Here is a 1,153,433-nt window from a genome sequence, read left to right as displayed (position 1 = left end):
CCAGCCTGTGACCCCTGCTTCAATTTCCCCTCATGTTGTACCCAGTTTACTTTCCTTTGTCCCAAGTCGGCTCCTTACTTGTCTATGATTAATGCCGAGTAATTCCAGGCTCTGCCTGGAAAGACTGTGTTCCAGATATCCTCACTGATAACCCCATTATTTTATTAATGTCTCTATTTAAAACTCACCTTATCAGAAAGACCCTCATTAACAAACATCTAAAAAACATTTATTTTTTTCTTTCCCTACTCTGGCTTAATTTTCTTCTCAGTCTTCATCACACCTCTATTAATTATGTAGTAATATGTTTATTAAGAATATAAGCTCTTGAGAATAGGGACTATTTTTCCTTGCCTCACGTAACTCCAATGCACAGAACATAGTACGTGCTTAATTCAAACTTGTCAGTTGACTATCAGTTTTGCTCAGCACTTCTGCTCACCAATGTCCTCTTCTCTTACACCGCTGCCTTTTTTAAGTACCAGTGGAAACTCTTTTGATAAATCTCTACTAACTCAACTTTCAGATTAACCTGTGCCATTTGTTTGCTCTCTGAAGGCTGGAGTCCAGAGGATACTGAAATCTCACAGCTGTTAGACTACTTCCTAGCAGTATTATTTACTTCTTCTACTAGTAAATCAATAGCACTGGCTTCCAATCTGTTTCTATCAGTTGGACTTGTCAGTATCATTGCATAAAGTAATTTATTATTATGTAAATCAATATGATATGAGTGTGAAAGGAAAAAACTGTTGTTTCTGTGAAAACTAATTTGAATAATATGGAAAGACTTGATAAATGGGATTTATATTTTAAAACATTGCTATTGGCTGTCAGCTTTAAAAGACTGAGGGAAAAAAGGTCATAAACATCCAGAATTATTCACTCGGTATGATTATATATGCACATAGCCTTATTCTGTTTTAAATATATTCGAACTGGAAACCTTAGATAATGCCTTATGGGTGTGGTTTATGCCAAAAGAATGATGTTGAATTTCAGTCAATGAAAAAGAGAAGTCTTTGCTGGGCATGAAAAAACAGAAATGTATATTTATATGTTTCAGGTTAAAATAAAATATTCAGGGCATTTATGAATATTTTTAATTCTCCAATTTAACTGTTTTTTCTCCTTAACACTGTGAGCATCTATTAGGTAAATTGATTTCTCATTAACCTGACTCCGTAGTGTCCATATTTTGTCCTTCCCTCATTCATCTCAGCACGGATGAAAATGAGGTTTATACTTGGATCTGCTGGCTTTGGTTGACCTTACTTCCATGTCAAAAAGCCACCTGCATTAGTTTCCTAGGCCTGCCATAACAAAGCACAAAATATTGGATTTGTTGTGCTTAATTGTCTCATCATTCTGGAAGCCAGAAGTCTGAAATCAAGGTGTCCGCGGGGCTATGCTGCCTCTAAAGTGCAAGGGAAGGATGTGTTCCAGACCTCTCTCTCGCTCCTGGTGGTTCCTTGGCTGTGGTTATTAACTCCAGTCTTCATGCGGCGGCATCCCCCTGGTGTGTGCCTGCGCCCTCATTTCCCCCGCTTTAAAAAGACACCAGCCGCATTGAAATATGGGCCCACTGTATATGCCTTCATCTTCATTTAGTGAATTATATCTGCAGTGATGTAGTTCCAATAAGGTCACCTTCTGAGCTATTGGAGGTTTGGACTTCTACATATGAATTATGGGTGGACACACTTTAACCTGTCACAATGTCTCACAGAAAACTTTGAGCACAATAGGAGCGTAGTAAATTCATAAGAAACATATTAAAAAGTAAGTGAGAAAACGTGTGGCAAAGTGATGATAGTATGAATACGGCCAGGTTTTTATTTTCCCTTCCATACTTTCTTTTTCCATTATTTTGCCAACCCTATGGTTTATCCTCTGAAATCCAGATCCACTTTTCCAACACCTAATGAGTCTAATAAGCCAACTCTACAACTACACAAATGGACAGATTCAACTATTTAAGAACTTTATGAGCTGTTTTTTTTGTTTGTTTGTTTGTTTGTATTTCTCTAATTTAGCTGCATCTTCCAGTGGAATAAATGCTTGTCATTGTGCCAAACACAAACATCACTCTATATAGGACTTTAGCTCTTGCCTAAAATATGAAAAGGGATTACAATTTTGGTTCAAGGTTATACAAAAATAAATGCAATGTTTGGAGACTCCTTCATCCCAAATTTGAAAGTTATATTATCAAATTACTCTTAAGCCATTATTTCCATAATAATACAACAGATAGCGATGTGAAATGATAATCTAAATGACATGCTGTAATGCTGATAGGCTTAGACAGGCATAACCAAATTAAAGGGAAAGTCTGAGCAAATATTCATTGAACATCGAGTTCATCACATAGCCAGTTTAAATATATTAATTAAAACATCCAGTTGCAGAAGCTTTATTAATCCACTGGTGATCATAAAACTCAGCTTTGCTTATAAGCCATAATGATTAGGTCAGCTTATTATAGCCTAAGGTTTTTGTTTGTGTTTGCTATTGATAATTTTAAAGGCATTTCCTTCTTAACAGTGAAACATTTCTTACACTGAAGCATTAACAAAGCTTACATCTTCTCTTTGAAATAATGGGTGATTCATCATCAGGACAGGTTTCTTACAAATGACTCATTTATCTCAGCATGCAGTCTTAATCATAAAAAAATTCAATGACTTAATATCAGTGATGGCTAAAAAGACACACATAATTTACTTATGCTTTCTTGCCAAATTTAAAAATATTTAAGTAAGAAATGATTTTCTTCATTTATTATGAAGAAGACAATTAGTCTTAAAAAATAAATCTTAGCAAATAATTTTATCCTTACTTACTGGACTGAATTTTATGAGTCAATAATACAAAAAAGGAGATTGCAGTAATATATGGCATTTTTCAATAGACGTGGCCACTGTCTTTCAACTGATCTAGTTTTCAGTTTATTTCATTTTTAAAATCTTACCTGACCTTCAGAGAAATGATCACATCCTATTTCTCCCCTTTTCCTTTCGTTTCTGTTAACAGCATTACCATTCTTTTAATCAGCCAGACTGAATCCTGAACTTCATTTATCCATTCAACAAATATATACCTGACGACTGCCAACTGACTTTGCGAAAAATTGTTCTAGCCTCTAGGAATGCAGAGGTAAGAAGAGAAAACTTGCAAAAAAAAAAAAAAAAAAGCATAATCAGACACCATTTCACACTCACAAAATGGAAAAAAAATGAAAATCATAAAAATCTTATGTTTTGTGGAGAATGTGGACTAACTGGAATTGTTACAATGTTGGGGGAATATTATTTGATCAACAACTTTGAAAGATCTTCTAATATTGTCTCTACAAGTTGAAGATATACATACCATATGCCAAGCAAGTTGACTTTTAGGCATATACCCTATAACAGCTCGTGCATATGCATACCAGGATATGTATAAGCATGTACAAAGCCATAGTGTAACAATCCTATGCCTAATATACATCTTTGCCTTCCAAAGTGAAGAATATCCGATGAATGTTAGTGAGTATTGAGTATTTAGATGTTATCATTGTTTTTGTTATTTCTTCATATGTTACAATTATTCTTTTGAAGACATTTAACTTGAAAAAGTGATAGGGATAAAGAAGCATTGTTAATCTTAAAAAATGACATGCAAATGAGAAATAAAATCAGAACAATACAAACCAATAGGAAGTAGAATTGACAAACCATAAAAATCATAGAAATAAAAATAAAGCTATTTATTGGTTTAAAAGTAACTAGGAATATTATGCTTGCATAATCAAGAGAAATAGTGAATGGAAATATGCTACGGAGGAATCCACCCAGAACACAGTTCTGAGAGCTGCTCTTTGTAAAACCCAAACCAAACCCACAGTACCGTCCTGTACTGAGCTTAGATATTCCCACTGGCTTTGAAATTTAAATGAAGCATCCAGAACTCTAATTTCTATTTTAAGACAAACTCCTCCTTGACTGATTCTGCCTTTATGTTATGAGATTACATGTTCTCCCACCAACGTGTGTATGTTCTGACACTGGCTCAGGCATTTAGTCGCCATGTGAATTGTAAGAATTGTATGATGGATTAATTTCTCTCTGCATTGTGTATAATATAAGGAAAATAATAGTGTTCTCTTGGTATTTTACTAGGATTAGATGAGTTACTGTATGTAAAATGCTTAAAGTACTATCTAGAGCATGGAACTTTCCTTTATTTTTCCAATTCCTATTTCATTTTGGATAGTTCCTGTTGCAAATTTTCCAAACAAACCTATCTTCTGCAGTATCCAATAGGCTACTAACTTCTTTGGTATAGTTCTTTTCCAGTATAGTTTTCATTCCAGACATGGCAATTTTCATTTCTGGATGTTCAACATTGGTCTTTCAAATGTATGCATATATCATTCATGTTCTGCTCAGTGAAATTAATCTTTCCCCTACTTTTTGAAACATATGGAAAATAGTATAATACTGTGTTAATGCCCATGTCTGTTAATATTATAATCAGTGTCACTTCTGGGTCTCTTCCCATTGATTGCTTTTTATCCTCATTATGGGTTGTATTTTGCTGCTTCTTTTCATGCCTTATAATATTTGACTGAATTTTTTTTAACTTATCAAGTCTGGAAATTTTGTATTTTTATAAATTCTTAAACTATTTTCTAAGATACAGTTTATGCAACATAGAAACATAGTTTTTCAGTTTTAATAGGTAGAACCAGAGCAGTCTTTGGTCTAGAGATGATTTTTTACTTCACTACTGGGGTGATACCATTCTGGGTACTCTACATAATGTACCTTGATTTCAAGCTTTTATACTCTGGCGAGTGGAGACACAGCCATGCCCAGCCACAGGTGAGTTTATAGGGGTTGCGCTCTGTTCATTTCAGGTGGTTCTTTTTCTGGCCTTTGAATTTTTTTCTGACATGTGATCAGTGCTCAGCTGGAGACTCTAGGGAGACTCCCTGAAGATCTCTAAAATGTGTTCTCTTTTCTCTCTTTCTCTATGAAACACTGTACTCTGCTGTGTGAATTCCAACTACCTTGGCCTTACTGAACTCTCAACTCAATCTCCTCAACTCAGGAAGACTGCCAATATCTGAAAATAGATGTTTTATATATTGGTCTCCAATTTTTTTAGCTGTTTTCAGGTGTGAGAGTAAATCTGGTCACTATTAATCCTCCGGGCTAGCAGCAAAAGTTAAATAAGCTATTATTAATAATGACAGTCCTCTGAGTCTTATCTAGCACTTACATGTGAATCGCATGAAGTAAGTTAGGATATACGTGCATGTGTATTAGCATCACAACTGACTCCATATGGGCAAATAGGTGTCATTGCTTTCAACATGTCTTTTAGCCATCTGTGCATCATGCTAAGTCACTTCAGTCATGTCTGACTCTGTGTGACCCTACTGACCATAGGCTGCCAGGCTCCTCTGTCCATGGAATTGTCCAGGCAAGAATACTGGGGTAGGTTGCCATGCCCTCCTCCAGGGGATCTTCACAAGCCAGGAAACAAACCTGTGTCTCTTTTGTCTCCTGCATTGGCAGGCAGGTTCTTTACCACTAGGGCCACCTGGGATGCCCATCTACCCAGTGGCATTTCAGCATTCAAAAACTAAGATCATGGCTCTTGATCCCATCACTTCATGGCAAATAGATGGGGAAAACATGAAAATAGTGATAGACTTTATTTTCTGGGGCTACAAAATCACTGCAGACAATGACTGCACCCGTGAAATTAAAAGATGCTTGCTCCTTGAAGAAAAATGGCAAACTAGACATCATATCGTAAAGCACAGACATCAATTTGCCAACAAAGTTCCATCTAGTCAAAGTCATGTTCAGATGTGAGAGTTGGACCGTAAAGAAGGCTGAGCACTGAAGAACTGATGCTTTGAATTGTGGTGCTGGAGAAGGCTCTTGAGAGTCCCTTGGACAGCCAGGAGATCAAACCAGTCAATCCTAAAGGAAATCAATCCTCAATATTCATTGGAAGGACTGATGCTGAAGCTTCAGTACTTTGGCCATCTGATTCAAGGAGCCAACTCATTGGGAAAGACCCCAAGTTCTAATGAGATGGATGAAACTGGAGCCCATTATACAGAGTGAAGTAAGCCAGAAAGATAAAGAACATTACAGCATACTAACACATGTATATGGAATTTAGAAAGATGGTAATGATAACCCTATATGCAAAACAGAAAAAGAGACACAGATGTACAGAACAGACTTTTGGACTCAGGGAGAAGGTGAGGGTGGGATGTTTCGAGAGAACAGCATCAAAACATGTATATTATCTATGGTGAAACAGATCACCAGCCCAGGTTGGATGCATGAGACAAGTGCTCGGGCCTGGTGCACTGGGAAGACCCAGAGGGATCGGGTGGAGAGGGAGGTGGGAGGGGGGATCGGGATGGGGAACACATGTAAATCCATGGCTGATTCATGTCAATGTATGACAAAACCCACTACAGTTTTGTAAAGTAATTAGCCTCCAACTAATAAAAATAAATGAAAAAAAAAAAGAATAGCACAAAAAATAAAAAAGAAATATGTGGATAAATATTTTTTTTAAAAAGCCTGGGAAAGATCGAAAGGAGAAGGAGAAGGGAGTGGCAGAGGATGAGATGGTTAGATAGCATCCCCAACTTAGTGGACATGAATTTGAGCAAACTCCAGGAGACAATGATGGACAGGGAAGCCTGGCCTAGGGTAGGGGTGAGTAATATGAGTTTAAAGGCATAAAGAGAAATTTCTATGCATTTATTTTGGTAATGATTAAGTGGGTATACACACCTATCAAAATTTATCTAAGTATGCACTTAATATGTGTTTATTTCAATAATGTAAATTATACCTCAATAAAGTTAGTAAAAAGAAGAAAATGCATTTGGTACACTTTTCTATAGAGATACCCTACATTTTCGATGGAATTAACACTTAGTTTTTACTGAACACCCCTGAAAAATAATCTGTTCCCTCAGGATCTTTTTTTAACTTTTATATTAGAATATAGTTGATTAACTATGCTGTGTTAGTTTTAGGTGTATAGCAAAGTGATTCAGTTCTGCGTATGCAGGTATCTATTCTTTTTCAAATTCATTTCCCATTTAGGTTGTTGTATAATACTGAGTGGAGTTATCTGTGTTATACACTAGGTCCTTTTGGATTATCCATTTTAAATACAGCAGTGTATACACTCAGGATCTTTTAATTTTCTGGTTCTCTTTGTCTACAATGCTCTTTCCCAAAACAACAAGATGCACAGACATTTCTTTGAGTTCTTCGTTGAATATCATCTTATAAAGACACCATCCATGACAACCTATGTAAAAAATAGTTCACCCACTTTTTGTTCCCATCATTCGACTTCCTTCTCTTGCTTCATTTTCCTTCATAGCAGTTATTGCCACCTGCACATTATGTGTGCATTCATTTATGTATTTATTGTCTGCCTTCTCCCACTACTGAAGGAGACAGAGATTTTGCTGTTTCAGCCACCTCTGTGCCCTAAAAGCCACAAACATGGAAGTGCTCACATGTATGTGCTCAATAATATTTGCTGAACAATTGTTAGCAAGCAGGAAGGCAGTGACAAAATTAGCTATACGCCAGTCAGCACATAAGATGGTTGCTGCTGCTGCAGGCCTGGCTGAAGTTAAAACTGGGGGCAATGGAATGAAAATTATAGGAGAATAAGCAGTGGACTTCAACGCTGGCTGAAAATTATTGGTACCTAGAGAGCTCTTAAGTAAAACACTTCTAATATCCAGGCCCTGCCACTGGAGAATCTATTTTAATTGGTCTAGAGTTGGGTCCAGATATTAACTTTTTAAAGCTCTCCAGGTGACATTAAGGTGCAACCAGGGGTGAGAACCATGGACATAGAAGAACAATCCAGCCTTGTTCCTGCTCTTTGACTTTTGGCCTTCAATATACCCACAGGCCAAAACCTATGACCACTTCAAAGCTCAGAGTGCCTGACTTCAAAGCTCAACTCTCCCAAGCAAGAAGCACAGAAAAGTTATGATTCTAGGTGTTTATATTAGCAGCGAATTTCTATGAGTTTATGTTGGTGTGTGCATGTGCAAATATGGGAGAGTACATTTGTGAGTGTGCATATTTTTGAGTTTTGGAGAGTGAAAGAGGGAGAAAAAGAAAGAATGTGTGTGTGTGTGTGTGTGTGTGTGTGTGTGTGTGTGTGTGTGTACCCTAAGTGTCTGAAACATGCTTTAGGATTTTTCAAAGAGACACAAAACACAGTTGAATAATTTAGTGATTTATTCAAGTACCATGACGTTTGTTTGGTTTGCATGGTTTCATGACTTTTAAGTATTGTAAGACAAAGCCTCCTGGCCAACCACCCCTTCTTGTTCAGCTGAAACTCTCAGACAAGTCCAAACACAAGGGTGGCATCAGGTCTAGACTGCAGGTTGCAGAGCATGCAAGATTATTTCTGACATAACCCCCTAGTCTAGAAGTAATTGAATTTTTGGAAACAAACGTCAACCTAAGGCTGGGATGAGGAGTCAAAACCAAGCTGATAAGTAGAAAGATAGGATAGCGAGGGGACCACCAATAAGATCAAACACTTTGGTTTGAAAAAGAACATGAAAAGACTGAAAATATAATAGATAGACCTTGAATGCTGTGATGTGGGCAGTATGACATCTGCAGCTTCATGTGGATGCAGACACGACCTCATGCTATTGCGACTATAGTCCACTTACTGGGATCAGAGATATGTGAAAATAAAAGACAGCAGAGAAAGGAGACAAACAAAGCAGCCATCATTTAATCAGTTTCTCTACATAGTACACATGTGCTCAGAATTAATTTTGGATTTCAGTAAGCAGATGTTCAGCCTATCTTTACTCTTGTTTTATTATTTAGAATCTAGATCATTGGACATTTAACAAAATAAGTATTACTAAAATGAACTGAGAGAACCACTCACATTTTGTTTTATCAAAATAATTTTAATATTAAATGGGTAAGTGACTGCAAATTAGGAAAAACTTTTCAGCATAATTGCATAGAAAAAGCCTCAAGTTTTCAAGGCATATACATTAGGGGGTATTTTTTTTTCAACAGTATCAAGAATATACTTTTGGAAATACAAATATGTCTTCCTTTCAGGAGAAAAATGCATTTATTGCAGAGTATTTGTTACATTTAAAGGCAAGTGATACTTATATATACAAAGTAATCAAAATATAAATAAGATTTACATCAAATATTAGAAGGGGAAAACAGGAAAATACAGTAATGAATAGTGGGAAAACAAGAAAATAAGATTTCAATCATGGTAAAATCACCAAATTTCAGTCAGTTCTGTTGCTCAGTTGTGTCCAACTCTTTGTGACCCCATGGTCCACAGCACACCAGGCTTCCCCATACATCACCAACTCCCAGAGCTTACTCAAACTCATGTCCATCAAGTCAGTAATACCATCCAACCATCTCATCCTCTGTCGTCCCTTCTTCCTGCCTTCAATCTTTCCTAGCATCAGGGTCTTTTACAATGAGTCAGTTCTTTGCATCAGGTGGCCACAGTATTAGAGAGTCAGCTTCAGCATCTATCCTTCCAATGAATACTCAGGACTGGTTTCCTTTAGGATTGACTGGTTTGATTTCCTTGCAGTTCAAGTGACTCTCAAGAGTCTTCTCCAACATCCCGGTTCAAAAGCATCAATTCTTTGGTGCTCAGTTTTCTTTATGATCCAACTCTCACATCCATACATGACTACTGGAAAGCATATAACTTTGACTAGATGGACCTTTGTTGGCAAAGTAATGTCTCTGCTTTTTAATATGCTCTTGAGGGTGGTCATAGCTTTTCTTCCAAGGAGCGTCTTTTAATTTCATGGCTGCAGTCACCATCTGCAGTGATTTTGGAGCCCAAGAAAATAAAGTTGGTCACTGTTTCCCCATCTATTTGGCATGAAGTGATGGGACCAGATGCCATGATCTTAGTTTCCTGAATGTTGAGTTTTAAGCCAACTTTTTCACTCTCCTCTTTCACTTTCATCAAGAGCTCTTTAGTTCCTCTTTGCTTTCTGCCATAAGGGTAGTGTTATCTGCATATCTGATGTTACTGATATTTCTCCCAGCAATCTTGATTCCAGCTTGTGCTTCATCCAGCCTGGCATTTTACATGGTGTACTCTGCATATAAGTTAAATAAAATAGGGTGACAATATAAAGCCTTGATGTACTCGTTTTCCAATTTGGAACCAGTCCATTGATCCATGTCTGGTTCTAACTAAAAATTCAGAGTTAAACTAAAGAAAGTAGGGAAAACCACTAGACCATTCAGGTATGACCTTAATCAAATCCCTTACGATAATAGAATGGAAGTTACAAATAGATTCAAGGGATTATATCTGATAGACAGAGTGTCTCAAGAACTATGGATGGAGGTTTGTGACATTGTACAGGAGGTAGTGATCAAGACCATCCCCAAAACAGAAAGGCAAACAGGCAAAATGCTTGTCTGAGGAGGCCTTATAAGAGAAAGGCCTGAGAAAAGAAGAGAAGCTAAAGGCAAAGGAGAAACTCTGAATGCAGAGTTCCAAAGAATAGTAAGGAAATAAGAAAGCCTTCCTCATTGATCAATGCAAAGGAATAGAGGAGAACAATAGAATGGGAAAGACTAGAGATCTCTTCAAGAAAATTAGAGATACCAAGGGAACATTTCATGCAAAGATGAGCACGATAAAGAACAAAAACGGCATGGACCTAACAGAAGCAGAAGATATTAAGAAGAGGCAGCAAGAATATATAGAAGAAATATACAAAAAAGGTCTTAATGACCCAGATAACCATGATGGTGTGATCACTCATCTAGAGCCAGACATCCTGGTGTGCGAAGTCAAGTTCCTTAGGAAGCATCACTATGATCAAAGCTAGTGGAAAAGATGGAATTCCAGCTGAGCTCTTTCAAAGCCTAAAAGATGATGCTATGAAAGTGCTGTACTCAGTATGCCAGCAAATTTGGAAAAATAACCAAGTTTACTGGTTGAAATATATCTAGCTCCCCCTAGTTTTTAAAAGCATTTATAAGTGTAGGCATATTTCCAAATAGTACCTTTCCACTAAGAAATAGAAGAATTCTTCAAACAAAATGATTAAATCATATCCTTAGTGAAGCTTTCAGTGAACTACCATAATTACCAATAAATTCTCTTTAAACCTCTTATCAGTCAGGGTTTAATCAAGAGACAGAAACCACACAGTAATTTGAAAAGAGGAAGTCTTATATGAAGAAATATAAACTACTTATAGGTAATTAGCTACTCAAGGGGATAAGAAGAAAACTCTAAAGAATATACTAGAACTAAGAGAGAGTACCAAGAGTAAAACAAACTTGGAAACGGGCCCCTTCCCAGGTTGGAGTTTGGTTGTTGTTTCAGAGAGTGTGAATGAAGCACACTGGAGTTGGGAAAAATTCGTGGCATTCCTCAGCACCAGAGCTAGTCCATAGTCACTCATCTGAGGCTAGGAGTTGAACTTCCCGATGATGTTAATGAAGTTCCCTTGTTAAACTCACTAGGGAGCTTGTTGGACTGCCACAGAATTTTGCTAAAACCTCCTGCCAGGGTGGGAAGGAGAAGATGCTGAAGTTATCAGAAAGTTATGTAGGGCACCCCTGGAACTTCTGGAAATCACCTTGAGGAAGAAAGTAGGGGATGGCGTCCTGAGGAACTCAGGAAAAATGCACGTGTAGGATGGTGACCAGGAAACCAGGTACAAGGCCTGAGGAACCTGCAGGAAGGCTTCCCCTGAGATGCTTCTTCCACTGGCTGCTCTGCATGCCAGTCTAGCATCACAGGAGCCGGTGGGAAGCAGATCGCAGCAGAAAGAGTAGAACTCTCTTCCTCATGTTGTGTCCCTCTCCTGCTGCCTCAACCGGCGTCGCTGAACACTGGGCCAGCTTACCAGAGAGAAATCAGAGCCACAAGCAGGGTGATGAAGGTTAAACAGAGAGCAGAGGGGCAATTCACTGATAACCGGCATGTCACTCCCCCGACACACACTAAATTCCCAATACTTTTCACATCAACCTACTAATAGTTTGGAGTTCTAGTTTTTAATAAATAATTACAATGTTATTAGGTCTTTTATGACTGATTCTGACGGTTTGTTACAAAATAATCTCTATCTAGCAATGTACTTCTCTTTAAAGATCAATTTCTAATAAAGTTAAAAACTCAGAACATCAGTGAAAGTGAAAGTCACTCAGTCATGTCCAACTCTGTGTGACCCCATGGACTAGCCTGCCAAGCTCCTCTGTCCACACAATTCTCCAGGCCAGAATACTGGAGTGGGTAACCTTTCCCTTCTCCAGGGGATCTTCCCAACCTAGGGATCGATCCCAGGTCTCCTGGGATTCTTTATCATCTGAGCCACCAGGGAAGCCCCGGAACATCAGTGGCCTTCCAAAAACATCAGGAGGACTTCATGGTTAATTTTTCCTGGATCCTTTGAGAATAAGATTTAGTATATACTTAGAGCTTTCATTATTATCACATGAGTATCAATCAAACATTATTAAGGAGTAAAATTAATGACACTAATAACATTTTTCTCATCTCCCAAAGCTACTTCTAATATATAACTAAATTGGATGAAACTAATTCACTTTCATTTTTAATAATCCCCGTGTGAATTTAAAAATATATAATTCTTCTTAAAAACCTATCTTTTTTTCCCAACCCAAAATATTTGGAGAAATATACTTAAAGCAGTAGATGAGTTTAATGCTCTTTTTAAAACATCATTGAATAAAATTTTATGTAGAGGACACAAAACAGCTGCTTTTCTAAAATTTCTTTATTCTTATAAAGATTTAGTTGCAAATGCTGTTTATTTAGAGTATTGAATGGCTAACAAGAGAAATGTCGTTCTAAAAGTCTCTGGCACTATTTAAGTATGAATATTTTACTCTACAGAAATAGAGGCCTTTACACTACTCTGCCAGAACAAGATGACTGAAAGCAAACAACCTCCAGGTCACAACAAAGAGTCAACCTTCCTGGTAATCTTCCCATTGAACTCAATTTAACACCTTCTGATTACTCATCAAGTGCATCTGAACAAATGAATCTAATGACATCATTTGTTTCACAACTGGCCCACCTGATAAAAGAAAATTAGTTCCATGCTCAATATTTGAGAGGATAATGGAGTCTGTAATGACACAAAGTACTGAACTCTATCTTGTTTATAGGAAAATTTCAACAAAAGCATGTATATAAATGTACTGTAAAACACAAAGATTATTTGCACTTAACTGCTCACTGTCCTTTCCTGGTGTTAGGTTCTGCATCGTACGTGTGAAAAAGAGCAGGAAAAAGCAATGAGGGCTTGAATCTACAGCAAATGAAACCTTGCTTATTTATAGTGTATTCCTTCACAAAATGCAAAGTGCATTCCAGTAAACTATATTATTTATAATTTTTTTTATAAATTGAATAACCACATGATCTAGGTTTCCAGTGATGGTATAAAATCTAAAAGACCAAGCAAGCAGGATACAGGACAGATCCCTACTGCTTGAAGCCCCCACATAGCGACTGCCTCCACCTCACACCAGCTTTCAGAAGGGAATATGGCCTCAGTCACCTGTGAACTGGCCCAGTGCAGCACCAATAATGTTGCATTGTATAAAGCTGTACCACTAATAAAGGTCACTTCACAGAGGTCAGCCCAATCACGTTTTCTTTCTGTGGTTGTGCCAAATTTCTGTAAGCTGTTCATACAAAGAGGCAATGGTATCAAACCCTGAATCTGTCCAACCCCCTTAAGGGACCATTCATGCACATGTGCTTTTCTCAGAGAAACACTTGTTATCATCTTCATGAAGCACTATTTTCTTTCAAATACACCATAAAAAATTCTCTGACAGTATTTTGACTGGAAAACTTGCTTGATAAAGGGACATATACGTAGAATCAGTTTAAGTGAACATCCATTGAAACTCTGAGGCCCTTCTGAGGTATTTCTTCTCTCTTTACAAAGCCCAAGGAACCCATACTGATACTGTCTTCTAAATGCCAAGAAAATGCAAATTCTACTGAATGCTCAAGTCCCAACCAATCACAATTAATTAACTGAATTTCTGTGAAGCAGTATGACCTGAATGATATGGGAATTATGACATCCCTAGGCAGAGCAAAATAATGGAAAGATTTTCTCCAAACCCAGCGAAAACTGTCATTTCACTTACATGATCCCATTCACAATGTGGCAAGTCTGGAAGTCATTGTCAAGACCAATCACCTCGAACTTTCTGAAAACCCTGACATTCTCACATCGATTAGATGACTCTCTGAGTAAGGTGGAAATGCAAGCCACTCTTGGCTATTTAAGGGTTAGCTTATGAATTAACTAATTCTTGGAGACCTCATCCATTTCTCTTTAATAGCTACATTAAAAAAATAAATGCTCCCAGGATAAAAACTTGAATTGCAATTCTAACTCTTTCAAAGATGTTGTACCTGTTTTAACATCAAATCTACATATCAACCTTACACAAAAAACAGTCATACACAAAAAACAACCATACACAAAAAACACATAAGCCATAAAAAAACGGTGGCCACAATCAGTGACAAATAAATCAAGCAAAATGATCTTCATATTGATGGAGGCCTTTACTTGTTTTCTTCCCCCAACATATGCTCTTTTCATACATACACTGCTCTCCTTTTCTCACTTAGCATCTTATCTAAGATTTCATTAACAGAGCGTTATTCTCAGCAAACTAAACTAGCCATGGCCATTTATTTTAAGTTTGGCTAATAATGGCAAAAGTTATAATTGTTCAGAAAGGCATTTGCATTATGCTCCAGTGCTAAGTCGCTTCAGTTGTGTCCAACTCTCTGTGACCCTATGGATTGTAGCCCACCCATTTGCATTATAAGACTTCAGTTTACTTTTTGGTATTGGCTCTTCCATGTGATTTGTCTGGACCCTTCTTGTGTACTACTTCATACACTCACAACCCCGCCTTTTATCCCAGCTACTGGAGCAATTACAAGTTCTGTGAACTTTGGCAGGATTTGATCAGATCAAATCATGAAGTTCCTTTCCTTAGCTCCATACCTGGAACTCTGGGTTTCTGTCCTGAGGCTCTAGAATGCTTCATTGCAGGATACTCACTAAACCCTCTTAGCATTCATACATGTGAAAGACATTGTGGAAGAATAAATGTGAGTGAGAATATAAACTCTTGGGAAGTGGCCAGTGAGACATGGCCATCTGAGCAGGCACTTGAAAGAAGGCTGAAAGATCAGCGATAAAGAAGGCTAGGAGAGAAAAAGAACAGGCAAACGGGAACTGGCAAAGCATGCAAAGATTTCTGTAAAACCAGGAAGCAGGCATCGTGGAACACACACTAAACACCAAAAACAAAAAGATTAGACTGCTTTCATCATAAGCGCCCCAGAAATGGCATAATATGTAGACATATGGGCTCTATGGGCCCAGCAGGAAGGACTCCAGCATTCCTAGATCTGTCTAATGCTGCTGCTTCTAACTGTCCAACCTACCAAGAATAGAAACCATCACTCGGCCTTTGGTATAGCAGCAGGTAGTTAAACTGTTTCTCTTCTATTTGGAACGGTCAGGAGTTCATCCTCATGAAGACAGTTACCAGTTCCAAGTGTGTGCTTGCTTTTCCTGCCCTCAGAGTCTTAGCCAACAACAGTGTCTGAGGTCTTATGGAATTAGGTAGTCTTATACATCACAACATCCAAACAGGGCATAAACTTTATAGTAAAGAAAGTAAGAGAGTGAGACCATTACCATGGGATCAAGTGATTTAACCTTGCTATTTACCGTTCCCACAACTCTGGGTTCTGCAGGAGTAGTGATCCTCGTTTCCATAACTGGTGCCATCTTGTAAGTGAACACAAGAAAGTTCCCATTGAACTATAAGCTATGATGGCCACCAGAATATTTTGTATTCCTTGTGTCTAACTCCAATACTTTGGCCACCTATTGCAAAGAACTGAACTCATTTGAAAAGATCCTGATGCTGGGAAAGACTGAAGGCAGGAGGAGAAGGGGATAACAGAGGATGAGATGGTTGGATGGCATCACCGACTCAACAGACATGAGTTTGGGTAAACTCTGGGAGTTGGTGATGGACAGGGAGGCCTGGTGTGCTGCGGTCCATGGGGTCACAAAGAGTCGGACACGACTGAGCGACTGAAGTGAACTGAACAGAGTCTAGGAACCAAGAGAAATCATTATCTTTGGGGGAGTAATTTATCGTAACCACCAGGAGGACATAATATTGTTTCTACAAAATGAATGTGAGAAGGAATATAAGTGATCCACCTGGGTGCCTCTTAGTATTCTCTTACCCCGTCATAACTGTAAATGCAGTAACTCTGACCTGAAAAGAAGTATGAAGTTCCTGAAACTTCCTTCACTCATCAATATTATAAGTCAGAAGCAATAATAATCCCAAAAGGAAATGTGGGGATAAATGCCACCATTAAAGATTTAGGGGTAGTGGTATCCATTACATCTTCAATCAATACGTTTGTTGGGCTCTGCAAAAATTAAATAGATAGTGGCAGATGATGTTGAGCTTCATAAATTTTGCCAAGTGGTAGCCCCAATCACAGCTGCCATGCAAAATGAGGTATCTTCACTGGAGAGAATAATGAGGTATGAGGTATGTAGTTATTGATCTAGTCAATGCACTCTTCCAGATCTTTATCAATAAGGAGCATCAAAGGCTGTTTTTTATTACTGCATGGGAAAACACACATAGTCTCTTTGCTCTATGATTATATTCATTTTCCTGCTCTGTCATAATACAGTCCTTAATTATCTTGATATTACAATGGAAATAGACCATACTATAGTTACTCTCTACAAGCATGATTTTAAAAAATCTGCTGGAAATAAATTCCTTATATATTTCATATTAAAACATATAAATATGCTTTTTTACTTTAATAAAGTACCACGTTCTGTTAGATTATATCATAATGTTTTAAATTATTTACTAATAAATAATTTATTATTTTGCTTCCAAGTTTGCTTATAAACAATGTTCCACTGATTTTCTAGATGATGTGTATTTGATAATTTTCTTAGAACATAGGACTAAAATTGAACTCTGGTTGGTCAAAAATACATAAGTTTTAAAATTGTAGATACATGAACAGTCACCTCAAGAAATATTCTAGTTTGCATTGCCACTAACATTTCTTGATACATTCACCAACATTAGGTAATATGAATGGAAGAATTTAATTCAGAAAGAAGGGATGTGAAAAGCAAAGGAGAAAAGGAAAGATATTCCCATTTGAATGCAGAGTTCCAAAGAATAACAGGGAGAGATAAGAAAGCCGTCCTCAGCGATCAATGCAAAGAAATAGAGGAAAACAACAGAATGGGAAAGACTAGAGATCTCTTCAATAAAATTAGAGATAGCAAGGGAACATTTCATGCAAAGATGGGTTTGATAAAGGACAGAAATGGTATGGACCTAACAGAAGCAGAAGATATTAAGAAGAGGTGGCAAGAATGCACAGAAGAACTATATAAAAAAGATCTTCAAGACCCAGATAATCATGATAGTGTGATCACTCACCTAGAGCCAGACATCCTGGAATGTGAAGTCAAGTGGGCCTTAAAAAGCGTCAATACAAACAAAGCTAGTGGAGGTGATGGAATTCCACTTGAGCTATTTCAAATCCTGAAAGATGATGCTGTGAAAGTGCTGCACTCAATATGCCAGCAAATATGGAAAACTCAGCAGTGGCCACAGGACTGGAAAATGTCAGTTTTCATTCCAATCCCAGGTAAAGGCAATGCCAAAGAATGCTCAAATTACCTGACAATTGCACTCATCTCACACGCTAGTAAAGTAATGCTCAAAATTCTCCAAGCCAGGTGTCAGCAATACGTGAACCGTGAACTTCCAGATGTTCAAGCTGGATTTAGAAAAGGCAGAGGAACAAGAGGTCAAATTGCCAACATCCACTGAATCATCCAAAAAGCAAGAGAGTTCCAGAGAAACATCTATTTCTGCTTTATTGACTACGCCAAAGCCTTTAACTGTGTGGATCACAATAAACTGTAGAAAATTCTTCAAAAGATGGGAATACCAGACTACGTGACCTGCCTCTTGAGAAACCTGTATACAGGTCAGGAAGCAACAGTTAGAACTGGACATGGAACAACAGACTGGTTCCAAATAGGAAAAGAAGTACGTCAAGGCTGTATATTGTCACCCTGCTTATTTAACTTATATGCAGAGTACATCATGAGAAACGCTGGGCTGGAAGAAGCACAAGCTGGAATCCAGATTGCCGGGAGAAATATCAATAACCTCAGATATGCAGATGACACCACCCTTATGGCAGAAAGTGAAGAGCAATTAAAAAGCCTCTTGATGAAAATGAAAAAGCAGATTGAAAAAGTTGGCTCAAAGCTCAACATTCAGAAAACTAAGATCATGGCATCTGGTCCCATCACTTCATGGCAAATAGATGGGGAAACAATGCCAGATTTCATTTTTTGGAGCTCCAAAATCACTGCAGATGGTGACTGCAGCCATGAAATTAAAAAATGCTTACTCCTTGGAAGGAAAGTTATGACCAACCTAGATAGCATATTACAAAGCAGAGACATTACTTTGCCAACAAAGGTCCATCTAGTCAAGGCTATGGTTTTTCCAGTGGTCATGTACGGATGTGAGAGTTGGACTGTGAAGAAAGCTGAGCACAGAAGAATTGATGCTTTTGAACTGTGGTGTTAGAGACAACTCTTGAGAGTCCCTTGGACTGCACGGAGATCCAACCAGTCCATCCTAAAGGAGATCAGTCCTGGGTGTTCATTGGAAGGACTAATGTTGAAGCTGAAACTCAAATACTTTGGCCATCTCATGCGAATAGTTAACTCATTGGAAAAGACCCTGATGCTTGTAAGGATTGCGGGCTGGAGAAAGGGATGACAGAGAATGAGATGGCTGGACGGCATCACCGAACTTGGTGGACATGAATTTGAGTAAACTCCGGGAGTTGGTGATGGACAGGGAGGCCTGGTGTGCTGCGATTCATGGGGTCCCAAAGAATCGGACACGACTGAGAGACTGAACTGAACTGAACTGAATATCCTCCTTGGGGAAATCTGTCCCTCTCTCTCTCTGTTGTTAATTTAATTCTTAACCACCCAGGATTATTTCAGTAAAGGAAGAGTACCACTAAACTGCTTTCTTAGGTTCTTAGATGTCTGATTCTTTTAACTGGAATGTCCTTTTGTTTTTTAATGCCCTTGAAAATTTGAGTGTTGACATTTGGGAATAAAAGATAAGGCTGAACTGATCGTTGCTCTATGTAGGAGTGAAAAATGAATCATGATATTCTCAGACAATTAGAATGAGATCTGGAGAAGAGAAGAGGAAAGTGAGAAGAAAGAACAAAAGCAAAGGAGAAAGAGAAATAATGTATCCATGATCAGAAGGAAAGAAGGAAGAGACAGAAAAAGAGGGTCAGGAAGGAGGAAACGAGGAGGAGAAACAGAGAGAAAACACAGGTAAATGTTTACATCATGACAAGAATGGCAAATTTAAGGAGAAAAGAAAACCAGAATTAGCACAGGTAATGAGGACATTTGGATGGAAGGATAAACAAGAGCGTTTACATAGGCTTTGTTAAGATTGCAATATAGTCATTTGAAAAATCTTCTGTAAAGTCTCCCTTTTGTATTAATGTCATTGTTCAAATGGAAAAGAAAAGGGAATTTGGAGTAATGCTGAGTTCCAAATCCTTCATCCACTTGGCAGTGATTCAGAGTGGTTTGTCAAAATCTCTGGTGTATTGAAAGGGTAATTCTGGGCAGCTTTGGACTAGTAAGCAAACACTTAACCTAGGGTCAGAAGACCAAGTTCTGTCTAGTATCACCTTCTAAATGGTAATAAGAGAGTCATTTAAAGCCTCCCAATCAAAATTTCCTCAACTGAAAAGCTTAAAAGATAAAAATGAACATTTTGAGTTATTAGACTCGTTGAGTATATACACTTTAAATAAAAAAATATTTCCATAATATTACATATAGTAATCAATCAATAAATGTTCCCTGAATGCAAAAAGACTATAATTCTTAGATATACAATAGAAAAAACCCAGAATAAAATATGTAAACCAATGGGAACTAAATAAGATGGAAACAAAGGGATTTTGCAACTCGTTAAGAATTGCCCAATTATCTGACTCTAATTTGATCCCTTTTCTTATTCACAAGAATCATATTATTGAATTTCAATATGAAATATTATAAAGCTAAAAATGTATTTGAAAATTCCTATAAAAAATGTAAGTTTTCCCTTTCAGTGATTACCATTTTCTATCAGATACTTAAAAGGATTTACTTAAAGAAATATTGACTAAAACCAAGCAATATTGTGATTTCTTGTGATTGTTTAAAATATTTAAATATTAAAATTATTTATAAAGTATAATAAGAATTTTCCTCTTTTTCAGTTTCTACATACTTGTTATCTCCATAATCAGAGAGATTTAGAGGGAATGAGCTGTTTAATTTTAATTATCATAGTTTATTTAATTGACATAGAAATATATTGAATTACTTATAAAACTGCTAACTATGTAAATCTATTTCTTCAGAAGATATTGACTGAGGAGGCCCTAATATTCTAATGTAAAAATATGTACTTTCACTATTTTTAAATATGAATTATTGATCCAACTAACAGCTCCAAAGGAGCTATTAATGCCCATCATTAAAACTATTTAATGACTTTTTAAAGCAATGATTATTCACCTAATTGACCATGACAGTTGCTTTGGTGGAGTTATGGTATGACATCTAATATCTACTTAAAGACTTTTTTGAAATTGCAATTATTGCTTCATTGTGCTATCACAGAGAGATAAGCAATGACTACCTCCATTGTCAATGAGAGCAGAATTAAAAGCTCATCCTTGCTCAGTAGAGTAATTTTTGGTACATCAGGATATCACAATAATCATGAACTTAGCTTCAAGATGGCTTAGAAACTTAAGTTTGAGAGTTACTGTATGCTCAGTGAATTAGGTCCGTTTTCCTAAATTCCTTCCCCCTCACTTTTTTTTTCCTGTCCTTCCTTTCCACTTTTTACCTTCCCATTTTCCTGCATCATTCTCTTTTTAATTTTACTAACATTACTGACTACACATTGTGCCCAGGGTACAGTTATACACTGCTTGCCCCTGGTAACACAAGCTAAATAAAACTCATTCCTCTTTTCATATTCTGTTGGAATAGGGATAAAAGTTAAGCTGATGAATAATTAAATGCTATGTTGCTGCTGCCACTGCGGCTGCTAAGTCACTTCAGTCATGTTCAACTCTGTACAACCCCATAGACGGCAGCCCACCAGGCTCCCCCGTCCCTGGGATTCTCCAGGCAAGAACACTGGAGTGGGTTGCCATTTCCTCCTCCAATGCATGAAAGTGAAAAGTGAAAGTGAAGTCACTCAGTCGTGTCTGACTCTTCACGACCCCATGGACTGCAGCCTGCCAGGCTCCTCCATCCATGGGATTGTCCAGGCAAGAGTACTGGAGTGGGGCACCACTGCCTACTCTGAAATATTATGTTAGGTATATACAAAGGAATCACAAAAAGATGTCTTCTAATTCAGATGGGAGAGTCAGGGAATGGTGTCTGGAAATCATGATATATAACCTGAACGTCTTTGGAAAGAAGTCTATCCAAGTAGATCTGGAGAAAGAGGGTGTGTCTATCTGTTCATGACCCATGGCGGGGAATCAATTTGACTTAAACTGACCTCTAACCTGATGCTCAGAAAGATTAAAGGAGAAGGAGACAGCAGAGGATGAGATGGTTGGATGACATCACCAACTCAATGGGCATGAGTTTGAGCAAAGTGGTGAAGGGCAGGGAAGCCTGGCATGCTGCAGTCCATGATATCGCAAAGCGTCAGACAGGACTGAGAGACTGAACCCCAACAGGAGCAACAACCTCTAACCACCAAGTGAATTGACTTTTCCTCTTTCGATTTACCAGAAGCAAATGCAACTACTATTGTCTTTCTTAACGGAGAACTCAAATTTACATTGCCTGGAGAATCCCAGGGATGGGGTCGCACAGAGTCAGACACGACTGAAGTGACTTAGCAGTAGCAGGATGATATTTGTTGCAAAAGAACACCATGCATATGTTAAAAAAAAAAAAAAAAAGACAGCAGTCTGTCAGGTCTTGCCCTCTCCTTGACATTGCTGCAGGGTGTTTAAGGCCTTTCTGGCCCTTCTGAAGCTTAGACAAGAAAGAGAAATCAAAGGCTAATGAGTTTGTGGTGAGGTAACACATGAGTCATCTCTTGTTTCTGATCCTGGTGTCCCCTACTGTTTATTAGTTTGAATTAGTATCATAGTTTCTGTGGAAGTAGAGGACAATCACTCAACATGTCCTCGCTTCAGTTCCTCAATAAGTCCTCTCCTCCCATTACTGACAAGCAAGGATACTGTGGTGAATCAGTTACCGAGAGGATTTATGATCCTGGGAGAAGTCTGAAATTGAAGTATCCATTGCAAAGTTAGCTGACATTCTAAAAGGACAAGAGATGAGGGGGAATCACAGGTGAAGATTATCAGAGGACTTCCCTGGGGGTCCAGTAGTTAAGAATCCACCCTCCAATGCAGGGGGCACAGATCCGACCCCTGAATCGGGTAGATTCCAGCTGCTGAGGGGCAGCTAAGCCCCTGGCCTAGGCTCTGCAGCCTGAAAAGCCAGCTCAAGGAGAAGCCTGTGCACTGCAAGTAGAGGTCAGCCCTGGTTGCCACAACTGGAGAAGACCCACGTGCAGCAACGGGGACCCGGTGCAGCCAAAAAAAGGATCATCAGAGAAAAAGGGATTGTAGAAACAACACAGTGCCGTTATTATTTGCATATTGCTAACATCAAGTTGTATTGGAAATCAGGCTAGCACGAATATACATACTTTTTCTAGGGCAAACAGGAAAGCTGTGTAGCAAACTGGGAATTGATAATAGCAAATTTCTGTCTTTGGTTGTGTGCATGTATTTGTGCATTCAGGATTTGAAGCAAGCCTAATAGAAATATGGGCTTCCCTTGTGGCCCAGTTGGTAAAGAATCTACCTACAATGCGGGAGATCTGGGTTCGATCCCTGGGTTGGGAAAATCCCCTGGAGATGGGAAAGGCTACCCAGTCCAGCATTCTGTCCTAACAGAAGTATATGCCACAAAGATAATCTGATGCATCAGATAACCTATTTCATTTCAGTGTGACTGGAATACAAAATGTGTACATATTGTGCACCCATATGTTCTTGTCTGGGTTCTATGCTGTTTACATTGGACAGAGATAGCAAGGCAATGAAAAATAAAGCTACAGGGGTAAGTAGGGAGTCACCTAATAAGCTGGCCTTACATGGCCAATTAGGGTATGTGGCCCTTATCCTAAAGAACAGATAGAGAACAATCAAGAGTAAGTATGGAGGAACAATGTTAATTTCTGGAAAATTTACTGACACCTAAATTGAAATAAAGAGATAAATAGAAATAATAGATAAAATGAAATAAATTTCATTCAGAAAGGACCTGAATGAAAATTAAGCGGACCAGTAAGGAGGTCTTGGATATTGTCACAAGTCAATTAAGAAATAGCTTGTGCTTTAATTAAGCATTGCCAGTAGCATTAAGAGGAAGTCAAAACAAGAAGAAAAGAGTCATGGGGATGATTGGTGAATATATTTAATACCCCCATGTGAATGTTTTTAATGCCACTGAGCTGTACATTTAGAGTGGTTAAGATGGTAAATTTTATGCTATGTGTATTTACCACAATTTTTGAAAATGGAGGGAAAAAAGGGAATTTGAGAATATAAAAATTTGCAAGGCAGGATTGTATTTTAGGATGAACTTATTCTGGATATGAATAAGAAGGAGTGTGCATTGTGAATCTTTTATTTCTGAGTTGCAAAACAGAATGCGAAAGGTGGACATTCTCTGGTTCAGGAAAAACAGGGGAAGAGTAAGTTTTTTGACTGGAGGAAAGGTGACAGGCTAGATCATGTGTTTATTGTTAACGTTGATTTTGAGATGTCTGTTGCCATCTAGTTTATGATGTCCAACAGGCAAAGAGAAATATAGATGTGGGCCGGAGGGAAAGGTCTGAGTGAGGGATATTGAAGACATAAATTTGAGTCATAAAATTTGAAGTCATAAATAGGAGTCATAAAATTTGAACTTAAAACTATGAGAGTGACGCAGAGAATGCCAAAGAGGATTAGAGAGGATGAACGCAGTTTCAAGCTGAGGATTGAACTCTGTGAATGGGGCAAGTGGTGGAAGAGAAGCCTGGGACAGTAAAGAATCAGCTGTAAAAAAAAAAATAGGGAAAAAAAGGACTAGGTGAGACTGAGATCATAGGATAAAAGGGAAGATAAGATCTCAAAAGAGAGAGCCTTTAGTAGTAGCAAGTGGTACAGGAAAGAAAAAAATTGTAAAAGGATGACATAATTTATAATCAGGAAACACAAATCACTTCAGCAGAAGGTTGGATATGAAAGTGAAGTCGCTCAGTCGTGTCCAACTCTTTGTGACCCCATGGACTATAGCCTACCAGGCTCCTCTGTCCATGGGATTTTCCAGGCAAGAGTACTGGGGTGGGTTGCCATTGCCTTCTCCAGGGGATCCTCCCGACCCAGGGATCGAACCTGGGTCTCCTGCATTGTAGGCAGATGCTTTCCTGTCTGAGCCACCATGAAAGTCAGGCTAAATGAACATGAATTGGTAAGAAAATGCGAATGACTAGGGGAGTCACTAGTTCATGCTTGATGTAAAAGGAAGCACTTTGCTATACGGTGGAAGCTAATACAGCATTGTAAAGAAATTATATTCCAATAAAATTTAAAAAAGAAAACTCTTTTAAAAATATAAGAAAGCAGAGAATAAAAGCTGTAACTGCAGAGAGATGCAGAGTGTGTAGATACATGATGAAACCAAAGTTTTTGTTTACATTTCTTTTCTCTTGGTTTTTTTTTTTTTTTCATTTTTTTTAGATGGGAGACATTTTGATTTGTATTTTGCTTAAAAAGCATCAGTGTACAGAAAGGACTTGAAGGTTCATGGTAACATAAATAATTAGAAGAGTAGGCTTCTAAAATATGAGTGGTGTATTAGCCTAGAACAGAAGGAATAACATTTCTGCTAAGATATGAGGAAAGAAAGACAGGAGAGATTATCAGGAAACACTTGGAAGTCACACCAGATGGCCTCTTATTAGGAGACAGAATAATGTCATTATATAAGCTGAGTCTCTGAAGAAAAACAATTTGGATCCAAATCCCAGTCACATCACTTACGAAAGTTGTTGAGCTTCTTCCAAGCCTGTTTCCCTATTTGGAAAAATAGGGTGATATTGAATTAATTGAGAAAATATATATCAAGTGATTAATGTATTACACAGTGTTCAGTTCATGTTATAAGCTATTCTTTTCTTTAGGGAAAAAAAAAAAAAAGCTGCGACAATCACCACTGGCACTAAAGTCAGCTACATGGTGAAGGTTTAGTGACCATGTTGGGAATTTGGGAGAGTTGTTTGACTACAAGATATGTCACATGACATCAGGAATTTTCTGTGTGATAGTGGGACACCAGTGATGCCATTCACATACAGTAGGTTAGAATACTCAATCACTTTGCAGCTTTCATCTCATTCTTTCTCCCATGCACTCTTGTATTTATACAGCTTTAATGACTGTATAAATTAAAGACTGTATTAAAAAAAAGACTGTATAAATTAAAGACTGTATAAAAAAAATTAAAATTTTTTTTTGTCAACTGATATATATTGGACAGCTTTTACATGGCAGGCACTGCTCAAGGCTCTAGAACACAGCACTGAATAAAACAGCTAAAATTTTCCACCCTCATGTAATTTCACCTAAGTGGAGGATCATAATGAGCAAGATAAAGTAATATAATAGAAAAGAAAAAGAAAGTGAAGTCGCTCAGACGTGTCCGACTCTTTGTGACCCCATGGACTGTAGCCTACCATGCTCCTCCATCCATGGGATTTCCCAGGCAAGAGTACTGGAGTGGGTTGCCATTCCCTTCTCCAGGGGGTCTTCCAGACCCAGGGATCAAACCTGGGTCTCCCGCATTGTAGGCAGATGCTTTACCATCTGCGCCACCGGGGAGGTCTGAAAGTGAAATCGGTTAGTCGTGTCCGACTCCTTGTGATCCCACGGACTGTAACCTATCAGGCTCCTCTGACCATGGGATTCTCCAGGCGAGAATACGGGAGTGGGTTGCATTTTCCTTCTCCAGGGGATCTTCCCGACCCAGGGATGGAACCCAGGTGTCCTGCACTGCAGGCAGAAGCTTTACCATCTGGGCCACCAGGGAAGGGAAGTGTAATAGATAGCTTGTTAAATGGTGGTGAGTGCTAAGAAGAAAAAGCATGGAAACAGGAGGAAGCAGGACCACAGTGTCAGATAGGGTGACAGAGAAGGCCTCACCTGAAAGGTGACTGTTGAATGAATATCCCAAAGTGACAGGTCAAGTTACATGGATAACTGAAGTATTCCAGGTACTTCAAAAGCAAATATAAATATCCTGATTCGTCTAGAAGGCCAGTGATTGAACGAAGTGAATAAGGAAATGATAGAACGGAAGTAGGACATGGTATGGATGTTGTACTTTTACTCTGGGCTTCCCTGGGGGATCAGACAATAAAGAATCTGCCTGCGATGCAGGAGACCTGGGTTCAATCCCTGGGCCTGGAAGATCCTCTGCAGAAGGGAATGGCTACCCACTCTGGGATTCTTGCCTGGAGAATTCCATGGACGGAGGAGCCTGGTGGGCTACAGTCCATGGGCTCACAAAGAGTCAGACAAGACTGAGACTGACACTTCCACTTTTTCACTTGTGCTTTTACTCTTAAGTGAGAAAGAAAGCCACTGATGACATTTTAAAGGCTTGCTCTTGCTGCAGTGTTCAGCACGGGCGAGAAAGACAGGCAGGGAGACCCGGCAGGAGGCTATCACAACAGCACAGGCAAGAAATGCTCATGGCTCAGATCAGAGCAGTAGCAGATGAGTGGTAAAAAGTGGGTGAACTCTGGATGCATTTGAAGATGGGGCCAAGTGTAAGATATCAGTTAGGAAAGGGATATTTTGATGCCCATCTCTCTGACTACCGCACATAACTCTCCGTTATTTCTAAAGAAGAAGCCAAAAGACAGATATTAAATTTCAACTCCACCAGTTCCCTCAAATTACCTTCTGTTCATTTCTGACATTTGACATTATAATTTTCACAAGTTTCAAGGACTGAGATATTACTATTTAGACTTCCTCTATCATGGCTTAAAATGTTTTTTTAGTAATTTATTCTGGAGTAAATGTTCTGAGTTTAGTCAAAAAATAACATTGAATACTTTGACCTTATGCAAATCAGAACCTCTCTTAATCTCAATTTCTCCAGTGATAGAATTAGAATATTAATTTCTGCCTCTCCGAATTCATTCACAGGAGTATTTTGGTCAAAACTGATCATGTATGCTGTAGAAAATGTCATTTGTTATTTGTATCATTCCCCATGTATAAGTATCTTCCAAAGAGGAACTTTGCCTCTTACAGTTTCCCAGTCCTCCACGGTGATAACCAAGCTGTTTAATTTTTATTGACCTTTGCCTCTCTATATGACAAAGCAATTAGTAGAAACTAGAAAGAGTTGATTCTTCCCAAATTACGAGTAATGAGATTGACCTTAGCTCTGTTACAAATAAACTTGTTTTGAAATAAAATCACAACCAATATAATTTTTAGGTTTATTCATCTTTAACAAAATGTTTGTCTTTCTTACTTGTTCCATTTAGTCCTTCTGCATAATTTTAATGTATAAACAGCCAAATATTATATGCTAAAGCTGAAAGACATATTATTAACAACTGACATTTTGTTGGAATGCCCATACACTCATTATGAAGTGGAAGAGAACCAATTTATTAATTCATAGTCCTGTGATTCTGTCTGGTGTAGTCAAGCAAATTATTACAGATATTTCTTTGTTTAGGCATTTTAGATTTGGGGAGGAAAATAAAGCTATGCAAGTAAAATCATATGGAAAACTATCTTTGATATCAACATTAAACCCACTTCGTTTTTTAAAATATTTATTTTCATAATGAGATGAATATGTAAGTTATAGAAAGCCACCTGCTTTAATGCATTATTAGTTACCCAAAATTTCAAGCTGTTGCAGGAAGGTTATCACCAGGCTGTCAGTTTAAGTAAATAAGTAGTACTATTGAACAATTTGACCTTCAAGTGAAATAAATGAAAATTCATCTACTAGGGTTTTTAAGTAAATTCAACTACAAAATGTTTAGATTTAATATAATTTTCCCATTTTTTTAGACATTTTAAAAATACAAATTTGTCTTTCTTTCACTAGTTCTAGTAATATATATTATTTATGTCCTCCTGAACCATATACTTGATAGAGAGTATTAAATCAGATGATACCTCAAGACAATGGGAAGCACAGAAATCACATGCCCGATCTAAAATTTACGTATGAAATGAGAACTTGGTTGTTTTATTATTATTCATCTCTTTAAAACACATTCAGCAAATATGTGTGTCTACATAAAGGAAAGTCTGTATTTAACAAGATATTTCTAATTCAACAATGCTGAGTTTCTTTTCTAAGCACTGTGTCAAGAAGTTTCGGTTAGTCCTTCATCTCTTACAGATTGAGTGACTAACAAAATGTTGACAACACCTGGTACATTTGAAGGCTGTGTCCTTGAGCGTGGATAGGACAGGATTGGAAAGCAGAGCCTCTCAGTCAGTCAGCAAATGCTCTGAGGGCCCACTATGGCCTGGGCACTGCACCAACATTGGAGAATGTAGCAGATGTTTAAGAGCCTTAATGCTGTGTTTGCAAGATGCACTCCCCCACCCCCCGCACTTTAGTATCTCTGACGTTGTGGTACCTCTTCCAGCAAACAAATGGCACCTTAGCTTCGACAAAACATGGTCATTCTAATTTCCTTTACTAAAATAGCATTTTTTAAAGGATAGCATTTTTTAAACTCCCTCGAATGCAGAGCATGGAGTTTAAATATACAAGTAAATCTTGATCCTTTCTCTTATACCACTGTGTGGGAGATCTTATATTGACATTTAAATAGCATGCTTTTAATAATGTATACGTGTGCAAGCACCATTAATTTCTCAAGTTGTGAACTACTTGAAGCCAAGGATGACATCGTATTCTTCTCTTTCCTCAAACATGTGAAGAATAGGCACTCATTATATATGTATGAATGGAGACATGATCCCTGAGACTTGAGCCAGGAAAGGAAGCATTTTCCTCTTTCTCCCATTTAATTTGCCTTTGTATTCCACAAATAACAACAGATACTTGGTAAGAAGTCATTTCCTTTGATTATAAACTATATAGGTATTACAAAGAGTGGGTGTGTGCCTGTGTGTGTATTCTTTATTATGGTTAAAATCCAAGTTCAATAATATTGTGAATATTTTGACCTGATGCTGTATTTGTATTTTGAAAAAGACCAGACTCGAGGGTATATTTAGGATAATTTTAGACATTTGGCCTTTGATTTGTTCAAAATTGTAAGTGAGTTGCCAGAATATTGTGAACTTTTATTTTTTTTTTCCTTTACATTAAGGAAAATTATTATAAAGCATAGAATAAAAAAATATTATAAAGTACATAAGCCACAACTAAATATTTGGACATGGGCTAAGGCTATGTTCCCAGCTAGCTAGATTTTTTTTCCTCATGACCCAGGGTTTCGTGTGTCTTCATGTAGCCTCTGCCATGGATCTGTGCACAATACCAAGACTTTTTTCTCCCCTGTTGTCAAATAGAATCCCACAGATATAGCTTGTGTGATTTCTCAAAAAAAAAACCCTGTCTCTTGCTTTCAGAAATTTAACTTGGCTCAAAGGAATTTAAACTACAAGAGCAAGCAAGCATCTTGTAAACAGATGCTTTTGTAAACAAAGGATCTTGATTTTTAGCTCACAAAATGCCCTAGCTTCCAGAACCACATGTAGCACTGGTTGTTCTGAAGACCAGCAGAGGCTGTCCACTTTCTCCTCTTCCTCCCACACGCCCTCCTGTTCAGTCTTCTCAGACTTTGTCAACCCTTTTATATAGTATTTACTTTGTTTACTTTTTACTTACTAGCTGTTTCCTAGTTTCACAAAATTGATTTGTTAATCTTGTGTTTGGTATTTCTTGTTGCTTTTGGTTAATACTCAGGAAGGAATAGAAATGCCAACTTTATCCCATTGTCCTTAAGTCAGATATTCTCTGGAAATGTTTCTATCAAAGCAGGAACCATCGAATGTATTTTTGCTACAGGTAAAATAATTTTCTGAGGAACTGCTCTTAGAATTAATCAATGAATACCTAGCTGTTCTCCACCTATTTATCCCGCCCTCCACTGAGTTATTGCTACTTCCTTACTCTGGCTCCAGAGAAGTCACATTTTAAATGTGACTGGTGGATCCCAGTGGATTCTACCCTGCCATGAATTATATAAAATCCTCACTGCTGTCTGCTCCTAAGGTAAAGCAAACAGGTTAGTTATCATTAAGGAAGGCCATGTCTCTATTGGTCCATTCTCCCCCAACCACCCTGTAAACATAGAGCATTTATCTATCTCTGAACTGTATTATTCTAAATATTTGACTTTCTCCCTGGTAGCCGTATTTGTGATCTTCATCATCAATAGTGTATCTGGACTCAGGATTGTTGTTATTACAGTTTTATTTGGGTTTGTTTTAAGAATTCTACTAACTTGATTGAATTTCTGCTCTAACTTCACATACAGGCATGTGCACTCAGTCACTCAGTGGTGTCTGACTCTTTGTGACCCCATGGCTGATAGCCCGCCAGGCTCCTCTGTCCATGGGATTTTTCCAGGCAAGAATACCAGAGTGAGTTGTCACTTCCTCCTCCAGTGGATCTTCCTGACCTGGGGATTGAACCCGTGTCTCCTGAGTCTCCTGCGTTGGCAGGTGGATTCCTTACTACTGAGCCATCTGAGAAACCCATTCTAACTGTAGGTGCTTAAATGTGACGCTTTTCCAGTCTTTGGAGGACTTACAAACTAATGTTTTCTCAACCTTCTTGCAGATGCTCTAAGTGTTGTTGGATTTCTCTGTTATGATACTGAACGTTACTGAACTTCAAGACCTGGAAATACATTCACTCAGCACTGCTCACTTGGTTCTAAAACATAGCTCTCAGTTCATTACCACACCCTGAAACCCTAATCTCTGTCCCAGCCAACCAAATGTGAGAATCTTATCAATGTAAATGGAACCCACGGCTACTAATTCTCTGCTATGTCAACCAACTTTTAGCGAGCTCTGAATATCCTCAGATATACTAATTTTTTTTTAAATATGCAGAAAATAACATTCTCCATGGTCTTTAGAAGTTAAGTAGAAGCTTTCAGTTAAGTACTTTATGGTTAGCACCAACTGTGTCAGCTTAAAGAGGCTAATGTTTTAAGAACCCTAAGACGCACAACATGAACAGTACAGGAAGAGTGCCAAATTGTGGCCGAGCGAACAGCTGTGGCCTAGATCTAGAGGAGCTATAACAGGGGGGCTCTCAGTTTAAAACGAGCCTTGTGAAGGTTCTGAATGGCAGATCTCAGAGAGACTGAATATAAATTTTCACAGATAAAATTAAAGAACTTTCTTTTCTATACACAGCAGTAGGTGATAGGAATTCAATGATCTTCTAAACAAATTCCCACAGACTCTTCTATAATAACACATTTATTTGCACTTCTCTGTTTATCTCCCTATAAATTAATTGTGGACATTTATGTATTAGCATTTGAGAATTGGTCTACTTAATAATCTTCCTGGGTTAGGAAGAGTCCCTGGAGAAGGAAATGGCAACCCATTCCAGTATTCTTGCCTGGAGAATCCCATGGACAGAGGAGCCTGGCGGGCTACAGTCCATGGGGTCGCAAGAGTCGGACAAGACTTAGTGACTAAACCACCACCAACAACTTAATAGTTAATAGAGTGGTAGAAAGTCTGAACATTATTGAAGTCATTTTTTAGTAAGCTTAAAGAAAACGATGCTATTTTGTTTTGGGGAATTGCTATAAACAGTTATCAGGAATCAAATATACAATATCCTTATTAAAGGTGCTTTATAATATACATGTATATTAAAATTAAGACAAACTGAATTTAGTTTATTAAATTCAATTTATTTATTGAATAAATACTTTTATGAAATGTGTATCCTAATTTATTAATTAAATTCAATTTGTCCTAATTTTAGTACATTTGGTTAGTTTGTTGCTGATGTTGCTCTAACTGAAGGAGAAAATTATTTAAATGCTGAGGCAATCATTTGTTTTGCTGAGGTCTTCTATGTTAGAAGAAAAGGTAGGAAATTATCAGTGTAAATTTGGGATGAAGAAAATCATACTGCTAAGGTAATAAACCCAAAATGTATAAAGACAAAATGTAGACACAATTGACTGTATACAAAGGAATAAAAAAGTGTTTGATAAATATATTACAAACAAAGTCCAAAGGCAGGTGATAGATTGAGAAAGCTATTGGCAAAATACGGGACAGAGAGTCAATAGGGCTTCCCTGGTGGCTCAGTGGTAAAAGAACCCACCTGCCAATGCAGGGGATATAGGCTTGATCCCTGGGTCGAGGAGATCCCCTGGACAAGGAAATGGCAACCCACTCCAGTACTCTTGCCTGGGAAAGCCCATGAACAGAGGAGGCTGGCGGACTGCAGTCTACAGGGTCACAAAAGAGTCAGACATGACTTAGTGTCTAAACAACTAAGAGTCAGTAATCCAACAACCATTAAATACTTGTACACTGAGAAGAAAAGGCAAACAACATAAAGAAAAATCAACAAATGATTTGAGTAAGTGTTTCATAGAAGAAGTCCAAATATTAAATGAATCTATGAATTCCCCCATTTATTCAGAGCCTAGGGAATGCAAATAAAAGAATAAGGTACCATTTTTAAACTATCAGCTTGGCAGAAATTTAAGATACACCATCCCATGCTAGCAAGAACATCAGTAAATGTGGTACCAGTCAAAGTGTCAATTGCTGCAAACATTTCGAAATTAGTCTGGGAACCCACCAAACACACTTTGTGACTGAAAACATGGATTAAGTTGTTGGAGGTGGTCCTTAATCCAAAATGTAGTCCCTGTTCATGCAATTTATAAACAGCGCTTTAATCTAAGCTTGTTTTTTAGTCTTATTCTTTAACTTGACTCATGCTAATAATTTTTCAATATATATGAGGGAAAAGAACGTGAAACTGAAGTCAATATAATTTGTCTTTTGGAAAATTTATAAATAGAATATAGTACATTTCTCAATTTATAGCCTTTTGAGTTTAGTGTTACATATAATAAGCATTTAAAAATATCTTTGTCTATATTTGAGATGCCAAGATAAGTATCTGTAACATAAAAGTATTTCAAATCTAAAAGCAAAGAAGGTAATTGTATTATAAGCAGCATAGTGCCATATCCCAAACCAATGAATTAGTCTGAATTTTCTCTTTTTTTGTTTTTGCTGTGTATCAAACTTTACTTAACACTTATTCAATCATTTATTCAAGAGCAGTTTTGAATACTTGATATGTATCGGGAAATGTACTAGATTCTGAGGATATAAAAATGAATTATCAGTGGAGTACACAGAAAGTCAATCAACAGTTACAAGACAAGATATAATATTTACTATTTATTTAATGGTGAATTATTTAATCAATGATATTTACTATTGATACTTTAGTCATAAGCATAGAGTACATGACAGGCTCCTTGTTATTCAAGCTTTTGGCAAGACAGGGAACATGGTATTTCAGGGAAGTCTTCTGAGAAATAAGGTTTAAATTGAGATTTAAAGAGGAATAGAAGCTGTGTGCAGAAGAGGGAAAGAAAAAAGGATTTCTAAGTAGATACCCCAGTGTGAGTGTTGCAGGTTCAGGTGTCTGTAGGCGCTAGACCTAAGAAAATAGATTCTTGACTCTGCTGTGTTTTGTTACTTTCTTTTGAGCCCAATATTAAGCCCAATATTTAAAATTTAAACCCAATATTTAGCATGTACTAAAATGTTTAATATGCAGAGCTTGCAGAAAAGTAACAAATCAAGATTTCAAAAGGGGAGCCAGAAAGGGCAAACAAAATAGTCTTTTTGGCACAAGAAACACTACCTAATTCAAATAATATCAGTAATATTAAGTGCACTTGTGTCCTCTGTAGCAAGCTACAGGAAATGCTAAAGAAAACCCCATAATACTTACACTGCACACAAAACACTTGCAAATGTTAAAACAGTAATTCAGTATCCACTACTGGAACACCTGTTGACAGAAAAGATATAGCTAGTTAAAGATTCTTAGCATACCGAAGGTTTTAACTTCTGTTATATGAACTGTGAAACATCTTTGGTTTGTAATTTCCTCTATTTGGTCTTTTTTTTTAATTAATTAATTTTTTTTTCCCCCCAGAGTCTAGGCTTTTATTTATTTATTTATTTATTTATTTTTATTAGTTGGAGGCTAATTACTTCACAACATTTCAGTGGGTTTTGTCATACATTGATATGAATCAGCCATAGAGTTACACGTATTCCCCATCCCGGTCCCCGCTCCCACCTCCCTCTCCACCCGATTCCTCTGGGTCTTCCCAGTGCACCAGGCCCAAGCACTTGTCTCATGCATCCCACCTGGGCTGGTGACCTGTTTCACCATAGATAGTATACATGCTGTTCTTTTGAAACATCCCACCCTCACCTTCTCCCACAGAGTTCAAAAGTCTGTTCTGTATTTCTGTGTCTCTTTCTCTGTTTTGCATATAGGGTTATCGTTACCCTCTTTCTAAATTCCATATATACGTGTTAGTATGCTGTAATGTTCTTTATCTTTCTGGCTTACTTCACTCTGTATAAGGGGCTCCAGTTTCATCCATCTCATTAGAACTGATTCAAGTGAATTCTTTTTAATGGCTGAGTAATATTCCATGGTGTGTATGTACCACAGCTTCCTTATCCGTTTGTCTGCCGATGGACATCTAGGTTGCTTTCATGTCCTGGCTATTATAAACAGTGCTGCGATGAACATTGGGGTGCACGTGTCTCTTTCAGATCTGGTTTCCTCAGTGTGTATGCCCAGAAGTGGGATTGCTGGGTCATATGGCAGTTCTATTTCCAGTTTTTTAAGAAATCTCCACACTGTTCTCCATAGCGGCTGTACTAGTTTGCATTCCCACCAACAGTGTAAGAGGGTTCCCTTTTCTCCACACCCTCTCCAGCATTTATTGCTTGTAGATTTTTGGATAGCAGGCATCCTGACTGGCGTGTAATGGTACCTCACTGTGGTTTTGATTTGCATTTCTCTAATAATGAGTGATGTTGAGCATCTTTTCATGTGTTTGTTAGCCATCTGTATGTCTTCTTTGGAGAAATGTCTGTTTAGTTCTTTGGCCCATTTTTTGATTGGGTCATTTATTTTTCTGGGATTGAGCTGCAGGAGTTGCTTGTATATTTTTGAGATTAATCCTTTGTCTGTTTCTTCATTTGCTATTATTTTCTCCCAATCTGAGGGCTGTCTTTTCACCTTACTTATAGTTTCCTTTGTTGTGCAAAAGCTTTTAAGTTTCATTAGGTCCCATTTGTTTAGTTTTGCTTTTATTTCCAATATTCTGGGAGGTGGGTCGTAGAGGATCTTGCTGTGATTTATGTCGGAGAGTGTTTTGCCTATGTTCTCCTCTAGGAGTTTTATAGTTTCTGGTCTTACATTTAGATCTTTAATCCATTTTGAGTTTATTTTTGTGTATGGTGTTAGAAAGTGTTCTAGTTTCATTCTTTTACAAGTGGTTGACCAGTTTTCCCAGCACCACTTGTTAAAGAAGTTGTCTTTTTTCCATTGTATATCCTTGCCTCCTTTGTCAAAGATAAGGTGTCCATAGGTTCATGGATTTATCTCAGGGCTTTCTATTCCGTTCCATTGATCTATATTTCTGTCTTTGTGCCAGTACCATACTGTCTTGATGACTGTGGCTTTGTAGTAGAGTCTGAAGTCAGGCAGGTTGATTCCTCCAGTTCCATTAATTAATTTTTTAATTGAAGGATAATTGCTTCAGAATTGTGTTGTTTGCGTTGGTGGTATGTGTTGCTTTCTGTCAAACCTCAATATGAATCAGTCATAGGTATACATTTGGTCTTTTTTAATTCTTAAGGCATTAAAAGATACCAAAGAAATTTTATATTTTCCCAAGTTTTTAAGAATTCACCTAAAAACAACAAGTGGATATAACCTCTATTGAATAACTGAGTAAGTTAGGTTTCAGTGAGGAACATTTCTTCCCAATCAGACAAGCTGAAATAGAGCTGATATACTTATAACTTGAGCATGTACTAAAATGTTTAATATGCAGAGCTTGCAGAGAAATAAAAAGTCAAGATTTCCAAAAGGGGAGTCAGAAAGGGCAAACAAAACAGTCTTTTTGGCACAAGAAACACTACCTAATTCAAATAATATCAGTAATATTAAGTACACTTGTGTTCTCTGTAGCAAGCCCTTATGGTCCCAGCATAAACAATCTATTCCCATAATGATGTTGTCCTCTGTGTCCACCCTGCAAATAACCAGGCTCACGTTGCCGCCTTTGCTTTATTTTTATGGGTTCAGGGGTTAAAGTATTGACCCACTTCCTTCAAGGGCTACCTCAAGCTCTTCTTCTTCATGAAGATTTCTGTTAACATTCAAATCCTTATCAATCTTCCTATTCTCTGAAACACCAATATTATCAATACCATACATCTTAGCATCATTCTTCAAACAGTGATTGAGTAGTTACCTACACTGTGCTTGGCGCCAGGGAAGCAAAAATAAATTAAGCTTGATGCCTTCTTTCAACATTGCTCAGAGTCCAATCAGGGAGACAGACATAGAAACAAATACAATGGAAATTACATATTCAAGAAATGTCATTAAGGGAACAGAGGCCAGAATAATTTGTTTAGTCATAGTCTATCTTTATTTAGTTGTCTCATGTATAATTTAATATATCTGTTCTTTGCCTCCTAGCTCACAGAAGACACTTTAACACTGAATATCTAGTGGTCTATCGAGTAGAATGTTTGGATACATTTTTGCAAAAAAATAACAGTGTCTTTGTAATTTTTCTGTAGATCTAGAACTGTTCCAAAAATTTAAAACTTACTTTAAAAAATAACACTAAAGACTATGTCCATCGAGAGAGAAGTAATATTTGTGAATCACTCAAGTTCCCATTCATTTCATATGTATTCCCCCCTTCTTAGTAATTTTGTTCTCTATTACCTCTTTCCCACATCCAATTTTCTATCTAGGATTCCCCTACATTCCTCTAAATTAGTTAAAATCTGCAAGATGATACAAATTGATTAACATTGCAGTACTTTGAACACAAACACAAATTCCAGTTTTGAAAACGATGTGTATAGCCAGTTTTAAAAACGATGTGTATAGCCAGTTTTAGCATTATAACTTGGAAATATCAGTTGGCCTCACGTGCAGATGGCACCTAAATGCTGAATGTCTGGCTGCTAGACCAGTTTTGACACGTAAGGGAAAAAGGAGAGAGAGAGAGAGATCTGAAGTTGTTTGTGGAGGCGACCTGAGATAACAAGATACTCCCCTGTTTTTATTATAACATTTTTCTTGCATCTTTTAGAATGTGATCATACCGGCTTGCTATTGCTGCTATAACAAATCACCTCAAACTTCGTGCATTGAAACAAAACAAGCTTACTGTCTTTTAGTTTGAGAAGTCAGAGCCAAAAACGGGTCACACGTCAGTAGACCTGAGCTTCTCCTAGTGGTTCTGAGGAGGTTTATTCTCTTACCTTCCTCGGCTTCTAGAGACCACTCACATTCTTCGGCTCGTGGCCCCATCTTCTATCTTCAAAGTCAGGAACATGGAACTGACCCCTTCTCTCGCTGCCAGCTCTCTGCTTCCCTTTCTCCTACCTCCCTCCTCTGCTCTTCCCTTGCGGTTACATTGAGCCCACCTGGATGATCCAGGCTAACCTCCTCATCCCAGAGTCAGTCTGTTAGCAAACAATTCCATCTGCTACATTAATCCCCTTGCCATGTCATCTAATGTTCTAAAACCTGGAGATTAGGACATGGGTATCTTTGGAAGATGCTTATTGTCTCTAGCATGGTTCTGAGAAAATATCTGCCCTCCTCCCATCAAACCTGCCAGAACCAGCTTGGATACCCTCTCTGTCCTATAGAGGGTCCTATAGAGGACAGAGGGTATCCTCTGTCCTAAACACAGCCCTATAAATTGCAACTCATGGTGCCTACTGAAAATCTTTACTTTCCCTTGAGTTAGGGATTCTGCCATTTTCAGGAGCTACGTCTCCTGACTCCGTCTTGCGTGTGCTAAAAGTGTGCGAGTCACTCAGTTGTGTCCGACTCTTTCTGACCCCACACACAGTAGTCCACCAGGCTGGCCCCTCTGTCCGTGGAATTCTCCAAGGAAGAATACTGCGGGTTTCCATTCCAATTCCACTCCAAGAATGGAGTGGGTTGCCATTCCCTTCTCTAGGGGATCTTCCCAACCCAGGGATTGAAGTTGGATCTTTTGCATTGTAGCCAGATTCTTTACCATCTGAGCCACCAGGGAAGCGTGGTGTGTGATAAAGCTCATTGGATTAAAAGCAAAACCACCGGTTTTCAGTTTTCTCCTTGAAAGTCAATTCTAGCAATTTTAGTGATAGAGTATTCGTCAAGATTCTACTGTTTGGTCATCAAATTAAAACTGACCCTGACTAGACATTGCTATTGAGAGAATTCAACTGCCGTATCTGTACAGAGGACTGGATAGCAGTATTGCTTTAGCACATTTTATGCTGATTATGAATTTAATGGCAACCCACTCCAGTGTTCCTGCCTGGAGAATCCCAGGGACAGGGGAGCCTGGCGGGCTGCCGTCTATGGGGTCGCACAGAGTCGGACACGACTGAAGTGACTTAGCAGCAGCAGCCGCAGCAAAACAACAGACTGAGGGAGTCATCTAGCCATTCAGCATAAATGTTTTGAATACTACTTTTTTCAAGGCCACAGGCTAACAAGTGGGAATCAGGAGAAATAAAGACCGATGTAGTGCTAACTATATAAACTTAACATTTCACCAGGAGACAGAGATGTAAACTACTAAATATATAATGAATTATTCAATTACAGTTGTGGCCAGTGTAGCAGAGAGCAAAGCTCTATATATCCAGTAATTCTCCAGCTATCAATTAGGTTAGAAGGAAAGGGCTCACAAAAAGGGAAAGAAAAGCACTAATGAAGTGAAAATTTTACCTGTTTAGTTCACCACTGTGTATGTGTCACTTTGCATAGACCAGGGCACTTACTAGAAACTTATTAAATATTCACTACGTGAAAGAAGATGCTAGAATGGAAAAACCAGAGTGTTTTTATTAAGAACTGTATTATTAAAAATGTATAATATTTGGACGGCAGAGCAGCCTTACATAAACCACGTTTCCCGTAGGTTTATGTGGAGGAAAGACGATGATCTGTATTGAACAAGACCCTTCCTGTTCTGCACCGGGTCTTTGACGGAGCTTCCTCAAAATTTTCTGAGCCCACACTGCAGAAGTAGTTTGGCATGGCTCAGATCCTGGAGTAAATGGGGCCTGTATGCTCAAGTCTAGGGTTTAGAGTAAAATCTAAGACCTAGATGCATGGAAATCCTGCTCTCAGCAAGTCTGAGAAGGGATCAACAGACTCAGAGGAACAAAGAGACAACGGAGCTGGCAAGTGCTGATGAAAAGGCAGACATGGAAACTGGGAATCAGCTCGTTAACATTTGTCTGATTGCATTTATCCAGACTACCCGCTCATGTCTCAGAGTGTCTCATGAAAGCAGTAGAACCCACATCCCATGCTGAGCTTCAAGATTTTCAGGATACCCATAATCTGATAACTGCCAGCATTTACCTTCTAGATGAGGTGTGGAATTAATAACAGTCTTCTCTTCTATATCAACATGAACTAAAACTAAAAATAAGCCTGTAAGAGTGCGATAAGAAAAAAAGTTTTATTCCTCTTATTTTCAGAATATGTGTAATTTGCTAATACAGTTAAGAAAATTAATCCTATAATCTTCTCACATTACATATTAAAGAGGAAATCAATTGTAGCTTATTCTTACCTTATTTTTTCTTCCTCTTCCTTTTTCTTTTCTTTTAAATCTTGTCTAGAAACATTAAAAAAGGCAAAGTAGTCTCACAGTTCTTTCAGTCAAAGAGAAAATAACCTTGAAGTCAAACAAAGAATGCCTATCATCTAAAGTAGAGATGAAGAAGATCTGATTAAAATCAGAATTCCCATCACTACATCTCTACTCACCACACCAAAATCAGTGGCTATTGATTCTTTTAATTAAAAAAGACCTGTTATAGAAATACTACATTGAGACCAATCCCATATGGGCATGTCTGCCTGGATTTCTATTTTTTTGGCTCATACCTCAGAGGTAGACATGCATAAATTTGCAATTAAACGTTACAGGACCATGATGCCTGCTCATCCACTGAAAAATCCCAGGGGAAAGAGCATAAAACCAAGGGAAGAGAAATGTGAGTAGACTCTCATAAGAGAAGGAGAAAAGATAACAAGAGCCCAAGACACAGAATAATGGATCAGAGTCAAAATAGAAAGTGAAAAAAATTAATGAAAGCAAATCACTAAAATCAAGGTGAATTATGCATTAATCACTCAAACCTCCATAAGTATATAACAAAAATACTATTAAATGAAGTTTAGACTGGGTGTTATATCCAACTTTAAAATATTATTTATACATTATCTCTAAAAATGTGAATCAACATTTGTTCCCATTCTGGGTCTCCCTAATACTGTCATTATATGAAGTTAATGTACACTTCAGCTAAGAAATAGGGGACAAGGTAAAGCAAATACATATATATATGGTGGTAGTTTAGCTGCTAAATCGTGTCCATCTCTTGTGACCACATAGACTGTAGACTGTCAGGCTCCTCTGTCCATGGGATTTCCCAGGCAAGAAAACTGGAGTAGGTTGCCATTTCCTTCTGCAAGGGATCTTCCCAACCCAGGGATCAAATCCAGCTCTCTTGCATTGCAGGTGGATTCTTTACTGACTGGAACCACCAGGGAAGCCTATATACATATACACACACACATATGTATATGCATATATATATATATATACATATATATATTTTACTAATAAAGAGTAACAGCTATAAATCAAAGGAAACCAGCTTTCTGGCACCAATTAATGCAAATTGGCACCAGTTAATGACTTTCTATGTCTATGGTTGTTTTTTCCTTTCTCATATATTTGGAGAAGGAAATGGCAACCCACTCCAGTGTTCGTACCCAGAGAATCCCACAGACAGAGGAGCCTGGAGGGCTACAGTGCATGGGGCCACAGAGTCAGAAACGACTGAAGAGACAGCACACACAGCACAAATATTAGTATTTGCAACATACACATAGGAACAAAGTAAGAGAAAAGGGAATAGAAAATGACAGGAGAAAAACAGGAAAAGAGAAAAAATGAGAAAGTGTATCATTTCATAAATGGACCTGATCATTAAATTTTCATTGCAGTTTATTTCAGTTTTACATTTCAAATACTTCAAGTATTTTAAAACACTTACATTCCCTCTGTTTATTAAATGTAAGCTTGTTGAATGTTCTTCGGTCTGGGACCATGATGCTGGTGTCTGGAGCAAAGCCAGTTCTCCACACTTATAAAAATGTTCTAAATATATATTTCCTCTGTATATTATTAAATTATTAATAGTGAATTTTTCCCTTTCTGAGGTGGATTCTTTTATAAAGCATATGGGATGGTGTTTAAGTGTAAAATGCAGCATTCAAGGAATAAAACCACTGTAGCAACTTGCAAAATTCTAAACAGAAAATGAGGAAGGCATAAAATAAAGCTACAAGAAATGATAAAAAGAAAGCAGAAGTAAATGAGGAAACTGTAAAACAGGAAAAAATGCTGAGAAAACAAGGTGTGGGCCAGTTGGGCAGAAAAATGATTAAAAGTCTTTGAGACATTACATCTGATTTCCCTAATTGTTCCCGCTGGAAAGACCAGTTCCTATAGGCTTTTGTCAATGATTCCTCTCGCTTGTTGTTGTTATCCATTTAATAGGTCTTGTCCAACTCTGAGACCCCATGAACTGCAGCAAGCCAGGCTTCTCTGTCCTTCCCTGTCTACAGGAGTTTGCTCAAACTCAGGTCCATTGGGTCGATGGTGCCAATTCCCTGAAGGCTGTTAAAGAGAAAAACCACAAGCCCGAAAATGTGTCACTTGTGCTGCTCCCATGATACCAAATCTAGATTCAATACCTAACCTAATTGCTGTTTCGGCCTTCCTCAAAAATACAGTAACAATTGATTAGTTTGGAATTCTGCTCAGAATCAATGAGATAAGCTCTCACCTGGGGCCTCTCCATTCCTAGTACCCCACCTGCCCCACCCAGAGGAAGAGGAGGTGATCTGCATGATAAAACCTTTACCATTCCCTTTCCAGCACAAAAAGATGTCCTAGCCTAAGTAATCCTTGCTTTTATTTTGCTAATAGCTCCTTTGCCCCACCCTTCGTCCTATAAAATCTTTCCGTTTTATACAACTTCTCTGAGGCCACCCTCCCACTTTACTAGAAGTATTGCTTCCTGATTCATGAATCACTGAATAAAACAATCAGCTCTTCAGATAGACTAGGTTGAATTTTGATTTTTAATAAGGACCATGGCTGATTGATTAATCTGTCATTTAAGTTGTAAACATTTCAAAGGCATTTCTTCCATTATGTTTATGGCACCTTGAAGCTCAAAAACATCCAGTCAATTCAAATTTTCTTAGATTATTTTATCAAAATGGTAAAGAAGGAAGCTATCACCATGTATTGCCATCCAGTAGGAAAAAAGGAAAAATATTTAAATCATTAATTTTTAGGGGCATGGTTTATATATTAAGAATTGGTAATCATATACAGCTCACAATGCTCACCACAATAGAGAATGAATACGCCATAAAAAAGAGGAAGAAAATTTCAATCACAGAATTGTATGTTTCCTATCTTAGTAATGATCCTTGAAGATCTGAAGGAACCAGTCCCAATTAAGATGGCTGTGAGCAAAAGATTATGTTCTCCTTTGCTTTGCCAACAACAAACAAGATCTTTTAAATATTCAAGATCTGATTCACAGGAGAGTTTATGAAAAACAAAAAGATTAAAATTAGGAGCAGAGTCTCCTGGCGGTCTTGTACACTACTGCAAGAAGGGTGCGTTTTATGGTCCTTGAAACTGATCAAAATTTTTTTCTTGGGAAAGACCTGGTGGCCGAGATGGTAGAGTAGGAAGACCCTTGCTTATCTCACCTCATAGGCACACCAAAATAACAACCATTTACAGAGCAACTATCTATGAGAAAGACCTGAGGACTAGCAGAAAAGATTCTCCTCAAATAAATACACAAAGAAGGAACCGCAATAAGATAGGAGCAGGGGCAGAGACACAGTATAGTCACGACCCACACTCCCAAGTAGGCCATCCACCTGGGATGTGATTTTGGGAGGATAATCACAATTGCAGACATGCTCTCCAAGGAGCAAGGGCTCTAAGCCTCGTATCGGGGTCCCCTACCTGGGGGTCCTGCACTGGGAAGACAAGAACCCAGAACGTCTGGCTTTGAAAGGCTTTGGCGCTTGCATATGGGAGAGCCAGAGGACTGCAAGAGACAGAGGCTCCAATCTTTATTTTTAAAATAACGATTATAATTCAATACACAAAGTACAAAACACCATACTAAATTGCTGGGAACAAAATATGGTATTTCATTTGCATCGCATGACAAATGATTAGCATCTTTATTCATAAGTGAGTTCCTGGAAATCAGTAACAAAGACATTGATATACCAAGGGAAATGAAGAAAAAGAAAGTGAAATAACACAAATGACTAATAAGGATTAAGCATATATGAAGATGACTGAGCTGAAAAATGACAGAAGAAAAGCATTTTCTTTGTAAAATCATATTGCCAAAAGTTAAAAATGTAACATATGTACAGTTTTAGGATAAGCACATAAACAATGGGGGAGAAAATTGATGAAGTCCTATCTGAATAGTAGGAGAAAGTCTATTATAGTTTGAACTCAAACTATAAATTTGGAGTATCCTTAGTCCTAGCAATTCCAATTCATTGGAATTATTTCAACAAATCAGTTGGATACATTTACAATTTATCACAAAATAAATTGTATTTATTACAAAATAAACCTTTTTTTTTTTTTTGCTTAGAAAATTTGTAGCTAGGATATAGACCCCCCAAAACTGACTTGCATATTAATTTATCAATAAGCCCAAAAGGATGTGTGCAAAAATTCATATTCATATAGTTAATAACATAGAGGTGGCAGAATTAGAGGAGGAAAAAAGGCATTTAAGAAGTAAAATAGTATACAAATTTCCATATCCTTTGACATTTTGAGAAAAATGATTCCAACCTTAAAAGACACATGCCACTTCTCATAAGCTCTGAGTCCCAGCGTAGAGGCTGTAATTTGAAAGGTTGTTATTATTCTGTTGCTAAGTTGTGTCCGACTCGTTGGGCCCCTTGGACTGCAGCACACCAGGGTTCCCTGTCCTTCACCATCTCCCAGAGTTTGCTCAAACTCATGTCCATTGAGTCAATGATGTGATCCAACCATCTCATCCACTGTCACCCCCTTCTCCTCCTGCCTTCAGTCTTTCCCAGCATCAGGGTCTTTTCCAGTAATTTGGCTCTTCACATCAGCTGGTCAAAGTGTTAAAACTTGAGCTTTAACGTCAGTCCTTCCAATGAATATGCAGGGTTGATCTCCTTTAGGACTGACTGGAGATTGGGTCAAATCCACTTGCTGATATTGGAAAGCTTCCCTCCAGGAAACTGGGACTCACTCTGGGATCATATGCTGGTGGCAGCCACTTTGGGAAACTTGTTGTACCATGAGGAGACCTATGCTGGCAGGCACCGTTCTGGAGTCTTCCCACTCGTCTGTTAGTGTCAGGGGCTTACCTGCCTGCTAGCAGGCCAGCACAAGTCCTGGGACCTATGGGCCAAGGAGTCCACTTCACAGGGACCTGGCCTCACCCACCAGTGGGCTGAAGCAGCCCCAGCCTGCCAGTAGACAGTCAGCCCAGGACACACCCTCACTTGGCACTAGGCTGTCCTGCAGCCAGCCACCCTGGGACCAGGCCCTGCCCACCAGCAGGCCAGCAGCCACCACATGAGACAGGGTCTGGCAGCCAGTTGGGCCAGGGGCTGACTTATTTCCTGCCTTAGGGAAACAGAGGAGAAAGTCAAAGTGTTCCTCTTGTTTGGCTGTTTCTTAAGTGATTTTCATTCAAAATAGTCAATATGCTATTGAGGCATGTTTTGGGGTGACCTTGCCCTGGGTCCTGAGTCCAGTTTGTGCCCTGGTCTCTCACTTGGGCCAAAGTCATTCCCCTAATGATTGGATGTGTTGAATATTTTTACTGAGTGGTTTGAAAAGTGCCCCACCACCACCACACTTGAATAAACATCTGCTTCAGTTGATGTATGTTAGAACATTCTTCTCACCTGCAGCAAAGACAACAAATGCTCTATCCCCACCCCACCCCACCTCCCAATTAGCTCTCTTTTTCACTTGCAGCTAATAGGGGATCTGGTGCCCCAGTTTCTTACTGGTTACATGCCTGATGTAGTCACCAATATATTAAAATGTTGAAATACAAACACAAAATTATACAAAGCTTGGCAGAAGACTACAGTAAAATATTTTTCAGATCTGGAAACTAGTGATAATTTCTCAGCTTTAAGAAAAATTTAAAAAGGCATGGAGGAAAGATAGGCAGTTTCAAAATTTTGGAAACATCTTTACAATGGAAATCAGCAAAAATGAGTCATACAGGAAAGCAAACTCCTGCTATATGTAAGCGCTCATGTATGACAAACAATTCATGTTCATATTATGCAGAGATTGCCTTTGTATTTATAAGAAAAATATGAAGACCCCCAAGAGATATATAGGCAAGTGAAGTGAAAGTTGCTCACTCATGTCCAACTCTTTGCAACTGCATGGACTAAGAAGTCCATGGAATTCTCCAGGGCAGAATACTGGAGTAGGTAGCCATTCCCTTCTCCAGGGGATCTTCCCAACCCTGGAATCGAACGCAGGTCTTCCACATTGCAGGTGGATTCTTTACCAGCTGAGCCATCAGGGAAGCCCAAGAATACTGAAGTGGGTAGCCTATCCCTTCTCCAGGGGGATCGTCCCAACCCAGGAATCGAACTGGTGTCTCCTGCATTGCAGACGGATTCTTTACCAGCTGAGTTACCAGGGAAGGCTATATAGGCAAGGATCATGAATAGATCATTATCAACCAAGGAAAAGCAAATATTCTAAACATTAAAATAGGTCATCTTCACTGCTAAACTTAGAAATGCATATAAAAATCAATTTAAATATCATTTTAACCCTACTAAGTTGCAGGGAAAGGAGTTCTACTTAGCTTTTATACTGGAGATAAACAAATATGCTTATACAAACCTAGCTGGATTTTGAGCTGCAAAAACCCTAAAGGCAAGAAATATAACAAGTGGCATAGTGGTAAAGAACCCGCTGCCAATGTAGGAGACACAAGAGATGCAGGTTCAATCTCTGGGTCAGGAAGATCCCCTGGAGTAGGAACTGGCAACCCACTCCAGTATTCTTGCCTGGAAAATTCCATGGACAGAGAAGCCTGGTGGGCTACAGTCCAGGGGGTCGCAAAGAGTCAGACATGACTGAGCAAGCACCCATAACAATATATAGCAAGAACCAAAAATGTTCATTTTGTCTCAGGAATGTCAGTCACCTCTGTAAATTCATCATAAAGATAACTGAATGAAAGGAAAAAATCAACAGATAAAAAGCAGCTCATCACAGGGCTGTCAAATGCTAGCTACACATCTAAACACACACAAACATGCTCCCTATATTCTCTGAGTAGCACATAGCATAAATCCTGTAAGAAATATGCCATGCGTTAGAATCGTAATTTTGAAGATCATGGCAAAATACAAAGTTTCTGGTATAAATGGGGAAAGAATAAAAATAAAAGTGAACAAAGAGAGGAACTGACACTGTGACTTGTAGTTACAGAAAACATAAAGTTCAGAAGTTAATCTGTAAAACTAAAATTCATGTTAAGTGGCTGGAATTAGCAATAGGCTATTTTTCTAACATTTTAATGATTTTATATTGCTCTTAAGAGCAAAAAAAAAAAAAAAAACCTACTTTGTTCTTCCAAAGGTTTGTTTCTGAAAGGTAAATCGTTTGTCATTCTCAGCACTGTCATAAGAAAATGGTAAGAATTTCATTTGGTATGGAAATAAATTGTTAGTTTTAAAATCCTGATCTATAAAGAAGGAAAATTCTTGCAGAGAACTAGAAAAGAAGGTGAGATTTCTTTCCATTTAAGGGAAACCCAAACTTTCATGAGCACCTTAAAATACTGCAGATTCTGGTCACTTAACTACACAAAAGGAAAAATAAAGTCAAAGGCAAGAGAGCTGGAAGTAGAGCATCCATATGTCAAAGAAAATCGTAATAAGCTATTCTTCAAGCCGAAGTATCTATGGGTCCAGCTACAAGAAACTGCAAAACCTTCTGACACTTTGCTGACCTAAAGCTCCAGAGACCTCTTTAAACTCTGAGAAAGATTTTGACAATAAATTGCAAGAAATAGCTACATTAATTCCAAGAAAATAGACAAGTCACTGAAGAGCAGATATACCTAGGGATTTCTTATTGTTATAAACTGATGATGAAAATACTCAAACATTCTCCTCTTTTAAGGCATCACAGCATGAAAGTAGAGCTTTTTAATTAATTTGGTTTGTATTTTCATCAAAGATAAATATACTTACCCTTTGAGGCATCAAGTAATTCTACAAGGATTTAAAAAAAAAAAAGCAATATCTTGTGCACCATTTCCTCTCCCCAAAGGGTTCACTTTTAGTCAAAACTTTTCATATTTATTTCCTTATTCCTAATAGTTGCTCATAGTGATACTTGTAAATTTTATTTCCATTTTTAGGCACTATGAAGTAAGTAGATAATGCCCTCCTGGTGCCTACTACACACACACATTCACATGTCTTAATCCTCTAACCTCTGAATTTGGTTCAGATAAACACTGCCTTTCTTTACTAGATGCATGGTTGTCACTGCTGAACTATGTCCTTTACCATAATTATTTTTGCTTTTCTGGACAATGTTTTGTTTTCCCTGTAATTATTTTTTTCTGCTCATCTGTTTAGCTTTCTATGTAGTCACCATTGATTTAATTCCCTAAATCTAATGAGATGTGTGGGGCTTCCCAGTGGCACTAGTGGAAAAGAACCTTCCTGCCAGTGCAGGAGAGGTGAGAAACGGGTTCAATCACTGGGTGGGGAAGATCCCCTGGAGGAGGGCACGACAGCCTGCGCTAGTGTTCTTGCCTGGAGTATCACATGGATAGAGGAACTCGGGCTACAGTCCATGGGGTCTGTAGAGCTGGACACGACTAGCATGCACACAGTGAGGTGTGTAAGCCTCACCTCAACACACTGAAACAATCTGTTATCGCATTACTTTCATTTTTCTTAAAGGAATCTTTTCCGGAATTATTTACCCTGCACTTAGCCTGATTGTCCTCTGAATCTGATACATTGTTATTTTCTTGGGAATGTCTCTCTGATTTATTGGCATTTGTTTCATTTTTTTTCTTTTTGGAGCCTTGTGTTTTTTCATTTCATATTTTCCTCTATCTGGAAATAAAGATTCTAGATAGGAAATATTTTTCAATCAGAATTATTAAGCCATTGCTCTATTACCTTCCAGTTCCCAGTGTGTCTATAAAGATTATCTAACACCATTCTGATTGTGAAAATATCAGGTCATCCTGTTTGTACCATTTGGAAATTTCAGAGTGATGGGTGTCACAGTATGACCTTTTCATCCACTATGCTATATACTTGAAGGGGGGACTCTCAGTCTTGGAAATGATATTCATTTCTATGCATTTTTCTTAAGTTGTTTCTTTGATGATTTTCTGTTGTGTGTTTTCATTTCCCTCATTCTGGCAGTCACGCTGTTGTGATATTGGATCACCTGGACTGGTTCATTAATCACATTATCTTTTCTCTCTGGCTTTACATATATATTTATCTCTTTGATAAATATCCAAAAAAAATCACTATAGAAAATAGGGAAAGGAGATTTTCCCAATCTTATCTTCTTCTTATTTTTTGTTTTTTATTTTTATAATATTTCAACAACCAAGAATTCACTTTACATCTAGATGTTCCTTTTTGTGGCATGTTTGTCTGATTTAATTAGTCTAGTACATTTTCTTATTGCTTTACAAGTATCAGCGATATTATAAATATTTTCTTCTGCCTTAAAAGCCTGTAAGTACTCTAAATCAAGGGGTCATATAATATAGTGATTATTAGCATGGACTCCAGTAACTAAGTGACTGCATTCAGTTCAAGATCCCACTACTTATTACTTAATGTGGCCTTGGGAAAGTTAGTCAACCCTTTAATGTCGCAGTTTCTTTATCTATCAACATTATAAATGATAGAGCTGTTCTGAATATTAAATAACTAACACTTACAATACACAGTAGAACTATACAAAAAATATCTTCATGACCCAGATAACCACAATGGTGTGATCACTCACCTAGAGCCAGACATCCTGGAATGCAAAGTCAAGTGAGCCTTAGGAAGCATAACTGTGAACAAAGCTAGTGGAGGTGATGGAATTCCACTTGAGCTATTTCAAATCCTAAAAGATGATACTGTGAAAGTGCTGCTCAATATGCCAACAAATCTGGAAAACTCAGCAGTGGCCACAGGACTGGAAAAGGTCAGTTTTCATTCCAATCCCAAAGAAAGGCAATGCCAAAGAATGCTCAAATTACCTGACAATTGCACTCATCTCACATGCTAGCAAAGTAATGCTCAAAATTCTCCAACCCAGGCTTCAATAGTACAGGAACTGAGAACTTCCATATGTACAAGCTATATTTAGAAAAAGCAGAGGCCCAGAGATCAAATTGCCAACATCTGTTGGATCATTGAAAAAGCAAGAGACTTCCAGAAAAACATCTATTTCTGCTTTATTGACTATGCCAAAGCATTTGACTGTGTGGATCACAACAAACTGTGGAAAATTCTGAAAGAGATGGGAATACCAGACCACCTGACCTGCCTCCTGAGAAATCTGTACGCAGGTCAAGAAGCAAAAGTTAGAACTGGACATGGAACAACAGACAGGTTCCAAATTGGGAAAGGAGTACGTCAAGGCTGTATATTGTCACCCTGCTTATTTAACTTGTATGCAGAGTACATCATATGAAATGCTGGACTGGATGAAGCACAAGCTGGAATCAAAATTGCCAGGAAAAACATCAATAACCTTAGATATTCAGATGACACTACCCTTATGGCAGAAAGTGAAGAAGAACTAAAGAGCCTCTTGGTGAAAGTGAAAGAGGAGAATGAAAAAGTTGGCATAAAGTTCAACATTCAAAAAACTAAGATCATGGCATCTGGTCCCATCACTTCATTGCAAATAGATGGGAAAACAGTGGAAACAGTGACATACTTTATTTTGGGGAGCTCCAAAATCACTGCACATGGTGACTGCAGCCATGAAATTAAAAGATGCTTACTCGTTGGAGGAAAATTATGACCAAGACAACATATTAAAAAGTAGAAACATCACTTTGCCAACAAAGGTTCGTCTAGTCAAAGCTGTGATTTTTCCAGTAGTCATGTATGGATGTGAGAGTTGGACTATAAAGAATTGAATGAAAAAAAAAAAAAAAGAATTGAATGCCAAAGAATTGATGCTTTTGCATCCAACCTGGGCTGGTGATCTGTTTTTGAACAGTGGTTTTGGAGAAGACTCTTGAGAGTTTCTTGGACAGCAAGGAGATCCAACCAGTCCATCCTAAAGAAAATCAGTCCTGAATACTCATTGGATGGACTGATGCTGAAGCTGAAACTGCAATACTTTGACCACCTGATGCAAAGAATTGACTCATTTGAAAAGACCCTGATGCTGGGAAAGACTGAAGGCGGGAGGAGAAGGGGACAATAGAGGATGAGATGGTTGGATGGCATCACCGGCTCAATGGACATGAGTTTGAGTAAGCCCTGGGAGGTGATGATGGACAGGGAAGCCTGGTGTGCTGTAGTCCATGAGGTTACAAAGAGTCGGACACAACTGAGCAACTGAACTGAACTGAACTGAATACTTATAAAGTACTCACAACAATGCTTGACATAAAGTAAACTCTATAAATGCTATGTTAAACGAGAAGCTGATCTTTTTTCCCCCATTTGTTAGTTTTGGACTTTGCTATTCATACATTACTTTAGATATTTTGTGATGTCCAATTTATGCACAGATCCATTTCTAGAGTACTAAAGAGATAACATCAGATAAAGAATCTGCCTGCAGTGCAGGAGACACAGAGGACACGAGTTCGATTCCCGGATCAAGAAGATCCCCTGGAGAAGGAACTGGCAACCCACTCCAGTATTCTTGCCTGAAACATCCCATGGACAGAGGAGCCTGGTGGGTTACAGTCCAAAGGGTTGCAAAGAGTCAGACATGACACAGTGTGCACACACACCACACACCCCCACACACAAAGAGATGACTGAAAACTCTATGCCTGCTAAGGGTCTTTCCATTTGCAATCTTCACCATAGGCCATTTGATTGGGGAGCCTTGGGTATCCCTATGTTCATATCTTGGGCTTGTCAGATCCCCTGTCTGAGGAGTACACAACCTGCTTGTAACATAAGAGAAGATGGTGATGTCTTTCAACCTTCAGTGTAAATGTCTACTTCAGTGTTTCTTTAAGGTATTTCTACCCATCACTCTGTTTTGTGATGTCTGGAGAATGGACTCCAGTGTTCAGTCTGTTAGGGATGAGCTAAATTAGGGAAGAAGACCTGGGTAACCAACTTTCTCTTAAAGCAAATTTCATCATTTAAGTCCTTTCTCAGATTTTCTTGTCACTGGCTTACAAATCACATTCTCTGAGCTGGTCAGTTAGTAATCACTTACCCACAATTTTCCAAGTTCCAATGCTTTCAGCAAAAGTGGTTTATTATCTTGTTTATAAATCCTTTTGCTATTTTGCTATTTATATCTCATTATAAACCCTTTTGCTATTTTGAAAGGGATTTTTTTTTACAGAGAATAAAGGTGAATGTGAATGTTCACTTTACTATCTCTACCAAGAATGTGAAATGCCTATTTAAGACAATGAAAGGCAATTATTAGTGAAAAAAAAATTGTCTAGTTGTACCTAGGCATTTATCTCTCTAAATTTCTTTTTCTTCAGAAAGCATTGATATTTTTGGAATAGCACTGTGGAATAATTGCATCCATTTAACAAGTCTCTTCTCAATAATAAAGCAGAAAGAATACCTTAGTTCTGAATCCAACCAAGATATTCACTCCTCCGCTCAGCCAGCATCAGTCTCTCTGCAGAGGAGTTGCCATCAGTTCTAGGACTGAACACCGACCACCACACACTGCCTTCTTTATGTTATGCTTAAGCCTGTAAACATACATGAGGCTGTCTGTTTGTGAGGTGCTATATCTCAACTTTTTTTTGCCATCTTCCATGAAAATTGTCCCAAAAGAGATTTTAGAAAAGCTAAAGTGCTTCAGAGAGAGCTCAGAGAAGCATCATCTTCAGAAATGGTCAGCAAAAAGAGTGTGAGAAAGAGCAGTGGCTAGAATATTCACTTTCTCTGTGTCTGATATGGTGAGAGAAGGCTTGCTTTTCAGGTCTGAATTTTGCTATAAACAGCGCTGTACTTTTCAACAGAATGTGCTTTATGGTAAGAGTTATTTCAGGAAAAGCCTTTTTTGCCTTATGCTCTCTTGGGGGAAAACAAATTAAGGGCATTAAATTGGGAGTAGGTGTATTTTTTTTTTTTTTAACAAGCTTTCAGCAATGCTAATTAATACTGCCAAGTTTAGCTATTTATCTATTCTGTTTTTTAATTAAATAAAATTATAAGTGAATGGAAAGACATTAGTAATCCATGGTTAGTACTATGGGGCTTAAAAGCAATGACTGTCACTAAAATATTACATCAGTGCTACTGTGACGGTAGCAAAATCTTCACTGCAGACAAGTGTCTGGGGAAAATCGGCATCATCAGTGCTCCACCCTCAGACCTGCTACAGATAAACATGACCGCAGAGTTGGAGCATAACATCTTAACCCTGAGTCAACTGAGCTTATCCTCTTCTGAAACACTCTGTCTCTTTCCATCCCATGTCACACCCCATCCAAATGTTCTGACAAGTATAAATATCAAAGGAGCACAGTGAATGATTTAAACACAGAACTGCTAATGCTGCTGCTGCTGCTAAGTCGCTCAGTCGTGTCCGACTCTGTGCGACCCCATGGACTGCAGCCCACCAGGCTCCCCCGTCCCTGGGATTCTCCAGGCAGGAACACTGGAGTGGGTTGCCATGTCCTTCTCCAGTGCGTGAAAGTGAAAAGTGAAAGTGAAGTCGCTCAGTCATGTCCGACTCTGTGCGACCCCATGGACTGCAGCCCACCAGGCTCCCCCGTCCCTGGGATTCTCCAGGCAAGAGGACTGGAGTGGGTTGCCATTGACTTCTCCCAACTGCTAATGAGCGAAAGATTTCTCTTCCTGCCTACATGCCATCTTTCTGTGAAGTTAGCTCCTGCAATTATCAATAGCTGTTAACAGAACACCTGCCCTATACATTTCTCCAAACTGAAGTTATTATATTATTATCTTACTAACTTTTTAAAAAGTATATTCAATTATTAAACTTCACCTCGGGTTGTTCCATTTTGCACCCAAATTCAAGACAGTCATCCAGAAAAGCACTTTTTGATGTGCAAAGTGGTTTCTATTTTACTCCTAAAGGGTGTTTTACTTGGTGCTCTTTAAAATTAGACCACCGAGCCCTCATTATTTTCCTTTTAAAAATTAAACAGCTATATTTATAAATACAAATATACGTGTTCTATATTATTATATTTCATATAAAAATATTTTTGAGCAAGACAATGAATCCCCTGAGACCCCATGTAAATTTACCAGCCCCACAAAAGTATATTTTTCCATCATGTAAAATACTCCTCTGACTATATATTGGGCTTTGATTTGGAGAGGAATAGAGAATAAGTTTGTGACATCATGTGGAAAAGTGAATTTAAATTATCATAGACAGGCAACAATATGCAAAAATATCAGAAATTTAAATCACTGATTCCCCATTATTTTCTTTTCTTAAAACATATACAACCTTTGAGAAAGAAACGTGCACTGGTTACCTCGCTGAGTGATGAGAGCATGTGTCACTCACTGCCTATTCATTCACATACTGCCTGATAAAGATTGAAATTGTAAGGAATGTTAATAGAAAGACAGACTGTGAAGTTCTTCTGTAGAGGCTATTACTTGATGCAAATGAAAAATGCAGAACACAGGGCTCTGGGCTCTTTGGCCCATTCTGCTGAATTGAAAGAGAAAATTGAAAAGGCTCCAATTATTCCATTTATTATCTTGATGAGTTTTTATAACATGAAACACGCATGTGATTAATGAGGATTTTATGTAGACTGTGCATAAAAAACTTCATCTACAAAAAGCAAATAGTGTTATTTTCTGGCTAGTGAAGGTGAAAATGAAATGCAAAATAAAGTTGATTGACTTAAATTTAATATACAAAAGGTAACACTAGTTAATAGAGTATTGAAAAAAGATATAAAAAGAGATGGTGACAATTCATCAAATATCCTTGTTTTAGGTTCTCAGCGTGACTGCTTAATAAACATCTTTTCTTGTAAGTGATTTATATTTTCACATTATTCCTTTCATATCTTGTTTCTTTTTCCTATAGAAATATCAAAATCACATGCTACCATTACCAGCAGCACATACTCATGCAAAAACTATTATTAAAAAAAATCCTAGTTTAACATCTTAAATGGGACTGATCTTAAAATAGGAGCAGATGCCAAAGGGCTAGAAGTAAATATAATCAAAACACATCAGTTTGAATCAGTCAATTAATTCAGGCTCAAAGCTATAATTGAAAAATAAATATATCTGTAATCTTTATGTTCTTAATCCACATAGTATTAATTTTCAAGTAATTTAAATATATGATTCATTCATATATTTTATATGCATTTACAGTTTATTTTATATAAATTTATAATATAATTTACTTTTATAAAATACTTGTATCTTGACTGTTTTATAATATATCAAATATTTAATATGATTTTTAAATCTTAAGAAAATTCAGTTTTCTTATTGAATTTGCCTTCTCTTCTCTGTTACTAGGTGTTATACTCCCCATATACAGACAGCTGACATCCTCAAACCACACACACTTATCAGCTTCCATTCAATATTTAGCTCTGTGAAAGAGAAGGAATCCACACAGCCTCTCCTCAGAGTTATACAGAAACAATTCTGAATCCTAATTCAAGAAAAAAATTAAACCACTCTATATGCAACAACTTCATCCTTTGTTTTCCTCTAAGTCTTGACACATAAACTGATGGGTAGGTCCCTAAGCACCACACTTCAGCCCTCCTGAGGATACCTCATGGAGCGCATATTGTTCTGTGACTCACAAATCCTGGAAGTGGACAGAATAAAGCAACAATCACCCTACTTATTGTGTTGCATTTTAAACATATTTTTTTTCTTTTTCTTGAACCACTGGTTAATATTAAGCTACATTTGACAATTTGAATCTTAGCAAGAAATCTGCAACTCTGTGAGAACAAGCATTACTTGTTTTACTATTACTGCATGTCCATATACGGCCAAATAAATGGACTGTGATCCAGCAGAGGATGAATGGCCAGAATGGCCAGTTTATCAATCCAATTGGCAATCTGGTCAGTTGGTCCAAGAAACATCTAGCTAGAACCAATGGATAGTTCACAGGAAAATATATTGAATATTTCTATTAAGTCCTACTTAAGTTTCATAGATATTTTTCAATATATAAGAACATAAAAATACAGTAATGTGTTATATTTATTGATGATAGAAAAACAGGATTAAGAGCTGCATTATTTCTGCTCACAAATAGGATCCTGCAAAGTTGAGAAGACCCTAGGGTAGAACTATTCTCTCCTCCTTGAAATGATGTAATAAAGGAGTAAAAATATTTGCTGGACTAGTATTTTAAAAGGAAGCACAGATTTTAGACTTTAACTAAAAAAGAAACAAAACCTTAGCATATGTTTCTGCTCCAAATTTCTCATTTATGGCTAAAAAAATGTACAACACATCTCTGCATGTCTAGCTTCTATAGTCAAGTGCAATCATTCTTGCCATATACCCCCAAGATAATAGAAACTAATAGCATTTTGCTGGAATAATTTTGAACCCTCATAAAAAGTTGCTGAATATGGTTAAGTATTATTATTAATCACAAGCTATGCTCAGGATCAATATAGCTGCATAATAAATTTAGCTTAGCCTGAATTATGCCTGAAGATATATTTAAACAATTATGTGATGCTTCTACATAGTTATGTAGACCATACAACCCAAATTTTCCAGCTCAATTCTAGTGTTAAATATTATATTTCATTGTCAGCACATGTGTCCTGGTTTTTATTTTGAAAAATTTAGTCACTTTATATATCAGTGCTATTCCAAGATTCATGATATTTATGTGGTGTACTCTAATTAAAATTTCTTCTTGCTGCTTTACCAAATACAACTCCCCATGGAAATAATATTTAAATGCCATATTATTTCCAAAGTTCATGAGCATGTATTTTTTTCCTTTTACCTAAATAGGCCAAAAGTTGGTGTGAACAGTAAAAGATGTTACGTTGTTTGCCATTCTTCCTTCTCCTCTATAGTCATCAAATTACTAAATCAATATTAGTTACAATATGCACAAAATCAATCACTGTCAGTCTAAAAAGTAACAAAGAGATTTTCCCACAACTGATATACACCATATCTTCACAGAGGATATATTAGGAACACAGTTCGCAAAAATGTGTGGCTACTCATAATAACTTAAGTTTGTAACATTCCTTTTGCTTTACAAAGTAACTGCACATTTATTTTTCTTTTTTTAGATTTTATTAGAACTAACTCTGTAAGGTTACCATTGCAAAGAGGCAAAGGTGCTAGAGCCAGACCCCAAAGGATGGGGTTTTGTCAGTTCAGCCATGTCTGTCTGGATCCTTAGGAAAGATATAAGAACTGAACTAGTGTGGCAGACAACCAGGAGGATATTTCTTCAAGCTGCTGCTTAAAGATCTCCCTTTTAATATTCTAAGTAGTATAGAGGGAGATGAAGTCAAGAAACTCAAAGTTGACTCAAAGAAAACTGGATGGAAGTTGAGAGAATAGATGATTCTGAACATAATTTAATGTGGGTATTTTTTGACTTACATTCACGCCTTGCCTGGTTGCTGGGAAGAGGTGAGCCGATCTGAACAAAGAAGAACAGCCAAAAGAAATAAATATACCCTTACAAGTAAGAGTATAGTAGTTTTAGAATATGAACAAAAATTCTTCAGTACTGTGACCATCAAGAGATAGAGGTCTGCCCCTTTCTCTTAAATCTGGGTGGAGCTATGACTGCTGTAACCACAGAATATGATGGACATAGCACCATATGACTTCTGAGGACAGTTCATATAAAGCCATGCAGATTTTTTCCTTGTTTTTATTGGAACGATTGCTTTTGGAATCTCAAGCTCCGTATCTGACTATCTTGAAGTCTTTATGCCGTGAAGAAATCCCAGTCACCAGAAGATCTTCCAGACACATATTAGTGAAGAACTGTCCAGATAATTCCAGCTTCCAGTCATTCAAGTCATTCACAGCCACTTGGGTCTTCCCAGTTGTGACCCAAATATCATAGGGACAAACTATCCCCACTCTGACCTTTCTAAACTGATTCACAGAACCTGTGAGCATAAGAAAACTGGTTGTTTTGTGTCTTTAAGCTGTGGGGTAGTTTGTTACACAGTAATAGACAGCAGATACGGTGGATAAATGTAATACTGAATACATGTCAGGACAGGGTTTGATTCTCCAGTTCTTCCTAGGAGCAAGGCTTTGGTAAGAGAAGAGAGTAAGAGAGAGAGAGAAACTCATACCCATTTACTCAGTCGCATCCGATTCTTTGCAGTCCCAGGGACTGTAGCCTGCCAGGCTCCTCTGTCCATGGGATTCTCCGGGCAATAAAACTGGAGTGGGTAGCCATTCCCTTCTCAGTGGGATCTTCCTGACCCAAGGATCAAACCCATGTCTCCCGCAGATTCTTTACTGTCTGAGCTAGAAAAGTTCCTCATTTAGCTTTAGAGTGGATATAAAGTAGCTAAGAGAGGCAGTCAAAAGTAACAAGACAAAGTTTTGTTGTTTTTATAGCAATTTCCTTCTGGAAAATGTGAAGCATCTAAATTTCCCGGTCACACTCAGTGTAAGGACTGAAATGATCTATTGCCTTTTCAACTTCAGTAACAAAGAGAAGCTGAAGAACCTTGCCTATCCCTTAAAGAATGCAGTCTGGATCTTTTAAGAAGAGCAGTGGTAGAAAATGCAAAGAGAAAAGGTGGAAGGAAAGGGGGAGGGAGGGAGAGAAAATACCCATCTGGGATGGATGCTGTAGGCAGGAAATCAACATTAGTTCCTTACATCAATGCAGCTGTACAATCAGCAAAGAGAAGTTTCTCTTCTTCATTTAATTTTGGAGAGTTAAGATCGACTAAAATACAGAAAGAAATCACCTCAAAATCTAACCCAACAGCCTGCACCATACTATCGAATTCTCAGAGGAAGCTACTATTTCAGGCTTCAGAGGCTTCCCTTCTTTCTCACTCATCAGAAGTTGACATTTCTTCTAGGAATCTCTTCTATCTATTTGTAGTTTTAAAAAATCAGTTTTTAAGTTTTATCTGACCAATTTCCTGCCACAAATAACAAAAGAAAGATGGTAGTTTAATAATTTGTTGTTGTTGTTGCCAAACCACATGGGTTGTGGGATTTTAGTTCCCCAACCAGGGATTGAACCCAGGTCCTCAGAAATGAGACTGTGGAGTCCTAACCACTGGACTGCCGGGGAATTTACAATAATTTGTTATTAAAGTTTAGCACAAGAAGTTCATGTCCCAACAATGAAAAGACAGTCTATTTCAAAGGTATTTTATAACTAGTCTGAAAAGTCTGGAAGGAAGGCAGAAAAAAAGATATTGTTTATTTGCATTTTAATAGAGTAAGAATTCCATTTTGAAAACTGCTGCAGTTTTATTCTAAACCAAACCATGTTCAAATATGCCCATTTCAGCATTTTTAAACACCTCTGTTTCCCATTAAGCCGCTACATACATTTAATTTCCTCAGTTGAAACTCCACTGAGATAACAATATACAGAAAAAAGCATGAGCACGTTGGGCAATCCACAATCCACAATTACAAGACAGTTGTAATAGTACTTGCATAGTGTGTTCCATCTCAGTGGCTAGAAAAGCACTGAATCTGACAAAATAAATTCCTGCTCTCCTGAGTGGACAGACTCCACTCCACTAGCTCAAAGATGACTATATCATATATTGCCACTTTTAGGGAAAATTTTATATACATACGCTTCCCTTCTACTTGACACTAAACTAAATGAACTGAGTGAGCTCAAATATTTTATTTTGTCCAGTGATGTTGTAAATCATGTTGAACATCTAAAGAATCTCCCTGGTGAGGTAGTTTATTACCAAATATGTACACAAGTAATGTGAAGGGAGGTAATATTCATTCACACAGGAAAGAAACTAGAAAATTGCAACTGTTGAACCACTGTTTATGTAATGAGGCCTATAACTTCTAATTTTAAGTTAGTGCCACTTACTCCTCTATTGGGGAAATTAACTTTCACTGGTTAATTAGAAATAAGTGCATTACACTGAGAGATTATTCTACCCGTCAGTAAAACTGATCCTAGGATGTTTTGATGCCTGTCACTCTAAAAGTCATAAATCTTGAAAATAACACTGTCAATTCTTACCTATCTAAAAATTAATCTCTCTTTCCCTCATTCCCTCCTGTTTCAGAGGAGGAATTACCCTAGTCTTTTTCATGACTCATAAGTCTATGTTCTGCTTTCAGTTACTGCCGCCTTTTACAGAGAAATCCTTTGCTACTGGAAGACACTCCAAGAGTTGAAAGAGATTGACTTGTAGGAATAAATAGACCTCAGTTCTGCTGCTGCTGCTGCTGCTAAGTCACTTCAGTCGTGTCCGACTCTGCGTGACCCCATAGACGGCAGCCCACCAGGCTCCCCCGTCCCTGGGATTCTCCAGGCAAGAACACTGGAGTGGGTTGCCATTTCCTTCTCCAGGACCGCAGTACAGGCCTTGACAACTCACTGTTTCCTAATTCCCAGAGGTGTGACCTTAGGGGAGTTACTCAATCACCTTGTACCTTTAGGTAAAGAGTTTGCTAAACTCTTTCCTCTATGGTGTGAAAAAATTGGCCTTTGGTTAACTTAAGCAAAATGACTCCTCGTAAATTGGATTTGGATGGGAGGAACTAGAAATGTACTCTGAATACATTATAGGAAAGCCATAGGTGTTGACTTCCCTAAACATAAAGACTCATAACTAGCAACTTTCTCACTGTTTCCATTGTTTCCCCATCTATTTGCCATGAGGTGATGGGACCAGATGCCATGATCTTAGTTTTTTGAATGTTGAGTTATAAGCCAACATTTCACTCTCCTTTTTCACCTTCATCAGAGGCTCTTTAGTTCCTCTTCATTTTCTGCCATAAGGGTGGTGTCATCTGCATATCTGAGGTTATTGATATTTCTCCCAGCAATCTTGATTCCAGCTTGCGCTTCATCCGGCCCGGCATTTCGCATGATGTACTCTGCATATAAATTAAATAAATTAAATAAGTATGTTGACAGTATAGAGCCTTGACATACTCCTTTCCCAGTTTTGAACCAGTCCATTGCTGCTTGTCCGGTTCTAACTGTTGCTTCTTGACCTGCATACAGATTTCTCAGGAGGCAGGTAAGGTGGTCTAGTATTCCCATCTCTTTAAGAATTTTCCACAGTTTGTTGTGATCCACACAGTCAAAGGCTTTAGCATAGTCAATGAAGCAGAAGTAGATGTTTTTTCTGGAATTCTCTTGATTTTTCCTATGATTCAACTGCTAAACAAACTGTGTTTATTACCGTCCTTTTTGCAACTCTCCAATATGGAGTGGAATGAGAAAAAGACATATGCATCCTGCTTGTGCGATTCCATCCCTCTCTTTTTTCAGGGCTAGATTTTGAGATGGGTTTTGTGCAGGAAATACTGCCAGAAATTGAAAGATAAGTCCTCTTGGAGCGAAGTGTCCTTGAATATAAACAGAGGTAACTAATTTTCTTATGGACCTGTGAGGGGAGTAAGAGCAGAAACATTTAGTAACTTTCCAAAAATCCCAGAGCAAGTATTATTTCTCTTTAGAGGCCACCTTATCGCTGATTGAAGTTGTTCAAAATCTTGCCACAGTTGTCTGATTATACACCCCCCACACACACACATAGACAAACTAAATCATTCCAAATGATAAGAAAATAAGATAAAGTAGAAAACTAAACATAAGTTCAAGAACCAGAGGAATTCTCAGGTGCTAGGTCTGCGGGAGTGATCTCACCTGGTCTTCATGCAGGTAACTATTGGAACATTTGTTCTCTACAAAGCAAGATGAAGTTTTACATTTGTTGCATCTGTTTTTCCCAGTCTTCCTTTGATCCTTGACCCTCAGTTCAAGGACAACAAAGTATTGCCTCCCCTTCTTCTTCTAAAGCTCTGTATAATTTTCAAATCTTTGAAAGAACCTGTATTTAATTCCCTCTAGCACCTGTTTCCTTGTTTGCCTGCCCAGTTCAATCGTAAATTCCACAGTGAGAGCAACCGTAAATCACTCACAGGATAACCAGGATTCAGTACATAGTATGTCCTTACCAAATATTTTAAAAATTAATAGTTGAGCTAATACAATGAGGAGAATTAATTTGTTTGCTTTGTTATGTATGATATATATATAGTATATTGTATATATAATATAATGTGTATATTATATATTGGAGCATACTTGCTTTGCACTGTCGTGTCTGTCTCTGCTACACAAAATGCGAGTCAGCTGTGTGTATACATGTGCATATGTATACACATACATACACCATCTCTCTTGAGCTTCCTGCCCCTCTAGGTCATCACAGGCTAGTGAGCTGAGCCCCCTGGACTGGGCAGCAGCTTTCCCCCAGCTGTCTATTTTACACACGGTCGTGTGTATGTGTCAGTACTACTCCCAATCCGTCCCACCTTCTCCTCCGCGCACCCCGCGTCCACAGCGCTCTTCTCTGGGCTTGCATCTCATTCCTGCCCTGCAACTGGGTTCATCTGAGTGAGTCAGTGGAGACAGTGATGTTTGTCCACATAATAATCCAAGTTTCTGTTTCTGCAGACAGGGGGAGGCGTATGTTTAAAACTTATGTCACTAACTATCATATACGTCTAAACATTTAAGGCCATCTGATGATTCCTGATATATTTCTGATATATATGGGCTTAATAAAGACTTTATGGGGTCCAGAGCATGTATGCCAAGCTGTTGCTAGTTTAAGGTAAATAATTAAATATATAACATTTAAAAAAAGAATACTCAAAGACTCTAAATCTCCTTTTACTCAGAATAGAACAATTTTCTTCTTATTATAAAAGTTCTTCTAACTTATAATATATTATATATATATATATGTGTGTATATATATATAATCACCAAGACTCAGAAATCTTTAAGAAGAGAGAATTGGGAAAAGGAACCTATTTTACCTCTGAAGAGATTTTGGGGAAGAAGAGAAGCAATAAATTCATGACTAGGTCCTAAAAGACAAGAAGCTTATTAACACGCTATATGTGTATTAATCCATCAAAGTTTACTCACAAAAGGAAAAAAAAAGTTGACCTTCATGAAGCGTTTAAGGGAATTTGTCCTATATTTGTACTGGAAAGACAGAAGCAAAGGTCTAGGGGTCATAGAGATAGATTGCAAGAAAGAATTCTTATTTTTACCCTTAGCAAAAGCAAATTAGAAACGTGTACACAGATATCTGATTTATTTGACTAAAAAGAAATCTCTTCAGTGACTCTTAATCATCATGTTACAAATAAGCCCCTGCCGCATCCTGAAAGACCTCACTTACTCAAGGTCTTGAATTAGTAAGGAATATGTAGAGTGCAAAGAAACTCAACTCAAAATAAGCTAAACAATCCTCTACATAGAAAACCCTAAAGACTCTACCAGAAAATTACTAGAGCTAATCAATGAATATAGTAAAGTTGCAGGATATAAAATTAACACACAGAAATCCCTTGCATTCCTATATACTAACAATGAAAAAACAGAAAGAGAAATTAAGGAAACAATACCATTCACCATTGCAACAAAAAGAATAAAATACTTAGGAGTATATCTACCTAAAGAAACAAAAGACCTATACATAGAAAACTATAAAACACTGATGAAAGAAATCAAAGAGGACACAAACAGATGGAGAAACATACCGTGTTCATGGATTGGAGGAATCAACATTGTCAAAATGGCTATTCTACCCAAAGCAGTCTATAGATTCAATGCAATCCCTATCAAGCTACCAACGGTATTTTTCACAGAACTAGACCAAAGAATTTCACAATTTGTATGGAAATACAAAAAACCTCGAATAGCCAAAGTATCCTTGAGAAAGAAGAATGGAACTGGAGGAATCAACCTGCCTGACTTCAGACTCTACTACAAAGCCACAGTCATCAAGACAGTATGGTACTGGCAAAAAGACAGAAATATAGACCAATGGAACAGAATAGAAAGCCCAGAGATAAATCCATGAACCTATGGACACCTTATCTTTGACAAAGGAGGCAAGGATATACAATGGAAAAAAGACAACTTCTTTAACAAGTGGTGCTGGGAAAACTGGTCAACCACTTGTAAAAGAATGAAACTAGAACACTTTCTAACACCATACACAAAAATAAACTCAAAATGGATTAAAGATCTAAATGTAAGACCAGAAACTATAAAACTCCTAGAGGAGAACATAGGCAAAACACTCTCCGACATAAATCACAGCAAGATCCTCTATGACCCACCTCCCAGAATATTGGAAATAAAAGCAAAACTAAACAAATGGGACCTAATGAAACTTAAAAGCTTTTGCACTACAAAGGAAACTATAAATAAGGTGAAAAGACAGCCCTCAGATTGGGAGAAAATAATAGCAAATGAAGAAACAGACAAAGGATTAATCTCAAAAATATACAAGCAACTCCTGCAGCTCAATCCCAGAAAAATAAATGACCCAATCAAAAAATGGGCCAAAGAACTAAACAGACATTTCCCCAAAGAAGACATACAGATGGCTAATAAACACATGAAAAGATGCTCAACATCACTATTATTAGAGAAATGCAAATCAAAACCACAATGAGGTACCATTACACGCCAGTCAGGATGGCTGCTATCCAAAAGTCTACAAGCAATAAATGCTGGAGAGGGTGTGGAGAAAAGGGAACCCTCTTACACTGTTGGTGGGAATGCAAACTAGTACAGCCGCTATGGAGAACAGTGTGGAGATTTCTTTAAAAACTGGAAATAGAACTGCCATATGACCCAGCAATCCCACTTCTGGGCATACACACTGAGGAAACCAGATCTGAAAGAGACACGTGCACCCCAATGTTCATCGCAGAACTGTTTATAATAGCCAGGACATGGAAGCAACCTAGATGCCCATCAGCAGATGAATGGATAAGGAAGCTGTGGTACATATACACCATGGAATATTACTCAGCCATTAAAAAGAATTCATTTGAACCAGTCCTAATGAGATGGATGAAGCTGGAGCCCCTTATACAGAGTGAGGTAAGCCAGAAAGATAAAGAACATTACAGCATACTAACACATATATATGGAATTTAGAAAGATGGTAATGATAACCCTATATGCAAAACAGAAAAAGAGACACAGAAATACAGAACAGACTTTTGGAGTCTGTGGGAGAAGGCGAGGGTGGGATGTTTCAAAAGAACAGCATGTATACTATCTATGGTGAAACAGATCACCAGCCCAGGTGGGATGCTGGAGACAAGTGCTCCAGCCTGGTGCACTGGGAGGACCCAGGGGAATCGGGTGGAGAGGGAGGTGGGAGCAGGGATCAGGATGGGGAATACGTGTAAATCCATGGCTGATTCATATCAATGTATGACAAAACCCACTGAAATGTTGTGAAGTGATTGGCCTCCAACTAAAAAAAAAAAAGTTTACTTACTTTTGCAAATGGTAAAATAAATACAAGTAGTTTTTGCACAAGGGGGGGAAAAAAAAAAAGCTAAACAGAATGGGGGATTTGGTTGGCTAGAAAATCTAGCTCCTCATGAAAGAGTTGGTCAATGAAATTAATAAATGAGCTTGCGTGGTAATGCAAGCTGACCTCAGAAACCAGAGGAACAAGAGTGCGGGCACTGTAGGCTGACCCCCAGGCCTCAGCTCAGCTTCCTTCTCTTGTTTGTTGGGTTTTTTTGGCATACCATGTGGCTTGTGTGATCTTAGCTCCCCAACCAGGAATCCAACCCAGGCCTTTGGCAGGGAAAGAATGGAGTCCTACACACCTAGTCAGCCTCCTTCTGCTCAAAAATCTCTTATTCCAAACTAACAAACTGCACATGTGGCCAAAATATGGCTTCTGATAAAACTCAGGTTTATGTCTGAGTGCTTCAGCATTGAAAGATTCATTGGACTTTCTAGATGCCACGGGAGTGTCTCAGCTTGGATAGAGTACCCAGTACGTATCAAAAAACAGTAATGGGGGAACACGGTCACATAAGAACATGAGAGTTCCCTTAGTGTCCACATGAATGCAGTGAAGAGAGAGCTATTTCCAGAGGAAGGAGAGCTATTCCTGAGAGAGTTGTCACCAGACCCACCCCCCAAAAAAAAATCAGACTTTTTTTTTTTTTTTAAATCAGACTTTTATAAGTAGAGTAAAAGCCCCCAATGATGTCCATGTTTTAATCATCCTGATGCCGGGAACCTGTGAATATATTACCTCAGATAATAAAAGGGACTTTGTGATGAAGTTAAGGTTTTTGAAATGGGGAGATTATAATGGATTACTTGTGTAGACTGTGTGCACCCAATATAATCACATCCTTGTAAAAGAAAGAAGCAAGCAGGAAAGTCAGAGAGAGATAGGAAGATGCTATGCTTCTGGTTTTGAAGATGAAAGAAGGAATCATAAGCAAAGAAATACAGTCTGCCTTCAGAAAGTGGAAAAGGCAAGGAAACATTCTCTCTGAAGCTCCAAAAGAACACAACCATGCTGACACTTTAATTGTAGCCTACCAATCCCATTTTGGACTCCTGACTTCCGGAACTGTAATGTAACAGTACCAAGTTTGTGGTACTTTGTCAGCAGCAGAAGGAAACTAGTTCACAGTCTATTGTAACCTCACTCCTTTAAGCAGCAGGCTTATACATGTCGTCTTCCAACATACACAATTTTCTGTTATTTTGAAAGAGCAATATAAAATTAAAACTTAGCCCTCCCCAGTTACATTTAGCGTATGTTTTGGCAGCATGTCTTCTAACACCAGCCCTCTGACTGATCTCTAAAAGACCATCAGTGGCTTAGTGGACAAGTCAGTCTCTACTTCTCCTTTGAAATGCAGCCCCATCAGTAGAATCCATTGATCAATATTCCTTCTTGACAAGTCTCTCCTCCACATCTTTGGGCTAGCGTTCTCTCTTGCTAATTTTGTATTGAGGTATATTTGACAATTAAGAATTATGTATATTCAAAGTGCACAATTTGATGATTGAATATAAATATATTATAAAAATAATCAGTACATTCAATATTAACGTATCTAGGTTAGTGGACTCTGTTAATTCTCTGTTTGTTGGTTTGTTTTATTTCCTCTTCTACTGATCCCTTAAACATAAACATCTTTTCCTCCAGTCTACGATCTGCTTCTCCTCTATACACTTTCTCCAAAGACCACTGGCATGGCACTTGGAGACACCCAGATTTCAGTATTATGTCCGACAATCAAATGTGGGTCAGATGATTTAGCATGACTGTGTTTGCCAAATGACCATAATACCTGTTCAGAGACATCTAGAAAATGCCTTCATGTAGTATAGATGGTAAATCATGCCTTAATTATTTTGCTTTCTATATTTCCCCTTCATCTTTTCACAGTTGTTTTTCTCTAACCCTGCTGTTTCATATGTAGTTCTAAAACTGCCTCCTGGACATCTACCTGTGCATGCATTCCTTATGATCACAAGTCTAAAACCATGTCATTTCTCATGTAGTCCACAACTTCTGAGCTTTGTATTATCATAACAGAACCACAAGTAATCACAAGTCACAGTATATTACCTGACGGGAAAGTTAATAAATTACCTTCCAGCTAGCTGTTTCTTAAAGCCAGTTAGTGTAGTCAATCAATCGTGTCCGACTCTTTGCGATCCCATGGACTGTAGCCTTCCAGGCTCCTCTGTTCACGGAATTTTCTAGGCAAGAATACAGGAGTGGACTGCTATTTCCTTCTCCAAGGGATCTTCCCGAACCAGGGATCAAAACTGTGTCTCCCACATTACCAGCAATTATCATGAAATATCTCACTTAACTTCTTCATAATATCCACACTTCAGTTTCCAAACATTTTCCATTTTCTTTTAGCCTCGATTCCCAATCCTACCATCTTCAATTTCTATAATGATACTATTTTATAATTTGATGAAAATGAGTTCCAATGAACTACCTCATCTTGCTACCTCGTCACCTCAAATTTTCTGAACATCTCAATTACCTCCTTACTTTTATCCTTTTATCAGGGAAAAAGAATTACTCTTCCTCTCCACCTAACTTTGAAAGAAGGAACACCTCATAACAATTTAAAAATCAGCTTTAAGTGTCAAAAACATCTGGATTCAATACCAAGCTTTTTTCATTTATTAGCTGTGTGATCTGTAACAGCTTATCTTTTATTTTGTCTTATTCAATAGGAAAAATACCTCAAAAGATGGAGATGATGATTGAAAATGGAAGAGCATTGCACGGTACATTTACACTCTTCTTGATCACACTGCCATTTGATGGCAGCTCCCTACTCTCTACCATATGTATTCTCTCTCATCACCACACTTCTCATCTCAATCTCATTAAACTGAAAGTATTTAAGACTAAATGTCCTTCCTCCAAACTAGATTTTTTGAAAAATATTTAATCACCATACAGAGAGTTGCCAGATTCAGCAAATAAAAATACAGGACACAGTTAAATTCAAGTTTCAGGTAACAGTGGATATATTTCAGGATTTTTTTAGCATAAGTATGTTGCAAGAAATATTTGGGATATAATTATACTAAAAAATATTCATTGTTTATCTGAAATTGAAACTTAACTGCTGCTGCTGCTGCTACGTCACTTCAGTCGTGTCCGACTCTGTGCGACCCCACAGACGGCAGCCCACCAGGCTCCCCCGTCCCCGGGATTCTCCAGGCAAGAACACTGGAGTGGGTTGCTGTTTCCTTCTCCAATGCATGAAAGTGAAAAGTGAAAGTGAAGTCACTCAGTCGTGTCTGACTCTTAGCTAATTATCCCCATATTTTATCCAGCAACCTTAACAATATATCATTTTAAAGATAGATAGTGTCGGGGAAATCTCTGCTTTAATCTTTTCAAGATACTTAAATAGAGACAGTGTTCTGAGAGTTAAATGAGTTCATATACGCAAAGTATCCAGAAAATGCAGGGCATGTGGTAAGCATTTGTTAAATAGTTGCTATTTACTAAAACTTTTGAAAACCTTATAGATGCTTCTGTTAATACTGACAAATATTACTATTTTATAGATGATAAAAACTTAGACTCAGAAAGTAACATTATTAAGGTCTTGTGGGTATATAATGATAGATGTTCACCTCCTCTAACTGCTAAGCTGATGCTTTTCATAGTCGTATAGGTTACCTGCCATGAATTGTAAAGTTCCAATTTATACACAATGCATGGGGTTACTGCAGAGTACTAGTGTCTTGGGCAAACTGACAGTGTAGTTTAAAAAGATGAGCCTGCTCTTTCAAAAAAAGGAAGAATAAAAGAGGCAGGAAAATAGGCAAGAAAGGAGAGAGAGAAGGCAGTGAGAGGATGTATTATACTGAAAGTGGATCACCCATTATCACTCTGGGCTTTGTGGTTTAATAAAGAAAAGCTTATCAGAGGGAAAGCATTAACACACCTTTACTACCGCTGAGTGATTCATGCTATGGAAAAGTTTCTGTGTCTCTGTACTCCTCTCCTGGTTTGGATAATATACTCTCTTATTAACAGTCATTTTCATTAGAATTGGTGAAAACATACTTAAAATGAGCCATTTTTACTCCCTCCATCGTTGAGAGAACTCAATTCTGAGGACAATAAATTTCTGTCTCTCTTGTTTACAATGGACCAGCATGTGCCTGATGCTATTTCCTACGTCTTCGGCTGTGAGATATCACCAACCTAACAGGAACAAACCAGTAATGTACACAGACAGACAATACTCTCAAGGCGTCTTATATTTTAAAAACACACTGGGATAAGTCTATTTTGTATGATCTATAACCTCACACCTGGTATTAAAAAGCACACACTGTCCTGAAGAAAAGAAGTATAAAGGTCTAGTAAGAAATAGCTGCAGAAGTAACTAGATGAAATCAGTATTTAATTTCAAACATTCAAAGATACATTAAGGATCTAAATCTATCTTATTTTGAATTGGCTATATTAAATCTACTGATCATCTAAATGGACTCAAAAGACATCTAGTTTGATCATTCATCTCTTAAAGAGTCAATGTTCATTTGGTTTTGAAACTAAGTGTCTATAGCTCTTGATCACAGCATAACAAACTCTCCCCAAATAAAGCTGACTTGAACCCAGATCCACTGGATTAGTATTATAGTGAAGACTAGCACACATTTGAATTTTTGATATTATATATTAAGAGCCCATACGTAGTTTTCCTATTGCATTTGTCACCTGAACTATCTTGATTGAAAATCAGTAGAAAATACGTGTCTAGACTTCTGTTTTTGACTCTGCATTTTTTGAGTAATTCCTAGACTGCTGAATTACTCAGTGTCATCAGCAAAAATAAGGCCATGAAAGAAAAGTACATTTTCACTAACCTTTCTACAAAAGTCATTTCTAAATAGCTGCTTCAATCATTTCTTCTGCTTGGCAAGCAGTAGGGGTTTTCTAAAACTTTTTAGGGCTCACAGTGACCCACACGCTTGGGCAAGTTTACCTTCTTACCCTTTGTGGTCCACTTGCAAGAGTGATCAGAATTAGAGGAGCAAATATACTTTACCTCAATCAGAATTCTAGGTGCAACCTGCAGGTGACTTTTTTAACAACCAATTTACTGTAGCCAAATCAGTCACAGGCATTCCACAGAGGACATTTTGCAAGATGGGTTCACCACAGGTGGGACAATTTCTGATGCGAAACCATTAGGGTAGCTAGCGTGTGGTCAGCATCACTGGGGACCTGACAGATTCAGGTAAGGATAGGACCTTCCCAAGCAAACGCACCATAATAGTCCACTATTGTGTCTATCGGACTATTGTGTCCAAACGATAAGGTGTTGCAACTTAAAATCACTGAATATAGTTTATGTCAAAGAACACAATTAACACCAAACACCACAATTGATGAACTACATATAAAGCAGTAGATAGTTAATAAAGAGCCTCTTAATGATGTTGCAAACTTGAAATTTTTGTAAAAAAATGTGTCAAAAATAGTTAACAAAGATACCAAGCAACCAATTATCATTGGTATAGCAATAATAACATCATGATTCTAATTTAACAATTCTTAGACCCCTGTCTTAATTTATCTAGCTACAAATGCTGTTACAATTTTTATTTATTTTATTCTAATATATACCTATAACTATAGGCTTCATATAGGAAGACCTATTCTAAATGTATAAATCTTTAAACAAAAAAATTTATTAAAATTATTAAAAATGATAAAACTATCAAACCAACAATATCAAATTTTCCATCAGTAATTTAATAGGCTGTGTTATTTTACTCAAACTGAACAATTATTTTCTATGTACATATGATACATATTTGGCTTCACTTACATATCAGTTGGGAAAGAATCTGCCTGCAATGCAGGAGACTCAGGTTTGATTCCTAGGTTGGGAAGATCCCCTGGAGAAGGAAATGGCAACCCACTCCAGTATTCTTGCCTGGAGAATGTCATGGACAGTCTGACGGGCTACAGTCCATGGGGTCCCAAGAGTCGGACGTGACTTAGCAACTAAACCACCTCCACCATGATACGTATTGCTGTGATAAAGGTTCTAAGTTTAAAATATATATATATATCTACTTTTGTATTGTGGGAAAATACACATAACAAACTTTTGCCATTGTAGCCATTAAGTGTACTGTTCTGTGAACATTAAGTATGTTCACATTTTTGTGCAACCATCACCACCATCCATCTTCAGAACTTTTTCATATTCCCAAGTTGAAAGTCTCTGTCCATTAAATACCAGTTCCCCATCTCATCTTCCACTCAGCCCTTGGCAACCACAATTCTGCTTTCCAACTCTAGCAATTCTACTACTCTAGGTATTGTGTATTAGTGGAATCATATAATATTTGTCCTTTAGTGACTGGATTATTTTTTTCAGCAAAATGTCTTCAAAGTAAATCTATGATGTATCATGTGTCAGAATTTTCTTCCTTCTTGTGTGGGAACTGTCACTTCACCATGTCTGACTCTTTGCAACCCTGTGGACTGTAGCTCACCAGGCTCCTCTCTGTCCATGGGATTCTCCAGGCAAGAATACTGGAGTGGGTTTCCATGCCCTCCTCCAGGGGACCTTCCAGACCCAGGGATCAAACCTGTGCCTCCTCCATCTCTTGCATTGGCAGGCAGGTTCTTTACCACTAGCACCATCTGGGAAGTCCTTCCTTCTTAAGGCTGAATAATATTCCATTGTCTCTATGTTTCACATTTTACTTATCCATTAATCTGTGGACACTTGTATTATTTCCACCTTTTGTCTCTTGTGAATGCTTCTTCTGTCAATACAGGTGTACAATTGTGTGTTTGAATCCCAGCTTTAATTTATTTGGGGTATGTGCCCACAAGTGAAATTGCTAGATTATATGGTCATTCTATATTGATTTTTCAAGAAATTGCCATAGTTTCCAAAGAAGCTGCACCATTTACATTCTTATATTCCAGTAATCAAGTTACATTTTTGATCCTACTCCTTTTGAATATTGCCTTGATTGTAACACCCAACTGTCTAATTTGGACTAAACATCTTTGCTGCTAATAAAAATAATCTCAAAAATTATGCTGATAATGGTAGTTCTTGTGAGTACTTGATTTTAACGGATGAAGATATCTCCTCAAAGCCCTGTTAGTGTTTTATTACTGTTCCTTCTAATTTCTCCCTATTTTGGACTCTTCATATTAACATATATGTGTACTAATGTAACAAAAAGAGAAAGATATTTCTCTATGCCTACTCAGGAAAACAAGTCTTATTTTTTGTCATCCAGCATTCATTTGCAAAAGGTCCAGTATCTCTCTTCTTTAGTAACTAATCCTTGTGTGATTCTTGTTCTGTTTCCCAGGACTAAGTTTTCTTTGAGTGCAGTCTCAGATTTGCTGGACCTCTAAGGCTGTAAGTGATATGCCAGGTAACACTCCTGAGAAAAGGGGGATTCCTCCCTGGCCCTGGACCAGTAAGCTCACCACTCCTGTCTTCTTCTCCTGGACTCTGCAGGTGGCCGTTAATTCCTCTGCCATTAGTACCTAATCTTCACCATTACATCTTCCCAAACACCCTTGATACAGGTTCGCCCAGTTTCTAGAATCTCATGTCCTCCATTGTTTGAGGCAGAAAGAAATAACTTTTGAGCACCATTCTGCTAAGAAAAATATCACCCATCCAATTCATTCTGATCTTTTCTAATCCACTCCTTAAAAAAAAAAAAAGAATAGTTCAGGATATATCCAGAAGAAAATCTAGCAGAAAATAGATGTACTTATTAATTTTTATGAGATTTCTATTCCTAAATATAATGGAAGAAGTGAAAGAAAAATCTGCTTAAAATATCTCTACATAAAGAATTGCTGCAACTTGTATGGATCTGGAGATATTATACGAAGTGAAATTAGCCAGAAACATAAAAACAAATACTGTATTATCTCACCTATATGTGCAATATAAAATATTTAAACTCAAACAAGCAGAGAGTTGAATGTTGGTTGCCAGGAACTGGGCAAATGGAAAAGAGATGGTCAAAGAATACAAGGTTTCAGTTACACAAGAGAAACACTTCTGGATGTCCACTATGTAACATGCCTATAGCTAATTTTATTATATACTTAAAATTTGCTAAGAGAGTAGGTCTGTAGTAACTGATCTCACCGCTAAATAAGTAAATAGTATAATAATAAAGAGGATAAGTGGAAATTTGGGGACGTGATGAATTTGTTTATGGTATTGAGAGTAGCAATGGTTTCATATATATATGCTTACCCTGAGACTCATGGAGTTGCATACATTAAGTATGTACAGCTTTCTACAACTCAGTGACTTTTTTTTTTTAAAGAAAGCATGTGACCTAAAAGTAATGCCTCAAGAAGGTCCAATACTTTGGCCCTCTGATGCTAAGGGCTGACTCACTGGAAAAGACCCTGATGCTGGGAAAGATTGAAGGCAGGAAGAGAAGGGGATGACAGAGGATGAGATGGTTCGATGGCATCACTCACTCAATGGATGTGAGTTTGAGCAAACTCCAGGAGATAGTGAAGGTCAGGAAAAGAGTAGGACATGACTCAGCAACTGAACAACAACAAAATTGAGTATTGGGGTGATCAAGTGATTTGTTTTTTGCAGATGCTTTTGGGTTTTCCTCATCTGTAAAAATAGTTAATTTTAAAATAGTTGATGATTTAGACAAAATGTATGGTTGTGGAAAGACATAGTGCATTGGAAGAAGACCATCTGGAGCGTGGATCTTGTGTTCCACGTGGACTAGCCACACAGACTTGGTAAATTATAAAGTTCTCTGAATCTCAGTTTATTTGCCTGCAATTTAGGCATGAAACTTTTACCTTGATGCACTGATATAAGGACTGTGAGTCAATATAAATAATGCATCAGATCACCAAAATGTGATATACAGGAAATGCTCAATACGTGAGAGCCAGCATTATATTTTGGAAAGTTTTTACATTTTCACCATCTCTTTCCCAACCTCTGGAGAGCAAGAGACACCATGTTTAATACACTAGAGTTACAGCTGGTATTATCCAACTCAGCAGGAAATCCATTTAAACACCTTTAACACTTCAAAATTTCCCAGCGCTACCTGTCTGCCTGCAGTAATGATCCCCGGCAGTGGGAGACCTGCCTTTTATTCCTCCTATGAGGCTCTGGCACCAGCACAATGACAGGTTGTTTCTCACAGTCTGTCCTCCACTTGTACCACCTTGTTCAGAGTACTGTAATAACATCTCAGAAAGTAAATTTGTGCTAGCCCAGGTAAACTCTGTTAGCCTGTGGCACATTCTTCCTAAGTCATTAAATGCTCCAGAGTAAATCCTCCTGCTCTGCAGTTTAATCGGGAGTCGCTCAGAGTTGTGGAATCAATTACGTTCCTGCTCCCTGCTTCCCTCCACAGAAAAGGGTTGACAAATGATACACAGAGGCCTGGTTAGTGAAATGAGTCACTTTTCCCTTAACTGCGACTTAATCAGCATGGTAGTCTTTGTGCTAATGAACATTAGTCCAACCAAATTTCAGCTGGAAGCAACCCAGAGAATTTCTCCAAGGCAATCATTTTGTAGATGAGAAAATTAAAGTCCAAAGAGTAAATGAACCACCAGGACATAGTAGGCTCTGATTACAAGCTTGGCGAATGAGTTAACTTTTATGTCAGAGAGCTGGCTTATAGTACAAAAAGTAATAGCTAATGTATTTTAAGGGATGACTGTTGTTCCATACTACACTAAGAGCTTCACATGTGTTAGCTGAGGGGACCCTTGCCACAACATGTTTTACAAATTGAGGAAACTGAGGTTTAGAACATCTGGTGATTCAACCAAGGCCACAAAGCTTTGAAGAGGTGGGAGTGGATTTTGGTCCTCAAAAATATGTCCCCAGATCACATACTCTTAATAAATAGTCTATGCTCTTCTTCAGATTAGGGTTCCAATCCTGCATTTCTATTTTTAAAATACCTCTTATCTCCCTCCATTTCTCTCCACCGTTTTGGGTTTCTCTAGTGGCTCAGGGGTAAAGAATCTGCCTGCAGTGCAGGAGACTTGCAGGAGATGTAGGTTTGATCCCTGGGTCAAGAAGATCCCCTGGGGAAGGAAACGGCAACCCACTCCAGCATTCTTGCCTGGAAAGTCCCATGGACAGAGGAGCCTGGTGGGCTACAGTTCATAGGGTCACAAAGAGTCAGACATGACTGAGTGACTTACCAACAACAATATTAATCAAGTTCAGCCTCCATCCCCTCACATTTCTATTCCTGAAGTTGCCTTCTAACTAATCTCACCTCCAATCTTCTCCCTCTACTATTCTTTTCAGAACTATTAGACTAATCCTTCAGAAAGACAATTTAATCACATCGTGGCCCATGGTTTAAGCTCTGGAAAGCTTCCTCATGATCCTTGGTATGTAATTCAGCTTATCAACGGCTCATAGGACCCTTCATATTCATTTCCCCCTTGAAACTCATAGCCCTATCATATTTTTTAAATTTCTTTCACTTCCTAAAAACAATACTGTCTTTAACCCTGAATCTACCGTTTGTCTTTGCTGCCTAATATCTACTGATTCCAAGATCCAGGTTACTTACTTGGGAAAGCATCCGCTCAACCTCTCCCAAGTCTTGCTTAGATGCCCCTTCTTTGTATGTGTTTCTCTAGCAAACACAGACACACACACACACAAATGAGCAAAGAACCCTAACCATGCCATAGTGAATATTGTTGTTGCATTGCTGTTCCTCCCATTAAATGACTTACCAAAGTAAAACTCAAGTTAAATTTGCCTGTTCGTCACTGGATCCCATTTGCCTTGGAAGTCAGTTAATCTGTCTGTCCTTCCATTTCCTCAGGATGGTGATGAATGATGCCTCCTTCATTGAACTAAGGGGCTTCCCTGGTGGCTCAGATGGTAAAGTATCTGCCTGCAATGCAGGACACCTGGGTTTGACCCCTGAGTTGGGAAGATCCCCTGGAGAAGGAAATGGCAACCCACTCCAGTAGTACTCTTGCCTGGAAAATCCCATCGACAGAGGAGCCTGGTAGCTACAATCCATGGGGTTGCAAAGAGTCAGACACAAATGAGTGATTTCACTGTCTTTTTTTCTTTCATTTAATTAAATGAGAAAAGACACATAAAGTATGTATTGCCTGACACATAATAATTCCTTAGCAAATGGCAATAAATATAATTTTTTAATATAGAGATACTTTGTGATATTTCATTAGGAAGGCAGGACAATTATATTAAATATCAGCTTAAAGTGGTGTCTGATGTGTTTAAAATGAAATACAAATTTCATTTTGAACAGCAAAAAATTCAAGAAATGCAAACAGAAAGGATGACACTGAGAGAGGGCAAAGGGGAGAGGTAAAGCAGGAAGAATAAAAGCAGAAATTTGAAGAAGTTGGCCTTCTTGTGAGCCTGCGGGACCCACTATCATCCTGTGCAAAGGTCCTGTGGCCAGGGGAGCCCAATTCAGCTTTCTGAGGGAAAGAGGAATCTACCAGGGTAGAGAAAGAATTTCATAGGACTTATTATTCCAATATGGAATATTCTATATTATTTAGGGAAGTCCCATTTAAATCCTGGGGAAAAATTCAATGTGTTTGCTTACTAAATCTTACATTTTTCTTAAAAAGATAAAGGACAAGTATTTCACAACAGATGAAAGATAAACTTTACCCAAAATGTCTAAGCTGACCATTTTAAACTCATTCACACTAAAGTGGAACTAGTCAGTCAGCAAGATGTTTGGCTGTTGTTAGATTTTTCCTGTTTTCCTTTCTAGAGGCAGATAGAGAACAGGACAACTGTAGTTACATCAGAGGTTGAAGTATGCAGCTCCGTGCCTACCTTGAGGGTAGGCAGGGGGGCAACACACTCAATACAAGGTATAATTCAAAGGGGCCTCCCAGTTGGCTCAGCGGTAAAGAATCTACCAGCTTTGCACGAGATGCAGGTTTGATCCCTTTGTAGGGAAGATCCCCTGGAGAAGGAAATGGAAACTCACTCCAGTATTCTTGCCTGGGAAATCCCATGGGCAGAGGAGCCTAGTGGATTACAGTCCACGGGGTCGCAAAAGAGTCGGACATGATAGCATGACTTAGTGACTAAACAACAACATAATCCAAAGACTTCCTAAGCTTAGTTTAGGGCAGCAGATAGTGAGAGTGAATATTTTGTATAAAGGTGTTTTTGTCTTGCAAAACTTTGAATTCATAAAGTTCTGCTTCACATATTATTTTAGTGAATATATATCATTGTTTAGTGTAGAATCTCAGTACCTATGGGAGTTCTTAATCTTGAGGTTGTGTACATAGGAAGCTGACCTCCAAGAAGCTGGCAACTTAACAGCACAAGCTACAGTGGGCTAAGTGAAGGAGGGGTTCCATCCATCTGAAAATCCATGCTTTTGTGGGGGCTAGACAACCTCCCCTCCAGAAGAAATTGTGGGTAGAGAATGTGGAAAGCTGAGCTGAGCCACAGTGAGGTTCTTCAGTGTGACAAGCCAGACACTTAGAAGGCTTTCACTGTATATACATATATTCTTTGTGGATGTATGTGTGAGTATGTATATGTGTGTGTGTGTGTGTATATATATATATATATATATATATATACTTATGTTTTATATATATATATATTTAAAATGATATCAATTACAGATTTTTTCTTATGTGACCAGCAAAATACGGAAAAAAAGTTCTTTTTGTAAAATAATTTGGCTTATGAGTACTAGCCATTTGACAGCATGCTAAGCCCTGCTTTCATACCCCTTTGCATCTGCGTAACAACCTTGAGAGACAGTCACTGTTGTTCTTATCTTACTATGTAGAAATTGAGGTTCATAGAGGTTAACTAAATAGCCCAAAGTGACCCAGCTGACATGGCAGAACCAAAAGCCCTGTCCAAGCTTCCTAGGCTTAAAGATGAGATTGTAGCCCCCAACCACAGCACAGATGGCCCTCATTTAGTCTCCAAGTGAATGAGCACCGTTACAGAAGCACCCGGCTTAGAACATTCACAGACACAAGCAGAGGCAAGAAAAGGTCCTGGATGACACCCCTTCAACCCCAAAGGAATCAACGAAGTCAAGGTTTGACTATCCAGACAACACCCCCAAACTGTAAAGAATGCTTTTCTCTTTTAAAGCTCCCCTCGTGGTGTCAGGCTGCCAAGCATTTCCTTGCTGGAAGACATTACACAACCTTGCAGACGATCCCAGTGCTTCCTACTCCCCTCACACTCAACAACCCCTAAGACTTCAGCCTTCTATTTGCTTTCTCTTTAAGAAAATGCCCTGCAGACGCAAACATAATATCAAACAAAAATAGCTTTTTAGTTCATTAAAAGATCACTTCAGGCCAGAACAGGCTTCTTACCTCTTAATCTTGTTTTCATGTCAAACGTATTAGTTGAAAAACAATTTGCCATCATTGATTTCCCCCAATTCCCACTCCCAAAACATATCCCAAGTGTTTATCTCCCATGAAATTCTGTATTAGCAGATTAAGTTATTTCAGGTACATTGAATGATGATCTCTCAGGCATTTAAAATAATGTAAGCAAAACTAAAAATACAACCTTCAAATTGCTGAAAGAGAACTTTATAGCTCTATTTTCCCTATATTTTATAACACTGAATAAAAGGAAATAAATATATGACTGTCAAATCAAGACAATATTCTTCAGAGACAAATGTGAAAACAGGAAGTTGATCTCCATAAAATTAAGAAGTTACATAGCATACTGTGGTACGGCTCAGACTTTAAAGTGCACCTGAGTTACTGGAGGATCTTGTTATATTTGAGATTCCATTTCAGTAGGTCGGGAGCAGGACTGAGATTCTGCGTATCTAACAAACAAACAATGGATACTGCTGCTGCTGGTCCAGGTACCAAACTTTGAAGAGCAAGAGCCTGCTTATGTAAGAAGTGGCTCTTGAATTAAATAGCCTCAGTTCATAGCTGGCTTGCAACTTAACTACGTTGTGATCTTAGGTGCCTTATTTAACCCTCTCCCTGTTCAAAATTGTCTGTCAGGCAGGGTTAATCAGAATGGTGTTATATAAGACAATGTATGTGAAATATTTGTCATAGTGTTTGGTAAATAAGAGATAATTAGAAGAAGGAGCAGGAGGAGGAATTAGTGAAGAACTAATGTATTTTCTTTTAATGTGGCTGTTCAACAGATGCAGAGGGACAAGTCCTCAGCCTTATGGAAATAATGGAATTGTGTGTGTGTTCACTGTTTCACAACTATCTCATTATATATGCATATATATTCACTATTTCACAATTATCTAATTATATATGTGTGTGTATATACATATGTAGGAAAAGGCAACCCACTCCAGTAGTCCTGCCTGGAAAATCCCATGGACAGAGGAGCTTGGTGGGCTATGTGTCCATGGGGCCACAAAGAGTTGGACACAGCTGAGCACATGCACACACACACATAGTTTTAGTGTTGATTCACATATTTACTTAGGCTTTCTCCAAAATGATTTAGAATACACAATAAAATGATGAGCACTCCTCAGGATCTAAAGAGCAGATATAAATTGGTCAGAGTGTGAGCTTCTTGACCAAGCTCATGACCGTAAGTTTGAAGTTGAAGTTGAGTCACTCAGTCGTGACCCACTCTTTGCAACCCCATGGACTGCAGTACACCAGGCTTCCCTGTCCATCACCACCTCCCGAAGCTTACTCAAACTCATGTCCATCGAGTCAGTGATGCCATCCAACCATCTCATCCTCTGTCAGCCTCTTCTCCCACCTTCAATCTTTCCCAGCATCAGAGTCTTTTCTAGTGAGTTAGTTCTTTGCATCAGGTGGCCAAAGTATTGGAGTTTCAGCTTCAGCATAACCCTAAAACTGGCTCAAAATCCAGGAGATTCAGAGAAGTCTTGAGCTCATGAAACTGCTAACACAGGACTAACTTGACTACTAAAAAGCTACTGAGAAATTTCGATGACCACTTGGAACTAATTTCCTAGCCAGAGGAACTTCTGGTCAGCTAGTGATGATGAAAGGTTTTTCCGGGGGATTAAAAGTTAACTTGACTAGTAGGAAGAGAAAACCGCATGTTCAAAGGTCGGATGATAAGGTGGAGCGTGGTGGGAAAGAATTGTTGGAAGAAGGTAAACGTTCTGGGAGAGTAAATGACAAGAGGCTACATGGCAAGAAATGAGGGTAGATACTGGGGCAATGCCAGATCATGGCTGATCTGGAGTCCATAGACAGATTTATCTTGCTCTTAAGAATAAGCATTGACATGATCAGATTTCAAAATATCACACTATCTTCAGTATGATGGAAGGTCTGGAATGAGGCCAGAGCTGATACTGATCAGTTGGAAGAATATTAAAAATCATTGCAAACAATGATAGGAAAATGAGAGAGGGTGGTACGTAGGCACTGAAGTGAATCAAGAAGGTGAGGTTGTCATTTTAGAAAGATGTGTGATAAATTAAGCATTCAGCAGCTTAATGTATGTCTTCCTTCAGTCCTGCCACCCTCTTGCTAATAAAATTTCAGAGTTGTCCTAGTTCTGAGAACAACACTGTAAGTCAAATAATATCATCCAAGTATAATTTCCCAAATATTTTCGTAAGAGGGAATTGTGTTCTGAGCAAGAGGTTGATATGCAACGATTTAAAAGCCAGACCGCACATGTCACATTTAATCAACTGTAACTTGGTGTGTGAGTACGCCCTATGAATGAAAACCATTTTGTCAAGAGGCAATGTCTGAGTCTGTAAACCAGATTGAACCTGCAGAGTAACGTGAGTCATCACAGGGCTTAGCCACCTGAAACCTGAAACCCAAGAATCAAATCTTATGAACTGGAACACATTGGGAGTCAATAGGTCAATGTAGTGTTGCGCTATTTGCTGTAACGACACGAAGCAATCACACGGATGGATCGGCAGAGCAGCCTTCGTGTGAATCACCGTTGTAGCATCACCCTGAGTTCATTTTTAGTTTGAACTATCTACGAAAGAGTTGGAAGAGACACCTGCCAGGCCTCTAAAGGAGACGCTGTGACTCGGGAGCGGACAGTGCCAAGATGAGTGTGTGTTTACTTTGATCGCAGAGAGCTGGATGGCAGTGCAGCCTGGGAGAAAGCTCCAGGGACATAACTCACCCTCGACGATGAAGAGATCAGCACGTTAGAGGAAAGAACACAGGCTTTGAAGCTGGACTAGATAAACGTGTCTTTGCATTCAAGTGCTTACACCTTCTGGCTTTGCCAGCTTGGGAAAGACAGAGGAACCACATGTCCTCCCTGTGAAATAATAATGACTGATTTATACCACATGTGAAGACTGAACAGCCAATATACAAAAAGCACAGAGAAAAGTGACACATTTGTCACAGAGAAGTGATCATAAACGTGTTCTTTTTGTTCATTTTTCAGTTGAGTGCTTCAGGACTTTAGTGTACATAAGAAACCCCCAGAGGGTTTCTAATAATGTAGGTTCATAGTCTCCACTTCCCAGTATTTCTAACTTACAGATCTAGAGTCGTTCTCAGAAACGTATATCCCAAAGCACACCAGTGACTGATGCAGTTGGTACACGCACTAGTGACTTCATGTTGAGAGTGTTTTCAGACAGCTGAGACAGTTATTCAGGGACACAAAGGGGCAATCCTGGAATCACTACAAGAAAAGGATGGCATTCTGACTCAAAGTACACTACAAAAAATGACTCAAGTTTCCTGAAGTGCTTCAAAATCTCCATAGGAAAGAAGGTGTCCTTACCTGAGGCCAAATGCAGGATATTTCTCAGAAACAAATGTCAGTGACTGGAGATCATTCTGCCAAGTCACCTAAAATTTAAGGCAAAACCATAAGATCATCCTATGACTAAGAATGTTTGATTTTCAGAGGTTAACTCTTATTTTAGCTCAGTGAGTGAGTTTTTAGCGGAAAATGAATCAAGTATTTAAATGTGAGGACATATATTTTTATATGCAAATTTATTTTCTATGTTTTATTTCCCCTGCTTTGCTATCTCAGAATCCCTAAGGAGCAAAGTCAGTTTCTTCTTATCATCCCCCGACTTAACATTTCCTTTGCTCAGTTCTGTGCCCAGAACTCTCTCATTAAGAACAACGAGTCAATCAACCCTCCCCATACAGGCTGCAGTATTTTATACTGTGTTCAAACACTGCAGCAAGTACTACAACATTTTACCTGATTTCCAGAAACTGTTCATCTCCCTAAGCAAGCTCAATTCATTCACCTTGGCCGCCCACTCCCCGCTCCAGCAGAGGCGAGTGAACCAACAAGTCTCATGCCCAGGTAGCTTTCCATTCATCTACTAGCCTTGTTCTTCTAGATGTGTGAGTGCATTAAATCACGTGGGGCTCCGGTGGCGATAAATCACAGCTCTGCATGCCTGACTTCCACTGAAGCTGCTGACAAGAAAACCTCATCAAAGAAGATCACTGAAGACAATAATCTTGTTCCAGATATGATCTGGGGGGAGCCAGAAGCCATAAAAGGGAGAAAAAGAGGAAAAGAAGAAGATGTGACCAGGCAGCATGAATTGAAAAGAAAAAAAGAAAAAGAAACAACTTAGGCTCCTTCTTTTAAAATAGCTTTAGTATATGAGAGAATGAGAAAAGAACTCCCCTAATCACAATTCCTTGGGAACAAAACTAACCTGGGCTTTGTAAATAAGAATTTAAGATTTAGGAGAAAAATAGTTTTAAAGTTGCTAATCATTGTTTTCACATTCGAGGACCCTTTCAAATGCAAAAAAAAAAAAAAAAACCCCTCAAACATCTCTCTATATTTAGTTCTTTTTAGATCCCCAGAGAGAAATCAAGGAACTGGTAATCAGCACTTTTAAGATTAAATTCTAAGTGCCCCCAGACAATCAGAAAATGGAATTTTCTTCTCTTCAAAGGTTCACGTAGTATGTGACTTGACTGAATGCAATCAGGTAGAGAACGTAAAAGAAAAGACCTGATTCTGAGTTAAGACCAAATTTCAGAGGTACAGGGGTAAGGCAGACCTCAGAAAATGGGAGAGACAAAATCATCAATCTATCCCTCACAAGATTTTAAGACACAGTGTATTTTTCCATGTCTACAGTCTTTGTAACTGCAAGAAAAGCAAATCAATTAAGGAATAGTTTGTTTTAGGAAAAGTATTAACGAAGGCTTTCTCGGGGTCTCTTGTAAATAAGTAGTTCTTATATAGTACACTCTAGGTTAAAATATGTTTCTATGCAGGTTTCCCTAGTCACATCTAAGGCCTAAAGTAAGATTCACCTGTCTTCTGGTTTCCATAGAAAAACCCTAATGTGCCCAAATTTTAATCATTAAGAAACTGATCTTGTGAAAGAGAAAAGAAAACTCTTGAAAGTTTTTCATGTACTTCTCCTCAAAATATTTCTGAAAGACTTTGAATGAAATATAATATTCACTCAGCAAAAAGTCATGAATTAGCAACTCTTCCAGCCTCTCTACTTTCTCGGTTTGAGGTGGCTTCCTCGTGAGGACTGGCTGTACTGTCTGTCACCATCAGCACATCCAGCCGCGCTCCCTAAAGCTGAGACAGCCCTCCCCACAGCAGGCCTTTTCTCATCAGGCTTCCTGGTTAGAAGGAACGGATACGGGTGGAATGCACATGTTAGATTCAGTTTCCGCTTACCAGTGACCCAAGCACCACATCTACCCCTCACCACTAGGATTACCAGGCCCCTTGGTACACACGGTGTATTTATTTCATCACCAACCCTAGGAGAATGTATTATGTGTCTAAATTTTGTGCTCTCACACGCTCAACTCTCCAGGTTCAGGAGCAACTACTTTGCTACTTAGTTCACTGTGATCTTGTGAACTAGGTATGGTAACAAGGCCAACTAGGTCTATGCCCACCTAGCCCCATCCATTCTATGTCTAATAGTATGACTTCTACTATCCCTGTGCCAAAGACCCACAGGGTCCTAAATTTTCACAACTGTAAATACCAGCTTAAGCCACAAGGCTACCTACAACCTGTAATACCCTCTTGCTCAGCCTCTTCTGCCCTTCCAAAAACAACAACAAATGTCTGTGTCAGTTGCTACAGTCTTAGTCTACCAATTAGAGTTCTGCGAATGAGGCATATGGTTCCATATCTCTGATCCTTTGAACGTTTTTCTCTCTGTTCAATGCTAACTCCAGCATGTCCCTCAAAACTCTATTCAGGCATAGAATTTCGTGCAAGCTTTCCTAGGTCCCTCCTTCCTGAATCTCTCTCACCTCTGTGCCCCAAAGCTCTGTGTGCAGAAGTCTATAGTAACCTTTTCACTGTTTGTTTACTGGTCTGTCACCCTCAAACAATTTGAGTTATTGATTTATCAGCATGTTGCCATGTTAGAAAAGTTCTTTCTGCATCTGTTCCATGCCAAGTACCCAGGTCTCTGTTGTAACATTTAGTTCTTTAAAGTCAGAGATAAAATTTTCCCTGTTTTTTTTCAAATGGGAAAGCACACTCAGACCAAAAACAAATGATTTGCTCAAGGCCAAACAACTAGTAAATAGAGGAGCAAAGATTTGAACCTCCAAAGTTTTCAGTCTTTGCCAGTTTCCAATAATGGTTCTCTGTCATCGACTGTGGAAATGCTTAACACTTGCTAACTTACTGATAGGAATGAGTGAATGCCACTATTGATTCAATGCAATTGGTTAGATTAGGAAAGGTGTTTGACCAGAACTGTGCCAATCAGATTCTCTCTCCCAAGATTTTACAATTTGACTAAATTCTTGTTATGTTCCTCTACAGTACTAACCTGGAGAACTTACTCATTCAGTGATAAACTGGGCAACTAGCTCACAATCTCTCCTTCAATACCCGCCATCCTCCTGGGGGAATCCGGATATCTCATCCAACACACTGACATCTCACTTCCCTGAAGCCTCAACAGATATCTCCTCGTATCTTGACACCCTTTCCCTGAGAACTGACCCTAATCTGCAAGGCTGACCCCAGGAAGTCAGGTTAAGAGTATATAACACATTTCACAGACATAGTTGATTGAATTAGGAAAGACACTAGACCAAAGTTGCACCAGTTAGATTCTCTGTCCCAAGAATTTAGAATTGGGCTGGTCAACTGTACAGAGAAAACATTTAAACTCTGGACGTAAGAAGTGGCCTGGTTTGTTCATGTACTTGTCAAGCAGTGAAATCTAGTGTAGAAAGAGAATACTGAAGTAGATATATAAACAGGAAGCAAAAAAGATACAGAATATCACTTGAATAAATGAGATGGTTGGATGGCATCACCCACTCAATGGACTTGAGTTTGGGTAAGCTCTGGGAGTTGGTGATGCACAGGGAGGCCTGACGTGCTGCAGTCCATGGGTCGCAAACAGTTGGACATGACTGAGCGACTGAACTGAACTTACTGATCACTTGAATTATTTATGTTTTATACTTACTTTTACAGCATGGCTTTCCAGGCTGCCCTTCGGTTTGTTCCATGAACTACCCATATATATACATACACATACGTACATACATACATATATACATGCATATATATATATATATATATATACATATATGTATATCTATATACATGTACATGCATATACATATATGTATATGTATACACATATACATATATGTATATGTATACATATATATGCATGTATATATGTATGTATGTCCAAATTTTCTGGCATGTATATGTATACATATATGTATACATATATGTATACATGCCAGAAAATTTGGAAAACTCAGCAGTGACCACAGGACTGGAAAAGTTCAGTTTTCATTCCAATCCCAAAGAAAAGCAATGCCAAAGAATGCTCAAACTACTGCACAATTGCACTCATCTCACACACTAGCAAAGTAATGCTCAAAGTTCTCCAAGCAAGGCTTCAACAGTACGTGAACCATGAACTCCCAAATGTTCAAGCTGGATTTAGAAAAGGCAGAGGAACCATAGATCAAATTGCCAACATCTGATAGATCATTGAAAAAGGGAGAGAGTTCCAGAATAACATCTACTTCTGTTTTATTGACCATGCCAAAGCCTTTGACTGTGTGGATCAAAACAAACTGTGGAAAATTCTGAAAGAGATGGGAATACCAGACCACCTGACCTGCCTCCTGAGAAACCTATATGCAGGTCAGGAAGCAACAGTTAGAACTAGACATGGAACAACAGACTGGCTTCAAATTGGGAAAGGAGTACATCAAGGCTATATATTGTCACCCTGCTTATTTAACTTATATGTAGAGTATATCATGAGAAATGCTGGGTTGGATGAAGCACAAGCTGGAATCAAGATTTCCAAGAGAAACATCAATAACTTCAAATATGCAGACGGCCCCACTTTATGGCAGAAAGCGAAGAAGAACAAAAGAGGCTCTTGAATGTGAAAGAGGAGAGTGAAAAAGTTGACTTAAAGCTCAACATTCAAAAAACTAAGGTCATGGCAACTGGTGCCATCACCTCATGGCAAATAGATGGGGAGCCAGTGGGAACAGTGACAGACTTTATTTTGGGGGGCTCCAAAATCACTGCAGATGGTGACTGCAGCCATGAAATTGGAAGAGAAGTTATGATCACCCTAGACAGCATATTGAAAAGCAGAGACATTACTTTGCCAACAAAGGTCCATCTAGTCAAAGGTATGGTTTTTCCAGGAATCATGTATGGATGTGAGAGTTGGACTGTGAAGAAAGCTGAGTGTCGAAGAATTGATGCTTTTGAACTGTGGTGTTGGAGAAGACTCTTGAGAGTCACTTGGACTGCAAGGAGATCCAACCAGTCCATCCTAAAGGAAATCAGTCCTGAATATTCATTGGAAGGACTCATGCTGAAGCTGAAACTCCAATACTTTGGCCACCTGAGGCAAGGAACCAACTCATTTGAAAAGACCCTGTTGCTGGGAAAGATTGAAGGTGGGAGGAGAAGGGGACAGCAGAGGATGAGATGGTTGCATCACTGACTCAATGGACATGAGTTGTAGTAAGCTCCAAGAGCTGGTGATAGAAGGGAAGCCTGGCGTGCCGCAGTTGATGGGATTGCAAAGTGTCGGACACGACTGAGCAACACAACTGAACTGATATCAGTTCAGTATATATATGTATACATATACTACATCTCACAAATGTTCTTTATTGTTTTGAGTTACTTGGAGAGTTTTAAGATAGTTCTTCATTCCAGGTACCTTCTCCATCACTTTTATTCAGTCACAGGACTTTGCTAGCACCTCAAATAACTCTACTGTTACAGAACCAAACTTGGGCCCATGCACCTGTATGTAGTAACGTTCATCTACTGACACTTATAGCAATTGTTTAGTCCCTCAGATGTGTCTGACTCTTTTCCAACCCCATGGACTGCAGACCTCCAGTCTTCTCTGTCCATGGGATTTCCCAGGCAAGAATACTAGAATAGGTTGCCATTTCCTTTTCCAGTGGATCTTCCTGACCCAGGGATCGAACCCACATCCCCTGCATTGCAGGTGAATTCTTTACCACTGAGCCACAAGGGAAGCCTGTAGCAAATTAATACAACACCTCTAAATGTGCTTCAGGAGAGTCTGTTTGTGGTTTCTGCCATTTAAGGAGCAGGGTGATAAATAGCAATTGGGATGCCCACTTTTCAGTATATAAACTTTCAATTTCTCTGCTTCTAGTCCTGTACTTCACTATCAACACACCCAAATGTGCACGCATACACACACACACAAGACACACACACACACACACACACACACACACACACATCTTATTGTGTCAGGTGTCCTGACATTTTTATTTAATTTCCTCAGAGAATAAGTCCCCTGGATAGCTGTGGGAGACTCTCCTGACTTTGATGACTGAGGCTGTGGATCATCAACTCCAAGTCCTCCATTCAGAGATCTTCAAGAGCGCTCTCTTTTCTTCCTATGCCTGCTATTTACTTTCTATGGTACATGGTTTGTCTAAGACCTGAAACTCTATGAAGGGTCTTGAGTCTTTTAGATGTACTGAAAGTTCAGCAAGAGACGTTGATATCTCCTTCTGCAATAGCCTACTTTCTAAACTTCTATGCTTCATAAATGACTGATCACTTTTCTGTTTTGTGGTTTTCAAAAGTGTATGGCATACTCACTGTCACCATTGTGGAGATATATATATAAGTATTTGTGTGTATTTGTATATGTATTTGTATTTGTGTAGATATATGTATTTGTGCATATATATATATATTTCTTAATTTTTTAATTCTCATCATAACTGGCTTTCTGGAAGTGTGGAGGTAAGTATGCATGAACAATTTATTTCTCTCTCAACAAAACTCGACCAGCCTTTAAATATGTTCCTAAATGTGTACCTCTCTAATTCCACATTTCCTTTTAACTACTGTTCTGTCAGCCTCCTCCACAGACTTCAGATTATTTATACTGCTTATCTCTATTTCATTACCTCTCCCTTCGTCCTCACTCATCTCATCTAGCTTCTCCCCCCACACAGGCTCCGTTAAAAGTCCCTGAGTGATGTCCCCTGAGATTTCAGTATCACTGTGACCTGTAGACACTCAACAGTCGACTTCTCATCGTCCCTGTTTAGATGCCCGTCCTCTGCTCCTGGCCGCATCCTCTCCTGCTGTTTCTCGTGACGCTTCATCCTCACAGCTCGTCTTTTACCTTGAAGGTTGTGCATTGCCAGCCTTCTTCCTTGGCTCAATCTCCTCTGTTCTTGTTGTGTTAGTCACTAAGTTGTGTCCTACTCTTTGTGACCCCGTGGACAGTAGCCCACCAGGCTCCTCTGCCCATGGGGATTCTTCAGGCAAGAACACCGGAGTGAGTAGCCATTCCCTTCTCCAGGGGGATCTTCCTGACCCAGGGACTGAAGCCGGGTCTCCAACATTGCAGGCAGATTTTTTTTTACTGTTAGGAGCCACCAGAGAAGTCTTCTGTACCTGAAACTTAAATGTTGGGCTTTCCCAAGGTAGTCTCCTCTAGCTGAACCTTACCTCTGAGGCAAATTTCTCTTCAGAGGCTGCTCTTTCCATGACAATTCATTCTACTCCCACGGTTCCACCTACTGTGCATTCCCTTGTGATCCTTAGATGTTCTTCTCCAGATCACACTGTGCCGGGGACCCAAGGGTTCATATATTCTATTACCTATTTAGCGTCTCCTTACAGATTTCTTATAGGCATTTCAAACCAAATATTTAAGTCTAAAAATGGTAATGTATCAATACCACGATATGAGAGAAAAGCTGGAGTGTATAAAGGAAATAAAATAATAACCAGAAATACAGAGGCAGCAGAGTATGTGTTGTCAAGGAAAGCAGAATAGACCACTAGAACGATGGGTTTGTAAATCAAGGTATTATGAAGATCTTGTAAGAATCAACACTTGGAGAAAATAGGTATTAGGCTAGATAAATTTTGAAAGAAGAGTGAGAGTTCGGCACAACTGTGGTTTTGGTAGCGTAGAGGCATTTAATGAGAGTCCTTGGGAAGCAGAGAGGTCAAAGTGATGGCACATGGAGTGAAAGAGTCAGATGTTAACCTTTTTCTATCCTCATGTTCTGTCCTGATATCCCTTCTGATTACAGATTTAATTCTGGTATGCTGATATTTATATTTATAGCATATTTATATTTATAGCATATAAATATATATATATATACATATATACATATAAATGTATAAACATTTATATTTTCAAATCATTCATTCAGCATTACCAACCATCTCTCAAGCTATAGTCATGTAGGGGTACAGACAAGACTCAGTTTGACTTTACACTGTTTATTTCTTAGTTTAGCCCCACCAGCTAGATCCACAAAGCTCCTGAATGAAAGCCCTTACCTCTATATGACGTGAAGATGGAGAAGAAGGTCACCGGAAAGTGTGACCTCTGTGGTTCCTGAGGAACTATTTCTTGTTCCACTAAGGGACAGTCACTCAGTCATGTCCTACTCTTTGCGACCCCATAAACTGCAACACCCCAGGCTTCCCTGTCCTTCACTGTCTCCTGGAGCTTGCTCAAACTCCTGCCCATTGAGTCGATGATGCCATCAACCATCTCATCCTCTGTCACCCCTTCTCCTCATGCCCTCAATCTTTACCAGCATCAGGGTCTTTTCCAACGAGTTGGCTCTTCACATTAGATGGCCAAAATATTGGAGCTTTCGCATCAGTCCTTTCAATGAATATTGAGAGTTGGTTTCCTTTAGGATTCACTGGTTTGATCTTCTTGAGAGTCCATGGAACTCTCAAGAGTCTTCCCCAGCACCACAATTTGAAAGCATCAATTCTTTGGAGCTTAGCCTTCTTTATGGTCCAACTCTCATGTCTGTACATGACTACTGGAAAAACTGTAACTTGGACTATACTTTTGCTGGCAAAGTGATGTCACTGCTTTTTAATATGCTGTCTAGATTTGTTTGGAGAAGGAAATGGCAATCCCCTCCAGTATTCATGCCTAGAGAATTCCATGGACAGAGGAGCCTGGCAGGCTACTGTCCACAGGGTCGCAAAAAGTCAGACACGACTGAGTGAATATCCACACAGGTTTGTCATAGCTTTACTTCCAAGGAACAAGCATCTTTTAATTTCATGGCTGCAGTCACTTTCACAGTGATTTTGGAGCCCAAGAAAATAAAGTCTGCCACTGTTTCCATTTTCCCATCGAAGTAGGTGAGAGAGTGCACAGTTTCCAAAAAAATATTGTCAGTGAACCACACTTGAGTCTGCTTGATTGTCAACAACATCAATCTATTGACCACAGATGGTGATAAGCAAAAAGTACAGTGTTTGTTGAAAGATGCCCAACATGGAGCCGAGCAAGGAAAACAGGCCACTCATGCTCAAAAGACCCGAACTCCTCGTGCCTTTTGGGGAAGGGTTTTTAAAGGCAAGGAAAAGGAGAGGGTTGCAGGGTACCTGACCAGCTTGTGCATATTCTTCTGAGTGGTTGGTGGCAAGGTAACTGGGTGGTATTTTGGGACTCTCAGTCATCAGTCTTCTGGTTCCAAGTGGTCTGAGATCTACATCCTGGTGGTTAGCATGCAATTAACTTCTTCCATCTGCAGACAGCTCAAGGATATAGTTCAGGATTCTATCACAACCCTTGAGGAGGAACCAATGTCCCTTGACTTTGTTTTATGGCTAGCTATTATTATTTTGTCCTGTTGGACTGTTTTCCTTTGTTTTTGAATTTTCTTATTTCTCAGATTAAATTTGCTCCTTGGAACTCAGGAAAAGCCTAGGAAACTAAAGCTTTTTTATGAACAAGAGGAAGGGACACAGGGAGGTCTGTCTTACAGTGTTTCAGTATGAGCCAACATTACTCTTTTACCGGTGTTGTTGTGAAATGAACTATGCTGGTTTGATACAACAGCCAAGATCCTCTTTCCTCTGCGAGAAGTCTCATACCAGAGGTATATACTGAGCCTTTTGTTTTCTTTCTCCTATAACTCTGATTCCAAAAAGGTATAAATGTGCTTCTCCAGGGCAACTAGTGTTGCTTCCACAACCACTCCAGGAACTTTCCAGGGGTAATCTGAAACTGGCCCCTGTCCTTGGTGAGGGAGACCAAGAAAAAGCTGTTGGTACATGTGTTAGTCACTCAGCCATGTCTGACTCTTTGCAACCCCATGGACTAGGCTCCTCTGTCCATGGAATTCTCCATGCAAGAATACTGGAGTGGGTTCTCATGCCCTTCTCTGGGGAGATCGTCCCAACTCAGGGATCAAACCCAGATATCCTGCATTGCAGGCAGATTGTTTACTAGCTGAACCACCAGGGAAGCCCAAGTAAAAGGTAGATTACTCTCTTTGATGGGTGGCAGGTTCAGTAAGCAAAGGACTTACATAGGATGCTTGTGTTGGGCAGCTGCAGGACCAATAGATCTCTGTATATACCTGCCAGAATCTTAAAAATTTACAATGTAGGCCTTACCAGGGATCAGCCATGTGCTCAGTCCATAGTCTCATCACCACATTTCTATTTCAAGGCTGTTTCCTTGGAGCAGCTCCTGGGAGTGGGGAAGGCAAGCTGAACACACATTCCAAGAACAGAGGAGGGGATGGGGAGCCTCCCTTCGCCTGGTTCCAGTGTGTGCCTCAAGTGGCTTTCACATTTTGATTACCTCCTCCAATAACCAGTCAGCTTCCATTGTTCTACGCTTTGTCATTCTGATTGTTTTTTATGTTTTTCCCCCCTGCGTCTCATCTTGGAAATGAGTTTTCAGATTGTTCCTCTTTATTTTACATGGACATTCAGTTTCACAGGGCAAAATGGGATCTTACAAAACTCTAACTTTCAGCCCTACCTTTTTTCCAAGAACTCATCTTTCCCTTATGCCATCCACCTTGCCTCGCTCTCATAGTTTAGTCAGCTGCAACTTGATTATGTGTCTCTTTGGAGCTGTAACTATCCATCCTTAAGCTAATATTGTGAAATAGAACCCATTTCATATTCCCATCTTAAAGATGACTATACTGACACTTAGTCTAGTTATTTCAGAAAATTCTTAAAAGCTAGTTAAAATAAAGTACTGCCTATAAAATGTTTAGCAGATAATAACACCTCTCACTACTTCCATACCATACCACATGGCCAAATTGCAATCTCTCATCCAGATTATTCCAACAGGGTCTTCACTGAGCATCCCACAGTCTATGTTTCATTCTCCCATAACAACTCATGATATTTTTAAACATCAATTTGTCATTCCACAGCTCAAATTCTCCAATGGTACCCCATCTCAGAGTCAAAACCAAAGTTCTGATGGTGCTCTTACTTGATCTGAAATGACTTTTCCTTCCATGACCTGCCCCTTCAACATTGGCCTTCTTGTTTTCATAGAGTGCAGCAAATATGCAGCCAGCTCAGGGCCTTTCTTCTCTGCCTAGAGAGCCCCTCCCCGACCATCCCACGTATTGTCATGCCTGCATTCATTATCTCCAGCATCACCTTTGCAGCTTGCCTACCAACCTGATTTTAAATTGTAACCTTCCCATAACTCCCTGAGAGCTTTCCAGGCAATGCTAGTGGTAAAGAACCTGTCTGTCAAAGCAAGAGACCTAAGAGACACAGCTTCGATCCCTGGGTCAGGAAGATCCCCTGGAGGAGGGCCAGGAAACCCACTCCAGTATTCTTGCCTGGAGAACCCAATGGACAGAGGAGCCTGGGGGCTACAGGCCATAGGGTCACAAAAATTTGGACACGCCTGAAGCGACAGCTCTCATGCACGCGTGACTCCCTGAACTCCCTAACTTCCTTCCTATTTGATTTCCCTCCATAATATTTTTCATTATCTGATATGGTCTGTGTTATAGTTATTTTGTTTACTGTCTATATCTTAAACTCACACACACACACACACACACACACACACACACACCCATCGCAAGCCACAACGTCAGGAATTTGTTTCTGTTTTGTTTTCCGTTATATTGCCAACAGATAAAAAATTGCCTGGATACCTAGTGGGTGCTCAATAAATATTTGTTGAATTAACAGTGAACAGTCTTTCCCATAGTAATAGTTTCCATTGTAATATTTTTCATATTAATTAAAATAATATTAATATGAAATCTTAATTTATCATATTCCCATAGTAACATTTCCCAAATATTAATAAATATTTGGTGCATTTTGTATTGCTATTTTTCTCTTGACACTGTATTCTTGCCATTAGTATTAGCCAAAATGAGAACCCAGTTCTTCTGATGTCACATCTCAGTGATCTTCTTACTCATCCCAAAATCGTGTGGGTTAGAAGATAAAGAGAGAATAAATTATACCAGCAAAAATAAATAAATAGAAATAAAAAGCACTCCAACGTAAGAACTAATCAGTTTTCATCAAATGCACACTGAAAATATGAAGGATGCAGCAAGATTGTTAAAATATGTTCCATATCCTCCACATTATCTTTCAAAGTAGCATAGAGGCCAGTGATGCAAATAATGATTCAGGTGTTGTTATCAAAGGATAAGAATTCCATGGTTCAAGGTGCATGAATGTGTACGTGGTGAGAACATTTGGGGAAGGCATTTCATAAATTGACAGAAGGTACTTGGAGGAAAAGTGTGTAACTTCTTTCCTTAAAAGAAAATATTGAACTTGTTCCTAACTTGGGACTGGAGGTACTAAATACATTTTCACAGCAGTCAAAAATTGGGAATAACTCCCAAATCCCCTTTCTTTAATTTTGAAGGTTATTAGATCATTCCCATAAAGATGGTTACATTAGAGTTTCCCCTAAAGACACCTCCTACCTACTCAAAGAAGTATTATTGGCCACGTATCTATTGCATTTATGGTTTATAGGCTAGGTCAGACAACTGCTAACTTCCTGTCCATGTCACCACATGCCTAGCCTGTGGAGACCACAGGGCTGCAATCAATGTCTTACAGTAGGTGAAGGAGCTTTGCGATGTCTTTCAGCCCCCGTGAGCCTTCCTTTTCTCACACGTAAATGGCTCTCTTTGCATCCTTTACTTACAACGCTGTAAGGATTAAAGAGATGATTATGTAAAGTTCCTGGCTCAGACTCTAGAAAATAGCAGGTAATGATAAATGTTAATTTCCTTTCAGTTCCCCCGGATACTCAAACCCTGGGGCTCTTGCTCAAACTAGTTCATCCAATCACCTAATGTTAAGTATATTCCTCTTCACTGATAATTGAAAACTTTCTTTCTGAAAAATGTTCTGTGCCAAAATAAGTGACAGAATTGATTGTAATATGGCATCTAAAATGCATCATAGAAGAGAAATTTTGAAGCAGATAAGACACAAGTAGTTGACTGACAATTTACCTAGGGAGGCCTAGATCAGGATAAACAGACTCTGTATAAATGCTGTTATGAGATGATTGAACAAGGCTGTAGTGAATGACTTGATCTAGATCATGGTACACATTCCACCCACCTTGGAACCTCCAAGTTTTTTCCCAAAACCTCCATATTGTTTTATATTCCTACCAACAGTGTATAAGTGTTCCAATTTGCCCACATCCTCACCGATATGTTATCTTTATTTCTTTCAGTTCAGTTCAGTTCAATCACTCAGTCATGTCTGACTCTTTGAGACCCCATCAACTGCAGCACACCAGGCCTCCCTGTTCATCACCAACTCCCAGAGTTTACTCAAACTCATGTCCATTGAGTCGATGATGCCATCTAACCACCTTATCCTCTGTCATCCCCTTTTCCTCCTGCCTTCAATCTTTCCCAGCATCAGGGTCTTTTCAAATGAGTCAGCTCTTCGCATCAGGTGGCCAAAGTATTGGAGTTTCAGCTTCAGCATCAGTCCTTCCAATGAACACCCAGGACTGATCTACTTTAGGATGGACTGGTTGGATCTCCTTGCAGTCCAAGGGACTCTCAAGAGTCTTCTCCAATACCACACTTCAAAAGCATCAATTCTTCTGTGCTCAGCTTTCTTTATAATCCAACTCTCACATCCATACATGACTACTGGAAAAACCATAGCCTTGACTAGATGGACCTTTGTGGACAAAGTAATGTCTCTGCTTTTTAATATGCTGTCTAGGTTGGTCATAGCTTTCCTTCCAAGGAGTAAACATCTTTTCATTTCACTGCTGCAATCACCATCTGTAGTGATTTTGGAGCCCAGAAAAATAAAGTCTGACACTGTTTCCACTGGTTCCCCATCTATTTGCCATGAAATGATGGGACCAGATGCCATGATCTTAGTTTTCTGTATGTTGAGTTTTAAGCCAACTTTGTCACTCTCCTCTTTCACTTTCATCAAGAGGCTCTTCAGTTCCTCTTCACTTTCTGCCATAAGGGTGGTGTCATCTGCATGTCTGAGGTTATTGATATTTCTTTCAGCAATCTTGATTCCAGCTTGTGCTTCCTCCAGCCCAGCATTTCTCATGATGTACTCTGCATATAAGTTAAATAAGCAGGGTGACAATATACAGCCTTGACGTACTACTTTCCCTATTTGGAACCAGTCTGTTGTTCCATGTCCAGTTCTAACTGTTGCTTCCTGACCTGCACATAGGTTTCTCAAGAGGCAGGTCAGGTGGTCTGGTTATTTCTTTCCTAACTACAATTTCCTATTTTTCTAGCTCAACATTTTAAGAGTTAGCATTCTCTAGGTTTTTGCCTTTTATTTTTCTCATATTCTTCATTATTTAAAAAGTGACCTCATTTATCTCTCTTATATCCTATGGTTTCAACTTTCATCTTCTTACTTCTTATACCTGTTTATCACATTAAATGCCCACAAGACAACCTGTGTGCTGAGTCTCAGTACCCTAAATTAACTTCACTTCCGCTAATCACTCACCATTCCCACCTGTCCCATCCCAGAACTTGTTAACTTGTCATTTCTAAATATGTGATTTTACCAACATGGGAGGCTCAGCACTAGAAACGAGCGCTCTCCCCCTTCTCTTTCTCCCTTTCTCTCCTCCTTTCCTTCTTTCCCCTTCTCTTCTGTGCCGTCTCTCACTTTCTTCATTATCCATTCAACAACTAAACATGACTTTTCACCTGTTGCCAAAATTACATTCGTAAAGCCAAAGAGGAAAGTCAGAGGGCCAAACAAAACATTTTGGTTGAATTTACCCATTAGGAATGGCTACATAAATGAAGCCTGACCATTCAAGGCTGATGAGAATCAATTCAGAAATTAATATATAAACGAGTTATGTAAGTATCAAAAGTGGCTCCTCCTACCCACCTTTTCTTTGTATCTAATTAGTCAAATCATGTAAATTGTGACACTTAAATAGTCCCCTTTCCACTTGACTCTGTTCTTCTCTCTTGACCACGTTTACCAGCCTTCTTAGGGCTCTTCAGTCCTGCCTGGGTTACTGCAGCCCAAGGGTTCCATTCTCTCTGTCCCAGCTTGGCACTGTTGCTGTAATGATCTTTCGGAAAATCCAAATCGATTCTCCTTCTTCCTTTTCAAAGCCTTTGGGGTTATGGTGGTCTTAAATGTGAAATTATATGGTCTCCTGACCATATAAAGCCCTCCATGAGCTGATACTCTATTCCCCCCCGTCTTAAGTCCAGTAGCTCACAATACACCAGTTCCCGCATCTCATCTGACTCCTCTGTGTCAGCTTAAATATCACCCCCTCTTGGAAGTCTTCCCCGGCTCCCCGAAGCTGACTTAGTTAAGCGCTCTCACTTCTATCCCCATAAACGTTTTGTGCAGATCCATTATGGCGAATATCTCACTATATTTTATACATAGAGAGAGTCCTGGCACTAAAGCCCTGAGGGCAGACTTTGTGGCTTATTCAGTGTTAATCGACACTAAAGTCCTAAAGCCACACTTGACACTGACATCCTGAGGGGCGACCTTTGTGGCGTGTGTGTGTGTGCGTGTGTGCGTGTGTGTGTGTGTGCGTGTGTGCGTGTGTGTGTGTGTGTGTGTGTGTGTGTGCGTGCGTGCACAGTCGCCTCCGTCGTGTCTGATTCTCCGCGAACCTCTGGACGGTAGCCCACCAGGCTCCTCTGTCCATGAAATTCTCCAGGCAAAAATACTGTAGTGGGTTGCTGTGCCCTCCTTCAGGGGAACTTGCCGTCCCAGGGACTGAACACTCCTTACTTCTGAAGTCTCTGTCATTGGCGGTGGGTTCTTTATCACTAGCACCCCCAGGCTTTGTCACATTCGATGTTAATTTCCTAATGCTAAGCAAAGTGCCTGGTATGCAATGAGCTTTCAATAAATGCTTGTTGAAAAAATAAATGAACGAGTAGGTTGAATCACATGTGGCATAGCTTCTCTGCATAATATTGAGGGTCTATAGTAAAAAGCCTAAATATCTGTTTGCTTTCTCAAAGGATCCTTAAAGATGTTCCACAGGGTCTCAGAAACACAACTTCTCTGGGTATAAGGGATTAATAGGGCCATTCAAGTCATCTAACGGAGTCTGAGCTATGAAAGGTCATCTATAGAGCAATCTAATATACTTCTTTGGAGCAAAGCCTTGTGGCATATTTTCAATGACTTAGCAATGCATTATGTATTGTCAATAATATCCAGACTGTAGCCAAGTAGTTACATGAAACTAGAGCACAAGGTCACAGGAGAGTTTATGGTGCTTGTAACTGAGCAGCGTAAAGTCAATCTTCAATTCAATGAAGGAAATAACACCACTGACAGCATCACTTTCCAATATGAGACAAATAAATTGCTTTTATGATTAGAGACATGTAACAGAAGTGTCCAATCTCCAATTCCAACAATGAGTTCAGCTCTCAACTAACCCTGGCCTTCATGGCCAAGCAGGTTATCATAAGACAGCATAATGCCATCAGAAGCCTCTCTCTACAACCCCTCCGCTGCAATTAGTTCAACCCAAATACATGGGAGTACACGTATATGTGTGTGTACACACATACACACACGAGCTATGTATTATTTTGTGTCCCTGTCTGACCAAGGCTCAGGGGTACGGTCCTAATAGAAGTCTCCCTGCCTCTGAATTCATAGTCTTTTGCACTCTCTTCTACTGTAACACTTTCTCAATCTCAAATATCAATTCCTTTTTGAAGACATCCATTCCATCTTGTTCAAAACGAGTCAACTCCTTTTTGAAGACATCCAGTCCATCTTGTTCAAAACGAGTCACTGCTCCCTCCTTTCCCCATGGCCCTTTGAACAGAACATATTGTAATACATATTTCAAAGTTATTCTAATTATTTGCTTATCTGCATCATTCATTTCTACTTGCTGGTTAACTCCTGGAGGACAGAAAATACAGTGCGCCTGGCCTTATGTCTCCGTGTATAGACGGATACCTGTCACATCTAACGTGCTTATTATGTTGTTGAAGGAATCATTGTATTTCAGTTCTAGGTTTGCCATTATTCTTCTAAGAATATAACTTTAAAAACAAAAAACTAGTCCTTTTTGGATGGTCTGTCTTTATAATTCTAGTCTCACTCATATCTGCAAAAAGGAAGCTCACGTGTTCTGTCCAAGAGCTTTATGTCCCAAGTGGGAGTCCTCCTTTCCAGCCAGACTGGCTCACCAGTGCCCAACATACGCTAAATGTTAATCCCTACCTTGATTCATGCAATGTAAAGGGCCTTTTCTCCTCTTCTTCAAGTATTTAACACTTCCCTATCATGCAAAATCCTATTGAAATCTCACCTCCTCCATAAAGCTTTCCCAACAAGTCCAGTCCTAACTTATCTTTTCGTTCAAGAACTGGGGCCAAGGTTGTGCCTTGGCCATAAATTATGCCTCTCTTATCTGCACAACTCCTTCATTTGTATTCTTCACAAGACTCAGCACTTATACATTCTTTCCTAATTACTTTTCACTTATTTTCCCACTTTACCACCTAGGCCCCCTAAAAGGTGTAGGGCATTCCAATGTTTCCCTTTTATAGCATTAAGTAGCTACAGATCATTTACACTGTAACCATAAACTTTGTCCAGTGTCATACGATCTCATGAAAAACTGATTAATTTCCTAAATATGGCTAAATCTGGGAACCTTGAATACAAAGATGAGACTAAAATAAGTGTTAAGGACTTATTTAGTATGGGATAAAAAATTTAAGAAAGAGATTATTAGGCCTTTGACTACTTGACAAATTAGGGAGAGGAATTCTCTTTCCTTAAGTCCAAATTAATTTTCACAGATGCAAAATTAATATCAGTTCAGTTCTGTTAAGTCACTCAGCCATGTCCAATTCTTTGTGACCCCATGGACTGCAGCACACCAGACTTCCCCATCCATCACCAACTCCTGGAGCTGGCTCAAACTCATGTTCATCAAGTCCATGATGCCATCCAACCATCTCATCCTCTGTCGTCCCCTTCTCCTCCCACCTTCAATCTTTCGCAGCATCAGGGTCTTTTCCATTGAGTCAGTTTTTCACATCAACTGGCCAAAGTATAAGAGCTTCAGCTTCACCATCAGTCCTTCAGGACTGATCTCCTTTAGGATGGACTGGTTTGATCTCCTTATAGTCCAAGGGACTCTCAAGAGTCTTCTCCAACACCACAGTTCAAAATCATCAATTCTTTGGTGCTCAGCTTTCTTTATGATCCAACTCTCACATCCATACATGACTACTGGAAAAACCATAGCTTTGCCTAGACAGATCTTTTTTGGCAAAGTAATGTCTCTGCTTTTTAATATGCTGTCTAGGTTGATCATAGCTTTTCTTCCAAGTGTCTTTTAGTTTCATGGCTGCAGTCACCATATGTAGTGATTTTTGGAGCCCAAGAAAATACAGTGTCTCACTGTTTCCATTGTTTCCCCATCTATTTGCCATCAAGTGATGGAAACGGATGACATGATCTTTGGTTTTTGAAAGTTGAGTTTTAAGCCAGGTTTTCCACTTTCCTCTTTCACTTTTATCAAGAGGCTCTTTAGTTTCTGTTCACTTTCTGCCATAAGGATGGTGTCATCTGCATATCTGAGGTTATTGATATTTCTCCCGGCAATCTTGATTCCAGCTTGTGCTTTTTCCAGCCCGGCATTTCTCATGATGTACTCTGCATATAAGTTAAATAAGCAGGGTGACAATATACAGCCCTGAAGTACTGCTTTCCCAATTTTGAACCAGTCTGTTATTCCATGTCTGGTTCTAACTGTTGCTTATTGATCTGCATCCAGAGTTCTCAGGAGGTAGGTAAGGTGGTCTGGTATCCCCATCTCTTTAAGGATGTTCCACAGTTTGTTGTGATTCACACAGTCAAAGGCTTTGGTATAGTCAATAAAGCAGAAGTAGATGTTTTTCTGAAACTCTCTTGCTTTTTCTATGATACAATGGATGCTGGCAATTTGATCTCTGGTTCCTCCGCCTTTTCTAAATACAGTTTGAACATCGGAAAGTTCTCAGTTCATGTACTGTTGAAGCCTGGCTTGGAGAATATTGAGCATTACTTTGCTGGCGTGTGAGATGCATGCAATTGTCGGTAGTTTGAATTTTCTTTGGCATTGCCTTTCTTTGAGATTGGAATGAAAACTGACTTTTTCCAGTCCTGTGGCCATTTCTGTGTTTTCCAAATTTGCTGGCGTATTGAGTGCAGCACTTTCACAGCATCATCTTTTAGGATTTGAAATAGCTCAACTGGAATTCCATCACCTCCACTAGCTTTTTCGTAGTGATGCTTCCTAAGGCCCACTTGACTTTGTACTCTAGGATATTTGGTTTCAGGTGAGTGATCACACCATTGTGGTTATCTGGGTCATTAAGATCTTTTTTGTATAGTTTTTCTGTGTATACTCTTGCCACCTCTTCTTAATATCTTCTGCTTCTGTTGGGTACATACCGTTCCATTTCTGTCCTTCATTGTGCCCATCTTAGAAAGAAATGTTTCTTTGGTGTCCATAATTTTCATGAAGAGATCGCTAGCATTTCCCTTTCTATTGTTTTCCTTTATTTCTTTGCATTGATCACTTAGGAAAGTTTTCTTATCTCTCCTTGCTATTCTTCGGAACTCTGCATTCAGATTGGTAGATCTTTCCTTTTCTCCTTTGACTTTAGCTTCTCTTCTTCTCTCAGCTATTTGTAAGGCCTTCTCAGACAACCATTTTGCCTTTTTGCCTTTCTTTTTCTTGGAGATGGTCTTGATCCCTGCCTCTTGTACAAAATTAATATAAACACTATAATTTTATAGCAATATTTGTGTAGTTAGTATTAAAGAATTTTATATTCAGGGACACTGAGAAATGAAAAAAAAATCTCTCTATAGCAAAGTGACAGAAGGATTACAGGTAAATTTCTACAACACTTGTGTTTAACTAAAGAAAACTGCCTCTCAGTAATAAGGGTTATTTCTCATACTATCTTGTTGATAAACCTCTGTACATGCTGATTCAATCAAAATTTCTATACTTCTCAGAATTCCTATAACAATTGAATATGTGTTCTAGCCTCAATTTCTAACATAGAACTACATTAGTGAAAGCATAAAACTATATGGGATTTATCATACCTGGTACCATACAGTTTATTATACTAATTTTTTTAGAGAGGTAGCTTACATAATTTACTTTCTCTTTCAGAGAGATGGTGGAAAGCACAGGAAAAATTATTGTAAGTGTATGTAGTTGGGGCTTTCAAAGTATAACATTTATAGAAAAATCTTTTATTTAAAAAAGAGAGCTTAATATCCCAACTGTTTCCCAATTTGTTTGCTATTATATAAACTTGGACAATTTGTTTTTATTTCATATTAAGATATATCAAGTTGGAGAAAAGCTGGGCCATTCTGCTCAGTAATGATTTTGTGAAATGTTTGTAGCCTTCAGGAAGCGAAAGGAGGAAAATTGCATATATTTGTCACCCATTATGATCCAGGAACTGTGCTTGTTACTTAACCCTTATTATCTTTCCTACTATCTTGTTGATAAACTTGTGTACAGGCTGATCTAATTGAAATGTTCGCTTTGAGGCCGTTAATATTTTCAGTGGTGCAGTGTACAGTGTACGCAGTTTACAGCAGAACAGCCAAGTCTAGAGTGAGGGAAAGTGAAAGTGTGACAGCATTAGTCGCTCATTCGTTTCTGACTCCACTGACTGTAGCCTGCCAGGCTCCTCTGTCCATGGAATTCTCAGGCAAGAGTACTGGAGTGGGTTGCAATTTCCTTCTCCTGAGGATCTTCCCAGCCCAGGGATCGAACCCGGATCTCCCTCTTTGCAGGTGGATTCTTTCCCATCTGAGCCAGCTAGAGTGACAGGACCTCATTCAAGTCACAACTGTATCATTTACTGTCTGTAGGGACCTCTCTGGACCTTAACTTTATATCAAGAAAATAATAGCATTAAAACTTCTACCACGTAGTTTTCTGATAAAGATTAAGTTGAGTCTGATATTTGCACATCTCTTAGAATAATACATTGGCAATTAGAAGTGTTCTCTACGTGTTAACTGATATTACTTAAAACTAACCATGTAATGAATTATTCTCTGCTCATGAATTTTTGCAATAGTTGCTTCTCAGATGTTAGTCTTGAAATCATCCTTGCTGGGTCACCCACATGGAAATAAAATGATAAGCTGAGCTCACCTGAACATAAACTCCTTAATAGATGTATTCAATTAGTTCTTCAGAGACAGATGCATTGCTGGGGATAACCAAATCATATCATAAAAAATGATAAATACATTTAAGTGGTTTTGTTTCGTAAATAAACATTTTCAAAAGATACAGGCACTGAAGTGCTGGTAAACCAACTCTCTGGGGAAACATAAGTCTCTTATTAGTGTTTGCAGATCTCTTTGATATAAATTCTCCCACAACCTAACTACTTTTTAACACCAAGGAACACAGTTCTTGGATATTTGACATTTTGATTCTCATAAACTGACATAAGCCAGCCCCGCAGACCATGGGAATAGGGGTATGATCTGCCTTCATTCCTTTTCTAACCAGAAGCCCTCCAGTGACGTGGCAGTGTTATCTTTGCCTTGTACTTGCTTTTCTATTTATTGCCTGTTTTGATTCTATGTGACTAGAGCTTTTTGACTGTCCATGTATTTACACAACCTCCAGCCATTATGTCACAAAAGGTGTTAATGCGCTAACTGCCAAGTGAGCCCCAAACAGCGGGATGTAACATAAAGGTCACTATCCTGCAGTCATCAACTGGATTTAGCTTTCAGAGGAGTTTCTTTTGATCAGTCAACAGCTTTCTGAAATACTGAATTAATTAGCAGCCTCTACAAATTAAGAGCTTTCACATAAAAACATGAATTCTCAGTTTGTCTTGTGAAGTTTGAAGATCTGACAACACCAAACCCACATCCCCATCAGGCAGTATCTTCCCGGAGCTCAATGGGCGCTGCCTCCTTTAAGAGCATACCGCACGCTCTCTGGTTTGCGCACGTGGCCTCCACTCTTAATACTTCACACCCTGGTCAGTTTTGCTCATTTCTATTACCTATCTTGCCCCTGAAAGATTTTGAGTTGGGATCAATCTAAGGCATAATGTGGTTTTAAAAAAAGAAAAAAAAAAAACTTTGGAGTTAGACAAACCTGGGAACTAGTCCAGCCTCTGCCACTGACTCATGTGTGAACATAAGCAAGTGATGAAACTCTGCTAAGTCTGTTTCATTCTCCAAGAAATGAAAATAGAAATGAAGTCACCTCAGAGGATTATCAGGAGGCCTTAACATGACAGCACTTGACAACACCTTGCCCAGCGAGCTCCGTCATGGTGATCACTCTCCCGTTTCTCATGGGGACCTCTTGCATCCCTTCTGATTTTGTTCGTTTCACTTTGCTGGAGCTAAGTTTTTCTTGCATTGTGCTCACTGAATTAGGCTTCTTTATTTCTTTTCCTTTGCCATTTCTTTTGTTTCAAGTTATATTTTCTTTGTGCAAATGCTGCTTCTCTCAGAAATGTCAGTTGCCTCACTGGTCTCACTTTTGCTCTCTGGTCTTGCCAATCATTCTACCTGTGTAGGACACATGTACATCTACTGGATCTATCTCCTCTGTCCACACCCAGTGAAAGAAATATGGAGATATCCCAGTGGTTGAGATTGGAAACAACCCCTTACTAACCAGTCCTACAATCCCCTCCCTGCTCCACAGAAAAAAAAAGTACAGACTTCCAGTTATGAGATGGATAAGGTCTGAGGCTCAAAAGAATAACGTGATGACTGTAGTTGATAACAACTGTGTTGTATAATTGAAATTTGCTAAGAGCAGAGAACTTCAATGTTCTCACCAAATGATAAATAAGAGGTAAATATGTGAGGTGATGGATGCGTTAATTAATTGAGGAGAATCCTTTCACAGTGTGTACATATAGCACATCACCATGTTCCACACTTTAAATATCTTAAAATTTTGTCAATTATACTTCTATACAGCTAAGGGTGGGTAACAAGGTAATATTGCCCTCAATATATGCCCTGCACTTTCAGTCTGAAGCTTTTTCCACTGTTGTAAGCTGGGTAAAAACTGCCAAAAATATACCTTACAAATTAGCTGCTGATTCTATTCATGTTATTACTCTATACAGAGGTGTATTTTATCACTTTATCATTTTCATTTTTATAACCCCTTGCTTCTGAGCACATATATGCTACCAACCATCTAACCAAATGAAAGTACTTGTGCTTCTTATTACAGCAGATAATAATAGCAGATTTATCTCCCTTCTTCACTTACTGTCACCTCATAAGTCCTCAGTCTCTGTTGGTTTTACTTCCATAACAAGCCTTGAGTCTGTATCTCTGACCTCTGCTATCATCCCCCCTAGTCTGAGCCATCCAATTTCTTGCACAGAAAACTGCAACAGCCTCAGAGCTGCTCTGTCAACATACACCTGGACATACATGAATCCTGTCTCCTTGTATTAACTAGAGTGATCTTCTAAGCTATCAAGTCTGATATGTCACTCCCCTGCTTGAAATACTTCAAGGATCTCATGGCCCTTAGGAGAAATCTCAAATTACATGCTTTAGCACTGTGGGATGAACTGGTAGTGCAGCATGGAATAAGCCAGATGTGGCCCTGTCTTCAAGGACTTTAAAATGTACTGGCAGACAGAGACAATAAATTGCAAAAATGTAAGTAGCTCTACAATTATAATTTTAACCTGTGAAGGAATTCTTGCATCTATTTAAATTAATTTACAATGTATAACTGAAACCAGAACTGAAAGAGACACGTGCACCCCAATGTTCATCGCAGCGCTGTTTATAATAGCCAGGACATGGAAGCAACCTAGATGCCCACCAGCAGATGAATGGATAAGGAAGCTGTGGTACATATACACCATGGAATATTACTCAGCCATTAAAAAGAATTCATTTGAATCAGTTCTAATAAGATGGATGAAACTGGAGCCCATTATACAGAGAGAAGTAAGCCAGAAAGATAAAGAACATTACAGCATACTAACACATATATATGGAATTTAGAAAGAAGGTAACGATAACCCTATATGCAAAACAGAAAAAGAGACACAGAAGTACAGAACAGACTTTTGAACTCTGTGGGAGAAGGTGAGGGTGGGATGTTTCAAAAGAACAGCATGTATATTATCTATGGTGAAACAGATCACCAGCCCAGGTGGGATGCATGAGACAAGTGCTCGGGCCTGGTGCACTGGGAAGACCCAGAGGAATCGGGTGGAGAGGGAGGTGGGAGGGGGGATCGGGATGGGGAATACGTGTAAATCTATGGCTGATTCATATCAATGTAAGACAAAACCCACTGAAATGTTGTGAAGTAATTAGCCTCCAAATAATAAAAAATAAAAAAAAATAAAATGTACTGGCAGACAGAGACAATAAATTGCAAAAATGTAAGTAGCTCTACAATTATAATTTTAACCTGTGAAGGAATTCTTGTATCTATTTAAATTAATTTACAATGTATAACTGAAACCAGAACTGAAAGAGACACGTGCACCCCAATGTTCATCGCAGCACTGTTTATAATAGCCAGGACATGGAAGCAACCTAGATGCCCATCAGCAGACGAATGGATAAGAAAGCTGTGGTACATATACACCATGGACTATTACTCAGCCATTAAAAAGAATTCATTTGAATCAGTTCTAAAGAGATGGATGAAACTGGAGCCCATTATACAGAGTGAAGTAAGCCAGAAAGATAAAGACCAATACTGTATACTAAAGCATATATGTGGAATTTAGAAAGATGGTAACGATAACCCTATATGCAAAACAGAAAAAGAGACACAGATGTATAGAACAGACTTTTGGACTCTATGGGAGAAGGCGAGGGTGGGATGATCTGAGAGAACAGCATCGAAACATGTATATTATCAAGTGTGAAACAGATCGCCAGTCCAGGTTGGATGCATGAGACAAGTTCTCAGGGCTGGTGCACTGGGATGACCCAGAGGGATGGGATGGGGAGGGAGGAGGGAGGGGGGATCAGGATGGGGAACACATGTAAATCCATGGCTGATTCATGTCAGTGTATGGCAAAAATCACCACAATATTGTAAAGCAATGAGCCTCCAACTAATAAAAATAAATGAATATATATATGTATAGAAATGATAGTGTTATTATTTCAGTTTTGAAGGTAGCCATGACAAAATTCTGGTGAGCAAGAAGAGGATGGTGCAAAGTTTTAGTTAATAGAAGCTTCTTACAGTAATAAAAGTGTTTTTTTAGGTGTTCTGTGGGCATCCTCTCATTAAATTTTTGTAGAAGACCTTTGCATATTCTTTTGCAAATATTTATTGACCACTATGTGCCAGGCATGGTGTGAGGAAACAATGTTATTTAGAAAAGATTAAGACAGAAAACAGAGGAGGAGATTAAAAACATAATAGCATAAGATAAAACAGTAAAATTACAATTAGTAATTGCTGTAAATGAACAGTAAGTGGTCTGATAGATATAACAAGGACCAAAATTAGGGGTCAAGAAATCTTTAGACTAAGCCTTAAAAGACAGGACTTCAAGGAGAGGTAACAAATTAAGAGAAGATATAATATAAAACTATGAGATCTAGCATGTTAAAATGAATTGAGACTAGAAAACTGGAGTGGAGATAGATTTTGTGAGCAGACTACCCCCATTTTACAGATGAAAAAACGGAGGCTGAGGAAAATTAACAGCCTGTCCAGGGTCAGTTATCTGTAAAGATACAATTCAGAGATTTGAACTCAAGGCTATCTTTAACCTCAAGTCTATTCTCTGGATCACAATTTTATGCCACCTCCTTGAGCTCTCTCCACAAGACAGAAGCATGTATTTTAGTCAAGAATCCTACATTTATTCTATTACACTCTTAACAGAGCATGTCCTGATTATTTTTAATAGCTAAATATATAATTTTAATTATAAAACAGTTTCACACATTAAAAGCTACATAATAATTGGAAAACAATGATCCACACAATAGAGAATGACCATTTGTTAATTCATAATTAATTTTACTGATCTCAAAGTCCAAATTATTACTTACTTAAATCTTACAGTTTAGCTGTCTCTAATGGCCAAAATTTGCCTCACTGGTGATCAGCAGTAAAGACTCTGCCCACCAGTGGAGTAGTTGCCTCCTTGATCCCTGGGTCTGGAAGATCCCCTGGAAAAGGAAATAGCAACCCAGTCCAGTATTCTTGCCTGGGAAATTCTGTGGACAGAGGAAACTGGCAGGCTGTAGCCCATAAGGTAACAGAGAGTCTGACAAAACTTAGCAACTAAACAGCAACGACAATATTGACCAAAATAGTTGGAAGACTGCCAAATTCTCACTCCCTTTGGATCTCCAGGTAGTGAGTTTTTCATGTTTTTGTTTTGCTTTGATTTTTGTCGGCCATTTCAATACAAAAAAAAAAAAAAAAACTCTTATGACAATATTTCTATGCAGGCCATGTCCCCATATCTTAGCACATATCAATAGAGAGTTAGATGCGAAATAGAGTTAACTGAATGCCTCCGTCATGAGAAATGCTGGACTGGATGAAGCACAAGGTGGAATCAAGATTGCTGGGAGAAACATCAATGACCTCAGATATGCAGATGACACCACCCTTATGGCAGAAAGTGAAGAAGAACTAAAGAGCCTCTTGATGAAAGTGAAAGAGGAGAGTGAAAAAGTTGGCTTAAAAATCAACATTCAAAAAACTAAGATCATGGCATCTGGTCCAATCACTCCATAGCAAATAGATGGGGAAACAGTGGAAACAGTGACAGATTTTATTTTTGGAGGCTCCAAAATCACTGCAGATGGTGATTGCAGCTGTGAAATTAAAAGATGCTTGCAACTTGGAAGAAAAGTTATGACCAACCTAGATAACATATTAAAAAGCAGAGACATTCCTTTGCCAACAAAGGCCCCTTTAGTCAAGGTTATGGTTTTTCCAGTAGTCATGTATGGATGTGAGAGTTGGACTATAAAGAAAGCTGAGCACCAAAGAATTGATGTCTTTGAACTGTGTTGTTGGAGAAGACTCTTGAGAGTCCCTTGGACTGCAAGAAGATCCAACCAGTCCGTCCTAAAGGAAATAAGTCCTGAATATTCATTGGAAGGACTGATGCTGAAGCTGAAACTCCAATACTTTGGCCACCTGATGCGAAGAACTGACTCACTGGAAAAGATCCTGATGCTGGGAAAGATTGAAGGCAGGAGGAGAAGGGGATGACAGAGGATGAGATGGTTGAATGGCATTACCGACTCAATGGACATGAGTTTGAGTAAACTCCAGGAGTTGGTGATGGACAAGGAGGCCTGGCGTGCTGCAGTCCATGGGGTCGCAAAGGGTTGGACACGACTGAGCGACTGAACTGAACTGAACTGAATGCCTCCTTCCAGGAAGAATGAAGTGTTACAACAATCTGGGTAGAATAACTCCCGGTCTGGCAGGATTACCGTTTGCATTGAGCCATCTCATCGCAGAATTGGACATGATAGGAAAGGGACTCATTTCCAGCCTACTTTCTTAAGCGCCTGTCAACGTTGACACCTGGTGGTTATGTGGCACATACAGAAAAACTCTACTGATGAGATACTTCTCAGAAAAGTACTGCAGTCTCTTTCCTGGAGCAAAAACTTATGGATCCCAATTGTCCTATTTGAGACATTCAGAGCCAGTCTGTTTCCTTTTCAATATAACTAGCCCATTGAACATTATTATGCATCTGTTGAAATATCACTTTATTAACTATTAAAAGCAGAATAACTATTATGTTACATTTGAGTTTTACTTCCTAATGGTCAGTGTAACTAAGGCTGTCTTTCTCATTCTACATCTGTGAAAATGAGTAATGGTTCTTATAATGTTCTGCAGGCCATCCAAAGATGTTTACTCCAGCTATCTTGTCAGCTCCCTCTTCATCTTCCTTTTCAGCCTGACCCATTTAGTTCCTACAAGCAACTTGTAGGAAATAGTTGTAACTTCTCTGAGTATGTTCCCAGTTCATTGCCTTCTAGAGAAAATGGCTAGATACCAATTCAACAGTTACTATGTATATTTTTCTAAGCTGTTTTGATGGCAACATTTAAAAAGAAAACTTACTTAGAAGGTGTATTGTTTCAAATAAGTGAAAAGTTCAAGGAAAAATCTTTCTTCAGGACTGGCTGGATTCAAAGCTGCCAGCAATGAAGTCAGGGATGTATGATTTACACTAGACTCTTTTTTGGTTTCATTTTCTGGCAGTGGCTCGCTCACATTGCTCTGGCATAGCAAAACTATGGACAGAGCACACTCATTTTCCAGTTCTAGCAAAATGCTTGGGTTGATATTGAGTTCCTGGCTGGCTCACATGTCTACTTTTCGTCCAAAAGCTGAGTGTTTGGGTTATTCTGTTCCCTTTGGCCAGGCTTGAGTCATGTGACCATCCCAGGAGGCAGCATCAGCTCCACTCAAATCACATGAACTGAAAAAGAAAAATAATGAGTTCCCTTATACCAGAAAAAGGAAGGCTGGGCAGGTGAAAATACTGATATTCATTATACTGCAAAAAGAGCCATAGTGACAGCTTTTGTATGCCCTGTGATCCAACAGGGATATAAAATAAATTACCCTTTGGAGCACCTGAAAGTGGTGATAAGTGACTTTAAGTTAGAAGGCTAGTTTGAATTTGTCTAAAATTTGAATCTTTCAATTCACCAGCATATGTCCTGTACCTAGCACAGTGCTTTGGCCATAATAGAGGCTCAGAAAATATTTGTAAAATTGTTATTTAAGTTTTAAGCTAACACGATACCACAAAATGGTGAATTTATTTTCAAACATTATAATCAAGACCCAAATATAAACTATGAATGAGTCAGATATCCATCAACAAAGTATAGACCTTCTTTGCATTCAATGTGCAAAGAAATTTACATAGATTTGTTTATTTAAAGTAGGTGAAGGGGATATAAGTATTTTTGGGGAAAAATAAAAGGAAAACTCTATGTGATATCATGGAAAAACAGAGAAGGAAGGTGTATATCAGTAAAGCTCCTTAACTGTGAATAATACATTTAATTATTAAAACTGAAAGCAGAGTAAACATTCTGTTTACTTTGATTTAACATTCTTCCCCCTTTTATCTCAAACTGGAAGATGAAAATAGACAGATTCCTTGTAATTTTCTGAGCAGTCAGTTTCACTTCTTGATCACAGCATAGATTTTTCATGGGTTCACAAGGCAGAGAATTTGTTGATCCAATAAAAACAATTTCCATGGGTTTAATTTAAATTAATTTTAAAATTAATTTAATAATAGCTTTCTTACCAACATTAAAGTGTATGAAATTCGTTTGCAGAATGAAACTAAAAGCTATACTTTTCCTTTTAACTTTGGGAAAAATAGTAAACTATAAAAGAAAATTTATCAATAATCATTTCCAAATGTATAATTTAAAATATGTAAATTTCAGGCTAGTGAGGTATACAAAGAGCAAAAATCTAAGCAAACCAATAAAATAATTCAAGCTTGTAAGTCTCATTCAAGAAACAAAGCAACAAAATACTGATTGGGCAAAGGATAGATGTGGTGAGGGTCAGTCTTTCCGAGAAGGTGATATTTTAAGCAAGACAAAAATGGTGAAAAGAAGTCCTCCATACAAAGAATGGAAGGAGGTACTTACCTGGCAGTGAGAATAGCATATGCAAAGGCTCCAAGACCAAGTGACTTTTGAAAGTTTGATGAACTGTGAAAAGCCCTGATGTGGCAGATGCTTAGATGGTTTACTGTGCAAAACAGAAAGAGTTCAAATCATGCAGGACTTCAGAGGCTGTGGTAAAAGAGTTTAAGTTTAATCTTAAGGACAAAGAATAAGATGCATCACTGGTTTTAAAACAGGATAATGTTATGATTTTATTTGTGTAATACATGTTTGTAAATAATAAATTGAAATCATCAAAATATATGTGTTATGGGAACCCAATATTCCCATCATTAAATAAAAACCTTAGTTCTCCCACATCCTTTGCTTAGGATGGTGAAATACTTTAACTACTGGAAAAACTCTCTAGATGCCCTAGACAGAAAATAGGTAAGATCCACTTCTAAAAATGATAATGTAATCTCAGATTTGTTAAAAGAGTTTAAATAAACTTCTTGTATTAGTGATGAACAAAGGATATTTTCTTTAATTTATCATTCAAATCGATAATGAAAAGTTAAGCAACATATAAAAATAAACATGATAAGAGGAGTTCATAAAAAGAAAAATGTAAATGGTAAACAGAATTTTGAAATAATCCTTAAGCTTACTTATTTTTTAGCTTTTTATTATAGCCAACTAACAATGCTGTGATAGTTTTAGGAGGACAAAAAAGGGACTCAGCCAGACCTACACATATGTTCATTCTCCCCCAGTACTCCCTCCCATCTGGCTGCTGAGGCATAATATTGAGCAGAGTTCCCTGTGTATACAGTAGGACCTTGTTGGTTGTCCATTTTAAATATGAAAACAATGCTTAAGCCTATAAATGAATAAATGTAAATCAAAACACAAGGTTGGCCTAGGTCTATTATACATAGATTTATATATTGTTTATGTAGCTATAACATATATTTAACAACTATTACTCCCCTTACATATGTAGACAAATCACTTAATGATGAAGAAAACTAAAAACAATCACCCAACTAAATTTTAATACGCCCAACTAAATTGTGGGCCTTTTTTGATTTGTATGTTTACAATTTATTTTGTGAAGATTGATTTTTTATTTAGATGAAATTGCTTGCTTTCAATTCCAAGTTTTCTTGTGCACATACAGAAACTGAAGCGATGGCTGTTATTATGCTAGTTCCAGTAGCAGAAGAATTTCACAGACACTCAAAAAATATAAATTTTGTGTGTCATAAGATACTTTGGGCTTCCCTGGTAGCTCAGTAGTAAAGAATCTGCCTGCAGTGCAGGAAATGTGGGTTCAATCCCTGGGTCAGCAAGATCCCCTGGAGAAGAAAATGCCAGCTCACTTCATTATTCTTGTCTGGAAAATCCCAAGGACAGACCACCCTGGGGGGCTACCCTTCCATGGGGTTGCAAAGCAGCTGGCCGCCACCTAGCAACTAAACACCAACAAAGATACTTCAAATAGAATGTCAAAAAAATTAATTTTGTTAAATGTGTTGTTTCATCCAATTCATGTAATCTAAGTTTTAAGATATTCATTATTTCAGGGGTGATATATGACATTATTTTGAGTGCTAATATAAATTCAGTAAATCCTCAAAATTGAAAATGATTTTTCTTGAGATGACAGTGTGGATACAATTTTGGGTAGAGCACATTGTAAAGCAAAACCAAGTTCTCGTTAATTAAGAAAAATCTAAAAATAAAAATGTACTTACAATTGATGGTGATGAACACCTAATTTATAATTGTGTAGAAATGAGCTGTAATATACCAGTCCAAAATGAAGCTGAAGTGTCAAAATACACAACTAGTTTTACATATACTAGTGAAAGTAACTTTGTTGAAGCAAAGCTGATGTTGAACACAAAAGAATACTTCAGCTTTATAGGATATGCTCTCTGACTTAAATTCCTTCCATCAATTTGATTTTAAACATGTATGCGCTTTTGAAATCGACTTTGTAAATAAATAATAAATATTTTAAACTGCCTAAACATGTGGGCAGAAATGATAATTTTATATAGAAGAATAGAGGGGCCCATAATAGGTTAGGTAGTGTTAGCCACTCAGTCATGTGTTAGCCACTCAGTCATGTCCAACTCTTTGAGACCCTACAGACTGTAGCCTGCCAGGCTCCTCTGTCCATGAAATTCTCCAGGCAAGAATACTGCAGTGGCTTTCCACTTCCTTCTCCTGGTGGTCTTCCCGACCCAGGGATCAAACCTGGGTCTCCTGCATTGCAGGCAGATTCTTTACTGTCTGTCACCAGGGAAGCTCCATAATGGGTTAACTTAGTTTAAATTTTTTTTTTTTAATGTTCAGAACACTCATAAAGAATGTCAACATGTTCCTTCTTTTCCACAGTGTCACTCAGAAGACTGAAGCATCTTCCTGGAACAGTATGGAAGTGCTCAAACCTTCTCTAGTTTCCTTTATGAATTCTTGCTGTTTAAAAACACTTTATTCTGATTTCAAAAAGTCACTAATGGAGTAATTCACTGCAAATATTCAGACTATTATGAAAGATATAAAATATAAAGGGAACATCCTCCTTAACTGAATCTCACAGAATAACTACTGTTAACAGTATGTGCATTATTGTTCTTTCTCTCAAGCTCTCTTTATTTATATTTTTATATATGTATATGTGTATATTATACATATATATGCATGTGTAGGTCAAATGCATGTTTATGTGGAGCATGTTCTACAGTTTTATAAAATCTAATAACATAAAAATATGCACTGGACGTATTTCCATGGCATACTGATCTCCCACAATCTGTTTAAGAGCATAGAAATCTGCTTTTAAACTAGCAGCCATTCAGAAAATTGTATGTTCATTATACAAACTGAGTCTTTCTCAAGATTTCACTAAATTTCTGTTAATCTTTCTATTAATGTAATAGTTATCAAGGATCATAGGAAAAATAAATGAGTATAACAATCAATTGAGGAAGGAGGAAGAAGCTCCAGCTGCAGTCACTCACCACTGCTCAGGTCTTAGGGTGAAGTGACAGACTGAATTTAAAGAACTTCCATAAGGAAATACCCCAACAATCAAGTAGCTGTGGAGTATAAAATGGCCTTATAGCTGACAAAACATATATTTCTAATAATAGAATAGTGTATTGGAGGCTGGTTTGGGGGCAGGCTATTGTTTAAAGAAAAGTCTGTCATCCCAGTGATGTCAGGGTTCTGAGGGTTATGGAAATTGACTCTATCAGGACTGTAGCTCAGGAAATGGAGTGTAACAGGTCGAGTACTGTATCAATTTGGGGCAAGCCACTGGGCAGACGTGCTCCTGGCATGGGTCAATGCCCCAGCCAAATGAAAAAGAATAAATAGATCCAATTAAAAGCAACCCCCTTTTGGAAGTCACTTTGGCTCTTAAACAGGCGGGCATATCTGCATATCTTTGGTTAATATTCTGGGGGGAGTAAAAAGCAAAACAAACAAAATCTCCCTTACCTACCATGGCTGGAAGTGAAATGAGTAGTTAAAATGGAAGAAATAAGATTAAATTCCATGATCATAACTGGATTATATAAAGAAACTTGGAGGGTGCTACTTGGAGGGTACAATTCAGTTTCTGTTGCTGAAGTGTGACCTTAGGAAGTTAACTAGTGTAATATCACAACTCATCATGGCTAAACTTCCACAGGCATTAAGAATCAGAGAGTTAAAAATAAACTGCTTAGACAATTGGAGAGAAGACCATTCAAGGTGAATATTTTCTGTCTAAATTAGCTAGATTGGCAGAATATATTAAATGAATTCACAACATGGGTCCAAATTTCACAAATATTTATTGAAAATGCTATGTTCAAAACACAGTACTGGGTACATTCACATAACTTTCCATAATCAAATTCAGACAACAATTATGAAAGAGGGTTATGATAAAGACTGTTAAGAAGTGACGCACTAGAAATCATAGTTAGCTAACAGAAGAGCCCTTTTTGAACCCAATACTCCATACACCATGGCTATAAAATTGCTAGATGTTCTACTTTTCTTAACAGAAGCACACTCGGCAACACGTGATGTCTGGTTGTACACAGTGACCCATGTCACTTTTGTTCCAGCAAGGTTCACCGGTAAAAAGCCCACAAGGATGCTCAGAAAACCAGAGTTTCAGCCCTAGGACTGCCCTTAGCTGTGTGATCCCAAGCAAGTCAATTCAGCTGCCTTTGATTTCCTACAAAGGGAGGGAATTGGTAGAAACCATCTAAGATCTATTCTAACTCCACAATGCAAACTTCAGTGTTAAAATTTGTATTAATTCTGTGAATTGTGATCCAGATTTAGCAAAAATGCACATACCCTGAATAAAGGGTACTGTGCTAAATATGTTTCCAAAGATTAGACATTTTTTTCCTCCCAAAAATCCTATGGAGTAGATATTAACATTATTGTTCCTATTTCACATATTACTAATAAAAAACAACTGAGGGACTTCCCTGGTGGTCCAGTGGTTCAGACTTTGTGCTCCCAATACCAGGGGGATGCATATTCCAATGCAAGGGGCACGTATCTGACCTAAACTCCCACGTGCCGTGAGGTGCGGCCAAAAAACCGCCAACCAAACAAAACAAATAAGCTCTCACTGACTATAAATGACACGAGCCAAAATTTATATCTAGGCATTTTGACAAGTTCAGCATCTCTACCACGGCCACCCAGACGTCTCTTGATCATGGTGCCCTGCTGGGCTCAGTCATGTCTGACTCCTCGTGACCGCCCCCCCACCTCACACACACACACACAGACTGTAGCCCGCCAGGCTCCCCTGTCCATGGAATTTTCTAGTCAAGGATACTGGAGTGGGTTGCCATTTCCTCCTCCAGGGCATCTCTCCGGCCCAAGGATCAAACCCTCAGCTCCTGCATTGCAGGTGGATTCTGTACCACTGAGCTGCCGGGGAAGCCCCTGGATCATAGTGGATGAATTTAATTTATGTTGGCTTCATTACCTCAAAACTCCTTCTCACCATCACTTTAGAGGTTGGGGTTCCAAGAAAACAATGTAGAAAAATTCAGAAACATCAAGACTTTTTTTAGAAAGTTGCAATAAAACTGAAATATATGGCATTGACTGTATGTTGCTCACAACTTTAATCAGCCTGAACCATTCACAGGAAGAAAGTCTGTGACTGTGTTTGCATTCCTAAAACCAAAATCCAGAAATGTAATCTGGCTAAGAGAAGGGAAGTGTGATGACAAGCACTTCTGTCTCTAGTATTTGAGAGAGTTTCTAAAAGCAGCTTTTATATTATGTCCTTTATTCAGCTTTCACAAAAGCTGTGAAAGATGCAGCCTGGGCTGGAAAACTGGGAGAGAACACACATCCCAGAATTGTTTATTAATGTTTTCCTTCTTTGTAAACATCTGGATTTCTACACTTTGGACTTCTCTCATTTTGCTCCTTTGCAAGAGACTTAAGTTATTTTTGTCCAGATTTATTGAGATACAATTGACATATATTATTGTATTAGTCTAAGATGTATCACACAGTAATTTGATATACGCCCATACTTCAAAATAATTACCCCAGTAAGTTTCAGTTCAGTTCAGTTCAGTCGCTCAGTCGTGTCCGACTGTTTGCAACCCCATGCACTGCAGCACGCCAGGCCACCCTGTCCATCACCAACTCCCGGAGTTTACTCAAACCCATGTCCATCGAGTCGTGATGCCATCCAACCATCTCATCCTCTGTCGTCCCCTTCTCCTCCTGCCCCCAATCCCTCCCAGCATCAGGGTCTTTTCCAATGAGTCAACTCTTCACATGAGGTGGCCAAAGTATTGGAGTTTCAGCTTCAGCATCAGTCCTTCCAATGAACACCCAGGACTGATCTCCTTTAGGACGGACTGGTTGGATCTCCTTGCAGTCCAAGGGACTCTCAAGAGTCTTGTCCAACACCACAGTTCAAAAGCATCAATTCTTCGACCCTCAGCTTTCTTCACAGTCCAACTCTCACATCCATATATGACCACTGGAAAAACCATAGCCTTGACTAGATGGACCTTTGTGGACAAAGTAATGTCTCTGCTTTTTAATATGCTATCTAGGTTGTTCATAACTTTCCTTCCAAGGAGTAAGCATCTTTTCATTTCATGACTGCAATCACAATCTGCAGTGATTTTGGAGCCCCAAAAAATAAAGTCTGACACTGTTTCTCCTGTTTCCCCATCTATTTGCCATGAAGTGATGGGACCAGATGCCATGATCTTAGTTTTCTGAATGTTGAGCTTTAAGCCAACTTTTTCACTCTCCTCTTTCACTTTCATCAAGAGGCTTTTTAGTTCATCTTCACTTTCTGCCATAAGGGTGGTGTCATCTGCATATCTGAGGTTATTGATGTTTTTCCCGGCAATCTTGATTCCAGCTTGTGCTTCTTCCAGCCCGGTGTTTCTCATGATGTACTCTGCATATAAGTTATTATTTAAGCAGGGTGACAATATACAGCCTTGATGTACTCCTTTTCCTATTTGGAACCAGTCTGTTGTTCCATGTCCAGTTCTAACTGTTGCTTCCTGACCTGCATACAGGTTTCTCAAGAGGCAGGTCAGGTGGTCTGGTATTCCCATCTCTTTTAGAATTTACCACCGTTTATTGTTATCCACACAGTCAAAGGCTTTGGCATAGTCAATGAAGCAGAAATAGATGTTTTTCTGGAACTCTCTTGCTTTTTCCAGTAAGTTTAGTTAACATAAAATTTCCTCACATAGTTGGGACTTTTTTCTTGTGACAAGAACCTTTAAGATCTATTGATACTATTTAAGCAACTTTCAAATATATAATATTTCTGATTATAGCCACCATGCTGTACATTAAATTGTCAATATAAGTTTATATCTTTTGATTACCTTCATACGTTTACTGCAGCTCCCAACTCACACCTCTGGCAACCACTAATCTGATCTTTGTATCTATGAGATATCAAGTTTTTTAGATTCCACAAAGTACTTGTCTTTCTCTATCTGGCTTACTCCCCATTCATTAGCATAATGCCTTCAAGATCGATCTAAGTTTTTAAATGGCAGGATTTCCTTTTTATGACTGAATAATATTCCACTGTATATGTAAAACACATTTTATTCATTCATTCATCTGTCAAAGGACACTTAGTTTTTTTTCCATTTGGCTATTGTAAATAATGCTGCAATGAACATGGGGGTGCAGATGTCTCTTTTGAGATATCTATTTTGTTTCCTTTAGATACATATCCAGGAGTGGGATTGCTAGATCTCATGGCAGTTCAATTTTAAATTTTTGAGCAACCTCTGCAGTGTTTTCCACAGTGGCTACACCAACTTACATTCCCACCTACAGTGCACAAGGGTTCCCTTTCTCTATAGCTTAGCCAGTATTTGTTATCTTCCAGGTGGAGCTAGTGAACTCACCTGCCAATGCAGGAGACATAAGAGATGCAGGTTCAATCCCTGAATCAGGTAGATTCCCTGGAGAAGGAAATAGCAACCCACCCCACTATTCCTGCCTGGAGAATCCCACGGACAGAGGAACCTGGCAGGCTACTATTCATGGGGTTGCAAAGAGTTGGACACGAGGGAAGCAACTTAGCATGTCTTTTTGATAGGAGCCATTCAAACAGGTGTGAAGTGATATCTCATTATGATTTTTTAAAAGACTTCAATTCTTAACTAAAAAAGATTTCTGAAGAGATAAGGAAAAGTCAGAATTATGAATGTCATTTCAGTAAATGATAGTACACATTCGTAAGAACAGTCCAACATAACACACACACATACACTTCCTCTTTAAAAAACTACCCGCTATTTAAATCCAACCATTTGCATCTCTAGCAATCTTTAAAATAGCAACAGAAGTGATAAGAAAATGTGTTTGTGACTATGCTCACTTTTCTGGGGAGCATATTCAAAGAACTGTGACCCTCAGGAAATTCCAAACAGCTACTTATATATAGTGCTGAAAAGTTAAAATCTACCAAGACTGCTTGGAACGTAATCTAGAAAAGGCATTATTTTTTCCCACTGGGTTCGATATTAATGGGGACTATTAAATTATCTAGATGGCAATTGGCATCCAGTGCTGTTGGATAACTCTTGTTAGATAAACTGTGTCACTCACCATCCACATTGAATCATATCTGGAACATGAAAAAATGTATACACATCACTATCAAATCAAATGATAACGTTTTATTGCCTTATTTTGTTGTATCATAGATGGAAAATTTTTAACTGAATGAGATAGTATGTATTGAATAATTTACTCTACTCATAATAAAAAAAAGTAATAGTCTAGGGAAAATGATGATTTTTTTGGTCTTTCCCTTGAGAATGTGACATATTGGTGGCACTTTAAACAAATTCTGTGCCTAAAGACTTAATGTGCATTTCCTGACCATCCTAGATATATAGTCTCCATATATTTCCTTCATTTTTATTCATTTATTTAAAATGTCCTTCTTATAACAGTTATTTGTATTTATACACTCTTCTCAAATAGATGAAATTCTCTTAAACAGAAATTTTAAATATTGGTTTAGCTGCTGAATGGAAAATGAATTAGGAGATGAGATAGGAAGAAAAGCAGCCAGATCATAGTAACAATTTAGGGCAGAGGCAGAGATAGGGCAAGTGAAGTAGATTGCAAGTTTATTTGAATTGAACAAATAAGGAACTATGAATAAACAGGAAAGTGCGCTGATCCTTGTCAAGAATGGCCCGTATTCTTAACTTCAGAAATTGTGTCGATGGTGGTAGAACTTCCTTGTGGGTAATGGTAAGAAGAGCAGTTTGGGAGGCTGGGTAAGGCATATCAAAAGTGTATCTGTGCATATTAAGTTTGAGATGTCTGTTGGAAACGACAAATATTTGGCTGTAGGAGTGAGGAGTGTAGAACTCAGAATAGATGATTGAGTCAGAGGAATCGTGGGGTCACCACCACAGAATGAATTGTAAGCCATGCTTTAAAAGACGCTAGGAGTGTACACAGAGGAAATACATGAAGAACTTAGACCGGTTCCTTAAGAATTCTGCTATTGAGAAATCTGGAAAGGAGTCGAAGTCACCAAAGGAGGCGGAGAAAGAGAGTCAAAGAGGGAACACATGTACACCCGTGGTGGATTCATGTCAATGGATGGCAAAAACCACTACAATATTGTAAAGTAATTAGCCTCCAACTAATAAAAATAAATGAAAAATAAAAAAAGAGTAGAAAAAACACTAGAAGACAAGAGAAAAAAAAAAGAATGTGAAAGTCATTCAGTCTCATCCAACTTTTTGCCTCCCCACGGACTATACAGTCCACGAAATTCTCCAGGTCAGAATACTGGAGTGGGTAACCATTTCTTTCTCCAGGGGATCTTCCCAACCCAGAGATCAAACCTAGGTCTCGCGCATTGCAGGCAGATTCTTTACATCTAAGCCACCAGGAAATCCCAGAAGACAAGAGAAAGGACTGTTTCAAAAAGTGATCAACAGTATTATCTTCTGCTAGGTTTAATAAGATAGATACAAAATAAAAAATTCACTCCCTTTGTATTATGGGAGTCCTTAGTAATCTGAGTGGGAGAAACGTAAAATGTATAGAAGGGGCATATATGTGAAGAAAATGAAAAAGTGTGACAAGTCTTTACAGGAGTTTGACTGTGGGAAGGGGTGGAAGGACAGAGTGGTAACTCTGTGTCTGGATAATTTACGCAGGCTGCCTCTAACAGACAAACCCAAGGACTTCACATGGTCAGTATGTCTCTCTCACATGGTGTTTGGTGATGATCCCTCCTGCACCTCCCAATCCCATAATCATGACGTCTAGAACACGTGGCCTCTAAGTTCACTGTGACAAGACCTATGGAAAAGGTGCACCAGCTCTTAGCATTACATAAACCTTTCACTCACACTCCGAGAGCCAGAACCAGTCTAATGACCCAGGGAAACTGGAAATTTTAAGGGAGCACTTGAAATAGTCAGTGCACACATACTACTGTACCACCCAAATTGAAGCAGCAGGTAGGGGTCAAGGAATATTTTTTATTTGTTGATCAGTGTGTTTTGTTTGTTTTTTAAGATGGGAGATATTGTAATCCATTTTTGTTATCTGATGAGAATAGTCTGGGAAGGAGAGAAGGAATGAGATAGAAGCAGAAGAGAAAGAAAAGAAGACAAAATTTCATGGGAAGGGAAAAGGGAATAGAATGCAAAGACACACAAGCAGAAACTAGCCTCTGACAGTTTAACTGCAGAGTCACTGTCATAAATGGAAGCCATAGAGATTGGTGGAATTTCACTCTGAGATTTGGTGGTAGAAAGGTGAAGTGCCCATTTGGTGACTTCTTTGTCATCATAACGTGAAGCATGGTTATCAGCTGAAACTCGAGTACATGGTGAGGTGGAAGCCCAAGAGATTGAGGAGCGTGGTAAGGACATGAAAGTTTCCAAGCAGAAAAAAATCTTCCGTTGGAAACTCGCTTGATTGATTTCCTGCCACTTTCCCTCAAATATTCAGTTTTCCAACTACCCTAAAATATTTAACATAACACAAAAACGCCATGTGGGCTGCCCTGGTGGCTGAGATGGTAAAGAATCTGCCTGAAGGATGATGAGGGAGACTTGGGTTCGACCTGGGTCAGGAAGATCCCCTGGAGAAAGGAATGACTACCCACTCCTATTTTCTTGCCTGGAGAATTCTCATGGTCAAAGGAGCCTGGCAGGCTATAGTCCATAGGGTTGCAAAGAGTCAGAATATGCCATGTAATTGCTCTGATTCCATGATATTTATCCTTGCTTTTTCTCTTCCTGGATTAATCTCTCCAACCCAATCTTGTCTGCCTTGTAAATCTTCAGCTCTTGACTCAAGTAGGAGCTGTTTTATGAAGACTTATCCTCTTCCAGGAAGAGTTGGTCTCTTCTTCCTCTTCCAGTGATCTGTGTCTCTCTCATTAAACTCTTAAGTTTCCTGAGATCATGAAACCTTTATTCACAGAACCTAGGACACAGCATTGCACAAAATGTGGAGATACTCATAACTGCTGCTTGAAGTTCCTAGCATATAGTAGAGTATGAAGTATGTTAAAGATTGTGAATAAAGTTTGTCACTCTAAAGATCTGATAGAAATCTAAACTTTAGTTAAGTATTTAAAATATAATTCAAAATAGCAAAACAGAATAGAAATCAGCCCATATTTACTAACAGAGAAGGGGTGTTTTCTGCCACATGAGCAGCTAGTTCCAAGTCAGAAACACTGTAAATAACTAATTAAAATATCTTTCTGCTGTAATAAAAATAAAATGCCTTAAGCAGTCTAACCTGCTTTCCCCAACTCATTTAGCAACTTCCTTACTGTGTAAAGGCCCTTCACAAAATAGACACCAGCTTTGCAGAAGGTATTTTTGAATAATTGAAATATGAAAGCAAAAATTTTAAGACATGCCATCTGTTTTGTTTTTCTTGGAACCCAATGATTTTATCTTTCCTGAGTTTCAAACTACCTCACCCTTTATAGCAATTCATTAAAACTTCACAGCAGGGGGAAGGTGAACAGGAGAAGCACAGCCATAGGATATGAAAAATAGCTGTTTCTGCTCTGATTTCTGTATTCAGACCTCCCAATTAATCCAGGGCACTTCTATCACTTTGGGTTGTTTCTCTCAACTCTACAGACCCTACAGGCAGGAAAACTTGGAGCTAATTTTCAATTTGGCAACTCAACTTTTAACCAATCTAACCTGACATGGTTACATCTTCCATACCACTGTGCAAATCTAATTAAACTCACCACTGTTTAGGTAATAAAAGTATTGCCATATTTCTCAAAATCAAATTAAAATCCAGGGTTCCAAAGTTGCCATCACCACATGCACCCCTGCACATTATTAGGAAGCAACATAAAATTACTGGAGGCAGAGTTTATGGGGAGTGCAAATTTATTTGGCTAAATTTTGGAGCATATTCCTTTATCCTCAATTAAGTTGCAAAATTAAATGTCCCCTCAAAAGTAGAGGCAGCCCCCATTGCATGGGAAACACTGAAACGAAACTGGTACAATGGAAAGAGCACTGGTCTCAAATATAAGAGCCTCAACTTTCACAGCTCCAACTACCACCTACTGCGTAACATAGTACCTCTGAGCCTCGGTTTTCTCACCTGTGACATGGGGGATTTGGACCTCTTGTTCCCTAAGATCAATTTCAGTCCTACAATCTGCCTACAATCTAGCCTACAATCTAGTCCTACAATCTAGCCTTAGCAATGCAAAGGCTACAGAGAGCATTCATGTCTCATTGTGAAACCTATCTGTATTCTTTTCATATTGCCCACTGCTGTGAAACTCAATAGGTGTCTAATAAATGGTGGATAAGCATGTGTGTAAGTCAGTGGAATGCATGAAATTAGAAGAGAGAATCAGGGAGAATGATTGATTAAAAAGAAGGAAAAAAATAAGACGAATGAAACATTTATTTAACATGCTTGCCCCCTCCTTCTTTACTCACCTGCTATTTATTCTTCTTTTAAGTACTGTTTGCTCCAAAATAAATTGTTATGTATTAAAGTACCTGTTTTAATTAATATTTATCTCAGCAACGAGCATCAAAAAAACCCCAAATAATAGTGGCTTAATTGAGAAAGGTGATTAGCTCTCACTCATGTAAATTAGGCACTTCAGAGCTGGTGGTGTAGCTCCATGACCATCAGAACTATAGTCTCCCTATGTTCTTCGTTCTCTATTTTTTGAAAACTTTTTAATTTTATACTTTAAAATTTTATAAATTTTAAATTTATACAGCCGATTAACAATGTTGTGCTAGTTTTAGATGAACAGCAAAGGGACTCAGCCATACATATACCTGTGTCCATCCCCCCCAGATTCCCCTCACATCCAGGCTGCTGCAGAACATTGCTCTGCTCTCATTTTTGAAAGGAAGATTCCACCCTGCGGCCAAGAGGGCTGATCAGCTGTAGCGTAACTGCATGTCAGAACTAGGAGGATAAAGGGAAGAAAAAGGCTTGTCTTTGAGGAAACAGCACATCCTTTTACATGCAAGGAGCATAGTCATGGCCACACAAAGGAGGCCAAAAGTTCATTGTCTTTCGGTATCTTTCTGGGAAAATATTACCACTAACATTTGGGGTGCATCTGTTACTTTGAAGGAAGAGGAGAATGGATGTGGAGAGATGATACTTCCCATTGGACTTCTGGCCTATATACAAAATCTTGCGCTGAACTCAGGAAAAACTCTGAAGCAGCTTTTAGGGACAGCTGGCTTCCATTTTCTGTGTCACTCTCATTTTTGTAGAATAACAATGGTTTGTTTCCTCCCAATCTCTCTTAACCTGGAGGAAACTAAACAAACTCCTTCATTTTAATCTATTAGATGCTCAGGGTGGTATCTCCTCAAAGAACATTTGCATTTTCAAAGAAATCTCAAGAGGTCAAAACTTAAGCCGGGAAAGGAAATGAATGTCTCATTGAATAAAGGCCTCAGTTAAGGAAAAGGGGTTTTAGGAGGCACGCTCCCACGAGCAGCTCAAATGTGACAGCTAAGCGCTTTGCTGGCTTCCCTGGGGGCTCAGACAGTAAAGAATCTGCCTGCAAAGCAGGAGACCGGGGTTCGATCCCTGGGTTGGGAAGATACCCTGGAAAAGGGAATGGCAACCCACTCCAGTATTTTTGCCTGGAAAATTCCATGGACATGGACAAAGGAGCCTGCAGGCTACAGTCCATGGGGTCACAAAGAGTCGGACACAACTGGACAATAAACACAAGTACCACATAGTTCATCCAGCAATAAGGCCAACCTGATAGCACCTTCATTATTATTTTTGCTCCAGGAGTTCTTGTCTCCATCCTTCTGCTGAATCATGATCTTCTTTTTTCTATGCTCTTATTAACTGTTATAGAACTACATGGTATATAGCAGAGGTTTATTATTTTAATGCTATAACTAAACTTGATCTTCTAAATCTAAATGAAGATTACAGCTTGACATCATTGAAAACTTTAGGTTACAAATTTGCCAAAAATAGAACTATCAAAATCTTAGTAGATGCTAATTTATGGACACTAATACACTCAGATGCCATTAATGATATTAAATTTTAATGAATGATAGTTATGCTTATGAAAGCAACAATAATGAGATAAGTAACATCTATTACTATAAGACATTCCAATTTAAGGACTAAATTCAGCTCTTCATATGCCCCACTGTGTCTAGCTATTAAGTACAGGGATGGGTTATTTTTTTTGCCAGTTTTTTTTTTTTTAATTGAAGGATAATTGCTTTACAATTATTTGTAAATAATTTGCACAATTGAAGGATAATTGTTTTGTGGTTTTCTGTCAAACATCAACAAATAGAAGCCATAGGTACACCCATGTCCCCTCCCTCCCAAACTTCCCTCCCTTCTCCCTCCACATCCTACCCTTCTAGGTTGTCTCAAGCCGCTGAGTCCCCTGAGTCACAGCAAATTCCCATTGGCTATCTATTTTACCTATGGTATTGTAGGTTTCCATGTTACTCTCTCCACACATCTCACCCTCTCTCCTCCCTTCCCCATGTCCATAGGTCTGTTCTCTGTGTGTTTCTCCATTGAGTGAGTGAAAGTCCCTCAGTCATGTCCGACTCTTTGTGACCTCATGGACTATACAGTCCATGGCATTCTCCAGGCCAGAATACTGGAGTGGGTAGCCTTATCCCTTCTCCAGGGGATCTGCCCAACCTAGGCATCGAACCCAGGTCTCCCACACTGCAGGTGGATTCTTAACCAACTGAGCTTTCAGGGAAGCCCCTGGTTCTCCATTCCTGCCCTGCAAATAAGTTTATCAGTACCATCTTTCTAGATTCCATATATATGCATCAGTATATGACGTTTATATTTCTCTTTCTGACTTACTTTGTTCTGTGTAATAAGCTCTAGGTTTGTCCACCTCATTAGAACTGACTCAAATTTGATTCCACATCGTGAATCACTTATCATTCACATGGTTCACTTTATAGACACTGTGATCTACTGGGTGAATTCCAGATTCTAAATTAAACAGCATGGAGCGTGACAGCTCTCCATATCTATAAACTTCTGTTTAGAACAATGTAGACTGCTCAAAATTGGTCTAAAGCATCTGGTAGGTGTTATTTCACTTAAACATGGTACATTTTTATCTAAATTAAAATTTTGGAAGATTTTAGGAATCTTTTAAAGATATCACAGTTATGCTGAGGATTTGGAAATAATTGGGACTCAGTTTCATGACCACCTACTGCACCAATATGCAAGTTCCTCAGAGAGCATTTGTTCTGAGTCCCCAGGCCACGTGATTCTGACTAGGTCAAAGATAAAGAATGGTATTTAAAATGAGGAAGATATGTGCATTGAAATATCTGAGAAACTCTTAAAATGGCAAATTCATGCAAAGTCCTGGGTGTCAATTTTATATAGGCATAGAGTGCAGAGAGAGTGTTAAAACCTTGATTTTTTTTTAACTACTAGAAAATCAAGTGATTCTGATAGAGGTTGCAGCAGTCAGAATACTCCTCTTTCCCCACCTCATAATCTCTGGAACCTGTGACTATTTGCCTTACACAGAAAAGGAAATTTGTATTTTGATATTGAACTTCATGAGCTGTTTGTATATTTTGGAGATTAAGCTTTTGTCCACTGCTTCATTTGCAAATATTTTCTCCCATTCTGAAGGTTGTCTTTTCCTCTTGTTTTGCTGTTCAAAAGCTTTTAATTATGTGATTGTGGTAAAGGACTTTGAGATGGTGAAGAAGAGCCTAGATTACCCAGGTGAGTCTGATCTAATCACCCAATCCTTAAAAGTAGAGGACCCTTCCCAGCTGTGGTCAGAGGAGCAAGCTCGAGAGGTAGGGTCAGAGACATTTAACGTTTCTGGCTTTAAAGATGGAGGTAGATCGCCGTGAAACAAGAAATGTGGGTTGCCTCTGAAAGCTTTTATGAAAGGCTTGGATTTTTTTTTTTTTTTTCCTTTTTCTACAGGCTTCAGAAAGGAACACAAAACTGCTGACACAGTGATTTTAGCCAATGAGAGCTGTATTGGACTTCCAACCCACAGAACTATACTGTACTCAATTTATGTTGTTTTAAGCCTTTAAGTTTGTGATAATGTTTTAGAGAAACAGTAGAAAACGGATACATGGGTGGCCTAAAAACCTGCAAATTCCTGTTAAGTATTCAAAAATACTAAAACACACAATCAAATGACATTTGAGTGGAATAAGTGTGATCTATTCCTCAAAAGGGAAAACCCTTCTTCCATGTTCAATTGCTTAAATTCAGTAGTGGGGGATTGCTCTTATGATATGGCTATAAAGCAAACGTAAAATTGTTTTTCAATTTCATCATAAACTAAAAAAGAGTAAGGGATAAAAAGATATAAAGGTAAGGAAGAAAAGAATTCAGGAAGTAGAAAGGGAATAAGGAGAAAACAAACAAAAAATGAGAGAAAAAAGGGAGACTTGTTTACTTATGTTAGGGAAGTAGCCTGATAAAAGATTTTAATGCTTTCTTGTTACCAAGAAAGGCCCAGCAAGTTAAAGTCATGAAGTGGCATAATGAATAGCCAGGACCGCTCCGTAATTGTAGAACGTTTTTCTGAACATGCCAAAGCTATATTATGCCCGGTGAAGCACATGCGCTCCAGTCACTTTGATTCTATTCTAAATTTGGCTCATAATCACTATTCCACTTTCAATCAAAACCACTCTGCACCTCCTGTCTCCAAGCATTTTGACTTTTTAATTTCTGTAATAAAATCTCAGTCTGCTGAATGCTATATGTTTCCCAAATCCTGAATTCCAACTCGATACATTTTAAAACCCAATCGAGTTCTCTTGTCTCTTCTCCAGTGCCAACCAAAAGCAAACTGTAAATGGGGAGAAGTTTGTTTTTGAGTAAAAGGTTTTCTCTTACTAGAGGCTATACAATCTACTCCGAAGGTTGGAAACCCTAAGGCTATGTGGAAAGTTCCTAAATGCTTGTGAGCCTCAGGTGGGGGTAATTTGGAGGACTTGTAGAAGGTCTGAGTTTCCGTATTTTACAGCCAAATATCAGATTTAAAAAAAGTGATGGTTAAAGCATTTACTAGTTAATATGAAGATGTACTAGAAAATATGTAGATGACATAAGTCTTAGCTTGGTAAGAGCAAGGAGTCTTGGTAACTGGTCTCAGCCTTTATCTAGGTAAATAGTGCCATCAACCATCATGTTCATTGTCTTTTGGGAAAACTGCCTTTTTCCTCTGATTTTTTTCTTTTCCAGATGAATACTCTGATTTACCAGAAATAAGACAATGCTTACTATCATGTTTATAAAAGTTCCTTATTTCTGCTGACACACAGATCCAGAGAGATCTTGGTCTCCCTAAGCCTTTCTTCTCTGTGAAAATCCCATCCACCTTCCATCTTTTATTTCTCCTCCATACACTCCCCCAGCTGTCCCAGCTGCCATGTCAGAGCATAATGGATAATTCACAGAGCTTCATTATCATGAGTTAATCCTCTTTCAGTCTAAACTCCCAGTAGGTTCTAACTAAGGAAGTAATGAGTAAGCCAGGATCCAAAGGCGACCTCTAGACCTTTCACGATATGGCCCAGGAATTCAGTTTACAAAAAGCAGTCAGATTTGGATTAGAAGCGTATTTTAAGGCAATTGAGGCAATTACAGGGAAATTTTTTTTAACGTTCATTCTTTTGAATGAAACTAAGCATGAGCAGAAGATATTTCTTCATGAGATGAACTTTTTTTTTTGTTTTAATTGAAACTGAAAATTGAACACAAGGATCTGCAAGAATATGAACTATACTGCATGGTCAGAGCATGTGGCAGCCTCCCCTCAAAAAATAAAAAAAAAATAAATAAAAATGGGTGATGCTGACACTGCTGATAACATGTGTCACTCTCCTTAGGTAGCCCATGTAAGGAGGAGAGAAATAAACAAAAAAGACTTGCATACAAAAATAAAACCACAAAATCTCTAAAAGGAGTATCATAGAAAGGGGTGGTGGTTATTATTGATATTCTGTAGGGGAGAAGCATTTCTATGTTTTTGATATTTATTATAAAATTTTCAAATATATAGTATGGTAGGCAGAATAGTCCCCCAAAGATACCTACAACATCATCCCTGGATCCTGTGACTGTATTACTTTACAGGACACAAGGGAGTTTGCAGGTATAATTGAGGCAATGAATTTTAGGATAAAGAGATTATTACCCTGGATTATCCGGGTGAACCCAGTCTAATTAAAAGCGGAGAGCTATCTCCGGCTGGAGTCAGTGATGTGGCAGAAGTTGGCGGGAATAAGGTTTGAGAGATGTTGATCCACCTTTGCTGAAGTCCACCCGGAAAGCATGAGCCATGAGCCAGATTATGGCAGCCTCTAGGAGGATAGATGTACCTAGCAGACATCCAGCCAGGAGACTGAGAGCTCAGTCCTATGACTGAAAGGAGTTAATCTGCCCTTGGAAGCACATTAGTTTCCCTAGGCTTGAGAAAGGAACTCAGCCTTGCTGACTAGTTAAATATGATTTTGTTATACTGGAAGTAGAGGTCCCAGTTGAACTATTCTGTAGTTGCTCTTCTGATCTCCATTCAAGTTAGCAAATTACAGAAGCAATAGAAAACGAATTCATATTTTTAAAATGAAATATGATAAACATCTATGCCCACCACTTAAATTCAACAATCCTAAACATATTACTCACCATTTTACTCATTTATGTTATGTTTTGCTATATGTTATATAGCATTCAGCAGACTGACATTTTATTACAGAAATTATTTCAAAGTGAATTTTAGAAGACCTGATTAATCACTAAGTACTTGATCATGCATCCCTTCAAAAAAATACTCTCCTACATAGCCACAGTATCATTATCACAATTAACAAATTGAAAATACAATCAGTTCTGTTATAATGCTTATCATGAAATGTGAATTTGTTCCAATGCAATTAATACATTAGGAACAATTTGAGCATAACAGGACTTTGAATTTGCTTATGACTATGATGTTGTCAGCAAGCTACAAATACTTCCAGCTTTTCTATTATTTGGAACAGGATTCAATCAATCAGATTGCATTTGGTTATGTCTCTTAAATTTTATGTGAAAAAGCACCTTTTTTTTTTTTTTTCTAATGACACTGATTTTTTTTGTTTTGTTTTTTGATTGGGTCAACTGTCTTAATAGACTATCTTAGATTGTTCCTGGGCTTATCTAATTGTATCCTCATGATTTAATTTATTTCTCCCTTACATTTTCTGTAAAATGTTATTTAGAACCAAAGTTTTAATTACAGTCAGTTATATATCTGGGAAGAGCAACTCACAGGTGAAAACTGTAAATAACCCCCCCTCCCCTTTCTTTCATCAACTGGGTCTATTTGTTATTCTGTCTAAATTTCTACTGACAAGTCAAGAAGAATGCTCAACTCTTCCCTTTACCAGTTTTAAGAATAAGGAGTAGGTGTCAGAGAAGGAAAAGGCAACCCACTCCAGTACTCTTGCCTGGAAAATTCCATGGACAGAGGAGACTGGTAGGCTACAGTCCATGGGGTCGCAAAGAGTCAGACACGACTGAGTGACTTCAGTGTCAATGTCAATGTAATAGGAACAGGAGATTTCTAGGAAAAACTCAGAAGTAATAAAAGAGAAGATTAGTATGCAGTAGGTACAGGTATTTTTAAATGAATGTATCATAAAATTATGAAGTTAAAAGAGTAAACTAGAAAGATTTATTACTCATGTTGTAGATAACTGCTAATTTCCCTAAAAGAAAAAAATCTATAAGTCAGTAAGAAAAATACCAGCATTTCTGTAGAAAAATGAGGAAAATGAATATCAATATAGAGAAATATACATGACTCATAAGTATTAATATGCTCAACATTTATCTCACCTTTCCAGTTACCAAAGATCAAAGATGTATCAACGTACAACTTTTTTCAATGTGTAATAAAAATGATAAAATATGTTGTAATTGAAATGTGGAGAAACTGCTGTTTTCATGTGTTGCAATTAAAGGTCGAAGTACATACAACCTTTATTAAAGGCTATTCGGCAATTTTTTTTTTAATGTTGGAACTGGTATATGGATTTTTAATTTTTGTATATTGGAGTACATTTTGTATATTTTTCTTAAATTTTGTATATATTAACATTTTGTATATTTTGTATATTAATGTTGGAGTATGGTTGATTAACAGTGTTGTATTAGTTTCAGGTGCCCAGCAAAGTGATTCAGTGATGCATACACATTTATTTATTATTTTTCAAGTTCTTTTCTCACTTAGTTTCAAGTTCTTTTCCCATTTAGGTTATTAGAGAATATTGAACAGCGTTCCCGTGCTACACAATATGTTTATATGTACACCGCATCTTCCTATTGGTTATCTATTTTAAACATAACAGTGTGTATGTGTTCACCCCAAACCCCCACTCTCTCCCTCCCTTCCCCTCTTCTTCCGTAGTTCCCATAAATTCATTCTCTAAGTCTATGAGTCTATTTGTAAATGAAAATACGGGCCAGCAGCTCACCACCCAAAAGCCAATAAAGAGATCAAACTGGTGGACAGGAAAGTTTGCTTTATTTTGGCTGCTGGCAACTGGGAGGGCTGGGGGCAGACACCCGTCCAAAGCTCGACTCCCCCCACCCCTGACCATCAGTGGGCAAGCGCTTTTAGAGACGGGGGGAGGGGGCCACACACAGAAACAGCACAGTCAGCTCTGACAGTGGCCTTGAAATTGGTCATGGGTGTCTGACCATTGTCATCTTGATTGTTTTAAGCACAGTCGATCTTCAGTTCCAGGTTTGGTTTGTTTCCACTTCTTCGACGGCAGTTCTCAGAATTACGGCCGTTTAGGTCATGGCCACCATCTGCTCGTCATGTAGTTAAATTCTTCCACTTGGTGGGGGTTTCAGCATCTGCAAAACAGCTCACAGGTTATGATTCAGAATATTATCTATAGTCCTCGAATATCCTTAATAACTGAACTGTTATTATTTGGTCTCCTTTGACTGGTTTCCTTTGTTTCTGCATTTTGTCACATCTCTGAATAAACTTATTCTTTGACTAACTCTTGTCCACAGACAAAAGGCAGCCAGAGGACATGGGAGGCAAGGACCATAGGGTCCTGCTCCAATTCATGTTTCTGTTTTGTAAATAAATTCATTTTTATTATTAAAAAAATAATTCCACATATAAGTGATATCATATGATGCTTGTCTTTCTCTGTCTGAGTTACTTCACTTAGTATAATAATCTCCAGGCCCATCCATGTTGCAAATGGCATTGTGTCATTCTTTTTAATGGTTGGGTAATATTCCATTGTACATATACATATGCATGTATATATATATGTATACACCTCATCTTCTGTATCCATTCCTCTGTTGATGGACATTCTAGTTGCTTCCATGTTATTATTATTATAAATGGTGGTACAGTGTATCTTTTGGGGGTACATGTGTCTTTTCAAATTATGGTTTCCTCTGGATACAGACCCAGGAGTGGGATTGCTGGATTACATGTTTTCAGTTTTTTAAGGAAACTTCATACTGTTCTCCATGGTGGCTGCACCAACTTACATTCCCGCCAACAGTGTAGAAGGGTTCCCTTTTCTCCACGACCTCTCTAGTATTTACTTGTAGACTTTTTGATCGTGGCCATTCTGACTGGTTTGAGGTGATAGCTCATTGTCATTTTAATTTGCATTTCTCTAGTAATTAGTGATGTTAGGCATCTTTTTGTGTGTCTCTTAGCTATCTATGTGTCTTCTTCGGATAAACGTCTATTTGGGTCTTCTGCCCACTTTTCGATTGGGGTACTTTTAAAAAAAAAAAAATTGAGCCAAATGAGCTGTTTGTAGATTTTAGAAATTAATCTCTTGTCAATCACATCATCTGCAAATATTTTCTCCCATTCTGGGTTGTGAATTTCATTTTGTTTATGGTTAGCTTTGCCATACAAAAGCTTTTGTTTTTAAATAAAACCCATTTGCTTATTTTTGCATTTGTTTCCATTACTCTAGGAAAGAGAAAAGGTATGATTGTGATTTATTTCAGAGTATTCTTCCTATATTTTCCTCTAAGAGTTCTATATTATCCAGTCTTAAATTTAGATCTTTAATTCACTTTTAGGTTTTTGTGTGTGTGTGTGTGTGTGGTGTTAAAGTATGTTCTAATTTCGTTGTTTTACATGAAGCTGTGCAGTTATCCAAGCACCATTTATTGAAGAGACTGGCTTTTCTCCACTGTCTAGTCTTGCCTCCTTTGTCATAAATTAATTTACCATAGGTGTGTGAGTTTATTTCTGGGCTTTCTATCCTGTTCCACTGGTCTGTATTTTTGTTTTTGTGCCAGTACAATACTGTTTTGATGGCTGTAGCTTTGTAGTATTGTCTGAAGTCAGGGAGCCTTATTCCTCAAGATCTGTTTTTCCTAAGATTGCTGTGGCTATTTGGGGTCTTTTGTGTCTCCATGAAACTTAAAAAAATTCTTGTTCTAGTTCTATGAAAAATGTCATTGGTAATTTGTTAGGGCTTGTATTGAATACATAGAGCACTTGGTACTGATTATCAAAATTAATCCATATACTCTTTTAATCACTTCTCCTTAAGAATTTAGCCTATGGACCTTCTTATAGATTAAAGACTAATGTGGACAATATTTCAATTACATTTTCAATAATAATTTGGTAATGGTCTACATGTCCATTAGTTAGGATTGAGTAAACAAATTTGTGCAGGCTTTTCAGATGAAGGGCTTCCCTCATAGCTCAGTCAGTAAAGAATCTGCCTGCACTTCAGGAGACCAGGGTTGGATTCCTGGGACAGGAAGATCCCCTGGAGAAGAAAATGGCAACCCACTCCATATTCTTGCCTGGAGAATCCCATGGGCAGAGGAGCCTGGAGGCTCCCATATTGAGTAAAAACACATATTAAGTGAAAACGTAACATGCAGAACAGTGAAAATAGGCCAGAACTGACATCTATTAAAAATATAGGTATGTGTACAAGCATGTGTGCACACATCATATACACATAGTCATTGCTGTCCGACTCTTCACAACCCTATGAACTGCAGCCTGCCGAACTCCTGTGTCCATGGGGATTCTCCAGGCAAGAGTACTGGAGTAGATTGCCATGCCCTCCTCCAGAGGATCTTCCTGACCCAGGGATTGAATCCAGCTTCTGTTGGTCTCTTATGTCTCCTGCATTGGCAGGTGGGTTCTTTACCACTAGCTCCCCCTGGGAAGCCCAACACAAACATACACACGCCTATCTGCAAAAGTAACTGATAGCAGTCCCTTCTTGGAATGAGAACTATGTGGCTGGAACAAGAACTGGAGAGAAATATTTTAATATATATTCTTTTTTACTTTGTGAAGGTTATGCTTTCTGGATGTATTATCTATCCAAAAGTAAAATACATATGTATGACTGGAAGAGATCACTTAATGGGTAAATCTCGTAGAAGGAGAAAATTCAAGAACTTTGTTTTCATTTATGGAGGCTAGAATTTGGATATCAAGGTGACAGAGGATTATGATCCCACTGAGATATGAGGAAAGAATCCTTCTTCATATCTTCTAGCTTCTGGTGGTCTCAGGTGTTTCCTGATCTGTGAGAAAATAATTCCAATCTCTGCCTCTGTCTTTACACTGCCCTCTTCTCTCTGTGTATGTTTTTACAAATCTTCTCCTCTTGAAGAACACCAGTCACTGGATTCAGACCACCCCCTGCCCAACCTAGGATGACTTTATCACAAGATGCTTAATTATGTCTGCAAAGACCCTATGTCCAAATGAAGTCACTTTCTGAGGTTTCAGGTGAGGTGAATTTTGGGGCAGACACTGTTTAACACACAACATATTCCTACCAGGGAAGCTGAGGAGGATAACATTCTGAGCTGCCATGAGTGTAGTGAAAAGTGAAAGTTCTGTTGCTGTGAGAGAGAAGGCTAAACTGATTTAGAGAGAACAAGCTGTCTCTGGCTCCCTGCACTAGCTTGGTTTTATTTTTACCTCACTGTTTGGTCCCTTTTTTAGTCATTATGGCTTTTTCTTTCCCTTTTCTTTTTCCCCTGAACTTTGTGTGTTGGAGAGCCTCAAGTCCTAGTTCTTGAATTTCCCTAACTCTGATTTCCCTGGATACTGAGTTTCACATCCAGAATCTTTAAGACCCTAGCTCCTCATCAGTGCCCTCACCATTGTGCCCAAGCCAGGACCACAGATTGTGTCCAATCATAGTCTCAAAGATGGGTCACTCTCAGAGACTTGCAATTCAGTCTGTGCATCCTATTTTGTGGCCCAAGCACTGGCTACTACACACATCTAACTCCCAGCAGTTTACTTCTCCTGCTTTTCCCTCTATCTGGAATTCTTCCAAATTCTTCTACTGTGTTCCAACTCATTCTTCAACTGTCAGATAAATATAGCTTCCTGAGAGAAGCTTTCCTCAACCTATCACAAATTAGTCCATGCCCCCTATTATATACTCTCACCTTTTACTCTCTACACTTTTCCATCATAACACTTATTTCCATTAAACTGAATTCATTTATGCCATTGTGTACTGAATGAAAGGCAGCATCGCAGAGTGATGAAGACCCAGTTCAATTGGGTTTAAATCCTGTCTCATAACCTCCTAGCTCTCTGACCTTGGACAAATTGCTAGACTATCCTCACCTTCCTCATGTGAAAAATAGTATATACCTGATGAGACAGCTGTGGGAGTAAGGATATGAACATGTCCATGTGTAGAGACATGTGAATAAATACCGCTGATACATGTGACATATCATTCAGCCATGGAATAACAATATGTTTCTATGAGTGATACAACGTGAACTTTCGGTATTATAAAAGCTGTAACTTAAAACTGCAGATGGTGTGAGGCAGGATTGCATATTTTTTTTAAGTATATGTTTCTTTTTAAGTATATGTTTCTTTAGAAAGGCTCCTTATACATGTGGAAAATAATACAGATTGTCTCAAATTCCTATTTTCCCCCCTGTCTTGTTCAAAATATCAGCTTGGGTGCAGAACACTATGATTCTAAGCTTTCTATGAGCCAGAAATGAGTAAGAGATCAAATTTTGACCAATGACAAGGGTACAGAAATACCTAGGAGGGCCTTTCTTGCCGAATCAAAAGGCAGATCCTTCCAGGAGAAGACTTAAGTGGTGGTTACTGAATCCTTTGCTGAACATCCCTGCCCAGAATTCTTGAGATCCAAATATTGAAGAACGGTAGAATAATGAATGAAAAGAGCCAGTTGCTTGATGACATTTTTGTACAACTATGTTAGCCCTGGATGCCCACACTGGACTTCTTATTATGTGAGAAACATTAACCCTAAAGGGCTAAGTGACATACTTAGCCAGACTAAACGCAGGAACAGAACTCTGGTTTACAAACGAAGCCCAGGAAGCCAAACGCCAGTCTGCAGCAGTGAGCCTAGAAACGGTCAGAACTTTGTTAAGGGTTCCTGACAACTCTTTCTGCTTTCTCTCCTCATTCAAACTCAGGATCAACCAGCAAAAGTCTGTGCTTCCCTCCAAACCAATCACATATAATGCCCTATTCCTAGATAGCCTGCCTCCAGCTTCCCCAAGTCAATAACCTCCAATCAGAGCACATGTGAAACCTTGTCTTTTTTTTTTAACTGTAAAATCTTCCCACTCCTCCAATTGCCTTTGAGTCTCTGCCAAATGCAAATGACAATGCCTGACTCACTTGCTACAGAAAGTTCTGAATAAATAGTCTGTTTTTTCTCATTTGGGTGGTCTTTGCACAACCTCATACGTGTTTAAACATCTGTTTGCCAGTTTTTCTGTTACTCAAGGCTAAGCAAAATCTTGATGTACCATTATTGTTGATGCTTTTAATGAGCTATTTTACTAATTAGACAAAGAAAACTATTCCTGAGTGCAGTGTGTCTCAAACTTCACTGTGCATATAAACTCCCTGGGTGTCTGATGTAGTTGGTATGGGGTGAGGCCCAAGTCTCTGGTTCTATCAAGTTCCCAGGTGATATCAAAGCTACTGATCTGAGTACATTTTGAGTAGCAAGTCTACAGTGGATACCTTCTAGCAAGCATTTAGATTTCCACCTTCAACAATTTTATAATTTAAAATATCAGTTTTCCTTTCTACTGGGGGAGAGTGATGCTAGGAGGGCATGAGTTCAGCCAAAGAAATGAACATGGTATTTCATGTTCTACTTGCCCCCAAACTTGGTTCTTTGGTGTCTGGGACCTCTCTAGGTATCCCTTCTAGACATTCTGGGTAGACAAAGTCAAAGAGTTTAATAAAAATGCACTAGAGGATCCGGTGACTCACCTCCGCCGCGCAAACTCTCCCCTGTTTTCCCTTACACACGCTCACGCCCGGCTCGATATGGCAGCGGCGGCGGCGGCGGCGGCTGGGGACTCCGACTCCCGGGAGGCGGACACGTTCTCAGTGGAAGACCCGGTGCGGAAGGTGGGGGGCGGCGGCACGGCCGGCGGGGACCGCTGGGAGGGCGAGGACCAGGACGAGGACGTCGATAACTGGGATGATGATGATGATGAAAAAAAAGAAGCAGCAGAAGTAAAACCAGAAGTAAAAATTTCAGAAAAGAAAAAAATAGCAGAGAAAATAAAAGAGAAAGAACGGCAGCAGAAGAAAAGGCAAGAAGAAATTAAAAAGAGATTAGAAGAACCTGAAGAACCTAAAATGCTAACACCAGAACAATTAGCAGATAAACTGCGGCTTAAGAAATTACAGGAAGAGTCTGACCTCGAATTAGCAAAAGAAACTTTTGGTGTTAATAATACAGTTTATGGAATAGACGCTATGAACCCAGCCTCGAGAGATGACTTCACAGAGTTCGGAAAGTTACTAAAAGATAAAATTACACAATATGAAAAGTCACTATATTATGCCAATTTTTTGGAAGCCTTAGCTCGAGATGTTTGTATTTCATTGGAAATTGATGACTTGAAAAAGATTACCAATTCATTGACTGTACTCTGCAGTGAGAAACAGAAGCAAGAAAAGCAAAGCAAAGCCAAAAAGAAGAAGAAAGGTGTGGTTCCTGGAGGGGGATTAAAGGCCACCATGAAAGATGATCTGGCAGATTATGGTGGTTATGATGGCGGATACGTACAAGACTATGAAGATTTCATGTGACGTTTTATCTTCTCCTGGTGTCTTCTTTCTGTTGCCCACAGTCCCTTCAACATGTAGCACAACTTCCTTTCCTTTCAGTTCTGCCAAATGCTACAATCAGAAGTGCAGTATCTTTTGTGCTGGCTATTTAATCCCTTGACACTTAGGTGCTAATGTGCAAATGAGGGAACTTGGATCTTGTTGCCAAGGGGTTAAAATTGGGAACCTCTGTTGCTACTAAATCATAGTTTTAAAAAACAAACCTAATGATGTTGTCATTGTTGCTATCTGATTCCATAGCAGCAGTCACTGAATTGGAAACAAAGGTTGCAACATGACAAAAAATTTGTGTAGTATTTACCAGTACCATTCAGTAATACAACCTTAACCATACCTCCTTGAACTACTTCATAACTTGTCAAGAAAGCGGTCTGCTGCAAGGGCATGTGGTGTGCACCTAGTATTAAAATTGCTTTGTCTTAAAATTGAGCGTGAGGATATTAAAAATACATTGTGAAGAAGACTGATAATCTCAGAGTGAAGATACAGCGGCTGCAAAGCACTAGTTTAATACTTAATTAAATGACCAAAACCCTCCAACTTTGAAGCTGAAGAAGGTAAACCTCTCCATTATTGCATTACACGTTGTGGAATCTCTTGACTGCATAGACTGTCTAGTTTCTATTTATCAGACAGTTGTACTGACGGAGTGCTTCAGATGGGGGAGGGAAAGTCCTCACCTGTTTCATTTGTAATTGTCTGAGAAACAGATCTTACTTTGTTCTCCAGGGCTGCAGTGGAACAACTTTAACAGGGTTTTGGCATTTCCTTTCCTTTATAAAACATGCTCAGCAAACTGCACCAGTTAACTACAGTTTGGTAAATTGTTATGTTAACAATGATGACATCTGCAGTGTTTTATAAAGCAACTAATTTAATAAAGTCACCTTTGTGAGGACTTAAAAAAAATAAATAAATAAATAAAAATGCACTAGAAAACCATGCATCCAATCTGAATCCCTCATTCAAACACTCTTCTTTGTGAAAAGCGATGAGAAGCCCGTGCTTGACAGGCTAGTTGCTGCAGGGCTTGACCACCCATTGGTCATACAATCTGGTCCTCCAGTATCAAAATGATGACACAGCAGTGCTTCAGTAATGAGAGGAAAATGTTTCTAGAATGAGCCTGCAAAATGCTGAGACTTCAACAGATAAATCTAAGAATGAGAGAGAGGGGAATTCATCAACAATTTCACTATAGCCACATTTTTTTACATTCAGAACAAACATACAACATTTCCCAAATCACTCCCTTATGCAAACACTATAAGAAGGAAAGCACCCCACTATAGTAAATAATGAGTCTGTTTATTAACATCACAGAAAAGAATGCTCTGAATTTCTGAGGGAAGTGTTATGTTCTGAAGACTAAGCCTGAAATTTTGTTCAAACAAAATCTTGATCAGAGGCCCTGTCAAGAGAAGAAATCTCAGAATCCGGTACTTACCTTTTTGTCCAGGTATTCTGAAATGCATGAAACTCAAATAGGAGTTTGCCGCAACCCCTAAGCAGACACAGATGCTATCTCCAGGCCCAATTTTGTGGCAATGTGGCTTTAGATACATTATGAACAAATCTACCCAGAGCACATAGTTTTGAGAATTATAAATCAGACTGGCCGCTCCACTCACAGAAAATAAAGCCATTATCATAACTTTCTCACCAGCATCTGAAAGTCACCAAAACATGAAAGCCTGTATACATCCTGATATGCGGTAAATGGACATTAAAGCACGTGGATTAGCAATTACATCTTAAAGTGACAATCTGACAATCTTTGTGCTCTCTGAGAGCATAGCAAAAGCAAATATAATCTTAAATGTGGTAGGTGACCAAGACAGACTACTAAATTTGCTTGCCTAAAAGCTTGATGGTCTTCTCTATGCCCTAAAATCCCTTATCTTACAGAATTTACATTAGAAAACTTGTGATTGTAAACACATTCCTTGCCCCTTTGATATGTAAATCTTCCTAAAACTTTCTTACCAGTTTCACCACCCAGAAATGTCTGTCTGAAGGACTTGGGTGTCATCTCTTTGAAATAAAGTCAAGGAAACAACTATAGGTGTGAACAGGAACACAGGATAGTTGGGGCCTCAAGGCTCTTTCTTTTGGAGGAGCTTCTATTTCCCTGAAGGGTGAAGTTCCTCATCACTCATTTAGCTCCTGCTTCTGGGAGAGCTCCAGGAATACCTGAAAGGGGGAGAAGAAATAAACACAGGGATGTCATGCTGCCTCCTGTAGTGAATGCAAAGTATATGCATATACTATACATTCATAGTCCATGGATGATTTAAAATTACTAAAGCTGACCCATGTGCTCCAAGGTAGACCATGGGATGCTGTCCTAATACAGGCTGAAGCTCTGGACCCACTTCCCATTCTCTGTGGACTTGTAGGAGCCCAACTCCTATGAGTTCCTTGCTCCAGGTTATAAAACTACCTCCTGTTAGGATGATAGGGGAAAGTTGACTCTTCTTTCGGGTAAGGCCAACTAACGAAACACAAATGACCTAAGACTCTTCTCACTTCAGCTCTTAAAAAACTCCCCAGCCATTTGCTTCAACTGAGTTGAGCTCAGACTGTGTTCTGGTCTCTCCCCTGTTACAATAATCTTGAAAATTTTCCTTGCCTGTTTAACTTTATCCAGTGCAATTTTTCCTTTGACATAGGCATTTAACTATGTAATCTACTAAATGAATACACCCATGTTCTCTAACATTTTTGCCATTTAATGAAAGGGGGCAGTTTTCCAAATACTGCTTACAGTCCCCACCACAGCAAAATTGTTAGCATTCTGGATTAGAAGATGACACCAATGAGCTGATGTAAGCTTCACAACAAACATGCTAGGTTTACACCGTATTGGAGGTAAAATATAAAGAAATAGAAGTATCGAGGGGAAAGGCACACTTCCTGTTGATTATCCCTCCCACACTTTGCAGTGAGGAGAGTCTGGAATGTAAATCAATAATTGGAATTCAGTATGGTAATTGATTTTCGAGGAGTACATGCACCGAGTCTTTAGAAGGTCAAAGAGGAGTATCTAATTTAGATCGGGGAGGTATTAGAGAGCAAGTGACATTTTAATTACAACTTGAAGGATCAGTGGGTATTAACCAGGCAGAAAGTTAGAGAATAGTTTACCTAGGTAGCAGGAACAACATGCACAAGCCACGGAAACATGAGCAGGCTGAGCATAACCTGCTGTTGGGAAAGGATGAAGACAGGAGGAGGAGGGGATGAGAGAGGACGAGATGTCTGGATGGCGTCACCGACTCAAAGGACATGAGTGTGAGCAAGCTCCGGGAGTTGGTGATGGACAGGGAAGCCTGTCATGCTGCAGTCCATGGGGTTGCAAAGAGTTGGTCATGACCGAGCCACTAAACTGAACCGAACCTGAGACCATGTGTTGTTGATTGGGTAACTGGTTCATAGTGTGTATGTGGAACCCTTAATTCTTGTTCCCTCACCCCATAACATATACATTAGCTAATGCATTCAATTTAACTTCCCAAACAAGATCTTTCCCCTTCTCACCATCTCTATCCTACTTAAGTTTGAAAACGAGAATACATTTTAAGGTTTTGATTTCAGAATCGAGCCTCTGTGGTTTGAGCAATGTCATAACACTAGTAAAATGGCTAGCATAGAATTCAACCACTTCTTACCTCCCCTATCATGACTTCCCTGGCCAGCCACCATAGTTTTCCCCTGGGTCATTGCACAGCTTCCCGACTAGTCTGCCTGCTATCGCTCTTCACTCTCCTACAATCTCATCCTTTGACTACAGCCAGAATGCTCCCTTAAACCTGCAAATCAGGGTCCTGCTTTTGGCTAAATTCTTACCGTTGCTTCACATTGTCCTTAGAATAAAATCTAGACTTTTTTTTTTTTTTTTTTTGAGGGGAGCATGAATATGTTTGTTCTACTTCTCTGGTTTCATGAAAGGTTTTTACAAAGGTACTTTTAGGCTTTTGCCTCATTTTAAAACCCTAATCATGAAGGTATCTTTAATTACTGCATCAATACATTGGGAAGAGGACTGACCACAGATGGCTTAACCCCTCCCTTCTCCTTGGGATCTGTAGGCTTATGCAGAACTTGCCCACAGGCCTGCTCTCTGGCAACCAAAGAAAGGGTCTTGGCCCCAGTGGTATTTTTGGATGACTGGCTCCTTATTTAGAAACACATCTAAAATGTCACCTGACCACCCTGTCTAAGGTAAGCCTTTCACCTCCATTACTCCTGTAGAAATCATGTTATTTTACTTATAACATCACTCACTACATGAGATTTCCTTCACTTGTTTTGTTTTGGTTTTGGGTCTTTCCACACTGGAAAGCAAATCCATAAGAGCAGGAATCTTTTCCTTCTGTATCTCCAAAAGCCAGAACCATACCTAGCACAGGTGGACAAATAATTACTATGTAGATTCAACCTACAGAAGTAAAGAATGGTTAGATAATGAAAACTAGTTCTGTCTAGCTAAAGGCCTCAAATTTCATAGCATAAAATCTTTGCCCTCTTCAAAGAGAGGGATTTTAAAAGTTAAAACTTTAAAAACATTGTTCAAAGTTTTGAAAACTGAAAAATAAAAATAAAACAAATTTAACTTTCAAATAATAACTTTTATAAATTATTAGAAAATAATTAAAAATTTAGCCATGAAGCTATGCAGGATATGTGAGTTTTACTTTCTAGTTGAAAGAGATGTATCAATAGACAAGGTAGGATTTGGTTATATAAAAATGGTCACCTTTTGATTCATTGCCTAATATCCTTAATAATGTAAATTTACTGCTTACCTATACTTAAGAGCCTGAGAAATGTAATTGGGTTCTCTATCCCATGTGAGTAATCTCTAATTTTCATATTCATTAAATCACTTTTAATCTCACACATGAAAATACGCTACTACTCCTAGTTGTCTAAGTAGGAAGATTCATTTTGTAAATGAAAGCAGCTGTAAAATGACTCATTAATCTCTATAACATCATAGGTGATTCAAAGGACATGATTTTAAAACAGTTGTCTACCTTGTACTATGTAAAGACAGTTTTTAATTTATTGTCAATATCTCCTGGTCATTTTCTAGTGGTTTTAAGATAAGTCTCAGCTAATGTGTCTAGCTTGACTTAGAAAAATCTAAGTCATCATATATCTGGGGCAAAGATATTGATCTTCCTGAATGACTATTTAAATTCCCACAGTCCATATTCTCCAAAAGAAACATATTAACAGATTTGAAGATGCTTGGGAATTACAAAGACAAACTAATTTCTTCTTTTAACACTTTATTCCACTGATCCCCTGTAATTTCTCCTCTCTCAGATGAAGTTTGGATAAGGCAACTGGGTAACAAGACTGTCATTGCTGCTTTCAAAGTGACATTTGATTAAGCACCTAGGGCACCTAGGGCTTTTATTTAAAAGGACTGGATTCTTGTGCTAAGAAGTTAATCCTTGTGTTTCTGATTCAATTACATTTGCAGATTCAACCAGGGCTTTTAATTCTATCTCTTCTTCCATAGGTGATTACTTTGAGGGAATTCTGATAGTCTAAGTCACATTTGCTGTTTATTTTTGGAGATCTTCAAATAAAGGATTGGAGGTAGCCTTAGAAACCATCTTTCTCCATTTTTATAAGGTAAGGAGGTTATTGCATACTTTTACCTTTGATTACTATCCATTTTGTCAATGTTTCTAAAACTTAAAATGTACAAACCACTTTGAAAAAACATCTTAATGACTATTGATATTAAAATAAAATTTTGTAAAATGACTTCAAAGTTATAAAAACACAAAACCAGATGTAAAATCATTTCACTTATATAATTTAACTACCATAAGCCTGAAATTAATTTAAATACTTAAACACTAAAAAAAAAACAAACATAGTTACAGTTTTAGTTATTGTGATGGATGAGGTTGTGACCTGGAATTAAATTGACAAGGTTGGGGTTTAACAGTTAAAAGATGGAGCCTCAAGACTAGTTCTATATGTAGTAATTCCTCAGTTTTAACTTTTAATTCAGAGCATGGATTTTTGGAAAAATATGGTAAGAATACATTAATAGTTCCCTTTTTGTTTGCTATTCCAGAAAACTCAAAACTACCACTTACAATCATGGCTATCAGGCATATTCTCAAATGTCAGTTTCAAAAGTCAGTCTGAAAACTTTCTCGTTCAAGTTAGTATTAAACTGAATGAAAATCTAATCATTGATTGACTTTGGAAAATAATTATACTTTCACACTTTTACCACAGTCCCTGCTAATGAAATGCTATAAATGATCTATACAAGTTAGGTTTACTATGATCTTGGTCACAGTGTTTATAGACAGTGCAATCTCAGCACAGCTTCCTCACACTTGCTGTACCTATGCTACTTTGAATCTCAATTTCCCACTGATGTTCTCTGAGCTACATCAATACCCTCCTTCACACAGTACCTTGACACTGGGAAAGATTGAGGGCAAGAGGAGAAGGGGGCGGCAGAGAATGAGAGGGTTGGCATCCCTGACTCAATGGACATGAGTTTGAGCAAACTCTGAGACATACTGAAGGACAGGAAGCCTGGCATGCTGCCGTTCATGGGTCACAAAGAGTTGGATACAACTTAGCAACTGATCAACAACACAGTCCCTGATGGGGCTTTCAGTCTTCATCAGGACAAGCAGGATCTTAAACACAAATATAAGTGTTGGCACTGTGATTATGTGAAAATCCTCAATAGTAACTCTTGAGTGCCCAAGAATTTACCCCCAGGCCCATGGAAGTTTTGATTAGGTATTTATTCAACCACAAAAAAACATAGGTTACATTGGTGGGTATAGTATGTGTTTCAAAGGAAAAAAAACACATTATTTTCTCTTCTTTTTTAACCTCCTACTTCCAGTGTACTCCTGACCTTGACTGAAGGAGGCGTAGATGAGGGCTCAGCAAGGTACACATTGCTAGCTGTCTTCTATGTGCCTGGTGGCCCGGGAGCAGCGGCTGAGTGGCTGTGAGGAGATACCCCACATCCAAGGGCAGAGAAGCCCCAGAAAACAGTAGGTGCTGGAGCAGCCGCTGCGCAGCACTGGAGCGACTTTGAGAAGATGCCTGATGTCCAAGGGCAAAGAAGAAGCCCCAGCAAGACGGTAGAAAGGGCGAAATCACATTTAGAATCAAACCCCGTACCCACCAGAGAGGCTCACTGGGCTCATACCTTCTGTGCACCAGGACCCAGAGACCCCACAGAGACTGAGACAGAACTGTGTTAGGGTGTCTTCTGAGGAGGTCCGGGCCAGCAGTGAAATGCTGCATGGGCAGGGACTCTGGGTGCAATAGACCGGGGTATGGGATAAACCTTCTTGGAAGAGGTCGCCATTAACCCACCGTAGAGCTGCCAGAACTTGCACAAGACTGGGGAAACAGACTCTTGGAGGGCGCACACAAAACCTTATGCATACCAGGACCAGGAGAAAAGAGCAGTGACCCCACAAGAGACTGACCCAGACTCGCCGTGAGTGTCCAGGAGTCTCTGGCAGAGACGTGGGTTGGTGGTGGCCTACTACAGTGCTGGGGAAACTGAGTGTAGCAGGGTGTGCATGGGATCTTTAGAGGGAGGTCACCATTATCTTCATTTCCTCCACCATAGCTTGGCCTCAGGTCAAATAACAGAGAGCAAACACAACCTTGCCTTTCAACAGAAAATTAGATTAAAGATTTACTGAGCACGGCCCCGCCCATCAGAACAAGACCCAGTTTCCCCCTCGGTCAGTCTCTCCCATCAGGAAGCTTCCATAAGCTCTTATCCTTCTCCATCAGAGGGCAGACAGAATGAAAACCACAGTCACAGAAAATTAACCAATCTGATCACACAGACCACAGCCTTGTCTAACTCAATGAAACCATGCCATGTAGGGCCACCCAAGACAACGGGACATGGTGGAGAGTTCTGACAAAACATGGTCCCCTGGAGAAGGCAATGGCAAACCACTTCAGTAATCTTGCCTTGATAACCCCATGAATAGTATAAAAAGGCAAAAAGATAGGACACTGAAAGAAGATCTCCCCAGGTCGGTAGGTGCTACTGGAGATCAGTGGAGAAATAACTCCAGAAAGAATGAAGAGACAGAACCAAAGCAAAAACAACACCCAGTTGTGGATGTGACCAGTGATGGAAGTAAAGTCTGATGCTGTAAGAACAATACTGCATAGGAACCTGGAATGTTAGGTCCATGAATCAAGGCAAACTAGAAGTGGTCAAACAGGAAATGGCAAGATTGAACATCGACATTTTAGGAATCAGTGAATTAAAGTGGAGTGGAATGGGCGAATTTAACTCAGAAGACCATTATATCTACTACTGTGGACAAGAATCCCTTAGAAGAAATGGAGTAGCCATCATAGTCAACAAGAGAGTCTGCAATGCAGTACTTAGATGCAATCTCAAAACCAACAGAATGATCTTGGTTCAGTTCCAAGTAAACCATTCAATATCACAGCAATCCAAGTCTATTCCCTGACCAGTAATGCTGAAGAAGCTGAAGTTGAATTGTTCTATGAAGATTTACAAAACCTTCTAGAACTAATACCCCATAAAAGATGTCCTTTTCACTATAGGGGGCTGGAATGAAAAAGTAGGAAGTCAAGAGATACCTGGAGTAACAGACAAGTTTGGCCTTCTTCGTTCTTCATTCATTCTGAATGAAGCAGGTCACAGGCTAACAGAGTTTTGCCAAAAGAACACACTGGTCATAGCAAACACCCTCTTCCGACACACAAGAGAGACTCTACACATGGACATCACCAGATGGTCAATAGCAAAATCAGATTGATTATGTTCTTTGCAGCCAAAGATGGAGAAGCTCTATAGAGTCAGCAAAAGCAAGATGGGGAGCTGACTGTGGCTCAGATCATGAACTCCTTTTTGCCAAATTCAGACTTAAATTGAAGAAAGTAGGGAAAACCACTACACCATTCAGGTATGACCTAAATCAAATCTGTTACGGCTATGCACTGGAAGTGAGAAATAGATTCAAAGGATTAGATCTGATAGACAGAGTGCCTGACAAACTATGGACGGAGGTTTGTGACACTGTACAGGAGACAGTGATCAAGACGATCCCCAAGAAAAATAAATGTAAAAAGGCAAAATGCTTGTCTGAGGAAGCCTTACAAATAGCTATGAAAAGAAGAGAAGTGAAAGGCAAAGGAGAAAAGGAAAGATATACCTATTTGAATGCAGAGTTCCAAAGAATAACAAGGATAGATAAGGAAGCCTTCCTTGGTGATCAATGAAAACAAATATGGAAAGCAATAGAATGGGAAAGACTAGAGTTCTCTTCAAGAAGATGAGAGATACCAAGGGAACATTTCATGCAAAGATGAGCATAATAACGGACAGAAATTGTATGAACCTAACAGAAGCAGAAGATATTAAGAAGAGGTGGCAAGAATACACAGAAGGACTATATGAAAAACATCCTCACGATCCAGATAATCACGATGGTGTGATCACTCACCTAGAGCCAGACATCCTGGAATGTGAAGTCAAGTGGCCTTAGGAAGCATCACTATGAACAAAGCTAGTGAGGGGATGGAATTCCAGTAGAGCTATTTCAAATCCTGAAAGATGATGCTGTAAAAGTGCTGCATTCAATATGCCAGAAAATCTGGAAAACTCATCAGTGGCCACAGAACTGGAAAAAGTCAGTTTTCATTCCAGTTCCAAAGAAAGGCAATGCCAAAAAATGTCTAAACTACCACACAATTGCACTCATCTCACATGCTAGCAAAGTAATGCTCAAAATTCTCCAATTGTAAACTTCCAGATGTTCAAGCTGGATTTAGAAAAGGCGGAGGAACCAGAGATCAAATTGCCAACATCCATTGGGTCATCAAAAAAGCTAGAGAGTTTCAGAGAAACATCTACTTCTGCTTTATTGACCACACCAAACCCTTTGTCTCTGGATCACAACAAACTGTGGAAAATTCTTCAATAGATGGGAATACAGACCACCTGACCTGCCTCCTGAGAAATCTGTATGCAGGTCAAGAAGCAACAGTTAGAACTGGACATGGAATAACAGAGTGGTTCCAAATCAGGAAAGGAGTACATCAAGGCTGTATATTGTCACCTGGCTTATTTAATTTATATGCAGAGTACATCATGAGGCACAAGCTGGAATCAAAATAGTTAGGAGAAATATCAATAACCTCAGATGTTCAGATGACACCACCCTTATGGTAGAAAGCTAAAGAGCCTCTTGATGAAAGTGAAAGAGGAGAGTGGGAAAAAAAAAAACAAAACACTAACATCCAGAAAACTAAGATCATGGCATATGGTCCCATCACTTCATGGCAAATAGATGGGGAAGCAGTGGAAACAGTGAAAGACTTTATTTTTCAGGCTCCAAAATCACTGCAGATGGTGACTGCAGCCATGAAATTAAAAGATGCTTGCTCCTTGGAAGAAAAGCTTTGACCAACCTAGACAGCATATTAAAAAACAGAGACATTACTTTGCCAACAAAGGTCCATCTAGTCAAAGCTATGGTTTTTCCAGTAGTCATGTATGGATGTGAGAGTTGGATTATAAAGAAAGCTGAGTGCCAAAGGATTGATGCTTTTGAACTGTGGTGTTGGCGAAGACTCTTGAGAGTCCCTTGGACTGCAAGGAGATCCAACCAGTCCATCCTAAAGGAAATCAGTCCTGAATATTCATTGGAAGGACTGATGCTGAAACTGAAACTCCAATACTTTGGCCACCTGATGGGAATAACTGACTCACCAGAGTATACCCTGATGCTGGGAAAGATTGAAGGTGGGAGGAGACGGGGACAACAGAGAATGAGATGGTTGGACGGCATCACCGACTCAATGGACATGAGTTTGAGTAGACTCTGGGAGTTGGTGATGGACAGGGAGACCTGGCGTGCTGCAGTCCATTGGGTCTCACAGAGTTGGACATGGCTGCACGATTGAACTGAACTGTGCCTGGTGATTTTCATACTTAATCTCATTTGATCCTCGTACCATCCTTGGCCAATCAGGACACAGGAGTCCAGATAAATTACATAACTTGCTCGATCCCACAAACTAATAATTACTTCAGTCACTTTCCAAACCTAGTTTTTTCTTTCCAAAGTGGAGGTTCTTTCTCCTAAAGATGTAAAAAACCCATACTATCAAACTTAAGGGATCACCATCAATTGTGAGTTTTGTTTTCCCCCCAAAGACAGCAAACTTTTAGGAGTTCCCTGGCGTTGGTTAGGATTGGTGGTAAGGACTCAGGTCTTTCACTGCCATGGAGGAGGTATAGTGTCATAGTGACTGTTGTGAAAGGTGTCCACCCTAGTGTGGTATTTATTTGTCCATGGATACTTTTCTATCAATGAATGGATAAGTGAAAGAATGAATGGAAAAATTAAAGCTAATATATTCGTGGACATAAAATTTATATCTTTAAATCAATCCAAGTTTAGATCATTCTCTTTGCAACTGGAATAAGATAGCATTACACTGACCAACTTCTATAAGCTTTCATTGAAAAGTTCATAAAACAGGGAGCAGAGACCTGGACTACATGCCTTACAGAGCTAACCCTTGAAAATGTATAGCTGGTTACAGCTTATGTTATTAAGTACTACGTAACTTTGAGCATCATGAGCTATGATGCAAGGCCAGGCCCTGAGTGATATGCTCTACAAATAAAAAGTCCAGTAAAAAAGTTGTATTTATTCTACTTGCCAGTTATTTTTTTAAGAGTGGAGGAGGAAAATTCACAAATTCGTGGGCAGTGATTTTCCTTATGGGCTACTAAAGATGATACTTATACTGTCTTTTATACCTCACTCTCATTTATTTATTAAGCTAATTATTATCACCACTTTCTGTTTTTAACATTGTCCTGGATTTTAAAGGGCTTCTCTGGTGGCTCAGAGGTTAAAACATCTGCTAGCAATGTGGGAGACCTGGGTTCGATCCCTGGGTCAGGAAGATCCCCTGGAAAAGGAAATGGCAACCCACTCCAGTATTCTTGCCTGGAGAATCCCATGGACAGAGGAGCCTGGTGGGCTACAGTCCAAGGGGTTGAAAAGAGTCAGACACGACTGAGCAACTTCACTTTCACTTTCACTTCACTGGATTTTAAAGAGTATGCCAAGAACTATTCTTTATACTTTGCATGTTGTCCTGAGGACTAATGAATATCAGTAGAGATAAGAAAATGGGAAATCATGCAACAAAAGCAAAAATTTAAGGGAGTATAGAGACAAATGTTAAATTAATTGCCCTTCAGCTTAAATATAATTGGGAGTAATGGCTGTCACACCCCTTGTAATATACAGTGCAGTGAGCAGCCACCCAAATTCTATTTTCTCCAATTATTCTTCATTTATATCTTTGACAAGAGGAATAATAATTCTTGTCAAAAAGTCTTACCAAAAGGAAGCATGAGAGAGCTACGCAAGTGTTCTCAGGTTGCAACAAAATGTCAGAGCCCTGAAACTTCAAAGTGATAGTGAGTGTCCCCAAAATGTGCCCAGGTGTGTTTCTATTTAGTCTTTATTAAGACTATTGGAATAAAGTTATTCTACTCATAAACCTCTCATAACTTAGGAAAACGGAGGCTAAAGCTCCAACTAATCACCTCACAATCACTCTTCATTCTTGCCATAAAAGGCACAACACATTTTAAGGGTACTATATTTAAATGATACTATAATTTTTTGCAAAAGGGTTAGCAAAAGAAAATTTTTAAGTTGATATTCTACCAAATAAATGCATGAAAATAAGCTGCAAAACAAATTTTTGTTGAGTCTCTTTACTCTTATTTCTGATAGAAACATCATAAAACAAATTTATCTCTATATGAAAAAGTTTCACTAAGATTATTATATTTTCATTAAATATTAGATAAATACTATAATTTACAGTACAGTTCTTTCTAATAATATGGCATTTATGAATGTTAAGTTAAATTTAGAACTCTTGGAAAAGTATTAAGCAATTAAAAATTTATCCATTTTTTTCAACAAGATGATTGTTATAGGTGCCTATAGTTTTCCATTTATTTTTGCCCTGTTAGGAAATGTTAATGAATAAACAAAATCTGTGTGCATTAATAGGCTATGAGGGAAAAAATCTTGTTCTTTTTTTAACATTTCAATTTATTTTGAAATTGTCTACTAGGATTTCACATTTACAAGATTTTATTTTGTCAGTTGTAACTAAGTCATCATTATTACAATGGCATGGGGGTCAGTATTCCATCAGTTTTCCAGATAATTTTCTTAGTTGAGAGATATATGGACTGTTTTCTGGTGCAATTCTTTTATCTTATTTCCTGTAACTTCAGAAAAAATTATACCTTAAAAGTTTACTGTAGAAAGGAGACAGTCAAAGAAGAGACATACAATCCACAACAGAGAAGTACATTAGTAAATGCCAGTATGCTGATTCATTTAGTGAACACCTCGTGTATGCCAGGGACTGCAGTAGTCATAGGGAATACCAAGGTGAGCAAGGCTGACCTTGTATAGATCATCACAGAACTTCAGACTGGTTGGAAATAGAGAAGAAAAAATTCCAGGATCTAAGACAGGGCACAATCAAAACCTTAAACTAGCAAGTCCTCTGGCAGAAATGACATGAAAATAGGCCTGACCTAAAGGAGGATACAATTAGAAAGCTGTGAGATAAGGTGATAGAGAGATAATGAGGAACAGATCATATATGGCTAGGATAACAGGACTAATGTCTTTGAATAAAATGGAAAACTGAATGTTAGGCATAGTCTAGAGTCTGATCTGCATCAAGCTATATACAAGTTAACTACTCAATGAGTTTACTAAAATCAAAAGTCTGTATATTAACATTATGTAATCATGCTGCATTCCACTGTGATCATTTTTTATTTTAGTTTTGGACATTTTGAATATAGCATTTCCAAATGTAGATGTCATGCTTTTCTTTTTTATTTTGGAGGAAGAATTTGAAAAATGTAGCTTGTCAGCTGATGAGAAAAAAATTCCAAAAAACATAAAAGCATTGTAGAAAGTGTAACATTCATTCATTTAAATACTTTTTTGACATCTGCTGGTACTAGGCAGCACTTCTATATCTCAGGTTTAAGATGAGGAACCAAAAAAAAAGTGTCTCCACCTTCACAGAGTTTGCACTGAGGTGGGAGAGACACATAGAAAGAGATTAAGCAAATTACTGTATGATACAATGGCAGGAGATGTGTGCAAGAAAGAAGAAAGTAGAACAAGTATAAAAAGGGATGAAGATGGTAAGTGGGCAGCACAGATATTTTGGATACAGTGAGCAGATGGGAATGTCAGAGGAGGTGACATTTGACCAAAGACCTGAAGGGAATGAGGAACGATCCACATGAGGATCGGATGTCCGAGGATACACGAGAGCTTTCAGGAAGAGAGAACAGTGAGTGGAAATTTGCTGAGGTGGGAACTTGACATGTTTGAGAAATGACAGGGAGGACAATGGGACTCTGAGCAAAGACAGAAGTGAGAGAAGGACTGAAAGGTAATCATGTAGGGCTTTGTGTGCATGCACGCTCAGTCGTGTCTGACTCTGTGATCTCAGGGACTGTAGCCTGCCAGTCTCCTCTGTCCATGGAAGTCTCCAGGTAATAACACTGGACTGGGTTGCCAGCTCCTTCTCTAGGGGATCTAGGGGACTGAACCCCCATCTCTTACATCTCCTGCATTGGCAGGTGGATTGTTTTACCACTAGCACCATCCCAGGCCTTTGTAAAACAGTAAAACAATTGAATTTATTGTAAATATCATGGAAACCAACTGGACAGTTCTGAGCAAAAAAGTAATACAGTTTGATTTGTGTTTTGAAAGGCTATCACTCCTCTTTGGGGTAGAAACTATAGAATATGCTGATAGAAATAGGGAAAGTAATTAAAAGGCATTTAGTAGTAATCTAGATAAGAGACCAGGTACATGGAAGTGTGGTACATGGAAGTGTGGAGGTGGTTCTAACTGGCTACATTCAGAATATAACTTGAAAAAGGACGGACAGAATTGTTAATGGATATGGTTGGTGAAAGGAGAGAATAAGCAGAGTTCTTGGTGAAACTAAAGTTTGGGGTATACACAAGTGGGTATGTGGTCTTGTCGTTTGTTGAAATAGGCACTGTTAAGAGAGGGATAGATTCTACAGGAAACAAAAAATAATAAGATTGAGAATTGAACAAAATATAGGAGAGATGTTCTTATTCAGGGCAAAAATAGAAAGTAAAATCAGAAAAAATAAAAAAGGGAAAGACAGAAGTCTTAAATGAGAATGTAAATGCAGTGATTATATTTGAGAGAAATTACAACTTTTAAAAACTTTTAAAAAGCACAATTGCTTGACTTTGTAATTGAATAGTTCTGTTGTCACAGACCAGGAAATATCTTCACATCTTTGGCAGACTTTACATTGAATAGCCATTATATTATCATTATAGTATACTCCCCTGGAAAATTGCTTTAACAGTATATGAATATGTCGTTTGCTTGACAGTGATAGTAGGTCTGTGCATTTGTGTCTTATTGTTGAGCCTGAAAGAGAAGGGACAGTAATCTAAGCGCCTTTCATCACAAGTAAGGTGATGCGAGCCTAGAAGATAATGAACTTCCAAGGGGTGGACAAACAGCCAACACGCTGTTACATGCTGCTGACGTGTCCTCCCAGAGCAATTTATTACTCAGAAGTTTTGAATTTCCCAAAGGGGAAAGAAAGCCTTTCGTGAACATAGGTTTCTTTAGTGAATGCTTATGACAGAGCATTTCCTCTTCATTCTATGTCACAAAGCTGCTTATCTGTTAGGAATGGGAAAAGTCAGCTTTGATAAGTTGGAAGCCTATTTAAAATTCTCTAGCTCATAGCCATTATCTCAGTGCCTTTTAGAGTTTCACATTCCCTGTTTTCAAGCTAAAGGGAAAATGGGAAGAAAGTTATGCCTTCTAACATAATACAAGGCTTTGGTTGCTAGAGTTTGGTTGCAAAACAATTTATAAGTCACAGATATTGATCACATTAATTTCCAACTAAAGTTTTTTAAGCTATAAAATAAATAGAGTTGGTCTTAAAAGGAAATACAGAAAGACCACCAGATGCCCATCGACCCCCAACCCATTTTCACAATATTACAGCTGCTCAGACTTTTGCTTTCCAGCAGCACCATCCCTCATTTGGAAGGATATAGCTTATTAGGTGTTTGATCTTCTATCAGTATCCTATGGAGGCTAATGTCAGTACAGAGCTGTAATGATCTTACCATTACATCTGGGGGAAAAGCCAAAAAGAGTACCTAGAATCCTGGAAAACAGTAGAGCTAAAATCAAACTAACTGCTTTCCAACATTGTCCAGCTTAGAACATCATAAGAGGCATGAAAATACAATTGGGAAATTTTCTTAGAGCTAGCAGTTGAGTCGTTATGTGACTTAACACAAAAGCAAATTTTGAATAATTGCAAGCTTAGGCAACTCCTAAGCTTCATGAAGTTTACCCATCCACAAAACTGTTGCTTAAGACCTGTCTATTGTTGTTTACCCCAAATCACCCCTCCTCATCAGCAAGCTGACTTTGAGTACATTTAAACCTAGCTGACCTTATAGAGCTATTTCACATTTGTGTGCCTGCATGCGTGGTCACTAAAGTCATGTCTGACTCTTTGCGACCCCATGGACTGTAGCCTGCCAGGCTTCTCTGTCCAAAGGATTTTCCAGGGAAGAATACTGGAGTGGGTTGCCATTTCCTTCTCCAGGGGATCTTCCGGACTCAGGGATTGAACCCACATCTCCTTCACTGGCAGGTGGGTTCTTTACCACTGAGCCACCAGGGAAGCCCAAAAAGTTTTGAAACACAGGTCACTTCAGAGACCTCTCAGTGACTCCACTCTGCAGGGCAGGTGATTTCTCAAATCATTCTGTCATTCTTTTTGTTCACATTAATTTCTGGACCACCCTGGCTGGTCCCTCTGCTGTATAGTGCTCTTTCCAAAAGCCTGAGCTTTTGCTTCTCTTTGTACCGATGCTGTTTCTTTGCCTTGAAGGAGGAAACACAACAGGCTCCCTCTTGAAAGCAGGACTCCGTCTCAGGCCGGACTGTGGACTCTGAGCTCTGTGCCCAGTATCTATGGAAACGACACACCAGCTGGAAAACCAGGCCCCCAGGATGGAAGAGCTCCAGGGCTCCTACCTAGACTCTCCATCGCCTAAAAGAATACCCTAATTATCTGTGTAACCAAATACAATCATACATTCTATTATGCTTATTGGGGTATGACCACAGGCCTATTGATAATTGTCCACTGTTAACTACCTAGGCTTAAGGCATATGAATCACCGGTTAACTTTGATCGAATCTTTCTTTTTCTTTGTTCAGACTAGTTTCAGGGAATTTGGGGAGGCAGCTTTGTGCACGTACACTTAGGGTATATAAGGTTTTCACAAAAACTGGTCAGGGTCCTTAGCTAAGAGGAAACTCTGCCTTGGGCCCGCCGGTGTAATAAACTGCACTCTACTATCTGCATTGTCCGTCTGAGTGAGTTTGTTTCCTGGAATGCATGGCCACAACAGTCTCAGTCCTCTTCATGCTGAATGGAAATAGTAATAGCTGACATTCAATATTACCTAGAACAAAGTAGCCGTTGAATAAGCCTGAGCAAGATTAGCAAGATAATTCTATTGTAGTAATACAACATCTAGGAAGACATTCTACTTCTGCCTTTGGAAAGTTCTAAATTTAAATAGCTGGAGGGAGTAGGGTTTGCTAAGGAGATAATGACTAAGTATCTCTGAGCAGAACTGGAGAGAAGGTGGGCACAGTCCCTGCTGGTCATCACCCTTAATTCCTGGAAATTCTCACAATTGAAAGAGCTAGTGATTAGGCTTTAAGATCTGAATTTACATATTATCTAATATTTGAGAAAACCTTCTCTATTAGCTCCAAATTTATTTGTTTAAAAAGAAATCACCTTTCCTTAAAATACAAAACTACTGCTACTACTAGTATTACTGCTACTACTAGAATCATATCCTGCCAATCAAAGTTATTTGATCTGAGTCATTATATAAATGGAGTGTATACTTCCATTTGTGATGTTCACGGAGGAACATACGAGAGAGACTTAGAGACTTTTTTATCAGGACTTTGAGGGAGAATAGGATGGTGGAGTCTTGGGTTGTAACTTTGGGCAAATGCGATCTTAGCAAGTCCAGTAACCTTTGACCAACACAGTTCCCTCCCTTGGCTTGACTAAACTTTAGACCAGTTTCGTCCTGACTATAGGCTCCCGACTTCCCTTTTCTTACAGCATTTACTTTAGACTACTTGTAATTGGATGGTGGGAGGGCATCATCAATTCAATGGACGTGAGTCTGAGCAGCCTCCGGGAGATAGCGAAGGACAGGGAAGCCTGGCATGCTTTGGTCTGTGGGATTGCAAAGAGTTGAACGTGACTGAGTGACTGAACAGAAACAACTTGTAACTGTAAATTCATTTCCTTCACTTTAAGATGTAAATCTTTTAAAAAGCCTCTTACCAGTTTCACGACCCAGGGATATCTTTCTCAAGAAACTGGGAGCCATCCTTTTGAAATATTATCAAGGAAGATAGAGCTTCTTATCTCCCAGTCTCTGGGAGGGTAGGAGCCTAACTCCTGTGGGTGTCTTGGTCTGAGTTTAAAACTACCTTCTGTCAACTTGACCTTTCTTTTGGGTAAGAGCAATTAGCAAACACAGGTGGCCTAAGATCCCCCCACACACACCCTCCCACCACAACATGCACACACACACTATCTCTTAAAAACTCTTCCTGCCCTTCCTCTCCTCCTAGTTAAGTATCCAGACTCGATGTCTTCCCCACCTGCCTATCTCTGGTAATAATATCAGACTAAAATCAAATTGTTTGCCGATTTTATTCAGTGAAAAAAAATTTAACACCCTACTGCCCTTACACCAGGAAAGGAACAGAGTTTAGTCTTAGAATCCTACTATCTCTGATCCTTTCTTGACAGGTTTACAGGCCTTTGTAGTTCTGCTTCATTTCTGCCAAGGAATGAGGCAGAAGATGACCCATTCATGTGGGCGTTTGTCAAGCTCTGCACCCTCCTGGTTGGAGGCACCATCTTAGTTTTTTATTTTAATAACGTTGTGTTTCTGCTGTCAACAAAGTGAATCAGTTATATGTATAGACTATCGATACATCCCTTCCTCCCACCTCCTGCATCCCACCCCTCTAGCTCAGGACAGAGCACCAAGATGAGCTCCCTGTGTTATACGGCAGCTTCCCTCTAGCTACCTAGACACCTGCTTTTTCTTTCTTTCTCCTTCCTTCCTTGTTCTGCCCCCTTCACATTTTTTCTCTTCTCTCCCTTCCTCTCCCTTTCTTTAGTGACAGTTACTCATCATCTCTTTAATGAGTTCAGTCTTTCAGAAGAAAATAAAATTGATTTCATTCTAATGCAAAGGAAATTGCCAACATGGTTCTGTTTCTTATCATGCAAAAAGCCATTGAAGTAAGGAAGGCTAAAGGGCCAGGCTACGTTTTTGAAGGGAGAGAGGTTGAGACAAAATAGGCACAGAAAATAAAATAGAAAACTGATATCTCAACAAAGTGTCTTGCTGGAATAGCATGACCTGTAGCAACTCATCTTCCCAAAGGAAAAATGAAACGTTGACCATCACTTCCCTATGAACAATTCAAGTGTAACTCTCTCTAAGCGAGAGTGTAGTAGGCAACCCTGCAGACGAGCAGGATCAGCATCCTGGGAGCTTTCAGAGACACCAAATGTCAGATCCTGCCTAGAACTCCTGGATCCAACCTACAGAGCCATGAGGATCCCAGGTGATTCCAGTGACCCCTAAGGTTTGCGAAAACCCTGGCCTGGAGAGCAAACTCTGGAGTCAGAATAATAATGGTGGCGATTCAGGATGGTGTGTCCAGCAGAGTCAAGCAAGTTATCAACAGTTCTTTAACAGATAAGGAAACAAGGCAATGAGAAGTAGCTTGTCTAAAGGCACAGCGTTAATGCAGACATACCTTGTTTTATTGTTCTTCACTTTACTGCACTTAAGATACTGCTTTTTTTTTTTTTCTTTTTTGCAGATAGAAGCTTTCTGGCAACTCTGCTTTGAGCAAGTCTATCGGTACTACTTTCCAACAGTATTTGCCCACTTTATGTCTCTTTGTCACATTTTGCTAATTCTTGCAATATTTCAAACCCTCCACCAGTGAAAATAATACTCTTTGATGAAGATTCAAATGATGGTTAGTATTTTTCAGCAATAAAGTTTTAATTAGTGTGTGTATATTGTTTTCCAGATAATGCTATTGCACACTTCATGGAGTACAGTATTATGTAAACATAACTTTTATATGCAGTGGGAAGCCAAAACATTTGTGTGACTTCCTTTTTGCAGTATTTGCTTTACTGTGGTTGTCTGGAAGCAAACCTGCACTGTAGCTGAGATGCATCTATGAATGGAAAAGGAAGATAAATAATAGTTCAGTTCAGTTGCTCAGTTGTGTCTGACTCTTCGTGACTCCATGGACCGCAGCACACCAGGCTTCCCTGTCCTTCACCAACTCTCCGAGTTTGCTCAAACTCATGTCCATCGAGTCAGTGATGCCATCCAACCATCTCATCCTCTGGTGTCCACTTCCCCTCCTGCCTCCAGTCTTTCCCAGCATCATCCCAGGTCTTTTCCAAGTAGTCACTTCTTCACATAAGTATTGGAGTATTGGAGTTTCAGCTTCAGCATCAGTCCTTCCAGTGAATATTCAGGACAGATTTCCTTTTGGATTGACTGGTTTGATCTCCTTGCAATTCAAGGGACTGTTAAGAGTCTTCTCCAACACCGTGGTTCAAAAGCATCAAAATAACACCTAAATTGAAGTCCTGAGTCTGCTACTTACTAGCCCTAGGAAACCTTGAACAAGTTACCCAAACTTTCTGAGGCTTTCTTATCTAAAAAATAGAGGTGGTGTTAACACTCCACAGTTGTTATGTAGATTAAATGAGATTACCTGTATAAAGAATCACATACATTGATATTATTGTTTAGGTTTAATGCTTCTGATAATCTCTGGGGAAAAAATAGTTATTCTGTTCAAGAATAAATATATTCAGTTATCCTTATGTTAGATGTGAGATGGGAGTGAAGGTAACCATAACAGGTATGCGAGACAATACTGAGAAGAATTTACTTAATTTTCAGATCTTTGGCTGTGGAAATACATGATACATTCCAGGGACAGAGTCTAGAGAAGAAATTAACAGGTCTGAGACTTCAAAGAGAAAATGAAAGAAGTCATGGGAGGAAATTTTAAACCAGCATCTTTTGTTGCCAATTAGCAGACAATTTTAACTCAATGTTTGCATTAAGCCCTGAGGTGTTTAAGTTAGCATAATCAATCATTTTGCCATGTGATTTGCCTTAGGTTTTCCCCTTTTTTTTCCCTTGCTTTGTTTCTTTTTTCTTTTTTTTAGCAAGAGGTGGACTCAATAGGGTAGAAGATGAGAGACATAAAAAAGTGGAACCTGTTAAGAAGTTGTGAGGTTAAAATCATGTTCCTAGAATCCTGGTTCTGTACTAGGCCTGCCAAGCCATGAGGCAAACTGAGAGGTCTCCTGCAGTGTTTTCAAAGAAACCCAATACAGAAAAAAAAGGAACAATCTAAAAGCAAGCAGTATGAGGTGTGAAAGAAATCATGCTGCTGCAAAGACCCTACCTTGTTTTAACCAGTGCACACACACTATGAGTGCACAATTCGCCCTTATTCACACACACACACACACACACACACACACACACACACACACACCCTTATATCCATTCCCCATTTATCTGCCTCCAATTTTGCTTTGCTGGTAACCAAAGTAGAGGCTCTGAAATCATACTCTATATGGAACATTTGAAAATTTAAAAAAGACTCAAATTTCCTTTAAAATATATTTTTTGCCTTGAAATGTATCACCAGGCACATGTAACATGGGCATGCTACAGTGCAGGCAGGGGAGCTTGCTAGGGTTCCTCATGCCATTTAAACCTTCAATTTCTTAATTATCACCTACTTCCTACTCCGTAGAATGAACCCGTTAGTATATTTTATAGTATTAATAGATCTGTTATTAACAATTGTGTTTCAGAATTGCTTTTCATATAAAAGGCTTGCACTGACTGTGTCATCCCATTGATCTTCCCTCAATGTGCTCCATACAGTCATTTCAAATGGCTAATAACTTGCTAATATAACTTTACAGGTACATTTTGTCCCTTTCTCTCCACTGATTGTAGACATACCAGCTCATTAAACGCTGTGAAAGAACACAGGTTAAGGTCCTTGCTTTTAACAAGCCAGCCATGTGAAACTGAAGTCTGAGCGCTTTTTCTTGTAAGGATCTGGCTGCACCACCTCCATAATAGCAGGAGGTAGGGTGTGCGGCGGGAATATTTCACAGAGCTGCTTCTACAAGGGATAATTAATTGGGGGTGGTGTTTTCTAAAGTTTTCTTTCAGATCTTGCTTTAATCTTCTTGTTCCTCTCTTGTGCCATTGCTAAGCCTCATCGGTGTAGGTCATGAGCCAACGAGGAGCACGCCAAGGTCACGGTGCACAATGAAACGCGCGGAGGCACACGTGGGCACTCACATTACTGCTTCCAGCCTGGAGCTACTTCTAACAACACACAAAAAGAAAGCAAGTTGCGGTCACTTAGCAAAATAGCATCAGGGACGGTGTGAGCCTGCAGGAGTCCTCCAGGGTTGGTGGTTGCGAGCACAGTTGCTAACCATAAAACACAGGATTTTCTATTCCCGGAAGTCCTTGTGATTGCACTTGATTTGGGAGTTAAGTTGGAAGGCCAAGTGTTTGCACTAGTCCAGACTGTTTAATAAACTGCTTGCATATAAAGGTGAAATAGGCCTGAAATTATTTAAATAATAACAAAATAGAAGCCAGTTAATAGTAGAACTATTAAGAAGTGAGTAGTGTCTCTTGCTGAGTTTGCTGTGTATTTATATAAAACAAATATTGCATACCTGCCAGAAAAAAAAAAAATCACAGATTTTAATTTTAATTCCATTACCCCAGTTAAATTAACACAAAATGACAAAGTTGCTCAGTAATTGTGTTCTTTTATTATACCCACTGCTTATGCTTTCAAATAAAATCAGTCAGCTCTTACAAACAGTGTTTTTCACAGGAGACCCTTTCAGTGAATGCCTGCTTCCAGAGTCTTCACTTAGAGTAAACCCCTGCTGACTTCATTCACTCACAGATATTTTCATAACCTCTCTCACACCAACATAAATGTTCATGGGCTACATCCAAGAAGTTAACAAGCCTAAGATAAGAGCTCTGCTGAGCAATGAACTCAATTCCTGCACTACTTTGAGGGAGAATATGGGATGCTAGCAAAATAATGAAATGCAGTACATCAACCTGTCTGCCTAGAGAACTCAACTTGCTCAGAATAAATTAATTTAAACCACCAATCCGGAGAGTTGAAATGCAAACGGCCAACAATGGCTGCACTACCCATTCTATCTGTTTTTCACCATCACAGTACTTTTCAGCGACTGGAACACAAAGACAGAGGCTCTCACCATCGTGCTCCTGTTATGTATGCACCCACTGCCATTCTAGCCTTTTCTTCCATATTTCACACTTCTTTGGATGATTTTTTTTTCCCTAGGGATCTTGGGTGCCCTGAAGGTAGTGCGTATATTTTGGTTTTAACAAATACTTGTCATATGAGTGAATGAATGAGTAGTAATAGATTGAATGTTTTAAAATTTCCATTTTTTTTTCAGATGACCTGAGCTCTTAATTTATAACTTCTGCGTTTAGTATTCATACTATTTTATGTTTGCAGATATTTTATAATTTCAAATGTACCATCTTTATTTTGCTAATCATCTTCCAAATACCTTTTCAAATGTAACTTGAGCCATGAAGCCTTTGCCACTTCTTCTAACAGCTAGATCTCTTCCTTCTTTGATTACCCATAGCTCTTGAAACATACTTCTGTTTCAGAGCCTTTCTTACTGCTTTTAATTTAGAGTTATTTGTTTAATTTTTATTTTCCCGAACCCACAATTGGCTAAAATTTTCTCAAGGACAGGCAAGGACCACCTTTTCACAGTTGCCAAGTTCAGCATATATTCATGTATATATAAGAGGTGTTTGAGTCACCTTAACTAAAAGTCTTGATCCAAAATATGGCTCAATATTATAAAAGATAACTTAATGATTGTGTCAGGGGAGTGTGTAATTTCCTGGGTTCTGTCTCACTGCAGCAAAAATTTGAAATGGCAGACCAGTGTTACAGCTCAGTTTTATTTGGCAAGCAAAAGAAAATACATCCTCGAGGATTGAGGGCAGGTGGACCCAAAAGAAGAGGCTCAATCTTGGCTCCTCTTTTTATATGTTTTGTCTCCTCCCCCTGAGCCTGCTCTGTGTAAACTGGGCTGGCCAGGAGGGCTGTTTGTTTCATCTGAGGTTCTCACTCCAGTCTTCAGATTTTCTTTTGCTCCATTTTCATGGGCTTTTTCCTTTCTTTGCCTTTTAGACACTGCCATTTTGGACTCCTGTTTCCTATTCTAGCTACCTAACAATTTTACAAAAATAAAACATGATCCCTGCTTATAAAAAGTTCTGGTCTTAAAATACATGAATTTTACCTAAATAAACTAACTCACCAAAATGATGAATGTGGGCTAAAATAGTTATATATAACAGAATAAGGAAGAAGCAATATTTTAAAAAGTAAAAAGGAACAAGAACTATAATCTATGAAAAACAAATATCAGGAGCTATACTGTAATACAGTAGAATGAGCTCTGCCATTTGCCTTTTTAAGTGACCTTGGCAAATTTGCCTCGCTTTCTAGGATCTCTATGAAATGGACAATCATACCCACTTTATTTATTGTGAGAAAGATGAGATTTCTGAAGCTCCTTTTAAACGTTAATGTGCTACACAAATATGATTTAAACACACAGAGGATGTGGCTTCAGGAATAGAAGGAAATGGAGATGGATGGAAAGCGTTTTGTCCTATTGAAAACTCTCAAACAGAGCAGCTTGAATTTGATGAAGTAGACAGTAGAACATGTGCATCTATTTTTAATGTGAAGAATGACATTATAAAAGTAGCTTTAAGATGTATAATTGCAAAGTATTCAGAAATAAGTCTGCCAGAGAAAAAGAAATACTGTATATTCTTACCTATATATAGAATCTGAAAGAACTGAACTCCTAGAAATAGAAAGTAGAATGATGGTTTCCAGGAGCTGAGGAAATGAGATGTTGGTCAAAGGGTGGAATCTTCCAGTTATAACATGAATAAATGTGGGGAGTTTAATGTATAATGTAGTGTCTATAATTAACAATATTGTGTTGTGTTAACATACTTGAAAGTTGCCAAGAGAAGAGTTCTTGAATGTTCTCACCACCAAAAAATGGTTATTATGTGAGATATTTTGTGGTGTCAACTAACCTTATTGTGGTAATCATTTTGTAATATATATGTATCAAATTGTCCCCTTGTATTCCTTAAGCTTATACAATGTTATGTCACTTATATCTTAGTAAACCTAAGGGGGATAGGAATACAATAAATTTGTATGTGTGGGACCAGAAATTACCATTTTTAAAAAAAACACACCAGGTTATTCTAATGTGAACCAAACTGAGAATCAGACTGTATGCAGTGGTTATTTTACTTTAATATGTACAAGTTCCACTTGGGGACATTGTCAATATGCATGTTTTGATGCAGTGAGTCTGAGTTGTACCTGAGATTCTGTGTTTGTAATAAGTCAGTCATAGGTCCTAACAATATCTTTTCTCTCAAATAAATAAACTTTAATTAAAAAAATTTTTTAATGATCTGCAATTCTTAGAAATAAAAATTCCTATACACTATGTTGTATTTGGGAGAGATATTTTTAGGGTAGCTTTTTCTCCACAAGTTTTATTGAGACATAATGGACATGTAAGATTTCATAAGTTTAGCATATAGAAAATAATGATTTAATATATATATATTTATTGCCAAATTATTACTACCATAAGTTTGGTAAACATTTGTCACTTCACATAAAACTTCAAAAAAGTTTTCCCATGTGATGAGATCTTTTATGATCTACTATGTTGACATTTTTCAAATATATAATGATAGTATAGTATTAATATTCATATTAGTATTAATACTAAATATAGTATTAATGGTAGTCATCATACTATACATTACATCCGCAGAATTTATTTGTATTATAACTGGAAGTTTGTACTTTTGACCACATTTACAGATTTCCCATCTTTCCACTCCCTTGCCCTGATAGCCACAAATATGGTCTGTTTCCATGACTTTGGCTTTTAGATTTCCCACATAAGTACTTATAAAGTGTTTTTCTCTCTGACTTATTTCTTAGAATAATGCCCTCAAGTTCCATCCATGTTGTTGCAAATGGTAGAATTTCCATATCATTTATGGCTGAATACTATTCCATTGTACATGTGTGTGTTTATGTGTATGTACATAAACATATATAAATATATGGAAATATGTAAACATTGGGTATGCTAAAAAGTTCATTCAAATTTTTCCATAAGCTATTACAAAAAACTCAAAATTTTTGGCCAACTCACATATATATTCCCCATTTTCTTTATTCATTCATCCCTCAATAGATACTTAGGTTGTTTCTAAGTCTTGGCTATTTTAAATAGAGCTGAAATAAACAGGGTAGTGTGTTCTTTTCAAGATAGTGATTTCATTTTCTTCAGATATTTTCTAGAAGTAGAGTTGTTGGATCATATGGTAGTTGTATTTTTAACTTTTTGAGGAACCTCCTACTATTTCTTGTAGTGGCTATACCAATTTTCATTCTCACCAAGAGCATTCAAGAGTTTCCTATTCTTCACATCCTTGCAAAACTTGTCTCTTAAAAAAAATTCTTTATTTTTACAGTAGGTCCTTGTTAGTTATCTATTCTAAATATAGCACTATGTACATGTCAGTCCCAAACTCCCAATTTATCTCTCCCCTCTCACTTCCCCCCTGGTAAACATAAGTTCATTCTCTTAAGTCTGTGAAACTTTTCTGTTTTGTAAATAAGTTCATTTGTATCATTTTTAAGATTCTGCATATAAGCAACATTATATGATATTTGTCTTTGTCTGACTTACTTCATTTAGTATGATAATCTTCAGGTCCTCTGTTTTGCTGCAAATGGCATTATTTCATTAGTTTTAATGTCTGAAATATTCCATTGTATATATGTACTGTATATTCTTCAGCTATTGATGGATATTTAGGTTTCTTTCATGTCTTGACTATTGTAAGCAGTGCTGCAATGAACATTGAGGTGGGCATATAACTTTTTGAACCATATCTCTTTTTTGATAATAGCTATTCTAACAGAAGTGAGGAGCTTTTGACTTGCATTTACCTAATGATTATGATGTCAAACACCTTTGCATGTACCTGTTGGCTACTTGAATATCTTTTTTTGGAAAATCTCTATTCAGGTACTTTGCTCATTTTTTAAATTGAATTATTTATATTTTTGTTATGAGTTGTAGAATTTCCTTATATATTAATATTTTGGATATTAACCCCTTATCAAATACATTATTTGCAATGTTTTCTCTTATTCAGTAGGTTTTCACTTAATTTTGTTTATTGTTCCCTTTGCTATGTAGAAGTTTTTTGCCCTTTCCCCATTGTGTATTCTTGGATCCTTTGTTTTAAAGCAGTTGACCACATATGTGTGGGTTGATTTCTAGGCTCTCTACTCTGTTCTATTGATTTACGTTTCTGGTTTTATGTCAGCACATACTCTTTTGACTACTATAGCTTTGAATATAGCTTGAAATCCGGAAGTGTAATACCTTGAGCTTTGTTCTTCTTTCTCAGGATTGCTTTGGTTATTTAAGGTTTTATTTGGTCCCATACAAGTTTTATAATTCATTTTCTATTTCTATAAAAAACACCATTGAAATTATGATAGGGATTGCATTGACTCTATAGATGGCTCTGGGTAGCATGAGCACTTTACCAATACTAATTTTTCTAATCTATGAGCCTTGGATATCTTTCCATCAATGTGTTTTCAATTTCTTTCATCTATATCTCTAGTTCTCAGTGTATAAACCTTTCATCTCCTTGGTTAAATTTATTCCTAAGTGTTTTGCTTTTGGTACTATTTAAACGAGTTTTCTTTTTCAGATATTTTGTTATTGACTTTTGTGTGTTCATTTAATATGCTGCCTCTTTATTGAATTCACTTGTTAATCTAACAGGGTTTTACTGTTGGAGTCCTTAGGAATTTCTACGTATAAAATCAAGTTATCTGTAAACAAGGATAATTTAACTTCCTTCCCAATTCTAATGCCTTATTTTTCCTCATTGCTCTGATTAGGACTTCCAGTACTATGCTCAATAGAAATGGTTAACAAAACCCTGTTTTGTTCCTAATATTTGTGCAGAGCTTTTGCTATTGAGTATGATGTTAGCTGTGGGCTTGGCTGATTATTTTATTTTTATTTTTTATTTTATTTTTTCCATTTTTAACTATAAACCTTTATTTATTTTTTTTTCTATCCTTTTTTTTTTTTTAATTAGTTGGAGGCTAATTTCTTCACAACATTTCAGTGGGTTTTGTCATACATTGACATGAATCAGCCATGGAGTCACATGCATTCCCCATCCCGATCCCCCCTCCCACCTCCCTCTCCACCTGATTCCTCTGGGTCTTCCCAGTGCACCAGGCCCAAGCACTTGTCTCATGCATCCCACCTGGGCTGGTGATCTGTTTCACCATAGATAATATACATGCTGTTCTCTCAAAACATCCCACCCTCACCTTCTCCCACAGAGTTCAAAAGTCTGTTCTGTACTTCTGTGTCTCTTTTTCTGTTTTGCATATAGGGTTATCATTACCATCTTTCTAAATTCCATATATATGTGTTAGTATGCTGTAATGTTCTTTATCTTTCTGGCTTACTGCACTCTGTATAATGGGCTCCAGTTTCATCCATCTCATTAGAACTGATTCAAATGAATTCTTTCTAACGGCTGAGTAATATTCCATGGTGTATATGCACCACAGCTTCCTTATCCATTCATCTGCTGATGGGCATCTAGGTTGCTTCCATGTCCTGGCTATTATAAACAGTGCTGCGATGAACATTGGGGTGCACGTGTCTCTTTCAGATCTGGTTTCCTCAGTGTATATGCCCAGAAGTGGGATTGCTGGGTCGTATGACAGTTCTATTTCCAGTTTTTAAAGAAATCTCCACACTGTTTTCCATAGCGGCTGTACTAGTTTGCATTCCCACCAACAGTGTAAGAGGGTTCCCTTTTCTCCACACCCTCTCCAGCATTTATTGCTTGTAGACTTTTGGATAGCAGGCATCCTGACTGGCGTGTAATGGTACCTCATTGTGGTTTTGATTTGCATTTCTCTGATAATGAGTGATGTTGAGCATCTTTTCATGTGTTTGTTAGCCATCTGTATGTCTTCTTTGGAGAAATATCTGTTTAGATCTTTGGCCCATTTTTTGAGTGGGTCATTTATTTTTCTGGAATTGAGCTTCAGGAGTTGCTTGTATATTTTTGAGATTAATCCTTTGTCTGTTTCTTCATTTGCTATTATTTTCTCCCAATCTGAGGGCTGTCTTTTCACCTTATTTATAGTTTCCTTTGTAGTGCAAAAGCTTTTAAGTTTCATTAGGTCCCATTTGTTTAGTTTTGCTTTTATTTCCAATATTCTGGGAGGTGGGTCATAGAGGATCTTGCTGTGATTTAAGTCAGAGAGTGTTTTGCCTAAGTTCTCCTCTAGGAGTTTTATAGTTTCTGGTCTTACATTTAGATCTTTAATCCATTTTGAGTTTATTTTTGTGTATGGTGTTAGAAAGTGTTCTAGTTTCATTCTTTTACAAGTGGTTGACCAGTTTTCCCAGCACCACTTGTTGAAGAGGTTGTCTTTTTTCCATTGTATATCCTTGCCTCCTTTGTCAAAGATAAGGTGTCCACAGGTTCATGGATTTATCTCTGGGCTTTCTATTCTGTTCCATTGATCTATATTTCTGTCTTTGTGCCAGTACCATACTGTCTTGATGACTGTGGCTTTGTAGTAGAGTCTGAAGTCAGGCAGGTTGATTCCTCCAGTTCCATTCTTCTTTCTCAAGATTGCTTTGGCTATTCGAGGTTTTTTTGTATTTCCATACAAATTGTGAAATTATTTGGTCTAGTTCTGTGAAAAATACCGTTGGTAGCTTGATAGGGATTGCATTGAATCTATAGATTGCTTTGGGTAGAATATCCATTTTGACAATATTGATTCTTCCAATCCATGAACATGATGTGTTTCTCCATCTGTTTGTGTCCTCTTTGATTTCTTTCATCAGTGTTTTATAGTTTTCTATGTATAGGTCTTTTGTTTCTTTAGGTAGATATACTCCTAAGTATTTTGTTCTTTTTGTTGCAATGGTGAATGGTATTGTTTCCTTAATTTCTCTTTCTGTTTTTTCATTGTTAGTATATAGGAATGCAAGGGATTTCTGTGTGTTAATTTTATATCCCGCAACTTTACTATACTCATTGATTAGCTCTAGTAATTTTCTGGAAGAGTCTTTAGGGTTTTCTATGTAGAGGATCGTGTCATCTGCAAACAGTGAGAGTTTCACTTCTTATTTTCCTATCTGGATTCCTTTTACTTCTTTTTCTGCTCTGATTGCTGTGGCCAAAACTTCCAACACTATGTTGAATAGTAGTGGTGAGAGTGGGCACCCTTGTCTTGTTCCTGATTTCAGGGGAAATGCTTTCAATTTTTCACCTTTGAGGGTGATGCTTGCTGTGGGTTTGTCATATATAGCTTTTATTATGTTGAGGTATGTTCTTCTATTCCTGCTTTTTGGAGAGTTTTAATCATAAATGAGTGTTGAATTTTGTCAAAGGCTTTCTCTGCATCTATTGAGATAATCATATGGTTTTTATCTTTCAATTTGTTAATGTGGTGTATTACATTGATTGATTTGTGGATATTAAAGAATCCTTGCATTCCTGGGATAAAGCCCACTTGGTCATGGTGTATGAGTTTTTTAATATGTTGTTGGATTCTGTTTGCTAGAATTTTGTTGAGGATTTTTGCATCTATGTTCATCAGTGATATTGGCCTCTAGTTTTCTTTTTTTGTGGCATCTTTGTCTGGTTTTGGAATTAGAGTAATGGTGGCCTCATAGAATGAGTTTGGAAGTTGACCTTCATCTGCAATTTTCTGGAAGAGTTTGAGTAAGGTAGGTGTTAGCTCTTCTCTAAATTTTTGGTAGAATTCAGCTGTGAAGCCATCTGGTCCTGGGCTTTTGTTTGCTGGAAGATTTTTGATGACAGTTTCGATTTCCTTGCTTGTGATGGGTCTGTTAAGATCTTCTATTTCTTCCTGGTTCAGTTTTGGAAAGTTATACTTTTCTAAGAATTTGTCCATTTCATCCAAGTTGTCCATTTTATTGGCATAGAGCTGCTGGTAGTAGTCTCTTATGATCCTTTGTATTTCAGTGTTGTCTGTTGTGATCTCTCCATTTTCATTTCTAATTTTGTTAATTTGGTTTTTCTCTCTTTGTTTCTTAATGAGTCTTGCTAATGGTTTGTCAATTTTGTTTATTTTTTCAAAAAACCAGCTTTTAGCTGTGTTGATTTTTGCTATGGTCTCTTTAGTTTCTTTTGCATTTATTTCTGCCCTAATTTTTAAGATTTCTTTCCTTCTGCTAACCCTGGGGTTCTTCATTTCTTCCTTCTCTAATCGCTTTAGGTGTAGAGTTAGGTTATCTATTTGGCTTTTTTCTTGTTTCTTGATGTAAGCCTGTAATGCTATGAACCTTCCCCTTAGCACTGCTTTTACAGTGTCCCATAGGTTTTGGGTTGTTGTGTTTTCATTTTCATTCATTTCTATACATATTTTGATTTCTTTTTTGATTTCTTCTATGATTTGTTGGTTATTCAGAAGCCTGTTATTTAGCCTCCATATGTTTGAATTTTTAACAATTTTTTTCCTATAATTGAGATCTAATCATACTGCACTGTGATCAGAAAAGATGACTGGAATGATTTCAATTTTTTTGAATTTTCCAAGACCAGATTTATGGCCCAGGATGTGATCTATTCTGGAGAAGGTTCCATGTGCACTTGAGAAAAAGGTGAAGTTGATTGTTTTGGGTTGAAATGTCCTATAGATATCAATTAGGTCTAGCTGGTCCATTGTGTCATTTAAGGTTTGTGTTTCCTTGTTAATTTTCTGTTTAGTTGATCTATCCATAGTTGTGAGTGGGGTATTAAAGTCTCCCACTATTATTGTGTTACTATTAATTTCCTCTTTCATACTCATTAGCATTTGCCGTACATATTGCAGTGGTCCTATGTTGGGTGCATACATATTTATAATTGTTATATCTTCTTCTTGGATTGATCTTTGATCATTATGTAGTGTCCTTCTTTGTCTCTTTTCACATCTTTTATTTGAAAGTCTATTTTATCTGATGTGAGTATTGCGACTCCTGCTTTCTTTTGGTCTCCGTTTGCGTGAAATATTTTTTTCCAGCCCTTCACTTTTAGTCTGTATGTGTCTCTTGTTTTGAGGTGGGTCTCTTGTAGACAGCATATATAGGGGTCTTGTTTTTGTATCCATTCAGCCAATCTTTGTCTTTTGGTTGGGGCATTCAACCCATTTACATTTAGGGTAGTTATTGATAGGTGTGGTCCCGTTGCCATTTACTTTGTTGTTTTGGGTTCATGTTTATACAACCTTTCTGCATTTCCTGTCTAGAGAAGATCCTTTAGCATTTGTTGAAGAGCTGGTTTGGTGGTGCTGAATTCTCTCAGCTTTTGCTTGTCTGTAAAGCTTTTGAATTCTCCTTCATATCTGAATGAGATCCTTGCTGGGTACAGTAATCTAGGTTGTAGGTTATTCTCTTTCATCACTTTCAGTATGTCCTGCCATTCCCTTCTGGCCTGGAGGGTTTCTATTGATAGATCAGCTGTTATCCTTATGGGAATCCCTTTGTGTGTTATTTGTTGTTTCTCCCTTGCTGCTTTTAGTATTTGTTCTTTGTTAATTTGATTAATATGTGTCTTGGGGTGTTTCGCCTTGGGTTATCCTGTTTGGGACTCTCTGGGTTTCTTGGACTTGGGTGGCTATTTCCTTCCCCATTTTAGGGAAGTTTTCAGCTATTATCTCCTTGAGTATTTTCTCATGGCCTTTCTTTTGGTCTTCTTCTTCTGGGACTCCTATGATTCGAATGTTGGGGCGTTTCATATTGTCCCAGAGGTCCCTGAGGTTGTCCTCATTTCTTTTGATCCTTTTTTCTTTTTTCCTCTCTGCTTCATTTATTTCCACCATTTTATCTTCTACCTCATTTATCCTATCTTCTGTCTCCGTTATTCTACTCTTGGTTCCCTCCAGAGTGTTTTTGATCTCATTCATTGCATTATTCATTTTTAATTGACTCTTTTTTATTTCTTCTAGGTCTTTATTGAACATTTCTTGCATCTTTTCAATCTTTGTCTCCAGGCTATTTATCTGTAACTCCATTTTGTTTTCAAGATTTTGGATCATTTTTATTATCATTATTCTAAATTCTTTTTCAGGTAGATTCCCTATCTCCTCCTCTTTTGTTTGATTTGGTGGGCATTTTTCATGTTCCTTTACCTGTTGGGTATTTCTTTGCCTTTTCATCTTGTTTAGATTGCTGTGTCTGGAGTGGGCTTTCTGTATTCTGGAGGTCTGTGGTTCCTTTTTATTGTGGAGGTTTTACCCAGTGGGTGGGGTTAGACGATTGCCTTGTCAAGGTTTCCTGGTTAGGGAAGCTTGCGTCGGTGTTCTGGTGCGTGGAACTTGATTTCTTCTCTTTGGAGAGCAATGGAGTGCCCAGTAATGAGTTTTGAGATGGGTCTATGTGTTAGGTGTGACCTCGGGCAGCCTGTATGTTGACGTTCAGGGCTTTGTTCCTGCGTTGCTGGAGAATTTGCATGGTATGTCTTGCTCTAAAACTTATTGGCTCTTGGGTGGTGGTTGGTTTCAGTGCAGGTATGGAGGCTTTTGGACGGTCACTTATTACTTAAAGTTCCATGTAGTCAGGAGTTTTCTGGTGTTCTCAGGTTTTGGGCTTAAGTCTCCTGCCTCTGGATTTCCGTTTTATTCTTCCTGTAGTCTCAGGACTTCTCCAACTATACAGCCCTGATAAGAAAACTTCTAGGTTAATGGCGAAAAGATTCTCCCCCGTTAGGGACACCCAGAGAGGTTCACAGAGTTACATGAAGAAGAGGAGAGGGAGGAGGGAGATAGAGATGAGCAGGAGGCGACAAAGGGGGACTCAAGAGGAGAGAGACAGATCTACACAGTTGTCTGTTCCCAGAGTTTTCTCCGTAGCCCAGACACCTACAAAGATTCACAGAATTGGATTGGGAAGAGAAGGGGAAAGGAGGAAATAGAGGTGTTCTGAGGTAGAAAACAGAGAGTCAAGATTGGGAGAGAATAATCAACACACTCCTGAATAAAAATGGGAACTGAATATTGGATTCTTAAATGTCCACAATTTATATCATATACTGAAAAACAAAAATTAAAAATCTAGAGTAGAGGTTAGACTCTTAAAAATACTATATTAAAAACAAAAACCAAAACACACAAAAAAAATTTTAGAAATATATATGAAGTTCGGTTTAAAAATAGGGCTTCTCTTCTTTTTTTTTTTGTAAGGTTATAGTGTATTGAAAATGAAAATTAAGGAGTAGTAGAGGAGTACTAGAGGACTTTAAAAGAAATAAGAGAAAAAGAAAAATAGGAAATAGAAGAGAAAAAGGAAAAATAAAGAAAAAAAAAAAAGAAAGAAGAAAAAAAAATTTTTTCCCTAATTAAAAAAATCGTAAAAATCTATGAAAATGAAAGTTAAGGAGTAATGGGGGAGTAATACGGAATTTTAAAGGAAAATAAAAGAGAAAATATAAAAAAGAAAAAATTAAAAAAAAAATTTTTTTTTCCTTACTTAAAAAAAAAAAAAAAGGTAAAAATATATCTAGGAATTTCTCTGGCGCTGTTGCGGTCAGTGTGGGTTCGGCTCAGTTTCAGATAGCTCCTCGTTCCAATTTACACTTCTCGATATCTACAGGCCCCTTCCGGTGTAGTCCGTGTTTTCTACAGGGATTTTAATCTGTTGCACCAGTCCCTTCTGAAGCGGTTCCCTTTGTTTATTTGGCTTCTGTTTGCTGGTCTCTTCAGAGCCTCATTTCCGCCCTGACACAGGCGGGCAGAGGTGGACTCTTATTCAGGTAGCTAGTTCCGTCGCTCTGCGGGGAGGGGCTGGCGCTGTGGGGAGGGGCTGGCGCTGCTTTCTCCATCTGCGCCGCTCAGGCTCCCGGCTGTTCTATATGGAGCGCGCCCCGCGCTGCGCGAGGTTCCAGCCCTCGGGTGTTCCACAAAAGCGCGGAAGGAAAAGCTGCGCCTGGTCTCTGTGCCTTCCCCGTCAGGGCGGTCCAGGCAGCCAGGGGCTCGGTGGGCGCACTCTCCCCGGGTGCGGTGCGCCTACTCCCTTCCGCGGACCCAGTCTCAGTTTCTGCTGGCGCCAGTCGGGTGCGCGCGCCTTCTGCCCTCCGCGTCCCCAGCCCCAGTCCCCGCCCGCGCCGGTCGGGTGCCTGCGCCCTGTGTCTGGCCGCGACCCTCCCGGCGGATGTCGCCCATCCAGAATCTCAGGAGGTCTTTGATTAGAAACTGGAGGCCTGTTTGCAGTGCGGCAGGGGATGCGGTCCTTAGGGCCGAGCCTGCCCCTTCCCCTCCCCACTGCCTCCTGCCTCTGGCAGGGCTGGGCCGGTCCGCAGCCTGCGAGCTCTTCTCTGGACTTACTTGGTCCCTTTGTTCTGCGAACGGCCGGCAGTGTGTTCGGGCCGGTTAATTTTCTCTCTCTCTTTTGCTCTCCCACAGTTCAAGTTGGCAGCTCACAAAAGCTCCCTCCGATTGTCCTCAGGGCACTCAGGCCCGGTCCTTACCCTAAGCAATGCCGCCCTCTCCTCTCCGTTCCATCCCCACTTGCTGGTGGTGGATGCGGGCGTCTGGGGTACTTTTCTGCTGGGAGTTGCTTTTAGGCTCGTAATCTGTGGGTTTTATTTATTGTTTCCCTCCCAGTCAGGTTGCCCTCCTAGATTCAAACACTTCCCCCAGGCCTGCCAGTGCAAGGGTTTCCCGGTGTCTGGAAACGTCCTCTATTAAGACTCCCTTCCCGGGACAGATCTCCGTCCTTAGCTCTTTTGTCTCACTTTTTATCTTTTATATTTTGTCCTACCTCCTTTTGAAGACAATGGGCTGCTTTTCTGGGCACCTGATGCCCTCAGCTAGCGATCAGAAGTTGTTTTGTGAAGTTTGCTCTGCGTTCAGATATTCTTTTGATGAATTTGTAGGAGAGAAAGTGGTCTCCCCGTCCTACTCCTCCGCCATCTTGGCTCCTCCCCTTGGCAGATTGTTTTAAACACACACAATTTTAAAATTTTGAATTTTTTTTTTTATTAGTTGGAGCCTAATTACTTCACAACATTTCAGTGGATTTTGTCATACATTGATATGAATCAGCCATAGAGTTACACGTATTCCCCATCCCGATCCCCCCTCCCACCTCCCTCTCCACCCGATTCCTCTGGGTCTTCCCAGTGCACCAGGCCCAAGCACTTGTCTCATGCATCCCACCTGGGCTGGTGATCTGTTTCACCATAGATAATATACATGCTGTTCTTTTGAAACATCCCACCCTCACCTTCTCCCACAGAGTTCAAAAGTCTGTTCTGTACTTCTGTGTCTCTTTTTCTGTTTTGCATATAGGGTTATCGTTACCATCTTTCTAAATTCCATATATATGTGTTAGTATGCTGTAATGTTCTTTATCTTTCTGGCTTACTGCACTCTGTATAATGGGCTCCAGTTTCCATCTCATTAGAACTGATTCAAATGAATTCTTTCTAACGGCTGAGTAATATTCCATGGTGTATATGCACCACAGCTTCCTTATCCATTCATCTGCTGATGGGCATCTAGGTTGCTTCCATGTCCTGGCTATTATAAACAGTGCTGCGATGAACATTGGGGGGCACGTGTCTCTTTCAGATTTAAAAGACCTGCAAAAAGCACTCAGCATGCCCTGGTGATTGAGAGACCAGAATTCAGAGACTAAGCTAGGAGACAGTTGTTGCCGTTCACTCACTAAATCATGTCCAGCTCTTTGCAACCACACAGGCTGCAGCACGCCAGGCTCCTCTGTCCTCCACTGTCTCCTGGAGTTTGCTCAAATTCGTGTCTATTGAGTCGGTGCTGCTATCTAACAATTTCATCCTCTACCACCCCCTTCTCCTCCCACCCTCAATCTTTTCCAGTATCAGCATCTTTTTCAGTGAGTTGGCTCTCCTCATTAGGGGGCCAAAGGATTGCTGCTTCAGCTTCAGCATCAGTCCTTCCAATGAATATGCAGAGTTGGTTTCTTTAGGATTGACTGCTTTGATCTCCTTGCTGTCCAAGGGACTCTCAAGAGTCTTCGCCAACACCACAGTTGGTGTTATGAAAAGCATCAATTCTTTGGCACTCTTCTTTATAGTCCAACTCTCACATCCATACATGACTACTGGAAAAACCATAGCTTTGACTATACAGACTTTTGTTGGCAAAGTGATGTCTCTGTTTTTTAATATGCTGTCTAAGTTTTTCATAGTTATTCTTCCAAGGATCAAGCATTTTTTAATTTCATGGCTGCAGTCTCCATCTGCAGTGATTTTGGAATCCAAGAAAATAAAGTCTGTCACTGTTTCCATTATTTCCCCATCTGTTTGCCATGAAGTGATGGGACCAGATGCCATGATCTTCATTTTTTGAAGTTGAGTTTTAAGCCAGCTTTTTCACTCTTCTCTTTCACCTTCTACCTGCCATAGAATCTACCTGCCAAGGCAGGAGACACAGGCAACTTGGGTTCAATCCTTGGGTTAGGGAGATCCCCTCGAGGAGGAAATGGCAACCCTCTCCATTATTCCTGCCTGGAAGCTCTGATGGATAAAGAAACCTGGTGGGCTACAGTCCATGGGGTCGCTAAGAGTTGGGCATAACTGAGCGTGAGCAAGAACACGAGACTTTCACCCTCATCAAGAGGCTCTTCAGTTCCTCTTTGCTTTCTGCCACTAGAGTGCTATCATCTGCATGTCTGAGGTTGTTGAGCTCATATCTGAGCCGGGAGATAGCTATAGAAATTTAGGCACATAGGTGATTTAAGTCCAACTAGAATAATAGTACATAGAATGCAGAAGAAAAGGGAGAAAGCTGTGAGAAATCTTAATGGGACACTAAGAAGAACTTGAACAGATAAGGATAGGATGATGGAAAATGCAGAAGATTAATAAAGCAGAAACAAAGAAAATTAGTTGTGGCACAGTAATATATGAAACAAGTGAAAAGACACACCAATGTAATATTTTATGTTAGTTGTAAATTTAGAAAACAATGGTCATAATCTACAATTTGGGATATAACCAAATTGTTGTAGTGTAGTCACATAGATTTGGAGGAACTAGATAACCTATTACCTTGAAATATTGATCCAACCGTCAACTTCTCTGGATGAGGCAGAGTGAAGGGCGTTCTGCATTATCTTAAGTGATAGTGCTCTCAGGAAGTATATCTGTCATTTAAACATGGTGTTAAATCCAGCACCTTTTAAACTAGAACTGTATCTTCTTGATGTTCATCCTACTTAGTACTTTTTAAAAAATCTCTTATAGATAGTGAATAAACTTCTATGTTCAAAATATGACTAGGAAACTAACATATGTCGGGTACTTAACACTATTATAAATATATGGAATGCAAAATAGAGAATCAAAGATTATTCCATGTTTACATGAGGTTTATAGCATTTTCCTTTCCAAATACTGTAAATGAGAGCTATCAATTTTAGACTAGCTATATCTGAAGCTTGAGTTATTCCTGGCCAAAGCAGGCATGAATTAACAAGAAGAAAACTCACGTTTCTTTGAAGATCTTGGAACCCCATTAAACTGAAATCTAACCTTACCTTTGCTTTGTGTACAATGGCTGTCCTTCAGCCTTCATTTCTCTTCTAGTCCTCCTGCTCTGCATTTTACTATTTTGATGGCCAATATCGGTCAAGTTGGATCTTTTCCCTTGGAGATAAATTTTGTACATATATTGACCCGGCCACAAATACAATACAAGTGTACCTCATCATCTGGACTCCTCTTTCTATAATCTGTTCATCAGATTCAGTCATTCTTTCAACAAATAAGTATTGAGCATCTAATATATTTCAGGTTGGCTCTTCATGCCTATTTTTACCAGCCTAAATCAAGTCTAACTCTTCTAACACTTTACATTGAACTTCTTGTAGTGCCCTGATATGATTAAGACCTGTAGCCAATTCTGTTCGTTATTGTTTAGTTGCTAAGTCATGTCCAACTACTTTGCAACCCCATGGACTGTAGCCCTCCAGGCTCCTCTGTCCATGGGATTTCCCAGGCAAGAATACTGGAGTTGTTTGCCATTTCCTTCTCCAGGGGACCTTCCCGATCCCTGGATCATACCTACGTCTCCAGCACTGGCAGGTGGATTCTTTACCACTGAGACATTAGGGAATCCTCTGTTACTCTCAAATCAAATCTTGTTTCTAATGCTTTTTCTTCTCATGGGTTCATGTTGCTAAAGTTTTAGCATGCATTGTGATTGGGTCTGTCTAAGCCATTTAAAAAGCAAGGTACATTTTATATAACAACGTAGACAGATATCAGTGAGCACCAAGTGGGAGACTTAATGAAATTCAAGTCGGTATGTAGTAGCATATGTGTTACAAACACATTTTACAATTTTTTATGTGAACTTGCTGTCCATGTGGTTTTGCAGCTCAATAATGTTTCTTATGTTCTTTCATCTGCCACCTGGTTTGCAACCTCATACCAAAACCTATTCACTTACTTTTCCAATCTTTGATCACATGATAACGGGTAATTTTTTTTCTGTACCAAGCTCTGGCACAGTCTGTTGTCTACAATATTTCCCTTTGTTTCTTTGAAGAGTAAATCAATTCTGCCTCTGTGGAAACTTGAAAAAAATAAAAAAAATTATAAAGGGGTTCCTAATCCCAAGTTTTTTTCACTCTGGACACCAAAATCTTAAATATAATTCTATGGATCCCACTCATCTAGATATCAACCCAAGAGAATAACTAAGCAACCGAAGCTGTTTTATTCTTATCCTTGTAAAGATAGCAAAATATTTAGTTGAGAGTATCCCCCACTATGGAATAAGAATTATATACATATTACTTAGAACAATTATATGAAAACATTATATTTTTAAAAGCTAGATATTCAGTATAGCTATGATACTAATCCTGTTCATTCTCATTAAGGAATGGTGACAGTCTTTAGCCTAATATGGCACTGGTTGCACTGGGATTCCTATTCTTGTGTAGTCAAAATAGCTGATCTTTTTCTGTGGACTCCACACAGTTTGTCTTCTAAAAGGCAGTTCAGAGGTATTACTTACTTATCATTGAATCTTTACCCTCTATTTTACCTTTTAAAATTGCTGAAGTGTTTTTCTAAGTACTTAGTCTAGGCCAGAGACAAGCTGGTTGCTCACCAACCCCATCTCCTCCTTCTCCTGAGACAGGAGTATATTATATTACTCTCCAGAGCCGTGGGGCTGTGTGACTAAGCTCTGACCATCTGCCCGTGGACGGGGAGCCACACCATAAAAACCCTGCACAAGGGAGTCAGCATGCTTTGCTTCTCTTCTGACTAGCTGGAAGGAAGATGACCCTGAGGGCCCCTTTCTAAGCCATAGGTTGAAAAAATTGAATAGTTAAGAGAAGAAAGGAGTCTAGGTTTTCTGTCATTGGGAGAAGAGCCACTCATCAATCAGGAACACCTGTTTGGACATCATGGGAGAAAAAAATAGACTGTACAATTTATTGAAATTTGAGATGTTATCTAATATAACAGCTAGTAATATCTTTGCTAATGTACTATTTAGGCCTGGTGATGACTGACATGATGCCTTTCTGCTCATTGTCTTTACAAGTTCTGTATTTTGTGCTTGGCCATTCATTAGCTAAGTTTTGGGGCTTCCCAGGTGGCACCAGTGGTAAAGAACATGCCTGCCAATTCAGGAGACATAAGAGACGCAGGTTCAGTCCCTGGGTCGGGAAGATCCCCTGGAGGAGGGCATGGCACTCCAGTACATTTGTCTGGAGAATCCTGTGGACAGAGGAGCCTGATGGGCTACTGTCCATGGGGTTGTAAAGAGTCAGATATGACTGAAGTGACTTAGCATGCATGCACAACCATTTGTATCTTGGGTTTGAATTTTCAAGTTCTAACTTTACTTTATTCCTCAATAGTAAACAGTTTCACCCTAGGTAGGTCCAGTTAAAGTTCAAGAACAGAGCTTATTTTATGCATCTGTTCTCTCCCTGCTCCTATTTCTGTGGCATAAAGGAGACAGGAAACAGGGAGAAGGAAACACTACTTCTCAGCCAAGACTGTCCTGCGTCAGTGAAGAGTTTAGTCTGAAGACCAGCCCAAATTATCTCTGGGTGTGTAGGCAGATAAGCAACAAAGTAGACTCTCAAAACCAAATTCCAGGTTGGGAGGTGGTCTGGGAAGCGTTTCCATCCTAGAGTAAGCAGTTCACATCAATATTGACCCCCTTGTTGAACAGAATCATGACATGAGAAGTGGTATCTAGAAACGTCTTAGCTATTGGACCCCCTACCATATAGGTTTTTATTCCCTCCATCTGCCCATGGAAAGAGACACTTACCTTCCCTGTACTCTGGGGTCTCTGCTTTGGCTGACAAAAGATATGTATTTCCTCTGGGCCCTGTCTCGGTACTCAGAATTTAAGCAGGCATTATATGTATTATGACTCTTTGCAACATCACGGACTATAGCTGCCAGGCTCCTCTGTCCATGGAATTCTCTAGGTAAGAATACTGGAGTGGCCATTCCCTTCTGCAGGGGATCTTCCCAACCCAGGAATTGAACCCAGGTTTCCTGCATTGCGGCAGATTCTTTTTACCATCTCAGCCCCCAGGGAAGCCCTGTATTTTTTTTACTAATACCGTTCTTTTTAAGTTAGGAAGTTTACACAAGTAAGCTTACATATTGGGTCAAGGCTAAACAACTCTCTTACTCTGTCTCCTCATACAAGTACTCATCTTCATATGCAGTAGCCTCACAGCACTCCTGACTGAAAAATAGAATCCTCACAAAATGTTGTAAATTGTAAAGGAGAAGCTCTTTAAACTGGGAATTAAACCCTTTCTTCTTCTTCAATAGCACTACTCAACAAATAGGAAGCACCTGCTGTGTGCAAGACACTATACTTGGCTCTATCCGTGAAAGAAAAAGAAAAAGCAGGCTCAAACATGCACTTGTTGGAGTCTTATGTGTATGTGCTCGGCTATGTCCCGCTCTTTGTGACCCTTTGGACTCTGGTCTGCCAGGCTTCTTTATCCACTGGATTTTCCAGGCAAGAACACTCAAGTGGGTTGCTGTTTTCTCCTCCAGGGACTCTTTCTGACCCAGGGATTGAACCTTTATTTCCTCTGTCTCCTGCTTTGCAGGAGGATTCTTTACCCACTGAGCCGTCAGGGAAACCTGTTGGAGCCGTAAGTCTAGTCAAATAGTCCAGAAAGGAGAACTAGGGAAGGCGTATTCTGTTGTTGTCAGAAATGATACTTTTCAGATGGTTATCTGAACTGAAAACACCTACCTTTTTAATGTTATTAGCAGTTTGAAGGAGCTAAGCGATGTGATATTTAAAAGGCTCATTTTTCTGTGACCTGTGGGTCACAATAACTGTCTTATTATGTGTTTTCCCAAATTTTTTTTCTAACAAGTCTGTACATTCTTCAGCATAGCAACTACATTTTTCGATCCTTTTCATTGCCAAACACACTACCTGGCACTTGATAAGCCCACAGTAAATAATTAAGCGATTTCTACAAATATTTCTGTGACCAGAATGCCTGAGTACTGATTTTACTGGCCTGAAAAAAATGGCTGCCCTCTTTTGTTACCTTTTACTATTCATGTGAGAACCGTGGAGATGTGACCCACTGACTGCATAAGAGCTCAATCAGTCCTAGAGAAATCTCTCGATTAAACCTGTTTTCAGTTCAGACTCAGATCTGCTTGCACTGTTGCCAACATCTCCATCACATTTCTAACTCATGAAAATTTTGTCTGGGTATATCCTCCTCCTCACAGTGGGAAAAAAAGAAAAAAAACAGCAGGCACGTTTGCATGCTTGCCCTTATTTCAAGAGAAAGGACTGGGAGGCACCCTCATCAATCACTCTCTAGAAAGTAATGAGAGGAGGGAAATCTTGGGGAAAGTGATGATAAGGTGAGTGGATGTACCGGAGACAGATGGCAGAATCCTGAAAATCAGAGTAGTTTCAATGACAGAATTTCCTCACTCCGGATACATGCAAATATCACAGGGAATGTTGAAAACATCAAATTCTGAAAAGAATACTGAGTGTAGTTACAAGGAAAGTCTTTGGAACTGACCTGACTTTTCATTTATTTATATTAACAGTAACTTTTTCCAAATGCTTAATGAAAACCTAGTCATGAGGTATCATAAATTACCTACAGACAATTTCTTTAGAAAATATGCATTTTGTGAAAGAAGAGTTTGATTTGACTTAGAACTTTAATTTGTGGCTCCATGAGAAGTTATGTCTATATTAACATTAAATACTTTAAAAGCATATGTATATCAGAAGGTTACAAATGTGTATCACTTTCTGGTATAATTAGAGGTAACTGTAATATTTTCCTAGTCTATATAAAATTCTAATAAGTGACTTAGGTAATAGTCCTATCAGAATAAAAGGGACTTTCATTCCGTATGCCTCTTACTATTATCAGCTTAGAGCAAAGCAAACGTCATAAGACCTGTACATTCTGGGATTTTTATTGGTAATTAAACAACTTCAGTGAGGTCCAAAAGTTAATCAGATTATTTTGTTTCTTTTTCTGTCTCTACAAACTTTTTGGAATGGAATAGGTAATGCCATCAAATTTGTTGGTTCTGTCATAGTTAAAAATTAACCAAAAGTCAGATACACTGATATCAGGATTCACTCCACTACACTACATGGCTTTCTGTAGACACTCCAGGGCACTGCTTCCATTAATTATTCAATTATATTGTGCTATTTATAAGATTTTTCAGAGAATGAAGTTAGTTATTCCATTTAAAGAGGCAACTAGTATAAGGTTCAAAATGGAGTGTTTGAGAAATAGTATGCATGGAGAAGTACTAGAAAATAATAATACATTAATATCATAGACATTTCAAATTTTTGTCAAGAAAGATATGACCAACCAAGATTAAAATTTCCCATGGAAAATGAGCTAAGAATAGAAAGTCCATGTTCTCCATATATATGTGTGTATTTATATGTGTACATGTATCAATCAAAAAATGATGATAAGATGAAATCCACTTAGAAGTCAACCTCTCGATTAAAATAGGATTAATCCTCCAAGGCTACACTATTAAAAGAACAACTGCATGGGCTGGGTCAATAATAAAGTGAGGGCATTCTCTAAGTCATCCAGAATCTATCAATAACTCCTATCTCCACCGTTCATATGTCCTAAAATGTAAATCAGAACATATGCCCCTACAAAAAATTTCTCACTTCACCCTCACACTTCAGGGTTATCTTATAAGAGGTGATAGATAGAACCTTCAGTTGATCCTGAGAAGAAATTCAATTTGATTTTTCCTGAGGCAGCATCCTGCCACCCACACATTATCTCTCCCTCGAGTTGAAATAGCTCTTAGCATTCAAATGAACAAAAGTTCAAGTATGCAGAAAAATACAGCTTTGGAACTATTGAACTGCGGTCCAAATCTGCCTACAAAATGTAGAGAGTTCGAATAAAACCTAAAGCTGAGTCACAATATTATGAACATATGGGTTCACACATGCATTGTCAATAGCCCTATTGGGAAAAGTTAGGGGAATCCACGTGGAAATAGTCACTCAAACTCTGTGTTTCTAATTGGTTATCCTTTCTATCCTCGCAATCAGATTTAGTGTTTAAAGAGCGTGACAGGGCAATGACAGAGAAGCAGTCATCCTAAGTACCCCATCCCATATTATGGATGAAATTCAGTCCACAGTGTAAGGGTGTTTTTACTTTTTCCCTCTTTGGGAAATTTTTTCTGTTTATAGTCCTTTATTTTAAGCCTCGATGACCAAAGTGGCCACTTAGTCTTTATAGTCCTTGAATTGGCATTAAGCACAAACATATTCAAAGTGGGTACTGTCATCCCAGGCCAAGAACAGGCACTCAGCTGCTCTCGATCAGCTTCCACATCTGACACTTCACTGAAATTGTTTTACACCAAAGAAGTGAAAATGTGACCATGGTTTTTCTCGCATCACAAATTGTATACGAAGCAAAGGGCAAATTACATTCCATTACAAATGGGAAAGAGGCATTAATTTCCTCTAGAAAAGAAAATCTGATTTTAAATATTATCTTTAAAAAAAAATGTGGTAAGTTCATGAGATAACAACAACAACAACAACAAAAACATATAAATTGTCATTATATCACCACCAGGAGAGAACCATCTAATAAAATGAAAGATCTAGTATTTTAGAATACTTTTCACATTTTCTTACAAATTCATAAGTGTGTTCTTCTGTATATGACAATATTTTTTATGTAGCTTACATTTTAACTTAGCATATGTGCTGTGTAATTTAAAACACTTCATAGAAATTATCTTAACAGCTACAAAATATTTAAACATAATTACATACTACACTTCTATTTAATTTTTCCAGATTTTTGAGAAATAACTGACATTTTATCATTAACTTGTACAACATAAAGATTTGATGTATGTATACATCCCCAAATGATTAATAAGTTTAGCTAACATCCATTACCTCACATAATTTTTTTTCCTTATGATGAGAGCCTTTAAGATATATTCTTTCCAGTTCAGTTCAGTTCAGTCACTCAGTCGTGTCCTACGCTTTGCGACCCCATGGACTGCAGCACACCAGGCCTCCCTGTCCATCACCAACTCCCGGAATTTACTCAAACTCATGTCCATTGAGTTGGTGATGCCATCCATCATCCAAATTCTAAGTGTTTTTCAAAAGGAAGTGAAACCTCTATTTTGAAGAAATATCTGCACCTCCATATTCATTGCAGTATTAGTCACAATAGCCAATAATACATGTAAACATTCTAAATGCCTATTAATGGATGAATCAATAGAGAAAATGTGTTGCTTGCTTACAGTGGACTACTATTTACAGCCATAAAAAAAAAAAAGGAAAGAAATTATGCCATTTGCAACAACACTGACAAACCTTGGGGGCATCAAGTTAAGTGAATTTAGTCAGATCCAGGAGAAACAATTATATGATCTCATATGTGGAATCTAAAAAAAAAAAAAACTTACAGAAGCCAGAGGCAGGATGTAGAGACATGGAAAATGGATTCAGGTGGTCAAAAGGTACCAACTTACAGTTATAAGAATAAATAAGTCCTGGTATGTAATATGCATCATGGTGACCATACTTAACAGCACTATAGTGTATATCTGAAAGTTCCTAAAAGACCCTGCTTATTTAACTTATATGCAGAGCTCATCATGAGAAACGCTGGGCTGGCTGAAGCCCAAGCTGGAATCAAGATTGCCAGGAGAAATATCAATAACCTCAGATATGCAGATGACACCACTCTTATGGCAGAAAGTGAGGAAGAACTAAAGAGCCTCTTGATGAAGGTGAAAGAGGAGAGTGAAAAAGTTGGCTTAAAGCACAACTGCTCACTGAGTTCTCTGGCCAGATGAAGCCACAGCTGGGATCTCTGATCACACCACCACCAGCAGAGATGTGGTCTGTAAGCTGTGAATCCCTTCTCCATCCCTGTCTGATCCCTGGGTGTCCAGGCACAGCCAGTGATGCCTTTGAGGCAAGATCCAAGTGGCCCTTCTGGGGAGCATCTGACAATGGTGTGAAGAAGGATGTCTACGTAGGTCGGGCTCTCTTTTGCCCAGTGGAGAGAAACTGAAGGCCAAGGGAGGCTCCATCAGTTTGGCGCTGTGCCAGCATGGGGAGAGGGGCCATGCAGTCCAAGTGGAATCACTCCTTTTGCACTTCTAACGTGGTCCTTCTCAGTCTCCGTGGTCTGAGGGAGTGCTTCTGCCTAAGCCATGGGTGCTGGGGTCTTCATATAGGTGTCTTGTCTGTGGATAGTTGCTAGTCTTGTGAGTGGGATTAAAGTCAGGGAGCACCTATTCTGCCATCTTAATAACATCTGCTTGTTTCTTTTAATAAGGTAAAACTAACCTGGCTTCAGATTGTCAGTAGAAAGAAAACACAGATAACCTTTTATTCTGCTCCTTAGTCCTTAGGCTGTTATAAAACTGCTTCTGCCAGGTTTAAAGTAAACAAATATAAAAAGAAATGCATAGCTCACTTGTGTTTATCCATAGGAATTCATCTGGTATGACTTTGCTGAAGAAAGGTAAATTGCTGCCCAACCTCCTTGACTCTCTGTCAGAGACAGAAATTGTTTCCGTGCACCAGTCTGTATTTCTTCCTTGTACAGGTTTATAATGTATAAAGGACGATGAGGGATCACATCTTCAAACATGTACTGTATACACATCTTTCACTCTTCCTTCTCATCCACAGTATTTGGCGTAAGAAAATTATATAGATCAGAATCCTGTATCCTACTGAGTATCATCTCCAACTTCCTGTTCTACTGCTTCTTAGTAGATATAAGCCCCAAATGATGTACGGATATACTAATGGGACCTCAGGAAGGGGATAGGCTTGATTCTGCTTTAGAAACCAATACTGCACAGTAGGGGATTGATTGCCAATTTTCTTGTTGCTGCACAATCTGCATGAAAATGCAGGAAGTAAATAGCAAGGAGAACTAAACTCACTTCATGGTAGATAGCTCTATTTCAAAATGGCAAAATGTGTCACAATACTGTATCTTACTTCAGCTCCATATGATATAAGGTTATTGTAATTTATCCTCTCATACATATGGTACTATTAAATACAGTTCATTTCAGATGTTAATCAGTTAATCAAAACATTACTTCAGCTTACCCAGTGTAACTAAAATGATGATAATACAACAACAATAGTGACAGAATCCAGGTGTGTGCTCTTAGTTGCTCAGTCACGTCTGACTCTTTGAGACCCCGTGAACTGTAGCCTGCCAGGCTCCTCTGTCCATGGGATTCTCCAGGCAAGAATTTTGGAATGGGTTGCCATTTTCCCATCCAGGAGATCGTTCCAACCTAGAGATTGAACCTGCATCTCTTTCATCTCCTGCCTTTGCAGGTGGATTCTTTACTCTTGGAGAAAGAAATAGCAACCCACTCCAGTATTCTTGCCTGGAAAATCCCATGGACAGAGGGGCCTGGCAGGCTACAGTCCATGGAATCACAGAGAGTTGGACAGGACTCAGCAACTTCACTATCTCTATCTCTAGCGCCACCTGGGAAGCCCAATAGAGTCCAATACTAGGTATATAATGATCACCAGAGAGTTTGTGTTCCCTACTATTTTCTACCTTGAAGAAAAGTGCCAAGAGGAATAGGTGAAATATAAAGACATTGTTTGGTAATGATGCCAGGGTATATTTTTGACTAATAGGGAAAAGAATGAACCCTGCTTCTCCATAGCATATGCTCTTTCCCTTTTTCTGGCAGGGATGGCATGTCTTTGGAGTATCTCCACATTATCTTTAGAGATCTTGATGCTTTGTAACTTATTAAGGCTTGTACAAAGTAAATATTAACTATCTCCTGTTTGGTAATGGGTTCTTGTTCTGGAAAATCCTAGGAGAAGGCAATAGCAACCCACTCCAGTACTCTTGCCTGGAAAATCCCATGGACGGAGGAGCCTGGTAGGCTGCAGTCCATGGGGTCTCTCAGAGTCGGACATGACTGAGCGACTTCACTTTCACTTTTCACTTTCCTGCACTGGAGAAGGTAATGGCAACCCACTCCAGTGTTCTTGCCTGGGAATCCCAGGGACGGTGGAGCCTGGTGGGCTGCCGTCTATGGGGTCGCACTGGGTTGGACACGACTGAGGTGACTTAGCAGCAGCAGCTGCAGCAGGGTAATAGTACTCAACAGAAGGCAATTTTGCTACAAGAAGACATTTTGTGATGCCTAGAGTCATTTTACATGCTACAATGTATAGGACAGCCCTCCACAAGAAAGAATTATCCATTCCAAAATATCAATGTGCTATATTAAAAAACTTGATACGTATGGCAATGACCAGAATGAAGGCCACGGGGTGAGGGTGGGAAGCCAAAAGCAGGTGCCACAGGTATTTACATTATTACATCAATTTCTCATCTTCCCTATCACGATAAGCCTGTCATGGTGGTATTGTCTCCATTTTCCTCATGAAGGAGGCATTGTGTGTGTGCATACATAGGTAGACCTGCAGATAGATACGTAGATGCATAGAAATATTATAAATAACCCTCCAAAGTGAATTTCAATTACCTGTTTTTTTGTGTGTGTTCAGAAAATATTATGACAGTTCAAATGAGTTATTTTGCTCAATAGCTCACAGAGCCAAGATCTAAATCCAAGTCACACTGCAAACTCTGTCGTCCCATGGTACCACCCTAACAACAGAAGTGCATACTCATTCATCTGTGAGCCATTGAGTCACTCACTCATTGAACTACTGTTTTTCTCTGAAGGGTGATTGGACCTGGAAAGTATCAGACCGCATGTGTCCACATCCACGTAGCTCTTTCAGTTGTATAAAGTGCTTTTTTCATATATTATCTCGTCCTCAAAACAGATCAGAAAACTGTGGCTCTACCAATTAGGTAAATCAAGACTCACCATGGGATCTTTCTGATTCTTTCCATTAACCTTCACTAGAAGAGCCCTTCTCACCTCAGTTCTTCTCGTGTTCACTGTAAGTGTTATTTCAGTGTTTCCCAAATTTTTGAACAAAGTGGTAATACTTGCTCAGTCACTTTAGACAGAGAAAGTATTATTTGTTTATTCTCCTGGCACTTCCGCTGTGTCAGAACTTCCCAGGCCACAAGAACTGAAAGAATCAAAGACTTGATGCACCAGCATGTTGCAGACACTGGTTGAGATATCTGGTGAGCCGCACATACAGGCTTCACAAGACCTCTGTTTACTCCCTGCTCACTAAAATGTATTGGGCTCACTTGAACTATTTGGCCAGTCCAATAGTAAGCAACAGTAATAACATTATGTCAACAAGAGCACAAATTTATAATCAAAATTGCAATGGTTAGTGCCCACATCAGATGACCATCTCTATAAACATATCTTCATGTTTCCTAGTATTTTAAACATTATAGAAGACAAATTCAAACATCATCCAAATTATTTCTGGAGGGATAAGGTAAAGAAATAGTTGTCTCTTAAGAGAACACAGATGGCTAGGGTATTTCTCTCATGTTTTTTCTCATCATCAACATAAACCAGTAAGAAAAAAAGTGAATTATGATATAATTATATGCTTTTCTAGTATACCATTAATCCTTACCTTTACATGCTATTGTAATTCATTTTACCCAACAAAAACAACATTCCTGATGATGTATTAGCTGAAATTTAGTGTAATATTTCAGGAAGTAGAAATAGGAATCTCAGACATAATAACATGTCAGTATGAGTGAATTTCCTTCTGTGACTGTGTCACTTTTGAGTATATTTTTCCCCTCACTGGATTTTGGTCTTCTCAGATAACACTTCTCAACTCCCATCACAGCATTATAAATAAGTTTTAAGTCCTTTTGAATTAAATAATTTCACAGTTTCTTCTTGGCTAACCTTTTTCTCTAGCTAATCTAGAATTTCTATGAAATGTGAACAGATCAAATAATCACATGCATCCTATTTCTTACTTGAATGTGTTAATTGCTAACAACTTCTTGCAGTATTTTCTGTTACCATGAATAAAATCACATCGATTCACATCATCAAAGGTGCTGAAATAGTAACCATTTGTAAGAAGAGTGTATTAAATAATCTAATTTATTTGATGGTTTTTTAGGAAAATTGAATTGTGGTTGGGAGAGAGTATAGAATGTTCAAATATGGTATCTCATGTTAGAGGATATTTAGTAGTTTATTCTTGTATATGGTTATAAACTTTCAACCTGCTTTGTTAACAATTCTGAGTGAATCAGTAATTTAACCTCCTGGTGAAGAGAAGGCATGTTCTTTTGGAATTCCAGAAAATGCCAGTCATCTGTGAATTAATTGTCCAGAATCTAACCCCAATAAATTATGCACCTGTGTTTTCAAAACACATATGTTATTTGTACTCTATACTTTTTGGTTTTGACATATAAATTGAACTGAACAAGGTTTTGTTTTTTTTTTTTTTTTTTTTTTTTGTGATTTATGCGTTCATAACCCCAAAAGCTTAACTCTGTGAAAATTTGTCTTTTATCTAAAAACATGTTTGTAACTGCTATTCCTGCTTAGAGTTCCACACACACACACACGAACACACAAATTCCTTCTTCCAAGCAGAGAATTGTTTATGAATGAGAAAAATAATTCAAAAATAATATATAGACAGTGACCTATTTGGTATAATAGTAAAAAATAGTTTGACAAATATAAATATGTTTAGGTCACTGTCCTGCTCAAAGTCTTCAGTAATCCCCCCGCTGACTTGAAGCTAAATACTAAGCATTTTATTAGGCACCCAAGGTCCTTTAGCCTTCCCAGCCTCATGGCTCTCCCCTCTTCACCATGCCTTCTATTCCAGGTTTGGCCTATCTGATAGTCCTTGAACCTCCACACCAGAAGTATTATTTTATGCCTTTGCCTAGAAGTACTTTCCCCAGGCTTCTATCCTGATGAGCGAAATATTTCTCCCACTGAGGGTAATCAGCATTCCCGCCTTACCTTGTGTGTGAAGCCCTAGTTAGCCACGCGGTCTTCTCATGCTACACCGTGCACACCTCTGCCTTGGTTAGAAGATGAACTACTTCTACAGGGCAGAAATGTTTATTCCTCCTCCAAAAAACATACAAGACCTTAGAGTGTGAATTTTAGAAAATGTACGCTTGTTTCAGTCTAAACTTACTCCTAGTCCTCTCTTTCCTTCACTTAATTTATTTTGACCTTGTGGTTTTCCATGACTACATTTTCAAATAAGTAAATAGACGTGTATTAACCTAGAAGTTGGCATTAGAATTCTTTTTAGAGAAAATTGTCTTTATTAGGTAGCACATTTCTAAACCACAGTGAAAAGGTAAGCCCCTGCGGCATGCGTTGGGAGCCTTCAAGACTACAAAAGCTATCATGCTATTGCTCTGCATTGACAATGAACAGGAATTTGTTGGTGGGAAATGAAGAGGAAAGAGAGGAGGGGGACACAAGGAGGACAATGAAGATATCAGCTAGACTTTGAATACTGCAGAGGAACTTAGAAGCAGGGTTATCCTAATGGGCTGATTTCATTGATGTAATATAGACCTGTCCATCATTCTACATCTCAAATACATAATCTGCACCAAGAGACAGAATTCCACCTCTGGGATATCTAGGTCCATAGCAGGGACACTGGGAATGGTATCATAAGAGGATCCCTAAGCTGAGCTAATCACAAAGGTTGTAGCTGAAATCAGGTATATCCATGAGAACAGAACCTCCTGATATTTGCAGGCATGTTTTTCTAGACAATAGTCTATGGAAAGTCAATTAAGTCAATCTGAGTAATACTTTAAGGATAGTATGACTCCACTTGGTAGTAGTATGGAAGAAAATCAATCCTGGCACCATTAACATAAGACTCTGTTTTAGCAATGCTTAGCAAGAGAAGGCACAAAATGATCTTTCTAATTCGAGAAATATGATGGTGGTTTTATAGACCTTTGGCAGGAGGGTTAACTATTTTCAGCTAATTAAAAGAACAGTGCAAGGGCAAATGTAAATTAAAAAATAAAATGCTTAATTTTCATTTTTGAAAACAGACTTTTACCCCTCCCTTTCCTTAGAAAATTTAATTTAAAAAACTTACAAGTTTTCTCTCTGTCTCTTTGAAATACATGTAAATCTTTTCAGAAGTTATGAAGCCTCTCAGCTTTATGACCCAACAATATCTTTCTCAAGGACCTGGGAGCCATCTGTTTGAAATGCAAACATTAAGGAAGATAGCACCCCTACCTTCCCAGTGTCTGTTGGAAGGACAGGAACCTAACCTCAGCAAGTGCCTGTCTCAAGTTGCAAAACTACCTCTTGTCATAAAGATATGATAATTTTATTTTCCTTTGGTGTGAAAGCAATTAACTACCACAGTCATCCCAATTACAAGGTGAACTTAGGGTTAACTATGTATGACAAATGGTGCTGCCAAGTACCCTGGTTTGACTAGTTATTTATTTTTAGAACATGTATGCAATGAGCTGTATATGCTTGCCTTTATAAAGGGGTATGGTTTCTTATTGTTTTTGTAATCTCTTCACAAATTGTTTATGGTACCTATAACATTCTGGTTTGATGCTCATTCAGTAATAAAATGTTTCTTTCTCTGTTATCATTGTGATGAAGTTTTCTACATTGGGAGGAGATTTTGTTTTTATTTATAGTTCCAGGAACAATTGGTCAAAAGAAGTTTTCCCCAAAATGGAGCAATTTTTCTTGTAGATTAGAAACCATTGGGCAATTTGGATTTTATTAAAAGAGAATGGGTAGGAGGGTATATTACATCAATATCTTGTGTATTAGACTGATATCTTGTGCAGAAGAGGGTGGGAAAAAAGCAGATGTGAAAAAGAAGGGGGACACAAGGACATGGAAGAATCACAGTGGGAAATTCTCACTCAATATCTATTACAATGGATTATAGAAGTAAAGTTATTGACTAGAATTCTCTCTCACCCATAAACACACTGACATCAAAGGGATTGTATAACTCATTCTGCATCCTTGCTGTCTAGCACTTACTACAGTGAAAAATGTTTCTTTTTTGAGTTGATATATAATTGACATTACATTCTGTAAGTTTAAGTTTGTGTAATGTGTTGATTTGAAACTATTGCAATATAATTGCCACCATAGCTTGAGCTAACACCATTATCACATCCCACAATTATTTCTTTTGTTGCATGAGAACATTTAAGAACTAGCCTGTTAGCAATTGTGAAGTATATGCAGTATTGTTGATTATAGTTAACAGGTTACACGTTAGGTCTCCAGAACGTTTTTATCTCCTAGTTACAAGTTTGTACATTTCAGTAATATTTCCCCAATGTCCCTCCCTCACAATCTATGATAACCACCACTATTCTACTCTGCTTCTTCAAGTTCAGTTTCTTAAACTTCCATTAAATAAGTGATATCATACAATATTTTTTTTTATATCTGACTTTCCTCATTAATAATTCACTCAGTGTTGTTCTTTCTCTTTCATGACTTGATAACATTTTGTTGTATATAGCTAACACATCTTTATCCATTCATCCAATGATGGATACTTAGATTGTTTCCAGGTCTTGGCTATTATTGATAATGGAGTGCAGATACCCTTTTGATATCCTGTTTTCATTTCCTTTAGGTATATACCCAGAAGTGAGATTTCTCAATCATATGGTAGTTCTATTTTTAATTCTTTGAAGAACCTTCATATCATTTCCCTTAGTAACTGTACCAACTTATATTCCCACCAACAGAGTACAAGTTTTCCCTTTTCTCAGCATCCTTGCCAAAGCCTATTATCTCTCTTCTTTTTGATAATAGCAGGCATGAGGTGCTATCTCATTATGGCTTTGAGTTGGGTTTCCCTGATGATTAGTGATGCTGAACATCTTTTCATGTATCTGTTGTCATTTGTATGTCTTTTTGGGGAAAATGTCTGTTCAGTTCCTCTGCACATTTTATATTGAATTGTTTAGTTTCTTACCAGTTGTATGAGTTCCTCATATATTTAGGGTATTAACCCCTGATCAGATATATGATTTGCACATATTTTTTTTCCATTCTGTAGGCTGTTGTTTCATTTTGTTTCCTTCATTGTGCAGAAGCTTTTAGCTTGATGCAGTCACACTTAACTGTTTTTTGCTTTTTGTCTTAGTTTTCAATGTCATATCCAAAAAATTATTGCCAGACCTGATGTCAAGGAGCTTGTCCCTTATATCTTCTCAATGTTTCATGATTTGGGTCTTACATTCAAATCTTTAATTCCAGTAGATTTTTGTGTGTTTTATAAGATAGGGATTCAGTTCCTTCTTCTACATGTGGTTGTCCTGTTTTCTCACCACCATTTATTGAAGAGACCATCCGTATCATTATACATTGTTGGCTCCTTTATCAGAAATCAATTGATCATACACATGTGGGTTTATTCTTGGTTGTCTATTTTGTCCCATTGATCTATGTGTCTGATATTATGCCAGTATGTGCTGTTTTTATTACTACAGCTTTGTAATACAACATGAAGTCAAGAAATGTGATGCCTCTGGCTTTGTTCCTTCTCATTGTTTTGGCTATCCAAAGTCTTTTTTGGTTCCATGCAATATTGAGGATTGTTTTTTTCTATTTTTGTGTAAAAATTACATTATGATTTTGAAAAGGATTGCATTGACTCTATGGACGGCTTTGAATATTATGGATGTTTTACAATATTAATTATTCTGATCCACAAACATGGGATACGTTTCCATTTGCGTTTTCAACTTCTTTTATCAAAGTTGTAGTTTTCCTGGTTTGGGTTTTCACTTCCTTGGTTAAATTTATTCCTACATATTTGTTGCTTGTGATGTGGTTATAAATGGGATAGTATTATTTTAGGTATTTTTCACATATTTGTTATTATATAGAAAAATTAACTTCTGTATATTGATTTTACGTCCTATACCTTTACTAAATTGATTGGTTTCAAATGATGTGGGGTTCAGTCTTTGTGAGTTTTTTAATATATAAGAGCATATCATCTGTAAACTGAGACAATTTTACTTTTCTGCTTAAAATGTCTCATTTCCTTTGCCTGGTCGCTAGGCTAGAGCTTGCTGAATAAGAGTGGCAAAAGTGGACACACTTGTCTTGTTTCCAATATCTGAGGAGAAGTGTTCTATCCTCTATCATTGAGTATAATGTTGGCTGTGGGGTTACTGTAACAACCTGTTTTATGTTGGGGTATGTTTCTTCTATGGGTTTCCTAGGTGGCGCTAAGGGTAAAAACCCTGCTTGTCAGTGAGGGAGGCAGAAGTGACACGGATTTGATTCCTGGGTTGGTAAGATCCCTGGGAATAGAGCCTGGCAACCCACTTTAGTAGTCTTGTCTGGAGAATCCCATGGACAGAGGAGCCTGGTGGGCTTCAGTCCGTATGGTCACAGAGTCAGACGTGACTGAAGTGACAGTATGCATGTACACATGTATCTTCTATATTCAATGTGTTGTGGGTTTTTATCATGAAAGGATGTTGTGTTTGTGACACATGCTTTTTCTGTACATATTGAGATGATCTTATGGTTTTTATCTTTCTATTAATGTGGTGTATCACATTTATAGATTGGTATATGTTGAACCCATCCATATATCCTAGGGATAAATTCCAATTGGTCATAATATATGATTCCCTTTATGTGTTGTTGAATTCGGTTATTATTAATAATATTTTATTGAGAAGTTTTGCATCAGTATTCATCATGTATATTGGCCTATAGTTTTCTTTTCTTGTAGTATACTTATCTGACTTGGGAATCAGAGTAATACCACCAGGTAAAATGAGTTGGGGCGTGTTCCCTGCTCTTTGATTTTTTTGGAAGAGTTTGAGAAAGCTTGGCATTAGTTATTAAAGTATTTGGTAGAATTCACCAATGAAACCATCTGATCCTGGGTTTTTCTGTGTTGGGAGGTTTTTGACTACCTATTTAAAAACCTTCCTAGTTACTCGTCTATTCAGATTTTCTATTTCTTCATGATTCTGTCTTGGTAGTTGTATGGTATAGGAATTCATCCATTTTTTCTAAGTTACTCAATTTCTTGGCATGTAATTATTCACAGTCGTCTCATATGATCTTATGTATTTTTGTGGTATCAATTGTAATGCCTCTTCTTCATTTCTAACTTTATTCATTTGAGTCTTTTTTTCTTAGTTACTCTAGCTAAAGGATTGTTTTTCTTATCTTTAAAAAAAAATTCTTATTTTTGCTCTGGCTTTAGTGTTTCTGATCTCTTTTTTCATTTATTTGCATTCTGATCTTTATTTCCTTCCTTCTGCTAACTTTGGGATTGATCTGTTCTATTTGAAACTGATAGCTGACAAACTTTTTCCTAGCTCTAGGCATCTATTACAAATTAACTTTAAAACAGGTCCAGGTATTGTGAAAAAGAGGTCTTTTGACATAAAGCTTGTTTTCTGTTGTTGTGGTGGTTTTCACATGGCAATTATTATCAATTTGATTTATTGTTAAACAAAAGTACAATACAAACCCAAGAATGCTTTTCTCTAGAAATTGATAAATTGGTTCTAAAATTATATGGCAATGCAAAGCACACAGAATAACCAAAACAATTTAAAATAGATGAGCACAGTTTAGAAACTGATGATCCGGTTTAAGACATGTTGTAGCGTGATGTTGGCCAAGTGGTTCTGGCATAAAAACAGACAGAAATAAGTGACAGAGGTCCAGAGGTGCTAACTTTCAGTAACAAAACAAATTACCATGGGGGTGAAATGTACATCATAGGGGATATGGTCATTTATGCTGTAGTATCTCTGTATGATGATGGATGGTAACTAGACATATTACAGTCATTATTTCATAATGTATAGAAATAATAACTCACTATGTTGTTCATCTGGAACTAATGTAGTTGAATTAAACTTCAATTAAAGAAATACGTAGACTGGGAGGAAATACATCCAAATGGTAATAACGGTTACCTCTGGGATAGCGAGGAATGTGGGTGATTGTTCGTTTTTAATTTATGATAAGGCTTTCTTTAATGACCTTATTTCTCTCTCCATTTGTTGGAAAGAGTATTTGTGCTCCCCAGAATCTACTCCCCAGATTGTGGGAGTAGATTCACTCCCACACTCCCCAGAATGTGCTCCCCAGATTCCATCAGAATCTTCAGTCATCTGAATCTGATTTTGAAATTTGGCTTCTTCATTATGATGGTTTTGTTTGGTTGGTTTGGCTTTTAATCTCTGTTCTTAAAAACCTATCTGTCACTATCCTAATGCCTTATCACTTAAATGGCCCTTCAAAATTTACATGTTCCATGGAAGAGTTGTTTTTTTTCCCAAAAAACTTGGAATTGAAGGATACAGCTTTCTCGTTCTTAGTAAAGTTTCCTCACAGCATTAGACATTCTCCTTATTACTTCCAACCAAGGGTGAACATGCTGACATAGCCTCTGAAAATCCCACGCCCAGGCCTGAGGGCTGCTTTAATCAAATCTGTAATCTCAAGAGGCACAAATAAGCATTTCTTTCTCTGCCTCCTACACTGTATTGCTAATCACACTATTATAATCATGTTAACTCCTCCACCACCTCTTCCATCAGACAGAAGCTCCCAGATCAGAAATATACTCTATTTGTATTTTAATTATTAGCATCCTGTACCTTTTCTGGTACTTAATAAGTGTTTGCTGACTCAATGAATGAATCATAATTTCTCCAAATACAAATAAAATTTGCTAAATTAAACCAGGATAAGGAAGAAAGTTAAACTAGTGGACATCTCTGGATGATTGGTAGTGCCCATCTGGGAGCTATGTTGAGGACTCTGACTATAAATATAAAAATGTAAATAAATAAGTGTGTACATATACGAACACACACTCCTTAGAAAGATTACTGAAATTAGACATATTTTCTATGAACTAGTAGAATAATGCTTCTATGAGTGACACACATTTACCATTTTGACACCAGATATTAAATGTGTGTATATTTTATATAATAAATATATAATATATTATATATATAATAAATATATAGAAATAAAATAAATATATAAAATTGTATGTGTATAATTTTATAGATAGTTTACAAAGACCCTAATGTATTTTAAAGCATTTGATTTTTTACAACAAACTTATTTCCTGCTTTACAGATGTGTAAAAGGAGGTTAGAGCATTAAAGTCATTTTCCAAAGATTATAATTTATAAGGTTACTCTGGGACTCAAACCTGACTTCTAACAACAATAACAAAATAACAGAGATATTCCCACTACACCACTATTGCTCACTTCTCTATCACCTGTAATTATATACAATTCATGTGCAGGCATGCCCAAGCAATATATGGATGGCTACCATTTTAGCATAATTATAGCAAGGAAACAGTCTGGAGAATATAAACTGAACAATTCTTACCAAAAGAGATCCATATGGCCCTTGCAAATGTCAGTTATTAACAGTTACTAATTACACGTTCTTATTCAGTACAAAGTTTTGAATTGTTCAAGTGATTGGAGGTTATACAAGAGTTAGTTTAACAACAGAAATGTCCACAGAGTGATTGAACTTTGATGGCAAAATTAAGTTGAAACCCTTCTTATTTGCTTTGTATTGCCTGGAAAAGTCAAATTAGCATAAATAAGCAAATACTTCTAGCAACTATGATCCAAGTATAATGTAGCTCAAAAATATGTAAGGGAAAAGAATAAGACATGAGGGAAGAACTCAGTAAGGCTGACTCAAGGCATTAGCCTTCTCATGTATTTGGTATTTTGCTTTATTATTCTACATATTCACTGTTTTTTCAAAGTCAACCCCTCGGGGATTTAGAAATGGATGATGAGCAGGGGAACAATTCTAGAATTCTGCGATTCTCTGTAAATTCTGCTAAGGCCCATGTAATGTGTTCTGAATTGGGGGCTGAGGAATAAAGAAGTTAGGGGGGCAGAGACAGAAAGGTTGTACACAGATGTGGAAAGACACCTGGCAAGCATCGCCGTGTGACTGTGGGCAAATAGATTCCCCACGGACCTCTGGCCTCAGCTGTGCCCCAGGCAGTTGGGATAACAACATGGTGTTGTGGGGCTTTCCTGCTGGCGCAGTGGTAAAGAATCTGCCTGCCAGTGAAGGAGACCTAAGAGACATGGGTTCGATCCCAGGGTCAGGAAGATCCCCTGGAGGAAGGCATGGCAACCCACTGCAGTATTCTTGCCTGGAGAATCCCATGGACAGAGGAGCCTGGTGGGCTACAGTCCATGGGGTCACAAAGAGTCAGACACAACTGAAGCAACAGCGTGTATACACATACGCTTGGAGTTACGAGGAGCAAACGTGTAAACGTGCAAAATGCTTGAGAAAATGCCAGGGCAATGCCAACCACTCAATAAGTATAAGCTACTAGTAATAAAAGTAGGTAGAGAGTCAAAATTATTGTTTTTTTAAAATAGGAATAATTGCAGGAGTACTGAAACTCCAATACTTTGGCCACCTGATGCAAAGAACTGACTCATTTGAAAAGACCCTGATGCTGGGGAAGATCGAAGGCGGGAGGAGAAGGGGACAACAGAGGATGAGAGGATTGGATGGCATCACCGACTCAATGGACATGAATTTGAGTAAACTCCGGCGTTGGTGATGGACAGGGAGGCCTGGCGTGCCGCAGTCCATGGGGTCGCAAAAAGTCAGACACAACTGAGCGACTGAACTGAGCTGATGGTGGGAAGAACACACTCTGGAGTCTAAATATCTGGCTTCAAATACAACCCCTGCTGCTGATAAACAAACCTCTTAACCTCACTGGTTCCAAGTATCATCATTAGCAAAATAGATCTAATATTATTTAATGCAAAGGTCTATTATGAAGATCAAGGCCTTGCACATAAAAATAAAATTAAAAAAAGGTTTTTGCAAGTGAAAAGAAAAAATACTATGTAAACTCTAGTTACTCTATTCCCACAAATCCTCAGCGCAGTTTGTGAGTTGAGTGTGACCGACAAGAATCTCTAACGTGCCTGGGATAGATGTTTTTGCCATTGTTAGAGATTATTTCTCTAGTTTATACAAATGCTTCTAAAGAAAGAATATATAAAGCTGTTGTGTCCGTTATATTATAAGGTAGGCTCAGATTTGAAACAGACTTAAGCCACTCATTTCCACTCTGACAACCAGGTAAGAGAAGATCTGAATGGCAGGCTGGAGAAGGAGGGCAGAGTCAAAGGAGAGAACTGCAGCATAAAGCACTGTTTTGGAAGGGTTGAAGTAACTGATTATAAGCAAAGAGTGTTAGACCTCAGAGAGAGAAGACATTAGGAGGATCAAATACCCAAGAAAAGTTTCAGCCACAAACCACACAATTCAACTAAGTTAGACCTAGCATGAACTTTTGTTATATTCTTTTTGACTTAAAAACTATAAAGGATGTATTATTGAATTGGACAAAATATTTTACTTAGTTTAAGTATGATGTGAAAGCCATTTTTTAAGAGTTCACTGTTATTTGCCAGCTCACTAATTCACTCAGTTCAGTTCAGTTCAGTCGTTCAGTCGTGTCCGACTCTTTGAGACCCCATGGACTGTAGCCTGCCAGACTCGTCTGTCCATGGGATTTTCCCAGCAAGAATACTGGAGCAGGTTGCCATTTCCCCCTCCAGGGGATCTTCTTGCCACAAAAGCCTCCTTTATCTTAAATTATTTGGTGTTTTTTCTCCAAAGATTCTGTGATGAACCGTGCACAATTCTAAAATGTTATAGATTCTGAAACTCATTTTATAAAAGTGGAAAACAACATTTTGGCTACCAGAAATCTCTGTAATGACACCGGCATCCTGAGCAGAGACCTGTAAAAGAGCCCACCTGTCAGCAGATCTTGGTAAAACATTGCATCTCCTTTCAGAGCAGACGGTAGCTATTAGCTCTTTAATATGGAAATGAGCAGTCTCTGCATAGTTTCAAAACTTGTGAAATGTCACCACACACATTTCACTGCACCTGCACGAACCACAGAAATTACAGCCATGTTCCCAGTCTCATTAAAAACGTCACTGACAGTTGCCTTAACTCACTTTTTTTGCTTTGAAACCATAAACTCTATCTTCCGTTTCCTATCCTAAGCAAAAATATCTAGACTTGCCGGGGAAGAACAACTTTTTGAGATACACTGTGTGGTAATGCTAATTCACACACAAGATTTTAAAATTGCCCTTGATTCTAAATTGTGTTCTGTGGCATTCTTAATTAATTCTCAAATGTATTGTATTCCTTTCTAGGTATTCTTTACCTGGTCACAGCAAAGCCACAGTGAGGTCTTTGCAGACATTAAGAATTAATACTTTAAGTAGTAAGCAGACTAGAGACTGAGATATAAAGATAAGTGAAGATAAAAAATAAAGGATTTAAGTAAAACTGAGCCCATAAAAATAGTTCTCCTAAGATTATGAGTGCTTTGGTTGGGTCTCATTCACTTCGTATTGCCCTCAGCACATAGCCTGCTCAAATATGCATTTTATAAATACCTACTGGTGATGACACAGAGATTTGACTTTTAATAACACCACAACAAGGAAAGCAAAGTGCCAAGTTTTATTAAACCTTCTCCCTCCCCCCACCAAAAAAAAAAGTTCATTCTCTCCTAAATTCTCAGATTGATGGTAGCAGAACATTTTAGCTTCCCATTTATGTCTTAGGTTTAAACGCTATTTTTTAACATTCTCATTGCTCATCTCTGGACACTTTTTATTAGGATCTCAGATGTTAGTGGAGTTGAATGATGCTCTTCTTTGAAAGTTTGTATTTGCAAGTATTCCCTTCTTGAAAGGCGGATAAGTCTCCCAGAAAAAAAGGGAACTGGAACCCTCTCTGAGGCTTTTAAAGGTAAAAATATTGCTGATGGGCTTGAATAAGTCCTTTGAGTCCAACCTTCATACTTAATACCAGTAGCTCCTGAAGGGGAAATTCGCATAAAGGTAAACAGCCTGGCTTAATGATCTGGCCACAGCACCAAGACCCAGACATGTTTGGAGGAGATGTCTAGGCTCTAGCAGGGCTGGTGTGGCTGTAGACTTCATGCTGATCCAGTCTCCCTGGCATCTTCCACAAGTCTAAGGGTAACACCAAAGGGCAAGACCCTTGAAAACAGATAACACCACTGTTGGCTCCAAAGATTGCTACAGGATGCAAGGATTGAATGTGACATTGTGCTCTTGCCTTGCTGAACCTGGGCATAAAACCAGCAGCAACTGCCTCTCACTCCAGCTTCCCTGGCAACATCGCAGCCCTGGCTTCCTCAAGGGCACAGTGATTTCTCAAGCAAATAAGGTCCACTTGACGGTAGCACATTGCCTCTGGCTACCTTGGGCGTTGTTGAGTTCCATCTCATTGGATCACGGGGTTCCATGGTCACCTATAGAAGTTCATTCTGAGGTTAATGAGCATCTCTGGGATTTGGAGAAAACATGCATGAAATTAACCAAGTAAAAGACTGAACTTTTTGCTAGTTAACAGGTAGAGTGTTAGTGTTCAGACACAGAGCAAAATGTAAACATGACCTTAATTTACTCAGTTGTCCAATGGACAGGCATAAATTTTTCCTCTCCATAATCAGCCTTCAAGAACTCTAGGGATTATCTGGCATAAAACAAGCAAAGCTAAAGATGGTATAGAATCTTATGAGAAATTATTGTAAATCAATATGTCAGTTGAGTGGTACATATATAAATCTTGAAGTGTCATTCTTTAATGAAACGAGTTTTCCTGCACAGTGTCTGCGAGAGAGTTTAATATGGCTTACTATGTCAGAGCTTTCCTGAGTAAGCTTCCTGCGATGGAGACATACCTCCCTCATACTGAATGCTGATCACCAAGGGACACTTAGGTTCCTTGCTGGGTAGATGCCTTGCCTCTGTCTCTGTCAGCTGATGCCAAAGCCATGATTCACAAATTGAGCAGTCCTGACATGTCTAAGAAATTGACTCATCTCCTTGCTTTTAGTCACCATCTTTTTTCTCCTCTCCTTCCCTTCATTCAGATGTCAAGTCCCTTGACCACCTTGTAGAGCAGCACTTGGAGTTTTTAGCTACCTTCAACTCACCTATTGACTTTTTGCACTGCGGCACTCCCACTAATTACATAGAGGTCAGCGAATTTTCTCTTCCCAATTTTACAGGTGCATGAATTTAGAACAGTGAGATAAGAGTATTAAAGTAAAGGATTTCTGACAATCTGCTATTTGGATTTTTGAATCTTTATTTTTTTCCAAATTTATCATCAGAAATTTTATTTAAAAATTTCCTGATTTTTCATTATTTTGGCAAAATATTCATATACTCATTGAAAGCATGTAAGATTTCAACAATTCTTCAGTACCATACTGTCATCTTTGCTTATTTACATTGGAGTCTGGTTGCTTTACAATGTAGTGTTAGTTTGTTCTGTACAGTAGAGTGAATAAATATATATCCCCTCTTGGGTGTGGGGGGCGGATTTCCTTGCCATTGAGGTCACCACAGAGCCCTGAGCAGAGTTCCCTGAAGTAAACAGTAGGTTCTCACTAGTTATGTATGTTATGCAATAATAATGTGTGTATGTTAATCCCAGTCTTCCAATCCATCCCTCCCCTCTACCTGCCTTGGTAGCCATATGCTTGCTCTGTGTGTCTGGCTCTCTATTTCTGCTTTGCTATTTCATCTATACCACTTTTCTAGATTCCACATATATGCACGAATATACACTATCTGGTTTTCTCTTTCTGACTTACTTCATTCTGTATAACTGTCTCTAGGCACCTCCACATCTCTGCAGATGGCACAATTTCTTTCCTTTTGTATGGCTTAGTATTATTCCATTGTATACATGCACTGCACCTTTTTGATCCATTCCTCTGTTAACGGATATTTAGGTTGCTTCCATGTCCTGGCTGTTGCAAATAGAGCTGCAATGGACATTTAGGTGCATGTATCTTTTTGAATTATGGTTTTCTATAGATATACTCCAAAGGGTAGAATTGTTGGATCATACGGTAGTCTTATTTTTAGTTTTTTAAGGAACCTCCTTATTGTTCTCCATAGTGGCTGTATCAATTTACATTCCCACCAACTTTGTGATAGAGTTCTCTTTTCTCTACACCCTCTCCAGCATTTATTATTTGTAGATTTTTTGATGATGACCCTTATGACTAACGTAATACCTCTTTATAGTTTTGATTTCCATTTCTATAATAGTTATTGATGTTGAGCATCTTTTCATGTGTTTGTTGACCATCTATATGTCTTCTTTGGATAAACATCTATTTAGATCTCCTGCCAATTTTTTGATTGGGTTTTTGGGCTTTTTGGTATTGAGCTACATGAGCTATTTGTGTATTTGGAAGGGGGGTTGTTTAATTTATCTATTTATTTTTGGCTGCTGGGTCTTTGTTGGTGCATATGGGCTTTCTCTAGTTGGAGGAAGGGTGCTTGTTGTGGTGGCTTCTCTTGTTTTGGAGAGCAGGCCCTAGGGTGTATGGGCTTCAGCAGCTGTGGTCCACAGGCTTTGTTGCTTCACAGCATGTGGAATCCTCCTGAACCAGGGATCGAACCTGTGCCCCCTGCATTGGTAAGTGGATTCTTTACCACTGGACCACCAGGGAAGTTCTGTTTGTATATTTTGGAGATTAATTCTAGTCAGTTGCTTCATTTGCAAATATTTTCTCCCATTCTGAGGGTTGTCTATTTTCCTAATGTCCTACATTTTCCTTTGATGTTCAAAAACTTAAGTATAATTAGTTAATTAAACAAAATCCCATTTGTTTATTTTTGTTTTTATTTTCAAACTCTAGGAGGTGGGTCAAAAAAGATCTTGTAGCAATTTACATCAAAGAGTGCTTTTCCTATGTTTTCCTTTAAGAGTTTTACAGTGTCCTGTCTTACATTTATGTCTTTAATTCATTTTGAGTTTATTTTTGTGTGTGGCATTAAGTAGTATTTTAATTTCACTTTTTTTTTTTTTTTTACTTGTAGGAGTCCAGATTTCCCAGCACCACTTACTGAAGAGGCTGTCTTTTCTCCATTGTATATTCTTGTCTCCTTTGTCATAAATTAGGTGACCATAGCTGGGTTTATCTCTGGATTTTCTATCCTGTTCAATTTTTCTATATTTGTTTTTGTGCCAGTACAATACTGTCTTGATAACTGTAGCTTTGTATTATAGTCTCAAGCCAGGGAGCCTGATTCCTCCAGCTCCATTTTTCTTAAGACTGCTTTGACTATATAGGGTCTTTTGTGTTTCCATACAAATTGTACCCTTTTTAGTCTAATTCTGTGAAAAATGCCAATGTTAATTTGATAGGGATTGCATTGAATCTTTAGATTGCTTTGAGTAATATAGTCATTTCTACAATATTGATACTTCCAATCCAAGAATATGGCATCTCTCTCCATCTGTTTGTATCATCCTTGATTTCTTTCATCAGTATCTTATAGTCTTCTGAGTACAGGTTTTTTCCATCTTAAGGTAGATTTATTTCCAAGTATTTTATTCTTTTAGTTGCAATGAAAAATGGGATTGTTTCCTTAATTTTGCTTTCTGATCTTTCACTGTTAGTATATGGGAATACAGGAGATTTCTGTGTATTAATTTTGTATCTTTCAACATTACCAAATTCATTGATTAACTCTAGCAGTTTTCTGGTGGCATCTTTAGGATGTTCTATGCATAGTATCATGTCATCTGCAAACACTGACAATTTTACTTCTTTTCAAATTTTTACTCTTTTTGTTAATATTTCTTTTTCTTCTTTGATTTCTGTGCATTTCCAAAACTCTGTTGAATAAAATTGGACACCCTTGTCTTGTTCTTGATTTAGGAGGAAATGTTTTCAGTTTTTCATTTTTGAGAATGATGATTGCTGTGGTTTTGTCATATGTAGCCATTATTATATTGAGTCAGGTTCCACTTTGCTCACTTTCTGGAGAGTTTTAACATAAATGGGTGTTGAATTTTGTCAAGCTTTTTCTGCATCTATTGAGATGATCATATAGTTTTTACCTTTCAATTTTTCAATATGGTGTATCACACTGATTTGCATATATTGAAAAATTCTTGCATCCCTGTGATAAAACCGACTTTATCATGATGTATGATCATTTTAACGTGCTGGTGAATTCTAGTTGCTAGTATTTTGTTGAGGATTTTTCATCTGTGTTCTTTGGTGATGGTGGTGGATTGGTTGCTAAGTTGTGTCCAACTCTTGTGACCCCATGAACTGTAGCCTGCCAGGCTCCTCTGTCCATGGGATTCTCCAGGCAAGAATACTGGAGTGGGTTGCCATTTCCTTCTCCAGGGGATCTTCCTGACCCAGGAATCGAACCTGGGTCTCCCGCATTGCAGGCTGATTCTTTACCAACTGAGCTATGAGGGAAGCCCACCTTTAGAATGATATTGGCCTTTAATTTACTTTTGTGTGTGACATCTTTGTCTTATTTTGGTATCAGGGTTTTGGTGGCCTTGTAGAATGAGCTTGGGAGTGTTTTTCCCTCTGCAATTTTTGGGGTGAATTTAAGAAGGATAGCTCTTAGTTCTCTAAATGTTTGATAGAATTCACTTGGGAAGCCGTTTGGTCCTGGACTTTTGTTTGTTGGAAGATTTTTAATCATGGTTTCAATTTCATGACTTGTGATTGGTCTGTTTATATTTTCTATTTCTTTCTTGTTCAGTCTTGGAAGCCTGGACCTTTCTAAGAATTTGTCCATTTCTTCTAGGTTGTCTATTTTATTGACATATATTTGTTTTTAGTAGTTTCTTTTGCTTCTTTATTTTTCTGTGGTGTCAGTTGTAACCTTTTCCTTTTCATTTCTAATTTTATTGATTTGAGACATCTCCCTTTTTCTTGCTGAGTCTAGGTAAAGGTTTATCAATTTTATTCTTTTTCTCAAAGAACCAGCTTTTAGTTTTATTGTTCATTGCTGTTGTTTTCTTAGTTTCTATTTTATTTATTTCTGCTCTGATCTTTATGATTTCTTTCCTTCTACTAATTTTGGGTTTTGTTTATTCTTCTTTCTCTAGTTGCTTTAGATGTATGTTTAGGTTTTTATTTGAGATTTTTCATGTTTCTTGACAGAGGACTGTACTGCTTCCCTCTTAGAACTGCTTTTGCTGCATTTCATAGGTTTTGAGTCATGGTGTTTTCATTGTCATTTGTTTCTAGGCATTTTTTGGTTTCCTCTTTGATTTCCTCTGTGATCTCTTGATTATTTAGTAGAATACTGTTTAGCCACCAAGAGTTTGCTTTTTACAGTATTTTTTTTTTGTATCGTTGACTTCTAATCTCATAGTGTTGTGGTCAGAAAAGATGCTTGAAATGATTTCAGTTTTCTTAAGTTTACTGAAGCATGATTTGTGACCGAAGAGGTGAACTATACTGGAGAATGTTCCATGTGCACTTGAGGAAAAAGTGTATTCTGCTGCTTTTTATGAAACTTCTTATAATAAGTATAAGTGAAGTTGGTCAGTCGTGTCTGACTCTTTGCAACCCCATGAACTGTAGATTACTAGACTCCTCCATCCATGGAATTTTCCAGGCAAGAGTACTGGAGTGGCTTGCCATTTCCTTCTCCAGGGGATCTTCCTGACCTAGGATCAAACCCAGGTCTCCTGCATTGTAGGCAGACATTTTACCATCTAAGCCACCAGGGAAATGTCTTATAAATATCAATTAATTCTATCTGGCCTAATGTGTCATTTAGAGCTTCTGTTTCCTTATTAATTTTCCATTTGGATGATCTGTACATTGATATAAGTGGGGTATTAAAGTCCCCCACTGTTGTATTACTGCCAATTTCCCCTTTTATGGCTGTTAGCATTTGTCTTATATATTGAGGTGCTCCTATGTTGGGTGCAAAAATATTTATAATTGTTATACATTCTTCTTGGATTGATCCCTTGATCATTATGTAGTGGCCTTCCTTGTCTCTTATAGCAGGCTTTATTTTAAAGTCTCTTTTGTCTATTAGGAGTATTGCTACTCTAGCTTTCTTTTGATTGCCATTTGCACGGAATATCTTTTACTACTCCCTCACTTTCATTCTCTGTTTGTTCCTAGATCTGAAATGGGTCTCTTGTAGACAGCATATATGTGGGTCTTGGTTTTGGATCCATTCAGCCAGTCTTTGTCTTTAGTTTAGAACATTTAATTCATTTACATTTAAGGTGATTATTGAAATGTATGTTCCTATTGCCATTTTCTTAATTGTTTTGGGTTTGTTTTTATAGGTCTTTTCCTTGTCTTGTGTTTCCAACCTAGATAAGTTCCTTATCATTTGTAAAGCTTGTGGCACTGAATTCTTTTAGCTTTTGCTTGTCTGTAAAGCTTTTGATTTTTCCATTGAATCTGGATGAGAGCCTTGCTGGTTGTAGGTTTTTCTCTTTCATCATTTCAAATATATCCTGCCATTCCCTTCTGACCTACAGGGTTTCTGCTGAAAAATCAGCTGACAATCTTATGGGAATTCCCTTGTATGTTACTTATTGCTTTTCCCTTGCTGCTTTTAATATTTTGTTTTTGCATTCAATTTTTGTTAGTTTGATTAATGTGTGTCTTGGCATGTTTCTCCTTGGGTTTATCTTGTATGTGACTTTCTGCACTTCCCAGACTTGAGTGACTATTTCCTTTCCCATGGAAGTGAAGTTTTTCAATTGTAATCTTTTTAAATATTTTCTCAGACACTTTGTCTTCCTCCTCTTCTTCTGGGATCCCTATAACTTGAATGTTGGTGAGTTCATTGTTATCCCAGAGATCTCTAAGACTGTCCTCATTTCTTTTCATTCTATATCATTCTGTCCTAAGGCAGAGATTTCCACTCTTCTATCTTCCAGGTCAGTTATCCATTCTTCTGCCTCAGTTATTCTGCTACTAAGGCTTTTGTTTTTCTAAGGTATGTATAACTTACAGCTTTTGGGAAAGGTTTAAAGAAAAAGAGAACCAAAATATATACAGTCAAATATACCCTACTACCCTATTAAATAGGAAATGTAATAGTTTAGCAAAGGAAGTTAAATAATGTGAATTATGAGTAGTGACAGAGTTCATCACACAACTTGATCAAAGATATAATTGGCCAACCCACACCCAAACCAGAGTAGCCAATAACTCAGAAAATCCTAGTCTTATGTGTCAATTTCCACCAAGACCCAGAAAGAAATGAAACATGACCTTTAGCTGCAAGATAGTGAACGCAGAGAATGCAGCTACCCTAGCCCAGTATCACAAAGATCTTTTCAGTAGCAAACAGGAAAATATAGCCGGTACTACATAAATGTAGTTCATAAAGACTCTACACCTTAAAATCTGAATTGTGTAGACTTACATACAGAGAGCATAAGAATTGTCTGCACCTTGGATATCAAGGATAATATAAAGACGTGATCACAGTGTGGTGACCCAACTCCTTTCTGATAGAAAAGCGGATTATAAAGCTATCAAACTCCATAATATACAAGGAAGGCTAAGGATCAAGGTTTTTAACACATACAACCTAAACTAGATATAGATCCAGTTTTCAAGTTACGTATATCGATTGGTGTGAAAGCCAGCTTGCTATTGCAGTGTGCTGTGTGTGCTAGTCTAGTCACTCGTCATGTCCAACTCTTTGTGGCCCCATGGACTGTAACCCGCTAGTCCATGGGATTTTCTAGGCAAGAATACTGGAGTGGGGTGCCATGCCCTTCTACAGGGAATCTTCCCAACCCAGGGCTCAAGCCCAGGTCTCCTGCATTGCAGGCAGATTCTTTACTGTCTGAGCCAGTTACAGAGTGACCCAGAAATCAATGGTTCAAATAAGATAGAAGTTTGCACCTTAACAGTGCAAGATTGGCAGGCAAGCTCCACTCCATCAAGTGATCTGTGGTTCAGATGAGCAGGGCAGTTCTACCATCTTATGGGCATTGTTATCAACTGCATCACAGAACTGAGTTTTGAGGGTCCTACAGTCCAAAGGGGACACATTTTGCTTCTGCCCACATCCCACTGAAAGAAGTAAAGAGCAAAACTTTGTGGAAAGCTAGCAGGATTTGACTTAACAGCAAGGCTGCACATTTCATTTTTGGTTTGAGAGAAATGTGTGGTTGGATGAATGGTTGAATGTATGATTGCCATCTATTAACAATAGATGTATATGATCTAGTTTTCAAAATACTAAAATGTATATGATCTAGTTGGTGTAATGACTCTTAATTTATGTTATAAATTCAATGTCATGAGTTTAAGGGGGAAAAAATTCTTTGATCTGAATGGATTCAAATTTCAGAGATTAAAGTGTTGAGAATAAGGAGAATAGGTAAACAACAATATCATTGAAAGATGTCTCATTAAGAATATCCCTAGACCTTCCCTTTGTTCATTAACAAGGATTTACATTCATTTTCCCCATCTTCAATTTTCTTTATTGATACATTGTTGTTTGTTACCTTTCTTATATAGTGAGCAATGACAGGTACAACATACATATGCACATATGTAATAGATCATTGAGAAATATACGCCAAAAACCGGTAATAAAATGTGCTATGAGGTTGTGAAGAAAAGGAAACCGTTGTGCACTCTTGGTGCTACTGTAAATTGAGACAGCCACTATAGAAAATGATACAGTTTTCCTCAAAAAATTTAAAAAAAATATGATTTAGCAACCTCACTCTTGGTTATATGTCAAAAGGAAATGAAATCAGGAACTCAAAGATATCTGCACCCTCATGTTCATTGCAGAATTAGTCACAATAGCCAAGATATGGAAACAGCCCAAGTGTCCATCAACAGATGAATGGATCAACAAAGGTGTGGGATGTATATAAAATGAAACAATACTCAGACATAAAAAGGATTGAAATCTTGCCACTTGTGATAATACACATGGACCTAGAGAGTATTATGCTAAGTTTAGTAAGTCAGAAAGGGAAAGACAAATACTGTGATCCCACTTTTGTGTAGACTCTAATGTCAAAATAAATGAATATATAATATATATATTCATTTATATACATATATGTGCATATATATATGCACAATAGGCTGTTATTCAGCCTTGATAAAGACGAAAGTCCTGCATTTGTGACAACATGGATGAGCTATAGGAGATTATGCTAAGTGAAATAAGCCAGATACAGAAAGACAAATACTGTATGTGGGTTTTACAAAAAAAATTAAATGCATAGAAGTAGAGAGTAGAAAAGTGGTTACAGGAGCTAGAGGCATGAGGGAAACGGTGAGAATTTGTCAAAGGCTACAAAGTTGCAGTTTGTAGGGTGAATAACTCCAGAGATCAAATGTGCAGCATAGTGACTATAGTTAACACTGTACTGAATACCAGAAATATGCTAAGAATAGATTTCAGGTACATTATAAAAAGAAATGATAACTATATAAGGAGATGCATCAATTAGCTTAATTTAGTAATTATTTCACTATACAACATGATTTGATATACATATATATTTGGTGTATATCAAATCATGTTGTATACCTTAATTATCTGCCATTTATATTAAAATGTATATTTTTAAAATGTGCTATATATTGACTGATTTGGAAACCAATTGACTCACAGTATTGTTGGAAAGAGGAAGATTTTTCAAGGAGCTCCAACCATTTTGTCCATAAAACTCTCTTCTCTCAAAGTAAAGTAGTTGAAGAGGTTATGAAGATGCATGTTTAGTGTTGTACATGTACTTACAGGCCAAACTCTCAACTGCCTTTCTGTCTGACCCATTCACTTTCACCATTTTCCTACTAATATAATGGAAATGTGTATATAGTGGGGGAGGGAATTATGGCCTTTGAAGATTTCCTGATCTGAGACGAGCAGGGAGCATACCCCTATGGCAGTCTGTCAAGAATGAGAGTTTAAATAGTGTATTTAACCTGACTTTTTTGAACTAGATTATTTGATAGTCATAGAATCCAAGTACCACCTTTTTAGTTTCCCATTACATTGATCTCTGCAACATCTGAATAAAGAGAACGGCATGTTCTTAAAAACGGAAGGTTTCTAGAGCTCTGTGGAGCTGTGAGCAGTGTCAGCATCTGCAGAAGGTTGCATGGGAACAGGTTTACACCAAGCTTCTGTCAGTATTTCTTAGGGTTTTAAGCTCATTTCATTGACAAGAAATGACTTCATCCCTATAAAAGTGTCTTCCAGCAGCTTTTGCTTGTGTATCAGTACTTATATGAAGCAGAAGAGTTCATTAAGAAGAACAAAGGATGCAGTCTTATGTCCCGGTTATACTTAAAGGCTTTGTAGGCATTCTAGTGGATATGCAGCCATTGCTTGCTAGCTTTGAATCAGGTCAAATTACTTAAACAACCTAGGGCTCAGTTTCCTCATCTGTAAATGGACTATCATTCTATTTCATGGCACAGTCTGAGGATAAAGTGAGAGAATATGTGAAAAGCATTTAGGACAGTGCCTAGCACATGGTAGCAGTCCCTAAGCATACTGCAGTTACCTAGTGTTGTTTATTCTTTGATGGACTTTAGGTTTAAGAATAATATTGACTGTTTGTACAAATTATGACAAAACCCTGCTGTGGTCTCTATCTGGATCTGCAATCCATAGTTTCTTCCATTAGTATTTAAATTGGTGGTAAATTCATAAGTTTCTACACACTTCAGGATAATGTTTTCCTATATGCTTCAGCATTGACTGATGGTCAAAACATCTGAGACTCACTGTGCTTGAGAACTGGTAATGAAGCTTATAGAGCTTATTGAAAATGCCATTTAACAAAATATATTAGCCCATTCCAAATGTCATCTCCAACTCTATTGTATTTCAAGTTAAACGCCATGCAAAAATAGATCTAAAAGGCTCTATTACTTGCTTATTTTCAAGGGCATGGGGAAAATGTCACCAATTTGCAGACATCAAGGGCCTCTATAGTGTCTCTCTGACAAAATGGTGGGAAAGCAAGCTATGCACAAAACATGCACTGGTAATGATCCCTCCCTTATTAGAAATAATGTTTTCTGATTTCCAAATCTTTCAGAATAGAAACTGCTCATTTCACTATTTCATGGCATCTTTTTTGGTATCCATTAATGTAACATTTCCTTCTACATTCAGTGGGGGAGCTTTCTCTCTAGTGAAATGTCACCCTCCGTAAATAAGAGTAGTGCAAGCCTTCCATCACTGTAATAGTTAAACAATGGCAAAGCTGAGTAATTGAAACAGAAGGAGAAGTCACCTTGACAGAGCTGTAACTGGCAAAAGCAGTTTAAGGTACCATAGCTTTTACTGTGAATGAGTTGAGTGAATTTATGTCTATTCACCAAACAAAATATACTTAAATAATATTCCAGCTTTGAGACAAATCAAGGAAATTCCTCTTGGACTTCTTACCTCTATGTTCAGTTATAAGAAAACATGCACTGTTTGGAAAATAAAATTAAACTGTAGCTTCTCTAGACATTAGGAAAATTTCTGCTGTCACTTTGGGGTCCTCTACAAAAGAATGTCATTAAAATGAAAAACGAATGAAGTGCTTGCTATTGACCCTTGATATGAATTCTAGGAATTTTTTAAAGGTTTGGATTTTGTTATTGTTTAATATCCCACAATGGGTATATACAAAATCAGTTATATTAGACTGTTTGGAGTTGTAGCTGCCAAACTAAATATTAGGAAAACATGGACTACAAGGAATTTAGAAAATAAGCATGCTACTTTAATATACAGCTCACTGGGTAGAATATTCTTTTCTTTCCCCTGAATTAAGCACTTGATTGCATCAAATTGCCATTTGGCATCACTAAAGTAAACCTCTTTTGAACATTGTCATTACTCCTTTTTGTAGAATCCAGGAAATGGCAGCACTTCACTTTATATAATATAAGTTAAAAGACTGTTTTGAGTTACAAATATGTGGAATTTCTATAACTTTTAGTTTGGACAAAGATTCTGCTTAAATGATCTGAACAGAAATTAAATTGCCAGCTCAATATTATTGACATTTAAATTCCATGTAGGAAATACTATATGATCCAACAATGAAAATTAGAGCTTTCTGTAGAAAAAAAATAAAATTAGAACTCTTAGCCTTAATGTTTATTGCCTATCAAACAGATTTTCCAAATTTAATAAAATATAATGTGTTCCTGCTTTGATGCATTAACATTTCCATCACACTTTCAATGGCATGGTGATTATTGCTTAAAATTAAACTTTAGCAGGCCTCCAAATCTAAGTCCATGAGCTATTCAGTTGCTGCATGACATTTTTCTGGAAGTGACAGAAATATAGAAAAGATGCTGAAGTGAATTCATCAGGAATATGCCTTGTAGCACCCCACTGGGCAAGCTGAGTTTTTCCTGAAATAGTTACAGAATAACTTTTTTTCACGGAAGCAACTAGAGACCCTTTTAGTGAATTCAGGACCCATTGCGATGGCAATGTGTGAGATCCTGGGCCCTGACTGTACATGCAAACAAAGCGAGCTTTGTCCCAGATGACCTGGAAGTAACCGCTCGTGTCTCATCGGACTTTCTAGGACCACCTGTCTTCAACCAGGAATCCCTGTACAACATCATTCTTCCCCAGCAGAGTGATTATTTCCTTTGTATAGGATGCTTACAGTTTCTAAACATACACACACACACACACACACACACACAGATGCTCACATGTTCTGTTAATGGGCTAGTTTCTTTTTTTAAACATCCTTTTACTTAGAATTACTATTACTTTCCTTTATGTAATGCATAATGAAGGGTTTCCCTGGTAGCTCAGAGAGTGAAGAATCTGCCTAAAGTGCGAGAGACCCGGATTTGATCCCTCAGTTGGGAAGATCCCTTGGAAAAGGAAATGGCAACCCACTTCAGTATTCTTGCTGTGAGAATTCCATGACCAGAGGAGCCTGGTAGGCTATAGTCCATGTGGTCACAAAGAGACAGACTTGACTGAGCAACTTTGAGAGAGAAATGCACAATGGAAACAAAAATTAATACTGTGAGACTCTTGGTAGAGCCAAGAAAATCCAGAACCACCTGCTGAAACATCGAGATGAGATTTTCAGACTTGTGTTCTATCTATTTTCCTGGTTTCTGAACTTTGAGTATTAAGTATATTATCAGTGGTAATTTTGCTATTAAAACTGAAAATAATGCTGCATAGTGTGACACATACAAGTACACTTTAGAAAATAGAAGGGGATTTTTAAAAACCAGAATTTCTTTTAGAAAGTGAGGCATATTGATTCTTAAACCTTTATTCTATTCCATGAGGTGGCTGCCCACTGGAGCAGAATATTGGCAGGACTGGTCTCATTCTGAAATGGAGTTACCACCTTCAAACCCAGAGATCAGAGTAAAAGGTTAAAAACATTGAAGTGGTCTAAATCTAACTAGAGGCTTGGTCCTGGAAATTCCATTAACATAAGTCTTAACGTACTTTGCTAAAAGCAAATTCTTAAAGGGCCAAGCCTGACGATTGTCTTCATATTTAAATGACCTTTTAAAACTATTACAATAAATCTATAAAACAGCTATATGCTGCTATAATATGATGGAGCTGATGGTTATCCTGACATATTTTTCTTAGGCATTATCCTCTTTGCTTCTATAAGCAATGCTATAAATTTTAAGTACAACTACCCTTTTATAGGAAAGGTATTTAACATAAAAATCAGCCTTCAGCATTGTTTGACCTGAATATTACCAAATTATAAATCCCTTCCTTCTCAGGCAAGCAGTGCTGTGTTTTTTACACTCTATACAATCATTGCATTTCCTTTGCCAGGTTGATTTATATCTGAAAAGAGAAAGATAAGATAAAGCTACTTCTTACTTTAACTTATATGTATAACTAAGTTAATTCTATATTTCATTTGGCATATGAAAATATGTCGCTGATGGCTATTTAACATCTCTCTTTACAGGATGTCCTTTGTTTAGATTCCTGATTCCCCAATGGAGTCCTAGTATTTCTTCCAACTAACTTATTTCTACATGACATACAGTTGCCCCTTGAACAGCAGGGATTTGAATTGTACAGGTCCACATACACCCCTTTTTTTAAACAATCAATATTACAGTACTACATATTTCCTAGCTGGTTGAATCTGTAGGTATGGAACCATGGATACAGAGGAACTGAACTGTGTCTAAGGAGGGCTAACTATATGTTATAGGTGGATATTCTACTGCTCAGAGTTGGCAGCCCTAAACCCTACATTGTTCCAGTGCCAACTTTACAGTGATTATAAGTCCACTGTAGGACTGATATAAAATCCCAGGCCTAAGGTTCTGTGTATCTTTCCCATAAACTAGACCTGACAAAAATCTGGTTTCCTTGATTTATCAAGACTCATCTATATGGTGAGTCACTAGAAGCAATTATTCTTTCAATCTGTTCAACAGGGAAGAAAATTGAGTAAGTTTTGTCTCCTGGCATATTTGTTTCTAGCCTATCCTTACAAAGTCTTGAAAAAATGGAAATGTGATAAATGCTTGTATAATCTTATCAAAGCATAGAGTCATAAAAGATAACCTACTTTTCACATTCCAAATTCAAGCTTAAATTTATCATATTGAATGCATAGTCTACAGATTTCTACCTTTCTTAGCTTCTTTAAAAAATGATTCTTAAGAAGGAAACAAAACTTTCTATCCAACTTTCTGGGACCCTGAAAGAAGCCCAGTGTAAGTCAAAGAAGACTGTATTCTTAGAACTTGTCATCTGTTAAAAAATGTTGCATGAATGCTTGTTTTTCAAATCTAGACTTTCTCCCTGTCACCCCTGTTTCAACTGAGATTACTGTTATAAAATTTTTCCATTAGCATCAGTGACAGGGAGGGCCAAGGGCTTAAAAAAGTCATGAACAGCAAAAGTCAGATGAGACCTTGTGTCACATTTTATGTAAGTCTTCTTTACCAATTGTGCCACTGCAAAGACCTTGCCTACCAAATAGCAAGTTGCCAAAAAGAAATGTTTTCTGATGGAATTATTGATAGAAATCATGATTTTTATGACATAAATAGGTAAAATGCACCTGTGCTCAGTCACTGAGTTAGGTCCAACTCTTTGCGACGCCATGGACTATAGCCCACAAGGCTCCCTTATCTATGGAATTTTCCAGGCAAGAGTACTGGGTGGGTTGCCATATCCTAACTCCAGGGGATCTTCCCAACCCAGGGATCAAACCCATATCTCCTGCATTGACAAGTGGAGTCTTCACCACTGAGCCACCTGGGAAGCCCCAAAATAGGTAAAATAATATGCAGCAAATCTTACCTAAATATTAGAATGTCAAGCCTCAATAGAAACAAAACAATTCTACCTCAAAACATTCTGACTGATTTGAACCTGTGTATATATTTGTTCACACTGGTAACTGTCTGGTGAAAAAAATGAAAGTTTTGGCTATCTGAATGTCATATTTTATCCTTTATTCTAGTAGGATAAAACTATTTTTTAAAATAAATGTATTAGTTGGGAAACTACTCAATAATAATTATGATGGTGATAACCACTTACCTGTCAGATCCTTCTTGATGTTAATTATTTCATAAAATTTTCACAGCTTCAGAGTTAGGTGCTCATGCCCTTATTTTGGAGAAGGAAGTGGCAACCAACTCCAGTATTCTTGCCTGGAGAATCCCGTAGACAGAGGAGTCTGGTAGGCTGCTGTCCATGGGGTCACACAGAGTCGGACAGGACTGAAGCGACTTAGCATGCATGCATGCATTGGAGAAGGAAATGTCAACCCACTCCAGTGTTCTTGCCTGGAGAATCCCAGGGACAGAGGGGCCTTGTGGGGGCGCCATCATGGGGTCGCGCAGAGTTGGACACAACTGAAGCGACTTAGCAGCAGCAGCAGCAGCAGCATTTATTTTACACAGGAGAAAATTAGGACTTAGAAAACAGAAATAACGTATGCCAAGTTGTGGAGACTGAACTGGGACCCAGGTCTTCCTGATTGTAGACACCAAGCTCTGAACCGCTAAGCCCAATCAATTCTGTGCTTTTTATAGAAGTAGTGTACCATTGAAATAGGTTACAGTTATATGAAATTCAGCATTCTCTCTTCCAAAAGAATAAACATTTCTGAACTTCACTAACTGTATAATAGAATTCCAATATTGGAAGAGAAAATTAGAGTCGACAATCCCTCTGGCTGAGAGACTAGTAAATATTTGATATAAATTGACAATCTTGGTGCTTGTGTTTGAGACAGTGTGTATTATGTCACTACCTATGGCATGAAAGACCAGCCATAACTATTTCTAGTAAGTTGTTTGCAGCAAGATCTTTCAGAATCTAAATACATTATAATATAGACTTTTCTACTAATAGCACGATGTTTCCCTCCATATGTCCTTCCTATAGTTGTCTAATGAGCTTCTACATACGAAAAATGACTAAAGAATCTGTCTGAGGGATAATTCCAGCAACTGTGGCATATGGAGACATTGTTTTCAAGTCCCTTTGCCATGATTTCTAAGCAGCGTGATTACCTGGTGGTAAAGGCTGGAACAATTGTCCTCCCTCACTTGTAAGCTCCAGCGTTCTCTGCTGCAAATCTCAGGCTATCCTGACAGGTTTTGTGTTAACAGGAAACAAGGAAAAACTTTCTATCAGAATTTGAGTACATACATTTTTTTGTCCATTCCACAGTGAATATTTTTCTGCCACCAAGATCGATTCCATGGCTCTATGAAAGAAATTGTTGGGAGTTTTGCATTTGGTGCATTTAGCTCTATGTCACTTATGAAACCCTCTTGTATTTCTGAGCAGTTATGTTCCTCTAAATACTGGTGAAGATTTGCCAGACTGACAAGTTTTATTTCAGTAAAGATATTTCTCCCTCTATAGCTCTGCTTTTCCCCAATTCAGATGGAGAAGACACACCTTTGAGATAAGATGGTAGAGAGCTGTGATGTAGTGAAGAGTGACTCTCCACCTTCCTTGTCCTTCAAGTTCCTTAAAGACTGTGATTGTGCCACTTATTCCTCCCATGTTCCAGTTACACAGACATATTCACTCTATTTACTCACAAATTAATGAACAATAAAGGCACAACAAAGGACAGAAATGGTATGGACCTTACAGAAGCAAAAGATATTAAGAAGAGGTGGCAACAATACACAGAACTATACAAAAAAGATCTCCAAGACCCAGGTAACCATGATGGTGTGATCACTCACCTAGAGCCAGACATCCTGGAATGCGAAGTCAAGTAGGAAGCATCACTATGAACAAAGCTAGTGGAGGTGATGGCATTCCAGTTGAGCTACTTTAAATTATAAAAGATGATGCTGTGACAGTGCTGCAGTCAATATGCCAGCAAATTTAGAAAACTCAGCAGTGGCCATGGGACTGGAAAAGGTCAGTTTTCATTCCAATCCCAATTAAAGGCAATGCCAAAGAATGCTCAAACTACTGCACAATTGCACTCATCTCACATGCTACAAAAGTAATGCTCAAAATTCTCCAAGCCTGGCTTCAACAGTATGTGAACTGTGAACTTCCAGATGTTCAAGCTGGATTTAAAAAAGGCAGAGGAACCAAAGATCAAATTGACAACATCTGCTGGATCATTGAAAAAGCAAGAGAGCTCCAGAAAAAACATCTACTTCTGCATTGTTGACTACACCAAAACCTTTGACTGTGTGGATCATCACAAACTGTGGAAAATTCTTAAAAAGATGGGAATACCAGACCACCTGACCTGCCTCCTGAGAAATCTGTATGCAGGTCAACAAACAACAGTTAGAATGGACATGGAAAACAGACTGGATCCAAATCGGGAAAGGAGTACATCAAGGCTGTATATTTAACTTATATACAGAATACATTATGAGAAATGCTGGGTCGGGTGAAGCACTAGCTGGAATCAAGATTGCTAGGAGAAATATCAACAACCTCAGATACTCAGAGGACACCAACCTTAGGGCTGAAAGTGAAGAAGAACTAAAGAGCCTCTTGATGAAAGTGAAAGAGGAGAGTGAAAAAGTTGGCTTAATCCTCAACATTGAGAAAACTAAGATCATGGCATCTGGTCCCATCACTTCATGGCAAATGGATGGGGAAGCAATGGAAACAGTGAGAGACTTTATTTTTCTGGGCTCCAAAAATCACTGCAGATGGTGACTACAGCCATGAAATTAAAAGATGCTTGCTCCTTGGAAGAAAAGCTATGGCCGTATTAAAAAGCGGAGACATTACTTTGCCAACAAAGGTCCGTCTAGTCAAAGCTATGTCCAGTAGTCATGTATGGATGTGAGAGCTGGATTATAAAGAAGGCTGAGTGCCGAAGGATTGATGCTTTTGAACCGTGGTGTTGGAGAAGACTCTTGAGAGTCCCTTGGACTGCAAGGAGATCCAACGAGTCCATCTTAAAGGGAATCAGTCTTGAATATTCATTGGAAGGACTGATGCTGAAGCTGAAACTCCAATGCTTTGGTGCCTGATGTGAAGAACTGACTCATTGGAAAAGACCCTGATGCTGGGAAAGATTGAAGGTGGTAAGAGAAGGGAACAACAGAGGATGAGATGTTTGGATAGCATTACCATCTCAATGCACATGAGTTTGAGGAGGTTCTGGAAGTTGGTGATGGACAGGGAAGCCTAGCATGCTGCAGCCCATGGGGTCACAAAGAGTCGGACACCACTGAGTGAGTTGAACTGACTGAAATTAATGAACACGTTCCTGGTTTGAACAGCTCAGCACTGCCTTTCCCCACAATTCTGTGTGTTCAGTGCTGCCTACCAGTGGAGATCCTTGCTTTACTGATTATATCCCACTCCCCAGAGTGGTCTTTTTATGTTAACAGAATTGACAGTCTTCACTCAGACATATAATGTGATTCAACTATTCAAGCAAGCGGATAGTCCAGCTTTTCTTTCCTCCCTACCTTTTTCTTCTTTTATTTCATTATTTAAATAAACAGAAATGTGTCTGCTGCTTGCTGGACACTCTTTTAAGATCTGAGGAAATAATTCTTAAGAAAATAACAAGATCATACCTTCATGGGTTTACATTTGTGTCAAATTAGGGAGGGAGATAGGCAATATGTGAGTAAACTAGATAATACCATATTTGACAAAAGCTTTAATTAAAATGAAATAAAGTTAATTGGTGGTGAAGGGACAGAGTAAAGCATTGCATACTTTGATAGGGTACTTGGAAAGGCATCTCTTAGGGGAAAACATTTGAAAAAATATGTGAATGACAATTAGGAAGCTAACTCCCGGAGTATCCAGACGGAACAGTCAGAGTAAGGAATATGGGGTTTATTCTGTTGTTTGAAGTGTGGTAGACCTTTGGAAGGAGATTTCAGAGGAGTGATTTATATATTTTAAATACAGGAATACCTTGGAGATATTGCTCATTTAGTTCCAGACCATCACAATGAGGCAAATATTGCAGTAAAGCAAGTCGCATGAATTTTGTGGTTTCCCAGTGCACATAAAAGTTATGCATATAATATAGACTATTAGGTGTGCAGTAGCATTATGTTTAAAATGCAATGTGCATGTGTGCTAAGTCACATCGGTTGTGTTCGACTCTTTGCCACCCCATGGACTGTAGCCATCCAGGCTCCTCTGTCCACGGGATTCTTCAGGCAGGAATACAGGAGTGGGTTGCCATGTCCTCTTCCAGGGGTTCTTCCAGACCTAGGGGTCAAACCCATGTCTCCTCTCGCTCCTACTCTGCAGGCAGATTCTTTATTGCTCAGCCACCAGGAAAGCCCCTCCAAATACAGAGTGTAAGTCTTAGTTAATAAATAGTTTATTGCTAAAAGATATCAACCATCATCTGAACCTTTGGAGAGTCATAATCTTTTTTTGCTGGTACTGAGTCTTTCCTTGATATTGATCGCTGCTGACTGATCAGGGTAGCCATTGCTGAAACTTAGGGTGGCTGTGGCAATTTCTCAAAATAAGACAACAGTGAAGTTTGCCCCTCAATTGACTCTTCCTTTCATGAATAATTTTCCTGTGGCTTTTGATTAGCACAATAGAACTTCTTTCAAAATTGGAATCAAGCCTCTTAAACCCTACTGCTCCTTTATCAACTAAATTGATATCATATTCTAAATCCTTTGTTGTCATTTCAACAACCTTCACAGCATCTTCACCCAGAGTAGATTACATCTCAAGAAAACACTCTTTGCTCATTCATTAACAGCAAATGCTTGTTTGGTTATCATGAGTTCAGTCACTTCTTCAGATTCTACTTCTAGTTCTCTTGCTATTTCTGCCACATTTGCAGTTACCTTTTCCACTGAGGAAGTCTTGAACCCCTCAAAGTTATCCAGGAGGGTTGGAATCAACCTTCTGTAAATTTCTGTTTGTATTGATATTATGAATCTTCCCCAAGAATCACAAATGTTTTTAATGGCACCTAGAATGGTGAAACTTTTCCAGAAGGTTTTCATTTGACTTTGCCCAGATCCATCAGAGGAATCACTATCTGTCTATTTCTTAAAGGGTAGAACTTGAAAGTCAAAATTACTCCTTGATGCACGAATTGCAGAATAGATGTGGTGGTAATAGGTGTGAAAGTAACATTAAACTCATTGTATTGAATATATCAGAACCCTAAGGTGACCAGGTTCATTGTCAATGAGCAGGAATATTTTTAAAGGAATATTTTTTTCTGAGCAATAGGTCTCAGTAGTGGGCTTAAAATACTCAATAAACCATGTTGTAAACAGATGTGTTGTCATCCAGGCTTTGTTGTCCATTTATAGAGCACAGACAGAGTAGATTTAGCATAATTCTTAAGGGAGCACTAGGTTTTTTTGGAATGGTAAATGAGCTGTGGCTCCAACTTCAAGTCCAGCTGCATTAGCCCCTAACAAGAGAGTCAATCTATACTTTGAAGCTTTGAAGCCAGGCCTTGACTTCTCTCAAGCTCTGAAAGTCCTAGATGGCCTCTTCTTCCAACAGAAAGGTGTTTCATCTACATTTAAAATCTGTTGTTTAGTGTAGCCTCCTTCGTTAATTGTATTAGTGAGATCTTTGGATAACTTGCTGTAGCTTCTAAATCATCACTTGCTGCTTCACCTTGTATTTTCATGTTATGGAAATGGCTGCTTTGCCTATTTCATGAACCAACCTCTGCTACCTTCAAACGTTTCTTCTTCAGTTTCCTCACCTCTCCCAGCCTTCATAGCAAAACATTGAAGAGAGTTAATGGTCTTCCTCTGGGTAAGACTTTGGCTCAAGGAAATATTGTGACTAGTTTGATCTTCTATCAAGACCACTAAAACTTTCTCTGTATCAGCATTAAGACTGTTTGACTTATCATTCATGTGTTAACTGGAGTAGCACTATTAATTTCCATCAAGAACTTTTTCTTTCCATTCACTACTAAGTATTTGATGCAAGAGACCTAGCTTTAAGCCTATCTCAGCTCTTTCCATTCACTACTAAGTATTTGATGCAAGAGACCTAGCTTTAAGCCTATCATCTCAGCTCTTGCCATGACTTCCTCACTAAGAATAATCATTTCTAGTTTTTTATTTAAAGAGAAAGACATGCACCTCTTCACTTGAGCACTCGGAGGCCATTGTAGGGTAACTAATTAACCTAATTTCAGTATTTTTGTGTCTAAGGGAATAGGAAAGCCTGAAGAAAGGAAGAGAGATGGGAGACTAATCAGTCAGTGGAGCAGTCAGAATACACACAGCTTTTATTAAGTTCTCCATATTATAAGGGTGTGGTTTATGGCACACCAAAACAATTGCAATTGTAGCATTAAGGTCACAGCTCACCATAACAAATTTAGTAATAATTTAAAAGTTTAAAATATTGTGAGAATTTACCAGATGTGACATGACAAACACTAAATGAGCAAATGCTTTTAAAATAAAAAGCAAAAGTACCAATAGACTTGCTAGACTCAGGATTGCCGCAAATGTTCGATTTGCAAAAACCGTAGTATCTGCAAAGTGAAATAAAGGAAAGTGCAAAAAAACAAGGCATGCTGGTACATTTGATGCGTTTTTTACTGAAACAATTACAGGTTCACATACAGTTATGAGAAATGGTGGACAGACATGTTGTACCTCTTATGTAGTTTTTCCGATGCTGCTGCTGCTAAGTCGCTTCAGTCATGTCTGATGCTAACATCTTGCAAAACTATAACATTACAGAAAGAATACTAACATCCATTCAATGTATCCCACTTTTACTTGCTATTGTTTTTCACTTTAGCCATATTAATATATATTGACTTATATCTCATTGTAGTTTTAATTTCTGTAGTAGCAAATTATTTTGAACATGTTTCCATGCACTTATTTGTCATCTTCATATCATCCCCAATGAAATATTCAGGTCTTTCACCATTTTATACTGGTAGCCTTTTTTCCTTTTATATATATAATATATATATATATATAATTATATTATATATATAATATATAAATATATATATTTAATATATCATTATAATTATAATTAATTAATATTATTAATTATAATTAATTAATAGTATTAATATATAATTATTATATTGTTATTATAATATATATTATATATAAATATATATAATATATATTACATATATTTCCTTTTATATATATATATATATATAATTAGAGGATAATTATGTTACAATATTGTGATGGTTTTTGCCGCATACCAACATGAATCAGCTTTAGGTAGACATATGTCCCATCCCTCCTGAACCCCCTTCCCACCTCCCTCCCGACCCCATCCCTCCAGGTTGTCAAAGTCAGGACAGAGCACTGACTCTGGCCTCCCTGTGTCATACATCAAATTCCCACTGGCTTCCTATTTTACATACAGTAATGTATATGTTTCAATGTTATTCTGTTGTATCATCCCACCCTCTCCTTCCCCCACTGGGTCCAAAATGACTGTGTCTCCTTAGCTGCCCTGAAAGTAGGTTGTCAGTACTGTATTTCTAGATTCCATATACATGCAGTAATATGCAATATTTGTCTTCCTTTTTCTCACTTCACTCTGTAGATTCATCTACTTCATTAGAACTGATTCAAATATGTTCCTTTTTAGAGCTGAGTAATATTCCATTGCGTATATGTACCACAACTTCCTTATCCATTCATTTGTTGATGGACATCTAGATTGCTTCCATGTGCTAGCTATTGTAAACAGTTCTGCAGTGAACAGTGGAGTACACGTGTCTCTTTCAATTCTGGTTTCTTTGGGGTATATGCCCCACAGTGGGATCACTGAGTCACATGGTGGCTTTATTCCTAGCTTTTTATGTTATCGCCATACTATTCTCCAGAGTAGCTGTATTAGTTTGCATTCCCACCGACAGCGTAAGATGGTTCTCATTTCTTCACACCCTCTCCAGCATTTATTGTTTGTAGACTTTTGATGATAGCCATTTTGAGCAGTGTGAGATATCATGTTGTAGTTTTGATTTGCATTTCTCTAATAATGAGTGATGTTGAGCATATGTTCATGTGTTTATTAGCTATCTGTATGTCTTCTTTGTAGAAATGTTTGTTTAGGTCTTCTGCCCACTTTTTGATTGGGCTGTTTGGTTTCTGATATAGAGCTGCATGAGATGCTTGTATATTTTAGAGATTATTTCTGTGTCAGTTGTTTCATTTACTATTATTTTTCTCCCATTCTGAGGGTTGTCTTTTCACTTTGTTTATAGTTTCTTTCATTGTGAATTCAAAATAAGAAAGAAAGAAAGAAACAACTTTTAAGCTTAATTAGGTCCCATTTGTTTATTTTTGTTTTTATTTGTGTTACTGTAGGAAGTGGGTCATAGAAAATCTTGTCATGATTTATGATCAGAGAGTGTTATGCTATGTTTTTCTCTAAGAGTTTTTATAGTATCTGGCCTTACATTTAGGTCTTTAATCCATTTTGAGTTTACTTTTGTGTATGGTGTTAGGAGGTGTTCTAATTTCATTCTTCCACATGTAGCAGACCAGTTTTCCAAGCATCACTTGTTGAAGAGACTGTCTTTTCTCCATGGTATAGTTTTGATCCTTTGTCAAAGATAAGGTGCCCATAGGTGCATGGCTTTATCTCCAGGCTTTCTGTCTTCTTCCATTGGTCTATATTTCTGTTTTCATGCCAGTACCATACTGTCTTGATGGCTGTAGCTTTGTAGTATAGTCTGAAGTCAGGTAGGTTGATTCCTCCAGTTCCATTCTTCTTTCTCAAGATTACTTTGGCTCTTCAGGGCCTATTGTGTTTCCATAAATGTTGTGAAATTATTTGTTCTAGTTCTGTGAAAAATACCATTGGTAGTTTGAGTGGTATTGCATTGAATCTATAGGTTGCTTTGGGTGGTATAGTTCTTCACTACATCGATTCTTCCAATCCAAGAACATGGTATATCTCTCCATTTGTTTGGGTCATTTTTTATTTCTTTCATCAGTGTCTTAAAGTTTTCTGCAAACAGGTCTTTGTCTCTTTAGATAAATTTATTCCCAAGTATTTTATTCTTTTTGTTGCAATGGTGAATGGGATTGTTTCCTTAATTTCTCTTTATGATTTTTCATTTTACTGTATAGGAATGCAAGAGATTTCTGTGAATTAATTTTATATCCTGTGACTTTACTATATTCATTGACTAGCTCTAGTACTTTTTGGTGGCATCTTTTGGATTTTCTGTCAAAATCATGTCATCTGCAAACAGTGAGAGTTTTACTTCTTTCCCAATCTGGATTCCTTTTATTTCTTTTTCTTCTCTGATTGTTGTGGCTAGAACTTCCAAAACTATATTGAAGAATAGTGGTGAGAGTGGGCACTCTTGCTCCTGAATTTAGAGGAAATACTTGCAAACAAAGAGGAAATATCTTTGTTTAGTTCAGGTATCAGAGTGATTGTGGCCTTGTAGAATAAGATTGAGAGTTTTCCTTCCACAGCAATTTTCTGAAAAAGTTTGAGCAAAGAACATGTTAGTTTTACTTGAAACTTTTAGTAGAATTTGCTGGTGAAGCCATCTGGCCCTGGGCTTTTGTTTATTGAAAGGATTCTTATTACAGTTTTGATTTCTGTGCTTGTAATTGGTCTGTTCATATTTTCTATTTCTTCCTGGTTCAGTTTTAGAAGGTTATACCTTTCTAAGAATTTGTCCATTTCTTCCAAGTTGTCCATTTTATTGGCATAGAGTTGCTCATAGTATTCTCTTATGATCCTTCATATTCCTGTGTAATCTATTGTAACTTCACCTTTTTCGTTTCTAATTTTATTGATTTGAGTCTTCTCCCTTTTTGCTTGACGCAGTCCATGGGGTAGCAAAGAGTCAGACATGACTGAGTGACTGAACTGAACTGAACTGAACTGATTTCTCCCACCCCTAGCAATGACCAATCTGCTGTCTGTTTCTGAGTTTGATTGATTGTAGATTCCACATATAAGTGAGATCATACAGTATGCTATGTCTGACATTTCACTTAGCATAAGGCCTTCAAGGTCTATATATCTTATCATGAGTGACAGAATTTCCTCCTAAATAATGAATTATATTCCATTATATGTATGTATACAGATGATAGCTTATGGTGAACAGGGTCAGACTTGTGATTTCCAAGGAAGAGAATTTAGCTTTGGGACCAGGGACAAGGCTTAATCACTCAGAGCTTTTGTATAGCAAGATACATTCAGTTCAGTTCAGTCACTCAATGGTGTCTGATGTGTTGTGACCCTACAGACTGCAGAAAGCCAGGCTTCCCTGTCTACCACCAATTCCCGGAGCTTACTCAAAACTTTGTCCATTGCGTTGGTGATTCCATCCAACCATTTCATCCTCTGTCGCCTCCTTTTCCTCCCACCTTCAATCTTTCCCAGCATCAGGGTCTTTTCAGTCAGTTCTTTGTCTCAGTTGGCCAAAGTATTGGAGCTTCAGCTTTAGCATCAGTCCTTCCAATGAATATTCAGGACTGATTTCCTTTAGGATTGACTGATTGGATCTCCTTTCAGTCCAAGAGACTCTCAAGAGTCTTCCCCAACACCACAAATAAAAAGCATCAAATCTTTGGCACTCAGCTTTCTTTATAGTCCAACTCTCACATCCATACGTGACTACTGGAAAAACCATAGCTTTGACTAGACAGATCTTTGTTGCAAAGTAATTGCTTTGCTTTTTAATACACTGTCTAGGTTGGTCATAGCTTTTATTCCAAGGAGCAAGCATCTTTTAATTTCATGGCTGCAGTCACCATCTACAGTGATTTTGGAGCACAAAAATAAAGTCTCTCCCTGTTTCCATTGTTTCCCCATCTTTGTGCCATGAAGGGATGGGATCAGATGCCATGATCTTAGTTTTCTGAATGTTGAGTTTTAAGCCAGCTTTTTCACTCTCCTCTTTCACTTTCATCAAGAAGCTCTTTGGTTCTTGTTCACTTTCCGCCATAAGGGTGGTGTCATCTGCATATCTGAGGTGATTAATATTTCTTCTGGCAATCTTGATTCCAACTTGTATTTCATCCAGCCCGGCATTTCTCATGATGTATTCTGCATATAAGTTAAATAAGCAGGGTGACAATATACAATGTTGATGTACTCCTTTCCCTATTTGGAACCAGTGTGTTGTTCCATGTCCAGTTCTGACTGTTGCTTGTTGACCTGCAAACAGATTTCTCAGGAGGCAGGTCAGGTGGTCTGGTATTCCCATCTTTTTCAGAATTTCCCACAGTTTATTGTGATTCACACAGTTAAAGGCTTTGGCGTAGTCAAAAAAGCAGATGTTTTTCTGGAACTCTCTTCCTTTGTCAATGATCCAGCAGATGTTGGCAATTTGATCTCTGGTTCCTCTACCTTTGCTAAATCCAGGTTGAACATCTGGAATTTCACAGTTCACATGTGGTAGAAGCATGACTTGGAGAATTACTCAAGCATTACTTTGCTGGTGTGTGAGATGAGTGCAATTGTGTAGTAGTTTGAACATTCTTTGGTGTTGCCTTTCATTGGAATTGGGATGAAAACTGACCTTTTCCAGTACTGTGGCCATTGCTGAGTTTTCCAAATTTGCTGGCATATTGAGTGCAGCACTTTCACAGCATTATCTTTTAGGATTTGAAATAGCTCAACTGGAATTCCATCACCTCCACTAGCCTTGTTCGTAGTGATGCTTGCTAAGGCCCACTTGGTTTCATAATCCAGGATGTCTGGCTTAGGTGACTGATCACACCATGGTGGTTACTGAGTCATAAAGATCTTTTTTGTATAGTTCTTCTGTGTATTCTTGCCACCTCTTTTTAATATCTTCTGCTTCTGTCAGGTCCATACCGTTTCTGTCCCTTATTATGCCCATTTATGCATGAAATGTTCCCTTGGTATCTCTGTTTTCTTGAAGAGATCTCTACTCTTTCCCATTCTATTGTTTTCCTCTATTTCTTTGCACTGATCACTGAGAAAGGCTTCCTTATCTCTCCTTGCTATTCTTTGGAACTCTGCATTCAAATAGGTATATCTTTCCTTTTCTCCTTTGCCTTTAGCTTCTCTTCTGTTCTCAGCTATTTGTAAGGTCTTCTCAGACAGCCATTGTGCCTTTTTGCATGTTTTTCTTGGGAATGGTTTTGATCACCACGTCCTATACAATGTCACAAATCTCCATCCATAGTTCTTCAGGCACTCTATCAGGTTTAATCCCTTGAATCTATTTGTCACTTCTATTGTATAGTCATAAGGGATATGATTTAGGTCATACACGAATGATCTAGTGGTTTTCTCTACTTTCTTCAATTTAAGTCTGAATTTGGCAATAAGGAATTCATGATCTGAGCCACAGTCAGCTCCCCATCTTGTTTTTGCTAACTGTATAGAATTTCTCCATCTTTGGCTGCAAAGAATATAATCAATCTGATTTAGGATTGACCATCTGGTGCTGTCCATGTGTAGAGCCTTCACTTGTGTTGGAAAAGGGTGTTTGCTATGACCAGTGTGTTCTCTTGGCAAAACTCTGTTAGCCTGTGACCTGCTTCATTCTGTACTCCAAGGCCAAACTTGCCTGTTACTCCAGGCATCTCTTGACTTCCTACTTTTGCATTCCAGTCCCCTATAATGAAAATGACATCTTTTGGGGATGTTAGTTCTAGAAGGTCTTGTAGGTCTTCACAGAACCATTCAACTTCAGCTTCTTCAGCATAACTGGTCAGGGCATCGACTTGAATTACTGTGATATTGAATGGTTTCCTTGGAAATGATCAGAGATCATTCTGTTGGTTTTGAGATTGCATCCAACTACTGCATTTCAGGGCTTCCCTGGTGGCTCAGATGGTAAAGATCTGCCTACAATGCGGGAGACCTGGGTTTGATCCCTGGGTCAGGAAGATCCTCTGGAGAAGGACATGGCAATCCACTCCAGTACTCTTGCCTGGAAAATCCCATGGATGGAGGGGAATGGTAGGCTACAGTCCATGGGGCCACAAAAAGTTGAACAGGACTGAGCGACTTCACTTTCATTGCATTTTGGACTCTTTTGTTGACTATGATGGCTACTCCATTTCTTCTAAGGGATTCTTGTCCACAGTAGTAGATATAATGGTCATCTGAGTTAAATTCACCCATTCCATCCATTTTAGTTTGCTGAATCCCAAAATGTCAGTGTTCACTCTTGCCATCTCCTGTTTGATCACTTCCAATTTGTCCTGACTCATGACCAAACATTCCAGGTTCCTATGCAATATTGCTCTTTACAGCATCAGACTTTACTTCCATCACCAGTCACATCCACAGCTGGGTGCTGTTTTTGCTTTGGCTCTGTCTCTTCATTCTTTCTGAAGTTATTTCTCCACTGATCTCCGATAGCATATTGGGTTCCTACCGACCTGGGGAGTTCATCTTTCAGTGTCCCATCTTTTTGCCTTTTCATACTGTTCATGATGTTCTCAAGGCAAGAATACTGAAGTGGTTTGCCATTCCCTTCTCCAGTGGACCACGTTTTGTCAGAACACTCCACCATGCCCCATCCATCTTGGGTGTTCCTCCATGGTATGGGGCTCATGGTTTCGTTGAGTTAGACAAGGCTGTGGTCCATGTAATCAGTTTGGTTAGTCTTCTGTGATTGTGGCTTTCTTTCTGTCTGCCCTCTGATGGATAAGGATAAGAGGCTTATGGAAGCTTCCTGATGGGAGAGACTGACTGAGGGGGAGGGAAACTGGGTCTTGTTCTGATGGGAGGGCCTATGCTCAGTATCTTTAATCCAATTTTAAAGTTTTTTAATTTAAATAAAATTTAAATTAAATAATTTTAAAATATTCAAAATTTTAATTTTATATTAAATTAAATATTTAAATAAATTTTAAATTTAAATAAATTTTAAAAAAATCTTTAATCCAATTTTAAAAAGATACATTATTGTTATATAATTATTAGTACAGAATTTAAAGTAAAACATAGCCTTGAGCAAGATGAGTTGTTTTGTTGTGTAATCATTAACTCTGGACTTAAAGAAAGAAGGCCTTATGTGACTTTTCTCCTCCTTGAGGGCCCCAGACTCCTTATCAGCCTAAGAATTAACTCTCTCACATACATATATACACACATACACACATACATGTTTTCCTTATAAATTTATCTGTTGATAGGCTATTATGTAGAATGCAGTGTTGAGCATGGGGGTTCAGAAAACCTCTTCAAGACAGTGGTTTTGTTTCTTTTAACTAATAACCTAGAAGTAGAATTGCTGGAGCATATGGTAGTTCTATTTTTAGTTTTTGAGGGACCTTCATACTGTTTTCCATAGTGGCTGCACCAATTTACATTCCTATAAACAATTCACAAATGTTCCCTTTCCAGCACTTACCTTTTGTGTTTTTGATGATAGCCTTCCTAACAAGGGTGGGAATAAGTTTTCGGTTTGCATTTCCCTATGATTAGTAATGTTCAGCACCTTTTCAACAGCCAGCACCTGTTGGCCATTTTTATGCATTCTTTGGGAAGGTATTTATTCACTTCCTCTGTCCATTATTAATCAGATTTTTTTTTTTTTTGCTATTGAGTTGAATGAGATTTTGTATATTTTGTAAATTAACCCTTTTACAGATACATGATGAGCAAAAGTTTTTCTTCTATTCTGTAAATTGCCTTTTCATTTTCTTGTTTCTTTTGCTGTGCAGAGGCTTTTCAGTTGGATATAGTCCCACTTGTTGAGTTTTGCTTTGTTGCCTTTACTTTTGGTGTGATATATAAAGACTCATTGCCAGGATGAATTTTATGATGCTTGGCCCCTGTTTTCTTCTAGGGGTTTTATGCTTTCAGATTCTACATTCAAGCCTTTAATTCATTTTGAGTTGGCTTTTGTGTGTCGTGTAAGGTACAAATGCAGCTCTGTTCCTCTCCATGTTGCTGTGTTACACCATTTATCGGGGGCTGGGCTCCCCAGGTGGCCCTAGTGGGAAAGAACTTGCCTGCCAGGGCAAAAGACATAATGAGACAAGGGTTCATTATGGGGTGGGAAGATCCCCTGGGGGGAGGGCATGGCAACCCACTCCAGTATTCTTGCTTGCAGAATCCCACAGACAGAGGCCTGGTGGGCTTCAGTCCTTAGGGTCACAAAAAGTCAGATATGACTGAAGTACCTTAGCAAGCAAGCAATTGAAAAAACTATCCTTTCCCTATTATATTCTTGGCTTAACAATTAATTGACCATATATGCATAGGTTTACTTCTGGGCATTCTATTCTGTTCCATTGATTTATGTGCCTGTTTTTTTTGTTTTATTTTGTTTTTTGTTTTTTCATGCCAATGCTGTACTATTTTGGATACTGTAGCTTTGTAATATAGTTTGAATTCAAAGCATGTAATGCCTCCATCTTTGTTCTTCTTTCTCAAGTTTGCTACGGCTATTTAGGGGGTTTTGTGGTTCCAAACAAATTTTAAGAATGTTTACTGTATTTTTGTGGAAAATGACATTCCAATTTTTATAAAGACTGCATTGAATCAGTCAATTGCTTTAAGTAGTGTGGACTATTAACAGTATTAACAGTATTAATTTTTTCCAGTCTATGTGCATGAAATATCTTTTATTTATGATGTCTTCAATTTCTTCCATCAGTGTCTTACAGTTTTTAATGTATAGGTCTTGCACCTCCATAGTTAAATTTATTATGAGCATTTTATTCTTGTTGCCATTGTAAATATGAATTTTTAATTTCCTCTGATAGTTTATTATTAGTATATAAAAACATAACTGATTTTTGTATCCTGATTTTGTGTGCAAATTTAGTGTAATTTGTTTATTACTTTTAACAAATTTTTTTGGACTCTCAAGGTTTTCCTACATGTTATATCATGTCATCTGAAATAAAGACAGTTTTACTTCATTTCTGATTTGGATGCATTTTATCTATTTTTCTTGCCTGATTGCTCTAGCTCTTACTTCCAGTACTGTGGTGAACAAGAGTGATGAGTGGGTTCCTGATCTTGTTCTTGATCTTTGAGGAAAAGCATGTAGCTTTTAAACGTAGAGTCTGTGGTCTCGTATATAACCTCTATTATGTTGTGGTACATTCCCTCTGTGCCAAGTTTCTGAGAGCTTTTATCATGAATGTATTTTGAATGTTGTCAACTGCTTTTTCTGCCTCTATGGTTTGTAACAACCATGTAATTTTCTCCTACATTTTGTTAATGATGATGTAGTGTATTTTTGTGGTATTCTCTCTGTCTTGAAAGAGTAGCCACCTGTAGGAAATGAAAATTATAGTTTAGCTTTGTCCTCACTCTTGTCTTTCAAACATTTATGATTGTTCAGCTTTCTCTGTTCATAGTGATTCCCAATATTAGACATCGTTCAAGACCCGTCAGTGTCTCAAAGAGGAGAATCTCAGTCAACACCTAGATGCAGACTTATTAGAAACTGAATCCTCAAGTAACAGCTTTTAAAATGTGTAAATATACCTCTTTTAGGGGAGATCAGGAGATGGGTATTTTTGCCTTCTCCCTCTGGTCAAACCTTAGGTGAATAGAGCATTAAGAACTGTTCTTTTGTTTGCTGCCATACTCTGGCCAATGAATACAATTCCTGCTGGTCCTCAGAGCCAGGCTTATCAAAGGAAGTGACCTCTGAACAGAAGGCACATAAGCTTGGATATCAGACATGTGCACCATCTGTTTTTGGGAGATACTAGCATACCGGAGTGAGACAGAGGGAGATATGACTGCTAGTCTCTCCATTATCTGGACAGTAGTGCAGTCAACTCCTGGATGTGTGTTAAATTAGAAGCCTGGTCCTCTGATGTCAGCTTTTATAATAAATCAACAGGTCTCTTTAGTGGGAAGACTGGATGTTTCCATCTAGTGCCTCTGCAGTGGGCCCTGCTGGGGGAGGATACCAGTGGAGAGTCCATGTGTGCCCATTAAGAACTCTTTCTTAGTTCACAATAGCCTTATGGGTTTCATGGACAGAAGCCCCGTTGTCTTTCAGAGGTAGGTGTTTTAGGGAGTTCTCTCCCAGGTATAAATTTGAAAAGTTGGGGCATGAGATATGGGGTCTAAACCTTTCTCTTCTCAGGGAAGCATTGTGAATTCCTTCCCATTATATGCTGATGCTCATGTGTCCCAATTATATGTTGTCGAGAATGGGGTATGACAAAATTGCTCTTCATCCTCTCCTACCCATTTTTTCTCTTTTGTCAAATGTATGTGAGCCACTCACTCAGCTCATTTCTGAATTTCATTCAGAGGAAAGAATTTTCCATTTGTAGCTGTAGATTTAGTGTGTCCATGGAGGAGGTAAGTTGAGGAGCTTCCTGTATCATCATGAAATTAAACTCTTACTGTTGAGTTTTGGAAGTTGTTTATATACTCTAGACACTAGTCATTTATTGAATATTTGGTTTGAAAATATTTTATCCAAGTCTGTCATCTGCCTTTTCAATCTTTTCACATGATATTTCACAAAGCAAGTTTTTAAGTTTTGATGAGATTCAAGCTATTAATTAATACTTATGGATCATATGGGCTTCCCAAGTGGCTCAGATGGTAAAGTGTTTGCCTGCAGTGTGGGAGACCCGGGTTCAATCCCTGGGTCGGGAAGATTCCCTGGAGAAGGAAATGGCAACCCACTCCAGTACTCTTGCCTGGAAAATTCCATGGATGGAGGAGTCTGGTAGGCTACAGTCCATGGGGTCGCAGAGTTGGACATGACTGAACAACTTCACTTCACTTTGCTTCATGGATCATATATTCAGTATCAAGTCTAAGAACTTTTTGCCTAACTGTAGATTCCAAATATTTTTCCCCATGTTTTTTTCCTAAAAGTTTTATAGTTTTGCATTTCACATTTAAGCCCATAGTCTCTTTGGAGTTAATGTTTGTATAAGGTGTGAAGTTTAGGTTGATTTTTGGGGTTTTGATTTTGTTTATCAGTTTTATTGTTTGCCTGTGAGTGTACAATTGTTCCCACACAATTTGTTGAAGATAATTTTATACTTTGGAAAGTTTATTTTGGCTATAGTATGGAGAATGGATTACGGTAAGGGGAGGTAGCTCAGCTGGTAAAGTACCACCTGCAATGCAGGAGACCACGGTTCAGTTCCTGGGAATGGGATCGAACTGGCGAAGGGATAGGCTACCCACTCCAGCATTCTTGGGCTTCCCTAGTGGCTCAGATGGTAAAGAATCTGCCTGCAACTCAGGAGACCTGGGTTTGATCCCTGGGTAGGCATGATCTGCTGGAGAAGGAAATGGCAACCCATTCCAGTATTCTTGCCTGGAGAATCGCCATGAACAGAGGAGCCTGGCAGGTTACTCTCCATGGGGTCACAAAGAGTCAGACACAACTAAATGACTAAGCACAGCACATCACAGCTCAGAGAACAGACAGAGAAATGGGGGAAGAGGGGCGAATAGGAACAAGGTGACCAGTTAATTTTTTTTTTTCATTTGTCTAGGTAAGAGATGATGGTGAATTGTAACACATGATAGCAGAGGAGATAAAACAAAATATTCAATAGATTTAGAGTGTTTGTAGATGTGGAGTAAATAGCACTTGCTGATGGTATTAGTTGTAGCAGTGAAAAAAAGAAATTAGAGATGAATAAGTTTTAATGTGAGAATCTGAGTGTATTGTAACTATATTTATGAAATTAAGGGAGACTGAGAAAGAAGAACTGAAGGTTAAGACAGAGGAATCAAAACTTCTGTCCATATTCTGTTTGAACACTAATTAGACATCTGAGTGAAGATATCAAGTAGATTGTTGGAGTAAGGATCTTAGCATTCAAGGGCAAGATTAGGGCTGAGGATACTAATTTGAGGAGTTATTAGCATGAATAATATTTTTAGGGAGGAAATCTAAATAGAAAAGATCAAATCTTTCATTGTTGTCTTAGATTAAGAAATTAAGTCTCCTGAAAGATCACATGTGTAGATTTTCTAAAAGTGATGAAATTGTGTTAACTACTAATCTAACCCAGTAAAATTCTATGTAATTATTTATACTTGACATGCATCTTTGATCAAATATTTTAATATATTTTATTGTAAGAAATTACTAACTACCTAAATTAAATTATATATCTTAGTAGTCTTTTGTATGTGTGTTATTGCACCTAAAAATTAGAATCTGGTAAAATAAAAGGCTTAAGCATTTATACAGCTTAAGCTGTATAATCATTTATCTTTCAAGAATAGCTTCAGTGAAACTAAAAAAAATTACTGAAATAAATCACGTTGGCTAAACATGATGTATTTCTAACCTCAGAAACTATGATAATAAGTGAAGACAACCCTCATAATTCCAATCAATCCTCACATTTTATGTGTTTCAAAGGACCCTGAGTGACTGGGATTAGTGTTCTAGATACAATGAAAAGATTCAAGTCTGCTTTGGAGTTGTATGACAGCTTTTTTTAATGAATCCTTAGTCATGGATATTGATGAATCCCTATAGGCTGAAAGAAAAGTTGATTCAAGAAATGTGTATATTCGTTGAAAATGGGGTAGAGGAATTTACCTGAAGCTATTGATATGGCTCTACAGAGAGCTCTGTAATGAACTCCAAGTACTTATATAAAAAAAGATATGTGCAAAAGATAAGAACACATTAACTACAGACTGTGTATAATACAGATTGATATGAATATTAATTAGAAATCAATAACTGAGACATCTGGAAAATTCTTGTAAAACTAACTCTTTAATTTCCTCTCAATAGAAAAGTCAGAACACCTTTTTTTGGCTAGATGCTTGTATGTTAATTGGTGATTGAGAGAGAATTTCAAAATATAATGGAGAGTATAAGTATTTTGGCATTTGGGAAGGCTTAGAGACCAGCTACTGGTTTGAAGCCCTGAGATAGCTATGTCACTGAATCAAGGTTCCTTATAAGTTCATAGTGATTATGCACATCTCTACATAAAGGTTTAAGTATTGAATGAGATTAAATAAATCAAGGGTCCAGTGTTAGAGTAGGTGTGTTTTAAAATACAGTATTTTTCTTTAATTCCTGTTTCATTTCTGCTTGCTATCTCCAAAAGAATCACTTTCTACTGCAGCAGATAATTAACATGAGTAATAAGGAATCAGACACATATATATGTATATAGGAAGACATTCTTTCAATGGATTCATGCATCAGTGTCAGATGGACTATTTCTCAAAATTATTGAAAGAATTCAGATTACAGCACCAAATCATTCAATGACAATCATTGAGTAATCAGAGATAATGGAGAAGCACTGGTAGATGAAGGGTAGTAAATGTTTTGATTTCCAAAGACTAAAAGAGAAATAATGATTGGATTATGGCACAAAGAGTTGATGTATTCTACTCTAGGTTACATAATAATTCTGAGGAATGCAGAAATCGCTTGACCATAGTGTTAACAGTGAAAGTGAAAGTCTCTCAGTTGTGTCTGACTCTTTGCGACTCCAAGGGCTATATAGTCCACGGAATTCTCCAGGCCAGAATACTGGAGTGGGTAGCTGTGCCCTTCTGCAGGGGATCTTCCCAACCCAGAGATCGAACCCAGATCTCCCCCATTGCAGGGGGATTCTTTACCAGCTGAGCCACAACGGAAGCCCAAGAATACTGGAGTGGGGAGCCTATCCCTTCTCCAGGGGATCTTCCTGACCCAGGAATTGAACCAGGGTCTTCTGCATTTCAGGCAAATTCTTTACCAACTGACGAGTGTTGACAGAGTTACAGTGAAACATAACTAAGCCACACAATTTTAAACAAAAGACATATAAACCTCTTTATTCTAACTGGACACTTGTTTTGGGATATTAAACTGGATGTGGAGGAATCTTGACTTGTGATAGCATCCCATGTGTTATCATGGTTGTGTGTGTGTGTCTGTGTGTGTGCTCAGTCGTGTCCAACTCTGCAACTCCATGGACTGTAGCCCACTAGACTCCTCTGTCCATGGAACTTTCCAGGCAAGAATACAGGAGCAGGATGCTATTTCCTTCTCCAGGGAATCTTCCCAAGCCAGGGATCAAACCTGCATCTACTGCACTGGCAGGCAGAATCTTTACCATTGTGCCACCTGAGAAGGTGGAAATATTCAAAGACGACTTCTGGTCAGCAGTGGGGAGCACACAGTGACTCTACTAAGATCTTAGATATTTGCTCACCCCTTCTTTTATGTTGTTTAGTCCAGATGAGACATCATCTGCATAGATACTGTTGATCCACCTAGAGAGTTTTACATGCAAATCTGGCACTTAACCTTGCTTTTATTTGTACAACATTCAAACCAACTAACCTCGAAACTGCAAGCATCTTTGCTTATAACCTATACGATTTATTACCCACCAACATTGATAACAAGTCAATGCTTAAGACCACAGGCTCTGTAGCCAGATAGCCAGGATTTGAATCATTCTCTACCACTTACTGGCTATGTGACTTGTGCAAATTATTATACTTAACCCTTTCTAATTCAGTTTCCTATCAGCAAAATGTAGACAATCATAGTACCACCTTCATGAAGTGGTTCAACTATACATGGCGTAATCACCTAAAAATGTGAAGTGAACACTGAATTAAAATATTGTTTTAATTCTGTCTCTAAATTAAGACTGCTCACTTAGAGATGGTCTTTTGAAGAAATTTTCATTATAATTAGTAGTGAGAAGATAAAATATGATTCAATGCTTAGAATAGCATAAGAATGCCATACACAAACAACATTTACTCAAACCTAAAGGTATTTAGATGTACCTGAGAAAAGAAGAAAAGCTAAAGACAAAGGAGAAAAGGAAAGATATACCTATTTGATGCAGAGTTTCAAAGAATAGCAAGGAGAGATGAGAAAGCCTTCCTAGGTGATCAATGCAAAGAAATAGAGGAAAACAATAGAATGGGAAAAACTAGAGATCTCTTCAAGAAAACAGAGATACCAGCAGAACATTTCATGCAAAAATGGGCATAATAAAGGATAGAAATGGTATGGACCTAACAGAAGCAGAAGATATTAAGAACAGGTGGCAAAAATACACAGAAGACCTATACAAGATGATCCTTAGGGCCCATATAACCACAATGGTGTGATCGCTCACCTAGAGCCAGACATCCTGGAATGTGAAGTCAAGTGGGCCTTAGAAAGCATCACTATGAACAAAGCTAGTGGAGGTGATGGAATTCCAGTTGAGCTATTTCAAATCCTAAAAGATGATGCTGTGAAAGTGCTGCATTCAATATGCCAGCAAATTTGGAAAACTCAGCAATGGCCACAGGACTGGAAAAGGTCAGTTTTCATTCTAATCTCAAAGAAAGGCAATGCCAAAGTATGCTCAAACTACCACACAATTGCACTCATCCCACACGGTAGCAAAGTAATGCTCAAAATTCTCCAGGCCAAGCTGCAACAGTATGTGAACTGTGAAATTCCAAATGTTCAACCTGGATTTAGAAAAGGCAGAGGAACCAGAGATCAAATTGCCAACATCTGTTGGATCATTGAAAAAGCAAGAGAGTTCCAGAAAAAATATCTACTTTTGCTTTATTGACTACGTCAAAGACTTTGACTGTGTGGATCACAACAAACTGTGGAAAATTCTTAAAGAGATGGGAATACCAGGCCACCTGACCTGCCTCCTGAGAAATCTGTATGTAGGTCCACAAGCAACAGTCAGAACTGGACATGGAACAACAGACTGGTTCCAAATTGAGAAAGGAGTATGTCAAGGCTGTATATGGTCATCCTGCTTATTTAATTTATATGCAGAGTATATCATGCCAAATGCCAGATGGGATGAATCACAAGTTGGAATCAAGATTGCCAGGAGAAATATCAATAACCTCAGATATGCAGAGGATACCACTGAGGGTGTCATTTCCTAGGCAGGTTGATAAGAAGTCTAGGGGTCACCAAGGAGAGAGGGGTCTGGAATTCTCAAGGAGGAAGAAAGGACAAACTTTTTTTTCCTCTCTACATTCCTTAGGATTATATAACAATAATGTATCCTGCCTGAGGACAGTCTCTGGATTAAACCTTCTGGCTAATCCTGTTATCTTAAAATGTAAATTATGTGAGAAGGTCTGGTGAGGTCTTTACAACCTCCAGACAGTCTTTTGATTCATTGGAGGGTATATAACACTAGCAAGGGGGTACTCCTTCTGCCCCCTTCTGACGCCTATGTCAGAAGCTTTCTCTATCTCCTTTATACTTTAATAAAACTTTATTACACAAAAGCTACAAGTGATCAAGCCTCATCTCTGGCCCTGGATTGAATTCTTCTCCACCGGAGGCCAAGAATCCCGCTGTCTTTTCGTGGATCAGCAACAATTTTTCACCACCCTTATGACAGAAAGTGAAGAACTAAAGAGCCTCTTGATGAAAGTGAAAAAGGAGAGTGAAAAAGTTGGCTTGAAACTCAACATTCAGAAAACTAAAATCATGGCTTCCCATCACTTCATGGTCCCATCACTTCATGGCAAATAGATGGGGAAACAGTGGAAACAGTGGCTGACTTTATTTTTGGGGGCTCCAAAATCACTGCAGATGGTGACTGAAGCCATGAAATTAAAAAATGCTTATTCCTTGGAAGTAAACCTATGACCAACCTAGACAGCATATTAAAAAGCAGAGTCGTTATTGTGCCATCAAAGTTCTGTCTAGTCAAAGCTATGGTTTTTCCAGTAGTCATGTATGGATGGGAGAAAAGTGAAAGTGAAGTCACTCAGTTGTGTCCAACTTTTTGTGACCCCAAGGACTCTAGTTGGTCAGACTCCTCCAGCCTTGGGATTTCCCAGGCAAGAATACTGGACTGGGTTGCCATTTTCTTCTCCAGGGGATCTTCTTGATCTCCTGATGGCTCAGACGGTAAAGAGTCTGCCTGGAATGCATGTAAAGAAAGCTGAGCGCCAAAGAATTCATGCTTTTGAACTGTGGTGTTGGAGAAGACTCTTGAGAGTCCCTTGGACTGCAAGGAGATCCAACCAGTCCATCCGAAAGGAGATCAGTCCTGAGTGTTCATTGGAAGGACTGATGTTGAGGCTGAAACTCCAATACTTTGGCCACCTCATGCGAAGAGCTGACTCATTGGAAAAGACCCTGATGTTGGGAAAGATTGAAGGCGGAAGAAGGGGATGACAGAGGATGAGATGGTTGGATGGCATCACCGACTCGATGGACATGAGTTTGGGTAAACTCCAGGAGTTGGTGATGGACAGAGAGGCCTGGAGTGTTGTGGTCCATGGGGTCGCAAAGAGTCAGACACAACTGAGCGATTGAACTGAACTGAACTATACAGCCAAGCAGCTTAGTTATATGTATATAGGCCTTTTTAAAAATATTTTTCTGTTATGCTTTATCACTGTGCTATACAGTAGGGCCATGTTGTTTATCTATTTTATATGTAACAGTTTGCATCTGCTAATCCCAAACTCCCAATCCAATCCTCTCCCACCTGCCTCCCCATTGGCGACCACCAGTCTGGTTTCTATGTACATGATTCTATATTTGTTTTGTAGGCAGGTTCATTTGTGTCATATTTAGATTCTACATATAAATGATATCATATGGGAGTTGTCTTTCTCTCTCTGACTTAGTATGATCTCTAGTTGCATCCATGTTGCTACAAATAACATTATTTTGTCCTTTTTAAAAATGGATAATAGTATTCTGTCCTATATTTGTACTTCTTCTTTATCCAGTCATCTGTTGATGGACATTTAACTTGTTTCCATGTTTCAGCTATTGTGAATAGTGCTATGAACATAGGGGTACATGTGTCTTTTAAATTATAGTTTTGTCTGGATATATCCAAGAATAGGATTGCTGGATCACATGGTAATCATATTTCTAGTTTTCTGAGGAACTTCCATGCTGTTTTTCACAGTGGCTGCACCAACATATATTCCCACCAGCAGTGTAGAAGGGATCCCTTTTCTCCACACCTTGTCCAGCAATTATTTGTAGACTTTTTAATGATGGCCATTCTGACTCTTGTAGTTTTGATTTTCATTTCTCTAATAATTAGTGATGTTGAGCATATTTTCATGTGCCTGTTGGCCATCTGTATTTCTTCTTTGGAGAAGTGTCTCTTTAGGTCCTCTGTCCATTTTTTAATTGGCTTGTTTTGTTGTTGTTGTCAAGTTGTATGAACTGTTTGCATATTTTTGAAATTAAGCCCTTGTTGGTCATATCATTTGCAAATATTTTCTCCCAATTCTGTAAGCTGTCTTTTTGTTTATGGTTTTCTTTGCTACTTTAACTTAATCTCTATAATTGTCTAGGGCAGCAGAGAAAACCAGACACTATTATTTTTCACAGATGAGAAAATCAAGGCTCAAAAAATGTAAAAGTAATGTGCTTGACTAAAGTCTCAACTTATTTCATGGCCCAGATTCCCTGCAGGGCTCTCAAATAATAGCTAAGTCACAAATCAAGAACCTCTTTCACTTTTATTCTCTATATTTCTTTGAAATACCTCTTTCACAATGGGGAAAGTCAGCAAAGTTTCTGTTTACAGTTGCATGAGATGGATGCTGCACATATTGAGAGACTGACATTCCCATAGTGGTGTAGCTAAGTGGTGCTTCTTGAATTTGTGCAGTGCCCAGCCTATATGAGCAGATGAGGCATGTATGAAACAACTACTTTTACTAATCCAAAAGCTCAAGTTAGACACACTAAGCAGCTGTAGAATTGCCTTCCTGATTTCCATTTCGTTGTGTTTTTACCCCAAAGAAGAAAAAAAGGTGAAATCAAACAAAAGTAACTTTAAGAGAAAATTTGTCACTCTGGTTGGATTTTCTTTTACTTGAAATTCACCCTGTCTACACTCAATTGAATAGAATGACATTTGATTGAACTGACTGGGAAAGAAAGTGACAAGATACATCCGGATTCAGGCTCTCATATTCAGTTTATTGTTTAGTGCAGCAACCCCTGAAATTAAATGAACACATACAGAAGATTCATCATAATGCTATCTGTGGAGTTCTGTTACAGGGAGACATTGCTGTTACAAAGTCTTCCCACAGTTGAACGCTGAAGATGGACTTGGTATTCTGCAGAACAGCACATTTCATGTGAATCTGAAACCTTTTTTCCCCATATTTTCACTGAAATTAGAAATCTGGTAATTGGATTTGTAAAAGTGCCTTGTAAAGTAATTATCTGTAATACAGTCTCAAGAATTCTTTCTTAGTAAGCCTGTTAGGGATGCTAAGAGATACCTCATACCTTCCCTTTCACAAGTGCCACATGGTTTTCTTTGAAACTGGTTCCAATAATGAGTTCCTTTAAAAGAGAAAACAAGCTGTTTTAACTTTTAAAAACTAAATAAGAATCATAAGACAAAGGGTCCTAATGTTTAGCTTGAGGTGAAATGAGGAGGGCCAAATAAGTTTCACTCAATGTCATTACAATACTATCAGAAACAGTTAAGCGAACAAAATATTGAAGCTTCTATTAGTGCTTAGAGATATTAACAATAGATATCATTAGTTGTCATAATGAAATACCACAGAATTTTTAAATGTCTGAAATCATCTTTGTAAAAAATAGAAACCAGCACATTGTAGAGCAAGTATCCTCCGATTAAAAAGATAGCACAGAATAAACTAATAAAAAGCATCTAAGGTAAAAATATGGCCAATGCCGGTGACGTTTTAGTAATATATTCGCAATGCCTGACAATGAAATAGCAATGGATTGTTCATGTACTCTAGAATAAACATTTAAATTATAATTTGAGTGTGTTTCCTAATGCCTTGAAATTAAAAAAGAAATATTTTCCATGAGAACTCACCAGCAAAGACTGACAACAGTGATTATCTTTCTGCCAGTTAGCAGCATGGAAATTAGAAGGAGCCATTTAATCCCTCAGATTGTTTAGCTGTGACATTTTTGATGCATAGTACAAGAGATTTAACTATCGGCCAGAAAACAAACAGAGATTAACATGACATTTGCACTGCAAATCACAATCATGCTCCATTTGCCAGAATCTTTCTTAACAGCTGATACTCAGCATTTCCAAGTTATGAACAAGTTAGCCAACAAGAAGCAAACTCGCTTATTACTAAGTGTGACTAGATAGTGCATATTAAATCATGTAATGATTTCATTTAATAAGCAAGGGGACTTCCCCGGTGGCTCAGATGGCAAAGCGTCTGCCTATAGTGCGGGAGACCTGGGTTCAATCCCTGGGTCGAGAAGATCCCCTGGAGAAGGAAATGGCAACCCACTCCTGTATTCTTGCTGGAAAATCCCATGGAGGGAGGAGCCTGGCAGGCTACAGTCCATGGGGTCACAAAGAGTCAGACACGACTGAATGACTTCACTTTCGCTACCTGCTGCATCCCAGACATTCGTGCACAATTAGAATTGATACAAACAGGCTAGGATTGCAGAAGTTAGACAGCAAATAAGCACTATAAAGGAAAGCAGTGGGAGCATAGAGAAAAGGCATCAGAGTTGGCTTGTGTAGGGGAAGAGGCAGGTCAGGGGTGACTTGTCAGAGACACTCACTGAAGGAAAGTTCTTATTTTTTTCCACTTCATCATTTTATAAAAGAAAAAGAGCCCTTAATGATGGACTGCAGATAATTACCGCACAAGCAACTTTTAAAAACTTTATGTAAACTATTTTCAGTTCAAACTTTAAGATATCAACAGAAAAAATATATATATAATTAAGATTAAGAATAATTATTTAATACCACTTATGCTGAATTAAGTCCTTCTTGAGAGCTTCATTCTAGGAAGACTTTGTTTAAAAATTATTTTACCAATAGTAATCTTATGATGGCTCAATTTCTCCCCATTTAATTCTATGGTACAATTGTTAACATAATTTGATAATTTAAACTTACAGATGTGATTTTAAAAAAAATGACTAGAAAGGTAGGAGGAAGATAAAGGGAGAGTCCAGCTTCAGAGACAAAAGAGGTGTTTGGCAGGAGCTAAGGAAGTTTTCAGAACCACATGCAAGGATTGGGTGTGACAAGATTAGTAGTATAGGCATTCTTGTTCAGTTCCTAAGTTGAGTCTGACTCTGTGACCCCATGGACTGTAGCACACCAGGCTTCTCTGGCCTTCAGTATTTCTCACAGTTTGCTCAAACTCATATCCACTGAGTCAGTGACGCCATCCAACCATCTCATCCCTGTCCCCCACTTCTCCTCCTGACCTCAGTCTTTCCCAGCATTAAGGTCTTTTTCCAATGAATCAGCTCTTTGCATCAGGTAACCAAAGAATTGGAGCTTCAACTTCAGCATCAGTCCTTCCAATGAATAATTCAGGGTTGATTTCCTTTAGGATTCCTTTAGTACAGACATGGGGTAGGGATCGGGGGGGGGGGGGGGGGTGCGCAGAAAGTATGTAAGGGCAAGAAAGTGGAAAGTCCTTTATGTCTGATATAGAATATAGGTTTCATATCAGGACCATGAGGAGCCATTGGAGAATTTAAAGTTAATGTGTACTAAAATCATATTAGAATTGAAAAGTGATTCACATAAGCAAGCAAGGTTTGTATTGGAGGGGAGTAAGACTAGTAAGAGGCCACTAGAGGTGACTGAAAACATGGCCCCAACTCTTTATCCTTTCTTCTATCTAATTTACAACATAACGTTACAGCAGCTTTCAGTAAGAAGTGGTGATTTGCAGTGATTTGCAGCTTTCTCCACCTGCAGAATATGGGTTATCTTCGTAACTGGCTGTAGCCATGAAATGTAGTCAGAGTGGGTCTTTACCAGCTCTGAGTGTGTGTCTTCATGGTTACAGAACCCTCCTTGCTCTGCCATGAGAACAAGCCAAACTACCACTTGGAAGTAGCCCCGTTGTTGTAGCTAAGATCATCCTAGACCAGCTTACAGTCAGATATCCCCAGGAGATGTGAAGAAGTCCAGACAGACTCAGCAATGCCTGCCCAAACAACAGCTCCCTGAAGAAAACAAAGGTGAGCCCAGCCAAGATCAGCAGAACTTGCCAGTTGACATGTAGACTTCGGAGGCAAAACTGAGGATTATCTTTTTATGCTGCTGCATTCAGGAATTGTATATTACATAGCAGTGGGTAACTGATACATCATTCTAACAAATCACCCCTTGATGCATTATGAATGGACATAGTAACAGGAAACTTAGCTTCCAATTAAAAATCAAACATAAATCCTTAACACAGAATGCAAACCGTGAAGTCTTTCTTCTATAACATACTCAGTCCTTAGTGAGGTTCCTCATTGCTAATGTAGCCTACCTTCATCAAAATGATAGGCATCTTTTTGGGAACTGTGTCTTCCTGCTCTTCATTTCCATGTTTTACTTTGAGTCACTACTCTCTCTCTCTCTTGAGTGCTGCTGTATGCAAACTCAGTGTTTTGGGGGATTTATCTGAAGATTCTTAAGTTCATTTACTAAAAATTCAGTTCATTATCACTCCCGGGAGGGATATCATTTGAATAAAAGGTAAAACTTACATTTTATTCATTGCATCTAACATAGTTCTTGGCACATAGTAGGAACACAAAAATGTTTGTTAATGAATTAATGGCTCTCTCCTATTTCTCATCCCTAATAAAACTGTTCTCCACTTTCAAATATATTTCAAGTCTCTGTTCCCCTCCCTAGATTTAAAAACCAACATTCCTTTTTATTTAACTTGCTCTTTTAATTTTCCTAAAGCTCATGACACATGCTCTTCATGGCTAAATTAACACCTTACTAGTTACTACTCTTTTTAATATGCTGTCTAGGTTGGTGCAAGTTATGACCAACCTAGACAGCATATTAAAAAGCAGAGACATTACTTTGCCAACAAAGGTCCGTCTAGTCAAGGCTATGGTTTTTCCAGTGGTCATGTCTGGATGTGAGAGTTGGACTGTGAAGAAAGCTGAGCGCCAAGGAATTGATGCTTTTGAACTGTGGGGTTGGAGGAGACTCTTGAGAGTCCCTTGGACTGCAAGGAGATCCACCCAGTCCATCCTAAAGGAGATCAGTCCTGGGTGTTCATTGGAAGGACTGATGTTGAAGCTGAAGCTCCAATACTTTGACCACCTGATGCAAAGAGCTGACTCATTTGAAAAGACCCTGATGCTGGGAAAGATTGAGGGCAGGAGGAGAAGGGGACAACAGAGGATAAGAAGGTTGGATGGCATCACTGACTTGATGGACATGGGTTTGGGTGGACTCCGGGAGTTGGTGATGGACAGGGAGACCTGGCGTGCTGTGATTCATGGGGTCACAAAGAGTCGGACACAACTGAGCGACTGAACTGAACTGATTTGCTACTCTAGAGGTTAAAATCCTATCTCTGACATTTACTATTATGTGACACTGGGGAAATAGCTTAAACACTGTGGCCCCAGTTTTTTTAATTAGCGAATCATAATGTCAATAACACAGATCTCAAGTAAGGTTAAATAAACACTTAAAGTGCTTAGAAAGACCCTCTGGTACAGAGTAAGCTCAAGAGATGCTAGTCATTTTTTTACACTGCCTATATTCATCCAAAGTTGATTCCAACTATTCATTTTCACCCTTCCTTTTGTCCAGACTGTGGTGCACTGATGGAAAAGTCACACATCTCTACAGATTAAATGCCCTATGTTGTGACTTTGTCTTTTGAGCTCTCAGCATCTAAAAACATCAGGGTTTACTTGAAATATTTTCTACTCTCCTTGGAGATTCCAAACTGAATTTTGTCCCTTGTATACTCAGCAGACAAAAATCTACTTAACACCTGAATGTGCCAATCCTTCACCCAGAGGCTTCTAGCATTATTTTCCTTGGCCTCATTACTAAATTTGTCTTCAGCTCCATCCATCTTTTTCTTTGCTTATCTGACAAAAGAAAGTTATTCCTCTCACACTAACCCTTCTGCTTAATGTTCCTAACCCCACCTGTTTCTCCTTCCTCCAGGATATTAATCCATCCCTCCCTTTATCAATTTCTCCTTCCCTACTGCCTCCTTGCACTCAGCCAATAAACCTTTCTGCCTTCACCTGTCAGAAAAAATATTTTCACTTCGTCAGAGACTAAGGTTACTCTTTTACCTTCCTTAAGTTCAGTTCAGTTCAGTCGCTCAGTCGTGTCTGACTCTTTGTGATCCCATGAATCGCAGCACGCCAGGCCTTTCTGTCCATCACAAACTCCCGGAGTTTACTCAAACTCATGCCCATTTACCTTCCTTACAGTCACTTAATTCCAGCGGTGGGGGAGGAAATTATTCAAATGCAATGCCTCTACATTGTCCCCTTCTATTTATTATTTGTAATGATACTAGCCAACTCCAAGCTCATTTATATCATATATAATTTTATTATTTTCTACCAACTTGACTTTACACCATTGCAGAACAAATGGGATTTTGACATTTTTCACAATGAAGGAACCACCATTGAGTAATACTATGTACAAGATAGTGTGCTGAGCATGTTACATGTATTAACTCACTGAATCTTCACAACAATCTTGTGAGGTGGATATCTTCATTTCATGAATCAGGACACTGAGACTTAGGTAATTTATCTCTCATTTGTCTATTTATGTTCTTAGAGTTATTAATTCTGTAAGCCTAAATAGCCAGGGACAAGCTGATAGTCATCTATGTGCTGCTCAACTTGTGATTGCTTTTTGACTCATGGTCTACCTACCTAAAGACACCTCTCTGTTGTCAGTCACCAAATACCTAAATACCAATGGCCTCTTTACCGTTCACATCCCCTTAGAATTTCTATGGGGTTTGATCCTGCTTATTCCCCATACATTTTATCTTTTTTCCATCTAGATAGGAACACCCCTATTTCCATTGATTCCTTTATATTTTTAGCCCTAGGTTCTTAACATGCCTCTCCTCCTTTCCTTCCCTCCATGACAGTATATATAAACATAGTCTAATTTCCATATTAAGAAAAATGCACCCTTTCAATTCTGCCTCTCTGACACAACCACTACACTACTTTTCTTTTTTATTCCCTTTGGAAATAGAAGGGGATTAAAAACATGTGCTATTTCCACTTTCAAATCTCTCATTTACTCTCCAACCCACTGAAATCTCAAATCTACAATAAACACTTCATTGAAATTGCTCTTTCCAAGACCAACACTCTCTAATTACAAATCCAATAAAACCTGTTCAATTCTTATCCAACATGATTTTTCTGAATGTTTCCTTGGCCCTTTGAACTCATTACGCTTAAAAAATGATCTCATCTCCACCTGCCACTCAACTCCCTTTTCTCCAGAGTTTTCTAGCATTTAACTAAATCTCAATTATCCCATTTTATTAGGCTCAGGACTATGTTCTCTTCCACATCTTAATTATACTCATCCAATCATCTTAATTATACTCATCCAATCATCCTACCCAACTTCTCACTTCTACCTTGGCAAAACCCTTCATTATTTCTTAACCCAGTGAAAGAAAGTGTTAGTCACTCAGTCATGTCTGACTCTTTGCAACCCCGTAGACTGTAGCCCACCAGGCTCCTCTGTCCATGGAATTCTCCAGGCAAGAATGCTGGAGTGGGTAGCCATTCCCTTCTCCAGGGGATCTTCCCAAAGCAGGGATTGAACCTGGGTCTCCTACATTGCAGGCAGATTATTTACCTTCTGAGCCACCAGGGAAATCACCCAAAGAGCTTTTTAAAAAATATTTGTGCCCAGATTCTAACCCTAAACCAATTAAGAGACTCTCAGAGAGTAGAGTTGGACATTGGTAGTTTTACATCTTTAAGTAATTTAAATTACAGCCAGGATTGATAGCCATTTGCTTCCCCACATTCTCTTCAAGGCAATAGTCCAAGCTCAGGCCCTCAGTAGCTCTCTGGGATTATGTTAGTAGCCTCTAACTTCTCTCCAAGCCCATAATCTCTCTTCTTTAAGACCTTCTATCACTTTTTGCTGAAATCTCTGAAACACAGCTTTGTAGTGCCCTGCTCACATAACTTCTAGAATAAAGTTCAATTGCTTTGTATAACAGATAAAACCTTCCAGAAGAATGTTTGACAAAGTGCATACCATTTAGTAATTTGAAATATAGTGAAGATTTGAAAAAAATCAAAACAAGTATGAAACACTTAAGTCTTCTCTGTACCGACATTCCTTTGATTAGCATAGTACCCTGAAGATGAACGGCATTAAAAAGTATCTATTGAACAGATTTTAAAGACCACTTTAAAAGCTAAACTTCACGTAACATGATTTAGCCAAATACGCTTGTGCCTAGTAGGAATTTAGTAAGTCAATTAGATGCTGGATAATTGTTAATACCTATACTACTTTTCAGTATCACACAAGGTAGTGAATAAAATCTGCTACCTCTACCCTTTTTTCAAAGCATTCTATATATTTAAAACAATAGAGAAAGAAGGGAAGGAAGGGCAGGATTGGAGGGAAAGGAGGGTAAGGAAGAAAAAAAGAAAAGAAAGGAGAGGAAGGCAGGTATGAAGTCAGACAGACAGACAAACCCATACTTTAATAGAAACAGTAATGTTCTCCTGTGAGTTCTCTATGTGGGTAAGGGGAACGGGAGAGGAGGGGAGAGAGCATGTATGTTGCCCTGATTTTTCAGTTTCTCTAAATGTCCTTTTTTCTAATCCTCTCTACATAAGTGGGTCAAAATGAGAAACATCTCCATGATAATAAATACTACTAGATATCTTTGCACATGTTGCTCTTTCAGATGGATATATGATCATGAGGGTTTCCCTGGTGGTTCAGATGGTAAAGAATCTGCCGGCAATGTGTGAGACCTGGGTTCTATCCCTGCTTGGGAAGATCCCCTGGAGAAGAGAACAGCTACCCACTCCAGTATTCTGGCCTGGAGAATTCCATGGACTGAGGAGCCTGGCAGGCTACAGTCTGTGGGTCGCAAAGAATCGGACATGACTGAGCGACTTTCACATATGATCATGAATTGAGAAAATGATCAAAACGTTTAAAAGATCATGACCCAGTTAATATCCTACTTGATCACTGTGATACTAACCATTGTGTACTATTAAAAGTCACAGTCCAATTATATAGCCTTGTATATATGGGGCTTGCTAAGAAAAATGAAGAACAGTAACAAACTCCTTTTTTATTTCAACCGTAGATACAGAATCTCAGACCTCTTCCTACCCAGTAATGCCAACTGCTAATTTGAAATCTTATATGGTACTGTTTGATGTTAAAACTGAAGGTTCCCATTGTGTTAAAGCAATAAGAATGTATAAAAATAAAATGACTCTATAGGATATCATTCTATAAATAGGAACTTAAAAAAAGTCATCACAAATCAAACACCTGTTGACCCATACTCTGTGTTACGACATACTGGAGTAGATATTTACCAAAGTAATTAAAAAGAATAGGATCATACATCATACATTATTGTTGTTTAGTCTCTAAATCATGTCTTACACTTTTGTGACCCCATAGACTGTAGCCATCCAGGCGCCTCTGTCCCTGGGATTTCCCGGGCAAGAATTCCAGAGTGGGTTGCCATTTCCTTCTCCAGGGGATCTGCCCAACCCAGGGATTGAACTCACATCTCCTGCATTGGCAGGTGGGTTCTTTAACACTGAACTACCAGGGAAACCCCAGGCACAAAAATAAACATACTCAAAGTGTATGTGGAACAAGTGAAGTCTGAAAAGTTCTGTATTTGAGAGGATAGTATTGTACCAATGTCAATTTCTCGGTTGTGTAAGATGTTATCACTAGGGAATGGTGGGGGAAGGGTACACAGAAGGCTTCTGAACTACTTTCATAACTTTTTATAAAAAATCTAAATTCAAAAGCAAAGCTATTTAAAGTAATTTAAAAGACTAAATCATAGCCATATTTGTTTTAATTAACACTCCCATATATGGTTGACCTTTGAACAATGCTAGGGTCAGGGGAGCTAACCCTCCTTGCAATTGTAAATCTACATATGACTTAGAATCCATCCTCCCTGTTTGTGATACTCCATATCCATGGTTCCTCCATATCCATGATTTCACCTCCCTGGAATTAACCTCAGATGGTGTAGTGCTGAAGTATTTACTGTTGGAAACAAGCCATGTGTATGTGGACCGAGGCAGTTAAAACCTGTGTTTTCAAGGGTCAACTGTATAATGAATTTCAAAGGATAAACAGTATATTCTTTTAGACAATTTTTTAATAGAATGAGTTTTGTATATGGCTAGCAAAAATTTACCAGTTGTGCTCATAGTCAAGATGTGAGCAAGTGGCACAAGTATAAATACATCTACTTCAATTGTTTCTTAGCAAAGAAGCAACCCAAATATTGGAACCTTGTGTAAATGGCAGGATTTGCCATGGATTTTTATAAAACAATTACAGAATATATGTCAGCTTTCCCATAAAATCAGAGGTTTTCCTGGATAGTAACTGAAGTGCTTTTAAAATAAAACACTGAAAAACAGATTCTCTGAAAATAACTCAGGAAAGAGAGTCCATTTTTATATTCCAATTTTATTCACCTTTTCTGAAGAGTCACAACATTACTGGGGATAATCTAGTTAGTATATTTGAAATTCCATTTATTTTTTCTATTGATATGCATGTAATACACTTGAATATAATACAGAATTTCCAGTGTTGTTTTAAAGGACATAGTTTTAAAAAGAGAGGCATGATCTATAATTTCAAACCTAGGACAAATTCATAATTTCCAAAATAATATAATTTTCCACTTTGTTCCAAAGAAATTAATATTATCACTGATGCAGAAACTCCAGCACAATTATTACTCCTTTCTTCACAAGTTCAGACAGTCTTGAACCATTGCAAAATTCACTCAGAACCATCTAATTGTATGCATAATGAAAATGGAAGAAGAAAGTCATTCCGTGGATTTATGGGCCAGTATACTTTAGTTCAATATCAAAAGTATACTTTACAAATTTCATGTTTAACAAATTTTACAGTGTTAGTCATTCTGCTGAGAAAAGATTCTGGGTAATATATTGGTATTGGAAGATTGTTACGAATTTACCCTGGAGAGCTTTGGTCTGTATGTCAGCCTCCATCATGGAAATCAACATATACATAATTGGCCATGTGAGTGAGTTTTAAAATCACAGAAGATACCCACACTCTCTCTAACATAATAGAATGTCTAATAGGACAATTTCTGAAGTATCTTCCTATTAATCTAAGATGAATAAAACACAGAAATTTCTCCCTTTACGATCCTTCAAACTGTACATTTACACAATATTATTACAGAATGGCTATGCAATTTCCATTCTTCTTTCCCTCCATATCACAAATGAAGCAAAATAAAAGTAGTATAAAATTATACATTCTGTGAATAACTTAGAAAAAAAAAGTTCATACGTGTTTAAGGCCTTGAAATATTTGTAAGATTTTCCCTTAGAACTGAAAACCACAGATGTTAAAAGGACTACAAAAACGTGGACAAAAACTGACCTAAGAAATTGTTTGAATGGGAAAACTATAAACAAATATTTATAAATTTGAGGCCAAGGAAATGAACAATTTATTCTACCAACAGACTGAATAAACAAATAGGCATTCAAACAGTCCTTGGGATCGAGCAAGAAACAGTCTTTTAAAAATGAGATAGAAAGGACAGGTTAAAAAAATATTAGAAGAAATCTAAGCGAATAACTTTCAAGCTAAGAAATCAAAACCCACATGCATCCCTGGCAATTTTTTGAAACTGAAGGTTACCTAAATACTTGACTGCTCACTGCTGATTTCTGTGAAGGGAAAAAGTAAAGATAGAAATAAAAGAAAAAGTTCACTTAAAAAAAAAAATCTCTGAAAGGGAATGTACTCTAGAGGTACCAAATAGGAGTATATAATGAAAATGGTAATTCAGTTCTAACTACTACCTATTTAACGGACAGGGAGCTGCAGTATTGTGTTAGCCTTGGGGAAGCATGTCAGCTTGTCTATACATTCTTATATGATTGATGTATTCAGATAACTATAACTTGCCAACAATAATTATTATCAATGGATATATATTTCCATTCCTTTAACAAAAGCAACTTTAAGATGTTAAAACATGTAGGCTTTCAGAGCTCCAAGGTTAGGATACAAATTAAATTGTCTCAGTCTACACCATGCCAGAAGAGAAGTTTGCAAAGGAAACGTCACTGAAGCCATGTACAATCCTAGCCAGCGAACACAGGACCAAGGAACAGGTCCATGACAGAAGGCCAGTGCACTTGAGAGACTTTCAGAAACAAGAAAGGCAGTCACATTTGGGGCCAAGAGCCCAAAGGGTAGGTGTCTCTGATACCATCCAGAAATGCCAACTCTTCAGATAGCAACTTCGAGTTCTTTTTTTAAGTACAATTATACAAGTTGAACACAGTTCAAATCTGATGAAATCTTCATGATACTGAAGTTCATGTAGGACTTCTAAAAAGTCTTGATTCCAAGAAGCTGATTATGAGCCATGAAATCCCCCAGATGTAATAGACTCCAGAGTGCCACTTCGGAGCTGTATAAAATTTTTCCTTCAAGATCACCTCATGAATTACGTTTGTATGCATATGTTCAATGTAATCAGCCTTGAGGATCACTTGATTTCACCTTGGTTAATGGGTTACCTACAAAGAAAAAGAAAGTAGAATCATTTCATAACAGCTATCATCTTAAAACTCTACACAATTAAGTATTAGAAATGAATAGTAAAAACTCAAAAGTGCTGGTATTTGCTATATTAAATAAATTACTGACTTTTAAAGGACTACCATAGTTAGGTATTTATAGCTTATTAAAATTATTTTCTCTATTATTTCATAATATTTTTGAGAGCCATTTGGAATTATCCAAGTGACTCCAGCAGTGACCAGGAAGATCTCAACTGGAGAAGTTACCCCTTTTGGACCCAAAGGATGATTCTGGAATCCCTGTTCTTTGCATAGACTTGGTGAACATAACCCAGAGATCATACACTTCATGCCAGGAGTCAGTGAAGGAAAGACTTGCTCTTAGGAATCCTATCAGACCACATCTTCAAGAAAGCCCTTGGGATTTCGTTCCATAAAACCCATTCTTGAAATAGTTGAAAAGTTGAATGCTTATTTGACTCAATTGCATTTCAGAAAATCAACTATTCATAAGTCAAAAAAAATTGGGGAGAAAAACAATTATAGTATAATCCTTTACCAAATTTTAATGGTCCCCAAAATTTCTCATGAGATTGATTAGAGCAGTATTATTAATGCTATTGCACATATTACTGAGGCAGAATCATGTCGATTTTCACAGGTACTCAAGTCAAAAGAATGTTTATTTACAGGAAAAAAAGAAGAAGAATAGCCAGAATACCTAATATGTACATAGACATCATTATATGCATGCAGAAGAAGTATGATACAAACAGAGACAAAGATTTCTGCTGTGTCAATGAATTTCTAGTTATGCTCTGAATACCATGGTACTTAGGATTGCCTAACAGTTCTTTTCCAGTGATGCTTACAACAAAAAGTGAATTTCTAAAAATTATTGTGGATATTTTTATTTCATTAAGTAACATAGTTACTTATCTTTTCACGAAACATTTGCCAAAAGACAGGTTGTCGTTTTGTTTGTAGTTTGATCAACTATGAAAAATAGAAACATAAAGTAACAGGATGCTGCTCTGCCATGGCTGGTTTCAAATTACAGTATAAAAGAAAGGTGTAAAATTCAAACATACATAATTCTGCAGGAGGCAGCAACCATGTTTGTGTCTCTTCGGTCAGTTTCACTCTCAAAGAAGGAGCTTCTGCCTGCAAATCTGTAGCTTCTTACTCCCATGCACAGAGAAGGACTGAACTGATGATGGGTGATACAAACATAATGGGCCTGCTGGCCTCTAGAGATTCTGGGAGCAGGGGTGTCTTAGACAGGGCAGCGATTTTATTATCAATTTGTCTGCCACTCAGTGGTTATTTTACACAAGTTCTGTGAAGGGCTCCCAGTCTGGGAGTCAGTGTAAGAAGAATATGGCGGGGCGGAGGGGGGGGGGCGGGTGGTGGCATATATTTCTATGGTCATTAGGTGTCATAGGTTGCTAATGAAGATAGCTCATCATTGTGAAAAATACAGAAATTTTATTTTTATGATACACTTTCTTGACAAACATTGATTTAACACAGTCTTTGATTTCCAGTGGCTGAGAAAATTCACCTGCCTTTTCTGAAAATTCTCCTCTTGGTTGCAGGAAGAAATCACTGTGTAATGTAATATGGGCACCAGTGTTTGAAATGACAGGAATAATGAAGAGCACAAATGATTTAGCCTCTGGAGAGATTCAGCACTGGCCACTCGAGAGACACACTGCAAAAACTCCAGGAAAGTGAATAACACATCCTCTTGAACCACTACAAGCCCAAATTCTAAGTAATCTATTGGTGGGTATGGCGGACACATTCTTACATCTTCATTCCAAGGTAAGCATTTTGTTCTGCTGGTTTATATAAAGCTGAGGAGTGATTCTCTCAACTATTTATGTTTCTAAAGCTTTATTTTCACATAATTTTAATTTCAAATAATTTAAAAAGCAGCTATCAAATTGACAGTATAAAACCAAGGACTTATATATCTGAAATATCATTTTCTTCCATCTCAGTAGAGGAAACATAAGTATACACAAACACAACTGTACAATCCAGATCCTCATAAATATACATTTATATTATGCTGTGAATTATATATATATGTACATTTACATTTCTATCAGCTAAAATAATTGCTAGAAAACTAAGCTTGACTCAAAGGAGTAATTGTCTAAATAAGCATGGATTGAAACAATGAAAGCTTTTCCTTTTCTCTAATTTTGCACAATGCTTCCTAGTTTCCTAGTGTTTTAATCCTAAAAAAACCCACATTTTATGAGATGAAGAGAAACTGGCAATTTATTTTAGGTATGATGTTTGTAAATGATGTGATTTTGATCAGAGGGCCACTGTGGTTGGGCATATGATTGCTGGATTTAGGTCAGTGTGGCAATAATGACACTGGCTGTGTCATGAAATATCTGGGCCCCACAGTTTCCAGGGTGTAGAACGGGAATAATCTTGTTAGCCTCACAGTGTTCCTGTGAGGATCAAGTGTATTTATGAAAACCTAGCTATCTCAACTACGAAGTACCATAAAAATAAAAGTTATAGAGTTGGGATCGTTTTTTTTTTTTTTCTTTCAATACATAAATCTTTAACAAGAGAACCACTAAAAGTAGAATGGGAGGGTCCTACTAACAGACAAGCTAGAGGACTGCATTTTAGCAATTCAGACAAAGGGTGTCATAATTTGCCCTTTCCAATGAAATATAAATATGAACATATATCATCACCCTCCCTGACAACCTCCAGATTTGTACCAAACAAAATGGCAAAGCCAAAGATTTTAAAACAGGCAGATGATTCTGAATACAGGTACATTATCACCAACTTTCACCATCTAATATGCAAGATCCAAGTAACATTTTAAAATAATTGTCTAAAATTTAATACAAAAAACTGCATTTATGGTTTTTATGCTCATTAACTCCAAGTGACTCATAGTTAAATTCTGACATGCTAATGGGGGAGAAATGATTTCCATTTTACCCTTTATAGATGATAAACTGAAACTTCATTTTTTTTTAAACTGAAATTTCTTGATATGAAAGATCTCAGGCAATACTTATACAATGAAACATTTAAAAAAATTTTCTTTCACTTAAAAGTAAGTTTTTAGGACACCAAATGAAACACTGCCTTTTTTTTTTAGAACTTAAATATTATTCTCTGTTCACTCAAGCCCTATCTTTTGGAAGAGGCCAACTAGTAAAAGTTGTACCTTCTAAGGAGGCTTTTCAGCAAGTTTTCAGTGACTAAAAGCAGGTTGCAAAAAAAAATCACTTTTACAGGATAGGGAATAGCATTTACTATCATGAATTCACTGTCTTCTCATTCTGAGGGCAATAGATATAACATACTGCATGAGAGAAATGGTCCTACGATCATCACGGATATGCCTTGAGCTTCATACACTGTAATCACTCTGAGTAAATCTGCCTTTCCAAAGGCAGTATTCTACACAGCTGTTCTTTTTCATGCAACTTTTATTTGTGTGTGCTGCACATCAGCCAATTCGGTAAGTGAAACTGCTGGGCTGCCGAACATGTGCAATAATAATAATCACTAGTATTGTTATTTCTAGTCACAAGCACCAAGCTACCTTGGTAATGAGCCAACAGCATGAAGACGCTAATCCGGTAACATTCAATAAAAAGCACTAATTTTTTTTTTTTTTAGATGAGAGCATCCATTTATTTCTTCCAGTCGAACAAATCTACTATAGGGCTCTCTGATTTCTCAATAATTCATGCTAAAATCATGTCTTTTAAGTCTGCTCACCAATTTAAATTGAGAAACCAAAACCAGGTAAATGGCATAGTTGAGATTAAGTGAAGTCAACTGTTTTACACCTGTGTAAGCTCAGTCATGTCCGACTCTTCACCTGCAGCCTGCAAGGGTCCTCTACCCGCAGATTTTCCCAGGCAACGGTATGGGAGCAGGTTGCCATTTCCTACTCCATACTGTATTCATTTTGTATTTTGAGCATTGGGTTAGATCCTCTGCCTATCTTCAAGGTAAAATAAATTTAAAAGGCTAAAAATGAAAAATATTCAAGAATCTATTCTGTCCCCAAATGTAAAAGATGCTCTGATGCGTCTATACAGTTCCTAACATCGTTATATGTATGGAGTCTACAGTTCTTTCTACCCTGTTTAAGTCACGCTGACTAGGTTACCAATGGGAGACAGTACACTGTGGGGAGAGACAAAGTGATGAGTACTGTGAGCTCTGCAGACAGACTGCCTGAGTCCAGATCGCTGCCTTACTTTCTCACACTGTGGGGTTGAAATAAATTATTTAAACCCCTGAGCCATAGTCTCCCCATGTGAAATACAAAAATGGTATTATCAGCCCTCACAAGTTTGCTATTGTAATTAAATCAGATAATCCCAGCAAAGCGTCAGTCCAGGCAAATGCTTTTTAAATATTAACAGGTAGTAACAGTAGTAATTCCCAAATAACACTCAGAAGATGGTACATAGGATATCTATGGCAGAGGACGTTACATCTTGTTTCTCTACAAATACTGATTTAATTAGTTAATTTTCTGTCTTCTAGTAACTGAATTTGCAATCATTCATTTCATATGCTGTTAATCAAAGTCATATGATGGTAGTTATCTATCAAGAAGAGAGCACTATTGTTTTGGCTGGCTTTGGGAGAGACTGTCTTTTCAGCCAAGGTGAGAAGGTATTTAATGGTCAAAAAGGATATACTCTGAAGCCAGGCTGTGTAGGCTCAATGTTTCATTCTGCTGATAACTCAGCATGTGACCTCGAATAAAATAGCTATAATATTAGTACCTACATCATAGGGTTGTATGAGCTGAGGAAAAATAAGCTAATTAGTCAAGTGCTTATATTCCAAGACTTCCCTGGTAGCTCAGACGGTAAAGCGTCTGCCTACAATGCAGGAGACCCAGGTTCAATCCCTGGGCTGGGAAGATTCCCCTGGAGAAGGAAATGGCAACCCACTCCAGTATTCCTGCCTGGGAAATCCCATGGACGGAGGAGCCTGGCGGGCTACAGTCCACGGGGTCGCTGAGTAAGACATGACTGAGCAACTAACACAGAGAATTATATTCCAAGGTACATGATGAGCATTATGTAAGTGGTAACTGTTATTATTCAGATATGGATACATTACTAGGCAGCTGAATGCACTGAATTCTTAGTTTTGCTCTCAATTATTTCTGGGCATACGTTACTAGTCTTTATAGGCAATTCCATTATTGGTCTTTCTGATGAATCAGCTGCCATCAAACTCTGAATGCAGGAAAAATATTTAGGAAATTAGCACTGTACTTTAACCATCTAGGCTTAAAAATAAATGTGGTATAATTATGCCAAACAAAATGCAGATTTGTAAATTTCCTTATTCATTATGGTTCTTCTGATGTAGTTGAATTCTATCCCACATCTCAGATTTTTTTTTTAATTTTAGATATTCACTTTGACCATCTGCCTAAGTTTGCGAAATCAATGCCAAAACTCCACAATATATATGTGAATCTTATCATATTAGCTTAATTTACAAAATATTCTTATTTTTTCCTGGGTGGTCACAAAAATCTTGTTATGAGGAACTATATTTCTCTGAATGTAAAATAAGTCACATATACAAAATATTAAGGACAATGCATTATGAATATTACAAGTCAATTTCATTTTTTTAAAAGTTAAATTTTCGCTAAAATACCTGATTTATAAGAGAAACACTTATCTTTATGAGACTGACGTGCTACCTACTGCGCTGAGGCACCTAACACTTATCTTTAGACAGATGGATATTCTTTAAACAAATGGAAGTCAAGGATTATGTGGCTATATTTCTGAAGGGAGGCAGTAGGTTGAAACACAGTGCAAGTCCAATTTTTACAATACAACAGCTTAATAGCATCATATACAGGCACCATTTCAAATGAATGTTTTAATAAATAAATTTAACTTACTCGATACAGGTGAAAAGGAAGACTAGAATACCCTCGTAATCCTAAATGCTGACTTTTTAAATTAATTTCTTTATTGAAGTATAATTGACATACATTATATTAGTTTCATGTGTATAACATAAGGTAATCTACCATTTAAAATCTTTCTGAATCAGTAACTGGATTCTTAAAGCAATCCCATTTTTTTAAACCACTAAATGCTGATTTGAATGAACTTTTCTTGCTTGGAATATAATTGCTGCTTCACTGCAAATGTGTTTTTTTAATGTAGCTCTTACAAGTACATGAATTAAATTCTTGCTTCACTCTTTGTGTACTAAATGTGCAATTAAAACATCATTACTCTGCAGTAGCAGGCTTTCTCATTTAAGCAGGAGAAAAGCTGCCATTCAGTTGGTTGTAACTGTACATGAAGGCACTGTGCTTTCTTAAAGCATCTTATGCAATGAGGTATTATGAAATGAAAAGGCTCCTATTGGTCTGAAGTAATCATTTAAGAGCAAGCTGACCAGACAGCTTTTAAGTATAGATGATGAAGTATGAGGCAATGGCTTACATGAATTAGCATCATAAACATGCGCACCTATATAAAAATGTAAGCCTCTATTTTGCTTTCATGGTGTTGGAGGTGATTCCAATAAGTCCTGAAACCCACTGCATTTTCAGATCATAGTTTAATTTTCCTTCCCAAGAATGGCTGGTGCTGTTGACTGGCCTCCACATTTGGAGCACAAAAGCCAATCTGCTTAGCACTTCAGCTAGGGTCAACATTACTGTGAAATGACCTTGTTATCTGTTCTAGGAATTCTCAAAAAATTTAACAGCCTTGGGTGATTAGAAATACAGTCATTTCAAGCAACAGAGCTATAGTTAATTGATTCTATGTAGGTGTACTACAGGGTGGGTCCCAGTATGGAAGCAGAAAATGGCATAGTCTTCCTAGACTTCTGGAAAAAAAAGAAAACAGAGCCCCAGATTGACTGAGAAGAGGTGGCCTTGTACTGATAAGAGTTCATAACAGTGATACTACCGTCTGGTTTTTAGAACTCTGAACAAGTCACTTAAAAAAATCTCTGAATCTCCAGGGTTCATTCACATATGCCAAACAAGTTGGCTGGACTCAGTGAGTTTCTGATTCTCTTCTGTCCCCAAACTCATGACTTTTCTTAAGGACTAATTCAAAAGAGGATAGAACTTTATCCTGATTACTTAAATTCATGGGTGGATAGCCACCATGTAGACTTCATTTTTCTGAAAAGCCTATATTAGAATGCAGAACTAGTGAGCTTTTTTACCACAAAGACAACATCTGTCAGTGGCTTTCAGCTTCCCGTGCTGTGCCAAGGAAGATCTCTACTAGAAATGAATCTTTGGGAACAGATGGACTTCACCATTTCTTGGAAGTTTGAAAGCTGTGCAGTGTGCCTGCCACGAACTCTTTCTTCTGTGTGAATCAGGAAAGCAGACGGCGGTCTGCATTGCCGTTTATGAACATTCGTCCACTCAGAGGCAGATCAGCTAACATTAACTGTTAGCCAAACAAAACATTCCCTGGTTTCTCCTTGGGTAGTTAATAAATTCCTTTGGGACATTAAGAAAATTTAAAACTTTTCTTCTTCTCCTGGTCCTCCACCATACACATTCTTCCATTTACTCCCGGTGGAAAATGACGAAAAATAGATACTTTTGAAAGACAACAGTATAATGGGATTACACTGTTCAAACTTTAAGGAAACATCCTAAGTCCTTAAAATGGGAACACAGTTATTTTGAATGCTTTGAGGAAAGCGGATAGATTTTTAATAATATTTTTCTATATACTATTAATAGCAAAGTTTACCCATTTTCAGAGACAGTTGAGACTTTGAATGCAATTGGAAAGGCACTTTACCTGCTAAGTTCGATTGGTTTATTTTTTTAGACTCACCTCTCATTTATAAAGGAGTAATCTGAATTGATAGTTTTTATCCAATTTCTGTCATAAAGACTTACTTTAAAAGTTTATATCTGCTCAAGTATCACAGTCAAGAATTTCACCCTCACAGCATATGAAGGCTAACAGAAGTAAGCACTAAAAAACTATGCTTAAAAGGTGATTTTAAGATAAGTGGACTTTTGGAGAAAGGATTCAAACTTTGAAGACATCTGAGTTAGTAGTGTAGGAATTACTAAGAGCAACATTTTCTCTTAGCTTCTGGTTGGTTGAGTTATAAATATAAGTGGCTCTTGGTAACAACTTTTCTTTGAGATACTTGTCTGCATAAAGAGTATGCCTCTGTCATTTTGAAAAGAACTTGGTGAAATTTGTGGAAGCATGAGGCTAGTACCATGCCTGAAGCAGTATATGCTCTTTTTCATCCCTATATTCTGCCATAAAATTAAGTTTAGAGATGACCACTCTATATATGTGGTATATCTTTGGGAAAAAATCATTCTCTAAGTTAAAAAAGCTAGAATTCACTTTCTGAAGGTCAGGGCAGCATAGGCAGTGATGTTTAATATGTCGGAGGTTTCCGCTTTTTTTCTATTTCCCAGATATATTTCTCACTTTTTAAAAAATAGTCATAATCCAGTAGTCTCAAATTCCCAAAGTTGATTAAAATACGAATCCTTAAATCTAACCAGTTCTAATTACCTAGATGCTGGTATGACATAGCTTATTCGATTAAGGGGCAATTTAAACATACAAAGAATGAATCATTAGGTAAGAACACGATCTTCATTTGGCTTATGGAGATTAGGTAAAAATTTGATGGTTCCGTGCTTTTCATGCTAATTTACAGACTAATGGGCAGGTTGAACACTAACAGACGGCCACTTATACACTCGGGGTTTTGTTTCTGTTCTTGAGAGAACAATATATTAGCTACAGGGTCTTTGTAGGTGAGAACATTTGGTTGACCAACAATGACATTGGCTATTTGTGGCCAGTTTGAGGACTTCCTATTAACAAAATGATGCCTCCCCTTCTTCCCTTTTTATGAAGGATAATCCAGAGCCTTCTTTACTGACCACTGAGGCAGTTCTGGAGTCATTTTGAATCTTCACTCCTTAATGAAACATCTGTCCCTTCCTTAGAATGTCACCAATGCTAGGATTTGCCACACTAATGCTCCAACATGGAGCCAGAACATTTTTGGATGTGGAAAAATAAAAAAACCATCATCAAACACAGCAGAAACCTTCTCTTTCTACTTCTCCATTCAAACTTGAAGAGTTTTATACGTTTGCCTAAGGAACAAACACATGTCAGGTACTCCACTGTTTAAAACATTATTACAGGTAGCAGACCTGGGCAAAGGGGAATATTTCAACAACCATAAAGGGACAGCAAGACAATAACTTCCTTTACCTCCATAAAAACCCACAATGGGGACAGTTTTGCATCTTTCCTAGAGGATTATAAACTCTTAGAACATTCTTTTTATTTCAGAGAAACACATACCCATAAATAGGACCTAAAATAAACAGCTCTTACGAGAACCTGATAAAAGGATAGTAAGCATTTCTCGTGACTATTTTGGGAAGCATTCTGCACAAATGTAAGAAAGGAGTTCATTTACAATCAAGGAAGAAAGTATATAAAAATCAATAGACAACCATTTTAACATAAGAGGGTAAGAGAATTGTAGAAACATTATGTAACAATATTCAATTAGAATTCGCAGACTTAATATTTGCAATAGTAACCATTCATAGGTAGCCTGAACATCCACGTCTACAGTAATTTGTAATGTGCTGAAGCATGAACCTGAATCATACCTACTTTAATACTGATAAATGAGGCCATGTCATTTACCCAGTGGGTCTGGCCATCCATGGGCATTCAATTCTCAAGGCAGCTTTGTTCTCTTATCATCAAATGTGTAACCCTCACGAACAGTCTGAATGGGATTCATGACATTTTTCAGTTGTAACTTATGACATTTTGTAGACAGACTTTCAAAAGTTTTCTTTATAATCTCTCTTTCCCAAAGTACCCCCAAAATATAAAACACGTACTACTTAATTTTCAAATATTTAAATATTTGACAGTATAACGTGAATAATAATAAATCAGCTGAAGGAGTGGCTAGTAATCAGGATCAGATAACAGACAGCTTTGGTAAAAATGAATCAAAAGTAAAGTAAAACATTTCCTACATAAAGTGAGAGTTCTGGGTAGTTAAAATTAATAGCAGAAAGAAGATTAATCATGTCATAATATAGAAAGATATTTTCTAATTTTGAAAAAAAACCAAAAACTTGGGTCTTTGTGTAACAAGAACAGATCCCTGAGTCTTTGTGCAACAAGAACAGATCCCTCTTTCCCATCATTATCACCTTGGCCTTTCTCTACCTAACCAGAATATGTGAGATAAAAAATGATTGTCTGAGGAAGAACGGAATTTTGGGTTCAAGTCACATTTACTTGACTTTATCCAGATATATCAGGGCCAATGCAGCTATGTAGTAGCCCAATGTCATGACTTGCCATGGTCACATGTGACTGAAGGCAAAGGATGAAGTTGGAGAAAATCTAGAGGAGCTGCATATTTTTCAGAAAACGCAAGGGTCAGATGAGAAATATACTAATTCGTATTTCCAGGCCTCCATTTTCTTCACATTATTCAAAAACATGGAAAGCCTTATAGGAATGTTCTTTAATTTCATTTCTCCCCATTGAATATTTTTAACAATGATAGCATTTTCTCCAGATGTTTATATCTAATTAGTTTCTAGACACTAGTCATCTTTTTGATCAGTTCCCCACTCCGTCTCATTGTTACTATCTTAATCAAAGCCTTTGTTCTGGTTTGTGGGGTTGGAATAACCTCCTAATTTGTCTCCCTGACTGGTCTTGTGCCTTGGAGCTTCTCTTCCTGTTTGCTGTCATGATCCAGAAAAGAAAAAGCTATAAAAATGCCCTATCATAGAAGGAAATCTAAATTCTTGCTGGTAACACAAACAGTCCTTTATGATAAGACGTCAACCCACCCAGCTTCTTCTCCCCTCTCCTCACTCTCTTCAGAGAGGCACAGACCCAACTCCAGTCACACCTAATGATTTAATCCTCCTAGGACGTGATACGCCCACTCCTATATCTCCTTATCTTTGGATACATTTTACTTTTGCCTAAAATATTTTCCTTTCAAACCTCAGAACAAATGTTACCACTTCATAATTCATAAGCCTTTGTGATTCATCCAGTCAACACTTCTTCTACACTTCTATTATAAGACATATCTTATTACATTATGATTCTTTATTAACCTGTTTGTTTCTCTCACTTAACTATGATGTACTGAAAAAATATTAGCATTCATTTTGCTTCCTCAATGCTAAGCAATATTCATTCCAGGTACATAAATGATGCTTAATACTTATTAAATGAAAGGATGAAATGATGACTGGGTGGGTGGATGGATAAATGAAAAAATTAATGTATGAATATAAGGGAAAAGTGATAAGTAATTTCAGAAGGGAAACTAGAGGTACTATTTGGATTCTCTGGGAATAGTAAGTGGAATGATTAAGTGACCCAAAAGGTCAGTACCTCCATTAAAAAAAAAAAAAAAAAAAATTAGGATTATTCCCATGATGTTGTGGTTACAGAACTTGAAGTTATAGATATGCATGGGTCTTGACATCAGCTTCACATTTGTACCTCAGATATTTAAATTTATTCTCATTTGGAGAAGGTCTGATTTTTAAAATGAAATTAATTCAGGAAAATAATAATGCAAGAAGATAATAGCAATCTGTGGTGCTTTAATTGGTTTTAGACTAACCACTTGGGATGTGGGAAATGTCCAAATAGATACATCAAGGTTCATTCTGGCATATTCATTACAGTTAATATTTCAGTTAAAAATTATCCTAATTAAAAAAAAATAACTCTCTTGAGTAATTTGCATACTTCTGCTTAACACTGTCAGGATATTTTCTCATGAAATATTATGTGGTGACAATTACCCTACACTTGGTATTACATGTTCACTTGCATCAGGTATGGTGGTCCAAATGAAATATCAAGTTTCCTATGATGTAACAAAGTAAACAGATACCATGATGAGTGCTTCCCTCCCAAAATAATACTGTACATGCAATCTCTATCTCTCTCTACTATATGTGCTATAGACATACTAATTTAAATTATAGCTTCTATATTTAAGATGCCTGACCCTTCCAACCACCACTTTATTTTTTCAAATAAAGAGACTAGTATTTTTAAAGGCAAACAAGTTAATTTTTGCTTAGGAAAATGCAGCTGGCTGCATTTTCTGGTCTATACTCTAATGCCAAAGACAGTGAATCATTCTGCTCCTCAGGGAAGCCTGGAATCACCCTTCCTTTGCATTCATTCCTCAGGTCATAATTGCAGGCATCAGTATACAGCCAAGGGCACATCCATTTTCTTTTGCAACCCTCATGATGATTATGTGAGATTTTTCAACTTTTACAATTTATTGTTAGTCTTTGTTACTAATTACTATTATCCCCGGTTTATAGTTGAAGAAACTGAAGCTCAGATAACTTCAAAGTGAAACTTCTCAAAGAAGCATAGAAGTGTGAGTGATACTCTGGGGGCTGTGATCCCTATTTGGGGGGCTTTAAAACTAATGAAACAGGTCCTGCATACCTGGTTCTTCCATTCATTTGTTTGACTAATATTTACTGAGCACATAATAAGTGGCAGGCACTGTCCTATTTATGGGAAAAAAAAAGAAAACACGAATCACTGCTCCTGTGAAACTGACAATCCAGAGAGCCAGACAAATGATAGACACCACCAGTAAAATTTTAAAGTACGTTAGGCCATGCCAAGAGAAAGTTAAGAGAAAGAGAAGGATTTTTGAGGCAGGGATATGCAAGTTCAATTAGATGGGGAAGGCTTGCTGAGAATGTGAAATTGTAGTAAACACCCACAGAGATAAGAGAGCCAGTCAAGCTGACATCCAGAGGAAGAACATTTCAGGCAGAAGGAACAGCATGTGCAAATGTCCAGAGACAAGGACAGTAGGAGGGGCAGGGGGGTGGCAATGGAATAAGCAGAGGAGAGTGGTAGAAGATGAAGTCACAACGTCTGTTCATTGTTCATTCATCTATTTCTTTGTTTATTCCACAAGTGTTGTTGCTACGATGTTACTAGGATAAAAGTGGGCAATGCAGATACTATCCTCATTCTCATCGGGGCACAAAAAGAAATCACACTGATGTTGTCAGAAACACACATGGCCCTGTATGCTCCTCCCTCTAGAAGCCTCCCTCATTCCTGGAAACTGAACCTGGAGAGAGCCTAAGTACACACGTGAGCGAGACCACGATCACTTCTTTTCATAATGGACTCCTTTCCTACTCAAACATTTATTCTCATAACGTGGAGCACTACTGTTCTTTCTGTTTAGACAGTGAAGGCTTGCAGTGTTTTAAGGAAGAGGGTAGTGAGGGAGTGTGTCCACACACTCCCGGCAAGCAACAGAAGCTTTTCCTGGAGAATGTTTTCCACTGACTGGTAGCAAAGAATTCCTGCATAACGTGACTTACATTCACTTCTACTGCAGCTAAACTGAGACATCTCCTAGTATAGAGAACCAGTCTAGAAACAAGAAGGTCGCTCATCCCTCCATTGTAGCATTTAGTTTTCCATGTCTACAAGGAAAGCTTTAAAGCCATGTTCCCTCCCCCTAACTATTCAGCTGTTCTTGAGCAGAAATGTGAGTTCAGTCATGAGAAAAAGTACCATATCTCTGCTTGCAGAAGATTCTGAAAGAGATGGAAAAGCAGCTAAACTAATATCTGAAGTACAGGGGAAAGAATATCTTAGGTGCCACCCCATCCATGGCAAACTCGTTTGAAATGTGTACTAGAGGGAAAGCCAAAAAGTATTTGGTCCATTTAGGCTCTTCTACTCAAATATTTATTCTTATAACTTAAAGGGTAGATTGCCTGCATTTCATCCCAGCTCCACTGCTTATTAGTGCTGAAACTTTGGGCACCCTTTTCATTTCTGTCTCCTCATGTGTAAAACGAAGATAATAATCATGACTATCTCATGAGGTCTTTGTGAGGATTAAGTGAACTAATATGTGTTAAGTGCTTATAATACTTCTTGATAATAGTGAGAACTTAATGTTATTTTTACTAACTCTAGTAGAAAGGGAAGTAGCATGAAGCACTAATGTATGCAGAAAGTCACTTATGTGATTTCTTCATGAGGAATTAAACCTTTTATTAGGAAATATCCCTCATTAACAGGAACTTTTGCCACAAATTCTTTACTACTAGTATTACTGTATCACTTTTTGTTAGGTTAATTTGCACATAGTGTATCTTTTCTGTTTTTTTTTTTAAATGTTCAGTTTTCCCTTATTTTTATAGTTCAAAGGCACTATATATAACAGGAACCCCTGTTAAATAACATATACTTGGGTTTTGATTTTTTGATCCAGATTGACAATCATTGTATTTGCCTTTTATTAATAATTGGGTCATTCAGGCCTGGGGGATTTGGTATAATTACTGACAAACATGGGTTAATAACTACCAAGTACTTGCTATTTATTTCACTTACTCTAGATTCCCTTGTCCTCTCCTCTTTGCCTTCTTTTGTACCCTAACACAGACAGTTATCTCCAAGGCTTTAGTAACTCCCCAAACTGGACTAATCTCTCTTGCTCTTCACCACCACTTCTCCACCCCTCCCCCCACCTTTCATGTGGACTTTTCAATGCCTCCAGGTATACCACCTTATACTTTGTCAAATTCTTCAATCTCCTTTTGGGGGCAAGAAAGAAGAAAGGGGTACCTTGACCATATTACTAAATATCCATTACTAAAAGTGAAAGTCAAGTTATGTGGGATCAGTTTTAATGATGAACTTGGTGTTGATTAGTCATCCAACAAATTAAGTAACAGTTAAGATTTACTTTGGTATTTACCTGCATCATACCTCTGCATTATAGTCATGTTTAAGCCAAGTTTTCTCTTCAAACTTACTTTCATCTAATGCTCAGAATAGAAATTAAGTTGCTTATACTTGGGGTGACTATATTTTCTAGTTTGCCTTGGATAATCCTGATTTACACCTGTCATCCTGACTTCCTGTTGGGTCTACCCTGGAAATAAGGCCTCATATGGACCATAAATTCTACTATCACCTGCATAATTAATTACCTTTATTGTGGAAATTTGAACTTTAGTAAATAATTCCTGAATGTTGAAACCTTTAAGCTATGAATGAATGACTCTCTGATACAAGAATATCAGCCACTGAAATTCAGGCAAAAAGGGAACATACCTTGAAGCATAAAACATTTCTGAAACCCATTAAATCACATGAAATTGCTAATAAATTTTTAAGGCTGGCATTGAAGAAGGGTTCCTAGATATAGCTCTGTACTAAGTTCTTCAACCTTTCTATCATAAAGATGAGACATAGAGGTTGTAATGTGAAAAATTGACTATACTATTATTAGTTAGTATTGTAATCCAAGGTCATGAACTCTGAGAATAAAATTAAAGCTGTTACATAGACTATTACTTTTAAGATAAAATATTTGCTATAATAAAAAGGCAAATAGGTTTCTTACAAAATGTAGGTCTATTTCAAAACACACTCTTAAGTATAGGGTTCATTTACTGAATTTTGGGGGTTATGTCTATTAGTTTATAAGCAAAATTTCTATTATGATGGAACTTTCCCAATTTTGCCCAAACTTGAAAAAGGCAATCATTTGTGAACTTCAATTTCTCCCAATTAAAAAATAATTTTTTTATATGTTTGACTCATATGAATGTTCATCTACTGATGATGATTATGAGGAAAATGATGAATTTAGGATTTTCAGAGAATTAGACAGGGAGTAATTATAAGCAATGGTTAAGAACATGGGGTTAAGAACATCAGCCAGGCATGGGGCTTATCCTGAGATAGCTATTAGCCAACTGTGCAGCCCTGTTATTTCACTCTCAAAAACCCCTCAGTTTTCCTCCCTAACAGTTCAGTTCAGTTCAGTCACTCAGTCGCGTCCAACTCTTTGTGATCCCATGTACCGCAGCACGCCAGGCCTCCATGTCCATCACCAACTCCCGGAGTCCACCCAAACTCATGTCCATTCAGTCGGTCATGCCATCCAACCATATCATCCTCTGTCATCCCCTTCTCCTCCTGCCCTCAATCTTTGCCAGCACCAGGGTCTTTTTGGATCTCCTTGCAGTCCAAGGGACTCTCAAGAGTCTTCTCCAACACCACAGTTCAAAAGCATCAATTCTTCTGCATTCAGCTTTCTTCACAGTCCAACTCTCACATCCACACATGACCACTGGAAAAACTATAGCCTTGACTAGACGGACCTTTGTTGGCAAAGTAATGTCTCTGCTTTTTAATATGCTATCTAGGTCAGTCATAAGTTTCCTTCCAAGGAGTAAGCATTTTTAAATTTCATGGCTGCAGTCACCATCTGCAGTGATTTTGGAGCCCCCCAAAATAAAGTCAGCCACAGTTTCCACTGTTTCCCCATCTATTTGCCATGAAGTGATGGGACTGGATGCCATGATCTTAGTTTTCTGAATGTTGAGCTTTAAGCCAACTTTTCCACTCTCCTCTTTTACGTTCATCAAGAGGCTCTTTAGTTCTGCTCCGCTTTCTGCCATAAGTATGGTATCATCTGCATATCTGGGGTCATTGATGTTTCTCCCGGCAATCTTGATTCCAGCTTGTGCTTCATCCAGCCCAGCATTTCTCATGATGTACTCTGCATATAAGTTAAGTGAGCAGGGTGACAATATACAGCCTTGACGTACTACTTTTCCTATTTGGAACCAGTCTGTTGTTCCATGTCCAGTTCTAACTGTTGCTTCCTGACCTGCATACAGGTTTCTCAAGAAGCAGGTCAGGTGGTCTGGTATTCCCATCTTTTGAAGAATTTTCTACAGTTTATTGTGATCCACACAGTCAAAGGCTTTGGCATAGCCAATAAAGTAGAAATAGATGTTTTTCTGGAACTCTCTTGCTTTTTCAATGATCCAACGGCTATTGGCAATTTGATCTCTGGTTCCTCTGCCTTTTCTAAAACCAGCTTGAACATCTGGAAGTTCATGGTTCACGTATTGCTGAAGCCTGGCTTGGAGAATTTTGAGCATTACTTTACTAGTGTGTGAGATGAATGCAATTGTGCAGTAATTTGAGCATTCTTTGGCATTGTGTTTATTTGGGATTGGAAAGAAAACTGACCTTTTCCAGTCCTGTAACCACTACTGCGTTTTCCAAATTTGCTGGCATATTGAGTGCAGCACTTTCACAGCATCATCTTTTAGGATTTGAAATAGCTCAACTGGAATTCCATCACCTCCACTAGCTTTTTCTTCCCTATACAAGGAGATAATCCCTATCTCATCCCACTACTGTGAAGGTTAAATGCAATAATGCCTGTAGTGAGAACACAATAAATCCTAACAAACACTTTGATTCAGTACTTGAAAATAAATTTTTTCAAAAACCTAAGTGTAGGCCTCATTTCATCGCCCTCAGGCGGCCCCACCCAAACTCTTGTCCTTAACTTTATAGCAGAGGTGGGGACCTCTGCCCTAGAGGACTAGAGAGGAATGTCGCAATTCTGGGGTAGAAACCCCTGGATTTGAGACTATAGCACTGCTTTTCCAGCCAGTACAGAGCTGCTTAGAGGCTGGTAGGGCTGGTGAGCTCCGAAACAGCTTCTGCAATTTCTGAGCAGCCCTGGTCAATACAAGATGGACCCAGTAGTTTTGTGTTATATGGACAGTCTATTGTGGCAATTAGACATCTCACTACTGGATTCTGCAAGCTGGCTCAATGTCCACGTTATTGGGTTAGCCTTTGAGTATTTTGCCAACAGACAGTTTCATGACTGCTCTGACCACGTCTGCTTCACCAGCCCCGAAGTCACTCAGTTCATCAAGTGCATGGGCAGCCCAGCAGAGATTGCCATGTTCCTTGAACCCTTGGACCTCCACAGTAAGAGAGTTATATTTTTAGCCATCAATGATAATTCCAACCACACAGCTGGGGGAACCCACGGGAGCTTTTTGGTTTATCTGCGAGATAAAAATGGCCTTTTTCATTATGATTCTTATAGTAATAGTAACTCATTCCATGCAAAGCAGGTAGCAGAGAAACTAGAGGCTTTCTTAGGCAGAAAAGGAAACTGGCCTTTGTGGAAGAGAAAGCCCCTGCTCAACAAAACAGGTATGACTATGGGATGTACATAAAATGTAACACTTGAGGCCTTGTGTCAGAACTTCTTCAGACAACAGCCAGAATCACTACTGCAGCTATTTATTCCTACATACATCACAAAGAAGAGAGAAGAATGGAAAGATCTCATTGCCAGACTTGATAAAAATTAGCTGTTGAAGTATATCTGACTTGAAGCCTCTTCCTTCTGCTTGTCCCATGTACTGCATAGCTGCAGTCTCAGTGCCTGAGGGAAGATGCCTGGGAGAGGAATGCTTAGGATGCTTACTTTCTCCTGAAGGAATGCTGTCCTCTGCAATATCCTAATGGAAAGTGTCACTTTAACCCTAACTTCAGAGCAATATGTTCTGTAAAGATGTCTTCAAAATATGCACCAAAACTGATTAATTCCCTTTTGGGCTCCCTTATATGCATTGGTTTATTCCAAAGAAAAAAGATTGATCTCTAAAACAAATTGAGAATATATGAAATCTAGAAGCAAGAAGAAAATCATAGAGCAACCAAAACTTACCACACAGCCCACATATTTCAAGAGATCAACTGGCTAGAAGCAGATCAAGACCTAACCTAATTCAAGATCAAAGTATCATCAGTTACTCAGTTCTGTGATACCTCTTCCATTCAACAAGCAAAGGCTTCCCCAACTATAACCTTTGCTAATACTTGATAAAGACGGTGTTAGCCCATAGTCACCCATCTGATTCCTAGAGCACTTTAAGAAAGGGAGAATCTTAAATAACTTTGTTGAAATAAATGTCTGTGGTGGACCTCTTGTTTTGCATCTGAAACTTACTAAAAGTTGGTTTATTTCTGAGATACAAAGCAGAAAAAGTGACCTTTCTCAACTCTTTCACTTAATTCAAAATGCAGACAATGTAATTTTTGAAATGTGGAACCGAGAATAAAAAGAAATACTACTACTTCCAAAAATAAAAATAAAAAACAAAAACATGTTTAGTTACTCCAGATTATTCTTGTTATTCCACTGTTATAAAATATGAACTCTAATTACATAATAAGCCATCAAGTGTAAATGTATTTCTGGCTCTTTGATAATATGATTGTTCTTTCAATGCTATGCATCTCCTGTGCCAAGTCCACTTTATTTTCAAAGGTTATATTAGAGTGAGGATAAATTATAAAGCAGGTATATTATGGACATAAGAGCTAACACAGTTTATTTCCTAAGATCAAAAACTTATGTGTAACATATTTTGTTTAAAGTATACTGAGGTTAAAAAATCACTTAAGCTTTATTTGTTATTCCATAAATAGGAATTATTGGCCTCTGCTAATTGCTGAATATCTATAAACACTTCCAGTATCAGCTTCTACTTGATGTTTTTGTGATTTAGTGACAGCATTAATGTTGTATTAGCAAGCGCAGAATGGGCAAGGGGAGCTCCACACTCAATAAAACAGTCCTTTGCTGCTGCATCGACTAATCTCATCTCACACTGCTACAGACAAACAACTGCAACAAATTTAAATGAAAAAAAGAAAGAAAGCCCCACACCCAGCATGTAAACCACAACATCACATCCCTCCCTTTCAAGTTAACAATTTAACCATAAATGGATACTTGCTGTGAGTCCTCCTTGAATGTATCTGTGAATATAAACGTATCAGTTAAGTTAATGTCAACAACTGCAATAGGCTGGGGTGGGGAGGGTGGGAAATGCCACCTTTACTTTGTAACTTCAAGAAATCCTCAAAAGAAGTTGCTGAAAAGCCACCAAAGGAGAAACCTTTTCAGTTCCTGCAGCATAAACCTGGGAAAGATACCTTTACAATTGATTAATACAGAAGTTCCCACTAGACTTATCTATCTTATCTATAATAGGTACCTGGAAAGGCCCAGAGCCTGTGACTATTACAGGCACTGGAATCCACTTACTCCATCTCTATGGTTCAGGATGAATTTTTGTAGCTAATCCAAAGGGGAGGGAATGAGTACAGACAGACTAACTTCAAGGAACTTGTGTTTCTTCTTTAAAACCTTTGTTTAAATGTACATGGAGGTAGGAAAAGAAGTCTTGAGAAATCTCTGTGTTAGTATTTATTTAACAAGACTGACTCCTGTGGAATAGTAATGCTTATGTCTGAGTTATGAGAAAACCAGTCCACTTTTTGAGCCCATTAGTAACTTGCTCAATTCATATATTTCACTTAACAAGGCCATATCGCCCTTGCACTCGGCCAAGAGCTATTTTAAGTGCTTTACAAATATTAACCCATTTAATCCAAATAAGGAAACTATATGGTAAGGGAATTGTTGCCCCAATCCCACAGATGTGGAGCACAGATGTAAAGCAATTTGCTCAAGGCCATCAACTACTGAGTTGCAGAACAGAGATGTGAACTCAAGTAATCTAACTTCTAGACAGTTGGTGTCTAGATCATTACACCATCATTGAAGAGATTCTCGAACACAGCAACCGTTTCTCACTGAAGCAAATGAGATCCCTTATGAAAAAGAGACAGACAGACAGAAACTCCTGACCATGTATCCACTGAGAGTGGTTAAAGCAAAGCTAATAGAATTCTGGGATCCTTCCTAGAGTTTTCAACAATTAGTGATTTTCTTTTTTTAATGTAAAAGTCCTACTAAATTAAACATAGACTATTTACTCCCCTCCCAAAAAACAAAGCTTCTTTGCTTACATGTTATGCTAAGCAGTTAGGCATAGAGCTCCACAGTGTTTTTATGACTCTACTTCTTAGCTCTGTTTTATGTGGTATAACTACGGAGTGAGATTATTTTCTTTGGTGTTGTTAACAGTTGTTTTTTTTTTTCTTATCAAAAATCACATACCTTAGACATAGATGATTTAAGATTACACTTTTTTAACTACTTGTCTGCTTTACATATCTTATTAGAAGATTGCCCTTTCCAAGGTAATCTTGTATCTGATAGTCATAACAAGAAGAATGTAGCCTAAAGAGATCAGAAAATACATGTCAAAACTTTTACTGTAGATAGGAAAATATGTAATTAGAAGAGACCTCTCCATTCAGCAGAAACATTGCGACTATATTTGTCTTTGGATATCCAGTTCCTAATACAATGATTGGCACGGAATATATGTTCAACAAGTGCTTAGTAAATAATGATTCAGATTTGATTTTGTCTTGCTATATCAATTGATAGGAACTATATACAGGGTAAAAAAATTCTCCATATTTACACAGTGCCAAACTACACATATGAAAAACATCCTCTAGGCATATATAAAGATATCACTTCTTTTTATATAGGTGTCATATATATATGTGTATATATATAATGTTAATTTTAGTTGCCCTTTCAAAGAACCATCTCTTAATCTCATTTATCTTTTATATTATATTTTAGTCTCTCTTTCATTTATTCCTCTCATCCTTGTGAGTTCCTTCCTTCTACTATGTTCGGGCTTAGGTTGTTGTTCTTCTCCGAGGTGCTTAAGGGGTAAAGTTAGGTTGTTAGAGATTTTTCTTGTTCCTTAGGTTTTTATTTTGTAGTTACTATGAGACTTACATATAACAACTTACATTTATAACTCTCTATTTGAGGTTGATAATAATTTAAGCACAAATAATCTAAAGCTCTACAGTTTTATTCCCCATACCACCTTTAATCTTTTTGATGTTATGTTTTACATCCTTCTATCTTATGTATCCCTTAACAAATTGTTACAGTTATTTTTACAAAACATTTTTATCTTTCATTCTTCATAATAGTTTTCTAAGTAATTCATTACCTTCTCTACATATTTACCTTTACCAGTGAGAATTATACTTTTTATGTGTTTCCTTGTTGCTAATTAGTGCCCTTCCTTTTTAACTTAAAGGGGTCACATTAACATTTTTTTGTGAAGCCAATTTAATAACAAACTTGATTAGTTCTTGCTTGTCTGGAAAACTCATCCATTCCTTCAATTCTGAATGGCAACTTTGCCAGGTAGAGTATTCTTAGATGATACTTTTCTTCTTTCAATACTTTGAATATTTTATGCCATCTCCTTCTGAACTGCAATTTTTCTGCTGAGAAAACTGCTGATAGTCTTGTGGAGGTTTCTTTACATAACAGATTGCTTTTCTCTTGCTGTTTTTAAGATTCTCTCCTTGTCTTTAATATTGACATTTTCAGTTAAGTTCAGTCACTCAGTCATGTCTGACTCTTTGTGATCCCATGGACTGCAGCATGCCAGGCCTCCCTGTCCATCACCAACTCCCGGAGTCTACCCAAACTCATGTCCATCGAGTTGGTGATGCCATCCAACCATCTCATCCTCTGTCATCCCCTTCTTCTCCTGCCCTCAATCCTTCCCAACATCAGGATCTTTTCAAATGAGTCAGCTCTTCGCATCAGGTTGCCAAAGTATTGGAGTTTCAGCTTCAGCATCAGTCCTTCCAATGAACACCCAGGACTGATCTCCTTTAGGATGGACTGCGTGAATCTTCTTGCAGTCCAAGGGACTCTCAAGAGTCTTTTCCAACAACCACAGTTCAAAAGCATCAATTCTTCAGCGCTCAGCTTTCCTTACAGTCCAACTCTCACATCCACACATGACCACTGGAAAAAACATAGTTTTGACTACACGGACCTTTGCTGGCAAAGTAATGTCTGCTTTTTACTATGCTGTCTAGGTTGGTCATAACTTTTCTTCCAAGGAGTAAGCGTCTTTTAATTTCATGGCTACAATCACCATCTGCAGTGATTTTGGAGCCCAAAAAAATAAAGTCAGCCACGGTTTCCCCATCTATTTCCCATGAAGTGATGGGACCAGATGCCATGATCTTAGTTTTCTGAATATTTAGCTTTAAGCCAACTTTTTCACTCTCCTCTTTCACTGTCATCAAGAGGCTCTTTAGTTTTTCACTTTCTGCCAGAAGGGTGATGTCATCTGCATATCTGAGGTTATTGATATTTCTCCCAGCAATCTTGATTCCAGCTTGTGCTTCATCCAGCCCAGCGTTTCTCATGATGTATGAATATAGATTGGGTTCTTTGGTTTTCATCTCATTAGAAACTCTCTGGGTTTCCTGAACATGAATGTCCTTCTCCAAGTTAGGCAGGTTTTCAGCCATTATTTTTTCAAATCAGCTTTCTGCCTCTTTTGTTTTTCTCTTTCCTCCTTCTTGGATCCCATAATGCCAATGTTAGTCTGTTTGATATTGTCCCTTAAGTCCCTTAAGCTAATCCTGACTATTTTTGTCATTCTTTTTTACTGCTCTGATAGGGTATGCCCACTGTTCTATTTTCAAGTTTGTCTTTTTTTTTTTCCCCAGTGGGTTTTGTCATACATTGACATGAATCAGCAATTTTTTCTGCCTCCTCTAGTTTCTGTTGAACCCCTGTAGTGTAAATATCTTTAACATCAGTTATTCTAAACTTTGGATTCCCTGATAGCTCAGGAGTCATGGGTTTTGATCCCTGGGTTGGGAAAATCCCCTGGAGAAGGAAGTGACCACCCACTCCAGTATTCTTCTTGCCTGGGTAATCCCATGGACAGAGGAGCCTGGCAAGCTACAGTCCAAAGGGTCACAAAGAGTTGGACACTACTGAGCAACTAAGCACATATTATAAACTTTAGTCCTGTGGCTTCTATTTGGTACTTTTTCTATCTTCTTCTCATAATGGAGGTTTTCCCTGTGTTCACTTATTCCTCTCCCAAGTATAGTGACCATGCTTAAATACTATTACTTTGAATTATTTACCAGGTAAATTACTTCTCTCCATTTCACTAAGGTGTTTTGACTGATAAGACAGAGGAGTTCAGTCTTTTGTTCCATTTAGGACTTCAGCTGATGGCATGAGGCCCACCCACACAATGAAGGGTAATCTGCTTTACTCAAGTCCACCAATTAAATTTAAATCTCCCCTAAAAACAGCCTCCTAGAAGCCTTTAGGAATGACCATCTGATTTGAGTTCCTGTAGTAACTGTCCCTAGTCTAGGAAACTATGGATTGAATATTCCAGATATAAGAAATATAAATTCAAATGAGTTACTTATAGCTAGATTCAGATGCATTAGGTATTAAGTTATTACCCCTGAAATTGATCTTTTAGATACTATAGTATGTTCTCCTTTAAACTGTGAAATCAGTTTTCCAATAATTTCTAAAAATGAGAATGTACCAATGTTTTGTATCATGGCATTTGCAATTCCGTAAACATGCTGTCCCCATTGAAAATAAGGTAAAACAGTTTGAGACCCTGTGACTTCATGCAAAAGGTAGCTTAACCCATTTAAGATGGCTGTCACCTGGGGGTGGGGGTGACCTTGGAATTACTGGTGCTGATTAAATCTGTTTCTCTCTTCCCTCAAACACATACAAACACACACACACCTCCATAGACACATCCCCAAAAATGTCTAACCGAATATATGGGCACTATGGCCCAGACAAGTGTACATATAAGATTAACTGTATACCAACTAATACCTTGCCCTTGATTTTCTGACTTTCTGAACACACAGCTCCTATACTTTACTGCCTTGTAATAATCAAGATCATGTGATGACTGAGCAACAGTTGCAATATGTCTTGAACTTGTTTCTAGTGGAACTTGAAAGAGACTCTCTCAATGTGACCATTCTACTCATGAAGCCTAGAAAGTTGTAGCTGTCATTTGCCTTTTGAGCAGGAATTAGTCTGCCTTCATGATGGGTTTGCCAAGCTCTGAAGACTGAAGTGCTTAGGGGTGCCACCCCTGCACAGTCAAAAATCTGCACATACACAATTCCATATCCATAGATTCAACCAACCGTGGATCATGTAGTATTACTGAAAAACATTGATATATGAGTGGATCTATACAGTTCAAATCCCTGATGTTCAAGGGTGAACTGAACTTCTACCATAGATATTTTTAATCTATTGATAATGAACACTTTTCTTTCATGTTACAATATCTTTGATATAATGTACAGTGATGAGATATAGTTTCACTGAATTAGGGTCTCCTTAGACCATTACATAGGTGAAATGTGAATTTGTCAAAAGTCACCATCAACCATAAGGTTTATTCATAAGGGACTTTCCTTACAGCTCATACAAGAAATCATCAAGATTATAATGCGGAGACAGATAGTTCACATCTATATTATACATGCAGGGGTGCTCTCAATAAGTTGATTTCATTGCTGAAATGTAATCTCAAACAATGGTTGGCTGTCTGGCAGACATTTGCCTTCTGTAATCTTTTAAATCAATCACATGTTGTAATTGAAGTTGGAGGCTGAGATTTCTAATCATGATACCTGTTTAAATTTATCTGTCAGGAGGAGGGGCCAAGATGGCGGAGGAGTAGGACGGGGAGACCACTTTCTCTCCTACAAATTCATCAAAAGAACAACTGAACGCAGAGCAAACTTCGCAAAACAACTTCTGATCGCTAGCTGAGGTCATCAGGCGCCCAGAAAAGCAGCCCATTGTCTTCGAAAGGAGCGCAAGCCCCCGCCCCTCTCCCCGCGGAGCGACGGAACTAGCTGCCTGAATAAGAGTCCACCTCGGCCCTCCTGTGTCAGGGCGGAAATGAGGCTCTGAAGAGACCGGCAAACAGAAGCCAAATAAACAAAGGGAACCGCTTCAGAAGGGACTGGTGCAACAGATTAAAATCCCTCTAGAAAACACCGACTACACCGGAGGAGCCTATAGATATCGAGAAGCGTAAGCTGGAACGAGGAGCTATCTGAAACTGAGCCGAACCCACACTGACCGCAACAGCCCCAGAGAAACTCCTAGGTATAATTTTACTTTTTTCTCTTTTTTTTTTTTATTTTTTTTTCTTTTTTTCTTTTTTTTCTTTTTTCTTTTTTAATTTTTCTCTTTTATTTTCCTTTAAAATCCCCTATTGCTCCCCCATTACTCCTTAACTTTCATTTCCATAGACTTTTGCGATTTTTTAATTAGGGGGAAAACAACAAAAAAAAAAAAAAATTTTTTTTTCTTTTTTTTTTTCTTTTTTCTTTTTCTTTCTTTTTTTTTTCTTTTTTTTCTTTCCTTTTTCTCTTCTATTTTCTATTTTTCTTTTTCTCTTATTTCTTTTAAAGTCCTCTAGTACTCCTCTACTACTCCTTAATTTTCATTTTCAATACACTATAACCTTACAAAAAAAAAAAAAAAGAAGAAGAGAAGCCCTATTTTTAAACCGAAGATTATTCTCTCCCAATCTTGACTCTCTGTTTTCTACCTCAGAACACCTCTATTTCCTCCTTTCCCCTTCTCTTCCCAATCCAATTCTGTGAATCTTTGTAGGTGACTGGGCTACGGAGAACACTCTGGGAACAGACAGCTGCATAGATCTGTCTCTCTCCTCTTGAGTTCCCCTTTTTCTCCTCCTGCTCATCTCTATCTCCCTCCTCCCTCTCCTCTTCTTCATGTGACTCTGTGAACCTCTCTGGGTGTCCCTAACGGGGGAGAATCTTTTAGCCATTAACCTAGAAGTTTTCTTATCAGGGCTGTATAGTTGGAGAAGTCCTGAGACTACAGGAAGAATAAAACTGAAATCCAGAGGCAGGAGACTTAAGCCCAAAACCTGAGAACACCAGAAAACTCCTGACTACAAGGAACTTTAAGTAATAAGTGACTGTCCAAAAGCCTCCATACCTACACTGAAACCAACCACCACACAAGAGCCAATAAGTTTTAGAGCAAGACATACCACGCAAATTCTCCAGCAACGCAGGAACATAGCCCTGAACATCAACATACAGGCTGCCCAAGGTCACACCTAACACATAGACCCATCTCAAAACTCATTACTGGGCACTCCATTGCTCTCCAAAGAGAAGAAATCAAGTTCCACGCACCAGAACACTGACGCAAGCTTCCCTAACCAGGAAATCTCGACAAGCCAATCGTCTAACCCCACCCACTGGGTTAATTCTTCACAACAAAAAGGAACCACAGACCTCCAGAATACAGAAAGCCCACTCCAGATACAGCAATCTAAACAAGATGAAAAGGCAAAGAAATACCCAACAGGTAAAGGAACATGAAAAATGCCCACCAAGTCAAGCAAAAGAGGAGGAGATAGGGAATCTACCTGAAAAAGAATTTAGAATAATGATAATAAAAATGATCCAAAATCTTGAAAACAAAATGGAGTTACAGATAAATAGCCTGGAAACAAAGATTGAAAAGATGCAAGAAATGTTCAATAAAGACCTAGAAGAAATAAAAAAGAGTCAATTAAAAATGAATAATGCAATGAATGAGATCAAAAACACTTTGGAGGGAACCAAGAGTAGAATAACAGAGGCAGAAGATAGGATAAGTGAGGTAGAAGATAAAATGGTGGAAATAAATGAAGCAGAGAGGAAAAAAGAAAAAAGGATCAAAAGAAATGAGGACAACCTCAGGGACCTCTGGGACACTGTGAAACGCCCCAACATTCGAATCATAGGAGTTCCAGAAGAAGAAGACAAAAAGAAAGGCCATGAGAAAATACTCGAGGAGATAACAGCTGAAAACTTCCCTAAAATGGGGAAGGAAATAGCCACCCAAATCCAAGAAACCCAGAGAGTCCCAAACAGGATAAACCCAAGGCGAAACACCCCAAGACACATATTAATCAAATTAACAAAGATCAAACACAAAGAACAAATATTAAAAGCAGCAAGGGAAAAACAACAAATAACACACAAAGGGATTCCCATAAGGATAACAGCTATCAATAGAAACAGTATCAATAGAAACCCTCCAGGCCAGAAGGGAATGGCAGGACGTACTGAAAGTAATGAAAGAGAATAACCTACAACCTAGATTACTGTATCCAGCAAGGATCTCATTCAGATATGAAGGAGAATTCAAAAGCTTTACAGATAAGCAAAAGCTGAGAGAATTCAGCACCACCAAACCAGCTCTTCAACAAATGCTAAAGGATCTTCTCTAGACAGGAAATGCAGAAAGGTTGTATAAACGTGAACCCAAAACAACAAAGTAAATGGCAACTGGACCACACCTATCAATAACTACCCTAAATGTAAATGGGTTGAATGCCCCAACCAAAAGACAAAGATTGGCTGAATGGATACAAAAACAAGACCCCTATATATGCTGTCTACAAGAGACCCACCTCAAAACAAGAGACACATACAGACTAAAAGTGAAGGGCTGGAAAAAAAATATTTCATGCAAACGGAGACCAAAAGAAAGCAGGAGTCGCAATACTCATATCAGATAAAATAGACTTTCAAATAAAGGATGTGAAAAGAGACAAAGAAGGACACTACATAATGATCAAAGGATCAATCAAAGAAGAAGATATAACAATTATAAATATATATGCACCCAACATAGGAGCACCGCAATATGTACGGCAAACGCTAACGAGTATGAAAGAGGAAATTAATAGTAACACAATAATAGTGGGAGACTTTAATACCCCACTCACAACTATGGATAGATCAACTAAACAGAAAATTAACAAGGAAACACAAACCTTAAATGACACGATGGACCAGCTAGACCTAATTGATATCTATAGGACATTTCACCCCAAAACAATCAACTTCACCTTTTTCTCAAGTGCACACGGAACATTCTCCAGAATAGATCACATCCTGGGCCATAAATCTGGTCTTGGAAAATTCAAAAAAATTGAAATCATTCCAGTCATCTTTTCTGACCACAGTGCAGTAAGATTAGATCTCAATTACAGGAAAAAAATTGTTAAAAATTCAAACATATGGAGGCTAAATAACACGCTTCTGAATAACCAACAAATCATAGAAGAAATCAAAAAAGAAATCAAAATATGTATAGAAATGAATGAAAATGAAAACACAACAACCCAAAACCTATGGGACACTGTAAAAGCAGTGCTAAGGGGAAGGTTCATAGCATTACAGGCTTACATCAAGAAACAAGAAAAAAACCAAATAAATAACCTAACTCTACACCTAAAGCAATTAGAGAAGGAAGAAATGAAGAACCCCAGAGTTAGCAGAAGGAAAGAAATCTTAAAAATCAGGGCAGAAATAAATGCAAAAGAAACTAAAGAGACCATAGCAAAAATCAACAAAGCTAAAAGCTGGTTTTTTGAAAAAATAAACAAAATTAAATTTATCTGTCAGCCAACGTGTCTGTTGAGAATATTCCATTTTATTTCAAGATAGAATAAAAGCATCTTAGTTATGAATCCTAGGAACAGGCTGACCAAATCAACTCTCTACATGATTACTCAAACAGTCCTTTCTAGAATAGGGTGTTTTAAAGTTGCAAAACAGATTGCATTCGATTATTTGCAAATATCCTTTGAAAGTGAATTTACACTGCCTGGGGTTACTTTGTCTGTCTGTCTCTCTCTCATACTTCTCGTATTCCTTTAATAGGGCTAGAAAGAGAATAGGAGAGGCAAGGTAAAGGTAAAATATATTTGCCACCAGAAGAGAATAAGCAATAAAAGGTAAAGGTAAAATAGCCAACAATAAACAGAACCTCAGCAGAACAGCCCTTTATTGACTTCAGGCTAATCCCATCATAAATCACAGGAAGCCAACATTGCAACTTAATAGGAGAAAAGCTCAATAACACTGAACCACAGCAGCAAGAGGTACATTCAGCAGCTAAATAATTCTTGTCTATAATAAGTTCCATATTAAGCATTATATAAATGGAATTCCCTAGCTTAGTATAAACTATAAAGATTTTGGCTTCTTTGCTTTAATTTGGCAATTTGAAGTTTATATCTTAGGTGACGTTTCAACTGAATGGCTGGTTTTGCTATTAGTAATATGTTACAGATTTTTAAATTTTTCTATAAGCTTGAAGCATTAATAGATATGTACAGTGTTATAAGGCCCCAATATTCTTCTTTTCAGGTGGAAATTTTAAATTATTTTCAGTTTAATTAGAGCTATTACTATGGTCCCATATACAAATCTTTCTCCTTCCCCTCTCTCATATTTTAAAACTAGCAGAAAAATTTTAAGTGATTTAAAAGTCTAATCCAGAAAGTACTCAATGTTGTCTCTATGAATAGTTCATCAAGAGGAAAGAATCTAGTCGCAAAAGCATCCTAATGGATTTTCATTTTCTTACAGTAGTAGAATACCATATGCAAAGGTAGAAAACAATGAAATCAAATCTTGACATCACAGAACATATATTTTCATTGTGCTTAGTCACTATCTATTAAGGAGACAAATTATTCAGTAATTTGCCTTTGAATGGTCTAAAAACCTGTTGTCCATGTGCTTTAGGAAGGTTATAGGCCAGCAACGTTAAACTGCCCATGCACTCCAGCGGCATCTACACAAACCTCTGTCCTACCACTTCTGTACATGAAAGTGATTTATTGACTTTCTTTCCAACTGACCATGAACTCTTGGACAGCAAAGGTTCATGACTTTTTAAAAATTTGAATCCCCAAAGCCTACCACAATATCAGGCTCTGTGCCACATAACAGACCTACAACTGATCTTTACAGACTGAATGAACAAACTAATGGATAGGCTTCCCTTAAATAGAGTCAGTTAGTTCTGCTAAAGGGAGTCACACTCTTATTTTAAAAATGTTTCTAACACTCCATTCTGTTTTAAATAGATGCACATTCTGCAGTGTTTACAATGTGTCACCAGTGACACCATCCAACTAGGAGGCTGGTATTAGGATTATGATAGTGATATTCAGCTGACAGATCATGAACTTCCAGTATTTCTTTCAAATATCACACCCAGAAAGAAACTTAAAGACCACATAATCTGTCTGTAGGTTCTGTGTCCTTGTTGGATCAACTGATGGTCTTGTCTCTCTGGAACTGTCTCATTCTGATTTCTCTTGGAATCTCGTCTCTCTTGGTTTTCTGAGCTCTCTGTCTACACTTCGTGTTCCTTAGCAAGTACCTTATACATTACCAGCTAAAATGTCATTGATGCTCTTCTCTTTCAACATATTCCTTTTAGGGGAGCCTTCTTAGTTAATTATTTCAATACCATCTAGGGATGATTGGACTTCCCTGGTAGCTCAGACAGTATAGAATCAGCCTGCAATGAGGGAGACCCAGGTTTGATCCCTGGGTAGGGAAGATCCCATGAAGAAAGGAATGGCCACCCACTCCAGTATTCTTGCCCTGAGTGTTCCACAGACAGCAGAGCCTGGTGGGCTGCAGTCCATGGGATCTCCAAAGAGTTGGACACAATTGACTAACACTTCTCTTCAGGGATGATTATTCTTAGAATTCTATCTTGATTTCTAGGGCTATATAGTAAACTATCCACTCAGTATCTCCACTTCATTGTGTCTTTATCAATTAATATTACCAAAGAGGTTAAGCCAGAAATATAGTAAGAGAATTTTCTCTCAGTAGCCTCTTATATTCAGTTAGTTACTAAGTCTTGTTGATTTTCCTTTCCTACCCCTGGACACCCTCAGTGTATCACTTTTTTCCCCCCTTAGTTTAAGACTGTTATCCTTATCTCAGTTCCCTACAATTCACCACTGTAGCCAAATAGATTTGTAAAGTGTGAATCAGACCCTTCTCCTTTCCTATTTAAGGTTCTTCAGTGGTTCACCATTGCTTAGAGAATAATGCCCAGGTCTTTTAGCATGGCAGTTAAAAGGCCATTGTGATTCCCTTCTCAGGGGTTTCATCACACATATGAAATTACCCCATGAGCTGATTTTAATTCCAGGAGTAAGACATGATCATCTATGCCTCCATGGCTTTGCATAAGCTGTTTTGTGTTTGTTGCTGTAAAATGCACTAGTTAACTCTGAACTTCTGCTCATCCTTTTAAGCCACAAATTGATGACTTCCAGAAATGAGGAATTTACCATTTCTCAAGGCAGCCCATTCAACATCATCTTGAGCTGACACCAAGAGATTTATTCCTTGTCCCTGATTATATTCTTTGTAGTCACACAGAACAAGTCTAATGTTTTTCTTTTGCATGTTATATCTTCAAAAAATTTAAAATCTATTACTCTTAGTGCTTCTATTCCTTGAGGGAAATATCTACAAAATCCTTTACATAAACAACTTTTTTCTCGCCCACTGAAAGTTGGTGTCCAGAATTTTATGGGTACCACAGATGAGGTCTATTACAGAGTTAAGCTCAACCCTGCTTTTGTACACCTCACAGCGAACTGGCCATTCTTTAGACGTAGACTGCCAGGAGGGAGACGGGATTCACTCTCATCCGAGAGAGAGTTAGACTATAGCTGTCTCTGCACAAAGCATTTGGAATTCTGAACTTGAGGGAAATTTTATCATACTCTCCAAAGAAAATAAAAATGGATCTGAAATCATTGATTCAGGCATTTAAATATCATGGAAAATGTGTGGGGAGTAGTGGGAAAGAACCATGGGAGAATGCATTCAGGAAAGATTATATTTTTAATAGAGGGGTTGTTATACACCACAGAAAAGAAAAAGGTATAGAACCCCCACTAGCTAGAGATGCTTGAGCTTCCTGTCCTCTTCTCCCAAGTCCTATGAGGCACTGTTCTTCTTTGATTATGCTCAGTCAGATCCAACTCTTTGTGACACCGTGGACAGTAGCCTGCCAGGCCCCTCTGTCCATGGAATTCCCCAGGCAAGAATACTGGAGTGAGTTGCCCTATCCTTCTCCAGGGAATCTTCCCGACTCAGGGATCAAACTCAGGTTTCCTGCATTGCAGGTTGATTCTTTACCACTGAGCCACCAGGGAAGTCCCCCAGGAATACTTAACTTTGAACAAACAGCAAGCTCCCTAATATTAAAAATCAATCTCTGACATAGTTTTAGCCCTCACATAACAGACAGGAATACTGTTTAGGCAATAGGCTAAAGATATAAACCTCATAGTGCTAATAAAATTTTATGATGCCTGAACGAGATTCCCATTACAATGTGCAAACATTCACAATTAATTATAAGATTATAAACACAATATTCAGAGTAACACCTACAAAAAATACCTGGCTCAAGTACTGTAGAAGGATTTAAATCTTACAGGAACTTCAAAACACTCATATATTGTCCATTTCTCATTTTAATTATAAAAATATAGGCCAAGTTTTTTTTTTTTTTTAGAATATATTTCCTGATGATTTATTTGTTTAAGGTCTTTGCAATAATTTACAATAACTCTCTAAATAAATAACAAAAGAGACACTCTTGGCTCTATTAAATTATTATTAGTTAAGTAAGCAGCTCTTAAATTCAAAATACTAGGTTTAAAATGTCACTTTTAGTAGTGGTACTTCTTGGACACCTAGCTTGGTATTCCCCTACCCTTAGACTCAAATCTAATTGAGGAAAAAACATCTCTCCATATCTCTTTTTAAAACTTAATATTACAGTAACTACAGACTTGCTTAAATGCTTTTTTCAAATGTCTGTGTCATTTGAGATTTTAAATCTTCTCTAGTATGAATTTCCCTCAATATCTCCATTTTTCTCACCATGATAAAACGAATTTTTACCTACTCTTCTTAAATAAATATCAAGTTTAAGAAGTTATGCCATATTTAAATTTCTACTAAATAACCTAGATTTAGTGGATATTCATGTAAAACATAAAGCCTGCTCTCCCCACAGTTCTCCCCAACTCACCGAATGTCAAATTCCTCATTCAATTTGCTCAAGATGAAAATTAAAGTCAATACTGACATGCCTCGTATTACTTTTCTAATCAAAATGTGACCACTCGCCCTTGCTCACTCCCCTCAGGCACACTAACATCAGTGCTGTCTCTTGAATATGATATTCCCGGGGGAGCTTCCATGGCAGGATTTTTGTGCTTTTTATCCCCTTTACCTGAAAGGCATGGCCTCTAGATAGTCACGTGGCTTTTCCTCACATCTCCTGAGACTGCAGTATGCAAGCTCCCTTGGCTCAGCACTCTCCATTTCTCCTCCCCGCTTTACTTTTCCCCATGGCATCTACCACCATCTAATATATACTTTACTCATTTATCTTTATTTTTGTCTCTCCATGTCTGATAGGAAGAATTCTAAAGATATACCCCCAAGATTCCTGTCCCCTAGGTATTCAAAGAAACACTAATCTTAGTACTTCTGTGAAGGGACTTTGCTAGGTAATTAAAGTTGTTAATCAGCAAACCTTAAAATAGGGTGATCATCCTGGACTATCTGGGTGGGACTAATGTAATCACTTGAGTTTTTAAAAGCCGAAGAGTCAGACAGAGGAGAAATAGGGGGATAGGGACGTCAGAGAGATTCAACATGTGAGAAAGACTCAATGCGCCCTGGCTGGTTTGATGATAAAGGAGGCAATGTGATAGAGAAAGCAGGCATTCTGATGGAGGTGAGAGAGGCTTCCAGATGCCAGCTGCAGAGGGATAGAAACCTCATTCCTACATCTGCAAGGAACCAAACTGCCAATGACTGAATGGGCTTGGAAATGGGCTTAGAGCCTGCAGAAAAAAAAAAAAACAAACAAAAAACAAAAAAAAACACAGCCCTGTTGGGAAAAGATGAAGCATCCACTGGTTTGAACCTTGTAAAACACAGAAGCAGAGAAATAGCCAGGCATGGAAGTGGGACCTACAGATTAGTGATGGATGTTGTTTCACGTCACTAAGTTTGCTAAGACAACCATAAAAAACCAACACAGCCGATAAGAATCTAGGCCCCGCGAGGCCGGGGATCCAGTCCGTCTTCCCCTGTGCTGGGCTGTGAAAAAAGAAAAGTCACAGTGTTAGTCACTCAGTCATGTCTGATTCTTTGTGAACCCCTGGACTGCTGCCTGCCAGAATCCTCTGTCCATGGAATTATCCAGACAAGAATACTGCAGTGGGTAGCCATTCCCTTCTCTAGTGGATCTTCCCGACCCAGGAATTGAACCCCAGTCTCCTGCATTGCAGACAGATCCTTTACCATCTGAGCCAACATGCACTAGAACCTAGAATAATACCTGACAATAAAAGACAATAAATACTTGCTATATTGAAAAACAGATACAGTATATACATTCTTTCCCATGAAAACTATATTTTACAAGATCTTGTGAAATTTTTACCCCAAAATATCGACTAAAAATATTTAGAATATAAAATGTGAATTGACTTGAAAGCTGTCTATTCAATAGCTTGTATCTTTGCAAGTCAGCAGTGGCTATCATTTCCATGCAGCCAACACAAGCAGTCAAATACCATTTCTAAAGTCATGATTTTCAACTTGCATGTTGAAACATATTGTTGGGTTATAAAATCAATTTATGGGGTTGATGAAGAGAGGGGAGAAGGAAGGAAAGAAGCAGGAAGAAAGGAAGGAAGGAATAAAACACAAAAATCAGAATTTTTATTTTAGTGTGGGGTATATGAGTGTGTGTGTGTTGGGGTGGGTGTTGTATATATCCTGGATAATGTAAGATGTATTTCTTACTTAGGTCCCATCAAAATAATTGAAAACTACAGCCCTAAAAGTCATCATGATCTGTCATGGAAGGACAAGGACAAGAATGCAATTCAGGGCCTGGTCAGAGGTGAGTTAAAGACAAAAGAATGAGGAATGTGTCTGTTAGGAAGGGCTGGTCAAAAAAAGACCATACAACCTTAAGTCTATGTTAAATTCACAAGTCAAGGAGGGAGCTTATGATTGAAAAATTCACACAAATTGCACCACCTTATCTATTTCTGCTTTATTGACTACACCAAAGCCTTTGACTGTGTGCCACTAAACTGTGGAAAATTCTGAAAGAGATGGGCATACCAGACCACCTGACCTGCCTCTTGAGAAATCTGTATGCAGGTCAGGAAGCAACAGTTAGAACTGGACATGGAACAACAGACTGGTTCCAAATAGGAAAAGGAGTGCGTCAAGGCTGTTTATTGTCACCCTGCTTATTAAACTTATATGCAGAGTACATCATGAGAAACGCTGAGCTGGAGGAAGCACAAATTGGAATCAAGATTGCCGGGAGAAATATCAATAAGCTCAGATGCAGATGACACCACCCTTATGGCAGAAAGTGAAGAGGAATTAAAGAGCCTCTTGATGAAAGTGAAACAGGAGAGTGGAAAAGTTGGTTTAAAGCTCAACATTCAGAAAACTAAGATTGTGGCATCTGGTCCCATCACTTCACGGGAAATAGATGGGGAAACAGTGGAAACAGTGTCAGACTTTATTTTTTTGGGCTCCAAAATCACTGCAGATGGTGATTGCAGCCATGAAATTAAAAGACGCTTACTCCTTGGAAGGAAGGTGATGACCAACCTAGATAGCATATTAAAAAGCAGAGACATTACTTTGCCAACAAAGGTCCATCTAGTCAGAGCTATGGTTTTTCTCGTACTTATGTATGGATGTGAGAGTTGGACTGTGAAGAAAGCTGAACGCCGAAAAATTGATGCTTTTGAACTGTGGTGTTGGAGAAGACTCTTGAGAGTCCCTTGGACAGCAAGGAGATCCAACCAGTCCATCCTAAAGGAGATCAGTCCTGGGTGTTCATTGGAAGGACTGATGCTGAAGCTGAAACTCCAATACTTTGGCCACCTGATGCAGACAGCTGACTCATTGGAAAACACCTTGATGCTGGGAGAGATTGGCGGTAGGAGGAGAAGGGGATGACAGAGGATGAGATGGCTGGATGGCATCACCGACTCGATGGACATGAATTTGAGTAAACTCCGGGAGTTGGTGTTGGACAGGGAGGCCTGGCATGCTGCGATTCATGGAGTCCCAACTGAGTGACTGAACTGAACTGAACAGAACTGAAGGTGAGAAAATGAACCTTTCTCCTCTTGCTATGTTCTTGCCTTGCCTTGGACCTGGAGTTGCTCCCTTCAACACCATTCAGACCCACCAACTCAGTCATCAAGTCTTGGTATAAAATCAGGCAGCATCTGGAAAGAGGTGACTTGAGGCTTTAATCAGCCAAGCATCCTAAGATGCTATTTCTTTTCTCCCTTAGAAAGAAAGGATGAAAAACCTAATACTTATTTATCTTCTGATATCAGTCAGTTATTAGTGTCATGTAAATTTAGCTGGAAAAGAAGTTAGAAATGTCCTTGGCACAAGGAATCAAAGAATAAAAGGTGGTTAGAAGAACTTGAATCTAGATCAATATCCTCATCTTTTTGCAGATGAGGAAGCTGAACTACAGGCTTATGCTAGCCCTATTATTATAACAATGTTATTCTTGACTTATGTTTACCAGCAGATTCCAATGTTTATTGTTAGTGATCTGCATATGGATAGCAAAAGAATAAAGCAATTGTATACTACTTACTCCCCTACTCAAGGGCATATTCCTAGTGGGCAGGCAACATGCTATATATATTTATATCTTTGAGCTCTAGTTAGTAACTATTGTAGTTGGGGAAATTAAATCAGATAATACCTTCAATGTACTTAGCAGAGTACCCAGCATACTTCAAGAGCTAAGTAAATATTTTCATATTTGATTTTGTTGCTTTGATTATAATATGAACATTTTTACTATAGAATATTTAGGTACAGGAAATTTTAATATTTGTTGATTCTCATTGAATTATACAACAAAGTAAAATCATATTTTATGCCCTTAACATCCATTATGTTTGAAGGGATGTTAAAAAATTACAGAGTTCTTATCTGTTTAACGCATTTTAAGTAAATGAGTAAAGATGAAAGAATTCAATTAGTTAAAAATTACTCAGAAAATGTCTTGTTAGGCATATGAGGATTCATGATTCATAAAGATAATATCTTTAATGAAAATATAAAACTCTTGTATAATATCAAGTTAAGTTCACTTTTCCTTAGGTAAGAAACAGACCTCAGAGCTGTGTGACCACTGATGTTTGGAATCTGTACCATTGCTAAAGGGCTGTAAATCCTAAAATTAGAATGTGACTTCTTTTAGGAGATATTCCACAGAGAAAGAATATCCAAACATTAAAAGAAATGAACCACAGTCTATTTTTTTTCTGAGGATTCCAACAATGTTATCAAAGATTTTTTTTCTCAACTCTTACAAGCTCTATAGCACCTTTCCCCTCTGCTACTTCTCTATTATATAATTAGCATATAATTATGTGCTCTTTCACAGTGGAAAGACTATTCTTTTATTAATGACTCTTTCAAAAGTTCTTTATTATTTATCTTTGAAAGTGAGTTCTAAATCAAAAGCCTTTCATGCCTTTTTTCTTTTTTTTTTTGCAGTTTTTATTTTTATTTATTTATTTTTCCATTTATTTTTATTAGTTGGAGGCTAATTTATGAGACAAGTGCTCGGGGCTGGTGCACTGGGAAGACCCAGAGGGATCGGGTGGAGAGGGAGGTGGGAGGGAGGATCGGGATGGGGAATACATGTAAATCCATGGCTGATTCATGTCAATGTATGGCAAAAACCACTACAATATTGTAAAGTAATTAGACTTTTTTTCTTTTTAACTTAGGAGTTCTTTAAAGTAATACAGTAGATGCTTACAGATGTTGTATGCAGTCATTAAATTTTACCTTTAAGGTGAGAAGTAGGGCTTGGGAAACAAATGTTGCATCCTCCTTTCTCTGCAGATTAAATGTTTGAGGTTTTGAAGAGCATGTATGCAAAATATTGATGCTTCAACAAGGCCTGTCTATGCTATGCCTTTTCCCCTTGTTAGGACAAATAGAAAATGGGTTATAACAATAAGCTTCCTGAATCTAGTACAAAGACAGAAGGAGGATATAATTAGCATTTATGGGAAGTACAATGTAAGTTCCAAATTAGTCTTAAATGAGGAATTCACCCAGCCCCTGATCTGTAGTCAATTCTGGAAAGTATCATGCATCTCTGCTGAGGCCAAGCAAGTCTCATTGATGTTTTTGGCTGACTGCTTTTCTTCTAACATTAAATTTACCAGAGCACTCCAGATTGGATATGGGCAATTATAAGGGAGGGTGTACGTTATTGCAAATTTTAATCATTTCGTGAGCCATTTTGCTTGCAGTGTAATCCCACAAGATCAACATATTCTGCATAAGAAACCCAAATGGTTTTTGGCTGAGAGCAGCTCTTCAGTTATTTTATAACCTATTCCTGCTTAACTTCTAGACGTTTCCATTCGTGGCTAGGCCCTGCCAAATCAGGGCCTGAAGGGCTTGTTGGCTCCCCACAGTCAAGGCTACCTTATTCAAGTGGATAGTAATACCAGTGGTTAGAATAGTGATCAGATTTCTTCTCAACAATATTGCTGCTACTTATGTATGGCAGACCCTACCTCTACCCTCCAACACTTTCACTATGGGTAAAGTGCCAGAACTGTTTCAAGAATTTTTCTTATCTCCTATACTTTTTGGACTATTTCAACAGAGATGGAAAAACAGTAACAGCCTGATGACTTTGGGAACTTTTCTTCTTTGGGGCTTCAGGAAAATTCACCCATGTTGTTGTGTAAGCCAAACTCACATTCATAATTTAACATCATTTTGCCCAGCCATTCGAAATGCCATGATGCTCCTTTAGGTGAAAACATCTAAGTAGCTTCATTTTCACCAGCAATCTTTTTACTTGTGAAGCAAAAAATAAAAATAATTTACTTTGATTGTATACTCAAGAAGCCCCTTCTCTCAAGCGTCTTATCTTCTCTTATATATAATGATTTTTCCTTTTTATATGAGAATCAAAGATTCTCAGACTTGGAAGGAATTTTTAAAACATAATTTAATACCAACACCCACTGTTTCATGAAACCTTTCGACAGTGTCTTCCAGGAGGTTTTACAGCTGTTCTCTAGGGCAAAAGAGATGAAGGAAAAATAAAAAGGGCTATCTGCTGTAAGTGGAATATAAACTTATAACTAAAATAAACCAGAGGATCTAGATGTGGTCTTCCTGACTCACAAGCTCTAAGTCTTTTATCCATCTTGTTTAATTACACTAGGAAGAATCTGTGAAGCAGAGACTCAATTTTAACTTTGAACTATTGAGAATATGGCCAAACAGGGAGTAGAGCAACACTTCTGAAACAATTAATTATGAGAATTTGGGTCACAGGGTCCCGACCTTTTCATTTCAATGATCTGAAAAGCTAAAAATATTTTTAAAGGTCTGCTTGAATAGAATTATAGTAAATTTTAAACACAGTTATGTAAGATAAATGATCTAGTAAAAACTATGGGTTCAGAGGTTAGGTTCTGTAATAAAAAATGTATAGTTTGAACCCTAACTTCTCATTAATTAGCTATATGACCTTGAGAAGTCACTTAACATTTTAAAGCTTTGGTTTACTCAGCTGTAAAAAGGAGATAATATTACCTTCTTTACCAGGCTATTAAGAGGATTAAACAAGCTAATTCACATGAAGCATGTTTTCGGTATATGGCATATATTTTAAGTATCTAATAAATGTTAGCTTCATCATTATCCACTCATTTAAAAACATAGAACTTTTTTATGGGAGCATAGTTGCTTTACATGCTGGGTCATTCCTACTGTACAGCAAAGTGAATCAGCCATAGGTACACATACATCCCTCGTTGTCGGGATTCTTTCCCATTTAGGTCACCAAAGAGCATGAATATAGTTCCCTGTGCTATATATACAGTAGGTTCTCATTAATTATCTGTTTTATACATAGTATATATATATGTCAATCTCAACGTCTGTTGGATCATTGAAAAAGCAAGAGAGTTCCAGAAAAACATCTACTTCTGCTTTATTGATTGTGCCAAAGCCTTTGACTGTGTGGATCACAATAAACTGTGGAAAATTCTGAAAGAGATGGGCATACCAGACCACCTGACCTGCCTTTGAGAAACCTGTATGCAGGTCAGGAGGCAACAGTTAGAACTGGATATGGAACAACAGACTGGTTCCAAACAGGAAAAGGAGTACGTCAAGGCTGTTTATTGTCACCCTGCTTATTTAACTTTTATGCAGAGTACATCATGAGAAACGCTGGGCTGGAGGAACCACAAGCTGGAATCAAGATTGCCGGCAGAAATATCAATAACCTCAGATATGCAGATGACATCACCCTTCTGGCAGAAAATGAAGAAGAACTAAAGAGCCTCTTGATGAAAGTGAAACAGGAGAGTGAAGAAGTTGGCTTAAACTCAACATTCAGAAAACTAAGATCATGGCATCCGGTCCCATCACTTCATGGCAAATAGATGGGGAAACAGTGGAAACAGTGGCTGACTTTATTTTTCTGGACTCCAAAATCACTGCAGATGGTGATTGCAGTCATGAAATTAAAAGACGCTTACTCCTTGGAAGGAAAGTTATGACCAACCAAGACAGCATATTAAAAAGCAGAGACATTACTTTGCCAACAAAGGTCCATCTAGTCAAGGCTATGATTTTTCCAGTGGTCATGTATGGACGTGAGAATTGGACTATAAAGAAAGCTGAGCACTGAAGAATTGATGCTTTTGAACTGTGGTGTTGGAAAAGACTCTTGAGAGTCCCTTGGACTGCAAGGAGATCCAACCAGTCCATCCTAAAGGAGATCAGTCCTGGGTGTTTACTGGAAGGACTGATGCTGAAGCTGAAACTCCAATACTTTGGCCACCTCATGCAAAGAGTTGACTCATTGGAAAAGACCCTTATGCTGGGAGGGATTGGGGGCAGGAGCAGAAGGGGACGACACAGGACGAGATGGTTGGATGGCATCACCAATGGACATGGGTTTGGGTGGACTCTGGGAGTTGGTGATGGACAGAGAGGTCTGGCATGCTGTGGTCCATAGGGTCGCAAAGAGTCAGACACAACTGAGTGACTGAACTGAACTGAACTGAACAACCTCCCAATTCATTCTACCTCCACCCCCCACAAATCCTCCTTGGTATCCATGTGTTCTCTACATATGTATCTCTATTTCTGCTTTGCAAAGAAGATAATCTATACCATTTTTAAAAACTCTCCACGTATGTGTTAATGTACAATATTTGTTTTTCTCTTTCTGACTTACTTTACTCTGTTTGGCAACCTCCAGGTCCATTCAAAACTCTGCCTATTTAAACTTAAAAACTTTTGCACAGCAAACGGAAACCATAAACACAATGAAAAGACAACCCTCAGAATGAGAGAAAATATTTGCAAATGGAACACCTGACAACAGATTAATCTCCAAAATATACAAACAGCGCGTGTAGTTCAGTATCAAAAAACCAACCCAATCAAAAATGGACTGGAGACCTAAACAGATATTTCTCCAAAGAAGACATAGAGATGGCCAACAAGCACACGAAAATATGCTCAAAATCACTAATTATTAGAGAAACGCAAATCAAAACTACAATGAGATATCACATCACACCAGTCAGAATCAGTTCAGTTCAGTTCAGTCACTCAGTCGTCTCCAACTCTGCAACCCCATGAATTGCAGCACGCCAGGCCTCCCTGTCCATCACCAACTCCCAGAGTCCACCCAAACCCATGTCCATCGAGTTGGTGATGCCATCCAACCATCTCATCCTCTGTCATCCCCTTCTCCTCCTGCCCCCAATCCCTCCCAGCATCAGGGTCTTTTCAAATGAGTCAACTCTTTGCATGAGGTGGCCAAAGTATTGGAGTTTCAGCTTCATCTTCAGTCCTTCTAATGAACACTCAGGACTGATCTCCTTTAGGAAGGACTGGTTGGATCGTCTTGCAGTCCAAGGGACTCTCAAGAGTCTTCTCCAACACCACAGTTCAAAAGCATCAATTCTTTGGTGCTCAGCTTTCTTCACCATCCAACTCTCACATCCATACATGACCACTGGAAAAAATAGCCTTGACTAGACGGACCTTTTTTGGCAAAGTAATGTCTCTGCTTTTTAATATGCTGTCTTGGTTGGTCATAACTTTCCTTCCTACAATCACCATCTGCAGTGATTTTGGAGCCCCCAAAAATAAAGTCTGACACTGTTTCCACTGTTTCCCCATCTATTTGCCATGAAGTGATGGGACCAGATGCCATGATCTTAGTTTTCTGAATGTTGAGCTTAGAATAGCCATCATCAAAAAAATCTACAAACAATAAATGCTGGAGAAGATTTCGAGAAAAGGGAATCATCTTGCATTGTTGGTAGGAATGTAAAAGATACAGCCGCTATGGAGAACAGCACAGAAATTCCTTAAAAAACTAAAACTAGAGCTACCATATGATTCAGCAATCCTACTCCTTGGCATATACCCAGAGAAAACCATAAATCAAACAGATACATGCACCCGTGTTCATTGCAGCACTATTTGCAATAATCAAGATATGGAAGCAACCTAAATGCCCATAAATAGAGGAACAGATAAATAATAAGCTGTGGTACATATATAGAATGGAATATTACTCAGACATGAAAAGGAAGGAAAACCATAGAACTTAGATGAATCACTACTTTAAAAAAAAATTGTTTCATAGTCAAATCTTCACACAGTGCTATTTTATACAAAGGGCTAATAATTTGGGGGGTGGGGACAGAATTTTCATGCTATAAGTAGCTTATAAGGAAGTTTTATATTGCTAGAATGATTTTAACCAATCAATATGGATTATATCATGTGCTAACTGAATAATACAATTATTCTAATTAACTGATCATGCCCTCCATGGATTTTAGAAAGGACTGTCAGCATTTAACTGACAAGTTAGAATCATGAATCATTTGACAAAATATAGTTATTTTTTATTATAAACTTGGTTACTTCTGTGTATGTCTGAATACACAGAAAATACACTAAAGATATTACTCAACATTATGTCTCATGGGATTTTAAATTAATCCTCTTGAATATGTCCAGACAAGATTAAAAAAAATAAAGAAAGAAACTGCTATTGTTAAAAAATACCCTAAGTTAACTAGTCTCTAGTTTTATGTTACTTTTTGTAAAACATTATTATCTTCTAGTCCCCAATTATCTAATTCTAAGCAATAGTCAGCTTTCCCTTCAGAGTAAAAAGCAAAATAAGACAGAACTTTCATCTGCTGATTCCACAAAGAATTTAAACTCTGCCAGTCTAGAATATCCATTGGAGGTAATTAGAAAATCAAAGAATAAAAGTATTTTTCACTTCTCCCCAGAAATCACTCACTGCAAGGTGAAATACATCACCATCTGAAGAGCATTCCTTTTATACTGACCCTGAGATTTAAAAACTCCACTAGGTAACTCATTACAATGATTCCAAACTTAACCATTAGAAAACTATTTATTGATCCAGAAATTAGGGAGGTCAAAAGAATTACTTTCATAAAAATGAAAGAATATTAACTAGGAAATGTTTATTGAGTCATAAATAAATTCTCTTTCTTTTCAGGATTTATTCAGATTACTATCCATCAGAAGAATGAGGGATTAGGGTCACCTCCCCAGCATTTAACATGCACCCTCCAGCAGGGGTTGGGGGCAGTTCACATCACTGCGAGTATCTCATCAAGGAATAAACAGTATTTCATTATTAGGTAACACGACAGTTGTTGGCAATCTACAGACGTTACTCTGAGTGAAACAAAAATGTGCTATGAAAAAATGAATTAGGGAGAAAATGAGGAAAAAATGTACTATGGAAAATTGTACCCTCTCAATCCTACAACCACTTAAAGAGGTCACTGCACATGCTCCATGCTCTATGAATTCAGCGATCTTTTATTTTCACAGACTGACTGTCCACTTACCCTAGTTGTTTTCACTTTATTCCCAGAGGAACAGCTCCATCCTTTCCGATCTGGAAGAACTTTACATTCCTCTCCCTCAAGACACGGTTGCATATGGCACCACCATTTCTGTTCCACTATGGAAGCTATAGGAGATTAAAAAAAAAGCAATTCAAGATTTTCTATTTGGACTTGTTAATTCCCTGGGTGTGCATGCTTTTTTTTTTGTTTGTTTTTGGTCCAAGGGGAATACATTTTTCTAGATTTTCTGACTAAAAATATTTTTAATTTTTTAAAATTTTATTGTGATAAGAATATTTAAAACTTTAAGAGGGTAGATCTCATGTTCAGTGTATAATACAGTATTGCTAATGATAGGCACATTTTTGAAGGGTTTTTCATACAAACACATAGGTTTCATGGAAATTAGCATATTAGAAACAAATTATGTGGATATATTCATGTGCCTATTTACATAAACATATAAGAAATTGAGTCCATGACCAATTTAGAATCAATATTTTAGAATCAATGTAATATCTCCCCCAAGTAGACTAAAATCAGGAAGGCATTCATATTTATGTCTTTTTTTTTTTAACTATGGGCAGTAATAATCATTGCAAAGAATGCACCATGAAAATATATGAGCACTTAACTAAATATTATTTATGATCACATCAATTATACAGATCCACATAAATATTTATATCCTATTAGGTGAATCCTCCAAGAAAGAAATTAACATTTTGATGAATCTCTATAAAAATATTTCATGTGACTTCTATCCACAACTAAACATTCATTCGTATGTATGATGTTTATTTTTTCATTCTTAAGAACCATCCATGGGTTTAAGGACCCCAAACTATTTAATCATCTATTTTTATATTGCCTTTGCCAATTAATTTACACACACAAACATACACACTGGCCCCTCCACTGGCAGATCAGTATTTTATGGTATCAAAGTAAGAAGTATATGGACTTCTTGGAACTTCATTATAGTGCCTTTTGCTACAAGACTGCGTAAGTCCTTAGATCTTCTTTCGATGGATTTTAAATTTCAGAATGCTCTTCAAATGATCTTGTGCCAACCATACGACTGATGGTGTGGTCCCCCGGGATGAACCCCAGAATTGAGAATCACAGTGAAATTCCAGTTCTGTGCGGTCCCCAGCCACACCATCACAAGAGCAATGGAAGAAGCCTCACCATCCACACAAGATGGAGCAGCTCGTGTGGTACCCGCCACCTGCCCAGGGAAGCAGGAGCACTTGACTGTTTGTGACCGTTCTTCTATCTTGTTCTTGTTACAGCATCTGTGGAGTGCCACCACTTCGCAAGTGCCGGTTTTAACATGGTGAGCTGCATACAAAAAAATAGAAGATGAGATAACAGTGAGAAAGCTTTGGATACTTTCCCCCTTTTTAATTAGAAGTGCATTAAATATAGCTCTATAAAGGACCCACCATGCATGAAACTAGAAATACAATGATGCTGACTCCATAATGCAGATTTGATGTCTTTGCTAAATGTGGTAGGACCATTTCTATCAGTAAATGCTTGGTAAAGCAGGAACAATTAGTGGCTAGATTAGAATGGGCTGTTAGAACAGTCTGAAATATACAGGCAATATGTGGTGCCATCAAAAACATATTTATTTGCATGTGGCTTTTTTTTTTTTACACCTTTTGTTCAACATGTTGATCAAAGTAGGGTTACTCCATGGACAAAGTGCCCTCTACTGGGGCTGAGATGAGCCTTATTCTCAAAGTGGGTGGGTTGATAAAGGTGATAGCCTTTAGATTATATTCTCTAGGGTTGAGGCTAAGAGTCAGGAAGGGAACTTCTTCTCAGAAATTAGGAAAGCAGAGGGTGGGAACCCACCTCCTCAGGATTCTTCTGCTCAGTTTTCTTGGAAATGAACTAACTGGGTGATTTTTGAAATTGCTACCATTTTCCTGAAAGTTCTATCCAGTCTCAGGACCCACAGATCATTCCTGTCAATTTTGCCTGAGGGAACAACTGCCACCCAATGAAACAACCACAGCCAGAATGTGGATGGACTTATACCCACCCTGGAAAAACCCAGTCCAGTAAGCTGTGAGCCTCCACTAGCCATTTGGTTAGCCTCACAGTAAGGCTACCCAGCTGTTTAGGTGATTGAAATTTTTGTACCCCACTTATCACATTAGGATAGGATTCATGTTTGCCTTCATTGTTTCTTTTCCCCCAGCATTTCTTCTTCAAAGTATTAACCCTACTGTGAAATGATAAACCAAAAGTTCCATCTGCTAAAAACAGCTTAAAATCAAACATTTGTTGAAATGTTATGTTTTCAGAAATTTTAAAACATGTTATTGCTATAAAAACAGAGATTTAAATAGAAAAGTAGGACATCTGAAGTTATTTAATGTTATAAACATATTAAGACCCATTTTGCAAATGAGGTTAGGACAGCATGCATTTATATCATCTTCCCCTTAGAGATGGGGAACCACTGAGCAGGAACTCGGGTTAGATTGTTTATATTTTTCTTGTGAGAACAGATCACATTCATTGTCCATCTCCTTCCCTATGTGAGACCAAGAGACTCAGGTGTAGTTTTGATGCATAATCCTCAAAAGCATTTGGAAGAAGCAGGTACCATTTCCAATGTCACAAAGATTTTTCTGCCATGGTAGATACAAACAGGGATTTCTCTGTGTGTGCTCCAAGCAGAAGGCTATCTCTACAAAAGGGAAAAACTTGAAAGCCAAATTTCTGTTCCTTGTGCTCTAGACAATACTTTCTTAGCTAATAATGATTCAGTTTCTCTCAATTTATTAAATGCTTTATGTAATATGCAAGTCAAAATACTGTTTTCTACACTGAACCTCACTTATTCACTTATTCCCTTTTCTTATTGGAGTATAATTGCTTTACGACGTTGTTAATTTCTGCTGTACAACAACACAGGTCAGCTATATGTATATGCATATCTCCTTCCCCTGCACCTCCCGCCTACCCCACTGTCCCACCGCCTAGGTCACCAGAGAGCGCTGAGCCGAGGTCCCTGTGCTAAGCAGCTTCCCACTAGCCGTCTAGTTCACACACGGCAGTGTCAGTCAGCTCAGCCACTCAGTCGTGTCCGACTCTTTGCGACCCCATGAACTGCAGCACGCCAGGCCTCCCTGTCCATCACCGACTCCCGGAGTCCACCCAAACTCATGGCCACTGAGTCCATGATGCCATCCAGCCATCTCATCCTCTGTCGTCCCCTTCTCCTCCTGCCCTCGATCTTTCCCAGCATCAGGGTCTTTTCCAATGCGTCAGCTCTTCGCATCAGGTGGCCAGAGTACTGGAGTTTCAGCTTCAGCATCAGCCCCTCCAGTGATCAGTCTCTCCATGGCAGTGTAAGTCAGTCCTAATTTCCCAGTTCGTCCCAGCTTCTCCTTCCCCTCCTGGGTACACACGTCTGTTCTCTGCATCGGTGTCTCTATTCCTGCTATGCAAATAGGTTCATCTGTATCATTTTTATAGATTCCACATATATATGTTAATAAACGATATTTATTTTTCTCCTTCTGACTTACTTCACTCTGTATGATGGACTCTAATTGAGTTACTACCACATACCAGGGATAGTTCTGAGTAATGGGGATGCAACAATGTGTAAGACGGATAGAGACCTGCCCTCAAAAAGCTCATATGCCTGTGGAGAAAGCGAATAATCCTTAGGGACTAATGATTAAATAAGACAACAGTAGATTTTCTAGCTCCTTAAAAGAGATGCAGTAGGGTAATGTGCTGGAGAGTAACCAAATGGGGAGGGAAGGCAGACTTGTGTGAGAGTCTCAGGGAGGACCTCTCTGAGGAGGTAATCTGAATGATGACCTGAGTGATGACAAAGGAAGCCTCCAGGATGAAGAGCTAAGAAAGAAAGAACTCTCCAAAGAGACAGAGCAGCAAATGACATGGTTCTGAAATGGGGAGACGTGGGGTGTGTTCCCAAGGCAGCAAGTGACCAGTGCGGCTACACCCTGGTGGAACAGCTGAGAGGCCGAGGACAATGTGTCAGAAACGGAGGGAAATGGCTTAGAGGCAGGTGTGCCACAGTGAAGAGACTGAATTTTTTTCTCATTGCAAGACAAAGCCTCTGAGCGGTTATGTTATCATGAGGGCTTCTCCTGTAGCTCAGATAGTAAAGAATCGGCCTGCAATACAGGAGACCTGAGTTCGATCCCTGGGTTAGGAAGATCCCCTGGAGAACCCACTCCAGTCATTTTGTCTGGAGAATTCCATGGACAGAAGAGCCTGGCAAGGCTACAGTCCATGGGGTCACAAAGAGTCAGGCACGCCATCTCATTAATGCTTTAGGAGTTCACTCAGGCTGCCCTTTAGAGAAAAGACTGAAGAAAGCAGGAGTGGAAACAGTGATACCAATCATGAAGGGGCTACCAGAGCTCAGGACACGAAAGGTTGTGATGGAGTACCAGATGAGGGGTATTTCAAGGTAGTTGGTTTGAATGGATTGAATGTGAGCTGTGAGGGAAAGACGAGTTAAACATTGCTCCTAAGCTTGTCCTGAGGAATTAAAAGTTGGTGGTTCTGGAAGATAGAGGAGGCCTGGGAAAGAGGTGTTTGTCAAGAGTTGGGTTGGGTCAGAATTACTGTGCTTCTGTTTCGTCTTTGTTAAGTCTGAGAGTCTTACAAGACACCGGAGCAGAGCTGTAAGTCAGGCAGCATCATTTACACAGTGGGGTTCAGGAAAGAGATCTGGACTGCAGACACACACTTAAGAGAGCTAGGTTAATAGGTGATATTCAGTCATACACTGACTAATTACCATGGAAAGACTACTCATAGAGAAGCAGAGAAATAATAGTCCAGAACCTAATTCTAGAATTGGGGAGCAGAACATGAAGTAAGAGGAAAAGAACATGAGACAAAGGAAAGTCAAAGAATAAACTGTTTCAAGAAACACAGATTGGCCAGTTATGTCAGATGCTGCTGAAAGCTTTAATAAATAAAGCAAAATAATTGTCTACTAAAACAGTAATATGGTGCAGCAGTTCAAACAGAGCCTCCAAAACCAGAGTGCACGTGTGCGAAGTCACTTCAGTAATGTCCAACTCTTTGAGACCCTACGGACTATAGCCCCACCAGGCTCCTTTGTCCGTGGGATTCTCCAGGCAAGAAGTAGCTGGTTTCTAAGCTCCTCTGAATAGTGGTGTGACCTTGTGCAAGTCAGCAACTATCTCTGATTAGCATTTTTCATGTCTAAAAGATGAATAATAATAGCACCATCCTCATATGACTGGTTAGAGGATTGAGTTAATATGTACAGAGTATTTAGAGCATTCCCTGCCTCATAGCAGACACTCTGTATTAGCTATTATTAGCACTTGATCCAGATGAAAATCATTTGAATGGCATGATGGAGATAAAAGCATGATTAAAGTAAGTTTATTAGAGAATGAGATGCAAAACTGTAGACAATTATAAACATTTCTTTGAAGGAGTTTTTCTGTAAATGGAAAAAGGGAATGAAGCAGTAGTTGGAATGAGTCTAAGGGTCAGGGAAATTTTTTAAATGGATGCCATAAAAGCATGCTTGCTTGCTGGAATAATCTAGTAGAAAGAGAAAATGACAATATAGGACAGAAAGTGGGTAATTTAAAAAAGACTGTTCTTGAAAGGGAAAAAAATGAATTGAGATTCAGGGCATGTGGCGGGGTTGGTGTTAAATTCATGTGGGGATATTTAATCCATTTTAACAAGAGTGAAGGCGGGATGCGTGAATCTAGTCAGGTAGGTGTGAGCCGTTAAGGTGGTGAGAAGATAATGCAGTTTCATATCTGATGTCATCTCATTTGCTATGAAATATGAGAGATGTTTGAGAAGAAAAAAAGAATATGAAATATGTATTTCAAAGAGGAAGAATAAAGCTACTGGGAAGGAGTAGTAGGAATGCCTGGCAGGGAGTTGACTGATGCACACGGTAAACAGTAGCGGACACAGTGGAATGAATGGAGGGCTGGGATTACAGCACAAAATGGAAATAAACATCTGTGGGACGACAGACTATTTAGGATGCTTGGACCTCCAATAGGGATGATGGGGTGTGTCCTGCAAGTCTTTGAATGGAAGCCAGAGACAAGAGATCATTAGGGTTTCTTCAGACAGTGATGCTATTAGGCAGAGCACTGAGCTGAGACAGCTTCAGGGAGAGCTGGATGTTGACTCCATTCTCTCTCAGAACCACAGGTGACAGGCGCACACAGTGAGGCTCCATGGGTCACCACCCTGAGAAGAGAAGCACCATTTCAGTGTTACCCACCACGGCCATTTCATCATCTTTGTCGTACGGAGATTTTATCATAAGTTGGAAAAGAGTTGGTGAAAAATCTGCATCTGCTTTCCCCTTCCCAATCTCAAAATTCTTTTCTACTTTGCCTGACAAGAAACACTGTACTTCTCCACCCCATTAATTACATTTAGACGTGGTGATGGAACATGCTTTGGTCAATGAAATGGAAGCTAGACTTATGAGCAAAAACAAACGATATCAGTCTGTGAGGACATTTTAATAATATTCATTCACCAGATTTCTCCCCACCAGCCAGAGCAACAGATCATACAGAAATTACTTAGCGACTGAGCACAAGAAAGGGATAATTAAATTTTTAAAAATAGGATAGATGGTAGGTAGGTAGGCTGATGATGAAGACTATATCAATCTCAGTCCCCAAGTGAAAAGGCATGAAAAAGAGTCCCCACCAACCACATGGACATAAGAGTGAGAAATAAACCATGAAGTCTTACAAGTCTCTAAAACTTGATGGCTTGTTAATATCACAAAACAGCCTACCCTGACGGCACAGTAGTACTTTCTACTGCTTCCTAGGTTGTTCAACGGGATATGTATTTCCAAATGCACTGGTGGGTGGATAAGTCAGTGAAGAATGATATCTCAAAACCAGATCATTCTAGGGCATTGAGTCAATGTATAAATATATACAAGAAAATGCCGTTTAGATATTTATATGATTCAATGAATTGTAATAAATTATTTCCAACTGGATAATGCTGGCTAAATTCAGGATGTCAGAGCTCCGGTGAAGAGAGTCTGCTTCTTTCTTCTTTGAGGAGGAAAAAAGGTGAAATGGTGCCCAGATGGTCTGAGGAGAGAGATAAGGCTGGAGCTGCACTGAGAAGAAGAGAGGCATGTTTCCCTCCAGAGAAGATGGGACTAAATGTTAAGGGATTCATAATAAAGGTGACCTGGGAGACCAAGCCTCACAGACCCACGGCTTTTCTGCCTGTGAATAAAGTGCACAGACACACAGCTTGTTTCCTTGTGAGACATGGGATTTTGTAAAAACAAACAAACAAACTCTATCAAGCTTTGTTCTTTTTATTAAAAATTAAAGTTGTAAATTGGACTTCCCTGGTGGCTCAGATGGTAAAAGCATCTGCTTACAATGGGGGAGACCCAGGTTTGATCCCTGGGTTGGGAAGATCCCCTGGAGAAGGAAATGGCAGCCCACTCCAGTATTCTTGCCTGGAAAATCCCATGGACAGAGGAGCCTGGCAGGCTGCAGTCCATGGGGTTGCAAAGAGTCGGATACGACTGAGCAACTTCACTTTAAAGTTGTAAAGCTTTTTTCAGGGGAATGAGAAAGGGATCAGAGAAGGAAATGGCAACCCACTCCAGCATTCTTGCCTGGGAAGTGGACAGAGGAGGCTGGTGGGACTGGAGACCTTCGGGTCACAAAGAGTCAGACATGACTTAGTGATTGAGCACAAGAAAGGATAGTTAAATTTTTAACAATGGCAAAGATGGTAGGTATATAGGTAGGTAGATGTGGAGGGATGGATGGAGGGATGGATAATCCTACACTCAAAGAGTTTGAAGACATGGGTACGGAGAATATTGACTGTTCAATATTTTTATATATGCCAGTTAATATGGTAAATAAAATGAGATACTTCAAAACAGACAAGTGAATCTTCTAGCAAAAATTTCGTTCACCTAAGCATGGCACCTGTCTTCTGAGAAACCTGTATGCAGGTCAAGAAGCAATAGTTAGAAAGAACCCTTTATGGAAAAATTGACTGGTTCAGGATTGACAAAGGAGTATGACAGGGCTATCTGTTGTCACCCTGTTTTATTTAACCTATAGACTGAGGACATCACGAGAAATGCCGGGCTGGATGAGTTACAAGCTGGAATCAAGACAGGTGAAAGAAACATCAACAACCTCAGATATACGGATGATACCACTCTAATGGCAGAAGGCGAAGAACTAAAGAACCTCTTGATGAGAGTGAAGGAGGAGAGTGGAAGAGTCAGTTTAAAACTACATATTTAAAAAACTAAGATCATGGCACCCTGCTCCATTTCTTCAAATAGAAGGGGAAAAGGTGGAAGTAATGACAGATTTCCTCTTCTTGGGCTCTAAAATCACTGCAGATGGTGACCACAGCCATGAAATCAGAAGATGATTGCTTCTTGGCAGGAAAGCTATGACAAACTTAGACAGCATGTTGAAAAGCAGAGACATTATTCTGCCAACAAAAGTCCGTATAGTCAAGACTGTGGTCTTCCCAGTGGTCATGTATGGTTGTGAGAGCTGGACCGTAAAAAAGGCAGAGTGCCAAAGAAATGATGCCTTTGAACTGTGGTGCTGCAGAAGACTCCTGAGAGTCCCTTGGACTGCAAGGAGGTCAAACAAGTCAATCTTAAGGGAAATCAACCCTGAATACTCATTGGAAGGACTGATGCTGAAGCTCCAGTATTTTGGTCACCTGATACAAACAGCCGGCTCATTGGAAAAGTCCCTGATGCTGGGAAAGACTGAGGGCAGAAGAAACAGAGGCCACTGGAGGAAGAGATAGCTGGATGGCATCACCAATGTGATGGACATGAACTTGGGCAAACTTCAGGAGATGGGGAGGGACAGGAGGCCAGGCGTGCTGCAGTCAATGGGTTCGCAAAGAGTCAGACATGACTGAGTGACTGAGCAACAACAAAGCATTGCATAGGTGTTCACATATATAATTCTTATTTTCCTGCTATATAACTGAGCTTCTTACATCAAATTCTTGTAGACAAAGGCTAATTTTTCATGTAAACTGCTCAGTATGTGGTACATGTTTAATACATAGTAAACAAGTAATAAGAAGGTAAAACTAATTCCTGTGGTTTTCCTTTAGAAGCTTAATGACTGTAAAAAAAGTCAAGCAGTTACTAGAATTCTCTACACAGAGTGGGCAGAGCTCATGATAAAGTAATCTAGTCAAATATTAGGCCTTTCCAAATTAACAAAATAGACTTCACAGACAATCAGTTAGCATCATACTAAAATGATGCAAGACCCCCTGGAGAAGATGTAAATGAAAAAAGAGCAACCAGTTTCCTTGATGTCATAATCCCCAAGTCACAAAAGATAAAACAACAACAACTAAAAAAAACCCCACATCTTTTTGCTACTTTCTCCTCCCTGACATAATGCACAGCACAAAATGTTGCCTCTTACATCTTTGTGAAATGACACTACACACAGAGGCTTGATTCTTATGAAAACAGGAATACCAAGTCTTGCCCAGCTTTAACTGCTGCCTGCCAAGGTTATTCTTGCCACCTCTTATTAATTTCTTCTGCTTCTGTTAGGTCCTTACCATTTCTGTCTTTCATCATGCCTATCCTTGCATGAGATGCTCACTTGGTATCGCCAGTTTTTTTTTTTTTTAAAGATATCTCTCTTCTTTCCCATTCTATTGTTTTCCTCTAATTCTTTGCATTGTACACTCAAGACAGCAGTTCAAAGCCTCCAAAATCAGAGATGATCTGAATTAAATTTGCCCATTTCCATCGATTTGAGTTCACTGATTCCTAAGATGTCAGTGTTCACTCTTGCCAATCTCCTGCTTGACCACATCCAATTTACCTTGATTCATGGACCTAACATTCCAGGTTCCATTGCGATATTGTTCTTTACAGGATCGGACCTTATTTTCACCACCAGACACATCCACAACTGAAAGTCATTCCCACTTTGGCCCAGCCTCCTCATTCCTTCTGGAGCTATTTCTCCAGTCTTCCCCAGCAGCATATTGAAAACCTTTCAACCTGGGCAGGTGGGGCTCATCTTCCAGCGTCATATCTTTCTGCCTTTCCCTACTGTTCATGGGGCAAGAATACTGGAGTGATTTGCTATTCCCTCCTCCAGTGAATCACGTTTTGTCAGGTCATGTATCATCAACGGAATATCATATGCAAGGAGGGGCACAATAAGGGACAGAAATGATAAGGACCTGAGAAGCAGCAGACAAGATTAAGAAGAGGTGACAAGAATACACAGAAGACCTATACAAAAAAGGTCATGATGACCTGGATAACCACAATGGTGTGATCACTCACCTAGTCAGACATCCTGGAGTGTGAAGTCAAGTGGGCCTTAGGAAGCATTACTATTGAATAAAGCTAAAGGAGGTGATGGAATTCCAGCTTAGCTATTTCAAATCCTAAAAAAATGATGCTGTTAAAATACTGTAGTCAATACGCCAGCAAATTTGGAAAACTCAGCAGTGGTCATAGGACTAGAAAAGTCAGTTTTCATTTCAATCCCAAAGAAGGGCAATGCCAAAGAAAGTTCAATCTAGCACACAATTGTGCTCATTTCACATGCTAGCAAGGCAATGCTCAAAATGCTTCTAGCTAGGCTTGAGCAATACCTGAATGGAGAAATTCCAGGCGTACAAGCTGGATTTAGAAAAGGCAGAGGAACCAGAGATCAAATTGCCAACATGCATTGGATCATAGAGAAAGCAAGGGAATTCCAGAAGAAAGCATCTACTTCTGCTTCATTGACTACACCAAAGCCTTCAACTGTGTGGATCATAACAAACTGTGAAAAATTCCTAAAGAGATTAGAAATACCAGACCACCTTACCTGTCTCCTGAGAAACCTGTATGCAGGTCGAGAAGCAAGAGTTAGGACATGGAACAACAGACTGGTTCAAAAGGGGGAAAGGACTACAACAAGGTTGTATGTTGTCACTCTACATATTTAATTTATATGCAGAGTACATCATGCAAAATACTGGGCTGGATGACTCACAAGCTGAAATCAAGATTTTTGGGAGAAATATCAACAACCTCAGATATGCAAATGATACCACTCTAATGGCAGAGAGTGAAAAGGAAGTAAAGAGCCTCTTAATGAGGGTGAAAGAGGAGAATGAAAAAACTGGCTTAAAACTGAACATTCAAAAGACTAAGATCATGGCATCTGGTTCCATCACTTCACAGCAAATAGATGGGGAAAAACTGGAAGCAGTGATAGATTTGATTTTCTTGGGCTCCAGAATCACTGCAGATGGTGACTACAGTCATGAAATTAAAAGACGCTTGCTCCTTGGAAGAAAAGCTATGACAAACCTAGACTATGTATTAAAAAGCAGAGATATCACTTTGCCAACAAAGGTCCATCTAGTCAAAGCTATGGTTTTTCCAGTAGTCATGTATGTATGTGAGCATTGGACCATAAAGAAAGCTGAGCACCAAAGAACTGATGCTTTCAACTTGTGGCACTGGAGAAGACTCTTGAGAGTCCTTTGGACAGTAAGGAGATCAAACCAGTCAATCCTAAAGGAAATCAACCCAGAATATTCATTAGAAGGACTGATGCTGAAGCTGAAGCTCTAGTACTTTTGGCCACCTGATGCAAAGAGCCCACTCATTGGAAAAGACCCGGATGCTGGGAAAGATTGAGGGCAGGAGAAGGGGGCAACAGAGGATGAGATGGCTGGATGACATCACCAACTCAATGGACACCAGTTTGAGCAAACTCTGAGAGATAGTGAAGGACAGGGAAGCCTAGTATACTGCAATCCATGGAGTCACAAAGATTTGGGTACAACTTACTGACTAAACAACAACAATCTTACTACCCTTGTATTTCATTTCAACAATAGGAGACGGTTCTACTGGTTCCCTAGAAACATGGCATTAAGAGACAGCCTCACATCATATCTCAAGATTCTTAAATGTTATTGCAAAGCTATTATGACTGGAATGAAATCTTGTAAGGCATTTTACTAAAACCTTTGTTTCTAACTACCTTTTACCTTCTCCACAGGAGAAAAAAAATCTGAATAGCATTTGGTTTGTATGTGTGCATAAATTAAAGAATATATATATATGCAGATACCTATATATACACATAAAATTATATATACATATTGTTTATATAGGGACTTTATATACATACATATGTTAATATAGTCACATTTTATTCATTACCTATGAACCAACTGAAAAGAAAGTAAAGTGAAAATCTCTCAGTTGCGACCCCATGGACTGTAGCTGCCAGGCTCCTCTGTCCATGGAATTCTCCAGGCAAGAACACTGGAGTGGGTAGCCGTTTCCCTCTCCAGGGGATCTTCCTAATCCAGGGATCAAACCCGGGTCTCCCGTATTGCAGGCAGATTCTTTACTGTCTGAACCACCAGGAAAGCCCAAGAATACTGGAGTGGGTAGTCTATCCCTTCTCCAGAGGATCTTCCTGACCCAGGAATCAAACTGGGCTATCCTCTGCACTGCAGGCAGATTCTTTACCAACTGAGCTACTAAAAAAGCCCTGCTAGAAATACATAAATGTGGAAAATTGGTTCACAGTAGAATAATATTTATGCAAATCATTTACCTTGAGTAGCAGTTGCTTGCCTTTGGTTAATAAGAACACAAAGCTATGCATATCACATCCTACATGTAAGAATAATCCATTCACTCTGGAAACAATTTAAGGGATGATTACCACGGCTAACATCTATAGAATATTCACTGTACACTATGCATTATTCCATTTTATTATCACAACAGTCATTAAAGAGGAAACTATAACTATCCCCAATTTACAGATGAAGGAACTGAGCCAGGAAATGGTAAGTAACTTGGCCAAAGTAAAATAGCCAATAGACAAAACCAGACGTGAGAATTCAGGGCAGTTTGCCTTCAGAAGCCACAATCTTGAACACTATCATGTTATGCCTTTTCTATGGAGCTCCGCACACCATGCAGTAAACTATGGTTCCAGATGATGTGAAGGAAAGCAGGAAGTGTATCACTGTCCCTACAAGTGACGCTTGGTAGCCCTGAATACTTTAATACTTTAATACTTCAGTTCAACTCTACCCTGTGCTGTACTATACTTGACTGAATGCTTACGTCTATTTGCCTGTCAAAGGACTGGTGTTCACTCTAAAATAGCTCCATAGAGTCCTTATAAAGATTTAAATGAGATAATGTATGTGAAACTGCTTTTACATTGTATACCATTAAAGATTTTAAGTATTAATGCAATTAATGAATATCAAAATGATTCAACATATATAAGTTTTAAAAATATAGTTGAGAAAGATCCATATTCTATAAAAGTTCTAATTTCATATATATATATATATATATATATATACTTAATTATGCTGACATGAGATGTTGTAAAAAAAATTAATCTGACACAAGCTACAGAAGAGAGTAAATTTAGCATCAAGTTGTGAATTTTTCCGACCTGATTTCCTCTCCATTAGATTTCAGTTCTTATTTGTATTCTGATTTGTCTCATTGAGTCTGAAATTTTGTTTGTCTCCATATACTTCTACTGAATAGTTTTATCAGCTTGACTAGCTCCCTAGACAGTCTGCATTACAACTTCTAAGCAGAAATAAAGCATCACCTACATTCACCAAAAGGTATCTGAAATGCAAGCTAGTTAGTGGATTTAGGTTGCTGTAAATCATGGTGAGTGGAAAAAATGTGCTGAAACAAAAACTTTTTGAGACAGCTAATTTCTCACTTTAATTCATTAGACTGAAAAATTGGGGCACATTTTTAGACTTTCATTCTGAAGCAATCTAATTAAAAGAAATGGTCATTTAATGAGCTCAATGAAGTTTCAAAAGTTCACATAATTTATGAAGTCAGGGTGATCAGGGAGGAAATAGCCAAACGTCAATGACATTTTTACAGAACTTGTTTTCTAAAATTGTTCCAGTTTCATATGGAAAAGATAAAATCATTGGGGAAAACCAGATTGCCACTAAATGATAATAATCCTAAATTATATATATATATATAATATAATAAAATATATAATAAAACATATAATATATAATATTATATATTATATATAATATAATGTATATATATATAAAAAAATAACAGTACAGTCTCCATTAACAAAAGCAAACCCCCAACCAGGGGATGTCCTGCGATCTGTTTTAAGAGAAAGAAGCAGAACAAAAGAAGATTTCTTCTTGGAAGAGTTTTAGATTTATTACCCCTCAGCTCAACCATGAACACCTTCCACTATGTTTTAAATGAGAAGTGATGTTGAGGAATGAATAAATAAACCTCAAGGAATATTGGTCTCTTTATAAACTGTCCAGCATCTTCTGCTGGTAAGGCCTGCTCTGAAAAAGAGGAACTGGACCCCTCAAATTCATCTCTCTAGAAATCGGAATTCAAACTTACAGAATTGTCCCCTGGAAATGGACACTTACATCCAAAGGCCACTGGTGTCAGGAGTCACACCTTGACCTGTAGAGAGCTTTTTGCAAGATTCACGGTGTTGAGAGATAGGGACTCACAAGAAGCAGGTAAGACCAGGAGCTAAGCAGGAGGGCAGAGGTGAGAGATAAAGAAGTAGGTAGTTCCACCACCTGCCCTGGTGTCTGCCTTTCCTTAGGGCTTCCTGAACTTTCCCCTCAATTCCTGAAACATTTTATAGAATAGGTTTCAATGAGCCCCTTTTTCCTGATATTATCTGATGATGTCTCTGTTCTTTGACCCCCAAATAATATACTGACTAGGCTATTTCTCCTTTTTAAATAAAGCTAAACTTAACAAAAGCTAATTAGCAATCAGAACTGTTGTATGGCACTGGGAACTATATTCAATATCCTGTAATAAACCATAATGGAAAAGAATATGAAAAAGAACACACACACACATCTGATTTACTTTGCTGTGCATCAGAAACTAACACAACAATGCAAATCAACTATACTTCAATTAAAAAAAGAAACATTTTCAACCCCCACTTTTAAGAGCAAAAGACAAATTTCTACCTTCAAAGTAGGATCTGGGAAATTCACAATTCAACAGTCTCACTTTCTATATTTATATCGTACTGAAAACTGACATTTCAAAAGATGACTATCACCAATTACTATGAGGGGGAAATGGTCTATTATTTTCTTTTAACTGTTTCTAAAGACAACTTAAAATTAGACTTCCTGCTTAATCCCAAATTATACCCCCAAAATGTGAAGAATCGGAACACCCCCAATTCCTGAGTACTATGAGAATCAACGCTATTCTTTTATGACTGATAATATTCCTAGAAGTGCTTGTAGGAAGAAGGGCAGTGCAGCCCAAGTGCTTTTTGAGGAAAATGATAGAGTAACAAGAGCAGTGGGAAAAAAAAGATGGGATTTTGTCCCTGAAGAGTGAAATGTTGAGTGTTTGAGTTTCTTTCCTCATCTGCAAAATGAAGAAATCAGACTAGTTTTAGAGTTAATTTAGAGGTTCCCTCCAATTCTAAAATGCTATGAGCTTATGCAATGACAAGTTCCTTTATAATGGGTACAATATGTTAGACCTAACAGAAAATGAAAGTCGAAGTAAAACATATTTTTAATCGATTCAAACACAAATTAACTTCATTAAGTCACTGAACTTAATGAGAAACTGAGAAGAGAGTTTATGAAATTTATATTGTGAATTTATTTCTTATCTGCATGAAGCCATGAATCTTAACTCCACAGTGTAATACTCACTATAAAGTCAACCTGTATCTTCATCCTGCTTTATGCACAAAACAGTTTGATTACTGTTGATCCCATGAGAGCAATCAAGTCAGAATGTTATATATAGCATGGTGGTTTGGGTGAGAAGTCTGAAGTCAGATGGTCGAGGTTCAAGTCCCACCTTTAAAAGCAAGTATCTACCTATTCACCAAGACTCCCTTTTCTCTCCCACTGGGCACACAAGTAGACTACATTTTCCAGTCTCCCTTGCATGCAACACGTGGAATAAGGGCAGAAATGAGCCATACTTCTTCCTGATCAGGTCTTCAAAAACCCTCCCCCACTATCAGTCACTCTCTGTCTTCCTCTTTCAGATAGAAGTCAGTGTCAAGGGTTATCCTGAAGAATCACCATCATCCTGGGACCCTGAATGATGTATAGAGGAGAGGTCTACCCTCTGATACTAACTGGATTCACATGCACAAGAAATAAACTTAGGCTTTGTTAAAACAGTAAGATTTAGAGGTATCTACCTGCAATGTGGGAGACCTAGGTTTGATCCCTGGGTTGGGAAGATCCCCTGAAGGAAGGCATGGCAACCCACACCAGTATTCTTGCCTGGAGAATCGCAGTGGACAGTAGATCCTGGCAGGCTATAGTCCATAGGGTCACAAAGAGTCGGACATGACTGAGCGACTAAGCACAACTGTTAGAATAGCACATATTAATTAGTATGCAATAATATCCCTAGTAATGGATGTAGGAAGGAGTTGGATGCCCTCCAAACACTTGATAAGAAAAATTACACAGAGAATAAGAAGAGGAGTACTATAGCCTGAGTGTGTGTGTGTCTCCTCTCCCACTCAAAATTCATATCTTGAAAACCTCATGCCCAAGGTGATGGTATTAAGAAGTAGGAACTTTGGGCTCTTTGAAGGTGATTAGATTTAGTGCTTTTATGAAAGAGATTCCCCAAAAGCTAGTTTACACTTCTGTAACATGAGGATCCAATATGGAGTCTGAAACCCAGAGGAAGGACCTCACACTACCATACTGATATCCTGATCTCAGACTTCTAGCCCCTAGAACTGTGAGAAAGAATTTTCTGTTTTTATAGGCTACCTAGTCTTTGGTATTTTGTCATAGCACTCCATGTGGACTGAGACATGCAGAAGACAAAAGATGTGATTTGAAAAAATTATCTCACCTCTCTTAAGCCTTAGCTTCTCATCTGTATAATGAGAATTATATTAGCATCTAAAGGGTTATAATGAAGGTCAGTTGAGTCAACATTCACAATGATGCTTATATATGAGAAAGAGTAGATTTTTAACTATAATTATGAGATGCTAGCTTATTTAAACCCTTGAATCTATTCATATACAATGCAGGTATCTAAGAGAGAATCATTGATTTTTAGAGACTTCTGGAATAATAATGGCAGTCCACTCCAGTGTTCCTGCCTGGAGAATCCAGGGACAGTGGAGCCTGGTGGGCTGCCGTCTACGGGGTCGCACAGAGTCGGACACGACTGACGCGACTTAGCAGCAGCAGCAGCAGAATAATAAAGCCCTTTGTTGTTTAGTTATTCAGTCATGTCTGACTCTTTGCGACCCCACGGACTGTAGCACACCAGGCTTCCCTGTCAGAAATTGATGGTGAGAAAATACAATCCTAATTCAAGATCATGGATTAGTATTCAGCTCTGTTAATTTTAGTCCAGTGTCACTTCCATTACCAACCCCCACATCTCTGCTCACCAAATTCCTCTCTTCTGCCTCTCTTAAACCTCCTTAATTTCTCCCTCTCCTCTCCAGCTTCACTTCTGCTGTCTTAGCCAAGCTATCCGTAGCACCTTTTCCTTAAATAATCATGAGGGTCCCTATTGGCTAGATCATTCCCTTACACAAAAAACACACACCGTCTACCGTGGTAGGTCTTTCTAAAAAATTATAAATAGATAATAAAACTAAGACTAGGGTTTAAAAGTATTCTTGGCTCTTTATTTTTCATAGGATAAATTCAAAACTCTTGGGCATAGCATGAGCATTCTTCCATCAGGCCAATTCTGATTTCTCCAGCCTCACTTTCCTGGGTACTCTTGCCACAACCTACAAAGAAGTTATATAAACTATTATTGTAATTTTATCACATCTTTGCTCAGCACCTTTCACTCTTTCTTGAATACTGGCCCCACTTTTTACTCTAAGGAAACACCTATCCCATCTTTAAAGTTCAGAAAACTGTGAAGCTGTTAATCAACCTCTCAGGTAGACTGTACTGCTCTGTTCTCTGGTTAACATTTTCTTATTTTGCCACACTTGTCACAGTTTTCTGTATTTACTTTTTATATCTCTCTTTCCCTCTACTAAATTGTGAGGCCCAAACTCATGATTATTCATCTCTGAATCCTTGGCTTGAGGCACAGTTTGAGATCCATAATAGAGAAGTCAATATCCTTGATGAATAAATGAATAAATAAATGCTTTACTATAAGAGTTTTCAGGAGAGGGGAAAAAACAGTAAATTTTAATCATTTTTTTCAAGTCCAGTCTTAGATGAACTTATTAGAATTGTAAAAACATTTGACCTTGCTATTTTGAAATGGATACATGAATATGTGTTTAATTTGTTCTACTGGAGAACCAAGTAGAGTTTCAAGAGGAAAGACATTCAGTGAGCCCTGGATTGGGCAGTTGGAAGCCCTAAATTGTATTTCCAGTACTATCACAAACTGAGCTTGTGGCTCAGCTGGTAAAGAAACTGCCTGCAATGCCAGAGACCTGGGCTCGATTCCTGGGTTGGGAAGATCCCCTGGAGAAGGAAAAGTCTACCGACTCTGGTATCCTGGCCTGGAGAATTCCATGGGGTCGCAAAGAGTTGGACATGACTGAGTGACTTTCATTTCACTTCACTATCACAAACTGACTAATTTTGAGTAAATCACTTAATCTCTCTAAATCACAATTTATCATCCACAAAATAAGAAAGCTGGCCATATGTAATAGGAAAATATTTAATATCATATATCAAGAAAATAATATGTCAGCTAAAAGCATTTTAACCAGTAGCATTTGTACATAATAGAAGAAAGTTCCAACATAATCACTGAAAGTCTGTTCATCAAAGAAGTCATGTGATGTTGTACTCTGATGCAGGAGACCTTAACTTTGGTCTCAAATTGGTCAGAAAAGCTCTTTGAAAAATCATTTTACTTATTTAGACTGCAGTTTAGTCAACGACACAATTAGAAGGATCTCTGTTTCTTTTCTACTCTGAAAATTTACTGAAAGCTACATACAAATCTAGATAGAGGCATGAAAGTCATTTAATTTTAAGAAATGATTATCCCCTGAGATGGAGAAGGCAGTGGCACCCCACTCCAGTAATCTTGCCTGGAAAATCCCATGGACGGAGGAGCCTGGTGGGCTGCAGTCCATGGGGTCGCAAAGAGTCAGGCATGACTGAGAGACTTCACTTTCACTTTTCACTTTCATGCATTGGAGAAGGAAATGGCAACCCACTCCAGTGTTCTTGCCTGGAGAATCCCAGGGACGGGGGAGCCTGGTGGGCCGCCATTTATGGGGTCGCAGAGTCGGACACGACTGAAGCGACTTAGCAGCAGCAGCATCCCTGAGAGAAGGTTACACTTCTATTTTCTGGATCTACTTTTGCAGATTCATAATTCCATACCCTTCAGTGTACTAAGAGGTTTTCTACATTGGAGGCATTTTGTGGGGCCAGCACTATATCTATAAACAGAAGTAATCAAACATCATTCAAGAATGAACAAAATCTCTGCCTTCCAACAAGATCTTTTCTCACACATGGAAGGTTTTCTTTGTTCCCAGTGATTGACATGAAAAGCAAATTTAGGTTATCTTTCCTCACCACTTCAGCAATTTCAGTATGGAACTTCTGGGTTCTTAGTGTCACTCTAGATCAAAAAGCTATAAATCCTAAGTCAAATTATTAAAGAAGACTAGATAAGGCTTTTTTTTTTTAGTTTTTAGATGCCAGTAGCTAAAGAGCTATTGAGAAATTATATTCTGTACTACCCAGTCACTGGGTAAGAACTTTACACTATAAAACCAAGTTTTATAGCTGTTGATAGCTTCTCAGATAATATCCTCTTTAAAAATGTGTTTAGAATTCACATTTGATGGGAAAGTCAAATTAGAATAGAGAAATAGCAAAGTGTAGTAGAAGGATCATTGCTGGATGAGTTGGAAAAATCTATGCCCTCCTTTGCACTCCACTACCAACTAACCTTGCATTCACACATGGAAGATATACGTAATGCTGATTATATCCCAGGCACTGTGCTGTCTCCTGAGAATACAAAACCAAAGAGAAAACAGCTCTCAAGGAGCTCAGAAGGCAGTAGAGGAAGCCATGTGCACAAAAAGTAAAATAAAGTGATTAAAGGGCCATGACATTCATAGTCACAGATTGTACTAAGATAATCTAAATCCATGAATTCCACCCAGGAAGGGACAGGCATGAGAAGGGAGATAGGAAATAATTTGTAAAGAAGATGTTTAATCTGAATTTTGCAAGATGCTTGAAAGCTTGACAAGTCAAACCAGCAACACTGGCCTCACTTAGCTTCCTGATCTGGAATAGATGGTCTCTGAGGCTCTTCTGGTTTTAAATTTCTATAATTTCATTGACCTTTTCAATAAAAATATAGAAAGGTTTATACTGATTTGGTTTGCATGTGTGTATATTGAACCACAGAATATGTACTATCCAAAACCTTATATTAAAATATTTAGAATATAAACCTTTCTAAAACACTTGTCTTGCTTCTTTAAACATTTATCTCCTAAACATCATTTAACTTTCAGTATTAATCCTGGCCATGATTCTTGGCCTCCAGCCCTCAGATGTGCTGGAAGTGTAACTTTACACAGAGGTAAAAAAAACATAAGACTCAGTGTGAAATGTAGCAGTGAGTGAATACTAACCAGGTGACATCCCAGGAATGTTATTTAGCGGAAAAGGTCCCGGGTTTTAGTGTGTTCTTTGCATAGTTTGCCCTTTTCTCCTAAAAGTGATGTGAGCATGTACAGTAACAGGCCCTCCTGGGCAGTGTAAAATGGACACTATCCAGCAAAACTAACTAATGAGTCAGAGGCTCAGGCGGCCTTCTGCTGGGAGGTGGCAGAGCATCTGGTGATTTCAAGAGGAAATCAGACAGATGCCGGCTTTGCCACAGCTGAGTCTGGCGGTGTGACTTTGAGCGAAGTTCTTACAGTCAAGCTTCAGTCTCCTCATCTGCAAAACAGGAATAGTAAAGCTACTTCACAATCGTGTTGGGAAGATTAAATAAAAGAAAGTAGGTAAGGCTCTTAGCACTGTGTCCACCACATAGACAGTGTTCAGTGGTTATTGGTTATTATTATCAACATTATTATTACAAATACAGGGCTCCTATTATCCTTCTGAGAACACTCTTCAGGATAAGAGCTAGGACAGATGGCAGTGGTTTTAAATGAAACAGTAGCATTGATATATATATACACTAGTATGTCTAAAAAAGACAGCCAGTGGGAAGCTGCTCTATAGCACAGGGCAGCTTGGTGCTCCATGATGACCTGGAAGGGTGGGATGGGAGTAGGTGGGAGGGAGGCTAGGGAGGGAGGAGATATATGTTTACATACAGCTGACTCACTTTGTTCTACAGCAAAAACTAACACAACATTGTAGAGCAATTATACGCCAACAAAGAACACAAGCAAACTAGTTTACGGATCTAGTCATCAGCAAGTTACTCTCTTCTCTAAGTCAGTCAGTTCAGTTGCTCAGTTGTGTCTGACTCTTTGCAACCCTGTGGACTGTAGCATGCCAGGCTTCCCTGTCCATCACCAGCTTCTGGAGCTTGCTCAAACTCATGTCCATGGAGTCAGTGATGCCATCCAACCATCTCATCTTCTATCATCCCCTTCTCCTCCTGCCTTCAATCTTTCCCAATAGATAATATAAATAATTGCACGCAGCATAGTTGACACTTGAACAACATGGGTTTGAACTGTGATGGGTAATTTACACACAGATTCTTTTCAGTAGCAAACAGTATAGTACTGCACCATCCAGGCTGGACTGAATTTGCACAAGTGGAATCCTGAATGTACAGGAACCATGTATCGGCGGGGTGGACTATAAGTTTTATGGGGACTGTTGACTGCTCCAAGGGTGGATGCCCCCTACTGCCACATTGTTCATGGGTCAACCATAGCCGAGAACACAAACCTAGAGCCAGACTGTGAGTGTGTGTGTGCATGTGTACATGTGGTCAGTCATGTTCGACTCTTTGCAACCCTCTGGACTGTAGCCTGCCAGGTTCCACTGTCCATGGGGGTTTCCCAGGCAAGAATACTGGAGTGGGTTGCCATTTCCTCCTTCAGAGGATCTTTCTGACCCAGGGATTGAACCTGGGGCTTCTGTGTCTCCTGCATTGTAGGCAGATTCTTTACTGCTGACTCCAGAGCCAGACTGTGTGTTAGTTGCTCAGTCATGTCTGACTCTTTGCGACCCCATGGACTGTAGCCTACCGGACTCTTCTGTCCATGGGATTCTCCAGGAATGAATGCTGGAGTGGGTTGCCATTGCCTTACTCAGACCCAAATTCCAGTTCTGCTCTTTACGTGCTGCATAACCTTCGACAGGTTACTGGATGCCTGCATGTCTCTGTTTACTCATTTGTAAAATGAAGAAAAATCATAGCATCTGCCTCACAGCACAGTTTTAGAGACTTAAGAGCTAATAAATAGAGAGCATTTGCAACAACAGTATCTGGCCACAATACATATTCTGTAAATGTTTGCTATTGACATAAATGATGATTTGCTTAACACCTTTGGTGAAGTAGGAGGTAGTGTCATTGATGAGGATGAGTGGGGAATGAGGGGAAATATGTGGTTGGTGGTAGGTAACTTCTTAACTGTGGAAAAAACATTCTCAGGAAGACTTCCTGAGGAAAAAGGACAGCTGAGAGCTCATTCTCTAGGGTCAGAGACACCCAGATTAGAAAGCTAACCTCACTGAAGTTACTTCACTCCAAATTCTCAAGGGGCTCAGTCATAAAGTGGGATACAAACTATCCACCTCATGAAAACGTTGTGAGGATGAAATGGCATACTGGATGTGAAGTAGTTACCTCTATGCCTTGGGGAATTCTTTTTAAAGGCTTGACCTAAGGGCTATGTCAATTCAAAGCCCACAACTTAACCGCTGCTGGGCATTGTCTCTCTAGGCTATGGCCCAAGAAAGCCACTCAGAAAAACTGTCAAACTGTTCTGCCACCAAACCCCACTCTTGAACCTTATTCCTCATTATATCTTCTCCCTCCAACCCCAAGCTGAACTTGCTTCTCACCTTGGGTTCTTAATGAGAGTCCTCATGACACCTTGTGAACCAACAGGCACTTGCCATCATCCTTGACCTTTTAGGTCCAGTTCTGTCCCCACCTACTCACCCTAGCTCTTTTCTCTCATCCTATTACCTTTCTCATGCACAACTTCAATTATTCACTCATTTAATATTTATTAAGGGCCTGTGGTATGCTAAACACAGGGAGGCCAAACTCTCTGCCTTGATGGAGAAGACAAACTTTGACCAAACTATGATACAGCTGGAAGGCAGTACAGGGGGCTGATTTGGGATACAGGCTACGGAGGCTGATTGGGCTTCCCAAGTGGCACTAGTGTTAAAGAACCCACCTGCCAATGCAGGAGACATAAGAGACATGGGTTCAGTCCTTGGGTCGGGAAGATCCCCTGGAGGAGAGAATGGCAACCCACTCCAGTATTCTTGCCTGGAGAATCTCATGGACAGAGGAGCCTGGCAGGCTACAGTACATAGGGTTGCAAATAGTCAGACACAACTGAAGCAATTTAGCACTCATGGAGTCAGATCAGCCCAGGTCTTCTTGCTTCTTAGCTGTGTCTTCAATGACCTATGTCATTGCTCTAAGATTAAGTTTCAGCTTTGGGGACATGTGAATACCAATGGCCACTTGTAACTAGAAGACTAACCCTCTTACATTTACTTGCCCCCTACTTGTCTCTGGTAATTTGCTTAAGATCAAAAAAGGAAAAGAAATCATTTTACCTGTGACCCTTTGCTTGCAAAGACAGATGGAAGAGGAAGCTTGTTTTAAAATATGATCTGATAAAAAGGAAAAAAAAATATGCTTTCAAAGCTTTGGCTGATCTTTCTATAAATAAAAGATCACCACCACATCTGTTTTTTGAAAACACAAAGCAATGAGCTCCAGGGAATGAACTGCGCTTTGTGTCATAATATAAAGCTCTGCATTCACCTTGGGCAAGTATCTTTGCATATTATGTTGCATTTAAGAAAATATTTTTCTTCTTAAATTATGCTTAAAAGGTAGTCAGGCTGAGAAGTACATTCTTTGTAAGTAGTCTTTGTACATTTTTTGTAGTATTGTATGTGTCTGTGTGTGTGTGAGAGAGAAAGAATATGAGAAATTTTAATCTAATAATTGCACATCTGAAAGCAGGCAGAATGAGGGGTACTTTCACTGCACACTGGTACAGGGGTCAAGGACCCTCAGGAGGAGTCAGTACTTTGAGTGACAGAGTTCAAATGACCGCATCATTTATTATCTGAATCAGGACCCATTCACTAGTGAAGGGTTTGCTATTAATGATTATGCTTAAATAACAGGTATTAAATGGAGCTGGCTGGATGCAAACTGGAACATGTAATCACAGCCAATGCTCACCCTGAACCAAAGCCTGCCCTTGATTGGAATAGTCTTACTCTAGCCTAAATACCCAAGCTTTTAGAAGCGTGCTGCTGTAGATCATTATGTCTTATGAACTCTCATGGTGGGGATTAGGGGAGACTTAAATTCCAGAAGAGATTAAAAGCAATCGGGAAGGTACAGGCTTCCGTACATGGGCATGGAGATTTTTTTCACTTGGAGGAATCAGTCACTTTTTTTTTTTTTGAAAGCCTATGCTGGGCTCCAGGCTTGCCCAGGTACAATCAAGTAGTTTCCTCTCACTACCACCAAGCAAACCTGTGATCAGCAAGAATCAATTTTGACTCTTCCATGCTAGATCTGTGTCTTTGGCCACTTTTGTGATTATAATCAGACATCATGGGCTGCCTCAGAGAACCCTGCCTGCTCTGCCTGCCTTCAAGTGTCTTTGGTTAGATCAGAGAGATAATCTGACCCCACCCACCTGTGAATGATTGTAAGAAAAAGAAACTAACACATCCCCTGCCTAAGGCTTGCCATTCTAGGAGATGTTTGCACAAATTAAATGGTCTTTTTACTTTGTTTCCACATCTCCACCTCATCTCTGATCCATAAAAGAACCTGGCATCCAGACTCTGACAAGATGGTTATTTTGAGACATTAGTCAGCCATTTTCTCCACCAGCCTGCTATCCAAATAAAGTCCTATTCCTTGCCTCAACACCCCACCCTCCAGATTCACTGGCCTCTCATACAGTGAGCAGAGTAAGCTTCAATTCAGTAAGAAAACTGTGGCATCTGCAGTGTCTTTGTACTAAATCTGTTCTTTTCCTTTGTTTGTTACTACAAACATGAATACTCAATAAGATAACATCTCTATTAATGAAGAGAATACAGCCCAAATGATATTGATCTTAGGCATAACTTTACAACCAGAGGTGTATTTTTGTGTTCAAGGTGTGTTTGAGGACATCAGAAAAGGACAGTTACAAGGTAAAAAGTCATTAAATGCCCATGAAAACAATGTCAAATCTCCCTGAACAGAATATAGGTGATTCCAAGGCATAGGGCATATGGAAGAGATGGCAGAGCCCAGATCAAAAGGGCGGGCAGGCAACATATACAGAGAGGATAAACGCCAACAGGCACACCTGTGTTAGTGAGGACAAGGTCACAAATGGAAGAAGCTGATGGCTCAGTGGGTAAAGAATCCACCTGCATTGCAGGAGACATAGAAGACGTGGGCTCAATCCCTAGGTGGGGAAGATCCCCCTGGAGTAGGAAATGGCAACCCACTCTAGTGTTCTTGTGTGGGAAATTCCATAGACAGCATAGTCTGGTGGGCTACAGTCCAAAGGGTCACTAAGAGTTGGACATGACTGAGCGACTAAGCACATAAAAATGCAGGGACATGAGATCAAGTTCAGTGAGAACCAGAAACTTTCAGATGTTTTTCAAAAACTGAAGAGCTTAGAGGTGAGGTTAGAAAGGGAATACAATGTGGAAAGTGGATGACCAGAAGGCATCAAGATCTCTTCAGCTTGACTAAACTTGAGATGGATTTTTTTGCACACTATACTCCCCTGACTGCCCTTTTTTTTTTTTAAAAAAAAATAGCTGTTAATGTAGCAAATTTGCAAATGAAAATTCTTCCTTTCCTCCTTTGAGATATGAATTGTCTCCCAGACTCCTGCCAGTTTTACAAACCAGGAATGTTTTTCTCAAGGATGCAAAAGAAGCCATCCTTTTGAAATATAATCATTGAGGAAGTTGGAGCCTATCCCAGTCCCTGTGGGAGAGGAGCTTCACTTTGATCTGTACCAATTAGCAGATGCAGAGGAACACAGATAGACCAGTTTCCCCACAATGTCCTCCAGTACTTTTCCTCCAACTCAACTTCTTCCCCCTACCCCTGCCCCCATTGTTTAAAAATCCTCCTGCCTTTTATCTCAGTGATATTCCATCTCTGTTCCCTTGGCACTAGTCTTGAATGAAGTCTTCCTTGCCATTTTTAAAGAAGGCTGAGTGCTGAAGAATTGACTCTGGTGCTGGAGAAGACTCTTGAGAGTCTCTTGGACATCAAGGAGATCAAACCTGTCCATCCTAAAGGAAACCAACCCTGAGTATTTCATTGGAAGGACTGATGTTGAAGCTGAAGTGCCAATACTTTGGTCACCTAATGTGAAGAGCTGACTCATTGGAAAAGACCCTGATGCTGGGAAAGATTGAGGGCAGGAGGAGAATGGAACGACAGAGGATGAGATGGTTGAATGGCATCACTGACTCAATGGACATGAGTTTGAGTAAACTCTGGGAGATGGTGAAGGACAGGGAAACCTGGCATTCTGCAGTCCATGGAGTCGTGATGAGTTGGACACGACTTAGCGGCTGAACAACAGAGCACAAAATTTTCTTTTGCAGGGTCTCACTGTACCGCAGTGTGTGGATACTGAAAACATTACAAGGTCTAAATTAACTTTCTGTGACCAGGATAACGGTGATTTCTGAGGCTCCCAACAGCCTCCTCCAATCTCACTCTCCAAACAATCTCTTTACCAGCTTGCTGAGGAAACAAGAGTTTTCCTAACAGGAAATAAGCCTGTCCTATAATCGGAAAGAAAAGTCTGGTTGATGGAACGCTTCAGTGTGAAGGCATTTCAGAAGTGTTGTAATCAGTCAGTCAGTAGGTATAAGTGGGTCTTTATAAGATCCTTTCCTGTTTGGATTGAGGAGCAGGAAGCATGAGAAGAACAGAGGGACAAAGGGGAAATGGAGAGAAGGGAATAAGTCAGAAAAGGGAGGGAAAAGATAAATACCACAAGATTTGCAGCTTAGCCTAGAGATTGCCTCATCTACCTCCAACTGGGTGGGATGAAAAGAAGTTAGGGGCTGAGGTATTTTTGTCCTGCAGCTGCAAACACAGCCTGCCACACTCAGCTTGATTAATGAAGATGTTCGGGGTTTGTTTTATTAAACACTCTGACTTCTTGTAAAGTAGCTTAGATTTTAGAATATCACTGTACTTGAAATCTGACATGGCTTTTCCACTTTTCTTTCTATGGCATGAATCAAATTTGTGGTGTGTGTGTGCACGCACATGTACAATACAGCCTCAGGCAAAGCAAAAATTATCAATCCCCCTCCATTACAGACAATGTCATGTTGGAAAAAAAAGCCCTCAGTGTAAAAGTGTTAGAAATAAACCACAAACATATATCTTAAAGTCATTAGTGAGTCTTATGGAAAAATATTCTAACAATAATATGTTACTACAAAAAATTTTTACTGAATAACCTATAATAAAATAATTAAAGTAAAATAATAAAAATTACAATTAAAAATCCAGAAGAGTAGCAATTTTACTTTCACTTAGGGATAATTGCCAATAGAAATAAAAATGGCAGTTTATGAGATTTCATGTCATTCACCAACCCATAAAGCTCATAAAACCCTTTCTACCTGTTTTGAGTTTTGTTCTTATACCTCCTAAACTGGGGTCCTCCATAGTAAGCAGTGGGATTTGGGCCAGGAGGGATTGTGTATTACACACAGTGGTGGTGTAAATGACTACTAAAAACACCTTTATTCCCATGTAAATATTTGAGCCCAAAGGTACACGGTTAAATTCTTGGCCTAACAAAATAAGCTTGCAAAGATTTGCCTTTTCCCTTTGTTATTTAATCAGTTTTCAAACTCCTCTTAATTCAGGGAAGGTTTAGAAGAGGCTTTAAGTTGACATTGTATGTAATGCAGTAGTTATGAGCTTAGGTGAAGCAAATATATTTACTTTCTATTCATTTAGAGTATTTAGGAACATTTGAAAGAGCTCTTTTATTTCCTGATAATGAAGAACAGAGATGACATTTATATCTATTTTCCAGGAGGTCCTAGAATTTAATCTTAAAGCTTGAGGAAAATATTAGTGGAGAATCTGTGCTAAAATGCCTCACATATTTTGTTCCCAGTAAACTGTACATAAAAGGGTCAATAAGTTGTTTGAAAAATACTTACATAAAACACTGCTTACAGATCAGTAACTACCTGATAAGCAGCCTCAGGCAAGGAAGTGTGTGTGAGGTGTTTGGAGCCCACAGAAGATCAATCAGAAATACAAAAACAAAACTATAAAGAAATATCATAAGGAATACAAAAATTAGTATTCATTTATGTGGTATTGTTGAATAATACCTCCCTTTCTTGGTTAAGACAAATTCATATGAATAGGACTTGATTTCATAATGTCTAATTATACATGACAGAATCAAGTCTGTTTCTGATAATAATAATATCTGATAATACACTGTTTCTGATAATGAAGAGTTTGGCTTCATTCCTCTCTGTCCCACTAGGGTACTTAGTTATCAAACGCTATTGTAAAAATTGGCTTCCTCTGCTAAGACAGGGGTTTCTTAATTTGGCAGAGAGTGGTGAAAAATGGAATACCGGCTGCCATGTCAGTAAACAAGGACATGCCAGTCATCAGTGATTGCAGCCATTCCGTGTGAGCTGGAGAGCCCTAAGGGCGCTCGGGAAGAAGCGTATCATCAGTCTGGTAGCCGTCAGACTGCAGCCACTCCCTAAGGTGAGCACCCAGGGAGCTCAGGATGTGGACAACACAGGATACTGGCCTTGATAGCGGAAATGAATGTGAAGGAAATTTTATTTCAGTGAGCCCAGACTCTTGCATCTTCCCATACACAGAAAAACACTAAATTCCTTAACCTGAAATACCTGGTTTTCTTTAACAATAATATTTCCATGTTCAGACTACCTGCCCTTTGCTGCAAAACTTCTATATGACCTAGTTCCTCCCTTCGCCCCCTCAGAGCACTTCTCTCAGGATTACTTGAGATACTGTTTCTTGGGTTTGACATCCTAAACATTCCCACTGAATAAAACATAACTCTCAACTTTTAGGTTGTGACTCTCTTTTATGTAGACAGTAGGTTTCCAACAAACCATTTACTGAATAGAAATTAATGAACATTAAGGATATGCCAGACAGGAAGCTAACAAAGTGTCCTTCACTTTCTATCCCAGACTTGACTTTACTTACTTCATTAATTAAAAATTACTTCAGAAAAGGGAAGCGGGCAATTGGATCTACTCTTTAAATGAGTAGAGCATAAGTAGTCTAATAGCTGGTCCATTGGACACAATGGTCCTCATCGGGTCTAAGATCAGAAGTAAGAACCCTGTCTTGCTGTAGGTTGTATAGACTGCATTCCTTCTGAAATAACTTTAAATTATTTTAAATGTAATTCATTTGGATTCTTAAGTCCCAAGACAAAATCAAGACCCCACTAAAAACTGAAGAATTAAGCACCCTATATTTGCAATTTTAAAGTCAGTGTCATTAAGAAGGAAAAGAAGTATGTCTTTTCAACATTTATATAGCTTAATGTTCTATTTCAAGGCATTTACTAGTAGTTCAGTCAGTCAGAGAAGATGATGATAGGGGTAATTTTACATAAGTAACCTAAGACAAACTTAAATCATGCATAAACAGAAGATCAAATGGCAGTCAGAGACATAAAAGCGGCACGGTCACTGTATGAAAGCGGTATACTTTTGTGATCAAGGTTTATCTAGGGGGTCACGCTTTCTCCTGTGAGATAGGCCTTTCCTGGAAAAGAGTGGAAAGATAGAGAAGGAAAGGTCATAGTCTAATCCTTTTTGAGAGTTTTAAAATAAGTCCATCCCGTGCAGAAAGAAAGGAAAGGAAAGAGGGGAAAAGATGGTAAGAGATCTAGCAGACTTCGTCAGTTCGGGCTTCTATAACAACAATATTACAGACTGGATGGTTTAAACAACAATTTGTTTCTCACAGTTCTGGAGGCCAGGAAGTCCAAGATCTGGGTCCCAGCAGATCCAGTGTCCAGTGAGAGCGTCCTGGCTTGTAGACAGCTATCTTTTTGCTACATCCTCACATGCCTGAGAGAGAGTGAGGACATGTCTTTCCTTTTAGTAAGAGTGCCAACCCCATTCGTCAGGGCCCCATCCTCAAGACCTAATTACTTCCCAGAGGCCCCATCTCCTAATATCATCCCATCGGGGGCCAGGAGCTTTAATACATGGATTTGGGGAGTGAGAAGGACATAAGGCTTCAGTCCACAGCAAAGACTGCCTCTCACTCTAAATCTTTTGAAGCATGGATGGTTGGAGAGACTCTGAGAAATTATTTTCTTATTAAAAGAGGGATCCAGTACCTAGATCAGCATAGCAAAGAATGCCAAGCACATCAAGAGAAGTGACATAAAAGAAGCTCCCTGAGAAAGGTCTAATAAATGGTTCATCCCTGGTCTTCATTGTATCTAAGATCAGAAGTAAGAACCCTGTCTTGCTGTTGGTTATATAGACTGAGTTTCCTCTTTCCCCTTTCACTAGCATAGTATCATCTTCATGGAATTGTTTCCGATCCACAGTTTGGAAAAGGAGTTTGGGAAGAAACTTCTCACAGTCCAGTACAGGGGGAGAAAATACTTTAGAGATAAATTTCAAGTGTTCAATAATTTATCAAAAGAGAAGAAAATTAGCTGGGAGTTCATCACATGTTCTAATTTAATGAAATGGGACATTCAAAATGTCTTGCAATATCTTCTCATTTTTCAAAAAATTGTATTTCAAATTTACATTGCAGGAAAAGAAAGCTTTATATATTTAGTCTTTTTACATTCTCTCATTTAAAATTATTTCCTTTTTTTTTCTTTTTAAATTTAATTTTCTGACTCCTAGGAAAGGAATCCTAACAGGAAATTAATGTCATCACATTTTACTACAATGTAGTTTTTCCATGGAAACAATGCCCAGATTATTCCTATTTTTTGGCAATGACATATTAACTGTAAATATGAAAGGGGAACCTCGCCTCTTTTTGTAGTCAATGACGTGCCAATCATGCCTAGAACTATCTGTATGGATGAGGAATATAACACCTCTACACTTTGAGTATATAAGCAAATTTGTATTATATTTGTTTACTTACTCTGATACTAACCCCAAAAAAAGTGATATATATATATATATATACATATGTATATATATGTATATATATATACACACACACATATATATATACATGGCTCCTCTCAAAATCCTTTGTAAGACATGTTGGATGGAAAAGGAAAATAATGATCAATAGAAATGGGAGATATTGGAACTTTAAAAAATCAAAAATTGAGCACAAAACAGGAAAAGTACTTTACCAAAATATTTTGTTTGTAAGAGGATTTAAGTATTAAATACTTCCTAAGTTACAAAATAAATATGCCATATCATCTAAACTTGCTGTTCTGGCACTGAAATAAAATGCATGCATAAAAGTAACTTTTATCCACCAGTCTCTGTATCAGTAACTCATACTTAATTTGTAATGATTGAGTACACCTGTATATTATCATCTAAACCAGATCTTTTTTCTCACCTGATACCCAGGAAGAAAAAAACAAGTATTACCTTTAAGAAGAACCCAGAATAGCATACTGAATCTGTTCTCCTATACCTGTTATCTCATATAAACTTTATAACTTCATAAAAGGGAAAGTTCACACTTTTAAAACAGTCTCAAAGAGGTTTAACAACTTGTTCAAGGCTAGGTTTCAAACTCCTCTTAAATCAGGAAAGGTTTAGAAGAGGTTTTAACTAAAGTTGACATTGTATGTAATGCAGAATTTGTGAGCTTAGGTGAAGCAAATATATTTACTTTCTATCCATTTAAAGTATTTAGGAACATTTCAAAGAGCTCGTTTATTTCCTGATAATGAGGTAAGTAAGTAAGTAACAGAGCCAGGACTGAAACCCAGGTTTTCAGTTTCCAAATTCTAGTTTTATATAATAGGTGAAAATGGTTTACTCAACACATGACCAGATATTTGTTATAAGCCTTAACTAATTGTGGTGAATTAGAAGTTACTTAAAAAAAAAAAATCTAGGTGACTAGAGAATTAAAGTTCCATGGTTTCTCCAAAGGAAACTAATTCCCAATCTGAGAATAGTTTAATCTCTATTAGAACCATACACAAAATGAAGCATTAAACTTAAAAAAAGAAACTAGAGAGGAAGATCCCAGTTAGAACCTGCTGATTCTTGGCTGAGGAGACAAGAGTTGTGAGCTAGGAAAGAAAAACAGCTAGAGGTTACAAAACAGTTTACCATAGAGGAGAAGCTAGAGAGAGAGCTCGAATATGGAGCAGTGATGATCAGCACGTGCTTGTGAAGAAGGTATCTGAGGCAGGAAGGAGAAACACCCAAAAGGATTAAAGGAAACAGTAGCTAGAGACCACGCGGGATGGGGAACAGTGCCTGGTTTCAACAGCTAGACTGGAAAACCTCATAATTCACGAGGTACTGAATACTCAGAAGGACCTGACCTCAGAGGTAGAGGATAATTAGTTTTAGACTAAATGCTGCCCTGGTCCTGCCTTACTAATCTCAAAAAGCAAGACCCGGAGAATATAAAACTATTTCCAAGTAACTTAACAGTGTACCAAAATGAAGTTTAACAACATTTATAATTTTAAAAAATCCAGCACCCAAAAGGGTAAAATTCACAAAGACTTTCAACCAGTCAAAAATTATCAGACATGTAAAGAAACAGGAAAACATGACCTACAAGAAAGAAAATAAAATAATGAGGTAATTGAAACTGATCCATAATTGACACCAATGTTAGAATCAGCAGACAAACCTCAAATCAGCTATTTTATTTGCACTCCAAATATTCAAGAGGTGAGAGAGAAAAAGACTGAAAATGTTTAGAGGAAAGGAAAATACAAAAATAATTCAAATTGAACTCTGAAATATGAAACCTGCAATGTCTGGGATGAAACAATACACAGGATAGGACTTGTGGTGGCTTAGACTTGCAGAAAGAGAAAATACTATAAAGGCAGAGCATCTGAAACCACCCAAAATAAAACACGGAGCGAAACAAAGACTAAAAATATAAACCATAAGTAGACGGCCAGCAAGCTGTGGGTCTAAACTATGTGTAATTGGAATTTCTTTAATTATATGTGTGTATGTTTCAACTACATTTATTTATTTGTCTTTCATCCAGTTTTAGTTTCTGAAGGAAGGGAGTGAGGTTGAGGGATAAAGAAAAATATTTGAAGAACTACTGGATAAAACCCCCCAAATTTGATTAAAAATTTTAAACTAGAGATATCAAAAGTTCAGCAAACTCCAAGAAGAAGAGGCATGAAGAAAGCTGCAGCAAGGAAATTATAATCATATTACTCTGATAAACAGACAGTCATAAAAGCTTCCAGAGAAAAGAGACTTATTAGGTCCAAGAGAACAACGATGAGGAAAATAGAAGATCGCTCATTGGAAACAATGCAACTGAAAAGTAGTGGAAAATGTTTTCAAGGCTGAAAGATAAAAACTGTCATACTGATAATTCTAGATCCAGCCAAAAATATCTTTTAAAACTGAAGGCAGAATAAAGATATCTTTAGAAATACAATGGCTAAATAATTCATCACCAGCAAAGCTGCACTACAAGAAATATTCAAGGAAGTCCTTTAGGCATAAGGAAAATTGTACCAAATGGAAATATGAATCTATGTCAAGGGGTAAAGAGTATAGGATGTAGTATGACGTGGGAAAATATATAAGGTTTTTCTTATAATTTAATTATTTAAAAGATAGTGACTTCTTATAAACAATAAGAATATAGTTTGAGGTTAATAACACATGTAGATATGAAATGTATGTTGGCAATAACGCAGAGATCAGAAAGGGGAAGCTGAAGTGCACTATCGTAAGATTTTCACACTATATGTGAAACAGTATCACTGGAAGATAAACTGTTACCTTGAGTTAAAGATGTGTACTATATACTCTGAAGCATCCACTGCAATAACAACAAAAGTTATAACTAGCAAACCAACTAAGACATAATGGAATCATAAAAATTACCCAATCCAAGAGAAGTCAAAAAAATATTAAAAAGGAGTAAAGAATATATAGGACAAATAGAAAACAAATAGGAAGATGAGTAATTTAAACAACTATGTAAATAATCAAACAAAACTGTTTAAATACACTGATTACAAGGCAGAGATAATTCTTTTAGATGAAATTTCAAGATAACTATTTAAAGATAAAATAGGTTAAAATAAAAGGATGGAACATGCCATGCCAAGCAAACACTAATCAAGACAGCTAGAATGAGTATTAATTTCGAACCAAGTTGATTTCAGTGCCAAGAATATTAACAGAGATAAAAAAGAATACAAACAGGGATAAAGAGGTCAGCTCATCAAGAGGATATAAGAGTTGAGCTATACAAAGCATATTTTCTGGACACAGTGGAATTAAATTAGAAAGATCTAGAAATTGCCCAGTTATTTGGAGATGAGATAACATACTTCTAAGTCATAAGTCAAAGAAGACATGGAAGAGAAAGTAAAATACTTTTAACTGACATTTTTAATGAAAATGAAATATAATCTGTCAAAACTTGTGAGATGCTGGGAAACTAACAGCACTAAGTACCTATATTATAAAAGAATAAGAATCTTAAATCAGTGACCTCAGCTTCCTTCTTAAGGAACTATAAAAAGAAGGGGAAATTAAACACAAAGTAAGAAAAAGAGAGAAAATACTGAAGATTAGAATTAAAAATCAGTGAACTAGAAAAATAGAAAAACAACAGAGAATTTCAATAAAAACCAAGAACTGGTTGAGATATTTATGCAATTTAATAAAATTCATAAACCTCTAGCCTGGATTATGAGGAACAAATGTGAGGAGAAAAAAATTACCAATAACAGTAATGAGAGATGTGACCTCACTACAGATTTTATAGATATTAAAAGGGGAAATATAAAGAAAATAACTTCGGGCCAATAATGTTAATGGCTTAGATGAAATGGACAAATTCCTTGAAAAACACAAGCTAGAAACTCTACTCAAGAATTGGATAATACAAATAGCCCATACCTATGAAAGAAATTGAATTTTTAGTTAAGAGCCTTCCCACAATGAGAACTCGATGCCTGGATGACTTCACTTATTAATTCTACAAAATATTTAAGGAAGACATAATGCCAGATCTACCAAAACTCTCTGAAAATTGAAGACGGGAGACTATTTCCCAATTCATTCTCTGAGGCCCATATAATCCTGATAACAAAACCAGCTAACTCATTATAAGAAAACTATTGAAAGATATCTCTCATGAATATAGAGGTAAGAATTTTAAGCAAGATTCTAGCAAAATAAATCTAACAATATATAAAAATGATAATACAGATTGATCAAGTAGGGTTTAATCTTAGCAATACATGGTTTGTTTAGTATTTGAAAATCAGTGTAATCTATCACATTAATCAACTGAGAAAATGATTTTGACAAATACAGAACAAGCAACTGGCTAAATCCAACATCTAGTCCTGATTAAAAAAAAAAAAAACTCTCAGGAAATTAGGAGTAGGAGACAATTTATTAAATTTGATAAAGAGTATCTATGGAAAACCTACAACTATTCTACAGAACTGTGACATATTAAATCAGAAGAAAGACAAAGATGTCCATTCTCACAACTACTATTAACATTTTATTGGAAGTTCTGAATAGTTCAATCAGGCAAGGTAAAAATATAAAAAGTATCCAGATTGAAAACGAAAATGTAAAACTGCATTAACTGATAACATGATCACCTACATAAAAAACCTATAGAATCTACAGAAAAGATAATAGAACTAAGTGAATTTAGCAAGATTACAGGATACAACATTAACAGACAAGCATAAATTGCATTTCTATATATGAGCAACAATTAAAAATTGAAAAAAATTTAAATAGCATCAAAAATTATGATTACTTTAGTGGTAAAAGCAACTAAGGAAGATCTAAATGAATGGGAAGATATATCTTATTCAAGAGTCAAAACATTTAACATTGTTAAGATGTCAATTCTCCCCTTACTGGTCATTAGATTTGTCGTGATCTTAACCTAACAGGAGATTCTGTAGAATTTTATAAATGCATCTAAAATTACTGCAGAAGTGCAAAAGACCTAGAATATTGAAAATAACTTTGGAAAGCAAACAAACAAAAAAGCTACAGAACTAATACTTCCTTATATAAAGGTTTATTATTAGCTAGAATAATCAAGACTATATAGTACTGTCATGAAGGTTGAAAAATAGAAGAGTGGCATATAATAAAGAATCCAGAGATAGGCCCACATCCATATGGATAATTTTCAACAAAAATGCAAGGGCAATTTAGTGGAGAAAATACAATCTTTCAACAAATGGTACTGGGAAAATTGTCTAAATGTAAACAGAACACTTCAACAACAACAACAAAAATAAGACAGGTAGCACATATGCCTGTGAAAGGACATTCAAGATCTGTAGTCATTAGGAAAATGCAAACAGAACCACATGGTACATTCTTACACACCTATCACAATTGCTAAAATTGAAAAAACTAACTAAACCAAGTGTTGGTGATACTGTGAAGGAAATGGAAGAACTAGGATTCTCATACACTCCTAGTGGAAATGTAAAACAGAACAACTACAGTAAAAATCACAGCAGATGTGCTCCAAAATCACTGCAGATGGTGCCTGCAGCCATGACATTAAAAGACACTTGCTCCTTGGAAGAAAAGTGATGACAAACCTTGACAGCATATTAAAAAGCAGAGACATCACTTTACCAACAAAGGTCCATATAGTCAAAGCTATGTTTTTTCCAGTAGTCATGTATGGATATGAGAGTTGGACCATAAAGAAGGCTAAGCACCAAAGAATTGCTGCTTTTGAACTGCGGTGTTGAAGAAGACTCTTGAGAGTCCCTTGGACAGCAAGGAGATCAAACTGGTCAATCCCAAAGGAAATCATTCCTGAATATGCATTGGAAGGACTGATGCTGAAGCTGAAGCTCCAGTGCTTTGGCCACCTGATGCGAAGAGTCGACTTATTAGAAAAGGCCCTGATACTAGGAAAGATAGAAGGCAGGAGAAGGGAACAACAGAGGACGAGATGGTTGGATGGCATCATCGACTCAATGGACATGAGTTTGAGCAAGCTAGGGAGTTGACAATGGACAGGGAAGCCTGCGATGCTACAGTCCATGGGGTTGCAAAGAGTCAGACATGGTTAAGAAACTGAACAACATCTTTGAAAAGAGATTGACAATTTCTTAGAGTGTTAAATATTCCATATTGACCCAATCATTCTATTCCTAGTATTTTCCCAAAAGAAGTAAAAGCATGTCTATATAAAGACTTGTAAATAGATGTTTATAGCAGATATAGATATACACACAAACAGGAATACTCATCAAAAACTTAAAATGATTCAGCCATCAACAGGTGAATGGATAAACATTGTGATCTAATCATACAATATTCTACTGCTAAGTAGTGAAAAAGCAATGAACTATTGATACAATCAACAACATAGATGCCTCTCAAATAATTATGCTGAAAATGAAAGAGGCCAGATTTAAAGAGCATATATTATATAATTCCATTTATATAAAAGTCTAGAAAAATTCAAACTAATTTGTAATGATAGAAAGCAGATTCATGGTAGCCTGGAAGTTGGGAGTAGGATGAGGTGAGGAAAAGCAGGAAGGTAACATTTTAAAAGAGAAGAAAACAAGGAAAAAATTACATTATTCTCCTATTCTAAGAAAGAAATGTCTTACTCAAATGGGATAAAACTCAAGAAATGAGATTTGAAAGGTATTATTAAAATTGTGATTTGACTTGAAAAGTCATGAGTGTCTAGCGTTTTTGAGTCCAGCTATTGTCTTTGCAATGAATAGAGAACAAAAGTAGCTTAGCTCTAAACTTGTCTTAAATTTAGCTCTGAACAACAGTGAAGCATCTTCTGGTTCCCAGATTATGAGACATGACAGGCAGTCTTTCTGAATCTGAAATTTACTGACCGCACAGTTTAACATAAATATAAATGCAGAAACCCTGATGCTGGGAAAGATTGAGGGCAGGAGGAGAAGGAGGTGACAGAGAATGAGACAGTTGGATGGCATCACCTAATCAAAGGACGAGTTTGAGCAAACTCCAGGAGATAGTGAAGGACAGGGAAGCCTGACACGTTGCAGTCCATGAAGTTGCAAAGAGCCGGACACTACCTAGTGACTGAACGAAAACAACCTGTTACAATGCAGAAACAGGCCTAAGAACGACCAAGTAGGACAGGGATAGTGGACGTCCTTCATCACGTATCTTTCAAGCAGCTGTTACAAAACTCTCAACCAGACCACTAGTTCCAGAGAGAATAGTCATAAATTCACATGTGTAATTCTCAGGAACTGTTTGCCACCCAGATGCCAGACCAGCTAACTTGGATGAGCTAATTTCACCAAGCAATTAACCTATTTATTCCAGTTGGATGTGAGCAGAGTTCACACAGCATCACACACCAATATCATCTCTAGTAGCCTTAGAAAGCGAGGCTAATGAATGGTTTGCCACAGCCGCACTGCTGAGCATGCCCCACTGCACATGCCAAATGAAAAAAAACCCTCATCCATCAGCTTGCTTGCCAGCCACCAGTAACAGCCATCTGTCAAGGAAAACTTTTCCTCTTTGGGAAAAAAATCAAGAAAAATCAAAATGTAAGCATTCTCTTGAGAGTTATGCACTAATGACCCAGTGAAATTAAGCCCCAAATAGTATCAGGACACTTCCCATGAGCTGCAGTGGATAGTTGGATGGATTTATAGGTGCTGATTCAGGAAAAGTTTTACGTGAATTACATGGCAAATCGGCCTAGACTCAGCTGGGTGCAAAAATCTGTAAAAAAAGAGAAAAAAATAGAAAACCACAGATGGAGTAGTTCATGTAGAAACTCTAGGATCTGGCCAGTTTTCATCCATCTGACTTCAGCCTCCTCGGGGTACAAGAACTTATTTATTCAATCAGTGCTTCACTGGTGAAAGCATGTTTCCCTGAAAGGTGATCTCATCTTCCACAAAGTCAAGACCCCTCCTTGGCCAGAGAGACAGATAAAGCTTTATTGCTGACGCTTCAGTTAAAGCTGTAAGCATGTGCTAGACATCGGTTATCTGGACTTGTTGATGCCAGAGTTTACTGCCTATCAATTAGATTTCCTCCCATCTGAAATATTTGTCTTTTAATATTTTGAATATCAACCACAAAAAAATATATTTTATATCAGTAAACCATACGTACAGAGGGGATTTTCCAAACACTCAGTAACCAATGTATCACTGGCATCAATTTTTCACCGGCACATTTCCTATCAGAATAGGGAATTTATCAAAGAGACGAAGACCTCAGCCATGTACAGCCTATTACTGCCATACCAACTGGCTACAGTATCATGAAACCCAAGTTTGAACCCTACTTCCCCTCATGGTGAGCAATGTATTTATATATTTTATTCTGTTCTATTCTCTTTCTTTCATTTGTTTATATGCTAACCATCCCAGATGGTGCTAGTGGTAAAGAACGCACCTGCCAATGCAGGAGACACGGGTTCGATCCCTGAGTTGGGAAGATCGTCTGGAGGAGGAAATGGCAACCCACTCTAGTATTCTTGCCTGAAGAATCCCACAGACAGAGGAGCCTGGCCGGCTACAGTCCATAGGGTCGCAAAGAGTCAGACGCGACTGAAGCAAATTAGCAGGCACACACATGACCTATTAAAATGCTTTCATATGCTAATGCATATAGCATGCAGTTTGAAAAACACTGTCCTGACAAGGTGATTAATTTTTTTATTGTGGAAAAATATACATAACATAAAATGTACCATTTTAACCATTTAACTGTTCAGTGATATTAAGTACATTCATATTATTATGCAACTATTACCACTCTCCACCTCCAGAACTTTGTCATCTTCCCAAACTGAAATTCTGTACCCATTAAACACTAACTTCCCACCCCCCTCTCTCCCTAAACCCCGGCAACCACCATTCTGCTTTCTGTCTCTATGAATCTGACTACTTTAGGTACTAAGGCTCATTTTTAAGGTACAATATTTATACAAAGTAGGAATAAGCATATAATAGAACCACATCAAAACGTGAAGTTCTCTCATACTTATATATTATATTGTTAAATGTCTTATGAAAAGATACTACAGATCAGTGATACAGAGATCTACATGAGGTATTTAAAATATTCTATAGAATAGTATCTAAGATTATATGATCTTTAAGGGGAAACACTTAGCATCACCAAATTTTCTTCTCCATTTTTCCTTCACAGGGCCAAGTGCCAATAATTTGAACCTACCAAGAAGCAGCATATCCTAGAATAGCTTTCAACCAAAAAACAAAAACGGGTAGAGAACACAGCTTCCTTCATTCCCAACCCCACTGGCTCCCTATATGACTTGTACCAAATCTGCAGATAGTCTTTATTACCAAACATTTGAGTAAAATCCACATTTCACTTTTTAAATTCACAGACAGATAATAATACTTTGTGGACAGGGAATGGTATTACAGAATCCATTTGTGATTCTCACAGCATATGCTTGTTCCTCTTTTTCTTTCTATTTAAAAGAAAAATGTGCCATTCACTGCTTAGTAGTACATTATTATTATTATTATTATTATTGACTTTTGGGAAGAAGTCACATATAGGTGTTATCAATAATTTAGACTTTGTCATTAAGGACATTGGTCCTACCTTGGGACAGGTTTTGATGGGTAAAAGATAGGCTTGTGAGAACTGAGGCAAAGAGTATAGCCCTTTCAAGAGGGCAAGAAAACCAATGCCCTAATGGGGTAGGACCACTGTCCAAGGCTCACCACAAACTTCTAAGGTAAACAATTAGAAAATATGTGCACATGTCTAATTTAGAGATTAAATAAACAAGGATAACAGGATAAAATTATTTACCCAAGGGTGGAATCCAGGGAAAGAGAGACAGTATCAGGTTTCTAGCACAGTTCTCTTTTTCTCTGAAAAAGTCTTAATTTGTCTATTCCATCTAGTTTTCTGCTGCTGCTGCTGCTGCTAAGTCACTTCAGTCGTGTATGACTCTGTGTGACCCCATGGACAGCAGCCCACCAGGCGCCTCTGTCCACAGAATTCTCTAGGCAAGAATACTGGAGTGGGTTGCCATTTCCTTCTCCATCCATCTAGTTTAAGATTGTATAAAGTAAATTACATTGCTTGCAAATAAATACTATCATTTGTAATGGTAGGTAATAGATACTTTTATAAATGATAACGGAGAAAATATCATAGAATTAATTTAAATGGCACTTAAAAAGCAGAACATAGTTGAAGGAATAAAATTAGTCATCAGAAGATAATATAATTAATCATAGTCATGAATAATATATGGACTATCTATCCATGTTGTACATATAATGTTGGTAACCTTTATCTATGATGTCTCTTTTAATCTTCAATACAACCCTAAGAAGTTGGTAATATTCTTGTATGGGAACTCTGAATTCAAATTTAAAACTTGCTGGAGAAAGAACTGCATAATTGGAACCTTGCTTTCAGAAGAAAAATTTGACAGCTTTAGGCAATTTATATTAGGAGGAAGTTGCCAGTGAGAAACCTTGATTCAATAAATGAAATCAGGGAAACATGAGAGGACTTTATCTGGACAGGAATCACTGGTAACAGCCCAATGTGGTGGGGAAATTCGTCAGGACTTTGTTGGAAATGTGGAAACTTGATTGGCCTGAGAAATGAGCTGGGAAGTCATTTGCTACAACAGTAAAATCCATGAAGCTTTAAGAGTACAGAGGGCCCCAGCAATGATAAGGACTCAGAAGGCAGAATTTTAGAAATAGATGAGAAGGAACCATGAAAGAGAAGGAATATTGGGAGATACAGGGGAACCAGGGTAAGGCCAACTAGAGATGGAAATGGAAGACAGATTTGAGAAAGTGGTCGTGGGCAACTGTGTCAAACGCTTCCGAAAGGCTAAGAAGGACCCTTAGGGAGAAAAATCCTTTGCTGACCTTCAAGAGAACACTTACAAGTCATAGGGTCAGAAACAGACTCCACACGGAACAAAAGAGATAAAAGTTAATGAGATGCCGTTTATCATCCTCCGTGTAAGACACTGTAAAGCCAGCAAGGATCACTGCAGTGCATGTCAGCTACGAAGACTGCCTCAAAGGAATCCACTGCGCTCGGTATTTTCAGGGTCAGAGAGCTCCACGTGTGTGTCGTTCTACACTGAAAGCATTGTAGCTTGAAACATCCTCCATCCTTTAAAAGTTGTTTTTGAACTTTGAAAAGCAATATATTCCATTTTTAAAGAATGGAGAGCATAAATAACTATTTAACATGTTCCTCCTGTGGAATATAGAGCTAACCAATACTTTTATCCATGTGGTACAGATGATAAACAAGACAAGGCAACTGATAAGAAAGATATGTCCAGTGACAGGAATGACTTACTAGGGAGCACGGCTGGCTATGTCTTCAGCTCTCAAACCCAAAGTTCTGTTAGCTCAAAGTCCCTGGCCAAGAAGACATTACCCTGGAGTTCTAGGTCTATCATGCAACAGGGTAGAAAGTGAAAAAGAGGAATCAATGATGGCAAAGTTATAAAATTCACTCTCAAGTGACATGAAACTGTGTCTGATTTCATTTAGGGTGGATTTCACTCAGATTCTGCAACCAACTTTGTTCCCGACCTTAAGCATCAACGTTCTATTCACTCTAGATACAGTAAATAAGATTATTCTATTATTAAAAGCAAGAACCTACAAAACCTGTCAGTGATTGTACATCTTATGGATAACAAAATTAGCCTAAATCCCCTTAGGCATATGATGTATCGGTCAACCCTATACTGGCATATATACATAAACTGAACATAAATACAATTTTTTTTCTAATATTTTACTCAACTGTTTAACATACATAACTATAGCTTGTTGATTTACTAAATATTTTTGTGAATTTTTAAAATCTGAAGCATAGTAACTTCTACCTTCATGACTAGCTAAATGAGATCTCAGGAGATTTGCTATTACAAATCACTGAAATAACAAAAATATAATACATATTCCAGAATACTAAGAACAATAAGAATAGCTAATATTTACATATCACTCCCTATGTGCCAAGTGTAATTGTATGCATATTATGTATATTATCTCTTTTAATACTCATAATAAGACCACAAAAAAGGTATTATTACTAAATGCAATATTAGTCACTCATCAAATTAAGGAAGAAAAATAGTACCGAACTCAGTGCATTTGTTACAACTTTCCCACTCAAAATATTCAACATCTTCAAATGACAGTATAAATTCTGAGACTGTAAGTACCAATCCACAGTTTCCTATCCAAGTCAAGACTAGAATACAATGGCTTTGCATACTTAAGTGAAAAAAAACCTGTGACTCATATTTCTTTTTTATAAACTTTCAATATGTAACAAGGAGTTGACACAAGTGCCCAATTCACTATTAATGTGATTAATATATAAGATATAATGTCCATCTTCAAATGCATTTGTCACTAATTATAAGCATTCACAAGCATATCTGTCAAGAACTTGTTATAAACAAAGCCATATGGTTTATACTACTCCCTTCTCACAACTTCAAATTCAGGGAGACTTGAATTAACTCAGCAGGCACACTCTCCTTGATCTTCTCCATGAGAGAAAGACATGAGAAGGGTACTTCAACCAGTTCCTGCTTATAAACTTATGTTAATGTCACCCAGAATGTAGATTAGGTCAAGTCTGGAGCAGAGAATTGAGTTAGGAACTGCATTTTATATTACAGTGATTCTGGATGTCATTCATATAATATCTCTGGGTCAAGGTTGTCAAACCAAGGTAAGTTTCTATGAAACAAGCTCCTACAGTAAGTATGCTTCCAGGAATCATTAAAAATAATTAAAAAAATAATTTGTCTAATATTTATCAATTGTTTATGATGTATGAAATGAAGTGAAAGTTGCTCAGTCATGTCTGACTCTTTGCAACCCCATGGACTGTAGCCTGCCAGGCTCCTCTGTCCATGGAATCCTCCAGGCCAGAATACTAGAGTGGGTAGCCGTTCCCTTCTCCAGGAGATCTTCCCAACCCAGGAATCGAACCCAGGTCTCTCATAATTCTGCATAATTATCACAATTAATTCTGAAAATTCTAGCATTAAAAAATATAAAACACAGACAGGCTAAGTGACTGAACCAAGATGATATTGTTATTAGTTGGTAGAGAAAGGATTTAAAATAATCAACTGGAAGATAATCATATGGCTAGAGAACAAAGAGAATATTAAGAAATTCAAACCAATAAGAAAAAAAGCAAATCTATAAGTTGACTGTCCGTTCAATTACAAAGTGTTTATATACAGGGCATGATGATATTCAAGGATTTTGGGAAATAAGATGTAAAGGACATAAATCACGGCATGAAGCAGTTTTAAAACTAGTTGGAGACAAACCATGTACAACATAACTATAAGAAAACAAAAGTATATGTCATAATAATATTGAAGACTATGATGAGAGTTTAAGTGAGAAAGTTCACTTTCTAATAAGAGTGCAGTTTTCATAGAAAATGCACGTAATCTGGCCCTTCCTAAATGAGTAGAATTCAAGTTAGGAAAAAATCAAGTGAACAAAAATATGCTATAACCAAACATAGGAAATGAATGAACAAAGAGCCAGAAAAATAAGTAGGAACAGTTCATAGTGAATCTTGAATATCAAGCTAAGTTTTTGCTTTATTAAGCACATAACCAAAGCCACTAGCAGAATTTTATACCAGTTAGATCAGTGGTCCCCAACCTTCTTGGCACCAGGGACCAGGTTCATGGAAAACAATGTTTCCACAGACTGGGAATGAGGTGAGGTGGGGATACGGTTCAGGTGGTAATGAGAGTGATGGGGAGTGGCAGATGAAGCTTCGCTCCTTCATCCGCCTCTCACCTCCTGACGCAGCCGGGTTTCTAACAGACCCAGCTAGTACTGGTCCATGGACCGGAGGTCGGGGACCCCTGAACTAGATAAGGGCATCCCTCACGGCTCATATGGTAAAGAATTGGCCTGCAATGAGGCAGACTTGGGTTCAGTCCCTGGTGGGAAGATCCCCTGGAAGAGGACATGGCAACCCACGCTAGTATTTCTGCCTGGAGAATCCCCATGGACAGAGGTACCTGGCAGGCTACAGTCCATGGGATCAATAAACCTAGTGATCAAGTATGGATGGAACTAGAGGGTTCAAACCTGAAGAGCCTCATCTTTTTCTCCCTGTGTTAGTGTAATGGCCATTTTGTTTGGTGCTTTACCTTTCTTTTTAATAAAATTTACCAAAAATGATTTTTAAAATTTGAATGAATTAAAAAACGCAAAATAACTTCCTAGCTTGTTTGCTGTTGTTCCTTCCTTAATTTTCCCTTGAGTATATACACAGAAAACTGCTTTACAAAAATAACTCTTTGTCATATAACCTCCTTTTAAAACTTTTTCATCATAGTGGTTGTATAGCATCCCATCAATTAAATAAATCATAATTTATCAAAAAAGACCCAATTACAAAATTAGTTTGTACTCATTATTGACTAATATTAATAACTGTGATGAACAGCAGACTAATACCGCTCCTCAACAAGACTTCCCTGGTGATGCAGATGGTAAAGCATCTGCCTACCATGCGGGAGACCTGGGTTCAATCCCTGGGTCAGGAAGATATCCTGGAGAAGGCAATGGCACCCCACTCCAGTACTCTTGCCTGGAAAATCCCATGGACGGAGGAGCCTGTAGGCTACAGTCCATGGGGTCACAAAGAGTCAGACACGGCAGAGCGACTTCACTTTCACTTTCACCTCTCCTCAACAAAGATGTCCAAATCTTAATCGCTGGAATCCATGTATACGTCACCTTACATAGCAAAAGGAACTCCAAAGATATAATTAAGTTAAAAACCTTCAAATGGGAAGATTATCCTGGAGGTTGCCCCAATATTCTCAAAAGTGTCCTTTAAGAGAGAATGTCAGAGTCAAAAAAATAATAGTGGAAACAGAGGGAAAAAGATTAGAAGATGTTATTCTGCTGGCTTTGAAGATGAAGGGTGGGGCAATGAGTCAAGAAATGAAGATGCCTTCTAGAAGCTAAACAAGGGAAGGAAATGGATTTTCCTCAAGATGCTCCCGAAGGAGCAAAGCCCTGACACCACATTGAGTTTATCCCAGTAAGACCCACTGGGAACTCCCTACCTACAGAATTGTAAGATAACTTGTTTTTCTCTAAGGCACTGGGTGTGCAGTCATTTGTTACAGCAGCAACAGGAAACTAATACATAAGGTGTTTGCATCAAGTATTTAAATGTGAGAGAAGACAGTGTCATGAGTAGGGCAGCGGTGGCAGACATAGTAGAGAAATGGAAAAACCTGACATGTATTTTCTAGGCAGACCTAACAGGAGAGGCATTGGACCAATGGGTTTTGAACAAGTAGACTGTGAAGACAGGTATTAAGTTGGGAAAATTGTGGAAGAAACAGGTTGGGAAGGGAGAAGAATGGGAAAATAAAGAGTTTTATTTTGAAAGTGTTAAATTTCAGATGCCTTTTATTTATTTATTTATTTTTTTAACTAATTTTTTTTTCAGATGCCTTTTAAACATTCAAGAGGGGATAAGAAGTAGGCAATTGAGTATATTCATCTGGGACTCAGAGGAGAGGAAAGGGCTAGCGACAAAACATTTAGTTAGAATTTAGGATTCATCAGTATTTAGACAGTAGTTAAAGCTGTGAGGCTATATAAAATATTCCTCCATGCTCTGTTTATTAAGCACTTACTTTTCTAATATTGGGACATTACAAGAGTGAACATCAAGACAACACTGCCTGTGCTTTCACAGAGCATTTATTCCAGTGAAACAAAATAAAACAAGTGAACAAATAAGAATATAAATTAAAATAAGTGTTATAACAAAAATAAAGTGAGGTAATGTGGGTTCTTGGGGCTGTTTGAAATGAATGAAGCAGTTGGAAAAGTCTTCTTCAGTTGACAAAATGTGCTAGAGTTTAGTGGAGGGAAGCATCATTAGATTGGGAGTGAGAGACGCCTCCACTGAGGAAGCATTTAAGCTGACTTGTGTATGACAACCCTACCCCTAACCCTTTCTTGTGTTTGACAAAGGAGCAGCCACACTTGTTGGACTTCTTACCTGTCTTCTCCCATTTGACTTAGCACTCAGAGAATAAACATATTACCTAATAACTCATTCTTTTCGCTTGTACAGAATCTGGCACTGATAGAGCTATTATTATGATCTATATTACTATGCATGACTTTGACACATTATGAGCAAATGGTAACTATTTATTGTGTGCTAGATTTGGGAGACCAAAAGAAATAAAGAGATTCTGCTGCCGTTTCCAATAGCTCACAATCTGTTTGAAGAGACTATGTATAAAAACACAGTGACTGAAATGCAAATATGTCAGGAGGCATATTGTACATGCTACATTATATGTGACATGATGACACCCTGATAAAGTGAACTAAAAGTAGGCTTGTATGAAGGCAAGATTCTTAAACCAGACCTCACATATAATAGGACTAGGGACTTTGAAAAGTAACTTCTGAGACTTAATTTTCTAATCTGTAAATGGAAATAAACAAATCTTCCTGTCCCATGTTCATGCAACAGGGCTAAGTCGGTCAAAAAGGGAAAACAACAAAGTGATTATCATGATAGTAAAAATGAGATGTATTTCAGATAATATATCCTAATTATTAGTAGGATAACATTATTAAGAAACTAAACTGCAAAATATGCTCTGGAGACAGAGAATATATAATAAAGAATTTATATTATATGATTTTTTACTTACTGGGACTCTTAAACATACACAATCAATTCCTAGACAAGATTTTTTTCCCCCTAAAAGTGAGATTTTTTATCTTTTCCTACTCCAAAGGTCATCTTAAAGGTAGTGCTTTAAAGATGTTTTCTGTGTTAAGTGGCGACTAGGTATGCCCTAGGTCTTTAAAAACCAATGCCATAACTCTCTCCAGTTTGGGTGCAGATTAGTGTAGCTCAGAGCAGCCATAAAAAAGCCACAATGAGTGAATTTTAGCAAAAAGCAATAACAGTGATATATAAAAATCACCAGAATAAACATAAATCAGCCACCTCAAAATGACATATTGATACAATTCTGTGGTCTTTTCAACCAACCTCTACTTTTCTCCAGGCATTTTCCCCCAAATGCTCCAAACTTCATTCTCAGAAACTTGAAATCACAGAGATGGCTCTGGGGAGCCTCCACTGTTCATTTTCCTTTACTTCTTGCTTCCATCATCCTTCAGCAACACCCAAGGCTGCCAGCTATCCAAAACAGACTCTCCCCAGCATCCAGCATCAGCTGTATCCTCCCTCCTCATAATTCAGCACAGGATGCCCGCCAGCCTCACCAGGAGAATGGAATCCACATCTTTCCCCACTGGGATATGAGCCAACTGACTCTGATCATTTTTCTGAAGCCCCAACTTTCTCTCTATCCTGCTCAACCATGATTAAATCTTCACCTCATTCTCTCCTGTCTATACTGTCACATGTCTTCTTCTTCTTTTTTTACCATATAGCATCTGCCAAACACAATTTCATAAAAGTTGTGCTCATTTCAGTGCTCGTATTATTTTGCTTGTGTTTAATAGCCACGTACTCACTCAGTCGTGTCTGACTCTTTGCAACCCTACAGGCTGTAGCCCACAAGGCTCCTCTGTCCATGGGATTTCCCAGGCAAGAATACTGGATTGGGTTGCCATTTCCTTTTCCAGGGAAACTTCTTGACTGAGGGATCAAACCCACATCTTCTGCATCTCCTGCAACGGCAGGTGGATTCTTTTACCACTGAGCTACTTGGGAAGCCTGTTTAACTGGTAAGGTGCCAAAAAATTATTCACTTTGGGTAGGTAATATAACCTCCCTGGGTCTTCATCTTCTCATCAGTAAAATTTGGGTAGGGTGGATTAAAATTAGCATTTTTCAGACCTTTATTAAATAGTGAGAGTCTTTCTCCAAATACTATTGTATATCAATATACAAAGCAAGTCACCTGGAATGGATCACCTCCATCACCATCTGATGTAGGCTGAAATAAGATTCCAGAGGCCTGTCCCCCTGGTATATCATCACCCTTTCCTATGACAGCCCCTGAGATATTTTCAAGTCTCAAGACTCCAAGGGGCACATGGCCGTCTTTGAACAAGTGATCAAGAAGTTTCTGTCTAGTGCCAATATCCAAAGATTCTATTCAATGAGGAAAGGAAGATTGAGAGGCAAGGAAACTATACTGTTGTTGAGTGGTAATTCTTCTTTTATTGAACTGACCCATAAGCAGTATCTCATTCAGTTCCCCCCAACAATGCTATCATACTCTCTTTTACAAATGAAAAAACACACACTCAGAGATTGTAACCTGATGGTTTACATATTTGTAAGAGACTAGGATGAGATTCAAACTCTTGCTTATCCTATTATTGTATATTGCCTCTAAACCACATTACCTCTTCGTAACTTAGCCTTCATCCAGCCATCATCACTGGTTAATAACATTCTCTTAAATGGATGTTAAGCATATCTGACCCATGGAATACTTATCCTAGTGAAAAGTAGAACAGTAGGAAGGAGCAGGTTTACGTAGATCACTAAGAAATAGTAGTTTTGAGCTAAAGAGAAATAGAGATGACATTGATAAATTTATAAATAGTTAAAATGTGCAAAACCTAAAAATTTTTAAATGTACTAGAAAAATTGTGATTACCTGAAAAGGTTACTTCAAAGAATATATTTTTAATTCCTCTTAACCCATTCAGTATCATCAAGTTCAGGGCATTTATGGGATTTCTAGCACTTGTAAAATCTTTCCAATGGTAAAATGTAAAGATAAGCAGTTTTTTTTCTCATATAACCAGCTGAATTACACGTCCCCAGAATACCTCTTATGCAAATCCAAATATCTCTGGATAATTACAGAAATAGTATCATTGTAGAAAACATACTAGGGATCTGAACTCAAAAACTTGTTAGATACTGCATTATCACTCCCTATTTATCAGCGTCTATCTTTCCTCAGATTCTATGCTATCTTTGCTCTTTTTCCTCTGGCAGATGTTCAGGGGTGAATTATGCAATTTAGAATCCAAAATTCTACTTCATCCAGATGCCTAATTTGCTAACTATTCACTTGTCGAAAACACAAGTTTACTATCTATTACACAATGGTGACAGCTCAGAACAGCTTCTGTTTTCCATTTCATGAATCGATATTGAGAATCTGACAAATGTCCCGGAAGGCATTTTTCAGTACACATTTCCATGAAATTTTATTAAATTTCATAAGTGCACCAACATCTGGGAGGTTAAAACTTTCTCCACCAAAGTTTTAAGTTTCAAAATCGTTGTACATTTTTCATTTTCAAAATCTATGGACAAATTTGTGAGATAATCATGAAACTTCATCTAGTCTCCAAATCTTGTTAAAAGTGTAGCTGATCTTGAAAAAAAGCCACTCTTTCCTATCCAGACAACACGGGGAGAAACTGTTTGTACAACTCTTAATAATCACTGTTGAATTCTTAAAGAATCTGCATTTACATCAGTTTCTTCTCCAATAGTTGCCAACATCTCTGACCATGGTCAAGGATTCCATTACTCTATGGATCAGTGATGACAAAATGATAGACTGTGCATCTAATTTATTCACTTCAACATGACATGTTTATAAAATGATGGTGTGGGCATGAATTGTTCAAATAACTGGACACCAAGAGATGATAATATTGTATTGTGTTCCAACCTTAAATCTGTCTCACTGTATTCAAATAATGTGGGAAATAAATGAACATCTACATTCATCCCTTCATTGATTTTCACTTACCTCTAAGAAGCAGTAATAGTATTATTTCTTTCTTTCTAACTATCTGATTCTTTCATTCTACCTAATTGTCAGTTTTAGGAACTTCCACTATCCAGAATGCAGCCTGTCAGAGTCAGTCATACAAAAGGAGGAGGAGGAGGTAGGAAGGTAGAGAAGGGGAGAGGGGAGAGAGAGAAGAGGAAAGGAAAAGAAGGAGGAGAGGAAAAGAAAAAGATAAAGAAAAGGTGAAGATAAGCTTAATTATATGAATGTGAAAATAACTCTACTTGGGAAATGAGATGGATTCGAATGCAAGTTCTTTTTCCTTGCTGGAATATTTGAAAACATACTTGCCCTCCCGGACCTCACATATAGAACAAAGGACTGGAACCAGGTGACTGGTAATTCTAGTAGCAACATTCTATTAGGTTTTTTGTTTTGTTGTTGTTGTTTTTGCTTTAAACAAAGGGACCTACACACACACATGCAGAGAGAGAGAGAAGGAAATATTCTTGTTCTTTGTTTTGAAATACTATTCAGTCAAGGGATATATCTACACCAAACCTTGAGAAGATGTCTATACCTTCTCTAATTTGTTAGTGATAGAGACAGCATCTTTTATAGCCTCTACATATGAGGCATTCATTCAATGACTAGCTTCTCTTCTTTCCTAAGGCTTACTTATAGAGTTGACACTTCATTTCATAGGGCTCACACATCAAACACATACACCATGCAATTAAATGAGGGCACTAAAGCTTTAAACCCATTGCAATCTGAACTAACTGCTGCATGTAAGATAAATACATCTCTTAACTCACTTTTCCTAGCCATATGGTAAAATGTTGATATATTTAGACTCATAATTAAGTATTTATCATATAGGTAAATGGTTTGAAAATTCTCAGTATTTTATTAAATGGAATCTGTTTTTATGATTCTTTTTAACAGCTAATCTAGGGAGTGGTTAGGAAATAAAAAGAAAACCACAGTTAAAAGTTCTTTTTCAGAACTCAAACTGAACTTTTCAGATAGCCTGGTGAGCATTATCTTTCATTAAAGTAGACTGCAAGGAAGAAAGAGAAGAAAACAGTGGAAGAAGGTAGGGAGGTAGGGCATGAGAGAGAGGAAGACAGAGAGACGCTTGGAAACAATGTTTCTAGGAATTTTGTTCCTCACTTGGACTGTGATTCATACTAACATAAATTTGCAAGTAAGAACTCTAATAAGAACACATTTATTCTCCATCCTTAAAAATCCACCAGCACTTCTGCAAGAGAATGTTAATTATAACAATGTGTAACTGACTTTATGGGATTTAGACACGGAAAAAAAATTTTTTTTAATTAACTCATTTTCTGCCATGCCTCAAAACGTTTTTTCTAAAACTTAGTAAAATTTCTGAACTTAGTTTTCCAAATTTTAAGTGATTTTCACTTCTGTAGAACTTTTAATTCATAGGAATGTTCCTACTCATTTTTATCTTTGACTTTCTAATCCACCTATGGGGTAAATTAGAATTGTTAGCCCCATTTTATAGACAGTCACAGTTATATATGATTAAATGAATTAATTTTAAAACTTTCTAGAACTAAAAATCAATTATGAAGCAACAAATACAAGAAATTTAATGATAGATTTTATGGAAAAATCTCTCTTTGAATATACTTTATGAGTGATAATTTCTCATTTGTTTCAAGATAAGAGATAAAACTAAAAGAAAATATTAATTTGTGTACTAATTCAATCTGTAGCTACTATAGTTAAAGGTTTTCATCTTCTTCTTTGATGATGAGAAAACATGAATTTAAAACATTGAGAACTGGCTCTTTCACCATCAAAATCTTGTAATCCGTGCACTGCAGATCTAATATAAATCACCTATTTATTACATACTTAATGCATTTGCCATGAGGCCCTGTAGCATTAAATTGGGAGCAATATAAAGTAGTAAAGGAAATGAATCATCTGTGCCCCTAACTGCAGTCTATTACAATAACCCCACCTAAATATGAGATCAAATTGCCAACAACTACTGGATCATAGAAAAAGCAAGTGAATTCCAGAAAAGCATATACATCTGCTTCATTGACTACATACACTAAAGCCTTTGACTGTGTGGATCACAATGAACTGTGGAAAATTCTTAAAAGGGGTGGGAATATCAGGCCACCTTACCTGTCTCCTGGGAAACCTGTATGCAGGTCAAGAAGCAACAGTTAGAACCGGACATAGAACAATGGACTGGTTCAAAATCGGGAAAAATATACATCAGGGGTATACATCAGGGCTGTATATTGTCGCCCTACTTATTTAAGTTATATGCATCATACATCACGCAAAATGCCAGGCTAGATGAAGCAGAAGCTGAAATCAAGATTGCCAGGAGAAATATCATTCACCTCAGATATGCAGATGACACCATCCTTATGGCAGAAAGCAAAGAGGAACTAGAGCCTCTTGATGAAGGTGAAAGAGAAGAGTGGAAGAGCTGACTTAAAACTCAACATTCAAGAAGTTAAGATCATTGCATCTGGTTCCATCACTTCATGGCAAATAGATGGGGAAACAATGGAAACAGTGACAGACTTTTTTTCTTGGACTCCAAAATCACTGTGGATGGTGACTGTAGTTATGAAATTAAAAGATGCTTACTCCTTGGAAGATAAGCTATGACAAACCTACAGAGTATATTAAAAAGGAGAGATATTACTTTGTTGACAAAGGTTCATCTAGTCAAAGCTATGTTTTTCCTGTAGTCATGTATGAATGTGACAGTTGGACCAGAAAGAAGGCTGAGTGCTGAACAACTGATGCTTTTCAACTGTGGTGCTGGAGAAGGCTCTTAAAAGTCCCTTGGACAGCAAGGAGATCAAACCAGTCAATCCTAAAGGAAGTCTATGCTGAATATTCATTGGAAGGATTGATGCTGAAGCTGAAGCTCCAATACTTTGCTCACCTGATGGGAAGAGCCAACTCATTGGAAAAAACAACTCTGATGCTAGAAAAGATTGAAGGCAGGAGAAGAAGGGGATGACCGAAGACAAGATGGTTGGATGGCACCACCGACACAATGGACATGAGTTTGAGCAAACTCAGATAGAGAGTGAAGGACAGGGAAGCCTGGCGTGCTGCAGTCCAAGCGATGGCAGAGTGGGGCACAACTGAGGGACTGAATAACAACAACTATTCTAAATCACAATGAAAATTCATCCATGAAGAATCAAAATGCAGGTAAGGTAAAATTGCTAGAAAATAAGAAACCGGTAGGGAATACAAGATATTTGCTCACTGTGTACCTTCCTGGTGTTAACTGTCACTGCTCTGTCAGTCTCTCCAGCCCCTCAGATACAGGAACTGTTCCAACTGTAGATTTGCTCTAGGGTTAGTTTATATCACCACACTCTTAATATTTGTTGTTGTTGTTCAGTTGCTAAGTTGTGTCTGACTCTTTGTGACCCCATGGACTGTGGCACTCTAGGACCTCCTGTCCTTCACTATCTCCCAGAGTTTGCTCAGAATCAAGTCCATTGAGTCAGTGATGCCATCCATCCATCTCGTCCTCTGCTGCCTCCTTCTCCTTTTGCCTTCAATCTTTCCCAGCATCAGGGTCTTTTCCAATGAGTCAGTTCTTTGCATCAGGTGGCCAAAGTATTGGAGCTTCAGCTTCAGCATCAGTCTTTCCAATTAATGTTCAGGGTTGATTTCCCTTAGGATTGACTGGTTTGATTTCCTTGCTGTCCAAGGGACTGTCAAGACTCTTCTCCAGCATCACAGTTCAAAAGCTTCAATTCTTTGGTGCTCAGCCTTCCTTATGGTCTGACTTTCACATCTATACATGACTTTTGGAAAAATCAGAGCTTTGACTATACTTACTTTAACATATTGCGTGATAATTTTATGTTTCCTTCTTTCCCAATAGACTATGAAATACTTAAAAATAAGAACTAAGTCTTGACCTATGTGTTTCTAGGGCCAGTGTAATATCTAGTATGTAGTATACACAAAAGTATATAAATATGTAATTAAGAATGAATGATTTATATCAAGGGAAATACAAATATATTCTCCAAGGATTAGATCCTAACCAGGATAAGAGAAAGAGCCAGGAATATAGCCAACGTTCAGATAAAGGTGCTTCATGTATTCATAATTGATCATTTGGACCATTCATTCCATATGTATTCTCTGTAGAGTTATATTTAACTCTGAGGAAATAACATGGTAGTTGCTTTTATTCCATAAGCTAATAGTTAGCACATGCATTAAATATCCCATTTTAAAAATTGTGTAAAAGAATCTAATTTTCTTCTTTATGTGCCAAAGTAAGCATAATATCTGTGTGATTTTCACTATTATCCCAATTTTAAAATATTTGTAAAAATATTTTTAAACTACCCGCTTCTTTGGATCAAAGCCAGTTTCCATTAACTATACTTAACTGAAGTAACTTCAGTGCAGGTGCTGATTAAATTTGTTAAGAGCCAAAGTTCTCCAGGAAAGTCACAAATTCAGCTTCAATTCTGGGCAAACCACTCAATCTCTGAGTACTTTTGTTAGCAAGTCAGTAAAGTGAGTAGTTGTACCAGATAACTTTGCAGGTTCTGTGCTGCTCAGAGCACTCTGTCCTGGTATAATTGCTCTTCAGGAAACTTAGTTTGGACTCTGCAGTGGTTTCAGTCCTTGAAACAAAAACCAAATAAACATAATCTTCAATCCCCTCCTAATTAATCAGGTCCTTCAATGTTTGTGTCCTATCAGTGGAGATCTGACATGAACTTCTTTTTTTTTTTTTTTTTAAGGAGAGGTAGGGATGGACTGCCCTGCTAGTCCAATGGTTAACCCTGGTGGTCCAGTGGTTAAGAATCTGCCTGTCATGAAAATGAGTATACTACCGAAAGCAATCTATAGATTCAGTGCAATCCCTATCAAGCTACCAGTGGTATTTTTCAGAGAACTGGGACAAATAACTTCACAATTTGTATGGAAATACAAAAAACCTCAAATAGCCAAAGCAATCTTGAGAAAGAAGAATGGAACTGGAGGAAATCAACCTGTCTGACTTCAGACTATACTACAAAGCTACAGTCATCAAGACAGTATGGTACTGGCACAAAGAGAGAAACATAGATCAATGGAACAGAATAGAAAGCCCAGAGATAAATCCACGCACCTATGGACACCTTATTTTTGACAAAGGAGGCAAGAATATGGTATGGAGAAAAGACAATCTCTTTAACAAGTGGTGCTGGGAAAACTGGCCAACCACTTGTAAAAGAATGAAACTAGAACACTTTCTAATACCATACACAAACATAAACTGAAAATGGATTAAAGATCTAAACATAAGACCAGAAACTATAAAACTCCTAGAGGAAAACATAGGCAAAACACTCTGACATAAATCACAGCAGGATCCTCTATGACCCACCTCCTAGAATATTGGAAATAAAAGCAAATATAAACAAATGGGACCTAGTTAAACTTAAAAGCTTTTGCACAATGAAGGAAACTATAAGCAAGGTGAAGACAGCTTTCAGAATGGGAGAAAATAATAGCAAATGAAGCAACTGACAAAAAATTAATCTAAAAAGTATACAAGCAGCTCCTGCAGCTCAATAGCAGAAAAATAAATGACCCAATCAGAAAATGGGCCAAAGAACTAAACAGACATTTCTCCAAAGAAGACATACAGATGGCTAACAAACACATGAAAAGATGCTCAACATCACTCATTATCAGAGAAATGCAAATCAAAACCACATTGAGGTACCATGTCACTCCAGTCAGAATGGCTGCTATCCAAAAGTCTACAAACAATAAATGCTGGAGAGGGTGCAGAGAAAAGGGAACCCTTTTACACTGTTGGTGGGAATGCAAACTAGTACAGCCACTATGGGGAACAGTGTGGAGATTCCTTAAAAAACTGGAAATAGAACTGTCATATGACCCAGCAATACCACTGCTGGGCATACACACCGAGGAAACCAGAATTGAAAGAGACACGTGTACCCCAATGTTCATCGCAGAACTGTTTACAATAGCAAGGGCATGGAAGCAACCTAGATGTCCATCGACAGACGAATGGATAAGAAAGCTGTGGTATATATACACCATGGAATATTACTCAGCCATTAAAAAGAAAGCATTTGAATCAGTTCTAATGAGGTAGATGAAACTGGAGACTATTATCCAGAGTGAAGTAAATCAGAAAGAAAAACACCAATACAGTATACTAACACATATATATGGAATTTAGAAAGATGGTAACAATGACCCTATATGTGAGACAGCAGAAGAGACACAGATGTAAAGAACAGTCTTTTGGACTCTGGGAGAAGGCGAGGGTGGGATGATTTGAGAGGGTAGCATTGAAATGTGTATATTATCATATGTGAAGCAGATCACTGGTCCAGGTGTGATGCATGAGACAGGATGCTCAGGGCTGGTGCACTGGGATGACCCTGGGGGATGGGATGGGGAGGGAAGTGAGAGAGGGGATGGGGAACACATGTGCACCCATGGCTGATTCATGTCAATGTATGGGAAAAACCACTACAATATTGTAAAGCAATTAGCCTCCAATTAACATAAATAAATTAATATAAAATAAAATAAAACATTGTTAATTTAGGGCCACAGATACAAATCGTTAAACAGATGTGGGAAAAGTATTTGTGGTACTACATGATGTGTGAGTTGAATTTTATAATAAAGAGTCTAGTTTTCCATAAAAAAAAAGAAAAGAAAAAGAATCTGCCGGTCAATGCAGAAGACATAAGTTTGATCCCTAGTCTGGGAAGATCCCACATGTTTTGGGGCAACTAAGCCCATGCACCACAACTACTGATCCCATGCTCTAGAGTCTGCTTCACAAGAGAAGCCACTGCATGAGAAACCTGCAGGCTGCAACTAGAGAGTATCCCCAACTCGGTCGACTAAAGAAAGCTTTGCACAGCAATGAAGACCCAGTGCAGCCAAAATAAATGAATAAATAATAAGTCTGAAATACTATACTCTGGATACTTCTTTTCAAAAAAGAGGTAGGGGTATGAATCCTAGCATAATATTAACAACAGAATCTGAAGAAGGACTTAGGCATGAGCAAACAGGAACCGTATGCCAAAAGGCATCACTGTGGTGCAAGATTTTAAACTGGCCTCTAAGATACCCAGCTACTGGTGTCCACACCCTCGAAGGTTCCCCTCCCTTTGAGTGTAAGTGTGACCTGTGATGAGCTTCTAACAAGTAGAAGATGGCGAAAGTAATGGGATGTCATTTTCTGATTATGTTATATGAGAATCTGTCTTGCTAGAAGAATGGCTCCTGAGTCTCTCTTCCTTGCCAGCTGTGAAGAAGCAAGCTGCCAGGAAGTGAAAACATACTACATGGGATCTGCTGGTCTCTAGGAGCTGAGGGCAGCCTCAGTCCTACAGGCTACAAGGTAATGAATTGGTTGATCACCTGAGTGAGCCTCTGACGAAATTGCAGATCCAGCCCAAACCTGGACTGCAGCCTGGTAAAATCCTAAATCACGGAATCCAGTTATATAGTGCCTGAGTTCCTGACTCACAGAAACCATGAGATAATAAACCATGAGTTGTTTGAAGCTGCTAAGTTTGCGGTAATTTGTAATGTAATAATATCAATACATAACTAAAACAGCTATGAAGGTAATCTTGGTCTTTTCATACCTGTATTTTGTGTAGGGTGCTCATCACTGCCATGCTAAGTAGTAAAAAGTATTCTGATTAATTTTCGCCTCTATTCAAACAACAGATAAAGCTATTTTATTTCCCTCCAAAATGTAACACATTATTCTCTCAGAAAATTGAAATAAAGAATACCTTATAAAATAAGTGAGGAACTTATTTTCAAAGTTAACAGATGAGGTCTTTGGCCATTCATCGCAGTTAGAGTCCACTAATACTGAGAATAACAAATCTTAACTTTATTCACTTGTTCAATCATCAAATATTTAATGAAGTTCTATTTTGTGGAAACTGTGGAAAGTGCTCTGGGGAATCCAGATATGAATAAGGCATGGCTGATGTTCTAAGAGAAATTACAACTCTACCGCAGTAAGTTCTGACAATGTGTTGTGTGCATGCAAAAAGGTTTTAAGTTGTTTATAATACTATATGTCTTAACAGAACATAGTTTCAGAACAGAGGAAAATAAATGCATTATTGCAAAGTAAAATTACTTGTATGAACCCATCTATAATGTCTGTTTTTTAAAAATTTGATTTCAGATAAATAACCACAAGTCTTATAGATGGGTAATATTTCAATAACTGGATACATGGAAGAGAACACTCTATGGGAGAAAACAGTGAATAAAGGCACACAGAGCTAAGAATAAGTTTCTGTTGTTTGGTTTGCTAAGTCTTGTCTGACTCTTTGTGACCTCATGAACTGTAGCCCACCAGGCTCTTCTGTCCACAGATTTTCCCAGGCAAGAATACTGGAGGGGGTTGTCATTTCCTTCTCCAAGGAATCTTCCTGACCCAGGGATTGGACTGCATTGGTCTCCTGCAGTTGGTGAACTTCCCTGGTGTCTCAGATGGTAAAGAATCTGCCTGCAATGCAGGAGACCCAGCTTTGATCCTTGGGTTGGGAAGATCCCCTGGAAAAAGGAATGGCTACCCACTCCAGTATTCTTGCCAGGAAAATTCCCTGCACAGAGGAGTCTACTGGGCTACAGTCTTTGGGGCTGTGAAGAGTTGAGGATGACTGGGTGACTAACACGCCTGCATTGGCAGGTGGATTCTTTACTGCTGAGTCACCAGAGAAGCCCCTAAGAGTAAGGGGCATGTTTGAGTAACAGAGGATTTCAGTTTGAAAGTCATCATGGTTTATTGGAAAGATCAACAGCACAGTAGATAGCATCAATTAAAAAATAATAAAGGCCTGAAACAGCCTGGGATCATCAGAGGATCCAGGCAGATGAGAAAGATGTCATGGACATGGACCCTGGAATAAGCAGGACAGCTGACCACATGAAACAGATGATAGAAATGACTTGAAAATGACTCTGATGTTCCAAGCCTACATGAGAGGGAATAGAAGCATCGCTAACAGAGCAGGGAAAGCTGAGAGGCAGTACCGGTTTATGAGGAGGATGTGGTACCTACTTTACTTAAAGGGCTAGTGAGAAGGGAGGGCTGAGAAGTAGGTAAGGAGAAGGAGATCAAGGAATGAGGAAACAACCAAAGCAGTAGTTTTGATTGAGTGTTAGGTTTATGGTGAGTCAAACTAAGTTGGTAGAGAAAAAAATGGGCACAGTGATATATTTAATACCTTTTCAAGGTGACCAAGCAACAAGGGCTTCCCAGGTGGTGATAGTGGTAACAAACCCACCTGTCAATACAGGAGATGTAACACACTCGGGTTCAATTCCTGGGAGCAGGGCATGACAACCCACTCCAGTATTTTTACCTGGAGAATCCCATGGACAGAGAACCCTGGTGGGCTACATTCCATAGGGTTGCAAAAAGTCAGACATAACTGAAGTAACTTAGCACGCATGCAAGCAACAAGGATCTTGAATAAGAATGTGGGAAAAATTAGAAGATTGGAGTTTTTCGGCCTGTCTTAAAAGATTAGATGTTTTTCAGGCTATGTATTACAAGAACAATTCAAAAGGAGAGAGCTCTGATCTGAGTATTTTCAGAATATGAAAATAAATGTTTATTAAAAGATGCTATAGAAATCTATAAAGCATGAATGTAAACTATAATTGTTATTTTGGAACATAGCAAGTTCCTTTTCTATTAGGGAAAATTAAAGAGAAAGAAGACTTTCTGTCTCTATTTTGAATATAGTATAAATAAGTCAAGGAGCTATAAAGATGGAATATATGTATAGCTGCATCGAGTATGGAAAGGTTGATGAAGGTTCTGGAAAAGCTGAAGTAATTTTATATTGTCTTTGGGCAATTTTCTGACATGCTTTCCAATTCCTAATACAGCACCCTGAGTTGAATCAATGACAGCTAGATGCAAGATTATAGCACTTTGTTTTCAGCTATGGAAAGCAAGTTATTTCTTGATGATGAATGTTAGGTCCAGACAAGCAAACACCATGACCACTAATCCTATAATTTGCATTTGTTTTAGCAGATTTCCATGGTTTCTATTTTTAAAACATGCATAGCATGATGTGCCACTCTTCCACACCTCAACACAGCACTTAATACAATCACACAGAGAAAGTGCTTATACTTATCCACTGACCCATTAATTATACATACACATATCTGTAAAATTGAAATTGTGTTTTAAGTGAGAAAACAGATGTAAAATAGCTAGCAAAGTGAATTCTTATTAAATACTTAAAAGAAACATGCAACTTAGAAATAGTCAGTGACAAGTTTCGCGATTAAAAATAAGAAAACTGGGAAACAGTTCTAAGCTTAGAAATATTAACACCAACATAAAGCAAATAATTTATGAAAGTTTGAGTGCCCACAAGTCAGGCAACCCCTGTGAGTTTTAACACGGTGCAGCACATGTGTACTCAGTTGTGGTCAACACTTTCTGACTCCATGGACTTAGTCCACCAGGCTTCTCTGTCCATGAGATTTTCCAGGCAAGAATACTGGAGAGGGTTGACATTTCGTACTCCAGGGGATCTTCCCGACCCAGGGATTGGGCCCCTCTCTGTGGCCTCTCCTGCATTGAAGGCAGATTCTTTACCAATGAGCCATTGAGGAAGTCTCATGGGATTTGATATAGTACATACTAATTTCCTAGTGGCCAGGGAATCTCACCATAAATGCAAAATATTACCCTCAGCTTTGACTCATGCAAGATGCACTATGCACAGTCTAGACTGTGCTTACCTTCTCATTCACTCAATTTCTCCATCTCTCAGATCTCTTACTAACATTTTCATACCTTCTTCAGTCTTATATACTTAAGGAACGACAGAATGTCAAAAAACAAAGAGAGTCAATTTGTAGGTGCCATGTTTTCTTACAAATCTCGAAGGAACTGTGCTGACAATACAGAGACTGAATATTGTCCTCCAACAACCATGTTCTCCATCTTGTATAGAAAGAGAACTTCCCAATCTTTAGCTGGGCATGTAACTACTCAGAATGCACTAAGCCCAGTCCCTTGCAGTTGCAGGTAGCCTTCTGATTTAATTTTGGTCACAGGGATGCCAGGTGAAGTATGATATGCAATTGACAAGTTGTTCCCTTGTCAATAAAAGAAAGTAGCCTGTCCTCCCCTTCCCGTTTTCCACCATCATGGTCCAGGAAGATGAAGGGGTCACATTAGGAAGCTGAAGCACCAAGGGAGAAGAATCCTCCATCTTGATGAATTCTTGTCACAGATCTCCAATACCATTTCAGAATTTTATAAGAGAGAAATAACCTTCTATCTCACTTAAAGCAGTATTACTCTGAATCTTGTCATGTTGCTAAACTTTATCTTCGTGATTCCAAACCACTCATGTATTATTGAGGAAATAGCTTCTCTGGTGTTCTTTGTTCTTAGCAATCATGCTTGTTTTATTTTCCTTTCAAACTTGTAGCTCCACTTTGAGAAAATGATTATATTCAAATAATCTCAGAGCAGTAAAAATTTTAAGTAACACGTGGTCTGATGTTTCCTGATGTGTAGTCAGTTGGATAAGCAGAAGTCTCATAAGATATAAATGAAGGGTATCAAAGTCAAAAAAGTTTAGAAAGCTCTTATAATTAATTTCCTTAAGATTCATGAGGCATATTAGTATATCAAAAATAAGAGTATTCCTGAAATAAATGAAAATGTTTAACTTTTCTTCCCCTAGAAACATAATACAGAAACATTTAAACACAAATGTATTAATATACTTCATAAATACTCTTCTGTAGAACATTCTTTGGAGATTCTGAATCATTAGTTAATGCATAAGCCCCACTATATGTTCAACAAATGGCCCTTCATGTCTTGCTTAGATACCATTCAACAACAGAAAACTCACTACATCAAAAGATGGTCCATTTCAACCACTTCTCACTTGTGAAAATAAAGTTAATTAAGAAGGATATTAATTAGTTCTATTAAATGTGTCCATGCCCTCCTTTTTTACCTCCTTTCCATTTTCCACAATGCATTAAGGGTGGTTTACCAGTTTAATGATGGCATCTGAAAGTTTAATGAACTCATTTGAAACAATTCACATACTCAACCTACCTAGTGTTTCAGTTTCAGTTTAGCAATGTTTTACCAATTCGTTTCAGTTTCACAAGCATTCTACATATTAGAGAGGAAGGAGTAAATTGAGGAAAATTTACTTTCATTCAATCATCTGATAACCTAGCCAAGAACATTGAAAGAAAGTCAATAATCTTTGGATATGACCCATTTCTTTACTTGCCACTTGGCTAGAATCTTGAGAGTTGGAAAGTCAAAGAATTATGTAACTAAAGTGCTCCTTTAGTCTTCCACATCTAATCTCCTAATCAATAATTACTGCCACATTTATATGGCCATCAATCCATAAGTGCATGGGCCACATGAGTTTTTCATTAGTCATAATAAAGCACAGTCTATTAAAAATTTTTGGATCACAACAAACTGTGGAAAATTCTTTAAGAAATAGGAATACGAGATTACCTTACCTGTCTCCTAAGAAACCTGTATGCAAGTCAAGAAGCAACAATCAGAATCAGTCATGGAACAACAGACTGGTTCAAAGTGGGGAAAGGAGTATGTCAAAGCTGTATATTGTCACCCTGCTTACTTAACTTACATGCAGAGTAAATCATGCCAAATGCTGGACAGGATGAAGCACAAGCTGGAATCAAGATTTCAGGGAGACATTTCAGTAACCTCAGATATGCAAATGACACCATCCTTATGGCAGAAAGTGAAGAGGAACTAAAGAGCCTCTTGATGAAGGTGAAAAAGGAGAGTAAAAAAGCTGGCTTAAAACTCATCATTCAAAAAACGAAGATCATGACATCTGGTCCATCATTTTATGGCAAACAGATGGGGAAACAATGGAAACAGTGACAGACTTCATTTTATTGGGCTCCAAAATCACTGTGGACAGTGACTGCAGCCATGAAATTAAAAGACACTTTCTCCTTGGAAGAAAAACCATGACAAACCTAGACAGCATGTTAAAAAGCAGAGATATCACTTTGCTGACAACAGTCTGCATAGTCAAAACTATGGTTTTTCCAGTAGTCATGTATGGATGTGAGAGTTGGACCAAAAAGAAAGCTGAGTGCCAAAGAACTGATGCTTTTGAACTATGGTGTTGGAGAAGACTCTTGAGAGTCCCTTGGACTGCAAGGAGATCAGACCAATCAATCCTGAAGGAAATGCATCCTGGATTATTCATTGTAAGGACTGATGATGAAGCTGAAGTTTCAATACTTTGGCCAACTGATGGAAGAGAAGACTCACTGGAAAAAAAAAAAAAAACCCTAATGCTGGGAAAGATTGAAGACAGGAGAAGGGGACAACAGAGGATGAGATGGTTGGATAGCATCACCGACTCGATGGACATGAGTTTCAGCAAATTCCAGGAGATGGTGAAAGACAAGGAAGCGTGGTGTGCTGTAGTCCATGCAATCGGCAAGAGTCAGACACAACTGAGTCAGAGCAACAATAAACCAAAATAATATAATTTACAGCACAACTTTATATAAATAGTAATGCGCATGGTAATAGTAACTGTTTATGAAATTAAAAATTGTTTTACCAAGATAACTGATACTTGAGAAAAGAGGATCTAAATTATTTGTTTTGATCAACTTTTTAATAGAATTTTTGTCTTGGCCAATTTTTGATCAAGCTGTTTTCAATCAGATTATTTGCTACCCTTTAATAAATTAACCAAATATATAGTTCTCAGGAATTTTTTTAAGCTGCATTCAGTAATTTTAACTAATCAAACTGATTTCAATCAAATCTCTTAGACCTTACTAACTGTAGCTTTCAACACTAAATGTCAGAAGTTTAATTAAATAGAATTAATAGTGATTCTACTGAGCTCCAAGTAATAGATAAACATTTGAATAGCCATCTAATGACTCTACATGGACAGTTTGATTCTGAATACAAATATATCCTTGAATAAATTAATGATGTTTTTGCTTCTTTTCCCAATTACAATTTTAAATTAAGCTTATTCAAATGTCTCATCACACTGGTAAGATATTTGTGGGTATTCATTAATTCTATTTAAAACTATAAAGGTCTCAGGATACATCTAATTTCTGAGCTGTTTGTTGGACTTATGTTTTTAAAAGGAGTTGTGCATATAATACAGACTTGCCTCATTGAACTTCTGTGTGATCAGTGCTCACATAATGAACGGGTAGATAAACATAATTCCTAATCACAATAGCATAAATTAAATAAAGACAGCAAGTTACTTGGCTCCTTTGTTAATAGGAGAACACGCAACTTGGAGGAAATGTTCTTATGAGCTTTATATATTAAACTACTTTAGTCACTAATGCAAATTTATTTTTTTCTAATAGTAAGATGCAATAATTTAGACTTAATATTGAAAGTTGCTAATTTTACATAAAAAATGATTTAAAACATCCAAAGGTTTAAACAAATAGGGACATGTATGTGTTTAATAAATTTCAAAAAAATACACATTAGCTAGACAACTTTAGGGAAAACATACCTCCTTTTGATCGAAAGTTTTTTATTAAATGTAAATAATAGTAATATATGTAGATAATAAGGGAGAATAGTAAAGATTATAATGCTAATCTTTCTATAATTATTTAATTTATAAGTACTGACAACATTAAAATACATTTATTTCAAATCATCTTCAGAGAAAATATGAAGAACACACACACAAAAAAGAAGAAGGTTTGAGAGAAAAATGGCAATGAAATCCCCCTGTGCACATGTTCTTTTGCAGTGTGGTACTAGCACCAGCCAATCAAGAGATGGAGTCTACTTCTCCGCTCCTTGAGTCTGCTTATCCTGTTTTTATCTGAGCTGTCCTTAGTATCTTGCTTGTGCCCCAAACTATGGAGCAGTAGAATGAGACTGTGTGAATTCCCAAACTGGATCACAAAAGGTCATGCAACTTACACCTGCTTCTCTTGGAAAGATCACCTATCAGATGTTCCAGATGTGTCATTAGACACTTCCTCTGAGAAACAGCCCCGGCACCATGCTGTGACATGCCCAAGCCAAAGGAAATGTCACCCAGAGGTGCCCTGGTCAACAGTCCCAGCTGCACCCCATCTGCCAGTCACGTGTGACCTGGCACCAGACAGACAAAGTCTCCAAGTGACTCTAGCCCTAGTCTTCAAGTCACAACAAGCCAATCAGTGTTCTCAGCTGAGGCCCCAAAGAATCCACCACTGCTCTGTTGTGTCCCAATTCCTGACTTACAGAGTTCTGAACGTAACAAAATGGTCATCTTTTTGCCACTCAGTTTGGGGTAGCTGATTATGCAGCAGTAAATAACTAGACTAGAAAGATTTGCATTGTTTAGACTTCCCTGTTGGCTCAGGCGGTAAAGCATCTGCTTACAATGCGGGAGACTTGGGTTCGATCCCTGGGTTGGGAAAATCCTCTGGAGAAGGAAATGGCAACCCACTCCAGTACTCTTGCCTGGGAAATCCCATGGATGGAGGAGCCTGGTAAGCTACAGTCCATGGGATCACAAAGAGTCAGACACGACTGAGCGACTTCACTTCAAATAACTAGAACATTCACAGATTTATTATTTAACTAAATCCAGTGTTTTCTACTCATTTTCCATCCTTTCCAGCCTTGTATTAAATATTCATTTTAACAATATATTCATGACATAGCACATTCTGATTCTCTCATTACCTCAGTCTCCTTCAGTGGATTCATTTCCTCTGAATGAATAAATTCTCAAAGGAATCCCAGATGTCCTTTATTCAGCCCTTTCCCTTTTGATTACCTCATCCATTGCTAGGATCTAAGTTATAAATTCATTTATTCATTCAATAAGTATTTATTGACCACCTACAATATGTGTTCGACACTATTCTAGGGCTGGATATATATTACTATGCACCATACAAACAGCATCCTTCCTCTGAGAATGCATACACTCCCATAAGAATATACAGAAAATAAAGCATCACATAATAATAGAATAACCCACATAGGAATCAGCACTATGAAGAAATAGAAAGCAGGGTGAAAAGGACAGAGGGGTACTATTTTATATAGAGTTGTAATGGAAGACATTTTTAATAAGTTGTATTTGATAAGAGATACCAAGGGAAGATTTCATGCAAAGATGGGCACAAAAAAGTACAGGAATGGTATGGACCTAACAGAAGCAAAAGATATTAAGAAGAAGTGGCAAGAATACACAGAAGAACTATTCAAAAAAGATCTTCATGACCCAGATAACCACAATGGTGTGATCACTCACCTAGAGCCAGACATCCTGGAATGTGAAGTCAAGTGGGCCTTAGGAAACATAACTATGAACAAAGTTAGTGGAGGTGATGGAATTTCAGTTGAGCTATTTCAAATCCTAAAAGATAATGCTGTGAAAGTGCTGCACTCAATACGCCAGCAAAGCTGGAAAACTCAGCAGTGGCCACAGACTGGAAAACGGCAGCTTTCATCCCAATCCTAAAGAAAGGCAATGCCAAACAATGTTCAAACACACAGAAATGCATTCATCTCACATGCCATCAAAATAATGCTCAAAATTCTTCAAGCCAGGCTTCAACAGTATGTGAACTATGAAATTCCAGATGTTCAAGCAATATTTAGAAAAGGCGGAGGAACCAGAGATCAAATTGCCAATATCCGCTGGATTACTGAAAAAGCAAGAGAGTTCCAGAAAACCATCTACTTCTGCTTTATTGACTGCACCAACTTTTGACTGTGTGGATCTTGACAAACTGTGGAAAACTCTTCAAGAGATGAGAATACTAGACTAACTGACCTGCCTCCTGAGAACTCTGTATGCAGGTCAACAAGCAACAGTTAGAACTGGACATGGAACAACAGACTGGTTCCAAATAGGGAAAGGAGTATGTCAAGGCCGCATACTGTCACCCTGCTATTTAACTTATATGCAGAGTACATCATGAGAAATTCCGAGCTGGATGAAGCACAAGCTGGAATCAAGATTTCTGGGAGAAATATCAATAACCTCAGATAAGGAGATGACACCACCCTTATGGCAGAAAGTGAAGAAGAACTAAAGAGCCTCTTGATGAAAGTGAAAGATGAGAGTGAAAAAGTTGGCTTAAAGCTCAACATTCAGAAAACTAAGATCATGGCATCCGGTCCCATCACTTCATGGGAAATAGATGGGGAAACAGTGGCTGACTTTATTCTTGGGGACTTCAAAATCACTGCAGATGGTGTTTGCAGCAATGAAATTAAAAGATGCTTGCTCCTTAGAAGGGTAACTATGATCAACCTAGACAGCATATTAAAAAGCAGAGACAATACTTTGCCAACAAAGGTCCGTCTAGTCAAGGCTATGGTTTTTCCAATAGTCATGTATGGATGTGAGAATTGGATAATGAAGAAAGCTGAGCGCAGAAGAATTGATGCTTCTGAACTGTGGTGTTGGAGAAGACTCTTGAGAGTCCCTTGGACTGCAAGGACATCCAAACAGTCCACCCTAAAGGAAATCAGTCATGGGTGTTCATTGGAAGGACTGATGCTGAAGCTGAAACTCCAATACTTTGACCACCTGATGCAAAGAGCTGACTCATTTGAAAAGTCTCTGATGCTGGGAAAGATTAAAGGCAGGATAAGAAGGGGATGACAAAGGATGAGATGGCTAAATGGTAACTGACTCAATGGGCATGAGTTTGGGTAAACTCCAGGAGTTGGTGATGGACAAGGAGGCCAGGCGTGCTGCAGTCTATTGGGTTGCAAAGAGTAGGACACGACTGAGCAACTGAACTGACCTGAGGATGAGTATTATCCAATTTAGGACACCTTTGAGAGTAAAAAAGAATGGTGGTGAAAAATTAAGCAAGCATATATAAATAAATTTTGATGGTATCACCAGCATATGCTGATGGATTGGATGTTTAAAGTGAAAAAGAATTATCAAGGATGATTTCAAGGTTGTATCTTACCAACTGGAGAATAGAAATGGGAAAGACATAGAAAGTAGATTGGGCAGGAGGTAAGGAATCAAAATATTATATTAGAAAAATTGAAATGCACATTACCAATAAAAGAGAGATGTCACTTAAGGAGTTGGATGTGTGGCTACATAAATAAGGGGAGAAGTTGGGACTGGAGATAAGAAAAAATTGGAAGTCATGAATAAATAAATAGTATTCAAATTTAAGGGTCTAGGTAGAGAAAAGAGGTCCAAGGACCGAGCTAGAAAGATGAGAAGGATCCTTTGAGGAGACTGACAAATGATGGCAAATGAAATTAAAAGGGAACCAGGAAAGAAAGGATCTCCATGAAAAGTGAGTGAAGAAATATCTTAAGAGGGAAAGTATGCCTAAGTCAGTATCTCCTCTGATGTCAGGTAAAGTGAGTGCTGGAAGCATTTCATGGATTTTACAACATGAAGATTATTGGTGACTTTGACAAGAGCAGTTTAGGAAGACTGATGGGAACCAAAGCCTAATTAAAGTGGTTAAAAGAGAAAATGGAAAGGTAAAAATTAGAGACAGTACATTCAGACAACTCTTTTAAGGAATTTTGTTCTAATGCAGAACAAATAAAGCAGAGAGTAAACATGGGATTAGGAGAATTTTCTTTTAGCTATGAGCTACAAGTATATTTTCATGTTAATAAGAATGATCTTATTAACATAATTGGAAATATGTTGATGAAAAGAGGAAAAAATTGATGATGCAGGGGAGAAAAAAAGAGGAAATAATTAATGATGCAGGGGAGAAAAAGGAACAACTGAAGAAGTGAAGCCTTGAATTGTTAAGACAGGATTTATTATATATTTAGAGGAAATTTGTCATAAATAGAGGCATGGCCAATTCATCTACTCTAACAGAAGAGGAGGTATTGAGTAAGAAGATGGGTTTACAGGTTTGGGTCATATGAGAATGTCAAGGTTCTCATCTGTCTTTATTTTCTCAGAAAAAAAAAGCACAAAGTCTATAATAGCAAGTCATGAGGTAAAAAGATGAACATGCAGAGAGTAATAGAAATTGTGAAAAGACTTTTCCAGTTTGCAAGTGAATTGGTGGGGGCAGAGGATCTCAATCTGGGCTGCATACCGGATTCATCTGGAGAATCCTTCCTTGCAGTCAGCATCCACACCTACTTGTATCACAGAACAATTAAATCAGATCTTCAGGAACTGGGAGCAACACACAGTTATTGTTTAATAGCTACCTATGAAATTATTAATTGCAGATAAGTCTCAATTAATTTGATAACCACTAATTTCAAGTTAGAAAAGGCAGTATGATTCTTTCCAAACCCCTCTAGCAGTGGTAACATTTACATTCCTGATTCTTGGGAGCAAGGACATCACTCTTACTCCCTACTCATTCTTCATGAGTCTCTACTTCCTAGCCAGTAAAGTCAAGTATCTCTGGCATAGCACCCAAGAGCCCTTACATAAGAGGGCTTATAATCAATAACTACCTTTCTGAATGTATCTCCATCTATAATGTTCCAGAAGTCTATTACCCAGATAAACTGGGGAGACTTACTCCAAACATGCCATAAACCTCCATAACTCCCTACATTTCATTATGCTGTTTTACTCTTTCCACAGCTAAAAAATATCAATGACTTCAACTCTGGCTGTGCATCAGAATAATTTGGGGAGGTCTAACATACACATTAAAATCCCCATTGCAAGATCTGAGGTAGAGGCTAGAGATTCTCACTATTCTCATGTGATTTTCATGCAGTCAGAGTTGGTCCCTAAACCAAGAATGGAAACCACTGTGCCGAATGAACCCATTAACAATCTGCTCATCCTTCAGGATCCAGGGGATATCTCTTAATCACTACTCCTTCTTGCTGAAATTCATTACTTTCTCACTTACACTATGTTTATTTTTTTCTATATGCCAGGCAGTCATCTAAATGCTTTCATACACATTATCTCACTCAATCCTCACAAGCACCAAAAATCAACATAGCTTAGATAGGGTTCCTTCCTGTTTGCATCATTTTGCTCCTGCGCCTCACACGGACATGTGCCCAGCTTATAGACGTCTGCTTCTCACTCAAGAGAAATGGAAATGTGGCAGCATGAGCAGGAAGTCAGTAAAATCAATAGTATCAGGCTGCCTGGTGTGACTTGCTACTGGATTCCTTACCTGCACATCAGCCCTTATTTCTGCAGTGAGCAACTCCTGTGATTCACAGTGTTGACCTTAGCCTGATCCAGGGACTTTAGCTTCTGCAGGGGGAAATCTGGTGGACTGACTTCGCCTCAGGCCAGTCTGCAGCTCCATTTGTAATAGAGCCCACCCGCAGGTTGTAAGTCTCAATACAGTTGTGCTCTGACCTGGTGTCCAGAGTTTTGTATATTGTTTTGCTAGAAGGTCAGTACATGTTTTCCCAAGTCTGTTCCTGAGGAAAACATCAACTCATAGGAGACTATCCCAATTAGATAACTTCAAACACTGAACAAACCCTGAAGATAAAAATTAGTGGGAAATAACGGCAAAAAATGTCCAGCTTTAAAATCCTACCAACAGTTGATTTTACCATTTGACTAGATTCTTATTTTTTCTAGCCTAAGTGAAAGCCATTTCTCTTTATTATCACTCCTTATGCAGTAAAATCAGTAATACTATATAATTCACTGAAGTCACAGCAATCATTTTTTACATAAAATCATGTAATTTATTTCTTCCATGGTCCCTCGAAACAACTCTTGGAACACAGTATTTCTTTTTTTTTTTTTTGTCTGTCATTTTCTCAACTTTTCTTCCTCTGTGACTATGAGCCTCCATAATTACTTTTGTTGTCTCAGTTGCTCTGTCTTGACTATTTTCTACATTTCTAACTAAATGCTAATCCATTTCTCCTCATTGCCTGAGAGAAAAATCAGCTTGACCCCGAACTTTACTCTCTTCTTCTGACTATAGAATACATAAAACCTGTGAACAGATATCAAGAACATAAAAAACTACATACAATCCAAACTGAGCCAGTGTTAACAGTAATATGTTTTTCTTTCTAGGCTTTGATATATCTATATATAAATAGATATATTTTAAAAATGAGGATAACACTATACAAGGCTTTTACTGTTATTAAATTATATATGTCAAATTTTGTGCACTTCTCATGTTCTTTGGGAAAGGAGACTTAATATTTAATAAACAAATTATCTTTAATGCCTGGAATATTTTACTAGACACTACTATGATAAATTGGTTTTCAAACTATTGAATGTTTAGGATACTTTTCATCATCTATTACTACAAACAACACTATGAGCAACACTATCAGTCAGTCAGTTCAGTTGCTCAGTCGCGTCCAACTCTTTGTGACCCCATGGACTGCAGCACCCCCGGCTTCCCTGTCCATCACCAACTCCCAGAGTTTACCCAAACTCATGTCCATTGACTTGGTGATGCCATCCAACCATCTCATCCTCTGTCATCCCCTTCTCTCTCCTTCAATCTTTCCCAGCATCAGGGTCTTTTCCAATGAGTCAGCTCTTCGCATGAGGTGGCCAAAGTATTGGAGTTTCAGCTTCAACATCAGTCCTTCCAATGAACACCCAGGACTGATTGCCTTGAGGATGAACTGGTTGGATCTCCTTGCTGTCCAAGGGACTTGCAAGAGTCTTCTCCAACTCCACAGTTCAAAAGCATCAATTCTTCTGCGCTCAGCTTTCCTTATAGTCCAACTCTCACATCCATACATGACCACTGGAAAAACCATAGACTTGACTAGACAGACCTTTGTTGGCAAAGTAATGTCTCTGTTTTTTAATATGCTGTCTAGGTTGGTCATAACTGGTCATAACTTTTCTTCCAAGGAGTAAGTGTCTTTTAATTTCATGGCTGCAGTCACCATCTGCAGTGATTTTGGAGCCCCGAAAAATAAAGTCTGCCACTGTCTCCACTGTTTCTCCATCTCTTTGCCATGAAGTGATGGGACTGAATGTCATCATCTTTGTTTTCTGAATGTTGAGCTTTAAGTCAAATTTTTCACTCTCCTCTTTCACTTTCATCAAGAGGCTCTTTAGTTCTTCTTCACTTTCTGCCATAAGGGTGGTGTCATCCTTAACTATAGCTATCTTTAAATTGTCCAAAAAAAAAAAAAAAAAAAAAAAACTATGAATAAACATTCTTATATATAGATCCTCTGGGGATTCCCTGGCAGACTCTGCACTCCCACTACAGGGGGCCCAGGTTGCATTCCCGGTCAGGAAAGAAACTAAGATCCTGTAAGCCAAACAGCATGGCCAAAAACAAAACAACATAGATCTCTGACATAGGTCTGAATTTGTCCTGAGATAAATTTATAGAAATTTACGGAATATTACTGAATGAAAGACCACAAACATTCTGTTCCTTTCTTCATTTAACCTAAAAACTATGCTTTTTATCATCTATTTTGTGTCAGACCCTGCCATAGGTTCTAGAAATACAGCTATGGACAAGATACAGTCCCCATCCTTAAGGGGCCTCCCAACCAGAAGGAGATACAGTAATTGTACAATTATACTAAGCATCTTCAGTACTGAAATAACAGTAAGTAGGGTAGATATTCCCTTAACTCACCTCTATTTTTAAACTCTGGATTATTTGATGTCCTCCATTCCTAGCCTTTGACTAGTGGATTCCCCAACACCAAGAGCAACGTACTCTTGGTTTATGGCTACTTGTTCCTACTGGTTAAATTTTGAACTTACCCAAAATCAATGGGGTGTCCTCCCAAACATAGTTATATCAGTTGTAACTGCACTTACATAATCCAATTAACTATTATAAAAGTTGATACTATTCAAATGTGAAAGCTTTGGTAAGATTCAAGAAAGATGATTAACTAAACATGTACTTCTGAGAAGATAGACATAAGTGAAAAGTGTAAAAGATTAGAGAAAATATATGGAAAAATGCTGCACACAGATTATTCAACAAGTATCTCAGATTCTTGAATCCCAACCTGGAAATTTAGATCATACATTGAGAGCTGTTTATACAGGGAAGATAAGGCAAAACTTTATTCAGAGGACCATGAATTAGTTTTGAGGAACAGAATTAGACAAACTTGCAACAAAGCAGTTTGGAACTATTTTATAAGAGCTTTGTTTCTGTTAAGGAATTGTTTATTTTTTCAGTGTCATTGAGGCCAGCAGTAATTAGTCCAACAGCTGGCTTAAGGAGGAAATTGTAAAATTTAAAACTGACAAAAATGTGTCTTGTTATCATAAATTAGCTATCACTTAGAATTCGGAACCTTTGCTAAGTGTGTGTATGTATATGTATGTGTGTGTATATATACATATATATATATATAATTGCTATGCTTTTAGAAAATTAATAGTGAAATGGAACCAATATTTGTATGTCTACATGTTTACTGGGAATTTGTGTTCCTTCCTTTGTGAATTTTCTGCTACCCTCTAAGAGTGTTTTGGGGGTTTTCCCTTAATGGTTTGTATTAATAAAACATTCTTAATGTACTTAACCTATTACCTCACTACCAGTCATAAATAATTTTTGAAGTCTGTTTCTTAACTGACCACAATTTTAAAGTATCATATAGTCATATTCATTATTCCATAACTTTACTCTTTAAATTTATCTCCACCATGTGAATGACATAACAATCAATAGATTTGATAAGGATTGCAATCAATATTCTATCTTAGAGCAATGTTAATGTATTTTTACTTTCTTTCCTTTTATTACTATTTCCTTAAGTTTTAACAATCAAAGATTATGTGTATACATTGTTATTCCCCGATGTGATTTCTTCATTCTTTAACATCTCTCCTCATGAGGATAAAAAATGAAATTGTTTTCTCTTCACATCATAACCTTTAACCCATTGTTGGCTACCTGACAGTTACATAAATTGCAAAGCACTTCTGATATATAACCATTTAGCTGTAGTATTTAAATGTGAGTCATATTCTTGGTTTAGACAGGGTGAAAGAAAGTATCACATGAAATCCACTAACTACATGAAATCCACTAATATTCTTTTAAATGAAACTAATTTGGAATCTGTGAACACTTCATCTCTAATAATCATCACTGTTATGTCTGATCGTTTCATTTAGAAATTTTGTGACTGAGTCAGGAATGCATTCCTACCTTCAATAACTACTAATCAGATAGTACTCTTGGCAAGATTCTGCACTAATTGCGGAAAATAACACAGAACAAACAGATGTGGTTGCAGCATTCCTGAAACTTGCATTCTAGTGGGAAAGAGCAATGGCAAACAAATTATACCAATAAAAAAGTAATTATAATTTTAATAAGCATTATGAAGAAGTGCAAAGCGCTACAAGAGCTTGTAATTGGGGTTCTTTGAGGAACTACTCTCAGAAAGGAGCACTGAAGTAATGGAAATAATTAGCCAGTAGAGCAGACAACTTTGGAGTTGGCTGAGTGGCTCACAAAATTCCCAAAGAACTCTGGATTGCCGCATCTGTTTTACACAGGCTTAGCTCACAGCCTGAGCTGATTAAAGTAGGCACGGACATCTGATCCCAGATGAGGCAATTCTGGGGACTAACCCTAAGAAAGGAGAATCAGTGCCTCTCCCATCATAGAAGAGTCAACACAGGAGGGAGAACCAGCACTTCGCTGTGGCTTGTTCTTTGCATGGGGAGGGGAGAAATTGTAGGAGAAAATAAAGGCTATGTGAGAGATTTATGGACACGAGAGGCAGAGACAAAAGGGAATCCAAGCAATATTTAAGTTCCTTGAGGCAGTTGTCCCCAAGACCCGGATCACTCCTGCCTTTCATTCAGCTATGGGAGATGCTGCAGCGTGCGTCCAATAAACTCCACGTTTGCCAAAGCTTGTAGAATACGATTTCTTTTTTCATTTCAACCCAAAGCATGCTAAGTCACAAAAGCAGGTAAAATGGGAGAAAGTGTACTCCAGACAGAGAAGACAACAGACACCGAGGCTCAAAGCAGACAAAAAGTTGACACCTTGAAAGAATCCTTTGAGATGAAAAGAGAAATCATCTGAGATGAGACAAGGTAGGAGGAGTTGGAATCCTGGGGGAGCCTTATGGACCATCTACAGAGTCTGGGATATAGCCTATGAGAAATATTCATACCATTCCTCCTGAAGCACAAAAGGAAGCAAACACAAAAGGCAATTCGATGACTGAAAAACACGTTCCTCCTAGGTAGTTTTAAATACTTTCAGCGAACACTTTTGAGCACCTATTATATGCCAAGTGCTGCAGAAGGGCAGCAAGACAGGCAGGGGAAGAATAAGTGTGGAAGGATGAGAGTTTGACTTCCCAGAGAACAGATCCAACTAAGTCGCTTCAGTCGTGTCCGACGCTGTGCAACCCCATAGACGGCTATATATATATATATATAAACACTGAATCACTTCGCTGTAGACCTGAAGCTAACACAATACTGTCAATTATCTTTACTTCAATTTTTTTAATGGTTAAAAAAGAAATTTAAAGAATTTTAAAGTACATTTTTCGGTAATTTTGAAGCAATAAAACATTTGTAAAGATTGTGATGAATCACCTTAGAGCTGTGATTCTCAACTGGGGAAAACCCCAACTCCCACTTGCCAGGGACATTCAGCAATGTCTGGATACATCTTTGGTTGTCAGGACTGGGGTAAGGAGACTGCTTGTATCAAATAGATTGAGATTAGGGATGCTGCTAAAATCCTGCAGTGCAGAGGACAGGCTCCCCCCCCCCAACAAAGAATTACCCATCTTCAAGTGTCAATAGTGTCAGGGTGGAGAAACCCTACCTTAGGGTAAGCAAGGTGACAGCAAGACTATTATACATGAAGTAGCCAAAAAGTAGAGATTTCATTCAGGCTTGTTCTATCAGGTGTTAAAACTTGCCTATGCCTTGGGAACACTGAATCAGGCCATCTGTTGCATTCTAGAAACTTACTAATGGGGGCCATAGGACAGAAAGATATGAAGACGAATAGACAACAATCAATCCTAAGATACCAATAATCATATGATCATGTAAAACAATGAAGTGACTATCTGATGTGAGAGTTGGATCATAAGAAAGTCTGGGTGCCAAAGAATGATGTTTTCAAACTGTGATGCTGGAGAAGACTTTTGAGAGTCCTTTGAGCTGCAAGGAGATCAAACCAGTCAATCCTAAGGAAAACCAAACCTGAATATCCATTGGAAGGACTGATGCTGAAGCTGAAGCTCCAATACTTTGACCCCCTGATGGGAAAAGCCAACTCATTGGAAAAGACCCTGATGTTGGGAAAGATTGAGGGCAGGAGAAGAAGAGGGTGACAGAGATGGCTGGATGGCATCACCAGCTCAATAGACATGAGTTTGAGCAAATTCTGGGAGATAGTGAAGGACAGGGAAGCCTGGTGTGCTGCAATCCATGGGGTCACAAAGAGTCAGACACAACTCAGCAGCTGAACAACAACAATCTAACCCAGACAAGGGGATCAGGTAACACTTTCTAGGGGATATGTCTTAGTAGCTGCCTAAGAAGATAAAAGCAGGAGCATAATCAGTATCAGAAGAATGAGAAGGACTCAGCCAAGCAAGGTTGAAGTAGACATTGGGGTCAAGACTGCAGGTAGAAGGAGCCTGAAATGTGAAGATCTAGAGCTGTCAGAGTGCATGGAATGTCCGTGGGGCTCAGGTCCTCAGGAGACCTGAGGCAGAAAACCCAGGAGGGGCAAGGCTAGCCAACAGAATGGTGAGGGGTAAGTCCTTGCTGTCCTCAGAAAAGCAGGATCTCAAACTGAAACAGTGTAGCAGCAGTGTCTGTGTGTGCATGCTTAGTCGTGCCCAACTCTTTGTGACCCCATGGGCTGTAGCCTGCCAGGCTCCTTTGTCCATGGAATTTTCCAAGCAAGAATACTGGAGTGGGTTGCCATTTCCTATTCCAGGGGATCATCTCAATCCAGGGAGCAAACCTTCATCTCTTGCATCTTCTGCATTGGCAGGTGGGTTTTTTTTTACCACTAGTGCCAAAATCACTCCAGATGGTGATTGCAACCATGGAATTAAAAGATGCTTACTCCTTGGAAGGAAAGTTATGACCAACCTAAATAGCATATTAAAAAGCAGAGACATTACTTTGCCAACATTCATCTAGTCAAGGCTATGGTTTTTCCAGTGGTCATGTATGGATGTGAGAGTTGGACTGTGAAGAAAGCTGAGCACCAAAATATTGATGCTTTTGAACTGTGGTGTTGGAGAAGACTCTTGAGAGTCCCTTGGACTGCAAGGAGATCCAACCAGTCCATCCTAAAGGAGATCAGTCCTGGGTGTTCATTGGAGCGACTGATGCTGAAGTTGAAACTTCAATACTTTGGCCACCTCATGTGAAGAGTTGACTCATTGGGAAAGACCCTGATGCTGGGAGGGCTTGAGGGCAGGAGGAGAGGGGGCAACAGAGGATGAGATGGCTGGATGGCATCACCAACTCGATGGACATGAGTTTGAGTAAACTCTGGGAGTTGGTGATGGACAGGGAGGCCTGGTGTGCTGCGATTCATGGGGTCACAAAGAGTCGGACACGACTGAGCGACTGAACTGAACCACTTGGGAAGCCCTAACATAGCAGCAGTCAAGCTGACAAAGCAGAGCTGTGACTTGGTAAACTGTGAAGTAGGAAGCAGTGGCATTTTTAGGTTAATTCTGACTTAATATGCTTCAAGTCTATTTTTATGTCTGTGCCTGAAGTGCCTGAGTTCTGTATTTCACTGTGCCTGTATATTGAGAGTGTGATAAATCAGGGATAATGTTTTTGGCATGTTTCACAACCAGTCAGTTTGACTGACACAAGGAATCAACCTTACATATTTTAAAACCTCTTAAATTTACTTTGGTTATAAGGCTGGATATATGAAACATTCACCTCCATTTTTGTTCCTTGACAAACATTTCTTTAATTTCATATACATATGAGTCTGCAACATATACCCTTCAACCAGAGAATAGGCAGTAAGCTGCACAGATTCTATAACTAGTGGTAGTTTAGTCACTAAGTCATGTCCTACTCTCGCGATCCCAAGGACTGCAGCCCACCAGGCTCCTCTGTCCATGAGATTCTCCAGGCAAGAATACTGGAGTGGGTTGCCATTTCCTTCTCCAGGGCATCTTCCCAATCCAGGAATCGAACCCAGATCTCCTGCATTGCAGGCAGATTCTTTCCCAAATGAGCTACAAGGGAAGCCCAACATACACCCTTCAAACAGAGAACAGACAGTAAGCTGCACAGATTCTGTAACTAGAAGACTTGCTAAAGACTCTGGTTGAGAGATGACAGAACAAATAAGCCAACTGCAAAATCTCAGGTAGACAGCAAAACAATTTGATACCAGTTGCCAGTGAATTATCTATGTTTCTGAGGTAACTCCCAACATAGTTTGTTGTCTTCAGTAGTTATTATATATCAGAATTTTTTTAGGCTTTTTTCTTTCATTAAAGGTCTTTTATTCTTTGAAATAATCTAGATCTCCGGCTAAACAAAAAGCGACTATTTTCCTGACCAACTTCTTAGTAAAGGAACAAAGGAAAACAATAATCTATTTCTTTTCTGCAAGTGTTCGTTGCTCAGCTATGTCCAACTCTCTGCCACTCCATGGACTGCACTGTCTGAACCAGTTTTAATTCAGTTTCTCTTCTGAGACTGGGACAATGAGGATGGTGTTACACAGATAAGACACTTCAGAGACCGGGAACAGAAGGCATGAGGGAAATTTAGAATTAAAGTAAGGTCAAGGCCAGCGATCAGAGGCCAAAAATTATAGAGGTGCTGGAAATTAAGGCTAAGTAAGGTCAACCATCAGCAGGAGAGTCAAGATCCCACCTACAAAAACAGTCTTATACTGGCACAAAGCATCTTCAATTTAGTTCAACAGACGGATCGAGTGCCTAATCCTCCCAGGGCCCTAGGCATATCCATGTCTCCAGCTGGAGCAAGGGTCAGCCTGAGCTAGAGGTCAGGCCACAGACTGCCTGTACCAGAAGGTGCTGTGGTGTGCTGTGCTTAGTCGTTCTTTTGTGTCCAACTTTTGGTGAGACGCAGTATAAATGTGGTCCATGAGAAGTGCGTACAATCACAGATGGTGTCCATGTACAGTGAGCATAGACCCTGGCAAAAGAGTTGCATTAGACTATACCAAAAGTTCTCTCCCTTTATTCAAAATTCAAACAGTCAACATAGGACTTTTCTTCCCAAAAGAAAGGTATTTTGGAAGAACCTTTCTCAAGCCAGCATACTTCTTCAGGCTGGGGCCAATTCAAAAAGTAAAAGTTTAAAAGCCGACTGATGGTGTGTGTGCCCATGGGATTCTCCAGACAAGAATACTGGAGTGGGTAGCCATGTCCTTCCCTAGGGGATCTCCCGACTCAGGGATCAAACCCGCATCTCTTGCATCTCCTGCATTGGCAGGCGGATTCTTTACCACTGCGAAAAGCCAACTGATAATAGGATATCCAAATTGGTCAAGGGAGGTAATGGACAAACAGAGCCCAGATAAACCAAGTTATATTTTCAGTTTCTTACCCTCAACCAAAATACTGGTCAATGCCAGATAAAGCTTAAGATTTAAGAAAAAGACCACGGTGTTTTAATGGCACAGTCTTCATAGGTAAGTTTTGTTTCTGGTTTTGCTCATGATTTAAAGGTGTATTGAAAATAATTACACTTAACACTAGATCATGAATTTCTTCAGCCACCTACAAAGGCACACAGGGACAAAACATATATAGTAGAGAAAAAAAATACCATCTGATTCATTCAACCAAAGAGATTCTCCCACATAGAGGAATTTGCTCTTTATTTTGGGGGGTCAAACGGTCAATATCAAGGGCAATCAAGAGTCTGTATTCTAAAGGCAGATGCTATTTCAACATAGCATGTTCCTGATTTTTTTTTAAGTTGAACTCTGTTGTTCTTGAAAACATCAGGTACAAATCCTCTGAAATGTCTGACATCTTCAACTTCCAAACAATGGATTACATAAATGTGTATGAAGAATAAGAGGCCAAGTTAAGAACCTGAGTTTATTCAGGTTTGTGAGACTTTTATAATGAGCCCATTTAAAGAATTCTCATGTCAAGGCCAAGTGGACTCAGTGCAATACTTTCAATAAATCAACTAAAACACATATTCTAGGATAGAAAAAGTCAGATGAGACTCATTTTTTCAAAAACCGCAAAGCACGAGGAGCCCTAAATATTTGATGATGTTTTAATTTCATCAAAAATGAAAAACACAAGACAGGAGCCACAAACTGAACATTAGGAAAAACTAAAGAGCTATAGAACACTGAAGTAGATGTTCTTCCTCTTTGAAATGCCCTGCACAAGTCAGATTTAAACTTCAGATGGTAAAGAATCTGCCTGCAATGCGGGAGACCTGGGCTTGATCCCTGGGTTGGGAAGATCCCCGGGAGGAGGGCATGGCCACCCACTCCAGTATTCTTGCCTGGAGAATCCCTACGGACAGAGGAGCCTGGTGGGCTGGAGTCTATGGGGTTGCAAAGAGTTGGACATGACTGAATGAGTAAGCACAGCAGCACTGTTACTGAAGACGTCTCTCTGATGAATTTTCACTTGGTATTTGAACTACACTAGCCCCAGATTCATCATGTGGCTGCAACTAATGTTGAATACACTGGAGAGTAGATGAGTGACCATATGCACGGAGACGCTGAGCAGGTCTACAGAGGGAAGAATGACCCAGACAGACATTCAGGGGAGTGTTGAGATTAATCACCATGTGGAGAGAGACATGAAGGGCCTGCTGCCTTTGTATTACTGTGTGTTTATTAGGTCGAGCAGGAGACCAGGGACAAACCTCCCAACAAACTTCCTCACTGAAAGCACATGAGGAAGAAGATGGCAATATGAAAAGTTATTTCAGAAAAGTCTTTTCATCTGTGACTGCCACTCTGAGCTCCCTGAGTCAGAGGAATTATTTGCTAAATTACCCTACAGCATTTTTTCCTTAAAACAAAGTTCAGTTCAGTTCAGTCACTCAGTCGTGTCCAACTCTTTGCAACCCCATGGACAACAAGCACGCCAGGCTTCCCTGCTCAACACCAGTTCCCAGAGCTTGCTCACACTCATGTCCATCGAATCAGTGATGCCATCCAACCATCTCATTCTCTGTTTGCCCCTTCTCCTGCCACCTTCAATCTTTCCCAGCATCAGGGTCTATTCTGGTAAGTCAGTTCTTCGCATCAGGTGGCCAAAGGATTGGAGTTTCAGCTTCAGCATTCATCCTTCCAATGAATATTCAGGACTGATTTCCTTTAGGATAGACGGGTTGGATCTCCTTGCAGTCCAAGGGACTCTCAAGAGTCTTCTCCAACACCACAGTTCAAAAGCATCAATTCTTCGGCACTCAGCTTTCTTTTTAATCCAACTCTCACATCCATAGATGACTCCTGGAAAAACCATAGATTTGACTAGATGGACCTTTGTTTGCAAAGTAATATCTCTGCTTTTTAATATGCTATCTAGGTTGGTCATAACTTTCCTTCCAAGGAGCAAGCGTCTTTTAATTTCATGGCTGCAGTCACCATCTGCAGTGATTTTGGAGCTCAAGAAAATAAAGCCTTTCACTGTTTCCATTGTTTCCCCATCTATTTGCCATGAAGTGATTGGACTGGATGCCATGATCTTAATTTTCTGAATGTTGAGTTTTAAGCCAAGATTCCCTCATGGCTCAGATGGTAGAGTCTGCCTGCAATGTGGGAGACCCAAGTTCAATCCCTGGGTTGGGACGATCCCCTGGCGAAGGAAATGGCAACCCACTCCAGTATTCTTGCCTGGAAAATTCCATGGACAGAGGAGCCTGACAAGCTACAGTCCATGGAGTCGCAAAGAGTCAGACACAACTGTGCGACTTCACTTTCACTTTTGCTTTCTGCCATAAGGGTCATGTCATCTGCATAATCGAGGTTATTGGTATTTCTCCCAGCAATCTTGATTCCAGCTGGTGCTTCATCCAAAACAAAGTTGGGTTACAGTAATTCCCCATTATCCATGGTTTCACTTTTTTTTGGTTTCAGCTACCCAATGTCAACATGTTCCAAAAACAGTAAGTAGAATATTCCAGACATAAACACATCATAAATTCTAAACTGCACGTCATGCTCAGTAGCATGATGAAATCTCACAGTGCTCTGCCCAGACCCGCCTGAACATGAATCTTTGCTTTGTCAGTATATGTATTCTGACTGTAAATCAACATTATCAGATCAGCTATTAGGGGATCACAGTACTTGTGTTCAAGTCATCTTTGTTTTACTTCATAACAGTTCCAAAGCACCAGAGTAGTAATGCTGCAATTCAGAGATACCAAAGAGAAGCTGCAGAGTGCCTCCTCTAAATGAAAAGGTGTAAGTTCTTGACTTAATAAGAAAAAAAAAAATTGCATACCTACGTTGTTAAGCTCTGTGGTAAGAATGAATCTTCCACTGGTGAAATTCAGAAGGAGGAAAAAAATTCACCCTAGCGCTGCTGTCAGAGTTCAAACTGCAGAAGTTAAGGTCACAGTGCATAAGTGCTCGGTTAAGATGGAAAAGGCACTGCCTTTGTACATTAATTTTCATCACAGTATATTGCTATAATTGTTTTCTTTTATCATTAATTATTATTTTAATCTCTTACTGTGCATCATAGGTATGTATGTGTAGGAAAAGACAATATATATATATATATATATATATATATATATATATATATATATATATATATACACAGCCTGGTACTACCCTTTGTTTCATGCATCTGCTTGGGGGTCTTAGAATGTATCCCCCATGGATTAGAGGGGGTTATTAGGAAGCAGTTGAACTCAGATATTGCGGAAAATGTTATTTAGGAAAATCCAGAATTGCAGAAAAAGCAACACAAAGACTTTAGAAAACTGTATATCTCATTTTATTCTGCTTGGAATAGTCTAGAATTAGAGTAATCTGTAAAACACAGAAGTAACTCCAAGGATCATAAAGGTAAGCCTGTTTTTGAAGATGAATTGAGAAATTAGAGGATGTTACTTCTAAGGAAAGGATGACTAAAAGATGTGTGCCTGAAAATATTGAAAGGATCATTACACAGAAGAAATAGTCATGTGATGCCTTGTTATCTGTTTTCAACTGGTTGCAATTATGCAGATATTATTACTTCTAACTATGGAAATAGATGCATATGAATGCAGATGAACAAATATATAAATATATACAGACATGAGAAAAATTTTCAAACAAGTTCAAATGATTTGATATTTCAAAAACTGAAACTGCTGATTGTGGCAATACATTAAAAAAGCTGAAGACTAGTCAGGAGTATTGCATTGAGTTGGCCAAAAAGTTCAGTTTGGAAAGCCAAATGAACTTTCTGGCTAACCTGACAGAATAGTCATGCTCTGATTAATGGTTACAGTAAATGACCTCCAAGAATTTTTCATTTCTGAACTTTTGAGTTAATTGGTTAACTTGGAAAGAGCAAATGTTCAGCATTAATAATAATACTGGAAAAATAATACATACTTGGCTAATAAGAGGTGGTTCTAGAAGCACTTAATAATTTATGTAAAGATGTAGATTATGGGGGGCAGCTGATGCTTTAAAAGATGATAGTTTTTATAAACCAGTACCTTCTCATTATTCATTGAATAATTTCTTCCCTAGAAAAGCCACATGAGACTTCATGAGAATTCCACTTTAAATTAATTCTACATTTCAGCCAATAAAGAATTACTTCAGCCTTGAACCTCAGAATGACATGGAGTGGCAGGCATCTCCTGTTTGAAAAAGATTCTTATTTAAGTGGTTTTCTGAGAAATACTTCAAGGCATTTTCAGTAAGACTGAAATCTGGTCAAGTAGTGTTTCAATGTTGCTATATTCAGAACTGAATCATATATATGGAGTCATTTGTCAAAATAGAAGGACAAGTTTGCTTTATTTTTATAGTAACACAAAAGAAAGTAGAATTTTCTACATATTTTCTACCCGCTGTTACTTCTTTGGGATAGAAAGTTTATATTACCGAGACTAAAGTCATTTTGATAAAGGTTAAAATGAGTCATTTTTATAGAAACTAGGCTTTAAAGCTCATTACACCCAAAGATTTCCATTATGATCTAATTTGAAATGAAAGTAAACAGAAATAATAATTTTATTCTTCTAAAGTAAGAAGTCACTGTGCTTCAATAAAATATCGCAAAACACAGTTATAGAGAAGTAACAAACTGGCTAAAAAGCACCACTCACGAACAATTATCAGCCATGTGAGAATAATCTATTATTAGGTCATAGAAAATCATCTTTGTCTATGAGGGATAACTTGTTGTTTTCTCATCCTAGGTGGTATATTTTTTCCTGCCTTAAAAACACTCCACAAAGCAACTTTAACTGGAGTATTACAAAACTTAAAAGTAATATACACAGTGTATATCTATATATTACATATAAACTATCTAAAATTCAAAGAAAGCTACCATTATGTTGAACTTAGGACCACATACAGAAACAGTGTATAAGTTAAAAGGAATTAAGAATGATGAAATAGTCTACTTGAAGGGGTAGCTGGTGGTTCCTGGGAAAATGGTAGAGAATAAACCGAAATTTCATAAATAGAAAAAGTCAAATGATAAACTGAGAAAGCAATTGCTTGAGTTGACACTGGAAATCTTGGGTGCCTAAGATAGCTGCAGCCTAATCGTATCCACAGCAGTTGTAGCACTGACAAAAATACAGGGGTTTCTTTACTGTGACACAGGCCATTCAGTGAGACTTACTAAAGTGTAAATACATTCAAATTTTTAATTTACAGTACTCTTAATACTTTTTACCTAGGTTCCCTTGTTTACTCTATGACACTATCTCTTCGGGGGGAAAAAGCATATGGAGAGTCCAAATATGCCCAAGAGCTTAGGTACCCCCAGATTCTGGCTCCCGATATCCCAAGCCTCACATTTCTCATCACCTTATAAGGTCAGGACAACTGACATAGAGACCTCGAAATATAACATCATGAAGCATGGTGCCTCTATGATCAATCTTTGATTTATCAATAAGAATAGGATCTTTAGCACAGAAATTGTCCCTGTGAGGATTTGGTATAAGAGAAGCCATATTTGAGACATTAAAAAAAAAAAAAAAATCCCCTCAACAAAGACTTACTGTATAGCATAGGGAACTGTACTCAATATCTTGTAAAAATCCATGATGGAAAAGAATCTGAAAAAGAATACACACACACACACACACACACACACACACACAATTGAATCACTCTGGTGTACACCCAAAACTAACACAACATTGTAAATCAAGTGTACTTCAATTTTAAAAAATCCCCTCAAGGGATGAGTTAGGTTAGTACCCTTTGGGGAAGAAACTACTGATTTTCCAAAGACAGTATCTCAGCACTTGGAAATACAACCTTATTACTGAAGTTTCCCAGTGTGTCCAGAGGCACAAGCAATCATTTGCTAACTCTAAAGTATAAAGCACTTTGCTGCTAGCACTCACATAAACAATCCATAAAGTAAGGTTCTGTAAAAATATAAAACGTCTGACATACCAACATACCTTGTGGAAAGATTCCAGGATGTTCCTATTAATAAAATAGATATATAGTTGCCTAAATCCATTTTGAAAAAGGAAAAGTCTTAGCTGTTCAGTTGTGTCTGACTCTGCAACACTATGGACTGTCCATTCTCAACCCCATTCTCTGTTGTGGAATTCTCCAGGCAAGAATACTGGAGAAAGTAGCCATTCCCTTCCCCTGGCGATCTTCCCAACCCAGGGAGAGAACTAGGTCTCTTGCATTGCAGACAGTCGTTACCATCTGAACCACCCGGGAAGCCCATTTCCTAAGATCATAATTCCTTGACTAACACTACAATAGAATGGTTGTGTTCAAATAACCAGAGAATCCATTATATTAAAAAAACTTTTATTTCACTCTGAGGACATTAAAAGTAATATCAACCTATACTTTGAAATAAATATATTCAGAGTCCTGATTAAAAGTCCAGATTCTCTTAGAAAAATGAAACTTTACCTAAGGAACAACAAAGTCAACCTTGAAAAATGGCAATTCCAGTGCTTATCAATACTAATACAAAATCCCAGAGTATCTTCACAGGTAGTGTCATTGCAGGTCTAATATACTAGATATTAGAGTTTTTTTTCTATGCTTATTAACGTAGTGTAATTATTGTGGTTTGACATTTGATATTCTATAGCATATTTTCATCCAAGTTTTTAAGAAAATGTTCTCAATTTTTCTTTTTATCAAAAAATATACATATTTGGTTTCAATAGCTTTTTCTAAATGGTTAGATTCAAGTTCAGAAATACCTCTGAAAGATGAAAGGGATTCATTCCAGTACTTCTACCAAGGTAATATTCTTGGTAGTAATTCTACCAGGTATTTTCATTAATGATACAATTTCTTAAAAGTTCATGACTTATGTGAGAATTCTGTACTCTGATAAAATAAGATCACAAATCCAAAACAAATTCAAGTCAGAAATCTCTAAAGAATAACTGGTTATAAATCTTTCTGTGATATCCAAGTTGACTTGATTAGAGCTACTATCTTTGTTTATGTAACTTGAATATTATTTCAGTTAAAAACTTGATTTGTGGTTAAATGAGATTTGTAACCTAAAACAATTGCCTGGCCAAAGGCAGGCCTGAGAATGACAGTCACATTTTAGAAAGGTGTTTCATTTCCTTCATACAGACACAAAGAAATTTCAACAGCTGTGAAGTTACAGCGGCCAAAGTTCTGCAATTTCAAAATCCAAGCTGTTAGTCTAGAAAAACTAAAGACTTGAATTTTATCTCCCAGAGGTATTTCATCAGATCAGTCATGTTGCGATCATAGCTCACAGTCCTACCTTCCTTCTTACTTCCCACACAGATTCCTCATCCTTCCCTGAGTCCCGCTCCAGCCCTGACACATTTCCTCCCGTTACAAACCCTTCAGTCAGTCATTACACATCCTCCTTCTCCTGCTTTCACCAACCTTCTCAGGCTGGCACATATTTATGCATTTTCTAGTAATTTTACTTCTTCTTCAGTGCTAAGATGGACTTGGCCCTATTATTTCTTCTGCTGTTTATATACTAGTGCACATGCTTTCTCTTTATTTGTCTGTGAGTAGGTAAGATTTTATTAAATACTCATTGTGTTCAGATTTTCATTAGATAAACATGTTTTTCTTTTAGTTGATGAGTTCCTTGAGAGCACAATGATCTAATTCACTTTGATAGTCTCTTGGTGCCTAAATAGTATCTGGCATGTAATAAATGTGCAACATATATTTGTTGAATGAATGAATGATATATAAATTATCAGTAAACTAAATGGAAAGAAAAAAACCACTAGGAATTTGATATTATTTCTGAAAATAAATTGTCTTCAATATTTGATATATGTAAATACTTTGAAAAACTATAACATGTAAAATGTTTAAGGAAAATATGTTAGGATACATGTATTCCCATGTCAACATATTTGACCTAAAAAGACTGAAATTTCTTCATTCTTTAAATGAATTCATTTACACAGTTTATTTAACATAAATTTTAAGAATATATATATTGCAAAGAAAGAAAGTGCTTTATCTTTGACCCAAATGTCCCCAAGGCATGAGCATTGTAGAGGAGTATCTGCTACAGTGCTTCAGAGTCTTAGAATAGCATATCTCTGTTAGGAAACAAACACAACAGTAGGAGTGGTTTTACTTAAGTAACATCTATTTTGAGCTAAGACCTTTGCAGAGTTAGGCAACAACACATAGGCCATAGCTACTACACAAACACAAATAGCCTAATAATTTATTAAAATGGCATGCTAACATGCTTTTCCCCTGAATCCTCTATTAGTGGGGCTGTCACTTTAATCTATAGCTGATTTTCACTTCTTTTTATAGCTCTAATGTTTCAAGTCAGGAAAAATTTTCTCAGCATTAACCTTCCAGTGAACTAGTTATAACTTTAAAATATATTATCAAGCAGATAGATCTTTTTTTTCTAACAGGTAACACTCAGTTTCCTCTAAACACTCCTATGGATGCACATTTGCAAAAGCATTTTAATTTCATGTATGGGGTTGCTTATTATATATATCATATTTCAAAATAGCAAGGAAATGTTTCCTTTATGACTCACACTTTAATTTTATTTCCCAAGAAATGCCTTTCAAAACTATCAATATTTATAAAACTATTATTGGTAAAAATGAAAAATTTTGTATATAGTAGAAACTATAATGAGTTATGGCACTTTGAAAGAAATTTCATATGCATTATCATTTTTTTTACCTCTATACCAATCCAGTGTAGGAAAATGAATACCTATTACTCCTATTTTAAGATACCCTAATATCTCAAGGTTAATATATTTCACCCAAGGGCATTCAGCTCAAACCCTAAATTCTCCTGACTCCAAATTTTCTTCTTTTTTCACCACTCTGTAAAGTAGCTTAGGCACCGCTTCAAATTAGTTTTACAGTTTGCACATCCTACAAATGCGGTCTTCTCTCATATCCACTGTGAACTTATAAATGATTTATTTGGGGAAGTAGACATGCTCATCATGAGTAATCAGCTAAGTAGTCATTTTGTTTGGTAATTTAATATCCAATCTTGTGTCCTGTTGATTTTATTTTATTGACATCCAAATATCATGACCGGACTTGATTTAGTAAGTGACTTCCTATTATACAGACACCCAATACATTAGTGATACACAAATGGAACTCACAATATGAAAAAATAGAGACTGTAGTGAAGTTGCTCGGTCGTGTCCAACTCTTTGTGACCCCATGGACTGTGGCCTACCAGGCTCCTCCATCCATGGAATTTTCCAGGCCAGAGTACTGGAGTGGGTTGCCATTTCCTTCTCCAGGGGATCTTCCCAACCCAGAGACCAAACCCAGGTCTCCGGCGTTGCAAGCAGATGCTTTACCATCTGAGCCATGAGGGAAGCCCAATAGAGACTATAGAAGATATTAAACATATTTTCCAGTGACCTGATAATTTGTGTTATTATAAAATTATAGAACAGTATGATTTGGTGATCTGATAAAAAAGGTATTCACAGAAGAAGTCTAGTGTGACTGAAAAAAAATTTTAAGTGTTTCAATAAGTCATCATCTCTTTGTTATGACACTGTGAAAAAAAATACAAATAAAACAAACTATAAGATATATAAAAGAACTTTTTCCTATGAACTCACAAATGTATAGATTACTGATCCAGTAGGTTACATTAGCTCCTCTAAGTCCTTATATCAAATGCTACTAGGAATTTTTATAATGATTAATGAGAGGAAAAGAATATTACTATGAAACAGCAATCATATTAATGAAAATTGATTAACTCTGGGTCATGCACTTGCAACAAGAGTAGTATCATCCCCCAAGAGGGTGAAAATTGCTTCATGGGAACCATGAAAAAATTATGGAAAAAGCTTTCCTTCTTTACCTACAAAAATCAGAGATACACATGTAGCACATAAATAGATACAAAATTTCAAGGGGGTGAAAATCAATTAGAAAAATAAAAAATCGAAAAATCTCCTTAGAGAGCAAAAGTAGAAAAATAGTTGAAAAACACTGCTCTAGGTAAATAAGCATTAGCAAATTCTGCAGTAAGTTAAAAAAAAATCAAAACTCCTTTGACATCCTTTAAGTGTTGCTAGGTGATTATGATCAGTCATAGGAATACATTATAAAAATTCCCCAAAATGAGTTATGAAATGCTTATTGATAACTGTGCAATGTCTAGTATATATACCTGGATTTAACTAAACATTTTTAAATTAATGAATGGTCCACAGTCAAAAGATAACAAATGTTTCATGATTTTCGTCTCTTTTTTTTAAGCACATAACTATGCAATAATGATATAACTTCATTCAGTGAGTATCAAAACCACCAACACCAGAAAACTATACCCTCATAAAATAGTAAAATTCACTCCTCTCTTAGAAGACTTGCTTTGAGTTTATTACAAAAACAAAAAATTCCTGAAAGCAGGGAAACAAGCTACAGTAAAAAAAATATTCCTTTCATAGCCCAAATAAATAATAAATATGAAAGCATGCTAGAAATAATATGTAGGATTACTTCATCTGTTTTAACTTTAAATATTCAGAATTTCCCTAATTCTATACCTCTAAGTATAAAGGTAGTATGCCTCCAACACTGAATATACAATAGAAGGATAGATGCCAAAGCTAAAACTCCAATAATTTGGTCACCTGATGAGAACCAACTCATTGGAAAAGACCCCGATGCTGGGAAAGACTGAAGGCAAAAGGAGAAAGGGGTGACAAAGGTTGAGATGGTTATATGGCATCATCAACTCAACGGACATGAATTTGCACAAACTCCAGGAGACAGTGAAAGACAGGGAAGTCTGGCATGCTGCAGTCCATGTGGTCACAAAGAGTCAGACAGGACTTAGCAACAGGCAAACAACAATACCTCCAAGCACATCATAAACTGAAAGCAAAACCCAGTCTCTTAAAATAGAGGAAATATGGAGGAAAAGATTTCTTAAATGTAATTTTTAAACTATTTTTTTGAAAGTCAATAATTAATTCTGGAACGCTAGACCCACCACCACTAAAACAGGAAGAAAAGACTAAGAATACTTGCTATCACCGTTAATTTCTCAAACCCTTTTATAGCTTCTGTTCAATGGTTTGAAGCATGAAATCTTTTTTTTTTTTAATTATCTTATTTTTTTTTTTTTTATTAGTTGGAGGCTAATTACTTCACAACATTTCAGTGGGTTTTGTCATACATTGATATGAATCAGCCATAGATTTACACGTATTCCCCATCCCGATCCCCCCTCCCACCTCCCTCTCCACCCGATTCCTCTGGGTCTTCCCAGTGCATCAGGCCCGAGCACTTGTCTCATGCATCCCACCTGGGCTGGTGATCTGTTTCACTATAGATAGTATAAAGAAGAGACCCTATTATAACTTCATTTATGGTACATACTCTTAGGAACAGGTGATGCCTGAATACTTGAATCCATCTTCATAAAGCTTTAGAAGCACTATGTTAAAGCTCTTAAAGCATTAACCAAAAAATTGCACAAATAATTCATTGAGTACAATTATAATAAGAGAGGTAAAGGAAACAAGGTACTATGTGACCCAATCACAGAGAAACTAGGAGGGTAAGAAACGTTTTCTGGGGGAGATCCTGGACATCAGTGAAGGCTTGCAGTTAGCTAGACAAATAAAGCAACAAAAAAGTGAAAAGAACAAAGAAGGAAATGTGGCAAAAAAGGGCACAGGGCCTTCAAGAAAGTGCAAAAGACAATATGTCTGGACCACCTTGAGTTAGAGGAAGAAGAAGAAAAGAGACAAATGAGGGAGGGGTAAAACTAGCAATATTTATTTTTAGAAACTCACTTTACCCACTGTGTGGAAAACTGACTAGAGTTTAGAAATTTGTAATGAGAAAGGAACTGCAATAGTTCAGAGAAGACAGACAACAGTATTCTACAAGCAACGTGACAGCGTCATTTAAAAAATACATTGCTGTCTGACCCAGGGAACTTAAACTGGGCCTCTGTAATGACCTAGAGGGGTAAGGTAGGGAGGGAGGTGGGAGGGAGGTTAAGAGAGAGGGGCCACAGGTATACCTATGGCTGATTCATGTTGCTGTCTGGCAGAAACCGACACAATATTATAAGGCAATTATCCTTCAATTAAAAATACATAAATTAAGCTATTAAGAAAATTACAAGATCTAAAAATAAAATTTACAGAATCCCTACTTTGTATATCCATATCCTTCAGGAAAGATGGAACTTGATCAAAATAAAGATGAAGAAAGCTACAACAGAATGTGGAGGAAAATTTTGGAACTGGGAAAGAGACACATGGAAATAAAAGAGAGCCTAACAAGATAAAGAAGAGTATCAGAAAACTAAAAGAAAATGGCAAAATTTAAAACATTATGAGTGTTCTGATTTAAGATGGTGGATGGAAATAATACATTTAAGTAGGAGGCAACAACAACAAAATTTTAGAACTGATATCGAACTCAAGAAGCCCAGAAGTGGAGAACCATCAAAAGAATTAGGGACAGGAAGCTTCAGGTAGGTTTGGAAAGGATAAAGCATTGAGGGCTATAATTAGAAGCACTGATAAAAGCTGTCTGAGAAGCAATTAAACCTTTAATTACTCTTGATCATTCTATGTCACTAGGTAGCTGTCTTACCTGCCAACCAGGCAAAAGCTTGAAGATTTATTTGAGGTGGAGAAAGACAGAGGTGGTCTGTCTGGACTGGGCCACATAAGAAACAGCAGAGGTTGTAGGCACCACACCGAATGAACTACAGAATGTTGATGTGAGATGCGCCTCCTCACCCTACCTGCTTTCACCTGTCAATTCTCACAATCTCAGGCAAGAGATTAAAGGATTTTTCTTGAAGGAATCTGGCCAATCCAAAAGAAAACTTAAATAGACTAACACTGGAAGTTCTCCAGTAAAAGCCCTGTCACATCATCTTGGGCTTTCAAGATAGCACTAGTGGTAGAAAACCCACCTGCCAATGCAGGAGAAGTAAGAGATGCGGGTTCAGTCCCTGGGTCGGGAAGATCCCCTGGAGGAGGGCATGGCAACCCACTCCAGTGTTCTTGCCTGGAGAATCCCATGGACAGAGGAGCTTGGCAGGCTACAGTCCATAGTGTCACAAAGAGTAGGACATGACTGAAGCGACAGTATGCACATCATCTTGCTCTGAATCTCAAAGTCCACAAGCCCCACTAACCAACTCAGCTTCCAGAGCAGTTTGGGATTATCAGCTATCTGAGGAAAACTTCTATCATGGAAGAAAGAAACTAAAGGAGCAAAGTGGGGAAAAAAATCTAAGAGAAAAAAAGAGACTTTGCAAGAAGAAATACTCATAAATAGAGCAGGGAGCTGGGGGCAGGTGGTGCAAGGCGTGGGCATGAGAACATTCAGAAAACAAAAATAGCACACAAAAATTAAAAGTATAAAAGAAGATATAAGATTTTGCACAAGTTTGGGCAATAAAGGTGAAGAAATCACCCAACCCCTCTCCTCCAAAAAGACAGAGCAAAAGAACACAAAGAATATAGAAAAATATTAGAAAACAAGTTCAGGAGCTCAAACAGCCAAACAATAGGAAATCCAAAAATTGAGCAAGGAGGAAAAAAGTGAAACTGGACAGAGAGGTAGGAGCACGACTTAAATACAAAGTGAAAGTAAGGTTACCTTTGAAAACTTAAGTCTAAGCTTGAAAATATTCACTCAATAATTAAAAGGACAAAACCTAGATAAATATTGGCAATATATATAGTTTTTAATTTAAGGTGACCCAGGGATTGAACTCAGGTCTTCTGCATTGCAGGCAGATTCTCTACCATCTGAGCCATCAGGGAAGTCCTAAATTTAAAGAAACTGTGTTAAAAGGATTCAGGTACTCCACACCCACCATCACTCCACCACCAATAAAAAAGAAAAAAGAAAAATTACCCAGAGCTAGTAAAAGAACAAACCTGGTTGAAAACACACATTGTCTGGAGTTCTGAAGCTGTGCTTCTGCATATGATATGCAAATGCACTGACCAGGCAAAATGTAAACTACTGCTTTGTATAACAACACAAAGTGTTAGTCCTTTATAAAGAGCTCTCCTAAATAGGGTCACCTAATAAAAACAGTGGAGAAATTACATGAAAACATAATCAATAAAAAATATCAAGAGTCAATAAACCAATAAAATTTGATCTTTAATAACTAAAAATTGCAAATTAAAACAGGATGAAATTGACAAAAATTAGTTAGAATGATAAATCTCAAGGACTCCAAATTGGTCTGCTCAAGTGTTGACAATAGTGTGTAAGCTCTTTGCTGATGGGAATATGAATAGGGATGTTTGCAATTTTTCAATACATATCAAAATGCACACATTTTAATGTGCATCATCATAATAAACCAATCTGCCTGCAATGCAGGTTTAATTCCTGGGTGGGAAGACCACTGGAGAAGGGATAGGCTACACATTCCAGTATTCCTGGGCTTCCCTGGTGGCTCAGCTGGTAAAGAATCTGCCTGCATTGCAGAGTACCTGGGTTCGATCCCTGGGTTGGGAAGATCCCCTGGAGAAGGGAACAGCTACCCACGCCAGTATTCTGGCCTGGAGAATTTCATGGACTGTATATAGTCCCTGGGGTTGCAAAGAGTTGGACAAGACTGAGAGACTTTCACTTTCAATTCATGAATATATTACATATGTTACATCATTTTAATTTTATCAGTGCTTCTTTTATACTTTCCAAATAGTCTAAAATGAACACGTTATTTTTATAGTTAAAAATATCATTTTTAAAACACGTTAAAATTTAAGCCATTTGAACTAGTATTCCATCACTGCAAATCTAGCCTAATAAATAGATATGAGAAAAAGCAATTGCACATATAAATGTTTACTGCAGCTTTATTTTTACTAGAGGAAAAATAAACAGCTCTAATATCCAATTATATAGTATATGTTTAAATAAATATCTTCACAGGAAAGATAAAGAAGGGCTCACAATATAATAAGAAAGGAGAAAAATCTACAGATACAGTATATTTCCAATATTATATAAATAATATTTGAAAGTTAATAATTTTATATGTATAGGATTACAGGCAGATGGTGATTGCAGCCATGAAATTAAAAGACGCTTACTCTTTCGAAGGAAAGTTATGACCAACCTAGATAGCATATTTAAAAGCAGAGACATTACTTTGCCAACATCCATCTAGTCAAGGCTATGGTTTTTCCAGTGGTCAGGTATGGATTTGAGAGCTAGACAGCGAAAAACGCTGAGCACCGAAAAATTGATGCTTTTGAACTGTGGTGTTGGAGAAGACTCTTGAGAGTCCCTTGGACTGCAAGGAGATCCAACCAGTCCATCCTAAAGGAGATCAGTCCTGGGTGTTCACTGGAAGGACTGATGCTGAAGCTGAAACTCCAATACTTTGGCCACCTCATGCGGAGCTGACTCATTGGAAAAGACCCTAATACTGGGAGAGATTGAGGGCAGGAGGAGAAGGGGACAACAGAGGATGAGATGGTTGGATGGCATCACCAACTCGATGGACATGAGTTTGGGTAAACTCCGTGAGTTGATGATGGACAGGGAGGCCTGGCATGCCGCGATTCAGGGGGTTGCAAAGCATCGGACATGACTGAGTGACTGAACTGAACTGAGGATTACAGGTGTTTTAAAATTTCTTTTTTATATTTTATACATTTTCAAATTTTCTCTGACAACAGTGAGATACTCTATTTTCTGAAAAACTACAAACAATTTATAAACATTAAATTTGAAAGCCATGTAAACTGAAAATATACAATGGATGTGACCAGGGTTTAAAATTATCTAAGGTTTTCAAACATCAATGAAAGAAGTATTAAACTGTCAAAGGAATCAATGAATAACTCAAATATTAGAAAATGAAAATAATTTAAATATTAACTATCCATTAACAGAAAAATATAAATTAAAATATGAATAAGAGACTATGTCAGGACCTTCTACCTTAACAAAGATATTTATTTGTAGCCAATATTTTCAGACTGGTGAGAAGCAAAGTTTTATATACTTCTGTGAAGGAATAAAAGGTAATTCAACAAAATGTACAAATATTCCTGCGGCAGCTACTGGTCATTTTCTTTCAACATATATTTTTTATATTCCTATCTATATTGAAGTGGGCTTAAATACTAGATTCCTCAGACTTTCTTGCCAGCTGGCTTCTGCTTAGATTCTGCACATGGTAGTGTGGCCCCCGCAAAGATGCAAGCCTAGTTCTCCCTGAAAAGCACCCACTGCAAAGAATGGCCTCCAGTAACTCCACCTGTGGATCTACGGTAGGATCCTGGCAAGGCCACACTTCATTTGGGTGGCAAGCAGGCAGTGACACCATAGCCCATTATGAGACTCCCTCCAATGGGCAGCCTTTGCTCCAGGACTCAGAATCGGCCTGGCCAAGACATTTTCAAAACTGTGCTGAAGTTTCAGGTTCTTCCTACTCAAGCCTCCTTCCTTCTTTCTCTCTTTCACAGGTGTCAAGCCTTCCTCCTGGTTTGAAGACTCACCCCATCTACTCCTGCTCCCTCCCCCTTTATACTTCAAAAGTATTCCCCACAATAAACAATTGTGTACATTGAATTCTGTCCTGGAGTCTGCTTCTTGGAGGAAGGCGCTCATAAGAAAGAGGGAGTCTAATTTTTTCTCCTGCTTCTGGCTTCAGAAGTGCAAAGAGAGATTGTGTGAATGTCTGTTGACTTCAGTGGCGTTTGCTGAGAGTCTAGCAGCGCTGGAGGCCCATGGGCTCTTGGAATCTCCTGAGAGAACTGGATTCAGGCTTCTGGCTTAGAAGCAATGGAAGTGATCCCCAAAGCACCAAGAGTGCTTCAGCAGCCTCAACAACAAACACTATAAGCTGGAGCTCTGGTTAACTCCCAGCTTCCCTGGTGGCTCAACTGGTAAAGAATCTGCCTGCAGGTGGAAGACCTAGGTTCAATCCCTGGCTTGGGAAGATCCCCTGGAGAAGGCAATGGCTACCAGTATTCTGGACTGGGGTAGAGAAGGGAACAACTACCCACTCCAGTATTTTGGCCTGCAGAATTCCATGGACTGTATAGTTGTATAGCCCATGGGGTCACAGAGAGTCAGACACGACTGAGAGACTTTCACTTCACTGGGCAACTCTGTTTTTCTTTTTGCTTTCCCATCCCTATGGGCAGTTATAGCTTTCTATAGCTAATCAATGTCTGAATAGTAACATCACAACTCCGTTTCATTCTCCAACTCTTTCAACACTGTTGTAATCAATTCCTTATTTTAAACCACTTACTGTGATTTTCTTTTTCCTAAGTGAATGCTGAGTGACACAAATCTAATCATTTCATTCTTTTTCACCTCAAACGTTCTCACTTGTGTTAACTATGCAAATAAATTTAAAATGAACAAAATGCATTAATAAAATTTAATTGATAACTAATTGATATTAATATCAAGTATAAATAAAAATTCTCACAAAATGTTTTTATATTAGTATTAACAAACGAAACAGTCTCAAAGAAATCTAACCTCAAATATTTTCTTATGTAATTTAGGCTATATTATTACAATGTTTTTTCATGTCCCAATTAAAAAATGTTTTTATGGATAATTTTAGATATATAAAAAATATATTTAGATATATATTTAGATATATATTTAGATATATAAGGGCTTCACTGATAGCTCAGTTGGTAAAGAATCCACCTGCAAGCAGATCACGGTTTGATTCCTGGGTCGGGAAGATCCCCTGGAGATAGGATAGGGTACCTACTCCAATATTCTTGGGTTTCCCTTGTGGCTCAGCTGGTAAAGAATTTGTCTGCAATGTGGGAGACCTGGGTTCTATCCCTGGGTTGGGAAGATCTCTTGGAGAAGGGAAAGGCTACCCACTCCAGTATTCTGGCCTAGAGAATTCCATGGACTGTATAGTCCATGGGGTTGCAAAGAGTGGGACAGGACTGAGCAACTTCCACTTTCATTTTAGATATATAAGTAAATACACATCATTTGTTGCTATTTTGTTGCTTTTCAGTCACGTTCAGTCACCAAGTTGCGTCTGACTCTTTGCTACTCTTAGGGACTGCAGCACACCAGGCTTCCATGTCCCTCACCATCTCCCTGAGTTTGCCCAAGTTCATATCCATTGAATAATTAATGCCATTCAACTATCTCATCTTCTGTAACCATCTTCTTCTGCCTTCAATCTTTCCCAGCATCAGGGTCTTTTCAAATGAGTCAGCTGTTCACATTAGGTGGTCAAAGTATTAGAGCTTCAGCATCAGTCCTTCCAAAGAGTGTTCAGGGTTTATTTCTTTTAAGATTGACTGGTTTGAGATGGTTTCACAGGTGAATTCTACCAAAAATTTAGGATGACCTAACATCTATCCTACTCAAACTCTTTCAGAAAATTGCAGAGTAAGGTAAACTGCCAAACTCATTCTATGAGGCCACCATCACCCTAACACCAAAACCAGACAAAGATGCCACCAAAAAAAGAAAGAAAGAAAACTACAGGCCATTATCACTGATGAACATAGATGCAAAAATCCTTAACAAAATTCTAGCAAACAGAATACAACAATATGTTAAAAAGGTCATACATCATGACCAAATGGGCTTTACCCCAGGGATGCAAGGATTCATCAATATTCACAAATCAATAAATCTGATACATCACATTAACAAATTGAAAGATAAAAGTCGTATGAATATCTCAATAGATGCAGAGGAAGCCTTTGACAAAATTCAACATCCATTTATAATAAAAACCCTCCAGAAAGCAGGCATAGAAGGAACATACCTCAACATAATAAAAGTCATATATGATAAACCCACAGCAAACATTATCCTCAATGGTGAAAAATTGAAAGCATTTCCCCTAAAGTCAAGAACAAGACAAGGGTGCCCACTCTTACCACTACTATTCAACATAGTTTTGGAAGTTTTAGCCACAGCAATCAGAGAAGAAAAAAAAAAAAAAATAAAAGGAATCCAGATTGGAAGTGAAGAAGAAAACTCTCACTGTTTGCAGATGACATGATCCTCTACATAGAAAACCCTAAAGACACCATCAGAAAATTACTAGAGCTAATCAATGAATATAGTAAAGTTGCAGGATATAAAATTAACATGCAGAAATCCCTTGCATTCCTATACACTAATAATGAGAAAACAGAAAGTGAAATTAAGGAAACAATTCCATTTACCATTGCAATGAAAAGAATAAAATACTTAGGAATAAATCTACTTAAAGAAACAAAAGACCTATGTATAGAAAACTATAAAACACTGATGAAAGAAATCAAAGATGACACAAATAGATGGAGAAATATACCATGTCCATGGGTGGGGAGAATCAATATAGTGAAAATGAGTATACTAACCAAAGCAATCTATACATTCAATGCAATTACTATCAAGCTACCAACAGTATTTTTCAGAGAATTAGAATTTCACAATTTGTATGGAAATACAAAAAAACCTTGAATAGCCAAAGCAATTTTGAGAAAGATGAATGGAACAGGAGGAATCAATCTGCCTGACTTCAGACTATATTACAAAGCTACAGTCATTAAGACAGTATAGTACTGGCACAAAGACAAAAATATAGATCAATGGAATAAAATAGACAGTCCAGAGATAAATCCACACACCTATGGACACCTTATCTTTGACAAAGGAGGCAAGAATATACTATGGAGAAAAGACAACCACTTTAACAAGTGGTGTTGGGAAAATTGGTCAACCACTTGCAAAAGAATGAAACTAGAGCACTTTCTAACACCATACACAAACATAAACTGAAAATGGATTAAAGATCTAAACATAAGACCAGAAACTATAAAACTCCTAGAGGAAAACATAGGCAAAACACTCTCCAACATAAATCACAGCAGGATCCTCTATGACCTACCTCCCAGAGTAATGGAAATAAAAGCAAAAATAAGCAAATGGGATCTAATTAAATTTAAAAGTTTTTGCACAACAAAGGAAACTATAAACAAGGTGAAAAGACAGCCTTCAAAATGGGAGAAAATAGCCAATGAAGCAACTGACAAAGGATTAATCTCAAAAATATACAAGCAGCTCCTGCAGCTCAATACCAGAAAAATAAACAACCCAATCAAAAAATAGGCCAAAGAACTAAACAGACATTTTTTCCAAAGAAGACATATAGATGGCTAACAAACACATGAAAAGATGCTCAACATCACTCATTATCAGAGAAATGCAAATCAAAACCACAATGAGGTACCATCTCATACCAGTCAGAATGGCTGCTATCCAAAAATCTACAAACAATAAATGCTGGAGAGGGTGCAGAGAAAAGGGAACCCTCTTACACTGTGGTGGGAATGCAAACTAGTACAGCCACTATGGAGAACAGTGTGGAGATTCCTTAAAAAACTGGAAATAGAACTGCCATATGACCCAGCAATACCACTGCTGGGCATACACACCGAGGAAATCAGAATTGAAAGAGACACGTGTACCCCAGTGTTCATCTCAGGACTGTTTACAATAGCTAGGGCATGGAAGCAACCTAGATGTCCATCGACAGATGAATGGATAAGAAAACTGTGGTACATATACACAATGGAATATTACTCAGCCATGAAAAAGAACACATTTGAATCAGTTCTAATGAGGTGGATGAAACTGGAGCCTATTATCCAGAGTGAAGTAAGTCAGAAAGAAAAACACCAATACAGTATATTAATGCATATATATAGAATTTAGAAAGATGGTAACAATGACCCTATATGCAAGACAGCAAAAGGGACACAGATGTAAAGAACAGACTTTTAAACTCTGTGGGAGAAGGCAAGGGTGGGATGATTTGAGAGAATAGCATTGAAACATGTATATTGCCATATATGAAACAGATCGCCAGTCCAGGTGTGATGCATGAGACAGGGTGCTCAGGGCTGGTGCACTGGGATGACCCAGAGGGATGGGATGGGGAGGGAGGTGGGAGGGGGGTTCAGGATGGGGGACACGTGTGCACTTAATGCTGATTCATGTCAATGTATGGCAAAAACCACTACAATATTGTAAAGTAATTAGGCTCCAATTAAAATAAATAAATAAAATAACTGACTGGTTTGATCTCCTTGCTTTCCAAGGGACTCTCAAGAGTCTTCTCCAGCACCACAGTTTGAAACTGTCAATTCTTTGGTTCTCTGCCTTCTTTATTGTCTAGCTCTCACATCCATACATGACAACTGGAAAGATCATAGCCTTGACTCTATGGACCTTTGTTGGCCAAAGTTATGTCTTTGCTTCTTAACAGTGTCTACGTTTGTCACAGCTTTCCTACCAAGAAGCAACTGTCTTCTAATTTAGCACTTATTGCTAATTATACTACTAAGTGGGGAAAAAGATAAATTTGAATGTGTACTTATCATATATTGCCTGTAGAGATTTATTCAGAAAAATATACTTGGGGCAATTTGTGCACCTGTGAGCCAAAGTGCATGTACAATAATGTCCACAGCATCATTAGCAACAACAGCCAACAACTGGAAAAACCTATATGCCCACCACAGTAAAAGATAAACGCATCACATTCTTCTCACACAATGGACTCCTATGTCACAATGTGGATGAATCACAAGAAAAAAAAATGTTGAGGGAAGAAGCAAATAACACTTTTAAAAATGCCTAACATAGGATCCCAATTTAACAAAATTAAAAAACAGACAAAATAATAGGCATAAGAAGTCAAGGAGGAGTATCTCTGTGGGCAAAGGGTTGTAATCAGGAAGAGGGATAAGGAAATTCGGGTGGCTGGTAATATTTTATTTACTGTCCTGGTTGGTATTTTACACAATTGCTATCTTTATAATTGTTATTTTGAGTGTACATATGTGTTTTGTGCACTATTCTATATACATGAGATATCTTAATATTAAAAAGAGGAGGAAAATCAGGATATAAAAGGGTAAAATTCAGGAAAACAGCAACTTAATCTACATCATTTAAATCAGAATCACCAAGACCATGGTCACAAAAGAGTTGGGCACGACTTAGTGACTAAACAAAAACAACACTGCCAGCCCAGAGCTGCACAGTCTCTCAACTAGCCCATGTCAATAAATGTACAAATAAATAACAAGTGAATGAACAGAATGCTCTCAAACATGTTTAATGCATTCATAAATTAAATCAGATAAAAATATGACCACATGCCATGTAATTAATTCTATGTGCACGAATTATGGGTAATTTGATTTCTCTTCTTAATATTTTTCTTTCTTACCAAAGCTTCTCAAATAAAAATGCATTACTTTGAAAATTCAATAAAATAAATAATAAAATGTATTGTTAAAAGTCGAAAGTAGAGTCAGTTTATGTTATGGCTATTTTTCTTTCTCTTAGGCCTTTAATCTAATTGTTCTCATACACAAGACCCTTGAAACACTATGAATTATAAATCAAGGTTGTTAAATTTTGGTGTACATCATAGTCAACTGCAAACCAGCACAAGAGAACGTAGTAACATCCTAGCTAAATTAGATCAAAAAATTTTACCTGAATATGACTCCAAAGGATCTGCTCCAGCCACATGCCCTGTTTTAACTGCACACACCATTCTCCTTGCTTTATGTCCTTGGGACACAGTGATCTTGTTTTTGCTCCAAAGCATTCTCTTCCTTCGTGTTTTAGCACCTCTGCAGAGGCTACCGATCCTACCTGGATGCCAGCTCATACTCTCCATTTAGACCTTAATTCAAATGTCTCTTCCCTAGAAAAGACTTTCCTGATTGCCTTCCACCCATTTTGTACTTTATATACTCTTATCCTGAATATCTCTAAATACTTTAATACAATTTATAATTAACTATCTATTTGCTCAATTATCAAATTAATGTTTTTCACACCTACTATTTTGTAAGTTCCACAGAGCATGGACCAAGCTTGTGCTGGTCACTTATTAACTTCCAGAACCTGACCTAAAACCCAACACTTAACAAATACTCAATATGTATTTTGTATATTTCAAAGTGAGAAAAGAAGGTCACAGAATTTTATACTGTTTTTGAAAGGGTAACAGTGGTTATTTTGGAACATGAAATTATGAATGACTTTTATTTCTGCCTCTTTTGCTTATTATATTTTTTAAATTCCAATTATTGTTGTTGTTCAGTCACTCAGTTGTGTCCAACTCTTTGTGACCCCATGGACTACAGCATGCCAGGCTTCCCTGTCCTTTACTATCTCCCAGAGCTTGATCAAACTCATGTCTATTGAGGCAGAGATGCTATCCAACAATCTTGTCCTCTGTTGCCCCCTTCTCCTCTTGCCTTCAACCTTTCCCAATCAGGGTCTTTTCCAATGAGTCAGCTCTTAGTGCCAGGTGGCCAAAGTACTGTCACTAGTAAATATTTATTGTTTTGGAATTAAAACAAAATTTGTTTTAATGAATATATATATATATATATATATATTGTTTACTGGGTAACTGGTTGGAGAAATGAATAAGCTATCAAATGAACCAACAAATAAATCAAAAAATACCAAAGGAAAAAAACTTAAATGGCTGCTCTCTCACGTAGGCTTTAGGCTGAAAATCAGTTTAACTTTTTTCTGAAAAAATTTCATTTTATCAAAAGTTCCAACTCAGATTAGTAATCACCTAATATGACACTGAAGGATAACATATAATCAAATGAACTTTAAAAAAAATGTGTGTGTGTTTAACTCTCATCTGTGTATATCTCACACTAAATACAGATCACTTTCCAACTCAAACATTCAACAATGATTCATTCTATCTAGATGTAGTTTGGATATGATGGGTAAAGGAAGAAAAGGCAAGAAAACAGTCTTCTAAGATTAACGACTATGTTTTTCTATTGGGAACTTGGCATCCTAAACTGAAATATTTCCTCTCTGATCTTCACTATCTGAAGCTATACCTAATGTAATTTCTCCCAAGCGGAAACGGTGTTTACACTGTTTGATTGACTGCCACAATGCTCTGAGTTAATCACTACACCCGTCCCAAAATGCCCAGCCTGAAACAACTGTGAGAATTCAGGACAGAATATCGGTGGAGATGTGTCTGTGTGTGAGGGACTTTCAGTGCCCAAAGCTCAGAACACTTTATTAAGCAGGTGATGACATTTTCTGATTTTACTCATTTTTCAAATACAAATGCTCTAGATTTCTACAGTGTTTCTACGTTGCGTTCAAAAAACAGAGTGAAGCTATTCTCCAACTGGTTGCTCTTGAGAACACAGTGCTATGGCACTGGTATTTGGAAGAGCTATTTATTTTGTTGTTCCATCCCCTACACTTACCTGCTCTGTATGATCTCATCTCTCACCACTCTCTTCCTTACATCTCTGCTCTACACGCAGCAGCCTTGCTGCTCCTCATTCTCCAGGCATGCTCCTGTTTGAAAGCGTTCATACTTATTTACTGTTCTGCCTGGAACATCCTTCCCTCAGATATTTTCATGGCTAGTTCCACTAGAAACTTTAGGCCTTACCCAAAGGCCCTCTTGAACAATTCTCATACCTCTTTCGTCCTTTCTTTTTTCCATAGCATTTATAACTATAAAACTGTTTTCTTTTTTATTCTATCTTGCTACCTCTTAGATAAAAACTCCACGAGTACAAAATTTTTGCCTTTTATATGTACTGCTATATTCTCAGTCCTTATTGTGGGTACTCGAAAACTATTGAGTAAAACAAATTTTCCATCAGAATTATTCGGTCTAAAATATTCCTGTGAAAACTACCAACAGACTCTATGAGTCTAGCAACCCTGGTTCCCAGAAGGGAAAGTGTGAACAAGGGTAAACAATAAGGGTCCTCCTAAACATACAGCTTCAGTTGCTGCCTACTCAGCACCAAATAGGACTCTTGAGAGTCTCTTGGACTGCAAGGAGATCAAACCAGTAGACCCTGAAGGAAATCAACCCTGAATACTCAATGAAAGGACTGATGCTGAAGCTCCAATACTGTGGCCACCTGATGCAAACAGCTAACTCATTGGAAAAATCTCTGGTGTTGGGAGAGATTGAAGGCAGAAGGAGAAGAGGGTGACAGAGGATGAGATGGATGAATGGCATCAGTGATTCAATGGACATGAACTTGGGCAAACTCTGGGAGATGGTGAGGGACAGAGACGCCAGGTGTGCTGCAGTTCATGGGGTTGCAAAGAGACGGACACAACTGAGCAACTGAAAACAACAGCCCCATAGACAAGCAAGAAAAAAAAAGGGAGTTAAATAGTGATGAGGCTAATGACCTCAACAGTCACAAGGATGAGGGTAGTTGCTACATACCAGGACAGAATAAAATAGGTTAGGCCCTCAAATAGTCCACTAACGTGTTTCTGGCAACCCCAATGCCCAGTTACAACTATAAAATTTTAAGTTTGTAAGTACAACAGCCCCAGAATTAAGAGCATGATAACACAAAGCTTAGAACCCTCAACTGTGTTCAGTTCGGTTCACTTGCTCAGTCGTGTCTGACTCTCTGCGACACCATGAACTGCAGCACGCCAGGCCTCCCTGTCCATCTTCAACTCCCGGAGTCCACCCAAACCCATGTCCATCGAGTCAGTGATGCCATCCAACCATCCCATCCTCTGTCGCCCCCTTCTCCTCCTACCCTCAATCTTTCCCAGCATCAGGTCTTTTCCAATGAGTCAGCTCTTCACATCAGGTGGCCAAAGTATTGGAGTTTCAGCCTCAACATCTGTCCTTCCAATGAACACCCAGGACTGATCTCCTTTAGGATGGACTGGTTGGATATCCTCGCAGTCCAAGGACTCTCAAGAGTCTTCTCCAACACCACAGTTCAGAAGCATCAATTCTTCGGATCTCACCTTTCTTTATGGTCCAACTCTCACATCCATACATGACCACTGGAAAAACCATAGCCTTGACCAGATGGACCTTTGTTGGCAAAGTACTGCTTCTGCTTTTTAATATGCTATCTAGGTTGGTCATCACTTTCCTTCCAAGGAGTAAGCGTCTTTTAATTTCATGGCTGCAATCACCATCTGCAGTGATTTTGGAGCCCCAAAAAATAAAGTCAGCCACTGTTTCCACTGTTTCCCCATCTACTTGCCATGAAGTGATGGGACCAGATGCCATGATCTTAGTTTTCTGAATGTTGAGTTTTAAGTCAACTTTTCACTCTCCTCTTTCACTTTCATCAAGAGGCTCTTTAGTTCTTCTTCACTTTCTGCCATAAGGGTGGTGTCATCTTCATCTGAGGTTATTGATATTTCTGCCGGCAATCTTGATTCCAGCTTGTGCTTCTTCCAGCCCAGTGTTTCTCATGATGTACTCTGCATATAAGTTAAATAAGCAGGGTGACAATATACAGCCTTGACGTACTCCTTTTCTTCTTTAGAACCAGTCTGTTGTTCCATGTCCAGTTCTAACTGTTGCTTCCTGACCAGCATACAGGTTTCTCAAGAGGCAGGTCAGGTGGTCTGGTATTCCCATCTCTTTCAGAATTTTCCACAGTTTATTGTGATCCACACAATCAAAGGCTTCGGCATAGTCAATAAAGCAGAAATAGATGTTTTTCTGGAACTCTTGCTTTTTCGATGATCCAGTGGATGTTGGCAATTTGATCTCTGGTTCCTCTGCCTTTTCTAAAACCAGCATGAACATCTGGAAGTTCATGGTTCACGTATTGCTGAAGCCTGGCTTGGAGAATTTTAAGCATTGCTTTACTAGTGTGTGCTGCTGCTGCTGCTAAATCACTTCAGTCGTGTCCGACTCTGTGCAACCCCATAGACGGCAGCCTACCAGGTTCCCCCATCCCTGGGATTCTTCAGGCAAGAATACTAGCGTGTGAGATGAGTGCAATTGTGCGGTAGTTTGAGAATTCTTTGGCATTGCCTTTCTTTGGGACTGGAATGAAAACTGATCTTTTCCAGTCCTGTGGCCACTGCTGAGTTTTCCAAATTTACTGGCATATTGAGTGTGAGACCTCAGCTGTGAGGTCTGGGTAAATCATCAAGGTAAGCCTTCTAGCTGAATAGGAAGGAGATAGAAATCTAATGGCTAGGGAATTGGGCAGATAATGAGTATCAGCTAAGGCCTTGGTATCAACTGCATTAGTGATGACCCCACAATTCCTCCTCAAGTAGGTGTTCTTGGAAATTGTAACTAACCAGAATCTTTGATAAGCTTTGCTTGGACAGAGTAAGTTTAAATAAGAAGCAAGCAGATCTGAAGGGTAAAAGAAGTGGACTTCAGTGATACGTAGTTGTTGGTTCATTACCAAGATCCTTTTAATCAGCAGTGCACCTTACCCACACTTGCTGTGAATGGTAAAGAAAGTGAAGTCGCTCAGTCATGTCCAACTCTTTGTGACCCCGTGGACTGTAGCCCACCAGGCTCCTCCATCCATGGGATTTTCCAGGCAAGAGTACTGGAGTGGGTTGCCATTTCCTTCTCCGGGGCATCTTCCTGACTCAGGGATCGATCCCAGGTCTCCCACATTGCAGGCAGACGCTCTAACCTCTTAGCCACCAGGGAGACCCCCCACCCCCACCCCGTGTTCACAGCTCTACCACCTGCTGAGGAGAAGCCACTTCCCCAGGAGGGCTACTCCCTACCGTGTGTAATATGCCAACAGTCAGCGCCAAATGGACACAAATGCAGAAGAGGCTTTTTATCCCACCTCAGGGAGGGATCCACTCTGTGGAGCAATTTATGTTTTTGAGCCGCCTGAAGGACTTGACCAGGCTATTCTCCAGCTGAGACCCTATTTGTGCTCAACTTTTGTCTCCACCTCTATCCTGCTGCACTTGCTCTCCAACTCCTGAGAGTATTCTTTGTATAAAACACATAAATAAGAATTCCTGACTTGGCTCTGATTTTAGAGAAGCTTACCTAAGATGCATGGCATATGCAAATCAACTCTAGAAGAATGAATTCTAAATATAGACCTTAAAAACTCTCATAAATATGATTCCAGTAAACATTAGCTCACAAAATTTTAAAATCACAAAACCCTAATATAAAATACTATGAGTGAGAGTCATGAGGAGGAAATTGCAAAAATTTCATAAAACAGAAACATCAAATTTTATATATGTGTGACATTTGTATATAATGTATAAAAAGAAATATAAACTGAGCAAATAAAGAACAAATTATATCAAAAACCAAGCCAATTTGTAAGAAAAAAGAGTTTTTAGTAGCATGAAATAGATGAAATTTAGACTCAATAAATATATGAAAGAGCAGATTAGACCAAAGAGAACACATAATTAGTCTGGTAGGAAAAAAAGATTTGAATAATACCACAGAATATAGCACAGAAAGACCTGAAGGTGTAAAATATAAGAGACTGAAATACATGCAGAACAGAGAGGGGAAGCTGACATACATCTAACCATAGTTCTAGCTCAGGAGAGATATAGAAGGAATATCTCAAGACATAATATCTGAAATTCTTTCAAAGGTCATGAAAAACACCAATCCACAGATTCAGGAAGTCAACTAAATCCCAAATAATACAAAGAAATTCACTACCAGATATTTATCATGTCACATGGAATGAGATTTCCTAGATTTGAATTCTTCTCCCAACAGTTACTAGTGAGGCAACTTGGGTCAAATTATTTAACTTTTCTTTGCCACAGTTTCTGGTCTATATAATAGGTTAAACAATAGTACCTACCTCATAGATTGTCATAAGGATTAAATGAGTTAGTGTCTACAAAGCTCTTAGAATAGAGCTGTTAGATTTTTAATATTCATCTGTATTCCTTTTACCTTGAATGCTCACACAAAGTGCTCTGGATCAGAGACAGATTTCTTATTAATTATCTCACAATAAAAAATGAAAATAAGCAAACAGGCCTCCTTTGCCCTAAACCTAACCTATGATGAAAGCCATGTGGTCTGTGGGAGATAGAGACCTCACTCTTAAAGAGCGCACACAAACTCCCACATGTTCTGGCACCCAGTGCAGAAGTAGTAATTTGACAGAAGCCAGAGCTAGACCTAGCAGAGTTGCCTAGACAGGCAGGGACTGGCTGCAATTCACCCTGGGGACATAGATATTAACAGTAGCCATGTATGGGAGCTTTCTACCACAGGGACACCGCTACTGGCAACTGCCACCATGGGATCCTCCCTCTGGCTCATTAATGCCAAGACCTGGCCCCATCCAATAGCTTGTAGACATCAGTGCTGGAAGTTCAGTTCAGTCGCTCAGTCACATCCAACTCTTTGAGACTCCATGGACTGCAGCACACCAGGCTTCCCTGTCCATCACCAACCCCCGGTGCTTGCTCAAACACATGTTCATCGAGTCAGTGATACCATCCAACCATTTTATTCCCTGCTGTTCCAGTGCTGGAAACCTCAGGCCAAACAACTAACTGGTTGGGAACACAGTCCCACCCATCAGCAAACAGACTGCCTAAAAACTTCCTGAGTTCACAGCCACCTCTAGACTCCTGAGTCCATAGTACCAGAAGGCCAAGACTCAGCTCCACCACCAGTAGGCCAGCACCAGCCCCTCCCACCAGGAAGCCTGCACAAGCCTCGAGACCAGCCTAATCCATGATGGGGCAGACAGCAGATGTAAGAAAATCACAATTCTTCAGCCTGAGGACCTAGTCCACCACAGCAGGCCAGACCCTACCCTGGGACCAGTGGGGACCTAGCTCTGCAACTAGCAGGCCAACACAAGCTTCAGGACCCCATGGACCACACATGCAACTGTGTCAAGAACCAGACTCCTGTCCACCAATGATCTGACACCAGCTCTGGGATCCCTGGACCCTGAAGCCAGACTCTAGGACTGATCTCACTACCTGCCAGTAGTCTGGCACTAACTCCAGGATTCGGGTTCATTCACCAGTAGCAGGTATGACAGTCCCAGAGTCTTCTGGACTCTGACTCCAACCACTAGTGAGCTAACATTAGCCTCAGGGCATCCTGAGGTTCTGCAATCAGCTGCCTCCTGACCAGATCCCACTAGCAAGGCAGGGTCTGATAATCATCTGGGCCAGGAGCCAACAAAACCCACCAGACTGCCTACATAGTCAATCTGCCACAACAGAAGGACACAAGTAGCCCTCTTAGAGGGAATCTCAAGAGCATATAGCTTAGATGACAAGAGAGGAGTGTGCTGCTGGGTGTTTTGATTTTTTTTAATACAACTAGAATGAATAATTCTAAAATTTGTATTGAAACACAAAAGACCCTGAATAGCCAAAGGAATCTTGAATAAGAATAACAAAACTAGAGGTGTCACACCTCCTGACTTAAGACTAGGCCACGAAGCTATAGCCATCAAATTAGGATGGTACTGGCACAAAAACAGACATGTATCAATAGAGCAGAATAAAGAGCCCAGAAATAAACCCATGCACCTTATGGTCACTAATCTATGACAAAAGAGATGAGCATATGTCACAAAGAAAAAATAGTCTCTTCAATAAGCGGTGGGAAAACTGGACAGCTACAAGTAAAGGAACAGAATTAGAACTTTTTCTCACACCATACATAAAAATAAACTCAAAATGGATCAAAGACTAAATGTAAGATCTGAAACTATAAAAGTCCTAGAAGGAAACATAGGCAGAATACTCTTTGACATAAATCATAGCAATATATTTCTGATTCTCTCTTAAAGAGCAATGGAAACAAAATCAAAAATAAACAAATGGGACCTAATTAAACCTAAAGTTTTTGCACAGCGATGGAAGCCATCAGCAGAACTGAAGACAACCTACTACATGGGCAAAAGCATTTGCAAATGATATGATAGATAAAGGGTTAATATTAAAAATACATAAACAGCTCGTACAACTCAAAAAAATACAATTTGATCAAAAAACAGGCATAAGTGAATAGACATTTTTCTGAAGGAAAACACACAGATGGCCAAGTGGCATAAGAAAAGATGAACCTCACTAATAATCATGGATATGCAAACTGAAATCACAGTGAGATACCACCTCACACCTGTCAAAATGGCTATCATAAAAATGATCACAAATAATAAATGTTCACAAGGATGTGGAGAAAAAACAACCTTTGTACACTGTTGGTGGGAAGGGGAATGTAAACTGGTGTACCACTATGGAAAACAGGATGGAATCTCCCCCCAAAATGGAAAAATAGATCTATCATATGATGTAGCCATTCCACTCCAGGGTATTTTACCAATGTAGCCAGAGAAAACTATAATTTGAAAGGATACATGCTCTTGAATGTTCATTGCAGCACCGTTTACAATGGGCAAGATATGAAAGCAACCTAAATATCCACAGAGAGATGAATGTATAAAGATGGTGTGGTATGTATATACAATGCAATGCCACTGAGCCATAAAAACGATGAAATTGTGCCATTTGCAACAACACGGGCAGACCTGGAGGGTGTTGTGCGTAGTGAAATATGTCAGAGAGAGAAAGACAAACATTGTACGTTATTAAAATAAACAAATGAATATGGTAAAACAGAAACAATCTCTTAGATATAGAGAACAAATTAGTGATTAATAGTGGGGAGAGGAAAAGAGGAGGGGAAAAATAAGGGTTGGGAATTAAGAGACACAAACTATTATGTATAAAATATAAGCCATAAGGATATAGTGTACAGCACAGGGAATGTAGCTAACATTTTATAATAACATTAAATGGAATATAATCCATAAAAATTTGGAATCATTGGGTTATATACAAGAAACTAATCTAGTATTATAAATCAACTACACCTCAATAAAAAAGAAATAATTGAAAAACTTTCTCAGTACTACTTTGAAAACCCTTTTGACAGAATCTGGCAAGACTGAAGACACGCAATGCCCCATGACCTAGAATTCTGCTCACTGAAATGTGCCCTTGAGACACTCTTGCACATGTGTAACAGGAAAGAAATACAAACATATTCATAGAAACTTAGTTCACAACGACAGGAAGAACACAAAATATTCATGTATGGACTGTAACCACCAGGTTCCTCTATCCAAGGGGATTATCCCAGCAAGAACACTGGAGTGGGCTGCCATGCCCTTCTCCAGGGGATCTTCCCAACCCAGGGATTGAACTCAGGTCTCTTGTATTGCAGGCAGATGCTTTACCAGCTGAGCCACTAAGGAAGCCCAAGAATACTGGAGTGGGTAGCCTATCCCTTTTCCAGGGGAATTTCCCGACCCAGGAGTAAAACTGGGGTCTCCTGCATTGCAGGAGGATTCTTTACCAGCTGAGCTATCTGGGAAGCACAACAAAATACAGAGCAACATTAAATAAGAATAATAGTATTAACCACAGGTACTTACCATCAAATATAATGAATGTCACAAATATACTGTTGGGCAAAATAGCAAATTACAGAAAAACACAGTATAATACTATTATGTAAATCAATAACAAAATTCAGCAGCATGTCATTTGGATATACACAATTACATGGTAAAATTATAAATAAAAGCAAAGGAATTATAAACACAAAATTTAGAATAGGGATTAGGAGGCAAAGAAATGAAATTAGAGTGGAAGACACATGTTCAAGAGAATTAGAAATGTTACCTGTCTCAATCGGGTGGTGAGCACACTTGCACTCTTTTAAGAACATGTCCCAAATATTATGTACATTAATCAAAATACTATGTATGTGTCAAATAATATGTAAATCATACTTATTAGATGCAAAATAGTTAAAACAAAAGGAACCTTTGCATGGAAAATATAAAAGGAAGAAAGAAAGGAAAAGGGGAAAGAGGAAGAGAAATTTTTCCTAAATTCTTCCTCCAAAACAATCTTTGTAGGGTGGAAATGGATCAGCAAAACAATCCAAAAGTCATTTCTATACTGTACTGGGTTTGGCACTTTGAGTAGGTTTTCTGAGTCGATGTAAAATCTCGTATATTCAAGAAATATTCTTTTTTTTTTTTTTGGCAAAAAGTAAGAAAAGATCTTTGTTTTCAGGTTAGCACAGAACATAGCACAACTTAAAAGTTCTTGAAAGCAGCTCTAAAAACTGTATGCAGTATCCACTATGTAGCAGTCCTTACATTTGATTCTCTTAGAGACCCCACCACTTGGCTTTGGAGATGAGAAAACATCCTTATTAGGAACCCTTGTTTTGCTGGACTGACCCTCACAATTACTATGAATCACTCCCATTTCTCTCAATTCTATTTTTATAGACTGGGAAGGTACACTGGGATGATCATCCACGGGGACCATACGGATGATGCGTCTTCTCTAAGGAAATTCAAACCACGGGGCCTGGCCCCAGCAGTATGCCCCTTTTTAAAAGGTGAGTGTTAAAGGCTGCAGTTATAACTAGACATGGAACAAAGGACTGGTTCAAAATTGGAAAAGGAGTACATCAAGGTTGTATACTGTCACCCTGCTTATTTAACTTACATGCAGAGTACATCATGCAAAGTACCAGGCTGGATGAAGCACAAGATGGAATCAAGATTGCAGGAAGAAAATATCAGTAACCTCAGAGATGCAGATGAAAACACCCTTATGGCAGAAAGTGAAGAGGAACTAAAGAGCTGGCTTAAAACTCAACATTCAAAACCTAAGATCATGGCATCTGGTCCCATCACTTCATGGCAAATAGATGAGGAAACAATGGAAGCAGTGACAGACTTTATTTTCTTGGGCTCCAAAATCACTGCAGATGGTAACTGCAACCATGAAGTTAAAAGATACTTGTTCCTTGGAAGAAAAACTATGACCAACTTATACAGCATATTAAAAAGCAGAGACACTTACTTGGCCAAAAAAGGTCCATATAGTCAAAGCTATGGTTTTTTCAGTAGTCATGTATGAATACGACAGTTGGACCATAAAGAATGCTGAGCACCAAAGAATCGATACTTTTGAACTATAGTGCTAGAGAAGACTCTTGAGAGTCCCTTGGACTGCAAGATCAAACCAGTCCATCCTAAAGGAAATTAATCCTGAATATTCATTGGAAGGACTGATGCTGAAGCTGAAGCACCAATACATTGGCCACCTGATGGGAAGAGCTGACTCATTAGAAAAGACCCTGATGCTGGGAAAGATTGAAGGCGGGAGAAGGGGACGACAGAGGACAAGATGGTTGGATGGCATCACCGACTCAATGGACATGAGTTTGAGCAAGCTCTGGGAGATGGTGAAGGACAGGGAAGCCTGGCGTGCTGCAGTCCATGGGGTCTCAGAGTTGGACAGGACTGACTGAACAACAATTTAAGGCTGCATTATTCTTTAGTTTGGCTCACTGTAGCCAATTTGGAGGCATGTTAATAACATCCTCCTTAACATCTTTTTAATATTATACCAGTAACCCTTATTTAAAAAATTTAAAGCTTTATTTGTGGATCTGTGTGCTATACTAAGGAAAAGAAGAAAACATGCACAGTGGGGCAAAAACAGGATTGTGAAATATGAATAAGTTTTTTATAAAATTCAGATTTTGAAAGATGACTTTTTTGTTTCAAACACAGGGGGGAAAGATTTGTAAGTGTTCACACCACATCTTTCCCCTCCCTGGCATACTTCTTCCATGTAATGCTAATTAAATGCACATGTGTAACTATTTTAAGTGTTACAAAATTCAAGGCAGTCTTAACTCTAATCAAATATAAGAAAGTAAGTTGTTAATCTGTGGACTTTACAGAGGAAAAAGAACTAGATTGTAAAATCATATTCCACAGAAAAATCTAAATTGACTTTTCAGGTTATGAATACTTAATTATGGTAGGAACAGTCCAGAAATAGCCCATTTTAATTCATTTGGGAAAAGGTATTTATTCACTATGCTGAGTCTCATGCTCAGGAAACAGAACAGAAAGAGGCATAATTTTGAGCTATCAAGCTTAACACACATAATATAAAACACATATCCTCCCTCCCCGTTTCATGTCAGGATTGAGCCCGCTTAATATCACACTAATGGTAAAACCCAAATAGTGGCCAAAGATATACTCTGGCATGAAGAAGTAAGACCTACAAAAAGTACTGAAAGGAAATTCACATGTATACATATTATTAAGATAAGTATCATTAAAGATGCTTTCATTATTGGATAATTGCATGTTGAAACTCATCTTTGTTGCCTGTCAACTCAACATTTTAACAACTTAAAAATGGAAATGGTAAGAAGAAAGCAGAGTCACGATTCTGTACTCTGAATATTATGTGCAGAAGTGACAGTAATCTCAGAAACATTTTAATACTCATTCATTCCCTTTCAAAGCCATATTAGGAATAAGTCTCTCTGCATCTTCACTTGAAAAGAACTGCAATGGGCAGACCCATATTTAGCAAAAGTAACTCACCAGTAAAGGCAGAACACAATAGTCTGTATTAAAGAGAGTTTCCTTCCACAGGCAGCGAGGAAGAAATGAGAAGAGCTTACCTTTATGATGGTTTGCACTGGATACAACTTTCCCCCACAAGGTTACAATAAATATTATTATTAGCAGTTTTCCTTTTGTTGCTTTCTGTAAGTATCTCTTACTCATCCTGTAAAAAATAATAATAATAATAAAAATCTTAAGTATGTGAACCCACTGTTTTTCCACTATAATCATGGCACATTTATAGCTTCCTATGACATCTTAACACCTAAATTTGCATCTCTTATATTAAAATACTGTTCACTGTACATAAATTATGAACAGAAAAAAAATTAAAGGTTTCCAAACAAAGTACCTTGATACAATGCAAGGGATAAGAGAGGCCCTACCTCTATCAACCTTGTTTCACTTAATGACAGCTGAAACCAACTAGAAAACATTACTATTTTTCTCTCCATATAAATATAGATTCAACTTATTCAAAAAATTCAAGGCACAGCTGTTTGAATGATCTTTAAGTAAGTGATTTGTTTTACTTTTAAAAAATCCTTCTTCAAAGCCAAGTCAAATGGTCAGGGTAAACAGTTTAGATAAGATGTATTTGATGAATTCCTGCACAGAATAAAGTCACTTCAAATCTATTATTTCTAATGTGCTTTTTAAAAGTCACTTTACTGTACAACATCACCACTGCTGAAACACAGATGTCTTATTGTTGGAATCTACCATGCTGTAGTTTATGAGTAGAAGAAAAATGAAATAGCAGAATGAAAAATAGCAAGTTAACATTTTCAAGTTGAGACTACAAAACAGGAAAACAAAGCAATGTTATAATAAAATAATAGCTACCCATAACAAAAGTTTAGCACCTACTTTCTGTAGCACCAAATACAACATTATTTCAACTGTTCTTCAAGACAAATTGGGGATGTTGGTATGTCTATCCCCATTTTGTAGATGATGAAGGACAGAAATTACATTAAATTTGTTTAATGATAGAGTAAAAACTCAAACACCAAATTGCCTTAATCTAAAATCTTTACATTCACTATTATATTGCTAAGGGGTAAGCAAAACATAAAATATAATCCATCTGCCTTTTATTTATGAGGGAGATAAAATATCTGTCCATCACACTGTACCTCCTCAGATTCGATCCTGAATGGATTGAACCCCATTCTTTTCTGACCTGCATTCTTGTCTTAGTTCCAGAGCAAGTTTGTGAGGTCGCTTCCTCACCTAGCCTGATTCCTCCTCCTGAGTTCTCCAAGTTATCTTTTTGGTCACACCTTCACTTCCAAAATATTCTGTCTCCAAAAGTATGACTCAGTGGTAGCAATGATGACTGTATAATTTTGAAGAGGAGTCACTCAAACCAATAAATGGATTAAAAATAAATAGATATTTTATGTATATTTAATACAGATACACAGTTATACTTCTCGGCCTGGAGAGATTGTTCACACTGATTCAGAAGTTGAGGGGGCAGCACTATGACTAAGAACACAGACTCCAGACTTACTCCCGAGTTAGACTGTTTGGATTGAGTCCAGGCTCTCTTGGCTTCTAACTGAGTCATCTTGTGTGAGTTTCTGGATCCCCTGCCTCGACTTTTTCTTCTGTCATATGCACTATGTATGTGAAAAGCCTGGCCCCATGGCTGGCATGTATAAGGGCTCAATGACTATGAGCCTGGAAAGTGTTCAGTCACTTGGATGTTTTGTTGTTCCTGGAGTACATGAGAGGCCCATCCATTCATGAGATGATTGAGGGGAATTTCAATGGGCCCAACAGCTGCAAGTCCTCCATGGACCTTGGTCTTGTGACGTGTTTAGATAATGAACAAAGGAATAAGTGTTTGACTTTTGGATTAGATGGCTTGGTTTAAAATCTGACTTTGGATAAATTACTTAACTAAGTATTTTCACAACCAAAATGAGAATAATAATATCTATCTCATAGTTGTTGATACAAAAACTAAAGGAGTTAGTTCATGGAAAGAATTTACCACTACGCATACAAGATAATTAACGCTCAATAGGTGTTAACAATTACTACGGCCATAACTTTGTTAGACCGGCATTTCCCAAATCTGTGTGTTCTGCGAGGCATCACTTTCACAGAACATTGATACAGTATTAGTGAAAAGCAAAGGAGGCAGGTAGATTTACAAAGCTCTGGGTGCGAACAGATTTTTTGAAACAAGAGGCATATCTGAGTGCATAGCATTGTCTAGAAACCTTTCTTCACAGTGCAATACAGTATGCTAATGTCCTCAGGAAGTATCTTAGAGAAACAAACTGGTGTCGGGGTATTTAATTCCCATTTAAAATCTTCCATTCTATTACCTTTGTGGTTTTTTGGGCACTCTTACTATTAGCTTTGTTATGAGATTCTACTTTTCTCACATTTTTGCCACCATTCTGCCTCCTCTCCTACATCCAATCCCTGCAACCACATTGCATTGCATATCCTATAAGAGAATGAACAGTTTAGCAAACTTCATCTGACAAGAAGAGCTGCTTAGCATAATTCTTGATAATAGCTTTCCTGTAACAAACGGCCTCTGCTACAAGGTCAGTGACCCATTGTATTTTCCCTATCATTGTCCACCGACCACATGGGATGGCAGAACTGACAACTGGTCAAACTGATAACTAGACATATGGAAACAGAAACACCCACAAAGTCACCAGGCTGTCAAACTGAAAAAGGAAGGAGAAAGCAGGTCAACATTTGGAAGTCTGTAAAGACCCCTGCCTTTCCTCCCGTGCCACCCCTACCCCTATCCACTCAATGACCACGTTCTGTCAATTCTGCTTTCTGAATATCTCTTACTTATGCACACATCCCTGCTGCAACACTGCAGTTCAGACCACCAAAATTTCTCATGGGCAACAAGCAGCCTCCTAGCTGGACTTCCTGCTGCCAATATTGCCATCCTTTGGAACCGAAGGCTGGGTCTGTGTCTGCTTTTCTCGTGACCCTGTTTGTCGTATTTAGTACTTAGGAGGTGCCTGATAAACACTGCTGACTGGGTGAAATGCATTCTCTATGTGTGCTCTGCTTAGTCACTCAGTTGTGTCCGACTCTTTACGACTCCATGGACTGTAGCCCACCAGGCTCCTCTCTCCATGGGATTCTCCAGGCAAGAATACTGGAATGGATTGCCATGCCCTCCTGCAGGGGATATTTCCAACCCAGGGATCAAACCCAAGTCTTCTGCATTGCAGGCATATTCTCTACCATCTGAGCCACCAAGGAAACCCATATAGCACTCCCTATACTGTAGCCAAACATGTAACTATGATCATGGGACCCCCTTCATATGATTAAAACCTTCACACAATTCTCTTCTATGTTCAAGAAAAAAAAAATACTTGTACTGTTATCAGAGTTAAAAACAACTTTACTCTTTCTGTTTCCAATCTTACATCATTCTTCCCCATCTCTCTCTCCACATGCACTCATAGTCAATATTTTAACTCTACAAAATTTCCTCCACATCTTCCCGCTAAATCTCCATGTCCTCTGAAACATGTCACCCACCTCCACTACTCTTCAAACTGCTAACTTCTATTCATTGGTCAGGGTGCAGCTTAGAATTCCTGATACAGGATTTGGTCAAGATCATGTTAACAGCCCTACTTTATATATACCGGGCACATGTCACACTGTGATATAATTTTCTATTTGCTTATCCCCATCCCTCAGTCATACAAGATTTCTAAAGATAGGGACTGTGAACCACACATTTGAAAATACCTAAAGCCTGAGAGTCTCTTGAACTGCAAGGAGATCAAACCACTCAATCCTAAAGGAAATCAACCCTGAATATTCATTGGAAGGATAGATGCTGAAGCTCCAATACTTTGGCCACCTGATGCAAACAGCCAACTCATTAGAAAAGACCCTGATGCTGGGAAAGACTGAGGGCAGGAGGATAAGTGGGTGACAGAGTACAAAATGGTTAGATAGTATCACCAACTCAATGGGTATGAATGTGAGCAAACTCCGGGACATAATGAAGGACACAGAAGGCTGGCGCCTGCAGCCCACGGGGTCACAGAGAGTCAGAAACGACTTGGCAACTGAGCAATAAAAAAGAGCCTAGCCCAAGGTTCAGCTGGATAACTAAAAGAGTATCTGTTGAACGCGGGTCACATCATGTTGTAGAGCCAAATACATCATGTCATTGCCAACACGATCAGGAAGCAAGTGTGTATCAGTATTTTAGGATGAAACGAGGAAAACACCCACAGAAAGAAGAAAGTGAGATAGGAATAGGAGAGGGAAAGATAAGATAAAGCGAAGAAGAAAAAGAGAAGGGAGGAATCCAGTCTGAAATGTGATCTATTCTGATTTTAAAATAACAACCAAGTTTGAGCAAACTGAAATGTATGCTGATGACTGATGTTCCACAAAGGGGCAACACCCAAGAAAACCCTAAAGAAAAAAGGCTGGAGGGTCTGCTTCTTCTTGACCTTGTACAAGACCAGAGAGGGTGGGGGCACTCACTTCTCATTCAAGTTGCTGAACACTAGGTCTCGGTCTAAAAACTTCCCCCACAGTCAAGGGCTGAATGCACTTCCAAAACTGTCACACTTATCTGTTGTGTTGTTTTTTTTCTTTTTTTTTTAAGCAACATTTAAGTGAACTTTATAACTGCAAAAGCTGAGGGAAGAAGAAATGGGAAACTGAAGGATAAATTCACAGAGAGGATGAAAGCTTGAAATTGCTCCCCAAGCAGCAGCCGCTGGCAAGACAGGGGAAATAGGATAATTGAGAAATGCTAACCTTGGCGGTGAAGGATGCTGAAGTGAAAAGCTGTCAAAGTAGAGAACTGACAATTAAATCTCCAGACTGTCTTTTGCTCTTCTCGTCTGTACTATGTTTCAGTTATACGCTTTCAGATGCAGATGTCTGAATGGTGTTCGAACCTTCTGCCGCCCCACTGATGTTAAAAGTGTATTTTAGTTATGAATAAGCAAGAAACGATTATGCTGCTAGAAAAATCACTTCAACATAAAAACAGAAGGCAGGTTTAACTGATAGAAAGACTTGTAAACAAGGAGATAAAAAACTGGAGCCCAGAACCCAATCACCTGGCCTCTCCCAGAACTTAAGGCACTTCTTTATTTATGGAAGGAAAGGTCATGTGTATGTGTGTGTTTAGGCATGCTTGGTCATTCAGTTGTGTCTGACTCTTTGCGACCCCATGGATTGTAACTAGCCAGGCTCCTCTGTCCAGGGGATTTCCCAGGCAAGAATATGGGAATGGGTTATCATTTCCTTCTTCAAGGCATCTTTCCAACCCAGTGATAGAAACTGAGTCTCCTGTGTCTACTGCATTGCAGGTAGATTCTTTTACCCCACTGAGCCATTAGGGAAGCCTTAATAATGGTCATATAAGGCAAGTTCATTTGAGTTTTTCTGTGTTACAAAAACCCAAAGGAACTTTTTGGCCAGCTCAGTACAAAAATCTTTTATAGGACATTTTTCTACACTGATGTAATATTCATACCAACCTTGTGTCAACAAATTACGATGGCATGAACTTTAACAGCCAAATCTAGTACAGGAATTTAACCTTGAGATAGAATTCTCCAACTGGTAAGTTCCTTCTCTCCTGATAGGGACCAGGATGGTACTTATAAAATGTAAATCAAATAATACCACACCCCACTCTTTGCTGAAAACCCTAGAACTTACCTGCATATTGAAATAAGAGTAAAAATCTAAATTTCTCACTGGAGAGAACGTTCAGCATCATCTGCCTGCTTGACTTTTCTGACCTCAATTCAATTCACATCCATGTTCCTCTCATTCCTTACACCTCAGACACACAGGCCCTGCCTCTGCCCCTTTGTCAGAGGAGGTAATCAAGAGGATATGACTGCCGGTTGGTACTCAAGCTCTACCCAGGCAGTCGGAGGGTCCTTCCCTGTCCTGGGAATGTATATTCTGCCCACCGTGCCCACAGGGAGAGCTACTCCAAGGATGTACCTTGAGAGGTGATGTGTTGCTAAGACCATCCAGACTGAATACATGACTGAACCCTAGTAAAACCTCTTAAGATTTGCTGGGCAGCTGCAGAGATCAACTCACCCAGCACCCAAGCCTAGCCTCTTATGTAAGTTCCCTTGCTTGTTAAATGTGCCACTTACCAATCTGTAGTGTTTTCTCCCTTGGAAACTCCAAGGCTGTAAACCAATTCCCTTGCGGCCAAATTCATTCTAGAACTCAAATTAAACATTAGCTCTGCCTTGAAAGCTCTCCCTCTAATCTTTGCACGGTCAGTTTCAGCTCATGATCACCTCCACAGAGAGCACCTCCTGCGCATCTTACCCTTCAGAGTCCAGAGACACACACCCCTCTCTCTCTTGTTCTTAATATCCTGTCGTATAGATCTTCCTCGTCTTAAAATGGGGCTACTTCCAGATTAATTCAGTGTACATTGAAAATGCATTTGATACACTTAACCTACAAAACATCAGAGCTCAGACCAGCCTACCTTAAGCATGCTCAGAATGCTTACATTAGCCTTTGCATGCATGCTGAGTCACTTTGTGTCCATCTTCATGACCCTATGGGTGGTAGCCCACCAGACTCCTCTTTCCATGGGATTCTCTAGGCAAGAATACTAGAGTGGGTTGCCATGCCCTCCTCCATGGGATTTTCCTGACCCAGGAATCAAAACTGAGTTTCTTAAGTCTCCTGCACTGTCAGGCAGGTTCTTTATCACTAGCACCCCCTGGGGAGCCCAACATTAGCCTACCGTTGGGCAAACATAAAGCCTATTTTGGAGGAGGAAATGGCAGCCCACTGCAGTACTCTTGCCTGGAGAATCCCATGGACAGAGAGGCCTGGCAGGCTACAGTCCATGGGGTCACAAGATTCGGACATGGCTTAGTGACTAAATCACCAAAGCCTATTTTACAATGAAGCGTTGAATATCTCATAAATTTGTTGAGTGCTGTATTGAAAATGAAAAACAGAATAGTAGTACGGGCACAGAATGATTCTAAGTGCAGCAGCTATTTACTTTTGGGATCACATGGCTAACAGGAAGCTTCAATTCACCCATATTTTCCAGTATCAGGAGCAAGTATTATACCACATATTGCCAGCCAAGAAAAAAATCAAAATGCAAGGTATAGTTTGAATGTACAGTCAAATTCAAAGTTATATGAATGCAAACCATTTAAAGTTATATCTGAAGTTATTTTATTCACTTATTTACATATTTGAGGTATTTATTTTCTTCTTTCTCTCATTAAAATGTTATAATGTTATTTCTATAAGGACAAATCCTCTCCACCTGTTTTTTGTTGTTGTTTTTTTTTTTTTTTTTTTTGCCACACCACACAGCATGTAGAACTTCTCCAACCAGGGGTTGAACCTGTTTCCCTGCATTGGAAGCACAGTGCTTTAATCACTGGACTGCCAGGGAAGTCCAAGTTCTTTTCTATTAATCATGTGCCAGCACACAGAACAATACCTACATCACAGAACATCAACATATGTTCAATGAAGGAATCTGTGCATTGATTTTAGAAGCAGAACAAATGAATCCGTTTTAATGGAGGCTTCATTACTTTTTTATTTTAAACAACTAAATGTCTGCTATACTCAGCAGCTAAGAATGCCAGTGGAAAGTACAGTGCACATACTGATGGAGTGATACAAAATGAAGTGAGGAGAGTGGGAGATGAGAAAATGAAAACAGACTACATTACTCTTTTAAGAAACATACTGAAAAGGGAAGTAAAGATAAAATGGTAGTGAGAGATTTGAGCAGGTGATTGGAAAAAGCCAGAAGGAAGAGGTAAGTTACAAATACCAAAGTCAGGGTAGACTAAGTTTTTGAAACTATGTATGCTCTACAAATACAAGTTATTATTACAATATTATTATTATCCTAAGTATTGTTATTACTTTTAATTTCCCTATTTTATATTGAAGCAAACGCATCTTCCAAAATTAATTATCCTTTGCTTTCTGATAGGTTATTACAATAACCCTACTAAATATGACATCTTCAGCCACAAATTTCACTACATTGCTGGTTTTATCCAATAATAATGTCCAACTTGACTAGCAATCATGATAAATACTATGACTCTATTTATGATGTCCAAGTTACTTACTAAAATAGCAGTATTCTTTGAGGCAGACAGACAGTGATATCAGTACTGAGATTAGATAGATATAGATGCATATTAAAGTATAAGGGATCCATGTATGTACATATTTTGTACATACAATATATAGTAGCAAATTTAAGAGATAGTCATGTGACCCTGCCAATAATCCTATGGTGTTGTATTATATTATCCAGAAGCTGAGGTGGTAAGTTCTACTCATTTTTATTATTGGTGTATTCATTTGGATCCACTTTATACCACATATCCAATACCATGACATTATAGTATTTCACACCACACTTAACTATGTATGTTATTGGAATTAGAATCTACCCACTGAATAGGATCTGGATTCCCCATTTTAAAATGATCAAAGGTTTATAGACATATGGGGCTTCCCTGGTGGTCAGGTTAGGAATCCACCCTGCGGAGGAGGGGACACAGGTTCAATTCCTGGGCAAAGAACTGACAGCCCACAGGCCGTGGGCCACTAAGCCTGTGTGCTGCAACCCCGGAGCCTGGGCGCCACGCCGCGAGGGGCCCCCGCGTCCCAGTGAAAGACCCCACACGTCACGGCCAAGACCTTAGGTAGCCAAACGAACATCTGAAAAATAAAGTTTATTTACTTTGCATTTTTGTATGCCAGTCATAAGAGTAGTCCAATTAGTTCACATTTTCTTAGGTAACTTCAAAGCAAAGACTTTGGAATATAATCCTGGTTCTCACATTTTTCCAAATGGAAACAATAGCTATAAAATTCTCTCTCAATACATCAGTGTTTCATGATGAATGTACCTTTTACATTCCATCCAGTTAAGAAGTCGACCCTGGAGATTTAGCCAAGAAAGCTCCACTGGTTTCTAAGGATTGCCTGGCAGCAAATATAAGCCTCTTTTAAGAACCACTATTGCCTCCTTCCTTCACCCAAAATTTATACTTCCATTCATTTTCCTACAATACTGCAATTTTGGTGGGTACAGAAACCCAGGAGTGCTTTTGCTTTATGCCTAGTAATGTACAACCAAAGTGCTGATTTTACATAAATGCCTTTGCCACCTACAGACCATAATGATAGGAAATAGAAATGTATTATCATTCAAATGATTTTTCCTGAAACATACAATATTCTAAGGCTCCAAGTGCTAATACCCAAAACAGACAAAAACACTATAGGCAAAATAAAGCAATCATTTATGAAAGACACCTGAAATGATGGGGGCTAAGCTAAACCGCATTGCTGTGCCTGTTATTACGACTGAATCACTTACCTTCCTTTTCAATCTATAAAATGGGAACGCCGTCTATTTTTTCAAATAGGAATGTCATTATAACTAACAAGAAATTGTGCGATGGTTTGAACTTAAAAGAAAGTTATATGCTAAATCAGCAATACTACGATTTCTTCAAAGATCCTTCTTTCAGAGCATGGCTTGCCAAGCAGAACTACTTACCTGAATATGATCCTAGCTCTGACCCACAATGTGAAAATGCCTTGGTCGACTTTACTTAACAACTATGAGCCTCAATGCCTACATATGGAACGCATAAATACTATTACATACTGGTAGGACTGTTGTAAGGAATAAATACAGTGTATATAAAGGATCTGACACAAAGCCAGAATAAAGTAGACACTCAAACTGTAGCGATTATTATACATCATTAATAACATCTAGGCCATAGCCACCTGGCTGGGAATTAGTGAGAAATAAAGTTTTTGAGCAACAAGTAAAAGAATGTACATGTTTTAATCACAGGTGAAAATGAATCTACTTTTAGGAATTTATCCTAAGTCTATAGAATTAATGGCAGGAATATGAAACAGGCTAAAAAAGCAAAAGCATGGCTGATTAATAGAGTCTTCAGATGGTTGTGCAAAATGAATACTGATACTGGGATATCAGACATCAAATTTATAAATGTACAGAATTCCAAGATCATTAGATACAAGGACAAATATTCCTCTAATGCCTGTAGAGATACCTGGAACACAGCATGCTAACAGAAGTTATTAATATTGCTACATATGTTTATAGTTTTAAATATACTGGTATCTATGACCAATTAATCTATGACAAAGGAGACAAGAATATATGAAGAAAAGAATCTCCTCAGTAAGCGGTGCTGGAAAAAGTGCACAGCTTCATGTAAAAGCATGAAATTAGAACATCTCCTGGGCTTCCTTGGTGGTTCAGTAGTTAAAACTCCACCTTGAATGCAAGTGACAGCAGTTTGACCCCTGGTCCAGAAAGACCCCACGTGCCACAGAGCAGTTAAGCCCGCGCCACAACTACGGAGCCTCTGCCCTAGAGCCCATGAGCCACAATATTGGGCCCAGAGCTGCAACTACTGAAGCCCAATGCGTAGAGCCTCTGCTCCGCGGCGAGAGAAGCCACCGCAAGGAGCCTGCTCACTGCAACGGGGATTGGCTCCACTGGCCAAAGTCAGAGAAAGCCCAGGTGGCACTGAAGACCCACCACAGCCAAAAATAAAACAAAATAAATAAATATTCCAAAAAAGAGTATACTAACATGTTTTTTTAATGAGAACATCTCCTCACACCATGTATAAATATAAACTCAAAATTGATTAAACACCTAAATGTAAGACATGAAAAGTTTAAAACTCCTAGAAGAAAACATAGGCAGAACACTCTTTGACATAAACTGTAGAAACATTTTTGGGGAAAAAAGAAAGAAACATTTTTGGGGGGATCTGAATGAAATAAAAGCAAAAATAAACAAATAGGACCTAATTAAACTTAAAAACTTTTGCACAGCAAACCATCAATAAAATGAACAGACAATCTATGGAATGGGAGGAAATATTTGCAAATGATATGACAGCTAAGGGGTTAATATCCAAAACATATAAACAGCTTATACAACTCAATATCAAAAACAAAACAAAACAAACAACCCAGTCAAAAATGGTCAAAAGATCTGAATAGACATTTTTCTAGAGAAGACATACAGATGGCCAACAAACACGTGAAAAGATCCTCATGATAACTTTCTGACGTAAGCTCTGTGCATATTAATATTCTCAGATTACACATCAAATCTAAACGAACATTTGAAGACAAGTTGTAGATAGTGGAGGAGGGTCTTGAAACCAATCTTCCGCCCACTGGTTCAATTCTCACTGCAAAGGTATTTAACAATACTCCAAATACTCTGTAATGGGCCTCAAAGTAGATGGTACATTTTAGACTTAAAAAAAGACTGAAAAGAAGTTCTAGCTATCATTTTGGAGAAGGAAATGGCAACCCACTCCAGTGTTCTTGCCTGGAGAATCCCAGGGAAGGGGGATCCTGGTGGGCTGCCATCTATGGGGTTGCACAGAGTCGGACATGACTGAAGTGACTTAGCAGCAGAAGCAGCAGCTATCATTCATCTAGAAAATCATCAAAAGAAGATCACCCTATTCCGTGACACTGGACAAAGGAAATACTATTGTTTTTCATGACTGTGATCTATGGGCTACAAAACGATCAATCTTTAAACGGTGTGTCTTTTATTATTTATAGTCACTGCATGATCTGGTAAAAGGTGAGTTAAAACTTCAGAGTTAAGGGTCCAATATCTATCAGATATTAGTCTATTGAGATTAGACCTAATAAAATGGCCATACCAGAAGTGACAAACAGGATTATCAGATAAAATACAGGATGCCAACTTAAATTCACTTTTATATTTTTATAGGTTTACTGAGAAAAATAATATATTAGAATGCTGCAAATATTAGTGTATACAGTTTGATGCATTTGGCCATGCCAACACTCATGATACCATCATCATTATCAAGACACACAAATATCCATCACCTCCAAAGTTTCCTTGCACTGTTTGCTTCTGTGTATAAGTCTGTTTAGGACAATGTTTAACATGAGTTCTACCATCTAAACAAACTTCAAAGGGCATGATGCCATAGTGTTAATTATACGCACTATGCTACACAGCAGATTTTCAGAACTTATTCATGCTTTATAACTGTAACTTTATACCCACTGAATAACTCCCCATCTTCTCCCACAGCCTCTGGCAAACAGCTTTCTGTTTTCTGCTTTTGTAAGTTTACTAATGAGATACCTCACATGAGTGGAATTAGGCAGTACCTGTCTTCTTGTGACTGACTTATTTCACTTAGCATACTGTCTTTCAGATCCATCCATGTAATCACAAACAGGAGGATTTTCATCTTTCTTAAGGCTGAATAATATTCCACTACATGAGTATACCAGGCTTCCCTGGTGACTCAGTGGGAAAGAACCTGCCTTCCAGTGTAGGAGGCGTGGGTTTGACCCCTGGGTGGGGAAGATAGCCTGGAGAAGGAAATGGTAACCCACTCTAGTATTCTTGCCTGGGAAATCCCATGGACAAAGGAGTCTGGTGGGCTACAGTCCATGGGGTAGAAAAAAGAGTCGGACACAACTTAGCAACTAAACAACACTGAGTATACCACATTGTCTATATCCATTCATTTGTCAGTAGTCATTTCGGTGGTTTTAATGTCTCAGCTATTGCTAACAATGCGGTAATAAACTTGGGAGTGCAAATCTCTCTTCAAGATATTAATTTCAATTATACTTTAGAAATATACCAGTAATAGGATTGCTAGATTCCTATGTCATTCCTATATGGATGAAATTTTTGGGTGGCATCACGGACTCAATGGACATGAGTTTGAGCAAATTCTGGGAAACAGAGAAGGACAGGGAAGCTTGGCATGCTGCAGTCCCCGGGGTCACAAAGAGCTGGAAATGACTGAGCAACTGAACAGCAATGGCATTCCTATCTTTAATGTTTTAAGAAACCTAAAAATTGTTTTCCACAGTGCTATGTATACATTCTCACTAACAGAGTGCAGAAGTTCTAATTTCTCCGCAACCTCACTGACATTTGTTATCTTTTGGCTATTTGGTGATATCTCACCATGGTTTTGGTTTGCATTTCCCTGATGATTAATGATATTGAACATCTTTTTATGTACCTGCTAGCCACCTGTAAGTCTTCTTAGGAAAAGTGTCTATTTAATCCTCTGCCCATTTTAAAATCCATTTTGTTTTGCTGTTAGATTATAAAAAGTTCCTTATATTTCAGAAATAAATCCCTTATCAGGTTTATCTAAAGTTCACATTTAACTAGGTGTCCTATAATTTTTGTTAGGACATCTGCCAACTCTACTCTGGTTTTCATGTATATTAATTTAAACAAGAAATTAACATTGACTTCTATGTGGAAACATGCTTGAAAAAAAAAAACAAGCTTAGAATATAGAGAATGGTAGAAAATAAAATGAATCTTCTTATGCTTTCTGATTGACTATTTTCTGCATATAGACTCAAGAAAAGATGTCTAAAAACTACTTCTTCAACTTGCCTTAAGTTCTTCTGGCCAATGTTGAAGATATGAATTGTATATTCCTGTTTAACATGTACCAAATTTAGTCTTATGGCAACTAAGGACATGAGGCTTGAAGTCATAATGGGATGCTGAGACTTTACTTTGTACCACCTGCTACAGACATGCTATTTAATTTCATAAAGCCTTAGTCTCTGCTTATGTAATATGTAGATAATAACAATACCTACTGGAATGCTAAGTAAGTTAATTTATTTAAAGTTCTAAGCACAGATCCTGACACATAGTAATCGATCTATAAATGCTGGCTGTGACAGAGTAATCATTTAAAATTCTTCTGTGATTAACTTCTTTTTTCAATACAAAAATCCAGGTGACTGATCTCAGTATCTTTGCCACAATGCGCAAAGGAGACAACACTAAACACATATCCTTCATTCTTACAAGCCCTGTTGGGGTGTTTTACTCCTTTCAAAATAGCTGTAGGCGGTTTGATAGTAGTTAAATCAATCAGATTTTAATTTAATCTCTCTTTCACTTCACAGTATTAACCTTAAACAAAATTCTTTCTCTGCATTTCTGTTTTGTATTTAGTACCCTACTCTTACAATTATTTATTGCTCTTTTTAATTATGAAATACTGTTTCCACAATCCAAATCTGTTCTTGCCAAGGAAGAAAATTAGCAGACGGCATTATGGTTATGGGCTTGTGGCAGAGCAGTAAAGGACCCTCCTGCCAACACAAGAGACGTGGGTTCAATCCCTGGGTCAGGAAGATTCCCTGAGAAGGAAATGGCAACCCACTCTAATATACTTGCCTGGAAAATCCCGTGGACAGAGCAGCTTGGTGGGCTACAGTCCATGCGGTCACAAGAGAGTCAAGCAGGGCTTCGTGAGTGAATACCAACAAACGACATTATGATTGCACGGTAGAATCAAAGTGAGATTTCACACTGAGCCACTTGTAACAAGCAATACATGATGTCAAACAATAAACAAGAAGCAAATTTGACTATAACTGAGATAAAACTTAAAATGGAGTAGAGCTGTCTAATTGGAAAGGAGCCTAGACTGTACCAATTAATTTAGAATATAATGTGTGCTATCAAATGATGGTGTGTTGATGATATTTATAAAGGAGATGGCTAGATCATTAAAATCTAGACAACACAAATCTTATTCCATGCCCAATCTCCTCCTACAAAAACTTTAGGCAAAAATGTCAACAACTAGAAAAATCTTTATTTACCTCCTCCCGCCTTCTTACAGCAATGATTCTCTGTCAAAATACGGCTACAAACAGGTGGTAGGAGACAGGCAGTATGTAGGCAAGCCACAAAACATCCACTCCTGAGTGACAGAGATGGTGATGCTTCACAGCTGTTGGGTGGCATGTAATTAAATAGAATAAGAAAACTCCTGATCATACTCACCCTTTGATAGATGCCAAAATCACAAACCTAGGGTATGATTTTGTGATTCTGTATGGCAAAATCACCCCCAGCTCTACATATAACATTTAATTCCACATACAAGATTCATACCAAGATACTTTCTTCCCTTTTTAAGTAAAACTTATATGATTAGTAAAGGAAACTTTTATGATTATTAAAGGAAATATTTTGCAGTCATAAAATCAGTTCTAAATATTTGTCCACTCAATTACCATCGAGATTTAGGTAAGTACTTTTTCACTTTTGCTCTAGTTATGCTTGTTCTCTTAGGAAATGAGGCTGCAGAAGAAATTCACTCCAGCTCGCAATTTCTCCTTCATGCTAACAAAGAAGCAAAAGAATGAGTGGCAATGATAAAAATAATTCATCTTCAAGGGTTCTTTGTTAGGATAACTCTTGTAGCTTAAGAAGAACACATTCAGGCTTTTCTGGTGGCCCAGCAGTAAAGAATCTGCCTGACAATGCAGGAGATGTGGGTTTGATCCCTGGGTTGGGAAGATGCCCTGGAGGAGGAAATGGCAACCTACTCCAGTATTCTTGCCTGGGCAATCCCATGGACAGAGGAGCCTGGCAGGCTACAGTCCATGGGATTGTAAAGAGTCAGACATGACTGAGTGCCTGAACACACGCACACACACACACACAAGGACACTTTCTCACTGTAATGACAGCTACAGGTCTGAGGGCATCCAGTGTGGCCCATAGGCCATCACACATTGTCCACTAATAATATACATCCAGGGGAGAAACCTGCCTTTACCAATAAACCACTGCAGTATAGTCCCTCCCTCAGCATAGAACCTTCTCAGCAGTAAGTGAACTAAAAGGTTAAAGATGTATTTCTGAAGGCCTCCTTGCATATAACTATCTCCCAAAAGGTACTAACATTAATTCATTTCAAACTTACCTTCAAAAAGTATAAAAGCAAGCAAATCTTGTACCAGGCACTGACAGCTGTAGAAACGCATGCCATTCTAGAGCCTCAAAAACAAACAGACGAAATACAATGGAAAGAAGTCCAAGAAGAGGTACTCAAGTTCAACAGAGTCCACACTCTGTTCTAAGAGTAAAAGCTTGAGCAAAATGTTGGGACACCCAAGTGGACCATCATTTAACTTCAAGCACAGCAGTGTTGCAACGCATGATGAAAAGAGATTGCAGTTCTGAGACGTGTACATTTTTACTACTTCAGTGTACACACACTGCTTGTGTGTGTTTAATATTTGTACATAACTTCATAAATACTAATGAAATCCTTTAGAGAGAAGGGTGGCACACCAGCAGAGTTTAATATAGTAAAGTATTATACTTACTTTTCAGTTAATAACAGAAGCAATTGAGAAGTTGATTCATTAAGAGTCAAACAGCAACCACTATATGTTTAGACCTCAGCGTGCAGTAAGCTGTGTAATATATATATATAAAATATATGTATATGGAGAAGGAAATGGCAGCCTACTCCAGTATTCTTGCCTGGAGAAGCCTGTGGACAGAGGAGCCTACCATCCATGGGGTAGCAAAGAGTCAGACACATACATACTGCTTCCTGGCTTCTTCCTTTTGCACCGAGATTTCGGCTCCTCTTAAAGTCTTCCTTTTTTTTAGCCTTTCCAATATCTGGAACTTCCTTTTCTGAATAAAATCACACAGTATACAGTACTTCCATCTTTGCCACCAGCTGTTTCTTTCCAGCCCTAACATTTCTTTATGATGAACTTGGTTTCCTCGGTTGGGGGGCAGGTATGTTCCAGCAGTATGCAAATCACACAGTGAAGCTGTAGTCAAGCAGTTAAATGTGCACTCTGGAGACATGTTCCCAATGATTAGACTTGTTAGATTCTGAAATCATAGTCCAACATGGTGGCAGAAGGCTGTTACCTGAATCTCTTCCAGAAAAATTCCCCACAAGAACACAGACTAGAGGGAAGTCCTACACTGGGGCGGGGGCAGGCAGGACAGTCCAAGCGACTGATTGAGCCTCCCTGATGGTTCAGTCAATCAAGAATCCACCTGCAATGCAGGAGACCCAGGTTAGACCCTTGGGTTGGCAAGGTCCCGGGGAGAAGGAAATGGCAACCCACTCCAGTATTCTTGCCTGGGAAATCCCATAGACAGAGAAGCCTAGTGGGCTACAGTCTACGGGACTGCAAGAGCTGGACACAACTTGGCAACTAACCCATTACAGCCAGTCATTCCATATTTGTTGAAAACCTACGGATCTTATTTCCTCCCAATTTATATCCTCTTACTTCATTGTTGGGAACAATAATCCAAGACACAGCAGGTAGAATAGTTTACCACAACTGTGCCAGACACCACGTCAGTGTAACCGCAATTTAACCGATAATCCCTGAGTTAACACTCTTCTTGTGTCTGTGCTGTGCTTAGTCACTCAGCCGCGTCCTACTCTTTGCGACCCCATGGACTGCAGCCCACCAGGCTCCTCTGTCCATGGGGATTCTCCAGGCAAGAATACTGGACTGGGTTGCCATGCCCTCCTCCAGGGGATTTTCCCAAACACGGATCGAACCCAGGTCACCTGCATTGCAGGCGGATTCCTTACCAACTGAGCCACTAGGGAAGCCCAAAATTCTTCTTACCATATATAATTAAAGTATTTTGTAAAGTTTTTTATAAATTATACTTTTTACCAAATCACATTAAAATAGTTAATATCGTACAGGATAAACATCATGCCATTTATCTTTAGCAGAATATCATGCAGGTTTAAAAAGGGATGAAATTATGATATATACTACAACATGGAGGAGCCTTGAAAACATGCTAAGTGGAATAAGCCAGACACAAAAGGGTAAATACTGTATTATCCCATTTATATGAGGTACCTACAATAGGCCAGTTCATAAAAGACAGAAAGTAGAGTAGAAGCTACCAAGAGCTGAGGGGAGGGAGAAATGTGAAGCTATTGTTTAACAGCTATAGAGCTACTGTTTGGGATAACGAAAAAGTTCCAGAAATGGATAGCTGTCATAGTTGTACAATATTGTCAATGTACTTAATCCCACTGAACTGTATTCTTTAAGTGGTGAAAATGGTAAATTTTCTGATGTCATATTTATCACAGTAAAAATAAAGAAAAATAGTATATGGTAAGAGTCATAAATGGAACACTCATCATATAACCTACATTTATTTTCTTCATGGCACTTAACAGTATTTTAAATTATAATGATGATCTATATGTTATTTGTATATTATTCTTCTCTCCCCCTACTAGAATACAGACCCCATAAAAGCAGAAACCCAGATCTTACCAACCCAAGGAAATAGAACGGGTTTCTATTTCACTACATTATCCCCAGTTTACTTACAATGCTTCTTGTCACAGAGTAGGTGTAGGTGTGGAATAAATGAATTAATAAATCAAAGAAATGCTACATATGTCCTTTTAATTTTGAACTTGGTTACACTACATAAACATTTACTTTTTCTTATATCTGATGACATTTAATTCCTCCACCCCTTGCAGGCAGTAGGATACTGTTAACTGTTAATCTATCTTATACATGAATCCCATCTCTGTAACCACATCCTAAGCTCCTTGAGAAGCCATATGCTATAGCTCTGCTTCCCTAAAAAGGATCTTACCTTCCATAGTGCCATATGGTGTACTAAGAACTTTCACATCCATGATCACATTTGATACACATGACCATGAGGCTGGCAGATATAATCATCCCCCTACAGAGATGAGGACACAGGCTCAGAGAAATTCAGGGATTTGTTCAAAGTTACTAAGTGGCAGAGCCAGAACTCAAAACCAGGTTTTTTAGCTCAAGGTCCAAAATTCTTTCCAGTTTGGTAATGAAAACAATGATGCTCATGTCCTATTTAACACATTTTAAAATAGAATTGTGTATTTTTAAAGAATTCCTACTATATTTGGGGGTGGGGGAGGATTTATACCAAGAAAAGAAAGAAAGACACCTTGACCATGGATTTTTTTAAATGCCCAAAAAGATGAAAATTATACATGTCTGGAAATAAATTTAGCTATTTACTGATACAAGACTAGAGGGAAAGAGGAAAAGAGAGAGGCAGAGGGATAGAGAGGAGAAAAGGAGGAAGAAATGTACATGGAAATGTGAGTTTTGTTCTGTCATACCTCCCATTCTCATTAAGAACCAGAAATCCAGAATCATATCTGAAATCTCTCAATTTTTAAATGTTCTCAATAATTCAAAACTCTGCATGACAAATACTGCCTGTGGGCAGCTGTGTGGCCTCTGATCTAATCTGCCATTTTGGGGGGTACATTTTAGAACAGATAGAACTTTCTAGTCATAGGCTATATAAACTCTGTTTGACTTGAATCAGAAAAAAAGCAGGAGGAGAACATCTAATAGCAAAAATGACCTAATATAATATTTAAAATCTTAAAAGATGATACTGTTAAAGTGGCGCATGCAATATGTCAGCAAACTGGGAAAACTCAGCAGTGGCCACAGGCCTGAGAAAGGTCAGTTTTCATTCCAGTCCCAAAGAAGGGCAATGCCAAAGAACATTCACAGTTACACATGGTTCACAGATAGCAGGCTATGCTCAAAATCCTTCAAGCTAGGCTTTAGTAGTACGTGAGCTGAGAACTTTCAGATGTACTAGCTGGATTTAGAAAAGGTAGAGGAACCAGAGATGAAATCGCCAACATTCATTGACTCATAGAGAAAGCAATGGGATTTCAGTAAGAAATCTCCTTCTGCTTCATTGACTCCACTAAAAGCCTTTGATTGTGTAGATTGCAAACAACTGTGGAAAATTCTTAAAGAAATGGGAATACTAGACCACTTTACCTGTCTCCTGAGAAATCTGTATGCAGGCCAAGAAGCAACAGTTAGAACCAGACATGGAACAATGGACTGGTTTAAAATTGGAAAGGAGTGTGTCAAGGCTGTATATTGTCACCCTGCTTACTTAACTTCTATGAAGAGTACATCATGTGAAATGCCAGGCTGGATTCACAAGCTGGAATCAAGATTGCCAGGAGAAATATCAACAACCTTAGACATGCAGATAATACCATTATAATGGCATAAGGCAAAGAGGAACCAAAGAGCCTCTTGAGAATGAAACAAGAGGGTAAAAAATTGATTTGAAACTCAACATTCAAAAAACTAAGGTCATGGTATCAGGTCTCATCACTTTATGACAAATAGAAAGGGGAAAGTGGAAACAGTGACAAATTTTCTTTTCTTGGGCTCCAATATCACTGCCATCAGTGACTGCCATGAAATTAAAAGAGGCTTGCTCCTTGGAAAAAAAGCTATGACAAACCTAGACAGTGTATCACAAAGCAGAGACATCACTTTTCCAACAAAGTTCTATATAGTCAAAGCTATGGTTTTTCCAGTAGTCATGTATGGATGTGAGAGCTGGACCATAAAGAAGCTTGAGTGCTAAAGAATTGATGTTTTCAAACTATGGTGTTGGACAAGACTCTTGAGAGTCCCTTGGACTACAAGGAGGTCAAACCAGTCCATCCTAAAGGGAATTAACCCTGAATAGTCATTGGAAGGACTGATACTGAAGCTGAAGCCCCAATACTTTGGCCACCTCATGAGAAGAACCTACTCATTCAGAAAGACCCTGGTGTTGGGAAAGATTGAGTAGGAGAAGAGGGCAGCAGAGGATGAGATGGTTATATGGCATCATCAACTCAGTGGACATGAGTTAGAGCAAACTCTCAAATAGTGAGATAGTGAAGGACAGGGAAGTCTGGCACACTGCAGTCCATGGGGTCCCAAAGAGTTGGACATAACTTAGCAACTGAAAAACAACATCCCCATAGTTCTTATTTAACCCCACTGAAAATTGTGTCTAGACCTGCGTGCTTCCAATGAGTGCTTTTTCATCAAAGAACTGTACTTCTAGGAACATTTTAAAATTCATAGATTTGAAGATCCAACCAGTCCATCCTAAAGGAGATCAGTCCTGGGTGTTCACTGGAAGCACTGATGTTGAAGCTGAAACTCCAATACTTTGGCCACCTCATGCGAAGAGTTGACTCATTGGAAAAGACCCTAATGCTGGGAGGCACTCGGGGCAGGAGGAGAAGGGGATGACAGAGGATGAGATGGTTGGATGGCATCACCGACTCGATGGACATGGCTTTGGGTGGACTCTGGGAGTTGGTGATGGACAGGGAGGCCTGGCGTGTTGCAGTTCATGGGGTCTCAAAGAGTCAGACACGACTGAGTGACTGAACTGAACTGAGAACATGAATGCAACATAAAACTAAGTGTGCTGTCCATGGGAGAATCCAGAGGCTGAAAACAGAATATTTGTTCTTGCAAGGACAAGATCCAATGCTATGCTCACATAAAGATTATAACAGAGAATGAAAGAAAAGGACCTACTGAAAAGCAGATGTCTTGAGCTAGAAGTAGTAATCACAGCATCTGCACTTTGGCATCTGGTAGAAAACACAGGAGGAAGACAATAAAGCACAGGGTATAAAAATACCAAAAAAGTCAGCTGGCTCTTTTCAACTGGGAGGAACAAAAATTACAGAGTGCAAAAGGATATTCAAAAGACTTTGGTAAAAATCTGAAGCCTTAAATAGCTCACGGTTCAGACAAGCTGGAATATAGATGCAAAGTAAGCAGAGAATAAAATGTTTGAACTTAGTTTTCTCATAGTATAAGGCTCAAAGGCCAATCATACCTGTTTCAAATTAATTCTTTCACCAAACTCAGTAACATGACTTCCTCAGCAGTGCCATTTTTCACATACCAAAGACACTTCAATTTATTACATGTAACTCTCCAGAAAGCACCTCTAAAAAGTATCAAACGTGAATGCCTTGGCCAACATTCTAACCTATGTCTAAATCCTCTACTGACTACATGAAAATGCAGAATGAACACATGATTTGGAGTAAGAATACTTGAATTCAAGTATTGGTCACCTGCCACTGCTTAGGGAAGTGATTTCTGGACTTATTTTATCTCTTGGAGCCTCAGCTGGGTTTTTTTGGTAAAACGAAGGTATAATACTTGCCTTAACTACTTTACAGAATTGTTAAGAAAATCAAAAGAGCTAATCTATATGAAAAATTTATAAGTTTTAACCCTAATAATCATATTATTTAAAGAGTCAATGGTTCATCATTCAGTGAAACCACAGCCTCATCAATCATCCAACAAATATGCCTGTTACTCTAAATAATGGCTATAATGTATCTGTGAAAATGACAGGCAGGATCCTTGCACAAATGGAGCATACAGTTTGATGAAAGTTGTAGATTTAAGTTTTGACAAAAATATAGCAAACAAAATAATTCATCTTTCAGCTAATAAAAGGATTATAAGTACATTTTTAATCATGTATTGCTCATTTTCTATTAATTTCCATAAAGAAAAGAATATAATGGTATAGCTTCAATTCTGAAGTACACTTAGCCTGAAATCACAAAGTATTATTTGCTATACACACATCATCATGTGATAATTATAGACATAATTATAGACAGCACAGACATATTTGCCATTATGCAAACTAAAGGGAAATGCAACTGTTTACTCCAAGTTTGGCTTGGGGAAATATCGTTGTTGAGTCAATAAGCCGTGTCTGATTCTTTGCGACCCCATAGACTGTAGCATACAGGCTCCCCTGTCCTTCACTATCTCCCAGAATGTGCTCAAACTCATGTCCATTGAGTCAGTGATGCTATCTAACCATCTCATCCTCTGCCACCTCCTTCTCCTCCTGCCTGTTGCCTTTCCCAGCATCAGGGTCTTTTCCAATGAATCAGCTCTGTGCATCAGGTGGCCAAAGTATTGGAGCTTCAGCATCAATCCTTCCAATGAATATTCAGGATTGATTTCCTTGAGGATTGACTGGTCTGATCACCTTGATGTCCAAGGGACTCTTAAGTGTCTTCTCCAAAATCACAGTTCAAGAGCAACAATTCTTTGGTGCTCAAACTCCTTTATGGTCCAACTCTCACATCCATACATGACTACTGGAAAAACCATAGCTTTGACTATATGGATTTTTGTCAGCAAAGTGATGTCTCTGCTTTTTAATAACAAAAAACTATTTGAGAAAATATTCAAAAGGTCACTATTGAGTGCTTGCTTTTATGCACTCAATAAAAGTGCATTTTTTTTTTCTAGTGGGCATTGTAAGTAATACCAAGATCAGCAAGCCCCAATTCCTTCCTCCTTTAAGGGACTCATAATAGAGGAACAGACATGAGATCTATAAGATCACTTAAGTAGGAGAACGAGGCATGGAATACTAAATACAAGATTGTAGAGGTTTAGAGACAGTGACCAAACATCCCTTTCAACGTACCTTCATAAAATGTTGACAAATAGGACAAAGCACAAGACCAGTAATTCTGAGTTAGATTCTGATCATGTCTTCACTCAAACTGGTTATATGAATGGAAATAAATTATTTCAAACCAGTTTTCCTATCTATAAAATAAAAAAATAAAACTTTACCAATCTTCTGGCTTTTTCAAATCCTTTCTGAAAAAAAAAAATCAAGATAGAATAAACAGATTTGTCTGAATATCAGTTCCTCCACAATTTTGGTGGTTACATTATGCAACAAATGGGAAGCACCCTCACTGTTTTTGACACTAAGAACATCCTCCATAAATGTTAACCCTGTATATGAAGAAGGAAATAACTGAGCTAAACCTTAACATATGGGTAAGATTTTAACAAGCACAGATGATAAGAAAGCATGACATATCAAGACACATTTTTGATATTTAAATTAAGTTTAATTTAATACAAATGTCACATCATCTTAATTAAAGAAATGGAAACTATCATGACTTAAGTATTCATTCTGTGATGTCTATGTTTAGGCAAATTTAAGCAAACAGCAAAGACTCAGAAGTCCTACCACCAAATCTACAAGCATTGAGAAAATGAGAAAGCCAACTTAATCTGGGGAAAGACATGGAACTAGAAACATGCAAGGATTAGAAATGGCAGGCAGTCTCACTTGGCTGTCTCACTTGGCTTCACCCTTAAGTCCATTGACTGGAGTAAAGAGTTAAGTCTAGAACAATGCATTTCAAAAATAAGAAAACAGCCTCAAGGAGATGAAATGACTTGCCCAGTAGGGACACAACCATAAGTGGTAGATTTAGGCCCCATAGGCAGGTCCTTTGATTACAAATTTCTTCTTCCTTCAAATCACTCTATGGCAATAGTAGTGGTATGTTATACACCAAATACGTTTAATAGTTAATATGTTATAATAGTAGTATGTTATACACCAGATGTATATAAAGAGCAGAAAGAGTTCTGGGTGTCACACTGGTTGCCATTTTTGCACTAAGGGAGAAAGACAACATAATGCCAGGGGACAGAGAAGTTTGGCCCTTTATTATTCCTCTCCTCTGTTCAACAGAATGAGTCAAACTCTTCTCCTCCTTCCATGCTAGTGACTTGACCATTGATGTTGTGCTTGCCTTAGCAGGCTCAATTTCCGTCTTCTGACAAAGGATAACACTACTGATATAAACTACTATTCTTTCCTTTCAGGATGTTTGTTTCTGTGTAAGGAAACAAATTTGTCTAGAAATAAATTTGTTTAGGGTACTGTCTTCACTCCATCTCCAGAACCAATCAGAAAGAAACCCAGTAAGTATAACTAATGGAATGCACCTAAATCTAGAAATACTCCCATAGTTATGACAAAAAAATTGGTTAATATTTGAGTGATGATATGCGTAAGGCCTCCCTTTGATAAAGGAGAGAGCACTTTAGGGGGTGGGAGAGAGGCTCAGGAGGGAGGGGATATATGCATATTTATGGCTGATTCACGTTGTTATATGGCAGAAACCAACACAACATTGTAAACAATTATCCTCTAGTTACAAGAAACAAAAATTTTAATTAAAAAAAAAAAAGACTGAAGTAAAGGAAAATCTGGCCATTAAAAGGACATGCACAATCTTTGAACTTCAGGAGCAAATTGTATAATATTAACCATAGTAGTTAACTTAGAAGTTAACTACTTCCAAGGTGCTTATGATGGTTCCAAATCAGTAAAACTTTTGCTGATATTAAAATATACCTTTTAGGATATATGATATGGCCTAGTAGTTCAAACTCAGGCCATAGGAACATTAATTTCCATGAGCTTTTATAGAGGTTTTAGGGTCAGACAGTAATCAAGATGGTTCGGAACAGACAGTATATGAAAATATCACCCAGATTTAAAACCACACCATAATATCCCATTTGAGACTGGTGGAGAGGGCTTTTATGAAGCTGAAGTGTTTAACCCACTAGCTGAACACTTGAATCTTGTCTGATAGCATTTCTCTTAAGCATTTTAAAATATGAAATATTGGACAATAATAAAAATGAATAATAAATTTATATCAAAACAATTTTTTTTAAAAGGAGAGTATTTTTCCAGAGCTGGAACCTATATGCCCCTCCTTTAGATTCATTCCACCCTCCAGTACTTAGGATCAGCTCTAGCAGTTGGAATGAAAAATGTAAGTTCAGTTCAGCTCAGTCGCTCAGTTATGTCCGACTCTTTGTGACCCCACGAACCGCAGCATGCCAGACCTCCCTGTCCATCACCAACTCCTAGAGTCTACCCAGACCCATGTCCATTGAGTCGGTGATGCCATCCAGCCATCTCATCCTCTGTCATCCCCCTCTCCTACGGCCCTGAATCTTTCCCAGCATCAGGGTCTTTTCCAATGAGTCAACTCTTCGCATGAGGTGGCCAAAGTATTGGAGTTTCAGCTTCAGCATTAGTCCTTCCAATGAACACCCAGGACTGATCTCCTTCATGATGGACTGGTTGAATCTCCTTGCAGTCCAAGGGACTCTCAAGAGTCTTTTCCAACACCACAGTTCAAAAGCATCGATTTTTCAGCGCTCAGCTTTGTTCACAGTTCAACTCTCACATCCGTACGTGACCACTGGAAAAACCATAGCCTTGCTAGATGGACCTTTGTTGGCAAAGTAACGTCTCCGCTTTTTAACATGTTGTCCAGGTTGGTCATAACTTTCCTTCCATTAAGTAGAGCTGGCCCCAAACCACGGGACTCACATCACACTTGTCAGTCTCGCCCTCACAGGGGCCCCAGGTCTGGAAATGGAGCACCATCATTTTCCCAGGCCGGGTTTCTTTCTCTAGCACCTATAAACGACCTCTCTTCACTCTTGCCATCTCCTTGGAGTTCTTTCTGATCCTGAAGCTCAGCCCTAGTCTTTGCTACCTCCCAACAGTCTCCCTTGACATTAACTGTCGGCTTATACCTCTCCTGCCCTCCACAAGAATTCTCTGGGCTGTGTTGCTTTTGCCTTATGGCCTAGATACCAGGCTTCACCTACCAGAATGACCCAAGCTGGCCTGACCCCACCCTCAGCCCTCATAGCATCAAGGTCTAGCCCTGAGTCCACATGGCCATGTGTGTCTACTTGATCACTGGAGGCTTATAATCTAATTGAAATAAATACACACACACATACACACACACATATGCATCTGGGGTATATATGTGTGTATATATAAATATATATATAATTATATATATAACTATATATAATACACAGTATAATTATATATAATATATAATACAATAGATATATAATAGACAATATATATAATACAATATATAATATATAAAATAATATATAATTATATATAATATATAATTGTATATATATATTATGTATATAATGTATATAATGTAATTATATATAATATATAATACATATATATAATTGTATATATAATATATAATATAATTATATATATAATGTATAATAGATACATATATATGTAATATATATGACATTATATATTATATAATATAAATGTATACATAATGTATAATTGTATATATAAATATACAAAATATATATTAAAATATATAAAAATATATTTATAAATATATATAAATACATATAAATATTTATATATGTGTGTATGTGTATACACATATGTACACATATATTTGTATATATATAGATGCAGATATAAATATATATATTTATATATTTTTATAAATAAATATATATAAATATATACCCCAAATATATACACACACATATATATATGGGGTGTAAATATATACATAAAATATAAATCACATATTACATACATATATATATTTATGTGTGATCTGTGTATACACATATACATGCATATATATATAATTTATACTTATGCACATATATATTAAATTTTATATATATAAAATTTGGAGAAGGAAATGACAGTCCACTCCAGCATTCTTGCCTGGAGAATCCTATGAACAGAGGAGCCTGGTGGTCTACAGTCCATGGGGTTGCAAAGAGTTGGACACAACTGAAACAACTGAGCATATACATAATTGGCCTTGACTTTTGTTATTTTGTGTTGTTAGTTCTTATCGGTATTTAAAATATCAAAGCAAAAAACAATGTGGTTCTTGAACTGGTAGACGTTAGGCATTACCCAGCTTTAACTAGGACAACCCAATGGGACATTGACAGTGTAACCACAGAGCTGACTAGTGGGTATATGACTCAGAACTAGACTTTCTGGAGTCAAATCCAACTTTTGTCATTTACTAACTTTGGGTTATTGGACAGAATTAACAATGCTTCAATTGCTTCAACTATGAAATGGAGGAAATGATGCCTTTCTCAAAGACTTGTGAACACTACATTTACACTGCTTAAGATAGGTATCACTCAACAAGTACATATGTACTATCTGGGTGGCTGGCCATTTCTTACAAATAATTAGAGGATTCATAAAGAAGATCAAATAGAAAATAAGTGTCATATTGAAATCAGCTATTAACTCTTCCAAGGTGATTCCTCTGACCCTCCCCAGGACAAGCTGAATTTGCCTCCTATGTATTAATATCAATGAGTATTTAGCAGAGACCACTACGTCTGCCTTGACAGCTTACTACCTGTGTGAAAGTCCTTTCTTTGTTCAATGTATTGGGTTGTCCTAACTTCATGGCAAATAGATGGTGAAACAGTGGAAGCAGTGGCTGACTTTATTTTTGGGGACTCCAAAATCACTGCAGATGGTGAGTGCAGCCTTGAAATTAAAAGATGCTTACTCCCTGAAAGGAAAGCTATGACCAACCTAGACAGTATATTAAAAAGAAGAGACATTACTTTGTCCACAAAGGTGCATCTTGTCAAGGCTATGGTTTATCCAGTAGTCATGTATGGATGTGAGAGTTGGACTATAAAGAAAGCTGAGCACCGAAGAATTGATGCTTTTGAACTGTGGTGTTGGAGAAGACTCTTGAGAGTCCCTTGGACAGCAAGGAGATCCAACCAGTCAATCCTAAAGGAAATCAGTCCTGGGTGTTCATTGGAAGGACTGACGTTGAAGCTGAAACTCCAATACTTTGGCCACCTGATGCGAAGAGCTGACTCATTGGAAAAGACCCTCATGCTGGGAAAGATTGAGGGCAGGAGGAGAAGGGGACAACAGAGGATGAAATGGATGGATGGCATCACCGACTCAATGGACATGAATCTGGGTGAATTCTGGGAGTTGGTGATGGACAGGGAGGCCTGGCGTGCTGGGGTTCATGGGGTCACAAAGAGTTGGACACGACTGAGTGACTGAACTGAACCGAACTGAAATGTTCATTCAGGTTTGTCCATAACAACTTGAATGTCTAGACTAACTGGATCCTGCTGAGTATTCCAGTCAATGTTCTGGGGACCACAGGGGGCCCAAGGCAGATAACTCCTCTCTTACAATAAAACATGAATGAATGGCCAACACAATGGAAAACAATGCTTTCTACCTGATAGCATTAGCTTTATTGTTAATTTAGTTAAGACATATAAAGCACTTAGCAAATACTGACATGTTAGCCAACTTCTATTATTAGCATAACTCAAACAATACTCAGAGAGAGGAAATGATGAAATCAGAATGTTTCTAAGTGATTAGAGCAAGGGGGTATCATGCTCCTGACACATAGGCAGTTAGTCATTACCCCAGCCCCAATCGGAACTCTTCCCACCAAAAGTAAACACAAATCTTAATTGTAGCTGAAAGAACACCACACAGAAAAGTCATTCACATCATACGAAGCAACCGTAGCTACATCCTCTTACAAACAGAAAAGCAGGCAAAGTGAGCATGATAAGTACATATAACAACTCATGTTCTGCAAAGCTTTTAAAGGATGCAATATTTCTTAGAAATTCAGTAAGAGGCTACACTTTAAAAGATCAAGTAGACACAAAGAACCTTAGAATAAAAATGATGGCCCCAAGCAAGAATGCAATAATCCAACACATACTAGGACAAGGCAAGCACCAAGGAGGATCAAAGGAACCTAAAGAAAGAAAATTTCAGTGGATCAAGGTGTGGGTACATTACTATATTTTTAGTGAACAGATCCTAGAAATGAACATGAATTTCACTCTATAGTATTTGCCTGCTGCTGCTGCTGCTAAGTCGCTTCAGTTGTGTCCAACTCTGTGCAACCCCACAGACGGCAGCCCACCAGGCTCCCCCGTCCCTGAGATTCTCCAGGCAAGAACACTGGAGTGGGTTGCCATTTCCTTCTCCAGTGCATGAAAATGAAAAGTTAAAGTGAAATCGCTCAGTTGTGTCCAACTCTTAGCAACCCCATGGACTGTAGCCCACCAGGCTCCTCCATCCATGGGATTTTCCAGGCAAGAGTACTGGAGAGGGGTCTACAGCCAATTGGCCTTGACTACAAACTGCCTGTATGACCTTAGTAGAATTATTTCCTCTCACTCTCTATTCATCTCTTTGCCTGCAAAGTGTAGCTAATGCCAGAATCTACCGAATAGGTGTAGCATGGTTATTAAATTAGCTAAGCCAGGTGACTCAAGCGAAACATTTAGGATGTTGAATGACACACAGAAAACATATATATTGTTTATCCATTGGGTACCAAGTTAAAGGATGTCACATTTGTTGTTGACAAATGTCTAGACTAACTGGATCCTGCTGAGTATTCCAGTCAATGTTCTGGGGACCACAGGCAGATAACTCCTCTCTTCCAATAGTGTGTTCCGCCCTGCTTCTCAGGGCTCAGTCCCCACAACTAGGCTTAACAAGTTCATTTTCTCTGGCTTTATTTTACCTTACAATCTAAGTTACTAGGAATGAGTTGCCTGAGGACCTGGATGGTTTCTTTGATCTCTATGGACCTTACATTTAACATAACATCAGGCACAAACCAAGGTTTCAAAACAACAAATGATGAATGATCAACAAATGAATATCAAACAAGGAAAAAAATGTTTTAAATCCAAGACTACCTGCTAAAATCAGCAGACCTTTAAACTAAGAAAATGAAATTATCGTTTTAATGTTCTTTTAAGAGTTTACAGCTAAAAGCACTAGCAATGCTTTTTAAAGTGAATTGTGTGAACTGTCATGTTGGAGATCTTGAAATGTTTTAATGGAATATTACCACCATTTCCTCTGTCACTTAAAAACTTAAAAAATTTCTTTCTGCCCCAAATGTTCTGAGAAGCGTGTATGTTCTCTATGCATTGGACTGCCTAAACATCGAAAAATTATCTGCTTCTCCATCAACCACTGATTTTTTCCATTACCAAATGAGAGGTTCTAAAGGCCCACAATGACTAGGATAAATCACCCCATTTCTTTTACTCTATTAAAGGAGATATTTTATGTTCCACTGCCACAAAATCCAAGATGAACATCAGAAATAGCCTGTGAGCTGAAGACTTCCATTTTAAAATGGGATCACAATTTATCCTATTTCCTACTGTACCATGAGCATTACATTATTCATTAGAAGCATTTGTTTTTAAGCAGCTATTACACAGCTTTTGTTGAGCGTAGCCTTCCCAGTATAAGGTGGTGATTTGGAGAGATACCTTCCAAAGACAAGGTCACTTTGTGGAATTCTCCCCCATGTGACCACAGAGTGTTTGCATACATACAAACTCACTCATGACATTCCGGTCATGTTTGCTCAGCGAGCAAGTAATTTGCCACTCTCGTTTCTCCAGGTACAAGGTACCTGGTGGAAAATCAATCTTCTTTCCGCTCCATACATCACAGCTCCCCCAGACACCCAGTGCATTCCGGCTCTGAAATGAAGCTCTGAGAATAAGACACAAACCTGTTTCAGCAAATGCATTATCCGAAGGGGCTAATGAATGTTACACCTCACTGGGAAACCCCATCTTGGGGCAGGGGAAATGTCTATACACAAAGCAAAGGTGCTGTTTTGTGCAAAGCAGTTCCTACACCAGAGGGAGAGATGTCTTAATAGTGGAAGAAACAAGTAGCTGCAGGGGGTTTAGTGAACACTTTTTCAGAAATATTAATCTACCAGCTCTTCAGGTCACAAATCATTTTCTCCACCTCTTTGACAGGCTGAAATTTGACTTTGAAAGACAATCCATTGTAGGATCCTGACTGGCTATAATATATCAGGCTTCTCCCCAGGGGCAGAACCAGCTCATATCAGCAGATGAAATCATTCTGTGTTTTCGCTGATACTGATTGCTGTTTTTTCATCAACATGTCCAACTCAACATCATAACATAAGTGCCAGTGGGAAAAAGAAGTGGAAATATTTTCATTCTATACCTCTCTTCAAATCCAAGGAAGGGTAACATGCTGGAATTTTCATGGCTCAAATGTATTTTAGAAAACCACTAATTCAGTGCCAACAAATACTTATTGAATACCTACTCTGTCCTATTGTGGGAGCTATAGATAAAATAGTTAATAAAAGAAACAAAGTCTTTCTCCTCATGGAATTTATGTTACAGAAGAGTGAAAGTAAATGAACATCGAAATAAACCAATATGGTAGTTTCAAGTATTAATTACAGCTGATGAAAAAAATAAGAGAGCCATGTGATAGACAGTGATGGAAGGCTGGAGATTTCAAAGCAACATCAGATAGGATGGTGAGAAAAATAGTTGTCAAAGGAACTAGCCATGAGAAAAAAAGGGAAAGCATATTCTAAGGGGAAAAATAGAGAAATATTGAAATAGAAGGCAGTGTGGTTACAGCAGGTAAGCATGGGTCAGAAAAGTGACAGTGGCAAGAGTTGGATCACAGAGGCCTTGGTTATGATCAAGAATTTGGGATTATTCAGGGGAGAGAGATGGGCTGGAGGTTCAAGAGCAGGGGACATAAGTATACCGATGGCTGATTCACGTTGATGTTTGACAGAAAACAACAAAATTCTGCAAAGCAATTATCCTTCGATTTAAAAATATATTAATTTTTTAAAAAGAATTTGGGATTATTCAGTGTGCAGTGAAAAGGTAGAAGGTAGAAGTGGAGGGAGCTTTGAAACAACAGGGCAAATAACATGATCTCATTAACATCTTTTAAAGATCACATTATAAAGAGCTTTTACATGGATACAGAATTGTACGGGGTTGATGTAGTAGAACTAGGAGGAAGCTGGGGCCATCACAGGTGAGTTATTATGATGGCTTGACCAAATAAGGTACCAGCAAAGATGAAGAAAAGTGCCTATACTTGTCATATGTTTTGAGTATATACACCTCAGAGCTTGTCCAAATATTTGATGAGAAGGTAGGAAAGAAAATATTGGTGTCATTAGTAAGAAATAGAGGAGATGGAAATGAATAATTCTCTTTTGGACATATTAGGTTTGAGGAGAGAGATGTGCAAGATGTTACTTTAGGAAGTTGGGAACCCAGAGCTGGAGCTAAGAGAGATAAATTCTGGGGCAAACAGATGCTGTTTAACATCAAGTATCCATATGAACTCACACATGGCAGGGTTGCCAGATAAAATACAGGACACGAGCTAAATATGAATTTCAGACATAACGAATAATTCTGGTATAAGAATGTTCCAAAATAGGAAAGACGATGTTTAAGGGTACAAACTTCCAAAGAAAAATGTTTAGGTGGGAAAAATGTTCACTTTTACTTTCCCACAGTTGCCTTTATGTTTCATGAATATGAAATAGCCAATTATAAAATAGCCAATAGAGCAGAGAGAAACTCCTGGAGATCTAATGATTATAGACAGCAACACTATATTATATACATCAGACTTGCTAAGAAACTAGATCTTAATTATTCCTACCACAAAAAAAAGAAAAAGTAATTATGTGATATTAAAGAGGTGTTAGCTAATGCTATGATGGCAACCATATAAAAAAAATATATATATATAAATCTATCAAATCAATATGTCATACTCCTTAAACTTACATGCTATTACATGTCAATTATATCTTAGTAAAAAGTATGTCCCAAACACTGCATGAAACATACAAAAGTAAAAAAAAAAAGAAAAAAAAGAAACACACAAAAGTATGTCTCAATAGTTTATATGATAGGTAGATAGATAGATAGAGACAGATGTATGTGGATTCACACTACATGGAACATACTTACACTAAAAAATGTTACATAAAATTCAAATTTAAGTAGGCATCCTGTATTTTTAATTGCTATATCTAGAAACCCCAACTCAAAGTAAGATTTTAAGAAAGACCAAGACCTGGGACACTCTGAACTTTAGAGGTGTAACAGAGAAAGAAGAGCTTATAAAATTGTTTACAGGGAGCCTTAGAAGGAGGAGACAGTCAGGAGAGAGTGCTGCCACAGGCATAAAAAGAAAAAAGGCATCCCCAAAAGAAAGAGATACTCAACCGAGACCAGAGTTTGGACTGGTGCCTAGGGATTGAATAGGAGAAACTCAACAAGTAACCATGACGGTGGACAACAGGGAAGCAAGCCTTAGTGACCTTGGAAACAGCAGCAAGAGTGAAGGGGAAGGAACAGAAGACCCTTTCGAGTAGGGTAAGGAGATGAAGAAGTGGAGACAGTGAATATAGAAAATAGGATGGTAGCATGGGGAGACGTAGGGTCAGGAAATGTAGGAGGGTTTGTGTATGTTGATGGGAATGATCCAGTAGAAAAGGAAAAGTGGACAATTCAGGACTGAGAAGCATGAAAATGGTAGGACCAAAGTCCTTGGGAGGAAATGAGATCCAAACCATGACAGGTGGGTTGACTTAAAGTAGTGTAGACAAATTTTCCACTATAAAAGAAAGAAGATAGGGAATGTGGGCATAGTTTCCATTGTTTTCCAATTTTATAAATGATCACATAAAAATACATACACAAAATAGTTCATTCTTTCCTACATTTTAGTTTGTTCAAAGTAACTATTATATACTATTTAAACAAGCGTAAAATAAGAAGGAGACAAGGGCATCACAGGTTGAGATGGCTGGATGGCATCGCCAATGCAATGGACATGAACTTGGGCAAACTTCAGGAGATGGTGAGGGACAGAGAGGCCTGGAGTTCTGCAGTCCATGGGGTCACTAAGAGTCAGACACAACTGGGCGACTACAACAACAAAAACGATTGTAGATATATTCAAATCAGTTGCTTGTTTCAAGATGATTTAATAGCAAAATGAACTAAATAGTTGTTGTTTCATTACTAAGTCATGTACAACTCTCTTGAGATCCCATGGATTGCAACCTGACAGGCGCCTCTGTCCATAGGATTTCTCTGGCAAGAATACAGGAATGGGTTGCCATTTCCTTCTCCAAGGGATCTTCCTGACCCAGAGACTGAACCGACGTCTCCCCCATTGGCAGGTAGACTCTCTACCACTGAGCTACCAGGGAAGCCCAGTTAGATAGTTTAGGGAGGAAAAGTATTCTCTTTTACCTTCCCATGGCTGCCTTTATTTTTCATGAATATGGAAATTATAAAATGATTAGTCTCTAAGCTTTTATAACATCCAAATGGAAGATTTACTAAATGGGTGTCAAATACTCTTAAATAACGCTTTTCATAATAATCACACCATAAAACACATCATTAAACAGAATAAGTTTTACTGATACAGTGAAAGCAAATACTGACAAGTTCCAGGGGAACAAAGGTCAGTTGTTGTGGAAACCATGCTTTGGACCTCCTGACCTTTGTGCGTGTTGTTTAATATGGATATTTGCATTAGATCTACTCCAAAATAAAAATAAAGTATTCAGTAATATAGCTATAAAAGTAGCTCCACAGCAAAGAAGAGAGTGCTGTATTTGGGGAACAGTAAAGACATTTTAAAAGCAGATAGAATATCTTTAGAACCTTTCTCTAAGTATCATGCACTCATTTGTCAGTTGCTTGAAATCCTGCTGATATTTGTAAATGAATGTGATTATTTACCCCATAGTACATCATGTTCTTATTAACAAAAGAGTGACACTCTGATAAACAAAATTGCCTGGTTTATTAAAATTTCAGAATAAGGATTGTCTGCATGGTTCCTGTTATTTTGACACAAAGTTCACCACTAAAACAATCTTGTATTCTTTCGAATATTTAAAGAAATGTGTCTCCTACCCATCCTGCATTTGAAAGCAAACTAATACTGCCTTTAGAATTGATAAAATATGGGTACAGAAAAACTCCTATTATTAAACCAACTAACATGTTGTCATCTACTGATAATACTATCTAGATTAAATGAGCTCTTTCTCCACATGGTTATTATAATTTAAAATTTTCCCTGTATTTTGATAGTATTTATCTTAGAGTCACCATATTAACACAAGAAATACATATGGAGCAAAATCTAAGCTCTGCAAAGCTAGAGGCCTTATATACTTTGTAGAGTGTCTAGTACTGAACAACAGTTAATAAATGATGAATGTATAGATGAATGGATGGATGGATGGAGAGCAGGCCAAAAAGATGCTAATAAATTTAGCCATATGGTAAAAAAGAGTTTATAAATACTTTCTTCCACTATCACCACTATTCAACATTGTATTGGAAATCTTAGCCACAGCAATCAGACAAGAAAAAGAAATAATCCAGATTGAAAGGGAAGAGGTTAAATTGTCATTATCTGCAGATGACAAGGTACTCTATATAGAAAACCCTATGACAGTTATCACAGAACTAGAATAGACAATCTTAAATTTTATATAGAACCATAAAAGACCCAGAACTGCTGCCAAAGCAATCCTGAGGAAAAAGAACAAAGCAAGGGGCACAATCCTCTCTGACTTCAGACAATACTGCAAAGCTACAGTAACCAAAACAGCATAGTACTGGCACAAAAAGAGACAATAGGTAAACGGAACAGAATGGGGAACCCTAAAATAAACCCACATATCACAGTCAATTAGTCTAGAACAAAGGAGGCAAGAATATACAATGGAGAAAAAAACAATCTCTTCAGCAAATGGTACTGAGAAAGCCAAAAAGCTACATGTAAATCAATGGAATTAGAACACTCTCTCAAATAATATACAAAAATAAACTCAAAATGTCTTAAAGACCTAAATATAAAACATAACACCATAATCCTCCTAGAAGAGAACACAGGTGAAACATTCTCAGACTCAAATAGTGGCAATATTTTCTTAGATCAATCTCTAAAGACAAAAAATAAATAGATAAAAGCAAAAATAAACAAATGAGACTTAAAAGCTTTTTCACAGTAAAGCAAACTATCAACAAAATGAAAAGACAGTCTTTAAGATGGAAGAAAGTGTTAGTCGCTCAGTCGTGTCCAACTCTTTGTGACCCTGTAGACTGTAGCCCACCAAGCTCCTCTGTTCATGGGATTTCCCAGGTGAGAATACTGGAGTGGATTGCAATGTCCTTCTCCAGGGGGTCTTCCCAACCCAAGTCAAACCTGGCTCTCCCATATTGCAGACAGGCTCTTTACCATCTAAGGCACTAGGAGAAAATATTTGCAAATGATGTGACTGACAAGGGGTTAATACCCAAAAATATATAAACGGCTCATAGAACTCAGTATCACAAAAACAATCCAGACCAACAATGGGCAGAAGACCTAAACAATATGTTTTCTTTCCAAAGAAAACATACAAATGGCTAACAGGCACATGGAAATATGCTTAGCATTGCTAATTATTAGAGAAATGCAAATCAAAACTGCAATGAGGTATCACCTCAAACCAGTCAGAATGGCTATCATCAAAAATCTACAAATAATAAAAGCTGAAGGGGATGTGGAGGAAAGGGAACCTTCTTACACTATTGGTGGGGATGTACTATGGAGATTACTTTAAAAAACACTAAAATTAGAGCTAGTTTGGTCCAGCTATTGCACTTCTGGGTACACATTCAGAAAAGACAAACAAGTTAATTCAAAAAAATGCATCACCCCAATGTTCATACCAGCACTATTTACACATTAGCCAAGACATGGAAACAATTTACATGCCCATCAACAAATGATTGTCTTAAGAAGATAATAATGCAGTATCACTCAATCATAGAAAATAGTGAAATATTAAAATCTGCAGCAATATGGATGGACCTAGAGAATATCATACTAAGTGAAGTATGTCAGAGAAAGAAAAACATGATATGATACCACCTATTTGTGGACTCTAAAAAACAATACAGATCAATCTATATAGAAAACATAAACAAACTCACAAAGAAAATAAATTTTTGGTTACCAAAGAGAAAAGGAATTAGTAAGGGCGGGGGGGGGGGGCAAGATAAATTAGGAATATTGAGATTAAGAGATAAAAACCACTGTACATAAACTAGATAAGCAAAAAAGGACTTTAAAAATGAGAGCTATACTTAATATCTTAACCAATAATGGAAAACAATCTCAAATATATATGTGTATGTATATATATGTACATATACATATAACTGAATCACTTTGTTGTACACCTAACTAACACAATATTGTAAGTCAACCATGCTTCAATAAAAAATAAATATGTTCTCTTATCAGGTGAGAAAAATAACACATACACAAGATTCTCAACAACTAGCCACACTACATAAAGCCACAGATAAGTGTCAAGGAAGAGAAGTGAAGGCAAAGGAGAAAGGAAAAGGTACACCTGTCTGAATGCACAGTTCCAAAGAATAGCAAGGAGAGATAAGGAAGCCTTCCTAAGTGATCAATGCAAAGAAATAGAACAATAGAATGGGAAAGATTAGAGATCTCTTCAAGAAAATTAGAGATACCAAGGGAACATTTCATGCAAAGATGGGCACAATAAAGGACAGAAATGGTATGGAAGCAGAAGTATGGTGGTATGGTATGGTAACAGAAGCAGAAGAGATTAAGAAGAGGTGGCAAGAATACACAGAAGAACTATTCAAGAAAGATCTTCATGACCCAGATAACCATGATGGTGTGATCACTCAACCAGAGCCAGACATCCTGGAGTGAGAAGTCAAGTGGACCTTAGGAAGCATCACTATGAACAAAGCTAGTGGAGGTGATGGAATTCCAGTTGAGCTATTCCTTCTCTCTCCTTGCTATTCTTTTGAACTCTGCATTCAGATGGGTATACCTTTCCCTTTCTCCTTTGCCTTCAAATCCTAAAAGATGATGCTGTGATAGTGCTGCACTCAATATGCCAGCAAAATTGGAAAACTCAGCAGTGGCCACAGGACTGGAAAAGGTCAGTTTTCATTCCAATCCCAAAGAAAGGCAATGCCAAAGAATGCTCAAACTACCACATAATTGACTAATTTCACATGCTAGGAAAGAATGCTCCAAATTCTCCAAGCTAAGCTTCAATGGTAAGAGGACCAAACACTTCCAGAGGTTCAAGCTGGATTTAGAAAAGGCAGAGGAACCAGAGATGAAATTGCCAACATCTGTTGGATCATAGAAAAAGCAAGAGAGTTCCAGATAAACATCTATTTCTGCTTTATTGACTATGCCAAAGCCTTTGACTATGTGGATCACAACAAACTGTGGAAAATTCTTCAATAGATGGGAATACCAGACCACCTTACCTGCCTCCTGAGAAATCTGTATGCAGGTCAAGAAGCAACAGTTAGAACTGGATATGGAACAACAGACTGGTTATGACAAACCTAGACAGCATATCAAAAAGCAGAGACATTACTTTGTCAACAAAGGTCCATCCAGTCAAAGCTATAGTTTTTCCAGTAGTCATGTATCGATGTGAGAATTGGACCATAAAGAGAGCTGAGCACCAGAGAATTGATGCTTTTGAACTGTGGTGTTGAAGATTCTTGACAGTCCCTTGGACTGCAAGGAGACCAAACCAGTCAATCCTAAAGGAGATCAATCCTGTATATTCATTGGAAGGACTGGTGCTGAAGCTGAAGCTCCAGTACTTTGGCCACCTGATGTACAGAGCCAACTCTTTAGAAAAGGCCCTGATGCTGGGAAAGATTGGAGGCAGGAGGATAAAGGAACGATGAGGACGAGATGGTTGGTGGCATCACCAACTTGATGGACATGAGTTTGAGCAAACTCTGGGAGATGGTGAAGGCCAGGAAAGCCTGGCATGCTGCAGTCCATGTGATAGCAAAGAGTTGGACACAACTGAGCGACTGAACTATACTGAAGTGTCAAATACTTTGATTCCATTAAAAAGTCCAGTCCTTCGATATCTTTCTACCCTCCACAAAGGATACACTCACTCTCTCCTGATCTAGTCATCACATATTCAAAAATAAAACAGATCTCAAAAATTAAACCAATGACACTCTAGCTCGATTTTGCTCAGCTTTATTGATATAAAACATTGTGTATGTTTAAGGTATACAATACGATGATCTAAGTATATACTGAAAAACAACCACAGTAAGGTTAGTTAACACCTCTATCCCCTCACCAAATTACCAGTTTTGTATGTGTAATGAGAGTATATTTAAGATGCACTCTCTTAGCAGCCTTCAAATATGTAACAAAGTATTGTTAAGTATAGTCACTGCACTGTACATTAGATCTACAGAACTAATTCATCATGTAACTTGAAGTTTACACGCTTTGACCAACATCTCGTTTCTCCCACTCCCTACCAGCCACCAACCTACTCTCAATTTCTATGATTTTAACATCTTTGGATTCCCCATATAAGTGAAAATATACACTATTTGTTTTTCCCTACCTGATATTTTATTTACCATAATGCCCTCAAGGTTCATCCATGTTGTCCCCAATAGCAGGATTTCCTTCTTTTTATAGGTGACTAATATACCATCCTATATAAATACCACATTTTCTTTACCCATTCATCCATTGACAGACACTGAGATTGTTTCCATGTCTTGGTTGTTGTACATAATGTTACAATCAATTTAAGACCTGATGAATGCTTCCCTGGTGGTTCAAATGATAAAGAATCCACCTGTCAATGTAGGAGATGCAAGAGATGCAGGTTCCACCCCTGGGTTGGGAAGATCCCCTGGAAAAGGAAATGACAACCCACTGCAGTATTCTTGCCTAGAAAGTTTCATGGACAGAGGAGCCTGATGTGACTATAGTCCTTATAGTCACAGAGAGTCAGAAATCACTGAGAATGTGCATGCACACATACACACACACACAGACACACACACATACCTGGAATTTACTCAAGGATTTCAAAGCCAACACAAATACAATGGAGTAGAGAATCAGAGAGGGATTCACAAAGGTCAGCATTCCCTAGAAAGACACCCTTGCTTACTTTAAATAACCTCAATAGTTCAGCTATTTGACAGCTTATATCTCTAAATTATAAATTGAGCAGACTCTTCAGAAAGGGAACTTCTCAGAGGTTGGGACTATGCCATCCTGCAGAGTCGTATCCCAGAAGTCCACGACAGCACTGCCATATACTACGTACTCAGTATATGTGTTTATTGGATGAATGAGTAAATGGAAGAATGAAGGAAGGCATTCCTAGGCAGCCTGGTAATCTAATGTTCTAATTTAAGGTATAGAGAACAGATTATGCCAATTCCTCAGATGTTTAATTTTATATAGGAGTAACTCCCTCCTACTGAAAGTATTGTGAATAAGAATTTTGTTAAGACATAAGACTACAAATCCAAACAGCACCTGAAGAGAGGAAAGACCGAGGAAAGTGTGAGAAAGAATGGAAGGAGAAAGGAAGGGAGAGGATGATATAACACAAAGGTTAGGGAGGGAAGGGATACAACTCTCCAATGTTGGATCAGAGGATAGCACCTAAAAATCTATGCTCATAGATGCGGCAACAGGGAGCCAGTTCTTTATTCTATTTTTCATTTCTCCTTCCATAGCAATTACAGCCTTAAACTTAGCCAAAGCCAAGTATGAAATACACAAGCAGAGTAATGACTCTGAGGTTATGAGTTAATAAAATTTTGGAATGAAAAAAATTAACAATGGCAGTCACAAGCACAAATGAAGCCAAGATCTAATTATACTATACTTTCATGAATACAAAAAACATTATGAAATATTTTTATAATCTACCAAATACCGTGGTTTTTTTTAATCTGCCCAGGGATTCCATAGGTTTGCATACAATTATCTCTTCAGTTAAATACACAGCACTTAACAAGTGCTGAGATTCACATTCACATCATTGTTCCTGATATTACCGGGCCACTTCAAATGCTGGAAGCTTACTTTGCCAATCTCTCTGCTTAGAGAGGTTTGGGTTATCAGCATATCAGTCTGCTCGTTTTAATCAGTGCTCCTACACTATTTGCCTATACCTTACAGGTGAGTCTTTTGACAAATGATTTATTTGATTTTCTTTATTCTTATCTTGGCAGCACTTTGAAAACTGAATGAGGAAGAAAGAGGGCTTAGCAGCATTGAACCACATGTCTCATTGTCAATGGAAATGCTAAATACACACACCGATTTCTGAAACAGCCCAGCACCTGAGCTAAGCTTCTACAGAGAGATGTAACTGTATTATCAGTGTTCTTTCCTTCTGCTTGCCATCAAGCTGTTGGTGATATAAACAGCAAATGGAGAATATAGTTATCTGAGAACATGGTGCCCTACCTCGATGGTACCTGATCTCTGCTGTCAGTCAAGATGGTTTGAACAATAACTGATTTCATGAGCGATTGCTTTTCTATCCTACTTGATACATAGAAAAACAGGCAATATATGTAGAGTTAGGAAGAATAATAATGGATGTGAACCACCACCTACTAAACCCATCACCAAGAACAAAAAATTACTACTGCTCTTAAAGCTATCTATTTTCCCAGTTTCCTTCCTCCTTCTCCTCCCCATCCAAAAGTAATCACTAACTTTTTTTTAAGTAATTTTTGCAGTTATATATGTATTCCTAGCCAATGTACTAATTCAATTTGCTTGGTTTAAGCTTTACAAATATGGTATCACACTATACACAATCTCTTGAAACTTGGATTTTTTTTTTACTCAACATTATGTTTCAAAGATGTGTTTGTGTCATTGCATTCAACTGTAATTCATTCATTTTCAAAGTTAAATAATCCCTTGTGTGACTTCAGCAAAATATACTTATCCATTTTTGTCACTGGACATTTAGGTTGTTCCTAGGGATTTCTGTTTTTGTATTTTTGACATTTTAAATAATACAACTAGAAATATTCTTATATACATCTCCTGGTTGACATGTGTTAAGAGTTCCTCTGGAATTTATGCATAAGAAAAGAATGGTTGGTCATAGGGAATGTATGTGTTTAACTTCATAAGATGATACTAAATTGTTTTCAAAAGTGGCCATCCTAATTTACACCCCCATTAGCAGCACTGTTTGCGTTTCCATTACTCTACACTCTTGCCAACATTTGATATATTAATAGGAAAGCTTCTCTCTCTCTCTCGCTCTTTTTTTTTTTTTTGCATTCTAGTGGGTTTAAAATGGTATCCATTTTGATTTTAATTTGTATTTCTTTATCATTACTTAAGGCCAAATTTTTATTGAGATATAGTTGACATATGGGCTTCTCTGGTGGTTCAGATGGTACAGAATCTAAAAGCAATGCAGGAGACCCAGGTTTGATCCCTGGGTCAGAAACCCTGGAGAAGGGAATGGCAATCCACTCTAGTAGACTTGCCTGGAGAATCCCAGGCAAGTGAATAAGTAATGATGTTTAATGTTAGCATTCAACATTATTCCTTTGTTCCCATCAGTGAGCCACCAAAGTAACGTTGTTGTGGTTTTTTTTTTTTTTCCACTGAACTAGCCAGCCAGTATAGAAAGTTAAGCTGTCCATGTGATTACCAATTTCTTATCTGTTTCTATAAGAAGCATGTTGGATTTTCCTTTAAGAAGTTGTTGGTCACTTTTTCATGATCTTTCTAAAATGTATGCTTACATATGTCTATTTGACTAAGAACATTTTCCCAATAGCATTCTGTCTGTTTTCTGAACTGTGGAAAATTCTTAAAGAGATGGGGATACCAGACCACCTTACCTGCCTCCTGAGAAACCTGTATGCAGGGCAAGAACCAACAGTTAGAACTGGATGGTTCAAAATTGGGAAAGGAGTATTTCAAGGCTATATATTGTTACCCTGCTTATTTAACTTATATGTAGAGTACATCATTTAAAACGCCAGGCTGGATGACTCACAAGATGGAATCAAGATTGCTGGGAGAAATATCAACAGCTTAAGATATGCAAATGATACTACTCTAAAGCCCAGAGAGTGAAGAAGAACTACAGAGCCTCTTGATGAGGGTGAAGGAGGAGAGTGAAAAAGTTGGCTTAAAACTCAACATTCAAAAAACTAAGATCATGGCATCCGGTCCCATCACATGGCAAATAGAGGGGGAAACAGTGGAAAGAGTGGCAAATTTTATATTCTTGGGCTCCGAAATGACTGTGGACAGTGACTGCAACCACAAAATTAAAAGATGCTTGCTCCTTGAAAGAAAAGCAATGACAAACCTAGATAGCGTATTAAAAAGCAGAGACATCACTTTGCTGACAAAGGTCTATATAATCAAAAGTATGGTTTTACTGGTAGCCATGTACAGATGTGAGAGCTGGACCATAAAGGAGACTGAGCGCCAAAGAACAGATGCTTTCAAATTGTGGGGCTGGAGAACACTTTTGAGAATCTCTTGGACTGCAAGGAAATCAAACCAGTCAGTCATAAAAGAAATCACCCCTGAATATACATTGGAAGGACTGATGCTGAAGCTGAGGCTCCAATACTTTGGCCACCTGATGCAAAGAGCTAACTCACTGGAAAAGACCTTAATGGTAGGGAAGATTGAGGATAGGAGGAGAAGGGGACAACAGAAAATGAGATGGTTGGATGGCATCACCAACTCAATGGACATGAGTTTGAGCAAACTCCAGGAGTTAGTGAAGGACAGGGAAGTCTGGCGTGCTTCAGTTCACGGGGTCCCAAAGAGTCAGACAAGATTTGGTGACTGAAGAAAAAAGAGCAATGCTGCCAAACTTGAACTGTTTTCTAAGTTTCAACTCTTCAATTTCACTTTTTAAAATAGTTTTAAATTCTGCTTTCCACTTTTGTAGTTATAAAAACATTCTCTAAATTTTTTCATCACTTGCAAATTGTGGAAAAATAAGTACATGGTATTCCTACAGCAGAAAAAGACATCTAAACAATGTAATTATAATGCAAAACCATGATTTTTTGCAAGAGGTCATCTGAAGAAAGTAGAAGTACTTGGCCTATAAAAAGTATTTTCTTAGATAAGATCAGAAGAAATACAATGAGATTTAAAGTTGAGTTGAAGGCACCATACCCATAAAACATTTTGAATTCATACAGCTTTGTGACATTATGTCTACCACAGCACCAGGAGACAATTTTAGATTGCCAAACTACATCAGCTAATGATGATGATTATACAGCTATGCATCCTCTCACAGATCTGCCGATACATTTCTGATAATGGGGTCTGTTTCTTTGAAAATCTTCATGCATAGGTATCAAATTTTACTTCTTTAATGTATATGATTACGATAGCAGTACAACTTCTAGAAAACACAGTTTTTTTAACTTTTATAGCTCCTGTGACTATGGACAGGGTTTCCAGTTCTGCATCTCTGCCACCTAAGCTCTTTCACTGCAACCTACTGATTTAGCCACAGGCATTAACCTTAAAGATTCTATCTTTTCATGGTATGACCCTGTAGGAATCTAACCTCTTGGTTACCTATGAAGTCTACTCTGTCTACAGCAACACGATCTAAGGATTCTAACCAAACTATGGAATCAAGGAAAAATATACCACCTCAGTTAGCAGCTTTATTGATACATTTATAAAATGACTGTCACAACCTTTAAAAATAAGATATTAATACCATGACTACTTTCTATCCGCCCAGCTACTCAAAGCTGGAGATTGCATACTATCAAGGCTTAGTTCAAAAAAACAGCACATAAACTGCTTCCTGTGCTAGAGTTAACCTCGATCTCCTCATCTTCTCGGCCTGTCTGTGGCAGAAACGCAACTGAGCCGACCCTTCGTTTTGAAACACTCCGCCCTCTTCTACGAGTTACGCACTGAACACCTTCACACTCGTGATTCTCCTGCGACCCTCCTGGCCTCTCATTCTCAGGGTGTTAGCCTTTATTTGCTCCTCAGGCTGGCTTCTGATGGTTACCACAGCATCTCATGGCTCTGTCGGAGCCTTCTTTGTCTGCAGTGTATCCCCAGATCACCTCATCGAGTCTCATGACTTTAATATGATCTCCTCACTGTTTGCAAAATTTTCCTCCAACCCTGACCTCTTAACCTGAGGCAGACGTTCAAACTCAAATAACAGTTTGTAAAATTCCCTGGCAGTCCAGGTGTTAAGACTCTGTGCTTTCAGAGCTGAGGGCCCAAGATCAAGCCCTGGTGAGAAAACTATTAAATATTAATCATATTCTGCAAGTCTTGGTGGCATGGCCAAAAAGAAAAGGAAAATGTAGCATCTCCAAGTATATGGCTAATGAATATCTCATACTTAAAAGATAGAGTCAGGCATTTTCATCCTTCTCTCCCACTATTTCTCCTATACTTCATTATACCACCATCTGGTCAAGTGAATAAACCAGAAGTCACCTATTATCCCTCCCATTCCCAATTCTCAGCACATCCTGGCTCAGCAGCTTCAGTTCACTTCAGTTCAGTCGCTCAGTCGTGTCTGACTCTTTGCGACCCCATGAATTGCAGCACGCCAGGCCTCCCTGTCCATCACCAACTCCCGGAGTTTACTCAAACTCATGCCCATAGAGTCGGTGATGCCATCCAGCCATCTCATGCTCTGTCGTCCCCTTCTCCTCCCGCCCCCAATCCCTCCCAGCATCAGGGTCTTTTCCAGTGAGTCAACTCTTCGCATGAGGTGGCCAAAGTACTGGAGTTTCAGCTTCAGGATCAGTCCTTCCAATGAACACCCAGGACTGATCTCCTTTAGCATGGACTGGTTGGATCTCCTTGCAGTCCAAGGGACTCTCAAGAGTCTTCTCCAACACCATAAATGTACATTAAGTCTACCCACTTCTTTCCCCGTCCATTCTTGTCCAAGTCTGACCTTCACTACTACAATGGGGTACTATCTGACCTCTCTGCTTCTACTCTTTCACTGTAGAATTTTTTCTTCTAATAACATAAGACCCGTCATGCAAATTCCACTTTTACATGCAAATCTTACACTGGCTCAGTTAACATCTGCCACTGTACTACCAATGTGCTGTTATTACTGAGAATAAAATCCCAGCTCCTGCTTGTGACCTCATAGGCCACGCATGATCTGGCCCATTCTACCTCTGCAATTTGATCTATTATATTTCTCCCTCCCTCTTTCCTAAAAATTCTAAACTCAAATTTCAAACCAGTCAATCCTAAAGGAAATCAACCCTGAATATTCATTGGAAGGACTGATGCTGAAGCTCAAATACTTTGGCCACCTGATGTGAAGAGCCTACTCATTGGAAAAGACCCTGATTCTGGGAAAGATTGAAGGCAGGAGGAAAAGGGGACAACAGAGGATGAGATGGTTGGATGGCATCATCAATTCAAAGGACATGAGTTTGAGCAAGCTCCAGGAGATTGTGAAAGACAGGGAAGCCAGGTGTGCGGCAGTTCATGGGATTACAAAGTGTCAGACACAACTTAGTGAGTGAATATACACACAAGTCCTCAAGTCCTTTACACTGTCTAGTTCCTTTGCCTGAAAGTTTCTCTCATCCCCTCATTCTTCAAATTTCTGTTCAAATTTAACCTTTTCTAAGAGGGTTTCCACCTGTTATGTAAAGCTTAGTCCCCAGTTGATTTCCATCCAATGAACATCACTATCAATAATAATGTATTTGTGCATTTGTTTGTATATTTTATGATTCCTACCACTAGCATCTAAGTTCCATATGAAGCATTTTTTCTGCCTTATTCACTACTGGGTTCCACATTACTCAGTCTAGAACAGTGACTGGCACATAATAAGCACTCAATAAATATTTATGAAAGAAAAAAATTTTATAAATCCCCTCCTTCTGATACCCACAAGCCATTCCCAAAAAAGGCCCTGAATTCTTTTTACTTTCATGTCAAATTGAACAGTCCTGGAGAAATTGCTTGATTTGTGTGCTATTCTCTAATTTTAAGAAACAGTGATTTTAAATCTCTAGTTTCTCTGTACATCAACCATTATATGTGAGTCAAAAACACAACTGCACTCATGAAATTGAAAATTTCACATTTAATTTTACTTCTAAGGAAGTTCAAGATCAAAAGCTCTTCTCTAAAACGTCAACCGTAATTTACACTCATTCAATTACCTGCCTTTCAGACAATGAAATAGTAACAGTCCAAGTGATTTGAGAAAAATGCTTGACTTTCGGAAAGTCTACTATATTTTCAAGATCCATCATCAGGAATTACTAAAGATTTCTGCAACTGTAAAGCCAAGCTTTTGAGACACTAAAAAACTGACACATCATAGAAGTTAGAAGTAGAAACCTTAAAGCATCCTTCTATATTGACTACATTATTAATAACATAATAAAAAATACCAATTTGATCCCCATCAATACACTATGGCAGTTAAGGACGATGTTCTAAAGACAACACACACAAAGACCCTCCTGGCTTTGCAGTTACAGTACCAGGTTGAAGGTAAACCATTCTCAATAAAAAAAGTTTGGGCATTTGGACCAAAAATACTACCGATTTTTTTTCCAGTGGGGCAAATGTCCCCCAAAATTCGGTTATTTAAGAGGCAGAGTAGAGAAGTGAAAGTATAGGGAAACTTTAGATAGAAGTTTAAAATTTGGCTCTGCCTCTGACAAGTTTGTACTTGATCGTTTACTTATCTTTCCTCATCAAGTACTCTGTCCTAGAGGCTACTCTAGGTGCTGAAGTGAAGTCGCTCAGTCATGTCCGACTCTTTGTGACCCCATGGACTGTATCCTACCAGGCTTCTCTGTCTGTGGGATTTTCCAGGCAAGAGTACTGGAGTGGGTTGCCACTGCCTTCTCCAGGGGATCTTCCTGACCCAGGTATCAAACCCGAGTCTCCTGCATTGCAGGCAAACGCTTTACCCGCTGAGTGACCAGGGAAGCCCTATATTAGGTGTTAGGGCCATACAATAAGCCTTTAGTAGTTTAGAAACTTAGTTTTGGGCTTCCCTGGTGGTTCAGCTGGTAAAGAATCTGCCCAAAATGTGGAAGACCTGGGTTCAGTCCCTGGGTTGGTGAAGGGAACGGACACCCACTTCAGTATTCTGGCCTGGAGGAGGTCATGGACTGTCTAGTCCATGGTGTCGCAAAGAGTCGGACACAAGTGAGCGACTTTCACTCAGAGCCTTTAGATTTCTCCTGGATAAAATGGGATTTTAAGCCCATTGGTGATCAACCAAGATAAAGTGGGTGACATACAGGGCACAGATGAAAACACTTGGATAAACAACTTCTTATTTTTATAATTTTCAACCAGGTTTCATCAGCTGATGGGCTGTGTGATTCCTCTGAGCGATTTATAGTCTACATCATTAAGTTCCACTGGTAAGAAGCACACTGGAACCACTGGCCGGAGCAGAAATGAATGAGATTACAGAAGCGGGTGTGCCTACAAAACTTCAGTATGCAGAAAGGTTTATTAAACACACGGCTCATTGGCCTTATTCTCTTAGTCAATGAAAAACTACACTGAAAATCTACCATGCTGATTTCATTTACCAGCCAAGGTATTTTTTTAATGCAATATCTTCAGCAGGTTGCCATTAAAAATTAGATACTAAAAAGAAGTCAGAAGAAAGTGTACATTCAGTACCCAATGGAGAATTATGAGTTTTGCTTTGTTTTTTTTTTTTTCATTTTCTGGTACTCCATTTCCTAACAATTAATTGGTTAAATCTAGGAATATAGCCAACAAGTATTATTCTGTTTCATGGAGAATTACTGTACCTCATTCAGCAGTACATGAGATTCCTACAATATAATAGAACTATTTTATGACTATCTTAAAAATGCAATCCCTTTTCTTCTAGAGTAAGACATCGTATTATTGTTCAAAAGTCTAAGCCATTAACAGGCCTTTTAATAAGTGTGCTAATTACTTGAAATGACATAAGAAGTACCACAAATGAAAGAGTAATAAGCTGTCAGTTGTTTTTGAAACCATAGTTCAATAACCCAACATTACTATTATCTGAACATCAAGATACTAGTTTTGAGAGTTATAAATAGCTATAATAATGATGATCCAAACTAAAGACAATAAATCCTCAGCTTAAACCCTCAAAATGTAAGCCATTCTTAATATTATTTCATTAACATTGAGGACCAAGTTTGCTACTGTACATAAGTGATATGTAAACTATAAAAATGCTAAATAAATGCATAGAATTAGTAGCACCAGAGTCTTAGTATCAGCAGACAGACCACTGTTACCTAAAGACTGTGGAACCATTTCCTCATATCAAATCAGTATGAAATGAGATTATAATTAGGAAAAAAAGGTTCTTGTCCTCCTCAGTTATGAAAGCAAAGCACAAAGCAGAATTCCTTTCTCATACACAGGGGATAATAGCTTTTTGAAAATTACAAAAAGGCAAACACTCATTTTACTAAGTCCCTGAACAAAATGCCTTTGACATCTATCTATTGCTACCAAGCACGCAGACACTCTCTCACAAGAAGCCCCAAAGCTGTCTCTTTCACTGCTTTATCAAATTCATCTGAGTATACATGGAAAAAGCCTAAGTTCAGTAATCAAGTTTTTAACATACATCTTTAGTACTTTTAATCTCCCTTTAACAAAGACAGTATACTACCTAACTCAGAGTAACTGCAGGGACACGAATTTGGTCCTTAACAGCTTGACAAGAAAAAGTATAACTATTCCAAACATTGAATGCTAACTTGAAAATATGGAAGAGTCACCTATATTCCACCACACTGCAGAATATCACCATCTGCAGGATATAAGGATGTCACAAATCCTACTACAAGAATACTACAAGGGGGCTCTGGAAAATATGCAGAATATAAATTCTGAAAGTGTCAAACACAGTGATATGTGGTGCTAGAATGTCCCAGAATGTTGTCTGTCAAGAACCGTCAGCCAAGACACCCAAAATCAAACACCAAAAGGTGATCCATTGAATATAATATCATTAAAGAACATGAACTTATCTCAAGTAAACTTGGGGAAATCTTTTTACATAGCAATGCAGAAACAATTTTGCCTATATCTAAGCATGAAGGAATGAACTAGATAGTATCTCATGGCCTCTCCCATTCGTGTATTTCACTGTATGATCAGAATGTTGCACTCTTTACAAATCTCAGCCTGTCTCAACTGTTACTAACTTTCCCCCAAAGCCAGTTTATCCCCTGGTCTGCAGTGTGATTTTTAATCCTAGAATGATCCAACAGTGCAATTTCAGGAAGCGTGAAGGAGCCTGCATTTCACTGTCAGAGAGTTACCAGAGATGACAGTCTGTAATCCCATGGACACAATGAAGGATGCTCACGTATCAGGAAATCTAGAGAGAAAGGCACCCAAGGCCCTACACAGGATAAGTAGTCAGTCACGAATTTGTAAACTGTACCGAGCATTTTGACCTTGAAGTCACAACATTTTCAAGGTTCTATTTACTTGTCTCTAAACATGGAGGTGAGTTACCAAAGCATAAGAAAAACTCATGCCATTTTAGAGCATGCTAGTAGTGCCTGGGGATGCAAGGGTAAGTAGGGCACACAGCCTCTTCATGGGTAAAGCTGACCAGGAGGACATTTTCCTATGAGATTTTGAGCCTCTGGGGTGTGGGGAGAGACATCTAGTTTAGAAATATACATTTGAGAATCAGAGCATATGGATATATGTGAGGTGAGGGGTAGTTAACGAGTGAGAGGCATGATGTGATCAACCAGCAAAAAGTCTGGTGTTAGCAGAGCTATAGAAGATCAGTCCCTAGACAAATGCCAAAGTTTAAGGAAAAGCAGAGGAAAAGATGCCCGTGCCAAAGACACAAAGGCATGAGAAGTGCCAGGAGGGTGCAAAGATTAGGCAGCCAATGGGGGGTAGAGTTACATGGGAAGGAATCAAAGAGCAGTGGCAAATGTAGCAAAGCATAATAAAGAGGGCTTCCCTGGAGGCTCAGTGGTCATGAGTCCACCTGCCAATGCAGGAGACACGAGTTGGATCCCCGGTCCAGGAAGATCCCACGTGCAGAGGAGCAACTAAGCCCATGAACCAGAACCATTGAGCCTGTGTTCTAGAGCCCAGGAGCCGCAACTCCTGAAGCCCACACGCCCGAGAGCCTCTGCTCCACAACGGGAGCAGCCACAACAGCGAGCAGCCCTCGACAACTAGAGAGTAGCCCAAGCAGCAACGAGGAGCGAGCACAGCCAAAATTAAGTAAATAAATGTATTTTTAAAAGAATAATAGAGATTGGTAATGGGAGAAAGGAAGAATTGAGACTGATCACATCCGAAGGCTTTAAGTTTTCTATACACGAAAAGGCACGCTAAGTTGTGGAAAATCAAAGTGGAAAAGTTGAGTAGGATCTTAAAGGGAATGGTAAAAATTTGGAATAGTCACTGAAAGGAATCTACTTAATAAGAACTTAAAAACTTTTCTTGACCACTGAAAGGAACAACTGACATACTTGTTGACTTTTAAATGTGTAAAGATAGTGCATTTATTCAACAAATATTTTTTTTAAAGAGGTTATAGGAAAAGACAAGGATACATAAGACAAATCTCAGATGTTAAAAAGTCAAATGTGTAAATAATTCCTAGTACAATACAAAATAAGTCCCCAAGATCACAAGTATCTTTATGTTTGTGTGTGTGTGTGTGTGTGTGTGTGTGTGTGTGTTCTGGAGCTCGTGGTTATCAGATCCCTCTTTTCTCTTTGAGTCCCTCAGGATACAAAGCATGCATTCATTAGATGATTCACGGAATTTGGGAGTACAACCCACAGCATGGAAAGAAATGGTCTCCTATTTTTATTCATTTACATATCAGAATTTGAGCATTAGGAACATAACACCTAGGACTAACTAGGGAAGACATGAAAGGATCACTCCCTCCTGACTTCCATAGGGTACAATAAGCTGAGGACAAGCAACAAAAGAAGAAGCTGGGGGCGAGGAACTAAGGCTGTGACCATCCGCTTGTCTCTCAACTATGTGAACAACACTCGCCCCAGAGATTGACTCTGGGATAAACATAATCAATAAATACCTCCTGGGCAGGGCTGGGGGTTAAAGTAGTATAAATAATAGCCCCTGTCCTCAAGGAGTTCCCAATTTAGTTGGAAAATAAAACTTCCCCATGAGAAATCTTAACTAACATTAAGATTTTGTAGACTGCTCAAGACAACGAGAGAGCGACCCTAGGGTTATGCAGTGGTTGCTGTTTAGTCACTCGGGCACGTCCAGCTCTCTGTGACTTCATGGGCTCTCATCTTCCAGGTTCCTCTGTCCATGGAATTTTCCAGGCTAGACTGCAGGAGTGGGTTGCCATTTCCTTCTCCAGGATTATGCAGAATTGTTATCAAATTCATGCTATAGACTGAAATGTATTTAAAGAAAAAAGGATACATTTAAGGGAAGGCTATGAAAGAGGCAGGAACTGGACCAGGTCTTAAAACTAGGTAAAGGCCGAGACCCCATGCAGCACAGCAAAGAACATCCAACCCCATCACAATCAGTAGCCCCTTTGCCATCACTCTTGATAAACTCACCCTGCGCAACGCAGAACCATCTGTATTTCTTCAAAGCGGGTAACCAGCTGTCCTAACACTGCCAATGATTTGAACAACTCTATTTTAGGAGGTATTCACCACAAAGATCAGATACTTGACTGTTGCTTTGTCTTCAGGACTTGCAAAAACAGGACAAGTAATTTGCCTTCAAGTTCCCCGCCTGGCTAAGGAGTTACAGCTTGTACAGATGTTCACAAAGGTTGCATTTATTCACATATTGTCCTCACAATTTTCAGAAGAAAACAGCCATGTTTACTTTAGGTTTTCTTTTCTGGGCCATTCATTTAAGATTGGATTGGAAAGCTTCTTTGAGTTTTGCATTTAAAAAACAAAAACCAAACCAAAAAATCGTAGCAATTTACCATAATTAGCACTCTTAGAATCACTCAGCAGCAGGAAGTTCCTTACCCCAATTCTCAGTACTCCCACCTTCACCCAGACTCTGGGCAACTGTTCAAACAAAAAGGCACTGAGGTTGGGCCAATACTTAATCCGTCAAAACCCCTAATCTATCAACAACTCTACACTCACAATTCCTAAGTCAAGCTCCACTGTGGTTAACTCTTTGCATGTCTGAATTATGATGTTTTCCACTCACATAGCCCTTAAATGAATTCACCTTGGGGTATCAAACTAAATCCCATAAGGAATTCATTATTAGGCTTCGATCCAGGTACTGAAGATCACACCCAATCTTTAGAAAGCCCACACTTGTCACGCATCCAGTGAGCAAGGTTATCTGTCCTAGTTTGTTTTCCAGGACAGAACAAGAATAAAACCAGGGTTGGTGCCAGGGAAGCAGAAAGCAAGCATCAGGCCCAGACAGCAAGTCACAAATAGAACTGGTCATAAGACCAGAATTGATTACTGAGACTCTGAACGAAGACACGTCAAAAACTTGAGAAGGTGAAACACCAGAACAGCAGCCTAGAAGCCACAAGCAAGGCTCTGAAGAGGAAAGTGAGCAAGGAAAACGCAAACAACACAGGACACCGGAAAGGATGCAGAGAATCTCAAAAAAGAACCGAATGAAAGCCAAACCAAAGTCAATGTCTCATCCCTACCTGCTACGGGTTCTCATCCAGCCCTTATTGAGGAAGAACTTAAAAATTTTATCCAGACTCCACAGTGAAACTTACCAATACTGATAATTGCTCATTTATCAAGTGCCTGTGTGTCTAGCACCTCATGCACGTTATCTCATTTACGCCTCAAAACAGCTCTCTAGGCATTAATTAATACTCCATTTTATACACTAGAAATCCAAACTGCAGAAACATATGTAACTTCTTAAGGTCACCCAAACAGTAAGAACCAGAGCTGGGATTCAAAGTGCTCATTTCTCTACAATATGCTATTTATGATGGAGTTTGTGCAAGCAAAACGCATGCAGTTCTCATTCTAGAACTGTGCTGTCTACTACTAGGGTCATGACTAGCCACGTGTGGTTATCAAGCACTTGATGGGAACTAGTGTCACATGTTGAAATGATATTTTGGATATAGATTAAATAAAATACATTGTGAAAATTAATTTTCCCTCTTTTTTTTAATGTGACTCAAAAACACATGAACTGAGAACTCCCAGATGTTCAAGCTGGATTTAGGAAAGGCAGAGGAACCAGAGATCAAATAGCCAACATCCATTGGAGCATAGACAAAGCAAGAGAATTCTGGAAGAACATCTGCTTCATTGACTAAGCTAAAGCCTTTGATTGTGTGGATCACAACGAACTGTGGAAAATTCATCCAGAGATGGGAATACCAGACCACCTTACCTGTCTCCTGAGAAAATTATACGCAGGTCAAGAAGCAACAGTTAGTACCAGTCATGGAACAACGAACTGGTTCAGAACTGGGAAAGGAGTATTTCAAGGCTGTTTAATGTCACCCTGCTTATTTAATTTATATGCAGAGTAATCATGAGAAATGACCGGCTGGATGAAGCACAAGCTGGAATCAAGATTGCCAGGAGAAATATCAACAGCCTCATATATGCACATGATACCATCCTCATGGCAGAAAGTGAAGAGGAACTAAAGAGCCTCTTGATGAAGGTGAAAGAAGAGAGTGAAAAAGCTGGCTTAAAACTCAACATTCAAAAAACAAAGATCATGGCATCCTATCCCATCATTTCATGCCAAATAGATGGGAAAACAATGGAAATAGTGAGAGACTTTAATTTTGGCCTCCAAAATCACTGCAGATGGCGGCTGCAGCCATGAAATTAAAAGACACTTTCTCCTTGGAAGAAAAGCTATGACAAACCTAGACAACATATTAAAAAGCAGAGACATTACTTTGCCAACAAAGGTCCATCTGGTCAAAGGAATGGTTTTTCCAGTAGTCATGTATGGATGTGAGAGTTGGACTATAAAGAAATCTGAGTGCTGAAGAATTGATGCTTTTGAACTGTGGTGTTGGAGAAGACTCTTGAGAGTCCCTTGGACTGCAAGGAGACCAAACCAGTCAATCCTAAAGGAAATCAGTCCTAAATATTCATTGGAAGGACTGATGCTAGAGCTAAAACTCCACTACTTTAGCCACCTGATGTGAAGAACTGACTCCTGATGCTGGGAAAGATTAAAGGCAGGAGGAGAAGGGGGTGACAGAAGATGAGATGGTTGGACGGCATCACCGACTCAATGGACATGAGTTTGCGCAAGCTCTGGGAGATGGTGAAGGCCAGGGAAGCCTGGTGTGTCGCAGTTCATAAGGTTGCAGAGTCAGAGACAACTGAGCTACTGAACAACAACAACTAGAAAAGTTAAATACATTTAATTAATATTTAATATATAATAAATACTCTATATACCTCATATTTCTGTTGATTATCTTAGAGCATAAATTCAGTCTTTCTTGAGTCCTTTTTAAAACAAAACATAGGATTTCTCTGGTGTTCCAGTGGCTAACAATCTGCCTTGCAAATCAGGGGACACAGGCTCAATCCCTGGTCCAGGAAGATCCCACATGCCACAGAGCAACTAAAGCCCACGAGCCACAGCTACGGAAGCCCATGCACCCAGAGCCCATGCACCACACCAGAAGCCATCACAATCAGAAGCCTGTGCACCACAACTTGGCTTCCCAGGCGCTAGTGATAAAGAATCCACCTGCAATGAGGTAGATCTGGGTTCAATCCCTGGGTCAGGAAGATTCCCCTGGAGAAGGGCATGGCAACCCACTCCAGTATTCTTGCCTGAATAATCCCACAAACAGAGGAGCCTGGCAGGGTACAGTCCATGGGGTCACAAGGAATCGGATACAACTGAGCGATGAATACTTTCACTTCTCACGCATGAAATAGATAACTAATGAGAACTACTGTATAGCATGGGGAACTCTGCTCTGCGGGAACCTAAATCGGAAGGAAATGCAAAAAAGAGGGGATGTATGTATATGTCTGGCTGATTCACTTTGCTGGACAGTAGACACTAACACAGCATTGGAAATCCACTATATCCCAATAAAAATTTTTTTAATTAAAAATAAGTAAATAAAATAAAAACTCTCCAATAATTGCTATGGAGGTAACTATGAACAATCTCCTCTCCTAGTTTTGAGGCTGTAGGCTTTAGTACACTAGAATGAAAACCAAGTGAAGAAAGAACCAGAAAAGAAAATATGCAGGCAAAGTACCAAAAAGCTGAACTGGTCCTGATTACTAGACAAAGTATCCACCCTTATAGAACCCAAGAAATCAACATCCTCAATTGACATAGAAAATGCAACATTTATCACAAGATTTTTCAGATACGTGTTGATTATTACATACTTTAATCCCTGGAGACAGCTCTAATTCAATAGCACAGGGGGGAAAAAAAATTGGGAAATACTGGGGAGGAAATGTACTCCAAGCTGCATGATTTAAGATGGCACTTTGAGGGATGTCCCAAAGTGGGTTATCCAGTGGTTAAGACTTCACCTTCCAATGCAGGGGGTGATCCCTGGTCAGGGAGCTAAGATCTCACATGCCTTGTAGTCAAGAAACTGAATCACAGAACAGAGGCAATACTGTAACAAATTCAACAAAGACTTTAAAATGGTCCACATAAAAAAAAAAAAAGATAGCAGTTTGAAAGCCTGACTTCTTTTCCAGCCTCTGACGTCTGTAGATCACATCCTTCTGTTTTCTAGGATAGACGTTAGGAGGATGTGAACCACAGGGAGCAAGTAGATCATGATCCCAACTTTGAGTGTATGTAACATTCTTTATTAATATTTGTTGTATGGCTTCACTTTCTCAGTAATTTAATTCCTATGCAAATGAATGGGGTCAGCAAAAACAAACCAAAGTCCTTCATGCACAAGAGCTACAGTCTGATCAGAAAAGATATGCCTGGAAGGTAGCTATGCCCAGCCTGACTTCAGGACAGTAAGATGATGGGAGAAGGTAGATGCCATATCTTCACAACCCTTCACTAGAGCCCAACATCTAAGTCCTGAGGGTTATTATTTCCTTGTATTCATAAAAGAGGTGACCAAAAAAAAAAAATCTCTTTAAATAAGCACATTTGGAAGCAGCTGTTTGGCACAATAACTACAAGCATAGGACTGACAGGGAAAGAAAAACTATATTTCCACCGAGACTGACTGGAGGCAGGACACAGCCTTGCTGGAATTAGACCAAGTAGTCACCCCATCCCCTGACACCGCCAACATTCGAGAATTCTGTGGTTCGTGAAGGGAGAGATTTGTTCCTTTCATCTATCCTAAACAATTATAGTAATACCATGCAAGAATGAGATCAGTCTTGACTATAGGCAAAAAGGGAGATAAAATTTGAGGATGCCAGGAAATTCACCCTAATCACCCCTCTCTCTCCACACACCTGTCCCTGATGCTGTATCTTTAAAGATGAAGACCCACAGGTAGAATTTCACTAAATATAAGGTGATAACAGTGTTCACCTTCAACAGGAAGGCATTGAAATCAAACTTCATTTACTTCTTAATTTTGCCATGGGAAATGGCATGTCTTTGGATCTAGTATCAAATTTATGTAAAGGGTCTACAGTTTGTCTCATATGAGAGGAGAAAGACTCAAAATATGAGCATCACATTCACCATGCATGCATGCTAAGTTGCTTCAGTCATGTCTGACTCTGTGACACTATGGACTATAGCCTGCCAGGCCTCTCTGTCCATGGGATTCTCCAGACAAGAATACTGCAGTGGGTTACCATGCCCTCCTCCGGGGGATCTTACCAACCCAGGGACTGAACTTGTGTCTCTTATGTGCATTGACAGGAGGGTTCTTTACCACTAGCACTACCTGGGAAGAACCACTTTCACCATACAGCTTCCCAAAGTTTGCACAACTCTCAAAAAGTGTGGGAGTTTGGGCAATTGCCTTGAGTGTTCATAAGGTTGGAATCTATTATTTAGAAGGCCTATTTATTTGAAGCCATGAGTCACTCTAAACCCCATGAAAATGATTAGTGTTCTTCCAGTTGAAGACTTTCTTGGTCCATCAATAAGCAGAGACTACCTAGCAGAAAATATTACATGTGGGAGACTTTTCTTCAAAAGAGATATCTAAAAATATTCTCATGGCTAGATTGTAGGACCTGCCATTACATTCTCAAGACTTCATCTTAATATTATCATATACCATTCATTGATTCATTCAACACACACTTCAGTGAATGCTATATGTCAGGCAAGGGATCCAGAGTTGGCAAGGAATTAGATATACAAGGCTTTTAGTCTCTCTACAGCTGTCTCATAGTGGACATGATTTGCAACTTGCTCTACAACTCTGTTTCCCAGGTTAACATAGTTTAAGATTTGGAAGGGACTACAAACTTATGCAGTCCACGTATCTGTCAGTTCTCTCTGCAAGAGCCCCACCAAGCGCCTGTCCCATGTGTTCTAGAAATCACCCCAAGTAAAGGAACTCAATTCCACCAGTTAGGACAGATGCATTTTCCCCAGTAGATCCTGGTCCTAAGCCAAGCAAATCAAGCCAAAGCCCCCATCCAAATGTGCATTTTTAAATACTAAGCGGACAGCTCTCCCCTTTCTCTTGACTCGTCTAAGTCCTCTCTGGGACTTCAGTCCTTCCTCAAATGAAATGGCATGAAAATGTTTCTAACTGGAGTTATTCTCTTCTGTATACGTTCCAATTTTTCTATGTTCCTATTGAAAGATGAGATCCAAAACTAAACATAATAAAAGGAGAATTTATATCATCATAATTTTTTAAAATACACATTGGGGTCCGATAGATCTGTGTTAGAACCTCAGGTCTAAAACTGCCATCTATTTGTGACTTTCAGCAAGTTAATTAACCTCTCTGAGTCTGGTTCCCAACTTCTATGTCCTAAGAATCAGAATGTTTCGTTATATTCCTCAAAGGTTGATTAAATGTGATTAGCATGTCTATTGTTCAGCATGGTATCACAAACAGCAAAGGTTTAATTAATGGTAGTTGTTTTTACCGTGTTATTACTTTTACTTTGTAGCTATAATCCAACTAGACCAAAGTGACGTGACTGTTAAGTCATCTTTGAAATTGTTGAACTTATTTAAAGACTCTCTATCGTCCTTTTTCATTTTTCACCTTTGGCTGCAATATTGTACTTTTGCTTTTTTGTTCGCTGATTTTTTTTGGCTTGCTTTTGCTTTATTTAGAAAAAAATTTCTGAGCAGAGACATCTGAGCCACATGTTACAGTGAATCTGTAACACATGTTCAAAAAGATCTCTTCTTCCCAATTAGTAGAATCACAGTGAAAATTCCAGATTAATCCAAGATGCTCTCCATTTCTGCTTGAGAAATAATTTTAAAAAGATATACTTCAGGGTTTATGCTTCCTTATCCAAATTATGTACAGATGTTGCCTGGAAATGTATTCTTAATAGCTACATTAACTATGATAAGTTCACTCACATCATTGTCATTCATGTCTAATTAACCTAAATGCCCAGCTGGGAGTAGTAAGAACTTATACATGGCAAGGAGAATGAGTCATGTGGATCTCCCAGCCCCCAGTCCTGCCATTAGAATATACAAGGATGAGAGAGAGAAATGAAGATGAGTGTTCAAGATCAACAGGGGTAACTGTCAGGAGAACCTGGTAGGCTTACCTTAACAGCATAGATCAAAAGTCATTGGACATGGAGACATTTTCTTGACCAGGAAAGCATTCATGAGTAATAAAATAGTATGAAAAAGCATGAAACTGCCCCTATGAATCCAAGTCTAGATAGCGTTTTGAAAGAAATGCAGAACTTTTCTCATAGTTTTCAGCTGTCAGAAATTAAACATTTCATTTTTTTTAATAACAAGGTCAGAGTTATATCCAGTTCTTCATGTGGTATTCCTGAGGATAAAACATCCAGGCTCTACTTGATTATGTCCACTGGCGAGAGGCTCACTATCTCATAAGGCATAGCATTCTGCTGATGGACTATCTTTTGGTTAGACATTTGCTCATTTTATTAGATCAAGCTCCATACCCTCCTTAACTCCCCGGTACAAATGACCTCTGCTCACTACAACCACATATCAGGAAGCTCAATAGGTGGGAATTTGAGGGGAAAGGGCTGGTAGGTATTTGGACACAAAGCATTTTTCCTGTTGCCTGTTAAAACAGGCCAGCCAACTTATTCCTACTAGGGAACAAGCCCTTCAGGGGCCTGAGAAAAAAAAACAGAATGAGAATGTTTGTCTGTCACTGGATATAAGTCCATCAAAGTCACACAATTCCTACATCAGATATAGATCTAAAGGCCCAAGAAGCCACGTGATAAAAAAAAGAAATATACACACACATATAACTTAGCCAACAGCAGGGAAAGCCTAGCCCAAAGAAACAGAATCAATAGCTAAATTCTGGTAACAAAAAGGACAACCATTCGTTTAGAAGTTTCCTGAATCTTATGAACAAATGCAGTTCTGGAGAGACAATAGTATGTAGTTCAGGCATTCCCAATTACATTGGGCATAAGAACCATGCTTGTTTAAAATGCAAACTACTGGGTTCTATGGGCTTCTCAGACGGCACTGGTGGTAAGAAACCCACCTGCCAGTGCAGGAGATGTAAAGAGATGCAGGTTCAATTTCTGGGTCGGGAAGATCCCCTAGGGGAGGGCATGGCAACCCATTCCAGTATTCTTGCCTGGAGAATCCCATGGACAGAGGAGTCTGGCAGGCTACAGTCCAGGGGTTGTAAAGAGTTGGACACAGCTGAAGCGATTTAGCAAGCACTAGGTTCTATCCTTAGAGTTTCTAATTCAATAAGTCCAGTGTGGGACCCAGGAGGCTTCATATGTAACAAGGGCGGGCTCTTTGATAAATATCAGTGCTATGGTTAAGAGCTCTGGAGTCAGAAAGATGTGAGTTAATATTATACCTGGGTTTGCCAGTACCAACCATATTTCTTCTTAAGTAAAATGGAGATGATAATCACAGTTCCAATCTCTTTGAGGTGTTAAAAGAATGAAATAAGACAATGTGTGTAAAGCTATAACACAATGCCTATAATAGCCCATTAAGTAATTTGTAGCAGTCATCATTTTTTACTTTTCATTATTACAATGTGTTGATTTCAGTTTTCCCTCAAGGAATTACTTAAACTATCAAGACCACTTTCCCTCTTGGCTTACTTTTTCTGATGCTCTGTGTGAAATTCAGAAGATATCTTTGGAAATAGGACATAGAAGAATCAACCAGAAAACGTGCTATTTGATATTCAGTACACCTTTCATAGCCAACCCTTCCCTCTTTCAACTTCCTCTCTCCTAGACACTACCCCCTGATTTCCACTGCCATTTCTCTAAAACAAGCCTGCTGGCATGTTACACTTTTTGCCTAGAAAGCTCTTTTAACTGCCTTTCTGAATAAATATTTTCCATCTGTGAAACACTCAAATCAACCATCACCTCCCCAATGCAATCTTTCTGATCATCGTATTTTGTTTCATAATTGTAATTGTTATAATGGTCAATTTCTTCACTTATCTCATATGATCATTGAGTCTAAATCTGCAGTAAAAGTAGGAAATTGGGCAATAGGGCAGTATACAGTAGTTAATCACTCAACCCAAAACAATAAAAGTCTGTTTCAAATTGCTTAATACAGGCAAATACATTTTTGGTCTAGCTTATCAGTATTGTAATCTCAATTTTCCACTTCACTTTCTTGCTGTTGACTCATGCTAAAATTTCTCAGTCTCATTAGTTCATTACCAATGTGAAATTATTATATGCAAAATTTTTTAAAAAGTAATGAGCACATAGGCAATTTTTTAAGTACCTGAAATACCATCAAGCAATGAAATTAAAAGATCTATACTGTTGGTATAATATATAACTGATGTAACAAATCAGCACTAATTTAAATGCTAATTGAGACACTGAATCATGAAATATTCTTTCATTGACAACTGAATAAATCATTAAGTATACTTCATTGAATAATATGACCTTTTAATAACATTATGATAATAAGTAAGCCATACAGGGCTTCCCAGGTGGCTCAGTGGCAAGGAATCTGCCTGCCAATGCAGGAGACATGGGTTCAGTCCCTAGGTTGGGAAGATCCCTTAGAGAAGGAAATGGCAACCTACTCCAGTATTCTTGCCTGGAAAATCCCAGGGACAGAGGAGACTGGGGGGTTACAGTCCACGGGGGTCGCAGAAGAGTCAGATATGATTTTGCGACTAAATAACAACAAAAGCTATACAGACTACTAGACAGTGATATTAAGATGCTATTAAAAAAAAGGACAAGTGGAAAGGAGGCAGAGAAGCCTTCATGAGAAGATACAGACTTGATGAAAGAGTAGCCGAGGGAATATGTGGGGCAAAAATTCCTTTTGGAGATGTGAGTACAAGAGCCAAGAGTGTGACAGGTGGGTTTAGAGGCCAATGTGGCTAGAGCAGAACAGCAAAAAAAGGAAGTAGTAGGAGCCAAAATTCAACAGAAAAAGGTGGACCAGGTCATAATGGGACTTATCAGCCTTATGAGGAATTGGCTTATCGGCTTTTACTCTGAGTGGTAAAGAGAACTACAGGCGTGTTTGAGCAGAGGAATGACTGAGGTGTTAAATTCATACTCTGGCCTGCTTGACTGAGACATACTGTCAAGTAGGGAAGGGAACAGGGGAGCCAGTGAGCAGACAGTGTACAAATCCAGGTTGGAATGATGGTGACAGAGGTCAGAGCGGGGACAGTGGAGGTGGTGAGAAGTGGCCAGATGTTGGGTATAATGTGAAGGCAGAATCAGAAGTCTTACTGAGAAATTGAATGTGGCTGAAGGCGGAGTTCGAAGGCTTATCATTAGATCGAATGTGAGTACTAGAAAAAGAGTACTCAAGGTTGACTCCAAGGTTTTGGAAAATAGAACTGCCACTATCAAAGATGGAAAAGGCTATGAGCTGTCTATCAGCTCTTCATGTGGAATTGTTGGGTTAAGCAATTTAATACAAAAGTGAGAATTAGATGCTATGACTATGGGTAAGTATATACAGAAGAGAAAACAGGATTAAAAACTGAGCCCAAGACCTCACAAACACTGAGGGTTTAGGGGAAAGAGAAGCAACCAACAAAGGAGACTGAGAAAAAAATGAGGTAGGATAGAGGAGTGTGGTATCCTGTAAGCCAAATAAAGAAAGAGTATCAGGGAGAAGTGGGTGATCAGTTGTCAAATGCTGTTAATTCTTCAAGGAAGATGAGGACTAAGGACTGAACACTGGCATTAGCCATGTGTAAGTCTTTGGTTATCTTATTTATTTATTTATTTTGGGGGTGCTGCACCAAGAGGCATGTGGGAATCTTAGTTCCCCGACCAAGAATGGAATATGCACCACCTGCAGCAGGAGCTTGGAGTCTTCACCAGTGGACTGCTGCAGCAGACCCTGGTTATCTTAACTAGAGCAGATTTAAAGAAGAGGTAACACAAAGACCAGATTATATTTGTTATAAGTGAAACATGCAAATATTTTACATCATTCTAAAACAAAATTAGAGTTAAAAAATATCTAGAGTCACTGCCCTACATTACACATGAAAAAGTAAAGTCTAAGAGCTCTCATCACATGGAGAAAAATTATCTTCCCTTTCCTTAATGTTGTATCTACATGAGATAGACGATGGCTGTTCACTAAACTTACTGCGGTAATCATTTTGCAATGTCTGTAAGTCACATCATTATGCTGTGCACCTTAAACCCACACAGTTCTGTATGTCAGTTATAGCTCAATAAAATTGGAAGGGTTAAAAAAAGAGAGAGAGAATGGAAGAGGAGTAAGATTTCTTCAAAGGGAGGTAAAATGATAGAACTGGTGGGGAAGTGTGCCAAAAATGACTTTTTAAAAATCCTGCATAAATTACTGAGTGTTATGTATGCTGGTAAAAAATGATCCACTTAAGAGGTAATTAAGCTGATGATGGGAAAAGAAGGGAGAATCCATAGTTATGTCTTTGGGAGATAGGAGGTGAGGTTCATTGTTCCAATGAATAAGTGGAGGGATTGGCTTTAGGTAGGAACAGAGATAATTCATCTATAGCAATGGTTCACGATGCTGGCAGAACAGAAACATCCTCTGGAGAGTCTTTTAAAAATACAATGCCCAGGCCCCAATTAACAGGTTCTAGTTCAACTGATCTAGTGAAGGAGCTGCGGCATCAGTAGTTTTATAAAACCTCCATGTGATTCTAACTGTGCCCACAGGACTGAGCGCACTGCTCTACGGTGGAGGCAAGAAGGTTGATGGTGATGGGTGGGTAGACGTGCTGGTCAAAGTCCTCTGCTGATGCTTCAGTTTTCTGAATCAGGAAGCAAGGCCTTCAGAGAAGAGTGGGGGATGAGGAAGGGGTGCTGCGCTTTGAGGAGGGAGGAAAAATGGTGAAATAGACATGTGGGGAGTAGAAGACAGCATGATTTCCAAGAAGCATTCAAGACCCATTTGAGGTATATGGTTACATATTTTAAGAGACACCAGTCAACTTGTTTTACTCTCACCTCAATCAGCAAAACCCAACATTCAAAAAACTAAGACCATGGCATCCCATCCCATGGCAAATAGATGGAGAAACAATGGAAACAGTGACAGACTTTATTTTCTTGGGCTCCAAAATCACTGCAGATGGTGATTGCAGCCATTAAATTAAAAGACACTTTCTCCTTGGAAGAAAAGCTATGACCAACCTAGACAACATATTAAAAAGCAGAGATATTACTTTGCCAACCAAGGTCCGTCTAGTCAAAGGAATTGTTTTCCCAGTAGTCATGTATGGATGTAAGAGTTGGACTATAAAGCAAGTTGAGCACCGAAGAACTGATGCTTTTGAACTGGTATTGGAGAAGACTCTTGAGAGTCTCTTGGATGCAAGGAGACCAAACCAGTCCATCCTAAAGGAAATCAATCCTGAATATTCATTGGAAGGACTGATGCTGAAGCTGAAACTCCAATACTTTGGCCACCTGATATGAAGAACTGACTCATTTAAAAGGACCTTGATGCTAGGAAAGATTGAAGGTGGGAGGAGAAGGGGACAATGGAGAATGAGATGGTTGGATGGCATCACCAACTCAATGGACATGAGTTTGAGCAAGCTCCGGGAGTTGGTGATGGACAGAGAAGCCTGGAGTGCTGCAGTCCATGGGGTCACAAAGAGTCGGACACAACTGAGTGACTGAACTGAACTGAACAATCAGCTGGACCAGTGCAGAAACAGAGAAGTTCAATTTAAAGAAGTTTATGCTTCTCCAAGGAAGTATAAAGATGCAAAAGAAGGGCAATTCAAGAATATAGGCAAGGTAGTGAGTGTATAAACTGACCATGGGATTAAAATTAGGTAGAGAGGGCTGAGAGGACAAAAAGGCTGGAGGATAGTAAAAAGTTGGTACGATTAATGGGTTGAAGATCCTGGAGGGGTTGAAGGGCTAATGAAGGATATTAGAAGGATTTCAGTATAGTAAAAGGAATTAAATTAAAAGGCCATGGATGGTAGTCAGAGAACAGCACAGCTGAAATTGAAATTGTGTGTGGGTTATAGTTATCAATAGAGCCAAGGCCAGAGGATGACTTGGGATTAAATGGCTGAAGTAGGAAGCAAGACAAACTATTAGAGAAAGAAAGTTCAAGAAACCAAGCTGTCAGGACTTCCCTGGTGGCTTAGTAGTTAAGACTCCATGCTTTAGGGCAGCAGGTGTGGATTCAACCCCTGTTGGGGAAACTAAGAGCCTGAATGACGTGTGACTTGGCCAAAAAGTTTTTAAAAAATAAAGAGAGAAATCAAGTTGCCAAAGTGTTGGAAAGATTATGCACAATTATATCAAAATTTTCATGAATTAACAGTGGCAGAAGGTAAAATCATCAGGAAGTGCAGAATAGTTAAAGAATCAGTGGTAAGAACACTGAGAGATAGCAGATCATATATTCTGCTGACATGAGTTTCAACAGTATGGTGTTTGAAAGAGGATGAAGGGGGAATGAGCTACAATTGCTGATGAGTAACTAGGAAACCTCCCCCATTTCCAAGCTTGATAGTAGGAGAGCTATTGGAGGAAAAAAGCAACCACTTGAGATACCTGCAGCGGAAGCAATATTCTCTGAAGGGCCAGGTTACCATTAGTACAAGAAGGTGAAGGAACTGTTCAGAGAAAATGGGGAATATGGAGGTTTTGTTTACAAGTGACCTTGAGGGGCCCAGTGTAAAAGTGCTGGGAGATGAGAGTAAGAGGCAGAGACAGAGGAGGGGATGGGCAACCTTAATGGGAATTAGCACATGTGAAAAGTCTGGAGTTTTTATGGAGAACAGCTTTAAAGGAATAGAGGACAAACAAAACTAGTCCTTACACGCTCAAGGCAAAAATGCATTGGGTTGGCCAAAAGTTTTGTTCAGGCTTTTCCATGCAATCATACAGAAAATTGGAATGAACTTTTTGGCCAACCTGATAATAGTGAGGCTGAGAATGATTGGAATAAATGGAAGAATTCTCTCTTGACCTTTTAGATGGAATCAGATATGTCCAGAGCAATGGAGTGTTCTTAGCCCTCTGGTTGGTAGTTAAGTATGTTAAGGGTAGTTAAGGGATGTATGTTCTTCTTTTAAAATACAAAGTAAAATTTTGTATGAAAAACAGATCTGTTAAAAATAAGTGAAGTGGTGATCCCTGTGTGTAGTCAGTAGTGTCTGGCTCTTTGCCACCCCATGGACCGTAGCCCGCCAGGCTCCAATGTCCACAGGGATTCTCCAAGCAAGTATACTGGAATGGGTTGCCATACCCTCCTCCTGGGGATCTTCCCAACCCAAGGATCAGACCCAGGTCTCCCACATTGCAAGTGGATTCTTTACTATCCGAGCCACCAGGGAAGCCCAAGAATACTGGAGTGGGCAGCCTATCCCTTCTCCAGAGGACCTTTCTGACCCAGGGATCGAACCGGGGTCTCCTGCATTGCAGGCAGATTCTTCACCAGCTGAGCTACCAGGGAGAGTGAAAGTGAAAGTTAAGTCGCTCAGTCGTGTCCAACTCTTTGCGACTCCATGGACTGTAGCCTACAGGCTCCTCCATCCATGGGATTTTCCAGCAAGAATACTGGAGTGAGTTGCCATTTCCTTCTCCGGGAGATCTTCCCGACCAAGGAAGATTGAACCTGGGTCTCCCACATTGTAGGCAGACGCTTTACCATCTGAGCTACCAGGGAAGAGGTGGTGAAAGCAACAGTGAAAAGATGAGACTTGGAAACAGAACACTTGAGATTAAATTTTACTTATAGTAACTGGTAATCAAACTACGGTTGACTTTGTAGGCCATGACCCTCGGCACAATTGAAAGCCCACACATAAGGTATAGTCAGCCCTCTGTAAACACGGTTCCTCCACGTGTGTGGATCTGCATGCATGGATTCAGCCAACTGCAGATCAGATAGTGTTGTACTGTAGTATTTGCTTCTGAACAAAAAGTCCACATACAAGTGAAACTATACATTTCACAACTGCGTTGTCCAAGGGTCAAATGTAACTGCTTTTACAGACTTCACCACCAGCTGCCCATTTTCCATTGTGACCCTGCAGGAATTAATGGTCACAGAAGATGTCCCTGAGCACGCATATTCAATCTGTGTTACTCTAGTCTCTAGAAGGGATACTTCCTGGTAGCTCAGATGGCAAAGCGTCTGCCTACAATGTGGGAGACCCAGGTTTGATCCCTGAGTCAGGAAGATCCCCTGGAGAAGGAAATGACAACCCACTCTAGTACTCTTGCCTAGAAAATTCCATGGATGGAGGAGCCTGGTGGGCTACAGTCCATGGGGTCACAAAGAGTGGGACAGACTCTTTTGGAAGAGTCAGAAACACTGATAATCATAATGATAAACATAATCTGATTAAGCACAGTTTGCAAGGGCTTTGGGGCCAAGAGGACTGGATGAGCAACTCCGTATCCAGAGCCAAGGCGGGGCCAAGTTATCACAGGGAGTCCACAACAGACTGAGTCTGGATGGATCTCCCCAAATCAATCAATCACCGTGCACTTTCCACACAGACAATAGAGCAGCAGATGGCAAATGAAAAGCAACACAGACCATTTGATACTTCCCTAATGCCAAAGCAATCCAAAAGTCCTCAGGATCAGCCTTGGGAAGAGGGGGAAGAAAAGGAGAATAGAACCCTGAATCTGGCTAGTCACCCAAAAGAGACTTAAGTTTTAAGTCAGAAGTGACTGTATAATCCTAAAAAAAGACAAGTCAAAATGAAGCCTTGAAAGCTTCAAGGCTTTTTTAGTTTAAATTTAGTTTAAAATTTAGTTAAACTTTCGTTTAAATTAAGTTTAAAGTTCAGATCAAGGAACACACAGGGTTTACACTTCTGTACCCCCTGAACACTAAGAAGCCGCGTCAGCAAAAGTAGGAGACATGCAATTGAGCATTTAGCATGTGGCAGGCTTCCTGCTAAGCAGTTTACATGGATTATCACATTCCTCTTCACAGCAACCCTATGAGGAAAAACTATGATTCGCTCTATTTTACAGATGAGAAAACTGAAACCGCATACCTATCCAGGGGCAAAAATCAATATTCAAGCTGCTGGATACAAGGCACCTGATCCTAACCATCATGCCCCATACTGCTTATACCTAGTAGCAGAGCAAGCCATTTGTATAGCCACTATTTTGGGACCTTATTTTACTTTGGTACACTACATTCAGTGGGTATCTCCAAAGGGCCTGTCTCCCCACTGGAGTTAAATTCCTCAAAACCTTGGAACATATTTTCAGAATTTTCAGTCTCCCCTTACAGCACTCTGCATGAGGTAGGGAGTAACTAAGGCCCCTGAGTAGCAAGGTCTGTAATCCAATTTGTCAGGTGCCATGAGGCACAATGGTTCACCTGGGAGCAGCACTTCCTTTGATAGCCTTGATGCTAAATCCTAAGAGGATTCCATAGCAGAAGCAATTTGGTGCCAACACCTTAATGAATACAGTGAGCACCTGTCTCCTACTTAAGCCTGGTGATAGCTAGTTGGTTTGATAAAATTCATAGCTAGACAGACCAGTGAGAGGTCATTTGTTTCCTTTTACTATATGTCAAAATAGCTGAAGAAATTACACGATTCAACATGTTCTTGCTCCTCATGCCACTATCAGTTTAATCATGATCACAAATAGCTCTAGTTTTTCCCAAGGCATTCTATGATTAAGTGTATTATCTTTTTTTTCCCCCAACTTTAGGATTCTGATCTGTTCCATGTGTTACCTTTCAGCATTCAATAATCAATCCTTGCTATAAACACACACAAATTAATCCTCACGCTGGATGCCTGTAATAGACTGGAAACCTCAGACACCTTGGTTCATCTAATACATCAAAACATTTTAACTTTAGATGCAAGTATTGCAATACTCCAATTCAAATCAGTGTAACCAAGAGGGCAAAATGCCTGTTCCTCTGCCTGTGAGGTACACCACAAAGCACTGTCCAGCTGCAGTGAAAGTGCATAACTTTTAAAGCATTTTTGTCATAAGCATATTCTATGAAGGCTGTGATTGAGGAATCTACACCCCTACCATGTAATCATTATTGAAGCTTACCTGTGGTCTTTCGTGAAACCCTCCAGAACACATAAAACCTTAGATCTGCTCTACTTCTCCAAGTAATTTCAAAAACTAAAGAGAAATAAGCTGATCTCCAGCATGGAAGGTGCTGCTTAACTTAAGCTGCATGCATCCCTGGCGGTCACTGTCATTTTGTAATGTTACGAGGGCTTTTGTTTTCAAAATGCACAGCAGGCTTATACAGCAACTTTATCTGATGAATTACCTTCTTTGGGAAATCTTCTAGAACAGAAAAAGTAATAGATAGCAAACCAATTTTTGTATCAGGTTTGTGCCAGGAAATTTCTATAGATAATCAAAATTCTGTATACAGGGCTCTTGCTTGCCTACAAAAATGTATCTGAAGACAATTCTGCTTCACCAATGTTTTCATTCCTTGCAAATACCAAAGCATAAATTTCCTCCTTTACCTCATAATTTTTTTCACCTCAGCTACTTCAAATAACACTATAAATTACTGACTCATTTCAAATTAAATTTTATATCAGAAAACTAATTTCTTTATCTAAAGTAGTAGAAGAATGTATATTATTAATGTACATAAACAAAAAGCACCCATATGGTATTTTCAAAGGAGAAAAACAGTTTGTATACTTTCCTATTTGGGGGAAATGGTTTCTGAAGGCCGACTACAAATTCAGTCCGCTGCTGAGGAGGGAGAAATTTTCCTCTACCCTTCTAGGTTCTTCTGGCTGGTCTAAGAAGTAAATCAACATGATACAGATTAACAGGAGGAAATTAAACAAAAGGTTAACACCAAGTATACATGAGAGAGACCCAGAAAAACTGAGAAACTCATCAAAGTGGGCAAAACCCTCACCTTAAATATCATCTCCAACTGGAGATAAAAGAGAATGTTGGGAATAGAGGTTTGGGACTTTGAAGGAAGGAAGGCAATTCACAAGGAGATGGAAAAGCAAGTGTTTGCTAAACACATGTTTGCTGAGCCTTGTAGAGAAAATGAGACGCAGAGTGTATGTACCCCGTCAGAGTTGCCCCCACCACTGTTGGCCCACATTCTCTGCAGATATCTCTGGTGATAGCTCTATTCTAGGGAACACACTTCCTGTCTAGATTCTTTTAGGCAGTTAGGAGGAAGGTCAAAGTTTCTTCCTCAGTCTTTCTTCCTGAGTCTTGATTTTTTTTTTCCCCAGCACAAAATAATCTGCATGCCACAGAGACATTTGGAGAGGCAAGTTTTGCTCCTGTATCACCAATTCCATCAGTGATAGGGCTCTTTCTTTTGAACATTTTGTTTTATATTGGAGTAACACCAATTAACAATTTTGTGATAGCTTCAAGTGAACAGTGAAGGAACTCAGCTATACATATACCTATATCCATTCTCCCCCAGACACCCCTCCCACCCAAGTAGCCAAATAACATTGAGCAGAGTTCCATGTGCTATACTGAATGTCCTTGTTGGTTATCCATTTTAAATATAGCAGGGTATACAGTTCCATCTTCAAATCCCTAACTACCTCTTCCCTCCAGCAACTGTAAGCTTGTTCTCTAAGTCTGTGAGTCTCTTTCTATTTTGTAAGTTCATTTGTATCGTTTCTTTTTAGAGTCCACATATAAGGGATGTCAGACACTATTTCTCCTTCTCTGGCTTACCTCACTCAGTTTGACACCCTCTTGGTCCATCCATGTTGCTGCAAAAGCATTAACTCATTCTTTTTAGTGGCTGAGTAATATTCCTTTGTATACATGTACCACACTTTCTTTATCCATTCCTCTGCTGTTGGACATTCAGATGGCTTAGCTATCGCAAACAGTGCCCAGTGGACACTGGGGTGCATGTATCCTTTCAGATCGTGTTTTTCTCCAGATAGATGCCCAGGAGTGGGATTGCAGGGTCATATGGTAGCGCTACTTTCAGTTATTTAAGAAACCTCCATACTGTTCTCCATAGTGGCTGTACCAATTCACATTTCCCACCAACAGCGTAGGAGGGCTCCCTTCTCTCTACACCCTCTGCAGCATTTACTGTTTGTGGATTTTTTGATGAAAGCCGTTGTGGTTGGAGTGAGGTGATATCTCATGGTAGTTTTGATTTTCATTTCTCTAATAATTAGTGATGCTAAACATCTTTTCATGTGGCTCTTAAAAATAAAAGAAGGAATTAAGTTACACATGATGAAATATTACTTCCTTTTCTACTTGTGTACAACTTTTGTAAAGAAATTTTAAGGTGGTAACTCTTTAGTGAGAATAGTAATAATGCTTTCCGAGGCTGGGAAAATTAGCTAGAGGTGAAAGGGGAAAATCAGATGATGGCCCAGCAAGGAGAAGAAAGATACACACATACCCTCAAGTCTTTTAATGCCCTAGAATAGCCCGTCAAACATTTCTTTTCTATAAGACTCTAGATTTTTGGGACCCAAGTGCCGAAGGTTAAGGTTCCATTAACCGCATATCCTTCTTCTCCCTGGCAGAGAGTTGATGATTTCATAGTTTTTGAAAGTCCACTGGAAATTATTCTGCACGGTACACTTTTTGCTGCATCACAGAGCCATCAAGTTAAATACTAGATGTAGGCTTCCCTAGGCTACAAGCTGCTGTCTCTGGGGGCTAGGGAACTATGAAAGCTAAGCAGGGTTCCAGGTAGACACAGAAATGGATAGAAATTAGGTTTACCCAGCTGAGCTTAAAATCAAGTTCCCCAAACTTCCATATAGTGAAAAAGGCCTCTGGAGGTCAAGGTAAAAGAGATACTTGTGCTGATGCAGGAAGGAATCTTTGTGTGCTAACCCACATTTGTTTCATTTCTAGATTTATCTCTGATGTTTCAAGGCAGCAAGGAAGGAACATGGAACTTAAGACCAGACAGACGGAACCCAAATCCCAGTTCAATCTCATAAAGATTCTTAACAAATACATTCTTAATTGCTCTGAGCTACAGTTTCTACATTTATGTAAATGGGTAGGTGATAACTACTTCATTAGTTTGTCATGATTAAATAAAACAATAAAGTTTTTAAAAATACAATAAAGGTGCAGAACTTGAGCCCACAGGTTTAAAAATACGTCACCTCTTTATTGGTCTAAAACTGTTCAAAACAGCAGCTATTGTCATAGTAGCAGATATAGTAAGAACAACAATAATAACCTTTAACTGAACACTTGATAGACTAGGTACAGTGCTAACATAAACACATTGTTGTTGTTTAGTCACTAAGTCGTGTCTGACTCTTTTCAAACTCCACGGACTATAGCCTGCTAGGTACTCAGTCCATGGGATTTCCCAGGCAAGAATACTAGAGTGGGTTACCATTGCCTTCTCCAGGGGATCTTCTCGACCAGGGATTGAACCTGCATTTCCTGTATTAGCAGGTGGATTCTTTACCACTGAGCCACCAGGGAAGCCCTAACATATGCGCGTAGCATTCCTAAATCTCATAAAAGCCTCACAAAATGGATGTTATTTCACAGAAAATTATCACTATGGAGTGGTGCAAACAGCAAGGAGAAAACTGAATAGGTAGAGATTTCATCCCTTGATTAGACTCAGGGGTGTGCCAAAGTGGCATCTAATTTGACTTGAGGAAGATTAAATCCAAGATCACACAGCTAATAAGTTTCCAGTGCTCATCTTGTTCATGTATTCTAAATACAATAGCTTTCCCTAGTATATGGAACATATCTCAAGACCTAAAAGTAAAAGAGATCCTTGGGGTCTAAGTAAATCCATATATCTTCACTACCATAAATACTCCCATTGCAGAGCTCAAGACAGTCATATAAATACTGTTCCACAAAGTCCCTTAACCAGAAACCGGTAAAGTCATATCATGATATAATTATGATTATATTATACTATTATATTAATTAGTATATTAATAGTATAAAACTAGAAATAGTATAAAACTATACTATTAATATATAATTAATATATTATACTAATAATATTATACTTATTAAGTAGTACTATACCCATCAGAGAGAGAAGACCAGAACCTCCAATCTAATCATGAAGTCCTCAACAGATGGCCGAGAGGAACCCAAGGTCTTACTCAAAAAAGCTCAGAGACTCCGAATTGATGAATAAAGCCTAGCCCTCACCACCATGGATGACACTATACTAATGCAAATATGTGGAACCTAGAAAGATGGCACTGATGAACCTATCTGGAGGGCAGCAATGGAAACAAAGACATAAAGAACAGACTTAGGGACATGGTCGGGGGAGGAAGGAGAGGGTGGGATGAATGGAGAGAGTAACATGGAAGCACATACACTACCATATGTAAAATAGTTCGCCAACGGGAATTTGCAGGGAACTCAAACCCTGGCTCTGTAACAACCTAGATGGGTAGGAAGGGGTGGGAGGGGAGAGGAAGGTTGAATACGGAGGGGACCTAGGTATACCTAAGGCTGATTCACGGCGATGTACGGCAGATACCAACACAGTACTGTAAAGCAATTATCCTTCAATGAAAAATAAATTTAAAGTACAGGACGTAAGTAACTGTTCTGTTAGGAACTAATGGTGAGTCCAAACATCAACTAGAATCACATTTAGCACCTCAGAAAGGAACAGAATTACCATGATGATGATGAAGAACCCCTTTCTTATACTTCTTTATCATGCTCAGCTGAACTCAGATGTGATAGATGATAACCCCTGGAACCGGCAACTATATACCAACTAGATGCTCCTTTGCCTGAGAAAACCCTGCCTCAAAGCAGAGAGAAACTGTCTTCAATTCATCCAGACACGTCTTCATTCTATAATATTTGTGACACTTTACAAAGATACTTTTCTATATCTCAGAAGCTGTGCTACAGATATTGGAGTTGAGTGAGAGTTTCTCTAGACGGAACTTTCTATGCGGTCCCTCTTGACATTTAGCACATAGTGAATTCAATGGCTTATTCGGGAAAGAAAAAAAAAAGCTAGCCCAAAATCTAAATAAGTGAAATATATTGATTTTACAAAGACTTGCCACTTCTTGAAAGGGTTTCTTTAAATAACCACTTCCTCACCACACTTAATGTGTGACTCTCCTTCCACACTTTCACTCACGGGGAAATGTATTTATAAAATGAAGAATATCTATGTCTCTCAGATCAGGTAAGATTTATGAAAAATTAGTCCACCTGGCTGAATTCATAAACATCAACTAAGCCTGTTAGGAATACATATATGAAAAAACTAATTACTGACTATATAGCACCATCACTTGAATCAGGATGAAAAATAGAACTGCATATGCAAAGTGCTAAGTTTTGCTAATATTCCTTACCTTGAAAAAAATGTTAATTCTATGACAGTGTGCTTTATTTTTAGAATGTCTGGTTTCTGACAATATTTTCCAGAAATAATTATGCAATAGTGAATGCCAAGAAACCCAAGTACCAAAATGATAAGCAATATTTCAAGCCACCTTTCCCAGAAATACAATTTGGTTCTCAATTGATAGAAACTCATCATAAGCAACTGCCTATATCATAGTCCTCCAGGAAACTTTATCATGCTCTAATTCATCAAAAGCCACCACATTTAATACTTGAATCAATGAAATAACTCATTGAGCTATTTATCAATTTATAAACACCTTATCAAGTATCTGATGTGCTACATCACACCAATTTTAAACTCCATGAAATATAATCAGAAACTAATTCCTGATATATACATAGTTTCAGCATGAGATTTACACAGGCTTCACAAACACCACAGCTTTAACAAAAAGAATATGACATTCTTCAGTATATTCATTACCTTGAAATAGAAAAACTGTAACCATTGATCAAAGAAATCTGCCACAAATTTTAAAAAATCATTTTTTGAAATGATCAACGTGAACAAAACCCAAAGAGAAACCGAGACTTTAAAAACTGTGTGTCTGGCAGCCCTACTCCTCACTAAACTGCATAATCTTGGCCAACTTGGATTTCAAATTTCACATCCATAAAGTAGGAAAAAGTACAATTTCTGTCTATTTCAGAGACTTTTTGTGGAGCAAATGGGATAATTTATGAGCTACATAAAAGTATTTAATGTTATTATCAAGGGCACTTTCAACTGAAAAGAGAGAAACTGTGAAATTCATTAGTTAGCTGTCTCTCCTGGTGGGACTGTTCTCTTCACCCACTCATAGCAGAAGAGCCAAAAATAAGTTGTTAGCGAAAGTAGCACTCAGGGAAAAAGAGCAATCCTCTGCCCTGAAATGTTCACTCCTGGGAAGTTCCTAAATTTCACTGAGCCTCCCTTTCTAAACAGAACAGTGTCCCAGCCCCCACTTCACACATGTGACAATACACTCAGCGCGTTCAGTCTTCCTCAGCTTTCCCACAAGTAAAATCAGCTTTATTGACAATATATTTAAAACCTATATGTCATGATTAGCACTTCCCTTTATCTGTCAAAGAACAGGTTCCAGAGGCTGCAGATGTAACAGAGCAACAGAATAGAAAAAAGCCCATACCCCAGTTGAGTTTATATTTGAGTATGACAAGAATAAACAATAAACTGAATACACAAGTGCGATCTCTAGTCTCTTACATGGCAGCAGTGCCAGCCTCAGAAACACAAGGGCCTGAGATCAGGAGGACCTGGGCTTGGTCTAACTCTGTGCTGCTATCACCCTGAAATTCTGAATACTTTTGAGCAAGTGGCCCCACATTTGCATGTCCTAGATGGCAGCTGAAACTGCAGGAAAAAATTCAGTGAGGAGGGAGATAGGGAGCCATGTGGTGGGAGGGGTGGTCAGCAGGGCCTCAACATGACCCTGTACATCTTGAGCTACACAAGGGTGCCCAGCTGAGCAGGCAAGGGGAGTTGAAAACCACCTAGAGGTAGAGAGGTTTTTCTTTGCACAAAACTGACCGTGGGCAGCTTTCCAGACAGCTCATACAAGAGAGGACAATGGCACAGATTACCAAGTGTCACGGGTATCTTTCGGTTCAGCAGCCCGGCAGCTCATCTCCTTGCCCCTTTGTAAAGCACGGAGCCATGCTTCCAGGGAGGCCACCACTTTGGCGACACAGACAAGGTAGCAATGGGGCTGCTTGTAAGAGAAGGCCTCCTTGAAAGGGTGACAATCGAGTAAAGGTCCCCAGGGGCGAGCAAATGAGCTGCACAGAATGGAGGAAGAGAAGGCCGTGAGAACAGGAAGTGCGAAGACCTGGAGACAGGAGCTGTCTCAAATTCTTGCACAAGCTCACAGTTCAAAAAGCTATATTAATGCGTACATGTGGAAACCAGAAAAATGGTACAGATGGATCAATTTGCAAAGCAGAAATAGAGACACAGAAGTAGAGAACAAGTATATGGATACCAAGGGTAGAGGAGGTGGGATGAATTGGAAGACTGGGATTGACATAGACACTCTCAGTTCAGTCAGTCAGTCAGTTCAGTCGCTCAGTCGTGTCCAACTCTCTGCGACCCCATGAATCGCAGCACGCCAGGCCTCCTGTCCATCACAAACTCCCGGAATTTACTCAAACTCATGCCCATCGAGTCGGTGACGGCATCCAGCCATCTCATCCTCTGTCATCCCCTTCTCCTCCTGCCCCCAATCCCTCCAAACATCAGGGTCTTTTCCAACTAGTCAACTCTTTGCATGAGGTGGCCAAAGTATTGGAGTTTCAGCTTCAACATCAGTCCTTCCAATGAACACCCAGGACTGATCTACTTTAGGATGGACTGGTTGGATCTCCTTGCTGTCCAAGGGACTCTCAAGAGTCTTCTTCAACACCACAATTCAAAAGCATCAATTTTTCGGTGCTCAGCTTTCTTCACAGTCCAACTCTCACATTCATACATGACCACTGGAAAAAACACAGCTTTGACCAGACGGACCTTTGTTGGCAAAGTAATGTCTCTGCTTTTTAATATGCTATCTAGGTTGGTCATAACTTTCCTTCCAAGGAGTAAGCATTTTTAAATTTCATGGCTACAGTCACCATCTGCAGTGATTTTGGAGCCCAAAAAAATAAAGTCTGTCACTGTTCCCACTGTTTCCTGATCTATTTCCCATGAGGTGATGAGACCAGATGCCATGATCTTAGTTTTCTGAATGTTGAGCTTTAAGCCAACTTTTTCACTCTCCTCTTTCACTTTCATCAAGAGGCTTTTTAGTTCCTCTTCACTCTCTGCCATAAGGGTGGTGTCATCTGCATGTCTGAGGTTATTGATATTTCTCCCAGCAATCTTGATTCCAGCTTGTGCTTCTTCCAGCCCAGCCTTTTGCATGATGTACTCTGCATATAAGTTAAATAAGCAGGGTGACAATAGACAGCCTTGGCGTACTCCTTTTCCTATTTGGAACCAGTCTGTTGTTCCACGTCCAGATCTACCTGTTGCTTCCTGACCTGCAAACACTCTACTATGTATAAAATAGATAACTAATGAGAACCTATTGTGCAGCACAGAAAACTCTACTTGATGCTCTGCGGTGACCCAAATAGGAAGGAAATCCAAAAAAGAGGGGGTATATATGTTCATGAATGACCAGTTCACTTTGCCGTACAGCAGAAAACAACATAACATTGTAAAGCAACTAAACGCTAGTAAACTTTTTTTTTTCTCTAAAAAACCCAAAGTGGGGGTGGAACAGGGTCAGAGAGGCAAGGGGCAGTGTGAAGCCGTAATCAGAACTTTGGCTTTTATTCAGATATGGGAAGTCATTGATATTTTGCACAATGTCATGTTATGGATTCTGGCCTGAGAATAGCCTGAACGGGTTAAGAGTGCAAATACAGGGAGTGCATTAGGAGCTTGTTGTTATCCAGATAAGAATGATGATGGCTTATGCCAGGATAGTAGCAGAGAAAAACTGGTGGGAAGAGGTTAGATTTTGGATATATTTTTGAAAGTAAAGCCAACAAGACTAACTGATGTATTTGTTAGTGGGTGTAAGAGAAAGAGAATGACTCCATGGACCTTGCTCAGAAGAACTAGAAGGATAGTTATCATTAACCAAGATGGGGAAGACTGTTTGGTGGGAAATAAGTTTTAGATAACTTACACGTGACTCTTGAGCAATGGGTGTTAGGGGTGCCAACCCTCCACACACTCAGAAAAGTAGGTCCTCTGTGTCTATGGCTCTGCACATGGATTCAACCAATCTTTGATCCTGTAGGACTGTAGTATGTATTTAGTGAAAAAATATCTGTGCACAAGTGGAACAGTGCATGTCAAACTCATGTTATTCAAGAGCCAACTGTATACTGGAGATGTGTAATCAGATGCCAAAGTAGGCAGTAGAGTAGACATATGGGTTTGGAATTCAGGAGAAAGTCTAGGTTAAAGATTCAAATTTAGGAGTCATCAACATATTGATATTTAAGGTTATGATACTGGACAGGATCATCAAAGAATAAGTGATTCAAAGAGGTCCAAGACTGAGATGCAAAGTCCTTCGACATTTAGAGTGAAAGAGGAAGCACCAGAGAAAACCGAGAAGGACCAGCCAGTGGGATCAGAGCAAAACTAGGAAGGTGTGATGGCGTGAGTCCCAGGCAAGTACATCCAGGAGAAGAAGATGATCACGGCATCACACATATACTGCTCTGAGGCCAAGTGAAAGTGAAAGTTGCTCAGTCAGGTCCGACTCTTTGCCACCTCATGGACTATACAGTCTGTGGAGTTTTCCGGACCAGGATACTGGAGTGGTTAGCCTTTCCCTTCTTTAGGGGATCTTCCCAACCCAGGGATCAAGTCCAGGTCTCCCACATGCAGACAGATTCTTTTCCAGCTGAGCCACAAGGGAAGCTCAAGAATACTGGAAGGGGTAGCCTATCCCTTCTCCAGAAGCTCTTCCTGACCTAGGAATCAAACCAGTCTCCTGCATTGCAGTCGGATTCTTTACCAACTGAGCCCTAGTCAAGTAAGAGGTCAAGTAAGAGGACTGAGAATTGATCTTTCCATATGGACAAATTGATCCACCTAAATTAATGGTGGCTATAATGGTAACTTCAAAAAAAGAGATGTGTGAAAAAACAGGTCAAATCTATAAACTACTTCATGAAGCTGCTAAAATACTATAGTTGTGAGTTTATCATTTAGCTACATTAGGGAAAACTGTATTAATTTATTTCAGATGAATATAGTTTGATGCCAGATTGTTCCACATAGGAAACACTAGCCACTTATGACTATCAGATACTTGAAATAAGACTCATGTGAGTTAGGAACTAAATTTTTAATTGTGTGTGCTCAGATGCTCCAGTCATGTCCAACTCTGTTCAACGCTATGGACTGTAGCCCGCCAGGCTCCTCTGTCCGTGAGATTCTCCAGGCAAGAGTACTAGAGCGGATTGCCATGCCCTCCTCCAGGGAATCTTCCGTGACCCAGGGATGGAACCCGTGTCTCTTACATGTTCTGCATTGGCAGGCAGGTTCTTTACAACTAGCGCCACCTGAGAAGTCAATTTTTAATTTTAGTTAAATATAATTAACTTACAGTAAAAGAATCTGCCTGCAATGCAGGAGACCCGGGTTTGATCCCTGGGTTGGGAGAATCTCCTGGAGAAGTAAATGGCAACCCACTCCAGTATTCTTGCCTGGAGAATTCCATGGACGGAGGAGCCTGGTGAGCTCCAGTCCATGGGGTCACAAAGAATCAGACACGACTGAGCAACTAACACACAGACAACTTAAAGCTTAGTTTTAAAACATAAACCTCATTCAGTTATTTAAAAACATTTGTATTTGTTTTGAACAGAATGTGTATGTGAATCTATTTTTAACTGTAATTTTACAAAACTGAAATACAAATCAAGTGCTTTTCATGAAAATTTACAATTTGAATTGATAATACTACAACTGTTGACTGTAACCAAATTCCTAAGACGACTATTCACAAAACCTTAAAATAGATTATTAATAATTCTTATATTGATTATGGGGAAACAGTGGATGACTTTATTTTTCTGGGCTCTAAAATCACTGTGGATGGTGATTGCAGCCATGAAATTAAAAGACGCTTGCTCCTTGGAAGGAAAGTTATGACCAACCTAGATAGCATATTAAAAAGCAGAGACATCACTTTGTCCACAAAGGTCTGTCTGGTCAAGGCTATGGTTTTTCCAGTGGTCATGTATGAATGTGAGAGTTGGACTAAAGAAAGCAGAGTGCTGAAGAATTGATGCTTTTGAACTGTGGTGTTGGAGAAGACTCTTGAGAGTCCCTTGGACGGCAAGGAGATCCAACCAGTCCATCCTAAAGGAGAGCAGTCCTGGGTGTTCACTGGAAGGACTGACGTTGAAGCTGAAACTTCAATACTTTGGCCACCTCGTGCGAAGAGTTGACTCATTGGAAAAGACCCTGATGCTGGAAAAGATTGAGGGCAGGAGGAGAAGGGGACGACAGAGGATGAGATGGTTGGATGGCATCACTGACACAATGAACATGGGTTTGGGTGGACTCCAGGACAGGGAGGCCTGGCATGCTGCGGTTCATGGGGTCGCAAAGAGTTGGACACAACTAAGCAACTAAACAATAACAATAAACAACATTTGAAACAGTAGACTGAGCAAAGCAGATTGTCCTTGCTAACATGGATTGCTTTCATCCAATCACTTGAAGGACTAATTAAAATGAAAAAATAGATATAGCCACTAGGGACAATAGTATGGATATTCCTTAAAAAACTAAAAGTAGAGTTATCATATGATCCAGCAATCCCACTCATGGGCATCTATCCACAGAAAACCATAATTTGAAAGGATACAGGCATCCTAATGTTCACTGTAGCACTATATGCAATAGCCAAGACATGGAAGCAACTGAAATGTCCACCCATGGAGGAATGGATAAAGAAGATGTGATACATATATACAATAAAATATTATCTAGTCACAAAAAAGAACAAAATAATGTCATTTGTAGTGACATGGATGGACCCAGAGATTGTCATACTGAGTGAGGTCAGTCAGACAAAGACAAAATATGATATTGTTTATATGTGGAATCTAAAGAAATTGTACAAATGAACCTATTTACAAAGCAGAAGCGAGTCACATATGTAGAAAGCACACTTGTGGTTACCAGTGAGGAAAGGAGGAACAGAGGGATAAACTGGGGGATTGGGACTGACATACATGCACTGCTGTATATAGAATAGATAACAAACTAGAACCCACTGAATAGCGCGAGGAACTCTATTCAAATACTCTGTAATGACCTAGATGGGAATAAAACCTAGAGAGTGGATATATGTGTGTGTGTAACTGATGCACTTTGCCATACAGCAGGAACTAACACAACATTATAAATCAACTCTACTTTAATTTTAAAAAATGATCTTACCAAGAAGTTAAATTTTGTGGGTTTTTTTTTTTTACAGGCAAACATACATTTTAGTAAGTTTTTTTTAATGGTTCAAATAAAAGAATTTTAGTATTTTAAAAAGAAAAATATCAGCAATATGGACTATTCCCACTTAGAACTATGAATAAACAAAAAGTAGATGCCCGTGTCTGCAATAAATGTACACAGGTATGCATGAATATGGTGGCTCCAATTAGACAACTGACCATTCATTGTGTGAGATGAAAATTAAATGAACCATCAGAGAGAGGAGGGAAAGGTCAGAACCACAGGGGAAAGCATTGGCAACTTTGTCTGGAAAACAAAGCAACAGAGGGAAAGGAGATGAAGGGCGCTGAAGGAAAGAGAAAAGTGAAGATGTGTCACAAAGGAAGCGCACTTGATCCTTTTTTTCTTTCTCCACATGACACTGAGGCATATACTATGAATTTCAAAATAAGTCAGGAAATCAATACACCAAGCTAAAGTTGTGTCATAGTTTCACTCCTGGGATCTGGAAGGACTGTCAATAATGCCGCCTTCGGCACCCTTTGAAAGGATCCACAATGATACACCCACCCCTTTAGGCTTACCTGAGGGAAGGACATCCACGGAACAGAATCTGGTGCCACAGGAAACCTTGACAGTAATACGTAACTGAGTCGGTATTTATAATGCCTCCTTTCCTCTTAATATTTATTCAGATAGTTTATACTTATAATTTATATTGTGCACCTGTACTATATATTAGAATATACTCAGGAAAGCTAGGAGGTGAATATAAGTTAAAATTTAAAATATTTCATGGAAAAAATTAGCTGGCACATTCACAAATAAGTGCATTGGCACAGAGTTTCATAGCAGAAATAATCATTAAATAGACTAACTTTTCTAACATGCTTGGAAAAGGACTTGGTGAATGAAAAATATGTTAAATAAAAACATAAAATATGAAATGTATGTACATAATACACACATTATATTCACTTTTCTCAAAATACTGCCTACTATGTAAAGTAAATATCTATTTGAAAATAGGCAGCAAAGTCCTGATAAAATGCTACTTAATTTTTTATTATTTCCCTGTGAGTGATTTATGGTTTCACAACAGAAAAAAAATGTACTGCTAACATATTCCAGCTTAAATGCATTTTTATAGTTTGGCTTTTCTTATTTTAGCAGTAAGTAGAGGAGTCTCTGGGCTATGTGTCTCTTGGAATAACTGATTTCCATTTCACTACTGGAAGGCTGAGAAGCAACGGGGAGGCAAGTCATATCACAGACTATAGAGTTACATCAGGTGCTACCTGCCTGGCTTTAATTTTGAGTCTAAGACGGTAAAAAACACATCTGAACAAAAGAAAGCGATTATATTACTGTTTTTCAGATGGTCAAGCAAAACTTAGCTGAAGCTACAACTGCAGAGGCAAAAATAAACCCTGGTATTCTTAATGTCTAATAAAAGCTAGACTCTATATGTGGTCACAAACTGTCTAAAGGAAGCAAGGAAATCTTCCTTAAACAGGACACGGGGACTCCCTCCCCTTGTACAGCTTGAAGATAAATGGATCCTCAATAGCAAGTATTCTCTCCAAATTGATCCTGCTGCTGTAGTCAGAGCTCTCAGGCTCCCAACTCACAGAATGTTAGAAATAAAGGGGATCCCAGAAAACATTCATACCTCCCTCATGTTACAAAGGAAAAAAACTGAGACCCAGAGTCAGTTAACTGACTTAAAACTTAAGCTACTTGTTCAAGGTCACGTAGCCAGAGTTATGGCCAGACCACTTTCTCACCACCTTTGCTGTGTCACGGCTGTCCCAATTCTGTCATCCATCATGACCTCTAAACAGTCCTTCTCCAATTCTCCTACTTCAAAATAAGCCCCACCCCTAGGATCCTGATTATATAATCACCAACCCAGTTTCAAACGCTGAAATTATCAAATAAGGCATACTTCTGGTGACATGTTTAAGATCACTTAAAAGTCAAAATGAAGTTCATGAAAGTTCAGGCTTCCAAAATGGAGCCAGGTGGCCACCTGTGGCTATGGTTTCAGACATGTTCCAGTATCACTGAGAACTTGACTTCTTTAAACTGAATCAAACTTGAGGACGCTATCAGCCATTTTCAAAACAGTATTTGCTAGTAGCTGCTAGCTACAACCTTGTAGTTCCAAAGCCCTCCTCCACCCACAATCTTCCCAACTATGTAAACCTTTCAAAACCTAACCAATCTTTTCCTTTTTTTTCCCAGTAATGGAGAAATCAATGGTTTAATGTATGGGGGAGCTTACACATCTGAAGCAAGGTCCTGGAGTGACAAACCATTATATGCTGCAAATGGCCAGCAGGACATGGAGCCAGTCTTGGCCCCTGGGGAAGGGGGAAAGCGGAAATAACCAGCTATAGGGAAATCTACATCAGGTAGGTGCATTAGTTATCACAGACACCAGTAGAGAGGCCTGCTTCTCACCATCTCTTTGATTAAGATCACCAGCTGGGTCTGGAGTGAATACTCGACTTCCCAGGTGGCAGTGGTAAAGGGTCCACCTCCCAGTGCAGGAGACACAGAAGATGTGAGTTCAACCCCTGGGCCAGGAAGACACCCTGGAGTAGGAAATGACAACCCACTCCAGCATTCTTGCCTGGGAAATTCCATGACAGAGGCGTCTAGTGGGCTGCAGCCCATGGGTCGCAGAGTTGGACTCAACTGAGCACAGATGCACGCACTAGGAAGGTGAGTCAGTGTGAGTCTGGTGTAGATGAAGCAGGCCCCACGCGTTCACGGACGGCCAGCCCAGGTTTACACCTACAGCTTTCAGGCCCCACATGCTAGTGGACCAGCCCCACCACTCTGCATCCCCTGTCCTGTGTTTCCCCACATCCTGCCACTCACAGCAGTTTCCTCAGCCCCTGGCTGCTCGGCCAACTATTGGGCTGCACCTTGAAGGCCTACAAGACCTGTGCTTTCCCAGCTTAAAGACCAAAGGAAGAGCCCAGAGTTGAAAACAGATACTAATGGTTTAATGGATGCAGGAGCTTCCACATCTGCAACAAGGAATGACACTCCTTGATCGTCTTCTTTTTCCTCCAGGTCCTACTTTACTTTATGATATTTTAGCAGATGAAACATGATTTATGTTAAGTGTTATTTGTTGTCTGAGTGATATCGGTGGCACAGTGGTAAAAAATCTGCCTGCCAATGCAAGAGACACAAGAGACGTGGGTTCGATCCCTGGGTGGGGAAAATCCCCTGGAGGAGGGCATGACAACCCACTCCAGTATTCTTGCCTGGAAAATTCCATGGACAGAGGAGCCTGGTGGGCTACTGTCCATGGGGTCACAGAAGAGTCAGACATGACTGAACAGCTGAAAACACACAAACAGTGATGTTAGTAGGACTTCAGAAATTTAAGCTCCTACTGCTACCAGAAGCTCAGTCTCTCTGCATTCTGGCCCCAAATCGAATCTCAGAGACAGAGTTTTAGGTGTAGTAGAAAAGGACAGTTTTATTACTTGGCCAGGCAAAGGGAGACACACTGGGCTTCCGGCTTGAAATACTATGTGTCCCCCGTCCCCCCGACCGCTTCTTTCTTAACAAGCACTATTACTTCTTGTCTGCTCCAATCCTAATTCTTGACAAACAATTTACATAACCTTGCAGGTGTTTTACCTTTATAATCTCCTCCCAACTTGTGGTCCAGCAGCATACAATTCAAGCACGTCCAGTATCAGTGTCTCCTGGGCTACAGCCCTAACAAACCCCAAATAAACGCTCCCCCTGCCAACCAGGTCTCCACTCTTGGAATTCATGATTAACAACTCTGCCAAACTAATCACTATTTGCACCTATTAATGAAATTCGTTAGTCAACATTTAAGGCTTCAGTCAGATTTCTGTAAGCTGTAATATTCACCTCATAAGAAGAAAAAAATAAGTTAAATATAGCTTAACTAATACACATTTGAGAAAAAATGCAAAGGACTTTTAAATAATGTAATAACCCAAGATAGCTACACCCAGAGTAGCAATTTGACTTCTCCCTGGTGTTAATGGTGGCTAAGTGGTGAGGAAAATGGATTGCCAAAGAATGTATTTCTCATCTCTACTGCCACATTTTTTCTGATTTTTTTCTTGGGCACACATGACTAGTCCCAAGTCTCTGCAAATACGACCATTTGTCTAGGCGATGATTGACAGGAAGGGGACAGGTGGAACAGACAGACACTTACGCTGATGATTTTCCACCGCAGACTCTCTTAAGGTAAAAATGTCCACGAGGTCAATCTATATTTCAGTGCTTTCATTAGATAATTATTTTTATCTATTAGGTAATAATGAAGAAGCTATGAGATGTTCAGCAGGGAAATAAAAGACTATATATATAAAAAATATTAAATATGAAAGGTTTTTTATCAGTTTTCTCCACTCTCTATTTATTTACATGCCCCTTTCTGAGGTTTTAGATTTTCATCTCTTGTTACGGTCAAGATTTTTTAATTAATTCAAATTAATATATTCTTTCCTAGATTTTCAGTAGCTAAATCCTTATCTTCCTGGGATCAACACAAAAACTCCAAGAACTGATAAAGACAAGCTCATTGGAAACAGGCTTTCAGAAATACAATGCTTACATTTTATTATTTACAGAATATTTCTACATAAGTACATTGGATGATACACTGGATGACTAAAAAACAAAAAAATGCACAGCATAAAAGTTGAAAATTACGTTCTATTTGGCGGACTTTCTAGGTCAAGCCTGAGAGGCAGCCTCTCAGACCAGCCGAGAAGGACTGCTCTGACCAGGTAAGGGAATGCCCAGGATATGAAGGTGTTTTTGCAACAGACTGGATAGTCTGAACATCAACAGAATACTGTTAATTAAAGAAAACCAGACATCTCATGTTAATGAATTGAGCACTTTTCCATGTGTGGGAAGATAAAAGAATCTGGGCTCACTGACATCATTCCTTTGATATTCTCAACTATCTTGGACTTCCCTAGCGGCTCAGAAAGTAAAGAATCAGCCAGCAATGCAGGAGACCAGGGTTCAGTCCCTGGATCGGGAAGATCCCCTGGAGAAGGGCATGGCAACCCACTCCAGTATCCATGCCCAGAGAATTCCATGCACTGAGCGACTAACACTTTGAAAAACTTTGGAATCTGGGGCCAGTATCCTGTCCTTTCCATCCCGAGTCCCCTGAGAATGCACCCGTGGGGGTGGCTGCAGCCCCTTGATCTCCATCCTGAGTTCCCTTAGAGCTCGCCATGGGGGGAGGGGCAGCTGTAGTGGATTGAGTCTGCAACATCCTTTGTTTATTGATATGGCAGGCAACTTTTTTAATCCACATACTCATGTATCCACACCAAGATTTTCTAACTGAGCAGGACCTGAAGGGGCCTTCCTGGGGCAGACCTTTCCTCCATATCCTCTGGACTGCAGCACGCCAGGCTTCCCTATCCTTCACTACCTCCCAGAGTTTGCTCAAACTCATGTCCATTGAGTTGGTAATGCCATTCAACCATCTCATCCTCTGCCATCCCCTTTTCCCCTGCCTTCAATCTTTCCCAGCAACAGGGTCTTTTCTAAACAGTCAGCCCTCTGCATCAGGTGGCCAAAGTATTGGAGCTTCAACTTCAGCATCAGTCCTTCAATGAATATTCAGGAGTGATTTCCTTTAGGATTGACTGGTTGGATCTCCTTGCAGTCCAGGGGACTCTAAACAGTCTTCTCCAAAACCACAGTTCAAAAGCATTAATTCTCCAGCACTCAGCCTTCTTTATGATCCAACTCTAACATATATACATGACTACTAGAAAAACCACAGCTTTGACTACATGGACCTTTGTTGGCAAAGTAATGTCTCTGCTTTTTAATATGCTGTCTAGGTTGGTCATAACTTTCCTTCCAAGGAGTAAGTGTCTTTTAATTTAACAGCTGCAATCACCATCTGCAGTGATTTTGGAGCCCAGAAAAATAGTCAGCCACTGTTTCCCCATCTATTTGCCATGAAGTGATGGGACCGGATGTCATGATCTTATGTTTTCTGAATGTTGAGCTTTAAGCCAACTTTTTCACTCTCCTCTTTCACTTTCATCAAGAGGCTCTTTAGTTCTTCTTCACTTTCTGCCATAAGGGTGGTGTCATCTGCATGTCTGAGGTTATTGATATTTCTCCTGGCAATCTTGATTCCAGCTTGTGCTTCCTCCAGCCCAGCGTTTCTCATGATGTACTCTGCATATAAGTTAAATAAGCAGGGTGACAATATACAGCCTTGACGTACTCCTTTTCCTCTTTGGAACCAGTCTGTTGTTCCATGTCCGGTTCTAATTGTTGCTTCCTGACCTGCATACAGGTTTCTCAAGAGGCAGGTCAGGTGGTCTGGTATTCCCATCTCTTTCAGAATTTTCCACAGTTTATTGTGATCCACACAGTCAAAGGCTTTGGCATAGTCAATAAAGCAGAAATAGGTGTTTTTCTGGAACTCTCTTGCTTTTCCAATGATCCAATGGATGTTGGCAATTTGATTTCTGGTTCCTCTGCCTTTTCTAAAACCAGCTTGAACATCTGGAAGTTCATGGTTCACGTATTGCTGAAGCCAGGCTTGGAGAATTTTAAGCATTACTTGACTAGCGTGTGAGATGAGTGCAATTGTGCAGTAGTTTGAGCATTCTTTGGGATTGCCTTTCTTTGGGATTGGAATGAAAACTGACCTTTTCCAGTCCTGTGACCACTGCTGAGTTTTCCAAATTTGCTGGCATATTGAGTGCAGCACTGTCACAGCATCATCTTTCAGGATTTGAAATAGCTCAACTGGAATTCCATCACCTCCACTAGCTTCCTTCGTAGTGATGCTTCCTAAGGCCCACTTGACTTCTATATTACCCTAGATAATAATATCTGATGCACACTTCCTGAGTTGTTTTACAGATGCTAAAATCTCCACCAAATAGCGGATGTTAACTACGTAATGACCATGACCACACAGCCCAGGCCTACAGGAGCCTAAGGACTAATCCCCAGTGACAATGCTCTGTTACCTCACCTTCAACCAGTCAGAGAATTGTGCACTGGCTGATTCACAAATGCCGAGACTCCCCTCCTTCATCTGACCTTTAACGGTGCTTTCCTGAAACTCGTTGGGATGTTGGGGTTTTTGGTCACTAGCTGTCCTGGACTCTGTATGGCACTTTATAATGATGCTGCACTTTCCTTCTCAACTAGGTGTCAGCAGATTGGCTTTACTGCTCTTGAATGAGTGGATCTGTTTCATTCACTGCCAGGTTTCCAATTTGATTTTAGTTAATCTTTAGGATTCTTTTCATTGCCTTAAAAAATTGTATATCTGAAGCTATGGAAAAGTTATGACATAGATGAAAGTTTGAGAAAAATCATTTACAAGTCTCAGAATCAGGCATACTCCCTGACTAAATGTTTGCAAATATATTTGATTATTTATGTGGCCATAAAAAAAGACAAGTGTTTTTGGTTTTGCTCTCAAGATGACCTTTTTTAAGAAAACTTCTCCTCCTTTACATTTTGTAAAAATAGAAAAAATATGATCTGTCAAAATAGTCCAGAAAACCAAGACCAGTTTTTAAGTATGTCATTTTATTTTGAATCAATAATAAGGCACAAACATTCACCCAAAGCAAAACTATATAGTGTCTCTTCATCCAATCTTCTGTTCATGTTTATCATTTCCTCCATGAAGCAATAAGGCTCTTCTGGAAATTAGAGAAATAGTAAACAAAGACTTAGCTCTTCCAGTGTCCTGAGAAAACATTCCCCAAATCTGAAAGCACTATGCAAAGGCACTGCGAGCTTACACTTTTCAAAGAAAAAAAATAGCACTCCCCTTATAAAAGACCTGTAACTGTGTTGAGTTCAGTTCAGTTCAGTCGTTCAGTCCTGCCTGATTCTTTGCGAACCCATGGACTGCAGGACACCAGGCTTCCCTGTTCATTACCAACTCCTGGAGCTTGCTCAAACTCATATCCATAGAGTTGGTGATGCCATCAAACAATCTTAGCCTCTGTTGTCCCCTTCTCCTCCTGCCCTCAATCTTTCCTAGCATCAGGGTCTTTTCCAATGAGTTAGTTCTTCGCATCAGATGGCCAAAGTATTGGAGTTTCAGCTTCAGCATCAGTCTTTCCAATGAACATTCAGAACTGATTTCCTTTAGGATGGACTGGTTGGATCTCCTTGCTGTCCGAAGCACTCACAAGAGTCTTCTCCAACACCACAATTCAAAAGCATCAATTCTTTGGCGTTCAGCTTTCTTTATAGTCCAACTCTCACATCCATACATGACTACTGGAAAAACCACAGCTTTGACTAGCAGGATCTTTGCCAGCAAAGTAATATCTCTGCTTTTTAATATGCTGGCTAGGTTGGTCACAGCTTTTCTTTCAAGGAACAAGTATCTTTTAATTTCATGGCTGCAGTCACCATCTGCAGTGATTTTGGAGCCAAAAAATAATAAAGTCTGTCACTGCTTTCATTGTCTCCCCATCTATTTGGCATGAAGTGATGGGACTGGATGCCATGATCTTAGTTTTCTGAATGTTGAGTTTTAAACCAGCTTTTTCACTCTCTTCTTTCACTTTCAACAGGAGATTCTTCAGTTCCTCTTCCCTTTCTGCCATAAGGGTGGTGTCATCTGCTTATCTGAGGTTATTGATATTTCGCCCAGCATCTTGATTCCACCTTGTGCTTCTTCCAGCCCAGTGTTTCTCGTGATGTACTCTGCATAGAAGTTAAATAAGCAGGGTGACAATACACAGCCTTGACGTACTTCTTTTCCAATTTGGAACCAATCTGTTGTTCCATGTCCACTTCTAACTGTTGCTTGTTGACCTGCATACAGATTTCTCAGGAGGCAGGTAAGGTGGTCTGGTATTCCCATCTCTTGAAGAATTTTCCACAGTTTTCTGTGATCTGCATAGTCAATGGCTTTGGCATAGTCAATAAAGCAGAAATAGATGTTTATCTGGAACTCGCTTGCTTTTTTGATTATTCCAGCAGATGTTGGCAATTTGATCTCTGGTTCCTCTGCCTTTTCTAAAACCAGCTTGAACATCTGGAAGTTCATGGTTCATGTACTATTGAAGCCTGGCTTGGAGAATTTTGAGCATTACTTAGCTAGCATGTGAGATGAGCACAATTGTGCGGTAGTTTGAACATTCTTTGGCATTGCCTTTCTTAGGGACTGGAATGAAAACTGACCTTTTCCAGTCTTGTGGCCCCTGCTGAGTTTTCCAGATTTGCTGGCATATTGAGTGTAGCACTTTCACAGCATCATCTTTTAAGATTTGAAATAGCTCAGCTTGAATTCCATCACCTCCACTAGCTTTGCTTGTAGTGATGCTTCCTAAGGCCCACTTGACTTCGAACTCCAGGATGTCTGGTTCTAGGTGAGTGATCACAGCATCTTGCTTATCTGGGTCATGAAGATCTCTTTTGTACAGTTCTTCTGTGTTCTTGCCACCTTTGTATTACCAACCTTGCCAACTGTGGCGTCTTTGCATTACCACCACTCAACTAGTCTATTTTTCAGGTGGTTATTTCAACTGAATTACAGGTATTAGTAACAATAAGTTAAATACAAGATACTACTCCATTGAAAAATAGGTGCCAGTTAGTAACACCTTTCAAGTCAGGAAAAGAGTTGAGTAACAGTAATTCAAAAGAGGTATAATTTCACCAAAATTACATTGTAAGATGAGCATAAATTAAGTGCAGCTATGATTCAGCTTTTCCTTGAGATTAATAACAACTGCCAATCACTTACTAAAAATTCACAGTTCTTTTAGCTTACTTCCTAATTTATTTGCTACGTATCTGTGGGATTTTAGTGTACACATACAGACACTCACAAATGTGTATGATTAATAAGCAGCGACTTTGGCTAGTACGTTGTTAACAACACACAGGATATAACAGCTTCATGACTTCTGTATTATTGGGGAACCTGCATCAATGTCTTCTTTAAAGTGGAAGTGCTTTACCCAGGAAAATACCAGGGCACAGTTGAACAAATGCAGTACTGAAACAGCGGGGAAAGGGGCTAGACACAAGCTTTAAACGAGCGACACAGCAGCTGAGTACACGACATAAACTGGGGAGAACCAACTAAGTCCAACACGGCAGAAAATTCCACTTCCTGGAAATCCCTGTTCCTTCCCCAAATTAATTAGGATAATCCTCCCACTGGCCTATCAAGTCATCCAGCCCATTGAAAACTACCTCCTCTTATGTCAGGGGTGTTCTCCCTTTTCCAGATGACCCTGTGCCCTGGGGCCATTCTCGCCTTTTGAGAGGGACTGCCTTCTCTCTACAGAAAGTGTATCTCCCTAAATTAATCCACTGCTTACCTATCACTTTGTCACTCATTGAATTCTTTTTGAGTCCAGACATAAAAAAACCTGAACTTCTTAGACAGGTGTGCTATTTCAATTAAAAGAGTGGGTTCAAGTCTCAGTCTGAGTTATGTGGTTTCAGAATCACAGGTACATGGAGGACAGAACAAAGTGTATGACACAATCAGTCACAGATATAGGTACTTCACTGATGACAAGTCACTGTATGCACATTTTTTAAAAATATATTAAAGGAGAACATACTTAGATCTACCATTATCTGAATTTATTTAGAAATAAGGGTTTAAAGGGACTTTCCCTGGTGGCTCAGTGGTAAAGAAATCTGCCTGCAAGGCAGGAGCTGCAGGAGACACAGGTTCAATCCCTGGGTTGGGAAAATGCCCTGGAGGAGGGCATGGCAACCCACTCCAGTATGCTTGCCTGGAGAATCTCATGGACAGAGGAGCCTGGTGGGCTACAGTCCACAGGGTTGCAAAGAGTTGGACACGACTGAAGTGACTTAGCATGCATGCATGCAAAGCTTTAGAAGAGAGTTTAGGGGTGACAATGAAGTTACAATATGAATTTTAAGGCAACTGCAGAGCTACTGATGGGCACTAATAAAGGTTTTTGAAAAGTCCACTCAAGACTCCAGAGAGAACATTTATTTTTTCTTTTCTTTTTCTGGAGGAGTGAAAGGGGAGAATGGAATACTCTCCAAAGTAGCACTTAGAGTCTGTAATATATATATAAATCTAAAGTCAAGTTAATTGCTTAGAAAACAAGAGGCATCTCATGTATAGTATAGATTTGATCACAGTCAACCAATATTTTTCCTATGTGTATCCTATTTTAACCTCATAATAATTTTTTTTTTTCTCTTTTCCTTTTTGGGTCCTGATGAAGAGAGAGGAGAGGATGGGTTGGGTTCTGCCCAGAAGCAAAAACAACCCAGAAAAGGTGAATCAGGTGAAGGGACTGCAGCCACGGGCAATCTTCCCCAAGGAAGCCCAGTCTCACCAGATCTTAGGATATTACAGGGGCCCACAGGGGTTCAGAGGATGAAAAACACCTGGAAGACCCCTCCCAGAGACTCTTCCTCTCAGACTCGTCTATAAGGACCTGGCTCATCCCACCTTTCATACAAACACCAATCCTCCTCAAGGCCTCCCCAGCAGTCTTCACCCCGATATGAGGTGCCTCGCCTCAGTGGACTGTCCACGTGTACGAACAGTCTGCGGCCTGAACGCTTCTCAGGGCAGGAAGGGCCTAAGGGCAGAATTGGGAGTGAACTGCGCATGCGTGGGCCGGAAATCCGCCGCCTTCCGGCAGCCGCAAGAGCGCCGGGTAGTCGCAAGGGCTTCTGGGCCAGAACCCTGGGGCTCCAAATCCACGCCTGCCAAGGTCCAAGGCCACGCAGCCTGCATCTGTCATTTCATTGCGCATCCTCGGGGCCCAGCGTCTGTGAGGTGTCTCAAATGCCACCAATAAGGCCATGGCTGCCCGTTCCTCCAGCTTTACCCCTGAAGAGCAGTCTCAGGGCATCAGTGTCTTCTGACCCAGCTCATCTGTCAGCACCCTTTGGTGGGGGAACTTTATACACAAAGGAAAAATACCTTTGCTAGTTCTGCTTGGAGATATGTAGGTGAGGTAGATGGAGCCGAAAAGACACCGTGATTGTGGTGAGCAGAGTGGGTGGAGAAGATAATCAACATCCTATCTAAAACTTCCTCCAAATCATACTTAATTCTCTTTGGGTGAGCTACTTACTACAGTGTTAAATGTAATTTCAGTTTGTTGCAAAAAGGGAAACTCATGTACATAAATGAGACTTAGTAACTTTTAATGTTAGAAACAGGAACAGACCCCCCCCAAAAAAAAAAAAAAAAAATTCTAGCTATTACATTACTACACAGATATTTCCCCTTGAACTTTTTCTCAGAGCAAGCCCTATTTCAGGGTGTGTTGACCTACATGAAATCATTAAACAAGAGAAAAGATTTATTAACCTGAAGTCTTCATTCATTGTATAACTCTTAGAAGCTCACAAGTACCAGGGTAATATAACCCTCCCTGAATACATACATACACACACCATCATCCCAGTAAAAGGTATTTTGAGGGTCTTGTATTAAGAGTAGAGTACAAGACCTGGAAATAATACTAGTTTTACTAAAAAAAATAGTGTCTTAGAGACCCATATTATTAGAGTAATATGATAACTGGATTATGAACTTACTAGCTGATATTTATTGCTTAATTTATATAAAATATTAACATTGATTGGGCACATATGTTAACTACATTATTTAGACCAAAAAAATAATAATATTACCCTATGTTTACCTTCATACAATAGATGTTTCTAAAAAGATTAAATTTAATCAAAATGTGTATTAAATTAACTTTAATACATAGTCAAGAGCTGGATTGACTTTTTCTGGAAGGGACTGCTTAATTTACAGCATTACATGGTTCTCACACTGGACATTGGAGCAGTGGATATGACTGAACCATGAATCAACAAGCACATATGGTGATTTTATTTATATCAATTTTCCTGGTGCCAGGAAGTCCTCTTAATGTCCCAAATGTAATGATGTAATTTTAGTGATTTTAAAATTTAAATAGCCCAATAATACATACAAACATTTTAATTTAGTCTCAATCACAATTTCTCTGTTAAGATGAGAGCATGAGATTTAGTGGCAGATATTAAGACATGAATAACAATTATCAGAAAGTTAGATTCTAGTGGCCTACTAATTTATGAAGACTAGTTAGTTAAGTTTTTTTTTTTCCCCCTAATACTTTTGTCCTGCACTTGCTAAAGATTTTCAAGAACCCCTGTCAGGGTCAAAATATTCCATTTTATTGCTGTTTATTCCATTTATTTACTGTCTCACCAAATTCTTTTGTTAAAAAAAAGAATTCTTTAGCCATATATTCCCTTAAACAGTTTTATACATGCTCATTTTCAACAACTAATATGTCTTTAACAGAAACAAATGCTTGTCTTTTGTAGGTGGATTAAGGATTTCACTGACAAGGTAAAATTAAACAACTCTTTCACAGTCGTTTTTTTGTCCCTGCCTCCATCTTCTTGAAATCCAAAAAGAGGAAGGAAAACACACAGTAATATTGATTTGATGACCCTCTGCCTTGAAATCCCAATTTTTTGAGAAATTAACAGGGATAAAATGACTACATTTTCAGTATCCACAATAATACCTGAAAATGTAGTTGGGTTTGTTTTTTTAAGAATCTGAAGTTTGGTTTTCACAGAAGACCAGATGGTGTTTTTTCGGTTTAGGGGTGGTAGTGGAATTTTGCTTTGTTTGTTGTCGTTGTTTTTTAAAAACAGGTGTGACAGTCATTTTCTCCAGCTACTATATTAGCACATTTAATTGCTAAGTTCACAGGCAGCCATCTCAATTCTTTTACCAGCAGATGGTGAAAGTGATTTTAAAAGAGGAGTAAGGATTTTTCAAAAAACATTTCAGAACCGCGTAAGATCTGCTCTTCCCTCAATGGGTGTGTCAGCCTCTGATGAGCACTAATAGAAGTCACATAACTGCATCAACAGTGCGCTTGCCTTTAATTACTCGATGGTTATCCAGATTTTGTGAAACTACTCACATATTATCTAACAAAGCTTTATGTACTTGCAGTAACTTTCTTCACATCATTTTATCACCATTAGCTAATTAAACTTCACTGCAAAATTCATAGGTAGAAAGTTTTATATGCTTTATTTTACTGAATGTAAATAGTATATCACCTAGTATGTCACCAAGAGAGATGGAAGTTAAATGTAAGCCCCAAACTCACAAGGATTTATAACTTCATATCATGTTTGCTCCTCAAATATAAATGGCTTGAGTTTAGAAGAAGGAGATACATTGGGTGTCAGAGGCACTTAGTTGCTTGTCCATATCCATTCTTCTCTTCTTCTTAGCTAACAGAATCCTTTTTCTGTTCAGACTGGCCATTATTAAAGAAAAAATTCTGACACTTGTTTCCCTTCTCCAGGGGATCTCCCCAACCCAGGAATTGAACCCAGGTCTCCCGCATTACAGGCAGATTCTTTACCAACTGATCTATCAGGGAAGCCTCAGATGATAAGAGTTTAAATCCAGAACTACAGCAATAGGGATATTGCAATAGAAGACAAGAGATCGAACTCAACTCCAAAGACAGCAAAGACAAGGATGGCCCGGTGGCAAAGATTCTGTGCTCCCAATGCAGGGGGGCTGGGTTTGATCCCTGGTCAGGGAGCTAGATCCCAAATGCTGCAACAAAGATTGAAGACCCTGTGCCATGCAGCCAAATCAATAAATTTTTAAAAACAACAAGAACAAAGGCAGCTGGAGATCTACAGACAAGGAACAGAGTTGAGGAGGCCAGTGGATAAAAATTTAGAGAGAGAAAACATCAAGGACAAGAGGATTCTTACTAAAATAACCTAATAGGATTCTTGCTAAGACAAGTCAAGGATTTGTACGTCAAAGATGAGGGATGAAGAGCGTGATCAAAGATCAAAGGTGGGGGAACTGTCACTAAAATGACTTAGCAGGATTTATTGTTAACACTGGGCTGGACAGGCCAAAGACAGAGTGGAAGCCAAAGCTGAGGGTGAGTCAAGAAGAGGACTCAAAGGAGCCATCTAAAGTTTGGTCAAAAAATCTTTGTTACCATGTATTCAGCTAAAAGTTTAGCTCTCCCTTGCAGTTGAGTATGACATGTTAAATGGTTGTGAACAATACATAAAGGAAAGCCTGCTGCAAAGTTCTGGGACTGTTTTTACTTTTCAAATATAGGCACTGCCTTCTCCCACTTCTTTCTGAACATAGGGAGTCGCAATTGTGACCACAGATGAAAGCCACATGCTGAAGATGGTGGAACAGAAAGAAAGAGCCCAGGACATTGCTGAAAACATGTAACTCATAATGCAACTCTGGGTTGCTTCTTCCAGATTTCTTTTTATGTGAGTAATATTAAACCAGTTTAGTCAGGTTTTCTGTAATTAACAGTAGAAAACAATCTTGGCTGAGACATTTGGCAAACATGATTCCCTTATTATAATAAGAGTGTTCTTGGTAAAATTATAAATTCAGTTGGAAAGATAAAATTCAAAAGTTAATTCTTGAAAAATTAAGTATGAATGAACCACAGACATCTCTTTCTTCAGCGTTTATGCAATGCTCGTTTTGAGAATATGTTACCCAGAGTAGAAATCTAGGCTATGGGATATACAGATTTGTAATCCAGGTTTCAAAATTTAGCATGAGCTAATATAATCCATGTGTAACATCAGGATTCCTGGTTAAGTAAAATATAAAGCAATCATTAAAACAGAAATCACAGCATTCTGAGTAGCCACACAGGCATCTGAACTCTGTGGTTATCTGGAAGAGAAGCTCTAGAGAGCCCTGGGCAGCAGAGCATGTGGCTTCCAGGAGAGCAGAGACCCTCATAATATCTAATCTGCAAATAGCCTCCCCCAAAGCCCTTATGTTCCAAGTAAATATTATCATTTCCAACATGTGCTATGAGATGAAGAATACGAGAAACCCCTATCAAGATTAGTGACTTAACTGTGGCTTGAATTTTGAGATGGATCACAAGTAAATTGCTACATAAGTAAAATATTAACATTTATAAATGACTTCTTTTGCAAATGTAGGCAAATTTATAATTACCTGTACCATTTCTCTCACTCACATTCTGATAATTTCCTCTTTAGTTTGTTAATGTTTTTAACTATGCACACATATACACATATAAAAGCATAAATGTGGCTGACACTTTTGGGAAGGGCAGTCTTCTTATCGTTTCCCTTTTTACTCAGCTTCTCACATCCCCTTATCCTTCAGCCATCTCCTCCAACCTCAACCTCCATCTACAATAGCACCTCATCCTTGCTTCTCAGGGGACCTAGGTTAGCAATCTGGTGCATATTCTTTTCTTATTTTCTCATATAATCCTATACAGACCTACATGTGCACAGAAAGATAGGTACAGATACATATAATTTTCTTGTCATTGTTTTATCAAAAATGAGCCATATTATTAAACTTCTCTTTTCTTACACTATACTATCTCATGGAAATCCCTCCAAGTTATGACAGTAATATTTTCTTTTAATGGCTGCACAGTATTACAAACTATGGAGATATATGTATTATATATAGCATACACACACACTTTATTTTCTGATTTTCAACAGGACAAAATGCCTTAGTAAATATTTACTTATAAATAGGTGCTTTTATTTCTAGGGTATAAATTCCCAACACCACAATTCTAATTTTTTTCAAACAACCTCTGAAAGTGGCTATTTCCATCAGCAATATATGAATAACCTTTTTTCTACATCCCTATCAATAACTTCTATTACTAGTATCTTTCAATTTTTGTTATTCTAATATTTATGGAGTTTTATATCTCATTTTTACTTTCATTTCCATTTCTCTACATTTAAATTAGAGCATCTGTTCATGTTTGTTGACCATTTGTATTTGCTCTTCTGCAAATCATATATTCATAACATTTTCCCATTTTTCTTGGGCTGTTTACCTTTGTTTTGAAATTTTTCTTAACTATATAAATTTTGATCACCATGACTGTATATATTCCCAAATCTATTACATGTGTATCTTTTTTTTCTGTACATAGATTTTCAACTTTTAAGTGATTAGATAAAAGCTTTCTTTTTCCTTTGTACATAATCAGTTATTCATCTTGGTTAATGAAGTTTCCATAACCTTTATAATTTTTGAATCATTTATATATTTTTTAACTTTTTACACTTTAATCTGAAGTTTATTTTGTATATGGCATAAGATAGGGATCCATTTTTATTCTCTTTAGAAGAAATTGAAGATACAATGTCTGAATATTAACTCCTTATATTTAACTTCATTATTCTCTTACTTAGTAATCTATTCACCTATTTTTATAATGATTTGACTAGAGGGTTTATAGTGTGTTCTTTTATCTAATATGAAAAATATCTCCATATCCTTCTTTTTCACATTTTTATTGACTGTTCTTAGCTATTTATTCTTCTGTATGAACTGTAAGATCATTTTATCCATTTAAGAAATTAATCTGTTGGGATTCTCATTGAAATTGCATTAAATGTACATGTTAATTTTGGAAAAGTTGATATTTTCATTATATGCCTCCCCCATCTAAGAATGAATATATCTATTACTTTATGTGGTTTGCTTTACAGTTTTTTTTTTGCATAGGTCTTCTACTCCTCTGGGTAAGTTTACTTCTAACTATTTTACAGTTTTATAACTAAAGATAATATAGTATTTCTAGGTATGTCTTACTAGGGCAAAGAAAATAAATTGCTTACTTTTGTTTAGGTAGTGCATATTTGGCCAACTTACCAAATTCTATCATTAATTCTATCAGTTGTTTATATCCAGCAAAAACATCCATCTTAGATACATTTTTATTGAGTAAGAATAAAGTAAAAACCAGTGTGGGTCCTGGAATTGACACTAAGATTAAGGCCATCACACTAACATCAACCACTATGCCTTTGTATAGAGATGGAAAAACAGAATGCCTTTCCTGAGATATTTAATAAATATATGGACTAGGTGTTCATGTATTATTACTCAGTTTCCACATATTTCTTCTTCAGTCAGAAGTATGCATTTTTGCTTTTTCTTTAAACATTTGAAATTATCTCATAAATTTACAGCTTATCAAAAGTTTCAGTGCATTACTTTTTATCCAGTAAACGTGGATGGTTTCTGTGCTGGATTTGTTTAATTTTTAATTTCCTATTTTCATTTTCAATCTTGAATAATTTCTTTATCATTCACCACTTTAAGCCTATGAGTTTAAATCTTAACTGAAATCGGTGTGTTGTTTTATACTATGATTCTATCCTCAATTTCTCTAGAAAATATCTCTGGGTTCAACACTCCTTCCTTTGTGCTCCAAAATCATTATGCACGCGTCTCTACATAGCAACAAGATAGCACAAAAAGGTGCCCGGCCCATTACATGGTGAATTCTTTAAGGAAACAAGCTACATCCAATTACCATTGTATCCTCAATAACTAACACACTGCTGGGCATATTTTTGGTGCAAAATATGTCTGTTGAACAGAGTTTTGTGGTTCACACTCAATTTGTATTGATTCATTTTATCTTCACAACCACTCTGTGAGAAATGCTTTATTATTAATCTCATTTCTCAGATGAAGACACCCACTCTGAGCAGCTCAGAGAGTGTTGGTACAAGACTGGAATCTGGTCTTCCGGGTCCTCTCCCACATACTTACTCCTGTTACCCACATGATCAGAAGTAGTGCACCCTCCAATTAAAGCAGTGTTTAGCTATATAATCCACTGTATGATTCGGTCAATTATACTACCTTTCCAGATATTTTTAAAACTATCAGTGTGCCTTTTAAAAATTATAGCCACTTAATCCTGGAGAATCCTGTGGACAGAGGAGCCTGGTGGGCTGCTGTCCATAGGGTCGCACAGAGTCGGACACAACTGAAGCGACTTAGCATGCATGCATGCATGCACTGGAGAAGGAAATGGCAACCCACTCCAGTATTCTTGCCTGGAGAATCCCAGGGACAGAGGGCTTGGTGGGCTGCCGTCTATGGGGTCACACAGAGTGGGACATGACTGAAGCGACTTAGCAGCAGCAGCAGTCCGGCTTAACTGAAAAAAAAAACCTTCCAATCTCAAACTTGTCTTGTTAAACGAAGCATTTACAGGACCTCGTACGCATGTACTATGTGACTGGAAAAAAAAAGTGGAACTCTTCTTTGTTCCTTTCCATATTTGCAATCAACTCGGGCCTATAATTTTTACTTGGACATATACTCTCTGTCCAATATTAATGCTATATAATGGTGGTCATCTTGGCTGATGAGATAATACGGTTTCTAGTCAAAATTTTATTCTAGAATTTTATTTATTGCTTTCTGGGATTTTTTTGGCTTTGCTTTCTGGGAACTTCTGGCTTGACATAACACTTTATATCCCCCAGTGCTTTTACATAAATTTAATGTCAGTGGGCAAACCTTCTCCCCTTTATTTTACAGGTAAAGAAGTTACGTTCTAAAGAGGATAAGCATCACATACTTATTCGCTCACAAAAGCACTGAACGGTCATGCAGAGATACACACCAGGTCCTATGACACCAACTTTAGGAATTGTTCTTTTTACTTCTCCAGCCATGCAATAGAGTATATTTCAGGTTCTCCGTGTGACTAGAAGTTTTTCACTTGTTTGTTTTGAAGATAGTCTATGTTTGTTGCAATCTCTTGTATAACATAAAATGTTTAGATTAAAAAGATTCCCCAAATTTATTTGGTTTTATCTTGTTATCTACTTGAAACAAATCGGTCTGGTGCTTTCTCCATGAACAAACAGACAGAATTCAACTCCACTTTAATAACAGAATGCTTAATCCCTCTAACTGACAAAACTCTTAGCTACTCATTGGTGTTTTTCCTTTCACTGGAATTCAATAATTTGAACTTTGCTTATTACAACAATACTTTCACTACTTTACTGATTTGCATTAAAACCCACCAAATGCCACATTCATTCTTCATTCATTCATTGGTTACTGTTAAAGATCATGTGTTTTTACATTTAATACAGAACTTCCAGTAATTCCTGCTTATCTTCATTTTTTTAACCCAAAGCCATGAAAAGTAATCAGTATAGGATTCACAGTTTAATTCAAAACATAACTCAAGTAATTTATCTCCCTGAAATAGTTCTTATTTTATACATATAAGGTCCTTATTTTATATAGGTAAAGGCTTGATCTGGTCATCTTTTCCTTAAATAGTATTCTGTTTAGTCACCTAGGAGCTGAAAAGTAGACAATAGCCATGCCTATAATTCTGAAAAATGCAGTCATGAGTGGATGGAGAACTGAGTCTTATGATTTTTATTCTTGCTTATTTGGTTTCTAAATCCTTTTAATCATTATTACTGTGTGTTAGTCACTTAGTCGTGTCTGACTTTTTGCAACCCCAGGGACAGTAGCCCACCAGGCTCCTGTGTCCATAGAGTTCTCCAGGCAAGAATACTGGAGTGGGTTGCCATTCCCTTCTCCAAATATGTAGTCTATACTCGGCTTTCTTTGTTTCAGATTACATGGTCATAAAATTCTTTATTAGCAAATCTTATCACTCCTTCCTTACTAATATTCCCAATACCATAATTTAGACAGTCATTTTAACCTAGATTTTTATAAAAATCCCTCAAATCATCTCCCCTTCACTATCTTTTTTCTCCCTCCATGAGCTGCTCAGTTATGCTGAAGCTGAGCTATCAGAAGGCTTTAACCTCTAGGAGACAAGACATGCCCAGACCCCTCAAATTTACCACATGCTAAATAACTCTTTCCTCCTCTACTGCCCCCCTTCCCCCATCTGCCATGTCTCACTGAGTCTTGGCATTACCAAGTCAGCAACAATGAGTCATCTCTGATTACGCCCTCTTCCTCATCCACACTTTTCTTCATTCATTCATCTATTCACTAAACAAATACTCAGCACCCTAAGTAAGTATCAGAACAATGCTAGGTACTATTCAATTTGTTCTTTTCACCAGATTTTTCTTTCTCTACTCACTTCTCCTAATGTCATAATTCTATTCATCCTTCAGGAACAATCCAAGTGTCATTTGTAATTCCTATATGAATCCTCTAATTTTTCCTCATCTTCCCCCATAAGAATGGTTTTCTTATGTGTCCAAAGAATTATTAATTTACATACTTCTGTTAAAACACGCACTGCAGTTTGATTTCAATTAGAAAACTATCTATACCCCCTCCACTAGATTATAATGCCTCTAGAACAGTAAAATCCTTTATTTATCTTTAGGTTCCCATCAAGAAGTAAGTAGAGAGGTTCAAAGGTGAATTATCAATGTTAGCAGAGCACAGTAACAGAATGTTTGAGGAAAGGTCATACTTTAGAATCCAGGCAAGCAAGCAATCACCTGGGAGAAGGTAACTGGCAAGAATGGTTCATTTCTTAAGAGAAGAGTGACATAGTGGGCAAGTAGACAGGCAAGGAGTCAATCAGGGAGCAAGACAACAAGTTGACTTTAAACACCAGAGTCCAGGCAAAAACTCACAAGCAGGACTACGTCAAACAAAAAGGCTTCTGCCCAGCAAAGGAAACCAGAAACAAGACAAGAAGGCAGCCTACAGAATGGGAGGAAATATTTGCAAAGCACGTATCCACTAAGGGGTTAATGTACAAAGTAGAGAAGAACTTCACACAACTCAATAGCAAAAAAAATCAAGTAACCCAATATAAAAATGGACAAAGGACTTGAACAGCCATTTTTCCAAAGACAACACACAAATGGTCAACAAGTACGTGAAAAGGTGCTTAACATCAATAATCATCAAGGAAAAGCAAATCAAAAGCTCAATGATGTAGCACGTCACACTTGTTTAAATGACTATTATCAAAATAAAGATAGAGAACAAATGCTTGTAAGCATGCAGAAGAAAAGGAACATTTGTACAATGTTGGGAACATAAATTGATGCAGCCACTATGGAAAATAGTATGTGAGGTTCCTTGAGAACTTAAAAATAGAACTACCATATGATAGAGTTACCTCACTTCTGGGTATATAATTCCAAAAGAATTGAAATCAAGACCTCAGTGAGATATTACTACTCCCATGTTCATAGGAGCCTTGTTCATAATAGCAATGTATGGACAAAAACTAAGTCTCTGCCAATGATGAATAGATGAATAAAATATGTTATATAAGTATACAATGAAATACTCAGTTCAGTTGCTCAGTCATGTCCAATTCTTTGAGACCCTATGGACTGCAGCACACCAGGCCTCCCTGTCCATCACCAACCCCAGGAGCTTGCTCCAGTGATGCCGTCCAACTATCTCATCCTCTATATTCCCCTTCTTCTCCTGCCTTCAATCTTTCCCAGCATCTGGGTCTTTTCCAAGGAGTCAGTTCTTTGCATCAGGCCAAAGTATTGGAGTTTCAGCTTCAGCATCAGTCCTTCCAATGAATATTCAGGACTGATTTCCTTTAGGATTGACTGGTTTGGTCTCCTTGCAGTTCAAGGGCTTCTCAAGAGTCTTCTCCAACACCACAGTTCAGAAGCATCAATTCTTTGGCACTCAGCTTTCTTTATAGTCCAAATCTCACTTCCATACATGACTACTGGAAAAACCATAGCTTTGACTAGATGGACCTTTGTTGGCAAAGTAATGTCTCTGTTTTTAATATGCTGTCTAGGTTGGTCATAGCTTTTCTTCCAAGGAGCAAGCATCTTTTAACTTCATAGCTACAGTCATCATCTGCAGTGATTTTGGAGCCTCCAAAAATAAAGTCTCTCGCTGTTTCCGCAGTTTCCTCATCTATTTGCCATGAAGTGATAGGACCAGATGCATGATCTTTGTTTTCTGAATGTTGAGTTTTAAGCCAACTTTTTCACTCTCCTCTTTCACTTTCATCAAGATGCTCTTTAGTTCCTCTTCATTTTCTGCCATAAGAGTGGTATCATCTGCATATCTGAGGTTATTGATATTTCTCCCGGCAATCTTGATTCCAGCTTGTGCTTAATCCAGCCCAGCATTTCTCATGATGTATTCTGCATATAAGTTAAATAAGCAGGGTGACAATATACAGCCTTGACGTACTCCTTTCCCAATTTGGAACCAGTCTGTTGTTCCATGTCTGGTTCTAACTGTTACTTCTTGACCTGCATACAGATTTCTCAGGAGGCAGGTAAGGTGGTCTGGTGTTCCCATCTCTTGAAGAATTTTCCACAGTTTGTTGTGATCCACACAGTGAAAGGCTTTGCATAGTCAATAAAGCAGAAATAGATGTTTCCCTGGTATTCTCTTGCTTTTTTGATGATCCAACGGATGTTGACAATTTGATCTCTGGTTCCTCTGTTTTTCTAAATCCAGCTTGAACATCTGGAATTTTATGGTTGATGTACTGTTGAAGCCTGGCTTGGAAAATTTTGAGCATTACTTTGCTAGCATGTGAGATGAGCGCAATTGTGTGGTAATCTGAACATCTTTGGCATTGCCTTTCTTTGGGATTGGAATGAAAACTGACTTTTTCCAGTCCTGTGGCCACTGCTGCGTTTTCCAGATTTGCTGGCATATTGAGTGAAGCACTTTCACAGCATCAGCTTTCAGGATTTGAAATAGCTCAACTGGAATTCCATCACCTGCACTAGCTTTGTTTGTAATGATCCTTCCTAAGACCCACTTGATTTCACATTCCAGAATGTCTGACTCTGGGTGAGTGTTCACACCATCATGGTTACCTGGATCATGAAGGTCTTTTTTGTATAGTTCTTCTGTGTAGTCTTGCCACCTCTTCTTGATATCTTCTGCTCTTGTTAGGTCCATACTATTTCTGTCCTTTATTTTGCCCATCTTTGCATAAAATGTTCCCTTGGTATCTCTAATTTTCTTGAATAATATTTCTAATAAGTGAAATATCACTCAGCCTTAAAAAAGGAAATCCTGTCACTGGTACAAAAATGAATCAACACACAGGACATTTTGCTAATTGAAATAAATCAGAAAGAGCAACACCTATTAATATCACATAGTATTGCTTACATATGCAAAAATTTTCGGTAACAAGATAAATAAGGTCTGAAGATCTACATGGTGACTATAGTTGATAACATGGTACTGTATACATCTGAAAGGAACTTAAATGTTCTCACACACAAAAAAAGCTAAATATAGGGAATAGTTTCCTAATGTGTAACAGACCATCACATCGTACACTTTAAATACGTCACCATTTGTCAATTATACCTCAATAAAACTGGAGGGGAGGGGGGAATTGAACACTAGAGGCAGGAGAGCACTGAATCTCAGGAGCAAGAAGAAAGAAGTCTAATTACCAGGGATTGACCAGTTCCAAGAGTACGTGGACACCACTGTGAAATTATTTATTTTGTTTAGTTGCTAAGTCATGTCTGACTCTTTGTGACCCCATGAACTGTAACCCACCAGGCTCCTCTGTCCATGGGATTTCCCAGGCAAGAATATAGGAGTGGGTTGCTGTTCTTTCTCCAGGAGATGTTCCCAATCCAGGGATTGAACCCATGTCTCTTGCATTGGCAGGCAGATTCTTTACCACTGAGCCACCAGGGAAGCCCTTATTACTCCTTAACTAGTTTTAAATGGTTAAACTAGTTAAAACTAGTTTTAAATTCCACTGTGAAGTGGGAATGGGACTGAGATCACAAGCAAATCAGTGACCCCCAATTAAAAGGCCAAAAGCTAAAATCTGTAACATGGCCTAGAAATTTCTGAAAAATATGAACCCTGCCTCCCTCTCCAGGCTCATCTGATATTATTGTCTATCAAGCACATCCTCTGAGCTTCAGTCATCCTAGCATCTAGTTTCTCCATTTGCCTTTCCCAGAATCTTCTACTAATTTTCCTTCTCTTCTCCTTATCTAGCTAGCTCCTACTTATCCTGTGGTTTTCCACTCAGGTAATTATAATTTCATTCACTTCTTCTCCATAAAGGCAGTAACACCATCTTAATTGGTGTGTGTATGTGTAGGGAAGGTTGTAAAATATACAAAACAATTTTATCTTCTTCATTTTAAAGTTTAAGTACATTCACATTGTTATACAACCAATCTCCAGAACTCATTTTATCTTACAAAACTGAAACTCTATACCCATTGAACAACAACTCCCATGACCTTCTGCCCCTAACTGGAAACCACCTTTCCACTCTCTGTCTGCGTGAAGTTGACAATCTAGGTACCTCATTTAAGTGGAATCACACTGTTTGTCTCCTCTTTGTAATTGGCTTATTTCACTTAGTATAATGGTCTTTCATATTGTAGCATATGTCAGAATTTCCTTTCTTTTAAGGCTGTATTATATTCCATTATACTTCCGAGGTGGCACTAGTGGTAAAGAACCTGCCTGCCAGTGCAGATTAGCGGTAAGACACGCGGTTCAATCCCTGGGTCAGGAAGATCCCCTGGAGGAGAGCCTGGCAACCCTCTCCAGTATTCTTGCCTGGAGAATCCCATGGACAGAGGAGCCTGGCGGGTTGCAGTCCCATGGGGTCACACAGAGTCTAACAAGACTGAAGCAACTTAGCTTGCATGCATATGACTCAAGGAAATCAACCCTGAGTGTTCATTGGAAGGACTGATGCTGAAGCTGAAGCTCCAATACTTTGGCCACCTGATGTGAAGAGCCGACTCATTGAAAAAGATCCTGATGCTGGGAAACATTGAGGGCAAGAGAAAAAGAGGGCAACAGAGGATGAGATGATTGGATGCCATGATCAACTAAATGGACTTGAGTCCGAGCAAATTCCAGGAGATAGTGAAGGACAGGGAAGCCTGGTGTGCTGCAATTCATGGGGTCGCAAATAGTCAGACATGACTGAACGACTAAACAGCATATTGCATTATACATATATGTCACATTTTATCTCTTTATCTTTATCCACATTTTATCTCTTTATCTCTTCATCCATAGGTGGACACTTGTGCTGTTTCCACTTTTTGGCTACTATGAACAATATTGCTATGAATATAGGTGTACAAAATTTCAAGACCTTGCTTTCAATTCTTCTGGATATATACCAAGAAATGTAATTGCTGGATCATATGGTAGTTCTATTTTCAACTTTCTGAGAAACTGCCATACTGTTTTCCATAGCAGCTGTACCATTTTACCTTCCCACCAGTCGTGCATAAGTGTTCCAATTTCTCTTTATCCTCTCCAACACTGTCTTTTTTTTTTTTTTTTAATCTAATGGGTGTGAGTTAGTATTAGTCATCTTTTAAATCATCCACATCATCAAGTTCATGCCCAAGAAGATAATAAATGTTCAATAAATACATATGGAATTAAACTGGCAAAACGTTCAGCTCAGAAGCACCCAAGGAGAACAGATGCACATCACACGGTATGATCCTGTCTCAAGGGAGCTTGGAGGCCAGCCCACTTTGCTCTCGCTTGCAGCTATGCTAACACAACTTCTAGCTTCCTGCTTTCTCATTTGAGGTGTTTTAAACTATGTGGATACATTTACAACACTAAGATGGGAGATTTCAAAAATAAATATGAAATTCTTTGGTTTTTTTTTTGTTTTTTTGCCAGTCAAACGAAGCAGTCACTTTTCTATATCTATCTTTCTCTGTGTATACATCCTACTGTGTTAAGTTTACATATGAGCAGCAAATATGTGGGAGAATAATAGCCAAATTGCCCTAGGGATAAATTGCATCTATTATTACAAACAAATTTTTAAATTGCTTCCAATTAACAGTGACAAGTGCTGAGAGACTATATCACAGAAGGTCTTGATCTTTTCTTGGGCATCAGACTTCAGTGAGGAGATGACATTTTAGTGTATCTTTCTCTACCTGTATATTTATTGTATTAAGTTTTCAGAGCAGTACATGTACTTTTCTGTAACTAGCCAATGATTAACTCAATCAAGATATACTAATTGATCTCCTGCTAAATATTAACACTGTGCTAGACCCAATGGGGTTATAAAGAAGAACTCAAGGACCTAACTTAATCCCAAGAGGTAACATACCATCTGGAAATAACCATGTCCCATAGAAGTTCTATACCAGAAAAAGTTTAATGTTTTTAAACACAGTCACCTAATTGTAAAGGATAAGTTACAGAGAATCTAATAGCCATCTATTACATAGTTAGTGAAATGACTTGATTCTCAAGAATCTTTTGATTCTGAAGAGTTAAAAATCAAATATTATGCCTCCATTGTTCTATCTATGAGTTTGAATAAAACTCGTCCAGCAGTTGACATAGACAAGAAACACTAGCATACTGGAACTGTTCTTTCAATAATGCAAGATGTTGGAAATTGAAGTGAATGCATGAAGGCTTAACGAACTCCTTGAATCATTCAAAATAGTGTTCACAGAAGCGTTCTTCTATGGACCATCAAACATTCCAGTTCACAACTAAAAAAGCAATCATGAATAGTAGCAGGAGGAGTAAAAATACACCTATCAGAAGAAAGCAAACTAACATGCACTTAGTCAGGATCTATGTAGTGTAGTATTACATGCATGAAGAGAAAACATAATCTGTTTACCAGTGTCACCCATTTTCCAACAAAGAAGAAAATAATCCAAACACGATATCCACACAAGCCACAAGCCCCATAAACAGGTCGGCCAGCCATTGTTTCTGCAGTCTGTGTCCTGGCCTGGTAACATGTGGGCAACTGCCGCTTGTCAAGATCTTATCCCTGGTGAAGTGTGTGCTCATCACTCAACAGACATCATATTATCACTGAAAGGTGTTGAAACCTGTTCCCTATCTCCTTTCAACATTAGCTGTTCTTTGAGGTAGCTATACAGGTGGCTAGACAATTAGAGAATGAAATATTTAAAAGCCTTCATTTCTGCTGGACTGACTTCATTTTCTTCATACACAATTTCTTATTCTGATTTCTGGGTCTTTCTTCATGCTACATGGCGTGTCTTCTGTAACCCCTCTACCAGCAATTCTATGACAACCCTGTCAGCACTCTTAACTTTCCCTAACTCACTTCATTGTCCAAGCTAAACATCACTTTGAGTTCCTATAAGACTTTATGAACACATTATAGTATAGTAAGCTTGTGCTTTAGCCTCTACATTTTACATGCTTCAACAGTGCACATGAAAGCTTGTTACTCATCTTAAATTACTGTACAAAAACGTGAGACACACAAGTGTGAAAGTGAAGTCGTTCAGTCGTGTCCGACTCTTTGTGACCCCGTGGACTGTAGCCCACCAGTTTCCTCCATCCATGGGATTCTCCAGGCAGGAATACTAGACTGGGTTGCCATTTCCTTCTGCAGCGGATCTTCCTGACCCAGGGATCGAACCGAGATCTCCCGCATTGCAGGCAGACACTTTACCCTCTGAGTCACTGGGGAAGCCCTGAGACACACAACATGGGCCTCAATTTCAGGGCCATTGCTTAAAGTCCTACATTCAACATTTTGAGCTTCTTGTGTGTGTTTGGAGACACACATACACACACACACATACACATACATATGTATATATATGTATACACCTGCTTTGCTTATTTGTTTTAGAGATAGCATGATTTAACAATAGTAATAATCACAATAGCTTCCAATGAGAACTTACTCTGTTTCAGTCACTGTGCTAACCATTTTACAAGTATTTTTTCAATCATTGAAACCCTGCTCTTCAGTTAAATTGGTATGAGGATAATAATTTCAATTAACTATATTAGGAAACAGATAGAGAAAAGAGGTTAAGGAATTTGCCCTAGAATTCCTGTCTCTCTGAATTCACATCTTCTAGAGATGGTATCTATGGTAAAGGGTGGAACTAGTGGTGTCTTTAGAGACACACAAAATTGACTGATTTCAAATACCTTCTCTGCCCCTCACAAGCTATATTACCCTAGGCCAGTTCATGAGCCACTTTGAGCCATATTTCTTCATCAAGAAAGTAATGTGATTGTAAGTAATAACAGGAATTATGGATAAAATACAAAAAGGTGACTATCACACAGAAATATTTAGCTAGTTGTATTTGTTCTTCCCTTTTTCTTCAAGTCAAGAAATATCTTTACGATATTGGTGTGCCCTACTGTTCCTAGTATAATAATGGTACCATAAGTAATCCATAAATGTTCTGTGACTCAACAATATGTATTTTTTATTTTTAAGGAAAAATATATACTCAAATAGTAAGCCATTTAAAGGGTTTTTTAAAAACTCTTTTGAAAAACTACTTTAAACTTCTTTTTTTCCTTACTTCAGAATCTATTACCCATCACTGAATATATACCAAGAATATGAAAACCTACAATGTAACAGGATGTCCAGAGAAAAATTCAGTGACTACAGAGAAGAACCCTTACCCAGCATGGGGCTATTAGACTACTATGAAAATACAGGATCTGGTCTGTTTGCCCAAATCTTACTTTACACATCGTGTAAGATAGCAGTGTGTAAGAGGCATATGTCCATCAGCGTCTCAAGTTAAAGATCAACTAGGTACTGAGTGAAAAAATAAATGAAGACATATACCTGATTAACAACGAACACATAGTCTAATAGAGAAAATGTATATGACATAAAGTGGTAAACACTTTTTAAAAGGTACAAAAATAATAATATAATGGCACAAATGAGGGAGATATTCACTAAGCTTGAAGGATCAGAGGACTCAATACACATTTGAATTTGGCCCTTTAAAAGCATTCAAGTTCACGGCCAAAGGAGACAAAGGGAAATTCCATATGGAGGAAACTGTGAGAACAAAGGCACAGGTGCATGAAAAAATTACAGTGTATTAAGTTCAGAGGATGTCAAGAAATCCAATACAGCTAAAGAAAAGGGCAAATAAAGATGTATTATCAGAGGTAGGACAGGAAAGGAGCATACAGTCAGACGTTGAAGACTGCCAAGGCATGTCACTCCCACCTGTTCTACAAGAATTAAGTCATTAGCCACTGTACTGATGACCTTCAAAACACCCTGAAAGGAATTCAGGACAGATGTTAGGAATAAGATACTGTGTTCTGGGAAAACTGGCAAAACAATCTTTCAGACAGATATTTCCAGGAGAAAACTTAATGAATACAAACTCTTGCACATTCCTATACTAAGAAAAGCATTAAATAAGATATCTGCTCCTTGGGACTAGCAGCAACCTTCTGTCTAGATGTGTGTTTGATTACATGTAGGCTCCACCAAAATCGCATATATATAGACCTCGCCCCACCTCTTACCTCTTCAGAACAATTTCTCAGCTATCTGAGAGGCTGTCTCCTGGGCCAGAGTCCCTCAGTAAGACACTGAAGAGATTCAGCTCACAGCATTTAAATTGTACAGTCTTTTTTCCCAGTTGACAAGACCTTGATAGCCATGCTAAGAAGCACAGAGTCAAAGCAGAAATTTGGGCTCTACCATTTGAACCCAGAGAATATATTTTACTCTGCCATTTTAATCCAGATGTACACCAAATTTCTGTACATTTGTTGTTAAAATATATGTGTGTTTGTGTGTGTATGCATGTGTGTGTGTACTGAATAAAATACTATATTTATTCTTGGCACTAAGAATAAAAAACGATAAAGAATAAATCAATTTTCCAATGATAACAGAAATTACTGGTAGAGATCATCAAATGAGAATAGAACTGACATTGACTAAAAGTGCTCATGGTAAAACTTGTTAGCAACTAAAAATTGTTTGAAGAATCAAATTTTCTTAATTTATACATATTTTTGCTTCCCAAATATTGGACTTTTAAAAAGTAATGGCCACAAAAGAAAAACTATAATGTCAGAAGCTGTAATTTATTAAATATGATAAGAACAAAGCTAGCTATCAAAGATACACAAAAGTTAAATGAGCAAAAGGGGAATAACACTTGTGAAATATAAGAAATAAATCAATGTAGCCAATATAACGTTTTTCTTTCAGAGGTTATGGTGTTAAGAATGAAATAGCAGATCAAGCCCAGAGCCTGAAGGACCTTACAATAGTCAAAGGAACTTGGTTATAACAAAAACTAAGGTCTTCTACAAGAAAATGACATAACGGAAGCACTTTTTAAAGAAAATCAGTTACCAAACCTGCATTAAATCCCTACTGGGCCAGGATAGAGGAGTTGTTAAGTGGTTACAGAAACCACAGTCACCAATTAGCATGCTCCTGCAAAAAGTATCATGAACACCCAGACCAGAATGGCTGCACTGCCAACTGAGAAGAAAAATCCCAAAAGGGTTTTAGGCAATGGAAAAAAAAAAAAAGGCCCTCAATGATTCATTTTAAACAAGTAAAACAAACAAATGAAAAGCTAGCAAGGTAAAGGACATTTCTTCTGGCACATCTCCATTTAGACCTAGGAACTCCAAAAAGGAGAAGGTAACCCCTACATCTACTGACTCATTAATTCTAGATGAATCAAGATTGAAAAAAGTTACTGGATATAGAAAAACATGTCATTAGTGAACTTAAAGAATGAAAAGAAAAACTGGAGGGTATGAAAAGCAGGGCAAAATAAGGAGTGACAAAATCAGTGAAAAAAAGAATAAGCAGTGATTGGAAGTCAAAGACAATGTATGTCGTCAAATACTCATCCAAAAATCACATGATCAGAGATTTCCTTTAGAAAAAGAAAAGAAAAAAATAAGAAAGCTTACCCGGTTCTTTAAAGATGGGAAGGAATCAGAAAATGGTAAATTATACAATATTCTTGAATGTATTCCATCTTAATCTTATGAGAAGAGAAATTAAAAGAGGAAAACAAGTTACATCCAATAATAAACCAAGCACCTGGGTGAGGGCATCAGTATTTATAGAGAAGAACAAGGTGAGAAGGGAGGACCTTAAATTAGCTTGGTTAACTAAGTTAATTTCACTCTCCTAGCCCTTGCAAAGTTGTATGGATCCTAAGTCCATATATTAAAACATCTGCAGTTAGAATTCACAGCTTGCATTTTGTTTTCTTGGCCAAACCCTTACTGATGGGCAAGGTATAAAGGTATTTGGTCTGGATAACTTAGGGAAGCTAGAAATGGGAAAAGAACTAAGCAGTAAAAAAAAGAATACAGAATGAAGAATCTGTAATGCAATGGGAACAGGTAGAAAGACTTCTAAAAGATCAAATCGCTCGTACCTAAGAACAAACTGATCATTGGAAATAGATATTATTGGCAGCAGTAAATCTTTTGGAAGAATAGCTGGCCATAAGGGCATGAGATGTCAAGAGAAAGAAGCGTACAAGAACTATCTGAGGGAGTGTGGAAAAAGTAACCATTAAACCGGGATCAACTGGATTATAGGTAATTCAGATCCATGATAGGAAGTAGAGGGTATATCTTACACAAAAATGGAGTGATCCAAATGAAATAACTCATGCTTTAGAAATGATCTTCCCATCTACCTCAATATTCCATTCAAATACTAGCACCAGTAAACAGAACACTTCATTATCATCCCAAGATGAAAATATTCATGTGAATTGTATAAGAGAACAATTTTTTCCTCATCAAGCATATAATACCCATTAAGATAAATGCATGTTTTTAATACATCTATCAAAAACAGAAAATAGATATTACTACTAAAAGTCTTTGAGTTCATTTCTTCTACTTAGGAGCAGACACAGGAATGCAAATTAAAAGTATACTACAAAAATGCTATAAGTTTCAAGTGCCTCTAACCCACTCCCTTATATAACAATCAAGGGGAAAAAATACTTCATATCTCATTTTTTATTACATGTTGCAAAGGTAGATAAGTTGTGATGTCCTTAGAAAATGCCATTTAGATTATTATTTTTTAATTACAGGTTAACACAGTGGTTCCTAACCTCGTTTTCATATTACAATCATATGGGGAATTTTAAAAATTCTGAATCACAGTCTACCATCTATAGCAATTAAATCACAACCTCTGGGTTTGAGGCATAAGTGTCATTATTATTTGAAATTCTCCAGGGGATTCCAATGTGCAGACAGGTTGGAAACCATTAGTAATACAGAACTCCTTCAAGGAAACCTGATTAGCCCTTGAGAACAGCAGCTCTCAGACTTTGCTACACACCAGGATCATCTGGGAACTTCTTAAATCCCTAGAACTTGGCTGCACCCCAGACTAATTTAATTATAAACTTGGGGAGATGAGAGCCAGCTATTAGTTGTTTTTTAAAGCTCCAAATGTATGGCTAAGTTTAAGAATCAACGTGGCTTGTAAAAGAAATCACAATCATTAGATGTCTGGGGGTGGGGGGCAGCTTTATTTTTTAATTTAATAATTCTTATTAAAACTCTCCAGAAAAAGAAGAACAAGAATGTGTATTATGTAAAAATAATGATGCTCTAGTAAGCAGATCAGCTATTCTGTTAACAATATTAAAAATTAAGACAGCGGCAGAAAAAGAGTAAGCAAGACAAATGGAGAAGAAGGAATGTAACCCACTGCATTTAAAGAGGTGTGATTGAATCTCTCTGTCTCTGCATAATTAAAATATGTGCCTGGCCTATTCACTACTCTTTCCAAACATGTAAGTCTAAAGAAAACTTAAAAAGAAAGAAGTTTAGTGGTAGAAAAAAGTTTTCAAATACTCAGATATGTAAATTGGGTGACCCAATAACTTCAAAGCAAGTAAAGGTCTCTTGCTCTGATTCTAATCAGTCGTTTCTGGCCACTCTTTGGTTTTCCTGAAAATTAGCTAAGTAAGAACAAAATGTATATTACATTTCAAATGTAATGGAAGGGGTGATTGAATTAAATGATTTGATGATATAACTTCTAAATGTTTATTTAATCTTGCCTTTATGCAAATATCTTTCAATGGAAGGTATAAGTATCATTTAAAACAGATTTTATAAAGTATAATTAGATGTGCTGTCAGATGGGAAGACAAATTAAAAGTGCAATTCACACGGTTACAGCAGCAGTGCCACCCAGAACAGCCGATCTTCTGCACAGTGCTCACAGCAGAAGGAAATCCAGTCTCCACGGCTTATGTGATAAGACACTTGCAAGGATACTAGCATTTGAATTATTAATCAATGCAGTTTCCTTTGGTGAAAAAAACTCACGTGCTACAAAAATGGAGGAAAGATTTTTTTTCACCTGTTGCAAACTGACTGCTTGGTCCAAAAATAAAAAGTCTCAATTATCATCAGTTCATCTAAATAACAGCTAGGCTCAGTGCTCAAGCATGCTCAGTTGTTTCCAACTCTTTGCAACCCCATGGACTATAGCCCACCAGGCTCCTCTGTCCCTGGAATTTTCCAGGCAAGAATTCCGGAGCAGGTTGCCATTTACTCCTCCTGGGGATCTTCCCGACCCAGAGACTGAACCCGCGTCTCCTGGGTCTCCCACATTGGCAGGCGGATTCTTTATCACTAAGCCACCTGGGAAACCCCAACAGCTAAGCATGCAATACCAACTGACAGTAAATGGCTAAGACAAAGTTACGTGCAAACAATCTATACAGCTGCTGGTGGCCAGGACAGACCGATCCATGCCTCTAAGGCATATTCATTATTTTCAACTAAAGTTACAACCTGCTTTCCACCTGAATGCAGGAAACAAACTCTTATGAAGGTATCCTCCTTATACCCAGAGGATAGAAAGCATCCTAACACCAGACTTTAAGAATTCAAAGCTAAGAAAGCTGCATAAACAAACTTATTTCTTCATTAGGCAGCTAGCCCTAGCACTAGCACCTTTGCTTTATTAAATCTTCACAAAGAACTGGTTCTTTGTCTAATAACAATATACAGTCTGCTCTAGTCATGTTGGGGGGCCTCATTTCTATGAGACTTCTGTGCAAATCAATTTTTTTTCACATGTGACTGTCCTGTTTCAATTTAATTATTAAAGCAGTCAGAAAGAATTAAAGAAGCAAAGGGGAACAAATTTCCACCTGCCCAATACAGCCAACCATTTGGGGTGAATTCAGCCATTGATATAAATGTAAATCCCTGGTCTAAAGCCAGATGAACCAAGAAATTTTTAAATCATCTGCAATTTCTAATGCAAAGGTAGGTGTGATTCTAGATAGCAGTCTTACCCTGAAACATCAAGAGGGATTCAAGAGGCAAACCTTTAAAAATCACTTTCCCGCTTCACCAGTTTAGACAAATCTTTCACAGATGAAAAAGTCAAAGATGATAAGATTTGACCTTTCAGCCACTGTTGAACTCACTAGGCACCCAATCAAAAGACAAATGTTTTTCCCAACAACCTGAGTTGTTATTGTTAACTAAACAAGGAGGTCATTAAACTGAGGTGGCTCAAATGCCATGGGGGTTTCTATGGAACCTCCCCAAAATCTAGCCTGTAAATATCTCAGAGCTACAAGAGCAAAGCTTAGGAACGACCAATCACAAACAGCCAACTAGGCATTAAGCCACAGCCAAGCAAACAGCTTCCTTTCTTTGTTTCTACACCTTCTGCTCTGTAAGTTTCTCCCTGGCTCCTATAGGAAGAGTATTCCTAACCACTTCTATTTAATAACTTTGATGCTGCCAAATTGGAATCAATTTTTTTACTCAATTAGACTCCGGAAATTTTTAATATGCTTCAGTTTATCTTGCAACATACATAACTCTGAAAATAAAAATCATAAAAACAATTTTTAAATGGACTCTCCTAGCTGTTAAAACACACATGACTCAACTCAATCAGTTTTTACTTTGAATCCGGTCGGCAACATTTATTACGATTCAAACATTTTAAAGAAAATAATATAAAAACCATTTATTTTAAGCACAAAACATGTTGCGACTTTTCCTGTGAACTTGCTTTATAAACTTAATATATTTTAATCCAAATAAAAGACAAACTTTTCTGCCCAAGCTTCATTAAATGGTTGATATGATCAATATTTCAATTCTTCTCTTAGCAAAATCTGTGGATAAATAGAACATTTCATCTCCAAATTTTAAAATGGTTCTAAATTGCTAATACTAAAGAAAAGCATTTTTAATTATCTCCTTCTCTAAAAGATGGTCTAGGCTTTTTGTATTCACACTAGAAATATTATCAGAGCTGTAGCAAATTATGAAACAAAAATGCCTATTGTTTGATTTTCCTATTTGACGTTGTTCACCAAGTAAGCACTGAATGTCCTGTCTTCCATTGCAAAGCTCAGACAATGGATGTGCTGCTGTCAGGAAGCCCTTTCTGACTGAAACCTCTTCTTTGATGAAACTCGTTCAGTAACCCTGAACCTAGCCTCTAAAAAGAACATCGTATTTGTGCATCTTATAGTTGGTAGACCAAGGAAGTAAAATTGACACCCTTTTTAAAAGCACAGCTTTCTCGTGGCTGCATTCATTTAATTCTACAAGTCTTTGTCATTTCCTAGAGTATATGGCCACTCTCCCTTTGTCTCTTTCACCATAAATCAATGCAAAACAGCCACTTTTGTGAACAATAGTCTTTTGGCCAGGTTCTTAATAATGCTAACAGAGTGGTGTCCTCATTCTTCTGATCAGTTCTCAGACATCCTTTGATTGTTGCAGGGGAAAGGGAGAAGGAAGAATCATAATACAGATTTCAGTAGACTAAGAGCTTGCCTTCTTTTTGATTAAGAATTTATTTTTTAGGAATCATGAAAACATAATTCAGTTGGTAAGGAATCCGCCTACAATGCAGGAGACCTCGGTTCTATTCCTGGGTTGGGAAGATCCTCTGGAGAAAGGATAGGCTACCCACTCCAGTATTCTTGGGCTTCCCTTGTGGCTCAGCTGGTAAAGAATCCACCTGCAATGCGGGAGGCCTGGGTTTGATCCCTGGGTTGGGAAGATCCTCTGGAGAAGGGAAAGGCTACCTACTCCAGTATTCTGGCCTGGAGAATTCCATGGACTGTATAGTCCATTAGGTCTCAAACCACTGGACACAACTGAGCGACTTTCACTTTCATGAAAACAGCCCCACAACACTGTCTATGGTAAGGGTGTCAGAAGCAGTGAAGGAAGGCAGAATTTACCTCAAATATGTCTCCTTGGCATAAGGGTTATTTTAGGGTACTGGTTATTTTTAAGAAATAGCAGACATGGGAAAAGCTCTTGAAAACCAAGTAGAAGTTACCCTTTTGTAAGAGATACTTACAAGCCAAGTCTCCATTTGTAACCACATCTTCCTTTCCACACCAGGAGGGGAAGGATATTTAAATCTCTAGAATCTCTTATGAGTAGAAAAGGCATGAATTTAAATCCACATAACAATCCTACCCTTGACTGCCGTGTTTTCCCTGGTAACCTCCCAGAACTGACCTCCCCTCTCTCTCCCAACATCTCCTTTGTCTTTCTCTGAAGAAAGTATTTAAGGTGGTAGCTTGGGTCATTTGGGGAAGTCACTTATTTTCCTAGGTATCTCCCTTGTATACAAGAAGTAAATAAGTCATCTGCTGTTTGTTTTTGTCCTGTTAATCTATTATTTATTAAAGGAGGGAAGTCTCAGCCAAAAACCAAGAAGGGTAGAGGAAAAATTTTTTTTCCTTCCCCACAGCAGCATTACTAAGATTTTGTTTAGCAATGAATTTTTACTGAGCTGTGTGATTTTGGGCAAGTTTCTTAGCTTCCCTGTACCACATTTTCCCATGTGGAAATAAAGGTAATATTACTCTCTCAAGAGGAGGTGGGTTAAAAGGGATGATGTACATAAAATATTCTGCCCTTCTGAGTAACTGCCAAATTAAATTAATCCTTACTTTGAAAGGAGAATTTAATAATGATCTCCGAAAAACCTAACACCCTTTAAAAATGACTTCTAAAATTACTTTGGTGAACCCAGGAGTTGCATTCATCATACACATCATATCCCACATTCCAAGATATACACCTATTAATGTCACAATATTTTGTAACAAACACTCTAAATGGGGGACTTAATAATTTTCAAAATGACCATGAATTTTGAAATTAAAAACAAAGGATAAATGTTCCTATATCAGAGAGAAAATGTGATGTACATCTTTGTCAGAGAGAAGTACTGGGGAGAGGAGAATGAAGAACAAACAGCCCACAGGCCACACAGACTCTCACACGCATTAACCTCATTGTCCTTGTGGCGCTGAGTGGCTATCAAAGTTGAAGACGTCTTGGTCTCAACTGGGGAGCATTTAGGTCTACGTGGATGAAATGCAGATTTCTGGGCCTCCACATAAACTACTGAATTGGAACCTAGGGAGCTGGGGGGAAGGGTAAGAGCCTAGAAATTTATATTAGACAAGAATGCCCTCTGAGGCTCAGAGTCCTCACCAGTGATGACAAAGCAGTAGTCCATGCACTGTCCTCCAAGAAAACGGAGGAACTGAAGTCTCACATGAGCAGCAGCTATGCTTACTGACGCTTGCCTAATCTTGCCTATATTTGCCTGGCATTTCAAACTAGGCACACATGGTCAATATTTCCTAAATGAACCCTTGCAACTATGTCCCAATCAGCAAAATCAAAAGCCTAGCTCTCCAATAACCAAGAATGTGTATGAAATTCATTTTCAGGGGAGAATGCACTTCACTTGTTCAGTACTAAACTATAATAGGTTATAACGTGAAACTAAATGACATTTGCCATTTTCTTACAAATAGCTTGATGTTATTCCCTCTTGGTATCAAATGAATTACCATCAAAGTGAATTCTGGTCAAACAAACTCCCCCAAACAGCACAGTTACTTTGTTATTGTGTAGTAGGTTGTATAATTACCCTGCCACTGCAGAGCACTTACCACATAATTAGTTAAACAGTAATTATCCTTTGAGGAACCAATAACTAAGTGGAATCTGTGTATGAGAAAAGGAATCACTGCCTCACTGGATCAACAAGGGAAAGAAACCTTCAATGAAGGTTTAAAAATTAATCTACTAAAGAATATCTCAAGATCATGGATTTTAGATCATATTACTTGGAATAAAAAAAAAAACAAAGTCAAATAGAGAAAATGTGTTGAAAAGATGCTTCATTTTCTGAACTATCATTTCAGAACTGAAAACTGACTGCATAAGTTCACCTTTTCTACTTAACAATGCTAAAATCCAAGTGTATCTACGTACCAGGGTGTAGAAAGAGTGTGAAAGAGGGAGGTAATATATGTTCTAGTAAGTCACTGAAGTACTGTCCCCAAAATGTCCTGAATTGGATAAAATGTCATTCAAATTGAAAAAGGAAGGAATGTTCATAAGGAGGAAGTTAAGAAAATAACAGAGAAAATCAGAAAAATGAAAGAAAAAAGAAAAGTCAATCTCAAAGAGAAAAGCGCTATGAACACAATGTAAGTATAGAGCCTGGCCCTCACCCCAGGCAGCCCGTCATGACAGTAAAAGCACCCAGAAGGGAGCCAGTTAGTCAAAGATGCAGAAATGGGGGCCCTGATGGGAAGAAAAGTCTCACAAAGGAATCTTCATGGAAATAGGGAAACAAAAAGGAAAAATGAGCAGCCAGCCCTCCAAGTCCCTTCCCCTCCCCACATTCTGTAGGCGAGTCCTGCTAACCTTGTGTTCTCTGAAAGAATACTTTAAATGCCGTACTGCCAAGAGGCATCGCTGTGAATACTTATTTAGAAAATAATTTATTTTCTTTTACATACGTTATCTTTAAGAGTATTTCATGGTTATGAATTGTTCAGAATTACTTCCAAATACTTGTTCTCCCACAGGAATACATCCCTGGAATCACAGTAACAGAGAATCAAAAAAGATGATTTGATTTTCAAATAACAGAGCATGACTTTCCTTTGTCTTCTGAATCTCAGGTACAAGGAGACAGGGCACTCTCATCATTGGAAAGCCTCTCTCTTTGGCGTAATTTCCAATGTATTCCTAAATCCTACCTTGCTTGGTGTCCCAACCCCTTTCCTAAACTGCTTGCTATATGTCCTGAAATATGGCCATAGATTTATGAAAATAGGAAGTTCATAGGAATGTGTTTCACTTATTAAAAGTAAATAGTAGACTACGCATCTCATTTTTTAACTCTTTTTTTTTCTAAACTTGTACCAGGTTTTTAATATCTAAGTTTTTTAACATCTATCCATGTTGCTCTATCTATATCTAATTTGTTGCCTTGAAGTGCACAAGTTGGGTATACATCTTCCACACTTTACTTTTCAGTTCCTTAGTTATAAAAATCTTTGTTGCCTCTGAAAAAGAATATTGCTATTGTTACTGTTATTATTGTTGTTGTTCAGTCGCTAAGTTCTGTTGATTCTTTGCAACTCCATGGACTACAGCTCACCGGGCCTCCCTGTCCCCCTCCTTCTCCTGGAGTTTGCTCAAATTCATATCCATTGAGTCGGTGATGCCATCCAACCATCTCATCCACTGTCATCCCCTTCTCCTCCTGGCTTCAATCTTCCCCAGCATCAGGGTCTTTTCCAGTGAGTCAGTTCTTTGCATCAAGTGGCCAAACTGTTGGAGCTTCACCATCAGTCCTTTCAAAGAATATTCATGACTGATTTCCTTTAGGATTGACTGGTTTGATCTCCTTACTGTCCAGGTGATTCTCAAGAGTCTTCTCTAGCATCACAATTTGAAAGGAGCAGTTCTTTGGCATTCAGCCTTCCTTATGGTCCAACGCTCATATCCATACACAACTACTGGAAAAACCATAGCTTTGAATATACGGACCTTTGTTGGCAAAGTAATGTCTCTGTTTTTTAATACACTATCTAGGTTTGTCATTGGAGAAGGCAATGGCACCCCACTCCAGTGCTCTTGCCTGGAAAATCCCATGGATGGAGGAGCCTGGTAGGCTGCAGTCCATGCAGTCGCTAGGAGTCGGACATGGCTGAGCGACTTCACTTTCACTTTTCACTCTCATGCATTGGAGAAGGAAATGGCAACCCACTCCAGTGTTCTTGCCTGGAGAATCCCAGGGACGGGGGAGCCTGGCGGGCTGCCGTCTATGGGGTCACACAGAGTCGGACACGGCTGAAGCGACTTAGCAGCAGCAGCAGCAAGTTTGTCATAGCTTTCCTTCTAAGGAAAGCCCAAGTGATTCTAGAGCCCAAGAAAGCAGAATATGCCATTGATTATCTTGAATTGAAGTTACTTAAGGAGAAACCAGTAAATAAAGATATTGTGAACCTCCTCCGTCCACCTACAAGCAGGAAACAAATCTCACATGTGAAAAGTGCCCTCGCTGTACCAACAGGATAAAAGGCATCCTTATCACCAGATCCAAAGAATTTAGAGCTAAGAAACCTGTATAAACAACATTTGTGACCGCGTCACTAATTTGCTACCCCAGACCCAAACCCCTCTGCTTTGTCAGTTCTTCACAAACGTATTGTCTAAATTATCTAAAAGGTATAAAATGCTGCCTGCTTTGGTCAGTTCTCTGGGCCTTGTGTTTCTATAATCTCCTGTACATGTGTCAGGCGAGTGTATGCTCCTCGCTTCTTTGTCTCGTCACAACAAAGATTTGGAGTGACGGAACTTAAAGCCCCCTCGGTGGGTCACAGCTCTCGGAGGACAGACCGTGTCATAGCTTTTAAATAAATCAGTGTTACAGCTCTATTTTATTTAGATAAGAGCAGGAAAATCCATCTTCGAGGCGTGAGGGCACGTCGGTCGACCCAAAGACGCAAAGAGAAGAGCGCCCCATCGCGCGGGAGAGAGAGAGAGAGAAGAGGGCTTTGGCTCCTCTTTTTATATGTTTTTCTGTCCCTGGGCCTGTCTTATGTAAATTGGGCCAGCCAGGAGTGTTGTTTGTTTTACCTGAGGTTCTCACTCTGGTCCTCAGACCTTCCTTTGTTCTATTTTCGTGGGCTTTTCCCTTCCAGGTCTTTTAGCCACCGCCATTCTGGACTCCGTTTCCCTATTCTAACTACCTAACACATGTAAACTGAAAATTTTGTCCTGTCAATATGCCTTACGTTAATTTTTAAACATTTTTTATTGGAGGATGTATTGTGTTATTTTCTGCTGTTCTGCAAAGTGACTCAGCCCCACATTTACATTAGACCAGCCAAAGAATTGAGAATGGAAGAAGGGGAAAGTCTTCTACCTCCACACCTCTAGCTCTGAAGTATCACTCCTAGCACCACCAAAACAGACGAGGAGATAATCCTCTGATATCTTCCTTTACCTCTGTTAGAATTTTCTGTCAGGCACACCCAGGCCTGAGACAGTAACCTTGGAGCACATGTTAACTTAATTTCACTAACTTCTATCAGATAAATTTCCAGAAGGTCTATACAGCCACACCCTTGTTTTATTGTGTGGGGCTTTATTTGCACTCTGCAGACACTGTGGGTTTTGTTTTATGTTGCTTTTTTTTTTAACAAAGGTTCGTGGTAACCCACTACCAACCAAGTCTACTAACGTCATTTTTTCCAACAGCATTTGTTCAACTTCATGTATCTGTGTCACAGCATGGCAATTCTTGCAGTGTGTTAGACCTTCTCACTACTGTTATATTTGTTATGGTGATCTGCGCTAAGTGATCTCTGATGTTACTATTGTTAATGTTTTGGGTTGTCACAAGCCAAAACCATATAGGATAGTGAACTAAACCAAGACATGTATGTGTTATGAATGCTCTGCCAACCGGTCGCTTCTGTCTCTCTCCTTCCTCTCTGGCTTTCCTATTCCCTAAGACACAATAATACTGAAATTAGGTCAGTTAGTAAACTTACAATGGCCTCTAAGTGTTCAAATAAAAGGGAGAGTCAAGTGATGGGGCAAATTTTATTGCTATCTTATTTTGAGAAATTGCCACAGTCATCCCAACCTTCAGCAACCACCACTCTGATCAGTCAGCAGCCATCGACACTGAGGCAAGACTCTCCCACCAGCAAAAAGATTATAGCTTGCTGAAGGTTCACATGATGGTTAGCATGTTTTAACCACAAAGCATTTTTTAATTCAGGTATGTACATTATTTAGATGTAATGCTTCATAGACTACACTATAGTATACACAAAACTCTTACATGTACTGGAAAACCAAAATTTGTGACTTGCTTTATTGCAATATTCACTTTATCATGGTGATCTGAAACCAAATCTGCAATATCTCTGAGCTGTGCCTGTATTCTTACCAACAAATGGGTGAGAAAAAAAGAGGTAGTATTAAAAAACATTTTGTCCTAGGTGCTTTTCATATGTTTAAAAGCTCTTTAATTCCTTTCCCTGCTCTGTGGATCCACACTCCATTCAAGTTTCGTTTTAAAAAGGAAGGAGAAAGAAAGGCCTATTTCTGAAAGCACAAGGTCAACAGCTTACATGTATTACATAACATCTTATGAAAACATGTACGCATAACATTTTATGGAAAAACCTGAACAAACTGTTTGAGGAACTCAAATAATTTGGGTTGAGTAGGAGATAAAATATATCATTGTTCTAAAAGGCTTAGCCATGTACTGGGAGTAGCACTGGGAAGTTAAAAAACTAAACAGTGCTGGAATATGGTATATTTTCTACAGCACACCCTATTTCTTTTGTTCTTCACAATACACTACATCTCCCATAAATCCACTCTCCCATTTATACCCAGTGAGATCCAAAATGACACCCTTGAGGAAGAAAACAAAGAAAAGCTCCCATTCAGACTGCCACTAACTTTCCTTCTGGAAACTTTCTGCTATTATCACGAAGTAGTAAAACGGGATGGGCGGAATTCGAGGGTCTAGATCCCTAGAGTTATTAATCAGCAGTCTAAAAATCAATCTGAAGGTTCTGCATTTTAAGAATCAGGGAAGTCAGTGCACATCCTGCTCAGAGATTAAAAAACAAGCTTAACAGCTCCTATTAAGCAAATAAAGCTAATAGCCTCAAGCCCTAATACCAATAGCTCTATGATCTCAGGCTTACTTTTTGTTCAATTTTATTATTATTGCTACTCTGCAAATATATCAAGCAACCCAAGGTCTCTTGCTATTAGTCTGCCCTGAACTCTCTATCCCCATCTATCCACATGGCTCACTCCTGGCTTTGCTCATTTCTATTTAGCAAAAATGCCTCCACAGCCACACTTCATGGCACTGTGCCTCATATCCTCTGCTAGACTATCTTTCAATGCACTCATCACATATATGCCCCAGCTAGAGTGTAAACCGGAGAAGGAAATGGCAACCCACTCCAGTGTTCTTGCCTGGAGAATCCCAGGGACGGGGGAGCCTGGTGGGCTGCCGTCTATGGGGTCACACAGAGTCGGACACGACTGAAGCGACTCAGCAGCAGCAGAGTGCAAACACCATGAAGACAAGGATTTTGTTTCTTTTCCTGGGCTACCACCAGCATCTAGAAGAGTGCCTGGCCCAAAGAAGGTTCTCAAATATTTGTGGGACAAATCAGTTTAGATTATGATAGACTGCTGAAGATCTAAATCATGAACGAGGCGAGAGCCCAGTCCCTGCCCTCATGGAGATTACACTCTCATATGGGAAACAGACAGTAAGCTCTAAGCTCTGCAACAGAACTGGAACTCAGGTCTTCTGAACCAGGTAGCTCTTTCCATATTGCCATGCTTAACAAGGGACAAAAGGTAGGGTTGGATTATTACCAACAGCTGAGGGAAGACATTATCAGATATGACAAAAGAGGCTGTCAGAGCCAAGGTGGTTGCCTTTTTCCATCATGTATCTTCAACGCTTTTATGGTTTTCCAGAGACCCATTCCTTGGGTTTGGGAAGATCCCCTGGAGGAGGGCATGGAAAACCACTCCAATATTCTTGCCTGTAGGATCTCCATGGACAGAGGAGCCTGGCGGACTGCGGGGTGGCAAAGAGCTGGACACAACTAAGCACACGGCACATTCAGCTTAGAGGCAACGAAAGAGGAAGTCGCTGTGGGAACTCTTCACAGACTGTTACTATTCTAAAGAGCTTTTTCAGTTATGTTTCTCATACATGGGATAGCATTTAAGTTTTAAATAAATTATCACCATAGTCATTTAATCAATGTGCATACATTTACACATATACATAACCACACGTATGGTTTAACAAGGGGTACAAGAACTAACAATTTGGAATTGTTTCTGTGATTATATAACTTGTCCCCATTAAGTCAGGATGCTTATTTTCTAACAGAATGAAAGCAATATCCACCAAGTCTTATCAGAATTGTGACGGTGTTCTACTAGCGAGCAAGTTAGAACACACAGCTTATGTCCACATTCACTGGGGTAAGAATAAACATCGTATTTTTTATTTTAAGCCAGACTCTCCTTGACTAAACTTGAGGAAAGTGAAAGGAACTGAAGTTTAAAACACTGTCCTAGAATTTAATTTAGAGAGATGGAGAAGGTGAAAGTTGCTTTGAATGTGAAGTTGGGCTGATTATGCGATTTACCCTCTAGAAGCCACAGTTCATTCGTGTTGATGGACAATGCTGTCTGACACCAAAGAAATCCAATCAAGGAGACTAGCTGCTACCCTGAGAGCTTAAGGACTCAGACCTCAAGACTGGGAAGGAATATTGGATTTATTTTGACTTGTATATTATGTCCTAAGCACGGATAAACAAAAGAATATAGAAGTATTTTGCAAATAATTTCCACTGGAAGTTTATCCTTTATACACTTTATCTTCTGGAAATCATCAAGGACAAAGTATTAAGCACCAGTCTTCTAGTCGTAAACTCTTAGGGGAGAAAAACAAAGTGCTTTATTTTGTACTGTCTATCATCATGATATACACTGAATTGTTATGATAATTCTGTATGGTTATTTTTTAATTTGCCTATTTGTATATTTTATTTTTCTTTTATTGGCATATACTTGATTTACAATGTTGTGTTACTTTCTGCTATATAGCCAAGTGAATCAATTATACATATGTATATATGTATATCAGTATATATGTATTATACATATATGTATAATACATATATCCATATGTATATCAGTTATACATATACCAATACTTCTTTTAGATTCTTTCCCAAATAGGTCACTACAGAGTATTGAGTAGAGTTCCCTGTGTTATACAATAGGTCCTTATTAGTTATATATTTTATGCTTTAATCTAATATATCTAAAATATTATCACTTCAACATGTAGTTAATATGAAAATTAGTAAGGTATTTTATATTTTTTAATTATATCAAGTAAAAATAAATGGTGTTGTTGTATAGTATGAAAAAACTGCATGTGTCTGTGTAGTTGGTCAATAGTAATGAAATCACAAGTGTAATTCAATCTTCAGTATGTGGTATTTATTCAAGCAGAAATAAAATACAGTCCTTACAAAAATAAGGCTCTTTTGAAACAACTCAATATACATGTATTAGAAATTTTCACTTTCCTCTTCTTCATGGCTATTTCTCTCAGAAATATCTCTCAGATATTTCTCTCAGATCAGGGTATGTATAAGAGAGAGAAATTATTTTTCATTCCAAGAAATATATTTATAAGTATTTAAGAGTCAAAAGCATACCAATTCTCTTATGTTTGAAAACTAAAATCATTCAAATTTCAAAGAATTACATAAAAATATGACATTGTATAAATCAGCCTTGATAGAAGCCAAGCCAAGGAAAGACAAGCAAAGCTTCTAGGTCAGAGGTTCACATTCCTCAGCACTAAAGCCACCACCTGATAAAACTAATTCTCTTGGTCAAGAAAAAGAGCTCCAGCAAACCCACATCTTGGGAAATTATTTAAAACAGAAGATACTAATTATTTTCTCTAAGAATCTCATCTGAGATAGCTGAGTTCCCTCCTCCAAATATAAACATAGTCATTAAAATCATAATTTTGTTATAGTTTTTAAGCATCCAGTTTTATAAATGAGGAGGATAAAAATAACTTTGTGTTCTTTTCAAAATTCACAGAACAATCTTGCGGTCCAGTTTTAAGAATCTTAGTGCAGCAAGCTCCACGACTCATAAATCATAATGCGCTTCCTCTTGGCATCCTTTTCACATGTGGCTGAATTAAAAAACCAATAAGGGGTGGTGAACAATAGTACTGCTAGTTTCTGTTAGAATGAGCGCTTTATCTACAGATCTCTGCCTGTTCTTCCAACCAGTAACCCATTAAGGTCCAGGACAAAGGAATACACGGTTCTGGTCAGCTCACCACCGAGCAAGTGTACAAACGTACTTCTCTCAGGATCCGGGGGCCATTACTGCCCAGCCAGAGTATCATGCCTAATGTGTGCCTTGCCATATTCAAAATGCATACTGCCTTTGCTAGAAACTAACAGGAAATAGTCTTCCCCTGCAAGCTCCCAAACTAAAAAGCGTCCAAGAAAGTCTGCACCCACCCCAACGACAGTTAACCTGTTGAAAACTGTACTTTTAAGAATAATACCTAAACCCCAAATAAATTATTCAGGCTGCTCCTTCACCTAAAGTAAATTATCAAAATCTGCAAATAAAATAATAAGTAGCATCTCACAAGAGCGCTCTTTGGTGGAAGGATGTCAATAGACACAGAAACATCGGCCCAAAAACACAGCGTGCTCAGGAAGCTGGGGGGGGGGGGGGGGCGGGGGGGGAGGCTAATGGTTCTCATAAATACCTCCACATAAATCAACACTCTCAGCAATGTTTGCTGAAGCCTATTAAAGTCAGTAAATTCTCCTAAGGCTTAAATCATATAAAATAAACTAAAAATGATAAATCATCATCACAGTGAAACCTTCTTTCAGTTAGTATTCTTCCACAGGGGATGAATTGGTGCTTCTGACAGGTATGTGGGGTAGAGTCAGGTTGGAGGGCTGCCCTGGCAATGCACAGGTTTTGAGGGATTATTTCTTGAGCCATGCGTGCGTGCTAAATTGCTTCAGTCACGTCCAACTCTGTGCAACCCTATGGACTATAGCCTGCCAGGCTCCTCTGTCCATTGGGTTCTCCAGGCAAGAATACTAAAGTGGGTTGCCATGCCCTTTGCCAGGGGATCTTCCCAACCTGGGGATTGAACCTGCGTCTCCTGTGTCTCCTGCATTGGCAGGAGGGTTCTTCACCACTAGAGCTGCCTGAGCCGCCACAGTCCAATCGTGAATTCCAGATTGAGCTAAACTCCCTCCTTGACAAGTCTCAGTGGAAATCTCCCTTTCTCCTGAGGAAGCACTTTGGGGAAAATTATTTGTTGTTGGTTTCTTTTCCATATATCTTCTATGGCCACCTCATTCCCCAAGAAGACTTGAAGCATTTCAGGCAAAAGAGAGCAACATAAACTAAATGTATTCTAAAATGCTCCAAGATTTAGAGTCTAGAGAGTTTTTTATAATATTAAGATACATAAAACAGCTGAGTTAAAAATTAAAATGGATCAGAAGCCATTTAGGAAGTAATGAAATCAAAAGAAGTATGTGAGCCCATATGGAAACAAAAACTCTGCTAGTAATAAACTCATGGAGGAGTTTTCCACTTGATCCTTCCTGTGTAGAACCTTAAGAAGCGGAGCACAGAATGTCTTCAATTCATTCATTAATTCAACAACTGTTTGCTGGCAGCAATTGCCGTATGCACTGCAATTCTGCTGAAGAAAGATTCTTCAAATAGAGCTGTTTCTTAACTTGCCCTTTGTTCAAAGCCAATGATATAATATTTAATTACATTCCACCAGCCAAACTAAAAAAAAAAAACTCAGAAAAACTACTCAACCAATGTATTCTACTAGAAAACTAAGGTTTTAGCTAAGATGTGTTGTCTTCCAGTGATGTAGTTTGGCCCCTTCAACAGAATTTAGAGACTATTCAGTTCTCATTGAATAGCGTGTCTCTTGAACTGTTTCTCAAAATACCATTTCAAACCTCTTTGGGGAGGAGGCTGTACATGCAAGCTTGGGCTTTCTGCTAAGAGATACAGGATGTGGGGGTCTACACTTTTAATTGATGTCACAGAAGGAAAAGTAGTCATCTTATGCTGACACTTAGGAATTCAACTTTCATCCTTGTTTTCATGATATAGAGATAGATACAGAGGTGTCTGTGAACAGGAACAATTTTTTTCTCACAAATGAAGATTATTTGCTCAAATGCTTCTTACATGATTCAGATACCTCCGACCAGGGGGGAAAAAAAAAATTAAGGCACATATTTGTTGATAGCATGCTATATTGATCATACCTCTTTAAGATGACACATTTAAAGCAGCACTGCATCATGACACTCCCCACCAAGAAGAGTTAGCTGGAAGAGGGTCCTATGCTCACTGGTTTGGGGCAGTAGCATGGAATTCTGTAACAGAGTTGCCTGTATCCTTTCATGGGATGTGGGAGGATGCCGGGCAATTCATAGAGGAGAGGGACAATAGTAACAACTACCTCATATCTCACACACACACACACACACACACACACAAAACGGTTATCCACCGCCCCCCAAAATGGCTCATGTCAAAGACATATTGAAAAGCTGGGTCCTCCCATTAAAGTTCCCCTACAAAGTAAAACTTTGACAATTGCACCTGACTTGGTCAAATTGCCCATCCCACTCCAACAGTTTCTAGGTTATGTGAAATCATTCCTGGCTAACCAAGAGGATAAAACATGTGCTCCCCATTCTAACTGCTTACCAAAGCCCTCAATACCAACACTGCAACCGCCTTCCTCATCTGCCCACCTTTTCAGAGGAGCCAACTCACAACTTATATTCATAGATGGTGTGAGAACCTGCACCTCTTCACCCACCTCCAGAACAGAAGTGTTCTAAGCGCAGCATCTGGCAGAGCTCATCATCTGAAGCAAATGTATAGAAGTGCACAAAACAGGATGCCAAGGGCCTGCTGCCCTCAGAGCCCGTGAAGATGACTGGAGAGAGGGGTATGAAGAGGACATTGGTTATCCGGGCTGGAGTGTGCCCATGTCAGAACAATTAATGCACCCTAAACGTGTAAATAATCACCTTCAATATTTTAATGATTTCAGCAACTGAGGATCATCTTTTCTCATCCGTTTCACCTCCCAAACAGCCCTCCCTACGATTCAGTCTCTATTAGCAATCTGCTGAGACATTAATTAAATATTGACCCAAAGGAACGTCTGCTACCTGTGATATCACGGCAATTCTCCAATCGAAAACCAGCTCTCAATTTGAGATACAGCACATAAAGAATTCTATCTCACCACTTTGATTATATTTTACCTGCTTGTACTTGGAAGCCAAAGGATTTCATTTAAAAATAAAGATTAAAAAATTCATGACAACTGCAATATAATGGGAAAATCCCTGGATTAACAGTCAGGAGTCTCAGTTTTCTATGATGGCACTGTTCTTCCAAACTCTATGCCTAAAACCATGGACCATTTGTTCATTCATTCTTTTTATTTTTTTTTTAATTTATTCAACTAAGTGTCTACTCTGAGCTAAGCACTGTGTCAGTATCTCTGACTCTTCATTTGTTTAAATGGCAATGAATCGTAAAGGGCAATATTTATATCTATTCTCACAAACACACCAGATAGTTACAAGTATTAAATAAAATTGTTTACGTAGTAGTTCTTGGTAAACAATACAGCACTATGCAATTATGAAGTGGCTGCTATTAAAAACATTTTAAAATGATTCTGCATTTGACCATCCCATCAAGGGGTGAATATGTATAGAAAGAGAATTTGTGTGTACATAATTTGTAAATTACGCACAGTGATGTGTATATTATAATATATGTGAGCTATAACAAATGAAATGTAATTTGTAGAATTAATAGAAATGGTGAGACAGGATATTTAAGTGAGGAAAACAGTAATTTTTTTTATATATTCATGAAATAACTATAAATGGGGCCAAATGAAACTTATAACTTAAAAGACAAGTACATGGAGAGAAGCAACAGAACATGCTACTTTACACTGTGTCCCAGAATTGGATTGTCTAGGTGCAATTATTAGCTCTACCACTTTCATCTACTGCCTAGAAAAGCTGCTTACTTTCTGGGTCTCGGTTTCCTCTTCTATAAAATGTGGTCAATTATAGTATCCATCTTCTGGATTTGCTGGGAGGATTCAATGGACTAGCATATTAGAGTTCAAGTTCTACGGCACATTCCATCAAAGGATGAACTGTGTGTTTACAATGCAGAGACTTTCCCAACTTTTATATTTAATAGGGGTAATAAGCATAATGGTGCTTATAAATCAATTTGCTGAATTTTACTGAAGGCACATATAGATTTTATGTCACTTCTCTATTCAAGTCTCTATAAAGGTTCCATGTTGTCTACAACATGGTCTCAAGTTGTTCGTTGGCTTTTAAAGTCCAATATTATCATCTACTATCCAAACATTTCTCACATTCTCGAACATGAATTCTACAGTTCAGTTACATCAATTGCCCCATTATTGGCTCTTTTCCCTTAGCATAAATTAATACAATGTCTCTCCTGTTAAAAAAAAAAGCTTTGTTGATCTTCCCTATTTCATGTCTTTGCTGCGTCTTACAGCTAAACTTTCGAAAAGAATTATCTACACTTGCTGTCTGAACACCCTGATGCATTCTCTCCTGAACTTATTCGAACTTAGCTAATTTCCTGCTAGTTTTCCAAAAACAGCTCCAGTCAAGGTCAGTAATCTGAACATTGTCAAACCCAGCTGCTACTGCTCAGGGCTTTTCTCACTCATCTGTTAAGTAAAAACTGACTTTACTGACCACTCCCTGTCTTTTGAAACAGCCTCTACATTTTGGCTTCTAAAACACTACTCTTTCAATTCTTCTCTTACATTATTTCCCAGTCTTCTTGCTGATGGTTCCTTCTCATCTTCCTGACCTCGAAGCACTGATCTAACTCAGGACTCCATCCTTAGATCTCTTGTCTTCCTACACTAACTCCCTAGCTCATCTCATCCAGTTATATGACGTCTTAAAAATATCTAAGCGCAAATTTCTCTCAAATTTGTATTTTAGGCCCTCCCTCTCTCCTGAAATTCAGACAAACTTCCAAATTCTATTAGTTAATTCTATCTGGAAACCTAAAAAGAACTTCAGTTTGTATGTCCTGCAGAAATCTTGACCATTCCACCCACGGCTGCTACTATTCTATCTCCCTAATTTTAGTATATGGAGACTACATTCAGAAGAAATATTTCTTGATCACCCTCTTTCTCTCACACTCCACATTCCATCCATCAACAAATCCTGCCAAGTACTTGTTGAAAATATATGCAACAGCTAATCAGATCTCATAGCTTCCACCGCTATCTGACCCAAGGGCCCCTTTGCCTTTCAGCTGGACTTTTCACAAGACCCGTTCACTGAGCTTTTGCCCTCGTCTCCCTACAGCCTGTTCCTGCAGAGCAGCCAGGGTGAGCCTTTAACATATGTGTATCTCCACTGCCCTCAAATATCTAGATGGTTTCACATTTCTATCTGTCAAATCCACCATCTCTACCACAGACCCTGACGGTGCCTTCACTAAGGTCCTATGTGATCTGACCACTGCTTCATCTTTGACAGCCTTCACTCCTCACCAGCTCCTTCATCCACCTTTTTCTGCTTCACCTACACTACACTTCCTTTTCTTCCAATACACAACCCTCCACAAGGTTATAAGTTCTATGAGAGTGGAAACTTGGGCATTTTATAAACGGCTGCATCCCCTGAACCAAGAACAGTGCCGAGCACATTTATATTCTCTCTCAAAGAACAGACTGAATGAACGATGATGCTTTCTCTCTCTGTTGTTCCATAAATAATAGCTCCTACACACTCAGTGTCAAGCCCAATGCCTACAGTATGTCACACCTTCATGAGAACTCTGAAGGCAAGCATCATTATCCCTATTATGCAGATGAGGAAGCTGAATCCCAGGAAGGTTATATTTCACGTCCTGGATCACAAAGTTGGAAAGCCGTAGCAGTAAGGTTTTTTAACTAGAGTCTATTCATTTCACCAGGTCTCTCTGCTCATTAAATATTCCACTATCATGTCTATTCCTTAAACTGGTGTTCTTACTATATCCAGCATGCCTTCTTTCAATCCTAAATCTCAGATTTCTACTACGAATCAGCACTTCTCTTAGTAGTTTCCTTTTTCAGCATCTCATTCATCCATATGAATCATTCCAATTCATATCAGTGTCTCCATTCTCAGGATTAAAGTGCTTAAAGCTTGTGAGGTACCACGGTCCTCTCAAGTATACATGTTTTCCATCATTTTCTAATCTGTATGTGTGGTAATCTTATCTGCCAAACAGATATAATTCAGGATTTTTCTTTCTAGTCCTGCTAACCCTCAGTGCTCACATTCATAAACTGAGGACACTCAACAAATGGTCACGGTTGGGTGTAGATGCTGAAATAGATGCTTAATCATTTTCTAACACAGAAACTAAAGTGTGTGTGTTAACAAGATGCTTATTTGCCTCAAGTATTTGCATTTCATTCCCCTCCGATCTAGACTGAAAGCAGATGAAAGATTCACGTTCCTTAAATACCATACCCCTCAAATCTCTTGCTCTCTTATGAAACCCTGCACAGTTCTCTACTACTATAGAATGAAGTCCAGATTCCTCTCTGACTCACACCAAAAACTCCTCCCCACCAGATCCCACTCTCTACTAACTGGCCTGCAACTTTGTAACTAATAATCCAGCCAATAAACTCACTCATTTTAAGTAATTCAATGAGATATCACATGCACTTAAGACTGATAAACATAATATTTCCTGCCATATTGGTAAGCAAGGATTCCACAGTCATCAGTAATTGCAGCCACCACAGATGGTGAGCTGGTAAGCCCTGAGGGAACTCGGGATGTGAAAAGCACAGGATACTGGCCCCACATAGCTGAGGTATGTATCAAAGGAATGATTTCAATGAGCCCAGACTCTTGTATCTTCCCATACATAGAAAAACACTCAATTCCTTAAGATATCTGGTTTCTTTAATTAACAGTAAGCTTTTGACATTCAGACTACCTGCTCTTTGTTGCAAAAGTCCTGTATATCCTAGCACCTCCCCTTGCCTTCCCTGAGCAGCTTCTCAGAGCTATCTGAAACGCTGTCTCCCAGGCTTCAGTCCTCATTTTACCCCAATTAAAACTTAACATGCAACTCCCAGGTTCTGCAAAATTTTTTTAACAATACATCTATCCTTTGTCCCTTGCCCAGGTAAGTTCACCTGTACAGTGTACCTTTTCCACCCTCGGTTTAGGATCAGTGGACACTCTCCCCTTCTTCAGAGTCCAGACATCTCCACTGAGAAAAGAGAAGCCACCAAAGTGGAATTCTGTCACCAGCACAACCTTAAACAGACAAACCTATCTGTTTGTGCTGGCTCTGTCCTCTTCCCTCTGATTACAATGAAGAAAATTCACTATTCTTATTAAAAGTCAATGCCTCATACTCAGAATCTCCTATCCTACTGTCTTCTCAAGACCTCTCACCTGAATCTTAAGCTCTCTGTCTCAAACCCTCTCCAGAGTCATTTTCACTAATATTCAAATATGTTTCAATATGTCCCAACTGGAGGGAGGAAAAAAAAATCCCACTCAACTCACTTACCTCCCAACTTGCTTCTCTACTCTCCTTAACAGTCGACATAGACGACCTCTACCTTTTCACGTGCATTCCCACTTTGGTCCATCTAACCACATTTCTACCCATCTTTCCATCAATATTGTTTTACTCAAAGTTGTCAATGACCTCTATTTTGCCAAAGGTAATGGACTCTTCTCTGTTCTTTTTTGACATCCTCATAGCCTCTGATGAATTGCCCATTCTATCATCCTTGGTTTCTACATCTTTAAAATCCCAGCTATCTTCTTACTTGCCTAGAGACACTTCTCTGTCTCCTTTTTCCTTATCTAATCTCTAAATGTATGTTCAGAATCTGGGTCATATTCTCTATGCTCTACAGTGTATTTTGAACATATTCACTCCTCTGCATCTCCATTGAAATCAACCCTTCACAGGCCATCATCCTTGCTAGCCTAGACCAATGAAACTGCCTCCTAACTGGTTCATTTATCTTGTATCTCTTCCATTTGCCATTCACCAAGAATGATCCTATAGAACACAAATCAGCTCACTTCACTCTCCTATGTAATACCCTCAGTAGCTTCTCATACAAAGATAATAAAATCCAGCCTCTTAAACTGATCTCCAAGGCCTTGCATCATCTACTCCCCGCACACCCCTACCCTGTCCCCGTAGGACTTGAGTCCTAACCCTAACCCTTAACAAGCAATCTTGTACCCTTGTCACTGTTAGCTCACTGCGCTTCACCCACAATGGTTCAGTTTCTCAAATAAGCTAAGTTTCTGCCCATGTCATAGCCTTCATACATGCTGCTCTCTCTTCTCAAAACACCCTTCTATCGTCATATGATCAGTTTCTTTAAGTTCCACATAAATGTGGAACCTGCTTAGAAAGTGTTTTCTCATGACCTCACAATTCCATCAAAATGTCTTTGCCATCATCACTTTTCTCTGTTTGTATACTATGTCTTCAATATAGCACATACCTGATTGTTTTATGTATTTATTTAGATTTGTTGTTCTTGTTTGTTTCTGCTTCCTCTACTAAAATATAGCCTGGGACCTGGTCTGCTTTTCTCAACATCACATTCCCCCATGCCTAGCATAGTACCTGGCTCATAGTAGATACTTAGGAAATTCAGGTTCAATGAATACGTGCAAGATTTAAGAGTATATCTGCTAGTATATTTATGATTCCATTTATATAAAATATCCAGAAAATGCATATCAATAGAAACAGAAAGTAGGTGAGTCACTGTCTATGGCTGGGGATAGCTGAGAGGAAAGAAATGACTGCTAAAGACTAGCATGGGATTTCTTTCTGAAGCAATAAATATGTTCTAAAATGGACTGCAGTAATGGCGTCACAAACTCTCAAATACACAAAAATCACTAAATTGTATACTTATAAACAGTAAGTTGTATAAGTATGTAAATTATATCACAAGAATGCTGTTCCCTCCCCCAAAAAAGAGTACAGTTAACTAATCCATGCATTGATTGGGTCTATTTGTTTTTTACATTTCATTGACAAAAGATGTACACTAACCTAGCGATTCTTTGTTTTATAATACTTAAGGATATACCAAAAGTAAATGAATATGGGATAATTTCAAGGCAATCAAACAGTAAGAAAGTATTTCTCCAACACCTACTATATATCATGTGAGATAGTGAAGGAAACCAAAAAGAAAAAGGCCTCAAACCTGCCCTTAAAGAGTATGAAGAATCACTTTGATCAAGTTTAAGATGAGTAAGAGGGAAACAGTGAAGATCACGGCATCAGAAAACTTGTTGGAACTTCCCTGCTGTTCCAGTGGTTAAGACTGCATGCTTCCAGTGCAAGGAGCATGAGTTCAATCCCTGGCTGGGAAACTAAGGTCACACATGCCATGTAGCCAGGAAAACATAAGAAAGAAACCTCTTGTTGCCCATCTCTCATCCTCCTCCCTCCCTTTTCTACTCCAACTGGTACTTCAGTAACCAGCCGTGTGCAGGTGTAGCCTAACAGCCCCTCCCCTCAGCTTTCTACCAGGGCAACCACAGGGACACTGCAGAAATGCCCAGCAACTCCAGTATATGTGCAAACCTAGAGTTGTTGTTTAGTTGCTAAGTCATGGCTGACCCCATGGACTGTGGCCCACCAGGCTCCTCTATCCATGGATTTCCTAGGTAAGAACACTGGAGTGGGTTGCCATTTCCTTCTCCTGGGGGTCTTCCCGACCCAGGGATTGAACTCACATTTCCTGTATTGGAGGCAGATTCTTTACCACTGAGCCACCAGGTGAGAGCTAACCACTGGTACGACTCTGGGAGTTTATATTAACACATAAATGCTTTATTCTTCAGTCTCTCAGATGCACAGTTCTCAGGTGCCCTGTACACTGTTCACAAAAACTTTCCCAGTGGGACTGATTCAGCACTGCCCACAGCAGCAAACAGCTCAAAAATTCACCTTGGATAGGTTATGATTGCTTCCTGCTTTCTCTTTTACCACTGTTCCATTTCTTCATCCTTGGGTCACTTCCCCAAATCAACTACCTGTGTGAAAGCCCTTGTCTTGAGTTGTGGTTTAGGAAGGAGAAGTCTCAGTTTCAAGCAATCGTCAAAGTATATTTCTCCATTCTCATCACCTTAGCAAGAGGAACCAAATACCCTGAATCCAAATTATGGCATAATGTCAATCAGATAAGATAGCAATAAATTCTTCTTAGGTCTACACACTTGCCAAGCCACTTTAGTCAACAAATCATTTCAATTCATGCATTCCTTTATCAAATATTGATTACCCACTATAAACCAAGGTCCCTTCTAAGTCCTAGAAATACAGCAGTGGACACAACAAAATCTACATCCTCAGGAGTAAAAGATTAAGAGGTACAAACTACTACATAAAAAATAAATAGGCTACATGGATGTAGTAAATGTGGGAATATAGCCAATATTATGTAATCATTATAAAAGGAATACAGCCTCTAAAAATTGTGAATCACTACGCCGTATACCTGAAGCTTATATAGTTTTGCACATCAACCATGTTTTTGTTGTTCAGTCACCGCCATGTCTGATTCTTTGCGACCCCATGGACTGCAGCATGCTAGTTGACTACATCAACTGTAAGATTAAGAAATTTTAAAATATCTATACTCCCGGGAGGTTATATAATAGTGGAAAGAAAAAATAATAAATAAGCATATATCAGCTAGGGATAGACAGAAAATTAAAAATAATAGTATAGTGATAGTGAGTGATGAGGAGAGGTTGTGACAAGAGAAGGATTCTTCGAAAGAGTGGTATTTGAGCAGAGATCTGAATGAAATGAGAAGGGAACCAGAAATTATCTGGAGGAAATCCTTCTAGGCTGAAACAGGAGAAGAGGGCAAGACACAACTTTGGCCATAGGATATGACAAAAACTGGCTGGAACCAACTAGGTCCAATATGGTGGAAGATTTGACTGCCAATAGAACTTAAGCCTCATTATACGCTCATTGTAATATATTAGCAAGTGCTAAATGACATGCTCACCAGTTCCATGACAGTTGAAGTGAACCATAAAAGGTAAAAAAGCTGGTGGTGATTCAGTCCTAGAAATCTATACCCCTTCGCCCAAACAACTGGAATAACCCTCCCATTAGCGTATGAAATTACCCAGCTCATAAAAACTAACTATGCCATATTTCAAGGCTCTCTCACCTTCTGGGATGGCCCACACTCTTATGTGTGGAATATGTTTCACTTTAAATAAATCCACTTCTTTGAAAAGACCCTGATGCTGGGGAAAGACTGATGGCAATAGGAGAAGTGAGCAGCAGAGGAGGGTTAGATGGCATTACTGACTCAATGGACATGAATTTGAGCAAACTGGGAGACAGTGAAGGACAAGGAAACCTGGTGTGCTGCAGTCCCTGGGACTGCAAAGAGTCAGACACAATTTAGGGACTACAATGAACAAAATCCACTTTTTACCTATCACTTCATCTCCAAATTCTTTTGCAAGAAGCAAGAACCTCAAATTCACCAGGAAGGCAAAGGCTTGCAGTTGGAATGAACTTGGTCTGTTCAAAGAAGAGCAAGAAGGCAGGAGAGCTGGAGTTGAAGGAACACGAGGAGAATGGCAGGAAAGAGGCAGCATAATTCTTGAAGGAAGTTAGAGGGAAGCAAGAGGTGGCCACAGGGGAGTTTTGAAATGTGACTTAATTTACATTTCTATAGGATCTTTCTGACTGTTGCCTGGTGAAGCCTTTTTGGAAGGGCTGAATTGAAAGACCCAGGGACCAACACAAAAGCTTTAATGGTGGTCCCTAGGGAGAGAAGAGTAGATAAAGATGCAGGGAGGAAGAAAGCATTCAAATAACTTAAGCATCTAAAAGAAAAGTGAACACGTTAATCCTTTCAAACAGTGTTTTTCTTGCAAATGAGCATTTTGACCCAAAGCTAAATTCACATTAAAACAAAATTTTAAATTGAATTTTTAAATAAGAAAGTACAAACAACAGTTCATACTACTGACAAAGAAAAGTCTTATTTTTAAGCACTTATGCCAAGGAGAGAACTTAGATCAGCTTCCTCAGTCACAATTCACAGGAAATCAAAGGTCAAATGTAAATTACACAGGTCTGAAGGGAAAAGAAAATCCTAGGCTCACAGGTGGAAAGACGAGAAAATTAAAAGGAATTTAATGAATACATTTAGTGAAGGAATTTTGGGAATAAACTAGGACAGGTCAAAGAGTAGAGATTTTCCTAAAAAAGTATGACTGCTAATTCCTGTTACTCAGAACATCAGTATGAGGGGAAATATGAGGTTTTATTGAAATGATGATTTCAGATCTACACAGTTATTAAAGATAAATGTTTTGCTGTTGTTTAGTTGCTAAGTCATATCCTACTCTTTGCCACTGCATGGACTGTAGCCCACCAGGCTGCTCTGTCTGTTAAGGGAAGCACACTGACTGAAACCGCCCACCCTGGCCAGGCACCACAGTAACCATTTGCAGGAGTTGTTTTAGGGCAGGAGGTCCTGGTAAGGAACACGGAACTGATAAGCCACCAACAACCGGAAGAGTTCAGGAAAGGTCAAAAGGAGACACCACATGTCTGACCACCTCCCAGAATCCTCCTCTCTGGCATCCATGTTGGCTGAACAAGGCGTGCACCACCAGGAAGGACTCTGAGTCAGAATGATTGGCTAAAGACAACCCGGAAACTAATCCCATCACCATAAAACCCTAGACTGCCAGCCAGAGCAGTGGCAGAGCAGTTCTCCTGGGTTCCCTGACCCTCCTGCTCTCCACCCGGGTGCCCTTTCCCAATAAAATCTCTTGCTTTGTCAGCACATGTATCTCCTCAGACAATTCATTTCCGTGTGTTAGACAAGAGCCCAGTTTCGGGCCCTGGAAGGGTTCCCCCTTCCTGCAAAATGTCCATGGGATTTCCCAGGCGAGCATACTTGAGTGAGTTGCCATTTCCTTCTCCAGGAGATATTCCCCACCCAGGGATCGAACCTGTGTCTCCTGACAGGCAGACTCTCTACCACTGAGCCATCAGGGAAGCTAGGTAAATATAATATACCGTAATTTTTAAAATATTTCCAGAAAACTATTTTTTTAAATATCATTTGCTTCTTTATTTATCACATCTCCTTGCCTCACTCAAATATTTTTTAAAAATGGAGCTTTCATCAAGATTGCACCTAGATACAAAAATGCAAAGAATACTTTTTTATGACATAGGTAAGTATCTTTTTCACTCTTTAACAAACACTTCCTATATCAATGGCAAACATTTATTTAGTAGGTACTATATGCTAAACATTGTCCTCTATGTGTTTCTAGGATTTTCTTCCAGCCATAGCAGTCAAGCGCTAACCTGCTCTGTAATAATACCAGGGCATTGTGCTAAAGAGGTCGGGTTTTTACTCAGCTAGGTGAATAAGACCTAGTTCCAAATACTAGGCTTTCTCGATTCTTTACTCTAGAGATTTCATTTAAGACTGAAAAATGCCCTTGCCATAAGAGGATCTCAATAGGCAAGGAAACAATTCTATTTAATTCCAGGGTTTCTTTGTCTTCCAACATAACTGAGTGAAAAACTCAAAATCCTAGTCTACCAAAGCATGCCTCATTCTTCAAAGTGGCCTTAAGACTCTCATGGAATTTTCCCAGACATTCCCAAACAATTCATGCCATAGCCTCAACATATGAAACAATTGGGCTTTCATTTTAAAGTATTTAAACTTAACCTCATAAAAATCCAACTTGGAAGATCCTCAGGTATTAGTATCTGCATTTTCCAAATAAAGAAGTTAAAGGACAGAGACCTTAAATGTCTTACATAGAAGCATATAACTTTGTAAAGTATGGAAAAGATATATGTATGGATATAGCTTCATAAAGTGAAGATCAGCCCATTGATCATCCATTGATGGTGGGTTAATCATTTAGCTGGCTGATTGATTAGCCTGTCACATGCCCAGTTCCATGCCAATTAACACAGTTTCATAGAGAATAATTCAAAAGCTCTAACCAAATTCCTTAACCACCAGTACCTGCTTCTTTATCTATATAATGACGTTAATACTAGTACCTATATCCCAGAATTATTTTGAAGATTAATCAAGGTAATGTATGTCAGCACTTAGCAAGTATCTGGCACAAAGGTTTTTTAATGAACTTAAAGGAAAAACTTGGCAATGAAAACTAATAATAACTGAGCTCCTCCCATCAGAGGGGTAGAAAGGTGACCTGGATGACATATGTCAGAAATGATGGATGAAGACTTTCCCCAAACCTGTGAGATTGTGTAAAGAGGTAACATATTGGCTAATCTAAGTTCTTTTTACCTCTATTTTCTGACATAGGTGCACTTTCTCAGAAATATTCATATATTTACAGAGAAAAATCTTACAAACAAAAAATTAATATGGGTTTCAGAGACATTCCAAAATAAATTGATCAAATGTTTGTTTGAATTAACCAACTCATTTATTTTTCCATTAAGATTTCTGCCACTTCCTGTTTCTTGTACATTTTAAAAAGAAAACAAATATAGCAACCAAAATTAAATTATAAAAAATAAATGCAGCTTTTAGCCTAACCCTCTAATTTATTATTTTGCCTGTGTCATTCTTTACTTTCTTCATATGTTTTAGCTATTCCAACTACGTTAGGAGAAGCTTGAGATAAACCACACCATATACTTTCTTTTTACTTCCTGCAACACTTGCTATAGTTTCTAATACATAACAGATGGTCAGGACCTTGATATCATGACAGTTGTGAACCAGATTCCATATCAGGTAGTACCAAGGGCATGGAGCACATGGAACTCTCAGGCATTCCAACAGGGAGGTCAGAATTAGTACAAACACTTTGGAAAAATGTTTGGCAGTATTTATGAAAATTGAACATATACATTCTGGGAAAGATTGAGGGCAGGAGGAGGGGGGCAGCAGAGGATGAGATAATTGGACAGTACCACCAACTCAATGGGCATGAGTTTGGGCAGACTCTGGGAGAGAGTGAAGGACAGGGAAGCCTGGCATGCTGTAGTCCATGGGGTTGCAAAGAGTCAGACATGTGATTTAGTGACTGAATGGCAATGATGAACGTATACATACCCTATGACCCAGTGATTCCACCACTGGTATAAATTCAGCATGTATGTATAAATGTGTACCCTCAAAATTGTCAGAGTTGTTCAAAACAGTATTAAATGGAATATCCCCAAGCTGAAATAATCTGTATGTTCTTTCAGGATAGAGAATAAAGGAATTATTGCAATACATATTATAGAATACTGTGCAGCGATGAAACAAAACATCTCCTCTCGTATCAATAATGGTGACTTGCACAAACAGAATGTGAAGCAAAAGAAACTGGACCCAAAGAGGTTCATATTCTATGAATCAATTTACATAAGGTCAAAACCAGTTAGAATGTATCTATAAAGAAATCTGAACTGCGATTGCCTTTGGGAGAGGGACATAAGATGGACTCTTGGCACACTGGGAAAAAAACATGTTTCTTTAAACAAAAAGCTTGAGGATCATCATTATTATACTCCACCACTGCCTTCCCCCTTTCCTAATGATATCGCTGTAATTTATGAATATTTTACAGGAATTCTAAAAGGCCGGGGAAAGAGCATCAGAGCAAGAACATTGGTCTGTAAGACATTTTTGAAGTTCAATTGCTTCCTTGAACTCTCAGCTCTGCAAGTCAGTTAAGTTGTTAAACCTCACTGTGTGCCCACACCTGGAAAACGCATGAATTGTACTGACATCTTTTATTCTAGGCAACACAAGATATAGTGATTCAATTGTACATAAAAAGTAAAACAAAAATACACTATGATTACAATTAATTAAAAACCAAACATCAGAAGAAACTAGGGGGAACTATAATTATAACTGCTCTTAAATGATGATGTTGTCAAACGGTTGTAATACAAATGAAACTTGAAATCAAAAGATCCCGTAATAGTACAAATAGAACAGTGTTACCAGAAAAATAAGATCCAGGTGGTTTTATCAGCAGCCCAGAGATCCCTCAGCCCTCCAGACTCTCCTTGTTGTATGAACCATACCAAGTGTCCGTTTGTCCATCCAATGGAAAAAATTCTTCAGGGATACGGCAAAGACATGATATGATCGGGCAGGTCACAGCCAGTGAAGCTTACAGTGGCTCCTGCTTCACTGTGTTTGCATGGACCGTAAGATATAGTACTCTACATATTACAGGTATTCAACAAGTATTGGTAGATTTGATTCCTTGACATAAAAGAAATGTTCTGTGAGGCACACACTTCAATCATAAAAGGCATTTCTTGGTTTCTCCTTTTAATGGGAATGTAGCCATCTTGTCATCTTCACCTACTTCCTCTAACAAATTCTGTCTCCTCCCTTAGCAGCCTGCTTCCCCTGAGGCTTGAGACTTGGGCTTCCTTTCCTACAGCTGGGCCTTGGAGTGAGGTAGGCATCCTCCTTGTTTCTCACTGCAGTCTCTCTCTAGTTACATTCTCATATTACAACTCATTCTTCTCATTACATTCTCCTTCTCTCCTCCATATAATATCCTAGCTTGGAATCTCATCAGATTTAATCACCCCAAGCCCACAATGCTGATGTCATCTTCTCTTGACAATTTTAGCTCCTTGTGTACTATGACTCTCTAAAGCCCAACTCCTTTCTTCATATTTTGGCTATTTCAATTTATACATAAATATGTCTTCTAAGAGCCTGGCCTCTCCCCCAAATTTCTTTCCTCCGGTAAACATGTCCTATGCCCTCCTCTAGCCACTCACTCCCAAGTCACATTCCTCACCTTGTTATTATCTACAAATCCTCCAAAAATGTATATTTCATGCATCCCATTTCCTAATCACTTCCTATTTTCAGGTGCATGCCTCCTCTTGTACCTCAGATCACTCTGACAATGCTTAAACCCCATAGGAACTTGCAGAGCATTGATCCTACTAATTTTCACTGTCCTTTACCCTCCTGATATGTCTCTACCCTCCTACATATATTAAAATTCCATGAAAAATTATTATAATCACTTCCTTGCAGTTACTCTTAAATCGTTTCCTCTGTCACCACCATCATCTCACATTAAGTCTCCTAACAGTTCCTCCAGCTTCCAATTTTATCTACCATCAACCTACTGACAAGAGAACAGTCAGAAGGATCCTTTAAAAAATGTAAGTCTGATCATGTAATTTTCCTATTCAACACCCTCCACTGGCTTCCGTCTCAGAGTAAAATCCAAAGTCTAACCATTGGCTTACAAGCCCATCATGATCCATGCCCCTCATCTCTGATTTCCCCTTCTCCTACGATTCTCTGTTCACTCACTGTGGACCAGCAACTGATCCCCTCAATGAACCTCAAACCCACCAGAGATGCCATGCATCAGGGTCACTGCACAGTCTCCGCTGCCTGGAATGCTCTTATCTTAGTTATGTTCCCATGAGTTTCTCCTTTGTCTTCAAATTTTGCCCAATCTCAGCTTCTAAATGAGACTTACCTTGAAATCCTATTTAAAACTGTAACCCACTCGCCCCAGACTAGCACTCCCAAGCCTCCACACTCTGCATTATTTTTCTTACTAGTATTGCTCTTTTATCCATCCTCTATACTATAAAATTTATTTATTATGTTCATTGCTTTCCCTTGCGCCTCCACTATTAGAATTCAGACTCCATGAGTGACAAAGGTCTTGATCTGTCTTGTTTAATTATATATCCCGAGTACCTAAAACAATGCCTACTACATAGTAGATATACAATAAATATATTTAAAGAAATTAAACATAAGTATGATTTTGTGTGTGACTTGCTGGATTTCAAAAGAACCAAAAGCAGATTGCAGTAAAACCTTTCAGATTCCTCGTGTATGATCTTTCTGCAAAAAGTAGTTTCAAAAAGATTAGAAAGTTCCTAATGACCCATATATTAAAGTCTAAAAGCTGATTTCTGTATTTTTCCCTAAAAGTAATAAATGTCCTAATTGTAGATCCACAACTAAGTCTATAAAAGTATATTTAATTTACATTTATCTAAAATACCATATATCACAAATGGAAAACAGTGAATGAAACCATTTCAATATCAAGCAATAAATGAAAAACCCAAGGAGGGACGTCCCCAGTGGTCCAGGGGATAAGACTCTGCCAGGGCCTGAGTTCAATCCCTGGTCAGGGCACTAAGATCTCACATACTGCATCTAAGCCCGTGTGCTACAACTAGAGAGGCCCACATCCCATAAAGAAGACCCAGCACAGCCAAAAAAATTTTTAAAAACTGAAAAACACAAAATTTTGAAGGTGATGGATATGTCACCTTGATTGTGGTTATGGTATTGTGACTATGTACATGTATGCAAGCTCACCAAATTATATATATTAAATATGGGCAGTTGTTTTGCATGTAAATTTTCCCCCGGTAAAGTTGTTCTCTTTTTCAAAAGCAAAACAACTAATAAAAGTCTTATTTTATCATGAATACCAGCACTTACGAGCAGCCGTATTTAATTAGAGAGAGTGAGCATGAGAAGGAAGACAGAAATTTTGTATCAGTTCTGAAGGGCACCTTAAGGCCCTTTTAAGGTCATTAGAAATGGGGCCTTTGTTATATCTATTTCCACCTCAAAGCCTGGTTTCCCTTATCCCTGTTACAAATCGATTACCAGCACTGCTGTCCAACTTCCAGCCCACATTCAGGTTCTTTTGAGCTCATCTAAATGAAATAAAAAGAGTCGGAAGGGGTGAAGGAGAGCAGGTGTATCTGAGATCACCAAGCAACAGCTAGAAGGGGGTGCAAAGAGGTGTTAAAGAAAAGAAAAATTACTTGAGCTAAAAATAGCTGTATTGTAGAAGAGGAGAAAACATCTCGTCTCTGCTCTGACATGAGGACAGAGGAAGAAAAAAACAGCATCTCCCAAGTTCGGCGGGAAATGTGGCAATGCGTAAACTGCCTTCAACACAAGGAAGACAAGCAATATAAATGCTCAATTATAATCAGTGAATAAGTGAATGAAATAATAAACTGTATGTTTATAACTTGAGGGTTGCTTTCACTCTGGGAAGAAAGAACGCCTAGAAAGACGTGTCATATCTTGATGGCTAGTCATTCTGATTACCTGTTAAGGGAGCTATTTTTATTCATATTGCCTTCACTTTAGCTTTGCTTCTTTCTCTCTTTCCAATCAGATCTTAAATACTGACCCACTGTGGCTTCAGAGTACAGATATGTTCTTGGAAATTCACATACAACATAATGTAATTTTAAAATATTGGTGAAATGCATGCCTTATTATTCAATTATATTTATATAGCACTTTCCATATTACTAGCCATTTTAAGTGAAGATGTTAGTACAAAAGTGCTTTCAGGGACCACATACCACCTGTAGTTACTCTAGTCCACACTGTTCATTCTGAAAGCAGGAAAATGAGGACCAACAATGTTCAATTGTCTAGAATCAGAGAGATGGCCTAAAATGCAGGTCCTCCCTCTGTACCTCCTGCTTTCTCTCCATTCACCGACACATAAATCAGGCAAGCCTTACTACATGCATTTTACAAATAAGGAAAGCGACACGGAGACAGGTCATATACTCTAAGCTGTGCAAACAGTGAGTGCCCGGCTCAAATCAGATGCTCTTCCTGATATGCGTACCTGTCAAAGGAAAGTCACAGTTGCAAAGAAACAACTGCAAAGCAAGTAAACCGTGGGTAATCCACACCCAAATCATCTATTTATTACAATTTGTGTTTCATTATTTTCATATCAAGCACTATGGAGGCAAAACAAATCTGTTTTCTCTTTTTTTAATACCAGTAAGGCTCATAGCAAGGATTTATTATTGTATTTTTCTTCTCTCAATTAAGAGAAACAACTTTTAATCTCTCTTGGATGACCTGAAACTATACAATATGGCATGATAATAGGAGTATTGACTAGATCCTAAGTTCCCTTCCATTGGATACTTTTTGTTTTGTAAACTGTGTACAGAGGATTTAAAAGTTCATCATTTTGGAAAGGTTTTGTTCTTTTTAAAAAAAAAACCTTTCTAATTCATCTGTGCTTGTTATTGACAAAAGAAAACAGGGTTGTGAAGTCTGCCCTCTGCTGGTAAAAAGAAGAAAGTACGAGTTGTGTGAATATCTGATATTATCTGAAGATCTGAAATATACTAGGCTACCAATGATTGATTTTTAAGATAACCATCATGTTATAGTATAGGCACTTAACGCTGGAAAGAAAAATAGGTTTACAAGACATAGAAACTGAAATTGAATGATAGGATTTATATTTATTTCAACATTTTACATTTGTTTTATCACTAACTGAAGTTGAACAACTAGCTATGCCTAGGAAGCTATCACTAGGAAAAGAAAGTTAAATCTGCCTCAGATAGATGGAGCCACTCCAATATTTCAACATATTTTGCCAAGCAGATTGTCACCTGCTTATCAATTGGAAAATAGCAACTGCAAGCACCGACACGGTCATTTAAATGGAAGTCACCAAATTCTGTGACCAACACATCCTCTCCCCACCCATTTTCTATCACTGCTCTTGAGTAATTCCCCATCAATCTTTTCAATACTTGCTTGCAAGACAAAAAATAGACAATCCCCAGTTCACCACAGATGTTCATTACAATCCCCATTACACCACAAGATGTTCAAGCAAGTTACATAAACTATATATATATATATATATATATATATATATATGATATAAAACTAGGACAACATTTCTCACATTATAGGGTTGTTTGTGGACTAAAGGGACAATACCTGTCCCTTATTCCATTGGGTTGAGTACCAGGTCCTGCCCTGAAGCGTGATAGCACGCTGTGATGGAGATCTGTGCATGTCATCTGTCCCCTGGTCAGCTCTCCCACTATTCTTCCCCTGCTTCAGCCACAGTGGCCCCATGTTAAGTACACCATGCCCCGGGGCCTTTGCACATGCTGACCCTAAGACTGTATACAGCTTAGAGCCTGTTCTCAGTTCATTTAGGACTCTGCACCATATCAAAGGGCTGTCCCCTGATCTCCCTATATAAAATCATACCCTTTATGCTTACTTTCTTCCTAGCACTTATCATTTCCTGTTATTACAGTGATTTTCCAGTCCATATATTCCCACTAGGAAGCAAATTCTGTGAGGCAGGGGGGTTATTTATTTGGTTCAGTGCTTTTTCACAATGAGTGGAAGAGGATGGTTCATAGCAGGTAATCAATTACTAAGCTTCCCAGGTGGCTCAGTGGTAAAGAATCCACCTGCCAATGCAGGAGACTCAGGAAATGTGGATTTAACCCCTCAGTCAGGAAGATCTCCTAGAGGAAGAAATGGCAACCCACACTAGTATTCTTGCCTAGAAAATCCCATGAACAAGGGAGCCTGGCAGGTTACAGTTCACGGGGTTACAAAGAGCTGGACACGATCTAGCCCAGTATCAGTTCAGTTCAGTCACTCAGCCGTGTCCGACTCTTTGCGACCCCGTGGACTGCAGCACACCAGGCTTCCCTGCCCATCACCAACTCCCAGAGCTTGCTCAAATTCATGCCCATCGAGTCGGTGATGCCATCCAGCCATCTCATCCTCTGTAACCCCCTTCTCCTCCTGCCTTCAATCTTGCCCAGCATCAGGGTCCTTTCCAAGAGTCAGTTCTTCGCATCAGAAGGCCAAAGTATTGGAGCTTGAGTTTCAGCATCAGTCCTTCCAATGAACACCCAGGACTGATCTCCTTTAGGATGGACTGGTTGGATCTCCTTGCAGTCCAAGGGACTCTCAGGTGTCTTCTCCAACACCACAGTTCAAAAGCATCAGTTCCTCAGCCCTCATATGCATGTGTGTTCATCAGTTCATATTTTTTGCTGAATGAATGAACGAACTTAGCAGGTATATCATAGAGATTGTTGCTGTGGTTAGTCGCTAAGTCATGCCCCACTCTTTTGCGACCCTATAGACTCGAGTCTGCCAGGCTCCTCTGTCCCTGGGATTCCCAGACAAGAATACTTGAGTGGGTTGCCATTTCCTTCTCCAGGGAATCTTCTTGACCCAGGGATCAAACCCACGTCTCCTGCATTGGCAGGTGGGTTCTTTACTGCTGAGCCACTGGGGAAGACCAACACAGAGATAATTTCAGCTCTTAATAGGAGAATAAATTAGTAACTTTTAGAGTCCCACTCTGTGATTTTATAAAGAAAAATCATTGTGAATAAAGAGACCCCCATTCTCTTCCCATTGATCACTAAGAAAGTACTTTCAGAAGTGTTCACAAGCAAGACTTATATTTATAAGTCATTTCTTATTCTTCTTATGCAAAGACAAAAATTATAAACAAATTAATCAAATAAATTTTGCAGACACCATGAAAAAAGATTGATCAGATATTTAAATAATTAAATGCACTACTATGTAAAATATTTTTTTCTTCTGAATTACAGTGCTGCTGCTAAGTCACTTCAGTCGTGTCCGACTCTGTGCGACCCCACAGATGGCAGCCCATCAGGCTTCCCCGTCCCTGGGATTCTCCAGGTAAGAACACTGGAGTCGGTTGCCATGTCCTTCTCCGATGCATGCATGCATGCTAAGTCACTTCAGTCGTGTCTACTCTCTGCGACCCTATGGACAGCAGCCCAGCAGGCTCCTCTATCCACAGGATTCTCCAGGCAAGAATACTGGGGTGGGTTGCCATTGAGTCTCCCCTTCTCTTCATTTTCACTTTTTATAGTTGCAGTTACTTGCCATCAACTGTGGCTTGAAAATATTAAATGAGAAATTCCAGAAATAATTCCTAAGTTTTAAATTGCACACCATTCTGAGTAGCATGATGCAATCTCACACCATTCCACTCAATTCTACCTAGGAACCCCAACCATTCACACAATCTGTTCCTGACATCTGACCATCCTTCATGGCCTGATGATCCACAATCACCTGAAGCAGATGCTGCTCCTGACATATCATCAGAAGGTCAATAATACAAAACCTTTTAAGTTTAAGTAGATCCCATTTATTTTTGTTTTCACATCCATCACTCAGGAAAGTGAGTCAAAGAGGGCCTTGCTGTGATTTATATCAAAGAGTATTCTATGTTTTCCTCTAAGAGTTTTATAGTTTCTGGCCTTATATTTAAGCATTTAATTTATTTTGAGTTTATTTTTGTGTATGGTGTTAGGAAGTGTTCTAATTTCATTCTTTTACACATAGCTGTTCAGTTTTTCCAGCACCACTTATTGAAAAGGCTGTCTTTTCTCCATTGTATATTCTTGCCTCCTTAGTCAGAGATAAGGTGCCCATAGGAGCACGGGTTTATCTCTGGGCTTTCTGTCTGGTTGGTCTATACGTCTGTTTCTGTGCCAGCATCATACTGTCTTGATTACGGTAGCATCATAGCATAGTCTGAAGTCAGGAAGGTTGATTCCTCCAACTGTTTTTCTTTCTCAAGACTGCTTTGGCTATTCGGGGTGGTTTGTGTTTTCATACAAACTGTACTTGTGCACACAGTAGGGGAAGGAGGTGGGGCGAACTGAGAAAGAAGCATTGACATATACGCCACCACGCATGAAACAGACAGCCAACGGGAAGCTGCCGTATAACGCAGGGAGCTCAGCCCGGGGCCCCGGGCAGCCTAGAGAGGCGGGTGGGATGAGGGGACGGAGGCTCATGGAGGAGGGATGCGCACACACATGTAGATGCGCACACACATACATGTACATGTAATTAGGACTAATCTGCATTGCTGTGTGGCAGAAACCAACACAAGACTTACCTGTAAAGCAGTTATCTTCCAGTTAAAAAAATAAGCAATGAATAACTTAAGTCTTTAAAAAAAAAAAAGGAGTCAATGGTAACCTAATGGTACATCACGATGCCTTTCATTCACCTCATTTCATCTCATCATGTGGGCATTTTCTCATCTCACACTATCACAAGAAGGAGGCTGAGTAAAGCTATGTAGAGAGAGAGGCCACATTCACATAATTTTATTAAATTATAATGTTATAATTATTCTATTATTATTGCTGTTATCTCTTAATGGGCCTAACTTATAAATTAGTCATAGGTATTCATGTATAGGAAAAAAACATAGTATATAGGGATCAGTACTATCTATACTTTCAAGTATCCATTGGGGGTCATGGAATGCATTCCCCAAGGATGGGGGGTGGAATACTGTATTGTCTTTTCCTTTTGATTAAGCATTTTAAGACAAATAAAATATAGCAACAAAAAAACAGCTATAAAAATATCACATTCCTGGAAATAGTTAAATGGTTAAATGTTAAATATTTCACATAGTTTTTATTCTTTTAAAAATAAAGCTTTTAAGAGAATAATGCTTCTCAAGAAAGAAAAAGGGAAAATGGTAACACAGAAAAAATATAAATTTTAAATGTGTGAACATATGCTAGTACCTATTGCTTTTTTTTTGTTATGACACTGCCAACACTTGTTAAAATAGAAGTATTTCAACATATGATCACACACTGTGACATCTTCTAAGTTTGATCCAAAAATGGTATGCCTAGAATTCATCTAAAAGAAATATTAGACTGTGTTAAAAATACTGCTACTATAAAAGTCCAACTTTTTGAAGGACAGATTTTAAGTGTACTTGTAATCACTAAGGAATAAGCAAAGTGATGAAATTGTTAACATATCCAAATATTCCTAGTTGACTTTCTGCTATTACCATATATCTAGATGTACCAGGATTACACAGAAGAAAAATGATTGCAGTCATTTGGTGTTAGAAAAATACCTGACACTATCCATTTTATTGCCAACATTTAGGCCCCATATTGTACATGATGGGAGAAACGACCTTTGAAAGAAAATTGTGGGGTCAAATAGAGAAAAATCAAAAAGAAATTGACAGAAAGGACTGTTGTTGTGATCATACTTGGATCTCCTTCTCAAATGACCAAATCCTCAAAACCAGTAAAATTTGTTACACTTGTGAATGAAAATTTCCATCCAAGTACACACAAGGGCTTCCCTGGTAGCTAAGCTAGTAAAGAATCCGCCTGCAGTGCAGGAGACCCCAGTTGATTCCTGGGTTGGGCAGATCCTCAGGAGAAGGGGTAGGCTGCCCACTCCAGTACTCCTGGGCCTTCCTGGTGGCTCGGCTGGTAAAGAATCCGCCTGCAATGCAGGAGACCTGGGTCCAGTTCTTGGGTTGGGATGATCCCCCGGAGAAGGGAAAGGCTGCCCACTCCAGTACCTCCACCTGGAGAATTCCATGGACTGCATAGTCCGTGGGGTCACAAAGAGTTGGACGTGACTGGGCGACTTTCATTTTCACTGTCGAGTACAAATTACAAGGAAGGAAATCCAGTAGCACATATAACCAGCTTTTGGAAAAAAGGCAAAGGCATGAGAACTTCTGTATCTAGCCATCTGTAGAATCATCATCTTGAATGCATAATTTCTGATCTTCATAACATTTTGCAAAGTAGTAAACTACTTAAATCCAATTAAATGAATTTTGGGAATATCATAAGAGCAAAAGGTGCAGAAGGAAATCATCATCTTCCCTGGTACCCATCCTTCTTACAGAGATATCAAAAAGCAGGTGAGAAACCTCAAGATCCCAAAACTATTCATTCATTTAATACGCACTTCTTGTGTGCCTAGTATATGTCAGGAATGAGCAGCTGCTGAGAATATAAAGATGATATATAGTGTGAACCCCTTTAGATCTGACAGAATTAATAACATAGCAAACAGGACTTTTGCATGTGAGCATACTAGTTAAGTTACTTCAGCCGTGTCTGACTCTTTGCAAGCCTACGGACCATAGCCTGCCAGGCTCCTCTGTCCATGGGATTACCCAGGAAAGAATACCGAAGTGGGTTGCCGTTCCCTCCTGCAGGAGATCTTCCCGACCCAGGGATCAAACCTGCATCTCTTAAACATCTCTTACACTAGCAGGCAGATTCTTTATCACAAGCACCACCTGGGGAGATTTGGTGGATAACAGTACCACCACAGAATACCTAAGTCAAAAAGAAATCGAGTATTAGATATGGAGCAATTTAGACACATTCATTTTGCCATTTCAGATATAAAAATTGTATGTAAAAGTTTCATATTATTTCAAATGACTAAGCCATCACAAGCAATACATTATGTCACTCCATCCTTTTATCACCCCTAGAAAGTACTAAGAGACTTCCCTGATAGTTCAGTTGATAAAGAATCCACGTGCAATGCAGGAGGCCCTGGTTCAATTCCTGGGTCGGTAAGATCTGCTGGAGAAGGGAAAGGCTATCCACTCTGGTATTCTTGCCTGGAGAACTCCAGGTCGCAAGGAGTTGGACACAACTAAGCGATTTTCACTTTCACTTTCAGAAAGTACTAAGAGAATTACATTCCTTGTTTTGCATATAAGGAAACCAATGTTCTGAAAATTTTATGACTACTACAAGGTGAAAAAAATAAGATTTTAGATCTGAACTCTGTTCTGCTAGCATCTAAGTCTATGGTTTTTCCATTTATAACAATTTATCTTATCATAAAGAATAAATGCATCTTCCTTCTGTTTCCTGCTTCAAACTCTGACGGGAATGCCTTAGTTCAACTGCACTATATGTCAAAATAATTCAATGTACTTTGAAAAAGGCCTCCAAACAGCTTTCCATTACCATAAAAGCATAAAGGGAAGTGGCCCATAGAGGTAACCTTATTATAAATATCATACTTAGATGTGATTAAGGAACACACCATTCTCCACTAATTTTTATATCATCTGACTATATTTTGCCAGCATTAAAACATCCCTACAAAACCATTAATTTGAAACTGTAGCATAAGATACTCAGTGAGCTCCAGGTCTTGCATTAAGCAGACCAGCATCTCAGCAACTCCACTAACTAAGCTCTCCTGGATACCTCAGTTTGCCTCACCTGTGTATCAGAGCTAGTACTGACCACCACATTTGTGAAATGCTTGGTTGAGCTCTCAACACATAAATGCTAAATAAATCATACATTTGTATATAATTTTCAAATGTTCTTAAGTCATTTTTATAATGAATGTACAACATTACAGGTAGAATCTATAGAAATCTAGAATCTCTAAGGTCTAATTTTTTTAGTCATATCCAGTAGACATTGAATACATAAAAGTGATTGAGCAATGAGAGTAAAATTCCAGACCACCTGCTATACATCTAGTGCCTAGAGAATTATCAATACATATTAATTATCTGACTGTTACATTATTAAAAGTTGATAAGTCTGTATTTCTCCTTAGGTAAATATAAAAAACAAAATATCTGGTCTGTAACAAAACTTATTTGCATTACTTTTATTTTCCTTTAATATATCACGTTGAAACTAATGAAAAGCACACATACCATATTCTCCATTTCTCAGCATTTCTAACAAACTTCTGGTTTATAACAGTGTTGCTCTTGTTGTTGTTTTAACTTCTTGTCGATGTTTTGTGGTAGCACAGAGGTGCCTGTGGTCAGAAAGTATTTCCCATTTTTCTTAGTACTTTCAAAGTTTCATTGCTTATATGCTTATTCAATTTTGTCTTAGCACACAAGTAGAAAAATCTCTGCAAGAGTGATATTGTGTCCAAATTATTTCATCTCAGACTTTGCCCTATTCCTAAAATTACACTACAGAAACAAATATCTGGAATTTTAATGGCTACAAATCCAATCTAAAACACAGTACTTGAAATTTAATCTCACCAATAACAATGGAGAATCAATATGTTTTAGATATGATAATACTGCCTAATACTCCACAATAAAATGCACTCATAGAAGAAAAAAATAAAATCCTCTTTTCTCAATTATTGCAAGGTTGGAAAAAAATCACTTAAATATAAATACTGGAGGAAAATGTAGCTTACAGAAAATAATGTAAATGCATTCATGCTGCAGACAAACAAAAGTTGCCCAGTTAACGAAGAGTTTAGGGCCTCAGTGCACACTTACACACCCTTCTTATTAAAATGCTGGAAATTAATTCCTTGCCTAAGAGGCATTCATGGTTCCATATTTAAAATCATACAGGTTCACAGGGGGAACATTTAGATTATCTGCCGATGCTGTCATGCGAATTTAGCCTATTACAGAGCATTTGCAGTTCACAGACAAAGAATCAGTAAATTCAGTGAGGTAGGCTATGCGAGGAGGATTAGGTTATCAGATTATAAATGAGGAAGAATTTTACTACGTGGAAATCAGTGAGGCAAATTCAAGCTTTGCAGCTTATAAATTCATGGTATTTACGGTAAGGGCAACACAATAGAAATCAATGCCTGCCTCTACCCACCCACAAATATCTAATCATAGCATGTTAACAGACTTGAACTAATATAGAATTAAGTAGAACACAATTTTCCTGGTTAACATACTTTAAAAATAAGTGTTAAAAGCACTTATTAAGAAACACAACAAGAAAAAGGAAAGAAGACTTCCTGTTGCTACTAGGTACCATTTGAGACTTAAATACATAATAAGTCTATAATTCCAATATCTAATTTTTCAGGCAAACAATACCCCCAGATATTTACCACCACAAACATCATCACACAGTATGATGACGCTGCCGGACCTAATCTATTATAAAAAACACCCTTATTGCTACTATCCCAATACCACAGTGTGAGTAATAAACCAGTGTGAGGTGCACGGTATTACTTAGTGAACTGCAATTATGTGAAACTGCTTTCCAATAGAATGTGTAGAAACCAGGTCATTCCACTGGATAACCTATCTTATTCACTCAGCTACTTCAGTCTTTAAATCTTGACCATTTATAGTTAGGCACTATGAGAGATTCAACATGTAAATAAGATAAATTAGGTGTAAGTTAAGCCATCATGTAAGGTTACCTTCAAATATAGCATAGTCAAGAGCCAAAACACCATTACACTTCTTTTACAAAAGTTGATATAGCAGCAACAAGTTTCATTTCACAAACCGTCCCCAACTGGTCTTATCAATATATGCAGAGAAGAAATGACCAACCTTTTTAGATACACTTTTCACAAATAGTGCCTAGGACACAAGAGATGCTCCAGAAATACTAGATGGCTGATTGTTGACAGATACCTTTTGTGAGCTACTATGAAACAAATTCACCAAATTTTTACAATACACATTATCCCACTGGGTTCTATAACATACATTAAGTTGGAAGACCTTACTGGTATCACTAATCTTGATTCTATATTAGGCACCAAAAAGCAAGTAATTAAAAGCTACATCCTCAAGGTTATTGTGTACATTTAGAATATTAGTGAGTTAAATTTGGCACAAGATGCCAATATGCAGACCTAATCAAACGGTATATTAACCAATGCTGCTGAGTAATTAATTTTGTGTTTGTGAGATGGAAAGAATATAAAATTGTTTTCAGCTGCTTCTCATCTTGGCTGCCATCATTATATATACCGAAAAAGCAACTCAAAGTCAGATTCAGGTAGCACATATTAACCACAACTATTAAATATCAGTCAATGGACTGAACCTTCCTACATATATTGATGATTCTGATATTCAACCAGGTTTAAAAACCAACTTGCCAGTGTTTGAGTATAATATCTCCACAAAGTCACGTCTAACTCCCTTCAGTAGTGGGACAAACAACCTGGAAAAGACCATGCACTTTATCTTTGAAGCATGCACACACGCACAAGAATGTTTATCCTACCACCTCTTGAGTCTTTCAAACAAGCCCTCTTGCTGTCCTACACAAGAGCACCGCTCATCACAAACATGAAAATAGTTATCATTTATTCCTCCACTTCCTTCAATTTAAAGTGGTCTGTCCGTCATTGATCTTTTTGACAGCATCACATCTTTTCCTTTCACGTAATTTACAATGGATGTATCAGCTCTGTGTTCACTTGTTACCTCCTATGCTCTCCTCTAGGGCTCTGAGTTCAAGGACCAAGGCCGTTTGTGCACCATTGCATGGCCAGCACCTAAGGCACAGAGGTACTTAGCATACGGAGGCAGCACACAGCAGTACTCAGCATATGGATACTCAGCCGATGGATGAATAAACAAATGATTTGGAGGGCATAAGTGCAAATTCAATTTTGTTAAAAATTTCTTAAAAACTTAGGTTGTCACAGAAAGAGGAAGTGCCTGATTTAACTGGTCTCCTACATAGTAGAAAATTCCAGTAAAAGATTTTTAAATGGTTTTTTAAGTAAACAAACTTTTCCAATAATGAAAGTCAGCAGTATCTTTATGCTATACATATTTACTGTTGCTCCACAATGTACAACAATGCCTCAAACACTGGTAACAGCACAGAAAACAGGTCTTCCCTTCAGGATGTGATAACAAGATTTAAGAGTTTACTATATAAAGCAGTAAAGTAGAATATTTACTGCATTAAGTTCACAAGCTTGCAAAGATATAGCAGTAGCACGTCAATCTCAGTAACTGGATATTAACCATTATAAGAAAAAGTGGGAAAATGTAGGCCTCAGTTTAGACCAATAAATCATGGAGTTATAAAACTAAAACACGCAGTCAAATTTAGAGACAGAAAACAGAATGGTGGTCACAAAGGGCTGAGGAGAGAGGAGAATGGGGAGGTAGTGTTTTACGGGCACGGAATTTCATTTGGGGAGGATGGAAACGCTGTGGAGATGGATGGTAGTGATGGTTGCATGACACTTTGAATGTACTTAATGCCACTGAACTGTACACTTAATCAGAATGATCAACTTTATGTTATGCATTTCTTCCACAATGAAAAAAAATTGAGTCACACAAGCTGATTATACCTTCTGACAATACGACTGTCGTTCAGCGCCTCCATGTACAGAAGGGCTGGTCCTGAGTTTGCTGCTGACTTCCACGTGCTCCAGGATGGAGAAACAGCCCCAGGATCAGGATCTTCACATTAAGAAAGACAGCTGCATTTGACAAACGATGCATCATTATATGACTAGCAAGGAACCTCAAGGACATTTGACAGCTCATTTTTTACTCAAATTCCCTTTGAGGAAAGTTCTCCAGGGCTATGAGATCCAGTGTTTTGTTTTTTTTTTTTTAATTCTCTCACCTTCAAAACACAGAGAGAAGTTTTACCTCTCAAGTGAAAAAAAAAAAAAGTCCAACTCTGAAAAATCTTAAGACAGAACCACCAGAAATGCCTTCAGGATGCAATTGAGATCCATTGACAAAGCTCACTGGGAAGTGTTACCACCACCTGAATACCGTGTCTGCCCTCAGTCCCTTCTTCATACCACCAAGGGAAACAAAATTTAGAGTCAGGATGCAGGTGGCACATTACTCGGGGAGGGGGGCTTTTTTGGATATAAAATGCAAGGCATACTGTGACAAGACTCCTGTGAGTCCTTCTCAGAATCAAGCAACCAACCAATCAATCTAACCTACCAACCACTCATACGGAAAACAGAACCATCAACAGCGTCACTGTCAAGCCAGTCAACAGCATTTATTATTATGTGTACAGGGTACTAGGAGATAAAAGAAAGACTTGTCATTTGCCCCACAGGAGCTCGAAACAGGAAGGAAGACGATTTGTACTCTGTGTTTAGGGTAGAAAATCAGAACACAGTGATGAAGAGGGTGGGCTCTGAAGTGAGACTAACTGGGATGCAATCGCAACTCACAACTTGTTTGCTGCACGTCGTTAATAGTAACAAAGGGCTTAGCACACACCAGGAAGTTTGGTATATAATCCATCCCAGTTAATCCTCACAAACCCTATAAAGTACATACCACTCTTATTTTACACATAAACTCAAGTTATTTAAATTCCCTGAGGCTCAGTTTCTCTGGGAGGGGGAAAGGATTAATACCAACTCATACCACTGTTTTGCAAGTTAAACGAGTTAATGTGTAAAAAAAATAAATAAAAATAGGATACTATAAGCTCTCAATAATGAATACTGATACCATGGTTTAATTATTACATATTTATGGAAATAGCACATATTTGGAAAAGTTTTTCTCAGGGAACATTTCAGAGACTGCTACTTTTTCTACACGCTGAACTGTTTATAAATACAATTCAGCAACTGTGTGTGTTCCTGTTATACGCAAGACACTGTACCAGATACTACAATGTACACAAAGACATGTGACAAAATTTCTGTCATTAAGGTGTTTAAACCTTAATGAATGAATTTACAAGAAAATACATACTGTCTTAAGACAGCTGACCAATGGACCGAGGATTGGAGTTTTGTGTGAAATGTCCCCGTTCTGTGTATTCTGTTACATTCAGCATCATTCTTTTGTTCCATAAATGCAATTTGACATTTTTCCCTCTATGAAATATGACTTCCTACAAGTTAAAGACTAGGTACATTCACCCAAGCATGGTTTCTCTTTTCTCCACATTGATATGGCATATATTTTATAAACACCTGTGCCAACTGAACACATGCTGATTTCCAATCACTGGTATGCAATTGTCTCAATAAAAGAAGATAAACAGCCTGCATTCAGACATTCTATTTATAATGACAACCTAAGCTACCACACTCACTACTATTTTCTATGATTATAATGAATGCAAATAAATTATCAATAATGAAAAAGCTTCTTATTCATCTCACATGGTGATGTGCTTGCAATTCCTACTGAGATTTCCAAACATATTTATGGTGAAATCGACCCAGAACACTGATCTCAATTGGAAAACTTATAGTTTGGGAGAATGCAGGAAATTTCCCCAAGGAAATAAAGAGATATATGATATAAGGTACTGGATAGTATCACAGTAAATAAGTATTGAGCATATATAAGATGCCTGAGAAAACTTATAATGGAATATCTGACACTAAAACTAAGATTGTTATAAGATATCTCCTATCTCTTCTAGGCAAACCCCATCAAAGTTAACTTTTGAAAGCAGTTAACTTGCTGAAATAACATAATAATTAGTCAAAATCCTTTACATTTCACCACGAAATCTCCAGTACAACCAGTATCCCTTATCTTTCCAGGAAAGAATAGCAATCTATACATATGATTAAATAGTATTGCTAAGCAAAGGCTTAAGACAGTATTTTTAAAATACATCTACAGATTTTAATTCAGCTAAGCTGAAATTAAATTAGAAAACTGATGTTTTATATCACACACAAAGCTTTTACTTCCTGAGCTTCCAATTTAATTGTTTTTAATTTTTTAGTGATACTTAACATTTTTAGTCGAGTTCAGTTGTTAGTCGAGTTCAGTTGTATTCATTTCAGTGTTAGACACCGAAGTTACCTCATTATCAATAATGAAAGACAGTCTCATCATTATAGATTAGACTGATGCCAAGCAGTCTCAACAGATAATTGAGAATGCTCAGAAAAACATTTCACTGTCACTAAATGACTGTCAGTGTCACATCCTATACTGGTACTAGGCATATAGTATAACTTCAGGAAATGATGGAAAGAGCAACACAAGCAAAGATAATTAAAATACAGTATGAAAAGTGCTACACTAATGGGATATATAATATTAATACAAAGCTCCATAGAAGCACAGATGGATATGGACTCGCCAAAGACCCCATCTCTTTTTTCACCTGGAGAAGAGCTGAATTCTATTTTGAAAAGCTGATCCTCTATCTTGAAGAACAAATAATAGCTCACTAGGCAGAAAATTAAAACGAGCAAATAAAAACAAGAAAGGACATTCCCAGTAAAGAAAGAGACAAGACGCGTGGCCTGCAGGGAGAAAGAGACACGCTGCTTTTAGAGGATCAGTTCCTTGTGGCAGTGAGTTGCCATACACACTCAGATGTCCTGGCTGAACACTGTTTTCATGCTGGGCATTTTGCTAGACGAGGGAGTGGCAAAGAGCACACAGACCAAATTTTTCCAGCTGCCTGATTTTGTATGGCCTGCAAACTAAGAACAATTTTTGTATTTTTAAGTGGATGAAAAAAATCAAGAGAAGAATAGCATTTCAAGGTACATGAAAATTGTATGGAATTCTAATGTTAGTGTCCATAAATAAAGTTGTATTGGAACACAGTCACATTCACACCTTTGCACATGGTCTGTGGCCACTTTCGTGCTATGCTGGCAGAACTCAGTAGTCGTGACAGTGAAAGTGCAGCCCACAAAGCCTAAACCATTTACTAAACTAGAGAAAGCTTGCTAATCCATGCGCTAGATGATGGGAAAAGAAAACAAGGTCTAGTTGTGGAGACGAACAGGAAACAGACCTACTTTTAGAATATTGTAGGAACAGTTAGGACATACAGCCCAAGGGACTGTGAATAAGAAAGGTCTATGACACTGGATTAGATAAAATTAGAAGAACAAATCACAAGAAGCCTTAGCTGTTCATGCTTCAAATTTCATTCTGAAAGCAACGGCAAGACTTTGCAGGGTGTTAAGACAGCCCATGACATAATCGGTTTTGTATTTTAAAACAGCCATCCTGATCACAGTATACCTAACTATACTTATTGTCTTTTTCTAGCAAAGCAAACATAGCACTGGCATGTAAGGACTATTTGCTCTCGGAAGAACCAAGAAGCATTCTTATCAGACAGCCATCTTTCTTAGTTACTTTCTCTCTCAATGAAACAATGATAATAATAATAATCATTATTGTTTATATGTTGTTATTATTTAATCGTAATCATGTGCTGTGCTTTAGTCGCTCAGTTGTGTCTGACTCTTTGCGACCCCATGGACTATAGCCTGCCAGGCTCCTCTGTCCATGGGGATTCCATTCTCCAGGCAAGAAGACTAGAGTGGGTTGCCTTGCCCCTCTCCAGGGAATCTTCCCAACCCAGGAATCAAACCCAGGTCTCCTGCCTCACTGGAAGATTCTTTACCGTCTGAGCCACCAGAGAAACCCAAAGATACTGAAGTGGATAGCCTATCCCTGCTCTAGAGGAACTTCCCAACCCAGGAATTGAACAGGGGGAGAAGGCAATGGCACCCCACTCCAGTACTCTTGCCTGGAAAATCCCATGGACGGAGGAGCCTGGTAGGCTGCAGTCCATGGGGTCGCAAGAGCTGGACATGACTTAGTGACTAAAGTACCACCAGCTGAAAATATTGAACACTTGTAGCATAACCTTAATTCCCTTTATCAAGCAAGAGAGGTAGCTGAGCCATCATTCATTCATCCTCATTCACCACTCACTACAATCAGGTACTAAGTGTCTCTCACGTGTCAGGAAGCAAAGTGAAGAGGCCAGGGTATACAACGGCAAGTAGTTTTTTCCATTCCCAGGAGTTCCAGCAGCTGGATAAGAAAAGTAAACACACCACCCATCTCAGACCTGAAACCCAGTCACGGATCATTCCATCAACCCAGCATTATCCTGTTGGATAAAGCTAATCCTTGAAAACTTTCTTCTTTAAGTTTTCATTTCTAAATAGTTTTGTGGATGCCCGTTACAGTAAAGATGACAGAGAGATGCAAAGAGAATTAACAAGCATTGGTAATGAGAACGAAACCCAGAAAGACAGAAATCAGTGCTTCACACATGGTACTTTGGGCCTGTTTCCCAAAAACAAAGCTAATAAAACAACAAGGGATTGTTACTTGGCATGACTAGCTTAGAAATAGAGGGAAAAGGGCATAGGGGGACAGGAGGTAGACCCATCAAGGTTAAGGACAAGAGGTGAACTTGCATTTGCCTTCATTTATTCTAGAAAGTATTTCACACCTCTAAGTATTTTGCTTATATTAAATCAATTTGTTTTTAAGTTCAGATCTAAATTTAGCAATTACATGTACATCTAGGATACCAGTGTCTTATGGTGTATTTCATAGGCTTAATCACTTCATTGTAAAATTAAATAATATCAGATGACAAAGAAGAAAGTTACCATTGTATTAGAGTATTGCCCACACACTAAAAGATTTACAAACCCAAGACTTATGAACCGTAAATTAGAAACTATGATTTTGTGATTAGAAAGATGCTAAAGTGTGTCTGGAATTCCCTGCAGACTTCTTACAATAGCAATATACCTTTGAGACTCACTAGAAAACATTTGTACTTTGTCAAAAGTACACAAAATGCTCAGCAATGTAAAAAATTTAAAAAAAGTTAAAAAAAGAAAACAACCCCAAGAGGGAAAGATAGCATTTTGCACCTCTGTATATTTTTCAATACACTGGAGATGGATAGCTTTACCACTATTCTTTCACTCTTTATATTCTAAACTTGACATGCTGACAAATGGGATTTTAAAAGGCAAAAGAGAAAAAAAATCAGGTAGAGAAAACCACAGGTCTCTTCCCAAAACTTCCTACCAACATTTACCCCTCAATTTTTTTTTTCTTTACTGCAAATTACCATCCTTATTGCAGTAACTAACATCAGTTACCTTATTAGAAAGTTTAAAGAAGAGATAAAAAGACATTTGTTAAGACTGTCAAGTCAGAAGTGCAGATTTATTCTAAAGTACTTTTCTGTGTCTGACTTAATTAAAAGTTTTCCAACCTCAGGCTCAACTGTCTTCCCTCTACTGCTTGAAAAAATTCTGCTTCTATTCCTCTTACTTGCCTCAGATGTGGAGACATTCTCTGCGTCATTTGGACCCCTTCATCCCCATCTCACCACACCATAATTTGGTACAATCACCCTTAGCTACACTAGAAAAGTCAGTGAACAGCTCCATGATCTCAGCATTCATTCGCCTTAGCTCTCTGTACAGACTTGATATATACTACCAAAAAGATAACTTTCAAAAACCTACAGCCTAAGTAACCTAACCGTATTATGTGGGTTGAATAGTCATGGAGTGTTTGATAAACTGGGTCTAGCAACAGACAAGGGCTTCCCTGGTGGCTCAGATGGGAAAGAATCTGTCTACAATGCAAGAGACACAGGTTCAAACCCTGGGTTGGGAAGATCCCCTGGAGAAGGGAATGGTTACCCACTCCAGTATTCCTGCCTGGAGAATCCCATGGACAGAGGAGCCTGGTGGGCTACAGTGACTCTCATAGGTATAGCTTCTTCTAAAATGATTCTGTGACAGTGTTCAAGGTGCTACTGACTGGTGTGAACACAGCCTCTGCAGACTGTTTCTCCTTTGTAGATAGATGAAACTCCTGTCCCACCTGAGAAATCATTCTGATTCCTACATAAAGACGATCTATTATTTGACAGCTTTTTCTCAGTAGGACAGAGATTTAAAAAAATGTTATTGTGGACTGTTTCAACCCACAGCAAAGAGCTTCTGCAGAAAACTTATCTATAGATATTTCAGGCAGACAAGGTAAAAATTAGCAAGAACATCTTACTGCTGTTTTGCTAATGCCAGTGTAAAAAATATATGTATATATGTTTTAACTTGCTTTGTATCACACTTAGTAAGGCATAATAAGCATGCATTTTAAAGGCATCTAATAAAACATGCCTCAGAGATACTGCAGCTTCAGTTCCAGATCACTGCAATACAAGAAATAATACAATACACTGAAATACAAGTAGAAAGTCCCATGAATTTTTTGGTTTCCCAATGCCTATATGTTTACACTACATTGTACATATTAAGTGTATGATAGCATTGTGTAAATAATGTACACACCTTTATTAAAATATTTTATTGCTAAGAAATGCTAGCTATCATCTGAGCCTTCAGCTAGCCCCAAGTATTTTGCTGCTGGAGGGTCTCGCCTTGATCTTGATGGCTACTGATTGATCAGAATGGTGGCTACTGAAGGTGGGGGCGGGGCTGTGGCAATTTCTTTAAAAAAAAAAAATACAATGATGAAATGTGCTGCATCAGTTGACCTTTCACTGACAATTTCTTTATGGTATGCAATGCTGTTTGGTAGCATTTTACCCACAGCAGAAATTCTTTTAAGATTGGAATCAATCCTCTCAAACTGTGCTTCTGCTTTATTAACTAAACTTATGTACTATTCTAAATCTTTTGTTGTCATCTCAGCAATCTTTTGAGCATCTTTACCAGGAGTAGATTGCATCTCAATAAATCATTTATTTGCACACTATAAGAAGCAACTCCTCGTTTGCTAAAATTTTATCATGAGATTTCAGCAGTTCAGTCACATCTTCAGGCTCCACTTCTGATTCTAATTCTCTTGGTATTTCCACCACATCTGCAGATGCTTCCTGGTCCACTTAAGTGTGGAAGCTCTCAAAGTCATCCAAGATAGCTGGAATCAGCTGCTTCCAAACTCCTGTTACTGTTGATATTTTGACTTCTTCCCATGAATAACAAATGTCCTTAACAGCATCTAGAATGGTGACTCCTTTCCAGAAGGTTTTCAATTTACAGTTGACCCTTGAACAATGAGGGGGTTCAGGATGCCAACCCTGAATACAGTTCAAAACTGCAAGTAACTTACAGTTGGCCTTCAGCATCCACAGTTTCAACCAACCATAAATCATGTAGTACTTCAGTATTCACTATTGAAAACAATCTGCATAGAAGAAGACCCACGAAGTTCAAATTATATTATTCAAGGGTCAACTCTACTTTGCCCAGATCCACCAGGAGTCATTATCTATATCAGTAGCCTCATGAAATGTATTTCTTAAAACATAAGATTTGAAAGTGGAAACTACCCCTTGATCTATGAACTGCAAAACAGATGTTGCATTAGTAATCATGAAAACAACAGTAATTTCATATATCATAGTCATGTATGGAAGTGAGATTTGGACTATAAAGAAAGCTGAGCACCAAAGAATTGATGCTTTTGAACTATGGTGTTGGAAAAGACTCTTGACAGTCCCATGGACTGCAAGGAGATCCAACCAGTCCATCCTAAAGGAAATCGGTCCTGAATATTCATTGGAAGGACTGATGCTGAGGCTGAAACTCCAATACTCTGGCCACCTGATGTGAAGAGCTGACTCATTTGAAAAGACCCTGATGTTGGGAAAGACTGAAGGCGGGAGGACAAGAGGATGACAGAGGGTGAGCTGGTTGGACAGCATCACTGCCTCAATGAACATGAGTTTGAGTAAGCTCCGGGAGTCGGTGATGGACAGGGAAGCCTGGCGTACTGCAGTCCATGGGGTCACAAGGCGTCAGACACGACTAAGTGACTGAATTGAACGGAACTGATCATCTGCATCAGAACTCTTGGGTGACCAAGTGCATTATCAATGAGCAATACTACTTTGAAAGAAATTTTTTGTGGCAGTAAGTCTCAACAGTGCTTCCCTGGTGGCTGAGATGGTAAAGTATCTACCTGCAATGCAGGAGACCCAGGTTTGATCCCTGGGTCGGGAAGATCCCCAGGAGAAAGGAATGGCAACCCACTCCAGTATTCTTGCCTGGAGAATTTCATGGACTGAGGAGCCTGGCGGGCTATAGTCCATGAGGTCACAAAGAATTTGACACTACTGAGCAGCCAACACTTCACTTCAAGTCTCAACAGTAGGCTTAAAAATCTGAGTAAAACATGTTGTAATCAGATGTGTTGTCATCCATGCTTTGTTATTCAATTTCTAGAGCCCAGGCAGAAAAGATTTAGCATAAGCCTTAAAGGGCCCTAGGATTTTCAGAATGGTAAATGGTCACTAGTTTCAGCTTCAAGCCACCAGCTGCATTAGTCCTTAACAAGAGAGTCAGCCTATGCTTTGAGTTCTGAAGCCAGAGCCACTGACTTCTCCTCTCTAGCTATGAAAGTCCTCCACAGCCTCTTCCTCCAATAGAAGGCTCTATTGTCTACAATGAAAATCTGTTGTTTGGTGTAGCCATGAGCATCCATAACCCTGGCTAGATCTCCTGGATAACTTGCTGCTTCACCTTGCAGTTTTATGTTATGAAAATGGCTTCTTTCCTTCAACCGCATGAGTGAGCCTATGCTAGGGTCAAACTTTTCTTTGTAACTTCCTCGCCTCTCTCAGCTTCAAATCACTAAAGAGAGTTAGGGCCTTGCTCTGGATTAGGCTTTGGCTTAAGGGAATTTTGCGGTCAGTCTGATCTTCTGTCTAGACCTTCTGTCTAGACTACAACTTTCTCCATATCAACAATAAGGCTGTTTCACTTTTTTTTTTTAAATCATTTGTGTGTTCACTGAAGTGTCAATTTTAATTTTCTTCCAGAAATGTTTCTCTATATTCACAACTTGGCTACCTGGCATAAGATGTCTAGCTTCCAGTCTATCTCAACTTTCGACATGCCTTCCTCACTAAGCTTAATCATTTCTAGCTTTTGATTTAAACTGAGAAACATAAGCCTCTTTGTTTCACTTGAACCACTGTAGGGTTATAAATTGACCTTATTTCAATACTGTTGTGTCCCAGGGAATAGGGAGACCCAAGGAGAGTGAGAGAGACGGGGAAAGAGTTGGTCGGTAGAACAGTCAGGACACACACATTTATCCATTAAGTTTGTGCTTTTATATGGGTAAGGTTTAGGCACCCGAAAACAATTAACATTAAAGATCACTGACCACATCACTACAACAAATATAATAATAATGAAAAACTTGAAATATTGTGAGAATTATCAAAATGTGACACAGAATGAGAAGATGCTATTTAAAAAATAGCACCAAGAGACTTGCTCAATGAAGCGTTGCTACAAAACTTCAGTTTGTACAAGATACAATATCTGTGAAGTGCAATAAAGTAATACATAATTAAATGAGTGTGCCTATAAAGAAAAACATGTTTTATGAGAAAACTTGTAACCAAATCCAAATTTTATTTTCTAGTTCTGATTTTTAAATTTTGGTTGTTCCATCTTAACTGCAATGTAAACTAGAGAGTCTACCTAGAGAAAAACTCTAATAAAAAATATTGAGCACCTGCTACATGCACTGTACAGAAAGCCAAGATGAGTAAATAGTCTAGACTCTAAAATAACTTAACATATATTAACATGGCAAACAATCAACCTTGTTTCATTTATTTCAGCACTTTTGGGAACCAAATCAATGAGGACCACTAATATTTTATATCTTAAGGGATTTTAAAAAACTAATAACACAATAATTAGAAGGGGCATTCAGATCATGCTTTTTAGATAAACACTAACCATGAAAAAGATTAATCAGAATGAGTCAACTGCCTTTCTCTAGCCCTCTGACAAATCACTGGTGAAATGGAAAGGTTGGTTAGGTGTTCCACTTGTGTGATTTCCATTGCTCACTTGTGTCAGGAAGGCTGACCTGAGCAGATGGATGTAGCCAGTGTAAGAAGTCACACAAAGAAGAGAGGGGAGCACATGATCCCCTCTCTGCAAGGTCTCCCCACAATTTACACTGAGGTGAACCCATGATGGATTTGCTTCCTTCTGGCTAATGGTAAGTTCCAGCCTCTTGGCAAAGCCTGGAAACATCCCTTGTCACTATGACAGGTTGATCTGCTTGCTAATCTGCTTTTCTCTTTTCAGCTCCAGCTCAACCTGACCTTTCGTGCCGCATATTCTGTCTTTTTTCTCACAAACAGCTCTGATTCCTCTATCAGCTGGCAGACAGGGGTCACTCTGTCCAACTTTGCTTTGGTCTGCAGAGCCTGGGCAATGGCCTGTTTTGAATCTGCTGATCAATGCTATTGTTTGGCTTATTCTCTGTATCTCCTATTTTTATCAAAGGTTTCCATTTCAGGAAGAAATCAAAATTGTGGTAAATCTTTTGGGGATTCCAAGCTTAAACAAAAGGCCTTCAACAAAGGAGAGCGCTTACAATTATAAATTTGCATTTAAATGCTTGATCATGCTGGCATCACATATGTAGCAATATCAAACAGCATGAGATAAATCAGGACACAGCTTGAAATTATAGTCCTAACTTATCCGATTTCATAATAATTTTAGGGTCTTTCCTTTAAAAACCAATAGCTCAAAGACTTACATTTTTCCACAGAATATTCTTCTGTTTTGCATAATAGCTCTCCCATGGTTCACAGAATGACATATATAAAAGCAATATTTCTATAATAATTATTCCTGATTTTTAAATTTAGCTAAATGACATCTGCCACATATTTATAACTATGAAATTAGATGAAATCATTGAACTAAAAGGCTAACTTAAAATATGTAAATGAAAATTTTCTAGGCTGGACCAAGAAAGTTACTTGTGAGTTACTATTTTGATTGTGTTTTATGTTATTGCAAGACAAAGAATCAACAAGCCATATGCAGTCTTTGCACATGGCCCTAGACATAAGGTAGGGACTAAGAGGATAATATTTACAATCAAATAAATTAATAAGCTAGAATGTTGTTCATGAGACAATAGAGTAAGGATGAAAAAATGTTACTAGAGAAAATTATTCTTACGAGACGAGAAGTTACATAAATTTTAAATTTTTAAGAAAATGAAATTCATTGTAACAAGCAAAGCAAGAAAAGGTTCATAGTTTCTCTTTGCTAGTGTTATGATTGATAATACTTATATGTGTGTAGCATTTTCATATAAGAATCCCAAAACAATCTAGTGATTTTTTTTCCTTGCATAGTACATCAACATTACCCTACTTTATAAAGAGTAAATTTTACTCCTGCTCCAGGAAAGAAAAAAAATAAAAGATCTTCATATGAGGCACTTTGCCACATGCCAGTCCCAGTTTGAACTCTGTCTTTGTAATCTAGATCTTCTATGCAGTTATTCCCATTTTAGAGATAAAGAAATTGAAGAACACAGGATTTAATTAATCTACCCATTTGTCAAAGGTAAAAAACGATCAGGCAGAGATTCTAATCCAGGTGTCTGTACCACTCACGGGCTCCACCATCATGTTCTAACGCTTTACCATCTCCAGGCTCATCCAGAGAACTAAGAAAAGAGCCCAGGAGTTCTGAGGTGCAGTGGCTAAAAATCTCCTGTCTCCATGTTATCCAAATCAGCCATCCTTTTTTCTATGTGAAAGGATTCTGACCCTTCAGTCTAGATGTTTACTTCCTGACTCATCAGAGCTATAAAGGCAGGCTCTGTTATCAAACTGATTGGGCTCAAATCCCAGGAAGCCATGTCATGGATGTGTTCTTATTTTCCTAAGAGAGAAAATTCCCCAAATGTTTTTCTACTACTCTAGTGCCACATCAAGTTCTCAAGGAATGTATACAAAGCTCATGTTCATACTCATTTTCTGTGATAAGTCTGAGCTTGAGGACCTAGTCTGTCTACCTAGAGCTGGACCAGGAAGGGAAAGGAAAACTGATGTTCATTCACCCCTCCACAGTGAGTCTCCCCATCTTTAACTTCTGAACCTTACCTCTTTGTCTGCAGGGTAAGAAATCAGTAGGTCTTAGAAAAAGACCACTTCTACCTAAGGCTCAAAGCAAAGACATTTACGAAATAATTCTCAGCTGCCAGCAACTCAGTACTCACAACGTGGCCAACGATAGAAGCCCCAGTGGTCAAACACGTCAACACCGCACAAAAGAAAAGTGTCACATGAGTACCTAGAATCCATCTCAGATTACAACGAAGTTCAAACAGATTGTGTAAACTCAGTTAGTTTTCCTAAGTTTCTCCTAAACTATTGCTTTAATCATAACAGAAGGTTCTCAAAGCCCCTGACAGCCAGCAGTTGCAAAGTTGACACCAGGAGCCAAGAACAAATGTGAGCAAAATCAGCTTTGTTTATTAAGCAGCAAAAGGGACATCTGTCATAACAGCCAGTACAACCACCCCAGAGGACAAACTGTAGACCAAACTATTCAGTGCTTGTTTGCTTCCGTCAACCCCTCCTTCACATCGAATACATATCTAAGAGGGATCTCTGGCATTTATTATCTGTACTGTGATAACAATAACATGTCACAAAAACCACAATTATTTCCACTCTTAATACATGGGCTACATGTGTATTTAATGTGCAATTAGTAGATACACATTAGAAAATTTATAAAGATGGATATTTTAAGTGAAAGTGAAGTCGCTCAGTCATGTCCGACTTTTTGCGACCCCATGGACTGTAGCCCCCCAGGCTCCTCTGTCCATGGGATTCTCCAGACAAGAATACTGAAGTGGGTTGCCATTTCCTTCTCCAGGGGATCTTCCCAACCCAGGGATCAAACTCAGGTCTCCCACATTGCAGGCAGACGCTTTACCCTCTGAGCCGCCAGGGAAGCCCATTTTAAATCAACAATACGGTAAATAGTGAAAATGGAAAATGTTGTCGATGTATTTAATTTTTAATTAAAAATTAGGTAACATTTTAACTCAAATAATTGGTTTTAAACGACTTTTATATTTTTATCCCAAGTGAAAACAGGCCAGCTCTTCCGAACCACTGAGCTGGGATACATAATCTATAAGGGAGACTGCCAGCAGCAGCACTGTTGGGGTCGATTGAGATGACAGAAAAGAAGAAAGCCATCAAATTGTGGCTTGACATGCTGGACAGGTTGCCCTGTATGTTCCTTTTCAACACTAATATTACACTTGTGAGGGGGGTATTATCATAGTCATTTTATAGATAACAAAATGATATCTCTGAGTAATTCAGAGATGTGACTCATCTAAGTTCATACAGGTAAAAACCAGCATGTCTTCTGCTTGCAAAGTTACCAACTCCAATAAACTCTGCATGATAGTTTCTATGTCCCATGCCTGAAAAACTTAAATTCACATGAGAGAGTGCCTATCAGACAATATGGCAGGATATCCTCCACTGACAAGGCAAACAGGTCTTCCCCTTTACCCATCCACAAAAAAAAAAAAAAAAAAAAAAATGTGGACTATTAAGGCAAGAGAAAGTGCAATCACTGTATATTTCTATATCACTTCACTAGTTAAAACAGAGGTCAGAGTCTCTCTAAAACGGCCAGAACAATAAACCCAGATGAGGAAGGTTGACTCTAGCTCTCATGATCATGGCTGCATAGATGAAATTACATAGGGGAGGAATTTCTCCTTCCTCTCTCTCTTTTTCTCTCTCATTCTCACTCTCTCTCTCTCATTCACACATACACACACACACCATGCAGGGCTCTAGAGAAGTTTCTGGAGAATCAGGATGAACATAGCAATAGCATCACACCAGTATATGGAAAAAATGAACACAGAATTAACATAGGGCACTGCTTTTAAAGTAGTTTTATTTCCCACTGAGATCTCTTCTGACTCCTTCATATTAAATAGTCATCACAACAATTCTTCCATGGTGTCGCCCATGTATATTCTAGCAACATAAAAATACACAATTTATCCCACAGGAGGAAATCACAATGCTCATTCCCACCACTCATTAATTTTCATCATTTCACTGTGCAGGAGGAAAAGCTCAGATAAGATAAAAATACACGAAAATTCTTAGAAACCCACAGAAGGTGGCAGAGTGAGGAGGTAGCTGGTTGGGGTTAGAAGATTATGGAGATGGAGACTCCTAGAAACTCAGAGACAAGGGTATGGTAAGGATCGCCTAAGTGTACATTTCAATGACCAAAAATTAAAATGGAGAGATACAGCCATGAGGGAAACTTTGGAGAAACAAAGAGAGAAGACCCAAGGGAGTTGGAGGCCAAAGAAATGAGTAAGAGCAGTTTAAAGGAATTTAGGAGGAGGCCAGAGCATGGGCTGAAAACAGCAGTGAGGAACAAGGAAGACCTGGATCCCATCAGCAGGCCTGTGGGCATAAAGCAGAGGTACAGGAGGAAAATAGCCACTTCTTGCCAGGCTGGCCATGAAAACAGCAACCTCAGAGAAAGCTAGATGTCAGATAAAGAGAGTAAGAGGAATATACAGAGAAAAGTCTTAAAACTATCACAGCTTTTTCTAACAGTCCATGGGCTCCAGAAAGCACCAGGAAGAGGTTTCAGGGGTCAGGGAGGAGTGTTATAAGGGACAGGACAGCCAGTGTACAGAAGCTGAAATAATTCGGTATGGGACATAGTGGGGTATGACCTGGAAGACTGAAAGTTCTTATTGGGACTGACTGACATGAGTAAAAAGACAAGGTGTGTCCCAGTCAATACACGAGAAGATCAAGAGGTGGGTCCGGTGCAAAAGCCAAGAACTTTTAAACTACCGAGACACTGCTGAGGAATCCACAGAACATTATAAAGAATACACATTGCTGTGCATATTTATCTTGAGAACTTGAAGAACACAAATTTAATAGTCATCTAGGCTATAAAACTCTCTTGCAATAAAAGCACAAATGGTCTCCATGTTCCAAAATGGTGTCACTTCTGATCACCTATGCTTCTGCTGCTGCTGCTAAGTCACTTCAGTCGTGTCCGACTCTGTCCAACCCCATAGGCGGCAGCCCACCAGGCTCCTCCGTCCCTGGGATTCTCCAGGCAAGAACACTGGAGTGGGTTGCCATTTCCTCCTCCAGTGCATGAAAGTGAAAAATCAAAGTGAAGTCACTCAGCCGTGTTCAACGTAGCGACCCCATGGACTGCAGCCTACCAGGCTCCTCCATCCATGGGATTTTCAAGGCAAGAGGACTGGAGTGGGGAGCCATTGCCTTCTCCATCTGATCACCTATATTTCGTAGCATGTGGAGCATAATTCAAATATTTATGGTGACCTACTGTACTACCAATCTTATTTAGTTTCGAGTATGCTCTAATATTTTCAGGATGAATTTTCCAGACCAATTTAATTTCTTATCTGATAAGAAATATATAGCTGATATACTATAAGGAATATTGTGAAGAAACAAACAGTAAATTATTTGTAACACAGCAAAGATTCTAATTAGGCCCTGCTTGCTTTCAATGATCAAACTGGGGAAATATGGTCTGTAATGTAAATAACATTTAAAAGCTGGCTGGCAAGTATACTTAAAAAGCAGTTATTGATGGCATAATACCAACCTGGAAATGCAAAGCAAGTGTTAGTCCAAGAGATCAGTGGTAAGTGATGAATTACGAATACTTCTGCTGCTAATTTTAACACAAAGAATAACGCTGAACATACAAAGCAGAAGGAGATAGCTATGATGAGGGAAAACACACCAGAGAAATGGAACAGATAGGACTTCATTCAACAATATGACTCCTCTCAATTTAATTCAACCCCAAATTTTTCTGATGGATCCAGTAATAACCATTGACGTTAATAGAACATGCACATTCAGACTGAATCAAACTTTGCCAATATCTGTGACAATTGTTCTGAGAATTGTTTTGAAAACACAAGTATGTAAAAGGGTTATAGGGATACAAAGCATTATGCTTATAATTGTACCTGTAATAATAATAATTTTAGTTTTACTTCTAGTTTCACATGAAGTGTTTACAGCCTTAAGAACCCCTGGCATGATAAGGATTGGCAATCATATCATTTATCATCTTATTTTTAATTAAGTCCCATAGTAATAATGGGTTTTGCTTGCTTTTCCTTCAAGAAAATCATCATATAAGACTTCTTGATGCATTAAAGAAAAATCTCCAGGTCTCTTCTAATAAGAAAAAAATAACAAACCTGCTTACAGCTACTTATATTTATGAGCATCAAGAGTGTTGTTTTAGTTTCTCCTGCTCAATATTAATCAGAAAATGGAAAAGTATGTTGAAGTTCCCATGTTCCTCTTTTTATCTAAAAAATAAAGTCAGAAAAGGAAGCAGCATTCTCACCTAAGAATATTCTCCTCCTTAGCAATGATCCCCATTCTTCACGACTTTTTACCATTGTTGTTGCTGCTGCTGTTATATCATCAAGGGATTTAAAGAGTAAATAAAAACCCATGATCCAAACCTCCGGCTCTTCCTCTGCCCCAACTAAGGATCGTCCCTGCAAGGAAACACATGCATGGATGGCTACCTCACTCCTTCAGCCATGTCACACTGGCACCTGGAAAGTTAGTTCAATTCTACGTGGAGAGGAGTGAGCTAAGTAATTACCCTTGCTTTTCCACGGTGAGTTACATCACCCTTTGGCAGAAATATCACCCTTCCTGTGTTTCCTGGTGAAACCACCATATGCCTACTCTCATCATGAGGTTTCTCAGGAAACTGCATATATTCCCTGTGTGTTTGGAGATCTTAACATCCATGAGCAAAGGTATTCTCCAAACCCTAAGATCAGGAAATAGATAATGACTAAAAATGATCTCACTCACTGCAGATCACTGATACAGAATGTATTAGCATCTAGGAAAGAGCTTTGCTTTTATTAGTTCTGCACATTTTTGCTACATTTCTTTAGATTTCAAAGATCTAGTTCTCTTGTGACCAGGGTTTCCGTTAACGAGTTAATGCCTCAAGAAAAGGCCCATTGTGTGTGTGTGTGTGTGTGTGTGTGTGTGTGTATACATATATATCTCACATCTTCATTATCCATTCATCCGATCGGCACTTAGGTTCTTTCTGTATCTTGTGAATTGGGAAAAATGCTGCAATGAACACAGAGGTGTATGTATCTGTCAAATTTGTGTTTTTGTATTCCTCAGATAAATACCAAAAAAAAAAAAAAAAGATGCCAATAACACTGAGTTTATCACATAAATTCTCTACCTATTCCTAATCATTGGTCCTAAACCAAAAAACTAGCAGAGAAATTTCTGTCAATGATCTTGCCAAAATATGAAGAACTTTCTTACAGGTGTAATGATTTATGTCACCAATTTATGAATACGTTGTGTACCAAATGTTCATATATAAGTTGAATTTTGAAGTGGACATGCATTTTCCTACAGAATCAATTGTTTAAAACATGGCTAGGTTTCCTGGCTAGCCTATGAAAATCTACTTGAACTATTATGTGCCTAAGCAAGCAATACTATTTCAAATTTGTTTCACTATCACTTAGAACATTGTTTCTCTATGGAGAAAACAAATCCAAAGTTCATCCATTCACTCATTTATATTAAACTGAATCACATGAAAATGTCATTTACGTAGGTCAAATAATAGCTGAATATCAACAACTTCATATGATTAAATCTGATATATTCATTTAAGAAAAATCAACTGTATAGCCTGAGATGGAAAGAGGCTAGGAACAAAGGTGGGTAAGTTAAAGTCCATGTATTTACAGATCATCACATCCAGTTAACACACAAATGTGTGTAACAGGTACATGACATTATGGGCAGCAATCTGATGTGTTTTGACTCAAGGGCAGCTAAAAACAGATCTCACATTTCTTCATTAGAAAGCAATGGAAGCAGTAGATGTCTTCACCTCTCTTGGACCCCAACTGCCTTTGCCAACCCCACACCCTGAGAAGGGACAGGAGGATGTTTAGGCATAACTTGAAAGACAAATCACATGTACACACTCACATGTTTACTAGGCTTGCCTACAACAGGAAAGGTCAGAGTCAGTTCATTCTCCACAAATTTATTCATATATAATGGCCTGTAATTCAAGTTTTCTCATTATTCTCTTTAGCTGTAATGTCCATTCAAATTTTTCCAGAATAATAGATTAATCAATATAATAAGGATATTCAGTCTGTTTTCTATTTGAAAAATCTAGAGGATGAACACCTCTGCTTTATGTAGGCTGCCTAATTATGTTAACTATATTTGACTGAGTATATATTAGACAGTGAGCCAAGCAGGATGTTTGGATCATAATATGATCTCTTATTCTCAACTCTAAAATACACAGTTAATCTTCAATTAAATTTCTCACCAATTTCCCCATAGCCATATTTTGTGCTATATTCTTGTTATTAAATTCCTATAAAGTTATATTTTGGGGAATTGGATGAGACAATCCTAAAGTCCAGTCCAATTAAAATAGAATTTTAAAATGTTACTCATCTTTCTGAATATAAACTAATAGTCATTAATTTTAAAAAAATCAAACAATGCAAAGATAAAGTAGAAATTGAGTGAAAGTGAAGTCGGTCAGTCGTGTCCGACTCTTTGCGACCCCAGGGACTGTAGCTTACAGGCTCCTCCGTCCATGAGATTTTCCAGGCAAGAGTACTGGAGTGGGTTGCCATTTCCTTCTCCAGGAGATCTTCCCAACCCAGGGATTGAACCTGGGTCTCCCTCATTGTAGGCAGACACTTTACCATCTGAGCCACCAGGGAAGCCAGTCAGAAATATTTGCAGTGAGAGAGAATAAGGACAGCAAGGAATGACGATTAAAAAAAGAAAAGAAAAAGCAAGTGATTTTGCACTTGTAACAAAACTATACCCCAAAAGCCATGACCGCAAGGGGGAAGGGATAGTGGGATGGATTAGGAGATTGGGATTAGTGTATATACACTACTATGTATAAAATAGGTAGCTAATGAGAACCAACTGTCTAAGCACAGGGAACTCTACTCAATGCTCCGAGATGATCTAACTAGGAGGGAAATCTAAGGAAGAAGGGATATACATATACTATACTCCAATTTAAAAGAAAAAAACCTTCTTTTATAAAGTTAGATTTATCTGTGTTTTCCATATTTTCCATAACTGAATGCTTCAAATCCCCATAATTGATAAACATATAGACTTCACAAATTTATTATGGACACTTTATAACAATAAAGATACGAAATCCTTTCAAACAAGCAAACAAAAAGCCACAACCAATATATCCTACTTTGCCTATAATTACTATACAAGACAGTATATGATTGATAACTGATATGGTTTACATTTTAAAATGCTCTACAGATTTAGAGGAGAGACGTCACTCCCAGCTAATGTGTCAAAAATAGCAATAGGTCTAACTCTCAATAAACCACTTTATAAATCACTTGTTTGATCATTCATTTATTCAAGAGATATTTACTGAGTGACTACCAAGTGTAAAGCCCTATGAGAGTCCCAGGAGGTCCAAAACTGAATTGGCCCTTCCCTGCTGCAGATTATATCCTCAGGAAGAAGGTAAGATGTGAACAACCAATTACACAATACACTTAGGGTGTTATTAAGGTCAAAGCCACAGGAATACACGGTGCTCTAAGAGCATTTGCTGCTGTTGTCCGACTCTTTTGCGACCCCACAGACTGTAGCCCGCCAGGCTCCTCTGTCCATGGGATTTCCCGGGCAAGAATACTGGAGTGGGTAGCCATTTCTTTCTCCAGGGGATCTTCCAGATAAGGCCACCTAACCTAGTGGGAGAGATATGGAATGTGTGCTTGAGGAGTGCTGGTAACTGAGCTTTAAAGGATTCAGAGTGAATTCCTACTATGAAAGACAAATGAAAGAAGTAGAAACGGAGAGTTGCAAATGATAAATCTGAATATGGAGAGTTGCAAATACAAAACCTAAAAATAGAAAGGGTCAGAAGTTATTCAGAGAAGTGAAAGGAAACCAGTGTGCCTTAGAGGGCACAGGCCAAGAGAAGGTAGTCAGAGATGAGGCTGGTGAAACAGGCAGTGGCCAGATACCACAGGCCAAGGTTTCTTAATCGTAGTGCTCCTGACATTTGGAGTCAATAATTCTTTATTGTGAGGACCTGCCCTGCACATTGCAAGATGTTCAACAGCATCTCTTGTGTCTACATCGTAGATGCCAATGGCACTATCCCCTAATCCTCACATCCTAGGAGAATCAAAAATGTCTCCAGATTTTACCATATGTGCCCTTGGGGACAAAACCATCCCCAATTAACAACCATTACCATAAGGCCTTGTAGGTGATGTTAATACTGAGTCTGACCGTTATCCTTCAAGCAATGACATAATACTGAATACTATAAGGAAATGGGTGATTTTTCAAACAATCTGGGTAGGGCAAGAGGAAATTAAAGAGTGAAGTTCTACAGCTGTCAGAGAAACAATAGCTCTCCAAACCTACAGAAGAGAAGGCGGCTCAGTTGGTCAGCCACTCCTGAGATGTTCTAAATGAGGTAAGCTGCCTCCTTGGCAGAGGACACAGGACCACTGGTTGTATATTTCCTCATTGTCCATTCACTTATCTGGATCATTTAGACTTCAGGTGCCTTTTGTGCATCTGTGTTCACCAAACAGCCTAGGAGTAATGCTGGGGGAGTGGGACTTTGCTAAAACTTAGTATCGGAAATAAATTGTAAATGAGGACTATAAAATATAGAATATGTAGCAATGATTATGGGCTTCCCTGGCAGCTAAGCGGTAAAGAATCTACCTGCAATGCAGGACACTGGGGTTCAATCCCTGGATCAGAAAAATCTCCTGGAGAAGCGAATGGCGACCCACTCTAGTATTCTTGCCTGGAGAACTCAATGGACAGAGGATCCTGGTGGGCTATAGTCCATATATTTTATGCTCCTTTGAGTATATCCTCATATATATATATATATATATATACATATATATATGAATATATTCTCATACTTTCATCACAAAACTAAGAAAATCAAATTTCAAAGCCAGAGCAAATATCAAATACTGAAAATGAAGACATTGTGTCACCAGAAGGAGTAATTCTTTTTTTTTTAAAGAGAAGTCTCATGTACTAACTTGAGACCTTTATTGTTTAGAACAGAATGTCAGTCAACTGTTTCCATCCTTATTAACTCGATTCCTTCTGCTTTAAGAAAACCATGTAATTTGTCACTGAGGCTTCTTTTTACTTCAGTCCTGCTGCATTGTTAGTGATTTTTATATACTGAGTGCTTGGAGGGTATTTGTCATGTCATTTAGAGGCAATAAATAAAGTAAATCTGGATGAGCTTCTAAAAGACTTGCCATGTACACCCTCATTAAGAACCATAAGCAAATGCCTTCTGTGGTAACACTGACCAGGTGAGAGTTAATTCCGTTTAGCACCTCCACCTTCAGACTTTGTCTCTTTTTCTCTCTTGCTCCTTCCCATGTGTGGGCTGTGCTGCTGAACTTAATTGTTCCTTCTCCATCTGTGCTCACAAACCATGGCCCATCTGTGCAGGATGAGTTTCATTCAAACCAGCAACCAAGAAGCAAGAACCAGTGTCCTTAAGCATCCAGCTGGGATGGATAAACACTGCCAATGGAATCCCTTTGACCTAAGAGCCAGCTGAAGTCTCCAACGGCCAATGCTGTCATTGGACTGCTCTCACTGGAATACTGGCTCAAAGTTCCAGACAAATTCCTGACTTTTGCAAAACGACATGATTCTTGTTCTTCACTTTTTAAAATGTACTTTTAATTGGAAGATAATTGCTTTAGAGGGTTGTACTGGGTTTTGCCATACAATAACGTGAATCAGCCATAAGTATACGTATGTTCCCTCCCTCTTGAAGTCTCTCTCACCCCCACCATTTTTTTGAATTGGAGTGTAATTGCTTTACAATATCACATTAGTTTCTGCTATACGACAGAGTGAAATAACTATATATATACACACACACTCATATCCCCTCCCTCTTGAGCTTCCCGCCCTCCCCCAACCCACCTGTCTATGCCACCACAGAGGATCAAGTTGAGCTCCCTCTGCTTCAGAGCCAGTTCCCACTATTTATTTCACACGTGGTAGTGTGTATGTCAATGCTACCGGACTTCCCAGGTGGTCCAGTGGCTAAGACTGTGCTCCCAATGCAGGGGGCCTGGGTTTGATCCCTGGGCAGGGATTTAGATCCCACATGCCTCAACTAAGAGTTTGCATGCTATAGCTAAAAAAAAACCATATGACTTTGAAACCATTCATGCCTAAGTAAATAATGTATATCTGCTTCTAAGCACTTGTAGCAGGGGTTCAAGAGCTCTGGCTAGCATAGGAATTGTCTGCACTGCCTTTTACAAATATGTATGCCCAGGTCCCACTACAGACTTATAGAATAAGATTAACCAGAGATAGAAGCTGACCACACTTGTACTTTTTTAAAAATCCACAAGAGATCCCGCATACCAAATTCTGATGTGCACCAAAATCTGAGAGTCACTCCTATACTTTATAGAATAGAGCAATAATTAATAATTATTGCTGAAACAATTTATAATTGGTCAAGATAAAAGATAATTGACAACATAAATTTTCATACCTGATAATTTAACAGTTTTTTCTACTAGACTGAAATCTCTCTGGAGGAAACAAAATACTATAAACACCTTTGTACCCCATATTAGCCATATAGCATATGCTCAACAAATTTTAGAAAAATAAGTACTTATCTACATACATGGATATCAACTCGAATCAGTTTTATTATTTCATTTGTATATAAGAAAAACTTCTAGACATACCTAAAGGAAGAGGAAAAAAATGGAATGCCAGGATCCGCATTTCATTTTATCACTTAGAGGTGCTGTTCAAGAAAGTACAATATATCAGGTTCCCAGGAAGGAAATCCATGTTCCTTTTACCTATCTTTTCCACCATGAGTGTATTTTAAGTCTCAATTATTATAGGAAATTAAAATAAGCCATTTGTACATGATAGTCATCAAGTTCCCAGGAAGAAATTAGATTACTCCCAAATTCCTCACCCAGTCATCTCCCATATGCCCACTCACCAACCTGACTGCTCTTCATTGCATTACTGTTTTGCACTATCTGCCTCAGAAGACGCCTGCATCTTTTCTAAAACAGTATAATAGTTTCTGTCCTTGCCACAAGTGGCCCACAAGGATATTCTAGATCCCACATTCAATTTGAGACATCAGTAGCTCAAATGCAGAGAAAATGCAGAATTGGAAATGCAGAATCAGAATTCCTAATATGCATGTACAAAATGCCACGGGTACACTGGATTGTGATGATATACAAATTCATCTGATGTGTCAAACTCTATGCACCGTATACTAGTTCTCTATTTTATTTATTCTGAACCCATCCAACAATGACAAATATTCTTCTACTTACAGAGCACTCCATGAAAACCGCTGAGTAAGGACACTCTAATAGGTTCTCCGTTCCTAATAAATCACTATAATTTATGTTACACAGGTCCCCCTGGAGAGGATAATAAGAGGCCGATATGCATAACATATTTCTTCAAAAAAAATAAAAAAAGAGAAATGCCATTCACTGGATTTTTACTCTGGACAAGCAGTTGTAAAGCAGAAATTTGATGGTTGAGAGCAGGGCGTTAAGCAGTGTCAAGAGAGATCTGTTGCCAAATGGAGCTTAGTATAAGACTTTTTAAAGTAACTCAGATAAAATTAAAGTTACACTGCCTCAGTATCAATACCATATTTACCATCAGTATGCCTAGGATTGCTGCTAAGAACTCCAGAAAGGGGGCCTTAAAGGGAGGGTGGCATCACCACCTGTTGCCTAGAAAATCCTGAGATGCATGTATACCAGTGTCTCTGCTAAGTTGCTTCAGCTGTGTCCAACTCTTTGTGACCCTACAGACTGTAGCCTGCCAGGCTCCTCTGCCGATGGGATACTCTAGGCAAGAACACTGGTGTGGGTTGCCATTTCTTTCTCCAGGGGATCTTCCTGACCCAGGGATCAAACTGTGCATCTCGCGTCTCTTAAGTCTTCTGCACTGGCAGGCAGGTTCTTTACAAGCGCCAGTGCAGTCCAAAATAAACCCCACTGCAACCACTGTGGCTGATGTCCACCATGTCCTATCCATACCCAGTTGAATTCAGTACTTCCTAACCAGTAAAATGCATAAGAACCACTGATGCCCAAACCCATCCCTAGAGATTCTGACTCAATAGGTTGAGGTAGGGTCCAAATATTGGCATTTCCCCAAATCTCCCAGGTGATACTATTGGTCTGTGGACCACACTTTGACATTCTTCCAAGCGATTTTTGTCTGAGCCTTTTATACTACAAGATTGTTTCTGGATGCACACATTAACTTGGTAAACTAAGATTTCTGAAGGCAAACCCACTGGGGGATCTGGCCAATATTATATTAATATCATTCTAGGCATTTGCTAGGAAGGACCCTGAATAGGAGAAGACCACTCAGCAGGCCCCTGAAGGTACAATGTTTAGATTGCTTAACTCACTAGAAAGTGAATTAGGCTCCACCATAAGACAGTCTGACTCCGAAGACCACATTCATTCCATTACACAACAGCTGTCATTAAACTCATAGGGAGATGGAATGATTTACAAAGCAAGAGAGGATCCAAAAGAGGCTGTGGTCAGAACGGGAACATCAACTGTTATGGATTGAACTGAGCTACCCCTGCCAAAAGAGATATATTGCAGTCCTAGAACCATCCCCTAGCAAATCAGAATGTGATTTTATTTGGAATCAGAGTCTTTACAAAGGGGATCAAGGTAAAGTAAAATCATTAGGATGAGCCCTCATCCAATATGAATGGTATTCTTATAAAAAACAGGAATCCGAACATACAGACAGACAGGGAGAAGATGGCCATGTAACCATAAAGGAACACCAAGGCGTATGGAAGCTAGAAAAGGGAAGGAAGGATTCTCCCATAGAGCCTGCAGAGAGACCACAGCTGTGCATGCATTCTGATTTCAGATTTCTAGAGACTAGAATTATGAAACAAGAAATTGTTACTGCTTTAAGACATGCAGGTTTTGGTACTTTCTCACAGCAGCCCTTTGCTCAGTTGCTCAGTTTTGTCCAACTATTTTCGGCCCCAAGGACTGCAGCCCACCGAGCTCCTCGGTCTGTTGGCTTCCCCAGGCAAGAATGCTGGAGTGAGTTGCCATTCCCTTCTCCAGGGGATCTTCCTGACCCAGGGATCAAACCTGTGTCTCCTGTGTTTCCTGCATTGCAGGCGGATTCTTTACCACTGAGCCACCGGGGAAGCCCTAAGCCACAGCCCTAAGCCCTAAGCCACACATTTTCTAAGCCACAGCAGCCCTAGAAAACTCATATAAACCAACATATACAGGACCAGGAGGAAGTGTTAGCAAAGGAGGCTAAGAGGTCATTGTTGGATAGAGAAAAGTGCTGTATCATAGGACCAAAGGGGAAAGAGGTCAAATTGAATCTGGATTAAAGAGAAACATGTAAGAATTTCATAGAAATTACCTAAACACTTGCCTTCCCTTTATTTTTTTTTACCTTTTATTTTATTTTTATTTTTTTTTATTATTTTTTTTTTTATTAGTTGGAGGCTAATTACTTCACAACATTTCAGTGGGTTTTGTCATACCCTTTAAAATGACCTTTCCGGTCAAGTGAGCAAGTGGTCATGTGATGAGAAAATCTCAAAACCTTTTTGAGACATCGGTTGTTAGCAGAAAAGAACTATAACAAATTCCTATAAGTCTATAGGACCTTACTATTCAAAACATTTTTATCACTGATTCTTAAAACAATCTGATGAGGTAGACATAGCCTCCACTGCTTAATAAGAGTTGAGAAAAAAACTGAACTTTAAGTGAAATCACAAAATGTGCCAGCATTATGTTAACTGTTTCTTTATTTACTACAATTATCTTCTGAGGGAGATGTTACTCACCTTTCACAGCAGAAATATAGAAATGTTAGGCAAACTGTCCAGAATCAGAGAGCCAGTAACTGGTTTTAAAAAAAAAAAAAAGCAATCAAACTCATCTGTTGCCTCTAAAGTTCATGTTCTTTCCACTACATGGTAACAGACCTCCATTGGGACTGCTGAACTCTGTGAAATAATTACTGAAATTAGTCAAGTACTGAAAACAGAACTATATTTATTTTCCTTCTGACTTCCCTTCACCCATTTCTCCCATCTCCCACCCCCTGCCTCTGTCAACCACCACTCTGAATCCATTAGCTTCATTGTTTTGCTTGTCTATTTAAGATTCTATGTATAAGAGACATCAAACAACATTTGTCTTCCTCTGTCTTACTTATTTCACTTAGCATAATGCCCTTGAGGTCCATCCAAGTTGTCATGGCTGAATAATATCCCATTTCATATATATACCACATTTCTTTATCCATTCATCCATCAATGGATCTTTACATCGCTTCCAATATTTTGGCTGTTGTAAACAGTGCTGCAATGGACAAAGGGGTTCATGTGTCTTTTCCAATTAGTGATTTTGTTTTCCTTGAATTAACACCCAAAAGTACTATTACTGTTGGTTTCATTAATCTTTCCTATTATTTTGGGGCGAGGGTCTCCATTGTAATTATTTCCCCACTGATAATTATTCCCTTCCTTCTGCTGACTTCGGGTTTTGTTTGTTCTTTTCCTGATTTCTTTAGATTGTAGTGTATGTTGTTTATTTGAGGATATTCTGCTCATTTTTTTAATTAGGTTGTTTCTTGTCATTGAATTGTATGAGTTCTTTATATATATTTGATATTAACTGTTTATGGGGTACATGATTTACAAACATTTTCTCCCACTCAATAGACTGTGTTTTTATTTTCTTTTGATGAAGAAATGATGATTTCCTTTGCTGTGCAGAGGTCTTTTAGCTTGATACAGTCCTGCTTGATTATTTTTGCTTTTGTTGCTTTTACTTTGGGTGTGAGAGTCAAAAATTATTCCTAAGGCACATCAAGGAGCTTACCATCTATATTTTCTTCTAGGAGATTTATGGTTTCAGGTCTTAAGTTTAAACCCTTATTCCATTTTGAGTTAATTTCTGTATATGAGGTAAGATAGTTGTCCACTTTCTTTCTTTTGCATGTGGCTATCCAGTTCTCGCCTTAATTATTTTCCAGTAATTATTACAATGAGATAGGTACTAAAAGTAGATTAATGAAACTCTCTCTTCTTAACTTCACAGTAATAATTAAAAGATATTTCTCCTCTCCAAGAGAACTTTCTGCACAGAGCAGCTAAAGAAAATTCACATAGAAGTACCTAGAATTTATTGCTGCCAAAAAGAAATATATTTTCTACCAATGTGTATTAATAAAATGGACTTTCTGGTCAGGTGGACAACTTTAACTGGCTATGTGGTTAGGAAATCTTGAGGTAGAATTTGGAGGTCACAATCAGAATCATGTGTATACTTACTTATTCTTCTCCTTGATAAAGAGAGGAAAATCAACTTAGGACACAAACCATATGGCACATTACAATGTAAAATTTAAGCATTTTAATAACATCATGTTTTCTTACCACACTGAAGATTAAACAAAGCTTTATGGTTTAATAAAGATTTCTCACAGGACCTAAAAGGTTTTTTTCAAATGCTAACCTAATTCATTTTAAGGTAGTTTTTCATGCATCTTTAAGTTCTAAAAGAAGATTCCAATACTGCTTAAAATCTAAGTATCCAGAAAAGCAAATGACATAGCATTCCTTTATTATTTAATATTTATTTTTGGATTCAGAGTTATAAAGCTTATTCAAGAGGCATTTAACTTATCCATGTAGACTTAATACGTTATAGAAATGTATTTTAAATAATGATCATGATAGAAAGTCTCTAAGAGAGATGACCTCCACAATGGCAAACATTCCATACGTGAAGGGAATTCCCAGGAGAGAGGATAGTCCTTCATGGGGTATCCTACCTGTCCCAGGCTCTCTTCTTCCCATTATCAAAATTAACCTGAAGGCTCAACTGTGCCCCAGAGTTTAGGATCCTGATCTTATTAAAAATATTAAAAAGATCATAAACAAAAACATGAGCAACTCCAGCCCAAAACTTAGCATCAAACAGAATCAACGTAAGTCTCCTTGGATGCTAGCTCAATCCAGGTGCTTATAACCAAATTCTGGTCAGCTGGTTTTAGTTCTAGTTTTTGCACTCAAGTCTTTAGTTCAGTAACATGTATGGTGCATGTTTCCCTCCAAAATTGAGACTTTCATCTGGGCAGCCTCTCTGCTGGAATAGAGTCTTGCCCTAAATGCCATTCTAGTGGCTGAGAACGTGCAGTTAGTAGAATGGCTTCTCTGGTCCTACCAGCCTAAAGGTCTGCCTGGAGTCCTAAGTACTTGCATTATATTATGTTAGCTTACCTGTCAAAACACTTATACCTCCATGACGAGCCTTTATTTTGTTTGTTGCTATACTTTTTAACAACGGGCTCTGCATCTCATCAACCGTACTAAACTGCATATATCATTTTATCATCTGTTCCATTCCCGTGAGGTGGCCTTTCAATATAGTCTATCCTTCCAAGGTTAACTGTGCTACAGCCCAGGCCTGAGCACAATCTTTACCATAGTGATCACTTTTTGGATTCACCTAAATACAGAATTATCATCACCTTGTCTTTCCTTCATCATTTAGAGTCTTCAACCTCAAAACTTCATAATTTCTACCAATCTCAATGGTTTTATAAAATAAAATTCAGAACCTCAAAAAAAGGAGCTAGAGATATCAGCCATAAATTATAAAGAAGTAACAAATATTTATAAGCAGTATGTCTCTCATTTCTAAAAATAGAAAAGATGCCACTTTAATTAATATTTCAGTGTTTGGCTTAAATCCTGCCTTATTTCAGAGGGATAAGTACATTCTTTGTACTTAATGAAAATTATACAGTAATTGAATCTCAAAAATTAATCACAATAATCTTTAAATTTTACCTGTTGGTGGTTTGCTTTGCTTCAAATAATTTTGGAAATATGTCACATACTAAGTACCTTGCAAGGAGCCTATTCTTCAAAGGAAAGGCCTAAGTTGTCTAACATATAATATGTGATAATTCCATCTGATATTAAACCCATAAATCCCTACACATTGGTTGAAACCACGTGCTGGGGAATTTTATTAAGATTTATTAAAGCTTTACTGCCACCAGATTGAATGCTGCCTTAACAATTACAATAATCATTTTGGAAAAACAGACCAAACAAAGGAAAGCACTAAAAAATAACAAGTGGCACTTGTTCTAACATTCTAAAGCAAATATAATCCTCTTAAATTCAAAAATCTTCTATTAATTACTCATGAGACTTTTACTGTTCTACATAGTTTCCAAACCATTTTCATCTTTGACATGCATATTTTCAGACACATACAGAAGTACTTGAGAATCCACTAACAGTGCGATCCTAAATTAACATTATTTTCCTTCGTGAACGAGAGGAGGCAGTGGGTACAGAGGGCATTATGCAGTTATGGATTGTTTTGCTTGTTTGTTTTCTAGGTACCAGAAAAACTCAGATTACAAAATCGTCCTTCCCTTTCATCTGTATCCTGTTGTTTGAATTGACCAAAGTTTTCTCGTTTACATTCTTAATATAAACACAACTAACAATAATCTAGGAATTTTCACACTTTCAGTTCAGTTCAGTCACTCAGTCATGTCTAACTCTTTGTGACCCCATGGACTGCAGCACACCAGGCCTCCCTGTCCATCACCAACTCCCAGAGTCTACCCAAACCCACGTCCATTGAGTCACTGATGCCATCCAATCATCTCATCTTCTGTTGTCACCTTCTCCTTCTGCCTTCAATCTTTCCCAGCATCAGGGTCTTTTTCAAATGAGTCAGTTCTTCACATCAGGTGGCCAAAGTATTGGAATTTCCGCTTCAGCATCAGTCCTTCCAATGAATATTCAGGACTGCTCTTCTTTAGGATGGACTGGTTTCACCTCCTTGCAGTCCAAGGGACTCTCCCATCCAAGTACTAACCAGGTCCGACCCTGCTTAGCTTCCGAGATCAGACGAGATCGGGCGCATTCAGGGTGGTATGGCCGTAGACCCAAGGGCCTCTCAGTCTTTTCCAACATCACAGTTCAAAAGCATCAATTCTTCAGCACTCAGCTTTCTTTATGGTCCAACTCTCACATCCATACATGACTACTGGAAAAACCATAACTTTGATTAGATGGACTTTTTTTTTTTTATTATTATTATTTTTTTTCCAGTGGGTTTTGTCATACATTGATATGAATCAGCCATGGATTTACATGTATTCCCAATCCCGATCCCCCCTCCCACCTCCCTCTCCACCTGATTCCTCTGGGTCTTCCCAGTGCACCAGGCCGGAGCACTTGTCTCGTGCATCCGACCTGGGCTGGTGATCTGTTTCACCATAGATAGTATACATGCTGTTCTTTTGAAATATCCCACCCTCACATTCTCCCACAAAGTTCAAAAGTCTGTTCTGTATTTCTGTGTCTCTTTTTCTGTTCTGCATATAGGGTTATCATTATCACCTTTCTAAATTCCATATACACGTGTCAGTATGCTGTAATGTTCTTTATCTTTCTGGCTTACTTCACTCTGTATAAGGGGCTCCAGCTTCATCCATCTCATTAGGAATGCAAACTAGTACAGCCGCTATGGAAAACAGTGTGGAGATTTCTTAAAAAACTGGAAATAGAACTGCCATATGACCCAGCAATCCCACTTCTGGGCATACACACTGAGGAAACCAGATCTGAAAGAGACACGTGCACCCCAATGTTCATCGCAGCACTGTTTATAATAGCCAGGACATGGAAGCAACCTAGATGCCCATCAGCAGATGAATGGATAAGGAAGCTGTGGTACATATACACCATGGAATATTACTCAGCCATTAAAAAGAATTCATTTGAACCAGTCCTAATGAGATAGATGGACTTTTGTTGGCAAGTAATGTCTCTGCTTTTTAATATGCTGCCTAGTTTTAACACTTTAAAGCTGCTATTATGTCTATGTAACTTAGAGACACAAAATCTCTATATATACAGATAAAGTGTGAACGTTACAGATCATGAAGATACCAGGAATCTGCACCTGGGAAAGGGGTCGCCAAAAGGTAGCCTAGGGCAACATATTCTGGGGATAAAACCAGACCAATCATGTGCGTTTCCCATGAGCAGAGAAGTCTGAACAGCCTGTGTTGGCTTGCACCAGGCAGGCATCACCATGATACGGCCAACAGACCAAGCATTAATAAACATGGAGGTTGAGTAATTTTTAGCTCAGACTCATCCTCCTTTGATCTGGCTCCACTGTCTGCTGCTTACACGCTGATAAATCAATAGTCTTTAGCAGACATTAGTCCTTGTGCCTAACATCTTGGAGGCCAATCATTTTTTGGAAAATTCCATGAGAATAGAGTCTTTTTCATTCTTTTGAAGTACCACTAGCTGCATGCTAGCTGAACGGCTGGGCTTAAAATCTCTCTCAGGTACAGAAAGGGAAGACAAGCAATTCATCTCCTTCAAGCTTCCAGACTATGTAAGAACAGAGCAAGACCCAGGATGGCTGGGCGGATTTCTGCTTCTCCTCCCACTTGGCACAAACGCATCCCCATCTGTGTTTCCTGGGCCCTTTGAAAATCACTGTGCCTGATATTTTGAGGCCTTGAACACCAGAGATGGCATTCCTTTTAAAGGGAAAAACAGACAACCATCCATTTAATATAGCAATGGGTTTGTTTATGGAGAAACATAACTAGCCCATCTGACAGACATCTGAGACCTGGATAATCCTTACTTAATGTGGATATAGTCAAAGTCATAAGGAAGAAATAAGAATATAATTCTAAGGAAATATTGTTCCCACAAATTAAATTGATTCCATTCATGCTCCAGCTGTGCTGTTCATTTCCAAAGTTTTTTATGCTGATAACCTCCTTCCCAACTTCTCCGCTCATGCTTTAGGCTCACACATTCCCTTAATCTGTCAATTATCTGCATTAGTTTTTCACTGAATACTATATGCTTTTGGTTGGAATCTGACCAAGCAATAAAGTTGCATGCTCTCCTACAGATAACTTACAAGAGACAAATCTAGATTTCATTATACAATGCACATGATGTACTCCCCAGAGAGATGTTAGCATTAAAAACAAAGATGCTTACCTTTTTCTTTCAAAGCAAAATAACATGGATTTTAAAACTTGCACTTAAAACTAAAATATTCAAAAGCAACTAATTATTTACAGGTAGACACGTTATGCTTTCAACTTACACCCTACAAACTTCGGCCATGTCTTCTATTAAAAAAAAAAAAAAGTGAACCGATATCTGGGATGCCAGATATTACCTGGGGCTATTTGTAACGCTTATTAAAAAATTGAGAAATATTACATGTGAGAGAATCTAACGTGACATTTTCCTTTCCCCTTCCCCAAATCAATCTAATTATAATGGCTACCAGAACAGTATGAGAGAAACCATTGTTCTCAACACACAGTAACAAACCACAAGGAAACTTCTCAAACCACTATTGCCTACAGAGTCAACAAAAGACAAGAAAGATTGCAGACTGCCTGCAGGATGAAAGACCAGAGCAGGGGAGTGGAGCACTAACAGAGAACTTAAGGATAAGAACACTGGAGGGAAAACCAGACGAAATGATGAAACTGGAAAGGAAGAGAAGCTAGAGAAATAAGGGACCCCAGTTAGGGATACAAAGGTCAGAGTAGCCCATGGCTATAATGAGGGATCCCAAAGGCAGCAATTCTATAATTTGCTTTTGAAAAACTAAGACTGGATCCAAAAGATTAAAGTGTGTTTCTGATACTATTTGACCCCAAAATTCAGTCTGCTCCCATGTTTGTTGTATATCAGAGTTAGAAAAATGAGTTAAGATAAGTCAGTTCCTAGGATTTATTGCTAACCAATTAGGGAGCTTCCGGCTCACTGATCAGAAACAAAGATTAAAGGAAAAAGATACTATAAAGGCTACACTTCTGCAATCTTCTATCTCAACTGACTACACAAAAAGATATGCAGAATCTCATTTAATATGGGTTATAAATCACTGCAAGTGTTAAAGGGAAAAACAGATGTTAACATTTAAACATGTTTCTTCTGAATTTTGGGTTACTGTTATCTAACTGATAAAAGTATTTTTAAATGAAAACTAAAAGTGCCCTTATTTCGACAGAGCAAATCGATCCAATATAAAAATATTTATATAAATTTAAAATATTTATATAACTATAAAGTAAATACTGGTACTATAATTGCTATTTGGCCCACTTCATTCTAACTGCCTATGACATAATTAATCAGCAAAAACAATGGCCAGGATCAATACATGAAAAACTAAAACCATGTGGATTGAGGGATTTGTCTTGGTCTAACAGTTATTTAACAGATTACCGCTCTGTTCATTAGACGGAGTTAATACTTCAACATATTCCTTGCAAAATCCCAAGAATTTTAAGTTACACTTTTACTTTTTACTCCTTAAGCTAACACACAGAGAAAATGCATGTAAGATACTAAGTGAAGTAAGCCAACAGAGAAGGAGAATATCATATGACATCCCTTACATGAGGGACCTAAAACAAATGATACAAATGAACCCACTAACAAGACAAAATAAGACTCACAGACTTAGAAAGCGAACTTATGTTTGCAGGGGCTGGGGGGAAGGATGAGTGAGAAGGATAGTAAGGGGGTTTGGGATAGACATATACACACTGCTATATTCAAAACTGGATTTCCCTGGTGGCTCAGACGGTAAAGCGTCTGCCTACAATGCGGCAGACCCGGGTTCGATCCCTGGTGGGGAAGATCCTCTGGAGGAGGAAATGGAAACCCACTCTAGTACTCGTGCCTGGAAAATCCCATGGGAGAAGCCTGGTAGGCTACAGTCCATGGGGTTGCAAAGAGTCAGACACGACGGAGCGACTTTACTTACTTACTTAGATTCAAAATGGAAAACCAATAAGGACATTCTGTACAGCACATGGAACTCTGCTCACGTTACAAGGCGGCCTGGATGGGGGAGGAGTTTAGGGGAGAATGGATACGTGTATGTCTCTGTGTGTATACATACATGCATGCATACATACATACATACATATATATATATGGCTGAGTCCCTTTGCTGTTTAATCAGCTATACCCCAATACAAAATTAAAAGCTTAAAAAAAAAAAGAAAATACTTGCAAGAAGACTAAGATTATCATCCTAAAATTAGCTAAGCAAAATAGTAATAATACTAATTACATCAGGAACTGAAGCATCAACAAATGTGGTGATTTATTAATATGTGATAAACATATTATCAGAGAAATTTTCTTCAATTCCAATGTCTCTGTAGCATCTCAGCAGTAGCAAGGTCTTTAGGACAGAAATAAGGTTAGGGTAGAGGGAGGGAGAAATAAAGGAAGGCCAGGTGTCTGAATGCCTGAATTTTAGATCCCCAATTGATAATCTGCATGACATCTGACAAGTCATAACCTCTCTAAACCACTCTTCTTCCTTAATATATAAGCTCAGCTTGTGTCCCAGGAGCATTGTGATAACTAAATTAGATGGTGCAAGTGGCATTACTTTATAAATGATAAAGTCCAATATAATATAAATGTATTACTACCACCAATGTTCAGCTCAACAGAGGAAACAATAAGAAATAATGAAGAATAAATTGGATTAGATGCTGGGTTTATTTGATCACAGAGTACTGTTAAGTTTCATTAATTCAATTTTCAATGTAGATTTTCAAACTTATTTATCCAAAGTGTTAGTTTGGCATTTTTTAATAAATACTTGTTTAAGCATAAATCTTATTTAACTAGATAATTAATAAATTATCTTCTTTCCTTGAAGTACACATAGCCAAAATGCAAAGCAACTGTCATTTTACTATCTCAGTGAGATTTTTTAAAAGTAAACAATAACCTTTTAGTTTCACTTTAGTCTACTAACCTTCAAGAATGATCTAGTTCTGAATTTCTGGAATACTATGATATGCATAAACAGAGGCTAAAACAGAAAATGGGCAATTACTTTCTCAGAAAGTTTCTGAATAAAAACTCCTCACAAGTACTTTGTCCGACACTTTGTGACCCCATGGACTGTAGGTCACCAAGCTCCTCTGTCCATGGAATTCTCCAGGCAAGAGTACTAGGGTGGGTAACCATTCCCTTCTCCAGGAGATCTTCCGGACCCAGGGACTGAACCCAGGTCTCCTGCATTGCAGGCAGATTCTTTACTGTGTAAGCCACCAGCGAAGCCCTAAAAAATCAGAGAGAGAAAAGAAAAAACTACATACATTCTTACTTTAAAGAAAACCATGTGTTATGATACAGTGATCTCTGAAGTATATTTTTTCAAATAATTTTTTTTTTTTTTGGTGATCAGCTTAAGATAGAGATTACTTCCAATCAGGGAAATTCTCTCTCAATATCTACAGTGAATCACTTAGGGAAAAGCAAATATGCGACAGTAACAACACTCTTGAGATACTAGAAATTAAAGTCCTCACTTAGCAGTACACATTTTCCTAGTTACAATTCCCAAATTCCTGAATCTTCATTTGTTGTCAGTTACTACTCAACATTTTATCATAATGCTGTTTCATAAAATTCATTTTCACTTATGCCCTCATTAGTTTCACGTTATATAATCATAGTGAAAGTGTGAGTCGTTCAGTTGTGTCCCATTCTTTGAAACCCCATGGACAGCAGCCCACCAGGCTCCCCCGGCCCTGGGATTCTCCAGGCAAGAACACTGGAGTGGGCTGCCATTGCCTTCTCCGGGACCCACTGGCAATATGTAAATATTTTAGCTGGAGACCACAGCCACAACGAACATAAACCAAAGGAGAGGACTGTATCACCAACAACCTGATAATATAAGCAAGATATCTGTAGGCAGAGTCGCGTTAAGAAGCTGACTAGCTGTGCAGTTGCTCATGTTACCAGGAAATGACCGCTAGAAAACTGGAGAAAACTGTCCTGACACAAAGTTCTCTCAGGAAGAGTCCATGTGAAAGAATAAGTCTCAGGAGGAGGAGGATTTCCTCCAGTGGTATTTGTTCAAACAGCTCTGGTGATGTGCCTTCAAGGGAAGGAGGCGGCATTCCCTGAGTGAGCCTCCAGAAGCCTTCCTATCCCCACCACTCCCTCCACTGGCATCCCTCCAAAGAAATGTTAAAGGAAATGGATACATGCATATGTATGGCTGAGTCCCTTCACTGTTCATCTGAAACTATCACAATACAGTCAATTGGGTATACCCCAATACAAAATGTTTTTGGTGTTAAAAAAAATTTTTTTTTAATAAAGAGAATTTTCTAGAAGGGGCATGAAACCATTGCTCAACCAGGGCAGCCAGATGTCACCTAACGTGATCAGCTTTTCCTTTTAGATGGTGCCCTCTGCGGCAGCACTGTGAGTTGGAGGGGAGACACGCAAGGTCACAGAGATATGAGCAGACAATCACACTGACCCTGGAAGAAGTGTCCGGCATGTAACCCAGGGGCTGTGAGGATGCAAAGGAAGCAGGTGAACCCAGGCATGAGTTTGGAGGAGGTCATACAGGGAACCGGAGAAGGTGATGGCAACCCACTCCAGTCCTCTTGCCTGGAAAATCCCATGGATGGAGGAGCCTGGTGGGCTGCAGTCCATGGGGTCGTGAAGAGTCGGACACGGCTGAGCGACTTCACTTTCACTTTTCACTTTCATGCATTGGAGAAGGAAATGGCAACCCACTCCAGTGTTCTTGCCTGGAGAATCCCAGGGACGGGGGAGCCTGGTGGGCTGCCGTCTGTGGGGTCGCACAGAGTCGGACACGACTGAAGTGACTCAGCAGCAGCAGCAACTCACTAGTATTCAACTGTTTGCGACCCAATGGACTGTAGCCCACCAGGCTCCTCTGTCCATGGGATCCTTCAGGCAAGAATACTAAAGTGGGCTGCCATTTCCTCCTCCATGAATAATGGGTGAAAGAAGCTAAACAACATTGAATTCAGGAAGAAATGGGAGACTATGAAAAAAAAATTAATGTAAACCCTTTCTCCAAGAAGACCGACTATGAAGGGGTGTTTCCAATCATCTTTAATGTTTTAATAGCACTAGGAGAAAGTCAACACATATGGGAAAAATAGAAGGATAGGAAAACCAGGTTGCCAGGTGAAGTCAGTTTACATATATTATGTAAGATGCTGTTAGATTTATTGAGTGACATATTTGCAACATAAAGAGTAAGTTAGAGTCTTACCAAGAAAACCCTCTGCACCTCACACACAAACAGCATTGACAAGGTTCTGCAGAGAAGCATTGTTAGCAGTTACCTGTAAAAGAGCAGCTTTGAAAAATTTCCAAGCTGCCACCTGAATATCAAAAATGAATAATTTAGCTAAGTGTGAATTACCTTCAGACAATGTGTAGATTCACAAGTATAAAATCAGCCCAATGCTGGTCAGAGCAATGGCACAGCGCCAGCAAAGCCAAGTCTCCCTGGTACCTTTGAGACAGCCCTTTTTTTTTTGGAAAGACAATTGCAAGATGCCTCTACTTGGCTCAGTGGTAAAAAATCTACCTGACAGTGCAAGAGACACAGAAGACATGAGTTTGATCCCTGGGTCAGGAAGATCCCCTGGAGGAGGAAATGGCAACCTGCTACACTATTTTTTGTCTGGCGAATCCCACGGACAGAGGAGCCTGGTGGGCCACAGTCCATGGGGTCGCAAAGAGCAACACAAGCTGAGCATGCCCGCATGCTGCTACTATTCCCATCTCTGAAGGGCAAAGAGAACACTTGAGACCATGCCCTCTGGTCTACAGAGACTCACATTTTAAAAGTTATAATTGCATCTCTTGCCAAGATGTCACAAAGATAAAAAAAAATAAAAACTGTAATTCCACATTCACTCATGTATGTAAAACAAATAGTATCCATACGTATTAGCTAACAACATGAAACATGTCCATATAACTCCTGGTACCCTGGCAGGAAATCCCTAAAACCAAAAGCTAAAGTGATCTTAAACCAGCTGTGCACTACAGCCGGCTAGCTCTGGCTCAGGAGAATCAGTTATGTATATGGTACTTCTTCCCAACTCCTTGTTCAGCAAGGTCACACCAATAACTTAACAGCCACGGTGGGAGTATTTATGCCAAAGAAACTGGAAAACACTGCAAATCAGAGCTGTGTTCCCTTCTAGAGAGGAGTTGTTAAACGTTTACCAGCCTACCAAGACTCTAAGCATCCTTGTGTCAGATCTATAAAAGGCAAACTTGGATCTCTTCCTATCTCTCAGTCTGGTGAGTGCTCCAGGATTCCCAAAGGACCAACATTTTCAAGTCTGAAAGTTCACTCTCTCCAAGGGAGCACACCGTAACAGCATCCTTAGTGTTGCTAAATGACACCAGAGGAAAAAAAAAGACTTTTTACTAAACCAGCTTTTGGTATTACTCTAATATTTCAGCTTCATGCCTCCTGACAGCCAGGAGTCTAATTACTACTCTGCCGTTCGTTCATTCAGCAATCCTTGACTATTCAGACCTTTAACCCAGTGAGGCGTACACATCGACTCCTTCCTCCTCCTCTTGCCTGCTGCATGCAAAAAGACTTCGTCCAGATCCAGAAACAAATGCCCCCTCTTTGTGATAAGGAATGGCACTCATATTACTCATAACCTTGCTTTACAAACATGTGCTCCTTGTTCTGTACCAGGCACTGGCAATAAAAAAATGAGTCAAGCACAGTCCCTCCTTCCGACAAGTTATAGGATCAAGCCGGCAGACAGACATCTGAACAACTGCTTCCCTGTGTCTTTTAAGAGTAGAAACAGCAAGAATATCTTGTAACAATAAAAATAGGAACAGCAAGATTATTTTAGAATTCCAGGAGAATTTCAAAAATAAACAATTTCTCATTACACAAATATTTCAATACAATTCATATATTTAGTGACTACAAAGAGCCAGGCTCTGTGCATACCTCTTCTGTCCATAATGATATAGAAACATGGTGAAAGAAACAGACATGCAACCGGTAAAGTTATACTAAAGTATGAGCTGCCTGTAGGGTGCCGCTCAGCAGTAAGGCACACTCTAGTCCTCAAAACCATGTCCTATATGGTCAGAAAAACTGTTGAATTAAATAAAACCAAAACATATACAAGCTGGCATTCTTTCTAAAATAATCCTCTGCTCCATTCAAAGAAAGAACCAATTATACTAATGGAACCCTTCTCTTTAACCACTAAACGCCTTTTATAATATTAATGGTTGTCCTATAACATGAAACGTATGCGCATCACACATTAATGTCATAGATTGCTACCAAGTCTCAGAAATATTCAACTGATATTTTTTCATTCATAAATAACTAAAATCTTTTATAAATGAGAAAATTAACATACACTAATTTCCATTAACAAAATATCAAATGCAATAAGCAAAGTAAAAACTAAAGATAGTTTACCCCATATTAATAAACTGGAAGAACAAATATTCCAATTTTGTTACAGCATGATCAAAATATACAATCGCTAAGAATTAAATCTCCATACAAAAGTTTTTTTCATCCAAAGGAACAAGCAACAACCTGTTCCTAAAGAGGCTGTATTCTAAAAAATTTTTAAAACACAACATTTTTCCAAAGATAGCTCCTGGATATATCTCTTCATATTATTAAATAATTTAATAATTATTCCATGTGGCAGTCTTAAAAGATCACAGTACTCTAGCTGCATGATATTGCATCAACTCTTCGCATCAGGTGGCCAAAGTATTGGAGTTTCAGCCTCAGCATCAGCCCTTCCAATGAACACCCAGGACTGATCTCCTTCAGGTTCAGGATGGACTGGCTGGATCTCCTTGCAGTCCAAGGGACTCTCAAGTCCCTTCTCCAACACCACAGTTCAAAAGCATCAATTGTTTGGTGCTCAGCTTTCTTCACAGCCCAACTCTCACATCCATACATGACCACTGGAAAAACCACAGCCTTGACTAGACGGACCTTTGTTGGCAAAGTAATGTCTCTGCTTTTTAATATGCTATCTAGGTTGGTCATAATTTTCCTTCCAAGGAGTACGCGTCTTTTAATTTCGTGGCTGCAATCACCATCTGCAGTGATTTTGGAGCCCAAAAAAATAAAGTCTGACACTGCTTCCACTGTTTCCCCATCTATTTGCCATGAAGTCATGGAACAGGATGCCATGATCTTAGTTTTCTGAATGTTGAGTTTTAAGCCAACTTTCTCACTCTCCTCTTTCACTTTCATCAAGAGGCTCTTTAGTTCTTCACTTTCTGCCATAAGAGTGGTGTCATCTGCATATCTGAGGTTATTGATATTTCTCCTGGCAATCTTGATTCCAGCTTGTGCTTCTTCCAGCCCAGTGTTTCTCATGATGTACTCTGCATATAAGTTAAATAAGCAGGGTGACAATATACAGCCTTGACGTACTCCTTTTCTGATTTGGAATTAGTCTGTTGTTCCATGTCCAGTTCTAACTGTTGCTTCCTGACCTGCATATAGGTTTCTCAAGAGGTGGGTCAGGTACATCAACTTACATGCATATAAATGATATCTTAAAAGAAACTTAAAATAATTTTCATATAAATTTATACAAGGGGTCAGCAAGTAGTTTTTAAAAAGCACCAGATAACAACAATTTCAGATTTTACAGTCCATATGGTTTCTGTTGCAATGACTAACTCTGCCTTTGTACTATGAAAGCATCTATAGATAATACATATACTAATAAGCATGCCAAGTTCCAATAAAACTTTGTTTACAAAGACAGGCAGTGGGTCACAAGTGGCCTGCAGACCATAGTATGCTAATTTCAATAGCATGCTAGTTTCATAGTATGCTAATATCAATTTCAAGTTTAAAAACTGAGCCAATTCAAACATCTTCTAATCCTTGACACTATCTCCTCCTTGCTTTACCTTCTCTGCATTTTGGGAAAACTGTCCTGATGTCTGCTCTAAGCAACTAGTGATTATATACTTTCATATAATAAAATTTTATTTTAAACAGTTCTCTGCCCATGCACCCTCTATCAGTCTCCTAACACCTGGTAATGAACAGGCAATACATAGCCACCCCTCAGAATAGGCAATTGGTTCCAGCAGTTCCATTAAAATGAGGGAAGCTGCTCTGCCTAAATTCTAATTGTTCTAGAACTTCAGGATCTGACCTAGCACATGAAAGTAGAATTTAAGGCAATCAGAGGATTTTGTGAAGATATTAGTGGTAAAGGAAGATTACACCCAAGCACTGATATTTATTGTTTGCTAAACAGAGAGTACTAATTTTTAACTGGTAATTTCTTTAAAGTTCATTATTTGAGTATCACTTGAAAGTTGACTGAGAAGTTTATAGTTCACTCTTTCTTCATAAATTATGTAAACTAACATTGGCTCATTAAAAGAAGTGAAAGCTTATGGAGAGAAAAGGTTGAGAGTTTAGTGTTTCTTTTTATTACACAGAATTTTCTGAATGGAGCAATAAGCTAAAACAGAGCAGAAATACAAAATTTAATCTCCTGGGACCAATTACTGATGGTCCCATAAGACTTCTAAAATCAAAGTTAATTTAATTCATTGTCATCCAAATCAAAATCATGAAAACACATAAAAAGAGAACAGTACATTTTCCCTAAGCAATAATTTTCCTTCCTTCAAGTGTTTTGTGTATATCATTACAACTCAGATTAATATTTACTCAGTAATTGATTTTTACTTGGTTGGTCAATATAAGATGCTGCTCTGAATACACATTTAATCTTCTGGTATATGTTTAAAAATATTCTCACTGATTTTTGCATTGTGAGTTTGAAAGAATATCTTTATACATATGGAAAATGAAAAGACCCTGTATAGAAAAACTAACATGAAGAGTATGTAAGACTGTCATACGACTCTAAGAAATGGATAACTTACTACCTTTGAAATAAAATTAATAAACAGGCTAAAATCTTTGTAACTTTATTATGATCCTATCAGAAATATTTTTTTTAACTAAAAAAAATAATTTTACCATAAAGCAAAGCATTTATTATGCCAACAAAACAGGCCTCGGTAATTCAATTTATCAGGAAAATGTTGAGGGGGATCCTACCCTTTTTCACTCCTTTGCCAGTTGAGAAGCTATCTCACGCAGCAGAATTAAATTCTACTAACGCAAATTCTGCCTCAGTTGCTTAGTAACTGAGCGACTTTGGTCAAGTTAATGTCTCTCTGGGTCTCGGTTTGTTCCCATGTAAAATGGAAATAATATCAGAACCTATTTTGTCATGTTGAAAGAGAAGTGAAAGTGAAAGTTGCTCAGTCGTGTCTGACTCTTTGCTACCCCATGGACTGTATAGTCCATGGAATTCTCCAGGACAGAATACTGGAGCGGGTAGCCTTTCCTTTCTCCAGGGGATCGTCCCAACCTAGGGATCAAACCCAGATCTCCCAGGTTGCAGGGGGATTCTTTACCAGCTGAGCCACAAGGGAAGCCCTTTGTCATGTTCATATGAGACTGTGAGAAAATACTTGTAATCTGCAAATAAACAGAGCTTAATACACAGAAAATATTGAGTAAATATTAGCCATCAGATACATTCATTTTTCTTGGTTTTATGTCATTTTATTTACTACAAGTGGACCTTGAACTGCAAACAAGAGACTACAGCTACATATAGAAAGGATAATTGGGGTCTTTTAGTTTGGACACGAGAAACCCATCAGAGTACAGCTGAGTACCTAGGATACAACTGTGAACTTCTAGTGACTAGGAACAGCTGTAAGGCCAGTCTAGGGCAGGGCTCCCCACCCCCTGGTACCAGTTCCTGCCAGGAACCAGGCCACACGGCAGGAGGTAAATGGCATCTGGGCAAAGCTTCACCTGTATTTACAGCCATCCTCATTTCTCGCATCACCTTCTGAACTCGGGCTCCTGTTAGATCAGCGGCAACAAAATAAATGTCATCTGCTTGAATCATCCCCAAACCATCCCACCCTCCATCGGTCTGTGGAAAAACTCTCTTCCACAAAACCGGTCCCTGGTATCAAAAAGATTGGGGGCCGCTGGTCTACATAGAGCACTGCAGGCAGGATGACCAAGCAACGCTTTCAGCCAGCAACACCAAGCTGACCAAAAGCCAAAAAGCAAAAGTAACAGATTCGACGGTTACCGCCTCTAACTCAAATATGGAAAGCGTGTCTGCGTGTCGACAAACTCAAATGTGTGCATGATATTAAAAGGTTTATACTTTGCCAGTGCCTTAGATTGAATATAAAGACTTGCCCGTTATGTTGCCAACAAAGAAACATTTCAAACATAAAGTTCCAGAACACTTAAATCGAAGTCTCAAATGAGGCAAAAATCTGAATTCACCTCACTGTCTTCAGCCTGAAGGAGATGGAAACCAGTTACAAGACATCTTAAGCTGTAGCCCTCTGAAACTTATTAAATAAGAAAGGGAAGGCGTGTTTTACTGTGAATTGCACTTTAAAGTAAAGGCAATATAATGGTACTTCTGGAATCTCATAAACTTTGAATAAAAATGGAGCAGTTCACACTTAATGCTGTGTTTTATAAAAACTCTTCCAGATACTTGAAGTGTGAAAGCTACTACTTTACATAAAACAACATTCTAGTCTGTAAAGCTGTGTTCTAAATACATAACACACGGGTACGTCTCATGGCATTTTAAAATGCTTTGTTTTCTGGACCTACATTTATTGGTGATATCACAACTAAAGAATTATAAATGTGTCCCAGTTTAAAGTATGGGAACACTGTGATTTCCGCACAGTGTTATTTTTAAAACAGTATTCTTATCTTCTAAATATAATAAAGAGCAAAACTGATTCTCAAACATATAATAGGTTTTCCTAGATCACTATAATAGTTAATATTTAGCCCATTTAGTCCAGAGTGTTTTTAAAAAATACGTGCAACAGAAAAGAGCCTCATCTATTGCTCCATGATGACTAGAAGGATGGGATGAGGTAGGGGGTGGGAGGGAGACTCAAGAGGGAAGGGATATGTGTATATGTGGCTGATTCACATTGTTGTACTGCAGAAACCAACACAATATTGTAAAGCAATTATCCTCTAATTAAAAATAAATATGCACATACGAAAAAAAAGAAAGAAAAGAAAAGACCCTCTTGAGAGGGAATTGGATGAAAGTGGTCAAAAGCTACAACTTACAGTTTTGAGATAAATAATACCAGGGATGTAATGTACAACAGTGATTAATATAATCAACCTCGATGTATGCTACATATGAAAGTTGTTGAGAGAGTAACTTCTAAGAGTTCTCATTACAAGGGAAAAATTTTTTCTTTTTGAATTTGTATGAGATGATGAATATTCATTAAACTTACTGTGGTAATCATTTCATGAAGTATGTAAGTCAAATCATTATGCTGTGCATCTTAAACATATACAGGGCTGTGTATCAACTATATCTCAATAAAGCTGGAAGAAAAATAAAAGCCTCCACGTCTGATTTTCCACAAGCCATTTACTACAACTTATTACAATAAGTATAGGTATTTCCACATTCAGTAACCTCTGTAATTCATTTCGACCTTCAGCAGCAGAAGTAAACTTATCAAAACTGATTATGTGCTATGAAGGTCACGATTACCATGCTGCCACCATCTCAAGGACAAACTACAAGTGAAAGTTGGCAGGACCCTGAGGGCCCTCCCAGATACAAAAGCCCCTCCATGTCGCTTGTCTCCTTCTTATAGAAAAGCAGTAGTCTCCCAGGCCTTCCCCTGAGTCACAAAAGAGCAGGCTTAAACAGTTAATGATTAGGAAAATAAAGTCACAAAATCTTTAGTGTCTCCCTGAAGGATACAGATCATTCAGGTATGACCTAAATCAAATCCCTTATGATTATACAGGTGGAAGTGACAGATAGATTCAAGGGATTAGATCTGACAGGGTGCCTGAAGAACTGTGGACGGAGGTTCCTGACATCATATAGGAGGCAGTGATCAAGACCATCCTCCAAAAAAAGAAATGCAAAAAGGCAAAATGGTTGTCTGAGAAGGCCTTACAAATAGCTGAGAAAAGAAGAGAAGCTAAAGACAAAGGAGAAAAGGAAAGATATAAGCATCTGAATGCAGAGTTCCAAAGAACAGCAAGGAGAGATAAGAAAGCCTTCTTCAGCAATCAATGGAAAGAAATAGAGGAAAACAACAGAATACGAAAGACTAGAGATGTCTTCAAGAAAATTAGAGATACCAAAGGAATATTTCATGCAAAGATGGGCACAATGAAGGACAGAAATGGTATGGACCTGACAGAAGCAAAAGATATTAAGAAGAGGTGGCAAGAATACACAGAAGAACTATACAAAAAAGATCTTCAAGACCCAGATAACCACCATGGTGTGATCATTGGACTAGAGCCAAATATCCTGGAATGCGAAGTCAAGTGGGCATTAGGAGGCATCACTATGAACAAAGCTAGTAGAGGTGATAGAATTCCAGTTGAGCTATTTTAAATCCTGAAAGATGATGCTGTGAAAGTGCTACACTCAATATGCCTGCAAATTTGGAAAACTCAGCAGTGGCCACAGTACTGGAAAAGATCAGTTTTCATTCCAATCCCAAAGAAAGGCAATGCCAAATAAAGCTCAAACTACCTCACTGTACAATTACACTCATCTCACACGCTAGCAAAGTAACACTCAAAATTCCCCAAGCCAGGCTTCAGCAGTACACGAACCATGAACTTCCACATGTTTGAGCTGGATTTTGAAAAGGCAGAGGAATCAGAGATCAAATTGCCAACATCCATTGGATCATCAAAAAAGTAAGAGAGTTCCAGAAAAACTTCTGTTTTATTGACTACGCCAAAGCCTTTGACTTTGTGGATCACAATAAACTGTGGAAAATTCTTAAAGAGATGGAAATACCAGACCATCTTACCTGCCTCCTGAGAAATCTGTAAGCTGGTCAAGAAACAACAATTAGAACTGGACATGGAACAACAGACTGGTTCCAAATCAGGAAAAAAGTACATCAAAGCTGTATATTGTCACCCTGTTTGTTTAACTTATATGCAGAGTACATCATGAGAAACGCTGGGCTGGAAGAAGCACATGCTGGAATCAAGATTGCCGGGAGAAATATCAATAACCTCAGATATGCAGATGACACCACACTTATGGCAGAAAGCAAAGAGGAACTAAAGAGCATCTTGATGAAAGTGAAAGAGGAGAGTGAAAAAGTTGGCTTAAAACTCAACATTCAGAAAACTAAGATCATGGCATCCCGTCCCATCACTTCATGGCAAATAGATGGGGAAACAATGGAAACAGAGAGAGACTTTAATTTTGGGGGTTCCAAAATCCCTGCAGAGGTGACTGCAGCCATGAAATCAAAAGACGCTTGCTCCTTGGAAGAAAAGCTATGACCAAACTAGAGAGCACATTAAAAAGAAGAGACATTACTTTGCCAACAAAGGTCCATCCAGTCAAAGCTATGGATTTTCCAGTAGTCATGTATGGATGTGAGAGTTGGACTATAAAGAAAGCTGAGCACTAAAGAATTGATGCTTTTGAACTGTGGTGTTGGAGAAGACTCTTGAGAGTCCTCTGGACTGCAAGGAGAGCCAACCAGTCAATACTAAAGGAGATCAGTCCTGAGTGTTCATTGGAAGGACTGATGCTGAGGCTGAAACTCCAATACTTTGGCCACCTGATATGAAGAACTGACTCAATGGAAAAGACCCTGATGCTAGACAGGATTGAAGGCGGGAGGAGAAGGGGACAACAGAGGATGAGATGGTTGGATGGCATCACCAATTCGATGGACATGAGTTTGAGCAGGCTCCAGGACTTGCTGATGGACAGGGAAGCCTGGCGTGCTGCAGTCCATGGGGTTGCAAAGAGGTGGACATGACTGAGCGACTGAATTGAAGGATACAGATGACAGTCTCATGCACGTTCCTGAGGTGCTTTACAGACACTATAATTGCCACCAGAGGGGAAAATCTAACTGCATGATGACCAGACTGCAGCCATGACATAAGCTGCTGCATCTTTTTTTTTTCCAAGTATAGTTGATTTCCAGCAATTACAATATTCTGCCAATCTCTGCTATACGGCAAAGTGACTCAGTTATACACATATATATTTTTTCCATTATGGCTTATCACAGGTTATTGAATATAGTTCCCTCTTGTTTTTCCATACCAAAGGTAATAGTTTGCATCTACCAACCCAAATATCCCAGTCCATCCCTCTTCATTTCCCCCTCTCCCTTGGCAACCACAAATCTGTTCTCTTTGTCCGTGAGTCTGTTTCTATCTTGTAGACAGGTTCTTTTGCCCCATATTTTAGATTCAACATATAAGTGTTATCCTATGGTATTTGTCTTTCTCTTTCTGACTTACTTAACAAGATAATCTCTAGTTGCATCCATATGATTCAGCAATCCAAACTTCTGGTAATTCTTGTTTGGTCACTAAGTCATGTCTGACTCTCTTTGCAACCCCACATATTTCAGTAAGCCAGGCTCCCCTGTCCTTCACTCTCTCCCAGAGTTTGCTCAAATTCTTGTCCGTTGAGTCAGTGATTCTATCTAACCAACCATCTCATCCTCTGCTTCCCCCTTCTCCTTTTGCCCTCAATCTTTCCCAGCATCAGGGTCTTTTGCAATGAGTCAACTTTTCACATCAGGTGGCCAAAGTATTGGAGCTTCAGTGTCAGTCCTTCCAATGAATTTTTTGGGTTGATTTCCTTTAGGATTGACTGGTTTGTTCTACTTTCAGTCCAAGGGACTCTCACAAGTCTTCTCTGGCACCACAGTTTGAAAGCATCAATTCTCCAGCACTCATCCTTCTTTATGGTCCAACTCTCACATCTGTACATGACTACTGGAAAAACCATAGCTTTGACTATAAAGGTCTACAGACCTTTGTTGGCAAAGTGTTTTTTTGTTTTTTTTTTTTTTTATTATTTTTATTTTTTTTTTTCCAGTGGGTTTTGTCATACATTGATATGAATCAGCCATGGATTTACATGTATTCCCAATCCCGATCCCCCCTCCCACCTCCCTCTCCACCCGATTCCTCTGGGTCTTCCCAGTGCACCAGGCCGGAGCACTTGTCTCGTGCATCCCACCTGGGCTGGTGATCTGTTTCACCATAGATAGCATACATGCTGTTCTTTTGAAATATCCCACCCTCACATTCTCCCACAAAGTTCAAAAGTCTGTTCTGTATTTCTGTGTCTCTTTTTCTGTTCTGCATATAGGGTTATCGTTATCACCTTTCTAAATTCCATATACATGTGTCAGTATGCTGTAATGTTCTTTATCTTTCTGGCTTACTTCACTCTGTATAATGGGCTCCAGCTTCATCCATCTCATTAGGACTGGTTCAAATGAATTCTTTTTAATGGCTGAGTAATATTCCATGCTGTATATGTACCACAGCTTCCTTATCCATTCATCTGCTGATGGGCATCTAGGTTGCTTCCATGTCCTGGCTATTATAAACAGTGCTGCGATGAACATTGGGGTGCACGTGTCTCTTTCAGATCTGGTTTCCTCAGTGTGTATGCCCAGAAGTGGGATTGCTGGGTCATATGGCAGTTCTATTTCCAGTTTTTTAAGAAATCTCCACACTGTTTTCCATAGTGGCTATACTAGTTTGCATTCCCACCAACAGTGTAAGAGGGTTCCCTTTTCTCCACACCCTCTCCAGCATTTATTGCTTGTAGACTTTTGGATAGCAGCCATCCTGACTGGCGTGTAATGGTACCTCATTGTGGTTTTGATTTGCATTTCTCTAATAAGTGTTGTCTTTAAAATGCTGTCTAGGTTTGTCACAGCTTTCCATCCAAGGAGCAAGCATCTTTTAATCTAAAGACTGCAGTCACCATCTGCAGTGATTTTGGAGCGCCCCCCCCCCCGACTAAAAAAAATCTGTCACTGCTTCTACTTTTTCCCCCTCCTATATGCCATGAAATGATGGGACCAGATGCCATGATCTTCGCTTTTTGAATGTAAGATTTAAGCCAGCTTTTGCACTCTCTTCTTTTACTCTCATCAAGAGGCTCTTTAGGTCCTCTTCACTTTCTGCCATTAGAGTGGTATCATCTGCATATCTGAGGTTGTTGATATTTCTTCTATCAATCTTGATTTCACATTAAGATTCATTCAACCTGGCATTTTGAATGATGTACTCTGCATATAAGTTAAATAAGCAGGGTGACAGTATACAGCCTTGGGTGTGTGTGTGGTGTGTGTGTGTATACACGCCTGGGAATATATGCGGACAAAACTATAATTCAAAAAGACATATGAACCACTTGTTCATAGCAGCACTGTTCACAAGAGCCAAAACATGTCAATGTCCATTGACAGATGACTGGGTAAAGAAGATGTAGCACATATATAAAATGGAACACTATTCAGCCATAGAAAAGAATGGAATAATGCCTTTGTAGCAACGTAAATGCAACTTAGTTGCTGCAACTTGATCAGTACTGAAACCATGGCTTGCACAATTTCAGGAACTGGCCTCAAGAGAATGGGGGGGAGAAAACCAGTCCTGGAGTTGAAGATAAACTGCATTTAAAACAATCAGAATGATTCTGACCAAACCACCACATGACCAGTTTCAAGATGATTGTCAGAGTTGACTGTGCTGTTCTGCACATAGTCCATGCCTGCTGCTCTTACACAAATACCTCCCCACAGCTTGAGACTAGTATTAAAAAGATTAGACAACTTGACTACCTGGCTCCAACAGACTTTAGACCACCATACTCCCCTATTTCAGGGAGGGTGGAATTGGTTTATTAACTTATTCTCTTGGATTCCCTCTGGAATTAGGTGAATGGTTGAAGGAATCGTTACGTTGGAACTAACTCTTTTACTGTGGGATTTTATCTTCCAGTGAAGGAGGTCCTGGGGCTTCCCTGGCAGCTCACTGGTAAAGAATCCACCTGCCAAGGCAGGAGATGCAAGTTCAGTCCCTGGGTCGGGAAGACTCCCTGGAGAAGGAAACGGCAACCCACTCCAGTATCCTTACCTGGGAAATCCTATGGACAGAGCAACCTGGCAGGCTACAGTCCATGGGGTTCCAAAAAATTCTAATAAAACTTAGCAACTAAAAACCATCAAAAAAGGAGATCATAATTGGCATAATGACCCTTTGAAAAATAATTACTAAAAAGGTTAGGACGCCTCTTCTGGGATCTCAGCAAGCACCTGACTTCTACCCTAGTTCAACATTAAGTTAGCTTAGCTTGTTGTTGATTGAGAAAGTTGTTGATGTACTGAGGTTGCAGATTAGTTGTTTTATAAACTTCACGCTGTTCCTTACTCTCCAGGAATAGCTAACCAAAGATTTATTGCTCAGGTCGTGTTCCAGCTGCAGGCAACACCTGATGACTACTTACAACTACCTGATTAAGACATTCATCTCTAAAAATAGTTTATCCCCTTTCCAGCACATAGTCCTTTCCTCTTTTCCCTGTATAACTTCTGACCAAAACCTGGGGAGTTGGTTTGGTTTCTTTGGAACATGCTAGCTTCCTTCTGCTAGCTTCTTGCTAGCTTCCTCAATAAAGCTCTTTCCTTCTACCCAACACTTATATCTCAGTATTGGATTCTTGAGCAACTGAACCTGAGTTTGGTAACACAAGGACTGAAAAAAATTTTCCAAGTGCTATTCATAAATAATATTCAATAAAAGAGATCAATAGCCAACTAAAGCAACATTATCAATCTAATTATATTTTACATAGTACAAACTGCAGGTTGTAATCTATTAATGTGTCACAAAATCAATTTAGTGGTTCACAATGTGCATTTGTTAGTTAAATGACAGAATAGAAATATTAAATTATATCATATGTAATGAGTATCTTTTCATATAATGTCTTTTTCAGTTATGTATTTTTATGCATATTAGGCTATAATTAAAACCTATTTCTTATTATAGGTAACAGTCAAAAGTCTTTGAAAGTCAATAGAGAACTATTATGCATTAAAATTAAGTATAAAAGTAAAATGTAAAACTCTTGACTCTTGCTTACAACTTATCTCTGTAGTTCAAACCCAAGAATTTAATACACTTTCACAACATCTAACAGTCTAGCAAATATAGAAAAAATGGTTCCTTGCATTAAAGCTCAAATTTTCATTCCTGATGTTATGACTGCATTTTTAAAAACTGGAAGTAAAACTTTTCTCTTTATATTGCTCCATCCACCTCTTCTAACTCCTTTTGTGGAGGAGGTTGATATCTGAAACTGGGCAGCACAAGACAGCCCACACATTAGAGTGCTAGCTTCCTAGAAGTTTAAAACATTCCAATCTTCGCTTCAACAATACGCTATTGTAGTAACCAGTACGCCCTCAAAAATGTATATGGAACATCATGCTATAAGAGTAACTAACCAGAACGTCTAAACTTAGAAACGTTAACTTAATGTATATAATCCGTGTAGCATACAATAATTAGACTGAACCGAACTGAATAAGCCGTACCAGCGGCATGTGGTCTAAACCACTCACTGATCATGTATTAGTTCCGTTCAGTCACTCGGTCGTGTCTGACTCTGCAACCCCACGGACTGCAGCACGCCAGGCTTCCCTGTCCATCACCAACTCCCGGAGCTTGCTCAAACTCATGTCTGTCAAGTCGGTGTCAGGAGAAAGGAATTGCTCTAGAACTTTTGGGACCTGGGGAGTTGATGGTCCATAGATTCGTTCCCCTACCAACTTTACCTCCCTCACGGCACAGCCACTCCCCTGGAGGTGTCCATCTCGGCAGTCTTCAACTTTGGGGGGCTGATCTATGGCCACCACTGAACACTTTTGGCTGCTCTGATACTGATCTTAATACCTGGGGATGAACAAACACTTTAGCCATAATCTCCCCAAAACAGTGAAGTCACAAATGTTTGACATTCCAGGGAAAATGAAAATCAAGAACTAGCTCAGAGACACTGACTCTTTCCCTAGTAGGCTAAACAGGGGGGCTGCCTGCCTCTGATACAATTTTAAAACAAACAAACAAAAAAAAAAACGGGGTAAGTCTTTTCTTAGAAGCATGAAGATGGTGGTTTCTAATCCTCTGCCAAGACAAGATTAGCTAATATTTATTTTGTTTTAGGGTTTTTTCTGTCTACATTTCTGAGAGAGAAAGGCCTGCAAATTTTCTTTCCTCATACTGTCCTTTTCTGATTTTGGTGTCAAGACTGTGCTATAAATCCACTGCTAGTCTCTGGGAAAGTTTATCGTGGAATATTGTAAATATTTGTCCCTTGAATGTTAGGAAGGATTACCCAGAATAGCATCGGAGCCTGGTGTTTTATTTGTGGGAAGATATTTATTAATTCATTTAATTTCTTCAGTGCTTATAGAATTTGTTCAGATTTTCTATTTCTTTTTGAGTCTTGATGAAAAGTGATTTTTCCCCCCATTTTTGTCTTAGTTTTCAAATTTACTATGACTAAGTTTTTCACCTCATCTTTCTGATCATGTTAATTTCTCATCTGTATCCCCTTTTTATTCTTACCAATTTGTTCTTGCTTTTCTGTTTTCCTTGTAATCCATCTTGCCAGAGATTTGCTAATTATATTAGTCTTTTCAAAGAAGCAAATTCTGAGTTTGGTGGTCCTATCTCTTAAAACTGTGTTTTCTTTCTAAATTGTGATTATTTGGGGGCTTATTCCTACTATATGATATTGTGCTTCCTTTTTTCTCTCGTTTTCTAGACTTTTTTTTCCTTTCTTGCCTTGTTTTAAATTATTAAGTTTCTTTCTCATTCCGTTTTTTTACTTCACTAATTTGGAAATTATGAATTCTGTCCCCTTTGAGTCTTAAATTTAAAATTTTACTATGCATACTTTAAAAAATAAAGCCTAAAATTAATCAACATTATTTCCCTCCTTTCAAAAAATATAAGGAATTCAAGATACTTTAAATCTTGTCATACTGGATCAAACTTCAGCTCAATTATATGTTATTGCCAAATATTCTAATTTATTTAATCACACTAATTAGACACTGTCATTACTGATTCATGTGTTGGGTATCAGTTTAGCTGTAACCACAGGTTCTGATTTTCTTTGATCACCATTCCTCCTTATATTCAGATCTCCCTTTAAGGAATCACTTGTAAGTGTACCTTTTAGAATTTCCTTTAGTGAATCTCTCTTTAATTCTCTGAAAATATCTATTTTGCCCATATTTTGAAAGACTGGTTTGCTGAACATAAAGTTATGATTATTCAATTGTTTTATTTTCATATTATAATTTATGGTATTATCCCACTACTCTCTGGCTTCCATTCTTGCCGTTGAAAAGTCAATTTTTGTAGAGAAATCTGTCTTTTCATCAAGCTGTTTGTAAGATCTTTGTACTCTCACTATGATGGGCCTCAGATATAGATTTCCTTTTGTTTACTTGGGCTTCTTTGGGATTTCTTAAACTTAAGAATTAATATCTTTCACTAACACAACATTGTTAATCAACTGCAGTCCAATATGAAATAAGAATTTAAAAAAAAATAAAAAAGAATATCTTTTATCAATTTTGAAAAATTCCCAGCCATTAGCTTTTCAAAATTCACCTCTCCCTCATTCTCTCTCCTCTCCTTCCAAAACTCTGATTAGAAAGATAATAGACTTTTCATGTATTCTTTTATTCAGCAGTACTAAATTCCAGACTCATTTAGGCACTGGGAATATAGCAGTGAATAACACAGTCAAACCCTTCCCTCGGAGTCCCAACATTCTAATGAGGCAAGGCAGACAGGCAGGAAATAATCACAGCTGTAGTACGTCTGATAAGGCTAAGTGCTTCATCTCCCAGTCTCCCTTTGATGTGTTCTCATCTCTTTTTCTCTCTGTGCCCCTTTCATTCACTCATTCATTCAAGAAGTAATTACCGAGCCTCTACTAATGGACATGCATTATTTAGGTGCCAAGGCTGCTGCACTAAACACGAAGGATAGTCTGTAAGGTGGGATATGGGGACACAAGCAATAAACAAAATAAATAATGAACAGTATGTCACTGGATAATAAATACTCCAAATAAAGATTAAGCAAGGTGAGAGATATCAGACAGGCAGGAATGAGGGTGGGTGGCTCTTTTATCATGGATGGTCAAGGAAAACAAACCACTCAGATAAGGTAACTGTAAGTAGAAACCTATAAGGAGGGAAGCAGCAAGCCATATGACCATCAGAATAAACAGCAAGAGTCAAGGTAAGTTCATTGCGAATGACTGCATCAGCTCTTCCTTACAGGCTACTAATTCCATTTTCAGCATGTCTATTGTTGAGACTGTCCATTGAGTTCTTACTATCATTTTTTAAAATTTTTCATTTAGAAGTTCTATTTCCTTTTGCAAATCTGTTCGATCAGTTTCATAGTCTCTTGATCCTTACTCACATTTTCATCCCATCCTTTATTTCTTCAAACTCCAAATATATATTCATGATCTTTTCTGTCTTGTCATCCCAATACTTGATACCTTTGGGGATGAGTTACTTCATGTTACGTAACAGTATCACTACAAGTTTAGTAACTTTGCAGGGAGGCCTCACTGCCTGTGGGGTGGGATCTTAGTTCTCTCACGAGGGATCAAAACCATGGCCCCTGCGTTGAAAGCAAGGAGTCTTAACCACTGTACTGCCAGTGAAGTCCCCAAGCTCAGTAACTTAAAGCCACTCATTTAGTATCTCACGGTTTCGGAGGGTCAGGAGTCAAGGCTTAACCGGATCTTCTGCTCAGGGTCTCAGAGGGCTGCAACCACGGTGTAGCCAGGGCTGCAGGCTCAACCAGGGACGCTCCTGTGGTTGCTGGCAGCCGTCAGCTCCCCGCAATCTTCCAGACCCAGGGTCTCACTTCTCTGCCGGCCACTGGCTGGATGCTGCTCTCAGCCAGGGCAGACCCCTCTTTGGGGTCGTCTCCATGGGACATCTCACAACACAGTAGCTTCCTTTTTCAAAACCACCAAAGGAGAATCTCCTTGCAAAACGCGCAATAGAATACTATGTATCCTAATCACAGAAATGACAGTCCATTCTCTTTGTCATCCACTCGTTACGAGTCACAGGTTCCACCTGTGCTCAAGGAGAGGAAACTACCGCGGGTGTGAATGTCAGGGAGTAGGGGGACCTCAGAGTCTGTCTGCCCCTGGGTCTGATTCTGTTACCTACGGTTCAGCTGGTTCTCTCATGTAGAGCCCTGTTTCAGCATTTTCTTTGTTATCTTGTTTAAAGAAATTGTTGGAAGGCATAGACAGAAGAAGCCTTCCTCTAGGAAAGATTGAGCTTTGTTTCTACCAGTAGCCTCAGAAAAAAAACAAAAAGAAGGAAACCGAGAATACATTGAAATCTGCTGCCGGCTTCAGGTTTTTTATGGCTATTCAAATTTCAACCTTATATGAGAGCCATTTTGTCTTTACAAAGTCTCATGCATGACCATTTTTCCTCCTTGCCATGCAACAACAACGTCCAGACAAGCACAGCTTCTTGAATCATCTTTCCGCACAATGAGATTTTACTGGTTTACTCTCACTAGAGATGCCACACTTTGGTCTTTAAAACTGCCCACTTGGGGTGGGTCTTAGGAATTTGTCTCCTGTCCCTTCCTTCAGCAGTCACTATGTGGTTCTTATGGTCAGATGTCTTTTGGGATGCTCTAAGTATTAAATATATCCTCTAGTAAATGGGGTGGTAAAAGGGCAGTCACAAGATATGAGGTAGAAAAAACTCCTACGTTTTTAGTATATTCTTTCAATATAATTTCATCCTATCACCACTAGGAGGTTTCTCATTTATGAGGTGTAAGAATTGCTTTGGAAAGTGAAGGCGCCACAGGAATAAAGATGTTATGTGCTGTGCTGGGCTTAGCCGCTCAGTCGTGTCCGACTCTTTGCGACCCCATGGACTGTAGCCCACCAGGCTCCTCTGTCCATCGGCATTCTCCAGGCAAAAATACTGGAGTGGCTTGTCATGCCCTCCTCCACAGGATCTTTCCAACCTAGGGATCGAACCCACGTCTTCCACATGGCAGGTGGATTCTTTACCATCTGAGTCACAAGGGAAACCCAAGAATACTGGAGCGGGTAGCCTATCCCTTCTCCAGGGGAACTTCCCAACCCAGAAATCCAGCTAGGGCCTCTTGCATTGCAGGCATATTCTTTACCAGCTGAGCTGCCTGGGAAGCCCAATGAGGCTATAAGGTACCTGAAAAATTTAAGAAGACATCATTCATTCATTCAACAAGTATTTACTGAGCACCTACAAGGTATCAGATCAGACAATTCTTTAACAGTTAGAGACACGTCAGTAAATGCAAGTGACAAAACTCTTTGTCCGCAGGGAACTTGCTTCTACTAAGTATTTTATTAATCATGAGGGCATTAAGCTATTTATTGTAAGAAAGGGAAAGACCCCCTTTGGCATGAAGAGGTCCAAAGGAGGTTCAGGAAAAAAAAAAGAGATGTAAAAATATAAAACTCTTTTACCTTGCCAGGTGACTGAAAATCAGATTGAGCCTTCATTTTCAAGATGAAATTTATTAATTTAAAATGTCTGCTAAGTCTGTTAATAACACACTCCATCCTGTGGGGGGAATGAACTTTCTCACATCTGGATGGGGAATATTGGTGGAGGATAAAATTAATGTACAGGTGAACCTATTTGCAAAGGAGAAAGAGAGACACAGATGTAGAGAAAAAACACATGGACACCCAGTGGGGAAAATGGTGTGGGAGGAATCAGGATCAACAAATACACACTATTATGTATAAATAGACAATTGATGAGAAACTGCCATATAGCACAGGAAGCTCTACTCAATGCTCTGTAGTTACCTAAATGGGAAGGAAATCCAAGAAAGAGGGGATATATGTACATGTATGGCCAACTCAATGGACAAGAGTTTGAGCAAGCTCTGGGAGATGGTCAAGGACAGGAAAGCCTGGCCTGCTGCACTTCATGGGGTCACAAAGAGTCGGACACAACTGAGCAAGTGAACAACAAAAATAGCTGATTCACTTTGCTGTAAAGTGGAAAATAGCACAACATTGTAAAGCAAATATAATTCAATAAAAAAAATTTTTAAATACACAAACAAGTTCTTCTTTGATTAAATAATAACAGTATTGGCACAGGAGATGGGCTTTAGTGTGATATGATAAGAAATTACAGGCCTTTTCTTCTGTGACTAGAATCCTTTCACCACTGATTTCTTTTTTTTTTTTTTTTTTTAAGAATATTGCTTTCTTGACTCTCAGCCTTATTTTGGAGGCTATGCTCCTATGCAGTGAATATGGAAAGACGGTCCTCCCTAGGACTGCGAGCTAGGGAGGATCTCTCCCTTCCCACTCTGAGGACACCCGTGAGTGGGCTAGTTATGCCATCTCTGCTCTAAATCTCAGCAAGAAATGTAATGCCTCTTTCCTTGGGTTCATCCTTCCCTACTCATCTCATCTTCGTAGGAAGACCACAAGAATCAGGCTCAAACTATTGGCCTGGGCAGAGGACAAAGGAGAACAATGTGGCTGTTTTTAGTCTAGGCCTTACATCTCTGGTGGCTAAGATGGTAAAGAATCTGTCTGCAATACCGGAGACCCTGGGTTCAATCCCTGGGTCAGGAAGATCCCCCGGAAAAGGGAATGGCAACCCACTATGGTATTCTTGCCTGGAGAATTCCATGGATGGAGGAACCTGGCAGGCTACAGTCCACGGGGTCACAAAGAGTCAGACACAAGTGAGCAACTAACACTTGACATCAGAAAGACAAGGGAAGCTGGACATCCACTCACACTACAGCCCAATTTATGAGGATCAGAGTTTGGAGCCAAAACTTATAATGACAAAAGGAGTAACTACATCAAAGGATCTCACTCTTCAAGTTTTCTTGTCATTGTGTAGTTGAGGTGAAAGGCTGGTCAAGCATGTAGCATTATAGGTTCCAGGCCAACTTGGCCTCTTTTCACTCTAAAGTTAAATTTAGTAAGTGTGTTAGTCACTCAGTCATGTCCCACTCTCTGCGACCCCATGGATGATAGTCCACCAGGCTCCTCCATCCATAGACTTCTCCAGGCAAGAATACCATAGTGGATTGCCATTCCCTTCTCCGGGGGATCTTCCTAACCCAGGGATTGAACTTGGGTATCCTGAATTTCAGGCATATTCTTTACCATCTGCGCCACCAGGGAAGCCCACAAAATCTAATAAAGTCCAACCCTACGAAACAGAGATTAGCATCATACTTCTTTTAAAAGATAGGAAATCAAGACTTGGAACTCAAATGAACTGCCTAAGATCAAAGAACTAATAAATGGAAAGACTAGTTTCTGGGACAGATTCTTTGTTCAACTAGGCTGACTTATCAAAGAACCTGTCTATTTTCCACTGGTATTTGTACCATTTGCAGTAGTTTTCATACACAGTCCTCAAAATTACCTAGCCAAGTATTAGAGTGTTATTACTTTTTTTAAGAGTCCAACACCACTGCCCTGTTGTGATCTGCTTGGAATGCTGGGAGTGGTAAACTCACCTGTATTAGCTTTCCATTGTTTCCATAACAAATTACCAAAAACATAACAGCTTACAACAGCAGAAATCTACAGTTCTGTAGCTCATTGTACTAAACCAAGGTGTTAATAGGCTCCATTTCTTTCTGGAGGCTCTAAGAGAAAATCTACTTCTTGCTTGTTGACAAAATTCAGTTCCTCACAGTTGTCTCCATTTTCCTTCTAGCTATAGGCTAAAGTTCTTTCCCAGTTCTTAAAAGCCCACTGCATTCCTTGGTTCAAGGTCCCCTTCTTCCATTTCAAAATCCAGGAACAGTGGTCAAGTCCCTCTCACAAATTTTTCCTCCTCCTTCTGTCTCACCTCTCTGACCCACCAGGGAAAGGTGTTGCACTCTCAAGGACTCCTATGATTAGTTGAGCCCACCTAGATAATCCAGTAAAGTCTCTCACCTGACCCTTGATCATTGCCCTTACCTGTGGTCATATCTACAAAGCCTCTTTTGCAATAGTTATTGACTTCATGGTATTCCCACAAAAGAAAGAAAGTGAAGTTGCTCAGTCATGTCCAGCTCTTTGTGACCCCATGGACTGTATCCTACCAGGCTCCTCCATCAATGGGAATTTCCAGGCAAGAGTACTGGAGTGGGTTGCCATTTCCTTCTCCAGGTATTCCCACAAATTCATATCAAAATCCTAAACCCCAGTGTAATGTTATTAGGAGGTAGGGCATTTGATAGGTAATTAGATCATGGGAGTAGAGCCCTCATGAATGGGAACTTATTAAAACAGAAAAAAAAAAAAGCCCCAGAAAGCTTTCTCACCCCCGTCACTATGAATCGATAAAATGAGAAAACAGCCATCTGCAACCCAGAATAGGGTCCTCATCAAGTCCTCACTGGAACCTCGGTCACTGCCTCCAGAACTGTTAGAAATAAGTCTCTGAGGTTTATAAGCCCCACCCCACCCCACCCACTGCAGTCCATGATATTCTGTTATAGCAGCCCATACCCGGCTTCCCAAGTGACTCAGTGGTAAAGAATCCTCCTGCCAGTGCAGGAGACACAAGTTCAATGCCTATCTGGGAAGATCCCCTAGAGGAGGAAATGGCAACCCACTCCAGTATTCTTGCCTGGGAAATCCCATGGACGGAGGAGCCTGGAGGGCTAGTCCATGGGGTCACAAAGAGTCAAGAGTTAGTGACTAAACAACCACCACTGACTAAGACCACTGTAAGGTAACATACTGACAGACTGAATCTCAGGACACAGACATCTCTGGGGATCCATCATTCTGCTTCTGACCTTCCCTCCTAGCTCAGTTGGTAAAGAATCCGCCTGCAATGCAGGAGACCCTAGTTCAATTCCTGGGTCAGGAAGATCCACTGGAGAACAGATAGGCTACCCACTCCAGTATTCTGGCCTGGTGAATCCCATTGACTGTACAGCCCATGGGGTGGTAAAGAGTCGGACACGTCTGAGCGACCTTCTCTTTCACTTTCACTTCCTTCTGTTTCCACACAACCCTAGTAACTTGGCCCCATGATGGTCCTTAAGCAAGAAAGTTGTACTGCCTGCAAATAGAGGCTGGGTTGGGAAGAAGAAGGCGTTCTATTAATGGCCTCTTTCCATCATGCAAAAAATGAGAGACTTCAAATAATTACAACAATTACATTACTATGTATACAAATGTAATTTTAGAAGGTTTCAAACGAGGATATAAACTTCCTAAGTAATTAGAATAGAATTTTTTACTGGGGTATACTTATTTTGTGATGCAGAACAATAACTTTTCAAGCTACATACCATCAAAGTTCTTATTATATGTCATTTAGATGCTTTATGAAACAATAATAATTCAAATCTTTAATACCAAACCATGTCACAACAGGGAAATATTATTTGTTTCCATAAAAATTTTAATAATGATAACACATTCATTTTTTTTTGCTTTCTCCAGGTTTATATTTGTGGTACTTTATCACTTAGGATAATTGTCCTTTTTGTGATGCAAGAGTTTTCTATTAATTCCACCTAAAATGGCAATTTTAAAATTGTTTTTTTGTGATTTCAGAGTACATTTACTTATTCCATTAAAAGATAAGTTTCTTATTGAGTATTATTTAGTCATTTTAGTCTTCTTCTAAGTGATAGGTGCTTTGAAAAAGGTAAAATTGATTATAACCTTTTATTCTTGAAGTTTTGCCCAAATCTTAACATGAAATAGTCCTGTAATTTCCAATGCTAACCTAAGCCAATAGATACAATAATTGGACTATTTATCTATTTTGTGTTATGAATAAATCCAGACACCATATCACAGCACAAATTTCTTATTCACTCATCTCCTAAAGTTTATCTGAGAAAACAGAAATATGTATTCCATAAACAGTTTGAGTTAACCTTTAGTCAACGCCCTTGGGATCTTTCTGTAACAATGAAATCTATTCGTATGCACCTCTAGAAAAGGCACCTTTGATCAAAAGGCAGATACAGAGGTAATGGAGTTTTCATCATAATGCTTAACCAAATCATATTTTGATATATGATATATTCACATAGCAAGTCCTTCATTACCCAAATGGGAATAAAGCATTCTAATATATCAAATATTATGTTTAATAGAAACATGTGATATGTAGATTTCTTATAATCAGAAAGCAGAAGAGAACAAGGCATAAAGAGGATCTAAATAAACGCTAATTTACTTCCTTTGGGGAAAAAAAAACCCCTTACTAAACTATTAAAGAAATCGATCTTTACAAAAAAAAACAAAAAAACACTAAGAGCAAAACTTAATCACCATTAGTGAGATCTCAGAAATGAATCCAAATACAAAGAAAGCCAACGGTTTTTGACTCTCGTACCTGAGAAAGGTGGCTGGCTATGCACAGAAAGCAGACCACATGACTCTAATGATTAAGAGCAAGAAAAGAAAAACAACTCTCTACAAAAACAGCAGTAAGAGCTATTGTTTACTCTTCACTTCCTCTGTTCCTGAGATAGAGCTAAGTGCTTATTATGTATTAACACATTCCTAACAATTGTGTAGTTTATGTGGCATGACCACTTTGGAGATGAGAAAATAAAGATTCATTTTTTGAGCAATTTTTAAAATTTGTTTAAGATCAAATAGCTAATAAGTGTCAGAGTGGGGATTTTTGAATCAGAGTTCAAAGTCCACAGTCTTTCTAAAATTTACTAAAAAGTTTAGCTAACAGTTTTTAACTTCTGGGGGAAAGGATACTCTTGTGGGCTTTTGTAACGCATTTTGCCACATTGTATATACACACAAATTGCCAGGAGAAATAACAACAGCCTCAGAGTATGCAGATGAAATCACTCTTATGGCAGAAAGTGAAGAGGAATTAAAGAGCCTCTTGATGAGGGTGAAAGAGGAGAATGAAAAAGCTGGCTTGAAACTCGGCATTAGAAAAACGAAGATCACAGCATCCAGTCCCATCACATCATGGCAAATAGAAGGGGAAAAAGTGGAAACAGTGATAGATTTCATTTTCTTGGGCTCCAAAACCACCATGGACAGTGACTGCAGTCAAGAAATTAAGAGATGCTTTCCCCTTGGAAGGAAAGCTATGACAAACGAGACATCACTTTCCCAACAAAGGCCCACATAGTCTAAGCTGTGGTTTTTCCAGTAGTCATGTACAGATGTGAGAGCTGGACCCTAAGGAAGGCTGAGTGCTGAAGAATTGACGGTTTTGAACTGTGGTGCTGGAGAAGGCTCTTGAGAGTTCCTTGGACAGCAACAAGATCAAATCAGTCAATCCTAAAGAAAATCAGTCCTGAGTATTCAGTGGAAGGAGTGATGCTAAAGCTCCAATACTTTGGCCACCTGATATGAAGAGCCAACTCACTGGAAAAAGACCCTAATGCTAGGGAAGAATGAAGGCAAAAGAAGAAAGGGGAAGCAGAAGATGAGATGATTAGATGGCATCACTGACTCAATGGACATGAATTCGAGCAAACTCCAGGAAACAACAGAGGACAGAGGAGCTGGCACGCTACATTTCATGGGGTCACAAAGTCGGACATGACTTAGTGACTGAACAACAACAAATGTTACGTTAATAGGTCACTCAGTTGTGTCCAACTCCGTATGACTCCATGACTGTAGCCCGCCAGTCTCCTCTGTCCATGGATTTCTCCAGGCAAGAATATTGGAGTAGGTTGCCATTTCCTTCTCCCAACAATGAATGTACACACAGACAAAAAAAAGTTTACGTATTAGCCTAAAATAATAGTTGCAGACAATGAAATAGCTACTTGTGTTTTCTTATTAACATACTGCCAGTACAACATTAAGAAGGAACCCAGGCCTAGCTTGTAAGCCATAAACAATAAGAGGAGACTAAAAGGAAAAATACACATCACCAAATCTGTTGGACTTTGGTTTTCAAATCTGACTTCATGGGATTCAACAGAGATAATGCAAAATATTAAATTGCATTTAATATTGCCTAAATACAAATGTTTCTTTTCAATATAATCATTAAGTTTTCCACTCATTTCACATACAGGTTAATTTTAGTAAAAAATTTACTTATATCACTCAATTGTATTCCCTAATAAATGATATTAAGATACATACTAGTTCACTATGTATTAATCCATCTGCAAACCTGAAACAAAACGGTGGTTGGTAACATTAAAATATGCTTAGTGTTCATATAATTCACAAAACCTCCAAAACCATCACTACAGAAGTAACACTGACAATCCTTGCTGCAAGTCTTCTATTGAATTTGCTCTATCTTTTCAACTAGAAGTCCAGTTTCTGTTGTCTATATGTTAGTATTGATTTTACTGGTTTAATTAATACTATGAGGTCCTGTACACATATAATTGAATGCTATGTACAATAGTATTTTAGATAGTTGTTTTGCTGTATTTTAGCACTATGCCTAAGGGAACTCTCTCAGCATTAGCAAATCACACAGCATTGTTTTTCCTCCAAGGAATCTGGTCCCCCAAACCAGTCATAATGCAAGCGTTTTTTGCAAGTTTTTTCCATACCGAGTACAAACTTCACATGAAATCAGAACATCCTCCTCACATATGCATTTTACTAAGAAAGTGCTCATTAAGATGATACACCACACTTCCAGGAAAAACCAGAGAGCAGTCAAAATGTCAATTATATTTGTATGGGAAGTAAACAGGAATAAAAATTTCCACATTGCAAAAATCAAGTACTCAGCAACCTGTTGTACTCCAAAGAAACAATCAGTGAACATAATGCAAGCGACTTTTTTTTCTGGGTAACCTAACCAACAAGAAAACCAAAACAACGTCAGGAAAAGGTGCAATTGAAAACGAGAAATGTGTGTATCTGGGTACAGGCCCAGAGCTTCATATATTATGAACTTCTATGAATTTCTTCCTATTTATTCTTAGCTGACCTCTGTATCATACAAAAGATCGTTATGTGTGATCAATTTTTAGAATCATACAGTCTGACTAAACAAGCAATATTATGTATACTGATAAAATATCTGACTCTGTGGATGTGTGTATTAATGATTAATAGGGGTGGAACTAGAACTTTGGGTTCTGCTCATATGACATTTCACCTTAAAATAATTTTTACGCCTGTGCTCAGCCTTATCATCCACAAAATGATAAAAGAAAAACAAGCTTTTTTCTGGCACGTCAGTTATAAACACCAACAGTCTCCAGAACCACACCACTTTATAAAAAAACAACTGGTTACAGTGATTAATGTCAGTGTAATCCAGAGAGTGCCAATGCATGTATGAAAATCTTGGGATAAACCCTGTCATTTGTGTGTGACAAGGAACAGTCATTTTTCATGGAGAAAAGATACTGACAATTAGTAACTAAAAAGCAAAAATAGGACAATTCCCCATATAAATAAAAGGTTGCTAACCCTTCCCCTTTTCCTGAAACAGCCCAATTTTTTTTTCAATGATAAAAATCAGTCAAAATTTTACTCTCTTTAGAATATCAAAAGGAAATTTCAAGGAATATATGGTGTCTCCTAAATATCCAGGAATTACAAACAAGGCAAATAAAAGATCAGATTTCATAATTAGGTTTGCATTATTTCATTATTAAATGACATTTCAAAAAATAAATAAATGACATTTCAATTTGTATATCTCTTTATTACTTCCTTTTCTAAAAATTCTTGTTTTTACTTTTTTGTTTAGGTTCTTCTGAATAGAAAGGAAGACTATTAGCATCAGACTTTCAGTTCTACAAATTCCATCCCCTAATTCTACAGTGGCTCAATTCTATAGACACTGGATTATAATTCCGTTTCCCTTGGCTTTTAAAAAAATAGAAATAATAAGGCTTATTTACCTGCTTCACTTTGAAAATACAAACATCAAAGCACCTCAGAACAGGTCTCTATATTTTTATATCTTTTCACTATAGGAAACACTGTGATGAAAGTCCTTACAAATACAAATGAAAGCAAAAAGCCAGAACTATAAAGTTAACCTTCAAGGAAATTTAAATTACAAATACCCCAAAAGGGCTGACTCATGGCCTTTCTTCATTTCCAATGGTACATCCTCAGTTACCTGTGCAAATCACCTTCATAGACAACTTGGCACTCACAAAGTCGTAAGATGGAACTGTGGGAAAGAGAGATGAGATGGGATTCTCTTTTTATAACCTCACCTCTGCTCTCTTTTGAAAAGCTGAAAAATATCAAAGCTAAGCTATTTTTCCTGCTGGCGCCCTAAGAAGAATTATCTCATCTTCCACCTGCCTCCTTGGAATAGGTCTTACAATAGTTAAGCAAGGGGCTCATACATCACTCCAGTCAAATTATCAGATGGGCTCCCTTTCTGTTTGGATACGGAAATGGAAAAATTCACGGACTCCAAATATTATTCAAAAATTCAATTTAGAGGATTTCTCCATCACCAAGCCAAGTGTTATCTTTGACTTCCCAGAGAGAATTTCAGATGTTTTGTATGACTCAGCCACTGTTAAGCATTACCAGGAAATGTGAACCTGCAGTCTGCATGGTTGCAAACCTCAAGAGTATTGACAATCATAGGTAACCATTTAAAAACAGAAACGATGAATTCTTAACAGATGGAACACATCAGTGTTATCAATACCACTGCCCATGTTGCAGAGAAGAAGGCAATTCTGACTCCACAGTGGAACCGCTCCTCTGACTTGCTTCTTGTTGCTTTTGTTATTCTAATCATACAGAATGGCCTGCCTCCAAGAATCCTGCCCCTCTGCCCGACTGTTAAGCTACAGTGCCTTTGTTCAGAACCCTGTCCGCTTGTAGATGGCCGGAAGGGAGAAAGGAACACATACTCCACCTGAGGCTTGCCATTCTAGGAGATGTTTGCAAGATTAATGGCCTTTTTACTTTGCTTCCTTACTCTGCTCATCTCTGATCTATGAAAAAACCTGGCATCCAGACCCTGATAAGATGGTTATTTTGAGGCACTAGCCTGCCATCTTCTCAGGCAGCCAGCTCCCAATTAAAGTCTCTTCCATGCCTCAACCTGTCTCTTGGATTCATTGGCCCGTCGTGCAGTGAGCAGAGCGAGTTGGGACTCAGTAACACACAGACAAATGGAACGATACTTCTCAGAAATGTCACGGATACTTTTCTCGTCTTAAAAGTTTCTTACGTAGGGCTATCACAAAGCATGTACTCTCCAAAAATGAACAAAGCCAGCTTGAAAAACCTCAGTCACAAAAGAAGCAGAGTGACTCTGAATCACAATTTCCACGGAGGGGATTAGTTTGTGCAATCTCTGGAAGTCCCCAATAAATGGCTTCTTGGCTGCACGCAGGTCTCCTGCCCTCCAGGCTGGATACTTTCTGGTCGTTTCATAACAGCCCATTACCCTTTTTTTGTTTATCTCTGACCATAACAGAAAATCCCTACTGGCACAGGGGCAGGGGAAGAATCAAAACAGAGATTCCTTTAAAGGTCGGTGTTGTTTATTTTCTGGAAATCACTGATCTGGGGCTCTTATTATGAGTCCAGGCGGAAAGGGACAGCATCTAATCCTTTATTCTATACACACCTGGTATACCACCAAGACTATGAGCACGCTCAACTGTGGCTCTCCAGGGCTGCTCTGCCTTCTGGATAGATCACCGCCTTCAGAAGCTACACTTCCTGGGAGTCCTCCCAAATTGTATTTTAATAGCATGAAAGACTTCCAGCAGAATAGGAACAATAGATAAGAAATGCCTTAAACTGTATAATGACACTAGCTAATGTGTTTTGAGCAGTTTCTAAGGGCCAGGTAAACACATAAATGGGTTCCTTACATGTGTATATTGAGTCTAAGCACTTCTTTCTTATTCTTGGGGGAAAAAATAAAAGGTAAGTAAAGAACATATGGGACTCAACTGCCACCCTTGGATCTTTGAATTTTGATTCTTTCAGAGACAAGAACAACAAAACAGTGATCATGCACATTGCTTCATGCTCGATATGCGTGGCCAATGCACTCTTCATTAACATTGCAAAGGCTTGCTTGGTTGCTGTTTAGTTGCTAAGTCGAATCTGACTCTTTTGTGACCCCATGGACTGTAGCCCACCAGGCTCTTTGTCCAGGGGATTTCCGGGCAAGAATACTGGAGTGGGTTACCATTTCCTTCTCTAGGGGATCAAATCTGCATCTACTGCATTGACAGGCAGATTCTTTACCACTGAGCCACAAATACTGAAAAAACCTGCTATCACATTTTAAAATAAAAAATTTTATTTGGATTAGGTATCATATTTATTATGGCCAAAGCACATTTGTCGAGTTCTTGTTAATATTTATAATGTTGCAAGGTAGGCTTACTTTTCAAATACATTTATACACTTGCTTGATAGTCTTGAGAGTGATATTAATTCATCCATTTTTACATTCTTTCATGAGCCATCTGAGAGCAACTCTCAACAAGGAACTAGAGGAAATTCCAAAGATATAAAGTCAGCTTCCTTCTTAAGATATTTATTGCTTGCACTGCTTTATTTTTAGAACATTATTGGAGAATTAGAGTTTAAAACTCTATTGAATGAGGTATAATAATAGCAATGGACTGCAGAGACTTTCTTAATCTCTAACTCTGGCACCACTGGTAATTTTTAAGCAAACCTCAAAGGATATTATTCTTTCCACAAGGACAAAAAGGTGTGTATGGGTATGGGGAGGGACGAAGAAGGAGAAGAGAGGGAAGGGGGCAAGGAGGAGAAAAAGGAGGGCAAGATTGAGAGAAAATACGCTACAATACTCACCAAATCCATACTGAACAATAGGCTTCAAAGAATATGAGCCAGGAGCAATAGCTATCAAAGCAAATACAGTCGACAATCTGATCTCTCACTTGACTTAATTCAAAACAAAAGACTTTTGGTAGCAGCTCTTCCACTAGAGCATTTATGTTAAGTGTTCCCTAACTGAGGGAGAAAATGCCATACCTCCATTCCTTTGCCTCTGCTAGTAGTTAGGGTGACACTCATCTGTCGTGTTAAGGATACACCTGTTGTAACTAATGAGTTAAGAGTGACCGTAAGAAATTTCCAGTAGTCATGTATGGATGTGAGAGTTGGACCATAAAGAAAGCTGAGCGCCAAAGAATTGATGTTTTTGAACTGTGGTGTTGGAGAAGACTCTTGAGAGTCCCTTGGACAGCAAGGAGATCCAACCAGTCCATCCTAAAGGAAATCAACCCTGAATATTCATTGGAAGGACTGATGCTGAAGCTCCAATATTTTGGCCACCTGAAGCAAAGACCTGACTCACTGGAAAAGACCCTGATGCCGGGAAAGATTAAAGGCAGGAGGAGAAGGGGACAACAGATGATGAGATGGCTGGATGGCATCACTGACTCAATGAACATGAGTTTGAACAAACTCCAGGAGTTGGTGACAGACAGGGAGGCCTGGCATGCTGCAGTCCATGGGGTTGCAGAGTCAGACACAACTGAGTGACTGCACTGACTGATAACAAATTCGGAAATTATTTCTAGGTCAACAGTGGGCATCAGAGCTACCCACAGAAAACTCCCCTGGTTATCTGTATTCTGAATAACCTACCTAAAATTTAAATAATGATGAATATCATTTTAGTGATCATGAGTTAACAGTGTGATCTTTTATTCCTCTTTCTTGTTCTTCGCATCTGTGTTGCAGGGGTCAGGGTATAGGTTTTTATAGTCTCATCAACGATCTCGGTTATAAAATCTGAAGGTTTCAGCTATATCAATTTTAAACAGAGTAATAAATTCTGAACACATGAAATAAAGTGACGTAACCTATCACTAATTTGTGTGTGTGTGCTCACTTGTGTCCAACTCTTTGTGACCCCGTGGACTGTAGCCCGCCAGCCTCCTCTGTCCATGAGATTCTCCCAGCAAGAATACTGGAGTGGGTGGCCATTTCCTTCTCCAGGGGATCTTCCTGACCCAAGGATCAAATCAATGTCTCCTGCACTGGCAGTCAGATTCTCTAACACTGTGCCATTTGATAATAGGTATTACTAATTAACGCTCTCCTACAATTGATGTGAAGTTAAATCTTCTTAATACACAAACTGCAAAGAAAAAGCAAATAAAAGCAAAAATGTTTTTTAATAAATATGTGTTAAATAGATTGTAAACAGGCACTGTTGCAGGTTCTGTGAATACAGTGAAAGAACTTAGCCCCTAAGGGGTCAGAGGCTGGTAAATGCTTCGGAGATAGTAAAAGTAACCACATGAAGGAAAGCAACAGGAAAGTCCTCTCTGAGAAGGTGCCTTCTGGGCTGAAATTGAAATGTCAGGAAGGAAACAATCTTATGAGGATAAGGAGGACCAGCTCTCCGGGCAGAGGGAACAGCCAATGCACCGGATTTAAGTGCAAATATGTTTGGCATGTGGCCAGAGCAAGCTAGGGAGAGAACAGTACCACAAAAGAAGCCCAGAGGAGTAGGCAAGTGCAGGACTTCAAAAGCTGGAAAAAGGAGAGTGGGTTTCCTAAGTGGGATGGGACCTTTCAAGGGTTCTGAAGCAGGAGAGTGATACACAGGGAATGAATTCAGGGGGAGCGCCTATCCAAGAAAGGACACCAAGAAGATACCATGCTGACTTGGACTAGAAAGTTAGGAAAAAAAGAGAAAAGACAGATCTGAGATACTGACTCTCTGTGACCCTGTGGACTGTAGCCCGCCAGGCTCCTCTGTCCATGGGATTCTCCAGGCAAGAATACTGGAGTGGGTTGCCATGCCCTCCTCCAGGGGATCGTTCAGACCCAGGGGTCAAACTTGCGTCTCTTACGTCCCCTGCTTTGCAGGCGAGTTCTTTACTATTAGCACCTGGGAAGTCAGAAACAATGCTAACTCCTAGACATTTGGCTTGACCAAGTACCAGGTGGATGATAGCGCCAGTACTGAAATGGGAAAGACTAGAAACGGTAGAGGAAATACAGTTCTGTTGTGGCTGTGTTCTGTTTCAGACACCTAGGCACACCAGGTCTGGTGTTTAGTCAAGCAATGTACTTCACAACGCTAATGTTTATAACAATTGATATCATGATAGGCAGGGAATCCGAAATTCTCATATCACTATTCTGTTGTACCAAGTATCCTGCATTAGAAAAAGCTACATCTTTGGGGAAAGATGGATAAGCTGACATGTAAAATGCGCAGGAGGACCAACATCCTTGGGTGATTACAATCTTGCACTCTCAACACTAAACCTGGGACCCCACTCCACAGGTGAAGATACTGAGTGACAAAATGATGGGGCAAAGAGAACAAATACCCTGATCAATGGATAACACTGGCTTTTATCCAAGAGCAGGCCATTCTTGTACAATCAGACTGTTCAGTTTGAAAGAGAAATTAGTGAATCAGTGTCAAAATACAGTTCCTGGATGTTCTTGTTCTTTTTTGAAGCCACTGAGACCTTTAAAATCCTCCCACAAGAACAACACAGAGGACAAGGCAAGTGCTAAAACAAATTAACCCAAGATACTGCTTTGGATAACAGGAAGTGCCACATTCCATCTATCATATTTCAGAAAACAAAAGCAAGCAATGAAGAATAGTGAGCAGAAGTAATCAAAAGAGAGAGGGAGAGAGAGACTGGAATCTGGGGGGAGAAAAAGTACTACAAATACCGTATCTGAAACATTCCTGCCTAAAGATTCCCCTGTAACTCTAGGATTGTCCCCATCTGTACGTGACATTTTTTCATTGCTTGTCTTCCTCCATTTAATCTTCACATAAGCTCTTTGAGGTAGGTATTATTATACAGATGAGAACACTCATGTTCAGAAAAGGTTAAGTTTGTAGTCTTGCACGGTTAGTAAGTTTGAGAGCTAGGATTGAACTTCGGTTCTATTTAACTTCAAAATTCATGTAGTGCCTTCCAATTTTTCTTAGAATGAATTGAATTTATTTTTAAGATAAGTGTCTAATTTTTTACAGTTTGCCATATGCATTTCTGGTTACACAGTAGGTGCACAGGATATTGTCAGTTATCTGCCATTATAAAGTGACAGGTGGACTCAAGTGGCACTGAGGACCTCCTACGCCATGACTACACAGACAAGAACAAACCCTTCTATACGATGCTGAGAGAGCATGGACTATTTGATAAGAGAGACCAGCCTTCACATTTGGACACTGCTATAGCAAGTTGAAGCTGAAACTCCAGTACTTTGGCCACCTGATGCGAAGAGCTGACTCATTTGAAAAGACCCTGATGCTGGGAAAGATTGAAGGCAGGAGGAGAAGGGGACGACAGAGGATGAGATGCTTGGATGGCATCACCAACTCAATGGACATGAGTTTGGGTAAACTCCAGGAGATGGTGATAGACAGGGAAGCCTGGTGTGCTGTGGTTCATGGAGTCACAAAGAGTCGGACAGGACTGAGTGAACTGAACAGATTCATAACATAAAACACTTTGAAAATAAATTCTGTTTCCCTCTTACTTTCATAGACAGATCTTTTGATCATCAATTTACTTTTATGACAAATTGCTGTTGTTCAGTCACTAAGTAATATCTGACTCTTTGAGACCCTACAGACTCTAGTACATCAGGTTCCTCTGTTCTCCACCATCCTCCAGAGTCTGCTCAAATTCATGTCCATTGAGTCAGTGATGCTACATAAGCATCTCATCCTCTGCTGCCCCCTTCTCCTCTTGTCTTCAACCTTTCTTTCCCAGGCCCAGGGTCTTTTTCCAATGAGCTGGCTCTTTGCATTATGTGGCCAAAGTATTGGAGCTTCACCTTCAGCAACAGTACTTCTGAATATTCATGGCTGATTTCCTTTAGGATTGACTGGTTTGATCTCCTTGCGGTCCAAGGGACTCTTAAGAGTCTTCTTCAACACCACTGTTCCAAAGTATCAATTCTTCGGTGCTCAGCCTTCTTTATGGTCCAACTCTCACATCCATACATGACTACTGGAAAAACCATAGCTTTGACTAGCAGCCATTTGTCAGCAAAGTAATGTCTCTGCTTTTTAATATGCTGTCAAGGTTTTTCATAGCTTTTCTTCCAAGGATCAAGCAACTTTAATTTCATGACTGCAGTCACCATACACAGTGATTTTGCACCCAAGAAAATAAAATCTGTCACTGTTTCTACAAAAATCTACTTTTTACCCTTCTATTTCCCATGAAGTGATGGGACAAGATGCCATAATCTAAGTTTTTAAATGCTGAGTTTTAAGCCAGCTTTTTTATTCTCCTCTTTCACTCTCATCAAGAGGCTCTTTAGTTCATCTTTACTTTCTGTCATTAGAATGGTATTATCTGCCTATCTGAGGTTGTTGATATTTCTCCCAGCAATCTTGATTTCAGCTTCTGCTTCACCCAGCCCAGCATTTCACATGATGTACACTGCATATAATTTAAATAAGCAGGGTGACAATAAACAACCTTGACGTACTCCTTTTCCAATTTGGAACCAGTCCATTGTTCCATGTTTGGTTCTAACTGTTGCTTCTTGACCCGCATATAGGTTTCTCAGGAGGCAGGTAAGGTGATCCGGTATTCCTATCTCTTTAAGAATTTTCCAGTTTGTTGTGATCCATACAGTCAGAGGCTTTAGCATAGTCAGTGAAGCAGAAGTAGATGTTTTTCTCAATCTCCGTTGTTTTCTCCATGATACAACAAATGTCAACAATTTGATGTCTAGTTCCTCTGCCTCTTTGAAACCTAGCTTGTACATCTGAAAGGTCTCAGTTCACATACTGCTGAAGTATAGTTTGAAGGGTTTTGAGCATTTCCTTGCTAGCATGTGAAATGAACACAACTGTACAATAGTCTGAACATTCTTTGGTGTTGCCCTTCTTGGGATTGGAATGAAACCTGACCTTTTCCAGTCCTGTGGCCACTGCTGAGTTTTCCAAATTTGCTGGTATATTGAGTGCAGCACTTTCACAGCATCATCTTTGAGGTTTTTTAAATAGCTCAGCTGGAATTTCGTCACCTCCACTAGCTTTGTTCTTTGTAATGCTTCCTAAGGCCCACTTGACTTCACACTCCAGGATGTCTGGCTCTAGGTCAGTGACAACATCACAGTGGTTATCCGGATTATTAAGACCTTTCTTGTATAGTTCTTCTATATATTCTTGCCACCTCTTTTTAATCTCTTCTGCTTCTGCTAGAATCTTACTGTTTCTGTCCTTTATCATGCTCATCCTTGCAAGAAATGGTCCCTTGATATCCCCCAGTTTTCCTGAAGAGATTTTTAGTCTTTCCCATTCTATTGTTTTCCTCTATTTCTTTGCATTGCTCACTTAAAAAGGCTATCACGTCTCTCCTTGCTATTTGCTGGAACTCTGCATTTAGTTGGGTATATCTTTCCCCTTCTCCTTTGCCTTTCACTTCTCTTCTTTTCTTAGCTATTTATAAAGCCTCCTCACACAACCACTTGGCCTTCTGGCATTTCTTTTTCTTGGGGATGGTTTTGGTCACCATCTTCTGTAGAGTGTACAAACCTCTGTCCATAGTTCTTCAGGTATTCTATCTACTTCTACTGGGTCTAATCCCTTGAATCTATTTTTCACTTCCACTGTATAATCATAAGGAATTTGATTTAGGTCATACCTGAATGGCTTGATGGTTTTCCCTACTTTATTCAATTTGAGGCCGAATGTTGCAATGAAGAGCTGATGATCAGAGCCAAAATCAGCTCCAAGTCTTGTTTTTGCTGACTCTATAGAGCTTCTCAATCTGCAGCTGCAAAAAACATAATCAATCTGATTTCACTATTGACCATCTGGTGATGTCCACGTGTAGAGTCATCTCTTAACTTGTTGGAAAAGGGTGTTTGCTATGACCAGTGTGTTCTCTTGATAAAACTCTGTTAGCCTTTGCCCTGCTTCATTTTGTACTCCAAGGCCAAACTTGCCTATTATTCTGGGTAATTCTTGAGTTCCTACCTTTGCATCCCAATCCCTTATGATGAAAAGTACATGTTTTTTGGTATTAGTTCCAGAAGGTCTTGTAAGTCTTCACAGAATAATTCAAATCCAGCTTCTTTGGCATTAGTGGTTGGGGAATAGACTTGGATTACTGTGATACTGAACGGTTTGCCTTGGGAATAAACCAAAATCATTCTGTTGTTGAGACTGCACCCAAGTATTGCATTTCAGACTCTTTTGTTGACAGTGAGGGCTACTCGATTTCTTCTAAGGGGTTCTTGCCCACAGTAGCAGATATAGTGGTCATTTGAATTAAATTCGCCCATTCCCATCCATTTTAATTCACTGATTCCTAAAATGTTGATGCACACTCTTGCCATCTCCTGCTTGACCACATCCAATTTACCTTTATTCATAGACCTAACATTTCAGGTTCCTATGTAGTATTGTTTGGTACAGTATCGGACTTTACTTTCACAACCAGGCATATCCCCAGCTGAGTGTCATTCCTACTTGGCCCAGTCACTTCATTCTTATTGGAGCTATTAGTAATTATCCTCCACTCTTTCCCAGTAGCATATTGGACACCTTCCAATTTGGGGGTTCATCTTCCAGTGTCAAGTCTTTTTGCCTTTTCAAACTGTCCATGGTGTTCTCCAGGCAAGAATACTGGAGTGGGTTGCCATTTTCTTCCCCAGCAGACCGCATTTTGTTAGAACTCTTCACTATGACTCATCTGTCTTGGGTGTCCCTGCATGGCATGGCTCATAGCTTCATTAAGTTATCCAAACACTTTTGTCACGATAAGGCTGTGATCCATGAAGAGGTTCATGACTAACAGCATTAAGCAAACTCATATATGCAATATTTATGTCTAATATAACTGGAATCCTTTTATCTACATGATTTTTACATTTTTAATGACTATAGAAAACGTCATGGATGAAAATATGAACATGTGTTATTACCTTTTCAGATACGACATATTGTACCAAAAATACAGTATATCAAAATGTACCAAAATACATTTTTGTTCCCTGATATTAATTGAAACATTTGTGTAATAATAGCAGCTATCAGTTGAGTACTGAATATATATCAAACGCAAATGTACTATCCACATGGTATCTTATTTAATATGAAAATCATTCAATGTACTAGGTATTCCACTAAAAGCAAAATAAGGAAAAAGCAGTGCCCTTTATGGTGGACATGCTACCTGTACTTTTGATAGGAATAAAGTTCTAGGTGGGATATGGATGCAAAGACAGACCCTGTGTACACCCAGGCTCCCTTCAGCTAATGCGGCCATGTGCCCAAGCTCTTGCCAATAGAATGTGAGTAGAAGCAATTTGTGCACATTTCACCTTACTTGCTTGAATGGACATCAGTGCAACCAGACTAGACACTCTCCTCCTTTTCATAGCTGCAGGGTCATTCCAGCTGTGCTCCTATTTGACTATAAGGAGCAGAGTTACAAGCCAGATGAAAATACTCAAGATTGTTTCAGTTCAGTTGCTCAGTCATGTCTGCCTCTTGCAATCCCATGGACTGCAGCATGCCAGGCTTCCCTGTCCATCACTAACTACTGGAGTTTACCCAAACTCATGTCCATTGAGTTGGTGATGCCATCCAACCATCTCATCCTCTGTTGTCCCCTTCTCCTCCCACCTTTAATCTTTCCCAGCCACAGGGTCTTTTCCAATGAGTCAGCTCTTTGCATCAGGTGGCCAAAGTATTAGCATTTCAGCTTCAGCATCAGTCCTTCCAATGAATACTCAGGACTGATTTTCTTTAGGATGGACTGGTTTGATTTCCTTGCAGTCCAAGGGACTCTCAAGAGTCTTCCATGAACACCACAGTTTAAAACCATCAATTCTTCGGTGCTCAGCTTTCTTTATAGTCCAACTGTCACATCCATACATGACTACTGGAAAAACTATAGCTTTGACTAGAGGGAACTTTGCTGGTAAAGTAATATCTCTGCTTTTTAATATGCTATCTAGGTTGGTTAGAGGTTTTCTTCCAAAGAGCAAGAGTCTTTTAATTTCATGGCTGCTGTCACCATCTTCAGTGATTTTGGAGCCCAAGAAAGTAAAATCTCTCACTGTTTCCATTGTTTCTCCATCTATTTGCCATGAAGTGATGGGACCAGATGCCATGATCTTAGTTTTCTGAATGTTGAGTTTTAAACCAACTTTTTCACTCTCCTCTTTCACTTTCATCAAGAGGCTCTTTAGTTCTTCTTCACTTTCTGCCATAAGGGTGGTGTCACCTGCATATCTGAGGTTATTGATATTTCTCCCAGCAACCTTGATTCCAGCTTGTGCTTCATTCAGCCCAGCATTTCTCATGATGTATTCTGTATATGTTAAATAAGCAGGGTGACAATATGCAGTCTTGACATACTCCTTTTCCTATTTGGAACCAGTCTGTTGTTCCATGTCCAGTTCTAACTGTTGCTTCTTGACCTGCATACAAATTTCTCAGGAGGCAGGTAAGGTGATCTGGTATTCCCATCTCTTGAAGAATTTCCAGAGTTTGTTGTGACCCACACAGTCAAAGGCTTTAACATAGTTAATAAAGCAGAAATAGATGTTTTTCTGGAACTCTCTTGCTTTTTCAGTGGTCCAGCAGATGTTGCCAATTGATCTCTGGTTCCTCTGCCTTTTCTAAAACCAGCTTGAACATCTGGAAGTTCATGGTTCACGTACTGCTGAAGCCTGGCTTAGAGAATTTTAAGCATTACTTTACTAGTGTGTGAGATGAGTGCAATTGTGCAGTAGTATGAACATTCTTTGGCATTGCCTTTCTTTGGGATTGGAATGAAAACTGACCTTTTCCAGTCCTGTGGCCACTCCTGCATTCTTCAGATTTGCTGGTATATTGAGTGCAGCACTTTCACAGCATCATCTTTTAGGATTTGAAATAGCTCAACTGGAATTCCATCACCTCCACTAGCTTTGTTTGCAGTGATACTTCCTAAGGTCCACTTGACTTCACATTCCAGGATGTCTGGCTCTAGGTGAGCGATCACACCATCATGATAAAATTGTTTACTAAACCACTATTTTGACTTTTGTTTGTTGCAGTGACTTATCTAGATGATAAGTCATAAGATCATAAGTATGATCTAATAGATCATACATGGATGTGTGTATGGTTCTATGTATGTATATACATATGTGTGTTTTACAGGCAATAACCAATAGAGGCTTTTGGTTTTACTTTTGCAGGATTATTAATTCAATAAATTCCTGAAAAGTAAGTACAGACAAAAACACCAGGATCACCCACATGAACTGTAAATGAAACTATCGTTTTCTGATTATTATTGCTAATGATAACATTTCAGTTGCAGTTTTGAACTTAAATGTTACGGTTTAGAAAATATTTCTAAAAATATTCTCTCTTGATCTTCATTATATTCCTTTTATTTTATACTTAACTAAACATACTCAGAGCAGTTAAGTGGTTTGCCAAATAGTACACACCCATCAATCAGCAGAGGAGGCAGTAAACCAAAGTCTGTGTTCTTTACGCTACACTACACCATCTCTTTGTGACAATATTGCTAATGTTTGACTTGGTAAATTCAGCTAATTTGAACTGTACATTTCAAACAGGAAGTAAATTACTCCTTATGTTATTTTATTAATAATTAACCAAGCTGAGACTTTCCTCCTTCTATGTATTTGAGCATGTCTGATGTACTTTGTATTACTCTGAAAAATCCAACAGACCTATGTGAAGTTATTAGGTTGGTGCAAACATAATTGCAGTTTTTGCACCGTTGAAATTTGCCATTTGATATTGTGGAATACATTCTCAATAAATGTGGTTATGTTATACAATATCTTGATATGCATTTCTCACTTTATTTTTTTGCTGATTTACTATTTGCTGTTTATTTTATATTTATTTTAGACTACCGCAATGATATTAGGGGTTTCTCAGGTAGGTCAATGATAAAGAAACCTGAGTGATAAAGTGATGAAGCCTACCAACGCAGGAAACGCAAGAGATGCAAGTTTGATTCCTAGAGAAGAAAATGGCTCCTCTTCCACTCCAGTATTCTTGCCAGAAAATATCCATGGACAGAAGAGCCTGGCAGGCTATAGTCCATGGGGTCACAAAGAGTTTGGACACAACTGAGCACACATGTGCACATGTACATGCACACAATGATGTCAGACAAAAAGCACATTCAAGTGATTTTCTTATTTGAGTTCAAAATGGGTCATAAAGGAGTGGAGACAACTTGGAACATCAACAGTGCATTTGGCCCAGGAACTCCCTACAAACATACAACGCAGTAGTGGTTCATGAAGTTTTGTGAAGGAAACTAGAGCCTTGAAGATGCATGTAATGGCCAGCCATTGGAAGGTGACAACAACCAATTAAGCAATCATTGAAGCTGATTCTCTTAAAACTGCACGAGAAGTTGCCAAAGAATTCAACATTGACTATTCTACAGTCGTTCAGCATTTGGAGCAAACTGAAAAGGTGAAAAAACTCAATTAGTGGGTCCTCATGAGCTGACAGAAAATAAAAAAAATCTTCATTTTGAAGTGTTGTCTTCTCTTATTCTATGCAACAACAACAAAAAACCATTTCTCAATCAGATTGTGATGTGTGATGGAAAGTGGATTTTATACAACACTTAGCAATGAGCAGCTCAGTGGTTGGACAGAGAAGATCCAAAGCACTTCCCAAAGCCAAACTTGCACCCAGAAAAAGGTCATGGTCACTGTTTGGTGGTCTGCTGCCCATCTGACCCACTACAGCTTTCTGAATCCTGGTGAAACCATTACATCTGAGAAGTATGCTCAGCAAAATTGATGAGATGCACTGAAAACTACAATGCCTACAACCAGCACTCGTCAACAGAAGGGGCCCAATTCTCCATGACAACACCCGACCACGTGTTATACAACCAACGCTTCACAAGTTGAAGGAATTGGGCTACAAAGTTTTGCCTCATCCGCCATATTCACCTGACCTCTCACCAACTGACTACGTCTTCTTCAAGCATCTTGACAACTTTTTACAGGGAAAACACTTCCACAACCAACAAGAGGCAGAAAATGCTTTCCAAGCATTTCTCGAATTCTGAAGCAGGGATTTTTATGCTATCAGAATCAACAAACTTATTTCTCATTGGCAAAACTGTGTTGATTGTAATGGTTCCTATTTTGACTAACAAAGATGTGTTTGAGTCTAGTTATAATGATTTAAAATTCACAGAATTACTTGTGCACCAATCTAATCTAAAAACAAAAATGAAGAATTTTAAAGTTCCAAATCTCTTAGGGAAAAACCTTCAAATTATCTTTAGGTTTTATTAGGAGGGTAATTCAGTGAGATTTAAGGCATTAGAAATAGAAATTTTTTAATAAATAAATATTTTCACTGCAAAATATGTGTAACATTTTGAAAATCACTTTCCTATCCTGGATTTCAATGAAGTCTTACTGCTGATATGACAGTTGAGCGAGCTATGTTTTTTTTTCCTAAGGCTTCCTAAGGTTTCCTTGGGCTTCGCAGGTGGCTCGGTGGTAAAGAATCCCCCTGCAATGTAGGAGATGCGGGTTTGAAGCCGGGTCAGAAAGATCCCCTGGAGTAGGAATCGGCAACTCACTCCAGTGTTCTTGTTGTAAAATCCCATGGACAGAGGAGCCTGGCAGGTGTCCATGGGATCACAAGGAATCATATATGACTGAGCCAAGAGGCACACACACATAAGTTTTCCTTCGGGCTTTCCAGGTATCTTTCTCAATAAAATCAAATATTCTCCTGATGACTCTCTTTAATTCTTCTTTTGCTAAGGTTAGACACCACAGGTAAGCCTGTGTGTATTGACCAGGAATCTTTCAGGGGCATTCCTCACTCAATCTCACATCACATTTGAAACCATCAAAAGAAGGACATCAGACAACAGCTCCCATCAATTCTTTTTTCCACAGCATTAACCAGAAGTTTTACTGTTATACAACAATATACTGTTATACTTACAAAGCAGAAGGAAAAAAAAAGTAACTTCTCATCCTCATAAGTATCCCCATGGGCTAGTGAGGACATTATTTAGATAAGATAGTTTTCTGTAGGCCCTGAAGATGTAAATAGCTGCCTAGGGTAGCAAAGTCTCTGAGAAAAAAAAATAATATGAAACTGGAACTTCTGAAAGGGAGAAACCTCAAATGTAGAATTCTGAAAGAAATGAAGCCTCAACGAATTTTAGATTCCTCCAGTATATCAGTCCAGATTTAGGTGATTAACTTTCTGAGATATTTAATATAAATGAAAATATTGCATATTCTTCTAATCCTAGGTAATTATTTATAGATTCATCAGCCATAAAAAGAATTATTCAACACTAGATAAATTATTAAACTCATTAATTACCAACCTAGAGAATTATTGTTGGCTGACTTGATTAGGTCTCTCTTTAAAACCAACAGTTTAAAGAAATTTCAATTAATTTGACACTAGTGATTTCAGAAGCTGCAAAACATATGAACACAGCTTGATGAGATGCTTTTATTCTGTGTTCTGTTTTCATTAATTGACAAAGAAATATTCACTGATATTTTGGCTCAAAGTCACTGCATATGCTGTCTTTTACATAAGAGTAAATTAAACATTAAAGTTCCTTCTTCAATTAGCAAGTAGTGATTGTTTAATTACAAAAGAGGAAATGCTTAGTAACTTCTTTCTGGATATTTAAAAGGAAAGTAATATTGTCGGTGAAGAAATGAGGATTAGCATCAACTGTAGCGTATTTCTGAGAATTTACTTTAATGACTGGATCATTAAATCCCCCTAAGGCTATGCAACAGGTATTATAAAGCACGGAAGAAATTTTACAAAGATATAAAACCTCTTTCTCCCTTCACTGCTAGGACACCAACTTTGTTCCAATTCTCTTCTAAATTCTGACAACTTAGCAGTATTTTCCAATATGGCCTGTCTATCTCCAGAGCTATTTCTTATTATCCCATATACTTTCCCAAGATGATTCCATCAACACCCGTGAATTCAATTAGCACCAATACACTGTCAAAATCCACATCTTCAACACAAACTGCATGCTAAGTTCCCAATCCACACTTTTTTTATTTTTTAATTGGTGGGAAATTGCTTTACAACATTGTATTCATTTTCGCCGTACAAGAATGTGAATCAGTCATAATTATACACATACACACACACCCCCATAATATCCCTTCCCGTTGGAGCCCCCCTCATCCCACCCACTAGGGCGTCACAGAGCACCAGCATAGGCTCCCTGTGTTACACAGCCGCTTCCCAAGAGCTAGCTATTTCACACCTGGTTGTGTAATGTGTCAATGCTACTTTCTCAATTCATCCCACCCTCACCTGCCCTCGCTGTGTTCCCAAGTCCGTTCCCTACCAGTGAAGTGGATGAACCTGGAGTCTCTCAGACAGAGTAAAGTAAGTCAGAAAAAGAAAAACAAGTATCCTATATTAACTCATACCTGTGGAATCTATAAAAATAGTACTGATGAACCCAATCCATATTTTAAAACCTCTACTTCTATACCCCAGGACTTCAAAAATCAACACGTTTCAAATTTACTCTCTCCTTCCTAACCCACACTCAAATCATCTGTTAGCTCTCCTGTATTCCCTCTCTCAATAAACCGTTTCAGTGTTCTCTGGCAGAGACTGTCCATGTCATTCTGGGTACATCCATGAGTATCTATGGCCTTCCCATCACCAGAGCAATGCCATACTTCATAAGGAAGAGGGCAGAACTCGAAAATCCTCCGCTTCTCTTTGCTTTGTAACCTGGAGATACATGCAGCCCAGTGTATGTGCATATTTCACAAATTTTCTTTAAAACAATTTCTTAAACTATAACTATGGCCTTTCTCTCTATAAGGTCTTATGTGGTCACCGAGTCAGGCTCTAATCCCAATGTCATGTTATCATCTGCAACTGCAGTTCTATCCAAAAATTAGCTCTCTATACACTAGTCTCTCTCTTACAAGCTTCTTTCTTACAAGTAAGTCTAGCCAACAACATAGAAGCCTAGGGAACTTGCTGGTCTCATATACCCAGAAATTTCTGAATGTCTGTGTAATCTCAACGTACTCTCATACTCACTCTCTCTCTCTGTCACACACACACACGCAAACACACATTCACACATACAAACACACGCACTTTCAAATCTGCAAACTCTCATCTCCTGACATCTTCATCCCTGTCACTGGGACAGATAGCAAACTGATATAAGAAAAAAAAAGAGCATAAATTTAAAATGAAGTCAATAAAAATGTACTTTGTCAATTACATTGAAATTATTCAGTGTTTCTGACAGGTCTATATGTCAAGCCACGCTGTTGACTTCAAGTAAAGTTTTAACAGCATATTGTTACTAAATGCGTTATTTGAAATCAGTATTCCTGTCTGGAATACTGGTTCATCTGGGCCACACTATTCGATTTTGTTGCTTGTTTGTTTGTTTTTCAGAAGCTGCTCACAGAAAGTAAATCAAGTAGCAGAGCCATGGCAAAGTCAATCCCTTAATCTCTCTACATTAATTTTCTTCTGCGGCATCACAAATCAGCACAAATTTAGCAGTTTAAAACAGTAATTTATTAGCTCACAGTTCTTTAGGTTAGAAGTCCGAGCACAAAGATACTGGTTTCACTGCTCACGTCTCACAGGCTAAAATCAAAGTGTCAGTCAGTCTGTATTCTCCATTAGACTTCAGCTTCTCTTATAAGATAGGAAGTTGAGGCAGAATTCAATTCCTTGCAGTCAGAGGACTGTAGTCCCCAGTTCCTTGTTGGCCATCAGCTGGAGGTTGTTCTCAGATCTCAGAGGCCAGCTTCATTCCTTGCCATATGACCCTCTGTCTTCAGAACAAATGACAAGACATTTTCCTTGTGTCAAAAATTCCCACTCACTCTGAATCTTGTTCTCTAGGAAGACTGCAAATGAGGTACAATTGAAAGTTGCTCAGTCGTGTCCGACTCTTTGCGACCCCATGGCCTATACAGTCCATGGCATTCTCCAGGCCAGAATACTGGAGTGGATGGCCGTTCCCTTCTTCAGGGGACCTTCCCAACCCAGGGGATTGAGCCCAGGTCTCCCACATGGCAGGTGTTCTCTACCACTGAGCCAAAAGGGAAGAGTCTAGTCCCTTTTAAAGACTCATATGATGGATTCAGGCTCGCCAAGGAAAATCTCTCTTTCTTAAAACTTCATTCTGGGCCTGGTGCAGGCTCACATTTAAAGAGAGGGAATTATATCAAGATGCCCTCCAGAAGGTAGAACTCTCGTGGGCCCTCTTAACACTCTGCCTCCCATATAACCCTTCCCACTTACAATAGTTTTTTCCAAACACATACTCATGTGCTAGACTGAATTATATCTTGGCAAAGGAGACGAGGAAACAAATAGAAAAAGAAACAATAGACAGAGAGAGAAGGATGTATGTGACGGCTATGGCTTCTTTGATTTGCCACGTACATGAACTTTGCAAAATTCTAAAATCTATACATTATTCAATGTGGATCTAATAAATCCCTGAATTTCTCTGCCTTCAGTTTCATTATGTGTAAAATAATGATTCCTACTTTGTATGACTATGTATTCATAAATAACACACTTATAAAACTTACAAGGCAACAGAAAAGAAAAAAAATGGCCTCAACTTCACTTTATTTTAATGCCCATGAAGAGCAGTCTATACAACCAGTTCATGGAAAAAATTTTTCACTATTTTCTCTTAGCATTAAAACTTTCCCCTAAGTATTACTTCTATATATAGAATTAAATACCTTTGCAATTATTTAATCATTTTAACTGTTCCTTCACTTTAATCATTTAAATAATCATTTAAAAAATTATTTAAATAATTTTAACTGTGTTACCTTCACAATTATTGTCACATCAATTTTATAATTTAAGAATCCATGCAAAATAGATAAAGTACATATTACTTTTCTCATTTTACAAATGGGAAAAGATCTGAGTCTAAAAAGTTAAATACTTTTTCTTAGGCAAGTTAGGAACACAACCAAAAGCAGATTTCTATTTTTATTAAGCTCATAACAGTCCTCTGGTACAGGCTCTGAACTCAAGAAAAGACAGTAATCACATCATGTATCAAATTAGTAACCAGTCATAAACTTATCACAATGGAACACTTCAGCTGAATTCTGAAGAACATTTACTATAATTCAAAAATACAGACTCTAAGAATAATTTGTGTCATTTACTCACTCACTGAGATGAGTGCAATTTTGTGGTAGTTTGAGCATTCTTTGGCATTGTCTTTCCTTGGGATTGGAATGAAAACTGACCTTTTCAGTCCTGTGGCCACTGCTGAGTTTTCCAAATTTTCTGGCATATTGAGTGCAGCACTTTCACAGCATCGCCTTTTAGGATTTGAAAAAGCTCAACTGGAATTCCATCACCTCCACTAGCTGTGTTCATAGTGATACTTCCTGAGGCCCACTTGACTTCACATTCCAGGATGTCTGGCTCCAGTCCAGTGATCACAACATTGTGATTATCTGGGCTGTGAAGATTTTTTTTGTATAGTTCTTCTGTGTATTCTTGTCACCTCTCCTTATATCCTCTGCTTCTGTTAGGTCCATACCATTTCTGTCCTTTACTGAGCTCATCTTTGCATGAAATGTTCCCTTGGTATCTCCAATTTTCTTGAAGAGATCTCTAGTCTTCCCTATTCTATTGTTTTCCTCTATTTCTTTGCATTGATAACTGAGGAAGGCTTTCTTATTTCTTCTTGCTATTGTTTGGAACTCTGCATTCAAATGGGTATATCTTTCCTTTTCTCCTTTGCATTGATAAAGTAATGCTCAAAATTCTCCAAGCCAGGCTTCAGCAATACATGAACCATGAAACTCCAGATGTTCAAGCTGGTTTTAGAAAAGGCAGAGGAACCAGAGATCAAATTGCCAACATTCGCTGGATGATCAAAAAAGCAAGAGAGTTCCAGAAAAGCATCTATTTCTGCTTTATTGACTATGCCAAAGACTTTGACTGTGTGAATCACAACAAACTGTGAAAAATTATTAAAGAGATGGGAATACCATACCACCTGACCTGCCTCTTGAGAAACCTGTATGCAGGTCAGGAAGCAACAGTTAGAACTGGACATGGAACAACAGACTGGTTCCAAATAGGAAAAAGAGTACGTCAAGGCTGTATATTGTCACCCTGCTTATTTAACTTATATGCAGAGTACATCATGAGAAACGCTGGGCTGGAAGAAGCGCAAGCTGGAATCAAGGTTGCCGGGAGAAATATCAAAAACCTCAGATATGCAAATGACACCACCCTTATGGCAGAAAGTGAAGAAGAACTAAAGAGCCTCTTGATGAAAGTGAAAGAGGAGAGTGAAAAAGTTGGCTTAAAGCTCAACATTCAGAAAACCAGGATCATGCCATCCGGTCCCGTCACTTCATGGCAAATAGATGGGGAAACAATGACTGACTTTATTTTTCTGGGCTCCAAAATCACTGCAGATGGTGATTGCAGCCATGAAATTAAAAGACGCTTGCTCCTTGGAAGGAGAGTTATGACCAACCTAGACAGCATATTAAAAAGTAGAGACATTACTTTGTCAACAAAGGTCCATCTAGTCAAGGCTATGGTTTTTCCAGTGGTCATGTATGGATGTGAGAGTTGGACTATAAAGAAAGCTGAGCACCAAAGAATTGATGCTTTTGAACTGTGGTGTTGGAGAAGACTCTTGAGAGTCCCTTGGACTGAAGGAGATCCAACCAATCCATCCTAAAGGAAATCAGTCCTGGGTGTTCATTGGAAGGACTGATGTTGAAGCTGAAACTCCAATATTTTGGCCACCTGATGCGAAGAGCTGACTCATTTGAAAAGATCTTGATGTTGGGAAAGAGTGAAGGCAGGAGGAGAAGGGGATGATAGAGGATGAGATGGTTAGATGGCATCTCCGACTCAATGGACATGAGTTTGGGTAAACTCCGGGAGTTGGTGATGGACAGGGAGGCCTGGCGTGCTGTGGTTCACGGGGTCACAAAGAGTTGGACACGGCTGAGCGACTGAACTGAACTGAAATGACTCACTGAACAGTTAACACATTATGGAACTATGGGTCCACCATGTTCCATAATTATTTTTTTCCCATTTAATCCTTGAAACTACCCTTTGAGAGTGGGTACTATTATTATCCTCATCTTTACAGATGAGGAAACTAAAGCCAGAAAAAAAGATATTTGCTCAAAATCATACACAGTAAGTGTAGAAGTGAAATTTAAACTCTCACAATCTGGTTCCAGAATCAAGGTTCTCACCAGTAAACTCCGTTGCCTCGATATCTAATTTTGTTGAGTGTCTCCTAAACTTCATGCACTGGGAATTTACTTTCTATGTTTAGACAATGGAGATAATAAACTGAAGCAGATAGCTGATCTTATATGAACCTGTTATGATCTGATAGGACTATGACATGGTTTAATCTGAATCATCTCTTTGGGTAGAAAATGCATCACTACAATTTCTATAACTTCTACAATAGTAGAGACCACTTCTTCCTTCTGTTACCTGAAGAGTTTTCTTTTGTAAAGGAGTTACAGAACATAGAATAATGCTCACTGGACACCCTCCAAAGCATGATTAAACATTTCTCTGGAGGTACATGTCAAGCATAGGTTTGATCTTTTGTGATATGTCTATACTTTAATAATCTCTCTCTCCTCCCTATCAAAACAAAAACAAAATTAAAGTGAGCTTTTGTTAATCTGAATCTAAACAGTATTTTTACAGCTGCAAACCTCAGTCATCATTTACAAATAAAATTTTATTCTGCATTAGCACTTTGTCTCCCAGAGTTTCAGCGTAAGACAGGAAAAACGTCTTAAATACTTTTATGGTACAATGGCCAGACAGACAGTGAAGAAATCAATACAGTAGTATCTTTAGTGTGCTGGGGTCTCAACAGAATATCTCTGTCATTAAAATATCTAGAACATTTAAATTATGTTAGTAGCCTTAGCCTTTATGTGATTTTTAAAAATTTTTATCATCTATTTTGAATTCATTCCACACTGCTGCTATTTGGATAACACTTTAATCTTATTATGTGTATGTGATTGAGTGTGTGTGTGTTTCAAAAGATACATTCAAGAAGAGATACATCAGTATTCCTGGCATGTTTTTAAACTGAACTCCAAATTCAAGAGATTTATGGCTTAAGTATGAGTACATAGTACATTTTTTATATATATAAAAAAAGCCAACCTTTCATCAAAATCCGCCCTAGGTATGTAAAGGGAGACAAAATCGTCTGCCAACCACACCACATTTTTTTTTAATATTTCCTTTCACGTTTTTATATTCCTTTTCCTTTTACAATTTTCAACTCCAAGTTTACAGGAAAGCTTTTTGAGAGCACAAAACCACTTCCCAATTATAGGCTTAATACTTAAATACCTAACAGCTTATCTAATACTTGTTTAAATAATGAACCCAATTATGACAATCATTAGCATTTTTCCATTTGCTCTTCTTTATTTACAATAGCACAGTACAAAAGGCAGAGATGTAAAACAAATGATGCCAAAAAGAGCAGTGCAAAGTCAGATTCACAGGAAGTGGGGAAAGTCTCTCAGCGGCTTTACCAACGCACAGTTGAAAATGTTTACCAAAACCTGGAGAGCAATGTTTGGACATAAGTCTGCAAAAATTCTTATGAGGAGAGAAATACTGCTCCCCCAAAAGGGGAAAAAGAGAATAGGCAAAATATGAATCCTTCACTGATTCATTTACTTAAGTTGAATTTTCTCTTCCTAATTAGGAAGGCCTAATTAGGAAGGCCTCATGCTTAGACTATCGTCAACACTCATGCCTAGAGGTAAAGACTGGACACAGAAATAATGGAGATAGCAAACAGGTATCTGAATGATAGAAGCTTTAAGAAATACTCTAACACATACCCAGAGAATTTGTTTTATTTTACCATAATCTGAAGTACTGAAAAATAAATCTCATATTTCAAAAAAAATGGTGAGAGAGAAAAGTTCAAGGCAAGACATGTTAGCATCACTTAAAACATTTACCAAGGCTTTCCTGATACAGTAGTTGTTCCCCTATAACTCAAGAGCCAGAGGGTGTACACAAAATTCAGTTCTACTTATGATATGAACTTTTAAAATATTATCCAAGTCTCTTTCTTTCTTCAAAAAGAGAAAGAGAACCCATTTAAGATGCCCAGAAGTTACTGCATTCATCACACTACTTGAAGCTTTAGGATCCATGAGCAATTTTTCAGCTGCTGTATTCACTAAGAAATAAAAAAATCCAGTGTTGTTGGTCTTTACAGACCCTTCTCTAGCCAGGCTCCTTCAAGATAAACAGTTCTTTCCTATCTGTGCAAATTCCCCTTCCCCAAACAATAGCCAGGTAAAGCAATTGTGTGTGTATGGTACACTTAGTCGCTTAGTTGTATATAACTCTTTACAACCCCATGGACTGTAGCTCACAGGCTCCTCTGCCCATGGAATTCTCCAGACAAGAATACTGGAGTGGGTAGCCATTCCCTTCCCCAGGGGATCTTCCTGACCTAGAGATCGAACCTGGGTCTCCTGCACTGCAGTCATAGTCTTTATCATCTGAGTCACCAGGGAAGCCCTAAGTAGAGTGATTACTGCCACCCTGACCAAGACAAGTCTGTTTGCCACTGTTCCAGGCTACCCAAACCTAGATCCATCCTTCAGCACCTCCAATCTCTATCAAGGAAACTATGACTTGTCTTCTTTTTATCAGATCTCCCTATCGCCATCAGTAGATTCTTTCACAGACAGTATAAGCAGATTTTCTTGAAGTAAGGGGAAGAATGGCAGAAAGAAGAGTCTTCCCTACCCCCCAATCAATTATTAAGGGGAGGAATGTCAAAGTTTCTAGGCCCATTTCCTCAATTATGGATCACGTAATATGTTAAGAATCATAAATAGGATTGTATTTCCCCAGGTAAATAAAGAAACTGGCCAAAGCTAAAGTGAAAAGATATATGAAACATAAAGAATAAAAAAAAAAAAAACTATTCTGAAGCTCATTGCCCCAATTTCTTCTTTGTACAAAAGAAGACTTTTTGATGTTTGCTACATTATCTATGTCATGTTTTATCCCAGTCTTAGAGGATTGTGATAATTTAAGTCTGATTAACCATGCTTCCAAGAGTATAACTTCTAGGCTATATGGTTATAAAAGAAATATGAACAGAAGAAAGTTGACCTAGAAGGTGACCAACACAAATTAGATGAACTCTGATGCTAGAACAAAATTCTATGATTCTAGAAAGTAAACATCTATTTGCCTTAGAAACTTCACATGCATGTCTTCTTTAGTTCATTCATTTCCTATGTTACTGTGTGCCAAACTCTTATGAAGGAGTGGGGATATGATGCAGACCAAGCAGATATGATCTATAATTTTATTGACCTTATATTTTATTAGAGTGATAGAAATAAAAAAATAGAACAGGTACCATATACAAAATTAATTGTAAATAAAAGATTTAAAATTTAAGAACTAAACTTTAAAGGTTTTAGATGAAAACTAAAACCTTTAGTTTAGATGAAAATTAAAACACAGGGGAAAACTTCATAGCACTGACTTTGGCAATTATTTCTTGTATATAATATCAAAAGCACAGGCAAAACGAAAAAACAGATAATTTGGACTTGCTCAAAATTAGAAACTTTTCTCCAGAGGGAGGTGATATATGTTTAATTAAGACTGATTTGCACTGTTATACAGCAGAAACCATCATGACATTGTAAAGCAATTTTCCTCCAATTAAAAAAGAAAAAAATTAAAGACTTTTGTGCTTCAAAGGACATTATCAACAGAATAAAAAGGCAGTTCACAGAATGGGAGAAAATATTTGCAAACCATCTATCTGATAAGGATGTATTCAAAATATACCAAGAACTGCTATAACTCAATTTTAAAAATTGATTGAAAATGGCAGAGGAGGCTTCTCTGGTGGTCCAGTGGTTAAGCCTTGCATTGCAGGGCACATGGGTTCAGTCCCTGGTCTGGGAAGATTTCACACGCCACAAGGCAACTAAGCCCATGCAACCACAACTACTGAAGCCCATGTGCCTGGAACCTATGCACCACAACAAGAAAAGCCACTGCAATAGAACCCCATGCACCACAGCTAGAGAGTAGCCCCGCTCACCTAATTAGAGAAAGCCCATGCAGCAGCAAAGACCCAGGGCAGCCACAGATAAACACATTTTTAAAATTTAAGAAACAGTATAAAAAGTAGTGAAGGACTTGAATAGGCATATCTGTTAAGAAAAAAAAAAAAGCAATAAACACATGAAAAAAAGATGCTCAACATCACTCATCATTAGAGAAACGCAAGTTAAAACCACACTGAGATGCCACTTTACATACAATAGGATGACTATTATCGAAAAACAAACAAAACCCACACAGAGAATAAGCTCTGGTGAGGATGCAGAGAGATTTACGTTCTCAACTATTGGCTGGAGTGCAAAATGGTGTAGCCACTGTGGAAAATTGTACGGTGATTCCTGAAAAACTTAAACATAGAATTGCCATATGATCCAGGCTTGGACAGTAAAGAATCTGCCTGCAATGTGGGAGACGGGGTTCAATCCCTGGGTCGGGAAGATCCCCTGGAGAAGGGAATGGCAACCCACTCCAGTATTCTTGCCTGGAGAATTCCATGGACAGAGGAGCCTGGTGGGCTATTGTCCATAGAGTCCCAAAGAACTGGACACAACTGAGAGACTAACACTTTCACTTTTTTCCAGGAATTCTGAGTATCTACACATAAGATCTGAAATCAGGGGCTCAAACCGAAATTTGCATGCATAGCAACATTATTCAAATTAGCCAAAAGGTGAAAGCAAACTAAATATCCATCAATGAACGAATGGATAAACAAATGTGGTTTATACACATATAAAGAAGTATTATTCAGATTTAAAAGGAAATAAACTCTGACATATGCTACAATATATATGAATCTTGAAAAGTGAAAGTAGGGGGCTTTACTGGTGACTCAGGTGGTAAAGAATCAGCCCGCAGTGCAGGAGACCCGGGTTCGACCCCTGGGTTGGGAAGGTCCCCTGGAGAAGGGAAAGGCTACCCACTCCAGTATTCTGGCCTGGAGAATTCCATGGACTCTATAGTACATGGGGTACCAAAGAGTCGGACATGACTGAGTGACTTTCACTTTCATATGAACCTTGAGAACATATGCTAAATAAAATAAGCTAATCAAAATAGCACAACTACTGTATGACTTCATTTATTTGAGGTACTTTGAATAGTCCAACTCACAGAGATTCCATATAAAATGGTGGATGCCAGGCGTTCAGGCAAGGGTAAGGGATTTATAGGAAGTTGTTGTTTAATAGGTTGGAGCTCTGCAATCCCACACCTGGGCATATACCCAGACAAAACTGAAATTCAAAAAGATACATGCACCTCTATGTTCATAGCAGCACTAGTTACAATAGCCAAGACATGAGAACAATTTAAATGTCCATCAACAGGTGACTGGATAAAGAAGTTGTGAGAGATATATATATATACACATACACAATGGTATATCACACAGCCACCAAAAGAATGAAATAATGTCATTTGCAGCAACATGAACGGACCTAGAGACTGTAACACTAAGCAAAGTCAGAACGAAAAAGACAAATACCATATGATCTCACTTACATGTGGAGTCTAAAATATGCAGATCAACATATCTACAAAACAAAAACAGACTCCCAGATATAAAGAATAGACTTGTGATTGCCAAGGGGGATACAGGGTGGGGGAGGGAAGGAATTGGGGTTTGGGATTAGCAGAGGCAAATAATTATATATATAAAGGGTGAACAACAAGATCCTACTGTACAGCACAGGGAAATATAATCAAAATCCTGTGACAAGCCATAATGAAAAAGAATATGAAAAAGAAATCTATATATATATATAAAAACTCAGTCACTGTGCTGTAAAGAAGAAATTAACAATATTATAAGTCAACTATGCTTTGATAAAATTTTTAAATGGGTGTGGAGTTTCACTTTGAGATGATGAAAAAAGTTCTGGAGATGGATGGAGGTGATGGTTGCATAACATCATGAATGTCTTTAAAACCACTGAATTGTACACATTAAAATGGTAAATGCTATGCCATGTGTGTTTTACCACAAGTTTAAAAAATTAGACAACTTCAGATATTGAGAAATGCTTTAAAGAAACATAATAGTGAGGGAGTGATTGGAGAAAGGGTGAAGACAGCATTAGAATGAGCGACAATATTCCGAGGAAGTGACATTCCTTTGAGATCTGAATGATAAAAGTCAGAAAGGTGAGGCCTGAGGGGCAAGCATTTCCTGCAAAGACAGGAACAAATGCAAAGTTCCCAAAGCAGGCGTGAGCTTTGTCTTCCAAGGACTAGGAGGGTGGTGTAGTAGAGTGAGGTCTAGCAACATTGATACAGGATGACCTACAAGAGACAGGTAAGGCAATGTTGGTCATGGAAGCAGTGAAAATTTTCTTCTGGGAACACTGAAACCTGGGGAGATTTTGGAACAGGGAATTATGTGATCTAATTTGTCTATAAAAGACCACTTTCGCTGCTGTGCAGAAAATAAATCATAAGCGGACAAGAATCACTGAGATCAGTTAGGAGTTGTTACAATGGTACAGAGTAGACACGATGATGGTTTGGAATAGATGACAGTCATGGAGATAAATGAATACATTCAACAAATGTTTGAAGGTAAAGCCAACAACAAATCTTGCTGATTTGCCTAAAGGCAAAAGTGAAAGTTCCTCAGTCATGTCTGACTCTTCTGGACTCCATGGGCTGTAGCCTGCCAGGCTCCTCTGTCCATGGGATTTTCTAGGCAAGAATACTGGAGTGGGTTGCCATGCCCTTCTCCAAGGGATCTTCCCAACCCAGGGATCAAACCCAAGTCTCCCACATTGAAGGCAAATTCTTTACCGGCTGATGGCACCAGGAAAGCCCAGTAGGATAGTCATACATTCCTGGTTCGACTGGGACAAAACTTATTTCTGATTGTCCCAGTGCCCTGGAGAGTTAGTACCTCTTTTATTCTCAACATTACCTCAGTTTGGACAATAAATCATATAGTTGCCCTAGGTATGGGGAATAAAGAAAAAAAGAAGAATCAAGGATGACTTTTCAGCTTGAGCAACTAGAAGCTTGTGGGTTTGATGTTTCAAAGACAGTCTATTAACAGTATTTTTAAGGGAAGAAAGAATATAGTTAGAACCCTGGATTCCGTATGTTTTATCCATCAGTTCTTTTTGTCCATGGTCAGTCAACAAGCATGTGTTCCTCATTCCATCTCAATTCAGTAGATACATATGCATCTCAAAACTTCAGTAGGAAAAAAAAAGAAAAGGCAAATTGAATCAGCCAACTACATAAAGTTTAAATAACTGGCCAGAAATTAAAGGAAAAAAAGAACAATTTTCAGGAGGAGCAGCACAGACAGGAGCGGCCCTCATGATGCCCCCAGTCCTTCTATTTATGCAGAGACCTGAGACCTAGATCTGGAAGAGGATCGGTGGCCTGGCAAGGCAGCTAAAGTGAGCTGGAGCCTGGAGCCTGGAGCCTGCAAGGGGCTTATTCCATGAAGTGAATAGAAAGAAAGACTGAGCAGAAGCCTCCAGGAAAAAAGCCCTAAAGAGAGACTTCTTGCTCCACAGAAAATGGCACTGACATTGAGTTTAAAAAATACACGTCAGAAGTAGGGGAATAAGGCTACATAAGAATTCTTCCCTAGGAGGAAGTTAGTGCCGTGGGAATGCCTTGCATCTAAATAATCAGAAGTGATGGAGTTAGCCATATGGAAAATTTGGAAGTCAAGAAATAGGTCTGGATATCTAGAAGTTGTCATTTTCTGAGATAATCTCAATGAAGGTTAGACTTAGTATTATTTTGCATTCTGAGAAAAAAAAACTTTGGCTGACCTGTTACCTATTCTCACCAAAAAATAAAAAGAACCAGAAAACAAAAATACTCTAGGGAAATATCAATAGCATCACTTTTTTCCCCCTCTTCAAAGGAGAAGCAGTAGCAATGAAAAATTCTCTAAAGTTTTCTTAATTTTAAAGTTCAACAGATTTCTTCAAGGCAAAATAGGATTTCAAACCAAATCTGAGACAACTGTTAACCATATGAACACCAAAGCTTTGCACTAGAATTATTCTCCTTTATTGGTATTTGAAGGGTAGTTAGTTAAAATCTCTTACTAGAAAATTCACCAATAAACTTTTTAAAGTGATTGATAATTGACTGGGGACAGTGAGTAGTGTGATCTGGGTAAAGAAGCAAACAGAAAGATTAGTTGTGTTTCAAAGGGAATCGCTGTTCTCCATCTGCTACGCATAATTTCTAGACTATTTTAAGCTTCAGTTTTGTGATCTATCTACATACTATGATTCTGGTATTAGCCTAAATGGAAGAACTCTAACAGTGCCCAAGAACTCAGTACTGACTTTTTTAGTTTTGGTAATAGATTTTGTCAATTAATAGTTTTAGGATGAGACAAACAGGATATGAAGAACAATAGGACTGAACTAGAGTCTAAATTCAGGTGTCACCATTGGACAATTGCACTCATCTCCCACTCTTCGCTAGTAAGGTCATGCTTAAAATCTGGCATGCTAGGCTTGAGGATTACGCAACACAAGAACTTCCAGATGTCCAAGCTGCGTTTAGAAAAGGAAGTGGGACCAGAGATCAAATTGCCAACATTCGCTGGATCATAGAGAAAGCAAGGGAATTCCAGAAAAACATTTACCTCTGTTTCAACAACTACACTAAAGCCTTTGACTGTGTGAATCACAACAAACCATGGAAAGTTCTGAAAGAGACAGGAATACCACACCATCTTACCTGTCTCCTGAGAAACCTGTATGCGGGTCAAGAAGCAATAGTTAGAACCCTGTAGGGAACAACTGACTGGTTCAAGATTGAGGCAGCAGTCCGGCACGGCTGTCTGCTCTCACCCTGTTTGTATAACCTATATGCTGAGCACTTCATGAGAAACGCTGGGCTGGATGAGGTACAAGCTGGAATGAAGACAGGCGGGAGAAACATCAACAACCTCAGATATGCAGATGATACCACTCTAATGGCAGAGAGTGAAGAGGAACTAAAGGGCCCTTTGAGGGTGATGGAGGAGAGTGAATGAGCTAGCTTAAAACTAAGTATTTAAAAACTAAGATCATGGATCCAGCCCCATTACTTCAGAGCAAATAGAAGGGGAAAAGGTGGAAGTAGTGACAGATTTCCTCTTTGGGGGCTCTAAAATCACTGTGAGTCGTGACTGCAGCCATGAAATCAGAAGGCAATTGCTCCCTGGCAGGAAACATGCGACAAACCTAGACAGTGTGCTAAAAATCAGAGACATTACTCTGCTGACAAAGATCCATATAGTCAAGCCTATGGTCTTCCCAGTGGTCACGGACAGTTGTGAGAGCTGACGTGTAGAGAAGGCAGGGCACGAAATAATTGATGCCTTTGAATTGTGGTGCTGGATAAGGTTCCTGAAAGTCCCTTGGACAGCAAGGATATCAAACCAGTCAGTCAGGGAAAGCAACCCTGATACTCATTGGAAGGACTGATGCTGAAGCTGAAGCTGAAGCTCCAGTAATCTAGTCATCTGATGTGAACAGCCAACTCATTGGAAAAGTCCCTGATGCTGTGAAAGATTGAGGGTAGTAGGAGAAGGGGTGACAGAGGATGAGATGGCTGGATGACATAATGCAGTGGAATGAATGTGGGCAAATTTCAGGAGACAGTGAGGGACAGGGACGCCTGGCATGCTGCAGTCCATGGGATCACAAAGAGTTGGACATGACTGGGTGACTAAACAACAACATTAGATTTTGTCAATTTATAGCTTTAGGATGAGATAAACAAGATATGAAGAGCAACAGGACTGAACTAGAGTCTAAATTCAGGTGTAACATCATGGCAGGGTGTTCAAGAGGGGACAGCATATGAGGAAGGGGGCAGGGTATGACCACAGGAGAGTCTATGAACCCCTTCAGGCCAAGTGAATCTATTCTATATTCCTGTTAACCTGGTCTGATCTTTTAAAAATATATGGTTCACAGAAGTAACTGAATAATCTTTTAAAAACCAGAGTTGGAACAAGTAATTGCCAAAGAGTCATTAGAATTGATGGTTTAGGGGAAGTCCATATTTCCCTGGTTTCCAAGATCAACAACTGTGGGTAACATATTTGATGAGGCTTTTGCCTATGCAAACATCATTCATCTTGCCACCATCATTTGCTTTATTCCTTTAGCAGTTCTTTAGTCACAGGTATTTCTGCAGATCCAAACCTCACTCATCACTCTATCCTATAGTCTAAATTAGGAAGGATATCTCATGATATTGTTCTTTATAGCTATGTGCTACCTAAATATCATCAGTTCTCATATGGCTGCCTGCACAATATGTTCCACACACAGTTATCTTCAGGCCCTTGCAACCCAATGGACTGTAGCACACCAGGCTTCCCTGTCCCTCACCATTCCCCAAAGTATGCCCAAGTTCATATCCACTGCATCAATGATGCCGTCCAGCCAGCTTATCCTCTGATGCCCTCTTCTCCTTCTGCCCTCAATCTTTCACAGCATTTTCCAACATTAGTATCCCTTGGTTTCTGTTCACATTCAGATCTTGGCTTTTTCAGTGGATAAAATTTCAACATGATTTCAAAATCATCTGTACAACCTCTAGTCCAGTAGAGTTAAACTCTTGGAGGATTTATGCAAGAACTTCAACCAATGGACTGAATTGAAAGCTTTTTCTACAAACAAGTGACGAGCAATAGGAAATTGGACTCTGAACAAAATCTCCTGGCAGTCATTTACACACCCATAGTATAATAAAAAATTTTCAAACTCTCTTACAAAGTTATCAAAATTATACTACAAAATCAAAGAAAACAGAAAATAAAATATGTTTCTACTTTGGAAAACAGAAGCATACTTTTACAGTTTGAAGAATAGTGAGGTTTTTATACAAAAGAGTTGACATCAATTTGAGCAATCCGTTGATACCTTAGAGCTTGCCTCAAGACTGTGTGAATAAGACATTTTCCTGGCAACTGAAGAATAAATTGAGGCTGAAATAGAGTCACTATCAAATCTAGTGCTAGAGCCTCAAGGTCAACTTAAAAACTAGTCTATTCTCTGTTTATTTCCTACAGTCATTTAATTACTTCCTTTTTTTCTTTTGAACACAACAAATATTTTTTCTAAAGAATAGATAATCCCAATAGCAACCTTCATTTTCCAGGGAAAATATTCCCAGTTCAATCAAGATGAATGAGCCAAGTTATCTCTTCTTTGGTTTTTTAGTTCTTTCCAGAAATCTGCCACTTTCGTTAAAACATTTCATAAATCCTCCAGAGCACAGCCAATTTGGACCTAAATTAGATTTCCAATAATTAAGACTGAATAATGCTAGAAAACTGGATTCTCTACTACATAATACATACGCCTAGTCTCCATTGTTTTTCCACTTCTAGGAAATGCGAACCAAAGGTTTGAATATTCACATACATAATGTAGCAAAATTAATCAAACAGGTATTTTTAAGTACTTAACATGCACTGAGCATTTTGTTAGGCACAGATACATCCTTCATCCTTTTCCTATCTCAAATGCCAAGGCAAAGACTTGGCTTGAAGTCCCAACGCAAGTTCTTCATTTCTTATCCAAGTTTTCTACAACTACTCCAGTCTAGTCTTTTTCTAAACAATATAGCATTCATATCTATACTTCTCAATTTAATCCAAGGTAGTGAACATCCAAGAGACATTAAATCTCATTACAGAGCTTGGCACATGCTTAGCATACAGTAAAAGAATATTAAGTGCATGCTTCCCTCTTTAAAATAACATACATACTTACATAAACACAAGGAAACCCTGTATGTAACATTTCTCCAGATACAAGTCTGACATTTTATGAGTTTTATAACCTTTCTATGAGTAGAAGGTAGAGAAGAGGAGGGTCCCCAAACCACTCACGAAGAACTGATAGATAATTGATGGTCCAAACAGGTAATTCATATTCCATATAGCTCTTTGCCATCTTTTCTCATTACTCAGATCTCCAATGCAGTCATTTAAAGCCACACTTAAGTGATCCCAGCCCCTATACATTCATTGAGTGATCTGTCAAATTGAAGTTGAAATGTAAGTTCAATCATAAGACTCTTTCATAATTGGCTCATACCTGCTCTAGGAAAGGAATTTTGGAAACACCTAGGAAACACCTTTGGAAGAGTGTCTATTAAATGTTTTTAAATATGTTTCCAATGAAAAGTAAAGCAATTCTAATGAATATCAACAGAGTATCAAGTTGAGTGATATATTCTTTCCAGCTGATCAATATCAGGTATGATACTAGGCAACAATAATGAATCCTTCGAATATTTAAAATTATCTTTAAAAGGGTAAATAATACCCACCTATTGGCATCTGTGCCCACACACTTTACCTCCTGTCTTGATAACATGAAACCATCTGTGCGCCTAGCTAAGCTCAACTCTCCATCACATCCCCTCACACCTACTCAGGAACACTGATCCAGCTCATCTTTCCCGCTCTTATATAAACAGACTGTCCCTTTTACAGATCAGCACCACAGACACACAAAGATGCTATGATTTCTCCCATTTTATTAAAAAAAAAATCTTGACCTCCTTCTCCTGTACCTTCATTTTTTAATCACTTCATTTCTCTCTAATCCTTTATTGCAAAGCTCCTTTAAAAAGTTCTTTAAACTCCTGACTCCAATGTCTAGCCACCCATTCTCTCCAATCAGGCTTCCACTCTGTCCAAAACCACTCCTATCAAGATCACAAATGACCCTCCACCTCAATAAATTCCGTGGTCAGTTTTTATTTGTTTCCAGTAATATGAGGACTAATTAGCCCAGGTTCCCTGATATACCTTCTTCAACTGACTTCTAGAATCCCTCTGATTTTCCTTTCCACTCCTTCTCGGCCTCCTTTAAGGCTTCCTGATCAACTCCCCAACTTATAGTAACCTGATGTCAGGGCCTGGAGCATGGTCAATGTCTAATATAAATATCTTGAAGGAATCAATGAATCAGTCTCACTAACAAATGTATTGGAAACCTGCTAAAGTAGGTTGGGAGATGGATCTGAGGTCAATGGTACTAACTTTTTTTCTTTTTTTCTCACAAATCTGCCTGCTATGGGAATATTCTAACAAGGGAGAAAAGTCATAATGTTTAAATTTCTTTAGACCATTCCAGAGGCATGAGCCTTGCAAAGCTACCTCCAAATACCATATAATTTTTAAATGAATAATTACCATTTATTACTGATCAGACATTAGTTTCCAGTCAAATTTACACTCCAATAGAGGTTTTGCTTGCAATAAGAAAACTTTATAGTCCATTCATATTCCCTTTATAATCAATATGCCCAGTATATTTATGGATATTTGATAGGACTTAGTATACAACTTATCATTTTAGATTATTATATAAAACTTGCCTGTTATAATTTTGCATTTAAAATGCATTATTGCTATGTCTCTGATTTATTTGATTCTCTGTGATTGGTTAGGAGGCACAACCTCCAACAATATCATTCCTTTGGGAAAAATATTATCTGCTTTATATAATCATTTTCAGGAATGTGTTGAGATTAAAAGCAATAACTGAATGTATTTATATATATATATATATATATTTTTTAACACAAGCCCCTCTTATACACATGCTGGGTTTATCAAGATATTAATGACAGAAATGAAAATCTCAGCTAGTAGCAATTTGAATTATAAATTACTATTTAATTTATAATTAAACAGCAAAATTATATTTTACTATATTACATTATTATATTTTCTATTTAATTATAATTAGTAAAATTACTATTTAATTTAATGGTAAGATATAGCAATGACAAGAATAAATTGTGTATTGGCATTACTAGAGATTTTTTTTTGTATTTTTTAAAATTTATTTATTTTTTAATTGAAGGATAATTGCTTTCAGAGAATTTTGTTGGTTTCTGCCAAACATCACCATGAAGAGGCTTTTTTTTTTAAACTAATAGAATTCACATACAATTTTGGCTTCAAAGTTGTTACACATTTTAACAGCAAAGAATTAACCAGATCCCCTGGTGAGTCTAAATTTTTAGCTACAAAGATAATAATTGCTAGAAATTATACATGCAACTTGGTGTTGTCCTCCTCAAAATGATAACCTTGCAAGGCTGCACCATCTTCCAGTGATGATGCCATAGGCTCAGAACGTTTTTGGACCTCTGCCTTCGAAAACATTCCCAAAGCCCACATCACACTCTCGATTGTCCTCACAGGGCAACATGTTCATACTCTGAGGGTGGCTTTTTTTTTTTTTTAAGAACTAAAATTATTTGGTGTCAGTTTCAATAAATTCAAGCTAATAAAACTGAGTAACACTATCTTGGGTCTAAAACAAGATTTAAATATAACACAAAATAAAAAGGCAGATGTACTTGTAAAGGTTGTCAAATTTGCTCTGAAGGCAAGTCCAAAACAGGAAGTGATTTTAACATGTACTGAGCAATTACAGCAGAGTTGAAATGTGTGCAGTCTCTAGGAGTGAATACTTTGAAAGGTATCAATCACTTGGATTATACACTCAGAAACTTCTGTGTCTTAACATTTCCTTCCTGTGGGTATTTGCAAGTTTAGACACCTAAGAGCCAACCTTCCCCAACCTTCTCAGGGTTACGTCTCCCAACATTAAAAAGATTATTATCATTGACTAAAGCAGCTGTTGGCTTTAATAAAGAATTTCAGAAAGAAATGTTTACCTCTTACAAAACAAATGTAAACCCAAATTTTATCCCCAAATTAGCTAATATATTTATTTTAGCTAGTATTAAGTGCTTACTGTTCAAAATACTGTTCTAAATGCATTGAACATATTGATTTCATCTTTACAAGAACCTTATAAAATATTAATAAATTCTATTATCAGCTTTATTTTAAAAATGGAGAAACTGAAATCAGAGAGATTAAGAAACCACCAAAAATCAAATAACTCAAGAGGTAGACAGAGGACAGAAACAAAGGCAACTCAATCCAGAGACTACTCTCTGACATAAAAGGCTACATTACCTAGAGTATTGGCTGTATTATCATGACAAGTTAGGAAAGTGTTTCAAAGGAGATAAAATTTGCAGAAATGAGGAAATTTAACAAAGAAATTTCAGTCATCAAGTTCTTCTAACTGCCCATTCTTCCAAATGCTAAAGATGTCTGTAATAATATCATTAAACCTGTTCACCTAGCTCCAGATCCCAAGCTTCAGACTTAACAGATGTAGTGAAAGTGTCTGCCTTGCTCTTTTATAAAGCTTTCCTATTTCATGACATATACGACCACAAGAGCAACACTAGCATGATATGACGAGGGTAGAAAATGCAAGATTCCTAAAACTACGTTAGGCACTGAAGCTGCACCTAGAAAAAGGGATGTAATCACCATCTTGCTGGAGTGAAGAGATAGTCGAGAAACAAGTAAATAAATGAGTGTTACTTGAATTATGATGGAAATAAACAAGGCACTGTGGTAAGGGGATGATGGAAAGTTCTAGAGAATCATAGTCAGGCCCAAAAACACGGAAACCCTGTAAGGCCAGGTGGCACAGCAGTGAATAAGATGGACAAGTGACACAGCAAAAAATCATGAAACCTTTATCCATATCTGAGTGGTAGAGTCCAAATGGCATTTTTTTAATAAGGTCGAATCCTGTGGGTTGATATGCCTAACTCTCAGACTAGCCCAAAAGGGGTTAAAAGGCAAAAATCCCTCTTACCTGAAGAGTCCTTCACATCTGATTCTACTGTACTTTGGCTGAGCCTCTGAAAAAAAAGAGGAGGTTCCAGGAATCTGCATCCACCCCCACCACTGTGTTGTTAAAAGCACGTGTACCCTGCACTGCTTACAGTCTAATTCAGAGTAATACAAAAGAAACCTGAGAGCTTGCTCAAAGATGAGAATCCTTGTTTGTCAACCCACAAGCATGAAGCAGTCCAAGTGAACGTGAAGGAGGAAACACAACAGGCTCCCTCTTGAAAGCAGGACTCCATCTCGGGCCGGACTGTGGACTCTGAGCTCTGTGCCCAGTATCTATGGAAACGACACACCAACTGGAAAACAGGGCCCCCGGAAGGAAGAGCCCCAGGGCTCCTACCTAGACTCTCCATCGCCTAAAAGAATACCCTAATTATCTGTGTAACCAAATAAAATCATACATTCTATTATGCTTATTGGGGTATGACCACAGGCTTATTGATAATTGTCCACTATTAACTAGCTAGGCTTAAGGCACATGAATCACGGGTTAACTTTGATTGTATTTTTCTTTGTTCAGACTAGTTTCAGGGAATTTGGGGAGGTGGGTTTGGGCCCGTACACTTAGGGTATATAAGGTTTTCAGAAAAACTGGTCAGGGTCCTTGGCAAAGAGGAGACTCTGCCTTGGGCCCGCCGGTGTAATAAACTGCACTCCACTATCTGCATTGTCCTTCTGAGTGAGTTTGTTTCCCGGAACACGTGGCTACAACAAACTGACCTACCGCAGAAAAAACCTCTCTGAGGATGCGGTATTTGAAATCTGATAAATGAGAAGATACAGTGATGCAAAGCTCCAAAAGAAGGGCCTAAGAGATCTGGTTCAGAGAGTAAATTTTCATGAAGACTGATAATAGGAAAATGTCTCTCTATATTGCCATCTTTCTCTTAATGCATTTTTACTTTACCACTTCCCAATACCATGAAACCTTTCCTGGTTTCATGACGATAAAGAATCTGCCTGCAATGCAGGAGACTCAGGTTCAATCCCTGGGTCAGGAATATCCCCCGAAGAAGGGAATGGCTACCCACTCCAATATTCTTGCCTGCAGAATCCCATGGACTGAGGAGCCTGGTGGGGTCCATGGGGTCACAAAGACTCAGACATGACTGAGCAGCTAAGCGCACACACACCATGAAATCAGCATTCTGAGAGGAGATGCAAAAGCCATGATCAAGAGAAGCAGAGGGCTGACTTAGGTTCTCTTATTTGGGGATCTAATCTGCTGGTGGGCTCTTAATATCTTTATGCACAGCCCAAGTTCCCAGTTGGATCCGGGGACTCCTATCATGATGCCAAAGACACTGCTTAGATTGAGATGTGCTCTTTTAAAAGTCAAGCATCCACACATCATGATAAAACTAATACTAAAATCCCATCAGTACTGTAGAGAAAATGGCGGGGAGGTGGAGCTCTGCTCCAACTATAGCTGATCAAGAATAAACTTCAAGGGAAAAAAAAAGCTAAGAAATGTAAAATGGCATGGTACACGTCACAATGTGATCCTGTTCATAGGTAAGGAAATAGAAAATGTTAGCTGAAAAAGCAGAGGAATATATTAGTTTATTTTGAAGCTAAATTGGGTATCCAGGATTATAAAGTCCAATTCCAAAACCGAGTCTCCCCTTTTTTAAGTACACACACCAAGAAGAAGGCAAACAATCAAATCTTGCCTTTACTTTTAATGAAAATACTTCCAAAATGTACAACTCGATTTCCAATATTTCATTAATGATAACTCAGGGTTACAAATGAAGCCAAATCTGGCAGCGGAGCTAATGTTGACACACAGGCACAAATGGCCTAGCCTGTCACTCACAGGCAGTGTGCAAACCGTTCCCGAGGTTGCTAAGCTGTGGTGATCACCAGGCCTCCCAAATGTCACCCTGATTCACGCAAGGCTGTTGAGCAGAAGGCTCATGTGCCCGTGCATGTCCTCATGGGGCACACGCCTGAAATCACACAGCCCTGAGCCCCCGGCTGCAGCTTTGTTCCATGAGCTTTGTGCATGCATCTCCATCTTTGACCCAGCCATCAGAATGTCTACTGCTGTTACAATCCCATTCTACTTCTAAGCTTTGGAGTCAGCTGTTGCAGCTGTTTCTAATCTCCACTATTCTCTTTGCATTTCTTCAGCGATTGTTCAAAAAGCATTAAGTCCCCAGGCACAGTGTTAGGCACCAAATGAACAAGACAAACATGGTACCTGATCACACAGACCTTATTAATGCAAAATGAAGAGTGAGAGATTAAACAAACAAATAAATATGTCCTTGCAACTTGCAGTAATACAATACTATCAAGGGGAGGAATAGGAAGCAATTCATTGAGACTCAGGTTCCAGAAAGCTTTTCTGAGGAAATAATAATGAAACCAAGGCCATGAAGGATAAGTAGAAGAGAGCCAGGAAAGAGTGGAGAGAAGACATTCAAGAAATAATGTGTTTCCCTGGTGGTCCAGTGGGCAAGACTCTGCGCTCCCAATGCATGGGGCCAGGGGTTCAATCCGTGGTCAGGGAACTAGATCCCACATGCCACAACCAAGTTTGCATGCCACAACTAAATAAAGAAATAAAGATCCTGCATGCCACAACAAAGATCAAAGATCCCACACACTGCAACTAAGATACAGCACAGCCAAATAAATATTTTTTTAAAAAGAAGAAAGGTGGTGCAACATGGTTAAAGGCCTAAGATCAATGAGAGGTGGCATATGTGAGGAATGGAAAGAATGGAATGTGACGAATGGAAAGAAGGGAAGGCGAAGGGGAAACTTGAAATGATGGAGGTGGGGGAAGAAGTGGGAGCCAGATCATGACATACAGGTCATGGTAACTATTTTCAGCACAAGGACTAGCCAATAGTGGCATGATCTGCTTGACTGTACTTTAAATAATCGCTCTGTCTGTTCCCTGGGAAAGCAACAAGAAGAAGGCAAGGGTGGAAGACAGCAGGCACTTACAGAGGCACTGCAGTAGTGTAGGTAGACCCCTTTTAATTTTTTTCTCAGTGAGTTCCTTCTCCCCTCCAGTCATGTATACCCGACTCTTATTTTTCACGGAAAACATTGACTTCCTAGAGACAATGGAATCCCTCTTTTCTTCTGTGTGATCAATCATACAATAGTCTAAGAAAAGTTCCGATGCTTCTCAGCTGTATTCACTGTTCTTGGAAGCGGCTTCATCATTAAAGCCTGAAGATGTTTTAAGATTGTGAAGTTTATCCGCAGAAAATTAAGTGTTTATATTCCCTTGTATCTAAAGGAGATAGTTCCTAAAATTCTATTGGATACCATATATATGTATATCAAAGTGAAAGTGTTAATCACTCCATCGTGACCAACTCTTTGGAACCCCATGGACTGTAGCCCACCAGGATCCTCTGTCTATGGAATTCTCAGACAAAAATACTGGAGTGGATTGCCATTCCCTCCTTCAGATGGGATCTTCCTGACCCAGGGATTGAACCCAGATCTCCTGCATTGCAGGCAGATTCTTTACCGCTGAGCCACCTGGGAAGCCCATATACAAGCATACACAAGCATATATAAGTATATATCACACACACACATATTTAACTGAAAGAATGTACTATTTTGAAAGTATAAAAAACAAATTTGCAAAATTTCATTTCAATGCTGACTCACATTGCCTTAACATTTTATCCCAGGGATTCTTAACCTGAAGTCTACACCTCTAAGGAGAGACTACCAACCAGTTCCTGGAGGAATATGTAAACAATCAGATACATTTGTGCTTAAAGATTTTCCTACAGAGGTCTGTAACACTCAACAGCTTGTCAGAAGGGTTCAAGAGGGACTGACTGAGGTCGACCTACCCGTGCCTAGCAAGCCTTCCCATCACCCCTGGGCACATGACCAAGGCCTGGTCAATCAGAGTCCTCCCTGGCACTGACAGATGAAGATGAAGAGAAAGAAACTTTTTCCACTGGAGTTGCTAAGCTTGGGCTGCAGTGGCCTTGTCCCCTGCCAAATGGAAAAAATAAATCTCTCCATGTGTAAAGAAATAGAAACATGGGTTAAAAAAAAAAAATTGGCAGATAGATCTTTGCCATCATCGGGTCCCTGGTTCCACTCATTAAGGTCTAGTTCTGACATCTTTTCTTCCAATTCTGAGATCTGCCCCAGTGTTCTTCCGAGCTATTGGAGATGACCCGTGTTTTCAGTTAAGCTAGTCTGGGTTGGACTTCTCTGTCTCTTGCAGCAGAATTAGTTCTGGCTTATAAATAACACCTAAAAGCTCAAGAATCATCTCTTTAATGTAGTGATCTGGTAGCAGAATCCAACAGAGATTTATAAATATTAAAATTGAAATTGAACCAAAATACAAATTTATATTTGACCAGCTAACATTCAGAGACATTACTGTGACTTAAAAGACCTACATACATTTTACAGGATTTAATTCTAGTGGAAGAAATTAAAACCCAATTAGACACCTGTGAAAAGCTTATTAAATCATATTTACACATTAAATGTTTGCTTAATAAAACTAATAAACCATAAGATCACTTGAGGTTATAAAGCAGATGGCATATTTTAGATAACTTTAAAGGAATTAGGCAGCTACCATAAAATTCTTTAATCCATTACATGTCATAAAAATAACTCTAAAAATTCCATGATAGAAAAGGATCTGTGAGTCTTTTCAATTTGATTCTAGTGGTAACAATGATATAAGGAGCAAAAACTGGTAAATCACAAAATATAGAAACACTGCCCAATCAATAGTGCATGTCTCTAGAACATCCTCCAAATCAATAAGATATATAATAATGACAAGAAACACCTAAGAGTAGATGGGAAAAAAAAAAAAGTGAATTGTAACACAGCCCAGAACCATTATCCAAACTATTTCCAAAGTGCATTTAACACAAGAATGTAATCAGTCTTCTCAACTTCAGTAACACAGGTAATAAATAAAATATATCTTTTCTCTTTCATATTAGAGAGTCATAACATTCCAGAAACCTCACAAGACTATAAATAGTTTTGAGACTTAGACAACCCTAGCACTTTGCTGCAGATTCACACCAGCAGGCTTTTAGCAGTTTCTAGAGCATTCAAAGTATATAATTATCAGTTATCTGAGATGTGAATTATAAATTTAATTTTCAGTCAAGTATCAATAAATAGCAATGCAGTGAAACCTCATTGGAATAGGGTGTTTTAGATACACAGATTTCACCAAACAGATAAGGAGACAAGTAACAGAATGAGAGGCAATAACGTATGGGGTCCTTCCTGCTTACACTTTACATATATGATGTCATCCCAGCCTCACAGCATCCCTGCAAGGGGGGAAGTATCACCTCCACTTTATGGAGAAGAGAGATAAGAAAATAGAGGTTCACAGCACTAACTAGCCTGCCCACATCACTTAAACATAAGAGATGGATATAAAATAAATGAATGTAAAACCTATTCTAATGCCAAGTCATATCACCAATCATATGCCTTCTTTTAGCTATAAAATTTCTTTTATTTAGATCATTTTTAGTTAATAAATGGTCATAAAATGGGAGGGCTTCCCTTGTGGCTCAGCTGGTAAAGAATCTGCTTGCAATGTGGGACACCTGGGTTTGATCCCTGGGTTGGGAAGATCCCCTGGAGAAGGGAGAGACTACCCACTGCAGTATTCTGGCCTGGAGAATTCCATGGACTGTATAGTCCATGGGGTTGTAAAGAGTAGGACATGACTGAGAGGCTTTCACTTTCACAAAATGTGAATGAATTTTAGATGTGAATTTTCTTTTTAAATAGAAAATATTGGATATATTTTCTTAATGTGTCAGGGATAACTAATATGGAGGATTTTCATTTTTCTTTTTAACCCCTCCAAGCCAAGCTTGTGATTATTCTACTTGCTGTCATTGTGTATTGTGTATTCCTAATAGTAGCTTTCCACATACATGTATGTATACACACACACACACACACACACACACACCTTCAAGTTTGCTCTTCCAATCTGCTATGGATGGGGAAACAAGATGACCATGAGAACCATAGGTTTATTAAGAGTCATAAAATTCTACAAGAACCCAGAAAGTCAATTGCTTATCTTCACGGTTACATCTTTGAAACCTCCTCAGTTTATTTTCTCACTTCTAGTAAAAGTTATATCCTAAAGAATTAACATTTCGTAAAGCAGGATTAGAGATAGAAAATCACCTCCAAATATGTGAAATGTGACTGTAATTATATTCTTAGGCAATTTGGTCTGAGATTTCTAGCAAACAAGCTGACTTCTAAACATAAACTCTACCAATAATTGATGAAATAGACTGTTTGCATTTTCAATCCTTTGCTCACTTATTAGCATCACTCTGAAATGGTATTCATTATAGCCTATAAGCAGACTTTATTTTCCAGGGCTCCAAAATCACTGCAGATGGTGACTGCAGCTATAAAATTAAAAGATGCTTGCTCCTTGCATAAAAAGCTATGACAAACCTAGACAGCATATTAAAATAGGGACATCACTTTGCCAACAAAGGTCCATACAGTCAAAGCTATGGTTATCCCAGTAGTAATGTACGGATGTGAGAGTTAGACCAAAAAGATGACTGAGCACTGAAGAACTGATGCTTTTGAACTGTGGTGTTGAAGGAGACTCTTGAGAGTCCCTTGGACAGCAAGGAGATCAAACCAGTCCATCCTAAAGGAGATCAGTCCTGAATATTCATTGGAAGGACTGATGCTGAAGTTGAAGCTCCAATACTATGGCCACCTAATGCAAAGAACTAACTCATTGGAAAAGATCCTGACGCTGGGAAAGATTGAAGGTGGGAGGAGAAGGGGACGACAGAGGATGAGATGGTTGGATGGCATCACCGACTCAATGGACATGAGTTTAAACAAATGCAGGGAGATAGTGAAGGACAGGGAAGTCTGGCGTGGGGTCACAAAGAGTCAGACATGACTTAGCACCTGAACAACAACAGCATAGCATATCCCTCATCCTATCCAGTCTTCTTAAAAGAACATCTGATCCTTCCTGTAACACTGGAGGTTGTCGCTTTTGTACATGTCCCAAGAACTGTGCAGAGCATTCTGTGTGCAGGGACTCATTAATTCTCATAACCATGCAGGTCTTCCAGTAGTGGTTGTGCACACACAATGCTCTTCAGATTTCAAGAGAGCTCTTTCAAATTTGTAGTGACTTAGACTACAATATGAACTATGCTTCCTGGGGAGAAGCAATGCCCAACTCAGTCCGTGGCCTGAAATTCGGTTCCACTTTGTTCTCCTTATCACAGAAACTGAGGAAACGAGGCTTGGAAAGTTATGTAAATAAAAGCGCTACATCAGAAAGAGTGGCCTGAATCACAGACAAGTGACATCCTATAGTTTCCTATAGACCATTGTTTAACTGTTACACGCTAAGACATACCCATTAGGGGCTGACTAATTGGGCCACCCGAATTCATATGTTGAAATCCTAACTCCTAAAACGATATCAGTAGGCTGTGGGGCTTTTAGGAAGTAATGAGGACGTGAAGGTAGAGCCTTCATGAATGGGATTAGTGCCCTTACAAGAAGAAACATGATAGTTTGCGCTCTCTCTGCCATGTGAGGTGACCGCTAGAAGACTGAAACAGGAGGAGGGGCCCTTACCAAGAACCAGACATGCTGGCAATCTGACCTCAGGCTTCCAGGTTCCAGAGCTGTGAGAAATAAAGGTCTGTTGCTGAAGCTGCCCAAACTAAGACAATATCCTGTACACACACTCAAGTGCAGAAACGGTCTAGGTTAGGAGCAGATTATACAATAACAACCTTGATTCACAGTCTGTTTTTCAAGAGCACTCCAGAATAAACAAAGATCCAGGACAATCCTGAAGATTCTGAGTAATCCCTCAAACATAAGAACAGCTTCAGAACCCAGCACTCCACATTAGGTTGCTTAACCAATAAACCAAATTCACCTGAGATCCACAAGAGCCAACATATACTTGACTGATGAACTTGACCCACACAGTGCCAAGGCTGACACCCAATTATCAGACCATCTCCTACATAAGTATAAAGGTACACAGAACTGACATATCTCTGACCTACACTCATGCTTATCATGAGTTTGAACTTAGACTGAAGGTATTTGGCATTTACCTGGAGATACACAGTCATCATATAATACTTGCTTATCAAATTTTCTTAGATTGAGACTTAGTTCTTCCCTAAGCCCATACATAGCTGTTATCCTGAAAGACAAAGGGCTTAAGAGTGTAAGGGGATTCCAGGGTCAATCTGCAGTGGATGAACTGCAGGACCCTAGGTACAGCTTCTATAAGAATAAACCATTGGAGGACACATACCATCACCCCCCACATAGAAAATTCTACTTCAACACAGTGAGGATGGACCATTTCTTGAGAGCCCATTCATTCCTCTCTTTTTTTATTAAGTATTTACTGAGTACCTCAATTCAGTTCAGTTGCTCAGTCGTGTCCGACTCTTTGCGACCCCATGAATCGCAGCACACCAGGCCTCTCTGTTCATCACCAACTCCCTGAGTTTACTCAAACTCATGCCCATCGAATCGATGATGCCACCAGCCATCTCATCCTCTGTCGTCCCCTTCTCCTCCTGCCCCCAATCCCTCTAAGCATAGGGTCTTTTCCAATGAGTCAACTCTTCGCATGAGGTGGCCAAAGTATTGAAGTTTCAGCTTCAGCATCAGTCCCAATGAACACCCAGGACTTATTGCCTTCAGGATGGACTGGTTGGATCCTACTCTACGTCTAATATTAAGTTTAACATTACACAATGATATATTGAAATAAGTAAGGAATCGTTTCTGTCCTCAAGAAACTCATAGTCAAGGGAAAGAGGAAAATATAAATTCTTAAAACATAGCAGTGCTAACAAAATATGAACAAAGTGCTGGGAGAGTAATGAGCTCTGCCTGCGGTAGCCCAGGAAATGCGAAGTATTCACAGGAGAAAAAAAAGGAATTTTATCAATGGGTTTTGTAGGACAAGTAGGAGTTTGCCTGGTTAAGAAACTGAGATAGAGCTAGTAGGAGTAATCTTACTCTTCCTGTATAATTAATAAGTGTGTAAAAGGAGATTTTTCTTTCTGCTCTCATTATATTAGTGCTTGTTTTCCTTTGACTATATTTTCTATGAGTTTAAAGTAGGTAATCAGGAGAGGTTCACTAGTTTATTTTTTTGGATTAAAATGGAATGGGCTGGATTCAAAATATTTGAATTGTTCTATTTAAAATGTTTTTCGAGATCCATTAAAAAATCAGTGTCTTGACTTTGCAACAGTTCATGTTGTGAAAACATGAGACATTTTTCTTCAAAAAGTATAACTTAAAGGTCACAATTAAATTAAACATCAACATTCATTAAGATCAAATTAATACTCTCTGAAAATTAGATTACTGTCCCCAGTGTGTATTTTAATTGGCAGCTGGCAAGAAGTATAACAGGTTCCACATTGTTACACCACAGCAACACAGAAGCCATTACACTGACATAAAATTATTGCTGAGAGGCTGATCCCTGAGATCTCTTCCAGTAAATTCCAAGAGCTGAACTACCTATTAAACAACAGTGTCAGAACAGTTATAAATTACCACAGCTTTACAGAACTCCAGAGCTATTTCCAAAAGCTAAACAATTCCTCTTTTATGATAATAATATAGCCTGAACCCAATGGCCCCATCACCTTAAAGTAAGATAAATGTAATCAAAAATATTCTGATAGAGAAAAACTAAGCTACTGACTCATGATATTTATACAAACTCATAGCTATCATGTTTAATCCTCACACATTTCATTAAAGAGGGCCTGGAGCTATACTGAACATAAATGCTCCATCAGCTTATCTGTCTTATCCACAGTCCAATCCAGTCCAGCCAATGAGGAGATAAACTACTCAATTCCTGAGTCACCCATATATATTCCGAATGGTACTAGCCTTGATTTCCCTTTCTATGGCACATCCCATGCTCAGGCAACTTCTGGTCCCATCAACAACAGAGCTGTGAACTCAATTACATCACTTCCAGTCATCTGATCAGAGTTCATACTTGGAAAGGTTGAAGGAAAGCATCTGTCAACACTGTCATCTCACACTTAGCCACAAGCAGATGCATCAAACCAGAAGGAACAAGGACCAAAATGTGTGTTGTTCATTCAGAAATGCTACTTGCCCAGAATTGCTGTCATGCACCTTGCTTACAGAAATACCTTCTTTTTGTAATATTTGCTCTATGTCTTGACACTTTCATTGGAAAGTGTCACCTTCATCCTAAGGTCAAAGTCCCACACTAACCACACCAGAACCTAACAGCAAGGGTCTCACCACCCGGTTCAATAGATGGGGGATACCCACTGCAGTAGTCATGGGCTCCCCTGGTGGCTTAGATGGTAAAGAATCCACCTGCAAGGCAGGAGACCTGGGTTCGATCCCTGGGTTGGGAAGATCCTCTGGAGGGGGCATAGCAACCCACTCCAGTGTTCTTGCTGGAGAATCCCCATGGACAGAGGAGCCTGGCAAGCTACAGTCCATGGGCCACAAAGAGTCGGACACAACTGAGCAACTAAGCACATCTTCAAAGTAAGGTAGTATCAAGGGTTGTATAGAAAGGCTATTTACAGACTCTGTGCTTCCTTGTAAACACCTGGGAGTTGGCGGGGCAGGATGGTATGCACTGATGGGAAATGATACAAATGAGCAATCTAATTATTCTAGTGCCGCTCAGACTTGGAGACAAAAGCAAGAAACTGATAGATAGAGATGAAAACCCATCCTCTTCCAACCCTATTGGGCCTCCATACTGCAGTACATATGCAACATCAAGCCCTATTTTTAGACCTCTGCAATCCCACAAGTGTAAATCATTCCTGTGCCACAAGTCACCTTTGAGTTAGCAATGCCAACTTAAACATTTTTGCAGGATATTATAAACAATATAACTGAAAGCAAGTGGTATTTAAAATGAACAGTGATAACTTTAACAGAATAACATCAGCCTAAAAATAGATTGAGAGGATGTATTAAGTAGTAATTAAAAGAAAGAGCGACAAATGTGCCACGTAGCTAATTCTATCTTCACAATAGCTTCACAGTTGAATATGGAAGGCTGGCTGTGCTGGAAAAAAAAATGCTAATGAAACAGTCTTGTTTGCTCTTTACACAATACTGATTAATCTTTAGCGATTTTAGCCAAGAGGGTTCTCTCTGAATTGAACATCTGATTAAAGAAGAAAAGACAGCAAAAGGCACAAGTTGGTCAAAGTGTTTTTTATAATAGTCCATGATCACTATTACCTTACCTGACCTGCCTCCTGAGAAACCTGTATGCAGGTCAAGCAGCAACAGTTAGAACTGGACAGGGAACAACAGACTGGTTCCAAACTGGGAAAGGAGTACGTCAAGGCTGTATATTGTCACCCTGCTTATTTAACTTATATGCAGAGTACATCATGCGAAATGCCGGGCTAGATGAAGCACAAACTGGAATCAATATTGTTGGGAGAAATATCAATAACCTCAGGTATGCAGATGATACCACTTATGGCAGATGATTTATGGCAGAAAGCGAAGAGAAACTAAAGAGTCTCTTGACGAAAAAGAGAAGAGTGAAAAAGCTGTCTTAAAACTCAACGTTCAGAAAACTAAGATCATGGCATCCAGTGCCATCACTTCATGGCAAATAGACGGGGGAAAAAATGGAAACAGTGACAGACGTTATTTTCTTGGGCTCCAAAATCACTGCAGATGTTGACTGCAGTCATGAAATTAAAAGAGGCCTGCTCCTTGGAAGAAAAGCTATCACAAACCTAAACAACATGAGTTTGAGCAAGCTCCAGGAGTTGGTGATAGACAGGGAAGCCTGGAGTGCTGCAGCCCATGGGGTCGCAAAGAGTCTCACAAGACTGAGCAACTGAACTGAACTGATGACCTCTATCGGGGCTTCCCAGGTGGCACTACTGGTGAAGAACCTGCCTACCAATACAGGAGACATAAGAGATGCGAGTTTGATCCCTGGGTTGGGAAGATCCCCTGGAAGAGGGCATGGCAACCCACTCCACTGTTCTTGCCTGGAGAATGCCATGGACAGAGGAGCCTGGAGGCCTACAATCCATAGGGTTACAAAGAAGTGGGCACAACTGAAGTGACCTAGCACACACATGACCACTGATGTGGGAATGGAATTAAAAACCAAATCTTCTCCTGACTCTAAACACTCTCCCTAAAGGAGGTATAGTAAAAGAAAACACTTACATTTTTGAAGAATTATTAAAACAGAATGTAATGTGCATCACTTGAGATCCACTGGGAGATTGCCAAGATGGAAAGAAATCTCTTTATATGGTCAAGCGGACACAAATTATTGCACACATATTTTCAAGATAAACAATAAATAGTTCTCAAGCAAGAGGACTTAACAGCACAATTTGTCACATGTAGCTCACCTTAAATTTACCTGGTAATTGGGGGAACCATCTGTGTTAGGTAATTAGCTTTATGTAGAGAAGAAGCAAACTCCTCATTCTTTATGACAAGAGGTAATTTTGCAACTTGGTGAGAAGGTCCCACAAAAGTTAGGCTCCTACCATGCCAGAGACACAGGGATGCAAGGGCTCCTTCCTCTTCAGTGCTGACATTTCAAAGGGATGGTGCTCAGGCCCTTGAGAAAGATACTCCAGGGTTGCAAAGCTGAGGAAAGGGGCATCCAGTTTTCAGAGGATGTATAGACATTTCGAAGAGAGGAGAAAGTATGTACAAGTAATAAGTTTTCTAAAGTTAAAGAAAAGAAAAGAAAAAGGGAGGGGGGAGTCTCTTCCCTTATTTTCAACAGTGATGATTAAGCTTCTTAATTTTTATTTATCCTGATACCAAGCAGGTTCAGTGTGATTGTGGTTTAGTCGCTAAGTCGTGTGTGACTCTTTCGAGACCTCATGGACTGTAGCTCCACCAGGCTCCTCTGTCTGTGGGACTCTCCAGGCAAGAATCCTGGAGTGAGTTGCCATTTCCTTCTCCAGGGGGTCTTCTTGACTCAGGGACTGAACCTTCATTTTCTGCATTGGCAGGCAGATTCTTTACCACTGAGCCACCTCCAAACTCATTTCCAGAAGATATGTGACTATTGCAAGTTCTCAGACAAGAAAATGTAAAACAAAAATGGTTTCTACACCATCAAATCAGCACAAATTAAAACATCACGCCAAACCACATGCATTACGAACTGCAATGATTATTGATAGTATATTTCACCAAGGGAAAGCAACTCCTTAATAAGCCTTTGTTTCCTTGCCCAATTCTGACAGGGATGATGATTTCATTTTTAATTAGTTCAGAAGTAAATTTATAATGATAACCAAAGGGAAACATTTTTGCTCCCCATATGAGATTATCTTTACAATCGTTAGCCATTAAAAATGTATTACGCTGAGAACAAAGAGAAGTTTCGCATTCTTCTAAAGAATGCATTTTACCCTACAAAAGAGAAGTGTAGTAGAGATAAGTTAAATGAGCCAACTGACCAAAATTCCCAATCAGTCCTATAGCTGGAACATACATCTGACTGATAATGCATCTCAGACAAATAGTTCAAACCATTTAATGAACTTTCTACCTATACACAGTCATTTTCCACTAAGTGCTCTTATAAAGCATCATCTAATGTTAGCATTAAGAGGGATGTGTCATACCAATCAATAGCCAAACAAAACAAAACCACCAGAAATCAGAAGGGGATAATGCAGAGAGCAATGCTTTCTGATGAGACCTTTAGAGGACAACATCAAAAGGAATCATCCAGAGACTCTTGCCATTAGTATATTCCATGCAACATGGAGAAGTTACTAACACAGCTCTTATTTAACAAAAAATAGGTGCAATCTCAATTCTTCCCTCATGAGTTTCAATTCCCTTGGAAAAATGCTTCAATAAAAAGGAATATCATAAAGAAAAGAATAAAGGCTTAGTGAAAACATTAAGTACAGTTTTAAATTCAAACATCATCCAAAACGTTTTCTGAGTTTTGGTGTTTGGGGAGGTGGAGGAAGGCAAAAGGGAAGGGATGCTTCAGTGCTGTCAAATATAAAATCTGTTCTCAGATCTGATGTGTTTGGCAAATTAAACGAAATCATAAGAGAATCACTAAAGATGACACTCTGGCCTGCTTGCTGAGAGTCTGTACAGCAACAGTATACTTTCCTTTAGTATATTCTCCTTTAATTTACATGAAGAGAGAGCTGTGTCTCCAACACTCAGCCCCTAACTTCCTACTGTGAAGACAGCTGCCTTATTTGCCTTTTAGCAAATTAAAAGTTAAAATAGCTTCCCTGTCAGGAGCAGCAGCAGCAGCGGACAGACTTGCAAAAGAGCTTCATCTTACTGCTGTAGAGCGTTTTATTTCCAGAGGATCATTGCTACCTTTTGACTCCAGCAAAGAATCTCTCAAGAAATGAGAGCTTTCCTTTACTAACTCACGGTTAGCCTCTCCACTGCTCCATGACAATGTACGTGTGCTCAATCGTGTCCCACTGTTTGCGACCCCATGGACTGTGGCCCAACAGGCTCCTCTGTCCGTGGGATTTCCCAGGCAAGAATACCACTGTGGGTTGCCATTTCCTTCTCCAGTGATCGAACCCAGTCTCCACTGTCTCCTGCACTGCAGGCGGAACTGCGGAGCCTCCGTGATAAAGATCAAGACAAAATCCCTAACAAAGATTTCTTAATCCTCCTCATGCATTTTTTTTTTTTTTTGCTTTCATATACTTAGACTGTGAAGATACACCTTCTATCCCTTACTGGTGAGTAATTAAAGGTAATTACCAAAAAGTGAAAAGCAAAAAAAAAAAATTTAGGTCCCTCTGTGCTGTTTAGGAGCTCAGTCGTGTCCCACTCTTTGGGACCTCATGGACTGTAGCCCTCCAGGCTCCTCTGTCCATGGGGATTCTGCAGGCAGGAATATTGGAGTGGGTTGCCATGCCCTCCTCCAGGGGATCTTCCCAATCCAGGGATCAAACCCAGGTCTCCCGCATTGCAGGCAGATTCTTTACTGTCTGAGTCAACAGGGGAACCCAGGTCACTCTGTAGTTCAGGCAAAAATTTTTAAATATCTCTGATATTTTCTTTAAAAAAAAAATTTGAAAAGAGAGACCAATCAGGGTTAACAATACTTTTAGAAAACAGATCATTTCTTCAAAATGGCAAAGGCAAAAAAGCAAGACTACCAAAGGGAATATCACGTAAATGCAGCCCGAGTCCTAAGTTTGCTTGGACTTTATTTTTCCAAATAAACCAAATTCTGTCTTAAAAATGAGAAAAGGGAGTGAATTCTGAGAAATTTTTTAAAGTCAGGTTTTCTTAGTTGTAGTACAGTATCTTCAAAATGTTCAGGATTCTGATTTAATGAACTAAAATTATTTTAAGTAGGGCTTGTATTCAGAAAGGAAATCAAAATAAAAGACCTGAAAGAAAAGTTATTTCTTTAGGATATTCACTGAATTTATTTTTTTTTTTAATTGAAGCATAATTGCTTTACAGAATTTTGTGGTTTTCTATTATACATCAACAAGAATCAACCATAGGTACACTCATTTCACTGGATTTCTTAACTCTTCCACATTTCTATTTTCCTCAGTGCAAGTTCATAACAACAACCTCTTATTTCCACACTTAGCATATAAAAGCAGCTTCATTTTGTTAAAATCTCCCAGATGACTGAAATCAGAATGCTATTAAAAAGAATATAAATTACTATAGCATTTATTACATTAATATTGTTAGTATCTGCCAGACGCCATTAAAATTATCTTCTCTTTTTCCTATCTTGCTTGAGAAGCTATAAACAGTATTGTCTAAAGAACTTATTCTTTCATTTATCTTTTCAAGGTATTTTTTTTTTTTTTGCCATACTTCATGAAAAACCATATGGAAGCTACTACCTGTGTATCAGATTTCTAACGTGTTAAAAGATTAGATTGTTTAAGAAATGCAACAAATCATAATGTCTCAATATTTAAATTTATTTTGTAAAGCCAACCAAGAGCAATATTTTAGATCATGGGTCAGGTTGCTAAAAGACTCCAATTGAAAAGATTTTTAATAATAATATAAATTATGACCATTGCCACACACATTAAATACTTGATCTAACATCTATAACAATACTGTGGAATTGTACATGTATTCCCATTTTACAGCAGGGCAAAGTGCATTGCCCAGGGTCACAGATACTAACTGGTAGAGAAAGGCTTTGAATCAGAGCCTACTTGAATCCAAAGTCCAGGATTTTAACCACTACTTATATTAACAGGCATATTTATTATTAATTGTCACACTTGTAATTATACAGGTTGTTTTTCTTAGTATGATTCATGACTCTGCATCCTCAAAGATTACCCCAAAAACTTTATTAATAATTTTTGTCAGAATTCTTTTATGGGACAGTTCTAAATCAAGGGCATCATTTAATTGAACATGGGCTGATCTAATTATATATTATTGAAATGCAGTGTGATTTTGGTCATTTAGGCCAAAACTAATTTCTAAAACTAACTCAGCACCGTCCATTTTAAAAATAGTTTCTCAATATAGTGACCTCTTTTGAGTAATTCCTTCCCCATAATTTGGCTATTTTCTGTTTTTATGTTAATCTCAAGTCCTGAAGAGAAACTATTAAATTCAGCCTGATCAGAATATCACCAAACTGAAAACTAACAAGAATTACCTTCCCAATTGTACCAAGGTTGTGTATGCTCCTCTCTCTAGGCCCCCATTTTCCAAGTTTATATATCATATCATCTTCATGCTATTGCAGAAGGCCAGTATTTCACACTGTACTGATTTTTTTTCAATTTATGACAGCATATTACAAGAGCTAGGGTAAGATTTTTACAGTTCATGATTCTCTAGCCTTGGATCAAGCCATGCTGCTGCTCAATCTTTTTCAGTCCTTGTTAGCAGAGATTGTTGTATCTAAACTGAAATATATAGAATGGACAGTGCCAGGTTCAAATTGCAAACCATAAACTCAGATGGACAAGAAATATTGTATATTGATGTTTCTATAACCATGTGATGGAAATGTCATTTCAATAAACTTAAAGATGCATCTTCTCGTCTACACTCACCTGCTCTCCCCACAGTCGTGGTTTCCCAAGGCTAGATCTGATTTCTACCCTGTGGAGGGAGCACAATTGTATCACAATCCAAAGAGTATGGAAGGAATCTCATGCTATTTATCTGCAATGGTATCTACTCAGACATCCAGCTTCCTTTTTAGTCTTTGGTCATTGACCTGAGGAAATTACTGCCAGGTGTAAATTCATACCCATCCACAATTGCCCCATCACCTCTAGATGCCTCAACTTCAATAAAATTATTCAACTGTTTTTCTCTGCAACCTTCTGAGGTCTAGACTCCCAAATAACAGAAAATAGTATGGAAGGAGGAAGAAAGCATTAGATAATCTAAAGAGAAACCAACCACATTTTTAAATAAAATGAGATATTAGTTCCGTAACTTGTCTAAAAACATGAAAATAATTGATCAACTTTAATATCTGGAGAGCTTTCCAATGACATTTTCACAGAACAGAATAAACAATCCCAAAATTTTAATATAAAAGACCCAGAATAGCCAAAGTGAATTTAAGAAAAACAAAGCTAGAGCATCACATGCCATGATTCAAACTATATTACAAAGCTAAAGTAATTAAAACAGAATAGTTTTGACATAAAAGCAGGGAATGAAGAACCCAGAAATAAATCTACACTCATATGGTCAATTAATATATGACAAAGGAGCCAAGAATATACAAAACAGAAAGAACAGTCTCTTCTATTTGAGAAAACTGGACAGCCATGTGCAAAAGAACAAAACTAGACCACTATTTTACATCTTTCACAAAATTAACTCAATGTGACTGTAAGACTTGAAGCCATAAAACTTCCAGAAGAAAATATAAGTGGTAAGCTCCTTGACATAGGTCTTAGCAATGATTTTTTGAATCTGGACATCAAAAACAAAAGCAACAAAAGCAAAAATAAACAAGTGGGACTACATAAAACTAAAAAGTTTCTGCATGGCAAAGGAAACTATCCACAAAATGAAAAGGTAACCTAGTGAATGGAAGAAAATATTTGCAAATCATATATCTGATAAGGGGGCTAGTATCCAAAATGTATGAAGAAGTCACACAACACAATTACAAAACAAAAATAAAATCCAATTAAGAAATGGGCAGAAGATGATCCAAATAAACATTTTTCCAAAGAAGATGTACAGATGGCTGACAGGTACAAGATACTCTATATCATTTTTTATCAGGGAAATGAAAATCAAAACTTCAATGAGATATCCCCTAACATCTGTCAGAAGGGCTACTGTTAACAGGACAATAAATAACAAGTCTTGGCAAGACTGTAGAGAAAAGGAAGCCTGCATGCACTATTAGTGGCAACATAAATTGGTGCAACCACTATGGAAAAGAATACTGAGGTTCCCCAAAAAATTAAAAATAGAACTACTATATGATTTAGCAATTTAATTTTCAGATATTTATCCAAAGAAAATAAAAACACTAATTTGAAAATATCTATATATTCCCATGATCATTATATTATTCAGTTCAGTTGCTCAGTTGTGTCCGACTCTTTGCGACCCCATGGACTGAAGCATGCGTGTCCATCACCAACTCCCGGAGCTTGCTCCAACTCATGTCCCTCAAGTCGGTGATGCCATCCAACCATCTCATCCTCTGTCATCCCCTTCTCTTTCCACCTTCAATCTTTCCCAGCATCAGGGTGTTTTCCAGTGAGTCAGGTCTTCGCATCAGGTGGCCAAAGTATTTGAGTTTCAGCTTCAGGATCAGTCCTTCCAGTGAATATTCAGGACTGATTTCCTTTAGGATGGACTGGTTTGATCTCCCTGTAGTCCAAGAAACTCTCAAGAGTCTCCTTCAACACCACAATTCAAAAGCATCAATTTTTCAGTGCTCAGCTTTCTTTATAGTCCAACTCTTACATCCATACTGACCACTGGAAAAATCATAGCCTTGACTAGACGGAAATTTGTTGGCAAAGTAATATCTCTGCTTTTTAATATGCTATCTAGGTTGGTCATAGCTTTTCTTCCAAGGAGCAAGCATCTTTTAATTTCATGGCTTCAGCCACCATCTGCAGTAATTTTGGAGCCCCAAAAATAAAGTCTGTAACTTTCCATTTTTCCCATCTGTTTGCCATGAAGTGATGGGACCGGATGCCATGACCTTAGTTTTCTGAATGTTGAGTTTTAAGCCAACTTTTTCACTCTCCTCTGTCACTTTCATCAAGAGGCTCTTTAGTTCTTCTTCACTTTCTGCCATAAGCGTGGGGTCATGTTATAGTATTCCTGCAGCATTATTTACAATTGCCAAGATACGGAAACAACTTAAGTACCCATCAATGGATGATGAGATAAAGAAACTATGTATCCTCCTCTCTCTCTCTCACACACACACACACACTATGGAATATTATTCAGCCGTAAAAATGTATGAAATCTTACCATTTCTAACAACATGGATGCACCTCAAGGACATTATGCTAAATGAAATATGTCAGAAAAGACCAATACCAAATGCTCTATGTTACATGTGGAATCGAATAAACAAATAAACCAAGCTCACAGATATAAGAACAGATTGTTGGTTGCCAGCGGCAGCAGATAAAGTGCAGGAAAAATGGGTGAACCATTTTTGTTTTTCTTCAAATAAACTGAAAAAAAGACAAAAGCAGAGGTTTTCACAGGGGCTTTCGAGAAACTGTTTCTCCCTAATTTAAAAGAAAGACAGAAAAGTAAGGCATACAAGGAAAAGTTCCCTCCCTACTGACCTGAATGGGGCGCTGGTATAGGGCTACGATGTCTGGGGTCCGTTTTTGAACACAGGGTGACAATCTCAAGGACCCAAAGGTAACAAGATGAAGACAGCAGAACAGAGGGGAGGAAAGAGCTAGGATTCTTCATGAACTCCCAGAGATGCCACCTCATCTCTGCCTACTCCTGGTAAAGTGAAGCAATTAAATACTTTGCTGAACTGCTCAAGCCATTTTAATAGAGCATTTGTAGCCAAAAGCAAGCTGACTTCACTGGCCCAAGATTTGACTAATTTACACTCAGGCTTCTCTGATGCTGAAAACTACTCTTGGGAAATTAGGGAGCTAAAAGAAGACAGAACCTCAGCGCCCCTCCACTCTGGAGCCACCTTGCCAGCCTAGACGGCCTGTGAAAGTGAAAGTCGCTCAGTCGTGTCCAACTCTTTGCAACCCCATGGACTATACAGTCCATGGAATTCTCCAGGCCAGAATACTGAAATGGGTAGCCTTTCCCTCTTCCAGGGCATGTTCCCAACCCAGGGATCAAACCCAGGTCTCCTTCACTGCAGGAAGATTCTTTACCAGCTGAACCACAAGGAAGCCCAAGAATACTGAAGTGGGTAATTTATTCCTTCTCCAGCAGATCTTCCTGATGCCAGGAATCAAACCAGGGTCTCCTGAATTGCAGGCAGATTCTTTACCAACTGAGCTATCCGGGAAGTGCGACCTGGTGGCGATGTGTTAGGATGCTTCTATCTTGACTAAGCCACTTTTCTCCATTTCTGTGACACCATCCATTTCCTGCCTTAAAGTGGCCTGTACTGTCTAACAAGCACAGAAAGTTATTAGTTTTGGGAATGTGATATAGTATTACAAAAACAGTCTTAAAAAAAAAGAGAAAACAGAAAATTTAGAGGGTATATTTGGATCTCTGACTTCAAATATGTGCTGTGTTGTGAAAGTAAAAGTGTTATTTGCTCAGTCATGTCCAACTCTTTGGGACCCCATGGACTGAAGCCCATCAGGCTCCTCCGTCCATGGGATTCTCCAGGCAAGAATACTGGGGTGGGTTGCCATTCCCTTCTTCAGGTGATCCTCTCGACCCAGGGATCGAATCCAGGTCTCCTGCATTACAGGCTGATTCTTTTCCATCTGAGCCACCAGGGAACTCAAATTTCCCTCTGAAGGACTGAGAAATACTTTAAGAGAGACAGTTGCTCTAGAAGATGGCCACCTAACTCCAAGGGGCAAGGGGCCCACATGACCACAATTATGGAAGACGCACCTCAGACATGAAGTACGACCTTGTCAGTAAAGAAAACACAGAGGTCTTAATATGAATCCACAACTGACTGTCACAATGAAACATGCTACTAATTATGGGTGTTCCCTTGCAATTAAGCTGCTCTCATGTGCTCAACTCCATACAGCCTGCTCTGGACTCTGGAGTAACAACAGGGATTTCTTTATTTATCAGTTGTCAGGGTTCCCGACCAGGTGGAAGACAGTACATAATCTGCCTGCTGATGCAGGAGTTCAGTTCAGTTCAGTTTCTCAGTCATGTCCGACTCCTTGCGACCCCATGAAGCGCAGCACACCAGGCCTCCCTGTCCATCACCAACTCCCAGAGTTTACCCAAACTCATCTCCATTGAGTCGGAGATGCCATCTAACCATCTCATCCTCTATCATCCCCCTCTCCTCCTGCCGTCAATCTTTCCCAACATCAGGGTCTTTTCAAATGAGTCGCATCAGGTGGCCAAAATATTGGAGTTTCAACTTCAACATCAAGTCCTTCCAATGAACACCCAGGACTGATCTCCTTTAGGATGGACTGGTTGGATCTCCTTGCAGTGCAAGGGACTCTCAAGAGTCTTCTCCAACACCACAGTTCAAATGCATCAATTCTTCAGTGCTCAGCTTTCTTTATAGTCCAACTCTCACATCCATACATGACCACTGGAAAAACCATAGCCTTGACTAGATGGACCTTTGTTGGCAGAGTAATGTGTCTGCTTTTTAATATGCTATCTAGGTTGGTTATAACTTTCCTTCCAAAGAGTAAGACCCAGGTTCAATCTCTGGGTCGGGAAGATCTCGTGGAGAAGGGAATGACAAACCACTCAGTATTCTTGCCTGGAGAATCCCAGGAACAAAGGAGCCTGGTGGGCTACAGTCCATGGGGTCACAAAGAGTGGGACACACCCTAACGGGGGAGAATCTTTTAGCCATTAACCTAGAAGTTTTCTTATCAGGGCTGCATAGTTGGAGAAGTCCTGAGACTACAGGAAGAATAAAACTGAAATCCAGAGGCAGGAGACTTAAGCCCAAAACCTGAGAACACCAGAAAACTCCTGACTACAAGGAACTTTAAGTGATAAGTGACTGTCCAAAAGCCTCCATACCTACACTGAAACCAACCACCACACAAGAGCCAATAAGTTTTAGAGCAAGTCATACCACGCAAATTCTCCAGCAACGCAGGAAAATAGCCCTGAACATCAACATACAGGCTGCCCAAGGTCACACCTAACACATAGACCCATCTCAAAACTCATTACTGGGCACTCCATTGCTCTCCAAAGAGTAGAAATCAAGTTCCACGCACCAGAACACTGATGCAAGCTTCCCTAACCAGGAAACCTTGACAAGCCAATCGTCTAACCCCATCCACTGGGTTAATCCTCCACAACAAAAAGGAACCACAGACCTCCAGAATACAGAAAGCCCACTCCAGATACAGCAATCTAAACAAGATGAAAAGGCAAAGAAATACCCAACAGGTAAAGGAACATGAAAAATGCCCACCAAGTCAAACAAAAGAGGAGGAGATAGGGAATCTACCTGAAAAAGAATTTAGAATAATGATAATAAAAATGATCCAAAATCTTGAAAACAAAATGGAGTTACAGATAAATAGCCTGGAAACAAAGATTGAAAAGATTCAAGAACTGTTTAATAAAGACCTAGAAGAAATAAAAAAGAGTCAATTACAAATGAATAATGCAATGAATGAGATCAAAAACACTTTGGAGGGAACCAAGAGTAGAATAACGGAGGCAGAAGATAGGATAAGTGAGGTAGAAGATAAAATGGTGGAAATAAATGAAGCAGAGAGGAAAAAAGAAAAAAGGATCAAAAGAAATGAGGACAACCTCAGGGACCTCTGGGACACTGTGAAACGCCCCAACATTCGAATCATAGGAGTTCCAGAAGAAGAAGACAAAAAGAAGGGCCATGAGAAAATACTCGAGGAGATAATAGCTGAAAACTTCCCTAAAATGGGGAAGGAAATAGCCACCCAAATCCAAGAAACCCAGAGAGTCCCAAACAGGATAAACCCAAGGCGAAACACCCCAAGACACATATTAATCAAATTAACAAAGATCAAACACAAAGAACAAATATTAAAAGCAGCAAGGGAAAAACAACAAATAACACACAAAGGGATTCCCATAAGGATAACAGCTGATCTATCAATAGAAACCCTCCAGGCCAGAAGGGAATGGCAGGAGGTACTGAAAGTAATGAAAGAGAATAACCTACAACCTAGATTACTGTATCCAGCAAGGATCTCATTCAGATATGAAGGAGAATTCAAAAGCTTTACAGATAAGCAAAAGCTGAGAGAATTCAGCACCACCAAACCAGCTCTTCAACAAATGCTAAAGGATCTTCTCTAGACAGGAAATGCAGAAAGGTTTTATAAATGTGAACCCAAAACAACAAAGTAAATGGCAACAGGACCACACCTATCAATAATTACCCTAAATGTAAATGGGTTGAATGCCCCAACCAAAAGACAAAGATTGGCTGAATGGATACAAAAACAAGACCCCTATATATGCTGTCTACAAGAGACCCACCTCAAAACAAGAGACACATACAGACTAAAAGTGAAGGGCTGGAAAAAAATATTTCATGCAAACGGAGACCAAAAGAAAGCAGGAGTCGCAATACTCATATCAGATAAAATAGACTTTCAAATAAAGGAAGTGAAAAGAGACAAAGAAGGACACTACATAATGATCAAAGGATCAATCAAAAAAGAAGATATAACAATTATAAATATATATGCACCCAACATAGGAGCACCGCAATATGTACGGCAAACGCTAACAAGTATGAAAGAGGAAATTAATAGTAACACAATAATAGTGGGAGACTTTAATACCCCACTCACAACTATGGATAGATCAACTAAACAGAAAATTAACAAGGAAACACAAACCTTAAATGACACAATGGACCAGCTAGACCTAATTGATATCTATAGGACATTTCACCCCAAAACAATCAACTTCACCTTTTTCTCAAGTGCACACGGAACATTCTCCAGAATAGATCACATCCTGGGCCATAAATCTGGTCTTGGAAAATTCAAAAAAATTGAAATCATTCCAGTCATCTTTTCTGACCACAGTGCAGTAAGATTAGATCTCAATTACAGGGAAAAAATTGTTAAAACTTCAAACATATGGAGGCTAAATAACACGCTTCTGAATAACCAACAAATCATAGAAGAAATCAAAAAAGAAATCAAAATATGTATAGAAATGAATGAAAATGAAAACACAACAACCCAAAACCTATGGGACACTGTAAAAGCAGTGCTAAGGGGAAGGTTCATAGCATTACAGGCTTACATCAAGAAACAGGAAGAAAACCAATTAAATAACCTAACTATACACCTAAAGCAATTAGAGAAGGAAGAAATGAAGAACCCCAGGGTTAGCAGAAGGAAAGAAATCTTAAAAATCAGGGCAGAAATAAATGCAAAAGAAACTAAAGAGACCATAGCAAAAATCAACAAAGCTAAAAGCTGGTTTTTTGAAAAAATAAACAAAATTGACAAACCATTAGCAAGACTCATTAAGAAACAAAGAGAGAAAAACCAAATTAACAAAATTAGAAATGAAAATGGAGAGATCACAACAGACAACACTGAAATACAAAGGATCATAAGAGACTACTACCAGCAGCTCTATGCCAATAAAATGGACAACTTGGATGAAATGGACAAATTCTTAGAAAAGTATAACTTTCCAAAACTGAACCAGGAAGAAATAGAAGATCTTAACAGACCCATCACAAGCAAGGAAATCGAAACTGTCATCAAAAATCTTCCAGCAAACAAAAGCCCAGGACCAGATGGCTTCACAGCTGAATTCTACCAAAAATTTAGAGAAGAGCTAACACCTATCTTACTCAAACTCTTCCAGAAAATTGCAGAAGAAGGTAAGCTTCCAAACTCATTCTATGAGGCCACCATCACCCTAATTCCAAAACCAGACAAAGATGCCACAAAAAAAGAAAACTACAGGCCAATATCACTGATGAACATAGATGCAAAAATCCTTAACAAAATTCTAGCAAACAGAATCCAACAACATATTAAAAAAATCATACACCATGACCAAGTGGGCTTTATCCCAGGAATGCAAGGATTCTTTAATATCCGCAAATCAATCAATGTAATACACCACATTAACAAATTGAAAGATAAAAACCATATGATTATCTCAATAGATGCAGAGAAAGCCTTTGACAAAATTCAACACTCATTTATGATTAAAACTCTCCAAAAAGCAGGAATAGAAGGAACATACCTCAACATAATGAGGGCTATATATGACAAACCCACAGCAAGCATCACCCTCAATGGTGAAAAATTGAAGGCATTTCCCCTGAAATCAGGAACAAGACAAGGGTGCCCACTCTCACCACTACTATTCAACATAGTGTTGGAAGTGCTGGCCACAGCAATCAGAGCAGAAAAAGAAGTAAAAGGAATCCAGATAGGAAAAGAAGAAGTAAAACTCTCACTGTTTGCAGATGACATGATCCTCTACATAGAAAACCCTAAAGATTCTACCAGAAAATTACTAGAGCTAATCAATGAATATAGTAAAGTTGCAGGATATAAAATTAACACACAGAAATCCCTTGCATTCCTATATACTAACAATGAAAAAACAGACAGAGAAATTAAGGAAACAATACCATTCACCATTGCAACAAAAAGAATAAAATACTTAGGAGTATATCTACCTAAAGAAACAAAGGACCTATACATAGAAAACTATAAAACACTGATGAAAGAAATCAAAGAGGACACAAACAGATGGAGAAACATACCGTGTTCATGGATTGGAAGAATTAATATTGTCAAAATGGCTATTCTCCCCAAAGCAGTCTATAGATTCAATGCAATCCCTATCAAGCTACCAACGGTATTTTTCACAGAACTAGACCAAAGAATTTCACAATTTGTATGGAAATACAAAAAACCTCGAATAGCCAAAGTAATCTTGAGAAAGAAGAATGGAACTGGAGGAATCAACCTGCCTGACTTCAGACTCTACTACAAAGCCACAGTCATCAAGACAGTATGGTACTGGCACAAAGACAGAAATATAGATCAATGGAACAGAATTGAAAGCCCAGAGATAAATCCACGAACCTATGGACACCTTATCTTTGACAAAGAAGGCAAGGATATACAATGGAAAAAAGACAACCTCTTTAACAAGTGGTGCTGGGAAAACTGGTCAACCACTTGTAAAAGAATGAAACTAGAACACTGTCTAACACCATACACAAAAATAAACTCAAAATGGATTAAAGATCTAAATGTAAGACCAGAAACTATAAAACTCCTAGAGGAGAACATAGGCAAAACACTCTCCGACATAAATCAAAGCAAGATCCTCTATGACCCACCTCCCAGAATATTGGAAATAAAAGCAAAACTAAACAAATGGGACCTAATGAAACTTAAAAGCTTTTGCACTACAAAGGAAACTATAAGTAAGGTGAAAAGACAGCCCTCAGATTGGGAGAAAATAATAGCAAATGAAGAAACAGACAAAGGATTAATCTCAAAAATATACAAGCAACTCCTACAGCTCAATTCCAGAAAAATAAATGACCCAATCAAAAAATGGGCCAAAGAACTAAACAGACATTTCTCCAAAGAAGACATACAGATGGCTAACAAACACATGAAAAGATGCTCAACATCACTCATTATTAGAGAAATGCAAATCAAAACCACAATGAGGTACCATTACACGCCAGTCAGGATGGCTGCTATCCAAAAGTCTACAAGCAATAAATGCTGGAGAGGGTGTGGAGAAAAGGGAACCCTCTTACACTGTTGGTGGGAATGCAAACTAGTACAGCCACTTTGGAAAACAGTGTGGAGATTTCTTAGAAAACTGGACATAGAACTGCCATATGACCCAGCAATCCCACTTCTGGGCATACACACTGAGGAAACCAGATCTGAAAGAGACACGTGCACCCCAATGTTCATCGCAGCACTGTTTATAATAGCCAGGACATGGAAGCAACCTAGATGCCCATCAGCAGATGAATGGATAAGGAAGCTGTGGTACATATACACCATGGAATATTACTCAGCCATTAAAAAGAATTCATTTGAGCCAGTCCTAATGAGATGGATGAAGCTGGAGCCCCTTATACAGAGTGAAGTAAGCCAGAAAGATAAAGAACATTACAGCATACTGACACATGTATATGGAATTTAGAAGGGTGATAACGATAACCCTATATGCAGAACAGAAAAGGAGACACAGAAATACAGAACAGACTTTTGAACTTTGTGGGAGAATGTGAGGGTGGGATATTTCAAAAGAACAGCATGTATACTATCTATGGTGAAACAGATCACCAGCCCAGGTGGGATGCACGAGACAAGTGCTCCGGCCTGGTGCACTGGGAAGACCCGGAGGAATCGGGTGGAGAGGGAGGTGGGAGGGGGGATCGGGATTGGGAATACATGTAAATCCATGGCTGATTCATATCAATGTATGACAAAACCCACTGGGAAAAAAAAAAAATAATAATAATAATAAAAAAAAAAGAAAAAGAAAAAAAAAAAAAAAGAGTGGGACACAATGGAGTGACTAACACTTTGACTTTCAATTCTTCTAAACAATTAAGGGAGGAAGAAGCCCCTAGTCCTTAGTGAATACTACAGGGATTTGGGAACAGCATTTGAACATTTAATGACATAGGACTTTTCCTCTAATTTGAGCACCGTGTGAAACCCAGATAATAAGCTTTAGTGCTATTCCCCAGCATCTATAAAGGGGCCTGGAACACAGTCACAACAAGAATCATAGTCACGGAAAAGGATGCTATTATGGGCTGAATTGTGTTCCCCCCAAATTCATATGTTGAAATCCCAAGCTCTAGCATCTCAGAAAGCAAAATTCTTTGAAGTGGTGATTAAGTTCAAATACAGCTGCTGCTGGGAGATGGTGGGTGGGGAGGGGGTTAATCCAGTACAGCTGGTACCCTAAGAAGTGCCAAGAGACAAGGATGTGTAGGCACAGGAGAAAAACCCTGCGAGGACAGAGCAAGAAGGTGGAAATCTGTGAACCAAGGAGAGAGGCCTCAAAAGAAATCAACCCTGCCAATGCAATGATCTTGGACTTCTAGCCTCCAGAACTGCGAAAAAATTAATTTCTGTTACTTAAAGCACCCAGCCGGTGATTTTCTTATGGTAGTCCCAACAAACTCATACAAATGTGAATAAATATCTGGGATTCATTGCAAAATAGTATTTTCAGATTTTAAAAACTGCCAGTTGTTTTTGTCAGCTGAAATTCCTATCCCTGTATTGACTCGTTCTCTCCTAATTGTGGATCTTGTATATGCCACTTTATATTTATATTGTATTATAGTTACAGTAATTCACAACAGATTTAGTTTTGCTATTCTAAGATGCTCTCAATTTTGTTTTCTAAGTATAACAAACTGTATTTTAGGAAATGTGTTTTAGGAAATACAATATTTTAGATTGGAAATTCCATGTACTGACCCAGATCAATTCAGTCCAAGACCCCACATCTTTCTAACAGGTATGTTTAGGCTGATTATTTAAATGTTTAGTACTTAAAATGTTTCAAGTACCTAATCTTTATGAAGTCTAAATACTTCTGCAGTAAAAGCTGATCTCAGATACTGTCTTAATTTTTTTAAAAAATAGATTAAATATAATTAAAATGCACACCAAGAAAATGGAGAATGACTTTTATGTTTTATTTTTTATGTGACAGACACAATAATCTGGGAATAAGATCAAAATGTTTTTTCATATAACATATAATCTGAAAAAGCATAAATAAATAATATAAAAATAGTAATGTAATATAGTCTGCCATGTCAACTCTGAAAATATGGTTAAACACTGAATGTCCTTAATAGTTATATATTTTGGAAACTAGTTCATCTTTTTCTCTTTGTATTTGAGGTGCACAAAGTTGGATTAATCATAACCTTTGGCTTATACAATACTCACATCATTGGTAATTATATGACCAACTTCCATTTATTTAGCCATTTTTGAATAATATAATAAGGAATCACAAATTTGCCCATCCAAAAGAAGTTAAGAGGATCCTGAACCACATTCAGCTACATGGTCATCTCATATGATAACCTTTCCAATTCTGAGACCTGAGGCAATAACCATATTCATTTCCATATTCAGCATTCCCTTGATGACCTTGTTTAACAGACTTGTAACATCTAGCTGTATTTCAAGAGCTATTTTAGTTATTTTAACTTTATAAAAATGGTATAATTTTTTTAGAATGATACTTTTACTTAGGATTACATGGATAAGATTCCCTCATATTTGTAAATGCTGTGTTTTATTTGACTACTAAATCATGTTATGTAAATATATCCCAGTTTATTCATCCATGCTTCTACTGATATACATTTGGGTTGTTTGCAGGTTATTCTTTAACTAGCACTAACATGAACATCCTTGTAGATGTTTTCTGTCACCCATGCCCATGTGGTTTACTGAGTATCTAGCAGTGGAATTTCTGGATCCTAGGATATATGAAAGTGCAATTTTTTCCAAAATGTTCAGTATTTTCTAAAATGATTGCACCAATTTACACTCAGACCCATAATAAACATCTAGTATATCTATATCCTCTCAACAATTATTGTTTTCAGGCTTTTAATTCTTTGCCAAAAGTTTCCATGCTTTTGACACCAGTCTTTTGTCAATTGTATATATCAGAAATATCTTCTCCTGATTTGTGATAGGACTTTTCATTTTCTGTAAGTGGTCTCTTGATAAATTTCTTATTTTAATATAGTAAAATGTATGTCTTTTCTTTTATAGTTGACGTTTGATGCCTTATTTAGGGAATATTTTCCGGCTTCTGGGTCTAAAATGCATTCATGTGTATAGTCTACTAAGTGTTAAAAAAATTTGCTAACATTTAAATTCTTAATCCATCTAGAGCTGAGGGTTTTTTTTAATATACTGTAAGGATCGAATTTCCTAGTTTTCTTGATACTTATGAACTATTTATTCTTCAAGCATTGATCTCTAGTTACAGGAAATTGCTATTACATATTTCTAAAATAAACTATCCCCAAATCCTGATATTACTTACTTATATTAATGCAATGCCTTCTTAAACAAAAACCTTACACAGTAGTAACTGAAGTTGCTAATTCTATCACATACCGTAAGAATGATTATAAAAAGGAGAGAAACAACTAAGAATTCCTAATCCCTTCATCAAGACATATTTAAAAATCTATTTTAAATAACTGGAACACACAAACTCACAAATACACACACCATACATGGAAAGCATAGCAATGTGGAAAAGGCAAGCATAATCAGTGCTCTGCATATCCACTTCCATTTCCATTTTTGCATTCCTACTAGGATTTAATTTGTTTTTACAGGCACTTTGTATATTGCTTATCTTGATTTCTACTCTAAAATGAAATCAAGTTAACCTCTACCTTATGTGTAAAAGTCTTCCAAGGTAGCTCAGATGGTAAAGAGTCCACCTGCAATGCAGGAGACCTGGCGGGCTACAGTCCACGGGGTTGCAGAGTCGGACATGACTGAGTGACTTTCACTTCACTTTATATATAAAATTGGTTCACAAAGAAATGGTATACCATGGTTTCCCTTGTGGCTCAAAATAGGAAAGAATCCACCTGCCAATTCAGGAGACAGTTTAATCCCTGATCCAGGAAGATCCCACATGCCATGGAGCAACTCAGCCTGTGTGCCACAACTATTAAGCCTGTGCTCCAGAGCCAAGAGCCACAACCACTGAAGCCTGCACACCCTAGAGCCTGTAATCTGAAACAAGAGCAGAAACTGCAATGAGAAGCCCGCACACCGCAATTAGAGAGTAACCCTCACTCGCCGCAACTAGAGGAAAACCAACAAGCAGTGAAGACCCAGCACAGCCAAAAATTTAAAAAAAAGAAAAGAAAAGAAGTGGTATGCCAAAGAGGAAATTAATTGCCAAATATCTGCTATCTCAGAAGAGTTTTTGTTTCTCTTTTTTCCCACCATTTTACCCTACAAAAGTGACAGTATTTAATTTCTAATCCATTATCACCAATATCTATTAAACATCTACTATGGTCAAAGCACTGACCTAGATAACATAAAGGACACAAATCTGCTCTATAATATTATCAGGGAGACAAAAATAAACTTATGGTGGGACCAACCATGACAAGTTATATAATGGAAGTGCCCACAAATGTTGACTGGGTTTAAGAATGTTGGTTAAAAAAAAAAATTTAAAAATTTAAAAAAAGAATGTTGGTAATTACTAAGTACCTACGAGGATACAGCACTGTACATTTCAAAGTTCTCACTAAATAGGCAATTTTAATCTCTTTTTTAAAAGTCCATTTAGTAATTTCATGATGTTGGGAATTTAGAATAAAAACAGTCAACAGCAGTAAAATTTGTCAGGCAAAATTCATTTCTAGGCATTGCCTCAGAGCATAATGTAAAGACTGGCATGCACGTGTGCATGCTAAGTCACTTCAGTCATGTCCAACTCTTTGTGAACCCAGGACTGTAGCCCTCCAGGCTCCTCTGTCCATGCGATTCTCCAGGCAAGAATACTGGATTGGGTTGCCATTTCCTTCTCCAAAAGACCGGCATAGAAGATGATGAATGCTGCCAATGTATTTGATGAAGACTTTTCTCCAAACCCAGAAAAGGAAGAACTGAAAAACAGGGTCTTTCCAAACTCTCTGGTCCTGAAGCCCTATACAGTCAGACAGCTTTAGCCTACTCAGTTTCCTGGCTCTAGGTTTCTATCTGACTCAATAACAAGATCAGTTCTACATAAAATTATGAAGATTTGTAACGTCTGTGCAAGGCCCTTTCTTTTTCAGTCTTCCTTCTCTGTCTTATCTGTTTTCTACACTCCCACTGCCTTTCTTCAAAACTTCTAGTAGAGCATCCCATCCAGGCCTTCCAGTTCCAAAGGACATGCCATGATTTCTATAAGCTGCCCAACGTAGGTTCTAACTCTGCCCACTACTCCTCCCACCTCAAGGTTCTGGCCAGTATCACATCCCCTAAGAGCTTTGGGTGTCTTCCAAGGTAATTCAAACCTAATCTCACAAATACTGTACGCCCATATGAGAAATTTAGAGAGGCCCCATCCCTCCCTGGACAGCAAATATAATTGTGTAGGCTTTTAATCCAGGCAGAAAAAGTATGGTGCTGCAAAAATTAAAAGAAAATTTTTTGCACTTGCAGTCAAAAGACCTCAGATTAAGCCTAAATTCCACAATAATCCATGTGTAAGATTGAACCATTTAACTCTACTGAGATTTAGTTACTCAATCTATTAAATGGAAGGAACATTATTAGCAAATTCATATGAATGCTGTAGAAAATTACATGAAGTATAAGACAATATTTGTAAGCTATTAAGTGATCTAAAATATAAGTGATTTTCATTTTATGGCAATGATAAAACACCAGGAAAGATATTTAAATAGACATCACTCAAAACATTATGTTGTAATGCCTACTTCATCTATGCCAGGAATAGAACTGTCCACACATTTGTAAAAGACAAGAACTTTCAAAATCATGCTTTCATTCAATCATTGACCCAGAATTAAGAGTAAATGTCAGGTACCAGGACAAAGAATGCTGAGGGCCGAAGAAATGATGCTTTTGAACTGTGGTGTTGGAGAAGACTCCTGAGAGTCCCTTGGACTACAAGGAGATCAGATCAGTCAGTCCTAAGGAAATCAACCCTGAATATTCATCAGAAGGACTGATGTAAAAGCTGAAGCTCCAATACTTTGGCCACCTGATGTGAAGAACTGACTCATTTGAAAAGACCCTGATGCTGGGAAAGATTGAAGGGGACGACAGAGGATGAGATGGTTGGATGGCATCACCGACTCGATGGGCATGAGTTGGAGCAGGCTCCAGGAGTTGCTGACGGACAGGGAAGCCTGGTGTGCTGCCGTCCATGGGGTCGCAAAGAGGCAGACATGACTGAGTGAGTGAACTGAAGGATACAGACAACAGTGTCTGATGCACATTCCTGAGGTGCTTTGCAGACACTATAATTGCCACCAGAGGGGAAAATCTAACTGCATGGTGATCAGATTGCAGTCATGACATAAGCTGCTGCATCTTTTTCTTTTTTTTTCAAGTTTAGTTGATTTACAGCATTTACAATATTCTGACAATCTCTGCTATACGGCAAAGTGACTCAGTTATACACACATGTACATATATTCTTTTCTATATATTTTTCCATTATGGTTTATCACAGGTTATTGGATATAGTTCAATAGGATGAGATGGTTGAATGGCGTCACTGACTTGATGGACATGAGTTTGAGCAAACTCCAGGAGTTGGTGACGGACAGGGAAGCCTGGTGTGATTCAGTCCATGGGGTCGCAAAGAGTGACTGAGCCACTGAACGGAACTGAACTGACAAGGACATACAAGAATAGCCGAGGTAGGCATGGTTCCTGCCCTCACAGAGCTTATATTCTGTCCACAGTCTGAAACAGTTGGAAAATACGGAGGTACTGCAAGCACAATCAGAACCATCAAATTCCCAGGGAGCACCAATCTGACTGAAATGAGTGTCATCTTCAATATATTGAAACAAGGTAGGCCACACCTGATTTATTTCCATAAATCAGCCTGTGAAACTGGTATAAGCTTAAACCATATAATCTGCTTCATCACTCCTAACCAGCAAAAGACAAAGATATCTAGATGACACCCTGGGTTTACATAAAAGAAAGCCTAATGGAATATTTCTATGTCTGAAAGAGTAGTATATTTGCTTTCTGTTTGAGTCATACATCAGCTCTCTTATGATAACAGCTAATGCTGAGGGCTCACAGGGCCTAGTGTAGGCACTGTTTTAAGCATATGACACTCTATCTCATTTAACCACTACCACTCCATGCAATAGAAATCATTATCACTTGCCATTTTATGGAGGAGGGAAATAAGGCATAGAGAGGTTGAAAACTTACCTTAGGTCACACATCTATATTTTGATGTGCCCAAGATTCCAATCCAGGCTGTCTGACTATACAGTTCATCTGGACCCACTGTGCTCTCTGTCTCTATATAGATTCCTCTCAATAGAGTAGATTGATGGTTATACTAATATAATATACAAAGAAGAAGTCACTGTTCAACATGACTATAGTCATCCCAGAACTCATTCTAAGGTACTAGGTACCTCCACTAGGACCATTCACCTAGGCTTGGTATCCATGGCACCCCCATGGGCATGCAGTACCCATGGACCATAACCCCTCACGGCTGCCCCGTCTCGCCATCATAACCATGCTTTCTTTCTCTCAGCCTTTCTCAAGTTGCTTCTCTACCAAAGGAGGCCGGTTCCCTCCGCTCTCCGGCTCTCACCATACCCAGAGCCACTCATCATTCAGGCCCATTCACATCCTCCCTGAGGCCTTTCTGGGCTCTCCCAGCTACCTCAAGGATTGCAGGTCTCTTCCGTGAACACCTACTTTATACTCAGTTTAACTTTGGGGGCACTTAGAACTATTGCTTAACATTTGGTCACATATATAAGGCTTTGTGTTTTACCAAACACGCTTATCGACTCAACTACGTGTAAGTTCATTGAGCACAAAAACTTGTTTCAATTCTCCCCTCTGACTATACCGCTTCCCCATATACACAGATGTACACGCATTCTGCACCTCATATAGCACTAAAAGTTCAATAACTACTGTTTGCATAGTGGTGGACTAATTGATTAATCTATTGAATAAATATTCACCTCAATTTAAACAGCTCCAAGATTTTCTAGAATCTGACAAGGATGCAGTGTGTGGGCCAGTAAGGTAAAAAGACAAAGAAAGGGAATTTTAAAAAAAAAAAAAACTTTCACTTGGAAATTACCCTGAATATAAAAATCACAAGAAATGGAAATGTATAAGAATTCAATCTATTAATAAAAAGTTTTAAAGGGAGAACTAACTGGAAAAGTAAGAAAAGGAAAGTAGTTTCATACCTTTAACATGAAACTACCTCCTCAGGATCTGAAAATTAAATGCTTCTCTCCAGCAGTTCTGTCATTTCCCTTGAAAAGATGTCATGTATCTCCCACATTTCAAGAGCATCTTAAAATCCACATGGCTGGCAACTTGTATTTTACTTCTCCCTTCTACTCTCTTTCTAACACACGTATACATATACCCCATATACTCTGACTGTTCCCCCTGCCCCTCAAAAAATCTCCTTTGGACCATGAGTTACTCGTTTGGGTCATCAAAAGAGTTACAGAGAAAATTATGTTCACTAACTTGGGCTCCCTCTGCTGGGTCTGCGGCAGTAAAACAGGTAACTATGGCATCAGAGCTTACGGAACTCATTCCCTAGAGAATCTATCCTACTTTAAGTAAAGTTCAACTCAGTATTCATCAGAATAAAATCATTTGAAAACAGAAAAGATTTAGAACTTGGAAAATTAGTAACAATAAATCAAGACACGTGGTTTTTAAGAAACTGCATCACAAATCAGTGTTTTCTTTACCCCTGCTTATTTTCATGTGGAGAATGGTGGAATTCAGCAGGGTAAATTTCAAAGATGGCTGAGACAATGACATAAACATGTACAGAAGAAAATAATCACCAGAAGTAAGATCTGGATTTCATGTGTGTTTGTTGGAAGCAGGGCTTCCCTGGTGGCTCAGTTGGTGAAGAATCCGCCTGCAACGTGGGAGACCTGGGTTCAATCCCTGAGCTGGGAAGATCCCCTGGAGAAGGGAAAGGCTACCCACTCCAGTATTCTGGCCTGGAGAATTCCATGGACTGTATAGTCCGTGGGGTCGCAAAGACTGGACATAACTGAGCAACTTTCACTTTGTCAGAAGCAAATGCAGATGGAGGTCACCCAAACTTATAGAAAGTCTCTAAGTAAGGTTCCTGAGGACATAAAGAAAAAGTAGCAGTAGCCAGGCAGAATTACTGAGGTATCACAAATAGAAGCTTTGATAACATCACTGAAATATACTAGCAAACCTGATGGTATAAAGCATATCGAGCCTACACTGTCACACACACATCAAAAAGGAAAAAAAAAAACCACCTGAAGTCACAAAGTGCATTCACATTTATGAAAGATAATAGAAATGTAACTTATCAAAATGGAAATGGTGGATATTTATTCCTGTTACAGGGAAATATTATTTCTCATTTAATTGGTTTGGTGCTTGTTATAAAAAAAAGAATGGTTAAATTGACCTCAAACAAACCAGCCAACCAGGAAAAAGAATGAAAATAGGTCTAAGACTTTTAAAACTCCAGAAAATACTATCTGTAATATTTTTTCCCTTAAGACAGACTGGTATTATTTTACAATAAATATCTTAAAATCAATCCGAGGGTGATCTAGTAGAATCATCAAATATTTAGGAATTAGATATTCCACAACCTAGAAATTCAATGCCTGAGCTTCTCTCTCCAGAGTCCAGTATGAATAATGGGGACCTCAGGACTTTACTGGTGGCTCCTCTGGGCTTGCCAGTCCACCTTCCTTCCCCATTGTCAAATAATTTACCACCAAAAATGGTTAACCAAGACTCCAGCCCATGACTAGCTACAAAAATTGAGATGTCCAGAACAAAGTGAAAATGCAGGACCCCTTATGCAAAAAGTATTAAGAAGTTCAAGGACTGCCTTGGAGGACCAGTGCTTAAGAATCGACAGGCCAATGCAGAGGACATGGGTTTGATCCAGGAAAGATGCCACATGCCACTGGGCAACTACGTCCAGGTGCCCCAATTCCTGAGGCTGTGCTCCACAACAAGAGAAACCACCACAATGAGAAGCTCACACACTGCAACTAGGGAACAGCCTCCGCTCACCACCACTGCAGAAAGCCCACGCTCAGCAGTGAAGACCCAGCACAGTCAAAACTAAATAAAACTTTAAAAAAGAATTTCAAGACAGGGATAGCAGAGCACAAAACCAACCAACAAACCCTTCAAAGCACAACCCTTCTAAGTGCAAGACCCCACGTGACTACATCCGTCACAGGCCCAGGACACTGGCCCCACTCTAACCTAGTTAGCTGGAGGTTAGCAAAAACAATGACTTCGTGGATCCTTCATCCCTGAAGATGCTACTTTTGTCTTACTATCCTCAAAGAATTTCCTTTGCAAGAAAGACATCTTTACCAAAACCTTTAATTTAGTTCACCAAATGCATGTCAGAATCTGTTTTTTGTTCTATCCATCCAAGTTTGGCTTTGGGGATATAGCATCTGTTGAGAAAACCTAAGATAACTCCGGCTGACTTTTTTCTCTCCTCTCCTATGAGGGCCTCTACCACTTAAGTGGCTAAAAACACAGTCTGCAAAGTCAAACCACTTGCCGTTGTTCAAATCTCATCTCCACCTCTGACCATCTGTGTGACTATGCACAAGTTATATAGCCTTTCTGAATCTCTGTTTTTGATAGCAAATGATAATGGTACCATTTCAAAGGGTTGCTTATCGAGACATATTGAGGCATTATGTATAAAGAGTTTAAGTTCTGGGTCCATAATAACTAATAAATTTGGCATTATCATTATATAAATTATTTCAAAGGTTTCAGAGTCTGGATCATGGAAAACCAGGTGGCTACCAATGAGCCACTTGGCATTTGAAACAGTTGTGCTTAATGCAGTTTATTTCTAAAGGCCTTCATTTATTCATTTATTTCACAAATATTTATTAATCTCTACTCTGGGATAAGCACTATGCTGAATGTTAAGAATGTAAAGATTGACAAGATTAAATTTCTGTTCTAAATAAGCTCTCCAAGCAGAAACTTAAAGAGTAATTTTAATATGTGCCAAGAGCAACAAATGTTGGAGCACAATCCTCCAAGGATCTCTCCTGTTTCCTCCCTTTCTGAGCAAAGGCATCGTCAGCTATTGTATTCTAGACTAGCTGCTCAGGAATGTTTGTATACCAAATAGTCTTGCAAGATACAGTGATTCTCTCTCCACGGCAGAGGGTAGATTTGATTTTTAACCAGAAAAATAATGATAATATGTCCTTCCAGGACACAGTTTGAACAGGTTTGCTAACAGACCCCTTTAAACGGTTGAGGTTTCCAAAGTTCAGAATTCCTCAACTGGGCCACAAACCCACTCTGTGCATAAAGAAGGGGGAAATGGATATTTAAGGCAGTGGGAATCCAGGTATGAAACAGCACTGTGTAGATGCTTAAGTATAAAGACAAATTGATGCTTTTGAACTGTGGTGTCAGAGAAGACTCTTCAGTCCCTTGGGCTGAAGCTCAAACCAGTCCATCCTAAAGGAAACCAATCCTGAATATTCCTTGGAGGGATTGATGCTGAACCTCCAATACTTTGGCTACCTGATGCAAAGAGCCAACTCATTGGAAAAGACTCTGATGCTAGGAAAGATTGAAGGCAGGAGAAGGGGACAGCAGAGGACAAGATGGTTGGATGGCATCATCAACTCAATGGACATGAATTTGAGCAAGCTCCAGAAGATGGTGAAGGACAGGGAAGCCTGGCGTGCTACAGTTCATAGGGTCACAAAGACTTGAACACAACTGAACAACTGAACAACAACAACATTCTCAACAAGTAACTGGGGAAGACTGAAGGCAAGAGAAGGGGCGGCAGAGGGTGAGATGGTCAGATAGCATCACTGACTCAATGGCCATGAATCTGAGCAAACGCCAGGAGATAGCGGAGGTCAGAGGAGTCTAGCAGGCTGCAGCAAATGACGTCGCAAAAAGTCGGACATGACTGAACGACTGAACAACCACCTCAAAAAGGGCTGAGATAGGAAGTGGGGAAAGATGACGCTGGAGAATCACACAAAAGCAGAACCTTGAAGGACTTTAAGAAAAGCATAAACTATTTCACAATAACTGTTAAGCAAACTATGTTTCAGCATTATGGCTCTTGAAAAGTTATGCCATTTTTTGAGCAAATCTTTTTTTTAATAGAGCAACTTTTTTTTCTCAAAATCCACTAAATATACTCCATAATACATGATACACTGATTTACTGTTTTAGGAAGATACTCACCAATTTACTTGACTTACCAGTTTTCAGTCATTATTTTATGGAATACGTTTTTAAAAATTGAGAGCAATTAAGAGTCTGCTGGGTACATGAATGCTTCATCATGGGTTCATGTATTAGATGTAGTCTTGGATTTAGCCTCTGTTTGGCCCTAATGGTGTTTTCCTGTGCTCCCATTAGAAAGTGAAGCTTGAATACAAGATAATTATAAATCCAAAAGTGCTGAAGAACTGGTAGAGGAAATGGAACAGAAAGAAGATGGCAACTTACAAAGAATGATCAACTCTATCATTCACCACCCATTCCCAATTCTTGTCTTCTTCCGTTGGCAAGTATAATAAATCTTCATTTTATGTAGAAATTGGGTTTGTTTACTTTCTAATTGTTGTTTATTATTTATATAAACCTGTCTTAATTATTGAATTGCTATCTTTTTCTGTGAAAGTTAAGATACCCAACTTTAGGTATCTTAAGTTGGGATGGAAATCATGATTTCTCTCATTAAAACTAATGGATTTATTTTACTTTGAGGTTTTCAGTTAGCAATAGGTTTTCTGAAAATGAATTCAAGTCAGTAAGTGAGATAACTGAATTTTGAATTTTGTGGTAGGCTCTGAGGAGACAATGACCGTCTTAAACAGAAGAGCATAGCCCAGCAGTTAGGATCCAGTGCTCCCAAGTCTAACTACAGGGGTTAAAACCTGACTCACCATATATGCCACCTAGACCAAGTTTCTTCCCATGCATTAGTTTTCTTGTCTGTGCATTAAAGGAAATAATAATTCTGATATCATAATATTGTGAAAATTGAGCTTTACTATATATTGAGCACTTTGAGGAATACCAAGTACATAGTATTAGTTAAACATTATCTGCTAATATTACTCCTTTCATATTTGTGGTTTCTGTAGATTACTCTGACATCACATGTGGAGAACACATTTGAAGCTATCAAGACTGGCAAGAAATAAATCCACCGGAGTCACAATCAAGGCAAGAAAACAATGGGCACACAGTAAGAAGCAAGAGCATGGTGGAAAATTACACATTCTGTTTTGAATGTGTTGAGATTATTGCCTCCCTAGGTCACATTTTTCCCTTCCATCTCAGCAGTTTGTTCAGGTCAATTTGATCACTCTTCTAGGAAAAAACAAAAATATGTAAAAGTTTAATTAGGATTACACTTTGAAATAGAAACTGCAGAATATATAGGCTCAAGATTTTTCACTGTTTATTTAATGTTAATCTACTTAGAGAATGGCCCTGGAAGCCACAGGTTTAAGCGTGACAAAAATCAAAAATCAATGCACTGAGTTCACACTCAGACAATTCATTTCTTAGGAAACTCAGAGGTTGTGAAACACATACTAAGCTTATGTTTACCCTGCCCTTCCCAAGGCTTGATATTCAACACAGTTGAGAGTTAAATGTGCCTAACATAAAGAGTTAGAAAGAAACAAATCCCAGTTAAAAAAACAAGAAGTCAAAACAGGTATAAGTGGCAGATTTTGTTTCTTTCATGCTTTTTTTATCCTCCTACCACTGACGTGAATATCCATGTAACTCCCCGCTGCTCCTGTCCCACTCCACAATCTCAACACTTCCCCGTCCAACTCTCCCTTCCCCAGCCCCAGCAGCTCCTCCAGCAGTTGCACAGAAGGGCAGAGACTTTTCCTGATTTATGTTTTAATCTCTTCTTCCCAGAATAGCATAGCACATATTAGGTGTTTAATATGTGCTTAGTAAAAAGGAATCATTGATAGCATAAGCCTACTTACTGATGATAACCTATACTTAATCACCTTATAACTCAGTGTGGTTCAAAGGACAAGACTAGGGTCACAAAATCAGTAGTTTCTATTTTTTTAAGTCTCCATACTCTTAAATCTCATATATCACACCTGAATCCATGTGTGCAATAACTTACTACAGACACAAAAAAATTACTTTTAGTGTCATGCTTGAGACTTGTGTTATTTTTCAAAAAATTCAGTAAATGACATCATAAAAAGTTCTACCTTATTTGCTGTGCTAGCCCCAGATTGTGAATGAGACAGCTTCCATAATATTTAATTCATTGACTAATAATAAACAGAATCCTTCATTTTTCCTAACCAGAGGCAGTATTTTTCTTTTCCATTTTGTTGTATTGTGCACACAAACTTTGTCCAAATGATTGAAGAAAAAATTCCTTCCTTCTTATGATCCCCTATTAGGCTTAAAATAAAAGCACGGAGTATTGTAACAACAGCTGTGTTGAGGGCAGTATTCTTCCAAGACCATGTCACCTATTATTTTTAAAGTATATTTAAAACACACTAACAGAGACCAAGTTATATTTCAATTTTGGGGTAATGTGAAAAGTAAATGATCTTCCCTCTAAGAAAGAAGAAGCAATTCTAACTCAAATAACTTTTATGACACAAGAATTAATTGAACCTCTTCAGATAATTGGACCACAGCATAACATCTTTAGCCTTCTAGCACCCAGGAATCTTCACAAACCAACACTCCTCTCCTTTACCAACACAGTGGTAATTGATGTTGATAAAGACACTGAAGCACTGTAAGAAGCTAAATTATCATCTGAATCACCAAAAGTGTTCACTGTCATCTTGTAGTTCACTGAATTTTGCTGAATTCTACTTTGATAAAAAGTGCCAGGCTGCGTAGCAGTCTCTGCAGACATTTTGGACCAGTTAATGTTCTGTTGTGAGAACCGTCCTGTGGGTCACAGGAGGCATAGGATCCTCCCTGGGCTTTATACACTCGACACCAGGAGCACCTCTTCCTCCCACCACCCTGACAATCAAAAACATCCCCAGGCACTGCCAAATGTCCCCTAGGGAGCAAAACTGTTCCCAGGTGAGAGTCACTGCTTCAGCAGGCATATGTGGCAATTCTTGAGGATCAAAAATACCATAATATTCCATTTCCCAACAAGAAGTCTCTGTGTTATGCTATGGTAACACTCCATTAACCAGCACTTTAGACTAAGCCAGAAATCCCATTTCCTTGTTACAACAGATGATAAACATAAATCCAAAGTATTTGCTCTATTCATGAACTTAATCTCCTCACATTTTAGCAGCTGTTTTTAGGAATAAATTATTAATAGAAGACAAGAAGTAGCTCTTCTTGGAAGTAAATTGCCTCCAGTGTCACATGTAGCTGGAGAGCCTGAGGGACTTCAAAACCACAGTCGTAACCTCATACATAACGTCCTCTTTCGCGATTTCTTTTACTGGCAGCAAAGAAGGTAACTTGTACATTTTCAACTGTTATCAGGAAGCCTTCGGAGTTTCTCCTGTTATTGCTGAAACTCACTTGAAGGAGGGAAGGCATTTTACATTTTAGCTCAAAACTGAAGTGGTAAAAGTAAGCTACACGATTCAAGGGAGAAAGGAATAAGTGAATATATAAACTAGTATTTCTGATAAAGTAAAACCAGCTCGTGGTATTTTTACTGCCCAACTCACTCACCAGGATAGACTGTGGTAGAAATGTGAATGAAAACGGGAGTTCCTTATGAGTCAGACTTAGAAAGCGATTATTTGGTGCGTTCCTCAATCTGTTCCGTTTGGCACTTCCGGAGCACTCGTAATGGCGGGCGTCCACAGAGGCTGAGCGCATTGCTCTAAGGAGGCGTGTGACATGCTTCCCACAGCGGGCATTCTAGTTGGCACTTGAAATCCACTGACTCATATTTGATATGTTTTCATTGTTCCTGCTTTCCAAACACAGTAAGTTTTCTTTGAGAGGAACATACCAATTTATAAGCAAGAGTCAAGAAAGGGAGAAGAGAGGGGAGAGAAAATGGTCTGTCTGGGAACATTCTATTAAACTGTAAAGATCCTTTTCTGAAAAGTGAAAATCATGTCAGTGGTTAGTAAACCGAAAACCTGACAAGGGATAGCGTCAACAGAACGCTTAACAAAATGATAGCTACTGATTACAATGTTGATGCAAAACCAAAGAAGCCACTGACATAAGACAACAGGTTAAAATGGGAAAACCTCACTAACGAAAAGGGACGACGGGTAGAGCTCATTGGCTTTTGTGGAAAGAATGCAACACAGCGCTGCGGTTCACTAGACCAGCTCGAAATGTAGGGCACAAAGGCAAAATGTCAGAGCCGGTTCCCTGCTAAGTAATTATAATTAAGAGGTCACCTACAACCCTTGAAACTGTAAAGACTCTCTGGTTGGCATCCACACACAGGGAGAAAGGGAAAAAAGAGGTCACATTTGCACTTTCTCTGTGCATTTAAGCTGATCCAACAGCAAGTAGTTAACTCCTGCATAGTTAGAGGAAGCTTGGCATATAAATCCATTACTTTATAGAAACTTAGAAAGTCCTTGAAGTGAAGGTCTCTGGGCGTGTTCCCAGTAGCTCTCCACAAATCCTTCTGCAAAATTCAAATGGCTCTCGGTCATGCCCCTGGAAAAGCCCAGCGTGTGCACTGTACCAGATACATTAGGACTAAAGCAGTAGAAACACTTCTCATTTAATTCAAGGCAACAGATAAGAGATTCACTTAGGTGTGAACTTTGTAGCGGCAGAAAAAAATCTATTCCCCCTAGCTAAAATGGCCATTTTCAAATGTTCTATCTTTTTTAAGCCCAGCTTTAAAGGAACCAGATATGTTTGTTCCACTTTAATCTGAGTTACTATCTCAACTGGTTAGCCTGCTGAATAAACCAAGCCAATATTCTCCATTTTTTTTTTTTTTTTTTTTTTTGCTTGCTGCCTTCCACTTCTATCCTACTACTGATTCTATGACAATTCTCTTACTAGTAATTAGTATTTCAGTCATCCCTCTTTCACAACTTCAGGCCAGATCAGGTTTGTGTTTGAGAACCCTTCTAGACACTGGAAGCATGGGTTTAGTTCACAACATTAAAATGGAAAACGTTATGTTAAAGCAGCAAATGAGCGATGCCTATAGAAACTGAATTGTCAAAAGCAAGAATCTGAAATCCAAACTGACAAAATTTTCGACATGACATAAAACTTGTGTCACATTTCATCCCAGGTGAACTTGCTTCTGAAAATAAACTCTTTGAGCCAGTATTCACAACAAAAAGTTACCTTAATCTAGATTTTACCTGAGTGCATTTAATATTAGAACTAAATAATGCCATTTGCAACAATAATGGAAGGACCTAGAGATTATCATACCAAGTGAAGTACATCAAAGAAAAATATCACATGATACCTCTTACATGTGGAATCTAAAAGAAAAAAAAACGGTACAAATGAACTTAATTTACAAAACAGACACAGACTCACAGCCACAGAAAACAAATTTATGACTACCAGAGGGGAAAGGGGGAAGGGATAAATTAGAAGTATGGGATTAATAAATACACACTACTATATATAAGAGACAAGAAGGACCAACTGTATAGCACAGGGAACTATATTCAGTATCTTGTAATAAACTCTAATGGAAAAGAACCTGAAAACCTAGTGTGTGCATATGTGTGTGAGAAATACATATACACACATAATTGAATCACTTTGCCATATACTTGAAACTAATACATTGCAAATCAACTATACTTCAATTTTAAAAAAGAAACCTTCGTTCTATACTACACTTAGAATGGCACTTCAGCTATCAGAGCGCATTAGAGCCTATCACTTCTTGGTATTCATACCTGGTATTCACACTCCTGTATAGTCCCGCTTTGTGTCAAGGTCGGTCTGTGGAATCAATGGAATGTGGCAGAAGTGATGGTATGTCATTTATGACATTGATAAAACACACGCAAAAAAAATATTAAACTGTAATCACTTCACTTCTGTCTTCAGAAAAGCACATTTTTAACAATAAAATGAGGATCCCATGGACATTGTGGGTATCTCCCCAATATCCATTCTACCTTTTCCCCAGTGCATATTAAACAGGTTGTACAGTATCAACCTCACCCCCAACTTCAGAGGTGGGCTCTGATAGGTCTAAACCAGTGATTTCAACCCCATCAGGTCCATCAGCCCCTATTAATAATAACAATTTTCTAATATCCCTTTTATACTTAAAAATTAATTCATAAATAAATATATCAACAATTCTCTCCATGATTTCAAAAATCAACATAAGGCTCAAAATAAAATGTAAAGTAGAAGTAAAAGGAATTCATAAAACAAAAATATTTCAGTATGTAAATATTTAGGCATGCTATTGTAGTCAAGGGCTTCCCCAGTAGCTCAGATGGTGAAGAACTCACCGGCAATACAGGAGACCCAGGTTCAATCCCTGGGTTGGGAAGATCCCTGGGAGAAGGGAATGGCTCCCCACACCAGTATTCTTGCTGAGAGCATTCCACAGACAGAGGAACCTGGTGGGCCACAGGTCCATGGGCTGCAGAGTCAGACATGACTAAGCAGCTAACACAAAGTAGTCAAATACCTCTACCTTCCCATGGAACCACCATGAAACGAGACTCCTACAAATGCAAGTGTATACTGCACAAACCTCTCAAATACCAGAGCATCATAACAATCTTGATGTGATTTTTCAAATGAATGAACAAATCTTGGAAAAATTCTGAACAAAGTACAATATTCTCAGCACACACCCAATAGTGACATTTCTGGGAAATTCACTATATATTAAAGTATTGCTCCCCTCACTCCCCAAACTCCATTTTGTGTTTAAATGTGGCACAGCTAAACTCTAAGTTCAGATGATTACATAAAACTTTTCACCTATATATTGTCTAGAAGCACATCCGAAGGGTATGCAGAATATGGGACCACTCTTTGTGATACAAGCCTGTCCCATGCACTGAAGAACCTCTAGCACTCCTGGTCTTCAATGACTGAATGTCAGTTAGGAACTCCCTTCCTTCATTGTGATAACACAACACTCCTAAGTCTCTGCACACACACACTCAAGGATTGATACCACTTCCCATTAAGAATCTGGCAATACATATGACCCAGCAATCCCACTTCTAGGCGTACACACCGAGGAAACCAGATCTGAAAGAGACACGTGCACCCCAATGTTCATCGCAGCACTGTTTATAATAGCCAGGACATGGAAGCAACCTAGATGCCCATCAGCAGATGAATGGATAAGGAAGCTGTGGTACATGTATATGTACCATGGAATATTACTCAGCCATTAAAAAGAATTCATTTGAATCAGTTCTAATGAGATGGATGAAAATGGAGCCCATTATACAGAGTGAAGTAAGCCAGAAAGATAAAGACCAATACAGTATACTAACACATATATATGGGATTTAGAAAGATGGTAACGATAACCCTATATGCAAAACAGAAAGAGAGACACAGAAATACAGAACAGACTTTTGGACTCTGTGGGAGAAGGCGAGGGTGGGATGTTTCGAGAGAACAGCATCGAAACATGTATATTATCTATGGTGAAACAGATCACCAGCCCAGGTTGGATGCATGAGACAAGTGCTCGGGCCTGGTGCACTGGGAAGACCCAGAGGGAGCAGGTAGAGAGGGAGGTGGGAGGGGGGATCGGGATGGGAAATACATGTAAATCCAGGGCTGATTCATGTCAATGTATGACAAAAACCATTACAATATTGTAAAGTAATTAGCCTTCAACTAATAAAAATAAATGAAAAAAAAAATCTGGCAATATCCTCATCACAGGAACAAATACAGCGCCGAGGCCTAAGCCAGACATCATGAATGTTATCTTGGTTCTATCAAGGCCAACCCAATGAAAGCAAAATTTAGAACTCATGATGGCAATTCTGGAAACTTTTTTTCTTTTTAGACAGTGCAGTATGTGAATACAAAATATGGAACTTGGCAATCCTAAATACAGAAGAGAAAACAACTAAGAGAAGGACAGGAGGAAAACAGAGATGGAGAGTTACTCAGTCATTCTGAAAGCCTCATTTCAATTACGTAAGCAAACAATTTCCCTTTAATTCATAAACCATACTAATCTGTTTTTTCATTACTTACAGATGGAAGGGGTTCTGTCTTCCCCTTGCCCTCTAAACATGCAACATGACTCAGGGAAAAGAGCAAGACATAACCCCATGAGGGCAAGAATTTTGAATATCTGATATAACTTTGTGTCCCTGAAGCACAGAATGGTGCCTGGCTGCCAATAAATATTACTCAGTTGAATGACTAAACAAACAACATAGGCTTGGGCAAACAAACATGGAGAATAAAGGTTTATACTATCTTCATAGCTTTGCCATTCACTACCTGGGATAACCCTGGGCAAACCACCTCACTAGTCATGTCCTTAAGATTGTCTCTTCTTGGAATCCTCTATCTCTCCCTTTTTTTAAAAAAGATTTTTTTTTTATATAGACCATTTTTAAAGTCTTCATTGAGTTTGTTACAATATAGCTTCTGTTGTATATTTTGTTTTTTGCCCACAAGGCATGTGGGAACTTAGATCCAAGACCAGAGATCAAACCTATACCCTCGGCACTGGAAAAGAAGTTTTAACCACGGGACACCAGGCAAGTCCCTCTCTTTCCCTTCTAATGGCTGACTTTTCCTAGTACTTCATGATTCAGCGTAAGGGTCACTCCTGACTACTCTGTAGCCACACCCACATTTCTATGACATACCATTAATTTTTTTCACTGCACTTACCACAATCTATGTTAATTTTGGTTTTGTTTCCTTATTTATCTAATGTCGCTCTCTCTAGAAGGTAAAGCTGATAAAGACAGGAAGCATGTCTATCTAATTCATCTATCACGACACCTAGCACATAATTGTCAAATGAATGGAGCTAAATTCTCTAGTCACCTCCTATGACTCAAAGTCTATATTCTGTAGCTGCTGCTGCTGCTAAGTCACGTCAGTCGTGTCCGACTCTGCGACCCCACAGACGGCGGCTCACCAGGCTCCCGTCCCTGGGCTTCTCCAGGCAAGAACACTGGAGTGGGCTGCCATTTCCTCCTCCAGGGCGTGAAAGTGAAGTCGCTCAGTCGTGTCCAACTCTTCAAGACCCCATGGACTGTAGCCTACCAGGCTCCTCCGTCCATGGGATTTTCTGTGCAAGAGTACTGGAGTAGCTATGTGGACTTAAATTCTTCAAAAACACTTTTACACATATTACACCTCCTGCCGAAAGTCATCTTTCATCTCAGTATTGCAGTACTACCTACCCCCGCTCCCGATCCTATCTCTTGTCTAATTTCTGCTGTTCTATCACATCTTATCCTAACATCATTCTTTTCCAGAAGGCCTTCTCTGGCCCATAATACTAAGTAAAGCCCCCACTACTGCCCACTAGAATAATGCTATAATACTAATACTATAATACTAATCACATGTATTATAATATTTATTTAATTACCTCTTTGCCCTGCTCACCTGTAAGCTCTATGGAGATAGGACTGTATCTTGGCCACTGCTGCAGGCACATAACAGGTACTTAACAAAACCAGTTCCCTTCCTTCTCTCAATAAAACGGGTACTTGATCTGAGGCTGTGCACAAGAGTCTATTGCAAGAAAGAACCAGTTATGTGTGTGTGTGTTTTTCCAAATGACCCAAGCAAAGCCACATTCTTAGCAAAATCTGACTCCTCTAACTTCCTATCAAGCAAAATGCCAGTTCTGAAGGACTGGATAGTTCAATAAATTGCTTAGCAATCCAGTGACAGGCATCAGAAGATTGCCATCAGATTTATGATTTGGAAACTCAACTACTCAACAAAAGTAAAAACCCCTTCATCACAAGGTTACAGAGACAGCGGAGCATTACTACAACAAGATGAGAAAGATTTGGAAAATTCATTATAAAGCGAAGGATTATTTGAAAATGAAAATAAACATTAAAAAGAAAAAACATGTAATGAAAAATAGATTTTATATCTCATGGTAAAACAACCAAATTAAATAAGAAAACAAGCTTTCCTTTTAGAAAGCAAATTTAGAGGCTGATTTACCACCTCTGGATTATCCCACTTATGGATATCATCAGCTCAATTAAGTTAGCAACAAAGCTTGCATTATGCAATCATGTGAAAAATCATATGAAGTGCTATTAGAAAAGCAGATCTTTTGACCGGTCAGTAGCTAGTTAAAGACTGAGGACTTATTTGCAATGTGAACTACCTGATAAAGAATGTAAATCTCAGGAGAAATCATGTATGTATAGAAGGAATGCCTGGCTCCTTCACCCTGATTGACTTTTCTCTGCTCTCTCTGTGTCTCAAGAGAAGAATGCTCTTTTTCATGCCAGAGGCATCATGATGAATGCTGATGAGACAATATTTGACTCATCACTGCCTAGACACTTATTTTGCATGTAATTTTTCAAGTTTGTAAATTCATTGGCTTGCACACACAGCAGTATTTGGGGTGTGAGTCTAAGTTAACAAGTGAACAGGTTTTTGTTTTTAAATTACAGGGATTTCCATTAAGAGAAAATGTATATTCCCTTTCATCAATTCAGAAGATCCAGGAAACTTTAAGTTATTTCAGTTAATACAGTGATCCACAATTGTTATGAATCATGTATTTTAAGTATGGCTACAGATGGATTAGATAGATACAAATTCAGAATCATAATGTAGCCCTTTCCATCTCTTCCATGATTCTTCTGTCAACCCTGATAATTTTCAAAGATATCTGTTTTGCCCTTCTAGGAAACTGTATCATTCCAATTCAACAAATACAAATAGCAAAGGACAAACCTTTCAGAATATGGTCCCCACTCCCTCCAGGTTTTGGAGGAGCACTGCACAGGAAAAATAAGCTATCCATGTAATTCACAACAATAATTATAAGGTATAAAGATCTCCTGAGCTTTTTTTGTAAACAGTATATACGCAGAGAAGTTTATAATTAGCAGTGGTCGGGGAGTCAAAGGCAGAAGCTATTGACAGACTGAGAAATATAAGAAGCCAAGATAACATCTCCTAACCACAAAGTGTTTTGTGGTGAAATATTTGTTAAGAGAATTAGCAAGAGTAGGCAACAATTTCTCTTACATTAGAGAGTGGGGGGTGGGGAGGCAGTATTTGGAACACTGTCATCGGCTAAGTAAAGATTTATACAACAATGGTTGATAATACTGGGAGGCTCATAGGCCACTTTTTCTTGTAATCTTCAATTTCTTATTCCCAGACAAAAATGCATACACACAACATTTTGATAATATTTGAGATTCTCTGAGCCCTTTAAGTCTATCCTTGAAAACCATCCCCCAATCCCCAAGAGAAGTCTCTGCTTTAGAGAGGACCCTCACCTTTAACATGGGACTGAAACTTAAAGAAAAAACCATTATATTAGGAATTTGTCTTCAACACAGTTACAGTTATTTGGCCAGAAAACCTCCTACATCTCACCCCTGCCACCTCAAGGATAGATGTACTGGGAAATACTCTGCACAGATTCTGCCCAAAAAGTCAGGGTAACATATTAATAGTTTATGGGCAAATAAACCATGCTCTGTTGAGTTTACAAGATAGGTGACAATATCTAAACTAATGAAAAATTGAAGAAAACTAATACTTTCAAGCACTTAAGTAGGCTAACTCCTCTACAAGTTATTGTCATTTCATCACCATATTAAATCTTCCTAAGAACCCTGGGAGCTGTTGATTATTCCCTACCTTAGTCTGTTCAAGCTGCTAACCAATATACCACAGACTGTGTGTGCTAAGTCGCCTCAGTTGTGTCCGACTTATTGCGACCCCATGGACGGTAGCCCTCTAGCTCCTCTGTCCAAGGGATTCTCCAGGCAAGCACACCAAAGTGGGTTGCCATGCCCTCCTCCAGGGGACCTTCCCAACTCAGGGACTGAACCCACATCTCTTATGTCTCCTGCATTGGCAGAGAAGTTCTTTACCACTATCACCAGCCGGGAAGCCCACATATCACAGACTGGGTCGTTTATAAACAACAGGTTTATTTCTCACAGCTATGGAAGCTGGCAGTCCAACATCAAGGTAGCAGAACCGTAAGACTTCCAAATGAAGACGTCAAGTGTTCACACGTCACATCAAGATGTTAACCGTGGATGGGTTCTGGCAAGGACCTTCTCTCTGGTTCACAGCCAGCACTTCTCCTTGGGGTGGAAGGGGTGAGGGATCTCTCTGGAACCTGTTTTATGTGGGCACTAGTCCCACCTAAGAGGGCTATGCTCTCATGGCCCAATCACCTCCACCTCCTAACGCCATCACCTTGGAAATTAAAATTCAACACATGAATTTTTGGAGAACACAAACATTCAGACCACAGCATTCCCATTTTGGCAGTGCTTCCATAAGGGTAAGTAAACCTGCTCAAGGTCACACTCCTGATACGGGATGGAAACTGGATTCTAATCCAGATTTCTCTAATCCCAAAGCCCACATGCTATTATATTTTATTACCCCACAGCTAAGTTGGTGGCCTAGTCATTCACAGTGCTTGGAATACAGACAGAGCCCAGGGCCTCTCTCTTGAGCACATATCTAATCTAGTTCAAAGTCCCCCAACCCTTTCTCACCAGCTCTACTACAAACACCCTGGTATAGGCCACCATCATCTCCATCTGTCAGATAACAGCCTCCTCTCACTCGTCTCCCAGATCCCATTCTTGCTCCCAAACCTTCTACTCTCAACACAGGAGCCAAACTGGTCCTTTTAAAGATAAATTAGGTGATAGAATCACTCCTCTGCTCAAAGCCTGCAATATCTCCCCAACATATTTTGGATAAAAACCATACGCCATATATATGGAATGTAGAAAAATGGTACTGATGAACCTATTTTCAGGGCAGGAAGAGAGACACAGAAATGGAGAACATACTTCTGGACACTGCGGTGAAAGAGAGGGTAGGACAAATTGAGAGCGCAGCATTGACCTGTATACACTGCCAGGTGTAAAACAGATGGCTAGGTGGAAGTTGCCATAAAGCACAAGGATCTCAGCTCGGTGCTGTGATGACCCAGCTGGGTGGGATGCAGGAGTGGGCTGGGAAGGGGAGTCAAGAGGGAAGGGACCTATGTAGTCATATAGCTGATTCACTTCATTGTACAACAAAAGCTAGCACAACACTGCATAGCAATTATACTCCAATAAAAACCCCACTGGGAAAAAAAAATAATAAAAAAAAAAAAAAAACATATAAACAAATTATATATTTTTTAAAGTTTTTAAAACCGTATGCCTTACAAAAGCCTACAAAGTCCAATTTCACTAGTCCCCACACTTGCCTGCCTGATCTTACCTTGGGTCTTTGAAATCTCTCCCTACAAACTGCTTCAAACTAGGTAAAAAATCCTCCTTGATGTATTGATACCTCTTGATTTCCGTACCTGCTTCTTCCCTCTGCAAAGAATATTCTTCCCCCAGATTCCCCATTATAAACCCCCTCACGTCTTTTAAGATCTTGTCTCAAAGGCCATCTCCTCTGTGAGGTCTTTCTTGACCACACTATTTTAAATTGCATGTGAACTTCTACCTCAACCCTCCTTATCCCCCTACCCTTCTTTATTTTTCCCTACATCACTTATTTCATTTGACATACCACTAATGTTACCTGTTCACCTAGGTTCTGCTTTCTGCCTGCTGCAGAATATAAGATTCACGAGAACAGGAATTCTTGCCTGTTTACTGCTATAGCTCCAATCGCTAGAACAATGCCAAGCCCATAGTAGGTGCACAATCAACATTTGATGAATGAATGAATAAATAAATGGCCACTAGTACTTTAAGTCTCAATTGACAGACCAACAGAAGGCATTGAATTGTGCAGTCTTCTAGAACCTACATGGATGATGGCTGCTTAAATGGGAGGGCTGCCTTGCTACACTCCACTGCATGCCAATTAAATGCAGCCTTTGGGTGCGTACACAGCACTCAGCAAAGTTTGACTTCCCCTGGTACGACCGAATGTCTGCTTCACATCTCTTTTCAGTTCAGTGCACCACTTAAGACATCTAAAACAATGGAAACAGAAACGTTCATTTTAATTTAAAATAACCTTTTTCAGGAGAGGTGTGAGCTTTCCATTTTAATCAGGCTCGCCAACGGAATCCTTAATTCTATAACGAGTGCCACAAGAATTAATAAATCTCACGCCACCCAAGGACCAGTGATAGGGTGAAAATAATAATTTCTGCCCTTGTCCATGGAGTAACTAGATAAATAAAAGAAACTCTAAGATTTTTTACATTGTTGGGTGTGTTTAAATTATGGGAACATGGAAGGAGGGACTTTTTCAAAGCTCTAATACCTTTAATACCAACCTAGACAGAGGTCTTGTCAATCATTTGTTAAAAGGCAGGTTTGGGGAATAAGTAAGTCAATGTGTCTTAACACTCCTGAAGAAAATAATAGTCAGAAAGATAGTCATTATTATAATTACTTGGAGCTGTTGCAACCAATGCATCCAACTCTGTAAAATGACTACTCTTCACTGAATTACTGAATCTCATAAAATTTTCAAGTATTTTGTAGGATTCATTTCCCCTATTTAGGGATTGTAATTTACAAAGAAGTAGGATAAACTGAAACATTCTACCCTTGAGAATCAGCACTCCAAGTTATTTTTACTAGAAAAGCGAAACAGAATTTTATGACAGAATATGAAGTTTATGCCTACTATTTTATAGTTTACTCGCTGATTTAATATAAAATTAAACAACAGCTCAAGACATTCATAACTACATCTTCTACTGGTTGGAGATAATAAGAATATGTTAGCCAAAGTCTACAGTAGAGGAACATTTTCTCCAGTGAGCAGGTTGTGGGACCAATGACCCACGTCTTTACAACAAGCACTGCTTGAAACCATGGCATGTGATAAAAAAACAAAAGACCAAGGAGCCAACACTTTAGAGAGAAGCTTTCTTATTATTCCAACACACCAAAGATGGAAGGGATCCAGCCCAATTTTCCATTATACAGACAAGATAACTGAGGTTTGGACTTGAGAAGTGACTAACCCAGCTTACACAGTGACTGAGCCAGGACCAAAATAAAGTCTTCTAACCCCCAATCAATCATCTTTTCACTATATTTTCAGTACTGATTTACCTTTTCTTTTAAGTAGCAGGAGGAAAGACAGAGAAAGGTCATGGTCATTTATTATTGTTTATTAGTATTTTTAATATAAAGACTTTGTAAAGACAACACCAGAAGGGCAGTGTATATCTCATTTCCCCAGAGCATATGGGCTCTTGGGGGAGTGTGCTTTATAAAGAGATTTGTCCTGGGAACTTGGTAGATTTTAATGTAAATATTTTAGCAGTTCCCTAATATTCAGATAAAAATTAAATTTTTATCCCAGCCTCCCCAAACCAATGTCTGCAGATTAGAAGCAGCTTTGTGAGGGAGTATCTGCAACAGGAATGATGGTTTTCTTCATTCTAAAATGTTCTGGTAGACATTCAAAGAAGGATTTCCCCCTGCCCAACAGGAAAGAACAGCTTCAGGTCTCAGTTCCTCCAGCTTCCCATCAGCGGCAGAACTGTCTCACCGGAGCTCAAATCCTCTTGTGGTTTAGTTGCTAAGTTATGTCTGATTCTTTGCAATCCCATGGACCGCAGTCCTCCAGGCTCCTCTGTCCATGGGATTCTTCAGGCAAGAACACTGGAGTGGGCTGCCATTTCCTCCATCAAGCCCTCTGGTAGCACCCAAATCCAGTATGCAAGCAATGTGGGAAGATCAACAGTTGGGCAAAGACAGGACAACTCTGAATCATGATATTTGTTCCAAAGCTCACTCCCAGGAGGAGCAAGGCTTTGCCAGACCTACATCACAATTCTACTTCTCCCTCCACCCAATTCTGCTTCTTCCTCTTTCCCTTCACAGCTGTTGATCCTCAATCAATATACCGTCCCCCAAACTCTGTCCCAGCATCTGCCTCCACTCAATCCAACCTATAACAAACGTTTACTTTGTCTCTCAGGCAGACATCCTCACCACAAACTTTCAGCCAGCCCCGGGTGGGGCCCAGTTCATACTCTCATCAGCTTCCCCAGGGCTGCTTATGCACTGGTACTGGCAAAACTGGGTTATTTCCTGTGGAAACAGGGAAATTTGAGAGACTAGCTGATCAAAGACTATAGGCCTTGCTCACATCAGATCAAAAAGTTAGCCCATAAGCTGAGTGAAAACAGCCTAGACTATAGAGAGGACAGACAGGTCTGGGCTCCTGTTCATGTTTTATCATAATCAGCTGTTCCTAGTCAGCACTGTTCTGGGTGGTGGATATATACTGCTCCTTTAAATCGTCACAACCACCCTCTGCTCTGACGTAGGTTTCATCATCCCTGTTTTACAGCTTTAGAAACAGACATGCTAAATAAATTCTTCAAGGTCACTAACCTGATCACAGATGCCTGAAATTCCTTTACCAATAAACAAAGTTCTTCGTTCCATACACAGAAGGTCGGTTTAAAGCCCTGAAGCCTCTTTGGAGATGGAAAATTCAGAATGATGTCTGGGTTCTGGGGCCTGTGTCTCCTATAGCCTGACAAGAACATTACAAGGTGAGAGGGCTTATCTCAGCCAATGGGTACATGTCTTTCTGAAATGGTTCAAGGTTGTTGGTACCAGCCTGGAAATTCTAGTTCCAGAAAAACTTGATGGCTAAAAACATACCAAACTCCTAGTCTCTCCTAAGCATGACCCCCCAATATTGATCAGAGAAGCTGAGAATAAAGTTCCTACTTTATTCTACCCAAGTAGTAAAAGTAGAAAAGTTCTACCCAAGTCAGAGCTTTCAATAAAATGCCTCAGCAATACTTCAAGCAAAATTCCCTATGACATTTGCTAAAAGAAGGATTAACAGCCTATAATTAGTCAAATTCCATTTAAACTAAGTGGATTCCCAAAGAAATCAAACAGATTCACCTCTTGTCAAAGCAGGATATCTGAGATGATGTTTAAATGGTTAACATTTATTGAATTGTAACTATTTTCCAGGCAACATTTTACCTACTCCATGTGGATTAACATCTTTAATTCTATGACAACTCTATTGTGAAAGTAGTACCAGTGTCCCCATTTTCCAGGGGAGATGAGTAAAGCACACAGAAGTCAAGGAAAATGACAAAGTCATACTATGGAGAAGGGCTCAGCCAAGATCTAAACCCAGGTATTCCAGTGGACATGGAGCAACAGACTGGTTCCAAATAGGAAAAGGAGTACGTCAAGACTGTATATTGTCACCCTGCTTATTTAACTTATATGCAGAGTACATCATGAGAAATGCTGGGCAGGAGGAAGCACAAGCTGGAATCAAGATTGCCAGGAGAAATATCAGTAACCTCAGATATGCAGATGACACCACCCTTATGGCAGAAAGTGAAGAACTAAAGAGCCTCTTGATGAAAGTGAAAGAGGAGAGTGAAAAAGTTGGCTTAAAACTCAACATTCAGAAAACTAACATCATGGCATCTGGTCCCATCACTTCATGGCAAATAGATGGGGAAATAATGGAAACAGTGGCAGACTATTTTTTTGGGCTCCAACATCACTGCAGATGGTGATTGCAGCCATGAAATTAAAAGACACTTACTCCTTGGAAGGAAAGTTATGACCAACCTAGATAGCATATTAAAAAGCAGACACATTACTTTGCCAACAAAGGTTCATCTAGTCAAGGCTATGGTTTTTCCAGTGGTCATGTATGGATGTGAGAGTTGGACTATAAAGAAAGCTGAGCGCAGAAGAATTGATGCTTTTGAACTGTGGTGTTGGAGAAGACTCTTGAGAGTCCCTTGGACTGCAAGGAGATCCACCCAGTCCATCCTGAAGGAGATCAGTCCTGGGTGTTCTTTGGAAGGGCTGATGCTGAAGCTGAAACTCCAATACTTTGGCCACCTGATACAGCTGACTCATTTGAAAAGACCCTGATGCTGGGAAAGACTGAAGGTGGGAGGAGAAGGTGATGACAGAGGATGAGATGGTTGGATGGCATCACCAATTCAATGGACATGAGTTTGGGTAAACTCCAGGAGTTGGTGATGGACAGGGAGGCCTGGCGTGCTGTGGTTCACAGGGTCACAAAGAGTCGGACACAACTGAGCGACTGAACTGAACTGATTACAGTGCCAGAGACTACTGTGTTATACAGTTCCTTTGTATCTGTCTTTCCAGACTTCTTTGCCTTTAAAGAGACATAAAAAATGGCTAAATTTACAATTGTGCCTAGGACTTCCCTGATGATACAGTGGTTAAGAATCCACTTTGCAATGCAGGGAATGTGTGTTTAATGCCTGGTCTGGGAGGATTCCACAGGCCACAGGGCAATTAAGCCCACAAGCCCCAACTACTGAGCTCACACGCTCTGAAGCCTGTGCTTGGCAACACGAGAAGCCACCACAGTGGAAAGCCCTTTACACCTACAGCTAGAAAGTAGCACCCACTTGACACAACTAGGGAAAACCCACACAGCAAAAGACCCAGTGCAGCCAAAAACAAATAAATAAACATTGTAACTTGTGCCTAAGGAGTTTTTTCAATAAGGAGATGGCTACATGTTAGGTCACTCCTCATCTATCCCTGACATAACCTCATAGTCTTTGAAGACTAACAGATCTCTTTACATTCCCAAAAACATGAAGCCCCTTTGGCAGAAGAATCTCCCATACACAATGGTCATCTGGGGAGAGTCTCTAATCACATTTGCAGACTTACTTAGGAAAAAACTAGGTACTATTATGGCATGCCCAACCTTCTATAAGCCAGGTGATCAGTATGCAGAACTTAGACCTTAGAACTAATCATATACAGGAATGTTTTCACCTGTTGAACTCCTCAAAGAATCTGACCAGCCCAAAGATGACCGAACTAGGAACTTATCTCAACACCTACAAAATCTGCCCAGGGTCACATCCCTAGAGCCACCACACTGCACATCTCCAGCATGTATCATTTATGTGATCCGCACGAAGGGAGCTGCCTAGATCAGAGCAGTGTACGCCCAGAGCAGCTGTGAGCAGCAGCCCAGACTCAGCTAATGGCAATCTCATAGCTGCGTTCTTTGCCTGCCCCAGTTTTACTCACCAAGTCTCCTCTTGATATTATCCATTTTTTGGAGACCATTAGTCAAATTGAAGGCAGGAGGAGAAGGGGATGACAGAGGATGAGATGGTTGGATGGCATCACCGACTCAATGGACATGAGTTTGAGTGAGCTCCAGGAGCTGGTGATGGACAGGGAAGCCTGGCATGCTTCAGTCCACCGGGTCCCAAAGGGTCGGACACCACTGAGCGACTGAACTGAACTGAGTCAAACTATCTTTAAAAGTTCTAATGCTCCCTTATGTTACCACATAATTGATAGTTTTTTTTCTTTCCTGTGTAACACAAATGGAACTAGCAAATGATAACTGCTATTGTTCTTAAGATGTGTGTGCCCTTCACTAGGACATACAGTTCAATAGAGAGAGAATGAAATGTTAGCCAAGTTCCTGTAAGAAATATCTTTATCCAAAATTCTACTAACTTCCCATTGAACATTGCTACTAAGAAGAAGGAAGTGGTCTGCTTTTGGAATCACTATTGAATCATGCAGTTATGACTGGATATCATTCGTGCCAATCATGTCTACTCAGAAGAGGTCAACAAAAAAGGTCAAGTCACCAAAAACCTACAAAGGAATGACCTTATCCCTCGCCTCCATTAAAAAAAGAAGGAAAGGCCCAGATACAGTTGGACATTTGTAGGAAAAAATCACGAAAAAGAACCCACAAAGAGAGCTGGTCCAGTGTGGTAACATTTAATACTGTGTGATCCTTTTTTAGACACAGAACAAAGAAGCAGAAGAATAACCCTTCACTGATTTACATCTGTAAGGTAACTAGATTTGCTTCTTTTCTTAATTTCAAATATACATTAAAATTAGCCCAAAAGAAGACACTCCCTATATACGGCATCATTTAAAACAACATCCCAGACCCTTTAGAGAGAACACCACCTAGGTCCAATGCCACAGAATATCATCGCATCGCCCCATGGCTGGAAGTTTGTTCATTAAGCTGCTCTCAAGATGGACTGGTCAAGGAGGTCTACATTCTCATCTTATAAGATCTGGCAGCTATGCCTCAGCCTGATGGACTTAGCCTTGATATCCGACCTGAAAGTGTTAGTAAATCATCACCTAGACGTACCAGTTTATTTAAAAGCCTTTCCTCGGTGGAATATAAAGAGTATTTTTTTCTTTCTCTCCAAACCTCCTCCTTCCTCAGTGTAGTAGTACATTTAACAGTATCCTGGGTAGGCTCCACAATTTCTTAATCACCTTTTATTATCAATTGCTTGTTCAATCTGATTTCCAGTCTCATATCAGATCTAAAGCTTCCCCCACTGGTCATTGCTCAGTCTGTGGTAGAAACGATAATATATTCTTTAACTTACCTTCCTCACTTACCTTAGAGCGAACATTCACAAACTTCCCCCTAGGACAAGCTCTCTCCCACTGAGTCTCTCCTTCAGATGAAGGGAAGAAGCACCTCTTACTTGAATAGCATTACTGGGTACCACTTGGCCAGGGGTATGTCCTGGAGAAGAGAATGGTAACCTACTCCAGTATTCTTGCCCAGAAAATTCCATGGAGAGAGGAACCTGGAGGGCTACAGTCCAGGAGGTCACGAAGAGTCGGACACAGCTGAGCAGGGCACAGCGCTGGATACCACTGGCCATAAATGTGAAATCTGGAGAAAATGTCCAGCTTCTCGTTGTTGGATTCACATGTGAATCTGTCAGCTGACTCTGCAAGGTATCCACCATGGACAGTCCCTGGACATGAGGAAATCTTGTTCCAGCCCGACCTCTTTGCTGGCCACTCTCAGCAGAGTGGTATATACCCTAAAGCCCTTTTTGTGCGGATGCCCTTCATACTGTGTGGGGTCCAGGAAAGACAGCTACATCTTGGCACCTCTGTGACCAATGAGAAATTCACACATGCTTCCCTTCAGCGCCAAACGGCAGGAAGGTAGGCTACTCTCCCTCTCTCTCCTCTTGGCCCTGCAGTTCACTCCAGGTCTCCTTTCCCCTGCTCAGATAAACACAGAGATGAATCGAGTCCTTTGCCAAATCTAACATCTATCCTGGAGTGAAGTGACAGTCTCCCCTTCTTGCAGTCATCCCAAGTCTCTAAAAGGAGTTTTTCCAGGTCACCCTCATCTCACGTTGAGAAACTAAATACCTTTCCCAGACTTAGTGTTATTCTTCCCATCCCCTGCCCCCATCACAGCACCGCACTCCTCGCGGCTACTCTCTGTCTGCCCACAAAGCTCCCCTTCCCTCATCTCATTTTTATAGACTGCAACTGGGGACAAGAAGGTTGGGGTCATGACTGGGGGTGGCAAGGCTTCTGCCTCTCAGCCCTGAGTGAAGTCTGTGGCTCTCAGTTATAGTGGCTCTCTTAAGAATAGAGGTTTAGAGAATTCCTTGGTAGTCCAATAGTCAGGACTCTCAGATTTCACTGCCAAGGGCCCAGGTTCAATCCCTGGTCAGGGAATTAATTTTGCAAGGCACATGACACGGTCAAAAAAAAAAAAAAGAGTCGAGGTTTAACCTATCTCTAGCTTTGAAATCTAGTCTCTATATCTCAGGCAAAAAAATGTCACTTAACAATCCCATTACATGTAGAAACATGTTCCAAAGCCGGAAGTGGCAAAAGGCTGCCTTTTCCATGATCTCTGGAATATATCTGATAAGGACTAAAATCTCTAGGACTTGACAAAACAAAGAGTCAAATACAGACTCTGACCTGATAATCTTCATTTGGGAGTCTTAAAACCTTGTTTATACAGAGCCAGAGATCTAGAAGTGACTGCCTCTTATTAAAATGTGGGTCGTTCATTAAAATATTAGCATGATCACTGGGCAATGTAGAAACAAAGGCGCTTTGTCTCACTGATGTTGTTCATTCAGAGGAACTTTTCTCGGTTACTTGATATAACCAAATAGAACTCACTCCTTCTAATGCTCATATGACCTCTTCCTCAATAAAACATCAAATGTGTCTTACTATATATGTCAGACTCCTCTTATCAAGGTGTTCAAAGATTTTTCAGACATCCCAACCTGAGAGTCTTTCAAAGATTTTCATTTTCTGTGACCTTACCTGACATTATAATCTTAGAATGACTTGGAATTCTTTTTCTGGACCCTGCCTCACTGGTACAATTCAGTTGGAGTGAGCATACTCTCAGGCTGGCCCTGAGCTAGGCCTTAGCATAGACTTAACAGTGATTGTTAATGTACAATTTGCTTTTGATTCCAAGACAAACACATTCATGAATCTATTCATTCTGGATACAAATCCCAGTAACATTCCCTCAGATTCTTTATTGTAATTTCTTAAGAATCAACACGGATAGGGATTGGCTCTTAAGATTTAAAATTCAGGTCCTCTAAATGATGGAAAACAAGGGATAAGACATAGATCTGGCAACTTTCTAAAGCTTTGAGGAAGAGGTTTCAAAACCAGGTTCTGCAGAGCCCTAGCATTCCACAGAGAGATACAGGAATCTTCATGGTAGTGATTCTTTCCACTCTCAACTTACACATTGTCAGCCAGAATTCATTCACTTCATATATTAGGATTAATATTTTATTTGAGGGAAACGGTTTTGTCACCCCACAATAAACATTTTCTACATAAATTTCTTTAGATGAACCAAATAGTACATATTTTCTTCCCTTATCAAATAAGAATAAAAGCTTCCTGGAGGAGCTACTGAACTTATTTACCAATTAACTATCATTAAAAACAAGTGGTGTAAAAAAAAAAACAGGTGGTATTAATAACTATGCCAAAATGCAGTCAACATTTTTGCAATTCACTCTTCAGTATTCAGCTATGCCAAATAACTTCCTTCAACTCTTACTTGGCCACAGAAATACCTTTACAGAAATATAATATTATGCCTTGGCCTTTATCAGGGGTCGATATAAGGGACCTCGTTATGACAAACAATTCTGTTTTGTTTGTGACAGTGTTACTGAAGACTTTGTCCAGGTCCCTTATATAAGGACACATGCCATGAACTTCCCTTAGAGCTATGAGCCATAAAAATCTTCATGTTTCTTTTTTCAAGATATCAAAGAATCTGTCATTTAGACTTGCCTCAGCTGCCAATGAACTGAAAGCTAAATCTGGGCACAGAGTCAGGGGAAGGACCTATATTCAAGATGCTGTTTTTTTTCCTGATCCAATTATCACCCGACTCTTCATTAACTCAGCCAATATTAAATGGTTCAGTAGGTGCCAAGTATTGCAGTAGGAACCAATGACACAAAATTTATTAAAACATAATGCCTTCCCTATAAGAGATCTTGGTTGGACAGCTCTTGTTCTATTTTCATGATTTTTTTGTATATATCTTTATTTTTAACCCATTTCATATCTGTTTTTGAAAACACATACAGTATTACTGGTAAACAAACAAAATGAACTAGCATGTTTTGGAAAGAGAAGACTTTAATTTAAATTTGCCTAGAAGGAAAAAAAAAAAATTTGCCTAGAAGGGTAGAGGAGTTATATTCTTTTCTCTTAGCTTCCTGAATCATTATCTACTGAACCTCTCTTCCAATCCATCCTACAATCAGATTAATTTTCTTAATAGGGCTTTCCTGATCACATCACTCACCTATTCAAAAGGATTAACTGCCACACCACACACTGGTCCTCAAAATAAAATCAACAAAACAGCAGCAATCAGAGGTAGTCTTGATGCAAAGAATATAGAACCTGCCTAATGCTCCATCCTTCTTGCGTTTATGAGAGGAGGGAACTGGGTAACCCATTCCTAGACCAAAATAGGTACATCCAAATGTGTAAAGCCCTGACATTCTAAAAGAAATGACCATCGATACATGTGTACTTTCACTTAAAATTCAGCTTTTCATCCATTTGGGATCTTATCATCACCATGTAAGTTATTTATTTCCCAGTTTTGCCACATTCATATCGCCAACACCAACACCAAAAGGTGCGGGAAGGAGTGATTCTGCAGTTTCAAATTTTGTTTCAAATGTGCCCTGAAATCTGACTCCTGGAGCCAGAGGAGCTCTAAAAGGTCCCTTGAGATGCAAACTGGTTTCTTTCCTTTAGTCAAGAAAGCCACTCTTTTTATAAATTCAACCACTTTAGCAAATCATAGTTCAAGGTCAGCCAGCCAACCAGCACCCATCTTGCAGGTTTAAGATTCCTGTCATGGTACCTCTATGAAGAAGAAAGCCAACCCATGAGGCAGTGTAGAAAGCGGTTCATGATGACTGCCCACAGCCCATCAGGGCATGCCTCTTGCAAATCAGTCCTTGTTGAAAGTCTCCACAGAGAGAGACGGTGTTCCTAGATTTTGTTACTTGAAGAGAAGTCTAGGAAGTATTCTCTATGTAAAGGAAGGTCTTCTCTACTTTAAATGCAGAAGATTGCCCAGAATGACAATATATATGGTACATTTGCAATATCTGATGTGCGTATAGTCATTTCGTGTCATATAGAAAAGACCTGATACTTTAAAAGATTTTAGTAGCAATTTCATAATGCAATTACATATTATCATTGAGAAGAAAATCCTTTGGCCAGTTTACTCTAGTAGAAGAAGTGTTACAAAGCTAATTTCTTTACCCTCCAGATTTGTGTATCTAGTACATAGAAAAGAAACCTCTTTCTACATACACTTGAGCCCAACAAGACTTCTATGTCATACATTAGAATAGACTCTATTATTCAGAGGAGTTTATTTAGAGGGTTAGGAATATGAACAAGACTCAAGAAATAAATTCTTCTGTTACATTTCATTTAGTTATCAGATACAGTTACCCAGTGAACTAGAGGAACAAAATGATGTTAGCCTTTAGATGTTTATGGTTCTAGGGAGGAAACACAATGCAAGACCATAGTACAAACTATTTTCAATAAAACAGACATTTCTGATTTAGTACAGTCCTCTGAAACAGCAGACTGATCTGTAAAATATACAGCACAATGATGTTGCTTTGGAAAATGTGCAAACACCTTACTGCAATCAACTGTATCTAGAGGGGGGGAGGAAGATGGTGCCTGGAAGGTTTTTCCTGCCACGCTCATGAGAGAGCATTTTTTAATTACATTCACATTCTCAGATTACTTATTTGTATGCACAGTGAACAATGGAAAGAAAAAACCTTAATGTGGATGTGATTTGATGCAAACTACTGAGAGAAATGTGAACTAATGTCAATTCCTTACACAGGATAAAGCAACTAGGGAGGAAGAAGACCCCCTCCAAGAAGATATGGCACCTTGAAACCCCTTAAACTCAGGAATTCACTCTTGATCCAAAAGGTAGCACTAAAATGTGACCAAACATTCAGTGTTTAGAGATTTTACTTATTTGTTGATTCCCTGTGGCATAAAGAGGTCTCCGGTTCTCTGGAAATGTGAAATCCAAAATTGTCTAATTCGGATCTGCGGGCTAGATATGAACATTCTGACAGTGTCTTCCACTGCATAGTAATTCATCCCCTGTTTAAATGCTATTCTGAAATTCAGGGTCACTGTCTCATAGAAGTGAGGCATAGAGCTGTGATGGGGGCCATGAATAATTTTAGGCTATTTGTACACAGCTGCAGCTACTTGCATGGGTAATTGCTTTTGCCCAAATCACCAGCATAATTGTGACTCTAAAGACAGATTTGAAAGCCATTGAAGTGTCAAATTATATTACAACAATAGAGCCAGTTCTCCAGAAAGTATTCATGTTTTAATTTTAATCAAACTCCAAGAATGTGTTGAACCCTTGCTCTCGGGCAAATAAAAAAATGCCAAAATGTTTGGAGATGTTGATGTCTAGCATAACAATCAGAGGAGGGACATTCACTTCATTATACTAAGAGTAAGATTCCATTAATAATTCTAGTACCACCACCTCACCCGGTGCTTGGCATTCAATAGTGTTGTTTTTAATGAATAAATACAACTTCTGATTTCTACAATTTGAACTGGAAATTTGTGATACAAAGGCAGAAGGACAGCAACAGTTGTTCTGAAAGGTGGCTGGTGATGACTGTTCAAAGCAGGGTGATCAATACAACAAAACTGGGTCGACCTGGTACCGCTGGCATATGCTTGGCATGCTGACCACCAAACCTATCACATCACATTATCATGTCAGGTGAAGAGGAACATGAGAACATACTCCAGAAAATACTGCACCTAATCAGACAAGATTTTGGACAATAATAATAACAGGAAGATGAAATCAAAATGCTAACCCAACTGTATGATACAAATAAAACAACAGTGAAAAAGAACATATGGTCCAGAATATAAAGCCTTCATAAGAGAACAATGCAAAGAAATAGCAAAATATGATAGAATGGGCAAGACTAGAGATATCTTCAAGAAAACCAGAGATACCAAGGGAATTTCAAGCAAAGATAGACACAATAAAGGACAAAAATGGCAAGGACCTAATAGAAGCAGAAGAGATTAAGAAAAGGGGGCAAGATTACATAGAAGAATTGTACAAAAAATTTCTTAATAACCCAGATAACCAAAGTGGTGTGGTCACTCACCCAGAGCCAGACATCCTGGAGTGTGAAGTCAAGTAGGCCTTAGAAAACAGCCTACTAACAAAGCTAGTGGAGGTGATAGAATTCCAGCTGAACTTTTTCAAATCACAAAAGATGATGCTTTTTTAAAGTGCAGCACTCATTATGTCAGCAAATTTGGAAAACTCAGCAGTGGCCACAGGACTGGAAAAGGTCAGCTCTCATTCCAATCCCAAAGAAAGGCAATGCCAAATAATGGTCAAACTACAGCACAATTGCACTCATCTCACATGTCAGCAAGATTATGCTCAAAATCCTTCAAGCTAAGCTTCAGCAGTACATGAATGGAGAACTTCCAGATGTACAAACTGGGTTTATAAAAGGCAGAGAAACCAGAGATCAAATTGAAAATATACACTGGATGATAGAAAAAACAAGGGAATTCCAAAAACCATCTACTTCTGCTTCACTGACTATTCTAAAGCCTTCGACTGTGCGTTCACAACTGTGGAATATTCTTAATGAAATGGGAATACCAGACCACCTTACCTGCCCCCTGAGAAGCCTGTGTACAGGACAAGGAGCAACAGTTAGAACTGGACATGGAACACAGACTGGTTCAAAATTGGGAAAGGAATACATCAAGGCTGTATATTGTCACCCTGCTTATTTAACTTACATGCAGAGTACATCATGTGAAATGCTGGGCTGGGTGAAGCACAAGCTGGAATCAAGATTGCCAGGAGAAATATCAACAACCTCAGATAGGCAGTTGATACCACTCTAATGGTAGAAAGTGAAGAAGAACTAGAGAGCCTCTTGATGAAGGTGAAAGAGGAGAGTTAAAAAGCTAGCTTAAAACTCAATATTCAAAAAACGAAGATCATGGCATCTGGTCCCATCACTTCATGGGAAACAAAGAGAAAAAGGGGAATCAGTGTCAGAGTTCACTTTCTTGGGCTCCAAAATCCCAGATGTCTCAAAATTCAGGTGTTGACTGCAGCCAAGAAATTAAAAGGCACTTGCTCCTTGGAAGAAGAGCTATGAAAAACCTAGACAGTGTATTAAAAAACAGAGACATCACTTTGCCCACAAAAGTCCATATAATCAAAGCTATGTTTTTTCCAGTAGTCATGTATGGAAATGAGAGTTGGACCATAAAGAAGGCTAAGCATCGAAGAACTGATGCTTTCAAGCTGTGGTGCTAGAGAAAACTCTTGAGAGGCCCTTGAACTTCAAGGAAATCAAACCAGTCTATCTTAAAGGAAATAAATCCTGAATACTCATTGGAAGGACTGATGCTGAAGCTCCAATACTTTGGCCACCTGATGCGAATAGCAGACTCATTAGAAAAGACCCTGATACTGGGAAAGATTGAAGGCAAGAGGAGAAGGGGGCAACAGAGGATAAGATGGTTGCATGGCATCACTGATTCAATGGACCTGAGTTCAGCAAACACTGGGCAATAGTGAAGGACAGGGAGGCCTGGAGTGCTGCAGTCCATGGGGTCTCCAAGACTCAGACATGACTTAGCGACTGAGCAACAATAAAGACTAACGTTCAAGTCCCGAGGTTTCTGGGCTGTGTGCTCTTAGTTCACTGAAACTCTAACCTAAGAATCCTACTAATATTAGTCATTATAATTGCCTGCAGGTGAACAACTGTGAGGGCTGTTTTCACTCAAGAAGCCCAGGAGCGTGGAGTTGGCTTGGTGACTTAAGGATGGCCAGAGTCACGGTCACTGGAGTTCTCTTGGCCTCTCCCTCTGGTCCTAAGAAATTTGATAGCTCTAGCTAATAACTGTGTCTGTGATAAAAGGAGGAAAGGGGACAGGTGGGGACAGAAGCTTTATTGGAAGAGAAAAGACTCCAGATCCAAATAAGACTTCCGTTTACGGTTCATAGGCTATAACTGTGTCACACACCACTGGTAGCAAGCAAGGTCAGGAAATGCACACTTTTTAAGATGAACACATGTCCAATCTAGTCAAAACTGAAGTTGTGTTATTAAAGAAGGGAGGTCGGAATGAATAGGTAACTAGCAATGTCTGCTTCAATATTCTTTACAGACCTAGTGTTAAGGATTATATGAGGTAACATATTTGAAAATGTTCTGTTAACCAGAAAGCTAAACAAAGTTGTTTTTTTGTAATTGAAGTGTAGTTGATCCACAATATTATTTAAGTTTCAGGTATATAACAGTGTTTCACAATTTTTAAAGGTTATATTCCATTTATAGTTATAAGAAATTATCTATATTCCCTGTGTTGTACAATATATACTTGCAGTTTATTTTATACATACTAGTTTGTGTTTCTAAACCCCTTACCCCTCTTTCTCTTCCCTCTCCTCACTGATAATCACTAGTTTGTTCTCTGTATCTGTGAGTCTGTTTCTTTTTTGTTATATTCACTAGTTTATTTTTCTGATCACACATCTTAGTGATATCACAGAGTATTTGTCTCCCTCTGTCTGACTTATTTCAATTAGCATAATACTTTCCAAGTCCACCCATGTCGTTTTAAATGGTAAACATTCATCCTTCTTTGTCGCTGAACAGTATTCCAAAAGTTGAACTTTTTTAAGTGCAATAAATATTATACTATTTTCATGTATATACAGTATCTTGGAAAAAGTATATAGTAAACTATACTATATTTTAACTGATATATAAGTATATTAAGTAATATATAGTATATTAGGTCACACACATACATTTGAAACAAACAGGAGGAATGAATATCTTTTCCTTGTGCATTTAAGATAGCATAAATTAAAAACATGTGATTCAGTTATGGTATATAACATTAAAGCAAAATATGGGAGCTTTTTACATTTTGCTTTAAATTTTTATGTAAATACACTATTTACCTTTTTTTTGTTTTTGTCTAAAATGGAGCATATATGCCTTTACTTCATTTACATGTGATGAAATTAATAGTAATTATGCAGTTTGTACATTAAAATACCTTGAAACACTATGCTCTCCCTCAAAAAATAAAAAAATAAAAACTATAAAAAAATCTTAAGCATGAAATTTAAAATAATTAGCTTCAGTATTCAAAAATACATAATAGAAAACATATTTTTTTCTTTCAAGAAGTCTCAATTTTTTCATATCTTAGAAAATGGTCTGGGGAAAAGATTTTTTAAAATAAAAAAATCAATGCAGGAAAGAAGAAATTAGGAAAATATTCTGTCTCAGTGACAATATAATTATAGTGCCCTATGAAGAAGCAATTGGCACAGTTACTTGATTTTAACTGAATATCAGAGCATAGGCAGATATTAAAATGCAATTTGAATATGAGTGATGTAAAAGCGGTAAGTAATATTAAGGAGTAGACATTTAGAAAACCTCAGGAGTCACCTTACCTACACCTACTCATGGCCAACAAGACCTCTGCAGTCGAGCCTGCCTCCCTCATTACCCCTCTGTCTCCCTGAGTCTCTCCAGTTCACTAACACCTCAGGACTTTTGCACTTGCTGTCCCCTTCCCATTTTTCCAATGGCTGTTTCCTTCTCATCATCCCAGTGCTGATTCAAACATCACCTCCATGGAGATGCCTTCTGGGAACATCCTAATTAAACAGCTGACCTCCTCCAGCCTCTCCCACCCTAGAGAGAGGTCCAGGTCCAGGTCCCACCATCATCTCACTTTTTTTTTCATGGCATTTATAATTATCTGACATTTTTTTAATCCTATGCCTACCCCAGTAAGGGCCTTCCCAGGTGGTATTAGTGGTAAAGAACCCGCCTACCACTGCAGGAGATATAAGAGGTGCCGGTTCAATCCCTGGATCAGAAAGATCCCCTGAAGAAAGAAGTGGCAACCCACTGCCATATTCTTGCCTGGAGCATCCCATGGACAGAGAAGCCTGGTGGGCTACTGTCCAGAGGGTCGCAAAGAGTTGGACAGGACTGAAGCAACTTAGCACACATGCCCCTACTACACTAGAATATAAGCTCCAAAAAAGCAGGGGCACTGTCTGTGTTGTTTAATAGCTCTATCTCTAGTACCTAAGACAGGGCTCATCACAAAGTGAGTGCTGCATAAGTGTGTGTTGAGTGGGAGAAAAAGATGCATGTGCATTCTGTAAACGACAAGTTTATATAACCACATTTAGATATTTGGGAAGGACTAAATTGCTGCATACAGGTGAATATAGTAGACAGTATTTCAAATCGCAAACATAATTTTCACATAATAGTTTATTAAAACATATTCTATTTGGCATATTTCTACTGAGGGAAGGATTCTAAGTACTAAAAGAAAACAACTGAAGAGTTGACCCAGACATTCCCCTGGTGAGTTCTTCACAATTTATTAGCATATAAGAACATATTTTTCCAGGCACCGTCAGTTCTCTACAGGAACAGAGTCAAATGTTCTCAGAGCTATAAGCTAAATTCCTTAGACTTGGTACTCTCAAATTGCTATGGCCCCTTAAATCTGCATCTTGTATCTTAGACCTAGGTCTCTATTCTTCAGATTCACTTCTTTCCCATCCTGCCCGGTTATAAAGACATAGTTGTGAAACTACAATTGGTCTTTTTCTGGATGTTTCTTTTCTTCTTTCTATCACGGCTATTCTCTCACTTTTAGTTGCCAAGACAGGGTGGTAAAGGCAAGATAATGCCATTAAAAGCAAAAGAGAATGTTAACCTCCTTAATTGTCTCCAGCACTTACGGCGCATGTACTTTCAGTCCAAATGAAAAGGCACTGGAAGATATGAAGCATTCAACCCTTTCCTCAATTCAGTTAAAGCAAGAAAGAGGAAATGTTTCTCTTCCGTTGAAACACTCCAGTTTAGAAGTAAAAGGTAATAACTTCACATATTATACAGGTATACAACTGAATTTTTAATTCAACGTGGAGTTCTAAAAAAAATTATGAAGAGTTCAGGCTGTCAAAAGACTCATTATGGAAGAAACATAACTTCTTCCTGTCCCATAGTGTAACTCGACATAGCTCTGAAGAACTCTTCTGTTTCTATAAATGCATTAGATGTGACTAAAAGACATGTCCTGAATACTCAAGTTGTTTCTTTAAAGTATTGACGCATGCATGGCTGTAGTCAATCACTTGCCAAAAGGTAGGTTCAGGGGAGAATAAAACAGAAACAAATAACTAAACAAAGGATTTTAATAATCCTGAAGAAACCAACATTCGAAGTAATGGCCATTAATAAAAATATTCATGCTACCATTACCAGCAGAACTGCCACCATAAACTGAGGAGACCATGGTGAATTACTGAGCATCATAAAATTCTTAAGTATCTTGTAGGATGCATTTCCCCATTCAGGGATTATAACTCAGGAAGAAATATTCTAACAGGAACAGGCTGCTCCTTTGAGTGTCAGAACTCCAAGTTGTTTTAATAGAAAGCCACAATAAATACTTTTTATGGCAGAATCTGAATGATAGGCTTGCCTTCTCCACCAAGTCTCAGTTTCTGAGCTAAGCTCAGGGCAAACGAAGTAAAGCAGCCAAGGAAGGCAGTGTTTGACACCCGCAGCTTGCCCCACGATATGCCTGTTCCTACACTCTTGGACGCTACACCGTGTCCGCAAGATCTCCTCTCAGCTCTGTACCTTCATCCAACACATTCAGCTCAAGCAAGAAGACATCCTCTGTGATCCAGATCCCCATCAGGCCCCATGTTTTTAGAGCTCAGAGGGCAAAGTGGTTGGTGATAAGAGTGTATCTGTTAAGTGTATAAAGCAAAAATTCTTCAAAATACAATGTTGTGAGGATGGAAACAAAATGATATCTCTTAATATATGTCCCTTTGAATTTAATGAATCAAAGAAGGGGAGAATTTACATTTTACAAAAAAGATGTATATCTACATGTTTATAATTATTGCAGAGATAAGGACATAGGATAAATGTGGGACTTTGTACAGCAAAATAAAATATACTTTACTTTTCAAAAAAAAAAAAAAAAAGAGTATATCTGAAGCCCTTTCTGAAAATCTCCTGGGAACCAAGCCATGCAATTGCCCTTTCCCCCTCCATTCCCCACCCCACCCCACCCCCAACACACACACACAATATCTCTCGGGCTTTCTTCTTTCCCTAACAGCTCTACAATTCCAGATGGTGATTAAGAAAAAGTCAATGTATCTATGAGTAGACTGATAGAAGAGATTTCTCCCAAGGCTCAGTGCCACTTCCTGTATTAGTCAGGGTTCTCCAGAGAGACAGAACCAACAGGCTGTAAAAGGAGATTTATTACAAGGACTTGGCTCCTGCATCCATGGAGGCTGAGAAGTCCCACAGTCAGCTGTCTGCAAGCTGGAGACTGAGGAAAGGCAATGGTGCGATTCAGGCCAAGTCCCAAGACCTGAGCACCCGCGGAGCCAATAAGGAAACCACATCTGAGGGCAAGGGAAGATGAGATGAGACGTTCCAGCTCAAGAAATGAGGCAGGAAAAAAGGGGTTAATTCCTGCTTCTACTCCCTTTTGTTCTAGCCAAGCCCCCCAAAACTGGATGATGCCCAGGCACACTGGGGAGGGCAATCTATTTGTTCTGAATCCACAAACTGACATGTTAACCTCACTCAGAAACAACCTCACAGGCATGCCCAGAGATAATGCCTAATCTGGGCAACCCACCGCCCACTCAAATTGACATTTACAATTAACCATCACACTTCCTAAGAAAGTCTTTCCAGAAACTTTCAGGAGTTTTCTCACACACACATTTTGTTTCTTCTCCTCTCAAAGGCCTTGGTCAGTTGCGTTGGAAATACTTGGTATCTCCGAATAAGATGTCATCTCTTCACATTCAACTCTGTTCCCTTAGCCTTAGCACAGCATCTACAAAAAATATTCAATAAATGTGGCTAAACAGGAGTGAGTTAGAAAACTGTAAGAAATTGTTTTTTGCCTGCCACCCAGGGGCTCCAAGACATGCAAAGGAAATGAGGCATGCATATAAATAACTCTAATATATAGCAGAAAGTAATGTATCATAAGAGAAAAGTACAAACTCTTACTGCCAATTTCTGACTTCAATACAATCAACTGCAAGTGCACAAGAGTGTGGAGGCAGGTCTGTCTCCCATTGGTATGCCTCTGACCAGTTCTGTGTCCTTACCTGTGACAGGGCTCTGAAATTAGGTCTTGTTGCTCTCAGGGTGGTATTGTAAGGGCAAATACAAATTTAAAATAGAAGACTTAATCACTGTCTAGAAAAGACAGAAGAGACATCTGCATACCCATGCCCACTGAAGCATCATTCACAATAGTCAAGATAGGAAAACAACCTAAATATTTGTCAACGGGTGAGTAAAGAAAATTTGGTGTACATTAACAATAGAATTCTATTTAAAAAGGAGACTCTGCCATTTCCAATAATATGGATGAAACTTGAATACACCATGCTGAAAAAACGAGCCAGACATAGAAAGACAAATATTGCATGATCGCCCTTAGATGTGATGTGTATGTGTGTGTGTGTGTGTGTGTGTGTGTGTGTGTGTGTGTGTGTGTGTATTTTTAAGGCAAATTCATAGTAACAGAGAGTAGAAATGGGAGTTACCAGAGCCTGCAGCCCAGGGGGAAAAGGAGAGATTTTTAAAAAGAAGAAAAAAAAAGTGAAATAGTGATTGCCAAGGACTAGGGCAAGAGGGTCTTAGGAGTTATTATTTAATGTTATTAAATATGTTTAAGTTATTGTCTAATTTAGTTAATAGTATTTAACAAAATAATTATTTAGTTAAGTTTTATAGAATGAAAATTCAGTTTTACAGAATGAAAAGAATTCTGGCTGTGGATGGTGGTGACAGTCACACAACAGGAAGAAGGTGCCTAATTCAACCGAACTGTTTGCTTAAAAAGATTAAGATAGAAAGTTTTATGTTATGTATATTTTACCACAATAAAAAAAATGAATAACCTGATGCATAAAATACTACCAGAAAAGAAAAATACTTCAGAAAGTAAAGGAAGTCTAAATTTATATCCACAACAAAAGCACAGTGAATGAGAGGATTGCTCTTTTGGATATTAAAGAAAGTTTCAAATCTTGGAATTATTTTTTGATAAGGGAGAAAATAAGATATATCCTCCCCACTGCCCCTATCATCCCTTTCCTTAGTTACTTGTAAACACTTGTAATTATAAATTCTTTCTCTCTTCAAAATACACATAAATCTTTTTAAAAGATAAGTTAATCTCTTGCTGACTTTAAAATCCAGGAATGGGGACTTCCCTGAAGGTCCAGTGGCTAATACTCCACACTTCCACTGCAAAGGGCTTAGGTTCAATTCCTGGTCAGAGAGCTAAGATCACACATGCTTCATAGTGTGGTCAAAAAAAAAAAACAGGCATGTCTTCCTCAAGGACCTGGAAATCAACTCTCTGAAACATAATCATCTAAGAAGATAGGACTCCCATCTTCTAAGACGACAACCACCCCCATCTAAGAAGATATGACTACTAACTTCAGTGGGAACTTCATGCCAAATTGCAAAAGCTACCACCTGCCATGAGAAGTGTGTTTACCTCTGGGTAAAGTCAACTAGCTAATATAAAAACAGTCGCCTCAATTACTAGGTGAATATATGATCAACTATGCTAGACAAGTGATACTGTCTAGTCTCCTTACTTGAGGACTAGTTATTACGTATGGAGAATATGCCTAGCAATCCAAAAGGCTGAGATTTCTTTTTCTTTATAATCTTTTTATAAATCATTTTGATATACATTACCTTCTGATTTAATACTTATTCAGTCATAAAACTGTTATCTTTCTGTCTACCTTTGTGGAGAGATTTCCTAAGTTGGAAAGAGATGCTGTTTTTAATTTTATTTCCCCAACAGCACCCAGCATGAAATCTGGGCACCAAAATGCCCCGTGCATCGCAGCCTTTCCCTTGCGTGCACTCAGTTGTTAAGTTGTGTCCAATGCTTTGCAACCCCATGGACAGGCGCCCACCAGGCTCCTGTTCATGGGATTTTCCAGGCAAGAATACTGGAGTGGGTTGCCATTTCCTCCTTCAGGAGATCTTCTTGACCCAGGGATCAGACCCGCACCTCTTGCATCTCCTACACTGGGAGACGGATCCTTAGCACTGAGCTACCTGGGAAGCCCAGACTTTCTCCAGTTACCAGCAAATCTGCCCTGTTTGATTGGGATTCCTCTTTGGATTCTGAAGTGAGAAAATAATGAAACCTTATTTAAAAAGGAATTTAGATGTCAACGAAGAATTCTATCATCTATTATATGGATGTTCCTATGTGGCATCCCACAAAAAAAAAAAAAAAAAGACAAGCTTTCTTTAAGATTTTAGGACTTTTAAGGTCTCAGGAAAGGGAAGATTTCTTTAAAAGCAGAAACGAAGGAAGATGACACAGAGAAGACACAGCATGAGCGAAGTTCACTGAAGGAAAAGCAAAGTGTTTAGAGAACATTAGGAAGCTTGGTCACATTGAGATGTTGTGTGCATGCAGAAGATTGGAAGTGAAAACTGGTACTGGAAGTCAGGACAGCAGTGCAGAGATCCACATGCCAGATGAGAGTGTCCTCTTGACTATCAACACATAACCTGCCTGAAATTTAGCAAGGACCTTTCATGAGAAATACAAAAGGGTTTGTTCAGTGCCACACTTCCTTTTTTATTTTTTACTGAGGTTATAGTTGATTTACAATGGTTCAGGTGTACAAGGTGATTCAGATATATGTATGTATCTTTCTCTCTATATATATATATATTCTTTTCCAGATTCTTTTACTTTGGGGTTATTACAAGACATTGGATCTAGTTCCTTGTGCTATACACTAGGACCTTGTTTATTTTGTATACAGTGGTGTGTAACTGTTAATCCCAAACTCCTAATTTATCCCCTCCCCCACCCCTTCCCCCTCTGGCAACCAAAAGTCTGTTTTCTATGTCTGTGAATCTATTTCTGTTTTGTAAACAGATTCATTTGCATCATACTTTAGATTCTATATATATATGTGGTATCACATGATATTTGTCTTTCTCTGACTTCACTCAGTATGACAGGCTCCAGGTCCATCCATCTTGCTGCAGATGGCAATACTTCATTCTTTCTATGGCTGAGCAACCTTCCACTGTGTGTGTGTGTGTGTGTATACATATATATGAAGGTGTGTATACATTATATATATCGTCATTATCCATTATCTGTTGAGGACATTGAGTTTGATTCCGTGTCTTGGCTACTGTCAGTAGTGCTTCTATGAACACTGGGGGCAGGGCTACACTCTGCAATTCTGTGAAAATTATCCTCAATTCCAGACAAAATCTTCCAACACCAGAAGAAAACCTAAATCTCAGCTTTTCACTGCCCTTAGGAGCTGGTCCTTCACCTGACCGCAGTTATCAGCTGTATCTCCGTATCAGCCAGCAGCAGTCTGGGGTGTTGTTATTGAGAGGCGCGGCTCTTCAGAAGGTCAGTTTCTTTGTTTCCAACTCCTGACCTTCTGGGCTGGAGCGGCCACTGCTCCCATTTCTCTCACGCCGTCACTCGCAGAGGCTAAGGCCAGCAGTTCTAGTTTTCCTTTGACCTTCCTGCTCGTTTTCACGGAGGTAATTTACCTATTTAAAGATGATTTGTTGAAACCAAATGAGCAGTCACGGAAATGTAAGAACCCACAGAATGTCCTCTTTCATTTATGATATCTGCATTCAAAGACAGATGATTTTAAAGAGAGGTTGTATTTAAGTACAACAAATATACCTGTTTGCTTTCCAAGTAACGAAACTCTCTCACTGGCCTACATTCATTGCAATGGATCTTCAAAGCGGTGGGCAAAGGAAGAGAGAGAGGTCCACAGTAACCATTTGCATAACATGTCATTTTTTTTTTTTTTATAGGGACAGTAAAAACACAAGGATTGGGGGTGTAGAGAAGTGGGGGGTGAATTGCTGCGTTTTAACTCTTTCCCATGGCTTTACTAAAAGGATTTTCACTTCAACAGATGTTTCTATCATCAGAGCCAAGATCTAATTTATTTTTGGAAAACAGAAAATGAAACTGTTATGAATAGTCTTATTTCAGCAATCAAAGAGAGTGGAAAAAGAAATCTAGTATGTGATTTGTTTTTCATAAGCCCGGTTCAAAGCACATCTGTGCTTACGCCATGAATCCTTCTGTACAGGACTCTCCTTTAGAAGTTTCAGTAAGAGGTGAGTCCATTGATCTGCAATTTGGTAAACTTGAGGTCTTTGAAGGGCAGCCAAAGTTTCACTTAATTTCCCAACAACTCTCTCTCTCCAAACCTGAGAACATCTATCTTGTTCCTGGAGAACTTAAGATACAGTTTTATACTCAGGACATCATTGTGCCTTGCAGACAAAAGCCAGGCAGCCTTATTGAGATACAGGGTTCTTTTTAAAGATATATTTCATTTAGTATCTTAATGAGCATGTCTGTCTTTAGTGGAAGAAATAAGCACAAAAATACAAGTGCTGCTTTCTGTGGGATGTCTACATTTTAAATCTAGCCAGGGTTCATAAATTTAAACACACTTATTAAACACACGCGATTCACTTGAGATTTAAGAAAATAATTTATTTTTTACAAATCCACCCAGCAGTTAATCAATTGGAAAAAAATAATCAGCTGGAAAAATTCAGACATAATCTTGGTTATTTGAGAGTATTTTCCAAGTGTTAGAGCTTCTCATACGTTTCAGATTAAATCATGATGTTTTGATAAAGGCTTGACAGTCATCAGTCATGGCTCTTTACAACCCCATGGATTGTAGCCTGCCAGGCTCCTCTGTCCATGGAATTCTCCAGGCAAGAATACTGGAGTGGGTAGCCATTCCCTTCTCCATGGGATCTTGCCAACCCAGGGATTGAACTTCCTGCATTGCAAGCAGATTCTTTACCGTCTGAGCCACCAAGAAAAGGAACATTAAATATCACATGAATGAAAGAATAGAGATAAAGTACAAGGCCTGGCACAAAGGATTCAATAAGCAACAGCTAGTAGTTCAGTGGGGCAGTAGTGGTAACTGTAGCAAAAGTCATCCACCCTCTCCTCACTGAAGAGTTCATTTGACAAAGGAAGCCCGGAAAAATTAAATCACTTGCCCAAGGTTACAAAACTGGCTAGTGGCATTACTGAAATTGGAATGCAGGCCCCCTTACAAGTCTAATAGTCTTTTCCCAATACCTTGGGGGAAATAATTTTTCCAATTATAATGAGTTATTTTTGTCATACGAAAGATCCTTGGAGAGAAGGGTGAATCTTCATGTCTATATTCCAATGGCAAGCCTTCTCAGCTTCTATACTGATTGTCATTTCAGAATGTGATGGGCTTTCCCTCAGTCCTTACCTTCTTTGAACCTCTCATATTTTTTCCCATCATCATTGCCCTCTTCTTTAGCCTCAGCGACACCACCATAAGCCAACTCTTATCTACTTACTCCTCTCTTTACTTTCTTGCTCCTTCAGGCACCCAAAGCAGGGGACTCTCCAGAGCTAAACTCCTGAATCTTCTCTCTCTCCTTTAGAGTTCACACATATTTCCAAGGACTCTCTCTAAAAAGTCTTCAGCCCTCAGGTCTTTCTTGAAATCTAGCAGCAAATTTCCAGTCTCCTACTGGACGTTACCACATAAATGTTCCAATATAACCTCAAAATTACTATGTCTGGGATCAAAACTATCGTCTTCCCCTCTAGAGCAGCTCAAAATCTTCATGTTCAAAGTTTGTCAACAGTTCCATCATTCTTTCGGTCTTGAAACCATGAAGACATCATTGAATCTCCTCACCCTTCCGAAGTGATCAATCACAAATTCTGTTGTATCTTTTTTCTCTTTCCTTTCCTCTCCCACAAGTAACCCAAGTATCACATTAGTTTAGTTACTCACCAGAAACTACTCTGAGAGCCTATTAACTGATGGCTCTGGCTTTACTTCTCACCATCTTACAAACTCCCTGACAGTAACCTGTCTTCCTGAGACACATTTTATCATATTTTTCCTCAGGTCAAATCTGTCCAACCACTTCACTACACATACAAGACAGGATCTACCCGCTTTGTCTTTGCAGTCAGAACTCTCTACCACCTGGCCCTGTCATCCTCAGCAAAATGCAATGTTACATGTCAAATTAGTATGTTTAATGTTTCTCTTTGACATTATTGAGACAATGAGGAAAGGCATATAGTGCTCAGAATTAATGTGATTGTTTCTTTCTTATGAAAACAAAAATTAAATTTAAACAACCTAATGCTTTTTTAGAATTGATGTCACTCACTACTAACATTTTCCAAATGAAGCTCACTTTCTAGAAAGGTTTTATAAGCATTGTCTTCCACAGACAATTCAGGTTAAAATACAGTCTTGATAATAATGCCAAAGAAAAGCAGGAAATCTGTTTCATTTTCTCCAATAAAAAGGTAAGGAAGTCTGCCCCAAACTTGCTGCTTAGAGAATCTAGAATTTAATGTTTTGTCAGCTGGGCTGGTTTTTGTTTTTTGTTTTAATTGGTGGTTACTTAAACGTACTAGAATCTGTCTCTCTCTTTCTTCCATATTATTCACAAACATTATCTAGATTCTGACTTCTCAGGATGTTTAGCGACTAGCATCATGAATGCTCTTTTGGGAAGGCTATCACCTTAATCCTTTTGCAAAGAAACACATCTACAATAACAATTCTTTGATTTTTCTCATGTTTTCTTCTTCTTTTATGTATCTCTCCTTAAAAAGAATATTTTTCTCAAATGCAAATTAAAAATACACTGAAACACCACTTCTTAACTATCAGACTGACACTAATCAAAAAATCTACCATGTTCTTTTGGCAGTCTGGTAGAACCATGGGCACTGCAAAGAATACTTGTGTTAATGGAAATGTTAAAACCCTAAGGAGAACAATTTGGCAAAATTACATGTGATTTTAGCCTCTAAGCCAGCAATTTCACTTCTAAGAATCTATTCCAAAGTAATACTGGCCAAAAAAAAAAAAAAAAAGCCTTTTTTTGTAGCACTATTTAATAATAGCAAAGGAATGGAAACAGCTTACAAATTAAAACAGATACTATTTTCTCTTGTTCAGTCTCTGCTTCCTTTTCTTTCTTCCCCTCTGTTCGCTACCTCCCCTTCACCTCCACCCCTGGACCTTAACAAAGTACAAAGATTCCAAAAATACTCTTTAAGAACTGCTCTGACAGTTGCTGCTAGGAGATTGACACCCAGGATCCCAAACCTGAGGCATGAAGAACTAGAACCTCCTCGAACTGTCCTAGCCACAAGCTCTCCAACAGCTCAGGTGAAGTGGCATGGCCATCCCACCAGGAGGGGTGTGTGCCCCCACCTTCCCACACTGTGAAATTCCAGGTCTGAAACAGCTTGGGGAATTACCTGATTCTCAAGTACTTCCCAGTGCTCATCAGCTCAATAAAGCCTGTAATCTCTACCTGAATCATTTTAACTATGATTTTTGACAACCCCTCAATGTCCATCTACAGGAACTAACCAAGTAAACTCTATTACATCCACCAAATGAGCACTATGCAAGTGTAAAACGTGTTCAGAAATCTCCATATATTACAAAAAAATGTATTTACATTTTTTGTAATTATGTAAATATGAAAAATATGTACAATATGCTGCCATTTATCTAAGGATTTGGGATAAAATATACACATTCACTTAATTATTTTTAAATATCTATAAAAACAAAAAACTTAAACAGTTACCTATATAGAGGGAGGGAGGGAAGCAGTGGAAGGGGGCAGGGATAGAAACCAGACTTCTCTGAACATGTCTTGTGTTTTAGATACAAATATTTTACTTTTAAATTTTAAAAAGCAAGCTCTGAAAGCTAAAAGCAATAAGAAACCAATGAATCTATGTAGCATAAGCACAAAGAGAAACCATTAACTAACATTAGATCTTTTCAGTACTCATTCATTGGTGACAGAGTTGGTACCGTCATCCTAAGACTGTTGTGTGTATGCTGTCAGAGGAGACAAACGAACAATTATATTGCTGTCATTGGTAACCAGGTTTTCCAGCATGGGATTAAGACATGAAATCAAAGAAATTAAGTAAAAGCTCTATAGTCCTAAGCTTTAATTGGAGGTATTATTATAAATTCATAATAAAATGTCATAAAACTCAGCATTTTCTGGTTCTATACACTGGAAAGGCTTTGCAAGAACATACAACCCAATAGCAATGGGCAACTCTGGTTCCCAGATTCTAGTTCTCAATGCTGCTTCCTATCAAAGAGCAGCAGGGCTGCTTGAGAAAAATAGTTTGTTCCAGGTTTGTAGAAAGAAAAGTATTGCTCTAAGGTTGAGACATCTTGTCACACTAAAAATAGAGTTGTTAAAAAAAAACTCATGAGAAAACTTGAAAAGGTTCATACTGACCAAAGACAGGGCAATTTGAGCATTAATAAGGAAAACATCTACAGTGGACTGAGACATATGAAATATGACTTCATAACTATAATTTTTAAGGGACCCATTAGTCACTTATTTTTTTCATTAGGCACCTTTTAAAGATGCTAAAATAATATTTGAAAATTTATAAATTAAAAAAATCACATTTTTATACTGCCTTTTTTACACTGTACCTCTGTGTGAGCAACGGATAAGCAGAAATTTCTCCTTATAGCAGTAGAATAGCCAATAAATAAAAAAAGAATAATTGAATTGCTATATCACTACTCTGTAACCCTTCATATATTAATAGATCTAAGCACTGAACATCAGTGATTAATAACATCAGGAAAGAAAGAAAATCATATATTACACAAGTATACAACACCATCTATGATGTACTCTTGCCCCCAAAAATCTAAATCGAATATGACCACACTACTAGTTTGAATTACCAATTTACCAAAAATATAGGGAACAAATAAATGGGTTAAAAACATAGCAAGAATTCAATCATTAAAATCCAGACTATAGGAAATCTACTGGACAAATGACCTCATTTCTTTCACTGATAAATTACAGGGAAGAAGAATAAAAGAGATGGAGGGGGAATACAGGTTTAAAAATATTTAACAGAGGCATCAGTCATGAATAGATGGACTCTATATATATCCTGATCCAAGATGTCTATATATATTTTTTTCAAGATCCTGATCTTAGCAGTTCTCATCATAAAAACTTCAACACCAACTGCTGGATATTTGGTAATATGTAGGAATTAATGTAAATTTTTAGGCATGAAGATATCACTGTGATTTTTTATCTATCACACTATTAGTTAAGGTGTACAACACAATTATTTCATATATGTATATATTGTGAAATAATCCCCACAGTAAGATAATATCCATCATCTCACACAGTAACATAGTTACATATTCTTTTTATGATGAGAGCATTTGAGATTTATTCTCTTAGCAACTTTCAAATATACAATGCAGTCACCACGCTATACATTACATCTCCGTAACTTACTCACCTTATAACTAGAAATTTATACCTTTTGACCCCCCCCCCCTTCACCCATTTCCCCACTCCCTGCCTCTGACAGCCACCAATCTGTTCTGTTTCTATAAGTTTTTTTTAATTTCAATACAAATTAAATAATACAGTGTTTGTCTTTCTCTGTCTGACTTACTTCACTTAGCATAATACCCTTGAGGTCCATCAATGTTGTCACCAATGGGCATGATTTCATTTTTTTTATGGCTGAAGAGTATTCCATTGTATAAATACACCACATTTTCTTTATTCATTTATCCATCAAAGGACCTCTCAATTGTTTCCATGTGTTGGCTATTATTTTTTTAAAAAGATGCAATAAGCATAGGGTGTAGATATCTTCTTGAAATAGTGATTTTAGTTTCTTTGGATATATACCCAGAAAAGGAATTGCTGGATCAAATGGTAGATACAGTCTTATGTTTTTGAGGGTCCTCCATATTGTTTTCCATAGCAGCCAACCAATTTGTATTCCCACCAAGAGTACACAAAGTTTCCTTTTCTCCATATCCTCACCACTTGTTATTTCTTCTCTTTTTAATGATAACCAATATGACAATACGAAGTAGTATATCACTGAGGTTTTGATTGGTATTTCCCTAATAATTAATGATGGTGAGTACTTTTTCAAGTACCTATCAGTCCTTTGTATGTTTTCTTTAGAAAAATGTCTATCTAGTTCTTCATTCACTTTTTAATTGAATTGCTTTCTTGCTGTTGAGTTGCAGAAGTTCTTTATATACATACATTTATTTTAGATACCTATTTATATATTTAAGTATACATACATTTACATATATATATTACATATATACAGTATATAACATCTGATATATATAGAACATCTGTTCTATACTTAGAACATCTTACTTTCTATAATGCAATGATGAAACACTGAGGAAGGTACAATAAATGGAAAGATACTCTATGATTACGGGTTGGAAGAATTTATATTGTTTAAATGTCCTTACTACCCACAGCAATCTACAGATTTAATGTAGTCCCTATCAAAATTCCAATGGCATTTTTCACAGAAATAGAACACACAGTGCTAAAATTTGTATTGAACCACAAAAGACCTGAAAAAACAAAGCAACCCCTGGGGAAGAGCAGAGGTGGCGTCATCACACTTCCTGATTTCAAACTATATTAAAAACCTACAAATCAAAGTAGTATGGCATTGGCATAAAAACAGATGCATAGATAAATGGAATAGAATACACAGCCATAAACAAACCCATATATATATAGTCAACTAATTTATGACAAAGGAGCCAAGAATGCACAATGGGGAAAGGATAGTCTTTTCAATGCCAGTCTTTTCAACTGGCATTGGGAAACCAGACAGTCATATGCAAAAGTATGAAACTGAACCACTATCTTACTCAATACACAAAATCAATTCAAAATGAATGAAAGACCTGAACATAAGACCTGAAACCATAAAACTTCTAGAAGAAAACATAATGGGCAAGCTCACTGACTTCAGTCTTGGCAATGATTATTTGGATTTGAAAATTAAAGCAAAAACAAACTAACAGGACTACATCAAATTAAACAGCATCTCTGTAGTTTTTTGAAAAAATGAAAAGGCAACACACCACGCAGAAAATACTTGCAAATCACATAGCTGATAAAGGGTTAATATCTAAAATACATAAAACTTTCAAAAGTTACTATCTTTTAGAAAAATACTGAAATATTTTCAGAAGAAATAATAGCTATCGTGGACTCTCTAATCTAGGGGTAGAGGAATAGATGAAGATATAGATGAACAAAACCAGCCATAAATTGGTTTTTATGGAAGCTGGTAATTTGGCAAATATCATGCACCTAGTAAGCAATAGAACTCATCTGATTTATCTGATGCCAAAGTCTATGATCTGTTTGGTACACCGAGATTTTCTCAAATGCACCACACAGATGCCTACACACAACCATTTGTGAATCGATGACTACCTATATTACCCAGCTTTCCAGGGTTTCCCATGTCTTGCATACTTGAATTTAGTCGCTCAGTCGTGTCCAACTCTTTGCGACCCCATGGACTGTAACCTGCCAGGCTCCTCTGTCCATGGGGATTCTCCAGGCAAGAACACTGGAGTGGGTTTCCATGCCCTTCTCCAGGGGATCTTTCCAATCCGGGGACTGAACCCAGTTCTCCCAGACTGCAGGTAGATTCTTTACCATCTGAGTCACTGGGGAAGCCCTTAAATGTGCATTTAGTAAGAGTTTTATAAGTGTGTACCTATTATAGTAAAAAGTGAGGCCAACTAGAAGAGTGGTAAATTAGACTTAGAAAACACAAGAAATAGATGTTTTAAACTAAGTAACAGGTCCTTTTAATAAGCGTTTTTGTTAATATATTATATTCATAACTGACAGCACCTATATGATAGAAATGAATCTGAGGAGTATTAACAGAAACGACTTTACCATGAAGCACAAATCTAAAAATTAAATCAAGATTCTAAGACAATTCCCCTACTGTAGAGTTTCCAAGTTCTTTACAAGCAGCATAACTGTCTTGTTTGTCTTGTTGTGCCAGTGATTTATGAAAGCTCAAAGAGAAAATTGCAGTCCCAAGGTCCCTAGGGCAAGACTTAATAGTACCCTTGGGCCTAAAATAATTGATATCCCATTTTTAAATGCCAAACAAAGAAAATTATATGTCAGAGTCCAGTGTTATCATCATCATAATAATAAGCAAAAGTACTTTTAAAGTCAGGTAAATCAGATATTAGGTCATTAGCATCACACTGGGTGGGTACTTTAGACAAATCTCCTTGAGAAAACAAATCTCCTAGTGATAAAGGGAGTGTAAACATTCACCTTCTTCTGAAATGCTGCCAAAACATGAAAAATACTAGCTTCGAAATTTGTCTAACGCATACATCACATCAGCCAGGTTCCTGAGACAGATAACTCTGCTTTTACGTTCTTCCATTTCCATATTTGCTCTACCAGAGTAATGTACTTGTTTATTACTTCTGTGGTATTTACTCAAGAGAGACCCCCAAGAACTGTAAACCCTAACTGCAATATGGGCTTTATCAGATAGCAGACTATCTTGACCTATTGTTATAGTTCCATCCATCAATATTCTATTAACATATCCACAAGTTTTGAAAACATGCTCATTCTTACTCATCTGTTCAGGCTGCGATAGCATTTGATTGATCTCTGTCCTGAAAACAATGAGTAGCTTGCAACCTATGTGTGTGCGTATGTGTGTGCTCAATCATGTCCGACTCTCTGCGGCCCCATGGTCTGTAGCCCACCAGGCTCCTCTGTTCATGGAATTTTCAGGCAAGAACACTGCAGCAGGTTGCCCTTTCCTTCCCCAGGGGGTCTTCCCCATCCAGGGATTGAACCTGCATCTCCTGCACTGGCAGCCATATTCTTTACCACTTAGCCACTGGGGAAGCTGGCTTGCAACCTAGCAACATTATATTATTCACTTTTCTATGACTCACCATACTTAAGGTTACCACATGATCTCTCTGATTATAAATTATATTATTGCTGTTATGATTATTTTAGTATTAATCATTTTTATTATTACTTTATTATAAACCATCACCTCATTACTGATAACCAATTCATGTAGATGATCTATAGTAATTGAAGAGAATAAGAGAACATAAGCAAACCCTTCAGCTCCACTCTGCTAAAATTTTATATTACAGAACAATTCCAAATTCTGAAATATTCAGTGGTATTGAAAGAAAACTACAGCTGTGACTAGAACAAAGTGCGAACAATAATAAGAAACTTCTGCTGCGTGACACTCCATTTATAATAAACGATTAGAAAGAGGCATCCCCCCCCAAAAAAAGAGAATTTCACCAGAGACTTCAAAGGACCTCTCTTCTTCCCTTTTGATGCATTGCATAGTAATAATACAGAGATAAAGTATGAATAAACACATTTAATCTATTACACTATTAAGAAACTGGCCATAGGCCCACACCTATCATTTCTGAAACTTCATGGAGGATGAGGAAGACGGTCAGAGGAGGACTACATCATCTCTCATATTTATTTTTTTAAATGTGACCGGAAACCTACCAAAGCAAATCATCATAAAAATCTTTATCAAAGAGAAAAACCATACAGATCATGTAGTAGGAAGACTCTCGAAAAAATGAAACACTTCAGACAAACAATATTTTTATTTAACAAAATTATAAGTTCAGGAGATAAAAGACAAGGATACTTTTCTTCCTTCCTCCCTCCCTTCCTTTTCCAATAAACATTAAGGAACAACAATATGCCAGAAAATAGGCAAAGAACAGTCTCTGCCTTCAAGAATCGCATAATCTAGTGACTAAGGCAAATAAATAAATACTTTCAACAAAGTAAAGTAGATACATTAAGGGATATAAATCAATGTTATGCTTTAAAAAGGGACCATAGCTCCATTTAAATAGAAGACTCTTGACATGACTTAAGTGATATATTCATCAACACACCAAAAAGATCATGTAACTACAATTCAACAGGAAAAGTAGAGCATCACAGGAATTAATCTTCGATCCAGAGTGGTTTAATTAGTTTTCTACAACCTCCATGAGGCTAAACAGCATGCTTCATAACCTGTTGATAACTATGTCATTTCTTTCAAGGCAAGAGCTGACTATTCCCTCTTTTTATTGCATATAAAACTCAGTAAAAGTAGGTATTTAATACATACTAACTACACACTAAATGGGCTTCCCTTGTGGCTCAAAAGGTAAAGAATCTGCCTACAAGGATGCAAGAGACCTGAAGTCAATCCCTGAGTTGGGAAGATCCCCTGGAGAAGCGAATGGCAACTCACTCCAGTATTCTCGTCTGGAGAATCCCATGGACAGAGGAACCTGGCGGGCTACAGTCCATGGGGTTGGAAAGAGTCAGACACGACTGAGTAAGTAAGCACACACTCACACGCAAAGCTTCATGAACGTGCAAAGTGTTTCCATGTGTAAAGATGCAATTACAATACCAGCGACCTTGGTAAATGGAAAATGATCAACAGAAAACAAACGAAGGCTGCAGGAAGACTTTGCCTTTGAATTTAAATAATCTGGGTTCAAATTTTAGCTCAGTCACCTAACAAGTTTAGTGACCTTAAATAGAACTATTTTTTAACCTCTCTGACAATCAAGTATTTAGCCATAAAATGAGGTAGAAGATATCAATACTAACCCCTGGGGCCCTTCGCTCATTATGAGGAATAAATGAACAAATATATATATAAAGGTCACTAACTCAGGGCATGGCCCAATGTAAAGTACTCAACAGATGTTAGTCTCCTGTCTTCACTACATACACAGGAAAAAAATGAAGTCCCCTAACTAGAGAAGACTTTGAAGTTTCTCTTCCTTAATTTCCCTTGAAGACATTCTGAACTTAGAGTACTGAAAAAGGTCATTCCACAATCTTCCTTACCAAATGGTTTAAGCTCCCTTAGGAGCAGAAGAACATTTCATGCAAATATGGGCACAATAAAGGACAGAAACAGTACGGATCTAACAGAACCAGAAGATATTAAGAAGAGGTGGCAAGAAAACACAGAAGAACCATACAAAAAAGATCTTAATGACCCAGAAAACCACGATGGGTCACACCATCACGGGTATATGCAGAGTACATCATGCGAAACGCTGGGCTGGAGGAAGCACAAGCTGGAATCAAGATTGCCGGGAGAAATATCAATAACCTCAGATATGCAGATGACACCATGCTTACGGCAGAAAGGGAAGAAGAACTAAACTAAAGAGCCTCTTGATGAAAGTGAAAGAGGAGAGTGAAAAAGTTGGCTTAAAACTCAACATTCAGAAAACTAAGATCATGGCATCCGGTCCATCATGTCATGGCAAATAGATGGGGAAACAATGCAAACAGTGAAAGACTTTATTTTCTTGGCCTCCAAAATCACTGCAGATGGTGACTGCAGCCATGAAATCAAAAGATGCTTGCTCTTTGGAAGAAAAACTATGACCAATCTAGACAGCATATTAAAAAGCAGAGACATTACTTTGCCAACAAAGGTCCATCTAATCAAAGTTATGGTTTTTCCAGTAGTCATGTATGAATGTGAGATTTGGACCATAAAGAAAGCTGAGCACCGAAGAATTGATGCTTTTGAACTGTGGTGTTAGAGAAAACTCTTGAGAGTCCCTTGGACAGTCCCTTGGTTTGACAGGAAATCAAAGCAATCAATCCTAAAGGAAATCAGTCCTGAATATTCATTAGAAGAACTGATACTAAAGCTGAAGCTCCAATACTTTTGGCCACCTGATGGGAAGAGCTGACTCAGAAAAGACCCTGATGCTGGGAAAGGTGAAGGCGGGAGAAGGGGACGACAGAGGATGAGATGGTTGGATGGCATCACTGATTCAGTGGACATGAGTTTGAGCAAGCTCCAGGAGTTGGTGATGGACAGGAAAGCCTGGTGCGCTGCAGTCCATGGGGTTGCAAAGTCAGACATGACTGAGCAACTGAACTGAACTGAGGAGCGGAAGAAAGAACCTGACCTCAATATCAAGCATAAATTTAATCCATTCAGTTAGTTGACTATTACTAAGTATCTACCACATGCCATGGACTTTGTTCCAGACCACAGTCTTTGAAACCTGTGTCTTAGTTTCTGATCTAGATAACATGGTGATTGATACATATTCAACTTCTCCAGTGTTGCAAATTCACCACTTTGAAACAACTTTTAGTTAGATTTAAATATTACTTGGTGACAAAGGATAACATGGAAGAGTTTTGAAAGAGTAGAGAATGAGTTCAATCTGAGACATCCAGATAGAGAGAAGTAGATACAGTTGGATATTTCAATTGAAAAACCCTTGCTTGGAATCTCAGATTTGGAAATCAGCAACACAGTGGCACTAGTTAAGTGATGAGAATAAATACGATCAAGGAAATATGAACATGTAGATATTCTAAGAACAGAGTGCTAGGGAACATCATTATTTCAAGGAAGTCAGACATGACTGAGTGACTAAATAACAACTGAGGAAGAGGAACCAGGAAAAGAGGTTCTAAAGAAAGACCATACAATTAAGAAAGGAACCACAAATATTGTTTATTAAGCCTGTAGGGGGGCAGAGGGAAGTTGAGCTGGAGAAGAAGGTAATGGCCATCTAAATCAAATGTCAGAGAAATCAAATAAAACGAAGCCTAAATAAAATCCACTGGGCAAAGAATTTAATTTTTCCCATAAAGAAGTTCAAAGAAAAATAACTTAATAAAAGGTCCATCTAGCATTTGAATGCCTCCAAAATAATGCTCTCCTGGAAGCTGTCCAGTTGCACTTTCATGAGCACCCCAATGTTATAAAATCACCACTTTCTAAAGCTCTTAATCTTCAGACAGCTTTAAATAATTCCAATCTTTTTCTCCTTTTGAATCAAAATCTTACGCCTTGTATGTCTGTCCATTGATACAACACTGTTTTCTAAATATCTGAAGATACAGCCTTACCCTAATGTGCAAATATATTTGTGTCTATATGAAAATGCATATATACATGTATGTGTATTAGCTCTCTCTTCCACTGGATTAAAAACTCCAAGAAATAAGGACTCTCTCTGTTTTACTAAGTATCTGCAGCACATAGCATAGTGCCTGACACATAGTAGGTGCTCCATAAACAACAACTGTAGCAACATATATTGGCAAACAGGGTACTAAACTCTAGAATAAATTATTGAATGAAATTTTAGCATTCTTTTCTCTGTAGATCTTTTTTCCTTAATTGGATCAATGTTCATGTAACTTTCTAAATCAGTGTGAGAAAGTAAGATAGATTAGGTGCCCTCTGAAACTCCCTTCCAGAACTTTGACTCTATGAAAAACTGATGAGGCACAGCTGCCGTGGAAACACTCTATCGGGAAATCCAAAACACTAGGTTCCAGACCTGGATCTGACACCGTTTCTGTGCCCTTTAGCACATCTTGGCTACTTCTTGGACCTTGAGACCTCGTTTATAAGATGAGACTTTTGGATTCTACATTCCCAAGGCTTTTTCCTGATTTAAAACTATTATATTATGGCAGGGAAGGGGTGGAATCAGGTATAAATGTTATAATAAAATGAGTAAAGAAAAATATTCAAAATGCCTACTGATTGCTCTGATTATATCATTTCTTTGAACTGCACATTTTTCTTCTTTTCTGAAGTTATTGTGTATCTACAATAAGCTCCTTTTATACCACATTTTCACTTTGCCATATCCCCAGTCATTTGAAATAAAACTGCCCCGTCATCTTCAACAAAGTGGCTCTTCAAGTGAAAGTACACTGTTGTTTGTTATGATTTTTTTTTTTAATTTTTTTATTAGTTGGAGGCTAATTACTTCACAACATTTCAGTGGGTTTTGTCATACATTGATATGAATCGGCCATAGATTTACACGTATTCCCCATCCCGATCACCCCTCCCACTTCCCTCTCCACCCGATTCCTCTGGGTCTTCCCAGTGCACCAGGCCGGAGCACTTGTCTCATGCATCCCACCTGGGCTGGTGATCTGTTTCACCATAGATAATATACATGCTGTTCTTTTGAAACATCCCACCCTCACCTTCTCCCACAGAGTTCAAAAGTCTGTTCTGTATTTCTGTGTCTCTTTTTCTATTTTGCATATAGGGTTATCGTTACCATCTTTCTAAATTCCATATATATGTGTTAGTATGCTGTAATGTTCTTTATCTTTCTGGCTTACTTCACTCTGTATAAGGGGCTCCAGTTTCATCCATCTCATTAGGACTGATTCAAATCTTTCCCAAGAGACCTTTCTCTCACGAACAAAACTTTCTAGCTGGGGCTTTTTATAGTTTTAGAGTATAATCTATAGTGATACTTAAATTATTGATAAATAAGACAAATTACCATCAACTACTAATCCATTGTAGAAGCAAATAATTCAGACTAAGAAAGTATACAAAGAGAATATAAAGCATATATATTCTGAACATATATATAATTGCATTGCATGATACTTCTCATTTAAAAAAAAGATTCAATTTGTTCTTTTCTAACATTGAGCTTTAAAGACAGATTCCAAAGAAAATATAGTGTAGCTATAATACAGCACTCCTTCAATTTTGTCATCATATTATTAAAAACATCCATAACCCTCAAGAATAGGAACCTACTATTCATGTGACCATGGAGTGTCTTCTGCTATATTATTAAGGAAAAAAATCCATTTACATATATATTTTCTGTTTTCCTCAAAAACGGGATTGTCTGAATTCTTCCAATATAATTAATGTTTCCATGAAGCTTTGTCATTAATCAGAAAATTAGAAGATTGCGCTGTTCAATACTCACCAAGCATTTAGCATCTAATTAGTCTTATATTGATGTTCTACAGAAGCAACGGAGTTTGGCAGCCGGGATTGCTGCCTAAGCTATTCCCACTCTACCCTTAAGAAACCCATTTCTTATATAACCAAGAGCCCAAGAGAGATTTTTGTAAGATAAATGTAATAGAATGTTTCAGCCTGAATTTAAATTCCAGAAAAAGACACACTTTAGCTCACATTTGTTTCGAAATTGGAGCTTTTCCTTTTTTGATTCAAAGGAACAAATATTTGAATAGATGAATAAATCTTTCAAATTTTCTTGAATGCTAGCTCTTTATCTCATTACTTAATGCCTTATCATATGAAATTGGAGGACCATACAAAGCTACATAGGGGAAATCTAAGAGATACTCAAAGAATGCTATGGATGTTATAGTGTAATTTTAATGATACAATTCTAAACTTAGAGAGACAAGACCTACTTAGGATGTTTAGGTAGAAATAATTTGAATCAAGACAGTGTTTTAACCAGCAGTGTGTTAAGCAGAATGGATCTACTTTTCCAAAAAGTATGACTTAGATGCAGTACTCTATGGTTAAAAACTGAGCCCTGAAGACCGGATGTATGATTCAAGATTCGCCCGCTTCTTACGAGCTGGGCAGTCTTGGTCAAGCCACTTAGTTACAAAATAGGGATAACAGTGGTACCTTCTTCTGGAATTACTGTGTACATGAGATAATTCATATGAAGTGTTTCGTACAGTGCCTGGAATGTTGTAAAAGCTCAAATTTGTAATTTTTAAAATATCTATAGATCTCCATAAAGAGTCAAGACCACAGGGGGAAAGTCTTTATCCCCTCCCAGTGCGCTTGTCCATGACAGTCCTAAGGCGGCGGCTGCTGCATCGCTTCAGTCGTGTCCGACTCTGTGCGACCCTGTAGACGGCAGCCCACCAGGCTCCGCCATCCCTGGGATTCTCCCGGCAAGAACACTGGAGTGGGTTGCCATTTCCTTCTCCAATGCATTCATGCATGCTAGGGCGCTTCAGCTGTGTCCAACTCTGTGCGACCCCATGGACAGCAAGCAGCCCACCAGGCTCCTCTGTCCATGGGATTCTCAAGGCAAGAATACTAGAGTGGGTTGCCATTCCCTTCTCCGACAGTCCTGAGGAGTACAGCCTTAAAACATAATGATATCCAGGGACAGCAGAGGGGGAAATGGAAATAAGGAATCCCAGGCGTGCTCCCCACATTCCCTGCACTGCTCTCTCCTCCTGCTACCATCAGCATCTCTATACAGCAGGTCATAACAGGAAAGGTGGACTCCTCAGTTTATGAGGCCAAGTTGTAGCAAGCTGAGCAAAAACCCAGGGAGAAAACAACAGAGAGAAAGGTGACTCTTCTTTATGACATAAAAAAGAGCTGAGATTCCTTTCTATATTTCATTGTTCCCCAGGGCTCTCTCCTTGGTGTTTTGTTAAACACTTTTCCTGGAGATCACACCTAATTAGGTTTCAACAGCAGCATGTACACTGATGACTCCCAAATCCCCATGTCTAAACCATAATTCTGTCCCAAACACCAGACCCAAATTTACCACTACTTATTTAGACTTCCTCTTGGATATCCCAAGGGCACCTCAAAGTCAAAATGCTTAAAATTCAACCAACTATCTTCATCTAGATAGACTAGGGTAACTTTGGGGGTCACCCAAGCAAAGACCTATCCTTGACTCTTTCTCTCCCTCTTTTACACATTTAATCTCCATGATCAGTTGGTTCCATCTCCTACATCTAAATTTTGCCTTTTCTTCCTCCCTTCTTCCAACTTCTTTCTTCAAATTCTTGCCATTTCTCACTTGCTCTCTAGCTGGCCTCCCTGACTTCCTATTCCAAACCCTCATGGAACTTAACCTCTATAGTGCCACCAAAGGATCTTTATAAATATCAGAGAAGGATGGGTCTCAAGAAGGACCCCAGAACTAATGGCAAAAGACACAAGACTCTTGAGTAAAATACAGAGGAGCTATTACACAGCGAGAAAAATGAACATCACTTTTGAGTCAGTTCCTTTGCCACCAAGTCCCACAGGTACAGTACAAAACAGCCCGTATGGACAATGCATATGCACTGCTTTGTGGAACCTTGGGCTTAGGAAATCTTTTATAATAAACTACTAGTAGATATGCCCTTTGCCTTGGAGGGAGACTTTTTTTTTTATTAATGCTGGACAGTAAGCAAATTTGCCCTGTGATTCAGAGGGAGACATTATCTTCCAGGACTATTCACTTTTTAAACATGCTTAAAAAGATATTATGGAACTATAGAATACCTAGTGTCTTAAGAGACCCATAGAGAATTTTCTCCCAACAGTTAGGCTTTGAATTCAAGCCAACTTCTTGGCACTCACTAGTTGTGATTTTTACCAGTCTCCACCAATTTCCTTACCTGAAATTGAGGATAGTACTTATCCCGATCTCATAGCGATTTTAAATATCAAATAAAATCACATGCATAAAAGTGTTTTATAAATAATAAGCAGCATGCAAATGTGGTTATTAGTTATGCCTCTGGAATACACTGTTGTTTATTATGTAGATGAAAAATCTATAATTTTAGAATAATAAAATTAAAAACCAATTAATAAAACACTTATTAAATGCCTGAGTATGTTCTAAGGTAGGCTTAGGTGGTACAAGGTAAAGAACAAAACATTTCCAGATCAAGAATTTCACAGTCTAGGAAGGAAGCAGACAGAGCGGGGTCTAAGATAATGTTCAGGGGACGGAATAGAAGCATAAAAGGATGACCTCTGGTCATCTTTGACATAAAGTTTAGAGGAATCTAAGTAATCATTAAATTCAATCATCTCATTTACATTGAAAAAACTGATGACAAAAATGTTCAGTAACTTTTTCTAGGGTTGACTATCTAGGGGCAAGGTCAGAACTAGAACCCAGTCTTTTAGTTTGGCTAAAAAAAAGAAAGAAAGAAACAACACCTTCACAGAAAGTTCCCATTCCGGGATAGAATTTTTATAAGATCAAGAGGGAAAAATTAGTTTGGCACCACACATCCTTCTCTCCTCTGTAGCTTTAGTTTGTTGTCATTTTGCCTCTTTGTTCCAAGAATTATAATGGATGTATTCTTTGTCTAATTTTTTCCTTCTCTCAAAGGTCATTTCCTCTTCTTCTTGTATAAAAATTCTAGCTAGAACAAACTTCCATTCTGACCTTTTTCCTTCCCTTTCACTCCATCTGGCCCCTATCTCTTACCTTTTCCCCACTATGTCCTGTAAAATGCGAACCCTGCCACCTTTTTAATCCCTGATTGCCAGCTATTCAGCCTGCTTTCTGCTTTCATTTTACTCCAGTCTGCCATACCATCTATTCCGTGAACTTGAAGCAGATTTCACAAAATACAAAGTGAAATATTAGCCATAAACCCTGAGTTTAAAGACTAGATGTAATCAGCTGCTAGGAAAAGATACCAGACAAAGAAGACTATAACTTAAATAGCTTTCCTAGATATAACAGAAACTTTGCTCCAAAGAAAAATTCACCAATATACATTAAGCTTGACTTTAATTTTACTTATTGATTTTGAAAATCTTTCAGTACTATACAGTACCTAAATTTTTCATTAACCTCATATTTGAGATTGAGTTGGGGAAGAAGCACAGATCTATCTTTTTCAAATGTTACACAATGGCCCTCGTTCAATAGCCTTAGATCTTAATTATAAACTATGTTTTTGAACAATACCAAGAAAAATCAGATCTCGTCAGTGTAAAGCCTGTCCTTTGACTCATATTAAAAAGTTCCAAAAATAGGTTTCATATTTCAAAGAGTGAAGACATTATGTCTAAGGGCTTTGAGCACCTTTTTAAGCATATAGGGATGCTAATATATATAATTTAATGCAACCTTTTACAATGAAAACAACCCAATCCAACTTTAAGTTTTTAATGAACAAATCAGCTGACTTTTTTGGTTTTTATGATACTCATGAGTTTCCTTCATATTCAATTACAGTCAAAGAATTTTAATTTTGTGAAATCATCTATGGTGGCAAGCATTTAAAAAAACTGTTTAACCCAGAAGGACTAAAATAAAATCAATACTTGAATGCATACTATCTGTACAAAATAGCATTTAAAATTAGAACACCAGTAATTTTCAATATCACTGAAGCCAAGAACAATGATATCACAGTCAATAGTGTTTCTGAAGGTGAAAGAGTGAAGCAAATCTGGCTCATGATAAATTATGAAAATGGTAATTATGTGGATAAGACTAAATGGCTTTAAATTCCCTAATGAATGATGAGTCAAGTCACTGACAAGAGCAATCAAAATATATTCCATATGTGATTAACAACACTTAAATTTGACATTGACAAATATTATTTAATTTATACAACAGCAGAATCATAAGCACACGTAGTCTCTAAACCTCCAGGTTACAATAAATTATAGAAAGAATGGAATATCGGTCAGCATGCTCATTTTGTTTTTTGTCTTTGATGTTTTGACTAGAATGCATTTATTTTTTTAATGCCAATATACCTTTCAGGTTAGAGATGGAAATTCCAAGTCAAAATAAACCCTCTTTCTCTCACACACACAGCCACACTGAACACAATTAGAATAAATGACAGTTCGTATAATACTTGCTCACACATTGAAGCAACATACAAAAAGACATTCTATCAACATGAACGATTGATCATTGTACTGTTAAATGTATTAAGTACCTGTTGGATGCCAGACACTGCACTAAGCACCAGGAATCAATAGAAATATGTTTATGGTTCCGCCTCACAGAGCTTACAGTCTAACAGATTCAGGAAAATCAATTCATATCATTATTCAGCTACGAGCAAAGCTATTCAATGTCATAGAAACTTCGAAAGCACTTAAAGGAAACTGACTAAGATTTAATAGCATTAATCATACAACATGCAAGAAAACAAACCATTTCCCTCTGACATGTCTAAATCTAATCTCGGATTGAAATTAACATACCAAGAAGGAAACCTAAGAATTTCCAGGACATTGATAAAACTGGTAACAGAATTTTTTTTTTACTGGGCTTGTAACATGAGATCTAGGTCATCTCTCAGTTGAATCGAGTTACGCATCTGAGATACAACACCTCTGGCATTAGTAAAACTGGTTTAGAAAAAAAATAATTATAAAAAAGTCAAATACCCTAAATAATAAGTTATTATGCCTTCAATGTTGAAGAAATCACTTTTTTTGGAAAGCTATTTAGGATTATCAGAGCAAAAAAGAAAAGGAGAGAGATTCACTTCAAAAGTTATAAGCACAATAAACACACACGGAAAACCGTCTTTTTCCAACTCCATCCTCCCACATATTCCTAATAACTACTTAAGTTGAACAAAAATCAAGACACTGTGGCCAAAATTGTGACATTTAAACTTAAAGCAATTACTGTTGAAATTACAAAAATGATTTGAGGAGCTAAAACTGACTTGTATACTAGACTAGATCTGTGTTTAAGATAACGCCTTACTTATAAACTTATTTCTTCAAACGGTAGGAAATAAATGAAATTTTCATTAATATGTGAAGAAAAGGCAATCTCTGACATGTTTGGGGGGGAAAATATGTACTCTAAATAGAAGACTAGAAAACTAAGCATAACGCTTATGAATTCTATGCTCAAATTAAAGAGCCTTGGAGAAAAGTGTTTGAAGTTGGTGGCCAAGTTTAGGCTGCTTACTACAAGGAGAAGCCTGTCAGAGAAGTAAAAGTCGGAGCCTTTCTGCTTGCATGGAGTGAAATGCAGGTGAAGAAGCTCTCTAAAACCTTGCAACTCCAGTGCCAGCAGCACTAGCCCCACACAAGAGCTTATCAGAAATGCAGTATCTCCAGGCCCCCCTGCAGAACCTACATTTTAGCAAAATGACCCCAGATGATTCGTGTGCATTTCCAACTTTAAGAAGCACTGATCTAAAGGAAATGGTTTTAAGAAACTATAGAGCTATTCCAGATACCTGGCATACACGTAAACTTCTGTATTCCCAGCACATCGCTTAAACCCTCCAAAGTACCACCAACATCAAGAGGAGTTCAGCATCAACGGTACAATGAGCCCATAATAAGAACACTAAATCCGGGGGTGAGGTTGAACCACTCGTTATGATCAGTCAGCTCTTCCAGCTAAGCCTTTTGCTGTCAACCACCCTGGCTCCAGACGCACGTGGGGTTGGAGGATTGTGGCTACCGACAACAGAAGGGCAGGCATACACATACCTCCCTAGCGAGCTGTCTTCACATATCCCTCTGTCCACAGTGACATACTCACGGCTCTTGGCCTGCATACAGCCTGCAGGCATATCTGTTGGCCCACCCAGTGTTTCAAGTTTGAATGGCGTCATGTATAAATCTAAAACTTCCGCATTAAAAATTTTACACTTCTAAGTCCTCTTCTACAGTTCAGAAAATCTAGCAACACCAGGCCCACATTCTGGCGTGGCCACAAACGGAGGCAAGGCTCAGGTCTCCCATCCTGGATGTTGGCCAGAATCTCTACCATTCCCCACAGTCTCCCCAACACTGTAGCTGAGACTGGGTGTCTGTTGCCATTTGTCATCTTCCATTTGGCCAACTTCACTGATTCACACTCCCAGCCAGACTCCTATGCACATTTGAATTTGCAACCCCTTTAAGAGTCTCCAGGGAGCATCATGTCACTGATCAAGTCATTCAGTCTATCTGAATTTCTTTCTTTCATGTACATAAAACAGGAAAAGGAGTCATTGTTTGTGTTACACTGGTTTGAAAATCCATCTTTTGAGCTAGAATCAACCCACTTAACTACATATTACCTCACCTTAGATATATACTGTGATATTATTCTTCACAACTCATTCCAACTCAGATATTTTAACTATTTCTTTTTGGAACTATACTTCAGTTATAAACAAAAGAGCAGCTATAGCACAAATACATTGTTGAACCATTCCTCCAGATTCATTTCAAAACTTTAAGTATTATACTAAAATGGTAAATCCTGTATCTTTGTTTACTGAAATACCCCCAAGCACCTAGTGAGTGTTCAAGACATTGAATAGATCCATGAACTTTCCCAAGGATTATAAATTGTCAAAAGTTCACATGCAGATTTTTGAATGAAGGTGTTTAATTATCAACAGGTATATGAAGATTATTCATTTGCTAACCTAGTTCTATTTGGGTTAATCAACCAAATCATTTTCTTTCAGTGACTCTGAAAACCAGCAGTAGAGAAGAGACATGTAACTCCAACAAAAACCTAAGACTCAAGGCCTGTTACAACTTGTTCTGCAACAAAACAGCATCATGCATACTAGGAAAAAATGGATAAACAGAATAAGCGTTAGTCTGATTCCATTTTGTGTCCCTTCATCTATAGTCTTTAGTCGTCATCATAAACATCATTAACATCATTACCATCCCAATCATATAGAACTGAACTTTGACAAATTGCTTACTGAAAAGCACTTCTGGAACATTTACTGGTGTTCCAGGAACTTTCTGTGCTAGCCATATCTTGACTTTCTAAATAAAGGCATACACTGCAACATTATTACACTTCCCACACCATGAAGCTTAATAGGTCAGGACACAGCAAAAAATACATTTTTAATTATCTTGAAAACTTGAATGAAGCAAATATATTGCTGAGAAACTGAGGCACAGAGAAGTAAAGTGATTTTCTTGTGGTTATGTGGTTATTTATTGGTAGAGCTACAAAAGAATTTCCAGAGCTCTTACCACGGTACCACACGGGCTTTATAAAAATCATTTTCAAAATGTATTTGCTAACCAAAATGCAAGCCAATGAATTTTAACCCCTCAACAAATAATGTGATGAGCAAATATATCTTCAAATAGCAAACTCTAAATTTTGACCCAGTTCTGGTATATTTATACACACACCAACAATCAATCTAAAAGAAGTTTGCAACAAATGCTAAATATGCTTCTTAGCAGGAAACTACTGTGATATAACATTTCAGGACCTAAAGCTAAGGGAGAAAAAAAAATTAGGCTAGAATTTTCCTTGAACTTAAAGCTGCCCAAAATGGGGCCTCTGTTTCCAGAGTCTGAGATTTCAATACCCTTGGCCTTTGGATTGCCTGCCTAAAAGGTAGATCACCTACCTCCTTTCTCCTTATATGCCATGAAAGAAAACTAAAGTTAGAACAGTTTCACTCAATTCAAGCCAACTTTCTGAAGAAAATACAAACCAAAGCAGGACCAGGTCACTGCTGCTGATACGTCTGATGGCCATTCTAAGGAAGAATTTACTGAACTCTTCAACACCAACAAGTTTGAGTATGCCATCCATCATACAAGGTAAAACTAAACTAAGAGGGAAACAGTAATAATAATTAGGTTTTCCACCTTAAATACTTTGGAACTGCCATAAACTAATATAAATTAAAAATACAAGTGTATATGTTGCTTTCCTCAAATGATCTGAATTGACCACTTCTGAATTCTTGACTGATCTGAGCAGTCCCAAACTGGCTACATCAATGCACAAAGCTCTATTATTTGAGTAGACATAAGTTCTAGGGGTTTAAAGGGCTTGTTATCTTGAAGAACATATTCTAACAGTCTCAGTGTTCTATTACTAGACTGAGATTTTGTTATTACTATTCCTGTAACCACATAACCCTTTTGTAGTTGGCTGTTTTTGCTTACTCCAATCTATAAAGTCAAAAAACATGAAGCCAGGATAATGCAGACTAGGATAAATAACACACGTTGCTTTTCTCATCTAGATGGTCTTTACCATAACAGAGCAGGAAAGGACAAGCATATGTTTTCTCCAATATTTAAGTACAATTCTTTTGCGGATCTCCAAGAAGAATGTTCAGAGTGAAAACTCAGTCAGAGCCAAATAAAACCAAAGCACAGCTTTTACACAAAAATAATTTTAAATGATCAGTTTTTTTGCACCAGAAATAATGTCTTCTCATAGCCCAGGTGATTCTGCTCAAAAATTTTAACTTTAAAGCACATATACACTTTTCAAAAAATCTTCTGTCACAGTGCCTACCATGGATATCTTCATGAATTCACTTATAAAGAGCTGTATAATCTGCTAGCTCCATAATCTGTTCTTTATTATTAAACTCAACAGAAAGCTCCATATGCAGCAACAGGAGGCCATAGGCAATTAACACTGCAAATGGTAAGGCTTAGAATCTTTGCATGACCTTTAAAGGTCAACACAGTTGCCCATTCACATGCATGCAATTATACAGTGACTAGTTCATAGTAGGGAAAAAACTCAAAAATATTTAGTAAAACAAACCTTGCATTCATCAAAAGCTACTTTACGCTCTCCAGGCTTTATATGAAGACTTAGCTTTATGTGGCTCAAGAAAAAAAAAGAGCAAGGGAGACTTGTTGGGATGATTGTCCCCATTTTGTCAAAGTACTAAATTCAGCCTACCACTATAATTGCTAAGAAGGCAGCATTATCACATTATCCAATCTCTGTCTCTGTAAAAAGTTTCCAAAATCTACTGTGTAAGAGGAGAACTATAAATATAAATGTAATTGAATAAGTATGTTTTGGCTATTGCTAGGGGAAAGGGAGATGTACCTTCTCTAACTGGCCATTCAGGGTAAATTATAAAATAATTACAGGAGCTATGGAGTAATTTAGGAGGCTAAAGGAAGTGATTAAAAGGACTTTATCAAATAAAAGCATATAAGCTCTGATTTCCTAGTTATATTATATACCCCATATGGATAATTAGGAATAAAATGGAATACTCTCCTTATAGCTTATGTATTCATGTCTTATATGAATCCCAAGTAACCTGAAAGTCTTCTATTTTTTAAATGTTAATAAAAATCAACTGCATAAATTTTTCACTAATTCCAGTCACTAGGTGGCCTACACTTATAGTAAAGTGTAAAATGTATAGGGTAAAACCCAACACATATATGCAGTACACACATTGGAAGTGGGTGGGTTTAGGAAATTTAACAAACTTGGAGTGTAATATCAATATGTTTCTGGAAATTTTATAGATACCATTTGAAACCAGAATAGCATTTTCTCATGTAATGCACAGTTTGTGTTTTGACTGCAGAGGTACATACTTAATAAAGAGAATACAGATATATTCACTGTTTAAAATGTGTTGAGATTGCCAGTCATGGTGTCAATAAAAACATTCCAAAGAGCCCTTACATAGAGGACAAAACTGATTTTTTTTTTGCATTTTTAGCCTAATGAATAAAAATATCTCCAAAAGAAAGAACTGAAGAGAAAAAATATTGCCTGCAACAGTGGCTCAAAGATTAAAGCTCAATTATAAGCAACCTTGTTAAATGACAGTTACGGTTGCACTATAGGTCAAATCATGTAAAAGAGTGAAATATTAGGTACTTTAAAAATGTAGACCTTTTTTTAAAGGCTTTCTCTCCTCTTCAATACACGGTTCCCGTTAAATGCATATGTGTGTATGCACATACATATATAAACATATAGAAGTAGAGATTAGAGTCATATTGCCAGAAAAAAGTATTTAAGTACCATTTTTCTTCACATTCCAATTAAGTCTAACCATTCCTCTTAAAATTTCTGTCAAGAGTGAGGAGAAGACAAAAACTGCTAGCTATATAGTATTGACAAGGTCACTGACTCATTGTGCCAAATGAACAGAATCAGACTTTCTAAAAATTACCAGTGGTCAATGACAACTTAAAAACCAAAACCAACTCCTAGGTCGCTATTTGTGGGGCCTGACTTTCCCTCACCCTTATTTCAGACTGCATTCTAAACCTAAAGTAAGACTGTTCTCTAAAAAGACTCATTGTGAGAATATATTCCTCTTTCAGTGGTACAGTTCCATGTGCTCCAAGTAGTTCAAAATAAATCAAAGAATTTTCAAACAAAATGGCAAATTCACTGTATTACCTGGCATTAAAATCAATGGTTCATAAACAATATATATCTCATGAAACACTGTGCAGGTATGCGGACCAGATATGAGGTTGATGCAGCTGATTTGGCCTTCATATCTAGAAACACTGTGTTAATGCATTTCTTTCTCTTTGTTTTGATGGAGCCCTACAAATAACAGGTTGATGAACTGCATTTGTAAATGTCAGGTATAGATCAAAGGGGGCTGCGTTAGATGCTTATTTTACTTCAACTTATGGTTTTTCACCTAGAAAACAAAACTGCATTGCACAGTCAAGTTCCTTATTTTTACTTGAATCTTCAACGAGCAAAATAGCTGCAGAATAATGTGACTTAATGAGGCATCCCTAATAAAATACTGGAAAAGTAAAAGCAGGGGCACTGAACTGTTTGCACTCTGGTTGTTTCATTGTCTCAAATATATTAGAAATAAAGTGAAGACACTTTAGAACATTCCTAGTTTGGGACATGTGTTAGAGAGGCAAACGCCCATCAGCTTGCTGCCACAGCTGAACTTAGGCAGAATCGGACAGTACCTTTGATCAAAGCTCATGATTTAAAAAAAAAAAAAAAAAAAAGCCTGGAAAATGCTAGAGAGGCACATATTAGCTATCTATATAGGATAATCCATACTTGCAACTAGTGATGAATCAACCCTAAAATGCACTTTCAACATTTCAATACTCAAAAACACTTGGTAAAAGAATCAAAATTAAAATACTATATTGAAGATACAGAACCCAGGACCACTAAAACTTCGAAACTATACAAAACAACTTCCGTAAAACCTATCACTCCCTAAGCTTCATCACTTCATAAATTTTTAAAAAGGAAAAGTGGCCATGTCTAAAAACAGATCTTTTTACAGCTGTGTTATCACATTTTATAACTTGGTGTTTAGTAAATACTATAATGCAGTCTTCAAGCAATACGTACCTTTCTTGACATAGATCCATGGGATCTCAATGAATCTTCACTCTCCAATCTGTCACTTAAAATAGCTAATACTTTTCAGCTTCAAAAGCACACAAACTCAGTAACCTTAGGTTCCTTTTTAGCACAACTTGTAGCACTATAGGTGTTTGCTTTTATGCCAAGTTTTTTGGTTCTTCCTTAAGAGACGTACATCATAGCACTATGTATAAATATGTTAAGTTCAAGCACCCTAAACTATAAAACTGTGTTAAAGGCAAGAATCAAGATTCCAGTCTCAAAAAAAAAAAAAAACCCTAACTTGAAAAAAGCAACCTACTGAAACTGTGTTCTGCCTCTTAAAAGTCACTGTATCTAAGAAGTCAGTTGGCAGCGTGACACTGTTCTCATAGTATTATATCTATAAATAATGTAACCCAATTTTTTTCATTGAAAGTTAAGAAAATGAAAATAAAATAAACTCCAGTGTGGTTAGTAATGGCCTTTCAATGGCTACTGATGACTTTAAAAATTAGCATTCTACAAAGGTCAATATGCAAACAACTGACCCAGGAGGAGATCCAAAACAGGATAAAGTAGGAAGAGAGAAGATTAAATGTGTCTGATCATTTTTAATCATCTTAGCTGTGAGATATGAAACTGTTTAGTCACTAGTCTGAGAGTACATGTGCAAACATGGGAAGGCTGGAATAAATACAGATAATCTTAATGCCTGGTTTTTAAAGGGTTTAGAAGTGCTTTCAGCCTCCTCTGCTAGTTATTGTCATTTAGCACTCTACACAGAAATCTTAAATTAATTACTCATTTGTCTTAACTTACACTGCCTAATAGATCAGTTTTAAAGTGTTAATTGATAACAGTCTGAATGCTGATGTCTCAAGCAATCTAGTTGGGGAAGACAGGAATCAGATAATTATCATGCAGTCAATAGTCATTAAAATTCATCCTGTCATGAGTAAAAGGCCCTTAAACACCAGCTGCTTTGGGGTTACTTTTCAGAGCAAAGGTTGCATACAGGTTTGGCTTTGTTTTTTCAAGAACAGCGCTAGCAAAATTCAAGACGGTATTTAACACTCTCAAAAAGATTATTTTCTGTCTTATGGTCGCAAGCCCAACTCACTCAGCACCCGGTGAAGAGAGGCTAGCTAGTTACTGTAGTGACTACACCTGTGATTCCACAGCTCCAGGCAACTGTTCAACACTTGCTCAGGAAGTAGAATACTGACTCACCGACTCATCTATTCAGGGGCTCTCAAGCACCGACAGTTCGCCCTTTTTATGTGGAGACTAGATAGCTCAACCTGAAGTTCTAGGGGAAAGAGGGCGATGGACCTCAAACTTTGCTTTGCAAAGGCAGTTTCTGGAAATAACACGTTCCCCACTGACAGTGGCCTAAAAGAAAACACTTCTTGGTGGAACCTGGCCTTTTGCAATGGAAGAGGGATGGGCCAGGCAAGCGGTGAGTCAGAAAAACCGTGTAGTATTAGCAAGATTGTGGGGACATCCATCCGGAAACAAATGAAAAACCGTTAGTTTCTCGAAGCTGTGTGTGTGTGTGTGTGTGTGTGTGTGTGTGTGTGTGTGTTTCCTGAACGCTGTTCCTAAAATGATCCTTGTCCTAAACCTCTCCCGTAGTATCCTTTACTAGATCTTTATCTCAGTAGTAAAGCGTCTGCTACCAAATCTAAGTACAGCCTTTACAGAGACAAGGCGCCAGAACTTATCCAGATGATTCTTTATGAAAACAGAGGTGGAGAAAGCAATCGCCTCATTGAAACACCCACCTTCTGCAGACAGGCCCGAGAAATAATCAGAAGTAGACAGAAAGTGGGGATTTCGGAAAGACGACCTGGCATGCTACTGATGTCAGGGTCCCTTATACGCGACCCCCAGCTTCTTATTAGGAGTCCAAAATGATTACCAACCGAGACTGGTCAGGTAGAGGGATGGAATTCAGACCCACTTCAGTCCTCGGCCGGGTGGCTCTCTGTGTTAGGAGAAATGGGGCAGAGAAGAGAGCGAAGAGAGGAAGGGCAAGGCTCTCGGAGCCTCCTCCGCTTGCTCTGACCCCCTCGGCGTTCCTCTACTCCCGCCCCTAGCCGGGCCGCCCAACTAGCATCTGCCATCACCCCCTCGCTGCCCCCGGGCGAGCTCCCCACAGCCCCCGACCCCCAGGTCCTCCGGCTGCCGCGCGAGCCCCCATAGCCGGCGGGAGGCGCGGCCGGCACCTACCTGCAGCCCGGCTTCCTGGTGGCGGCAACACCTAGCGATGCTCCTGCTGCTTCCGCGGACCCGCGCCAGTCTTATCGCTCTCGCATCGCTTCCGAGATGCCAATCCGCCGTTACCGTTCTGGGGCATAGGGAACCGAAGTCTGGAGGTGTGTGCTAGCGGAGGGCGTGTGAGTGTGGCCCCGAGCGTGTGTGTGTGTGTGTGTGTGTGTGTGTGTGCGCGCGCGCGTGTTTCCTCCTCCGATAGCAAAAGAGGGTTCAGGAATCTCTTGCCATCCAAACTGGAATCCCCTTAAAGTGGGCGGAAGCTGACGTGCGGGGAGCCTCGGCTCTTTCCTCCTCTCGTTTTTCTCGAGTCAAAGTAACCAAAAGATTTGTGGACTGGGGGAGACCCGAAGTGCCCAGGCCTCGCCGGCGCCCGCGGTCGCCCGCGGTCCTCGCCGGATGCGCGCGGTGCGCTCAGCTCCTCACACTGCGAGAATCTAGGCGGTCTCGCAGCAATCGCCGCTCTTCATCCCTGATCTGTGTGCGTTTAAAACGCCGAGTAACGACTTTTCCTCCCGCTGCACGTCGCCTCACACGGATACACACGCACACATCCTCAGTGCCTTGTCTCCCGCCCTCCCTTTTGCTCTCTGGGGAAAGGCAATTGGACGGAACAGTTCACCTTCAGGAAAGCCGCCTCCGCCGCGTACTTCTCCAGTTCCCCGGCTCTCGCAGGTCCCGGGTCTCCGGCGGGCGAGAGCGGCTGGGGAGGTTCGGGGCAAGACGGAGGAGAGGCTCCGAGCTCGCTGTCCTCCGCCCTCAAGACGCTGGAGTTGCTCGGTGCAGGCAGGCGCTAGTGTTCCGGCTTTGAGCAGATAGGTCTCAGCTGATGCCGGTTCCGAGACTTGGCGCCAAGTCCACTTAACAGCAACTCCTAGCCAGCTGCAGCCCCTCGATCCCGCGTCGAAGTGCTGCGGGCAGAGCCCCACGCAGCCCAGCCGCTGCTCGTCTAGGCATCACGGGCTGGATGGGGGGGAATCGCCGCTGTCCCCCTGTCCCCGTATGCTGGCGCGGTCACCACCGAGAAGGTGCGAGCTCCGACATCGAACACCAGCGAGCAGGTGCTGTCTGTGTCAATTCGCTAAAGAACGGGAGAGAGATGAGGCGGGGGGCACGGCGGAGGAAACAAATCAGACCCCCGGAATAAAAGGAAGCTGTTTAGTAACCGAAGCCTCCTCTCCGCCTCGCACCCTAGGTGCTTGCACTGTCAAAAACACACTAGTGGGTGCCTTTTGAAAAGTCACCGTAGAGGACAGAATCCCCTGTTCCACCCAGACCCCTTATTCCACCCAGCCTGGAAGTCCAGGGAGTTCGGAATGACTGGCTTCCCTGTGTGGTGCAAGGAGAACGCAGGGAGAAAACAGCAGCAAACACTCCAGGTTGAGTTAAGCTAGAAAATGCGAGGGCAGAACCAGGCGGCGTCGCCTCCCTCCATCTCTCTTCCCAATAGCCACCTCTGTTCAGCAGCCGCACCTGCTTCTGAGAGCAAACTGCGGTCTTGTAGAAAAAGAAAGAGGCGATAAAAGATGAGGGCAGCGGTTGGTAGAAAAGCTGGACTATGTCTCCCTCTAGAGGGAGGTCCGGGTTAGTACGCTTTACAGGCTGTAACTTGACAGGGACTTGAATTTTTCCACGGAGAAAAAGAAGAGCATCTGGCTTCAGAGAGTTTTTTTGGCTTTACAAATTCCAATCTTTAATTTATTTATAGACAGGATTTGTACCGAAGGCCTCGTTAAGTAGTGTCCTTGATAAAGGAAACTTACAGTCTTTACAGAAATTTAATAGCAAGACGCTGAAAGGTCATGTCCTTACAGGTTTGGTCCATTTGGGTGCCGACTTAAACAGTAGGCATAAGGGTTCAAATGAAGAGTCTTCTAAGGTTCAATTTGACTGAGTTTGGCCATGAGCAAAACTTTAATCTAGTGACTAGAGGATTATGCAAAAATTAATAAGTATGAATAATGAATTTGGAAAATCTAAAACAAAGAAATGACCCTGATGGATCCAGGAAATCTTACAAACCCCTTCTATCTAGGGATAACTCACAGATCTTGCTTTGGAGCCGATATCCACACCTTATTTAACTAAACTAATCATTGTCAAGGTGACTAAATTCCTTCCAGCTCTGAAGTTTTGTGCTTTTATAGCTCTAACACACTAAAACCACTGACAGACTGCCACATACTGCTTTCACCAGTTATAAATATAAGTAATACTGGTTGCCACATTTACAAAGAAATGTGGAACATAGTTTCACTTTTTAGCTATCTTAAATTGTACTAGGCTGGGGTGATCGTTTTAGTAAGTAGTGTTACCAAGCCAAAACTTGGGTCCACTCACCCTTGGGCAGTAAAGCCGATCTCCTGACAGTCGGTTGTGGTAAGGGAAAATGCAGTGATTATTGTGGGCATCAGACAAGGAGTTCTGGGTTTTTTGGGGGCAACAGCACTAGCACTCCTTGTCTGGCTCCAACAATAAACATTGCTCTTTCCTTCACCACAACCCAGAGTCTGTAGATTGGCTTTCCTAAACTAGAGGAAGTGGACACAAGTTTGATTCAGTAAGACAGTGTCACAGATGTTACAATGTTTTGTTACTTTGGTCAAGTTAAAGCTAGGGTCCATCTGTCACATTAATATTTAGATTTTGTGAACTATTTGAAAGTTTTAATTCAACATATTTCTGTATGATACATGAAACTATATAACAAAAAAGAAGCAGGCCCACAGATACAGAGAAAAAACTAGTGGTTATCAGTAAGGGGAGGAGAGGGGCCGTATGGGGCTGAGGGAAAGAGGTACAAAGTACTGGGTCTAAAATAGGCTCAAGGATGTGTTGTACGACACCAAGAATACACCCAATGTGCATGTTTGCTCAGTCACTCAGTCATGGCCAACTCTTTGTGACCCTGTGGGCTGAGGCCCACCAGGCTCCTCGGTCCATGGGATTCTCTAGGCAAGAATTCTGGAGTGGGCTGCCATGCCCTACTCCAGGGGATCTTTCCAAGCCAAGGCTTGAACCCATGTCTCTTACGTCTCCTGCATTAGCATGCAGGTTCCTTACCACTAGCACCACCTGGGAAACCATAAGAACATAAGCAATAGTTTGTAATAACTATTTAAAAAGTTATAATGTAATCTTAAAAATGTATAAAATGAAAAGTATAAAAAATTGTATACATTTTATAAAATTGTATAAAAATTGTATAAAAATGAAAAAATGTATAAAATGAAAAGTAACCTTTAAAAAATGTATAAAAATTTTTAATAGTAAAAATAAGCAGGAAAACAAAAATTCCATTTAAAAATTACTTGTAAATGTATTCAAGTTTTTATTAAACTCCTTTCCATTTACTCTGAATTTTTGGAGTAGTTCTATTTTAATGAGATAATTAATTTAGTTTAGGGTTAAAGAAAGAAAAGAATTTATTTTTAAAAAAATAGCTTAAACTAATTGAAGTCATTTGAAACAAGGAGCGAATGCTTTTAAAGCCAAATTCAGCTTTCTGATTGCGGTTTCCTGGACACTCGGGTGACGTACGTGTCTGGTGAGTTTACTGTCCACTCTACAGCGTTGCTTACAGGTTTTTCTACGATGCTGTGCTGTAGAATACTGTCATAGTTGCTATTTGCTGGTACAGTGTAGTTTTTACCCTTTCATTTGAGTAATAGCATGACACATGTGTGCTCAGTCATGTACTTTGTAATCCCATGGCCTGTAGCCCGCCAGGCTCCTCTGTCCATGGAATGTTCCAGGCAAGAATACTGGAGTGGACTGCCATTTCTTCCTCCAGGCCATCTTCCCAACCCAGGGTTGGAACCCATGTCTTCTGTGTCTCCTGCATTGGCAGGCGGATTCTCTACCACTGTGCCACCTGGGAAGTCCTCATGGAACACACGCGCGCACACGCACACACACACATGAGCCAAAGCTAAATAATGTAGTGTTATTCTTTTAGCTAATTGTACTAGAGTAGATTTGAATCAGTCAAATACATGTCAATCAGTTGAGGTACCCTCACCTGGTCTCTTTCAAAAGATTCATATCATATGGTCAAAGACTTTTATTTTGTTCCGCTTGCCTAGCAACTTTTCCCAGGAAGCAAGGTTTACATTTTAAGACACTTGGCCCTACTGTTTCACTGCCAATCCTACAGTAATTCTCAATCAGCAATGTTACGTAGTAGGATGGAGTCCAAGCAGGAATGACTACCTGGGCTCTGTGCTGGGAGGAATAGCCGTTTACAAAATCATTTTAGAACACTGGCTTTCCTTTCTTACAAGAAATATAAAGCATACTTTATAATCCCTCTAGCTTTTAATTCAGTAGCTCTCAGTGACTACAGGAAAATCTATCATTTTTTCATATTGCTAAATTTGTATTTTATTGTTAAAATGTATGCCATTTCATCCTATTTTCAATATTAAACCCATATGTTTTTACAAAAATGTAGAAAAGAAGTTCATAAAGAGAACAAATGTATAAATTAATTACAAAAATAATAGAATTTTCTTATCCAAACTCATAATTCTATAATAGCCTTTGTACTTTTTGTAAATATCTAGATAATTTCTGATGATTTTTAGGTCAAGGTTTTCCTATTTCCAGCACGTCCTAGACTTTGAAATCAAGTATTTTGTTTTCCCTCTGAAACGAAGCAGCAAATATGTCCCAGTTTAATAGAAATCTTGAGATGATATTTGTAATCATCTGTTTATTTAAACTGCCTGCCTCATCCCATATAAGCAGTAAAAAATAATTACTTGAAATGCAGAACTTCACTGATAGCAACTCCATGTATAGCTCTTCACATTCTGAGGGCTTACTGAAACATCACTTTGGGGCACTTTAAGCTTTTTGCTAGAGGCTTTCTATTAAAAATTCTCAAATCCTTAAGTCCTCACAACATGCCATAAAGTACACAATGTGTGTGTGTGTGTTAGTTGCTCAGTCGTGTCTGATTCTTTGCAACTCCGTGGGTTGCAGCCCACCAGGCTCCTCTGTCCATTGAATCCTTCAAACAAGAATACTGGAGTGGGCAGTCATTCCCTTTTCCAGGGGATCTTCCTGACCCAAGGATTGAACCCAGGTCTCCCGCATTGCAGGCAGATTCTCTACCATTTACATCAAAGAACATGATATAACCCCATTTTACACATTTAAAAAAAAAAACTTGAGACAGTTTCACTGTGATTAAGTGGCAGAAGTAGAAATCAAACCAGATGGATCTACTTAAATAAAAAACCAGTTTTTGGTTTGGTTTTGGCTTTAATTTTTTTTTTAATCTATTTACTTTTGTCTGTGCTGGATCTTCATTGCAGCTTGGGGCTTTTCTCTAGTTGCAGTGCTCAGGCTTCTCGTGGCAGCAGCTTCTCTTGCTGTGGAGCACGGGTTCCAGGGCACACAGGCTTCAGTGGTTGTGGCTCAGGGGCCTAACTGCTCCGCAGCATGTGGGATCTTCCTGGATCAGAGACTGGACCTGTGTCCCGTGAATTGGCAGGCATATTCTCTACCACTGAGACACCAGGGACGCCCCTTGGTTTTATTTTTGTTTCTACCTTCCCCAGCACCAGCACTAAAATAGGCTGTCTTCTATATTGCAGGGAAATAAAAATCATTTGGACCTGGATATGGGCAAAAACTTGGGCTTCCCAGTGGCACTAGTGGTAAAGAACCCATCTCCAATGCAGGGGACATGAGACTCGGGTTCAATCCCTGGGTCAGGAAGATCCCCTGAAGGAGAGCATGACAACCCACTCCAATATTCTTGCCTGGAGAATCCCACGGACAGAGGAGCCTGGCGGGCTACAGTCCATGGGGTCGCAGGGAGTCGGACAGTACTGAAGTGACTTAGCATGCATCATGCATGGAAAAACTTAACCAAAGAACATGGGTACATTAATAAGAATAGAAGGAAGTTATTTGTGGGAGAGAGAGAAGAAAAGCAAGCACCAGCTCCCCTCACTGCTCTGAGGGTCTAGGATATTAAAACAAATGAGCAAAAAGTTCCGATTTCTAGTGTGTGAGTGAAGAGGAGTGCCACTCATTCCCCGCTGTCTCCTTTCATTTTGTTTACTTGGTGCTAATCACCTCATTCCATCTTTTTCGGTAATGTCTCTCTCAGTCACTTTTGTTTTCATGAATCAGGTACACAGAAGGAAGCATAGAATCCATTTGGTGGCTCAGCTGGTAAAGAATCTGCCTGCAATGCAGAGACCTCGGTTCAATCCCTGGGTTGGGAAGATCCCTGGAGACCTGGGTTCAATCCCTAGGTTGGGAAGATCCCCTGGAGAAGGGAATGGCAACCCACTCCAGTATCCTGGCCTGGAGAATTCCATGGACTGTATAGTCAATGGGGTCAAAAGGAGTCAGACACGACTGAGCGACTTTCACTCACTCGCTCAAGGTGGCGTGTGTACATTATTAACTTTTAGAATCCCCATCACCTAGCATAGTACCTAACATACAATAAATATAAATACATTGTAGTCAGTAATCAGGAAACCAAATTGGCCAAGTGAACAGATTAAACCATGGTGATAAATGAAGAGAACTACTCCACAGAACTACCCCACACTACTCCACACAGCGGTAAGACGGAGTACTAAGGCAGGAGTACGTAGGCTCTGCCCTGTGTGGGGTATGGAGGCACATGGAACAAACCGCTCCAAAAGTTAGTGGCTTAAAGAACAAGTATTTATATAGTTCACATTTCTGTGGGATTGGCAATTGGAGTTGAGTGCATCTAGGCTCTGGAGTAGGCAATGGCACCCCACTCCAGTCCTCTTGCCTGGGTAATCCCATGGACAGAGGAGCCTGGTGGACTGCAGTCCATGGGGTCTCGACGAGTCGGACACAACTGAGTGACTTCACTTTCACTTTTCACTTTCATGCATTGGAGAAGGAATTGGCAACCCACTCCAGTGTTCTTGCCTGGAGAATCCCAGGGACGGGGGAGCCTGGTGGGCTGCCGTCTATGGGGTCGCACAGAGTCGGACACGACCAAAGCAACTTAGCAGCAGCAGCAGCAGCATCTAGGCTCGGCTGGGCAGTTCCTCTGGACTCAGCTGAGCTTACTCTTGTGCCTATAGTCAACCAGCAGTATAGTGCCTCACTCCATCGACTGACCACAGCCTGGAGTATTGGAGAGTAAATAAGCTGCTTGTCCCTTATCATCTAACGTGGTGGCAATCACAGGCTTCTGAAAGTAGCAATAGGGGAAGCCTCGATACCCAGCACTTTCCAAATCTCTGCCCACGTGTTTGCTACAGTCCCCTTGGCTACGTCGTTCATCAGGCCAGCCAGATCCAAGGGGCGAAGAAGGACTCCATCTCTTAATGGGTAGAACTACAAAAACACTTTAAAGAGGGGGGAAAAGGCTTTGTGTTCAATTTTTCAATCTAGTACGATAGCTATCCCAGAAAGCTAGCATCTTGCACAAGAGTTTAATCCAGCAGATGTATTGTGGACTGACTTGTCCACAGCAGAGTATTCCCATTATAGATTAAAGGACACCTGTCTTGGGTACAAACAAGAAGTTTGCCTGGATTATGGAGTCCCTGGACTGTTCCCATGATCATTTTGAAAGATACAGTCCATCCAACAGCCTTCACCAATACATTGAAACATGTTTCTACAATTCTTTGCCTCACTAGAAAGCACAAATTTCCCAAGATTTGATATACTTTCCACATGAGCCATTGAATTAATCTCAAGGCTTTAATTTACAATTCAGATTTATCAACAGTATTATAAAAATCTAACTGGTTAAACTAGAAATCACTAGCAACTTTTATATGTCAGAGATTATGTCATCTTTGGTACCTGGACGGGACAGCATCAATTCTGGTTATTTAGAGGCTTTATTTGTTTAGTTCCTGATTTTTTTTTACCATACTGCAAAGAAGGAGATGAGTAATAGCTGTTACAATGGCATTCCAAATGCAGCTGGCTGAAATGCACCATATCTGTATACAATCTGCCTGGTTAATTCCAGCTCACTCATTATGGCCCAGGACAAGGGTTATCTCCTCCAAAAAATCATTCATAATTCCCTTAATCCACTGTATTAACTTGTTTCTCCTATGTACTCCCAAACACCTGATAGTTCCTTCTATCTTGACACTTACCACAATATGTTGTAATTGAGTCATTTTTAATAGATTACCCTAACCTGTGTGTTAGACTATATGCTCTTGAAGGTACACAGTCATGTTCATTCTTGTTTCATTTACCAAAGCTACAGTCATGAATGGATGAGCAACCGATCTCAATTCACAAAATTGTGGAACAATATATGGTCACATTTATTTTCATATTCAATAATAATGACTTTAGGCCTCCATCTTGCTAATCACAGGGATTACATTCATCTAGGCACTAGAGTCCAAGTAGCTACTGGCAATCTTGAAAAATGTTGACATGGTTTATAAAATTAGTCTTCTTTATTACAGCAACCACACACACACACACACACCAGAGACAGGAACTCAAACGCATTCCTGAAGGTCTCTCTTGTCCTGCTGACCTACAGAGGCCCACCTGCTTGTTTCTATTTCCTGCCCTCAGCTGCCTCTATGCACACTTTAGCAGTAAGCCCCACTTTAGAATAGTAACAGAAGTTCACTTTCCTCCAACAGCTGAGCTGCAGTGGTTCCTAGAGTACAGAGAAAGTTTCACTTCCCACAATGCTATAGTCAGTCCAAGGTCAAAAAAAAAAAAAAAATATATATATATATATATAACCCTAGAATCTAAAAGACCCAACTCTTGGTGAGCAACTTGTTTCAGCTACAAGCACATAGACAGTTTCCCCAAAATGTGCCCACATTGCCAGAGTAGCTAGGTAAGAAAGAGAACTGGTATCAGCTTCATGCTGCCCCCAGCAGGAGCCCTTCCCTATGACACTTTACATACTGTGTCGATCCTCATTCCTTGTGAACCTGAGGTCTGCCACAGGGAGGGATGATATAAGATGGACAATCTTGTCTCACTCCTTGGCCAGTTGCTTGCTGAGTTGCAGAGACCAGACTGACAAAGAACCCTTAGGAGAATCTAAAATTTGTTTCCCAGTAGTGTTGGGGAAAATGTGAAATTAGAGAAAAGTACCTCTTTCTTGTCTGAAAAATTCTAAAGATAGGAAGGAGGCTAGATGAAGGGACCAAAAACCTCAGACTGGAAAAAAAAAAGACATCAGATAGTTAAGAGGCAAATCCCATCATTTCATGGGCCAAATATTAATACATATTAGTTCCACAGACCAAGCAGGTGTCCCAGGTGTCCCACAAGGCACCTGAGACATCAAAGCAATGGGAGAAAAAACTTTTTTTTTTGACTGCACTTAACTTGTATCCATTCTGTTTATTAATGGGCTGAACATTGGGTTCTATGAATACTGGCCTTTGGTACCTGTTAGTCATATAGTATTTAGTTGGCCGAAAAGTTCTTTTGGGTTTTTCATGCCATCTTATAGAAAAAACCCAAACAAATTTTTTGACCCATGCAGTATAAGGCAGCAAGAAACTATTTACATATACCACTTGCTGGTGGAAAGAAGCTATAGTATCATAGTAGGCAGGAGGTCTCGTGATTTCTCGAACTAAAAAGGAAGCAAGTAAGTAGCTATAAAATCATTATGAACAGCTAGCATGGGGTTAGGCTTAGGCAGAGACTGACAAGATCCACATCTGTGAGAAATTAATGGTCCATGTAATGAACACACCAGTCTCAGCAGTATATGTTAGATTTAGAGTGTTGCCTTATTAAACTGCTCCCTTCCTCCATTAGAAATTAAAATCTCTTTGGGTTTGAGGTAGGAAGTCTAGGGTCTTTAACAACTTTACCTCATTTAAATCATTGGCTGTCTTCATTCATGTGATTTTCATAAATGACGAAGATTTGGTTGTCCTTCGGTCTACACCTGAAGTGTGATACGCAGCCTTCTGCCAATGCTAGCAGCTCCAGATCATCTGCCCTTGACTTTATCATGCCCATAGTAATCATGGACAACCAGTGTTTCTTCCAGTCCTCGCTCTTCCTGCCCAGTTCTCTGGATTAACTAGACTGCTTTTGGTCTCCACTCCCTTTTTGCCCTCCTCCCTCCCTCCCTTTCCCACCCTGCAAGGTTGTGGAAGCAGACAGACCCTCACTTTATCATGGAACAAAAGATATCACACAGCAAAGGTACAAACCAAGACAAAAGTCAGGTTTCAGCACCATGCTTAAGGGCCTGGTCCTTCTAGTCTTCAGCTCAGAATCCCATTTCCCTGGATTATTTGCCAACGAGTTATTAATAACCCATAGTTTTCAGCCACAGAATGTGGCTAAGTATAGGGGGAAAGGCGTGCCAAATCCACTGAACTAATTGACCATGTATCAAAGACTGTTTTTACTGAAAGTAAGTGGAGGACAAGGTTTACAAGTTTTTATTCAGAAATGGGAAACAAAAGAAAGAAAACTAACATATTTCTTCTCATAATAGTTTTATTAATCAGATGTCTTATGTTAGGACTTCTAAACTAAGGCTCGAAGATTAAGTAAATTGCCCAACAATTCAGGTAAAAAGTGAGAGCAGCCAGAATTGCAATTAGATCTGACCCCAGAGCATAAATAAGAACTTGTGCCACTTAGTCCATTGTTCTTTTTACTCCACATGTTGTTCTGGTTTAATCATTTCCAGAAAGCTCAAACTCAAACCCTGAAATTCCTCCATTCAAACTCTGGATTTCCATACAAAATTTCCTCCAATTTCTAGTATAGCAATGATGACAGTATAACAAGGATGACAGTATGGTTTCTGTCATCCAACATGATCAAAACGTTGCCTGCAAAGATTTAAGACAGTTTCAAGAATCTTCCATGTGTATTTCAGCCACCCAGTGTCAAAACAGAGCAACTGCAGCCAAGCGCTGAGGTCTCTACAGTATACACTGTCTGCTTTACAGCAACAAAAATAAATCATGACAAAAGTTCTAAAGTCTTTCAAAGGCAAAGCTTGTACATTTAGAAGATAATCCCACAACAGAGAGAAGCCAGTGAAAATGAGAAGCCAAATATTTTAAGTGAAGGATTTAAGTAGTATCAACAAAGATGTGCCTGTTACAAAGTCCTAGAAGAAATAAAGGAGTAAAAGGAAACGAGATAATAAAATTTAATTGTATGAAAAGAATCAGTCAAAATTAAGAGGAGATAAATTTAGTTTTTAACACATTTTTAACATACGTTAATGTATAGGTTCATCAGACAGCATAATGAGCCATAAAAACTAGTGAGTGGAATTGCCAATGTTGGAGGTATTCAACAAAATCTAGATTGGACTGGTAGCTCTCAACATTTTGATTAGTTTTCATATGTGGGACAGAAAGTATTTTCATAAATGTACCAGGACTATTCAAAATCCCTTTTTCATACAATTTCATTTGTTCGTTTTTGGCTGTGCTGGGTCTTTGTTTCTGCACTTGGGATTTCGGTAGCTGCTGAGATCGGGGCAATTCTTCATTGCTGTGCGAGGGTTTCTCATTGCGGGGGCTTCTCTTGTTGCCGAGCACAGGCTCTAGGGCACACAGCCTTCAGTAGCTGCAGAGCCCGAAGCTCTTTAATTTTGGTTCCCAGGTTCTAGAGTGCAGTAGTTGTGGTGCAAGGCCTTAGTGTCTCCCCGGTATGTGGGATCTTCCAGACCAAGGATCAAACCCACATCTCCTGCATTGGCAGGCAGATTCTTTACCACTGAGCCACCAGCCCACTATTCAAAATTCTTGTCTTCTTTCCTATAAGTCCATTCTCTCCCACTGACAAAGTATAGCTAATACAAGTGAGTAAACAGGGCAGTCATAAAGGACAATCATAAGGATAACTTTTCCAGTTTATGTTTCATACAAACATCCCAAAATTTAGTGCTTCATTAAGTCACTTTATTATGAGCAACTAACTTCACAACAAAACCACCAAACTGTATGAAGCCAGTTCAGTTCAGTTCAGTCACTCAGTCATGTCCAACTCTTTGCAACCACATGGACTGCAGCATGCCAGGCCTCCCTGTCCGTCACCAACTCCCAGAGTTTACTCAGACTAATGTCCATTGAGTCAGTGATGCCATCCAACCATCTCATCCTCTGTCGTCCACTTCTCATCCCACCTTCAATCTTTCCCAACATCAGGGTCTTTTCAAATGAGTCAGTTCTTCATCAGGTGGTCAAAGTATTGGGGTTTCAGCTTCAGCATCAGTCCTTCCAATGAATACTCAGGACTGACTTCCTTTAGGATGGACTGGTTGGATCTCCTTGCAGTCCAAGGGACTCTCAAGAGTCTTCAACACCACAGTTGAAAAGCATCAATTTTTTGGCACTCAGTTTTCTTTATAGTCCAACTCTCACATCCATCCATGACTACTGGAAAAACCATAAGCTTTGACTAGATGGACCTTTGTTGGCAAAGTAATGTTTCTGCTTTTTAATACGCTGTCTAGGTTGGTCATAACTTTTCTTCCAAAGAGGAAGCACCTTTTAATTTCATGGCTGCAGTCACCATCTGCAGAGACTTTGGACCCCCAAAACTAAAGTCTGTCACTGTTTCCACGTTTCCCCATCTGTTTGCCATGAAGTGATGGGATCAGATGCCATGATCTTAGTTTTCTGAATGTTGAGCTTTAAGCCAACTTTTTCACTCTCCTCTCACTTTCATCAAGCGGCTCTTTAGCTCGTCTTTGCTTTCTGCCATAACGGTGGTATCATCTGCATCTCCGAGGTTATTAATACTGAAGCCAGTAGTCGACCAATAAACATCCTTAAAGACCGTAATTTAATCATCCCTTGAGGCTCAAGCCACCATTAGACATTTTGCAAGCTGACAAGGTATCAAAGCTGAGCCTGTCTGAGTTTGACGACATATGTGGTGGAATAGCCATTCCACTCCTCTCTGCTTTATAACCATTCTCTAAACATTGGGTCTTCCCTTCTTGGCAGATAGAACTGCTTTCTTTTAAAAGCCTGTTAGGATAATTGAGATTATAATATTGCTCTACCACCAAAAAAAATTCTAATAAAAATGAAATATTTAAAACACTCCCTTTCTTATTCATTTGGCATTCTAAATTATCAAAGATGAAATCTAAGTCTCAAGAGGAAAAATAAATCGCGAATGTGCTTATGCACTAGGGTTCTCAACTATTGTGCTACTTTAAAGAGAATAAAAATTACACGTAACCACTTGAGTCCAAGAGATGTAAATTCCAAGGTTAAAAAAAAAAAAAAAGCTATGTACAAATAATTAAAACTTTTAATATCAGAGTTCCTGAAGATGCCTGAAAATAAGCCCAAACAAATGGTTGAAACTTGAAGTCTCTGCCTTATGTCCTAGTTCTTAAAAAAAAAAAAAAAGCAACTATGAAATTGTGTAAAATGGAAACCACAAATAACATATTTTATTCTCTTTGGTGGAAATGACCATGTTAAAGGCTGTGAAATAATTGTGTTAGTAGAACACACACTGGCAACCCAGGACGTTTTGAGGCCACAATTTTAGCCTCTGTTTCTGAATCAGTCTGTACTCAGAAGCTACTCTAAATGTCTGTCTTCTTTTCTAGATTTAGACCAGGCAACTACTAGCATACCACACAGTTCTCACCGCTCTCCCCCCCCATCCCCCACCGACTAGTCATGGAGCACAGTTGGAGAGTAGCTGAGTGTATTGGAGCTCAGGGAAGGCTGCTCGAAAATGTGCCTCAATGGTGTATTGATTACTTTGAATTAAAGTTACTGTAGAAAAATAAATAAATACATAAAGTTACTGTAGAAACAGGCAATGCAAGAGGGACAGTTTGACTCTCCTCTGCGTCTCCCTAAAGCAGGAAATAAATCTCTCATATAACAGGTGCCCTCTGTGTATCTGGAAGTAGAAGGACACTCTTATCACCAGGAATTGAAAACACGGGGCCGAGAAGTCTGTGTAAACAAACCTTCTTACTGGTTTAATTTCCAAACCCAAACTCTGTTTTAGATGCTTCACTCATTAAGTACACAAAGGCTATGTTTCTTTGCCCTATCCATTCTTCACAAACGTATTGTTTCCTTGTCTAAAAAGTACAAAAGCTTCCTGCTTTGGCCACTTCTTAGGTCCTATTTTTATGAAACCTCCATACACATGAATTAAAACGTGTTTCTATTTCTCCAGTTAATCTCTCTTGTGTCCATTTTGCTACCCTGGGGCTGAGACAGCATAGAATCTGCCTGCAATGCAGGAGACCTGGATTCAATCCCTGGGTCAGGAAGATCCTATGGAGAAGGAAATGGCAATCCACTCCAGTGTCCGTTTTATTATTAGTCTAGCCACAGGAACTCAAGAGAGGGAAAGGGGAAATGTCCTCCTCCTGGTAAGTTGGTGAGCCACCAGAGGGCTAGCTGGTCCCCCCTTCCTACCCTGAGACTGCTGTGGCTGAGAAGACCTGGGGCATCTGACAACGGTGATGGATGTTCTTGTTTTCACTCACTCAGTCGTGCCCAACTCTTTACAAGCCCATGGACTGCAGCATGCCAGGCTTTCCTGTCCTTCGCCATTTCCCGGAGTTTGCTCAAACTGATGTGCATTGAATCAGTGATGCCATCCAACCATCTCATCCTCTGTCGTCCCCTTCTCCTGCCCTCAATCTTTCCCAGCATCAGGGTCTTTTCAAATGAGTCAGCTCTTCGTATCAGGTGGCCAAGTATTGGAGCTTCAACTTCAGCATCAGTCCTTCCAATGAATATCCAGGACTGATTTCATTTAGGATGGACTGGTTGGATCTCCTTGCAGTCCAAGGGACTCTCAAGAGTCTTCTCCAACACCACAGTTCAAAAGCATCAATTCTTCAGAACTCAGCTTTCTTTATAGTCCAACTCTCACATCTATACATAACTACTGGACTATTTATCAACCTGGCTCATAAGTTAAAGTGTCTGCCTGCAATGCGGGAGACCTGGGTTCAATCTCTGGCTTGGGAAGAGCCCCTGAAGAAGGAAATGGCAACCCACTCCAATATTCTTGCCTGGAGAATCCCATGGAGGGAGGAGCCTGGTAGGCTACAATCCACGGGGTCACAAAGAGTCGGACACAACTGAGCGACTTCACTTTCACTTTTCTTTCTAATAATTAGCTCTCTCAATACTGAATATAGTTCCCCGTGCTAAACAGTAAGACCTTGTTGTTTATTTTATGTACAGTAGTGTGTACATGTTGGAGAAGGCAATGGCACCCCACTCCAGTATTCTTGCCTGGAAAAATCCCATGGACGGAGGAGCCTGGTAGGCTGCAGTCCATGGGGTCACAAAGAGTTGGACACAACCGAGCGACTTCACTTTCACTTTTCACTTTCATGCATTGGAGAAGGAAATGGCAACCCACTCCAGTGTTCTTGCCTGGAGAATCTCAGGGACGGGGGAGCCTGGTGGGCTGCCGTCTGTGGGGTCTCACAGAGTCGGACACGACTGAAGCGATTTAGCAGCAGCAAGAGCAGCAGTATGTACCTGTTAATTCCAAATTCTTAGTTTATCCCTTTTCTTGGATGAACTCTGGAAATGACTTTTCTGGATTCTGTGAAGGCTCTCATGTGGGATGCCTCCTTGCATCTTATTTAGGCCATTTTAAAAAAGGCTTATTGGTTTGAGTCATTATTTGAAATTAATATAAGATCCTACTCATCAATGGCCAGACATGGACCCTTTAAATTGGATATATTTAAAGGAAACTTTTTGAGAGCTGTCATTATAAACAACTGTCATATTAGTACTCAAACTGAGAGAGGGAAAAAAGTATAATGTCTAGCCTTAAAGATCCCTTATTCTGAAAAAACAAAAATTAGACTTAAAGATCCAACATAAATTCCTCTTCTTAGGAGAAAGCAAAACAAAACATCTCCAGGCTCTCCTACAAACAATGAAGAAACAAATGATCTGGAAGCCAACATTCAAGGACTATTAGAAACAACTGTCTTTGTCTTATAAATCTCAACACCAGAAATGCAACTCTAGAAATAAATCAAGGCCCACTTATTTTTACCAGTCCCAAAACTTCACCTAGTCCTCTCAAAATGCTTGTTGATACCATAAAAGATCAGAATAATCAAGCAAAATTTTCCATACTTAAAAAAAAATTTTTTAATACTAATTACCCTAAGACTTATAATAGAGAGATATAATCCAAAACTCCTAGGAGAAAACTTGAACTTTCTTTCTCTGTCCCTTAAGGTTATACACCTTATTATGTCTTTGAAGTGTAAACACAGCCCACACTGCCTAAGACTGAGCCCATATTAGCGCCATTGGTAGAACCTGAAACAACAAACAAAAAAGGAAAGAGGCCTTTTTAAATACAAATTGTTAAAAGGTTGCTCCTACATCTCTAATAAATCACAGCCTCCTTATAATTGCTTGTCAAGGGCAAATAAAGATCTTAAATTATTCTCCACAAATAATAAGAGAATTTAGAAATATAAGCAAGTAAATTTCATTTATTCCAACTGTTATTTATCAACTATTGAGTTTTAGTTTACTGGATTAACGGCTAAAGTTTTAAAATGATAACTATGAGATCTCTGGTGGTGCCTTTCTACATATCTATATGTGTACATTGTAGGTACCCTATTTTTCTACCAACGTATGTTGTTACAAAATTAATTTGTAAAAGAGCTTTATGTAGCTAGTTTCTAAGGATCATGTCTGCGAGTCAGGATTCCCGATCCAGAGACAATGGCCCCGATGGGATGGAACCCGAAGGCGTCATCGAGAGTAACTGGAATGAGATTGTCGACAGCTTTGATGACATGAACCTCTCAGAGTCACTCCTCTGTGGCATATATGCCTATGGTTTTGAGAAGCCCTCTGCCATCCAGCAGTGAGCCATTCTTCCTTGTATCAAGGGTTATGATGTGATTGCTCAAGCCCAATCTGGGACTGGGAAAACAGCCACTTTTGCCATATCAATTCTGCAACAGATTGAATTAGATCTAAAGGCCACCTAGGCCTTGGTCCTGGCACCCACTAGAGAGTTGGCCCAGCAGATACAGAAGGTAGTTATGGCCTTAGGAGATTACATGGGTGCCTCGTGCCATGCCTGCATTGGGGGTACCAATGTACGTGCTGAGGTGCAGAAGCTGCAGATGGAAGCCCCTCATATCATCGTGGGTACCCCAGGCCGTGTGTTCGACATGCTTAACCGGAGATACTTGTCTCCCAAATACATCAAGATGTTTGTACTGGATGAAGCTGATGAAATGTTAAGCCGTGGATTCAAGGACCAGATATATGACATATTCCAGAAGCTCAACAGCAACACCCAGGTGGTTTTGCTGTCAGCTACAATGCCTTCTGATGTGCTTGAGGTGACCAAGAAGTTAATGAGGGAACCAATTAGAATTCTTGTCAAGAAGGAAGAGTTGACGCTGGAGGGTATCCGTCAATTCTACATCAATGTGGAACGAGAGGAGTGGAAGCTGGACACACTGTGCGACTTGTATGAAACCCTGACCATTACCCAGGCAGTCATCTTCATCAACACCCGGAGGAAGGTGGACTGGCTCACCGAGAAGATGCATGCCCGAGACTTCACGGTCTCTGCCATGCACGGAGACATGGACCAAAAAGAACGAGACGTTATCATGAGGGAGTTCCGCTCTGGCTCTAGCAGAGTATTGATTACCACTGACCTACTGGCCAGAGGCATTGATGTACAGCAAGTTTCCTTAGTCATCAACTATGACCTCCCCACCAATAGGGAAAACTACATCCACAGAATTGGTCGTGGTGGACGTTTTGGCCGTAAGGGTGTGGCTATTAACATGGTGACAGAAGAAGACAAGAGGACTCTTCGAGACATCGAGACCTTCTACAACACCTCCATTGAGGAAATGCCCCTCAATGTTGCTGACCTCATCTGAGGGGGGCTGTTGTGCTACCTAGCACCAGCCAGGGATAAAACCTTGGAGGGGGCTGAGGAGCAGCAGGAGGGGGGAGGGAAGGGAGCCAAGGGATGGACATCTTGTCATTTTTTTCTTTTTTTTTTTCTTTGACTCTTTGAATAAATGTCACTTTTTGAGGCAAAAAAAAAAAAAGAGCTTTATGTATTTGACCTAAACAAGCAAGTGCTTTTATAAAAGTTCTCAAAAACATAATAAAAACTAATCCAAGAAGTTTTCAAGTTCACATAATCTAGAATAATCTTTGGTGAATAAAAGCTAAGTTGGTCTAAGTGGCTGAAATAACTCAGTTGGGAGAGCATTAGATTGAAGAGTTTTGGTTTAATTGATACAGGTATGTCTTCAGAGTTGCCAGCACTAAATATAGGGCAGATAAACAACTTCTGTTCTACCTGGGTATACTAGTCAAATGGCCTCATGTAGTCTCTCTAGCAGTATGTCAACAATAACAGCAAAACTTAAGGTAATGTCTAAATGCTTTACTGTCTCATGAAATCGTCATGAGTAATCTAAGTATGTTGTTTAAAAACAAATGATTTAAATAGATGTAAATGAGATAAGACTTTTTAAACTATATTTTTAACAATAATTACTTTATGATATGTCTACATAGTTTCCTAAATCTCTTTAGTAATTATACCATTAGAGTTTTGCAACATTAAATTAAATGATGGGGATTCATTTAATGTCTAGATCATTTCCAAATAAGGTAAAAGACTAAAACATTTATTGCTGAACAAGTCTAAGTTTACCTACTTTTGACCTCTTATTACAAAGACCAAATAAGTTCCAGTCCCAAAGAAGGGTAATGCCAAAGAACATTCAAACTTCCGCACAACTGCACTCATTTCACATACTAGCAAGATAATGCTCCAATCCTTCAAGTGAGGCATTAACAGTACATGAACCGAGAACTTCCAGAAGTACAAGATTGATTTAGAAAAGGCAGAGAAACCAGAGATCAAATTTCCAACATCTGTTGAATCATAGAAAAAACAAAGGAATTTCAGAAAAACATCTATTTCTGCTTCACTGACTACACTAAAGCCTTTGGCTGTTTGGATCACAACCAATTGTGGAAAATTTTTTAAGAGATGGGAATACCAGACCACCTTACCTGCCTCGCAAGAAACCTATATGTAGGTCAAGAGGGAACAGTTAGAACTGGACATGGAACAGCAGACTAGTTCAAAATTAGAAAAGGAGTATACCAAGGCTGTTACCCCACTTATTTAACTTATTGCAGAGTAAATCATGCCAAAAGCTGGGCTGGATGAATCACAAGCTGGAATTAAGATTGCTAGGAGAAATATCAATAAGCTCAGATATGCAGATACCACCTTAATGGCAGAAAGTGAAGAGGAACTTGGAGCCTCTTGATGAAGGTGAAAGAGGAGAGTGAAAAAGCTGGATTAAAACTCAACATTCAAAAAACTAAGATAATGATATCCAGTTCCATCACTTCATGACAAATAGATGGGGAAACAAGGCAAATAGTGACAGACTTTATTTTTGGGGGCTCCAAAATCAATAAGAATGGTGACTGCAGTCGTGAAAATAAAAGATGCTTGCTCCTTGGAAGAAAAACTATGACAAAGCTAGACAGAACATTAAAAAGCAGAGACCTCACTTTGCCAACAAAGGTCTGTCTACTCAAAGCTATGGTTTTTTCCAGTTGTCATGTGCAGATGTGAGAGTTGGACCATACAGAAGGCTGAGGGCCAAAGAATTGATGCTTTTGAACTGTGGTACTGGAGAAGACTCTTGACAGTCCCTTGAATAGCAAGGAGATCCAACCAGCCCATCCTAAAAGAAATCAATCCTGAATATTCATTGGAAGGATTGATGCTGAAGATGAAGCTTCAATACTTTGGCCACCTGAAGAGAAGAGCCAACTCATTGGAAAAGACCCTGATGCTGGGAAAATCTGAGGGCAGCAGGAGAAGGGGGTAACTGAGGATGAGATGGTTGGATGGCATCATTGATTCAACGGACAAGAATTTGAGCAAACTCTGGGAGACAGTGAAAGACAGGGAAGCCTGCCATGCTGCAGTCCATGAGGTCACAAAGAATCGAGCACAACTAAGCAACTGCCCAACAACAATGACAAAATAAGTTTCGGTTGATTAGTTAATGTATTTAATGGTTTATTGTACTATGAAATAGCTTATGTTTCAAGAAATTATAAAATGTATATAAAGATTTTCCAAGCCACATAATATTACTACAATTAACAATTGTTTACTTCTTTATTTTTACTAAAAAAAATTAAGTTTCAAAGAATTAAGCTCCAGTTAATCAGTATCAGTATTAGTTCAGTGGCTCAGTCGTGTCCGACTCTTTGCGACCCCATGAACTGCAGCATGCCAGGCCTCCCTGTCCATCACCAACTCCCAGAGTTTACTCAAACCCATGTCCATCGAGTCGGTGATGCCATCCAACCATCTCATCCTCTGTCGTCCCCTTCTCCTGCCCTCAGTCTTTCCCAGCATCAGGGTCTTTTCCAATGAGTCAGCTCTTCGCATGAGGTGGCCAAAGTACTGAAGTTTCAGCTTCAGCATCAGTCCTTCCAGTGAACACTCAGGACTGATCTCCTTTAGGATGGACTGGTTGGCTCTCCTTGTAGTCCAAGGGACTCTCAAGAGTCTTCTCCAACACCACAGTTCAAAACATCAATTCTTCAGCACTCAGCTTTCTTTCTAGTCCAACTCTCACATCCATACACGGTCACTGGAAAAACCATAGCCTTGACTATATGGACCTTTGTTGACAAAGTAATATCTCTGCTTTTTGATATGCTGTCTAGGTTGGTCATAGCTTTTCTTCCAAGGAGTAAGTGTCTTAATTTCATGGCTGTAGTCACCATCTGCAGTAATTTTGGAGCCCAAGAGAATAAAGTCTGTCACTATTTCCAATGTTTCCCCATCTATTTGCCATGAAGTGATGGAACTGGATGCCATGATCTTAGTTTTCTGAATGTTGAGTAGAACAGCCTGGAAAATGGCAGAGTACAAGGACTTACATTCATCTTCTCCTGCTGTGAGAACTCCAAAACTGCAGCTCTCTGCTAAACAACCATTGACGAGAACACTGGATCCCACCAAAAAAAAAAAAAGATACCCCACGTCCAAGAGCAAAGGAGAAGCCCAAGCAAGATGCTAAGAGGCATGAAATTGCATTTAGAATCAAACCCCTTACCCGCCAGAGACACTCAGAGGGCTCAAATGAACCTTTTGAGCGCCAGGACCCAGAGACCCTGCAGACACTGAGCCAGAACCATTTGAGTGTCTCCTGCAGAGATATGGGTCAGCAGTGGCCTGCTGCAGGGACAGGGGCTCTGGGTGCAGCAGACCTGGGTATGACATAAGCCCTCTTGCAGGAGGTCGCCATTAACCCCAGCATAGAGCCACCAGAACTTGCACAGGACTGGGGAAACAGACTCTGGGAGGGTACAAACAGAACCTTGAATTAAAACCACACTCACAGAAAACTAACCAAACTGATCACATGGACCACAGCCTTGTCTAACTCAGTGAAACCATGAGCCATGCTCTGTAGGGCCACCCAAGATGGACGGGTCATGGTGGAAGGTTCTGAGAAAATGTGGTCCACTGGAGAAGGGAATGGCAAACCACTTCAGTATTCTTGCCTTGAGAACCCCATGAACAGTATGAAAAGGCAAAAAGATAGTTTCTTCTAACACCTGGCTTTGGCTCTCCAAACTAACATTTCCAAATTTCTGCTATCCTTTTCATTTGATATCACTGAGAATTAAAACTGCCCTATTACCTGAAGGCCTGCAAACTGATGCTAGATGACTTGATATAAACTTCAGAGAAATTGCCACAGTCTTCATACCCTGCTGCATGAGTCATTCAGAAAAACTTACTGATGATATTTTCAGAGACATTTCAAACTGTAAGAGATGCTTCAACCCTGATATCTAGATATCTTGAATGACTGGCCTCTGGGCTCAGAAACTGGTTTATAATCTGCTCCAATCATTAACTTCTGTTTTTCTTTTGTCTCCATGGACTTGCTTCTTATTAAATATACAATTGCTTGAAGTATAGACCTTATTTTGGGAACCCACCTGGATCACCACCTACGCAAATGGGTCTAAGTGAACTAGCCTATTGTCAAGGCTAAGAGACTGGTTCAATGAGATGGAAAAATATACCAGCTCAAATTTTAATATGTGAAACTTCCAGGGAAGTTTCAGAGCAGAAAACTCTTGGAGCCCAGGGCCCACTGCCCCTAAATGTGCCTCAGTGGCATATTGATTATTTTGAATTAAAGCTACTTAGGGGAGATTCAATGCAAGAGTCTTCCCAGGTGATGCTAGTGGTAAAGAACCCTTCTGCCAATGCTGGAGACATAAAAGATGCAGGTTCAATCCCTGGGTTGGGAAGATCCCCTGGAGGAGGGCACAGCAACCCATTCCAATATTCTTGCCTGGAGAATCCTATCAACAGAGGAGCCTGGCGGCCTACAGGGTTGCAAAGAGTCAAACAGTACTGAAGCGACTTGGCACAATGCAAGAGAGACAATTTACCTCTTCTCTCTCTCTCCCTGAAGCTGGAAATAAATCTGTCATGTGAAAAGTACACTCCCTGCATCTGGAGGTTGAAGGACATTCTTATCACTAGAGATAGGGAACTGGGAGCCAAACAGCCTGTGTAAACAAACTTTGTTACTTCTTTAATTTGCAAGCCCAAACTCTGTTTAGATTCTCCACTAATTAAATACCCAAATGTTATGTTTCTTTGTCCTGCCCATTCTTCACAATGTATTGTTTATTTTTCTAGAAAGTGTGAAAGCTTTTTTGCTTTGGCACTTCTTAAGTTCCATTTCTACCAGACCTCCATACACATGAATTAAAATTTGTTCTTTTTCTCCCATTAATCTCTCTTGTATCCATATTATTATTTGCCCAGCCACAAGAACTCAAGAGAGGTAGGGAGGGGAAATTTCTCCCCTTCCCAATAAGAGGAAGAATGAAACAGTTCTAAGTCATACTTAGAATTCAGAGGAGAAATCCCTGGTTGTAATCTGTTTATAAACAATCTGTCTAGTTTTCTTTATGAATACTTAAACAATGTAAATTCAATTTGTTTAATAATTATTCAAAGTACAGGTTGCTATTAGGTACTCCTTTGTGTAGTACTGGCTTTTTAAATATACATGGTCTTGTCTTTTAGAATTTATAATCCAATTCAGAGAATAAAAATGTTTATCAGTCTCCGAAATCCTTCAAAAACAGCTATTCTTTATCTCAACTGTAGGGAGCTTCAACTTACAATAGGATATCTTTCAAGACATTATATGTTATTTGAAACTCAGAATGTCCTCATCTGTAAAAACAATGATTAAAACAGAGAGTAAGTTTCAAACCTGTGTACCAAAATAAAAAATTCAGAAAAAAAGACATTAAACAAAGAGATGCTGAATCAAGTTCCCAGCTGATACTACTATCAGAATGTAAACACCCTTTGGACTCTTCACCTTTGGGGGAACTAATAAGAACCTGGTGAAAGAACATACTTCTAAAATTTAAGTAACAGTTTCAAGGAGTCCAGTGATCCCTGAACCACCCAGGAATCCCCCACTAAGAAGGGCTGATTCAGGTGGACTCCCCTGCTGGTCCAGTGGCTAAGACTCCATGCTCCAGTGGAGGGGACCTGGGTTCAATCTCGGGTTGGGGAAGTAGATCCCACACGCCACAGCTAAGAGTTCACATGCCCCAACTAAAACACCCCATATGCCACAAGGAAGATCAAAGCTCCTACAAGCCACAACTAAGACCCAGGGCAGCCAAATAAATTAATAAGAAATGTAAGCCACACATTTGAAGAAGAAAAGAAAAAAAACAGAAGGGCTGATTGAGACATTTGAGTGACATTAACAAGATGATGGAATAGAAAGTCCCACCTCTTGATCCCCCAACAGAGACATCAATAAAGCAACAATACTTGGGCCACAATACCTTTATGAGGCTTTCAGTATCCAATTAAGAATTCGCAACACCCCAAAAGAGCACAAAACCAGGAAAATAAAATGGTTTCACTTTATTCGTGTCAGCCCCTCCCTCAAGCCACCAGTTCAGGGCTGAGACCACTCAGCCTGCAATCTGATCTTCAGGGGAAAGAATGAGTGACATGTCTGCCTAGAATCTGTATGTAGCCTTTCAGGAACTGCTCAAGAGACTTATTTCTGTCTCACTTCATTCAGAGCGCTGAGGCAACCAGCATAGTTAAAACACCTGGGGGCAGATAAGGGCAAGGAAGAGATGGCTTCACTAGTGAATTCTACAAACATTAAACAAATTTAATGCCAACTCATCTCAAAATCTTCCCCAAAAATTGGCCTGATAAAAAGGCCTGATACCAAAGCCAGACAAAGACACTACAAGAAAAGAAATTACAGGCCAATAACCCTGATAAATATAGATGCAAAAATCCCCAACAACAACAACCAAAAAACCAGCAAGTCAAATTTAAAAACAGCACATTAAGAGGATCATAGACCATAATCAAGGTGGATTTATCCCCAATTGATTTATCCCTGATGCAAGGATGGTACCACATAAGCATATCAATGAATAGGATGCATCACATTAACAGAATGAAGGATAAAAATTATATAATCACCTCAATAGAAGTGGGCTTCCCTGATGGCTCAGCTGTTAAAGAATCTGCCTGCAAGGCGGGAAACCTGGGTTCGATCTCTGGGTTGGGAAGATCCCTGGAGGAGGGAAAGGCTACCCGCTTCAGTATTCTGGCCTGGAAAATTCCATGGGCTGTATAGTCCATGAGGTCGCAAAGAGTCGGACGCACTGAGCGACTTTCACTTCACTTCACTCAGTAGAAGCAGAACCAGCCTTTGACAGAAGTCAACATTCTTTCATGTTAAAAACTCTCAACAAATTAGGCATAGAAGGAATGTACCTTAACATAATAAAGACCATATATGACAAGCCCACAGGTAATATCGTACTCAATGAAAGTGAAAGTGTTAGTCACTCAGTCACGTCCAACTCTTTGCGACCCCATGGACTGTATAGCCTGCCAGGCTCCTTTATCCATGGAATTCTCCAGGAAAGAATACTAGAGTGGGTTGCCATTCCCTTCTGCTTCCCGACTCAGGGATCAAACTCAGGTCTCCTACACTGCAGGCAGATTCCTTACTGTCTGAGCCACCGGGGTGAAAACTTAAAAGCCTTTATCTAAGGTCAGGAATGACACAAGAATGTTCAGTCATACTGCTTCAACAGCGCTAGGACTCACTCTCCTGCCTCAAGGTAAAAAAGGAGCATGTCTAGAAAAGGAAGGAAGGTTTGTAACGCTCATCTGAGAGAGATTACTAAAAACTTAAATCATTTTTGTATAAGATACCTATATATATTCATGTGGGAGACTGAAACTTTCTAAGTAGTGATGTCACTTTCTCATTAAGTATTTATTAATTGCATGCTGATATTGTCACCAAAAGAATCACTGTGTACTAGACCTAGGTCACTCAATTTCCCCTCTCAGAAGTTGCCCTAACAGTGGGAATATGCTGAAATTTTAAAAGATCAGCATTTTTTCATTTCATTTCATAGAATACAAGAATGATAAATTTACTAGCATATCCCACAACCTAGGGTGGTACTGACATTTTTGCCTTTCAACTTTGCTTTTCAGATACAAAGAATAAATATAATCTCACTCTGGGTAAATTTATTGTAGCCACAGCCTATCCAGGATAGTATTTGGCTTAAGAAAAAGAACACTGTTTCACAAATCAACAAAATAAAAGATATGGGTGCAAACATAGGTTTTGCAACTTACTATTTATGTAGTCTAAACTCCCTGAAACTTGGTTTTTATCCCTAGGGAGAGGGTACTTATATATTGTCAGCTGTTCATGTGATGAGCATTAAATAAAATTGTATCATTGTGAAGACTGCAAGTTTTACCCATTGAAAGACCAAGTCCCAAGGACCTGTATCACCATGGCAAGTGAGTAAGTTTACGATTTTCTTAATCTTTCCCCAAAGGACCTAAAACTACATAGTCAGCAGAGAACATACTCACACTTTCCAAGGGATTTTGGACACAGGGTTTGATCTGACACTGAAACATCACATGTTACCTCTGTTAGAGTACCAGAATATGGGGGTAAAGTCACAAATGCAATCCTGTCAAATTCCTGCTAAAAGTGGATTCACAGAGCCCTCCAGTGCCTGTTTGTTCCCTCTCTTGTTCCCAAACATATAAGTACTATGAACAATACTTGGTAATTAGCAGAAACCCCATATTGTTTCTTTGGACAGTGGTATAAGACCTATGCAGTAGAGAAGCCAATTAAAAACTTCTAACTGCCCCCATCAAGATTTTAATTTTCCTGAAAGTATTTCACCCCTGGTTGGTGGTTGATGGCAGAGACTAGGGCCACCGTTAAAGACCTTAAGGATGCATGGTTGCTAGTTCTCATCACATCCCCATTTAATTAACCAACCTGGAATGTATTTTAAAAAAAGAAGAAAAGGATGTATTCTGGATAATGACAGCATAAGGCAACCTCAATCAGAAAGCAACTCCAACAGCAGCTGCTATGTCCGATGTGGCCTCTTTGCTAGAAGAGATTACTGTGGCCTTGGATGTGTGCTCAGTCGTGTCTTACTCTTTGCAGCCCCACGGACTGTAGCCCACCAGGCTCCTCTGTCCATGGGATTTTCCAGGCAAGAATACTGGAATAGATTGCCATTTCCTCCTCCAGGGGATCTTCTCAACCCAGGGGTCAAAAAGTGAGCAGGCAGATGTTTTTACCACCTGGGATGGCCTTGGGTGCATGTTATACTATCACTGATCTGATGAACGTCATTTTCCATTCCTACTGGAAAGATCAGAAATTGTTTGAATTTACTTGAAGCAAATATGTGTATATATTTATGAAAAAAAAAACAAAACTAGGTTAATGCTTTTGCCTTCTGACATAATATAGTCATTGACATCTGAACTGGTCATTCAGCAAGACACAGCATCGGTTCACTTTGCTGATGGTACCATGTTAATTGGACTGAATGAGCAAGAAGTTCCATATTATAGGCCTTGGTATAACATATGTGTTCCAAAAAGTAGGAGTTAAACTATATGAAACTTCAGGGAAATGCTATATAAGTAATACGCAAGAGTGCAGGGCTCTGGGACAAGTCATGACATTCTTTCTAAACTAAGGAACAAATTATTGGACCTTGTCGCTGTTCACAAAGAAGGAAGCATAATGTCCAATATTTGTCTTCGGGTTCTGAAAGTAACATATTACACACTAACAAGACTGCTGGTACATTTAACATGTGGTATGACAGTCTGAGTGGGGCTCAAAGCAGGAAAGAGACTTGCAGCAGGTCCAGGCTGAGTGCTTGGACCGTATGACTTGGCAGATCCATCAGTATTCAAGGTATGAGTGATGGGAAAAGATACCATGTGGAATTTAAGACAAGCTCCCAAAGTAAAATCACAATGTACATCCTTAGGATTCTTATCAAACTATGTCATCTGTAGCAGTGAGTTGTATGGCATTTAAAAACATAATAATAGGTCTCTGGAGTGCTATTGGACCCTCATAAACACCAGAGCCTGATCAGTGGAGACTCAGGTGACCAGTGGGCCAGAACTGCTCATCATGGGGTGGGTTCTGCCAGACCTTCCCTAAGTCAGCTCAAGAGAGTCATGTGGCCAAAACTGAATTCCTTCCCTGGGTTCCACCCACCTCCGAGTGTCAAATCCAGATACAAGGGTATAAAATCTCAGCACTTCCTTCAAAATGGGACACCTCAGAAAGGCCATACTAGTTCCAGGGTTCCCCTTGAAATGGTTGAGGCCCTTGTCACAACTGCATCACAGCTCAACTCCTCCCTCTTACCATTCTTACTTCCTTTGATTCCCCATGGATATTGATCTCAAGGACATATTTCAATAAATTTCTTGCAAACAAATGTGCACCTGAGAATGTTTTCCTCCAGAAAACTTACCTAAGATATACATACCAAAATTATATTCAGTTAGATGAAAGGAGGGAAGGGGAAATAAAGAAACTTTACTTCTAGGTTTTTATAAATGTGAATTGAATTGATTTCTAATTTATAAGGAAAAAAGAGAGAAAGAAAGGAAGAGAGGGAGGAAAAGGAAAGGCAAAAAGACTCCCCTCCTCATGTTTGATAAACACACCTTCCTATTCCTTGAAAAGCTATGTAGTGAGTTGTGTAGCCTTTCACTTCACAAGTTAACTGAAGTGAAGAATAACATTACTCCAGACAAAAACTACCACTTGCTACTCAACAAAGAAGCTAAACATTTTAACCCAAACTCTACTTGTTTTTACCTCCTGTGAAAATCCTGAATTTCACTCATTTACTTTAAATAAATATTTATTTAGCATTTATAATATGTCAAGCACTGATCTGTTTCTATAATATAATAGCATTATCTTTATGTATATCCTCTTAAATCTATAAGCCAAATAGATATTTCAAATATTATTGGATATCATGCTATTCCTAGCCACTTACTTTCCTTCTCTTTTACATTTCATTTATACCTCATTGCAAGTCACAAAGTCAATAAAGCAATGATAATCAGAATAGATACCAAAAGGACATTTAAGTTGGAATAGTTTTCTATTTACTGAAGATATCCTGAAGGACATTTTTTCAAGCAGTTACACATTTACATAGGACATTCAGTAATATCATACTTGCAAAATAGCTAGACATTTTGGCATTTTGGATTTGAGATGATGAGATTAAAATGGCAATATATGAAAACTGTGATTTGGACTAAATGAGAAAAGATGAGGACGGAATAACATTTTATGAATGAATATGTCAAGGTGAGTATAGCAAAAGAAAAAAATGTATGGAAAAATATTTCTGAAAAGACACAATATTTAAGTTCCTCTTGTTAATATTATACTTATATAAATCAATGAATAAAATTACATTCTGGTTCTAAACACAAAAATCTAGGTTGATTTATAAGAGTTAAAATACAGATATAAGAGAAATTAATTTGGTTACTTGAAGTGTGAAATGAAGAATTAGCTTTAGTTAAAACTATAAGTGAAACCTCAGGTCACAGATTTCAGTTCAGTTCAGTTCAGTCACTCAGTCATGTCTGACTCTTTGAGACCCCATGAATCGCAGCACTCCCGGCCTCCCTGTCCATCACCAACTCCAGGAGTTTACTCAAATTCATGTCCATCGAGTCGGTGATGCCATCCAACCATCTCATCCTCTGTCATCACCTTCTCCTCCTGCCCCCAATCCCTCTCAGCATGAGGGTCTTTTCCAATGAGTCAACTCTTTGCATGAGGTGGCCAAAGTATTGGAGTCTCAGCTTCAACATCAGTCCTTCCAAAGAACACCCAGGACTGATCTCCTTTAGGATGGACTGGTTGGATCTCCTTGCAGTCCAAGGGACTCTCAAGAGTCTTCTCCAACACCACAGTTCAAAAGCATCAACTCTTTGGCGCTCAGCTTTCTTCACAGTCCAACTCTCACATCCACACATGATCACCGGAAAAACCATAGCCTTGACTAGACAGACCTTTGTTGGCAAAGTTGTATCAATAGAAAATTTGAAAATGTTGCTAACACCAGTGGGGAATGCCAAGCGTTGGTAAATACAAGAGAAGACTAGAGAGCATGTACAAATGGTAACAACAAAATAAATTAAATCTATACTTAATCTAAACCAATATAAACCTAGATTTCTGTATACCAAGGACAGAGTTTTTCTGAAATATTCAAAATTAGTTCTAATAGTAAAATCTTTAGGACTGTTGACTTGAAAATATATATTTTTATGAGTCATTTATTTGCTAACAAAAATTTTTTTTCACTTAAAGTTGTAAACAGTATTTGCCATAAGGGGTTGAATTTTCTCACTAAATTTAGGACAACTAAATCACTAAATATAACCTCACTGCTCTTATTACTAATGACCCACCTACCCTGTACATAAAACTGTGCCTTCTTCCATTAAATCAGAACTGTATCAGTGCATCTTACTCCTTAAAGAACTTTCTACATTAAATTATTATAATATATTAACTTTAAGATACAACACAAAATCTCATTCTGTCACAGAGTTTACTCAACAAACTAACCTACAGATTTGGAATTTTTCTTAACCTAGTGATCAAGGAGAATGTGAGATTGAAAACTCAAAATACTTAAGTTTCAGAAAGTGAAAAAGTCCAGAACAAAATTATGAAGTCTATTAAACAGCTGAATTATTAAAATGTCATTTTAAAAAACTGTTTAAAATGCCTTTACTAAAGGCAGAATGTAATGAGACACAGAAACATACTACCAGAATGAAAAAAAAAAGAATTAGAATGAAGTATAAGTCATGTGAAAGTAAGCAGTGGAAATAAATTACAAGGAAAAATAAATACAGTAAAGAAAACACTAATGATTATTTTGAAAAAGAAATCACAAAATCAAACCCATTTACTGAAAAGGAAGAAAATACAATTTAACAAAGTGAGAAACTAAATATAAGAACCCAAAGATTTTTTTTTAAATATCTGACTAAAACATTAATAACATACCCCTACACACTTAGTGGAAAAAGAGGTCCAAAACACTGACACCACCAAATGTTGATGAGGACATGGAGCCACAGGAACTCTCATTCATTGTGGATAGTAATGCAAAATGGTACAACCACACTAGAAGATGGTTTGGTCATTTCTTATAAAGCTAAGTAAACTCTTAACATTTAACCCAGCAATCATACTCTTTGATATTTACTCAGACGAGTTGAAAACCTATGTCCACATTAAAAACCTGCAGATGTGTATAGTAGCTTTTTTCACAACTGCCAAAATGTGAAAGAGATGAAGATATCCTTCAACAGGCGAAAGGAATAATAAACTATAGTCCATCCAGATAATGGAATATTATTCAGAGCTAAAAAGAAATGAACCCTGGGACTTCCCCAGGAGTCCAGTGGTTGAGAATCCACCTTCCAATGCAGGGGAAGCAATCTGTGGTTAGAGGACTAAGATCCTAGATTCTATGCAGCAGCTATACCCACAAACCACAACTACTAAGCCCATGCTCCCCAACAAGAGAAGCCCACACACTGTGATGAAGAATCAGAGCAACCAAAATTAAAAGAAGAAGAAGAAAGAGAGACATGAGTCCTAGCATAGATAGTGAATGGGAACCTGTTGTGAGTCACAGGGAACTCACCTTGGTGCACTGTGACCCCGATGGGTGGGATGGGGGAACGGTGGAAGAACAGTCCAAGAGGGAGGGGATATATGTATACACGTGGCTGATACCTTTCTTTGGTATCAGCAAACAAGCAGAAACAAGCACAGCATTGTAAGGCAACTATACCCCAGCCTAAAAAAGAGAAAGAAAGAGATGAGTTACCAAACTGTGAAAAAGCATGGGAGAAACTTAAATGCATATTATTAAGTGAAAGGAGCCAATCTGAAAAGGCCAAACACTATTAATATATGATTCCAACTACATGACATTATGGAAAAGCAAAACTATATAGACAGTATATACATCTGTGGTTGCCAGGAGTTCTTGGGAGAAGGGATGAACAGGCAAAGGACAATGGATTTTTAGGCCAGTGCTTCTATTCTCTGCAACACTATAATGGTAAATACATTTATATTCACTCAATGGTGAATTCCATTGTACTCACTCAATGGTGAGTACCTTGTCATTCTACACTTGTCAAAATCCATAGAATGTGCAACACCACGAGTGGATCTCACTGTGAACTATGAACTTTGGATGATAATGATGTGTTCGTGAAGGCTGTAACACATTGACCACTCTGGTAAGGAATGTTGATAATACCTACATGTAGGGGTAGGGAGCATATGGGAAATCTCTGTACCATCCATTCAGTCTTGCTGTAAACCTAAAACTTCTCTAAAAGCTAAAGCCTCCTTTTAAAAAAGAAACAAAAAAAAGGAGGTGCCTGGAAGAAATGAAGGAAAACATTCAACAAAATAATCATCTCTGCATAGTTAGAATATAGGTCATTTTAATTCTTTTTTATACTTCCCAATTTTCTATGATATACATATATTGCTATTATCCTATATATTATAACCAGAAATTACCCATGCTGTCTATAAGAAGATTTGGAAATTACTGAAAATATTTTAATAGTATAGTAATAAAGATGATAATCAAAGGTAAATGCATGAACAGTTGTAAAATACTAAAAATATGTTTAAAGAGATAGAGAATATGAATAGACCAACATTGATCAAAGAATTTACCTTTAAGAAATGTTTTAGACCTCAGAGAATTCACTGGAAAAAAAAAGAGTACTATTTAATATGCAGTGTCCAAAAATACTGAAAATATTGAAATGCACTCTAACATATTTTATTAAGAATCTAAGTTGGTAACAGATATTAAGATTTATTATTAAGCTGTGATAATTAAGACAATGAAATATTATCACAGAGGCAAACAAATGGATCAATGATTCAGGATAGATAACCCAGAAAGACCCACTCATGTATGACCACAGGAGTAGCATGATGAATTGGTGGATAAAGAATGGACTTTGGATAAATGATCCTGGGATAACTGAGGAAAATGACATTGGGCCCTAACCTCACACCATTCATAAGAATCAATTTCAGGAGGATTAGAGAAGCAAATGTAAAGATAAAATTAAAAAGTTTTAGTAATAGCATTAGAGAATATCTTTATGACCTTTGAGAAAAAAATTTTTTAAAAAAGACACCAAGACCCTGACTATATAAGACTGAAAAATTCTAGCACATGAAAATGAAGAATTCATGTTCATCGAATGACAGTGTACAGAGGTGAAAATACAAAAGTACAGATAATATATTTGCAACACATATAACCAACAAAGAGCTAATATCCAAAATATATAAAAACTTTTACAAATCCATAAGTTGGAGACTTCCAGAGTAAAGATTCTTTAAACAAAGATTTAAGTCTGATAAAAAGATGGAGGGGGGCTAAATAAGTGTTAAAACAAGGAAGACATTAGGAAATAGTCTGTGTCTGTGACAGTAGGGTAAAGAGACATTGTATTCTGAAAACCTCTAGTCCACTGGACATACATGCCTTTCTCCATTGACTGGGGAGAAGTAAAGGCTTTAAAACACACCACACCACACACACACACACACACACACACACACACTTCTAGAACATAAGGAAATTTCCGCTAGTCTCAACACAGCTCTGGCTCCTCCTGAAATGAGTCCCTCAAATGTACCTTGTCCATAAAAACTTCCTTACAAATGAGTAATAAAGAGCCAACACAAGATCTGCACAAAGATTCTACCAGAGTAAACAAATAGCGAAAGACAATTGAAAACATTCTCCAGAAAACATTGCTGAAGAATAAGAAAAAATTGTTGACCCACTCACTTCACCATGAAATTAATATATATTCGTATTTTCTCCTTGAACTGAAAACAAAATAATTCCTGTATACATACTGTGATCAATTTTTAAAAATTAAGAAAAGAAAAAAAAATTAAGAAAAGATCTCACCTATAATAATAATGAAAAAGGACAAAACAGCTAAGATTTTATTAAGTAAAAAGTGTGTGATATCTATACAAAGAAATTTTAAAATAATATTAAAGGACACAAAACTAGACTTAAACAAATGAGGAAGCATACCATATTCTTGGTTAGTAAGAGTCAATACTGTTAAGATATAAATTCTCCTTAAATTAATCTGTAAATTCAATGCAATCCCAACAAGAGTACTAATAGGACAGATTCAGAGAAAAGATGGCTGCCAGGGGTGGGGGATGGAGAGTGAATAAAATGGGTGAAGGAAGTCAAAGGTACAAACTTTCGATTACAGAATAAATTGTCATTGGATGTACGGTACAACACAGTTGCTGCTGCTGTTTAGAAGCTTCAGTCATGTCCAACTCTGTGTGACCCTATGGATTGCTACCCTCCCGGCTCCTCTGTCCATGGGATTCTCTAGGCAAGAGTACTGGAGTGGTTTGCCATGCCCGCCTTCAGGGGATTTTCCCAACCCAGGGGTCAAACCCGGGTCTTCTGCATCACAGGCAGATTCTCTACTGTTGATCCACCAGGGAAGCCCATACAACATGATAACTATAGTTAATAATATCACATTGAATATTTGGAAGTTGTTAGAGTTAATCTTAAAAGTTCTCACTACAAGAGAAAAAATTCTGTAATATGTATGCTTGACAGATGTTGACTAGAGTTTCTGTGCTGATCATTTTGCAATATATATAAATATCATATCATTATGTTGTACAGTTGAAACTAAAATAATGTTGCATGTCAATTATATCTCAATTTAAAAAATACTAACAGAATTTTTCCACTAGGCAATCAGATTCTAAATTTTGTATATAAATACATAAACAAGTTATATGTGATCAAATGATTTTTGACAAGGGTACCAAGACCATAATCAGGAAAAGACAGTCTTTTCAGCAATATTGGAAGAACTGAATATCCACACACAAAAAGGTAAGGTTGGACTCTCATCTTACAACATATACAAAAGCTAACTCAAAATGGATTAAGACCCAAGTGAAAGAACTAAAACTATAAAATCTTTAGAAGAAAACATAGGGGGGGAAGCTTTAGGACATTGGATTTGGCAATGACATGTTGGATATGACACCAAAAACACAGGAAGCAAAAGAGAAAAAAAAAGATAAAGTGAACTTCATCAAAATTGTGACACTTGTGCAACAAAGGACACTATCTACAGAGTGGAAAGGGAATGCAACATGATGTAGCCACTGGCCAAACAGTATGGCTGTTTCTGAAAAAAATGAAGCATAGTTACTATAGGATTCAGTAATTCTACTTACTGGGTGTATATCAAGGCTGTATATTGTCACCCTGCTTATTTAACTTATACGCAGAGTACATCATGAGAAACGCTGGGCTGGAAGAAGCACAAGCTGGAATCAAGATTGCTGGGAGAAATATCAATAACCTCAGATATGCAGATGACACCACCCTTATGGCAAAAAGTGAAGAAGAACTAAAGAGCCTCTTGATGAAAGTGAAAGAGGAGAGTGAAAAAGTTGGCTTAAAGCTCAACATTTAGAAAACTAAGATCATGGCATCTGGTTCCATCACTTCATGGCAAATAGATGGGGAAATAGCAGAAACAGTGACAGACTTTATTTTGGGGGGGGGGGGTCTAAAATCACTGCAGATGGTGATTGCAGCCATGAAATTAAAAGACATGTGCTTTTTGGAAGAAAAGTTATGAACAACCTAGACAGCATATTAAAAAGCAGAGACATTACTTTGCCAACAAAGGTCCATCTAGTCAATGCTATGGTTTTTCCAGTGGTCATGTATGAATGTGAGAGTTGAGCTATAAAGAAAGCTGAGCACCGAAAAATTGATGCTTTTGAACTGTGGTGTTGGAGAAGACGCTCAAGAGTCCCTTGGACTGCAAGGAGATCCAACCAGTCCATCCTAAAGGAGATCAGTCCTGAATATTCATTGAAGGACTGATGCTGAAGTTGAAACTCCAATACTTTGGCCACCTAATGTGAAGAGCTGACTCATTAGAAAAGACCCTGATGCTGGGAAAGATTGACGGCAGGAGGAGAAGGGGACGACAGAGGATGAGATGGTTGGATGGCACACAACAATGGACACAAGTCTGAGTTAACTCCGGGAGTTGGTGATGGACAGGGAGGCCTCGCGTGCTGCAGTCCACGGGGTCGCAAAGAGTCGGGCAGGACTGAGCAAATGAACTGAACTGAACTGAATTGAGAGTGACCAGAAACAGATCTAACACAATAAAATATTTTGAGTCATTGAGAAAGATGATTATTTAATAAATAGTATTGAAATAGTCTTGTGGAAAATAATATAATTGGATTCATATATCCCATCTTATGCTGAGAAAAATTCCAGATTTATCAGACTCAAATAATAGAGGCTTCCATGGTGGCTCAGACGGCAAAGAATCTGCCTGCAGTGTGGGAGACCTGAGTTCAGTTCTTGGGTTGGGAAGATCCCCTGAAGAAGGGAATGGTTACCCACTCCAGTATTCTGGCCTGGGAATTCCATGGATAGAGTAGCCTGGTGGGCTGCAGTCCATGGGGTCACAAAGAGTCAGACGTGATTCACTGAGAAAGACTCTGATGGTTCAACCAGCAGTTCTCAAGCTGCATTCCAGGAAACACCTGTGGGTCCCTAAGATGCTTTAAGGGGACCATAAAGTCAAAACCACTTTCATAATAAAAAGAAGATGTCATTTGCCCTTGTCACTGATTGATATTTGTGATAATGGTGCAAAAGCATTGGTGGATAAACTATTGGTGCCTTACCATGAATAATAGTGGTATCAATTGGCACTAAATTGTCCATGGGGTCGCAAAGAGTCAGACAAGATTGAGCGACTTCCACTTCCACTTTCTTTCATAAAGAAATTAGAAAAATTTATGTGAAATAAATTTTACGATCTTGAGATAAGGAAATTCTAAATGCGCTTTCCAACTTAAAAGCCGTAAAAGAAAAGACTAATTTGACTACAATTAGTTTTTATTTAAAAAAATACATGGAAAAATCAAGAGTTTTTTTTTTAAGAGCAAAACTAAAAGTAACTTGCAACTTATTCATTGACAAATGATTAATCTCCCTTATATAGTAAAAGTTTCTCCAAATCAGTATTTCTCAGAGAAAATAAGGAAAATGGAGGAAAATCTAGAGACATTTCATGGGCTCCTGGTCATTAGAAAAATTGTGCCAACTTTCTCACAGGAAGAGAAACATATATAAAGATACACTGAAATGTCAATTTTCACCTATAAATTTGGCAAAGATTAGAAAGCTTAATAGAGCATAAAGAAGCTGGCATTTTTATACATTGCTGGTTGATGTGTAAATGAGTTTAAGATCTATAGTCAATTTGGCAATATTTATCAAAATTTCCAAGGTTTCCTGCATTTTGACTCAGCAATTCCACTTCTAGCAACTTATCCTACAGATGGTCTCATGCAACGTACATACACCCTATTCCCAAACAACATATTTAGCTTTTGCTCCAAGGCTATGCCTATTGCCTCTAGCAAGTTTACTTTGCTGGCTCTTTTTAAGGTATTCATAATGGTGTGTTCTCTATGCTTCCTCCTACACATACTGTTGCTTAATTTCTAAAGCTTTCATCATCATTTCCACCTACCTGGTGGACTGGGGTTTCAGCTGTCTCCTGGCTTGTGTTCTTTTTCTTTCTCATTCCCCTTGTTGCTTTCAGATGATTTTTAGAAAGAGAAAAGGTAAATGCCAACTATATATGCTACCATCTTCAAACCAGAAGTCCTCATGGGTCCTTGAATTCTCTAGTCCCTTGGCTTCTGAAATTCAACTCCCTCCGGCTTTTCCTTTTCCTGTCTGTCCTATCCTCCTCATTTACCTTCATAAATTCTTTTGCCTAAGACATCACGTAAATGCTATTGCATCTTAGGATGTCATTCTTGGTCCACACACTTCTCTTGACAAACTTTTCTGAAGTAATCCCACCTATTCTCTAGGCTTTAGCTACCTCCATATTCTTGTCCCCTCCCCCAAATCTTTAGCATTGACCTGCCTCATCAGACTTTTACTTCAGTTCATCTTGTATTACTTAAGCCCTTCAAACAATGAATATGTAAGATGCATCAGGTAAAGGCTGATTGACTAGCAATTTGAATTTATAAATACTGCTTTGATATATTGCACTCTAATTTCCTCTTTCCTATGTTGTGTAATTTTCTAGCCAGCAGATACTACTTAATTGACTTTCTAATTATTGGGCCCGGAAATATATAATAATTAAGGTGATTCTCTTTTCAGAGTTGTTTTCTGACATAGAAAATTAGAAATTATAAACTTTGGTAAATCTTTGAAGATCTGTATGTTACTTATCTTTGTGTTAGAAACATTATAGCTAGTCAGACTTTTAGTACTTTAAACCATACACTCAAACATGAAAGAAAAAAAATCATTAGTCCTGACCTGACTCTGAATATGCCCTTATTTTCACATCCCACAGACTTCTAATCTGTTTTCTCAGTTTAAAAAAAAAAAAAAAAAAAAAAAAGCACCTCATCCAAAAGTTCTGAAGAACTTCCTTGGTGGAACCGTGTATAATAATCTGCTGCCAATGCAGAGGACACAGGTTTGATCCCTGGTCACGGAAGATTCCACTTGCCACAGAGCAAATAAGCCTGTGTGCCACAGTGACTGAGTCTGCACTCTGGAGCCCACAAGCTGCAACCACTGAAGCCGGTGCACCCTCAGCTTATGTCCTGCAACAAGAGAGGCCACCGCGATGAGAGGCCTGAGCACTGCAACGAAGAGTAGCCCCTACTCTGCACAGCTAGAGAAAGCCTGCGCACAGCAATGAGATACTCAGCGCAACCAAAAATAAAAAAATAAAAAGTGTTCCCAAAAAATGGTGGACCCATTTATATGAAAGCCCTTGTGCTAGATGCTTTGAAAGATGTAAAAATGAATAAATAGAGGCTCAATCCTTCCAGGGGTTTATAGTCTAGGGAGGACAAAACAAATAGCAAGCATCATTCCTCCATGTGAAGAATATAATATGTGCCAGAAGAAGTGTAAAGATAAAGAGCCTCTGAAAATAACTGGAAGAAGAAATAATATCTGGATAGGACAATGGAGAGTGAGAGGGTCAGGAAGAGTTTGAGGTAGACCTTGAGACGATCAGAAAAAAATGAGTAGAGTTTTGCTACAGAAAAGTCTGAGGGCAGAAGAGAAAAGGTATTGTGAGGACATTCCAGTCCCATGGTTTTTAATGTTACGTGAACACTAGCTCACTAGGAGAATATTTCATTTTCAACATCCCCTCCTGACACACACACACAAGCCAAGGTTGAGAACCATTATTTTATGCAGAGAGAATAGCATGCGTCCTACATAAGAAGAAGATATGAAATGTAAATATAGTCTAGGAAACTGAAGGACCTGTTTCTGTTTAAACATAAGATACAGGTAAGAAAGTGTTAAGGGCTTCCCAGATGGCACTAGTGGTAAAGAACCTGCCTGCCAATGCAGAAGACGTAAGAGACGTGGGTTCGATCCCTGGGTCGGGAAGATCCCCTGGTGAAGGGAATGGCTACCTACTCCAGTATTCTTGCCTGGAGAATCCCACGGACAGAGTAGCCTGGCGGGCTACAGTCCATAGGGTTGCAAAAAGTCGGACACAGCTGAAATGACTTAGCATGCTCACAAGAAAGTGACAAAAGAGACACTAGATTGGGGTCAGATCATGCAAACTTGCCTCACATTGATACTTCTGTTGTAAGGATGTAAGATCTGACCTACTTCCTTTTTGGCTTCATTTACTGTGGTTCAGAGATACAAATGTCTCCAAGTTTCTTTAGAGATAAAGTCTGTTTCATTTTTCTTTGTTTTGAAGGAATTTTCGAAAGGAGGACTCAAAAATACCTTTGTCATCTTGAAAAGGGGCTACCCCTTCCTTTCCTTTTGGCATTCAATTTAATTTTACAACACTAGGTCCTTATCCTGACTGATGCAGACGTTTTATCTAGTTTTCTCCAGGTTAATTTCAGTCTAATTTACTGATGTTTCAGTTGAATTCCTAATTTGGTTCCAGCAACTGCTGCCACAGTAGTTATTAGGAATGTGGAAATCTAACTTCTGGGTCCTCTGAAAAAGCAATATACCATGGCAGAAAAAAAACATAAAACATTTCAGACTGCTCCCCCATTTGGAAATTATCTCAAATAACAAGAAACAGAAACACAACATTTTTGCCTACACTGGGAGAAGCAAATAAAAGCAAGCTGCCTTGGCCCTCAGAACCCTTGAATGGCTCCAGAGTTGGAGGCAGTGATGCCGAGGAGCTGAAAACAGATATTTCTTGTAAAACTATACAGCTTGTAACAAAACTCCCAATTCCTCATCCTCAAAGAAGTCAGGCAACTTCCCCAGTCACCACAGGGAAATAAGTGTTTGTTCTCTGGAAATAACAGAGAGGTACCAGTTTGAAGATTACCAGGCAAATGAAAAAGTGGTGAAAAGAGTTCATACTGAGCAGTGGGATGCTTCTCTTCCTCTTTCCTCTTTCCAGCTCCAGAAAACAGACAGAAAGAAAGTAAACAAAATTCCAAAAATGATGACAAAAGAAAGTTCCAAAATAACAATGAACATCAAAGCTGAGAATGCAACCAATTCAGATTGGCAGGGTATCAGATAAGTCCAGTGTTGTTTTCACGGGGATGGGGCAATAGAATAATTGTCTTACAGTTTAGGCCTGATGGAAATTATGAAAATTAGATTGAGATATATTCTATGGAGGTTTTAGAGCTATGGGAAAATGTTATTCAAATTTTCAAAGAAAAATGATAATTAAAAAATCAAGCAATTATCAGCTTCAGAAAAAAAGAACACAATAGGAAACAAAAGCACAGTGTTAACACATGGCTCCTGAGTGATCAATATTTATGGAGTCAAAAGATACAGACACAATTAGAGGTTTCATAATCAAAAACTGAGACAAAATTATACAGAAAAATAGAAGAAAGGAATAAGAAGCTATGAATGAACTAAATAAAGCATTTATGTTCCAAAGCAAGAAGATAATAGATGTTTATGATGAAAGCATGTGCATATTATATATAATGGGGTAAATATCAGAATAAACTTTTAAAACACTTGAAAGTGGTGATTTCCAAGGACAAGCATGAGAGAAGGCAGAAATGGGGACTACAATTTTTATGCTATACTCTATAATGCCCATTGAATTTTTAACTATTTGGATATAATACTTTGGCAAAAAAGCAAATGAAGGGCATTGAGGTTAACATGAAGGTACTACAAAATTCAATATTTCCATTTCTGGATACATACTCGAGAGAAGCTCTCACACATATTTATAAGAGGGTATGTATTCAAAATACTGACCAGATGTGAAATGTCCATCAGACGGAAAGTAACTAAAATGTGCTATGTTTAAATGACAGAAAATCATATAGCAAGTAAAAGCAACCCACTAATTACATAACTGTGTGTGTGTATGTGTAAATAGTGGATTATAAAAACAACATCATCCAAAAAAAGCAGTTGCAGAATGATTTATACAGAATGAATTCATTTAAGTAGAGCTTAAAACATAAAACTATACTCTAAATTTTATCTAAATATATTTTTACATATCCACAAGCATAAAATTTGAATGAAAAGACCCACTGAATTTACAAGGTAAAGGGGAAGGAAATGGGACTAGATTGGAGGGACAATGACTCCAATTTATTCTAAATGTTTTAGTCACTGTATTCTAAAAGGATAAAGCAAATATGATAAAATGTTAACTATTGAGGATTTTTTATGGTCATTTTACAATGTATGTTTTATTTCTGTAATTTCCTATATTTTTCAAATATTTCAAATTTTAAAATTTAATTGCCCAAATTCTAAAATTGAATTTCACACACACTTAGCTTTATACATCTAAAGATTAAAAAGCAAAGTCCTCTTAATCTGAGGAAACAATATTTTGATTGGAGTAAAGTTCACACAGATTGAAATTTACATACCCTATATGAATGTAAGCTCTAATAACTAACCAATTTGTAAAACTCTAATCAAAAACTTTTTATTTAAAAATAAGCACGTTTCTTCCCCAAAGCGACTCTTTGTGACCCCCTGGACCATAACATGCCAGGCTCCTCTCTCTGTCCACGGAATTCTCTGGGCAAGAATACTGGAGTGGGTAACCATTCTCTTCTCCGGGGATCTTCCTCATCCAGGGATTGAATCCAGGTCTCCTACACTGCAGGTAAATTCTTTACCATCTAAGCCACCAGGGAAAGCCCAAAAGTTATATTCATTTAAAAGTCATTTTAAATGAGTCACTGACCTGGAAAGTAGACAGCAACTTTGTGTTTTACATAAAATTGTGTTGAAAACTACAGGCAAAATTATTAAGATTTTAAGCTATTAATATTTTTAAATATTATGATACTCAAGATATTAAGAAAATGAAAACACCCTTATTTGTGAAATATTTACATAGTATGATAATATTATATAGGATATGCACAGGTTATTGATTCTCCAATACATACTTCCATACAGAGACTACATTCGAATGCTAAGCTTCTCCCCTTAGTAATAGAGTTGATAAAGGAAGCGTGGCAGGAAATCGCTTTAGTACTTATGATGCTGGACTTGCAGTGTAGCAGTAGCAAATTTGGCTTTAAGAGCTGCCTAATTACATATTTATAAATGCATATCATGTACCTTTGGGCTGGAATCAAGCCCCATAGCCATTTCAGTTTATCAAGTAAATGAAGTAATTTTTATAAAACATTATGCAGTCGATTAAACCAAGCAACAATATATACTCATGATTATTTGTAAAGGCTATCATTTATGGACTGATTTTTTTGTTGTTTTATTGTGTGGTTAAATGTGAGAGACTTGAACCAGCAAAACCTAACTACGTGGTATAAATCGAGAAAACTAAGATGATGGCTCAGTAGCAATCTTCTTTTAATGATTATAGCTATTATTTAACATTCATTACACACTGGCATCATTCTTCTCATTTTATAAAATATACCTGCCTTTTCAAAGGACCAGATTTTGGCTTTTTTTTTTTTTTTTTTTTACTCTTTCTGTTTCTATTTTATTCATTTCTGTTACTTACTCTGTTGCACTTTTTTCAACATTTAAAAATGAAAATCTAGCTCCCTAGTTATCATTTTTTCTTATTTATGTATTTAGACCTTACATGTCACTCTTGGTTCTATTTTAGCATCAGACTATTCTCATTGTTATTACTTTATAAATGCTATGCAGTGTCCATTTCGATATATTTTAGCCATGAACCATTTAGTTTCCAAACACATAGTATTTGGGGCCATCTTTCTCTTTAGAGTTCTAATTTTGTTCAGAAAAGGAGCTCTTTATGACATGGATTATTTGATATTTTCTGAAATCTTTCTGGCTTTGTATTGCTTGCTTTCTATAAATTCCTTACCCTTGTTTGAAATAATCCGTATTCTCTAATTGTTGGCCAGAAGAGTCTATATATGATTATTAGATCAAGCAAATTTCTTAAGATGTCCTGATATTTTCTACCATTACTGATTTTTGCTTGTTCTGTCATCTTTTAAAAGAGTTTCTCAATTTCTACTTATAATTTTTTATACTTTCTGCATTATATGTTTTGAGATCATGCCTCTAGATACAGCAAGACTCCAGATGTTAAATTTTCCTTGTAAACTGTTACTTTAATCATTAAATAGTGACTTTTTCCTAATAAAATTATCTTGCCTCAAAGTCTATATTGATAGAAATTTGATTGATAATAGGTGGTAAGACAACCCAAAATACGTTTTGTTATATCAGCAAAACCAAATTTCTTTGGTATTTTCCTGGCATATTATTTTCCATCATTTTATGTTCAACATTTCTATATGTCTTCATGTTTCAGATAATTCTTATAAACTGCTTAAGGGTGTTTTATTTTTTAAGTACTATAAAGCCTCCGGTTTTTAACAAGTACAATTACTCATATTTACTGTGATTATATTTCACCTTCTTTCTATTCATAGATATGCTATGATTTCTATATGCTATGCTTTCCATTGCTGCTTCTTTTAATCTCTCCCTGTTTGGTATTGTTGCTGATCTCCTTGCTGTTCTCCTTGTCTTCCTTCTAGTGAAGTGGTTTAATTTACATTTTTTCCCCTTTTTTATGATAGTTACCCTTACAGTTTTAACACACTTGTTCTAAAGTTAATGGATACTGCTAATACTTAGACCATTTATTGTACTTATTAAAATTATTTCAACTTCTTTATTTTAACTGCAATATATACAAAACAAAATTACTGTCTTAACCATTTTTAAGTGTACAGATCAGTAATGTTCTTCCAGTCAATATCAGGACTCTTTTCCTTTAGGATGGACTGATTGGATCTCCTTGCAGTCCAAGGGACTCTCAAAAGTCTTCTCCAACATCACAGTTCAAAAGCATCAATTCTTCAGCACTCAGCTTTCTTTATAGTCCAACTCTCACATCCATACATGACTACTGGGAAAACCATAGTCTTGACTAGATGAATCTTTGTTGGCAAAGTAATGTCTCTGCTTTTTAATATGCTGCCTAGGTTGGTCATAACTTTCCTTCCAAGGAGCAATCGTCTTTTAATTTCATGGCTGCAGTCACCATCTGCAGTGATTTTGGAGCCCCCAAAAATAAAGTCTGCTACTGTTTCCACTGTTTCCCAATCTATTTACCATCAAGTGATGGGCCACGATCTTAGTTTTCTGAATATTGAGCTTTAAGCCAACTTTTTCACTCTCCTCTTTCACTTTCATCAAGAGGCTCTTTAGTTGTTTTTCACTTTCTGCCGTAAGGGTGGTGTCACCTGCATATCTGAGGTGATTGATATTTCTCCCGGCAATCTTGACTCCAGCTTCTGCTTCCTCCAGCCCAGTGTTTCTTATGATGTACTCTGCGTATAAGGTAAATAAGCAGCGTGACAGTATACAGCCTTGACGTACTCCTTTTCCTATTTGAAACCAGTCTGTGGTTCCATATCCAGTTCTAACTGTTGCTTCCTGACGTGCATACAGATTTCTCAGGAGGCAGGTCAGGTGGTCTGGTATTCCCATCTCTTTCAGAATTTTCCACAGTTTGTGGTGATCCACACAGTCAAAGGCTTTGGCGTAGTCAGTAAAGCAGAAGTAGATATTTTTCTGGAACTCTCTTGTTTTTTTGATGTTCCAGTGGATGTTGACAATTTGATCTCTGGTTCCTCTGCCTTTTCTGAAACCAGCTTGAACATCTGGAAGTTCATGGTTCAAGTATTGCTGAAGCCTGGCTTGGAGAATTTTGAGCATTACTTTACTAGTGTGTGAGATGAGTGCAATTGTGCGGTAGTTTAAGCATTCTTTGGGATTGGAATGAAAATGGACTTTTCCAGTCCCATGGCCACTGTTGAGTTTTCCAACAGTTTTAATTTGCTGGCATATTAAGTGAGGCACATGATTTTACAGCATCATCTTTTAGGATTTGAAATAGCACAACTGGAATTCCATCACCTCCACTAATTTAGTTCATAGTGATGCTTCCTAAGGCCCACTTGACTTCACATTCCAGCATGTCTGGCTCTCGGTGAGTGATCACACCATCGTTATTATCTAGGTCGTGAAGATCTTTTTTGTACAGTTCTTCTGTGTATTCTTGCCACCTTTTCTTAATATCTTCTGCTTCTGTTAGGTCCATACCTTTTCTGTCCTTTATTGAGACCATCTTTGCATGAAATGTTCGCTTGGTATCTCTAATTTTCTTGAAGAGATCTTAATCTTTCCCATTCTACTGTTTTCTCTATTTCTTGCACTGATCACTGTGGAAGGCTTTCTTATCTCTCCTTGCTATTCTTTTGGAACTCTGCATTCAAATGGGAATATCTTTCCTTTTCTCCTTTGCTTTTCACTTCTCTTCTTTTCATAGTTATTTGTAAGGCCTCCTCAGACAGCCATTTTGCTTTTATGCATTTCTTTTTCTTAGGGATGGTCTTGATCCCTGTATCTAGTACAATGTCATGAACCTCCATCCATAGTTCATCAGGCACTATGTCTATCAGGTCTAGTCCCTTAAATGTATTTCTCACTTCCGCTGCATAATCGTAAGGGATTTGATTTAGGTCATACGTGAATGGTCTAGTGGTTTTTTCTACTTTCTTCAATTTAAGTCTGAATTTGACAATGAGGAGCTGATCTGAGCCAACTCCGCGTCTTGTTTTTGCTGACTGTATAGAGCTTTTCCACCTTTGGCTGCAAAGAATATAATCAGTCTGATTTCACTGTTGACAATCTGGTGACGTCCATGTGTAGAGTCATCTCTTGTGTTGTTGGAAGAGGGTGGTTGCTATGACCAGTGCATTCTCTTGGCAAAGCTCTATTAACCTTTGCACTGCTTCATTCTGTACCCCAAGGCCAAATTTGCCTGTTACTCCAGGTGCTTCTTGACTTCCTACTTTTGCATTCCATTCCCCTATAATGAAAAGGACATCTTTTTTGGGTGTAGGTTCTAGAAAGTGTTATAGGTCTTCATAGAACCATTCAACTTCAGCTTCTTCACCATTACTGGTCGGGGCATAGAATTGGATTATTGTGATATTGAATGATTTGCCTTGGAAACGAACAGAGACCAGTCTGTCATTTTTGAGATTGTATCCAAGTACTGCATTTTGGACTCTTTTGTTGACTATGATGGCTACTCCATTTCTTCTAAGGGATTCTTGCCCACAATAGTATATATATATAATGGTCATCTGAGTTAAATTCACCCATTCCAGTCCATTTTAGTTGGCTGATTCCTAAAATGTCGACATTTACTCTTGCCATCTCCTGTTTGACCACTTCCAATTTGCCTTGATTCATGGACCTAACATTCCAGGTTCCTATACAATATTGCCCTTTATAGCATCAGACCTTGCTTCCCTCATCAGTCACAGCCACAACTGGGTGTTATTTTTGCTTTGGCTCTGTCTCTTCATTCTTTCTGAAGTTATTTCTCCACTGATCTCCAGTAGAATATTTGGCACCTATCAATCTGCGGAGTTCATCTTTCAGTGTCCTATCTTTTTGCCTTTTAATACTGTTCATGGGGTTCTCAAGGCAAGAATACTGAAGTGGTTTGCCATTCCCTTTTCCAGTGGGCCACATTTTTTCAGAACTCTCTACCATGACCCATCCATCTTGGGTAGCCCTACACGACATGGGTCATAGTTTCATTGAGTTAGACAAGGCTATGTATGGTCCATGTGATTAGATTGTTTAGTTTTCTGTGGTTGTGGTTTTCAGTCTGTCTGTCCCTCTGATGGATAAGGATAAGAGGCTTATGGAAGCTTCCTGATGGGAGAGACTGACTGAGGGGGAAACTGGTTCCTGTTCTAATGGGTGGGGCCATGCTCAGTAAATCTTAGTCTGATTTTCTGTTGATGGGTGGAGCTGTGTTCCCTCCCTGCTATTTCAGTTCAGTTCAGTTCAGTCCTGTCTGACTTTTTGTGACCCCGTGGACTGCAGCATGCCAGGCTTCCCTGTCCATCACCAACTCCCGGAGTTTACTCAAACTCATGTCCATTGAGTCGGTGATGTCATCCAATCATCTCATCTTCTGTCGCCCCCTTCTCCTCTTGTCTTCAATCTTTCCCAGCATCAGGGTCTCTTCCAGTGAGTCAGCTCTTCGCATCAGGTGGCCAAAGTATTGGAGTTTCAGCTTCAACATCAGTCCTTCCAATGAACATTCAGGACTGCTTTCCTTTAGGATGGACTGGTTTGATCTCCTTGCAGTCCAAGGGACTCTCAAAAGTCTTCTCCAACATCACAGTTCAAAAGCATCAATTCTTCTGTGCTCAGCTTTCTTTATAGTCCAACTCTCACATCCATACATGACTACTGGAAAAACTATAGCCTAGACCTGATGAACCTTTGTTGGCAAAATAATGTCTCTGCTTTTTAATATGCTCTCTAGGTTGGGCATAACTTTCCTTCCAAGGAGTAAGCGTCTTTTAATTTCATGACTGCAGCCACCATCTGCAATGATTTTGCAGCCCCCCAAAATAAAGTCTGCCATTGTTTCCACTGTTTCTCCATCTATTTGCCATGAAGTGATGGTACCAGATGTACCTGGGGCCAAACTATGGTGGAAGTAATAAAGATAATGGCAACCTCCTTCAAAAGATCCCATGCATGTACTGCTACATTCAGTACCCCCAACCCTGCAGCAGGCCACCACTGAACCACACCTCTGCTGGAGACTCCTGGACACTCACTTTACTTACATAAAGTTCATTTTAAGTTTTGAATCTGAAGACTCTGTTTCTGGAAAAAAAAATTATCATCATTTCTCTTTTAATACTGGTTATTTTTCATTCTGGAATTCTTATTAGACAAATGTTCAGTTTTGTCCATTCTCCATTAAATAATTATTCTTTCATTTTTCCATAACTTATCTATTTTACATTCCAGTAATATAGTAGGTAGAGGATTTTTCAGCAAATGATCACTGCCTTTCCCTAGCCCTACATGAGGAATACACTTTTCTGCTACTGATGTGGGCTTGCATAGTTGGACTTGTCTCTTGGTCTTCTGTTTTTTGCATGAGGACAGGTCTACCTTGAAGATGAGATATTTGTGAAGCAGGCTTAGACCCAGTCTGCAGTTTGGAGACCATCTGAGTCCCGCCGACATCAGCCAAACTCCATCCCACTCACAAGTGCAGGATATGAAATACATGCAGATTACTGTGCATTACTAGGATTGGGGGTGTTTTGAAAGGCAGAGAAATTGGACAGATACAAAACTTGGTATTTAAAGTGCTGCTGTAACAAAAACCTAAATTATGCAGCACTAACCTTGGGAATGGGCAGCAGGCAAAGATGTAATTGTCACTGGAGAGTTGGGAAATGGCAGCATTGTTATGTAGTGGCAATTGTCACCTGCAATACCATGGGAGGCAGAACATGTATTTAATAAACTTGTGAAATTAGGTGAGATGATTCAAAAGCAGAATGTTAAAAAGTGGGCTGCTAGCTGCCACTTGTAACAGCATAAGAAAGAGATGAACTCATGCTTCCCTGGTGGCTCAGTGGTGAAGAATTCACCTGCCAATCCAGGGGACACAGGTTTGATCCCAGGCCCAGGATGATCCCACATGCCACAGAACAAATACGCGCATGAGCCACAATTATGGAGCTCATCTGCCTAGAGCCAGTGCTCTGCAACAGAGAAAACCACAGCAATGAGAAGCCTGTGCACCACAACTAGAGAGAGGAGCCCCTGATCGCCACAAGAGAAAGCCCATGCACAGCAACAAAGACCCAGCACAGCCATCAATATACAAAATAAATAAAGAAATCTTCTTTAAAAATTACAAAGAGAAAGAGGTGAACTTTAAAGCAACTGCCTGAATTATAGAGTTGAGGAAAAAGTAGAGTCCAGAAATTATGAAACTTACAGTATTAAAACAGAAATTGTTTATCACTAAATCCCAACTTCAGAGAAGAAAGAAGCAAGTCTAATCTATTGCCAGTGATACTTGACCTGGGATAAACACAAAATCTCTAAAGAAATTCACCATTACCTTCATTACCCCTACCATAGTTTGGCCTCAGGCCAAACAACCAGGAGAGAACAAAGCCCTGTCCATCAAAAGAAAATTGGATTAAAGATTTACAGAACATGGCCCTGGCCATCAGAACAAGACCCAGTTTCCCCACAGTCAGTCTCTCCCATCAGGAAGCTTCCATAAGCCTCTTATCCTAATGCATCAGAGGGCAGACAGAAAGAAAGTCACAATCACAGAAAACTAACCAAACTGATCACATGGATCACAGCCTTGTCTAACTCAACGAAACTATGAGCCATGCTGTGTAGGACCACATAAGACAGACGGATCATGATGCAGAATTCTGACAAAATGTGGTCCACTGGAGAAGAGAATGGCAAGCCACTTCAGTATTCTTGCCTTGAGAACCCCGTGAACAGTATTAAAAGACAAAATTAGGACAATGACAGATGAACCCCCCAGGTCAGTAGGTGCCCAATATGCTACTGGAGAAGAGTGGAGAAATAACTCCAGAAACAATGAAGAGGCAGAGCCAAAGCAAAAACAATGCCCAGTTGTAAATGTGACTGGTGATGGAAGTAAAATCCAATGCTGCAAAGAACCATATTGCATAGGAACCTGGAATGTTAGGTCCATGAATTAAGGTAAATTGGAAGTGGTCAAACAGGAGATGGCAAGGGTGAACATCGACATTTTAGGAATCAGTGAATTAAAGTGGACTGGAATGGGTGAATTTAATTCAGATGACCATTATATCTACTACTGTGGGCAAGAATCCTTTTGAAGAAATAGAATAGCCCTCCTAGTCAACAAAAGAGTTCGAAATGCAGTACTTGGGGTGCAATCTCAAAAATGATAGCATGATCTCTGTTCATTCCCAAGGCAAACCATTCAATATCACAGTAATCAAAGTATATGCCCCAACCACCAATGCTGAAGAAGCTGAAGTTGAATGGTTCTATGATGACCTACAAGACCTTCTAGAAATAATGCCAAGAAAAGATGTCTTTTTCATCATAGGGAACTGGAATGCAAAAGTAGGAAGTCAAGAGATACCTGGAGTAACAGACAAATTTGGCCTTGGAGTACAGAATGAAGCAGGGCAAAGGCTAACAAAGTTTTGCCGAGAGAACACACTGGTCATAGCAAACACCCTCTTCCAACAACACAAGAGACGACTCTACACATGGACGTCACCAGATGGTCAACAGTGAAATCAGACTGATTCTGTTCTTTGCAGTCAAAGGTAGAGAAGCTCTATACAGTCAGCAAAAACAAGACTAGGAGCTACTGTGGCTCAGACCATGAGCTCCTTATTGCCAAATTCAGGCTTAACTTGAAGAAAGTGGGGCAAACCACTAGGCCATTCAGGTATGACCTAAATCAAATCCCTTACGATTTTGATTGTAAGTGAAGTGATAAACAGATTTAAGGGTTAAGATCTGATAGAGTGCCTGAAGAAGTATGGACAGAGGTTCATGACATTGTACAGCAGGCAGGGATCAAGACCATCCCCAAGAAAAAGAAATGGAAAAAGGCAAAATGATTGTCTGAGGACAGCTTACAAATAGCTGAGAAAAGAAGACAAGTTAAAGGCAAAGGAGAAAAGGAAATATATTCCCATTTGAATGCAGAGTTCCAAAAAATAGCAAGGAGAGATAAGAAAGCCTTCCACAGTGATCAATGCAAAGAAATAAAGGAAAACAATGGAATGGAAAGATTAGAGGTCTCTTTAAAAAATATTAGAGATACCAAGGGAATATTTCATGCAAAGATGGGCACAGTAAAGGACAGAAATGATATGGACCAAACAGAAGCAGATATTAAGAAGGGGTGGCAAGAATACACAGAATAACTATACAAAAAAGATCTCAAAGACCCAGATAACCATGATGGTGTGATCACTCACCTAGAGCCAGACATCTTGGAATGTGAAGTCAAGTGGGCCTTAGGAAGCATCACTACGAACAAAGCTAGTGAAGGTGATGGAATTCCAGTTGAGCTATTTCAAATCCGAAAGGATGATGCTGTTAAAATGCTGCACTCAATATTCCAGCAAACTTGAAAAACTCAGCAGTGGCCAAGGGACTGGAAAGGTCAGTTTTCTTTCCAATCCCAAAGAAAGTCAATGCCAAAGAATTGTTCAAACTACCATACAATTCCACTCATCTCACATGCTAGTAAATTAATGCTCAAAATTCTCCAACCTAGGCTTCAATAGTACCTGAACCATGAACTTCCAGATGTTCAAGCTGGATTTAGAGAAGCAGAGGAACCAGAGATCAAATGGCCAACATCCACTGGATCAAAGAAAAAGCAAGAGAAGTCCAGAAAAACTTCTGTTTTATTGACTACACCAAAGCCTTTGACTGTGTGGATTACAACAAAATGTGGAAAATTCTTAAACTGATGGGAACATCAGACCACCTGACCTGCCTCCTGAGAAATCTGAATGCAAGTCAAGCAGAAACAGTTAGAACTGGACATGGAACAACAGACTGGTCCCAAATCGGGAAAGTAGTACATCAAGGCTGCATATTGTCACCCTGCTTATTTAACTTATATGCAGAATACATCATGGGAAATGCCAGGCTGGATGAAGCACAAGCTGGAATCAAGATTGCTGGGAGAAATATCAATCACCTCAGATATGCAGATGACACCACCCTTATGGTAGAAAGTGAAGAGGAAATGAAGAGCTTCTTGATGAAAGTGAAAGGAGAGAGTGGAAAAAGTTGGCTTAAAACTCAATATTCAGAAAACTAATATCATGGCATCTGGTCTCATCACTTCATAGCAAATAGATTGGGAAACAGTGGAAACAGTAGCAGACTTTATTTTGGGGGGCTCCAAAAATCACTGCAGATGGTGACTGCAGCCATGAAATTAAAAGACCTTTCCTTGGAAGGAAAGGTATGACCAACCTAGGCAGCATATTAAAAAGCAGAGACATTACTTTGCCAACAAAGATTCATCTAGTCGAGGCTATGGTTTTCCCAGTAGTCATGTATGGATGTGAGTTGGACTATAAAGAAAGCTGAGTGCTGAAGAATTGATGCTTTTGAACTGTGGTGTTGGAGAAGACTTTTGAGAGTCCCTTGGACTGCAAGGAGATCCAATCAGTCCATCCTAAAGGAAAACAGTCCTGAATATTGACTGGAAGAACTGATACTGAAGCTGAAACTGCAATACTTTGGCCACCTGATGCAAAGATCTGACTCATTAGGAAAGACCCTATGGCTGGGAAAGATTGAAGGCAGGAGGAGAAGGGGACGACAGAGAATGAGATGGTTGGATGGCATCACCAATTCGATGGATATTGGTTTGAGCAAGCCCCGGGAGTTGGTGATGGGCAGGGAAGCCTGGCATGCTGCAGTCCATGGGGTCACAAAGACTTGGACATGACTGAGCCACTGAACTATACTGAACTAGTCATTACATACTGGATTTTCTCTGGGATGGAGCATCTCCTAGAGATGGTAGCCTTTTGTTTGGTATATCATGTGCCATGCTAAGTCACTTCAGTCGTTTCCGACTCTGTGTGACCGTATGAACTGTAGCCCGCCAGGCTCCTCTGCCCATGGGATTCTCCAGGCAAGAATAATGAAGTGGATCACCATTCCCTTCTCCAGGGGATCTTCCCGACCCAGGGATTGAACCATGTGTCTTATGTCTAACCTGCACTGACATGTGAGTTCTTTACCACTAGTGCCATCTGGGAATAACACCAAACCTTCTGTAAGCCCTGTGATAGTGGAGATGTTTGAGATACTGCTGGCAGGAAAGGAAAATTAATATCTTTAATATAAATTGTAGTCAAGATAAATTATTGCCTTTTCCAGAATTAGGGTCCAATGTATTTAACATGACACCATTTGTTTCTCCTTTAGGGATGATTCCATATTACAGGCTCACTATTGATCTCTGTTCCCAATAAGTTGGATGTTTGGCAGCAGTAACAGCTAGATCAGTCTTGATAAATAGGAGACTGTGCGGCAGTCCCCTTGTATAGCCATCATGGCTGCAACTGTGGCTATGATATTCATGTGTTCATTGTTACAGCTCTGAGGATAGAGGCTATGTGATGTCAACTGTTTGAGTCATTCAGTCTGTTTCAATACCTATTCTATGGCATATGTTTTATGGCTGGTGCTCACATACAATATAAAACTCTTGACACTTTTGCCCATCTCCCTAGGTCCATCCATATAACTTTACCTCAGACTTCCTGGCCCTCAAATTAACAATATTTCTCTTTTCAGGTCCCTGAACAAACTTGTCTTTCTATGCAAAATGGATGACTAGGTGTACCAACCAAAATTCTGCTCATTGAGAGAGTTTATCCTGGTCTCGTTTTTTTTTAAACCCACTTATGAACAGATCTGTAGGGCAGATACCACCCTTTCCTTGACTTTCACCCACATACTGATTTGAATCATTCATAAATAAAGCTCAAACTTCTCCTTTTGTCGAAAACTAGTCATTAGGTGTCCATCATGCAGCCATAGAGATGAGTTTAGGTAGTAGGTGTCTACTACACGTGTTACCTACTAAATCTTTTCACTTGGATAGAAAGTGAAAGTGTTAGTCACTCAGTCATGTCCAATTCTTTGCGACCCCATAGACTAGCCAACCAGGCTCCTCTGTCCATGGAATTCTTCAGGCAAGAATACTGGAGTGGTTTGCCATTTCCTTCTCCAGGGGATCTTCCTGACCCAGGGATCGAAGCCAGGTCTCCTGCATTGCAGGCAGATTCTTTATCATCTGAGCCACCAGGGAAGGGATCTATAAAGATAAAGGATATGGTTCAACAAAGTCTTGACAGTACCCAAAGTATTTCCAAGTAAGTCTATAAAGTAAGATGATCATACCTCAAAAAGAACTGTGGGTGAGCCTTTTGGTATGAAGGAATCAATAAAAAGGAAATCCATGACTGTTTCTGAAAGCAAACAGTTTCTAGCAAAAGGCACCACAGGTCTGAACTAAAAGAAGCTGAGGCTCAACAGATATAAAAAGAACTTTAGGCCCCAACTTTCTACAAGCAGGGACCAGACCGTGAAAGCATCTTAGCCACCAAGAAGAGCCCTCTTCAGAAGTGACTAGGGAGGAGTATAAAATAAATAAATAAACAAAGATCCTTCCACCTCACCAGAGGACAGAGCAAAGAGCCACGAAGAAGCATGGATGGGAATGATGTTCACCAAGGAACATTACGCCTCCCCAAGGTGGAGGTATTTGGAAATACTTGTCTAGCAGGATTTTAAAATTGGTATGAGCCAGTGACTCCTATCTATATCTCATTCTTCTCCTTTTCAAATGGAAGTGTCTTTTATAGTTATCCTTTCCTTTTTCCACCATCATATGTTGAATATTTGAGAGCAGATACTTTATCCTATAAGTTTCTAGGTCTTTGAATCACAAAGAGATACTCTAAAAATGCATGTGTTCCTAAACTTTAAATCTGATGTCATGCTTGAATGAGACTTTGGGGGTGTCTTGAAATGAAAGAGAGTGTATATTACATATGGTTGATGAATGAATATTTGTGACTGTAAAAAAAGACTGTAGTAGATTAGATTTAAAACATTGTTCAACAGAGAGTCATTTGTCCCCTTCCTCCTCTGAAGAGGAGGATTTTTTGCCCTTATTTAATTTGGAGTTTGGCTATATATGTTATATATATTATATATATATATTATAATGTCCTTTGGCCAAATGAATGTTAATAGGCACGACAATACCAGAGGCTTGCAATGTGCTTACATGACTAAGATTTCTTTCTTGCATTCCAGCTTTTCACATCAGAAGAATATGCCTCAGGTATACTGATTCTTATGATAACAGAAATGTAGGGCATACTTAGACCCAACTTTGGCTAGAGCCGAAGTCAGCTGAGTTTAAATAAGATTTCTCAAACCTTAGTAACAATGCTGCTGCTAAGTCACTTCAGTCGTGTCCGACTCTGTGTGACCCCATAGACGGCAGCCCACCAGGCTCCACCGTCCCTGGGATTCTCCAGGCAAGAGTACTGGAGTGGGGTGCCATTGCCTTCTCCAATGCATGAAAGTGAAAAGTGAAAGTGAAGTCACTCAGTCGTGTCCAACTCTTCTCGACCCCATGGTCTGCAGCCCACCAGGCTCCTCTGTCCATGGGATTTTCCAGGCAAGAGTACTGGAGTGGGGTGCCATTGCCTTCTCCGTAGAAGCAAGAGACTTGCAAGAAATAAATGAAAGGTTATACCCTGTATGCCACCAAGTGTTTGGATGATTGGCTACACAGCAAAAGTCAAGTAATATAGGGAGATTTTTCTCAGATAAAGAATTCAATTTGGGGGAAGGGGGTTAGGGATTAAGGGGGCTTCCCTGGTGATTTAGTGGTAAAGAATCTGCCTGCAATGCAGGAGCTGCAGAAGACACGAGTTTGATCCCTGGGTCAGAAAGATCCACTTGAGGAGGGCATGGCAAGCCACTCCAGTACTCCTGCTTAGAGAATTCCATGGACAGAGGAACCTGGTGGGCTATAGCCCATGGGGTCACAAAGAGCTAGACACGACTGAAGTGACTTGGCATGCATGCAGGAGATTAAAAGATACAAACTCCTGTGTATAAAATAAATAAACAATACAGATATATTATACAATATAGGGAAATATATACATTATTTTATAATAACTTTAAATGGAACATAATATATAAAAATATTAAATCAATATGTTGTATACCTGAAACTAATATTATATCATAAATCAACTATACTTCAATAAAAAATAAAGTTTAAAAGGATCCAATTTCTGAGTTGTTTCTTTATTTACATCTTATTTGTAATTTGACCTGTTGTTGTTACCTGAATGTGGTGCCCAACACCAATTCATATTTTGAAGCCCTAATCCCCAGTGCCATGCTATTTAGAAGTGGGGTCTTTGGAGGGCAATTAGGATTACATTAGGTTATGAGAGTGGGGTCCTCATGATGGGATTTGTGCCCTTACCAACATAAAGGAGGAAACATGAGATGGCTCTCTCACCCTGACTAACTGCTTGAATTCAGCCATCAATCACCAACTGTCTTTGGACTGAGACTTACACAATCTGCACCTTCTGCAGGTTCTCAGGTCTTCAAACTCAGACTGGAATTTATACCAAGGCTATCCTAGCCTCCAGCTTCCAGACAGAAGAACACAGGACTTCTCAGCTTCTATAACTGCTTAAGCCAATACACACACGTGTGTGTGTGTGTGTGTGTGTGTGTGTGTGTGTGTGTGTGTGTGTGTATCCTATATATGTTCATGTGTGACCTATATATTTGTGTGTATATAGGATACATATATGTGGGATATATATACAGATACAAATATATATATATATATATATATATGAGATATATGTTCTATTAGTTCTGTTTCTTTGAAGGATCTTGACTAATAAAGAAACTGGTACTAAGAAGAAGGATGCTGCTGTAACAAATACCTAACAATGTGGACCAGCTTTGTAACTGGATGATGGGAAGAGGCTGGAAGAATTTTGAAGTGCCTGGCAGAAAAAGCTCATATTGTCATAAAGGAATGCTAAATGTGATGTTGGTGAGAGCTCAGAAAGGAAAGAGGAGAACTAGAGAGAAAGCATCCACCTTCTTAGAAAATACATAATCATGAACAGAATGTCAGTAGAAATGTGGATGGTAAAGGTCATTCTGATGAAATCTCAGATAGAAATGAGGAACAGACTATTGGAAACCGGAGGAAAGGCTTTCCTTGTTAAAAAATGGCCAAGAATTTGGCTGACTTGTGTTTGTGTTCTAATGTCAAGTGGAAGGTATAAGTTGCAAATGACACTGGATTTTTAGCTGAGATTTCTAAACAAAGTGTGAAGAAGTAGGAGTAGCTTGGATCGTCTGATTGCATATAAGACAGGTTTAAATTGAAGACAGAACTATTGAGCAAAAAGGAACTAGAACTTAAATATTTGGAAAATTCTGACCCTGCCCACACACACACACACACAAATAAAGTGTATTCATAAGAGAATGCTAAGGGTATGGCTGACTGACCATTCAATTAGGAGTTTAACATGGGTGTGAATCATAGATCTAATCAACCACCCCAGCAGCCCTGCCAGTTTGAACTGAAAGGAATGGAGAGGGGACAAAACCAAAGAAAGCTGTCAGAGTTTTTAGACCCTAAACCACCCAAACCATAATGCTGTTTGGCTGTGAACAGGTGCTATTTTTCAAGATAAGAGAAGAATGACCCTGGGGGTGACTCAGAGATCATCAGGGCCACCACCACACTTTCAACAGGCTAGACAGCCATCACGGGAAGCCAGAGTGAGACAGCCTGGAGCTATGGAGGCATGACGCCCGATGTCAGAGCTGAGGTGTAGACTGCGTATTTTGCGAATCTAATCAAGATTTGAGAATCTAATCAAGACTATTCTCTAACCTTAAGATCCAATGGGAATTGTCTTGCTAGAGTCTAACTTGTTGGGACCCACACCCTTCCTTCTCTCACACTTCTCCCATTGAGAATGAAAACATCTAACCTATACCTATCTCACATTGAATTGCGCAAGTGCAAAACTTGTCTGGCTACACAGGTTCACAGCTCCAGAGGAATTTTTGCCTTGGGATGAATCACACCAGGAGTCTCACCCACATGTGACTTGGATGAGACTTTGCCTTTAGAGCTAATCCTGGAAAGAGGCAAGACTTTGGGGGCTGTTCAGATAGAGTGAATGTATTTTGCCTGTGAGAAGGATATAAATTTGGGAAAGCCAGTGCCAGAATGCTATGGACTGAATGTTATTGTGTACCATCACCTCCCCAAATTCAAATATTGAAGCTCTAATCCCCAGTGTGATGGTATTTGGAAGTGGGACCTTTAGGAAGTGATTAGAGATAGGCTGGGTCATAAAAGTGGGGCCCTCGGGATGGGATTAAAGTCCTTGTAATAATGAGAGGCAGGAGATTGACTCCAGTTTACAGAAAACATGGGAACTTTAGCTCTCACTATCATCTCCAATTTTTAGCCACCAGAAAGGAATGATAGGAATGGGGGAGTGATAAACATGATCCTTCCTTATACAAGCATGAATAAGACATTTCACACATTATTTTAGCTCACGTTCTATTGACCACAACCTAGAACATGACCACATGTATTAGCAAGGGAGATTAAGTAACCATGGTGTGTTCACTTGTTCATAAATTGAGAGACAACATTGTTAAGACGGGCATTACTCATCAAATTGATCTACAAATTCGGCAATCTTTATCAAAATCCCAGACGACTACTCTACAAAAATTGAGAAACTAATTCTAATATTCTTATGGAATTTCAAGAATCTCAGAATAGACAAACAATCCTAAGAGAGAAGAACAAAGTTGAAGAACTCACACTTCTAAATTTCACAGCATATTGCAAAGCTAGAGTAATCAAAACAGTGTGATACTGCCATAAGGATAAACATAGAGGTGAATGAAATAGAACTGAGAGTCTATGTAGCTCTGGTTAGTTAACTTTCAAAAAGGTTCCAAGACAAATGGAGGAAAGAATAATATTTTTAACTAGTAGTGCTGGAATTGCCACATGTAAAAGGGTTAAATTAGACCCATGCCTCACATCACATACAAAACTCAACTCAAAATGGATCAAAGACTAAATGTGAGATCCAAGCTATAAGACTCTGAGAAGAATTGTCTATCTAATAAAGATCTAGTATCTAAAATATCTAAAGGACGTTTACAACTCAATAATAAAAAAGATAAATAATCCAAGTATAAAATGGGCAGGGGATGTGAATAGATATTTATCCAAAGAAGATATGAAAAGGGTCAATAAGCAAAAAAAATAAAAGATGTCAACATCATTAGCCATCAGGGAAATGCAAATCAAAACCACAATGAGATATTACTTTACACACAGCAGAATGCCTATAGTCAAAAAGACAGATAATAACAAGGGTTTCTAAGAGTTGTAGAAATCGGGACTCTCAGAGACTGCTAGTGGCAATGTAAAATGGTGCAGTCACTTTGGAAAACAGTCTGCCTGTTCTTCAAATGACTAGACCCAGAGAGTGACCATTTGACCTAGCAATCCCACTCCTAGGTATACACCTCCCAAAAGTGAAAATATCCATCCACACAAACAATTTTACACCAGATTCACAGCAACATTATTCACAGTAGTCCAAAAGTGAGAACATCCTAAATGTCCATCAACGATGAGTAGATGAAAGTAAATGTGGTATATCTACACAATAGAATTATTATTATTCAGTAGAAAGAAATGGTGCATGGATACATGCTACAGGATGGATGAATCTTGAAAACGGTATGCAACATCAAAGAGGCCAGTCACAGGGAGCTGTATTGTGTGATTCTATTTAAACGGAAGGTCCAAAAAGGCAAATCTATACAGAGAGTAACTTCCCTGGTGGCTCAGACAGTAAAGAATCTGTGCGCAATGTGGGAGACCTGGGTTCGATCCCTGGATTGGGAAGATCCCCTGGAGGAGGGCGCGGCCACCCACTCCAGTATTGTTGCCTGGAGAATCCCCATGGACAGAGGAACCTGGCGGGCTACAGTCCATGGGGTTGCAAAGAGTGGACATGACTGAGAGACTCGGCATAGCACACAGCATATACAAAGGAGATTCACGACTACTGGGGGCTGAGGGGCTGAGGGCTTTGGGGTGACAGCCCAGGGGTGTGGAGTTTGAGGGAGGGTAATGACAATATTCTAATATTGATTGTGGCAATAACGACAACTCTGTGAATATACTAAAAAACATTAGATGGCACACTTCAAAGGAGTCAGATACGGCACATGGAGTTATATCTCAAAGTGGTTTTTAAAAAGAAAACACATTCAGAGTGTCTGATTGTGTAGCCATGTGTTCAGCCAAAACATCTGTTGCTATGGAAGAAAAGGAGAGTATGTGTTTGGAGACCATAAGCAATCTCTGCCATAGGGAGTACTATGACTTTTGGCATACACAGTTTCCAATTTAGTAGAAAATCCTGTTATATTAAGAATGCCCAATATCACTAATACATATAGTGACTTACTGAATTAGTGTGACATTATGCAAAAGTAATGAAGTAACAGGTTATCTGGCTGCTAGTCTTTTTTTTTTTTTTATTAGTTGGAGGCCAATCACTTCACAACATTTCAGTGGGTTTTGTCATACATTGATATGAATCAGCCATAGATTTACACGTATTCCCCATCCCGATCCCCCCTCCCACCTCCCTCTCCACCCAATTCCTCTGGGTCTTCCCAGTGCACCAGGCTGGAGCACTTGTCTCATGCATCCCACCTGGGCTGGTGATCTGTTTCACCATAGATAATATACATGCTGTTCTTTCAAAACATCCCACCCTCACCTTCTCCCACAGAGTTCAAAAGTCTGTTCTGTATTTCTGTGTCTCTTTTTCTGTTTTGCATATAGGGTTATCGTTACCATTTTTCTAAATTCCATATATATGTGTTAGTATGCTGTAATGTTCTTTATCTTTCTGGCTTACTTCACTCTGTATAAGGGGCTCCAGTTTCATCCATCTCATTAGGACTGATTCAAATGAATTCTTTTTAACGGCTGAGTAATATTCCATGGTGTATATGTACCACAGCTTCCTTATCCATTCGTCTGCTGATTGGCATCTAGGTTGCTTCCATGTCCTGGCTATTATAAACAGTGCTGCCATGAACATTGGGGTGCACGTGTCTCTTTCAGATCTGGTTTCCTCAGTGTGTATGCCCAGAAGTGGGATTGCTGGGTCATATGGAAGTTCTATTTCCAGTTTTTTAAGAAATCTCCACACTGTTTTCCATAGCGGCTGTACTAGTTTGCATTCCCACCAACAGTGTAAGAGGGTTCCCTTTTCTCCACACCCTCTCCAGCATTTATTGCTTGTAGACTTTTGGATAGCACTGGCTGCTAGTCTTAACCCTACTCTTTCACTAGGCTTATGACCTTGGAAGGTCACAACCTCACTTATTAAACTGTTCATCCAAAAGGTAAGGATAAAATGAGATGATTGCTAGGTCCATTGAATTCTAAGAACATTTGATTTTTGACTCTACAAATGGAGATTTTCACAGATTGTTTCCTCCTCATTTGTCAGCTCAAGAGTCAAGAACTTGTTTAGTGTTCCCAGGAGCTTCCTTCATGTATATCAACCACTGTAAATACTATTCCATAATATTTACTTCTCTTTCTCGAATAGTTTGCTCTTTAAGTTTCCTTTCAAGAGTTTGTATTTTACTATTTGAGGTACTGAAAGTGAATGAGAGTTTTTCTCCTTAATATTTATTATAGACACTTGAGGCTAAATTAAATCAAGGTGACAAATCTGAAACCCTGATTTTAAACAGGAAAATATTCGACTATAATTGTAAGTAAAGGAGATTATAACAACTATAAACTGTTAGTAAAGACTTGAATTATTTGGCAATAATTCCCAAATAAAAAAAATCCTAGTTATAGCTAACCCAAGCCTTTCGTTTCTGTTTCCAATTAGGGGAAATGTATCTCTAAATAGCATTTGTCTTGATGTTTTGCTCTTAAATTTAAGTATATTTAATCTTTTTTAGTTATTTTAAAAACCGTCATCATATTGCCATCATCTGTCTGTGTTGTATAAAATTTACTTATTCGAGACGCTTTTGAATCTCTTGTTGTATTATCTTTACCTGTCAAAGTGTGAGTCCTAAACAGTTAGTTGTATAAATCAATACATAGGCACTTTCAGTACTTTTCAAGGAAGCCATGTTTTCAGTCCCATGCATCCCTAAGCTGCTCCCTAGGCATGTTGTACTCATTGAAAAGACATGGGTCCAGGAAGAAAAAATGATTCTGAACTCATCTGGGGGTAGGGTGAGGTTGGATCGGGGTGGGTGTCCACTGCCACAATACAAAATGCAGAATGTTTGGAACTAAAAAGAATAATTACTGACGCTTTCATTTTTAACATATGTTGTGGTCTCCTCTATATAATTGAGATTTCTCAAAGGACTATTTAACTTCATAAAATCATCTATGGGGCCTTTAACACATCAGATTCCTAGTTCTGACCTCCTGATTTTCCAGTTTGAGAGGTACCCAATAATGTGCCACTTTTACATATCTCACACCTTCTTCTTACATACACAGAAGTCTGAGTATGATAGCAGCCTACAAAAAGATCTTTTCCTCTTTTCAGTGTTTTCAAAATAAGCTCCATTTTTAATAAGATTTTCTAGTGTGATGATCTTTAAATGCACTAATAAAGACTATGATCCTTACAAATCTGAAGCAAACAGGTTTTACATACAGTCTGCAAATTATCACACATTTAAGTTATCATAGATAAATATGTGGTATACACATGTATAATATATGGCACACTCTTTATACAAGTACTTCATTCCCTCTGCTTAAACATTATCTAAGTATATACACATATATAAATATAATATACAATATATTTTGAAAATCTGTATGACATAGCATATACTTGTATTACATTTATATTTAGCCATTGGTAACCAGGCTTAACAAATCTAAATTAGATCTATTTGTATAGGTTATATTTTTAACATAAAAATAAATTACTTTTACATTGCTTACTAAAAATACATGCTCAGTTGCTCACTCGTGTCTGACTCTTTGCAACCCCATGGACTGTATGTAGCCCACCAGGATCCTCTGTCTCTGGGATTTCCCAGGTAGGAATACTGGATTGGGTTTCCATTTCCTCCTGCAGGGGATCTTCCCAACCCAGGGCTCGAACTCACATATCCCGTGTCTACTTCATTGGCAGGAAGATTCTTCACCACTGATCCATCTGGGAAGCCCACTTACTAAAAATATTTATCATCAGTTGGATACACAATTCTTAGTTTATTGTGTTTTAACTGAAATATGATTTATCTAATAAAAAAAGAAGCCCAATGGACTATAAATGATTAATATAGAGACATCAAATAGAAGAAATTATTGAGTATAATATCAGTCCACTGATACAAGCCAGCATCTTTATTAAAGAAATTGTCATAATTTTTAAGAAGAAAAAACATCCTAGGAGAAGTGATGCCTGTTACAGTATGTGAGAGTTATACTAGAGTTCGTTTATTTAATTTACTGAGACTAAATATTCCTAGAGGGCTAGAGATGGAAATTGTTCTATCAAGAACTGACAATCCAGCCTTACAACTAGAAAAAAATGTGCCCTTATCACAAGGTCATTGCCTGTATTTGGGCAAAATTAATTCAGAAGCCAACCTCTCTCTTTACACTGTTGCTGCTGCTGCTGCTGCTGAGTCGCATCAGTCGTGTCTGACTCTGTGTGACCCCATAGACGGCAGCCCACCAGGCTCCACCATCCCTGGGATTCTCCAGGCAGGAACACTGGAGTGGGTTGCCATTTCCTTCTCCAATGCATGACAGTGAAAAGTGAAAGTGAAGTCGCTCAGTCATGTCGACTCGGCTGGACCTCATGGACTGCAGCCTACCAGGCTCCTCCGTCCATGGGATTTTCCAGGCAAGAGTACTAAAGAGAGACTCTGATTCATCTGGAGTTTGGCCTAATAATCCACATTTTTAAATGCACCTTGTTTGTGATATAGCTGATTCACAGGCCACACTTTCAGGAATACTACCTGAGGCCGAAATTATTTTTCCTTTTTAACCCTCCAGCCATTAACAGTCCACTGGATACGTAACATACCTTTGGCGGTGGAGAGGAAGAGCAAATTCCAAATGAGCTCTATTATCCCTTTCTGAAGTTCAGATGAAGAGCTGAATTCTCTTAGATTCCTTGCTCCTTAACTTAAGAGCTGCTTTTAGAAGGGGAAGGCCTAAAATTTAATTTGAGGTGCCCAAGTCTACTGTTAATCAGATAATAGTATTTCTATAGCTTTTAAAGGAACACCTAATTCCTAAGTTGATTTCATCATAAGTGTTCTTCCTTATCATGATAGCAAATACTTAATAAAATCATTGTTGGGTAAAATTTCCTTTCCAGTGAATTATCATTTCCCTTGGATGAGTCTTTCTATATTTTAAAAGAGCTAATTTACTCTCTTTAATGTAAAGCTCTTTCAGACTTGGAAAAAAGTATTCATGGGATTTTTCTGGTGGTCTAGTGGTTAAGACTACGTGCCTCTACTATGGGATTGATCCCTGGATGGCGAAATGAAGATCCTGCAAGCCATGCGGCAGGGTCGAAAATAAATAATAAGTATTCACACCTAGAGAGGCGGGAAGTGGGGGAGGGAGTCTCAAGAGGGAGAAGATATATGTATACTTATAGCTGATGAGCGCTGTTGTACAGCAAAAACCAACACAACACGATAAGCAATTATCCTCCAATTAAAAATAAATTTTAAAAAAGTATTCACATCTTTATAAGTTATTATTTGTCTTCTGAATTCATTTATGCAATATGTGAAGAGAGAGATTACAAATGCAAACCTTGTTAAACAGTAGAAGAATGTGGAGAAAACATCCTTTACTTTGGAAGTCTGACAGTTTGGAACTGTCTTTTAATTTCCCACATTTCTTTTACTTCCACTTCAAGACAAAAAATCTTGAAATTCATTTTTTCTCTGAAAGGGCTAAAAGAAGCTTGCTGCATAGCACCATTTACAATCCCTGAGCCATTCAAAAGGAGGATTAGAGTCTAAAGGCCATGACTTAAAACCACTCAGCTCTTGCTCTGTTAAAAACAAGGTACTTTCCTCCTTACCTTGATCTGCTTCTGTTTTCCATTAACCACTTTACGTAGTCAGTGGACATGGGCTTTCTTCTTAGTTTTAGCTTGCCTGCAAAGCCATTACATTCAGTAAGTATTTATCCAGGAACCATTGTCCGCATAGACCTGTACCAAATACCCTGGGAGATCAGAAGGAAGACGAACAGGCAGGAAGGGAAGGAGGGTAGGAGGAAGGAAACCAAGTTTTGATAAAAGTGTTGATTTGTGCTCTACGTTAGCTAGCAGTTATATGTATCACCCAGCTCATATGTATTTACAGCTCCACTCCTAATTCATTTCTACTGCTCCCTCTGAGTGTAATTCATGATGTTGGCTTCACTGTTGCTCTTGCTTCCCTGAACTGTTTCAGAGTCTCTATTAGTGAATCTTTATAGCATTTCTCCTGCATCGTATGACAATAATTAAATCTATTACAACTGGTCTAGAAGCTGTTTGTATCTACTGTCATCTATCCATGGCTTATATCTGACCCAGTGGAAATGTAATCAGCATAATTCTCAAGCTCCAGGTCCTCATTCTTGATGAATATTTATTAAAATTTGATGTTAAGATTTTGGCCACATTGCCTAAAAAGTTAAAATAATCTCATAATCACCAAAGACTTTAGTGTGGCTATGACTTTCTATATTGTGTCACTTTTATATTGGTGGTGGTGGTTTAACCGTGTCTGACTCTTGCAACCCAATGGACTGTAACCTGTCAGGCTCCTCTGTCCATGGGATTTCCCAGGCAAGAATACTAGAGTGGGTTGCCATTTTCTTCTCCAGGGAGTCTTCCTGACCCAGGGATCAAACCCACATCTCCTGTTTTGCAGGCAGTCTCCTGCATTGCAGGAAGATTCTTTACCACTGAGACATCAGGGAAGTCACTTTTATAGTTCATTGCTAAAAATATCTTCCATACTTTCGTGAACCAGCAGTACAGTGAATAAATCTTATTGAGACCAATTTATTATGAGACCCATGATCTAACATATCTGGGTAGTACTATAATAGGTGGATACAGTTGCCAATTTTAGGTCTGAAAATACTTTGCATTGCTTTTATTTCCTCCAGATAGATTGCTTTCCCACTGATCTGTATTAGTTTTCTATTGCTACTATAACAAGTCACCACAAACTTAGTGGCTTCAAACAGTACACAAGTTTTGTGTAACACTTCTGTAGGTTAGAAACGGAATACAGTTTTCACTGAGCTAAAATAAAACCATTATCAATGCAGCGTTCCTTTCTGGAGGCTTCATTTCCTTGCCTTTTCCAGCCTCTAGGAGCCATCTACATTCCTTGGCTTGTGGTCCCTTCATTCCATCTTCAAAGCTGTTCCTGCATTGTCATATCTACCTCCCACCACAGCCAGAAAAGGGTCTCAAGTTCTAAGGATTCACGTGATTAGCTTGGGTCCAACGTGATAATGGAAGATAATCTCCCCATCTCTGGGTCCTCAACCTTAATCAAATTGACAGTCCCTTCTGCCATGGTGCCACACATGGCAACATATTCACAAGTTCCAGGATTACGACATGGACATCAAGCCACTACACGTTCTTCTGCGTTGTCTATCTTAGTCCACAGGTAAGATGACTAGCGAAGGTGAAAGAGTTAGTCACTCAGTCTTGTCTGACTCTTTTCAACTCCATGGACTGGAGCCCACCAGGCTCCTCTGTCCTTGGAATTCTCCAGGCAAGATACTGGAGTGGATTGCCATGCCCTTCTCCAGGGGATCTTCCCAACCAGGGATCAAACCCAGGTCTCCCACGCAGGGGACATATTCTTTACCATTTGAGCTACCAGGGAAGCCAAGATGACTATAACACATGTATTTGATCTATTATGTGTATAATTAGAGGAGATTCCCATGCATACGAAAATATTTTTGTATATTATTCCACTATTGGCTTCCAAGTACACTGTTTTAGTCTTAAGAACACCTTCACAGAAAAGACTGAGAGTAAAGTTGAACTTTCAATATTATCCATCTTAGCCCCTGTGATGATTGGGTTTCTTTGACATGGGATACTGCTAATTTTAATATGTTTATACTACTGCATAGCAACTTTGTGATCTTAATGAATTTTTTTAGACATTTAGTAGATGCTCCAGTCTAAGAGGGATAGACAGTTCGTCAATAAGAATTGCTACTATATTTTAAGCTCTATGATGAGTTTTACATTCATTACTTCATGCTCTTTTTGACTCAATGTTATAGTCTATTCTTCTCATTTCACAGATGAGGAAACAAAAGTTTCCAGTATCACAAAGCTGGTAAGTAGCAGAGTGGGGCATTCAAATATAGGTCTTTCTAATTCTAAAACATATAATGTTCCCTCTATATTGTATTAAATTTCCATAAACATTAAGTAAATCAAGTTATATGTGGAGGTATATTGTTATTTCCGGTACATATCAAGAATCCCTCATGCTATACAAATTACTTTCCGTGTGTTACATAGTCGTCTTGGACCACTAATAGTTTTAGAAATGCACAACGGATGACAGTTCAAAAACGCCTAGAGAGAAGCATCCTGGCTAAGAGCAAAAATCGATAGTAAATATTTTCATTAAATCACCTGACTTGTTTTACCTTCACTGTTGATGTCTTCTAACTTGACGAAACCTTTCATATGGTCTATAGTTTCCCTATTGCTTAGACATACCGGGAAGACAACATTATGAAAAAATGCCTCATGGCAAAGTTTGCATCAATCCCAGAATATAGATGCACTCTTTAAGACCTGCTATTATAAAATATATTGTTCTAAAACTCTCTGTCAGCAGTTTAAATCTTTTTGCTATCTAAGCCAAAATGAAGAGAAGGATTGTCCAAACAGAAAATCTGAATAATTCGATCTTCTCTTGGGAGGAAACAAAGTTAATCTCTCTGGAATTTATATACTTGCAGAATCACTGTATCATTACACAAGTTTCTACCTCACTTTGGATGCTTAGATTTCTAAGATACATGGGCATAAAAGAAAACATGTTTAAACTCTTACACAAAACTGATATAAAATAAGAATGATCAAGTATATAATGTTAAGATCAATATTTTGTTTAATTTAACTTGTCTTTTAAAACAAAATATCAGCATGTTTGAAATGATGTAGCTTTCTAAAATCCATCTACTATTATGAAGCTTGGGAAAAGGACTCAGAGACTGTTTAACATATCTATTTTTTCATGAAGTGGTCATTTATGAACCTTGAAGTCTATTTATAGATATAACACATTTAACCTTTAATATGTCAATAAATATAAGCGACAAATAAAGAAAAAATAAAATGGGCAGATTTCCCTCCTGTTAACCTTGATTTAATCTATATCACTCTTTGTTGGATGTCTTTCCAGGTGGCTCAGCGGTAAAGAATCCACCTGCCAAGCAGGAGACCCAAGTTTGATCCCTCAATGGGAAGGATCCCCTGGAGAACGAAATTGCAACCCACTCCAGCTCTCTTGCCTGGGAAATCCCATGAACAGAGGATCCTGGCAGGCTACCATCATGGGGTCACAAAGACTTGCAAACGACTTTAATGACTAAACCACCACCAACCACTCTTTTGGATGGGATAACCGAACTCTTTTCTTGGAAGTGTTTTGCTCTATACAGGTACATTTCATTTTGAAATATCTAGGACCTACAGAATATACTATCCTTTTTTTCCCCCCAATTATTTTTATTAGTTGGAGACTAATTATTTTACAATATTGCAGTGGTTTTTGCCGTACATTGACATGAATCAGCCATGGATTTACGTGTGTTCCCCATCCTGAACCCCTCTCCCACCTCCCTCCCCCTCATCTCTTAAGAATTTTTTTTGCTATAATTCTAGATCTATAAGACTATTTGATTTGTTCATTGATTTAACTCAGTTTAGTTCTCTGATCATTTAGTATCTACCAAAGATTGACATCAACCTCCAGAGTAGTGCCAGCTTTCACAGCATTTTGGTTATGCTTCCAAAACAGAGACTTTAAAGTAGCAGCTCCGAATAATCCATTGGCAGACTTCACACTGATGTTAAAATTAAACTTCCTACATTCTTTAGGGTAGAAGGTATAATTTTGTTTGTTCTCTTTTTTTATTTAAATAACTTTAGTTAGGGCAGATCTTTCATTAGAGTTCCCACAACTCCTCACCTTCTTAACAACAGTTTTGCTTCACCCATTTACATTAGCTATTATCGAATCCTTGCAAGCATTTGAGTTTCAGCCCCAGAAGAGTCTAATCACCTTATTTTTAATGAAAAAAAAACAATGTTCACAGAGATTAAATAACTTGGCCAAGGTGATCCAGCTAGTCAGTGGCAGCGAGCCAGAGTCAAAAATCCAAGTACACTGGCCCTTTGTGTAAGACACTGTATTCATTTCACTACTTTTTCTTTATCAGAACATAACATTTATCTGAAATAAGAAGACTGTGGGTTTTTTAAGTTTTAAAAGCTGCATCGTGGCACTTACAGTTTTTATTCATATCTCAAATTTCAAAATATCATTAACAGATTAAGCATATTACTACATGCTGTTTTGGTGTTTGCACTACTCCCCTTCCTTTCCACTGCCTTTTAGCTGCTCAGAGAGCTAGTGGAGGGGAAAATGGAGTTATAAAGTTACAAAAGGGAAAAGACTGAAGGGTTTAGAGAGCTGAACAGGCATGGGGAGTGGGGAGTTATCAAAAGGAATGACTGTACAGGAAGGACAAGGAAGAAGGGAAAGGTGAAGCAGCGGTTCCTGGAGACCCTGAGATAGGAACAGCTGAGAAATAAAGACAGCTAGGTCATCAATCACTGTTCCTTCAGGGGATGTGCTGATTCTAGCAGATTTTTCCTTAGGCTCGTGTAGCCAACACCAAACAAAATTGTGAAGTATTCAATGTTCCTCTTTGAATTCTTTGTACGTTCTTGCATTCAACTCTATTTAAAGATGCAGTTCTTTTTCTTCTTTCTCTGGTCCATCTGAGGTCTATCAAGCACTCATTTGACACCTTAGTTTTAAGACTTCCTCTCTTCCAAATTGTTGCCATTTGAAGTCCTACCTTTTAATTGTTGAATACAATAACCTTTCTGAAAGAGATCACTTAAACATCAGTAAGCAGAGAGGGAATTATTTGAAGATGAGGGAATCCTGCTTTTAGGTAAAGCACACTTGATTCATATCAAGCTTAAAATCTAAAGTACTCAGACACCCCTTTTCCCTATTCAAAGTCCTAGGTTAAATTTGTAATGGGTAAGAAAGGTGCAGAGTCTGAGAAGGTAACGGCAATCACCAAGAAAATAGTACATTTTTTATAAAGTTAACTAAGGGAAGCATCAACGAAGACACTTATTCCAAATAAGCCGATGTAACACCTGGTTCAGTTATCTGTGTGAGTCAAAGGAAAGTAACATTTCTCATCAATTATCTAATTATTCAGTAGAGAAAAAAGATATTCAGTAGTGAACCTTAACCTATTTAGTATTTATAAACAGTATCTTATTTCTGTTCATAACTGAGGGTAGAAGTATGACAAGCACAATTTCCATAAATTTGTAAACCTGCTTACTAATTTAAGCTTACTAACTATAGCAATCAACTGATTGCTATTATCAAGATCATAAAGGCCAGTAGAAAAATAAAAATTTACCCAAACCTTCTAGATGCTGGGACTAGACTGACTTGGTTTCAAATCTGAGTTCTGCCGCTTGCCTCAATTCCTTATCTCCCTAGTGAATGAGTGAGTGATGTCACTCAGTTGAGTAGGACTCTTTGGGACCCCATGGACTTTGGCCTGATAGACTTCTCTGGTGGCTCAGACGGTAAAGCGTCTGCCTACAATATGGGAGATCAGGATTCGATCCCTGGGTCGGGAAGATTCTCTGGAGAAAGAAATGGCAACCCACTCCAGGGTCAGGAAGGAAATGGTAACCCACTCCAGGGTCGGGAAGATCCTCTTGAGAAGGTAATGGCAACCCACTCCAGTACTCTTGCCTGGAAAATCCCATGGACGGAGGAGCGTGGTAGGCTACAGTCCATGGGGTCGCAAAGAGTCAGACTCCTCCGTCCATGGGATTTCCCAGGCAAAAATACTGGAGTGGGTTGCCATTTCCTTCTCCAGGAGATCTTCCTGACCCAGGGATTGAACCCTGGTCTCCTGCATTGTAGGCAGTCGCTTTACCATCTGAGCCACAAGGGAAGTCCATATCTACCTAGTGAGAGGAGTAAAAATACTTGCCTCATAGAATTGTTATGAGACTCAAGATAACACTTTAAAGCATTTAGGACCTGATTTGGCACTGTGTAAGTGCTTGTTAAATAAAATACTGTGACTCTTTCTTCCTTGACTCTGAAGGCAACTAGTTAGGTGTACAAAATGACCTCATCAATCTGACTTATAATTCAAATTGACATTGAACTGACACATCTATATCCAGTTAACTCATTGCCTTGAACATGGTGCAAACAAATAAAATGTTACTTCATTTTGTTGCATGGATACAGACTTCAACATATCAGAAATGCCCTTTCTTTGGGAAAAAAAAAAAAAAGACAACCCAAACTGGATAGCAGAGTATGCATGAGGCGTCACTTCTCAGTTGTTGTGTTTATAAAATGAGGGAGAGGATCTTTGTCTTCAAAACCTGTAACTTTTTTTCCCAACGACCTTATTGAGATACCATTAACACACTATTACAAATGATCCCGTCAATAGAGAATATTAGCGTTTACTGATTGGCTACTGTGTCCCAGGTACTACACATACATTGTTTTTCTTAATCTTCATAAAAATTCTTTAACACAGGTATTATCTTTCTCAATTTAATGATTAAACAATAGCTAAATGCTTTGCCGCTAGAGGTTGAGGTATGAACATGCGGTTTGAACTCATGTTCGTTCATATGACTCCATTATTCTTCCCACATCCAGTGATCTCTTTCTGAAAACTTACTTAGTTCTCTTTCAGAGTTTAGGTTTGGGAAAGGAGGGAAACTTAACCCTTTGATAGTACTCATCGTTAAACTAATTTTTAACTTGTCAAAAGTCAAATAGTATAAGAAATAGCAAGGAACTGGAAGCTGTTTTCAGACTTTCAAATCAAGGATGATACAAAAAGACAAAACAGTATTATTTCAAAGAAAATAAGCAATCTCAATGCTGATACAAATTATCCTACCCTGACTTGGAAGGGTTCAACACTCGTCAGTATATTACACCCATTTTCTGCATTCCCACCAAATGAGTTAGCGTAGAGGCTGAAAATGAGTAAAGAAGAGAGATCAGGCAGGAATTCCTATCCATCTTTTAGACTTTTCACATCAAGTTATCTTACAGTCAAATCGCTGGACATCATGCTTGGAATTACTTACGCGGTTTTGCCACAATTCAATTCTGAAACACATATTTAGGTCGTTCTTATACGTCAGGCAGCACTAGGTGTACAAAGGTGTTGTTTTTTGTTTTAAATGAATTAGTGCAGCCTGGTTTCTATGTTAGTTTAGGCTTTCGTAAGGAGTGGTAATTAGTGTACTATACCGGACAGCGAGCCAGTGTGCCTGTGAAGCTGGATTATAAACTTGCCTCTCCAAGGCAAGTTTACTGTGTGACCTTGGCATTTGATTTGTGAGACTCGATTTTCCCATTTTTAACATCATCGGCTTCAAATAATAGCTAGTATTACCTTCTTTCAGGTGCACACACCATGGGAAGGTGTGGCTAGGAATGTCACTTCATAGTGTCTAGGAGAATGGGTTTCTCGCCTGTTTTCGCTCCTTTATTTTAGTACCTGGCACTATTCGGTACATATTTTACACCTTGTTCACCGAGGAACTGGAACATGTTTCTCCCTGCAGCTCAGCTATCTGGGTGTGCCTGGGGAGGCGTCACAAAGAGCCTATAAAAGGTCTCCGCCTACAGCAGGACTAGGAGCGCCAGAAAGAGCCCAGAAAGAGCACTGCGGCTAGGCGTTCGGTTTCGGGTTGCTAGATTTGGTCCCATCTTCACCGAGTTTAGGTTCTGGGGCTCGCCACGGAAAGACTCGACTCACAGACCTGTTAAAATTTTTCTGCCATATTCTAGCCGTCCCCACGCCCCCCGCGCCGCCCCACCCTCAAGTGTGAGTGAATGCGCAAATAAGGTTTTTCAGGCGTCTGTGGGAAAGACGGAGGGAAAGGCAGAAGTCAGCATGGGCAGGGCGGTGGCACCGCTCAAGTGAGACAGGATCCAGGCCCCACAGACGAGAGTTAAAACCAGGCGTTCCCGGGCCGTAGGAGGCCGAGGCGAGCTGCTGGACGGGCGGGGGCCGACGCGAGGCAGCCGACCCCGGCGGCGCACTCACTCCGCCCGGGGCCAACGCCGGTCCGGAGGCGCACCCCCCCCACCCTTACGTCTCTTTTGGTTTCGACCTGCCGACTGGGCGGGGCCGCGGGACGCCATTCCCACAATGCTCTGGGGCGTGCCGCCGCCGTCGCTGCCGCCTCCGCTACCGCTAGTGGAAGAAGATGGCGGAAGGCGGAGCGGCAGATCTGGACATCCAGCGGTCTGACATCGCGACGCTGCTCAAAACCTCGCTCCGGAAAGGGGACACCTGGTGAGGGAAAGAGGTTGAGGTGGCTGCGGTTGCCCGAGGGTGGTGGGGAACTCGGTGGGAACTGCGGGCTGGTGTCTCGCTGGTGACAGGTGCGGGCAGGTCCGGCGGCGGCTGCCTCAGGCAGCAGGATTTTGGCCGCTTCCGAAAGGTTGGGGCAAAGATTGGACCCGAAATGAGGGCCACGGTTCATGGCTCGTCGAGGCGTTGCTGAAGGGCTTGCGGGGAGCGGCGGCGGCGGCTCGTGCGGTTCTCCTCGTCCTTCTTCCTCTAGTGGTGCCGCTCCCACTTCAGGCCTTCCCGAACGATAGGTGACTCTCGTTCGGTGTGAGTCTCTTAATGTTTGACAGGTCCTGGCCCCGCGGCTGATCCCGATCTCACCCGCTTCACTTCTTTAGTCATTTCCTTTCCCTGCCTTGTCGACATCCAAGTTCCCCTATTCTGATTCTCGTCTTCTTCCGGGAGGCCGGCTGCAGGATGTTTGCGGTTCCTACTACACAGGTGGCATGTGTCAGGGCGCCACTTAAGAGAGAGGAACCTAGTTCCTTGTCAAAAGGAGGGCGAGCAGTACTGAACCTTAGGCTTCTGAGTGGTACCACGTGGTCTTGTGCTTTAGTGGAGGCTTGGTAGACGCCGGCAGCGTTTCTCTTAGAAGTGCAGCCCTTCCCTCTTATTGGAAGGATAACGTAGGCCTGCAAGAAGCAGATAAGTCCACTTGAAGCTTCAGTCACTTGCTAACATTCAAACTTATAAAATACCAAAGGATATACTTAAAATGTCGAAGAAAGGATTTGTAGATTTTAATATTTGTGGGCCATATCAAGTGGTATTCAGAATAACTTCAGTATGTGAATATGTAAGCTAAAGTGCTCTGTTTCATTAGGAAGGATCATGTGCTTCTTTATTATGATAAAAGTTATTTTCACTTTTCCATCGTCACCGTAACAGTTGTGTATAATACGCAAGCGTGTTTTTTCATTTCCTCAATATGGCTTAGTGGAAGGAGCGTCAGATTTAGACTCAAGTTAGGTTAGCCTTTCCACCACTTAGCTTTCAGTGTGACTTTGAGGAAAGTTAATTTACATTGCATCTCAATGATTTCCTCTACAAAATGGACAGAATAATTTCATTTAGGGGTTTATCCTGATTCAGTGAAATAATCTACAAGATTTTCTGCCTTGAGATAACATCAAATTTTAGTTACCTTCTTATCACCACCATTTCTGTTAAAATGCTGTGGTATTAGAATCATTGTCAAGTAAGCTAGAATCACTGTCAAGTAAGCTAGTAGATGGCAGACTTGGGACTTGAATTTAAATACTTTGGTCTAAGTCTTGGTACTTTTTCTTATTTTGTTAGGCTGCACTGTATGTTTTATATGATTAAAAATCCCTGAGAGTGTAAACATATACTTGTTGGATTGCAGCAAAAAATATGGTTTAGTAATCATTCTTGTTCATACCAGAGGGTTCCTATGATGTTTATTACTGTGGGGAAATTGGACATTTCCTAGGACATTTTTGTTTACCTTTTCCTGTGAATTGTTAAAGATGAAATCAGTCCTTACTTCCTATTGTTTGTTAAAGGACATTTTAACATTCTTAATTTACCTTGCCTAATACTACCTTATACAAAGGTAAATGTGGATTTTCATGAAATACAAATCTACAATTTAATATATTTGTTGATGTTCAGTCGCTAAGTTGTGTCTGACTCTTTGTGACCCCATGGACTGTAGTGCAGCAAGCTTCCCTGTCCTTCACTGTCTCCTGGAGTTTGCTCTAACTCATGTTCATTGGATTGGTGATGCTATTTAATTTAATATATAGATATTATTTATGTGTATATTACTCCTTGTTAATGTTGTGGTTTTGATATACTGAGTAATAATTGGTGGTGTTAACCATAAAGGATGATCAAAGCAGTATGGATATTGTGACCATTAAACTTTAAAGTTTAGCCTTTTTATTTTTGACAAAGTTTCTGTAAATCATTTTAAAGATCTGTTGATATTTATAAGAGTAAATACAGGAAGTTCATAAATTTGAGTCGTTTCAGTGCTTCCATCTTAAAGAAAAGAAAACTGAGGCCCAGACATTTAAGTAACAGCAGAATGTGCAAATTTTTATCCTCACAATTGATTTCCCCTCTCATTTGAAGGAAAAAAAATGCAGGAAAAGATGGTACCGGGATGCTCCAGAAACTAATTTGGTTTATATGTGAGCCAGTTGACTTGGAATTAGCAGGTGAAACCTATCAAAAAAGGAATTAGCGAAAGTTTGATTCAGAATTTTAAGGAGAGTAATTTGTTAAGTATGAATTTGATAAAGTGTTCGTGAGTACAGAATTGGTAAAGAATATTTAATGGTTTAGTTGTAGCTTGGGTTCATGTTTCTGGTACTCAGTAAAACTTGTTAAACAGTTGTTTCTCTTTTTAAAGTCTTAAAAAAGCCTTGGATTAGTCATTTATGGGTGTTTGAGAAAATTCTGTTTGTTTTTTAATAGCTGAAATGGGCCATATACAAATGAAACATCGTCTTGGCATATGTATATTACCATCTTGAAAAGACTGATTGCACTGTTAAGAAAAAATGATAGGTTTACCATGAGTTTATTCTTGAAATTTTAATACTAACATTTCTTGTTATAGTCAAATACATTCAAATAAGTAAAGATCATTAATTAGGTTGTGAGTACTTTGCAGATAAGGACGGCCTCTTACTACTCTGGTAATTAATGCTAACACCTGGCCAAGGATAAAGATTTGCTTCTATGTGGCTACTAGAATTTCTGTTTATTTGTAAATAGTGGATGATTTTTATCTGGAAGCTAACTTTCTAGAGATGAAAATAAGCTACATGTGTCTGAGATGAGTAACAAACCTTATGATATGTTTGGTATTAAATTTTATAGTGACAAAAATGTCAAAATTGATGTAAAAGAGATACACTTCTTAAAAAGGTTGGGTATAAAAGTAACACCTATCTGTCTTAGAAGGCGTGATCTTTTGTGCTGTTTCCTGATCTGTGTTTAGCTCCAGGGAGAGATTCAGAAAACTATGAACAACACTATTAGAATTTAGAAACTGTAGGAAAAGAGTAAAGGAACTAGAACTGTTTGCTTTGGATGAATGAAAGACAACTTAATTTTTAGGTACATGGTAGTTTCTTCTAATAAAATAAAAGGAAAATTTGTTTAAAATACATTGCATTAAGTATATCAGGGATGGAAGAACCTACTGAAGGGAATGATAGTTAAATAAGTAAGTGTGCAAACATACAAATACGTGTTGTGGATTATGTACTCTCTTAGGTGATTTCTTTTAAAATAGATTTATTGTAAATAAATAAATAAATGACTATAAGTCACCAAAACCACTGCTGTAGTCCCTTATTTTATTAAATGTTATTCATCTACCAATCAGTTCCACTAATTTTTATGTTCAAGTATGTTCAAAACTTCCTTTATAGATTAAATCTTGCATGTCATTTTTGTATAAACTCTAATAAAATTAGTAGATTTACGGTAACTTTGAAGAGTAACTTTCATTTATAGTCATTTAAAAATGTAGCCATATAGCCATGTGTGATGTTTTTGTCTCAAACTGCAGAGGAATTGGACCAATCAAGTTTTTTTTGATAGAGGAGGCTTTAATTTCAATTAGAGCTTTCCTTTCCTACTGTTTTACTTAGAAATCTTTATTTTATATAGTCCCTTATGTTTTTGCAACTTTGATTCACACTAACAAAATAATCTTAAATCAGACAATCAGTTAATAATGTAAATGGAAACTATTAATCAATATGAACTCAAATTGTTTAGTGTGTGCTTGCCAAGAAGTTTTTATATTACCTTTACTGTTAGCTTTAATTGTATCAAAGTGTTTACCTCTAAAATAAGATATATGTTATATCACTTGCATCAAATGAAACCAGAAAGCAAAAGTGTTTTTTAGTGTTGGTCAATTGATGAACATAACAGAAGTAGGGATGTTAAAGCATATTTTTCACATTTTAATTGCTTAAAATTGAGGAAAGTAGCTTTCCCTTATTTAATCCTTTTCATAAGTTTTTAAATCACTTGTAAGTTGTTAATGAAGCCAAGATTAATGTACCCCATTTGGCTGAGCAGATCCAGAGCTTTAGCATCTACTTAGTGACATTCAGATTGTTTCCTAAATCATACCGCCTTTTTTCATTAGCACATACAAAGTATTAAATAGATGTTTTAGAAAATAATTTTGTGACTGTTACTAGTCTTGCTTGGATGTAAGTATGATAAGAATTGTCAGGCTATGACCTATGATATTACATTTAAAAGACACTGTGCTAGGTGTTGTTGAAGTATTTAGTTCCTCATCGCCGCGATTCTAGGGTACCAGAATGTGAATGTGTGCCAGTTCACACCGGCCAGAATAAGAGTTTCCCCAGATAGGCTTGAAGAAGTGTTCACACAGTGATACATCTGAGATTTGGACCCAAGTAGTTTAGGGCTTTAAATCAGGCCTTAAAATTATTGTGCTACACTGCCTTTTAAAGATGCATTTTAAAGTGTTCCACTTGTTTTTTTAAATGGACATGCTTTTCTCTTTAAATGGAATCTAATTTATATTTAGGAAGAGACTTCTACCGTTTTATCCCACACTCGTTTCTTGTGACTGTTTAGTTTTGATATGGTGGAAAAATCTTATACTGCTTTTGGAAAATAAAATACGTTTAAGGATTAGTAAGTTTTTAACTGAATATGTAGAACAAATATTATTTCAGTCTGAAAGTACATTTAAGCAAAAGCAGCTGGGCTCATGTATTGTTTAGATTTGGGATTTTGTTTATTAGTAATCATAAGCGATTGTTAGAGGCCATATGGCCCCTTTACGTGTAGTTTTACAGAAACAGCATATCAAGCAGATAGTAAGAGCTTGTAGTAAGAGTAGGATATTTTGTTTCAGTACTTTACCCATATTTTAAAAGTATAAATCACAAATGCATAAGACTTTTTTGTTCCCCACTAAGAATCCTTAGAAATAGCCCAGAAAATGCAAATGTGAAAGTTTGATATTTTACGTTCCATGATTACCAACTTTTTGTGAATTTTCAAAGTCAAAGCACACTTAAGACACTGGAAGGTACATAACCATGTCGATACCTCTTTAACATCTGAAAGCTGACAGTCCATGTGGTATCACTGCTGATAAAATCAGTTTTGCCATATTAGTCATTAGATACATCTCTTTTATTATGTGTTGTTCAATCACTCAATCATGCCCGACTCTTTGTGACCCCATGGACTGCAGCTCGCTGGGTTTTTGTGTCCTTCACCGTCTCCGGGATTTTGTTCAAACTCATGTCCACTATGTTGGACAAGAATTTAGAGTGGTTTTTCTTTTCCTCACTGTGAGAATAACTTCACTGAAAAACTATGATTATTGATAAGTGAATTGAAACCATCAGCTATACTGGCAGGGAGATAAAGGGAAAGTTGAGAATTACTGGTGAAGGTGTTTGCACACATCTGGTTGGATTCTCAAGATACGTGTGTATTCTGTTCTTGTAGATGAGAAATCTGAGTTGAGACACATCAGTTGGTTTGCATGTGGTTCACAGGTAATAATAATACCACCACTAGTGAGCATGTATTGCATGCTTACTCTCCTCAAGCCACTATCCTAAATGCTTTATACTTGTGCAGCTATTAAAGCAAGAGTTCTTATTTACCTCATTTTATAGATGTTTGAGGGTTTCAGAGCTGGTTTTTAAAATATTACTTACATACCTGATTTACAATGATTTAAAAGGCTAAATCCTACTAGTATCTTTTTAGTATTAAAATGTTTTGTGTTGTCACTACTCAAGTGTAATTCAAACAGTATTTCATAAACCATTAAACTGTTTCTTCTTAGTCTCCATATAGAGTTTGTCTGCAGTTGCTGGTTTTTTCCTTCCTGAGTAATGTCAGTTCGGTTTGTGCCTCATTTTCATTTCCTTAGTTACCACTGTAATTCACACTCTGTATCTTATATTTATTCCTTTGAAGTTGTTCTTTCAGATTCTTTCTCCATCTCTTCTTTATAAAGAGAAATGTAGTTCCTTTTAGCGTCACCATTCATTGTACACAGAAGCCACTACCAAAGAAACCTAGAATAAGACTGATTGGTAGTAAGTGACCTCAGTTTTGGATGCAGATTAAAATGATGTATCTGAGCAAACAATCAAGAACAGCTCCTCAAAAAGAAAGAAGCTCAGATTCTAATATAAGGCAGAAAACCTCTGCAGGGTTAACCCAAATTTGGTTATGCCTAAAATACTGCTTCTGTCAGTAAGATTCCACTTGGTTTTCTTATAGTTCTCCAAAAAGAAAAGGAGGGTAATGACTACTCTTTCTTCTTTACGAGGAGGAATACTAAGAATGCTGTCCCTTCCACTCTCCCTTTAGCTTTGAGAAGGTCCAGGTATTAGTGTGATAATTCCTCGTAATTCAGGAAAATGATTTAGCAGAAGTAGCCTTAGAAAAGACTTTTTAGTGAAAGCATCAAAGGCTGTCACAAGCAAGTCCAGAGTGTCTCTGAGACCAGGCTAGTCTAAGTTTTAGGGAGCCAGTTTTTGTTTTTAAACGAAATATAGTTGATTTACAGTGTCGTGTTTCAGCTGTACACAGCAAGGTGACTCAGATGTAGATCCATGTTTTTAGATTGTTCCATTAGACGTTATTACAGGATATTGAATATGGGTCCTTATGCTACCAGTAGATCCTTGTGGGTTATGTATTTTATATATAGTAGTGTGTATATTTTAATCCCAAACTCCTGATTAACCGCTCCTCCCCCACTTCCCCCTTTGATAACCGAAAGTTTATTTTCTGTGTCTATGAGTCTCTGTTTTGTAAATAAGTTCATTTGTATCATTTTTTTTAAGATTCCACATAAAAGTAATATAAAAGACAAAAAGATATTTGTCTTTTTCTGTCTGACTTATTTCACTTAGCCAGTGAAATCCAAACCGGGGAGCATTAGAGAAAAAATTCTTCGCTTGAGTGAAAAGAGCATCAAGTTCCTGTAGTAAAAAACAAAAAGGTTAAGAATGATAAGGGTGATAATTATATTTATCATGTTGTACATTACCTCTCTAGTACTTATCTTCTACCTGTAAGTTTGTACCTTTTGACTGCCTTCATACAAGTCCTCCTCCCCCCATGCCCTTGCCTCTGGTAACCACAAATCTGATCTAATTTTTTAATAATGAGTTTGGTTGGTTGGTTGTCCTATAACACTGTCACTTCCTGTTACAGAACATAGTGATTAGATATTTCTATATACTTCAAAAGGATCACCAGGATAAATCTAGTTACTATGTGTCACCACACAAAGGTATTACATGATAACTGATTCTGTTTCCCACATGGTACTTTTCATGCTTGGAACTCATTTATTTTGCAACTGCAAGTTTGTGCCTCTTAACCTCACTTAGCTATTTCTCTCCTCTGCCTACCTTCCTTTTCTCTAGCAACCACCTGTTTGTATCTCTGACTGTTTCTGTTTTCTTATGTTTGTCTTTTAGATTCCATATATGTGTGAAATCATACATATTTGTCTTTCTTACTTATTTCACTTAGCGTAATATCTTCCATGTCCATTCATGCTGTTGCACATAGCAAGATTTCATTCTTCTTTATGGCTGAGTAATACTCTGCGGGAGTTGGTGATGGACAGCGAGGCCTGTGTGCTGTGATTCATGGGGTCGCAAAGAGTCGGACACGACTGAGCGACTGAACTGAACTGAATACTCCATTGTGGGACTTCCCTGGTGGCTCAGTGGTGAAGGAGAAGAAAATGACAACCTGCTTCAGTATTCCTGCCCAGGAAACCCCATGGACCGAGGAGTCTGGTCGACTGTAGTCTGTGGGGTTGCAGAAGAGCTGGACGTGACTTAATGATTAAACAACAAAAGCAATATTCCACTGTAATATAATTAACAGTGCTGAATATTATATGTGAGAGTTGTTAGAGTAAATCCTGAGAATTCTCATCGTTGTTGTTCAGTCACTCAGTTGTGTCTGACTCTGCCCATCCCGTGGACTACAGCACATCAGGCTTCCGTGTCCTTCACTATCTCTTGGAGTTTGCTCAAACTCATGTCCATTGAATCGGTGATGCCATCCAACCATCTCATCCTCTCTTATCCCCTTCTCCTCCTGCCTTCAGTCTTTCCCTGCATCAGGGTCTTTTCTAATGAGTCGGCTCTTCTCATCAGGTGGACAAAGTATTGGCGCATCAGTGCTTCCAGTGAACACTCAGGATCAATCTCCTTCAGGATGGACGGGTTGGATCTCCTTGCTGTCTAAGGGGCTCTCAAGAGTCTTCTCCAGCACCACAGTTTGAAAGCATCAATTCTTCACCACTCAGCTTTCTTTATGGTCCAACTCTCATGTCCATTCATAACTGCTGGAAAAACCATAACTTTAACTAGACAGACGTTTGTCGACAGAGTGATGTTTGCTTTTTAATACACTGTCTACATTTGTCACAGCTTTTCTTCCAAGAAACAAACATGTTTTAATTTCATGGCTGCAGTCACCATCCACAGTGATTTTGGAGTGCAAGAAAATAAAGTCTGTCACTGTTTCCATTTTATCCCCATCTATTTGCCATGAAGTGATGGGACTGGATGCCATGGTCTTCGTTTTTTGAATGTTGAATTTTAAGCCAGATTTTTCAGTCTCCTCTTCCACCTTCATCAAGAGGTTCGTTAGTTCCTCTTAGCTTTCTGCCGTTAGGGTGATGTCATCTGCATATCTGAGGTTATTGATATTTCTCCGAGCATTCTTGATTCCAGCTTGTGCTTCATCCAGCTGGCATTTCACATGATGTACTCTGCATTTAAGTTAAATAAGCAGTACACAGCCTTGACATACTCTTCCCAATTTTGAGCCAGTTTGCTATTCCATGTCCAGTTCTAACTGTTGCTTCTTGACCTGCACACAGGTTTCTCGGGAGGAAGGTAAGGTGGTCTGATATTCCCGTCTCTTGAAGAATTTTCCAGTTTGTTGTGATCCACACAGTCAAAGGCTTTAGCGTAGTCAGTGAAGCAGAAGTAGATGTTTTTCTGGAATTCTGTTGCTTTTCCTGTGACCCAGCGGATGTTGGCAATTTGCTCTCTGGTTCTTCTGCCTTTTTTAAATCCAGCTTGTACATCTGGATGTTCTCAGTTCACATGCTGTTTGAATTCTAGCTTGAAAGATTTTGATCATTACTTTGCTAGCATGTGAAATGAGTGCACTTGTGCTGTAGTTTGACCATTCTTTGGCATTGCCCTTCTTTGGAATTGGAATAAAATTTGAACCTCTTCCAGTCCTGTGGCCACTGTTCTCATCATAAGGAAATTTTTTTTTTCTATTTAATTTTGTATCTATATAAGATAATGGGTGTTCACTAAATTTACTGTGGTAATCATTTCATGATGTATGTAAGTCAAATCATCATGCTGTACACCTTAAACTTTTATAGTGCTGTATGTCAATTGTATCCTAAAACTAGAAGAAAGAAGAAAGAATGATAAGGGTTAAATGATCATGGTTAAAGAGATCTGATAATTTGGGTTGCTTTATATTATTTAGCAATATGTCATAGCAACTTGATGAAGTTTAACAGTTTCATCAAGAGATTTATCTGTGATATAGAGGGAAAATTTATTTTCATAAATTTGAATGAATTTCAAGCTTTTAAAATCTCAGAAAAGGTATAGCTAAGTATTTCTATGTACCATGCATTTGTGGCTATGATTACAAATATTACCATTCATGTATAAGTTTAAGAGCTTTTTGTATGTATAAAATAAGTGATAGTGTTCTCTTTTAAGTTTCAGAAACTGAAGTACAGAGTTAAGTGCACATGGTGATATGGTCAGTCAGAGGTACAGCAGAGATTCTGATCTAGACAGTCAACTCTGAAACCTGCATTTTAAAATACACTGCCACTGCCTGCCTTTGAGTGATAGCCATACCCATTTTATGGGAAACAGTTCTTTGAGGGATGAATACTTGAAAGTATTAAAATTAAGACATGGCAGTTTTGTCATATTAATAAAATGGCATGTTCATGTATTATCTATGAGGAACCTATAGAATTTTCTAGGTTTTTCTGGTTTAACATTCCAGTCTTAGCAGTCTCATTTCTAACTGATAACAGCTCTTTCATACAAGTATTGTTTCCTGCAGATTCTGGACTTATCCCTTCCTCACAGGAGTTTACATTCATTCATGTTATTTCCAGTACATTTTACTAAGTCTTGACTTTCACATACTTCAAAACCAATCTTTGGAAAATCATCACTAGTAATTCCATCCAGATTTATGGCCCTTTCACACTTTTGATAAAAGATCATAGCTTTATTGTGGTATAATTAACATAACATACTGTCTCTGGAGGAAGGGACCATGGGCAGAGAAAAGAAATAGGTGAGTGGTATCACATATCACTTGATGTGTAAAATTCACTGAATTTGGGTATATTCATAGAATTGTGCCGCCATCACCACAATCAATTTTGGAATATTTTTATCAGCCCTAAAAGAAACCGCATACCTATTAGCAGTTTCCCCCACCCCCTTTTCTACCCACATCCCGCTGTTCTTGGCAGCTACTTATCTTCTTTCTTGTTCTATAAATTTACCTTCTGGATATTTCATGTAAATAGAATCATATATGTGTTTTTTTTTTGTCTCTGGCTTCATTTACTTAACATAATGCTTTTTAGATTCATCCATTTTATAGTGTATATCAGTACATCATTTCTTTTTATTGCCTCAAAACATCTCATTGTATAGGGATACCACATTCAGTTTATTCCTTCTTCACTTGATGGACTTTTGGCTTCTTCACACTTTTTGATTGTTATGAATAATCCTGCTATGAACATTTATGTGCAAGTTTTAGTCTAGACATAAGTTTTCATTTCCCTTGGGTGCATATCTGGCAATGGAATTGCTGAGTCCCTGTGTTTATTTTTTGAGGAACTAATGGACTCTTTTCCAAAGCGGTGGCACCATTTTCCATTGCCACCAGTGATCTATGAGGGTTCCAGTTTCTCTGCATCATCGTGATACTTATTGTCTGTCTTTTTGATTATTGCCATTTTGGGGGATGTGAAGTGGCATCTCATTGGAGGCTCAGTTTGCATTTTCATAGTGGCTAATGTTGGTGCAGATCTTTTCATATATGCTTATTAGCCCTTTTGGCAAAAATGCCTATCTGTATTCTTTGCCCATTTTCTCACTTGATCTTAGCCAAAAGGCCGAGAAGCGATGCCCATTTTCTCATTTGGCAATTTTCTCTTCATTATTGAGTTTTAAGAGTTCTTTATATATATTCTAGATACAAATCCCCTGTCAGATAGGTGACATGCAACATTTTCTCCACTTCTGTGTGTTTTCTTTTCACTTTCACAATCTTACTTGGCCTCCTTCCTGAGTTCTTTGTCTTGTAGTTTAGATGTAAAAGAGGTCATAAAAATTAGTTCTTGCCAACTGATGAATTTAATGTGTAGAGCAAAAAGTAGGTTGGAAATGCTTCAGACCTAAAAATTAAGATATAAAGGGATGATTAACCAAACCATTGGTTTATTTGAACAACTTAATAGCTTTCCTTGATTATGTTTTACTGAAGAGTTTTCCTTTGTGGTACTTAAAACGAAAAAACAGTGAAGTATCTAGTTTTATAATGATTTAAAGTACTGGATACTATAAATATCTCTTTTAGTATTAAAAATGGCTTATGCTATTGCAACTTAAATGTAATTGAAACAGTATTTTATTCAATGAGATGATTAGTCATAGAGTGAATTAATATCCAAAAGTGTTTATGCTGTTAATTCTACATACAACAGTTATACATGTTGTTTTCAGAGTATGTGCTACATTGAATTAGACTGAAATTTTTGTGTGTCTTCTCAGTTGCAGAATAGTGACTGTCTTATATCTACTTTGCAGAGAAAAAGGTAGGGTTTTTTGAAAAGTAAACATCATATATAAGTATTAAGCAATTTAGAAGGAACTGCTTATTTGGAAATTATCAGCATAAACATATACTAATCCAAAAAAGCAAAACAGAATCATGCATTCACTAACCCCATGGTTTTCTGAATCCAGCTCTTGGGATTTCCCCATTTCCCTATACTGCTTTTAAATGTCTTTGTATTTAGGACTGTTTCTGAATCATTTACTGGTCCCTTTATATGTTTCTTAAATTTTCTTTTGGTGTGTACAGAGACACTAACCAGCTTTTGAGACTCTCCTGTCTGTCTTCTCTACCACCTCCCCCCACCCCAAAAAAACACAAATAACAGCAAAAAACCTACAACTTGGCCTTTTTTAGTTCTTACAGTAGGTTTTCTGCATTTGAGGGCTGTTTTAAAATGGACTCATTTTAAATTGATTTGTTTTGGGTCCTAAAATTGATCCTGCTTCTCTGTAGCCATTGAAAATTATTCTGTCCAGAGCACATTGCAAATTGTCTTTCTTGATGCCGTTAGAATATTTAGCACCATACAGTTTAGGCCTTTTTGAAGTACTTATAACTTTATGTAAGTTTTGATTTATTAAACATTTTACTTGTACTTAAACCTCCCAATACTCCTGTGAGATACTCTCAGTCTTCATGAAATGTAAATCAGATTATATCTCTTCTCTTCTAAAAATCTGTCAGTGGCTTTGCTTGCATTTAGGATAAACTCTTTGATTACCTTAAAGGTGCTGTGGTCTGGCTTCAGCCTGCCTTATCTAGCGTCCCTTCTGCCTTTGTCGTAAACTCCGTCTGCATCTAACTCTCCCGGTGTACCCGAGTCCCGGAGCTGTTCCGGCTCCAGCGTGTGCTGTTCCTTCCATCTAGGTAGCTTTTTATCTTATTCGTGAAATAACTACTGTTCATATGCTAAAATATTATTTTTTCAAAAAGGATTTTGTTTATTCTAAATGTGTCTCAGTCACTGCATTGTGTCCAACTCTTTGCAACCCATGGACTGCAGCCCACCAGTCTCCTTTGTCCATGGAATTTCCCAGGCCAAAATACTGGAGTGGGTTGCCATTTCCTACTCCAGGGGATCTTCCCGAAACAGGAATCGAACCTGCATCTCCTGCATTAGCAGGCGGATTCTTTACCACTGAGCCTCCTGGGAAGCCTTAGTTCTCTGTTAATAAATGGCTTTTAAAGTAAAGTTTAAACAGTAGAAAGAACACTGAACTTTCAAGTCTGAAAACTAGAGTGTATACTGGAAACAGGCCCTACACACTCAGTGTTGTATGACCTTGTTAAGGTACGTAGCTTCTCTGAGTTTTGGTTTCCCCATCAGCTAAACAAAAAAAGATGGGGAAAAGTTACTCTAAAGATTAATTTGAAAACACTTCATACAAAAAACTTTACATAAATATAAATTAAAACATTTCTATTCTGTTGTTGTTGTTCAGTCACCCAGTTGTGTCTGACTCTTTGTGACCCCATGGACTGCAACATGCCAGGACACTCTGTCCCTCACCATCTCCCGAAGTTGCCCAAGTTCATGTCCATTGCATTGGTGATGCCATCCAGCCATCTCATCATCTTACACTCTCTTCTTCTGCCCTCAATCTTTCCCAGCATCAGGGACTTTTCCAGAGAGTCAGCTGTTCACATCAGATGACCAAATACTGGAGTTTCAGCTTCAACATCAGTACTTCCAAGTATCCAGGGTTGATTTCCCTTAAGATTACTGGTTTGATCTCTCTGCTGTCCAGGGGACTCTCAAGAGCCTTCTCCAGCACCACAGTTCGAAGGCATCAATTCTTTGGCACTGCCTTCTTTACAGTCCAGCTCTCACAACTGTATGTGACCACTGGGAAAACCATAGCCTTGACTATATGGGCCTGATTGGCAGAGTAATGTCTCTGCTTTTCAGCACACTGTCTAGGTTTGTCATAGCTTTCCTGCCAAAAGCAAACGTCTTATAATTTCATGGCTGCAGTCACCATCTGCAGTGATTTTAGAGCCCAAGAAGGGGAATCTGTCACTACTTCCACCTTTTCCCCCTCTATTTACCATGAAGTAAATCAGGCTGGATGGCATGATCTTATTTTTTTTAGTATTCAGTTTTAAGCCAGATCTTTCACTCTCTCCTTCATGCTCATCAAGAGGCTTTTTAGTTCCTCTTTGCTTTCTGCCATTAGCGTGGGATCATCCACATATCTGAGGATGTTGATGTTTCTCCCACTCATCTTGATTCCAGCTTGTAACTCATCCATCCCAGCATTTCTCATTATGTTGCTCAGTGTACAGATTAAACAGACAGGGTTACCGCAGACAGCCCTGTTGTACTCCTTTCTCAACCTTTAACCAATCAGTTGTTCCATACGGGGTTCTAACTATTGCTTCTTGACCCTCATACAGGTTTCTCAGGAGACAGGTAAGGTCTGTCACATGACACTAAATTTTAATTTTAACAGTAGAGTGAATGATCATATTTCTGTTTTTAAAATGTCTGGCAGCAGAATGGAGGCTAAATTGGCAGCAGGCAAATTTAAAGCAGAGTTACAAGTTGGGCAGCTGTTACAGTGCTCTATGCCACTTAAGACTGATGAGGAGGGTGAGTTACCGAGCTTAGATACTTTTCTGAGCATGAAGAAGAGAGGGACAGACTTGGTTGCTAGATGTTAAGGGGTCATGGAGGAATGTAGGATAATTTGGTTTCTGGTTTGGGATACTAAATTACTGATGACATTTATTAAAGAGATATTAGAGAAGGAGTACATTTGAGGATGTAAAGACAATTGACAACTTGAAATTGAAATTCTATTAAAAAAAATACAAGTTGACATGGATGAGTAGAAGTTGGAAATATTCAAGAACTTGAGCATTGGTCTTACCATGAAGATTTTAGACTCACTGGTGTCAGTTACAATATCACTGAGACTATTGACTGAGAAAAGAGGACATTGAAGAGCAGCTTTGTGGACTACTAACATTTAGGTGGAAGTAGGGAATCTTGTTTAAATAGCTAAATATATTTAGATATAGATATATTCTTCCTCTCCGGAAAGGTAGAATCACTGAGATTATATTTAAAAGCATTGATACGGTAACAAAAATATGAATCCTTTGGATTTGGTAGGGTGGCCATTGGTGGCTTCATGAGGACCTTTTTGAGGGCCCATTGGGATAGCAAGATGTGTTGTGCTTTGCCGAAGAGTAAGTAAAGATTGAGGAAGGAGAAGCTTGGCTGCAGGGAGAAGTCAGAAAAATGGGAGCAGATAGAAGAGGAAATGAACATGGGAGTAGGGCAGTCATGGGCAGAAGGGGGAAAAGAGTGGCTCTTCTTACAGGCTAAGTTAAAAAAAAAACAGGAAAGATACGGGGAGAAAAAAGATGGTAGGGGCTGTTTATAAGGTAAGTCTCCAAGGAGGCAGAAGGAAATTAGGTCCAAAGAATAGGAACAAAAATTATTAGCCTTAGATTTAAGAAGAGTTATATACTCCACGGGTATGTAAGGGAATCACTGATGATAAAGGTGGGGAGTAAGAGAGTTAGAAAGTTGGGGCTTACTTCTTTGAAAAGTAAGCAGCAAGGCTGTCTATTCAGCCTAATGGGTTAGAGACTTAGTGTTTTGAAAAGGTTTGAAATAATTATTGGAAGTAGAGAAGTCTAAACTGGAGAGAAGTTGGAGGATGTCGGTTGTCTTTAAAGGACTTGAGATTGATTGAAGACTATAGATATTTAATCTCTGTGAAATGTTCTTTAGTAATTTTAAACTCATAGTATCATTATAGGAACATTTTCATTTTGATGTACTACTGTTTGAGAATCATCAGTCAGTTCAGTTCAGTCGCTCAGTCGTGTCCGACTCTTTGTGACCCCATGGACTGCAGCACGCCAGGCCTCCCTGTCCATCACCAACTGCCGGAGCTTACTCAAACTCATTTCCATTGAGTGGGTGATGCCATCAAACCATCTCATCCTCTGTCATCTCCTTCTCCTCCCACCTTTAGTTTTTCCCAGCATCAGGGTCTTTTCAGATAAGTCAGTTCTTTGCATCAGGTGGGCAAAGTATTGGAGTTTCAGCTTCAACATCAGTCCTTCCAATGAACACCCAGGACTGATCTCCTTTAGGATGGACTAGTTGGATCTCCTTGCAGTCCCAGGGACTCTCAAGAGTCTCCTGCAACACCATAGTTCAAAAGCATCAATTCTTTGGCGCTCAGTTTTCTTTGTAGTCCAACTCTCACATCCATACATGACTACTGGGAAAACCATAACCTTGACTAGACGGACCTTTGTTGGCAGAGTAACGTCTCTGCTTTTTAATATGCTGTCGAGGTTGGTCGTAACTTTCCTTCCAAGGAATAAGTGTCTTTTAACTTCGTGGCTGCAGTCACCACCTGCAGTGATTTTGGAGCCAAAAAAATAAAGTCAGCCACTGTTTTCCACTGTTTCGCCATCTATTTGCCATGAAGTGATGGGACCAGATGCCGTGATCTTAGTTTTCCGAATGCTGAGTTTTAAGCCAACTTTTTCACTCTCCTCTTTTACTTTCAGCAAGAGGCTTTTTAGTTCCTCTTCACTCTCTGCCATAAGGGTGGTCTCATCTGCATATCTGAGGTTATTGATATTTCTCCCAGAAATCTTGATTCCAGCTTATGCTTCATCTTTCAGCCCAACATTTCTCATGATGTACTTTGCATATAAGTTAAATAAACAGGGTGACAATATACAGCCTTGACATACTCCTTTCCCGATTTGGAACCAGTCTGTTGTTCCATGTCCAATTCTAACTGTTGCTTCCTGATGTGCATACAGATTTCTCAAGAGGCGGGTCAGTTGGTCTGATAGTCCCATCTCTTTCAGAATTTTCTACAGTTTGTTGTGATCCACACAGTCAAAGGCTTTGGCATAGTCAATAAAACAGAAATAGATGTTTTTCTGAAACTCTCTGGCTTTTTCAATGATCCAGCAGATGTTGGCAGTTTGATCTCTGGTTCCTCTGCCTTTTCTAAAACCAGCTTGAACATCTGGAAGTTCACAGTTAACATATTGTTGAAGCCTAGCTTGGAGAATTTTGAGCATTACTTTACTAGCATGTGAGATGAGTGCAGTTGTGCGGTAGTTTGAGCATTCCTTGGCATTGCCTTTCTTTGGGATCAGAACGAAAACAGACCTTTTGGGTAGTGACACATGTGAGGCGTCATCGTTAAAGTCCCTTGTATTCCCTGGTGGCTCATCTGGCTAAAAAATCCACCTGCATGCAGGAGACCTGGGTTCAATCCCTGGGTTGAAAAGATCCCCTGGAGAAGGGGAGGGCTACCCACTCCAGTATTCTGCCTGGGGAATTCCATGGACTGTATAGTCCATGCAGTCACAAAGAGTTGGACACGACTGAGCGATTTTGTGGATCACAGTAAACTGTGGAAAGTTCTGAAAGAGATGGGCATACGAGACCACCTGACCTGCCTCTTGAGAAACCTGTATGCACATCAGAAAGCAACAGTTAGAACTGGACATGGAACAACAGACCGTTTCCAAATCGGGAAAGGAGTACGTCAAGGCTGTATATTGTCACCCTGCTTATTTAACTTATATGCAGAGTACATCATGAGAAACGTTGGGCTGAAAGATGAAGCATAAGCTAGAATCAAGATTGCTGGGAGAAATATCAATAACCTGATATGCAGATGAGACCACCCTTATGGCAGAGAGTGAAGAGGAACTAAAAAGCTTCTTGCTGAAAGTGAAAGAGGAGAGTGAAAAAGTTGGCTTAAAACTCAGCATTCAGAAAACCAAGATCATGGCATCTGGTCCCATCACTTCATGGCAAATAGATGGCGAAACAGTGGAAACAGTGGCTGACTTTATTTTTTTGGGCTCCAAAATCACTGCAGGTGGTGACTGCAGCCACGAAGTTAAAAGACACTTATTCCTTGGAAGGAAAGTTACGACCAACCTCGACAGCATATTAAAAAGCAGAGACGTTACTCTGCCAACAAAGGTCCGTCTAGTCAAGGCTATGGTTTTCCCAGTAGTCATGTATGGATGTGAGAGTTGGACTGTGAAGAAGGCTGAGTGCCGAAGAATTGATGCTTTTGAACTGTGGTGTTGGAGGAGACTCTTGAGAGTCCCTGGGACTGCAAGGAGATCCAACTAGTCCATCCTAAAGGAGATCAGTCCTGGGTGTTCATTGGAAGGACTGATGTTGAAGCTGAAACTCCAATACTTTGCCCACCTGATGCGAAGAGCTGACTCATTTGAAAAGACCCTTATGCTGGGAGGGATTGAGGGCAAGAGGAGAAGGGGATGACAGAGGATGAGATGGTTGGCTGGCATCGCCAACTCGATGGACATGGGTTTGGGTGGGCTCTGGGAGTTGGTGATGGACAGGGAGGCCTGGCATGCTGCGATTCATGGAGTCGCAAAGAGTCGGACACGGCTGAGCAACTGAAATGAACTGAGCGATTTTCACTTTCACTTTTCACTAAAACAGAGGGAATGATAGTGATTCAGCCACAGTCAGAAGCCTCACTCAAAAGTGGAAATGATCTTGAGCATATTTTGGTACATTTATTTCATAGCTTTTTATATAGGAACACAGTGAGATGGCTCAATATTATTCAGAAACATTTCATCCTCAGTTTCATCTGTATGATACTGACTCCTTTGTGTAAGAAGCTTAAATTAGTTTGTTTATCATAAAGAGGTTAATAATTACTCTGGGCTATCTAGATGTTTGCACATTAGTATTTAGTTGAAACTTAGATGATTGCAAGTCTGTAGTTTAATCTTTGGTAAGTTTAATATTTGGTACTAAAGGTTGATCAGCTTAAAATCAGTATATATGTCAGTTTTAGAATTTTTTGATTGTTTGGTTTACATATCTTCCCAGATAACAGGGGTGGTAATCTGTATTTTTGTACTTTGTGCTTTTCATTTCTTATGAGATGTCAACCAATCATTTTCACCTTTCTGGCTTAGTTAGTAGTTGCTCTAGTTAACAAACAATTTCTTGAAAATGAATGCATTACTGTATATCAAATTCATAATTTGATCAATTTGGAAACAAGTCATGTTTTTCTAAAGAAAATTCTTCAAGGTTTATGTAACTTTTTGTTAAAATCTAATGGAAATTCACCTGTTGGATTTGGAAGAGATTTGTCGTTGTTCAGTCACTCAGTTGTGTCTGACTGTTTGCGACCCCATAGACTGCAGCACGCTAGGCTTCCCTGCCCTTCACCAACTTCTGGAACTTGCTCAAACTCATGTCCAATAAGTTGGTGATGCAATCCAACCATCTCGTCCTGTCGTCCCATTCTCCTGCCCCCAGTCTTTCCCAGCATCAGGATCTTTTCTTTTGGAACAGATAGTATAAAATAAATATGAGGTAATGGAAACTAATGAACTTCTTTTAAAAAATAAGTAGTACTAAAGCTAAAGCTGTCTATTGTATACATTTTTCTGTACATATTTCTATCCCATTTTTATGCTTGAAACCTCATTTGCTGTCAGCTTTGTTGGCTGCAGCGTTGTTCAAGTCTGTGTGTTTGACTTTCATTCTGTGCCTTTATATGAAGGTTATATATAAACCGGTGTTGTTGTTTAGTTGCCAGGTCATGTCCAATTCTTTTGTGACCCCGTAGACTATAGCTTGCCAGGCTCCTGTGTCCATGGGATTTCCAAAGCAAGAATATTGGCATGGGTTGCCGTTTCCTTCTCTGGAAACCTTCGTGACCCAGAGATCAAACCTGTGTCTCCTGCATTGGCAGGTCGATTCTCTACCACTGAGCCACCAGGGAAGCCCATTCTGTATTAAATAAGAAACATATTAATCATATTGAGTATCCTATTTCAGAAAACAGAATACAGAGAAAAATGTAACAAAACCCCTGTGTAAACCTCTATTAGTTTAAAAAAAATCTTTACAAATACAGTTGAATCTCCCTTTACCTGTTTGCCTCATCCTAACCCCTTCCCTCTCTTGCCACAGGGAGCCACCCTCCAGAAATGGATTTTTATTATTCCCTTTACTTATATTTTCAGTATGTATACAGGAATCTATGAATATTATTATTTGTGGCATGTTTAAAAATTTTCTGTAGTTGTACTGTGTGTACATATCTGTATCAATATATTTGTGTTACATTCAGTTCAGTCGCTCAGTTGTGTCCAACTCATGTATCCTTTTGCAGCTTCTATTTTTTTTATTCAGCATTGCAGTTTTGAGATTTATCCATGTTAATACTTGCGGCTGTGTTTTTCATTTCAGTTTTTCTATAATATGTCGTGATAGGAGTAGTGGATATTAGGGAGCTTTCCCAGTTTTCTATTTGCTACTTACGTTGCGCTACATATAATGTAACTGCATTACAAGTTGTATTCTTGTAAATATGTGCAAGAGTTTCTCATGATAAGACTTAGCAATGACAATATGTGATTTTGCATTATACACATCTTCATCTTTAATAAATATTGCCGAATTATTCTCCAAAATGAGGATTCTAGTTTACACCCCAGTTGATAGTTTATGAGCTGTAGTTACTACACATCTTCTCCACACAATATTATTGACACATGTACATGTGCTTGTGTGTTCACCAATTTCATGCAAACGATGTGGTATGATATTAATTTGTATTTTTTACATTGCTAATGATATAGAACATTTTCTCCTTTGTATCGAGGCCATTCTGATGTCCTGTGTATTGTCCTTTTTTTCTTTTTAAATGAGTTTTTCATGTATTCTAATCCTTTGTTGGTTATAGGCAATATTTTTCCCAGTCTCTGTCTTTCTTTACTTGGTTAAACAAAAGGTTTTCATTTTAACCTTGCAATTTTATCAACCTTTACTTTTAAGAGTTTTTGTTTTTTGTCTTTACTCTTCCTATATTCTGAAGTAACAAGAGTTTTTTCTATTATCTTTTAAAAATTATATTTTTGCTTTCACATTTATGTTTTTAATCCAACTATATTTTTGTACAGTTTCTGCTGTAATAGAGCTTGTGTTCCTGAAAAATCACTGTGCTATATGCAAAATCATGCAGTAAAACCCACAGGGCATATGGGAAAAATAGGGTTGGGGCACAGCACTTGAAAATTTCTTGGCAGTGACCCATTTTTTAAAAACAAGACACCTAATAAAAATGATAGCATAGTTTTACATTTATTAAAAGTTGAGAAACACACTAATACCCCCCAAAATATGTCATTTTTATTTTTAATAAAAGGAAATTTGCTTGAAGTGGGATTCAAAAACGTTGCAGCCTGTAAGTTATGAAATGGTGAAATGGTAGAAGGAAGGTTATCCAAAATCTGCCAAGAAATTGTAACAGATGTGGAGAGTGTAGTTCATAATGCACGTGGTGATTGTAAGTACGTGTAAAAATGTATGTTTTGTGCATACCTGTGCAACTCAGTATAGCTGGGTAGTTTTCTTCATTTTTCTAGTGTATGTTCTGGAGTTAGGGCTAGGGTGAGACAAGTGAGGCTCCTGGGGTGTAAAAGGACGCACCCCCTGTTAGGGTCCCTTGGCATCTCACCTGCTTTACCCGAGTCCTCGCACTGTATAGAGTGAAGTCGTACTTAAGCATACGCAGACTTTGTGTTACTGTTCCCTTATTAGCAGTTGTGTTTAACACATTCAGGTTTTCTTAAACTTTTTCGAGTAGAACTATGTATGTGAGGTGTAGAGCTCTAATTAATATTTCCCCTGTATATATAGCCAGGTCTTTCTACACTGGTTTGTAATGAAGCTGTTAGCGTATCGCATAGTCCCACGGATGTTGGATACTTGAGCCTGGTTCTGGTTTCTTTGTGCTTTCATTGGTCTTTTCTCTTCTCCCTGTGCTGCTAACACATTTTCTTAATCAAGGGTCTGGCACTAAGTTTGTAACCTTGGGCAAGTTAATTTCTTTGTGCCTGTATAGGAGTGCCTACCTCAATGGGTAATTAAAGGAGTAAGTGAGTCAGTATATTAAAGTGCTTAGAAGTGCTTGCCTTGCCCAAGAGTAAAGCTCAAATGTTAGTTATTTTGTTATTGTTAAAGGTAATCCTTGTAACTGAATAAAGAATCTTGAGAGTTAGTAAACTGAGATTGCTATCTTGTGTTTTCTTTTACAAACTAAGAGGAAATGGGAAGAAGCTTATGGAAGGATTCCCTGAGAAAAGCGACTTTAAATTATCTGAAAGATAAGAGTTAACTAGGTGGTGAAAGCAGTAGGAGAATGTTTGAGGCAGAAGGAGCCACGAGGCAGAAAATAGTGTGTCCAGGAACTAGATCTCAGCAAAAAGAAAAATGGTCCAGTTAAAACTAAAGAGGGAGGTAGGAGCAGATCAGATCATGCAAGACCTATTAGGCAAAGTTACTGATTTTAGACATCATCTTAAAATCAGTTATAACTATTTTTAAAGATTGGTATTTCAAGAATAAAAGCCATGAAATATCAACCTTTACAAATAGTTAAAACTATTCAGAAAAGAAACTCAGAAGCTACAGTTGGGTGCATCTGGACCTTAATAATGTATCAAAGATTTAGAGTGCTGTTGAAAATGTATGATAAATTTAGGTCTTTGTTCACTTACTTAAAATCTTGGTGAGCTGTTGGTTTTGTCCTAGACTTTTATGAATTAAAATGGAGGAATCTTGTGTTTTGGTTTGGGCAGGTCTATAATAAAGTTTTTACAGTACAACAGATCCGTGTAAATGTCTTGGAATATTTTTATTTTCATTTATATGTCCACTTTATCTAATTTCAAGGGTACACCTAAGAAGACTACACATTATTTCCGTAGTAGATACTCCTGTTTTTTCTGCTTCCCTCATGTTTCATTGGTTTTTCATTGGTGGCTCAGAGGTAGAGAACCTGCCTGCCAGTGCAGGAGTTGAAGGTTCAATCCCTGGGTCAGAAAGATCCCCTGGAGACCAAAATGGCAACCCACTCCAGTATTCTTGCCTGGGGAATCCCATGGACAGAGGAGCCTGGCAGGCTACCATCCTTAGCATCATAGAGTCAGACACAACTGAGCACGCATGCACGCATACAATTAAGTCTAATTTTCTTTATTCAATTTAACATATAAAGACGTTGCTAGTCTAATTTATTTTATCTTACAAGCAGGGTTTTCTTAAAACTTAGTTTTTCAACTCTCTTTTTCCCTCATAGACATCAAAATCTACAATTTGGGGGCATTCCATTGTATGATCCTGATTAGTATGTTTGAAGTACTCATGTATAGATAATTCTACCTTACCCATTTTTAGGAAACTGAACTGCTGATGAATATTCCTTAAAAATTGTGGGGTTCTGTTAGTTTGGTGCCTTTACTTCAGGTGTTTTCAGACATAAAGATAGCATTTCATTCCTACAGGGCTCCATGTATAGTGCTATAAGCATGGAAGCGTTGGAATGATGTTCTAAAAAACTTGGCTATACACGTGGACTTTAAACATCTTGTTAACCTTTGCTTTTGTTTGTGATTGAGCCTAGTTAACTGTGAGGGGAAATATTTCTGGAAAAAATTTTTTAAATAATTATGAACCAGTGGCAAAGCATGGTAGGTATAATATAAATAAATTTATATGGTTTTTTTAGATTTATAATTTTTTTATGCTTTCTTTGCTAGAGAACCATTATTGTACTTTTTCCGTCACTGGTCATCTGATGAGAAGCTAATTTAGGTATTTGAAAACAGGGTGAATATAGTTTCAGTAATGGTTATAGTGCTTGGTTTCACACTTTTGAAATCAATTAAAAACCAGCCTTGCTTGCCCCAGCAAATTTTACTTATGTATGAGAAACAGTGGGAGACAGTGTTGTTGCTATCAACTTTTGTTAGTAAAGAAGCTAGTTATTTTTAAAGTTTCTTTTAAAACTTTGACTATAATTACTAAAATCAATCTTCCAAACCTTTAATAATTGCTTTCCTTACTCCTTGAAAGATACAATAAAACACATACAATTATCATACTGTATTTGTAAGTTGTTTTGCAAAAGAACCATTTTCCATGTTAACATTTTACCATGTTGCATGTAAAATTTTATCTTGGTTGATACTTGCAATTGTCATTTGAATTTTTGTTCAGTTGGCACATATTGTGTTGAACAGCTATTGCATTTTTTCTTAAGTTCTATTAAGGATTTTTTGTTTAATGTGTATGTCAGTAGCTGCCTGTAGTAGATATTTTATAGAACAATAGAAATGATGTCTTACACAAGTGGAATATTTCTCTTCTGCATCTGTGGCATTAGTTATTCTCAGTAATCCTTTGAAGTAGACATGTACTTTTATATAAAAGTGAAATATGAAAAATAGAGGGACTTCCCTTGTGGCCCATTGGTTAAGACTTTGCCTTCCAATGTGGGGGGTGCAGGTTTGAGCCCTGGTTGGGGAGCTAAGATCCCACATGCCTTGCAGCCAAAAAACCAAAACATGAAACAGAAGCAACATTGTAAGTCATTCAAAATGGTCCACATTAAAAATATATATATATTTTTAAAAAATAGCTTTTCTGCTATTCTTAAGTTTCTTGATGTTATTTTCTTTTACCAATTTCTCTTCTTTTTTAGGTACCTAGTCGATAGTCGCTGGTTCAAACAGTGGAAAAAGTATGTTGGCTTTGACAGCTGGGACAAATACCAGATGGGAGATCAAAACGTTTATCCTGGACCCATTGATAACTCTGGGCTTCTTAGAGGTATTATTTCCTTAAGTCAAGTTTGTAAATGTGTTCATTTTAATATGTTATGGTCAATATATATAATGTGGAAAATGTTAATGTAAATAAATTGATAAATCAGAAATTTCTTATATAGTCATCCCTTGGTGTCCATGTGGGGTTTGGTTCCACAACCCCTCTCATATATTAAAATCTATGGATGCTCAAGCCCCTTATATAAAATGGCATAATATTTGCATATAATCTGTGTGTCTTCCTGTATACTTTAAGTCTTTCGTTGGTTACTCCAGTATTCTTGCCTGGGAAATCCCATGGTTGGAGGAGCCTGGTGGCCTACAGTCCACGGGGTTGCAAAGAGTCGGACACAACTGAGCAACTTCACTTCACTTTTTAATACCTAACAAAGTATAAATGCTATGTAAATAGTTGCTGGTACACAGCAAATTCAAGTTTTGGTTTTTGGAACTTTCTGGAATGTTTTCCCTCCCTGAGGATGCAGAGGGCCGACTATATTATAGATTTGACCTAATGAATTCAGATTATTTTGTCATAATTAGTTTTCTTTATCATGACAAATTTTTGTCATTTATGATATTAAAAGGGTTTATTAGCTTTTAAGGCTAGAATGTAGTTTAGAAAGCACTACCTTACTGTTTGGGGGAAATGCTCTATTGTGTATTATTTTGCTAACAGACACATAACTTCTTTAGTTGGGGAGCAGTGGTATATGTTTACATTCTTGGATTTTTGGATTATTTTTCTACAACCCTTACTATTAATACTTGCCAGCTCTTCTAAAACTCTGGTGGCATTTAAAGAGAATAAAACCTAAATACCAGAACTTTCGTTACTGGTCTAGATGGAATAACAAGGACTAGACTTATCTTTCCATTTAAATGAACCAAAACCCTGACAAAATATATGAAACAGTGGTTCTCAAAACGTTGGACACCAGGCAGTGAAGAACAGTGATCCCTGAGAAGTCTGAAACAAATGAAATGAGCCCTGTGTTTTCCTCAGCTTACTGTACTGAGAGAGTTTCCAAGACACAGCACAGAAGGGGGGACCCGCAAAGCCTAGCAACCTCCCTTAGTTGAGAAAAGAGTTTGGATTCCAGGGAGACCAAGGTGGCCAGAGTTTCCAGGGCAGAGGACCAGAGAGGAATGAGCAGCACGTAAGGAGAGAGAGAGACCTAGAGATCTACAGAAACCGCTGAAGACTCTTCTAAGTCTTCAGCTGACTGTTGACTAGTGCATGTGTGTTAACACGCTACCCAAGGCCAAGAAAAGAATTATCCAAAAGAATTAGAGCAATCATTTAGGTTCATGTGACCAAATCAGGTTCATTTGCCAGATGTGCTATAAGCCAGATGCTGAGATGGCAAAGTTTGCATCAGGGAAGGGATTTATTTGTGAGGCAACCAAGTGGGGAGTTGGGAGAACCACTCTCAGATTCACCTACCTGATAGCAAGGGACTCAGGGTATTTGTGGAAATAAAGAAGCAGGGTAGTCCAAGGTATGCAGAGCATGGGGAAGGGTAATTGATGATAAGAAGAAAGTGGGTCATTCTTGTGCAGATGCAGCTAAGCTACTTGCTTCTCCATGAGACACATGTTCAGAAAATGGAGGCGTTAGCATGTTCTGAGGGTGGAATTGTGGGCCCTCTCACGTCAAAAGGTCACCAAGCGGACACTTCATCCAAGCCCAACTAGGCAGTTAATGGTCTTAATCTTAGCTCTACCTAGAACTGAACGCAGCCGATTGCAAGTTCCTGAAAAACATCTCAGGAAAATATCTTATTTTTAGACTTTATGAAACTTGGAGGACTTGCGAGTTTTTGTGAAAACAATTAAAGTGAGCTTGATCAGTGAAAGCAGGTTACAATTCACTGTTTATTAAGAAATTATAGTTTAATGGATCTAACTGATGAGTACCCTCGGTTTCACTCATAAAGGAGCAAGAATAATGTGTTCACAGTAGCCAGAGTGGAAAATGTTATCAATCATGGAGTAGACTGCAGAGAATGGGTTTGCCTCTATAGAAGGGCAAAATGAATCCTCTTGTCCTTCTAAATTGAAAGCAGTTATTTCCAAGTAACTTAACTGCATCTTAGAACAGAACGCAAAAGTATTTGTGTGCATGTGTGTGTGTGTGTGTGCGCACGCGTGTGCATGCGCATGCATGCTCAGTTGTGTCTGACTTTTTGCAACCCCATCTATTGCAACCTACCAGACTCCTCAGTCCCTGGAATTTTTATCCCGCAGACAAAAATAGTGGAGTGGGTGGCCATTTCCTTCTCTAGGGTATCTTCCCCACCCAGGGATTGAGCCCGCCTCTCTTCCATCTTCTGCATTGGCAGGTAGACTCTTCACCACATGCCACCTGGGAAGCAGGAATACAAAAATAACCAGCATCCATCCAACAAGATAAAATTTTTAATATCTTGGATCTAAACAGATAGTAGCCAGAATGCAAAGAAGCAGAAAATATAATGCATAATAAGGAGAAATAGCAATGTTTAAAAAAAATTTTTAAGTGGAGAAGAACACAAAGCAGATGAAACAAACACAAAGCAAGTAGCAAGTGAGATGGTAGATTTAAACCCAGCTCTGTGAACAGTTGTGTTTAATGTAAATTTGAGGGAGAGACTGTAAGATTGGAATAAAAAATAAAGACCCAACTGTATGCTGTCTACCAGAAACCCACCTTAAATACAAAGTACAAATAGAGATTGAAAGATTCTAAGACTAACCTCCAGTCATCCTCACTCTTATATAACCATCTCCCCTTTGAATGTGAGTGGAACCTGAGAATAGGATATCATTCCTGTGATTATTTATGTTATATGACAAAAGGGAGATTACCCCAGTGAGCTTTATCTGATGATACATGCCCTTTGAAAGCAGAGCTTTCTCTGGCTGGTAGCTATAGAAGTTAGGATTTAAAGCATGAGAACTCATTGCTGATTTGAAAATGGAGGGGGCTATGTGAAAAGGAAGACAGGTGTTGTCTAGGGACAAGGAGAATTGTGCCTCTAGCCAGCAAGAAAACAGGCACCTCATACCTGTAGCCGTGAGGATCTAGATTCTGCCAGCAACCTGAATGGACTTGGAGGTAGATTCTTTCCCAGAGCCTCCAAATAGGAGAGAGGTCTGTCTGGCATCTTGATTTCCTCTTCTAAGACCCTAAGTAGAAAGCCCAGTTGAACTCACCTGAACTTCTGACCCACAGAACTGTGAGAATATAAATAGGTATTGTTTTAAACTACTATGGTTATTTGTTAGCAGTAGAAAACTAAGACACATATTAACTTCAGTCCATCAGGTTGCAAAGAGTTGGACACAACTGAGTGATTGAACTGAACCGAACATATATAGCACTATAATCAAAAGAATGCTGGAGTGGCCATTTTAATATCAGACATTAAGATTTAGAACAGAGAACATTATCAGGGATAAAAGTGCATTTCATAATTGTAAACGGGCCAGGACAGTTCATTAAGAAAAAAACATAATAATCCTAAATATATACCCATCTAATGGCGTCACTTGAAAATATGTGAAGCAAAACCTGCCAGAACCACAAGGAGAAGTAGAAAAATATCCACAACTATATAATGGATATTTCAGTATTATTCTCTCCATAAATAATAGAAAACGTGTAGACAAAAAAGTAGTAAGGAAATAAATCAATCTGCTTGTCCTAACTGACATTTATAGAATACAGTATGTTCCCTACATACTAACCGTGAATCTTCAAAGATGTGTACATGCATTCACGTGTCCAGTTATGTAAGCTGGTTCACGTGTCCGGAATACGCTGTTACATGCACGCATCCTTTGCAAGTGGCTGTGCTTTGTGTACTTGACTGTAAAGTACTGTACAGAGTACACTGGTGCGGTATCTTTATTTCAAGCCCAGGATGTTCAGAAGCAAGCATAAAAGCAGCGGTGATGTAGCTGGGACTGCTGAGAAGCACCAAGCAATAACAATGGAAACAAAAGTGAAAATAATTGAGAGAGTGGAGCAAGGCAAAAAGGTGGTAAAGATCACTTATTCTTATAATATGAATCATTCAGTCTTGGAACATGTGAAGTATGCCATGCCAGTGATGTTGACAGTAATACCAGTGTGAAAAAGTGATGGAGGAGATGGAGAAACTTCTCAGTATGTGAATGCAGGATCAGTGTCAGCTGAGTCGCTCTCAGTTTAATGCTGATGCAAGAGAAAGTTAAAAGCCTTATGAAGACTTGAAGAAGAAACATGGTGAAGAATCAGAAGGCACATCTTTTAAAGCCAACCATGACTGCTTTGATCGATTCAAGGCTAGAGCCAAGCTTCACAATGTAAAGGTGAGTGCCGAGGCAGCGAGTGTAGGTATGGCACATGCCTGGAAATTTCCTGAAATGTTTGAAGAAATTATTGATGAAGGAACGTATTTACCATAGCAGGTTTTTAATGTGGATGCGAGGACTGTACTGGAAGAGGAATTCAGACCAAAGTTATATCAGTAAGAAAGAAAAGTTGGTGCCAGGCTATAAAGCACTAAAGGATAGGCCAACTCTCTTTGTTTGGTGGCAGTGCTTCTGGCAGTATGAAGCCAGAGCATTTTTTAGTGTCTTATCCAGAGAACCCAAGAACCCTTAAAAACAGCCAGGGGCTCTCTTCGTTTTTGTGGAAGAGAAACCCCAAAGCCTAGGTTACATAGGCCATTTTCCAGAATTGGTTTTTGCACCATTTTATCCCAGAGTTGAGAAATACTGCTTGAAGAAAGACATCCCATTCAACATCCTTTTGCTGCTCAACAATACTCTCGGCCACCCTCCATTCATGGATGGCTTTCATCCCAGTGTGTATCTGCCACCAAATACTATGTCAGTTATCCAGCCTGTGGACCAGGAGGTTATAGTGACTTTCAAGAAATATTATTCAAATTGCACTTTTTGTCAGACAATAAAGGCAAGTGACATATATCAGGAACAACCTTGCAACAGTTTTGGAAGGGCTGTACCACGTACAAACTCCATAAAAGACATTGACTTTGCTTGGTGTGATGTTTGGTTGTCATCATGAATGGGATTTGGAAGAACCTTTACCCATCATTTTCATGGTTTTGAGGTGGACAGAGAGTCAACAGAGGTCTTCAGCCACTTAGTGACCCTCAGGAAAAAATTGGAGCTAGATCTGCAAGAGGATGACCTCATTGACCTCCTTGCTGTGCAAAATGCTGCTGCTGCTGCTGCTAAGTCGCTTCAGTCGTGTCCGACCCTGTGCGACCCCATAGACGGCAGCCCACCAGGCTCCCCCATCCCTGGGATTCTCAAGGCAAGAACACTGGAGTGGGTTGCCATTTCCTTCTCCAGTGCATGAAAGTGAAAAGTGAAAGTGAAGTCACTCAGTCGTGTCCGACTCGTGGCAATCCAGTGGACTGCAGCCCACCAGGCTCCTCCGTCCATGGGATTTTCCAGGCAAGAGTACTGGAGTGGGGTGCCATTGCCTTCTCCAGTGCAAAATGAGGAGCTTACTAATACAGACCTCATGGGATTGGAGGCCCAGAGAAAGGATGAAGAGAGACAAGAGGAAGAAGAAATAAGTGAAGAATCGAAGAGATTCATGACACATGAAATGGCGAACGGTTTTCTTTGAGGAGGCACTGCTAGTTTTTGAGGCGTGGGACCCAAGTGTAGAATGGTACATGAAGGTTGCCACTGCTGTTCTGATGCAGTCCAGTGCTACTCTGTCATCTGTGACAAGAAAAAAGAGAACTACTTACCCAGACATCACTGGATCATTTTTTCAACAGGGTAGATAGAATTGAATCGAGCAAGGACCCAGAACCTGTGTCATCAGCATCAAGCACGAGTGACATGGCACCTTGCCCTCTGCCTCCTGCTGCCGACGGTCTTTCAGCTCTTATCATCTCCCACCTCCTCGCCTGCCTCCGTCAGTAACTCTGCTCGCCTGCTCACTCTGTGCCAGCCCCTGTGTGCCGGCGGTTGTACTCTATGTGCTACTGTACTTTTCAGGGTGGTGTACTATAAGATTCAAAATGTTCTCCTTATTTTGTGTGTGTGTTTTTTTTAAATATTATTTATGTGGGAAAAAACACTATTATCTATAATGGTGTAAACACTCTCATTAGTGTTGTAAATCTACACTAATATCTATAGGGTAGTACTGTATAGCCAGTTGTATTTGTTAGATACCTAGGCTAACCTTGTTGGACTTATGAACACACTCTTGAAATGGAAACTGTTCATGTGTAGAAGACTTACTGTATTCCCACTGAACAACAGCAGAATAAAAATTCTTTTTGGTGTTCACATGACGCATTTAGATAAACTGTATTATGCATAAAACCTGGTTCAGTGAAGTTAGCAGGAGTTAAATCATACAGAAGATGTTTTCTTACTCTAGGGGAATAATAACAACTGAGAGGGGAAACATATTCAGGTGTTTGAAAACTGACATACTTCTGTGTGACTTATGGGTCAGAGAGGACTCAGAGAAATTAGCACGTATTTTTAACTAAATGAAAGTGAAAACAAAGCATGTAAAAATTTGTGGAAGGCAAATAGTATGTGGAGGGTAATTTATAGCTCTTTTAACATGCATAAGGAAAAGGAAAGGTCTCAAATCAGTGACCTTGGTTTCTGACTCAGGAAACTAAAAATAAGAACAAATTAAACTAAATCAAGCAGAAGAAAAGAAATACTAAGTTCAGAACAGAAATCAAATAAAGGGAAAACAGAAAAATAGAGAAAATCAATGAATCCAAAGACTGGTTCTTTATGAAGATAATAAAATTTATAAAGACCTAGTTTGATCACAAGAGAAAGGTAAAAGACACAACCACCAATATCGAACAAGAGAGGTGACATCTGTACAGAAATCTACAAATAGCAAAAGGACAATAAAGAAATATTTCCTGAAAGGTGAAAACTAATAAAGCTGATTCCAAAAGAATGAATTCTCTGAAGAGCCCTGTATCCATTAAAGAAGTTGAATTTGTAGTTTAAAATCTCCTCACAAAGAAAACATCAGAGCTTGATGGTGCCACTAGTGAGTTCTGCCAGTGCTGTTTGAGAGAATTACGCCAGTTCAGCAGAAGCTCTTTTCAGAAATTAGGAGAGACTGCTTCATGCAATGAAACCAGCGTTACTTTGATACCAAAGTCTAAGAGAGACGTTTCAAGGGAAAAAATTTCTCAACCAGTATACCCCTGATGAACATAGATGCATCTGTTATTAACAAAATTTTAGTAAATCAGGTCCAAAAATAAAGAGGATAGATATATAGAAAAAACATTACCAAAATACTAGATGAAAGAGTAGAATACAAAGAAACTTCCTCAACCTCAGAATGGGCATCTATGAAAATGGGCGTCTACAGATGACATACCCAACAGTGAAAGACAGAGTGCTTTCCCTCTAAAATCAGGGAAAAACAAGAATGTCTACTCTCAACTCTTTAAGCCAGGATTGTACTGGAGGTTCTAGAGAGTGTAATAAAAAGAAAAGGTAAAAGACATACAGATTGTATAGGAAGAAGTAATAAGTCTTCCTTTATTCACGAATACATGTGTCTATGTAGAAAATAAAATCTACAAAAAGAAACCTTCTAGAGTTAATAAATGAAATTAGCCTGTAGGATACAAGACCATTACTCAAAAACCAGTTGTGTTTCTTGTGCACTGAAAATGAACTAACATGAATTTAAATTTTAAAAATATGTTTTATAATGGCACCAGAATATAAAATGCAGATAAATCTATAATACATGTAAACTAAAAAGTACAGGATATTGCTGTGATAAATTAAAGCCTAAATAGATAAATTATGTTATTGGATCAGAAAACTCAGTATTGTTTAATTCCTCCACTCAGTCTACAGATTCAACACAATTTCAAATCACATTCCTAGTAGGCGTTTTAAAAAATGAGATAGAAATTCAGTTCAGTTCAGTCACTCAGTCATGTCCAACTCTTTGCCACACCATAAAATTCATCCTTTGAAATTCTGTAATTCACTGGCTTTCTTTTTTTATATTCATAGTTTTACAACCATCACCATCGTCTAATTCCACAAAATTTTCATCACTCGAGAAGGAAACGTCGTATCTGTTAGCAGTCACTCTTCATCCCCTCTCAAGACCCCAGCCCCAGGCAGTCATTAATACATTTTCTGTCTCTGAATTCTCTGCTTGTGAACATTTCATCTAAAGGGAATCAAACAATATGTGGCCATAGCATTGGACTTCTTTTGCTTGGTACAAAGTTTTCAAGTGTCATTCATGTGTCATGAATCAGTATTTTATTCTTTTTTTAGTGGATGGCTAATTTTCCATTGTATGGAGATATGCCACATTTAATTTATCCGTTCATCAACTGACAGACATTTGGGTTGTTTTTACTTTCTGGCTATGAGTGAATAATTCATTCATGAACTATTCATGTATGAATTTTTGTGTAGGTGTGTTCTTGGTCATATAGTAACTCTGTGTTTAACTATTTGAGGAATTGCTTAACTTTTCCAAAATAGTTGGCATCATTTTACATTCCCACCAGCAGCAAGTAGGGTACCAGTTCCTCCACACCTTGCCAACACTTATTATTGTCTATTCTTTTATATTATAGCTATCCTAATGGGTATGAAATGGTGGTGGTTGTTCAGTTGCTAAGGCAGGTCTGACTCTCTGCAACCCTGTGGTGCCAGCCTTCCCTGTCTTTCACTGTCTCCTGGAGTTTGCTCAAACTCATGTCCTTTGAGACAGTGATGCTATCCAAACATCTCACCCTCTTTAGCCCCCTTTTCCTCCTGCCTTCAGTCTTTCCCAGGGTCAGGGTCTTTTCCAATGAACTGATATCTATTGTTACTTTGATTTGTATTTGTTATTTTAATATCTGTTTGTTATTTTGATTTCCCTAATGATTAATGATGTTAAGTATCATATCTGCGTTGCTTATATCTGTTTTGGAAAAATATTCAGATCCTGTGCTCATTTTTTAATTGGGTTATTTGTATGTTTACTATTACATTTTAAAAGTTGTTTATGTATTCTGGATACTAGTCCCTTATCAAACAAGGTTTCCAAAAATTGTCTCCCATTCTGTGTGTGTCTTTTACTTTCTTGATGGTGCCTCTGAAGTGCAAATTAATTGTGATGAAATCCAGTTTATCTATTTTTTTTCTTTGGTTGCTTGTGATTTTGTTGCAGAAAACATCTGCATCAGAAAAGACATGTTTTCTTCTAAGAGTTTTTGAGTTTTGGCTGTTACATTTCTGTCTCTGATCAATTTTAAGTTAATATTTGTTTATAGTGTGAGATAAAAATCAGTTGAACATATTAGAGCATCCAGTAGTAGACCCACAAATATATGGCCAATTCATTTTACATAAAAATGTAAGAGAAATTCAGTGAAGTCTTTTAAATAGATGAATGCTGCTTGAGCGTTAAGTATCTATTTGCCATAAACAAATGAACTTTGACCTGTACCCAGCACCATGTACAAAATTAACTCAAAACACACCATAGACTTAAATGTAAAAACCAAAACTATGAAACTCTTAGGAAAAAATTAGGAGATTTTTGTGACACTGTTAGGCAAAAATTTCTTAAGTATAAATTAAAAAGCATGATTGATAAAGGGGAAAATTGATAATTTGTAATTCATCACTAACAAAAGCTTCTTCAGATAACACTGTTAAGAGAATGAAAAGATAAACCACAGTGTGGGAGAAAGTATTTGCAAATTACTTAGCTGATAAAGTATGTGCAGAATAAAGAATTCCATAAAGCCCGGTGGAAAAAGTAGACAAAAGGCTTAAACAGATGCCTCACCAGAGAAGGTGGTGTTTTCAGAAAACACATGTAAAAATACTCAACATCACTAGTCATTAGAAAAATGAAGATTAAAACCACAATGAGGTCCCACTGTGCATGATTTGAATCATTTACAGTGATTCAAATTAAAATTTAAAAGATAAACCCATACCAAGTATTGATGAGGCTGTAGAGCAAGTAGAACTTTCATATGCAATTTTGGGTAATGAAATAGTCTTGCAGTTTTTTAAAAAGCTAACTATACATTTACCATAGGAACCAATCATTCCACTCCTTGGTATTTACTCAAGAGAAATGAAGAGAAAACTTATAAGTGTTCATATCAGTGTTACTTGTTGTAGAGAAAATTGGAAACAGTCCAAAATGCCTGTCAGTAGCTGAATGAATAAAGAAATTACAGAATGTTCATATAAAGTAATGAAATCCTACTCAGCAATTAAAAGGAATGAACTCTTGAAACATAAAAATATGGATGGATTTCAAGATAGTGATGCAACATAAATGATGCCAAATAAAGCAGTACATACCAATTTTATATAATCTAAAAAATGCAAATTAGTCTACAGTTGGACAACACAGATAAGCAGTTTTCAGGGCACAGGACAGTGAACCTGGATGGACAGAAAGGAGGGATTACACCCCAAAAAAGGACTACAGGGAAACCTTTTTGGCCAGGGGATGAGGGGAGATGCTGATGGATATTTTTATCATTTTGGTAATGATGATTTCACACTTGTATTGCTATGTCACAACAAATTTTACATTTTAAATCTCAGCAGTTTTGATATCAATTTTATATCAAAAACAGAAGTAACAAAAATGAGAGGTTCTGTGTTTAGGGTGGTTCTTCCTCCCTTAAAAATGATTCAAAAATTGATCATTTTGTTTTATCCACTTTAAGGGCTTCCCAAGTGGCTCAGTGGTAAAGACTCTGCCTGCCAGTGTGGGAGACATGGATTTGATCCCTGGGTCGAGAAGACCCCCTGGAGAAGGAAATGGCATCCCACTCCAGTATTCTTGCCCGGGAAATCTCATGGACAGAGAAGCCTGGTGGGCTGCTGTCCATGGGGTTGCAAAACAGTTGGATAAAACTTAGTGACTAAACAACAACTAGATATAAATTACTGTTTGATTCTGTTACGTAATAAAATCATTTACCCAGACTCTTGAATTATTGTGGAGAATAACATAGAAGTCTTAATTTTTAAACTTGTTTTCTTTCCCTAAATTTATTTTGAAGCAGCCGATTATAGTGGAAAGAAAATGGATATTAGTGTAAATAGATACATGTTTGAGTCTAGCCTACAATTTTCTGTATGTGAGCTTGGGCAGGTTAATCAATACCTGAATCTATTTACTAAGTAAAATGGAGCTATCTACTTCATAATATTGTTTTGAAAATCAGCTGAGATAAAAGTATTTTCCATGATGGTACCTTTCATAGTACCTGCAATTTTCTGTGTGAATGTTTTGGGCAGTTTACTTGCTTTCTTTGAATGTATTTTTTTTTTTTTTTTTTTTTTTTTTTAGTTGGAGGCCAATCACTTCACAACATTTCAGTGGGTTTTGTCATACATTGATATGAATCAGCCATGGATTTACACACATTCCCCATCCTGATCCCCGCTCCCACCTCCCTCTCCACCCGATTCCTCTGGGTCTTCCCAGTGCACCAGGCCGGAGCACTTGTCTCATGCATCCCACCTGGGCTGGTGATCTGTTTCACCATAGATAGTATACATGCTGTTCTTTTGAAATATCCCACCCTCACATTCTCCCACAGAGTTCAAAAGTCTGTTCTGTATTTCTGTGTCTCTTTTTCTGTTTTGCATATAGGGTTATCATTACCATCTTTCTAAATTCCATATATATGTGTTAGTATGCTGTAATGTTCTTTATCTTTCTGGCTTACTTCACTCTGTATAAGGGGCTCCAGCTTCATCCATCTCATTAGGACTGGTTCAAATGAATTCTTTTTAATGGCTGAGTAATATTCCATTGTGTATATGTACCACAGCTTCCTTATCCATTCATCTGCTGATGGGCATCTAGGTTGCTTCCATGTCCTGGCTATTATAAACAGTGCTGCAATGAATGTATTTTTTAGTCTAAAATAGATATTCATCTTATAGGATTGTTTTGAGAATTGACTGAGATAACATGATCATCTGCTATAACATGACTTAGTACATGATGCATGAGAGAGTTTCACTTTCAGAGGGCTCTGAAAATTTGTTCCAAATAGTTTCGTCAAGAATTTAATAAAGTTACAACTAAGAATTTTTTAAACTGAGCTTTAAAATTAATAGTTACTTTGTACCAGCTGTTGAAGTTCATATAAAATTCAGAGTTTTCTCATTTCTGTTCTATATGAAACATAGTTTTTCCTCAAAGGTTTGTATGATTTTGTAACCATAGATTGATCCTACATAGAGTAAATAATTTTTTTTTAAAGCATTTCTCTTGCTTCTTGATTTATATCATTGTATCTAGTTAAAAGTAGTACTTTACCATTGAAATGCTGCCTGGAACAATTTTGCTTCCCATGTCTGTTAATTCAGGGCTGACTCAGAATGAGAAAATCTTCTTTATATTTTTGAGTTATTTACAGATAACTCAGTAAACTATTTGTTTCTGTTTTCCACACTTTGGAAATTCAAGTAAAGGACCAAATAATAATCAGTGAGTCTCAGATTAGGACTGTGATATAGGTACAGCTCACAGTATTGCTTCTAGATCTCTGGCCTGCCCTGTTCAGCTGGAATTTTAAAAATGGATCATAGAATTAGAACCATAATTGAACAACTACCTCTGCTCTGGATCTGTGGAGGAATCTAGATTGTGGACTCTCTTGAGTAATGAGTAATTACTCTCTGGAGCAGTGAGATACCTTTTGTGATTTCCATCATGGTTCTCAGCCCATGTGCTTTGGTATCATTGTAAAAGGTTATCAGTTTGCTTCTGAATGTTCTTCATCAGCTGATGATGGAGTGATCACTATTACTGTGTGACAGATCTCTGATACTCAAAATATTTGGGAAACACTCTTTGTTGGGATCCTCTGACCAACAGTTTAGTATTTCTTTAAGAGTTCAATAATAGAAAAGTTACTTTTTAAAACACTGTTGGTTGACTAATGGTACATACTTTGTAAAGCAACAGTTTATTTTGAAATGCCTAGATTTGAGTTTGTGAACCTCTTCAGAGCTTCCTTCAAAACTCATTATTTAAATACCTGAATTAGTCTTCATGAATTTACATAATTTGTAGTATGTTTGACCACAGTATTTATAGCTATGTAGTATTGCTTCTTTTTCTGTATTGATTTTATTTTCCCTGTTGTAGATGGCGATGCCCAGTCACTTAAGGAGCACCTTATTGATGAATTGGATTACATACTGTTGCCAACTGAGGGCTGGAATAAACTTGTCAGCTGGTACACATTGATGGAAGGTCAGGAACCAATAGCACGAAAGGTACATATTAAGAAATGAATAGAAATATTTTTTCTTAAACAGTTCCTATTTTGTTGTTAATTTCCGTGACTTATGAAGCCTCTTCAATTATCTTGGAGAAAAAGACCATCAAAATGTTACTGTACACTAGCACACATAGAGGGAGAGTGTATTATATGCTAGCCACTAATAGAAGCACATCATATACATTATTAACTAATTTAATCCTCATAAAAAGTCTTTCTGAGATAAGTATTATTATCCCCGTTTTATAGATGAGGAAATGAGGACAGAGGTAGCAAGGTTCAGGATCTTTTAGAAAGCCACGTGAGTTTACATATTTAAATTTTCTTAAAACTTGAAAATGCAGTTATTTTTCTAATCCTGATTTAAGCTTTATAATTACAGTCTAGAAACATCAAAAATGACCCATTTTCTTTATTTTGGGGAACTGAAAAGTCATTTATGAAAGTATTGCAATAGTAGAATAATACCCAGTACTTAAGGTAGATCTGTCAACCTTACACAAGTATTTGATAGTGTAGTCAGGTGGAGCAGAATTATTTATCTGATTTTATTTCCACATAAAAATGATTAAAAAACCATTTATATAACACAAGGATATAAACTTCTAGTAGACCAAACCATAATTGGATTTACTTGAAACTGATGCTACAAAGTTGATATATTAACCGTTTGTATTTGTATATCTGTGATTTAGGTATAGAACTGAATTTTATTCTCTAAATAGAATGTGAATATGCCTTTGATTTAGTTCAGTTTAGTTTTGTTCCTTAATTTCACTCAGTCTTATAGCCAATTTAAAGTTAAGAATCATCTCTTCTAGGAATGCTAGCCATAAATAAATTATATATATATATATATAGTATATATAATATATAATTGCTCCAGTAATCTCACCTGGAAAATTCCATGGACAGAGGAGCCTCGAGGGCTGCAGTCCATGGGGTCGCAGAGTCGGACACAGCTGAGCACACACACATATATGTGTATGTATATATAATGGCCGATGATTTTTATCTATAATTCCCATAGAACTGGGCGTTTTGACCATTTGAAGGATAAAATATTTAGCTGTGAAACTCTCTAGAAGAAGACTTTTATTCCTGGGTAAAGAAAAACCTGTGTCTGGAATATCTTCAGATGTGTTAATTTGTATTAATTCAACATTAATGACACGTGTTTTTTCCTTAATAAATGTAGAATATCATATAGTAAACTGATCAGCTGACAACTCCTTTGACATTTCTTCTTGAAAGAGACCTTATTGGTATTTCTTGAAATCTATGTCTGATAAGCAAATTAAAGAAGATGAAGAATCTTCTTTATCTTCATATAGGGAGAAGGAAAAAAAGTTTAAGAAGTCTTGTTGCTTAGTAGCTGAGTTGTGTCTGACTGAAGCCTGCCAGACTTCTCTCTCCATGGGGTTTCCCAGACAAGAATACTGGAGTGGGTAGCCATTCGCTTCTCCAAGGGATCTTCCCGATCTAGGGATTTAACCTGGATTCTCCCAAATATAGGCAGATTGTTTACCATCTGAGCCACCAGGGAAGCCCAAGAAGTTTACCAGGCGGCTATATATTTATTTTTAATGAGGTGGTTGGAATTTGCTTCACTTGTAAAATAATTTTCAAACTTTAGGTTATATTAAATTATCTAGAGTACCTATTAAAATGTCTTCCTTCAAACTTAAATCAGTTCAGTTCAGTTCAGTCAGTTAGTCGTGTCGGACTCCTTGCAACCCCATGGACTGCAGCATGCCAGGCCTCCCTGTCCGTCGCCAACTCCCAGAGTATACTCAGACACGTCCATTGAGTCAGTGATGCCATCCAACCATCTCATCCTCTGTTGTCCCCTTCTCCTCCTGCCTTAAATCTTTCTCAGCATCAGAGTCTTTTCTAATGAGTTAGTTTTTCGCATCAGGTGGCCAAAGTATTGGGGTTTCAGCTTCAGCATCAGTCCTTCCAATGAATATTCAGGACTGATTTCCTTTGGGATAGACTGGTTGGATGGATCTCCTTGCAGTCCAAGAGACTCTCAAGAGTCTTTTCCAACACCACAGTTCAAAAGCATCAATTCTTTGGCACTCAGCTTTCTTTATAAAGTCTGTCACTGTTTCTACTGTTTCCCCATCTATTTGCCATGAAGTGATGGGACCAGATGCCACGATCTTAGTTTAAATCAGTAAGTCTGGGAATTTCCATTTTTGCTATGCTTCTGATCCCAGTGGACCCACATATGTCAGTAGAACTTACTTAAAAGAATAGAGTTGACTGGTTTTTTAGAATCTGAAGCCCAACTTCAAATTTTACTAATTTCTGATTGCATTAAGAAATCTAGAATTGGTAATGCCCCTACTCTCACGTAGAAACAAAGTTAACCATCTTCCTAGGCCTCAAATCATCACTAAATGTCTCACTTAAAATATCAAGCATTCAGCTTAAAGCCAGAAACAAAACAGGCAAATAGGCAGGAAGTACAGTGGAACCAAAATCCAAGAGAAACAATGGATAATGGAAACAGATTCATGAGGAATCCAGATGACAGAAGTATTAGACAGAAACCTTAAGATATTGTGCTGGTTATGTTTAAAAAAAAAAGTTGAGAAGAACCAAATGTAATTCTAAAACTGAACACTAATATGAAAACGTTAAGAATTAAGTGCTTGTTATTTGACCAAACCCTATTTGGATTTATTTGAAACATGTTACAAAGTTGACACATTAACAGTTCATATTTGTATATCTGTGGTTATTTGGGTGATATACTAGACTAAAAAGAAACAGAATGTGTAAATTGATAACACCATTAGAAAACAGACTAAAGCTTAAAGAGACTGAAGAGTGGAAAACAAGGAAAAAAGAGGGACACGTGGAATGCAATGAATAAGCGTAACATAGATTTAAGTGGTCTCCTCAAAGGAGAGGAAAGACAGGATGGGGTAAAAGTAATATTGGAAGTAATAGTTGAGAATTTTCCAAATATGATGCAAGGTATCATGCTACAGGTTAAAGAAATGCTGTGAATCCCAAGCTGAAAAAATATAGACAAAACCATACACAGTAAAATTGTTAAGAAAACCAAGATATTCCCGGTAATAGCCAGAAAAAAGATTTATTACCTTCAAAGTAAGGGTAAGACAGATGCTTTCTCAAGAGAAAGCCAAAATAAAATAATAATGTCATATCTTCAACACACTGAAAGAAAATAACTACTAACCTTGAGTTCTATAACCTTGGAAAGCATCCTTAAGATTAATAGTGAAAAAAGTTGTTTTCAGATAAATTGATAGGATTTGTTACCAGCATATTTGCATTGATGGAAATAAAAAATTGTTGTCAGAATGAAAATTTAGTCTGTACGGAAGCTTGGAAACACAGGAAAAAATGTTGACTGGCAGAAGCAAATACTATAAATGAGTGTTAAGGTAGGCTCTTTAAAATAGTAGTAATTTCTTATGAGGGTCAGATGTGTGTAAAATTATGTAGGTAACAATATTAGCAGATAGTTGCCCCAAGACAACCCCATTATCTCCACCTCTTCATAGCCACAGCATTGGATAGTCCCCATCCACGTCGTACCAGGGTCTGCAATGGTACTGTATTACACTGGTCTTTGTGGCCAGTGACATAGAGCAGAATCATAGTACAGTGTATCACTTTCAAGATTAGATTTTAGGTCAAAAGGTGTAAACTTAAAATTATAAAATAAGTCATGGGAATATATTGTATAGCATGGTGACTATAGTTAAAAATACTATATTGCATATTTGAAAATGGCTAAGACTTCTAGAAGATCTTAAAAGTTTTCATCGTAAGAAAAGAAACGTAACTATGTAAGGTGATGAATGTTAACTGTACTTACTGTGGTGATCATTGCACCATATATACAAATATTGAATAGTTGTGTTGTACACCTGAAACTAATATGTTATTGCTCCTAATTTTAAAAGTAAAAGATTAAGTTATAAAAGACACCTTGGCTTTACGTCTTAGGTGCACACACCCTATTGCTCTCTCTCAGTTCTCAGTCTGAGAAATTCCCCCGCACCCTCAGGCAGCCTACGGATGGGCTCACAGGTGAAGGAACTGGGATCTCTGGGTGGTAGAGAAGAATGGAGGTCTGCTAACGGTGATGTGAGTGGGCTTGGAAGTGCATCCTCCAGTCTCATTTGAACTTGCAGTAACTGAGGTCCCAGCCCACAGACTGACAGCAGCCTTGTGAGAAACCCCAGGCCAGACCCGCCCAGCTCAACTGCCCCAGATTCTTGACCCTCAGAAGCTATGTGCGATACCGTTTGCTTTGCTAAGCTGATAAAAACTTGGGGATATTTATTATGTAGTAGTAAATAGCTAACGTGGGCTTCCCAGGTGGCACAGTGGTAGAGAATCTGCCTGCCAGTGCTGGAAGACACGAGACCCTGGGTTCGATCCCTGGGTCAGAAAGATTCCCTAGAGAAGGAAATGGTAACCCACTCCAGTATTCTTGTCTGGAAAATTCCATGGACAAAGGAGCCTGGTGAGCTAAGTCCATGGGGTTGCAAAGAGTCAGACATGACTGAGCAAATAGGCATACACACACAGGTAGCTAATACTGATTTTGGTCCCTGGAAGTTGTGTGTTACGGTAACAGAAACTTGAGGTGTGGTGGTGGCTTTGGAAGTGGGAGTTGGGTAAAAGCTGTGAGAATTTTAAGAGTATTAATGAAAGCCTAAAGTGCCCTGAATAAATTAGTAGTAGAGTCTTAGACTTTGAGGAGGCTGCCAGCGAGATCTTAAAGTGAGGAAAATCCTATTTGAACCCAGTGATTTTTGTCAGAAGATGGAAGAAACTTTTAACAACATGTCACTGAAAGGTAAAAAATACATTTAATGAACTTAATAATCTGCCGAAACTTTGAAAGTACTGCTGCGTTTCTTCTTGTTCTGCTGCTAGTCAAATGTGAGAAAAGAGAAGCTAAAGAAAGGACTGTTAAATAAAAAGGAGCCAAGACTTGCTAGTTTTGAAAATTAGCCTCTCCAGATGACAGACAATGCTGAAACAAAGAAATGCTTCCAAGCAAAAAACCAAACTCAAGGCATTCTCTAGAGAGCATGGTCTAAAGTTGAAACCTAAGGTTGTGGCTGTAAAATTTCTTTGTTAAAACCTCACAAAAGTCGAAGGTGGTGCCTCACACTGCACTTCAGAAAAAAAGGCCCTTTAAAGAATTTCAGGGTGTACTTTACACTTCCTTTCAATATATGGCTTTTAGGACCGTGGGGCTTCTAAGAAGCTTCAGGGTGATGTCCCTGAGCCTTCTCAATGTAAACCCAGAGTAGAAAGGACTTACCTAGAGAACGTTTGTGGTTGTGACTTTTGCCTCCTGGGTTAAACTCCAGTGAAATCCAGTGAAGATCCACACTGTTTTCAAGAAGCACTGCCATTTTGGACTGCAGAGACAGCATAAAATTTTAGAAACCTTTGACCTCCCAGCCTTACACAAGCAGGAATCAGACTAAGAATTTACTCAACTGCAAATGTGTGCTAACTTTCATGAAAGAAGGTGACTCAGAAAACAGAACCAGGTGTTACAAACAGTCATTTTTACAGGTCAAGGCAAAAGTGAGCCCTGATCAAGCAACTTTCAGTGTTTGCTCAGGTGGATTTCAGGATTTCTGTAGACTAATAACTTCTTTGTACCCCTTCATTTCCCCACTTTAACAGAAATAGCTGTCTGAGATTATCTTCTGCCTGCCCCACCATTTTATTTTGAGTGTAAGTGGGGCAGTAAATTTATCTTCTCGTTCACAGGCCTATAGATCTATAGGCCCATACTCAAGATGCTTAAGGAACTTATACCCAAGGATCTTCATCTGTACCTTCATCAGATATAGACGACAGGTTTCTGAACTCTGAGTTGATGCTATAATGGGATGAGACCAGTTGGGGGCTTTGCAGGGGTGGAGTGTATTTTGCATGTTGGTGACAGGGACAGTAACTTTATTGGTACCAAAGGGTGTACTGTGGGAGATAGCCTTGAAGATTGCACCCAGGTTATCACCACCTCTTGTTATTCATACTCTTATGTAAGCTGCATCATCCCAGAGTTGGTCTCTGTGACCAGTAAAATACAGCAGAAGTGATAGTATTATGTGTTGTCAAGATTAGTTTATAAAAGATACTGATACTTCTAACTTGGGAGTGCTCTCTGGCTCTCTCTTGGATCAGCGACTCTTGAGTGAAGCCATATGTCATGCATTCAGCCCATGGAAAGACTCAGGTGATGAGGAGCTGAAGTCTCTGCCGACAGCGGCAAAGGAACGGAGGTCTGCCAGTGACACATGAATGAGTTCGGAAGCAGGTTTGAATGTGGTTAACCACTGCGACCTAACTGACGTGCACTCCACTTAGTGCCGGATACAAATATTTTTTAACACATGCTGGGCCATCAAGCAAATTCCATTACTGTATGCTAGAAATTATTCAGTATGTTTTCTGTCTCTCAAGGAATTTAGAAGTCAGTAACAAAAAGATAACTAGATGATCTCTCAGCTACCTAGAAATGAAACAATATACTTCTAAGTAATTCTTTGGTCATAGAAGATTTACATGTAAAATTAGACATATTTTGAACTGATTGCTAACTATACAGCATAAAAGAATGACTAAAGTCTGTTGTCTGCAGACTGTTGCCTCAAGAAGAAAAGGAAATTAAGACTAATCAAGAACTAATATGAAGTAGACATAAAACAGAAAATAAATTGCATTAAATGACCAAAATTGATTCATTGTAAAGAACATTGCAGTTTGACTAGTAAAATAAAAATGAGTCCTGGCAAGACTCTGATCAAGAATAAAAGGAAAATAGGCACAAATCATCTGTATTAGGAATGAAAAGGGGGATACCATAGCAGAGTGCAAAGACATTTTTAAAAGATTGATTTTGAACAGTTTTATGTAATTTGAAAATTTAGGTGAAGTGGACAGATGTCTAGAAGAATGTCAGATGTCTAGAAAAAAATGCACTAGTGTTGAGTGGGAAATAGAAAATCTCAATTGCCATGTCTGAATAAAGAAGCTAAATCATTAAATAAACATCTTTTCACAGAGAAGACTGTTAACTCCAGAAGACATCACCAGTGAATATTCTACCAGATATTTAATAACACAGTATTAGCAAGCCAGGCCAGAAATGGGCAAAAAGGGAGTTAAAAATGGCCAGGCTGCAGGGATAGAATGGATACATGTATATGTGTAGCTGCTCACCGTTCACCTGAAACTGTCACAACATTGTTAATTGGCTGTGCTCCAATATAAAATAAAAAGTTTAAAAATAGATAGCCAGGCTAGATTTTTTTCAAACACAAGTTTTATTTTACTTTGAAAATCACTTGTTATAATTTTAGTACTATCTGAATAAAGTAGAAAAACCATCTCAGTAGATGCAGAACATGCATTTGATAAAACTCAGTATCAAGTTATGATTTTTTTTAAAAACTAGAAATAGAAAGCTATTGCAGACAATACTTACTGGTAAAGTGTTCAAAGCTGTCCCACTCAGATCAGGGACAAGACAAGGATAACTATATTAGAGGTCTTAGCCAGTTGGTAATGCGAGGAAAAGAACTAAAAGAATAAGGATTGAAAATGAAGAAGTAAAATTGTAATGTTTTAGAAGACATAATTGTATATGTTGAAAATTCCAAAAGCTGTACCAAATAAGCCATTAAAATTAATAATTAAGATTCACAAGGGGGATGAATATAATGTAAATCTATTAGTAGAAAAACCAGTTATATATAATCAACAAAGTTGAATTTTAAAATAATGTTTCTAAGAGATAAAAGTACTAAGAAATAAAACTTACAAAAACTGCTTTTGTACAATGAAAATTACCAAACACTACTGAGCAAAATTGAAGAAGACCTAATGAGTTAATGGTCAAAGGGTCACCAAACTTATTCTGTAAAAGACAATAATTGTTTTCAGCTTTATGGGCCAAAATGTTCATTTCGGCAACTACTCATCTCTGCTTTTTTGGGTGCAAAAACAGCCATTAGTGATAGGTAAACAAATGGGAATAATTGTGTTCCAGTAAAGTGTTATTTACAAAAAAAAAAAAAAAAAAAAGATGGGTCCGTTTTAGCGCGTGGATCATAGTCAGCCCAGCCCTGGTCTGTTGCTGTTCAGTTGCTTTGTTGACCCTTTTGCAACCCCATGGACTGTAGCCCTCCAGTCTCTGCTGTCCATGGGGTTTCCCAGAAAAGAGTACTGGAGTGGGTTGCTATTTTCTTCTCCAGGGGATCTCCCCGACCCAAGGATTGAACCCTTGTCTCCTCTACTGGCAAATGAGTTCTTCACCACTGAGTCACCGGGGAAGCCCCGCCTCTGCTCTAGGTGCTGGTTAATTAACGTCTGCTGGTGCTGCTTAGTCACTCAGTCGTGTCCGACTGTTTGTGACCTCATGGACTGTAGCCCACCAGGCCCCCCTGTCCATGGCATTCTCCAGGCAAGAATACTGGAGTGGGTTGTCATTTCCTTCTCCAGGGGATCTTCCTGACCCAGGGATTGAACATGGGTCTCCTGCATTGCAGGCAGATTCTTTCCCATCTGAGCCACCAAATCATAAACACTAGAGGGGCAACTAGATGTTATCTGCATCCTGTTAGACTATAACTCACAGTCGATGAAGTAGTCTTACTAAAAATTGCAAGAATAGAAAGATAGATGGTGAATTTTTTGGTTAAAAGACACTTGAGACTTCTCAATTGCAGTGTAGGGGCTTTATTTGGATCGATATTAAAAATCATTTTTATTTTAACTGGTTTTAATTTAATGGCTATTTGATATTAAGGTATCCATTTTAATACTTTTAGGTGTGATAATATTGTCATGGCTGTGTTTGTGTCTTGTTTTTAAAGTGTCCTGAAATGTTTGTGTTGAATATCACAAGTAAGATTTGTGTCACACATTAACACCTGTGATTCATATTTGTATTGTCTTCTCTACTAGTCTGTCTGTCTTTTTACCACTAGGTGTTCTTACCCTGATTGCAAGGACTGGGTCTGATTCACTGTGTATTTCTAATACTGAGCATAGGTGCCTAGTAAATGCTGCTAAAATGAGTATAGCTCCTCAAAAATAGTAAATGTGTCCATTAGGCCCAGTGTTATCAAATTATTTTGAAGTAACAGATTTCTTTAAAAATTACTTCCTGTTTCCAAGAGGGGAGAAGTAGGCACTTGAAGTCAATTCTTTCATAAGCCACTATAAAGAGTGGACTACATTAGGTTAATCAGGTATATTTCATGACTTTAGTCAGATTGCCCACTAGTATTCAAAGCAAAATGAATGAATGGAAATTATGTTTAATTCAGCTTTAACTTGTATTTCTCTAACTAACTTAGTAAAGAAACTTGACCTTCATTGTGACCATGAATTAATAAAATCCAAGCATAGATTTCCTCTTGTGCTTGCTTCTTATCTATAATGTAGAAAAATATTATAATTCACCTAGGAAAAAAATACTTTAGCTGTCATCTCTAATTCTGAAACATAACTGTTACTTCTGATTATTCACCTTCCTGTCCTATTTCAGATGTATATTTTAATGGTTATAGTAACTATAACTTTGTATAAAAAGTAAATATAACTTTGTATCCTGTATTTTATAAGCCTGTTTCTTCCTGTTACAGTCTTAGTAGCCATCATTTTAAAGATTATTTTCAGTACAAACATTTTTAGTGAAGATTTATATACACAAATATAAAGAAAGGAGTTACTAAATGAACAAATAATGTACATATTATGACACTAATATATAAATATGCTAATTAATTTTCTCTGTTGCAGTGCTATTATATTTAGTCTTTAATCATTCATGTGGTATGATTCTTTCAAATAAAAATTGTTGTGGAAAATCCCATGGACAGAGGAGCCTGGTGGGCTACAGTTCATGGGGTAGCAAAGAGTCAGACACGACCAAGCAACTAAATGACGTTCATCTGGCTGGATATACCATGGAACATACCATGACCCTGTACTTAACAAACAAAATTCTGTATGTGAAACAAAAATACATAAGGATTAGAATCTATGTATATTTCACATTTTCATTGTTTATTTTGCCTTTCATTACATGAAAATATCATTTACAGTTAAAAAAAATTTTTGGAGGACAAATTCATATCTTTCTTAAAAAACTGCTTTTTAATACACTACTTTAGGAAACAATAAAATATCTTCTGAATACAGTTATAGTATTCTGAGTAGTGCTAATTAGCACTGTAAGATGTTGGAGAAAAGAAAAAAATGAAAAAATTCTGAATCCTAATAAAGAGTGGTTTTTTAAGTACTCTTGATAATCTTAGTAAAAATTTTAGTTTATTGGAGTATAGTTGATTTACAGAGTTGTGTTAGTTTGGGGTGTATAGCAATATGAGTCAGTTATACATGTGTATGTATTCATCCTTACTTAGATTCTTTCCTCGTGTAGATTATCACAGAACATTGAGTCGAGTTTCCTGTGCTATACCATAGATCCTTGTTGGTTGTCTGTGTCGTATTTAGTAGTGAAATAGGGAATTAATGTTTTTTTATTGTTGACAGTGAGCTTCTGACAGTTAAATCACCAGATTCTTTCCAGGAAAATATCTATTAGTATTATGAAAACTAATTCTCAATTAAAAAAAAAAAATGAAACTGCTTGCTTAGAGAATACATACCTCAATGTAAATAAAAATGAACAGTTTTCTCTTCTTTTTTTAAATTTTATCCTGTTTACTTATCCCATCACCTGCTCTACTGTTAGAATTCCCTTCCCCCCCACCCCCACATAAAATGAAGCCTGTGAGTACCTCAGTTTGGCAACCTACTGATAATTAGTAACTAACTTAATTTAGGATTCTTACTCGAATATTGAGTCCCAGAGCAGAAATTTCTGATTGTTAAGAATATTTGATTCCTATCTTTATAGCTTCATTAATCTTATAAATGATGTAATATCCTTTGCTTCATTCTTAATTTCAAATATGACATAAAACAAATTTAATTAGTTCTGATTTAGACAGTAATATACTAGTTTATATAACGCGTTCATTACAGAATCACACACTTTAGAAATGTGAATGTAACAAGTATGATTAGGAGAATATATATGATAAAGTATCATAAAAATTAGCATTGAATTGGACATTTTAAATACTAGCAAACTACCTTTGAACTTTTTGAGCTGAAACAACTTCCCTGCAAGTGAAAGACAAATTTTGAGTCCCTTACTGAATCGATGCTAAGCAAGTGAGTACAACAGTCATTTGGAGCCTCCCTTTTGCCATATTTGTCTAATGTATCACGTATCAGGCTGATTACTATTTTCAGAAACTGTGTTCATGACTGAAATCCTACAGTTAACCTTTAGAAGATCAAAAGGAAATATACTTAACTAAAAAGGTGACCCTAACATATACATTTTTTCTCTTTCTGCTTTATTGCTTGCATGTTTAGCAGCTTTTTTTTTCCTTTCATTTGTTGCCTGGAACTACTCAGTGTGCACTTAAAGGTCAAACAAAGTCATCTTAGGATGGAAAACTAACATATCAATTACAGGGCATAGCTGAATATTTTGGCAACAGTGATTTGGAGTTACCGTTTTAAAAGATTTATTTTAACGTACAGAGTGTTGTTATAGCTGTTGCTAGCTGAAATTATATAAAACTTAAAGAGGTTTTTAAAGGTTTTTTGCTTGAGATCAAGTGCTAAAAGATAAAAGTATGTCTGTATCTTTAATCGGAACCGTATTTACACTTTGCATGCACTTTCTCATCATAACTACTAAGTTTATTCATTAGTTATAGTATACCAAAGTATTTCCATAGAGTAGTAGAATGCCTTACTATACTGTCTGTTAATATTTGTATCATGATTGTTCATATTCTGTTAAATACTAATATTTCCAAAAATGTTCCTTTCTCTTTCAGCTATCCAGTATCTTTTATATTGATGAGTTTTAATAGTTATGGTTTTTTCACTGGTGATCTGCTTTTTCTAAAGTCTTTTTAGAGATATGTTTTTCAAAACAGTAAAATATATCAAGCTACAGCTGACACTAGTTTGTTTTGTTTTTTAGGTAGTTGAACAGGGTATGTTTGTAAAGCACTGCAAAGTAGAAGTCTATCTCACAGAATTGAAGCTCTGTGAAAATGGAAACATGAACAACGTTGTAACACGAAGATTTAGCAAAGCTGACACAATAGGTAAGGCAAGATCCTGTTTCTTTGTTAAACCATTGCCGTTCGAAATTTATTTAAAATTCTATTTGCTGTATGCTACTAAGATGAAAACCATTTTAAAGGTTTATCCTTAGATATTACAGATTTCCAAGCTTGATACAATATGATAATAGCTTAAAGTTGAATTGTTTATCATTTCTAGATGTACTTTACATTATTAGATAAGTTTAATATTTGTCCCATTTTACTTTTAAAAAAATCAAATAATTATAGTTTCAATTTAGCCTTTGAAAATATATGTCATGTTTGCAACATGAATTATAAATTAACGTAGAACTTTAAATACTTGCTTAGGTAAAACTTTGTCAGGTAATGCAATTATTAGTAATAATTTACGCTTTAGCATGAGAAATGACTTGTTTGTTTTATTCTCTCATTCTTGGGAACCCAAATACGATTAAATAGCTAGTAAGGCAGTGGGCCTAGCATTATTATGAATCACTGATTTTTTTTTAATATAATGAGTAGGTTACAGAATTATGGTATCAAATATGTGTGCCTAACTCCATCTATATATTTATATATCTACATATGTTTATATATCTACCATCTGAGCCACCAGGGAAGCTCATATATTTACATATCTACACAAATAGATGTATGTTAAAATACATGTAAATTTTTAAAATTCTGCTTAAAAGCTACATTTTAATTTTAGACCAAGGATGTATTGAATAAGCAAAACAAAGCTCATAGATTCAAAGAACAGATTGGCTGCCAGATGAGTGGGGCTTGGGGGTGAGTGAAATGAGTAAAAGAGATGAAGAGGTATAAACTTCTGGTTATAAAATAAATCATGAGGATTTCATGTACAGCACGGTGACTGTAATCAGTAATATTATCTTGCAAATTTGAAAGTTGCTAAGAAAGTAAATTTTAAAAGTTTTTGTCACAAGGGAAAAAAGTTTTTTAACTCTGTCTACTGATTGATGGATCACCAATTGATAAATTATTGGTGATCATTTAATGATATATATAAATTTTAAACCATTATGTCACACACCCAATACTAATGTAATACTGCATGTCAATTATACTTCAATTTTAAAAAGGAATATATTGAATAAAATGCTTTTTAAATACATGGTTATGCATTTACTAACAATTGCAGTACTATTTAATGACACAACTGAAAATAAAAATTATAAATAGTAGTTATTTTCAAATAAAGTTCTTGGAAAAGAAAATTAATGGTAATAACATTGATCTTGTTGGAAAATGTAAATGGACACTGGAGAAGGACATAACACTTAATGTAGAACTCAGCAAGAAAGCAAGATTAGCAAATTTATGAATTACACCTATATAGCTTTCCTTGTTGAAGTTAGTCATTAGATACACTTTATTTTAAATAAAATATTTCTGAATTTCATAAGTACATTTGACTTTCACCACTTAGCCATTTCACTGCAAGAAAATACTTTTTTTTTTTTTTTTTTTTTATTATTTTTTTTTTTTCCAGTGGGTTTTGTCATACATTGATATGAATCAGCCATGGATTTACATGTATTCCCAATCCCGATCCCCCCTCCCACCTCCCTCTCCACCCGATTCCTCTGGGTCTTCCCAGTGCACCAGGCCGGAGCACTTGTCTCGTGCATCCCACCTGGGCTGGTGATCTGTTTCACCATAGATAGTATACATGCTGTTCTTTTGAAATATCCCACCCTCACATTCTCCCACAAAGTTCAAAAGTCTGTTCTGTATTTCTGTGTCTCTTTTTCTGTTCTGCATATAGGGTTATCGTTATCACCTTTCTAAATTCCATATACATGTGTCAGTATGCTGTAATGTTCTTTATCTTTCTGGCTTACTTCACTCTGTATAAGGGGCTCCAGCTTCATCCATCTCATTAGGACTGGTTCAAATGAATTCTTTTTAATGGCTGAGTAATATTCCATGGTGTATATGTACCACAGCTTCCTTATCCATTCATCTGCTGATGGGCATCTAGGTTGCTTCCATGTCCTGGCTATTATAAACAGTGCTGCCATGAACATTGGGGTGCACGTGTCTCTTTCAGATCTGGTTTCCTCAGTGTGTATGCCCAGAAGTGGGATTGCTGGGTCATATGGCAGTTCTATGTCCAGTTTTTTAAGAAATCTCCACACTGTTTTCCATAGCGGCTGTACTAGTTTGCATTCCCACCAACAGTGTAAGAGGGTTCCCTTTTCTCCACACCCTCTCCAGCATTTATTGCTTGTAGACTTTTGGATAGCAGCCATCCTGACTGGCGTGTAATGGTACCTCATTGTGGTTTTGATTTGCATTTCTCTAATAATGAGTGATGTTGAGCATCTTTTCATGTGTTTGTTAGCCATCTGTATGTCTTCTTTGGAGAAATGTCTGTTTAGTTCTTTGGCCCATGTTTTGATTGGGTCATTTATTTTTCTGGAATTGAGCTTCAGGAGTTGCTTGTATATTTTTGAGATTAATCCTTTGTCTGTTTCTTCATTTGCTATTATTTTCTCCCAATCTGAGGGCTGTCTTTTCACCTTACTTATAGTTTCCTTTGTAGTGCAAAAGCTTTTAAGTTTCATTAGGTCCCATTTGTTTAGTTTTGCTTTTGTTTCCAATATTCTGGGAGGTGGGTCATAGAGGATCTTGCTTTGATTTATGTCGGAGAGTGTTTTGCCTATGTTCTCCTCTAGGAGTTTTCTAGTTTCTGGTCTTACATTTAGATCTTTAATCCATTTTGAGTTTATTTTTGTGTATGGTGTTAGAAAGTGTTCTAGTTTCATTCTTTTACAAGTGGTTGACCAGTTTTCCCAGCACCACTTGTTAAAGAGGTTGTCTTTTTTCCATTGTATATCCTTGCCTCCTTTGTCAAAGATAAGGTGTCCATAGGTTCGTGGATTTATCTCTGGGCTTTCTATTCTGTTCCATTGATCTATATTTCTGTCTTTGTGCCAGTACCATACTGTCTTGATGACTGTGGCTTTGTAGTAGAGTCTGAAGTCAGGCAGGTTGATTCCTCCAGTTCCATTCTTCTTTCTCAAGATTACTTTGGCTATTCGAGGTTTTTTGTATTTCCATACAAATTGTGAAATTCTTTGGTCTAGTTCTGTGAAAAATACCGTTGGTAGCTTGATAGGGATTGCATTGAATCTATAGACTGCTTTGGGTAGAATAGCCATTTTGACAATATTAATTCTTCCAATCCATGAACATGGTATGTTTCTCCATCTGTTTGTGTCCTCTTTGATTTCTTTCATCAGTGTTTTATAGTTTTCTATGTATAGGTCCTTTGTTTCTTTGGGTAGATATACTCCTAAGTATTTTATTCTTTTTGTTGCAATGGTGAATGGTATTGTTTCCTTAATTTCTCTGTCTGTTTTTTCATTGTTAGTATATAGGAATGCAAGGGATTTCTGTGTGTTAATTTTATATCCTGCAACTTTACTATATTCATTGATTAGCTCTAGTAATTTTCTGGTAGAATCTTTAGGGTTTTCTATGTAGAGGATCATGTCATCTGCAAACAGTGAGAGTTTTACTTCTTCTTTTCCTATCTGGATTCCTTTTACTTCTTTTTCTGCTCTGATTGCTGTGGCCAGCACTTCCAACACTATGTTGAATAGTAGTGGTGAGAGTGGGCACCCTTGTCTTGTTCTTGATTTCAGGGGAAATGCCTTCAATTTTTCACCATTGAGGGTGATGCTTGCTGTGGGTTTGTCATATATAGCCCTCATTATGTTGAGGTATGTTCCTTCTATTCCTGCTTTTTGGAGAGTTTTAATCATAAATGAGTGTTGAATTTTGTCAAAGGCTTTCTCTGCATCTATTGAGATAATCATATGGTTTTTATCTTTCAATTTGTTAATGTGGTGTATTACATTGATTGATTTGCGGATATTAAAGAATCCTTGCATTCCTGGGATAAAGCCCACTTGGTCATGGTGTATGATTTTTTTAATATGTTGTTGGATTCTGTTTGCTAGAATTTTGTTAAGGATTTTTGCATCTATGTTCATCAGTGATATTGGCCTGTAGTTTTCTTTTTTTGTGGCATCTTTGTCTGGTTTTGGAATTAGGGTGATGGTGGCCTCGTAGAATGAGTTTGGAAGCTTACCTTCTTTTGCAATTTTCTGGAAGAGTTTGAGTAAGATAGGTGTTAGCTCTTCTCTAAATTTTTGGTAGAATTCAGCTGTGAAGCCATCTGGTCCTGGGCTTTTGTTTGCTGGAAGATTTTTGATGACAGTTTCGATTTCCTTGCTTGTGATGGGTCTGTTAAGATCTTCTATTTCTTCCTGGTTCAGTTTTGGAAAGTTATACTTTTCTAAGAATTTGTCCATTTCATCCAAGTTGTCCATTTTATTGGCATAGAGCTGCTGGTAGTAGTCTCTTATGATCCTTTGTATTTCAGTGTTGTCTGTTGTGATCTCTCCATTTTCATTTCTAATTTTGTTAATTTGGTTTTTCTCTCTTTGTTTCTTAATGAGTCTTGCTAATGGTTTGCCAATTTTGTTTATTTTTTCAAAAAACCAGCTTTTAGCTTTGTTGATTTTTGCTATGGTCTCTTTAGTTTCTTTTGCATTTATTTCTGCCCTGATTTTTAAGATTTCTTTCCTTCTGCTAACTCTGGGGTTCTTCATTTCTTCCTTCTCTAATTGCTTTAGGTGTAGAGTTAGGTTATTTAATTGGTTTTTTTCCTGTTTCTTGATGTAAGCCTGTAATGCTATGAACCTTCCCCTTAGCACTGCTTTTACAGTGTCCCATAGGTTTTGGGTTGTTGTGTTTTCATTTTCATTCATTTCTATACATATTTTGATTTCTTTTTTGATTTCTTCTATGATTTGTTGGTTATTCAGAAGCGTGTTATTTAGCCTCCATATGTTTGAAGTTTTAACAATTTTTTCCCTGTAATTGAGATCTAATCTTACTGCACTGTGGTCAGAAAAGATGACTGGAATGATTTCAATTTTTTTGAATTTTCCAAGACCAGATTTATGGCCCAGGATGTGATCTATTCTGGAGAATGTTCCGTGTGCACTTGAGAAAAAGGTGAAGTTGATTGTTTTGGGGTGAAATGTCCTATAGATATCAATTAGGTCTAGCTGGTCCATTGTGTCATTTAAGGTTTGTGTTTCCTTGTTAATTTTCTGTTTAGTTGATCTATCCATAGTTGTGAGTGGGGTATTAAAGTCTCCCACTATTATTGTGTTACTATTAATTTCCTCTTTCATACTTGTTAGCGTTTGCCGTACATATTGCGGTGCTCCTATGTTGGGTGCATATATATTTATAATTGTTATATCTTCTTTTTTGATTGATCCTTTGATCATTATGTAGTGTCCTTCTTTGTCTCTTTTCACTTCCTTTATTTGAAAGTCTATTTTATCTGATATGAGTATTGCGACTCCTGCTTTCTTTTGGTCTCCGTTTGCATGAAATATTTTTTTCCAGCCCTTCACTTTTAGTCTGTATGTGTCTCTTGTTTTGAGGTGGGTCTCTTGTAGACAGCATATATAGGGGTCTTGTTTTTGTATCCATTCAGCCAATCTTTGTCTTTTGGTTGGGGCATTCAACCCATTTACATTTAGGGTAATTATTGATAGGTGTGGTCCTGTTGCCATTTACTTTGTTGTTTTGGGTTCACATTTATAAAACCTTTCTGCATTTCCTGTCTAGAGAAGATCCTTTAGCATTTGTTGAAGAGCTGGTTTGGTGGTGCTGAATTCTCTCAGCTTTTGCTTATCTGTAAAGCTTTTGAATTCTCCTTCATATCTGAATGAGATCCTTGCTGGATACAGTAATCTAGGTTGTAGGTTATTCTCTTTCATTACTTTCAGTACGTCCTGCCATTCCCTTCTGGCCTGGAGGGTTTCTATTGATACTGTTTCTATTGATAGCTGTTATCCTTATGGGAATCCCTTTGTGTGTTATTTGTTGTTTCTCCCTTGCTGCTTTTAATATTTGTTCTTTGTGTTTGATCTTTGTTAATTTGATTAATATGTGTCTTGGGGTGTTTCGCCTTGGGTTTATCCTGTTTGGGACTCTCTGGGTTTCTTGGATTTGGGTGGCTATTTCCTTCCCCATTTTAGGGAAGTTTTCAGCTATTATCTCCTCGAGTATTTTCTCATGGCCCTTCTTTTTGTCTTCTTCTTCTGGAATTCCTATGATTCGAATGTTGGGGCGTTTCACAGTGTCCCAGAGGTCCCTGAGGTTGTCCTCATTTCTTTTGATCCTTTTTTCTTTTTTCCTCTCTGCTTCATTTATTTCCACCATTTTATCTTCTACCTCACTTATCCTATCTTCTGCCTCCGTTATTCTACTCTTGGTTCCCTCCAAAGTGTTTTTGATCTCATTCATTGCATTATTCATTTGTAATTGACTCTTTTTTATTTCTTCTAGGTCTTTATAAAACAGTTCTTGAATCTTTTCAATCTTTGTTTCCAGGCTATTTATCTGTAACTCCATTTTGTTTTCAAGATTTTGGATCATTTTTATTATCATTATTCTAAATTCTTTTTCAGGTAGATTCCCTATCTCCTCCTCTTTTGTTTGACTTGGTGGGCATTTTTCATGTTCCTTTACCTGTTGGGTATTTCTTTGCCTTTTCATCTTGTTTAGATTGCTGTATCTGGAGTGGGCTTTCTGTATTCTGGAGGTCTGTGGTTCCTTTTTGTTGTGGAGGATTAACCCAGTGGATGGGGTTAGACGATTGGCTTGTCAAGGTTTCCTGGTTAGGGAAGCTTGCATCAGTGTTCTGGTGCGTGGAACTTGATTTCTACTCTTTGGAGAGCAATGGAGTGCCCAGTAATGAGTTTTGAGATGGGTCTATGTGTTAGGTGTGACCTTGGACAGCCTGTATGTTGATGTTCAGGGCTATGTTCCTGCGTTGCTGGAGAATTTGCGTGGCATGTCTTGCTCTAAAACTTATTGGCTCTTGTGTGGTGGTTGGTTTCAGTGTAGGTATGGAGGCTTTTGGACAGTCACTTATCACTTAAAGTTCCTTGTAGTCAGGAGTTTTCTGGTGTTCTCAGGTTTTGGGCTTAAGTCTCCTGCCTCTGGATTTCAGTTTTATTCTTCCTGTAGTCTCAGGACTTCTCCAACTATGCAGCCCTGATAAGAAAACTTCTAGGTTAATGGCTAAAAGATTCTCCCCCGTTAGGGACACCCAGAGAGGTTCACAGAGTCACATGAAGAAGAGGAGAGGGAGGAGGGAGATAGAGATGAACAGGAGGAGAAAAAGGGGGACTCAAGAGGAGAGAGACAGATCTACACAGCTGTCTGTTCCCAGAGTGTTCTCCGTAGCCCAGTCACCTACAAAGATTCACAGAATTGGATTGGGAAGAGAAGGGGAAAGGAGGAAATAGAGGTGTTCTGAGGTAGAAAACAGAGAGTCAAGATTGGGAGAGAATAATCTTCGGTTTAAAAATAGGGCTTCTCTTCTTTTTTTTTTTTTTGTAAGGTTATAGTGTATTGAAAATGAAAATTAAGGAGTAGTAGAGGAGTACTAGAGGACTTTAAAAGAAATAAGAGAAAAAGAAAAATAGAAAATAGAAGAGAAAAAGGAAAGAAAAAAAAGAAAAAAAAAAAGAAAGAAAAAGAAAAAAAAAGGAAAAAAAAAAAATTTTTTTTTTCCCCCTAATTAAAAAATCGTAAAAGTCTATGGAAATGAAAGTTAAGGAGTAATGGGGGAGTAATAGGGGATTTTAAAGGAAAATAAAAGAGAAAAAATAGAAAAAAGAAAAAAAGAAAAAAAAATTAAAAAAAGAGAAAAAAGTAAAATTATATCTAGGAGTTTCTCTGGAGCTGTTGCGGTCAGTGTGGGTTCGGCTCAGTTTCAGATAGCTCCTCGTTCCAGCTTACGCTTCTCGATATCTACAGGCCCCTTCCGGTGTAGTCAATGTTTCCTAGAGGGATTTTAATCTGTTGCACCAGTCCCTTCTGAAGCGGTTCCCTTTGTTTATTTGGCTTCTGTTTGCCGGTCTCTTCAGAGCCTCGTTTCCGCCCTGACACAGGCGGGCGGAGGTGGACTCTTATTCGGGTAGCTAGTTCCGTCGCTCTGCGGGGAGGGGCCTGCGCCGCGGGGCTTGCGCCGCGGGGATGGGCTGGCGCTGCCAGGAGGGGCTGACGCTGCTCTCTCCTCTGCGCTGCTCAGGCTCCCGGCTGTTCTATATGGAGCGCGCCCCGCGCTGCGAGAGGTTCCAGCCCTCGGGTGTTCCACAAAAGCGCGGAAGGAAAAGCTGCGCCTGCTCTCTGTGCCCTTCCCGTCAGAGCGGTCCAGGCAGCGAGGGGCTTGGTGGGCGCACCCCCACCAGGTGTGGCGCGCCCACTCCCTTCCGCGGACCCAGTCTCAGTTTCCGCCGGCGCCAGTCGGGTGCGCGCGCCTTCTGCCCTCCGCGTCCCCAGCCCCAGTCCCCGCCCGCGCCGGTCGGGTGCCTGCGCCCTGTGTCTCGCCGCGACCTTCCCCTCCCCCCTGCCTCCTGCCTCCGGCGGGGCTGGGCCGGTCCGCAGCCTGCGAGCTCCTCTCTGGACCCTCTCGGTCCCTTTGTTCTGCGAACGGCCGGCAGTGTGTTCGGGCCGGTTAATTTACTCTCTCTCCTTTGGTCTCCCACAGTTCAAGTTGGCAACTCACAGAAGCTCCCTCCGATTGTCCTCAGGGCACTCAGGCCCGGACCCTGCCCCAAACAATGCCGCCTAAGAGCTCCCGGGACTGATCTCCGTCCTTAGCTCTTTTGTCTCACTTTTTATCTTTTATATTTTGTCCTACCTCCTTTCGAAGACAATGGGCTGCTTTTCTGGGCGCCTGATGACCTCAGCTAGCGATCAGAAGTTGTTTTGCGAAGTTTGCTCTGTGTTCAGCTATTCTTTTGATGAAGTTGTAGGAGAGAAAGTGGTCTCCCCGTCCTACTCCTCCGCCATCTTGGCTCCTCCCCAAGAAAATACTTTTAACCCATAATTTTCATGAAGTAGTACCATTCTTCAGTACCTAATGCTTGGTTAATCCTAATGTTTCTGCCATATATTATGTATGAATTTTTTATTCTCCCTCTCTTTATTTAGCTACAACATTTAAAAGTTGAGATGCAATTTCAGTAAACTCATACAGTCATCTTTCTGAAAGAATGCTTAAAATGTTAGAAACTCCATGTAAATGTCTTTTTTATTACATTATGGTGGATAAAGTACTTCACTTTTGCACTTCTCGAGTTTTGGAACATTCAGGAAAGTAAAATATTTCTACATCCTGAGAACTGAAAGTTTTAAATATAATTTATGAAATTACATTAATCATGATACCAAAATGTGCACAGTAAGAATCTGTGTCCAACAAAGATTATCTATTAAAATTAATTCAGAAACTTAATTTCTGAAATTTTCAGCCAATTAGAATATAAATAAACTACCTCTTAAATGCATGATGTAAATAATGTTTTCTAGTTATTTTAAAGTTTCTTTTTTCTTTTCTTTGTTCCTTACCTCATTTCTGTAGGAAAATTACATGTAAATTATATGAGGCAATAAAAAGTCTTGATTTTAGAACATCAGTTTACTGAAAAAATGTTTTAAAACTCATTATATGAAGATCTAAGTTTTAATTTCTGGACTCAAAACAAGTATTTCAGAGTCTTTACATTAGGTACTAGGTAAGGCAGCCCACCCCAGTACTCTTGCCTGGAGAATCCTGTGGACAGAGAAGCCTAGCGGCTACAGTCCATGGGGCCACAAGAGTCAGGCGCAACTTAGTGACTGCACCACCAGCACCAAGAATTATCACGGAGATAATTTGTGAAGAATCTCTGCTTCAAACAGTTTATGATTTAATAGATTTTAATTTGCATAGTTTAAATTCACTAATACTTTAAAATGCTACATATTTTGGATATGTGCCTTAAAATTGTATATGAGTAAATTTTTTTGTATAGATGACACTTCTTACTGTATTGGATTGATTTTTTTTTTCCATTTATTTTTATTAGTTGGAGGCTAATTACCTTATAATATTGTAGTGGTTTTTGTCATACATTGACATGAATCAGCCATGGATTTACATGTATTCCCCATCCCGATCCCCCCTCCCTCCTCCCTCTCTACCCGATCCCTCTGGGTCTTCCCAGTGCACCAGGCGTGAGCACTTGTCTCATGCATCCAACCTGGGCTGGTGATCTGTTTCACCCTAGATAATATACAGGATTGATTTTTTTTTTTTAAACTATGTTATCTGTACTTTTGTGATCATTAAACATTGGGGGGTAAAGGGAATGGAAAATATCAGAATACAGAATATCTACATATATGTGTAAACTGGGTCACAGTTCCTTACCATAGGTCCTAGTTTTAAAAATTTGAAGATCTATTCTCCATAGCAGCTGTACTAGTTTGCATTCCCACCAACAGTGTAAGAGGGTTCCCTTTTCTCCACACCCTCTCCAGCACTTATTGCTTGTATACTTTTGGATAGCAGCCATCCTCACTGGCGTGTAATGGTACCTCATTGTGGTTTTGATTTGCATTTCTCTGATAATGAGTGATGTGGAGCATCTTTTCATGTGTTTGTTAGCCATCTGTATGTCTTCTTTGGAGAAATGTCTGTTTAGTTCTTTGGCCCATTTTTTGATGGGGTCTTTTATTTTTCTGGAATTGAGCTGCAGGAGTTGCTTGTATATTTTTGAGATTAATCCTTTGTCTGTTGCTTTGAGGGCTGTCTTTTCACCTTGTGTATAGTTTCCTTTGTTGTGCAAAAGCTTTTTAAGTTTCATTAGGTCCCAGTTTGTTTATTTTTGCTTTTATTTCCAATATTCTGGGAGGTGGGTCATAGAAGTTCCTGCTGTGATTTATGTCGGAGAGTGTTTTGCCTATGTTCTCCTCTAGGAGTTTTATAGTTTCTGGTCCTACATTTAGATCTTTAATCCATTTTGAGTTTATTTTTGTGTATGGTGTTAGAAAGTGTTCTGGTTTCATTCTTTTACAAGTGGTTGACCAATTTTCCCAGCACCACTTGTTAAAGACGTTGTCTTTTTTCCATTGTATATTCTTGCCTCCTTTGTCAAAGATAAGGTGTCCACAGGTTCGTGGATTTATCTCTGGGCTTTCTATTCTGTTCCATTGATCTATATTTCTGTCTTTGTTATCTGTATTAGAACATGTTTGCTTTCTAAGTGAAAAGTTTTGCAAAAATTAAAATTAATCAAGTAAGGAATTTTAGACTTCATGGTTATAGTAGTTAGCAATTACTGAGTACTTACTATGTTTTAGACACTTTATAGGAAATTTCTTATTTAAACCTCAACATTGCTGTACCCTCATCTTAAAGGTGATGACACCTAGGCTTAGAAAAATTTGGTAGTCTACTAAGATTCACCCTGGTACCAGGTGATAGAGCCAGTATTTTGACTCCTTAACTAGACCTTTTTATATCAGAGTCTCACCTCTTAATTTGCTGCTTTACACAATCTGTACAAGTGTTAATTGGATTGATTTTGTTTTTCTAGAGCAAGTGAGTTTTGAAACAATAAAGAATTTGATAAGAAAGGAAATATGAGATGTATATTTTTTTCCCTGAATGTTTTTTCTCAATCTTGTCTAAAAAGGATCAAAATAGCTATGTGTATGAAATGTAGTATCAGCTCAGTTCAGTCACTTAGTTGTGTCTGACTCTTTGCAACCCCATGGACTGCAGCATACCAGGCTTCCCTGTCCATCACCAACTCCTGGAGGTTCCTCAAACCCATGGCCATTGAGTTGGTGATGCCATCCAACTATCCCATCCTCTGTCGTCCTCTTCTCCTGCCTCATTTTTCCCAGCATCAGGGTCTTTCCCAGTGAGTCAGTTCTTCACATAAGGTGGCCAAAGTATTGGAGCTTCAACTTCAGCATCAGTCCTTCCAATGACTATTCAGGACTGATTTACTTTAGAATTGACTACAGTATACAAATTATACAAACAGAATTAAAAAATATAAACACCTGTTTTTGGTTTTTACCAAATTAATAAAATGTTCCATTTCAGCTAATAATGCCTGCATTGATTTATAATAAAAATGATGACAGCCATAGGTAGGATCTAAATAATTTACCATATTCAGGACTAAAATACTCTGCCTTTTAATATTTTTCTCCCTAAATTGATACATTTAGATATTGAAGATGTTTCAGTAAGAAAGATAAAATGTGTTTTTATTTATTCTCAGTATCACTGAAAATAACTTTTATTATAAAATTTGAAAAATGATTTGTTTTAAAATTTATTTTTATAAAATTTATTAATAGAATTGCTTAACTTATTTAAAAAAGAAATGTTTGTCACAGTAATTTTATTTGTTTTTTATGTTAATACTTTATCTCTTTATCCTTTTCATTAACTGCCTAATATTGTCAGATTAATATGTATAGAAATATGAACATCTTCTCAATACCTTGACATTCTCACCCTGGTGATCTTGGTCTGCACTCAGACTCAATCACCAGTTCCATAAATATACCCTAGGCTGACATTATCTACAACTGCACTTGCCATATATCATTTTAAGCAAACTGCTTTCTGACTACCACTTCTCCTATTTTCTCTCAAACTCACTAGATCAGACCTGTCACTCCCTTGATTCTGCTTCTGTGATGGTCTCTAATTACTTCTACATTTATAAATCCAGTGGTTGAAGTCTTCATTGTCTTAGTTCAGTTCAGTTGCTCAGTCGTGTCTGACTCTCTGTGACCCCATGGACTGCAGCACACCAGGCTTTCCTGTCCTTCACCAACTCTAGGAGCTTGCTCAAACTCATGTCCATCGAGTCGGTGATGTCATCCAACCATCTCCTCCTGATGTCCCGTTCTCCTCCTGCCTTCAATCTTTCCCAGCCTCAGGGTCTTTTCCAATGAGTCAGTTCTTCGCATCAGGTGGCCAAAGTATTGAAGTTTCAGCTTCAGCATCAGTCCTTCCAATGAACACCCAGGACTGATTTCCTTTAGGATGGACTGATTGGATCTCCTTGCAGTCCAAGGGACTCTTGAGAGGCTTCTCCAACACCACAGTTCAAAAGCATCAGTTCTTCGGTGCTCAGCTCTCTTTAGAGTCCAACTCTCACATCCATACATGACTACTGGAAAAACCATAGCTTTGACTAGACAGACCTTTTTTGGCAAAGTAAGGTCTCTGCTTTTTAATATGCCATCTAGGTTGGTCATAACTTTTCTTCCAGGGAGCAAGCATCTTTTGATTTCATGGCTGCAGTCACCATCTACAGTGATTTTGGAGCCCAAAAAAATAAAAAGTCTTTCACTGTTTCCATTGTTTCCCCATCTGTTTGCCATGAAGTGATGGGACCAGATGCAATGATTTCCGTTTTCTGAATGTTGAGTTTTAAGCCAACTTTTTCACTCTCCTCTTTCACTTTCATCAAGAGGCTCTTTAGTTCTTCACTTTCTGCCATAAGGATGGTATCATCTGCATATCTGAGGTTATTGATATTTCTCCCAACAATCTTGATTCCAGCTTGTGCTTTATCCAGTCCAGCATTTTGCATGATGTACTCTGCATATCTTAGCTTGCCAGCAAAAATTTACATACTTACTTACTTTTCCATCTAGAAGTATTTTCTCTTCACTTGGCTGTCAGTGCACAAGTTCTCACTGGCTACAGCTTCTCAAAGTCATTTGTAAGATGCTCTTCGTATTTCTGACCTCAAAACATCAGTGTGATATGCTTAGTCCTTGGATCTTCTTTCTTTTCCTTAATGTTTTACCCTGACTTTTAATCCTTTCTATATATTGATATCTTATATCTCCTACACAAATTCTCCCTTAATTCCAGTTTCAGCCATTCCTTATCTTCATCTGTATCTATTGAAAATCCAAGGATAACACATCTGAAACTAACCTTTCCTCCTCCCCCTAAAACCTACTGCTCTGTTATTTTTCCCTGTCTGAGTAATCATCACTTGCACTCTTCTGATTGCTTAAGCTAAAACCCTGGGTATCATTCTGATTCCCTTGCATTTCTCACCTGCATAATCTAGCTTCTAAGTATTCCTTAGAATCTGTTCTCAGTCTGATGGCTTAATGTTGCTTCCGCTGTTACCACCTTGTTTGGATTTCTGTAGTAGCCTAGTCTCCCATCCTTGACATTCTTTAGTTTGTTTTTTTACTAGCAGCCAAATTGAGCACTTAAAATGTCAGTTGGATCATGCCACTTCTCTACTCACAACCGCTCAGTGACTTCTCTTCTTAATCAGATAAAGTAGAATGCTTTCATAACTACCTAAATTCTGTATGATCCTACAATTAGTACCTTGGCAGTCTTATTTTCACCTTGCTCATTCCACTTGAGGCTTCCCGAGTGGTTCAGTGGTAAAGAATCTGCCTACCAATGCAGGAGATCTGTGTTCGTTCCCTGGAGGGGGAAGATTCCCTGGAGTGGGAAGTGGCAGTCCACTCCAGTATTCTTTCCTGGGAAATCCCATAGACAGTGGAGCCTGGTGGGCTACAGTCCATGGAGTCACAAAGAGTCAGACACAACTTAGCAACTGAACAACAACAAAATTCCACTTCAGCTACATTGGTGCACCTTAGTGTTCTAAAACATGCCAAATACATCCCCATCTCAGGGCCTTTGCGTTACCCTTCTCAAAATCAAAGCGGACATTTCCATATTACTTGTATATATTATGCATATAAATGTGTATGTATTAATAGGAAAAATGCCTAGAAGAAAAAATATCAAAATGGTAACAGTGGTTATCTCTAGGTGGACATTTTATTTGTATTTTATGTATTTTTGCAATGAGCAAGATTTATTTCTTCAATCAGGAAATAAGTATTCATTTTTATAGAAAGACTGAAATGACCTCCCTTCCTTGACTTCTGCCAGTAGCCTCCTTCCTAGATGATTTTCTGTTTTTTGTACTGCTTACATGGGTGTATCCACTTGGAAGTTCATCATTATATACTGACAATTTGTGCATTTTTCTGTATGCATTTACACTTCAATTAAAAAATCAGTACTGCCAAAATAGAAAGCAGTATTAACAGTATACTTATAGTTATTTAATGTAATTTTAAAAATCTTCTGTCTAGTTTGCTCTAAGTTTTGAAGTACACTGTAATGTATACTATGTAATTAATGCCTTAATTAAGCTGTCTTTCACTGTAGGACTGTTAGCATTAGAAGCTAAGTAGAACATAAACAGTGCTATTAACTAAGTTTGATTATGTAGGATAGGTGTGGGTTTTATTTTTTAAGTGAACATGTATTGTTAGACTTAGTATTTTATGGATTATGTTTTGTCCAAAATTAATCAAGTATTCTAAAAGTTAGGAGTATTTTATATTTCTTCATATGTTATAAAATATTTTAAGTGTAATTTTCTTGAATCTAAGTTAGGTGAGTTATTGACAATGTTTAAAAATACTTTAAAGATTCATCTAAATATGGTACGAAAACTTAATAACTCTCAAACATGTAGAGACTCCTATATCTTACTTTACAGCAGATAAACTGCTCTAGGTTTTTAAAAGAGACTTCTCCCACTCAGGTAATTGGTTTAGAAATAAGGAAGATACATGGTTTTACCTTGGAATCAAGAGATTTTGACCAACCTCTCTTCAAAGACGTCACTTTTGTGTGTGTCTCCATATTCTGTTTAGTTTCAGCTAGCTATTTAAACTGTGAATTATATTCAGCTTAATATAAATTATTCTTAAATTGGTTTTGTTGTAACAAAATTTCATCCTGTGGCATCTCTGAATCATACTTTAATTTCTAACACCAACATATCATCAGAAAATGCATTAATTTTATACTGTGCAAGAAGTTAAAGTGCATCCTGTATAATGTAAACTATATTTTAGTATTATGTGATTGAACTCTTACCTTTGAGATATTAATTTCCCCAAGTAATTATCTGTCAAAGTTACAATTATCATTTTGTTCCTAAAAAGTATACCCAGTCTCAAAAACTTGATTGTTTTATATATTTCCTACATATTTGTTTATCTTCTCTTGTTGTTATTATCAATATTTTAAATTTAGGATTTTTATGCTAGTGAGCACTTAATCTCTGTGTGTACATTATTAAATATTTATTATATTTACATATCTTTCCTCAAATTTAGATACAATTGAAAAGGAAATAAGAAAAATCTTCAATATTCCAGATGAAAAGGAGACCAGATTGTGGAACAAATACATGAGTAATACATTTGAACCGCTGAATAAACCAGACAGCACCATTCAGGATGCTGGTTTATACCAAGGACAGGTATTGTTTAGCAATACTGTTTATTTTATGCATACTGTACATGTAGCTTTTGAGACTCATAAATTTTATGGCCACCCTGACAATCTACAATGGGTTCTACTATCTCTGATTTCCTCTTTCTAACTCATCTGTTCTCTGTCCCTGCTTGTCACTAATTATACACTAATTATAACCTCTTCTCTCCTTGAGCTTAAGAATAACCTACTTTTTAAAAATAAATTCTTTTCCATTGACAAATAACTAACAAGGAATCAGCATACTTTTTGTGAAGGATGAAGTAATAAATATTTTTGTTTCAGTGGTCTATATGATCTCTGTCATGACCACAACTTTGCCATTGTAGTAGCAAGAAAGTAATGGTAAACAGTAGTAGAAAATGTATATGGCTGTGTTCCAACAGTCTTTATTCTCAAAAGCAGTCAGTGAGCTAAGTGAATTGTAGTTTGCCAACCCCTGTTAGAAGGGGTCAGCCCCCAGTTTGGTCTTATGATATAATCCAAACAAATGAGAGACTTTCTTTATGATGTAATCCAAACAAATGAATGTGTTGAGAAATGAAGATTTCTAGACACAATCAGCAAGTCTTACTGATTCTTCCTTCCAACTCTCTCTTTAATTAATCTCTCTTCCATTCCCAGCCCTTACCTTTCTGTAATGTTTTAACAAATTCCTCTGCTTCCAGTCTTTTCATGTCCACTCTCAATCTTCCATATTTCTGCCAGAATAGCCTTTCTAAAATGTAGACCTTATTATTTCCTTTCCACTAATCTTTCCTGGCTCCTTAAAATTGTAGAAAAAGTCCCAGCACCTTAACATAGCAGGCAAGTCACGGTTTATCCTTTTACCTTATTCTTCTAGCATCTTTTGATTAATCTTGCCTTTTGATTTGCATTCCTAACAAAACCTAACTGAACTACTTATAGTCCTTAAGCCTACTGTGGTGTTCCATTCTCTTGTTCTTTGACATATGTTGTTTCATCTGCCCATTGTACCCTTCTCCCCAATCCCTGTATTCATCCAAAACAAAATTCTTTTTAAACATCCAAATATTGAAATGAAGCTTCCCATCCTATCATGTAATCTAACCAGATCAGATTATCCATCCTTCCAATTCCAATGTCAGGTCATTTCTTCAGCCTTTCATGATCTGTTTATCTCAGTATCTAACTGAGGCATAGGATTTTTTTTTACTTTGGAGAAAAAATTTATCCCTTAACTTCCATAATGATTTACATATATGTCTTGTATCATTCATTGTATACTTTGCTGTGCTTAGTTGATTGTCATGTCTGATTCTTAATGACCCCGTGGACTGTAGCCCGCCAGGCTCCTCTGTCCCTGGGGATTCTCCAGGTAAGAATACTGGAGTGGGTTGCCGTGCCCTCCTCCAGGGGATCTTCCTGACCCGGGATGGAACCCAGGTTTCTCGCATTGCAGGCGGATTCTTTACTGTCTGAGCCCCCAGGGAAGCTTGTATCATTCATTGTCTACTTGAGTTATTTATATATTAAGCTCCCTGGCTAAACTATGAAGTCCTTGTTTTGGTTGGATTTTGTGTCCTAAATACGACCTATATTTTAGTACCTAACACAGAGCCTGCTGCTCCAATATATGGAAGCTTTTGCTTTGTTCTGTGTTAATTTAAAATTGATATTGATATGTGATGAAAATTGTTCCTACTATAATCAAATATTGTCCTGAGCTGTAAAACAGTGATTTTCACACTTATTTTAGCCATTATATTCTTAAGTAAAATCTTACAAAATATGTATTCCAGTTAAAAGGAGTTATCCAGTTGAAGCTGATTAAGACATTTGGAACTACTAGGCGACGCTCTCTTCCTTAGGCATCCAACTCCTCTTTCTCTCTTCCAGTAGAAAGAGTTTATCATCCATCAGGCCATGAGGTAGCTCCAGGGAGTACAGTTTAAAATATGTAGGATTATTTCTTTAAATCTTTTCAGTAATTGATTCTGTGTAATGGCTATAATTCTCCTTGTCATGTATATTAGACTGAGGCTTAGAGAATTTAAGTAATTTGATGATAGGAATGCATTTATCAGAATGAAGATGACCAAATTACTTTAATAAGACTAAATATCTTATTAAACATTCTTATAGAATATCTTTAGAGACATTTGATCTTTTGAAATAGAAATGGTTCAGAGAAAATGCATGAAATTTTCTAGATTTTGTACCAGTTATTTTCTGAATGGTGATGAATGAACTGAACACTATCTTAGACTTAAAAGATTTTTTTTTTCTTACTGAAATAGAAAGTATCCTCATTAAAAGTGAAACAAAGATACATTATTGAAGAGTTTGCCTCTCAAAATAGATGGTCTTTACCTCTCTGTCTAGTATGTGTATGTTCAGTTTAATTAAATCTTAAAATCTTTTAAAAAATATTTTCATTTTGAGTTAAGGTTTTAACCATGAACGATGAAAATTTTATTCAGAAAATGATACATTTGAGTAAAGAAATGAGTTTTAGCATTTCTGATGGCATTCAACATTAAATGTAAAGACAAAAGGAATTTAAAATACAAATACTGCTTGGGATTAAAGGTTACAATTAAGCTTTAAATATTCTTTTGATTCTTTAGCTTTAGAATCTTCCTTTAAAAAACAAACCATAAGCAAAGATATTAAATGTATACCTTTGACATTTTCTATAGCTAAACTCTTTTGCTTTATAGCTGATTTAAGTGTTGCTAGAGACAAAGTTTATGTGTATGTGTTTTTTAATAAAGTACAATTTTTGCTTAGATGTCTATACAGTTAAAAGTTGTAGCACAGGAACTCCTTTCTTCAGAAGTTAAAAATTACTCAGCAAACTCAGTTTTATAAACATGTGAAACTATGTAAATACATGACTATATAATCTTAGAGCAGAAATTGAGCATAATGGTTAATTGCCAGTGGTAGGTAGGGAGAGGAATATGATCAGGGAGGTGTCAGGATGGCAGATATACAGTGCACTATTCTTAATATATTACCTATATTTCATGTGTGTTTTGGGAGTTTGTTTTTTGTTTTCTGGTCAAGCTGTATGGCTTGCAGGATCTTAGTTCCCCACCCAGGTATCGAATATGTGCTCCCTGCACCAAGGGCATGGAGTCTTAAGCACTGGACCATCAGGGAAGTTCCTCACATGGGCTTTTTGTTTGTAGGAAATAATTAAGTTTTTTACAGATAACTTTTTTAAAGGTAACTTTGGCTTCCCCAATAGCTCAGTGGGTAAAGAATCTGCTTGCAATGCAGGAAACACAGGAAATGTGAGTTCGATCCCTGGGTTGGGAAGATACCCTGGAGGAGGAAATGGCAACCCACTCCAGTATTCTTGCCTGGAAAATCCCATGGACAGAGGAGCCTAGTGGGATACAATCCATTGGACGCAAAGGGTTGGACACAACTGAGCAACTAACACACCACACACAAAAATAACATTAGTGTTTTAATTAGCATATTTTATCAACAGCATGGTTCCATGAATTTTTTAAATCAATATTTCATTTGTATGTATGTTCTGAATCATGCTCACATTTTTACATGGTTAAGATCCAAATGCCAACTTAGAAATTGCCTGAAACATACAGTCCACAAAAATATATTACTAAGTATACAGACGTCTGCTTCTTATGACCAATTCATGTTGTTATACTGCAGAAACCAGCACAACATTGGTAAAGCAATTATCCCCCAAATAAAATTTTTTTAAAAAATTATTTTATCAATAAAGAAGTATATTACTAAGAATACATAAAACAGGTAACAAAATTGCAACTTTAAGAAAAGAGTTAGTAAAAATGAATATGTAGTGTAGAATATATGCAGATTTTTAATGCCTTGAATTTGCTTCCAGACATGTTTTCTATATTATAGTTTTCCTGTGGAAATTTAGATACTAACTTGTAGAGATCACTTTCTTTTGTTAATTATTTTGGCTTTTCTTCTTTGCACAGACTCACCCCTACTAAAAACTAGAAGAGAGCCTTCTTTTTTAGATTGGAAGATAATGAAAAAAGATTCTGGGATTTTACTTTAAAATATAGTTTACCTCAGCCTGTACCTTTCATTTGTTAGAGGTGATTTGTGTCTACCCTAACTGTGCTGCAATAGAGAACTGCAGTCTGATTCTCATACATGGTTCTATCATTTACATCTTAAAAGATTTTCTAATTTATACAATGATAATGTAAATAAGGACAAATTTCTTTTTTTTAATTTATTTGTTTTAGTTGGAGGCTAATTACTTTTCAGTATTGTAGTGGCTCTTGCCGTACACTGACATGACTCAGCCACAGGCATGCGTGTGTCCCATCCTGACCCCCCATCCCTCAGGGTCATCCCAGTGCACCAGCCCTGAGCACCCTGTCCCGTGCTTCGGACCTGGACTGGCGATCTGTTCCACATATGATAATATGCATGTTTCAGTGCTGGTCTCTCAGATCAAAGCCCCAGAGGAATCATATATAACCTGTAATTTGGAACTGCCTTTGTCTCTGTTACTCAGTATTTGCATAACAAGAGTTGGCTGAGATCATGCGTCAGTATGTTGACAACTGTCACCATTTATTGAGCATCTGTTTTTTGCACAGTACTTTTACAAGCAACAAATAGAAAACATACTCCCCAAATTCAAAGAACTTCTAACTACTTGGTTTAAACTTTTTTAATGCTTTAAGTCAAAGAACCAGTGATTTTCCTTGTAGTTTGTTACCTTCTTTCTTTCTGTCATTGCATACATCTTATATTCAAGGTCTCTTTATCTCCCTTGACCCGCTTTGAAATCAAAATGCAAATACCTCTTCACCTTGTCTACCGTGTCCTATAAGTCATTGCAGAGTTACTTTAGTTATTTAGCATATATAGCTAATCTTCTTAAGCTATTTTAAGTTCAGCGTTAAGGAAAAACACTCTATTATTGTCTTATTTGCAGGTGTTAGTGATAGAACAGAAAAATGAAGATGGAACATGGCCAAGGGGTCCGTCTACTCCTAAGTAAGTGCTCTCACCTTTTGTGGCTTAATACATGATTTTGAAGCTTTGATTTCAGATAATACAGAGTGATAGAAGAACCTAATTATATATTGCAAATATATTTAACTTTTTAATACTTTAATATTTTATTCTCAGTATAGGAGTTGTCTAAATTTGCACTGAAATTAATATGCTGTAATTTAAAAGCTTTCCAATACTAATTTCTTTTAAAACAAAGTATAAATGTTCTAAATGTAATGGTGCACTAATACAATCAAATCACTGTTTAAACATTTTGTTTAATATTTTTCATGCTTTTTGTGATTTTTTAAAAGTGTGTGTTAAAAGAATATTCTTTATCAAAATGAATCTGATATGAAAGTAATACTTTTTATTTATTTAAATAAATTAGTATAAAAGCACAATTAGAGTCAGAGAGGTTTAAGTATTTTGATGGTAAATGAGCAATGAAAAAATTAGAAATCTTCTATTTTTTTTTAAATTATGGTAAGAAAACATAACTTGATATCTGTCTGCCCTCTTAACAAAGTTTTAAGTGTGTGCACTTGCAGTATTGTTAACTGTAGGTACATTGTTCTACAGAAGATCTCTAGAATTTATTCATCGTGTAGCAGTCTTTATTCCTGTTGAACAGTAATTCCTCATTTCTCCCTTCTTCAGCCCCTGGGAATCACCATTCTACTCTCTGTTTCCATGAGTTTGACTAGTTTGCATAGCCTCATATAAGTGAAATCACATAGTATTGTCTTTCTGTGAATTGTCTTACTTTACCAGACATACTATCCTCAGTCATATGGGCTTATCGTTTCTTGAAAAAATCTGGTCTTTGATAGCTTTCATGAAGTGAAATAGTTATCTCTATATTGTATAGCCTGCTTATATTATCCTTTGCAAAATTTCAGTTCCTCTGATTTTTGCATTATTAACAAAGCCATTGGGCTGGATGTCTGTAGGAACAAGATCATTTTTTGCAGGGCTTAATAGTAACACGGGCTTCCCTGGTGGCTCAGTGGTAAAGCATCTGCCTGCCAGTGCAGGACTCATGGGTTTGATTCCTGGGTTGGGAAGATCCCCTAGAGAAGAAAATGGCAACCCACTCTAATATTCTTCCTGGATAATCCCATGGACAGAGAAGGCCTGGTGAGGCTACAGACCATGGTGCTACAAAGAATCAGAGACGACGCAGCAACTAACCCACCACCAAGCATACTGTCCCTTAGGTTCATCCATGTTATCAAATATGGCATGATTTCGTTCCTTTTTCAAGGCTGAATAAAGTCCCTTGTATATTTTCTTTATCCATTTATCCACCAACAAACATTCAGGTTGTTTTCATCATCTGGGCTATTTTAAATTATACTGCAGTGAACTTGGGAGTGCAGATGCCTCTTCAAGATGCTGATTTCATTTCCTTTGTATGTGTACCCAGAAGTGAGATTTCTGGATCATGTGATAGTTCTAGTTCTAATTTTTTGAGGAACCTGCTTACTGTTTTCGTAGTACCTATACCATTTTACACTGCAGCAGTTCACAAGGGTTCCAGTTTCCCCACATCCTTGCTGGCTCTCGTTTTCTTTTGTTCTTTTGGTAATAAACATTCGAACAGGTGTGAGGTGGTATCTCTTTGTGGTCTGATTTGCATTTCCCAATGATTTCTGATATTGAGCATCTTTTAAACATTCTTATTACCTGTTTGTATGCCTTCTCTGCAGAAGTGTCTGTTCAAACAAGCCCTAGGCCCATTTGTTAATCTGGTTATTTGAGGGTTTTGCTGTTGTAATAAGTTTCTTATATATTGATATTTTGTATATTAACCTCTTATCAGATATGTTGTTTAAAGATTTAAAAACAAGACCTGAATCTATAAAGCATGACGTTGGTCTCGGCAGTGATATATTGAATATGACAGCAAAAGCACTAGCAACAAAAGCAGTAATAGACAAAAGGGACTACATCAAACTAAAAAGTTTCCTCACAGCAACAGAAACAATCAACAGAGTGAAAAGGTAGCATGCTGCATGGCAGAAGTATTTCTACGGGTTTTAGGATTTTCAGATCCACATTTCATGATCAAAAACACTTAGGGCTCGTTGTATTTCAATATTTCGACTTTGTAGACATTTGAGAAGTAATGTGTGTCACGTGCTACTTAACTATTTTACTATTTCTGTAACGTCCAGGGAGACTCTCGTAGTTAAGCACATTAGTATTCATCAAGTATTCACACTAAGTAGGATAAATAAGGAGTATAAATAGCTCTTACCAGTTCAGGTTAGATTGCCCTTAAGTGAATCATGGAGAATTTTTTAAGTTTTCAAAGCTTTTGGAATTTCAGATTTTCTGATGAAAGATTGTGAATTTGTGTTTTGAAATCCTTAAAATAACGATTCTTAAATTTATAATAATTTAGTCATTGTTAACCTAGCTAATAAAAAGAACAGCCTGCCACTTAATTTCCTTCAGAACTAAAATATACCTTTAGTGAGTTATTCTCTGTCCTTTTTATCTTCTGTGAAGTTTATTTAAATTTTTTGTGGGAATATGCCCAAGTATATTAATTACATTTTATTTTTACTCCACTTAGTTGGATGTAATACAAGAGTAGAAATTATTTTAGGAAGATACTAAAAATCACATGGTAGAATCATGTAGATTTCTTGATGCATTTAGTTTTTAGAAGTTAGGAATATTTGTGAATATTCACATTTAGTGTTTAGATCAGAGCTACTATTTTTTTTCCTAGCTTATCTTTAGATAGTTGTATACTTGTTACAGCTTTAAATAACTTTTGAAGTTACAGAATTACTTGTGGGTTAATATAAAAGTCCCATGAATTTCAGATTGAGAGACCTTTTCAACTTAAAATTACTGGTACTCACCTAAGTAAAACTATATATTAATATTTTCTTTTATTATCTTCATTCCTATCTGCTAGCACAGTACCGGTTTTATTTAAACAGCTATAGTTACTTGCTTCTGTAAGAGAAAACATTGTTTATTATATAATGCTTTACCCACTATTCACATACAGTAAATGTTGATAAGTGAAGGTACTATTCCTGAGATACACACAGAAGTAGAGTTGAGTCCCATTCTTCACTGAATCAGCCAGTTTTATAGGAAACCCAAATATTAAAACATGAAAAGTTTAAGTATTCACTATAAAATGTGAGAAATACATTATAGCAGTATGTCATAAATTGCCAAATAATAGTTTTATTATTACTTAATATTATTGTATTAAAAATACAAATAATTTTTTTAATTAGCATCTAGTATATGAAAGACTCTCAAAAAACAGGAATAAAAGGGAACTGTCCTAACTTGATAAAGCCCATAAGTCTAAAATCCGTAGCAAACATGTAATTGAGAATTTTTGAACCCAAACTAAATAAGATTAGAAATTTTAAAAAGAAATAAAATACACTGTTTGCACATAATAATATTGTCTTCATAAAATCCAGAAACAGGAGACTAGAATTAAGAGAATTCAACAATACTGTATAATATAAAATTAATTTATAAAAATTAGCAGGTGTTTTCCATACCCATAGTTCAATACTCTTTAGCTCAGCTGGTAAAGAATCCACTTGCAAGGCACAAGACCCCGGTTCGATTCCTGGGTTGGAAAATTCCCCTGGAGAAGGCATAGGCTGCCCACTCCGGCATTCTTGGGCTTCTGTGGTGGTTCGGACGGTAAAGAGCCCACCTGCAATACGGGAGACCTGGATTCAGTCCATGGGTTGGGAAGATCCCCTGGAGGAGGGCATGGCAACCGACTCCAGTGTTCTTGCCTGCCTCGAAGAAGCCCCATAGACAGAGAAGCCTGGCCGGCTACAGTCCCTGGGGTCGTAAAGAGTCGAGACATGACTGAGCAACTATCACAACATATAATAAGTATTTTTATCTTTATAGGCCATAGGGTCTCTGACTCAACTATAACTGCTGATATAGCTTGAAAGTAGCAGTAGACATTGTGTAAACATATGGAGGTGGTGTGTTGCAGTAAAACTGTTTAAAAAAAAATGTGGATTTGGCTTGTGAGCCATAGATTCCTGACCATGATATATAACATTAGTAACCCACTTTAATAAGATAATTTGGATAGTATCTGTGACTTAGGGATCACAGAACATAGTGTGAAAATTAACGTGTTTGATTACATTAAGTATTTCTGTTAAAGGAACCATATACAAAGTTAAAAGTCAAATGTTGGTTTTAGAAAATCTAAAACCTACAAGGGAATAATACTGCAGTGTGTAAAGAACTGCTGTGAATTAATGGAAACAAAGCAAATAACCTTTTTAAAGTAAAAGATAAAAAAATGTAAAGAAGGGGATGCCCAAGCACTGACAGGTAGTGAGGTGGTATACAAGCTCTCTTGTAAAATTAAAGCATGAGATACAACCTGATAGCCATCAGAATAACAGAAACCTGAAAGGGTGCTAATCAGAAGTGTTTGGAGAGCTGCGGAGACGACTTAGGTACTGATGGTGGAAGTACAAACTAGTACCATTCTATAAATCAGTCAGTGATGAATTAAATTAGGAGTGCTTAATGCCTCTGACCCAGCCCTCAGTGGAAGTTTTTACACAGGTCCCTGAATATATTATGCAGTCTTTGTAGCTGCATTGTTTGTGATAGTGGGGATTTGAAGGCAGCCTCACTAAATATCTTTTTCTGGTAGAATGAGTAAGAAAAATGATGATGATGTACTGTGGAATGCCAGTGCAGTAGGTAGAAGTAACTGGTGAGATCTTTAAAACTGAATAAACTTTAAAGCATACAGTTAAGAGAAAAAAATAAAAACAAAATGAAATTTAACTTAGTATCATTTAGGTGAACTTGGAACAGAACATACTATATAAAATTATAATATTCAAGAACATTGAGAAGGCACCTGAAGTGGAGGAAAATAGTACAGATTACGGGGAAAAAAAGTTTGGGGAATTATCATTTACAATTGAAGTAAAGATGCAAATTCCTTTTTTCTGGATAAATGCCAGCGTTTTTTAAAAAGTGAAATTCTGTGTATTCATTGAAGTTATTATAACCACATGTGACTTAGACAAATTCAATTGTAGCAGAAGGCATGTAATTTTAAGGTCCTCAAAAAAGAAACTTCAAGATACTAAAATACATAACAGCTGTAACACTTAGAATTGTCATCATATCTGTCGGGAGTCAACCCTTGGTCCTCAGCATGGTATGAAGATGCTAGTTTTAATAACCACCACTAGTCTGGGGTCTGTCCAATGCTCATACTGCTTCGCACAGAGATATTTCCTACCTAGAGTGTCAAAAGCCAAGGAAAAAATCATTAAAAGCTGTAATATGGTGATGAAAGGAAGAGTCACCTGTTGAGTTTGTTAAAACACTGTTACCTAAGCCTCATCATTTGAGTTTCTGATTCAGTAGATCTGGGTCGGGCTCGTGAATTTGCATTTCTCATAATAAGCTCATAGCTGATTCTAATGCTGTTGATCTGTCACACTTTGAGAAATTCTGTAGATAATGTTTCTTAGTATGTATTGTGTGAGCCACTATAGACAGAAGTTTTCACAGTCCTCCCCACCAGACCAGCGGAGTATAAATCTTTATGAGGGGACTCAGGAATCTGAATTTTAGGTGCTGCTTATGAAAAAGAAAATACAAGAACACCACTACAGTAGGCATTGAGAGAAAGCATGTTAATATCTAACTGTCTTGACTTTTCTATACTACTGAAAACTAACTGTTCTGAAGGACCTAAAAATCATACTACGCCCATTTCTATCAGAATGGAGACAATATATCCTCACCTGAGGAACTGCTAAATACGAAAGCCATATTGAGCATAAAATATAATTTTGTTTAAAACATGGTAGTCCCGTTTCTAAAAATGTATTAACGTATGACATCCCAAAATCTAATTGGAAATCTTAAGAACCTACCTAAAAATTATTCAGAAGTTTTCTGTCTATTTCTATCTATTCAGATTTGTCTGCTAGATATCAGTTTATAATTTTATTTTTTCATCTTTATATTCATGCTATATTTTTTAAAAATTGAGATGCTTAGTTTTTTCCAGAACTTGGATTTCTAATCTAGTTCTTAAGTATCTAATTTCTTAAAACTGCTCAAAAGCACAGTATTTTCTAATAATATTTTATGAAAGCTTCAACCATTGTAATGTTTTTTCTGTTGTGTTAAATTTGACCATCTTTCCAAAAATGTTGTCATTGGGTAGATAGTCTAATTATTCAATTGGAGGTGTGTAGCTAGTTACAACTTCTATTTTTAAAAAATTATTTTAAAGTAGAGTAATTGTAGACTCTTGTGTGTTCCTAAAGAGAGGAGAAATCTAATCAATAGATTACCCCTTACTCTCCAGAAAATTTGTTTAATGTTAACACCTTATCCCTTAGTTAGAAGCAGTATAACTTGATTAATTAACTAAATTGTACTGTTACTTTTTTCTGTATGGTTTCATTTAGGTATAAGTGTCTCAAAGAGTGCTTTTGACAGTACTAATGTTTTAGAAATTAAAATATCCATATTTTGCTTTTTTTCTCTAAAATAAGTAAATATTTTTGTAAAGGTAGCATGAGAAGTTGTTTTAATTCAGACATTTTCATTAATTGCTCAAAAATACTGACAAGAGATGTGTAATTAAGAATCTGTTGAAAAAAAAAAAGGGTCATTGATGACTGAAGAGGCAGTTTTCATAAGCTAGAAAACATTTGGAGAAGAATCCAAAATCAACCAGGTAAGACATGACAGGCTAAAATAAATCAAATAGAAAACTAAGCCAGTAGTTCTTAACTCCGATGTTGGCCCTCTGCCATCTGTGTTGTTCTGATTAGCAGAATTCCAAGTTGGTGACTGAGCACTAAGTATAAACTTCATCTTAGTGGTATGTTAGTATTTTTACAACACTGTCCCTGGATGCTCTGCTCGGAGAGAGGAAACATTTTATAAATAAAACCACTGCATACTACTTTTTATTTAGGATAAATAATAAACATCTAGGTGACTGTAATAATTGTTTTTGTTTTTTTTTTACACCAGCTGTTTTGATTTTGTATCTGTTTAAATATAGATAGAAAAGCCTAGCATATATTTTTTTTTAGGACTTTTTATGTGGAATATTTTGTCAGATACCATATAGAGCAGTCAAAATGAGAAGCAAAAATTAAGTTATGTGATGCAACTTATATGTAAATTTTCTTAAGTTCTCTTTTGTGTAAGTATTTAACATGCCGCCTCACATGAAAGGAGACACAAGGCAAATACCTGTTGAATTGAACTCATCTGTATCTCACAGCAGTCAAGGTGCTTGATTTTTCAAGAGATTTAAATTTTTCATTTTCTCTAAGAACTTAGTTTAGGATGATTGTTAGAAATTGGGAACGTTAAGATCAGTCTTGTTTTTCTTAACAATTTTTGTTTTTTAATGTTAAATTTTAAAAATTTGGGTTTTATGTCATGTTTGAAATAAAAGTTTTAAATTAGATATGTCAGTGTCAGACTTAATTTCTCTATGTCTTCATTGCTAAATATATATTAGATTTCCATGTATGTTGAATATTTAGGTAAAGCTGTGTTTTTCTGTTCAGGTAAGAATTTCAGCTTGACCTTGAATTCAGCTTTTAGCTGAAACACTGGGAATAGGGGAATTAAAATACTGCATTCAGTTGTCAGTGGTGAAGTTTAATTTTCTCGCTTCATGAAATCAACTCAGCTGTGCTGTTGTTTTACTTTTTTCTGTCTTGTTAAGAGATGATTCACTGTCTTAGATTACACTTAGCCCTAACTAGACAAAATGAGTTTAATGCTAGATAACTGGCTTAGCATCTAGTTTGTGCATAATATTCTAAGCATTTTTTTTTCACTCATCTCTTCAGAAAGCTATTAGTGCAAAGTTGCTAATAAGCAGTGTGATTTTCAAATTATATCAAAGAAAGAGTTAGTGTTTGGGCTATAATCCACAGATTGACTAATCAACCCCTAAATTAATTCCACAAATACTAGCTAGATTGGGCTTCGTGTAATCTAGGTCAGAAGTTGGAATCACAGTAGATAAGTGATCTATTAACAATAATGTCTGTATCAGGATTTTAAAAGGTTTTTCAAACTTTTCTATTTACCTGTGGACCACATCCATCCATCTCTATGCTCTTTAAGAGCAAGCTCTCTACCAGTGGATTTATCCGAGTGTTTCCTTGACCTTGCTTTTCCTTCATTATCGACTCAATCCTGTGTATATAAATGCCTTGCATACTGCCACACGTATAGTAGACACTAGTTAACATTAGTTTGTGCTTTTGTTTCTTTTCCAGTATCATTTTCCAAGCTAACCTATAGATACATATAAACAAATCTCTCCCGTCTTTAAAAACAAGACCATCAATTTCCTCTGAATATCATTTAGTTTTTCTCCCTTTGATAGCCAACTTCTTTAAAAAGGCAGTGCTTACTATTCCATATCACATATTCAGGATTTAGCAGAGTCCTTATTGAACTTTTTAAAAACCTAATTTATTTGATCTCTCTCTTTAATACTTCTTTTTGGTAACTATCTCCTAAAGAAATTCTCTTATTTTGAAACCATTATACCAGCGTTTCAGGACTTTGACCAATCCTCTGACTGGCTGGCTCTCTTCCTCTCCAGGGCTGCCTGCCTGTTTTTGCACGTTTCATACTGCACAACTCCGGGGACATCATTCACACTGTAATCTATAAAAGGCCATCGTTGGCACTGTGCAGTTTGACCTACCATTGTCTTCGTACTCTTGGTGCAAATTTCTACCCAGGGAAGGAGGTCAGACAGTGTTCAAGTAACATGTTGGTGTTTTTGTGAAAATAGTTTTGACCTCATGGACTGCTGCCTGGAAAGGATCTTGTAGCCTGCTCGGTGTCCATGGATTGCACTTTGAGAACTGTTTTCTGAATCTCCAAGACATGTTGCCTGTGCCCACTCCACTGTCTTACTTCTAACCTTTGTTGTTCTTATAGTCTCCTAAATGCTCTTCCAATCTTCAGTCTCTTTCTGTTCCTCAAGAGTTAACTTTCTAGAATACAAATTGACTATGTTGATACTCTTAAAAAATCTTTCAACATGCCACAGCACAATTGGATAAAATCCAGATTCCTTCAGAGGACATAAGAGGTTCTTTATTATCACACCTGCCTTACTAACTTCTGTTTCTGACACTGTATACTTCCTGTTCTTTCAGTTAATTGATAATTCCCTAAATGCATCATGATTTCTGTAGCCCCACACATTTTCTCATACTGTTCTTTCCTCCTAGAATACTCTTATGTTCCAGTGTCCACCTACCCTTCCAGCTGTGCACAGTTTAAAATTACTTCGTGTTACTACCCACAAAGTTTGACTTTGTTATAGTTTTAATATTTGGTTTCGAACTGACAGTGTTTTGTAGGTTGCTTGTTTCAGTTCTCCCTGTTAGATTATGAGCTATTTGAGATCAGGAACTTTATCTGTCTTTGTATTGCTAGACTTAATAGGGGCAAGAAATCCAATACTGTCTTGGAGTAGAGTTGCTAATGAATAGTAAAAACGCACAGATGGGCAGAAAAAACGTTACACACACACACAGAGACGCACACACACTCCCCACCTGCATATGGGCTTCCCTGGTAGCTCACCTGGTAGCGAATCTGCCTGTAATGCAGGAGACCCTGGTTCAACTCCTGGGTCAGGTAGCTCCCCTGGAGAAGGGATAGGCTACCCACTCCACTATTTTGGGGCTTCCCTGGTGGGTCAGATAGTAAAGAATCTGCCTCCAATGTGGAGGACCTGGATTGAATCCCTGGATTCAGAAAATCCCCTGGAGAAGGGCATGGCACCCCACTCCAGTATTCTTGCCCAGAGAATCCCCATGGACAGGGGAGCCTGGCGGGCTACAGTCTATGGGGTTGCAAACAGTCAGACATGACTGAGCACCTAAGCACAGCGCATATATACCATATATATAAGTATATATGTGTGTGTGTGTGTGTGTGTGTGTGTGTGTGTGTGTGTGTATAGGCATTTCACATGATGTATGACCGTAGCCATATATAATAAATATGTTATAATAAAATCTTTCTTTTCATAACTTTTACTATAAGGTTCAAGGGAATATTTCTCTTTCTGTATACTTGAAAGCTTGTAGTGAGTTGAATTAAATTATAGTCAAATGGATCACATTTTGAAAAATTAACTTCCTTAATTCATGATAAGTTAGTTTCAGTATTTTTAGTTTGTTTCCCTGATTTAGCATTATTAATAGGAAGGCAAACAATGCCAGAATGTTTCTTTTTCTGTTACTATTAACATTTTAAAATAAATACCTTAAAATACTAGTATTTATATTAAAATTGCATTTTAAGAGTGTCTTCTGCATTGTTTTACATTAAAACTTGGTGGTTGTATTTTTTGTTTTGAGCTTAGTACAGTTAAATAAAATCTTGTAAAGGTCTTCTGTCAGAAAGGCAGCTAAATAGAAGTCCCACTTGATATAATCTTATCTGTATATAGTCAACAACAACAAAAAATCCTCCTTTAAAATGAAAAAATTTTACCAAGATTTCATAAAACTTCAAAAGTTAAATAAAATTTTTATATATGAAAGAAATTTTTATTACCCACCACTTTGCAAAATTCAAATTACCAAAAAACAAATAGATTATATACTTTCCTGTTCATTGACCATTTTGCTGTTCATTGTCACCTGAGTAAAAGAAATAGAATAATTTTTAAAACAGTAATCACTTGAGGCCTCACTAATTTAGAATTTCTGATGACTAAGATACTGGACTGAAAGTATTAACTTCTTGAGGCCCTACAGCCCATGGCCTAAATGTTGCCTAGCAAATTAAATTTGTGTACAAAATTATAAGAGAAATTAAATCTTTCAGAAACTTCTAAGTACTTTAAAGTAATCATTTGTATATCATGGATTTGTTTATTATAAATCATGCCTTCAAAACATAGTTGTTGATTAAAAGCCATTAGTAATTGAGATTTCTCCAAAAAGATTCTGAACTAGTGAGGTGCATAGTATATAGTCAGATTTATATCTGTTCAGTATTTGCAGGGATGAATTTGGCCAAATATTGCTTCATGGGATTATGTTTGGAATTCTCTTTGCTCTTTTATCCCTCTTGCCTTACACTTTTAAAATAGGTAAATCCTCTGATATCTGTGTTGTGTTTAATTAGAATGCCATGGTTCCTACTAGGGGCTTCCCAGGTGGCTCAGTGGTAAAGAATCCGCAGGCCAGTGCAGGAGATGTGGGTTTAATCCCTGGGTTGGGACGATCCCTGGAGGAGGAAATGGCAACTCACTCCAGTATTCTTGCCTGGAAAACCCCATGACCAGAGGGACCTAGAAGGCCACAGTCCATAGGGCTGTGAGAGTTGAACACGACTGAGCAACTGAGCACGCATGCTCGGTGCCCACTGAGACTGAGTGGGTTTCTTTAACATGCTTCCTTTAAAAATTAGTATTTTAATTCCACTGATTTAAGAGAATTATTGATTTTAAAATATTAGTAGTGGTTACCTGAACTCAGAAATGGGTATATTGTATTAGTAGATTTATGAGAATAATACCGAGTTTTATATTTAATTTGATAAATTTCTTTTGAAAATAGTTCCCTTATATACCATTATTTTTTATATGAATGAATACATCAGAAATTGAAAACCAAAGGATGATGATTTTGTCATAAATCTGTTTTCCAGGATTCATTTACTACATACATTGTCATCTGTTAGTTCTTTTCTTTATTTCATAATTAATTTCAAAATTCAGCATTTTTTATCTAATTTAACATTTTCATATTTTTAAAGGTCCCCAGGTGCATCCAATTTTTCAGCTTTACCAAAGATCTCTCCTTCATCTCTATCAAATAATTATAACAACATCAACAACAGAAAGTAAGCACTGAATCTTAAAAACTCTTTGTTTAATTGATCGCCCTATTGTGGTTGCAAAAAATCTCTTGTATCTAAAATTCAGAATAAAGAAGTCTTAATGCATTAAAATTGATTTTCTTTTAAATCACTGGTCAGTTCTTCTAGGAGTAACTTCACAAAAAAGCAAGCAGAAGTATAAACTTCTTGATTTAATATATATACTGCAGTAATTTACTAAAAGAGAAATAACGCACTTTCAGAATTTTATATTCTAAATGTTAATTATTGACATATATAGAAGTCTGTTATAATTCAAATTTTTAAGAAGAGTATGAATTTCAGATGTCATTTTAGAACTAGACATGTAATCACAGACAGCATATGGTGTTTTTTTAAAAGTGTGTATCTGTGATTCAGTTGGAAGGTACAGTCAGTAAAATTGAAAAGTGTATACAAATTCTTAATTATGAAAAAGGCAATTACTTTTTGTTAAATAGCTTGGAGAAACAATTCCTTTGCTCTGCCATGAATAATACTCAGAATCTTGGGATATATAAAAATTACATGACAGTGTGTGCCTTTGAATATATTGCTATAAAAAAAAGGATTGAAAGTCACTTGGCATTCACAATAACATCTGACATGGGTATATTGCCTTGAAAATTGACATTGTTTTATAGGAAAGGATAAAAATAAAGTTATAATTAGTCTGGTCCATTATGGAAAGAATTTTAATCCAGAAATGATTATCATCCTTTTACTTCTTGGATGTATACATTGTCACTTCTATATTAGATTTACAGTGTTTATGTAATTAAATATTTATGCTGCTTGTCCAGTTCATAAATGACATCTGATTATTCTAGAGAATTAATTCAAAAATACTTGAGACTATTTGTGAAATACTCTTTTAAAAAGCACCATTAATTGACTTTATAGGTTTAATTAATGTTCCCTTAAAATTCTTATGGAGGGTGGGGCTTGATAAAATGATTCCAATTTTAACATACATCTGGATTATAAAAATATAAGAATAGCCAAAATAACTTTGGAAAGGAAAAACATTGAAAATGATTAATCCTGTTAAATATCACAACCTGTTATAAAGATAGAATTCAGACAGCAAAGTACTGACCCAGTAATACGCCTCCAGATCAATGGAATAGAAAAGACAGCTCAGAAACAGACCTTTATATACAAAAAAATTTAATGTGATCAGAAAGTATCAATATTCTAGACTAATAGAGAATGGGCAGATTATCCAGGAAATGCTGTTAGAAAAATTAGATTGCTATTAAAAAGTGTTAATTGTCAGGTATATAAAAATTAAAAGGCAAATAAGTGAAGAAAATTCTTGCCAGAAATGGCAGTGAAGGGCAAATATTCTTAATAAAGCAAGCTTATAAAAATCAGCAAGGAATTTTTTCAGATGGCTAGAAAAGTGAGTAAATGATGTAGCTGGGCTGTAAAAATAAAAGAATTAAACATTTTAAATGTTCAAATTCACTAACTAGAGATAGGTAAATTAAAACCATAAACAACTCCATCCACTTCCCCCCACCTCCATTGCACTGGGAAAAGTTAAGTGATGATATATTTTCTTGTAAGGATTCTGTTTGACTGGTTGGAATGTTAGTCCAGCTTTTCTAGAAAAGAGTTTGCTATCTGTATCAAGATTTAAAACATTTATTCCTTTATTTCAGTAGTAACAAGATATGCACACTATAGTATAATAGCGAAATATTGAAGACACTGGATATCCAAAATTGCAATGTAGTATGTTCTCTTCTATTCAAAAATGTTTATTCTCAAGCAAAAGAGTGAAAGGAATCCTCCTATAATCTGGTTTGTATTTTACATAGTATCTTTTAATTCATTAAAAGTAATTTTCTCATAAGAGATAAAATATTATTTGTGTTTCTGCCGATTGCAGATGGCTCCCACATCTACTGTAAAAGAATTTGGTTCCATGTATTTATAGTTATTCTATACATGTTAGTTATTCTATATGTGTATTTATAGTTATTCTTTGGAGAGAGATTTTTTAACATTGTATTGAACAATGTTATAGACTGTATTGAACATAGACTGTATTTTGACCAGAGCAGCCATATTAGTACATGTGGTCTGGTGCTTCTGTGTTTGTCTTATTTCCTTCTCATAGTGAAAATATGACAATACAGTGTGATTTCAAAAACCTCTGACTGGAGAAAATATTAAAAAGGGGAATTGGGAGTGGTTTCTTAAATTTAGAACATGAATAATGATTCTACTCCTATGACCAGATTATGTTTTTAGCTATTTATATTTGTCTAGACACTAAAATAGTCCTTTCATATTGGAAATTTTAGTAGTAAATAGTTGCTGGTACCACTTAACGTAAAACTTCTCTTTCTTAGTAAGGAACAAAATTTAAACATTTATGAAATGAGTTTTTTTAACTTGAAAAAACTTGAATTAATGCTGTCATGTTTACCTAAACAGTTATCGCACATAAAATTTACTTCTTGACTTTCTTTTCAACTTGTGGAAATAAGTAGCTGCTTAAGACTTCAGATGGAAATAGCACGATTTCTTTCATTGAAAGTATGTAAAATGGGTAGTAACATTGTTTAAGTACATTTATGAAACTTCATGTATGTGGCTATACACTACGGTGAAAGTGCATGTTAAAATCAGTAGTTCTGACATAACAAGTTTATATGGCATTTATTTACAAATTCAGGATTTAAACTGATACATTATTAAGATACAGAATTTTCACTTTTAGAAATAATATTTGTTACAATAGTAATAACAGTGTACTTGGAATTATTTAAGTTTAATAAAGGTTAAGTTTTTATTAAAGACTAATATTATGCCTGAATATTGTTTTCCTTGCAGTTTTCTTATTAATTCATACAATATTCATTATATATGTCAAAATCTTTCTTTTCGCTGCATTTTCTTCTGTCTTGCTACATTTGCTTTGCTATAATACTGCCTTTAAAAATAAATCTCTTTAATGTATTTATTGTCTCAAATCGTGGCTTTCCACATCAGAGCACATTCTGTTTTTCTGTTAATTCATTTAAAACTCTTTTATTTGCAATGGAAATGACTTTGTATAAGAGATTAAGCGATGAAAAGGAACTGGAGCTAACGACTGCCAGAGCTAGCTAGTGATCTGGCTTTTGACAAGTTACTTGGTGGAAGCATCATTTCATTAACTGCAAAGTAAGCATAAACTTTTAAATGTATATTCATTTAAGATGATAGATTTTTTAATACATAATTAATCTAGTATAGTATTAAAATTCTTATTAAGATTCCTGGCAAACTCATTTATTTTTGCAAAGTAGCAAACCCTGTGGGATAAGGACTAGTTTACAGTCTTTAGAAAAAAAAATAGCAGAAGTCATCATGAAAGGTATTGAAGCTATCTTTCAGGCTTAGGTTTCCCTGTTCTTTGCTGTAGTGTTTAAAGAGCTGCTGGCTTTGGTATTTTCCTCAGCAGACTTTATTTGATTTAAGGAGCACAAAAGATGTGGATTATAAGTGACCAATGAAGACAGTATTAAAATATTTTTAATTTGTTTTCATTATTATCATTGAGCATCTAGACTAGTATCTCAGTCTTTGGACAAGGTTTATACTTATCCTGTCACTTAAACTAAAATGCAGATATCCTTTAAGTATTCAGATCTTAAAAGATAAAACCAAACACTGCTTTTGCATATGAGTTTTGTATTCATTTTTCAGTAAATAGGAATCCCTGTCCCAGCAAGCTCCATCCTCTTGCCTCAAAGAAGAGTTGAGTTTTCAGCACTCATTTGTTATTGGGGGTAGAAGGGATCTGAATATGAATAGCTTATAAGTGTGCTTTTAGTCTTTTCACTTGCTTGGCTGTCAGTGTGGATATGGGTGTGTGTGTGCATGAACATGCATTTGGGCATACTTTCCCTCTGTATTGTGACTTGTTTTATTATAATTTTATAGCTGATATATATAATATACATATATTAAATATAGCAATTATAAAAAATACATATATTGTTTTTCAACGTGTTGAAAATGTAGACCTTTTATTTTTGTAATGTATAGCAGGCCTTGATTTTAAGCACTTCTTAAAGGGAAGAAAGAAGAACACAATTCAGTTTTTCTGTTATATATCCTAGAAGTTAGAGTCAAGAATCAGTTATTAAGTGAATATATATTGAATTGTTGACAGGTGCCTTGGACTTAGTTACTGATAATAAAAATTATAAGGCTAGTGATCTTCAAAAGATGCTTGAACCCATTTTTTTTCCTTTAACTTTAAAACAAGTAAATAGCTACCAGTCTATGAAGCACTTCTTTGGACCCTGCTATTTTTAAGTTTAGGATAGATTAATTTTTTAGTATAAGAGTTGATCTTTTATTTATGATGAATACAAAAATATTAATGGTATAGCATTATGTGTATAATTATTGGTTGATAGGGTTTTGTGTTGGGGCATATTTGTTTACTTAAGGTTTTGTTAGAAGAGGCAGTAGTACAGTTCATTTAAATTGTTGTAATTATAAAGTGAGAGTATAGAAGCTACAATGGAAAGTTATTTGAAATTACAAGTAAAAACTGTTTTTGAAAAAATAATGCCAGGAATAAATTGTAGCCAGTTGAGGTTGTCAGAGTTAACTGATTTACCAAGTTTATTTGTAATAGTGTGTTCTTTTATTTGTTTTTAGCAAATGAACTTGATTCTTGTTTAGGTTTATCCAAAGCATTCATCATAAATAGCTTATAAGATAACTTATTAAAAGTTAAGAAGCCATTATTTTCCACAAACAAATTTTTAATTACATGTAAAAAAAGGGAGGAGTCTAGCTTATTGATTTTCTTAGTTCTTTATAAAATGACCCTGATTCTCTAAAGGTTGACTATTACATCATTTTTTTTAAGATTATTATCTATTGTACTCATCATAGTACATATTATCCTGAAGTTGTATTTATCTAGTTAAACAAATTGCTTTAATCTAACAAGCTAGAAGATTCTTTCTATAATATTAATACTGAAATGTACTTGCTTAGAATCATTTCAGTTTTGCATACCTAATCATCCCACACTTTTTCCTGCATTTGCATACTAGATTTTGCTAATCTAGCATAGAATACTATAAATAAAATCTTCAGTGCATCAGAACAGTGAAGTGGCAGAGGCCCTGGAAATCTCTGCTCTTACCTGTAACTAAAACACAACTCTTCCTGTTTCTCTTGTTCCCACTCTATTACAATAGCAAGATGTAAAAGGGACATAAATGAGATGATTTATTGCTGCGGGTGGTGGTTAAAATCTGAATTTTTCGAATTTGTTGGAGCAGTGAGGAACAGAGCAAGCTGTGAAGCTGCTCCAGTTAATGAAGTGTAGAAAGATATAATGTGGTTTGTATTGGTCGGTGTGGTATATGATACAGTGATTTTATTGATTGAATGAGAAATATATTAATTAAGGGGATTGTTGTGCTATAGGTTCATGTTAGAAGTACCTCGGTTAGGTACTTTATAAAAAAATTAATAACTGACCACCTGTCTCAAATAGGTTTAAAGTACTGTGTTCATTATAACTGTATGATGATAATTGTGCATTATGAAAAATATTTTGTTTTTTCTTCCAGTGTGAAAAACTCAAATTATTGTCTCCCATCATATACCGCTTATAAGAACTATGATTATTCAGAACCTGGAAGAAACAATGAACAACCAGGCCTCTGTGGCCTAAGTAACTTGGGAAATACGTGTTTCATGAACTCAGCTATTCAGGTAGGTCTTTCCAAACAAAGTGAAACTCCTGTGCTTTATGGAAACCAGTAATACAGGAGGGATAGAGTTGGGTTTTCCATGTCAGAACTTGAGTATTTTATGTTTGAAGAGCTTTTGTTTTCATGGATGCTTGAAGCATGCACATTTGATTCATTCTGATGCTAGTAGTAGAATATCTTATGCTTCTCAGTTAGGTGGCATGTGATTGATTATCACGTAGTAGAAGATGAAGTATAAATTCATGGGAAAATATAATTCCAATCAGAAAATACCAATCAGAAAACCTAGGCTCTCTGAGAAGAAGAAAAAAACTAGTGAGATCTCTCCTTTACATGAAATCTCTTATTTTTTAAGACATGGATGGAAATCTCAGAAAATGATTTTTATGGTCGCCAGTGTTCCACCTCTTAAAAAAAAAATTATTTTTAAATCTTTTTTTTTTACTTTAATGTGAAATTAAGATTTTAAAAAATAAAATTTAATGAAATTTTGTATACACATTTTAATAAATCACTTTCCCTTAATGCTCTTTCAATTTGGGGATATAAGAGATCACTGCCCTTTTTTCCCCTTTGTCTGTTCCATAGAGCTTCCTTTTTCTTCCTGTTGTCTGTACCTTCTTCCAATTTTACTTGTGAAATACTGATATCTTTGATTTAGAAGTAACAAGATCTATATATACTTGAATATCACTGTCACTGTGCATAAAATTAGAGCTGGTTATTTTATTTCCCTTTTAAAATAAAATTTTATGTTTCAAAGAGCCCAAGATAATGGTATACTATTTTGATATTTGAATTTTACCTACATTTGTCAAGTCTTTTGTTTTTTTTTTTTCCCCAATTCTGAATTTTATTTCTAAATCTACAGTGTTCTGTTCTCTATTCAGATTTTAATACTGAATCTCCTATGCCCAGGAACCACCCTCCAAAGATACAGATTAAACACAGATGTAGAGTGATAAGGACATACTTGCAAATCTTTTTGACTATCTGAAGAAAGTATAGGACTCTCTTTCATTCAAAATTCTAAATAAATAATTTGTACATTCTCATTAATGCACTTGTTTCCTAAATTAACCATTGTCTTTATAGCATTCTTGAAAAGTTAGAGTTTAGCCATCATAACTCTTGACCGGGAGTTGGCAGCTTTTTTAAGACACGCACTAGAGTGTGTAAAATTGATAAATTCCAGATATCTTTGTTTAAAGTTGAGCCAATCAGTAAATTGTCTGCTCAAGCAGATACTGTGTAGGTTTAATAAACTGTTCCTTTAAACCTACTTTGATGAGTAATACTGCTTATACTTTAATGTGAATCACTTTATCCAAATTTTTTTTCTAGGATCCTAACAATTGTTAGACAATTTAATTTTAAAATATTTTGTCTTTATTTTCCGGAAGAAGAGAAGGGTAACTCATCTAAAAAAGAACAAGCCAAAACTACTGTAATCCTGACAGTTTAATTTGGATAATAAAGTGCATGGGTGCTGAGCTTTCTGAGATAGGGACAGGCAGACATTGCCATTTTGTTTCTGTGTCTGTTGGATTACTCTGCCTAATCACTGAAAAGTCATATTTAGCACCATCTCCGGAAGATGTTTTATATATATAAACAGTGGTTATATCAGTATCAGAAAACCCTTTCTCATATCGCAAGTCACATTAATTTTTATACAACTGCTTATCCTTGCATTACCAAAATTATTTTCATTCTGGAGTCTTGATATCTTGAGGTCTTTTGGGTTTTGTTTTTGTTTTAACATTCTAGTACGGAAAACCAACCTTGGTGATTTTTCATAAAGATTAAGAATAGGATTTTTGTAAAAATTTTAGTTGCATAAGCATAAAAAATTTGAGTCCGTTAGAAAAAGAATTAGTGTTCATGCTAATCATTCATGCCAGAGAGTCTCTGGCTTACATTCAAACTATATTTCTTCTAAGGCAATTTTCGTTTCCTGTGCCTAATCAACTATGTTGAGCTAGATTTGGCATTTGTTGAACTTCCTTGTGTATATTTAAGGGAAAAACTTCATTTTGCTACTTTATTCTTCTGTTGAAAGTTTTATTACAATAAACTGGTATACCTGATGCTGACTCCTCTTTAATATATTTCACCTTTTGTTTCATTTCAGCTGAGATATAGACATGAGGATGAGGTTTGTTAGGGTGATAGTTTGTAATTTTCTAATAATCATAAAAGATAAATTTTTCATGAAAATTTCAGCAAAGTATTTTAAAGAACTACTCTCGTTAAAATAAAACTTTCCAAGTTGGGGAAGAGAAAAAATTAGTTTTAATTTTTGCTGCTTTTGAATTTTAATCTAAATTCAGAATTAGAAAAGCTAGTACTTCAGTTTTATTTTCTTAAAGCATCTATAATTTTTAATTGCTTTGGATGTCAGCTTTGAAATAGAAAATTCACCATTTAAATTTCCTTGTAACTTCTGTGAAATGAAAGATAGTTCATTAACGTCAATAAATATTATAAAATGAATTTTCTACTGATAATTTGAATTGTAATATAATCTCTTATTAATTCAGTAATTGTAAAAGATATGAGTGGACATTAGTACATTAGGCAGTGTAATTGTTGATAATATCTTTAAAAATATGGGTGCAAAAGCATAGCTATTTTTTCTGTGTGAGCATAGGTTATGCTTAACCCATCAGTAGCCTTGAGATAATTAAATTAATCATTTGTGATTAAAAACTAAGCAGCACCAATTTGAGTGTGATTTAATATTGTCATTGTTATTCAGTTTAAAAATGCTGAGACTCAAGATTTTCTCTGAATAATGGTATGGATAAGTGTTAAATTTTTCTGGTGAATATAGTGCTGCCATGTAGTTTGTTTATCTAGTTAATATCTGCTAGACGTCAAACATGTGGGATACATTTAAACTTAGGTCCTGACCTATTAAGATTATAGTCTTGATTTTGTAACTTTCAGATGTTTTGCTTTTTAACATGAAAATCTTTTTTGAATTATTACTGTGAAAACTTTAATTGTATCCTCAGCAATTAAATAGATACAGTGAAGTTGCTTTGGTTGGTTGAAGTGCCCAGAGTCCTGTCTGCTTTTCTTCTATATAATGGCCCTAGGAGCATGCTCAGATGGCATCCCAGGACTCTAAGGACTAGTTTAACATCTCTCCTGCTAATTAGCTGTGCTACCCTGTATAAGTTATTTCTACAACTTATTTTTCTCCTCAGGTGAGGAAAATAATATCAATAGTCCCCTTATCTTAGAAGTTTTTTTTTTTTTAATTTTTAATTTTTTTAATTTTTTATTAGGGTTAGAAGTTTTATGAGGATTAAGTGAGTTGATGAATATAAAGTTCTTAGGATAGTGACTGGCACATCATAAATGAATAGACATTAGGTTGATCTTATCTTTTTTTTATTTGAAGGAGTTAAGCAGAGTGACTGTGGGAAAATTCTACCATCCATAGTCCCTGTGTTTATTTTTTCTCCTTTCCTACAAGTCTTATTCCACTTTGTCTGGACCTAGGGAATGAAGAAAAAATTGAATGTACTTTTAATTTTTTTGTTTTTGTAGTTTAGTGTTATTTCAATAGTGGTATTTATCATCTCCATTTCTGAGCTTTGTTAACTTAGTTCTCCTAGGCATACTGACTAAGCAAGGGATATAACAGCCTAGAACTTTTCATGAATAATCAGTATGCAGGAAATTTAAAATTCTTGAGTTCCGGTAATCTCTGGCCTCAGCCTCCTCAGCAGTTATGATTATAGGCATACATCACTGTGTTCCAGTAGCAAAATGAGTTAGCAAAGTAGTTTTCCAGTGCCCTTAATATACTACTCCATTGAGAAAATGTCTAGTTTTTTAAATTTGCATTTTTGGAGGTAATTTTAATTAGCATTAGTTGAGTAGATTTCAGGAGCACTCCAACCCTTGTCTTTTTCATTGTCAAGGCGTAGGATGCTCATGATTGGCTTCCTGGAAGAAGCAGCTCTTCAGATGGATTTGAAGCAGGGGAGTGATATGGTCTTTTCCACTGGAAAGCAGCATGGCGTAAGATGGTTGTTTTCAAACTCTTTACTTGAAAGTAATAGGGCTTCTTAAACAGACACTAAGAAGTCATTGAAAAAAAAAAAGATGATAATCAAGGACCTATATTTTATCCTTTGTCATAAATGTCAGTTGGAATTCCAAATGTTTTTAAAGTCAACTTTTTCCTATGATCTGTTGGGTTAGGTAAAAAGTTATTCTGTAAATTCCAAAGAATGTTGAAAGTTTCCAAAGAATATAGAAAGTTGAAAAGTCTTTTTTTTTTTTAAAGACGTAATTCAAGAGAACGAGTAATATTACACAGAAATAACATTCTTTTAAGAAACTGGATTCACATATAATGCAAAACTGTGAAAAAGTCACTACTAAAGCTATTATTTCTGTGTTGGAGTACTTCATATCTGTGAACAGAACTAAGTATAATGCTTTTCTACACTTACCTTGAGCTTGCTTTTGCATTTATTGGAACAAATTCTTGGAAACACAGTTTAACATGAAACTTTCTAATTTTTATTCAAATTAACCAAACTTTTGGTTCAGTAAATGAACATAGTTTCTTTCGATCACAAAAACGAAACACCTCACCACAGAAAGATAAGAATTTTTTTAAATAGTTTAGGATTTTGAAGAAAATGATGGCTTGAGATAAATTGAGAATGTGGCTGATGAAAAATTCAAATCCTATTCTTATGGCAGATTTTTACCCAAGCAATTAAACTCAATATATTTGAGCTCCTTCCATACTGCGTGCCAAAAATTACATGGCAAACTAGCATCAAAAATATGTTTAATCATCTTGTCAAATGGCAACTCAATCATATCTTTCCATTTTGATAAAGGTAAAGAAATGGAAACAACCTCATATTAGAACCATTCACTTTCTTATCACAGACGCCAGTGTTTTTACTTCTCCCTTGTTTGAACTAGGGAAAGGGAGAAGTGTTTCTTCCCTTTAGAAAAAGTAAGGGGACTGGGAAAAGAGAACCTTAATTGTCAGGCAGACTATTAGGGGAAAGAGTAGATATAGCATAATTCTGTAAGTATTTAGTTTTCATAACTGGGGCAGAAGCTGTATCTTTGATTGAATGCTTTGTACTGTGTAAGTTGGCTAATGGTGATTTCTGATCTTGAAAATATGCCTTTTGTAACCAGTGATCTTGTCTGTTCTTCACATTCGTCCAAATTAATACACACATCTCTCTAGTATTAATGCTTCTGTTTCTGTTAATATAAGTTTTCCTATGTTTTATCAGTCATAATTCTAGAATACGAAATGACATGAGTACAGATTACAAGGGAAAGGCTTATTTCAAGGAGTTGTAGATAATAACATCTGATTTTAATACAGAATTGTTTTACATTACACTCATGAGGTAGAATTACTTGGAATGCTGACATATAGTGGCAGTTACTAACATAATCAGACTGAATTATCTTATATTTTAATAATTATTCAAAGTAATTGAAAACATAAGAAATGTCAGTCTTTATAATGGTAACTAAAATGTGCCCCGTTTTAGTAGTTACAATTTAGTAGTTACCAAAATACCCTTCTTTGCATAGTAAAGAAGCAAGAAAAGAAAAAATGGTTTCAGATTTAGTTGTATTACCTAACAATCAAAAACAGTTAATTTCCTTGATATCAAAAGCTTTTTCCAAAATACATTTTTTTCCTTTATTAGAAATATGCATGTCACTCAACACATTGTGATTGGAATATTCTAAAGTATATCAGGTTTATGTTCTGAATTTTATAAATTGGTATCATTAGTCACTGGAAAAATATAAGCTATTGGACAGATAGAGCCCTAGAAAGGAGAAAGCCATGCTAAATATATCTTAAAGGCTTTTTATCTTTTACCTGTTTGTCCTAATGTATGTAGTTAAATTCTAGTCAGTTAATGTTATGCTGTATTAATTACAAGAGGCCCTCTCTATTAGATTTTTTTTCTTCTACTGGCACACTTAAGATCATCTTTCTATTTCAGTATGTGAGTAAAAATAGTTTGTGGTAATTCATGTTACCAGTGATCAACTTCATCAGTGTTTTTGCTTTGCCAATAATGGATGCTTAATTCATTTTTTTTTTTTAATACTATCTATATGGAAACTTTTGCTTAGTGTTACCAATCACTTCTTTACAATAATTCCTAAACTATACTTGGCAAGTGAGTTGGTTACTAAAAACCATTGCTTTAATTAGTAATAGTATTTAAAATAGATTACTAATTCTCATAAACTCATATTGAAATATTAAGAGCCCAGTAGTGAACCTACAACCTCTGATAGTAACAGTACCCTTCTTTGCATAGTAAAGGTGGTTTTTCCTATCACTGTCACATTCTTACTTTTCCCTTCGTAGAGACCTTTGAGTTAGGGCATCTGATATCCTTATTTCACTGAAGAGGAAATTGAGGCAAGGAAAGTTTAAGTAACTTGTCATTCACTAAGACAAGTTAATGAATGAGTTAAAACTGGCTGACATTAGGATGTCTATTTTAATTCAGACATCCTGAGATAATGTATATTTCATAGTTATACTAGTCAACTTGTAAGAAGTGCTTTTAAAATCTTATATTTTATTGTGGTTGCATATACATAGCAACGTTTACCATTTCAACTATCTTTAAGTGTACAGTTCAGTGGTGTTAAGTATATTCACATTGTTGTGCATCCATTAAAAATGTTTTTATGTTTATGCAAAATATATGGTCCCCATAATACAAAATGTTTCCATTTGGTAGTATTACTATTTTATGATTCGGACACTTTCCCTGGGAGATTATATTTGATGGTGTGTTTGAAATAATTTAAGAACTCCTTTTAGAATTGCTTTCATTCTTCTGAATATCACTGATGGATATTTCTCTTCTTTTGATGATAAAGTTGATTTTCAAAAATGTTATTCAGAGCTTTATCTCCAGAATATTGTAGGGGATCAAGCTGTATAATTTTTTTCAAATTAATAAGTGTTAAGTTATCCATTCATTGGAGAAGAAAATGGCAACCCACTCCAGTATTCTTGCCTGGAGAATCCCATGGGCAGAGGAGCCTGGTGGGGTATACTCCATGGGGTCGCAAAGAGTCAGACACGACTGAAGCGACTTAGCACATTCATTCGTTTACTCAGCAAATATTCACCGAAGGCCCACTAAGGGCCTTTCACCCTGGGAGGCACTGACTGTGCTGTGGCGAACAAAGCAGTACGGATTCCGTGAATCGTAGTCTGGTAGGGGAACGTGATCATCGCTCAGTCGTGTCTGACTCTGTGGTCCCATGGACTATAGCCCACCAGGCTCCTCTATCCATGGGATTCTCCAGGCAGTAATGCTGGGGTGGGTAGCCATTTCCTTCTCCAGGAGATCTTCCCAACCCAGGGATCAAATTCAGGTCTTCTGCATTGCAGGCAGCTTCTTTACTGTCTGAGCCACTGGGGCAGCCCTAGTCTAGTAGAGTATAAACATTAAATTGTGAGTGTGCTAAGCATCATAAAGAGAAAAAATCATGGAAGGACAATGAGTATAATAAGACCTGGGAGAGCCTCTGATTTATACTGGAATACATGCTCCCCAGAAGTAACGTCTGAACGGTGACCAAAAAATAGGTGTTAGTTAGGCAATTGAGAATTGAAGTCAGACAGAGCAACAACAGCATGTGCAAATCCCTAAGGCATGCAGGTTTGAGGAACCAAAGATGAGTAACCCGTGGGATAATATTTAAAATGGGGAGGGGGCGGGGGGGATAAAATGAGTTCAAAGAAATAGGCAAAGACCAGATCATGTAGGGGGAATTTGGATTTTAATGCATTATAAAGGCATTAAAGGTTCCAGGCAGCTATCATCTCATCTGGTTTACTGTAGTTATCTTTTAACTGATGTCTCTGCTTATACCCTTAGCCCCTATGATTCATCCTCAAAAATAAACTTTGAGAGAGATCCTTTTGAACTTAAAGCAGGGGCTTTCCTGGTGGTCCAGTGGCTAGGACGCCATGCCCCCAATGCATGGGGCCTGGAATCAATCCCACATGCCACAACCAAGACCCAGCGCAGCCAAATAAATAGATTTTTTTTTTTTAATTAAAACATTTCCTGTTATTCCTTCTTCATGTCACTAAATGCCTTCTCATTTCACCAAGCAAAAGCTACAGTTCTTAAAAGAGACTTAAGACTCTGTATGATCTGGCTCCTGCTATCTTATTTTCTACGACTTTCCTCCATGCTCCCTCTGCTCCCTCTTCACTTAGCTCCCCCACCCCCCACATTTCACAAATGTTCCTGCCTTGGGGTGTCTACACTTAATATGAGTCAGATGTTTCCCTCCTCACTCTGTATACAGTGGTAACTGCCCTTCCCATTGCATGACCACCTGATATTTGCTATATATATATATTTGAGTTTTTTTGTCTGTTGGCCTCTCCCTACTCCCAATTCGTGCTCCATGAGCATGGGGACTTTGTTTTAGTCACTGCTATAGCCCTATTACCTCAAACAGTGTCTGGCATGTAGCTGGCATTCAAATTAATGAAAAGTAAACGAAATCACAAGTGTGTGTCTGACTTCTGGCTTGTGCATCATAATGATAACATAGTGATAACAGTGGGAGGAGAGACACAGGGGAGGTAGGTTTGGAGTAAGGAGAAGATTATGAGTCAATTTTAGGCATATGCAGTTTGTCCTGCCCATGAAACATCCAAGTGGATACATCATAGACAGATGGGTGTTCTAAGAGTATGGGATACAGACCACAGGCTTAGGCTGGAAATAAAAATGTGGCTGTTTGTAGTTGGTTTTAAAATCAGGGAAATGATTGCATCTGTAAAGAGAGGGCATCTGTGAAAAAGAGATTCCAGGACTAAGACTTACAGTTTAACATGTGAGTAGGGGAAAGACTGCTGTTGCAACAGGAGAAAAGAAGGGGATTATGGATTCAAGTAGTTTCTAGATTTTGTGATGACTTCCAAAAGAATGAGACCTTGTTATAAGCTAAGAATTCACGAATAAGATTGCTCAGCAATACTGAGATCTCACTTGAGATTGAGGATCACCAGTTTAGAATGATATAAATTTATTCACTTAAAATTCTCTGTAACAGTGTTTAGCTACATAGTGCATAAAATAGATGGCTGGGTTCATACAATAAGACAATTGGGTTCATCTCGAGTTGAAAGAAAAAGGGGTCAAAGAAATTAAGAGCAGCTAGGCTAGTCGTCTTGTTTTGGGTGGCTAATGTATTTAGCTAATCCAATAAACATACCTTGAGACTTACTCTGTGCCAAGCATTGTTCTAGACATTGGTAATACAGAGTTGAAAAAGACAGTGCCTATCTTCTAGAATTTCATTCTAGTGAATAAGATAAACATGTAAATAAATAAGATAATATGTGATATAGAAAGCATGATAGCCAAGTATTTTAGAAGCAAAGCGATCTATTGGGAAATAAGTGAGGCTTCACTAAGGAGGTGACAGTTGAATTGAGTCTTGATTTCATTTGTTGAGTACATTATTCACTAAGACTTATGTTTGGTTAACCTGGTGATAAAAATAGCAATGACATACCAGAGGTACAACTATAACATTATAGCTCATACTTGTTCACATGAGCACCTTTTTTTTATCATAGAAATCCCTACATCAGAAATCTTATTTTACCATAGCAAAAAACACATTGCACTTAATAAACATATTGATACCTCCTGGATGCTATATAGGTAACAGTGCTTTCTCATACATCTCTCATCTCTGAGAAGTACCTAAAATATTTTGAGCAGTGACAGTATCAGTGAAACAAACATATAGTCTCCTAAAGTAATTGCATCAAAGATGACACTCATTTGAATTTGAAGGGTTTACTGGAAAATCACTGTTTGCTTAATAATCAGGTGTCATGTGTACTTAAAGATCTCTGTTCATTTAGACAGATTTTGCTTTGAACATAAACTGAGTCGTTGGCTGACACACATATACAAAACACCAGTATGCATACACATGCATATTATGCATATATGAATGAATACATATATTTTTAAATAGATTTGGTATAAAATTAAGGTATTTTGTGTAAATTCTTCAGTAATTACCCAGGGCTTTTTTAAGCATCATGTACCTTGCCCAAGAGAAAGCTTTCAGTAACTGTTCTTAAAAGAAATTAAAAACAAGTTCTTGACCAGAATGTTACTGTTCATAAGGAAATTCCTAATATTAATATTTACTTTATGATTCCTCTTATATTCATTGAATATCATATCAAAGTATCTATATCATCATAATTATACTACCATCTTCCTAAGACCTTTCTTACCTTCCCTGAAACTTATTTCATTAATCATTTCTTGTTTGTTGTATACCTTTAACCTCACCTCTTCACTGTCTTCCTTTCAGCATATGTACATGGTCAAGTCTTTTTTAAAAAAATGAGGTAGGAGGAAGACAGAGTACCCTTGACCTTGAAAAGCATGATCTGTGCTTTCTCCCTACTTTCTCATATTCCATTCAGTAATCCTCATGACTGCAGCATAGCACAGTAGGTAAAAGCTTGGATTTTGCAGTTTGACAGCTTCAAATCCTAGTACTATAGCTTTTCAAGTTGTATGATCCTGGATAAGAAACTTTTTAATTTTATCTGTTACATGGAGATAAAATCCTTAAGAAGTACTTGGCACATAACAAGCATTGTGTAAGTATCAACTACTGCTGTATCATCACTGTGACCATTATACCACTCCACAGAAATTATATTTGCTAAAGTCATTCTTGACTGCCTGTTTCACTAGGCTCTTTGTAGCCCCTCTAGTTGACATCTGCTTATAACTGACAAATCCCAAAGCTGTCTCCACCACAGTTCTCCCTCTTGAGTTTTCCTCCAAAATGTAACTGTTAGATGGACATCCCTGCCTAAATACTATTACAGATAACTCAAACTCAGCATGTCTGTGACTGAACATATTTCCTAGAAGCTTAGTGCTTTTATTTAGTATACTACCTTATAGGTGCAATCATTGACCCAAGTCAAAACCTGACTTACCACAGGATCTGTTGATTCGACTGTTCTTAAGTATCACTTGTATCTATCCTTTTCTGTCCTGCCAGTACAGTATTTTAACACTTGATTATCTTTTAAATGAACTGTTGAAAAATACATCTAACTCATTTCTTTGTTCCTAACTCATCTTTTTGTTCATCATTTATCCTCTTCTAATTCATTTAGTGTCACATTTAGTACAAAGCGTCGTTGTTTTTAAATGCAAATACCTCCTTGCTTAAAACTCATTTCGTATCACCTAAAGGATAAAATCCAAATTGGACCCTACCTAGCTCCTTAACTAAAAGTTAAGACTCTCATAATTTATTAAGTCTGAGGTCTCTTTATATTTAATGTTGCCTCTTTCCTAGTTGCCTTTCACACACCCACATATGTGCTCATGGACACCCACACGCACATGCACACACACCTCTTTTCCTCTGTCTCTTCTGAACAGATAACTACTATGCAGTGAGAATCATGCAGTTAGAGACTGTCTTTGGTTTTCTTTTATATCCCCAATGTTTGATACGATGGCAGATAATAGTTCAGTACATTAGAATAGTGTTTCTCACAGTGTTTGGATGAGACTGTGCTGGTCAGCAATAAAATAACTGTACAAATTAAGCATAAGTGATCCAAAACTTTTAAAGTAGTTAGGGTAATTTCTATTAAATCTAATAATTTAAAGATGGGGCTTTGTTTTCCGTATGTTGTTTCTTATTTCATTTTTCTGGTGGTTCATTTTTATTTTATTAAAAACTTTATAAAGTATCAGTCTATGACAGCTTGAAAATTTTAAAAAATATTAGTCCTTCCACATAGATGGTTTGAAAAACACTGAGTTAGGAAAATTTATCTGAAATATTTGCTTCACCTATACCACATTAATGGTATTTCTGGAGCTACATTTCAAAGAGCACAATAATTTTTAAAAGAATTATAACATGTAATATATATGTATATATGTAGTTCTCACAAAGACCTGCCAATGTAACCAGTTTGATAGCACTTGAATTGGGCTGCCATGTTAATCACTTGGCAGAACATACCCTCACTACTGTGCAAATTGTTTTTTTAATGATTTCACAGTGAATGATATGAAAACATCATTTTAGAACATTATATCTATATTTCTGAAGACTCTTAAAATAATGATCTGTTCTTAATATTTGTTGAGTGATTAATCAAGTAAATTTAAAGTTCTTTTTTATTATGAAAATAGAAACCTTCATAGTTCATGTTATCACATAGTTCTTAAAACTTCTGTTTCAACTCAGCTTAAATATTGTCATATGTGCCTACTGCCATAAAACGATACAGAGAAGTATATGACTTGGTGGTTCTCTTAAAGAATGTAGCAAGTCAGTGAAGCTTTTTAAAAAAATTCTGCTATCCCTTTCTTGTATGTGCCTAGATCTAAAAGATGAATGGCTCACACAATTCTTAATGTTCATTTGTTCAAAAATGTTTCTTAACTGAATATTGTTCGTGAGGGACTGAACACACACAAAATTATAAAAGTTTGTTTCTTCTTAAAAGCTTTGACAGTCTCCTTGCTAAAAATGTTGACATTAATTTTATTGTGAGCCAGTTCTGAATTATTAAAATAGAGTAGGAGATAAGCTACTAAACATTAAAATTGAGTTCGTAAGCTTTAGTTCTCTAAAATACAACTTGCACTAACATTCACTAATGTTATTAGAATCATTTAGCTTTAGAATGCTTTCAGTAAACTGAATATCTAAACATAGACTCATTCAACATATAACCTGTTACTAAAAAACAATTTTTTTTACAATTGCTGTTGCAGTCCAGTAGTTTTAAAACATCATGCAACTACTTAAAGCTTGTAACATCCTTATTGATGTAATCGTTATCCCAAAAGCTTTGAAATACATCTCTGTGGTATCTTCTATCCAGTGGATCTTCTATCCAGTTGCTGCTTTTAGCTTTTAATATGAAAAATCACTAGTCTTATATAATCATGCTTTTTTAAGCATGACAGTTCTAGTTACAGGAGATACTCACTGCAAGTAGCAGTGTACTCTTTTTGACAGAATTCTTCTTTCTCAGTCCTATAGGTGAGGGGGAAGAGGCATTGACATTTCTTTGCTAGCGGTTTCCCATTAGTTGTCATACTTCCTAAGTTTTCATTAAAATTCTTATTAAATTCAAGTAGTGTGTGAAAAATAGATTCCATAGAATTTGAAGAAAATGCTGATAGCAGAGATTTTAAGTGAAGTTTAATTTTTTCATGTCCTAAGCATAGTGGCCAGACTAATGGTAAATGTTAAAATGTTAGAATATTTTGTCTAATTAAAAATGCTGCCTTTAAAATTGCTTTATGTAAAATTCTAATATTTTAAGTAGAGTGTATGCCATTCTCTCTTCACTAAGTAGGTGGGAGAGGGGAAAAAAATACTTAGTTTTTTAAAACTAAAATGAAAATTATATCCACTTGTATTTTACATACACAAATTTGTTCTTTAAAGAAAACTTGGAGAATGGAAATGTAAAGCAAAACATGGCTTTAGTTGTATTTGTTTCCCCAGAATATATAGAGAAACTTCAGAATTGATCCCTCAAATATAATGCGATTTTCCTTTTTTAAGGAGAAAAATAACAAAAACATGAAGTGTCTTAAAAATATCTCATTTTTCAAATCTCCATGGTGAAGGGGCAGGCTTATATTTGTAGTTCTTCATTGTGAAAGTCTACATCATACGTTTTTGTCTTATCCACTACTTTAGTACATAATTAGAGCCAGTATCCCAGTTTTAATAGAATGCTTTGGAGTTATGCAGTACCTTTTTAGGATGTTTATACTGTTGTCATGACAAAAAAAACCAATCTGACAAATCTGAAAATTCTTGATCCATCTAATCTTAAAATCCAGAAAAATTTATTGGGGGGTATTCTAATATTACTTTAACCATGGATTACTTTAGGTTTTATTTTTTAAATCATAAGGAAATAATTTCCATTTTAGATTGGGTTTTTATATTTAGCATTGGTTAGTTTGAAAGTGTAGCTACTTTAAGAGTTGTGAGTGGCATTACATTTTGATCAGTTACAGAATGAGTTACACAATTCTCAAAGGCTTTAGGTAATCAAAAATTAAGTTTGTTTTCTTTCCTGTTCTAGTTACCGGTTTACTAAAATAGTGAGCATACATGATCACTTGAAAATTGGGCTTCTGGAGCACCTGAACAGAAAGGGAGTGGTTCATATTCAGCATTACAAAAGACAGCCTTCTCTTTTTGAAGGGGATTACTTTGACTATTTTCCAGGTACTGGGGAAATTCCAGATTCATTACAAGTTATTGGGATGGCTATTAATTATTCATTTCCTAAAATATGTTGATTATAGACTTGAGATATGGTTATATAGTAGAACTTTATATCACTTGGTCAGTTTTTTTAAAAACTGGAAGATTGTAGTGAAATACAAAATTGAGACTCTTACATGAGTCACTTTTTCAGAGAATTCTAGAAACATCAGTCTTACTGATCAGAACATTAATGGAAGAACTTATTGACAGTAATATAAGAACAATAGGATTTTTGCATGTGTGTTTAAGGAAAAGTTATTTTAAAAAAGCATTGTAGTCTTTCCAAGAAATTTAAATAATTAGAGAAAAATCAGACTTCACATAATACACCAATTATAGCCTGTTGGGTTAAAGGTGTAAATGTATAACTAGAGAGTTTTTCACAGATAATTAACACTTTTTAAAATAGTTGAATACTATGTGCATTTTTAAAAAAAGAGTTCTTCATGGTGACAGTGGTTAAAAGTCTGTATACATTGACCCATATAGAATGTCCAGTAGATGAGATCTTTGATTATTTAGAATAATTCTCTGAAGAATTATTATGTCTAGTTCCAGGTTGATTTGAGGGAAAGAGTCTTTGTGAAAATATATTACCATATATTTTCCTTTCACATACCTTTTACTTACATGAATTTATCTTGATAGTTATTTTTTTGGAGTATTCATATTAGTTTCTTTTTCTTCATTAAGAAACCCTCTTTAGGCATAATTTGGACTTTTATTTTTTAACTTGTAGAGCTTTGAGTAGGTTATAGTTATATAGCAGGCTGCAGTTCAGATCTTAGTCAAGTGTTTTCCCACTGTTCTCAGTCTCTCTAAGGACTGCTTTACCATATAAGTTTTTGATTCGTTCATCACACCTTTATTACGGTATGTGCCAGGCATTGTGCTAGATGCTGAGTTACAAAAGCGAATAGGACATGGACTCTGCTCTCAGGATAAAGACAGTATAAGAGTTCAAGTTAATAGAATTAGTCCAGAAGAAGGAACATTAGTTTATCTTTGAGGTACTGAGATGTTGAGATGAGTTTTAAAGAATAAGTAGGAATTTCTTACAGGGGAAGAACATACTAAGGGAAAGTGTACATGCTAAGGCTCAGTCTTAATACTTTAAGAAATATACCATAAGATCCCTAATTCAAATTCACATGCAAGAATTCATGTTCTTAACATGCGATTTTGATTTTAAATGCATATGTGAGCACAAGTAGAGAAGTACAAAGTCACTTTGAGGAACAGATTTGCTCACAGAATGATTGGTTTGCACATAATACATCATTCTCATCATTCTTCCTCGACCAACATCTTTTCACAGTAGCTTGCATCCTGAACCTTCCAGTTAGACAGCTGCGAAGAGGCTGAGTCACACAGGTTAAATAAATGAATGCCAAAAGTCTACTATATACTAAATATGAAATTTTAGTATTCATATTACCATATACTAGATATGCAATTTAGTTTTTAATACTTAGATCCTCAAATGCTTTTGTCACTTTTGCACACTATTAACTTGCCTAGGGATCATAAAAAGTTTAAATGGGTATTTAGCCTAGTTAACAAGTGCATTTGCCTGTTAATTAATGTAGGTTTTTCTACTTTTTCTCTTTTGCATCAAGAATTGAAACTACCCCTGGAGAAGGAAATGGCAACCCACTCCAGTATTCTTGCCTGGAAAATTCCGTGGACAGAGGAGCCTGGCAGGCTGCAGTCTGTGGGGTCACACAGCTGAGCACGCACACGTGAGGGGGGGTGGAGGGAGATGGGTTGGTAGCAGTTAACAGAGGTAGGACTGAAAAAAAGAATTGAAACTACTAATACAGAATCTTTTTCTTCAGTCTGATTATTGCTTCATTTTTAAAATGGTATTTGGCAAAATTCTATGCAATATTAGGACTGATTCTGGATACAATTATAATACAAACAAAATGTGGCTTAAGATATGTGTTTTATGATTAGTCACATTACTTCATATTTGGACCTCGTTTTTTGATGTGAATTTGTAAGAGCTAGTTCTTAAACTATGGAAGTATTGGCATTTAGTCAGTGTCAAGCTGTTGAAATCAAATGAATTTAATAGAGGTGAAGCTCAGCATGTCATATGACTAGTAGAAAGTCAGAAAAACTCATAAATGTCCATAAAAATAACATGCTAATATTGTTTATATAATCATTTTTTGTTTTTATGATACATTCATATATAGTCTCAGGGTTTGTGGGTTTTTTTTTTAAATTCTCAGTTCTTTATAAACTGAGAATTTATAAGAAAAATGATGTACGTTATGGATGAAGGTTTTGCAGGTTGTTGTTGTTTTCTCCAGTTCAGAAAGTATTGAGAATAAGAGATACATCCACATAGGCACAACATATGTTGTATGATTTCTAGTCTATATTATGTTGTTGGAGTAAAGTATCTTGAGTTAATAAGGACATTTTCTGTGTCTACATATATAGGAATTCATATCCCTAGGAAAGGAATTATCTTGGAACACTTCCAAACAGATAGGAAAGTGGTGTTTTTTATATTAGAAGAATCTTTGAGAGATATACTTTAGAACTAGTAATAATAGTTTTTATTACTGTATTAATGAAATTTATCTTTATTCTTTAAAATATTGTACTTAATGGAAGCCAGTCCAATATTGAATTTTCTGGTAATTGTCAAAGGTGTTTATGTTTCTGAGAGAGCCTCATGATAAAAGATGGAGTAATGAGTTGCATAAATTACAAATCAATTGTATTATGAACAAATTTAAGAAATAGGCTTCTTTTCTTCTGCCAGAGCGATAGCATTGAATACTGATATCACCTGGAACATGAAAATATTTTAGTTCTTTGAGTTCTTTTCCAATTGGACCTTGAAATTGATACCAAAAGAGAACTTTTAATATATAACTGGTTTTTGTATTATTTCAAGAATATAATGACTCCATTAATTTCACAGTGAGTGAGAAAAGAATGGTATTTTCAAGAGGTGGAAGAAAAGTCTGATACCAGTTTAGTTTTTAAAATATTATGGACTGTGTCTTAGAAAAATTGAATATCTGTGTTTGTATGTATTTGTACAAATTTTTAGAAAAATTAAGGTCGTGAGTTCCTGGAAACATTACCTTTAACAAATAAGATGCTTTGGGGGACTATTTAGGACTTAATAGTTCACATTTAAAAATAAGGTTTATCTCAGGATACATAGGTTATGTGCCTATGGCTGATTCACGTATGGCAGAAGCTGACACAATGTTGTAGTTATCCTCTAATTTTTAAAAAAATGTAAAAATAAATTTTTAATAAATATATTGCTTATGATATCTTGACAGGAAATACAGGCAATTATTTACTGAAACCATTGTGTTTTGTTGTTTAGTTTGTTATCAGTTAATTATAATCAATTTCAAACTGGCATGAGTCACTATGAAAATAAGCAGTGTTCCCTTTAAAAATCCAAGTAGAGACCTGTTACAAAGCAGATGGTAGATTAAATGAAAGTCAAAAAGGGGCCAGGGAGTTTTTAATAGGTGCTGTCTTTTTGAATTTGAAATTTTAATCTGAAATTGCTATTAAAGGATTTGTAGCAAGGAAGTGACATAATCAAGTCTTAAATTTTAGTGACAAATTTTAGAAAGATCACTATGGATGGAAAACTAAAAATTTTTCAATTATAGTTGGCAGCTCTTTGCAAGATAAGGATAACTATGAATAATTAAGTAAAAGCAAAGTGCAAGAATTATTCATGTTTGCACAACTTGATTTCTTTGAAGTGTTTGGTAAAACGTTAGCTTCTTTATATAATTGTTGCACACAGTAGTAGAATATTATACATTCTTAGTATAACCCTGAGGTGATCAAATATAAGGATTTGAAAATAATTTATAATTGTTGTAAGTGCTATCTTACCTCCACTTTGCTTCATTGATAATTTAGTGTTGGCCCCGTTTGTCCTCCATCAGATGCTACTACTGAGTGATGGCATTTATGCCCTGTGTAGTCATGGTATATTCTAGGTTGCTGGCCCCTACCTCCAAGCTGGGTATAAAACCAATGTATATTATAAAAAGAAAATGAAACTGAGAAAGCCTGTAAGATTACGGAAGTTTGAGATGTAAAAGGAGTTAAGAGCAAAAGTACGAAAAAAAAAATCCTTCCCTGATTGCATCTTACACTGTAGCCTGCCTCTTTTCTACATAAAATTTTTTACTGTTGAAAATGACATGTAAATAACAACCTCTGTAGCCCACCTCAAACAATTTTTGACTGTTGATATTGTTTTCACTGTCTAAAATAGTGTAATAACAAGTTCCATATTATAAAGAGTTCTCCCTCTTATCTTGAGGTTGGGGCCAGACTACCAGTTTGCACAGTATTGTTTTTATTAGGCAGAAAATTCCAAATTAGATATCATGGTTACATGAGTACACAGAAATTGATTTTTAATTGAAAACACAAAATATAGCACCATGATTTATTTTTAAGATTGAATGTGCTTAAGTTTTAGCCAACAGTATATGACATATAGTTTATAACATCCGGGTTATCAGCATAAACTCAGCAGGCTTAATTTTTCATAGTTACCAAGACTGTTTAACTTAGTTCTTATGAGTGGTAAGCAAGCTTTGAAAAACTTTTATTTCCATTAATATAAATTCTGAACTCTCCTATGAATGGGTTTCTACTACTTTACATGCAAACAGCTAACTTCACTTAAAGCATTTTGTCACTGTACTCCAAAACAAATATCTTCCTGCAGCCAAAAAGTTACCTCTATGACTGTGTGTCTGTGTCAGTCTTTATATATTCTATATAATGGCTCTAGACATCTAATTGATAAAGTAATATTGGGTTCAAAATGAAGTCACATTATATAGCATTATCAACTTAAAATTATTTTAGCTTGAGATAAAATATTGTGGGGAAACTGTACTTCCACTGTCTGTTTTATTTTAGATCCTAAATTGTTCAAAATGGAACAGAGCTGGAGAATTAACTTATTCATAATTTTAATCATGCCATAAAGTAAAATTGGGTTGTTGTATTATTAAATAAGAGCTGGAGGAAGTAAGAACACTGTTGGCCAGAGTTCACATAATAGAAGTTTGTTTTCTCAGGCTCAGCTGATCTGTACTGTCCCTTCTAGAAAATGTTTGACCCAAAAGGAAAACTTAGAAGGCTACTCTTCCATGATGATGAACTGACAATGGAAGCAGTAAATACCTCTTTAAAGTGCATTTCTTGCTTGTGCTCCATCTCAGTTTTTAGCTCCTACGCAGGCTAATTGGCAAATGCCTGGGATGGTTAGACAATCCATAATTTCTGCCAGGAAAAAAACTCTGAACTTCACTCCCAGTTAACCAGTAGTTTGCTGTGGTTAAAATTAATGTAGGTTTTGCAGCAACAAATATTAGCATTTTCATTTACTATAAATAATTGACTTGAAATTTGGGAAATGAATAGTTGAGTACATCATTTGAATGTTTATTTGATCAGTTATTATTAGTGCAAGAGGCCATCAATGTAAATTTATATATATATATATAAAATCACTTTGTTTCTCTGCATTGTAATGTTTAATATATATGGTTTCTTTTACTTGAAAATATATTTTATTTTTTGCAGTGTTTGAGCAATACACCTCCACTTACTGAATATTTCCTGAATGATAAGTATCAAGAAGAACTGAATTTTGACAATCCCTTAGGAATGAGAGGTGAAATAGCTAAATCTTATGCTGAATTGATCAAGCAAATGTGGTCTGGAAAGTTCAGCTATGTCACACCAAGAGCCTTTAAGGTTAGTATCTTAAATACATTTTCATCAAGGCCTTTTCACCCCCAAGAGGACAGAAGTCTCTGGGAAAAGAGCAAAGAATCATAGCTATTACAATGGTTGGTGGCCCTCCAGAGGGACTCAGCATATAAATAGATACGCAGCAAATAAAGTATTAAATTTTCAGGGTGGGGTACAGAATAGATAATTAGTTAAAAATGTCCGGAAAGGTGCTCGATTCGGCAGCACATATACTAAAATTGGAATGATACAGAGAAGATTAGCATGGCCCCTGTGCAAGGATGACACGCAAATTCGTGAGGCGTTCCATATTTTTAGACGAATGGATAAGAAAGCTGTGGTACATATACACAATGGAATATTACTCAGCCATTAAAAAGAATTCATTTGAATCAGTTCTAATGAGGTGGATGAAACTGGAGCCCATTATACAGAGTGAAGTAAGCCAGAAAGAAAAACACCAAACGCATATATATGGAATTTAGAAAGATGGTAACGATAACCCTATATGCAAGACAGAAAAAGAGACACAGAAATACAGAACAGACTTTTGGACTCTACGGGAGACGGCGAGGGTGGGATGATCTGAGAGAACAGCATCGAAACATGTATATTATCAAGTGTGAAACAGAACGCCAGTCCAGGTTGGATGCATGAGACAAGTGCTCGGGGCTGGTGCATTGGGACGACCCAGAGGGATGGGATGGGGAGGGAGGCGGGAGGGGGGTTCAGGATGGGGACACATGTACACCCATGGCTGATTCATGTCAATGTATGGCAAAAACCACTACAATATTGTAAAGTAATTAGCCTCCAACTAATAAAAATAATTGGGGGAAAAAATATCCATAAAGAGTTCTGGGAGATGGTAAAGGAAATAAATAAAAGTTGAGAAATACAGGTATGGTTCAAAATGACGACAGACAGACAGCAGATTGCTTTAGAATGTAGCGTATCTCTAAGAAACCTATGTAAATATTTTCTACAAATGTAAAGACTAAATTTGGGCAAGTCATTAAGCTCTGAGAACTCTTATTTTGAGAGTCATAAGTTTGAAAAGTTACTGAAATTAGTCTGCAAAGCAAACACTAAATATTGAGTATGGTGATGGTGGTAGATTAGTCACTAAGTCGTGTCTGACTCTTGCGACCCCATGAACTGTACCCTGCCAGGCTCCTCTGTCCATGGGATTCTCCAGGCAAGAATACTGGATTGGGTTGCCATTTCCTCCTCCAGGAGCTCTTCCCAGCAGTTTTCAATCACTTTTTATACAACTTAAATGATTTTTCTTATAGGAAATCGACTGGGCAACATTTTATTAACTGTATGCTAGCTCTTTAAAAATAAATAGCAACAAAGCAGAAAAACTCCTGCATTTGTTCCTTAACTTTCCAAACTTTGGACCAGCTGGTTTAGACAAATCATTCCTCAGCCTTTATCCATAATTCCAGTTATTTTCATTTTACGAGATATTCTCATTTAAACTTACATTGTAAATAGGTCCTTGAAACCTGACTTTTTTCTTTCACATTTCTTTTCAGTCTCATCAAAAAAATACTTAGCACTGCAATGGCTAGAAAAATTATATATGAGCATGAATATTCCTTTTGTTTCTACGAGATTTATCCTCTTTAAACACAGGAGCTGAATGATAGCACTGTAGTTTTCAAGTGACCCAAAAATGTTACTAAATTTTAAGTCTGTGTGGGTGTGTGAGCTCAGTCATATTTGACGCTTTGCGACCCCATGGACTGTAGCCCACCAAGCTTCCTCTGTTCATGGAATTGCTTCCACTAAGAGCAAGTCTTTAGTGTTTCCCAGTTCTTTGTACAAAACTGCAATGTTTTCTCATTGTTCTTTCCTCAGGTCAACATTTCTTTTCTATTTTACAGATTAGTTATCATTATTAAAATATTTCTAGATATGTATTTATGTGTATTTATCCATATATAATTTTCGTATCTGCAAATTACTGGAAAAGTGCCACAGGTTGATTTCAGGATTACAAATAAATTTTAGGAAGTAGATGAATTCACAGATATGGAATATCAACTATATATTTTCTAAGTCCCTAGAGCTGATTTTATAGTTTTGCTTTTCTTACAGACACAGGTAGGACGTTTTGCGCCTCAGTTCTCTGGATACCAGCAGCAGGACTGTCAAGAACTATTAGCTTTCCTATTAGATGGACTACATGAGGATTTGAATAGAATTAGGAAAAAACCATATATACAATTAAAAGATGCTGATGGAAGACCAGATAAGGTAAATTTAACCATGTTATTGTCACATTATTACAATACTGTGATATCTCTGTGTAATATGTGTCTGTTTTTCTTATAGGTAGTTGCTGAAGAAGCCTGGGAAAACCATTTAAAAAGAAATGATTCTATCATAGTAGATATATTTCATGGCCTTTTTAAATCAACTTTAGTTTGTCCCGAATGTGCTAAGATTTCAGTAACATTTGATCCTTTTTGTTACTTGACACTTCCATTGCCCATGAAGAAGGAACGTACCTTGGAAGTTTATTTAGTTAGAATGGATCCACTTACCAAACCTATGCAGGTAAGTAATGATTCTTTTCTTTGCATTTGTTATTTTTATGAAAAATTAGTGCCTTAAGTACAATTAGTGCCTTAAGTACAATTCAGTGATAAACTTTTTTGTGTAAGAGATTTTTATACACTGAATACTTTGAAAATTAGTACAACTTGTCATGTAAAAAGCAAAATTCTCAAAGGCATTTTCTTATCAAAGAAAAAATGAAAGGTGGTTTGATTTTACAATATTGTTAGGAATATTAGCTTACAAAGATTAATAATATAGTATTATTTATCCAGTTTTTCAAATGGAACTTTCTTTAATGTTCATTGTAGTTTTCTTCCTACTGGGTATTGGAAGTGGGTCTAATATTTGCTGTACATTTTGATTTATGATATGATAAGATAATGGTATATTTTAAATACTTGTAATATTTAAGCATTTTAAGAACTTGGAAGAGAAGTGGAAATTTAGTTAGGTTAAAAATACTTGCTTCAGTAATGTTCTAATCTCTTAATAGTTTGGTTAGTCTACACAAAAATAGAACTTTATTCTCTGCAAGAGCCCTGTGGTAGACTTTAATATCTATTGTCTGCCTAATTCCATTCCCTGTTGTTATAGTTGGGTTGTTTTACATTTTATGAAGCAAAGCACTACATATTTTCCCTTTCTTAATCAGTTAATCCTTTTCTGATATTTGACCTACCCTAATAAAATATTATAACACTTAACAAAATTTTTTATGACCTTTGGTTTATTTTAAATTTTGTCCCCTAGACCGTGAATTCTTTGAAGAAAAGAACTTTGGAAATCTTTTTATTCCCAACCCTCATGACTTAGAAGTGTTCAAAAATTTTATTCATTCAAATATGTATTGGGTACTTTCTGAGTATAAAGCTCTGGTAAACAAAGTAAACATAGTTCATCCTTTAAAAACTTGTTTACTAAAATCCTAGTATAGGTTCCAGCCAGAATTGCAGTTTATTAGAGCGTATTAGTTATATTAGTCTGCTCAGGCCACCATAATGAAATACCATAGACTGAGTGACATAACAGAAATTTATTTTCCCGCAGTTCTTGAGGCCGGAAATGGAAGAACAGAGAACCAGCTTGGTGGTTTCTAATGCTGACTGTCTTCCTCACTTACAGATGCATGCCTCCTCAGATGCATCCTCACAGGGCAGGGAGGTAGAAAGTGGGAACACAGGCTCTAGAGAAAAAGGAATTAGCTTGGTTAGCCCATCTGATGAGTTTTCCCATCACTGAAGTTGATTTAAATTAAGAAGGTCGTTAGTAATTGCTTTGAATATGTATTATATATTGAACTCACATACTATGCAAGGTGCTGGATGTACAAAGGTATTTCTTGTCCTTGTTCTCAAGAAGTTTGTCATAACAGTGTGACAGGGCGCTCGAGGAGTATACAGAAGGAGTAACCTACCCGAACTGGCAGTGACGCCTGTGCTGAATCCTAAAGGATGGTTAGGATTTAAGCACGTGAAAATTGAGAATAAATACCAAGAGAGTGGCACACACAGAGAGAGGGTGAGGCAAAAGAGAGCAGGGCCCGCTTCTGGAGCTACAGGTAGATGATATGGTAAACAGAGGCTAGACCGCAAAGAAGCTTGATGCCCTATCACAGAAAGCTTGGACTTCATCCTAAAGACTAAAGGAGCCGTTAAAGCTTACAAAGTAAAGCCATTGTGTGGCCAGATTTGTGTTTTCAGAAAGAACACTGGCTAGTGCAAAGATTGGATTGGAAAGGCTTAGATCAGATGTACTAAGATTAAGTTTTTTTATACTGATGAGATGACAGATGACAAGGGCTTGGACTCTTAAGCTAAGTATCAGGATGGCAGGCAGGTAGAAGAGCCAGTTGAATATAGGACTTGAAAGTATATTATGGGATTGGAAAACTGAGGAGAATGGTACTCTTTGTTTTACTGGAAGAGATAGGAAGAAAGTTTTAAGAAGAAGCCTAATTTAGTATTGGATATGTTGAGTTAACATGACTTAAATTTGTGTTTTGTATTGGACAAATTGAGAATCATCAGGAAAATTGGGAGAAGTGTCAATAAGCATTGACTTTGTGTGTGTAGACTAGAGGAGAGAGCTCTGTGCTTGAGAGAGAAATTGGGTGGTGAGCTCTATGAAGATGGTAGGGAATGTCTTAGAAGGATGAGATCACCTAATTGATCATCTAAACCAGAACAATTTGAAAAATGAAAAGGGCCATATTAATAATTATTCCAAGACATCAGGTTAACCCAGGACTGGCCAAAGCAAACTGGGATATATTGTCACCTAATCTAAGGAGAGCATATAGAATCAAGAATGCTAAAGATAAAAGCCTGAACGATTACACTAGAGGGTTAGTTCTTCCCTCAAAAGAAGATTTGACCAAGGCATTAGAAAAGAATAAGATGTAGTAGTGTTGTAGGGAAAGGAAGATTTTGAAGGAGGCAGTGGTCAGCAGTCTTACTACAGAGAGATAATAAAATAAAGACTGATAAAGACTTGGTTAAATGGTAGTATTGACAGCCTTGATCACCGGTTAAAGAGGTGAGGACAAAAGCCAAGAGTGGATTAATAAGTGAATGGGAGATAAGTTAAAAGGCTATTTGTAAGCAGAAGAGAAAGGGAGATAATTGATGGAGAATTATTAAAAAGCAATGAGAGATGGTTTTGTTTTTTGAGACATTTCTGATTTTATAAGAGTTAAAAAGTAAAGTGAAAGTGTTAGTCGCTCAGTTGTGTCCAACTCTTCGCAGCCCCATGGACTGTATAGCCCACCAGACTCCTCTGTCCATGGAATTCTCCAGGCAAGAATACTGGAGTGGGTAGCCATTCCCTTCTCCAGGAAATCTTCCCATCCCAGGGATAGAACCTGGGTCTCCTACATTTCAGGTGGATTTTTTACTGTCTGAGCCACCAAGATAAAATGAAATAAAGGATAATTGCTGAGTTTATGTTCTCGAGGAGTCAGAAGAGAATATATAGATGCCAGGGTTAGCCTTTTTTTTTTTTTTTTTAATTGTTTCCATCTTTTTAAGTACTTGTAGAATGGGAAATAGCAACCCACTCTACTGTTCTTGCCTGGAGAATCCCAGGGACGGGGGAGCCTGGTGGGCTGCCCTCTGTGGGGTCACAGAGTCAGACACGACTGAAGCAATTTAGCAGCAGCAGCAGCAGCCGTAGAATGGGAAGAGTACCAGCTGATTCTCTTTCCTTGCATCAAAAGAGACAGAGAAAAAGACTTTTTAGACTCACGTTTACAGGGGAAACAGTAAGTTGGAGATTTCCCTGTCACCTAGACTGTTTCCTCACTCAAGTAGGCATTCCGCTGATAGTGAGAGGGGTAGTGTGAAGTAAGACGCCTGAGAAGTGGTGGCGATTTTAAATAGTTATTGAGAGAAGCAAGAATAAGCAAATAAAGGAGACACAGAAGAGTTCCTGGCTAGTGTTGAAGGATCAGTTGAGGTTGGGCACTGTGAGTTTGTAGCACACCCAGTCTATAAAGTTGGGCAGTTTACTCCAGCATATCTAAACAACTCTAAGAACGTATAGCAAGATTAAAACTGAATAGCTGAAAAATAAAGGTCGTTAAAGTTTTTGCAATGAAATAGTTGAAGGGATGAATCATGGGGATGGAAGGGCATGGAGATAGTAAGGAGCCAGTGAAAAAAAGTGAGTTAAAAGGACTAGGTATCTCAATGCAAGCCAAGAATAGGAAAGAATGGGTTTCCAGGAAAAGCAACTAGTGTTTAGACAGTTAAGAGTTTAAGGAAAAGGAGATGGCAAGGTCTGAGAAGTGAACCACAGTTAAATGCAAGTGTAGGCCTTTGAATTGAGCAGTGAAGGAATAATAAGGCTAAGATAAACTGTCCACGTGGACTTTGTCACCCAGGACAATGGCAAGATTGGAGACAGACACTGTGGGCCAGATGCCAAGTGAATGTGAGGAAGCAACCAGAAGGTTAGTCTCAACTAGTGAGTATTTTTTCCAAAGTAATAAAGTCATTGCAATTTTCTTTTTTGTTTTTTAGTACAAAGTGGTTGTCCCCAAAATTGGAAACATACTTGATCTTTGTACAGCACTGTCTCTCTTGTCAGGAGTACCTGCAGATAAGGTAGGATGTTTCTGGGTTTAAAGTATGTAAGCTGGAGTGTAGTTTTTCACTGTTGTAAACCCTGCTTAATAGAAATTTATTTCCTTTTAGATGATAGTTACTGATATATACAATCATAGATTTCACAGAATATTTGCAATGGATGAAAATCTTAGTAGTATTATGGAACGGGATGATATTTATGTGTAAGTATGAAATTCATTGCACAAATATTTCTTGAGAAAAAATTGAAAGGAAGTATCATAAAATTTTCAAAGTTTATAGTCAGTTTTATCCTTGCAGGTTTGAGATTAACATAAATAGGACAGAAGATACAGAGCATGTGATTATTCCTGTTTGCCTGAGAGAAAAATTTAGACACTCAAGTTACACCCACCATACTGGTTCTTCACTTTTTGGTCAGCCTTTTCTTATGGCTGTTCCACGAAACAATACTGAAGATAAACTCTATAATCTTTTGCTTGTGAGAATGTGGTAAGTGCCAAACAGTTCTATATTAGCAAAATAAAATATTAACTAGCTAATAAAAGTAAACATGTAAGGTACTATCAGAATATAACTAGTCATCTATATTATCTTAGCTTTGTTTAGACAGGTAGCAGTGTAAGAAATCAAATTATAGGCTAATCCAGTTTCTTGATCATGTGAAACACTTCACTGAGATCATTTCAAATAGAGGAAGCATAAATTCTCTTAGTTTTACACCAAAAGTTTATAGTTGGAAGAAAATAGTTTATCATGTATGCACTTTGAAATCATAGCAAACGTCTTATGCTTCATTTCTTTTTACACAGTGCTCATACTGATAACAAGAACTCATAATAATAAATAGTTTTATTTAAAAGGATAAGCTTTTATGGTTCTTTCTTTTGTAAGGCAACACCTTTTTGAACTGAACCTTGATTTGAATTAAAGTAATAAAGAATGACATTTACTCCCTTTCTTTTATCTGTTATAACTGACATATTTAGTATTCTTTCTTGCACACCTGTTTTAATCATTATAGTCTGATAACCCATACATAAAGATCACCTTACAATCTGTTAGTGATCTTAGCCATACTATATATATATCATCTAAATGAGGATCTTTAGAAAATAATTTTATGAAATTATTTTCCACAAACTTTTAACATGAAAGAGGAAGACGTTAAAATCCTAGAAGTAATAAATTATTTTTTTTAAGACAGCCAAACACAGATGATTATGGTACCATACCTTGAGTCTGAATTTATCATTGAATCCACTAAATGATCATTGTTAATTGCAATAAAAGTTTTGTTTTATTGAAAGAATGGAAAACTTTTATAAGTTTTTATCTTAATAGAACTGAACTTGTTTGATTTCTGATTTTATTTCAGCCGATACGTCAAAATATCTTCTGACACTGAAGACTCTGAAGGATCCCTGCACTGCTGTAAGGACCAAAACATTAACGGGAATGGCCCGAACGGCATCCATGAGGAAGGCTCACCGAGTAAGACTTGCGTATTACATTGTAAAATTTTCTCTGGGGTTAAACTGCTGCAGAGGGAAAGTAAGAGGATGAGGATTAAGGAACTTAACAATATCTGCAAGCCTGGGGGGGGGAAATGTTCATATCAATAAGTGTTAATAATGTAGCATTGGTTTTGTATAAAGATTTCTACTATCTAATACTAGGTGAAATGGAAACAGATGAGCCAGATGATGAATCCAGCCAGGATCAAGAACTGCCCTCCGAGAATGAGAACAGTCAGTCTGAAGATTCAGTTGGAGGCGATAATGATTCTGAAAATGGATTATGTACTGAAGAGACTTGCAGAGGTCAACTCACGGGACACAAAAAGCGATTGTTTACATTCCAGTTCAACAACTTAGGCAATACTGATATCAACTACATCAAAGATGATACCAGGCATATAAGATTTGACGATAGGCAGCTTAGGTTAGATGGTAAGTATTTGTGGAAAATGACTTAAACACTAAATTTGACCAAAGTGTGTTGGGGATTTTGGTTTGTTTGTTTTTTGAGGTGAAACTTTGAAATTCAACACTGTCCTGAGAAGTAACATTTACTTACCTATCTACATGTTTAAATGAAAAGTCTTCATTTCTAAGTATACTAAAACACGTCAATGTTTATTAAATGAAGATTGGACTTACGCTTAAGTTTTGTATCTTCTTTAAAATATTTTAATGGCTTGGAAACAGCAAAGTACCCTGATCACCTAGTACAGCAATCTCTATTCTGCTATATATCTTAAAATGTATTATTTTATATCTTAAAATGTATTAACTCTTAATACCGCATATTAAATCTTAAAGAAAAAAAATATGTTTTCCACCTTAGAAAGGTCTTTCCTTGCTTTGGATTGGGATCCTGATTTGAAAAAAAGATATTTTGATGAAAATGCTGCTGAGGTAAGTCATCGCTCATTCCTTCTTTCTCTCTTCCATATTGATCACACTGTTTTGTTACACTCTTTTTCTTCTACCAAATATGTTTATTTTGCAATTTTAGAAGTGGTTATGTGTTAAAAGAGAAAAGGTTCATCTTTTTTGAACCTGCTGACTTGACTATTAAACTTTCTGATTGTCTGTATAGGTGTGTATACAGAAAATGTTAGAAGTACTGTAAATCTCAGCTGAAATAAGCTTTTGATTTATTTGAGAACATTTAGGAGTTTTTCATGACTATTCATAGTAATATGATATCACTAAAATGAGTTTTGTTTCATTTGTTTTCTTAACTCAAGAAATACTTCTCTTTAGGATTTTGAAAAACATGAAAGTGTGGAATACAAACCTCCTAAAAAACCCTTTGTGAAATTAAAAGATTGCATTGAGCTTTTTACAACAAAAGAAAAGCTAGGTGCTGAAGATCCCTGGTAAGAGACAAAATTAAATAATTGTTTCTAATTATTTTTTAAGGATATATACTGAGGTATGTGCTACATCAAATTGAAAAAGTAATAGTTAAATTCCCTTTGATATTTTAAACAATAAGCATTTGTTCATATGTTAATAATATATTAAGAGGAATGAAATGTCTTTAAAAGTGTATTAATGTTAAACTTTAATCTCGTTTTAGTATATTTTCCATAATAGCCATTTTACTATGAATAATTCATTTTAGTTACATTTTTCCAGGAACTTTTAGCTGTGGAGGTATTCCAACAGAAGTTTTTTTAGGAAAATCACAATATATTTTGTGTTGTTACTAATTTGAGTCCAGAAAGTCTCAAGATTTTTCTAATACCTTTATTTCAGCACAGTTTTGCTACATCCATGTTTTTTTTAGCTTACTAAAATGTAAATAATCTAGCCCTCGTTATTTCTTTGAATACTTATTTACATACTCACTTTCAATAGTTAGATCTATTTGAAAAATGTATTGATGATTAAAAATAACAAGTTCCTGTCAGTCTGTCACATATTAGGCATTACCTAATATTACCTCTGACATTATCTCTAATAAGCTTTAAATATTTCTTTATATATTTAGGTATTGTCCCAATTGTAAAGAACATCAGCAAGCCACAAAGAAATTGGATTTATGGTCTCTGCCCCCAGTACTTGTGGTACATCTCAAGCGATTTTCTTATAGTCGATACATGAGAGACAAGTTGGATACCTTAGTTGATTTTCCTATCAAGTAAGTTCTGATTGAGCTTAATAAACCTTGGGCACCTCTAACTTTTTTTAGCATCACTCCCAAATTATAGGTGTTTTTTAATTTATTTTTACACGTAGTTGACTTTAAATATTATGTGATTTCAGGTGTGGTATAGTGATTTGATATTTTTATTCATTACACAGCATATAAAGTTACTACAATATTAACTGTATTTTCTGTGCTATACATTAAGTCCTTTTGACTTATTGTGTATCTAAATCCTTTTCACCTATTTACCCATCCCCCACCCGTCTTCCCCTTTGGCAACGGCAAGATTGTTCTCTATCTGTGAGTCTGTTTCTGTTGTGTTATATTTGTTCATTTGTTTTGTTTTAGATCCAGTTTCAGTTTTTGAGTGTACTTTTTGGGTTGTTCTAGCAATTTGTATGGATTAGTAACAATTTTTATTGCTTTTCTTAAGAGATCTTTCAAAAGACAAAGAGAAAATACATTAAAAAAAAAAGAAGTAAAACTCATTTTATGTTACATTATCTTTTGAGTTCACTGGCCCTGTTTGTAAATCTAAGATACTTCATGGGCTCTTAGTGATTTTATTTTCATCATTAATCCTCATTATTCTTAAATGCAGTTTTAAAAAGACTAATGTGAAAACTGAATAGTGGAATTGTTTACAAGGCAGATGATGCAGTAGAGTAGTAAGTCATTCCTATTGTCATCTTTTGGTTTTCTTATTTCAGTGTTCAGAGTAAGTCATCCTATTTGTAAAAATATATAAAGAAGTCTACAGACAGCATATCAGTAGTCTTTTTTTGTTCTTTCGTTAAAATCATTGAGAATTCAGATGGATGAAAAGGGAATAATGTATCTTCATTCATGGAGTCCAGGAAGGACTTCATTACACCCTATTTTGTAAAAAGACCATGCTGCTCTCCCATTTTCCTGAAAAAATCATTGACAGTATTCTTTCATATTTCATAATATTGGTATACCAGATTTACTTACTACAGTTTGTAAGTAAAGAAATACTGAAGGCAGGTGTTGTATATGCGTGCAGAGGTGACTAGAAGGAAATAGATGGTGTAATACTGAAAACACTCTCTGGATTGCTTATTCTAATCCATGTTTATAAATTTAAAATTGAAAATGTTTTGCAATTATAGAATAAAAATGCTTATTTTCTCTTTAGCAAAACAAAATTATGAGCCATCAACCTTTTCAAGAATACAGCATTTTGAAGATATGAGTAAAAGAAGAAACAAAAGCAATGATAAGCTAAATCTATTAGAGATCTATTTGCAATTTACAATTGTTATTGCTTTTTAATTAGACAAATACAAAAAGAATAACCATAAAAAAAGATAAACTATAAAATGGTCATATTCCAGTTTTGTTTGTGATAAATTATAAACAGCTGGTTGCATTTCAAAGAATGTTGCCCATTTAGGATGCATAGATCATCAACCTGGAAAACAGAGAATAGATATTAGGGTTATATTTAAATGTATTTTATATTCAAATTAGGATAAAATTTCTAAGAAAGTTTTTTTTCACTGTCCCTTAAAAGTGAAAGTGAAGTCGCTCAGTCGTGTCCGACTCTCTGGGACCCCATGGACTGTAGCCCACCAGGCTCCTCCGTCCATGGGATTCTCCGAGCAGGAATACTGGAGTGGGTTGCCGTTCCTTCTCCAGGGGATTTTCCCTACCCAGGGATCGAACCCAGGTCTCCCGCATTGCAGGCAGATGCTTTAACCTCTAAGCCATCATTATCCCTTTATTTTTGCTTAAATAATTTCTGAAAACGACTTTAAAAAAGAACCCACATGATAAATGGTGATGTCTATATTTCCTCATATACTAAGAAATGTATTAGTATGAAAATACTAATCTGAATACAAATGATCAGTGGAGAATTTTTAAATTGTCAATCCCAAAGAAAATTTTTGCTGAAACACTCAAATCTCAAGGATATTTATATTATTTTATAGTTATTTGGCTCTTAGTAACTTCTTTAATGAGATATATGTGTGTGTGTGTGTGTGTGTGTGTATAGGATTATATTTAAATGAGAGTCAAACAACACTGACTGAAGAGTAGAATTTCATTACACTTAGGGAAAGCATATAATTAACTTCATCTCTTTTTTAAACAGTGATTTGGATATGTCAGAATTCCTAATTAATCCAAATGCAGGTCCTTGCCGCTATAATTTGATTGCTGTTTCCAACCACTATGGAGGAATGGGAGGAGGACACTGTAAGTTGATGATTTACTTTTTTACTAAAGTCATGATGTTTAATAAGGCCAGACTTTTTTCCTTAAAATATTTATTACTTCTTAAAAATGTGCGATGTGTCTTACATACAGTAGTCATTCAGTAATGAATCAGCTTTTGAACCTTTTTCTTTTTTTACCATTTAAGAGAAGAGGTTTGAGTTAATCATACTCCTCAGTTAAAGCACGGGAAATCACTAGTCCATTCAGGGCTCCTGTCCTTCCCCATTCTCCTTCTCCTTCCCTTTCCAAGGTGTTTGTTGTGTGTGCTCTCACAAATCATGCATCATTGTTTATATGATTGTTACTCTGCTGTAGCTTTTACTCTTCTCTCTTGACACTTAAGACTTCTCCATATAACTTTATGTCAATTTAATTCATTGCTTCTAACCACTCATGACTTCAGTTCAGTTCAGTCGCTCAAAAAGAGTCGTGTCCGACTCTTTGCGACCCCATGAATCGCAGTACACCAGGCCTCCCTGTCCATCACCATATCCCGGAGTTTACTCAGACTCATGTCCATGGAGTCGGTGATACCATCCAGCCATCTCATCCTCTGTCGTCCCCTTCTCTTCCTGCCCCCAATCCCTCCCAGCATCAGGGTCTTTTCCAATGAGTCAACTCTTCGCATGAGGTGGCAAAAGTATTGGAGTTTCAGCTTCAGCATCAGTCCTTCCATTGAACACACTCATGACTTACATCTACCATATTTTATTTCTCTTTTCACTTCATGGTGGACATCCAGATTAACATTAACTTTCTACCATCTCAAGAACAATAAACATCATTGTTTTTAGTCTCCTATGTGAGAATTTCTTTGAGCTACACACCCAGAAGTAAGATGCTGGGTTGGAGTAAAGTACTGTGAGACGGCACTCCAAGATGATGATACCAATCTGTGCTCTCCAGTTGATAAGTTTTTCTGAAGAATTATCATTGCATTCTGGGGTAAATCCTATTCATTAAGTATTTTCTCATATACTCAGTTGGATTTGGTTAGCTGGTTTTGCTTAGGATTAAATAAAATTTAATTCATGTGTGAAATGATATTATAGTTTTTTTTTTTTATAAATTGTTCTTACTTTCAGTTTCAGTTCAGTCACTCAGTCATGTCTGACTCTTTCCGACCCCAAGAACTGCAGCACGCCAGGCCTCCCTGTCTATCACCAGCTCCTGGAGTTTACCCAAACTCATGTCCATTGAGTCGGTGATGCCATCTAACCATCTCATCCTCTGTTGTCCCCTTCTCCTACCACCTTCAGTCTTTCCCGACATCAGGGTCTTTTCAAATGTGTCAGCTCTTCGCATCAGGTGGCCAAAATATTGGCATTTCAGCTTCAGCATCAGTCCTTCCAATGAACACCCAGGACTGATCTCCTTTAGGATGGACTGGTTGGATCTACTTGCAGTCCAAGGGACTCTCAAGAGTCTTCTCCAACACCACAGTTCAAAAGCATCAATTCTTCAGTGCTCAGCTTTCTTCACAGTCCAACTCTCACATCCATACATGACCACTGGAAAAACCACAGCCTTGACTAGATGGACTTTTTTAGACAAAGTAATATCTCTGCTTTTTAATATGCTATCTAGGTTAGTCATAACTTTTCTACCAAGGAGTCAGCGTCTTTTAATTTCATGGCTGCAATCACCATCTACAGTGATTTTGGAGCCCAAAAAAATAAAATCAGCCACTGTTTCCCCGTCTATTTGCCATGAAGTGATGAGACCGGATGCCATGATCTTAGTTTTGTGAATGTTGAGCTTTGAGCCAACTTTTTCACTGTCCTCTTTCACTTTCATCCAGAGGCTCTTTAGTTCCTCTTCACTTTCTGCCATAAGGGTGGTGTCATCTGCATATCTGAAGTTATTGATATTTCTCCCAGCAATCTTGATACCAGCTTGTGCTTCTTCCAGCCCATCATTTCTCATGATGTGCTCTGCATATAAGTTAAATAAGCAGGGTGACAATATACAGCCTTGACGTACTCCTTTTCCTATTTGGAACTAGTCTGTTGTTCCATGTCCAGTTCTAACTGTTGCTTCCTGACCTGCATACAGGTTTCTCAAGAGGCAGGTCAGGTGGTCTGATATTCCTATCTCTTTCAGAACTTTCCACAGTTTATTGTGACCCACACAGTCAAAGGCTTTGGCATAGTCAATAAAGCAGAAATAGATGTTATTCTGGAACTCTCTTGCTTTTTCGATGATCCAGCAGATGTTGGCAATTTGATCTCTCGTTCCTCTGCCTTTTCTAAAACCAGCTTGAACATCTGGAATTTCACGGTTCACGTATTGCTGAAGCCTGGCTTGGAGAATTTTGAGCATTACTTTACTAGCGTGAGATGAGTGCGATCGTGCGGTAGTTTGAGCTTTCTTTGGGACTGGAATGAAAACTGACCCTTTCCAGTCCTGTGGCCACTGCTGAGTTTTCCAAATTTGCTGGCATATTGAGTGCAGCACTTTCACAGCATCATCTTTTAGGATTTGAAATAGCTCAACTGGAATTCCATCACCTCCACTAGCTTTGTTTGTAGTGATGCTTCCTAAATCCCACTTGACTTCACTTTCCAGGATGTCTGGCTCTAGGTGAGGGATCACGCCATCATGGTTATCTGTGTTGTGAAGAACTTTTTTGTATAGTTCTTCTGTGTATTCTTGCCACCTCTTCTTGATGTCCTCTGCTTCTGTTAGGTCCATACCATTTCTGTCCTTTATTGAGCCTATCTTTGTATTAAATGTTCCCTTGGTATCTCTGATTTTCTTGAAGAGATCTCTAGTCTTTCCCATCTATTGTTTTCCTCTTATTTCTTTGCATTGATCACTGAGGAAGGCTTTCTTATCTCTCCTTGCTATTTTTTGGAACCCTACATTCACATGGGTATATCTTTCCTTTTCTCCTTTGCTTTTTGCTTCTCTTCCTTTCACAACTATTTGTAAGGCCTCCTCAGACAGCCATTTTGCTTTTTTGCATTTCTTTTTCTCAGGGGTGGTCTTGATCCCTGTCTCCTGCACAGTGTCACGAACCTCCGTCCATAGTTCATCAGGCACCCTGTCTATCAGGCCTAGTCCCTTAAATCTATTTCTCACTTCCACTGTATAATCATAAGGGATTTGATTTAGGTCATACCTCAATGGTCTAGTGGTTTTCCCCACTTCAATTTAAGTCTGAGTTTGGAATCAAGATTACTACCTAGTCTAATGAAATAGGCTAGGACACTTTACCATTTTTATGTTTCCTGTTGCAGCTAGTATTGTATAAGAATTAATTAGTCATTAAAGTTTAGTAGAATTCATCCAATAAAATTATCTGAACTTCAGAGCCATAAATTATTCTATTTATGTCATGTTTATTGATTTTTTTTCCAGAATGTGTACATATTGACATCCTCCATTTTTCTTAAAATGTGTGTTTCCAAATTTATTTGAGAATAGTTGTTTATAATACTCTTATGCTATATTTTTGTCCCTTGTTCTTTTCTGTCTTTTCAAAGAATTAGGCTTTCTATTTTATTATGTTTTTCTTTTTCTTATACATGGTATGTATTCTGTCTTGTTGATTTTTTTCTCTTGTTACTTTGAGTTTGCTCTTTTATTCTTTCTTCGGTTTCTTGGGTTGCATGCTTACCTTTGTTTTCCTTCTTTTCCCTCTGTTGAAGGCTATAATTAAAGCTATAAGTTTTCCTTTAAATACTTCTTCATCACTATTGCATAAATTTTTAAATGTAGTCTTCTTTGTCTTTCAATTCTGTGTATGTTTTTGTTTCCTTTATAATTTTCTGAATATCACAAGATTATCTCATATGCTTTTTCAAGTATATGTTTTTTGTAAAGCTCTCCTTTTTTTCTTAATTTTATTTTATAGCAATTAGTGCCATTATCTATATTAAACGTAGGAGTTTATTAAGGCTTTCATGTAGCTTAAAACATTGTCTGCTCCTTAAATGTTTATGTACTTTAAAAGCGTATGTATTCCCCATTCAAACATAGAGTTCGCTATTTCTATTACAGTTACTTATTAGTTGTATTTAAATCATTACTATTTCTGGTTATTTTTGATGTTCATTCTTTTTCTGAGATAAATTTGTCAGGACTACTACTAAAATGTTGATTTATCTGTTTCATCTAACAGTTTTATTAGGTATTTTGCTTATTAGTTGCATTTATATTTAAAACGGGTAGCTCTTCTTTTATCTATTGTTCTTTTTTACCTGAGTTTGATATTCATTTTTTATTTTGTCTTTTTCTCAGAATTACAAATAGTAGTTTAGCTTTCTTTTGATACCATCATTTAGTTTGCAAACTCTGTGTGCCTTTTTGTTAGATGTGTCTGTTATTTTTTTCTTTTTTTGAAAATCGCTCAGTCATGTCCGACTCTTTGCCACCCCATGGACTATACAGTCCATGGAATTCTCTAGGCCAGAATACTGCAGTGATTTGCCTTTTCCTCCTCAAGGGGATCTTCCCAACCCAGGGATCAAACCCAGTTATCCGACATTGCGGGTGGATTCTTGACCCACTAAGACACCAGGGAAGCCCAATATTATTGTTAAATCTTGTCCTTTTAGTGTCAAACTTATTGGTCTGAAAATATGTTTCTTTAAATTTGTGAATGTGGTCGACTTGATTTCAGATTGACAGATTTACAACCCATAATGGGCTTCATGCAGAAGAATAATTTTAAGAGGAGTAGGACTATTTAGAAGACAAAGTCTATAGTGTCACTCTTTAAAAGTTATGACAGCAGATAATTGTTATGAGTACATTTTGCAGCTTTATTTCTTCAGTTATTGGGTAGTTTATACAAAGTATGAGATAGGAAAAGTGGGCAATTTTTTAATATAATGATAAAGCGGATCTTTAAAGTTTGTGCAGATTAATTGATTGCTTTTTACATTTCTCTTTCCTTGTACTTTTGTTAAAGACTGGAAATGATTCTGATGTAAAAAAAAAAAAAACACCACCACTACAGATCAATGAGATATAGTATTGTTGAAAAAATATTGGTCATAGAAAATTTAAACTTATAAGTTTAAACTTTGAAACTTTGAAAATTCAAACTTTGGAATCATAAACAGAGCTGAGTTTAAATCGTAACCTGCTGCCTAACGGCTATACTCTTGGACAAATTAAACTTCTCCTGATGCCTCACTTTCTTCATCTGTAAAATTAGAAGAATAGTAATGGTAACACCTTCTTTATGAGATAATATAGCACTGGGCCCGATACAAATGCTAATCACCATTTATTGTCCTTAGTATTGTTATTCTGTGTATAAAAATAATAATGAATATGTCCTGTGTGTTCCTGGGATGGAAAAAAAAATGACTGGGATAGAAAATATCATAGACTTCCAGATTATAAAAAATTATTCTAAAAACCTTTGATCATTGGAATCAGTTGAATATATGATAGATTGGCCTAACATAGATGATTATCATGTAATTTTAATCAGTATTCCTTATATAGACAATTTTAAAGTCATGAGGGTTCCCTCCCAGAAAACCACAGATCATAGAAGTGATTGTATTTTTTTCATTAGATACTGCTTTTGCAAAAAATAAAGATGATGGAAAATGGTACTACTTTGATGACAGTAGTGTCTCAACTGCGTCTGAAGACCAGATTGTGGTAAGTGTGTCTTTTAATCCTGAAGATCAAGGAATCCATTGTTTTAAAAGGGGTCCATGGAGCACCATAGTCTATATTCTAGCAGTTCTAATAGTTGAGGGACTCATTCTTGTTTAAAGATACGTAAAATTGTCCTCTAAGTGGAGATCTGTCTTCTAAATTTGCCCACTAGCGGAAGCATAAGTTGAACATGAAAACTTTTCTGGTAGTTTTCAACATGAAAACTGGAGTTTTCTAAGGAAAATATTAAATTCGCCCCTGAACAATAGGCTCAGACATTCTAGACACTGGCTAAAGTCAGAATGCTAAAATAGAAAAATAAAAAAACTTTTAAGGGCCTTACCATACCTGAGATATTTAAAGAAAAGTCTTATCCTTTATGACACTTACGTATTCAAACTCTCAAAATGATATAGTTAAATAAAACAAATTACAAATTTTTCAGAATTAACCCTGTGTAATTGTCTGATGTTTTCTGAATAGTAGAAAAATTAGGAAGTTACATCTACTCACACTTGCATCAGCTTGTCAGCCACAGCTGGAGCAAAAATATTGGCATTTGCTTTGTTTCGCATCAGAGCACGTTTTTATTATCAAATATTGATTGATGGTGTTGGTTTAGTCACTAAATCGTGTCCGACTCATGACCCCATGGACTGTAGCCTGCCAGGCTCCTCATTTTCCAGCAAGAATACTGGAGTGGGTTGCCATTTCCTTCTCCAGGGGTCTTCCTGGCCCAGGCATCAAACTCACCTCTCCTGCATTGTAGATGGTCTCCTGCTTGGCAGGTGGGTGCTTCACTGCTAGCCACCAGGGTAGCCTCTGTTAGATTGATGAATATTGATGTGAAATTGATGTAAAATATGAAAATTGATGTCATCTGACAGGTGACTAATAATGTTTTAAGAAGAAAACTTTGGCTTGCTTGATAAGAATTTATCATTCTGTAAATTTTGCCTTTATAAATTTTACTTATTGATCGCAGTGTTGACAAAGAATGTAGTATTTCCTCGTGTGACGATATTTCCTGTACAGAGGTTTCTGTTGGTGTGGGCAGCACTGACTGCTTCACTTTATTTCCCAGTTTACATTATGTATTCCTCGAGGGCAGAGACTAGCTTTTTGTTTTTAGTTTATCACGCTTTAAAAGTCTTCAACTGAAATTGTTCAGTTTAATAAATTAATAAACTTCTGAGCCAAGTTACTGGCAGTTTTAATCAGTTATTGTATACATAGATATGAAGCTATTTTGAGCTGTTTATAGATGTTTTATATCTTTATCACCTGTTTGTACACATGATTTATATACATATCATTTCTTATCTCCCTGTAGCTATGGGAAAGAACAAAATGAGACTTTTGAAGTCTTAGTATTTTTTTAAATGTGTTTATGCTTAATTCAACTACATTTTTAGTTTATGTTTAGACTTCTAATTTCATATCATATCCCTCATTTTTCAGTTAAGTTCTCTTTTTTAGTCTCCCAACCGAAACCCCAAAGTTGCCTACATCCTCCTTCAAAGTCTGTTTAACAACACTGCCCTAATTTTGCTTTCAAATAAATACCTTGTTTATATAAAGTATGTGAATTTGATGTTACTTTACATTTTAACAGTAATAATTCTTCATTTAGTCAACAAGTGTTTGAATACATTCTATGTATAACACTCTGTTCTACACAAGGTTGAAAGTGAAAGTGTTAATCGCTCAGTCCAGTAGCTCACCAGGCTCCTCTGTGGGAGTTCACAGGCAACAACATTGGAGTGGGTGGCGGTAGCCATTCCAGTCTCCAGGGTATCTTCCTGACCCAGGGTTCGAACCTGAGTCTCCTGCATTGTGGGCAAATTCTTTACCATCTGAGCCACCAGGGAAGCCGAAAAAGACAGCTATCTCTGATGTCAAGAAGCTTACAATCTGAAGGTGACAGAGAAGTGAACTGACAATTGTACATGATAATTACTGTTAAATATCTTGACTGTATAGATTGAGGCAGCTGTCTCAACTGATTTGGAGTGTAAGGAAACAGAACGAGTGCAGGGAAGTTTACATAGAGAAAGGAGTGTTTGATCTGAGTCTACAAATACGAATAGTGGTAAGTTAGACAAAAGAACCAAAACCGAAGGTATTCTTAGCAAAAAGAACAGTAGCTACGAAAGCAAGGAGGTGTGGCAGAAGATACCATTTAGCTAAGGGAACAGCAAATAATTTGGTGTTACTGAAACAAAAGACTCGTTAGGAATGTGGAGCAAAAATTAGACTGGGGCTAAACTTGGCACTCAGATCATGAAAGATGAGTTTGTTGTTTTGATCTTTTCTTAAAGTCTGTAAGAAGTATTGGGTGGTTAATAGAAGAACATTATTAAATTTCCATCTTAGCATGTCTTGAGAGCACTAGAAGACAGATTGGGGGGCACCCCAGTAAGAAGCCCAAAGGCCATTATTCAGCCTCCAGAGGAAAGGAGGCTGTCCTGAAATTTAAGCCACAAGAGCTTCTAAAGTTAAATTAGTGGTAGTAAGTATATATAGACAGGGGAGAATGGATTTGTGAGCTCCTTACTGGATAGAAATAATAGAACTTGATTAAGATTACATGTAAATAAAGAGGGGGAGAAAGATGACTCTGACATTTACTAAGATGGTAAATAAGAAAATTTGCTGTGAAATTGATACCTGTGAAGTTAATAGCTCTGTGGCAGTTTCCATTAGGTACTTAGACTAATTGGACTAGGGTTCAGGGGTGAGAACTGGCTTAAGTTATGAATTTGAATTGTCTGTCTTAGGTAGCAGTTAAAACCATAGGTTGAGTGAATCGCCTATGGGAAGATACGTATTCAGAAGAGCAGTGGGCTGAGGACTGAAAACATGGATTTTTTTTTTTACTTTAAGTCAGGATTTAATGAGCCCACAGGAAAGTCAGAAGAAACTGTAGAGATGAAGCATCTAAGGAAAAGTAGTGTAACAGAAGCCAAAAATGCTTTAATGCAGGAGGAGGAGGAGTAAAGCATTAAATGCCACAGAAAGATTGGCTAAAAAAGGCACCCCTTTAATTTGTTTATAAGAGGGTTTTGAGCCTGGTGAAAGGCATTTCATCACAGTGGTTGCAGCAGTCACATTGAATTGAGGAGTGTGCATGAGAGTAAATGATAAATATTAGATTTTCTGTCTCCAGCCTGGCTGCAGGGGAAGAGTAAGAGGTATATGGCAGCTAGAAAAGGAAGGAGAGGAATTTATGATGGGAAAAGACTTAAGTATTTTTTATGCCAAAAAAGTCGTCATTAAAGATACACAGTGATGATTGATGGAGCAGTATCCTTAAGATGGTAAGAAAAGTTAGAATCTAGAACAACTACAGAATGAAGCTATTACTATTAGAAGGACACTTGCCTTGTCCTTAAAGACAAGAGGAAAGAAGGCATAGAATTCTATTTCACGTTAGAGTAAGAAGGTGAATCTGTGATATGGTTGCATTGATTTATCTGTCCAGCTAACTTAGAAGAGAATAAATGTTAAATCCAGTGACCATTCTTCCTTTATAGATAGAAGTCATACTATTGATATAGTTAATAAATTTTAGTAACCTCCATTTGACCATGTGTGATTTTCTTGATTTATGTCCTATCACCAAAATTGGTTATCAGCTAAAAATTCATTCTGTTTTTAATGTGATCTTTGAGAATCATAACCATTTTAAAATTCTTTGTTTTAACAGTCCAAAGCAGCATATGTACTCTTCTACCAGAGACAAGACACTTTCAGTGGAACTGGCTTTTTCCCCCTTGACCGAGAAACTAAAGGTGCTTCAGCTGCCACAGGCATCCCATTAGAAAGTGATGAAGATAGCAATGATAATGACAATGATATAGAAAACGAGAACTGTATGCACACTAACTAATGAAAGTCCTGGAAGCCATAAAAGAGAGACTTTCCTGCTGGTGGTGTCTATTGAAATGATGAAGTTACCCACCACATTAAACAAAAGTCTGAGATGGGGAGTTTCAGATCACTGAATGTAAATCCTTTATCAGATTTTAACTTGTGCAGTACTTGAAGTGAAACACAATGAAAACTTTAACAGAAATTGTCTCTTAATACATTTACAGTCTTGTATTTACAAGCTAAATATATATAGGAAATCACAAATAAATCCCTTTTAAGTTTGCTGCTGTTTTGATGAATTATGTTTTCTTTAATTTTTTGGATGTGAGTTAATTGATGACAAATGTTAAATTTGTGGATGTTGGTCATTTATTTTGCTCAGATAATAACTGCAAGAAACCTATGGCTGAACTTAGTTCTTGGATAATCTAGTTCATGTGCATTAGGCTGCCACATATACTACTATGAGAATTAGCTGCAGTATCTATGTGGCGTAAATACTGCAGGAGTATTCTTGGAAAACCAGATTTTCAAACCTTTACCTGGTAATCAGTGTGGGCCTGTTATAAAACTAAATCATGAAAAGAAGCAGTCTTGAAAAAGTTACTTCCTTTCGTAGTATCATAAAAAAACAGAATATTATGTTCATCTTACTACTACTGTGGAAACAGGTTCTAGATTTCACACTTCATCAAAAGTCACTTTTCAGTTAATGTAAGTATTTTTCACTGCTGTTGGGATCTATTCCTTAGATATTCAAATTCTTTTTGACTTACTTTAAAATGCATATCTTTAAATCTGGTGTTGGTCCAAAATTAAAATTTTGGCTGTCTGTTTTTCTCTACCCCATTTTTTGGTAATTTGGCAACTTTTAGCTCTCCCAAGTATTGTAATATAAAGACAAATTTAATAGTATTCTGTATCCATAGTAATGATTGCATCAAGCTTAGATGAGAAATTTTTTTCTGGCCTTTAAATTACTAATGGACAATTGGCTTTAAAGGTAGGTCTGTTAACTTTCTTTGTGTGTTCCTGATGGAATTCACCATAGCCTTACAGCTTTTCTCAGAAGGAAACTTGTTACAAGAGAATTGGCATTGCATGTTCCAGAGTCAGAACCTGTACAGTACATAAAACATACAAACCTTGAATTTGATTTTAGTTCACCACATTCAAGGATCCAAGATGCCAAAAATATGTGTGAACATTTGAAACATTTTTCATTTGCTGCTTTTTCCCCTTTGATCTAGTTGAAAGAATGTATTGTCAATTGGCATACAATACTGCCTTTAATAGAAAATAAATGCTGGGGCACGTTTCACATATCGACTACCTGAGAAATTGCTATGTGTCCCACTATTATTAAAGCAAAAAGTATAATGTTCTTCACTTGAACTAATCAAATACAATAGATTATAAATTGTGTATTGTAAATAAAAGTTCACTCTGTGAGTGCACATTTTGGTAAATTATTTATTTATGTTAGCATTTAAACGTGAAAGAAAAATGCATTTAACCAGGATAAATGAGGTATGTTGATCATGGCTTTGCTTTATACCTTGATATTAAAGCTGGTTTTTCATCCTGGTATTTTTAAAGCTGTTTTGGGTTTTTCCTTTTTTTCCTTTCCTTTTCTTTTTCTTTCTTTCTTTTTTTTTTTTTTTTTAAATGTAAACTAACCTCCTGCATGACAGAGGTTAAATTTGTCTGCACTTGAGTTCACTTGAGTTTACATTTGAAATGTGCATGTTTATTTATACAGACTTCAATAAAGCTATTCAAGGCCTTATTTAGTCTTTTATTTCTTACTCTGAATCTTTTAATAAAAGTCCCCTGTTTTATGGTCGGTGACCATATGCTCTACTTTTTAGTTATATAGTTAAAAATGGAAAGGAAAACATGTCGTAGTGAAGTAAATCTTACTGTTAAGGACATGTTTTAAAGTTGACTTTTTCAGTTTAAATATTTATTCATTGAGCAACTGTTTGTATACCTACTAGAGTCTTGAGATTTAGCAGTAAACAAATATCCCTACACCCACAGAACTTGCAGGCTTTCTTCTACCTACCAACTAGTAAATTTTATTTCCATTTTTGTGAGGTTTAAGGAAAAGACAATTTTTTTTAATAGCTCTAGATTGTAGTTTCTACCCTAATTGTGTGTTTTTAAAAAGAAAATGATGTTAATAAAATTACTGAATTTGTCAAAGTCAAATGGCATTTTCTGCTGCAAAAAATAAACTCTTAAAAATAGTGCAGAAGGTATTCCATACTCTAAAAGTAGGTATCCATAGGTAGTACAGGGTCATAGGAATATATCCAAGTCTAGAATTCTGCTTCTAGCCCAGATACTTAGTAATCATGTGACTTTAAATTTAATCTCTCCTGGTCTGTCTCTTCACTTGTAAAATAATGATGATAAGAATAATAGCATTTATTCAGCACTTACCATAGGCCAGGTACTATATTAAAGAGTTAGATGTATTATCTCATATATAATTCCACAATAGCTATTGGGTAGGGACCTCGATCCTCCCCATTCTTCATGCGGAGAAACAAGGGTGCAAAGCAGCTCACAGCTGCCCTGTGGGGGCTGTTATGCAGTGGCCAGTATTCCGCCCTCCGATGTATGTACTACCTCCCACTGGTTTTAGTGTCTGACTCCCAGGGTCATTCGGAGCTCAAACAATATACTGTGTTTTATGGGAAGTGCTTTGTAAACTGTGTGGTATACTTATTACTGATTTTTTCAGTCTCAATAGAAAGTCATCTTGAAGTCTTACAACTTTGCTCCCAAAAGTATCTTCAGGTGACTATTTGAGAATTGAATAAGAAAAATAGCAGCTGGAATATTGACCCACCATTCCCCTTTGAAATGAGATTCATTCAACTCATATACATTTATTACAATTTTAATTAAATTTTAAATATTAATATAACTACATTTCCCAAATGCAACCCTGATTCTCAGGACTTTTTTCATTCACCTGTGACTTAGTTTTAATTAATGTCTGTGAAAAAGCTGCAGCCTGACGCTTTACTTAAATATCTTGCTTTCTCTTATAATCTGTGTTCTTGTAGTGGTCCTATGTTTGTCCTTGCTTTTCCGGCAACTAGATATAAAGCCACACAAAACATTGATTGGGGTATGAAAAAAATTAGTTAAAGGCCAAAACCATTGATAGAGTATAAGGCAGTGATTTTTTATCAATTTCTGAGGTGGGGACATCTTATGAGAAATAAGCCAGGAGACTAAGATAAAGACCTGTAGTCTCCAGTGGCTTACAGAAGTGGGGAAGAGGGGTGGGTCCTTACGGGTGGGGAGCATGCTAGTTGGAACCTTTCATCCTAGAGAATGTACTGTCTCTTGACACTATCACTGGTGCATGGTGATAATAAAAAGTAAGCCAACTTTTAGTCTGTTTTATTCTAAGTATTTGCAGACAATCCATTTCATTACTGCCTGCTTCCTATCCTCCCTACTTGTATGTACACTTCTGATCTTTGCTTGTGCGGTATAGATGAGCACGCTCTCTCTAGGTTAGTGTTTAAAAATGTGGGGACATTCTTGTATACTAGGAAGGAAACAGAAGTCTTTAAAATCTCAGAAGGAAAGCAAAATAAATTTTATTTCTGAAGCCAAAGAAAAATAGTGAAAATCTTTGTTCATATTTTCTACTCTACAATAAAATAATTTTTAAATTTTTATTTGAAACAGCATCTCTTGAAAAAACACTTATGTTGATAACTCACAAGTACTTTTTTTTAAGTGCCAGAGGATAAAGAAAGGGAGAAAGAGAGTGTATTTATATTCTTGCTGGCTAATACATGAAGTTCCAGAGCTCTGTACTCTATGGTTTCATTATCAGATTTTTAAAAATAAATATGCATAATTTTTCTTGTAAACATTCTTAGGGGCATTTCAATTCAATATGTATGTTTTTCTTATGTTTAATTCTTATTTACTATATATTAAAGCAAAAGAACTTTGAAGTAGCTCAGATAACACTTTTATTTAAAACTGAATTTAAGTATATTCAAATTTTTATCTACATAGAATAGGTTTTTAAATATCAGAATTGGGAAGATGAAGTGTTTATGGTAAAAATTCAGGTATTAATCAAGCTTTATTTGAACTGATGATGGGGTAAAGAATTTTTAAATGGATATAAAACAGACAGTACAAAAATTATTTTTGGCAAATATATGCATTGGGAAACATTCATCATACCTTGGTCTAATTATAACCTGCTCTACCTTGGGAAGCCTGGAAATTGCCAAGATAGTGAAAGGAAAAGTCTGAGTTATTAAGGTAATCTAGAAAGGGGATAAACCATTCAGGGAAAATCAAGAGTTGACATAATGTTGTGATCTAGAGTCTCAAAGGAGAGATAGAAAAAATCAGCCAAATGGATTTGGATTTTTTTTTCCCTAGAAATGCATGTTAAACATGATTATTTAAAGCAGCTAAAAATACAGCTATCTCTTTGGAAATTGTTCTTTTAAATGGAAATGCTGTAAAAAAATATTGCACATTTTCGATATGCACAAAATCAAATATTTTAAATGTTTAAATTGTTTTGGTAATTAACTGTAGAAAATCATGGTTGAAGTTGGTGCTCACTTGCTCAAAGTTTTCCCTCATATCAGGAACTTATAGCTTGTTTTATATAGTTTGATGAAACAAAATAGTTTCCTTTGCTGTGACTTTCAAGTCCATTGCTAGCTGGAGTTAAATCTACATACGTAAAAGTAAAACAATAAATATGGAAACATCCCAACAGTCTTTTCCCATAATGTGTATTCTTACATTTTTCTCGGTAATGACAAATTCTTTACATTTCCCAAACTGTTTTAAGCCTTGACTATCACCTTGCTTTTTAACTCATAGTTAAAATCTTGCAGGGTTCTTAAACTGTAACATCTCAAACGAAGTTTCTTATTAAAATGTATTTTGCTTCTCTTTTAGAATTTCTGAAGGAATATTGTAGGTTGACAGGCATTGTAGCTCCCCCTTCCTCCTCTGTTCACTGGCTGGGAGGGATGTTCGGTTTTGAATAGTTCAGACTCGTACTAACGTGTTCTGCTTAGTCCGGCCTCACGTGTGAGCCTTCACTTCACCTGGCCTGCTTTCTTCTCACCTTGAGTCCTCCTGTAATGAAAGTGAAAAGTGTTAGTCACTCAGTCGTGTCCAGGTCTTTGTGACCCCATGGACTGCAGCCCACCGGGCTCCTCTGTCCATGGATTTCTCCAGCCAAGAATACTGGAGTGGGTAAGTAGTGATGTATTTCATTCTCTCTAGTGAAAAATATATTCATTTTTCTTTCATTTCCTCATATCACTAGAGAATATTCATATCAATATTCACATCTTTTCAGTATATAAAGTGGGCAACTTTTAAACTCCCTTTAGTTCATAAGAATTAATCCCATCATGACCTTTAAACTTATTTCCTAAAGAAGTTTCAGATGTTCAGATCATTGTTCATTCTCTGAGCTCCCTGATACCTGTAGTGAATTATCGGTGTTCTGAAAACTCCTTAAGACAAAACATCCTACAAGCATCTAGGGTAGGGATTTTAAGGATTACCCTCATTTAATAAAACCAAAAAATAAATTGTAAATATAGAGAAATTGATAGTCCTTTTTTAAAATCTGAGAAGAATTCCTATAGGATTCAAATATTGAGTGACTAGTAAGATAAAACTCAATTTATAGAACAATTACATTCAATTTTGTACTGTATATCTATTGTGTCAGTTGAGGTAATATTGCAAATTCAAATAGTAAACAATAATCACAGATACTTGGGTATGATGTTTGTTGGGAGACAATGTAGAAAACTTTCTGTATTTAGAACCATTTCACCACAGCTGACTCTAAAGTCATTAGTTCTCAACTATAAAATAATGGCAGTTTCTTGCAGCAATTAATGGATATAAAGGTATAAACTTTGAGGTTTTGCAAAATAAGACAGTATTTCCTATTATGGGCAACTACAGTGCTCTGTCATAGCTCATGAAAGACTTCTTCAATGGAAGGCACAAATCCAGCTTTTGAAGTCATTGTTACTTATTTTTAGCAAAAGAATAGTAGTATGGGTCAAATTAATATTTGTTTTTTCCTTTTTTTTTTAAGATGTTCTCCTAGCTCCTCTAAAAAGACTTAGAGCAAAAGTCTTAGTGTGATGGTAAGCTTGAAAATTAAAATTTCATTGTGGATACTAGAATCCAGTTACATACTAACCAATAGGATTTTTAAAGCTACTTATGAGCATAACCATTTTACAGTAGAACCTTTTTCTCTGCCTTCAGCAATCATGGATTATGTTGTCTTTTTTCCTCAATTTCAGTAGTATCTAAAATCATTTGAGTAAAGATAACCAAACTCCAATGGTTGTGACTTTTATTGTTCAGATATATTTATGTACAATTAAAGATATTTTCATTTAACCAGTATTAAGTAACTCTGCATGTCATGGCAGACTAAGATACAGTATCTCCTTGTTTGAAAATATAAATGTACAGTCAGATCCACTCACCAGGATTACGTCTTCTAGTCACCAGTCCCTTCCTACTCCAGTCCATTCTCTATTCTGCTGCCAGAGTGAGTCCATTAAAGAAAAAAAAAAAAGCCAGATTCTGTTCCTCTCTTCAACCTAAAGTCCTCCTCCAAACTGTCTGAATAAAAGAGGGGTTTGGAAAATAGACATGACTACTGGAAAAACCATAGCTTTGACTAGACAGATGTTTGTTGGCAAAGTAGTGTCTCTGCTTTTTAATATGCTGTATAGGTTGGTCGTAACTTTTCTTCCAAGGAGTAAGCGTCTTTTAATTTCATGGGTGCAGTTGCCATCTGCAGTGATTCTGGAGCCCAAAAAGTAAAGTCTGTCACTGAATATTACCCTACCTTTTAGAATAATTGTGAAGCATAAATTGTGTCTTGATCATTATGAATAATGCAGCAGATATTACTAAAAAAGAAGTACACCCAAGTGTGGGAATGATTTTTCTCTCTTTACAAATGAACGTAGTCATCCCTATTCATTATCATTCACACTCAAGTTCCAATAAGCTTTCTTTAGCAAGATAACAAGGAGGGTAACATTTTGTCCACCCAGATTGCCTATTCAGTGGAAAATACTGAGAACTAGCCCTTATCCAACTCCTCACCTTCCCTAAGACACACAATTTGACAGCTCTGGGCTTTCCCACATACTATTCTGCTTAATGGTCTGCTTTATCTCCTACACACCTTCAGGACTGACCCCAATGTACATTGCTTGCTCTTCCTGACACATTAATTGTCACCACAAGCTGTACATATCTCTCATCCCCCATTAGACTGAATTAATTTGATGGAAGAGTTGTTCACAGATGCTAAGATGGTGTTGGATATAGTATGTGTTCCTAAATGTGGTAATTATTAAATGAAGGATTGCCTCAATATCTGAAATATAACTGTTACTGTGATTTTGTTTTATCCCTGATATCCCTAATGAGTACATATTTCAAGAACTTTCAAGGTAGATTTGCCTTATTGTGCATTAAATGCATGTTTAAAATACAGTAGCAGTCTAAGTTCATTATTATAAGCAAATTCAGTATTATTTATGAATTTTATGCTATTCAAAATTAAATATAAAGAATAGCAACATTTCATTTTTATTTTCTAAAGACATTTTATTGCAAAGAAATCTGTTTTCTAACCTGATCTCCAAGACAACGTAACCATTCTGTGACTAAGTTAATTAGCCTCCTAATCCAGTATCACATACACAACATTCTAAAGTCTACTTTCCCTTAAAATTGTCCATTTTTCTTGAATCAAAGGTTTCCCAGGAGAATTAACAGCCATCAAAAGTAAGATCTAGGTCCTTTTTGCCTCTGCATTGACCAACAAACTAGTCACCAAGTTTGTCTTCTCTGAGAAAGGTCTCAGAGTTATTAAATCGTAATGAGAGTTTGCCTACTAATGGCTTCCCAGCAGCCTGTAAAGCTGCACGTGTCCCTGAACCACACACAGCCACATTGAAAGAGTGAAGATGCTATTTGGTTGGAATATACAAAGGTAGGTATGCAAATTGCTAATGTGAAATGACGTGAAACAGTCCGTAGTTTTCAGATTTGAATTCCCATTTTAAAAGACTTCACTTTTGAGGCAAAAAGGGGTCTTATTGATGGCCAAGGGTAAGACTCAGTTTCTTAACAGGGTAAGTTAATTTTGAAAACCAAAGGAGCCAAATTTAAGAGAAGAAAAGATAGTTTTGATTTGAAAGAAGATATTTTTTTTTTTTTTTCTTTCATGGGTGGTTTAAGCTGTACAAGTATTTTCATGGACAGACCCCTCAAAATTCCCTTTGAACAACTAGGTATACTTGGAACATCCTGAATCTGCTTCTTTAAAAAGGCACATGAAAGATAACTGTATAATGATACCAATTGTAATTGCATAAAAATAGCCCAACCAGAGTTACTTGTATATATAATCCACTAACAAATTTTTTAAACCCTCAATGATTAGACCCAGAAGGAAAATTGAATTGCTTAACTTGTTCAAAATCTGCTTTCTGAAATACATGATAAATTATCTAATTGATAGATATTCTAAAAATGAGTAATATAGAAGTATTTGAGGCTCACAGTGAGTGATGCTAAACCCAGGTGTTTTCTTTGGCTAGTGAAGTTGGTATAACTCTGGAAACCTCTTTCATACTACAGTTACTAGCAAATACAGAATGGAGCTTCAGAATTCAGTGGAGCTTCAGAATTCAGTGGAGCTCTAACAGCCCTTTTTGCCCTCAAAGAGAAGCAGCCGAAACCAGGGCAGAGAGAAGACAAGTCCTTGTCTCATATGCTAGTTACGCCTCCCTCTCCTGTCACTGGACCCGCATACTGTTTCCAGATCCTGAAACACTCACTTCAGGTTTTTATGCGTTTGTTTCTATCGTTACACTTAGCTGGTATCTCTGTAAGCTTGAATTTTTACCTAGTCATCCTTCCATAACTACGGTTCCCACAGCTACATTGGATTTCCAAGGGCATTGCTTGTCTGTTCAGACTCTGATAATTGCTCATATTGTGCAGTTTTGGTTTGGTTTTTCAAAATATAATGTTGGGATTTACCCCTAAAATCAAGTTTATGTTTTGTCTTCTGTATCTTTGCCCAAGGCAAATTTTCTTGGATTCTGTAAAGCTACCCATAGAAAACCCATAAGAAAACTATAATAGACTATACTCTCTGTAACTAGACTGTTAACTTCAAGAATCAAGGATGTTCTTCTGTAGTAAATATTCTGTGGATATATTTCCGCAATTGTCATATTGTTGTTGCTTTTTTCATATAATTTCAAATACAGAAAAATGAAGTTCTTGGGGAAAAGTCAGGATCAAAATAATTTGATGGAAAATGAGTAGTATATCAGTTTAAAAATTGGGAATTACATTCCAAGAGTATTCATGAAAATGTTCATTTCAGTTGCCTTGCTGAGGCCTTGTCATTGTTACGTTGCCTCCATATGTTATAAGATAGAAAATAACATGTATCTTTCACAGTTACTAGAAATATAAACAGGAAAGTATAAACTCATGGTAAATGGAAACAGATCCAAAAATAACCCAAATGTTAGAACTGGTAAACAGGGACTTTAAAATAACTATAATAAATACATTAAAGAATCCACAAGAAAAGACAGAGTGAGTAAGACAGGGAATCTCGGGGAATATGTATGAAAACTATATGAAATAACCAAATGTAAAAATTAAAGCTAAAGAATATAATAACTGAAATTAAAAATGTGTTAATTTGATGGGTTTAATGCAGAACACAACTTAAAGCCAGGGAATTCCCTGGTTGTCAAGTGGTTAAGACCAGGCTTCCACTGCAGGGGTCACAGGTTCAGTCCCTGGTTAGGGAACTAAGACTACGTGCTTGCCATGTGGCATGGCCAAAAGTTAAATAAATAAATCCAGAAATTATCTAAAATAAAGTGTAGAGATTTCTTTTCTTAAAGTAACAGGGACACAAAGACCTGTGAGAGAGAACCAAACTTTGGAGTAGAAAAAAGAACTGAAAACAGATGACTGAAGTTTTCCCAAATTTAACCAAAGAAATCAATGTGGAAAATCCAGTGTATCCCAAGCAGAACAAAAAGAAAAGAAAACCACATCCATTCCCTTAATAGTCAAATTAATAAAAATCCATAATAAAAATTATCAAAAGCAGCTACTGGGGGGTAGGAGGGTGTTATTATACATTACTGCAAGTAATATGACATTGACATTTCATTAAAAGCAACAAAGGCCGGGAGAAAATGGAATGACATCTTTGAGGTGCGTGGTGGGGAAGTGGGGACTGTCAAATTTAGGATTGATACACAAGTAAATATCTTTCAAAATTGAAGGCAAATTACACATTTTGAGGTTAAAGACAATTTGTCCATCAGTAAACCATACTACAAAAATGCTGAGGGAAATGCCAAAAGAATTTCCAGATGGAAATTCAGATTTACAGGAACGAATAAAAGCTCTGGAAATGGTGTATGTGGATAACTACAAAATTTTTTCTTTCTTAGAAAAAATCAAATGGTTATTCAAAATTATGAAAATGTATTGGGGTATTTGTAATGTGTGAATAAAACATGACATTAGATTAAAAAAAGGGTAAATGTAAAATTATAAAGTTATAAAATTCTATTTTTTATATATATTTATATATATATAAAATTATAAAGTTCTCATGTGAATTAATATAATATGAATGCAAAAGATCATGGTATATTTAGAGCAGCCACAAAAAGAAAGAGGCATAACTGAAAATCAATGGAAGAGATAAAATGTAATAATAAATAATATTAATGTCACCCCTCCCCAACAAACAAAAAAAGTAAAGGTAGAAAAGGAGGGGAAAGGAACAATAGAAAGAGCAAATGGTAAACGAAGGTAGTAGATTTAAATGCAGCCATATTAATAATTAGGTTAAAGGTACTAAATTCTGGATAAGGCAGAAGTAAAGATCCAACCATATGCTTTTTCCAAGAGTCACAATTTAAATATAATGACCAAACAAGTTATAAATAAAAAGATGGAAGATAGTACACCCAGGCATAGGAAATTTAATGTGGCTATATTAAAAATAAGATGATTGACAATTATAGAATACTACACACAACAAATACGCAAGGAATAGTCTCTAAGACAAAACTGTTGTTTAGTCGTTAAGTTGTGTCTAACTTTTGCGACCCATAGACTGCAGCCCACCAGGCTCCTCTATCCATAGGATTTCCCAGGGAAGAATACTAGAGTGCGTCGCCATTTCCTTCTCCGGGGAATCTTCCTGACCCAGGGATCAAACCTGCGTCTCCTGCATTGACAGGTGGGTTCTTTACCACCGTGCCACCAGGGAATCCCCTAAGACAAAATGCTGGTCCATAATTAAGTTTTAGCAAATTGCAAATGATTGACATCATACAAAATATGTTCTGGTACGCTCAAATAATTAAATTTGAAATATGTCAGCCCCCTCTGTATCCACTGGTTTACATTGGCACATTCCAGATCCAAAATATTTGAAACAAAATTTCAGAAAGTTTCAAAAAGCAAAACTTGTATTTGCTGGATGCCAGATCCAAAATATTTGAAACAAAATTTCGGAAAGTTTCAAAAAGCAAAACTTGTATTTGCTGGATGCCAGCAAGTATTTATATAGTATTTACATTGGATTAGGTATTGGCTCAGATGATAATGAATCTGCCTGCAATGCAGGAGACCCAATTTGATCCCTGGGTCAGAAAGATTCCCCTGGAGAAGGGAATAGCAACCCACTCCAGTACTCTTGTCTGGAGAATTCCATGGATGGACGGGGGGGGGGGGGCCGGGTGTGTCATAGTCCATGGGGTCACAAAGAGTCGAACACGACCTGAGTTACTAACACTTTCACTTCATTTTCAGGTATTATAAGTGATCTAGAGATGATTTATTTGCAAAGGCTATATGCAAATAACTACACAATTTTATATAAGGTACTTAGTCATCCATGAGTTTTCGTGTATGGGTTGGGGGGTCCTGAAACCAAGCCCAAGCAGATACCAAGGGATGACTAAATAACAAGATATTTAGAAACTTAACATGGGTCAAGGAAAAAAACCACATGGAAATTTAGGGATTAAGCTAAAAAATCTTATAAAAATTATGTTTATACTCTGTTGTACAATCTATTAAATGTGCCGTATTTAGCACTTTGTCTAAAAAAGTAATGTATATAATGGCTAAACAGTTCTAACTATCATCCGAACCTTTAGCATGTCCTGATCTTTTGCCAGTGGTAACGTCAAAGATGACAGGTCACTGTAACAAACACAACAATAATGAAAAACTTTGAAATATTGTGAGAATTACCAAAATGTAACAGACACAAAGTGAGCAGATGCTATTGGGAAAATGATACCAATAAACTTGCTCAATGAAGGGTTATCACAAATCTTACATTTGTAAAAAGAAAAAAAAGAGAGACAAAAAAAGGAATATCTGGAAAATACAGTAAAGCAAAGCGCAGTAAAATGAGGTATGCCTGTAGTAAATTAGCAAGACTGATTGTATTAGTTTGCTAGGGCTTCCATAACAAAATATCACAGAATAGGTGGGGTAAACAACAGAAGTTTATTTTCTCATGGTTCTGGAGACTGGAAGTACAATATCAAGGTGCAGGCAGACTGAGGCCTCTCTCCTTGGCTTGCACATAACCACCTTCTTACCTTTTCTTTGCATGGCCATCACGCATTGTATCCCTGGTGTCTCCTTTTGTGTTCTAAGCTTATAAGGACACCAGTGATAGTTGGATTCAGTTCAGTTCAGTTGCTCAGTCGCGTCCAACTCTTTGCAACCCCATGGACTGCACCACACCAGGCCTCCCTGTCCATCGCCAACTCCCAGAGTTTATTCAAACTCATGTCCCTTGAGTCGGTGATGCCATCCAACCATCTCATCCTCTGTCATCCCCTTCTCCTCCTGCCTTCAATCTTTCCCAGCATCAGGGTCTTTTCAAATGAGTCAGTTCTTCGCATCAGGTGGCCAAAGTATTGGAGTTTCAGCTTCAGCCTTCCAATAAACATTCAGGACTGATTTCGTTTAGGATGAACTGGTTGGATCTCCTTGCAGTCCAAGGGACTCTCGAGTCTTCGCCAACACCACAGTTTAGAAGCATCAATTCTTCAGCGCTCAGCTTTCTTTATAGTCCAACTCTCACACCCATACATGACCACTGGAAAAACCATAGCCTTGACTAGACGGAACTTTGTTGACAAAGTAATGTCTCTGCTTTTTAATATGCTGTCTAGGTTGGTCATAACTTTTCTTCCAAGGAGCAAGCATCTTAATTTCATGGATGCAGTTATCATTTGCAGAGATTTTGGAGCCCCCCAAAATAAAGTCTGTCACTGTTTCCATTGTTTCCCCATCTATTTGCCATGAAGTGATGGGACCAGATGCCATGATCTTAGTTTTCTGTATGTTGAGTTTTAAGCTAACTTTTTCACTCTCTTTCACTTTCATCAAGAGGTTCTTTAGTTCTTCTTCACTTTTTGCCATAAGGGTGGTGTCATCTGCATATCTGAGGTTATTGATCTTTCTCCTGGCTATCTTGATTCCAACTTGTGCTTTATTCAACCCATGGTTTCTCATGATGTACTCTGCATATAAGTTAAATAAGCAGGGTGACAATATACAGCCTTGACTTACTCCTTTCCCTATTTGGAACCAGTCTGTTCCATGTCCAACTCTAACTGTTGCTTCCTGACCTGCATACAGACTTCTCAAGAGGCAGGTCAGGTGGTCTGGTATTCCCATCTCTTTAAGAATTTTCCAGAGTTTGTTGTGGTCCACATAGTCGAAGGCTTTGGCGTAGTCAATAAAGCAGAAGTAGATATTTTTCTGGAACTCTGTTGCTTTTTCAGTGATCCAACAGATGCTGGCATTTGATCTGTGGTTCCTCTGCCTTTTCTAAATCCAGCTTGAACATCTGTAAGTTCACGATTCATGTACTGTTAAAGCCTGGCTTGGAGAATTTTGAGCATTCCTTTCTAGCTTGTGAGATGAGTGCAATCGTGCAGTAGTTTGAGAATTCTTTGGCATTGCCTTTCTTTGTATTTCTTTGTATTTTATTTCTCTGTATAAGCAATGAAAATTGGAAAAGTACCATTTGTAAAATTATCAAGCATAAATCTGAGAAAAATGTGCCAAATCTATATGGCAAAAATTATAAAACACTGATGATCTGTGACCCAATTAAATAAAAGATTATATTTATGGATATGTTAATATTGTTAAGCTGTCAGTTTTATTCTAAGAGATCTATAAAATCTACACAATCTCAGTAAAATATCCAGCAAAACTGTGTAGAAATTGACAAGATAACTATAGAGTTTCTATAGATAATCAAAGGAAATAGCCTAAGAAATTTTGAGTAAGGACAAAGTTGGGGGAGTCACATAACCTGATTATAAAACTTACTATAAAACTAAAATAATCAAAAAGTGCAATGTTGGTGAAAGATGGACACAAAGATCAGTGAAACAGAATATAATCCAGAAATAGACACACAAATGTTGGATCAGTTGACTTTTTACATAATATTAATAGCAATTCATTGTAGAACAGATTGTCATTTTAGCAGTGATGGAATATTCCTATGCAAAATAGCTAACTCCAACCCATAACTTATACCTTATGCAAAAATTAATTCAAAATGGATCATAGATTAAAATGCAAAAATCTAAAACTGTACACTTTGGGGAAAAAAAACTGGAAAATCTTTTTGACTGTGGGTCAGGCAAAGATATCATAGTTATGACACCTAATACATGATACAAAATGAAAAGTGATAAATTAGACTTTAATAAAATTGCAAAACTCCTGTTCTGCAGAAGACACTTAAATAATGAAAAGGCAATCCACAGACTGGTAGGAAAACTTTGCAACTGATATATCCGGTAAAAAAAAATATCCAAAATATAAAACATAATGCAAAACTCAACAGTAAGGAAACAACTCAATTGGGAAAAGAAAAAAAAAAGCAGGAGACTTGACTAGGTATTTCACTGATGGAGATATACTTATGTCATATAAACAGATGAAAAGATGCCCAACGTACATCATTAGAGAGATGCAAATGAAAACCACAATGTGATACCACTTTAGTCCTATTAGCTAAAATAAATACCAAATTTCAGTGAGAATGTGGAGCGGCTGGAATGGTCCACTACTAGTGGGAATGCACACTGGTGTAGCCATTTTATACAGTAATCCAAACAGCGTGCTACTGGCAGAAAGCAGACGTACAGACCAATGGGGCAGAAAAGAGAGCCCGTAAAAAACTCAGGCACCTCCAGTCAGTCCTGGACACGGAAAGATTGGTGCAGTGCTCCCAAAGGTACTTCTCTATCTCTGCTGTCCCTTCTCCTTCACGTCATTTGGAGAGGTGCCATGCTGCTCATTAAAAATGTGAACTGTGGAGCCAAACTTCCCAGATTCAAATCTCAGCCCCACCACTGAGTAGCTATTTAACTCTGGAAATTTTTTTTTTTTTAAACCATACCGCACAGCTTGCAGGATCTTAGTTCTCTAACCAGAGATAAAACCCAACATCCCTTGCAGTGGAAGCATGGAGTCTTAACCACTTGACATTTAACTTAATCTCTGCTTGTCTGAGTGTTCTCATCTCTAAAATGGATATACTAGTGTTTACCATATAGGATTATTGTACAGATGATATAAGAATAATTGTAAAAGGCTTAGGTCAGTGCCTATGTGTGCCAACTGAATTGAGTTTCTGTTTCCTATGTCTGCGAAGCACTGCGATGTTAGTATTCCTGATATAAATTTGTCTGTCAAATAGAGGTGGGACGAGTCCTTGAAAGAATAGGTCTTGTCTCTCTTCCTCAATCTCTGCAACTTTTTCTCTGGCTCCCTCTTATTTTCTCAACAAATATTTACTGAGCACCTTCTATGTACCAGGCTGATGATTATATTTTGAATCAAAAAAGCATTTACGCTCTCCTTTTGCAATATTTTAAAACAAATCAGTACTTATTGCAGTGCCTTTATAAGGTAGAAAGAGGGAGCGTGCCTGTGTGCTAAGTCACTTCTGTCATGTACGACTCTTTGTGAGTCTGTGGACTGTAGCCCACCAGGCTCCTCTGTCCGTGGGATTCTCCAGGCAGGAATACTGAAGTGGGTTGCCATGCCCTCTTCTAGGGGAATCTTCCTGACCCAAGGGATCGAACACCTACCTAGCTCTTCTATCTCCTGCATTGGTAGGTAGGTTCTTCACCAGTAGCGCCCCCTGGGAAGTAGAAGGAGGGGAAGGCAGAAATGCAAGGTATTTTTTGTCGATCTATTCTGTCTCTGTGTTTCTGTCTGACTCTGTCCCTCTTATTCTCTTTCTCTGTCTCTGTGTATATGCCTCTGGAAAGAAAGAATCTAAGAAATTTCCCGAAGTACAGGAGGAACTTGCTGCAACTGATCTGAAGTGTTTTGAGTACAGTTTAACCTGGGAGAGTCTGGTTGTAGCCAGTTTTAACCAGCAGGGGGCAGGAGTGTCCAGCTGTATAAATCCTTGCAGCTAGATCTTTCAAGACCTCCGTTTAAAAACTGCTTTTCATCTGTCCTGTGGATTCCGTTCCATTTCTAAGCTGTCTAATTGCAGTTGCAGTTCAGTCACTCAGTCGTGTTCAACTCTGTGACCCCACGGACTGCAGCATGCCAGGCTTCCCTGCCCGTCACCAGCTCCTGGAGTTTACCCAAACTCATGTCCATCGAGTCGGTGATGCCATCCAGCCATCCTCTGTCGTCCCCTTCTCCTCCCGCCTTCAGTCTTTCTCAGCATCAGGGTCTTTTCCAGTGAGTCAGCTCTTCACATCAGGTGGCCAAAGTATTGGCACGTCAGCTTCAGCATCAGTCCTTCCAATGAATAGTCGGGACTGATTTCCTTTAAGATGGACTGGTTCGATCTCCTTACAGTCCAAGGGACTCTCAAGAGTCTTCTCCAACACCACAGTTCAAAAGCATCAGTTCTTCTGCATTCAGCTTTCTTTGTAGCTCAACTCTCACATCCATACTTAACTACTGGAAAAATCATAGCCTTGACTAGATGGACCTTTGTCAGCAAAGTAATATCTCTGCTTTTTAATATGCTGTCTAGGTTGGTCATAGCTTTTCTTCCAAGGATTAAGCATCTTTTTTATGGCTGCAGTCACCATCTGAAGTGATTTTGGAGCCCAAGAAAATAAAGTCTATCACTGTTTCCATTGTTTCCCCATCTATTTGCCATGAAGTGATGGCAAGTCTAGCTGTGTAATTGGTGCATAGAAAAAATGACTACTGGTATTGTCATAATAAAACAAATTTAATTTGGCAAATTGGAATAAGTTTTTACTGATCTTGACTGTTGATTTTGTTTTCCCACAAGGATTTAGCCTCTCCTTAGACCTCTAAATAACAAAATTTTCTACATCTTTATATTCAGTAAACAATTTCAACTGAAGGCAGGATGGATGGAAAAACTAACACTCTCAAGACATCAGGCCTCATCAGCAATCCTGGGCTCCTCATTTAAGTTCCTTGAGTTTTTGCTTAAGAGGTTTGTAAAGACCAGGCTGAAGGCTATATTGGCCTAACCCAGGGACCCACACCCTTTAGGGCCTGTGGACATTACGAAGGCATGTCCAACTGACATTGAAGGGCCGGGGGCCACGGGTGTGACCTTGCTCTCTGATCTCTTGGCTTTGTGCATTTAACAGCTGTTACAACCAAGGGCTTCCCAAAAGTCAGACCCAACTCAACAGTATTAAAAAGTTATTTTTTTTTAAATGTTTCCAAGGAATTTATTTTTATCCCTTTGATTTTTTTTTTTTTTTTTTTTACAAATGATACGTTTGAATTTCTATTCGACTCACAAATTATCCTATAGTGCTCATCGTGTGTTTTCCATAGCCTTTATCAGGGCTTTCTAAATGTTCCTTAAATCACTGACAAGGTCCAGAATATTGCATTAAAGTGGCTGGTAAAGCAGTGGCAGGGTTTGAGAGGACTGACTCCAATTTTGAAAAAAATTTCTACTGTGGGCAAAATGCTATCTTATAGCATTGCATGCTACAGATAGATCATTTGTGAAAAAAGAGTTAATTGATATTGCAAACTTCATCTTTGGTTTATTTTACAAAATTGCCTCGGAACTCCCTCGTGGCCTAGTGGTTAGATTTTAGCGCTCTCACTGCCATGGCCTGGGTTCGATCCCTGGGTAGAGAAGTGAGATCCCACAGCTGTACTCCATGGCCAAAATAGTGAAAGAAAGAAAAAAAGAAGAAAGAAACTACCAGTCTCCCCAATCTTCAGCACCTACACCCCCTGATCAGTCAGCATCCGTGAGCACTGAGGCAAGACCCTCCAACAGCAAAAAAGATTGTAACTTGCTCAGATGATAGTTAGCATGTTTTAGCAATAAAGCCTTTTTTAATTAAGGTATGTGCATTGTTGTTTTAGACATATGCTATTGCATACTTGATAGTATAGTGTAAGCATGACTTTTATATGCATTGGGAAACCAAAAAAAAAAAAATTGTACGCCTGACCTTATTTCAATATTTGCTTTCCTGTGCTCCAGAGCTGAAATCGCTGTATCTTCAAGTGTGACAGCACAGAGTTTAGTTAAAAGAGAGAAAAGTGAGCACAAGACCTGTACTCACCTGTTACTCACTGTGCTGTCCTGGAGCCAGTTCATTCCATTATTCATCACACAGAGATAGGGTGGCACCAGTGTTTATTCCTACTACTGCATTAGTAAATTTAATTGCTTAAATGTAGACAAATTTATGATCTTAAATTTCTGTAAATATAAAGTCAGAAATGGGTCTTACAGGCTAAAGTCAAGATTCTGGCAGAGCGATATTCCTTCTGGAGAGTCTAGGTGAGAATTTGTTTCCTGGTCTTTTTAAGCTTCTACAAGTAGTCTGCATTCCGTAGCTTATGGTCCCTTTCTCCATTGGCAAGGCCAGCCACACGGCATCTTCTGGTTTTTCTCCTTCTCCATGTCACTCACGTACCTGTGCTGCGGTTGCCGCAGCTCCTTCTGTGACTCTGACCTTCCTCGTTGTTGTCGTTGCTTAGTCACTAGGTCGTGTCTGACTTGTGGCCCTTTGGACTGTAGCCCACCAGGCTCTTCTGTCCATGGGATTTTCCAGGCAGCCACACTGGAGTGGGATGCCATTTCCTTCTCCAGGGCATCTTCCCGACCCAGGGATCAAACCTGTGTCTCCTGCTTTTCTTGCATTGGCGGGTAGATTCTTTCCCACTGAGCCACCAGAGAAGACCACCCTGAGTAAAGAATAAAGAAGACTATTAAGTCTCTCTTGGCTGCCAGTGTCCTCTGACACAGGGACGGAAGGGGAAAAGTCCATTAGGTACTCATGCACTCAGTAAGTGGGTGGACTGTGGTTAAAATAAGTTCTTAATCAAGGGAGACATCAGGCTACCTACAGTTACTGCTGACAACACGTGGAGACCGTAGATTGTAGATGGAGATACTGAGTGTGCTAAAGTGCAGGAGATCCAGGGAGAGATGCTGATGGGCAGTAGACACCCTGATGAAAATGATCAGGATCACAGACAGCTGACGTTCTGAACGTTATCAGTTGGGGTTTGGGCAGTGGCAGGAAAGAGTTTTCTAGAAAGAAAAGCTACAGATTGCATAATGGACCAGTGTATTATTACCACTTGGGCTGAAAATTTTCCTTTTTCTCTTCTATGTCCGACTCTCCATGTTGCCTCCCTTCTCAGTAATCTAGGAAATTGGATTTAACAGACTGCATCAGTGCAGTTCCATACCCTCAAGGTTCCTGTTGGGTTTGGGAGGCGCTAGCAGGAGGGCAGAAGGAGGGAAGAGCGTGGGGGTCGGGCCTTATTCCTCAGCTCCCTGACCTGCAGGCTCGGTATGGGTTAGCCTCGTCTAAACACAGACCACAGCTGCTACAGTACAGCTCCTCTAGCCAGGTCCCAGCAGCCGGCCTTCTCCTTGTCTCTTGAGTGGGGAAGCGGAGGACGGGTTTGGGGGTAGATACAGCTTTCACGGATTTTCGCCCAGGGTGTTTTACCTCCCTTACGTGGCACAGTGGTAAAGAATCTGCCTGCCAGTGCAGGAGATGCAAGAGACTCAGGCTCAATCCCTGGGTTGGGAAGACCCCTGGAGGAGGAAATGGCAACCTACTCCAGTATTCTTGCCTGAAAAATTCCATGGACAGAGGAGTCTGGTGGGCTACAGCCAATGGGATCACAAAGTCAGATATGGCTGAACACACACACACACACACACACACACACACATACACACACACCTTTGTAAATAGCCTCTTTATTAAGCAATCTTCAAATACCTCCTTTGAGAGCTTCATCTCTCTTTTGCTTGTCCCCTGACTTCATACATCACTCAAACTAAGGAATAGATCCTCCCGTATGGGAGTTCCTCATGAGCCTGAGCAGTGCAGGGGTGACTTAGGGTACTGAGAGGTGCTTCTGAATAATACAATTTAGTTTGTTTGTTTTTTTTCTTTAGAGGAATGCAGCAACCCCTGCCATAGGGAGATGTCTATTTAACGTCTTTGAATTCATTTAGTCAGTAAATAATTATTGAGCATATGGCATGTGCCAGGCGCTGGTGATAGAGCAGTGAAAGAAAAAAACACCCCTGTGCTTATGGACCTCTGTGCGGTTGAAGGAGACAGATGATGAGCAGAACACATAAATGAAATACATGCCGTATGTGAGATGCTCTGAAGGAAAAATAAAAGCAGGAAAGAAAGATAGGGGAGTCGGGAGGTGTGCAGTTTTAAATTGGATGCTCAGGGAGAAAGTAATGTTTGAGTAATGACTTCAAAGGGAGTTGGCAAAATAGTGGCTGGGCTGTACAAATGGGATTCAGAATATGAAGTAGGTGTCTGAAACCTTACCTATCAGATGTTTACAGGCTGAGAGATTTTGCTGTTTTTGTGACACTACATGAAACAAGCTATTTTCCAAGGATACTCCAGACACATTTTCAATATAGCAGCTGTCAGCAGGAGCGCTGATGGTGGCGAGAATGCGCTGAGGGAATCTGGCCATGCCTGGCATCTTTTACAAAATTATGCTGCAAAATCACCCTCTCCCTTTCTAATCCTCAGAACTAGTATCTTACTGTGTAAGGAAACTGTCCTCTTCTCATGCTGCTGCCTTTAAAAAAAATGAAAACAGTTTTTGAAGAAGTGGGGAGGAAAAGGAAATGATTGACAGCCAGGAGACTTCTGCCCTGGGGACTCATCCCTATGTCCTCCCTTCCCATCCCCCAGCTTAGCTTCCTTGGGAAGAATTAAACCTAGGGCAGGGCTTTGGCCCTTCCTGCAATACAATCAGTCCAGGTAACTGATACATCTCATTATGCAGGCTCAAAAGGCCTGAATAATAAGATATCTGAATCAGTTAGGATGGATGTTCTGCTATTCTAACAGACAGATCTAAAATAATATGTAAGGATACATGTTTCCCATATAGTAGAAGTCTAGGGAACTAGGCAATCACAGGCTCAGAAGCAGCTCTACAAAGACACAGAGGAACCAGGCTCTCTACCATTCCTGGCATGAGGTTTCCACCCTTAAATCTCAAAGTGGCTGCTTGAAAGTTCAGCCACAGAAATTCCCAAGTAGGGATTAGCAGGAATGACAGGAGGGCCAAGACTACTACACCTCAGCTGATTTCCCCAAAGCCCTTCTTACCAACTTCCACTTCGTTTTAGGTTGATCAAGAAGTGGTGTTTAAGCATTTTATAGTCTTACAGTAGTGTTTGATAACAGACTTTTTACAAGTTTTCTTATATTTTAAAAAATTTATATGGGGTTTTGGGTTGATATGAAATGTATTATAACTTCCACTGGCTACTGAGTTCACTCAGAACGTCTCATTTTCAAAAATAGATTGATGACATTAAGCAAGAAATGCCTATATTACCAAACTAAGTCCAATAGTGTCATAAAAGATTCATTACAATCAAGTTTATCCTAAGAATGTAAGCATAACCTATATCAGAAAGGTCTGAAATATAATTCCTCTCTAATATTCTAGACGAGAATATTACATGATAAACTCAGAAGACTTTAATAATGATTACCATTTATGCTAATTAAAAAATCTTTTTAAAATGAACTAGAAGGAAACTCCTTTATCTTGATAAAGGTTTAATATGAAAAACTTAGAGCAAACTTTTTACTTAATGGAAAAAATTTAGATGCATTTGCTTTAAGATTAGGAAAACCCAAGTTTGCTGACATTCATCAGTACTATCTTACATGGTTCTGCAGTACCTAGTAATCTGTGTGAGAAAAGAAAAAAAGAATATTAGAATTGGTCCTCCATATTCACAGTTCCTCTCTATCCACAGTCCTGCATCCATGGAGTCAACCAACTTTGGACAGTGTAGCACTGTAGTATTTACTATGGAGAAAAATTTGCCCGTAAGTGGACCCACTCTGTTCAAACTCATGTTGTTGGATGGTCAGCTGTGTAACTGTGGTCTTCTGTGGGACGGGGGGTTAGGACTTAAATATGAATTTTGAAGGGCCACAATTCAGCCTAATAACGTACAGGGAAAAGTCACAACTCCTAATCTAGTCATTCAGACATTTGTCTATTGTAACACAGTCAGGAGCTACTTTAGTTCTATTTAATGGGACTCTTCCTGATTCTTTTCTGTTTGAGAAAGAATCTTCCTGGAGAAAAAGTTATCTTGACTCTTTAGCGATTTTTTAAAATTTGTGATAAAATAGAGATCCCTTGAAGGAGGGCATGGCAATCCACTCCAGTCTTCTTGCCTGGAGAATCCCATGGACAGAGGAGCCCGTGGGCTGCAGTCCATGGGGTCACACAAAATTGGACATGACTGAAGTGACTCAGCACAGCACAAAGTATACAGGGCGTAAACTTCACCATCTTCACCATTTTAAGTGACTAGTTCAGCAGTGTTAAATACATTCACATTTTGTGCATCCGATCTTCAGAACTTTTTTACCTTGAAACACTGAAATTTTATTGCCATTAACTCCTCACTTTACCTCCCCACCAGCCCTGGCAACCACCATTATACTTTCTGTGTCTGTGAGTTTGACCATTCTGGATACCTCATGTAAGTAAAACCGTATAGCATTTTTCTTTTACGATTGGCTTATTTCACTTAATATGATGTCCTCAAGACTCATCCATGTTGTCACATGTGCCAGATTTTTTTTAAGGCTAATAATATTCCATCATATGTATAAACTGCTTTTCGTTTATTCATTCACCTGTGAATCCAATCATGCATTGTTTTTATTCCAAATGTCAATAACATTTTGGGTTTCTTCTACCATTTTGTCTACTGTAAATAATGCTTCTATGAACATGATGAGTGCAAATATCTCTGTGAGACCCTGCTTTCTATTCTTTTGGATATATTCCCAGAAGTGATATTGCTAGGTTATATGGTAGTTCTAGTGTCAATTTTTTGAAGAACTGCTATACTATTTTTCTATAGCAACATCTTGGCACTTTTGGAGTGGGGGTTTAACCATTGAGAGGAACTCTTTGTGGCCCTTTTCTATTTGGATGAGAATTTTTCTGGATGGAAATCTTAGTTTTTTTAGTTAAGTGAGGATTCAATTCCTGACTCTTTCTGTTGGGTGGAATTCCTCCTGGCTCTTTTCTGCTGAGTGGAATACTCCTAGAGATCTTTCATGAGGTCTTTTGTTGTTTGAATACCAGCCTAATCACATGAGTAATTGTCACTCCACCAGGCTCCTTCCCTCCTGACTATATGCTCTGTCACTATGGCACTAATGCTGTCTATGATCTCCAAAAATGTAAAAATTTTTACGAAGGATATTTTGTAGCTATCAATGTCTCCTCTCTGGGGTTCTTGGGGTCTCCCCAAGCTGGTTCATTTATGGGAGACCCATGCATCTTAAGGGCCAAAAACTGCTTCTAGAAATGGTCTTATTTCTCTTGGTATGAAGAAACTGAAAAGTAACTTCCTCAATATCACTTTAATCAGGCCATTCAACAATCTCAACCAACTTTATCTGAAGCCATTTAACCTCTCAAGAGTCACCTGGTTCCTCAACCATAGCTCCCCCTTCTATTCCAGCCTCAAAGACTCTCACACCTGCCTTCTTTCCTTATCCATCTGCTCCTTCAGGCTCCTTCACATCTCCTCCACCACGTCCTGACGCTCCTTGTATCTACCCACCTTCCCCAAACGTTGCCCGCTTTGCTGGCTCCCCAGTTCCCTGATACTTGGACTTCAAGGCAGGAAAGATGAAGGACTTCAATTGTTCCTCCTCAACAAGTCTTTTTTTTTGTCACATTGCACAGTTTGCAAGAGCTTAGTTCCCTGACCAGAGATCAAACCTGGGTCCCTAGAAGTGGAAGCATGGAATCCTAACCACTGGGATGCCAGGGAATTCCCAGCAAGTCATTTTTAAGCATTGGTCTCAACCTGCCTTAAATGAAATAAGAAAGGACTTTCTTGAACCGTGAGAAAACAGAAAATTTCTACATAGTTCAAATCAGTTTTAGAAACATATTTTCCAGGGCTTCTAGACCTTTATTTATTTATTTATTTTTAAAATATTTATTCATTTATTTGGCTGCACCAGGTCTTAGTTGCAGCATGTGGGATCTAGTTCCCTGACCAGGGATCGAACCTAGGCCCCCTGCATTGGGAGCTCAGAGTCTTAACCACTGGGCCAGCAGGGAAGTCCCTAGACCTTTATTAATTAGCTACACTTCTTGTGATTCCCAGAGATGCCAGGACCCACTTACAGTTTTAAAAAGCTAATGAAAACTTGTAATTAAATAAAAATTCAACCTAGATCAAACATAGGGCTAACAAGAGTGGAAAACAGCTCAGATACTATCCCTACAGAATAGACTGCTCAAAGATTCAAGGGTATAGATAATAAGCAGACAAATCAGTCTCTAATTATAGGCATATCTAATTATATTATTAGAAAACATTAGGAAGGATTATTTAGGCCTAACCCTGATGATCCCATGGTATCAGGGTTTATTTAGATATCAGTTTGTTAATGGGGTCTTTGCAGAACTTAGGTTGTTCAAAATCATATTAGTTGGTAGAATGTTCCTTGTTCCAAATCCATGCACAGGCTGATTAAAATTAAATCCACAAAATGCAAGCTCCTGGCTTAAACAACTTGAATAAAATCAGAGGTTTGAGAGGACTACCAAAAAGCACAATCCTGAAGATGAAGAAATGATGAGAAGAAATAATGAAATCCCCTGTTCTAAGACCTGGACAGTGTGACTTCATCAAAATTATAGATTTCTTTTCAATGAAGGACGTTGTGAACAAAGTTAATAAACATCCAGAAAATTAGGAGAAAGCATTAAAACATTATCTGACACTGATGAGGTGCTCATATGTCAAATATATGAGAAATACCTCCAAGTCAATATTGACAGAGAATCCCAATGGAAACAGGCAAACTCTCAGAAAAGGAAACCTCATGTCTGACATGCACATGAAGAGATACATGAAGTCATTAGTAAGTAGATAAACATACAAAGATCAGTGAAATAAAACTTTCTATCAGATTGGTTAAAAGTAAATGTAAAATGTCATGTATGGATGTGAGAGTTGAACTATAAAGAAAGCTGAGCGCCAAAGAATTGATGCTTTTGAACTGTGGTGTTGGAGAAGACTCTTGAGAGTCCCTTGGACTGCAAGGAGATCCAACCAGTCCATCCTAAAGGAGATCAGTCCTGAGTATTCAGTGGAGGGACTGATGCTGAAGCTGAAGCTCCATTACTCTGTCCACCTGATGCAAAGAACCGACTCATTGGAAAAGACCCTGATGCTGGGAAAGATTGAAGGCAGAAGGATAAGGGGATGACAGAGGATGAGATGGTCGGATGGCATCACCGACTCAATGGACATGAGTTTGAGTAAGCTCCAGGATTTGGTGATGGACAGGGCGGCCTGGCGTGCTGCAGTCCATGGGGTTGCAAAGAGTTGGATACAACTAAACGACTGGACTGAGTGACTGAAAATGGTAGTAGGAAAGTGGAGGCACAGGAACCCTCATATGCTGCTAGAGACAAATCGAGTTTGTTCACCCATTCTGTAAAGCAGTCTGGCAGTCCATGGTCTGAATATACATATTCATACATATATGAATATATATAGCTTATATATTTAAATTACATTTAAATATATATAATGTATATAGTATGTATGTAATTTATATATATATTTGCATATAAAGAGATGTATAGATATTTAGAATATATTTATATGTTGAGAGATTTTCCTAAGTTTGTTCATTTGCCTTTCAGTGTTTTCAAAGACTGCCATACCTTAGCTGTGTTTCTGCCCTAAGAGCTCCAAGTCAGGAGCACAAGAGGCAATCGTATTGTGTCAGTCCTTCAGAAAACCACCTGACAGATCATAGACAAGCACAATTCCCTGGGAACGAGGTCCCCTAAGTCCCTCCAGAACAAGGGGCCCACACCAAGAACATGAACCGCCATGCAGAAAGTCTGCTGCTGTGCTGGGGTGTGGAGCGGGCATGGGACACGGCTAAGCTAAAATACAACAGACACATTTTTCTTGACTAAGTGCTCTCTTGGTTGCTATAAATCTTTGACTGCTTTCCAGAGTTTATTATGACAGTTTTTGTTCATTTTTTTGGTGTTTCTATGAAGGGACAATTCCTTCAGGCTACCTACTCCACCATTTTGACTGACATCTTGACCTCACCAATAATTTGGAAAAAAAAAAAAAAAAGAACCCAGCTGCCCCTGAATCTGTCATTGCTTCCCTGGTGGCTCAGATGGTAAAGAATATTCCTGCAATGCAGGAAACCCGGGTTTGATTCCTGGGTCAGGAAGATCCCCTGGAGAAGGGCATAGCAACCCACTCTAGTATTCTTGTTTTTTTTCATTTATTTTTATTAGTTGGAGGCTAATTACTTCACAACATTGCAGTGGGTTTTGTCATACATTGACATGAATCAGCCATGGAGTTACAGGTATTCCCCATCCCGATCCCCCCTCCCACCTCCCTCTCCACCCGATTCCTCTGGGTCTTCCCAGTGCACCAGGCCTGAGCGCTTGTCTCATGCATCCCACCTGGGCTGGTGATCTGTTTCACCATAGATAAAATACATGTTTCGATGCTGTTCTCTCGAAACATCCCACCCTCGCCTTCTCCCACAGAGTCCAAAAGTCTGTTCTGTACATCTGTGTCTCTTTTTCTGTTTTGCATATAGGGTTATCATTACCATCTTTCTAAATTCCATATATATGTGTTAGTATGCTGTAATGTTCTTTATCTTTCTGGCTTACTTCACTCTGTATAAGGGGCTCCAGGTTCATCCATCTCATTAGAACTGATTCAAACAAATTCTTTTTAACGGCTGAGTAATATTCCATGGTGTATATGTACCACAGCTTCCTTATCCATTCGTCTGCTGATTGGCATCTAGGTTGCTTCCATGTCATGGCTATTATAAACAGTGCTGCAATGAACATTGGGGTGCACGTGTCTCATTCAGATCTGGTTTCCTCAGTGTGTATGCCCAGAAGTGGGATTGCTGGGTCATATGGCAGTTCTATTTCCAGTTTTGTAAGAAATCTCCACACTGTTCTCCATAGTGGCTGTACTAGTTTGCATTCCCACCAACAGTGTAAGAGGGTTCCCTTTTCTCCACACCCTCTCCAGCACTTATTGCTTGTAGACTTTTGGATAACAGCCATCCTGACTGGCATGTAATGGTACCTCATTGTGGTTTTGATTTGCATTTCTCTGATAATGAGTGATGTTGAGCATCTTTTCATGTGTTTGTTAGCCACCTGTATGTCTTCTTTGGAGAAATGACTGTTTTGTTCTTTGGCCCACTTTTTGATGGGGTCTTTTATTTTTCTGGAATTGAGCTTCAAGAGTTGCTTGTATATTTTTGAGATTAATCCTTTGTCTGTTTCTTCATTTGCTATTATTTTCTCCCAATCTGAGGGCTGTCTTTTCACCTTACTTATGGTTTCCTTTGTTGTGCAAAAGCTTTTAAGTTTCATTAGGTCCCATTTGTTTAGTTTTGCTTTTATTTCCAATAATCTGGGAGGTGGGTCATAGAGGATCCTGCTGTGACTCATGTCGGAGAGTGTTTTGCCTATGTTCTCCTCTAGGAGTTTTATAGTTTCTGGTCTTACATTTAGATCTTTAATCCATTTTGAGTTTATTTTTGTGTATGGTGTTAGAAAGTGTTCTAGTTTCATTCTTTTACAAGTGGTTGACCAGTTTTCCCAGCACCACTTGTTAAAGAGGTTGTCTTTTTTCCATTGTATATACTTGCCTCCTTTGTCAAAGATAAGGTGCCCATAGGTTCGTGGATTTATCTCTGGGCTTTCTATTCTGTTCCATTGATCTATATTTCTGTCTTTGTGCCAGTACCATACTCTCTTGATGACTGTGGCTTTGTGGTAGGGTCTGAAGTCAGGCAGGTTGATTCCTCCGGTTCCATTCTTCTTTCTCAAGATTACTTTGGCTGTTCGAGGTTTTTTGTATTTCCATACAAATTGTGAAATTCTTTGGTCTAGTTCTGTGAAAAATACCATTGGTAGCTTGATAGGGATTGCATTGAATCTATAGATTGCTTTGGGTAGTATAGCCATTTTAACAATATTGATTCTTCCAATCCATGAACACGGTATGTTTCTCCATCTGTTTGTGTCCTCTTTGATTTCTTTCATCAGTGTTTTATAGTTTTCTATGTATAAGTCTTTTGTTTCTTTAGGTAGATATACTCCTAAGTATTTTATTCTTTTTGTTGCAATGGTGAATGGTATTGTTTCCTTAATTTCTCTTTCTGTTTTCTCATTGTTAGTGTATAGGAATGCAAGAATTTCTGTGTGTTAATTTTATATCCTGCAACTTTACTATATTCATTGATTAGCTCTAGTAATTTTCTGGTAGAGTCTTTAGGGTTTTCTATGTAGAGGATCATGTCATCTGCAAACAGCAAGAGTTTCACGACTTCTTTTCCTATCTGGATTCCTTTTACTTCTTTCTCTGCTCTGATTGCTGTGGCCAAAACTTCCAAAACTATGTTGAATAGTAGTGGTGAGAGTGGGCACCCTTGTCTTGTTCCTGATTTCAAGGGAAATGCTTTCAATTTTTCACCATTGAGGGTAATGCTTGCTGTGGGTTTGTCATATATAGCTTTTATTATGTTGACATATGTTCCTTCTATTCCTGCTTTCTGGAGAGTTTTAATCATAAATCGGTGTTGAATTTTGTCAAAGGCATTCTCTGCATCTATTGAGATAATCATATGGTTTTTATCTTTCAATTTGTTAATGTGGTGTATTACATTGATTGCTTTGTGGATATTAAAGAATCCTTGCATTCCTGGGATAAAGCCCACTTGGTCATGGTGTATGATTTTTTTTAATATGTTGTTGGATTCTGTTTGCTAGAATTTTGTTAAGGATTTTTGCATCTATGTTCATCAGTGATATTGGCCTCTAGTTTTCTTCTTTTGTGGCATCTTTGTCTGGTTTTGGAATTAGGGTGATGGTGGCCTCATAGAATGAGTTTGGAAGTTGACCTTCATCTGCAATTTTCTGGAAGAGTTTGAGTAAGGTAGGTGTTAGCTCTTCTCTAAATTTTTGGTAGAATTCAGCTGTGAAGCCATCTGGTCCTGGGCTTTTATTTGCTGGAAGATTTCTGATTACAGTTTCGATTTCCTTGCTTGTGATGGGTCTGTTAAGATCTTCTATTTCTTCCTGGTTCAGTTTTGGAAAGTTAAACTTTTCTAAGAATTTGTCCATTTCTTCCAAGTTGTCCATTTTATTGGCATAGAGCTGCTGGTAGTAATCTCTTATGATCCTTTGTAGTTCAGTGTTGTCTGTTGTTATCTCTCCTTTTTCATTTCTAATTTTGTTAATTTGGTTCTTCTTTGTTTCTTAATGAGTCTTGCTAATGGTTTGTCAATTTTGTTTATTTTTTCAAAAAACCAGCTTTTAGCTTTGTTGATTTTTGCTATGGTCTCTTTAGTTTCTTTTGCATTTATTTCTGCCCTAATTTTTAAGATTTCTTTCTTTCTACTAACCCTGGGATTCTTCATTTCTTCCTTCTCTAATTGCTTTAGGTGTAGAGTTAGGTTATTTATTTGACTTTTTTCTTGTTTCTTGAGGTAAGCCTGCAATGCTATAAACCTTCCCCTTAGCACTGCTTTTACAGTGTCCCATAAGTTTTGGGTTGTTGTGTTTTCATTTTCATTCATTTCTATGCATATTTTGATTTCTTTTTTGATTTCTTCTATGATTTCTTGGTTATTCAGAAGCGTGTTATTAAGCCTCTATATGTTTGAATTTTTAACTATTTTTTTTTCCTGTAATTGAGATCTAATCTTACTGCACTGTGGTCAGAAAAGATGACTGGAATGATTTCAACTTTTTTGAATTTTCCAAGACTAGATTTATGGCCCAGGATGTGATCTATTCTGGAGAAGGTTTCGTGTGCACTTGAGAAAAAGGTGAAGTTGATTGTTTTGGGGTGAAATGTCCTATAGATATCAATTAGGTCTAGCTGGCCCATTGTGTCATTTAAGGTTTGTGTTTCCTTGTTAATTTTCTGTTTAGTTGATCTATCCATAGTTGTGAGTGGGGTATTAAAGTCTCCCACTATTATTGTGTTACAATTAATTTCCTCTTTCACACTCGTTAGCGTTTGCCGTACATATTGTGGTGCTCCTATGTTGGGTGCATATATATTTATAACGGTTATATCTTCTTCTTGGATTGATCCTTTGATCATTATGTAGTGTCCTTCTTTGTCTCTTTTCACATCCTTTATTTGAAAGTCTATTTTATCTGATATGAGTATTGCGACTCCTGCTTTCTTTTGGTCTCCGTTTGCATGAAATATTTTTTTTCCAGCCCTTCACTTTTAGTCTGTATGTGTCTCTTGTTTTGAGGTGAGTCTCTTGTAGACAGCATATATAGGGGTCTTGTTTTTGTATCCATTCAGCCAGTCTTTGTCTTTTGGTTGGGGCATTCAACCCATTTACATTTAAGGTAATTATTGATAGGTGTGGTCCCGTTGCCATTTACTTTGTTGTTTTGGGTTCACGTTTATACAACCTTTCTGCATTTCCTGTCTAGAGAAGATCCTTTAGCATTTGTTGAAGAGCTGGTTTGGTGGTGCTGAATTCTCTCAGCTTTTGCTTGTCCGTAAAGCTTTTGAATTTTCCTTCATATCTCAATGAGATCCTTGCTGGTACAGTAATCTAGGTTGTAGGTTATTCTCTTTCATTACCTTAAGTATGTCCTGCCATTCCCTTCTGGCCTGGAGGGTTTCTATTGATACTGTTTCTATTGATAGCTGTTATCCTTATGGGAATCCCTTTGTGTGTTATTTGTTGTTTCTCCCTTGCTGCTTTTAATATTTGTTCTTTGTGTTTGATCTTTGTTAATTTGATTAATATGTGTCTTGGGGTGTTTCGCCTTGGGTTTATCCTGTTTGGGACTCTCTGGGTTTCTTGGACTTGGGTGGCTATTTCCTTCCCCATTTTAGGGAAGTGTTCAGCTATTATATCCTCGAGTATTTTCTCATGGCCTTGCTTTTTGTCTTCTTCTTCTGGGACTCCTATGATTCGAATGTTGGGGCATTTCACATTGTCCCAGAGGTCCCTGAGGTTGTCCTCATTTCTTTTGATTCCTTTTTCTTTTTTCCTCTCTGCTTCATTTATTTCCACCATTTTATCTTCTACCTCACTTATCCTATCTTCTGTCTCCGTTATTCTACTCTTGGTTCCCTCCAGAGTGTTTTTGATCTCATTTATTGCATTATTCATTTTTAAGTGACTCTTTTTTATTTCTTCTAGGTCTTTATTAAACATTTCTTGCATCTTCTCAATCTTTGTCTCCAGGCTATTTATCTGTAACTCCATTTTGTTTTCAAGATTTTGGCTCATTTTTATTATCATTATTCTAAATTCTTTTTCAGGTAGATTCCCTGTCTCCTCCTCTTTTGTTTGACTTGGTGGGCATTTTTCATGTTCCTTTACCTGTTGGGTATTTCTCTGCCTTTTCATCTTGTTTAGATTGCTGTGTCTGGAGTGGGCTTTCTGTATTCTGGAGGTCTGTGGTTCCTTTTTATTGTGGAGGTTTTACCCAGTGGGTGGGGTTGGACAATTGGCTTGTCAAGGTTTCCTGGTTAGGGAAGCTTGTGTCGGTGTTCTGGTGCATGGAACTAGATTCCTTCTCTCTGGAGGGCAATGGAGTGCCCAGTAATGAGTTTTGAGATGTGTCTATGTGTTAGGTGTGACTTTGGGCAGCCTGTATGTTGACTCTCAGGGCTATGTTCCTGTGTTGCTGGAGAATTTGCGTGGTATGTCTTGCTCTAAAACTTATTGGCTCTTGGGTGGTGGTTGGTTTCAGTGTAGGTATGGAGGCTTTTGGACGGTTTCTTATTACTTAATGTTCCATGTAGTCAGGAGTTTTCTGGTGTTCTCAGGTTTTGGGCTTAAGTCTCCTGCCTCTGGATTTCAGTTTTATTCTTCCAGTAGTCTCAAGATTTCTCCAACTATACAGCACTGATAATAAAACTTCTAGGTCAATGGTGAAAAGATTCTCCCCTGTGAGGGACACCCAGAGAGGTTCACAGAGTTACATGAAGAAGAGGAGAGGGAGGAGGGAGATAGAGATGAGCAGGAGGACAAAAAGGGGGACTCAAGAGGAGAGAGACAGATCTACGCAGTTGTCTGTTCCCAGAGTGTTCTCCGTAGCCCAGACACCCACAAAGATTCACAGAATTGGATTGGGAAGAGAAGGGGAAAGGAGGAAAGAGAGGTGTTCTGAGGTAGAAAACGGAGAGTCAAGACTGGGAGAGAGTAATCAACACACTCCTGAATAAAAATGGGAACTGAATGTTGGATTCTTAAATGTCCACAATTTATATCATATACTGAAAAACAAAGATTAAAAATCTAGAGTAGAGGTTAGACTCTTAAAAATACAATATTAAAAACAAAAACCAAAACACAAAAAAATTTTAGAAATATATATGAAGTTCAGTTTAAAAATAGGTCTTCTCTCTCTTTTTTTTTTTTTTTTGCAAGGTTATAGTGTAATGAAAATGAAAATTAAGGAGTAGTAGAGGAGTAATAGAGGACTTTAAAAGGAAATAAGAGAAAAGAAAAATAGAAAAAAGAAGAGAAAAAGGAAAAAAAAACAAGAAAAAAAATTTTTTTCCTAATTAATAAAAATCGTAAAAATCTATGAAAATGAAAGTTAAGGAGTAATGGGGGGGTAATAGGGAATTTTAAAAGAAAACAAAAGAGAAAAAATAAAAAAAAGAAAAAAGAAAAAAAATTTTTTTTAATTAAAAGAAAAAGTAAAAATATATCTAGGAGTTTCTCTGGCGCTGTTGTGGTCAGTGAGGGTTCGGTTCAGTTTCAGATAGCTCCTCGTTCCTGCTTACACTTCTCGATATCTACAGGCCCCTTCCGGGGTAGTCGGTGTTTTCTACAGGGATTTTAATCTATTGCACCGGTCCCTTCTGAAGCGGTTCCCTTTGTTTATTTGACTTCTGTTTGCCGGTCTCTTCAGTGTCTAATTTCCGCCCTGACACAGGCGGGCGGAGGTCATCTCTTATTCAGGTTGCTAGTTCCATCACACTGCGGGGAAGGACGGGCGCTGCTTTCCCCGTCTACGCTGCTCAGGCTCCCGGCTACTCTATATGGAGCGTGCCCTGCGCTGCGCTTCCACTCCTCGGGTGTTCCACAAAAGCGCAGAGTCGGCTGCGCCTGCGTTTTGTGCCTTCCCAGGCCCGAGCGGCTCAGGCAGCCAGGGGTTTGACGGGCGCACTCTCCCCGGGTGCATGCGCCTTCTCCCCTCCGCGGTCCCAGTCTCAGTTTCCACCCGCGTCAGTCGGGTGCCTGCGCCCTGTGTCTGGCCGCGACCCTCCCGGCGGATGTCGCCCATCCAGAATCTCAGGAGGTCTTTGATTAGAAACTGGAGGCCTGCTTGCAGTGTGGCAGGGGATGCGGTCCTTGGGGCCGAGCCTGCCCCTTCCCCTCCCCCCTGCCTCCTGCCTCCGGCGGGGCTGGGCCGGTCCGCAGCCTGCGAGCTCTTCTCTGGACTTTCTCGGTCCCTTTGTTCTGCGAACGGCCGGCAGTGTGTTCCGGCCGGTTAATTTTCTCTCTCTCTCTCTTGCTATCCCACAGTTTAAGTTGGTAACTTACAAAAGCTCCCTCCGATTGTCCTCAGGGCACTCAGGCAGGGTCCTTGCCCTAAGCAATGCCGCCCTCTCCTCTCCGTTCCACCCCCACTTGCTGGTGGTGGATGCGGGCGTCTGGGGTACTTTTCTGCTGGGAGTTGCTTTTAGGCACGTAATCTGTGGGTTTTATTTATTCTTCCCCTCCCAGTCAGGTTGCCCTCCGAGATTCAAAAACTTACCCCAGACCCGCCAGTGTGAGGGTTTCCTGGTGTTTGGAAACTTCCTCTATTAAGACTCCCTTCCCGGGACGGATCTCCGTCCTTAGCTCTTTTGTCTCTCTTTTCATCTTTTAGTTTGTCCTACCTCCTTTCGAAGACAATGGGCTGCTTTTCTGGGCACCTGATGACCTCAGCTAGTGATCAGAAGTTGTTTCGTGAAGTTTGCTCTGCGTTCAATTGTTCTTTCCATGAATTTGTTGGGGAGAAAGTGGTCTCCCCGTCCTATTCCTCCGCCGTCTTCCACTCTAGTATTCTTGCCTGGAGAATTCCATGAACAGAGGAGCCTGGAGCGCTACAGTCCATGGAGTTGTAAAGAGTCAGACACGACTGAGCAACACACACATGCCTCTAAATACCTTATAGTGAAGATTTGCTGATATTCTAGGCTGTGTATTAAGAGGACATGGAGCACATACTTTTTGAGCACCAGTCATGTTATAAGTACTGTGCTAGAATTTTTTCATTTACTGAATCATCACGGACTAGCTTGGGTCATCTGTGGCCTTATGCATTTCTGTGAAACAAGTAGATTAGATGATCTCTAACCTCCTTTCTAGCACTAAACCCATGTGACTCCAAAAAGATTTTGCTTTGTCTTTTGAAAAGAAGCAAAGTACAGTTAACATTGAAATGGAAACATGTTAGAAAAAAGAAAAGATCAATTGCTGAGAAATAAACTCAGTCCTCTACCTGATGTAATACTAATGATTCATGGGGCTTCTAGACGTCAGTCTGGCTAATGGTAGAGTCAGGCAAAGAGCAGGCAACTGGGAAACAGGAAGGTTGGAGGAAGGGAACCAAAAAAATTAAATTCCTGTCTTTAAAACCTTTTCTTTTTCTGTTGCTCTTTTTGGCTGCAGGGAAGATAACATGCTCTGGGGGACCGAGGGCTGGAAATGGGAAAATTGGCAGAAGATGGAGACAGAAGGGAGTTAGAACTGCCAGGGGAAAGTGCAGGTGATAGACAGAGTTTCTTAAATATACTTATGGATTCAAGAACTGTTGAATTACCCCATCTCTTTTTTTTTTTTTTTTTGTGGTCTGAAATTAAATGAAAATAGACAAGTGAGAAAAATAAATAAAAAGCTACGGAACTGAAACTGGAATGATTTAATAACTCTACCACAAAATAGTATGACCTTCAGATCCTAGTGTAGGGAATAAGTGACTTTCTTAGCAAACAGATACAGTTTATTATCAAAAGTACACAAAGGATTCCTCTGTTCACTTACCTGGTGCTCTGCCAGGTAATATTACAGGAACTATAAAAAATATATGAAAACCAAAAACTTAATCAGAGGGTAGGAATGTGAATGGATTGGTTTCTTTTTTTTTTTTTTTTTGAGTGTTTGTTTTCATATTCCTGATATTGGTATGATTTTAATTCTAACACTGATTTTAAAAATGCAAAGTCATCAATCCTATAACATAGTAATTTATGAGATTTACCAAGTGTCAGATATATATTACCAGAATCACAAAAGTCATCTTTGACCATCTGTAGAGTAATTAAATCTTGATCAAGAATCTCCATTGTTTTCACTGATCTCAAGAAGTCTGGTTGTTATTCAAATTTTATTTCAAAGCGTTGAGACATTTATGTCTGTCACACACCATATGCAATATACAGTTGTTTCTACAATGGCCAAGTATTTTCACAGGTCAGGTCTTAAAATTTGAAGAAAGAAATCTCATCCTAGTAGCAGCATTCATTTACTCACTCAATCGCTCTTTCATTCAGTCACTCAGGGAATATTTCTTGAGGGGAGGAAGCAGCTATTTGGGAGAAGATGTACAATGGCAGTCCTCACTTCCACAGGATTTATCCCAGTTCTCTCTGTGGGAGCTGGAGGTTTTTACAGTGTATACTCTAGTCCCTTATTTTGTTTTCCTTTGCTTGAACTCTTATTTTGGTAAATTTCTCAGTACTTTTGTTCCTCTGTTAATAGAGGACAAGAATCCCGGTAATCAGAATGAATGTTTATTGAAGCTTAGTATATATATGCCAGTTGCCAGGAGCGTAGCAATGACTAATACAGGGCCTTTCCATCAAAGACCTCGTAGTATAGCAGGGAAACAGAAAGAAAAGCGTATAGTTAGATGGAACTATGTTATTCTCTGGACTTCCCTGCTGGTGCAGTGGTGAAGAATTCGCCTGCCAATGAAGGAGACACAAGAGTTATGGGTTTGATCACTGGGTTGGGAAGATCCCCTGGAGAAGGAAATAGCAACCCACTCCAGTATTTTTGCCTGGAAAATCCCATGGACAGAGGAGCCTGGTGGGCTACAGTCCATGGGGTCCCAAAGAGTTGAACATTACTGAGCAGCTGAGCACATATGCACAGTAAGTGAACTACGCTTCCTTGAGTCTGGTTTCCTCACCTGTGAAATAGAAACAGTAATTCTTAATCACAGGATTCTTCTGCAAAGTTTAAATTAAGTAGATAGTAAATGCATGTGTTTATTTTACAAGTTAGACTTATTGTTAATGGACCCAGGAGATTTAATTCTCTCATCAGTTTATATTCACATCATAAAATATAAATTCATTTGTGGTTGTTTTCATTTATTTATTTCATTGTTTTGGGGGCCAAATGTGCATAACATGCTGTGTGTTAGACCACACAGCCAATTGATTGCTGTTGAGTGCTTCAAAAATTTCAAGAGAGATTATATTGTTTAATTTGATATTAAAGTGAGCAAAAGAACTTAGTGGGTCTGAAAGTAAATACATCTGTTATAGAGCTTCCCACACAGTTCCTCTAGATATGGTAACTGTTATTTATCTTCAGACTTAGAGGAAGACTTTTAAAGACCAACAATCTGGATGCTGCTTTGCATGGACCATCTCTCTCCTGATTTTCCCAATTAGAAAATATTGACTTAAACCAACACAGTCTCCTATGGGACATGTCTTCTAACTCTAAAACACGTTTTCAGCTGGACACAGATGTGTTAACTGCAATGAGTTAGGGCTAATTAGGAAGGGTGGGAGTGTGAAATCATATGTGCCCATTTGGTGAAAAAGTAGTAGGTTGAGAAGTGGGAAGAATGGGCTAGAGAAGAGGCCACAGGAAGACGTCTAGACAGAGAGGTGGCATTTGCTATTCAAGAACAGATTAACAAACAAGAGATGACATTACTATTCAGGGGAGACAATGGACTCCAGGAAGTTCCAGTCAGTGGAACTGGTTGGTCACCCATGTGGGCAGACAAAGCTCCTACATACAGGGCCTGACAATCGGGCACTGTTCGAAAATGCCTATATTTTAAATTTCTATATAATATATTCTATAATTTTTAATTCTGAAAATTAAAGCTTAAGGGATTCTTTGAGAATATACATTAAGAAATACACAGACAGTATGTACCAAGAGGTGTTAAAGACTAATTATTTCTGGACTAAGTGAAACTCTTTAAAAACAAATGTGAAAATGAGTTGATTTCAGGAAAAATAATTCAGAGAGAATTAACGATGACAAAGGAAAAATAATAGAGGGAGGCTAAAATAAATTTAAAGTTAAATTCATAGCAGCTGTTAAATTCATAAACTAAACTTATGAGTTTAACAAACTTTAAATCTCCAAACACTTTAGATTATAAATAATAATTAATATATAATTACTGATAAGAATGAGTAAGAAAGCACTGTTTGTTGTTCAGTCGCTAAGTCACGTCTGACTCTCTACAACCCCATGGACTGCAGCATGCCAGGCTTCCCTGTCCTTCACCATCTCCTGAAGTTTGCTCAAAGTCATGTCCGTTGAGTTGGTGATGTCATCCAACCATTTCATCCTCTGTTGCCTCCTACTCCTCCTGCGCTGAATCTTTCCCAGCATCAGGGTCTTTTCCAATGAGTTGGCTCTTTGCATCAGGTAGCCAAAGTATTGGTGTTTCGGAAAGCACTTACACATTTGCAAATAAAATTTCTTGTTAATTCATTCAACTAACAGCTCTCTCATTCATTTTATTCAACACAGATGTCCATGTATGTATCACATGAGCCCCTTACTCTGACCACATAAATCAATCACCCTTGACCACAGGTGCATGTGTGAACCAGGTGCACCTCCTGCTCCAAAAACAGTGAATCTGTATTCTTTTCAGGGACTTAGGAGGTGGTCCAGCAAAAAGCACTGCAGAATCAGAATATACCATGCATATATGCTTTGCAGAACCATGTAGATTCTTTCTCTTTAGAAATATAACTGTGACACATAAAGAGAAAGTATGTAGTTGATGATCGTGTGTAGTGAGACAGAAGCTAAAGAGACACAGAGAATAAGAAAAGCAGCAGAAGTCATGAGACAGCAGAAGACGTGAGGAAGCAGAAAGCTGTAAGAAAACAGAATCTCACTGATGTGCAGAATTGGAGTGAGGTAATTGGTTGAAAGAGGCAGGAGAAATATTAGCAGAAACATAGAGTAGATATGTCTCGGTAATATTTAAGTATTCTAGAAAAAGGAAACAAAATACATCTGCTGCTGAGATTAATCAAGGAGTTGCAGATGCCAGAAGTCTTTGAAGTTTTCAAATGACATTCTAGGCTCTGTGAAGCTAAGCCTTTCCTCTATTCCCATAGCCCGGCTTTGTGGTTGAAACTCCTTTCTCTCCTATTTTCTCATGCACTGTTCTTTGAACCCCCACTGCCTGAAGTATTTAAAAATAATCTAACCTAGTACACCATGGAAAGGAGTTTGGACTTTAAGCTAAAACAATAATCATAAAAGGGATTGACATTTTCCTTTCAGAGAGAAGCCCCTGGGATCAATGTGGAAATATGCTAAAAATGCCCAAGAGGCAGGATTATATTTTGGAAACTGTTTTGAATCATTGAGAGATGATGATGGGGTGATTGGTGAACTGGGAAGTTACGAAGGGGGATGAATGAACAGAATTTAACTCAGCTTAGGTGTAGTAAGTGAGGGAGCAGGGTTAGGCAAGTTTGATTCTTTGTTTCCTTGTCTGGGTAACCAGATAGATAGTATTGCCTTTCATTGAGAATGGTGATGTATGAAAAGGATCAATGCCTTTCTGGAGCAGAGTATTATGTGCCAATGAAACTTCCAGGTAAAGATGTCAAGTACGAGGTGGAGAGTTCATATCAAGATCTCACACAAGAGCTGTGGAGTTATAAATTTGGAAAATAAGGGCTTGATATCATGAGTTTCAGAGAGATATGAATAATAATTTCTTGGTTTATTTCCATAGCACCAACTTTACAAACACACTTGGAATAGCTTGTGTTAGGCTAGGGAAGCTGAGACTATTAGTTCAGTTCAGTCGCTCAGTTGTGTCCGACTTTGCAACCCCATGGACTGCAGCATGCCAGGCCTCCCTGTCCATCACCAACTCCCGGAGTCTACTCAAATTCGTGTCCATTGAGTTGGTGATGCCATCCAACCATCTGATCCTCTGTCATCCCCTTCTCTTCCCGCCTTCAATCTTTCCCAGCATCAAGATCTTTTCAAATGAGTCAGTTCTTCACATCAGGTGGCCAAAGTATTGGAGTTTCAGCTTCAACATCACTTCTACCAATGAACACCCAGGACTGATCTCCTTTAGGATGGACTGGTTGGATCTCCTCGCAGTCCAAGGGACTCTCAAGAGTCTTTGCCAACACCATCAAAAGCATCAATTCTTCGGCACTCAACTTTCTTTATGGTCCAACTCTCACATTCATACATGACTACTAGAAAAACCATAGCCTTGACCAGACGGACCTTTGTTGGCAGAGTAACGTCTCTGCTTTTTAATATGCTATCTAGGTTGGTCATAACTTTCCTTCCAAGGAGTAAGCATCTTTTAATTTCATGGCTGCAGTCACCATCTGCAGTGATTTTGGAGCCCTCAAAATAAAGTCTGCCACTGTTTCCAGTGTTTCCCTATCTATTTCCCATGAAGTGATTGGACCAGATGCCATGATCTTAGTTTTCTGAATGTTGAGCTTTAAGCCAACTTTTCCACTCTCCTCTTTCACTTTCATCAAGAGGCTTTTTAGTTCCTCTTCACTCTCTGCCATAATGGTGGTGTCATCTGCATGTCTGAGGGTGTTGATATTTCTCCTAGCAATCTTGATTCCAGCTAGTGCTTCATCCAGATCAGTGTTTCTCATGATGTACTCTGCATATAAGTTAAATAAGCAGGGTGACGATATACAGCCTTGACGTACTCCTTTTCCTATTTGGAACCAGTCTGTAGTTCCATGTCCAGTTCTAACTGTTGCTTCCTGACCTGCATACAGGTTTCTCAAGAGGCAGGTCGGCCCCTGTGCAAGGATGACACGCAAATTCGTGAAGCGTTCCATATTTTTTTTTTTTTTAAAAGAGGCCGGTTGGGTGGTCTGGTATTCCCATCTCTTTCAGAATTTTCCACAGTTTATTGTGATCCACACAATCAAAGGCTTTGGCGTAGTCAATAAAGCAGAAATAGATGTTTTTCTGGAACTCCCTTGCTTTTTTAATGATCTGGCGGATATTGGCAATTTGATCTCTGGTTCCTCTGTCTTTTCTAAAACCAGCTTGAACATCTGGAAGTTCTCGGTTCACGTATTGCTGAAGCCTGGCTTGGAGAATTTTGAGCACTACTTTACTAGCGTGTGAGATGAGTGTAATCGTGCGGCAGTTTGAGCATTCCCTTGGTATCTCTAATTTTCTTGAAGAGATCTCTAGTTGTTCCCATTCTATTGTTTTTGACTGTTTCTTTGCACTGATCACTGAGGAAGGCTTTCTTATTTCTTCTTGCTATTCTTTGGAACTCTGCATTCAAATGGGTATGTCTTTCTTTTTTCATTTATGTCTGAATATCCTCTGTATTGCCTCTTAGCTGTCATGTTATACAAGGTATAATTCTGAGACTAATGACTTACCTTGTCTCAATGAGGTGGTCTCTACATAAGGCTATGTATAGGACCATCTAGCTTTATGTATATAAGGTTAGGACTATAACGGGAAGTAAAATTTCCAGGAGTTCTGATGTTGTATGTTCCAGAAGGTCTGAGTTGGAAGGTTTAGAGGCTTTCATGTTCATATCTTAGCTGATATTACAACTATGTTCCTTTTTGTTTCCTGTAGACAAGTAAATCTAACTGGTGTGTCTATTATAGTATTTCTGTTAATCTGAACATTCTATTGATATTTGTCAAAATGTAGGTTATACAGGGTGATACCAATGGATTGGTAGTAATTGAAGTCACTGGTGTGCATAAGATCACTCTGAGAGGAAAAATTAAGAAAAGAGAGAAGGGAATAGAACCCTTGGAAATATTAATATTTAAGCAGTAGGTGAAGAAAGTGAAAGCCGCTCAGTCATGTCTGACTCTCTGCAACCCCATGGACTATACAATCCATGGAATTCTGTAGGCCAAAATACTGGAGTGGGAAGCCTTTCCCTTCTCCAGGGGATCTCCCCAACCCAGGGATCAAACCCAGGTCTCCCTCATTGCAGGAGGATTCTTTACCAGCTGAGCCACAAGGGAAAGAAAAGTCCAAGAGGAGAATAAATGAATGATGGCAAAATCTCAGGGATTAAACAACTAGAAAGGTAGATTGAGTCATATTTGTATTTCATCATTACACTGAGATAGATATTTCAAAATGATAGTAGACAAGTTTTCTTGTACACGAATACATGTTCATCTGCTCACTGTTAGTTTACTTTCCTAAAAGACTCATAATAAATGTTCAAAAAAGATGGATTTCCTAATTTTCAACTGGAAGGTTAGAACTAGCTCATATTCAAGTCTATTTAGAAGTTAATAAATGACAGCATAAATAATGATCTCAAGGTCACCTTTTTCTACTATTTAAAACATTTAATGAGTACTGGGCATTGTACGTTACCTGCAATGTCCCATTTAGATATTAGAACTACTTAATGAGGAAACCACTTGTATTTTCTTTGTTTAAAGAAGTGAAAACTGAAAATTAGAGAGGTTAAGTAATTTGCTGAAGTTACCCAAGTGGTAAGTAACAGGGCAGAGATTCAAACAGAGAGCTTTTTGACTTGAGAGCCTGAGGCTTAACAACTAGTTGATAATGCTATGAAAGCATTATTTATATAATAAAAGGTTAAATTTATCAGAAATTTATTAGTGTAATTTTCAATGAAGACAGATTTTGTAGGCACATTACACTCATTCCTACATTACAGGTGTGCTGTAATTTTAAAAGTACTACTTGAGATGGTGATTGCAGCCATGAAATTAAAAGACGCTTACTCCTTGGAAGGAAAGTTATGACCAACCTAGACAGCATATTAAAAAGCAGAGACATTACTTTGTCAACAAAGGTCTGTCTAGTCAAGGCTATGGTTTTTCCAGTGGTCATGTATGGATGTGAGAGTTGGACCATAAAGAAAGCTGAGTGCCGAAGAATTGATGCTTTTGAACTGTGGTGTTGGAGAAGACTCTTGAGAGGCCCTTGGACTGCAAGGAGATCCAACCTGTCCATCCTAAAGGAGATCAATCCTGGGTGTTCATTGGAAGGACTGATGTTGAAGCTGAAATTCTAGTACTTTGGCCACCTGATGCAAAGAGCTGACCCATTTAAAAGACCCTCATGCTGGGAAAGATTGAGGGCAGGAGGAGAAGGGGATGACAGATGGTTGGATGGCATCACCGACTCATGGACGTGAGTTTGGGTAAACTCTGGCAGTTGGTGATGGACAGGGAGGCCTGGCGTGCTGCGATTCATGGGGTTGCAAAGAGTCGGACACAACTGAGCGACTGAACTGGACTGAACTGAACCGAACTGAACTTGAGATACTTGAAAATGATAATACATATTTGAAGTATTTTGGTACAAAAAGAGAAATGAATCTGTTTTTGGAATGCTAACTCCTTAGTTTATCCGATTTCTTAACTTGTGAAATCAAAAACTAGTTTTAGCTCTGCTGACTTGCCTGGTTTTGTCATGAAGCTATGCATATTTCCCGGGCAGAACAACTTCTCTGGGCATATGTATGTGTAGAACTTTTTTCTTTTTTTTCGTATTATAAAAGAAGTAAATTTCTTTTATAGAAGACTAGCTATAGGTAACTGTTGCACATTAAGAAAATTTTGGCATATCAAATCATTATGGGTTGCTTTAATGAATGAATTCCAATTGCATTCCCCAACATTAATAGATGTAAAAGACTTTAAGAAGATTGATTTTGAGTCAGTCATGCCAAAGTGACTAACAATTAAAAAATTAAATTTCAATAGAAAATTGACTACATAGGGAAAGGCACTGGACAGGATCTTAATCCTAGATTAGTAGCCAGTTATTAGAGGCTCATTTTTAAAACCTCTCTAGAACTTCAAAAATCATGTCTGCTACATAGTCGCATATTCTGCCAAAGTTTTTTTTTTTTATTTGCTAAACTCATATCTTTTAATACAACTGTCAAGTTTCCCAGAAGTGATGTAATAGGCACAAATGATACAAATGACTTTTACCACATCTGCCACCTTCATCTACACTTGCTTTGCTTCATCTTAGAAAGGAAAAAAAGAAAAAAAAAAGTTTATGAATTACTTGTGGTGCAAGTAATTACTTATTTTACAACCAGCATTGCCTAACCAACATTGCTACCCACTGACAATTTCATAAGTCCCTGTGTTCTGTGCTATAAAGGTGTCATCAGCTCAGTTGTCTGAAGGTGTTCATTTCTTCATCTACCTTTATCCTGTTTCAAGCTTCCCTCTAACCTTTTTTTGCGGCCTACTCAGCAGGTGTGAAATGTCTTGGGCAAAAATATAGTGACCTGCAGAGGTGACTGTTCTGTTTCCACATGGCAATCCCTCCCCTGCCCCGGCTTATACCCACCTAGAAACTTCCCTTGAAAAGCACTTACCCAAAATATAAATTAATAAATAAAAGCACTTGCCCACTGGTTGTCAGAGAAGCCAGGCAAACACACACACATTCTACTGGATCTTCGGAGAAGCAAAGCAAGCTTTCCTACACACACAACTGGATCTTCAGAGAAGCACAGCTTCCTTTGCTGTTTGTCTTTCCCTCACATGCACTTCAAACCTAACTGAAGGCTTTTATGTGGGTTCATTATTTGAGCATCAAAACACTGTTTTTAGTAGAGTATCCGTTCATTCAATAAATATTGATCATCTACTGTGTGCCAAGCACTGGAGATACAGCCGGGAACAAAACCGGAAAAAAAAAACCAAACATTTAAACTCTTCTGAATTTTCATTTTAATGAGGAGACAGACATGCAGTAAAGGAGGCGAGGCAGATCGCAGAGCGTTAGGTAGGTGAACAGAGGAATTTTGGCTTTTACTTTGGGTAAAATGGAAAACGAGCAAAGGGTTTGGAGTAGAGGGCAGTTTAATGCTCCATTTTACAGGTTAGGAAGATAAGTGACTGGTTCGCAGTAAATGTACTTTGTACGTAAGGGCATGCTTTGGTTGGGGGGAGGATGAACAGAAGGTAGGCGTTGATTTGGGGCCAGTTGTTCCGAGATTCGAAGGGACAGAAATGAGCGACAGGACAAATGAGGATTAATCCAAAAGGAAGCAAACTGTTTACACCGAAATACAATTTCGTAGAAACATAAACACAGACGCAACAAGGAGTACCAGGGGCACTATTCAGACACCTGTCACTAAAAAGTAAGCGAACCTCGGGAAAACTGTACCCTAAGCCGACTCCGAGGCTGGGAATTGGGCCCACGGAAGCGCCCCAGCCCTGATCTGGGCCCGCCCCGAGCGTGACCACGCCCCTGGCCACGCCCTGCCTACGACCCGACGCTCGGGTTGGCCGCGGCGGAGGCGGTGGCCGCGTTGCCCGGAAGTGTAGCTGACGTGTCCCGGCCGCGCTCGGAATTGTGGGCGACTCGGCTAATGGCGTCGGCGAGTCTAGGGGGCTTGGGGAGACAGCGCTGAAGCTTCTCTCCAGCTTGGCTGGTGACAACCGGTGTAAGCCGAGCCTGCGTCAGCGGGAGAGAGCTGCCCGCCTGGTGGGCTCCTCCGCCAGAGTCGGCGGAGCCTAGCAGGGCGGGGCGACTGCGGGGGGCCCCTAGGATAAGAGCGGGGGCAGTTGCGAGGAGGCCGCGGGGGGCTCTCGGGCTCGCTGCCCAGGCCGGCTCGAGCCCCCGTGGAGCCCTAGGGGCCGACAGCCCTAGGGCCAGAGGCGCCTGAAGGGAGCTCTCTGTCGCCCCAAGGAACTGACAAGTGCCAGAGTTCGTTTGCGCCACTCAGAAATTGGCACGGGGCTTGGTGGATCATGTCTGGCACCAACAGCCCCGAGGCGGTTAAGAAGCTGCTGGAGAATATGCAGAGCGATCTGCGGGCCCTGTCCCTGGAATGCAAGAAGAAATTCCCACCGGTCAAGGAGGTAAGCTCCGGGCGACTTCGGGAGAAAGCACGGTGAGCATAGTCGATCCTGTTTAGACTCAGTCCTTCAGTCCCATCCTCCAGTCCTGATTCTCCTTTGGCCCTCACCTTTCCAGATTTGCGAACCGGTGGGTTGTTTCACGAGCGGTTTTATAGTTTTCTTTTGGCAAGTCTAAGGCGCTTTGATTTTCGCTACTGTCCTGTCCAGATTTAGCACCGAAGTTCGCGCAGTGAGCCGATTCAGCGAATTCAGCTAGGTGTATGGTACCCTCCTCCTTTCTGGCCTTTTTCAAACACGAAATTAAGCCAGATTCAAAAATTTAGGTTTGTTGCTTCTAAAAACTAATAATCATAGTTGTGGTACAGCGTGTGCTCCTCAGCTTTCTGGTATATGTCACTCAATTGAAAGTAGCTTTTTTTTCCTTCTTGGTAAGTGTCATGCAGTTTAACTCTTTATTAGTATCATGAAGTACTAATAAAGTATCCAGAAACGCTTGACTTAGGGCAAACAGTGAAGAACCACAATGACCACGTTAAGCCTTGTTAAGGGCAACAATGTACTGAGAAGTTTGGGCTTAGAGTCAAATAGTATACACCTGAGTTTAAGTACTCGCGAGACGTCTTAACCACTTTCAGCTTCAGTTTTCTTTCAGATGTAAAATAGAGTTAAAGAATGGGCTTATTAGATTATGATAAAGTTTTCAGAGGGGAAAAGCATACTGTTAAAAAGGCTCAAATTAATAATATATACAAATTAAATTCTCGAAATATTTCCTGAATTGAAATTTTTAACTTTTAGTCACTATTAGCTTTTTCTCTTGATGCCATTTTATGTCTCTTAAACTTTTTAAAGGTGCTACTCAATTTCTTTTCCCATTTCTGAAATAAGATATTTTTGTTCGAGCAGTTATTTTACACTTACTCCTATTTAATGCAGTTTGGTATATATCTGCAATTTCATAATTAGAACTTGCCCAATAAAGTTTGAATTTTAGGCTTCTTAGGAACCTTAATTTTTCTGTACTTTGGTCTCATTCTCCAACAAACTCCATTTAGTAATTTTTTAATAAAGTACAAAAATATTACCTACCCAATGATGAAAATCAAATGTGCCACTTTTGGAAAGATGAATATTATGACAAGTTTTATTTCAGATAGTAGTTTGTTTTAATATCGATTTTCATTATTTTCTCTATATGATCTGTTGAAAGTTATAAATATGAGTTTTAAAGAATATGGCAGTTTTAAGTATTTTTAAAGAAACAGGCTATTCTTATTACCCCAGGATATGCTCTCATTTAAAAATGTAAAATTCTATTTTGTAATTTTAACAATTATTTATAGAACTGGCCATTCCCAGTTCTTATAATACAAATAGAAGTAGTGATTCCTCTGTAATCATAGGCCTTTGTGGGCTAGCTTGGAGATTAAGTTGCCATTTATTACATTATTTCTATTGGAAAATGCATTCAGAACGCCACATGGTAATTTACAAAGTTCTGAAACTCAGCCCATTTCTAACCTAGGAACTTGGAATAAATCTCATGAGCTTTTTCACTTGACCCTTGACTGAAGAGGCGTTAAGTAATCGCACCTAGTCTGTGAGGTTATCACAGAAGTAATTTTTGGTGTGATTATCCCTGATACATAATTTTGTATACAGTACATGCTTCATGGATGCAAGAACTTTGACTTCTTAACCTGTGGCACTTCTAGTAAGCTTAGGACAGTTCTTTAGGAACTGAAAAATAACCTTAACTGCGTCACAAGTGTGAAACAAGACTGAAGTAATTAGCCTAATAGTGATGGTTTTTTAGGAGCAAGGCTTGACTTTCAAGAAATATTTTGGTTGAATTCATTTCTCCCTGGTAATTTGATAGGGATACATATTTTGACTTTTGTTCTTAAAGGGAACTGGTGAGTTTTTAGTGTATTTCTTTGTTTATTGGGGGAGCAGTGGGGAGAGGTGTGTTTGGCAGACCCTAATGCAAAGCCTTTCTGGGTATAAGAAGCTTTTTCACCTGTATGCTGGTTTGCTGGTTAACATTCACCTGGTGTCTTCACAAACATTACCTGCAAAATTATTGTTTTGACCTATGTGGAAGCCTACTCCTCGGAACTTAATACAATACAGATCTGACTGCATATCTGTACTTTGCAAGGGTTGTCTCCTTTCACATTACTTTTTAAACAAGGTAGAATGAAGTGAGACATTCTATGTTTAGTCTTTAAGTTTTAATAACTTCAACCTTTTTAGCCATAGTGATTGGCTCTAATTTTTTAATAATGAGCTGCATTTTTTAAGATTTCAAATTTGTTAGAAATACAGAAGAAAAGAGTGTTGATAAAGGGTCATGTCTTACTGATACTTATTTTTTATCTCTGGGTTTTCTACATAATTTTTTCCGTATTAATTGGTTTCATTTATAAAACAATTTGCATATTAAATTATTTTTATAATGGCTATGATGTCATTGTCATTTTATAGTAGAGAGTAATTAATAATGGTGATAGTCCTTTTTCCCCTCATTTTTCTTAAATATGAATTTTCGTTTCAGCAGTGTAACTTTTTTTAAAACATAAGTGTACTTGCTAATTTGTTCTGGAATATTTGTATAAATTTTTCTTCTTTGTCTCAAAAACTACTTTAAGGCTTTGTAAAATCACTTCTATGTAATTGATATTCAGTGGCCCTCAGAGGCTGTAAACTCTGAGGTTTTATGTTTTTAATGAATAAAGCCTTTTTGGTCATTTCTATTTGTACTACTCTGTGGAAACAAATGAGGGGGGTCTAACTGAGCCTAGAAGTGTGGTCAGAGTGAGTTTGTAATTCTTGAGCGGAGTCTTTATAGGATAAGTAGAAGGCAGTCAACAGAAGGAGGAGGTCATGCTAGGCAGAGGAAAATAGCATGTTTGTATCCCATGTAAAAGAAACGTCATACTGAAGGTGATTGGAAACCATTAAACCTTTTTAAGATAGTAATATGATCAAATTTATATTTACATTACTGGAGGGAAAAATTAGAGGGGATTGAGATTGAATTAAAGAGCAGATATTTTAGGGATGTTTGCATTGAGGTAATAGTAGGGGTGGATGGAAAGTTGCTTGCATTGTGGTAGATGTGGGTGAAAGACTGGGTATGGATTAGAGAGATTTAGCAAATAAAATTACCAGGTCATAATGATGTTTTTTATGAGGTAGAAAGAGAAATCTGTGATGCCTCCCAGATTTCTGGTTTAGGAAACTGTGTAAATCATTACAAGGAGGAAATGTTTTTGGGAAAAAGGAGTAGTGATGAATATTTATTTTAAGCTGATGTGTGATATCCAGATGGAAGTCATCAGTAGGTGTTTGAAATTGATGGTTCGGCACTTAACAAGGAGGTCTCAATTAGTTTTAGGAGTATCAGTTATACATGTTAGCAGAAACCATAAGAATAGAAAAAATGGTCCAGGAAGAGTGTACAGAATGAGCATATCAGGACTAAAGAAGGAATTCTGAAACTAAGAGCACTGAAAGGGAAAGAGCCTGCTGGGATGGCTGAGGTTACGGGTATGGGAGAGAAAGGAAGTACTTGGTGAGAGCAAGGGCCCTGAGAAAGCTGGAGTGTCAAGTGCTTAAGTGTATTGAACTGGCTTTCAATCTGAGAAGGGAGACATTATTTTCTGATAGAGGAAGGTAAGGAGCAAAAAGTGGATTTGAATGTGATAAATTTGAATGAGGGACTAGTGGAAGGATAGGAAGTTGTGGACAGTTTGGCCTATGGCCTCTGTTTGCGTGGTAAGATAGGAAACAAGCTTGTTGCTAGGTGTAGTTAGTGGTGAAAAAAGTGGTGGGTAGAAGCTTGAGGGGAGTAGTGGATCATGTTGTCTTGGCAGGAAAAGTAGTTGAAATGATGATGGATCGTGAGATCTAGGTTGGATTCCCAAAGAAGGAAAACCAAGACAACATGGATTGGACGATGGAAAGGTTAAGGAACTAGCAGCTATTTAATTGAACTGGTCCAATGTAATTCAAGAGCAGTGGCATTGGGGAGTGAGGGAGCTAGAAGGATAAAGGCAGACGGGACAGAAGGGGGCTGTTGGATTTCAGATTGCTAAGTGGTGCTGCACTAAAGGGTGATGAAGCCCAGGGAGTGGGTGACCGCAGAGGAAAGGGGTGAAGGTCATTGACTTGAGATGGTCACAGTTGGGATTTTGGATGAATTTTTGTCTCGTTTTAAATGAAGTGGAATCAGTGGAGGTGTATGTAATAAAATACAAGCAGTCTTCCCAGGTTATGAACTTTGTACTTCTTATACATTTAAGTTTGGGTTGGTAGGGGATTTTTGCCTTAAAAAGCAAAGGTGGTTGTGGCAGAGTTCCTCAGTGTCTGGTGTTTGTATGCTGAGTGGGGCCCTTTGGTGAAAGAGATGCCCTCTACTTACCATGACAGGATTCTCTTCTTAACTAGCTGTTTGGGGATTGAGGCCCAAGTCAGCTGGCTCTTCTGGTAGGGTGAAGATCTTATTTTCAGGACATTATGACAGTAAATAATGAGGGCTGGATCATGCTTACATGCTTAATTGGGAGCTGTTTTCCTTTAATATCTTATACCATACTATAGTTTTTTTTTTCCCCGTTGACATAGGTCAGAGAAATTTGTTTATGATGCAGACAGTTGTGTTCTTCTCATTAGCATGAAGAATAAGTCCATGTTTTATTTAGTTTTCATAACTTATTTTCAAAAGTGTCAACACTACTCAGAATAGTGTGACAAGTGTGGTAGGGAGTTATAAATCATTTTAATCAAGACTTTCCTTTATAATACAATTCTATATAGTTGTGCAGACATGCTACTGATCTTTGATTTTTGACTCTGCTCTTTTCTTTTTATGTTCCTATTGATTTTATTCCAGGAAAGGCACATTAAACTCCTCAGTTCAGTCAGTTCAGTCGCTCAGTCGTGTCCGACTCTTTGCGACCCCATGAATTCCAGCACGCCAGGCCTCCCTGTTCATCACCAACTCCCGGAGTTTACTCAAACTCATGTCCATGGAGTCGGTGATGCCATCCAGCCATCTCAATCTCTGTCGTCCCCTTCTCCTCCTGCCCCCAATCCTTCCCAGCATCAGAGTCTTTTCCAATGAGTCAACTGTTTGCATGAGGTGGCCAAAGTATTGGAGTTTCAGCTTCAACATCAGTCCTTCCAATGAACACCCAGGACTGATCTCCTTTAGGATGGACTGGTTGGATTAAACTCCTAGGGTCTATTAAATTATTTTGTTTCTGATAAATATTTTAGATGCTAAATTTGAGAGTAGTATAAGCAGTAACATTTTCACTAAGACATCTAGGAAAATTTTACAAGCTTATTACAATATTCCAAGAGTGTTTTATAATGAAATCTTCTTTAAAAGCTTTTGATTAGTCCATGACATGTTTTATTTATTTATGAAAGTTAGTACCATAACCAATGAAATTTATTGTTGAAGTATAAAGCATAATATAGCTTATTATTATTATTATTATTTTTACTAAGATTTTGACAATTGTATTTTTGCTTTCATGAAATTGAATAGAGAGCCAAGGTCAATGAAAACATAGTTTAGTCAGAAAATAATGTATTATATAGTTAGCACTAGGCTTTGGTGATGTGGAAGAAATAAAAGGCAGTGTTTGAGGCTAATAAATCAAAACGGAAGACAGTCTCCAAAAATGGAAATATTTCCTTTTTTTTTTTTTTCTTTTATATGGTAGTAGTGTTTTGGGGCTTCCCTTGTGGCTCAGCTGGTAAAGAATCCACCTGCAATGTGGGAGACCTGTGTTCGATCCCTGGGTTGGGAAGTTCCCCCTGGGGAAGGGAAAGGCTACCCACTCCAGTATTCTGGCCTAGAGAATTCCATGGTCCATGGGGTCGCAAAGAGTCAGACAGAACTGAACAACTTTCAATTACTTACTTAGTAGTAGTAAGACTCTTTGTGACCCCATGGACTGGAGTCTGCCAGGCTCCTCTGTTTATGGAATTCTCCAGGCAAGAATACTGGAATGGGTTGCCATGCCCTTCTCCAGGGGATCTTTCCTACCCAGGGATTGAACCTGGGTCTCTTGCATTGCAGGCAGATTCATTACCATATGAGCCACCAGGGAAGTTTATTTTCAACCATGTACAAAATAGAGGGTTTTGCTATTACTCTTAAAATTTAATAGAAGTTAGTTTCTAAAGTGTAAAGCATGGCAGGAAGTACAAAAATCAATGAGAAACCGCCTTTGTCTTCTTTAAGTTACCTCAGAGTTGAGTAAAATATTGTCTTTCTAGTAGTGTTACACCCACGGACTCTATTGCAACATGGCATTTCAGTTTTACAGGTATAAGGAAACTATGGCTTGGAAAGATCAGTAACTTGCAAAAGGTATGCGTGCGTATCAGTCACTCAGTTGTGTCCAACTCTTTGCAACCCCGTGGACTGTAGCCCGCCACGCTCCTCTGTCCATGGAATTCTCCAGGCAAGAACATTGGTGTGGATTGCCATTTCCCTTTCGAAGGGATCTTCCTGACTCAGGGATTGATCCGTGGTCTCCTGCATTGCAGGCAGATTCTTTAATATCTGAGCCACCAGAGAATCCCTGCAGAGGGTAGTGAAGCTAGAAAGTGAAAGAACTGGGACCATGTGCATCCATTTCCTACATCTTCATCTCATCATGTTGCAGAGTCTTTAAAGCATACTTGTTTTTATCATCTTTCCCATTTATCTATTTATCTGCCTTGCTTCATCATCTGTCCCTCTTTGTCATTCCTGTTTTGACTTTTGTAACATTCTACTTTCCTATGTCTCCTTCCTCTCTCAGTATTCCGTCTCTTTTTCTTTACATGTAAGTGTATCCCAAGGTCTGTCTGGAGACGTCTTCTTTATCTGTGTTCATCTCTTTGGCACTTGCATCTACTCCCATTGTTTCTGGCCTTACTTCAGTGCTGATGACTCCTAAATCTACTTCGTTACCTCCGCTCTCTTTACTGAACTATCTGTTAACGCATTATTGATCAGGGGATTTTTGCAGAACCTAATACCTGTAACTGGTGGTTTGTTATGTAAGTGAATATTGAAACACTTGGTCAATAACATTCAAGTAACAAAAGACTATTAATAATGTCTCTGGCCAATAAGTTGTTAAACATATCTACCGGAGTATCTTTCACATGCTTCAGATAGAACTTCTGGTAATTGAACTTATTTTTCTTAAAACTTGTCCTATCCCCACATTTCACTTGTTTTGTTAATGGAATTTATCATTCTTGCTTACTCTAGTTATATTTGGCTGTCTTCTCTCTCTCAATTCTCTTTATATTGTATCCATTGTCAGATGTTCCTTCCACTTCTGTAATTTCTAACGTATCTCTCCTCTTTTCTGTTGTTTTAGCTATTATTCTAGCTCCCAGGAATCAGTCTTATGCCTGGCTTGGTATGCATTCATGGCACAACAGACCTTGCTGTATGTTACCACCAGATTCCTGTACTTAAACAACTCAGAAATCCTCAATGGCTACTTTGTACATACAGAACTCCTCAGTATAACACTTAAGACCTTCTTGATCTTCCCATCCTTCCTTCATCACCCTCCACTTTTCCTCAAATCCCTTTATACTTAAGCCAAACTGTTGCTTGCTCTTTATTTTCCAAATATGCCCTACTCCTTCCCTCTTCCATGATGTGGCTTTTGGTAGCTTTTTGTTCCTTTTGCTGGCCTAAAATCATCTGCTTCTATGTTTTAAAAAGTTAAAATCCTACCCTCAATTTAACCCATGTTGCTTGTTCATTTGTTACATGAATGAACCAACTTTAGAGATAATGTTCTCATTTCTTTCCTCATTTACTCATTCATTTGTTCTTTCATTTGTTCATAAAATAATTTTTGAAAACCTGCTGTGTGCCATGTACTAGCTGGTTGCTGGGCAGGAATAGTTGCAGCTCCTGCCCAGGCTTTTCAAGCTGATATGTTTTCTTAACCTTCATTGAAACTTATTTTATAAATTATTTCCTTATAACTCTTATGTTTTTACCTTTAGCTATGGTATTTTCTAAATAGCTTCTTAAGGAGTGTCAGTTTTGCATCTTGTTTATCCTTCTGTCTGTCATAGTTCAAAGCATTTGTATATCTGAGAGGTACTAATTAGATGCTTGTTGGAGATTAAATTTTTAAAGAAGAAGAAAAGGAATACTGTATATATAGGCATACCATGTATATCAGTTCAGTTCAATTGCTTAGTCATGTCCGACTCTTTGTGACCCCATGGACTGCAGCTCGCCAGGCCTCCCTGTCCATCACCAACTCCCAGAGCCTACTCAAACTCATGTCCATTGAGTCAGTGATGCCATCCAGCCATCTCATCCTCTGTCGTCCCCTTCTCTTCCCGCCTTCAGTTTTTCCCAGCATCAGGGTCTTTTCAGATGAATTGGTTCTTCGCATCAGGTGGCCAAAGTATTGGAGTTTCAACTTCAACATCAGTCCTTCCAGTGAATATTCAGGACTGATCTCCTTTAGGATGGATTGGTTGGATCTCCTTGCAGTCCAGGGGACTCTCAAGAGTCTTCGCCAACACCACAGTTCAAAAGCATCAATTCTTTGGCGCTCAGCTTTCTTTATAGTTCAACTCTCACATCCAGACATAACTACTGGAAAAACCATAGCTTTGACTAGGCGGACCTTTGTTGGCAAAGTAATGTCTCTGCTTTTTAATAATGCTGTCTAAGTTGGTCATAGCTTTTCTTCCAGGGAGCAAGCAGCTTTTAATTTCATGGCTGCAGTCACCATCTGCAGTGGTTTTGGGCCCCCAAAATAAAGTCTGACACTGTTTCCATTGTTTCCCCATCTATTTGCCATGAAGTGATGGGACCAGATGCCATGATCTTAGTTTTCTGAGTTTTAAGCCAGCTTTTTCACTCTCCTCTTTCACTTTCATCCGGAGGCTCTTTAGTTCTTCTTTGCTTTCTGCCATAAGGGTGGTGTCATCTGCATATCTGAGGTTATTGATATTTCTCCCGGCAATCTTGATTCCAGCTTGCGCTTCTTCCAGCCCAGCGTTTCTCATGATGTACTCTGCATATAAGTTAAATAAGCAGGGTGACAATATACAGCCTTGACATACTCCTTTTCCTACTTGGAACTAGTCTGTTGTTCCATGTCCAGTTCTAACTGTTGCTTGTTGACCTGCATACAGATTTCTCAGGAGGCAGCTCAGGTGGTCTGGTATTCCCATCTCTTTCAGAATTTTCCAGAGTTTGTTGTGATCCACACAGTCAAAGACTTTGGCGTAGTCAATAAAGCAAAAATAGGTGTTTTTCTGAAACTCTTTTGCTTTTTTGATGATCCAGCAGATATTGGCAATTTGATTTCTGGTTCCTCTGCCTTTTCTAAATCCAGCTTGAGCATCTGGAAGTTCATGGTTCATGTACTTTTTAGCTATCCACATGTAATCTGCATTTCAGTCTTTTATTTGATACATTATATTAAGGAAAATGTGTTTGCTTGAAGCTAGAGGGTTTTTTGTTTTGTTTTGTCTTTATTTTTTAGCCCAGAGGTTTTGAATAGGATTCCATATAGGTATATATTTTTCAGAGCTTTGAGATTTTAGACTAATTACATGTTACAGAGGAAAATCTTACTGATTTCAATGTAGTAATTGTTTTATAAGAGTATTGTCCCCTAGGGAGTGTTCTAGATCTATTAGGTATTCCCAAGTGAGGATTTGACTTTAGGTCTTTGGATTTTACCTGAGCTCTGAAATCCTAAGTTTGCAAGGCAACTTCATACCTCCCTAGTCTCTTGAGTGCATTATTCTCCTCAAGTTGCCATTAACTTGAATTTCACATTTCTTCTTTAACTCTTGTCTCATGCTATATCCTGTGAATAATTAATTTGGGCCTTTGGTGAATTTGTTCTAATTTTGAGACTCTTCTTTCATAGATGTTTTTAAAAAACAAGTATGGTTTTGTTTTTTTTTTTAAATAAAACATAGAGGCTTTGGTGAAGAGAAGCAGTGTTATTGTTACTCTTGTCATTGTGGACTTGTCTGGAGTTCTCGAAGTGGACATTTGCTGAGTCCCTTCCTAGCGTTCATTCCCTCTTGCTTTCTTCAGTGATGGGCTGCACTTTTCCTTCATTTTCAACTCTTTGGATTTAGATGAATGAATCTCATTCCGTGCTCCAGGATAGCTTGATTAGTTTGATCTGATTTAATCTCCACATCCACACTTCTGTTTCTGCCCACACACCCACACACAGTGCAAATGTGTGCTCCTGGGAAGGGAAAGCTTCCTCTCTTTTCCTCAAGTGCTGCTTGAAGAGACTTTTTCTCTCTTTCTGGATAGTGTCATATGAAGTTGTGAGGTATAAAATGGCTGGAACTAATTTTATTGCCAAGTTTTGAAGCAACCTGAGGATGAACCTACTCATGGAATAAGACAGAACCAAGAGGATGGCAGAGAAGTGAAGCTGTAGTCGTGATGGTGATGTGACTCTCTGGATCAAATTTCCTCTGGATTTTTCAGTGAGTGGACAGTAAAGTCCCTCCCTCTGTTTAGAACTTTTCTTTTGCTTATTTATAAATGTTTATATATATCCTCTGTTTGCATAATGATAGGCATTAGTAATATGGGGAGATGAATGAAATACATTTTTTATCCTCACTGGGCTTACAGCTAGATCGGAGAAACAGACATGTCATAGGAGAAACAGAATACACGATAGGGACAAACTATAGACGACTCACGGAGATGGAAGGACTTGTTGATACTTGCCATAGAAAAACAAGTTATGGAAGACAGTATTTCTGTCTCTGCTCCTGGTGCCAGAATCAGAGACACCTGCACCATCTTCATATTGTTAGCAGTGGTTTAATTTCAGCAAAGCATTATTTGTCACATTAAATTAGTGTTCACTTTATTTGTGAATTTGTTGGCTTTATAATTTAAGAGTTATAAAAATAGGGAGTTTATTTATAATTTATTAATATTTATACATAATTAAATTTGTCAGCAACTGGGTAGGTCCATGAGACTTATTTCTTTTTCCTTTTGAAAGATGTCCTTATGCTACTTAGTTTTCAGAGACACCGCTAGATATGGGTTCGGGGGGCCATTGAAGAGTAAGACAATTGAGGATGGATGGAGGACAAAGTTTGAAGTGGGGAAATTTCTTACTTTAGATTGATAACAAGAAGTTTGAACTAAGGTGTAGAAATGACATTTGAGAAGAAAAAAAGCACAACATGTGTTCACTATGTAGCCTTTGTGACTGATTATATTTGTGGAGTCAGGGAGAAACCTCAGATACCTGGTCAGTGACTGCATGGTTGCTGCTGCTGTTCACAAAAACAGAGGTTATAGGGAAAAGAAACCGGCTTTTCTGAGGCTAGGTGGAAGTTGGAGGTGTGCATGTGAGGTGATAACATCTTTGAATATCTTGACTTTAAGGTGCCTTTTAAAAATATAGGGTAATAAATCCTATAGTTTAGGAGACAGTTAAGGAACAGGAATATAATTTAGGATTCTTCAGTATTTAGAAAGTAACTGAAACCACAGGCTTGAGGTTGCCCAGGAAGAGTTTATTGAGAAGTTAGGCCAAGGATCTTCTGTGTTGTCTTGAAAGAGGAGTCAGCATTTCAGGATTCTATCTTATCTTTACTGTAATGTTGGCTTCTATATTCAGAGTCCTTGGTGGGTGTGTCTCTTTGGGTCAGCAAAGAATTTCGTGAAAGAGAAAAAAGTATTTCTTGAGAGACATTACTTTTAAGATGAACAAATATTAAATGCTGCAGCGTATTTAATACTTTTGGCTTTGTCACCCAATTCATAGATTGCCCCTGGGGAATAGAGATTTTAGGCTACCCATCATAACCTGTATCATCCCTATTAAAGTCTACAGAACTGGGACTTTTTTTTTTTCTGAGGGCCAATTCAGGAAAATAACTAAATTTACAGTTGAGTAGTTCCCCTATGAATATGTAAGTATCTAATCTACAAGTGTCTAATCAGGGTAGGGGTTACTTTTAAAGCAAGAAGTTAAAGATTCTTCTTCACACAGACAATCTTTGATAAATAGAAGGAAATCTGAGTCTGAATACTTGCATTTATACAGGGCACTCTTGAAGATGTCCGCCAGGCTGAGGTATGAAGTAGCACTGCTTGAGGTGAGGGAGCCGTCATATACAAGTGTTGTCAATAAACATCGGTAGTGAAACTTTGCAGCAACACGGGGTGCCAGTGAGAACAGGGTGGTGGTACAGTTTCAAAGTTTCACAATAGAAAGTTGGATGAAAAAAATTAGGAGCTGTGAGATAGGTCCAGTTACATCTGAGTTAACAAACAGTCCTTTTGGTGATTTCTTGCATTTATATACCTTTTAAAACACTTGTTATTTTGGAACTAAAGAAAAAACACTCATTGTTTTCCTTATTGTGTGGATGTATAAAAATATTTGTTAAACATATGTTGTACTTATAATTTAGTTATTTATACTTGTTTATGATTCATACTTGGGTCAGTTCTTATTCATTTGAGAAGATCAAAATAGTGTCTGGCAAGTCGGAAATCCTTTACTGACATGTAGCATCCAGTATGCTACAGGACTGATTTTGGAAACTGACTAAAATTCAGAAAGTTAGAACAGATTACATTGGATTTATGATGATTTAGTTTGATATCTGTTGATTGAAGTAGAATGAAATATTGAATTGAGCACAGGCACGGTACAGAGGGCCATGGTAAGGAGGGAGAGAGTTTGAACATTTGAAATGTTGGTGGAAGAAAGTTCAGTGACCATAGATTAATTTCAGTTGACTTAGTAAGAAAATTACTTAAGACATTTAAAGTGGGGTGTATGAATATAACAAAGTATACATAGTAATTTCAGTGTTACTGCATTTATAGTAGTAGGTTTGTTTTGGTTTATACATCTTCATACTATATCCAGAATCTGACCACTCCTTACCATCTCAGTCATTATCACCACAGGCCTATCCACCATCATCTTTTGCTTATATTATGACAATAGCCTCTTAAATTTTGCCACGTGTTGGAATCACCTGAAGATTTTGTAAAATGCCAATGCGTGATTCCCACTGGCAGCCATTCTGATGTAATTTTTGGAATGGGTTGCAACCTGGGCATCATGATTTTTTTAAAGTGTCTGATGTTCTAATATACACTGCCCCTAGATAATCAGAAAATCAATAACCTTTCTATGAAGTAATTTATTTTGACTACATTTTTTCTGCTAGTAGCCATGTGCATTTAATTCGGAACATTTCCATTTCTTAAAGTTTCTTAAAGTCCTAGATATTCATTAGGCTTCTTAATTGTGAGCAATGGAAACTAACTTGGGCTGATGTAAGCAGAAATGAAGTTTGCTGATAGAACATTGAGGGGCTCGTAGAATTGGTAGAAGACTGGATGAAGCCAACCTCAGAAAGTACAGGAATGAGAGGGGGCTGAACAGCTAAGAGCCACTGAAAAACTCATTGCCCTGAGACCATCACTGCTGTCTCTGCTCAACGCTGAAGCTGGAAATTCTCTGTTCACAGACAAGGGCTTCACATGCTTGGAATTCCACAAAATGACAAAGGTATACATTGTATAGCCTATAATGTGTTGTTTATTTTATACATCAACCCACTGCTCCTCAACCTAATAATCTAGAGGACACTGAGTTCTTCCATCATTATTTTAAAAACTTTAGTGCCTTCTACTACTTGTCCCTTAGTAAACATTAAGAGATAACAGAATAAATGAACAAGTGGCAAGCAAATTAATAGGAAATCTTGAATATAATATATGAATAATTGTATATTATTTTTGGAGGTATAGTCACCAGTTTAAGTATAAAATAGGCATGTTTCTTAATAGTAAAAATGTCCTGAGTTTCTATAATGGAAGTTACATATCAATATTGTATGTTAGCAGTGTCCAGTAGAAGTATAATGTGGGCAACACATGCAGTCCATGTGTTTAATTTTAAATTGCATTTAAAAAGTAAAAAGAAACATTTAGTTTTAATGATATAGAATATTTAACACAACTCAGTTCGACTAGTCACATATTAAGTGCTTAGTAGTCATATGTGCGTGTTTAATTGCTGAGTTGTGTCTGACTCTTTGCGACCCCATGGACTGTAGCCCACCAGGCTCCCCTGTCCCATGGATTTTTCCAGGCAAGAACACTGGACTGGGCCGCCATTCCCTTCTCCAGGGGATGCTTCTGACCCTGGGCTCGAACTCGCGTCTCCTGCGTTGGCAGGTGGACTCTTTCCCACTGGGCCGCTGGGGAAGCCTGGTCACACGTAGCCAGTGGCTACCGTGTTGGACGACACAGTCCTGTGGTATACTGTAAAGTGCCCTGTGACTTTCAGGTACTGCCCGCTCAGCTTACTTAGGCTGGCATGATTGAGACACCTTATGAAAACTGTTTTAAAAAGGCACAATCTAAAAGTAATGACAGGGTTCCTGGTTATTCATTCTCTTCTAATTCAAAACAGTTTTACTTGAGTTTGCAGTGTTTTACAATTTCTTTTTATGGTTGAAGGAGAAGTGTGAAATGGGAAAGAGAAACCTATTTTTTTTTTCATTAGTCTTTGATTTTATTTATTATTTTTTATTTTCTGAAGATTTAAATGTGAGGATTTAGGGTAGTTCAGATGCAATTGAAGGCGTAGAAAGGCAATATGCTTATGCAATGCAGAGTTTGCATGAGAATAATCAAGTTAATCATACTTTATTACATTTAGTGTATGTTTCACTACTAGATACTAGTATCTGAAGTTTGTAAAATGAAAAAATAGTAGTGACTGACTCTGTGCTTGAGATTTTATCATACATGATTTCTTTTCCCTAGATAATTCATGTCAATAAGTAAGTTTTATGTTCTAATTATTTTTATTCTTGCAGGCTGCTGAATCAGGAATAATAAAAGTTAAAACAATAGCTGCACGAAACACCGAAATTTTGGCAGGTAATTTTTTTGCATTAAAAATTCAACAATTAATGAGTTTGACTAATGGTAAAAGTAGAATCTTAAAACCCATCAGTTTTTTTTTTTTTTTAATAGCATCTCTTCCCTATGCTCCAACCTGCTATCTATAATGGTAAAGAACATGTAAAAGTCCCTAATTTATGAACTAATTGGGTTTCCCAGAGATGAATGCTATACTATTCTCTGAAATCAGAAAGCTTAAAACTACAAACTCCTTACAGGCAAAGATTTTTCATAGTCATCTTTGTATTCTCCTCCTCCTTTTGTCAATCACCTAAGATACACCTTACCCATAAAAGGCATTCAGTTAGTATTTGTTGTATTGAAAGGAAGATTTGTTCTCAGACCACCTTCCCAGATCTGTTTTATCTTTGATATAAGCAGGGCATTATAGAGATTTAATGTTCTTTTGATTGATCTAGTTTAGGGGGAGGAATTTTCAAAAGTTTCTCTCTGGCACCCTTTGGATACTCAGTCCACCTCCTCCTTTTCTTCGTGCCTTTCTGTTCTTGCCTCAATAATGAACACGCAAAAGAAGGAAACTGGCATTTTTGAGACTCTGTTACATGTGAGGTGTTTGTGCCACTTGATCTTGCATAGGACACCCTTGTGGGGAAATATTCTTTTTCACTAGCAGAGCACATTGAGATGCAGAGAGGTTTAGTGGCCTGCGGCCGCATGGTAAGTGATGGAATCAGATTCACTTCCGGGCTGTTGAGAGCCGGTTCTTCCTGCTGCAGTGTGCCGCCAGGGCTGGCGCTTCCCCGCGGCTTGCTTCACTGCTCCTTCGCGTGGTTTCCAGTCCCACCCGTGCTGTTGTTCTCAGCTAGTCACAGGAGAAAAGCAGCCCTGTTAAATTGGTTTACGCAAAGTCCAAATAGTGAAGAGCCAATTTAAGTCTCTTTACATTTTTTAAAGAAGGATACCAGTAAATTCCTAAAGGGTGGAATTTTAAAGAATGTTCTAAAATGAAATGAAGACGTTTGGGGCTAGTTTCAGGGTGACAGATGAGAGTGGATTTCATCTGCCACCTTAGGGTTAGCCCTGCTAAGTGGCACCTGTTTCTCACAGCTCCTCTGATTTTGAACATTCTGACGAAACACCAGCGTTTTTTGCCATTATTCACAGCGCTGAGTACTGCTCCGTGTGGTACTGAGCAAAGGGGTGGAGTGAGTGGTGGGCACAGGCAGAGGTGTGTGTGCTTGGATGGAGGATGGGCATGTGGGTTCGGAGATGCATCTTGGGCGGGTTATTAGCTACCATGAGGAAATTGTTTCAAGATAACTATGGACATGGGTGTTTTTAAGTTGGAGATGTCATAGGCCAATTATATTAGCATGTCATTGCAAATATTTACTTTTGTTTCTGTCATTGCTGATATTATGGTAAGTCCTTAATTATTCTTCAGTAACAGAAATTTTCATTGAGTCTGTAGTTGATGGACGATTTGTTTAAAGAGACTGTTTTCTTCAGAGGATCACTGTCTGTTACAGAGTTCTGTACCACATAAAATGTCTAATTCATACTAAGGACAATTAAAAAATTTTTTTCTCATTATGAGTTTAATATTTAAGTGGACTGTTAATTTCATTTTAATTCAGTTAGCTTTATTAAAGTCAGGTTAGAACAAATCCTTATGCACATACAATTAATAATTCCTGCTTTAATATCCATAGTATCCAGAACCATGTACTTGAGGAGGTATATTAGCATTTAAACTTTTTCCTAGTGTTTTAGCCAAGTATTTACAGCAGTTGATTGATTAGTAAAAATTTATGATTTTAGACCACTGTCATCTTGAAAAATCATGGGCTCCAAAGAAAAAGGGAAGAGTTTAAATTAGTCAGTATGTCATTTCTCAAGTACTTAACTCAGGGTATAGTTAATATTGAGAAAATTCTTTTGGTAACTTTTTTTTTATTTCCTGAGAAGTGTTTACTTCTCTAAAGACTGTAGGTTACCACTTTTGTGCTGTAACAGATGTTAAAGATATCAAACAACTGAAGAGTCTCAAGTGATATGGGAAATATTCAGAAAATAAGAAAGGTTGCTATAAAAATCAGAACCCTTAGTTAGGGTCCCTTGTCAGAAGAAATAGTACTTAGCATAGATTTTTAACCAACTTGAGTTTTCTTAGATTTATTTTCCAAGGGAAGGTTACTTACATTGTAGAATAAATCTTGGCTTTACATCCCCACTTCTAAGCATCCTCCTTTAATGTTTACTTTTCTTTTTCACTGCTGTCATGAATGCTGACATAAGTGGAATGCTATGCCAGGTAATGTCAGCATCAATGCACATACAGATCATTATCTCAACATTGCCTTTTTCTATAAAACTGCAAGTGCGAGATAGCAGCATGAAGCTTTTCATTTACAAGGCCAAATGCCTTCATCTTACGCTTGACTATCATATATTATAAATTGTTTTCATTATCCTAGTTTACAACAAATATACTTGAACTTGACTGAGATTTGTGCTACACAGAAATTATATAAACAGAGAATCTGCTATTTGAATAGATATTGGAAATAAGGAAATCAATGAAGTTGTGAAATCTTTTAAAATTGTATATTTAACCCCTGACTCAAAACTGTAATTACATCCACCTAACACCGCTTTCAACTACTGTCAATATATATAGAAAATTTTTACGTAATCATTATGTATGATTTGTGTTCTTCTGTCCTCACAATTTCCCTCATTCTTTTCATATCTATATAGTCTTATTGCTAAGCGTTCTCTAATTTCAGTAGCAATGAGTAAATATACTTTGGAAATTTTTTTTTACATTAAAGTGTTATTTATCTGCTGATTTTATTCAGTATATTCTCTTTTATCAGTCCACATACCTGTGATACTTTACAAACATCCATAGAGTATCCCATATAACATATTCTTAATAAAGAAATAATTATGTAAGAATCACTGGTGGAGATATAAAGATGGGTAATATAATTCACCTGCAATCTGTGTGTTAATGCAAGAAATATATTTGAAAAGTATGTTTGTGCCATTCATTCTATTTAGCTTACCTGCTCCTCCATTTACTTTTTGGAGCTCTTTGTCAGAAATTTTCCCTTCCCAAAGACATACTTCTTGAGGTCAGGATCAATATCTTATTCTTCCTTACATTGCTGCTAGATAGCACATTACATGGGAAATAGTAAGCTCTCCTTAAATGTAGGCTACTCCAAAATGCAAGTAAGACTCTTTGAGTGTTGCCACTAGTATATTTTCGACCTCTCTTTAATTTTACATGTTATGATTGAGTACATGAATTTTGTCATATTTAGATCATGTCAGCCAGTTAACAGAGTAATGAAAGAGACAGATTCTAAACAGAAAATTCTGAGGCTTATATGGTAAATGTCAGGTGGAAGTATAGATGGGCTTGTTACAAGAATATCAGGAAGATTCCTAATCCAACCCGGGACTATGAAGCTGAGTCTTGATGCTCGAAAAGGAGTTAGCCAGGCAAATAAGGTGTAGGAGTAATAAGTAAGGGAAGTTACTTAAATGCATGAGGTATGAAACAGTTTGGTCTGTTTGGGTACCTGTCCAACTCCTGCCATTGTGTGACTTCCTGAGCAACTTGATGGAAAGTGTTTGAATCAGGGAGGTGACACTTTCATATAAGTATTCTTATACTCTGTACATTACTCTGACAACATGTGAAAGGCATATTTCAGTGTATCATCAGTATGGAAGGGGCCTGTTGGTAGATTGCTACTCTAACCCAGGATGGAAGATACAGGTACTTCCAATAAAGTACAATAATGTACTTTATTGCTTGCTAACAAATTGACCTAATGGATCAGAGAGCATTCTCTGCCACATAATGTGTTTTTCTTTATTCTTTTCCCCCCTTTTTAAAAAACACAAATTTTAATTTTTATCCTGCCTTTATTACTTCATACTTTTTTGATACCATATTTTCTAATTTATGAAATTGTTCCAAAATATTTCAGCAAGTGATTGTAATTTAGGTATGTTTCAGTATTTAGAATTATATCACATTTCTAGGAATGAAATTATTAAAGGATATGAACCTGTTCTTGAAATTTTTCATCACTGCTTTCTAAAAAGATAAGTTTATACCTTTACCAACTACATGTGAATGTATTTTTATAGCATCCTCGTAAGATTATTATTTTAAAAAATCTTTTCAGTCCTTGAACAAGCAAGTGACTTCTCATTTTAATTGACATTTCTTTTTAATGTTGAACATTTTTCTTTAATATATTACTTTTTCATTTTAGTTTTTTTTGAAATTTTTGTGTTTTCTTTATCAAGTGTTTGAGCTATTTATGTAGCAAAATATTAACTTGTCATGTTTATATCATATTATCTGCATTATTTACCTCTTAATTTTTTAATCTGCTGCTGCTGCTAAGTCGCTTCAGTCGTGTCCGACTCTGTGTGACCCCATAGACAGCAGCCCACCAGGCTCCCCCGTCCCTGGGATTCTCCAGGCAAGAACATTGGAGTAGGTTGCCATTTCCTTCTCCAATGCATGAAAGTGAAGTCGCTCAGTTGTGTCTGACTCTTAGCGACCCCGTGGACTGAAGCCTGCCAGGCTCCTCCGTCCATGGGATTTTCCAGGCAAGAATACTGGAGTGGGGTGCCATTGCCTTCTCTGTAATTTTTCATCTAGATGCTTTTTATTTTCTATAATCTAACTTTTCTGATTTGTTGCTCTGTATTTAAACAGTCCTTCTCCTTCCATGTAGTTGATAGTCACTTTTACTTTCTTCTTGTTTTTCTGCGGTTTGATATTTTTCTTAATAATAGAGGGTTACACGAGGACCTAGGTGTTTTTTCTTTTGCTGAATTACTGATTATAGCAACATCATTTGTTGAATAATCCTTCCTTTACCTGTAATGTACTTTTACGATGACACTGTTCATAATTTTATTTGTCCTTATGTTGAATCATTTAAAATATTTTCAGATATTTTGAACCATTAAACTTTTTTAGTGTTTTAAGTATCAGTTTTTCCCATAACTAGATTTTAAAGGTTTTGAGGATAGCAGTCATGTCTCCATCACATTTTATTTCTTTCACAAGAGCTATAGTTTGTCATTTAATGACTGTTAAAAATTTAAAAACCTTTTATTAACCCCTGTTAGTGTGACTCATAGTGGGGTACCCTAGTTTAATTCTTTTTTTCCAGGATAAAACCTGCAATTTTGCAGTGAAACTGCTCAGAGCAAGGAAACCCCTAGGATATGGGGACCTGCTGGATCTCTTTCAGGTGTGTGAAAGTGCATCATTTGATCTCACAGTTACACACTTTGGAAATAAAATAATCAAACACAGAGTTTCAGTCTATTAAAGGAATTGTGCTTCTGAAGGGACTTACGTAGAAACTAAACTTTTTCTTTTTTCCCTTCTCTCCACCCCCCCCCCCCCACCCCCTGCCACAGGTTTTGATTAAAAAGCATTGACGTTTTCCTCTTTTTTCCCCCTGGATTTTAAAAAAAAATGGTTAAAGTAACATACATGTTGTTTTATATTTTTGCACACCCTTTTCCTCAATGTGATCGCTTAACTCTAAACCTATAGGAAGGTTTTTATGTGAAGACACCCTTAAGATGCATGTAATTAAAATTACTGTTTATAAAGAGAAAGTAGCAATTGCTCAGTTAGAAGAGTAGGATTAATTTCTGATTCTTAGGATCATTATGACATTTAGAATAAGAGAAATAATTAGCAACTTTTAAAAAATGATCTTTATCTTCATTGTGATCTAGATCTGGTAGATATGTTTCTGTTTTTCACATTATGCTTCAAAAAACAGAATAGATCAGTAGGTTTTCTTTTTTGATTGTTGTTGATCATCTGTTTTAGATAACACAGAAATTTCCTTTGACCATTATATTCCCACATAACCTGGGAGAAAAAAAAGTAGGAAGGGTGGATACCTTTGAGTTACATTAAAATACAGTTAAAAATTATTTTTATTACTACATTAATTTTAACTCAGCTTGATAGATCTGAATAGCTGTGACTGAATGTGTAATTCACCTTATTTTATTCATTCTAAGATAAGACAGTTTTTGCACATGTTAATATTCCCCAAATTAGCATGCATTTTACAGCTAATAGTATTTTAGAATCACTGTGGGCCAGATACTTTTGTAGTTGTCTTTTTCAGTGCACCTATGAACTTGTTCATAGTTGTTCATACTATCACATCAGTTGAGTTGCATGCATTGTTGATGTCATGTAAGTTTCATTGGTATTTGAAATGTTACCTTTGTTGTGCAGAAACTTCCTGTTAACATCTTATGGTAAGATCAAAAAACACCAGCATCAAAGCATGCAGAATGGGTGTCATTAGCTTAGACAAATATCTCAGAGACAGTGGTGAAGTGCTCTCAAGCAATGAGGCATTGCAAACAATCCAATTAAAAAATGGACAAGTTCTAAATAGACATTTTTTTCAAAGAATACATACAGGTGGCCAACAGGTACATGAAAAGATGCTCAACATCATTAATCATTAGTGCTATGCAAATCAAAGGCAAATGAGGGTATCACCTTACACCTGTTAGAAGGACTGTTGCCAAAAAGATAAGAAATAACAATGGCCTTCTTGGCCTAAAGGATGAAATTATGAGGAAAAATTGTAAGTGATTAGAAAGTATTGTATCATTGTTTAATTAACATAGGTAGTTGGCACTGATTTTCTTTCTGGTGATATACATGTGTCTTAAAATAATTGTCATCAGAGACTCTGTAGAAGTACACTGTGTTTCCTTCTATGGAGACAGAATCCCTTTCCTTCATTCTTCTGATGACTTTAGGCAGACAGCTTTGAAATGTTTCATTGGTTCCTTTTAGACACTTTTAACTCCTTTAATTTCCATTTGCATCGTATGCTGTTTGCCTTAAAAGAGTGGCAGCATAATGTGGAAAGAGTAGTGAACCAGGAGTTAGAAGACATATTTTTGGATTCTGGTTTTGCCACCTACTTATTGTGTCACTGGGTTCAGATCATGCCCTATAAACTCTGCGTGAGTATTATGATACTCAAATGAGAAACACATGTTAATGTCGTAAAAATTTTAAGTGCAACTTAAATGTATTGAAAACTTACATTTGCCTGAACAAGATTTAATAATTTGGGACATTCTGCAGAGTTAGGGGTGGGCATCAGACTTCAGTGATTTTGGCAGAATTGAACATAGCAGGATATTTACTGCTTCAGAATAGTAATTTTTGAGCTTTATTGTCATCTTTTAATCACTCATATAAATGTTTTGTGACATTGTTATGGAAATTTTATTTCTCTGGTTTTGAAGCAGAACCTTGATGCACAAGAAAGCAAGGAAATAAGGCAAGGGAGCTGTTTTTTGGAAACACTGTTCATTGCCAGTCATATTTGCCATCTCTTAGCTGCGATGCAGTGGCACCCCACTCCAGTCCTCTTGCCTGGCAAATCCCATGGACGGAGGAGCCTGGTGGGCTGCTGTCCATGGGGTCACGAAGAGTCAGACATGACTGAGCGACTTCACTTTCACTTTTCACTTTCATGCGTTGGAGAAGGAAATGGCAACCCACTCCAGTGTTCTTGCCTGGGGAATCTCAGGGACAGGGGAGCCTGGTGGGCTGCTGTCCATGGGGTCACACAGAGTCGGACATGACCGAAGCGACTTAGCAGCAGCAGCAGCAGCAGCTGTGATTTATGCTGGCATGCTGAGGGATTTTACAGAGCATGCTGTAGGGAATAGTAGTCTTTTATTTGCCATACCATAAAGAAGCTTTGGGAGAAGAAAGAAGGGACTTTAAGTGATAAAATTAATGTTAACACTAGCTTTACACTTTTAAAGGTGACTATGGGAGACTTTCCCACAATTTCTTTTGAAAAACATGTTAAAACTCAAGTTTTGTGTGACTTTACACAGGTTTTAACCTATTAAAATAATTGATGGATGCAATACATTTGAAAACAAGTACCAAACATATAAGTTTAATGTTCTCGTGACTTGGAATTTTATGCTATTTATTCAAATTCCTTGAGGATGACAAATGTGAAATGTGTCTTTTCATCTTTGTGTAACCATCCACTAAGTGTGTGTGTACTGATTTAACTTAATTTTGTAAATTTAAATTATGTATAATTCAGTTTGTGCATTTTCTAATCTTTTACATTTTTGTTGCTGTTTGAAAACTTCTGAAATAATTGGCTTGGTAGAAGGAGTTATTTTAAGATTTGCAATTATAGCATGTGCATCCAGTTAATTTAAAGCAATACTTCAGTAATAAGAGTTGTAATGTTATTGTTTTTAATGGGTTTACTTCTTGAAGAAGAAATTAGAGCCAGTGAATTAAAGGCATGTATAAAATTTTAGGGAGTTCTGAATGTTCATTCAGAAATGTGATAGGGTTGATGTATGTACTATTTTTAATTACTTTTCTGCTCTAGAATATGAGCTTTTATTCCTATTGTCCCTTCTACATTATTGAAGAAATAGTCTTACTCTGAGGTAAGATAGAACTTCTGAGAAGTTGCCCTTAAAGAATTTACAGAAGACGGAGGAGAACCAGAGGACAGTGTCAGGAGAAAGGCACGGGAAACTGTACTAAGGAGGGTAGTTTAGATACAGAGTCTGCAGTATTTTAACTTTTACTGCTTGATTTTTATTTTCATATTTATTTTACATTAAGTGGTTTTTATTAAGATTGTCATTACTGGTTGTAATTATGTAAAAATGTTATTTATGAATTATGTTTAAATTTTTATTTTATATGTGTTCTAAATAAAGCATTGAAGGAGAACAGCTCAGAGGTTGTTCAACCTTTTCTAATGGGTTGTGGAACCAAGGAACCAAAGATCACTCAACTATGTTTGGCTGCCATTCAGAGGCTCATGTCCCATGAAGTGGTGTCTGAGGTAATGTGAAGATTTTGTCTGCACTGTGCACCTACAAATCAGATCAGGAGTTTTCTCAAGGAGAGAATAAAACATACCTGGTATTTAATATAGACCAGTACTTGGAGGACATGGCTCCATTTTAAAGGGTTACCAGATTGTCCCCTTCCTAAACACTCAGTGTAGATGGGGTGAATTTTGTCAAACCATCTGCAGTCGAAGAAGTCACACGTGCCCAGTTGCCTAGTCGCACCCGACTCCTCCTGGCCCCGTGGACTGCAGCCCACCGGGCTTCTCTGCCCACGGAGTTTTCCAGGCGAGAATACTTGAGTGGGTTGCCATTTTCTACTCCAGGGGATATTCCCAAACCCTCATCTCTTGCGTCTCCTGCATTGGCAGGAGGATTCTTCACCACCAGTGCTACCATAGTTCATTAATATAGATAATTTTGAGAACCAAGCAAATTTTCAGTATCAGTGATGAAGAATATCATGAATTCATGAATTCCTTTTTTAAAGGTAGGAGAGAAAATCATGACTATTTCTTAGATTGTCTGAAGTGTTGCTCATTAAGGGTATTCATATCTAACCTCATGATGGTAAAACAGGAAAAACGTTGTATTATTATGAATCTGCATCCTGCTTGTTTATTTAACTTTGTACTTCATAGGGTACTTTTTAATAGAAATGGTAAATTATTTTGCCTTTGGTATAACATTCTAAACAGTATCAGATTTAATTGAGTTCGTAAATGTGTTGTTAAGTTGTATTTTTTCTTTAACTTGTTTTCCCCTTGTCAATGAAAATAATATGTAAGACACAGTAACAGACTCATAATTTGTATATGTTTATATTCATAAGTGTCCAAATGAAATATACCCCTATTATTTTAGAAATGAGCCTTGATTTTGGCAAGGTATTTCGGAACTGCATGTTGCTGTTTGCCTGTATTCAAATGGTACATTTTAAATCTTAAAGCATTTTTTTTTTGAGAAGAAAATTAATTGGTTGCAGTTCTTGAATTAGTTGAGAGACATGTGTTTGGATCTATAGATTTAGAAACATGGGTTTTTGTTAATGTGATCAAGAAATTCTCTCCAGGTGAGATTATATTTGCATACTTTTTCTTGCTTAGGGACCCAAAATACCTATATTTTATTTGTTGACAATAATTAAAATACTTGTTTTACAGACTGCAGCTGGAAATATAATTAACATGCTTTGGCAGCTAATGGAAAATAGTCTTGAAGAACTTAAGCTGCTTCAAACAGTTCTTGTTCTTTTAACAACCAATACAGTAGTTCATGATGAGGCACTCTCTAAGGTAGGAACCTGTTTGTCCAAGTTCATGAAGTGCTTTGGGACAGTATTTGGATAAGGTGACCGAAAGAGGAAAGCCTAGTGCTGTTTGAACTAAAGGCAACTTTCCTGTAGCTGTTGTGATAATGCACGTTGCATGTTAAAAGCCCTCAGCGCCTTACTTTCCACAGATCAGAGGTGATGTCAGGTTAGGGTGATTAGACAGACTCCCTTGGCGATAGCTGACAGGCTTGGTTATGAATACAATGTGGAAAAAGAAAGGTAGCAGAAGAAAAGGAATAGAGAAAGAAGAAAAGAAAACGGCATTCGTTTCCAGGTATCAGTGTTGTCCACAATCACCTTGGGTGTTCCTGACAGCTCTCTGTTTCAAACCCCTTTCAAAATAATTTCACGTGTGAAATGTATGTAAGCCAGATACCTTAAGTCTGTCCCTGAAGCAGCTGGAGAAGTGTCATTTTGGCGTTAATACTAGATAAGGCTGCACGTATGAAAGCTCTTTCTCATTTCCACTCTCCTTGAAACATATAACAACTGTTATATTATTTGTTTCATCTTTAAATTTTTTTAAAAATTGTGAAATATTTCTAAAGAACAGAAAGTACAGAGAGTAATATAAAAATAGCCTCAATTAATAGTTTATTATTTAGGGTAAAAGGTGCATTTCACATTACCTTTGCTAATCTTATGTGTCTTTGTATTCACTGAGAGTTTGAATTTTTTAAAAATAATGAAGTTTTTGTAGCTTTATTGTATAAAAGAGTGGGACTTTTAGCATAGGTGATTGAAACAGCAAAACATAAATTATTTGCAGTTACAGCAGATAAAGATAATAACCATATTCATCAACTTATTTCATGCTAAATGAAACTTGTTTTTTTAGGCAATTGTTCTTTGTTTTCGACTACACTTCACAAAAGATAACATTACAAATAATACAGCTGCTGCTACAGTGCGACAGGTTGTGACTGTTGTTTTTGAGAGGATGGTTGCTGAAGATGAACGACACAGGGGTAAAGTGATGGGAGTTGTTTCCTTTTGCCTGTGGGTGGCTCTAATGTCCATGGTTATTCATTTAATGATTGTCAGTCATTCCCCTATGAACTTAGGCTACCTAATAATTAGAATACTTTAAGAAGTATATTTAACGTCTTTATTATTGATAATGGCAAACCAAAAGATAAATCTCTCACAGTTTTGTCACCCTAAGAAGTGGACCCTGTTTTCTGTATTTAGTTCTAATATATTCAAAATTTTGTATTGAAGATGGTAATAGCACATTTTACACAAAGTGTTGCATTGTAAGTATTTTTAGCCAAACATTACATTTGATTATTTTGTGTTACATTTTAACTTTTGTAATTGAAATTTTAATTGGTTGCATTATATTTTGTGGCTATTCTATAATTTCATGAACTACTTATGTTCTGTAGTTCAGTATTGTTCTGAGTGTCTTCCTACATATGTATTTCCATTTGAATTATTTCTTTGGAGTAAATTCTCAAAAGTGAGCTTCCCTCATGTGAATTTTTGTCTTTGCCTATTAATATGTATTAATCAAGAATATTTATTAATGTAAAGCCTACTCTTCATATTTTCATCAAATCCTTTTATTTTTAATTTTTAACATCTTCATGATTTGAAGCATTTCCTAAAAACTTAGACATATCCTGTCACAGAGTTTATAGACACTCTGTTTCTGTTACAATTTTTATAATTTGATAAATTTTAAGTTTTTTTATTTGCTATCCTTATTAGATGAAAAGTAAAAACTTGCTGCATTATTAGTTGAAAGGATCATGAGGTGCTATAATCAAGAGCAGCCTCTCTGTTTTATGGAGTCAAGAAACAAAAGATTAAACTTTTTTTTTTTTAGATTTTTTCACCCCTAAACTCTTGATATTATACAGTCTTTCATATCATTTGGTGTTATTTTGGTAATATTGGTAAAAAAAAAAAATAGCAATACTAGTAAATGATAGTTCTGCCTACTCTAATAATTACTTCACTTTATCTGAATTTAACCATTGGTCAAATTTTTCACATTCTGTTTCAGGCATTTTTCATCTATTTGTTTATTAAAATATTCCCGCTAACTTTTGTCTCACTTTTCCAAGGGGAAATGCAGGTTGAATTCTAACAGTTTGAAATATAAAGGAATTAGACATAGAGGTTAAAACAGAGCAGTTCTCCAGTTTGGATATACCATAATCTCAATACAATTTCTAAATTGATAGTTTTGGTTGTGTGTCTAATATCACACTTAATACTTTCTAATAAGGTAGAAAATATTTAGAACCTCTTCCTTTTCAAGTAGTCATTAGTCACGATTTATTTGAAACAGACTGCCATAACTTACAGGGAATAGTATCTTGTTAGTATTCAAAGAAATTGAGAAGCCCCATTCTAGGTGACTCTTCGCTGGTCAATATCTGTAAATGACGTAGTACTTAATGGCAGATCAAGCAGTTAATTCTCTTGAAGATGGTGAGATTATAGAGGAATTAACTGTGGTAAATATTTATATGTTTGATATTTAAAGGTACATTCAAATATGACATGGGTTTCAAATCCATGAAATAAAAGGACTAGAGAAAGGGGTACTAGGAAAATCATATGTATGGACAAAGATAATAAGCTTATTAAAATGAATATGAGATGTGCTCGCTTCGGCAGCACATATACTAAAGTTGGAACGATACAGAGAAGATTAGCATGGCCCCTGCGCAAGGATGACACGCAAATTCGTGAAGCGTTCCATATTTTTTAAAAAAGAAGAAAAAAAAAAAGAAAATAAAATGAATATGAGATAGTGAAGAGTGGTTTTTTAATGATACAATGTATCAAAATGTAATTCCCAATTTTTCTTTCCATTTTGGAGGCATGGTTCTGAACTTAAAGTTTATAATTCTGCGAATACATTCTTACTTTCAATATACCTTTTAGATGGTGCATATGATTTATTTAAAGCACTGTGAAATTCTAAAACCCTTCTTATTTTGATTGCAGATATTACAGACCAACCAGTACTAGTCCAAGGAAATAGTAACAGAAGATCTGTCAGCGCCCTCAGACCTTGCGCTAAAGATGCATATATGCTTTTCCAGGTAGTTACTTGATAAGGGTGATTTTTATAATAGAGTGTAGTTTTGTGTGAATTGTTGATTTTGGAATCTTGTATCTGATTTAATTTTTAAGGGTTTTTTTTTTCATTGTTATTTTAAAGTGTCAAAAAGTAGTATAGGTTTTAAAAGAAAAAAGTCGTACAAGTTTCCTCCACAGTATCTGACAGTAGCACACTTCTGTGAAACTTCAAAATGCCTTAAGTGGAAAAGCAATTACCTTAGGACACAATTACCTAACGAATGCACAAAATAAATCAGGATAAAGCACAAACACACACACAGCTCAAAGCTTTGGCAGCTTGATGCGGAGATGCTGAGTATGGTTCCTAGAAAAAGAACTTGAAGGTACCACTCTTGCTGCTGGGGGTGCGTGCCGCCTCTGTTATGGGCTGCCTACAAAACAAACACAGAACATGGTTTTCATTTTTGTCTTTTTTTCCTTTTTTAAAGAAAATTGAAAATCTTCAGATTTTCTCCTGGTTAAAGAAAACAGGTGCTAACCTAGGTCTTTTGTAAAAACTAAGTGGTGAAGAACTTTTGGAAAACATGTGATATCTGTCTAAAACATTAAAGAGCGTCTATACCTAATTAGCATGATAAAATATTATGTTTCACTTTAAGGAAATAAAATGAGTGAAATCCTGAACTAGCTATATTAGGAATGACTAGTCATATAAAATACTTCCTTTAATAGAATTAAAGTATTTACTTAAATTCTGCTCTATCTGATATAACATGATATACAAATACCTGATTTTTACATTACTTATCATGAATAAAACAAGATTAACTTGCACTAAAAATTTTATTAATTTTGATTAAAGAGTCTTTAAAACAATGTTAGAATAAGTGTTTGTCTCTACTCTGTATATTAAGTTTACTTACATAATCAACTATACAATTAATTAAAATTTGAATTGTCAGTACTTAATTTCTAAGGAATAAAACCTACTGATAAGAAGAGATACTTCAAAGAATTTTTTATGAACTATGAATTTTGAAAAGGACATTGCATTCCAGCGTGTGAAATATTTTATTTATTTTTTATTTATTGTTTGATTTATTTTCTAGGACCTTTGTCAGTTGGTTAATGCTGATGCCCCTTACTGGCTAGTAGGTATGACAGAAATGACACGAACATTTGGCCTTGAATTGCTTGAATCAGTCCTGAATGATTTTCCACAAGTCTTTTTACAAGTAAGCCATTTGTGGTATCTTGCAACAAAATTAATCTTTCCTTTTTTTCACAGATAGTTTTCAAGAAAGCAAGATGTATTTTTCCCCCACATTAAAAGATGCAAAAAATTATAGCTTCAGACTTTAAACATAATAATCTACTGTTAGCTTAACTTTTGTTGTGCCCAAGCATTTTGAAATTTTAATGTTAGAAGGAATCCCTAGAGTCTGTCTGGTCAAGCATTTCCCAATCTAAGGGTGTATGAAGGAGCTCTTTTTATAATGTTTATAATTATATGTAATTATATATATTATAATGTTTATGATGTGAGCTCTTTTTATAATATTTAAAAGCGTTAAAAATTGTTGCCAATTTTTGTTTGTATGCAGCTGTGTGCTTTCACGTAATTCAAATGGAAAAAAGAAGTCATCAGTGCTTATTTAATAAATTTAATGTGCTGTGCAGAATGTTTCAAAACAGTTGATGGGGGAAAAGTGAGAAAGAATTCAAACTTTTCATTTTACTTGTAAGAAGCTAAAGTCCAAAAGTGATTCAGTGATTTACATGGGGTTCTTTAGTTATTTGCAGATCTTGAACTAAAATTTAAAACTTTTAACTATACTCCAGCTCCTTTCCCTAATATGCTGCCCCTCCCTAGATCAGCTCTTTGATCCTTGCTCTTATCTACAACACGAGTGAATCAAGTGCCACCAAAGTAGAAGACCCTTTAGCCCAGGAGTCAGTACTGAAATTTTTACTACATGGCTTACAGTTTTTGGTCCATATTAGATAACTCTTCAGAGCTTTCAGTGGTATTGGACAATATTAACTGAGGATTCCCTTTCTTGTATTAGCATGGGAGAAGTTAAGGTATAACTTGATTCATAGTCTTGTATAAACTGATGGTTGTAACAGCTACGACTTTTGACTGCCTACTCCCTGCTAAACTTTGCCAAATTCCTTACAATCTTTAATCTTACAATTACAATCTTCCTTACAATTCCTTTAATCTTCGCAAATACCTGAAGTACCAATTATTCCTGTTTTACCCAGGAGGAAGCTAAGAATTTGAGGGCTAACTAACTTGTCTAAGGGTTCATAGTTTGTGAGTGTCCTCATCCTTTAGCGTCACTGTCCTTTTTGTTCCTAAATGGCCCACGTGGACTCCTGCTTGAAGGCCTTTGTGCTTACTGCTGCTTGGGCCTGGAATGCTTTTCTCCCGTGTAGCTTGTTCTCTTCCTCTCCTGAGGACTTAACTCAATGGTCAACATACCAGACAAACCTTCCCCACCACGCTGTGCAAAATGGCAGCTTCTTTTCCTGGCAGCACCCTTGTCTTTCTGGCTCCTTGTCATTTTTCTGATTACTTCTTGACATATGTGTTTGTACATGAGTTAGTCTATTTTTTCCCCTCATAAAAAAGTAAGTTCTATGAGGCAGGGACTTAGTTCAGTGTTGTACAGTTGCCTATAATAGTGCCTGGCATATGGCAGGTATTTGATAAATATTTGAATAAATGAGTGAATGAATTGGTAAATGAATTTGAATTAGAATTTTCTGTCGTTTGAATTACATTTTCTAATTTTGTAGGGAAAAGTTTGAAAAAATGGTTTCAGATTTATTGTGCCTAAAATAAATCTATTCTACTTTATTCTTCTTGCTATAATCCAGAGGAGAAAAAAGAATTACCTTGTGTAAGATCCTAAAGTTTACTCCTCAGTTCAGTTCAGTTCCGTCGCTCAGTCGTGTCCGACTCTTTGTGACCCCATGAATTGCAGCACGCCAGGCCTCCCTGTCCATCACCAACTCCCGGAGTTTACTCAGACTCATGTCCATCGAGTCGGTGATGCCATCCAGCCATCTCATCCTCTGTCGTCCCCTTCTCCTCCTGCCCCCAAGCCCTCCCAGCATCAGGGTCTTTTCCAACGAGTCAACTCTTCACATGAGGTGGCCAAAGTATTGGAATTTCAGCTTCAGCATCAGTCCTTCCAATGAACACCCAGGACTGATCTCCTTTAGGATGGACTGGTTGGATCTCCTTGCAGTTCAAGGGATTCTCAAGAGTCTTCTCCAACACCACAGTTCAAAAGTATCAATTTACTCCTACAGATCCCTTAAAAAACTAGGAATAAAGCTACCATATGACCTAACAATCCCACTACTGAGCATATGCCCTGAGAAAACTAGTTGAAAAAAACACATGTACCCCAGTGTTCATTGCAGCAGTATTACAATAGCTGAGACATGAAAGAAACCTAGATGGAATCTAGAAAGATGATACTGATGAACTTATTTGCACGGCAGCAGTGGAAACGCAGAGATGAGAGAAAAGACTTGTGGACAAAGTGGGGAAAGAGAGGGTGGAACGAATTGAGAGAGTAGCGTGGAAACATGTACAACACCATATGTAAAATAGAGAGCCAGTGGGGATTTGCTGTATGAAGCAAGAAGCTCAAATGCAGTGCTCTCTGAAAACCTAGAGGGTGGGAGGAAGTGGGGGAGGTGGGAGGGAGGTTCCAGAGCGAGAGGGCACGTGTATACCTATGGCGACTCATGTTGATGTATGGCGGAAACCAACACTATATTATAAAGCAGTTACCCTCCAATTAAAAATAAATTAAAAAATGCTCCTATGAAGTTTTCTTCAAAAGATAAATATTTGTTTTCATTCACTCATTATTCACTCATCCAATCAGAATTTACCAGTACTTTACAGTCTGCTGGTGAATGTGTTGAATGCAAAGGATTCAGTATTTAAATAAGATAGATAAAATTCTTGCCCTTACTGTGTTTATCAGTCTAATTGGAAGAAACACATTACTGACTGATAAACTGTGATGAGTGCAATGAGGGAAAAGTATAAAAAGTGCTGTGAAAATGAGTAACATAGGTACCAAACCTAATGGAGAGTTGGTGATGATGAAGGCTGTGAAGCTTTTACCTGAAATATGAAGAGAAATAGGTAGTATAGGAAACGAATATTCTAGAGCAGTGACTCTAAGAAAGGATCTGCCTTCTCTTTTAGAAAATAAGCTCTATAAGAGCAGGGACAAAGTTGAGCTTAAACCTGAATTTCGCAGTGACCACAGGACTGGAAAAGGTCAGTTTTCATTCCAATACCAAAGAAGGGCAATGCTAAAGAATGTTCAAAGTACCACACAGTTGTCCTCATTTCACATGCCAGCAAGGTCATGCTCAAAATCCTCCAAGCTAGGCTTCAACAGTAGATGAACCGAGAACTTCCAGAAGTACAAGCTGGATTTAGAAAAGGCAGAGGAATCAGAGATCATTTTGCCAACATCTGTTGGATCATAGGAAAAGCAAGAGAATTCCAGAAAAATATCTACTTCTGCTTCATTGTCAATGCTAAAGCCTTTGACTGTGTGCATCACACACACGAACTGTGGAAAATTCCATGGTTTTTCCAGTAGTCATGTATGGAAGTGAAAGCTGGACTATAAAGAAGGCTAGCACCAAAGAATTGATGCTTTTGAACTGTGGTGTTGGAGAAGACTCTTGAGAGTCCCCTGAACTGCAGGGAGATCCAACCAGTCCGTCCTAAAGGAGATCGACCCTGAATATTCATTGAAAGGACTGATGCTGCAGCTCCGATACTTTGGCCACCTGATGTGAAGAGCCGACTCTCTGGAAAAGACTGATGCTAGGAAGGATAGAAGGCAGTAGGAGAACGGGACGACAGAGGATGAGATGATTGTATGGCATCATCGACTCAACAGACACGAGTTTGAGCAAGTCTGGGAGATGGTAAAGGACAGGGAAGCCTGGTGTGTTGCAGTCCACAGGGGTCGCAAAGAGGTGGACGTGACTGAGCGACTGAAGAACATCACGATTCCTGGTACACGTTACACAGTTGGCAGTAAATGCTGAGTAAAGCACTGAAGTGTGAGGAAGTAGGCAGTCTTTTACCTTCTTCAAAATGAACTAAGTGAATTACAGAACTAATTATATTTTATTAAAGATGACTTCTGGCTTTATGGCTTGAGCTGTGGAGAATATTCTATGAGCAGAACTTTTGCTAGAAAAGGTAGTATGTTCAGCTTTGAACTTACTCCTTTTGAGATACCTAAGTGTACACAGAATAGTAGTTTGATTTATATATCTTGAGCTTGAAAGTAAGATTTTGGGCTCAAGTTATAAACAAACTTCACTGGCACATGTGTGAGTGAATGAGATCACCTATGGCGATAACATGGCATTCTGGAGTTCTGAGAAACCTCATTGTTAAACAGTTGGGCATGAGAGGATGAGCATACGAGAGACTCAGAGCATGGAGGCCAGGAAGGTAGGAATGCATTTGAGCTTTCCTTTTAGGAATCAGTTATGTCAGGTCCTTCAGTGAGAGTTGGTAAGACTGCAAAGGCAGTGTTTGCTTTGGCCACAGATAAATACATCATGATGTGTATAACAAGAATAGTTTAAATGGAGATGGAGTATAGATTGATGGGGATTGTTTAGGAAACACAGTTGTAGTTGAATAGTGAGGGGAAAAAGTTAACATAAAACTTTTAGGAGTTGTCTGAAATATTTACGAGTTAACTGTTACGTAAGACTTTAGCAAAGGATGAAAATGGACTTAAGTATGATTTTCATTTTGTCAGTCAACGAAACTGCTATAGATGTGGAAGTAGAATTTCAAACCACATAACTTAAGAAAATTTTATTTTTAAAATTTGTTTTTTGGGGGGCTATAGGGGTCTTTGTTGCTGTGTGTGGGCTTCTCCACTTGCAGTGAGTCCTCTCGTGGCCGTGCACAAGCTTCTCACTGCAGTCATTTCTCTGGTTGTGGGGCACAGGCTTTAGGGCATGCAGCCTCAGTAGTTGTGGCACGCAGGCTTTGTTGTTCCATGCCACGTGGGATCTTCCTGGGCCAGGGATTGAACTCGTGTTTCCTGCGTGGTGGGCGGATTGCTTGCGACTGAGCCACCAGGAACACCCTTCATAAGATCCCATTTGCTGGGGGGGAAGAATTAAAAGTACATTAAAATGAATTTAAAATCTAGAAGGACATATGTTTGGAGTCAACAGTGACTCACTAACTTATCTCTGGGAGATACTAAGCAATACTTTTATTTTTATCTTTTTACTTCTCTATGTTTTCTTTCCTTTTTTCTGCTAGTAAACCTGTATTTTTTCTTGAATGAGTCTGATTTTTTAAAAAATACATTTTACAAATTAAAAAAAGCTACTCTGTGCCTTATCTTTCCTTTTTTGTAAGATTAAAGGATTGGATTGGTTGATTTTTATTTTTGTATCTTTGTTCTTGGCCTCAGTGAAACTGGGTTGGTTAAAACAACAGAATAATTTTTATATTTGAGGTTAAACATTGACTGTAGACTGGACCCTTTTTTGTTAGTATAATAAGACTACTTTTGGCTAATATATTGGGGGAATTAACAAGTTAAGGGAGGTTTTCTGTGTAATATGCCATAATTATAAGTAAAATTTAAGAATTCTCTGTAAGATTCCCAGACTTTAAAATAATTATGCTTGTTTGTTATTGTGTTTTTTTATCAACTCATTGTGTTCTGTTCAAGTGATCTAATTAGAACAAAATATTAATTAATAAATCTGCGTGTGAATAGAATTATCTTCACAAAATAAAATCTGAATTATATAATTTATTTACTTTACTAATCAAATTTTCTCCTCTCAGCTTCCTGTTTAAATGCTTTACCTGTTTGAATTTGTAAAATCTATTTTCTTTTGTTTTTTATGTTTTTAATTGCTAGAATTGCTAGTGTCCTACTGAAATTAAAATGCCTAGTAATTAACATCATTTAATTCCACAGTTATTAAATGTTCTTTTTTAAATTTCAGTTCTTTTTAAAACTTCTTGAAATATTATCATTTGATCTTATATTCTCAAAGAGGAATACTAATTTCAGAATTGTGTGTAAACTTTAAAATAAACTATATAAACTTATAATTTTATTCATACTGATTATTGAAGATTGTTATTAACTGTGAGACTTTTATAAGCATTAAGTACAAAGTAAGTTAACTCTTTTTTTTTCTTTCTTTTTTTTTAATCTTTGCAAATAGCATCAGGAATTTAGTTTCCTCCTCAAAGAAAGAGTATGTCCTCTTGTGATAAAGCTCTTTTCTCCAAATATAAAATTCAGACAAGGTTCCAGCACTTCATCTTCTCCAGCACCAGTTGAAAAACCGTATTTTCCCATCTGCATGCGTTTGCTGAGAGTAGTATCTGTTCTGATTAAGCAGTTTTACAGTCTTTTGGTAAGTGCTAATTTTCATATGTGTTTGTGTATGTAATTGCATGAAGCCTCTTCTGAAAACAGGATCTTATTATAGTGTATTTAGCTATTTCAGTTAAACAAACTTTTTTTTTTTTTGAGTACTTATAGGTAATCTCCAAGGTATTTGAAAGTTCATTCTTTCCTTTCTTGAAACTCTCTTGTGTTTATGTGGTATTTTATACTCGATAATCCCACTGCATTTTATGCTTCATTGTTTTCTTAGTTCTTGTTTTTTCTTCTCTCCAAGGCTGCCAGTGCCAAATTTTTTTTAATACCACCATACATATGACCTATTGTAAAATTTGGTGAAGTGTAGCATTAGAAATTAATTTTTATTTTCAGTCCAATATTATATCTATTTTGCATACATTTTTGGATGCAAGATATATTGTGATATTTTTTATCATAATTCTATGTAATGATTGACTCTTAAATATTAAATAATGTTTTTCAGAGAAAATGGTATTTTATGATATATTTCTTTAAAATTTTATTTTAAGTCAAATTCAGCAGTTTATAATTCTTTAAATTTATATCCTTAATTTTAATTAACAAAAGTAATTGGTTATTGATCATCTACTGTGAAAAGTCAGTATGCTAAATGTTAGCAATAACCAACATTATAAACTATTAGATAGTATAAGTAGTTTATACTAAATTCTATGGAAACTTGAATAAAATTTGTTTTCTATATTTATGGTACACTTATCATAGATATTCTTTTCATAGTCCAAATCCATTTATGTAAAATGCATTTTGAAATAATGTTTATAAGCACTGTAGTTATGATTAGTTCTGGCCACATGAGATATATCCGTAAGGTATTTAATACATTGCTTGGAAATGCTGTAGGAAATCAAGTCATTTCAGAATGTGTTGCTGTTTAGGGAACTGTGAATTGTCAGGGTTTGGTGCCAAGGGTTTGAGAGTCTTCTGGTGTACTCATCTTTGTTGGCTTGGACTATTTTGTTCTAACTTTTTAAAAATTACAATCATTGTTCCCCACAAATGTAAGTATTTGATATAATTTCCAATAATTATACTTAATTGATAAGCCAAGACTTTGTTGTCTAATTATGTACAGTTAAAATGGGGGGAGATTCTCTGAGTCTTTATGTTGATTGGTGGTGGTGGTTTAGTGGCTAAGTTGTGTCTGACTCTTGCAACCCCACGGACTATAGCCTGCCAGGCTCCTCTGTCCATGGGATTCTCCAGGCAGGAATACTGGGGTGGGTTGCTATTTCCTTCTCCAAGAGATTTCCCAACCCAGGAATCGAACCCTGGTCTCCTGCACTGCAGGCAGATTCTTTACCTACTGAGCTAGGAGGGAGCCTTACTTTTAGAAATTTGGAAAGGTGTGTCAGCATTTGCTAAAAGTTAAAGGTAGATTAGTTTCTCTAAAGATGGAAAGCTTATATCTGTTAGTTGTTGTATTTTCTGTATTGTATTTGTTTACAGTTTGTCTCAGTCCACAAACTTAAAAAAAACAAACAAGAAAAAAATGTAAACCGGAGTGACAAGTGATAGAATAGGAAGCTCTAGGCACTCTCTCCCCTACAGAGACAAAAACTTTAAAATATACAGAACAGATTGCCTTCATATGAACTTTAGAAACCAAGCTTAGAAATTATAGCACCCCAGTCAAGTTTAAGGCCAAGATAAGTTCCTTAGAGTGGTTAAGAAAGCCCAGTGCACTTTCCTGCCATACCCCATCCCACCCCTGGCATAGCATGGTATGATCAAGAGAAAATTCCTAACTTATGGATTCTCCTTCATGTAAAAAAGAAGGGTGAAATGTGCAACCAATATCCTGACTTTTGGGGTACTGCCCAAGGAACTGATTTTTGTCTTACCTGACTCTTAAGACACTGACAAGAAAGGCCGCAACATACTTGGCTGCCAGGGGTCTGCTGAGAACAAAGTCAAACCCTGTGGCTTGCTACAGTACCAGGGAGATTATAGAATAACACAGATACCAGTTCAGTCACTCAGTCGTGTCTGACTCTTTGCAACCCCATGGACTGCAGCACACCAGGCTTCCCTGTCTCATCACCAACTCCCGGAGCTTGCTCAAACTCATGTCCATCGAGTTGGTGATGCCATCCAACTGTCTCATCGTCTGTCGTCCCCTTCTCCTGCCTTCAGTCTTGCCCAATATCACGGTCTTTCCCCAGTGAATCACTTCCTCTCATCATGTGGCCAAGTATTGGAGATCACACACAAACCCAGAGAACACGCTTTGACAGAGCAGCTGGAGGGGACCCCAAAATCTCTAGCTGGGCTGATTGATAAAGATCTTTTCCTCTACAAAAACAATAAAGAGTTTTTTTTTTTTTCTTCAAATGCCCAAATTTGAACAGAAAATGAGAATATATACAAATGAATAGGAAATCATGGCCCAAAGGAGGAAGATAAATTTATAGAAATTGTCTATATTGTCTAATTCTATAGAATAGAAATTAAAGAAATGTCGATCAGAACTTCCCTGGTGGTCCAGTGGTCAAGAATCTGACTGCCAGTGCAGGGGACCGTGGTTTGATCCCTGCTCTGGGAAGATTCCACATGCTGGGGTCAACCAAATATGTGCACTGCAACTTTTACATGCCCTAGAGCCCATTTTCCACAAGAGAAACTGCCTCAATGAGAAGCCTGTGCACCATAGCTAGAGAGTAGCCCCTGCTCACTGCAGCTAGAGAAAGCCCACTTAGAGCCACAAAAACCCAGCACAGCCAAAATAAGAAGTGGAGATCAGTGAGTTGCCCAACAGAATTCGAAATAACTATCATGAAGATGCTTTGATAGCTGAAAGAGAACATGGAAAACCAGTCAGAAAAATGGCATATGAACAAGATGAAACTATCAGTAAAGAGAGAAACTAACAAAGCACCAAATAAATTCTGAATTTGAAAAATACAGTACTCAGTTGGAAAAAACTCACTGAAGAAGATAGCAGACTGGATCAAGTAGAGAAAGAATGAGCAAAGTTGAAGACAGGTGATTTGAAATGATCAAGTCAGAGGAGCCAAAGAAAAGGAAATGAGCAGACCCTATGGGACGGCATCAAGTAGACCAATATGTGCACATCTAAGAAAAATACGCTGTGTCACTTTCACACTAACAATACCTCTGTAACCAAATGTGTGAATATTTTTCCCACACTGAGCATTCTCTGACAGCCAGGTGTCCTACGTTTCACTTGGATTCTGACATCTACCAGAGTTAGCAAAGGCTCCACAGGTGGTGCTTGTGTTAAGCAACCTGCCTGTCGGTGTGGGAGACGTAAGAGATGTGGGTTCGATCCTTGGGTCTGGAAGACCCCCTGGAGGAGGAAATGGCAACCCACTCCAGTATTCTCACCTGGAGAATCCCATGGACAGAGGAGCCTGGGAGGCCACAGTCCATAGGGTCACAAAGTCAGACAGGACTGAAGCAACTTAGCATGTACCGTGCATTAAGGTATCAGTCCCACGAGGCTGTCCCCTATATTAGATGCCATTCCCAAGTAGTGGATCTCCAGGTTACCAACTAGTTCTGTGTAACTTGGCTACAAATTGGAGGTTCCCATTATCCCCTTTTGGAGTTTGATAAGTTGATAAAGTGATTCACAGAACCCAGGGGAACATTTTACTACTGCTGATTTATTACAAAGGACTTTTTAAAATGCCAGTGAACAAGCAGATGAAAAGATACATGGGGTGATGTCTCCATATTTTGGGGATTTTTATGGAGGTTTCATCATGTAGGCATGATTGATTATTAACTCAATTTCCATCCATCTCTCCACTCCAGAGAATGGAGGGTGGGGATGAAAGTACCAGGCTTTCTAATCATGGCTTAGTCTCTCTGGTAACCAAGCTCTATCCCAGAGTTCACTGAGAGTTGCCTCATTAGAACAAAAGATAATCCTGTTACCCAGGAAATTCCGAGGGTTTTAGAAGTTCTGTGTCCGGAACTTGGGTCAGAGATCAGTTGTTGGAACAAAAAATGGTCCTAGCCACCTGTATTTACAAGGGTTTTAGGAGCTCTCCTAAAATCGGGTGGAGACCAACATATATGTTTCTTATTATTTCACAATGCATTATGGGAGTTTTAGATGAGAGAAAGGGGCAGAGAGCCTATTTGAACTAATGGCTGAAACTGCAGATTTGCAAAAGGAACATACAAATTCATGAAGCTCAAAAAATTCCCACTGGGAGGATTAATTCAAGAAACAAACTGAGACACATTATAATCAAGCTGTCAGAAGTCACAGACAAAGAAAACATTTAAAGCAGAAAACGAAAGGTGACTGTTCATGTGCAAGGGAGCTTTCATAAGATTTTCAGCAGACTTCTTAGCAGAAACCTTGCCAGCCAGAAGAGGATGGGATGGTATATTCACAGTACTGAAAGAAAAACTGTCAGTCAAGAATACTGTATCCAGAAAAACTTTCCTTCAAAATTGAAGGAGAAATGAAGTCTTTCCCTGATGAACAAATGCAGAGAGTTTATTATCTGTGACTATACCAAATATATGTCACTTCACTATTGATTTCCTAAATATTATCAGAGTTGTCTTGGGAGGGCTTCTCTCTCTTCCCTCTCTAAAATGCAGGTTTTAACTAAGATAAGGCTATGGGAAGAGAAGACATTTCTCCCTTTCCTCTTCATATCCACTAGCCTGTAATGGAGAACACAGTCTTTTTCCTGTTCTCCACAATAAGGCAGCCTTCTTACATCTTCACCATGACAAATGCTGAATTCACATTTTATTTCTGTTCCCAAGTCAGGAATTACCAGCTTAATTATCTTTTATTTTTATGAAACGATGCTGAATTTTATCCCTTCAAAATTTATATTTTGAAGCCCCATTGTGAACATATTTGGAGATGTGACCTTTGGGAGATAATTAGGTTTAGATGAGGTCATGAAGGTAGGATTCTCATGATAGAATTAGTGAGCTTATACAAAGTGTTACTGGAGAGCATTCTCTCTCTGCTGTGTGAAGACACAGTAGTAAGGCAGCCGTCTGCAAGCGAGGAGGAGAGCTCTCACCAAAACTTGACCATGCTGACACCCTGCTCTCAGACTTCCAGCCTCTAGAACTGTGAGAAATAAATTTCTGTTGTCTGGGTCGGGAAGATTCCGCTGGAGAGGCAAATGGCAGTCCACTCCAGCACTCTTGCCTGGGAAATCCCATGGACAGAAGAGCCTGATAGGCTACATTTCATGGGGTCGCAAAGAGTTGGACACGACTGAGCGACTTCACTTCACTAAGCCACCTAGGTATTTTGTTACGGCAGCTTGAGCAGACTAAGATACTTGGTTTCTGTCCACCAGTTCTGTTAGCTAGCAGTTCATCCGGTGTCTTTCAGAGCTATAGAAATCTTATTTTTAGTAATTTCAGATTTGGATGAAATTTCTGTTATTGAATGAATATATTCTGGCTATTACAAAGTACTTTACATTTATTAATTCATTTGGAGTTTACTACAACTCTATAGAGCAGACATTTGTATTTCTGTTTTACAGATGAAAAAATGAGGCTCAGGATATTTCTGTAGTTAGCCTGAGATCATACAGTTTGTTAGCTGCAGAGCGAGGATGTTAAGTAACCCTTTTATATCCCCCAAACCCAAGCTCTTAACCTCACTGCGTTTTATCCTTCACTGTTTTCTTCGTTCTCATGTCTTCCTCTTTCCAAGGCCAAGTTTCCTGTACTGCTCCTCTACCCGTCTCTGTAGTTTGACCTTAGTCTCCTTGATTTAGGGGCAGAATGAGGAGACAGAGCCGCACAGCCAGCTGCAGTGAAGATCAAATACTGCTGCTTGAATGAAGAGAAAAGCATACTTTTGTCTTTCACTCATCAGTTGGGAGTGATGACCGACTGATAAAACGTCCCTTTACAACAAGGCAGCTCTTGGACTGTGTTGCAAAGATGAATTCTTCACATAGGATATTAATTCCTCAGTGTTAAAATTTGTTAGGTTGAGAGTTGGCTCACTGGTGTGCAACAGTTTAGATGTTACAATTTCTTCAAAGTCAAAAGTTAGAAGTGTGGTAGTTGTGGGGTCAGATATGTGACTTGTGTGGAATTCTTCTCTTTTATTTCTCTTGTGTTGTCCTTATTTAAACTTGGAAATGATACATCTCCTAAAAGGCCTACCAGAGTAGTAATTTTATACTTTTCAGTTGTAGGATACCTTTATACTAAAAATATTGAGGTGCTTTCATTTATGTGGATTATTTCTAACATTATTTACTGTATTAAAAATTGCCTGAGTGATAGCAAAACCCATTTCATGTTAACATAAAAATTTATTTTTTCAAAAGATACCTACATTTTCCAAAGAACAAAAAGGATTGTTTTATATTCTTTTTGTAAATCTCTTTAATGTCTGTCTTAATAGAGATAGCTGGATTCTCCTACCTTCTTCTGTTTTCATTATTTTGTGGTATGTTGTTTTGGTCAAAGCATATAAAGAAGATCTGTCCTCAGAATGGTATATAGTTGGAAAAGGCAGAATGATTTTAAAGGCATTTTCAGATAATAGTATACATTGGTCTTTGATATTGTACCCAAACTGAACCAGTGACACTTTCTGAAAGGTGAAAAATATGAAACTATATTACATTTTTATACCCTGTGACTTTAAAATTCATTGATTCATCTGGTGCTTCATTCCATTGTATCCTTCACTGATGAATCATTTGTTGTGATTGAGCAGATGTTCCAAATGTTAACACTCTGTACACTACCAAAAATCATACATGTTAATATCAATGTTAATATCAGCAACCATTTATCAGAAAAGTCTTCCATTATTAAAAAGCTGCCCAGGTCATAGTAGCAGATACAGGTCTTCCAAAATTCTAATTTTTGTTTGAAAGCTTGAATCTTATCATATACAATAAATACTGTCAGTTGTTTCCCCAAAAGTGACAAGCTTATTTTGTTAAATTTTGAGAAAATGTCTACAGTATACATAAGTCAAAATAGTCATAATTTGCCTTATGCTCTTTTAGTTAAAATGGTCTCCATAGGAGAAAAAAAGTGACTAGGTCAGTTTGCAGCTGTATTTTCCTTGAGACAACCACTTTACTTTGATACACAGCAAAAGTACTTCATCTGTACTTGCTGTGACAAATACACAGAAAATTATAAATATATGCATGTATGGGTCAGAGTTAATAAAATCAATAGTTGATTTAATTATTGATTAAATAATCAATAGCTTAATAATTATCAATAACATGTATTTTATTTGTTATTTTATTTTTGTTCATTGTACTTGTGGTCCTTAGGTGAAGTAGAACCTTTTAATTTTATTGAGTGTGTGTAATGGTGAAGGATACAGTGACTCTAGTATGGTTTGGTGCTGCTGCCTTGAATCTCGCTAAAGCACTCCACCGTTGGTTTGAATCATCAGTACAGGTGTCAATACATTAAAAATGGCAAGTAATACATTAGTGTTCTTATGAAAATAGTGTGATGTTACAGATGTCCTGAAATGGTCCGAGGGGTCCATGGACCACACTTTGGGAACCACTACCCTGAAGAATCAGTGTTCTCCCCCAGTGTTCATTAGCTTATATCTTACTCTGTCTAGTAGCTCAGGAGTGTGAAGATAACTCATCTTCTGTTAATATGTCTCGAGTGATTGGAAGAAATAAGAATGCTCCAGTCATTCAGGTGCAGATATAATGTAGCCAGTACACCATATTCTTTCCACATTCTATCATCTGAGTTAGGTGCTCTTCTGCTCTTTGATATGCTTTGGCGCCATGCCCAGATGACTTTTTTTAGGAAGGTATCTTTAAGAAATCTACTAAACTTAATTATTAGTGTCTAGTATATCTCTCTTCTGCCTTTGACTTAGTGCTTTTAAAAAGGAATGTATTAGCTAAATTGACTTGGGCAAGTTCATTTTCCACCTCTGTATATATATATATATATATTTCTCTCACAAAGGATCTTATCACTAACAAATCTACTCGCTATAAGGTTGTTAACACTAAACAGCCCCTGGTAAATAGACTCTTGCATTTAAATATTCTCCAAGACTTTTTTCATTGTCTTCTAAGCATACAGTTATCTTATATACTTGAGTCCCTAGCAGACATCTATGTGATATTTCTATGAGAATATCCACCAGGATGACTTTGATTCATCTTAAACATCAGTTGTTTCTTGACTATTGTCTGGTACCAAAGGACTGTAGGAATTCGGAAACATTCATCACCCTTCATGCTAGTACGATGGTGTTCACGAAATACCTTTGTGCCACAAGAATTGGACATGGGCCATAGATACCTGTTTCATACAAGTGCAGCCTCTTGGGGGAAAGACTTAACTTAGATTCATAAGAGGCACCTTCCACAGATACCCTTGAGAGCAGGTCATTGTCCCCAGTTCCTAGCTTTCTGGTCAGAGTTTCACTCTTGGCAGGGAGGGAGGAAGTGAGAACAAAGCTCCAGTCCTCAGGAGAAGGGCTCTCCCTTTTGCCCAAATCACAAGATTTTAGTGGCTACAGTATAAAATTGAGTGTTTAATTTATACTGTAGTCACTTTTTTCATAGGCGAGACAATGAAAGAAGACTCTTCAAGGCAAGTTTTGTAACATTAATAACTCCTTTGATGGGGCTTCTCTGGTGATATAGTGGCTTAAGATTCTGGGTTCCCAATGCGGGAGGCCCAGGTTTGATCCCTGGTCAGGGAACTAGATCCCATGTGCCACAACTAAAGACCCTGCATGCTGCAAGTGAAAAACCCCATGCAGCCAAATAAATATTTTTTAAAAATTCATTTTGCTTTGATATACTTGATGTTTCTGAGAGCCTTTATTTTCTGGCTGCATAACCTAAGAGCCTTCAATTCTACCACCACTGTTAAATTCCACTTTTACTCTAAAACAGATAGTATACATTTTGAAGGAGCTACTCATGTTAAAATTGTTCAGTAGGTACAACTGTTGCCCAGGGAGTCAGTAGGATGATTCTTTTTTTTTTTAGTTCTTTAATAAAAGGGAGTAGTTTTAGTTAGAAAAAAATAATAAGCACTGTGTATATTTGCATGTCACTTTTCCATGTTTAGGGAATGTTTTTACTCTTTTCATTTTTCTCATTTGAGTTCTCAGCAAGGTGCAGGTTCTTTTATCCTTTATTTGTAAGAAGATTACCTGGCTTGTTATCATCAAAGTTGGTGGATAAAGAAGCTGAGCCATGTGACTTAAGATCCTACTGCTTTTCAACCATATCAAGTTTAGGGCAGTCACAAACCTGCCTGTGACTTCCTAGTCATAGCAGTCTAAGGATTATACTGTTTTTAGTTATTCCTCCGGCATTATCCTCATGATAGTGTTCTATGTTTAAAGCATCTACCTAAAAGTCGTTAGAAGATACCAGCTGCTGAGACTTTGGGCTGAAATCCTGAGGGCTACTCTAGTCTCAAAACTCCTTGCCCCACATTATGCTCACTCATGTGGGGGCACCCCCAACTAAAGCGTTCAATAACCTGCTGTCCTTGGTGTAGGAGTACGATCCAGTTTGGCCTAGCAGCCACAGTGTCAAGTTCATTCTTACCTCTGTGAGGTCCCAGTGTGTCCTCAACAAATATATAACAGAAACAATTCATTAACCTTTGAACAAACTGGTTACTTTTTGTTTGTTCATTCAGTTATCAAACATTTAATGAATAATGTCAGGAATATGCTTTAAATGGCGTTACTAATTTACAGACAGCTTGCAGAGGAGTTGGTTTAATACCAAAGGTAAAAGCTAGTAGTTAATAAAGCCATGTACCTAGCCTTGTTCTGAGTACTTTGTTATATAAACTTACACCTGTCAACTGCCACAAGTTCCTTCTTGTTTTCCTACTGGAAAATATATGCTAAACATTCTTTGGCTTATTGCCTGTTTGTTTCTTAAGCGGCATAAGATCATATGAAGAATGTTCTGGTATACTGAAGGCTACTTGAGCATACGCGATACATGCTGTCTTCCAGGAATGAGGACAGCCTGGTGGTGCACTGTGCTTTCTAAAGAATAGGGATAAAAGATTAACGAAGTTAGAAGATCAGTAGGGTGAGTTTTTGAGGATATATTTAGAGAGACACTGCTTACTTTTACTGTTATCTTTTCCGTATATAACTACTTTTTTTTTTCTCCACTGCCCATTAAGGATCATAATTTATTTAAAAGTGAAAGGCTGTATTTGGTTTATCCATAGAACTGAGTTAAGAACAAGAATGTAACTTATTCTTAGATTTAAAGAAATATTATTAAAAATCTTATATTTTTTAGGTAACCGAATGTGAAATATTTCTGTCACTTCTGGTGAAATTTCTGGATGCAGATAAACCACAGTGGCTACGAGCTGTTGCAGTGGAATCAATACACAGACTTTGTGTGCAGCCTCAGTTGTTGAGGTAAAACCTCAGCAATATTTTGTTAAATGGATAGGTTAATATTTATGCTACTAGGGAAAGTTTATTTATTTCCAAATAATGATTTCTAAACAAAGAAAATTGTATATAATATGTAAATAGAGGGGTGTAAGTATGGACAAAAAGTGTGATTAGTGATTTCTATCAGTTGAATTTACTGAGTTAATATGACCAAGATAATTTTTTTAGGACACTGACCTCATTCTGAACCTTTGTCCAGAGTTAGTAAAATCACTCACGTATAATGAAGAAGTTTTAAGTATAGCATTGAGATTGATTGACCACCATTATTTTCTATTAAAAAATGTTAAAAATTTTAATATATATTTTCTCTAGAAACATTTAAAATTATCTTACAGGTCATTTTGCCAGTCCTATGACATGAAACAGCACTCCACCAAGGTTTTCCGTGATATTGTGAACGCACTGGGCTCTTTCATCCAGTCCTTGTTTCTTGTCCCTCCCACCGGAAGTCCTGCTGCAACAAATCAAGCTGGTAAAGGCTAAGTCACGTTTTGGTTTTTATATCCTGCCATAATCTACAGTATTCACTATTCTGAGAGGATACTGATTGAAATCTTCTGACTAGAGAAATTTGGGTTACCTAAGTGTATTATATACGTTTACTTTATAATATTTTATAAGATTTCTTTATAATATTTTATATATAAGTATAAAGACTTACACTTAAAGAGTAATTTGATCACACTGAGGTAGCTGTGTTTATTTCTTTCTAGAATATATTTTCTTCTCTAATATACTTTCAGTTCCTCTCGTCACATACGAACACAAGTTTAGGTACTAATTTTCATTTTAGAAGAATCTTCATTTGGTGCCTCTCTTTAAAGAATGTGGTTACTACTAAGGTAGTATCTGTCAGTCCTTCTTTTAACAAAACAGGTGAACATAATTTAAGTTTGAAAATCAGTGTATAACTTCTTATTCCCTTTAACTTCTTTCACTTTCAATTTTTACTTTCTGATTAGTGGTCTTTTTTATTCTTTACTCTTACCTCTACTAAAAGGTGATTTAACAAAAATATGTTACAATGTTTGTCATTATTTTTAGTTATTAGTACCTTTGATATAAGGAAGGAAATGGTGTTTTGGGGAGACCAGGAGATGCTCTAGTAACCAAAATAGGGTTGATAAATTTCATTTATTTGTGCATTATCCATTCTTACAGTATAGTATTAAAAAACTGACCAGGTGTTTGAATATTACAGATTTGTACTTAAGTAAATTGGTATCTTTGGTTGCTTTCCCTTATCTAACAGGTAACAATAATTCAGGTGGCCCTGTCTCAGCACCAGCTAACTCAGGAATGTTGGGGATTGGTGGAGGTGTTACTTTGCTACCAGCATTTGAATATAGAGGAACTTGGATACCTATTCTGACTGTAACAGTACAAGGCAGTGCTAAAGCAACGTAGTAAGTAGTAGTTGCATTATTTTGTAAGGAATGGAGTTTATATTTTATACTAAAGGTATTTCTTTCTGCATTATACTTAAAATTTTAAACATACTATTTCTAACATAATTAAGAAGTGATTTCTTTTGTCATCTTTTGAGAATTTTATCTATGACTGGATTTTGTTTTCTTTTGTTCTACTTGACGACAGTTAACAGCATTATAAAACAATGTGGTTTTTTAAGGACCTACTCACTTGTTCTGTATGACTTTTCAGTTTAACTTTGTGGTTTGATTTCAGGCCTTATGGACTTAGGTCTTCTGATACTGAGTAACTCTCGGCAAATTAGTTTACTTATTTAAAAATATCAGTGTCCTCAACTATAAAATGGGAGTAGTGATATATCTACCTTTCAGGATTCTATATGTGAAAACAGTTGAGTGTTTAACTGACTACACTTTAAGGGTTTAACACAGAACTTTTAGTTTAATTAATTAAAGTGTTTAATGGATTCCACATGTGTTATTTTAAAATTTTTGTTATTAGCCCTTTTCAGTTTAACAACAGTTTTTACATATTTAGCTGTGTATTGTTGATTTTTTCTTAAACCTTAATGAACTGAGATAGCAAACTTAGTGCTTACATAGATAAAGCAAGCAATACTACATATGTTTAACATTGCCACAGTTAACTGTGAGGCAGTTTAATTAATATATTTTTGAGTAACTGATACACATAAGGGCTTCCCAGGTGGCTCAGGTAAAGAATATGCCTGCCAGGTAGGAGACGTGGGTTCGATCCCTGGGTTGGGAAGATCCCCTGGAGGAGGAAATGGCAACCCACTCCAGTATGCTTGCCCGGGAAATCCCGTGGACAGAGGAAGTTGGTGGGCTGCAGTTCATGGGGTTGAAAAGAGTGAGACATGACGTAGCGACTAAACAGCAGCTGCAGTTGATACGCATGATTAAAACAGTATTCCAGTGACAGCAAATCAAGACTGAAAGTATGAAGCAGCGTCTCTGACTAGTTTAAATCATGAATTTATGTGGTGTGTCAGCCTGCATTGTGTTATCACAAGGATACTTCACTGTGCATCTTTTTATTTTGCCTGAAATTGTAAAAGTAAAGAATCATGGAAGACTGAAATATTGTTACTCTTAGTCATTTAAAAGACATTAAAGTTACTAAATGTCTCATATATGCTTTGCCTTGCTGTAAAGACTAATAATTTGAGTATACTGGAGTGAATGTAAAAGTAAAAAGAAAGTAAAAAAGTAAAAGTCACTCAGTAGTGTCTTGACTCTTTGCGACCCCATGGACTATACAGTCCATGGAAATGTCCAGGCCAGAATATTGGAGTGAATAGCCGTTCCCTTCTCTAGGGGATCTTCCCAACCCAGAGATCAAACCCAGCTCTTGCACATTGCAGGCGGATTCTTTACCCACTGAGCCACCAGGGAAGCCCCTGGTGTATACTCCAGTATACTGGAATATCAAGTTGTAAAAAAATCAGATTTCTAGCAGTGAAGGAGATATTAATAATTTACCTTACTCATTTCTCTGGGTCATTTTTTTAAACTGAAACAATCCCAACACAGAGCAAAATTGCTGCTCTTGTGGACCTGATATTTTGGTGAATGAGGTAGTCAGTAAAGACACAAACATACAGTATCACCTTGGGTAGTGATTAACTGTTTGAAAAAAAAAAGCAATTTATAAGGGCGTAGAGAGTAACCACACTGAAGACAGGAACAGAAAGGATATATCTGGGGAAATAAGATTAAGCAAAGACACAATTAAAAGGAAAGAGTGAAGATAAATGATACAGGAAGAAAAATAAAAACAAATGAAAGGAGAGTAAGTACTTGGCCAAATTGTAGAATTGCTTTTTTATTAATAAAATTGTAAAACAAATTGTTTATTGATCCTCATCAATTAAGAGTCTTGGATTTTAACTAATTCTGCTACTAAATATTATGATTTTGAGTAGAGCATTTTATTTCACTTGATCTTTTTTTATCTTTAAGACAAGGTTGAACTAAATCTCTAAGAGAACACATAAATAGTTTTTTATTGTTGTTGCTCTTATTGGTTTTTTTTAGCACTATAGATACTGAGATTACTCACTTCTGAAATCATAAATAGCCAGAAAATATTGGGGGTTCTTTTGTAAATGGTTTAGTATGTTCACATCGAGACTTACCTGTTGAATTGGTGTCTTTAATTCATTCATTGTGAGGATTAGTATAATACAATTTTCACTGCTTTCTTTGTTGTTTTTCAGTCACTAAATTATGTCCAACTCTTGCGACACCATGGACTGCAGCATGCTAGGCCTCCCTGTCCTCAGCCATTGCTTGGAATTTGCTTAGCTTCATATCCATTGAGTCAGTGATCCTCTGCCCCACCCCCTTCTCCTTTTGCCTTCAGTCTTTCCCATCATCAGAGTCTTTTCCAATGAATTTTCTTTGAAGCCATGCATATAAATCTTAATTGTGTATTCAGTTCTTTTATTGGCTTAAGTGTGTAATAATTTGAAAACCTAAGTGACATATAGACAGAAGTCGTTTTTACATAATATTGATGGAAGTATATTCTTCCAGATTTATTACACTCCCTTCAAAGTTGGGCTTGTGACAGTTTTTGCAACTGGAACTTAATTTTAAAATGTTTAGATAAATGGGTTACATTTTATCTAAAAGTGGAATTTGTGTAATAGTTACAATAAAAGAGCAGTGAAACAGAGAGGTAGGAAAGTATGGGCTTTGTTTAGGTTTGAATTATAAATAAAAACAGGTATAAATTACCTTTTTTTAACTACTCTAGCACTTAAAGTCTATACTATAGAATTTGGGAATTTTACTTTCTGATCTTTAGAGTATTATATCTGCTTTAGATGCATTTTCCCAATAGATGACATATTCTTTGAGAACAGTCTAACAAGATGCTTGGTACTGATTTGTTTATTATATGGTTCCTGAATGCTAATTGGCCTGGGAAAGATTAAGCACATAAACTTTACTTCCTCATGTGAGCTTAAATATTTTGATCAATAATATGAATATGATTGTATTGATTACTTAAATTTTAAAATACTTAAGTGTTGGCACATAGGGGTTAAATTGATAGGCTTTAGAGTCAGAGTTGAGTTAAAAACTGCTGATAACTATGTCACTGTCTGCAGATTCATTGTATCTCTCAGGGTTTTTGTGAGGCTTTAAATAAGATACATTAAAAAAAAAAAAAACTTAGTGTTCTAGACTAAAAGTAATTGCTCAGTAAATAATAGGTATATATAGGTTTTTTTAATTGTTTATTCTGAGTTTTACATCTTTGTAAACTTCCTACCTTATCTAATATTGATTATGATTAGGAAACCTTTAGAATTTGAGATTGGAAATTGCTTTTCTTACAATGATTTTTAATGATTTCAGTTGTGTTTTATATGTAAGTAACAAGATAAAAATTTGCCCCTTTGTAGTTTACAATTCATGAGTTTATTATATTCAAAAGCTAGGCAACCATAAGCCCCATCTAATTTCAGAACTTTTTCATCACTCCAGAAGAAATCCCATATCTCTAAGCAGTCAGTCACCAATCTCCTTTCCCTACCCTTTAGTAGCTACTAATCTACTTTCTGTCTCTCTTGATTTATTTACTCTGGATACTACATATGGATGGAATCATATAGTGCTCTTTCCTGTCAGGCTTCTTTTACTCAGCATAATGTTGAGTAAGGTCCATCCATGTTACAGGTTGTATTAGTACTTCCTGTTTTGTAGCTGAATAATAGTCCACCATATGATTATGCCACGTTTGTTGATTGTCGGTTGATGGGCATTTGGGTTGCTTCCACTTTTTGCCTATGAATAATGCTGCTATGAGCATCTGCCTGCAAGTTTTTGCATAGACATATGTTTTCATTTCTCTTGAATATATACCTGGAGTGGAATTGCTGGGTCATATAATGACTCTATGTTTAACTTTTTGATGATCTGCCAAACTGTTTTCCCACATGACCATACCATTTTGCATTGTCACCAACAATGGATGAGGATTTAAATATCTCCACATCCTCAGCAATGCTTGTTATTGTGTTTTGATTATTGCTGTCCTAGTGGGTAAGTGTTATCTTACTGTATTTCAAATTTACATTTTCTAATGACCGATGACATTGAGCATCTCTCTCATTTGCTCATTGGCCATTTATATATATCATCATGGGAGAAATGTCTTATCAAATCCTGTGCTCCTTTTTAATTGAGTTGCTATTTTATTATTGAGTTGTAGAGATTCTTAACATAGTCAAGATCTAGTCCCTCATCAGGTATATGATTTGAAAAAGTTTTCTCACAGTCTGTAGATCGTCTTTTCATTTTCTTGATAGTGTCCTTTGAAACACAGTAATTTTCAATTTTGATGAATTCAGCTCATCTGTTTTTTCTTTTGCTTATGGATTTCAGTATCATACCTAACAAACCATTTCATGATTTGAAGTCATAAAGACTTTTGCCTGTTTTCTCTTCTAAGAGTTTTTAGCTTCAGCTCTTACGTTTAGGTCATTGGTTCATTTTGAGTCTATGAGGTATGAGTCAGTGAGGTATGAGGTAGGGCTCCAACACCACTGTTTTTTAATGTGAATATCCATCAGTTCTCCCCTCATTGAATTATTCTTTCTTCAGTTTTAAGGAATTTAAAATGACAGTTCCCTGTTTATGATTTAAAACAAGATTTTCATCTTTCCTTCTGAAAGCTATGTGCTAATTATGGAGTATGTGTGTTAGTTGCTCATTCGTGTCCGACTCTTTGTGACCCCATGGACTGTAGCCCATCAGGCTCCTCTGTCCAAGGGATTCTCCAGGCAAGAATACTGGAGTGAGTTGCCATTTCCTTCTCCAAATGATGGAGTATAACTTGCTCTAAAACTTGAATGTGACACACGGATGCTCTAAATATGATCTTACCTTGTTGACAGATTGTATCTAAGATGATGGGATGACAGATGAGCGGGCTATTTCACAGCAGTGCTTTTCCCTAGTAAGAACACATCTTTTCTTCTTTATAGTGTTGGTTTGATTTTATAGCACCTCATTTACTTCCTTTTAAAAATTATAGTTAAGTTACAATGTTGTGTTATTTTCAGGTATACAGCAAAATGATTCAGCAGTGCACATAAATAGATATATGTATATGTACATACACAAAGAATATACAAAAAGAATATATATATTCAGATTCCTTTCCATTTTAGATTATTACAAGATATTGAGTATGGCTCCCTGTGCTATAGGACGTACAGTAGGTCCATGTTTATTACCCTTCTATATAGCACCTTATTTTGAAAGCACTGAAGTCAGAATTTGAGACGGTTTGTAATCTGTTTTGTCTTTTTCTGTTCTGTATATGTGTTTATTTTTCTGTTGTCAACAGTTAATGAAAATATTGGCACAACTTGGGGGAGAGGCAAAAAATAAACTATTATTATTATCAGTTATGACACTGGTCAGGCCTTAACTTTTCAAATCAGTTTCTTAGAATACCATTATGGGACCATTCTCCAAAGTAAGCAGATCTAGTGGTGGCCATTTACTTTTGCTATTAATCTTAATTTCTGTAATCTTAAATTATGGAAATAGATTTGTATATATTTTCATTATTTTGGCTTCTCATTAAATACCTGATTTTTTTATAATTTCAGCCTAGAGATGTTGGACAAAGTTGAGCCCCCAACTATCCCAGAGGGTTATGCTATGTCTGTGGCATTCCACTGTTTGCTGGACCTTGTACGTGGAATCACTAGTATGATTGAAGGAGAGTTAGGAGAAGCTGAAACAGAATGTCAGACTACAACCACTGAAGCAGTTTCTTCGCCTACACAGTCATCAGAACAGCAAGAATTACAGTCAACATCAGACCAGATGGATAAGGAAATAGGTATATTTATTATGATTCTATATTTTAAATTTTTATCTTGGAATAATTTTGAAGTTACAGAGAAATTGCAAAAATAATAATTTCCATATATTCTTCACCATTCTATCGCAATTGTTAACACTACCATATTTGCATTATTTTTCTATTTATATATATAAACATTTTTTTTTCTGAACTATTTGAGAAAAAGTTTCAGACATAATTCCCCATTACCCCTTAATACTTTAAAGTGTATTTTCTAAAAATAGGAACTGTTTCCTACATAACCACAGTATAGTCACCATCAGAAATTTAGCATCAGTTCAATATGTCATCAAATCCCAGATGTCCTTCAGATTTTGTCATTTGCCCAGTAGTGTCTGTTATGGTTTAGGGTTACATGTTGAATTCAGTTCCATGACTCTATACCCTTCTTTAGTCTGAAACAATTCCTTAATTTTTCCATGTTTTATATGACCTTGATATTTTTGAAGAGATAGGCCAGTCAACTTGGGTTTATTTTTGTTTCCTCATAATTAGATTTAATAGATTGATTTTTGGCAGAGCTGCCACAGAAATGTTGCTATGCTATACACCAGTGCTGTTAACTTTATCATTTGGTTAATGTGATGTCTGCATCCTTTCTTCAGTGTAAAGTTAATTAACTTTTTATATAGAAATACTTCGAGACGTCTTCGAGGAGAGCTTGCCCTTCCTGATTTATTTTGTTTCATGTGTTTGTTTATATTAGTAGAGACCCTTGTATTCCTATTTTTTTCAGTGTTACCAGCACAATCTGTGATTGTCATTATTTGATTCGACTCTCGGTTATCCACGACACGGCCACGTGGGACCCCTTTCATGCTGGCTTCTGTGTCCTTTTATCATCCCACCTTCTTTTGTTGTTTTCTGACCACTGCTTTACTGTCTGATACAGTAAAATGCTCTAAGCTCATCTTGGATTTTTCTTGTATAATCCAGGGATAAGTTATTTTTCCAGGGAGCTCTAGTTCATTTTAGTGGAGTGCAGTGTTTATAAACTAATGCATGGACACTAGATATGCTTCCTGCTACTTGAATAGGAAATACGCACATATATGAGCACACATTTCTGTACAGTTAAAAAATATATATCTATTTTAAATAGCATAAGGACACACCCAGTTTTTCCAATTCTAGTTTAATGCTACATGACGTACTTTTAATTTGCTATTTTTGGTATTTCCTTCTCCAACAGTAAGAAACTTGATCCTATTTTACTCATGTATTTACTCATTTGCATGATTTCCACTGTGTGTAACCAGTCTCTTGGCTGAGCTTGCTTATTACAGTTTTACATTGCCAACTGGTTGCATAGGCTGAAAGTTTGGCCCAATGAAATGGAAGGGGGTAGGAACTGATTTTATATGTATAATTTAAAGGTATCAGTCAGTATACAGAAAGATCTTATTATTGATATTTTAAGACAACTTAGTTTTAAGACTTCTTGGGAATTCTCTGGCGGCCCAGTGGTTAGGAACTAAGATCCCACAAGCCACGGGATGTGGCAAAAAAAAAGATTTCTTGAATTCTGAAACTGGTATGGTTTTAAAATTTTCGTTTATTCAGATATATATTAAAGGTTATAGCTTTAGTATTTAACGACAAAGTTGTTTTTTGAATATTTGCTATATTATCAAGTGATGAGGGGGGTTTTAGAATTTGAGTGTTGTAAAGTACTGTGACATTTGTAATTATTAAATATTGCATGTGTTTCCTTTAAGTTAGTAGAGCTGTTTGGGAAGAAATGGTGAATGCCTGCTGGTGTGGTCTTCTTGCTGCCCTGTCACTCCTCCTTGATGCCAGGTATTAAGTCTTTGTAAGTTTTATATTGCATGTGGCAGGTAAAAAAAAAAAGTAGCAACAAACCATTTTAAAGTGTGTATTTAAATTTATCCTGAGAATTGTTTCCTAATACTAGTTTTATATGTTTATAGAATATTATTATTTTTCTGCCATCCCCCTCTTCCATCATGTTATAATGGAAAATACAATCCCAAAATTACAGAATGCCTTTTTCATTTTAAGCTTTACTGCTTAAAATTAAGATAATTATATTAATCAGTTTCTTTGATGTTTTTCTTCAGAATCATGGAATTTGCTGATTTTAAAATGCTTGATATTTTTAAGTTATGTCTTTGAGTTCTTGATTATTTTCTTCAATAATGAATGTGTGTCATAAATTGCTTTTATCCAGTTCAAATTTTCAGACATTTATTAGTTAAAATTCCTTAAAGAAGATCGATTTTGAGTTTTTAAAATAGATTTTCTTAAAACTTTCCTGACTACCTAATTTCATTTGGCAGCATACCTAAAAATAATCATACTAAATAAAATACTTTGTCTTTTCAGCACAGATGAAGCTGCTACTGAGAATATTTTAAAAGCTGAGTTGACTATGGCTGCTCTTTGTGGAAGACTGGGCCTTGTAACTTCAAGAGATGCCTTTATAACTGCAATATGCAAAGGTTCCCTGCCTCCCCATTATGCTCTTACTGTGTTGAATACCACCACTGCAGCCACACTTTCCAACAAATGTAAGATTTCAGCTTCTTTAGAGTTCTGTTCATCATGTGGGGTGACATAGTGTAAGAAGAGATTATAGAAATTCTGATTTCAAGCCTCTATTTTTCTACTCCCTGACTCTGACTTCTGCGAGAAGTTAATGTCCCTGAGCCTCAGTTTCTTCTATCTTATTAAAACAATGGGGGTAGCAGTAGGGAGAATAATACCAATTTTAAATAATAATTTCGAGGATAAAAGAAGATGTATCTAAAAGTCATTTGTAAACTCTAGCGTACTACTGAAATGGGAATGGTTGAGTTTTTTTGTTTTGTTTTTTTAATAGAACTAGTAGAATGGTAATATTTGCCACCACTTAGATTAAGTTGACATTGAAAAAATATTTTTTTCTTGTTGAATACTTAGAAACATTCAAGTTTGTTACAGGCAATATGGGTAAATTTCAATGTGCTGTTCAGTTTTCAGACTAAAAATGTGAGTATTGGTCTCTAAGTAGAAAAGTTTACTGGGAATGTATGTTTAAAATACTAAGTGTCCTAAATTCTATTTTGCTTGTAAGGCAATTATCAAAGTTTTATAATTTGTTAAACTTATTTAGAAAATTACTTAATATTTGCTTAACTTGTTTTTGTTTTTGCACCTCTTGAGTTTTTAAAATGTTTGCATATGGATAATAGGTAACTAAATAAATGTCATAGTTGAACTTAGTTTGATCAAATTAATGTTCTAAAATATAACATTGCTTTGAGTACAGTATGAAAATTATATTTAATTATTTAGGTTTTCCTTTGTGTTCTAGCATATTCCATTCAGGGCCAGAGTGTTATGATGATCAGTCCATCAAGTGAATCTCACCAGCAAGTTGTCGCGGTGGGTCAACCACTAGCAGTCCAGCCTCAAGGGACAGTAATGGTAAAGTACTTTTTCTTCGTTAGGTAACCAGTTAATACCAATTAACTATCAAGGAAACCTTTTGTACCTTTTTTGTGTGTTTCTCAAAATTTGTCATTATACTTATTTTCTTTCTTTTATCTGAATGATACTTTTAGAAGAAACTAGATAAATAGTGACATTGTTGTAACCAACTGTGACAACACAGTTTTTAAGCAAATGAATTTGTTCTGTACAAAATCATCCAAGCCTCTTTTCTTAAAATTTTTGTTTTTTATTGGAAAATATTTGAATATGATAGTACTTTTTATAAGCTTATAATTTTTGAGAATGCATAACAGTTCTTGCAAATATATCCTTTTTTAATATAGCTGACTTCCAAAAATATCCAGTGTATGAGGACTTTACTTAACTTGGCACACTGCCATGGGGCTGTTCTTGGGACATCATGGCAACTTGTCTTGGCAACTCTACAGGTATGTTGTAGCCTCTGGGTCAGAGGTCAGTGTTGTTTTATCAGGTTCTATCAGTTAAACTCATCAATGCCGGTCAGTGCTTTGGGCAGGCCTGAATAGGCAGTAAGTATGAAAAAGGACAAGTCGGAAAAAAAAAACCAGACATGGCTCACATTATATGAAGTGATGGGATGTCTCTCATAATGGCCTGTTCTGCTGCCTATGCTTGATGTAATGAGTATTTTGTATGAATGTATTACTGATTTCAATTTAGTTATTAGATACCTAGTCTGATTTTTAGTTTTAGTTATTGGAATTTTTGTAAGTTTATAAATTTCTGTGTTCTGATTTTTTTTCTTTTTTAATTTTACAGCATCTTGCATGGATTCTGGGATTAAAGCCTAGTAGTGGTGGTGCCTTGAAACCTGGGAGAGCTGTTGAAGGGCCCAGTACAGTAAGCTCTAGTCATTCTTACTCAGTTAGTGTTTTGCAGAATGTTTATATGTTACATTTAATTTTCTTCTTCTCTCAGGTGCTAACAACAGCAGTGATGACAGATTTACCAGTGATTTCCAATATACTTTCAAGACTGTTTGAAAGCTCACAGTAAGAGTCAGTTTTTAAAATTGATACAAACATTATTGTTAGCTGTATATTTTAGATGAGAATATCTTATTTCTTCATTTTTATTTTAGGTATCTTGATGACGTATCATTGCACCATTTAATAAATGCACTTTGTTCCTTATCCTTAGAAGCCATGGATATGGCCTATGGAAATAATAAGGTGTGATACTCTTCCTTTTCTGTGTTAAATGTGGTACATTATTTTGTTGAATAAGGTGTATATTCACTAGGATCTTAGTGTTTTACATGTGGGAACAACACCTTGTGGGCTAGCCCTGCTCCTTTGGGTTCTTATATTTGTGGTGGCTCTCTGAAGGGAGAGTGAAGAGGATGCTCTTCGGCTTGTGGTGTGTGCCAGTAGTTTGCTTTCCTGGTGCCAGAATGTATCATGATTTTAAATCGTGTCCACTTGTGTGCTGAATATTCTAAAAAATATTTCTATAAAGAAAAATTGAACACCACGTTTATAAATGTGCTCCACAAATTAGTAATCCTAATGATTACAGTTTATGGTTGTGGCAATACAAGTTTTAAATCAAGGAAAATATGTCTCAGTTTCTTTTGCCTTCATGGGATGGAAATTAAGGAGCTAGTCATTTCTTTCTGAGGGTAATGACTCTCCCTACCTTGAAAATTAATTTTTTGCTTTGCTTATTGATTAAATGAATCAAGCAATACTTTAGAGGACATTTCTTCCTATACTCTACCATTTTCTGTTAAACTTGGAAAACACAAGAATATTTGGATTTACTGATACCTTAGAAATTATTTAAAATGCTCTCTACATTTTAAGATGAATAAATATATTAGTTGGACCATTTACAAGTAAGTGAAGTTACTAAGAAAATGGTTAGAAAAGCACAGAATGCAGCTTGTGGTTTATTTAACATCCAACTGTAGGACCTAAAATTACATTGTTTGCCTAATCCTTAATTATAATCCTGTGTATTGTAGCTTGTCGTCTTGGCTCATGTAGTCATTTAAAGATTAGCCAAAAAGATCTTAAAGAGCAAAGTTTTGTATATTATGGTACATACTTAGAGAATTGTATAAACACGCAGGTGTTTGAAAATATCTGTTATAGTTTGCTCCAAATCAAGGCAAGGATAATATACAGTGAAGTAATCAAATTCTTAATACATTCTTAAGGATGTAATCCTACATCCTTAAGATTAACTCAACAATGTAATATTTTTAATAGATGCCTTAATTGAATCTGAGCAAGTTTATATGGTAATGACTTGAAAATTTATGTATTTACTCAACAAAGTACATTATATTTACTATGTAAATTACACTCTGCTAGAAAATATAAAGGAAATTTCTGTTTTCAAAGAGCATGTAAACCACTTGGCTAATGGACAATGTGGCAGATAAGGTGGTGAGAGAGTCGAAATAGTTTATCAATATCAGCTATTCTGAGTGAGTTAAATAGCTTAGGGAGTAAACTATACATCATAGTCCTTTAAGATGTGGTTTTAAAGTCACCAGTCATCTCATTTTTGGTCCTCATTTCAGGAATTTGTGCTAATGTGTTGAGGGAGGTAGCTGATGGTAAAGCTTGCAAATTCTTCCTTAGAACGGGACAATGTTGATGACACTTGTGCAGGCATACTACCAAACTGAGTATATCAACAGCAGAAATAAGAAAACAGCTGCTATCTTTGTTGTATGTCAGATACTAACTTATGTATTTCTGTTTAATCATTTAAAACAATTCTGTCAGGTTCAATAGTGTAACTGCTTTTTAGAGATAAAATATAAAAATAGCTTAAATACCCTGCTTGGGGTCACCTATTTAGTAATTGGTGGAGCTTGGATTTGAACCCACTTATGTCTTATTCCAGAGCTCCATTATTATAACCACTTCACTTGTGGCTTTAACTTTTGTGTGCATCAAAGTCAGGTATAGCACTTTTTAAAAATGCAAGTTAGGACCACATACCAAGCTTCATGGATACAAGAATCTTTGGGTATGAGGTCTGGACATATACTTTTAAACTCTGTGTGATTCCTGTGTATCCTCATTAGAATAAAGAGCAGGGAAAGGAGGAAATAACACTGGGCAACATTTATAGGGACTTACTATGTGCCAGGCACTTTCTAACGTGAGAGGTCATTTCAGTATATTATTATCTCCATTTTATAGATTAAAAAAGTAAGCACAAAATGGAGTGAACTTTTGCTGTTTGCAGCAACATGGATGGACCTGGAGAATATTATGCTTTTAGTAAAATAAGAGAAAGACAGATATTCTTTATTGTCACGTGTATGTGGAATCTAAAAATAAAAAAGCTAATATAATGAAACAGATCCACAGAGATAGGAAAGGCGGAAGGGACAAAATAAGATAAGGGAATTAAGAAGTAAAAATTTTGAAACTTTATGTTGTACACCTGAAACTAGTATCAGCTATAATTCAACAAAAAAAAAGTTACTCAAGGTTACATAGCTATTAAGTGGTCGGGTTGAGATGTTAAAAATTCATAGGCATCAGTCTTAACTACTGTATCATATTGTCTCTAGAATGATGAATTTCTTTCTACTACACTAATTTTTAGGGTAGTTATAGTGTTAGCACAGGCAGGAAGGGTCAACGTGACCACACTTTTCTTAAAACCCCAGGGTACTTGTTCAACAGTTTTTACTAGAAAAGAAAGATAATTTCACACATTTCCATTTTAGATTTTTATCAGTACTGTAAAATCAGTACAGTTGTATATAGAGTAATTACAAAATCTTTTTACTTAAAAATTATGAAATTATGCTAATAATTTACTTTTTAAATTTTAGTTGGCTTCTGTTTTTTCCAGTGCATTGTCTCCATTTGAAGTACTACAGCTGTTTATCAAAAAAATTCTCCTAATTCTAGTCAGCTTAGTCTACATTTAAGTATATTTTACTATCTCTATTAAAATTGGATTAGAGATAGTTGCCCTTTGAACTTTTTACTGAAACTGTTCTTCTAACACATGGACTGAGTAATTCAGCCATTTATGAAGTACACTGGTTCCCTTTCTGCTACTGAAATGCCAGTGACTGAGAAAAGTGGTTTGTCTTCTCTCTCTGCAACTTTTTTATTAGAGTCTAAACTGACAGCCTTTACCTCCTCCTTCTTGATATCATCGTTCTTTCCCCTGGTGTCTGTTGTCTTCTTTTTTCTTTTTTTTTTTTTCATTTTTCCTGATACTCACACATAAAACCTAAGCATTTGAAGACTTTACTAGTAAGAATGTATATTAGTTAGCTCAGCATGCCATAACAAAATACCATAGACGGGATAACTTAAACTATGGAAATTAAGTTTCTCATAGTTCTAGAAGGTAGAAGTCCAAAGTCAGGGTGCTAGCATGGTCAGCTCTTGTGTAGACTCTCTTCCGGATTGAAAGATGCCTGACTTCTTACTGTGTCCCTACATGGTAGGGAGAGAGGGAAAGGGAGGGAAAGAAGAGGGAGACGGAGTGCACTTATAAGCTCACAAGCTCTGTGGTGTCTCTTCTCATGAGGACGTTGAACTTAATGTATTGGGGCCCCACCCTGAGGACCTCATTTGACCGGGATTACCTTCTTACAAAGTTTGGGAGCAGTGGTGGAGGGTGGGGAGGGGAGGGTCCCAATTCAGTTCATAGCAAAATTCTTTCCTTTTGGTCAGAAGACACACATTCTGTGTGTCTGGTATAGTTTTTGGATTTTCAGGGCTTCCCCACTAAAGCAGTCTCTTCCCAACTAAATTTTTCGATTAGGAGTCATGCTAGATACTTGAGGGTTTCCCTGGTGGCTCAGATGGTAAAGAATACACCTGCAATGCAGGAGACCCAGGTTCGATCCCTAGGTTAGGAAGATCCCGTGGAGACGGGAATGGCTACTCACTCCAGTATTCTTGCCTGGAGAATTCTGTGGACAAAGCAGCCCTCTGGCAGGCTACAGTCATGAGGTTGCAAAGAGTTGGACATAGCTGAGCAACTAACACTTTTTAGATACTTGAGAGTGGGCTGAAAGGCTTGTCATATGATTACTGAGGTTATGTCATTTATTTCAAATTAATCAAGTATATTAATTATAGTCATGCTCTTCACAGTATTCTCAGTTTTGTTTTCAGTTGAAATACTCAAGTTCTCCTTGTGATATAAAAAAATATTATATTTTTCTTCTAGGAACCATCTCTTTTTGCTGTTGCCAAACTGTTAGAAACTGGTCTCGTTAACATGCACCGAGTAGAAATTCTGTGGAGACCTCTAACTGGCCATCTACTTGAGGTGACCTCTGTTTCTTAATTATTATATTTGCTTTTTGTTTATAATAATGACATACACAGTGAATTAATGATTCTGTGTAACCATAAGAAAAATCAGCATTAACATTTCTTCTTATACTTCTCTCTGTATATTTTATCAGGGACTAAAGTTTATAGTAATCATTTTGGCAAAGAAATAGGTTGAAAACTTTATGACTAAAAATGAGTGATGTATCAATGAAATCTCTGATGTCTCCTTCACCTGTTAGTTTGGGTCCCCTTTCTTTTATTATATAATCTTTTGATCCCCTCCGCTTCAGCTGGTTCTTAAACTTCAAGGCAATTAGGACTGAGACTTAGTACTAGACACTACTCCTTTACAGACTTTCCTGTGATTATGAGGTATAACATTTCTACAAAAGGGAAAAAACCTTCTCAGTATCACTAATTATAGATCATGCCAGGGAATTTTGTCTGGATTTGTATTCAAACTTGAGTGAATCTGAATAATTAGTTGCTTCTTATTGACAGCTGCTTCTATCAAATACATGTCTATGAGTAGTTTAGGTTTTGGTTGGCCTCATTGTTTGATATTATTTTAGTAATCTGAGAAGGGTACTATTCTTAGTTAAAAAAAAAAAAAAAAAAAGGTCCTTTTTCTTTCTCCTTCCATTTTATTGGGATTATCTTTATGAGCTATTAAAGAATATATGCACATTTCTTCATTATGGAATTCTCATCGAATGGCAAAAGTATGTTTTAAAATTTTAGCCAACTGTTTGATTATGAAGTCGACCAGATGAGGAACTTCAGTGTCTGCTTCTTCTGTTTACCCTGCTGACATCATTTACTTTTATGAAATCCTTTCTTTTCTGTGAGTTGTTTAGTTTCATCTTTTATCTTCTATCTCTTTATTGCTTCCTCTTGCCTCTTATTCAGAAGGTAAGCTTACTTACATTTTATATATTTTCATATTTTCTTCAGCCCTTATTGACAAACATTTTATATGACTTTTTAAATGTGGAAGAGTAGGAAATGCGATGTTGTAGTTTTTCACAAATTAATGTGTGATGTATAGCTTAAGTATACAAATTAAAGATTAATTTTTATTCAACATGTATATACCCTTAGGTGTGCCAGCATCCAAACTCTCGAATGAGAGAATGGGGAGCAGAAGCCTTAACTTCACTTATAAAAGCAGGATTAACATTTAACCATGATCCTCCACTTTCACAAAACCAGGTAAAAAAAAGAACCTTTTTTAAAAGCACTTAAAAGTCATCCTCTCCCATATGTAACTTTATTTGTAGGCCATGGATCTCTTACAGAAGATTGATAATCCTGGATTTTCAGGATTATCTATATTAAATTTTTAAAAAATTTTCTTGTAATAGCACTAAAGTAATAACTTACCTAGAATTGGTCTCCCCATCTAGAAGTTTCCTTCTTCATGCAGTGCTGAGGGAGGCTTCATACTTTATTAGCCTCTTTTCCTTTGGTCCTTACCTGTCTTTTTTTTCTCTTTTCTTCCCCCTACTCATTACGCTGTGTGCTTAGTCACTCAGCCATGTCCAGCTCTCTGCAGTCCCATGGACTGTAGCCCTCCAAGGTCCTCTGGCCATGGAGTTTTCCAGGCCCGAGTACTGGAGCGGGTTGCCATGCCCTCCAGGGGGTGTTCCCTCCCCAGGGATTGAACCTGCATCTCCTGCATTGGCAGGTGGATTCTTTACCGTTGTGCCACCTGGGAAGCCCTTACATGGGGAGAAGCAAGTGGCAGAAGAGGCAAGCACAATAAAGTAGATTTTTATTTTTAAATAATTTTAAAGGTTATTTTATACTTTCAGAGTTTTCTTTTGTTGTGTATCCTTTTTCCTGACTCCCATAATCATTCACATATATCTTATACAGTTTTTTAAAAGTCCGCCAAAGTTTTGTTTAGAGATAGAGTAGGAGTGAGGCATCAAACAGCCACTCACATTGCCCTTACTATCTTACTGTATTGTATGTGGGCGTACTCTATAGATTCCTCAGCAGATAATCACTGGGTATGTACTGTATGCCAGGCAATGTTTTAACTCTTGTAACAGAATGATATACAAGACAGAAAAGTTTCTTAATTTTTATAGCTTACATTTTAGTGATTGCATATTTTTTTCCTATTGCAATCTAATTTTTTTGTAAAGCCCTTTCCATGTATATATTCTCAGCATCCAGCTTAATACCTGGCACATGGTAAGAGCTTAATATGTTTGTTCAGTCAGTGAGCCAAATAAATGAATCCTTGGAGAGAAAAAAAATAAACAAGTGCTTTCAAATGCTAAAGGAGTAGAATAAAGTGCTCTTTGCACTTTTTAACAGTAAAAAAATTTTGTGGTTTTGTGTCATCTTTGTCTACTAGTTCAATTTTTAGCAATATTGAGACTTTTAAATTTAAATACATGTGGTACATATTAATAGAGTAAAAACTGAAAGTTAATTTTAGAAATTGGGAATTGTTTTCTTCTCTCCAAATAGAGCTAAATATATAGAGGTATATTTTCTATAGTGAGATTCATTTGTATATGGATCTGTAACTTTAATACCTGTTAACATCAGGTTATTCCCTATTTATTCTGAAATATAGTATCTTGAAGACAGATTTTTATTTTCTGTTATTAAAATATAAGACTTAGGGACTTCCCTGAAGTCCAGTGGTTGGGAATCCGTGCTTCTAATGCAGGAGGGGTGGGTTCCATCCTTGGTTGGGGAACTAAGCTCCCATATCTTACTTGTGTGGCCAAAACATAAAAAATTTAAAAAGACTTATGGGGCTTCCTGGTGGCTCAGTGGTAAAGAATTCGCCTGCCAATGCAGGAGACACGGTTTCAATCCCTGATCTGGGAAGATCTCACATGCTGCAGAGAAACCAAGCTGATGCGCCACAGCTATTGAGCCTGCTCTCTAGAGCGTGGGAGCTGGAACTGTTGGACCCACACGCTGCAGCTACTGAAGCCCGTGTGTTCTAGAGCCCATGCTGTGAACAAGAGAGGCCACCACAGTGAGGAACCCGTGCCCTGCAACTAGAGAGGAGCCCCTTCACGCCGCAACTAGAGAAAAGCCTGCACGGCCACAAAGGCCCAGAACAGCCAAAATAAATAAGTTAATTAAATTAGTTTTTTTTTAAAAGATGACAGGATAATCCTAATGGTTACTGTTAGAGAAATCATTTTTGATGTTTATTTTCCAAAAAAATTTCTTTTTACCATTGCAGTCTGAGTGAAGGTGAATTTAAACTTGAAAGACAATAGCAGAACCTTTCTATGTTCTGGAACTTCTCTGATTAGCTTCTTACCTTCTCTTCAGAGGCTGCAGTTGCTTTTATTGAACCCGTTAAAGGAGATGTCCAATATTAATCATCCAGATATACGACTCAAGCAATTAGAGTGTGTGCTGCAGATTCTTCAGAGTCAAGGAGACAGTCTTGGGCCTGGATGGCCATTAGTGCTGGGAGTTATGGGAGCAATCAGAAATGATCAAGGGTAGGTGTTTAAAATTAACATCCAAAAGGTAATAGGAAAAGGGAATTCTGCCTAAAATTATGAAATGATCATTAATTTTTTATGTATGCCTTTTTTGCTTAAGATTATGATCTAAAATAGTTTTGCTTACCCTACTCCCAAGTGGCTGTAGGGAGTCATTAGGGCTCACTTTTATTTTGGAAGGATGGAAAAATTGCTATTTCTTTGTCATTTATACATGAATACAAGGTTCTTAAAATAAGAAAAATGCATCAAACAAACTTTCCCTTTCTCATTCAATGTCTAAATTTTGTTTGGCTAGTTGATGCAGAATAAAAATAATATGGTATTAATACATGTTTTCTTTTTTTAGTTTACAGTTTTTCTGATTCCCATGAGCTTCTTAATTTTTATTGGTTAATTATTTTAAGTAAGCATATCTTTTTTCAGTCAGTTCAGTTCAGTTCAGTCGCTCAGTCGTGTCTGACTCTTTGCGACCCCATGAATCGCAGCACGCCAGGCCTCCCTGTCCATCACCAGCTCCCGGAGTTTACTCAAACTCATGTCCATCGAGTCAGTGACGCCATCCAGCCATCTCATCCTCTGTCGTCCCCTTCTCCTACTGCCCTCAATCCCTCCCAGCATCAGGGTCTTTTCCAATGAGTCAACTCTTCGCATGAGGTGGCCAAAGTATTGGAGTTTCAGCTTCAGCATCAGTCCTTCCAATGAACACCCAGGGCTGATCTCCTTTAGGATGGACTGGTTGGATCTTCTTGCAGTCCAAGGGACATATCTTTTTTACATTTATGTAAATGTTGAAGTACTGTATGAGTACTGTGTTAGGGAAGATTTTCTTCCAATTTTAAGATAAAATTTTGATTTGTTCAAGTTATTGTAATATATGTATTTTTCTTTCCATTTCTCTTAAATACATGAGTATAGATTTTCTTTTGTATTTTCAGAGAATCCTTGATACGAACGGCGTTCCAGTGTCTTCAGTTGGTTGTGACAGATTTTCTACCAACAATGCCCTGCACTTGCCTGCAAATAGTTGTAGATGTTGCAGGTAGCTTTGGACTTCATAACCAAGAACTTAATATTAGTTTAACTTCAATAGGTTTATTGGTAAGTATGATTGCCTTTCTTATATAATCTAGAAATCATTGTTTGCAACTGAGAGTGAATGCTAAGCAAGTGTGCTTTTGACTCTATAGGAATCATTTAAATGACTTTTAAGTACATACCAAGCATCTTGTATGAAGGGTTAAGTAATATTATTTAAGAAATAATTCTTTAAGAGCAGAATATGTGGAATAATTTTGATCTATTGAGCTGAAATTTGGTTTATATAAGATATGTTATGGAAGGGTTTAGTAAACAGATAATGGTACATACAAGAGAAATAATCAGTTGACTCTACTGATATTAACATAAAATTTAAATTTTAAATCCAATTTTTAAAAAATATTAAAAATTAAAGGTTGCACTCTCAAATTCTGAAATCAGATAGATAAACTTAACAGAGGAAGAGATATTTTCATTAAATCCATTCTACTAGGAAAAGAGTTTCTGATGTAATTGCTTCTAAGTTTTATTCTGAAAATCTATTTGTTGCATATCTGTGTGTTTAAAATAAAAATCTCTGAATAGGTATTTTTTTCCTTGGCTCTTTAGTGGAATATTTCAGATTATTTTTTTCAAAGAGGAGAAACTATTGAAAAGGAATTAAATAAAGAAGAGGCAGCACAGCAAAAGCAGGCAGAAGAAAGAGGCGTGGCTTTGAATCGGCCATTCCACCCTGCACCACCGTTTGACTGCTTGTGGTTGTGTCTTTACGCAAAGCTGGGTGAGCTGTGTGTAGACCCCCGTCCTGCTGTCCGCAAGAGCGCGGGCCAGACCCTGTTTTCAACAGTCGCTGCCCACGGCACCTTACTGCAGCACTCCACATGGCATACTGTCGTTTGGAAGGTACCGTGGAATACCTTGCGTTATCAGTTGTTAATTGAGACGTGCTTGTGTGCTTTTTCAGCAGCAACAAATTAATTTAAAACTTTAAAAAATTTTCTTAGTTTTTTTATTGAAATATAGTTGCTTTAGAATATTATGTTAGTTTCAGGTGCATAGAAAAGTGATTCAGTTATACATATATATGTTGTTTTGTTTCTATTAACTTTTAAAGAAGAATTTCCATCCATTTGTGCTTTTGGCAAAACAGGAAATTTTAGCTTTGTCATATTTTTAATTGCACCTTACATATTAGCAGATTAAATATTTAAAGCCTCATTTTTTAAAATTGGAGGACAATTGCTTTACAATGTGGTATTGGTTTCTGCCATACAACAAAGTAAACCAGCCATATATATATATATATATATATATATATATATATATATATTTCTTTCTTTCTTTTCTTTCTTTCTTTCTTTTCTTTCTTCCCCCTCTTCTTGAGCCTCCCTCCCACCCCACCCCTATAAGCCTCAGTTTTTTATCTCTTTGATTTCTGCCTTTTCACTTCCTTTTCCCCATTTTCCTGGTGGTAAAACCAGTAGTTGCTAAACTCCCACATATAATTTAAATATAATTAAATGAAAACTTTATAAACAATATCAATAATAGTGAAATTTGTTTGTAGACTCACCAAACAAAAATCACCTCCCATTTGTAAATTCTACATTTGTTGAAGTATGCAGTTTCATTTTTTAATTTTTCATTTTTATCATCTTTTTAAAACATTCTTTCAAAGTCAGCACCTTATTAATGAGTATCCCGTCTTTGCTTAAAAGGCTCTCTTTTTTTTGTTGCTTAATCTGTTCCATTTTAATAAAACTCTTATTTATTATCCTTTACTGTTTTTGTGAATTTTTGAAATTAGTAAGTTTGACAGTAGGCAGTATGGTAAACTTTAACTGTATTTAACAGTGTTCTGAGTTTAATAACAAGACCTCAAAATGTCTTCTTAAAAAATTAATAATGTATGTTCCTAATAAAAATAATTGAAAGCCCTACTCCCTCCTGTGTCTTTTGTTTCAGCTCCTTTCCCTAGCTTTATCAGATCACAAACAAACTTAAGAGTCCTTTACTATTTTAAAAAAGCAAACTGGTATTTTCTCTGACTCCTGTTTCCTTTTCCTAACTTCATTATTAATCTTGCTGCCTAAATCTCAGTATTAGTAATTTTTTCTTTCTCACTTCCACTGCATTCCCTTACCCCTTGTCATTTGATATCCAGATTATTCTACTTCAGAGTATCTTAAACATTAGCATGTAACAGCATCTCCTAGAGCACTTGTTAAAGCACAAATTGCTGAGCCACTGTACCCAACCCCCTAGAGGTTCTGATTTCTTTCTGTGGCGCAGAGACTGAGAATTTGCATATCTGTGAAGCTCCTGGGTGACGCTGATGCGGCTGGTTCTGAGACTGTGTTTAGAACCACGGAAATTGTCCATTGGCCCTGCAGGCCGTCTTCTAATTGCCAGATCTCTTGCCCCGTGGTCAGTTTTTCATGCCGCTCCTTTTTTTGTAGCGTTTGATGCTGTTGATTATTTTCTCCGTGAAATTTCTTTTGGCTTCTGTTTCACAGTGTGCATCTGCTTCTCGATTCAGTTTTGTTTTATTTTCTTGGCCCCTATTCCTTCCCCTGAATCTACATTTTAAATAAACATCCCCCAAATTCCAACTGCTTCCTACTTGATTATTTTCAAGCATCCTCATCCAGACATGAAATTTCAGTAGTTACCTCTATCTAGATGTCACTCATACTTAAATTTTTTTTTATACTGATATTTTTTTTTGCTGGAGCCCTCTCTTTAGCTTCATCCCCTTCTTGTACATTGTACCTTAGGTGCTCCACTGGTACTGAGTTCAACAGGTCTTAAGCGATAGTCTGTTCAGTTTACTTTAATTTTTTATATTCCATGGCCTTAAGGATAAACTGAAGAATATAAGGATACCTCTGTTGGTCAGTTTCCTCTAAGATACAGGGATTGATCAGAATGTCAGGTATAATTCTTTGTAACAATGCTTAATTTCCTATGCTGTTATTTATGCTGTGTTATCAGTATTTTTATATGCATTATCACAAATATTCAGGTTCTCTTTCATCTGCTGGACCGAGTTAGAGAGTCTTCTACCACTGCAGACAAAGAAAAGATTGAGTCTGGAGGTGGCAATATTCTCATTCATCATTCAAGGGACACAGCAGAGAAGCAATGGGCTGAGACATGGGTTTTAACATTGGCTGGAGTTGCAAGAATCTTCAACACCAGAAGATATTTACTTCAACCTTTAGGTAGATGTGCATTTTTTTTTTTTTTTTACTGAGTATACAAGTAATTAATGTTAAAGGAAATTTGGAAAATACAGATTCTTTACAGATTATATACATTGTTATTTTCTAAGAGTAATCCATTTTAACTGCCAGTCTTTGTTGTTACGTGTGGTATGAGCATAAATGTTTTCATTCATTTCCTTGAAAAAAATATGTGTACCTACTGTGGGCGAGTCTTGGGGATACAGTGATGAGCCAGATACCTACCGTCCTCGATATATCCTGGGTATGAAGGAGGAACTATAATTACGTAAATAAATAGAAAATTGCTGCAATGATCAATGCAGTTTATAATAGATTGTGAGCTTATAGTAGATCCTTGACCAGGCCAGTGATGTATATATAGGCTTCTCTGAGAAAGCAGTGTTCTATCTGAACAGTAGTTCACCAGGCAAGGGTAGGGTGAACTGGGGAGAGCCTTCCGGGTAGAGAGTGTGTGTAAAAGAGATGAAGGAAGATGGAGGAGATGGGGATGGTGTGGCTCCTGGCACGTCTGAAGGTCTGGAATGAAGAGAACATGAAAAAGAGTGATTCTCAATAAGGTTTTAGAGGTAGAGGCCAGATGTTGCAGCACTTTGTAGGTTATGTTCAGAAGACTTCACTCTAAGAGCACTGAAAACCACTGAAGGATTTTAATTCATGATGTGATGTGTTCAGATACGGAGTTCAGAAAGATCACTTCAGATGGTATGTATGGAATGGAATGGTCATAAAGAAAAATGGTAGGATACTATTAGATTGGTTAGGAAACTTGGTGGTGTATAAATAGATCAGTGCTTCTCAACTGAAAATTGGCCAAAATTGGGCCAGTTTGCCCAGCCTCCTCCCTCCCCCCACAGGATATATAACAATGTCTGAGACATTTCTGGTTGTTACCACTAGGGAGGGGCATGCACACTGGCTTCTGGGGAAGTAGAAGCCAGGGATGCTGCTGCATGTCAATGCACAGGACAGCCCCTACAACAAAGAGTTATCCAACCCACGATGTCAGTAGGATTGAGATCCAGAGACTAGTGTAGGTTATAGTACCTTCAATTCTAGTGGTAGGCATGGGACTGGTTGAGAAAAGTAAACAAATACAAAACAAAGTACTTGTAAAATACTTGTAAACAAAATACTTGTAAACAAAGTACAAAAAAACTTGTACATAACTGTGAGAAAGCTGTACATGTTATTTTTTCAACTTGTTATTTTATGTTTGCCTTTTTTTCTTCTCATTATCTCAAAAGCATAAGCATATTTATGATGTTCATAGGCATTTTTTTTTCCATTTATTTTTATTAGTTGGAGGCTAATTACTTTACAATATTGTACTGGGTTTTGTCATACATTGACATGAATCAGCCATGGAGTTACAGGTATTCCCCATCCCGATCCCCCCTCCCACTTCCCTCTCTACCCGATCCCTCTGGGTCTTCCCAGTGCACCAGGCCCGAGCACTTGTCTCATGCATCCAACCTGGGCTGGTGATCTGTTTCACCATAGATAATATACATGTTTCGATGCTGTTCTCTTGAAACATCCCACCCTCGCCTTCTCCCACAGAGTCCAAAAGTCTGTTCTGTACATCTGTGTCTCTTTTTCTGTTTTGCATATAGGGTTATCATTACCATCTTTCTAAATTCCATATATATGTGTTAGTATGCTGTAATGTTCTTTATCATTCTGGCTTACTTCACTCTGTATAATGGGCTCCAGCTTCATCCATCTCATTAGGACTGGTTCAAATGAATTCTTTTTAATGGCTGAGTAATATTCCATGGTGTATATGTACCACAGCTTCCTTATCCATTCGTCTGCTGATGGGCATCTAGGTTGCTTCCATGTCCTGGCTATTATAAACAGTGCTGCGATGAACATTGGGGTGCACGTGTCTCTTTCAGATCTGGTTTCCTCGGTGTGTATGCCCAGAAGTGGGATTGCTGGGTCGTATGGAAATTCTATTTCCAGTTTTTAAAGAAATCTCCACACTGTTCTCCATAGCGGCTGTACTAGTTTGCATTCCCACCAACAGTGTAAGAGGGTTCCCTTTTCTCCACACCCTCTCCAGCATTTATTGCTTGTAGACTTTTGGATAGCAGCCATTCTGACTGGCGTGTAATGGTACCTCATTGTGGTTTTGATTTGCATTTCTCTGATGATGAGTGATGTTGAGCATCTTTTCATGTGTTTGTTAGCCATCTGTATGTCTTCTTTGGAGAAATGTCTGTTTAGTTCTTTGGCCCATTTTTTGATTGGGTCATTTATTTTTCTGGAATTGAGCTGCAGGAGTTGCTTGTATATTTTTGAGATTAATCCTTTGTCTGTTGCTTCATTTGCTATTATTTTCTCCCAATCTGAGGGCTGTCTTTTCACCTTACTTATAGTTTCCTTTGTAGTGCAAAAGCTTTTAAGTTTCATTAGGTCCCATTTGTTCAGTTTTGCTTTTATTTCCAACATTCTGGGAGGTGGGTCATAGAGGATCCTGCCGTGATTTATGTCAGAGAGTGTTGTTCATAGGCATTTTTGTGTGATGTTTATTATGTGCATTTTAAGGCTATCTCATACATATCACATACCTATATATTTGATGATCTATATATTTGATGTGTATACATACACATTTTAAATTCTAGTTTTTTGTTTTCATATAAAATTTACATACTAAATGTGCTAATCTCAACTGTATTTTTGCTAAGTTTTGACAAATAAGCATCATTTTTCTGTGATACTTTATCTTAAAAGCTAAGATGTAATAGATACAGATTTAGATTTTTAAAAATGAAGACATGATTCAGTTCATGTAGCTTCAATAATTTTATAATTTAACCCTAGGAAATGGTTTTTATTATTATTTTAGAATAAGATTATGGTATCAAGATGATGCTGGCCTCATAGAATGAGTTCAGAAGTGTTCCTTCATCTACAATTTTTTTGAGTAGTTTGAGAAAGATATGCATTAACTGTTCTCTAAATGTTTGGTAGAATTCACCTGTTTAAGCCATCTAGTCCCAGACTTTTCTTTGTTGGGAGTTTTAAAATTGCTGACTCCATTTCACTACTGATAATGGTTCATATTGTCTGTTTCTTCATGGTTCAGATAGGAAGATTGGGAGATGCTTTCTGAAATTTTGTCCATTTCTTCTAGGTTGTCTATTTTGTTGGTGTATAGTTGTTCATAGCAGTCTCTTATAATCCTATGTATTTCTGTGATATCAGTTGTAACATCTCCTTTTTCATTTCTGACTTTATTGATCTGGGTCCTCTCCCTTTTTGTCTTGATGAGTCTGGCTAAAGGTTATCACTGTTTTCAAAGAACCGGCTTTTAGTTTCACTGATCTTTTCTATTTTTTTGTAAGTCTCTATTTCATTTATTTCTGCTCTGATATTTATATTTCTTTCCTTCTACTAACTTTGGATTTTGTTCTTTTTTCTCTAGTTCCTTTAGGAGTAAGGTTAGGTTGTTTATTTGAGGTTTTTCTTGTTTCCTGAGGGAAGCTTGAATTGCTATAAGCTTTCCTATTGCAACTGCTTTTGCTGGTGCCCCATAGGTTTGTGGGGCTGGCCTGGTGGCTTAGCTGGTGAAGAATCTGCCTACAGCACAGGAGACCTGGCTTCGATCCCTGGGTTGGGAAGATTCCCTGGAGAAGGGAAAGGCTACCCATCCCAGTATTCTGGCCTGGAGAATTCCATGGACTGTATAGTCCTTGGGGTCACAAAGAGTCAGACATGACTGAGCAACTTTCACTGTCATAGGTTTGGGATCATTGTGTTTTCTTTTTTGTTTGTCTCTAGGTATTTTTTGATTTCCTCTTTGATTTCTGTTGTGACCCATTGGCTCTTCAGTAGCACATTGTTCAGCCTCCACACGTTGGTGTTTTGTAGGTTTTTTTCTTGCAGTTGAAAACTTTGCCATTTGTAGCCACATGGGTGGACTTGCAGGGCATTATGCTAAGTGAAATAAGTCAAACAGAAAGACAAATACGGTGTGATATCACTTCTGTTTGGAATCTAAAAAATGCAGTGAACTAGTGAGTATAACAAAAAAGAATCAGACTCCCAGATACAGAAGACAAACTGATTGTTCCCAGTGGGGAGAGGGAGGAAGCAGGGCAACATGGGGGTAGAGGGGCTGGGAGGTATGAACTATTAGATTTAAGAGAGGCTAGAAGGGTGTATTCTACAACATGGAGAAGATAGGCAGGGTTTTATAATAAGTGTAAGTAGAGTATAACCTTTAAAAATTGTATAAAATTATAAGAATTTTTTAAAAGTAATGTTTTAACATAACGAAGTACAATATGCAATTATACTCAGTCTTTTAGAAAGAGGACTTCTTCCTAGACGTAGAATATATTAATAGAAGAACTGCAGATTTTTTTCCTTCTTATAGCGTGGAATATTCTAAACCTGAGACTAGGTCACCATTCTGATAGGTGAATGTAATGTTTAACCTGTTTTTTGAACTGGAATGGCAACAAGCAGAAGTATTTTGTTTTGCTGTTTTGATAGTTTTTAAACAAAATTTGTTAAAACTGTTTGAGCAGTTACTAAAAAACCTGTTTTTTTGTTGTATGTAAATTATACTTCCATTTCAGTTAAAAGAGTATGGAGAGGAATAAACATATAACTGGACAAGTGTTAGTAGTTTATCCTATAAAGCAATGCAGCACTTCCTGTTTTATACCAGACTTAGTTCCAGCTTTCCAGTTAATTGAATGCTTCCTCAGTCATATGGCTTTATTCCTTCTTGAAAAAACCTAGTCTTTGATAGCTTTTGTGAAGTGAAAGTCTTTAAAACGCAATTATCTCCATTTTTCATAGCCTACTTATGTTATCCTTTGCAAAATGTCAATTCCTCTGATTTTTACATTATTTAAATATGAAGAGGTGAGTAATAATCCATGCATTTGTCAAAGCCGTTGGGCCGGGTGTCTGTAGGAACCAGGTCATTCTTTGCTGGGTCTTAGAAGAAGGGCTTCCCTCGCGGCTCAGTGGTGAAGAACCTGCTTGCCAATGCAGGAGACACTGCTTTCATCCCTGAGTCAGGAAGATCCCACGGAGAAGGAAATGGCAATCCCCTCCAGTATTTTTGCCTAGGAAGTCCCTTGGACCGAGGAGCCTGGTGGGCTACAGTCCATGGGGTTGCAAAAGAGTCGGCCATGACTTAATGACTGAACAACAACAATAATAGAAACAAGCCACACCTGGTTTCATTGTGGAGGGTTTCATTATAAATGGGCTTGGTTGGTCACAGGAATAGAACAAGAGATTGAAATGATTAGTGGAAACAGCAGCCACCATTCAGCCCATGCTGTGCTGATGGTAGATCAGTTGACTTGATTTTACATGAGAGAAATAAGTTCAGCCTCATGGTAAAAAGACAGTCTTCTTTATGGTGCATGTTCTCCTGGCAACTTACTGATATCGGGAAAAAAATGTTTAAGAAAATTCTGCAGCTATAAAATTATTTAACTATGAAAACCCAGGTGTAAAGTTAAGATTTTTATGGAGTATGACTTAATTTATTTTAAACATTTAGGTAAAAAATGTGTATCATACTGTCATAACTTTTCCTATATGCTTAAGAATGGGACCATCTTAATAAAGGTAGATAGTTAGATTGAAGATGTTACTGAAAAGTTTTTGTTTTCACTCTTTTAAGTTTTTATTCTGTTCTCCTTAGGCAGAAGTATTAGGATAGAAAGGTGTATACATACATTTATGGAGTTTTAAGTTCAAAACCTTGTTTGATATACTCATTATCCTTTTCTTGGTGCCGTTTGTTCCTGTATCTGACAAAATTTTTTTTACTGGATTTTTGGGTTGTAATGGTTTTAACTCACATTGTTAGTGCCTAAGCATATCTTTTTCTATTTCTGTAGGAATTTAAGCAGAAAAATAAAGCAAATAAACTTTCAAGTGTCTAATAGAGACAGTTTGGTCACTTTCATGGTGATAATTTTTTTCCTCTTCCTCATATAGGAGATTTTTCAAGAGCATGGGATGTTCTTCTTGACCATATACAATCAGCAGCACTCAGCAAAAACAATGAAGTATCTCTGGCTGCACTGAAAAGCTTCCAGGAAATCTTACAGATTGTGTCCCCTGTCAGAGACTCAGACAAGCCTGAGACACCACCTGCAGTTAATGTCCCTGTGCCTGTTCTTTTAGGGCCTATATCGGGCCCTAGCCTGAACAGGCCATTTGTAAGAACAGATTCCATTGGAGAAAGACTTGGAAGATATAGCAGCTCTGAGCCACCCGTAGTTACCGATGAACTTGAAGATTTGAATCTCTGGTGGGCTGCATGGAATACCTGGTGCAGAATTGGATCTGAAAGCACCAAGCCTCCTGTTCCAGTTGAGAAACTAACTTTCATTCCCAGCCAGCCTTTTCTTACAGCTTTAATTCAGATATTTCCAGCTCTCTACCAACACATAAAAACTGGTTTCAACATGGATGACTTGCAGAAGTTGGGAGTCATATTGCACAGTGCTGTTTCAGTCCCAATAAGTTCAGATGCCTCCCCTTTCATTCTTCCATCTTACACTGAAGCAGTTTTGACAAGTTTACAGGAAGCTGTACTTACAGCTCTAGATGTTCTCCAAAAGGTAATCGAATTTTAGTGGCTGTCTAAGCTATAATGCATATGGTTCTCTGGAATTTTTTTACTTTGCTAAATATTTTTTGGGATAATTCTGGATCATCAAGATTGTTATGTATGTCTACTTTGGGCTGCATTCAAGATTGTGAAGATCCAGTTATTTTTAACACTTGTATTTTTCTAATATATTTTAAAAGGTAATTCAGGTTTATTTTGAGAGTCATCAAGAAGCTGCCTGCATTCTCTTGTTTCTGTTCACCAGCATTTTTGGTTTGTTCATTCCACTCTTCACAAGAATATACACTTTTGGAGTGATAACTTTAGTAAAGTATTTCTGTAATTAGAAAATTAACTAGCAATGAGAGTATATATTTTTTATCTGTATTTTAATTTTAGCTCTTGAGTTGTTGGAAACCCATTAAAAGAAGTAAGGATAAATGTGTGAAGTGTTTACCTCACAGAAATTTTAGAAAGATATATTTTAACCCGTATGTTTTGTTACTCTGAAAAAAAAAATTAAAACAGATCTAAAAATTATTGAGCAAATTCCAGTTGGCAGGCAAGACCAAATCAAAATCAGAGAATTCTTTAAACTGTCAAGGTAATTGTTAGCACAATTAACAACCACCAAAATGTTGAACAACACAGGTATGAACTAAAGAGTCAGCGATCCCAGCAAAGTCGTTATGACAGTCTAACAAAATTAGAATGGAAGTGGACTCTGATTACACATGTGTTATCAGTAGCCATTTGGGTACTGTAGATCATGCTTTCTAATTAAACAATTGCATTATATCCAACTGGATTGATGAAAATTTTCACAGTAATAATAGTGGTTTCTACTACAACATAGTACACCTTGATTGTCTCTGGAGGAGGTCTAGCTGAGCAGTAATTCCTTGACCACCTTACCCCTAGTTACTCTGTGCAGAGAAATTGTATAGAAACTTAAAGTGTAAGACAATCTGACATTTTAATTATTTTATTATAGGGATGATCAGTTTTCCATAATTAAAAGAGCTGCTTTTATTTTCAGTGGCAGAAGAAAAGTAGCCTGTCAGTAATAATTTTTTTCTCCCTGACTGTGAGCATAAGTTGTTTATAGACTACTGTGGAGGGAATGGAAAAGTTAGAAAAGGAGAGCAGAGACCTTGTGGGATGCCCATAATCTGGAACTCTCACTCAAGTGTTTAATTCAGGTTTTATACATATGTAGAGGCTAGTAAACAAAGAAGAAACAGCAAACCCCCAAACTTTTTCCTAGGGTAAAAAGCGTATAATTTTACTTAGAACAAAACCTCTGCTTTAGCGATAAGAGAACAAATAGAATCATATATCCCAAGTAGGCATTTGTTCTGAGCTTTGAGCTTTTAATGGCTTTGAAAAAGCATATACTTTCAATTGGAAAGTTAGGTAGTTTTATTGTTGGAAACTTTGGAACTTTTACTTATATCAGTTGATGTCATGTTGCTTTACTAATTTTCACTCTAGCCATTGTTTATTACTTATGGGATCATTTAAATGATATTTCGTAATACTTGAATGTGATTCAAACATATGGCGTCTTTAATATTTCCTAACAGAAGACCTAACATATTTCATTATTGGTAAGAGTGTTTTTATATTTCCCCCACAGGTGTCAGAAAACTTTTTCACAAGCAAAATATACTTGCCCTGGAAGTTTATTCTTAAACTAATAAGCTACTCTGCAAAACACTTTACTGATTAAAAGCTGTTTTCCTTCTTAAAGGAAAAACTCATTTCTAATTTCATATTTACCCTTATATTGTGTAGAGTTTCAGGGTCATATGCTTTTCCTCTTGGTTTTCATATCACTAGTTCCCAACCAAAATGACTTAGTCCTGTAGGCTAATTTTTTTTTTTCCCCAAGAAATTTTTACATAACTGGGGGACCTGAGAATTTGATTATCTGTTTTCCCTAAGTTTTGAGATCAGGAGACTGCATCTGTCTTATTTGTTGCTAACCTTCGTAAAGGCTGATAACTGGTACAATATGTACCTCTGTGGTCAAGGCTCCTGGAGTGGGACTTCAGGAGACACTGTCAGACTCTGTGTGAATGGTGCTTCTCTACTTAATGGGGGCAAGTTTCTGAATCTCTGTACTTTGGCTTCCTCATCCATAAAAGGGAAATAATAACTCTAACTTTTTTTCTTAGTAAGTGGGATAGTATTTGTAAGGCATTTAGTGCCTGGCACAGTTACACATTCAGTAAATGTTAGCTGTTACTATTTTCATTATCATGTTGTCTTGCAAAGGCCTTAGTACATGGTAAGTACAGAATGCATTATTTTAGATGACTTAATAAGAGAAACCTTGAATCATGTTAGATGTTAGATGTCCACTTTCTTTTCTTGTTTTCACATACACAACTTTCAAGGATTAATAGGAAATATTGCCCAGATAGATTGGGGCGTCCCAGGTGGCGCTAGTGGTATAGAACCCGTCTGCTAATGCAGGAGACTTACGAGATGCAAGTTCGATTCCTGGGTCTGGAAGATCCCTTGGAGGAGGTCATGGCAACCCATTCCAGTATTCTTGCCTGGAGAATCCCATGGACAGAGGAGCCTGGTGGGCTACGGTCCACAGGGTCACAAAGAGTTGGACACGACTATAGTGACTTCACAAGCACGCTTACTGATTCTTAGCTTTTGGACTGAAATCTGCTACCACATTTATACTATGGGCTTTTCTGACTTAGAATATTGAAGAGAAGCCAATATTAATAACTTTTTCTTTGATGAAGTTTGTTGTTAAAGAAAAATTGACTCCATATTATGTATTTTAAGATCTCAGGATTCAGCTGTAACACTGTTAGTAAGTTTTGTTTTGTTCTTTTATAAAGCACCACCAAAAATCAAAACATACAGTCCTGGTCATTATTTGGTGCTAAGATATTTCCAGAAAAGTTTTGATACTTAGTTTTCTAAGGTCTCCACACAGAATTTTGCTCTCTTCCTCTCTCCCACCCCTCCTTCTTTCTCTTCCTTCCTTCCTGCCTTCCTTTCTTTATTTGTCACTGAAAATAAAAGAATTCATTTAGGATAATTATATGTTTTCCACAGTAATTGCTACATATTTAATTCTAAGAGTTAAGACTCAGCAAGAAGTTAATAAAGAAGACTGTGAAATTATAGAAGTAGTTAGTAGAGAGAATTTTTTTTAGGCTGTATACTTTTTAAGTTCTCCATTCACTGTTTCTGAGAAAAGTAAATAGAGAAAGATGGTATTACATGTCCTCATTCTACTTTTCCCGTTGTAGTTACAGGATGATCTAATGGTATGTATGGGCAGCGCTTTTTTTGCTTGTCTACTTTGTATCTCAAGATACTTTTGTTAAAGCTAAATGGCTACCCTTTCTCTGAGGGAGAATAAAACTGGCCTGTTATCTGACAGGTTAAAAAAGCCATGATTGTATGAAAATATACGTGTTGTACACATAGTTTTAAAGAAAGTCCTTAAAATTTTGAGATGCTTTGAATTTTGATTTTGTATTTTGAAGGTGCTTCAAGTGTAGAATGATCATGCTTTTTGTTTTGAAAAGCACAAATATATTTTAGATACTCCATAAATTATATCATTAAATATTTTTCCCACAGAGAAAAATAAATGCTAAGACAGGAAAATATGAAAGGATGGGAGGAGAAAACACGTTTGTTGCTAGAAAAAAAAAAACACATGAGATTTAAGTACTTTCAACATATTTGATGTAATTTTTTTTCTTGTTTTATATCAAGTCTATGTATTGATACATTAGATGCTAAATACACACTGCCCTGTTAAAAATACATAACATTTCTTTTAGAAACAGATTTTCATTCATGACTTATTTTCCCAACTGTAATGAACATGCTTACTTGTTAAAGTCTCTGGTCCATGCATGATGTGGGTATAAGCCGTCATTTTCATGAACTAATGTCATCACTTAAGCACTTAGGTAGAAGTCAATCTCATCGTGGTCAGTGAAGCATTCTAAGTTGTCTAAAGGGCGTATTACTGGGCAAGTGATAAGATTGTGGAACCTCAGAATGGCCCATGACTTCTGTTTAAGGGCTTGCCCTTTGTTTAGTCTGCTAAGTGATAAGCCACACTTTTAATTAAAAAGTATTTTTTAGCTGATTATAATATTTAGCCTATACTTTATTCAATATTAGTTTAAAATAGTTTAAATGTCCTTCAGGGCTTCAAAAAGTATATAATGCTTAACATAAGATAAGACAATCTTTAAGATTCTTTGGTTAAACAAAAGCATAAATGGTAAAGAACTTAATGGAGTTCAGATTATGCATTCTGTTGTTCATATATTGTTTTATAGGCCATCTGTGTGGGACCAGAGAACATGCAGATAATGTATCCCGCTATATTTGACCAGTTACTGGCATTTGTAGAATTTTCATGTAAACCTCCACAGTATGGAGAGCTGGAAACAAAACACATTGCAAATGCAAAATATAATCAGGTAATTTGCTGTAAATTATATTTACTCTGTAAAATTTCATGTCTTATAAATGTAGTGAGTTCCACTTAAGATGGACTTTATCTCAGAACTTTTTCTTTTACAAATAAACTTTCGTATGTCTGTTAACAGTTTAAACTGGAAAGATTATTTGGAAAACCTGTGTTCCTTTTTTTTTTTTTAATGTTTTATTGCTTTCTCTTCCCAAGTGGTTCTCCAGAGAGCTTGGCCTTTCTTGTTACTCTGTAGTACCTCTTTCTTCAGAGTTCCTTTCTTGGTGTCCTCATCGCACTATAAAATGGCTTAGAAATCCCTATGCCTAGTCCTACTCTTATCTAAAATAGATACCTGCGATAGAAAATGAAGAAATGAGAAGTTGTCTACTACTGGTGTGAAATTTAGTTGGATTTTACATAAAAGATTTTTTAGCCATAGTTGGCAAATTTTAACTTTGTTTTGGCTTAGGGGAAAAATAAAATTTTTTTTTTTAAATAAATTTCTGAATGCATGCACATGCTGATTTTGTTCACTCAACATAAAAATTATAATTTTTACATCGTCCGAAAAGTAGTTTAATGTGTATTAACTTTTCTCATTCTATTTGTCTTGCAACACAATGGAATCACAATAGATCCAACTATTTGCACCGGTGAGTTAAATTTCCTAAAATTGTCCTAACCTATTGGCAACAAATAAAGTACATCTTTGCCAGTTTTTGATAGAATGCTGTATGTACTTTTTATGATAGTTTTAATTTTTGCTTGGCTGAAAATTATTCTTTCATGACATTATATCTCTTTGAAAACTTTGCATGTAATAAAACAATCTGACCTAAAACCAAGGCCTGAACTTTAAGACAAAGAAGCTTTCACTTTGAAAACAGTATGATTTCATTTAATCTCATTTTTATTTTAACTCCATGTGAAAATATTACTTTCTAGGCGGAATGGGTTGCCTTGAATTATGTACCATTTGCTGAAAGGTCTTTAGACGTAGTTGTGGATTTATATCAAAAAACAGCCTGTCACAAAGCAGTGGTGAATGAGAAAGTGCTCCAGAATATTATTAAGGTATCTTTTAAAATTTTTATACTTCTGTTTAATGATGATAACATTATTGAAATTTATCTTCAGGTGATTGTATATTGTCATATATTAAGATAAATGGAAAAATATAATCTATTATTATTTGTAGTGATTTTGCTCCAACATTCATGGATATTATTTAGGAAGCTGTTTCTCTGAAATTAGAAGGTTTTTTTAATAAAAAATATTTTAAAATATTTTAAGTATGCATTCGATTTTATGATTTTTCATCTTTGGGACTTAAGACAATAAGCATCTTGTTTCTTAGGACAGTACCTCTCATACTTTGAGTTTGATAAGCATTCAAGGAGAAATTCACAATTCAGCTTATCGATTTAACTGATCATGCATACTTTTTTTGAGCCAGTTCCTCAGTGCATGGACAGCCATTATTAAAATTCATCTGCTGTTGTGTGTGTCCCATTCCTCCAAAGTTTATTTCCTTTTTTTCCCCTCTGTTTTGAAGGACAAACCTAAATCTTGGTCTTACTCTAATATGTAGATGTGACTTTTATTTACTGGATAATTGCAGTCTGATCTGAACTCTGTTCCCTCAAGGAAGAAGGCCTTTCTCTCTTCCATGGTTCATCCTTCTCTTTGTGTTCATCTGTTTCTTTTTCCACCGTTCTTTGCTGGTGATTCTTTCATCCTCTTATATTTATCCTGGGAAGATGTCCCAGGTGGCACTAGTGGTTAAGAACCCACTAGTTCTTAAGCCAATGCCGGAGACATAAGAGACGTGGGTTCGGTCCCTGGGTCAGGAAGATCCCCTGGAGGAGGGCACAGCAACCCACTCCAGTATTTTTGCCTGGAGCATCCCATGGACAAAAGAGCCTGGCTGGCTACAGTCCATGGGGTCCCACAGAGTCGGATACGACTGAAGTGACTTAACACGCATGCGCGCTGAATACGTCCCTCAAGGAAGAAGGCCTTTCTCTGTTCCAAGGCTCATCCTTCTCTTTGTGTTCATCCTTTTCTGTTCCCACCTTTCTTTGTTGTTAATTCTTTCAGCCTCTTACACTTTATCCTGGGAAGACGATTAGGCCTTTTATGTAAGATCTTTCTCTCATTTGACTTCCTACTCAAATTGTTCTCTGTTTCAACTTTCCTTTACTTCCATGCTCCTTTAAACAACTAGTAGCCTTCACCTAACCACCACTCACTAACCTATTGTACCCAGGCTCACTTCCATATTCTGCTAAAAAAACTACTTACTTGAAGTTACAGAAGGCAAAAATCTTTAAATTCTAAGCCCTTTCTAATGCTGTATTTTCCCTGTTAATATGGTACTGCTCTGGCCTTCTCCTTTGAAAACTAGCTTTATTTATTTACTTTTGGCTCTGCTGGGTCTCTGCTGCTGCGGGCTTTCCTCTAGTCGGGGTGCGCTGGGGCTACTCTCTGTTGGGGTGTGCAGGCTTCTCACTGCGGCCGCTTCTTGTTGGGAGCACAGGCGCAGGGGCTGTGGCCCAGGGCTTACTTGCTCAAGTGCATGTTGGATTTCCCTGCCCAGGGATTGAACCCGTGTACCCTGCATTGGCAGGAGGATTCTGTACCCCTGAGCCCCCAGCGAAACCCCTGGCCTTCTTAAAATTGTTTCTTCCCTTGATTTTCTGTCACAGTTCTTTCTACCCCTCACCACTCAGCCCCTCAAAACTGTCTTGTATCTCCTGGTTTGTTAAGAATAAATTTTAAGCACTTCTGTTGCCGGTTACTAAGAAAGAATAGAGATTAAAAATGAATAAGATAGTTCATACATTTAATAATTCAATAAAGGATCTATAAAAAGGCAAATAATAATGCAATATATTAAGTACTAAGTGAAGACCACCAAGTGGAGGCAGCTTTGTGTTCAGAGAAAGCTGGATTGGCATGGTGCACCGCTGTGTACTTGCTGCTCTGTGATTTTGTTGTTGTTTTTTTTGCTTTGATATTGGAGCAAATGAACCGGAGAGTGTTTCTCTTATGTAAAAGAAGGGTAATACAAATGCAAATTTCATGTCTTAACCATTAAGAGATTCAAGTGAGATATGGCATTTAATAATACTTGCCAAGTAGTCAGTGTTGAATAAAAGTTAAGTTCTCCCTCCCCTCTGTAGACAAGGAAATAACTAAACTGCCTGTGGGATTCTGGCAAGGGTTAAATAAAGTAACATTTGAAGAAGAAATACCCAGCAACAAGGGAGAAGGAGATCTAGATCAATTAAGCAACATAAAGATCATGGTATATTTTTAAAGCGTTGTTGAGAAATCCCACTTAGGGAGCTAACAGGGCCTGGAATAGGTCTGAAAAAGTGGCTTTGGGTTTTACAAGCCATGATAAGGAATCAGATTTTATTCTTTAACCTCTGAAGAGCTGAACTTGGAGGAGTGACATGGATCAGTTTGTATTTTTAATGGAATTAAATTATCTCTTTTCTGTATTTCTGAACAGTTTGTTGGTGCCACTTACTACATTGTATTGTGTTAATTGGACAAGGCTCTTCCTTCCTTGGAGACTGAGCTTTGTGACAGCAAGAACTGAATTTTCTAGTTCCACGTACATTTATTGAGTATATAGGATATGCCAATCTCTATATTAGTTCATTAAATATTAAAAAAAAAATAAATGTATAAGTCAAATGTATCTGTTGTGCTTAACATTCCCCTGACACTGGTAAACTGTTTAGTAGTAAATTACACTTTTAATTTATCTAATCTTAAGTTATAACCTGTTAATTCAGAGTGTGACCCGTGTATAATTTAGTATTCTTTTGTTGGCATATGACACACATTCAGTCTCTGACTATATTTACGAATAAAAGGGCATGCTTAGTTGGAAAAGTCAGAGATAGAGGGAGTGCTTTGGGACTGGTGTATCCAGTGTTGCAGTACTACCTCCAGAAACTAAATTTTTTTCTTCCTTGCTCTGATTTCCAAGGGTTGACTGTATATCCTGTTTCTCCTCATAGTTGTAGGTTAATAAAGGGATTATATGTCAGTAGCAAGTGTGTGTGTGTGTTTGTGTATCACATTATTCTTAAATTACTACAGTTAACCTTAAGTGAACCAGCTTTTGTCCCATGCCTAGTCTTGAACCAGTGATTATGGCCAGAGAAATGGAATAGATTGATTGGCTTAATAGACTAATCATCTCCTTACCCTAATTTTGAACTGGATGTGGGGAGGGGAAAAAGATTCTAGGTAGGCTAAATTATCTGTTGTTATCATACTATTATGTAATGGTTCACATGTTCACTATGTAAGTATTCAATAATAATTTGTGTGGAAGATGAAATGAGGTTTTAGGTTCACTCTATAACATTAAATTATGAAATTGTATCTCTTCCACTTTTTATCTTTCTCAGACTAGGATTTTTATATAAAAATAGAGTCTGGGCACTCTCATGCACATAATCAGATGGTATGTTGAAACTGTTTATTGATGGTGCTCTGGGCCAACTCACTGTGATGGTTTAGTCAGTCTAGGCTTCTAGTTGTTGGGTAGAACTATGACCAGAGAACTTCATTCTGAGCCACCAAATTAGTTCTTTAATGATTAACAGCAAGTTGACCAATTAGAAAGTAAGTCTCAATATTTCAGTCACTATACAGATGCTATGCTGTGTCCTCGAGGATTAAAGATAAAATCAACCAAATTCTTAAATTACCAGTTTTTCTCAAATACTTGCAAAAGGAAGAAAGTACATTAAAATGTTAGTGTAGAATATAAAATTCAAAACATTTTAGAGATAAAGTATAAAACTTCGTGGTAATGATATTCTCTAGGCCATGTTTACCTAACCATTAGTAAAAAATTATAAGCAATATTGATCTCTCTTGGGTAGAAGAAACCCCATTCGTCAAATTAGTTTTTGCTAGGAGAACTATGGCAGAATGCTCTAAGTTTATAACCACATTAGAGAAGCTGCAAAATTGTAAGTTTCCTACTCTTAATTAATATTAATTAATTAACTTAATATTAATAAGTTAATATTAACTTTTCAGAAAACATCCTTATATTTTATGATGAGAAACTAAGGTCCAAAAATGGTTATTACTTCTTCAGGGTCATTGTTTGTAAAATGGACATAGGACTTAAAAGTGTATCTTTCCAAAAAAAAAAAAGTGTATCTTTCTAGGTAGTATGATTTGAGAACCATGTCTGAGAATTGGCCTTTCTAGAAAGTAACATCCTATTTAAAATGAAAAATACTTATTTTTTATAAGAACAAAGAGAAGCTGTAATTTTTTTTAAAGTACTTAAAGGCTGAATGTTTGTTTTAATTAGTGTTTATCTTAAACTGTCTTTATTTTCACAGACTCTTAGGGTTCCCCTCAGCTTGAAGTATTCCTGCCCTTCTGAAAGCACTTGGAAACTAGCAGTATCTTCTCTCCTCAAAGTTCTTTCTATTGGGCTTCCTGTTGCCCGGCAACATGCTTCTTCAGGAAAATTTGACAGTATGTGGCCGGAACTAGCCAACACTTTTGAAGACTTTCTCTTTACTAAAAGGTCAGCTCATTCATTTTTACAGTTAAGACATTCTTTCAAGAAGTGCACATTATACCTGTAATTGCCTAAAAACAGTGTTTCTCATTATTCATTAATTAACTAATAGACTATTAAGATTGCTAAATTGTGTACAAAGAACAAGTGAGTTAGGCATTTATCCACTGGGTACATTATCTGTAAGCAGAGGATAATTTTGCTCTTTTTCATGTTGCTGGTTTTAAGATAGGAGTCTTTTCTATAAGACCACGTGATTACATCATAATTAAGGAGCTGTGGTTTTAACTTCATGAATCTAAGAAGATCCATTAAAAAAATCCATTGTCCATTTAGCGTCACAAGAGAAGAACCATATCGGAAAATCAGGTTTTTTTTCAGAATAAATAAGATCATTGGTAATAATGAACAGCTCTTTAAGATGTTTAAGTTGTGCAAAGAAGAATGAAATTTTCATCGTATAATCTGCTACAGAGGGTGTATCTTGAGGATGCTGTTTTGGCCCCTCACTGGATGAGAAGAGGATAGTTGAGAGGTGGGCTGAGTTTTTGAATGAGGAGTCTGCTCCGGTCTGTCTAGAGCTATACTAATGCAGCAGTCACTGCTGCTGCTAAGTCACCTCAGTCGAGTCTGACTCTGTGCGACCCCATCCCTGGGATTCTCCAGGCAAGAACACTGGAGTGGGTTGCCATTTCCTTCTCCAGTGCATGAAAGTGAAACGCGCAAGTGAAGTCGCTCAGTCCTGTCTGACTCTTCGCGACCCCATGGACTGCAGCCTACCAGGCTCCTCCGTCCATGGGATTTTCCAGGCAAGAACACTGGAGTGGGGTGCCATTGCCTTCTCCGACAGCAGTCACTAGCTACAACTAAATTTTTAATTAACTAAATCACATTAAAAATTGAGTTCTTCAGTCTCATTAGCCATGTCTCAACATTGCCATGTGTGGCTAGTGGTTGCTATAGAGCGTACTGCAGATCATTGAACATTTCCATCATAGGAAGTTCTGTTGGGCAGCACTGATCTAAAATGTACCATTTTACTAGAGATGGGCTTCTCACTAATAGCTGTGATATTTCAGTACTCCTACAATCTGATTTTCCTTTGTGCTATTGTGGTGAAATTCTGATGACAAAAGTTTTTCTGTTTTGTTTTTTTTTAATCCGTTAATCATTTTTTAAAAATTAATCATTTTTTAAAACACTTTTCAAATCATTTTTTTTAGAATGATGAATATGCCATGTACTGCTGTGTAACCATTTTAAATTGCTAGTTTGAAACCATTTAAATTATAAATTTCATATACTTGAAGAAAAATTTACATTGGCATGTTGATAATGATCAGATGAGTCTACAAGAAAGTGATTTAATGAAGAAATTTTGTCTGTCTTTCTAATGTGGTTTAGTTATTTAGTAAAGAAAAATTGTAGAATGCAGAAGGTTAACTTAAATTTTTTCTCTATAAAAGCTTATCTGATGTTTCAGAATTAGAAGCAATGATGTGTGATCCTAATTTCTGTTTCCATAATTAGTCAGATTTTGTTTTGCTTTCTTACATATTTCTTACCTCTAGAAATCTTATTGATACCAATGCAAGCATACTATACCTTTCTCTGCTATTTCCCAACTGTTTATGGTCTGCAAGCTGCTTTCACAAGGCACTACAGTAACAGAGAAAACAAAACCAAAATCAACTAGAAGAAAGGAGAGGCTTTGGACATCATTGAGGGCTATCACAAATGAATGAATTATTTAAATGAGTGAAAGAAAAATCCAATTAAAAATGAGAAACTAAAGGATTGTAGCCTGGTAGACACTTGAGGTCTATTAGGAATTCATTCAACCACCCTTTGAATACCAAAACGCGGTAGTTGTTCTTTAGAACAGTGGTTCTAAATTCTAATTGGTACCAGAGACCAATTTCATGGAAAACAGCTGCCTATCTCCTGCTATGCGGCTGGGTTCCTAATGCTGCCCTGCTCTAGAAGACACATGGGCTAGTGGGAATTCAAACAATTACGGTCTGTTGACCTTCAGTTAAAAACACTAAGTACTACCCAGAAGAGTTGAAACATAGTCACACAAAAACTTGTACACTAATGTTTATAGCAATATTATCGTAATAGCCAAATAAATGAAAACAATCCAAATGTTCTGATGAGTGGATAAATTAAATGTGATTTGTACATGCATATAGTGAAATAGCCGTGAAATACTGATGCATATTACAATATAGATGAATCTTGAAATCATTATGCTAAGTGAAAGAATGCAAACACAAATGAGATCACATACAGTTTGATTTGTGTTTCAGAGTTGAGAGGAGAGTAGAATAAGGCATGACTACTCATGGACGCAGAGTTTCTTTTGGAGGTGATGAAAACATTCTAGAATTAGAAGTGACCATTGTACAACTTTGTGAATATACTAAAAAGCATTATATGGTACCATTTAAAAGGATACATTGTATGGTAGGAATTATATTTCAAAAAATAAATTTAATGTACCATTCAGAGAGAACTGAAGAAAATTACAAATAATACTTTATCAGTTTGAAGTCTCTTTTCTGTCAAATAAGGATTCATGAAAAAAAATTTTTTTTTTTTTTAAATTTTTATTATTATTATTTTTTTTTCCAGTGGGTTTTGTCATACATTGGTATGAATCAGCCATGGATTTACATGTATTCCCAATCCCGATCCCCCCTCCCACCTCCCTCTCCACCCGATTCCTCTGGGTCTTCCCAGTGCACCAGGCCGGAGCACTTGTCTCGTGCATCCCACCTGGGCTGGTGATCTGTTTCACCATAGATAGCATACATGCTGTTCTTTTGAAATATCCCACCCTCACATTCTCCCACAAAGTTCAAAAGTCTGTTCTGTATTTCTGTGTCTCTTTTTCTGTTCTGCATATAGGGTTATCGTTATCACCTTTCTAAATTCCATATACATGTGTCAGTATGCTGTAATGTTCTTTATCTTTCTGGCTTACTTCACTCTGTATAATGGGCTCCAGCTTCATCCATCTCATTAGGACTGGTTCAAATGAATTCTTTTTAATGGCTGAGTAATATTCCATGGTGTATATGTACCACAGCTTCCTTATCCATTCATCTGCTGATGGGCATCTAGGTTGCTTCCATGTCCTGGCTATTATAAACAGTGCTGCGATGAACATTGGGGTGCACGTGTCTCTTTCAGATCTGGTTTCCTCAGTGTGTATGCCCAGAAGTGGGATTGCTGGGTCATATGGCAGTTCTATTTCCAGTTTTTTAAGAAATCTCCACACTGTTTTCCATAGCGGCTGTACTAGTTTGCATTCCAGATTTCCATTATACTCTGTCCACAGGTTGAATAAATTTCTGATTTTATTGACCATTAGAATTAGGAGGAGTAAACTTTTTTGGCTTTGTATGCTATTCCCTTCCCTCATTATATTTTTTTAAGGTAGTTTTGTGTTTCTGATGTGTGATTCCAATAATGTTAATACTGTATGTTCTTGATAAGCTTTTTCTAATTGGTAGTTAGCCAATTGGTATTTTCTCTGTGTGTGTCTATTTTAATACCTGTAATGAAATAAACCAGATAATACCAAATAGAGCAAAAATATCTCTAGATATAAAACTCTATATTGTACCTCAAAATCTAAACATGGTAATACTTTTTTTTACATTTATAACTTCTATAAAAGAGTAGAACTTGGGCTCAAATATAAGTCTGGGTTCAAATTGTGGCTTGTCATTTATTTGCAATGTGTCCTGGTCATATGACTAGCCATTCAAAGCTTCAGTTTCCTCTTCTGTCAATTACATGGTAATACCTGTGGTTACTGTGAATATAGGTGATACTGTGAATAAAGCTCTTAATACAGTGGTTGGCTTTCTAATTTTTGCTGTCATTATTATTGTAATAATCATTATCATCCTAGTCTCCGCTGTTTTTAAAAGTGCTTAATATTTCATTGTTTCATACGTTTAAAAGAACTTTACTGCTCATTCTTATTAAGAGCCACAGGGTCTAGAATTGACTTTGGTTCTCTTAGAACTGTTGATTTATTCTGATTTTGGTGGAACAGTTTTCTGCTTTAGAAAGTCTGAATCAGCCCTCTCTTGAGATGTTCGCTATCTTTCATTGTAAATATATCTCGTATATCGTATTCATTACAAATTAGTGACTCACGGGCTGTCACTGAATGAATAATCAAGCACCTTGGCCACGGCTCCCTTAATCACGGGCAGTGTGAGTGAATTCAGTTTCTGTCACAGTGGTGATTTCTGCTGTGACTCCAGATGATAGTATTTTCACTTTTCCTTGTTTTTCACTCATAGTCCTAAAAGAAGTTAAGTTCTACAGATTTTAGTTCAAGATTGAGCCAGGTATTTTTGTAACTAGAATTTCATGTTTGTAGTTAGCTTAATATTTATACTAATTACTTTAAGAAATACTGTTCTTTTAAATAAATGATAACGTTCTAACTTGGATGAAGAAACTTTTTTGATGTTCAAATTCTGTTTATTTTCTGTTTGTATTTTCAGGAAGTATTTTACCTTTAAAAATCAAGTCTTTTATTTATTTTTTTTTTTAGCATACCTCCAGATAACCTCTCTATTCAAGAATTTCAAAGAAATGAAAGTATTGATGTTGAGGTGAGGAATCTATTTAAGACATTTTCCTATGACTATACAAACCAAATAATAAAAATGTTAAAATTAAAATTGCTTAAAACATATATAAAGTGATAGATTGAATGTGAACCTAAAAGCATTAAAACTCTCAAAAAGGTTACAGTTTAATTTATAAAGCCCTGATATTTAAAAAACTACTTTTTTATATTTGTTAGCTTTGTGCATGTTGTCTAGACACTTAATTGTGTCCATTTAATAATTTTAAAGAGCAGCTGATTTAGTAAAATAAATCTTGTCAGTGAGCATGTATTTGAGAGCTCACTTTATAGTTTGACAAATCAGATGTTTGTATTTAATTGATAAGTTGCTCAGATTTTTCTATTTTTAACCAGCTGTAGAAACAAATAGTGAATGTTTTTTAAAGAGTATATTCTGCTGATTATAAATGGAATTTAAACAAGTAATTTTCAGTTACGGACTTTTTATTGGGGGGTGGTTATTCTTATTTTTTCCCTGTAAGTAGGATAGGGGAACTTTTTAAATAAAACAAATAAACTACATAAAAAGCATTGGTATCATATACAGATGTAAAATAGTGCCTTTTGTCCCATTGCTATACTATTATAAACTCTTCTTCAAACTTTTTTTTTCCTTTAAAAGGCAAAATAGTACATTATATGTTAGAAATAAGCTATTTAACAAAAATGAATATAACTTCTTAATAGCTCATTTTTATGGTACTAAAAGGTGATTTAAATCAATATGGATGTATTTCATATGCTGATTTTTTTTCTCCAGAGCACTCTTGCATTTATCATGTTGAATATCAAAATTTATTGAATTTGTGTAGTGAACAGTTTGTAGTATTGACTATTTGTAATACATTTTATTCACTAAGACACGTGAGGGAAGCAGACTAATTATCCTCTATATTAACATTAAAATGCTTGTATACATCTATTAAGAAAGATTCTTTTAAAATAAAATTTAAATTTTATTCTATAAGTTATTATCTCTTAAAAAATAATCCCTTTGAATCTGCCTCTTTTGTTTTAGGTGGTCCAGCTTATCAGCACTGAGATACTGCCTTATGCCAATTTTATTCCTAAGGAATTTGTTGGCCAGATAATGACTATGCTTAATAAAGGGTCGATACACTCTCAGTCATCTTCATTTACAGGTATGTTATTTCAATGGTTTTTTAAAAATGTTAATAAATATTGAAATACTTTTGAAGAAGCTGACTTGTGGAAATGTGTACTCCTGCAGTTGTGGTAAATGTAAATGGGTGAATGGTTAAGAAAGAATGTAATGTAGAACATTAAGCTTTATGAGGGAAAAGTGTGATGAATATTCTGTGAATTATGTGTGATGAATTAAATTGCAAAGTACTTATGGAAATCACCTAAATCATTGCAGGCTGACATAAGTTAGCCAGTTTTGTGAAGTCATGGGTTATTGTGAAGTAATGAGTATGTATTCTTACCACTTAGTTAACTTGGTTAACTTAGCAGTTGGGTAACTGTCAGTTTTGTCATCTATAAAATAAAGATATTAATACCAACCTCTCAAGACTATAAATTGCAGTTAGTCCATTTACAAACTGGTTCTTTTTCCTAGCCCAGACAGTTTTTTAAAATAATCTGGTAAAGTTCAGGTTTAACAAACATTCAGTTCAGTCACTCAGTTGTTTCCGACTCTTTGCGATGCCATGGATTGAAGCACCAACTCCTGGAGTTTACTCAAACTCACGTCCATCGAGTCGGTGATGACATCCAACCATCTCATCCTCTGTTGTCTGCTTCTCCTCCCACCATCAATCTTTCCCAGCATCAGGGTCTTTTTCAATGAGTCAGCTCTTTGCATCAGGTGGCCGAAGTACTGGAGTCTCAGCTTCATCATCAGTCCTTCCAATGAACACCCAGGACTGATCTCCTTTAGGATGGACTGGTTGGATCTCCTTGCAGTCCTAGGGACTCTCAAGAGTCTTCTCCAACACCACAGTTCAAAAGCATCAGTTCTTTGGTGCTCAGCTTTCTTTGTAGCCCCATTTTCACATACATACATGGCTATTGGAAAAACCATAGCTTTGACTAGACGGACCTTTGCTGGTAAAGTAATGTCTCTGCTTTTTAATATGCTGTGTTGGTTGGCTTTTCTTCCAAAGAGCAAGCGTCTTGATTTCATGGCTGCAGTCACCATCTGCAGTGATTTTGGAGCCCAAAAGATAAAGTCTGTCACTGTTTACATTGTTTTCCCACCTGTTTGCCATGAAGTGATGGGACCGGATGCCATGATCTTAGTTTTCTGAATGTTAAGTTTTTAACATTAGAAGATCAGAGAAAAATTTCTGAATTGCACTTATCTTAATGTAGTTAACTTTTTAAGAATATTTAAAAATTATAGATCAATTTTAATAAAATACATTTTAAGATCCATATTCATAACTACATGTAAATATTCTGTTAAATAAGGACTATTGAGTTACCATGTATACTTTTTCCAGCAATTTTTTTATGATACCTCTTGCTATTTATAGTATTAATTGTACCAAGATAAAGAAGGTACATGTATATTCTTCCAATGACTTTACAATCAGACACAAATTTTTCAGCTTTAACTTGGAGTTTTCTTTAAACGTATACATACAAAGCCTTTTTGCTAATAAGTAAGGCCAACTTGTAAACACAGAGGTTCCAGTGATTATTTTTGGTGCCCTGTTCTTAGTTATGATCTGACAGCCAGAGCTCACAAGTGGTTGAGGAAATCTTCCAACATGAAAGAGAAAGACCAAAACAGTTGAGAGGGTAGAAAAAATTGGGAAGAAAGAGATAAAAATGCAGAGCCATAGAAAACATTTATTTTAATCACGATGCTCAAGAAGATAAAAAAGATTTTACGTTTATAAAACAAGAAAAATGCTATTAAAGTGGAACAGTTAGAACACAAGAGTTCAAAGAAGCTAAAAATATAAGTTCTATGAAAGGTTGGAAGAAAACATTAAGGAAAAACCCAGAAGTAGAACAAAGACAAACAAGTGGACAATCTGAGAGGAAAGAAAATGGATCTCAGGGATGTTACATCTGACAATAGGTCTTCCAAAAAGAATAGAGAAAAACTAGGAGAGGAAGTTATCAAAGAAACAAATTGAAGATATAAATCTGCAGATTAAAAGTAGTCACTCACCGACTTCCCTGGTGGTTTAGTGGTAAAGAAGCTACCTGCCAATGCAAGAGACATGGGTTCTATCCCTGGTCCAGGAAGATTCCACATGCCTCAGAGCAGCTAAGCCCATGCACCATAACTTTTGAGCCTGTGCTCTGAAGCCTGGGAGTCACAACTCAGCAACTACTGAAGCCACGTGTCGAGAGCCTGTGCTCTGCAAATAGACAAGCCACCGCAGTGAGAAGCCTGTACACAGAAACTAGAGAGTAGTCCCTGCTTGCCACAACTAGAGAAGAGCCTGCCCGGAAATGAAGACCCAGCACAGTCAAAAATAAATACATAGATTTAAAAAAAAAGTGGTCACTCAGTACCCCGAATAGTGAAAGAAAAAAAGACTTACAGTAAGTCTTGTCATCATGAAATACCAGAATATCAGGGATACAGAGAAGATGCTAAAAGATTTCAGAAAAGACAAAAAAAAGTTCACACACCAGAGAGTTGGGTCAAAAGGACATTGGAATTCTCAGTAGCAGCACTGAGTGCTCACCTACATTGAGGCTGTGGTTTCAGAGTCAAATGGAAAAGATTGCTAACGCAGAGTTTTATACCTAGGCCCAGCTCTTGGCCAAGTGAGGAATGTAGAATGGTAATTCTCAATTAACCTCACCTGGAGGGAAGTCACTGTTGGGCTCTAACCCAGAGTTTCTGGTTCAGTAGGTCTGGAGTGAGGCATGAGAATACGCTAACACATTCTCTGACGATGCTGATGGTGCTGGGAGCTACACTTTGAGTATGACAGTAAAATGACACTTTGAGAAATGTAGTCTCAAAATTTTTACTTCCCTCCTATGCACGTTCTCAGGAACTGCAGAATATGCCCTGTGAAAACAAAGGAGTAAATCAAGAAAGGGGAGAGCATTAAGATCTAGAGAGTAAGATATAACACAAGAGAGAATAAAAACTCACAGGGTGAAGCCAGAGACTGGTTCCAGGAGATAACTGGACAGCATATCCACAGGGCCACTAGTCCAGACTGGAGCAGAGGTCAGGGTCTGGGGAAGATGCTGCCAAGAGAAAAAAGGAGAGAGACAATCAAATGGATTATTCCCAGTTGGACCATGTGGAAGACTATTAGAGGTATTCTATAGCACTGTTGAAGTGTAAACAAAGACCAGGACATGAAAAACTTTAAAGTGATGTGAGTGGATAGTCTGCCTTGTTTTTGATCTTGCAAGGGGGAAGATTGTTCTCTCTCTCTCTCTCTGTCTCTCTCTCTCTCTCTCTGTCTCTCTCCCTCTCTCTCTCTCTCTATATATATGCTTTTAAGTTTTTCATACGTGCTCCTTGCCACTTAAGGAATTTCCTTTTATTCCTACACTGCTAAGAATTTGTATCACTAGAGTGTATTTATTTAACCTTGAATTAACCATCAAACATTGTTAATTCTACAGAAGCAGAGATTGATATTCGTTTGAGAGAAGAATTTTCTAAAATGTGTTTTGAAACCCTGCTTCAGTTTTCCTTCAGTAATAAAGTCACAACCCCTCAAGAAGGCTACATCTCACGAATGGCACTCTCAGTGCTGCTTAAGCGGTCCCAGGATGTGCTGCATCGTTATATAGAGGATGAAAGATTAAGTGGCAAATGCCCTCTTCCAAGGTATATGTATATATATTTTTTAATTAAAGAAGGAAATACACTATCATAGTTGTTAATAATTTAAAAAGCTCAGAAAGTCAGGTGTTTCCGTAAATATTTCTGAACTTAACCTGAGGCTGTTTATAATTTTATTTATTCCATACAATGAAATATTCATAAGTTTTGCTGCATATATATTAGTGTGTTTATTATAGGATGCCTTTTCTGACTCCTCATGGGGGTTAAGTAATATATGACATATATACCAAGTTACTTATATTATTTTGGAAAAAAAAATGAATTCTAAAATATAGCTTCCCAAGGATTTCTGCTTAAGGACCTGTGGATCTGTATGAACACATGATTGTTAATTTCCCTAGAGAGAAAATAATAGTTAAATCATACTTTATGAACTTCCTCGTTTGTTTTACAGTCATTTCAAGGTTTCTCTGTAAGTCATCTAGCCGTATCTTGTATCTTCTTTTCATCTAGTTGACTTAATTAAGCCCTTGTACCTAAACTGATTTGCTTCTCATTTGGTCAAGCTCTCAATCTTTCTGCTAAGCTAAGGCTAATCAAAGTTGGGGTACAGATCAGAATTCATAAAAAAATACAGTAAAAAATTGGATTATGTTGCCAACCTAGTTTTTAACGTGTAAGTTAGAATTTAAGGCAGAGCAAGTGAATCAAACAGAACATGATATTGGAAGACAAAGAAATCTAAGTCAGGAAAGAGTTAGGAAAATTACTGTGGATCCCCTTCCATAAGCCAGTATTGGAGAGGTAAATCACTAATCCTAAGTCTTTGTGTACATTCTTATTTACTTAGAATAAATCTCTAGAGTTGGAATTGACCTGTCAAAAGATATAGACATTTTGAAAGGTTTTGATATATATTACAAATTGCCTATCAGAGACTCCTACCAGTTTATGTTCTCCCAGGAGTGTATTATTATCCTTCTCCTCAGTTTTTAGCAGTTTAAAGTTATTTGCCATTTTATCACTTATCTTTTAAAAATTTGATGAATGAAGAATAATCTGATTATTATTAATTAGACAACTTAATTTTATTAATTATTATAATTGTGATTGATTGTTAATAACTTAATTATTATTAAATGAAAGTTATTAATTTGCTTTTAAAATTTTTTTCTTCTTTAATTACCAGTGTTTACTTGCTATTTATATTTCCACTTTTGGGACCACTATATTTTGAATTTCTAGAACATGAATTATACCTTCTAATAAATTGTATACAAAAACATTCCAAAGACAGGTGTTAGTGATTCGGTTATTGTCATGATTGAAAATTAATTTATTTAAAATTGACCTCTGAAGTATACTTAGGAAAGCAATGATAGGGTTGCCTTGATTGGAATATTTTTATTAGAGCAAAAGATATTTGATTTCAGAAAGCAGTTTTCCTTCTTTCTTTTCTTGTGTTTTAAGTGTTTATTTTTTTAAATAGAGTCTTATTATAATTGTTATATTATTGTATCATCTTATGTTTAATGCAGTCTTATTACATTCTTTTCTTAAAACTACATTGCAGCACAGTAACATACCTGTATACTTAAAAAGTGGAGAAGGAAACAGCAACCCACTTCAATATTCTTGCCTGGAGAATCCCATGGACAGAGGATCCTGGCAGGCTGTGGTCCATGGGGTTGCAAGAGTCAGACACGACTTAGTGACTAAACCACCAAACCACCACCATACTTAAAAAGGGAGGCTTGAAATAGTACCCTCTCATACTATTAAGAAAATCTTATCAGTTGAGTGATAACACAGATTCATACCAGGAGTGGGGCGTGGGGGAGGACTGTAGAGAAGAAGAGAGAGATTTCTACAGTGAGAAAGAAAGAAAAATCAAACTACTCTTGTTGGTCCTTTACTCCAAGCTTATTCTTCATTGCTGATGTCTCTAAATTGACTTTGAGCATATTTCTTTTATGTTGTTTTAGAAAGTTAAATAAGTACTATTGTAATTTTAAAGATACTTTAAACAGCATGATAAATTATTTGCAAGGGGTAATAACAATCTTTATTTACATTTAAGTTTTGGCAGATCTCTTTTAGTACTAATAAGTTAAAAAGAAAAAAACTTTTGTAGAAGTTTTAACAGCATATCTTATACAGTGTTTTTTAAGTAGTTTTAAGAAATATCTTACAAATAAATTTAAATTTGCATGAGTAGATTGTCTTTCCCCCCATTTTAGTGTTGATAACTTAGAATAACTATAAATCTTAGTTGCACACCGAAATACATGTTACTGAAATGATTTTCTTTTATAAGAACTTAGAAAAATATTAACTTTGCATTGTTTAATGTTCAGTATTTTCCAAAGTGTATCTATTTCTGTAACTTAGTAAAAAAAAAAACACACATGGTATATATTAAAATCTTTTTGGAAATAATTTCCTCCCTTTTTTTTAGGCAACAAGTAACAGAAATCATATTTGTATTAAAAGCAGTCAGTACTCTCATTGATTCACTTAAGAAGACTAAGCCTGAGAATGGTAAGTACTTAGAAACTCAGTAATTCTAGGCTTATAACATTTATGTTCTATTTGTGTTGTATTTTTGCACTACTGTTTAGTTAACTGAATTTTAGAAACGTAACAGCAACAAGACTTTTTTCCCTTGGGCCTTAGGACAACAAAGCAACAAGTCCATTACAATGGACATAAGGACGTCAATTAAATAAAATTGCTTTGTAATGTTTGCCAACTTTTTCCCCAGCAGCTTTGAGATATAGTTGATATAGAACAGTGTATAAGTTGAAGGTGTAAAACTTGTTGATTTGATATATTTTCAATATGTCACATAATTACCATTTCTTTTCTTGTGGTGAGAATATTTAAAATTTACTCTCTTAGCAACTTGCAGGCATATAATATGGTATTATTAACTGTAATTACCATGCTGTATGTTAAATCTCCAGAACTTACTCATCTTATACCTGAAAGTTTGTATCCTTTGACTGACGCCTGCTCGTTTCCCCAACACTCTCAGTTCTTAGCAACCACCGTTGTACCCTGTTTCTTTGAGTTCAGTTTTTCTAGATTCCACACATAAGCAATATCATACTAGGATTTGTCTTTCTCTGTGTGACATTTCGTTTAGCATGATGCCTTCGGGTCCATTCCATTGACTCACATGGCAGGATTTTCTTCCTTCTCATGGTGGAGTAATATTTTGTTGTGTGTGTATGTGTGTTTACAAATATATATAAATATACATATACATACATACTGCATCATTAGTCATTCGCCATTGATGAATACTTAGGTTGTTTCTATGTCTTGGCTACTGTCAGTAACACTACAGTGAACATGGGGATACAAATATTTCTTTGAGATATGCTTCCATTTTCTTTGGACGTATGCCTAGAAGTGGAGTTGCTGGATCATAGTTCTAATTTTAATTTTTTGAGGAAACTCTATACAGTTTTTCATGGTAGTTGTACTAAATTACATTCCCATTCACAGGGCACAAGTGTTCGCTTTTCTCCATATCCTTGCTAACACTTAATACTTCTTTTTTTGATGACACTGTTTTAACAGGTTTCAGGTAACACCTCATTATGGCTTATTACTATTATTATTTTATTTGTGAGGTAACATTGGCTTGTAGTATTATATGTTTCATGTGTACGTTTATTCTTGTGTACACACTCTACTAGTGCGCTCTTAGCTTTATTCACTTTTGCTGTTAGTCTCTCTTTCAGGTATTTCTGCTCTGGTCTTTATTATTTCCTTTCTTCCACTGACTTTGAGCTTCATTCATCCTTCTTTTCTAGTTCCATTAGATGTAAAGTTAGATTTTTTTGAGAATTTTCTTATTTCTTGAGGTAAGCCTATATTGCTGTAAAGTTCCCACATACTGTTGCTGCATCACGTAGATTTCGGAATGTTATATTTTTGTTTCCATTTGTCTTCAGGTGTTTTTAAAAATTTATCCTTTGATTTCTTCATTGACTCAATAGTTGTTCAGTAGCATGTTTTTTAGTTTCCACATATTTGTGATTTTTCCAATTTTCTTTTTGTAGTTGATTTCTAGTGTCATACCATTGTGATTGGAAAAGATGTTTGATATGGCTTCAGTTTTCTTAAATTTATTGAGACTTGCTTTGTGCCCCAGCATGTTGTCTGTCCTTAGTAATGTTCCATGTGTACTAGAGAAGAATGTGTATTCTGGTGCATTTGGATGGCATGTTCTATATCTATCAAACCCATCTGGTCTGATTCATTGAAGCCCACTTATTTCCTTGTTGACTTTCTGTCTGAATGATCTGTTGCTATAAGTGGAGTGTTAAAGTCACCCACCGGAACTGTGTTGCTGTCAGTTTCTCCGTTTAGATCTATTAATAATTACTTCATATATTTTGCTGTTTCTATGTTGTTGTTCAGTTGATAAGTCGTTTGTGACTCTTGCGACCTCATTGACTGTATAGCCCACCAGGCTCCTCTATCCATGGGATTCTCCAGGCAAGGATACTGGAATGGGTTACCATCCTTCCTCTAGGGGATCTTCCCGACCCAGATATCGAACCTGTGTCTATTGGCAGCCAGGTTCTTTACCACTAGCACCACCGGGATAGATACGTATATATTAGCAACTGTTGTGTCTTCTTGATGAATGTTCCCCTTTATCATTACATAGTGTTCATCTTTGTCTCTTGCTACCCTTTTTGGGCTCAAAGTGTGCCTTGTCTGATGAGTACATACAGATATTACATCTGCTTCCTTTTGGCTATCATTTGCTTGGAGTATCATCTTACGGCCCTTCACTTTGAGCCTGTGTTTGTCTTTAGAGCTGACATGAGTCTCCTGGAGGCAGCATGTGCTTGGGTCTTGCTTTTTAATCCATCCAGCCACTGTCTGTCTTTTGATTGGTGAATTCAATCCATTTACATTTAGGGTGATTATTAATGGATGAGGACTGAGGACTGCCATTTTATCTTTTTTTGTGGTTGGTCTACATTCTTTCTTTTTCCTTGTCTTCCCACCATTTTCATTTGTGGGTTTTGTGATATTTTTCTCGGTTTTCTCTTTTTTTATATTTTCTATCTCTGCTCTAGATTTATATTTTGTGTTTGCCTTGATGTTTCTGTGAAGTGTCTCACAGATGAAATATTTCTTTTTCTGCTGATAGCACATTTTATTTGCCTCTACAGGTTCTGTCCTTTTCCTGTTCCCTTTGTGTTTTTTTGTTGTCCCAAATTATCCTTTTTTATGTTGTGATTTCGTTACTAAATTAGTTTTTTTTTTTTTTACTTGCTTTTCCCCCTTTAACCTTTATGCTATAATTATTTAAAAGATTTTTATCTGTATTATCACTGTATTCTATGTTTTGTGTACTTTTATCTTTTTGTTTCAAGTAGAAGAGCTCCTTTCCACATTTTTTATAAGGGAAGTCTTTTGCCCCAGTTCATTTGTCTAGAAGAGGCTTTATTTCTCTTTCATATCTGAAGGATAACTTTGCTGGATAGAGTAGGCTTGGCTGGTAGTTTTTAATCTTTCAACATTTTGATTATTCTCTCCTGGCCTATATAGATTTTCTGCTTAGAAATCTGATTGCCTAATGGATTACCTAATGGTAGGTTACCATTCTTTTTCCCCTGGATGACTTTAAAATTCTTTTCTTTGTCATTGATCTTTTCTCAGTTTTAATATAATTTGTCTTGGAGAAGGTCTTTTTGCATTGAAGTAATTAGGTGTTCTCTTGGCTTAATGGACTTGTATATCCAGTTGCTTCCCCAGGTCTCAGCTCTTGTTTCTTTAAATACTGTCTACTCCCTTCTTCCTTTCTTCTCCTGTGTGTGTACTCAGTTGCCCAGTTGCATCCAACCCTTTGACCCTGTGGTCTGTAGCCTGCCAGGCTGTTCTGTCAACACTGAAGTGGGTTGCCATTTCCTCCTCCACAGGATCTTTCCAACCCAGGGATCGAACCTGTGTTTCCTGCAGCCCTGAACTGGCAGGCGGATTCTGTTACCACTGAGCCACCAGAGTGAGAAGCCTTCCTTCTCCTGGAATGCCCATTACTCTGTTGTTGCCTTTCCTAATAGAACTGGATAGTTCTTACACAATTTCTTCATTAAAAAAAAAAAAAATCTTAGGTCTCTTTCCTCTCCTGCCTATATCATCATAAAATTTCTATCTTTTTAAACTTTTATTCGTTTATTTTTGACTGCACTGGGTTTTCGTTGTGGTGTGTGGACTTCTCTTTAGTTGGGGCATGTGGGATCCTAGTTCACCACCCAGGGGTCAGACCTACATCCCCTGTATTGAAAGGCGGATTCTTAAGCACTGGACCACCAGGGAAGACCCACGATTTCCAACTTTGAGCTAGCTAATTCTTTCTTCCATATGGTCTGTTCTATTTCCCATATGTTCTTATGCGTCCTTTATTGAGTTCTTCAGCTGCAGAGTTTGTTTGGTGGTGTTTTAGAGTTCAGTCTCATTGGTACCATATTCCTTCTGTTCATTAATTGTATTCCTAAGTTCATCTTACTACTTTTCTATCTGAGCTTTCTCGTAGCTTTATAAATTTCTTTTGGTGGTGGTGATTTAGTTGCTAAGTCATGTCTGACTCTTGTGACCCCACGGATTGTAGCCTACTAGGCTCCTCTGTCAGCTAGTTTAATTTTATCAATTAGATTTCAGTGTTGGGTGATTTTAAGTTTGGCTTCTGAAGAACTGCGGTTTTCTTTTCTGACACCATGTTACTTTGATTTTTCTTTCCTAAAGCTTCTTTTTTATTTGATTTTAACAATGTAACAGGTTAGTGATGAGAGGCCTTTCTTTTGTTTTTCAGTAGGTGGCACTATAGTACAAGTTTTTGACTTCTCGTATCTGTGATGCCTGTGTGGTTAGAGTGAGAATTGGCACTTTTCACCATCCCCTGCTTCTGCCAGAGGTAGCGTCTGGTGCCCTTGTCACTGCTTTGCTTTGGGGCTGGCTGGTACCTTGTTGCTACCAATGTTGCGGCCTAGGTCACCGCCATGGCAGGTTTCTGCACCATGTCTGGGATCTCCTGGGCCCACTGCAGTGGGGGGAGAGGGTGGGTGCGATGAGGAGCTGGGGTCTGGTGCTGTTGCCACATTCAGGGTTATCGGCATCATGGCCACTGCTGCTGTGGGCAGAGGGGCCAGAGTCCCATGGGTCTCTGTGACTGGAGGGGCGATGTCGCTATTGTTGCCTTGGTCACTGCTGTGGCTGAGGAGCCAGAGTCGGTGTCACCTGCCCTGCCGCTCCCAGGTTTTCTGTGGGGTTCGCTGCTGTGGCTGCGGATCCAGGATTTCAGGTACCACCTCCACTGTTTCCCCGGTCCTGCCTCCTCTGTGTATTTCAGTTCATCCACTCTTTTTTTTTTTTTTTTTTTTTCGGCCATGCTGTTTGTGGGATCTTAGTTCCCCAACAAGGATCAAAACAAACCAGGCCCTTGACAGTGAGAGTTTGGCATCCTGACTACTGGACTGCCAGAGAATTTTCAGTCTGTCCAGTCTGATGTACAGTTGTGCAGATGTGTGGGATTCTCTGCAATCCTGGTGTATTGGGCAGAGACATTTTTACTGAGTTAAGGATATTTTAATATTAATAGTTGTAGGTTAAAGGGAAGAGATGAAGTCCATGGGATTCTCCAGGCTAGAGTGCTGGAGTGGGTTGCTGTGCTCTCCTCCAGGGGATCTTCCCAACCCAGAGCTTGAACTTGCGTCTCTGACAGCTCTTGCGTTGGCAGACGGGTTCTTTACCACTAGCGCCACCTGGGAGGCCCAAATTGGCCTAAATGGTGCTCAGGCGGTAAAAAAATCCACCTGCAATGACCTGAGTTCAATCCCTGGGTTGGGAGCATCCCCGGAGGAGGGCATGGCAACCCACTCTAGTATTCTTGCTTGGAGAATCCCCATGGACAGAGGAGCCTGGTGGGCTGTAGTTCATGGGGTCGCAGGGAGTCGGACACGACTGAGCACTCTAAGCAGCAGCTGTGTGGATAATTTATATTTTATGTATTTTTAATGGAGAACATGACTGAGTCTTTTGGGTCATAGGAGTCTTCTATTCTGCATTTGTACCCATTTATCATATAAATAGCTTTGAATCATTTTTATAGCCCTTTCTCATTTGTTTCCCCTTTTCTGTTACTCATTTCTGTCCAATCCATTCTTTACATTAATGCCAAAAATGATTTTTCTAAACGTGCTGCATTGGTGATTCATTTTTCCATCTTATGAAACAGAACAAAATAATCTTTTTCTTTTACCATAACCTACCAAATACAAAGGGTCCTACTGTCTTCACTCGATTCTCTTCATGCTTTTATCTCCCACTGGACTTGATATATACTATTCTCCCACCAAACTCACATTGCCAGTTTACCCAAGTACTCCCAATCCTTTCCTCATTTCATCCTCCTGCCTGTGTCCCCCCTGTTAAAATATCACACCACTTTTAAGGTGAGTGATTTCTCCTTTTGGTGCAGTTGTAGCCTCTTCTGTGTGCTTTTGTCCTGAAGCTCTCTGTCTGAATTATAGTTATATGTGTACATGACTCACTCCCCTTAAAGCGTAAAGTTCTTGACAGGCTTTTTAATTATGTTTTATTCTATTCTGAAACACAACACCACCACTGAAATTTTTTTTTTTTTTTTTTTTGGGACCAGCCATTGGTTTTAAGAGTTTGTTACTGGTTCAGGACAAGATGAAGAGCTGGCATCAGCTCCTAGTCAGTTGTGTCACTGAGTACACTGGTTTAGCTTACTTTTTTATACAATAAGACTTTGTTACAGAAGAAGTCTGTTCATTCATACTCTGGTACAAGCAGATTGATGCTTTAAGCAGCATTACTTTTAAGACCCAAGAAGAACATAGGTTCCTAATAAATGAATCCCAGGATAATTTGTTCCTGTCAGTTGTTATATAATCAGATACATATTTTGCTGCTTTCAGAATTCACCGACTATCACTTTGGCCTAGAAAGCATATTATACTAAATTTTAAGAAGCAGTAGACTTGTGTATATTCAACCTCAAAAAGAAGGCATAGAATTTCTAAGAAAAATTCTTGAATAAATGTCTTTAACTTATCCTATTAAGTTCAAATTTGAATAATCTTAATAAGATGTTCTGTTTAATTTTTCAGAAAGGGAAATCATGCATTGACTTCCTGGAGACCAGTAAAATCTTTATTAGATCACGAGATAGAATTTGATTCTTAGAAATATATTATACTTAAGTAAACAGAAAATTCTCTATTTTTCATGTTATTGCTATAGATATAGTAAGATATGGCAAGTGTATTTTTTATGATCTTTACATAGCTGTTAAGAATGTAACCAGACAAGAAAAGGGAAGGAAAACTCAGTAGCCTTCTTTTGAAAAGTCAATGGGCCATAGGTAGGGCAGTGTATTATTGATACATGATTTGACTAAATTATTTATGTTAAAATTGTTCAAGAAAGTTTGAATTATGCCTGTGGGTATATTAAGTGAAGATTTAAATAAATGATGATAAAGTAACATATTAACATGGTATGTTAAACTCCATTAAGAAACAGGAAAAAAGAAAACAACTTGGAGAAAGTTGGGCCTTCCCAGCAGAAATATGCGGGACTGCTGGTAGCCAGTAGAGCCAGTGTTCACCCAATATTTGTTGAGAACATTTGTTATTTGTTTGAGGGTTCTCTGGTGGGAGAGGTATTGTTTTGGATTTATTTATCATCTTACTCGATCTTTAATTAAAAATTTGAAAAGATGGTAAATATACACATGGTTCAAAAATTCAAAACTGTAGAAAGATATACAGGGAACAGCGGTCTTTCACCTGTTCTGTATCTGTATCCCTCGTTCTGTACCTGCCTAGCTCTTACCTTACCGTAGTCAACCATTTTTATTAGTTTGTGGATCCTTCCATAAGTTTATTATGTAAATACAAATATATGTGTAGTTGGCTCTTCAACAATGCAGGAATTAAGGGTGCTGACCTTCCAAGCAGTCAAAAATTCCTCTGTAACTTAGATGGTTCTTCCACATTTGGGCTTCTGCATGCTTGGACTCAGCCGGCCAGGGATCATGTAGCACTGTAGTATTTACTGCGTACATGTGGATCCACACCATTCAGACCTGTGTTGTTCAAAAGTCAACTGTGCTCCAATATGCCCCCAGTTTTTAACACAAATATTCATAATAGTCTCATATCTTACCTACTGTTCTGAACACGCTTCATTTTTTCCACTTCATAAAATAAAGATTCTTCTGTATCAGTATGTATAGCTTTTTCATTGTTTTTGATAGTTAAGTCCAGAGTGCCCATGAAGATCTATGGTTAGTTTTTAAAACATATTTTTTTTAAAAATTTAAGAAATTTGAGTAGCTTCCCCTGAGTTTTATGATGTTATCTTAAATAATGTATTTTTGTGTTTTCCTACAATAAACCAGGAATAAGTCTGGGCCAATCTAGATAGCTTTCAATCTATGCAATCTTTTTTCCCCCCAAATTCTTTTATCACAGTAAAATACATATTAAAAAACTCATCATCCTGTTTTTTCAGTAGTATTAAATGCATTCACAGTGTTGGTAACTATCACCTCTGTCCATGTATGTAACTCTTTCCATTTTGTAACTGAAACTCTGTACTCATTAAACAGTAATTCCCCATTCCCCACTTCTCCAAGCCTGTGGTAATCACCATTCTAATTTCTATCTCTGTGATCTTGACTACTCTTAACTACCTCATGTAAGTTGAAACATACAATGTTTGCCTTATTATTCCACTTAGCTAATGTTGTCAAGTTTTATCCATATTTTAGTATGTTGCAGAATTTCCTTCTTTTTTTTTGAGGCCAAATAATATTCCATTCTGTGTGTGTATGTATTCGTTCATCTGTTGGACCCTTGGGTTGCTTCCGTGTGTTCGCTGTTGTGAATAATGCTGCTATGAGCAAGTGCATACAGATATCTCTTGGAGATCCTGTTTTCAATTCTTTTGGGTGTATAATTATATCCAGAAGTTCTCCAGAATTTCTGGATCATACTTTAAATTCTGTTTTGTATTTTTTGAGGAACTACCGTATCGTTCCCTGTACTACCTCACGTCACTGCCAGCAGTGAGCCAGAGGTGCATTTTCTGCACATCCTCACCTGTGCTTGTTTTCTGTTTGTTTTTTAATAATAGCCATGCTGTTAAGTGTGAGGGGGTACCTAATTGTAGTTTCCATTTGCGTTTTCCTAACAATTAATGATGTTGAGCGTCTTTTCATGTGCCTCATCAGCCATTTGTATATCTTCTTTGGAGAAATGTCTTTTCAAATCCTTTTCCCATTTTTGAACTATTTGTTGTCGTCGTCGTTGTTTTGTCCCTGAAGCCTCTGTTTGTCTGTGATCAGAAGCAGCAACTAGAGCACAGATCCCTATACTTGGAGGATAGGGGCCTTATTTCCTACCCTGGCCTCCCACAAGCCATCCGGAAGCTGCGCTAGGAGCATTAGCACAGCTGCTTTCACACGGCTGGAAGTGGGGGATAGGTAGGCTGCTACTGTGCTAAAGGCTTAGATCGACAAAAATTAACCACAATATACTGTCCAAGTCTTGGAATCTGCAAGCCTCCAGTAGGCTCCAGAGTTTCAAAACAGTTGCCTCAGATTCTGCCAGTTCAGTTGTTTTCTAAGTGGGTAGATGGATTCCTGGCCCTTACTACTTTGCCTTTTCCCAGAATTCTTTTTGTGTAATCTTTTTGTTAAGTGATTAGTGGAAAGTTCTATAGACAACTACTGGCGCAAGCTGTTTAAAAGTACTTAACGCCATTGGTTTTTGAAATGTTTCTTTGTTGTTGTTAAGCAGCAAGATTCTTTTTACAAATGAAATCTGATATGGATTGCCAACATACAAAACTGATAAAAAGCAGAACAGCTCTGACCTGACATTTGCTCCCTTTCTTATATCCATCAGTCCCAATCACCTTTCCTTTTTCTCACCTCCTCTCTGAGGAAGCCTGTTTGGGTAGAGAAGAGATTAAAAATAGATTAGCATTTCCCAAGATATGTACTAAGGAATGAATATTAATGTTGAGGGATGTCAGTGGATACTGATTGGAAAAATTTCATAATCAAATTAATTTTGGAAACCCTGAATTGATAAAAGTTAAACCTGTTGTTTTACTATGAGCGTTTAATAAATTCATGTGAACTGTAAATCCCCAAAAGGGAAGATAATATGTACAACATTTGCCAGACTTACTTGACCATCAATTTTTTTTTTGAAGAGGTAACTTGAAGAACACTAATTTGAGAACCTCATTCCTTTATTCTATAGTAAAGTTGAGACATGAGAAATTATATGACTTGTTTACGGACACCCAGCACTACCTTATTTCAGAAAGATTGTAGGTACTTAGTAGACACTCAGTACATTGGAGTGAAAAACGGACCAGAGCCCCTGTGCGTAGTGTCCTGTTCTTTTTCTATACTGCACTGCCTCCCCGATTTGAGGCTTGTTCCACCAAGTGCCGTGTACATGTGCCGTGTACAAGTGCCGTGTACATGTGCCGTGTACATGTGCCGTGTACATGTGCCGTGTACAAGTGCCGTGTGCATGTGCCGTGTACATGTGCCGTGTACATGTGCCGTGTACATGTGCCGTGTACATGTGCCATCTGAGAGTGCCTGACGTCAGCTTCCACCGTGTACTGTGCTCTCAACAGTGTGCACAGTACTCACAGGAGAACAGAGACGTAATATATGATCTCAGTGCATAAGGAAGTCAAGTCATTGTGGTGTAACACTTTTGTCCGTTCACAAATAGCATTTGACTGTACTAATTGTTCATAATAGTGATGAGGAGGGCAGAAATGTCCCTCCCCACTGTAGTTTAAATCTACTCATATACATTAAAGATTAGCAAACAGTATAAGAATGGATGTATGTGTAGTCATTTGAAGTTAACATCAATATTAAGGTTACTAGGAAAATAATTTAAGATGTATATATTTTTTAGCATACAACTGCATAAAAAATTGGATACTTTTTTTGACCATGCCATTTAGCGTGTGGGATCTTGGTTCCCCGATCAGGGATTGAACCCTGGCCTTTGGCGATGAGAGCATAGAATCCTAACCACTGGACCACCAGGGAGGTCCCCCAAATTGAATTATTTTCTAATTGTTCTTGAAAAGTACACTTTCTTCTCTATTATACTGAAAATGACAAAAGTTTGAATTATTCTAAGTTGTTTTGTTAGTTTCCAAGGCCTTCACAGATTGAAGTATCATTTAAATACTTGATCATATTTGGTGGTATTGATGAGTCTGCACACTGGTCATTTATTTTTCCCTTATTAAATATTGCAGGAAGTCTTCTAAAGTTTAAAGAAAGAAAAGGTACAAGCTTGCAGAATCTCCATATTTTAGAAGATTGTTTTTTGCATTGCATTTGAAGGATTGTGTTTCTATTAACTAGATAGTCTGCTAATTCAGCCCCTCTTTCCTTGTACTTTTGCACTACAGTTGATGGAAATACTTGGGCACAAGTAATTGCCTTATACCCAACTCTCGTGGAATGTATCACCTGCTCATCTTCCGAGGTCTGTGCTGCCCTGAAAGAGGCACTAGTTCCTTTTAAGGATTTCATGCAACCACCAACATCCAAAGTTCAAAATGGAGAATCTTGAGCAGCTACTCTAAATTTACAGAAGAATGATACATGAAAAATCTTTGCTTCTCAGTGAATTTTCTGTGAGAAGGACGTTTCTTACTACAAATAATTCTTGGCAGCTGTTGTTGGCCTCCTTTAAATTGTACTTACCTGAGTTAAGTAATTCATATTACAAGCTTACACGTCAACAAAGGCTCCTGAATGAGTAGCAGTGCAAGCCTTTAATAAACTGATGGGAGGAATGGAGTTAATTCTACAACGTACCTGCTACCATATCTTCAACTGGTGATTTAAAAGTGAGCTTATGTACAGTCTGTGGTGTATGTGTTAATGATGTACTTTTTAAAAAGAAAGAAAAGATATTTCATTTAATCAGATTTATTAGGCTGGTGTTTTTGCGCCCTTTTTCTAGTACAAAATTGTACTAAAATTTTATGCAAGATGGTACTGTAACATTCCATTTTGTCTATAACCAGCCTTTGTAAACAAAGGGAACTGATCAACTTGTGTGTATAATAAATGATACAGTTCTGTATAAAATCGTTGCATTTATTATTTAAATTTTTAAAATATTGATAATGTTAAATGCTTGAAGCTGTATTTATTATTAATACAAAATTGTTTGCTTACATTTTTACTTATAATTTGCCTTCTTAAGTGACAGATATGCTTACCATTTGATTATGCAGTTAGCTTAATGTTTATTTTGAATGTATTTACTAGTGACTATTAAAAATCTGACCAGAAAGGTCATGAGAACACAGCAGCAGATAGTTTATGATTTCTGCTGATTCTGCAATTTTGAAGTATAGGTTATTATTAAAACTTAATATGTTGAGATGAATTGTAGCACTATAGCTCCATCATACCTCATTTCTTTAAATATCTTTCCCAGATTTCACTTAAGTCTGTCTCTTTTTATATTTACTGTCTGTATTTTAAAGACTTTTCATATTTTATATTTCTACTGACTTTTTCCCCCCCACTGACTAACAACATTGATCATTGTCTTTGAAATATGACCCAGCCAAGATGATTTTAGATTTCCTAAAATTTTGCTGTGAGGTTTTGTTCATTTGAATGTTTCATTTTGTAATATTTTCTCAAGAAGAAAATAACGCTGCTAATCCACAAATACAAACTATGTGTGTATCCCAAAACAATGAGAAGTGCATTTTTGGAGATAGAGTAGCATTTAGAAGTACAGTAAACTTTCTGTCATGGAATAAAATGCTAATTTTGTTTCACTTTCCTATGTTAGTGAAGAAGAAAAGTGCTCTTGAATATACTAACTTAATTATTTCTTAAAAAACTGACCTAACTCACTGTATTTTTTTTCTTTAATGGATTATGGTATTATATTTTTCTTCTGAGTTAAATTTTCATAGTTATTTATGTGAAAATGCAAATATGTTTAAAAAATGATTATTCATAAATTATAATGGTCTTAGTATTATTTTAGTGTTCTGAAAAGCCTTTGAGTTTAATAGAATTTATAAATTTCAGCCTCTCGAATAATTATAAAACTACAATAAGGTATTAGAATTGAGTAATGAATTAGATACAGTTTTGAGGGTGTTGTAATTGTGTATTTAATTTGCACTGTTATCTGTAATATGTGATAAGGTCTCTTTTTCAAACGGATGCTATTTTTATTTACACTAATTGATGAATTTCTATTTTATAATTTCACCTAAAGTTAAGGTAAAGTATGGCATTTCCTAGATTCTATCGTCAGCATTTCCTTAAAGAAAGTTGTTAAAAAAAAAAAAGTTCAATATGTGTATTTAGTTTATTTTCTGTATTTGGATGTTAAACTGGAATCAGAAAAATCTGTATATCACTGCTAAAGTGTTGAAATAGAATAAGAGGGGTAGTTTTCCAATTCAGTAACATGTTAAAAATATTGCCATGAATTTACATGAAGTAAAAATATGTCTATTCTTGAGAAATATCAGATCAATTGCAATCAAAGTAATCAGTTTCTAGTGAAAGTTAGATGTGACTCAAGGGTATGCAGCATATATTTATATAAACTGAGTAGTTTTAGCTAACACTGCATTGGTTTTCAATACTAGGACCATGCCCTACAGATTAAAAAAAAAATATATATATATATATATGTATGGTATTTATACATACATACATTATATGAATGTATTAATACTATATAGTACGATAATCATCCCAGTCTTAGTGACAAGCAAAGTGGGCTGCCCACTTGCTGGTATGTTTGACAGGTTTTTCTTCCCAGTGTATCTCTTGCCACCGCCAGGAATCATTACTAGCAGTTCATTCCCTTGAGTCAAGGCTGATTTTCTAAAATCTCGTGATCCCTGGAGAGGTTAACACATTTTCCTCTTGTTGGTCTGAATTGCTTTCTTTAGTTACTGGAAAAACCGAGCTGTGTGTGTGAGTTTACTGGATGCTAGGAGATTCAAAAAGGAAACTCCCAAAGCCGAGATAATTTTATAGCACATTTGAGACTCTAACTAGGCCTTAAAACAGCAGTAATAATGTTCTTTGGGATACATATTATAAATACAGTGAGTTTTAAGCCTCACATAATCACTTTTTGTCACTGACAGTGCCTGTCTTATATAGACTGCTGGACAACTGGCTTATGCCAGGTGGATTTAAGTCCTTTTCTGACTGTTTTCCATTAAAAAAGAAACAAACTCATTTTCAACTTGAATAACTTGGTTTCCTGTAATGCTACCACTGCCAAAAAGGAGCAGATCATTTTGTTGTTTCTTATTGGGTATTTCTGTATAGAAGCTAGTGTTAAAGGGTTTTTTTTTTTTTGTTAGTTTTACTGTATACTTTTGTGAGTAACATTTATTTATTAGGCTGCTAGGCGCATAAAAGTCTGGCTTAGAACCACTTTTCAGTTGCTTTCATTTTAAATTTTATTACATGAACAGCTGTGTCATTTCTTATCTGTTTTTCCCCTGTATGATTATTGATTCAACTTTTGCTGTATTCCTTAAATTTTTTGCAGTGCAGAAGGAAAAGATGGACAATTTAGCATATATATTTTTATTCTGCTTAATAACATTCACTTAATTCTGTAGTAGACCAGTAACTAGGTTGTCCTTTCTCAATGTAACCTTGGGGTGTTTTGTTTATCGTCACAGTTTGGTACCTCAAGTCCTAGGTAACCATTAGGCCAAAGGGTCAGTTAAGAAGCTGAGAATGAAACAACATAAATTATTGAAAATAACTCAAAAATATTAATGATGTTATCGTTATTATAGTTGGGTTAATGAATGACAGTGTAGTTATTATCTAGTGACTAGTATATTCTTCTCAAATTTAGAATAATTCATATGAACAGTCAGATCCTCAACAGTCTGCTGGAGGTGATGTGACATCTGGCTAGTTCAAGGCAGTTTTTTCAGGAATCCACCTACCTGTGATGGCTATAGATATTAAACGTGGAGATTTAGAAGCCTCTGGAATTAATCTATATCCAGGCTGAGAATATTGTGGATTACTTTTTTTTTTTTTAATGGAAAACTACCACTGATGTGGGCTTCCCAGGCGGCGCTAGTGGTAAAGAACCCACCTGCCAAAGCAGGAGACGTAAGAAATGTGGGTTCGATCCCTGGGTCAGGAAGATCCCCTGGAGGGAGGGTAAGGCAATCCACTCCAGTATTCTTGCCTGGAGAATCCCGTGGACAGAGGAGCCTGGTGGGCTACCGTCCATAGGGTCACAAAGAGTCGGACACAACTGAAGTGACTTAACATACACACACCACAAATGTAGACAAAAATGGTCTCATGAAAGCATTGCCAGCAGCGTTCTATGTCCTTTGGATTTCTACTTACCACTTCCGGCCTTTAGCAGGTATGACATCTTGTGTAAAGTACCACATTTTCTATGCTTACATTATTAGAGTGAATTTAACTTTTTTTTAACCACTCATGATAAAAACCAGGAGTTCATACTGCATGGTGTGTTACAAATTCATGTACTCTGGGAAAGCAGTTTTTAATGCTTTAAAATCACTTGAATTAATTTTTTTTAATCTCTGGTAAGTGGAGTAGTGCTTTCAATTTGAATGAAGGGTTTTTATAGATTGGGAAAGTAAATTATAATATCTGTCTTATGTAAAAACTATTTGAGGATTTAGATGAATATCAATTTCTTATAAATCTAGTAATTTAGAATGCACTAGCAATATTGGCTCTCTTTAAAGAAGCATGTTGTGATACTTTTGTGAGTATAAACACTCTTAGTAGTCTTAATTGTGAGGAAGCAAGGACCTGAGCCTCTGCCTTTTATTAACTTCATGCCTTAACTGTTCAAAGCCTCTGTTTCCTTATCTCTAGAACAGAGATGATAATTAATGAATTACTTATTCTTTAGAGGCAACGTACATAGTTTGAATTTTGAGTTGATTTGTATTACTGTATTATTGAGACCTTTGACTAAATATCTTTCTCCCTTTTTCTCCTTTCTTATGGTTTCCTCTTATTTTCCTTTTTCTCCTCTTATTTCTCTTTTAATCTCTGCCTCTTCCAGCTTTTCCTCTAAATTTCACCTATATCTGTTAAGAAGAAACAGAGCTAGTAGGGTAGAAGACCTTCCAACCGCCTTTCTATCAGATGGGACTCTGGAAATATCTCTGGGCTCCCCCATTGGCTCAGCGGTAAAGAATTTGCCTGCAATGTAGGAGACCCAGGTTCGATCCCTGGGTCGGGAAGATCCCCTGGAAAAGGGAATGGCAACCCACTCCAGTATTCTTGCCTGGAGAATTCCCATGGACAGAGGAACCTGGCGGGCTACAGTCCATGGGGTTGCAAAGAGTCAGACATGACTCATGAGTTCACACACAGGCAGGCACTGCCAACTGCCTTTCTATTAGAAGGGACTCTGGAAATAACCTTCTACTTTGGCCACTGTTGCTTTTTTGCAAAGGTGAAGTCCCCCCTGCCATTTTAAAATAGCTGAACAAGAAGAGGCTATACCTCCTGCTATCTTTCCGAATCTATAGGATTCAGCAGCCAGGATGCTTACAAAATGAGATTGCTGTAAATATGAATTCCGCAGCTAAACTTGCAGCAATCATGTATTTTATGTAAATAGAGATTACACCACTTTTCTCAAAAGGAAGTCTTTAAAATCTGTTTTTTTGTCTTTTGTGGGGAAGGGCTTTTTGTTTGGGAGGCAGATACTTTGAACTATTTCATGTTTATGTTATCTAAATATTTGTTGATTTATATTATTTGCACAGTCCTTACTTTTAAGGAGGACTTGAGGCACCATATTGCCCTTGGATTTCAGCTGTTTCTGTTTTTCTGTTGAAAGCGATATTCTTTGATAGAAGGCCTGAAATGTTACAGTACTCATCTCCAAGTCTTTCCTGGCTGTAGTTGATATCCATATGCTTGATGCTTATAGTGATTCAGAGGTCAGCTGAAACATTCTTAATTACACTATGGGAGTGATTCTAACCCCTCAGGAAAAAAAGAGAATGATTGTACCCTTGAGTTTTGAGATCATTTTCAGTTGCTGCAAATGTGGTTATATTAAATTTAATTTTAAACATTTATTAAATAGTGCAACCAGGGAAGATCAGCTAAACCATGCCACTGTTTGGGGAACTATTGCAATATAATATCAACTGCTCCTTTCTGTGAAGTTTAACTAGATGGGAGAAAAATTCCAAAGCTATAATATTGCAATCTTATTCTTTTTATCTAGAAAAATAAAATATTAGACTTCAGATCCAATTGTGCAAATTGCATTTGCTTTCCAGCTTTTACTACCTCTGTGTCATAATTTTAACACATAACATACAACTCCTGTCTCTTAAGGCGGTTACCATATGGTGTTTATGTCAGACTGGATATATTTATCTAATTTTGTGAGATTCTTTTTTAGCTCCTGACACAGTTCTTGAAAGTAATACTGCTGTTGTTACACTTTCTCCTTGCAATTTTTATGTTATTGAGATATATCAGTTATGTATTACTACCATGAAAGTCTCTTGGCCTCAAACCCAAATTTTCTTTGTGGCCTAGGATAGATTTTTCACAAAAACTACGTAGTTATAGCTGTGATTACATAGCTTCTTAATTTGCCTTACAGTTACCACTCAGCATGATTCTAGGTTTTTAATTATGTTCCAGCAGTACTAGTTTTCTAGTATAAAAGTCATAACCAATTTGAGAGTTGACTTTCAGATATGATAAATTATTCATGTTTTCATTCATATACTTGGTTGTGTCCTCCTCCCCACGAGGTTCAACACTTCAGTGACCTCCCACTCCCACGTCATTGACTCTGTTTAAAAACTAAACATTCGTGTCAACTTGGAAAAACTTTTCATAAAATAATGGAGATGTGTTTTGGAGACCTTTTTTGAAACTATTAATACCTGAAATGGAAAGGATATACATCTAGAAAGATATTATGAAACATTTCTTAGCAGTTTAGAAAAAAAGAGTTACAACTTTGTATTAAAATTACAGGTCAAGTAGAAAACATAATCCTCATCTCGGGTAGACTCCCTTAATTATCTTTTATGAGCACTCATTTATTTTTAATTTAGTGAGGCTAATTTTGAAACCGCCTACCTATAACAATGCCAGACCATCCCTCTACCTCTCAAAGACAAATAGTTTTAATTTTTTTTGAAAACCTGGCTTGTATAATAAATGTGTAATACTGAAAGATTCCTCCATAGTATTTACAGAAGTCAAGTGTAGTTATAAATTTTTCTTTTCATTTTAATCATTTATGGAGGACCTAGTTTGTGTTAGCCAGGGCTTTGCCTATATTATTCCTTTTAATTCTCACAGCAGTTCCTGCAAGGAAGGTATAAATTATATTCGTTTTACCAAAAGGAAGAAATCAAGATTTAGAGAGTGACGTGACTTTTACTCAGTCACACAGCTGAAGTACATTTATTTCAAAAGCAGTTTTTTTTTCCCCCACACAATGCTAGATTAACATTTTACAGAAAAGTTCTGCACTCCATTAAAATCCAAGCCTTACTGAAATAAATGGAAAATGCTTTTTACATAATTACTATTTCTGTGGGTAGGCATTGGGACAGAAACACTTGAACATGACAGAGAACCCTGAAGTACTGTGAGGAGAAAGGATTTGTCTAATGACTGTAACCTCCAGAACTGCACTGGGTTTTTATTTGGTCCGAGAGAGTTCAAAACATCCTATTGGTTTATAATTTAAGATGTTATAGCCAATAGCACAGTGGTTAAGAACCAAGGTTTAGACTAGACTTGGTAGATTCAAAACCAGCACTGTTACTTACTGGATGCGTGACCTTAGGTTAATTAACCTGTTTGGGTTTCCTCATCTGTAACCTAGAGTCCTCGTGTTTAACTCATGGAGTTGTTTATTAGGATTTTAAAAAGGAGTGTTGTAAAGAACTGTCCTGAGTACCTGGTAACTGGTGGATGTTAACATGAAGACAAGACAGAACACGTTTGGCACATGTCATTCAAGAAATGGGCAGAAACCCCTACCTTCTCACAGAGGGGTCAGCTTTTTACTTCACTGGACAACACAGCATATTAAGAATCTACTATGTGTATGTTCATAACTACGTCCTTGCTGAATGGACAGAAGTCTTTGGGAGCGCTCTCAAAGGTGTTTATAGCTAGCTGAAGAAACTGCATACATAAAATAATGCTCAATACGAAACTATGTATGTAGTCTTGTGTTGGTAACATTATGTGTTGGGCATTGGATTAGTGTCTGCCCTCATGGAGTTTACAGTTCTGCAGGGAATACAAACCTTTGACAAGTGTGCAGAATATTTTGAAAGACTAGTACAGATTAATGTGGGATCTCAAAATCAGGAAAATCAGCATAGTCTTCTGTGGTTCAGGGTATTATTGAAGTTAGTATTCAGAGGCAGTGAAAAAGCTCAGTGGTAGAAACAGAACTTAAATGGGCCTTGTTGGCTGGATAGGTTTTGGATGGGTCCAAAGGATATTGGAGGGTATTTCAGGTAAAGACAAATAATGTGAGCAAGGCATATCTCTCTAGATACCAGGAAACTGATAGAGTAGATTTCAACATGTTTTATAATGCAAGGTTGACAGTAAGGGATTGAGGCCAACTCATGAAATTCCTTGAAAGTCAAGCAGAATAATTTAGATTTGAGGTGGCAGAAGTTTGGAGTCATTATTTTTAGTAGTAAATTATGAAACTAAAGATAAACGAGTTATAAGCAGGATAAAGTGGAAGGAGTATAGAGTAGGGAAAGCTAAGACAGGAGGCTGTTGCCGTTTTTCTGCTGTGAGGTCATGGTGAAGGCTTGTTAAGCTGGGCGTGCTCACATTTGGAAAGGATGATTAGATTCTGGATACTATGGGTGGAGGCAAAGAACTGGTAACAGCAGATTGTGTCTGGATGATGAATACATGTGTGTCAACGCTGTCAAAAGGTTAATTGTGAAAAGGAATCTGATAAAATGAGTGTAATGATTAAATTTATTTGGAAATCTTATGCTCTAATGTATCTGTATAGCAGTGTAGTGCTCATGCTCAATCATGTCCGACTCTCTGCAAGCCCACTGACTGTAACCTGCCAGGCTTCTCTGTCCATGGAATTTTTCAGGCAAGAACACTGGAGTGGGTTGACATTTTCTCCTCCAGGGAATCTTCCTGGCCCAGGGATCGAACCCATGTCTCCAGGGTTTCCTGCACTGGCAGGAAGATTCTTTTACCACTGAGAATGTATCCGCATATACTGTAGGGCAAATAACTATTTGAGGACCATCAGAATATCTGTGCCACTAGAACAGATGACATCGGCTGTGGTGGAGGA

The 1,153,433-nt window shown here is 38.0% G+C and overlaps 5 protein-coding genes, 3 non-coding genes and 1 pseudogene across 18 annotated transcripts; 8 read left to right on the top strand and 1 right to left on the bottom strand.

Moving 5' to 3' along the window:
* Nucleotides 1-138,575: 138,575 nt before the first annotated feature.
* On the top strand, nt 138,576-139,590 carry LOC133047671 (eukaryotic translation initiation factor 3 subunit J-like). The gene has a single exon (XM_061131045.1). It carries the CDS (start codon nt 138,576-138,578, stop codon nt 139,347-139,349), a length of 774 nt encoding a protein of 257 aa, XP_060987028.1. The 3' UTR covers nt 139,350-139,590.
* A 113,711-nt stretch (nt 139,591-253,301) lies between these two features.
* TAFA2 (TAFA chemokine like family member 2) lies at nt 253,302-784,870 on the bottom strand. 2 transcript variants are annotated; one of them, XM_061123303.1, is made up of 5 exons: nt 784,079-784,870; nt 416,466-416,572; nt 301,235-301,387; nt 300,044-300,168; nt 253,302-255,375 (listed from the first exon to the last, which is right to left on the bottom strand). In XM_061123303.1, exons 2-5 carry the CDS (start codon nt 416,569-416,571, stop codon nt 255,364-255,366), a joined length of 396 nt encoding a protein of 131 aa, XP_060979286.1. In that variant the 5' UTR covers nt 416,572; nt 784,079-784,870; the 3' UTR covers nt 253,302-255,363. The 2 variants fall into 2 exon arrangements, with proteins under 2 accessions (XP_060979286.1, XP_060979279.1); XM_061123296.1 differs by lacking the exon at nt 784,079-784,870 and adding an exon at nt 781,850-781,987.
* Nucleotides 260,249-260,320, top strand: TRNAC-ACA (transfer RNA cysteine (anticodon ACA)). The gene has a single exon. It is a non-coding gene; the product is annotated as a tRNA-Cys (tRNA).
* Nucleotides 273,029-273,694, top strand: LOC133049051 (sentrin-specific protease 8-like; annotated as a pseudogene).
* Nucleotides 784,871-800,786: 15,916 nt separating the features above from the next.
* Nucleotides 800,787-802,172, top strand: LOC133047666 (eukaryotic initiation factor 4A-I-like). Its single transcript, XM_061131032.1, has one exon. The coding sequence runs from the start codon at nt 801,162-801,164 to the stop codon at nt 802,020-802,022; it is 861 nt and encodes a 286-aa protein (XP_060987015.1). The 5' UTR covers nt 800,787-801,161; the 3' UTR covers nt 802,023-802,172.
* A 55,198-nt stretch (nt 802,173-857,370) lies between these two features.
* Nucleotides 857,371-989,188, top strand: USP15 (ubiquitin specific peptidase 15). Of its 5 annotated transcripts, XM_061130986.1 has the most exons (22): nt 857,371-857,527; nt 882,085-882,212; nt 895,383-895,513; nt 907,616-907,742; nt 923,835-923,980; nt 928,922-928,983; nt 940,825-940,911; nt 946,527-946,671; nt 966,669-966,842; nt 968,946-969,104; nt 969,183-969,407; nt 973,430-973,513; nt 973,604-973,698; nt 973,796-973,987; nt 974,874-974,989; nt 975,175-975,447; nt 975,845-975,915; nt 976,267-976,382; nt 977,000-977,149; nt 979,281-979,384; nt 984,942-985,030; nt 988,740-989,188. In XM_061130986.1, exons 1-22 carry the CDS (start codon nt 857,439-857,441, stop codon nt 988,920-988,922), a joined length of 2,946 nt encoding a protein of 981 aa, XP_060986969.1. In that variant the 5' UTR covers nt 857,371-857,438; the 3' UTR covers nt 988,923-989,188. The 5 variants fall into 5 exon arrangements, with proteins under 5 accessions (XP_060986969.1, XP_060986980.1, XP_060987008.1 ...); XM_061130997.1 differs by lacking the exon at nt 940,825-940,911; XM_061131006.1 differs by lacking the exons at nt 857,371-857,527; nt 882,085-882,212; nt 895,383-895,513; ... (2 more) ...; nt 928,922-928,983; nt 940,825-940,911 and adding an exon at nt 943,876-944,106.
* Nucleotides 967,049-967,155, top strand: LOC133049496 (U6 spliceosomal RNA). The gene has a single exon (XR_009691340.1). It is a non-coding gene; the product is annotated as a U6 spliceosomal RNA (small nuclear RNA).
* A 45,092-nt stretch (nt 989,189-1,034,280) lies between the features above and the next one.
* Nucleotides 1,034,281-1,147,306, top strand: MON2 (MON2 homolog, regulator of endosome-to-Golgi trafficking). Of its 6 annotated transcripts, none has more exons than XM_061130944.1 (36): nt 1,034,281-1,034,804; nt 1,048,362-1,048,402; nt 1,049,721-1,049,784; nt 1,058,581-1,058,708; nt 1,059,879-1,060,010; nt 1,060,887-1,061,016; nt 1,063,013-1,063,110; nt 1,064,200-1,064,325; nt 1,070,369-1,070,563; nt 1,080,864-1,080,988; nt 1,081,366-1,081,502; nt 1,082,283-1,082,436; nt 1,088,115-1,088,350; nt 1,090,093-1,090,174; nt 1,090,721-1,090,905; nt 1,091,691-1,091,803; nt 1,092,154-1,092,258; nt 1,092,611-1,092,691; nt 1,092,770-1,092,843; nt 1,092,933-1,093,023; nt 1,097,018-1,097,119; nt 1,098,229-1,098,339; nt 1,100,440-1,100,615; nt 1,101,557-1,101,719; nt 1,102,269-1,102,562; nt 1,104,685-1,104,883; nt 1,110,887-1,111,515; nt 1,115,843-1,115,986; nt 1,116,615-1,116,632; nt 1,116,925-1,117,053; nt 1,121,367-1,121,557; nt 1,126,134-1,126,194; nt 1,127,230-1,127,353; nt 1,130,790-1,130,997; nt 1,133,414-1,133,496; nt 1,144,477-1,147,306. In XM_061130944.1, exons 1-36 carry the CDS (start codon nt 1,034,774-1,034,776, stop codon nt 1,144,638-1,144,640), a joined length of 5,124 nt encoding a protein of 1,707 aa, XP_060986927.1. In that variant the 5' UTR covers nt 1,034,281-1,034,773; the 3' UTR covers nt 1,144,641-1,147,306. The 6 variants fall into 6 exon arrangements, with proteins under 6 accessions (XP_060986927.1, XP_060986917.1, XP_060986953.1 ...); XM_061130927.1 differs by lacking the exon at nt 1,048,362-1,048,402 and having other exon boundaries at nt 1,034,323-1,034,386; nt 1,034,632-1,034,804; XM_061130951.1 differs by lacking the exons at nt 1,034,281-1,034,804; nt 1,048,362-1,048,402 and adding an exon at nt 1,045,150-1,045,328.
* LOC133049475 (U6 spliceosomal RNA) lies at nt 1,062,664-1,062,770 on the top strand. Its single transcript, XR_009691334.1, has one exon. It is a non-coding gene; the product is annotated as a U6 spliceosomal RNA (small nuclear RNA).
* Nucleotides 1,147,307-1,153,433: the final 6,127 nt, after the last annotated feature.

Source organism: Dama dama, chromosome 3, assembly GCF_033118175.1.
Source record: "Dama dama isolate Ldn47 chromosome 3, ASM3311817v1, whole genome shotgun sequence".
NCBI lineage: Eukaryota > Metazoa > Chordata > Mammalia > Artiodactyla > Cervidae > Dama > Dama dama.
The sequence above is the reverse complement of the archived record's forward strand: the minus strand, read 5'-3'. Positions and strand labels throughout refer to the sequence as shown.

Bases quoted from the DNA above. Each gene is read 5' to 3' on its own strand.
- MON2 (XM_061130927.1), top strand. From the start codon at position 1,034,694: ATGTCTGGCACCAACAGCCCCGAGGCGGTTAAGAAGCTGCTGGAGAAT. The intron at 1,092,844-1,092,932 runs GTAAGAGTCAGT...TTTTTATTTTAG, and splicing joins AGACTGTTTGAAAGCTCACA to GTATCTTGATGACGTATCAT. The intron at 1,102,563-1,104,684 runs GTACCGTGGAAT...ACAAATATTCAG, and splicing joins GGCATACTGTCGTTTGGAAG to GTTCTCTTTCATCTGCTGGA.
- LOC133047666 (XM_061131032.1), top strand. From the start codon at position 801,162: ATGGCCTTAGGAGATTACATGGGTGCCTCGTGCCATGCCTGCATTGGG.
- USP15 (XM_061130986.1), top strand. From the start codon at position 857,439: ATGGCGGAAGGCGGAGCGGCAGATCTGGACATCCAGCGGTCTGACATC. The intron at 882,213-895,382 runs GTATTATTTCCT...TCCCTGTTGTAG, and splicing joins TAACTCTGGGCTTCTTAGAG to ATGGCGATGCCCAGTCACTT. The intron at 975,916-976,266 runs GTAAGTCATCGC...ACTTCTCTTTAG, and splicing joins TTGATGAAAATGCTGCTGAG to GATTTTGAAAAACATGAAAG.
- LOC133047671 (XM_061131045.1), top strand. From the start codon at position 138,576: ATGGCAGCGGCGGCGGCGGCGGCGGCTGGGGACTCCGACTCCCGGGAG.
- TAFA2 (XM_061123296.1), bottom strand. From the start codon at position 781,869: ATGGATCTATGTCAAGAAAG. The intron at 416,573-781,849 runs GTACGTATTGCT...TATTTTTTACAG, and splicing joins ATGGATCTATGTCAAGAAAG to GATGAGTAAGAGATACTTAC. The intron at 301,388-416,465 runs GTAAGCTCTTCT...TTTTGTATGCAG, and splicing joins CAGTGCAAACCATCATAAAG to CTCACCATGTTAAAACCGGC.